This window comes from Lutra lutra, chromosome 11, assembly GCF_902655055.1.
Source record: "Lutra lutra chromosome 11, mLutLut1.2, whole genome shotgun sequence".
In the NCBI taxonomy this organism is placed as follows: Eukaryota; Metazoa; Chordata; class Mammalia; order Carnivora; family Mustelidae; genus Lutra; species Lutra lutra.
The window spans coordinates 83,233,728-84,387,160 of NC_062288.1; the positions used below are offsets into that span (position 1 = coordinate 83,233,728).

General features: G+C 38.3%; 2 protein-coding genes, 1 long non-coding RNA gene and 3 pseudogenes across 12 annotated transcripts; 3 read left to right on the forward strand and 3 right to left on the reverse strand.

Annotated features, from left to right (window-relative positions):
• Positions 1–105,819: 105,819 nt before the first annotated feature.
• On the forward strand, positions 105,820–106,048 carry LOC125081575 (uncharacterized; annotated as a pseudogene).
• A 78,721-nt stretch (positions 106,049–184,769) lies between these two features.
• LOC125081286 (uncharacterized) lies at positions 184,770–207,930 on the forward strand. The gene is made up of 4 exons (XR_007121631.1): positions 184,770–184,788; positions 203,380–203,451; positions 205,617–205,711; positions 207,802–207,930. It is a non-coding gene; the product is annotated as an uncharacterized LOC125081286 (long non-coding RNA).
• Positions 205,855–974,371, reverse strand: GRM8 (glutamate metabotropic receptor 8). Of its 5 annotated transcripts, none has more exons than XM_047695832.1 (11): positions 973,991–974,371; positions 961,914–962,738; positions 805,810–806,026; positions 606,479–606,614; positions 605,847–606,001; positions 604,432–604,569; positions 482,947–483,147; positions 349,446–349,582; positions 291,507–292,442; positions 213,157–213,403; positions 205,855–206,713 (listed from the first exon to the last, which is right to left on the reverse strand). In XM_047695832.1, exons 2-11 carry the CDS (start codon positions 962,421–962,423, stop codon positions 206,664–206,666), a joined length of 2,727 nt encoding a protein of 908 aa, XP_047551788.1. In that variant the 5' UTR covers positions 962,424–962,738; positions 973,991–974,371; the 3' UTR covers positions 205,855–206,663. The 5 variants fall into 5 exon arrangements, with proteins under 5 accessions (XP_047551788.1, XP_047551786.1, XP_047551787.1 ...); XM_047695830.1 differs by lacking the exon at positions 973,991–974,371 and adding an exon at positions 973,121–973,552; XM_047695831.1 differs by lacking the exon at positions 973,991–974,371 and adding an exon at positions 973,121–973,552 and having other exon boundaries at positions 213,102–213,403.
• LOC125081269 (ATP synthase subunit 9, mitochondrial-like) lies at positions 226,435–237,992 on the forward strand (annotated as a pseudogene).
• On the reverse strand, positions 437,696–437,807 carry LOC125081475 (uncharacterized; annotated as a pseudogene).
• Positions 974,372–1,030,077: 55,706 nt separating the features above from the next.
• On the reverse strand, positions 1,030,078–1,079,449 carry ZNF800 (zinc finger protein 800). Of its 6 annotated transcripts, none has more exons than XM_047694167.1 (6): positions 1,078,813–1,079,449; positions 1,078,218–1,078,337; positions 1,072,762–1,072,857; positions 1,062,824–1,062,967; positions 1,058,990–1,060,682; positions 1,030,078–1,033,567 (listed from the first exon to the last, which is right to left on the reverse strand). In XM_047694167.1, exons 2-6 carry the CDS (start codon positions 1,078,276–1,078,278, stop codon positions 1,033,381–1,033,383), a joined length of 2,181 nt encoding a protein of 726 aa, XP_047550123.1. In that variant the 5' UTR covers positions 1,078,279–1,078,337; positions 1,078,813–1,079,449; the 3' UTR covers positions 1,030,078–1,033,380. The 6 variants fall into 6 exon arrangements, with proteins under 6 accessions (XP_047550123.1, XP_047550124.1, XP_047550125.1 ...); XM_047694168.1 differs by having other exon boundaries at positions 1,079,309–1,079,442; XM_047694169.1 differs by lacking the exon at positions 1,078,813–1,079,449 and adding an exon at positions 1,078,455–1,078,521.
• Between the last annotated feature and the right edge of the window lie 73,984 nt (positions 1,079,450–1,153,433).

Consider the following 1,153,433-nt stretch of genomic DNA (forward strand, 5'->3'; position numbering starts at 1 on the left):
ACCAATAATAACCATAAATAACCATAAACTATACAGATTTGCTTTTTCTTTATATAGGCAGTATGAGAGTTAAGCATATGTATTATGACTCCAAAATAAATGTGCATCATCATGTGATGAGAAAAGTTTGTTGGAAAGAGAACAGTAACAGGAGGAATACCAAAGAAAGTAAATCTAGCTTAATTTGCCAAGTCTATAGCAAATGACCAGTGGTAAGTAAACACATGCAGGAGAGAGTAGAGAAGAAAACTGTCACAAGAATATTGCTCAACTTGCATTCTGAAAAGTGAAACATGATCATATTCTTTCTAATTTTTAGTAACTTCACTCAAAACACATGATAAACTTCACACATTTGGGGCAGTGTATATGTGGTTGGGTTTTTTTCTCCTAAGCATCTTATATAGTTGATATTTTAAAAATATTTTTGAAATAAAATTTATTATAAAATACTACCAATTCCATGATAACATCTTCTGCTCATTTTGTCAAGAAATATACGCCTACCAAACAAAAGCAGAGACACAGAGAATTATTATGAGGTTAAATTACTCAGCTTAAAAATCATCCCTTTGGAGGCTCATGGGTGGCTCTGACAGTTGAGTGCGGACTCTTGATTTCGGTTTAGGTCATGATCTCAGGGTTGTGAGATCCAGCCCCATGTCAGGCTCCCTTGCTGGATATGGAACCTACATAAGATTCTCTCTCTCTCTGCCTCTCCCACCGCCCCTCCTCTAAAAAAGAAGGAAGGAAGGGGGAGAAGAAGGAGGGGAGGAGAGAAGGGGAGGTAGAGAAAGAAAATACGATATAATTACAATGAATTACCAGAGAGAAGATAATCTAAAGATTATCTAGAGGGTTATCTAGAATTATCTAGAGGTAATTCTTGGCTCTGGAATTTTAAGTGTGTTATTTCAAATAAATCCCCAGCTGAGTTGATCATTAAAATTAAAAATATATCCTAGATTTAATCTCTTATATTACATGTGATCTTATTTCTTCGCTAGAGTAATAGCAGAAAGAAAAATGTATTTTCTATTTTTTATTCAATGCAAGTACCAACTCTCTTAGAACACATATTGTCATCCTATCTTAAATAATTCTGAATGTCAAAATCTAAAAACATGTAGCTATTTTTTCCCTGCCTAAGAAATTTATAAATCACTGCTTAATCCCAGGTGACAGAAAAATTGCTAGATTTATTTAATCTAATAAATTTGTAAATACTGTATTTTAGGTAGATCAGTTTTCCATTTTAAATCCATTTATATAAAGAATTCAGAAAACTAAGTGGGTATTTTAATTATGTGGGAAAATCCTTGTGGCTTGTCTCTGTTGCAATTAAGAGAGGATTATTAAAACATTAAATAAATCATCATGCTCAGAATTCTTTTGTATAAGTTGAAAGGAGAGGAAACTGGTTCTTTTATTTATAATTTTTTAATTTTTTTATAAACATACATTTATAGACATATAAACATATATTTATTTTATAAACATATATTTTTATAGATATATATATGTGTGTGTGTATATATATATATATGCGCATATATATATATATATATATATATATATATATATATATATATGTATTTTTAGCCCCAGGGGTACAGGTCTGTGAATCACCAGGTTTACACATTTCACAGCACTCACCATAGCACATACCCTCCCCAATGTCCATAACCCCACCACCCTCTCCCTTCCCCCCTCCCCCCAACAACCCTCAGTTTGTTTTGTGAGATTAAGAGTCACTTATGGTTTGTCTTCCTCCTGGTCCCATCTTGTTTCATTTATTCTTTTCCTACCCCCCAAACCCCCCATGTTGCATCTCTACTTCCTCATATCAGGGAGATCATATGATAGTTGTCTTTCTCCGATTGACTTATTTTGCTAAGCATAATACCCTCTAGTTCCAGCCACGTCATCGCAAATGGAAAGATTTCATTTCTTTTGATGGCTGCATAGTATCCCATTGTATATATATACCACATCTTCTTTATCCATTCGTCTGTAGATGGACATCTAGGTTATTTCGATAGTTTGGCTATTGTAGACATTGCTGCTATAAACATTCAGGTGCACGTGCCCCTTCACATCACTATATTTGTATCTTTAGGGTAAATACCAAGTAGTGCAATTGCTGGGTCATAGGGTAGTTCTATTTTCAACATTTTGAGGAACCTCCATGCTGTTTTCCAGAGTGGTTGCACCAGCTTGCATTCCCACCAACAGTGTAGGAGGGTTCCCCTTTCTCCGCAGAGGAAACTGGTTCTTATTCTTCTGTATTGTGTATGTTCTGTATTCTTCTGTATCTTACTCTTCTGTATTCTTCTGTATCAGTACTTTTAATTCAAAAAATATATCACATTAACTGTTAAATCTGCTATATGCCAAGTTAAAAAATTTGTGTGTGTATACATTTATTCCGTTTTATATAAATTCAAACATAATTGAATTATAAAATACATATGTCAAGAGGTTTATCTACCAGCAATCTAAGTTATCTTGTTTACTTGGTAATGCATACATGTACATATACATCTACATGGGTATAAAATTCAGAATATCTTTCTGATTCCAGAATGTTAGAACTTTAAAGATGAATTTATAAATTATTGTAATATATAAGAGTGTATAAGAGAAAAATATTTCCAAATGTGTGACATTCTAAATCCGTGATGATTGAAAAAACTCAGGGATATATTTACCATAATTATTACAGAATAGAACAATAGAAATTAAAATGGATAAACTCATACACAAAATAATGATAGTGAAATTATCTCAGACATAATATCGAACTTTGGAGATAGTAATGTTGTTGTAGTTCAGTCTGTGCATAGTAATGAGAGAGAAGATGAGCCTTTAACATTTGGAAGCTGATGTGGCCCTCACAGACAGACCTTGATGGTCTTCTGATAAACATAGACAACGTTACAAAACATCAACATCAAACAAGGTACTCCATGAGCATGGTGGATTAAAACAAAAACAAGACCCCTCAGAAATCACATGTAAGCAGAGAAAAAATTAAAAAAAAAAAAAAACATGAGCAGAGATACCACATAAAAGAACACATATTCTGTCTTGGCAAATATGGGTGCCAGCTGGTTCTTGAGCAATACAGCTTTCACCTTGCTCTCTTCATTTCTCCTTCTAGAAAAGATTTATGAAGATAATCAGTCATAGAATAATTCCTGCTTCCTGACATCATCCAATTCAGAACACAGCCCCACTTCTTTAACCCCTCCCCTAAATCACTAACACAGGCTCAATCTTATAGTATTCCCTTCTTAACACTATCTTTACTAAAACCTTTAATAATTTCCCTTGAAATGTGTTCTCTATCAATGCAGCAATTAGTAAGCACTACTTATTCAACAGGTAATTTTGGCTACAGGGTATTGATAGAGGAAAATCAACAAATAGACATTTGCATTTATCAATGATTATATCTGATATTAAGTTTATTATTTGTTAATGCTTTTTCTATTTATCTTTCATACTAAATTTAAGGATGCTAAAAATATCCATAATACAACCTACTGTTTTGGGTTGAGAAGGAGTTGCATCATACTTATTCATATAGATTTTTTGAGCTGGATGCAAACAGGTTTAGGGTGTAAATATATAAAACCATACACTATAACTGGAGTTAGAAAAAACTAAATGGCTATTGCATATATATGGCACATCAACCCAAATAATTAGCATTATGAACAAATGTTTGGTAACTTAGAAACTTCAGTAGAATCTCTGGAATCTATTAGAATTAATGAGATCATTCAAAATAATAGAGAAAGAGCAAACATTTTTAAAAAATCAACTTTCTTACATGTATCCAAGATATTAGATAATAGAACAATATTTCCATATATAACAACAACAAATAAGTAGAAATAAGCTCAATCAGAAATATCTGGAACATATTTGATGGAAATTTAAAAATTTTACACCCACCTATTTATAAAGGTTGAATGAAGATATGTGTGTGGAAGTATTGTTAGTTCCTCTTGGATGATAGAAGCTACACAATTCTAAAGACTATTTTCTGAACTTAATTAGTTCTAAAACGTTTTCTACAGTAAATACCAAGAACATTTTTAAAGACAAGTTATGGAGAAACACTAAGGACTACCTGAGATCAAAGTATAATATTAATCAACAAAATTCAGCATGATATTATAGCAAGAGGAGACATAACAGACCAGCAGAATAGAATGAAAACCTCAGTGATAGATCACAGTAAGCAAAAAAAGTTAACAGAGTGTAGTAGACAGAAGAGTGTCCCCATTCCCCATTCCCAAAGATGTCTATGATGTCTGTGATAAACCTGTTACCTTAAATTGCAAAAAGAATTTGCAGATGTGATTGGAATTATGGAATTTGAGAGGGAGAGATTATTCTGAATTATCCAAGAGGACTCAATCTAATTGCATGAGTTTTAGAAGCAAAGAACCTTTCCTGGCTGTGGAGATAGAGAATCAAAGATAAAAGGATCAGATCAAAGAGACATGAGAAGGTCTTGACTCACAGTTGTTGGCTTTGAAGATGGAGGAAAGAGGCCAGGAAACAAGAAATGTGGGAACCCTCTAGAAGTGGAAAAGGCAAGGAAACAAATTATTCCCTGGAGAATCCAGAAATGAGTGCAGCCTTGCAGATGCCTTGATGTTAGCCTGGTGAAACCTATGTTGGACTTGTGATTTACAGAATTGTAAGATACTGTGTGTTAATTTAACCCACTAAATTTGTGGTAAATTCTTTTAGCAGCTTTATAAATCTGTATAGCAAAAGAGCTATCCAATAATTGGCTCTAAGCCAATGGGCTAAATTATTTTAAAAGAAGCAAAATTATAGATTTTCATCTCACACCTTACAATGATGAAGTCCATATCAATAATGTAATGGAACAAAAAGAGAAACCACACTAATGAGAGGTTAATGCAAGAGCCCATTCATTTCTTCGTAGGATAGACAGGTTCTTTTAAAGCACAACAGAATTTGAAAAAGTGATAAAAGAATAAAATTGTAGTCCACGAAAGGCAGAATGACTCAACATGAAGAAACACTCTGAGGGATACTAAAAGGCAAAGAAAACACTAGGGGAAAATCACTTTTAAATAAATATAACAAAGGGTTAGCTTCCTTAATAGGCAAAGAGCTTATTAAGTGAATAACGTCAATATTCTCAATGTAACATGCTTAGAGCCATAAATAATGAATTTGAAAAAGAAGAAAAATATTATGAAAACAGTTAACCTTTATTGCTTGCCAATTCTGTTATTGTGAATTCATCTATTTGCTAAAATTTATAACCCTAAAATTGATTATTTGTGGCCCTTTCAAAGTTATTCATGGACACATGCAGAGCAGCGAAGATTTTAGTCACTGGATGCACACTTTCCCAGCTAAGGTTAAACAAGATAATATTCTGCCTTCTTATTGCAGCTATCATACTATAAATGGGTTTCCTTTTTGTGGTCTATTCAGTGCCACAATTTTTTATATTTTTGTGCTTTTTGTTGGCGACTTTGCTATTTAAAATGCCCCCCAAACATAAAATGACCCCAAGTACTGAAACCTGTCTAGTGTATCAAATGCAAGAAGACTTTATATGCCTTACACAGAAAAAATACCTGTGTTGGGGCATCTGGGTGGCTCAGTTGTTAAGCGTCTGCCTTCGGCTCAGGGCATGATCCCAGGTTCCTGGGATCAAGCCCCACGTTGGGCTCCCTGCTAGGCGGGAAGCCTGTTTTCCCTCTTCCACTCCCCCTGCTTGTATTCCCTCTCTAGCTGTGTCTCTCTCTGTCAAATAAATAAATAAAATCTTTTAAAAAAATAAGAAAAAAAATACGTGTGTTAAATAAGCTTCACTCAGGCATGAATTGTAGTTCTATTGGCCATTTTCAGTTCAGTGTTTTTTTTTTTTTAAGATTTTATTTATTTATTTGACAGAGAGAAATCACAAGTAAGCAGAGAGGCAGGCAGAGAGAGAGGAGGAAGCAGGCTCCCAGCTGAGCAGAAAGCCCGATGCGGGGCTCAAACCCAGGACCTGGGATCATGACCTGAGCCGAAGGCAGCGGCTTAACCCACTGAGCCACCCAGGCGCCCCTTCAGTTCAGTGTTAATGAATCAAATATATATATATATATATATATATATATAGATAGATAGATAGATATATAGATATATAGATAGATAGATATTTAAAATGCCTTTAAACAGAAACATGCATTAAAAAGATTATGCCATGGTTTGTTGATGAAAATATGTTGACTATAGGCTGTCAGGAACCTAATTCTGTATTTTCCTTGGGAGCAATGGTTCAGTGTCCACTATTCAGTGTTCACAACAACTTTACACAATTAACTATCATGAATAATGAGAATCAGTTCTAACACTATAGAAAATATTCCAGATTTTCCTTGGAAAATTTCCTTGCTAGAGGAAGGAAGGGAAAAAATGCAAGGAAAAAATGCAACTAATACAAGTAAAATATATTTTTAAATGTCAAAATGATGAGCTTATTTTTTCTTAAAACTCAATATTAGTGAAAAAAGGTGGATAAGATGTGCAAACATATACTGTGTAGGACAGTGGAAATGGTAAAATCATTCCATTTTAAAAAATGCCCTTAAAATCCTATGCACCTTGATATACAAATCCTACTTCTAATAATTAATTCTAAGGATGCAATCAAAGATGCAGATTTATATAGGCTTCTCTTTATTCCAACAATATTTATGAAAGTAAAGTATTACAACTTAAAACACATTTCACAATAAGGCAGTATGGTACATCTTTATGTTATGAATTTTAGAGATTAATGGGAAATGTCTATCATATTAGAAAAGCAAAATATAAGACTGTATATTTAACATCTACTTTTTTAACATCCAATTTTTTAAGAAACATGCATATGATGTATATATGTTACATATGTATGTTATATGAGTTTTATATATAACCTAAAAAAGGAAAATATTACAAATAATAATACTCTAAACATTAATAGTACTTATCCCTACTTGAAGTGTCTATTCAAGGATTCTGTTTTCTTCTTTCTAAATGTCTTTATATTCTAAATTTTCTTCATATGCATGTATTTTGGAGCACATTCTGTAAGACCTATCTAGTCCTTAACAAGCTGAAGAATCAGCTATCCTAACATCAATCTGGAGATTTATTAAACTCCTGTGACAGTTGCTGGGTGCACCACCACTCTGAATCTGTCACATTTTTTGTTTTTCCCTGAAGCTGAAACATTGTAAATGATGGTATCTATGCTATTCTTCCCATTTAAATATGTTGGGTTAAATTCTAAATCTTAGACTATCTTTGTTATTTTAGTTGTTGGTTTTTGCCCATCTCTCTATTTTTAGTCTTTAGGAATCACTTTGATTTAGGTGTATATGCTGCCTAGAATTGCTTTTGCTTTATAATCAACCTTGAAATTTGTTTTCCTTTTAATAGGCAAGTTTAATACATACATTTATTACTGTTACTGGCAATGTTCTCATCACTGATGTTATTTGATGTTGTGTTTTCTGTTTAAGTTTTTGTTTTGCATAAATCTTCCTACAGACTGGAAATTTTATATTTTGGCTTTAGTTTTTGCTTTATTGTAATATTTGAGTCCTTTCCTTTTAGACATATATATGTCTTGCCAGTCACATTGTTATAGATTTAACCTGTCCTTTACCTCTTTCCCCTCCTTCATATCCAGTTTAATCAATGGTATTATTTTTCTTCATGTTTATCTTTGTCCTGTTAATGTGCCTATATTTCTACAACTAGATTTGTGAGCTGTCACATGGGAGGCAATCAGTGAGATTATTTTCCTGACCACCTTCTTGCCCCAACTCCATCCCCAAATCCCGCCGATATTATTTATACTATTTCTATACTTGCCGGATATATACCATCTACATTATATCCATTTGCTCTTATGTGCACCTTTATTTTGTCTTAGCTTTGCTGTAAAACATACTTGAGCCTTTTGCTGAGGTTTCCCTCAGTGACTTCTTATTTGAAGTTTATCATCTATTTGTTTCCTAAAAGAGCTCATGCTAGGTACTGGCACAAAAATAGACACATAGATCAATGGAACAGAATAGAGAGCCCAGAAATAGACCCTCAACTCTATGGTCAACTCATCTTCAACAAAGCAGGAAAGAATGTCCAATGGAAAAAAGACAGCCTCTTCAATAAATGGTGTTGGGAAAATTGGACAGCCACATGCAGAAAAATGAAATTGGATCATTTCCTTACACCACACATGAAAATAGACTCAAAATGGATGGAGGATCTCAATGTGAGAAAGGAATCCATCAAAATCCTTGAGGAGAACACAGGCAGCAACCTCTTTGACCTCAGCCGCAGCAACTTCTTCCTAGGAACATCGCCAAAGGCAAGGGAAGCAAGGGCAAAAATGAACTATTGGGATTTCATCAAGATCAAAAGCTTTTGCACAGAAAAGGAAACAGTTAACAAAACCAAAAGACAACTGACAGAGTGGGAGAAGATATTTGCAAATGACATATCAGATAAAGGGCTAGTGTCCAAAATCTATAAAGAACTTAGCAAACTCAACACCCAAAGAACAAATAATCTAATCAAGAAATGGGCAGAAGACCTGAACAGACATTTCTGCAAAGAAGACATCCAGATGGCCAACAGGCATGAAAAAGTGCTTCATATCACTCAGCATCAGGGAAATACAAATCAAAACCACAATGAGATATCACCTCACACCAGTCAGAATGGCTAAAATTAACAAGTCAGGAAATGAGAGATGCTGGCGAGGATGCGGAGAAAGGGGAACCCTCCTACACTATTGGTGGGAATGCAAGCTGGTGCAACCACTCTGGAAAACAGCATGGAGGTTCCGCAAAATGTTGAAAATAGAACTACCCTATGACCCAGCAATTGCACTGCTGGATATTTACCCTAAAGATACAAACATAGTGATCCGAAGGGGCACGTGCACCCGAATGTTTATAGCAGCAATGTCTACAATAGCCAAACTATGGAAAGAACCTAGATGTCCATCAACAGATGAATGGATAAAGAAGAAGTGGTATATATACACAATGGAATACTATGCAGCCATCAAAAGAAATGAAATCTTGCCATTTGTGACGACGTGGATGGAACTAGAGGGTATCATGCTTAGCAAAATAAGTCAATCGGAGAAAGACAACTATCATATGATCTCCCTGATATGAGGGAGAGGATGCAACATGGGAGTTAAGGGGGTAGGAGAAGAATAAATGAAACAAGATGGGATTGGGAGGGAGACAAACTATAAGTGACTCTTAATCTCACAAAACAAACTGAGGGTTGATGGGGGGAGGGGGGTTAGGAAAGGCGGGGTGGGGTTGTGGACATTGGGGAGGGTATGTGCTATGGTGAGTGCTGTGAAGTGTGTAAACCTGGCAATTCACAGACCTGTATCCCTGGGGATAAAAATATATGTTTATAAAAAATAAAATTAAAAAAAAAGCTCATGCTAACAATAACCCATGAGGTCTTACATGTTCAAAACTCTTTGGTTGTATCTTTCATGTTGTAAGGACTACTTGACTTGATATTAAATGCTTGGCTTGCACATGCTTTCCTTGAATATAACCTAAGTGTTCTTGTCTGTTTTGATTGTTTGTTGTTAAGTATACAGAGAGATTCTGATCTATGTTGCCTACAGCTGTTATCACAGGCTGTGTATAGAAGATTTTAATTTAATAAATTTTATCGTCAAAATAAAGAACTATCTCTGATAGGAGGAAAGTCAGAAAGAAAAACTATGCCTCTGATAAAAAAAAAGTGCCCTAAAGCATATTCTTCTCTGAGGAATACCTCCATACCAAGCTAACAAAAAACCATGCAATAGATGTATTCACAGGATGTTCACTAAAATCATGTTTGGTTCTTCTATATTTAGGTACTTAGCATGAAAAAGCTTTATCAAAGAATCTCAGTTGAAAATTTGGCCATAAAGTATAAATTCTGGCTGATAGTATCATCATGTGAAATAGGTCTTTAAATACAATACACCAGCAACAAATATTTCCTCTATAGCTGACAAGTTGTTGAATTATTTTTGTGGCAGCATACATTCCTATAAAAAACATTAAAGGTTTCCATTAGGAACATCTGTTTATGTAGATAAATTGACAGGCCAGTTGACATCTACCCAAGAATTTTGAAAGAACTCAAGGGTAAAATTAGGAAACTACTGGCCAAAATGCACAAACTATAATTATAAACAACTACATTATTGGGGAGATAGAGAATTTTTTAATCAGATTTTTCATACAAGCAAGGATGCAAAAACTACCTTAGAGGATGACAGTAACTCCTTACTAATATCCCTTCTTCTAGATGGCATTCCTGTAATTGAGCCCAGACACACCACGCTGGGTTCTAATCCTCAAATATCATTTTGTATATCAATCCCTGGCTCAAAAAGCCACTTACTAAATAAAAGTCAGATTCCTTAGTATTTAACTCCCTGTTCAGTATGATACCAATCTATTCCTCCAGTTAAATCCCTCATCATTTTTCTCTTAGATTAGACCTCTTGGGAACGTCTAATCATTGCCCATGGAGCATATAAAACGCAGTTCTGTCTCTGTTTATATCCTTTCCTATTTCCTATCCCTAAATTACCCTTTTGGATTTCATGCTATCTCCTCCCCTCTCTCTGTGAATATCCATCATTTCATTGAACGGTCAATACAAATCTTAGGGCTTCTGTGAAACTGTGCCCAAGTTTTGCCACTCTTCCTTGAAATTCTTTAAGTCCTGTTGCAGTGGAGACAAGCAGATGCTAGATTTGGAAAAGAATTATTAAAAGTAGGGGATACTTAATAGGAGTAAGTTTACAGTTTGTTCTTTTATTATTTAATCATTATTTAACTTTTAGTACAATCTCAGTACTTACTGTGCACTAGGGAAAAAAATATTTACTGAGGCAAGAAATCCCAGTGCTTAAGGTTCACTCACCTGAGATACACCTGAGTTCCTACTGCCTAATATCTTTGAAATGTGATCAAATATTTTATTTCATTTCACTTGCCAGACCAGGGGAAGTGCCTTTCCCTAGCTCCCACCTCTCACACAACCAGTCTTTGCCACATGTTTACAGAACCTGTAAATCCTCTTTTAGGGATTTGGCTTTTACAAACATTTGACACACGTGAGTTTCACATGTGCAAAATTATCGAGACAAGTCATTATAAAGGAGCTTACCTACTGAAAGCGGGGTTACAGAAAAATATGTGAATGAACTGTTTTGAAGCTATCAACCAGAATTTGAGCAATTCAGTCATTTGAATTTTCTAGTCTCCACTTTTTTAGTCTCCGCTTTCATTATGAGGTTTGTGAACTCTGTAATAATCCACTTTAGCAATTTTGCATGATTCTACCATTCTGAGTAGCTTAAGACCTTATACATACAGTTCATTCCATTTATTCATATGTTAAATAAATGACTAAAAGGCAGCTAAAAATACTCATAATTTATAGACCCGACCGTAATTTACATGAAATCTTTCTAGTGTCCATGTAATTTTGAGCAAGTTGCTTAGGCATACTGATGCTTAATTTTGTATATGTAAGTTGGGAAAATATACCTCTGCCAAAGAAGTAGTAATTTAGAAGATTAAATATATAAGATTCCTGCTGCAGTATTTGTGAACTAAACGAATGATAACCTCCTCCTCCTGTTCATCACCATAGTTATCATTACCCTCATCATAATCATAAACATTACTCTCTATTTATATAATCAACGTACATTTATCTTTTTTCTTTTTTTTAAGATTTACTTATTTATCTGAGAGAGAGAGTGCATGTGAGTGGGGGGAGGAACAGAGAGAGAGAATCTTTGGGCAGACTCCTGGCTGAGATAGAAGCCCTGCACTGGGTTCAGTTCCATGACCCGTGAGATCATGACCTAAGCCAAAACCAAGAGTGAGACAGTCAATGGACTGAGCCACCCAGGAACCCCACATTTTTTTTTCTTACACATATCAAGAATGGCACTGGGTTAATAATGATATTAGTGGTTAAGATATGAATGAAATTATGCCCAAAAGTCAAATCCACAATCACAAGCCAAAATATTGTTCTACTTAGGAAAGATAAACTATATTTTGGAATGCCTGATCGACACACTAAGACTAAGATTAATTACTTCAAGAATTCACTCTCGGGCTCTAACTTTTCTTTGAAGATAAGGCCAAGAGTCTGGATCACCATTTTCCAAACTGTGTTTGAAGGGACTATAGTCACAAAGGATGTATCTAGGGAAAACAGCAGAATTCCATGAGAAAATAAATTGGGAAATACTACATTATATTTCCTTTGGGAAATCATAATACACAGTAGCAAATTAACATCTCTGAAAATTTTTCAGGAAAAAGTGGTTTAACCTTATTTATTCCCACAACATTAATAGAAGATTTTGACATCCTTTGGAGCCAGTGTTATGTAAAGGTACCTAATTGTTACCCAATAAATGATAAGTTAAATAAATTAGACAAATCTATATAAGAACTATATAAATTTTAAGACCTTAGGTCACTAAAGAAGTTTTATAAATGTAAGTCATCATATCAGTGGGCGTGTGTGTATGTGTATGTATATACGTACATTAAACTTGTAAATCAGTTTTTTTTTTTTTGAAAAGTGGGATGACTGGTGATTTTATTTTTAAGACTTTTTTAAAGAAGTAAAATAAAATGCTTTTTTCAGCAATTATAATTTTCTGCAATGAATAAACTTTTCTTAAATAATCAGGAAAATCAACAAATATGCTATGAACTTATTCTAATTTATCTTATTGTCTGTTAAAATCTAGTCTTAGTAATTATTATACAAATGCCAGTATGAGAGTTGTTAGATAACACAATATGAGTTTTATGAATGAGTAACAATTGTATAAATATTTAGTTTTTACATGATTAAAAATCGATGACTTTCATTGTCTATTATCAGTGATTTTTTAAGGAAGCTCCACATTCTAGACACTATACAGTCTAAAGCCAACTTAAAGTATTAATCCATGCGTCTCAGGTAGTTACTAATTAACTATAGCACTGGCTTAATAACATAGAATAAATTTGCCAACTTAAATATGACACAACCATGAGGTATCCATATGATGATAAAACATACTGACTATACGATTACTGAAATTTAAGCACATTTGAGTTTCTTGTGTGCCAGAAAAAACAAACAAGAAATCATTCATGTTTATATTAACTAAGATTTAACTCATTAAAAATCCATTTGATTCAATTTTATTTTCATTAGCCTTGTGGTATTATTTATCTTTAGTAGAGATTAAATAGAGCTGGTTATTTTTCCCTGGAAAAGAAAATTTACATCAACTTTGTGGTGCTTCAACATAAAAATAACAAAACATTAACTGTAATAAAAAAGATTTAAATGTAATCTATCTTTTTATATAGCTCAGTAAATCAAATGAGATGGACTGTGTTGTCAGCAATTGATAGAAATTCACTCTCTATTCATAATCAACAATATTTATGGAGTGCCCAGAATTTTGCATTTCCCAGAAGTGTATAGGACAATAGCAATGTTTATATTTATTTTCCTGTAATTCTTTCACATCTTCTTTCTTTAAGGCATGTAATCATCCTAGGAAGGATATGAGATTTTTCACAGCTGTTCAGTTCAGCACTCACACACACAATACCTAGGAGCAAAATTCAATTTTTTTTTTCAAAATTCAGTTCTGTAACACGGGCATAAAAGTATGTCTTACGTATTTTAGATAATAAAGAATTTCGCACTGATATTCTCAGTCAGTGGGTGCTTCTTACCTCAGCAGCCTGTTAGCTCTTTTCATCACTGCCTCAAAACTGAAGGAAAATCAAAAGAAAAAATAACACTCTGCTCCTCTGATAATACTTAGAATTGTCATTCATAGGGAAGGATATGTGAGAAAGTTGCCTTCTATTACTCTTCTTTTCTCCAGTCCTTAAGATTAAGTGAGTCTGAGTGTGTGTGTATGTGTGTGTGTGCATGTGCACACGTGTGTTTCACCACCAGGGAAAGAAATCAGGAGGCACCATTCCTACAACACAAGAATCAGAATCAATCTTCTTTGTGAAGGACTTGAACTTTGGACTAAAGTGTAAATCAACATTGAACAAAAATAATAGAAATCCAAGAAGTGAAGTAATTTTGCAAGACCACTTCCCTGCTCTAAATAATTTTAAGTCCCACTGCCAAGAGAAATTTACTCCAGAGCATTTGTAGTACTATACAAATGAAGAGATGTCAGTTACTTTCCAGAAACCACAAAATTTCAGAAGAATAGAGCCAGAGAAAATTTTTAATTTATGGGAAGAATAAAAAGAGGGGTTCTGAAAAGAAACAAGCCAGTGAGATTGGCTGCTAGTTTTAGATAAGATATTATTTGTTTTTTCACTGTGGTAAGAACACTTAACATGAATTTACCATCTTAACAAATTTCTTTTCTTTAAACAAATTTTTTTTAAAGATTTTATGTATTTATTTGTTAGAGAGAGAGGAAGAGAGAGCAAGCACAGGCAGACAGAATGGCAGGCAGAGGCAGAGGGAGAAGCAGGCTCCCTGATGAGCAAGGAGCCCGATGTGGGACTCGATCCCAGGACGCTGGGATCATGACCTGAGCCGAAGGCAGCTGCTTAACCAACTGAGCCACCCAGACATCCCTCTTTAAACAAATTTTTAAGTGCACAATACAGTATTGTTAAATATATACACAGTGTTGTACCACCAATCTTTAGAATGTATTCATCTTGTATAACTGAAACTAGGATTTTATTTTATTTTATTTTGTTTTATTTTACCTTATTTAGATTTAGATTGATTGATTGATTTGAGGGGGGAGAGGCACAGAGAGAGAGGGAGAGATAATCTCAAGCAGACTTCCCACTGAGTGCCCAATCCCACGATCCTGAGATCATGACCTGACCTGAAATCAACTGTCAGAACCTTAACCGACTGAACCACCCAGATGCTCCTGAAACTAAGATTTTAAATGAATTAGTAAAATAATAAATTGTGAGCACTTTGAAAGCAGTAAAATTCATGAGGACCAAAGAGCATATTCACTAGGAGTAAGTAACTTCAAAAAGCCTTGTTACCTCTTTTTGCCAAGGTTCCTAGATTAATACATCAAAGAACTCTGGTGAAAACATCTTAATTTCAGCAAAAGATTTATATGACTTTTTACATAAGGGAGAAGATTTGGTGAATAAACTTTTTCATAGAGGTAGATTAGCAGACCCTTCCGTCTTTAAGGGTTCAATTGCATATCTTATTTTTATTTATCAAGCAGATATTTGTCATATGACTGCCGTATTCCAATCCATACCCTAAACACCTAGAAAAAAAAAGCTTTTAGCATCAAATGTGGGAGACTTGGCCATAATCAGGAAATTACAGTGTCGGGGTTCTACAGATGAAAGTGGAGGGGATTCAAAGAAAGATCTAAGAAAATCAGCTTCTGAATTGAATTGTTGACTAAAAGCAAAGTTAAGATTACTTGGAAACTAAGAAGAGTGCTATGGGGAGGGCAATTAGGAAGTGCAAAGGAAATAGGGCAAGATGCTTTATGGTTCACTCAGAAAATTACAAGAAAGACATAAAGGGGAATGTGGAAAAGATATGAGCCTTGTGTTATAATAAGGATTCAGAAGAAAAAGTGAAATGTAAGCCTTGCTGAGAAGTTTACACTTCCGTCTTAAAAGCTATAAGAAAATATTTAAAGATGATAAAGATGGTTATTTATCAACTTGAAAGATTACTCTAATTGTATGGAAAGGACATGAAGACGGGAAGTAGGAAAATAGTAAAGAATGTATTGCAGTCAGGCATTCAGAGAGGAGTTAAAGTCAAGGCATTGAGAATGAAGGGAAGGAGACATCTTTAAAAAAATGGAGTAGTTGATGATTCATCCAATAACTATTGAGCATTTACCATATTTACTTGATTAGGCACTAGGGCTTCAGTGTATCATTGAGTGTCAGTGAGTGTCACTGATTCAGTTTTTGCCAGGTGATGAGTGCTTGTCAGGTACCACGCACTGTGCTGAGGGCACATTCTTGAGGGCACATGTTATCTAATTCTATTTTAGTTCTCATGCCAACCTGTGAAGCCCATACTATAATCCCCAGACACAGAGATGAGGGAAAAGAGGCTCAGAGTTGTAAGGGATTTGTCAAAGATCACCAGTGATACAGAGATGAGGCAAATCTGGCCCCGAAGACTCCATCTATTTTTTTTTCTTTTTAATCACTGAGGAAAGTTTGAGAGATGCTAACACAAAGATTTTATCAATCAGGTTTTCAGTCAGTGAAAGGGAAGCCAGATATTCCATTTAGTTTAAGTAGACAGATAACAGATTGGTTTAAAAGGTGACTGAGGAGCATAGAGGACAGAAAATAAATGGGAGGCAATCCAGAAATTAGCCAGAATTACAAGAAACTATCACCACTCCTAGAACTGGAGGTCCTATAAAGAGATGAGGGATCTTTAGCCACAGCTGAGGAGTCGGGACTATCCCACCAGAAGCTGGAACTGCAAAGCAGTAGTAGCCATGTTTAACGACAAAGGAGGAGGTATTTCTCCCCTGGTTTCTCCCAGTCTTCCAAATGTCCTCCAGTCCTTGTCTCACCAATGTCTTCCAGTGACTGAAACAGGCCAGAGCAGAAGCAAGCCAAGAGAAACACAGGAAAGGAGAATACAGCATTGCCCCTCCACCCACTCAAGATAGACACTTGTGTGCTGCTTCATGGTATTTGCCCTTATCCATAGGTATTTGAGAATGTATTCATTATCCTAAAATAGTGAAAAGTAGGTTATGATTTGTGTTTTAGATAAATCACATCCCAGTTGTAGCATGGGTAAAGGAATTGGAGAAAGCAAGACTGAAACCAGAGAAGCTAGCTAGAAGACATTTGCATTAGTTCAGAAAAGACAGAGAACTCTCATGCTATGGGACATCATTAACCCAGAAAGGGGACAGTGGAGCAGGAGCAGATAAGGCTGAGGAGAGCAGATCATTGATTTGGAAAACACTGAATTTAAAGTGTTCCAAAGGAGGACTGCAAGAGTAGGGAGTCTGTGGCTTGAGCTGTCAGGGGGAACATTTGTCTTTGAAAGCCATTGCTTAATATCGCTAGTAGTTGAAGCCATGGGTGTGGTTGAGACAATTCAGAGGGAAAAGAGAAATATATCATGTCAAGATGCCCCCAGAACTATATCATCAATTCTAACTAGTGTGAGGAAAATCAAGTAATAAACCTCTCTGTAACATTTTGTAAAAATACAGCTTATATGGATCAATGGGCATAGAGCAATGGAGGTGAGCTAAGTGGCCTGTGAAGGGTTCTCTTTTGCCCATTTAGTGCCACTAATGTGCAGCGAGCCAAGTAAAAGCAGAAGCCCAAAGAAACTGGATAAATCTCAACCTTTTAAAACAGATAACAGGATAGCTATCAAATGGGAAGAGTGCATGAAATATCTATTCTAAAAAATAAAGTCCCCTCTGAAATTTCAGATTTTACTATTATTCAACAGATTTTTATTTCTTTATATAAACTAACACCTATACCTTGTCCTTTAGATAATGAACACTTCTATAGAGATGTTTTAATTCATATCTTGATAGAATCAGTTAACACAAATCAAGAATTTGTCTATCAAAGAGATTATATATCTGTAAACGTGTTAATATATGTGCATCTGAGTATACACCATTAAAGAAATTTGCCTAGAACAATAATAGGTACTGATTTGAAATGCCTCACAATAATTGGAAGCAGATATGTGATATATGTAGGAAGTTATAAAGGAAACATTTCTCAGTTCAAAACACTTTAAATATCTCATACCAGTAACACCTGAAAATTACTGAAAAAAATGTAGAAAGCTATGTAACTGTAATCACAATAGTAAAAACCAGAAATTTATCTGATTACCTGATGAATCACAGAACATTTTAAAAATAACTGAGAAATCATCGGCCAGAGAAAACACCCTTCTCCATCAGAACAATTTTAAAATACGCTAATATGCAAGTTATTTATACACACTCACCCATACATATATTTTAAGAACTACTCAATATCTTAAAAGCAATCACAAAATCAGTCCTTAGCTTAATCCTCATCTGCATTTTAATGATTTCAAAATATAGCCGCATTATCGGGCTTGAGGTTGCATATTGCTGCATTACTAGTTTCATAGCATTGTGGCTTTCCATCTTGGTAGCAATAAATTCTAGTAAACAGAGCCATCAACAGCATTTTTATAGGGTCAAATGGAGCTGTGGCACTAGAAGTGTGGTGCTAAGTAAAATCTGAAAGCTACTATGTTATACTTAACTATAAAGGCATTAAAACCAGGTCTTCTCAGGGATATTTGAATGTTCTTCATGATTTTTTTTCTCCCCTTGACATTTCTAGCTTTTATGTGACAATTTGGGGGGGAGAAAATTACCTAAGATTTCACAAAGTTTGCAGATCTCATTAAAATATGAGCTTTATAAAAGAATACGGCACTCTAAAAGTAATAAAACTAGGTGATGAGTAAAACTGCTTGTGATCATATTTAGAAGTATCTGTGTTATGTTAATAATTTGAATAAAGGTAGTAAAGATTTTGAATTCTGTCATAATATATGGAGCATCTTTGATCAATACAATTCGACAAAACTGAAATTCCCTAGTTCTCCAAGAATGTGTTAAAGATAAGTTTTGTCTTAAAAAAATGAAATACCAATATAATATTACACCATAAAACCATCCTTTAGTTTAGAAAATTGTTCTTCACTCACCTACGTGTCTTTTTAGGTTGCAAAAAAACATAACAAGTTTCATTATACATGTATCATTTTATATGAGCATAAAAAAATGAAAAAGTCTATGTAAATTTAAATTTTCTATTTTGACTTTCACTTTAAGTGCATAAAAATAACATTCCTTGAAATAATAGATTACATAATTATATCCTGAATATCTAACAATATCAATTAGGTTTTAACATAATTTGGAAAGACACTAGTGTTGAAAACAAATCTGGTTCTGTATCACTAGTGATATGGAAGATTATTTTAGTTGTTTGTAGGCAAACATGTTTTATGTAAGGAAAATGTGTTTATTTTAATGAAAATTAGAAGAGTCAAGTGCTTGCTTTAGCAGCATATATACTAAAAAATTGGAATAATGCAGAGGAGATCGTGCATGAGGATGACCTGCGAATTCATGAAGCATATTTTATATAGATGTTATATTTTTAAATATATAGATGTTATATAGATATAAATATATATAAATAAAATATATAATATATTACATAAATATATGTTAAATATTTTATTTATATATATTTATATATAAATATATATAGATGTTATATTTTTAAAAAAGAAAGAAGAGTCAAATTTTATACACATGACGTCATAGCTGCTGTTATTTGGGTTAGAATACAAGTTTTGGAAACTAAGTTGACTTAATACTAAATAGTAGCAAAAATGGCACATAGGTTAAAAACCTTGCAAGTGCTACGTGAGTAACAGATATTGGAGAAGCGCCGATATAGTCCGTTCCCTCTGCAATATTATGAAAGAAACCAAGGGCCAGAGGGATTAGATGATTCACACAATCTGACGAAACTCTGAAGTACAAGAGCAAGTCAGAATACCTGCCTCCTAGTACCAGTACCTCCTGCTACACTAGGATAAACCACCTCCCTGCGACTCCCTCCGTGATAATTGCATTAATTGGGATAGAATTAAGTGTATAAATTATGAGTGTAGTCGTAAAACTAACTCTTTTAAGAAAATTTTAGACAACCCTTTAAGCCATCAACTCCAAACAAAACTGCCCATCGGTACAGGTATAGGTACATGCCCTAGCACTCTCTAAAAACAAAAGGAATGATACATTGGCTTAAATCACCTGGGTAGTTTTTTGTTATGAGAGTGTTCATTTTTCACTCAATTTTGACAAAATCATTCTTGTATTAATTTTCTTACTAAATTAAAGTTTTAAATAAACATTTATTTAAAGTATAACTTCCCATCTTTTTACCTCTTTTGTTCTGGTACCTTTGTAAGCCATTCCATACATAAATATTTCAAATAATGGTCAACTTGAATATAATTTACACACATTTATTCTTCAAAGGAGTTACTTAAGCATAGTGATTTTGGTTGGGCTTACATTATTGATAGGTATTCTCTCTAAAATGAATGCAAGACTAAAAATTCAATTGGTGGCTGATAGTATTTGTCCTGCATTTTCTATAAAAATTTTCCCCATGGATCTCAGAGAAATTCTTTATAAGATAACTTAAAAGTATTTTGCTCATTGTATTCTCTTCTGGAGGATTTACAATGATCTATGCTTTCATTAAGATTCTCTCAGTTCGGGGCGCCTGGGTGGCTCAGTGGGTTAAGCCGCTGCCTTCGGCTCAGGTCATGTTCTCAGGGTCCTGGGATCGAGCCCCGCGTCGGGCTCTCTGCTCAGCGGGGAGCCTGCTTCCTCCTCTCTCTCTGCCTGCCTCTCTGCCTACTTGTGATTTCTCTCTGTCAGATAAATAAATGAAATCTTTAAAAAAAAAAAAAAAAAAAAAGATTCTCTCAGTTCGTACAAGTCTTTTACATAACCATAAGTTTTGATAATTCATTCTCATATGTAGAAATTAATGTATTTCAATGTAAATAAAATGTTCTCCTTTTTCAAGTCCATGAAACTAGAAACATTTTATGGGTGTTCTTTTATGTGTCTGTCTATGAAGTCTTTTCTAAGATCTGTTCCTTATTGTCAGGGAAAAAATATTCTTATTTGGGTAACTTATATTTATATAAAAAAAATCTACAACCTATTTGACAATTTACTGAATACTCAAAATCCAACTGTGAAAGCCCTACTATTCCCCTCCACCCAGTATTATAATCATTTTGCTTATGGCCCACACATAGCAGTGGGAAAAAAGGAGAGATGGGTTATAAAATTATTTGATTACTGATTAACATAGCATTTAACTAAACCTTTCAAGATGAAAATTAAGGATTTCAATGTAAGATTTTCATATATGGGATAGTCCATATCCCCTCTTCCAGGAGACCAATTAGAATTTTATTATAACAAACAAAAACCATGAGATACCACCATATACTGTTCAAAATGGCTTTAAAAGTAAAGTGACCATACTTAGTGCTGGCAAAGGTGTGGAATACCTAGAACTCACATACATCACTGATGGAAGATATTATCTAGGAAAAAGTTACTATGGCCAGTGTCAAAAAGGGTACTTCCTATGTTCTCCTCTAAGGATTTTTTAATCATTTCCTCTCTCACATTAGGTCTTTAATCCATTTCAAATTGGTATAAAAAGTGGTCCAGTTTCATTCCTCTGCATATTGCTGTCCAGTTTTCCCAACACCACTTGTTGAAGAAACTGTCTTTTTTCCATTGGATATTCTTTCCTGCTTTGTGGAAGATTAATTGACCATAGAGTTGCAAAATCATACCTGGGTTTTCTATTCTGTTCCATTGATCTGTGTGTCTGTTTTTGTGCCAGTACCATGCTGTCTTGATCACTACAGCTTTGTAATATAAACTGGAGTCCAGAATTATGATGCCTCCAGCTCTTTCTTTTTCAAGATGGCTTTGGCTAATCAGGGTCTTTTGTGGTTCCATACAAATTTTAGAATTGTTTGTTCTAGCTCTGTGAAAAATGTTGTTGGTATTTTGGCAGGAATTACATTAAATGTGCAGATTGCTTTGGGCAATATAGACATTTTAACAATATTTGTTCTTTCAATCAATGCGCATGGAATGTTTTTGCATTTTTTTAACATTATCTTCAATTTCTTTCATCAGTGTTTTATAGTTTTCAGAGTATAGATCTTTTGGTAGGCTTATTTCTCAGTAACGTTATTCCTTTTAATGTTTTTTGGCGCAGTCATAAATGGGATTGATTCCTTGATTTCTCTTTCTGCTGTTTCATTAATTGATGGGAATACAAAGTGAATCCAAAGTTTGAAAAACAGTTTTCTAGGGTGTTGTGAAGTTAAACATATATTTAAAGATGACCCAGAAATTTCATTTGTAGGTGTTTACTGAAATGAAAAGAAAAATTTCTTCACACAAACACAAAAAGTGTTTAGTACAAAAAGGATAGTACTTCAGCTTAGGAATGGATAAACACCCAGTGATGGGAGTAGAACCCAGCAATAACAAGTGATGAACTAATGTTATACCAACAACCTGGTTGAATTTCAAATGCACCATGTTAAGTGAAAGAAGCCAGCCTCAGAAACTGGGTTTTAATAATGTTAATAATTTTAACACATAGGTTTATCATGAGGATGAAAATGACATCACAGATGTGAAAGTGCCTAAAGTGAAGCAGGTACTCAGTGGAATTCCCAAAGTAATATTAGGATAATGAAGCTCTCCCATTGTCTGGATCCAGTTCCATTAAATACAAAGAACTCCAATGTTTCAACAAAAATGATACTCTCATATTAAATGGCAACCCATAATTAGTGCTTTGGTGGAATCACCTACAGTTTATTCAGTAGTACCAACTATGTGAACTCTATGTAGAACTAGCAAAGGAAATGAGGAGTGGCAGTATATTTTAGGCTTAGACTAAAACTAACTTAAAAGGATTTGATTTTTTTTATTGCAGAAAAATCTTGCTTTGTGTTCCCTCAAAATCTGGCATATAATGTTTTAGAATATTTTCCATCCTATTTAGAAAGAAATGTCTTATATTCTTATTTGCTACTTGGAAATTTGCACCATTTACTAAGTTATTTGCATTAAATAAATGAATTGGACATTAATTTAAATTTTTACCTGAACTGTATGGTGGCCTTTAAATCTTGATATTTACATTAATGTCTGCATTTGTGCAGCCATTGATACCACCTTGCCCTGCGTAAAGAGAAACTTAAATTGGCCTTTGAGTCTATTATTCTGAGCTCTGCTACAAGAAAACATTTTTGTTACTATCCTGAAGCAGGAGCATGCACTTCACAGCACACCATGAGGTCTTCCACTGAGCTAACTAACTTGTGATGTCTTGCACTGAGTTTAATGCAGAGCAAGTAAAATGTACTACAGCTGAAATATCAAGTGAGATTATGTAGCCAAGGTAACATCTAGATTTCTCCAGATATTTTAAAGTCGGTCTAAATTTCATAGTGATATAGTTTTTTAACTCTAAGGTTTTTCATTATTATTCTAAACCAAAAATATTCCATATATCTAAAAATGTATTTAGCAGTTTCATAGGATACAGGTTCAATGTGTAAAATCTATTGTATTTCTATATTCTAGCAACAATTTAGAGCTTGATCTTTTCTAAAAAACAGTACCATATAAATAACATTAAGATGGAAAACTTTTAAAGGAATTACTAAAGGAATTTGTGCCAGACTTGTTCAATAAAATATACAAAATATTTCTGAGAGAAATGTTAAAGGTAAAATTAGTGAGGTTATACAAAAAATATCAAAGACTCAGTATTGTTAAGGTGTTAGTTCTTCCCAAAGTTAACTATAGATTCATCAAATCCCAATTAAAATCACTTTTTTTTTGTAGACATTCACAAGCTAAGATTTTATATATAAATACAACAGATCTAAAATGAACCAAATAATTGTGGAAAACAAAGAAGTTGGAAAATTTACATTATACGATTTTAAGACTTACTATAAAACTATAGTAATCAAGACAATGTGTTTGATGTAAAGAAAACATTTAGATCAATGGAATGGAAGAAAGAATCCATGTCACACACACACACACACACACACACACACACACACACACACACATTGATTTTCAACAAAGATGCTAAGGCAATTGAATAGGGAAAAAATTATCTTTGAGAGAAACAGTGGTGAAGTAACTGGATATCCATATGCAAAAATATAAATACTAACCCATATCACATGGTGTTCAAAATGTAACCCCAAATAGATTGAAGACCACATAGGAGCAAGAAAAACAACACAACTTCTTGAAGAGAACATTGGAACAAATTTAAGTGGCTTTGGGTGAGCAAATATTTCTTAAGTAGGACACAAAAAAATAAATTAGACTTCATCAAAATTTAAAATTGGTGTCCTTCAAAGACATCTTAGGAAAAAGAAACAGCAAATCATACATGGGGAAAAAAGAAACAGCAGATCATAGATGGAAAAAATCTTAGTTTACATTTGCAAACTATGTATCCAGTGAAGGACTTACATCCAAAATATATAAAAAACCCTTAGGACTCAGTAAGAATTCAAGGAGTCAAATAAAAAATGTTGCTTTAAAGAGATACTTTACCAGAGAATATATAGAAATGGGAAATAAACACATGAAAAGTTACTCAAAGTCCTTAATTATCAGGGAAACACAAATTTCAAATATATACACTAGAAAGGCTAAAATTTAAAAAAGACTAAGAAAATCAAGTGCTGGAAAAGGATATGGTGCAATCAAAGCTCTCAAACATTGCTAGTTAGAATACAAAAAGTACAGTCACTTTGGAAAAGATTTTTGGAATTTCTTGTAATATTAAACCATATGTTACCATATGTTCCAGAAGTTCCACTGTTAAATTTTTAACCCAGAGGGAAAATATATTTTCACATAAAGATGGGTGCATGGATGTTTGTGTAAACCTTGATCTTAACAATGAAAATCTAGGAAGAACTCAACTACCCATCATCTGAAATATGTGTAATCAAATTATGATATATCTAAACCATAGAACATTATTCACCAATAATTTAAAAAACCTACTGATAGATGCAACAACATGGATGAATTTCAAAAACATTCTAAGTGAAAGAGGCCAGATGCAAAGACTGCAAACTCTACGACTCCATTTATATGTACTTCTAAAAATGGGCAAAACTATAGGATAGAGTGTGAATTAGGGTTTGCTAAAGTGGATGGCTGGAGGAGGCATTATTGCCAAATGATGAGGGAATTTCTGGGGGGTGATGGAAATGTTCTGCGTAGTGATTGTGGTATTGATTATACAGCAATACACATTTGGCAAAATTATGTGGCTAAAATTGATAAATTTTAGTTTTATAAATTATGTTTCAAAAAAACAGAAAGGAAAATCAAAAATGATCAAAGACTCAAAATTGCTTTTGTTTCGTGGTTTATATTTACTGATATTTAGTGTATTATAAATTAATACTGTAACAACTTTAAAATGTATATTAACTTATTTTTTTAAATTTCTGTAAACATAAAAATAGTCTATAAGTTAAAAATATGATGGGGCACCTGGGTGGCTCATTCAGTTAAGTGTCCAATTCTTGACTTTGGCTCAGGTTATGATCTCAGGGTTGTGAGATCAAGCCCCGCATTGATGGTACTTCACACTCAGCCCAGAGTTTTTCCTCTCCCTCTGCCCTCCTCCCCTCCCCCTGCAGCCCTGCTTATGAGCCTGCTCTCTCCCTAAATAAATAAATAAATAAATAAATATTATATACAGTTTTTATGAAAATAGATTTTAAAATATTTTACTATCTTTCAAAAAGTAAATCCATTACATATTTTGTGACAAAAACTTTGTTTTCAAAACAAAATTAACTCCCTGAGAAGAATATCATTATGTTGTATTTTTACAAATCTTTTGAATGTCTGGCTTAATAAGACACAGTGGATTCTCATATCCACTTCTGTATTTAATTTGTCATGATATATATTTTTTTAAGATTTTTAAAAATATTTATTTATTTAATTGAGAGAGGGGAAGCACGGGTGAGAGGGGCAGAAGGAGAGGGGGAAAGAATCTCAAGGAGACTCCACACTGACCTCAGAGCCTGACTCATGGTTCAGTCTCAGGACCCTGAAATTATCACCTGAGCTGAAAACAAGGTTTGGCTGCTCAACTGAATGCACCACCCAGGTAGTTCCTGTTGTGACATATTTATTAAGAAAATCTAGGGGCGCCTGGGTGACTCAGTGGGTTAAAGCCTCTGCCTTCAGCTCAGGTCATGATCCCAGGGACCTGGGATCCAGCCCCACATTGGGCTCTCTGCTCAGCAGGAAGCCTGCTTCCTCCTCTCTCTCTGCCTGCCTCTCTGCCTACTTGTGATCTCTGTAAAATACATAAATAAATAAAATATTTTAAAAAAAAAGAAAAGAAAAGAAAATCTAGTTTTAGGGCGCCTGGGTGGCTCAGTGGGCTAAGCCTCTGCCTTCAGCTAAGGTCATGATCTCAGGGTCCTGGGATCGAGCCCCGCATCGGACTCTCTGCTCAGCGGGGAGCCTGCTTGCCCCCTCTCTCTCTGCCTGCCTCTCTGCCTGCTTGTGATCTCTGTCAAATAAATAAATAAAATCTTAATAAAAAAAAGAAAATCTAGTTTCACACACATATATATTTTAAATAAGGAGGAATATTTCATAGCGTTTTCAAGTGGTAGTTTCTTAAAAAAGAGTTGCAGATTGGAATATGGAACCCTATAAGTCCTTTTTCTACTGTTACATTGCATCTTAAATGGATCTATAACTCATGCATGCAATATCAAATATTGGCTAAGATAGGAAGCAATAAGATCTAGTAAGCATTGCTGGTGGGAGAAAAAAAGTGATACACACACAGTGGAAACAATTTGACATTATCTTTTAAAGCTGAACAGGTATAGATTTTTTTTTTAAGATTTTATTTATTTATTTGACACACAGCGAGAGCACAAACAGGGGAAGCATCTGGCAGAGGGAGAGGGAGAGGGAGAAGTAGGTTCCCGACTGACCAAGGAGCCCAATGTGGGACTCCATCCCTGGACCTGAGTGGAAGGCAGATGCTTAACCAACTGAGCCACCCAGGCATCCCAAGGTCTAGATCTTTTAAAAATGTCCACATCTATGCCCAAAGAGACAGGTATGAAAATATTCACAGCGGTACTGTTTATAATACCAAGATATTGGAAACCTTCCAAATGCTCATCAGAGAATAATGTACAAATAAATTATAATATAATCACACAATAGAATATAATTATACAGCACTGCCAAAGACTAAACAAAAGCTACATTCAACACCATATAGGGTGCCTGGGTGTCTCGGTTGGTTGGGCGTCTGCCTTTGGCTCAGGTCATGATCCCAGGGTCCTGGAGTTGATCCCGATTTGGGCTTCCTGCTTGGCAGGGAGCCTGCTTCCCCCTCTCCCTCTGCTGCTCCCCTTGCTTGTGCTCTCTCTCTCTCTCTCTCGCTGTGTGTCAAATAAAAAATAAATAAATAAAATCTTTAAAAAATATATGAAATTTAGAAAAGTACTGTTGACTGAACAAAAACTGCTTAAGAAAGTACATGATATAAACGAGGCCTAAAAACAGGGAAAACTGGATAAAATATTGCTTAGGGATCTATACATATGTGACAGCTGATAATTACAGCAAGTAAATGGTGGGGAAAAATTAAAAAGCATGAATACTTCTGAGGGGAAGGCACGAAGAGGGAATTGGAGAAGAGAACATAGTATCTTCAACAAAAGTAATGTTTTATTTCTAAAATTTGTATGTTTTATTATTAATTATTATTATGATGATCCATAGCATATACAACCTGCATGTGTGTTATGCACATTATCTTTTATATTTGTTATAGGATTTTTTTAATAGGATTTCCAAAGATTTTTGAATAGAAGACTTTCCTTCTTCTTCATCGTCTACTGAGGTTTCATACAGTCACACTTGTTTAAATATACCGTTTTTAAAATATTTTAAAATATTTAAAAATACCGTTTAATATAAAACGGTATCATATAAAATTTTCCAGATGGCATCATCAGAGAAGAATCCATATTTGACCCATGTAATTTCTTTCAAAAATCAACATAATATGCACAAATGTAAATATACACTACACATTTATGACTCTTAACGTAGTTGAAACTGAATCATTGAACCCGACAGTTTTTCTTTCCATTCTTCCATTAATTTCTATTCTAAGCAAACACAAGAAGAGCCTTACATGAAATATGCCCAGAAATTGCACCACAAACATCCATTCTTGTGAAACAAATGAAAATCAGAAACAAACCAAATAAAATTTCTCATTCTACTCATGTTTCTCTCATTTTGGCTTCTGAGTGGTTCTTTTTAGACCCACACAGATTCATTTAAGCACTGCTGATGCAATACAACATTTATTTTCATGACTTTCCTATCAAATTTAACAATCAGGCAGTAACAAGAGACTATATATTTTCATGGCATTCTTTCAGGAAATTGAAATATAATAACTGAATTCTGACCTTATTTTCAAGGTCAGATATACAGTTCATGAAAACAGTGTATTTATGATTCTGTAATAGAATATTTGACGTTATGCAGGAAAAAATTTTCCATAGGATTTTATAAGGAACTGTCACTGACATATTTATTTAATGACATCCATTGTTGGATATGGAAAGATGTCAAAAAGACTAATATTTGATACACAGCCTCAGTGGAATGGTCACGATTACTAGATGAGCAACATTAATGATGTTCTTTTCTTTCTTTTTCTTATTATCTAGGCTTTAATTTAAGTTTTTATTGGCTTTGATGTCTTTCAGGCTAAAGACAGCTTTGTAAAAGAACTAATGCACTCTATCCTCATTATAAAGGTGCTTTTAGGAGTCATACATTTTTATTGTAATAAGTAGGCTGTGTTATGTTAAGGGTAATTATCATTGACAAATTAACACGTTTAGAAGCCAATAAAGAACCAATGGTTTTATAGAATTACAAATGCTCTAAAAGGAAAAGAATATGTGATTTTTAACTGATAGTAAACTTTTATTTCTGGAGTCTGAATAATAAAATAAAACAAATAGAAGTATGTATGATAATGTATTGGAATTTTAAAAGACTTTCTTTTTTAAATATGCCATCAAGGGTCACCTGGGTGACTCAGTTGGTTAAAGTCTCGGTCTTCAGCTCAGGTCATGATCTCAGGGTCCTGGGATCGAGCCCTGCATCGGACTCTCTGCTCAGCGGGGAGCCGGCTTCCTCCTTTCTCTCTGCCTGCCTCTCTGCCTACTTGTGATCTCTGTCTGTCGAATAAATAAATAAAATCTAAAAAAATTTATGCCATCAATAGAATAAACCTATATTCATAATAAATCTGTTATTACTTTTGATGTTTTTTTAATTATTGAAACAAAGAAGATATATGTAAAATGTCAATTTCATACCAAAACACCATAATTGAAACAATTCATCAAGAAGAATAATATTTTTTCAAGTACAATTAACACATACTGTTATATTACTTTCAAATGTACAATATAATGATTCAACAATTCTATACATTTCTCAGTGTTCATCAAGATAAGAGTACTTTTAATCCCCTTTTTATCTATTTTGCCTACCTCCCTACCTCCCCCTGGCAACCACCAACTTCTTCTCTGTATTTAAGAATCTTTTGCAGGGGGGCGCCTGGGTGGCTCAGTGGGTTAAGCCACTGCCTTCGGCTCAGGTCATGATCCCAGGGTCCTGGGATCGAGTCCCGCATCGGGCTCTCTGCTTGGCAGGGAGCCTGCTTCCCTCTCTCTCTCTCTGCCTGCCTGCCTCTCTGTCTACTTGTGATCTCTCTCTGTCAAATAAATAAATCTTTAAAAAAAAAAAAAGAATCTTTTGCAGGGGCGGGGGTCCCTGTTTTTCTTTGTTTGCTCATTTGTTTCTCAAATTCCACATATGAGTGAAATCATATAGTATTTGTCTTCGGGTGACTGACTTATTTCATTTAGCTTCATACTCTCTGGGTCCATCCATGTTGTTGCAAATGACAAGATTTCATCCTTTTTATATCTGAGTAATATTCCTCTGATATATTTTATATATATATATGTTATATGTTATCCTTCTTTATCCATTCACTTATCAATGGACACTTGGGTTACTTCCATATCTTGGTTATTATAAACAATGCTGCAGTAAACATAGAGATGCATGTATCTTTTCAAATTAGTGTTTTCATATTCTTTGGGTAAATATCCAGTAGTAAAATTACTGGATCATGTGGTAAAGAAGAATACTGTTCCTAATTATAAGATATTCACATTTTTATTTAATCTTCATGTATATAGATATTAATAACAAATGATGAATTACCTTTATGTTCTCCATACTCAGAAGTCATCCAAATATATAAAATGTCTCTAATACTAATACTAATGCAAGTTGGGGAGGTAGAGGGAGAGAGAGAGAATCTTAAGCAGGCTCCATGCCCAGTGTGGAGCCTGACATGGGGTTCGATCTCAGGATCAGCTCTGAAATCATGACCTGAGCTGAAATCAAGAGTTGGACATTTAAAGCAACTGAGCCACATGGGTGCCCCGTAATACTAATTTTTAAGAGTTATTAAATTTGTGGCCCCTTTGGACTTAATACTCATAGGCCATAACCTAGAAAACAAGAGAGTCTCTCTCTCTCTCTCTTTTTTAAGATTTTATTTATTTATTTGAGAGAGAGAGAGTGAGAGCATGAGAAGGGGGAGGGTCAGAGGGAGAAGCAGACTCCCTGCTGAGCAGGGAGCCCCATGCGGGACTCAATCCCGGAACTCCAGGATCATGACCTGAGCCAAAAGCAGTTGTTTAACCAACTGAGCGACCCAGGTGCCCCACTAGAGAGTCTCTTAAAATCAGGGATGCCCAACTATATAATTCTGGTTCAAAGAGAATAGTTATTATAAAAATAACCTATCCACATGTATTACAGTTACCTCAATTAAGGAAAGCTCAAAAACATAACCACACTTAAATGCTAAAAACCCTAAAATGGTAGAGAATGATGAATTTTCTTTTTTTTTTAATTTTTTTTTCAGTATTCCAAAATTCATTGTTTATGTACCTCACCCAGTGCTCCATACAATACATGCCCTCCTTAGTGCCCACCACCAGGTTCACCCAACCCCCCATGCCCCTCCACTCTAAACCCTCAGTTTGTTTCTCAAGAGTCCATAGTCTCTCATGGTTCATCTCCCCCTCCAATTTCCACCAACTCACTTCTTCTCCCTAGCTCCCAATGTCCTCTGTGTTATTCCTTATGCTGCACAAGCAAGTGAAACCACATGATAATTGACTCTCTCTGCTTGGCTTATTTCACTCAGCATAATGTTTTCCAGTCCCATCCATGTGGATACAAAAGTTGGGTATTCATCCTTTCTGATGGAGACATAATATTCCACAGTATATAGGGATCATATCTTCTTTATCCATTCACCTGTTGAAGGGAATCTTGGTTCTTTCCACAGTTTGGTGACTGTGGCCATTGCTGCTATGAACATTGGGGTACAGATGGCCCTTCTTTTCACTACATCTGTATCTCTGGGATAAATATCCATTAGTGTAATTGCAGGGTCACACGGTAGCTCTACTTTTAATTTCTTAAGGAATCTCCACACTGTTTTCCAAAGTAACTGCACCAACTTGCATTCCCATCAACAGTGTAAGAGGTTTCCCCTTTTTCCACATCCTCTCCAAACACTTGTTCTTTATTGTCTTGTTGATTTTGGCCATTCTAACTGTAATAATTCTAACTGGTGTAAGGTGGTATCTCAATGCGGTTTTGATTTAAATCTCCCTGGAACATTTTTTCATGTGTCTGTTAGCCATTTGTATGTCTTCTTTGGCGAAGTGTCTGTTCATGTGTTCTGCCCATTTTTTGACATGATTATCTGTTTTGCGTGTGTTGAGTTTGAGGAGTTCTTTACAGATCTTGGATATCAGTCCTTTGTGTGTAGTGTCATTTGCGAATATCTTCTTCCATTCTGTGGGTCGCCTCTTTGTTTTGTTGACTGTTTCCTTTGCTGTGCAGAAGCTTTTGATCTTGATGAAGTTCCAAAAGTTCATTTTTGCTTTTGTTTCCTTTGCCTTTGGGGACACGTCTTGAAAGAAGTTGCTGCATGGCATAGGGAGGGAAAAAAAATATCTAGTTCCTCTCTAACTTTTTTTTAGTTTTTAAGTTTGACTCGAAAAAAGAAATCAGAATTTTAAATAATGTCAAAAAAGTACTTGTTTTGTTAGAAATTTCCTGAATTTGAGAACTTGTATGATGCTATTCCATCTACCCATTTTTGTGAAACTTCTAAAACAGTGTAGACTCAGAAGAGCCAAGTGCATCTCATGAAAAAGTAAAAAAGTACATTCCAATTTTATAGTATATAATTATGAATGAAAATAAAATTACAGGACAAATAACCAAGATCTAAAAGCCTTGTAAGAAAAGTCATGACAATTATTAAAAATTTTTTAAAAAGAAAAAAACAAACCTGGATCTGCTTGTCTTTTACATACTAACTAATCAAATTCATCTGATAATTTACCACACCACAGTAAGTTTTTCGGAGTATATATAAAATTTGTCAAAAAAAATTCTTTATTCTAAGACACACCAAAAATAAAGTATAATACATCAGTAGAACACATTTTCCATTGTACTGACTATATTTCCCTTAAGATAATGAACATTTCTATAGCTTAAATCCAAAGGCTGGGCTGAGGTCCAGGGTGGGAGGATATAGAAAAGCAAGATGTAGGACAAATGTCTTTGTAGGTTAATATCATGCCAAAATCCTACAGACCTGTCTCATGGGTTTTTAGTGCATCAGAGCCAGTTCTCCTGAAGCTGACAGAAATCTCTATATCTAATTGTTGTATAATTGTAGAGGAATAATACCACCCTGCTTTGATTTAGCAAATGGAATTTTTTCCAGCAAACTCTATATCAAGGTTCAGTTGAAACAGCTGTGCAGCTCTTGCATGAACCAAACAAAGGCAGACCTTTAAAGGATAGACAAAATTCCATGCTTTTCTAAGCTGCTTTGAAACAGAAGAGAAGTACTTTTTTTCCAATATGAATAATGTGGTGTCCTCACAAGGTCATTTTCAGTAGAACCAAAAATCAAGTTACTGAGGGGTTTTTCCACTCTTTTTTTTTATGATCACCAGAAGCTGTGACCAAAACTGAGCAGAAAACAATGCATCTCCAGTGTTGAAACCACATTCCCTCTGCCCACAGTTCCCCTTGTATTCCCCATCTATAAAGCCATTGGGTATGCAACACAGACCCTGCAGAGAGGAGCCCTTAGTAAACACGTGTTGAATTATTCCTGGACTACTTCTTTTTTCCTTGAACACATTTCCTGAACTGATCTTTAGCATAAGTAAGAATTACTTTTTAACTACATTTTAAAAATTTAAATGGTGTCGAATGACTCCTGATATGAACAATGGAAAAAAATTAGCACTTATATTCTCTACCTAACATCTCCAAACTTCTTGATTATTAATTATATTTTTCATATTAAGATTATGTCTTAAGTAAGAACTCAAACAAGTTGCACACTTCTCAGGCTTACAAAAATGAATCTGATGGAGCCCTTAATCTCAAAAAGTCTCGTTAGGAAAAAACGAAAAGATACAGCATAAGATGGCAAGGATTAGATGAGATAGTATAGGGCTGGTCAGCTTGGAAACTAGGTAAGACTTTCCACCAAGAGACATAAAATGCTGTTCTGTAATATAATCCTAAGTGTTGATATGAAATGAGAGTATGTCAATATTAACCTATACTCTTTTTGAGGACTTACCTCCCAACCTTGGAATTTCCATCCTTTCTACAAATCTTCTTAAGAAAAATTTATAGGGGCGCCTGGGTGGCTCAGTCGGTCCAACTCTTGATTTTGGCTCAGGTCATTATTTGAGGTTTGTGAGATTGAGCCCCATGTCGGGCTCTGTGCTGGGCAGAAGATCCTGCTTGGGATTCTCTTTCCCTCTCCATTTCTCCCTTCCCCACCTCTCCCGTTCTAAAGTAGAAGGAGAAGAAACAGAGGAAGAGAGACAGAGAGAGAAAGAGAGAGAGAGAGAGAGGGAAGGGGGGAGGAGGGAGGAAGGAAGGAACATTTATAAAGAATTTGGAGACTGATAGGCCAGGGTTCAACTGAGGACTGTATTTTGAGTCAGTCGTGTCTCCAGATGTAGAATTTATCTCTATGCTTGTCTACTTGCATGGGATTTTTGGCCAGAAGAACACCTGTAGGAAGGAAGTTCTCTATGTAGTTGGGAGACAGGGAATTAAAACATACGACATGGTGGATGGTGGATGATTTTTCTACTTCTGTATGGAACAGAGAAAACCCTCTAGAATTCAGTGTGTCAGTGAAAGCATCAGAAGCACAGAAGCTGTGAGCCTGGGGAGAAGGAATGCCCACTGAAAGGTTGCAGTGCTCTTCCTTTTAACATCAGTAGTTTCTATTAAAAGTGACCTCATGCAGAAGAATGTGTGAGAGTACTCAGACATGGGAAAATTCTTCTAGTGGCCAACTCCTAGAGTTGAGCTGGTTAGGAGGATGAACTAAGAAGAAAATAGTCTAAAGTTAAATGTAACCTCATTTGTAACCACAGCCTAGTGATAGCTGGAGAAATTCAAGTTACTTTAGAGAGATTCAGGTAAAACTTTATTTCTTTCATCAATTTACCCAGGGACTTAATTACGTGACTAAAAAATGCAGTTCCCTAAAACAGTATTTGAATAGCAAAGGGAGTACAAGTGGTCTCACTTCACTAACTCCAGGGAGCTGCCAAGAGAATGCTTTCCAGAAATAAATATGTATGGAAGTATCAGCCAAAGAATCGATAAAGTACCTTGAAAATTAATTTTTACTGTTTTTATAATAGGGTGTATAATAAATAACCTTCATAATTCCTTCACTTGGTGGGTCTAGATTTTGCAGTTAAAAGAATTTTTGTCTCATCTCTCTTCAAATTCAGTCTTTAGTTACAATAGGTATCATGTTTTCATAGTACAGCCTTCTTTTGGTATTTTCTTAAGACAGAATTCAGAGCTATAAAAAAAATTTACAAATTGGGACAATCTGAAAGATGTTTATTTTACTGAAAAGATATGTTTTTCTGAGTAATAAGAAAGTTAATATACTTAGGGAATTCAAATTATCACTTATATATAGAGGGGGGAATTAAGACAATTATGATGCAGTATATTCTTCATCAAAAATACAAAACCGAGGTGCCCGGATGGCTCAGTCAGTAAGGCATGTGACTCTTGATCTCAGGGTTATGAGTTCAAGCCCCACATTGGGTGTACAGATTACTCAAAAAAAAAATAAAAAAAAAAAATAGGGCACAGTAGGTTAAGAGTCTACCTTCAGGGACGCCTGGGTGGCTCAGTTGGCTGAGCAGCTGCCTTCGGCTCAGGTCATGATCCTAGCGTCCTGGGATCGAGTCCCACATCGGGCTCCTTGCTCGGCGGGGAGCCTGCTTCTCCCTCTGCCTGCCTTTCTGTCTGCCTGTGCTCGCTCTCTCTCCCTCTCTCTCTGACAAATAAATAAAATCCTTAAAAAAAAAAAAAAAAGAGTCTACCTTCAGCTTAGGTCATGATCTTGGGGTCCTGGGATTGAGTTGCGCATCAGGCTGCCTACTCTGGGGGAGTCTGCTTCTCCTTCTCCCTCTGCCCCCTCATGCTCAATCTCTCTTTTTCTCAAATAAATAAAATGTTTAAAAATAAATAAAAAATAAAATAAAATAAAATCTTTTTAAAAAAATACAGCATCCAGTTGTTATCCACAAAACTGGAGGCACACCCAGAGTGGTATCAACCAGTTTTGTCCTTCACACTGAGAAATAGGCACAGAATTATTTGCAAGGAATCCAAGGCCACATCTCAGAGCATCCTGACATTTGAACATCTCTTTGATAGCTTGATTGTGAGAGCAGATCTTTAAAACAGCTCAGGTAGTACTATCAGCTCAAATATACTCTCCTCTACATTTTCACCACCTACAACACAAAACTTCCTTTTACCGTCTCCTCCCACATGCTGCAGGGACTACAGAAGAGAGCTTGCAGCCAGAAGAAACCATTCACAGGAGAATTATTCAGCTCTGGTAGCTACAAGGTATTGACTTTACAGGTATACCCAAAGGGTGTTGCTTGAGGAAAAGTATGAGAACATACAAGATATATGTCATTTTTACTCATTCTCTTATAGTCAGGGGAAGGGTGTACTAGGAAATAAATGGAATCTATGGAAGCTTAAAAAGAGAGGAAGAAAGATATATAAACATTTCTTGCAAAGGGGAAAAAACTCCTTTGTTCTAAAAAAGTGGTCAACTTGTTAGACACATTGTGTGATGCAAGATAGAAGAGGCACAACAAAAAAGCTTCCACACCTCTGGTGTGGAAGATTCATTAATATACCCTCTTCTCTTGTCTGTTTTTTTTTTGATTTTTTTTTTTTTTTGTCATGAAAGGAACTTCAAATGTATTTTCCTTATCGAGATGGCTATCTCAAAACACCTTCCAAGAATCAAAAGAAATTTTTTAAAAATACAAAAAATAAAAATCACTGGCCAATTATTGTGTTGTTTTGTTACACCTGACAAAATATTGTAATGCTTTCAAGTGGCAAAGTTGTAAAGACAAAACGGTCTTGTGAAGTAAAAAGCCAATGAAGATCAATAGAATTTGTCTTTAGGAAAAATAAACCACATGTAAAACCTCCCTTTTCCTACTGCCTTGAGGATTATTTTTATAAGAGCATTTCATTGAATTTAAATAAGAAGATTTGTGCATCTAGGTGATGACATTGTTTAACAACTGTCTGTACACTCATGGAAGAACAATTCACAGTTTTTAAAATAACTGTTTTTGAAAGATTTATTTATTTGAGAGAGAGCGAGTGAGTGGGGGAAGGTGCAGAGGGAGTGAGAAAATCCTGAAGCAGATGCCCTGCTGAGCATGGAACCTGATGCAGGACTCCATGCCAGGACCCTAAGATCATGACCTGAGCCGAAATCAAGAGTCAGCAGCTTAACTGTCTGAGTCACCCAGGCGTCCCTTGAAATAACTTTAATAGTGTGGAGGGAATTAAGAAAGAACTTACATTGCTTGCATAATAAAGAATTGGGAGAAGTTTTGAAGGGACAGCCTTTTTTAACCAATGGATGAATATGGCCTAGTAACATAATCACAGCTATTAAATATGCATTGCTACTGAAAACATGTGGTCAGTGAGATCCTGGATGAGAATTTGTGGGGGAGAGATAAAATATATTTAAAAGAAACTGAGCACTGGGTGGAGATGGCATTCTATCATACAAGGAGATAATTATTCACTGGTTTCAGTTCATCTGTCAAAATGTTCCTACAAATGAGGTCATAATCAGAGGTGTACCTCTTTCCAGATACAGAAATATCACATGCTATGCAATAGAGACCATTATTATCGTCACTGACTTCTTCATCCTCCTCCTCCTCATCGTAATAGCTACCATTTATTAATTTTAAAATGGGCTAGCACCATATTAAAGAGCTATCATATATCGGTTCAGTTCACCTTCACAACATTAGGACAATACCACCATCTTCAAAATTCCTTTTCCTTCATTTCCTCCAAAGATAATGGTATTAGTCATTGAGACAACATGGCAAAATTATGGACTGACTTACAAAGGCAGAATTATGGACTGAAAATGATAGATGGGCATCCTGAGTCTCAAAACCAGGTAAAACCTGACTAAACACTGGCAGTTCAATATATTTCAAGTTAGCCAAACAAGACATGGCCCCAAGATTTATATTTAGAGTTTTTATATAGTTAGGTAATATTCCCAAGACCAGAATTCCTGGTATATGTTGATGATTTCCATTGCTTTAGCTTGAAAACATTATTTATATTTTCAGATTTAAAATATATTGTTTACACAGTGAATAGGGAAATCAAAAACTGTCCCCAGTTCTGTAGGCAGAATCTATATGACTAGAAATGTACTGTGTTCCCTTGATGTAGTACTTTCACATGACTACTGAGCTATTGAAATGAGGCCAGCCTAAACTGAGATGCCCAGCAAGTGTACAATGCACCCCAGATTTTGAAAATGTATTATAAAAATAAAGTAAAATATCTCATTAATAATTTTATATTGAAGGGCGCCTGGGTGGCTCAGTGGGTTAAAGCCTCGGCCTTCGGCTCAGGTCATGATCCCAGGGTCCTGGGCTCTCTGCTCAGCGGGGAACCAGCTTCCTTCTCTCTCTCTGCCTGCTTCTCTGTGATCTCCGTCTGTCAAATAAAAAATAAAATCTTTAAAAAATAATAATTTTATATTGATTATGTATTGAATGATAATACTTGGGTATATATGTTTAAATAAAATATATTAAAATTCATCTTATCTGTTCCTGTTTGCTTTTCAATGCAGCTAATGGAATATTTAAAGTTACATCATTCACAGTTGTGGCTTGCATTCAATTTCTCTTGGACAGAGCTGTATAAACAGAGATTTAGGTTTCTGGAGCAAAAAGGATGCCAGTGAACTGGGACTAATGATATATCCTGGCGGTCCTGGGGACTATGTTAGGATGAGACTGCCTGATTCTGATGATAATATGAAACACAGCATACAAAGGCAGAAGTACTAAGTCTTATTTAGGAACATATAAATTTTTAGGTGGTACACCAGCAGTGGTTACCTCTGGTCTTCATTCATGGTTCCTTGCACATCACAGACTATCCCCAAACCAGGCCCTTCACACACACGTCCTTGCCTTGATCAGGAAAGAGTGCCAAAGTGAAAAACTACAGATACAAAATAGCATATAGACATATATCTATATATGTGTCTATATACACATATAATTTGTTAAATATGCATTTATTGTTTATTAAATATATAATGCAAATGTAAAATATATAAATGTTTTTTGTTTTAATATTTATTTATCTATTTTTTTAAGGCTGGCCCTGGTAATAAGAAATTTGTGTACCTTATGAAAGAGCTTAAATTTTATCATGTCCACAAGAAAGAGAGCATTGAAGGACTTAAAATACAGCAGTGGCATGATCAGATTTCTATTTTGTAAGGATCACCATTGCAGAATACTGTCTTCTAGGTTTATGGTTCCTTGTGAAGACAGTATTTTGCAGTGGGGATCTTAAGCAGATAAAAACTAGATCAGAAGAGAAACGTGTTCCTTACTCATACTTGGGTAGGTTTTCTCCAGTTTCTAATGTGAAATCGGGACTGTAAAATGTGGAATCAACCAATACTCTTTGTATTCACACGGTGTGACTCATGCAGTCTGACAGAATGGCCCTTGGGGTTCTTCAGGGTTCCTGTTTCAGTTAAGGTGAACTCTCCATCTCTCCAATGTTCTCTTCTCTCATACTCCCAAGCACAGAGTAGACATCAGCTCTCTACTCTGCTCCCATTTGTTCTTGCACAGAAGTCTTCAGTTTTTCTATATGCCTATAATTGCTGGCTACAAAGTAGAGGTCAAAGCTCAAGTGCAGAGGTAGCTAATGTGGATTTTAAGATTCACCTTAACCTGTGTGGGTTTTTAGAAGTTAGTAATCTCTCTGTAGCTGAGTTTCTAACATCTGAAAAATGAGGTTAAAAAGAATACCAGGAAATGCAAATCAAAATCACAGTGAGATATCACCTCACACCAATGGATGTAGGATGTAGTAGTAGTAGTAGTAGGATGGCTACTATTAAAAAATAAGTAAATGAAAAGTGTTGACGAGTGGGCGCCTGGGTGGCTCAGTGGGTTAAGCCTCTGCCTTCAGCTCGGGTTGTGATCTCAGGGTCCTGGGATCGAGGCCCACGTCAGGCTCTCTGCTCAGTGGGGAGCCTGCTTCCCCCTCTCTCTCTGCCTGCCTCTCTGCCTACTTGTGACCTCTCTCTCTCTGTCAAATAAATAAATAAAATATAAAAAAAAAAGTGTTGAGGATGTGGTGAAATTGGAACCTTGTGCACTGTTGGTGGGAATGTAAAACGGTACAGCCACAATGGAAAATAGTATGACGGTTCCTTAAAAAAACCTAAAAATTGAATTACCATATGATCCAACAAGTCACTCCTGGGTATATATCCAAAGGAATTAAAAGCAGGATTTTGAAGAGATATTTGTTCACCCATTTCTTACAGCACTATTCACAGTAGCCTAGAGGTGGAAGCAACCAGAGTGTTTATCAACTGATAAATGAATAAAAAAATGTGGCATATATATGCCATGGAATATTATTCAGCCTTTAATTCAGAAACATGGTACAACATGAATGAATCTTGAGGACATTATGATAAGTGAGATAAGCCAGCCACAAAAAGACATATAGACAAATACTGTATGATTCCACCTGTATGAGGTATCTAGAGAAACCAAATTCATAGAAACAGAAAGTAGAATGGTGTTTTCCTGGGCCTGAGGGAAGGAAAAAGTGAGGAGTTATTGTTAACACGTATAGAATTTCAGTTTGGCAAGTTGAGGAAGTTTTAGAGATTGGTTGCACAATAGTATGAATATAATTAACACAACTAAATGGCTAGATGGTAAATATTATGTTACATGGTTTTTACCACAATGAAAAAATAATTTTAAGAAATAGTATCCAGGGGCACCTAGGTGATGCAGTCGGTTAAGCATCCGACTCTCGGTTTCAGCTCTGGTCCTGATCTCAGGATGGTGAGACGGACCCTTGTGTGGGGCTCAGGGTTAGGAGTGGAATCTGCTCGAGATTCTCTCTCCTGCCCCTCCGACTTGTGCTCTCTATCTCTCTATCTAAAAGAAATAAATAAATCTTCCAAAAAAAAATATAGTATCCAGCTCATGAGGCTAATGTGAACATTAAATATACATGTAAAATGCTATGTGAAAGAACCATGCCTCAAACATTACAAGTATTTAATAATTGTCAACTATTATTACTACTTTAGAACTGAATTTCTCCTTTGTTAGTGCTGTGGCTGGCTGATCACTGTCGAGGCAATGGATGAATTTTTATATAAATTTGCTTTTATAACTGAAGAGTGCTTCCAGGCTTACTCTCTACCACGAAGAACACCCATAGTAAACATAACTCGTGACTTAATTCCACTACTAGGAACTTCTTCTGGCTCTTGCATACTTGTATTTTTGCTGTAGAACCATTTCATTTCTTTTATATATAGGCTATAGAAACCCATCTAAACTAAATAGAAATAGAACTTATAATATGTATTTACTGTGGGTTATTTTTCAAAATCAACTGTTCAGAATAGATCACTTCCATAAAATTATCTGAATATTGTTATTTCTGCCAGTATGTGGACAAGGGTTGTTTTCTTTTATTTTAATCTCCACTGGGACATTTTATTCTTGTCCACCTTGTTTCTTCACTTACAATTTCTTTTTTTTTAATGGATAAAATCAAGGTTAAGGTGTTTTTCATGTTTATCTAGATTTAAGAAAAAATTGTAGCCATCAAACATAGCTATGATTTCTATCATGATCTGCTATTTTTATACATAATTGCAGGATTTGTAGTTTTGTCTTGTTTGCAAGCTTACTAAGATTGCTTTTTGCATATGATTGAGAATTGCTTTATAATCCATTCCTGTGTTACTGTTTCTAGAAAAGTATGTACTAGCCTGCTGTCACTCTCCAGCCCGTTGCCACAAAATATATATATTGCTCTAAGACATGAATCTCCATCTTCAATGGTATAATGGGATATAGATGAGTAATCTAAATTTTTAAGATGAAAAAGTGAGTAAAAACCTATTCCACAAAATGTCACAACATGCTATATACCTGAAAAAGAACTCTTATGGAACCCCCTTCATCATTGTAGCAGCTGTGATTGTAATCACTTTTAAATGATGTGTTCCACTGAAAGGAGTTGATCACATACGTTATGCAAAATTAGAGTACCCAGATATATCTCCTTGTCTTGTTTTGTCATCAGATGAATGAAAGTTTATCTGCTGCTCTTTATAAAATCTAAAAAAAATCCTATACTATACCTCATCAATGTAAAACAGTTTCTACCCTTGAAGCCTAGCCCTGAATTACTCAGCTGCCATCCATCTGTTTCATGTGTTCCTTCAGAATAACAGACTCAGGCGCCTGGGTGGCTCAGTCGGTTAAGCCTCAGACTCTTGATTTCGGCTCAGGTCATGATCCTGGAGGCCTGAGATGGAGCCAAGCCACGAGGCTCCGAGCTCCGCGCTCTCTACTTGTCCCTCTCCCACTGCCCCTTCCACTGCTCGCGCTCTCTTTCTTAAAGAGTAACAAACTAAAATACATATAAATGACATACATATAGTTTTTAAATATATATAGTAATTCCAAAAATTCCTCACTAGTTATGGCAGTATTCTATTGTTAATAAATGTGAATCAATGTGAGAATGTGTTTTTTTCCTCTACAAATAGTTCTGGAAAACTACTAAATTTTCTCTCTTTATCCATAAATTGGAATGAATTAAATTATTTCTGTTGGGTTGAGGACACTACTGTTCTGTCATTTTGAAAAATATAATGGGGCAAGAAAAGTGGCATGTCTATTACACAGCTAGTCTACAGACTAGAGTGTATAATTTTAACAGAGTGTGTTCCTGATACATACATAGAATCATAAATGTCTACTAAAAGTGTTCACAAACTTAACCGTGAATACAGGATCCACCCTAATAAAAATGGTCCACACCTCAGCCGTAGATAAACGTAAGTTTATCTACTCCTAGTTTTCACACTTCTTATACTCAACCTTCTTTTGGTCCCAACCACCTAGTTATCATGTGTCTATCTTTAACCACATTTCCCAGGACATGTAATCCTCCTAGAAATACCAAATATACCTCCCTCAAGTACCTATAGCTTTCCTTTGTGTTATCCACCATAGCGTCTTTAGATGGAATCCAGAATAGTCACCAATGTCTGTTATCTTCCATCTCTGTGATTTGGATTCTGATTTAAATTTGCTTTCTATTCATTTCTAACCTCTGACTCTCCATTGGTAGATACTGGTGGGAAAATCCATGTAAGACATTTATCAGTCACAGAACTCTCAATGTTCAACAGTCACCCAGATTGCCCACTAAACCCTGCTTAACTGCTTGGCGTATCACAGGTCTGTGTGTACTCAACTGCCTGGCTCTGCTCTTCCTTTACTGTGCTTAGAAAACTGGATCAGTTTTTACAGATCTGTCCCTAGAGGCAGGTTTCCAGCCCAGTTTCTGATCATCCCTTCTCCCTCATACAGTTGTGTTGATATGAGTTCCCTCCGTACTTCAGGCTTATACCTGACTGGTGGCATGGGCCATTGAGTAAGACTTTGGGACTGGGCTCTAAATTAATGGTTTTAACATGTTTCATGCACACAGACATCGGGATTTTGCTATAAGCATTAACCACAGGTATCTATCATATTATGCTTCATTATTTTTAAAAGAATTGTTGCAAAAGTCATGTTAATAAACCAATGAGTAGCAAAATTCCCAATAACATGGCTACTTACTGTTTTTGCTTATATAACTACGTAATAAAATTATCTTAGATATTCTTATTATAAATGAAGTCTTTAAATCCTTTATACAGTAAGTTTGAGATTTCAGCAAGGCTTCCATCTAAATAGCCTAATTTATATACGAATTCCATTTTGTCCTCTTCAAAATTATCTGCTTTCTGTCACTCCTAACTTCTCCGAATATATTTCATTGTTTTCTTGTTATGTTAATTTGTCTATTTTTAGAATAATAAAATAGCTATCATTTATTAAATATAAACTTACTATGATCTTACTTCATTTCATACCTTTAGGAGATAAGTATTTTAAATGTTATTATATAACATGAAGAAGAGATAAAATTAAAGAAATTTTTTTGTCCTAAATTGCCAGGTCAGACTGCAAAGACCATACTCTTTCATCTTTCCTGTCTCCTTTTTTAATAAAGCTGGGCACTTTATCATCTTTTATCCTGTTCTACATCTATCACATTTATTCATGGAGTGACAGTTGCTTCAAATCTATTTAAGAGCTTATCTAGTTATTTACATATGAGAGAGCATGCGGTTGGGATTACTACAAGAGCCAGGCAACACAAACAGAAAGGCTTCATCTTGTGCTTCCCGAAATAGCACCTCTACTGTTGGAACCCCTTTCAATCATCATCAGGTTTCTGAACCTTCAATTGTGCCAATCCCTCCAATATTTATAGAAGGAGGAAATACATAGCTAAAATCAAGAATGTATTCCCTTCTACCTTTTCATGTTTTTATTGTATTAATCTGACTAGGACATACACACTCTGAAAGTTTGTATATACTAATAAATTAATTATGTACATTATAAACACTATAATTATATACACTAAAATGTATATCACAAATACACTCTAATTTACACATTATATACATGTGAATGCATATAGCAAATTATATATAATTAGTAGATATAAGTATATATTAACATAGATGTATACATTAAAATGCTTTTTAAAATTCCATTGCCGGGTTGCCTAGGTGGCGAAGTTGATTTAACATCTGCCTTCGGCTCAGGTCATGATCCCAGAGTCCTGGGATCAAGCCCCACATTGGGCGGGACTCCTTGCTCAGCAGGGAGCCTGCTTCTCCCTGCCTCTGCTCCTCTGCCTACTTCTGGTCCCTCTCTCTCTCTCTCTCCCCCTCTGTCAAATGAATAAATAAAAAAAAAAAATCTTAAAATTCCATTGCCAATATTTTTTTTAAAGATTTTATTTATTTATTTATTTGAGAAAGAGAGAGAGAGAAAGAGAGCAGAGCAGAAGAGAGGGACAGAGAAGAAAGCAGGCTCCCTGCTGAGCAGGCAGCCAGACACAGGGCTCCATCCCAGGACCCTGGGATCATGACCTGAGCGGAAGGCAGACGCTTAACCTACGGAGCCACCTGGACACCCCTCCATTGCCAGTACTGAATTTGCATGACTTAAGATAGTATTGTCTTTTCCTTTCTCGCACAAACCCATGCTGTGTGTGTGTGTGTGTGTGTGTGTGTGTGCACTTGCACACACACACACACACACACACACACACACAAAGCAAGAGCAAGCCAAAATATGTTTTCTCTAAGGATCGACACTTGGTTAATCTGTAGGTGTATTTTCTTTAATGATCCACATGTTTCTTTCTACTAGCATCCACATTATTAATGCACATTTGTATATATTAAATACATCACATCAGCTAGAACCTATCAGCTCTAAATAAAGAAAACTCCTTTACAAATGGTTTAAAGAAATATTAAACTTATTGTCTCAAAAGCAGTAGGACACTATTCAGAGAATCTAGAATCTCTACAATTTAGCATCAAAAAATAAGAGACAGAATCTACATCATCTTCATTTAGGACTTGCTATTTAAAAGTTAGACTAGCATCATTTTCACCTGTGAAGGACTAAATACTTTCTATCTAAGATTAGGAACAAGGCAACAATATCTGTTCTACTTATTCTATTTAACATCACAGCCAGTGCAACACAGTCATGCTAGGGATTAGGAACAAGATATGAATCTTGGGAGGATAAGGTTTTAGTCTGTAAGGGCTGACTTAGCCAGAGGGAGCCATTTTGTTGTTTATGCAGTAAACTTAGATTGACCCTACTCCCCCTCCCCCCGTAGAGGAATTTACTTAGAAACAAGTCTGGGAAACCAGTAAAATATGGCTGACCAGCCCCTGACAACAGAGCCCATATACCAGGATATGTCAGGTCAGGGGGAGGTAACAGAGCCCAGAATGCAAGGATGAGTCAAGCCAGGTGGAGACATCCAATCAGGAAAGCACCTCCCTAACCTTTTGATGTGGACCTTGCCTTTTGGGCGCCTTTTGGGTGCCAATTCTGACCAGAGTGATAGGCTAGTCCAAATAGCTACACTACACTACACTACACTAAAACTACAGGGTGAATTGTAATTCAATTGGCCACTGGTGTGTGGCCAGGCTCAACCACATGGTCTTTGCTCTATAAAAGTTAGTCTGTGAGGCTGGGAGGGGTCACCTCTTTGCAAGAGATGTCTCTTTGCAAGAGATGGTTTGATTCTCCATGCTTGGCGCAAAATAAAGCTTTGGTTGACCTTCACTTTGTATCAGTCTCATTCGTTTGACCATGGACCCAACATAGTCCATAGCAGATGTGCCAAAGGTTATTTTCCCCCCGCCATTGTCTTCTACCATAATTTTTTTCAGATTTTCTACCATAATTTTTTCCATCTTTTTTTTAATTGTATATATGGTGAAATGCAAACATTTTAAATATTAGTTCAAAAAGTTTTTAAAAGATTGTATGCCAGTATCCAACACAGAGTATAGAATATTTTTATCATTCTAGAGATTACATTCCTGCCCCTTTCTGGGAAATTTAACCTCCTCTAGAGGCAATCACTTTGAGACTTCACTTAACATAATGTTTTTGAGGCACAGATGTGTTAGTGTGTTTGTATACATATTCTGTTTTTTTTTATTCAATATAATGACTGAAATTCATGCATGTTGCTATGTGCATCTAATGCATTCCTCTTCATTCCTCAGTATCATTTCATTGTATGAATAGAACACAATTTGTTATTTTCTGATTGATGCATATTTGTGTTGTTTCATTTCTGGCTACTATAAATTAGACTAGTGCAATCATTCTTATATGAAACTTTGAAAGTATGTTATTCTTTCTCTTGGGTAAATGCATAGAAGTGGTTGTGCAATTGTATTATAAAAATGTTTTTCATTTGCAAGAAATTTCCAGTTTTCAAAAATGTTGTCCCCATTTTATGCTCCTTCTAGCTGGGTATAAAGTTCTAGCTACTCCATTTTTTGTCATCATTTGCTATTGACAACCTTTGATTTTAGCCACTTTTGTGTATTTTAATTTGTGTCTCCTAATTAATAATTATTAACACCTTTTTTTTTCATGTGCCTTTTGGTATATCCTCTTTTTAAAAACATCTACATAAATCTAAAAAGAAAAAAAAAGACACACACACAGACAAAGAAAACATCTATACAACCCCCTTTTTTTTTCATCTACACAATTCTAATGCCTTTTAAGAGAGGGTAGTTTTCCATTTTAATGCTGAGCCGTAAGAGTCCACTATAAAGAGATAAATGTGGCCGGTGAATCTTTTCCAGTCTGTGCTTTGTCTGTTTTCTTAATGGTGTACTTTAATTAAATTGCTTGCTTTACCTCTGAAAGCTTGGTTTATATTTTTCCAATGGAGTGAAACACAGTGCCAAGATCTTGACAGTTTTCTCAGAAACAAGAAGGGCAGGTGAGGGTGGCTTGTGCATGGATTCCCTCCTGATTGATCCTGGAGCTGTAGAATCACTTCCATCCAAGCTGCCATGGTCTTGAAATAAGTTCTGACCCCCTAGAACTGCCCAAGACCCTCAGCATGACCAAGATTTCACTTTTCCTACCTTTTTTCACTGTTGAATTACTAAAGCGTACTAGTTTCAAAGCACAATTTATGAAATGGCAATATTTAGCATTAATTGCTTGTTATAACCACACATCATATATTATCAAAATAAAATAAAAGTTTGATTTTCAGTAAGCTTATTCCTTTCTTAGAAATAACCAAAAAGAATAAAGGAATGTTAGATGTGTACGAATAAGTCATTGGGTTTTTGTGAGATTAGCTTTAGCCATAGGAGTGATTTTTTTTTTCTTAAATCACTAAACTTTTTTTATATGTAGTCCTGGCCACAGCTAAATTTACCCTTTGTGTCCTCCAAGCTGGACTACTGTGAGGAATTCTAATCAAGGGTTTCTTGAAGAGCTTCTCATAAGTTTCCTGAGTTGCAACCTGGGGAGAACACAGCGTAGAGCTTGTTAACGGCCTCTGATTGCTAACAATGTGTGCCCTGAGGGAACAGTGAGGCGCTCTGCCTCTGAATAATGCCTCCAGTTATGTATACCTCCCGAGGTACTTCATTTGATATTAATAGCTGAATCAAACTCTTATTTACTGGAAATCCTCTTTCAGTCACTTAAAGGTGGAGAACTTAAAAACGTTTTTGAAAAGCCCCTACCATATCTAGGTCTTTTCCATTTTCCATTTTTATCCATTTCATGTGTAAGTCAGGGTCAGGTCAGCCTGAAAAGAAAATGTTAGCCAACATGTCGCTGTCGCTGTCTCGCTCTCTAAATCACAGTGACTGTTAAGTATTTATGTTACTCTTAAGACAAAACAAACATATGCTTTTAGAACAATTAACCTTAAATACCCATCTCTTTGAAGTATATGTATATGACACATATACATACTTATGCTTATGTACAATAAATAAATACATGCTATCTTATGTACATATAAATAGCTAAGATTTAACAGTCAAAATCATAGTCCCAACTGGCAGAAATTAATGATGTTTGTTATAATACATTTTGGCATAGCTATCCCACTGAAGCCATTTGATGTCATAGTACACAAACTATAAAGTTAAATATTTATAACCTCTGCCTTTCTTAGCCCTTCCTTGCATGAGGAAAGGATAATTGCAAAAGTAAAGCCGCTCCCCAACAAATATTTTACAGGGTTACTAACAAGGAGTCACATACAGAATGGAGTTTCATCTTAGCTCACATCTCTCCCTCATACTCACAGTCTGATGATAATGAGAACTGCAGTGGCCAAAGGTCCAGTGGCAAGAGCCAGTTGAATATAGCACTAAGGTCCAAGATGATGGAAGAATTTGAATAACTGGTTCCTGACCTCTGAAATTGTTGCTTTAAATTGTTGTATGAGCCATGTTCTGTCTACAGCAAAGAATGTAGCTCAAGTTAACAAGGCAGTTTATTAATCCATATTCCCAAGGTTATTAATCTTGTTTTGCTTTTGTAGCAAACAAAACATCCCAGCCTACTGAGAGAGCACTAACTAAATAGTACATCTCTGATACTTTATATCTGTAAAACACATCTACATACAGAACGTTATTTAATGTTTTGCAATATTTTTTTTCTTTTATAATTGAAGAAACTGAGACTTAGGAAAGTTCCATAGTCTAAACTTTACAAAGCTAGTAAGTATCAGGTAATTGATTCTAACCTGCTTTTTAATCTGTAATTATACTAACTCTATTTAATATAAATGAATTCTATTTATACTACCAATTTAATGATAGTGGTAAAACGTGGGTCTTTAATAGTTAAGGTATTGGCAGAGGGAAAATAACAGTGGGTTGGGGGTTAAAAGAACTGTCTGTACATCATGCTGGAAAAGCATGACAAAAGGACATAAGTTCCTGGATCCGTTCTGGCAGTTAGAGCCTGTGACTGGAATTTCTAAGTGTGCATTTTTGAAGTATAGTGGATAGCAGCATCATGGCAAGACTCGACTCTTCAGAGCAAAGTGTGAAGTGGGAAAGATTCATCAGATGTGTGAGGGCTTAGGCTAGGTTGCAGCCAAAATTGTTATTGAAAAAAAAAAAAAAAAAACAGTAGCCAGTTTGTATAGAAGCTGACAGTGGACAGTTAAGAAAAGGTAATCTACATGCTTAGGTCCAAATAGTTGGGAAATGAGAGAGGATAGAATTTTAGATATACTGATGTGGTAGAGACACATAACATAGATATTTGGTTCTCAATTGTTGACTCTTCAGAAAGGCCAGAAAACGTGTTGATCAAAATTAAGTTTATTAGATTTACCACAATGAGGGAGAACACAATCTTGATAGAGTCTTAATAGCCTCAAAATGAGAAATTAAGGCAAAATGTTTGTAGAGTTTTAGAGGACTAAACTGGATGGTTTTAAGGGGATCTTTCTCAACTAGAAATTAGTTAGAATTTGGTAGCATTTAAGACATCATAACTTTCAGTGGGTATGTAGAAGCAAGGGTCTTAAAGCAAGTCTTGATCAGAAAGCAGTTAGCCTTGTTAAGTAATCCGTTTAGTTGGTTCATACTCTTATCTTCTAGAAACAGGTATTTCCTGGAGCAAGCAACTGAATTAATTTACTTGGTTCCAGCATAGTTTACTACAAGGACAGGGAATTATCTTGGGTTCAGTTCTATAGCCTAGAAGAACTGAATTCCAGTGGCACTGTGTGTGACAGTGTGTGTTTGTGAGAGAGACAGAGATTGAGAGAGAGAGAGAGAGGTCTCCAAACCTTGGGGATAAGCTCAAAGAGAGAAAAAACTATAATTTAATGAACGTGGATATTTACTATCCTCCTAATTGTTCCTGAGAGTCACTGAGATGGAAAACATAATTCTGATATTCCTTTAGTTTTCTCAGTCCTATATGCTGAGACTATGATTCATATATCTAAAGCATTTTTTCAGGGGCCCCTGGGTGGCTCAGTCCATTAAGCATCTGCCTTTGACTCAGATCATGATCCCAGAGTCCTGGGATCAAAGCCCTGCATCGGGCTCCCTGCTCAGCAGGGAGTCTGCTTCTCCCTCTCCCTCTGCCCTTCCCCCCAACTCATGCTCTCTGTTATGCTCTCTCTCTCTCTAATAAATAAAATCTTAAAAAAATTAAAGTATTTTTTCATAAATTATGACTTAACAAACATAAGTAAATTAATGCATCTAGTGCTCAAATGAAGAAATGGAAATACCCTTCAAACCTGGAAGATTTAGGGAATTTTCAAATATAGTTTCCTATTAGTGACTTTCACCTTACAGGTTGACCAGAGAACCTCATTCAGCATTAGTTATCATTCATTCTTCCAAAGTATATGGCTTTGGGTTTTAGTGTGCTGCTTCCTCCTGTAGTGAAAGGAAGCCCAGGAAGGAGCAGGCATGAGTTTGACGGTATCTGGCCTTAGGAACTCCAGCTAATTAGAGATGAAAGGGCAGCTGACACCTTAATATTTATAGGCATTACTAAGTCTTTGCAAGAAGGGAGAAGAGGTAAGGAGAAGGATGCTTTATAGATAGGCGAATTTAACTGCATTTAAAATAGGGCTTCCAGGCACATTATAACAACAACATATTTTGATAACCTTGCCCATTTATCTAGATGCCTTTTCTTTTTGCCTAAAATATAAAAATAAGGAAATTTATTGGAAAGTATAAGAAACACCAGCAAAGTACTTACTGATGACTGTAATACTGATACTGATACTGATACTGATACTGATTCAGTATCTCTATTAAATATTCTGACATTTCTGTGCTAATTGTCGGTTTCATATGTTTATACAAAGCCCAAGAAAAAAAGAATTAATGAAATATCTAAAGAATTATAAAAATCTGTATCCACAGTTTCTTCACGTACCCCTAAAATGCACGTCATCGTTATTATCTAACAAAAATAAGCTTTACATACACTCCCAAATTAAGAAAGCTAGTAAATGGTAATATATTAATTTTATTCTGAAAATAGAAGCCTGGATTGCTTTATTTTTTTATAACTTGCCATGGAATAGTCAATCTAGAAGGGTCTATTTCAGAAACATTTGTGTTATAAAAATAAATATTGAAGTTTTTTTCTAAATTAGAACTGTACAAAGATAGACTATAACTGCTTTGTGAGATAATAACTTTGTCAGTAGAGCTGATAAAGAATTTTGTGAATGGCTGACTCAGATTCAGCCAAGAAGGAATTTCTGCATTGGGAGAATGAGTGAATTAGATGACATTTAAAATTCTTAGACTTTTCTAAAGAGGATTAATATAAAAACTAGCTCAAAACCTTGTTAGATAACTTTGGATGACATCACACTTCAATATACTACAGTGTCATACCAGCCAAGGTGATCTTAAGTTTTCCCTCAGCTTCACCAAACTTTACAGAGGTCTTTTTCCTGTTTCTAGGTCCCTGACCTCCGTTTCCTTAGAGCATTTATGTCAGAAAACTAGTACTTGTCACATCTGCCCCTTTGAGGTATAAATTCTTTAAAAGCTCCTGTAAGTTTTACAATCCAGGACTGACTGTCTCAAGGACCTAGGAACTATCCCTTTGAAATACTGTCATCAAGGAAAATAGTGCCCTGTCTCTGTGGGAGGATAGGAGCCTCATTTCAGTAGTAGACTAGCTATAGGAGGCACCTTGGTCCAAGCTATAAAACTACTTGCTATCATGAAGATAAGATTTACTTTTCCTTTGGATAGGGCTAACTTGCAAGTACAGATGGCTTAAGATTTCCTCCATCCCAGTTCTTAACAACTCTCCAGACCTTTGTTTCTTTTTCTCAGAAGGAAAAAAAAATTAAAAACACAAAGTTGTCTTTTATTTTTTTTCACTAATTCGCTGATGTATTCTTTCAACAAATATTTACTTAGAGGTTCTTTGAGGCACTAAAAGGATACAGGATGAGTATAAGTGTTTTCTGAAAGAGATCACAGTTAATCAAGAGATAAGAATATATAAACAAGAATAATACCAGAACAAAAATTTTAAAGATAGAAACAAAGTACTCTGAAATATTTAAAGAAGTGAAATGATTTGTAACTCGTTGGTAAAGGAGATGGACTATTCACAGGAGGATTCATGGAGGAACAAGGGTTCAAGCTGGGCCTCTAACAATGGCGAGAAATAGTGGGCTTTGGCTCCACAGAGAAGAATACTTTGAGGAGGAGGCTTTCAAAGCAAAGGCAAGAGGACAGACAGAGCTGTAAGCCTCCCCTGAGACTTACAAGTGGTGCAGTGTAATAAACACAAGGTTTCTTTAGGGGGAACAAAACCAGAAGATTAGGTTGAACCTAGATCTTGAAAGATCTTGAGAACCAAGCCAAGGATTCGGGATTTTATCCTATGAATAATGAAAAATGATCAGAGTATTTTAAAATAGAGAGAAAAGTGACCAAATCCTCATGCTAAGAAGTGCAATGAGGCAGTAGTTGTCATTTTTGCTCCCACCTTACTTCAAAATATTTTGAAAGAAAAACATAGCAACTCATTAGAAAGATGTTTTCCCCAAACCAACACTTTGAATTGGTGTCTTGTGAAGAAAACATGGGAAAGAAGAACCAGCCTGACACCTCGATTACAGGAGCATTCTTGGGCAGGTCAGTTTCAGGACAAAACATACATGGAAATGAAGGATGTGGAACATGATTCCCTAAGGTTATCTGGTCCCATGTATTTCCTGGTAAACCTTTCTCACTCCTATAGACATGCATATGGATACAACATTCTGAAGACTGCTGAAGGACAATGCAATGGAGAATATGAAGACTGGAGACAGAGTTAACAATAGAATATTTTTATTTTAGTCCATGCACAAGTTGCTTAGTGCACAAAATAGGGCAGCAGAAGTGGGTTTTAGGTGCTGCTGCTTAACAAGTTACTCCATGCTTATTTTCTTCAAATAACAGCCATTTGTAGTTGCCTGTGAATCCGGTAAAGTGAACCGTATCACCTGACTGTGGGTTGCCTTGCTCAGGCAACTGTGATTTGCCAGCACATAGGCTGGGGTCTCCCTAGTCTAGGATGGCCTCACTCATATATATCCGGCACCTGTCGATTGGGGAGATGAGGGCAATGTGTCTACTTATCCCTCAGGTTCATTGAGGTGTGATAATATGGAGGTGGCAGAGTTCCAAGAGAAACAACCAAGACATTTGGGAGCCTAAATTTGAAACTGGCACCTTATTCCTATGTCACAAGACCAGCACAGAATCAAGGGGTCAAGATGTAGACTCTAACCTCTCTCTGAGAATTGTTGCAAAGTCATATTTCAAGAAACATGAACACAGAGAAAGGAAGAATTGTGGTCACTTTTGCAATTAGCCACAATGGTGGTATGGAAGGCCTCTGAGATTTTAGAATGGGACTGCTTTAAAAAGAATAATCTTGCAGGAGCAGGCAAGTCATACCAATGGAAAGGCAGTCTAGAGTGTGGATGTTAATGAAATAGTGGAAGTTTACTTGATACAATGTGGTAAAATAGATGTAGTCAAGAGACAGTAGAGGTGAAAGAAGGAAGAACGACCGAGATTGGGTGAATTATTAGTTATAGGAAGAATAAAGTTCTTACTGAAATTAATGGTAGTTGAGTTGTACTTAAATATGGAGTTAATTAAATTCATCTTAATTGGGTCAATTAATCTATATGTAAATTTGGCCAACTTCATCATGGATGCAGAGAAACATTGAATATTAGTTTTGATTGACAAAGCCTTCAAAATCCATCTAATCCAATCCCCTCTTTAACACATGAGAAAATAGAATGTATCATTCAATAATACATAGAAATTATGTTATTTAACCCATAAATAAAGAGCACTTGTCATAACACACCTGAGTCCAGAACTAGTGATAACAGAGACCAAGTAACTCAGTTATGTGTTCTGAGAAGTATTCTCAGGGTACAAGTAAAAGAAATCCCAGGTAATGTAAAATTCAATTTTCATCAGCAACCCTCAACCACTTTCCAAATCTTTAATAACTGATCTTCGTGTTGTCCTAAATCATCATATTTGAGAATAAAGAAACCTTGGAGAAAACCTAATCCGGTTGTTATAAAGACAACTATCATATGATCTCCCTGATATGAGGGAGAGGAGATGCAACATGGGGGGTCGAGGGGGTAGGAGAAGAGTAAATGAAACAAGATGGGATTGGGAGGGAGACAAACCATAAGTGACTCTTAATCTCACAAAACAAACTGAGGGTTGATGGGGGGAGGGGGTTGGGAGAGGGGGTGGGGTTATGGATATCGGGGAGGGTATGTGCTATGGTGAGTGTTGTGAAGTGTGTAAACCTGGCGATTCGCAGACCTGTACCCCTGGGGATAAAAATATATGTTTATAAAGCTGTAAAAAAAAAAAAAAACAATATTTTAAAGCACATGGTGGTCTAGTTCAACACACTTACATAAGAGGATATTGAACAAAAGTGTAAGTCAAGTCGCATGCTGGAGGCACTAGAGTGAGTTGTTGGCAAAGCTGGCTCAAGGACCTATTTTCTCAGACTCCCCAGCTCTCTGCCGCCCTACCTCTACTTGAGGCAGGCAGAGGAGCAGGAGCAGTGAAAGGACAATAATGAATGGTATTCAGAGGCAGAATGTGAATCCCAGAGGATGGCCTGAGAAATATGGAACTGATTGCAGCTAAAACGAATGTACGTTTGCTGTGTAAATAGAGTGATAGACGCAGTCATAAACATAGGCACGTGTGTATGCGAAGGTCACTGACCACTGAGCGCTCTCACTCATGAGAAGATACAGATCTTCGGACCCACAGATACGTGAAAAGAATCCATCTGTTCACTCTTTTATCTTACCCATTTGTGCCTCATTTTCTTCCACAGATAGAATCAGAGGGTGGCTAATCAGTGCTCTGTTTAATCAGGTATTCTGATTAATGGTAGCTATACATATTTTGCAGGTAATTAAATTCCCAAACATTAGGATTCGAGTAAATATCTTTGACATTAAGTCTATACCAAGCAAAATATAATTTTTCTTTGTTGAATCAACAACGCTAATAGTTCAGGGTTATTATGATGAGTTTCATTATCCTCTTATTGCTGAATTGCAAAAGGGCCTTTCCATGGCGCTCCCTGAGCTCCAGAATACCACAGAACGGGCAGATTGTGCATCGCAGAAAAAGAGAAAGAAATCCCCCCATTCTGCACGTCCCGCACAGAGCTTCCCGTTTCTGTTTATAAATTTTACACATTTACAAACGTTCATTTTGGATTGTAAATAAAGTCTGAGGAAGAAGCAACCCATGGCATCTTGGTAGTTACGACAGATGGTGTTAGCCATGTGGGAATGCTTATAATACAGAAAAATAAATTGTTATATAGTGAGGGCTCTGTCTTACACAAATGTTGGGTATAATGCTAACCAATTAATTCCCGTAGTATTTTAAAACAATATCTAGTGAAAACTTTTCGTTACTAAGAATTAGAGAATAGTGTAACAAAATTAAGTAATAAGCAAGTAAAATTAAGTATTCATTCCAGATGTAAACAAAATAATAGAGTTTACTAATCCTCAGTGTTTAAATATCTTTTCAAGCTGAATTTGTAAAGGCAATGTGATCTCCAAAGCAGACCAGTTTTATTAAAACAATAATTTTATTCAAAGAAGCCAAATTTCCCTATCATTAGAATATAAGCTGCTAGGAAATTCTCAAGGCAAAAATATTTTCCAGAACCAGTACCTACCACGCTTACTGCCCCACACACCAGAAGCTACATAACTCACTCTGCAAGCTCCAACACCTTTGGCCTTCCTGGGAAACCCCACACTGCACCCACCCAGACCAGGCTACCTGGCCCGTAGCACCTGCAATCATGATAAAAAGAAATGATCATTTCCTGATGCAGGGGCTTGGGTGAAGGGACGAGCTCCCTCACACAGGTTAAAGAAAGAGTTGCAATTACAGAATTTCTTTAGTACTGTGAATAATGTGTCCCATGGCCCCTCTCCACCACAGAGAATTGACACCCACGATCAGACATTTTAAAATACACATGTAAGTCTTCTCTTACTGGTCAGAAATTTTACATCATTTCTTTTGCTTCTTTAACTCATATTTCCATTCCACTTCATTCACAGACTTAATGTAATATTAATGCAGTACATTTTTATTCTTAGATATTTTTGTTGATCACCCTATCAGGTCATTGTACTGCCTAACCCCAGTGGGCATTGTTCATATAATACATATTATTTCTTAATTCCTTGAAAATTAAGTATGTTAATTTAAATTTATTTTCTTTACATTTCCCAATTTCCCATAACCATAAGATCCTAAGACTTTAAAAAAATTTCTTTGGAGGTCGAGTTATAATTACAGCAATGATGAGTACACAGTAAAAATAATTCTATTACCTATTATGATAATTGTAAAATAAAAACAATAAAATGATACTGAAAATTAATTTTAAGATAATCGACCCTTCTTTTTAATTAATTAATGTGCCATCAATTAGTAGCACTTATTGCTAGAATATGAAAGAGTTCAGTAGCTACTCTCTCTCTCCCCAATTCTCACCTTCAAATGTGAGCTCTGAAAAATCTTTTTTTGCATAAAAAAGTGGATGGATCTGGAAAGAGTTTTGTAGCTAAATTCTCTGAACTACAGAGTTTTATGGCAATATCACCTAAATATCTTTCATCAAATTTTATTTATGTTCTGTTAGTAGATAGTTTGATTAGTTCCCCTTTTAGTTTTGTAGGAAAGAATGAAGTAAAAATACCTGATTTGGAACATGATTGTTACCCATCATTAGATTCATTCACTTTTTCAAAACCAACACTTACTTTAATGCCTCCAACATTCTTTTTTTAATTCCTTGAGAGATACCCCTTTATTTTGCACAGTATGAGATGAATATCCCAGTTTAAAGACCAGTCTACTAGGCTATCCGACTGTTCTGTTCCCTATTTCCTGTGGAAAGGCTGAGAATATATTGCTGTACGGACTCCATTAACTTCATCCCTTCTGTTACGTGCAAAGATGGTGAGGCTCTGAGTGACAACAGGAGACATGCAAGTGTTTTCAGACAGCGAGGAATGTTACATGAGATAAACAGGACAAAACACTCCATAATAGGAACCATCATGAAAGGCAAAGTACAAATCTTTCAAGAAATGACTGTGCCTCATTTATTTTTTTAAGATTTTATTTATCCTGAAAGAGAGAGAGAGGGAGAGAGAGAGAGGTGACGAGCAGGGGGAAGGGTAGTAGCAGACTCCCCACTGAGCAGGGATCCCAATACGGGACTCCATCCCAGGACCCTGGAATCATGACCTGAGCCAAAGGCAGATGCTTAACCGACTGAGCAACCCCGGTGCCTGACTGTGCCTCATTTAAAAATAACCAGGGACACATCTGCCTTTGGTTCAAGTCATGGGGATCGAACCATGCATTGGGCTCCCTGCTCAGCCAGGAGCCTGCTTCTCTCTCTGTCCCATCCTGCTGCTCATGCTCTCTCTTTCTCTATCTAAAATGAATGAATAAAATCTTTAAAAAAAAAAAAAAAGGAAAAATAACCAGGAAAAAATATTTAAGTTCTTCTTTAGTAATTTAGAGCTTGTCAATAATCTTTCAGAACTTAAACTACTATGAAGTGGAAAAGTTTTTGTATTCCCATAAAGGTAATAGGAAACAGGAACTGTTCATTAGTAGACAGTACCTACTATTTCGGTTATGAGAGTGTGGAGAAAGCTCTGAAGTCACCATATTCATCTATGGCAACATTTAATATGGAGTAATCCTGCCAACACGAAGTTGATCTAATAAGTGTTCTGAAAATGACAAAATCAGCTGAGTATTTCATCCTATCAAGTAGGATTGAGAAGGTGTAAGGAGAATCACCACTCATAATTCAAAATGGTAGATTGATATAAGTGCACATAATGACCAACTTCATCCATTCCAGGCATTAAATATGGCTGCCTACCATGGTAACCAATAATCAAATGTGGCTATTTAAATTAATTAAAAGTAGGGATGCCTGAGTGACTCAGTCCGTTAGGTGTCTGCCTTCAGCTCGGATCATGATCCCAGGCTCTTGGGATCGAGTCCTGCTTCGGGCTCCCTGCTCAGGGGAGAGCCTGCTTCTCCCTCTCCTGCTCTGCCTGCTCTGCCTGCTGCTCCCCCTGCTTGTGCTGACAAATGAATAAATAAAATCTTTTTTAAAAGAAAAAAAATTAATTAATTAAAGTAAATAAAACTAAATTTTCAGTTCTTGACTCATACTAACCTCATTGCAGGAGCTTTATAGCTGTGTGTGCCCAGTAGCTATGCATTGAACAGTGAGGATACAGAACATGTCCATTCTTGGCAGAATTTGCATTAGGTATATCAAACCACTGGAAAGCCAATTTTAAATTTTTATTTAACAGACACGTGTAATATAAGTACTGTATGATTAACATAAGAATTATATGACTTATCCCAAATAGAAAGAAATAAACAATTTATTTTAATGGCTGTTTTAATGGATGTTAGCATCTGTAAAATCATATGAATATCGTTTGATATATGGAAAGATGAGATTTTGTAACTCTACTCTGGTGGCCTACAGGTTAATAAGCTTCCAAAATTGAGCAATTTACACTGTTACAAATAAGAAAAGGTCAGGTCTCTAGTGTTTCAACCAACTCATTATGGAAAGATAATTTATGTCAAGCCACTCATCTAATATTGAGAAATAGGCAATTAAAATAGATTGTTCTATAAATAGTAATTTTAAAATTGACTTTAAGGTTTTAAAACAGATATATTGTGCTTATTATATTGCGATATAGATGTACATATATATGTGTGTTCATGTGTATAGTGCTTTTTAATTTTTTTTATTAACATACAATGTATTATTTGCCCCAGGGGTACAGATCTGTGAATCGTCAGATTTACACACTTCACAACACACACCATAGCACATACCCTCCCCAATGTCCATAACCCAACCACCCTCTACCTACCTCCCTCCCCCCGGCAACCCTCAGTTTATTTTCTGAGATTAAGAGTCTCTTATGGTTTGTCTCCCTCCCGATCCCATCTTGTTTCATTTTTTCCTTCCCTACCCTCCAAGCACCCCATTTTGCCTCTCAAATTCCTCATATCACAATGATCATATGATAATTGTCTTTCTCTGATAGACTTATTTCGCTCACCATAATACCCTCTAGTTCCATTCACATCGTTGCAAATGGCAAGATCTCATTTCTTTTGATAGCTGCATAGTACTGTATTGTATATATATACCACTTCTTTATCTGTTCATCTGTTGATGGACATCTAGGTTCTTTCCATAGTTTGGCTATTGTAGACATTACTGCTATAAACATTCGGGTGCACGTGCCCCTTCGGATCACTATGTTTGTATCTTTAGGGTAAATACCCAGTAGTGCAATTGCTGGGTCATAGGGTAGCTCTATTTTCAACTTTTTGAGGGACTTCCATACTGTTTTCCAGAGTGGCTGCTCCAGCTTGCTTTCCCACCAACAGTGTAGGAGGGTTCCCCTTTCTCTGCATCCTCACCAGCATCTGTCATTTCCTGATACATTAATTTTAGCCATTCTGACTGGTGTGAGGTGGTATCTTATTGAGGTTTTGATTTGTATTTCCTTGATGCCAAGTGATGTGGAGCACTTTTTCATGTGTCTGTTGGCCATCTGGATGTCTTCTTTGCAGAAATGTCTGTTCATGTCCTCTGCCCATTTCTTGATTAGATTATTTGTTCTTTGGGTGTTGAGTTTGTAAGTTCTTTATAGATTTTGGATACTAGCTCTTTATCTGATATGTCGTTTGCAAATATCTTCTCCTATTCTGTCAGTTGTCTCTTGATTTTGTTGACATTTCCTTTGCTGTGCAAAAGCTTTTGATCTTGATGAAACCCCAACAGTTCATTTTTGCCCTTGCTTCCCTTGCCTTTGGTGATGTTTCTAGGAAGAAGTTGCTGCAACTGAGGTCAAAGAGGTTGCTGCCTGTGTTCTCCTCAAGGATTTTGATGGATTCCTTTCTCACATTGAGGTCTTTCATCCGTTTTGAGTCTATTTTTGTGTGTGGTGTAAGGAAATGGTCCAGTTTCATTTTTCTGCATGTTGTTATCCAATTTTCCCAACACCATTTATTGAAGAGACTTTTTTCCATTGGACATTCTTTCCTGCTTAGTCGAAGATTAATTGACCATAGAGTTGAGGGTCTGTTTCTGGGCTCTCTATTCGTTCCATTGGTCTGTATGTCTGCTTTTGTGCCAGTACCATACTGTCTTGATGATGACAGCTTTGTAATAGAGCTTGAAGTCTAGAATTGTGCGCCTCCTGGATTTTGATGCTTGTTCCCTTTACCATTTTAGGGAAATTTTCTATTATAATTTGCTCCAATATACCTCTGCCCCCTCTCTCTTTCTTCTTCTGGAATCCCAATTATTCTAATATTGTTTCATCCTATGGTATTACTTATCTCTCAAATTTTCCCCTCATGGTCCAGTAGTTGTTTGTCTCTCTTTTGCTCAGCTTCTTTTTTCTCTGTCATTTGGTCTTCTATATCATTAATTCTATCTTCTTCCTCATTTATCCTAGCAGTAAGAGCCTCCATTTTTTTTATTGCACCTCATTAATAGCTTTCTGATATCAGCTTGGTTAGAGTTTAGTTCTTTTATTTCTCCAGAAGGGGCTTTTATTTCTCCAGACAAGTTTCTCTAATATATTTCATGCCTTTTTCAAGCCCAGCTAGCACCTTGAGAATCATCATTCTGAACTCTAGATCTGACATACTACCAATGTCCATATTGATTAGGTTCCTAGCCTTTGATACTGCCTCTTGTTCTTTTTTTTTGTGGTGAGTTTTTCCGCCTTGTTATTTTATCCAGATAAGAATATATGAACGAGAGAATAAAATGCTAAAAGGATGGCAATACCCCAGAAAAATGTACGCTTACCAAAATAGAAGAGACCCCAAGTCAGGGGGAGAGCAAAGGGAGTAAAAATAAATTTTTAAAAATATTTTATATATATATGTATATATATATATATATACATATATATATGTGTGTGTGTGTGTGTGTGTGTGTATCTCATTCTATTCACCAGTGTATAGAACAGAGCCACCCACTTGATTTTGGGTGTATTTTGGTCTCTTAAAAGAAACTACCTCCCAAAATTTTAAAGAAAGAAAAACTTATACATATACAAAAATAAGAGTAAACACAGTGAAGGAATGGAATATGACTGTTTTGATGATCCAAAAAATCTAAAAAAGGAATTGATAAGATAAATTGGTTGGGAAAAGAAAGAAAAAGAAATTGGAGAGAATTTGTTTAGGCTGGAGACTAGAACAAAGCCCTGTGCTAGATTTAGGGTATATTTTGATCTATTAGAAGAAATCCCATCCCAAAATTTTTTAGAAGAGAAAACACTATATGTATACAGAAAATAAAGTTACATATAATGAAGGATAAAATATGACTATAATTATGAAGGTTTAAAATGATTTTTTTAAGAAAGGTATTGTTAAAGTAAACTGGTTAAAAAACATTGAAAGAGAAAAAAGGAAAAGTTAAAAAATTAGAGTAAGAAAAAAATAAAATTAAAAAATTTAATTAATTTTGCAAAACTAAAGAATCATGGTGAGAAAGCCATGAATTCCATGCTTTGCTTTCTCTTCCTCTGGAATTCCACTGTTCTCCTTGATCAGTAAGGTTAGTCTTGGCTGTATGTTCTTGCTGATCTTCTGGGGGAGGGGCCTGTTGTAGTGATTCTCAAATGTCTTTGCCCAGAGTTGGAAGTGCGCTGCCCAGGGGCTGGGCTAAGTAATCTGCTCAGGTTTGCTCTTGGGAGCTTTTGCTCCCTGAACACTTTCCATAGAGCTTTGGAGGATGAAAATGAAAATGGCGGCCTCCCAATCTCCAGCCCAGAGGTGCTAAGAGCTCGGGGCCCTACTCCTCAGTGCACCCTCAGAGATAATTCCTCCCGTCTTCCTGGTCTCAGGCCACGCTCCGAGCTCACCCGGCCTGTGACTGAGTTTCTGTCTCTGGCACATGGCCCCATTTGGGATCTCCAAACCCAGCAGATTCCTACTGTGCTGCTCTTCCCAGAGCAGGAAGGTGAGTCTCCCTGGATCTGCCACTTGTGGGGTCCCTGTTCAAAGAGCAATGACCTGGCTGTGCTGCAGATCGCAGTTTAAGGTAACCCCAAGCTGAGAGCTCACTCCTAGGTTCTCTCTCTGTAGTCAGCTTCCCCGCTCTGATACCTACGAGCTCCACCACCCTCATACACCCCTGGTCCTTCTGTGACCCCACAGGACCCAAAACCACACCGTCCCTGTGAGGGTTCCACCCCCACTCCACCTCTGGAGCGATGTCCCTCAGCGGAACAGACCTCCAAAAGTTTGGATTTTGAGCTTCGTTGCTCCAGCACCTGCCAGGAGCTGGCCCCTCCCCCCCACAGTCTAGCCTCCCATCACTTCAGATTCACTTCTCCGCATGTCCTACCTTCTGGAAAGTGGCCAATTTTCTCTTTCTAGAATTGCTGCTCTTCTCCTGGATCTGCCATTGGGCCCATAGGTGTTCGGAATGGTTTGACAACCATCCAGCTCAACTCCTGCGACCCGATGTCATCTTAGTCTGCCACTTCTCCACCATCCTGACTCCCCACTGTAGTGTTGTCGGTTTTTTTAATCAAACTTTATGCTTTACATACTCATCCATTTTAGGTGCACTGACTGATGAATTTTGGCAAATAATGTGGTTATATAGCCATACCATAGTCAGGTTATTAACGACTTCCATCATCCCAAAAGTTTTAGTGAGTCCCTTTGCGGTCATTCCCTACTCCAGCACCAGCACTCAGAGACTACTGATCTATTTTTGCATCATCACCATAGATTAAATATGTCTTTTCTGAAACTTCATGTAAATGGAATTATACAGTATGTATCTTTTGTGTCTGGTTTCTTTCATTAGCATAATGTTTTTAAAGAATACTTCATGTTGTTCTGTGTATTAATAAATAGTGCCATTGATATTTTATGTTACTGCATTGTACACCATTATATACCTTAATTTGTTTAATTATTAGATGACTGACAAAAAGTTGTTTCCACTTTTGGGCTCTTATGAATAAAGCTGTTAGGAACATTTGCACACAAGTTCTTATGTGGACAGATGTTTTCATAACTTGGGTGAATAATTGAGAATAGGATATCAGGATTATGTGATGAATTTGATTTTAGATTATTCCAAACTATTTTTAAAATCACTTGTATCATTTTCATTTTCAATAGCAATATGTGAGACTTCTTTGCCATGGTATTCCTTCTAGTTTTAACTCTCATTTCTTTAATTACAATAGAAGCATACTTTCAAGTGCTTATTGGTTATTTGTATCCTTTATGTGAAGAATGTGTTGAAATTTTTTATTAGGCTGTTTGTCTTATTATTTAGTCATAAAGTTTACTTATATATTCTTTATATATTCTGTATACAAATAAGTTATATTCATTGTGTAAATGTGTCTGGGGTCTGTTTTTTTCATTTGCTGAAAAATGTCTTTAAAGAGCAGATCTGCAGACTGAATAATCAGCCTGGCACCACCTTGCTCCTTATTGATGCTGGGTGGGTGTGGATACTCGGCTTCCCGTTGGAACCCACTAACATCATCCTGGGGAGATATTGGAATAGTGCCTGCTTCTGCCAGGAGGTGAATGGAAGATCCGCTCCTTGTTTAGCCTTGGAGATACCACCCCATGGGGGAATCTGTGAGTATGCTACCTTCTTCCCTAGAGACAAGGAGGGAATGGAGTGGAGCACCAACTTTAGACCCAAGTTGGGTAAGAGGTAGGGGTACAAATATTTTGTAAGTGCTTGGCTGTAGGGGGATGGATATTGCCAAAAAAGGTTTTGTTAGGCCACACTCTTTTCCATCCTTTGGCTGAAGGAAACAAACTCTTCTTGGAGATTTATCTGTTCCTGTCGACAGTTCTGTATTAGAAGCTCTGGAAAGTACTATTAGAGATGGATGGGAAAACCAAGGAGCTCACTGCCTTGCATTTCAGAAGCCCCAAGGTCCCTAGGAAACACACTTTCCTTTAAGAGACTTGCTACACCTATCAGTTGTGTTTCAAGGGGTTTTTAATTGTAAAGGGGAGCTAATATTTCTATTTGCCAGGAAAATATGTATAATTTTTAAGTCTCATTAGCAATAGAATGAAAAAATCAAATACCTAAGAACTATTTAATCTAATGACTAACTTTCATAGAATACAAGGTAAGACTTTATTTTAAAGTCCACAAACTTTAAGACAAATTAAAGACATAAATAGAAAAAAATACCTTGTTCATGGATTTTAAAAGTCAATATTGGAAAATACCATTTTTTTCTAAAATGGACTTATAAATTAAATGCAATCTAATCAAATCCCTAAATGTATTTTCTGGACAATGAACTGGTGTGATCAACTAGCCCACTCAGTCTTCTATTTCTTGGGACATATTTGGCATAATCAGAAAATCAGTTCGTGAGAGCAAACAGAATATATATTTAATTTCTTTAACATTAACCAGGAATTAGGACAAATATATGAAGGTCATTGCCCTCTCTAATAATTACTGGAATCAATTGTGAATAAATTATATCTTAGACTACATAAATGTTCTCGATATCTAGTAAGAAGGAATTGTAACAAATGTTTGATTAATTCTGTCTAAAACAAAATAGTACATAAATATTATTTCCCTTCTAGTTTCCTGAATTTTTGTACTTAAGTAGAAGTTCCTATATACTTATAAACCACTACGTCTTCATAATTGGGTCAGTTTCATAGCTCTTTGTTACAGGAGAATTATGAGTGACTTATATTCCTAAATTCACCATTAGGGACATTATACATTATGATGGCTCTGAAAACTATTGGATTTTCAGTAAGATCCAGGATGCACTAGATCTTAAACATCCTTTAATGCGCATGATACTAAAGCACAATAACAGCTTACAGAATGACATAGTTGTTCTTAGACTTATTAAAATTCAAGTCTCACGACAATTTCTTGTAAATATTTGCAGAGAATCAGTTCATAAGGATGGGCATACTCTACAACTGTTCAACTTCATTAAGAAGATATAAAGGTCTCTTTTATAGAAGTAATTAAATTCAGTTCTTACTTGCATACATTTCTTTTGCAAGATTGATTAAGATTTGATAACAGAAATGCTTTTTGGATAGGCTTAATCAACTCTAAATGGTCACCAAGGGACAAGGCCCTGAGCACACATGAGCAAAATCAACAGCTTCCCATCTTATGTGGTTTGAAATGCTCAGAGAAATCAGCACATACAAACCTCTCCCCCGCTGACTACCAGCAGCTTAGCAATCCAGATACTATTCACATTTTCAGTTTAAGTGGAAGCTCTTTGTGTAAGATATACATGCTGCTTGAGAGGGTATCATTTTAAGTCAGTTTTCAACCATTGAGTTATTATTACATTTATTAAATAAACTCTTGGCAAAAAACTCAGAGACTTGGCCTTAAGCGTAGTAAATTTCAGTAGGTGTAGAAGAGGTCCAGAGTATATAGTATAACAAACTTCTTGGTATTGCAGCCCTGAAGGCTGAGCTTTCGTTGGTAACTGCAGAAGGACATATCTGGCAGAAAAAGTAGAGAGCAGAAAATAGGACATGAAGGATGGAAATAGGGACTTAAAAGTAAATTCCACATACTTCAGTGCTGGAACATATTTTGCCATTGCACAGATGTTGCAGAATCTTTTTGGAGATGTTTATGGGTTCATTTCTTCAGGCTATATTTATGCAGGTCAATAGTTGAACAGTTTGATGTCGCACATGCCTGCTTACACCATATTTGATGTAGCCTTTATCCCACATTTAAATCTATGAAATTGCCAGATCACAGGAGAGATCCAGTTTGCTAATTGTACAATGGGCTGGCTCCCCAAACTCTGCTATATAGAAGAGCCTTTTGATTCCTCTGTCTGTATTACACAGGTATTCCTACATGATGGATAACAGACATACAAGACTGTATGGAACTTACCCTCTATGGTGACAGGCATATATCACTATCTGGATGAAGAAGAATGAAACAAATGAGTCCCCGAGTTTGTTTTTAGTAGCATTTATTTTTTTTCCAGCCAAATAATTTTTCCTCTCCGTGCTCTACAGAAAGTTAGAAATGTGGCCTTTGGGGCAAAGGAGAGGCAAGGAAATGCTGCCATGTCTGTCTCATCTACATTCTCACAGTGTGACTAAGAAAAGACTCAAGCCATATTGACTGCTGCCAGGACTGCCTGGGGCAAAATAATTTCATTAACAACATTAACATGCATAAGCTGACTGCTCAACACTCATTGCTGGCCACGTCCATTCTATGCATGGTAAAAATCAAAGCAATTAAAGTCACTATGTCACATTCAAAGTACGGTTGTATTGAGGTGAAGAGCAGTGTATCTTCTCCCGGCATCGTAGGAAATCCATAAAGCCATGAATTTTGGGGTGGAAGGAGGGAGTAGTACTTGGTATGATTCAGTGATGTTGATCATTCTTATAATTTCATATAAATTATGAAGCTATTTACTCCTTGAATTGCATCACATGGTCAGAGTGTAAAAGAAGAATGGTTTCCACCTTCTGTTCCTGAAGGCAGACTCTTATCTGCAAAGTCTAGTGGAAACCAGGATGCTCTAAATAATTGGAAGAGATGTGGATAACTGAAGGAAATTCCTTAATCTGTAGACGCCTTCTAAGATACCCATGCAAGCTCCTGTTGTTTACAAACTTAAAACAAAAAGCCGAAAATGTACTCTGCTCAGCCTGGGTATGTGGCTCTTTCAAAGGCTGGGAGTTTTCTTTCGAGACGGGGCCCTAAATCAACAAAGCAAATGTTATTCATAGAACAACAGAGACAACAAAAAAAGCTGTCAGCCAGCCATACAAGCAAAACTTCATGCCAATAAAGCTGCCAGGCTCTCTGCCAGTGAATATTTATTTAGGAAATACCCTCTGGGAACCCTTATTGAGTGTTGTAACTCTCAAGATGCTGTAGCCTTCATAGACACTGCCATTTGTACTCAAAACCTGAGACCCGCAGACTCTGTTACTCCATCTTGATGTGAAGTTATCAGTCCCATTGCGAGAGTCCACCCATAGATAAATGTCTCTTGTCTGCTTATCTGCTTATGGTTCTTCCTTTCTATGGTACTCTTCTGTCTGCTTAATGGAGGTGTGCCAGATTCTATTGTTAAAATTTTTATTTTGTATTTACCATGTAATGTTTTGCCCTAAAGAGTTTACATTTATTACTAGATTGACTGTCAGAATAATCTTATTTGATAAAATATGGTTGTTAAGCTCACCTTATTGGGAGGCAGATGAACACTGAGTGAATAACTAATATCCTCAAAGCCACACAATTTATAAGCACGAATCTAGGCATAGAACCAAGGATTATTTATCTAAACTACCATGCTTTGCTGCTTCTTTGGTACCAGCCCATGACGGATCAAAGATGAGTGAAAAGTTGAAATATTAGTATAGTGCATTCTAAGATTCTTACTGAATATGACTGTTACTTGTTTATTTGATAATATACTCAAAAATGTGTCTAACAGAGACTCTGTCTGAGAAGGAATAAATATTGTGTTACTTAGGGATAAAAACATTGCAACTTGTTTTTCCAGTAAGGACCCAAATAGAATAGATTCTCAAAACATTAGTTTGAATGAAAAAAAAAAAAAAGAAAGAAAGAATGAAAAATTTCCATTCCAGCACATAAGAACCTTGAATGTCACCACTCCATCCTAACAGCAAGTAAAAAGCTGAGCAAACTAAAAAATCAACATTTCTTTTCGAGGTGTAAGAAGTGGAATCACAGGACAAACAGTTGCTCCCCAAACTGGAGAAACCCAGAGGCAAATACAAGAAATCAAAACTTACCAGGGCAGAATCCTATGATCAGGAACCAGTGCCAGGACAGAGAAACCTGAACTATATCGCCGAATACAGTTGGATGTGAATATGAATATGAAACTAAATATGAATTGCTGGAGGCTCATTGTGGACATCTCTGAGACTTAAAAACTCCAGAGGCAGTCATAGGATGCCCCCACACTTTTGTTAGCTTTATCTCCAAGATCTCCCCTAGGTCTTTACGGGGAATAGAGGAGAACAATCCCCTTGTACTTCTGCTAGAAGAAGAGGAAAATGAGCATCTTTAAATATGCCAGAACATTCTATTCTTTTTAACAAGGTCTACCCTCAGGAGAAACTATTTAATCAGAGTCTAACTAACATGGAAGAAGGTAAACACTCAAATCCAGCCAGATCTAGCCTTCCTGTTCCACCTAAGGGGCAGAGGAACTGCTAAGCACCTCTGAGGTTCTGGGACCAGAAGCACAGGTGCTAGAAGACAAGAGAACTACTCATAGGACTAGGGAATAATCCACTCCCCACACCACCACCCCCGCTGCCGAGACCTTACTGAAGCCAGTTTATAGCAGTTCCTTTTACCTTGTACATCATACCCAGCTATCAAGAAAAAGGGACAAGACATACTTAGAGGCAAAAAACAAGTTTGAAGAGAAAGAAAACATCAGAACTGGATTCAGATAGGGCAAGAATGTTGGCATTATTGGACCAGGAATTAAAACAACTATGAAGACTCTAGGGATAAAAAGTGGACAGCATGTAAGAACAGATGTGAGATATAAGCACAGAGATGGAAATTCTGAGGAAAAAAAGAAAGAAAGAAATGCTAGAGACCAAAACTGCTATAAAAGAAATGAGCTGACTTTAAATGGGCCTATTAGACTGGGAATGGCTGAGGACAGAATGTGAGAATATTTCAGTACATACCTCCAAAACTGAAAGCAAAACAACCACCGTAACAAAAACAGAACAGAATATCTAAGAACTGTGGGATAGCTGAAAAATGTGAAACATGCATGTAGTAAGAGGACCAGATAGAGAAGAAAGAAAGGAACAGAAGAAATATTTGAAAAAATAATGACCAAGTAGTTCCCCAAATTAATGTCAAACACCCAGTCACAGGTCTGGTATGCCCAGAAAAAAAAAAAAAAATCAATCAAGATGAATACCAAAAACAGATAAACAAAACAAAAACCAAAAAAACCCACTAAATGTAGGTATATCATTTTTAAACTACAGAAAATCAAAGGTAAAGAGAAAAATCCTGAAAGAAACCAGAGAGGGAAAAACACCTCACCAATAGAGGAGCAAAGAAAATAAGAATTACATCCAACTTAAAAAAAAAAATTACATCCAACTTCTTGGAAACCATGCAGACAAGAGAGTAGAGTGAAATATTTAAGTGTTGAGAGAAAAAACATCAGCCTGGAATCCTCTACCCTGTGAAATTACCTTACAAAAGTGAAGACTTTCCAGACAAGCAAGAATTTAGGTTATTTGTTGCCAGTAGACCTATTTTGCAAGAAATGTTAAGAGATTTAGAGACAAGAAAAATAATATTGGTCAGAAAATCACTCTCTTTAAGGGAAGAAGATGAAGAAGGAATAAGTTAAAGAAAAAGACAAAATTAAAACTTTGATTTTTCTTATGTTTGATTGAGCTAACTGATAACAGTTAAGGCATGGAGCACAAGTTTCAGAGAAAATTAAATTGAAAATGAAAGGGAAAAGAACACAGAGGTTAAAAAGATTAGGTTGATAATAATAGAGACAGAGACAGATGACAGATAGCCAACTTAGACATAGCAGGTGTCTCTATAAAAGAAGAGTAAACAAATGGAAGAAAAAATATTCAAAGGCACAATTAGATAAAATTTATCAGATGCAAAATATTGAAAGTATACAACACGTCAAAAAAAAATACACAGTCAGATCAAACCAAGGTATAAATTAATTTTAAAAAATTGTTGGACATCTAGACAAAAAAATATTAAATCACCTAAGGGGAAAATAATCAGATTTTTGTAAGGAAAAGGGTACATTAATTATTTCAAAGTCGTCAAAGAAAGAGAATATGAACCCTTTAGAATTTTATATCTATATAGTAAAGAAAAGGGGAACAGACAATATCTTTACTCATTTATGATGCCATGAATCCTCCTTGAAATGACCCAGCCAAGTAAGAGATGAATAAGAAAGCTATTCCAAAGGACTTGAAGTAAGCTTTGAGTTTTTTAAAATATAGAATTAAAGCTAAATATCAGTGGGGATTTTTCTTATTAGAAAGGTCATTTGCAAATGTCTTCTCCCATTCTGAAGATTGCCTTTTAGTTCTGTGGAATGTTTCCTACTGTGCAGAAGCTTTTTATGTTAATGAAATCATAATAGTTTATTTTTGCTTTTGTTTCCCTTGTTTCAGGAGGCATATCTAGTAAGTAGTTGCTGTGGCCAGTGTCAAAGAGGTTACTGCTTGTGTTCTCTATGATTTTTTTTAAAATTTTTTTTACTTTTTTATAAACATATATTTTTATCCCCAGGGGTACAGGTCTGTGAATTGCCAGGTTTACACACTTCACAGCACTCACCACAGCACATACCCTCCCCAATGTCCATAACCCCACCCCCCTTTTCCCAACCCCCCTCCTCCCAGCAACCCTGTTTTCTGTGAGATTAAGAGTCACTTATGGTTTGTCTCCCTCCCAATCCCATCTTGTTTCATTTATCCTTCTCCTACCCCCTTAACCCCCCATGTTGCATCTCCACTTCCTCATTTCAGGGAGATCATATGATAGTTGTCTTTCTCCAATTGACTTATTTCACTAAGCATGATACCCTCTAGTTCCATCCACGTCATCGCAAATGGCAAGATTTCATTTCTTTTGATGGCTACATAGTATTCCATTGTGTATATATACCACATCTTTATCCATTCATCTGTTGATGGACATCTAGGTTCTTTCCATAGTTTGGCTATTGTAGACATTGCTGCTATAAACATTCGGGTGCACGTGCCCCTTCGGATCACTACGTTTGTATCTTTAGGGTAAATACCAAGTAGTGCAATTGCTGGGTCATAGGGTAGTTCTATTTTCAACATTTTGAGGAACCTCCATGCTGTTTTCCAGAGTGGTTGCACCTGTTCTCTACGATTTTGATGGCTTCCTGTCTCACATTTAGGTCTTTCATCCATTTTGAATTTATTTTGTGTGTGATGTAAAAGAATGGTCCAGTGTCATTCTTCTGCCGGTTGCTGTCCATTTTTCCCATGTGGAATTTAAGAAACAAAACAGATGAACATGGGGGAAGAGAGAGAGAGAGAGAGAGAGGCAAACCAGAAAACGAACTCTTAACTATAAAGACCAAAGTGAGGATTGCTGGATGGGAAATTTGGGCGGGGGGTGGGGGTTGTGGATGGATTAAATGGGTAATGGGCATTAAGGAGGACACTTTTTGTGATGAGCACAAGGTGTTGTTTGTAAGTGTTGAATCACTGAATTCTTCTGAAAATAATATTACACTGTATGCTAAGTAACTGAAATTTAAAAAAAAAAAACCTTGAAAAACACCTAGAATTTAGTAATTGCTCTGTAAGTGCTGGTTTTTCTTATGTGTTGATGATGATATTGATGATTATCACTATGAGAGAGTTGATAGTCTCATAAATTTTGGATAAGCAGCTATTTTTGCAATTTTTCATCACTGCTAGAGATCAGAAAAACATTGACAATTTTTCCAGAATCTCAAGTATACCCAGGAACAGAGTCCAACCCAGAGTTGATCAACAGCGTTTGGGCTAAAACAAAGTAATCAGCAGTAAATTAAATTTTCCTCTTTCATTGTCTTCTCTTACCTAATCAAAATGTGTTTCAGTCATGCATGCATATATTTTAGGTATGAGTTTGTGCATTAAATGAGCTCCATGAAAGCAAAGATAGTTTATTTTTAATCTTTTCATCTCCAGAAGCTAGTCCAGCATCCAGTTGGTAGGAAAGAAATGTTGTATGTACAATAAAGAATGGTATGTACAATAAAATAACAAATTTTAGTAACCAGAATAACTCAGCTTGAGAAAATCGTTTGCTGTCCATAAAGAAAATACTGACTTATGTTTGTTCCATTGGTTTAGACTCTGCAAGAAAATCCCACGTGGGGAAAAGTGTGGCAGTAATCACCACAGGAATAGTCCAGGCTCCTGGCTGTCAGGCAGCACCATGGGGTATGTGGTGAGCCAGGAAGATCCAGAAGGCCAGGATGGTGCACCTAGTATGGTGCAAAGGAACCTAACAAGAGCTAGGCAAAGATTAATATAAACAAATAAAAAAGGGAATAAATCCTGATATTGATGCATGCATTCCAAATCTGAGGTCTCAAAATGGGTTGTGTGTCATTGACTCCTTTACATAAAAGGCTAACTCTCTAATTAACCCAGGTTTGGAAACATAATAGAGTGAAATTTTACGTTAAACCTATAAATAAGATAATTTTTTTCAATCTCCCTTTATATACTATGAAACCAGCTTGTTTGGTTGAGTTATCACCCTAGTGCCTTTACCCCTTGTCTTGGCCCCAAAGTTCATCCTGTAATGGGCCTCTGCTCACCTCTCTGGCTTCTGTCCATTTCCCAAGCTCACATTCAGCCCTTGAAACTGGTGATCTCTCTGGCTGGAATTAAAACAAGTATTTGTTGAGTGAGTGAATGAATGAATTGGCCACTAAGAGTTCAGTTCTCTGTTTAAACAATAGAATTGGTTGTTTTTTGGATTTTTTAAAATGCCTGTCTTTTGAATTCTGCTTTCATCATCCATGAACTCTTTTATCATCCATGAACCAACTTAGAATTTCTTTTCTTTTAAGGTTAACATTGCAAACCCTAGCTCTAGTCCATGATAGCACAGTGCAATTACCTTTCTTCTTCACAGCCTTACACCATAAGTGAGTGGTATTTCAATGCAATTATCAGGAAATGTGAGAGAAAGATATCTGCCTGATTGGGCAGCAGTGTGGAATGGAAGAGGTCTCTTGGGATTATGACTGTGACCATCCTTCTGCGGGATGCTGCTTTTCTCACATTGCAAAAGACTTAATCATGCCACCTTCTCCCATATTTTTAGAACAGAAATATGTGAATAATTAGGACACCAACATACTGAAACAGAAACATTTTTTACTTAAACCTCTCACTTAGGAGCAGAAATGTGTTAATTTTGCAAAACAACCGAATGCATTTTTTGACATTTATTGAGATAAACACCCTTAATTAAAGCTTGAAAGATAGAATACCCTCTTAAGTGTCATAAATTAAAGCAAGTTGTCTGCATTTTTATTGTGATAAAATACTCAGCAAGTGCCAATCTTGGAAAGTGACCTCGGATTGTAATACAATGAGTTTACTTTTGCCTGTGTCATTTTAATTGCTATTCTAATCGTGAGAAAGAAATGTAGTGTATATGGGTGATGCCAAAGTACACTTAGTTCATGGTTAGGTTATAGAGCCAAAAGCATATGCCACTATATAATTAAGCACTAGGATAAGATATAAGTGTATTTTCTATATATAATTATTCAAACTTGTTCAGAACAAGATACTTAATAACTATCCAAACAGCAAAATCTCACATATACTGATTTTATCAAAGTATAAATCTAATTCTACCTCAGATTCCATTTACTCATGTACTGGTAAAACTAACAGGCTATGTGAGCTGAGAATAATCAAAGCTATTTTTTTCCTGGTTAAAGTAAACAGGTCAGCAAGTTTAGATGATAATGTAGCATTAGTAACAACAGTACCAGTTAATTTTTATTGAGCACTTACCTGTTGCCACTTTCCTAAGAATTCTACACATACCAATTTATTTCTTCTGTTATATTATTATCACAACAAACCCTTGAAGTATGAATTTTTACCCTTCTTTTCCAGGTGAAGAAACTGTCTCCGAATTTGCCCAAGGTCATAGAGCTATTAAAGAGGCATGCTACAGGGGCACCTGGGTGGCTCAGTGGGTTAAATCCTCTGCCTTAGGCTCAGGTCATGATCCCAGAGTCCTGGGATCGAGCCCCGCATCGGGCTCTCTGCTCAGCGGGGAGCCTGCTTCCCTCTCTCTCTCTGCCTGCCTCTCTGCCTGCTTGTGATCTCTGTCTGTCAAATAAATAAATAAAACCTTAAAAAAAAAAAAAAGAGGCATGCTACGAATGCAGAGTTAGACTCAGGAGACAGCCTTCTTAACCACTACCCTCTACTTAATTGTATCGGCATATGCACATTTGAAACGGCCACGAGAAGCTGACTTCTTATAGGCAAACTCTTAAAGGACTGACTTATTATCCAGGTGCTAATTCATTATTTGATAACTTGCCAGCAAACGGATAATTTCATCTAAACATGGCTCCCAAATTATGTTGGATCCTAATTTTTTTGGTGAATATAAAATCAGAATGAGAGGCTAAATATCATTAAAGGATATTTCTATCAAGTTTCCATAACAGCATGAATATGTCATTCAGCCTTAGAGTATCTTTAAAAGAAAAGTGCTACTAACCTCTGATTATTTCTGGAACATGCTCTTTTTCTAGACAGCATCATATTTTCTCCCTAGACAGTGCAGTGATGTGTTTGTCACTTAATTTTTTTTTTAATTTTAAGATTTTCTTTTCTTTTGTCATTTAAAAATTTACACTCCTATTAGCAGAATACAAATTCATTTTTATTAATATTTTTAAGGTCAATATCTTGATTCTATTTTTTATTGTACAAAAAACTCAAGTTATGCTTCTTCATACCTTAGAAAGTCAGTGCAATTGTATAGATTGTGGATGAAATTCAGAAAATATTGAACCTGGAGACTAGAATGAAAATTTTCTTGAAATACCAAACTAAACATCAATTAATGACTCAGAGTCTCCAAACTTATTTCAAAAGCTAATAACAAAAATTATGGAAATGGGAAATTATTAAAAGAATCAGAAATGTAGACAATTCTATTTAGTAGAGTAAATCAAATGATGTAAAGAGCTTATTACAGTTTAAAATCCCATACCAAATTCTGTATCACTTATGACACAGAGAGCATGTGGTTTTGTAAAAGGAATAGGAAAAACAACAAGAGAAGGGAAAAGTTAAGTAGTATCTGTGAGATTATCATCAAATTTTTTCTCTTCCAAATTTAGATACACTTTTCAGAAGCCGGTGGGCTTCCAGGAACATCTGTGAATAATTTTATCTATTCTCTACAACAGTCCTCTCATGGCTTCTAGTCATTAATTTTAACATATTTTATTATCATTGTCAAGATGGCACTTTCTATTTGAATCAACATTTTTTCATGTTATAGAAAACAACATGTATCCACTATCTAAAATGAGATATTTTGGAAAATTTAAAGCACTGATATTTCTTTAACCACAATATAAAACAAACTCAGTTTTGATATATTTATTCTCTTTTATATTAAGTTAATGCTTGGTTTATACTTCATGTATTATTTTATACTTTGATATTTTTCATTTTAAGATACTTTCTGAATAATTTTCTACACAACAGATCTACACAATCTATATCATAGAAGCATAGGGTGCTCCTTGAATAGAAAGATCATCTTTGAGTGTTTTCTTATTGTTGGATATTTTCGGTTGCGTACAATTTTTGTATATTTAACTAATAATACGGTGATTGCTTTTTACATCTGTCATTGCACATATCTCAGACTATTATTTTAGAATAGGTTCTTAGAGATATAACTATTGGGATAAAGTATATGCACCTCCTGGTTTTTATTATTATATGCGAACTATTTTATTTTACCCTTTCTGTGGTATATGAAAGTGCCCAATTCATTACATTGAATATCTATCTATACCTATAGATATATAAAGACAGAGACAGAGAGAAAGGGAATGAGAGAGAAATTTATTGTAAGGACTTGGTTTATGTGATTATGGGGGCTGAGAAGTTCCAGGATCTGCCATTTGCAAGTTAGAGACCCAGGAAAGCCAGTGCTATATTTCTACACCAAGTCTGAAAGCTGTTGGTGAAAGACCCAGTCTCACTCTGAGGGTGAGAAAATACCAGTGTTCTAGCTTAGTCAGGCAGAGAGACAGAGAGAGAGAGAATTCTCTCTTCCTCTGTCATTTTGTTATATTTAGGCCCTCAACAGATTGGATGATACCCATCCACATTAGAGAGGACCATTTGCTTTATTCCATCTATCGATTAAAATGCTAGCGTCATCTGAGAACACCCTCACAGACATGCCCAGAAAGAATTACCCCATGATCCAGTCAACTTGATACATAAAATTAACCATCATAGAATTATTGTTTTTATTTTTCTCTTTTCTGACTTCATAGGTGAAAACTGGTTTTCCATTGTTTTTTAGTAAATTTCCTCTTATTATTTATATTTTAGATGTTTATTAGTAATTTGTTCCTCATGTTATTTCAGCCTGGAATTTTTTTTCTTTTGAAGTGTTAGTGTTCTGCTTATTTTTATTAATTCTTTATATTCTGAAAGTAACATACATGTATATGCATTTATTTTTTTTAAGATTTTTTTTTTAATTCATCTGAAAGAGAAAAAGAGCATGAGCAAGGGGATGGGAAGAGTCAAAGGGAGAGGGAGAAGCAGACTCCCTTCTGAACAGAGAACTTGACAACATGGGGCTCTATCCCAGGACCCCGAGATCATGACTTGGGCTGAAGGCAGCTGCTTAATTAACTGAGCCACCTAGGTGCCCCTATTTAATGTGTGTTTAAATATCACTTTTAGTTTGTTTAACATTTCTAATGATTTTTCTATGTAACTTTACTTGATTATACTTTAAGCATGGCTGCCCCCAAGGAAGAAGGTCATCTCCATTTCATCTGAATATTATAGAGTGAGTAAGGTCTATAACTTGTGAGAGTGGTTAACTCTTCGTAGAGCATGGATCTGTGTAACTTTCAATCATCATTACATTTACTTCATTCAGCTCTTCTATATTTTTAGACCCCTATCTCTGTTCTATAGAATCCATGTCACACAAGCTACTCTCACGGTAGACATAGTCAATAAAAGCAAAGAAAATATTCTCAAACAGAAGTGTGTAGAATGAAAAAGTTGCTCGTGGTGGATGTGGACTGATGAAACTTGACAATGGACTAGCTAAACTGAGAGCAGTTCAACTTTCTTCTGGGAAATGAGACTCAGACTGCTAAGTTACACTCTACCGCCATTATCCTGCCTTCCCTACAGGCAATTCTTCTACTCAAGGAACAGTCAGAAGTTATCTCAAAATAACATGTGTCTTTATCTCAATGCAAAGAATTTACATCTAAAAAGCCCATAATAATATATATTTTATTGAAGAAAATTAAAGCTTGGGCCTGAGAGAACAAGTGAAATACTGTTATGATACCCAAAGAAATAAAATACAGATCTTACTCTTCCACCTAATTATGGGCTCTAAATTTCTCTACATGTAAATATGTTTGTGGCTTTCTATTCTTCCCACTTGTGTTTGGTTGTCTGTCCACAAAGGTGTAATTTGTTGTTCTTGTAGCAAAATTCCTGGCATGGATCGGCAGACTGTGTTTACTTAGCTCAAATGTGCAGTGGGTGAGACATCACTGGGATTGTTATAAAAATGGTCAGTGCTCCTCAGTATTTATCCTATTCATTTTCCACAGCTTGCGCTGAACTTGGTGGAGTCACTGGAAAGGGGACATTTTTCACAGCAGGGAAGGATGGTTCTCTGCCCAGGCAACCAACGATACCTAATCTTGGGGGACCTGTAAATTTACGTGACAGATACCTGCAGCATTTCATCTTAGAGGAAGGAAAGAAAAATGTCTTGTGAATGAGTGTTAATTTTTCCCTTTTTTTTAAACATTTGAATTTTCTTAAATCAGTTTCTAATGCTCTTTAACAATGCACAGAGACATACTCCTTCCCATAATATTTCTGAAAGCAATACACAAGAAACCTTTTTATTTAGTAGATATTCCAAGAAAAATTTAGTTTACATTGATGTTTAAAATGATAAATACAGTTGCCAAACTGTCAGGCTTTAATGTTTATATGTGGAGATAGATGTAGCTGTAGAAAACCAGTGTTTCAGATACGAGATTATTTACGTGTTATGAACTGATGTTATCAGAAAATGATCTCGCAGAAATGCTTCCCCCAATTTACTAATGCCTGACATTTCACTATTAGACCTCTGTGGGTTTTTTGTTTTAGCTTTCTTTTTGTTTGTTTGCTTAGGTTTAGATGAAAAAGCTTTCTTCTGCTTTCAAATAAAGTTGAAAGCCTTGCTTTGGCATATGATGTATCCATAATACAGTCCCTGCCCATCTCTTTAACCTCATCGTCCATCTCTCTCACATTTTTTTCTATGTTCATAATCATAAAATATGACATCCAAACCCAGATATTTGGGACCACAAGTTAGTGTTCTTATTAATTATATCAGGATTATAGGTGCGAATTAGGATGATCCCAGAAGATTCAGAATATGCTGTACTCCTCTATCACCTGCTCCAGACTTCATGCACGTCTTATGATCTTCCAAATGCATCATGATGTCCTCCCCTCATCACTGATCACACTACTCCCTGTGATTAAATCTCAGCCTCCCCCTGCAGCTCAGTGCACCCATGTGATAAATTTGCTTCAAATCTTAGTTCAAGTGAAGCCACTTCTGTGCACCACTGTGCCCAGCATGTGACCATTCAATGCACACGTGGTGTGGGGTTTGTACAGAGATGACCAATAAATAAATGAATGGAAATACACTCCATGCATTTAGAATTGTGAGTCATCTACCTCAAAATATTAAATTTATCTGGTCTTTGTGAGAGAATATTTTAATGAAGAGAAAGAGAAGAAATGTGGGTACTGGGTGCTTGAAGAAAAGGGGAAAAAGAACATCACTTTAACATGGAAAAGCATTCAGTAAAATATTAAGAGTAATGAAAGAACTCCCTTCTTCACACTCTCACAAAGGTCCAGCCCCATCTGACTCTAATTGTTAGGTTCCAGGAATTGGTTTATTCTTAGAATTGAAGTATTTTGTTTTAATTAAATGGGCCTACTACTCATTTTGCATTTAGAATAGATTTCTAAATTAATTTTTTCACTCCTTGTCATCTGAAAGCATCTAAGGTAACACAATTTCCAACAATTTAAAAACAAATGGCTTCAATTCAACTGGCCTATATTTTATGCCTTTTAAAAAATTAACTGTTATCACAGCTCAATGTGCCAAGTGTCAACCTTATCAAATTTCTCAGTGCCCAAGAAAATGAATGTAATTGCTTCCTCTCTATGATATATTGTACATAATTGGCTTCCTATCACAAAACAGCTGGAAAATATTCACCAATTCTGAAAGAAGTCTGCATGTGCATGCAGATCATAGGCTCAAATGTGTATTTTCACTTTAATATAAGCTGTGACAAAAGCAAAAATAAAGTTTTGTTGCTATAAGGAAACTAACAAAAACAAATAGAAAAACCCATCAATATTTTTGAAGAGTTTTAAAAATATATGTACATAAATACAACTATTGAGGTCAACTCTGTAATGTCTCTGATTTTTTATATAATTGCAATTGCCTGTCACTTCAAATATTTTAACATAAATAGGAGTGTAAGTATTGGGATTTAGATATTTTCTGTGCCACTTAAGAAACCCATATGGAACAAAGATGCCAATAGTGACATTTATTCAACTCTAATTTATGAGGCACTTGTAATTTGTCAGGTCTGCTCAGTGAGAGCTCATATCTCTTATTTGCTAGACTGTACCCCCATCATGTTGACAACTAGCATGCTTGGGGTACCTAAGGGAGTGATGCAGGGGAACCAGGTGAACTTACCTGTGTGAGACGTACCACTTCGCTGCTATTGGGAGCACAGTTGACCAACAGACCTGACCTGGCTACTGTCCTCTGGATCCATCACTCTATTGGATCCAAAGGCATACTTGCCATTGACTGCTTCCAGTCAATACAAAAACATAGCAGGGATACCAAAGAGGTCCATCATTGCCTGATCTGGAACTTTTCTTGTGGAGGATTTTGGTTCATGGATTTTCAGTCGCTGCATTTTCTTAGAACTCTGCTGTAGTCTGACACTCTGAGTACACAATCCTTCATCCTACCCCTTCCTTCACAGGCGTCAGACCTCATCACTGCCTGTCAGTTCTTTCCACGTTCTCTACCTCTCTCTCTTTCTTCTTTTACTGGCACTTCTCTTAAGAAATGTATTAGATCTGGGGCGCCTGGGTGGCTCAGTGGGTTAAGCTGCTGCCTTCGGCTCAGGTCATGATCTCAGGGTCCTGGGATCGAGTCCCGCATCGGGCTCTCTGCTCAGCAGGGAGCCTGCTTCCCTTCCTCTCTCTCTGCCTGCCTCTCTGCCTACTTGTGATCTCTGTCTGTCAAAGAAATAAATAAAATCTTTAAAAAAAAAAAAAAAAGAAATGTATTAGATCTATAATTCTACCTTGGCATCTGTTTTCTAGAGCCTTGAAGACACATTACCGACTCCTACCTTGAGATTTTATATCCTGAATGCTCTCTGTTCTCTGGCCCTATCGAGTGGAACAAAACCAGGTACAAACTTTGATAACCATACGCATCCCTTTCCTAGATCCCTATCGTGTTTGAGCAAATAGAAGCCATATATTTCTGCCTCTGGGCCCCACACTGCCACCACTTACCTCCCAGTTCAACAGTCCCATCAACTGTTTTGGGGTTAATGGTCTCTTTAAGAAGCTGATGAAATATATAGGCTCTTTACCAGAGAAAAGAATACATGCACACAAATACAAAATACAGTGTACCTTGTCAGAGGTTTTATGTATTATTAAGAACCATAATTAAATGTAAATCCTCTAAGGAAAGAAATGGCAGTCATAAGTATACTTTGTGAAGTGACAGAATATTATTGAGATAATTGGTAAAATCCACACAAGTATATAGACTGTACACTGCAGTTTTCTGAAACATCAGTTTGTAGGAAGACATAGAAGTATTTAAGGGTTAGGGGACATCATGTCTGCAACTGACTTTCAAATCGTTCAGAAAAAAATTAATATACATAATAGACAATAAGAGAAAGAGAAAGCAAGAGATAGATGGATACTGTAAAAACTGCAAAATATTAACATTTGGGAAATCCGAACATCCATGGAAATTCTTAGTAATCTCACAACTTTCTATAGGTCTAATATCTCAAAATAAAAAGTTTGGGAAACAATGCCAAATGAATGCCAAAAACATTTTCTTATTATTTTATTGGAGGCGTGGGGCTCAATCACTTTCATTTATTACCTTAGCCAAAAACACACATTATAACATTGTTACTGTTGTATTCTAGACCTTAATAAATGAGTTAATAAGTAATAACTACAGATAAATAAATATTAACTAAAAATGATAAACTCTAAAAATAGTAATTATAAATTAAAAATTTTAAATAAGTAAATCCACAAATAAAAAGCTGCTATTGGTAATTATATTCAGATATATCAAGATTCTAACCAAGAACTAATCTTTGATTGACAAGCATATATGGATGTGTGTGATTGTGTGTGTGTGTGTGTGTGTGTGTGTGTGTGTGTGTTTTGCATAGAATAGGAGAGACTTTGTGACTAAACTAGCTTTTGTCTCTGTCTTCTCTTTATATATAAGGTTTTGTTCTTTGAGCTTTCAATAATATCTCAGCATCGGGAGATATCATTGGAATCTTTTCCCACTTCTGGCATCCACAAGAGATGACTATCAAAATTTAACGTATATAAATTAAAGTGAAAGTAGAAAAAGAGAGAAGCCTAAATTGTGTAAGAAAAAAAAATCACAAATTTTGATCAACACATTATTTATTTGCTAAATAACATGACCTAATATAGAAGGACATAGAAGAAATGCAAACAAAAGAAAATCTGGCTCCAGATTTCTGCCTGTTAAGTGGGGATGACAAAAGACCCTTTCAATTCTGACTGAATCCAGTCTCAAGCAGCCAAAACATGTCTATCTATTCCATAGAAAAAACTGTGTGACAGACAAACTGCTCCATGCCCCAAGTATACCATCAGTTCTCAGTTCATTTGCTTCTACCAATGTGAGTCTTCTCTCAAGATATGCATGGATTCATGGGATGACTGAAATAGGGTAAAAATTTTTTGGTTGTCTTCAATGTGAAGAATATATGGCAGTATATGAAAATAATGCATAGTTTGTGATATGGGTTTACAAAGAGGCGAGTCTCTATAGAAGTATTAATCCACATGAGAGAGGTTGATTTTAAATGCCCCACAAAAACAGTATGGACCAGATGTACTAGTAGATGCTGTGTACTGCCACCCAGAACTTCCTTCAAGATTGAAAGACTTCTCTCCCAGGTGTTGGATAATAGATCTCAGCTCTCTGTCCTCTCAGCTAATTGCCTTCTGCTGAGGGAAGTCACTTTCCCCAAAGAAACACACTCTTCCTGGGGCCATGACTGGTTGATGTGGGAGTATAAAGGTCTAGCCTCCTTGCTCTGTCATGAGACAACCCTAAGGACCCAGTACAACTTTAAGTTTCCCCATGGGTCAGCTGAGGCCTTGAAGTGATTGTACTGCGGGCCAATTTCTACTCCGTCCATTTCTACTCTCTTTTGTTTCTATACAGGTCATTTTCAAGAGCACTCATCAGTTAACTTCTTGTGTGCTAATGTGTGACTTGGTGTCTGTTTTCCTGGAAACCCAATTGCTGCGGTTGGTACTAAAAGTGCTTAAGGAAAGCAGAATCTAAGATAAAATTTTGGAGCTAGATCACACAGCACCTGTCTAGCAATGAGGACCCTATCCCCGGAGGTAGATGGAATATCAATATACTTTGGAACAAGAGAGTGGTGTAATTCTTAAAATTACACTTGGATGGTATTCTGATGAAAGGATCTGCACTGGTCAGTAAAATGTATCAGGTGGTTGAAAAGCAATATGAGATGGTCAGAGACAAGCCAAATCTGCCAAGGGAGGAATGGACAAGAATCATAAGAGTATGTATAGGATTGGAGTCTGAAGGGTCTGGAGCAAGAGGCTCAGGAAGAAAGTAAAGTTAGATAGGGAGAGTTTATCAAGAAGTAGCCAGTCCGGCAAGATCTGGAATAGATCTGACATAGACCCTGGAAGATATTGCAAACATGCTGTGAGAATGGCCCCCAGAAGCTCAAAGAGAGTGATGGCCACCCCAAGGGAAGGATAGATGCCAGACTGCCGTAGCAAATGATGGAAAAACCCAGCCAGTCTCTGCCTTTTCTTCTTTTGGTTGCTCAAGTACACAAAGATACCATGAATCCTGGAAAGACATTCAGAGATAATTTAGTCCAACCCCCTCTCAAATGAAGGTATTGTATCTACATCACAAACAATTGTTACTGAGAATCTACAGGACAATAAAACTAAAAAGTACTATTTATCCTGAAATACATGTGTTATAGTAAAACTAAACTAATCTCTGTCTCAAAAATAATATTTGTATGTCATTAGTATATATTTATTAGGAATCCTTTGGTAAATCAGATAATTAACCAGCACCGATCTTCTATTTAAATCAAGATTTACCGCACACACACACACACACGCACACACACACACACACAACAGGGGTGCTTCTCAAGAGGTTAAATCAGTTATTCTTTTGGAGAAAAATTATATAGTGTTCCTGTGGCAAATTGCCCTTTTCTTGTAGTTTGCCAGCCAGAATGTAATATATGTCACTCTCTTCTAACTGGCAAGATTAAGGTGAGCACAAATAGAACTGAAGGTTCTCCATTTCCTCCACACATTCATACATCTTTTCTTCATGACATTTTGGAACCCTTCAGTAAGAAGGGTTTGAATGTGAATGCAGAGGTGATGATTGAAGGGCCAAAATGCCAGACATAAAGGAAAGCCTCAGAGTGTAAGATGATATTCTAAAGGGATTCAGAGAGAGTCCTATTCCACACCTCCAGCAGCTTACTGGACAGAAATACAGTCATCCATCAGAACTGTCAGAAATTTGTTCAAGCCAATAGCTGTAGAAGTTTTGTGAGAATCACCAGATCTGACTTGGCCTTCACAACCCATGCACTTAACCTCCAACAATCATCCATGTACACATGCATGCAAGCACGCACATAGCACGTGGTCCAACTGTAGGAAGTAGGTTACTACTCAGAGTAAATAATTATCTATCTTCCATTGCCAGAGACCTGATGTATCAGCATCAGCTTCATCTTCTTGGGTTTTCTTTATTATACCTAAATTTCTTATTTTGAGAAGTGTGACCTTCCACCTAAAAGAAGATATAATTATGTTTAAGTCTTCATGAAATAGATACGTGCATAGCATCTTCCTAAATAAAAATCTTTTGCTATTTATATCAAATACTTTGGAAATATTGAGATTAATTTCAATAATTAAGCATTTCCAACCCAGAGATGCAGGGAATTAGAAAAGAATAAATCATGAGTAAGGAGTTTAGTGACATTTGGTAAGCTCAGTTTTAGTGTTGCCATCCGAACTTGGGATTTTTCATATATCACTTGAATTAACCTTTGCCTTAACCCATCAAGAATAATTCATTTAAACAATGTACAGGATAAGAATATTTCAATGAAATGCCTTACTATTTGATGGAAATCTTTCCCTCAAATTTCATATAACACTGATTTGAAAGTCAGGTTTGCATATGATGATTTAGTTAAGAGATCTGTAGTCTAGTGGGTGAGAACATGGATGAGATGGCACAGTCAGACTCCAGTTGTCTGCTTTTTCAACTTCAGGTACATTACTGCCACTCTACAGGCCTCTTTCTCCTTGACTATAAAAAAAAGATAATAATAGTTCCTAATTTATAAAGTTATTATAAGAATTAAATGGATTAATGTAATGTAATTAATAAAATTAATGGATAATGAAAGCACTTAACCCAGTGCCTAAAACATAGTAAGTTTCAATAAATGCTATTATCTTTCATTCCTCAGTTTAAAGATGTGAAAATTAAAGATCAGGTTCATATCTGTTAATAGGAAGAAATAAATAATCACTGAAAAGTCATTCTGTACTTAAACTCCATCCCTCTCTCTTCTATATTCAAGATTCGTTAGTTCCTTAACACAGATAAAGAAACTAATAACTACAGATGCTCAGAAATCTGCCAGAGTATCACAGAGAGGAGATAGAACAGTGGGGATTTAAACCCAGGTCTTTCATACTGCAGAAGTCCTACCTTTTCACCATCTCCCACTGTGTTCTAAATTATGTTTAAAAGATGATGACTTTTAAATTATCTATGGAAATGAAAATTACCATAGACAGAATATTTAAGTGTCATATTTTCTTGGATAGGAATTTTAAGGTCATAAATATGGTTCTTTATGTCCATTCCATGGCAGAGGGTTTTTACCCCGAGGGTCAGTTAAAATAGAACAGAGATCCAAAGTAGAAGTTTTGTGGCTTTTTTTAATGAGTCATTATTATTTCTTCCCCTACTTCCCCTTTTTTTGCCTCAGAAAAAAAAAAAAAACATTAAGGGCAGAAATGTGGAGCGGGAAGAGATAGGATAAAGAATCTGCTGCTCACTGTCTGCTGGTGTTGGGGAAAGACAGCCTTCACTAGGGGTGGCTGGACACAGGATGAGGCCAGACTGGTGGGAAGAGGGTTGAATGCTGGAATCCTCCTTAGGGAACTTCATAATGAAAATAGTTTATAAAACTGCTCCCTCCTGTGGAAGCTTGGTAAAGCATTAGCGTCAACTGGCTTTTGTCCTCTGCTTAGTAAAGATCCTCTGTTTATCTGATCCACCATGTCCTTGGGAACTTCCTGACCATCTTCTCTGTAATCTGGATTCCTGCATGGACAGATGGTTCTTGCTGTCCTCATATCCATCTGCCAGGACTGAACACTCCATACAGATTAGTTGAAAAAATAAATAATGAGTGAAATAACTGATGTATTTTGTGAATGGGCACACACACATAGACCTTCACTGGGAACATAAAATAAGGCTTATGTGTATGTGTGTATTTGTAAAGATTATATCAGTATGTCATTTGGAATTCTTTTTCTAAATATTACAAACTGGAATGGTATTCTGAAACATTTTTTGTACTTTTTTTGGGTGTCAGGTATAATGAAATATATCCCAAATGTGAAAACAAAACTAAAAATTAAATGTCTGTTTTTCCCCCCCAGTGGTTGAATCAACTTGAAACATCAAGATGGATAATTCCCAAATTTACATGACATGTTTCTAGAATAGGACGTGTAGGGTGCTCAGGATTCTATTTCACGTTATTGTAGTGGACACCTCAGAGAAATAAGAGGTAAGGCATACTCCTAAATACAGACAACAAAAAACTGGTGGTTGTCAGGGGAGGAGGGTGAGAGCATGGAAAAAATGGATGAAGGGGAGTATGAGGTACAGGCTTTCAGTTAGAGAATGAATAAGCCATGAGGATGAAAGGTACAGTGTAGGGAATATAGTCGATGGTATTGTAATAGCGCTGTATGGTGACAGATGGTAGCTACACTTGGCTACAGTGAGCACAGTATAACATATAGAGTTGTTGAAACACTATGTTGTACACCTGAAATTAACACTGTACAGTAACACTATGTGTCAACGGTATTAAAAAAAATAAAAGAAGAAAAATTTGACCTAGAGTTACATCCATATAAATCATGACATCATGAACAGAAAACTAATAGTGGTTTTAACTACAAACTCCAAATTGGAAGACTTGATGGCTGATCCTCTAAATTTGGTTAGGTGATTTGTAATTGAGCTGCTTCCCACAAGGACAGTTCTACATATTGTGCTCCAAAGGTTAGGGCAACAGAGACTTATATAATGATGGTTATATCATTTCATGACTCTCAAGAAAAACCAGGAATTCCAGGTAACTGGATAATAAAATTAAATTTTAAATAAAGTAGATTTAAATTTTTAGATAAAATATCCATATAAGGTACCATTTTTATCTGACAATTTTCTTAAGTCACTAGCTCCCTTCTCCTTTCTCTTAGGATTGATTGATGTCTGGTTTGCCCATTTCTTTGAGGATACTATTGGGAAAATACTGGTCAAGAAGGAGAGAGGAAAGCTCTGAATACAGGTATAGTTTGTGATTCTGTGAATATAAACAAAATAAGGCAATATCCAACTCTCTTCCCAGCCCAGGACTTTACAGTATTGTGTTAGTGAAACAAGACTTATTGAGAGTTATTGACTCCTCCAGAATTCTAGAGCATTTGTAAAGAATAATGCATTTTTTAAATTTAATTTCTTTTCAGTGTAGCAGAATTCATTGTTCTTGCACCACACCCAGTGCTCCATGCAATACGTGCCCTCCTTAATACCCACCACCAGGCTCTGCCAACCTCCCACCCCCCTGCCCCTTCAAAACCCTCAGATTGTTTTTCAGAGCCCATAGTCTCTCATGGTTCATCTCCCCCTCCAATTTCCCTCAACTCCCTTCTCCTCTCCATCTCCCCATGTCCTCCGTGTTATTTCTTATGCTCCACAAATAAGTGAAACCATATGATAACTGACTCTCTCTGCTTGACTTATTTCACTCAGCATAATCTCTTCCAGACCCATCCATGTTGATACAAAAGTTGGGTATTCATCCTTTCTGATGGAGGCATAATACTCTGTAGTGTATATGGACCACATCTTCCTTATCCATTCGTCCGTTGAAGGGCATCTTGGTTCTTTCCACAGTTTGGCGACTGTGGCCATTGCTGCTATGAACATTGGGGTACAGATGGCCCTTCTTTTCACTACATCTGTATCTCTGGGGTAAATACTCAGTAGTGCAATTGCAGGGTCTTAGGGAAGCTCTATTTTTAATTTCTTAAGGAATCTCCACACTGTTCTCCAAATTGGCTGCACCAACTTGCATTCCCACCAACAGTGTAAGAGGCTTCCCCTTTCTCCACATCCTCTCCAGCACACGTTGTTTCCTGTCTTGATAATTTTGGCCATTCTAACTGGTGTAAGGTGGTATCTCAATGTAGTTTTAACTTGAATCTCCCTGATAGCTAGTGATGATGAACATTTTTTCATGTGTCTGATAGCCAATAATGCATATTTTTAATGTAGATTTTCTCAAAGTGGCAGCATGTGCTTGACAAAAAACCTGAAAATTCCTGCTTAAATAGCTCTCCAACGGGGAGGATTCAAGATGGCGGAGAAATAGCAGGCTGAGACTACTTCACATAGCGGGAGATCAGCTAGATAGCTTATCTAAAGATTACAAACACCTACAAATCCAACGGGAGATCGAAGAGAAGAAGAACAGCAACTCTAGAAACAGAAAATCAACCACCTTTTGCAAGGTAGGACTGGCGGAGAAGTGAATCCAAAGTGATGGGAAGATAGACCGCAGGGGGAGGGGCCGGCTCCCGGCGAGCGGCGGAGCAATGGAGCACAAAATCGGGACTTTTAAAAGTCTGTTCCGCTGAGGGACATCGCTCCAGAGGCTTAACCGGGGTGAAGCCCACGTGGGGTCAGCGTGGCCTCAGGTCCCGCAGGGTCACAGAAAGATCGGGGGTGTCTGAGTGTCGCAGAGCTCACAGGTATTAGAACGGGGAAGCCGGCTACAGAGACAGAGCCGAGGAGTGACTCTCAGCTCGGGGTTACCTTGAACCGGTCGCAGGCTTGGTCAACTCGGAGCGCGGCCGGAGGCCAGGGTGGCGGGAGTCATTGGGCGCTGTTCTCTGGGGGCGCGCTGAGGAGTGGGGCCCCGGGCTCTCGGCTCCTCCTGGCCAGAGACCGGGAGGCCGCCATCTTCATTCCCGTCCTCTGGAACTCTACGGAAGTGCTAAGGGAACAAAAGCTCCTGAAAGCAAACCTGAGCGGATTACACAGCCTGGCCCCGGGTAAGGGCAGTGCAACTCCGCCTGGGGCAAAGACACTTGAGAATCACTACAACAGGCCCCTCTGCCAGAAGAGCAACAAGAAACCCAGCCAGGACCAAGTTCACCTACCAAGGAGTGCAGTTTCAATACCAAGGAGAGCAGCGGAATTCCAGAGGAGGAGAAAGCAAAGCACAGAACTCATGGCTTTCTCCACATGCTTCTTTAGCCTTGCAGTTAAATTCATTTTTTTTTCTTTTCTTTTTCAATTTTTTTTTCTTCTTCTGCTAAATTTTTTTAACTTTTACCCTTTTCTTTTTTAACATTTTTAACTAGTTTATCTAATATATATATTTTTTTACTTTTTATACTTTTTCTTTATTGGTTTTCTTTTTTTAATTTTTTTTCTTTCTTTCTGAACCTCTTTTTATCCCCTTTCTCCCCCCCCCCCCCACGATTTGGGATCTCTTCTGATTTGGCTAAAGCATATTTTCCTGTAAAATACCCTTTTAGTATTTTACTTGCTCCTTCATATACTCTTATCTGGACAAAATGACAAGGCGGAAAAATTCACCACAAAAAAAAGAACAAGAGGCAGTACCAAAGGCCAGGGACCTAATCAATACAGACATTGGTAATATGTCAGATCCAGAGTTCAGAATGACGATTCTCAAGGTTCTAGCCGGGCTCGAAAAAGGCATGGAAGATATTAGAGAAACCCTCTCGGGGGACATAAAAGCCCTTTCTGGAGAAATAAAAGAACTAAAATCTAACCAAGTTGAAATCAAAAAAGCTATTAATGAGGTGCAAACAAAAATGGAGGCTCTGATGGCTAGGATAAATGAGGCAGAAAAAAGAATTAGCGATATAGAGGACCAAATGACAGAGAATAAAGAAGCTGAGCAAAAGAGGGACAAACAGCTACTGGATCACGAGGGGAGAATTCGAGAGATAAGTGACACCATAAGACGAAACAACATTAGAATAATTGGGATTCCAGAAGAAGAGGAAACAGAGAGGGGAGCAAAAGGTATATTGGAGAGAATTATTGGAGAGAATTTCCCCAATATGGCAAAGGGAACAAGCATCAAAATCCAGGAGGTTCAGAGAACCCCCCTCAACATCAATAAGAATAGGTCCACACCCCGTCACCTAATAGTAAAATTGACAAGTCTTAGTGACAAAGAGAAGATCCTGAAAGCAGCCAGGGAAAAGAAGTCTGTAACGTACAATGGTAAAAATTTTAGATTGGCGGCAGACTTATCCACAGAGACCTGGCAGGCCAGAAAGAGCTGGCATGATATATTCAGAGTACTAAACGAGAAAAACATGCAGCCAAGAATACTATATCCAGCTAGGCTATCATTGAAAATAGAAGGAGAGATTAAAAGCTTCCAGGACAAACAAAAACTGAAAGAATTTGCAAATACCAAACCAGCTCTACAGGAAATATTGAAAGGGGTCCCCTAAGCAAAGAGAGACCCTAAAAGAAGTAGATCAGAAAGAAACAGAGACAATATACAATAACAGTCACCTTACAGGCAATACAATGGCACTAAATTCATATCTCTCAATACTTACCCTGAATGTTAATGGGCTAAATGCCCCAATCAAAAGACACAGGGTAACAGAATGGATCAAAAAACAAAACCCATCTATATGTTGCCTACAAGAAACTCATCTTAAACCCGAAGACACCTCCAGATTTAAAGTGAGGGGGTGGAAAAGAATTTACCATGCTAATGGACATCAGAAGAAAGCAGGAGTGGCAATCCTTAAATCATTTCAATTAGTTTTTAAGCCAAAGACTACAATAAGAGATGAGGAAGGACACTATATCATACTCAAAGGAACTATCCAATAAGAGGATGTAACAATTTTAAATATCTATGCCCCTAATGTGGGAGCAGCCAACTATATAAACCAATTAATAACAAAATCAAAGAAACATATCGACAATAATACAATAATAGTAGGGGACTTTAACACTCCCCTCACTGAAATGGACAGATCATCCAAGCAAAAGATCAACAAGAAAATCAAGGCCTTAAATGACACACTGGACCAGATGGACATCACAGATATATTCAGAACTTTTCACCCCAAAGCAACAGAATACACATTCTTCTCTAGTGCACATGGAACATTCTCCAGAATAGATCACATTCTTGGTCCTAAATCAGGTCTCAACCGTTATCAAAAGATTGGAATCATTCCCTGCATATTTTCAGACCACAATGCTCTGAAGCTAGAACTCAATCACAAGAGGAAATTTGGAAAGAACCCAAATACATGGAGACTAAACAGCATCCTTCTAAAGAATGAATGGGTCAACCAGGAAATTAAAGAAGAATTGAAAAAATTCATGGAAACAAATGATAATGAAAATACAACGGTTCAAAATCTGTGGGACACAACAAAGGCAGTCCTGAGAGGAAAATATATAGCGGTACAAGCCTTTCTCAAGAAACAAGAAAGGTCTCAGGTACACAACCTAACCCTACACCTAAAGGAGCTGGAGAAAGAACAAGAAAGAAACCCTAAACCCAGCAGGAGAAGAGAAATCATAAAGATCAGAGCAGAAATCAATGAAATAGAAACCAAAAAAACAATAGAACAAATCAACAAAACTAGGAGCTGGTTCTTTGAAAGAATTAATAAGATTGATAAACCGCTGGCCAGACTTATCAAAAAGAAAAGAGAGAGGACCCAAATAAATAAAATCATGAATGAAAGAGGAGAGATCACAACGAACACCAAAGAAATACAGACAATTATAAGAACATACTATGAGCAACTCTACACCAACAAATTTGACAATCTGGAAGAAATGGATGCATTTCTAGAGACATATAAACTACCACAACTGAACCAGGAAGAAAGAGAAAGCCTGACAGACCCATAACCAGTAAGGAGATTGAAACAGTCATCAAAAATCTCCAAACAAACAAAAGCCCAGGGCCAGATGGCTTCCCGGGGGAATTCTACCAAACATTTAAAGAAGAACTAATTCCTATTCTCCTGAAACTGTTCCAAAAAATAGAAATGGAAGGAAAACTTCCAAACTCATTTTATGAGGCCAGCATCACCTTGATCCCAAAACCAGACAAGGATCCCATCAAAAAGGAGAACTACAGACCAATATCCTTGATGAACACAGATGCAAAAATTCTCACCAAAATACTAGCCAATAGGATTCAACAGTACATTAAATGGATTATTCACCACGACCAAGTGGGATTTATTCCAAGGCTGCAAGGCTGGTTTAACATCCGCAAATCAATCAATGTGATACAACACATTAATAAAAGAAAGAACAAGAACCATATGATACTCTCCATAGATGCTGAAAAAGCATTTGACAAAGTACAGCATCCCTTCCTGATCAAAACTCTTCAAAATGTAAGGATAGAGGGCACATACCTCAATATTATCAAAGCCATCTATGAAAAACCCACCGCAAATATCATTCTCAATGGAGAAAAACTAAAAGCTTTTCCGCTAAGGTGAGGAACACGGCAGGGATGTCCGTTATCACCACTGCTATTCAACATAGTACTAGAAGTCCTAGCCTCAGCAATCAGACAACAAAAGGAAATTAAAGGCATCCAAATCGGCAAAGAAGAAGTCAAACTATCACTCTTCGCAGATGATATGATACTATATGTGGAAAACCCAAAAGACTCCACTCCAAAACTGCTAGAACTTGTACAGGAATTCAGTAAAGTGTCAGGATATAAAATCGATGCACAGAAATCAGTTGCATTTCTCTACACCAACAGCAAGACTTAAGAAAGAGAAATTAAGGAGTCCATCCCATTTACAATTGCACCCAAAACTATAAGATACCTAAGAATAAACCTAACCAAAGAGACTAAGAATCTATACTCAGAAAACTATAAAGTACTCATGAAAGAAATTAAGGAAGACACAAAGAAATGGAAAAATGTTCCATGCTCCTGGATTGGAAGAATAAATATTGTGAAAATGTCTATGCTACCTAAAGCAATCTACACATTTAATGCAATTCCTATCAAAGTACCATCCATTTTTTTCAAAGAAATGGAACAAATAATCCTAAAATTATTATGGAACCAGAAAAGACCTCGAATAGCCAAAGGAATATTGAAAAAGAAAGCCAAAGTTGGTGGCATCACAATTCCGGACCTCAAGCTCTATTACAAAGCTGTCATCATCAAGACAGCATGGTACTGGCACAAAAACAGACACATAGATCAATGGAACAGAATAGAGAGCCCAGAAATAGGCCCTCAACTCTATGGTCAACTCATCTTCGACAAAGCAGGAAAGAATGTCCAATGGAAAAAAGACAGCCTCTTCAACAAATGGTGTTGGGAAAATTGGACAGCCACATGCAGAAAAATGAAATTGGACCATTTCCTTACACCACTCATGAAAATAGACTCAAAATGGATGAAGGACCTCAATGTGAGAAAGGAATCCATCAAAATCCTTGAGGAGAACACAGGCAGCAACCTCTTTGATCTCAGCCGCAGCAACATCTTCCTAGGAACATCGCCAAAGGCAAGGGAAGCAAGGGCAAAAATGAACTATTGGGATTTCATCAAGATCAAAAGCTTTTGCACAGCAAAGGAAACAATTAACAAAACCAAAAGACAACTGACAGAATGGGAGAAGATATTTGCAAACGACATATCAGATAAAGGGCTAGTGTCCAAAATCTATAAAGAACTTAGCAAACTCAACACCCAAAGAACAAATAATCCAATCAAGAAATGGGCAGAAGACATGAACAGACATTTCTGCAAAGAAGACATCCAGATGGCCAACAGACACATGAAAAAGTGCTCCACATCACTCAGCATCAGGGAAATACAAATCAAAACCGCAATGAGATATCACCTCACACCAGTCAGAATGGCTAAAATGAACAAGTCAGGAAATGACAGATGCTGGCGAGGATGCAGAGAAAGGGGAACCCTCCCACACTGTTGGTGGGAATGCAAGCTGGTGCAACCACTCTGGAAAACAGCATGGAGGTTCCTCAAAATGTTGAAAATAGAACTACCCTATGACCCAGCAATTGCACTGCTGGGTATTTACCCTAAAGATACAAACGTAGTGATCCGAAGGGGCACGTGCACCCGAATGTTTATAGCAGCAATGTCTACAATAGCCAAACTATGGAAAGAACCTAGATGTCCATCAACAGACGAATGGATAAAGAAGAAGTGGTATATATACACAATGGAATACTATGCAGCCATCAAAAGAAATGAAATCTTGCCATTTGCGACGACGTGGATGGAACTAGAGGGTATCATGCTTAGCGAAATAAGTCAATCAGAGAAAGACAACTATCATATGATCTCCCTGATATGAGGGAGAGGAGATGCAACATGGGGGGTTAAGGGGGTAGGAGAAGAGTAAATGAAACAAGATGGAATTGGGAGGGAGGCAAACCATAAGTGACTCTTAATCTCACAAAACAAACTGAGGGTTGATGGGGGGAGGGTGGTTAGGAGAGGGGTGGGATTATGGACATTGGGGAGGGTATGTGCTATGGTGAGTGCTGTGAAGTGTGTAAACCTGGCGATTCACAGACCTGTACCCCTGGGGATAAAAATATACGTTTATACAAAATAAAATTAATAAAAAATATATATATCTCTCCACCAAGAAGCTTCCTGCTAATTGTACCTGCTTGAAAGTACTAATGACATCTCCCTTCTTTCAGCTCTGCTGTCTCAGATACAGACTCTTCTGATGTGCTCCCCCTCTACACCCTCAGTAATCACACAGTCCTTATGCTTAGCTCCTTGGGAAGACTCGTCTTCTCTCAGGATAATCGGGGAGAAATGTTCATCTCATTATGATCAAACCTCTTCAAATCCCCTGTCCCAGCTCCCCTGTCTTGGAGACTCTACTTTCAGAACCCTAGACATGTTTCCTTTGACACCTCTTGAGCTGGGTTATGAAGAAAAAGCCCTTGGAATACATAGCTAGCCTCTTCCTTTCTTTCTTTCTTTCTTTCTTTCTTTCTTTCTTTCTTTCTTTCTTTCTTTCTTTCTTCTTTTCTATCTTTTTCTTTCTTCTTAAGAGTATAGGGACACCATATATTTTTGTGCATCATTCATTACATTTATTTACTCAACAAATATTTATTAAGTGTCAAATATGCACCTGGCATGGCTTAAGGCTTTGGAAATACATGAGTGAAAAATAACAAAATCTCTACCTCTGTGAAGCTTCTATTCTATTGGGGAAAATGAGGAGAAAGACTGGTAATAAAATAAAAGGGAAATTTACAGTATGTAATAGGTGATAGGTGCTTTGGAGCGGGAAATGTAAAGTAGAATTAGTCAAGGATGGAAATTTTCCATTTTAATTAGGGTAGTTAGGGCAGGCTTTACTGAGAAAGTGTCATTTTAACAACCATTTGAAGGTGATGAGGTAGATACCTGGGGGAATTGTATTATAGATAGAAGTGACAAAGAGGTGTGAAGTCCTAAGGCAGGACCACATTCCAGAGACAACAAGGAGGCTAATGTGACTGGTGCAGAGCAGCAAGGAGCGGAGGGTATGGAATGTGATCAGAAAAGAAACATGGCAGTGGTGAGGTCTACGGTGGGGAATGCACATTATTTCAGGCCTTGTAGTTCCTTAGACAGACTTTGGCTTTTCCTCTGAGTGAACTGGAAAGCCACTGGTTCTTAGGAAGACTCAAAGGATCTGATTTATGTTTCAACTCTGTCCCTCTGGGTGCTGATTTGAAAAGAGACTCTGGAAGCAAGTAGCAAGAGGGCAAATTGGGAGCCCAGTTGATTCTCTTGCAATAATTAATGTAAGAGATGGATATGATGGTGATAGGATCAGGGTGATAGCAGTAGAGGAAATGAAGAGAGTTCTAATTCTGCATGCATTTTGCGGGTAGAGCCAACAGGGATTGCTAACCTGTTGGATTTGAGATCTGAAGAGACTAGAGGTCAAGGATGGCTCCACGGCTCTGAATCTAAGCAGCAGGGAAGGATGCAGTTGCCATGACCTAAGATGGGAATCACTGCTGGTAGAGCCAATTTTCAGGAAAAGCTCAGGAACTTAGTATTGGAACTGTTATATATACAGTCTTCTCTTCATGTGGTAATGTGGGACCGTAAACTGATCATGTAAGCTGAAAGTGGGCAAAACAATTTTAAAAAACCAATGGGAAAATTGCAGTTGTGCCATTACCTTTAAAAGCTTTTATCAAAATATTTAAAAACTCTCATACTCTTATAAAGAGTACTCATATAGGGAAATGAAAAAGTACAAAAGTAATGTTCAGTACACTAAAATTTAAAACGTTAGAAACACTGAAAATTAAAGTGTTTATTTTCTACAAGAAAGAGGCTTATTAAAATAAGTTGAAGAGTGCTTACTTTCTTAGCATATAGCTTACAATATGGAGCAAGCATCTTATCCAAGACTTGACAAATTGTCATATTCCTTTTCAAGTTAGGATCCTTTGAGCTTCCAATGTTGTGAAATTTCTGGAACCCTTTAAAATATGAATTTCCTCACTGGCATCATTTCCTCTGGGACATCTTCATCTCTTCCATTATAACCACTTTCTCCATTTATATCAGTATGTTTGCCTTCACTAAGCTTCTCTGGCTGCATATCTAGAGTGTCTCAAAGGCAGATAATGTTTATATTCACAGAAGCAGCTCTTTTTTCTGTAACTTCATGTTTGTTCTACTCTAATTTCACTTCTAATGTTATCAGCCATCACTTTTTGTTTCCTTTTTTGAAAATATTTATTTATTTGAGAGAGAGAGTGTGTGTGTATGCACAGAAGCAAGCATGCAGGGGTGAAGGGCAGATAGAGATAGAGAGAATCTCAAGCAGATTCCCTGCTGAGCACACAGCCTGATGCAGGGCTTGATCTCATAACCCTGGGATCATGACCTGAACTGATATCAAGAGTCTGAGGCTTAACAAACTGAGCCACCCAGGTGCCCCTCACTTTTTGTTTGTGTGCTGCACTTTCTTCTTTGTTAGCCAATATCCTCTGTCATTTATCCCTTTTTGTAAACTAAACGTGGGTTTATTATTGGGAGACAAGGAGGTAACCCAACCACATGCTTTGCTGTCTGTGCAAATACACTGAATGGACTGAAGAGCAAATACACAGCACCCGGTCACCAATAAACTTTGAAAGAAGGGCTGTGATTGGTCATTGACCATAAAATGTATCTGTTGTTTATGTAGCAATTTGCAGACTAAAGAGTAGCAATAAAGGCTATATTCTATGCAATTACTTGGAGTTAATATGCTGTGGTAACTAGAATTTGAACTATATTTTTGGGAGACTGATGTACTTTAAACTGTGAGAACTCAAACTTGTGGATACTGAGATCATATAAAGCAAATTCTGCTTTATTTAAGATGTCTTTTAGACAGTCTAATGTAGATGTTGAGATAAACAAATCTGAAATTCAGGGAAACAGTCTTGGAAGGGAACCAAAATTTGGAGTCATTGAAAGCAGGAAGTAAACAAAAGTTCTGGAGCAACCTTATAATTTTCTGTCATGTTTAGAGTCCTTTCCAAATGCATAAACTTGATTTTTTTTTCCCCAACATTAGATGCCAGGGGGTCTTCATGTAACTTGAAAACTATCACTTCCCAGTTTACATATTCTAGAGAGCACTTAATGATTTCCAACTAAGCTGTTAATGTTGAACCTGGATTTGTGCTCTCTAAATTGATTTGACCATGGAACACTCTATGGTTGCTTAAGGTGATACAGATATAAAATAAGCATTACCTTGTATTGGGTCACTTTATTCTTTGTTATAACACTTTATTTGAAGAAATTCCATTTAGTTTATTTATGCAGTTAAGAGAAGTTAAAGAACTTACTGAAATACTCTAAATTTTGTCCAAATATGTCACAGAGAATAAAACCTTCAAATCTCCAGAGCATATTAGTTCCAGGAACCATGAACCTAAAACTGAGCCTGAGCTATGTGGGTTTGTGTAATAGTTTTCATAAGAACAATTTAATATAAGATTTGGGAAAACTAAACCAAATAAAACACACCACTTGGCCTTAATGTCTGGTGGGCCTGACTACTTAAAACTTTCCATTTATATTCTCTGATTCAAAAATTGGAAGTAAATCTCCTTTAGGTATGTTGATACTAAACTCTGATGGTTTCTTTATGAAATAAGCATTGAAATGTAGCCTTATTCTTACACTAAGAAATTTGCTTTGTTTTTATCTTAATAATTTGATATTAAGAATCAGAATATATCTAAAACATGCTCTGTAAGATTTTGAAATAGAATAAAAAATATTATGGGCTTTTAGACAATGAACTTTGTTATTCTATTTACTCACCCACTTATAGGGCACCATTATCAAACACACTATCCTCAGCATCCTCCTGCTTCCAATTTTACCATCTCTCTTTCCTCATCATGGTGCTTCTTTCCCCTGGATTCCCAAGACCTGTGTAGGCTGCCTCCATCTGACAGTCCTTCCTGTGAAGCTACTTCTGATCTTTGTCTCCCCCATCAGATTTGCCATATTCTAGACCTTCCCTCCTCCATTTGATTACTTCAGAATATACCTGGTTTGTCCCTTGAAAATTGATGTAATAAATTGTGAATCGCTAACAATAGATTAATACCTCTATGGAGATTTACATTTTAATCAGAAACCACTATACATGCAATCCCATTAAAAGGATTTTTGCTCTAATGGTGGTATTTTTGCCACCATGGCTAACTACTTGGGAAGATGTTACTGATTAATAACCTGAAACACTATGCAGCTGGTTTCCTTAGCAACCACTGCAGTAAGTTCTTCCTTGAACATTTTTCCCTCCAGTCAACTCTGATAGGGATCTTGAGCAAAATGTGCTTTCATAAGAACATTAGTAGGATTTTCCCCTGAATTGGAAATCATAAATCTCAGAGCTTTCAGGCAATTTCAAGGTCACCTAGCCCAACACTTTAATCTTACAGTTATAGAATTCAAGACCCAGAGAGGTTATATGACTTAGGGAGACCCCCAAAACTTCCTGACAGAATTGCTTCTTAAACTCTTAGTCTCTCTACCATGCCTTGTGAAATGTACAAAGGATGTAAAACACATGGTTTAAGTAACAGAGCTTTAAGCAATGCTTACATAAATGCCAAAGGAGCATTTGGCTGTAATCCCTCAGTTAGTGGTTGCTGAGTGGTTACCTGTGGACCACAACTTCAGCGGGGGCTTGGGTTGTATCGTCATTGCAGTGGAGAGCTGCCATCACTCAGCATTGCTTTAGGCTACACAGTGAGGAAGACATTTCAATCAGAGTTTGAATTTTTGACAGTGAATAGCCTGAAATTTCTCTGTAACCAACAAGTATAGTAAATAAGTAAACCAAGGCTAAGTTCCCAAAAAGTGTGGAAGACACTGAAGGCAGGTTTGGTATTTAGACCAATAGCCTATGACTTCTCTCCACACAAAGAATGGCAGTAAGTACCTTCCTGGGCATAACAGTGAGCCATGGGAGACCAGGACTATTTATTTTTCCTCCTGTGTAAAGATACTCGGGGTATTTGTAGTATGTGAATACAATTATGAATTGTTTAGGCTGTAACTTGTTAACTCAGAGGAGACCATGCAGCTAATGAAGCCAAAGTCACATATTCCTTTGAGGACAAGTTTAATTTCATTCTGTTCATGCCCTCTGACTGCAACCTGCTATGGCTCTTAGGAAGCTAGAGGACCTCTCTTGTACTGGAAAGAGAACTCGAGACTGTGTTCCTCCATCAGAAAAAAAACACAAGGTTATTTACATATTGGCATCAGGTTTGTTCTTTTCCTGAATAATTCACTTAATTTGTACTCAGACTTATATGAATGGGATGGTTTAGTTTCACTTCATTTTAAATGATGAATCTGGTTGTATAATATAAACTGCGTGCAATAATTACAGGAAAACTCACATTTTAGTTTTGGGGTTTTTTTCAAAGATTTTATTTATTTGAGAGAGAGAGCTCATGAGTGGGGGTAGAGGCAGAGAGGGAAGGAGAGGGAGTGGGTGGAAGAATCTTGAGCAGAATGCATGCTGACCCTGAGATCATGACCTGAGCTGAAACCAAGAGTCAGACACTTAACTGACTGAGCCACCCAGGTGCCCTAAAAGCAACATAGTTTTTTCCTTTTTAAAAAGATTTTATTTATTTATTTATTTATTTATTTATTTATTTATTTATTTGAGAGAGAGAAAGAGAGAGTATGTGTGTGTGAGCACAAGGAGGGGCAGAGGGAGAGGGAGAGGGACAAACAGACTCTGTCCTGGGCACAGAGCCCGACACGGGGCTCACAATCCCAGCACCCCGAGATCATGACCTGAGCCAAGATCAAAAGTCCAGTGCTCAACCAACTGAACCACTCGTGCCCCCAAATTTTACTTTTTAAGAGTAAACAAATTTGCAGGCATTTATAAATATAATGCTTTCACAACTAACTCCAGGATCACCATAACACATGCATTTGACTCACTGAAAATGCAGTCAAAATTGATATTGCAGATAGGTTTAGAAAGTGTTTTAGTTCTCTTTTTAAATCAGTTGCTGAAGGAGGAGGAAAGAGGCAGAGGATTCAAATCACAATGAAAAGGGGGTAAAAGTAGAAAGAAGAGGTGAAAGTCCCACATAAGCTCTTTTACATTTTCTTCTGTTAACATCATAGCTTTACCTTAAGTGTACCTACAGTTCATCTTAAAGTGTATTAATCTAGTGTCTACTTGTGTTAGTGTTAGGTGGGAAGCCAGGAAGATTTCATGAATCAGTTCCCCTTCAACATCTAGTAAATGTTCCTGCTCGATTTTTAGGTAGCTGTTCATGTACCTTTATTCTTCCATGTATATTTTATTATAAGTTTATCAAATTTCACAAAACAATCTCAGTAAAAATTTACAAATTAATTTTATGAAAATAGACATCTTTATAAAATCAAATTATACCATCCAAGAGCATAACGTGTCTCTGCATTTATTCAGACCATCTCCTATGTCCTTCATTATAATTTTAAAAGTTTTCTTCATTCTCTGTTAAGGTAATTCCTGTGGTTTGCTTTATACCAATATTTAGGCTTTAATATTTTAATATGAAAATACATTTTCTGTCACTCTCAAATTGCTTTCCAAACTCCTGCACACTGTTGGTATAATTATTAAGCCAAATAAACTTGGAACATTCTTTGAATAATTATTTCAGGCCTTACTATATAGATGGAGCCCAAAAGTAGAGTACAACCCCTGAGACATAAATTCAGTACAAAATCTGAAGCCTTTACTGAGAGGGCCAATTTGCTTCGGCCAATTTGCATCTCATTAAGAGTTGCAACAAATCCCTGGTTTGGGTGGACACATTATTGCCAAATGAAGAGCAAATATAGTCCTTGATAAAATTAGCATAATGGAAGCCTGCATGATCTGTGTGACTGATGTGAAGATGGCTAATTAGAGGTTTAGATTGAGGAAAACATATCCATCTAAATATATTAGAAAACATACAAATAGAGATAAAGTGTAAATTCAGAGGATTGAAAAGCAGGTGTTTGACGTAAGATCTATATTGATACTCTTTTAGAAGTAAGCTGACAGAAAAAAAATTGCCTGTTAATTGTAGTTGGGATCAAAAAATAAGGATACTTAAAAAAAAAGAAAGAACAGGGCACCTGGGTGACTCATTTGGTTAAGCAACTACCTTCGGCTCAAGTCATGATCCTGGAGTCCTGGGATCAAGTCCCACATCAGTCTGCCTGCTCAGGAGGGAGTCTGCTTCTCTTGCTGACCTCTCCTCTCTCATTCTCTCTCTCTCTTTCTCTCTCTCTCTCTCTCTCTCAAATAAATAAATAAATCTTAAAAAAAAAAAAGAACAGTGCTACTAAATCTCTGAGACAATAAATCTTAGGTCAAAGGCCATGTATTTCAATGTCTTATAAAGTGGTATCATAAGGTAAACAAAATAAGTGATTATTGAATTTCTTGAAATAAAGTAAAACAATAAATTAAAAACCTTTAAGATATGTTTAAAGCAAATCAAGTAATTATGGAGATATTAACCTTGAAATCTCCAAACTTCTAAGATGCTTTCTCTTTACCTACAATTTTCATTTTGCCCCCCGTTCTCCTCTATTAGGTTTGCTAATTAACTCCCATTCCTTTATCAGATCAGATTTAACTCCAACTTTGTATCCTTATTAAAAACTATTGCTTGATGGTCAAGCTTCAGTATTTGCTGAATGAACGAATGAATGAATGAGTAAATAAATGAATGCCAAGAAGGGGAAAACCCAGGAAGAGACTCATTTCTTTCTTTCCCTTACTTTCCTTCTACATCTCTCTTATCAATCCTCAAATCAAATTAGCTGATACTATAATTGATCTCATCCAGCTTATGTCAAGACTATTTTATAAAATAATTGACTACATTAACACCATTTGTAAACCCCATTGTGAAGCCTGGAAAAATTATGGAGGTAATATACCATTCATGTTCTAAAGGTATGTCAGAGCTCAGAAGGAAGTAATATATCAAGATAAATGGGGGAAAAAATGAATAAGAAGCAGGGAGTAAGCATGGTAAATTGGGAATGATATTTCAGTAAATCTTAGTAAAAAGGAGCTTTGGTTTTAGCATGAATTAAGAAATAGGAGACAGGTTTGGGGCTAATTCAAGTTGGGAAGGGAGATGAGTTGCACACGTAAAGCCTAGATTCTCAAATGGTAACAATCTCAATAAAAGCATAAACTAGAAATAAACCGTTTTTAAAAATCTATTTGTGAGAATGGAAGGAATGAGGGGGTGTCGGTCAAAGGGGATAAAGTTTCAGTTGTGCAGGATAAGTAAGTTCTAGAGGTCTAATGTACAGCCTGGGGACTGTAGCTAATAATATAATATTGTATAGTTGATATTTTTTAAGAGAGTAGATCTCAAGTGTTCTCACCACACAAACACAAATGGTAACTCTGTGAGGTGATGGATATGTTAATTATCTTGACTGTTGTAGTAATCATTTCACATGTATATGTATCACACTGTATATTGGGGCACCTGGGTGCCTCAGTCGGTTAAGTATCTGACTCTTGATTTCAGCTCAGGTCATTATCTCAGAGTCCTGGAATTGAGCCCAGCATTGGGTTCCACTCTCAGTGAAGAGACTGCTCGAGATTCTCTCTCTCCTTCTTCCTCTGCCCCTCCCCACCACTGGTATTTAATATATCTCTCTCTGCCTTTCAAATAAATAAATAAACCTTTTAAAAATATATCACAGTGTATACCTTAAATATATACAATTTTTATTTGTCTATTACACATCAATAAAGCTAGGAAAAAGGATAGAAAAAAAATAGAAACAATGAGGCTTCTAGAATGAAAAGTTTTCCTTTCATCTGTAAGTTTCTAGGCTTCTGTGATTTCTTAGCAAGGTGTGAATGTACAGTAGTACAGTTTTATCCTTAAGTGGAATTATGAGTACAGGTTTCATTATTTTTTCTCAATTTTATTTGGTTTGATTGAAACATTTATGCCAAAATAGCAAAATGAAACATACAGTAGACTTAGCCTTTAAAAAAAAAAAAAAGTTGATGGGAGGTAGTTTGTGTAGTGTAGTGAAGAATTCCCATATGTTTGGAATCAGTATTTCTGACATACTATGGAAGTTTATCCTACCTTTTCCTTCATCTCATTTTTCTTTTTCTCTCATCTAGTCCCTTCACTTCCCTCCCCACACCATCTCTTAGACTCAAGAAAGCCCAGAGTAAACATTGTTCACATTTTGAGGCAGCATGTTCTTTCCACAGCTCCTTGTCCGGAATATGTGGCTTAACTACTAAATTGAAATCCACACAATTTCAAAAAATGAAAACCCATTACAAGGTAGATGGTGGGTGATACTAATGATGATGATGATGATGATGATGATGATGATGATGATGATTTAAAACAGTACCCAACTAAAAGAAATTATAAATGATTAAATTTTTAGCGTAGCTCAGGGAAACCTTGAGAGGAGATATTAGGCCTCTTCCTGAATAACATTACATAACTGTTTCCCTTATCATGGGTAGAAAAATAACCAGTTTAAAAGTGTTTCAAGAAATAACAAAGGCAGAGAAAGTTTGTTAATAATACAACTGCATTTCAGGAGATGAATATATTTAAAAACCAAACGAGATTTTAAGACATGAAACATTCCCTTACTCTGTGGAATACAGCTGAAGCAATGTTAATTACTTGCTTTCTACTCAGAATACTTCAATTTATTTTTATAGTATTACATTATTGTGGTATCTGAACTGAATAAATAATAGAATATTAGTTCCCTGTAGTAAATTAAGAAAGAGATCAGTATAATAATAACCCTCTTCAAGGAGAAGAGATAAGAGCAGTTATACAATCCATTCATGAATCATATTTATTAGCTTCTCAGCAGGGACTTCTGTTTAAAAATCAATACTTTCTTCCCAATATGCACGATTACCTAGAAAATAGGTATATTGTGCATGGAAGAATTTGTCATAGGAAGTTTTGCCATAATGTAGTAGTTAAGGACATAACTTTGGGATCTGATTAACCTGTGTTCTAATCCTATCACTTGCTATAAAATCTTAGGCAATTATCTTTTTATATTCACATAAGGAAGACAATATTTCATTCAGGTGTCTTAGGAATTAAATAGGTGACGGAAGTGCTTATCATAGAAGCTTCCACACTGGCACATAGTAAATGTTAAATAAATGACATTAGCATCATCATCACCACCATCATCCCTACCATCACTGTCATCACCACCATCATCATCATCTCTGACTTTGTGACTTAGTTGTTATTATCACTAGTTTACATGCAAGGAAACTGAGGCTCTGAGAAATTAATTAACTGGTCAAATTTCATACAGATGTTAGGAGAAAACACTAGAATTGTCAAAATCTTCTACATCTTTGTTAGAGCCAGATTATTAGTTTGTAATTTGAAGATGCATCTAAAACTGTCAGTGTAACTTTTTTTTTATAAATTTTGAGTAAGATGTGCAAATTCAAATACATGCAAGTGAGTGCAATAAGTACTGTTTTCTGAGAAAAAAAATATGGCCATATCATCCCAAACCTTGATTGGAAATCTTATAATTTTTATTTACCTATCTAAATCAAGGTTGAAATATTAAATCTCAACTTCCTTAAGTCTTAGTGTTCAGCTTCCTTGCTTATAAATAACTGGGTACCAGAGAGAAAAGAGAATACCTTTAATCTAGTGATGGATGTCTACCTCAAATTAAACCTTAGACAAGTGCTTGAATGAACCAGTGCACCTTTTGTTGTGTGTGTCACGGTTCATTTATTTTTCTCCCCATTCACTAAACATATATTAGATATCTGTTAAGAGTACAGACATGTATAAAGCCGTGGGCATCCAAAGACTCTATCTCTACCTTGGTGGGCGGACTCACTCTCCAATGTGGAAGGGTAGTATTGAACCAAAAATCATGGACGAATTTGAACAAAAAGAATATTGTGCATGAAGATAAAGAGATGAGAAACAAAATTGTGTTTTCAGAGAAGGGAAAAGAGTCAAACAATTGAGGGTAAGCTAGACACCGCTTTGTGAAGGAATGGTGGAAGCTGGCATAGAAGATGTTCTTAAATTCCACATCAGGTAGGCTTCATATTTAAGGCCAAGGAGTAAAAAAACAAAATCAAAGATAAGAAAGGCATGTTTAGATTTACATTTTGAAAAATTATTATGCCTACAGGATGTAAGCTGAATACATCTTTCCAGTGATGCATCGCTTCTCGGCCTTTTGGCTAAGATCAAGTGTAGCATCTTTCCAGTGATGCATGCAACCCTTCATTCATTCATTCGCTGTTCATTCGTTCATTCATTCATTCATACGCTTATTATTCAAACATGTTTTGCTGACTTACTGCATGTTGAACAATGTCGAGCATGATGGGAGTTCGGTGAAGAACAAAACAAGCATTCATTCTCTTCCCCTCCCTGTGGTGTCCCCCTTTCCCTCTCTCTCAAAAGCTTATTGAGAAGTGTCAAAGACTGATGGTAACCAAAGATAAAATAATCCAGTAGATGAATATTGTAAATCATGTAAAAAATGATGAGGGTTTGAAAGAAATCTCTAGTGGGAGAATCCTAAAAGCACAAATAGATAGGAGAAATATTTAGAAAGTAGAATTTACGGGACATGAAGACAGATTGAAAGTAAGAAGCGGAAGAGAAAAAGGTTTAAAAGAACTGTAAGGGATCAGTTCTGACATTTTGATGAAACAAAGCCAGGGGCCTACTGTATTCCTTTACTGGATAGGCTAAGTCAGTGGTTTGGTACAACTTAAGACATCCATTTGGAGTTTCAGGTATTTATTTACAGGTCGTTTTTCACTCATTTTGCAGGATTAGAATAATTAGCTTATGCTCTCTACCAATGCTCACACAGGTACACGTAGAGAGGAAATGGATGTGTTTGAATTTCTTGTACCAAGTCTCACTGGCTCACAGTCACCTAAGATACAATGGACCCAGCGCACAGCATGCAAGTCTGAGACCACTGCCAACCCTTGCCCAAGGTGAAATAACCAGACTATTGTGTCAAGATCCAACCTGTTGGTGGGGGGGAGGGGTGGTGGGGGGGTGAGTAGGAATTCCAGAACATTTAAACATCAGGTAGTGAAGAAAGGGAATAAACTTAGTGGAAGAGCCATGCTTACAGGAGTGGGTTTATATGGAAGAGATTTCTTTTTCAATGGACACATCCTGGAAGCCAGGAATCTTCAGAACATCCCCCATGCTAGTAAATATTTAAGATACTAGAGGCAAACTCTTAAATGTGGTGCCTTTGTGCAATGTACACACCATTCTTAACTCATAGCCCTAGAACTAGGCACACCTGACTTTCTAATTCCCTTTATAACTTGGATTGTAAATTTTTTTCTTAAGAAAATCTCCCTTACTCAGCCAAAACCAAAATCTTTAACAAATTCAAATTTTGGACAAATCCTCTATCCTTTTAATAACTCTCTGGTGTTCAAATAAGCCACTTTCTCCAAGGCAAAAAAAAAAAAAAAAAAAAAATCAGAGGTACACTATTTTCTCTTTCTCTTTCTATTCACTTCTCTTCCCTCTCTCTTTCTATTCACTTCTCTCCTCTCCCCCACACTACCTTAGGTGAAGTTCACCCAGTTCACCATTCTCATATCTGTTTAGAGACAGAAGAGAGAGAGGAGGAGTGAAAGGTATTTGAGTTCTGTTTACAGTTATTAATTCCAATTTGAATGGTATACACTGCTCTAGAATCTGTTGTCTATCTATTATAGTTTTCTCCTCTTACTTTACTTCCCCTGTTTTCCTTCATCCACTTCTGTCTTCCCCAAAGCCTATGTAAGACTACCATTAGGGAGGCCAGAGGGAATCCCACAACATTGGTACCCCTCAAATTGTAGAATTCGTCTGGTTAACCTTCCTCTCTGAGGAAAATCAGATAGCCATCTGCCTCTCAGTTCTTTGTCATGTTGAAATTTGGGGTTACAGGTTACCCTGACAATATCAGGATCGCATGTTCAAAGTTGGCCACCATTTCTGAGTGGTTTGGAAAGTCCCTTTTAAAAAAATGACAGATGTGGTCTATATATATAATGGAACACTATGCGGCCATCAAAAAACCGAAATCTTGCCATTTACAATGATGCCGATGGAACTAGAGGGTATTATGCTAAGTGAAGTAAGTCAGAGAAAGACAATTATCATATGATCTCTCTGATATGAGGAATTTGAGAGGCAGGGTGGGGGGGGTCATGGCGAGTAGGGAGGAGGAAACAAGATGGGATTGGGAGGGAGACAAATCATAAGAGACCCTTAATCTCACGAAACAAACTGAGGGTTGCTGGGGGGTGTGGGGGAAGAATAGGGTGGCTGGGTTATGGACACTGGGGAGGGTATATGCTATGGTGAGTGCTGTGAAATGTGTAAACCTGATGATTCACAGACCTGTACCCCTGGGAGAAGTAATACATTACATGTTAATTTTTTAAAAATGACAGAAATGCCTAAGAACAAGATAAGACAGCAGACAGTTTTTGAACTTGAGAAATAGAAGAATCTTTCTGGAGAAATGAATTGACTTTATAGCCTAGATGAGAAATAGCTAGACACAGAGATCATATATGCAAGTGTAAATAGGAAATGTAACTTTTATAGATTCATTCTAGCCCTGATAATTATTACCCGCAAGGTAAGTTGAATATGGGAACTAATTTCCTAAACAGAATTTTAGAAGTACCTGATCTACACTTGCCATAAAAATGCTTTCTTTATTCAAGGTCAGTGGATCACTTTTATACTTTTATAATCTGTTTAATATATGGTCATAGGTAGCCAAACTCCATAAAGCAAGGTGACCAAATATTAATAAAGTAAGAACACCAGACAGAGTCTACAGGAGGTATAATTTCCATCAGGCAGCCCCTGCTCTATTCCAGACCTGACTAACATTTCAGGCAAGTCAGGGTTGCTTGAGTCACAGTAATTAAGTTAATTAACAAAAGCTAATGCAGCCTTTCAAATATATGAAAAGAATATATCAACTCATAGAACATTTTTCTTCACTCTAGAAACAGAAAGAGAACACAAAAATAAAACAATTATTGCAGAGCTGGTGGGCAAATGCCTCTTTGCTGATTTATCATCTACTTACTACCACTCTTTTAAAGTGAACCTAACTCCAAATAAGGCTTGCATTTTTCTGATTTTCTTCAAAGCGAATGTAAGAATAATTGTTTAAAAAAATTCCTGAAACACTTTAGTTCTATTAGGAGCTTCTGTAATTCTACATGGGTATCTGTTCATTTAACACTCATATGGATGGACTGTATTTTATTTAAAAGCATGTGGACTCTGAGAAACAAATAGAGGGTTTGCAGCGGGGGATGGTTGAGCTCAGTGATGGGTATTAAGGAGGCATGGATTTTATGGAACACTGGGTGTTATATGCAAATAGTGAATCGTGGAACACTACATCAAAAACTAATGATGCACTGTATAGTGACTAACATAACACAATAAAAAAATAAATAATTTTGATATTTCATCACAAAAAAGCACAATGCATTAAGGTTATATAAAGGAGTATACATGTTTAGATTCATTCAGCAACCATTTCTTTTACATGTATTAATAAATGTCTTCCACCACCAACAAGCATGTGAACTAAAGGAAAGTTGGTCACTTATACAAGTTAATAATATAAAATAAAATTTAAGAAATATAATAAGGCATTTGTTTAAATGGTAATATAAGAAATAAATTCAGAGGAAACATTGAAGCAGAAGAGGACAATCAAGAAACCTTAAATCAATGAATATATACTGAATTTGAACCACACTGAGTGTAAGGGATTATGCCAGATAACATTGATCAAAGAAAATATACCAGTAGCTCAATTTTGTAGAGGATATGATCAAAGCCAATGAATAAAAATGCAATCAATGTGTGATAAATGCCCAACAAGTACAAGGGAAACAATTACTACAAACATTTAGAAGGAGCAAATCACCTGTTATAATGATGGAAGTTTTTATGTAGGAGGTAAGGTTTACACCAAGCTTTTAATAATCGTTATGATTTGATAGAAATCGAACATTTTAATTAAAAAAACTATTTTCAGCAGAAGTCTGTTTTATTTGAATGAAACATTTCTAAAGTTAGCATTTGCCTTGGAGAAGATACTGGAGCCTAGAGCCTAGGATTGGTTCCACATGCTTGGAAATTTGATTTTGTCAGTGTTCCAAGAGTAGGTCAATTGCTAAGGATGAGACTCCCATTAACCAAGCTCACAGAGCCTGAAGTATAAATTTGTAAATTTATTAATTTACAACACAAGCAGAAGTAGTTGGGAAGCCAACTTATAATAAGTTTGCCTAGTGAACAAGGAGCCAGAGCAAGAGTGTAAAAGGATTATTTGGTAAATATTCAGTACTGGGTTATGTTAATCACTTACTGCCGTCTCCAAAAAATTTCCTGACAAAATTAACTCAGTCCTTGAACCTGCAGGTCAATCATATGGCAGGGGGCAGGGGGAAGGGGATGAGGGGTGCTTGTGCAATCATATGGATGGATGATTGGGCCATATTAATATTTGTCTTACTAATATTTGTCCTGTTTCTCTATGCCTCCGCAATGCATCTGCTTAGCTGTCTACTGAAACATATTCTTTACTGGGGAGGAAATGGTCTAATTTTATTCTCAATTTGATATTGCCAGTAAATCCAGGTAGAACTGTAGAATACTGCAACATTTAATTCACCACTAGGTAGTCTTTATTTAAAAGTAATATAAAGTTATTCTAGAGCATTTCAGAAAATATTGAAGTATTCAAAACAAAAAATGAAAAATCTCCTTCCTCTTCTTATTGCTGCCTTAGTTCCTTTCCTCAGCTGTACTATTGTTAGTGGTTTGGAGTGTATTTTTCCAGCACATATTTGCATGCATATGCAAATAAGAAAGCCTGTGCATATGCTATTTTTAATGTAATCAAATGATAAATACTGATCTCTAACTTGCTTCTTTCAGTTAAAAATATAATTATGCATAATCTTCCTATAGCAAAACTCATAGCTGTAACTCACTTTTCATCAATAGCTCCATAACATTGCTCTGTAAGTATGGAATCCACTTACACACCCAATTCAATATCCTTTCTATTGCAGTGTACATTTAAGGAGCTTGTTCAAGTGAATCTTATCACAGACTAAGTTCCGAATGACATATATATTTTATACTTTGAAAATTTGCAGTTTCCCTAAAAAAATTGGTATGAAGCATCAGGAAACTTCTGGCAAAGGGTGATGATAGTACACATTTCCCCATGCTTTCAGTAATATGGAGTTTCATAAATGTTTACAATATTTGCTAGTCTAGCTGGAGAAAAACAGCTAAATTTTGTTTTAATTGGTATATTTTAATTAAGCGAGGGGAGCTTTTATGTATATTATTAGTCATTTATATGAAATGTGCATGTGTGAGACAGAGAGAGAGAGAACTGGCTGTTCAGATCTTTTGCGCATTTCATGCAGTTACTCATTTGTTTTAAATAACCATGACTATATATTTATAGATGAAGGAAATTATGCCACACGTAATACAAACACCTTTAAGAATTTATTGTTTGGTTTTGGGGCGCCTGGGTGGCTCAGTGGGTTAAAGCCTCTGCTTTCAGCTCAGGTCATGATCCCTGGGATCGAGCCCTGCATCGGGCTCTCTGCTCAGAGGGGAGCCTGCTTCCTCCTCTCTCTCTGCCTGCCTCTCTGCCTACTTGTAATCTCTATCTGTCAAATAAATAAATAAAATCTTTAAAAAAAAAAGAATTTATTGTTTGGTTTTTAAATTTTGTTGCCAGTGAATCATTTGGAATTTATTTTGTTAAGAAAGGTAAGAGTCTGGCTCTTCTTCCTCAAAACATATCTCGTTATCCTAATCCAGCTTATTGAGTAATGTGTTTTCCCATCACTGAGTTTAAAAACCTCTATTTATCATGTACTAAATATCCCATATAGATGGTTCTATTTTTGTCCTCTTTTCTGTTCCATTGATGTGTCAACCCCTAAGCCATTATGGCATGGTTTAATTAGTAGAGCTTAGTATATACTTAACATAGTAGTTCTCTACCATTAACAAATCTTTGACTTTTTCTTCTTATTCTTACACATTTATTTATACACATAAATTTTAGCAAGTTTTTTCTTTAAGATTGAAATCAAGAAGTAGAATGGGAGGGGAAGAGATGAGAATTGTAATAGTAATTGATGTAGACATATTTAGTTTATATTTGCATTCCCAATGCATTGATGTCACTATTTTTATGCAAGCATAAGGAGTCACTGGTATTTCGAGTTTTCTCTCGTGTCTTAATAAAAATTTAAATTGTGTTTACATATATCTGAAAACTTTCTTGTTAGGTTTCTTCCTAGGTGTTTTGTGCTTGATTGTTCTTTGAAAAGGCATCGTTTTTATTATAGGAAAGCTGCTTTTACATTAATTTTTAACTTGACCTGGTCACAGCACTGACTGTTTTTAGCTAATGGTCATCACTACCTTCACTCTTTTCCCCTATCAGTCAGTTCTCTCATTAATGTCTCCTCAATCCCAGTACCATTCAAATCTATTCTGTCTTCTCTGTTGCTTTAAATCATGCCCAACTTCAAACTTGTTATCGTGAATGCCCTGGACTACGACATGCTCGATCTCATCCTTTAACTAAATATGAATCTATATATTTCACCTCCATATTTAAAACTCTTCAGTGGTTTCCTATAATATACATAAAAGAGGGGGAAAAAAATCTAAGTTTCTTAAACTTGCACGAGTGACTCTCAGTCCTCATCCCTGCCTCTCTCTAATTCACATTTCATAGCCCATAAACACCCTAACAGGCTCCCTAAGTCTTCTGCCTGTGTACTTTGGACTTCCTAGAATACACCCTCAATCACCTCTCCCTTCGCCTGAATAGCTCCGACCACCCCCCTCTGGAGTAAGCAGCACGTCTTGCTCAGCATTGCTCTAGCCACACACTGACTTGAATACATTTCCTCAGTGCCCCCATACATCACTGTGGATATCCCCATTTCATATTACACTTTTCATTGTAATTGTTTAAACAGTTGCCAGCCATATATATGAAATCTCTGTTTAAACAGTTGCCAGCCATATATATGAAATCTTTAAAAATGGATTGTTTCTGCTGAGTGAAATAAGTCAAGCAGAGAGAGTCAATTATCATATGGTTTCACTTATTTGTGGAGCATAACAAATAGCATGGAGGACAAGGGGAGATGGAGAGGAGAAGGGAGTTGAGGGAAATTGGAAGGGGAGGTGAACCATGAGAGACTATGGACTCTGAAAAACGATCTGAGAATTTTGAAGGGGTGGCGGGTGGGAGGTTGGGGGCACCAGGTGGTGGGTATTGTAGAGGGCACGGATTGCATGGAGCACTGGGTGTGGTGCAAAAATAATGAATACTGTTATGCTGAAAAAATAAAAAAAAAAAAAACTAAAAAAAAAAAAAAGGATTGTTTCTTAGTTGCCTTAGAATTCTGTACATAGGAATTTGTTTAGGCAAACAGATGAATGAATATAAAGATTAAGTATCATTAAAGGCCTATTTTGTGTCACTGAATTTTAGATGCTAAATATACAACAGTGAACAAAACACAAAAATACTTGCCTTCATTGGCGTCACACTCTAGGGGAGAAAGAGAGTCAGTCAAAAAATAATGAAATAAATATGTAGTATATCGGGACTTTGTAAAACTGAAGTAAATGGAGAATATAGCATGTCACAGACAGTTTCAATTTTATGATAGAATTATCTCAAAGCTGGTAATAGCTTCATTTCAAGTTTAGCAAGTCAGTTTTATTTGCAGAATTGAGAAGTTGATTCTCTGTATTTCATAATAAAAATAAAATTTAATGAAAATTTCAAAAGTGATAGAATTAATGGGTTGCAGATGTCATTAGATTTTTGTAAAGGTAGGAGAGGGAGTGAGTGACCTAGAAAAGTACATAAGACATAAATTCAGTTTTTTATTATTATTAGATTTAGTGACTATGAAAAACAAACCTATCAGTTTGCTAAAAAAACATGTAGATGGCTACTCTCAGATTCTGTTCTTACCTAATTGTGGATGAGCTAAATGTGGCTTTGAGGTAGGATAATCAACTCGTCCTGGTTTGCATGGATTTCCTGGTACTTGGAGAATGGCATCATTAGAGAAATTGGTAATGACAAATTTTAGAATATGTCCATAGACCTGGAAAAGTCAAGAACAAGTCCAGGTTACTGGGAGAATCACCACATGAACATTAAAAATCACCAAGAATCATTGACAGAAGCAATTATGGAGAAAAAAATAGCAAACCAGGATAGAAGCAAAGAGGACATCTCTCCCACCTCCACAGCTTACTGGGGCCTATTGTGAAGAAAGCGGAGTCACCCCTTTCCAACCTCCTAATGGCAGTATGGAGGCCAGTGGTATAGATGGTCTTACCTGGAGAACCAGGAGTTGTGTTGACTCTCATTTTAATCCCAGAGCACAAGGATTCCTTATTGCACCGTAGAAACAGTATGAGAAATGGCTTCCCCTACAACATCTGGAGCACCCAGCTCCCTCCCCGTTGTTGCCAAGGGCAGGCTGACAGCAGAGGAAGCACAGCTTTACCTGGAGCATGCATGGCATATTTTCCCTTCTAAGGATGGCACAGATCAAGTACAGTAGTTAGCGGTTCAGTTCTATACAATTACTGGCCAAAAAATAGTTGAGTTAGTTAAACAATTAATGTGATTTTTTTAGGTAAGCCCTTTTATAATGTTGAACTTGATCACAGCTACTCCTCATTCAAGGTCTAGTGTCTTCCTTTAGCAATTCCCAAATCTTTAGTGTGAAAGAGAGTAACACCACCCAAATTTTCCCTAAGAGATTTGCAGCAGAAAGCCATTTCAATAATTTGTTACAAGGACTGGATTTACGTACCATCTGGTAAATGCATCTTACCAGTTGGGAACTGACCTGAGAAGATTAATTAAAATAAGGGGCGCCTGGGTGGCTCAGTGGTTAAAGCCTCTGCCTTCAGCTCAGGTCATGATCTCAGGGTCCTGGGATCGAGTCCCCCATCGGGGTCTCTGCTCAGTGGGGAGCCTGCCTCCTCCTCTTCTCTCTCTCTGCCTGCCTCTCTGCCTACTCATGATCTGTCTGTAAAATAAATAAAAAAAAAAATCTTTAAAAAATAAAATAAAATAAGAAAAATTTGCTTGATGAATTTGGGATCAGAACACAGGTAGTAAAGTGGCCTTAAGCAGCCATTCATCAAGCCCTAGAGATTTGGTAAGGCATTATTTGTTCTAAATAGACAGAGCTGTCCAATGGAGGGGATATTTCTGGTGACTGGTGATGACGTCTTCTCCTCTGGATGATGCTAAAGGAACAATGACGGGTTCTTACTAACTTTCACTTTCCTAGTCTCCATGGGGACTGTCAACTTTCAGTCTGCATTTGTTACAATAGCATTATCTATTCCGCATTTCCACCTACAATTTCCAAGTAGGTAGATGGGTTTTCATGGATTACATTTTAGGATGCTGCTCCGTGATGACATACAGAGGTGCCTCCTCATCTTACCTCTAACTTGTCTTAAGACAGCACCACGGTATCAGCTGCCTCACAGAAGATTTTCAGGAGACGGAATTGGACCTCAGGGAATGGCAGCTAATTCCATACCCGCAGGACACAAGCAGTCTTCTAAATTCCTGTCATAGAGAGTAGCACAGTCTGCCGTGTCCCTTATTTGAATGTCCTATCTTAATACTAATGTAATTACCTTTCTATAAATAATAATTCCCCCTATATGCAATTCCTACCCCTCCCAGTTCCTCTTGTTAAATTGAAAGTAAAGCTGTAGCATTCTAGCTCAGGCGGCACCCTACAGTCCTTATGGGTGATATGTTGGCAGTGCTTCTCAAACTTTAATTTGTATATGAATTACCTAGAGATCTTATGCAGATTCATAAGGTCTGTTATAATGCAGATTCAGCAGGATGGGGCTGAGCCCTAAGATTATAAATGCTTGCATTTATAACAAGCATTAGTGTTGCTAGTCTAGAGACCACACTTTGAGTAGCAAATGTTTAGGGGCGTTGGATCTAGCATCGCCTCCCAGTGATGCTTTGGCAGGTTTTATAGTAGCAATTGCTGCCATCGGGGAATTTTTACTATTGATGGTTCTGGCTTAGTCTCTCCTCAGCAGACCGTACTATGGGATTTCAGTCAGGTTCTTGATGTCTCTTGCCCCTTTGCAAAGTCCCCTTGAGCAGATGGATGGCTCAGGGCAGCTTAGTCCTTGACAGCCTGGGCACTGCCATTTAAATGCAAAGTGGCTTTAGGCAATTTTCTTAATTTGTATAAACTCTCCGTATCCTCAGTTGTAAAGTAGATGAAATAATAATGGTGATAATAATAGTTGTGATACCATATAATTCCTAAGAATGTTATCAGGATCAATGAGATAATGCATATAAAGTTCTAAATATGTAGCCCTTGAGATATATACATTTTATTGTTGTTATTTTTATTGATATCATTATTACCGTCCGATTTCATATTATCGCATGGAATCAATATCCTATCTGCCTCTTGATACTGTTTTGCATTCTGAGGCCCCTTCACCTTAACTTAGCTGAAGGTGAGGTTTCATTCCCTCATCAGGCTGCCCAAATGGCTTGTACACCAGTGTCTGCCAGTACCTCTTCACAATATCTGCATTCAGACCTCAATGAAACTTAGAACAAGTTCCAGAATCATCTTGACATTCTCATTCCATTCATCCATACACGGAATTTGAGAAATCCTTTATTTTTTTTTTAAAGTATAGCTAACCTATTAGGAGTTACTTCAGGAAAACACAGTTCTTTACTGAGAGCAGAATCTGTTATTCAAAGTACACGTTTGCCAGCTGCTAGGTGGTAGCTGGATGTCAAGTGAGGGAGGTGAGTTAGCATGAGACAATTCTGTTTCTCAGAGTGTTTGTCTATGATTAAGTTGATTCCCCACCCCACCCCCCTACTTAGCAACTAAAGAAGGTTGGGAATGGCTTAATTAATCTTTGAATCATGTCAATTTTACTCTCTGCTAGATAGGCACTAAGAATTTGTATTTAAGAAGATCCCTCTTCTCTTGTATCACCTGCTGATTTCTGCAGGAGACCCACCTAGCCCAGTAATTTGTATTCCTATTTTTAAATTATGTATAACCAACATCTAGGTGACTTCTATTAATAGATGTCTCCAGGTGCAGGAACAAAGAGTGGTCTTTCTGTGAAGTGACAATGCATATTTTTGCTCTCACCAGAAGCAATCTGCGGTTCACTGATTTGCTTATCTGTGTGCTTCCCTTTATCCTAGGAGAGCACTATCCTTTAGAATCCACGGCATTTTAGATAGCATAGTATTTTGTTTTCTAAAGAATTCCATCACTTGTGGTCATAGCAGTTCCTGGTAAGTAGTTATTTTCCTAAATAAGCAGTAAATTATCAGAAACTCTCAGATACCCTGCATCATCTAACTTAATGACCTACATCATAGTTCTTCACTTTCTAAGACAAACGGAAGAAGAGAATGCTATTAAATAAGAATCTTTAGAACTTAGAAAGGAGAGGTAAGATTGGCTTGGTGTGTAGAGTAATTAAGGCAGTCCTAAAGCAGATGGCTCGACTGTCGCAAGTTCTCCCTCAGACTTTGTGGGCAAGTGATGGACCGCAGAAGGCTGTCAACTCAATCACAGGCCAGCAGTCCAACATGTGAGGTAAAGTGCCCTTTATCTGGCCTCACTTCCCAGCCAGATTTACACTGGAATTAGCGCAGCAAATGAACCTAGGGAGAGGAATTTCACAGAAGTGATCTTGTGTCCTCATCCTCAAGAGGAAAGGCCTCCCTACTCCTAATATGCAAACGTGAGCCTGTGTTTGGATCTTACCAAGAGTCCAGCATCCCAACTTCTGTCAGTAGCTGGGAAGATTAGGGGCTAATGCTGGGCCCAAACTACCATCACTGTGTTTTCTCAATTTTGTTCCTGTAAGCTCTAGCCAGCAGACCTCCCCATTGCCACTTAGAATACTTTAATCATTAAGAAAATTTTGGGATCATTTTAGAACAACACGAAATAACAAATACCACATTTATCACTATTAGTCAAGGTGTAAAAGTGGATGGTTTTTGAAACAAAATGATCTTAACTGAAATAGCTATGCATTGTAGATCTTATAATAATTTAACTGTACATTTTTTCATAGAAATATTACTGAATTTTAGAAAGTTTTGGCCAATACTTCTTTTTAAGTCTACTATAAATACCAGTATTCTGTCCCCGAAAGATATGATCTTAGCATCACTGAAAAAGTGTCAGTCATGCCTGTGATTGTATAGGTACATACACGACTAGTTGACTTTTTTGGACAGATTTGTCTACTGTAAGGATTCAGAATGATCCAGCTGGTGCAATTGTCAACATGGCCTATGTATCAAATGTTGTCAGGCTCCGTTGAAAATGAGCGTACTTTCATAGCATCACTAACAGCTATCTTAATAAAGCTGCCAACATTACCAAATGTAGTTTGCTGATGTCTGAAAGTTGATGTCATGTAAGAACTTACATTACACATCTAGAAGCAACTAGAGAAACACAACATGGTATATGAGTTGGATTTGCTATTTTCTCTCTTTTTTTTTAAGATTTATTTATTTATTGGAGAGACTGTGTGCACACAAGTGTGGGGAGAGGCAGAGGGAAAGAATCTCGAGCAGATTCCCTGCTGAGCATTGAGCCTAACTCTGGACTCAGTCTCACAACCCATGAGGTCATGACCTGAGCCGAAATCACTAGTTGTACGCTTAACTGACTGAGCCATCCAGGCACTCCAGATTTGCTATTTTCTTATTTGATGTTTCTTATTTGAGTTGATGCTTGATAAATAAGTTGTAAGGATCTTCAGTGCTTGCTCTACCTTTAATAACCAAAATTATGAGAAAGAAGTCTGTGATATCCTTGTAAGGGGTGAATGTGAGTATGTATGCGTGTGTGTATGTGTGTTTGTGTGTGTGTGTTCAGTCCTTTGGAATTAAAGTTGTGCTTTCCTGAATTCTTTCTATGTAAACTGTATGATTCACATGTTTTTTTTTTTCCAAAGTAGACACACACACACAAACACACAAACATTTGCCAAAGGTAAGAATATTTTGTTTGATAAAGCAGTTTCTCCCCAGTCTAAGAACACATTGTTTAGTGCTTATTATGCAGATTTTATCATTTCAACTTGTAGTTGTTCATATATTGTCTTTTATGTTTTCTCTAGTTATTTCAAATATCTGTTTTTCTTATTAACAATGAGATTAAAAGTCAATGGTAATGACAGTCTTCCACATTCTTTTTGTCTTTCCAAAGCATTGAAAAATGTTTTGAGCATAGAGGAATTTTGAATTCAACAAGTAATATATAAACACAAATATATTTATTAAATATTCCTACGTGACATGTATGGACGTATGTCTCATCAAAAAGACTACTTTTAATGGTTTCCAACAGATGCTTTCAGAACACACACACACACGCATGCATACATACATAACACACAAACATTCCTGGAAAAAATTGTCTAAAAACACCACAAACCAGTTATGTTTATTGATTTAAATAAATATATCATCTTCCATGTCACTTACATACATAGCAATTTCATTTTATTTAATGGCTGCATAGTATTACTGTACCAATGTACTATAACTAATTTAAGCAGTTTCTGGTCAGTGGTCATTATTTTCCAGTATTTTTGCTATAAGGAACAAAACTATAATGAAGATCCTTGAACATACATCATGGCATAATTTTGCAAGTGTATCTAGAGAGATAATTCCTAACCAAAGAATTGTTGGCTCAAAGACTACCGTTTTTCAATTTGATGAATATTGACCATTTGTCCTCCCCAATATTTATACTAATTTAAGTGTTCATGGTGCATCTATATTCCTCACAAAGCTCATACTGTTATTAACTGTAGCCCAACTGATAAAATTGTTAGGGAATTTCCTTCAGGATATTTCTGGATAGTTCAAATCAGGATTTAAAAGAGAAACCCACAACATAAGGTTTTGTAACTCTGGGTCCAGGAGCCCTGGAAACTGTGTGTTTATTTGGTCACCTTCATTTTTTCCTAGAGAAAAATCCATAGTTTTTAATAATATTTTCAAAGGAGTTTGTGACTCCCACCTACACTCAAAAATCTACCTATTTCCGGGGCACCTGGGTGGCTCAGTGGGTTAAGCCTCTGTCTTTGACTCAGGTCATAATCTCAGGGTCCTGGGATCTAGGCCCACATCGGGCTCTCTGCTCAGCAGAGAGCCTGCTTCCCCCCCCTCTCTCTCTGCCTACTTGTGATCTCTGTCAAGTAAATAAATAAAATCTTAAAAAAAAAAATCTACCTATTTCCAGAAAAAAAGTTTAAGAAATGCAATTTTTTGTTTCATTTCTTTTTACTAACATAATCCAATAATGAAAGTAAGATTTCTTTTTTCTAAATTCTCGATTGCTTTTAGTCTTATTGATAGGAAAAAAAAAAAAAAAGCACATCCCAAATAAAAGAATGTGACATCACTTTGATCATTACTTAGGTTTCTTTACATTTTGAGAAATGTGTTACTGATCCCAAACATGCCTGAATCAGGATTGAATAGTCAACATTCTTCTCTCTGTTTCCTCGTTCTCCGTCCCTGTGACAGCCTCTTTTCACAACCTCCTATTTCATCCCTCCACCTTTTGTATGCTACTTGTGCTGTTTGCACCTACTCACTTGTTTTCATCAAAGTAAGCATACCTGTACAAAGTGGACCACCATCTCTTTGGTATTAACTTTAGGGTGATCCTTTATTAGTCAGGATAGATGTCTTTATGCTGCAGTAACAATAACCCTAAAGTCTCAGTTATTAGAAAACACAACGTTCATTCAGGCTGCTTGAGTTCCAAGGTTCTTGCATCTTAACCTGTGCCTTGTGGTCTCCGTAGCAGGACAACAGAGAGTTTGGAGAATCCACTGCTGGCTCTCTCGTTATAGTCTGTTGCTTAGAATTCATAATATGTCCCTGCCTAACTGTAAAAGTAGTGGGAAATTTAAGGAGCAGATGCAATATTTGAGAATAACTACTGTCTTTGCCACAAATATCCATCCCAGAATTTTTTAGTGATGATTACCTAACAGGATTCACAGCTGTCAGATACTATTCTGAGAGACTTGCCTGTATTATCTCATTTAATCCTCATGGAAATCTCATAAATTCAGAGACTGAGTCACAGAGAGGTTACATAACTTGCTCAGTATCAGAGAGTAAGCAGAAAATGGAATCAAAGCTCGCCAGTGTGCCTCCAGAGCTCCTGATTTTACCACTATCCACACTGCCTTTTTCAACTTTCCAGGTATTCTACAAATCCTTACCATGGAACTTGTAGTGAACGTGAGACTGCCATGTGTGCTAATGAGGTACCTGATCCAGGGGCTTGTAGCCTTAGGAGGGACACAGGTCAGTGGGGCAGGGGGTGAATTCAAGATTAGGAGGCTGGTATATACAAAGATGAAGAGATGTGAGAGTGTGTGATGGCTTAGGAGAGCCTGGGGTATAGGCTATGAGCAAGCAGTGACAAGACATTTGATGGGAAAGATAGCAGGGACCAGAACTGTAAGAGCTGCTGGTACCTGAATACAGATAATGAGATGGGAAACTTTGGTCTCTTTTTGTACTGCTAAGTGAAAGTCAAGTTCCCCCAGAGAAGGAACTTCTCCTCTTCTCCCCTCTTCTGGGAAGATCATGTTGACTGCTTCCTCTATGGTGGGTCGCCCTCCCATGGTGGTATCCACACACCTGGCTAGGGAAACCCCTTCCCAGTGCTTCTCCATGATTTTTGGAAACTCCTTGAGCTCTGTCACTAGATTGTCATGATTGAAGGATGCATATGGTTGTGTTCAAGTTTGGATCCCTAGCAGGAAGGTCCAAGGGCCATAAAAGCGTTCAGCATTTTATTTTACTCTCTGTTCTCTTGAATAACAGGATATTTCCCAAAGTGTTGGTTGCCTTGGTCCAATCATAGAATACTAAATTTACCAGAAAAAAATATCTCTTTCTTTCTTGTTGTTGTTAAAATTTGGTTTTGCAGAGAGCATTCATGAGTAAAAATATGCTATGTATGAAAGGAAAGAATAAATAAAGGTCAAGGAAATGCACACTGCCTAAAATACCTATCTCTCTGAATTATTTCATATTATTTCTTACTCTTCACATATAAAGGAAAGCTCTTGTCAAGTTACAAATCAAGTAAGTATTTTGTAAGAAAATTGAGCTGGTAGGTTATTTTCTAAAAGATCATCTCCTGGTACATCGTTAACCTGCTTTCTCTTTTACTATTCATCAATTCCTAAACTGAATACCTTATTCCAAATAATTGGGATAAGGAGAAAGAAATTCTTCCCCAAGATACCAGCATCTGTTATGTTGGAAAATATCAGTAGGATCTTGGATAAATTCAAAGTTGCGGTTTAAGTTTACCACCTTTTCTGTTGGCTAGAATGAGTGATAACATCTCGGGTACCATGAACAAATACAATGTTATATAGTCTTTTTTTTTTTTTTTTTTTTTGCCTTTCAGGTTTAACTTAATTTACTTCTCCAGTGTATTTACTAAACCACTAAAGATATGCTAGAAATAATTCTAGTGCATTGTCTTCTATTTCCCTAACACTTATTAAAAACATACTGGGTAATTTGAACTTTCTGTTTTCCTGATGTTCTCCTCTATGGCCTTTGATGATCATGTCACAAAGATGAGTCTTGAATCATTTGTAGTCTGTGCCTGTCTGAACTGAACTTCCAGGCTCAGACATCTCTGTGGAATGGAAACCTGAATTGTGTTTAGCCTGTTACCTCCAGCTGAGTTTTGTGTTGACTTGACATATCCTGCCTTTTATACTGTGTTATTTTCCCTGTCTCTATTGAACTATTTAAGAGGGAAATCTGGCTCTCCTGGCACTTCTTTTCTCCTGTTTTCAGAAGCATAAACATAACCACAGTGTTGGCACCTTGTCTCTCCGAGTCCCACTTCAGTTCATCTGACCCGTGTATATGTGCCCGACATTTACCATTTCTCATTTGTATTCTTCTACCTTTACAATACCCAGTAAAGATATTCCAGTCTATGTAACTTACCCACTAAGGGCTTGCCAAGAAGGGTCATAAGTGATAAAATGCTACAAACTTGAGTATGACTTGTTTTACTGATGTATTTCTTTAGCTTTAAGAAGATATCTAGAAATATCAGCACTGGAAAAGGCTAGCAAACATGTGGAAACAGCGACCACGTTTTACAGAGAGCTGAACAATGGCCTGGAGGGTATGGATGATTCATACAAAGTCACACAGTGATTCAGGTAAAGCTATAAACAAGAGTCTGCAGAACCAGAGTCATTTCTCTCTTCACACCATATGAGTTCTCTCTTTTGCAACTGCTTCTAGTGAGTACTTGACTTTCAGGATGACCAGGATCCATAATGATGTGTGTGTAAATCTAAAGAAAGATAAGAGCAGAGCCACTGCTCCATTTGGAAGTGGGAAAAATTTAGCTATTCCTTTCCCCCTCGGGTCCTATGTGACCTGAGCATGACCAGTCAAATGACCCTGTGTGATTCCTGAGGGACTGAAGCAAAACGAAGGGACAGGGAAGGATTTTTTCTTTCGCCCCTGAATAGAGTTCAGAGCCCAATGGTGTGGTGGCAGGATCTCAGAGTACTGCAGTCCAGCAACAAAAGGATAACCGAAGGTGACATTCATTGCAGAAGTGTCAACTGATGGCCATTGGTGATGTCTGGGTTGTCTCGGCTCTGTCGTGCTTGGCCCTTGCCATAACCTGTATCTGGCCTTCTAGTAGGTTTTGTGGGAATTGTGCAATTTTGAGAATTGTTCAATTCCAACACACTCATTTTCTATTTAAATCAACCAGAGGCCATTTTGTTTATTTGTGACTGATAGAGTAGCTATAATAAACCCATTAGGGATGCTGCTGCTAATTTCCTTGGCACAAAGGCAATTTCTCTTGCCTCTTGTCTATTGTCAGATCTTGCTTTTTTGTTCTATTCAAATTAAATCTCCTATCTATTTCACAGCACCTGGCACTATAGAAGTACTAAAACAGCGACTGTGGAAGGAGGAATGAAAGAAAGAAAAAGGGAGGAAGGAAAGAAAGGTTAAGAGAGGGAAATGGAAGGAAGGAAGTAGGAAAGATGACAGGATCTTCAGCATTTTCTCTTTTCTGAGGTTAATCCTTCAATAAAAACCAGCAGCTCTGATCTAGTAGTTCCTGATTATTTAGGATCGTGTCTCATCCTTTATCCTTTTATCTTTAATGTCTTGCTTCATTGGTCCCTTCCCTATAAACTTCACATGCATTCAGGGCTTTTTCCCCATTCTTAATAACTAACAAAGCTTTCCTTAGCTTGTCTCTTTCTTAAATTTCCACTTTATTATTATTTTTCTCCATTTCAAGTAGAAAGGCTTGAAACATTAATATTTCAAAAATTTCTGACATAATCATTAATCCTATACAAATTGCCTTTTATTTCTACTATTCATCCATTCTTTCATTTACTGGACATATATTTATTGGGTATTTACTGTGCTTCAGACATCGTTTTAGACACTGGGGACACAACGTCACAGCTTTTTTATAGGTTACCCTGGATGGAGAGAATAAATACACAAAAGAAAAAATATCAGTAATAACCAAGAAAATGCAGTGGCTACACAGAGAAATAAAACTGTGTGACCCCTCTTGTCTGAATGGTCAGAAAAGGTCAATGTGATGTGAGGATCCATAAGCTGTGGGTGTGTAGGGAGGGGGGAGTGCCTAGTGGAGGTTTGGGGAAACTGTCAAAATATGTATAAGGCAGTGGAAGCCATCTATGCAAATATTGTAGGTTTTTTGCACAAGGAGGATAATACTTGGGATGGCAAATAGTAAAGGAATTTAGGGTATATTTCATATATAAAAGCCTCGGGACTTAATTTGAGATCCATTGGATGGCATAAAACAGGAAAGAATCAATCAGAATTACTCCTGGACTTGGCTTGAGGAACTGAGTGGCCGTTGGCTGGATGTTAACTAAGGCAGGAAAGACTCAGGGAGAAAAAAAATTGTGAGTGGCACACAGAGTACAAACAGATCAAAACTCTGTTTTGGATGTGCTCCATTTGAGATGCCCATTAGCCATCCAGCTGGCTCTATCAAGTTAGTAATTCGGTGAACATCATAGATACAGTTTAGAATCATCAGCACATAAATGGCACCGCAAGCCCAAGCGACTAGACAATATGATCTAAGGATAAAGAGTAAAATATAAATGGCAAAGTAGGTGAGATCAAATCCTGGGTACATTCCTAAATTCATACTTCAAGGAGAGGAAGGAGGTCCCATAAAGAAGACTGAGAAAGGGCAGGCAGGGAGCTAGAAGTAAGAAGAGTGTGGATCACCAAAGCTAAGAGAAGAAAGAAGTAGTCCTCTGTGTTGAAGGCCAGTTTAAGTTGAAATAAGGGAGGATGGCAAAGTAACCATTGGATTTGGTAATACCCGTGAGATCAATGATCTTTGTTAGCATGTGTATTAACGGCCTTTATTAGTCACCCTCAGTGGAGTGGTGCAAAGAAAAGTCTGATCAGAGTGGGTTGAAGAGAGATTACTAGATAAATAAGTAGGAGTAGCAACTACAGGCAACTCTTTCAAGATGTGTTTGTGAAGAGAAAATAGAGTAGAGGGGTAACCAGAAGAAGTTGTGTGGTTGTTAATATAACCCCCCTTACGGTGAGTTCTTTGTGGTCCCTCTAACCTCATCTGTGCATTCTCTCATCACTCTCATCACCGTCAGCACAACCCAATATTTATTTGCAGAGTCTTAATGAATAGTGCGGCTCATTTTGATTGCTTTGATTGTTAGGGCCGATTTAATGTTAAGACCTGTTTAACTATTAGGGCCTGCTTAGCCAGAGCGACTCCATATTGCCTAGGTAGCCATATTGTTGTTTACATCCACGGACTTCATTCCGGGAATAAACGCCCCAGTAGTTCCTGGTATCGGTTCCGGGTATGGATTCCGGGAGTAAACGCCTTAACAATAGAAGCCACCTACCTTGGATCTGCGGTTATGCCCTATAAAACCAGCCTGTGAGATCAGGACGGGGCCGCCCTCTTCGGAGGCAGCCCTGAACGATCAGTCTGGTTTCTGATGCCTGGCATAAAAATAAAGTTTTGCCTTACTTTCAATTTGTATCAGTCTCGCTCTTTTGATAACGGACCCCAACATTGATGAATTCATATACTTAATTCACACATTCTTTCATCGAAACACAGAAGTCCCACAAGCCCCTCAAATGGAACAGTCTGTCTCAAGGCAGCCTCACACTGGCTCTCTCTTTTGTGCCCACAGGAAACCCACAAACCCTTTGCTCAGACAATTTCTCCTTTGTCCTGTTGTTTACAGTCAACTACTTTCTCTCTCATCTCTGCATAGAATGGAAATACGAAAACAGACTATCAGTGTTCTACCTCTCCCTTCGATAGGTGCCTATCAAACTCACTGTTTGCCTGGTAAAGTACCTCTTAACAGTCTTGAGGTGAGGAGCTGGAACTCTCCACACACAGCATACTTCCTCCTTTGTTGGTGGTGATGGGGGTTAGTGATGGGGGCTCCAACACATTTCAAAAATCATTCTTAGAAGTGTTCTTTCACAACAATCTCTGGAGCTTCTAACCTAAGGTGTGGGAAACATATTCAAAAGCCATGTAATTTTTTTTTTTTTTTTTTTTTTTAGCTGAAACATTAGAAAATGTGTGACTCTGGCACCTTTTTTGCATGCTTCTCTCTCTTGTATCCAGGACCCTGGGATCATGACCTGAGCCGAAGGCGGAGGCTTTAACCCATTGAGCCTCCCAGGCACCCCTGATTGCTCATTTCTTTGGATTCCTGACCATAAAATCATACCACATTGGAAAAGAGCAGAGACATGCAAATTCACGATTTTTTCTTATTATGAGCAGATCCTGCCCCCAGACCAGAAGAGACAGAATAGAATTACCGCCGGTAGTAGTTGACCCTGATTTCAATGAGGAGGTAGACTTGCTGCTGTATAATGAAGGCTGTGTGGAGAATAGAACTCAGGGATTGATTCCCTCAGAGGCTCTGGGTGCTTCTATAACTGGTGATAACCATGACTGGCCAACTGCAGCAACAACTCATCAAGAAAGTGCTAATCAAAGCCTCAGACTCCTCCGGGATAAAGATGTGAGGACTGGTGGGCAATGGTGATTAGTAGAGAAGGAAGACCATAAACATCAGTTTCTCAGGAGAAGCTGCAGCTGCAGGTATATCTTGTCCAGCTACAGCTCCCTTTGTAAGTCTTTTCTTTTTCTTCCTCTTTTTTTCTTTTTTTTTTTTTTTTTCTTTCAGAAATCATGAGTGACCGTCAATTGAAAGCATCACTGACAGGACAGACTGAATTTAACATGGGTCAGAATTGGCTCTGAAGGGGTGCAAGGGGTTAATCTTCTCTGCCATGTGTGCTTCGGCTGTCACCACAGTCCCAGGGCTGTGAGAGTCTCATCAGTGACATCTGATCTCACATAACGTTGCCTTGGATTAATGAACCCACTTCATGTTAGAGGCCGGGTACAACAGTGGGCACATGACCAGAGAATCCACTGATTCTACCCTACGTCCCAGAAGCTACCAGCTGCTGGAATGCTGGAATAGGCCCTTCAAAGTGCAGTCGAGGGGCGACCTTTGGGGTTGGATGTGATCAGTCAAGATGCAGCATATGTTCTGTGAATCAGCTGTGATTAGGAGGTGCTATGTTCCTTAACCCAGAAGACATGGGTTTGAAAACAAAGGGTAGGCATGGGAGGAGATCTCATTATTCCTCCTACTGATCCCTTTGGGGAAATTTGTGCTTTCTTTTCCCACAACTTTAATTTTTACCAGACTAGTGTTCTGGAGATGGAAATGCTTCTGCCAGGGGACATAAAATGTTCCTTGGTATTTAAACATGAAACTGCAGCCTTTTCCCAACCACACACATCCAATGTTCTCATCCCAGGTATCAGTGGATATAGGTAGGTCCGATGCTACTAGAATCAAGGCCTGGAAATTTTGAAGTTTTCAAGACATTTGCTTTTTATCGCTTAGCTCCCCTCCCAACAATCTCATGACTTTCAGGAACTCTTTGTTTCAAATGCTGGTAGAGCTATTGGAATTTTCCTGATGCCTCCGCCAACTTAACTGCTCCGTGCCTTTGTACACACATGTATTAGAATGTCCTCCTCTGATACCTGGACAACTATTCATCATTCCAGAAAGTTTAGATTTCCCTTTTCTCAAAAGCATTATCTGTTTCCCTGGTGACCTCTGTTAATAAGTCACTCCTGCCTTCCTACTTTAGTGGGACTTTTAGCTTCTATTATGGTTCTCATCATTGTAACCCGGTATGTATTTTCAGCTATGCAGGAGGTTTTTTTATGGCCTAACTCATCATAGCTTAGCCTAATGTCTGGTACATACTAGACAGTTATACTGTGAATTAAAGAGATTGAAGAAATCCATTAACCTTAAGAAGCATTTTCTCCTGTGGTTTAGGTATCCTAATGAAAAGATGAGAAGATAGATATGATCCAGAAGCAAGCAAAAGTTAATTTCATTAAAAGCCAGCGACTGAGTCATCATCATATATTACAGACAGTTTTTTTTTAAATGGTATAGCAAATCAAATGACAACACAATACACAGAATTGGTTTATTAAGAGGGAAATCTGAAAGCAAACTGAGCTCAAGACCAAGTATACTTGTAGCTTGATCTTTTAAATAAAGATGTAATTAAATTAGTGGATAGTACCTGTTACTATATTCTCCTCTCCTCCCTAAAGCCCTCATCTTCCTCTTTCATTTTATTTTTCCCATAAATCTTGTAACTACAGCATCTGAGCCCCAACTAGAATATAGGCTTCATCACAATAGGGTTTTTTTTTTTTTATGGTTTGGTTTGTTTATTGAATTTCTCAGTGCCTAGAAAAATTGCTGATTCACAGTAGGAACTCAAATAATTATTAAAAGACCAAATAAATGTAACATTTTAAGCAATACATAAGTGATGTATTACTTTGATTTTTTTAAAAGAGAAACAAAAATTAAAAGGTTAAAAATGGTACTGTTGAAGATAACATAGAAACAAACATTTGTGTGTTTAAGGTAACAATTTGAGTTATTTTTAAATTAAAATATATATTAATGCAATTTTTTAAATACCAGCTAATACTCGAGGAAGTTATTTTGGGGTGAAACTTTTTAAAGCAACAAGAAAATTAAATTGGAATAGCTATATAATGGATTGTGATAAAATTACTATATACCAAATACCCCAAATAAAATTAGAACTATCATAGCATATGTTGAATTTCTCACTATTACAGAGTTATTAAAATCTTAAAGCAAGAGTGACTCAGGGAAATGTATATCCTCATTATTTTTCTCTCTCAACAGTGCACTATACTGTTATATACACCATGTAATCTATAACAAGGTGACCACATTGGTTAGAACTTTCTATTTATTCATAGAAGTATCAGCTCAAAGAGCATATTTAAATTATATCTACCATTGCTCAAAGAGCATATTTAAATTATAATCGTCACCAGCTGTATATTTGATACTGTTTCTCATTTATTACCAATTAATTGATGTAGTCCTACACTTGTTTTTTAAAGTCATGATTCTTCACAAAGAAAACAAAGATGTGGTGTAGCATCTGTTAAAGGAAGAAGGATCTTTCTTCCCAAGCTGCAGCTCTGGTGTGGGAACGCCATTCCTGACCAACTTGCGGCTCTGAGTTGCAGCATTGAGATGGAGAAGGTAGGCTTCCTGGGCTTATGACATTAAGATTTCTAAGCCTGAATCCCCCTGAAGTTCTTGCGCCTATAATGCTTCCTCTATCACAGTGTGAGTTGCAGCCCTCCGTGTTGGAGTCCAAGATTTTCCAATTAATCACCAAGTACGGATTCCATAATGGCTGCTTTATCACTTAGAAAATTGTGAGGCAGGCTTTTCTTCCAGCCTTATACCCCTTTTATGAATGAAGGGGCTTGGGTCTACTGCTTAGAAACATCATGGGTTTCGAAGTAAATTCTCTGACCTGAAGCTAGAAGGGAAGGAAATCTGGGAGAGGCTTCTGAATTCATCTTTTAGAAAGACGGGAACTATTAGACTCTGGAGAAAATAAATAGCAGCTACAGAAGGTATGGAAGACTCCAGGTTGGATTAGAGATGTCAGAAATAACGAAGGTGTTCATTTAAGGGCAACTAAAGGAAAATAAGAGGATTTGAGGTGTTTGTCTTCGCTGAAAGCTCTTTAAGTGGAGAAAGGCAACTTCAGCACTTATTTATAAGCTTAGGTAAAGAATTAAATTGAATTTCATTGGGTTCTGTGATAGCTCTTTCCATGGACTTAGCCTCTATTTTATTGAATTTCATTCTAAGACCATCTTTTGACCAAATGAGGTTTTCCAGAATAAAATATTTTCAAAGTAGCGTCAGATCTACCTTTCTCTAAAAGGTGTTTATTCCAGTTCACTACCATAACGAATAGATGCATTTTTCATCTTCCCCCGGGGAAAAGAGTCACATTACTTAGTTGCATAATAATGGTATTTTTATTTATTGAATTCCCATGTACTATGCACTGTCGATGCATTCTATCACTTAATCTTTGGGAAAGGGTCAGTATTTTCTCTGGCTTATTAATGAGGGTCATAATGGTTAAGGAACTTGTCTGTGGATAGAAAACTTGGTGGCAAAGCTAACCCTTGAAGTCAACTTTTAATCTGTGGTGAACAGCACTCAAGAATAAGACTTCACCAAGCCTCAGAATCGTATGAGAGGCTTTTCAAAATGCATAGTTCAGACGCCAGCCAGAGTCAGCACCAGGCCTTTGAACAAGCTGCCTGGGCAGCAAAAATCCTCCACTCTAGGGAAAGAATCCAAGTCTCATCCCTCCAGTGTCCCTGTTCACAAAAAAATGCTGAAGACTGTACTCCGGGCCATGCACATATATGTAGGAAATGTGACAAGACCTCTGGCTAGAGTTCTACTTATCACTGTTCTGTGCCTAATGGCTGTAAATTCAGGAACTATTACCTCTACCACTGAGGAGTGGACAGCGTGAGGAGTGGACAGGACCAAAGGATTGGGACCAGGTTTAAGAGATTAGAAAAGTCATTTTCTCGAATGAAGTTTTCATAAAATGCCAAGCTCATGTTTCTTCTTGCATTCATGGCTTCTAATTAAAGTAGCCCAGGATGGCTTGGACAGCATGGTCCAGGATGGTCACTCATGCCCTGAGCAGTGGTGGGAGGACAAAACATAAAGAAGGCAATGAATCATCAGCCATCAATGGGGAGAGCCATGGAGCTGAGATCTCCCAGGGATACAGCTAATAGCAAAGGTATGAAAAATAACTTAAGCAAAAAGCAGTGAGTCATCTCTGCTAGCTTCTCCCAGAGGAAACAGTTCCAATTAGGGGCTGTTCATTCATTTATTAAACAAACATTTACTAAGTATCTTTTCTGTACTTGTCCTAGGTCTCTAGGATGCAAAGTTGATAAACTGGCCTAGTTTTCAGGGGAAAAAGAAAAAATCCTTCAACAAATGCATGTGATCAGATTTCGAATTGCTGATAATTCATCTCCTATTCTATTTTTTATCACTTTAGAAAGAAGCTATTCTGCCCTTTCCTGGATGTGAGAAATGTATCAGAAAGTAATACAATAATACCTACTCCCATCCAGGATAGGAGGAAACTCTTTCTACCTCTTAAAACTGGATGATTAAGGTTTTGTACTCTAAGAGCTAAAGTATCCTTATGATGGTTTATCAAGGGTTTTTTGGATGAATCATCAAGTCCGATTAAGGAAAGGGAAGGGAAGGAACAGAATTATGGGAGAAAATTGCTCCCTCCTCCCTCCTTGTTCTACTAATATACAGGAAAAGAGTGATAGGGAAAAGAAACTTGGGTCCTGGAGTTTATATACATGGCTCTCACCACTGTGATAGCTCAGACCATCTGGGAATGAGCTCGGGCATAGCTTACCAAGATGATGAATTACTTCCAATGACTAAGCCAAGATTAGTTATATTTTCAACTCTGTGTCTAGAGTGATAAAATATCATGGTTGTCAGTACAATCAGACCAGGACTAGAACAGGGATAATAGGAATCGTTTCCCAAAGAAAGATCTGTAAGACAGTTATGGGCCCTGGGTAAACTGCTGTGAGCTAAACAGTCAAGCCACTTGGGGTCTACTGTATCTCTTAACAAGACATGTTAAATTATCTATACATTCATAAAAATACAGAAAATATGTTACTCCTTTATAAGAGTTTAATAAGTATTAATGCAAGTAATATAAATTGAAGCTAAAATCTTTTAGGTGTAGGCAATAGGTCAATTTTTTAACCTGAAAACTTTGATTGAAAAGAAATCATTTTTTAAGAAGCATATTAAAAGCAGATGTGTGGCATTCAATAAATGGTGTTGGAACAACTAGGTAGCCTTCTGGAAGAGAGTAAAAGCTAAGTTTTTTCACAATTTTCAGCATAAGAAAATAGATCAATGATACCAACTTTGAATTTATAAAAATACTAAATAATCCATGGAAGTATAAAAAATTATATTGGTGAAGATTCTTTTTTTTAAGATTTTATTTATTTATTTGACAGAGAAAGATTACAAGTAGGCAGAGAAGCAGGCAGAGAGAGAGAGGAGGAAACAGACTCCCTGCTGAGAAGAGAGCCTGATGCGGGGCTCAATCCCAGGACCCCGGGATCATGACTTGAGCTGAAGGCAGAGGCTTTAACCCGCTGAGCCACCCAGGCACCCCTGTTGGTGAAGATTCTTTATAAATATGAAATAAAACTCCAAATCCCCCAAAAATAACATTAATAAATTTAATGAGATACATTAAAAAAAAAAAGCATTTGCATTGATCAACCTTCCAAAAGCAAAGCCAAAAGAAAAAGAATTTCTTTCTTTAGGAGATATAAAGCATTGGTATGTCAATAAGGAAATGTCCATCAACCCAGTAGGAAAAAACAAAGGTAAAAAGGAAGAAGGTTCACAGAATGGGAAATACAAAGAACTTGTAAACATACAAAAAGATTCTCAACTTACTCTAAGAGACATGTGAATTTTTTAAAGATTTATATGTTTATTTGAGAAAGAGAGAGATCATGCAAGTGCACCCAAGTGGGACAAGGGGCAGAGGGAGAAAGAAAGAGAATTCCAAGCAGACTCCCCACGGAGTGTGGAGCTCCATCTCACCACCCTGAGATCATGACCTGAGCTAAAAAGAAAAGTCACTCAACCAACTAAGCCACCCAGCTGCGCTGAGATATGTGAATTTAAACTACATTTCTAGGGGCGCCTGGGTGGCTCAGTGGGTTAAGCCGCTGCCTTCGGCTCAGGTCATGATCTCAGGGTCCTGGGATCGAGCCCCGCGTCGGGCTCTCTGCTCAGCAGGGAGCCTGCTTCCTCCTCTCTCTCTGCCTGCCTCTCTTCCTACTTGTGATTTCTCTCTGTCAGATAAATAAATAAAATCTTAAAAAAAAAATAAACTACATTTCTACTTACCTGCTATCAAGTGGATCAAGATAAATATTCAACAACATACTGAATTAGCAAAGGTATGTAGGTATGTAGAAACAGGACTTTCAGATACTGAATATAAATTGAAACACCTTGGGCACCTGGGTGACTCAGTCAGTTGGGCATCTGCCTTCAGCTAAGGTCATGATCCCAGGGTCCTGGGATTAAGCCCCCAGCCAGGTTCCCTGCAGAGAGGGGAGGCTGCCCATTCCTCTACCCTCCCCCCACCATACACGTGTACTCTCTGTCTCTCAAATAAATAAGTAAAATCTTTAAATCTTTAAATAAATAAATAAATAAATTGAAACAACCTCTAGGGAATCTAATTTGGAAATTATAATCAAAGTGGAAAATGTGCATTACCATTGGTTAATTCCATTTCTCAAGATTTGGTCTCTATATTAACTGGTATATGTAAGAACAGGCACTTATACAAGGATATGCCACTACACTCCTATTTAGAATAGCAGGATTAAAAGACTTCACTAGCTTTCAATTCATGTGATGATGGGATATTATGCAGCTGTGAAAAAAAATTAAAGCTGGGGCGCCTGGGTGGCTCAGTGGGTTAAGCCGCTGCCTTCGGCTCAGGTCATGATCCCAGGTCCTGGGTTCGAGCCCCGCATCGGGCTTTCTGCTCAGCAGGGAGCCTGCTTCCTCCTCTCTCTCTGCCTGCCTCTCTGCCTGCTTGTGATTTCTCTGTGTCAAATAAATAAATAAAATCTTTAAAAAAAAAAATTAAAGCTGAGTAAGCTCTTTATGTACTGATATGGAATGACTTTAGTTTTTAAAAGGTTAATGTGTTATGGTAGCTTTCTATTGCTGCCACTGTAACAAATGAATACAAACCTAGAGGCTTAAAACAAGACAAATTTATTATCTTACAGTTTTGTAGGTCAGACGGTGGGCATGGGTCTTGCCTGGGTAACTCGGGGTATTGTCAGGGCTGTAAAGGAGAGGGTTGGCGTCTCCTTCCTGGAGGCCCAAGAGAGAATTTGTTTCCTTGCTTTTGCCGACTTCTATAGGTCCCCTACATCCCTTGGCTCATGGGTCCCTTCCTTCATCTTGAAAAAGCAGCAACATCACACCACTCCGAACCTTCCTCTGTGGGAACTCTTCTCTCAGATCACAACTGGAAAGGTTCTCTGCTTTTAAGTGTTCAGGTGATCAGACTGGACCCATATGGATAATCCAAACAATCTCCCCATTTCAAGGTACAGACCTGTAATCTCACCTGTAACATCCCTTTTTCCATGTAAATTCACCAAGGCACAGGTTCCAAGGATTAGGGATGGACATCTTTGCGGGTCATTATCCTGCCTACCACAATACATATCCATATGACTCTAATGTTAATATCTCTTTAAAAATGAAAAGATTATATATATGGCCCCAAAATAAAAACATTGCTAGGATTACATGTAAAATCATGAATATTGGTTGCCTGAAGAAGAGGGATGACATGGAAGTGAGAGGGAGAATTTTTCTTGTGCTCTCTTTTGTACCTTTTGAATTTTGAATCATGTAAATTATTATAATTACAAAACCTACATGTTTTTTAAAGGATAAAATCAAACCTCTCTGCAAAATGTAAAGGAAAGATACATGTAGATTGATTTCATTCTAGTCAGGGACTGTGAACCCTAGTATTTGATGAATAATAAATGTGGCTTAGAAACACTCCAGGGCCCTTGTGGAAGAGAAGCCAGTGGAGAATACGCTAAGGGCACAGCATTAGACTGTGACCACCGATACAAGGCAGGGAGAGTGTGGGTTGCCTCATTGACTTGATCCTGCTGCTAGGGCCTCCCTGTATTTTTTATGTCAGCAATTCCACAGTGCCTGAAGGGAAACCTGCATTATAACCAGCCATGGGGGAGAAATATAAAGTGGGGAGGGAGGTTCCCCTAATTTTATGAGCATTATTCCTTCCAGACACTGAGCTAATGGATGCTCTGATTATGAAGGACAAGGGACAGAAGCAAAATTACAGAAGTTGGTCCCTCACTCATGTTTCAAATACATGAATGGGGTGCTGTTCATACATTGCTTTCACAAAAGAAAAATAGGCTGTGTGTTAGCCTATGCATAAGAGTCTTTAAAATATTGTCAAACATTTAAAGCCATCCTAAGTAAAAAAGGAATTGTTGGTTCTTTCATTAGTAACATTTGTGTTCTACTCTTCATTGGTACTAGTAACCTTGTTTCAAAAAAATAGTTTCATATATCATACTAATCTCTCTATTTATGAAAGGCAGGTTCATGTTTGATGAGCTATAGTAGTGTCTGTGTGTGAACACAGGAGAAATTAAAAGAGTAGTCTCAGTGCTGTTATCTATCACTTCAGGAGTGACTGGAGTCAGCATGTTTTCTGAAATCTTTGAGTACTGAAACTCTGGAGTTTATCAAAGTTATGGTGCCAAATTTTCTTTTGTGTCTTTTACTTGTATTGTAAAATAAAATTTTTTTCTTTTCTTGGTAAATAAGTTTTTCACTAATATATGAAAAACATTTTAAGCTTTTCAAAAGAAAAAAAAACTTTTTCAAAAGAAAAAAAAAACTGTCTTGGAGACACAGATTTTTATGTAGGAGGCTAAATACCACTGATAGAGTAGCAAAAATTCTTCTTGAGGAAAGTTAATGAGTTAAAATTGGTTGATATTTTGATATTTGATATTGATATTTTTAAAGTAAAGAATCTAGTCTCCTCCCAAGATATCAATCATTAAGACAATGACAAATAATTGAATAGAAAGTTAGACAAAGAAGCCAACAGGAAATTAAAAAATGTGAAAACCTAAATGATTTAGCTAAAAAACACATGAAACATTTAGCAGCTATGTTAGTGAAAATTAAATGCAAATCAAAGTAAAAAAATATTATCTCACATTAATAGATTTACAATTTTTACATCTTGACAGTGCTAAGTGTTGACATAAGTATGAAGAACTTTTACCTTCGTAGTACATTTTGGCAAAAACCTAGTAGAGTTGAACACACACATATACTACAATTGTAGAAATTCCACCAAATATGCACTCATGAAATTGTCTTTTGTTCACAAAAAGATGCACAAGATTGTTCAAAACAGCATTGAACTTTATATGAAAATAACAGAAACTAGGTAAGTGACCATCAAAGAGAAAATAGATAAATGAATTATAATATAGTTTCTAATGGAGTATTTTATCAGAGAGAAAAATGAATGAAAAAGAGTAGAGAATATCATCATGGGTTAATCTCTCAGACAAGCAATCTTTCCAGCAGTTTGCAGAAAAGTACAGTCTGATGCCTGTCTCAGTCTGCTAGGGCTGTCATGACAAAACACCACAGACTGAGTGGCTTAAGCAACAGTTATTTCATACAATTCTGGAGGCTGCCCCTCCCCACCCCCCAAGATGGAGATGCTGCAGATTTTGTTCTTGGTGAGAACCCTCTTACTGATTTGCAGACTGTCTTCTCACTTTGTCCTCACATAGTGGAGAAAGAAAGAGCAGAAGTGAGCTCTCTTGGATCTCTTTTTATAAAGGCACTAATCCCATGGTAAGGGCCCCACCCTCTTGAATTTACTATCTGAGCTTACTTACCTCCTAAATGCCCCACTTCTAAATACCATCACATTGGGGATTAGAGTTTCAACATATGAATTGGGAGTGTGGGGGACAAGGGGGACACAATTCAGACTAAAGTAGGGCCCTATATAGTAAATTTCAGAATCTTAAAAAAGATATTTTCAACCTTTGTAGTAAAAGTATGAATACTGTAAGTCAGAATAGTTATTCCCTTGGAAGTTGGGAGAGAAGAAAGAGATCGGTAAGAGGCAGAGACCTCCTGAGTCTCACATTCCCCTTCATGAATTGTAAAGATGGAACATTTTGGGTAAATGTGTCCAAATGAAAGTTCATAAATACAGTAAAATGTGCTCATTAAGGACAAATTCAAATTCTGAGAAATAAAGACCCAAGGTACTTAGGCAACTTGTCTTTTTTTTTTTTCCTGGAATAATTTTATTTGATTTCAGTTTCTTACTTTAAAGTCCAACTACTCTTTTTTTTTTTTTAAGATTTTATTTATTTAAGAGAGAGAGCAGGCATGAGAGGGAGAGAGAATCTGAAGCACACTCTACACTGAACAGAGAGCTCAATGTGGGGCTCAATCCCAGGACCACGAGATCACAGCCTGAGCCAAAACCAAGTGTCGGACGCTTAACCGACTGAGCCATCCAGGCACCACTCAGCTACTCCTTTTTGAAAAGAAATACATTGTGGTGCCTGGGTGGCTCAGTCCGTTAAGTGTCTGACTCTTGATTTCGGCTCAGGTAATGATTCCAGAGTCCTGGGATCAAGCCCTGTGTCATTCTCCCTCTTCCTCTACCTGCTGCTCCTGCTTGTGCGCGCTCTCTCTCTCTCTCTCTCTCTCTGTCAATTAATTAATTAATTATTAATAAGTAATTACTTATCATATAAACCACTTTGTTCTTAATGTAGGTGATTCTTTTATGCTATAAATCCAAGAAAGGCTCAAGGGTAAATATCAGACTTGCCCTTATCATATATCACTTTGAGTCCATATCAGAGGATGTTTTTTGTTCTCAATCTAACTCTCCTTAAATGCGAACAGCTCAGTCATTATTTTGCTGGGAACTTTACATCTCTCCTTCCACTTCCTTCCTCCAAACACCATCAGTTCTTTAAGAGATCTCAGTTTGTTAGACATATAAAGTTTTAGCAGTTTGATATGGAAAATTAACCTCAAATTTTTAAAAAATCGATATGAATTAATTAAGAATAACATGTCATTCAAATAAATAATGAACACCAACACAACCTGGGGCTGGATTGCTATGATTCTAAGCTCTGACCCTCACTTCACAGTTAACTTATCTTCTCTCAACCTCAGTGGCCTTATTTGCAATTGGGAATCATGTTAATACTTACCTCATAGAGTTTTGTAAGTCTCAAATGAGAAAAAGCAGGTGAAGAACTACTCATAGTCATTGCATTTTTGAGAGCTTACTTCCTACTAGGCACTGATGAAATAGGTCATTCATTCTGTCCTTCCAACAATCCTTTTAAGTAGTTATTGCTTCTATAACCCCCAGTTTACACATGAAGAACAAGAAGCACAAGGGGTTACACAATGTGTATACAGTCAAATAGTAAGGTTAAGACGTGGCAGCCTTAGGGGAACATTACTCTATTTGCCACATGTATCCATGATACATGCCAGGACGTGGTGAGTGATTGCGTGAGAAAGAAGGAAGCAAATCAATGTCAAATATTCCTAGGAAGAAGTGGAGATGGAGGCAGAGGATTCATAGGATCATAGCTGGTGGAAACAGATAAGAAGGTTGTGACAAGTGTCTAAAATGTACACAGAGCTATGAGCAAAGGGCAATGATATCTCAAAGTAAGAAGCTTAACTCCTGTGAAAATTGGACAAAGTTTCCCAGAAAAAAAAAAATGGAAATTGCCCTGGGTCTTGAAGGGTTACTATAGTAGAAGCTTAGCAGGCAGAGAAGTGTGGGAAGGACACATTAGAAACCATCTGGGCAATGCCAAGAAATGTAATGCAAGGTACCAATCCCTATGCAATTTTCATTCTCTGTTTAATCTAGTTATTGGTGAGCTATGTTAAAATGGAATTTAGCTGGATCTTGAATTCAAACCTGTAGCAAATATTGAGCTTCCAGGGACACCAAGACCAACATTACACATTCCATATGCTCCATTTCACTACAAATGAGCGGCTTTACGATCTGACTCCCTTGAGAGTCTTCAAATAAAGATTTAATTAGAAAGCATTAGAGAAACTCATCCTGAAATAACAAAGGCAGTGGTAGCCATAGGAAGACATTACCCTAGTGAGAACTTGGTGCACTCACTGCAGATTCTATTAAGAAAATGGGCAAATGAGAAGATTATCTCCTAGGACAGAAATAATACAATATCATAAAAGATATTGATATACATACACTTATCTTAGGATGACAAATATTTTTTTAAATGTGTTTCGTTCATTAAAACTAGTTTATTGGGGTGCCTGAGTGGCTCAGTCAGTTAAGCATCTGCCTTCAGCTCAGGTCATAATCCCACATGGGGTTCTCTGTTCAGCAGGGAGCCCGCTTCTCCTTCGCCCTCTGCCTGTCACTACCCCCTGCTTATGCTCCCTCTCTTTCTCTGTCAAATAAATAAAATCTTAAAAAATAATAAAAATTTAAAAAAATAAAACTATTAATTTCTGCATTATCCATGGAAACACATCAGAAAGAGGACTGTAGAAGATAGAGTAAAACAGAAAACAGCTCTTGGAAAATGACAATAGCTCTTTTGTAATTATGACTTTATTATAATTAAATATTTGATTATATTAAATTACAAGTGTTTATACTAAATATTTATAAATATCTAAGTTTTTTGATTGACAAATGACTGATAGAGCTATTGATGATTTGATCCTTTTTTTAATACTGTTGATATAATTTTCTAAGTTTGTATGATCTCTTGAGAGCCCAGTATTCATTATGCAAACAGTGCTAAAATACATATATGCATGAGGTTGTAATTACTATCTATTCCAGAATCATAGATAAGCTCTATTTTGGGAATAACTGATTTGTGTCTAACAGAAGAAATGAGGGATAATTAATTGTCTTGAATCACATATCCTCATTTATATGATGGAACTTACCTGTGGGCCATCCTGTTTTGTAATCCTTGTTCCGAACAACTCTTGCCAAGAGCTTTTACTTCCTAATCATGTTTATGTGAATGTCTGAGGCTGACTTAACCAGCACTTGAGGTGAAAGTATTTCTCACCCACGGACCTATCAATAAAACTTAAGGTTTTGTAGGAGAGCTAATAGGGTACATGGTAAGAGATATAGTAGGGGAAAGGGCTTCTTAAGATGGATGATCATAATGAAAACTAAAGGAAAAAGAAAAGGAAGAGAGGGAGAAAAAAGTAGCAGTAGTAGTAGCCACGTGTCTGCGCCTGCGCACTCATGCTCACGCCCACGCAGAGAGCCCTGTGCGCAAGACCCGTTGTTAGGACTTGTTTGAACATCTGCTGTGTGCCAGGCACTGAGGATGCAGTGAGGATGTGCCCTGCACTTGTGGTCCTAATATTGCACTGTGGGTTTTAGACCGGCAATAACCAGAGGAAATTAGTATTAGGAGAAAAATCACCCGATAAGGATCATAGAGAAATGAAAAGGGAGTAGCGATGGTCATGGAAGCTCCCACTGGTAAGGGGATGTATCAGCAAAGATGTCAAGTAAGTAACAGCAACACGTTAGGATATTTGAGGAGAGAGCATTTTAGCATAAAGAATAGCTAGTAGGAAGGTCCTGAGATGCCTGCTGTGTTCCATAAAGATTGGGAAAGCTGAAGGGTAAGAACAGTCCACACGATGTCACGGGATTTATGGGAGGCTGGACCATGTGGGGTCCCGGCAATCTTGCTAAGGACCTTAGGCCTGTACCGTAGAGCACTATAGTTGATGACTGTCGCTGAAATGTGGCTAGTGTAACTGCATTTTTTTTAAAGATTTTATTTATTTATTTGACAGAGAGAAATCACAAGTAGGCAGAGAGGCAAGCAGAGAGAGAGGAGGAAGCAGGCTCCCCGCCGAGCAGAGAGCCCGATATGGGGCTCGATCCCAGGACCCTGGGATCATGACCTGAGCCGAAGGCAGAGGCTTTAACCCACTGAGCCACCCAGGTGCCCCGTGTAACTACATTTTAATTTGATTTCATTTAAATTAAAAATTTTAAATTGATTCTCAATTCAGTTATTGGGAAACTTCTCAATATGTTTCGAACAACTTTGGTATGTGAATATATTTTATTTTTTTTTTTTCATTTTTTAATTTTTTTTTATTTTTTTTTCAGCATAACAGTATTCATTATTTTTCCACCACACCCAGTGCTCCATGCAATCCGTGCCCTCTACAATACCCACCACCTGGTGCCCCCAACCTCCCACCCCCCACCCCTTCAGAATTCTCAGATCGTTTTTCAGAGTCCATAGTCTTTCATGGTTCACCTCCCCTTCCAATTGCCCTCAACTCCCTTCTCCACTACATCTCCCCTTGTCCTCCATGCTATTTGTTATGCTCCACAAATAAGTGAAACCATATGATAATTGACTCTCTCTGCTTGACTTATTTCACTCAGCATAATCTCTTCCAGTCCCGTCCATGTTGCTACAAAACTTGGGGATTCATCCTTTCTTTCTTTTTTTTTTTTTTTTTTTTTTTTTTACAGCTTTATAAACATATATTTTTATCCCCAGGGGTACAGGTCTGCAAATCGCCAGGTTTACACACTTCACAACACTCACCATAGCACATACCCTCCCCGATATCCATAACCCCACCCCCCTCTCCCAACCCCCTCCCCCCATCAACACTCAGTTTGTTTTGTGAGATTAAGAGTCACTTATGGTTTGTCTCCCTCCCAATCCCATCTTGTTTCATTTACTCTTCTCCTACCCCCTCGACCCCCCATGTTGCATCTCCTCTCCCTCATATCAGGGAGATCATATGATAGTTGTCTTTATCCGATTGACTTATTTCGCTAAGCATGATACCCTCTAGTTCCATCCACGTTGTCGCAAATGGCAAGATTTCATTTCTTTTGATGGCTGCATAGTATTCCATTGTGTATATATACCACATCTTCTTTATCCATTCGTCTGTTGATGGACATCTAGGTTCTTTCCATAGTTTGGCTATTGTAGACATTGCTGCTATAAACATTCGGGTGCATGTGCCCCTTCGGATCACTATGTTTGTATCTTTAGGGTAAATACCCAGCAGTGCAATTGCAGGGTCATAGGGTAGTTCTATTTTCAAAACTTTGAGGAACCTCCATGCTGTTTTCCAGAGTGGTTGCACCAGCTTGCATTCCCACCAACAGTGTAGGAGGGTTCCCCTTTCTCCGCATCCTCGCCAGCATCTGTCATTTCCTGACTTGTTAATTTTAGCCATTCTGACTGGTGTGAGGTGATATCTCATGGTGGTTTTGATTTGTATTTCCCTGATGCCGAGTGATATGGAGCACTTTTTCATGTGTCTGTTGGCCATCTGGATGTCTTCTTTGCAGAAATGTCTGTTCATGTCCTCTGCCCATTTCTTGATTGGATTATTTGTTCTTTGGGTGTTGAGTTTGCTAAGTTCTTTATAGATTTTGGACACTAGCCCTTTATCTGATATGTCATTTGCAAATATCTTCTCCCATTCTGTCAGTTGTCTTTTGGTTTTGTTAACTGTTTCCTTTTCTGTGCAAAAGCTTTTGATCTTGATAAAATCCCAAAAGTTCATTTTTGCCCTTGCTTCCCTTGCCTTTGGTGATGTTCCTAGGAAGATGTTGCTGCGGCTGACGTCGAAGAGGTTGCTGCCTGTGTTCTCCTCGAGGATTTTGATGGATTCCTTTCTCACATTGAGGTCCTTCATCCATTTTGAGTCTATTTTCGTGTGTGGTGTAAGGAAATGATCCAATTTCATTTTTCTGCATGTGGCTGTCCAATTTTCCCAACACCATTTATTGAAGAGGCTGTCATTGTTCCATTGGACATTCTTTCCTGCTTTGTCGAAGATGAGTTGACCATAGAGTTGAGGGTCTATTTCTGGGCTCTCTATTCTGTTCCATTGATCTATGTGTCTGTTTTTGTGCCAGTACCATGCTGTCTTGATGATGACAGCTTTGTAATAGAGCTTGAAGTCCGGAATTGTGATGCCACCAACTTTGGCTTTCTTTTTCAATATTCCTTTGGCTATTCGAGGTCTTTTCTGGTTCCATATAAATTTTAGGATTATTTGTTCCATTTCTTTGAAAAAAATGGATGGTACTTTGATAGGAATTGCATTAAATGTGTAGATTGCTTTAGGTAACATAGACATTTTCACAATATTTATTCTTCCAATCCAGGAGCATGGAACATTTTTCCATTTCTTTGTGTCTTCCTCAATTTCTTTCATGAGTACTTTATAGTTTTCTGTGTATAGATTCTTAGTCTCTTTGGTTAGGTTTATTCCTAGGTATCTTATAGTTTTGGGTGCAATTGTAAATGGGATGGACTCCTTAATTTCTCTTTCTTCTGTCTTGTTGTTGGTGTAGAGAAATGCAACTGATTTCTGTGCATTGATTTTATATCCCGACACTTGACTGAATTCCTGTACAAGTTCTAGCAGTTTTGGAGTGGAGTCTTTTGGGTTTTCCACATAGAGTATCATATCATCTGCGAAGAGTGATAGTTTGACTTCTTCTTTGCCGATTTGGATGCCTTTAATTTCCTTTTGTTGTCTGATTGCTGAGGCTAGGACTTCTAGTACTATGTTGAATAGCAGTGGTGATAACGGACCTCCCTGCCATGTTCCTGACCTTAGTGGAAAAGCTTTCAGTTTTTCTCCATTGAGAATGATATTTGCGGTGGGTTTTTCATAGATGGCTTTGATAATATTGAGGTATGTGCCGTCTATCCCTACACTTTGAAGAGTTTTGATCAGGAAGGGATGCTGTACTTTGTCAAATGCTTTTTCAGCATCTATGGAGAGTATCATATGGTTCTTGTTCTTTCTTTTATTAATGTGTTGTATCACATTGATTGATTTGCGGATGTTGAACCAGCCTTGCAGCCCTGGAATAAATCCCACTTGGTCGTGGTGAATAATCCATTTAACGTACTGTTGAATCCTATTGGCTAGTATTTTGGCGAGAATTTTTGCATCTGTGTTCATCAAGGATATTGGTCTGTAGTTCTCTTTTTTGTTGGGATCCTTGTCTGGTTTTGGGATCAAGGTGATGCTGGCCTCATAAAATGAGTTTGGAAGTTTTCCTTCTATTGCTATTTTTTGGAACAGTTTCAGGAGAATAGGAATTAGTTCTTCTTTAAATGTTTGGTAGAATTCCCCCGGGAAGCCGTCTGGCCCTGGGCTTTTGTTTGTTTGGAGATTTTTGATGACTGTTTCAATCTCCTTACTGGTTATGGGTCTGTTCAGGCTTTCTATTTCTTCCTGGTTCAGTTGTGGTAGTTTATATGTCTCTAGGAATGCATCCATTTCTTCCAGATTGTCCAATTTGTTGGCGTAGAGTTGCTCATAGTATGTTCTTATAATTGTCTGTATTTCTTTGGTGTTCGTTGTGATCTCTCCTCTTTCATTCATGATTTTATTTATTTGGGTCCTCTCTCTTTTCTTTTTGATAAGTCTGGCCAGGGGTTTATCAATCTTATTAATTCTTTCAAAGAACCAGCTCCTAGTTTCGTTGATTTGTTCTATTGTTTTTTTGGTTTCTATTTCATTGATTTCTGCTCTGATCTTTATGATTTCTCTTCTCCTGCTGGGTTTAGGGTTTCTTTCTTGTTCTTTCTCCAGTTCCTTTAGGTGTAGGGTTAGGTTGTGTACCTGAGACCTTTCCTGTTTCTTGAGAAAGGCTTGTACCGCTATATATTTTCCTCTCAGGACTGCCTTTGTTGTGTCCCACAGATTCTGAACTGTTGTGTTTTCATTATCATTTGTTTCCATAAATTTTTTCAATTCTTCTTTGATTTCCTGGTTGACCCATTCATTCTTTAGAAGGATGCTGTTTAGTCTCCATGTATTTGGGTTCTTTCCAAATTTCCTCTTGTTATTGAGTTCTAGCTTTAGAGCATTGTGGTCTGAAAATATGCAGGGAATGATCCCAATCTTTTGATACCGGTTGAGACTTGATTTAGGACCAAGAATGTGATCTATTCTGGAGAACGTTCCATGTGCACTAGAGAAGAATGTGTATTCTGTTGCTTTGGGGTGAAATGTTCTGAATATATCTGTGATGTCCATCTGGTCCAGTGTGTCATTTAAGGCCTTGATTTCCTTGTTGATCTTTTGCTTGGATGATCTGTCCATTTCAGTGAGGGGAGTGTTAAAATCCCCTACTATTATTGTATTCTTGTCGATGTGTTTCTTTGATTTTGTTATTAATTGGTTTATATAGTTGGCTGCTCCCACGTTAGGGGCATAGATATTTAAAATTGTTAGATCTTCTTGTTGGACAGTTCCTTTGAGTATGATATAGTGTCCTTCCTCATCTCTTATTATAATCTTTGGCTTAAAATCTAATTGATCTGATATAAGGATTGCCACTCCTGCTTTCTTCTGATGTCCATTAGCATGGTAAATTCTTTTCCACCCCCTCACTTTAAACCTGGAGGTGTCTTCGGGTGTAAGATGAGTTTCTTGTAGGCAACATATAGATGGGTTTTGTTTTTTTATCCATTCTGATACCCTGTGTCTTTTGATTGGGGCATTTAGCCCATTAACATTCAGGGTAAGTATTGAGAGATATGAATTTAGTGCCATTGTATTGCCTGTAAGGTGACTGTTATTGTATATTTTCTCTGTTTCTTTCTGATCTACTACTTTGAGGGTCTCTCTTTGCTTAGAGGACCCCTTTCAATATTTCCTGTAGAGCTGGTTTGGTATTTGCAAATTCTTTCAGTTTTTGTTTGTCCTGGAAGCTTTTAATCTCTCCGTCTATTTTCAATGATAGCCTAGCTGGATATAGTATTCTTGGCTGCATGTTTTTCTCATTTAGTACTCTGAATATATCATGCCAGCTCTTTCTGGCCTGCCAGGTCTCTGTGGATAAGTCTGCTGCCAATCTAATATTTTTACCATTGTACGTTACAGACTTCTTTTCCCGGGCTGCTTTCAGGATCTTTTCTTTGTCACTAAGACTTGTCAATTTTACTATTAGGTGACGGGGTGTGGACCTATTCTTATTGATGTTGAGGGGGGTTCTCTGAACCTCCTGGATTTTGATGCTTGTTCCCTTTGCCATATTGGGGAAATTCTCTCCAATAATTCTCTCCAATATACCTTCTGCTCCCCTCTCTGTTTCCTCTTCTTCTGGAATCCCAATTATTCTAATGTTGTTTCGTCTTATGGTGTCACTTATCTCTCGAATTCTCCCCTCGTGGTCCAGTAGCTGTTTGTCCCTCTTTTGCTCAGCTTCTTTATTCTCTGTCATTTGGTCTTCTATATCACTAATTCTTTCTTCTGCCTCATTTATCCTAGCAGTGAGAGCCTCCATTTTTGATTGCACCTCATTAATAGCTTTTTTGATTTCAACTTGGTTAGATTTTAGTTCTTTTATTTCTCCAGAAAGGGCTTTTATATCTGCCGACAGGGTTGCTTTAATATCTTCCATGCCTTTTTCAAGCCCGGCTAGAACCTTGAGAATCATCATTCTGAACTCTATATCTGACATATTACCAATGTCTGTATTGATTAGGTCCCTAGCCTTTGGTATTGCCTCTTGTTCTTTTTTTTGTTGTGAATTTTTCCGCCTTGTCATTTTGTCCAGATAAGAGTTTATGAAGGAGCAAGTAAAATACTAAAAGGGTGGCAACAACCCCAGGAAAATATTCTTTAGCCAAATCAGAAGGGATCCTTGTAGAAAGTGGTTGATTTTCTGTTTCTAGAGTTGCTGTTCTTTTTCTCTTCAATCTCCCGTTGGATTTGTAGGTGTTTGCAATCTTTAGATAAGCTATTTAGCTGATCTCCCGCTACCCGAAGTAGTCTCAGCCTGCTACTTCTCCGCCATCTTGACTCCTCCCCTGTGAATATATTTTAATTGTAAATTTAATTGAATCTAAACATGATTAAAATTCAATGCTTGAATTGAGATGTGGTAGATGTATGAAATACACACTGACTCGAAGATTGAGTACTGGAAAGGACTTTAAAATATCTCAGTTTTTGTGTCAATTATATGATGCAATGATAATATACATAATCTGATCATAAACCATCTTAATAGGCAGAGGAGTATTAATGTGTGAGAAATGAATGCTGATAAACTTCTAATGGGAGTGTATATTACAGTCTTTTCTGGGAAATATTTTTGAGAAAATATAACCAAAAGCTAAAACATAAACTTATTTATCAAGCAACTCCACATGTAGAAATATATCATACAGAAATAAGTATCACAAGAATAAAGCTATAAACATGCCCCTTGCAACTTATTTAAAATAGAACCAAACTTAATAGGCCCAAATGGGGGATACATTAAATTAATTGTGATATAGTTATACAGTGAAATATTAGGAAGTCATTTAAATTATAAATGTATGTGTATCATTATGTGAGGGCAGTCATCAATTATTAAGTTGGAAAAACAGTCTGTACATATTGATATCATATTATAAAACTTCATAAAATATAAAGGATTCCATTGAAACACATATTTAACTTAATTTCTGTCTATTTTTCTGAGAGGTACACAGCACAATTTTAACAATTTTTTCTTATGTGCTTTAATAATAGAGGTGATTTTTATTTTCTGTGGTTTCTTAGACTTTTAAATTGCATACATCTTTTTTTTAAAGATTTTATTTATTTATTTGACAGAGATACAAGTAGGCAGAGGCAGGTAGGGGACGGGGGAAGCAGGCTCCCTGCTGAGCAGAGAGCACCATGCGGGGCTCCATCCCAGAATCCTGGGATCATGACCTGAGCTGAAGGCAAAGGCTTTAACACACTAAGCCACCCAGGCGCGCCCTAAAATTGCATACATCTTATAATATAAAGATGTTAAGGCTGCAATGATAATAATAATGTGAAAAACTAAGTGTCGCTCTTGTTTTCTTTGCTGAGGGACTTTAAGAGTACAGTTTGAAAAAAAAATGCAGGTATGTTTCAAAATCGTAGATCATTGTGGAAGTTTAATGATCTTTCGGTCATATGAAATTCTAATAGATACTATCACTGGTAATGATGCCATTTTTTATAGTTGAATAAGTTTTAAAACACATTTTGTTAAATAACCTTTGCATATATGTCAATGAAGTACTAAGGAAATATTTCTAACACAATAATGTAGGTTATATTTTTTTTAAATCAAAATAACAGAAAAAAAAAAAAAAAAACAGTTTTTGGTTCAGAAGAATTCCATGGTGTCATGAGCTCAACCTTAAATGAATGTAAGTTCTGCCAGGACTCTGCTTTATTTATGGCCCATTTTGTTAGTTTTACTGGCTGTGCTAACTCCAATTTTTAGGTGAGTAAAATATCATTATGACTTCTTTAGTGGAACAGAAAAGGGAAAATTCATTCAAGGCATGGAGGATATTATTAAAGATTATAGAGGCAGAAATGAGCAGAGCACCAGGTAATGACATTAACGGGGCTTGCCTGACAGTCTAGAGAGAGAGAGAAAGTGTGTGCAGCTAACAAGTGGCAACAGTTACTGGAGATCCTTGAGGACCAGCACTGAAGAACCCGAATGTGATGAGTCTGACAAGACCATTCTAAAAACCTGTGAAGGCCCCAGATCAGGGGAAGAGTACTGCCCGTCTCTTTGATAGTCTTCAAACATTGAAGCTACCACTCCTACCTAGGGTCATTGAAATTAATAATACCTAAGAGCCATTTTTATACCTTGGAGTCTACATTTTGATGTATCAACATCTGGGGACCTGCTCATGCTCTACCCAACCCCACCCACCCAACAGTTTCACAACTGATAAGCCAGGGGTTAAACAAAATGCTATTTTTTAAAAAAATTTACAGAAAATCCTTTCTCTTGTGCTGATGACCTAGGTCAAGGATCATAAACGTGATTTGGCCTTGCATAAAAGAAATACAGATTTTTGTATACACGAAGCTTATGCAGTCGACCTTCAGCTTCACCCAAACAGCAGGACAGTGAAACAGCTTATATTTATTGGGATGTGTCTTTCTGATTTCCCTTAGGTAAACTCTAATGTCCACCTTCTAAAGAAAATCCTTTAAGATTTTACTTAAGCTTTCTTGAGCTCCTTTACCTGAGGGATCTTTTAAGAAAAATCACTCTTTGAACCACTCCCAGGGAGTCATATAAACCACATTTACAATGTGGGAGCAGATACAGAATGTGTAGATGACACGAAGAAAACATCTTAATCTCTCAGTTTACTCAATTATTTTGAAGATTAGTAGCATAGGTTCCAGTCAAACCAGGAAGAATGTTTAATCAAAAGGAGCACATATTTTAAGCTTCAGTCTTGTTCCATGAAATATTTCTCCATTTCCTATGAGGCAGAAGAGAGAGAAGAAAGAAAAAGACAGAATTGGGCTTTTCAGTCTCAAATATGTTTACATCATTTGCATGTAAAATGCAGAATAAATTTGGGGTTTAAAAAGTAAAAAAAAAAAAAAAAAGTATTTGCCGTAGGTTTTGTTATGACATGATGAGGCATCAAAATAAATGACTTGGTTCAAAGGCTGAATGAGCCACAACACGAGCTTCACAAAAGAAAACAAGGTAAATGACTCAAACAGTCAAAAGACTCAAGCAGCAGAGATCACTGGAAGAAAAGTCAGAGTCTTCAGGAAGGCCAAGGAAATGCTTCTGTTTAAAGTCTCTGATGTTAAAAATGTTCTCTATCTTTCCAAGTTCCAAGAAGGTGTGGATCCTGTTCTACTGCAGAATAACCTTGTTAGCCACTTAAGAAAGGTCAGAATTCTCACCCAGTCCACCATTACCTTTTGTCGCCACCGTCACAACTTAGTGCTGGTTAAAAGGGCTCAAAAGGCCTGTTAACGGAAATTAAGGTAATGAGGTTTTTATTTTCCATGTCGAAATAGTGCCTAATCCATTCTCTCAGCTGTGACCACTCAATCATAATATAGTTTAAAATAGATTGGCTGTCTCACTCAGCAGCAAATGGGGTTCAAATGAACTCTATTCCTGTTTGGACCATTAATAACAATAAATCCACTGCAACATGAGGGACTTTCTATAGATCCTTCTAGTGCATTTCATATTCACTGAAAAACATATCAGCAAAGTTTTCTCAGAAGTACCCAGGAGGCCAATATCATCAATGTTGCATTGCTCAACATAATTATTTCATTTATATCTATATCTATATCTATCTGTATCTATATCTATTTATTATTATTTAATATTATTAATATTATTAATAATTAATTATTTTAATTATATGGTATATAATTAATTATTAATTATTAATATATTGTTTATTTATTATCATTTATATATCTATTTATATATCTATATATCAAAATATATATTAAATATACATTTTATATATCTAAATATATATTTTTTATATTTTATATAATTAATTATAATTAATTATTAATTATTAATATATATCATGTATTATTTATTTATTATTTATTATATTTATATATCTATTTATATCTATTACTTATCTCATTCTTCTATTACTCATCCCATTTAGTGCCTGAATTTCTGAGCTTGTCAGATATATTCCCCATATCAACTTTACTCAGCTTCTTCTGACACGAAATTTTATTCAATATTATTTATCGATGCACATAGATTCTTTTATTCCTTTTCCTCCCGCACTGAGAAGTTCTGATATAGTCTATTAGAGGTCTATGCCTTCTAGATAAGAATCAATTATATGTGGAATCTAAAAAAGCCAAGGTTATGGAAAGAGAGTAGGAAGGTGACTACCAGGAGTTGGGGGACAAGGGAGAATCAGGGAGATGTTAGTAAAAGGGTACAAACTTCTGGTAAGAAGGTAAGTACCTTTTAGGGATCCGGTGCCCAGCATTAGATCACAGTTCACAGTACTGTATTGCATACTTGAAAATTGCTGAGAATAGATCTCAAGTGTTCTCTTCCCCCCACCCCACAAAAGAAATGATAATTATGTGATAGAGATAATTGTATCAAATTGTATCAAAGTAATGCTACAGTGGTAATTATATTGCAGTATATGTGTTTCAATCAATATGTTGCACATCTTACCCTTATACACTGTTGTATCTTATGTCAGTTATATCTCCATAAGGTTGAGAGAGAAAAACATCACAGTTCTGTGCCTACTGTCTCCGGTTTTTCCCTCCAACCCAAGTGCTCTCAGTCTGCCAAAATCACCAATGATCTCTTTAAACTGCATTCTTCACTCTCGTCTCCAACTTTCCATGCTTAGATTCCTTCCCACGAGAATTACTAGGGTCCCTCAACTGACTTCATAAACGTCTAACTCAGCATAGCTCTTACCCTGCACTCATCCCCCCGCCCCCCGTGCATTCTATGCTGCCTTTGCTCCCCTTTGCCTCCCCCGCTACTGAGAGCTGAGTGCCCTCCACAGTCCTCTTGTGGCTGGACCAGCACACAAACCCATTTAGAATATTCCATGGATTCTTGGTTATTTTAGCAGTTTTACACTTGAAGTCTTCTGACTTTCAGTCGGGCAGTCATTTCTCTGGACAGTCTTAAGTACAGATTCCCCAGGAATAATAATTAAAAACATCCAAACTGCTCCACTGGTTTGCAGATAATTGACCATGTAATAGAACCTCTGAATTTCAGGGAAAGTATGTGCTCATTTTGAATCTCAACTTACGAATACTGTCATCTATCTTTATTTCTAAATAGGATTCTATAAATGTATCCATAAATATAAAATCCCTTTTATGGTTATTTATTCTTAGATATATGCTGGGACTGGATAGGACAAAAGATGTCAAATATATTTAAAGGCAGGTAGTCTGCTAAAGCAACAATATTATAGTCAAGGCAGATCATATGTTTGCTTGTTTCAAAATACACTAGTTTAAAAATACAGCAGCTCTTGGGGCGCCTGGGTGGCTCAGAGGGTTAAGCCTCAGCCTTCAGCTCAGGTCATGATCTCAGGGTCCTGGGATCGAGCCCCGCAGTGGACTCCCTACTCGGCAGAAAGCCTGCTTCTCCCTCTCCCTCTGCCTGCTGCTCTGCCTACGAGTGCTCTCTCTCTCTGTCTCTCTGTAAAATAAATAAATGAGTAAACTTTAAAAATAAATAAAAAAAGAAAACCATCATAGTCCCCCTTTATCCATGGTTTCCATTACCCGAGTTCAGCTGTGGTCCAGAAGCAGATGATCCTTCTTCTCACATATTCTAAGCAGCAGCCCAATGCTACGTTCCAGTGTCTGTGTCCTTCACCTCCCTCCTCTCACCACACAAGCATGTTATCATCTCCCATCACCATTCGGAGGATGGTGAGTACAGTACAATAAGATATTCAGATATTTAGAGAGAGACCACATTCACACAAATTTTATTATAGCATATTGTAATTGTTCTATTTTATTGTCAGTTATTGTTAATCTCTTACTGTACCTAATTTATAAATCATACTTTTCCATACATATGTATAGGAAAAAACAGTATATATAAGGTTCGTTTCTGTCTGCAGTTTCAGGCATCCAGTGGGGGTCTCCCTGCAGATAAACAGGGGAACTACTGTACTTTAATACAACATCACATCCATGTATTTGAATAAATATGATCAATTATTCCAGCATCCCTCTAACTGCCTAAGCATATTTTCCAGTGTCCTCTGGTATTCTCACCCATTTCCTAATTTCCAAGTACATGCAAATTACTGAGTCTAAACTTATAGAAACAATGTTGGAAGGATATGTGTTAAGAAAGCAGAGGAAAGTCCAGGAAATATGGATTTTTTTTCTGATGGAAAAGAATAGAAACTATAAAACTCATTTTTGTTTTGCTTATTACATAGTTTTGAGAGTCATATTACACTGTTTGGCTAGTGAATGGAATTGAACTAGAGTTGGTATCTTTATGTGATACTTGGGGATGTGTATCAGCTCAGGACAGACCCACTTACTGTTAGAGTTTAGCCTTCTATTAGAGTTTTTAGAAGAACAGAAGTTTGTTTGTAGCATTACCATTCCTCACAATCTGTGGGATTTTTTCCTTCATGGTGACCGACCATTATCTGCTCCTTCTCTTATTCCTTCTCCCACCAATACTCTATCCATTCAGGATCTTTGGATTTATGCATATTTATTTATGCAGAAACTAAAATTTAGTAAGTTTAACTTACTGATAACAGTCACTATGTTACCTTCTACTGTAGATCACGGACTTTAACACATGAACAGACTTCAACTAAAATAATGTAGCTCTAAGAGAGAAATCTCAGGTTTTAGTGAAAGGATTTGGAGATGGGTAGGAGACTAAGGAATTTCCCTACATCCTGGGAATAAGGAATTCTACTATGTATGTGCCTAAAGCCAGTATCAGTCCTACAACCTGGGGCATAGAAGACTGTTTTGTGATAATACAGTAAGGAAATTATTTTACTCCAAGCATATTTGTTATATCTTATGAAAAGATAGCAATCATTAAACCATATCAATGATTTTAAGTCTCTCCACTTCTCACTATATCATTTTTTTTTCTTTTTTAAGAATTTATTTGGCAGAGAGAGAGAGAGAGGGAGGGAGAGCACAAGCAGGGGGAGCAGCAGACAGAGGGAGAAGCAGATTCCCTGCTGAGCAGGGAGCCTGATGCAGGACTCAATCCCAGAACCCTGGGATCATGAGCTGAGCTGAGTGGAAGGCAGCCGCTTAACTGACTGAGCCACCCAGGGGCCCCGTATCAATTTTTTCATTCATGAAGTGAGGGTAAACCTACAGACATAAAGTATAATAAGGGCCTATGACTTTAAAGTGCCATGTTGCACGAATGGCAACAAGGCCTTATTCACCTGTGTTCAGCATCCTATTAGCCTAATGTTTGTCTGCTTAAGTAAGAAAGCATTTGACTTTTCAAAAGTTTTCTTTTTTTTACTCTTTTCCTTATTATCAGCATAATGCCATAACACAGAAGCATGTTCTTGGTACAGTGAAAGAGAGTTCCTATGATAGAAAATGGGATACAATTTATAAAAAGGTAACAATGATTTTATTATTCTTTACTGATAAAACACATTATATCTTACATGTGTCTGGGCAAATCCTGTTGATTCATCTCAGAGTGCTTTCATGAATGCAGAGGCAAAGTGCACGTGCCTCTCCCAGCTTCTGGTGGCTCTCAGCATTCCTTGGCTTATGCCCACATCTCTGCCTCAGTTGTCCCAAGGCCTTCTTCGCTTCTGTGTGTGTGTGTGTGTGTTCTCCCTCTGCATCACTCTTAGGAATATTTAGGACTTAGGGCATTTAGCCCACCTGAATAACACAATACCATATCCCCATCTTGACATTCTGAACTTAATCATATCTACTGAGGTCTTTTCTTTTTTGACAAATCTGTGTCAGAGGATTAGGATGTGGATATCTTTGGGAAGTGCTGGTTCAATTTTCAGCTCACCACAGAGATCTATATTGCTTAGAGCATTCCTCCAATTCCATGTGGAACCATAAGCTCTGTTTCTATAATTGAATCTTAATTATTTCTTTCTCCAACATTCCCTGTCTCCTCACAACAGCCATTTTGACATTCTCTAGTAGGAAGAGGGAAGGGATAAACTTATCACCTCAGTCTTCTTCTTTAAGTAGGAGAAAATAAGTGTGATAGATAGAGTCGCCTACCTAATACACGCCCCCACCTCTTTGGTAAAAGAAACTCAGTTTGATTCTGAAGATGATGCACTTGGTCCCAGACAGAGGTTCAGGATATGTTGAAGCCAGGCATAGGGCTGCTGTCTCCCACCCTTCCCCAGACTTCATGCAGCCACATCTGGCCAGTGATGTAAAGGAAGTCTGGGACAGTCTCTCCCAGAAAGGACTGTGCTTTTCTAATAACATCAAGATCAAAATGTACATGTCAGGGGAGACAAGAGGCACCAAAGAGAGAAGGATCTGAAGGCAAACCATTTTGACCCACATTGCTGCTTTTCACGGGTTAACACTTTTGAAGGGTATGGTGTAGGGGTGTATGATCATGTTACTGCCAATTAATTTCTTCTGCTTGTGTTTCTAATTGATGTTAGTTTTATTAGATGTTTGAATTAGAGATTTTATGATCTTTGCTTTACTCCTCCACATTTAGCTAGAATATTCTGCTATGGTTCTTCAATGAATGTGCTTGCTACTGCTTATATTAAAGGCAAAAAATATATAGATATATACGTATAGATATATAGGAAGCCTATATATCTATATCTATGTGGTTTTGTACCTAGACCAGCATTGAAATTATGCTAAATGAACACTATTACTGTGATCTATAATAAAGGACATAAAGCAAGATGACTTTGATGCTCAGAGGGTTTTTAAAATATGAACTTTTTCAATTTAAGTTCAATTAGCCAACATATAGTACATCATTAGCTTCAGATATAGTGTTCAGTAATTTATCAGTTGCATGTAATACCCAGTGCTCATCACATCACTGAAATGTCTTCTGAATTGTCATAAAAGCAAACAATAGTAAGCTAAAAGCTAACATAAAATTAAATGCTATAGTGGATCAGTATGCAGATAACCTAAAAGGTGTGCATACATAGACTCTTCCTGTGTTGTTCTCCCAAAATTGGATCACAATTTAGGTCAAAAAATAATTGGATCAAAAAAATCCAATTATTTTGTATTGTCCGTCCCCAGATAGGGAAGCCTTATTAGTGATCTGGAATAGTGCTGTTGAAATTGAAGGGCCCTAGTTGTGTAACACTGAAGAACCATGTCTAATTGAACATGCCTGTTTTAGTTTCTATTTCCTTTAAAACAATAAACATCACTGAGAGCTGTCCCTAACGGGGAAAAAAAAAAAAATCAAATGATGCTGATAAGGCAAAACTGAAATGACTGGGAAAGTCCAGAAATTGCAAGTAAAATTCAAAAGGATTTGCATTTGCTGTGTAAGTTGGCTGATGTGGCAAATCATGTTTAATGCTGACAACTGTTAAAAATAATGATAAATGGAGACCAAAAATAAGCAGATAAATGAAGCAAGCAAACCAGAGCCGCTGAGTTCCTAGTAAACGACAAAAAGCTCTGACATGGGTTGAAATCCTTTGAATGGTAGGAAATGCAGAGGATGGAGGAAACTGATTTACAAATCTCAGGAGTTTGAATCCCAAGTGTGTATATTGTCTCCACATTAATATTTTATCCATCTAGTCAGCTTCAAGTTGCAGCTGAAGTGGTTTTAAAATAGGGATCACATGCTTCTTTAGGTTAAGACATGTTCAGATTTGGGCACCTGGGTGGCTCAGCCATTAAGCAGCTGCCTTTGGCTCAGGTCATGATCCCAGGGTTCTGGGATTGAGGCCCACATCCGGCTCCCTGCTCTGCTGGAAGCCTGCTTCTCCCTCTCCTACTCCCCCTGCTTGTGTTCCCTCTCTGTGTGTCTCTCTCTGTCAAATAAATAAAATCTTAAAAAAAAAAAAAAAGACATTTTCAGATTTATAAACTCATAGACAAAAACTAGTTTGAAAGGGAAATTGTTCAGTCCTATTTTAAAAAAACGAGTTTCATTGCAAAGGTTCCAAAACTATTGGCAAACCTTAATGTTATCCAGTTTATCTGAAACTGCCTAATGTTGACAAATACTGAAGTTAGAACTCTTATAGGTCTTGAGATTAAAGAGCATCCCAAGCTGGATTCGTATAGAGAGGACTCCTGCACCTTGTCCAAGCATTGTCTTTCCTATATATGGCAAAAATAAAGATTCCTATATATGGCAAAAAATTTTTTAAAAAAAGCGAATAATGGTTTTGAGTGAATTAGGCATTACAATAGAAATTAACTACAGGTTTCTTCAATCAGTTCTAAGTCAGCTGTGTTGCAAGGAGTGTGTATCAGATGGCAGTTATATATATGTGCAGACCTGCATGAGCAGATCTATTAAACAACTACTTCATTGGAAATGACTGCACATTTCTACCGGCTCAATAAAACATCTATTAAATGCCTATGAAAGCACTCTGTATGCTTTAAGTGGGTTTATCAGTATGAAAAAGCACATACTGCCAATGATTCTGGGCTGTTTCCCTTGTATCTGGAATAGCCTCGTACATTTATCCTAGTTTGCTAAACAAGCTTTATTATTTCTATATATGCCATGATGTCAGAATTGGGGAGACAATAGATAATCCAAGATAGCATTGCAGAATGGATAGGCTTCCTCAACAGAATACTAAGTAACAAGGCCAGGGTTTGGCTGAGAGTGCAGGGCTGGTCATTGCTGCGAATAGGTATCAATATAATTAATTCTTGTATTTTGATTTTCTATCTAACCACCTTGTCAAACTTGTTAATCCTAATAATGTTCTGTAACTGACATGTTGTTCCTATGAAAGGGTTTTATCATATGTGGCAATGGACAGTTTTGACAGTCTCGTTTTCTTTCTTGACTGCCCATATAGCTCTTTTTGTTTGTTTAACTTACTTGCTACCTTTGTTGATGTGTCCAGTAAAATATGAAGTAGATGCACTGAGAGTTGGTATCTTTGCTTGTCCCTGATTGAATGATAAAACTTTCAGTAGTAAGCATATTTTTACTGTACAATATTGGTAAATAATTTAATAGGTGAAAGGGTTTTCTTTTCTTCCTAAATCAGTAAATTTTTTTTTTATCAAGAATGGGTATCGAAATATATCAAATATTTTTTCTATACCTTTTGAGGTAACAGATTATTTTCCTTTTGTCTGTTACTATGATGGGTGTCATTTATAGTATCTTTTAATAACCACCTTTGTAGTCCTGTAACATACCTGACTCCGTGATGATACTTGATTTTGTTTTCTGTAAGTTCCTAAATTTGTTGTTTTCATATTTTGATAAAGAGGTTAGAAATAAGTTAAGGTGTATACTGCTTACCTTTCATAAATCATCCTTGCCTGGTTTTAGGGTTTTAGGTTAAGCCAGCTCCTAACTGAGTAATGTTTTCTCTATTTTCAGTCCTCGGTAAGAGTCTATTCGACACTAATCTCTGGCATTTCTTGAGGCTTGCTTTATAGCCAAGGGCGTGCTCAGTTTTTATGTGTGTTTCTTGCACACTGAAGAAGAATATGGGTTCTCTAATTCCTCCATGCAGGCCTCCATGTAGGTCCATTAAATTAAGCTTACTGATTGTTCTATTCAAACTTAATTTCTTTGCTAACGTGTATGTTTCCAAGGTGATTCTTGGCATGATCATGATAATGAGTTTGGCAACTTCTTTCTTGCAGGTTCATCAATATTAGCTTTACATATTTTGGTTTTATAAGATTTATTCAAATTTAGAATTTTTATATCATTCTGATAAGCTGAAAGGTTTAACATTATACAGTTTATCTCTTACTCATACAAAGTCCATTGCAGATTAAACCACCTGCTTGAGCGCAGGGTGATTTGGAGAGAGAGATCACACAATATGGTAGCAACAACTTCTTCATATATGGCTTCGTTGTCATTTCTTGAAGAAGGAGTAGAGAGGAAATGAGGAGGCTCACTGAGGAGGTCTCAGCCTAGAAGGGATGTGCCATTTCTGTTTATATTTCATTGGCCAGAATGAGTCACGTGGCCATTAATGATCAATAAGGAAGCTCTGTGCCATGCCATTCTTTCTGGACTAGGCAGAGGGAAAGCTCCATCTCCGAGCTTCTTTAATGGTAAAGGCATAAAAAGGGAAGAGGGAAAATTATAGATTGACTTCTAAAGTTTTCACCCGGAAATAACACACATTATTTCTGCTCACATTTTACTGGCCAAAGAAAGTCACATGCCTAACTTCAAACAGGGTGGGAAATACATCCTTGACATGCCCTGGGAACCAGACAGTTCAAAATACTTAGCAGACATTATTAATTATCATATGAGTTAAGAAATGATGATTATATGAACTGAGGAAGTGGCAGAGATGGACATAAATAAATTCATTTTCCTATATTTGCATACACAAGCAACACAATTTGCTTAGTGATTAGGTAATAAGTGACTCTTCTAGCATCCCACCAGGGTAGGTAACAGCATCAGGGTTATGTGGAAGAAGGGTGAGAAACAGGTTTTGTTCTCATCGAGGCAGGGGAGAAAACCAACTTTATTTTTAATTAAAGAAAGTAAAGTTAAAATAATGTGGTATATAACCTTGTATCTATTTTTTTTATTCTTTATTCTAATTGAGGCAAGAGGAGGAATTAGGTTCATCTTTAATTATAGAAAGTAAAGCCGGAATAATGGGTTATATAACTCCATACATGTTTTTAGTTCATTGCCTCTGCTTTTAGAGTTTGGATACCCAAAGCTCTCTAAGAAGCTATAAATAAGAGGGGAAAAAAAGAAAGGAAGAAAACCTAGTTCCTTAAGTAGACATATGAGAAAGACAATGTTTAAAAAAGCAAAATTTCCCCCATTGGGCCCAAGGCCACACCAGTGTCTATTGGTTGCACGCCTAGTTCAAAGTCCACTTTTTCTATGACTCTTTTAAGAGGCTCTTGTCAGTTTAAATTTCTTGGCTGTCAGGTACAGTGGTGATGTGTTTCATCTGGCTCTGTCAAGTAATCACTTTATTCCTGCTCACAATGAAAAGATTTCAACTGGAAAGCCATGCTTTGGGGGAGATTTCAAACCAACTAAAAACCAAACTTACCTTTTAAAAAGACTCAAAATAAGTTTGACATGAAATATGGCATCCTGGACCATTCAGGATGCAATTAACTTTGACAGTGTTCAATTGATTACACATTTCATTGTGGGTATACAGAGACTACATTGCATATTAAAACTTTTAGGATGTTAGGTATCCAAAATTTAGATCCCCTTTATCTCTAACAGCAGAAGTATATAATCTGACATTTGTCATTAAAAAGAAATTGTTCCTCACACAAAAAAAATTATAAGTATCTCCGTAATACTTAGAAGAAAATTTTAGTAGATTTTCAAGATTATTTATTTTTTTAAGCTAAAACCTTACCTTTTAGACTTGTTTTCTCCCAAACCACCACACAGGCAGACACATACCCACATACAAACCTTCTGAATTTCGATATAACTAGGCTTAAAAAAACAAATATGTTCAGGGCTCCAGTTCTATTTCTCTATTATCCTTTTAGCAACTCCTTCCTCCAGGGCACTCTAATCAAGCTATCCTTACTCATGGTAGCATGAGTAAGCTACCAGCATACTATCCAGAACAGAAATATCTCTTCCAGTAACACCTGTAGATTCTGGGTTCTGGGTTCTGGGTTTGAGCCCCACATCAGGCTGTCTGCTCAGCAGGGAGCCTGCTTCCTCCTCTCTCTTTGCCTGCCTCTCTGCCTACTTGTGATCTCTCTCTGTCAAATAGATAAATAAAATCTTAAAAAAAAAAAAAAAGAAGAAAGATATAAAGCTCATATAAGTCAGTTACCCAGAAAACATCTTTAGTCTATTTTATCCAAACTGGGTAGTTTATATATGAGCCATTCTCTGTGATTGGAGCCTGAGGGTTTGGCTTTATCCAATTTAAGTCACTGTCGAGAGTAGAGAGTAAGGATAATTGAGGTCAATCTGTATTAAATATTAATAAAAAGAAAAGGGTAGAAGTATTTGAAGGAATTATGGTCAAAGCTTCCCAAAGTTAATGAAAAACATTAACATACACATCTAAGAAGTTCAACAAATTCTAAGTAAAATAAACTCAGAGAGACCCACATGCATCATAATCAAATTTATATAAGCCAGTGACAAAGAAGAAAGTCTTAAAAGAACAAGAGAAAAGGATCTCATCAAATATAGGAATCCTCATTAAGATTAACAGCTGATTTCTTATTTTAGATTATGGTGGCCTAAAAGTAGTTGTTTTAGTCAGTTAAGGCTGCTGTAACAGAATACCATAGCCTGGTTGGCATTCTCACAGTTCTGAAGGTTGGAAAGTCCCAGATCAAGGTGATGACAGTTTTGGTATCTGGTGAGAGCCTGCTTCCTGGTTCATAGATTGCCATCTTCTGGCTATGTCCTCATGTGGTAGAAAGAGGTATAGGGTTCTCTGAGATATTGTTTATAAGGGCAACTAACCTCATTCATGACAGCTTTACCTTCATGGCCTAATTGATTTTGGACAATTTAGATTTCTAAATTTTCTAATTTAGAAGATTTAGACAAATTTTTCCTATATAATTGGAAAACAAGTTTTTAAACAAATGGTACTGAGACAATTAGATATCATACTTGAAATGATGAATCTGTACCCTTCCTTCATATCAGATGCAAAAATGAACTCAAATGAATCAAAGATTAAATATAAGAGCTAAAATTATAAAACTCTTAGGAGGAAGCAAAAGCATAGGTTTTTGTGACTTTGGATTAGGCAATTGCATCTTAAACATGATACCAAACCACAAGAATATTAAAAGACAACCCATTAGTGGGAGAAGATATTTTCAAATCATATCTGAGAAGGGCCAAGTATCCCAACTATATAGAGAACTCATATCTGATTTAAAAGCAGAAAAAATGTTTGAATAGATATTTCTCCAAAAAAGATATATAATGGCTAATAAGCATAGGAATTGATATCATGAAAAAAAAAAAAAAGCCTAGAAAATAACAAGTTTTGGTGGTGTTGGTGAGTATGTGGAGAAGGTAAAATTCTCATGCAAAATAGGCAGCAATGTGGAAAACAACTTGGGAATGCCTCAATAAGTTAAACACAGAATTGTCACATGGCCTAGCACTATTACTCTTAGATATACACAAAAGAAAATTGAAAACATATGCCACACAGAAACTTTTACATAATGTTAATAGCAGCATTATTCATACTAGGCCCAAAGTGAAAACAATATAAATGTCCATCAGCTAAAGAATCTTCACAGAATGTAGGCGGCCCCTGGGTTGCTCAGTCAGTTAAGCATCCAACTCTTGATTTTTGACTCAGGTCATGACGTTGTGATCTCAAAGTCATAACTTCGAGCCCCATGTTGGTCTCTGCACTCAGCATGGAGTCTGCTTGATATTCCCTCTCTTTCTCTTCCTTCTATTCCTCCCCCAACATGTGCACACTCTAAATAAATAAATAAATAAACAGATAAATACATACATTTTTTAAAATGATCTTTTTTTTAATGTGATACATCCGTACCATGAAAAAGCACATAAAAAGGAATGAAGAAAGTACTCATACTGATACCACAGCGTGGGTGAGCCTTGAGAATGATGCTAAATGAAAGAAGCCAGACACAAAGAACGTCACATTGCATGGTTCCATTTATATGAAATATCCAAAATAGACAAATCCGTACACACAGAAAGTAGATTAGTAATTGCCAGGGAATGCAGTAAAGGGTGGATTGGGAGGTGTAGTGTTTCTTCTCAGGTTGTTGGATAGTGTCTGAAATTAGATAGTGGTGGTGGCTTAACAACCTTGTGTATTTACTTCAAATCATTGGATTGGATACTTTAAAATGGCGGACAAACAGCCTCATCTCATAATCACCATCCTACATCTGCTGCGATGCATGTTCACAGTCACAGCTTGGGAAGGTCTCCCTGTCCAGAAGGATCTTGTTGCCATGAGAGATGCCCCCACGTATGCTGGCCCATCAGGTCCCAGCTTTGCAAAGATCATTCATCAGCTGCCCAGAGAAAAGCAGCTGTAGGGCAGCAGCTGTGAGGTTGGAGGGATGACAGTGCGGGTGGCTCCTGGACACACACTCAGTTCCCCTGTGCACATGGAAAACATCACGTAAATGCAGGAACGCAGGCCAAGTCAGAGTGTCCCCAAAAGAAGGCTATTTTGTAGAAGCAGCATTCTGAAGGCACCTTGAAATTTATGGGAAATGTAATTAGGAAGTAAGGAAAGAAGGACATTACAAGTGGAGGCAGCAGCATGAACAAATACAGGGAAAATGGTGAGATTGAGGACAGGACCCAAAGACCATGTGGTGTCGGAAGTTGAAGCAAGGTAGGTGTGGCTTCACAGAAGAGACTAGCAATTTGTGGGAACAAAACAAACCGAACCCGTAAATTCAGATTAAGTTCCTTCTTACTCTTGTTGTTGTTATTTTAGGTAAAGAATGCAAAATGCTTTTACAGTGGTTTCATTTCCCTTTAGCACGCCACCCTTGTCTCTGGGGTGCAGTAGGGGATGACAGCTGCCAATGACTCTATGAGAAAACTAGGAATTTGTTAGATCTGAGAATCTTAAATTTTTGCTGTATCCCAGTACATTTATAATTTGGATTCTCATCAGTTTTCAGGAAAAATGTATTCAATCATTTTATGCTTTCAATAGAAAAAATTACAGACAGCTGGGCTTTCTTACCCTATGCTCTACTTAACATTGACAAGATCATATTCTATTTTAGGGAAAAAGCAATTTCAATGCCTGGCATCCCTTGTTTCCTTTCTCCACTCCCCAGCTGTCCAAACTTCCAGAAAATTATTTACCTTCAAAATCAGGATGAGGCCAAATAACTGAATACCTTGACACTTATCCTAAAAAGTTGAATTTCTCACACAATGATATTCAAAAAGATTGAAGAGGAAAGGAAAGACATGATTCTACATGATTCTACCGACTTTTAAAACAGCTTTATCAAATGCATGTGTTAGGTGGGGTCCAAAACCAGATGATATTATAAACTTGGCCTTGGTTTTGCTCCTTATAATAAAATCCTTGTGATTAAGTACTTCTTTGGGTCTTTGATTCTCAGTACTGCCAGCTGCTTGGATGCAGGGACCCTGGAAAGGTAGGTATAGCTAAAGCAAATTGGTCAGCTGAAAGACACTTTAAGTCTTTTCCAAGACAAAAATATTACTGCACTATTTTTGTGTCTGCTCATCAAAAAAAATCAAATTTTGTTAGATCAGGTATTTCAGATTACATTATTAGAAGATCATGTTATAGCACAAACTGGTCATTTTGGGATGGAGGAAGCAAATTACATTGTAATTCAATGCAGGCTGACAGGTTTTAGATCAAAGAGTGGTTCCTGGCAATTTTTGTAATTAAGAAAATATCTATAAACATGAGGCTTGCAATACTTCATTTGAATTCAGCATGGACCACTTTCTCCTGATGCATATAGAAATGTGTCGTTTACTTTTAAATGAATAAACATGACTTTAGGAACTTAGTTCTTGCATTAAAGATAACATGCTGATAATTCTTTTAAAAATTACTTGTATTTCAGTAAGTTCTCTTGCTTAGAGCATGGTGTCCATGAGAGTCAGGGCCAGTTAGTCTCCCTTTGGGCCATGGTTTCAGACAACATGCCTAAGCTTGGCTTGTTTTTACAAATAATTATGACCGATCCCAAGGGGGAATAGTCTAAAACTTTATATCCTTTAGCGCAAACCCAACCCTTTGAAAAAGAAAAAAGAGCAAAGTTTATTATGGAAAACCAATTTGTGTCCTTAACCCAGATAAAGTTCTCCTATTGCCCTATTATGTTTTACATGTTTGGTCTTCATGCTGAATTAGAATGGGAATTAAACCAAGAGAACATTGTGAAATGTGCTCTGGGAAAGGAAGTTTTTTTTCTTCCCTTATGTGTTCTTTAATCAGAACAAATACTTTGGAGCTAGGTTAGAGAAAGTCATGCCCCAATTCTTCTTTTGTCCATCTGGGAAATATAGTATCAGCAATTTTCTGAGATGCTGGTATCCAGACCAATTTTTATCCTCTTTTATAACACTCCCAAATGCCAAAGGGACATGCACAGTGTCAATAATCATCTAAAGTCATTCTTATTGGGCACCTAGTAGTGCTTTAGGCTAGTGAGAAGAAAGCATCTCTAAGTAATATATTTGTAATCAATACATTCCTGTTTTTTGTTTTGTTTTGTTTTGTTTTGTTTTGTTTAGAAGTCAAGACAATAGACTATGACCTCAGAAGGACAGTTTGTGATACTGGGTGAAGGATTAATTTGCAAGGGGCAGAATGGCAGTGTGGGATGACTTTGGTCCTAGTGTAGAGGTGAGAGTGCAGGAGTTGGGAAAACACAAAGCTGAAGGAGGTGAGGAATCTGTGAAGAGCAAGACAGCCGTGCCATGTAGCGTGTGAATCGCCCTGAAACTCTTTATAAAAGCAGAGTAACCAATGAGCAAAATCCCTGTATCAAGGCGCAACATTTACAGTTAACTATGCCACCCAGTATCCTGCATGATTTCGAAGACCAGGGGAAGGGAAAACATCACCACAGACTCAAGATGGGCATTGTGTCAGCATCCTCGTGGGAAGAAGCTGGGGTAGGTGAGCGATCTCGGAACAGGACTCACAGCCAACATGTCTGCACTGGAAAACAAATCAGGCAGGTTCCTGAGGGGAAGTGTAGATAAGTCCGGTATTCTTATTGTGATACATGGGAAACAAAAGGAAAGAATAAAATACTTAATACTGAGCCTGGCTGGCTCAGTTGAAAGAGTGCATGACTCGATCTCAGAGTCGTGAGTTTGAGCCCCATGTTAGGTGTAGAGATTATTTAAATAAATTAATTTTTAAAAATAAAACATGTATCCTGCCTTGCCAATATTATTGGATCCCAAAATAATAGTTGAGGGAGAGCCTGATTGTACAGAATTATTTCAGTCAATAAGTGAAAAATAAATGATAGCAATGGAATATGACTGTCTTACAACTCCCATCAAATTAATGGATCTAGGTCATGGCATTCACAGCTGCTAATATTAAAAAAAAAAGAAGAAGAGCAACCAAACTACATGTGCCTCCTAATAAAAGAACATAATACAACTTGTAGTGTTGCCAAAGGGACTGAGCCTAAGTCTGATCAGACCCCTACATTAGCAGCCAAGTTGTAGGTAATACAGAGGACAGAGAAATATTCAAAACTCTAGGCCAAATGGACATAGTTCTTCAAAAAATAAATTGTAATGAAAAGTAAGGGATGGAGGGAAAAGCTGTGAAGGCATAGTGAATTAAGAGACACATTCACAAATCACTAAAAAAAAGAAAAAACCTGAAAAATATGAAAATAGATGAGATTAAATAGTTTTTAGGGATGCACACTTAAGAATGCACCATCAGTGACTTAACTTGCTTAGGAACTTCCTGAATTTGTGCAACTTGCAAGGCTCTGTTCTAGTCCCTTGAATATTTAGATGATAAAACTGTAAAGAAATGCAAAAATGTAATTATTATAGAAGTAAAGGAAGTGGCTACTTTTGTGGGGAGCGAAGTGACAGTGACAGATGGAGCATATGTAGGGCCTCTGTGGTTCTGGGTATAGTTTTGTTTCTCAACATGAGCAGTAGAACTAGGGTGTTGGTTTTATGATAATTCATTAAACTGTACATTTATATATGTTTCTGTAGCTGTTTCTGTATTTATATATGTTTCTGTACCTTCCTGTACCTTATTTACATTTTAGGAGTTAAAAAAAAAAAAACAGGGAAAGTAAATCTATACAGTCGGATCTGGAAATAAAACAGTGAATTGTCATTCTTATTTCCTTGACCTTTTCAGTCCCAGGTGACCTGGCCCCTAGGCATGTGCCAAAAAACTGAGCTCTCATTTCCAGATTGATTACCTGCTTTAGTTTCCTGCTGTATCTCTAAAGATCTAAACAGAGACTAGCACACAGTAGGTGCTCAATATATATTTGTTGAATATTATCAACTAGGTTCCAAGTTTTTAACACTGCATAAAATTTTTAAACCTAAAAAAGGATGCTCTTTTAATGCCAGCCGAGGAAAAACTATTCTTTGCAAGATTTAGGAGAAGCTGGCCTTCATCATAATAAGAGAGCCATAAGATGTTTTCATGAATGTACGGGTGAAAAAAGGCTAAGTCATTGCTTTTGTAAAAGTTAGGTACACCAAATGAATCATGGTATAGTATGTCCCTGATTCAAAGCTAAACAAATTACAGCTGCAATCCTGGCAAATAGACACATCATAGAGTCAGAAAACAACATTAAGCTAACGATCAATGGTATATAATTATTTAATTTAAAAATTTTAAAATGTCTTATTTATTTTTGATTTTATGATGGGAAAAATTCACTGTCAAGTCATTATTTTTCGTTAACAATTTCCAATATCATTTCATATGTAAACCTTATATACAGAATGAGTTTTCTAATTCAGGTGGCGTTAGCATTATAGCCACAATTCCCAAGCTGGTAAAAGTAAATTTTTTTTAAAAAGGCAATATGCGTTAGCAAAGATTAACTTTTCCCTTTATATTCCCAGATACTCAGCTGTGTCTCAAATCTATTAGAATCCCAGTTTTTCTGATGTCTCTTAGACACAGCAGCTGCGTAAGCTGTGTTCAGATGTGCCCTCCATGACGATGCTGTACCTTCTGATTGAAGGGGTTTAGAGATGCTGCTTGGTTTTTGTCACAATTTAGTAACTACAAGCAATATTGCCTTAGGTATAGACCTCTCCTTAGTGATTCCTTCCTGGATTATGTGTTTCCTTACAAAATAAACATTATCAGAATTCTATTTTGAAAATCATTAATGTGTGTTCTTTACTGCATTCCTCTTTGAGCTTAACTTAAGGCATCTATCTTTCTGGGGGTTTCACTAGGTTTTTCTAGGAATACCTAGAGTAAGAAAGGAAATAATATTTCACTTCTGGCATTCAAAATAGGATTTTCTAGTGCGATAATGGCCCTGCAAACAAAGCCATTTTCTTGAGAGAAGAGTTTCCAGTTTCTTCTATTATATTCAATACAGTAAGAGTTAAATTTGGAGGACTCGGTTCACAGAGTCGCCCAGTAATGAAGTGGTGGGCTGGGAGTGTGAGGTCACCAGGCCTGCTGCTCAAAGGGAAGAGGGGGGCTGAGGCAGAGGTGAAAAGAGAAGAAAAAAACAAAATAGACTATTTGTCCCTGGCCCTAAGGCACAGTATAGAGAGAAGTTGAAGAGGCAGGTGTGAGGTATGGGCTTAGCACACACACACTTGGCTTTGGTTTGGTCAGGGAGAAGTAACAAGTACGCAACCGGGGAAAGCAGGAGTCTTGACCCCACCCATCTTTTGGAATTTTGAGAGGAGTCTGTCCTCATCAACCAAAGGTTCAAGTTGGAAGTTTAATATGCAGTAAATTCTTTGTCTTTCCAAACACTGTTGACAGCTAAGCCTCAGGTCAGGCACATACCCTAACACCTGATTGTACTCTGATCCAACAGCTTGAGGCAAGTATTTTAAAATCTCCAGCTTTTAAATTTAAAAATCTAGAAGCTTTAGCTTCTAGATTGGTAAAATAAAGAGACTGGGCAAAATCCTTTTTAATATCTCCTGCAGATTTAAAATCTGATGACACTTTACTTAAAAAAAAAAAATTCTGTGGCCATAGTTTGCTATTTGAAAATAGCAAATATTTCTGCTTAGCTGACATATTTTCTTTTTCTTTTGTATCCCCCTATTGTACTTACTGTTAACAAACAGCAGGAGTTAGCAGGATATATTGAACTGTAGTTTCATTTTGTAAGAAAGAAAAGATTTATGAAAGTTATAGAATCACAATTTATAGTAATAAAGCAAACAACATTTCTTCAGGAATCTTCTGAAGTACAAAAGTAGAGATGGGTCAACAAATCACACAGATTGCAGAGAAAATAAAAGAAGATCTGAGCAAAAATTATATAGATGAACAAAAGTTATAAATGTGAATGTCTAAAGATATCTATGAATTACCATTCCTCTATAAACTACTACATAATCTATCCATTTTGGGGGAAATTTCTCTTACAGAAACTTTATGACCATAGTAAGGAGAAGTTGGGTTCCTACCGTTCCTTAATATAGCTCTCTCCATTTTCATGCAAACAACAGAAATAGGAAAATTGAATACTGTAAAATGTTAGGTTACTTCTTCCCAGTCTAATACGTTATCTTAGCCAAAGAAGCAATTCTCTTTTTTTCTTAAATTTCTGCATGATTGGATTGTCAAAAGTCTACCTCATAATCTACTCAAAATAAGTGATATATTTCACCAAAACCTAAAGGGTTCCTACATAAATATCTCACTTTCACTTAACGTTATTTAAACACTTGACTTATCTTATTATCATCACAGCCACAAATGACTTTCCTGATGGCCACTCAAACGAATTTGAAGAAAATTCTGACCTTGCCTCTACTATGAAGGTATAACTCTCATTCTAATTACTTCGTTTGTCCTTCTCTTGGTCCTTGGGCTGTCAAGGAGGAAAAAAAAAAGATGTAACATTCCTGGGGCTACATTATCTGACTCATACTTACTTAAAATAGCACTGTTATCCACCACTTGTCCTGGTCACAGCAAACATTGATAGAGATATACCTAATGGAAGGAATTGAAGGCTAATTAAGATAAATATGTAGACCAAGTAAATAAAAATTTTATGGAGAAGATAAAGGAGATTTAAGAAAAGAAAATCAAGGTCACCATCTATGGTTGGTTATCATCAAACTTATTTATACTAATAAGATAAAGGGGGGACATCAGATAATTGAAATGATACATATTTTATGGGGAAAATCACCTCACAAGAACAATTTTTGGATGACCCACAAAGACAGGACATATGGTAGGAAACTTTCAGAAATTAGAAACTCAAAGAGAAAGAAGTTAAGTCAAGAAAAGCCATTCATACAAGCAGAGTAAAATAGCTAATTCAATTATTTGAATGATTAAGAACAATTACAGACAAAAATACTTGCTGTTGAGAAAAAGAAAAAGATTTTCCCCATATTATCCAGGTTGACTGGTTGCATTAATCTAATTCATTGGATTGATTAATCACTTAGCTTTGTTCTTATTGGCACAGCCTTGGTGTCCTAAAGCCCTAAGCCCATGGGGTATATTTAGTCTCATTCTCTTCAAACTGAATCTTTGAATAGATTAATCACAGAATGCTTACTTATTATGCTTCATGTAGTTGTGTCTTAAAAATAATATCATTTATATTTCAAATGTATTTTTCACATAAAGCAGTATACCAAAGCTCAAAAAGATTATTTTTCCAAAAAGTGTAGCTCAAATAATAACATCTATTAAATGTCAATGAACTATATACGAGCTCTTTATTAACTGAAGTAATGACCTTTTTAATCAGATATTCCTGCATAACCTTCATCTTCTGCAGCCTTTCAAGATCATCTTTCTTTGATACCCATATTGCCTCTATCATATTTGGTCAGGGGAAGCCAAGTCTTTGCCTCTTCCTGTTTTTGAGAAATTCCAATAAATGCATTTGTGTTTTATGCAGCCTTATTCCCTCCCTGCTTTCATAATCCTCTCCTCTGCTATCAAGCCAACTTTAGATACTACCCCCCCATTACTGTATCATCCTAAAGGACAACATAAACCTTCTCTAAGTTCTCCAAAGAAATTATAACACCTACCTATCACTTTTAGCAAAATCTCACCAAAACCTTAGAGATAACGGAAAGATAAAGAAATGCAAAAGTAGAGTAAGGGGGGGGGAAATGGATGTTCCTAGTCATGTACCTCTACAGGTTCTTTTCCTGGATGGATGTGGTTCTCAACCCTCAGCCTACTGTAATTTCAAGAAGCCAGTTCTCCAACCACAGAGGAGTGACCCCTTTTCTAAGGCCATCCTGCCTGATGTCTAGACCCTCACTCTCCTGAAATTCTTGATGAAGAAACAAGAGCTTTCTTCCATTGTTTTATGATTTTTTCATTCAATTTCCCTGAATGTAAATCATTGCAAAGCTGCAAGTTATTCTAAAAGAAAACAAACTTTTGATTATTATGCATACTTTCGTTAATACTTGGCTTTTCCTTACCTCCAAATATTCCCTTCCAGACTGTAATATTGACTTTTACATTACAAAGTTTAAGGACCTACAAAAGCTATTCCCTTCTCCCTTAAAGTTACGATGCAGTCTGCTCTGAAAATTGAATCCAAAACGCATGTCAAATTCTAAAGAATATGGGGGAGGGGGAAATTGACTGCCTGAAGCTGCTGTTTTTCCAACTAACCATTTAGGCTTCAAAAAATACTTGGATCCCGCCCCAGGCAGAGTATTCTTGCTACGGTGGAAATTATTTACCAGCTAGTTAGTGTCCAGTTATTCCTAAAATGAATGGTTTGTGAATGAAATCAGTAGAAAGTTTCTAAACCAATTTGCATATGGAGTTTAGTAATGTGTCTGAGTTTATGGATAAGTTGACAATATCCTTTCTTAGCCCCTTATGTGGGAAACTTAAAAAACACCGAAGGCATAAACTGACTTTGGTTGAATATGGCTGATATGGAGCTATTAGTCAGCTTATTTATTATCTAACTGGATTTCACCTTTAAAGCACCATGCAGGAATTGTTCAGAGCACCTTAAATCTCTTAAAGAGTAGAAAAAAGCTCTAAACACTTAAGACATTGTTCATTTAATCTCCTTTCCCCCCCCCAAAGAGGAAAAGAAATCATCCACAAGTTTCCATGTAAGAGAAGTGTAATTCTTTAAAAACCTTAGATACTTTTGAAAAAGAGCCAAATATGTTGTCTCGTTCCCTAGAAATAGCACCCATCCCACCTGTATTAAATATTCTAACTTACTTGAAACAAAGTATGGATTATTCAGTGGGAAAAAGGCAGAATCTAATTGGGTTCTAATGCAAAATTTGGAAATAAGTTCCGGTTGGAAATTCTTCTATAATTAGCATAGAATACGATGGCCAAGCCATCAATATTGAAGAAAAGATCCATGGCTCATGAAAGCCCTGAATAGATCAGGTGCAAAGCTAGTAAGACAGTATTTACAGAGCACTTGCTTTCTGTAATGTGACCATTAGAAATTCATTAAGAGTCAAACTGGGAAAATGAAGAGACCAAAGATATTGATAACAAAAAGGAAAATTTATTTTAACTATGAAGAGTTAAAAATGTTTATTTACTAAATACACATAGATACCTCCCAAATAAACATTTATTTGTTTTAATCGATTTTGTCGAATTAGTTTATGTTCACACAGAGCTCTGCTCAAGCTTTTCTTCTCCAGCAATCTGTTGTAGATTCATGATGGATTTATCATTTTTCTCTCCAAAGCTAGTCCTTTCATCAACTCAGACCCAAATTTCCCTAGAAAATAATTCTCCAACCTTGCCCAAACCTCATACATCTTTAATAGTTTGTTATTCTATATAAGACGTGCTGAGATGAAAGCTAGCCTGGTGACAGTGGGCAAGCTTTTGCCACCAACACTTATTTTCCTCATGCATACATTTATTTATTCACTCAACAAAAGTTTAATGAATGAGAATGATGTACCATTGTATTTATTTTCTGAGTGCAGAAAATAAAAGAACATGAAAAGAACAAGACCATATTTACTTGAGGCATGTCATCATTTACCAAGGGATTCTTCCTGGTCTAAATATTGAAATTTTTATGTGTTAATTGTACAGAAAATATTGGCATTCTATTATTTTTTAAAAGATTTTAATTTATTTTTGGCATTCCATTATTAAAGATGCTAATAATATAACTAGTTAATGGGACACATTAAATAATTTCTCTTTGTTTTTTTCTAGAAATTATCATGATTCTCTGATATTTTATCATAACCAAAATGGATTAAAACAGGTAGGCAGACATGACTACTGGGTAGCTCTATTCTGTTATGGCAGATGAAGACCTCAGGACTTAGCTGGAATAATCAAACTGTCCTATGTGTGAAAACATTGTATTAACCTATTAATTGGAAGGTTTACATCCTCTGTGATTTTTAAGTTTTCTAATGAAAATTTCTACTGGATCAAAAATACACAGAATTAAGCTGTATATAGGGATGAAATGCTACATCCTGTGTTTTGGACTATGTGACATACACTTAAGACATATTTCAGATAATAATATAAAAACCTTAATTTGGGAGTCATACCTAATTCCAGTTAAAAGGATGAAATGTAAAATAGATTAAAGGATGAAATCTGCTCAGTACAAAATGGTCAGTCACAAACTCTCATCACCCACTGAGATCAGCCACTTGTACTGACAGGCGGACCACAAGGATTTGACCGGAAATACCACCATTTTGATAGGATAGTCTTTTGAATGAACTCAGTTATTTAAACTGCACTCCAGTAAAGAAAAAAGGAATGGGGTACTAATTATAAGGTGATAAAACAGTAAGTGTGTAAGGCTACATGTATGAAACAGGTTGCTCTGGGATCTGGTTGGGTTATCGAATATAAGTCACTGAGCTATCAAGAACACTGTGTTAGTCCAGGGCCTGGGGGGCTCATCAGCTAAGCATCTGACTCTTGATTTCAGCTCAGCTTATGATCTCAGGGTCCTGGGATCAAGCCCCACATCAGGCTGAGTGCAAAGCCTAAAGTCTGCTTGTCCTTCTTCCTCTCCTCTTCCCCCGCTCTCTGTCTTTGTCTCTGTCTCTCTCTCATAAACAAACAAATAAATAAATAAAATCTTAAAAAAACAAACAAACAAAAAAACACTGTGTTAGCCCAGAGTCAGCTAGTTACTCAGTCTCAGGGGGAGTTGGGTTGCTTAGCATGGCTGAGAATCTATGAGCTCTTGAAATTCAGTCTTCTCATCCCACATTGCACTCTCATGTTAAAGGAGAAAAAACACAGTATATGTGTTAGTAGAACAAATATGTGTGTGATTGTGGAATTTAATTGTGTATTTAATTTTTTATGATTTGTTTCAGTAACTCCATGGCCGAGATGTTTTATTTAAACTTTTTAAATGTTGAAATAATTATAGACTCAGACCCCCAAGAAGATGCAAAAATAGCGCAGAGAGGTCTTGTGTATCCATCAGCCCCCTCCTCCAACAGTGACACCTTACATAACAGGTGTATGTTATTACATGTTATTACATGTATGTTATTATATACACCTGTTATGTAAGGACATTATCAACTCCTGGAAATTAATTAGAAAAATATAATTAACTAGATATGGACCTCAGGTTTCACCATTTTTTGTACTCACTTTTTTTTTTTTTTAAGATTTTATTTGTTTGTTTGACAGGTAGAGATCACAAGTAGGCAGAGAGGCAGGCAGGGAGAGAGAGAGGAAGAAGCAGGCTCCATGCTGAGCAGAGAGCCTGATGTGGGGCTCAATCCCAGGACCCTGGGATCATGACCTGAGCTGAAATCAAGAGTCAACCCACTGAGCCACCCAGACGCCCCTGTACTCACTTTTTGTATGTCTTTATGATTCATTCTCTGTCAATTTATAACATGTATAGATTCGAATAACCTGCATCTTATAATGATGTACGGAACTGTTCCAGCACTAGACAGTGCTTCCTTGAACTGTCCCTACCTCCTCTTCCCTAACCCTGGCAGCACTGATCTGTCTTCCATCTCTTTATTTTGCCATTTCAAGAACACTGTATAAATGGAATCATACTGTATGTTTAATTTTGACGGTGACTTTTTCTGGCAGCATAATGCCCTTAAGATTGGACCAGTTTGTCTCATGCACCAATATAGTTCATCTCTTTTTATGTCCAAATAGTATTATGCCATTATCTGGATACACACAATTGGTTTAATCATTGACAGCAAAGGACGTTTGGGTCATGTCCAGTTTTTGGCTATTTTAAATAAAGCTGTTATGAATATTCATACAAAGATTTTTGTATGAACATAAGTTTTCATTTTCTAGGATAGATGTTCAGAAGTGCAAGTGCTGGGTTATATGGCAAATATATGTTTAACTCTGAAGAAATCACCAGACAAATTTTCTGAGTGGCTGTGTCATTTACATTTCCATCAACAATGTATGAGAGATCTAGTTTTCTCACAACCTCACCAGCATTTGATATTATCACTATGGGTTTTCTTTTATTTTAGTCATTTTAATAGATATGTAATAGTGTCTTAGGGTAGTTTTAATTTGCATTTCCTAATTACTAATGTTGTTGGACATATTTTCCTATATTTATTTGCCATGTGTATATACTCTCTGATGACATGTCTGTTGAAATCTTTTGCTTGTTTTCTAATTGGATTGTTTGGTTTCTTACTCTTGAGTTTAGAGAATTCTTTATATGAATCATATGTCTATATGTGATTTGCAAATGTTTTCTCTAAATCAGTGGCTCATCTTTTCATTTTCTTAACATGATTTTCCACAAAGCAAAACTATTTAATTTGGAAGGAGTCCAATAATCGAGTTTTTCTTTTATGGATCATGCCGTTGGTGTCATGTCTAAGAATTTGTCGCCTAACCTTAGGTCATGAAGATTTTTCTCTCATATTCTTTTTTTTTTAATTTTATAGTTTTATATTTTACATTTATTATGTATGATACATTTTGAATGAAATTTTTGTGTAAAGTGTGGGTTTTAGGTCAAGGTTCATATCTTTTGAAATTGATGCCTGTTGTTAAGAAGGCTCCTTTCTTTCATTGAATTGGTTTTTTCTCCTTTGTCAGAAATCAGCTGGGCATATATATTTTTTTTATCTCTGTTTTTTTAACAGTGGAAAAATGAAAGAGAGAAGAGAAGGCTCATATCAGGCTCATATCAGCTACATGGAGATGGGAAATAGGGTCTTTATTTCAGGTGGGTGTGTGTCCAGCTGAAAACTGGAGGGTCTGTTACTATAGAAGAAGAGGATAATGCGTAGTCAGGGACATTTAGAAGTCCACCAGACCAGTAATCTTTTAAAAACAAAAACGAAACATGATTCAGGTGTTTGGCAGGTTTTCCTTCCCATCAGGGTCTGGCAGAGAAGCCACATGGCTGACGTCTTTGGGTCTGAAAGTCCACAGATGCTTACTGCCTGCCTCCCTAAGAAAGCGTTAGTATTTCACCCCAGTCCTTTGCCTTCCTTTCTTCTTAATTATACACTGGCTACAGTATTCAAGACTCGAGCCTGGCAAACCACTCTTGATTTCTTTTCAGTGACTCTTTTATTTGTGGTTCATGATCTTTCGGTTTCTGACTCAATTCTGGTCAACTTCAGATGGCTCATGACTTGTCCCCAAAGTTTGGTGTTTTTGGATTTTGAGAATTTCTGATTGAGATAGAAGAGGACAGAAGAGCCACAGTTCCTGTCTCTGAACGCAGGAAGTTACAAGAGAGAAACGAATGACACAGCTGCCAAGAGCAGGCGTATTTCATCTCAGGGCAAGTGTACCTTTATACCATGAGACGTCAGGCCTGAGCTGTGGAGGCTGAGAGAGCAGGGACATTCCCTTTCTCGTCTTCACTGGTAGCACTTGTGTACTTGATGTTCAAAGTGGTGCCCAAGTGAGCCCTGATGTTTTTCACTCAGGTAAGGAACAACTAAACATTATTAAAAAATCCGCCCTGTTTAATCATATGCTAAGTCCTTTTTGGTTCCAAGAGAGGACTAGGCTAGTCAGCATCAGTAGATTTGGACCAAAGGTGCAGCTGGAGTGGGAGCTTGGCTAGAATGAGGAATGAACGTTGTCAGTGATGAACCTGATTGCCTGGGACCCACCGTGTGAAAAATTGACATTCCTGTCGCTTTATTATGTTTTTTTTTATCCTTTGAAAGGTGTTAAATTTTGTAAACGTGAACTAGGCTTTCACATGAGTGATAAGCAGGTAGATCGATAACTTAACATTCTCAAAGGTGCCCTGGAAAGATGATGGTAGTTCTTTTTTTAGTATTGCAAATATGAATATTTATGGCCCCAAGTCCTTTTTAAATTGCAGAAAACAGAAGTGAGATCAACCAATAATAACTCTATCAGTTTTAATGCTGGTTTATATGAGTATGTCAAAAAAAATTCACATAACTACCAGCATCAGGTGTTAAAGCGTATCATTAATGGCAGATGTATTCAACACATTGATCATGGAGCTTTGACATATATCCAGAGAATGTGTTTAACAATCAACTTTCACTTACACTGCGCTGTACTGGAAAGACGAGTATTAGGTAAAGGGAAGTGACATAAGCACTACACTTGTGGGTGCAAAGTGGTTAAGAGTGAGTGCTCTGAAGTCAGACATCTTGGCACCACCTTTTACATGGTGGCAACCTTAAGAGAATTATTTAATCATCTGTGCCTCATTTTTTTCATAAGTAAATGAGAGTGATATTACTAAATACTAAATAACACTAGTTATAGTAAAGGAAATAATCCATGCCAATTGTTGGAACAATCATAAAATATTTTATTCTTAACATAAACTTCAATATTTCATAAGTACTTATTCATTTATTTACTCATTCAACAAATACTGAAGTACCTAATATAAGTACCTGCCATTTACATACTGTTCTAGTTTAGAATTTATTAGTGAACAAAGCAGAAGAAAATCTCTGCCCTTGGGAAGCTTTCTCCCCCCTCCCTCACTTCTTTTTTTAATGTTTGGAATTATACCGAGTCTCCAAAATTTTGTTTCATTGATTTCATTGATTTTTTTTTTTTAAGATTTTATTTATTTATTTGACAGAGAGAAATCACAAGTAAGCAGAGAGGCAGGCAGAGAGAGAGGAGGAAGCAGGCTCCCCGCTGAGCAGAAAGCCCGATGTGGGGCTCGAACCCAGGACCTGGGATCATGACCTGAGCCGAAGGACATTGATTTATTTTAACGTGGCTCATTTTTACTACACCTGAAACTTTCGAACTTCAACGCACACATCATCTTTAGTTCTGATCATGGTGTTGTCTCTTCAGAGATTATCCAGAGAGGTTCATTTCCATTCCAGTACTGACTTGATTTAATAGAATACCCCAGTTATGAAAGATGGCCCATGGAAGGGTGCTTATCTATGGACAGACACAGATGGTAACACCAACTTTTCTTCCTTAGGCTGTGGCTCTGCAGTGTCTGTTTTCTCCATTCAGCATGTTTTTAAAGAGAAGGAGACAACGTCTCATGGGCCACATTTTGTACTGTCCCTTACCTCATGCTGGGTGAGAGTAAATAAACCTGCAACTTTTCTTAAAGAATATAAGAACAAAAGTTATTCAAGGAAGACTAAGGTTAAAAGCCCTCAAATGTATAATGCTAACTACATAGAACAGTTTTTCTTCGAGACCTATTTTTTTAAGGAGCCATGTTTTATTTTTGGTAGAGACAAATCTTTTCTAGAGCTGTTTAATTGTACTGGCAAAAGCTGGCAGCTCTAGGACTTTGATTTCTATAGTACCATCTTAGTTTCCTTTTTAACATGAATATATATATACATATATATGTACATATACATATATATATATCCACTTGTTTTATAAAAAATAAAAAATTTACTTTATCACCATAGTTTTAAGATTCAGCACACCTTTAATCATAGTTCTTTCCATGAAGATTTTCTTTTTTTTTTTAAGGTTTTTTTTTGTTGTTGTAGTTTTTTGTTTTTTTTTTTTTAGTTTATTTGACACAGAGATAGAGATCACAAGTAGGCAGAGAGGCAGGCAGAGAGAGAGGATGAAGCAGGCTTCCCACTGAGCAGGAAGCCCAAAGCGGGGCTCCATCTCAGGACTCTGGGATCATGACCTGAGCCAAAGGCAGCCGCTTAACCGACTGAGCCACCCAGATGCCCCTCCATGAAGATTTTCAATGACCCATTAACAGGGTCATAATCATTGCCAGGAAATTCCTCTCTCTCTCTCTTGTTCTTGAATTGCACACATATTTGGAAATGGGGTGAAAATATAGAAATCATTCCTAAGGTCTTATTATAATGTCTCAATTTCTCAAGCTAGAATAAAATCATTCAAAGATGCTGCTCACTTCTGCTCTTCTCTTGCCACATCTATTCTCACTACCTTTTCCCTTCTTTCTTTTTTCCTTGCCTCCCCAAATACAGTAGGAAATGAAGAGCCAGCCATCACACTTAATTTAGTAAGGACAGTAATCAGAAGAGAAAACTTTGTTTTCCTTGTATCTCAGGCCCAGAAAACAGACATATATGTGGTCATCAATCAATTTTAAAATTGCTTTCTAAACTACTCAACTATTTAGTTTTTTAAAAATTTTTTTAATTTATTATTTTTTTTTTATAAACATATAATGTATTTTTATCCCAGTGGTACAGGTCTGTGAATCGCCAGATTTACACACTTCACAACACTCACCATAGCACATACCCTCCCCAATGTCCATAACCCCACCAACCTCTCCCGACCCCCTCCCCCCAGCAACCCTCAGTTTGCTTTGTGAGATTAAGAGTCACTTATGGTTTGTCTCCCTCCCAATTCCATCTTGTTTCATTTACTCTTCTCCTACCCCCCAACCCCCCCCCCCATGTTGCATCTCCACTTCCTCATATCAGGGAGATCATGTGATAGTTGTTTTTCTCCAATTGACTTATTTCACTAAGCATGATACCCTCTAGTTCCATTCACATCATCGCAAATGGCAAGATTTCATTTCTTTTGATGGCTGCATAGTATTCCATTGTGTATATATACCACTTCTTCTTTATCCATTCATCTGTTGATGGACATCTAGGTTCTCTCCATAGTTTGGCTATTGTAGACATTGCTGTTATAAACATTCAGGTGCATGTGCCCCTTGGGATCACTACGTTTGTATCTTCAGGGTAAATACCCAATAGTGCAATTGCTGGGTCATAGGGTAGTTCTATTTTCAACTTTTTGAGGAACCTCCATGCTGTTTTCCAGAGTGGTTGCACCAGCTTGCATTCCCACCAACAGTGTAGGAGGGTTCCCCTTTCTCCGCATCCTCGCCAGCATCTGTCATTTCCTGACTTGTTAATTTTAGCCATTCTGACTGGTGTGAGGTGGTATCTCACTGTGGTTTTGATTTGTGTTTCCCTGATGCCGAGTGATGTGGAGCACTTTTTCATGTGTACGTTGGCCATCTGGATGTCTTCTTTGCAGAAATGTCTGTTCATGTCTTCTGCCTATTTCCTGATTGGATTATTTGTTCTTTGGGTGTTGAGTTTGCTAAGTTCTTTATAGATTTTGGACACTAGCCCTTTATCTGATATGTCGTTTGCAAATATCTTCTCCCATTCTGTCAGTTGTCTTTTGGTTTTGTTAACCGTTTCCTTTGCTGTGCAAAAGCTTTTGATCTTGATGAAATCCCAATAGTTCATTTTTGTCCTTGCTTCCCTTGCCTTTGGCGATGTTCCTAGGAAGATGTTGCTGTGGCTGAGATCAAAGAGGTTGCTGCCTGTGTTCTCCTCAAGGATTTTGATGGATTCCTTTCTCACATTGAGGTCCTTCATCCATTTTGAGTCTATTTTCATGAGTGGTGTAAGGAAATGGTCCAATTTCATTTTTCTGCATGTGGCTGTCCAATTTTCCCAACACCATTTGTTGAAGAGACTGTCTTTTTTCCATTGGACATTCTTTCCTGCTTTGTCGAAGATTAGTTGACCACAGAGTTGAGGGTCTATTTCTGGGCTCTCTATTCTGTTCCATTGATCTATGTGTCTGTTTTTGAGCCAGTACCATGCTGTCTTGATGATGACAGCTTTGTAATAGAGCTTGAGGTCCGGAATTGTGATGCCACCAACTTTGGCATTCTTTTTCAATATTCCTTTGCCTATTTGAGGTCTTTTCTGGTTCCATATAAATTTTAGGATTATTTGTTCCATTTCTTTGAAAAAAATGGATGGTACTTTGATAGGAATTGCATTAAATGTGTAGATTGCTTTAGGTAGCATAGACATTTTCACAATATTTATTCTTCCAATCCAGGAACATGGAACATTTTTCCATTTCTTTGTGTCTTCCTCAATTTCTTTCATGAGTACTTTATAGTTTTCTGAGTATAGATTCTTAATCTCTTTGGTTAGGTTTATTCCTCGGTATCTTATAGTTTTGGGTGCAATTGTAAATGGGATGGACTCCTTAATTTCTCTTTCTTCTGTCTTGTTGTTGGTGTAGAGAAATGCAACTGATTTCTGTGCATTGATTTTATATCCTGACACTTTACTGAATTCCTGTACAAGTTCTAGCAGTTTTGGAGTGGAGTCTTTTGGGTTTTCCACATATAGTATCATATCATCTGCGAAGAGTGATAGTTTGACTTCTTCTTTGCCGATTTGGATGCCTTTAATTTCCTTTTGTTGTCTGATTGCTGAGGCTAGGACTTCTAGTACTATGTTGAATAGCAGTGGTGATAACGGACATCCCTGCCGTGTTCCTGACCTTAGCAGAAAAGCTTTCAGTTTTTCTCCATTGAGAATGATATTTGCGGTGGGTTTTTCATAGATGGCTTTGATAATATTGAGGTATGTGCCCTCTATCCTTACATTTTGAAGAGTTTTGATCAGGAAGGGATGCTGTACTTTGTCAAATGCTTTTTCAGCATCTATGGAGAGTATCATATGGTTCTTGTTCTTTCTTTTATTAATGTGTTGTATCACATTGATTGATTTGCGGATGTTGAACCAGCCTTGCAGCCCTGGAATAAATCCCACTTGGTCGTGGTGAATAATCCATTTAATGTACTGTTGAATCCTATTGGCTAGTATTTTGGCGAGAATTTTTGCATCTGTGTTCATCAAGGATATTGGTCTGTAGTTCTCTTTTTTGATGGGATCCTTGTCTGGTTTTGGGATCAAGGTGATGCTGGCCTCATAAAATGAGTTTGAAAGTTTTCCTTCCATTTCTATTTTTTGGAACAGTTTCAGGAGAATAGGAATTAGTTCTTCTTTAAATGTTTGGTAGAATTCCCCCGGGAAGCCATCTGGCCCTGGGCTTTTGTTTGTTTGGAGATTTTTGATGACTGTTTCAATCTCCTTACTGCTTATGGGTCTGTTGAGGCTTTCTATTTCTTCCTGGTTCAGTTGTGGTAGTTTATATGTCTCTAGGAATGCATCCATTTCTTCCAGATTGTCAAATTTGTTGGCGTAGAGTTGCTCATAGTATGTTCTTTTTTTTTTTTTTTTTTTTTTTTTTTGGATATTCATAGTATGTTCTTATAATTGTTTGTGTTTCTTTGGTGTTCGTTGTGATCTCTCCTCTTTCATTCATGATTTTATTTATTTGGGTCCTTTCTCTCTCTCTTTTTTTTTTTTTTTTTTTTTGATAAGTCTGGCCAGGGGCTTATCAATCTTATTAATTCTTTCAAAGAACCAGCTCCTAGTTTCCTTGATTTGTTCTATTGTTTTTTTGGTTTCTATTTCATTGATTTCTGCACTGATCGTTATGATTTCTCTTCCCCTGCTGGGTTTAGGCTTTCTTTCTTGTTCTTTCTCCAGCTCCTTTAGGTGTAGGGTTAGGTTGTGTACCTGAGACCTTTCTTGTTTCTTGAAAAAGGCTTGTACCACTATATATTTTCCTCTCAGGACTGCCTTTGTTGTGTCCCACAGATTTTCAACCATTGTGTTTTCATTATCATTTGTTTCCATGAATTTTTTCAATTCTTCTTTAATTTCCTGGTTGACCCATTCATTCTTTAGAAGGATGCTGTTTAGTCTCCGTGTATTTGTGTTCTTTCCAAATTTCCTCTTGTGATTGAGTTCTAGCTTCAGATCATTGTGTTCTAAAAATGTGCAGGAAATGATCCCAGTCTTTTGATACTGTTTGAGACCTGATTTAGGACACAGGATGTGATCTATTCTGGAGAATGTTCCATGTGCACTAGAGAAGAATGTGTATTCTGTTGCTTCGGGATGAAATGTTCTGAATATATCTATGATGTCCATCTGTTCCAGTGTGTCATTTAAGGCCTTTATTTCCTTGTTGATCTTTTGCTTGGATGATCTGTCCATTTCAGTGAGGGGAGTGTTAAAGTCCCCTACTGTTATTGTATTCTTGTTGATGTGTTTCTTTGATTTTGTTATTAATTGCTTTATATAGTTGGCTGCTCCCATGTTAGGGGCCTAGATATTTAAAATTGTTAGATCTTCTTGTTGGACAGTTCCTTTGAGTATGATATAGTGTCCTTCCTCATCTCTTATTATAGTCTTTGGCTTAAAATCTAATTGATCTGATATAAGAATTACCACCCCAGCTTTATTCTGATATCCATTAGCATGGTAAATTGTTTTCCACCCCCTCACTTTAAATCTGGAGGTCTAAAATGAGTTTCTTGTAGGCAACATATTGATGGGTTTTGTTTCTTTGTCCATTCTGATACCCTGTGTCTTTTGATTGGGGCATTTAGCCCATGAACATTCAGGGTAACTATTGAGAGATATGAATTTAGTGCCATTGTATTGCCTGTAAGGTGACTGTTACTGTATATTGTCTCTGTTCCTTTCTGATCTACTACTTTTAGGGTCTCTCTTTGCTTAGAGGACCCCTTTCAATATTTCCTGTAGAGCTGGTTTGGTGTTTGCAAATTCTTTCACTTTTTGTTTGTCCTAGAAGCTTTTTATCCCTCCTTCTATTTTCAATGATAGCCTAGCTGGATATAGAATTCTTGGCTGCATATTTTTCTCATTTAGAGCTCTGAATATATCATGCCAGCTCTTTCTGGCCTGCCAGGTCTCTGTGGATAAGTCTGCTGCTAATCTAATATTTTTACCATTGTATGTTACAGACTTCTTTTCCCGGGCTGCTTTCAGGATCTTCTCTTTGCCACTAAGACTTGTAAATTTTACTATTAGGTGACGGGGTGTGGACCTATGTTTGTTGATTTTGAGGGGGGTTCTCTGAACCTCCTGGATTTTGATCCTTGTTCCCTTTGCCATATTAGGGAAATTCTCTCCAATAATTCTCTTCAATATACCTTCTGCTCTCCTCTCTCTTTCTTCTTCTTCTGGAATCCCAATTATTCTAATGTTATTTCATCTTATGGTGTCACTTATCTCTCGAATCTCCCCTTGTGGTCCAGTAGCTGTTTGTCCCTCTTTTGCTCAGCTTCTTTATTCTCTGTCATTTGGTCTTCTATATCACTAATTCTTTCTTCTGCCTCATTTACCCTAGCAGTGAGAGCCTCCATTTTTGATTGCACCTCATTAATAGCTTTTTTTATTTCAACTTGGTTAGATTTTAGTTCTTTTATTTCTCCAGAAAGGGCTTTTATCTCTCCAGAGAGGGTTTCTCTAATATCTTCTAAGCCTTTTTTGAGCCCGGCTAGAACCTTGAGAATCATCATTCTGAACTCTAGATCTGACATATTATCAATGTCTGTATTGACTAGGTCCCTAGCCTTCGGTACTGCCTCTTGTTCTTTATTTTGTGGTGAGTTTTTCCGTCTTGTCATTTTGTCCAGATAAGAGTATGTGAAGGAGTAAATAAAATACTAAAAGGGTGGCAAAGACCCCAGGAAAATGCGCTTTAACCAAATCAGAAGAGACCCCAAATCATGGGGGGGAGAAAGGGGATAAAAAGAAGTTTAGAAAAAAGAAAACAAATAAAGAAAAAATATAAAAAAGAGAAAAATATATATATTAGATAAAATAGTTAAAAAACATTAAAAAAGAAAGGGTGAAAGTTAAAAAAATTAGCAGAAGAAAAGAAAAAAAATTAAATAAAAAAATTAAATTAACCGCAAGACTAAAGAATCATGGGGAGAAAGCCATGAGTTCCGTGCTTTACTTTCTCCTCCACTGGAATTCTGCTGCTCTCCTTGGTAGGTGAACTTGGTCTTGGCTGGATTTCTTGTTGATCTTCTGGAGGAGGGGCCTGTTGTAGTGATTCTCAAGTGTCTTTGCCCCAGGCGGAATTGCACCGCCCTTACCAGGGACTGGGCTAAGTAATCCACTTGGGTTCGCTTTCGGGGGCTTTTGTCTCCTGAACACTTTCTGTAGAGTTCCGGAGGATGGGAATGAAAATGGCGGCCTCCCAATCTCCAGCCCAGAGGAGCCAAGAGCTGGGGGCCCCACTCCTCAGTGAGCCATCAGAGAAAAGAGCCCAATCACTCCTGTCTCCCTGGCCTCTGGCCGCGCTCTGAGCTGACCGAGCCTGTGACCAGTTCAAGGTAACCCCGAGCTTAGAGCTCACTCCTTGGCTCTTTCTCTGCAGCCGGCTTCCCCGTTCTAATACCTGAGAGCTCTGCGACACTCAGACACCCCCTGATCCTTCTGTGACCCTGCGGGACCTAGGGCCACGCTGGCGCTGCGTGGGCTTCACCCTGGTTTAGCCTCTGGAGCGATGTCCCTCAGCGGAACAGACTTTTAAAGTCCTGATTTTGTGCTCCGTTGTTCCGCCGCTTGCCGGGAGCCGGCCCCTCCCCCCGCTGTCTATCTTCCTGTCGCTTTGGTTTCACTTCTCTGCTGGTCCTACCTTTCAGAAAGTGGTCGATTTTCTGTTTCTAGAATTGCTGTTCTTCTTGTCTTCAATCTCTCATTGGATTTGTAGGTGTTTGCAATCTTTAGATAAGCTATCTAGCTGATCTCCCGCTACCTGAAGTAGTCTCAGCCTGCTACTTCTCCGCCATCTTTACTCCTCCTTCCTATTTAGCTTTTTTGATCTTAGTGATATGCCAGCCAACACATAAACTACCTCCTAATCATTCATTCATAGTTTTTACAGCCATTTCTCCACTAATAGCTCAAAGAATCCTATTACTATTCCCAAAAGCAATAGAATGTTTTGCCTTTCACTACCTAAGGGAAACAGAATCTGTTGAATCCACAATAATCCAATTCATGAATTCAGGTACTTTTGATCCAAGAATTTTTTTTTTATGCCTACCCCATCTAGATTGCCTGCATCCACAGCTCAGAGATGGCTAGGAAATTGGACAGCCCTCTGTTTTGACACAGTCAATATTGACAGTGTTGGCATCACTAGTGGTTCCAAGATGTTTTATTTTGGCAGGGAGCAGAAAGTTGGGACATCAGTGGAGTCTGTGATTTAAGGCTCATTCAGATTGCCAAAATATTTTCACTGAAAGCAGATAATGTAGTCTTAAAACAATCACACCAATCTCCCTACATATTTTCCTGTTGTAGATCAACAGGAAATAAGTTGATACCTGTGGTTAACATCATTAGGTCAGATTTTATAAGTTATAGAGACAGAGACATCTTCAACATTTTAGCTGCTTCTTTAATTTAGAAACCCACTTACAAGGAAAAAGGTCAGGTAACCCACTGCTCCATTTAAACATTAAGATGATTTTGCATGGCAATATTCTCTTTTAGGTTTGCAAATATTGTTATTGTTCTGATTTAAGTGATGGCCAAAGAGAAATTTTAACCAAAATACTTGAGTCATTTTGATCATCTTTGGCCTGGTCTCCTGCTGCCTTTGCTCAGTTCAACCCAAACCCAAAGAACAGGTGTCTTGCTCAGTGAGTTCATCATTTCTGAGTAGCTGAACCTCAAATTTTTTTAGTGTCTGTTGTACAGTTCTTCATGATCTGTAACTACTCTGTGTTATAATGGGCCTTCTGTTACAACAGACCTCATGATATTTTAAATTTATCAACTTTAGGCAATTATGTTTGAATTTGTGTCATTTGAGAAGTAAAACAAAAATAGGCTTTGACAATTCTCTTTCCCTTTTAGAAAACAAAGGTGCATCCCTTTGACAAGTACTGTTGTTAAGTGCTACTAATGTGAAGAGAAATATATAGTCCATTTTCCTTGAATTTATTTTCATCTTGCTATTTTGTGCAGTGTTTTTGTGTTTGTTTGTTTCCTTTTTTGGTCATTTGCCATTTTCAAGAAACAGTTCATTTTCTTAAATGAAGAAAGAGATTCTGAAAAGCAGTCATTCCACAATCTCCAGAACACAATTTCAAGCTACTGGTCCCAAGTATTTGGCACTTTAGGCATTAATTTATAATCCTCCATTAGACCCTGCCATTTGAAATAATCACAGTTTTGTTATTTTATCTTGAGAATTGTGTTCTCTGGGGCTGCCATTCAAAGAAAAATATACCAAAAGGTAGATAAAAACCAATCATTCTGTCATTCCCTGTTCTGCATTTTAGTGAAGATGATGGTGACAGATGAAAATTCTTTGAAAGAAGGATTGCCTCTGTGTATCAACTCAAACGTAACTTGTTTTGCATTGTCAGATAACAATGCTGACTGGAGCAATGGAAAAATAAACATGGATGGGACGTCAGTGGAAAAGTCCATCACTCAATTTCTACCAATAATAAATAAATGGAGAAAAAATATATATTCATTACATGGTTGAAAGACCCGAAGCCCATAACATTTAGAAATGCAATTTCCAAACATCCTGTGAGCATTTTCAGAAGCTGTAGCTGAATATCAATAGGGTATTTGTTCATCCCCAAAGTCATGTTGCTGTTCCTTTTTTTTTCTTCCCCATGTTTCAGTCTGGCCTACTTCCTTTAGTGAGGCAGATGAACATAAACCTTGACCAAGTGTGGGTCAGAGCTGCTACAAAGTTGACAAGCACACTGGAGAAGAGAAACTAGTAAAACAAAGTAACTACCAGGAAGAGACCAGGCATATTGAAGTTAAAGCTTCTTGGAACCTTCTGAATTAAAACGTTGTACTGTTGGTCACCTGACATTGTTTTTAAGTGAGGGTTCCAAAATTTTGCGGCCATGTAAACAAGACACACTGACGCATCCTGAATTGATGAATGCCAGATAAAATGCCATAATATCATGAGAAATACTGCCCTGCATTTTGAGCATTGTTTTCTGACTCTAAATACATGTACACTAACTGCATTTTTTTGACTGATGACTGAAGATAACTAGTTTATCTTCAGACCAGCAGTTGAAATAGAGGAGACAGCCCCTTTGTGGATTGGATCCAGTCTTCTCCAAAATCTGGCAACTGAGTGACACATGAAAACAGAATGCTTACTAGACAGTGGGTATGCTTTCCATTGTTGTCTAAAATGAATTTATTTTCTCTTCTTTTTCCTCAAAATGAAAATGGTCACCTGGTCACTTCCAGGATATCCACTGAGTATATATCTTTACCAATCTTAATGTTTACAGCATCATTTCTACTCCCTTCCCTGTTTTATTACATGGAACAAGAGAAAATAATAATAAGGTCTGTAAGCTCCAGGGAAGTCAGTTGAATCTAGAAATTAGTCTAGATGCTGCTTTTCTCCTTTCTGGCGTTTGATACAAGTACTCCCATGATACTGGGCAACATAAGAACTCCACCTCCCACTAACATTGGAGGAACTTAACATTATACAAGTATGACAGGTTCCATCAGATCACCCGTCATTCAGATTTTTGCAGGAAAGGCATACATACGAGCATTCCCTTTCACCAACGTGCCTGCCGAATGGTCTTTGGCTTCCTATCTTGTTCTTGCCACAAAATACCTCAGCATGTCAATAGCAGGGCAATTGGAATTGAGAATATTACAGAATTTTTGAGTGTTGTTTTCCTGAGGTGTGTAATTAAAAGATTTCAGGTTAGGTATAAAAGTCCTCATTACCAGGGACGCCTGAATGGCTCAGTTGGTTAGTCATCTAACTCTTGACTTCAGCTTAGGTCATGAGCTCAGGGTTGTGGGGTCAAGCCCTGCATCCGGCTCCTCCCTGGGCCTGGAGCCTGCCTGAGATTCTCTCTCTCCTTCTCCTTCTGCCTCCTTCTCACCCCCCACCCCCACTGCCAGCTCATGCTCTCCTCTCCCTCTCTCTCACTCAAAAAAAAAAAAAAAAAAAAAAAAAAAAAAATTACCAGAAAAATTTTCAGTCACTTCAGTGATAGAAAGCAAAACAAAGAATTTTGGTGTCTCTTAGGTTTGAAGAAATAACAATTCAATTCAGTAAGAAATGGACTGTAATCCCTACATTCCTTTGGATTAATGTCACCTGTGCACAGATCGCAAGGAAACTGCACCTGTGCATGTAGCAACAGAGGTTGGGGAAGGAAAGACCCTCAGAGAAGAGAGGTTTGCAGCTCCTCACTCGAGGTGAAAGAGGTTGTAAAACAGTCCCTCAAGGCAGAGCCGGGTCTCAATCGCAATCGCGCCTTCTCTCTCAAGCATGCACCCTGGAGACATCGGCAGAGCAGAATGGAATTCATTCAGATTCCACGAATGTGAAATGTTATGATCTGACCTGGTCTTTGTGTATCTCTATATTTGCTCTCTTTCAAAAAGCAAAACTTAAAGGACATTATAGAAAATACGGCTAACCTGTTTGGAAAAACAATATTTAACTGCTTTATCACATGAATTCATTTTTTTTTAAAGATTTTATTTATTTATTTGACAGAGAGAGATCACAAGCAGGCAGAGAGGCAGGCAGAGAGAGAGAGGAGGAAGCAGGCTCCCTGCTGAGCAGAGGGGCTCAATCCCAGGACCCTGAGATCATAACCTGAGCCGAAGGCAGCGACCTAACCCACTGAGCCACCCAGGCGCCCCACATGAATTCATTTTATATAAACACTGCTACATGCAGACCCTGGAATCATAGGTCGGGATCTGGAAAGATCCTGAATGGTCAGCTGGGTTAGCCCTCTGCCTCCTAGCTCATCAAACACTCCTCTACTCATTCTGAAGTAAAATCTGCGAAGGGAACGAGGCCAGCCAGGACCCAGAACTCTCTTGTGAGTCATTAGTTTTATTGTCCTCCTTCTTACTATTTCTCTGAGTGTAACAAGATTGCATTCTCAAAGTATCCTATAATTCTGATTTTCTCCCAGATTTGATTACCTTGTCTCCCAATTAGTTCAATTTGAGGGAGACTTACTGTGTTTGTGCCTGCCTTTACTCAAGGTTTATGGACAAAATTAGACCCATTGTATCTAAAAACTGTAGCCAATTACTGTTACGTAAATGATCAAAACATTTTAATTTTTTTCTGACATATTCCTGTAAAGTTATATTGTACTCTGTATGAATGGAGAGGAACATAAATCTGACATGGTGAATATGTGTGGATTTACGAAATGTAGCTCAAAGTTAATGAGATTGATTGGATGTGTGAGTTGGGAATTCAGTTTTATAATTTTATAGCCACTCCTTATACGGTTATAGATTCATTTTTTCCCCAAAACAGTTAATATTTACAGGGAATGCTGCTCTTCAATCTTCTCAGCAACAAAGCTGCTGATAAATAAATTCAGAAATACAGGCCTGCATAATGCTCTGCAATCATCTTATTTCAGGAGTAGATCACTTAAATTGGACTGGACGGCAGAGCTCATAAAGGCCTTCAAGCCAGACAAGCAAAGCGGGGGAGAGGGGAGGCTACTGCGGAAGCCGCTGGTATTTGTTAAACAATTTTCACTTACTATTCTACTTATAAAATGAACTCCCTTACTTGGTCTACTGCCCTGCCCCGTGCTCATCCGAGGGAAGGGCTGGACAGAAACGTGGACGATCCGCTGACCTTCCCTTCCTGTGGGACAAACGGCTCCTGCTTTTTCCAAAGTGAATCCATACAATGGGCAGGAGAACACAGAAGTATAACAAGTACAGTAAGCTCGAGGCAGATAGGAATCGGAGGCTGTGATGACCCACTTGTGTTCACTCCAGTTTGCCTGTGAGCAGGGTCTCCGAGTGCAAGGTGAAGAGGGCTAGGAAGCGTCCGGTAGGAAGTGGGGTGGATGGGGAAGGGTCGGAGGCTCTGCGGCACATGAGGAGGCGGAACCGCGCAGCGCTGAGAGACAGTTCAGCAGGAGCCTTAACTGATCGTATGGCCAAAGGCCAAACACCTTTGGCCCAGGATGCAGGATACCTATACCCTCTAATGGACCTTCAAGCCAGGAGCCTTCGTTCTGTGCCCGAATACAGTAGCTGGCATCTGTGCGTTGCCCAGTCGCTTGCCTGCCGTGGGGCTTACCGCGGCCCGCATTAGCCCACCGCCGCACCCCGCCGCAGACCCTCCCGCGGCAGGATGCGGTTCCAGCCGCGCGATGCGGTGCCGCGCCCGCCGGCTGCACGTGGCTCCTGAGCCCTTGCAAGGTGGCCACTACAACTGAGGAACTGAGTTTTTTATTTTAATTCATTTAAAAGTGAATAGCCACCCGCCTCTATGGCTCGGAAGTAACGTTGGCCTGGCAATGTCACAAATTATATTACTTGGAGCAATTCACGAGGGCGCGTTGGACTTTGCTTTCGTCTCCAGGGCAGGGCTGGTGAGAAGGGCTTGCAGACTGCGAAAATTGCCGTTCTGAGGACGTAAGAGGTGCCCACCTCTAGGGGGAGCCCGAGACCTTCTCTGAATACCGCTCCCTCCCGCAGCAGGAGAAACCCGTTCCGGGTCTGACCCTGCCCACCCAGTGAAATGGAGTGTTACTCTGGGCTGAGAGTACAGATTAAAGCACTGGCCAGTGAATGTGGAGCGCAAGGATAGTGGTTGTGAATATCCGCAGAACTTGAATGGTAAGGAGGCAAGAGATGCCTGATGCCCGAAAGGGAGAGCACCTGCTGGCGAGACCTCACAATCCCCTGAGGGCAGTCTCTCTCCTTTCCTCCTTCTCACCTCTATTCTAGGACAAGAGGGAGATATTTAGAAGTCCCACACTCTTAAAGATTGTGGTGTTTCACTCATGTTTTGTTATAAGTGCGAACAACATTAGACAGTAAAATAAATGTAAAGAGAATTTCAAAAAGGCCATTGCACTAAGAGCGATGGTGAATCTGCCTTTTAGGTTATCAGGGACTTCTTTGTCTCCATCCCGAGCACTTTTTTTGTCAATCCAACGGCTATCGCCCCGGGGTTTTGGACAGTCTGCAAGGTCTTTGGGCAAGTATCCCAAACCAATAGCCCTCTGAGGCCAGCGAATGCTTTCTTTTACTCTCCTATTCCTGATCTTCTAACGTTGGATCTGCTTCTTCCTCCATTCGGAATGAAAAACCAAAGACGTGGGATAGACTGTGGAGAAAGCAGGGAGGGAAGACCCAGTGGCCATTAGTTTTTGTATTCCTTTAAGTCAGTGGTTGTTAAACTTGAACAGCACAGCAGAATCACCCGGAGGGCTTGTTAAACTACAGAAGGTATGGCCCCCATTCCAGCTTCTGGAACTCTGTAGGTTTGGGTGGGGTCTGAGAATTTGCATTTCTAGTAGGTTTCCTGATGATTCTTACTATGTTAGCCTGAGGACCCTACTTTGAAAACAATTGCTTTAGATGTTGCTTTGGGATTTAGGGTCCAAAGACCAGCAGATAAAGACAAGTTGTCTCAGCTCCTTTGCCAGCTCTGGGGTGTGTGTGTGTGTGTGTGTGTGTTCCCAGGGAACTCTTAGAAGAGCAGTTGTGGCTGAGGGCAACAGCCAGCATTTCTGAGTCTCCTAACCAAATGTAGCCTTAAACACAATCTTTGAGTAACCTTTAAAATAATCCAAAACCCCAAGAACAGGACCAAATATTGCTTCTATTTTTTATTCTCTTCTTTCTATGTTGCCATTTTTTATAAACTCTACTCTCCCCTGGTGAGCCTATAACTTTTCATTTCCTGAGCTATATTTTAGACTCGGGAGTATTGGCTAAGACAGAAGCAAGTCAACCACACCTGTGTCACTGTGCCCAGAGGAGATGGGAAAACAGAACTGTCCTCATGACATCGCCATTTTTTCCACACCTCAGGGAGAGGTAGAGCTGTAAATGGTGGTTGCTGGGCCAGTGGTAGGCCTACACAAAGCAAACTTGCTTCCATGGTGTGGAGGAGTTGATGAGGTTGAATTGGAGGTCTTAAGAGGTTGTGGAGAACGATATAAGGTTGCCTAAGATGGTTTTCTAAACAAAGAATTAACTTTGAGAGCTTGGTAGTCACCTACTCCGGTAGAGCTCCTTTGAAAATGGGCTGCTCATCAGTCCCCTGGGAGGCTTTCTTAAAACACAGCAACCTGTGCCGTGCTTCTAGATGGTCTGATTTAGTAGGTCTCATTCCATATATGAGGGACTGAGATTTATTTAATATCACACATACTGGCATAGTTGAGTTTGCAATGCAGTTGCCTGACACAACCTGTTTTGTTTCTACATCGGCTGCTTCTATTTAAACAAGGTGATATTCATGATACCCCCCCCCCCCCCCCCAAGAGAAAATTCTAGGTTCATCCTCTCACTTCATAGTGACAGCATTGCTGGTGGTTGATGCTGCAAGGGAAAAAGAATGTTAGCTTTCTGACCCTACCACACATTCAAAAGCTTTAGGGACAGGAAGAGTGTATTATGCTCCCCTTTTCTGTGAGAGCACTTTTGTAAATAGTCCACATCTCTCAGGGCTCCAAACACACACTTTTATAAAAGTCCAGCTGTTCACAGACACTCTGTGATCAACTTTAACCTTGGATAATTGCACTCTTCCTCTCCAAGGGCACTTTCAACAGGATGTGATATATTTTGGTTTGGGCTGCCATAGTGCCAAGAGCTCAAAGAATGCTGTTATAATAACCCCCTTTATCCCAGCTAGTGGCTGATCTCCAAGGAGCTCAAAACGTTTTATTAGTTTATTAGTTATCAAAATTGAGGTCTTCTGAAGGAAATGGAAAGTCTTATTACTTCCATTTTACAGATGAAGCAGTCAAGGCCTAAAGGCTAAATGATTGTTTTGTGGTCTCACAGAATCCGGAGGCTTTGTGTATCTGGGGTCAGGGATCTAAGATCTAGAAATAAAACAAACACAAAATTCTGCTATATGAAATGGATGTCTCGTCATCTCCCATCCTAAAAGAGAATGGAACTTTCTTTCTGGCAAATTCATCATAACTTATACTTGACTCGTAGAATAGCAAAACATTTTTCATTCTCCCTCATTTTATGATTTTTTTTCAAAGTAAATGTAGGCATGACATATTAAATATCAACTTATAAGAAGTTTAACTTATATTTTTCTTTTTTTATAAATAATCAGTTATATTCAGAAAGCTCTTCCCAGATTTGGAGCTTTGTAAAGGCATTGATGGTACTTAAAAATTCTGATATGCTGTGCATTTCATCTTTATGCTGTACTATCTTTATGACAGGTATGGCTGTATGCAAATACTAATAGTCTATAGGAGGAAGAAGAAACTGTAGGTTAGGTACCTCCTATTTGTATCCAGAGTTCCTCATGCTCACTTTTAACATAATGCCCATCCCAGCACTCTGGAGTTAACTGCTCCCTTGTCTGAGTTGCTGAAGGCAGAAATAGTTCCCTTTATCATTGTACCCCAAATACACAGAAGAGAGCCTTGTACTTACTGAGCATGTGTGCCTGATTTATTCCATTTGCCTCTGTAGAAATCTGTATACACTCTGTTCTGTGGCTTGTAGACTAACCCACATGGAAACTATCGAGAAGCTCCTTTGGGTTCCTCCTACGGCATCCACAGGAGATTTAGGGCAGGAGAATGGGACTAGGGTAGAGCTTCCTTTAGCTTTCTGTTTCCTGGGTCACCATGGATTAGTGGTATCTATCTACTGAAAGTCACATGACATGTTCAAAACCATTTCATGATGCTTTGTTCAGAAATGGCAGATGGACTTACAAAAATGAAAATCAAAGAAAAAAACAAAAATAGCTAGTCATTTGAAGGTGACCTTTTCCAGAAACCTGAAACTTACACTAGGCTGATTGTCAGAAAACTATTTAAGGTAATTTATATGGTTTGCTGTTAAAACACAAACCAATGAGAACTTCTGATAATTCTAATGTGCTCCTATTTGAATTTTTACAATGTCTATTTTTATTTATTGGTGAATGATACACATATATACCTGAAGACGACCCCCTTCAGGCTGATATAGGATTAGCTGTTTAATTGTTCTTCAGAAACACCTTCCAATCTTCCATACTCAACATGCTGATCACTTTGGTCAGAATCACTTGTTAGAAAAGAGGGGACTTTTCTGATGTCTCAGATGATTTGGTTCCAGATTAGTTAGAGTTGACAAATTTTAATCCTTGTTTTATCTTACTTAATGTCATATCGATAACTGCTTGATGAATCTCAAAAGAGACACCCAAATCAGAGATTCTTAGAGTTGAAATATTTCTCCTCTAACACCCATCACCATTGAGAACACAGATGTCTTTCTTCCTCTGTGCTCTTTGTAGCTTTTGGCAGGGTGATTGGCACCTTATAGATAGTTTTTGTAATTGCTAAAATAATCTAAGGGGTCATCTAGTCATAATTTATGATATAAAGCAAGAAAATTCTTGCATATTTTCTTAGGGATGGTCAATAGCTTCCATCCAAAATTTTGTTACATGCAGCAAGGAACTTTAAATCTCTCTTGGTAACTTAACCAGATTCACTCCTTTTTCTAAGGCCAGTCTGTGTATCTGAGGTCAGTCTTCTTGCCTTTTACTTACAGGTATACTCTTCTAACTTAACACACTTGGTTATTTCTTTCCCCCAAATTCCTTACAGTATAATGATTTCAATTCATGTTCATCTGATTATACTTGTGAGTCACTCTCTATATGGCCCCAAATATAAACCTATAGATTTGTGTATTTGTATGCATTTGAAACTCTTCCTCTCATGTTCTGAACATCATGCTTATTTTAATGCTGAGTGAGATTCCACCGTCTCCAAAGAGTGAGTTATGCATTATAATCACCCAAATGAAAAAGTAACTCTTGGTGTTTTTGAGAAAAGAAAGACAGTGGTATGCTGAAACACACACAATTACCTAACTTGTTCAAATGAGGTTGAACTGAGATACTGAGGTCTGAATTCTCAATAGAGAGGGTTTCTGTTGTCTAAATAACTTTTATCCTGTGTCACAGGGAGGCAAAGTGGTGGAAAAAACACAGCATGAGTACACACGGCTTTTTTTTTATTTGTGCAAAAATGCATTCCATATACCATTGAAAAAAGTTTAGTAGCATGAGGCAATAATGTGGACAAAGAAGAGAGAGGATATATTAAACCTAGATTTGCACACAGGTCAACATTTTTAGAATTTTAAAGAATAATTTGTAATTTCCATAAAGTGGACTCACTGTATATCACTGTTATAGCCAATAGTTAGAATTGAACAGATTTGGCATGCCATATTTACTCCCTAGGAACACAAACCATGATAAACAATATTTAATTTTTGCTCATTGTTTGGGATACAAGATCAAACTATTGATGGGAGGATGACCCCTATTATTCATGTGAGTGTTTCAATGTGATTCTACTGATTGGGAGTGGGAGGGGGTATACAGTAAGGTTAGCCGGAAGTCTTCTCTAACTTGCCAGACTGAGAAGCTGTTCCTAGAATTTATTAAATAGAGAAAAGTAAATCACTACTATATGGCAAGGACTTTTCATTTAGATCAAGGAAAAAGCCAAGATAGAGTCCTCATGTCATATAGGAACCATAAATGGTCATGGCCATTAAAAAAGTCTACTATAATTTCAGTCAGTTAAAACTTTTGTACACTTTTAAGTGATCATAGTGTAGTACAAAGAACTTATAGAAGTTGGGCTAAAAAAATAATAAAATTTGACACTTATGAAAGCATTGTGTACCATGGGCCATTTATGGGATAGAGTTCCTCCAACTCATCCAGTCCAGTGGTTCTCAAACTTACTGAGCACAGGACACTCAGAGGTACGCATTAAAAACACAGATTCTCAAACCCCATACCCTGAAATTCACAATCTACATTTTAAACCACCTCCCTGTTGACCCTGGTGCAGTGGTGTTCTGCCCACTCTTGAAGAAACATCCAATCAAAGCCATCCATAAAATGTTGTCATTTAATTGGGTTTCTGAAATATCGGTGCCCCGCTTTCCCCTCAAAGGAAACTTCTGGAGCTAGTGGGTACTAAACAAAGAAGAGAGGTGAGGCAGATTTATGGATTTTTAAAAACTTTTATTTTGAGCTAATTTTAGACTTAGAGATTCATTATTTTAAAAAGGCTTAGTTCTGAAATGGTCCTTTGATGGTGCTCAGCATGGTGAAATTATAAGGTATGTATGTGGTAGAAATATGAGAACGGAGCTCCTTGCTGTTTCTTGCCTAGGCTGTTAAATGACACAACCACAAATAATTATATGGGCTTTATATATTTTCATTTAGAAAATCCTCACCATTTACTGATACACGGTGTACACTCTTCTTTGACTCGTATTTTTATGCTTCAGTATATGATGCCAGCCAGCTTTGTCTGTCGAGGAACCATACCTTATTCCAACTATCCCATACTTAAATTCAGCCTTAAACATCATACAATTTTAGAACATATACTCTGCATATTTACTGCTAAATTTTTCATTAAAAAGAAGTATATGTAGTCTCTCCAATAATAAATGGGTTTTATCCATCCATTAAAAGCTAAAAAAAATTTTTTTTCAGCATATAGGAATGCTAGTGACATGTGCACAACCTCTAAACAAAATACCTCCACTAAATATTTCAGTTCCACGCTATGGGTGAATTTTGTCATCCTTGCGTGTTCCGAGTGATTTTAAATATTTATTTAGCTTAATTCAGCATGAGTCATTTCCTCCTGGATTTTAATGTTAACCTCAGAACATATAATGATTGAAAGGCATCATTATTATGTATTAATGGTTAAAATTAAGTTAAAATATATTGTAACACACTTGTGAATTTCTAAAGCTGACAGCAATAAGGAATATACTAAGAAGACATTTTCTCTTTATTATTCATATTAAATATGCCACTATTATATTCTGTAGGCAGAATGAGACCCATAAATATGGTAATTATATTTGAATACTGTGCAGTCAATATACTTAGAAATTAAATGTTGAAGCAAACAAATTCTTAAATGTTGAAGCAGCCAAATTATTTTCTTATTGGTTACTAGTTAAAAAAAAAAAGAAAGAAAAAACCCTCCTCAAAGCAGGACAGCTGTTGCTGTTAGTTAAAAATCCCTACTGTGTAAATAGGTATTTAGGTACACTCTGAAAAGTGAGGTTTTTGCAACAATAGGCTATTATAGCTTCTTCATAACGGTTAAGGCTTGTCACATAAACCCTTCTGTGTTCTGGTTCACTGACCTACACCATAGAGCCACTATGGGCTATTGTACCCATCCAGCAGCCCCACGGATCCAGGAAAGATCTATTTCACATCTCAGATCCCTGCTGATAGAAGACACATGTTCTCAAAACCCAGCTACAATGCATAAATAGGTATAATGATTTTCAAATTTGAAACTTCCATTTTACATAACTCAAACCAGGTCTAGTTTTTGCTTCTGAAAAATCCTCACACATGTTGAAGTGAGAGAAAGTCATGCGAGGGGATAGGTGGGGGAGGACTGGATGGACTCATACTGTTACAACCTGAGAACACCTAAAAAACCTTTTCCCCAAACTGATGACTGAATCCAGTACAGCACTGGCACAGGTAATTGCCAGCTGAGAATGCAAACCCCTTCCCTCTTCCTTCTGACCTGGAAGATCTGGACCAGCCAGAAGGAAGCAGCCAGATCTTTGTCTTTTTGTTTTGTCATAAGTTTCCACTCAAATAGACTTCAAGAATCTAGACACCTTCTGCTAATAATACTAAGGTTGTGGGTCCAGGACACAGCTATGAGCTAACAATGGTGTTGAAGACCAATGATGAGAGCTGGCTGGGTGTGGTCTAAGAGAGGTGGTATTAAATCCCATTGTGGATCGTAAGGTTCTATCCTTGGCTCACTTACTGGTGGATGATTTGACACTGAGCTTTAACAATCGTCAGCCCTGATCTTTCTAGCTGGAAGACATTATGATAATGTCCGTATCCTAGGAAGGAGTTCACACAGCAGTTACCTAAGAAACTACGTCTGCGTGAAAGAAACAATCACGGCTTGCCGTCCTGAGGGTATAATAAGAACACATTTGCAAATGATTTGAATGAACTCCTGAATAAGATTACTTTATATATAGCAAACTGTAAAACTAGGTTGATATCTGAACTTAGCCCTAAGTCGTAAATAAGTCCCTCAAGTAGTCTTGTCATTTCTTTTTTCTGATTTCTTATATAGTGTTTGAAATTTTTAAATGAGATCAATCACGAACCATGAAGAAAGAGCCCGACATTGCATAGCTGGTTTTGTGAGGTGCATGGGTAACTTTAGAAACTGCACATTAGAAGCAACTTGATGAAAATGAGAAGTCATAATTAAATTTTTAAAATGTTGGCATTAACTTGAATTTATCCAAAGACTATCCCTCCCTCTAAATATATTTCCCAGAGCTAAGAAGGTTGAGTAGCTCTCCTGGAACAGGTGGTCATGCACAGCACATTGATATCAGAAATCAAATCAGAGGGTTCCAGGAACTTCTTTCACAGACTTGGGCCTGATTTTCTCAGCTGACCTCCACAACGTTTTGTCTTAACTCTCAGCCAACACATTCTGATACCTCAGCCCTGTGCAAAGCTCCACACCTCTGTGCTCTTTGATCTCCAGAAAGTGAGCTAATCAACCTTTGTCTCCATTCTGTCATTTTTAAAACAGGGGTAATAATAATGGCCATGCCACAAGGCTGTTGCAGGATTTACTCCGGTGTAGCACTTAGCAAGCTGTAGGACATAAAATGGGAACCTCATAATCTTACCTATTATAATAACAATTATTATAATTATTGTAATTCTCATTATGAGGTAATTATCGTCCCTCCTAGCTAGTAAGGTTTTGTATCTCTACCCATGAATTTTGACTTTGCACATTGTTCTTATTGGAAGGAAGGAAGGAAGGAAGGAAAAGAAAGAAACAATGAATGAAAATAGAAGGCAAGCCCTTGAGAGAGAGGAAGCTTGTATACTATAAGATAACATGACTAAAGTAGTCTACTCCTGCAGTCCTTCCTGTTTATGATTTCAGCCACTCTCCCCTGATTTCCTTCCTCTATGCTCCAGACAGGTAATTATGCTTCTCGAGAAGGTGGTAGACCTTCCCAGACAATGAAAGAGTCTTGATTGGGATAAAAGATTGGGTGTAAAGGATAATTTTCCTGTGGTGGATTCTGAGGAGCACCATTCACTTTTAAATACCCAGAAGCCAAGAAAAGAGAAAGTTAGAGGTTTCGAAGCTGACCCAAAGGCTTACAGTCCATTCCTTGGAGAAAGCAACACAATGTGAAAGCCAGCTACAACACTAATCAAACACATTTGAAAATTACCACAAAAAACCTGGGATATAAAAGTGCTATAGAGAGAAGCTAGGAAGAAGAAAAAACTCGGCTCCAGATTTAGCCTGGGAAGGCGAGTTGAGAGAAGAGAGTTTGGTGACATCAGGAGAAGATCAGAGACCCTGCTGAAAATATCTCAGCAGGAACAAATGCTCATTCTCGTAGTAGTTCTTGTCTTCAAATTTATCCCAGGATTTCTAGAGTTGTTCTAATGAATGACCCATGTATATTTAAAAAGGCAAATTGAGGAGTCTGAGTGGGAAGAGCTATCAGACTTTCATACTTTATATGAACGATATTTCCCTCAACTCATTCTTCTCGGTCTCCCCTGTCTAGTATATAACAGCACCACCCTTCCAGTGACTCCGGTCAGAAGCCCTGGAATGATCTTTCTCTCTTGATGCACATCGAATCCATCAGGAAATTCACAAGCTCTCTGTCAAAATCTACATAGAGTTTAAGCACTGTTCACCACCTCTACAACTCTGCTCCATCCAATTCACGAGCATCTCTACCCTAGATCATCCAAAAGTCTTATAGCTGGTGTCTGTGCTTCTGCCATTGACTGGATTAAAATTAGGACCCATTATGTCACTCCTTCACTCAAAACTCCGTGATGCTCTCCTTTCACTCAGTATAAAGTTAACAGTTTTTTGAGTGACCTGCAAGGCTCCATGAGATCTTGCCCTGTATCCCACCCTACATCCTTCACCTTGCCCTGGTCTAGACATGCTTTTGCCTTAGGATCTCCTCCTTGTTCCCTCTGCCCAGAATTTTCTTCCTGAGGACACTGCTTATATCCATCTCTCCCTTTCTTCAGGCCTTTCATCCATGTCACTGTCCGTAGCCACTTGCCCTAAATTTCAACTCTGCACTCTACAAAAGCTACTTGCTAACCTATTTCCCATCCACCTTCTTGGATTTCATTGGTTTTTCAACATTTATTACTACCTAAGTCATCCTATATGTATATATTTAACCTTATATTTATATTGTTTACTACTTATCTCTCCCACAGAAATATAAATGCCATAAGCATCAGAGTTGGGTTGCAGTTTTTATTGTTCTTTGGGGTTTAGGTTTTGTTGTGTTTGGTTTGGTTCAGTTCACTGTTCTGTTCTCAGACCCTACAACATCTACTACATAGCAGATCCTCCACAAATAGTTTCTAAATAAAATAAATGACTAAATGATCTTAATTATATGGTTATTCCTTAAAATCCAGCTGCAGTAGCTTCCCTAGGGGCCATCAGTATGCCCCTTTGATATCTGTGTGTTTAGGGGGTAGAAAAACATTGATGTAGAAAAGTAATTTGGGATTGAGGCCTTGGAGCACAGGAAAATATTAGTGAGTCCAAAAATGTAAAGTGAGAAAAGTGAATCTCTGAGTACCTAGAATGTGTATGAGGATATTATTCAGCTGGGTGACATTTTCAAGAGGTATAAAGAAGTTCAAGAACATTATGAGGAAAAAACCCTGAAAAACAGAAAAATCCATAAACCACATTTCATCTATTTTATAATTTTGCCTCCTACAGCCTGCCTCTTCTTCCTTTTTCTAGGAAATGAGTAATGATCCATAACAGGGACCACTAAGATCTGATGCTTTTAGTACTACCTTCAGAAAATGGGTTCCATATGGAGAGAGTCCTATGACCTTACACCCACCATTAATGCCCTCTGCAGAACCTAGAGTGCCAGACAGAGGTGAGCTGTAGATTGGGGCTCTTAAATTCTAGGCTATTTGTGGAAAAGCAGAACTCTGTTAATCACATCTGCCCCCTCTGCTCTCTCACTCTTTGATGGAGAAGACTTCAGTCTTGCTTCTCCTGCCTGGGAGATGCCCATGGATCCTCAAAGAGGCTTTGTTGGGGGATAAGGCCAGGTTTATTAGCTAGTAACAGTTAGGAGGTAGGCATGGAGATATGGTCAATTATCCTTGATTTGTCATCTTCAGAAGTACTCTTGCAAAGCACATTTCGTCTTTTAGGGTAATATACTACAGAAAGGGAGAAAAAATACAGGCTAGAGATGACAGTGCCTACGGGGCAAAAGGAAGAAGTCACAGTCACAAATTATTTGTGGAACCATCAGATAGGGAACTGTTAGCTGAAGGCACCACACAATTATTCACCTTTATCCTCCATATCCCTTTATTCAGTCTAGCCTCTGAATTACTGTGTCTCCAGAGTTAAGAGTAATGATAGGAAAGAATAATTAAAACACAGCCTCATTCTAGAGCCCTTTCATTACTATTAATTTGTATTATCTTAATACGATTTTAGGTATGTGTGTGTGATCTTTATAATTCAAATACTGGTAATGTAATGTTTGGAACTAGGGGAAGTAAAAAGTGAAATATCACTCATCAGAGAAATAATCTTAAAACTTAGAAATGGGCAAAGGATGCTAATACTTTCAGTACGGCACTGAATTTCTCTCAGTGTGCTTACTTCATAGCTCTGAGGTGCAGGTGTCCATTTGTTGATTTTTATTGTGTAGATTCAAATAGCATCTATCCAGTGAAACAGAAAACCTAAATGTTTATTGTACTATAAGACACTAAACTGGTTTTATATCTAGCCTTCTAACTTATCTGTGTGTGTGTGTGTGTGTGTGTGTGTGTATAACTGACTTCTCAAATGCTCTTTGGACTAATTTTAACATCTTATTGGTTACCTCATTAACTAATGAGTCAAATAAATCCTTTTTTGTTCTACCTCTGTATGACAGTTATATTTTTAACTTTTGAAATTATACTTTAATACTCCAAGAATTCATTAGCTCTCAAACACCAATCTGTGTTGTAGTGAACTTACCTAACGGGACCTAAGTTATTGGTAAGTAATTTTACGCTTACTTCAAAAACTGAAATATTACATCTATCATTTGTCTTCCCTGTTGTGTTTTTATAACCACATCACCTTGTCTCCCATCCACGTCATAACATAGTCAAATCCTGTTTTTTTTTAGGTCCCAGTCCATACTTGGCCATGATAACTCTGTAACAAGTTATTTTTCAAAGTTAGCTCTAAGTTACTTAAACAGTAGGCAAGTAGAAAAAATATTCTATAGATCAGTTTTTTTCTCTGTCCTTATCACTCTGGAAGCAGATGTGTAAATCAAAATCTGATACAAGACTTTATACTAACTTCAAAAGAGAGAAAAATATTCTGAATGTCCTATTGGAGCATTAAATTAAATGAGAAATAATGGCAACAAAAGGTAACGCCATCATTAAAGGTTATGCTGCAAAAAGTTTTAAAGAGGAAAAAACTTAAATAGAATAGTCACAGAAATTACATTTTTAAAACAATTATTGCTCTGCATTTGCTACTGTGTCTTTAATGTGACACTTCCCAACAATGACAGCCAGTTTCTGAGCATTCGCAGACACAATTTCTTCTTAAGGAAATTTTTTCTTCTAGTTATGGTCAAGTTTTTCTTCATTATTCACATCTTCATTAAGGGAAACCATCATAAAAACAAAAGAAACATTTGTAAAGATGATTATATGTGATTAGCATATTCTACAATTTGGTGTTATTTCTTGCTATCCTTTCATGCGACTTTATTGTTGTTTTTAGCAATTTTATTCCAGAAGGTGGATGAAAATACTGACATTAAAGGAAATTAAATAAGTGAAATAAGAAAAATTGGTAAGTCTGCATGATAGAGTTTGAGAATGCTGTTTCTCCCACTTGCTGATGAAATAAATATCAGTGTTGGTTAATATAATTTTGAAAACTGCTGGTATTCTTTTTCCATTGTCATCAGTAAATAATAGAGAATCTAGAGTCAAAAAGGGAAGAAAATATAAATGATACAAACTTCTCTTCCCAGTGAGATTTCCTATAATATGGTGTTTAATTTAAATCAAGAAAGTAAAACCCTGTTCATGTGAAAAGCCAATTATTTTTGGTAAAAAATTTCTTTAAAACTCCAAAAATTAAGTTAGCCATTTAGTTCCAGTTCATGTTCATAATGGTCTCCTTCAGGTTTAAATTTATGAGTAGTTGTTCTGATGAAGAAAATTAGTTTGTGACAGATCAGCCATCATTGATTTAGATACTTTTAAATATTAACTAGTATAAGCTAATTTTTTTTTAAATTGAGGTCAGATTTGGCCCAAGGTCACACTAATATATTGTTCACTGTCTACTAGTGACATTTGCTAAATATTACCTTGGGCTACATTTTTAGCATTCCTTCTGGCATGGTGAGATTAGATGTGATGTTTCTTGGCCAGAATAAAACACAAGGTCGATTCTAAAGAATAGAATACTATATTTTTTTTTCCCATGCAACTTTGCATTTGCTTATCTATAGTACACAGGCAGTTGATTTTAAAGCATAGGACTTGTGAACCACTACTAGCACATGGTAAATCCTTCTCCTTACTGGATGCCTCCCTACATTGTCCCAGCCTCTATGACTACCTCCTGAGCCCTCAGCAAAATCCCTGAGGAAAAAAAAGCACAGCGGAGGTCAGAATTCCCCAGCTCCAACTGTAATAGGTTGTGGGAATTAATCTTCCCACTGTCTGGGGCAGGTGATCATTTTCATCAAGAAGAAAGACCCCCCCCCCCCCCTGCATACTCCCACCCCAGAGAGCGTTAGAAAGGGAGATTGGGATATGCAAATCTACAAGAACTATTATTCAGTCTATTATGAGTTATGTAAGATGTTGTAGAACACCAAACAAGTATCAATTATTTATAAAAAGTACTTAGAAAAAAAATAACCCATTGGTAAGTTTGTAATAGGAAGAACAATTTTGAAATGTCATGAGTTATGTTTAATTTATTTTTCTTCCTAAAGCCTTTAAAAAAGAATAAAAACCCACCTTGGCCTAAGAGTAGGCTCTGCTATCATAATCACCCTGTTGCATCCACTTACCCTGATCAGAGTCAATTAGTAAGTGAAAACATACTTGAATTTTGCTCTTCAAATGAAACCCAGGCTGTTTAAAATTCAAGCATTTTTCTCAACCAAACATACGGATACTTACTAATTAAAATTAAATTAAAAATATGTAAAGGCCATTAATAATCTCCAATACAAAGAAAACTGTCAACTTAAAAATTAGTAATATACAATTATAATTACTTTTCTTGGTATGGCTATCAATTCTCAGATACATGGCACAATAAAATATACTAAATGTGCAGCTATGAGTTTATTTTAAGCTATGTTTTATCTAGAAAGGCACACCTAGAAGTGGGTTGAGAATCCTGATTACAGGATTGTATTTATCAGTAACACAGATTATTTGAAATTTTGAAAATAATGCCCTCACTCCTTGATTTAAATAACATCCAGTACTAATAGGAGAAACTCCAGAGAAGACCAGTAAGTACACATTTCCTTCTGTATGCAGCTTTCTGTCTCTGGAAGTATCTAGGAAATGTTACTCCACGGTGCAGGAGCCTGGGCTGTGCTCCTTCAACTCTCTATTAAATAAGGTGACTGTCAATATCTGGGTTGAAGTTACGGAGCATGGATAGTTCTTTATATCTATAAGGAGTGCAATGAGCCATCCAAGCTCACTCAGCAGAGAGAACATTTACTAACAAAATGATTGTAGAGACCCATTGACTTGATGGATGTCTGGGATTGTGTAGCATTGAGGAGCCCCTGACAAAAATGGTAACAGATTTGGAAGCCTTTAACAGGCTCCTTTATCCATCCTAGCATGGTTTATTAGCATGACATAGGCTTCCTGTTTTTCTCTCTTTAATGATACTGTGCTATGAACCAACTGAATGTTTTCATTTGGAAAATAAGAAAGCATTGACATGTATCTGAACTGTGGTTTCTTTAGAGATGCCAAGGGAATAGATATGCTAATTCTGTGCTTTGAGGAATGTACTGGGTAAGGCCCATTACTTCACTGATTTCAATGGATACCAGGCCCAGGTAAGCAAAGGTTAATAGCACATACCTTGAAATATTTCACTGTGTGAAAGTTTTGACTTAGAACATGGAGAATTTCAGTGACCCTTCCATATACTTTTGACGGTGATTTTCATATTACATTCTCCATAGTAACGTTTAACTCATCATTTGTTAATTAGAATACTTGAAGCAATTTACCTCAAGCTCTTGCTTGATTCTTCATTAAAAAAGCAATTACTATGAAAAGTTACCACATAAATTTTGAAATACTCACAGAATCTTACACAAATAATGCTTTATCATAGAGGAATAAAAGACAGTCTTCTTCATACACACATGAATGTACAAAGACACAATCCTTAGGGAAATCATCAGGAGTTTACAGCAAAAGTGCCAACTGGAATGAGTATTCCTTGGCTTTAAAACTGGAACGAAACAACTCTCAACATTTGCAAAACATTCCTTTATTATTAGAAATAAATTATTTGTATAAAAAATTGCATGCGTCAACCATTGCATTTATTTTTAGCACAACCCAGGGCTTCAGTCCGGTCAGCCATTACAAGAAACAGATTCATTGTCTTATACAAGTTGAACAAGGTGGGACAGGAATGGGAGTTCTCACAATCACAGAAAAATACTTACAAGAATAACATCAGACATGGTTTATTTCAACAGCATTTTTTTTTCACAAGCTAACATTAGTTTTCCTTTTGTGATTTTTTTTTTTAACTGCTTATGAGTAAGCAATACTTTAGCTGGACACTCATTGGTTGTACTGTATAAAATGGTTTTTCTTTTCACTCTGTCATTGATACTTTTGGCTCATGGCTACTTTGTGTTCCTTACAAGATTGACTATTGATTTGATTGATTGTAGTCTACAGAGATCTCCAGGAGTGAGTTTTGGCGGTGTCATGTTTATTGTTTAAGATCACATACCAGATTTCTTCATATTGTACCATTTCCCTGTTTCAGATTGAATGATTGCTGTAGCTGATATATGTTGTCTTAGTAGAGGAAGCTGTTAAGACAAATTAAGACAAATTAATAGTATATCAAAATAAATCATTTTGCTAAAATGATTTTAAAAATTAAATCCTATAATCAGTATTTTTATGATATTCCATTTTTACAATGTTACGTATTTTTTAAACCATGTAGTAGGAATTCAGTGATCACAGGAATAATAATGCAGCAGCAGTTTTAATCCATAAAACCACTAGTCTTATAGTATTTAGCAGAAAACCAAAAATGGAAAAATTCTAATAATAACTTCAGGTGGAATTCAACTTAAATGTGTGTTTCGACTAACAAAGATACACAGTATGAAAAATGAAAGAACACATAAATTATCTATCCCGCAAAAGACAAAAAAATATTTTTTTACAACCTTAAAGACCTCAATTCTTTGGGTCTGATTTGATAAGCAAAACCAGGCAAATAATTGTAACTAGTTGTGCTTTGAAAATGAATATTTTCCACTTAAAAACAAATAATAGTTTTAATTTTCTAGTATTTATTTAGAGATGGGGAGAGGAAGAGAGAGAGGAGCAGAGAGAAAGAATCTCAAGCAGACTCCACACCAGGTGCAGAGCATGATGTGGGGCTCGATCTCAAGATCCTGCGATCATGACCTGCGCTGAAATTGAGAGTCGGACCCCTAACTGACTGAGACACCCGTGTGCCCCTTTAAAACAAATAATACTTTTAGACTCTAGAAGCGAACATAGTAAAATATGAGGAACATAGAATATTTGTAAATATGTGTATTGCTAATACATATTTATGCTCTGACTTCAACCAAAGGGTACAAATGAAGATGTTTAAAAACTCAAAGACTTTAAAACTTTAAAACTTTAAAAACTTTAAAAGACTCAAAGAAGGAAATATACATTTAATTGTTCTGGTACCAACTCACTATAAAGTAAAACTTACTACTGTAAGATTATTAGAAAGATATGAATAACAAAATATTCTAAGTCAAATTCATACTCATACTTTCATTTTCTGAGAATGTAAACTTAAATCCAAGTTTGGGTTTTTTTTTGGAAAGATGTGATAGAATAAATCTCTGTTCTAAAATTCAAATGTGATGTCCTATTTTTTCAGGGGAATTCTGGAGTGCATAACCATAAGAAGAAAAATATGAAAAAATGCTAAACATGTATGTATTTCACCACATAAATCCAATTCAGAATGAAACAGATTTTTAGGTAATTATTTAGATTTTGAATGTTAAATAAGCAAATTATAAAGCTCTTCCTCAGGAGGAATAGGACTGGCAATCAGACTCATTCCATTTTAGTTCACGTCAACATCATAATTGATGGAACAAGTTCTTACCTGAGGCTGAGATCACATAAAGTTCACAATCACAAAAATAAATGCAGCGAGGCTAAGGAAGTGCTAATCAAGCATGTTTTCACTATTTTTGATTTCATTGAATATTATGAGCCTCATGCCAAAAATAGCTGACATATCTGCTTCTCTTATCTCCATTGTTCACACTTCTAGAAGGGTTATTACTGTGGCACACGGAAAGGAAGTAGGTTTTAGACCTGGTTTTGAACTACATTCTTTTCCCTACAAAATGAGTTTAAAAAAAGATCTGTGAACCAAGTCACTGGGCCTCAGTTTCATCGCTGGTCCCAAATCCACAACATTGGGGTTTTGTGAGAATGGAGGTGGCGTAGGTCTGTGGGGGAGCAGCTGTGTCTGGCATAACAAATATGGAATCCTATTTTCCTATTCACCCCTTCCTTAAAGCTAAACATCTGTGATGTTCAGTTTGGTGTGAAGTGAAACACAATGATTTTTACGCTTGTATACTTTTTTAAAAAGTTTTAAACAATTTCTAAACATATAATGCTCTCGTATACTTCTAAATTCCCTGTAAGAAAACAAACTCTGTACTTCAACTAATTTTTCGAAGGACTTTCATAGAGTCTTTAAAGAAAGATGAAGAAAAATGGTCCTAAGAGTTAGAAGAACGACCCTTAAAATGATGGTTCACTGTCCTGCTCTATTCAGTATCTTCAATAGTGGCTCAACATGTAGGAAATATTTATCAAGTTTGTAGATAGCTTGAAAGAAAAATTATGGTACAAATAGAGGAACTAGAGCCAAAAAGACCTTGAAGAAGATGATATTCAGAAGACGTTAATTTAACAGAAGGTGATTTGGATCAGACCATTCAAGGATCGTTCCAACTTTAAGACTCTATAGCCAATTAAAGATTCATACTTCATTTTTTGAACTCCTCAAAGTTATCCCCAGGGAAAAAGATGGTAGAATTCTACTGGGAACTCTGACTATAATTTACAAAAGGAAAGTCATCTTAATTTTTCTAATGGTTAGAAAAAGGGATGCAAGGCTATGGACAGAGATGATTTAGTCAACGGAAAACGGGGATGAGGGACAAACTGTGAAAGGCAGAAGTCTTGTGAGAATCTTTATCCTGGACGTTATTACAGAGCGAAATAGATCAGAAATGTACGTGTGAGCTACTAGGGAGTTTTTATAGCGGCGATGAATATACTTAGGTGACAATCTGTTTTGGAATACAGCAATAGTGAATTGCCTTGTGGACACCACACTGTGTTCATAAGCGAGAGAAAGCATTTCCACCCCCAGCAGCAGCTGTTTTCATGAATGATTCATGAACACTGCTTAAGGAATACCATGTTACAGCATTTGTTAATTGGGTACAGTTGATAAATTCATGCACATCAACTTTGTTTCTAACTCCCTTTCCACACACTTTTATGAAACAACACTTGACCTTTTTTTATGTGAAATGTAGTACTCTGCAAATTCAGTAATTAACATGGACTCACTGGTCTCCCTCCCAGCTTCATGTTACCTGTATTTATTCTGCGGAGATTTTGAAGCTTTAAAACCTTAAATATGTGGCCAGAATTTCTGGCATTAGCAAGTAATCTTTAAGATGAAAGTTTCTAAGTGAAATGGACCTAGAGAGCTCCATGGCCAAGAAGGAAAAGCATCACATGTACATCAAAAACACATGGCTAATTGGTCAAAAAAAAAAAAAAAAAAAAAAATCCCAGCAATGGAGTAGCAGCTGTAATTACTCAAATCCTTCACATATTAAAAAAGAAGAAGAAAGAGGAATGCTAAAACAGTTTTTGAATTTTAAGTCTTTTCTATTAATAATAGAGCAATCTACATTTTCAAGGCAGCAATGACACTTCTACCTTATTTATATGGTGACTTGTAGTTTACAAAACACTTTCACCCGTGTCACTATAATGGTGACTTGTCACAAGTCTCACAGCAGGAGGTATGAGAATGCAGCAACATGGACACTGTTCCAGTGGGCTAACCAGCCCTCGATTTACTGAGAACAGACTCTATGCATGCCCACAGCAGGCTTTTTTTTTTTTTTTTTTAAGATTTTATTTACTTATTTGACAGAGAGAGACACCGCAAGAGAGGGAACACAAGCAGGGGGAGTGGGTGAGGGAGAAGCAGGCTTCCCGCTGAGCAGGGATCCTGACGCAGGGCTCAATCCCAGGACCCTGGGATCATGACCTGAGCTGAAGGCAGAGCTTAACAACTGAGCCACCAAGGAGCCTCACCGAGGAGGCATTTTAAATCTGAAGAGGCATGGGGTGCCTGGGTGGCTCACTCTGTTGAGCAGTAGTCTCCTGATTTATGCTGGGGTCATGATCTTGGGGTCCTGGGATTGAGCCCCACATCATGCTCAGCACAGAGTCTGCTTGAGGATTCTCTCTCCCTCTCCCTCTGCCTCTACCCTTGCTTGTGGAAAAAAATCTGAGGAGGCACAGTTCTAGGTACAGCTGGAGGAAAAGTCTTTCCCAATATTCAGATCTACTTCTGAAGACATAAGACACACTTTTAGAAGAAAAAGACTGCATTTCAGTTATTAGGGTTATTGACACTTGTAGGGAGTGTGATTTTAGAAGACTCTTGCCTCAAAACCACTGTTATGTGTCATTGAGGTAACAGGGACACATGTAGGCCATGACAGCTGGTGATAGAAGGGAACAAAGATCAACAGTGGTTCCCACAGTGGGATTGTGGGAGGATGTGTGAAGATTCCATGCGCTGTCTCTCCTGAATGTGTCACTTCATCTGGACCCAATTTATTAAAATCAAACTACGTAAAAGATGAATATACCAAAGTTGCCAAAGTACAATTTAACCATCTTTCAGGTAGTAACTGACTTTATCTTGATTCACCTTTTGAACTTTCTTTTACCTTCCAGAAAAAGCACCTGACTCCTACAGCATATTACAGGCTAACCTTCTACACAGGCCCCACATTTATGCTCTCTCATTCTTATTTCAGAGAAGATAGGGAAATGCATGCTTGCTATATAATTTCCACTTCAGTGTCAACAGAAAATAACAGAAGGAAAACGAAACACAAGAGACTTACTTCTGTTAAATATGGGATTAGTCTTTATCAGTGCCGGGAATATTCCTCTTCAGGGAACCTATGTATTTTTTAAAAGGGTGGGAAAAGGGGCATCTGGGTGGCTCAGTGGGTTAAAGCCTCTGCCTTCAGCTCAGGTCATGGTCTCGGGGTCCTGAGATTGAACCCTGCATCGGGCTCTCTGCTCGGAAGGGAGCCTGCTTCCTCCCTCTCTCTCTGCCTGCCTCGCTGCCTACTTGTGATCTCTGTCTGTCAAATAAATAAATAAAATCTTTAAAAAAAATAAAATAAAAATAAAAGGATGGGAAAATTTATTAATTTTTCCCCCCACCACTTGCCAGAAGTGAGTCTGGGGTGACTGGTATTTATTTCAATGTCTGTTTGGTTGTTCCTATTTGCAACCATATTACCTGAAGGTTTTTAGATGGTTGCTAAAAACCAAGTCCAGCTATAGGCTCTGGTGATTCGTAGCAAGAAATGCCGACAGCTGGCCAACAGCAATTTCCCGGCATCCTAGGACAGGTTTTAACTGTGGGCACTGATGTTTTCAAGGTAGGAAAACACAGATAAAATTCTGCCTTCACATCACACGCATTGAACTCTGACACCTTTGATAGTAGTTATAGTGCATCTTTTACAAAAAGACCAAATAGGCCCATTGTTACTAAATTGCTTACCTATAATCAGAGATGATTATAATGATTTGTTATCAAAACCTGTCTATATCATGACTTCTCTTGCAGTTTTTCAAGGTTTCATGTTTGCAGAAAGGTGAATACGTGGGGAGTGTTTTTGGAATTCTTAAAAGGCTTCTTTATGTACAAATGACTAAATTTGGTTATTAGTGAGCTGAAGGCCATCTTGCTAGAAAAATCTGACCAATAATTCCAAGAAGTCTGATAGTAATTGTAGCCAATAAACTTAACTGATCAATACTTATCTTCTAAGCCATTTCTGCATATGGGGCATTAGAATAGACAATGTTCATCTGGAAATCTTGATGTAAGGAAAGGCTTATGTTATAATAATTATATTAGATAAAATCTATACTTAATCTTCCCTGTATTTCATGTCAGAAGTACAGAGAATAGGGAACACAGCCCGTTGGAAGAATCTGAGAGGAAGAGTGTATTTTTGCATACAGTTTTATCCTTAATTATTAAATAGGTATGTTATATTTCCAAAAAACAGGAAGCCTGAGGTCTAATGCAGGAATCTTAGCTTTCATATCTTTTTGATCCATATATGGAAACTACTAATGTAAAAATTGTAGTGTTTTGTTTTTACCGTACTCAGCTACCTGGTATTTTACAATAAAAATCTTCAGCCTATTTGCTACTCTTCCATAGATACCAAAATGGACCAGTTAAATTCTACTGGATTAGTTTGGTGCTGGTGTGTTGTTATCATGTGTTCCTTCAGGGGTGACTACAGAGAAGAAGAAGGAAGGTCAGGAGGGGACAAGTGGAGTGGTGGCTGACAGGAAGGACCCTATTTTCAGGGTCATGAGGCTTTCAGAGAAGAGCTCTATTTTAATATATCCAAAAGGGTCCACTCGGGGGAAATAAATATTAACTATGATTTAACCCAACATGTTGGCTCATTCGTTTTCTCATTTCCCTAAATACCATATTATTTATTTGTGTAAGGTCTTTGAGCAACCAATAAACCAATAAAGAACCACCAATATTGAACTAACAAAGATCGGAGAGTAGTTCCTAAGTGCTAAAAGAAAAAATACATAGAAGATAGTTAAAAGCATCAGATGCTTGGTAATGCCTCAAAGGGGAGCCACAAGAGTCATATTTGTAAAAGAGATTTTGTGTGCATGGTCACACTCTGGATAAGAGCCACTCGCCTTGAAATCATTTGGTTCTAACCAAATGGTTCTAGGTGCCGTGACAGTCTCATGATGTGTGAGTAAGTAGCACCATGCCCCTGGAACCATGCAGCAGAGTCCCCGAGACTAGAAGAAGAACGTTCAACGTACATCTATTAGGAAGTGCTCCCGCTCTTGGCCATCGGAAAGTCTACAGATGACTTACTGTTGGTTTCAAGACTCTCACAGAGTTCGCTTTTCACCTCTCCATTTGGTCTGTCATTTCCTTTTTGGATCAGTTTGCTTTGCATGGTGGCAGCTGTCACCACGGCCTTGAAGCTCCTCTTGCGTTTTTGGACATTCTGCTCTGGATGAAAAATTATAATATAAACCTTGGGCATGTACAGCATGCCCAGAGACACCGAAGCACTTAAACTCATGGAGACAGTAAGTGTCGTTGTCTGGATGTACATCTGAGGGGAGGAAAAAAGAAAGAATCAATGTTGGTGAGCCTGATCTAACATCAAACAGCACAATCTTTGTCTATAATGATTGCAGCTTCTCTGCTCAGGGTACATGAGAAGGGACGTTGAGAAATTGCCCTTAATAATAGTCAAGCAATTCTTTATCCCTACCAGCAAATATGGGTAAAGTTGTCTTGTTTATGGACCCTAATTCCTTAAAACAAACACAAACAATTAAGCTGATGAAGTTTTGTTTCCTTTTTAGATTATAATTAAACATATATAAGAAAGGGAACAAAGCCATTCTGGCCAAAGGCTAACATTTTATGACCTACATTCCTTCTTCAGAGAGGTGTTATTGTTTTTAACAATAAACTTAACCTAGGAGGTTATAGTGGAAACTGAGTAGGAGTGAAATATTCCAGAATATCACTATTGCCCAGCATTGCTTGACTAATGCTAGCATTTGCATCTTCACATCATGACTTAATTTCCGCTATCAAACCTGATAAACCTCACAAGCATGCCATACGGGCTTGATATTTTTTTTATGGTTTTTTTTTTTTGAAGATTCTATTTGTTTATTTGACAGAGACAGAAAGCGAGAGAGGGAACAGAAGCAGAGGGAGTGGGAGAGGGAGAAGCAGGCTTCCCGCTGAGCAGGGAACCCTATGCAGGGCTCGATCCCAGGACCTCCGGGATCATGACCTGAGCTAGCCAAAGGCAGATGCTTAATGACTGAGCCACCCAGGCACCCCCAGTCTTGATTTTTTAATACAGCCCACCCCAAGGACAATTCCAGAGGGTTTCTCAATGGTGGCATCATATCAAAGTAAACATGGGTGCTTTAACAAAATACATGACTCTCCTCCAAAATTTGAATATGCCCTCTGGGCATCATGTTCTGGCATCTGCATTTTTAAAACTCTCCTCCTATGCTGGTTCCTTACACTTACTGCACTGAAATTGGCTGCTCTGGTACTTACAAAGAACAGTCTCTCTGCAAGATTCTTCTTCCTAGAATCTAGAGGTCAGCAAGCTGAAAAAACCAAACCTAAAATCACTTTGGCTTTTTCATTATGGTATGAAAATAGACATGATAGCATTTTAATCCTTTTTTAAAAAAATTCTCACTGTTACTTATTTATAACTGAAACAGAAATTGTGCATTTAGGGTGTGCAACTTGATGTTTTGATAAACAAATATACTGTGAAATGATCTTTGCTCTCAAGTTATTAACATATCATCACGTCGCCTAGTTACCACTTTCTTTCATTGTTTCTTTTTGATGTTTTTGTGCTGAGAATGCCTAAGATCAACCCTCTTAGTGAATTCCCAGTCCATAGCACAGTATTGTAAACTTAGTTGCTATGATGCATATTAGATTCCCACAACTTACCCAAGCATAACTGAAACTGAATGTGTTTTGACCAACATCTCTCCATTTCCTCCTTTCCCTCCAACTGGCAAAACACTGTTCTACCCTCTGCTTTGATGAATCTGTTTAAGATTCTACATATAAATGAATTGTGCAGTATTTATATTTCTGTGTCTGGCTAATTTCACTTGGCATCATGTCCTCCAGTTTCATCCATGTGGATGCAAAAGGCGGGATTTCCTTCTTTTTAAAGAATGAATAATATTCCATTGTAGGTATATATCATATCTTTAAAAATAAAAACCTTTGACCTACTTCCAGTTTTCATGTCCTACGCTCAAAATATAGTGTCCTCCAAATAACTTGGAATACTGAGGCCACAAAGAAGTTCTTAGAGGTCCCCTTCCTCCTATCTTGGATCCTTGTTAATATCTCTTCGCTCTAACCATGTCTCTGAAAATGTAAAGTTGTCACATTGTATCAGGCAATCCCCAGAACCCAAACTAATTGTATCTTTTTAAATAAAGGATCAAAAACCACCCACCTTCAAAAATAAGTACTTGAATCAGTGCTTCTCTTAACAGAGGGCAAGGCTGTGAGGTAAAGAACTGTCCAAACAATAAGAACTTTAGTTACTTGTACTGAGAGACTATCCTTGTCATGAAATCACACCTGAGGGTGACTGAGTTTACTGTTCATCTACCACTAAGGCTGTCCTTTGCATAAGACCTCATTGTGAGTATGGGAATACCTTCCAATAAGGTGATATAGATGGGTTTGTTTCAAAGTTCACTTCCTCCAGGAAGTCCTCCATGATAAACCTTAACTTAATGATAATGTTGTAATGGTGTCTTATTTTACTTCTAAGCACTGATGCATTGAAAAATCCATAAAGTGGATCATTTACCAATGCATAATTACATAATTATAACTGTGATTTATATGTAGTTATAACTGTAATTTATATGAACTTTTTAGTAACTCATGAAATGCCCAACTAGAGTATAAACTTCCTTAGAGCCTATAATCTACATTCTTCTACTTATAAACTTCTAAGAAACTATACAAGATTCTACACACGAAAACTACTGGAAAACTGCTCAGTATTCTTAGGTATATAAAGGTCTTCACGAAGATTAGATTTCCACAAGATCTGATTTACACAAATCATACAGAGTATGCCTTCCAAATTTTTCCACTCTGTCAAATTGACATCAGCTATGCCTATAACACAGGGTGGAAGACATTTTAAGTAAGAAACACAAAGTGATGAGGTATGAATCCAGATTCTGGGTTCAGCTCATACATATTAGCTACAATAGAGACGTGATTCAAATACATTCCTCAACAAAGTGATAAATTACTACACATCATGACCTCTCCTGCCAATAAGTGAAATTCTGTGTTCAATTTGAGAGAACCAAGGATCTACTACAATTAAGAAAGTCCTGATAAAATATGGATATGTGCCTTCAAATCCCCCAAAGCTTTGCCATCTACTTTTAAGCAACTTATTATTATGAATACTTATAAACTTCAAAGTGTTAGTTAATCCTCTCTAAATTTCTACTTACTCTCCGGTTAGCATTTCTTCAGGAAGCCTATGCAGAAAATAGGCTCTAAAGAAAGGACATTAAAGTAGGGAAATGATGTCCCCAAATGCAAACTACAGACATAAATATCCCAAAGCCACTCAAATAGGCAACCATCAGTTTTGTCCCACTCAGCCCCTGCCAACTCAATTTAGCTTAAAAAACCAACCAACCAACCAAAAAAACCTCTAGAGGTCAAACAGACATAAAATGATGGGAACACCCACACTGATTAACTGGATTCTTTTCATAAATCTTAATCTGTTGGTCCTGCTAAAATGTATACTACTAGTCCAAATAATATGTAATTACCTTTCTATTTTGAAAACCTTGCAATTTTTCTCTGCTACCACGAATATAAATGGTAATTTTTTTCCCTGATTCAGAATCATTTCTGTAATATATAATAATTTAATCTTGCTAAATATTAGGCATGAAGAAGATTCTGGACTGCTAGTTTCCATATTAAATAAATTACTGCAGTCTATCCTTTAGGCAAACCAACTCAATGGAAGGTATAATAAACAAAGACATGAGGATTAGACAGTACTATATTTAGTGTCCAGGCTTTCCTTCAGATACTATGCTTTCAAAGTACACCAAAGGCCAGTTTTACTTATGTAAAGTTAAAACAGCATTTGAAAATTTTTCATGTGAAGTTAATACAGAAAAAGCATATATACAGAACTGTACCCTAAAATCCCAAACCTTAGAGTGGCCCAGCATTTGTTACAAGGCATTGTGCTGTGAGTAAACTAAGTTTTTGAGCTTCAGCTCTGAATATTTAATGAAATGAAAAAGTCATATATACATAACCCCAGTGAAAACAACAGCAAAACACACAAAGAAATAAAAATGCCACCTGTTCTCACTCTAGAGACACTAAATCTTCAGCATCATGCATTCCAAACATCTCCCATATTTAAAAATAAATGTAGAAATTATATCAGAAGATTGAAAATGAGCATCCGATTCCAAAAAACTCATGGATTTTGTATAGCTATAGAAAATTCTAATTATCTGAGCCATGTAAGAAAGGAACACCACTGCTTATAGTTTTTTTTGTTGTTTTTAAGATAAAGAAGTTTATAGAAAATTCTGGAGTTGCCTTGTGGGTGGTAAAAGCCTCAAGTCAACCCACCAGGTGACACTCTAAATTCTAATAAAACTTCCCTGGCAATTGGACAGCTGTGTGATCTTATTTTCCTCTCTGACCTTTAATTTCTTACCTATGAAGTTCGGGGAAAATAATACTTTTCTCATAGAAGGGTTACAGGGTGGAATGACATAATCTTTATAAAACACCTCAAAGGTACTAAACAGCAGTAGCTCAACAAAGATCATTTACCCTATGGCTTTGAATCTAAAAGGACATTAACAAAGCATCCTTCCAGGTACCCAGGATAAAGAGAGGGGGCTTGCGAGTCAGTTACCCAAAGCAGTATTGTTTAGTGACTACCTGACTGCTATGCTCTAACTCTACAATGTCAAGGAAAAGGCTTTTATAATCTTCAAAGTAGGCAGAATAAAATTTTGCCCAAAAGTCAACGCTATTTGCCGATGTCAAGGCTATATTCACTGTCTGTGCTACAATTCTAGAATAACACACTGGCTCTCTGCATCAAAGTTCCAGTGAGTTACAAAGTTCCAGTGAGTTACAGCTCGCCGGAAAGCAGAAGAGAACAATGTTAACTCCCTAGAAGCAACATAAATCCATTGAGAGAGGCTGACAATAGTACTGGATCTGCTAATGTAACCTTCTTTTTTCCAACTTTTTTTTTTATGCCCCACCTTCTGCCCCCTGTCCCTCTAAAATATTAATAACTAGAGGAAGGGGCGTATCTTTTCTGTTATTACCCACTGGTAGCCTCTCACTTCCTGTACCTCCACACCCCCGGGATATTTTGAACCCGAAAGAGTCAGGTGCATTGACAGATTTAAATGATCCCTGGAGAAGCCAAGAAGGGCTGGCACAGTGGGGCACAGTACCACAACACCTGTTCTGGGACCTACTCTAGTAAGTTTTCTTTCTCTGCAGCGGTCATTTGTGCACACCCAGGGTCTCCTGGTCATGGCCTGGAATCATTAACAACTCTGGGAAGAACTGAGGAGGGAGGAGATTGTATTACTTCAGGGAAAAGCTCAGTCTTCTACCTGCACAGAGAACTCCAGAGACTCTGATATCCAACCTGGTAACTTTTCAACCCCTTAGTAACAAAGTGACCTATTATGAGACCTAAAACCCAAGGCAGGTTTGTGCCATCTGAAAAGAAACAAATTCATTATTTACTCCTGAATATTTCTGCCTTGTCTTGGATGGTTGAAATTCACTTTTTGCTACAGTCTGCCAGATTCTGTTTGGCTGCTTTGCATGTAGTCTGACCCGTGAGAAAGCTATGTTAACACTGACGGCCTGCCTTTCTCTGCTTCTATTACCTATCCCCTCATCTGTGTGTCCCTCGAAGTGGCACCTGAATCCAGAAATAGATTTTCTTTTCCTTTTCAGCTGGGCTTCAGTCAATGGACCTCAAAATCTCATTACTAGATGTCATTAAAAAATTTTTTTTTTCTGTGCACAAAAATGATTTTATTTTATTTTATTTTTAAATTTTATTTTTTATGAACATATAATATATTTTTATCCCCAGGGGTACAGGTCTGTGAATCGCCAGGTTTACACACTTCACAGCACTCACCATAGCACATACATTCCCCAAAGTCCATAATCCCACCCCCCCCCCTCCCAAACCCCCTCCCCCCATCAACCCTCAGTTTGTTTTGTGAGATTAAGAGTCACTTATGGTTTGCCTCCCTCCCAATCCCATCTTGTTTCATTTACTCTTCTCCTACCCCCTTAACCCCCCATGTTGCATCTCCTCTCCCTCATATCAGGGAGATCATATGATAGTTGTCTTTCTCCGATTGACTTATTTCGCTAAGCATGATACCCTTCAGTTCCATCCACGTCGTTGCAAATGGCAAGATTTCATTTCTTTTGATGGCTGCATAGTATTCCATTGTGTATATATACCACATCTTCTTTATCCATTCGTCTGTTGATAGACATCTAGGTACTTTCCATAGTTTGGCTATTGTAGACATTGCTGCTATAAACATTCGGGTGAACGTGCCCCTTGGGATTACTATGTTTGTATCTTCAGGGTAAATACCCAGCAGTGCAATTGCTGGGTCATAGGGTAGTTCTATTTTCAACATTTTGAGGAACCTCCATGCTGTTTTCAAGAGTGGTTGCACCAGCTTGCATTCCCACCAACAGTGTAGGAGGGTTCCCCTTTCTCCGCATCCTCGCCAGCATCTGTCATTTCCTGACTTGTTCATTTTAGCCATTCTGACTGGTGTAAGGTGATATCTCATTGTGGTTTTGATTTGTATTTCCCTGATGCCGAGTGATGTGGAGCACTTTTTCATGTGTCTGTTGGCCATCTGGATGTCTTCTTTGCAGAAATGTCTGTTCATGTCCTCTGCCCATTTCTTGATTGGATTATTTGTTCTTTGTGTGTTGAGTTTGCTAAATTCTTTATAGATTTTGTACACTAGCCCTTTATCTGATATGTCGTTTGCAAATATCTTCTCCCATTCTGTCAGTTGTCTTTTGGTTTTGTTAACTGTTTCCTTTGCTGTGCAAAAGCTTTTGATCTTGATGAAATCCCAATAGTTCATTTTTGTCCTTGCTTCCCTTGCCTTTGGCGATGTTCCTAGGAAGATGTTGCTGCGGCTGAGGTTGAAGAGGTTGCTGCCTGTGTTCTCCTCAAGGATTTTGATGGATTCCTTTCTCACATTGAGGTCCTTCATCCATTATGAGTCTATTTTCATGAGTGGTGTAAGGAAATGATCCAATTTCATTTTTCTGCATGTGGCTGTCCAATTGTCCCAACACCATTTATTGAAGAGGCTGTCTTTTTTCCATTGGACATTCTTTCCTGCTTTGTCGAAGATGAGTTGACCATAGAGTTGAGGGTCCATTTCTGGGCTCTCTATTCTGTTCCACTGATCTATGTGTCTGTTTTTGTGCCAGTACCATGCTGTCTTGATGATGACAGCTTTGTAATAGAGCTTGAAGTCCGGAATTGTGATGCCACCAACTTTGGCTTTATTTTTCAATATTCCTTTGGCTATTCGAGGTCTTTTCTGGTTCCATATAAATTTTAGGATTATTTGTTCCATTTCTTTGGAAAAAATGGATGGTACTTTGATAGGAATTGCATTATATGTGTAGATTGCTTTAGGTAGCACAGACATTTTCACAATATTTATTCTTCCAATCCAGGAACATGGAACATTTTTCCATTTCTTTGTGTCTTCCTCAATTTCTTTCATGAGTACTTTATAGTTTTCTGAGTATAGATTCTTAGTCTCTTTGGTTAGGTTTATTCCTCGGTATCTTATAGTTTTGGGTGCAATTGTAAATGGGATGGACTCCTTAATTTCTCTTTCTTAAGTCTTGTTGTTGGTGTAGAGAAATGCAACTGATTTCTGTGCATTGATTTTATATCCTGACACTTTACTGAATTCCTGTACAAGTTCTAGCAGTTTTGGAGTGGAGTCTTTTGGGTTTTCCACATATAGTATCATATCATCTGCGAAGAGTGATAGTTTGACTTCTTCTTTGCCGATTTGGATGCCTTTAATTTCCTTTTGTTGTCTGATTGCTGAGGCTAGGACTTCTAGTACTATGTTGAATAGCAGTGGTGATAACGGACATCCCTGCCGTGTTCCTGACCTTAGCGGAAAAGCTTTCAGTTTTTCTCCATTGAGAATGATATTTGCGGTGGGTTTTTCATAGATGGCTTTGAAAATATTGAGGTATGTGCCGTATATCCGTACACTTTGAAGAGTTTTGATCAGGAAGGGATGCTGTACTTTGTCAAATGCTTTTTCAGCATCTATGGAGAGTATCATATGCTTCTTGCTCTTTCTTTTATTAATGTGTTGTATCACACTGATTGATTTGCGGATGTTGAACCAGCCTTGCAGCCCTGGAATAAATCCCACTTGGTCGTGGTGAATAATCCTTTTAATGTACTGTTGAATCCTATTGGCTAGTATTTTGGCGAGAATTTTTGCATCTGTGTTCATCAAGGATATTGGTCTGTAGTTCTCTTTTTTGATGGGATCCTTGTCTGGTTTTGGGATCAAGGTGATGCTGGCCTCATAAAATGAGTTTGGAAGTTTTCCTTCCATTTCTATTTTTTGGAACAGTTTCAGGAGAATAGGAATTAGTTCTTCTTTAAATGTTTGGTAGAATTCCCCCGGGAAGCCATCTGGCCCTGGGCTTTTGTTTGTTTGGAGACTTTTGATGACTGTTTCAATCTCCTTACTGCTTATGGGTCTGTTGAGGCTTTCTATTTCTTCTGGTTCAGTTGTGGTAGTTTATATATCTCTAGGAATGCATCCATTTCTTCCAGATTGTCAAATTTGTTGGCGTAGAGTTGCTCATAGTATGTTCTTATAATTGTCTGTATTTCTTTGGTGTTCGTTGTGATCTCTCCTCTTTCATTCATGATTTTATTTATTTGGGTCCTTTCTCTTTTCTTTTTGATAAGTCTGGCCAGGGGTTTATCGGTCTTATTAATTCTTTCAAAGAACCAGCTTCTAGTTTCCTTGATTTGTTCTATTGTTTTTTTGGCTTCTATTTCATTGATTTCTGCACTGATCATTATGATTTCTCTTCCCCTGCTGGGTTTAGGCTTTCTTTCTTGTTCTTTCTCTAGCTCCTTTAGGTGTAGGGTTAGGTTGTGTACCTGAGACCTTTCTTGTTTCTTGAAAAAGGCTTGTACCACTATATATTTTCCTCTCAGGACTGCCTTTGTTGTGTCCCACAGATATTGAACCGTTGTGTTTTCATTATCATTTGTTTCCATGAATTTTTTCAATTCTTCTTTAATTTTCTGGTTCACCCATTCATTCTTCAGAAGGATGCTTTTTAGTCTCCATGTATTGGGGTTCTTTCCAAATTTCCTCTTGTGATTGAGTTCTAGCTTCATCACATTGTGGTCTGAAAATATGCAGGGAATGATTCCAATCTTTTGATAACGGTTGAGACCTGATTTAGGACCAAGAATGTGATCTATTCTGGAGAATGTTCCATGTGCACTAGAGAAGAATGTGTATTCTGTTGCTTCGGGATGAAATGTTCTGAATATATCTGTGATGTCCATCTGGTCCAGTGTGTCATTTAAGGCCTTTATTTCCTTGTTGATCTTTTGCTTGGATGATCTGTCCATTTCAGTGAGGGGAATGTTAAAGTCCCCCACTATTATTGTATTATTGTTGATGTGTTTCTTTGATTTTGTTATTAATTGGTTTATATAGTTGGCTGCTCCCACGTTCGGGGCATAGATATTTAAAATTGTTAGATCTTCTTGTTGGACAGTTCCTTTGAGTATGATATAGTGTCTTTCCTTATCTCTTATTGTAGTCTTTAGCTTAAAACTAATTGATCTGATTTAAGGATTGCCACTCCTGCTTTCTTCTGATGTCCATTAGCATGGTAAATTCTTTTCCACCCCCTCACTTTAAATCTGGAGGTGTCTTCGGGTTTAAGATGAGTTTCTTGTAGGCAACATATAGATGGGTTTTGTTTTTTATCCATTCTGATACCCTGTGTCTTTTGATTGGGGCATTTAGCCGATTAACATTTAGGGTAAGTATTGAGAGATATGAATTTAGTGCCATTGTATTGCCTGTAAGGTGTCTGTTATTGTATATTGTCTCTGTTTCTTTCTGATCTACTTCTTTTAGGGTCTCTCTTTGCTTAGAGGACCCCTTTCAATATTTCCTGTAGAGCTGGTTTGGTATTTGCAAATTCTTTCAGTTTTTGTTTGTCCTGGAACCTTTTAATCTCTCCTTCTATTTTCAATGATAGCCTAGCTGGATATAGTATTCTTGGCTGCATGTTTTTCTCGTTTAGTACTCTGAATATATCATGCCAGCTCTTTCTGGCCTGCCAGGTCTCTGTGGATAAGTCTGCTGCCAATCTAACATTTTTACCATTGTACGTTACAGACTTCTTTTCCCAGGCTGCTTTCAGGATCTTCCCTTTGTCACTAAGACTTGTAAATTTTACTATTAGGTGACAGGGTATGGACCTATTCTTATTGATCTTGAGGGGGGTTCTCTGAACCTCCTGGATTTTGATGCTTGTTCCCTTTGCCATATTGGGGAAATTCTCTCCAATAATTCTCTCCAATATACCTTCTGCTCCCCTTTCTGTTTCCTCTTCTTCTGGAATCCCAATTATTCTAATGTTGTTTCGTCTTATGGTGTCACTTATCTCTTGAATTCTCCCCTCGTGGTCCAGTAGCTATTTGTCCCTCTTTTGCTCAGCTTCTTTATTCTCTGTCATTTGGTCTTCTATATTGCTAATTCTTCCTTCTGCCTCATTTATCCTAGCAGTGAGAGCCTCCAGTTTTGATTGCACCTCATTAATAGCTTTTTTGATTTCAACTTGGTTCGATTTTATTTCTTTTATTTCTCCAGAAAGGGCTTTTATATCTCCCGAGAGGGTTTCTCTAATATCTTCCATGCCTTTTCCGAGCCCAGCTAGAACCTTGAGAATCATCATTCTGAACTCTAGATCTGACATATTACCAATGTCTGTATTGATTAGGTCCCTAGCCTTTGGTACTGCCTCTTTTTCTTTTTTTTTGTGGTGAATTTTTCCGCCTTGTCATTTTGTCCAGATAAGAGTATATGAAGGAGCAAGTAAAATACTAAAAGGTTGGCAACAACCCCAGGAAAATATGCTTTAGCCAAATCAGAAGAGATCCCAAATCGTGAGGGGGGAGAAAGGGGATAAAAAGAGGTTCAGAAAGAAAAAAGAAAAAAAAAAAAAGAAACAATTAAAAAAAGAAAACCAATAAAGAAAAAATATACAAAGGAAAAAAATATATATATATTAGATAAACTAGTTAGAAAACGTTAAAAAAGAAAAGGGTAAAAGTTAAAAAAAATTAGCAGAAGAAGAAAAAAAATTGAAAAAGAAAAAAAATTAAATTAACTGCAAGGCTAAAGAATCATGGGGAGAAAGCCATGAGTTCTGTGCTTTGCTTTCTCCTCCTCTGGAATTCCGCTGCTCCCCTTGGTATTGAAACTGCACTCCTTGGTAGGTGAACTTGGTCCTGGCTGGGTTTCTTGCTTATCTTCTGGGGGAGGGGCCTGTTGTAGTGATTCTCAAGTGTCTTTGCCCCAGGTGGAATTGCACCGCCCTTACCCGGGGCCGGGCTGAGTAATCCGATAGGGTTTGCTTTCGGGAGCTTTTGTTCCCTGAGCGCTTTCCGTAGAGTTCCTGAGGGCGGGAATGAAGATGGCGGCCTCCTGGTCTCTGGCCCTGAGGAGCCAAGAGCCCGGGGCCCCACTCCTCAGCGCACCCCCAGAGAACAGCGCCCAATGACTCCCGCCACCCTGGCCTCCGGCCGCGCTCTGAGCTGACCGAGCCTGCGACCGGTTCAAGGTAACCCCGAGCTGAGAGCTCACTCCTCGGCTCTGTCTCTGTAGCCGGCTTCCCCATTCTAATACCTGTAAGCTCTGTGACACTCAGACACCCCCGATCCTTCTGTGACCCTGCGGGACCTGAGGCCATGCTGACCCCGTGTGGGCTTCACCCTGGTTAAGCCTCTGGAGCGATGTCCCTCAGCGGAACAGACTTTTAAAAGTCCTGATTTTGTGCTCCGTCGCTCCGCCACTTGCCGGGAGCTGGTCCCTCCCCCCACGGTCTATCTTCCCGTCGCTTTGGATTCACTTCTCCGCCAGTCCTACCTTTCAGAAAGTGGTTGGTTTTCTGTTTCTAGAGTTGCTGTTCTTCTTCTCTTAGATCTCCCATTGGATTTGTTGGTGTTTGCAATCTTTAGATAAGCTATCTAGCTGATCTCCCGCTACGTGAAGTAGTCTCAGCCTGCTACTTCTCCGCCATCTTGACCAAAAAAAAATTTTTTTTTAAACAGACAAGTTTATAAAGCTATTGTGCAGTTTCCTTGTGGTGGTAAAATCCTCAAATCAACCAATCATGCAACATCCAAACTCCACTAAAACTCCCATGGCAACTGGGTACAACAAACATCAAGACAACAATCCAACTCTTCTGGCTGAGCCTAGATACCAGTGAGCTATCACCAAGTCTCTACCAAACATTTTACCATTGTTTCTCTTTTGTTTATTTCAACTTGTTGGTTTCTTCTACTTAGCCAATTCTGAGGGATCTTCCTCATATCTGTATCATTTTTATATTGACATACCCCAGACCTCAGTCCTTAAGTATTTATCTATTTATCTGTCCATCCATCCATCCATCCATCCATCCATCCATCCATCCATCCATCTATCGCTCTGTCCTCATTGCTCTCTTGACAATCACACTTGGCATTATAGCCTTAAACCAGGACGGGGTCCCTGAGGGTGCTACCTGAATACACAAGTTCTTTTACTCAGAAGTCCCTTCACACTTGATTTAATGCTCTGCTGTCACTGTTCTGAAATTCTTAATAATTTTTGAATAAGTAGACTTGCATTTTCATTTCACTGGGCCCTCCAGATAATATAGGTAGCTCTGCCTTGGAAAACTATTTACATGCTGACTAATTCCAGACTTCCTGAGGAAATCTAATCACTTTCTGGGTATTCCCCTTGGATGTCTGATTTGTAAAACTAACAAGCATATGACACCATCTTCATTCCTAAACTTACTCTTCTAGTCATCTTCTTTATCTGAATTCCATCATTAATCTTCCAAGGGACAAAGGCTTTGAAATTGTCCTTGACTCCTCTCTTACACTCTTTATCTTTGAAGAATCCTATTGATTCTACCTTCAACTTTTGTCCAGATGGATCATTTTCTACTACCTCTGCTGGAACTACATTGGTCTTAGCCAATATCATCTCTCATTTGGGTTATCATGAAAGCTCTCCTCTTGACTTCTCTTTTCCCCATGCTCCTTTTGTCTGCTCATTGGATTGATCTTAACACAGCAGACAGAATAATCCCATTATTCATAAGTCAGGTCATCCTTACTCTCCAAACATTACAATGACTTCCCATTGATGGTGTGCGGACATGGCCCACAAGGTCCTCTGAACTGACAGGGCTTTCCTTTTTCCCTCATGCATTCTCTTCCTGCCATACTGGCCTCCTGGGTGATCCTGTAGCATACCAACCATGATTGTGATTTGAGGCTTTTATATTTGAAAACTCGCTCCTTCATTTCCTTTAGATTTTTTCCTGACCCGTTCTTTCCAGAAAAATCTCTCCTAAACACTTTCAAATACTATAATTCCCATCCTCCACCAGCAATCTTTGGTTTTATTTTAATCCTCAGCATCTAACATTTTCTAGCATAAAAGTCTATATACTTTACTAATTTGTGTATTGTTTATTTCCCTTAATTAGAATAAAAATTCCATTACTCCATGAGTACAGGGATTTTTACCTGTTTTGTTTGCTGCTACAAACTCAACCTAGGAACGTTGCCTGGATGTTGGCATACATTTGCTACACTCTTTGGGATGGTATAGGACCTTACTCTTGAATTTGCCATTTAAACGAAATGACTCATGCAGTTTCAAGAGGGAAACAATAAATCAGAATCTAAAGCTGGAAAATAGAACATGTCTCAAATTAACATCTAGGCTGAGACAGAAACTCTTGGATGGATAAACATGATGCTCTTTTAAACTGTAAATATGGCAATATTGTTTGCAGCTTAGCAACAAACAATATAAATTAAAAGTCAACGGTCTCCACTTGGGAATCTGAGAGCTCTGGCTCAGCTCTGGATCCCTTCCCGACATAAGAACTTTATAACCAAGGATAATCCACTCACAGTATTTATGAGCTTCCACAGACATAATTCAAAGGACTTTAGAAGACAATCAGTGTAAAATATTGGCACAGCACCTGGCGTATAGTAATCAGTAAGCAATATTTACTATTGTCCTAACAACCTTGACCCTATCTTCTATTCATTGCTCTTTATTCCTCACACAGTAAGATTTAACAGGACTGCTCTCTCAAAATCAGCCTCAAGATTTTTAGCCTTTTATTTTTTTTAAAAAAGGTTATTTATTTATTTGAGGGAGCGAGAGTGGGAGAGAGAGAGAGAGTAAGCAAGCATGAGTAGGGGAGGGGCAGAGGGAGAGGGAGAAGCAGACTCCCTGCTGAGAGAGGAGCCTGACTCCATGGGGTTCCATCCTAGGACCCTGGGATTATGAACTGAGCTGAAGGCAAACGCTTAACTGGCTGTGCCAACCTGGTGCCCTGATTTTCAGCCTTTTAAATAAAGAACACACAAATGTACACACACAAGAGACAGGCACAAAATATCTATTTAAATGGAAATATGCCTTATGCTAGGGTCAGCACATTCAAAGACTCATTGTCTAGTTTCATTCTGGGAAAAAGCACCATTCTGAGGGTTGTGCTTCTCCTGTCAGATAGAAATCAGTGTTGCAGACCCACCCACAGGTCAGAGACATTACACCGTTGTTTTCATTATAAGAAATGGAGCTGCTTTGCTCTGACCCATTTGCAGACTCCCATCACATCCCCTTTTGTTCAGGACTCATGTTAAAATTGAAGAGTCAAATCAAAGGACAAAACCTATGGTTGCAGAACTGGGCTGGTTCACACGGGAGGTCTAAATCCTTAACCTTGGGCTTATTGGGAATGGTGGGAACCAGATGCACAGAATAATAAAGCATCAACCAACATGTAGAATATCAGCTCTGCCAAGGATAGAAAAGGACAAGTGGAAGCCAAGTCATGATCTTCTAAAGAGGAATAACAGATAAAGGATTTAAAATGAGTGTTTATAATTAAATATACATGATATTTAATATTGGGTAGTAAATAGAGCAATTTGTTTTTTATTAAAGTCTAATAGACATTTTGTAAGGTGGATGTTTTAAGGTAGAGCGTGATTAAATAATATGTCATTAATTTTCAATTATTCTACATAAGTATTATTTACAGAAACATAACAAAAATAATTTCTCAAACAATGGTGTCACATTTTCCACTGTGACATGCAAATGAATGTGAGGCATCTACTTGCTGGGTGTTTATTGGCTTCTCTTTTATAGGTATTTTTCTCCACATATCCCTCCATGGATGGACTCCTGCTTCCATGCTGCCTTTTAATGCTTTCTCACTTTGCAACAGCATGATCAGAACTAAGGATAACAGTAGTGGAGACACCTTTAATTATAATGATTTTAACAGTATCTATTTGAACAGATACAAAATATAATAAACATAATATTAACCAATAAGTTCAAAGAAAGAAGCAAGGGAGGGGAAACAATTACTATGAGAATGAAATTTATCAATGAGCTATATAATCATAGATATTTTTTTCTTGGCAGTCAGGGATAACGAAAATATTTTGAATCCTATAGTTATTATTGTTTGGAGACAGAAGTTCTGTTGGAATTTAAATTAGAGGAGAAATTTATTATTGAGGCTGCATTACTGAAGGAAATTTAGTAACATTACAGAAATGGGTTCAACAGTAATTTTGTAAAAGGTAACAAATCTTTGCTTATTTAGATACTTCTCAGATAAACCTTTCTAATGCCAAAAAAATTACATCAGTACCTTAGTGCAGGAACTTTTGTGAAGGCATAAGATGTTATAGAATTATTTTTTTTCCTGGTGGTATTACATTATATAGTAAGTAAGAACCAAGAGGGATGGTGTTATGGCCGAAATGCATCCTTCACAAAATTCACATGTCAAATTCCTAATCCTAAGTGACAATATTTGGAGATAGAGTTTTTAAAGAGGTAATTAAATGAAAATTAGGTCTTTAGGGTGTTCCTTGATCTAATCTGATGGGTGTCCTTATAAGAGGACATGAGGACCAATTCAGGGATGTGTATGTGTGCAGAGGGAAGACCTGCCAAGGATACAGAAAGAAGGCAGCCTTCAGAAAGTCAGTGGGAGAGGCATCAGAAGAAACCAATACTGTCCACACTGTGATCTGTGACTTCTAGTCTCCAGAACCATGAGAAAATAAACTTATATTAAGCCATCCTATCTATGGTACTTTGTTATGGCAGCCCTAGCACATTAAACGCACATGGAGAACTAGTACAACTAAGATTTCTAAAATTTCTGTCACTCTACATTGTTTGCTCTTGAACAGTATCTCACATTTCTGATTTGATTGAAGAGGTGAGTTTAGGATCTACACAATAATTACAACCAAAATATCTGTTAGTGATTGACAGTAAGGTATCAGCATTATGCCAAATTTTTTATGCACATTAACCCCTCAATCATTTTTTTTCTTAAATTCAGGAGTGGGAGTGGGTCTATTTTGGAGAATTTAAATACTGTTTTCAAAGTTCCACAACTCATGAAGATAAAGCCGAGGCTTAAACTGAGGTCTGCCTTACTGGAAAGCCCATCTCCTGATACACACAATGGCTCTAGTAGATCCCCAGTGATGTGAAAGAGAAAGATTAATATGGTTTGAATCTTCACCAATTTGGAAAATCATCCCTCTTCTTACAGAATTGGGCCACACTTCTTAAAAATTAAGAAATTCCGTTAAAGCCCCTGAATTAATACTTAACTGAGATTCAGAGGATTTTGTATTTTGTTTTGTTTTTAAAGACTGCTATTATTGGTCAGCTACTTTCCTCATAAATTTCACCATCGAGCCTAGAGACGCTCCTTCCTAGGATTATATCTTGTTGAACTTAACAGAATCATCAAGCTGGAAATATGGACCTAAAGAGCTGGATAAATGAATCTTTCTAAAGAAGGATATTTAGCATTTGCACTGGCCAGAGCACAGAAGTACCTGATGGGATCACTGGCCACCAGAGGGGACAAACTGCCAGTACACTGTTCCCACATGGACACCACTCCATTTCTCAGCCACCAGACACAGGTTCTGGACAACACAGTAGGCAGAATACTGGGAATCACAAATACAGATAAACAGACAACCAAGAATTAGCAAATACTTATGGAGAACCCATACTATGAAAGAGAAGCATCAAACTCCTCAAAGAGAATAATAAAAACCCAAGGAAAAAGATCCAATAGAGTTAATGCAAGAAGACTTTAGAGGTAAAATTAATTATCTTTGAAAAGTTTTGAAAGAATAATGTGTCCGGAAAAAGTATCAAATCAATATCATAGAAGTTAACATTTTAACATTTTTATCATTAAAATGAAAACCTCAAAAGATGAAGGACTTCTGATTCTGGCTATGAAGGAACAGCTATAATCAAACCAAGCCACCCACTGAGAATAACTATTAAAGAATCATAAAGTTAAAAAAGAAAGAAAGAATGTTTGGAGGCATCAGAGAAGAACCAAGGCAGCCAGGACCCAAGAGACCAAGATCCTAGGAAGGCAAAAAACAAAACACAAACCTTGCTATGAGCCAGGTGTTCTCCATTGCTTTTATCCATAAGGAATGTGTTGATTCCATGTATGAGTGTTAGAGGGCAGAAATCTTTAGAAAGACTTTTCAGCAGTCTCATGGGGTTGGGGAGACAAAAACTGGAATTCAGGGTTACCAATGTAGCCAGGATTGAGCACCCAAGATTTCAGGGTACTACAGAGAAGTGAACCTGATTTTTTAACGTCAGTTTTTTTTTCTTGAGACTTCGCTGAATCCTAAGTGTGAGGAGTAACAGGCAAAAAAAAAAAAAAAAAAAAAAAATCAACCATAAGTCAGATTCAGAGGCTAAAAAGCTATATGTATGCAACTGTATCATGATGCCAGAGAAAAAAGTTGGAATCCCCCGGGAAAAAAAGAAATATCAAAAATAGACAAACCCACAGAAAGCCCGAAACCTAGCTTCAAATGATCCCAATCCCAGATTATATCAAATTGAAATGCCTCTACTTAAATTGCTGACTAGTAGAAATTTGAAGCTTCTTGGGAGAAAAATGAAATATCTATAACATCTACATTTTATTTTTAAGTGTACAGTGTTGGGGATTCACTGAAAGATTACTGGCCAGGCAGGCCAGGACACAGGAACAAATGACCAAAGCCAAGGAGGAAAAAGCAGAAGGTGGAAAGGATACCAAAAGTGATGTAGATACCGGGCTTCTCAGGCAGAAGTTCCAAAAACTTGAACAGAAATATATTGAAGAAAATAGATAACTGGAATATGTATATTTTAGGACTGGAATATATATATTTTAAAAGTAAAAAAGTTATAGGACTGAAAAATGTCATAATTGAATTCAATAGATGAGTTTAACAATGGATTAGGTACAGTTCAAGAAAGACATGACTAGTGAACTGAAAGATAGCTCAGTGGCAAATGTCCATATTGAAGCATGGAGATTATAACTAAGAATTTAAAAATACAGAAAACGTGATTAGAGATGTATCAAACATCATACAAAATTTGAATGTACATGAATTTGGAGTCCCAGAAAAAGAAGAGAGATATAACTGGTAAAAAGAAAAACACTTGAAGAGATACCGGCCAAGAATTTTCAAAACCTAACAGAAGATCGTCTGTTAAATTGCACAGAGAAGATTTACCAGCAGGACCACATTTCCGGTAGTCTTCACAAATTTCAAAGGATCGAGATATGGAGAATGTTATCTGACTAATGTGGAATTAGCATGCAAGATAGAATTAGGCTGGGGACAAATAACAAAAAACGTAGAAAAGCTCCAAATTATTGAAAATCAAAAACACATTTCAAAATCACTTGTAAATCAAAGAAGAACCAACAGTGAAAATTAGAAAATATTTTGAACCGAATAATAAGATATAACATATCAAAAGTTGTGAGATAGAGCTAAAGCAGATAATACATATTAGAAAAGACCCTGCTGGTTCAGAGGCACAGACCCTTTTAAAATTTTTTCTAGGTCACCCTTAAATTTTAAACATACTTTTTTTTTTTTTTTTTTTTTTTGCTAACAACACCTAATACTAGTTAAGTGGTATATTTTGTTGAGTTTATACTATGTTTTGCTCCTTTTTCTCCTGTAACCTTGTGAGCAGTTTGTTACCATTATAGTCTTTTCACATAATTTTCGACTTTGTTGATTGTTCTCTGTTTTGCATTTATTTCCTATTGCATTGATTTTTATCTTTCATCTTTATACTTTCTTCCTTGTATCGTCATTGGGTTTAATGTCTCTCTCCAGTTGCGTGAGGTAGACACAGCATGATTGAAACACCCAGCAATCACAGCCTAAAGAAGTTGTAGGTATCCAATGACAATCAGCGAAAGGTGGCGAATGTCTTTAATGGGCTTACGCTTTTTGGTCACCACTAAAAGTTCCTCTTCCTACAGATCATTCCATAAACTCTGTGGTGGGAAAAAGAGCTTGAGAGTTCTACAATCCCACCTAAAAACTGAGAAACCTTGTGTAGCTGTAACAGAGGCCTGTACTCTGAATGAAGCTTCTGGAAACTAACTCAAGGTCCTTACCCCAGGAGTGGTACCCAGACACCAGGACTATTTCTTGACATTCATCTTCTCCTCTTGGTAGTGCTGCAAATGATGTAAGTTAGAGCAAAAGGCTTGTGCAGTACGAGCTGGAACCAAGAATCTCATAGAGCATATTCCAGGGCTGACAATCACTCAGAAATCCCAAACATCTAAATCTCCTGGATGGCGAACCCAGAAGGTAACCCAGGTTTCTCCCCCTTCGAAAAGCATAGTACCGACATTGGCTTCATTGATATGCTGGAGGCGGCTGATTCATTTTGCCTGCACTCAGATCAGCTGCTTGGGTTCTGAATGGCCTGACTCACCTGCCTCTGAGTCTCCTCCTTCTGGAGCCCTACGTTGTTCTGTCAGACTAACACCACCGGACTACCCTTGTCACCATCGATCAGCTTTCAAAAGAATGCCCCTCTGATATTAAACATTCGAGTGATCCATCAAGCAGATGACTGGAATTTTCTTGAAACTCACCCAGCTTTTCGCTCCCCTCACCTATAAACCAACCGTAGAGTGCTCTGTAATGTGTTCTGCCACAATCTCCTGGATAGCCCCAGCTCTCCTCCCTGCCTCCACGCTGTGGCCTTAACTGAAACTCCTCTCTTCCTAAGAAGATTGTTTTCCCTCCAGTGTCTCATGTGATGGCTGTTTTTATTCCCTTTATCCATATTCCTTAGGAAGACAATAAGGTTAGGGCAGTTCTTCCTCCCCGTTGCTGCTTCTGGATCATTACGGATTTATCCTTCTCCTCAGATATCATTCATCTCTATATCCTCTCCCATCTCATTCCTACACTGGCCATCATCTATCTTTTCACTGGAGGGTCTAGCTGTGGCTCACAGCCTTGCTCTCTGGGTCGGGCAGTGTGGTTATTTTGCGTAAACTTTACACCCATGTACATGATTGTTCCATCCCCCGATCTATAGTCCAGATTATTTTCCTTATCCTCCTCATTTCTCATGATGTTTTCCATTACTGCATCCATCTCAGCCCCTCACACTAACGATCACAGCCCGGATCTTTAGATAGTCTTTTTAGTTTCTTGTCATAAAAGCTGTAAAATACTTTTGGTTTAATATATGGGTTTTGGTAAGAGATTATTCACATTATCTTATATTTTTTCTTTAAGTCATTCCATTTTTCACTTAGAATAAGTACAGAGTTATGTTCACAGGCTTCAGGGATGTGAGCACTGTTGGCCAGGTGTGACAAGTAGCTAATATCCAGGAGGGATGGGCATTTCTCATTTCTCATAATGCATGTTTCTGCAAGGAAATGGCTTGCCAGACAGCCTATTAAGGTACCAGAATTAATGCAAATGTGTACAGGGATCTTTCATAATAAAACTGGTTATGACTTGTTCCAAGTGTTCTAAAATTGGGCTGTTAGCTTGATTATACTTCACTGCGATAGAAGGTGGACTTTTCCAAGTGTGAAAATACTCCTATTTTCCTAAATAAGAAAGTACTACAACTTGTATTTTCCTAAATAACAAAAAAGTAAACCCAGCTATTATCAAATAAAGTATGTGCAGTTATAATAGCTGTTTTATACATTATAGTGTCAACATTTTAAATATTTTATATTCAGAAAATAACTTTACATGTGTAGGTTTTTGTGTTAATTATGAACATCACAACAATACTTACTACAGTTTTCATTGCAAAAGTCCTATTAGATGATGTATTAAATAAACTTTTATGGATGGCATAAAGACAATCGCCATATGTACTACTGTATGTATACATATCAATTATAAACAGGATTTTGGAACATAAACTATTTTTAAGTTGGAGGACCATCTGGATGCTATTATTAAAACTGTGCTCCTAAGAGTAGGAGTAGAGAATTATGAGAACAAATTATCCCATTGGTAAATCTGATAGACTGAGTTCCAAATATGTTCAAACTATTGATGCTTCAGACTCCAGAATAACTGTACCCAAGTGAAACCTTATTGTCATGGAGGAAACAGCACTCAGTACTCTTTTAATGTTATGGAAAAAAATATACCTGTATTCTTTTTTCTTTTATTACTTTTACCAAACAACTTTAGGTACAAAGTTATAAAATATAGTAGCTTACCAAGGAAAACATTTTGAGAAAAAAAAAAAAAAAGACATTTTTAATCAGGACAATGGGTGTGGCAGAGGTATCAAAATGAGTGCTCCTTCTTCCTTTATTTGAAATTGTTTCTGGGAAGTTCCTGATCAGTCAGGGACACCTGACTAGGAATAGTGCGGCCTTGTAACTAGTTTTCAACCAACATCATGTGAAAGTAAAGGGAAAATTCATAAAAGGGTTTTACAGAATTTATTATAAGAAAATAAGAAGCGTGTGTACTCTCTCCATAGCTCTTTCCCTTTTTGCTGACTGGGTGTTTAAGCTAATGAGACACTAGAGGGTAGTCACACTACAGGATGGGATAAACAGGGGTCCCTGAATCACCACATGGAGGAGAGCAGTCAGTCAACGAGAAACAGCCTCAGACTGTTATTGGGAAAGAAAGTTGTATACTCAAAGCATTCGTTTTCAGTTCTATTTCTACAGGTGATAGATTTGAACTGACCAAGTAGTTAGTCAGTCCCTCTGGCAAATGTGTGATGGCTGAGCAGGGTGAAGGATAATGTCTATGGCTATGTCAGAGAAACAAATTTACAGTATCCTCAGATGGATTGTAATGATCGACCTTGAGAACATCATTACCATGTTCTAACAAAGTGTCTAGTCTATCAAATAAAATCCCAAGCCATTAAATTTATTCCTAGGTTCAGTGACCTCGGTCTTTGGTTAGGAAAAGAAAGAACCAAGCTAGGTTTTCTATTAAATTTTCAAGGAAGAATCATTTCATGCACTTTATATAGGTTTCAGGACCTGAGGGAGTTTATAGGAAAGTAAGCCTATATAACTCAGCACTTCTAAAAGGAAGTTGGACTGTCAAATTAATAGTCTAAAATTCCAAAGTCAGCAACCTCACATCTGTGCTTGATGTACAGCTTTCTCTTTTGACCTCTTTCCTTCAGCTAGTCTACATCTAACACTGCCTCTAACCAACTTCCTTGTCTCTGGAAACACCTATTGCCAATCTCTGAATACCTAAAAAATAAATAAATAAGCTACACAATTATGATTGAGAACTCTTCTCTTGCACAGTAAACTTTTTCCAAGTTCTAGAACTTCTTATTTTTTTAAATATTTATACTTTGTTTTGATTGCAAAGACTTCCCTCGGTGTCCTTCTCAACTCATGAATTCCTGTTATATACTGTTGCCCTTAATTATTTACTCCACTCTTCCTTATACTATGATTACACATCTTACTCCTGGGGGAAGGACTTTCTTCTCCATTTCATCCTTATCAAGGTTCATCACTGATACATTTTAAACAATGAGTTGTGAACAGATACGATGTATCTGTATCTGTATGCTTGAGCAGAAGAAGCTTCAAGCATCATTGAGTGGTCAGTTCTTGCTCTTCTCTCTGCCAAGAGAATGGTATATTCTAGACAGAGGCCATCCTTTAGCAGTGCAACTGTAAAACCTTGATAAACAATACAGGTGAGAAATAAACCACTGTTGTTTTTTGCAAGGCATTGATTTTTGAGTTGTTTATTACAGCAGCATGCACTACCAAAGCCTAACTAATATAACCTGGAAACTCAGCTGGGTGCAATTGAAAGGCCATTCTATTGAGAGTCAGAAAATCAAAGTTAAATGCTTGACTTTGCCACCCCTGGATAGGATAAATCCAAGCCAATAAATTAACTTCTGAATCTCTTTTTCTTATATGTAAAACAAGAAAAATTACTCTGGACCTGATAGGCTAATGGGCTTGATGATGAATATTGTATAAAAAAGAGTTCTGTAAGTACTGACACAACAGACAATGGTTGGGTGTTACTATTATCCGGTGCTGATACATTCCCTCAAGCATTTCTGCCTGCAGCTTTTCAGTCAAGTATAAGGGATTTAGGAACATGTGGCTTTCACAGAGGGTTGATCAGGGCTAGTAAGACTGAAAACTATACAACCAAGCCAAAGAGGTAATTAGAGGTAAAGATCAGGTGACCCAGCCAAAACCATGATCCAGCTGGGCACTCAGCAAACCCTAAGCAAGCCTTACAAACTGGAGCAAAACCAAAGAGAATACTAGAAGGGAGAGTCCCCCCAAACCCGCAATAATAATCCAGTATATTTACAATAGTGTTTATTATGAGCCAGGCTCTTGAAGAGGACTTCTCAAGCACTCACACTTTGTATTTATTCACACAGCTCTTTGAAGGAGGTACAATGTTTATCTGCACTTTGCAGATGAAGAAGTGAAGTTGTAGAAGTGTTAGGCCCCTTGCCCAAGGTCACAGAGCTAGAGAATGCCACAGCTGGGATCCTTTAACCAGGTCAGTGATTGTATGTCTCTAAAAAGGAAAGGGAGGAAAGTTTCATAAACTCTGAACAAACACTGGATTCAAGGGAAAAACATAAAAGAAAATTAATAATCAATTAAGGTAAACCTATCCATTCCTTGCTAAGAAATCTCACTACCATCAATACTAAGAATATCAGGAAAAAATGAAAAATGTTAACCTTATTACTTATTGTTTTCAAGCCAGTAATTTCCCATCAGTAATATGTTCTATTTATAATAAACAAAATCACCTTCACTTTTCCTGCCCCTCCTTTACCCCCACCTCTCTCTGTCTTTCTGCACTGGGAACAGCTCTCTTGCCATAGACCCTCATAACCTGAAAGTGTACACTTGTGCAAAGTTTGTCTTCACCACATCTTGCTCAGGAACACCTCCCAGCTGCACCTCTCAGCTGCTGAACCCATCACTGCCTGCAGAGGTGGTAAAACCACCTGAGACACTGACAGATCAGAGCCTCGGCAGCTGGGCAGCCCCATGCCCCCTGACCTCACTTATGCTAGCTATAGCTTCTGAACCATTTCAAGGGACACTGACAGAGCAGCCAAGTTCATTGGGGTTGGGGCTGTCACAGTGGGGGTGGCTGGCTCTGGGGCTGGAATTGGGACTGTGTCTGGGAGCCTCATCACTGGTGATGCCAGCAGCCCCTCTCAGAAGCAACAGCTTTTCTCCTAATTCTGGGCTTTGCCCTCCCAAAGGCCATGGGGCTCTTTTGCCTGATGGTGGCTTTTCTCATCCTCTTCATCATGTGACAGAGCCCTCTCCACCTCCCACAGGTCTTTCTTCCCTGTATGTTCCTTTTCCCATACCTCCCCAGGCAGCTTGGGGAAAGTGGTTGGCTCAGGGTTTGACAGAGGGAAGACAAATAAATACTGTATTAGTAAGAAAAAAAAAAAAAAAAAAAAAAACAAAATCAGATATGTGAGCAAAGATTTATTTACAAAGAAGTTGATTAGTAATTATTATTTTAAAAATTAAAGTAGTGTAACCCAGTGACCAAAAATAGAATGAATATATAAACAGTGGCACAGCTGTGGGAAACTATGAAGGAAATATATGTCGAGACAGAACTGCATCTAGCTACTATCCCAAGATATTTTTCTCTAAGACCAAAGTTAGAAAGAAAGAAACCAAAGCATTAACCTTGACTTTTCATGAGTGGTAGGATCATGGGTAATGTTGATCTCTTTCTGTTTTTTTTTTTTTTTTTTTTTTTTTTTTTGGTGTAAAATTTTAAATTCAAAAAGTACTTTTACAAACTAAACTAAGGAGAAACTAAACAAAGGATCTATGCCCTTCATTTTGCAGATGGATGAATGTATATGTGTGTGGTTTATTACAAACAACAAAGAGAACAACTAATGAAAGGATACAAATGAGATCACCTGTTAGTAGCTCCCTCTTGCCACTGAGAAAGTGGGATGAAGTGAACTAAGCGTATTCATTCAATATCCCTCATTAACCAAATTTATAGAATTATGATTGTATTGGGGTTTGCATGACTTCGAACATGACAGTGAGTAAAGCTAATTGCCCTCATAGAGAATCACTCCTGTCTTTGAAGTAGACGTGATCTTAATGAATCATAAAATTTTAAAACTGATAGTTTTTTTTAAATTTAGGAATATAATAGTTGAACGACTGTGCATATATTTGCTTATGGATATTTATTTACTGCTGATTTTGGAATCCTTTTGAACACGAGTTTGCATTATCTGTGTATTTCCACAAGGTCAATAAGAAATTCTTTATCAACTTCATCTTATTTCAAAAGAGCTATACATTATATGCATTCAGTCCATTGATAACTCAGAGTTCTACAATGCCCGCTTGTGGTGAACTTTGGTATGCCAAAACACATACAATATGTTACCATATATTTTCTTTTTATTTTAGGAAATTATAATTTTTCCATGAGACGAATTTCCATTTCAGAAGTTAAGTCATTTTTAGCAAAAACTTGCAGTCATTACACTTTATAAGACAAATTATGTTTTTATATTATATATATATTTTTTAAAGATTTTATTTATTTATTTGATAGACAGAGATCACAAGCAGGCAGAGAGAGGCAAGCAGAGAGAGAAGGGGGATAAGCCGGTTCCCTGCTGAGCAGAGAGCCCGATGCGGGGCTCGATCCCAGGACCCTGAGATCATGACCGGAGCCAAAGGCACCCCTTTATATTATATTTAAATGAACATACATTTTACATAATTACAATACTATGAAGATGAAGTATTTGGCCATAGACATTCAAAAGCACTTCTTAGATGATTTCCACATTTATAATCCAATTTTAGTAGCTGTATAATCTCACTCCTATTGACAACAAGTTAAATTAATATCCTGATGTTATATATTTAGATTTTTGTTTCTAATTTGGGACCATATTATCTAAAATCATACTCTTCATCACTCCTTAGTCTTATTTCAAAGCCTGAACTTTTAGACCATCATTATGTCCTGCTTACTACATACTTTCTACTTTCTCCACATCTTTATGGCTCTCTTGTTCTTAGGTATTTTTACTTCAAATATAACATTTCTTTAGAATTACTACTAGACAGTGATTTATTTAAAGAAAAATATTTATAGATTGCATCAGTCAAGATTCAACCAGAGAAGCAGAACCAACTTCTAAGATAGATGATAGATAGATGATGGATACATAGGTAAAAGGACAGATAATGATGACAGATAATCAGACATGATAAATAGCTTGACTATCCTTTGTCCTTTACAGTTACGTATCAGTTTTCATAAACACACACACACACACCTATTGGACTTTTTTTTTTTTTGAAGGGTGCCTGGGTGGCTCAGTTACTTAAGTGTCTGCCTTCGGCTCGGGTCATGATCCTTGGTCCTGGGACTGAGTCCCACATTGGGCTCCCTGCGCGGCAAGGAGTCTGCTTCTCCCTCTGCCTCTTTGTCTCTTTCTCACTCTCTCTCTCTCTCTCTCATGCATAAATAAATAAATAAAGTCTTCAAAGAAAATTTTATTTTTTTGGAAAGAGAAACAAAGGGCATGAGCAAGGGGAGGGACAGAGGCAGTAGGAGAGACCGAATCCCAAGCAGACTCCACATGGAGTGTGGAAACCTACATGGGGCTCGATCTCACAACTGAGATTGTGACCTGAGCTGAACTCAAGAGTCATTGGCCTAACGAACTGAGCCATCCAGGCACCCTCAAAACTACTGAAATTTCGATTGGGATTGATTTAATATAGAGATCAATTTGCAGATTTGTTATCTTTGCAAAATGGAGTCTTCCCATCTAGGAATGTTTTACATATTTCTGTTCATTTAGGTCCTCTTATTAATATATTTCCATATTATTTAGTAGTTTCAGTACAGAGAGCATGTGCTTATTTTGTCAGATTTATTTCTAGGCATTTGATACTTATTAAAAGTGATTTCTTTACAAGATTTCATTTTTTATGTATTCACTATTTTTACATAGAAATACAGTTAATTACACACACACACACCCATATATATATATATACTAATAAGTAAATTTAACAAGATCACTGATTAGTTCGAACAGCTTAGCTGTAGCTTTTGGAATACCTATATTCACAATTCATGTCTTCTGTAAACAATGAGAGTTTCTTCTTTTTAAATTTTGTGTCTCTTTTTGTCTTTCTGGTCATCTTGCATACTTGATTCAAATCTTGTTTTCAGTCTTTCAATGGAATCCTGCAATTTTCTTAAATAGGTATTATATTTTCTTGTTAGAATTATTCTTCGGACTTAATGATTCCATTATAAATAGGGTATTTTTTTAGCCATCATGTTTTCTTTCTTTTCTTTTTTTTAACAAAGATTTTATATATTTATCTGACAGAGAAAGGACAAGCAGGGGGAGGAGCAAAGAGAGAGGAAGACACAGGCTTTCTGCAGAGCAAGGAGCCTGATGTGGTTCTCTGTCCCAGGACCCTGGGATCATGATCTGAGCCCAAGGTGGACGTTTAAAAGACTGAGCCGCCCTGGTGCCCTGCCATTACATTTTCTAACTAGTTACTGGTAGGATATAAGAAAGACGTTAATTTCTTTTTCCTCTTCTTCTTCTTCTTCTTTTTTTTCCCCGTGTATAATGTGTCCAGTCACGTATTGTGACCTAAAATTTCTTATTAATATAAGAAGCATTTATTTGATGTCTTTTGTTATTTGAGGGATATGATAGTTGGGGGGGGAGATGCTTTTCCCTCTTCCTTGTCAAGAAGTAGAATTCTTAATTCTGTTTAATGTCTAATTGCATTGGCCTAAATTTCTGGACAAATTCTAGATAAAATTGAACAAATAAACATCCTTATTTTGTTGGTGATTTAGTAAAGAATCTTTATAGAGGGGAGCCTGGGTGGCTCAGTGGGTTAAAGCCTCTGCCTTTGACTCAGGTCATGGTCCCAGAGTCCTGGGATCAAGCCCCATATTGGGCTCTCTGCTCCGTGGGGAGCCTGCTCCCCTCCCACCCCCGCCTGCCTCTCTGCCTACTTGTGATCTCTGTCTGCCAAATAAATAAATAAAATCTTAAAAAAAAAAAAAGAATCTTTATAGAATCTCATCATTATGAATCATGCCAATTCTTTAAGATATATACACTTTATTATAAAATGGGATCATCTATTATTTTTCTCACAGATTTTTTTTCTTTTAAAAAAGAACAGATATTGAAAATTTCATGGGTTTCTTCATAATCCACTGGGAAGTTCTTAAGGCTTATGATTTGACCAGTTAATTAGATACCCTGCTATATTTATTATCTTCTCATTTTGAAAGTGTTTTATTGTCCTGCTGGATTATTGCTCCCAGTATTTTACTTACTTTCATATCTATATGCATAAGAACACTTAGTCTAGCACATTTTAAGTAACATGTACATTCTTTTTTTTTTTAATGACTCATTTATTTTAGAGAGAGAGCACAAGCAGGAAGGGCAGAGGGAGAGGGAGAGAGAATCTGAAGCAGATTCTGCACTGAGCCTGATGCAAGTTTCAATCTCAAGAGCCTGAGATCATGACCTGAGCCTAAACTGAGTCTGATGCTTAACTGACTACCACCCAGGGGCCCCAACATCTGTGTTCTTAATAACATATTGCCTTATAATAACCAGGGCATTATAAGAATACTATAATTTCTTAAAAAATAAAAACAGTGTTCAAGGACAAGACAGAAAAAAAAAATGAAACTCTATTTTATCACCAAACTAAAAAATGTTTCAGAATTTAAAAATAATACATCTTCTTATCATAAATTCCCATTGCATAAAAATGTTCATGCAAAGGCAAGGCTTTTATAAAAACATCAAAGGAGGAGATAAATATATTTGGGTTTGAGACTTAATACATTTCTTCCATTTAACATGCACAAAACATATACGTGTAGAATATGTTCCCATGGAAAATCTGTCATTTCCCAGCCATACCAACTTTGGCAAATGATTTAATATCATCAAACTTCAATTTCGTCAACTATAAAACAGTTAGAACAATGCCATCTCTAATTGCCTCACTAGATAACTATGAAAATAAAATGAGATAATGCATATGAAATTGTCTCATAAACCATAAAGACCACAAAGTGCTGTAGGACATGGTGGGTCTGAGTTATTGACCATAAAATTTCAGTATCTGCCCATGTCACATGCCTAAAATCAGGGAGAGAAACTGTTGCAAATAGAATGAAAGGCTGAGTAGTGAGAAAAAGGACAAAGTACATTTACGTAATATTAAAGATTCATCAGACTAATTATTTCTCTCTCTCCCAATATTGGGGATATCAGTACCTAAACCTACATTGATCCTGTTCCATGGCCTCTCGGGTTCTTGCATTCCTTACTTGCAATAATCATATACTTCATCTCATTTATCTTAATAATAACTTCACATTTGCCTTTGCCGAAGTCTCACCTTTAAGCGTCGTAAGCTCTGACCACCATCCTACTATTTCAAGCCTCTTCCTTCTGTACCAATGCCAGTAACTCTTCAACCTGGTGCTTTCCTCCACTATACCAATATTCAAGCCACTCATATTCCTCTATTCCTTCCTTATGTCTTAGATTTCATTGCCTGCCACTAAAAACATTGCTTTGCAAATACCCTCCACTCCCTTACTCCTCTCTCCTGTCATTGCTTGCTCCAGAAAACTGAATTCCAAGTCTGTTTAAATTTAACTCACTGCTGCTTTTATGCCTGCACCCACTGGAAAACTAAAAGTGAGCTTGTTGTAAATTAGCCTTATTTTAAATTGTTGGTGATAAGCCTCAACTGGGCCTCCTTCAGTTCTTTTGGCTTGTCCTCAATTCACTATCCCAACTCTTCAAGAATGCAACTAATTTGCATCCCCTTCTCAAAACTGTAATATCTACTCTTCTTCTCACATTTATCTGATAACTAGTTCTTATTCCACTGAGGGAAAAAAAAAAAAGACATTTATCTGATAACTAGTTCTTATTCCACTGAGGGAAAAAAAAAAAAAAGACAGAACTTGCACATACTTCTAAACCACATCAGTAACCTACTGGCTAGTGTAATTATTTGGGTCTTTTCTCTTGTTACCATCTAAGGCCAAGTCACCATTTGGATTCAAGATTCCATCTCTTTGACGTGCTAAAGGACAGCATATCTGATGATTTCCCCCCTTTAATTCCCAACCATTAAAAATATTCATTTTCGACATTTTACGGTAAAATTCAGTGAAAATGTTATCTCTCTTTGCTGATTCCACTTGTCTTTCTCCCAGTCTCTTCTGAACCCACTCAATGGTTCAGGCTCTATGAAAACCGCCCTTTGCCTTCACCTCCAGGTTGCCAAATACTAATGACTATTTCTCAGTCCTCTCTCAGCAAAACTGGACACATTTAATCAGCCAGTCAGTTTCAGGGGCTGTCCTAAAACAATCTGGAATATTCTGTATAAGTACCGTGCGCTAACCGATTGCGCCACTGGAGCTCCAACAATCTGGAATATTCTATTCTCCACATTCCAAAGTAAAATGTACTCCTACAACTAAACAGCATTTTCAAAAGAAGCAGTCAAAATTGTATATATTTTCAAAAGATTTTATTTATGAGAAAGAAAGAAAGAGAGAGAGAGAGAGATGGGAGAGGAGGAGGAGGAACAAAGGGAGAGGGACAAGCAGATTCTGCCCTACACAGGGCTCATATCATGACCCCAAGATCATGACCTGGGCTGAAACCAAGAGTTGGATGCTTAACTGACTGAGCCACCCAGGTGCCCCCAAAATTGAATTTGTTTTTAATCCTCAGCTGACCATCCATCTTCATCCTCAACAGGGGATTTTATGATCCACTGCAGGGATTACGACCACCTCGACTGTGACCCTATCTAAAATCTGAAAAACAAAATTTGATCCACAGTGTAGATGACCTCCACTTATTATGTTTATCAAATTTTCATTTTTCCAGAACCTTTTTATTCAGACTTGAGCATCAGTTACCAAAGTTTTTAATCTCAGGTACTTTCGAGTACTGCTCTGCCTCAACGATAATTACCCTGTCTGAAGGCCTCAATTTATAAAGTGTTTGCTTGCTTAGTGCTTATGACGTACATGTCACAGTTCAAGTACTTGACGGAGAAAAATATTAAATGAAGTGCACTTGTTTTGAAGATAATTTCATTTAACATCTCCAAAGCAGGGTATAATTAAGTTACTCTGTCATACAAAATGATGGAGGCTTTAAATAAGTAACATCTGGTTATCCCAGCAATGGAGCAAAAGCAGGGCAGCCCTTGGCAAGAAAGGTCTGCAAACTCAGTCCACACGGTATGATAACAGCCTGCAGGATGATGATGGTAAGAGCTGAGCCAGGAAGACACCTGGAAGATGGATCAAACAAGTCCTCATAGCTCCTAGCATGCGTTTCAATGACATTAATGTATAGAAATTAATGATAAGCACTTATCTATCGGTCTCATAATCAAATTGCTTTTCTATGTCCAGATAATTTAAAGTTGGTCATGGTAGGTCAATGAGCACATTTCTCAGCAAGTGCTCATTTAAAAATGTAACTACTGTTTAAAGACCACATTTAATTCAAATAAGAGATTAAGTTTAGCCTATTCATTCATTTAATAGTACCACAGTGATTTAAAAAAAGTCAGGGTCCCTATAACAAATCACTATGATTGTTATTTCCTTAAAAACTCTTGCACAGATTTTAATGAAATCAAATTTGCAGCAATGACCTTAAAATGTCAGAGTTGGCCTTTGTAAAATAAATGTGCTATTAAAAATATTAAATAATTGCCTCCCTTTTTGGAAAGCTGAGTCAAGTTGTGTTTGCATGAATCTCTTGTTGGAGTTTTTGTTTGTTTTGTTTTGTTTTTTTACAAAACGTACTGTTGCTTGATCTACATGTCAACAAGGAAAAAAAGAAAATTTGATGTATGTACTTTTTTGTGCATTTATCAGAATTGTTCTTAAGTCATATTGTTGATCTTCTTGACTTAAAATCATTTTGAGGGCTGTTATCAGATTAACTCACCTAATTAGTATTTTATGAGCATTTTTACTTTTAAATTTTTTTAAATTTTTACTTTTTAAAGATTTTATTTATTTATTTGACAGAGAGAAGAGATCACAAGTAGGCAAAGAGGCAGCCAAAGGGGGAGGGGAGAGCAGGCTCCTTGCTGAGCAGAGAGCCCAATGAAGGGCTGGATTCTAGGACCCTGAGATCATGACCTGAGCTGAAGGCAGAGGCTTAACCCACTGAACCACCCAGGTGGTTAGGGGTGAACCACCCCTATTACAAAATGTTTAAAGCAGGAATTTATTATCATTTATTAAGCATTATTAAACAAGCAAATTTAAATCAAGCAAGCATTTGTTAATGACAACTATGGATTAGGCACAAGGTCTATTTCCTTAAGAGAAAACAGATACAGAAGTAAAAATGTCAAATAATATGCTAAAAGCTGAAATTGAGAGACAGAAGCATGATGAAGTAGTATATAACCCTGACTGGGTGTTCAGTTATAGTTTCCTCAAGCAGATGTGCCCAAAATAGATCTTGATCAACACATTCAATATAGGAAGGGGATGAAAATGAACAGTTTTCTGGGCAGGGGGAACAGCAGGAACAAAAGCACGAGGGTGTGAATAAATAGGAGGGTCTGCCCTTGGTCTCCATAAATAATTGTAATCCATGAAATGGTTAGTGATGTGTGGGGAAGGAAGCTAATGGATTTTCATAGAAGCTTTTATATGATACATTGAATGTTAAGGAGCTTGGTTTTTAAGGAGATTTAAAAAGGAATTAGAACCACAGCTACTGTAGTATATAAAGTCTGGGTGTAAGTGAGACAAAACAGAAGACTCAAAAATCTTTCATGGTTACCTTTCTCCTGTAGTAGCAATTCTCAGCCTTTTTGGTCTCAAGACTTCAAAATCTTACAAATTATTGAGGACACCTAAGTGCTTTTGGTTATGTGGGCTCTGTCCGTCAATATTTACAGTATGTGAAATTAAAACAGAAATTTAAAAATTATCTATGAAGTTTTTAAAAAATAATAATGTTTAGCCCATTATATAACAAGTAAACACATTTTTTGAAAAGTATTTTTTCAAAATATAATAAATAAATATATAAACAAGTATACTTGTGGCTTTTCGTTCTGTTATGTTTTGCATTTTTGCAAATAGCTTTAATTCCTGGCTTAATAGAAGTCAAAGGGACCCTACGTTCTTCTATAATGCCATCTCTGGTTATATGTCGTTTTGGTTAAAGTATATAAAGAAAACTCAGTCTCACACAGATAATGTATTTGGAAAATGGGGGAGTGTTTTAATAACCTTTACAGATAATTATAGATATTCTTCTTTGATATTACCCTATTACTCAACTATAGTAGTTTCTTAAAGGTTGGTTGTAATGTGGAATCCAAAACAATGTCAATATACCATTACATTAAAATCCACTGGTCTATTTCACAGTTTGAATGGATCTTTCATCCCTGCACGATTTTGTAACATCATGTATTTATTACTGGATAAATATTTGGTCACCAAGGTATACTAGTCTCTCATGTTGACCCATTTCATTACACATTATCAAAAAACTGCATTTGTTAATATCACCATTGAGCTCATCAAAAAATTCTTTAGGAATTGAAAAGCGACCAAGCTCACGGTGACAGTATGTTTTCCAAAATTCCACTTTTTACTTGAAAGCTCAAATTTTATCAATGGCAACAAATACTGCCAGTTGTTTTCCTTTAAGTGACCAACTCACTCCATTTTCAAGGAAATATCTGTCATATACCCAAGTTTGAATAACCACAATTTATCTGTCAGTCATTTCCTCAAGCAAAGACAGCATTCCATGAAAAAAGCAGCTAGTTCAGCTTGCAACTCAATCTCATAAGAGTCTTTCCATGACACACCCACCCTACTTTGGAAGTTTAGAAGCACTTCTTTTTTCATCATGTAGAAACCCAGTAAGTCAAGATTTAATGAAATTAGTAATTCTGTTTCATTAATAGCACTCAACTGAAATTGATTTTTTCCCCTAAATTTAAGTGCATGGTGGTGAAGAATATGGTGACTAATAGCACAATTTTTGTGTCAGTGTCTTGATTCATGTTAAGGCACCACCAGCACTTATCTGCAAATCCTCTTGCATCAATAACGCAAATGTCAAGCCAGTGAAGAAGACAAGTGATATCTTAGTATTGTTATGAAAATAATCTTTACTTCACAGATACCTAAAATATTTTGGGGACCTCCAATGTCCTCCGGCCACACCTGGGGAAAAGGCCATGCCAAAGCCTCAAGCATACATCCCTATGCCTGACATCCAAAAATCATCTGGTTCCACTGCACTCAGGTTTATACCACTGGCGCCCCCCTCTGGTGCTTTGGACCAGAATTGAATTACACGACTGACCTTCCTGGTTCTCCAGCTTGTAGATGGCCTATCAGGGGACTAGGCCTCCTTAATCAGGTTAGCCAATTCCAATAACAAATCCCTTCATATATCCATATGTCTAGATCTAGATCTAGATATCTTACTGGTTCTGTTTCTCTGGATAATCCTGACTAATACACAAATATTTGTGATTTTTCTTTGGGATTTAGAACTATCTCCTAAACTAAACTGTACAATCTCCAGAGGGGAGGACTGTCTTATAGTTCTTCCTGCTTTACTATGTATAGTACTCAGCCCAGAGTTGAACATATAATAAATAATGATATTCATAATATTTTGAATTTTATAAGTCAATATTTTTTAAAGTAGTTCACAGATATGCATGTGCCTCTATGTATGTCAATATCCTTATATGAGGTATTTTAATATAAATTATTTTTAAAATATCTTTTGCGGTAACTAATAAATATCAAAAGATATACTTAGCTAATATAGACTATCAGTTTATAAAGCAACATACAAATACGATGATAATGTAGCTACATATAGTGGAAAGGAAACTGGACTGGGAGATAGAAAATCCACATTTAAGTATACACACAGAATAGACCTAGAAAACCTTATGGATATAGAGTAGCCACAAAACTTGGGTCCCAGAGCCTTTAACAGCAAAATGTTCCCCTTTACAAACATGATATGTAAATGAGAAATTTCACGAGAATTTTTCATATAAGCAGAGTAGTATTCAAATGCAATCTTTTGATGTTCACTGTTACCTTGAGACTTGCAGAGTAATTGCAAATTAGCATCAGGCATAAGATGACCAGATGGAGTCATGCACAGCATGCCAATTAGGAGGACTGGACACGTCAATGAGGTATCTTTGAGTTCTGTTATACATCTAAAAAGTTCAATCCACAATACAATCCAAAAATAGCTGAGATACACCATACTCCATTCAGAGGACGACTTGAATACTGATTAAGAACTATGTGCGTACACATCTCACAGGGCACCTATGCGAGGCGGCAAGCCTTCACAGTCCAGTGTTAGCAGCCTCACTCTGAAAGCCTTCAGGAATGACAAGGCTCTAAAGAGGTGACACAGATTTATACACAGCACCACAGAAAGATTTCATAAAAACCATTGGGTCTCTCTTTTCTCCTTTAAAGTTTTACCCCCATCCTTTGCAACCCTTGCCTCTCTCTTTAAAAGCATGCCTTGTCCTAGTCAATTCCTTCTGTCCTACTCAAGTTCTCACTTCACCCTGCCCCTGCTAAGAGCTCTTTCCCCCATTCTGATTGCTGTCCTCTTGATGATGATAGCAGTAATCTGTTGCGTCAAGTCTTCCATCTTATACATAAAATCCTGGAGACGAAACAGTGGAAAGTGAAGCCTTAGAGAGTTTTTGCAGTCACAGCCGCACATCTGGACCCAAGTATAAGCCTGTGACATTTCTTAAAATTAAGATGGGGAAAAAAAGAGCCTCACAGAATATGAACTATGCCAGTGGGCAAATGCTCTGGGCTTCCTTTTGTGTAACTGGATAAGTAGGGGAGAGAGCTGGCGTTTTCAGAGGTCTTCGTAGGAATGGGTCCTCATGGATGCTACACATCTTACCTCTGCTTCCTCACCTGGCTCAGACACCGTGTTCCCTCACCCCTACACTCCCTGGTATTTCTTCTCAAATAAACTGTCTACACTCAAGTCTTTGTCTCCTTTTCTGCTTTCAGGGAAACCCACACTCAGATAATCACCATCTTCTATGAAACATGCACTATATTCTAGGATCTGTACGTAGATGACATCCAATGCTGGAAAAATGCTGGTAGAATCCCCATTTTAAAGATAAGGAAATGGTGATTTAGAAAGATTCATATGCTCAGAGCCACATAGCTAATGTATAACAGAGCCAGGGTGTAAGTACCTTTGGACCAAACAACTCCAAAGTTATATAATGTGCACTGTATACTATATACTATGCTATACCAATTTTGTCAAGAGTCACAAATATGAATAACTTCTCTATGCAGTGCCCTTGGGAGGAACAGTTCAAGTGATTAGGAAAGTTTGTTTAATCTGTTTACTCTATCCACTGTGAAGTTTGGGGTTGAGAGTTTCTAACCAGATTAGTTTATCTTGAGAGTTCAAAAGTAAGCATTGCTCTATAAGTACTGGTACCATTTTATGGATTTCATAAAACTATATACTATTTCACAGAAACATAATTTCCTTTTCCATAGATAGTTTTCTCAATGTAGCCCATCTTCTTGTTTTATTTTACCAAAACTTAATTCTGCACTATTATAAATGTTCCCAAAAAAAGACTAAGTCTTAAAAGAGCATGTTTCTATTATCTTCATTTTACAGGCAAGTACAATGGAATGAATATTGTTGTTTGTCATTTTAATTTTCATAAATACTTGATGTGCTTCTTTCAAGAAGCTTCAGTTTAGGAAAGGGATTACTCACAAATTAAGAGCTTGCATTTTATAAGTATGTAAATGTAAATGTACAGAACTTAACAACTTTTACAAAATTTCATACTGTTAGAAGTAATGGGGCATCATACAAATGACAACTGGAAAAGAAGAGCATGTGAATTCCTCTTATTATTCCTTTCCTACAGAGTCCATGAGCATTTGGTCAATTTATTTTTTTTTTTCTTAGCCACAAGTGTCTTATTTGTAAAATGAGGTTAATAATCAGAAGGACCATTGAAAGAATAAAATAATGGTTGGAAATAACTTCAGAAATAGAAGATAATAAATCAGTGGATGTGAAAATATTCTCTTTCCAGTCTAGCCTTCAATGAATTTCAGAATATTTTAGTCATGTGTACAGATTATATAAGTTTCCAAAAGGCCCACTTCCTTGTTTGTTTGTCTTTTTGAATTGATGTCTAAATATTAGGGAAGTTGACTTCAGAGAGGAATGATAAAACTATCCTTCCTTTCATTGTATCGTATTAATTATGCCAGATCTCCATAAGCCTTAAAAATACAATAATTGGGTGGCATCTGGGTGGCGCAGTCTGTTAAGTAACCAGCTCTGAGTTTCCACTGAGGTCATAATATCAGGGTCATGAAATCAAGCCCTGCATCAGGCTCTGTGCTGAGCACGGAGTCTGCCTGGGATTCTCTCTCCTTTTCCCTCTCCCTCTGCACAAACCCCCGCCCCCCACTCTCTCTCTCTTTCCCTCTAATAAACTAATCTTTTAAAAAAATACAATAATATCAAATTAGCTTTTATAAAGTTCTTTTTATGTGTCAGGAACTGTGCTAAGAACTTTATATCCATTATCTTCCTTTAGTTTAATCCTAATACAACCCACAAGTCAGATCTTATTCACATTTTATAGGTGGTGAAATCTGAGCTACAAAGGGGATAACTGACGCATAATGCCGGTGTCATGCAGCGACTCTCACAGCCCACTTCCATCCTTGGTTTCTCTCTCCTGAAGCTTTGCTTTTGCTCCATCATCTCATGACGGTTCTTCGTTAATATTGTTGAGTCTTAGCAACTATACGGCAATATTACTGAACAAAATCATTTTCATAAAGATTAGATTGAACTAATATTGAACTTAGGTAGTTTTACTATAGGGCAATCACTGGTTTTATAGATTAAGATGTAGGCAGACCCATAGATAGGTATTTCTTATACATAAATCTCCAAATTGAGTAATTCTGTCAGGAGGACCTCTTTTCCTAGGCAAAGCTGACATACAAACGAGAATTCCAAAGCTCAGTTAGTCAAAATAGTGACAAACAGGGCGCCTGGGTGGCTCAGTGGGTTAAGCCGCTGCCTTCGGCTCAGGTCATGATCTCAGGGTCCTGGGATCGAGTCCCACATCGGGTTCTCTGCTCAGCGGAGATCCTGCTTCCCTCTCTCTCTCTCTCTGCCTGCCTCTCCATATACTTGTGATCTCTCTCTGTCAAATAAATAAATAAAATCTTTAAAAAAAATAGTGACAAACAGAAATCACAGATGATTGATTTTAATGATAAACCCATTTGAATACTGCCTGAAATGCTTCTTAAAGTCCATAAAGATACTTTTGCTAGGATAAATATAACGTGTGCCTGAAAAGGCACCTGTCTGTAGGAGAAGGAAGTATTGGGAAGTACTGCTCATTTACTGATTTTGCTGGAGAAAGTTATTCAGGGTTTTTTGTTTGTTTTCTTTTTAATAGAAAGTGGATATAATTTTTTCATCTAATAAAATTGTTTCATGATGAAATTCCCTCTCCTCCCCCAAAAAAGGGGAACAAAAAGCATGTGACTTTAAGAAACCGGGGGCTCTGTTACAATATGTAATGGTAGGACTAACAGCAGGAGAGACGGGGCCAAGTTCCAGGTACAGAACACAGAACGTCTGCCACACGGAGTGGGGAGAGGACAGAGCTGCAGGGGAGGGGCAGAGCGGAGCACAGTGATCACAGGACCAAGGAGACACTGGCTCAGAGACATTGAGTGAAGTTTCTCCCAGACAGGGAAAAGAAGAGCATGTACCGACAAGATTAACAGGGATGTGAGGAGAGTAATGATCATCCTTCCCTGAAGAACGGATTTTAGCGGAAGGAGGGGCTGAGCTGTAGAAAAAACTCCTATGGCGGGCGCCATGTGAGAAGAAAATGAACAGATGCATGCATTAGCACAGGTTTATAGCTGTGCTGCTTTTTAAATTTTAATTTGTTTTGTTTTTCATTAGTTTTCTTTTGTAATTAAAATATAATCAACATACGGTGTTATATTAGTTTCAGGTATACAATATGATTTCACAATTCTATACTCCGTGCTCATCAATGTAAGTGTACTCTTGATTCCCTTTATCTGTTTCACCTTCCCCCCACACACCTCCCATCTGCCAACCACATTTGTTCTCTGTATTTAAGTGAAGTGGGTTTTTTTTCCATCTCTTTCTTCTTTGTTTGTTTCTTAAATTCCACATATGAGTGAAATCATACGGTATTGGTCTTTGTTTGACTTATTTGTCTGACTTAGCATTATACCCTCTAGGTCAGGGGCAAATGGCAAGAGCACATTCTTTTTGATGGCTGAGTAATATTCCAGTACACAACACATGTGTTGTGTGTGCACACACACACACACCCCACATCTCTGTCCCTTCATCTATCAATAGGCATTTGGGTTATGCATATCTTGGCTACTGTAAATAATGCTGAATAAGCATGTGGTACATACATCTTTTCAAATTAGTATTTTCATTTTCTTTGCATAAGTACCTAGTAGTGAAATTACTGGGTCATATGGTAATTCTAGTCTTATTTTTTTGAGGAACCTCCACACTGTTTTCCACAGTGCCTGTGTCACTTTCCATTTCTACCAACAGCACATGAGGGTTCCTTTTTCTCCACACCACCACTTGTTACTTCTTGTCTTTTTGATACTAGCCCTTCTGACAGGTAGAAGAGGATATCTCATTGTGGTTCTAATTTGCATTTCCCTGACAATGAGTGGTGTTGATGGGCTGCTTCTGACTGAGGCAGCTTTACTGAGTAGAACATCTGAAGTTTTGCTCTATCTGTGACTTTGATCACATCTCCAACCTCTATCAGGCTGCTTTTGCATTTTCTAAGTTAGACCAATAGAGGACATCTCAGAGTTTTTAACGGCCAACTCTACATGGAGATCTCCCTAATCTATCTCTAATCTGGACACCTCCCTGTGTTTCCCCTGAGAATATGGAGTAATTTATCTGATCTATAAGGTTAGGCAAAGGCACTAAGAATGCACAACTCAGCTACTTCCAGCCTCTCTTTCTGGAATCGGTTGGCTGTGGGAGGCACATTCTCTCTATGACTGCTGTCATGAGGAATGACCTCCCACAGCATGACTGGCAGGGGAAATCTCAGTTCTGCAGACCTGCTCTCTCTCTTACACAGTCTCAAGAACCAGACGTGGCCAGTGGGAGAGGGAAGAGTGTTAGGAAGCCAGCACTCAGCTCTCAGATCCAAGCCATATTCTGTAATACATATATACTGTAATGAAGATGATCATTTTCTTATTTATTTATAAGTCTGTATTAATCAAGCAATTAGTTTGGTATCTATAGGAAGAGAGGAGCCTATTTGTGATTCTCATATAATAACAAGTCTTTTGATATAAATTATTATAAGTTGTCATCATTTTTAAAAGAAGCAATCGAGCCACCAGCTCAGATAGACAGGCACAGTACTTAATACTTAGTATTATGTAAACTAAATATCATTTCAAACACTCTTCGAGAATGTCTGCTAATTAGTCACATGTGAATTATCAATGTCATAGACTTGATTCTAGTGATTTTTAGAGTACCTTTAAGAGCCAAATCCATCCACCACATCATAAATATTACACTCTGTTCATAATTTATACTTGTATCTCTTTAAAAAAAACAAAATCAGCAAAATATAAACCAATAGTACAGTAGAACAGTAATTGTTTGCAAGCACGTAGATTAGACCTCCTTAAGAAAATTCTTGGGGAAGACAGGGAAATACATACTACACATGGTTTTCCTTTACTTTCAAAGAACCTGTAGTACATTTCTTAATGGATCACCCACTAAATAAATAAAGAAAGAAAGAAAGCAGAAAGAAAAAAAGAAAGGACTAAAATCTTCAAAAATAGAACTGTCATACATTTGAATACCACTGCCACTGATTAAAAGTATAGAATTTCAAACCGCACTTCTCTTGAAAACATGTTGCTACTTTGTTGGCCTAAGTTATTAAAATCACAAAATGAAATGTTTAAGAATATACAAAATCCAGTTCCCTCAAAGCAAATTGAACACTGGAAAATACTATATATGCTTGGTGAAAACGGATGACTGTTGAATTAAGTCCATGATGCTCAATTAAATTCACAGCATAAATAATTTCTGGTGAGCATTGACAATGGACCTTTTCGAATAACAAAAACACGAAGTTAAAAATCAATTAAACAAATAGAAAAATGCAACCTTTACATATAGCTATTTATTCTTTTAAGTGGCTACGGCCCATTAATAATAAAAACATTTGCAAATTGTGCTACAGCACTGAGGCAGAGACTGTGGCTCTCGCCAAAAGGTCAGGAAAGAAGTAAGAATATGATAGTCGCGCAGCAGGACTCACAGAGCTATCTAAAAACACGCAGCCTCCAAAGCAGAGGTCAGTCAGTGGAAGGCTTTAGAACAGAGAGCTGGGCGAGAGCCAGCTTAGCCAGCCAAAGTCTGCTCATGACTAAACGGCAAAATCAGAGAGTGGAACTATAACAAAAGGAACGAAGAAGATCCAAATATTTTAGAACTAAGTAAAGTGGGTAGATTAAAATCTATTAATCAGAAGATGCCATTTAAAGTGCAGTGATGACAGTACAGCAATCACAACAGATTTGACACATCGAAAAGGATCACAGGTCTTGATACTTTTTCATTCTAAGTTTGATAATTGGCTGTATTTGGAGTAGGAACCAGATATCCAGGACCTTAAAAGTAGAATAATAACTGGGATCCCCAAGTAGAAGAAGGGCGTGTATGAATAGACAGGGCTTGCTGAGTAATAAGAATTTTAAATCATTTCATCACTCAGTCTTTGTGATTAGGGGTTCTTAAAATATCAGAAGTTGTGTTAGCAGAGAGAACACCCATCAGCTAAATCATGATACTGAGAACTAATGTGTGAAGATTAGTCCAGCCTCTTCATGTGATGATTATCCACAAATATCCTGGTAATGAATATCAGCAAATGCACTTACATCTTTCTGCTCCATTGAGAATGCATGAAATAGGATAATATTAAATACCAGGTATGTAGAAGGAATTTAATAAGTAAAGGGAATAGTGATTATGGCCAATTTCAGCATAAGGAAGGAATGAAGAGCGGCATGATGTCAATATTTCCCCCAAATTTAAAAAAAAAAAAAAAAGGAGCAGCATGTGGAAAGAAGAGGCACAAGTGGGAAAGGAAATGTTCCTGATTATACAGCTGAGTACTAGGCTATCGGTGTTTTGATTTTCTCATTTGGTATCTCTTTGTTTTCATAAGAATCTTATAAAACTGTTTAAAGATAAGGAAACTTGCATGCAGCAAGTTTAAATGAGCTTCTTAAGTTAAAATAGTGGATAGAGGGACCATCCTTCAAACCTGGGTATGTCTGTCTCCCAAATCCAAGTCCCTCTTTTTTCTTTTTAAATATTTATTTATTTATTAGATAGAGAGTGGAGGGTAGAGGAGCAGAGGGAGAGGGGGAGAGAGAGAGAGAGTCTCAAGCAGACTCCCCACTGGCTGATGCAGTGTTTGATCAAAGGACCCTGAGGTCACGACCTGAGCTGAAACCAAGAGTCAGACGCTTAACCGACTGGCCACCCAGGCGCCCCAAATCCAGGTCCTTTTCATCAGCACGTTGCTACCTAACTTGGCATTTTCAAGCTACATCTGCCTGAACTTACTCATTTGTAAAGAGGGATTAAGCAGCTCCTGTCATCAGATAGACCCAGCTGGAACTGCCTCATCTGGACAGTCCCCTTGGCTTTGATGCCCTTGTCCCATTTCAACCTTTGTAACAACTCAGAAATTGATTTGACATCTTAACATTCTGGGTGGAATATTTTCTGTCCCTTCTGAAGAAATCACAATACCTCTGTAATTGGTATATGTGAAACTTGAGAGTTTCTACCAGAATATGGGGTTGAAGCTATATGTACTGAAGTAGAAATAAGAGTCTTAAATGATAACCTTTGTAACCTTCAATGCTGAGAGTGAGTGCCTGTCAAAAAGGGAGGGTGGTCCTGCAGTGAGATTAGCCATGAGACAGAAGCACCCAGGGGTCAATGGCCAGTGGGGTTTAGGTAGGGACCTCATGTTTGTTGAGTGGAACACACAGTTCAAGGGAATGATTGGAACGCAAAGCAATAAATTTCTAGTTGAGGAACAGGAAATCAAGGCTAAGACAAAGAAATCCCTTGAACTTGAATTGTGTCCTAGAGAAGACAAGAGACACATTCTGGAAATTGAAAGAAGTTAGGCACAGAGCCCTCAGGGTTAGAGGATTTCATAATAAGAGGTGGGCTCTGAGGCCAACAACATTCTCAGGCTTTACCACAGGACACCAGAGAGCTGAGTATAGGGAGGGACAGCTTTGCGTACTAAAAGCTACTTTAAGAAACTCCATATTTTTCTAATGCTATATTCTTGCCCAGGATATTTTCTCTTATAAGAAAACAAAATAAAGCCTTGACTGTGCATGCATGCTGAACTGTGTTGGATAAAACAAAAGGAAGATGGAATCCTGGGCCAAAGAGAAGCCTGATCTTGGGGTCAAGACACAGTCATTAGCATCTTGACCTCTGAGCATTAGTTGGGGCCTCGAGAGATCAGCTTCCAGTAGGAGCGCCTGGTTTCCATGGCCCCATTGAATTAGACCTCATCTTGAGACACCCCTTTTTGGCACCACAGAATGGATCTTCAGAAAACACTCATCCACATAGGAGACCCAGTGTCTCCAGAAAAGGGGGCGGGAAATGGAACTGCTGGCTGATTCTATTGTTTTTGTCTGACTAATCAGTTGGTGATTAATATTAAATAATTTATAGCATAATTTACTTCATTTTTTCCACCTTCTGCCCTATTTTATACTAATACATACACACTTCACTTTGGCAGTACCTATGAAAGATGAGCTCTAATGGACATAATGTAGCTATGGTGTCAAATTAGGCCTTTTATTACAAGAAATTTGATTATGGGTCATAAATTATGTATTTATCTTGCATTAAGTGATGAAAGTAACTCGCTAATTAGAAGAAATCAAAGTTATTGACCTATAGTGAAATCTCTTCTACATTTACCGTTGGCATAAAATAGGATATCATGACGTGAATAGAGATGCATAATTTTCTTACAAGACAAGCTTTTTTTTTTTTTTTTTTAAAGATTTTATTTATTTACCTGACAGACAGAGACCACAAGTAGGCAGAGAGGCAGGCAGAGAGAGAGAGGAGGAAGCAGGCTCCCTGCGGAGCAGAGAGCCCGATGTGGGGCTCGATCCCAGGATCCTGAGATCATGACCTGAGCCGAAGGCAGAGGCTTTAACCCACTGAGCCACCCAGGTGCCCCAAGACAAGCTTTTTTTTTTAAAAGTTTATGGGAAAACAAATGTAGACCTCTCCTCTTTGGGAGAATTTATGGAAGATTTATTCACAATTCAGACTTACCATCTTTCAGGTTATGAAGTTACGTTGCCTCCCAGCTACCAACCCACTCTTCTATATATGCTAATGGTCTATGATGTTGGGGCATCTTTGTAAACAACATTTCTTCTTGCTAGCTGGATTTCTGATTTGTTGTGCCAAGAGCAGGAGGGAGACTAGAAGACCAGTTGAAAAAAGAGGGGATTTCCTCCTTCCTAAGAGTGCCCAGCAATGACCTCTACCAACAACAACATTTGGCTTGGACTCTATTTCTTGTTTCACTTCTAGAGTAGCCTCATGTACTTTCGATAAGAATTAGCCAGCTGGGCAGCACTCTTCCTCAGAGGAATGAGTTCTAGGTCCAGGACACTCTTCTCTAAGCTCCTGAGGTACCAGCAGCAGCTGGGCAGGGCTCCCTTCTCAGAGGTCTGAGTTCCAATTCTGAAGGACCAATCTCCTATGAGACCTGAGGTGCCAGCTTCACCACACAGCAGACCCTTCCTTGCACCCCCACACTCAAAGTGTGACGCATAAATCCATAGGGCCCCTCCCCCAGCTTCTAGGTTCTGATAACCCTATTCTTCCCCTTTAGTTCTCCAGCTCTAGGGAGTAGTAGCTGCTTCTTGAATGTACTACTGTATTACTTCAGTGCTTCCTCTCACTTTTTATTGCCCCAAACCTTTATAACCAACTCTCTTTCTCTGTCTCTTTTTTTAAAAGTTTTATTTTATTTATTTATGAGAGAGAGAGAGAGAGGAAGCACGTAGGTTGGCAGGGGTGGGTGCGGGGGATGAGTGGTTCCACACCCTGCGCTGAGCCCCACCCAGGTCTCCATCTCACAAACCTGAAGTCATGACCTGAGCCGGAACCAAGACTGGGCTGCTCACTGACTGAGCCACCCAGGTGCCCCTAACCAACTGTCTTTTAAATGTTTTCTCTGCTGTAATATCTAGAATCGTTTCTGTTTTCTTTCTGTGGACCCTGACTGAGCATAGTATGGGTATATCAAAAAGTTCCCTCTAACATAATTAGATTAAAAATGTCCCAAATTAACAGCTTTGATCTATCTAATATTTAACAGCTTTGCTGTTCATGTTTTTATTGTTAGTTTAAGTGGAACAGAGCACAGAACTAGGGCTGCCATCTTTGATAATTGGCTTGTTTACAACTGGGAACTCATTTGGATCTTTAACTTCATTTTTATTATTTTTGTATTGACACATAAGGCAGATATATATGAAATATGCATAGAAAACATTAATCTTAGATTTATAGCTGGATTAATTATATCTATAAATCTCTCTATATATAATCTCCAGATCTTGATGTAGCTCATTTCTAGCACCAGAGCCTTCAATCTCATAAGAACTCTCAATAGCAGATCGTTCTTTGTAAGGCAAGAACAAAGAAGAACACACTCATGTTAAGGCTCAAGATAGAGCATACAATATTTACTGGTATTAATTCAAGGCTAGCAGTTTAACCATTTTATCCCCCCACTGAGCCACCCAGGCCCCCCCTTTTTTTAGATTTTATTTATTTATTTGACAAACAGAGATCACAAGTAGGCAGAGAAGCAGGCAGAGAGAGAGGGGGAAGCAGGCTCCCTGCTGAGCAGAGACCGACCCCCCCCAATGTGGGGCTCCATCCAGGACCCTGGGATCATGACCTGAGTTGAAGGCAGGGGCTTAACCCACTGAGCCACCCAGGCACCCCAGTTTAACCATTTTAAATAAACATTATAACAGATGGGGCACCTGGGTGGTTTAGTCGGTTAAGCGTCTGCCTTTGGCTTAGGTCATGATCTCTGGGTCCTGGGACCCAGGGCCTGTGTCGGGCTCCCTGCTCAGCAGGGAGTCTGCTTCTCCCTTTCCTCCTCCCCACCACTCTTGCTCTCTTGTTTTTTCTCTCTCTCTCAAATAAATAATACAAAAAATTATTACTGATATGATTGCTCTTCCCTCCCCCACTATAAGTTGAACAACTTTGTTGATATCTTACGGCCATAGAGTTTAGGTACACTATATTGTGTTATCAATGGAAATCATGAAATATCATCCATTCTTTTACTCAGAAAAAAAACTTAAAACATCTCCTTTGTGCCAAGCATCTGGTTAAATATTAAGGTTATCCAGATGAATCCAACCTAGTTTTTTATGTGAGTATACTTCAGTCAAGTGGTGAACATATTCACCTAAAGACAGGTACAGATTAAATTTGACAGGAATAAGAAGAAGGAAAGAAAGAAGGATGCTATGGGGCCATAAGTTTGGTGCTTTCCTGGCAAGAAGAATACGCAATGTGTCTTTTAGAAAAAGCATGTTCAACAGTAGTAAAAAATTTAGAATGGCTAGTGCATCAGGAGGGATGTAGGCTTAGAAGAGAGAGCACTAGGAGGTTTGGACCTCAGGAAATCCAAGAAGATTTTTAACCCAGAAGGCTTTCTTTTTTTTTCCCTTCCTTATTTTATTTTTTAGGATGGTAATAGTAGATGCAGAGTGGATGACAGACTTCAGCGGGCAAAAGACTTAGCAGTTAGAAGATTGATAAATTTTTGTTAGTTTAGGTGAGAGATAAGCCTTAAACCTACTGGGAGTAGCAATAGTGAAGAAATAAGGCCAGATTTAAGAGGTTTCTGGAGAATTTTGGAACTCAGAGATTTTGGTCATAGAATCAAGGAAACAGAGGAGTTAAGTGTCCCTGGGGAGGGCTAATAGCAGAGATTAGAAATTGAAGGAAGGCAATGATTCCTATTTTTTATTTGTTCTCTCTGAAATACCTTCTAAACACACTAGTTGATATGCTCAGTGGCAACTGGACGTGCAGTTCTGGTGCTTAGATGGAAGGTCAGAGATCAAAATAATATGTTTAGGAAACAGCATCAGGTAGGAGGATGAAGGAGTCCTTCCTTTATCTTCCCAAGAGAAGAACACTGAGTCAGAAACGTAGAGAACTAGGAGGAAGAACACCATAATTTAAGACTAAGGAAAAGAGATGAGAACCAATAAAAGTCACAGAGGAGGAATATTCATTGAGCTTAGAGAAGAACCATTAAAGTTTTGTGTTAATACTGAGACAGTCTGGCTGGATGATTCAAAGTGTGGATCCCGAAGACAAACAACTTGAGTTTCACTCCATTTGTTGCCGCCTAACCTTGTGCGACCCTGGACGGGTTGTACTCAGATTCCTTAGTATAAAATGGTATAATGCTAACTATTTCCTAGGGGAATGGGACTACTTTCTGAGGATGCAATACATTAATACATGAAAAACACTCAGAACAGTGTTTGGCACATATTAACAAGTGCGAATAAGCATTAGCAATTGTTACATAGCAGAAGCTCAGTTTTTGCTATTCATCTCAGAAGGTCTTCCTTCTATAGCTTTTCATGCATTGTAATATAAATTATGAGATACTATATCAACCCAAAGGGGATTAGACTTAATTTAATTGCATTATATCAAAGTACCACTGTGTGAATGTTTGCTTATTTTGTAGACCATTAAGTTATTTGTCATCTGTTATGACTCCTTAGTTTTTGTTTATCAAACCATATTGAATTTTTTTAACCTTTAAAAAATAAATCATTTTTAGTGCTGTATCTTATTCTTATAATTCCTTTCTGGATGACTTCTATTCTGTTTACATCCAACTGGTAATAATATACTAATCTGAATAATGGTAAGGGTTTGTACTCACATCACATCCTTTATGAAAGTATTTCCAAAACTTCTCCATGAATTATTTATTTTAACTGCAGGATAGTTAAGAAAGCAAATGCTTAGTATTTCCATTTTACAGATTTTTTTAAAAACGAGTACAGAGCTGGAAAACGATGCTTAAAAACTCATAGAACAGTCGAGGGTTTCACTATATGGATGGGCACTGAAAAGTTGGCTATCCAGAAATCAACCTTCCAGAGCCATAGAATTTTCAAAGAAATAGTTTTTAAGGGAAATGAAAGTATTCATCACATAGCAGACTACCCATATGATTACAGCTGTGACAGTCAATGGGAAAAACCAACAAGCAAAAGGGAAAGAGCCAATAAAAGGAAGACAGGAAGGCTGATAGGTCAGCAGCAGAGAAAGAGAGAGTTTCTGTTAGAAAACAGTGAGTAAAAGGCAGGTTAAATTAAAAAGCAAGCACTTGTTATCTTGGGGTCTTGATGACTCTGGACCAGATTAGATCAGGTTGGAAAAGTTCTAGAGACTCAGTAAACTCATCAGGAGATCCAAATACCAAGCGAGAAAGCAGGTAAGGCAGGCTGGGAGTGGGTATCAGAGTGTGACCATCAATGAAGAAGGGAGCGTGCAACGTCAGTGCGGTCCAGGAAGGGCTGAGCATCTGTCGGGGGAATAACCATCAGCAGTCTGGACTTGGATCAGCCAGGAGGACCTGGGTGCAGTGGCAGGGTGTCTGGGACAGGACCGATCAAATTGGGGATGATAATAGTGGCTCCTATAGGGTTTTCAGGATTTGATGCCTAGAGTTGGTTTACTCCTGAGAGCAAGTCTAGTAGCAAGGCTGGATTGACTATTACCATACCACCTGCTGGGATGAGTAATAAACTCTTTGTTCTTAATGGCAAAGAATCTGGCATTCTAAGAGTAAGTGATCTTGTCTTTCAGTATTTGGGGCTGGGGATGTTCATGCCAAGAATGAAAGAGGGGCAAAAACCAGATTTATGGGCGCCTGGGTGGCTCAGTTGGTTAAGCTGTAGCCTTCGGCTCAGGTCATGATCTCAGGGTCCTGGGATCGAGTCCCGCATCGGGCTCTCTGCTCAGCAGGGAGCCTGCTTCCCTCTCTCTCTCTCTCTCTCTCTCTCTGCCTGCCTCTCTGTCTACTTGTGATCTCTCTCTATCAAATAAATAAATTTAGGGAAAAAAAAACAGATTTATAATTTGGTGAGCAGTGGGGAATGGAAGAAAAATGGGACAGAGCTAACTGCCCTTTGATGCTAGAGTGCTGAAGGCCCCATCTCTCTCTGTGGTGACAAGCTAAGTGACAACACAGTACGGAAGCCTGTTTGTCAGGTATGCAAGGACTGGGCCGTCACAGGGAAGCCTTCCTGCAGGAGAGGGGAGAAAGAAGTTTCCAAAATTATCCACTGAGAGTGTCAGAGATAGAACCCATTATAGATATTCTCATCCTAATACACAAAACTACTATAGCCTACACAAGAAAACTCTAATTTTAAAGGGGAAAAAATGAGTATTAGTCCTTGATTTTAAGAAAGAAATGTTGACAGAAGAAGAAAACATTGGTTCATGTACTGAGACCATTTTAGTAAAACCCTTTGCAGATTCTTAGTATTTTATGATTATATATATATATATATATATATATATATATATATGAGAGACATAAGTATAATTATAATACATATACAGGTATGTAATAGTCCAAATTCCAAATTAGAGCTCTGGGTTTTTATTCCTTATGAGTTATTCTTCGTAAATAATTTGAGAATGCTCTTACCTCCAATTTAATGCTTATTTAATATGTTTTCAAAATTAAAGACATAAAAATGCTATTGATTGTATACTTTATAACAGGTCATTTGGAGTGTCTAATATAAATGCAGAGTTAGAAGAATAGATGTAATTATGAAACATGATGCAGAAGACATAGATTGAAGAATCCTATCTGTTTCTCTGGGAACAGTTCCCTCATCCACATTCCAGGTGGTTCCAGTAGCATAACAAGCAAAGGCCCTTCTGGGCCATCCACCCCAGGGATAACCATGGGTTCCAAATCTTTCATTGGGACTGCATTCATATGGCAAGTGAGACTGGTTAAAAGTTAGGGAATGAGACTCCAGCAGGACCAATCAGGGTGATTTCCGGGAACTGGTATACCTTTGTCGGAGAAAGAATTTCTCTTTCTGCAGGGGTGGCTAAGCTGAGAAGATGTGATCTGGGATTATTGGCCTTTGTTTTCTCCTTCATAAAGAGAAAGCATATTTGCAGCTGACAGAATGAAGCTCACATGAAAAAGAAAGCAAGAAAACAGCAAAGAGAGGGACAAGATGGAGGAGGGGCCAGGGCACAGGAATGTAAGCTGGACATGAGCGTGGCTCTGACCCACTGCCTGGAAATGAGGCTGTTCATATAACTAACATGCCTAAGGTTTCTTAATAAAAGTCTGAGAAAGCAAAAGATGTTGACCAAATTACTTATGTTTTAGGAAAATCAAATACTGATACAGGCATAGTATTAGAAAGCCAGGAATATCCGGCAAAAAAAATAGTGACCAAATCATGATTTTTATTACCACAGAAGACTTATTTTTAGCAACCAAATATGGTGGTACTTTATTAGTAAGTGTTTCAAGTGTGGCATATTTACAAACTAGAGTTTAAAATCTTTTAGCTGTATATGTACTTCTGATAGGAACTATATATTAAGGTAAAAAACAAACAAATACTATACATTAAGGAATTGTAAAATTAACCACCATGGAAGACCGTTATTACTCACCAGATAGCATTGTGGTCTCTCGCCCTCCCCAGGCTCCCTTCAGAGAGGGGACAGTATGAGAAGGTCAGACCGCTGATGGGAGCTTACGTGGCATGGATCACTCCTGGGCTGAAGCCTTTGAGAACTAGTGATTGAGGGGCACCTGAGTGGCTCAGTGGGTTAAAGCCTCTGCCTTCGGCTCAGGTCATGATCCCAGGGTCCTGGGATCGAGCCCCACATCGGGCTCTTTGCTTAGCGGGGAGCCTGCTTCCTCCTCTCTCTCTCTCTCTGCCTGCTTCTCTGCCTACTTATGAGCTCAGTCTGTCAAATAAATAAATAGAATCTTAAAAAAAAAAAAAAAAGTACTGATGCTTGGGTACTAATCCTGGAGATTCTATTTAAAAAAAAAAAAAAAAAAAAGAGAACTAGTGATTGACCCTCCCTCTACTTCTGCCACACTGACTGCGGAGCTTACCCACTAAAACAGGGGACCCACCCGGTGGAGACATTTTTCATTGCTGAGTGACCACGAGGAGGAGAGTGGCTCTCAAAGGTCCCAGAAGCCTTGGTATGATTGAGAAATAAATCCCAGCTCTGATAAGCCCCTACAGTCTGGAAGGTGTTCTGTTACTACGATGATATCATGTAGTCTTTCCTCACGAAAATTTCCCTTTTTATTTCCCATTTCATTTTGCTCATGGAGTTTCGCTCGACAATATCTGAGGAAGGCATTTCCAAAAAGAAAAGGTCCAAAGGCCCAAAGACTTTTTACAGAAGGGCCATTCTGGAAATACAGATGTGATTTATGAAAATTCCATTTTTGAGGAATCACATATATGCTTTAAGTTATCAAAAGTTTCATAATTAATTACTGATCAATCTCTGCATATTATATTTTATTTTTAAAAATATTTTATTTATTTACTTGACAGAGAGAGAGAGAGAGAGATCACAAGTAGGCAGAGAGGCAGGCAGAGAGAGAGGGGGAAGCAGGCTCCCTGCTGAGCAGAGAGCCCGATGCGGGGCTTGATTCCAGGACCCTGAGATCATGACCTGAGCCAAAGGCAGAAGCTTAACCCACTGAGCCACGCAGGCACCCCATGCATATTATATTTTAACAAGAAACATCTTATTAAAAGTAAATGAAACATTTTTAATATTCACTGTAAGTTACCTGTTTTCATCTTAACCCAGCTTTTCTTTTGGTAGTATAAGTCAAAGTTCTTCCTTCCTTGGAAACATGAACTTTTTTCCTACTGATTTCTTTTTTTTCCTATTTTCTACATTTATAATGATGATATGTGTGTACAACAGCATCAGTGTACTGATGATTTGCAGCTAATAACTTTCAATTTTTTTTTCAGTAGACACATAAAGCATTATGTTTCTCATCAATCACTTTATCAGTTATTTTCCAATTATTCTGCTAAAATTATATATGTATGTAATAAAAATAAATTAACTGTGGCATCAATTGATTATTCCTGCCTAATTTTCCCAATAAAATATTTACCAGTGTTTACAAAGGAGATATGAATTTGTGCCTGAAATTTTACAAAGGTGTGCTGGAAAGAGCTTCTTGCTCACCAGTATCCAAAACTAAGGTTTTGTTACTAACTATAGTACAAAAATATCGGATTCACAAGCTGGCAAGTAATAACTGGTAGTAAAGCCAAATTAGGGAGGTCTTCATGTGAGGAAGGGAAAAATAAAGGTCTTCAACTGTGTAGCTGGGGTAATTTTTCAGTTTCAAGTTTCCAAAGTGGAATAATGAATTGGAGAAGCAACCCTCGTCCTAGTTAGGTTTTCAGATTGATAGATGTAAGCAAACCCTTCCTAGGAGGAAATGGATTTGTTGTATGACCAGACTCACAGACATATAAAAAACAACCATTCTGCTTTCCTTCCCTCACCACCTAAATTTATTCTAGTGTCTTGTGTAGGCTTACTAGTTAACCTAACTGCTTATTAACATAAACATTGACTAGAGTGGCCCCAACTCAGCACCTTCAGTATCTTCTTGAGTAGACTTTCAGACTGCAGATCCTCCCATGCAACTCTCTATAGAATGTGTATGTTGACAGGTTTTTTCCACATACCCCCAATCTAAAGCTGGTTCCTATTCAGTAAGAGCAGTCCAGTATAGTAATGGCCTGGGAACCCTTCCGAGCCTTGGACAAGACCAGTGTTCCCCAAAATAAATGGGGCAAATAAGGGGCACTTTCTCAAGCTCTGCAAATTATATTGATCTGTAGTTGAAGGTAAGTAGAGTCAAACCAGGAAAAATTAAGGACACAGAGCTTCAGTCTCAGTCTGTTTTTTCTGTGCCCCACTTCAGACGTGTGCCTTACAAAACCCTTGCCATGGCAATGCGGATTTTAGATCTTCTGCCTATTCTGACTGGAAGCTGTCAGAAGGGATGCTTCTTTCCCAAGAAGCCCTTTTCCACCTCTGAAAATCACACGCCTCTTTTAAAGCCTCACTAATTTATTTATTGGAAGAACCAGCTCTCCCAAATGTCTTTCTGTATGGCCTCTGCTAATAGGATGAATAAATGAAAGGCGATTCCTCTCTTCAAGGAAATAACAATCGACTGGTGAAGACTGATACAAACCAATATGTGAGATATAATACGGGATACTCCAAGGGCAGGACATACAAAAGATATCACAGAAGCGCAAGAAGAGGGAGCTAATCCAACCTGAAGAGGTTCTCAATGAAGTCTTCCAAATCACTTACCATCAAATAAGTGCTTCTCCCTCCTCTACTTTCCCTACATAATTTTCCTTGTGGCAGCATGCCTTGTGATTAAGAAGCTGACTCTGAAGCCAGCCACCATGGCTTCAGACCCCAGCTCTGCCAATTACCTAGCTTTGTAATTTCAGGCAAGTCCCCCCTACCTCTCTACGTGTCAATGTTTCCACCCATCTCATCTATAAAATGGAATAATAACAGCACGTATCTTACAGCAGCAGTGTAAGAATGCATTGGGTTAATACATTTACAACCTTTTGTTAGATCATTGACTGGAATTCAGTAAATAATAAATATTGGCTATAAATATATCATGTTTTCCTCTGCAATTAGAGATTGTTGTTAGTGTAACTATAATCTTTAATAAATTATTATTTCCTTTGGGGAACCTCTCTGTATTGTCGAAATGCAAAGGGCAGGGAGTCAATAGCCACTTCTTGATCGAGACTTTCTCTGCCTACACTAATAGATTCTTCTCTTTTGTGAAATCTCCTTTATTTGTATTTTCCCTCCATTCCTAGCAGTATTAAAGTACCAACTTTCCTTTGACCAGGTTCCGAATGGTGGCCAGGGCCTGAAGGAAGCATCTGCTCCTGTCAACAGTTCCTCCCGTGGCACCATGTCCCATCTTTGCAACAAACATGACCACACGTAACCTCCCACTCCCTTTGCTTTGACTCTGCTTTCCTGTGACCCACCCCCAGGCTCTCCAAGTTTACAATTTGTTCCACAATAACCCTAGTTCTATCAGTCCAGACATCTCTTCTGGGCTCTGGGTTCTCCCTTTCCCCCTCCTCACCCTCAGTAGGAAATTTTGCTCATTTCTACTGTTTTACTCTTTGTTGGAAAGTGTCTGTACTCGCAGTATAGGTATAGGATGGCAACATGTAAGCATGGTTAGCAAACCATTATTTCAGAGCAGTTATTAGTTAAGATTGAAGAAGTAAACCTTTCTAACGTCAGCTCTTGGCCTGAATGTCATGTTTCATTCTATCTTTGTATATTATACATCTTTTGGAGATTATAAATGAATGAGATTTGTTTTGTTGCCATCAACTAAGAATTGTGAAATTAAGTTGGTTAAAGCAAATGGTTGCTTCTCAAATAAACGATCTAGCACATGTTTGGAAGAATGGATGACATATATAAGGGAAAATTTAAAGAAATCATGTGACCCTAAAATGACATGGACTGTATGGAATTCTGTTTCCTTGGATAAATGAGGACCAGTAGTAAATAAATATCAGATGATAATTGTGTTTGCAAGCAGTGACATCATAGGAATGAAGGACACCAATGGAAGTGGCTCTGCGTAGACCTGACCAAGGTGCTCTCGATATGGTTGTCTCTCCATAACATAAACCTACAAGTGGGGACTTAACAAATTAATGAATTGCTACTGACTCCTAATAACCCTGGGGAGGGTGAGATGGGAAGACAAATGATGATTTGAGAATAAATTTGGGAAGCATATTGGAATTCTGAAAACAGGGGCAGGAAAGTAAATATTTGAGAACAGAAGTTATTTTTAATGGTCTTTCTTACAATTTATGGTTAAAATATTGGAAAATATACGTGACTGGTTAGAGAAAGGTTAGCTGCATAGGTAATATGATATGATAGGATTTTGATTTCTGGGATGTTACATAAGCCAGAAAGACAGACCCTTGAGGAGACAGAGTGTATCATTTTTCTGAGATTCAAAAACTGTGTGTTTGTCCAGAGAATGCCTGATGTGATCATAAATAATTTAAACTGAACATGGAGGGAGGAGATGACTAAAATCCCACATTATGTTGTGAAATCAATTACACATTGAGCACATTATGAAGTTAAATGCAGTGTAGAAACCACAATATAACCAAGTAATAATAAAAGTAAGTATTATTACCATTCATTGAGTGCTTAATATTTCCCAGGCACTTGAAAAATATCTAATTCAATGTTCCAATGTCCCTTTGAGATAGGTAATTACTGCCTCCAACACACAAGTTGTTTCAAATGATGCTTAATTGATTTATGTTGCTTACTAAAAGTCTCATTGCTAGTAAATGGTGGAGATAGAATTTGTTTTGAGCTGGGGAAAATCTTGTTCAGAATGAATTGGTGCAGTCCACATCCTGAAACTTTGGGTCATTTTCTACATGAGAAACCCTGGCACCAGTCTGTGTAGGTGGTAGAAACAAGAAACACTGCATGGGTGTTTCACGAAAGACCAGTGAAACTCAGAATACCCAAACTCAAAACTTTAACTTCCCATCACTGGCTCTACCTGATTCATTTCAGTTTTAGTATTTCTTGAACCAGGACTTGTTCAGGACATTCAGTGAGGGCACCAACAGAATGGAACCATGCAGCTAAGAACAGCGGACTCCCAGGACCCCTTTCCAGTCTGCACCAAAGCGGTCAGCATAATGTTCACTTCAGGTTCCTCTAGCGATACTCTCACGTCACAGCCTGTATTCTCCTTCATCAGCAGCTCTCTTCCCCTCCCCTTACCTTGACCCTTAGACAAATGGATCTGAACTCAGGCGAAACCTATTTTTCAGGTGATAAAATAAAGCACAGAAACACTGAGAAAGCGGGTAGTGAGAAGAAGGAGGCTTAGAGACTTGTTAGTCTACAATTAATTCTCAATCAACCTAAATAGACTAAATACTTATCCCAAATCCATCAGTCAGAAGTGTGGATTATGAAATGTACAACTCTCTTCATAAATGAAAAGTGCCCACATATAGCTTTTTTCCACATTCTCCTTGGGGGTTTCAAAAACACAATTGCCGTGTCAGGTTCTAAAAAGAAACAATGTGGAAAGGATAGAGTTGGCCTTGTTTGTGCACTCGTGCACTGGTTCACTCTGTCCACAAAATTACCTGCATACCTACTATATGTCAAACACAGTGCTGGGTACAGAAAACACAGAGATGAAGAGAAGAGGATCTTAGCCCTCAAGGAGCTCAGTATCTAGTAATTTCAACAGCCAGTGCTGCAGATGCTGGAGTTGTTGTCCCTCTGATTTTGTTTCTCTCGTTGACTTACAGTTAGAATACCAACAAGCAATAATATTTCACTCCACGTAGGGTAAGGTATGCTTCAGTTTCTTTGTGGTTTTATAGGAGCCCGGTTCAATAAAGGTGTAGAGAATGCTCAAAATGAGAGTACAGTATAGTTTAAACAATTCAGACTTTGGAAACTTTAAGTTTCAAAACCAGATCTGGATTCCCAGAGTGAGTTCTATGTAGACAAAGGCTTATAAGAATGTACAAAAATCTGGAACATTATTTAGTGTTGATGCCAATTTGAATTAGTATCACTAATTTAGAAATCAGCTTGAGAGGGGCGCCTGGGTGGCTCAGTGGGTTAAGCCGCTGCCTTCGGCTCAGGTCATGATCTCAGGGTCCTGGGATCGAGCCCCGCATCGGGCTCTCTGCTCAGCAGGGAGCCTGCTTCCTCCTCTCTCTCTGCCTGCTTGTGATCTCTCTGTCAAATAAATAAATAAAAATCTTTAAAAAAAAAAAAAAAGAAATCAGCTTGAGAAAAAGAAATCAGCTTGAGAAAAAATATTATGATCCATAAAAATGTCCTATTTTGATTCTATAATGATTTAAGGAACTTATCCTGAAGTAACAATGAAAACTGTGGAAAATCGTATTTGGATAGGAATTTATTTCAAATGTATTTATAGTAGCATGAAGAATTTATAATTCCAAGGAAGTAATGTCTACTATCAGGAATATTTTTAAACAAACCCAGTATATCACTGGCATCCATAGATGATATACAATCTTTTTCCAAAAGTGGCTAAAACCCACTTTTGGGAGAAAACATTTTCCCAAACAATAGCAATTGCTTATATGGGTAAGATTGTAAGTGCCTTTGTTGTCCTTTTTTTTGTTTTCCAGTTTACTATAAGATGGGTGTTTTATATTTATAATTAAAATATATACTTTGTTTTTAAAAAGTGAGATTATCACACTAATGAACTTAGAAAATACGGAAGGCAATTCATATTTCATTGCATTTTCTTTTTATTGTTATATAAATTTGTTGAGTAAACGCATTTTTTAATTTAGTATTTCTTTACTACTCAAGAAAGTGTGCCAGTAAAGAATATAAGCTAATTTTGTATGTATTCCATAATAAAATATTTAAATATGAAAAAGACAGAAAGAATGCAAAGATGAAGCAGCTTCATTCATATGCACATGTGATTAAATGTAAATTAAAATGTTTAATGAATCGCCTATCAGCTTAATATACTATGTTTCAAAGTGTGCATTCCTACACTTTAAAAATATTTTAATATTAAACATATTTATATAATCATTATCATATTATATATTAATATAATTTAAAATATATTTTATTAATATATTATATTATCATTATTATTATAAGAAAACTGATCTTAAGGAATGGTATACCATGTCTGAAAATAGCAGAAATCACCCAAAGAGTCACGTAATGTACATAATATTTACCTACTGTATTAGTGTCTTATTGCTGTTGTGACAAATGATCACAAACCCAGTAGTTTAGAACAACATAAATTTTATCTTGCAGTTCTGGCAGTCAAAAGATAGAAAGGGGTCTCACGAACTAAAATCAAGATGTCAGTAGGACTGCTGTCTTTCTGGAGGCCTTTTTATACCTTTTCCAGCTTCTAGAGGTTGCCTGCATTCCTTGGTTCAGGGATCCCTTCCATCTTGAAAGCCAGCAATAGCCAAATTTTTGTCCCATCACGTTACTCATGTTACTCTGTCTCGCTCCCCCACATTTGAGGCCCTTTATGGTTACTTGGACCACTTAGAAAATCTAGAATAATCTACGTATTTTAAAGTCAGTTGACTAGCAAACTTAATTCCATTTGCTACCCTAATTCCCCTTTGCCATGTAACATAACACACTCACAGGTTCCAGTGACTTAGAAAGTTCGTGGGAGGCTTTTGCTCTACTCACCATAACTATGAATCATGAAACTTAATGTCATCTATCCAGTTAAGAGTGCCTAAGTTTAAATACACATTGGTTTATTTTGATATGCCTTTTCTTGTAATTTAAACTTATATTTACACTGTTAATGTTTTTGTGTCCTAAATATATACATAAAACTTTACTAAATTCTTACAGCAAATAATCTGAAGATTTTCACTTTATGTTTATTTACATTTGTTTCATAAATCTAGTCTCAACAACCTAGTAAAGAGTTGTCTGACAAATTATAGGACAGCTAACTGAATTTTTTTTTTTAAAGATTTTATTTATTTATTTGAGAGAGAGACAGTGAGAGAGAGCATGAGCGAGGAGAAGGTCAGAGAGAGAAGCAGACTCCCCGCGGAGCCAGGAGCCCGATGCGGGACTCGATTCCGGGACTCCAGGATCATGACCCGAGCCGAAGGCAGTCGTCCAACCAACTGAGCCAACCAGGCGTCCCAGCTAACTGAATTTTAATTTTAGATAAACAACAACTATTTTGGGCTGTCACAAATATTGTATAGGACATATTTATACAAGATAATTATTCACTGTTTATCTGAAATTAAATTTAACTGAATATCTGAATTTTTATTTAATGAATCTGGTAAACTTAACGTAATATTTTTTTTTTTTAATTTGACAGAGAGATCACAAGCAGGCAGAGAGGCAGGCAGAGAGAGAGAGAGGAGGAAGCAGGCTCCCTGCGGAGCAGAGAGCATGATGTGGGGCTTGATCCCAGGACCCTGGGATCATGACCTGAGCCAAAGGCAGAGGCTTTAACCCACTGAGCCACCCAGGCGCCCCAACGTAATATTTTTAAAGTAAGTTTAGGGGTGCCTGGGTGGCTCAGTCAGTTGAGCATCTGACTCTTGATTTTGGCTCAGTCATGACCTGGGATCTAGCCTTGCCTAGTCTCCATGCTCAGCAGGGAGTCCGCTTAAATATTCTGTCTCTCCCTCTGCCCCTCCTCCCAACCTTGTAGACTCCCTCTCTCTCAAATAAGTCTTAAATAAATAAATAAATAAAAAAGTAAGTTTAGGAAATGATGACTTAATATATACTGAGTTGAGATATAAAATGGAATAGATTTTTTTTTTGCTTATCAGCACTCCATACAGAAACAGAATATTTTAATATTATAAATATTTATATTAATTTTCCTTCTATACATAAAAACGATTCCATGTTTGCTTTACTATTTGAGGGCACTGAGATTTCAGGATGATAAAATTATATTTTAAAATATAGTTATATAGCTCTTATTTTGATGTTATTATATGTGCAAGTTCATTTCAATAATGGGAGAGATGACTTGAAATGGACCAACTATCCCAAAATAAGGGTAAAGTACTGAAATTGTGGAATAAATATGAAAAGGGGTATTTAAGCTATTGAGAAAAATGTGCAGGAGAGTCCCTTTGTAAGCTACTGTTCACCAAAAAGAGCACTAAGAAAAGAAACTCTGGACATTGTTCCTCTGAAGAATGGAAAGAGAATTTGTGGAATCATCTGGTAAGACCTCTTATGGGAAACTAACACCCAAATATGAATGTAACTGACAATATTGGAATGGCTTCAAATAGAAGCTGGAATTTGCTCAAATTTTAAATGACTGAAAATAAATATTTGGTTAACAGGAATCTGAAGGAAGCACGCTGCTCTGCTGTTCCATGGGACTATGCTGCAGTCCTAGTCCGTGGGACTAAACATAACCAGCCTCGATGACTTCTCAACACAGTAGGAAGCTAGTAGTGAAGTGGCAAGGAAAAGGACCCTTTGGTGTAATATCCTATCATATAGAACAGCCTTAAATTATTGTAATATTCTGAAAGAGAGAACGTGAAGCAATTGAAGATGAGTCATGCTTTAGGAATTTAAAGGGCTTTAAATTGAAGAGCAGTATGACTTATATACCTTTACTTTATCTAAGATATGTTCCAGGAATTATATCAAAGTGAGTTTTCACTACATAGAAGTGTATTTTCCCATTGATTGACATTAAATTGAGGCTGTTTTCCTCCAGAAAATATATTATTCATGTTTTTTAAATCATGTACTATAAATTTATATATTTTTAAAATTACACAGTTAAAGATTACTTCCTGATAGAATATATTATTAAAGAATGAGGAATAGGAACCCCCCCCAAAAAAACCTTATAAACAAACTTACAACATCTTCTCTACGCTTCAGTCATGTTGCAGTCATAAAATATTCATAAAAATAATTTTAAACACAAAATCATGTAATAATTTATATTAAATAATTAGGTTCTATTCTATTAAGCCAGATGAAAGTCTGAAATATTTCTCTGCTTGGGGCTAGGTCTACACTAAAAGGATAAGGTGCTATAGTTCAGGAAGATTTACATAACAAGAATATAAATTTAAATGTCTCAAGCACCCAAATACATCAGCATTTGGAAAAAGGTAGAGATGGATGAAGATGGAGAATGTCAAAGCAAGACTAGTATGTAATCACTACACCATGTTCTCTCCATGCAACTAGACTGAATGCAATTTAATTCTTCAATTGAATTCTTAATATTTAAATTAGTGTACAGTTTATAATTATTATACATTATAGTCAGTTGGAATTGACCCTAAAATATTTTCTGTGTTAGAAATATGTCCTTTATGTTTCAAAATATATGTAATTTTTTCTGTTGGTCTTACAAGGTTCTCCACCACCAGGAAGAAAACTCTTGTCACCTACATGGCTTCCATACTCGAATTAAGTCTAAAATATCATGAATACTTTTTAAGACAATAATAGCTTTTCTTTTTTTCAGTTACCAAAGCACTTGAAAGCATCAGTACTCTCCCACTGTCCACAGGATGAGTGAAATTAGGGGGAAAAAAATCAAATGGGAGAAAAATTCACAGGTATACAAGGAAACTTAACTGGTTCTTGCTACCAACGCTATAATTTGTCACAAGAGGACTGCTTAGGAGACATTATCTCCTTCTCTCTTCCTAAGGCACTGTGGCAGAGAGATTTATGATACCGCATTGACTAGAAGTACAAGGAAAATGCAGTAGAAGGGGATAAGGAACTCGCTAATGCGAGGTGAAATCAAAATCAATCTCTAACAAGAGATTACTTTACACATTAACTTCTCTGGGGTCACATCAAAGTCTTCCAGCCAGTGGTTCCTGTGCTTCCAGCAGGGGAAATGATCTCAATGATAAACAAGGAGTAATGATGAGTAGAAAGTGCCAAAGAAGAGCTTAGGTCTATGCTAAATGAGCAAAATCCGATGAACTAGACGATGTCTACTGTCAGTTATACCTGAGAGCTCACCCTTCGTGTTTGTTTTTCCAACTAGAGAGCAAAGAAATTTACAAATTAATGTGGAGTATTGAGTACTGAGTCGCCTTTTTTTGTTTTCCTGCTTCAGATACCTCTGTAAAACCGAAACATATGGTGTGATTACATGCCCCATAGGGCTTTTTGGAAAAGTAATTCAGATTCTGGATCATACGTTTGTATCATGCTATGTTGATGTGAGGGCACTTGATTACGGTTTGTGAGACGGATGGCTGCCCCGAGCACATTTGTCTTCTGAAATGCTTCATGCATTAATCTGCATCCTTCACATATGTGCATAAAAATCCTCATGCTCATTTGCTTAAACATTAAGTCACTCTTCAGATGGTTGGCCATTTCTTACAGAACTGGCAATTTTCTTTTACAATAAGAGCATCTTAGAATTAGGGCCTTAGAGAAGTGTGAGGAAATCCTGGGCCAGTTATTCCCCAGGTTTGAATAGCCCAGGTGAGACTGGAAGAGAGGTCACTTTCTCAAGCCCTTATTTTATAGGTGAGGACACTGAGTTTCAGGGAAGATAACTCGTTTGTTTCATCAAGGGATGTGAAGGAGACAAGAGCCATTCCGCCCAAACACTTTCCCACTTTTGTCTAATGCACTTTCTGGTACATATTGACTCAGAATTGGCTGGAAAAGGCTTACTACTTTCTTGTTCATCTCATTCCACAACAACATTTTAGTTGATGACTATTTGCCACATACTTTGACAGCCACTGGGGGACTAGCAAGAAGTCAGAGCCAGGAAGAACACTAAAGAACCATGATTATTGTCTCCACCTAAAGGGTTCGTGGATGGGGATGCAACCATAGATAAACCATAGATGCATAAGTGCCCCCTCCAAACCAACAAACACAACCTTGGAAATGTAAAATAATGGATGCCCAGAGAGAGTCCATATATCCCCAGAATCTGCAGTGTTTTCTAAATTAAAGATTTCATGGGTTGGTTGATTTGATAAGAACACTGGTTTCATTGAAGCAAAAGACTGTAGTAGAAAGACAAGATTTGAAAAGTTCAGGTTTGAGCTAATGGTCAACAGGAAATAATTTTAATTTAAGCATGCTTCATCGTATCTTCAGTAACAACTATAACAATTTCCATTAAGTAACTATTCTATAATTGTCAGCTTAAAGCCAGGCTCCCAACTAGAATTCGAGATGTAAGAAGGCAGGCCACATCTAGATCCATTGATACTGTTAGTATAAGCAAAATGAAGGGTTTTGTAAAATTGGTGGATTGAGTAAATATTTCTTTTTCAAAGGGACAAAACAGAAGATGCCTATGGATTAACTTCACATGGCAGAAATCTGGAAGTCACTCTCAAGGTGCAAAGTCCTCGAGGTCAGTTTATATCACCAAAGATGCCCAGATTTAGACGAAGGATTTGACCTTGGAAGTAGAAAGGAAAGAATGGATCTAGGAGCAGTTTCAAATGAGTAATAAAATTTGTTGACAGAGTACAAACGGGGGCGGGGGGAAGGGAAGAGGAAGTCTTGTGTTAACTCTCAAGTTGGGCTCTGAAAAAACAGATAATGTTGACAGAGAAGTGGTATTAACCTGAAGATTAAACATAATGGAGAGATATAAGCTGTAGCTAAAATCACGAGACCTGTAGTCAAACAGAGCAGGTTCAGCCCCAGGCACACCTCATGGGAGCAGTGTGAATGCAAAAATTCCTAATTTCTCTGCATCTGTAAGAGATGATAGGAGATTATTTATACATAAAGCACTTAGTCGGGTTTTGGCACATAGGAGGTATTCAACAAAGAGTGACTATGTAAAATGTGACAAATTTTGGTTTTAGATATCTTAATTTCACAATTTGGGTTTTGGTGTGCTTTTGTTGGGTCCCCCAAAATTGGGTGCCCCAATAATGGGTCCGTGATTAAAGGAGTGAGACTGATACAAAGCGAAGGTCAAGTAAAGCTTTATTTTGCGCCAAGCATCAGGAATCAGACCGACCATCAAACAGACCGGTCGGGGGCACCCGTTATAGAGAGGACGACCCCTCCCTGCTTTCCAGACTAACTTTTATAGAGTAAAGGCCATGTGGTTGGGCCTGGCCACACACAGGTGGCCAATGAGATTGTAACACACATAGGAAACTCCACAGTGATGCTAGGCGACCGACTGAATTACAATTTACCCTAGTAGACATTTGAACCAGCCTATCACCTAGTTCAGAATTGGCGCCCAAGAGATGCCCAAAGGATGGGGCCCATAAGGGCCCATACTCCTCAGTAGCTAGGAGACAGTATGCGCCCCCACTGATTGAATACCTCCGCCTGGCCTGACCCACCCTTGTAATTGGACTTTGTTACGTGGGACTGGTTTCCTGGACTTGCTTTTAAATAAGTTCCCCAGGGCGGAGGGGGGGGGGGGGGGGGTGGGAGGTGGGGGTGTCAATTTAAGTTTAACAACAAAATGGCAGTTCAACCGGGGTGGGGCTGCTCTGGCTGAATAGGCCCTTACACTTTCAGATTCTGGTTCTGGATTGTTTACATTTTTGTTCATGTGGAAGGGCAGGCACAAAGAAAGCAATTCAAAAATAAAAGTGTGTCTTTTATAGCAGAAGCCTCGTGAATGATGAGTGCTCCAAGGGGATGGTGCCTGGAAGAAAGGCCAAAATCAGGGGCAACACTGAGCAGAAGGAAGATGAGATGAAGGAGACAAAGAAACAAAAAGAGATTGAAAACGTTGTGGTTTCCCATAGTGTCGGGAGGGAAAAAATTCTAAGGTGGGGGGTATCATCAGCGACACAAATGTATGCATCTTCTCTATGTCAGTTATACTAGAGAGTTTTAAGTGAGGTAGAAATAATTTGAGGGCTTTCTTTGGAGACAGGTTCCTTATAATCCTACGGTATGGACTGTCTCTACTCATGCTGCTTTTCTTACCACCTTCTACACATATTTTTCTTTTTCATTCCAAGTGTGACTCTTCGTTTCATGCTTGTTATTGTCAGTTCTTAATAATAAGTAAGCGCTATAACCAAATGTTCAATAAATGGCCGTTTGATTGGACATTTTAGCATGGAGAAAGTGTTTTGCTGAAGAAAGGACAGTGCTCCAGCAATAAGCTGCCTGCTGACATAAACAGTTTATGGTTTTATGACAGGTTCACAATCTACCAATACTATTTTCAATTCAATTTGTGTGGATGAGGATTTTAGAGAAAACAGCTGGCAGGAGAAACATATGACATTTAATTTTGCCTGAGAACATGAAATCTACAAAGCTCTGTGTCTATGTGTATGTGAAATGTGTGGGTTTGTATACACTCACAAAGTTTATATTGGGAGTCGTAGTCTACTGGGTTTGGGGCAACAGACAGCAGAAAACATTACATCCCTTGGTAATTTTCTAGAGATACACTTGACTTAACAAATAACTCAGCGCGTCTAAAATTCTGATGAAAACATTCGACTGATTGCAATTTTTGAACTAAAAAGGTTTTTTTCAAAAGGAGAATGACCTCAAATCGTCCTTAACAAACAAACAAACTTACAATCAGTGGTGTAGATTTTGATTGGTTCAAAAATCACTCCCTGTGAAAAAGATTGAGAACATTGCCAAAAATGTGGAACCTTGCAGATTACTGCATGGATACACTACACGACGTTTAAGAAATGATTTTAAAGAGAAACCGCAATAAAATTGAAATCTGTCTTGAATTATTCAGATGTTATATGCAAAGTGCCCAAAGTTACACAAAAAAGGAGATATATAGTAAAGAAAAACTATTGCATGAATTTAGTCACAACCATGACAAGCAGAAAAAAAAAAAATTAGCCTAAAATTTGCCCAGGATTACTAGAATATAAAATCCATTTAACACCCAAATTTACGTCATGACAAAGGTGATTATATATTTAAATTGACTCATAATCATTCAAAATGACTTGACTTTTATTTCTAAAATATTTGCCTTTTTATTTCAACGTCAAAATTCATTTGAACAGTACAGCACATTTGTTTACTGAAAATCATAGACCACCAGAGATTCTTTTCCTCGTTTCCTTACCTTTGCTTTTATCTACACAAACTGATTTTTACCCAAGGTCACTACTTGGGACCCAAATATCCTTCTGCATACTTAGTTAGATGCAGTCATCAGCAATTGAAAAGAATTGCTTTCTCGCCTTTAGCCCAGACCAGAGGGAAAACAACAGACTCTCACTTAAAGTTGTCCCTGTGGCCAGCGCCACCTCTCTCACTCCTCTGTCCTCCATTCCCAATTGGAAATTAGTCTCTTCTTTGCACTCTCCATTGCCACAAGTCAAGTCCCCAATATTCCTTGCCTAGATATCTTCAATAATCTTGCTGTTGTCTTTTCTCTCATTCCCTGCACACTACAATTCATCTGACTCACCGCTTGCAGACAAATCCCACAAAAAGGAATTGTACTGGGAACACACCGTGCTCAGGTAGAGTCAAATGTCCTCAAGTCCCCAGCAAATGCAGTACAAACTTGGCGTTATGTCCCACGGCTATCTGACTAGCCGAATTTTGTGCGTAACCCTATGACGCATTGCCCAAAATACATTTTCAGAGTAAAAGGAGCGGTATTCACAACAGGGCACATGGGGGTCTATAGGTGAGCCACCTCTCTTTGTGACGATGCTAAACTCAGAACACGTTTTACACACAAATACCCTGACTTGTTCTTCTCTGAAAGTTTAACCCCCCTTCTTTTATTGCCGAGAAGGTGCTTCCATCTATTTCTCTCCTGTCTTCACGAAATGTTTAATTCCTACCTCCTTCAAGCAGACTTTCTTGATCCTTCGACAGGACAGGCTACTTTCCTCCTTTCTCTGTCAACAGGTCTGACCTCAGAGTAGGCACTTAGTCTCCATTTATTTTTCTCTGCCTCCTACCAGTCATCCGGTCATCCGCAGGCTTGGTTTGGCTCCCTACTTGACCCCAAACAACTGGAGAGCAAACTTCTTACTCATCTTTGCATTTTCCTAAACACCCAGCAAAGGTCCCTTTATAGAGCAAATATTGCACAAATATTTCTCATAAATGCCATCACTGGCTGTAAACCGATACTTAAATTGTAGCCCCTAAAAAAAGATTTATTTAGTAAGGGCATTAGCCCTAAATAAGAGGAAACTCACAAACTGTGACAATCAAAGAGTCTGGGCTCATTTTACAAATTCAAAATAATTCACCTATTTCTACAACTAAAAGATTGTCACAAAATACATATTATGCACCAAAGCCTCCATAAAAGAATGTATGTGCATGTTGTCTTAGAAAAGTTTTTCCCGAGACTTTCACTTAAACCCTTCTATATGCAGTCATTTCTATTTTTATAATATGAATTTACTTATTCATTAAGTGAAATAAAATCTAAGTATTTGTGAAATAAAAACCCTCCACCACCCATCTTCCCATATCCTGATGCCAATCTAGAGAATTAACACACGTTTGAAGAGTTTTCATTTTGTTTTGATTTGGTTGTTGTTATGTAGCTAACGCACTTATCTGGGGTTATCAACTTTGGATCGTGGGTGTCACCGGGAATGGTGAGTGACTTAACATGCTCGCTGGATTCCTCTCTCTAATGCTGCTCCTAAGTCACCGCCCAAGTTTTTTAAAATTATGTTGCTATTTTTAAATGAACAGGTTTTACAATATTTATATTCACTTCCGTAGACAAATTGACATTTCTGTTTTGTTTCTAGATTCCTTCTAACAACGTAAGACTGATACAAAAAGTGATTTTTGCATACGGCTACTGAGTATTATTCCCTTCAGATTCATCCCAAGTAGCATGACTGGGCTTGCAGAGAAAGAATAACCATAAGTATTAAAACCCTACCTGTAAGAGATAATTAGACAAGTAGGGTCTAATAGGTCCTTTAGTAATTTCCTTTTAAATTTCTTCATTTCTTCTAGGTTATAGGTAAGTGCCGCTGTTATTTGTCTCATATCAGATGTGCTTTTTTTATTTTGTTGGATTACATCTAGAATAATTCATATGTGAGATATGCAGGCATTCTCTGAGTCCCATACATTTTTAGTCTCACATTGATTGCTTGGCTGGCTATACAGTCGTAAGTTTAAAATACTCTACCTCAGAAAGTCTTTGGTCCTTGATGTCTAAAAGCCAGGGAGGCGTATGAGGTCTCATTTTCATATGTTATGTGTATCTTTTCTCCCTTCAAAAGTTCTTAGAATTTTCTCTCAATAAGTGCAATTTTACTGAGATGTATGGGCTTTTCAATTTCAGAAATTGTCTTTCTTCAAATTGTGAAACTTCTTTTCTTTTCTTTTACTTTTTGGCCCCCTTTTCCCCTTCTTTATTTCTTCTCAGTGTTTATTAGATATATTTTAGGATGCTGTATCCATGTTCAAAGTATTTTAACTTTCCTCAGATTTCCTTTTCTCATTTTTCTCCTTTTCTTCTTGGTTCTTCCTCTGCTGCACATCATCCCTCCAGTGTCAGCCCCAGTCATCCCATATTTATGTTCCTCTGTTCAGCTTTTTATTTTCACATTTGTATTTTAATTTCCAGGATAATTTTCTTTTCTGATTGATCTTTTCCACAACAACCTATGCATGTGTGTCTATTTGATATTTTCTTGATTTTCTCTTGGAATGTTCATTAAAATTCTGTTTTTAAAAAATTCTCTTGGGGCACCTGAGTGGCTCAGTTAGTTAAGCATCTGCCTTTGCCTTAGGTCATGATCCCAGGGTCCTGGGATCTAGTCTGGCACTGGCCTCTGTGCTCAGTGGGGAGCCTGCTTCTCCCTCTCCCTTTTTCCTTCCCCCTGTTCATGCTCTCTCTCTCTCTCTCTGTCAAATAAATAAATAAAATCTTTAAAATAATTCTCTTATATTTTCTGAACTACCTCCGGTTTTGTTTTGTGTATGTGTGTGTGTGTGTGTGTGTTTAAATCGTGATATTGGTTCTTCAGTTATCATGACATCCTTGGTTGTTGTAGGATTATGACGTAGGGCCAGGGTGGTGGATAAGGATTACTAGTGGAGTCCACTTTCCTTGAATGGGAGGGCAGACTACAGACCTGTGTAGGTTACTTACTGTTTAACCTGACTGGCTTCTCTCAAAGACGCAAGGATACAAGCACACAGATTGGGGACCCACCACAGGAGAAACCTTTTCTAAGAGTTGAGAAATTTGTTATGTCTCTATCTTGTGTAGAAGATGTAGTTCATACTTTTCACCTGTCCAATGTCTGTCTGAAATAAAGTTACTTCCAATTCTGCTTGGTTTCTCTCACAGTGCCTTCTACCTACACAAGAAACATAAGATAGTTCTACCCTCAGACAATTCCCTTTTTTTTTTAAGATTTTATTTCTTTATTTGACAGATTACAAGTAGGCAGAAAGGCAGACAGAGAGATGGGGAGGCAGGCTCCCTGCTGAGCAGTGAGACCGATTCGGGGCTCGATCCCAGGACCCTGAGATCTTGACCCGAGCCAAAGGCAGAGGCTTTAACCCACTGAGCCACCCAGGTGCCCCCCCATTTTTTTTAGAGTAGAATTCTCTAACACCTGTACTCAATCCTTTTTAAGTTAGAACAAAAATGAAAAGTGAGGGGTCCACCTGGCCCAGCTATTTTGAAATGCAGCTGCTTACGTAATTTTCCTGATGGTCACTCCCACGCTTATATCAGGTCTTTATACTGACCTGAGGTTTAGAAATTATTTGAAACTACCATGGTAAGAATCACTTCTGTTGCTTGGGCTGTGCTTTCCTTCTTTTAATTTCTCTATAAATCATACCCATTTGACTTTTATTTTTCTGGAGTTTCTCAAATTGTTCTACCTTATGTTGGCTCTAAAAATATAATGGCCTCATCATATTTTCTCTCCCCTGTCCTCCTTTTCTTCCTTTTTTTTTTCTTTTCTTTCCTTTCCTTTTTTTCTTTCTTATATTTTTAAATTTCATTATTGCCTTAGAGGAAAGGTATATATATGTTTGTGGCACCCATTTCCTGAACTAGAAGCCAGACTAAATTTCTTTTTTTTTTTTTTAAGATTTTATTTATTTATTTGACAGAGAGAAATCACAAGTAAGTAGAGAGGCAGGCAGAGAGAAAGAGGAGGAAGCAGGCTCCCTGCTGAGCAGAAAGCCCGATGTGGCGCTCGAACCCAGGACCTGGGATCATGACCTGAGCCGAAGGCAGTGGCTTAACCCACTGAGCCACCCAGGCGCCCCTTCTTTTTTTTTTTTTTAATGTTTCTTTTAATGATGTCAGTAAGTCAGCTTTGCATTTATTTTCAATAACCTGGAATTTATACTAATATTTGGTTAAATATTTTTCTACACTTTGGGGTGGGTGGTACTAACCCATATGATCCAGCATTTAGAGATTTAAAAAATTTTTTGGAACATAAAAATGTGATATGGTTACAGCCAAAAGGAACTATTTGCTTACAATCTGCTCTTCCTGGCACCCTGTGTGCTCCATAAGATATAAGTGTCTACTGAATCATGGAAAATGCAATTTGAAGTTACACAAGTAAATTAGTCACTGCATTCTGTACTATCAACAGTCTGGGGTGTCATTAAAGTTCTGTCTATATAGAAGAAAAAGTAAGTCTATTTGTTTAGGCATTCCCCTGAACATTTTTGAAATAAGGTCATGGTCAGTATGATTGAAAAAAGTCACATTTTAGTCTTAATCAACTCCAGTAGTCTAGCATTTTAAACATATTAAGAAAGCTAAACCATTTTAATGAGATGAGTGAGAGGAGGACTTAGCTCCCAGGTTGACTAATTGTATACTTGATTAAATTATTATAATTTGGGCATAGAAAATTCAAACCCTTTGTAAATTCAATTTCAATTAAAAAAAAAAGATGAATGAGTAAATAGCACAATCTCACTAATAGCCAAATGTTTAAATTAAACAGCTATAGGCCTCACAGCTTTCTTAGAGACCCCCCCAAAAAAAAGGAGGATCATGGAATCTAAGCAAGGTTCATTGGGCAAATATTTCTTTATGCTGTCAAATAAAATAGGCATCCCCAAAAGAATTGCGCTAAATGTGTAAGTTGGCAATTTTCTGCGGCGGTAATATGGAGCACAACCAGGAAAAAAAAAAAGTAATAAGCCTGGCTAGGGCAGCATTCCCTAGGAGGGCCACTTAACAAGCTGGCCCCTGCTGTGCCCTAGAATCTCCTGATTTCGTGGACTCCTTCTGCATCTTCCCAAGCAGATCATTTTAACTGAGTGCACAAATGAGATTACATAAATGCTTTCTTTTCGGGTTGCTTTTCCTTTTTCCTTTTCTATTTGGCTTGCCCTTTCTAGAGTTTACACAGCTTTGGTACAATTGTATTGCCCAGATACCTGAAATAGGTGTACCCATAGACGCCACCACTGCCGGGGACACCACGAGGTCTTCAAAGGGATCTGCTTCAAATGACAGCAGGTTGACAGGGAAAGAAAACACTCTCCTGTTTTCCACTTCCCTCCTGTCTAAGGACATGAAGGACTGTCGGAGAGACAGGTGTGGCTCTGGGCTGGTCTATTCTGAAAATCACGTTCACTGTTGTCTAGAGTGTACTGACAGGTTGCTCGGGCTGTCCTTTTCCCACCTCGACTATTCCTTAAAGCAGGAATTTTCTCATTCTCTTCAGAACTACCTCTCATAACTCTGGTTAGAGTTATGCACTTTTCAAATTTTAACATATTTCAGCAGTTGCTTTCCGATGACACCTCACTTTCTTACAGTATTTTCCACTCAGCGTGTGAAGGCAGCGACATGTTGCCTCAGGAACAATTCTCTCTTCTATTTTTCCGAGTCCTACAGATGCTGGTTGCCCTCTTTCAGGTACTTAATCTGCATGATGGACACCCTGGGTAAGTTTCTATGTTCAAGAAAACACGTCCAGTTGGGATGCTGCATGGACATGGTCTCAAGGGCCGGAGACATTAAGACAATTATCTGGGTAAATAAGAATGTATTCAGTCATTAAACACTTTTTTTTTCCTTCTATTTTTTTTTGGAGACTCTGTGCTGGCCCAGGCCTCTACTCAGTGCTGAGGATATGACAGTGAGCAAAACCTAGTAAGCCCCTGCCCTCATAGATTACAGCAAAATAGTAATAATGGCCAACATTTTAATGATCACTTAGTACATGCTAAACACCTGTCATGACTTATTCATGAAATTCTCAGCAAAACTACCATGAGGGATCTATTAGTACAAGAAAACACACCATAGTGAGACAACAGAAGTATCTGGAGTTTGTTTTTTTTGTTGTTGTTTTTTTTTTAAGTCACCCATCTTCCTGCCTTTTCCTAGAGGATATGAACTCAAGTCTGTTCTAGTTTGAGAACACGGCTGGGCACAGATGGCAAGTGACTGCTTTATGTTGCTTTGTGTGAATTTGCATTCTCTGGGAGAATGTATTATTAGCTTCAGATGTGTCGCCCTTGCCTACATTTCCCCAGCCAGTTTAGCAGAGTCAGGATTGGAACCCAAATCTGCCTTCTCCAGAGCCTATGCTCTTCCTTACCCCCTTATCCATCTCTGCAGTCCCACACTCTTCTGCCCTGTGACAGGCAGATACAGTAAAAGAACAAGGGCAGGATGACGAGGCAGAACTATCTGATTAATTCCATCAATTTTCCTTTGTTCTGTGCATGCTAGACAGAACTAAGACAATAATCATAATTCCTTTTTGACTTTCTTTCTACATATTTAGCACCCCATTTCGGAAGAATTGATAATGACAATTTTTTTTTTTTTATAAAGAAATACATATGGCCCATCACTGAAATGAGAAAACTTATTTTTCAGGGAAAAAACCAAAAAGCTCTTATCATGGGGATCACAATAAGATGAAAATTAAGATTCTCATGACATCACAATCTAACTTAAATCATAAAGAAGGATTTTTTAAAAAAAAATATTATTTATTTATTTAACAAGGATCACAAGTAGGCAGAGAGGCAGGCAGAGAGAGAGGAAGGGAAGCGGGCTCCCCGTCCGATGCAGGGGTCAATCCCAGGACCTTGGGATCATGACCTGAGCCAAAGGCAGAGGCTTTAACCCACTGACCCACTCAGGCACCCCATAAAGAAGGATTATGATATTATATTAGATCATTCTCGTGCAAGGCAGTCCATTCCCACCTTGGGTTGGCATTCAGTGAGAAGGTCCATGAAAGGCTCTGTGTTAAGAGACGTAGTCACTCAGATATACCTCTAATGGCTCCTGCTTCCCCTCCAGGAATGTTTCAAGGCTGACATTTGCAGGTGAAAAGAAGAAGGGAAGAGGTGAGAGTGTGAGAAGGAGCAGTCTAGGACAAGGCCCCTGGTTTCTGACTTGAGCTCCTGGATGATGTCCTACTGAAGGAAGAATGGCTGCTTTGGGACATAGGGGGATTTGACATTTTTGAGTTTTGGTTATTTTTTGTCTTGGGGTTTTTTATTTTCCCTTGCTCTGAGGGTGTTTTGTTTTGTTTCCACCCGATGCACTGGTTAAAGCACTGTGCTCCTTGGAGCTTGGCAATGTCATAACCCTTGTCTGATTATCTCAGCTTTATGAGTGCAATTAGAGGTGGTAAAATATGTATTCAGGAGATTTCTGCCATCCTAACAGCCCCTCACCATCCCTGAGGATTCTTTCCCTGACAGTTACATTAATTATATTTTAAGTTTTTTAAGTCTTTTCAGAACCATTAGGAGAGTTTGTGTGAGTCCCTGTCCACACCTCAGTGTGTCCACCCTTCCTTCAGACCACTTTTCTATAAGAAAAGGAAAAGTGTTGGGGTGCCTGGGTGGCTCAGCGGGTTAAAGCCTCTGCCTTCGGCTCAGGTCATGATCCCAGGGTCCTGGGATCGAGCCCCACATCGGGCTCTCTGCTCACCAGGAAGCCTGCTTCCTCCTCTCTCTCTCTGCCTGCCTCTCTGCCTACTTGTGATCTCTGTCTGTCAAATAAATAAATAAAATCCTTAAAAAAAAAAAAGAAAGAAAAGAAAAGGAAAAGTGCATTTATACGATGAGTTAGTAGAATGCAGCCGGCACAAAGCTAATAAATGATGTCATTAAAATCTATTGGAAAACCATGATTCAACTTGATTTCCAAAATCTGCAAAAAATGGGAAATTAAATGGTATTTTATCATTGAATGAAGACTTACTTTACAGAGCTGTCTGTCTTCATGAGTGCTAAAATGTAACTTTATCATTTGATTTTACCCAAGGGTTTTCCAAAACATCTGTCCAAATTATTCAACTGATTTTACCTTTTATTCCTACTCCTGTTATAATTTCAGAGAAACCTGGATGGTTAGATGACTTCTCTTTTGTAGAGTACTCTAAGAAGCATAATTAAATACATAGTGAAAGGGGCGCCTGGGTGGCTCAGTGGGTTAAGCCGCTGCCTTCGGCTCAGGTCATGATCTCAGGGTTCTGGGATCGAGTCCCGCATCAGGCTCTCTGCTCAGCGAGAAGCCTGCTTCCCTCTCTCTCTCTCTGCCTTCCTCTCCGTCTACTTGTGATCTCTCTTTGTCAAATAAATAAATAAAATCTTTAAAAAAAAAATTTTTTTTTTAAATAAAAATAAATAAATAAATAAATACATAGTGAAAGAAATTTTGTTGTTCTGCTGTCTTGTGTGTTATAAATTCTATGTCACTGATGTATAGTTACAGGAGGCATAGCTGTTTTGCTTTCTCATCTCAGATCTGACTCCTCACCATCTTCCCCTGACCTTGAGCCTGATCTGCTCCTGCCTTTGAGCCTGGCACCTCGCTGGTTCTGGCAGGCGTCAGGCAGGCATCGGCCGGGAGCCAGACTGAGCCTTACAAGGAAGCCTCGGGGAAGCAGACTGACATGGGCTCAATAATTAGCACCATACAGGACACAATGCTCAATAAGGACCTTCTGAATTAATGGATTTGTGTACCGCTTAAATGCAATAAACACTTCAAGCTGATAACATAGGCTAATTGGCTGAGCATTATAAATGAGAATGGAAGACTGACCAGCTCTTTGGTCCTCCAAAGTCAATAAAACTTATGTAAAGCCTTTCTTTAGAGATACAGAGTTTTATTCACCTGTGTCAACAATTTTAGCAATGTGAAGAAAAATATTCTCATGTGTTTTGTGTATTGTTTTGAATAATAAAGATACCTTGACAGAGAATAACAGGTCACAAATTTTATGGGAAGCCTTAGGATGACACGTAATTGTATTATATAAAGTATTCCAGTAGCCAAATCTCAGCTCCTTAGAATAACTCTCGAAGGAGAGCTGGTCCAGATTCAGCAACTCCAAGACTAACTAAATAATTTGAGGGCTTTACGATGTTCTGAAAATTCCTACAATTAGCATTTCTCCCTGATTTCTTCAGCTTTTCCACATTCAATTATATCATAAAAACAAAATAAATCCAATCAACGTATTTTGTAATCTGTCTTACAACATGTTTCTTTGATTTCCTTTGATTCCACAAAGAGAGAAAAAAATTTGTCTAGCATTCAGGCATATCTCTATAGGCGTGGATATATCTATACCCAAAAATATATACATATATACCTAAACTCCAGGTTTCAGAGGATACACGGCAGTGCCCATGGGCTCAGTGGCATCTCACCAAGCCGCATCTCCCCCGCCCCAGCATATTCACCTGTCCATTTTATCCCGAAACTCTTCCTCTCTCCATCACCACTGCAAGGGGACAGCTGCAACTTAGCAGGGTTTCAGTTCTGAGAGACTCTGGCCATCTTTTTCGACTATGTTTAAAAAGCTCATTAGTGTGATGCATGTTTAAACTGCTATGATAATACTATCCAACAGCTAAATGTCATATCGTGATTCCACTCATGCTAAAAATCAAGGCACCGAAAGATTTATCTAGATAGAAATAACATCTCATTTATATTTGCCCTCCCCCACTGCCTTTGAAAGTCACAGTATGAGAAGTAAGAATAGAAAGTACTTTATAAAATGCAAAGCAAGAGAAAGAAAAAAGAAAGGGAAGTTTGATGTTAGAACTCAGGAGCTTTTGTCTGGGTAAATATTTGTTGCCCACAAGAAAACAAAATAAATTACTGATGGCCCTTTTCAGATAAAATGGTATATCAAAAAAGGCAGTCTTTAGTTCAAATACAATGCAAGTGTCACTTAATGTTATTAAAAATTCACATAATGCAGACATTTCCAGAATCTGAAGAACATTGTTTTGCCCTGACTAGTTCAACTAACCATATCAAAACAGACCCAACAGACTGTGAGAGACTTATTTTCCAGCTCATGCATTCTCTCCTAAGTCATATTTACAAGCTTGATCCCCATAAATTCCTATCTACGTATGTCAAAAATATAATGTTTATTAGGCTTAGAGCATCAGACTGCCTTACTTTGCTTTCCTGTCTTGTGCTTGGTCCCACATAAAATATTCATGGACTTCTATCAGGCCATCTAAGTCATGAAAGGTCACAGATCTGGAACCCATGGTAAGTTTTTTCTATTCAGCAGCAAGTTTGCTGAAGTATATTTTTTTGTGTCCAAACATGGTTGAAAGCCACATTGATCAAGTAAGGAATGAATCCTCATACTAATGAGCTCTCTGTACCCTTGTTGAGTACTTTTTCCTCTGAATTAGTTGGGATTTTAAGAGTCATGCATGACCTCGCTTGGAATGTTAGAGACTAGGGAATGTAATTGTCCCCAGGACGCTTGATTTCCTTACAACTTCTGATTATGGACGGTGGAGTAATCTTTAAACCCTCACTCTGAGAGAAAAGCTTTCTCATAGGCGCTGAAAGGCTGAAGGACTATTCATTCAGAACGATAGCATTTGCCTTTGTTTTACAAGCCGGCTTGTCTCCATTAACCTACCCAAACCCGGAATTCATGGAAATATTAGTTTTCTGCTTTTCTGGACAGAAAACTACATGTATCCCATTCAGCATATGCTCCCTTTCTCATATCGATGTCCTTTACTTGCAGTGATTTATGTGGAAAAGGTTAACTGGAAATTAGTGACAAAAGGAAATTATTTTAAGAGATTTAATTGATTTTCACCTTCTGAAAAGTTATAAACTGCTTTATATAACTGCCTGTGGCTGTCTTCTTTAATCCCTCAACATCACCTTGCTCACATGGAAAAGCGGTAACAGTGAGGGCTGAAGAGAAATAGTAAGATGGTTCAGATCGGACTAAGCCATTTCAGTTTTTTTGTTATTGTAGCTATACGATAAACCCTGCTTCCATGACTAAAGCCATCATAATTGTAAAGGAAGTTTTTTCCCAGAGTCACATTAGAACCAGGAAAGGAGGCATTTGCCATGCAAGGGGATATCTCTGGGATCAATCATCCCTATGATTCACGTCTGTCTTTTCTCCCACCCTCTTTCAATTAACATTAGGAAAAGAACAGCTTTCTTCACCGATAACAGACCTGGGAAGAGAGACCCAGAAAGTAATGTGAGATCTGTCAATTTTCAACCTTGCTAAAGAAAACACCTTGAAACACTCTTCATGGACAATAAACCTTAGTCAACACATATTCAAAGTTAAGTGACCTTGAGGGATTCTATATATCTATTTCCAAATAAGAATAATACAGACTGAATCAATTTGAGAGACCATAAGTGAACCGAAAAGAAAGGTGGGGAAGCCTCTTAAAGCAAGAAGTTAAATCCAGGGAAGGGCTGGCGAATGCATTTCTTCCACTTACCTTTTCTGCTGACTGCGCTGTACCAAAAAAGATGGGAATGAAAGCTAACCAAATGATGCAGGTGGTGTACATGGTAAATCCAATAGGTTTGGCTTCGTTGAAAGTCTCTGGGACACCTCTCGTTTTAATGGCATAAACAGTACAAGTGACCATCAAGAGGATACTATACCCCAGCGAACAAATGAGCGAGAGATCAGAAATGTCACACTTGAGCACTCCCCTGGCGTTCTCTGGGTCTAGAGTCCGCTGCTCTCCATAGTCAATGATGATGTGGGGGGGGTCCACAACAAACCAGACACACACTCCCAGGAGCTGGACGGAGATGAGGCTGAAAGTGATCACCAGCTGGGATGCTGGACTAATAAACTTGGGTGCTGTGACCGATTTCTTCCCCTGCTCAAATATTCGGTGGATTCTGTTTGTTTTGGTAAGAAGGGCCGCATAGCTGAAACACATGCCAAGTCCTAGAAAGATTCGGCGGAAGGAACATATGATTGTGTCTGGCGCGGCAATCATTAAAAAGGTGATTGAGTAGCAGAGGAAAATCCCTGTGAGGAGCACGTAACTAAGTTCTCGTCCCGAAGCCCTTACAATAGGTGTGTCATTATAGCGGACAAAGGTCACGATCACGAAGGTGGTGGCGATGATTCCCAATATTGCAATGAACACAGGCACCACAGCCCAGGGCGAATGCCACTCTAGTTTGATTATGGGGATGAGCTGGCAACCTGTGCGGTTCATATCTGGTCTCTGATCCAGAGGGCAAAGTTCGCAGGAGAGCTCATCTACTTGGTAGTTGTAACCCTCACAACGCTCGCAGTGCCAGCAGCAAGGGACTCCTTTCACCGTTTTCTTCCTCTCCCCGGGCTTACAGGGCAGGCTGCAGACAGACGCCGGGTGAGTGTGTTCTCGATTAGCCCACTGCATGTCATCCACCTGTGGGGATAAAGAATTAATGAGCCTTCCATTTCCCCCCCATTTATAATATCCTAATCCTAGCCACAGGTTTGTAATAAATCACTGAATGCTGACGGAGCAAGTACAGTTTACCATAATAAGAGCCCAGTTTTCTTTCCCCAGTATTGACTTCTTGATGAAAGTGTTAAATGATCTGGTCCAATAAATCATTCATATCATCAGCTGGATGAGTGTCATTGGTTTCCATTTACCTCCTCAATGTTGACCAATCTGTCATTTGTGGAAAGATTTATTGGCCCAAACAGTTTTGAAACTCAAAAAAAAAAAAAAAAAACAAAAAACACCAAAAACAAAAAACAAAAAACAAAACACACACAGAAATAGGCTTAGAGTTAATCATAGATATAAATGTCAGAATCCCTGAAACACTGGCTTAGGATATAAACATATACATAAAACAGTGATGCAAAGCTCTTCACCATATTTGGGGAAATTCAAATCACACTGTGTCAGTTTTCGAAGGAAATGGCAAACCTACTTTAATTGCTGATAGTCATCGTGTTCCCGAAGTGATAACTGTATTAATGTTTTTGCCTCTCTTTAAGCATCATGGATATAATCCCCCCCCCATTCTTGCATATCCACACTGTGCAAAAGACCATGTGAAATGAGATAGCTTGGTGGTAATGTTCTCCATTGAACAAAAGGAGTCTTACAAGTGGCTTACAGCAGCGAAATTGGTACAAATGAGAGAGCCCCCCCCCCCAACATGCTAAGTATCTACTTCAGAGCCTTAAAGTTCCACCTAAATCAGAGTACCTCTACTAAAATAAAAATATTATTTTAAGGAGATTCTGCCAATCACTTACCTCTTACCTTAATTGTTTACCAAAGGTTCTGGACCCAGTTCCAACATATATGAGGAAGAGAAGAGGTTTTCCGTAACACCAAGCAATCTCAGACAGCAGCCAGTTGTCCTGTTAAGTTACCTCAATTCTGCCACTATCTACCTGGAAATAGCACCAGCTCCCAGGAGTTAAAGCTCAGGTTGCAAGACTGTCCCCTCCCACCTCCGATGTCAATTGCAAGTCCATGCCTCACATGTGCTTCTGACCCACCTGTAGATTGAAGGTTCCAAGAACACTTGCCTTGGGTTCCACTAGTTTGCTAGAGCAGCTCACAGAGCTCAGAGAAACACTTACTTACTAGATTACCAGTTTATGATAAAAAGGAAAAGATGTATGCGACAAGGTAGTGGGAAGGGCACAGTGCTTCCATGCAGAGTTCCGATTATGTGGCTCCCTCCAAATCTCCACCTGTTCACCAGCTCTTAAGCTCTCTGAACTCCCATCTCTTGGGATTTTATGGAGGCTTCATCACATAGGCATGATTAATTAAATCAGTGGCCACTGGCATTAATTGAACCTTTAGCCCCTCTCCCTTCCCAGAAGTCTGGGGTGGGACTAAAAGTTCCAATCCTCCAATCACCTGGTTGGCACCTTGGGGAACCAGCCCCCACACTTAGGTTTCCAAAAGTAACCTATTAACATAATAAAAGTCACCTTTTTTTGTTCTTATCACAGAAAATTCCAGAGGTTTTAGGAGCTTTGTGCCAAGAATAAGGTCAAAGACCATATATTTTTCATTATGAATCACAATATTGCATTTGCCTTATTAGAAACACATTAATTTTAGCAGAATGCTAACAGGACAAACTGGAAATTACAGATCAAAAGACACAACTTATTATGAAAAGCAGCTACTATAAAAGAGTGTGATTTTGGGATGCCTGGGTGGCTCAGTCAGTTAAGTGTCTGCCTTTGACTCAGGTCATGATTCCAGGGTCCTGGGATGGTGCCCCACATCATCATGCTCCCTGCTCAGTGGGGAGCCTGTTTCCCCGTTTCCCCACTCCCCCTCTTTGCTCCTACTCTCTATCTCTCTCTCAAGTAAATAAATAAAATCTTTTAAAAAAGAGAAAGAGAATGATTTTGTTTGCTGATGTGTACAGTGATTGACACACAATTTGCCCTCAAATCTTTGCTGAATTTGTAAGAAAGGAAGGACAGTGTTAAAAGGAAAACCAAAGGTCCAAAATGGCATCACTTAGGTTCTCGCCCCAGCCTCCTTTTTATAAAAACCTTCCATTTTGCACAACTTGTTGGAGTACACTTCTACTTGCTAGATGAGATGCTACCCAATTCATGAATCATGTAATAAAGCTAATTAGATCTTCAAATTTGCTCATCTGAATTTTTTTTTAAAAGATTTTATTTATTTATTTGACAGACAGAAATCACAAGTAGGCAGAGAGGCAGGCAGAGAGAGACGAATTTTTTTTTTTTAAAGATTTTATTTATTTATTTGTCAGAGAGAGCGAGGGAGAGAGAGCGAGCACAGGCAGACAGAATGGCAGGCAGAGGCAGAGGGAGAAGCAGGTTCCCTGACGAGCAAGGAGCCCGATGCGGGACTAGATCCCAGGACGCTGGGATCATGACCTGAGCCGAAGGCAGCCGCTTAACCAACTGAGCCACCCAGGCGTCCCCGAATTTTGTTTTTTAACAACGGGAAGGGTACCATGCAGAGCACTGAGAAAGAAGGGATCAACTTGAAAGTACTAGGAACTGGTAATAGAAGGTTGCTCAAAGAAACACAGAAATGGGAGCCCAAAGAATTTGGTTAGAAAACAGAACAAAACAATACACAACATATTTTCCTGAAGACCAGTTCCATTAACAACCCAAATGAAGAATTACCATATTCTATGGTAGTCTGGCTCCAAAATGGCTCCCAATAATCTTACCTTCCAGAATTTGTGAATCCATGTATTCCTCTCCAACTGTGAATATGGTTGATTATGTAAACAATAGTATATACTAGAAATGATTACATGTGATTTCTGAGACTAGGTCATATAAAATATTTTGGCTTCTGCCTTGCTCTCTCTTGGATCAGCCACTCCAGAAGAACGAGAGTTTCATGAGAATGCTCAAGTAGCCCAATGGAAAGGAACCCAGGCCACCTGCCAACAACCAGCACCAACTTGTCATACATGTGAGTGAACCCCTTAAACAGTGAATTGTCTGGCCTCATTCCAATCTTCAGGTGACTGCAGCCCCCAGTGACACACTAACAACAACATCATGAGACATCCTAAGCCAGAGCCCCCCAGCTAATAAGCCACTTCTGAATTTCCAATCTACAGAAACTGTGTGAGATGATAAATGTTCTCTTGTTTTAGGCTGTTCAATGTTGCACTTATTTGTTACCTAGCAATACGAAACTCTAATACAACTCGAAATAAGTTTCTCCACCCATTCTGTGACCACCACCAATGTAGTAGTCTACCGAGAATCTACTCAGAAGGCAGTGACAGCTGTCATTTACCAAAAACTTGCCCCATCATGGCTCCTGTAGGCAATATGCTTTCATAACCTGAAGGTTGTCTTCCTTTGGGGAAATATGCATTGACACTGTTCTCACGACTAGATCTATTTCTTAAGGGTGTTTTCCTTTCTTGAGTGTGGGCTGAATGATTGAGGATAGAGAAATAGAGTCCCCAGGCTCAACACTTGCAGTGGGCTACCAAATCTCCCCAAGGTAGAGTAGAAAATTCGTTCCTGTTTAATTTTAAATATCCTCCCTTGAGAAAATAGGTGATATTTCATGTGTCATAAGGCTCTCAAAACTATTAGTTCTTACCCTGTTTTTTCACCACAAAGGTACAGAAATCTATCATAACCCTGCTAATCTCCTATTAGGTTTTAATGATTTAGGAAAGTTATTTTATGTATGTATAGAATTCCATTAGGAAAGAAAAAAGTTAGATTGGAAGCATATAGTGGCTTCTTTTGAAAATATTGAGAAAAATGAAATGCTCTACTGAGCTGCTAAAGTATTGATTTTATACCCTAATGGACTCTTCAAAGATAATAAAATACTTTTGTGAAGGTTATGTTTCAAAGCTAATTAATGTAAAACCAAAATTGCATTTTGTTTGGGGTTTCTATAGATTTATGATGTTACTGTTAAAAAAAAAAAAAAGAAAGAAAGAAAGAAAAAAAGAAAGAAAGAAAGAAAGAAAGAAAGAAAGAAAGAAAGAAAGGAAGAAAGAAAGAAAAGGCAGCCAAATATCTCAGAAACATTGGTAGAGGCTTTAAAGGTCAGCTTTCTAACCACATGTGTAATTCTTTAATTCTCAATACATTTCATTTTCCAGAAGGAAATAAGACTTGTTAACAAAGAAATATACCTATACCAGATAAGCCTCATTACACAGGATAAATATTTATCATTATAAGTTGAATATTAAATTTTCCTTGGTCAGTTTTCTATGTACTGAAATTATGGAAAAATATTCTCCATAAATAAAAAATGAAGTTACACAATGAAGGGAAATATCATAATACTTTAAATAGTCAGGTATTTTCTTTAAGAAAAAAATGAAATAGTCAAGCCATACTTGTGACTTTTTTTAATATAATGGAGAAAACATTAAGTATATTTTTGTAAATATGATAAATACATATGACTCCATTTTCATCAAGGAACCTATTTATATATAACTGGATGGTGTTTTGATGCCATAGTTGAAGTCTGGGAACCAACTAGTATCTATCTCAGGGAAGAACAAATAGCAAATACCTAAACGAGGATGTCGTAAATACATTAATATTTGAGTCAAATAATGTATTTTGCATATGTTGTTAAATAGTGATTAAAAGCAATACTACTTGAGAGTAAATTAAATGACCTAATTTTCACCACTGCGCTATAAGTTCATAAACAAGACTCATTCAGCCCTTTTGCACAACTATATTAACCAATCAAACCATCTTTCATATGAGTATCCATGCATTTTTAAAACTTATCTTCCTTGTCTTTCACATTATTCTGATATTAGGATTTCTTTCTAAAATACATAGTCTAACAAATGGATGATAGTTATATAGTCAGACCTTCCAGAGACAAAACCATAGCCTATTCCTGTCTTGATAATGTTCACCAACAGTGATTCATTCTGTAGGCTCCGATCCAGTAGATCTCATAGAATGTGAACCATCAACTAGTTTCTGCTGTCAAATCCCATTATTACTGCAGACAAATAACCTACAACCACAAAACCAAAAGTTTCTGTGTGAGTGTGCTTCTCTTTTTTAATCTTTAATCTTTCCAGACCAATCAACCTAGAGTAATTCTTCATAAATTCTTTAAGTAGACATTATTTTTATAGAACAATTTTATTCTGTATAGTTTTAGTACCTCTAGAAGAAAAGACTACAAGAATATTTCCCAATTCAAGGCCCCATTAGAATTAATCATTTTCAGTTCATTAAAAAATTCTTACTCAATGTAATACCTCGATTACAATATTTTCCCCACATATTAAGTGATATCTTCACTGATGAGATTATCCTACATGTGGAAACATTTTAAATACCAACAGATAACTGATAGCTAATCATAATGACCTCTTTTCATTTTGCTCTATAAATCACAGCATTGATAATCATTTTGGTGACTAGTTTGCCACCCCAGTATTTAAAAACCCAATCCTTCATCTGACTTATATAATGGCATATTGTATACGCAAACATTTCCAGTGAAATTGGGTATTTTAAAAAGCCTTACCCATTAATGTTGACATGATCAACAGATTTAACAAGTGCACTAATTGGCATTAAGTATTTAAAATATCAAAATTTGGGGGTGCCTGGGTGGCTTAGTCAGCTAAGTATCCAACTTTCGATCTCAGCTCAGGTCTGGATCTCAGGGTCGTGAGTTCGACCCCCATGTTGGGCTCCACACTGGGTAGGGAGCCTAGTTAAAAAAAAAAAAATACATAAAATGTTAAAATTTGGTATATTTTGTTACTCATGATTCACATACAAGTGAATACATATAGCACAGTTAATTTGATAATGCAGCTCAAAATAGTTCCTCAGTATATTAGTATATATATTCATATACGAGTAAATATTGTTTCCTTAATATTCACACTTTCCTTTGGGTCATACACAGCTTTCTACTCCTATTCAAAGTACTTCTAGTGTTTTTGAAAGTCTAATATATGTGTGTGAGATGATCCTCATATTGATGCCCTGACTTGATCTAATATTACATATCTACATAACTTTAAAAATGCAGACTTCTCCTATTTAGAAGGACAGTTTAAAATAAAGTTAAGAAAATTTTAGCATCAAAAAAATAAAATACTTAGGGATAAACAAGTGGAAGTGCAATATTTTCTTTCACTAAAATCTACAAAATACCATTTTAAAACAATGAAAGATCTAAGTAAGTGAAAAGAAACCCCATATTCATGGATAAGAAGATGTGTATTGCTAAGATGGAAACACTCCCTAAATTAATTGACAGATTCAACATAATCCTTATCAAAATCCCACCTGGCTTCTTTGCAGAAATCAACAAGCTGATCCTAAAATCCAGATGGAAATGTCAGGGACCCAGAATAGATAAAACAACCTTGAGAGTGAAAAGTGAAGTTGGAGAATTCACACTTCTGGTTTTATTTTTTATTCTTTTTGTTGTTGTTTATATTCTTTTTAAAAATTTAATTAACTTTTGGTATATTATTAGTTTCAGAGTAGAGGTTAGTGATTCATCAGTCTTATATGATACGCAGCGCTCATTACATCACATGTCTTCTTTAATGTCCATCACACAATTACCCCATCCCATCACCCCCTGCCTCAGTTTGTTTCCTATGATTAAGAGTCTCTTATGGTTTGTCTCCCTCTCTGATTTTGTCTTGCTTTCTTTTTCTCCACTTCTGATTTTAAGACTTACTACAAAACTTTAGTGGTCAAGACAGCATGATACTGGCATAAAGATAGACAAATCAATGAAATAAAATTAAGAGCCCAGAAATAACCTCTTACATGTTAAGAGGTTACATGTTACATGTTACAACCTCTTACATTGATTTTTGACAAGGATTCCAAGCAAACTCAAAGAAGAAAAAATAATCTTTTCAACAAGTGGTGCTGGGACAAGACATGACACCAAAAACATAAGAAACAAAATAAAAATAGATGAATTGGACTTCATTAATATTAAGTCCTTTTGTGTTTCAACAGTTGGCATTAGGAGAGTGAAAAGACAACCCACAGAGTGGGAAAAATTATTTCCACATAATGTATCTGATAAGAAATTTGTATCCAGAATAAATAAGTATATGTGTGTGTGTGTGTGTGCATAATATACATATAACATACATAAAATATACATATATATTAGAGATGAGGTGACATTTAAATTTTTAATTTTTTGAAGGCATTTGAGTATTTTTTGAATATTTTGTTTTTTTTTCAAGTTTTTATTTAAATTTTATTTAAATTCTAGTTAGTTAGCGTAAGTGTAATATTGGTGGAGTAGGATTTAGTGATTCATTACTTACATATAACACCCAGTGCTTATCACAACATCCTTAGTACCCTAACCCATATATTTTTATAAACTATATATATATATTTTTAAAAACTCTTAGAACTAAACAGTTAAAAGGCAAATAATCCAAATAAAAATGAGTTAAAGAATTGAAGAGACATTTGTCCAAAGATGTATGAATGGCCAATATGAAAAGTGCCCAACATCATTAGTTATCAGGGAAATGCAAATAAAAACACAGTATCCACTAGGATGGTTATAATAAAAAATATAGACAATATCAAGTGTTATTAAAGATGTGAAAAAATTAAACTTTTTACATTGCTGGTGGGAATATAAAATGGTACAGTTATTTTGGAAAATACTTTGGCAGTTCCTCAAAAAGTTAAACATAGAGTTGCCATATGACCTAGCAGTTTCTACTTCTAAATAATTCCAATCCAAGAAAACCGAAGACATATGTTCACACAAAAATCTTTATATCAATGTTCACAGTAGGATTATTCATAATAGCCAAAAAGCAGAAAGAACCCAAATGTCCATTTACTGACGAATGGGTAAAGAGAACGTGCTATATCTATTCAACCAATTAAAAATAAATAAAAAGGACTAAAGTATTAAAAATAAATAAAAAAGAATTAAGTACTAGTATATGCTCTAAAATGGACAAAACTTAAAAATATGCAAAGTAAGAAAAGTTAGTCCCAAAGACCACGTATTGTGAGATTTTATTTTATATGAAATGTCCAAAACATTTTATAAAATATTATTTTATATGAAATGTCCAGAACCCATAAACAGACAATAGATTGGTGACTGCAGGGCCTATGGGGAGAAGGGAACATAGTGAATGCTCAAGGGAACAGGATTTCTTAGGCAATGGCTTAAAATTAGATGGTGGAGATGGATACACAACTCTGTGAATATACTGAAAAATACTGAATTACCCCTTTAAAAGGGCGAATTTTATGGGCAAATGTGAATTATCTCAATAAAGCTGCCCTTTTTAAAATATGCAAATGATTTAACTTGATACATTCAAGAAGTATTAACACTCAGTATTATTTGGCATATAAAAAGCATGTTGCATACTCACTCTATTCAAGACAAGGTTCAATGTGGGGATTCACCAGTAACCAAGACGTGGTTCTTGACCCCCAGAGACAGTGGAGGTGGGGACAGAGATATGCAAAGAGCCTGTCACAGCTCAGTATGAGATTCTCTACAAAAGAATAAGGAAATGGTGCTGCTAGAGGAACATCTCGCAGGGCCTTCCAGCCCGGGCTTCACGGATATGTGGACAGCAGCCTGATGGATGTGGGAGATAACCCAGGAGAGAGGATTGCAAGAGGGCACCAGGTGAAGAAGGAAAGAAGGAAAAAAGGAAGGAAGGAAGGGGTGGGGGGAGTGAGGAAGTGGGGAGGGGACCTTAAGACCAAGGGGCAAGAAGCCATGATAAACTGGAGAAACTAAAAGTATAAAGAATACCAGGAATGTAGATTAAAGCATGGGATGGAGTAGCAAGAGATAAAGAGGTAAGGGCTATGGAATAGATGATATATGAGATCATGAAGGACATTATGAGCCACTGAGAGGAGTTTGGATGCTATCTTACAGGTGGCCAAGGAGATCCTCTAAAGGATTACGACAAGGACAGGGGTGATGAGTTTCATTATTTAGAAGAATCCATGTGCTGCAGAATAGAGAGAAGACTGACATAGCTCAGGACTCCAGACAGGCCAGTCACACTGACGCTGCTGGAGAATTCCAGATGAAAGGTGAGGGCAATGGAAATCTGAGCATGTAGTGGCCAGGAAGGACTCTGTAAACAGCACCAGGTTTTCAGACTTTACTCTCCAGGCCATAGATACATAGATAGATAAATAGATAGATAGATATTTTATATATATATATATATATACACACACATATATATACACACACACATACATTTATTCTATATAGCTATATATCTATATATTCTATTATAAAATTTATAAATTTTATAATATTATATATGTGTGTGTATGTATGTATATATTGATTTATTTAGAAGACCATTGTGGGGACAGATGAGGGAAGAGGGTGATATAGAAGCAAGGATAAGAGTTAGGGAGAAAATGTTGCAGATCCAGGCAAGACAAGAGCCTGTGAATTCTGTTAGGAGCAGCGATGATGAAGAAGATGGGATAGATTTGAGATATATATTAAAGAAAATAGAAAGAGAGGAACCAAAGAATGACGTCCAGACTTCTGACTTGAGAGCCATTCTCAGCATTCACGGACTTCCACTGCTCACATCTAACTGATCACCAGCTACATGGCCATGCCCTTGCATTCTCTGACTCCCAGGGAATGGCTGACCATTGAGTATCAACCCTCCCCAGGCCCCTATTCGACAATCACACAGCACCTTGTAGCCTCCTTCAGTGGTGTTTTATAGTACATAATTATGTATTCATTTGTTTGTTTTTCTTTTTTTTTAATAAGTGGTTTTATAAAGTTTAGGTAATGTTCCTCAGAAGTACTTCAGGGGTTTACTTAAAATATAGATCCCTGGAACTCAGTTCTTTTTTTACTTTTTTTCTTTTTTAAAAATTTTTATTTATTTATTTGGCAGACAGAGATCACAAGTAGATCACAAGAGAGAGAGAGGGAGAAGCAGGCTTCCCGCTGAGCAGAGAGCCCGATGTGGGGCTCGATCCCAGGATCCTGGGATTATGACCTGAGTTGAAGGCAAAGGTTTTAATTCACTGAGCTACCCAGGTGCCCCATGGAACCCAGTTCTTAAAGATTATAATTCAATAAGTCTCGGAAGTAACCTCAGGTTGAGATTTTTAAAAGCGCTTCTTCCTGTGATTCTGATAGATGTAATTAGTAAACCATACTTTGCTAGGCAACAATTTAAAATTTATTTCCCTCGTAAGAGTAGGAGCCAGGTCTGTTTTTCTACTGTTTTATCCCAGAGCCAACTGTGGTGACTAACCCCCAGTAGGTATTAATAAATATTTGTTGAATGAAGGAAGAAGGAACAAAAGAACACGTGAACAGGTGATAGTGTCTTTCATTGAATAGAGGCACCCAAGGGAATGACTGGGTTTAAAAGGTGAATGATGACTTTGTTGTCTATGAGCTCAAAGTCCCAGTGAGGCTTCCAAGCCAAGAATCTCACAACCCTGGTGAACACTTGAGCTGTATTCATGATTCAGGTTTGCAGGAAGTGAAGATTTCAAAAGCACAGTCATATTCAAGGCGGGTGAGACCATGAATATTTATTAGCAAATTCTCATCCACAGAAACAGGGATAGTGTGAAGGAAAGATGGCACAAATGAGGCCCTAGAAAGAGCAAATTTTAAGGAGCAGATTCAGCAAGATCAGTAAAGGAGGATGAAAAAACATGGCCAGGTGGAGAGTAGGGAATACAGTCCCTGAAACCAAATAGATAATTTAAGGAATGAGGAAATGGTCAGTGATGTCCAAAGATATAAATTTTATGACGATAGGATTTGAAAAGTGAGGGTCCCTGGTTACTCTCATGAGAGAAAATTCAGCTTTTCTGTGAAGTCTCCTCTGATCTACCCTATGCCAGGCAGGTAGGTATGTTTCTCCCCTGTATTTCATTGTATTTCATTATGTATTTTATCATAACTCTTTGGCATTATATTGTGATTACCTATTCATGTGTCCATTTCCCAAGTAGACTGAGGGCACAGTAATCTCAGGGACATATTATTTTTTTTACCTCCCATTACCTGTTTTAAGACCTAGGATTCAGAAAAAGTCAATGTTGGATAAATATATAAACTGATTAATAAACGAATGTGTGATGAACACATCTATGATTATCCTTACTCACTCTTTAGTGTTTTGAGTAGTCATGGCTTTAGGCAGTGGGCAGATGTGAGTAGTAAACTTATTCTTTCCTCAGTCTGTGTGGTGTCTACATTCTTTCATCTATACCCCTAGAGAAGCTAATTTGTGGGAATTATGTGCTCTGACACCATACCTCACAGGGATATTGGAAAGATCTAACAAGTTAATATCTGTGAAAGCGTTTCGTGAACAGAAAATGTAAAAGATAAGTGGAAACTCCACATACAATTTGATTTAGGACTGAGGCAGCACTGGGTGAAGGTCCCCACTCTCTACTTATAATTAAATACTTATAATTAAATATAGCTGCTGTCCAAAAATTATGTCAGAAGCAACAAGCAAAAAGCCACCATCTCTGGATTTCACCCAGATCTGTTACTTCTTGCTTTTATTTTCACACAACCTCAGTTCTTCATGTCAGCTCCTGGTAACTGCCATATGAGATGATCATTTTTCACCTGCTCTATGCAGAGAAAACCATCCAGGAAAGTGCCTTCTGCCCTTGGCTCTAAGCTTGAGATGGGAGCATCTTTAAGAGTGCATGATGCTGTGTGTGTTGGGGGATGGGTGGTTTCAGGGAAGAGAATAGGAAGTCAGACCCACAAACCTTTGGATGAACACTAACACTGTGATAGAGTTTCACCCCAACACAGTGTATATGTATGGTATTACTGGCAACAGTGTTGAACAATTTTTTTCTTAATTTTGAATTTGTGATAAAAGTTTTAATAGGAATTCTATGAAGAGTGCTTATTTTAAATTATAAACCATTGAGCTACAAGTGTGTAACTAAATGTATTATATTCCAGATAACCAAAATTAGTTTCAAGTAATTTCCTTAGGTTTCTTCTCATGTAGGGTTAATTCATTTGAATGTTTACTATAAATGACTATTTTAACTGCTCAAGATGATTTGGTATGTTAGCTCTTTTCTGAATATTATTTAAAAGCATTCATAATGTTAATTTAGAAGTTAGCAAAATCTTAAAATATGAATTACATGTCATATGTAAATAGCTACATTAAATACATTATGCCAGTACTTTATGATGACTAAATTCAATTAAGCAGATCTTTCATTGCTAATAATAAGTAGAAGTAAATAATATGAAAGTTGGCTCAGGACTAAAACTCTCTACAGGCAATTTTGTAAACTTGTAGAAATTCTTTTTAATTATTTACATTTCTTCTTTTTCCTACACTAGGCTGATTATTAATGCATGCAGAAACTAAGATAATTCATTATAAATCATTTTGTGATATTTTGAACAACATAATAGATATTCAGTGCAAAACACTTCTCCATTTCAATCCTGGCCCATATCAGTCAGTCATTTAACTCCATCCATGGAAAGTTAGGAAGGAAATGCCTAAGTATGTGAAAAGATAGACAAAAGGGTGTGTGTGAAATGAATATTTTCAGTGGTGAGCCACTTTATATTATTCAGCAAATGAAACATAAAAGTGAGGCTGATGGCAGGGCGCCTGGGTGGCTCAGTTGGTTAAGCGTCTGATTCTTGATTTTGACTCAGGTCATGATCTCAGGGTCATGGGATTGAGTCCTCCACTGGGCTCCTCACCAGGCATGGAGCCTGCTTAAGATTCTCTCTCTTCCTCTCCCTCTGCTCCTCGGGCTCATGCTCACTCTTTCTAAAATGACTAAACCTTTAAAAATAAAAAGTATGATGATGATAATGATAGTGACAATGATAGTTAACATTTATTGAAGGCACATTATAGGTCAGAACCATCCTAAGCAATTAACATTAAATGTTTAAATGATGCTGAGTTAGGCATCCCAGTTTGTTTAAGGAGTCATGGAGTGATAGGTAACTGACCCCATGTTACAGTATTAAATGATGGAGGCCTGAAGCCTCACACAATCACAGTATTTTATTACCTCCACAATTTTACCTTCCAGGGCACTGCACAACTCATGACAGACAGTTGAAAAAAAAACAACAAAAACATAAATGGAATGAACATCAAGAATAGGAAGCAGAGGATATAGGAGACTGGGTGTAGGCATAGGGCATTTGAAGTAAAAGTCTGGGTAGAAGGACCATGGCCCCTAGACAGGAGAGGACCTAGACAAGAACAGGAGATAAGTGAAGGAGACCAGGGTAGTCCATCTACTGGAAATGGAAAAGAAAAGGTGAGTCTAAACCAGATTGAGAAAGAGGAGTCAAAATAATTTGGTGATAATTTAAAGGATTTGTTCACACCAAGACCAAGGCAAAGACCTTGGGATAAGATAAACATTTGTTTCCTGGTTCGGCTATCTGCTTCATCCTACTGATTCCTGTCCCCTCAGAATCATTCCAGGAAAGTGTCATCTTCAGCTAAGATTCTTCTAGCTACTATATTCCAAACAAGAGCATCAAAAAGTTTATTTTATCAGTTTAGCATACTTCATTCAAATTACCAAGAAGGTAATCTTCCTGCTTGCAAGGTGTATATAACATAATCCCAAATGAATATATGCAAAATACAAGACTGCATTTGAATGAAAAACAGAAGACACCAGTTCAGGAAACAAAAAAAAAAATCCCAATTCCATATTGAATTCATAGGGATTGCATGACTCTTTCTATAGTCTACCCTCCCAGAGATAGACGTGAAACTGCTAAACACCAACAAAAAAGGCTCCTGCAGCGGGAGAGAAATAGAGCTATCACAACCAAGACACACTATAAAAATAAATGATTTCTGAAAAATGGAGAGAACCCGATGTTGCCGTTCAGCCCGAAACCTAGAGGTGAAAGGCTTTTTCCACAGAGTGCAGTACAGAACAGGAAGACTGAGAGAGATTAAGACAGAGCTCATTTGGACTCAGAATGAGCAAAGTGACCAAGCAGAAAAGAACAGAAACAAAAAAGAAATTGAATGGTAGAATAAGAGACTATAGATGGCATTTGGGGCGGCTATGACTCACAAAGACACACTTTAATGTTTTCCAGAATTGTTTGTATCTGCGCTGCAGTAACTCAGGCCAGTGAGATACAATGTAAAGACTTGTTGAAGAATGTGAACTCTAAGCAACAGCGGACATAAAAACTGAATTGTCTGAAACTTGCAGGAATAGCCTATAGGATATAAAGATATGCTTATTCTGATATAGAAGTGACAAACAATATATCTGAATTAAGGCAACAATATAAGAAAAGGAGCTCAATGACATCAGAAAAGAAACATTTCAAACCGGCCATATCTAGCTAAGAGTTTCCTCAATTTATAAAGTAATCATTTATTTATTTATTCAAAAATATGAGCTGCAGTAACAGTATAGTCAACAGGGTGGTGATAGGAATATAAAAATGAATGAAGCAACATTTATGCACACAAAGAGCTGATTTAGAAGGGATTAGAATTCAATACTAAAATCATATGATCAAATATTTGATGTTTCTGAGTCTGGGCTACTTTCTTTCCCCCAACCTGGTAGTAGACTAGAGATTTGCTCGCTGGAGAAGGTGAAACATAATCTCTTAAATGCAAGACACCTGGCACAGTGGATCGGGTACCACATTAAAAGTACTCATGGCAAGTCAAAGCAGGAACATTGAATTGTGAGTTCTCCAGTCCTCTTCCCCTACCTGGCTCACAGAGTGCTACAAGCCTAGCTTACATCCACCAAACAAAGGATTAAAAGATTCATCTTTGGGAGACTTTTAGATCGATCAGCCTAAAAGAAAAGATCTAAACATTCTGACCCTAGGTGATTTCCCTAATGATGTCCACCATCAACAAACACATCCACATTCAGAAAGTTTTCTATCAGCTTTCTGATGTTCCCTTAATGATGAGTGGAATCCAAGGATAACTGGGTATGAAAATTTTTCTACCATGCAAAATAGACATTAAATCAAAGAAATGGGAAAAAAAACCCAATTTGAATAAATATAGGCGATGCCTGAAAAGAAAGCCATTGAAAAATGAATAGCTTTGGCAATTTTTTTAAATGCATGCCTTAAACAAGAAGTTGTTTCTGTAGATAAAGGAATATTCAGAGAGCACAAAAGAACTCTTATACATTAATTATAGTAATTATCATAAAAATATATTAATCACAATTGATAATTTTTATTAATAAATAAATTATTTATTTATAATATTTATTTATTAATAATAATTATCAATTATAAATGAATTATAAATCACTATAAATAAAAATCATTTATTATTAATAAAATAATAAATAATAAGTATTTATAAATAAATACAATTAGGGATAATAGAATTAATTATAATTCTGAGTTATGATTTCAGAAATGGAAGCCAATAGAAGAATTAGAAGGTTGACATAATCTCTAAGAAAGTGATCAAAAAGACATAGAGAAAGAAATCCAGAGAGAATTAAAGGATCAGTCCAGGAGGCCCAAGATCTAAATAAGAATTCCAGGAAGAGAAAATGGGGAGTTGGGATTATCAAACAAAACATTTTCCCAGAAGGAAATGATATGAAATCCTAGATTAAAAGGTTCTACTGAGTTCCCAGCACAATAAATAAAACATACACATATTAGGGTATATTCTTGTTGAGTTCCAGAATGAAGAGGACAAATAGGAAATCTCAAAAGATTCTAGAGTCAGGAAAATAAATAAATAAATGAATAAATAAATAAATAGGAAAAGGAAAAAGTTACAAAGCATCAAGGGATTGGAATGGCCTGAGAGCCAAGGAAAAGTGAGGTAGCGCCTTCAAATTCTAAAGTAAAATGATTTCCAACCTAGATTTTGGCAACATGTTTAGGCATAATGTCAAAATGAAGATATTTTTATATATACAAATTCTCTAAAATATATAACTTCATTTTCAGCCTTAAGAAGCTATGGGTTGGGGATGCCTGGGTGGCTCAGTGGATTGAGTGTCTGCTTTTGACTCAGGTCATGATCTCAGGGTCCTGGGACAGAGCCCATGCCTGGCTCCCTGCTCAGTGGGGTATCTGCTTCTCCTCTTCTGTCTCTTTCTGCCCCTCCCCTTGCTTGTGCATGTGCTCTCTCTCGCCCTCTCTATCTCAAAGAAATATATAAAATCTTAAAAAAAAAAAAAAAAAAAAAAGAAGCTATAGGTTGATGTGCTATCCCCAAACAAGATAATAAATGATGGAGGGACAGTTGGGTTACAGAAAACAGGAGATGTAACACAAAAGAGATGTGAAGAAAAAGCCCAGAATTATGGTAAAGGTATATTCTAGGATGCAAGCTATGCTGTACACTTAGATGCCAATCTAAATTACAGAAGCTGGAGGGATGTCTCTAACAACTCAAATATAGCTAATCAGATGTCCTCTGGGAAAAGTTTGGGAGTGAATTTGTCTTTTTGTCTTTAGTATATAAAAAGCAACACACACCAAAAAACAAAACAAAACAAACAAAAAAACCCAAACCAAACCAAAACAAAAAAAGCCCAAAACACTAAGCAACCAAGCAATTTTAAAATGATTATTAGCTACAATGAGAACAAAAAATTTTTCCAGGAAAGCAAGATGACTCAAGGCTTATGGATAGCACATAACTCACTTATATGTTACGGTGCATCTATATTGGACAGATGGTAGGACAGGGAGTGTAAATGGCAGAAGACAAGTATGAAGGAGATAATTTCTCACATCCCATAGCAGGAAGTCAATAAACTGACATAACAGAAAAATTGGAAGTAGAAGTTAAATGTAAGCAAGTTATTTAGAAATACAAAGCAAAACATATCAAGGAACAGTGAAATCATTGAATGTAGTCACCTTTGATCATCTGAAAATGGGGTGATCTATTGGGGGGATGTTGTTTTCCAAATAACCTTGTAGGACCATTGGACTTTTAAAGATCCTGAGTACCAAGAAAGAAAAAAAAAAAAAAAAGTGGATAGGAAACAGAGAAATAGAGAGCTAAGAATGAAACACCAACTGAAACTCCATATAGGAAACACTGAAGTAAAGGGGACAGTTTGCACAAAATCAAATTATTAACATAGAGACCAACTTGTAAAATTTCTCAAACCATCAAGGAAAAAAAAAATACAAAGAGGAAAACTATGCTAGAAAATGTAGAAGACAATAGAAGGCAAAGAGTATCAGAAAAATTATAGATAACTAACATATCTACAGGAGAAACCAAAAAATTGTTATGCTAAAATACAATCAAAGGAATGAGGAAGGAAAACATTTCTCTGCTCAAGAGATTGAATGTAGAGACTGGAAGGGAAATTAATGCAAGGGATGTTGATAAAACATAAAATCTTTTGGGAAGGAGGTACAGGATGAAAGAAAAGCCCCATTTACAAATCAAACAAGACTGAAAAAAAAGCTTATCCAGTAAAAAATAAAAATGAGAATGGTCTCAAACATTTCCACCACAACACAAATACAGAATAAAGGGAAGTATATTTTTTAGGAGAAACTTATGATCACATAATTAAAAACCTGCAAAATTTTCTTTCACATTTGAGGACTAGAGGAAAATTTTGTTAGATATATCATCACTGAGGAAACATAGCATTTTAAAATATACTTTATTGGAAAACTTTTTTTGAATATGTAATCCAGTCTGCTGAAAATTAAAGCAAACTTGGGAAGTTCAAAGAGGGAAACATAAAGGATGTTGCCCTATTGAAGCATCTGAGAAATCTACAAAAATGTGAGTATATCAGGTTATAACACTGGATACGACTATTAAGCTTAAAAGGACATGCAGTGTAAGCCAAAAAAATACAATTATAATAATCTAGATCCCAAGCCCCCATGTTTCAATGAAAACATAACTTGCTCGTGTTATTATAGGCAAAAAAGCAAGCAATGACAAGAAAAAGACATGTTAGAAAAATGATAAATTGATAAATTCTAGAACTCAGAGAACATGTATTTAGAAATGAATCATCAATTGTTCTCTATAGTGAAGAGTCTCTTTCTTGGTTTGTCTCCCTTCTTTTCCATGTGTTCCCTTGTTTTATTTATTGCTTTGTCTCCTAAATTCCACATATGAGGGAAATCATATGGTATGTGTCTTTCTCTGACTGACTTACTTCACTTAACATAATATTCTCTAGCTCCATCAATGTTGTTGCAAATGGCCAAATTTCATTCTTTTTGATGGCTGAGTAATATTCCATTTTGTATATTTACCACATCTTCTTTGGGCATTCATCTATTCATCTTTGGGCTCCTTCCATACAAACGGATGGTTACCATGGGGTGGTGGGCAGGGGGATGGGTGAAATAGATGATGGGGATTAAGGAGTGTACTTGTGATGAGCACCAAGTGTTGTAAGGAAGTGCTGAAGTACTATATTACACACCTGAAACTAATATGTTAACTAGAATTTAAATAAAAACTTTAAAAAAGGGAATCATAAATAAGTTCCTCATAGATTACGATAAAACAAGATGACCTTGTTTAGATCACATTTTTGATGACAGTTTCTAGTGTAACTAGAAATAAAGTCATAACCATAAAGGCAACTACTTAGACATTAAACAATAACTTTCTTCAAAAAGTCAAGTCAAAACTGCAATTAGGGCCATTTAGAAATAAAAGATAATGAGAATGTTGCATACAGTGTTTGGTATTTAAAACAAAAATTTGTATTGTTTAATGTTTTCATTATAAAATAAAAAATAATAAAATTAAACAAACTCAGTATTCAACTCTAAAAGCTAGGCAAAAATAATAACATCAAACTAAGAAAAGTCGAGGGGAAATTAATAACAATTAAAGTACACAATAAAGACCTAAAAGACAGAATAATGGTGAATTAATTAAAACCAACATCCAAAAACAGTTTTTTTTATGGAATAGTCAATAAAATTTACAGATAGTTGGCAAGCCTAAATTGTGGGGGAAAACAAAAGGAAAAAAACCTCAAATACACAGCTTTTCTGATATTACAGAGGTCAGCATAGATACCAAAAGAGGGGGGGGATAAGAAAATACTAAATTTAATATATAATATAATGGAATGTAGTATAATACTATATTGCTTTATAAACATACCCTGATCTCCCAGACCTTGAAAATAGTCTGTGACATAGGTGGATTCTTTAGCTGCTGTGGCCCTTTTCTCCTTTCTTTCTTGACAAATCTTGCACAAACATTATTTTATTCCCTCTGGACCATCATCCCCATGCAAACCAGCCTTCACAATGTACTCATCTTAAACACTGTGTGAGAGAACACCAGCATTCAACTCCAACGACCTCTCCTCAGGCCATCTCTTTTTTGAAACCCTCTTTTCTTGACATCTTCAACACAATAACCATTGCTTCTCTTACTGGCATAAATGTTGGTTCTCTTTCTTTGTTGCTTCCCTTTACTCTGTTCTATCTTTCATGTCTCCTGATTTCATGCTCTCTGTTAGATGCACTCCTCCCAACCAATCCTTCCCTTGGCTTCAAACATCTCCTTGCTCTACCTCAATCCTGAATTTGTTCCTTGCCAACTAGTGCATTTCCAATGGTCTGCTGACCAAGTGCTGTGAGACAGAGACAAAGCATGGGAAATAAAGCATACCATGTCTAAAATTGTATTCCTTATCTGGCTTAAGGAATTGTCTTCTTGATTTCCTTAATTTTGTCCAATTTTGAATTTCATACACAATATCAGCCACTGTGTAATTTTTTCATTTATTCATCCATTATCTTATCTAGACCTACACAGTCATTAATCATCATGCCATTTCCTGACCACCATAAAAAGCTTGCAACTAGCCATCCTTTCTCTTCTGATGAATCTTCCACATACATCAGGGCCAAATAAAAATATCCTACACATCCTCTTTTACTTGTTTCCTTCCTTGATGGAAACTTACAATGACTTCTCAGTGACACAAGACAAAAACAAAAGTTGGTAACCTAACTTTAAGCCCTCAAACCCTCTCCAGCCTTTTGAGTGTTACATAAAAAGTCCATTCAGGAATTGTATATCTCATTTAATTTTTGTATTCATTTTTCTTGAATATATATTTTGGCTTTCTTTCTCTATTTACTCCTGTTTTGTCTCTGCCTAGAATACCATCTTTCCATTTTTGGTTGTCAAAATACTACTCTTCAGTTCTACATATAAGGAGCTTGGAAGTCACTACTCCATCCTGACAACATGTGAAAAACTGAGCAGACTGAGAAATCAAAAATGCTTCTAAGACAGATGAGGACACAGAGGGTATCCCTGTTCCTAAGACTAGAGCAACAAAAAAGGCAAAGAGAGAAAATTACAGCTTACAGGACCAGAGACTGCTTCACAGAAACCAACTTGGGAAGCAGTGTTGGGGTAGGGAACTCTGATATGTATAGGCTTAGGGTAGACAACTCTTGAGTTCAATCTCAGTGACTCCCAGTCTTAGGGAACCTCACAATTTTGTGAGATTTATTTCCAGGAGCTCAAAATAGGTTCTCACAGTAAATACCAGAGAAAAATCTCATGCTTCTCACACCAGAGTACTCATGTTTTTTTTTTTTTTTTCTTTTGGTTTGTTTTGTTTTTAAGTAGGCTTCATGCCCAGCATGGAGCCCAATGTGGGACCTAAACTTACCACCCTGAGATCAAGACCTGAGCTGAGATAAAGAATCAGATACTTCCCTAACTGAGCCACCCAGACTAAACTAGTTACCTAACTAGTCTAACCTGCTGTGGTATTAGCAGAGCCCAACCGACCTCAAGGAAGGGGAATACCCACTGGCCCACTCTGCCATTTTGTCACCCTGAAGGGGTGAAGGTCACAGTCCAGAGGCACAGGCTCATTAGAAGACCGAGTACTAACCCTGAAACCATACATCGCTTCCCCTCCCCACACCTTACCACCACATTGTTAAAGCCTATTTACAGCAGCAACTTTTACCCAACACACCTTGTCTAGCTATCAAGAAAATATTATCAGGCATACTAAAAGGCACCAAAACTTGAAGAGACAGAATGAGTACAAGAACCAGACTTGGCAGAGATGCTGAAATGATCAGATTGAATATCAGGATTTGGAATCAGATCAGGATTTAAATCTCTGTTTTAGGGGCGCCTGGGTGGCTCAGTGGGTTAAGCCGCTGCCTTTGGCTCAGGTCATGATCCCAGGTCCTGGGTTCGAGCCCCACATTGGGCTTTCTGCTCAGCAGGGAGCCTGCTTCCTCCTCTCTCTCTCTGCCTGCTTCTCTGCCTACTTGTGATTTCTCTCTGTCAAATAAATAAATAAAATCTTTAAAAAAAATAAATCTCTGTTTTATAATTTACTAAACATATTTCTCTGAGCCTCAGTTTCCCCAATTGTGAAAATAGGTCAGTAATACCTGACTTCAGCTGACCTTATCAGCTGACCTCATCAACACCACCTCCCAGTTTGGCCATGGCTGATTCCAGACTGCGGAGGAGAGGAAAGCATTCGTGGGTCCACTTAAGAAAGACTGAATTGCAAAGGAAGAAGGTGCTTAATGTCAGGACCAGACTGTGCGGTTGGTCGGATATCAATAAAAATTATTTTGTGGTGGAAAAAAATAACAATAATACTTTCCTTCAAGTGTTTTTTTTTTCTTCTTCTTCTTCTTTTTTAAGGACTTAATGAATGAATACACACTGAAGTCCTAGAATAGGGTAAGTCTCCTAGGGGGAGTGAACATCATCTCCAACCATCATCATCAATCCCTCTCTCCACTTTCTATGTGCTCAGCCTGTCCCTGTGGCTGCTGCTAGTCCTCCTCCCAAAATATATCTGACATCTCCCCTACTTCCTGCTTGAATGAGGTGTTCTAGTTTATATTTTTTACTCTGAAATAATGATAATAAACAACAGATCAATTATTGGGGAAAAACCTCAAATGTTCCATTCTCTGCATAAAATATTTTCCCCAAAAGTGTATAGTTCTGGTATATCATTGCTATAGTCTCCTTACTGTGTGACTGACATATCTTATGGGCTGTTTTCTTCGTGGTGATATTAGTTAAATAAGCACAACAATACTGCTTAATGTCAAATAGCTTCTGTTATCCAGAGAGCTCTGAACACTTGTTATGCTGATGATGGAACTCTAAAAATATATCTTTTTGCCATTTCAAAAATGGATATAGAATATAAAATGTCAGCTTTGTTACTTTGTGTTCCCTGAAACAATATTTGGTTTGATCAAAAGCAACCCTGAAAGGTGAATTTATCATATAAACCAATGAATCTCAACGTTGATGCAATACTTTGCTTTCTGTCAATTAGACTGTGTGTCTGTCTCCCAGAACATGACATGAACTTTCTGATACATCTGGACCAGCTTAGCAATCTCAACTCAGACTCCCGTATTAAGCTCATGGAGCTTAACCCAACTGTATTGATTACAATATGAAATATGACTCCATTGCATTCCAACACACAAGCTTGTTTCACTATCTCCAGAGGTTTGTTAGGTGATAATGTTCCTGAAAATTGCACACATGTAAGTAGGGCTCTAGCTGGAAAGCAAACCAATGACAGCTTATCAATAAAAATATAAGAATACACATAAACTCAAGATAGAGGCTGAATGTATTCTGGATTGCCAATGGCAGGGCAGTCAGTTTCATCACTCACCAGACCACAGATGATATGAATAAGGCATTTCTTCCCTGCTCCCAGATCTCATGGTACTCTTTGGTTGTTGGTTTGTTTTCGTTTTTGTTTTTGTTTTCAATTTCAAAGCTTATCTTGGGCATATATATATTTATATAAGCATGCATATATCTTTTCTCAAATAAGATTTAAAATGAATTAAATTAAATAGAGCTTTCTAAAAAATGTTTAACATAATCGGTAATGTATGTGTGCAGATGTTAAGAGTATTAAAAAAAACTATAGATGAAAATCACATGTAAAATGAAGTTTTGGAGAAATGATTGAAGAATAAATCAAAATAGTGACATAGGAGAAAATAAGAACAACAAAAAGACAAAGCACATTTGTAAAACAAAAACCTAGAAATAGTTCCCCGCTTTTAAGAGGAAATCAGAATAGAAAGTAGAGTTAATTAAAATTATTTTCATAAGTCTTCAGAAGTAGTTTTTCACTCGTTTCTTTTCTGATTTTTTTCAGCTTCCCTCTTTATCATTATATGTGTTATTTTTCAAGGCACTGAATTATATGATTTTGTTTAGAAAACTATAAGAGCATCCCATGGTTAATATTTGACTTTCTTAAACAATTCTCTATTTCTGGTTTTGAGAATAATAGAATAAATACAAGATGAAAAGATTAAATTGGAATTTGAGATTCCAATTTGTTGACATAGACCACTCTTATTTTTAGAGGAGTATCAGGGAAACGAAGAATATGTGGCCTATAACTCAAAATGAAGGGGTAAGAGCAGTTAGAATAAATTATGATCTCAAAGTTCAAGGAAACACCTAAAGCCCAAACAACTACAACAAACATAAATAAAATTATTTAGAAGAGAAACACCAATAGAACAAAACAGATGCAATTTATCTTCTTGATAGATTCACAGGAAGCTTAATCTGGTTCATGTGAATAAAGCAGAGTGAGGTGAAATTTATAGCCTAATCCGACAACACTGAGCCAAGTGGCAAATAGGGTATCCATAGTTAAATGTGAAGAAACCAAGTATGCAAATAATGAAGGGAGCTTCAGATGAATAGTTCAGGCCAAGAGATGTTCTTCATAACCTGGGTTAAGAGCTAGGCTGAATCCAACAGGGGCTGGCTAGACTTACCTTACTTCGCTACCATTAGCTTATATAATGCTGGGAACACCTACAGACCAGAATCCCTGCCTTGTCATACATAAACCACTGTGTAGAACTAAGGCCATTATTAGAAATGAATAATTATCACAAACACCAGCATTTACTGTACTTGCTATGTTCCATGTTCTTGTCAGTTGTTCAAATTATCAATTCATTGTTTATAATTTTTCTAATTATAATTGATTATTACATTAACTTGAAGGCAAATAATTTATTCTGAGGGTTCTGGTATTTGATACTTCAGATCATTAAATGACTCCCTACCAGCAATTTGCTACCATTGTTCAGCTTCTGTAGTTTGCTTTGTTTTTATGTTGGGAGTTTGTTTACTTATTTGTATAGTTGTAAATGCCCGATACTTTAGTCCTCTTTGAGTAAAATAAGGTTGGAATACAAATGCGCTCAAGAAATGTGTTCCACTCTGAATTCTACATTTGAATCCTCTCTGCTTAAAATTTGGTAATGCCCATGAAAAGCAATTTGATTTGCTGTAAAAGGACATGTCAAGGAAAAGTCATATCTCAGAATACTAAAATAAAATACAATGGCTCTGTCTATAAGGAACCAAACACATCTACTTGAAAAGTGAACATAGTCTCATCTTGGAAATGCCAAAAAAACAGGTGGAGTGCTTTCTTATCCTTCCTTCTCCAAGTAATAAATTACTTTTGAGTTGGATACATAGAGCTGGAGAAATAATCCCCTTTGTCTAAAGTCACTTGAATGAGAAATAAAACACTTTGTATCCATGAAACAAAATTATTCATGAGAGCAGATGCATGTTTGAATAATTTCAGTTCTCAAAGCGAGACAAGCAGTTAAAAACAAAGTTATTGTTTTGTGGTATTCAGATTGGCACCTGGATTGTAAAGCTTCAGAACAGGTCGCAGGGAGAACAGTACAGCTAGAGTTACAGTAGAGAAGCAGTCTTCTTAAAAAAGAAAATGTGTATATGCTTTTATAAATTTTAGCTAGAAACTTTTCCTCATTTCCAGTCCTGCAAACATCTATCATGCTTGAGACTATTAAAGAAGAAGAAGAAGAAGAAGAGGAGGAGGAGGAGGAGGAGATGGGGAGGGTGGAGGAGGGGAAGGAGGAGTGGGGAGGGGAAGGGGGGAGAAGAAGAAGAAAAGAAAGATACAAACACTCTAAATGTAACATGTTTTTTGTTGCAAAAAAATACTTTGCCTCTGAAGAGAGCTTCAGTCCCCTTGCATTGCCCTTGGTTTCTTTCTCTAATTTGGTATAAATGCCAAGGTTTCTTCATTAGGGTCTTTAGTTTTATTTAGAATCCATAAAAAATACATGACCAAAAAATGGGTATAATAATAGGATTTGTTTCGAAGAGAGGGGTTAGGGGACAGCATGAAGAAGAAATACCAAGAGAAAAATAAAATAGAGCCCTGTTTTTGCCCTGATGGATGAGCTGCCTGCAGGGAAGCTCCTACCTGAAGAAGGAATCACAGATCTTTTCCCGTGACATTCACTATCTCTAGACAGACTGGCAAGTGTGACAGACTAGACAGCAATGCCTCACTGGTGATTTCCTTGTGAGGATGTTTGGAAGATGAAAACTTTGAAATCTTAAGGCAGAGCCAAGGCAGCTGTATCAGGGTGAGACTGGGTAATGGTCAGGGTCAAGTGCCCAAGGACAGCAAATATTAAAAAATCTAACACATGTGACAAAGCCAGGCTCAGTTGCCCTGTTGCCACCTTAGTAAAGAGGGATCGGTACTGATGCAAGGCAGTTACTATGCATTTTGCCAGAGCATATCATTTTGTATAAATAGTGGAATGAGTAATGTGCCCAGGGAATGGGCTGCAGATAGTTAGAAAGGCAAAATAAGTCTAGCACTGATCTTGAAGCAAGTGTCAGCTACTAGTTATTTCAACACCGGTTGAAGAGTTTCAACTTCAATGAGACTCAACCCCCACCTCAATTACTGACATGCTGGACAATTCTTGAATGGATCAAACTGTCTGGTTGGGCCTTGGTTCCTTCTAAAATGGCATTAAATGGCTTAACAACCTATAACGAGACAAGAGTCGGGGGGAAATGTGTTGAGAATCAGAACTAAAAAATGCTCACTGCTCTGTGAATACTCCCCATTGTACAGGAATATTTGAGGATATGTTTCAGGGCTCCACGTGGTTATGAGTATAAACCATGATTCTATACGCGAACTGAAAATTCCAGTCTCACTTTTCCTGTTGCATAGCCTCAGTGTAAGAGTAACAAGCCGAACGCCTCTGAAAGTCACACGTGCCTCCAGTTTGCAATTGGATACACTGTTTTTTTTCTTTGAAATTCCGCATAGTCTTGAATAGCAACATCTGTAATCACGTCAACAGACATGATCATTTTATGATCCAAGAAAGCTAGAGCAACAAATGTATTGCCGCTTGAAATCTAACCCAAAGATAGAAAGCAGCATTGTTGGAGGGAAAGCCTAATCTGCACGTAAGTATCAGCAGTAGCACTTGCATCTGCTCTGCCTTTGTTTCTTTCTTTTTTTTTTTTTTTAAAGGCATGACTGAACTTCTATTTCAGACGAAAGAACATAAAAATGTTGGGCAGTGAAGTTTTCAAACCCATATAATTTTCAGTCTATATTACTGATTATGTAAGTAATTGATTTTTAACTAGGAGTCAAGTTAGTAGCAAAGATTCTAATTATAATGAATTGCTAATATTCCATCTGGTTTAAAAGCCCCAAAATAACATTGGTCTATTTAATGGAAAGGTAGAAAGTAATAGAGAAAAAAAATTATATGAAACTATTACATTCTTGATTCATAAATTTTAGAAAGATGTTTGCTTATATCTCAAGATCTCAAATAACAGGAGCAGTACGTACAGTCAGCTTCTATTGTTACTTATAAATGAGTCAATAAATAAATGGAAATCTCTGCATAGAGATGAAATGAACCAGCAAGATACCAAGAGTACAATGTAAAAAAAAAAAAAAAAAACAAAAACCAAATACCACAGACAAGATTTATTGGACCAAATATGTCCTTTTTGGATAAAAACACAGCATGGTGAGTAGTTAGGTCTTATATAGGGAATAGATTACTGTCTCACAGGTTTCTTCAGGAAAATCAAAAGCACTATAAATAAGCACTGAAATAATTCTCTAAGTACCATTCTGAAGTATGAACATTCCAGCTTTGAAGATAATACTAAACAATTCTGAGATTGGTGGTATTTAGGAATAGGGTGAAGATAGTGTGATATTCAATGAGGATAGATAAAATGTCTATCTACCAAATTTGTTAAATAAAAATCTTAACAAAATACATAAATAAATGACAATCCTGTGTTTAATTTAATTATTATGGTGGCCCATGAAGTTATGAGAGCTTCCCCAACTTCTTCCCTCCCTCCCCTTTTTTAAGGTTTTAATTTATTTATTTGTCAGAGAGAGAGAGAGCACAAGCTGGGGGAGCGGCAGACAGAGGGAGAAGTAGGCTCCCCGCTGAGCAAGGAGCCTTATGTGGGACTTGATCCCAGGACCCTGGGATCATGACCTGAGCTGAAGGCAGATGCTTAATCGACTGAGCCATCCAGGCACCCCTCAACTCCTCTCCTTATTGTGAGTTTCAATACCAGAGATCAGCTCCATCTAAATCTTTATTAGTCAACATCCCTCCCTCTGACAGATTCATTACACCATCTACTGATCCACCAAGTGTCCACACTGGACTATATATTCTGTTATTTCACCTGGTCCACCATAATTACTATGATTGGCATCTTCCATCTTGTACCTCCTTAAGAAAACAAACAAACAAACAAACAAACAATAAAAGTAGTAAAATAAAATCCAACTCAGGACGTTATGCCATATTACTAGCAAAATGATAATATAAATACTCTGGTCTATAGCAACAGTTGATAAATTCTCAAACATTCATGGATTTTCTCTCATTGTTCTTTAAAATGGGTGTATGATGTATAAGACATTTTCTTTTACACTTTCAAATAATATAGCAAATTGATTTAGATTTACAAAAATATTTCCCAAAGCCCTGAAACTTGGCAATATGATCCAAAAGGTGCATATAAAAGAGTTAGGGATAAGAAAATCATGAAATGCCAAGCTGGATGGGCCATTAAAAGAACTAAACCAAGGTTAAGAGATAAAGAGTCTTGCTGTCCAAAGCTTTATAAAGAAGTGTTTGGAGTGAAATTCTTTTTTTTTTTTTTAAAGATTTTATTTATTTATTTGACAGACAGAGATTACAAGTAAACAGAGAGGCAGGCAGAGAGAGAGAGAGGAGGAAGCAGGCTCCCCGCTGAGCAGAGAGCCCGATGCGGGGCTCGATCCCAGGACCCTGAGATCATGACCTGAGCCAAAGGCAGAGGCTTTAACCCACTGAGCCACCCAGGTGCCCCTGGAGTGAAATTCTTTATAAAGAGTAATGAGAAAAGATTCTATTTGTGTCAAAGGCATCACTAAGACTTTGTCATTTTCTTGTGATAAAAGAAATGTGTTCACTTCCAATTCATCCCAAACTACTTACCATGGGTTGCTGGTAATGGCTGGTTAGCTTTCTAATCAATATTTTAGTCTTAATGGACCAGAGAGTCCTGGATGAGGGATGTTGACTGCATTGAATTTCATTCAAAGTAATGCAATACTAGTGTTTATTGTTGAAGAAACGCTCAAAGTAAACTGAATAAGAAGTTTCAGTGTGGCATAAAATTTAAGAATCTAAATTAGGAAATAAAGTTTATGTATAACTATTTTAAGAAGAAGGAAAGGCTTTAACTAAATGAGCTTTAAATGTCAAAAAGATGACTAAAGCAAAGAATTAACTAAAGAAATGGATGGTTAGGTAAGCAGCTAGCAATATTCAAAATGTTGCAGCACTTCCCAGGGTATAATAGGTGGGCAGGGTGTTTTTAGGCTTAAAGCCCTTTATAATGAATGTGGCAATCCTACAGCCCTTTGGGTACTTATATATACTTTTCCTGGTATAATGCAGTTAATAAGGCATTTGGCTCTGTAGAGTACATAGGCATTGCCCTCTACCCTCAGTTAATGATGACATCAATGGTATTTTTAAATTCTTGATATTTTGAACTATTCTCTTAAGTCCCCCATTTATAATATCAGAATTTCTGCTTTCCCTATTTAGCCCAGCAACATTCATTGCCTCTCATGCCACCAGTGAAAACCTAAGAAGTCACAGCATAACAGAATGTTGGATGGGATTTTTCTTTACCCCAGAAATCTAAGTAAGACCCAAAGCTCAAACATCCAAAAAGAGTTGCCCCCAAGTTGCCTTGGATTTACATTCAGAAAAGTCAGTGAAGGCCAACCAAGATGCTCCAGAAACACCCCACTTTTTTTAATGGATGTCTTTACCTCACCCTAACCATAACTTCTCATCTACATAGGGAACAAACTGGTAGGGAGGCCATCCATCTGAGACTCACCAGCCTCCAGAGAAAAGCAATATTCACGGTAGAGGCTACTGGCTCCCCTCTTCAGAATGAAGGTTTGCCAACCAAACCACCTGTAGAGACTGCTGGTGTACTGGGTGGAGGTTGGCTGAGCAACATATCCTGCAGGTACACCTGGGGCTACCACTTGACAGACGGGTGGTGAGATAGTGTTTTAGAATCTCTTGATCTATGTCCCAGCATGTGTGAGGTATATGTCAATTGAGAGAGTGCTTATTGTTAGAGATCTCTAAGGGCTGGAGGCTTGCTGGAGGAGCCTGAACAAATGGGATAAAAATGATAATAACAGAGTATCTCACCCAGTTCAGAGTAAAAAGTTAGGGTGATGATTATGGTTATGATTAAGACTAGTGGGTGGTTTCTAGGACCTTGGAGATGGGGGAAAAGACTTAGTAGTTCAAATGGCTTCACTTTTATGTGAAAAAAATATATATATATATAGAAGTTAGATAATAGGTCAGAACCATAGGCTTTTCCAGCAGCCTCTGAGTCACAAAATGAGTCCAAGTCACATTTCTCCTGGTCAAAGAGTTTTGATTGGACATTTTGATCAATAGCAAGGAAGGAGGGATCTCATGGCTGCTGTTTTCTAAAGGGTTCCCATCAAAGAAGATATGAGGTTGAAGCTGAACTCAAGAAAATCACACATACTACTGATTTGGAAACTCCCTGTCAGCCAAGATCACTAGCAGATGGAATCAGACTGAATCAGAGTGAGAAAAAAGGTATTTCCCCACACCACTGACAAGCCTCCAGTTAGATAACATGAACTTAGTCTCCCCTATTGCTCCTCCCTGCCCCCACTCAGCTGTAGAGAGAAGGAAGTAAGATGTCTAAAGAGAGAACACCAACCCTGGACACACACACTGCTGCTCCAATCCCTGCCCACAAGCTGTCACTCACACTTCAGTTGGCCAAAATAACAGCGCTATTCTACACTGGAAAAGTGAGGGGTAGAGCTTTGAGTAGGATATGAGATTGCATTCCAAATGATGCTGGGTTTGTTTTGGTAGCCAAAAATGATCAAAAAGCTATGAAATTGGTACTCAACTTTTCTAAAGGGTAGGAAAAAAATAAATAAACAAGGTTTTATTTGTACCACTATAAATCAAAATTATTTAGTAAGCCATTTTTAATAACAAGAAAGGAAGACATTTGGCTACTGTTTTATATCAGTGTGAAGATCTCAAAGTTAGAATGAAGAACAGAATAGAGATGGCTGAGAAAGCAAAAAAGGAGGGGAACTTCCAAACACTATTACCTCCTTTGGACTCAGACATTTCCAACATGAATTTACTACTCAGTTTAAGATTTTATGAATTTTCACGACATCAAACACATTATTCACACTTACACTGATATAACGATGACAAATAAGATACATTCCAAGAAATAAAATATTTCTAAATGATTTCATTTTTTAAGTAAAAAAAATTTTGTTAACATAGGTGATTCAGTGCTGATGTCAGTTTTTAAAACTAAACCGTTTAGGGTTATCTGATCAGCATACAGAACATACAGTTCTCTGCTTTACATTTCTCCATGAAAACTGCATGGCTTTTCTCTCTCTTCCCTCTGTGGATTGCTATTTTAACTTCATATAATTACAAATTATTGAAGATTTTCTTTTTTTTAAAGTTTCACTTATTTATTTGAGAGAGAGAGGGAGAGAGTGGGGCAGGAGGGGCAGAGGGAGAGGGAAAGGGAAACTCAGGCAGACTCTTTATTGAGTGCAGAGCCCAATGCAGGGCTCTATCCCATGACCCTGATATCACGACTTGAGCCAAAACCAAGAGTCAGTCACTCAGTTGACTACAACACCCAGGCACCCCAAATTTTTGAAGATTTTTTTAAAAGTTTGACTTTGGCTAAATAATTACTCCCCTAAATTCATATGCAGATCATTAATCTGTTGCCTACAAAAATATTATAAAAGGGTATAAAGCTTTCCCTCATTTCAGTTAAAAATGTCTACCTTGAAGTCAAAAGTGATGATCAGTTTAAAAACTAAATAGAACGATTCCAAAATTAAAATTTTTTAAAAAGGTGATACTAGAGCCTACCTTGTGGCTTCAGTATCATGAATATTGTTTGTAGCTCTTTCATCAGTGGGAAATCATGAAAGGGATTTGGATGGAGCTCGGGTGAAACATGCTAAGTAAATGTAAAATCTCTGTCAAGGTTGACGGGATTCAAAGGGAAATCAGGGAGAAGAGCAACTTAAGACATGTAATCCCTGAAAATAAACCAAAGAATAATGCTTTTGCAAATTGTAAACAGCAATGATTCAGCCCCGCCCTCATGATTCCACAACACACCACTCTATGATACTTCTCAAAATTCTTTTTTTTTTTTTAATTTATGCCTCAAATGTTAGCAGCTCCAAATGAACACACAAAAGCTTCACAAGTACCTAATAAGGAAAATGTTGTTTCCTCTCTCAAAACAGTGGGCCATCTAAAGCCTGAGTAGTTTCTTAATCTAGTTTTATTTTTTGTTTTACATAATGTAGCTACAAGCCAATATTTCCCTAATTTGCTCCTTACAATGAAGCTGGCAAAAATACTAAGTAACTATTGTTTGCAAAGAGGTGCTCTCCAATTGAAGTATTTAACAATCCTGACAGGCTCCCTATAATGAAACATTTGTTCTCCCAAGATACGCTGAAGTTGTTCAAAAAGAAACAAAAATGCTGAAACTGAATTTTATTTTTAATTTTATTCTATTGCCAAGAAGAAAGGGATACTTCATACTCAGCTCAGAGCTGCCAGTCAAATATGGACAGAATAGTACTTCCTAGGTAGTGTTAACATGCTGTCAACAAAACGGGTATGAAATGAGGTGGAGAACTTTCAGGGAGGAAGTTTCCTTAAGCTGGGGTCAGTCTGTTCTGCTGTGATGATGGTAGAGGCCAAGTGGTTTCTCCCACTAACATGTGGTAATAAAGCATGTCTTCTTCTACACTCCTCTGACAACCTAAGTTAGCCCACAATACAACCTATCCATTTAGAAAGGAATGTTTAGGGTGCCTAGATGGCTCAGTTGGTTGGGCGACTGCTTTTGGCTCAGGTCATGATCCCAGAGTCCCGGAATCGAGTCCCGCATTGCGGGCTCCCAGCTCTATAGGGAGTCTGCTTCTCTCTCTGACCTTCTCCCCTTTCATGCTCTCTCTCACTCTCTATGTCTCAAATAAATAAATAAATAACTAAACTTTAAAAGAAGAAGAAGAAGAAGAAGAAGAAGAAGAAGAAGAAGAAGAAGAAGAAGAAGAAGAAGGAGAAAGGAATATCTATTATTGGCTATGAAGTGTTAGGACTATCAGCTGAATACAGAAAGGCAAATTATAGATACACAAGGCAGTCCCAGGTCTGCCAAGTTTTCAGATCTAAACAACATCAACCCCAGAAATTATCCTTTTCTTCTTCTTCTTTTTCTTTTTTTAAGTTCCAGACCTTAAAAATGCTCAAGAGTTTTGAATCAGGGCCCCAGGAACAACTTACCCCACATGATAAAATGTTCTCTCTCTAGTTACCTGAAATGTGAGTTTATTGCTTATTCCCTAGGATTTCAAGACCAGAACATTCTGATTCTCTTTTTAACACTTCTCTGACTCTAGATTGCATCATCCTTCTCCAATCTCCTTGATTCCTGAAGTTAACTTGATATTTTCTTTTGGTTCCTATCGGCTACCCACTCACCTGCACCCCCATCCCCCACCCCCCACTGCTTCTTTCCCATCTCATTTCTTTTCAATCAGCACTTCGCCGCATGCCTACTCTCTCCATCACATATTCATATTTTCTGGCCTTTAGACATTTTATATTTGATTTCAGTTCACCTGCACTCCCCCAGGGGGAGACAGTATAGAATAATGTTGGAAGAAAAATCCTTGCATCAGTGAGCATGGAGTGGGATATGGATCCTAAACATCTGTCAGGTAGGATATTTCTTGAATTAGAACTTTGGGGCTCAAAGCATTAAGCCACTCCAGCTGCAATAGCCAACTTCATTGTATGAATATAAAATAAACCAGAAATTAGAAATTCAAAATATCTTCTATACTCCAGGAAGGAACTTGCCCAATGACAAGTCCTAGAAGTCTCTAAACAAGTTTCTTTAAGTGGTGATGAATAATTTAGTTTGGAACTACTCCTATTACTCATTTATTAGAAGTCTGAAGAGTCCTTGAAAAACACCTTCTTTTCCCTGAATGCCACTGTTGCCAAATTATAAAGCTATTTAAAAAGTTCAGGAGCATTCTTTGATATTCACCCCAATACCTCCAACCCATAAATTACCACTTCTTCTGGCTACCCCATCCTTGGAAAACCAGGCAAGTGGAAGAGCAAAAACAGATTCCAGAACTCCTTCTGGAAAGTGGGCATCCAGTTAATTCATACTTTCATTCCCGAGTATCCCAACAAAATCTTGCCTTAAGAACATATATTTAGAATGTTGGCAGCTGAAGTTATGACCAGCTTTAAATATCACTCCTATGATGTCTGTCATTTCTTTTCCAAATCTAATAGCTATACAACTAATAGACAATTACCCTCTTCCTAAGTAAGACAACATTTCATGAGGTTACTTTCAAAACCACATTGACACTGCTGGACTAGGATAAGAGGACGGCTTCTAAATTTGTTGTCTGTCATGCCAGGACCCCTCTGCAGTAAAATCCTAGATATGCAAGAAAGAGTAAAGTTGTTAGAGACTATGTAATCCCACAAAATGTAAAGGGAGTGGTCACGGACAGAGGACATTATTTATTTACTTCTTTCTTTATTCTTGTTTTCTAAACTGGGAGGGGGCATCTCTCTCTAGCAGAGGGCTCTCCTTAAAGAAACTGAACACATAAATGAGAATACTAAGACCTCCAGGGTGTAGGTATGCTAGCCCTCCTCAGGAGAAAAAACCCTCTTCACCTGCTAATAGATATGCCCCACCCTCCTCTCACCTGCACAGAATTCCTGGCTTGACTTCTTCAGATCAGAGATTTGAGAGGGGAAAAGTCAATCATTTTTCACAGCAGCACAGGAAACCCATTCCAATTATCCAGGAATTTCTTAAACCAACTATCACCAAACAGCAGGAAGGGAAAAAGAGAACAGAACATAAACAAACTGAAAAGTCTCTGATCTTGGAGGAAATGGAGGTATTCCACAGAATGAAAAAGAATTGTAGGGGTGCCTGGGTGGCCAGTTTTCTAAGCATTGGACTCTTGGTTTTGACTCAGGTGGTAATGTCCAAGTTGTGAGACTGAGTCCCGCCTTGGGTTCCATGTTCAGCCCCGAGTCTGCATGTCCCTCTCCCTTGCTCCTTTCCCCTCTAATGCACTCTCTCTCTCTCTCTAAAATAAATAGAATCTTTAAAAAAAAGAAAGAACTCTAAAAACCTGTAAATAATAATTTATAGATATTCAAATACAAAATAAGATGCCATTAAAAGAGAACACAAGGGTTCAAAACTGCTACTATTAAAGATAATAGCATGGGACCCCTGGGTGGCTCAGTTGGTTGAGCATCTGCCTTCAGCACAGGTCATGATATCAGGGTTCTGGGATTGAGTCCTGCATCGAGCTTCTTGCTCAGAAGGGAGCCTGGTTCTCCCTCTGCCTGCCACTCCCCTTGCTTGTGCTTTCTCTCTCTCTGAAAAATAAATTAATAAAATCTTAAAAATAAAGATAATAGTATAATTGTTGAAATTAAAATTTGGAAAGAGGGGATGATAAAATTGAGAACATGTAGAGCATATAATGCAAAAAAGACAAATATGAGATAAAAATGTAAGAGAGATAAAGGATCATCCCACAGGGTATGAAGTTTGGTTAATAGAATTCCAAAAAGAAAAATCAGAGAAGATAGAGGAGTGCTATAATATCTAATAAATAATACAAAGAAATGTTCCAGTGCTGAGGACATGAGTCTTCACACTGAAAACCCCCCCACCAAGTCTCCTGTACAAGGAGTAACAGAAGATACCAAATCACCTCCAGTTTCATACAAAGATATTTCTTATTAGCAATATTGGATATTAGAAACAACCAAGTAATTCCTTCAAAATTCTATTGGAAGATAATTTTCTCTCAATGCTTCCAGATCCAACCAAACCATCAACTAAGTATAAGCCAGAATAAAGCTCTTCTTTGGACATTTACTGAGCTAGTTTTCTTCTCTTGTAGCGTGGCATAGGAATTTATTTGAAGATGTATCCCAAAAATGTAGGAAGTAAACTATGAAAGAGGAAAACATGAAACTCATGAGATGATATTCCATCCCAGAAGGTTAATTCAGGGGAGGGCAGTTATACAGCACACTTAGAAATTGTTCCTACCAGTAAAGCTGGGAACAGAGAGACAGAGAGGTCCACAAAGGAAATTTGCAAGGTGATTGAAGGAAGACCCATGAGGATAATGGAGAAAGAGGGAAAAAAGGAGGGAAGGAGAGAGAGAGAGAGAGAGAGAGAGAGAGAACAATGATAAATGTGCAAGAGAAAAAAAGGAGAATGGTGGTTGGAAAATCAGGACAAATATTTTTTATGTCTAAATATCAAGCCAAGAAAAATGTCAAATAAGAAAACACTGAGTATAAGAAAAGAAGACCCATCTCACCTTGATGCCAGTGACATTCTGCTTTGGGTGGCCCAAGTTTATGGCATCAGATGTTTTGGAGGAGGAAATGGAGTCTTAGCCTAGACCTTAAATAATGTTTACACAGTCATAATAATGTAAACGTTTATTCATTTTCTACTTTTGTAGTCAATCTAGGGACAAAGAAAGAGAAGCGCAGGATGGAATGTCAATGTTAACAACTTAATGATGTCAAAGTGACAGTCTGGCTCCAAAAACAATGGGATGTATGCATGAGAAGAAAGAACAGAACAAAGTGTATGTTTTAATATATTTTTCCTATGAAGCAGAAAGTTGAGATTTATGTCGTAAGATATATGTCTAAAGGTAGAGTCAGAAATAGAGGCTTAAGTATAGCTTTCCATGGCCACAAAATTTACCAGAAGAAGAACCAGAATCTCAACAGGATACCATAAAAACAAACACAGGGAGAAGAGGAGAGAGTGAAGGGTAGCAAAAGTGAATCAAGTCATCACCTTTTTTTATCATAATGTGTAAATAACTTGATAAGTGAAGGAGTTCAGATATAAAAATAATATTTGGCATTGTCACCAGAAAAACAAGAACAAAAACAAAGGACTGAAAAGAGATGTCCTCTCGACACTGGGCCCAAGGCCTGGAGAGATAACATCAGGTAATTTTACATTCCATTTCAAGCAGTTTCCTAAAATGAACACTTCAGAATAAATTTAAAAGTCAAACTAAAAACGCCATTTTAAATGGCTCCACTATCATCGCCAAGCAACCTGGGAACTAAATTCAAAATTTTGGGTTCAGTCAGTGATGCTGTTCAGTGCACTAACACCAAAAAGTAACTATTGGTTTAAAAATGAACCATGACATCATAAATACTACTAGAGTTTCTGGCAGAATATTAAACTTGTCATCATTGCTGGACATAATTAGCATATTCATTGATGATAGCTGCATTAGAGAACTCTGTAACTCATAGCCATGGGGTTTATCGTGATTAAGTGAGGCTTTGCAAGTAGTCAAGGGAGTGCAAGCACAGACAGAGGGGTTGTAAGAAAAGGAAGTGATGAATTCAGAAAGCCACATACTCATCATGAATACATTCTGATGTCAGAGGTGAATGTGCCTTTTCTCAGGTACTAAGGATTTTCCCACCTCTCACATGGTCAGTGATGAAGCTATACCGTCAGGACCGGCTTTTGTTTGAAAGCTTAACCACCTGAATCTTCAGATGTGTTTTCCAACTCTGTTGTCACCTTTCTTTTCTACAAAGTAAGTCTATAAGCGTGTCATGACCCGAAATCCCTCAGGATGACTAGAACTCCATTTTTTTTTTCATTCTCTTTCTTCCTTTTCTTCTTTCCTTTTTTTTTTTTTTAAATTAGATACTCACAAAATGCAGTGCATTATTATTATTATTATTTTTTAACAGACTCCTTCTTGTGAACTGTTTTGCTGGCTGGTCCAGAGACTACATCTATTGTCTGATGCTATTGATTGTCCTGGTTGTTAAGGTGTAGAATTGATACTTCCCATGCAGAGGTTCCCTGATGAATTCTGACTTGATTAGGCCAGGATAGCATAACATGACTCACTGTATTCTGTCAGTCCTATTGAATTCCAAGCTGTCTCAGAACCAGCTTACTTGCTATCCTCTTAAATTCTCCTGGGATTCTTTTCCCCCTAGTTGGCTTTGAGTCACCATGGACTGCGAGGGTAGACAACCTTTAGAGAGTGAAACCAAATCGCCTACTTAACCCATGGGTCTTGTTTTCAAAGCTGAGGAAAGAAAAAAAAAAATATTAACCACACCACTATAATTGTATAACCAAATATCAACGTGGGACTCCAGAACATTACATTTGTTTAAATACACACCAGAAATTTTCTTTTTTACTGATACTCTTATATTTTTTTACTATAATACTCTACATTTATGAGGCACCAACCCCTTCAAAGACCATTCTATGTCCTAAGGCATTAATGTGAATTTTACTTTCTTTTCTTGTATTTGTGTCTCTCTTATCCTGGCACTTTAATTTCCGAGTGGAATTTTAGGTCTTGTACCAAATATATTTCTCTCATCACCCAACCATTAGTTCTCCATCTCCAGGCCTCCACCCACCCTTTACCTAGAGTGGTTAGTAACAAGAAACAGGATGGAGGCCAACAGAGGTAGCCATTATACAGTAGAAGCAGCTGGAGTCTTTCTTGGTCAAATGCTTTTGGTGAAGACTCATGAATAAGCCATTTCACTTTCCTGAGCCTTGGTTTCCTTGGTTGTAAATATCAACACTTGCAAAGCCGATGCATCCTGTGAATTGGGTCCAGTATTAGGTAATATTTAAAAACCAAATTCATACCAAAATAATGAAAACTGACTCCAACATGTATTGATGTCACCACAAGTACTAAAAGAGGACAGAATTCAAAATATAGAGCATAATCTATGAGGTCATCTTTCCCTAGTTTTCCCAACTGTCTCTAAGTCTCTTCCTTCTTTTGAAACTTGATAGAAATTCCTCAAAAATCAGCTCACACTATTTTTTTTGTGCCTCTTTTTCTCTCCTCCCACCTTTTTTGATATATTTTTAAATTTTTTATTCCTTAAAAACTCAGTGAAGATTCTGACGGCACAGGCCTGGGGCATAAATTCCCTCCAGTCTGAATTCATAGTAGACACTTCTTGCCTTATATCAAAGCCTAATTATAAGCTAAATTTACACCCTCAGTCCCCAGTGACTCTGTGGTTCCCTTTCTAGGTCAGTGAGGCAGTCTTCTTTAGAAGCGTAGGTTTTATGGTCTTTCAATCCAGGAAACTATATTAGAGCCAATTCCTGAAGTTGCTGACTCTATGGCCTCCATGGCTTACCAGAGCCATCCTATTTCAGTAGGAACCCCTCTCCACAACTCAGAGCCCTATTTTTCTGTCCTTGGCCATCAATTATTTACATTCCTAGTATCACTGTTGGTATCCAAGTCTAATCCCTCAGAGTAGAGCCTCAGTTAGTGGCACAGGACTTAGGCCATAAACCAATCCACACTTGTGTGCCACACCTCCTATGTCCATTCTGAATAGTCTCTCATTTCTTAAGATATTTAATATCTTTTTTTTTAAGATTTTATTTATTTGACAGAGAGAGAGATCACAAGTAGAGAGAGAGAGAGAGAAGGAGGCAGGCTCCCTGCCCAGCAGAGAGCCTGATGTGGGACTTGATCCCAGAACCCTGAGATCAGGACTAGAGCTGAAGGCAGAGGCTTAACCCACTGAGCCACCCAGGCAGCCTCAAGATATTTAATATCTTAAGAAGTAAGGTTGGGGCGCCTGGGTGGCTCAGTGGGTTAAGCCGCTGCCTTCGGCTCAGGTCATGATCTCGGAGTCCTGGGATCGAGCCCCGCATCGGGCTCTCTGCTCTCTCGGGGAGCCTGCTTCCTCCTCTCTCTCTGCCTGCCTCTCTGCCTGCTTGTGATCTCTCTGTCAAATTAAAAAAAAAAAAAAAATCTTAAAAAAAAAAAAAAAGAAGTAAGGTTAAAAGGCTAATTTCCAATCTGGAATTACATAAAGGAACTTCTTAGGCTGTCTTAGTTTAGTGACTTTACTTAATATTGAGTCAAAAAACAAAACAAAACAAAACAAAAAACAAAAAACCCAAAACAAAAACAAGTAATCCATACAGTAATCCAAAGCCAAAGAGTATATTATCATCCCAAACCATTATTCTAATATCAGAGAATGGGGGCGCCTGGGTGGCTCAGTGGGTTAAGCCTCTGCCTTCGGCTCAGGTCATGATCCCGGGGTCCTGAGATGGAGCCTGGCATCAGGCTCTCTGCTCAGTGGGGAGCCTGCTTCCTCCTCTCCCTCTCTCTGCCTGCCTCTCTGCCTCCTTGTGATCTGTCTGTCAAATAAAAAATTAAAAAAAAAAAAAAAACTCTAATATCAGAGAATGAGCTAAAGATTCCCGCCACCTCTGGTATAGTATTCCAGAGACAACCACAGATGACATTGAATCATTTAAAAATTTCTGTGAAATTTCCAAGCTGTAAAACACTGAAATTCCATTCCAGTCTACATTCTAGGTGATGATTTACCCCAAAAAACACCAGGCAAGACACTTTACCTTCAAATGCTGTCCCCACAGAAAACTCCATTGCCTCATAATGTAGTGACTAAATAACAAAGCAATAATTTGGAAGCAAGTTAAATATTTATTAAAGTTTCTCAGCAATTCCAAAAGATGAATCTCTATGTAACTCATCTAACCAAGCACAATTTCTTAAAATCCTTTTGTACCCCCTTTGAGCATGCTTTCTTCTACAGAAGTTTTCTTGATCTCAAGCATTCATCCCTCTCTCTCTCTCTCTCTTCTTCCCTCCCTTCTCTATCTCTCTGTATGTGTACCTTTCCACTTAGTGGCTACTTGAAAAACTCTTCTTTTTTAAGTTTTAAATCTCCCACCAAACCAACCCATGTTCTTTTCTTTATTCCTCTACCTCTCATCTGCTTGATATATTCATTTCTTTCTCTGATCTTCTTGATATAAATCAAACAAGCATATTTCAGTGATTCCTGATACTCCCCTCATACGCAGACTTGATTATGGACAGCAAAAGTGATTTTCCTTAAAGAGATTAGATTCTACATTCCTACATTCCTACATTCATATTGTTCCTCTTACATATAAACAGTGATATCATCATAAAGGATCGATTTGAAGCCAAATAAAATGATGTATTTACATATGTCTGACCTGGGAGGAATTTTTGGTTAAGGAAATAAAAGCAGCAAGATGGAGAGCAGAATATGGTTTGGCTAGAATCCCATACCCTCTGGGTACAGTCTCTCAGTCTCCTGACCACATTCCCATTTAGCGTCCTGAAGAAGGAATGGGAATAATAAAGAGGAGATGGCCCAAGATATAGATGTAGTGAAAAGAAGGGGTATGTGCACCCCAATGTTCATAGCAGCAATGTCCACAATAGCCAAACTGTGGAAGGAGACAAGATGTCTTTCAACAGATGAATGGATACAATATACAATGGAATATTACTCAGCCATCAGAAATGATGAATACCCACCATTTGCATCAACATGGATGGAACTGGAGGGGATTACGTTAAGTGAAGTAAGTCAAGCAGAGAAAGACAATTATCATATGGTTTCACGCATATGTGGAACATAAGCAGTAGCACGGGGGGGCTATAGGGGAAGGGAGGGAAATCCAAAGGGGAAGAAATCAAAGAGGGAGATGAACCATGAGAGACTATGGACCCCCAGAAACAATCTGGGGGTTTTAGAGGGGAGGAAGTGGGGGGAGGGGGTAACAGGGTGATGGTATTGAGGAGGCACATGCTGTGATAAGCACTGGGTGTTAAACTTAACTAATGAATTGTTGAACATTACACCAAAAACTAATGTACTATACAGTGGCTAACGGAACATAGTAAAAAAAAAAAATCATCACATTATATAACTTAAATTACACAATGTTACATGTCAATTTGTCTCAATAAAGCTGAGGGGAAATTTGAGAGACTTGCAGTTTGTGTGAGGAATGAGCAACTAGATGGTGTGGAGAGGACTACAGCTTGCCTTGGTGAGTCTCCTGCTTCATGAGTTGTGCTGAGTATTTGCTAGGTGATGAGGAGGGCAGAGGCAGCCACAGAGCTCCAGAACAGCTGCTCCTTTCTCTTCTTCCACTCAACATTTAGACTATCTGGGCAGTTTGGGGGCAGCCACTAGGGAGCAGCAGCAGATGGCTGCCAACCTCCAGAGGCATTCTCCTGAATGGTGAGTGCTCCTGTTATGAAAAGCAGCTATCTTTTTTATGCCAATAAATATGATCTCCTGAAAGGCTGCAAAAGGGCACATGCATGAAACATTTCCATTTTTTTCATTTTGGTCTTTAGTTCTCTAATTTTACAAGTACTTTATTTTCTATATAAGCTAAAGAATGATCAGTAAATGAAAAGGAAAAGAAAATTAAAAGAAAGAAACAAACAAACAGATTTTCTCTTCCCAGCTGGACTTCCCCATATGAACTAAGGGAGAAAAGGTCAAGTGACAAACCTACAATGAAATTTTTCAGATTCAACCCACATTTACTGAGAACCTATTCCGTGTGTCAGTTACAGTACCAGAAATTTCCATGGACATTATCTTATATGAAGTATGGATGAAAAGTTCTTTTTCTAAGTAGGGGTAAAAGACGGAACTTCACACACACACACCCCACACTAAGAAAGGACACAAAAATGGAAAGAAACTAAATATTAGAAGTTCAGTTTTGTTGGAATATATGCAAACCCAATTCTTACTAAATTTATGCGTACCTCAACATATGTCAAAAATCCTCCCATAGGAGGAAATGAAAAGTTGATTTTTTTTTTAAATGTAACTTTGTGTGACTATTATCCTCTATACAAAATGACTATGGCCTTCACAAGTAAGAAGCAACAATTCTACAGAATTTTGAGGTTTACAGAGTATTTTCACAAAAGAAACCTTTTTGACCTTTAAAGAGATTCAATCAAAGAGGAACTAGTTGGTGTATAATAGGAACCTCCACTTCCTAGGAAAGAGGAAAGATGTCAGAGCCCTAGTGTGGTGACCAGGTCGGGCTCTATTCTGGAGCAGGGACCGTTCAATAAGCTTATGGTGGGCAGTGCACATCCCAACAAGGCTTTGCTCTTATGCTGATAGAATTTATCATCATCGGCCAACCAGTTTTCTGGAGATTTTATGGAAAAGTCGAAAGCAGTTGGTATTCTAGCAAAAGAAGTTTTACTTTGGTCTGTCTTCTGGGGTACACCAAGAGGGTCTATAATTTGTCAGCGGAACTAAAAACTCCACTGCAATGTTCAATGTTTCTTGAATTTGTTCACTCAATTGTTCACTTACATATCAAAAATCAGGGGGAATTAATAAAAATGAATTTAAACCGCAAGGCCTCTGCTTAGTACCCTGTTACTAACCAATATTATAGAAATAATTGTTAAATAAATTTTGAATTGTTCTCCCTACCTTAAAATTCCTTAAATTCCTTAAAATGAGATCAAGTCGATACAAAGTTCAAGAAAATACTAGAGAAGAGAACTGAGGTGTTTTGTAAAAAGAGAACCTGCTTATTCCCCTTGAAAAACTAAGAAAAAAAGTTTGCAGTTAGAATAAAGGATAATTTTCTTTTTGTAGCAAATAAACCCTAAGTCAAAAGCAGACCTATTTTCTAATAATGTAAATGGTCAGGTGGCACTGTTAAATTTTAGCTGTCTCTATAAGCCACCTTTTTGTAGGCGGATGGCATTTACTCCTCCTAACGCCCAGTGGTAATCCCATCATTTCTTTACAATGACTGATGCCAGTTACAGGGTGATATCCACACGCAAAGCTGAGATCCAAATTGAAAATTCACTTTTTAAATAGATCTTTGTGACTCCCCTTCCTATTCCCTCTGGTCTTCATGAAAATTCCTAGTCTGCCCCCCTCTGCTCCAGTGCAGTCTGCTCCCAACTAGCCTTGGCAGGCCTTCCCCTCATGTCCCTTGTCCAAAACACTCAAGCTCCCTCTAGCTTCAGTATGACTTCCTCCTTAGAGCTCTGTCCTATGGCATCCTTTTCCCTGAAATCTTTCTCCTGCATTATCATCCACCTCAGGGTCATCACAAGCTCCTCCTTTTCCTGTTTCCTGTATCTGATCATTTTACCACTTCTTCCTGATTCTGCTTCAGAACGCCTAGAAGCCTGAACACTGAAGTGGGTCATGTGCGCCTGTGCATTTCACTTATGTTTCCTCTAGCTGAGTGATTTGAATAAAGCAACTTATTGTTAACCTCACTTTCCTCGTCTAATAAGGGTCATTCTACCAGTATCTAAGTCACAGGGTTATGATAAAGATTAAATGAGTTAATAAATGTAAAATTCAGCTTAGGTGGAAAATTCATCCTAAGTCAACATTTCTCAAAATGAGCTTCAAGGAATATTAGTTCCACAAAACGTTCTTCAAATAAAAAAGGGATTCATGGTCAAATCAATTTCTTAAACAGGACATCTGATGTCTACTTCTCAGTCAGTCATGATGTGCATTAGCATGTTAAAGGCTTCACAAGTATTGCAGGAAAACAAAACAAAACAAAAACAGTTGTCCTGACTCCCCCTAAACTTACTTGAGCTGGGAGCCTTTGTGTGCCCAAACTGCAGTTATTTAAAATCCTGCAGACCCAGTGTTCTGAGGAAGGCATTGGAGAAAATGCTGACTTGGACAAGACCCACAGTTATCATTCTGGAAGGTGCTTCAGTTTTAGAAACATATATATTTTTTTCTTTTTCTTTTTTGGTAAGAGAGGAAATCTCCTAATTTTCAGAGTCACCACAAACTCTGGGGAAAAAAAAAAGAGCCAGTTGCCCTGTGGGAGGCTGTGTCATATGGATAGTAGAATGGTATTAACTTTCTCAGGCCAATTATTTCTTTAGACTCTCTTAAAGGATATGAAAAAATTCTGTTTGTCATGCAATGCCCAGTAATTGCTTATCCGGCTCGTAACAGATGCGAAACTTCATCTCAGGAGAGAAGTTTAACCCACAAATATGTGAAAAGCTGAGAAAGAGTGGGAAGAACTCTGGAGAGATTCAGGAACCAGATAAGTGGGCAGGAAGGCAGAATCAAGACGTAACCGCTGTGCCTGAGTCCCCACTCATCTACCTCTAAACGTAAAGCTGCTTACTGTGAAGGAGGTAAAAGGGCAAAAATAAATGCTTGTGCACTGATAGTCTCAATGTCACAAGCTGAATGCAAGCAAATCTGAGATGGCACAGTGGGAATTCTGAAATCATTTTATTTTTCCTTTTTTATGGGAGCAAAAATAAGCCTAGCTCCCATTTATTGCTCAGATGTGGGCTGTTCTTCTCCACCGTGACATACCCTAATTCTTCACATGGAACTTAGCTCTCTTTTATCTTTTCTGCAAAAGTGCTTTCCAAATAAACTAGCATTTCTCAAATCACATTAGTTATTTCTACTTAGCCCTGCTTGATTTCAGTCCATCTAACAGAAAAAACTGAGCTTCCCTATAGCATAGTCCTATTTTTAAAGCAGATTATAAAAATGCCTGTCTGCAAAATCAAAAGAGAACTAATAGCATAGCCATTGTTAATAATTTACACATCCTTATTAAAACAAAAGTGGGGCGCCTGGGTGGCTTAGTGGGTTAGAGCCTCTGCCTCCGGCTCAGGTCATGATCCCAGGGTCCTGGGATCAAGCCCTGCATTGGGCTCTCTGCTCAGCAGGGAGCCTGCTTCCCTTCCTCTCTCTCTGCCTCTTTCTCTGCCTACTTGTGATCGCTCTCTCTGTCAAATAAATAAATAAAATCTTTAAAAAAAATAAATAAAATAAAATAAAAGTAACTTCTCTAATTTTCTGTTTTAATTTTCATTGGCTGTACGCAGCCATGCTCCTTTAAATAAATACCCTGAATTGAAAATAATCACATAAGACCTCTGACCAGTGAGTTTTACACTGGAGCATTACTTCTATATAGATGACTGAATGAGGTCTTACACTTTTTAGGGTACATTTTTCAGCTAAAAAACAGCACGTAAATAAATAAGAAAATACTCATTACATTACTCTGCTATCTAAGTATCAAATTAGAAAATAATAGATCTGGAAGAAATTTTAGTGAAAAGCTATCTTTGGTTCCTAATTTTATAAACATGGAAACTGAGGCCCCACATATTTAGTTGTAAAGCACAGCTCTATCTCAAGATTCGTGAAAGCTCAGGCAGAGAGCCCGTCTCCTGACTTCCAGCAATGTGCTCCGCATCATCACAGAGCTTCCTAGGGTCTGTCCTTTAAGTCCATTTGTGCCTTGAACGACATGAAATCACGTCTCTATCACACATTTTATGGATATCATGTATAAAAATCGACTGGTTCTTGGATAAGCTAGCTTTAGGGATAGAGTTATGAATTGTACAAGTCTAAAAAATTTAATTCACAGATCCCAAGTTCAAAGTATGTTCTTACTAGGAGAGTTCCATGGTCATCTGCCCCTTTGGGTTCCCTTTAAACACTTCTACAAAGAATTTCAATCAGTAGTCTCAAAGATCATATAGCGGCTTAATCTAAAAATCATGTCTGATTTTTGGAATCTAAAATCATGGCCTGAATGCAGAAAAAAAAAATGCATGTACCAATGGATCTAACAGCTACAAAGTAGTCAAACGAGAACAAATACAGCAAAGCCTACCAGTGTGTTAGAAAAAGTTAAGAAACACAGAGGAGGGGCAACTTTGAGGAAGCCTTGGAAACTCAGTCACAGTTTCTTTTTGGTGCCACAGACAGCAATTTCAGTGCAGTATTGATAGAAGGGATGGAAAGGGGAAGCACAAGCAAGAATGCAAGTCTGTTTTCATAGACTATGATGTTCAAAGGAGCTAGACCTAGGTGGTGTTACTTTTAAATGAGAACATTTTCTCCTTAGGTACATTTGCTGCAATTGTAGTAGGTGCCATTCAAGGTGTGGTTATGCCAGCTATAAGTCTAGGGTACCTGCTCCAGCAATAATATTCCCTTTCTTATTTTCTAAAGACATTCCATATTAAAGTGTTAACTATAACTCTAACACTGTCATATAAAAATGAATTAGTCAGTTCTGAGATAAGACATCAGTCTTCCCAGTTTCTCTCTACATGAAACTCAACAAATATTTATAGCAAGTTTATTCATAATTATTTTGCTGGTGTCCTTCAAAGGGTGAATGGTTAAACAAACTTGATACATCCATACCATGGAATAATACTGAGCAAATAAAAGGGACACACTACTTCGATAAATTTTGAGAGAATTACATTGAGTGAAAAAAGCTAAACTCAAAGGATTATATACAGTATAGCTCCACTTACACAGCTCTTGAAATGACATATTTGTAGAAATACAGAACATATCAGCTATTGCCAGGTACTGGGGGAGGCCAATGGGAAGGACGTGGATCTGGCAATAAAAGGGGAACACAGGGATTCTTTTGGTGATGAAAATGTTCTGTATTCTGACTAGAATGCTTCTGGTAGAAGAATGGACCAATGCAGGTAATAAAATTGCACAGAACTAACCCCCCCCCAACACACACACACACACACACACACACACACACACACACACACACACTAGTATAAGTAAAACTGGGGAGATTTAACCAAAATTGGTGAATGGTGTAAATGTTAACTTCCTGGTTGTGATATCATACTATAGTTTTCTTTTCTTTCTTTTTTTTTTTTAAAGATTATATTTATTTATTTGACAGAGATCACAAGTAGGCAGAGAGGCAGGCAGAAAGAGAGGAGGAAGCAGGCTCCCTGCTGAGCAGAGAGCCCGATGCAGGGCTTGATCCCAGGACCTAGGACCATGACCTGAGCCAAAGGCAGAGGCTTTAACCCACTGAGCAACCCAGGTGCCCCCATACTATAGTTTTCAAGATAACGGGCAAACAGAACATGAGATCTTTATTATTTGTTACAACTGCATGTGAATCTGTAATTATCTCAAAGTAAGTTTAATTAAAAATGACTTCAGAACAAAAAAAGCAAATAAGCAATAATAAAATTTAGTACTTTTATGTGTCCTTGTTATATCCCTCTATGAATTTGTGGATTTATGTCTCAATCACCCCCAAGATATACACAACTGCAGATTTCTAGAACTTCATTTGGAGATAAGGATCCATAACCTCAGTAAAATGGCATAGGGGCTTGGGGGAGGATCGAGCTTCTGGCTCTATTTTCTTTCCTTAAATAGTGGAATTTTGAGGAGAGATGTCATGTTAAACTTTTGATTCAGTCAATAGACACGGTAACTTTTTTTTTTTTTTTTAGTTCATGCCCTTACCAGCAACTGACCTCTATCTATAGCTGGGGGTGATATATTTTATTCATATATAATACTTTGCAGTTCTTACTTGTAATTCTCTTGTATGTTGTAGATTTTAAATAACATTGATGTGTCCATTGAGCTTTTTAAAAGTACCCTGGCATACAGGGTTCACATAAATTTTAGTAAATCTACCATAAGAAAATTACTTTTTTTTTTACCAGTTATTCCTCTATTCTACATTATCATTTTATGTTTATAACCTTATTTTAACCTTTCCTATTCTACTCATCACATTAAAATTGTTCTTACTTTACTTCTCCCAAGGTTAGAATAAGGATTAAAATACCACATATAGTAATTTTTATTACTTTATTATTCCCATAAAAGTCTAGAATCACCATCTTCCTTTGCCCTTCTTTGGTGTTGGTATAAAGAGGCACTTTGTATTTTATGCTACGTCCTTCTTTGAGCTGCAATATATTCTTTGATTTGCTTTTCCTAATTTGACCTCTAGGGTTGCCCTGGTGGCTCAGTTGGTTGAGCAAATGCCTTCAGCTCAGGGCATGATCCTGGAGTGCTGGGACTGAGTCCCGAATCAGGCTCCCTGCTCAGCAAGGGGGGTCTGCTTCTTCCTCTGTCCTTTCCCCTCTCATGCTCTCTCACTCTCTATTAAAAAAAAAAAAAAAATCTAATTTGATCTCTAACATATTTTCAGCTTTCATTTCCCTTTCTTTGTCACTGTCACAATTACTTATTAAAATAACTAATTAAGCACCTGTGTCTTCACCTATTTTTCAGCAATAATAATAGACTTTTTAATGCTCTACTTACATTTTCCCTGACTAGCTACTAGATTCCCTGGATACTATTAGATTGCTCTAGGAATCTGCCTTCAACGAGATGGAGGTAACCAAATCCAGCATCTCAATTCTTAATCATATTAAACCATACTTTCTGTGGCATGAATTTATATTTCTTAAAATATCACAGCAATAGCACACTGGAGGCACTTTATTCTGGAAGCAATATTTTTATATGGCATGATTTTGTATGTTCTTAAAATATCAGCATGATTCTTACTCAACTGAACAGCCTAGACGAATCTGTCGGTTGTAATTGCTGATGAAGAAACCAAACTTGACTACTAACTAAAATTTATTAACTCTCTCTATTCTGTCTTTCTAATTCACTGGTTTGCTTGTTTATCCTGCTATGATAAATGGATCTTATTAAATCCTTTTAAATGTCTTAGGGAACAAGGCTCAAACCAAGTAGATGGACAGACAAGGCAGAGAGAATCTATCAGACAGGCAACAATGAATATTGCTCCTTCGAGGTTTGCATCAAAAGCCACTAAACAACTCTGAGGTCCCACAGGGTCTAGAAGCTCTGCAAATCTCATGACAGGAATAAAAGCCAGTGGTAATAGTAACAGTTAAGTCCTGAAGAGTCTTATGTGGATCCCCTACACGTACTCTCCTGTATGTGACTTTGGATTTTCCCTTGGCTTTTATAGGGCTTGAAAGATGGATCCTAAACTAGATTCTCTATTCTGGCTTTTATATCTGAGTTCATCCTTGATTACTTTTATGACTCGGATCTCTGCCCTTACCCCATATGCTCCTAGGTTATACTTTATCTCCAGATTAGTATTTTAGGGTCAGCTCACCTTTATGGCCTTGTGAAAATAACATTACTTTCATTTTTTAGCTCATTAATTTATTCAACGAATATTTAGTGAGACCCACATTATGCTGTTAAAGATTTAAAGACAAGTAGAATAGGTTCTTTGCCCCAAATTATCAGTGCTGAGAACAAATGATAGGGGTCTTCTAGATGTTAGGGCTCTCCTATCAGGCCATCCAATATTAGAGTCTTCCCAACTTATTTCCATGGGGATATCACAAACTAGTTGCATCAAAACAGTTCCCAATTTTGTCTGCAGACCAAGACAGAATATGCTTCTTTGTGAACACTAGTCCTACTTTGCTAATAAGAATGTGTGTTAAAAGAGACAAGAATAAAGGAAAATGGATGGATACACTGTGAACTCATGAAAGAGACACATCCTTGGATTCTGCTACTGCTTAGTGTTACTAGTTTGGGTGTGACGCTAGGGACTGAATCTGAAATACTTCTATATCATTACAGCACCCAACACGGCAGTGGCACATTGGAGGCACTTTATTCTGGCATGGATGGATGGGTGGATGCTTTTTCCATAGCCTGTATACTCTTGCAAACATTTCTGGCCACCAAAGTAACTGAAGAGTAAATCTGAATCTCATTAATCAAGAAACTTTATCCAGTCCCCCTAGCTGGAAGTAATCATTACACCTTCTGAATTCATAGTCTGTTCTTTAATCTGTACCTAATTATGCTTTTACTATAGTTATTCAAGTATATAGTTGCCTTTAATGAATTGCAAATCTTTTTTTAAAGATTTTATTTATTTATTTGAGAGAGAGAGAGAGCAAACAATGGAGGGGAGCTGAGCAGGGAGCAGGATAGGGGGCTTGATCCCAGGACCCCAGGATCATGATCTGTCTGAACCAAAGGTAGATGCTTAACCCACTGAGCCACCCAGACGCCCCAAATTGCAAATCTTTCGGTATTTGGAAGTTTATCTTATTCAACCTTGTACTCTCCAACAGCTTAGCATTCTGCTTGGCAGTGAGAGGTCACTGAATAAATAACCTGTGCACAAGTCCACTTCCTAATCAATAACCTCGGATCAGATCATTGTTCTACATTTAATTAATATTTAGAAAATATCAGCATATTATTCATGACATTCAACAAATACTTACTGAGTACCTACTCTGGGCTAGCAAGAACATAGTTGAAATTTAATCACCTTGATATTTGCTCAACATGTCAAAAACATGAATTTACCAAATGCTTATTTTCTCATAAACAGAGATACAACTACTGACCCAAAAATGGCTTTTTAAAAAGGAATAAATTTACACCTAATAACCCAAAATATAGTTCTGACAATTAGGCATCTTGTTATAAGAAAAGGAAGCAGAATAGTCTTTTCAGAATGGTGTAGAAGGGCAGGAACTACAGTGACAATAAAGTTCTGTCAGACTGTGAAAGTTTTCAGAGAACCGACTTCACATTCATGGTTAGTGGGAAAAGGGAGAGCTTATATATGCTGGCCTCACAGGGTGAACTATCTTTCATAAGAAATGATCATGATATGAAAGAGTGTTTCCAAACGCAGGCAATTTCACAAATGAGGAAATCCAGGCAGAGGGAAAAGGTCAAGGCTCCTCACAAACACTGTTCCAACTCCATTCATCCATCCTTACTTCAAGACTATTTCAATATACTTCATTATGGAAACGCTGCTACATGTAGAAAGAACAGCAAACCCACAAGATAAATGAGGGCACTGAGGAATTCTCCCTTTCTGTATTCCAAGCAAGCTGAGGAACCCCTAGTACAGCATATACCTGGCTGACCATCTACAGTTAAATACACATAATTTTTTAATATTAAATTATACATTAAATATTAAATTATATATACATAAAATTTACATATATATTTAATTAAAATATCATATCATAAGTACTATACCACATGGACATAGGAAAGACATTCAACTAAAAAAATTTTTGCTCAAATTTCTGGTGCTCCCCAAAGCCTGTAGCCCTTTTTAAATATCAAAATAAACATTTTGGGTGTATTGCATAGGTACAGATAAATTATTATGGCACATGCACCTCTTTTTAAGGTAAATTCCTACCCAAAATATCAAATACTTTGCATATATGGAATTTACATTGAAATTATAGGTCCTCGGTAATAGGTTGGTTACAGAGGCAGAATAAAATGAAACAAATTATTATTATCATATCCATTTAACCCTGCATATGTGGCAAGCAATGTTCTAGGATCTTTGTGTATGTGATTTCCTTTAATTATCTCATGAATTCTGTGAAGTAGTCTTAACTGTTTCCAGGCAGATGAAGGATCTGAGACTAAAAGAGGTAAAATGGCATGCCCATGGCCATAAGACTCACAAATGGAAGGATAGAATTTAAACATCTTTCTTTCTGATTTTGAGGTCATATTTTTTTTTAAAGATTTTATTTATTTATTTTGACAGAGAGAGAGAGAGCACAAGTAGGCAGAGCAGCTGGCAGTGGGAAAGGGAGAAGGGAGAATCATGCTCTCTGCTGAGCTGGGAGCCCAACATGGGGCTCAATCCCAGGACCCTTGGATCATGACCTGAGCAGAAGGCAGCTGCTTAACCGACTGAGCCACCCAGGTGCCCCAAGGCCATATATTTTTTAAAGATTTTATTTATTTATTTGAGAGAGAGAACACAGAGAGAGAGTAAGAGAGAGAAGCAGACTCCCCACTGAGCAGGGAGCCTGACATGGGATTCTATCCCAGGACACTGGAATCATGAACTGAGCCAAAGGAAGGCAGCCACCCAACCAACTAAGCCACCCAGGCACCTCTGAGGTCTCATGCTTGACCACTATATCCTAGTGTGTTCAGTCTTCATAGTAAGCCTATTTATTATCCCCACTTAACAGATGAGAAAACGGAGACTCTGGATTTAGTACCTGGTCAAGAGTGACTCTCTTTTATGGACTAACCCACACAAAATTACATCAGGGTCAGTGAAGCCCTTTGGCTTCAAATCACCCTTCCCAACTGATACTGTGACTCGAATAACTATGGTTGAGACACTCTAATGAAACCATGGTCCTTTACTACACTTATTTTTCTCCAAATTATTAACTTGAATAAAAAGAGAAGAAAACAAGACAATAAGACAAGCAAAAACATATGTCTCATTCCCACCATAAAACAAAACAAAACAAAACAACAACAACCACCCATGTAGCTCTGGTTGGAAGTGTAAAATAGTGAACCCTACATTATTTTAGGCACATCCAGTAATCTCCATATACCTTCTCCCTGTGGACTTTGAGCAGCATATGGCTCTTCTTCTCACAATTCAGGCTCGGCTGTTTATTCTGAACCTCTAGGTTACAAAATGTTTCATAATCACTAATCAGGACCACCTGCCTCTTGAGAGACTCAGCCGAACAAAATGGAGAGACCTAATTGTTCAAACTCACTCTCAGGTAGATAACATGCCCTTCATGCATGGACTGAGATGACTGAATAGAAAACCTAAATCAAACTAAACAATTACACTAACAGGTTCTAATTGCTGAATTAAGAACATATGTTAGTCTCATAATAAAAAGAAACAATATTTGAAAGAATAAAGACAATGCTTTCGAGGAAATAAAACACCTCATAATTTTCCAGGAAAAAAAGAAAAAAAAACCTACTCGTTTTAAAAATTCTTTCACTATACTAAAGGTACATTCAGGGCAAATTCACCACACTCATATACGCTTAACTGTACACTCTGTGTACAGAATTGTCCTAAGGTTGAGTTCAGCCAGAAAAACTGGCTTTTTTGAAAGTACACAGAATTCAGTCCGATGACTGGCTGTTAAATGCTTACCCCTGAGAGTGTAAAATCTATTGAAAAACTGGTTTAATAGATCAAGGAGAGATGGAGCACATGGGGAAGGTTATCATCCCATGTCTGTCAACACTGCTCTCCTCAGCAGTCAGGCCAGGTTAGGAACCTCTCTCTGGGCTGATGCTGCGAAACCGCGCACGCCCCATGCTCCGTGCACCTGCCTCACTGCACTAGCGTTGGTGGTCTGAGTGCCGTTCTATCCTTCCAGTCTGTGAGCGCCCTGAGAACCAGTGACTCAGCCTTGTCTCAAACCTTAGCACCGAGTACATGCACAGAATGAATTTATCCAATCCATTCAAAAAATAGCTGCCTTGCTGATAATACCTCGCCATACACTACCATACAAAAAGAAAGTTTGTATTTGTCTTACAGAAAGGTTACTTTTTAAGCATAGATAGATTTTCTAGAGTATTAAAGCCAATATTAAAGATAGGCAGAAAGAGTGTCGATGGAGACAAATGGTCCGCATTTTAATGAAAAGATACTCTTAGAACTTTCTAAAGCAAATCCAAGTGCCTCCCTAATAAGCAGTGCTCTGCTCACCACATTGATTATGGGCTCTCCCACTGGCCATATAGAATCACGAGATTCTAATTCTAATTAATTCTGGATTAATAATAGGTAATATCGGGCGCCTGGGTGGCTCAGTTGGTTAAAGCCTCTGCCTTCGGCTCAGGTCATGATCCCAGGGTCCTGGGATCGAGCCCCACATCAGGCTCTCTGCTGGGCAGGGAACCTGCTTCCCCCTCTCTCTCTGCCTGCCTCTCTGCCTACTTGTGATCTCTGTCAAATAAATAAATAAAATCTTAAAAAAAAATAGGTAATATCTATGCATTTCATGTGTGCCAAGTCCTGGACTAAATGCTTTATTGTATTGTTTCATTTCATTCATATTACAACCACATAAGATAAGTGTTACTAATATAAGTATTAGTAACACCTAATATAAGATAGGTGTTACTAATGTTTCCATTGTTTACAGAACAAAAGCAAAGCATTTGTTCCATGCCTTGACTACTATCTAAGCAGAACTTTAATAAATTGGTCACGTTCCAAACACCCTGTACGCCTTCAAACAGGTGACCTTCAAACAGGTCACTGATCCAAGGAGAAACAATTTGTCCAGCTGGGCTCCAGAAGTCAACTCTTGAGGTATAATCTCTCTGCCCAGTCTAATTCACTTACTTTTCTCCTGAGAGATACATTCTCTCTGTTTCGGTAAAAACAGAACTGTTATCTAGTTATAAATGATCATAATCATGCATGAGAAATAATTCTTACAAACTGTTTGGATATATTTGATGAACAATAACACAAGAATAAACATAAAACTTTCATGCACCGTTAAATGTACATAAAAGAGAAGCTTGAGATTCAATACGAAGTTTTATAATAAATATGTCATACACATAGAGAGATGTGTCTGTGTATACGTACTTGTACGTATAAATATTTTAGGTATCTTAGAGTTATATACTAGTGCTCATGTTTTTCAACCATTGAACTTTGTTATGTACATGTTAATGTACATGTTAATCACAAGAATATAATAGGCAGTTTGGCATTAATAAACATCAGATAAAAAGTAGCTTCCCTATTTTAACCCTTACAAATTATCTTTGTCATGTGTAATTATTTTATTCCACATAAGTCCACTTTCAAAAGGGCTTTTGCCACAAAGCTATTGATTTTCAGATTGGCATTAATAACCTATAGAGTTATCAAAACAATGCTTCGATAAATGTCAGTTTGGGTTGCAGAAGAATAGATAAGATTTCCTCAGGTTGCTACATTTAGTAAACTGTAGATTTGTGGTCTTACAAAGCACAACAGTAGTTGGAAATATCAGCTGTCTTTGTGCCTTATTGAAGGCAGAAGTGTGATAGTTATCAGGAAGTCATTTCAAAGACAGTAGATCATAAATATCCCAGTTTCATTATTTTTCATCATCTGCTTCCTTGTTGAAACCTTTGGTGGTTGATGCTACATAAGCATACCACTATATTTGGAGACACAGAAAGTAGGTAAAAATACCAAACTGATATCTTTTGAGTGGGTTCAAACACAAGAAAGCACATGTACAAGTGTTACACACACACAGACAAGAATGATCTCCACCCTCCTGTATGCCGTAAGCCTTTACCTTCTAGCTAGGATAAGGCACGGCTAGGAAATGAAGTTAATTATTCATTTAGGAAGTAAACTCAATCCTCACAGCATTGTGATGGCTTTGAGAATCAAGAAGAGGAGATGCTTTCATTATAGGAAAGAACGAGATGCATATTAGAACCATAGACAGTAGACCGATATGTTTCTAGTTTCTTTGAAGCATTTAAAAGCACCTTTCTGCCTACAGAGGAAACACGCTGTTGCAACGAGAATTCCTCAGCCCCTCAGTTTATTTTAGCCCCTCAGTCATTTTATAACTGTCAAAGATGTGTGCCACGAAAGAACTCCAATCCTTAGCTGAGACTATAGGGCACACTCCTTATTTCTCTATACTGGAAGAAGCCAGTGTGCGCTGATGCCACACTATGGGCTGTTGAAAGGTGAAATCATTCCTTATCTAGTGATAAGCAGATGCTGCTTCAAGCACCCCCATACCCTCCCAAATAGCCACTGACAGTCCTGGTCCCTTTCTGGGCATCCCTTGTCCCTCAGGTTCAGGATCAGCTTCCTGCTCCAGAGCCCCTTCTAACTGGTGGGTGCCAGTACCACATAGCTCTCTCCAATGTCCCCACAGACCCCTAGGGGATCCCCCCTGGAGGGCTGCCACCAGCCAGGCACATTTGATGAGGTTCCTCTACCCCACACCTATGCTGCATGTTTCCCCACTGGGGCCCCAGCAGGCCCAGTAGGAGGACACAGAGCCCTCTGTGTCCTTGGTGACACCAAGGCAGGAAATGCCCAGCTACCTTTGGCACCACCCGCAGGCCCTAGGACCCGACTTAGGCTAGGCTTTCCAAGTTTTCCTCACATGGCCACTTATTTCTAGAAACTGCAAGATCTGTGGGTCTTGGGCCTTGATGACACCCCAGGTAGACAGGGACAGCATTCAGCCCTAAAGGCTGTCAAATGATCTAAACATCACTTTTGGGTACACTAACTTTCTCTAATGTCACAATTCAAAGAGGTAATGTAAATACAGATCATGATTCACTTCCATCAATCAGATGTACGCATAGGTCTCAATTTATGAGATGGCAAAGGTGAAATACACGCACACTGTCATTCCTCCCACACAACACACAACACACACACACACACACACCCCACGTATACAGTATACCAACACTTAAACAAGCGAGTCTTTCAGAAAAGGGCAAAATTTCCTTAAATACAATGAAATCACTTAAAAGGAAATGAGGTCTTTCATTAAATCCCTCCAGACACCAGATTTCTCTATAGACATTTGAGATTTTCTGTAACATTTTAAAGCTGAAGAAAGGATAAAAACATACATTTTTTAAAAACATAATTACAAGACAATTCTAACAAAACTTGTATTATGAACTTAAAAATGAAGCATTTCTCCTCGAGAACTGCATACACTAATGTAAATCTATATTGATACTTACTTTTAGGTGAAGCTGGTTGGTCCAGTGCCCAATGATTTTGTATTCTGCGCTTTTGTTGGTTATTTGATACTGAAAGATATCATAACGTCCAGGGGCATCTCCGTTTTCATTAAAAGTGACAGGTGTCCCAGCACTACCTATAAATGTTTAGAAAACAATGTTAATAAAGTTTTAGTGAGATAGCCTACTGAGCTTATTTTTCCCTACAAAAGAATGGTAGATAAAAATATATTGTGTGTAGTAAGAGATATGAAGATAGCAATCCTTACAAGGTCATTCTTGATAGCATAATATCTTCTACACGAAAAGAAGCCCAGACATACATATAGGAAGAAGACATGCTTTATTATGCACATTAGAAAGTAAATGGTGAGTATCCAAGTTAGGCAATGTACATAACAGTTAAATAAATAGAAGTTGATAGGCTGAATATTCCATCCTGGCTACCCAGAGTGACAGTCAATAGAGACGAGAGTAAATGTCTTGAAGCACAACACCTCCTGCAGAATGTGAACTACAAACAGCAACTCAAAACCTGGCAGGAGAACATCTGAGCTACATTCTCTCAGGTTTGACTTTATTCAGACTTGAACTCCACTCGAAAGCAGTTCCCTATTCAATTTCTCTTCTCAGCCCCTGCTTCTGTTACCTCTGCCCATGAGTATATCAATGTGGGCCACTGCTGGGAACCTCCCAATGGGCAAGACAGCGATCACTGGGAAGTCCTGACTCCGCTCAGATCATAAAGGTTCCCCCGGTTCATCAGGGCACAGCAGCAAGATGCATGAAATTGCAAGCAATGCAATATTTTCTAAACTCCCATTTCTCTAAGAAGCTTTCAGCTTTTCTTCTTTCTCTTCATAGCTTCTGCTCATTTTACTTGCCCTCTTATTAACTGTTCCAGAATCACAGGATTTTTTTTGGTTGTTTTTTTTTTTTAGAATTTATTTATTTGACAGAGAGAGATCACAAGTAGGCAGAGAGCGAGAGAGAGGGAAGCAGGCTCCCTGCTGAACAGAGAGCCCGATGCGGGGCTCGATCACAGGACCTGAGATCATGACCTGAGCTGAAGGCAGAGGCTTAACCCACTGAGCCACCCAGGCGCCCCCAGAATCACAGGTTTTAAGAGTAGAAAGGGATTGCTACCCCCATGTTTCTTCGCTGCATGTAGCCTCACTATCTGAAGAGACCTTCCCGTTCTCCACCAGCCCTTAGCTTCTCCCTCCCCCCTACTTCCTCTTGTTGGATGAATCTGCTATCTTGACAAATTCACCTGACATCAATCCCTTTTCTTTGTATCTATCTTCTCTCTGCAGGCCCTCTCCCCTGAATTTCTTGTCGCAGCATATTGGATTTAATTTCCATACCGTGCTAGAAAGTGTCTCCTCCTTGCTATTTCTTTTCCTATTGTATTCTCCCAAAATATATACTACAGACAGTTGTATATGTCCATTTTATAATTTTACTTTATAATGAGTTCTTTATTCTACTTGCAGAGTTTTTAACTAATACCAATAATCACAAAATTCTAAAGCCTTTAAGTTTATCAAACAAAATGGATGAATTAAGACAATAACTTGCAAGTAAATATGATCACAATCACACAGTAGCAATAAGGGTGCTTTCCAAGTATTTAATGCAGAGATGTCTGATTTCCTCTGTTCTCTGGAATCTTTTTAAAAATTTGGACACAGTGTGAAGTCTCTGATGAGACCATAGATCCTTGGCATCTGCAAAGACTCCTAAAGCCATAAGAGACTGCACAGCCTAAAGGAAAGAGCACTGGTCTGAGAGTCAAGACCCACATGACCATGCTAACTCCACTTCCCATTTATTTCCACGACTTGTGTGTGTCTCTTTTTATTCACCTGTCATGTAGGGACTTAACGATGAATATGAACATGTTTTGAAGTCCTAGAAGAGTCATATGCATTTAAATCATTATTATTAAGCCATTTGGGAAGTGACTTTATACATAAATCAAGAAAGAAATGAGGAATTAGGGAATAAAATAAGAGGACTCTAATCAACTGGTACTATGTTAGCTACTCCACAGACACTCAAGTGGAAACCCATTTGCCATAGCTGACCAAAAACTAACTCCTAATGACCTTGAGCAGCTTAACCTTTAAATGCTAGTTTCCTCATCTGAAAAATGGAGATAATAATGACACTTTTCTCATAGGGTTGTTATAAGAATTAAATGAACAAATAGCAATCTAGCGCACCGAACAATGCATGGGATAATTAGATATTATTGTGATGATTATTATTTACTCCATATGTATTTCCAGTACACACCAATGCAGAGTAATAGAGAGGATGCTGGAAATTCTTTAAGTGATATCTAGACAAGGGGTTATGGAAATTCAAATGGGGACGATTCCTGGATAGAAAAAAAAATACCTATCTATTACGAATCTCATACTAACATCCTCAACAATTCCCCGACATTTATGTACCACTTGAAAACTTATGATGTCATCTTCTTCATGAATAAAGGAATATTTAATTTCTCTAACTAAAATCCCCAATGTTACATCACTTACTGAATGACCTCTTATCTCCTCTAACAGCAGTCTCAATCTTTTTTAACACGATCATACCCAAGACGGAAGAACGCCACTCACGTAACACATTCTCATGAATGTGCTCTGAGTTACATAGAATTCCTACTGTGCCAGGTATTTCTACATATCTTTTCTCCAGCTTGAGAAAGTCGGCTGGAAAGCAAGGTCAGGAGATCTGTATTATCACAAAAATAATAATTCTTTAGTTGGACTACTTTAAAGATCATTATTGACAGCAATTTACGCTAAACTTGACATTGCATTAAGAGGCAGTATACCCCAGTGGGTTAGGAGCGTGGGTTCTGGAGCCAGATCTCTGAGTTCAATGCCCCACACTGTCACTTATTAGATGTATGATCTTGGGTCAGTTACTTAACTTCCCTATATTTCCCGTGTCTCATTTTTAAAATGGCAGTTCTCACCTACGATGGATATGGGAAGATTAAGTGAATTAAAATACGTAAAATATTTCATACATAGTAAGCATTATGTAAGTATTAATTATTATTTCCTTTATTGTTTTATGGCAATGCTGTGTTTGAAATCCAGTGTCTGTATGAAAATAGAACTTCTCTGTGAGCATCTATGGCTTTCCTCAAGTTACCCTTACTGATCTTCCTTCTCCTATTTCAACACAATGTCACCTATACCTAAAATCCAGTTCCCTAAATTTGTCATGCTCTTTCTTACCACCCTGTCTTTGTACCTGTTATTATCCATAAATTCCCTTCTGCCTTCCTCCTAGCCCTTCTTCTCTATGTAATTCCTTTTCAGATGTGACTCAAAGGTCACACCTAAAGGAGCTTGATCTTCTAAACCTGGAGCAGGAGGCCAAGCACCTCTTTGCATCCTACCCTCCTCTATCACAGCACTCGCTACACTCCACACACTTTTACTCTTCATCCCCATATCTGGTCAAAACATTGATTCAACAGATATTTACTGAGAGCCTACTATGTGCTCACCACTGTGTAGACACTTTGCCTTCCTCACAAAGGAGGTCTCCTCAGTAAAGGCAGAGTGTATCTCTAATCTTTGTAGGCACTGAACCAAAGACAGTGTTCCACACTGAGGGAATAAACTGCAGTAAAGCATAAATCAGGCACTCACTAATGATCTCAAGTAAATCCATACTCACTCTCTTCATAACATTATGAACTGCATTTATGTCACCTCTCATCTTTTTTATTCACAAATGAAGGGACCTTCAGACTCCCTTTCATGTTGTTATCAGTATGATGTTAGAAAACACTCCTGCAACTTACTTTATTAATCTGATTTCTGCACTTGGGCTAGGTTTGCAGTTGAATTACTTTAACCCTTTCACAGGGAGAACTGACTCCATTACATACTGGCTCATCTCAAATGATTGCCCTGGTTCTGTGGTCTATGTAACTAAGAACAGCCTTGAATGGCCAGGAGAGGCCATGCTTACTAATGTTTACTAATTTCTACAAGTAAGAAATTTAAATTTAAAATATCCTTTGTATGAATCTGGCCACCCCTGAAAAATGTAATTAAGTGGCATTTTGTCCAGAAAAAAATTTTAAATGACAAATGTCTCAGTGTGTCCATCACCTTATTATGATTCACTCACAACACAGGTAAGAAATAAATATACATAGCGATAAATAGATATAGATTTAGATATCTCCTAGACATTATCTCCTGGACTTAGTTATTTCAGAAATTTTGAAGCACATTAATTTCTTATTTTATTATTTATTTATTTGACAGACAGAATCACAAGTAGGCAGAGAGGCAGGCAGAGAGAGAGAGAAGAGGAAGCAGGCTCTCACAGAGCAGAGAGCCCAATGTGGGGCTCGATACCAGGACCCTGGGATCATGACCTGAGCCGAAGGCAGAGGCTTTATCCCACTGAGCCACCCAGGCGTCCTGTCTTCCTGAATATTTTCTGTTCAATGAGAAATCCATTGGGAAAACTATATTTTTATTCCTAAGCATATCAAGGACTTGAACACGTTTTTGTAGGAAAAAATGATTCAGCCCATGAAGATTTTATTCACAAATGTTTGGCTCTGTTGAACGTTGTTCTGGGGAAGAGTATGGGCTTGGGATTCCAGGACTGAGTTTGATTTCTGGCACCAATTATCTGTGTAATCTAAGCAAGTCACCCTCACTAAATCTATTTTCTCAGCTGTCAGGTGTGCATAAGAACCACAACTTCCCTGGGCTATTCCAAGGGTCACATGAAATGATGTATGTAAAGCACTTAATGCATGGCTGGCACACGATAGGGGTGCAATAAAAGGAAAGCCATCATCATCATTATCCATTCCTTTGACTACACTTAATGCTCCGGTGATCTACATTACCTTATTTCCACAATGCAAAAAGCAATGCAAGAATAATTCATTTGCTTTTATGAGCAAATATTATAAATATATTTATAAGTGTAAGCCACTCAGTTTATCGTCATGTTTATTACTTTCCTTCTTTCCTCTTGATACAAAACTTTATCCATTTTCTTTCTCATAATGACCTGCACTACTGGGTAAGTAGGAAAAAAATGAGAAAGCTAAAAATGAAATCAGTTGGTATAGGAATCTCTGGCACCCTTAAAAGAATGACTATATCGGACTTCAGTCATTGGCCAAAATGCCACCGGAAATATCAATTTTCAACAGAATCTCAATTATTCATGCTCATCTTTTCCTTATCCAATTTATTTTATCAAGTATTTATTATAATCAATAAACAGAACTATATCTTTGAATTAGAATTGTATTATAGTTTATTTAGGAATCAGTCGGATGACTCTTACACATATCTGTCAGCATTTGTTCATGGAAGACTTGAGCATCTGACTCTGTATTCTTCTTCCTCCCCATTCCTCTATATTCTTCTCCATCCTTATGTTTGGCAGCTTCTTCATCCAACTGGATGATCCAACATCCTGGCCTCTACATTGGCTGACCTCCTCACTTCCCATTATCATCCCTCTCATGCAATTCACCACTCACTACCATGAACACACTCGAAAAGCAGTCCTTTCCAGGAACTATATTATCTTTCAAATTTTACACCACCTTCTACTTCCACTGCAAAAGTTCTATGATCATCTAAATTTATTGATTCACTTGTCACCCCCAATTGGTCATTATACTTCACCCCCATGATAGTTTCTCTTCCTTCCTGTTCTTGCTTGGGTTCTGCGATCTCCCTCCAACCAATTTTATTCCTCTGCCAAAACATAATCATGATGAACTCAATTGTATACCTTCATGACCTCAGATATCAAGTGTGTGGTCAACATTGCTCTGGAATCCTTCCATACTTTCCCAGTGGGTCCACCTCCCACTCGGGATGACTGACTGTGTCAAGCCTCACATACCCAATACCTTCCTCCCCCAACACTTCAGCTTATCTCATTGTATCTCACTGAGAAAAAGCAGCAGGCAGACAAAAACTCCCTCATCATTCCACCACAAGCCCTACAAACTCCCTGCATGTACATATTAATCTCCTCCCTCCTGCAGAAACACACATGCACAGATTCCATGTCACAGGCATACTCCTCTGCTGGTTCATGGACCCCACGGACTCACTCACTCTCCATGCACCTTCAGGTTCACAGTTCTCTTTTCCTCCTTGGACATCAACAAAGTTAGACTGTCCATATTATTCCCTTCGGTTGACAAAATAATTCTAATCTTATCTTAAAAAAATCTCATCTTAAAAAAAAAAAAGACAAGCAAACAAATCCCATTACTGACCCTTCCTTAAGAGTAAAACAGAGCTTTTTAAGTGAGCTGTCTGTCCTCTCTCTCTTGTCTTATTTCCTGCTACCTCTTCATACCATTTTAATTTAAAATTTAACCTCATATCTCCACTGATGAGTCTCAAATTTTTACATCTAGCCCTGAGTGCAGATTTGTCCAACTACTTATATCTCCATTTGGTTGTTTGATAATCATCCTAAACTTGATGCATCTAGACACTACATTTGAGACTTCTTCATTTCCAATTATGTTCCTCGAAGTCTTTCCCCTCTTAGTAGTCAGCTATCAACTGTCCATTCAATCAAGTCAAAACTCAGTTAAAACACCATATCTAACTGTAAAATGTAAAGAATGAATGTTAGCTACAGACTCAAATAACAATGTATCACTATTAGTTTATTAATTATAATAAATGTACTAAACTAATACAAAATGTTAATAATTGGAGAAACTGTGTATTTGAGGTGGGGGGGGGAAATAATATGAGAACAATCTGGACTATCTGCCCTGTTCCTGTTTCTGAAACTCTAAAGCTGTTCTTTAAAGTTTAAATATTTATTTATTTATTTATTTGAGAGAGAGAGAACACAAGTAGGGGACAGGCAGAGGGAGAGGGAGAGAGAACCTCAAGCTGAGCATGGAGCCCAGTGCCAGGCTTGATCTCACAACCTGGAGATCAGAACCTGAGCCAAAACCAAGAATCAGATGCTTAACTGACTACACCGCTGAGGTGCCCCTAAAGCTCTTCTTTAAAGAAGTTTTTAAAAAGTCAAAGAAAAATGATGAAATTACTTTTAGCAATACATTTTGTGTAACCCAATATATGCAAAACAGTATGACATCAAAATGTAACCAATATAAATAATATTAATGAGGTACTTTACATTTTTTTGCATTCCAGATCATCAAAACTCTGTTTATGCCTTATACCTACAAATCATTTCAATGCAGACTAGTATTTCAAGTGCTCAATGTGATCTATATAAAACAGCACAGTCTAAAAGACAAATCATTTCAGCAGTCATTGCTCTAACCCTTCATGCATTGAAGAAGTCCACTGCTGAATCTTTCTGATCTCCATTTCAATTCCAGCTGGACTGAACTCTCCTAGCCTCCACTTCAACTAAACTGAAACCCTTTCACTAGTTTCTCCCCTAAAAAGGTGTGGATCCACCAAAGTCAGACTGTTGACAGATCATCCAAATCCATTCTCTCTTTTTCTTGGGCAGATAGCTTGGCTACCTTTCCAGTCTTACCTAGAGTTAGAGGTGGCCACATGATTAGTGCCAATCAATGGAAGATGAACACAAGTAATACTTCTGGCCACTCATTAAAAGCCTCTTGATTCACTGTCCATGATCATTTTGCTCTGTGACTGGCTAGAATGGAAATACCATGCTGGGGAACCAGAGGAGCTACGTGTTAAAGATGGGGGAGCTTGCATCAGCCTGTTCCTGTGTGGGTGTTTGGAGAAGGTCTGTGCTAGTAACTAGTTCATCCATCCATTCATATGGTACTATTACCTGAGTGAAAAACAAATGTCTATCCTTTTTGAGTCATCATAGCTTGTGAGTCTACTTTTTATAGCAGACAATCATAATAACACCATTTCTAGAAAAGTGGGTTATCAGTCGTTGTTAAATGAATAACTAAAATTATATTAAATGTGGAAAGAAATGCTTCATTTCCTATCACTGTATAAAGCTTTAAGGATAATACAGAGTTTTAATACTGAGTATCAAAGCTATTGGCATGGATCAGTAACTGCTTTCAGATTCTCCTTTAGCATTTATATTGATTTTTGCAATCCACATGTGTACTATAAAGGTGGAATCTGGAATGTGTTACCATACTCCAGAATTTCACTGTAACCATACTCCAGAATTTCACTGTAACCATACTCCAGAATTTCACTGTAACCATACTCCAGAATTTCACTGTAACCATACTCCAGAATTTCACTGTAACCATACTCCAGACTTTCACTCATTTACCTTGACTAAAGTACTCACTCAATTGGATGTTTTCATAAAAACTAAATGTAACAGTATTAAAAATATGTGCCCACTTTCACATTTTTTGTGTTGAAAATGGTCTTCTTTAGCTCATTGTTTTGGTGTATGAAATAAATAGCACAAGAAATGTGGTTGAATGGCATTTCGAATTCTCTCAGCCAAACCCACCTTCTTGATTTTTCCATTAAGAGATTAAACTGACAATAGTACTTTCTATTGTAGAAATGTCTTTATGATCCTTGCATTAAAGATGCTTTAAGAATGCAAAGTGTAATTATCATTAATGAACACTATTTCAGAAATAGAAATACTACCTATAATTGCTTTGATAGTATTTAAATAAGCTGATTGAAATTTCAAAATAAGAAAAGATCTATTATTTAGTGATACTCATCTCAGGGAAGCAGATGAATTAGGAAGTTTAAACAAAATCTCTTATATGAAAAGTGATCAGAGAAACTACTAAAATATGAAATGCTTGATTAAAGAAAAAAAAAGGAAAAGATCATGTAATAATTATGCAAAATTAATATATCTTAAGACGAATTTGGGAACAAACCAAAGTATGTTCCAATACTCTGAATTCACTGCATTTTCATTCCCTAGAAGAAAACCTCTTTATCATGAGCAACTTAAGCCTTTTACTTTTTCTTTTGTGGAGTATTTAATCAATATTATATATATATATATATATATATATATATATAACTTCCATTATGTTATTAATTAATCATTATATCTCTAACAGTGATGAATATATTTGTGAAAGATAAGTATGTGAGTACATATATCCTTACTTTTTCAAATTTGCTATGCTAAAAGGAGGTCTCTGACTCTTTAGTCCAATGTCTTGCTGGAAAAGAAAGATACTTTTGCCATCTGGACTTAAAACTGCCAAATTTATCATTTTTTATAAGAATGCTTGCTAAGAGGGGGCCTGGGTGGCTCAATCAGTTAAGTGTCTGACTCTTGATTTTGGCTCAGATCACGACCTCAGGGTCCTGAGACCGAGCCCCGTGTTGGGCTCGATGCTGGGTATGGAGCCTATTTAAGAGTCACTCTGTCCCCCTCCCTCTGTCCCTCCTTCAGTTCACATGCTTGTTTTCTCTTTCTCTCAAAAAAAAAAAAAAGCTTACTATTTAAAAATTTCGTTTTTGTCATTTGCATTTTTAAAAGATTTATTTGTTTGAGAGCAAGAGGGGAAAGATGTGGGGGAAAGGGCAGAAGGAGAGGGAGAGAAGATCTTCAAGCTGACTCCCTGATGAATGTGGAGCCTGCTGCTCAGCTCTACCTCACAACCTTGAGGTCATGACCTGAGTCAAAACCAGGAGTCATACACTTAAACAACCGAGCCACCAGGTGCCCCCTAAAGTTTCATAATAAGACTGATACTGGTATGGCAAGTCTGCACTCCCTATTCTTACCTCTCAGAAGGTCTCTGACTTCTCTTTTCTGTATACAATTCAGAACCATCTTAAGTTCCACAAACAATCCTGTTTAGATTATTGGAAAATATATGGAATCTAGAAATCAATGGGGAAGATTTAACACCTTTATAATATCTTCCTATCTGTGAGCATGAGTTGTGCCTCGGTCACTTAGGTCTTCCTCTGTAAGTTTTAATACAGTCTTAGAATTTCCTTTTCATAGCACTTAACCAATTTTTGTAGGCTTACACCTGGGTAATTAATATTCTCTGATATTAATAATAATATATAATATATATTATTACTACTGTAATATATTTATAAAAAATAAAAATTATAATATATATAATATATATTATGTTTATATATAAATATTTATAAATATAAATATATATTTTATATATATTTATAAAATATATTTTTAAAGTATATAATAAAATATTATATAATAATATAATATATAATAATATAATATATAATATAATTAATAATAAAGGTAATTAATATTCTCTGATACTAGTGTCTTAAATTATATTATCTACAACTTTGCTGCCAGTATATAGAATGCAGTTGATTTTTTTCTGTATTAGTCTCATATCTTCCCCAGGGGTAATTGTGTCTCCCAGGGGATATTCGGGAATGTCTGGAGACAATTTTGTTTGTTGCAGTTGGAGGAGAGGCTGCACTGGTGGTGGGTGGAAGAAGTCAGAGGTGCTACTAAGTATCCTTCAATGCACAGGACAGCCACCTATGATCAAGAATCATCCAGTTCCAAATGTTCAAAATAGTTTTAAGGTTGAAAAACCTCTTGAAAAACTCTGTTTTGATACCTAAGGATTTATATATAAAATTTTTAAAAATTTCTATGTAAAGAATCATGTCATCTGCAAATATTTATCATTTCTTCCCTGAATGTTTTGAAGAACTCACCTGGAATCATGCCAGACACCCTTCAGAGAGTGAATGAATTGTGGTTTAATCGAATCTTCCGACAGTGGAGTATTATACTGCAGCCAAATGAATGAACTACAGAGACAGTCATAAATATGGATGGATTTTAGCAAAATAATATTAAGTGTAGAAAGTAAGTACCAAAAATATATTTTACTAAGGTATAAATGATGAAGCTTTTAAAAATTTTGTGGTTTTGGGGACTACATATGCAAGGCAAATCTGTTTTAAAATGTAGAAATATTGGTTGTTCAGAAAGGGCAGGGTGATAGTTTGGTGAAGGGAATATATGCCTGAGTATAGCTTTTGCCAAAGTCCCAGCTTTTGGGAGAAGGGGATTATTTTCATTTTTATAATGTAATGTTTATTACATTCTTTGAAATAACCAAATAACTAATGGACTAAATAAATGAAAGTGGACCTTGCATAGATCAATAATGAGCCCATATCATGAATTAAGGAGCCAAGAGGAAGAAATGGAGAGAGACAAAGAAAGAAGGGAGAGAGGGAGGAAGACAGGAGGTAAGGGAGCAGAAGGAAGGACAGGTGGAAATAATGAAAAAAAGAATGAAAGAAGAAAAAAGGGAAAGATCCACATCCAAAAATATCTTTACGGAAGGGTATACAGAAAGACAGTGCTCTAACTGTTCTGTGATTCTGTGAATTAGCTGACTGCTATACTTAGACTTGTTTTTATGCCCTTGGAGAATATGAATCCTCCCTGTAGGTTTATGCACCCAAACAAAATGGGTCATATACAGAATTGCCTCCACCCAATTCTCTAAAGCAGCTTTTCTGTATATTTTTAGATTTTATATTAGTGAAACTTCTGTCAGAATTCTCAGTTTATAAGACATAACTGTCTGGGATTAGAATCACATATTTTTAAGCCAAAAAGCTTAATTCACTTTTTCATTGTGAAGATTTTTCCAGAGAATAAAATAAGGCTAAAATTCACCTCTTACCAGTTGAGTCATAACTTCATTTCTTGCTGAATGTCAAATTGTTCTCTTATCTCAGGTTTTAGTTTGAAATATCATTAATGGACAGTCTATGTATTTCATGATTAATACTTTGTTCATATGTGAATAATTATGATCGAATCAAGTACAGATAACTATAGGAACAGATGCCTAAGTGTTTAAAAAATGGATAAAATATCAAATTAGGAGAGGTCTACTCATTTTTGCAATAATTTGTATATTGAATTAAAAAAAGTATACCACATCATTTATTTATAATGGGCCTGATTTTCCCTAATTACACAAACTGTCAATGTATATTAGGCCACTGTGATAGATGTGAATTGTCTATGTTACCATGGTGATTTGAGGTGTTTCCATTTGATGCTGCCTGCATAACAATTTGGAGCATAATTAAAAGAAACAGTAAAACATATAAGTAAAAAAACTCCTAAATTTAAAAAGTATGGTCTGGCTTTTGCATATCCCTTTCTGAAGCTGACCTATCAAACAGATAAAAATAGATAACTATTGAATAAGATACTGTATTTTCAAATATATGTGAAACATTTACAAAAAAATATTATTTTCTGCCCCAAATGAAGTATGGATAATTATTTTAAATCTGAAGTCATATTCTCTAACCACTAGTCAATAAAACTTGAAACCCTGAACAACAGCTTTAAAAAGATTAAAAAGTTAAAATAGCACCAAGAAAGCAAAAAATTTTTAAAAACTCCTAGAAAGACATATCTTGAAAGAAGTTGCTGTGGCCGATGTCGAAGAGGTCACTGTCTATGTTCTCCTCTAGGATTTTGATAGACTCCTGCCTCACATTGAGGTCTTTTATCCATTTCAAGTCTATCTTTGTGTATGGTGTAAGAAAATGGCCGAGTTTCATTCTTCTATACATAGCTGTAATATGTCTCCAAAGGCAAAGGAAACAAAAGCAAAAATGAACTTTTGGGACTTCATCAAGATCAAAAGCTTCTGCACAGCAAAGGAAACAGTCAACAAAACAAAGAGACAACTCACAGAATGGGAGAAGATATTTGCAAATGACAATACAGACAAAGGGCTGATATCCAAGATATATAAAGAACTCCTCAACCTCAGCACACACAAAACAGATAATCCCATCAAAAAATGGGAGGAAGACATGAACAGACACTTCTCCAAAGAAGAAATACAAATGGCTAAGAGACACATGAAAAAATGTTCCTCATCATTAGCCATCAGGGAGATTCAAATCAAAACCACATTGAAATACAACCTTACACCAGTTAGAATGGCCAAAATCAACAAGACAGGAAACAAGGTGTGTTGGAGAGGATGTGGAGAAAGGGGAACCCTCTTACACTGTTGGTGAGAATGCAAGTTGGTGCAGCCACTTTGGAAAACAGTGTGGAGACTCCTTAAGAAATTAAAAATAGAGCTTCCTTATGACCCTGCAATTGCACTACTGGTTATTTACCCCAAAGATACAGATGTAGTGAAAAGAAGGGCCATCTGTACCCCAATGTTCATAGCAGCAATGGCCACAATTGCCAAACTGAGGAAAGAACCAAGATGCCCTTCAACAGATGAATGGATAAAGAAGATATGGTCCATATATACAATGGAGTATTATGCCTCCATCAGAAAGGATGAACACCCAACTTTTGTATCAACATGGACAGAACTGGAAGAGATTATGCTGAGTGAAATAAGTCAAGCAGAGAGAGTCAAGTATCATGTGGTTTCACTTACTTGTGGAGCATAAGGAATAACACGGAGGACATTGGGAGATGTAGAGAAGTGAGTTGGGGGAAATTGGAGGGAGAGACAAATCATGAGAGACTATGGACTCTGAGAAACAAACTGAGGGTTTTGGACAGGAGGGGTATGGGGGGCTGGGTGAGCCTGATGGTGAGTATTATGGAGGGCACGTGTTGCATGGAGCACTGGGTATGGTGCATAAACAATGAATTTTGGAACGTTGAAAAAAAATTAAATTAAATTAAAAAAAAAAACCTCCTAGAGATTTAGAAAAAACAATTACGTACTCATGCTAACTCTTGAGTTAAAGAGAAAACTACAACTAAAATTATAGAGTACTACTTAACAGATAGTAACATATTTCAAATCCTGAAGGATGGATATAGCCAAAGCTGTCCTCAGAGGAAAATTCAGAGAATTAAAAGCTTTTATTGTTACTCAAGTTTTAGATGTATTTATATACAAAATTTATAATCTTGAAATGATAAATGGGTTTTAAGCATGACATCAACTTAAAAATATTAAGAAATGATTGATAATTTTAATAACAAAAATGAAAAATTTCTGTATTTCAGACAATTTTCAAAAGAATCAACATATAGAAGCATAACAAGGGATTCTTACTCTTACTATGCAGGGAGCTCTTGCATATAATAAGAAAAATTTAGCACTGTAGTACAACTGGCAAAAAATTAACAGAAAATTCTGAAAATAAAATAGAAACAATTACAGTAAGAATATATTCAATGTTCCATCTAACTGGAAACAAAAGACATTAATGTGATAAAGATGTTCCCATTTAGTCCAAGAACACATATTATAGATAAAGGCAGGGTGAAATTGACACTTTCATGTTCTGCTGATAATATTTTTCTGATTAAAATTTAAATTGATACAACCATGCTGGAGATAAATTTTCAAGATTTAAAGCACACTCATTCTTTGATCTAATAATAGAAATTTATGCTATGAAAATGGATAGGTGACTATACAAAGACATATGTATAAACATGTTAACTGTACTATTGTTTCTGTAGTCAGATAATGGAAAGAAATTGACAATCTAAATGGACACAGACTTATGAATCTTTAGTCCAGTGTTCTCTATCATAGGGAAAATGGAAACAGTATAAACTTACTTCAATCAAAATGTTTTTTTTTAAACATAGGAAAGACAGAAGACCTAGAGAAAAAAAATAAAGGTGTCTTTTAGTAAATCCTACACTTCATATCAATGGCTAATATACACAGATATTAGCAGAAGGAAGAAGTAGTACTCAGAAACTGCTGACAGCAATGTTCTCCCCTACAGAGTTCAAAAGAAATAATGGAAAGTCTAGTTCATTTACCCTCGTTCTGTAAGAAAAAAAAAATAATAATAATAAAAACTAAAAAAAATAAAAGAGCAATTCACCATCAGGTCATTCAGATAGCTTCTCTGAGAAGACTCCTAATATTTTTCCCTTATTTTTGTCTAAAAGATGTTAGCACCTAGGGAAAAAATAAAGAGACTTATGTTCAATAATTACTGATAATTAGCACTGATGTTCCTTAGGATCTTGATATTATATGGTCTGAGTCTGGGTCTGCAAATATTGAACACTTGAATCAAAATCTTTTTGGTTAATATGAAAACATCTTTTATACTAATAACTAATGGTAGATACAAGGTAGGTATCTATATTAATCAGGGATTTGTGTCTCCATTTTATTAATAGTTCAGTTTAGCTTTTATGTCAATGACAAAAGAACAATAAATTTTACATATTTTCTAGTATGTTTATTATGAGTACAGGAAGGGGTAACTCTTTTACCTTAAAACAGAAATGTGGAATTTAAAATCTATGTTTATAGAGGTTTTTTTTTTTTCCTGCCAGCATATTATTTATTATAGTTTTACACTGGAATGCTATTAAAAATTATTTTTTAAGTAGGAATAAAATTCCCTGGTTGTATTAAAAAAGAGAAGAGGGTTTATTATTCATGACCATTAGAGAAACAACCTGTTTCCATTTTATTTTATGGAAAGACATAGGATTAAAAAACTAATTAAGGGATTAAGAGCAAGTAAAGTATTTAAAGTGGTATTAAATACGTCTGTGAAAATAAAGTCAGTTCTGTGCCCAGGACATCATCACCTGTCTCTTTTCAACAGCACCTAGCATTTCTGTATCCAAGTTCACAGTACCACAAAAAATTACTCATGAGGGGTATCTGACCCCACCTTGGGAATTTCTCTAGGCTTTGTCTATTTTCTCTTTCTCATTCGTCAACTTGAATGGGTTTCCTATTCCTACAGACTCTGAATCTTGGAATCTCATTTTCCTTGTTCTCTTTGTATCTCAAAACTCAGCTCCAGACTATTAACCTTCATGTTGACTTAAAACCCTATAGAGATCTGCCTCTCATATTTGCTACTGTGAACAAGCTCAAAATTAGTATAGGGCAGTGCTTTGTAACCTAGCCTGGTCCTCCTAGACACCTTGAACTGGGCCCCTGTCAACCTTCTCCCCTTGGCCTACCTGCCCTTCCTTCCAGGGGGATTGTACATTATTACCATCAGCCCCACTGACATCATGATTAATGGTCAGACATTGTGGTTAGGCACAAACGAAAGGCTATCCTTTACTTAAGATGATCCCTGAGATGTTAGTGATTTTATCTTTTTTTTTTAAAGAGTTTGTTTATTTATTTATTTGACAGAGATCATAAGTAGGCAGAGAGGCAGGCAGACAGTGAGAAGGAAGCAGGCTCCCCACTGAGCAGAGAGCCTGATGTGGGGCTCGATCCCAGACCCCGAGATCATGACCTGAGCGGAAGGCAGAGGCTTTAACCCACTGAGCCACCCAGGTGCCCCTAGTGATTTTATCTTTAAAGCAGTGATGTTAATGTTGACTTTTCATGATAGCATGTTAAATGATGACTATGACAGTCATTATCAAACAGCCATCCCAAGGGAGAAGGGTAGAGTGGTAGAAAGCACAAAGGCTTTGGAATGAAACCTGCCATAGGTATGAGATCTCTGAGAAACTATCACTGTGCATTTTCCCTCTTCTGAATGAGGTATCACTTACATCATAAGGTAGCAGGAAGATTAGAAAATATAACATTTGAAAAACATACTATGTTGTCAATAATCATTATAGTTTTCATCCTTCAGTGCCATGTCTATGAATGTAGAACAGATCAATAATGTTGTTCAGCCAAATTATTAATTAACTAAAAAAATTATCTTTGTCCCCCATTGATTTAATCAAGGGTATAAAAAATTTAACCATGTTGACATTTCATTTTCTTTAATATCAATTCCCATATGAAAAGAGCTAATGACTTATAGCTATTTATGTTCATATTGTCAATTAACATCAAATTTCTGCATTTCCCTCTATATTTAACTAATTGAGGAGCCGATCTGTTGAATCCCACCAAATTTCAGAAAATGTAATAATCAAAAGCATTAAATCCACCCGTCACTTTACTTTGGGGTTTATTGTCTTCTGTTGAGGCACAAGTTTTTTCCTATGAATAAAACTAAAAGGTTAGTATATTACAGAATATATTCCTTTAAAAACAGAAGAAAAATTTATATCAGATAAACTCTGAGGAATCTGTTTTTTAAAAAATATTTCCTGTTATGATTCTCACATCTAAAAAAATCCCTCTACCTAAGAAGTCTGGCATATTACCAAAATTAACAGGATAGGTAAAGTAGCATTTGTAAATGTTTAATGCCTGTGATGTACATGCTCATCCCTTCACATAGAGGGAGGAAACCTGATCCCTTGCGCTGGGCTGGCTGACACTGGCTGACACTGGGATGGGGGGCACACCTACTAGGGCACCAGACTAATGTCATTCAGCATAACCATGAGTTGTTCACTCACTGTAATAATAAGATGAAGAAATAATCAATGTCCTGTTTTATTGAAATAGCATTGGATTTCCTAAACACATACAAGCATTTACTTATTATAAACTCAGAAAACCAGAGAGTTGAATAGTGGTTTTTAGGGACTGGAGGAAGGGAGAAATGGGGAGGTATTAACCAAATGGTACAAAGTTTCAGTTACATTAGATAAATAGGTTCTAGAGATCTATTGTACAACATATGGCCTAAAGTAACAATATTGCATCATAGACTTAAAAATCTGCTAAGAGGGTAGCTCTTATAATTCCTTACCATAAAAGAAAAAAAAAGTAGTAAAAAAAAAAAAAGAAAGAAAGAATGAAAGCAGCAGGATGGATCTTTCAGAGGTGATGGATAAGTTTATGACCTTGATTGTGATGGTTTAACTAGTGTATACTTATCTGCAAACTCATCAAGTTGTATAAGTTGAACATGCACGGCTTTTCATATGTTAATCATACCTATAAAGTGGTTTTAAAAAATTCACTACCTAAACAATAAGCATTTCCTCTTTGAGAAAGCTGATATCCCAGGCTAATGGTGATGGCACTTCCTTTTTTTTTTTTTTTTAATTCATAAGGAAAAGTTCTTTATGTTCCAAAACAAACATCTGAAAAGAATAATAACAAAAATAGTCTTTGGGAATTTTATGATACTCTGTTTTCTTTCCCTTGAAATTGCTAAGTGCTTTATGCTTTCTGATTTAAATGTCTTCTGAAATTGAGCTCTGGGAAGTTGATAGAAGCACTTAACTTTATGACTAAAAAACCCTCAGAAACTTAGATATATACAATATATATTTTGCATTTTTAAATCCTGAGAATAGCTTAGGAGGATAGTGTGTATAATATAGACTAGACAGTAAGATCCTGCAAGTCCCTTTTATCTAAAGAAAAAATCAGAAGGCATGCTTCTCTTTTTATTCTATCATCTGAAAGCTTGTGGAAATTCTATCTGTATCTGTTGGCTACCTCATAATTAATTAATTTGTTCTTATGCCCTAATTAAATTCAAATACAAAATGGGAGATTAAAAAACACAAAAGCCCAACAACTGAAAGTAGCTTTTAAAAATTGGGTGCCTTGGGACTTTTTTATCTTTCAACAATATGTAACCAAATTTCTTTGCATTCATTTTCCATTCCATTTTACTGCTGTCATACTAGTTTCTAAAGTTCCTCACGATCTCAGCGGTAATGACATGACTGAAACGGTTATACCAAACCTAAAGGATCAGTTGCAGTGCAACCTTGCAACAACCATTAATCAGATTCTCTTCAGGAATGGGGAAAAAAATTAATGCTTATATTTTCTTGGTCCATAGTCCATTCTGTTGTGTATCAACACAAGGAAACTATGTCCAAGGACCAATATCCAATAAGATTTGCTCCACCTATTTACTGCCCTTTATTTTTAAAAATACTTTATTTATTTGTGCAAAGAGAGAGAGCAAACCAGCACAAGCACGGGGAGTGGCAGGCAGAGTGAGAAACAGGCTCCCCGCTGTTCCTGCTGAGGAAGGAGCCCCATGTGGGACTTGATCCCAGGACCCCAGGATCATAACCTAAGCCAAAGGCAGACGCCCAACTGACTGAGCCTCCCAGGTGTCTCTGTTTATTACACTTTAAAAACCAAACTTACAAACTGTCCATCTTTGTCATCAAAACTAGGAGGAAGCAACATATCATCAAATAGCAGATGAAAAGAGAAACAATGCTGTTTTTACTTTTTAACTTAAAATATTCATTACAGAGATATTCATAACTACTGTAAAGAAATTTTGTAAGTAGGGATAAACAAAAGAAAGACAAAGAGGAGAATAAAAAAGAAAATATTTGTCCATTTAGTGACCTATCACTATATAGTGACAACCATGGTTATTGTTTGATCTCTATTCTTTCTCATTGTATCTACAGTTATTTAAAAAACAATGAGGTCATACTAGCTATGCAGTTTTAAATATTTCCTTTCTTCAATAATTACTGAAGAATATATATGATATATTATATCAATATATTAAATAATTATATTAATATATTATATCAATATATTAAATAAGTACTTTCTTTATAAATACATATCAATAATATATCATATAAGAACATGAATATGGAAAATTCTATATGTCAGTACATAAAGACCACTAATACAACTTTTTTGGTTATACATTTATTGTGTTTATATATGGACCAATTTACTTACTAATCCCATACTGATAGATACACATGGCATTGCCAATTACCTGGTCCTATAACAATACTGCCCAAAATTCTCATGCTTATTTCTTTGTGTAATAGTCTGTTTTAAAATTTTCCTCATCTGGATTTGCTGTGTCAAAGGGTACACATCTCTCAAATTTTGATGGAAATAACTTCTTTTTAGGATTTTTACATTTATCATAAGCAGTGTGTATGAACAACCACTAATATTTATATAAGATGAAAAAGCCTCAAGACTTATTGTACAATCCTAACACACACACACACACGCACGCACGCGTGCACACACACTCTTTGTTCTCTGGCCTAGGTATGCAGTGTTCAATGTGCACACAAGTGACCTGGGATATTTTTATTTTTATTTTTTTAAGATTTTATTTATTTATTTGACAGATCACAAGTAGGCAGAGAGTCAGGCAGAGAGAGAGGGAGAAGCAGGCTCCCTGCTGAGCAGAGAGCCCAATGTGGGGCTCGATCCCAGGACCCTGGGATCATGACCTGAGCCAAAGGCAGAGGCTTTAACCCACTGAGCCACCCAGGTGCCCCGAACTGGGATATTTTTAAAAGGCAGATTCTAACTCTGTGGTTCTGGAGTGTAGTCTAAGTGTCTGTGGTTCTAACAAGCTTCCAGCTGATGACAATTTTGCTGATCTGCAGACCATGCTTTGCATAGCATGAGCCTACAGGTCTAACAATCCGTTGTTAAAAAGCATCAAGGAAAGTTTTCACTTCACATCTGCACATTACTGATACTTACCTTAATCCCATAGCTTCTTGAGGGGGTCTATAAATGAGCTTTACAGAATTTTCACATCACCTTTAATGGTTAGTAAACAGAATGCATGTGAAAATGCATTATTCTGGAGGAAATAAGTACTTTATTTCAAAACTCATAGGAGTCATGACACTCGTTGATGGAATTTTATTGTGCTTTACGGAATGAACAGACAGACTGATCATGTTGTGTTCTGTGTTCCCACTGCATGCTAGATCCTTCCTCCAAAGTCTTTCCCAAAGAGTCAGCAGGGGAGTTGATTCCCTGCCCTAGTCCACATTCACTGCAACTTTCTCTCTCAGTGCACTGATATGGCACAAAGCAAATTATCTAACGATATGCATTTAGTGGCTGGAGAAATAAATTAATTTTGAAAAACATTTGGAAGAATTAAAATTGCTTCTTCAAGTAGCCTCTTCTGAAGCTGCTGGGAAGCATAAGGCTGTCAACCCAATACCACTGAACAGGAACCGCCAGAATTATCACTGGCTCATCATGAAGGCATTAGCAACTCAGTCTTAAAGAAGCCACACACTCCTGTGTTTTTCAAATCGGGGTGTCAGTTCTGTTGAGAATAGTGGGATGTATGATTTATGTTTCTCTCAGGAAGATGTGTCTCCTGAGAGAAACACATTCTGAATTGAAAACCTATTTTTGAAAGAGTCACAAAATCTAGGGTGGGGAAAAGGTGGTGATAACCAACAAAAAAGAAAGAAAAAAGAAAAAAAAAGAAAACCACAGTTCCTTAAGCATACATTAGCACATAAACATAAACGACTACGGAACCAAAGAAAGGACTCTTTTTTTGGCAATGGATGGTGGTAATGTTCGCACAACTATGCAAATGTACTTACTGTCACTGTTCACTTAGAAATGATGAAAATGGTACATTTTGTAATGTATATTTTATCACAGTTTTAAACAGAAAAAAATTAAACAAACATATAAATAAACCAGGAGGGCGCCTGGGTGGCTCAGAGGGTTAAGCCGCTGCCTTCAGCTCAGGTCATGATCTCAGGGTCCTGGGATCGAGTCCCACGTCGGGCTCTCTGCTCAGCAGGGAGCCTGCTTCCCTCTCTCTCTCTCTCTCTGCCTGCCTCTCTGTCTACTTGTGATCTCTCTCTGTCAAATAAATAAATAAAATCTTTAAAAATAAATAAATAAATAAATAAATAAACCAGGACTTTGGACATTTTCCAGATACCAAACAACCAAAAAGCAAATACAACAATGGCTTCGATATTGTTGCTTTGCTCAAAAATGCCTGTTTTTCCTTGTATAGAAAAAAATGACATAGAACGTTAATGTCTCCCTGAAGTGTGTGGCTAGAAAGAAAGCATTAGCCTGTCGTTTAGGCCAAGTTTAATTTGGGTGATTATGTTCTCACTGCCTCAAATTCCCCTAAAGTCTCTCAATCCATGTCACTTCTCTGCTTAATCTGTTTACAGTAGTCTACGCTCTTTCTAGTGGCCATTACCATCTGCCCCTGAGGTGGCTGCATTTTAGCAGGAGGGGACATGACTCCCCTATTACAAAAGTTCCCAACAAGAACAATTATTCCCCTGAAGTAGGAGGATGCAAATTTACCTGGAAGCACCTGTGAAAGAAATGGACAATCTTCAGATAGGTCATTGTTAGCAGTTCCAACGTCAGCTCCCTCTTCCTTGTATCTCCTCAAGTTTGGTTTAATCAACACTTTTGCAGGATGGAAGTACACTTTCAAAAAAGCCAAGCATTTTCTATCACACTTTTTTCTGTAATATGAGTACTTTTAAAGACATGATACATTTATCATATTGAAAATAAATGTTTATCGGGTGCTAAAATATATTTTTTGTTTTGTAATCCTGGATTGCCTAAATATCATTGTTTGATTTCAATACTTTGCTTTCCCTTAGTGATGTCTCTTTAAAGAGCACACTCCATTCATAAGCAAAAGAGACACACCCTACATGGATCAGACTCTTCCAGATATCTCCCTACTGCTCCAGCACAAGGCAGAAAATTTCCACTATTAGCAGAATTATTTGGATTAAGCAGAAGGTTCTGTGTAAAATGCACTAGAGTTCCTCTGAGATGCTATCACACTAATTTCTCCATATACCCGCGCAGGTAATTTTACTCTTAATCAGCTCAGGGCAGGATTCTGGGGGTATGATGTGTAGGAACAGTAAGTTTCTTTAGAAAGATGGTTCAGGGTATTCAAAGGACAGCCTAGATGGGCTAGTACCGACAGACAGCAAGAAGGCATCACAAAATGACACGGCAAACCATAAATAGCGCCAGCAGGACCAAACTCTTAATCCCCTTTCAAGTTCTTGTCCAAATGCCATGTTAGCACTTGGTTCGCTTCTCTATTGCATGTACCTTATTTTGCATGGAAGTACATCTACTGACCACATCGTACATCCACCGTATCACATGCTATGAGCTGTAGGAGGTAAAGATATATTCCTCTCATCCCACAGCATAGTGCCCTACACAGAGCAGATGGGTAACAGCCATTTATTCAATTTATTTTTAGCACCGGTCGGCCCAAAGACCCAGAGAAGAGTAATCTGAAAGGAGTAAAGGGGGCAATAGAAGGGACTTAGAGACAATTCCACAGGCTTATCTCTTGGCTTTAGCCTACCTCCCACAATAGTTTTCTGAATAGCCTCATTACCTCAGTAGGGGGTCCATAAACCTTCTGCAAGTCATTGTCCAGAAAGACTAGCTCATTTTGGAGTTATAGCCAAGCAAGAGGAGGCACCGGCAGGGGGGCACTATACCACCCCCACCCCCGCCAAGCCTAGCGAGGATGGTGTTCCAAAAGCGAAAGGTAAAACCGGGTTAAACTAGAGTAGCAAGAGAAGGGCACAAATAGGAGACAACAATATTAACACCAATCATGGTAAAATTAATAATGTAGCAATACCTAGATTTTCATTAGTCTCCAGCAATAACTTTGCATTGAACGGGCTCAGAAGCTGTGATGTGAGCGCGACCTTCCGCCAGGAACCCAGAGCTCTCTGGTTGGATGATGCAAAGGATCATTAACCACATCTTGCTGAAGAACATTATAGGTTATAAAAATGTCATCTAGACCGTGCCGACAAGCCCATCTTTATTTAAGGCTGAATCCCTTTGAGATAAAAGCGCTCCATGTGGCTCAAATGGGGCTGTGATTTCAGATGTCAGAAAACTATTAACACATAACCAGAGCACACAGCCTGTAACAGAGCAGTTGAAGGAATGTGGGATATGAAATCTTTCCAATTGCCTCACTTAGAACCTAAGTACTCATCAGGAAAGTACACCTTAGACATAAAAAACAATTTTTAAAGAATTTCACAACATATCAATAAAATTGATCAGAGCCTAAGATAGTCTTTTGTGCAATTAATGGCTGAGATTCTATTGTGCAGGACAGCGAGGAGGAGAGGTCAAGATACTTAGTGTTGGAATTGGATTCCATCTGCCATGGGGGAAAAAGCATTTTGTGAGAATTTTGTGAGAGCAAGGATAGCTAAGGAGAAAATATTATTTCAAACTGAGATTAAACCAAGTTAGTCTATTTTCTAGAATCACAGCAATGGAGTGAACTGATATCTGAGAAGAAATGAACTATTTTAATATCTATGCATATTAAGTATAAAGTATACTTATAATAGGTATTTGTTTCTTTGTGTCTTTTCTCGCAGTGTGGGCACATAAGAATAGTTACTGAGACAAGCACACATGTATTTTCTGTCATTTTTGAGCTTAAAGGAAATCAGAAGTAAATCTCTCTGAATTGAATTCTCTCCAATGCGCCTACTCCCCTCTTTTCACTCTCCTTACCATCCCTGTCATCTTTTGAAACTAGGGAGCTATTCTGGAACAACCTTCCTACATACCCTCCCTCCTTCCTTTTCTGTCCTTCCCCTCTCCTGCTCCCAGCATCCTGATTTCAGGTATATCCAGGTGGGGAAAGCCCATGAGGAAAAGACAGGCCCGAGTTAGAGTTCAGTTCCCTCCTTCTCATGCCAACTTCATAATAACCAGAATATACTGCTGGTGAATGTGTCATCATGAAGTTTAATTACTTCTAACCAAGAGGGTTTTTCATTCTCAACTGTGGATCAGTATATGGTATTATTATTATTAGCAATCCTAAAAGATTGTTGTAAATGCACCGTAAAATGTCATATCCACTGCTTTATTCTTTATTATTTTTGTCACTGCAAAAAGACTGTAGTCAACATCGATTTATAGTTAATTTTGAGTCATACTTTTATAGTACTCTGTTAGCAATGGAAATACTTTATCAAGAGTTTCTCTTGCCTAGATCTGTTTACTTGCTCTTTGTCCCCACAGAGCAATGATCTGTGACTATTCAATAAAACCTTTTAAACTGACCATCTACTATTCTGAACCCCAAAGAAACAAATGAAAATAGGTTTGTAAAACTGTGAAATAAATTCAGTTTTGTTTATGCACTCCCTTTTGCGTGCTCTCTCTCTTTATATATATATAAACCTATTTTCTCTCTACATGTATACATGTTGTCACTATTATTTTGAACAAACTTTGTCACTTACATCAATTAAAATAAGAAAAATGAAAGTTATTTTTTCACTTTCTCATTATCTTCAGTGCTCTTCCATTACGTAGATCGAGTTTCTGACCTGCATTATGTTTCTTCTCTCTGAAGAACTGCTTTTAACATTTCTTACAAGACTGGTCTACTGACAACACAGTCCCTCAGTTTTTGTCGGAGAAAGCTTTTATTTCTCCTTCACCTTTGAAGGGTCATTTCTCAGAGTACAGAATTCTAGACTGGTGGTTTGCTTTTTTTCCTCCCTTAATACTTTAAGTATATCACCCCCCCCCCTCCCTTGCATTATTTCTTGGAAGTTGGATGTAATTCTTAACTTTGTTGTTCTATAGGTAAGATTTTTTTTCTTTTGACCTCTTTCAGGATTTTTCATTTAATTTTCTGCAGCTTGAAAGTAATATGCTTAGGATTAGTTTTTGTTTTGTTTTGTTTTGTTTTGGCATTTTTCCTGCTCAGTATTCTCTGAGCTTCCTTGATCTGTGGTTTGGAGTCTGACATTAATTTGAGGGAAATTCTCTATCACTGTTTCAAATATTTCTTCTGTCCCTTTCGCTCTTTCCTCTCCCTCTTTGCCTCCCATTACATATATGTGATACTTTTTGTAGTTGTCCCACAGTCCTTGGATATTCTGATCTATTTTTGTCAGTGTTTGTTACCTTTGCTTTTCAGTTTGGGATGCTTCTACTGATACACTTCCATATATTTTTAAAAGATTTTATTTATTTATTTGAGAAAGAGAGTTTGTGAGGGAGAGCACAAGAGGGGGGAATGTCAGAGAGAGAGGTAGACTCCCCACTGAGTAGGGAGCCTCACCTGGGGCTCAATTCCAGGACTCCAGGATCATGACCTGAGCTGGAGGCAGATGCTTAACCGACTAAGCCACCCAGGTGGCCCTCTATTGACATATTTCTGTTCAAAGATTCTTTCCTTCACTGTCTCCAGTCTAATGAGCCCATCAAAGGCATTATTTATTTCTGTTACTGTGGGGTTTTTTTCCCTCATATTTCTTTTTGGTTATTTCTTAGGATTGCCATCTCTCCCACACATTTCCCATCTGTTCTTTCATGCTGTTTACTTTATCCATTAGAACTCTTAGCAAATTAATCAAAGTTGTTTAAAATTCCCTACCAACATCCCTACCATATCTAACATTTGTTCTGTCTCTTCAAATTACGTTTTTGCCTTTGGTATGTCTTGTAATTTTCTTTCTTTCTTTTTTTTTTTTAAGATTTTATTTATTTATTTGACACAGAGAGAGAGAGATCACAAGTAGGCAGAGAGGCAGGCAGAGAGTGGGGGTAGGGGGTGGGAAGCAGGCTCCCCGCTGAGCAGAGAGCCTGACATGGGGCTCGATCCCAGGACCCCGAGATTACGACCTGAGCCGAAGGCAGCGGCTCAACCCACTGAGCCACCCAGGTGCCCCTGTAATTTTTTCTTGATAGCTAGACACAATACATGGAGTAAAAGGAACTACTATAAAAAATGTTTGGTAATGAAGTGTGAAGGTCAGGAAAGCATTTTATTTATTTATTTTTTTATTTTTTAAGATTTGTCACCTATTAGAGAGGAGAGGGACAGAGGCGGAGGGAGGGAGGGAGGGAGGGAGAGAGAGAGAGAGAGAGAGAGAAAACGAGTGGGGGAGGGGCAGAGGGATAAGCAGTCTCCCTGCTTAGCAGGGAGCCAGACTAGAGCTCTATCCCAGGACCCCAAGATCACAACCTGAGCAGAAAGCAGACACTTAACCAACCAAGCCACCCAGGTGCCCCAGGAAAGCATTTTGTAGTCCTATGATTAGGTCTCAGTTTTCTTATCCTCCTGGATTGTGAACTTCATAAGTATTTTTCAGTTTTTTCTTCCTCTCTTAGGTGGGACAGGATGGCTTGAGCGTGCTGGGATTTGGTATTTCCCATCCCCAGGTCAGTCAGGCTTTGAAAATACCCCAGCAGGTTAGGCTCTGGGTAACTAGTTTTGCTGCAGGGCAGGCCTTGTTTAGAATAGGGGGTTCTGATTTATTTCAGATTGGTTTCTTTTCTCCTCCCTGAGCCAAAACCACAAAGGGACTTTTCTCTGATTATTTACTATGGAGTCTGGTTGAGCTTCTGGAGCTACATCTCACAGAACTGGGGGGCCTCCTGTCTGTCTGGCTCCTCCTGGAACTTTTAACTCTCAGAGTTTTCCACACCGAGTTTCCAGCCACCCATTAATTACAGTTCAGGTGCTCCTGCCTGGAGACTGGTTTGTGAAGTGGTGCCCATCCCTGCGTCTCTGCTCCTGTAAGCCGCATCTCCCCGTATTTGCCTTCCTGTCTCTCCAATCTTGGGGGCCCCAGTTTGCCCAATGCCCCCTTCTCTTATGGATTATAGAAACACTGTTGGTTTCTCTGTCCAATTTTTTACTCTCATGAAGGCAGAGTTTTCAACTTCCAGTCTCCTTATATGTGGAACTGGAAAGCAGAAGCCTCACAACATATATTCTTAGTCCAATAAAAACACGAATACTATGAGTGAGGGCCTGTGCCTTCAAGAAGCATCCTTCATTTGGCAAAGAAAACACAAATACCCTTAATCAAAATAAAGAAAAAAAAATAGTAAGAGGCAAGGAATAAGCATGGTACAGAGGAGTCCTCAAGGGAGAAAGAGCAAGATGACCTCTGCCGAGTACACGGGAAAGCTTCTGGGAGAAGCTGCTGTCTCGTGCCAGGTTCCAGACGAGGTGGTTTTCCTACTTTATTCCATTTAATCCTCACATCCCTGACAAATAAGTTGTTTTAATTTCTGTTTTGCTGGTGAGGAAAAAAATGAGGCTTAGCAAGATTAATTGATTTGGGAAAACACCCCTGGGCATTGGTTCACCAGGCCACTTTCCACTAGCCCCTGAGATTCAGCAGCTGAGGCTGGATGGTAGGTGAGATTTGAGAAGGTGAGATAAACCATCTACAGTCTGATCGGAGGCACAAAAGGAAGAGAATCCAAGATGTGTTCTAGGACCTGGAATACATGTCTATTGTGGCCAAACTGTTTCTCTTTATATGGAGAAAAAAAATCTTCCCTTGACCTTAACCTCCTGACTCCCAGCTGTACCTCACTGGCCAGAACTGTCCATGACTGGCTCTGCCTGGAGGCTGGGTGAGCACACTGTCACCTCTAAGGTAAACTGGATTCTGTTAAAATGGCCAAGATGAGTGGATCCTGGGTAGGCACTAGTATTATCTGCCATGCATAGAAAGCACTGCATATTTGGTAGCTCTTCGTTATCATTAATGTGTTTCATTGCATTGAAGGCATACATTTCCCACATGTTAACATTTCTTAAATCAGTATATGTTCTGCAGTTGGTGTTAACTTGACTTCGTGTTAAAGGTATCTGATGCTCACCCGAGTGTCCCCATGGTGAAGTTGCCTTCTTTGGTGGCACCACACATGATTGAACTTCAATTTACATTTTAATTTCTAATTGTGATTTAAAATGTCAACAAGAAGATGACGTCATGATAGCCATTCGAGCAAAAGACTGTGACACCAAACAAGTTAGAGAGAGAGTTGAAGGAAGTACATTTTCTTTAAGGGGCAGTATTGCTAGTGGTCGAGAATATAGGCGCTGGATTCAGAAGGTTGTCCTGGTTGACCACGGAGGAGCTGTGCGACCTTGGGGAACTTATTTTCTCTCTTGTGGCTTTTCTGTAAAGTGGGGATGGTGGGCACCTGGGTGGCTCAGTGGGTTAAGCCTCTGCCTTCGGCTCAGGTCATGATCTCAGGGTCCTGGGATCGAGTTCCGCATGGGGCTCTCTGTTCAGCGGGGAGCCTGCTTCCCCCGCCCCTCTCTCTGCCTGCCTCTCTGCCTGCTTGTGATCTCTTTCTGTCAAATAAATAAATAAATAAAATCTTTAAAAAAATTATTAAAGTGGGGGTGATGATAAGGTCTGTGTGAGGATTAAGTGAGTTAATGTTAACAGAGTATTAAGATATGCAGCACTAACAAGAGCTCAGTAAATGTGAGCTGCCGTTATTATTAACATTGTTTGAAGCAATGAATCACTGTAGGGGAGGAAATGTACCCTGACATTATCTTTTAAGACCAAAATCAAGTGCTTCGTAATTTCTAACAAAAAAGGATATACACATGTAAATAAAACCATGTACATAGGTATATGTACAGTGATTCCAGGAAAAAAAATCACTTAATACACACACGGGAGAATAATTAAAGACAACAGAAATCATCAAATATCTTGGAATATACCATAAGACCTAAAAGACTAACGAAAGTTCTAGATACCCATAGAATTTCATTAGAGACTAAAATTCAGTAACTGCTAAAAACTTTGGGCATATATTAAAAAAAAAACTGCTCAATATCCAGGAATACATACTTCTATTACAGGAAAATCAAAACTGTGTATTCAATTAAATAGGAGATGCAAACAAAATCTGGTGTTTTGAAGATATGCTTTAAAATTATTGTCAGTCCTGGGGCGCCTGGGTGGCTCAGTGGGTTAAGCCACTGCCTTCGGCTCAGGTCATGATCTCAGGGTCCTGGGATCGAGTCCCGCATCGGGCTCTCTGCTCAGCGGGGAGCCTGCTTCCCTCTCTCTCTCTCTGCCTGCCTCTCTGTCTGCTTGTGATCTCTGTCTGTCGAATAGATAAATAAAATCTTTAAAAAAAAAAAATTATTGTCAGTCCTGGGCGCCTGGGTGGCTCAGTGGGTTAAGCCGCTGCCTTCGGCTCAGGTCATGATCTCAGAGTCCTGGGATCGAGTCCCTCATCGGGCTCTCTGCTCAGCAGGGAGCCTGCTTCCCTCTCTCTGCCTGCTTCTCTGTCTACTTGTGATCTCTCTCTGTCAAATAAATAAATAAAATCTTTAAAAAAAAAATTATTGTCAGTCCTAAGGCAAGTAAAGAGGTCATGATCATAAGCATGGGTTTTGGAAAGGAGGTCATCACCATGATGCTCAAGGTCAAAGGTCATGCAGATTATGTAGACTGTGAATAAGATGAAGGTTTAGACTCAAATATTAATTGTGTTACAAAAGAATCAAATCAAATAAAATCATGTGCACACATGTACAGAAAGGCGAGATTAGTTAAAAAAAAACATAATATATACATTTTGTAGTGTTTCTTCTTTCCCAGGAATATGATTATTAAGTCAACTGTGAATCTTCCATTAGGTAGTATCTTGGATCAATGTTACAATTCCAAAATTTGTCCTTAAGGGCTTACTGTGAAAAACTGAAAACATATTTATGTTGTGAATTCAACATTTTTGATCACTAATCACTCTGATTACTATATATCAATAGCGGCCTCATTCTTCACTAATTGGTGTTCTTCTTCTTCTTTTTTTTAATCATAATCTGGTAGAGTTTTTGAAAGAAATGTAGACAAAGTGTGAGAATTCACATCATTGGCTTTTCTACTGTAAGATCTAATTTTCAAACATTAAAACTGTCTGATGCCATGGCCATATGGCAGTGTTTCCCATGGACAGAAATGATATATCCCCAAGCACCTCAGCCATGCTGCAAAAGAGGCTGATTTTTCTCCTTTGGAAAATTAGTCTATTCACTCAAAATCTCATGGAAACAATTATTGGTTTTCCCTGTAGAGCTCACTTTAGTTGACTGCTGCCTAAATCTTCCTTATTCTGCAACACTGTATGTACAAGAATTATATGTTACAGCCAATATCCAAATGCCTTCTATCTCCTATAGTTGTGAGAGACAAATTGGTAACACAGTGAATTATTTCAGTTTAACCTTCTGTTCTTAAGACAGACTGCTGGTTGTTAAAGTCAAGCATTATGCACTGATGATGATTCTTCATAAACGAAAGTGTGAACAGATTTCACAAAAATTTCCAGGTTCACACGTATTTTATAGGTATTTTTTCCTGATGCTAAACACCTAAAGCAAAATGTCTTGTTTAATTATACTTGGGAAAGGAAAAATAACACAATGGAAATGTTTGCTTATTTTTCTGATTCCTTCTCCACTAAGGATATTTGCTGACACCATTTATGTAACCAAATGTTGACATTCCAGTGAATACTAAGTACTTAATGTACCTTTAAAATATACCTCTACACATTCCAAGTAAATGAATTCTTCGAAATGATGAATGATCCTGGATGATTGGCTAATGGGTTTATGTCAGTAGATGGATGATGAATAAAGGAGGGAAGAACTTCAGAAAGAAAACTCACCAAGCTGTCTCTAGGGAGATACATTTCATTTACTGCACTACAATTACCTATGTTTCCTGTTTCTGCCATTTTTTTTTAAAGATTTTATTTATTCATTTGACAGAGAGAGATCACAAGTAGATGGAGAGGCAGGCAGAGAGAGAGAGAGAGAGGGAAGCAGGCTCCCTGCTGAGCAGAGAGCCCGACGCGGGACTCGATCCCAGGACCCTGAGATCATGACCTGAGCCGAAGGCAGCGGCTTAACCCACTGAGCCACCCGGGCGCCCCTGTTTCTGCCATTTAACAGAGAGCATCTATCTCACCATTTGAACCATGTGTTCTGTACAACGACAGCCATGACCCGGGTCCATTGGATCATGCCCAGACAATGTCATACTGAAGAACCATTTTCCCAAAGGGCAGAGTTGCTCTCTTTGAGGACGGTGATGTCTCTCTGCTCTGAGTCGTACTCAGTCCCCGGTCCATTCACCACACTCCAACCAGAATTATAGTTTTTTAAGGTCTTTCTGGGGGCAGGAGGGATAGAATAACTTTTCTGATTAGTATCACTTCAATTTCATGATCAAAACATTCAAAAGACTTCAACGCTGCCCGGAAATCTCCCTACATTTCTCTGTCAGCTGGCTCTCTCTCCTTGTGCTTAACAAATGTTGCCTGTGTTGTCCCCTCAACTAATTCTCCAACTATCTAACTATCTCCCTCTTCCTCTGGCCTCTGCTGATGATCTTACCCTATACTTTACCGGAAACAACAACAAAAACAAAACCCATAAAACATAGGCCCCACTTTCATTCCACAACTAAATGGTCAAGGTCTTTACCCAGCCCCTTTCCTCTCTGCCTCTCTAGCTAAAATAGATCAAGTGTTTGTTCCATTAAAGACCAACTCTACTCTACACACTCTGGTCGTTACCTCCTCCATACACTCAGGAGCCTACCTTCATAGGTCATCATCACATCTCTTACTGCCTCCTTAACCTCTTCTTCATTACTGAGGCTTACCTATCAGCATTCAAATGCACATTAGTTCATTTTATGATTGGAGGAAGGAAGACATAGAGAGGGAGGGAAGAGGAAGGAAGGAGAGTCTTCTTTTTATATCCTCATCCTTCTCCAGCTACAACCTTATCTTTCCAACTTCTCTTCCCAGCCAGTGTTCTTGAAAGTTACCTACAAAGGCTCTCAACCATTCACTACCCTATCTTCCTTTACTCTTCGGCCCTCCGTGGCCAGTTCTGTCCTTCCGTACTGAAGCTTCCCTTTTAACGGTCACCAATTGCATCCATGCTGTCTAACCAGGAGATCCTTACCAGTTCTTACTTTCCATGGCCTCTCAGCTGTATGATAACGCTCATCATGCCTGAGAAAATGAGTTCTGAGTCTTATGTAAGTCTGGAATCATAGTTCTATGACATACAGAATGTGTGAGCCTTTTAAACTTCCTCATCTATAAATGGGGATAGTTATTATTTCCCTCTATGTTTTGTGTGTGTGTGTGTGTGATGATTACATGATATAATCTATGTGAAGTGCTTGACCTTATACCTGGCACATAGCAAAAGGTTGCTAGTTTTTATCATTGGTAATATTACTGGTGTTCATTCTTCCTCATTCTCTTACCTTGCACTCCATGAAACAACACTCACCAGAGGAAGTGAGACAGTTGCTCAGTCCCCTGAACGGCAGTCTATAGGGTTGGTGCTAACTGTGTCACAAGCCCTCATGGCTTTGCCCATGAGTGGAAGTGTTGCTGTCTTTCCTAAACAACTTTTATAGGGTGATCTGGGGCCTGTTCCCAAAGGGTACTCCTAGAAAGTCTGTGAAATTCTCCATGTTCTTTAATGAATCTCTTTTTGAGGGAATTAGCCTAGCTATATTTGGCTTTCATTGCCGCAACTAAAAATCCTGATAAAACAGTCAAATTTCTAACTCATCTTATCCTTCTCTCCAAATTTCAGATTCATATATTCAACTGTGCCCTTGTCATTCCCACTCAGATATTTCAGAGCCATCTCAAATTTAACATGTGCAGAACTGAACTATTGATCTCCCTCTCTCCCATCCCAAACGGCTTGCTTCTTAGCATATGGTAACACATCAAGAGCCTGGAAACTATAACTGAATATTCTCTTTGTTATCCTCCACATTTTCTAAGTGGCCATTTTTGCCTACAAAATACATCTTGAATTGGTCCAATCATTTCTACCTCTATTTGGTACTACCTTAAATCAATCACTACTATCTCACAAATGAACCAAAACGCCTGATTTTAAAATTTTTCACCCATGGGATGCCTGGGTGGCTCAGTCAGTTAAGGGTCTGCCTTTGGCGCCGGTCATAATCCCAGTGTTCTGATCAAGTCCTGCATTGGGCTCCTTGCTCAGCAGGGAGCCTGCTTCTCCCTCTGCCTGTAGCTCCCCCTACTTGTGTTCTCTCTCTCTCTCTGACAAATACATAAATAAAATCTTAAAAAAAAAATAAGTAGGAGAAGAGTAAATGAAACAAGATGGGATTGGGAGGGAGACAAACCATAAGTGACTCTTAATCTCACAAAACAAACTGAGGGTTGATGGGGGGAGGGGGGTTGGGAGAGGGGGGGTGGGGTTATGGACATTGGGGAGGGTATGTGCTATGGTGAGTGCTGTGAAGTGTGTAAACCTGGCGATTCACAGACCTGTACCCCTGGGGATAAAAATATATTATATGTTTATAAAAAATAAAATAAAAAAAAATATAAAATAAAATCTCTCACCCTTTCCTAATTTGCTTTCTTCTAGTGCATTCTCCTCATAACAAAGTAAATTTCTCAAAACAGAAGTAATGTTATTCCCTTACTGAAAATGTCTTAATGGTGTCTCATTGCTTGCATGTGGGGAAAGAAAAAATTCATAAGACTTACAATCATTTCCAAAGCCCTGAACAATTTGGCTTCTGGTTCCCCCTTTCACTGAATCCTATACCAACCCTGCCATTTATTCCACCAGGACCTGTACTTCCTGACCTCCTTTCACCTCTTTAAAGCAGATGGACTTTTCTGTTTTAGGACATTTACACATGCTGTTTCCTCTGCGAGGAATGCTCTGCTCCCCAGCATGACCTCACACCAAACTTTAGAGAGACCTTATTATGCCGATGTTAGTGAAATGTTCTTACTACGCTCTTTTGAGTCATGCTTTACTTTTCCTTCATAGCTGTTATCATACTTGGAAGTTACCCATTTTTTTAAAAAAGATTTTATTTATTGGAGAGAGAGAGAAAGAGAACATGAGCAGGAGAGGGGCAGAGGAGAAGCTGACTCCCCACTGAGCAGGGAGCCTGACACAGGGCTCCATCTTAGGACCCTGAGATCATGACCTGAGCTGAAGGCAGCTGCCTTCAGCCCCCCAGGCACCCGATGGTGATCTATTAAAGCACAGGGACAGGACCCGTGGGCAGAAAGAGCTGCTGCCAAAATTATCCATTTCTTGATGTGATTACTATTTATCTTCCCTGTTTGTCTGATTTTTATGGAGATAATAACGAGTCTGTTTTGTTTATCTCTAACATTTCAAGCTTTGTGTAGTGCCTGACACACAGAGTTGTTTGCTATTCAAAAATAACCGTCCAATGTTTAAATTAGCTATTTCTGTTGGTAACATCCCTAATTGCCCTACAGTCTGGGATGCTTCCTTTGAATGGCTCTGGGTGCAGTCTGAAATAGAAAGGTAGGAACGATGGGACTGTGTGACAAGACAGATTCAACAGCCAAACTTGTAAATCTGAAAGTCCAGTCTGGCTATTTTCTCAGATGACTAGATGCAATTATGCTTCCGGATCAGGGATGAATTTATTTGGTAGATACCAACTAGTTTGGCATTTCAAAACTCTATGATCTGAAACATACAAATAATGTCTCAGAAAAGAATTACTGTGACTTAAACAACACTTTTATATTAACAGAAGTTGAACAATCACTGGGATGTTCAAAAACTGATTATTAGGATGATGTAATTCTTAGAAGGGAAACACAGGGAAACTCTGTATTCCCACCCTACTCACTAGAGTATTTTATTCCTATGTCGTACGTACAGTGACAATACAAATCTGGGACTTCATCTGCAAATTACTTACAAAATGTTTTGTGGGAAGACAGCCTCGGGGTAATAGACTCAGGCTTTTCGAAGCCATGTTAACTTATGTAATTTCTTATGTTAATTTACAAAAGGTGCCTTTCTTACATGAGTAAAACATAACTATCTTCATCTATGTATAAAAATGTGGATCCTAAGTGTGAGTATGTAGATGCAATGACAGCGACAAAGGGGGAGCATTACTTAAGAGCGCTTACATTTGGGGCACTGGGTACCTCAGTCGGTTCAATGCATCTGACTCTTGGTTTTGGCTCAGGTCATGACTTCAGCGTCCCGAGATAAAGCTCTGTGCTCAGCAGGGAGTCTGCTTGAGATTCTCTCTCTCCTTCTCCCACCATCCCTGCCCCCTATACCCCCATACACATGTTTTCTCTTCCAAATAAATCAATCTTTTATTATTATAATTTTTAGTGCTTACATTCTTACTTTACAGGTTTAAGGTTTAAAGTCTTATATAACTCCCTCTTCCCAGTGTCAGGACTCACTTCAGCTTTGAAGAACAGTTTTCCTCACTGACCCATGCGTCTCTCTCAGGGATCAGCATGAAATCTTACCATAGAATGCACTTACTCATATCAAAGCGGTTCATTTTTCAGCTGTCTCTTTGGCTCACAATAAAAAATGGTGCATGTGATACATAGAAACCTCAAAAACCACAAAGCTAAATAAAAATAATAGTTCTGGGCACATAATCTGTGGCAAGGATAACTATGAATACTCTTGGTATTTATTTTAATATAGTTCAATAGGGTTGTTTGCTTTCGAATCAAAGAGCAATCTGTATTTCCATTTATCTTCCTCAGAAGTAGTAACAGAGCCTATCTTGGTAACATCTATCATGGGTAAGAAGGGGAAATAATTGGACCCAGGGCTCTCTCAGATGACGCAAAACATGTCCTTTGATGATTCTCAGTAAATCTTATAACACAGACTATAAACAACCGCTAGATTTAAAAGTCCCAAGGGCATAGTCCTAGAGTTCATGTAGCAGGATTGTAAGAAGGTTACAACTTCCCCTGGAATCAAGAGAAAATGCCATTGTTAGACTCCAAGTGAACTCTCTTCATAACCATTTCTAGAAATAACCAGAGCTCTATGCAGGCGCACATGCATCCTGATGTTTCCTCTATGTCTGGATGTGAGTTGATGTGAGGTGACAAGGGTAATTTTCAGACCAATTGGCATGACTACATGGTTTATGGTTATAGTGAGCATCCCTAGTGACCACTGTGCAAACAGACCCCACAACAGCCAAATGCCTGGGTTCTGATCTGGCTCGGCTATTACCCAGTTCTGCAAATTCTAACCTCTTTTGGCTTCAGTTTCTATAAATTGAAGAAAAATGGAATACTTTATCCTTAAGATCAACCCCCACTTCCAAATTCTTAATCAGAAAAACTATGGCAGGTGTAAGAAAATAATTAATGGTCTACAGAATTAAAATCAGAGACTTGCTGAGGTAAGCAACAAAATTTGCAAAGGACAATGTAAGGTTCATTTCCTTCTAGACTAGGTAAACTTGTACCCAGTATTTATGTGGACTTGAAAATTATAAGTGTTTTAAATAAATTAATTCTAAAATGAAGGCATTTAAAATTATTAGCTGCTTATCAGCATGAAACACAAAGAACACTGAAGTGTGAGATTTTTCCAGCAAAACTCATCATTAAACTTTCACTAACAATGCCATAATTTCCTTTCCCCTCTGTGATCACACCATCTCCCAGGTACAATTTTAGGTTTAACAGTCTTAAAACTAGCCAAGACTAGGAAAGCTGAGCAGACAAATCAAATGATTAAGTTTTTAAAAGTTTTACAGGTATTTAAGCCTTGGGAAAGCTTAATTAAAGTTAATGAAGAATTTAAAATGGGAGTGAAAATTAAAGCAGTAGGAAATGGTAGAGAAAAAAATTACTATTCAGTTGAAAAAAATCCAGGAAGAGCCACAGGGAACTGATGCTAATCATCCTCGATTGGAGGAACTAGCGCTGGCAAATGCAGGAAGTGACCCAAAGAAACCAAACTGTGGAAATGTGGGAAGGAAAGCAAAAGTAGGGGAGGCGTGAAGAATGGAGAATGCAACAGAGATCTTATTTTTCAAGCAGAATATTGATTCTGCTTAACCATACTTTTCCTAACTTTCATATTATCCTAAAGACAATCAGAATATCCCCAGCTCTTTGGGCAGCCTGAGTGGTTCAGTTGGTTAAGCAACTGACTCTTATTTCAACTCAGGTCATGATCTCAGGGTTGTGGGATCGAGCCCCTGGCATTGGGCTCTGCGCTGGGCATGGAGCTTCTTTGGGACTCTCTTTCCCTCTGCCCCCAAAGCCTTAAAAAGATAATATCTTCAGCTCTTCAAATTCACTCACTCACCCATTCATACAACATTATATTTGGATCTCAGACTATCGGAACATCTGGTGAGTTCTGTACCACTGAGTTCACTACCCACTCATCCTATGAGAATAGATGGCAATTGCATTTCCTAATCATATGAAATAAAATGTAAAATTAAAAACCTCATCCTATGTGGTTACTGGTTACCAGTTACTGGTTCCTCATCTTGAACCAAGCTTATCCCTGACTGATACTATCAATAAGCGAATACATATTAGAACATTTTCGGGACTAATTTACTGCAGATATATATTAGGCATTTGAATCAATAGTGTTTAAATTTATCAAATAATATTTGAAATGTACAGAGACTAGAACACCAAGTAGATGGTTCAAACCTAAAGAAGCTCCTTTCTTTTGCTCAATCACAATAAGAAAGATCACATCAAGAATTATCACTGTAGGGGTACCTGGGTGGCTCAGTAGGTTTAGCATTTGCCTTTGGCTCAGGTCATAATCCCAAGGTCCTGGGATTTAACCCCAGGTGGGGCTCCCTGCTCAGGGGAGTCTGCTTCTCCCTCTGCCTCTGCTGCTCCCTTTCCCTTCACTGCTCCCTCTGCTTGTGTTCTCTCTCTGGCTCTCACCTTCTCAAATAAATAAAATATTTAAAAAAAAGAATTATCACCTTAAAAATTACTACATGTGATTTACCTGAATCCCAAATAGATATATTTCTAAAGCACAGCACCTGGGAGAAATATAGCATTAAAATCAGCTCACAGAGTAACTGTATTTACAGTAATGCACAGAAAATGGGCTAACCTAGGCACTCTCTGATTACAGGGCATAAATATTGTGTTCAGCCATTTCTTCATAGTTGGCACTATAACATGAATAATAAAAACTATCTCAAATAGTCTATCAGTTGTTAAAATCAGGGAACTGCCCACTAAACTTCTAGTATTCTCTTCTTTTTTAGGAGGGAGATGGGGGTTCCAAATTCATACTAGAAGTAATAAACACAAAATAATATCATGGGTACTAAATGCCCACATTTGGAGGATTTGGAGAGTAATATAAGGCTAATGACAACCATGAAAGTCAGAGTGGGTTGCTGAGGGACTGTGCTCCCGAATACCTTAATCTCTTCTGGCTGTCAAAACATCAAAGAATGTGCAAGAGGGACATACATAGTCAAAGACCAGTCTTAATTTCCTGGGGGCATCGACTGGCATGCCAATTAATGAGAGAGTAAGAACTGTGATCCCCTCCTCATGTCACCGTCTTGGAAGCAAGACCCACCAGGCAGAATCGCAGCCATGAGAAGGGGCTGACCATTAACAGCTGGAACTGAGGAGGGACATCTTTGGTTGTTGGAGGTGCTCTGCTTTCATAGACAAGCTGTGTTGACTATTAAAAAAATTAAAATGTGCTATTTTTCATCAGTAAGCATTGCCTTTGAAGCCTATGTGTAGTTAAGGAAGCAAATTTATCCACATCTGACATCGGTCGCAGGGTCTAACCTTTGGCAACAGATTAATGCGTTAGCCAGGAACCCAAATGAAAAATGCTGAGGCACATAATACAGTGGCTCTGATTTAGTGGTGTTCACACAGCAATTCATATTTACTGAGCGCTACAATGGTTTCTGTTACTTTTTCTTTAGGTCAGATCTCTCAGGTTTTATCTCCATTGTTTTTTGTTTTGTTTTGTTTTGTTTTTTAAGGTGAGGAAGATAAGGCATTGAGTAGTTACTATGAAATCATAGAGATTTAGTCAAGCTATGTATGCACACACAAAAACAACCTTTTGGAAAATAAAAATAAGTCTAAAATGCTTGCTTGACAGTAAACAGACCAGCGACACTGAAATATTTTCCTAGTAGTAAATTTTTTACTAGTAGTAAAATTTAACCCTCCCCAATAACGTTACAAATCCAATTTATAATCCAGATAACAACTATATTATTTTTGTAAAAATTTTAAGTATAGATTTCCAGCATTTATTCATTATTAGGGCAAATAATGTTTTTATGAATATAAAATTTAAAATCAGAGGGCATGAACAATAGTTTCAGGCTTCTATCACCATCAGCAGCTGTGAATTTCAGAACTCCTGAACTCCACAGGACCACTGGGTATTGGGGGGAAATGTTTGCTTAACCTAGCATGGAAAATTATAACATATATATATATATATATATATATATATATATATATATCTTATATAAATTCAATAAAACTGTTAAAATCATGTAAACACACCACAGTGTGTAAGGTGGGAATGTGTCAGAACCCTTCAATTCAGTCACTTAGTCAACTATCCAGTCTGGCTGGGGTCGGGGGGCAGTTGGGGGGTGAAATGGGGAGAACAATCAGCAGAGGCAGCCACACAGGGTGATTGAAAAGGGGCAGGAAAGAAGGTTGTGGCTCATGGAAAGTCTCCTTCCTCATCCGGGTTACAGATCTGTCCTCTCTCCAGCAGCAAACAACCAACTAAAATTAATAAGGAGATGTTAATGGTTATATTAATTTTTTTAAGAAGAAGAAATAGCCTGAAGCTGATGATCTAGAGGCTAGAGCTGTCTCAGTCTGCTGAGAAAGAACTTAATGGAACTACAGAACAAAGGAAGGAAAAATGAAGAAAAGTAGGCAGAAAGACCAGGTGAGATTCAGCCCATTGGAGTTGATGGTATAATGTGTGCTGAGACCACACAATTTCTGAGGGCAATTCAAGAGCCAGAGCCTGAGTTATGGTTCACGGACTCACAGAAGCACTTCTCAACAGAAGCTAAATGGGGTGAATCCAGACTCCAGAAAAGATAAGGCCATGCCTTTCCAGGGCCAACGGGAATCTGAAGAGAATGGCCTGGCCTTGGACATGAGGGCAGAGGAGGGAAAGTAAATTACAAAGAAGGACAGGAACTAGTGTGTGGAACCAATGAGCAAGACTGGATGATGGGAGAACAGGATCCCACACTTGAAAGACCTGGAAGGGACCTGAGAGCATCCTCTAATCCGAGAAGTTTGGGGAGGACATGATTGAGGCACACCCGTTGCCTATTGGCTCTGTCCACAGTCTCTTCAATGCCTCAGACCTGGGCCCAAGTGAATAGCGAGGCACTGAGTTACCAAGCTGCTCTGTGTGAAGGTGGCTTTCTAGATCAAGTGTAGTGAAATCCTTTGGTGCTTTACAAAGGGAAGCTGTGGAGGACATGTGCTAATGAATTGGAAGGGAGGAATACATTTTGAATAAAGGAGACCAGAAACTCCAATAATGGATTCTTTGAAAAAGAATCCTTATTCCCCAAATCTGTGGAATAGAAAATTAAGCTTTTACACACAAGCGGCAGTGGGAAATGACTTGGGGTAGCATTTCTTTTAGAACAGAAAAATTATGTGATTGAACTTTGTAAAGTAGAAAGAACTAAGAAAGGGAAGTGATACTGAGGTGGCCCTGGATTTGAGTCCTTATTTCACAAAATGTGTGTGTGTGTGCGTGTGCGTGTGTGTGTATTATTTCCCTGAATTTAAAAGTGGCAGATGACCATTATTGAGAACTTAGAAAATAGACGGAAAAATAAAAAGAGAAGAGAACTATTCAATCTTAAACCTTCCACTTAGACATGACTACTGTTAATAGTTTGGCACATTACATACCAAGCTTTATCAATACGTACATCTGTACCTTGTTTATAAATAAAATAGGGATCCTAATGCTTTCTTTCTTTACTTGTCAGTACACTGTGTACTTATCATCTTAAAACATTATTTTGCAGGCTATGTGAAATTCTATCACTCTTACTAGATTCCCAAAAGTTAAAAAGTTAAGTCTTCAAATTACCACTATTTCAAATAAAGTTTTGGATCAACGTCCTTGGTTTTACTTGCATTTACTTGGTTACTGGAAAGATTCATTATTTTCATGTCTTGGGCTGTTTGCATTTCTTTTGTATATTGCCTTCAAGTCTCCTGTCCATTTTTCTCCCGTGATCGTAAGCTTTTTTAAACAGCTCTCTGTATATTAAGTATATTAATCCACCCTCTGCCATAGCTATTTAAAATATCATTGATTTGTCTTATTTCATTTATGGTATTTTCTTGCATATGGGAGGCTTTACATTTTTGTGGAGTTCAGTGTTTTCCCTCATGGTTTTTGGTTTGGGTGTCAAGTTTTGAAAGCTCTCCTCTGTGCTACAGCCACACATACACACTCACGAGTAGTTTCGTCTAGTTCTTCCAAGGTGTAATGAGATTGGGGCTTACAGGTTGGAAGACATTCCTAATCCTCATGTTAATGCTGCACTGTATTCTGCCGCCACTGATCTGAGGGTTAATCTGATCTGTGTTTTAATTTCATCATAAAATATGATTAATATTAGTATCTACCTCATAGAACAGCTAAAAATAATAAAGGGGATAATCCGTGTAAAGTATATGCCATAGTGCCTGGCATATAATAAATACTAAATAAAACCTAGAGATTATATAACATTTGTAGTAGGGATACTACAAATGAACATGTTTTATTGCAGAATACAATAAAACAAACTTTAATTTTTCCAAATTTGCTCCAACACTGTATTTTGAATAATACATAATACATACATTTGAAATGCATATAATACATACATACATAATACAAACATTAATGATACATACATTTGAAATGCATATAATAAATACTAAATAATAATAAGAATAATATATAATAAATAAATGCTGCCTCTCTACCTGAAATAACTCCAGGTGTTTGGATACATTTCTAGACTTTTTATTGATGTTCATTGATCTGTCTGGCTGGTAATGCAATATTGCTACCATATTACAATCGGTATGGCTGAATGATGTTTTAATTACTTTCATTGCAACTATCCCACCATAATTATTCTTTTTTTCAGAAAACGCCCTTGACTAAACAGGTTGCCAAAACTCCTGGTTAAAGTTCCAAGAGGGAATTAAACAAAAGTATATGAAAATGTCATTCTTCTAAAGAGCACTCCAAATGGCTCCTCTAAATATTTGTACAGAAAGTTCAAGGTGAGCTTTTTTGTCTAAATCCAACCTTAACCCCAATCACTGTCTAGGTTCTCTCCGGTAGAGTATGAGTGTACAAAGGTTAGCAAAGAAAGAAAGAAAGGGGGAAAGAAAGAAAGAAAGAAAGAAAGAAAGAAAGAAAGAAAGAAAGAAAGAAAGAAAGAAAGAAAGAAAGAAAGGGGGAAAGAAAGAAAGAAAGAAAGAAAGAAAGAAAGAAAGAAAGAAGGGGAGGGAAGGAAGAAAGGAAGGAAGGAAGAAAGGAAGAAAGGAAGGAAGGAAGAAAGAAAGAAGAAAATCAGAATTTTTTTTTAAAGATTTTATTTATTTATTTGACAGAGAGAGAGAGCTCGCAAGCAAGGCGAGTGTGAGAAGGAGAAGCAGGCTCCCCGCTGAGCAGGGAACCCAATGCAAGACTCAATCTCAGGACACTGGGATCATAACCTGAGTGGAAGGCAGACACTTAACTGAGTGAGCCACCCAGGCACCCCAGAAAATCAGTTTTTTAAGCCTTCTTTGAGAAGAACAAATTAATGAATACATTAGCCTCCTCAAATCATTCCATAAACCTAGAGACCTTGATTCATTACAGGATAGCGGTCAGCCAACCCAAGCAGACCTTGCTTCATCCATTAATTACCATGAGGAGGAAGAGACCAAACCCCTACAGAGACTGAGAATGGCAGTCAAGTGCCAACCACTCTCCCTCCCAGGCCCTCTGCCCTGCTGGGAATGGCTTGGTGCCCAAGGGGTTCTTACCTGTTTCCCTCCCTCCCTCACTAGGTCGTCAGTCCTGTTGAGTAGGAAGCTAAGCAAGTGGCAAGACAGAGATGCTGGAAGTGCTACTCTTTCCAAGAGAGTAGATTTAAAATCCCCTCATAGAAATAGTAGGAAAAAAAGGAGCCCTTTAACAACTTGTTTCAAATCAATAGATGTTGTCTTCACAGTGGCTGATTTCTGTCTCATCTCCTATGTAATGATTCTGGGGTCCTGTGTGCAAAGATGTGTTTTGATAGATCACTGGAAAGGCCAAGTCATTAACTACTAAAGCACCATGTTCACGTTCTGACTCTACTGGGTTTTTATTTCATAATAAATACCTTAAGGCTTTCCAAATTACTCTCAATTTATATTTTATAAGAGGTTCTTTGGGTTCTTTAACCTTCTCCAGGGACTGGGAGGCTTAAAGGAAGATAAAACAGAAAAGGGATCTCTTAATACAACTGTGTAAATTATGCTGAAGATAGAATAAGCAATGAGGAAAACTGCTATTTTTCAAATTAATTCTGGCCATCAGGTAGATTGAGAGTGTGAGTGTGACAAAAACGATAGGCAAACGTGTCTGTGATGTCTTAAATCTCAGGAGAGCTAGCAAGAGGAATGGTACATCTAATCACTTGTATAGAAGTCAGGAGGGGAGCCTTCAAAAAGTCCTGATAAAGGGAAGGATGAAATTACAGCTGAGAATCTGAAAGGGAGGAAAGCTCAAGGGGTTCATTAGACTATTCAGAAAGAAATTTCAGTTTTTCTTCTGCAAAGAATTCAGAAAACAAAGAGGCAGGAAGAAGACATATTTAAAGAGATCAACGGGAATCTGCAATGACCTCAAATTTCATGAGAATTGGCACACACAGTAGAAGGGCAAACAATAAAAAGGAGAACATTTGTAAAATACAGAGTCAGGAAAGCAAACGCACGTAGTAAGCTAAGGCTTGGAAAAAAATACATATGGTAGGAAATTCTCTTTCCCTTCTATCTCCCCTTCCTCCTCCACCTTCCTCTTTCTCTTAAAGTGCCATCGAGTTCCAGAAGGGCCAGAAAAGCAAATGTCTTTTGTTTCTCATAGAGGGGATGATTAATGACTGTTTGCAGGTGGAGTACAGTTCTACCTCCCATTCTCTGCTGTAGTGGAGGGCAACTGTCAATTAAAGATGGCTAAGACCAGTGTTGGCATGAACCTTACTGGCGGAAGAGATTGCAAAAGGCACTTTCTAATTCTGAATGCACCAAAGGTTGTCAGCCATGTTCACTTACGAGTGACCATACGTCCCAGTTTGCCCGATACAGTCCCATTTGTGGCTGCCTTTCTGGCATACTCATTAATAGACCTCCTTTCTCTTTTAAAAATATCTTTATTGGGATGGTAAGTTATATGGTCATCTCACACCTATATCAGAATGCCAAGGGTATTTCACATTTAATTGTTTTCAGTAACCTTTGAGGATCTACGGAGAACAGAAGTGGTGCTGTGAAGTTGAGATGAACAGATGTTCTCATTTTCAAAAAAGAGAAGAAGGAGGTGTTATTATATCTGGACTAAAGAATGCAGACTTGGTAATCTGTGGGACAGATCATTGTACAGATTTTTGTGATGACTTTGAGAGAAAGAAAGCAGCCACCAAGAGGGAACATGGATTGACACAGACTAAATTAGATGAGCTCCATCTTAATTCCTTCTTTATTCAGGCGACCGTAGTGCATGTCATGGGATTTCTATAGAGAGATCTAATTGGATTTTAACAAGACCTCAGACAAAGTTCTTCTTCATATTCTTATAGACGAAGATAGAAATATGAATTGTCATACAGTTTGTTGAATTTTAATTGGTTGGATGACTATTCCAAATAGTGTTGACTAGTGTTCACTAATGAGCAACATTAGCGCTGCCCTTGGCACTGTCCTTTTCAATATTTTTCTCACCAAATTGGATTAAGACATGCTGATCAAAGTTACATGTGATGCATGGCAATAGCAGATACTGAGATGACAGAGTCAGAATCCAAAATTATCTCATCAGACTGGGAAAATGAGCCAAGACTTAATATTAAATTTCATGGGGAGAAACAATTTCACAGGGAGAAATCTATTTTCCAAAAACAAGTTGCACAAAAAGAAGAGAGGGTATGGGATTATGTCAGAGCACATATGAAAAAGAAATAAGGGTGTTTTTTTTTGTTTTGTTTTACTAAAAGCCATATTGTGGTGAGTTGGCCACAAAAGCATTAACGTCAAAATCAAGAGGGTGATATATCCATTGTACTTTGAGCCCAGGGTATCACACCCTAAGTAACATGTTTCACTCTGGGAACCTCAAGCTTAAGCAACATAGTGACAAACTGGGAACCATGCAGAGAATAATCAGGATAGTAAGTGGTAACAGTCATTGTTTAAAAAGAATAATAAATTTAATTGCAATAACAACACAGATTTGTAATCCTTGGTCTACCTTCTGAAATTCAAAAAGTGTGAAAACCAAAAAATGTTTAATCAATTGTTGCCAAATCCTGACTTGAAATGAGGAGAGAAGGTTACATATAGTTTTTATCTATTCCAACTCGGCATGCATACTTATGTTTATTTGCAGAAATATTAACGTACTTGATTATGGTATTCTGCCCTATGTCCCACTGGGAATATTACTTTCTCTCTCCATGTATCTCCATATTGCTTTTTAAATAAAATTCCAATAATAAAAATTTAAAAATTTAACTGGTTTCAAAGGCTTGGGTTAAAGGACTGAGAACTAATAACAGTTATTATATCAATACAATATATAACAGTATGTATTACAGAACATAATAGCATTAACATAATAACAATAGCATCATCAGTAAAAATAGCTTATGTGGGAATAGCACTCTGTGCCGTGATGGTGTGGCAGTATCCAGACCAGCAGAGGCATCACTGGGGCAGAGGTTAGGACCCAAGAGCGATCCATGACCATGAGAAGCAACAAGAGTAGACTGTCAGACTTTTGCCTCCCTCTTCACCTGTCATCTATACAGTGGGTGCACCCCCAACATCCTCCAATTTAGGGAGAAGACCTTGAATGGGAGATAATGGACTTAGAGGACCTACAGGGGTGTTTTGCAAGGTGGATCCCTTTGTTAGGCTTTACTGGGGAAAGGAAAACTTAAAAAGAAAGGATCAGAAGGGGTCATGGGGCACCCATCCTCCTATTGTCTTAATAGAAACTGTGGGGCTTAAGGGAGCTGCTAGATATGGTGTGGGTGGGTGGCTTTTCTTTTCCTTTCAAAGGGCAAGCTTATGCTGGTCAAATTTGTCATGGTAGATGCTGAGTCCTAATAACTGCTAACTTATTAGTTATTATTTTGAGTGCTTTGATCCCTCCAAATGTGCTATTCTGAATTCTGACATTCAAAGTATGTCTGGAACATAAAAGTTTAAAGAGACATTAGTGGAGAAGGTAGACTATATGACCTCTAAGTTACTTTCCAACTCAGAGTGTCTTTGGTTTTACTAGCAGCTCTGGAGAAGCATTCCATATTATTAATATTTCCTCTAATCTTGGTTGGCATTCTATTAGCGTTCTTCACTGATACTGCACAGAGAGTAGAGAACTTAAATGTATCAATATAGACCTTTGTCCTCAATTCTATTCACTGATTCAGTGCAATATAAACTGCACTCAGGTTGAACATCATTTCTACCTAACTCAAATGCTATAATTCAATCTCTTCTGATTCTTATTCCATCTTTCAACCCGACAGCCTCTTCCCATTTATTTCCTTCCCCTTCTCAGGCTTCAGACTCAACAAAATCCATATTCTAGCTCTGCTGTTCTGCTTAGCAGAGATTTGATAATCCCCAAATAGCAACTAGGTAGATTTATAGTTGACTGTGTCATAACAGCTGGGGGATATAAAAGGCAGTGTGTTTTTCCCTAGTCATAATCCTTAAATGCAGGTGATAACATCTTCTGTGATCTATTTGGGATTCTTCCTCCCTTACATAAGAGAGCACATTGTCTTCCTGCAGTGGGTGCTCCTACCCGCAAAACTGTATGGACAGAAATGCATCGAAACATATCAATGTTGCCAAACATCACCTTAGCTATGTTCAGTCAGACTATGGAGTGGGTCAGATTTAGATTTCTAGGAAACCTACCAGGTGCTATGCTCTGTGTTAGACTCTGGGAAAATAATTATAGTTCCTGGGCCCCAAGAACTCCCAATGTAAAATAAAAAAATAACTTTAATTCAATGTAATAAGTGTAATAAAGGAGAGAGGTACAACTGGCCAGCCTCAGAGGGTCATGTGATTCCCGGACAGGAGGAAACATCATTTGTTCTAAGAAAGTTCCCATGGCAGCAAAGACGCCAGCTGACCATTTAGCCAAATTACATTGGTGAAAGTCATCTAGCCATTGCTATTAGGTCTGTATATACCTGGGCACAAAACCTGGGTCAGGAAAATAATTGAAAAATAAAAACCTAAATGATCAGAGTTCTGGTCACATTTCCAGGCAGAGATCGAAAGTACACTGATATGCCCTAAATGCAAAGATTAATGTGGGTCAAGCCCTCCATCTTCAGGGTTAGGTATGAGGACAGGAAAGGAACTCCCAGGCCAATCACTTTAGGCTCAGTCAGGCTCTTTTTTTCTTTCTTTTCCCTTTCCTTTTCCTTTTCCCTTTCCCTTTTCCTTTCCCCTTTCCTTTAAAACCCCAGTGAGCCATTTAAATGTCATCATTTTCTATGTGTGCCATGACAGAAATGTGGGAAGTGGGAAGCACTGGAAGGATATACCACAGACATTTAGACTAAAATTGAACTGATTAACTGATTCACAGATTTATTCTTTCCTTGATAAAGATATTAGGGGATGTCATCGTTTTCAAGCAGCAACATTGACAAAACACAAGCAGCATGAAGATCAGGTACTTAAATTTGTGATTTACTCACTTCTTTCTGAAAATTGTTTCTGTGGATAGGATTTCTATAGATCTTTTAAAAAAGATATGGAAAAAATTGAATTCTACTCTATTTTTTTATATTCAAGATATATCTGTTATATGTAAATAGTTGATAAGTAGATATAGATTAGTGTCCTGAATTCAAGGAAAAGAATCCAATAATACCATGGAGAAATCTGATTTTGAAGTCTCTTTGCCACTGTTGAGCAACTCAAGCTTTTCATCCATAAGGAGCCACCGAGTGTTACATTTGCGTGAAGTTGGGAATCTTCGGAAAGATTCTCCCGGCAAGGCAAAGAAAAATAAAAATGTAGCAAAAGGGAAATCTCTTTATCTGAGCTGCTTAAAATGCTTTTAAAGCAGTAGTTCCCCTCTTTCCAATTAACTAAGCCAACTCCTTAGAAGCAGTCCTATAAACAAAAAACAAAGACAAAACTCGAAACCGAACAACTTCTATTTTGTAAACAATCTTCCACTGAGAAGTAAGTACTCCTCTACCTGGAAAATATTATATGAGCCTTCCATGTGCTTGCTGCTGCCTTCTTCTTCTTCTTCTTCTTTTTTTTTTTTTAAGATTTATTTATTCATTTGACAGACAGAAATCACAAGGAGGCAGAGAAGGAGGCAGAGAGGCAAGCAGAGAGAGAGGAGGAAGCAGGCTCCACACTGAGCAGAGAGCCCAATGCGGGGCTCGATCCCAGGACCCTGGGATCATGACCTGAGCTGAAGGCAGAGGCTTTAACCCACTGAGCCACCCAGGCACCCCTGCTGCCTTCTTTTTGACAGACGCCCCAGATCATGGCTCTGGATGCTCAGTGTCTCAATTTCAGGAGAAGAGGGCATTCTTCTAAATTGACTCCTCGTGAGGGCAGAGAGTCCTCCAACCAAACCATAGGTTTCCTCCACCGTTTTAAATTTAGATGATAAAAACATGATTTTTAACTAACAATTTGAAAGCTGTTTTTAAATTCACAGATGTCTTTGAAACTCTGTAACTCATTCTTTTTTTTTTTTTTAAGATTTTATTTATTTGAGAGAGATCACAAGTAGGCAGAGAGGCAGGCAGAGACAGAGAGAGGAGGAAGCAGGCTCCCCGCCAAGCAGAGAGCCTGATGCGGGGTCTTGATCCCAGGACCCCGGGATCATGACCTGAGCCAGAGGCAGAGGCTTTAACCCATTGAGCCACCCAAGCGCCCCTCTGTAAATCATTCTTATTAAAGCTTCCCACTTGAGCACCTTTCTCAAATCCTTTCTTTCAAATTCCTGAGGTTTTTGTTTATAAAACTCTCCATTACATTGTTTCTTCCTATTTTCCTACCATTTTATTCATTCAGCCTTCCTATTAATTCAATAAAAATTGTGTGCCAGGGTCTACACTAGGAATTAGAATTAAAAAGATGGGTAAAGTGCGGCCCCTTCCCTCAAGGGGCTTGTAGTCCAATGGAGAACTCTACCAGTCCCTTTTTAAAATTAGTTCAATACTTAATTTTTATACCTCTAGAAGTATCATTTAAAAATGTGTATACTACAGAAAATCTTTCCCAAACTGATATTCTACCTACTATTATTCTTGGATGCATGGACAGACAATTTATAATTTTTTTTTAAAGATTTTATTTATTTATTTGACAGAGAGAGATCACAAGCAGGCAGAGAGGCAGGCAGAGAGAGAGGAGGAAGCAGGCTCCCCGCTGAGCAGAGAGCCCGATGCGGGGCTCGATCCCAGGACCCTGAGATCATGACCTGAGCCGAAGGCAGCGGCTTAACCCACTGAGCCACCCAGGCATCCCGACAATTTATAATTTAAGCCTAGAATTTCCTGTGGTACAAAATTTTTAGTGAGGATACATTAAAATAAAGTTAATCAGAGAATTTTAGGGCAGGAAGGGGTCTGTAGAGATCTTTTCGTGTAATGTTCTCATCTTCCTGACAAAACACCAGTGCCTGGAGAGTGAAATAATTTTATTTACTCAATAAATATAATTGGAGCATCAACCATATGCCAGGCACTGAGGTAGAGGCTGGAAATACAGTAATGAATGAGATCCACACTACTTGACTGTGTCGTTAATAAGTAATTACACACATAACTTAATTATAACTTAATTGCTATAAAGGAGAAGTAGGAGATGATGAAAAAGTGCAAAATGGGGTGATGAAACCCAATCTGTACATTCAGGGGCTGCTTCTCTCCGAAGGTCTCATTAAAGATGGGACTTAACGAGCAGGAGGCTCACTCAGGTTGCAGAGCTAGTGAGATGCACAACTGGAACTGGAAGAGGGCCTGAGTAGCATATCCTCTGCTGTAAATTGGCATGTTTCTTACTAGTCGATATCTATCCTGCACAGGTGATGAAATTGTCTGTAGAAGATCGTCTTTTGTTTATAAGCTGATCCCCCTTCTGCCTGATTGTCTGCTCATCTTTCAACAACAATGTCGCCAACATACATAAACCCCATTTCTTTGATCAAGAAGCACTTACTGCCACGTGTTGAATTTTCCCAAGAAGCAGAACTTATTTTCTAGTTTTTTTTTTAATCTTGAATGCCTTTTATGTCCAGAAAAATGATTATTAAATCACAAACTTTTTTTTTTTTGTAGGAAATGATCATAGAATTGAGGAAGGGCACTATATAACATATATTAAATATCTGGATGTGTATTTTTCCAATAATTTCTTTCTGATGGTGAGGTCTTGCCCCTCTGTGCCATGCAATACAATCTCTTTAACAATGCAAAGTGAGGAAGGAGTATTTTAGATTTATAACTCCTGTAAATAACCCATTTATCACTAATATATCCATTTTATTATTGTCTACGTGCCCTGACATACTGCTGACTAATACTATTAGTAGTGTGCTTTGCTTAGGGGGATAAAAAGATAATTAACCTTGTGCCATTCACCCAGAAATATTTGTTACCTCCAACTTTTTGGTGAAATTCAGGTACCATCTGTGGTAATGAACAATGGCCTCAGTGCTTGTCAAAGAAGGCCCGTCATCTGACACTTGGAATGTTTATTCTTCCTTCTATTATCAACTCACTTGTATTGATTCCTACGAACACACACACACACACACACACACACACACGTGCATGTGTCTGATTACACGACCATCTTTTCCCTCTTTTCTGTGTATGGTTGCTTAAGATAAGAAAAAAGAAAAACATGCATTTTTAGAATCGAATAAATGATTCTAGAACTTATGAATAAATACCTTGGAAATATTTGAGAAAACAATGAGCAGGTAGAGAAAATAAATGGCTAGCCAGCCAATTCCTTGACCCCTTAGTGCCTATATTTTGGATGCTTCACCTGTATCAAATTCTTCTGCAGAACAGCCAGCCCCTATCATGTTCCCTCCCCCTATTATTTTAGGATTCCCCAACGTATCTCATTATTTAGCAAAAGTTGCTCTCTCTCTGTGGCAGCAACTTTGTCACCTTCACCAGCTCTGGCCCCCTTCAGAGAGTAGTCTGTCCTCTGTGTCCACAGCCCCCTGAGAGCGGCTCATCACTTCCACTCATCCTGCCCACTGTGAGAACGGAATCTACTCCCACCATCCCAAAGCTACAGGCGCTACTCCCTGACCATGACACGTTAGCATTAGATTACAAAGTAGCCAGAAAGTACCGCACATACATCTTATCCCAACACCGATTCCTTATCAAGGAAAAGAAAAACTAGGCTGAAATTCCAAGATTTGGAGATCCTCCAAACTGAACCAACCAATCACCTAGGATAGACCAGGGACCTTGTCTCATTCCCAAGTATATAGACTTCTGGGTAACATGCCAACTTATATTTTCTTTTAATTGCTAGATACATACATTTAGAGGCACACAGAGGAAGGCCCCTCTCAAATGGTAAGTTAACATGAATGATCACCCCTTCCCCAAATCCCTATTTCTTTTTTTTAAAAGATTTTATTTATTTATCTGACACAGAGAGATAGATCACAAGTACGCAGAGAGGTGGGGGAGGGGGGTGGGGGGGCAGGGAAGCAGGCTCCCTGCTGAGCAGAGAGCCTGATGATGCGGGGCTCCATCCTGGGACTCTGGGATCATGACCTGAGCCAAAGGCAGAGGCTTAACCCACTGAACCACCGAGGCACCCCCCAAATCCCTATTTCTAATCATAAATGATTATGTACCCAGGCAAGTAGGCCACAAAGACACAATTATTATTTTCTTTTTTACTATGGAGATTGTTTTTTCCTTTTTCCATTATTCACTGTATTCATTATTTTTAGTCAGTTCTCATGGATAATCCTCTCGCCTCTTTATGAATGTGTTTTACTTTGATTTTATGAGCTATCCCAAACCCAATACCTAGAAATAAATTAGCAGCAGCTCTAAGTTTAAAGAGCATCATTCAAAGCCAGGAACCTTCAAGACTGAACTGGATATATGCTTACTAATTCCTCAAGCACTTTTGAATTATGCCATCTTCCTCAGCACTGATCTTCTTATCCCATAAATACCTGTGCTTATGTGCATTTCCCTTTCTCTACTATGTGATTCCTAGATCAGGGATAAATATTACCTTTTGTTGTATCCCACTTGGACCACATGCCTGACTTTAACAGGCACTTATGAAATGCCTGGGGAAGGACTCACTGAATGACTGACTTATCGAAGACATAATACCATTCAGGCACCATGTTAGACAATTTTTATAAATGATCTAATTCTCATAATACTGGAAATCAGACATTATTGTCCCCAATTTGCAGATGAGAAAACTGCCACTTAGAAAGGGTCAACAACTTGACAAAGGTTACAAATCTCATAAAGGAGAGCTCTCATTTGAACTCAAGGCTGTCTATCTTAAAGTGTGTCCTCTTATTCACCAGGACGGGCTCAGCCCTGTGTGGTCTCGACTCCTCTGCCTGCCGTGTTTACCACATGACATTCTGTTGTCATACAACCTCAGCCTTTCCTTTATGTTTTGTCCCTGGCTGCATTGTGCAAAGGTTGAGTGGTTGCAGTGGAAATCCTCTAGCCTGGAAGGCTAAGTGGTTTGTTATCTGGCCCTTTACAGCTGAGATGTGTGCTCTCAGCCCTCAGATATACTGAAGGCTCAGACCCCAGGGGCCAGAGGGATGGGGTGGGGGAGAGGTGGTAAGCAGAGAATCTTGCCCCAGTGAGAGAAGTGGTTTCTATATTTGCTGAATCCACAATTTTCTCCCACTCTTCACTCTAACACAGCTGGGTTATTATGGGATTGTACAACTCCCCCACAAGACCCTAATTTAAATTCAAACTGCCTTAGGTTAGTTAACGGTGGTCTTGTCCTATTGCTGCCGCAGCCTTATCTCCTATCCATCCCTGCTTGGTGTGATGGTTCCCTCATTCCCAAAGCAGCCTCTGATATTTCAAGATGAGAACTATAGAGAGCTGAAACTCTTGTTAAACAATTAATTAGACTTTCAAAGGGCAGAGATAAGGTAATCACATTCTTGAGCTCTCAATGTAAAGTGTGAAGACATTTCAGAACTTAGTAAGCCTTTCTCTGCTCTTGGGTGTCTCTTTCTCCCCTACATCTTGTCTTCCTCCCCCCATCCCTCCACTTAACTCCTCATATACGCATCTTATTGAATGTCAAGTATTTGTTACGTTAATTAAATAAAAGTCAATGCTCCTTTCTTAACATTAAACCAGGCATTTAAATATGTTAACATCTGACATAAGTTACACAGAGGTATTTTTGCTCAGGCAAGGGCCTAGAGATTAGCTGCTTTTGTTGGAAAGACTCAGGGTCTTTGGAAGACGGGCAGGTCCTTCTCTCCCACTGCTCTTTTTATGAATGATGAGTTAGGAGTAGAATAAATATTCCCTGGGAGAAAATAAATTTGGGCTGCATTCTCTTTTCTGTAAGATCATTATTAAAACATTTCTGAGATTTTTAGATAACCCCAAATAAGGTCAAAAGGCAGTAAATTATGACCTCCATGAAATAAGGAAGGTGTTAAATTTGTTCATTACCGTATTCTACATTACCTAGTGCAGTGCCTGGTATGTAAATATTTGTGGATGTGGGGAAGGTAAGCAGGTAGGAGGAAATGACGCATTTTGTATATTATCACACTTGGTTTCCAGTAACGTTTGCTATGATATGTTTCTGATATGACTCTAGGAAAGAGAATACCCTATTTCACATCTTGATAGATGAAGTTTGAAGGAGCATGGCAGAACTCCGCATAGGGCAGAGGTGTCCTCAAGCAACACACTGAAGATATCAAAAGATGGCTTGGATGTCCTCCATATCTGCAGGGCTGTGAGACTAACTGTACTGGGACATACCAGGAGAAGCGAAAACCAGCAAAGGGCCTCTCCAGCAGCAATCCCTGAAGAGTCTGGCCTGGAGAGGTTTTGCTGCTTTCCAGTGCATGAAAGCAGCTCTGTGATAAGAGGGACAGATTCATGGTAACATGTATTCAGTGCTGCAGATTCTCAGGATTATCTGGGCAGGGAAAGTCTGGGAGAAGCCTGGATGTTCTACCAGTTGAGAATAGGGAGCCCACGCACCTTATGTTCTGTGTGTATCGTGTGAGGCTGACTGTGTTAGTCACAGGTTGTTGAAGCCCAGAAGCTTGGAACGTCCATGTCACCCTCTATTGCCGTTCTACACTGTGATCTCAGTGGAAAACAATGTGCCAACATCTCAACGAATCTGTTACCAATTCCTTCTGCCCCAAGGTTATGTGACAGACTAGCCAGAAATCATTGGCCTGGCTTGTCCCTATCAGGGTGCCTAAACACCTACAATTCTAGCAGCTCACCTCCATCTGTTTTTATCTATCTATATTCATATACATATATTTTTTTTTACTATGAAATATACTATACATACAGAAAATGGAACAAAACCTAATCAGACAACCCAATGAATTATTACAAAAGAGACCCCTGTGTTATCACCACATGGGTCAGGAGATAGAGTGCAGTTGGCATTTTCAGATGACCGCTCTGCACCCTCATGGACCCTCCCGTACTTTTCCGAGTCACAAATCTCTCCTCTCATCAAAGGAGAAGCCCTCTTACTTTTAAGACAACATGTCCTTGATTTCTGTTCTATCGTTTCAACCTAAATGTGCATCTTGGGTATCCTTAAGCCTTTTAATTAAGGCCTTTAATTAAGCCTTAAGCTTAATTTTCCCTGTTTTTTAAATTTTGCATAAGTAAAATCAAACTTTTTCTTGTCCTATTTGAAGTTCATCTAATGGAATACGTTGATCTGTTCAGCTACTTTTGATTTTGCTTGTGAGAATCACCTTCACTGTTATGGTTGTATGTGGTTCATTTCTTTTCATTGCCGAAATAGTGCTCCATTACACAGACATGCTATAATTTGTGTATCTATTCTAGCATCGATGAACCTATGGTTTATTTCTAGTTTGGCTTTATACACATCACTGTTATAAATATTATTCTTTTAAATATGTCCTGATGCAAAGAGATGTGTATTCCAATAAGCATGTAACTAAGAATGGAATTGGTAGATCAGTTGGTATGCCTGTCTTCCAATGTAATAGGTAGTGCCCATCTGGTTTGCATGGTTGAGCCAAGTACTCTCTTACCAGTACTATATGAGAATCTTTAAAGCTTCAGATCCTTGTAAATATGTGATATTCTCAGTATTATTTATAGATAGATATAGATAGATTTTTATAGATAGATATTGCTATCTCACTGGGGTTTTAAGTTGCATTTCCTAGATTATTCATGGGATTTAAAATCATTTTAACTTTGTTTGTGAGGTATATATTCAAATGATATGATTTTTCATTTTTTGTTTTTTGTTTTTTTTCTGTTGGGTTGTCTGCCTTTCTCTCAATCATCTGTCTTATTCTTTCCTTAACAGGTATTCTAGAATATATATAAGCACTCCACTGATTACATATATTGCAAATAGCCTGTCCCATACTCTGGCTTGCCTTTTCACTCTCCCTAAATCCAATAGGAGAAGACTTATGTTAGGAATTGTCAATTAAACATAGGAGAAGTGGGAACTCAGAAAAAGTCATTTAAAGGTAAATCTTGAATATACATTCATTCCCCCCCCCCCAGGAAATTAAGGAGGCTTCCAATGAATAGAACAAAATAACAAAACTAAAGAGAATACAACAAAAACTTGACAGATCATACTTTGAGAGTAAGAGAGATTGTGAAGGAAGAATGGGTAATAGAAAAGCAAAGGCTCAAACTTTGATAGCCATATTTAGAGGAGCTGTCAAAAAAAAAAAAAAAAAAAAAAAGAACAGTGAGATAAGAAAGTTGAAGGTTGGTCCCCCAAGCAGGAAAAAATTCAGGTCAAGAGAGTATCATTAATGATCTCAATGGCAGAACTTAACAGGCGTGATGTTTAATCTCATGTGTCAACTTGGCTAAGCCCACAGGGTCCAGTTGTTTTGTCAAACCCTGGTCTAAATGTTGCTGTGAGGTATTTTTTCATTGTGATTAACATTTAAAAGAGTAGACATTGAATAAAGATTATGCTTCATGAGGAAAGTAGGTCTCATCCAAACTGTTGAAGGCTTTAAAGGAAACACTGAGATCCCAGAGAATAAAGGAATTTTGTCTCCAGACCTGCTTGGGATGCCAGAACACAGTATCAGCGATTTCCAGCCTCCCAGGTTTGTTGTTCACTGGCTAATCCTGCAGATTTTGGACTCACCAGCCCCTACAACTGTATGAGCCAATTCCTTAAGATAAATCTCTCTCTACAGATTTACACATTACCCACTTTGTTTCTCTGAAGAACACTGACCAATGCACCAGATGACCCAAGGTTCCAAACATAGCCGGGCAGCATATGAACAGAGATGGAAGCAAAGTTTATTGGAATTAAGAAAATTGAGTCAATATGATGCTTGGATTAATTTCAGAACCATTGAGGATAATGAGAGAAATCATGTGTTTATCACTGAAGTTATTGAGAAAAATAAGTATTCTAAATGGGAATAAATGATGCCAACAAGAACTGGAGAGAAAAGGGGCCCCTGGGTGGCTTGGTGGGTTAAAGCCTCTGCCTTCAGCTCAGGTCATGATCCCAGGGTCCTGGGATGGACTCTCGCATCAGGCTTTCCTCAGCAGGGAACCTTCTTCTTCCTCTCTCTCTTTCTCTGCCTGCCTCTCTGCCTACTTGTGATCTCTCTCTGTCAAATAAATAAATAAAATCTTAAAAAAAAAAAAAAAGAACTGGGGAAAACAGTATATAAGGACAGCACGGACCTTCAAAGAAGAGTGATTGTTGAGGAGTGAGTATTGATGGCAGAACAGGGTCTCAATGGAAACCAACACAGACTCCTCCTTCTTGTCTCACTAATACAACTGAGAGAGCAGTATTCTTGACCAAAGAAAGTTTTCAAGAAAGGTCTGTTCATCACCTATTGAGTGATCAGTAGAATCCTGGGTATAATTAAGGAAAGGTAAAATGAGTCTTCTAAGACTTAGAAGTATATTTTCACTGGTTTAAGAAGAAGTTTAAGAACAGAAATGCTGTTGTGCAGTGGGAGTAGAGCTGAGCTGGGTATCAATAAAAGTGAGTTTGGGAAGTTGTGGACAGAAAGGAAGAAAGTAGAAGATTGACAGGTACTCTAGGCTATCTATCAGCTTCTGAGTTTACATTCTGCACTCCTACTCCCATCCCCCACAACACACCCACACTTACAGCTCTGTGGTGTGAAGCAGAGTTTTCCAAAAATGAGCCTAAATACTCTTGCAATCATCTGAACAATAAATAGATCAATGTTTCCCAAGGGATAGGGTTACAGTGTTCTCCTCACACCAGAAGAAGGACAGCACTTGTCCCCAGATTCTCAGCAGCTGGCTTTCTCACATAACTACAGTAAATAGTTGACAACTAAACGCAGAATGCCTGTCATCCAAAAAAAAAATCTATTGGCACTGTCTTGACAGGTTGCTCATTCCCTGGCCCCATAAAAAGAGAGAGAAATTAGGGGCAATGTTCCTCCACTGGAATAAAAAACCGCTGTGTATCTAGCAGGAGTCTGCCTTTATCTACCTCTCAGGTGAGAGGTTGAAGTTCTCTGGGAATGTGTTCCTCTCTTACTGAGGTTAACTTGTAAGATAACCCAGTAAACCCTAGACCTTGCGCATGTGATTCTATAGATCCTTCTTGAGCTCTGTTGTACAACAGTGACCTGAGACAGGTAACAACCATCTTTAGCTTTGAAACCTTAATCTGTAAAACAGAAATTATGCCAACTACGATAATGAATTATTGTGAAGACTAAGCAAGATAATGCATTTAAGATGCTTAGCACAAGGCCTATTTTATATAGCTAATAGAAGAAAATGTAGTTATGGCTAAAATAATTAAAACCAAGTAGACTCAATTTCCCAATTAAAGGATAATGCCGTGGTTCTGGCCTCAACAAAAATCACTCTTTATATAACTGAATAGAAAGTGTCCATTAGAGTTGGGGTTAGGAGTAGGGTGGCTAGAAAGGACATTAGTAAAAAGGGAGGACCTGGCCAAAAGTAGACCCACCTCTGCAAATTTATCCCACTAATAATTGTACATTGCATTTCTACTTGTAAGAATGACCCAATAGCTACTTTCTGTGTGTGTGTGTGTGTGTGTGTGTGTGTGTGTGTGTGTGTAATTCATGAATATACCAAATATATAAGTAGATGTTTCTGAATGATCATAGGCAAATCTTTTACTATATGTCTGAACTCTGACAAAATGTATCTGTGTGTAACAGTTGCTAGATTGATTAAATATTTAGGGGGAAGGTGAGGATTTGTCTTCTGTTTAAGGTGACATGGACAGAGAACTGTGAGCTGGGAAAGTCTCTGGTTATTATAAGGAAGGTGTCCAGAGGAAAATACAAAAGATAAGCTCTAATTGTAGAGTCAAAACAAAGGCCAATTCTTGTGTTGGATCTGCTTCTGAATTTATTGCTACTGCTGCTAGGGCTGTCCCAAAGGAACAAAAACTTCAGTCATGGGTAAGCAACATTAGAGGAATGACACAGCACATGGGCCCACTGAGGTGCTGTCTGTGTCTCTGTAGGGATGAGACCCGGACCCAGCAAGGAAGAAAGTGAGCATGTGAGCGGGAGAGTGAGTGGAACCCATCAGCTTCTTCATCATGCTGCCCTTGTTCAAGAACAGAACTAGCAGGGGAGGAGGAAGAGAAGACCAGCCCTCACAGTGCTCCCTACAGACAACTCAAGAAATGCCATTCAATAAGAAGTTAATCCCTTACACTACTCAAATCTTTGGGGCTTTTTAAAGTGCAAATTCAACTAGAAAAATCAAAATCTTATAAATCAGTAGATACTTAGCTTCAAATGTAAAGGAGTGGACAAAGCTTTTTCTCAATGGCAGTTGTAGGGTGGGGTAGGGAGAAGAACAGAGCTCTGGAATTCGAGGGAGTGAGAACAGACTAGGAGGAAAGGGAGCCTGAAGTGAAGGCAGAAGTGGAGGACAATGTTGCCTACTCACAACGTGAGGTAAGGCTTTTCTGATGAGGAAGACCTTGACGTAGGAGTGGGAGGGCTAACACTCTGTGAACAGTAGTCAGCCCTACTGTATATCACTAAAGTCAGAACAACATTTGGAGTATCAGAATTTAATTTTCACTCCTCGTCTTTGAAGTTGTTATAATTGGGTCAAACACTGGAATAATGGCAAATATACAGACTGGCTGTAGAATGAGACATAGAAACAACAGTGAGGAAACGTCTCCTTGTTGAGTCCCAAAGGCCTCTAGATGTTACCCTCCAAGGAGAGTGATTGCAAAGGCCACTCTCTATGGCCTTGCTGTCAACACAAGGTGACATGTGTCAAAGGTGTTGAGGAGGGAAGTGCCTGTCTTCAGGACAAAGTATTACTTTTCCACTTGGAAGGTGTGTTCAATATGCCATCTTGGGAAGATTGAACTCTTCTAGCAGTACATAATGGAAACATACTATGGCACTGAGCAATAAACTGAGAATATTTCAGAATCCCAAAGACTACACTCGATATTGCTTCTCTTAAAAGCAGAATATAGAATTTCACACTGCTCTAACTGGAAACAAAACAAAACTGCAATTTTTCTCTATCCCCTACCACTGTAGAGTTCCTAACTAAATTTGAATTTAGTTAAGATTACTTTAACTGAGTTATTCCTTCAGGAGTTGATTCCTACCAAATGTCAAATCCTGAAAAACTGAAATAATCACCTTCCAAATATCAATCTTGTAAAACAGATGCAAGATCAGAAAATTAGTATAGGTCACACTTTTATGGGCAAATTCTTTTCACAGCCTAATGCTTTGTGTATTTAACTATTCTCATTAATTTATTTTAGCACAGAGAATGGTGTTCCCCTCCCCCTGCTTTGGCGTCCAAACCCTCAACAGGGAAGAGCTGGAAGGAAAAGTAAATAACTTAATAATCACCTCAAACTTCATTAACATTAATTAGACATGCCACCTCCCTTAAAGAACACAACAGTCATTCTACTGGAATAACAAATGACAAAACAAAAATAAATGGTCAACACAGGTACAAAAAACCTGCTAATTTATTGGAGGTTGGTGGATAATAGGAAGTGTTATATTAACATTATTCCTTTGTGATCCATTTTTAGCCATATCTTTTCATTGGCAATGCTTCTTTTCCTAATTTTAAAAGTAATAAACATCCTTTTTTTTTGAAAAACCAAGGAGATAGAGAAAGAAACAAGAAAACAAGGAGAATTAAAAATAAAGCTGCCAACCATACATTGTCATTGGAATATGGCAACATTCTTTTCTCAGTGTTTTGGCATATGTAAGTACTACATGCTACCCCTGTATATGCCTTGCATTTTATACTTACAAGGATGCTCTCTGTTCATTAAATTATTGTAACCTAAATGCCTTAGTACATTCCATTTTATTGCCACTGGTGTGTCGTTTTCCCCTAACATAAAAAGGTTTAATAAAAATCTTTATGCACAAATACTTTTTAATTTCAGATTACTTGTTAGAGTAAAATTCCTTGAAGCAGTACTTCTGAACCAAAAAGTAAAAAGGGAATAGCTGACAAATTATTTTCCAAAAACTTTTCTTTACTTTAGAACCTATTTCATCTTTTACCTGCCATCTAAAAGAGGACTCTCATCTCTGTGCCTGCTCATCAACCCAAAAATATTTCTTCTGGATATACTTTCTAAGTCTATAGGTGAAAAACAGTGTCTCAAGTTAAAATACGTTTAATTGATTGTTTCTAAAGCTTAAAATTTTTCACAAATAGTCAAGTGTAGTTTCTTTCATGAATTCTTTGAATATGTTTTTTGCTGATTGATATTTGGGAATTCTGAAAGAGGTTGCTAAAAATCTGCATGGCTATTGTAAAAATTCAATATATTAATTTTTTCTCATATTTGAAGCAAATACTTCTCTCAGCTATTTTTAAACTTGTTTATAGTGTTTAAGCTTCTTATCTAGTTAAAACTGTACTTTTTTTTCTCAGTTCCTCTAAGTTTATAACATTTCCTTCCCTTCTACAGATTAGCTATGCACTACCTGTATTTTTTTTTTAAATAACTGATTAGTGGTTTGTTATTGCACATAAGATCATGATCGGATCCCACTGGAATTATATTGTTTTATGGCTTGAGGTGAGAGTGAAGTTTGAGCCTTTATCAAATAGGAAAATACATTATTTTCCCTACTACTTTGTGACCCTACTTTTTTTCAGAAATTCAATTCTAGTATATCCCAGAATCTACTCCTGTATAAGCCAATCTAATTTTACTCTTAATGTTGTCCACAGATTTAAAAAAAATACTTGCTTTTTAATTGTTATTGTTAAAATTAAATGAAACTGAAACTTGTTAATGAAATTAGCTAACAAAATTTTCCACTGCTGACCAGATATTATTAAAAAAAAAAAAAAAGAAACACATTGAACCTATCATGTTTAATGGTGCATAGATTTTCCCAAGCTGGATAACTGTGAAATAGAGTGTAACCAATGATTTGAGTGCAACTGTGATTAAACTTTCCAATGTTGGAAGACACTTTTAATGGGAGCTATTATCTATATTTATAGCAGTTTCATTTTTTACTTCAGCTGTTTCTTACTCAGTTTTTTCCTCCTTTTTTTGCAGTTGATTTGCAAAGTATTCCATTAATGGTCTCATAACTGTCATATCTATGGAAAATTCTTAGCATGCCTTAGAGTGATCAAGAAAACTCTTGAGTGTTGAAATGTACTAAGTCTTATTTTAGATCTCTGTTTCTCATCCAGGTTCTGCTTAGGCAAACCTAGTTAGATTTAATGAGGCTATCATGCATTCACTAGCAAATTATATTAGTCTGGGTCAGTCAGACCCTTGAGATATGTCTGTCCCTCTAAGTTCCTTGCCTGAACTAGATGTCCATGCAATTCCTGTTTAGCTCCAAAGTCCAGCCAGAGGCATTTAAACTGGCCAACAATGGTCTTTTGCCTTGACAGTGTCATGGATCTAGAGGCCTAAGCTAAAAATTGAGACAGAATCTCTGTGGCTCTATCTAATGCTGACCCCCAGCATTTGTTTGCTTTCCTGGACTTGCCTCATGGATCTCCTACGAAAAAGTCATGATTTTCAAGGATCTCTTCATGTTTCTACTAGGATTGCCTGGATGGGGTAACTCTTCCGGAGCAGGTAGGGTGGGGTAGGGAAGAGAGGGATTAAGATGACTATATTCAAGAATAACAGTTCTAGGAAGAGACACACATCATGATGCATTGCAATAAATACTGTTAGTAATACATGAAAATAGTGCTATGTTATTTAAGATATATTATCATTTAAATGAAATAAGAAAACAAAAATACCCAGAATAATATCCTCTATAATTTGGGAAACACCTACTCCCCCCCTTTATTTATTTATTATCATGTTATGTTAGTCATCATAAAACACGTCATTAATTTTTGATGCAGTGTTCCAAGCAACACCCAGTGCTCCATGCAATATGTGCCCTCTTTAATACTCACCACCAGGCTTACCCATCCCCTCCCCCCAAAACCCTCTGTTTATTTCTCGAAGTCCACAGTCTCTCATGGTTCATCTCCCCCTCCAATTTCCTTCCCTTCACTTTTCTGTTCCTTCCCCTAATGTCCACCATTTTTTCCTTATGTCCCACAAGTAAGTGAAACCATATGATAACTGACGGTAAACACCTCCTTTGTGCCAAGAACTATATTATGTACTAGAGACACAAGATGAAAGGATATAGTCTCTGTTCCCAAGAAGCTCATAGCATGGCAAGCAGACTGACTAGGAAGTAGTTTAAAAGCTGTGAGAGGGAAGCAGGGAAGGATAGGGAGCAGATGGGATGGATGCCTAGCTCAGACTTTAAACATCTGGAAGGCTTCCTGGAGATTGTGAGCTATGAACTGGATATTAAAAGAAGAGAATTTCAAACAGATGAAATAGCACATTAGAAGGCTCAAAGCTGTGAGAAAATAGCCTATTAAGGGCTCTGCGAATATTCTAGGGAAGGTCTTAATGGTCAGTGGCAAGAGACGAAAATGAAGGGTTTAACAGGGTCAAATGATTAAGGTTCTTATATGTCTTGCTAAGGATTTTGGATTCTATTCTAGGCCAATAGGAGGTATTGAGGAATTTAAGTAGTCAGGGGGTGTGCTATGATTTGCATTTTGGAAAGATTTCTCTGGCTGTAACCATGTCATTGAGGAAGGATGGGAGACACACTGGCATAAAGAAAATGAAGGACTATTATAGCAACTCAGAAATTCTCTGACTGTGAAGAAAGACACTGAAGAATAAAAGGAGGCAAAATATGATTGTGGATTATATGGTTAAGGAGACAGAGATAAGGAAAAGCGTGAAGGCATGTCTAGGATTTCCCAGATTTCCAGCTTTGGCAGCCAGGTAAAATGGGATGGCATTCACAGTGTGAGGGAGATTTGATTGAAGATGGATAGAATTAGAATTAGCTCAAATGACCTGCCAAATATTCCAGTGGACGTGCAGGGCTGGGATGAGGATGAGGAGGATGAGAATAGTAAAGAGGGGGAAAAAAAATCAATGACCAGAATAAATACTACCCTAATCAACATGTTTTAAAAATAAAAATTAAAGCAAAAATCCATGAACAAAATATCAAAATCTTAAATAAAGGCAAGATTAGTAATAGTATCATACCACCATGAGAAACAAGAGGAAAACCAGGGACCTGGATTCCAGCACCAGGGGGCAGTGGTGACAGCTGAGAGCAACGGGGAGCCCCCACTCCTTGAAGGAAGCGACTGGGAAAGATCAGATAGTGCCCAGGTAGGCAGAAAGCTTAGAGAAGGTGGATTTTTGGTGGGCTTCTTTTTTGTTGGTTGGTTGGTCTGTTGTATCATTGAGAAATAAATGTGAGATATTTAAGTATACATCGTATACATTGTGAAAGAATCCTTCTCATCTAGTGATTTAATCCAAGGGAGGTATTTTTATTTATTTATTTTCCTTTTCCTTTATGGGAGAAGGAACTTGAACATGTTTATTTTCTGAGGTTAGAAAAAGCTGGTGATGGGGGAAGGGCACAGAGAGCAAGAAGTCATAGTAGCATCCAGGCTGAAGGAGGCATGGCAGAGGGAGGGAGCTGAGGATGGGGAGGGACTAATTGTGGACAATTTAAGAGGAAAGGGCCGCAGAACAAAGGGGGTTTCCTAATTTAAGAACTGAAAGTGAAGAAAAGTGCTTTTACCCTCTGAGTAACTCATCAGCACATTTCCCCTCTGTAGGCCATTCGCTTTTTCTTCTGAAATGTTTATAACATTTACACACACCTTTCTGCATTTCTCCCCATTCCCCAATTTAGAGGAATTAGTATGCAATACTTATCCGCCTGTAATCTCCGTCTTTTTTGAGTATCAATCAGTAGTTACTAATGTGAATATTCAACAAAGGAAGAACAAAGAAGCATGACAAACACTGTTTGAGGAAAATGCTAGAAATGGTGCTTAAGGGCGGCTCACATCACTTCTAGAGTGCTCTTGCCCAACCTTCAGACAGGAATTACACTCCTGGCTACAATGGCTGCATCCCTGAGTTCCCCACAGTCTGCACCTTAGAGCAGTTTTTCCATAAAACATTTATTTTAGTAATAAAATACCTACTAAAAAGGTGAAAAACAATGCAGGAAAATGCAGTAAATATTTGTTATTCAGGGAAGGAAGTTATTCCTTCGTGCACTGCTATTGTTTTAGCTAAATTCCAGAGGTTTTTCCTAATGGAGCAGAATGCAGAACTATCCCCCACCCTCCCCCCCAGAACTGCTTCCCCAACATGCTGAGGATCCAGGCTGTCAAATTAAAGGAGTCTCCGAGGCTGGTGCTTTTCTGGTCATTTTTAATTAGGCAATACTCTGGTGAAATTCTCACAATTAATCTAAAGAGTTGTTTTTCTCCTACAGTAAACGGAAAGGGAATTTTTCAAGTATATGCAGTGTCTTGGTCTTTGTTACAGTGTTATTTAGAAGAGTATGCTAGAGTGATAGAAATATGACAAAATTGTTCCAGAAAAAGTTTTAAAAAGCTAAACAAGCATAAGAAAAACTAAACAAGTGAACAAAAATTTGTAGGAAAATTAACAAAGGACTGCTTATCTTTTATAATATAGTGTTTTATCAATATTTAACTTATATTACAATTATTTTCCAGTTGCATTTGTGTCACAAAACACCCCAGGCATATCTGTGGATATACTAATAACTAAACATATACTAAGCCTTTCTACCTGTGAGATTTATTTGGGAGAGAATCATATTTTTTCTTCTACCTGAATGACACAGACTTGTCTGCTTACTAACACAGACTTGTCTCTTCTGCTGATGCTACTACATTAAACCTTTCCAGAAACATGGAAACCTTTCCAGAACAGAAACACTAAATCTTTCCAGACCAAGCTATGTTTTTCATTAATTTAACAGTTACTGACTACCATAAATCAGTGACTGAAACAATGAAGCAATGAATTAATCAGTAACTGTAGACAGATTCTATGAGCTACATATCTTCGTAACCCCAACAGAGCCTACTGTGGTGCCTGGAACATTAGCAGGTCAACTAAATACTGAATTATTAAATATACGTGTATTGCACAAGTTGAAATACATTTATATTTACTTCAAGAAGTTCTCCCTAAATTATAATTTCAGCTTCTGAGGAGAAAAACACATATTTTTAGCAACCTGGTCTTTAAAACCTTCATAGACATCTTTTTTTTTTTTTCTTTCTGGTGGAGGTAATAAGATTTCTTTTGAAGTGGTGGAAGAAACTAGTAGATGATTTCTGAATGTCTGGTTTTATAATAAGGCGGGTCACTGTCCTCAGGGTTTAGCAATCACTAGAACCTGAGGGACTTTTATCTAATCTTAACCCTGCACCTGACTGCCAAGCAGAGCTAATCACTTAACTTCCAGTGAATTAATGGGTTCATCTGTAAAACATGATTGCCATCAAAGGACTTGAGAGGGAAAGACTAATGATGGAATGACCGGAATGACAGGAGATTTAAAGATTCAGCAATGCTCTCAAAATTCATGATGAAGCCATTTTCCATACCTTCCCTCAATTGTAACCGTACTGCTTTTATGACGATTGAATGCAATAAAAATAAGCTTATAAGAGCTCTGTAGTGCTGTTTTGTATCTGCTGGGTTGATGCCAAATGTAATCCCCTTCCTTTCAAAAATGTAAAATGTGAAGCACTTGGAAAATTCATGATGATTTCATTAGATGCCCAAGGAATCTGGATCCTGATAGACAACCTCCACCCCCAACCCCGCACCCATTATTTTGAAAAGGGCTGAAAAATAAGAGCGATTCCTATATTTTTATTAACTTCTTTCTCATCTATTTCCTCTTTCATTTTTCTATTATATTTTGAATTTCACTTTTACGTTTCTGCATCTTTGTGACTTCCTATCCCTAAAGCAATTGAAGGTTTGTGCAGGCTCCTGGGTGCCATTTTCAGTGTCCAATGAGGTTCTCCCTTCGGTGTATGTCAAACAATCATTTGCAGGCTCCAGATAAAGAGCCAGAGTTCCCCAGAAATGCTGTAAGCCCTCTGGGGGCTTGCCAGCCTGAGCTAGCTGCATCCTTCTAACTGCAATGCATATTTTTCAGGGCAATGATAAATATTGGCTCAAAGGAGAGCGATGGAAAGTATATCTAAAAGACCTAAGATCAAGATGTATTGAAAAACGGATTTTTTTTTTTTCCCCAGGCACTATAACTAATCTGTTCAAGGTTAGAAAGCATCACTTACAAGCAGATGGAAGATGTTAGCTGAACTGATGTTGGGTCCACATCAGTGAGACAGTGAGACAGAAGAACATCAGAACCAAGACACGCATTGTTACGATAGTAGGGTGATATTAATCATCCACTTAACTTCACACAATGATTATAATATGTGGGAAGTTGGTGTAGAGAAGTCAGAACAAATAGAAATTCACAATTTCTAGACCACTAATACATAAAAAGCTATTTCATGGATATCAGTATCTGATATAAACCATGTTGGGTATAAAAGAAATCAAGAATTCAATTAATGGAAATAAGGCTGAAGACTGTAAAATGGAATATAGCATGGCTCTACATTTTAGCAATCAACAATGGTAGTTTTAAGAAAGCTTCTTTCTACAAGAGCTAAGTAATCATTTTTATATATCACTTTGAAATATTTCTTAGCACTTTCTCATTCATTAGCTCACTTGAATCTCTAAACAACCTTATAATAAAAAGTTACTATAACCTGTATTTTAGAGTTTAAACAGTTGAGAGAAAGAAATTACTAATGTGATGAGTGTGGGAAAGTGGCCTCAAGAACCCCAGTTCTGATTTAGTTCACCTGGCCCAAGGCCATTCTCACATCAAGCTCTAACAATATCTGATAAAATAAAAATGTCTATTACATTTATTTTTAAGCCATGTACAGTCAAAAAAAGAAACTACCTAAGCTCTCAGATGCCTGAAAACCAGTCCCATAAAATTTAAATTTTTTGGCCAGTCATAAAACAATGGAGAACATAATATCATCTTTATCCTCAGAGACTTTAAGTATTTATGTTCCTAAGGAAAAGCTGCATCCTAACCTAAGAATAGTACATTTTGTTCCTATGCTACATTTCCCACATTATTTCATTACTGAATTTTTCCTTTCTTTCCTTCCTTCCTTCCTTCTTTCCCTCCTCCCTCCCCTTCTCCTTCCTTTCCTTCCCTTTTTTTAGTAAACATGTATGTGTAACTAGTAATTAGCAAGCACTTACAAGGCACTGGGCAGTGTGCTAGGCTCTCTGTTGTAAACATTTTAAACTATAGTAAGAGAAACAGGAAGCAATGAAATGAGTCAGCTATTCTGGGGATCCGTTTAGTCACAGCTGATGCAGCTGCAGGCCTGGAGCATTGGGCTGGGCCGCCTTGTTTTCCAACCACACGCAGTGCAGATAGAGAAGAGCACAGTGGCTGGTCAGTTCCCACTGTCGGCCCCTTTATCGGTTTTACCTTAGTTAATGACAGTGAATATATATGTAAAGGGTACGTATTAACCTTTGTACCAAATATGGAAGAGAGCTCAGAGATTTCTAGTCTCACGGTTCTTAAATCCAACCAGGCACCACAGGCATGGGTAGTTCTAATAATGGATGGACTCTTGAGCTCTACCAAGGAAATGACTATGTACAGGGAAAAAGTTTAAAAAAAAAAAAATCTGTTCTTTTGATAAAGTCTTTCAGTGATTGCTAAGTAACCTGTTTAAAATGACATTGGAAATCTTTAGACCATAATCCACTTTGATTTTTATTATTTCAAGATCTAAAATCAAGTCCCAATAGCCAGGTTTTTTCTTTTTTTAAAGATTTTATTTATTTATTTGACAGAGATCATAAGTAGGCAGAGAGGCAGGCAGAGAAAGAGAGAGGAGGAAGCAGGCTCCCTGTGGAGGATAGAATCCGATGTGGGATTTGATCCCAGGACCCTGGGATCATGACCTGAGCCGAAGGCAAGGCCTTAACCCACTGAGCCACCCAGGCACCCCCCAAAAGCCAGGTTTTATGATCAAGTATTTAGTCATACAAATACCGCTCGAAGTAGAGAATTGCTATCCTCGTCCCCCTAGCCAAACCCCCTGCCCAGGAGACTGGAAGATGACAGAAGTAAACAGAGTATGCCAGGGTAGAGATATCTGGACCCCTCTGAGGTAAGCTGAGAAGATGAAACATGGACATTCTCATCCTCATCCCCTGCTAATGGTATGGTGATGTAATCCTGAAGCCACCAGTTGGGCCAGTGGCTTCCTGATCTCCCAGCTCCCTAATGATACAGATCTGGTCGGCCAGTTCTGGGATGGTGCTCTTGGAGTCACTTCTGAAGGCCCAACCTGGAGCTTCCCTTCTCAAGCTCCTCCAAAAAAAACTATAACCACCAATTTATCATGTTAGATTCCCTTCTGCTAAAAATAGAGTGTTTTCTGTCATCTGTCAAAAAGTGTTGAGTGATGAAGACCTGAAGAATGAAAAGGAGCCATCTGACAAATCTGGAAAAGAGAATTCTAGGCAGAAAAACCAGGAGGTGCAGAGGGTAGTGAGGCTAGGAAAGGACTCGGTGTGTTCAAGGAACAAAAGAGTCACTGAGTCACCGTTGGGGGGACAGAGTGAACAGGTGGGAATGGGAAGGATGACATAGAGCTGGAGAGAGATCAGGACCCTAACAGTGAGATCAAGTTCAGATTTTTTTCATAGAAAGCCAGCGAAGAGTTTCAATCAGACATGACTGAATACTAAGTGTTACTCTGAATGCCTTGTAGAAAAAGAAAGCAAGGTGACTACTTTTAGAGCTCTTGGAGGAGGAAGTGGGGGAGAAGGAGGAGTCAAGAGAAGGAGAAGTTAAAGGTGAGTGCTCAGCTTTTAGCTGAATCAAAGGATAGGTATTGTACAATTCACCGAAATGGGGATTCCTGGGATAGAATAAGCTTGTGTTCAAGGCATCAATTTTTTTGCTTGTTTTTTTTTTTTTTTTGTTTGTTTTGTTTTGCACATGTTGAATTTGAAATGCTAACTGGACATCCAAGAGGCTATGTCAAGGAAAAGTTATAAATAAGAGTCTATAAATGAACAGTTTTCCATCTAAAGACCCTCATCTAAACCAGGTCAAATTGTTTTAGCACAAGAGTCGGCGGCGGGGTGGGGGGGGGACCCTCTGAGCACAGTACATCCAAGCACTTATTTCTTATGTTGGCTATTATCAAAGACCATCGGCAGTTCTAGTCTATTAACCCCACAACTGCAGCCCCTGTGCTTTCCCTAGAATTCACGAACACTTCCCTCTGACCCAGTAAGGTCTGGACCTCTCCTGCCTACCTATCACTAACAAATAATGAAATCGGACTGTCCCGGTCATCTAAAAACCTCCTGCTCTGTTTACTTCATACTCGCAATCCAGAGTAGTAACCCTGAGACCATAAGCTCATTGTCCTAACTACCTAGAGAAGTCAGCTTGGCACTTCGTTCATTTAAACACATTTACAACCTCACTAGACACCATGTCCCACGACGCCAACCTCCTTACTGGTGTAGAAATCTGCCTAGCCCATCCCATTTGCGAGTTTTGTCACTATAACCATTAACATTGTTGTGGTAGTGCTTGTTTTTATGAGTGCTATACGTTGAAAACTGGCTATATCAGTCACTCTTTGAACATATACTTTATCTCCACCTAAATATATTTGTGTGTCTGAAATCATTAGACTGGTGATCTAGGTGATATTGTCACACCTATCTCTATATTTATATGTGCATATACAGATATTTGCACACATGCCTAAAAATACATATATACATACATACACATATATATGTTATAGTAACATTTTGTCGTGAATGTATTATTTGAATTCATAGCCACTGAAACATGTGAAACTGTTAAGATTTCACTAACTGAAAATATTGGAGAGCCTCAAAATATTTAAACATTCAAACTTAAGATGAAATCATTTATTTTAAAAAAGAAAAAGAAATAAATATCTTGGCATATTTATTCAAGAACGGCAGCAACTGAAGAACTATTTCCTTTAGGAATTTTCACTATATCGACTTCAAACTATTTATTATTGTATAGGTTGTCTGGTTTGTTAAAATCTAATGCAAATAAAGAAGACCCAAGTAATCATTAAATATATCACTAGGAAATGAATTTAGATAAAAGTTCCATTAAGATAGGAGAAAACAAATGGTTGCAAGAGTTGATATTAATTTTAATGTTGCTAATGTTTAGGACAAAGAAGATGTATGCAAGTAACATCTGGGTGGTTTTTCTTTTTGTTTCAAAAAGATTCATGTGAATCTGACAGAAATCGCCTATTGCATTAGGAAAATTTATAAAGTCAGTGTATAAGGTTTCTCCATAGAAATAGAACCATTAGGGTGTGTGTGTGTGTGTGTGTGTGTGTGTGTGTGTGTGTATGCACATACATGTGTTTCAATACACATATTTAAATGGATTTATTATAAGGAATTGGCTCATGCAGTTATAGAGGCTGACAAGTCCCAAGAGCTGTAAGGTGGGTCAGCAAAGCTGGAAACCCAGGAAAGCTAATGGATAGTTCCAGTCCAAGTCTGAATGCCAGAGAAGCAAAAGTGATGGTATAGTTTCACTTCAAAGGCTGGCATGTTCAAAATATAGGAAGCCAATATTTCAGTTCAAGTCTGAAAGCAGGAAAAAGCCAATGTCTCAGTCTGAAGGTAGTTAGGCAGGAGAAATCCTTTCTTACTCAGGGGAAGATTAGCCTTTCTGTTCAATTCAGGTTTCAACTGATTGGACGAGGCCCACCCACGTTAGTGGGAGGAATCTGCTTTACTCGGTCTATGGATTTAAATGTTCATCTCATCCAAAAACCCCCCACAGCAACACACAGAATAATGTTTGACCAAATATCTGAGCACCTCATGGCCCAGTTAACACAAAAAACTGACCATCACGGTAGGCCAACGGTCTCTTAGAACCTTTTGTTTTTGTTCAACCTCCATGCTAAAGAAAAAAGTAATGAATAATAACTACCATAGAGAGTATAAACTACTCCAAGTTTGTTTCTAAGAACCAATCTGTGCATTCTCCTCATATCTTTACTTCCAATGCTCCTGTTATTCATTATGCTCAATCCATTCCCACTATCTTCTGTGTCTACTACAAAAATAAATAAAACACTCATGAAGAACTTGGTCCTTGTTACCTCATGCCTACCTGTCAGCCCTACTGCCAATCTCTTTGTAACAATCCATTACTAGATAAATCTTCACAAACATGTCACCATAGCCCTCCCCAGCCAGGAACCTATGATGACAATGGACAGCTCACCAGAGCAGCAAAGGCAAATGAACTTTCACCTCTACTAAGAGACTACAGCTATTATGATACATTAGGCATTTTTTTAGTATGAGTTAAGTCCCTCTACTCAGTATCAGAATTTCAAAGAGGAGTCAGAATTATAAGCAAACTGGAAGCAGTAGGAGTTACTTAAATGGTACACTGGGTGTGCATTCAAAGCCCCAAGGGTAGTTTGACAATGGTGGCATCCGCTTAGAGAGCTGATTCCGTGCCAGACGTTGTGCCCAGCTGTTTACATACATCAAGTCATCTAATTTTCAAAGTAGCCTTATCAGGGAGGCTCCCTCATGATCTCCATATTATACATTTTTTAAAAAATACAAAACAAAACAAAACAAACAAACAAAAAAACTAAGGGACAGAAACATTGAAAAATTTCCTCGAAGTCACTCATTAAATGGTATAACCAGGCTTTGAACCCAAGTGCTCTGGCCCCAGAGCTATTGCTTTTTACTGTGAAGTTCTGCTGTAAAATGTACTAAAGAAAGGTTTGGGAGCCTGAATAAAGAGTGTTCCAGAAAGTGACTTGGAGGATAAGAGAACTCTCTTTTTTAAGTATTTGTTTGTTTCCATTCTTATTTCCCCAACACCAATACTCTAAACTTGAGGACAGGTTCTTATCCATTTCCCACAGCTGAAAGCTGGATCTCCCAGGCCCACATGCACCAGCTCCTCGCTTTTCTTGTACTCTTCCTAGCCCACCATTGGCTCTTCTTTTCCATTTCCCTTATGGATAATTGCAGCCAACACTGATTTTCTCTCTTCTGACCACCCTGTCAGGTTATTAACTGAGCATATATTTTCACAGTTGGTCATACTTCAACTCTATTCTCTAATATTTTCACTTGCCTAAACCCTATCACCTGAAACAGATTTTATATCACTTTGTTATTATATTTGTATTCTCTAAATAGCCAACACATAGTAGCTGTTTAAAGATAATCTGTTTGACACCCCTGAATTGGATTAGGAAACATTTACATTTAGACACACGAATTTAATAAGCACATTGGTTCTTCCTTTCTAAAAGGCCAGCCTGATTTCTTTTACAAAACGGTTTTTTCCCCTCTTTTCTTATACATAGTCAGTCTTAGACTCCTGACTTTTCAGTCTAATTGGCCTAATTTAAAAATCAAGTTGGCAGCAATATTTTCCGTAACTACCTGGAGTTACGAAGCGGTTAGCCAGAGAAATGTATTTGACAGCTAAGTTATTTCTCTACAGAAATGCACTGAAATTTAGAAAGAGATCAGTTAGGCTTGTAATATCTGCTATTTTTCTATAATACCTTTTGCTCCCCTGTGGCATCAACTCATGTTATTCTCCCAGCGCTCCAAACGTGTGTGCTGCTAGAAAGTACGACTTCATGATGCCTCGTGCCCAACATTCCAGTAATCCTTTCCTAGGTACCCCTGGGGGAGGCTGGTTCTCACCTCTACCCTCTGTCACACACTTGGTTGTCCAAAACTTCAATTACACCTTCTATTCCATTTGTGCCTTTCCCCAGAAACGTTAAGAGATGAGAAACTTCATTTTCCCTGAGGGTGTTTTTAAGGATTTTATTCTCATGCATAGACAGGGTATTTGAGAATACTTACAGGCAGAGGATAAAGTGTCAGTGAAGACGGAGAGAACAAAGAGATGGGAGCAATTGAGGGAGGAAAGCAAGGGAGAGAAGAGGCAGGGTCATAAACATGAGTGGAGGGGTTATTCGGCAAGGCAAGCATGGCAGGCAAGCTCCTCCTTCATTGATGAAGAAGAGAGATAAACATCTCGAGGGGAGCAGGAAGAGGATAAGACTTTAATTTTTTTTTAAGGTGGAGAAAAGTAACGGCAGGAAAGATGACATTAGAGAGGCTAAACATTTTCCTTAGAGAAGTAGGGAGTAAGTTCATTTGCTTGTGAAGTGCAAGAGGTTATGAAAAAGGCTTAAGGCTACCTCCATAGGAAACGTCTTTGGGCATCGATAGAAACTTAATAACTGTGGTGAGAGCCTGAGTGACAGTGGATGATGGCACAAATACATAATGGCGTAGTCACTGGAATCAAGTAGCTGTCAGGTAATTCTGGGCGCGGAACAGGTAGAAAATATGGACAATGGAGCTGATCGCAGAGGCAAATGATCCTAGAAACTGGATGTGGAAAGCATTGATGTGATTAACTGAGAGAGGTCTAGGGATGGTGGGATGGAGGGAGAAACAAGGGACTGCTGGGCCTACGCCTAATTGCAAGTGAGCCATCCAGGACATCAGTGGTAGAAGTAACAGAGCTCAGCAGACACCGCCACCCCTTGCCCTCCTTTATGCTGTGAACAAGTTTGCTCAAAAAGAGACAATTAGGAAAAATCAAGTAGGTCAATAGCCATGCTTTCCTACATACAATTTTGAGGAGTTATAGTTTTCAATGCAGCCTTTATCTCCACTTCAAACAACTGTGTCATCTAATATTTGAAAAATACACATTACCTTACATGACCTATTACCAATTTATATTTATAAAAATTTACAAAGCAATTATTTCATCAAAATAATAATAGACCTTAAGTTACCGGTTCTTTTGGTTAATATCTGGATAATTTTATGGAAATGTTTATTTATTTGGAAACTACACTAAGAATATACATTTCAGATACCTAAACTACTTTCTCATTTCTAGAAGTAACTCTTTCATAAGAACACAATTGACTGGATCCCTTAATTCGAATAGTGATGCCTTTCAAAATTTCAGTGGGTTATTTCTATTTTCTCATTTTTCTGTAAGGAAGGCTAAGCTTGCTTCCTCTGGGGAAGTGTGAAAAACAAAAAACAAAAAAACCAAACAACCAAAATGCATTCTTCAGACACCAGGTGTGTTTATCCTTGAATATTTTAGGCTCAGTTTCTGAAACAAGGGGGAAAGACATGAGTTTTTTGGGTTAAGTTTTTATTTAAATTCCAGTTAGTTAACATGCAGCGTACCATTCATTTCAGGTGTACAATATAGTGAACTAAATACATCCACACAGCACCCAGTGTTCATCAGGACAAGTGCACTCCATAATCCCACAGCTATTACACCCCCTCTCCTCTGGTAACCATCTGTTTGTTCTCAGAGGCAAGAGTGTTTTTTGGCTTGCCTCTCTCTCCCATTTATTTTCCCTTTGCTCATTTTGTTTTGTTTCTTAAATTCCACATATGACTGAAATCATATGGTATTTGTCTTTCTCTGACTGACTTGTTTTGCTTAGCATCATACTCCCTAACTCCTTCCACATCATTGCAAATGGCAAGATTTCATTCTTTGTTATGGCTGAATAATATTCCTCTGTGTGTGTGTGTGTACACACATACCACATCTTTTTTATCTCTCCATCTGCTGACGGACACTTGGGCTGTTTCCATAATTTGACTACCGTAGATAATGCTGCTACAAGCATTGGGGTGCATGTATCCCTTTGGATTAGTATTTTTGTATGCTTTGGTAAATACCTAGTAGTGCAATGTCTGGATTGTATGGTGGTTCTATTTTTAACTTTTTGAGGAAACTCCACACTGTTTTCCACAGTGGCACAGTGGCTATACCAGTTTGCATTCTCACCAACAGGGCAAGAGTGTTCGCCATTCTCACCAACACCTGTTGTTTCCTGTGTTGTTAATTTTAACTTGTTCTGACTGGTATGATGTGATATCTCATTGTAGTTTGATTTGTATTTCCCTGATGATAAGTGATGGTAAGCATCTCTTCATGTGTCTGTTGGCCATCTGTATGTCTTCTTTGGCAAAATGTCTATTCATGTCCTCTGCCCATCTTTAACTGGATTTTTCATGTTTTGGGTTTTGAGTTTTATAAGTTCTTGATACATTTTGGATACTAACTCTTTATCAGATATGTCATTTGAAAATATCTTATCCCATTCAGTAGTTGCCTTTTAGCTTTGTTGATTGTTTCCTTGGCTGTGCAGAAGCTTATTATGTTGATGAAGTCCTAATTATTTTTGCTTTTGTCTCCCTTGCCTCAGGAGACGTAGCGAAAAAGAAGTTGCTACAGCTGATGTCAAAGAGGTTACTGCTTGTGTTCTCCTCTAGGATTTTGATGGTGTCATGTCTCACACTTAGGTCGTTCATCCATTTTGAATTTGTTTTTGTGTATGGTGTCAGAAAGGGGTTCTCTTTCATTCTTTTGCATGTTATTGTCCAGTTTTCCCAATACCACTGGTTGAAGAGACTATCTTTTTCCCATTGGATGTTCTTTCCTGCTTTGTCAAAGATTAATTGACCACATAATTGTGAATTCATTTCTGGGTTTTCTATTCTGTTCTATTGATCTATATGTCTGTTTTCATGCCAGTGCCAAACTGTTTTGATCACTACAGCTTTGTAATATAACTTAAAGTCCAGGATTGTGATGCCTCCAGCTTTGCTTTTCTTTTTCAGAGTTGCTTTGTCTATTTGGGTCTTTCATGGTTCCATACAAATTTTAGGATCGTTTGTTCTAGCTCTGTGAAAAACGCTGGTGTTATTTTGATAGGGATTGCATTAAACGTGTAGATTGCCTTGGGTAGTATAGACATTTTGACAGTATTTGTACTTCTAACCCAAGAGCATGGACTGTCTTTCCATTTCTTTGTGTCATTTTCAATTTCTTTCATCAGTGCAGTTTCAATTTCTTTCATCAGTTTTCAGAGTGCAGGTTTTTCACCTCTTTGGTTAGGTTTATTCCTAGGTATCTTGTTATTGTTGGTGCAATTGTAAATGGGATTGATTTCTTAGTTTCTCTTTCTGCTGCTTCATTATTGGTGTATAGAAATGCAAGAAATTTCTGTACATCGATTTTGTATCCTGCAACTTTACTAAATTCATGTGTCAGTTCTAGCAATTTTTTGGTGTAATAAATTTTGGGTTTTCTATATAAAGTATCATCTCATCTACAAATAGTGAAAGTTTTATTTCTTCCCTGCCCATTGGGATGCCTTTTATTTCTTTTTGTTGTCTGACTTCTATGGTTCAGACTTCCTGTACTATGTTAAATAACAGTGGTGTGAGTGGACACCAACGGGGGAAAGATTTGATTCACAGAGTTTTTGACTTTTAATTTAGAAATATCACAGCCTGGGATGAATCAGGTATAAGAACTTGCAGAATGAGATCTGTCTCTCTGCTGGCGAGTTCCTTTGCTGGTTTGAGGATGGAGGCCAGGACTTGTCTGGGTAGTGTCTCCTCTGGCTCCTTTGCAAGAGCATCATAGCCAAGTGAGAGTCAGAGGTAGATGTAACCAGATGCCAACATTAGGCCTTCCATTTGCTTTACATGTCCATTCTCTAGAATCATCTTCCTCTGGGATCAGCTCCATTGTCTATGCCTTCTACCTGTTCCCTGTCCAGAATTACCTGACAGCTCCAGTGTTTCCAGTGACTACACCATTATACATTTGTGCCATCATCCACTGCCATTCAGGCCCTCACCACAGCTAAGTTTCTATCAATGAAATGCCTAAAGACATTTCTCATGCAGGTGGCCTTAAGCCTCTTTCATAACCTGATGCAGTTCCCAAGCAAATGATCTTAACTCCCTACTTCTCCAAGGAAAATGTTTAGCCTCTAGTACAATCTTTCCTGCAGTTACCCCATCTCAAAAGAAAATTAATATATAATACATATTATACATTGTGAGAATATGGAAATACCTGGCCTTTGGTGTCAAACAGACATGAGTTCAATTCCTAGATTAGCCACTTACGTCGTAGAAGGTTTTAGGAAAGTTATTTAACCTCTGTGAAACTCAGAATTTTTACCCATAAAGTGGGCAATATGTACATTACAAAGTTATTGTAAAGAATAAATCAATTAATAATATATTTAAGCATTTTGCATAATTCTTGGCACACAGTCCATAAATTTTCACAGTATGCATTACTCCCTTTTAACTTACTGAGTCCTTGCAATATAGAGGCATATTTTAAAAGTAATTCTTTTTGTAAAGTAAACATAGATTTCAGTTTCTAAACTTTATGAAGTGCTCAAAGTTGAAATGTGTACTTGATAAAGTATTCATCAGTGTGAATAGTCTTAAACCTGTAGGAATTCTGCAGCAATGAAATGCCAGTAACCCGGGAGGCATGGTTCACGTATTGTTCTAAAAGGAGTCATGAAGTAGGTTGCAAATGATTTCATTAAGCCTTCAGTGCATTCCCACGAAAGTACACTATTGTCATCTGTGACAGTCAACATGTATGAAAGATGACAAGACAGGGCCCTGGAACCACTGAGCTACCTTACAGAGGCTACCTCATTGGAAAGCCTTGCGATAGCTTAAGTTTACCCAGGCTGCGATCCACTAGAGTTCTTAGCTGGGCAATCTTTCTCTAGAAAAAATGCCACACAATTCACCAGGCCTCCAGGGAGCTGGGAAATTACAAATAGACAGAGACTCGAGGAGTGGGTGGATTTTTTTTTTTTCCTTCAAAGCAGCAGCTGTTAGGATAAAAGGCAATCTTGAATCTTTTAAAAAGAAATCAAGAAATACAAGGTGTTTACTGATTTCTATAGCAATTTCTATTTTTTTCCTCTTCCTTTACTTCTTCTCTCTAAATTCCAATGTTATATTTTTTAAAGCAACATTCATAATTTGTATTCTTCCTAATTTATAATGCCCCTAAAAGAGGAGCACCTTTGTTTATAATTATGAATACACCCTTTCTTACTGTCCTCCTTTCCTCTTTCTGTCTCCCTCCCTGCTTTCCTTCTTTCTTTCTCCTTCCTTCCTTCCTTCCTTCCTTTTGACCTTCCTACCTTCCTTTCTCGTTTAACTCATCTGATCCTCAAATGTTACCTCTAAAATAAGCAAGTGGATATTTGAGTAGTCATTATTCTCATGACAGATTCTTTCCCTGACAGGGGTGCTATATATGAATATAAAGAAAGCAAAGTTTGAGTTTTAGTCAAAAACTGTTGCTGTGTGATTATTTAAGAGTTGACTTGGGGGCGCCTGGGTGGCTCAGTGGGTTAAGCCGCTGCCTTCGGCTCAGGTCATGATCTCGGAGTCCTGGGATCGAGTCCCGCATCGGGCTCTCTGCTCAGCGGGGAGCCTGCTTCCTCCTGTCTCTCTGCCTGCCTCTCTGCCTGCTTGTGATCTCTCTCTGTCAAATAAATAAATAAAATCTTAAAAAAAAAAAAAAGAGTTGACTTGGACAGAATAATTAAATGGCTTCTAAGATCCCCCACCATCTACAAAACTCCAAGATTTCATTATTCCAATCATAAGGAATAGACCGATAAAATATAAAACCTTCAGTGGTAGTAACACAAATTAGAAAAAAACATATTATGAACATCTTCTAAAAAACTGAATTTAACATAATAGAGTAATACCACCCCACCCAAAGATACTTCTTTATAATTTTTGCCTCCTTTTTACAAATGAGGGGAAAGAACATTTTCACAGGAAGGGGATGGACTTTTTTTTTTTTTTAAGGATTTTGCATTTGGTATTTTTAAATTTATTTTTATTTTTTATTAACATACAATGCATTATTTGTTTCAGGGGTACAGGTCTGGATGGACTTCTCATTGGCATCTCTAAGAAGAGTCTGAGGAGACCCAAAGCTTACATACGGATGGCTTTTTGGTAAACTGCTTTGTGTCTGTTTTACAGCCTTCTTTCACTTTCCCCTCTAGCAAACATAGGGATTAAAGATCAGTGTGTTGGTCATTCTACTGTCATCAAAACATAAAATATTTTCTGCTCTCTTGAGCTGCCATCTCATCAGCACTAACAGCCTGACCTTGCACCCCCATGGTATATAGGATACACCTGCCTTTAAAACGTGTGAACCGAATTTTATCTGCAGTGATTTTTCTTTTTATCCTTTGATCTGTCACTATTTCTTCACCATGTCAAATGCCTCAGCACTTGGTTTGAATGGTGATCAAACTCAAAGGCACACAGTTTTGGGTCTGATCCTGAATCTACACAATCAAAAATCTTTTCAATTCGGACTTAAACCCTGCACTTTGCCTCACAATAGAGAAGTGGGGCCGTCACTAAAGCTCTGCTTTGTCCTTTAAGCTTTTAAAAAATGGACATAATGAGGCTAAAGAAATGAAACAGATTTCTTGTACCAAGCGTACCAGAAATACATGCATTTAATGAAACGTGTCCCTTTTGTGACCCCTTGGGAGTTTAAACACTTTCGTGGCGCTGTTGTCATCACCCGGAACACTGTTTTGGAATTCCTCCTTGGCAGAGATTTCAAACATTGTTTCTTGGCTCTGTCAGAAAATCAACATCACCAATTTATTTTTCACAGGACATGCAACTGGCCTAATGTATTTTCTTCCTCTCATTCCCTTTTTCTGTCTCTCTACTTAGACTTGTCCTCTTGTGCACTCCTCTGCCTGTTGATTCACTTTCATTTAATGAACATTCATTTAAAGATAAGATCTGTGAGCAGGGCTTTCCTACACCTGTGTTAAATTGCACTGTCAAGTGTTTTGCTTTCTACCTCTCAACCCATTGTCCAATTTCTAGAAGGAAAATACTGGCAGTGGAGCCTCTTTTACCTTTCTAGGTCAATCCTCACCTCATTTTGTGTATTTTACTGTTGTTTTGATTTTTTTTTTTTTCTTTTCCTATTTGCTTCTCCAAGAAATGGGCTAGGCCCAAATCTCTCTAATCCTGGATTTGGGGACCTGAGTGTACCAATGGACAGCTGAGGAGAAGTGTGTTAGGAGATGGCTGACTGATACACGCGCATCTGATTATATCACGCCCCTGACTGGGAATCATGAATCACCAGAATGCACTGGATCATCAAATCTGGATTCCAACTATATTTCTTGAACTCTGCTCCTGAGTGCCCCATCTATTTATTTTATTTCCAAGTGGACCTCTCCCCAAAAGGCCCATGGGGAATTCAATTCAACATACCTTAAACAAAACAGACTTTATGTCTATAGTGCTGTTGTTCCTCCTATATTGATTTTAATTTTAACACTTCGTTATTTAAAAGAAAAAGAAAACAGGTTATTCTAGACACCGTTTTGTTTCTCCTTCATCTAACCAACCCTTACCAACTGCCAGAGAATCTGTCTCCTACCTCTTCTTGAACATGCCCAGGCTCTGTCTCCAGGGACATTCTCCTTATCACTCACTAGATGTTTGTCATAGCATTTTAGATCTCCCTACTCCCAATCTCATCTCTCTCCAGTCAACCCTCCATGGGGCTAGAAGGATGATCTTTCTAAAAAACAAACTATTCATGTCATTCTATAGTCTAAAAGTCTTTACTTTTCATGGCTTTCAAGATAATTTTCACATTCTTGCCACTGCTTATATCTGGCTTATCCAACGTTTTTCTCACTCAATCAACTAAGCTCAACCAAGAATGAATCCATGAAAATATTTTCTCTCTTCTTGTCCTTAGTCTGTTTTCAATGGTCTTCACTGTATTACAATAAACTGTGATTTCATGTCTATCACAGTATTATTATTCCATAAATTGTTCTCTTGGGGAGACTTTATAATCTTTAAGGACTGGGCTATCATTCAAGTGATGCATAGCACTGTGGTAGGCTGAATAATGGTCCCCTCTCAAAAATGTCCACGTCTCAATTCCCAGAAACTATGAATAGGTTTTATCACCTGTCAAAGAGCAAATAAAGTAGCAAATGGAATTAAGGCTACTAATCATCTGACCTTAAAATAGAGAGATTATCTTGGATTAGCCAGGTGGGCCCAGTGTAATCACAGTGTACTTAAAATATGAAGGGGGGGGGGTGCAGAAGTGGAGGTCAGAGTGATCCCATGTGAAAGGGACTCCATCATTGTTGGCTTTGAAGATGGAGGAAGAGGGTCTTGAGCCAAGGAATATGAGTGGCCTCCAAGAGCCATGAGACAAGATAACAGAATTTTTCTTAGAGCCTCCAGAAAGTACTGTGGCTCTATCAAAACCTTGATTTTAGCCCAGTAAGACCTTCAGACTGAGACTTCAGACCTCAGGAACTGTAAGATAATAAATTTTTGTTGTTTTAATCCTAAATTTATGGTAATTTGTTAGAGCATCCATAAATAACATATATATTACTTATCCAACTACCCCACTGGTTCAGAAAATACTATATATTCTAATACTAACTCCTAGTGAATAAATAATAATATACTCTAAAAGTATATGCCACTACTACACATTCTTATATAAATAGCATTGCCTTCACTTATGTTTGTTCATTTCATAAACTTGAGGTTCCCATAAGGCTTAAGACATCCGAGATAAGATATAGAGATATAAGATTCAAAAGCAGCAATGCTTAAAATACATTTCTCAATGATTTTTTTTTAAAGTTTTAAGTGGTTAGCCATACTGTATGGATAAGAAATAAAGAAGACAGAGAAACACAAAGAGAGAATAAATGGTGGCATGAAAATGGATCACAAGTTCTATGAGCACTTCATCATTTCAATTCCTAAGAAGTAAATCCATTACAGACTGAAAGCCTACCCAAGACCAGACTGAACCAAAATTACCTCTGCTGGTTAGTTCTAGAAGAAACAGTAACAGTTAGTCTAGGCTATTTCCTGATACCAAAATCATCTTACGAAGCCCAATCCAATCCCTCTGAATTAATTAATATAGGCTAGACTGAAGAAAAAAATTAACCTCAAAATTTTTTTGTCTTAAAGAACAATGATTTTTCCTCATGTAATAGTTTAGGGCCAGTGTTTAGGGCAATGGGGCAGCTTTCACAGTCTTCCAGGGATCCAGAATGAAGATTCTTCGCCTTCTTCTATAAGAGGCTCCAAGGCCATCCTGGTGCTCAGTAGATGAATGAGCCATAAAGAGAAAAAGCGTGAAGTGTATGGGAAGTTTGTATGCTGGGCTTCAAGTGGCATGTACCTACTCCCACTAAAGGGAACGTGGAGGAGCATGGACACACTTACATACAAGAGAGGCTGGGAAATAGTCTGGCCTGTGCCCATGAAGAAGGAAGAAAAAGTTAGTGGACATCTAGCAGCCCCTGACACAACTTTATTGCACAAAGAACAGATTAAGGACTAGGACTGGTGGGGGAGATGAGGGTCTAAAGAAATTGAAATGTGAGGAATTTCTGAAAGTAGTTCCAGAAAGAGTGAGGTGTGACTAACCATCTGGGGCATCTCTCTGAAGATCCCCTGAGGATTTAGGGGCTAGACTTCCTCCCGTTTCCAGCAAAGGGCTCTAATAATCCACATATGTGAAGAGTCAGGCTCCTTTTCACAAGAATACTTCCCCTGGTTGTAGTAGCTGAAACTGGGATGATGATATATGGATAAGAAACATTGGGTCAGACTACCCATCTTAAGGGACCTTTTTAATAAGAGTACTTGCCCTCCTATTAAAAGGAAAACCTGACTCCCTTGTTTCCTCTGAAAGAGGTGGAACCAGAAAAACTGTAAGAGCTCTCCTTCCTCTGCTCCTGTTTCTGAGGCTGCAGATGTGTTCTGTGGAAATAGATCTAACATAACCCTGTTGGTGGCAGTTGGGAGTATGGTGCGAAGAGGTAGCAGAATTGTCTTCTCCACAATGATGCCCCCTTCATGAAGCCCCCACATTTCTCCATTTCACTTATTCTTCAAATTCCATCAACTGGCAGTTCTCTTGGGCTGGGACCTGTTGGCTTCAATTGAAAAGTTACTCTAGATCTGGCTAGAGGCCAGCAGCATAGGCTAGGGGTGGGAAATAGGAGTCCCCCAAATTTATCTGGATTAAAGAATGAGTAAGGCAAGCATCAAAGAGCCCCACGCATACTAGAAATCAGAATGCCGCAGAATCAGAACACAGGCCCAGGAGTTTATAGTTCTTAATGCTCAGAGGAAACTGAAAGAGCTTCACTTTAGACAAGTGGTTAGTGACGGATCAAGGGAATCAGCGTCCATATCAATAGGCACCTGGTGGGCAGCCTTGGGTTTACAGGGGTGAGCAAGTAAAAGTGCCTGTTATCCTGAAAACTGTGACCTGCAGAGTCACAGCAGACACTGAAACATGTCTAAAGGAGGAATGAGAACACGAATGTCATCAGGCTTTTACATGGGGGAGTTGAAGAGAATTTTACAATGAGCTGTATCTTGGTGCAGATCATCTCATCAAATTGCTTTTCTCCTAGCATCGACCTAAGTTCAGCCACCTTGGGCCGTAGGAAAAGGGCAAGAACACTGAAGAAATCAGAGTCATGATAAAAAAACACAAGTGCTCAGAAATGGTGATGAGAAGGAAAAAAGACAAGAACTCCTTGATTTTACTAAAAGAAGGACCCATGGGTAAGATGCTACCCCTGGCCTCCAGGGATTCACATTTTTTAAAGGGTTATTTATTTATTTATTTATTTGAGAGAGGGAGAATGTGTACACAGAAGGGGGCAGGCAGAGGGAGAGGGAGAAGCAGTCTCTCCACTGAGCAGGGAGACCGATGTGGGGCTCGATTCCAGGATCCTGGGATCATAACCTGAGCCGAAGGCAGATGCTAAACTGACTGAGCCACCCAGGTGCCCCCAGGAATTCACATTTACATGAAGGGAATACATGCTTAAACAGATGTCTATTTGAGGTGATTTAGTAAATATATTCTGTATCCTTCATTCGTTAGAGACCTACTCTCAGGGGTTAGAGAATGGGAACCAACTCAGCCAGCAGAATGAGTTCTCATTCAGAAGACTTATCAGACTAGCTGATTATTCACCAGACTGTATCTCTCTTCCTTGGTAGCCACATTGCCCAGCACCCCTCCTAGCTATGCACGACCATCACTGAGTTCTGGTCAATAAAATACGAGCACAAGTACTGCATGACCCTTCCAGGCCCACCTCTGAAAGGCATCCTGCTGGCTCTCCCATGTGTTCTCTCTTCCCTTACTGACCAGCCAAGTGCAAAGATCCAGCAGAACACAGTGAGGCTCTAGGGCATGGCAAAGTCACTGTGTGAAAGTCATCTGAGTCCCAGAATGGCTGACTCCATGGAGCAAAGGGCCCTGCTTTAAACTCACTAACCTGCAGAAAACTGAGATATTCATGAAGAAATCAACCTTTGTCATGTTAATCCACTGAACTGCTCTGGAGACGCCTATTACAACAATTGTCTATCCTGACAAATACGGGTATATTAGTGATGCCTCATGATGATCCGTTTATGTTGCCTCCTTTATGGGTGTGAATGTGTCTAACTTAAAGACATACTTGCTCAAAGCGCGTCTGAAAATATGTGCCTGAAAAGGAGAAGCTGGAAATACCCATAAATGCATAATAAGCTTCTATTTTAGGGAAAAAAAATGATTTGGGATTCTGATTGTTTTAATACAAGTCTCCTGTAGTAGTCTTCAAAACTGGTTTTAGGCAGCACTTTAAAAAGAAATGAAAAATCATTGGCAGCTTATAATGGGACTTGGGGAAGAGGAGGAAATGAAATAAAAAGATATCCAAAGTTACTTAAATTGATGTACATTCTTTTTTTTTTAAAGATTTTATTTATTTATTTGACAGAGAGAGATCACAAGTAGACGGAGAGGCAGGCAGAGAGAGAGAGAGGGAAGCAGACTCCCTGCTGAGCAGAGAGCCCGATGCGGGGCTTGATCCCAGGACCCTGAGATCATGACCTGAGCCGAAGGCAGCGGCTTAACCCACTGAGCCACCCAGGCGCCCCTTGATGTACATTCTTACATGTAGCTAGAAATGGATAGAACCTCAAGTCAGTCTTTATAGTCTGTGGGTTCTCTCAGATGAGGTAACATGCTGTGAGAAAGAATTGCAAAGGAAATGACAAGAGCAGATGTTTGCTCAAGACAACTGGAGATTTTCTGAAAGCATCAAAGCACACAGACTACAAGTTATCACCAGCCAGGCGGATTGTAGCTAGTCACAAGCCTCTAGATTTGCATCTTGAACAAAGTTGGTCTCTTCAAGAGTAATCTCATTATACTCAATAATGAAAGAAAGTTAGCTGCTCTCTGTGCCACCTTTAACTTAGGTCATAAATTTTCATGGGCGTAAAGATGCATGGTACATGCATATTTCAATTTGGGCAACTCCCTTTACAAAGCACACACAACAGTCTGGACCCTGATTGTAATGCTCAGGACCTCAAAAGAGCAGCAGGAGGCCCTGTCACTCCCTTCTAAGGTTTCCCCACCCCTGGTCAAGGTCCACCATCCCTGTGTTGCTTAGGAGTAGGGAGAATACGGAAAAATTCAGTGTGGTTCAGTATGGTTCAGTCCTAGTTTAATGCACTGGCTGCCACAGGAATTCCACAGGCTTCTGAATAGAGACAGGGGATGACCCAGGAGTCCAGAGTATGAAGTGAGGAGGCAGACTCATCCAATACCATGCTGGACATTTAAATGTGACTCTCTGTGCCTCAATTAGAAATGCTTTCTCATAGTGCGTTTAAGAGAAGTAATATAATCGATGCGTATTAAGCACTTTTGAAAGACCATCTGACACAAAGGAAACTCTGTGCCACCTGCTGTCATCACCATCATCATCGTCGTCGTCGTCGTCGTCGTCGTCATCATCATCATTGGTAGATCAAGTCACGAAAGAAAAAAAAAAGTAGGAGATAAGCCAGTCCCTGATTTTAGTGGCAAATATAGATACCTTGCTCTGTGGTTCTTTGAGAGTAGGTGGACTCTCCCTTCAGTGGCACACCTGCTGGACAGGATGCTCGGAGTCAACAGATCTTTGATACCCCACAGCCTTTCACAGCCATGTGGATCCAGATTCCCAAGGGCGTGCTGTATTTCTTTGCCTATGTACCCCAGCACTTCCCTCCTCTGCCAATACTCCCAGCTGTAGGGATTTCCCCAGGCAGAGTGACCCCTGCACCAGCTCTTAACCTCACTTACTCCCCCTTCTGGCCCAGAACTGGGCTCTGTCCTATTGTTCCATTGCTATAACCTTCCTGGGACTTCCTTTCAGGAATTCCCTGCCCTTCCCTGCCTCTGGGCCTGTGTCCATTCTATTTCAGAATACATTGGAGAAGTTGGAAAGTATCTGCTCCTACTTCCCAGAAAAAAATCCTCAGGTTTTAGGGCGACTGGGTGGCTCAGTCAGTTAAGAGTCTGTCTTTGGCTTCGGTCATGATCCCAGGGTCCAGGGATCGAGATCCATGTCGGGCTCCCAGGTCTGCAGGGAGTTTGCTTCTCCCTCTGCCCCTCTTCCCACCCTGTTCTCCCAATCTCTCTCTCTCTCTTTCTCTCTCAAATAGATAAATAAAGTCTTTAAAAAAAATCTTCAGGCTTTTATGAAAATTGGTATATCTCACAGAAGAGCGATACAAAAATAAAGTAAGTTTAAAACAACACAAAACCATAAGTATAAGCCAGGCCAGAATTTTCTTAAAGAAAATTCTGATGAAATCAAGACTGGCCACCCAAGATTTGCTCCAAAAGGGTTAGAAATATTTGTTTTTGTTGTTTGCATGAATAACGGATCATCACTCATAAAAAATATTGTTAAGCATTTAAAAATATATATATTCTCTATGTATCATTTTCCTCTTTAACAAAATAAGATTTCCTCAAAGTATATCACAGTATTTAATTAGCTATGTTCCAATTATTGGGTAATATAATATCTTTAAAACATTATTAGCAATAATCGTGCCTCGGATAAACCTCATTGGCTACGATACTGCCACTGCGCAAAGCTTATCTTTAAAACATTATTAAATACATATACTATTAGTAAACATACATACATATTTTAATATATTTAATATTTTATTTAATAATATACCTATACAAGTACATACATATTTATACATAATTATTGAATCACAAAAGTCAAATAATTTTAGCTAGTACCTAAATATATTCAAGTAAAATATTTTAATATTAAGTATTTTGTAATACATATGCATATTTACATATTAATGAATATCAATATGTAAGTTCAATAAGACAGTCTTTAAAATATTCTATAAACTGTGGGTTTCAATATGAGGTACATGATTACATTGAGAACACACTTTAAAAAAATCTTGGGGCGGGGAGCCTGGGTGGCTCAGTGGGTTGGACCGCTGCCTTCGGCTCAGGTCATGATCCCAGGTCCTGGGTTCAAGCCCCACATCGGGCTTTCTGCTCAGCGGGGAGCCTGCTTCCTCCTCTCTCTCTGCCTGCCTCTCTGCCTACTTGTGATTTCTCTCTGTCAAATAAATAAATAAAATCTTAAAAAAAAAAAAAAAATCTTGGGGCACCTGGCTGGCTCAGTAGAGTATACAACTCCTAATCTCAGGGTCATGAGTTCAAACCCCACACTGGGCATGGAGCCTACTTAAAAAACAAAACAACTCTAGCCATTGATATTCATAATTAATATATGTGAGCTATTAAAATACAGAAACAGTAACTGACTCAGAATTGTAATGCCTGAGAATAATAGAGGTTTTTAAGTACAGTTTTTGAATCTAAAGCAATTTAAATGAAAAATCTACCTTCATTGAACTGTTACAGTGAGTTAAAAAAAACTCAATGAGATAAGCCGCCATCCAGGTAGATGTTTCTGATGAAGGCTTTTCTAATCTTCCACTAAAATAACAATGGACACCAAATAAAGAGAAAAAAAAATAAGAAAAACAAATAATATCAGCTAAAGAAAGTACTAACAGTAATCTCTAGGATCTGGAGAGAATTTTTAAATGGCTTATGGTGGATTTAAAACTATACCTCATGGAGTTCCCACAAAAACAAAACAAAACAACAAAAAAAACCAAAACCAAAGCCAAAACAAAACAAAAAACAATCAAAAACATCCCAAACCTGCTACTCACTGCCACCTGCCACCCACTACCTTGAAGACAGGACAGATCTTTGACAACCTAAAAACGGAGTAGCTAGGCACTAAGGTCAGCTGTGACATGTGCAGCAAGCCTTGTTTTGCTCATACTCTTTCATGTAATCTTGATGTATAATTGCATCTAAGATGACATTAGTGCTTGCATTCTGAAGCGATTTACGAATTCAGCAGGAAAGGGGTAGAGTTACCTCTAGTACATTAGGAAACTTACAACCCCCCACAGACACAGGGAAGTGGGTGGTGCACATGAACGTCATTTCATTTTAAGAAATGCCAGGAAGAAAAAAATTGTTGAGAAGGTGTCTACTACACAGTGCTGCCTTCTGAGGCAGCAAGAATCATCTCTGTGGGCAACTACTACCTTGCACACCCCGGGAGCCCCTCTTCAAAAATCCAGGGCCCTGCCACCCAACTCCTGTCCGCACCCTTGCCGGCAGCACAGCCTGGAATGCCGTGTCTACATGGCCACTGAATCCCCTTTACTTCCTGAAGAACTATGGACCCCAGCTGGCTGGCTCATGGTGGGAGCAGAAGAAAAGACCCCGTTGCAGCACAGTGATGTTGTGGAAAAGCAGAGCCTTCTAGACGGGAGGAATGGGGCTCCAAGCTCTGTCTGCTCAGTCATGAAAGACCAAACATAGGAGTGGAGAGAAAAATCACAGAGAAGGAACACACCCACACTGGAGAGGTTGTCCCTGCTACACAAATGCCCAGACAAGAAAATAAAAACACACAGTGCCTCTGGAAAATGCTCCAAAACAAGGAAAAAGACCTTGATGCTGAAAAGTCAGAGGAAGAGAAGACCTTTGAAAGCATTTCAGCTGCAGCCCTGGATGAACATCTCAGAAGACAAGACAAGAAAGAACACCATTAACAATGTGAGAGCCTAAAACACAGGAAGTCATACACAGCCTTCTGGCCCTGTAGGATAAGGCTCCTGGCTACCTTTCACTCTCCCCCTTCACCCTCCCCCACCCCTCCCCCATCAACTCACCCTCCCCAGCCACCCAGTCTCCTTGCTACATTTTAACCATGCAAACTGAAAGGTTCTTCTCTGAGCTGGTCCTGAGGTTCATCTCATGACCTGCTTCACTCATGACTCTGTACACAGGTGCCCTCTTCAGGAAGGTTCTTCCTGTTCAACAGCTGCTTCCCTCACTCTTTAGTGCCCCCCCCCCCCCCCCCCCCCCCCCGCCATTGCTTTGAAGTAGGCAGATTCCTAGGCAGTGCTTTTGTACAAGGGCAGACTCCCCTACTGATTAAAGGGCTGCATTCCAACCCTGATCACCACTTCCTGGCTGTGTGAGCTTAAGCAAGTTACTTACCCTCTCTTTGCTTTATTTTTCTCATTTATTACTGAGTGTAGCTGCCCTTATTTGCAACTGGACTGAGCCCCAGTGGTCCATAGCCTCCACACCCTATAATGGCTTCCTTTTCTTCTTTTCCTTCCCCATCTCAGTTCTCCACTCCTTTGCCAGTGCTCCGTGAGATCCCTTCCCACTTAAGCTTTCTGCATGCAAATGCTACCCTTAGGGTTTGTCTCTGATGACCTTTAGAGCTATATTATAGGGTAATCCAGTAGATTCAATGAGTTGATATAAACAAGTACTTAAAACAGTACCTGGAACAGATCAAGCATTCAGCAAGTATTAATTTTATTAATTCATTGTTATATTTCAGTGCCTAGAACAATGCCTGGTAAAAGGTACCTGCTTAACGAACACTTTGTGGAATGAATAAAAAGAGGATAAAAGGACAATAGTACGAGGGAAGGAGGAAATGAGAGAAATAAAGAACTGTAAGGAAAAAAAAATAGGTGTCAGCTCTATTATCATTCATATTGAAGGGTAGTGAGGGCACAAAATAGCGCAAGGAAAAACCATGTTAAGAATACAGAAGCATGGGGCGCCTGGGTGGCTCAGTGGGTTAAGCCGCTGCCTTCTGCCTTCGGCTCAGGTCATGATCTCAGGGTCCTGGGATCGAGTCCCGCATCGGGCTCTCTGCTCAGCAGGGAGCCTGCTTCCCTCTCTCTCTCTCTCTGCCTGCCTCTCCGTCTACTTGTGATCTCTCTCTGTCAAATAAATAAATAAAATCTTAAAAAAAAAAAAGAGAATACAGAAGCAGAATTAGAGGCTATTCCTGAATAGAAAGAAGAGAGACAACGAGGTGAAAGTGACCAAAATGAATATGATGAATGGGGAGGGCAAAGAACAAAAATCAAAGCTAAGAATTTCAGGAGAATTCTCAATGGGAGAATAAGCTTAATATTTTTCTAAAAAATGGGAAGGGGGATGGGGCCCTAAGTACGCAAAGAGTCTTTTCTAATTTCCTCATCCACTTCAGAGCTCTCCACAGAAAAGTAAGCACTCACATGTTTCGAGGGAGCCCAGGATGTTCTTTGGCCCATTTTACTAATGGAAAAAGGGGGTTGTTTCCTGCTCTTTAAAAGTGAGGAAGCTTACCCAAATGCTCATTTCCCACTTCCACATAGACCGAGCCTGCTGGAGCAGAAAAACTTTTTTAAAGATTGTATTTATTTATATGAGAGAGAAAGAGAAAGCACAAGGGAGGGGCAGGAGCAGAGAGAGAAGCAGACTCCCTACTGAGCTGGGAGCCTGACCCCAGGACTCAGGGGTCATGACCTAACACAAAGGCAGACATTTCACTGACTGAGCCACCCAGATATCCCAAAGGATTCTTTTTAGAATACATTTATCTGCTTAAGGGAACCTCAAAGAAGGGAGGTGTTCGATTATGTTTTCATATTAAACAAAATTTGGTAACTGCAAAGACACTTGTAAAAGTAAAAATGATTTTTATCATTCTTTAGCCATATGCTCTCCTAACATTCTTCTGGTAAGGCTTAATACTGATTAACTTCATTGAGATCACATTTGATTAGGTCTGACACCTTAGCCATTATCAATAGGATATGAAAACAACAATGGACATCCTCAGAAATTATTGTAGAACTAAGTTAAGTGTAAACCCAAATTTACCTAAATATTTACCCTTGGGCTTGAATCGTCTCAGAAATTTGAAGAATCACTTTATGGGCTTACTGGTTTCTATTTCCACCTGCTAACTTACAATTTTTCTTTAATTCCTAATTTCTAAATTTTAATTAGAACAAATTAAAGGAATATTGCCTGGATATCCCAATTGTAGTAGACACAGGAGAAATAAATTCTATTCCAGAAATTTCTCATTTGAATTTAGGCATTTTCTGACATTTTATTATCAATATGGACTATTTCTAGGTATCCCAATCTTCTACTTAAGATTTCTTTATTTAATACACAGTATTCTCATATTCTACAATCTCACTCATACCAGTAATAAGACATTAGAAGCACTCAGATTTAGCTTAGTTTATTTCACTAAGTATATACACAATCATTATATAATCATGGATTATGATAAATGCATATATATTCATATAAATTCTGAATACAAATATTTTCCCAGACACAATGAGAATACTTTTTTCTCATTCTATCCAATAAATGTTTGCAAATAGAAAATAATTCTAAGTAATCAATTAGGTATATCATTTGTATTATTAAAGAGTGTTTTTTTAATTTTATTTTATTATTTTTTAAAGATTTTATTTATTTATTTGACAGACAGAGATCACAAGTAGGCAGAGAGGCAGGCAGAGAGAGAGAGGGGGAAGCAGGCTCCCCGCTGAGCAGAGAGCCCAATGTGGGGCTCGATCCCAGGACCCTGGGACCATGACCTGAGCTGAAGGCAGAGGCTTTAACCCACTAAGCCACCCAGGTACCCCGAGTGTTTTCTTTTTAAATGAGGTTTTCTTAGTGCAATACTGTAAAAGCTTCCTCTACATAAGAGGTAATACACATTTCCTATTTGGGACCTAATTTCATTTGACATTAGACAAACTGCCATAACGTATAAAGTCTAGGAAGTACCACCAAAAGCCTAATTAATTAAATGTGTCAGAAGTTATTCCTTTTATATGGTCATTAACCAAACTTAGTAGGTAGCCAGAACATGTGCCATCATGTTTTTTCACTATATTATGTATTTAATATAATTTGAAATAAACTAATTTAAAGTATTTAATTTAAGTTAAACTGAAAAACTGTAGATAGGTTATTAAGGATGATAAAAGATCAATTGTATGAAAAATTATTGTACAAATTAAGAGCCCCATTAAGAAATCTAAGAAATTATGTAATTAAGTCTTCCATGTCTATTTAGAAGCAAAAGCAACTATCTCTAAATTATCTAAGAAAAATTTGAAGCCTCTTATGAACAAATTATTTTTAGTCTCTTGAATATTACATCTAGTATGAGTTTCATTTCGAGACTTAGTAGTAAAATCTCTCCATATTCTAATTTAAAGGAAGATATATTAATGAAGTCTTTCACTCCTGCTAACTACAATGACCTAAATCATGAAGGAAAAAATACATTTTTCTTTTGTTTCATCAAAAATATTAATATAGCATGTAGAGAGCTTTATAAAATTCAATTTTAAAATTTACCTATCCTATATTGTGCATTTCATTTGAGTTACTATTTCTGCTTAGTTGTGAGCCTGATCAAATGTGTTTTGGGAATAAATTACTTTAATAAATTCATTAGCAAATTAAATTAAAAATAGTTTTTTAGCACAGTCAACAGTAACTATAAGAGATCAACAATTAACTTTATATCTTTAATGTTAGGGTCAAAAAAAGATGCCGGGCGCCTGGGTGGCTCAATTGGTTAAGCGACTGCCTTCAGCTCAGGTCATGATCCTGGAGTCCCGGGATCGAGTCCCGCATTAGGCTCCCAGCTCCACGGGGAGTCTGCTTCTCTCTCTGACCTTCTCCTCGCTCATGCTCTCTCTCACTGTCTCTCTCTTCTCTCAAATAAATAAATAAAATGTTTAAAAAAAAAAACAAAGATGCCCAGTATTATAATCAGTGTTGCATGTCATTCTGGATGTCCTAACCAATGTAATAAGACAACTAAAAAAAATAAGGTAAATATAGAGAAGGAAGATACAAAATTATGCTAATTTTCTAACATGAATGTGTACTTGAAAAAAATAACTGAATCATCTGAAATTCCACTAGAAGTAATTAGGTAGTAAATTAAAGTGCCACTTACAAAATCCTTACGTTAAAAAAAATCTTAATAACTTTCTAATATACCTTCAATAATCACCTTAAAATACTATGGGGGAGAGATCCCTTTAATAATAGCATCAGCAAAATAATAATAATAATAATAACAACATCAGCAAATACAAAATGCTCATAAATAAATTTAGAATTTTCCAGAACTGTATTAAAAGCTGGTAATATATTACTGAGAGCCACACATAAGTTAGATAAAAATTTTGCATTACTACCTAGTATAGATATGGTATTCTCTCTAAGCTGATTTGTAAATTTACCCCATTTCTAAAGGAAATCTCAATTTAGTTTTTTGAAAGAACGTTATGCAATGTACTTACCGATAGAAGAATAAAGCCAATTTTGAAACCCATACTAATGGCAACTTATTCTACCAGATAGTAACATATATTAATTCAACTATAATATTTAACACAGAAGTTTTACTAGCACACAAAAAAGTGAGATCAGTGGAATAGAAATTTATAAACAAAACCAGAAAATGTAATAGTATAGCAGATGATTAAAATGGCCATTTCAATCGTTGAAAAAATTGTTGGCTTTTTCTATAAATACTGTTGGTTGCTGGCTATCCATAAGTTAAAAAGTTAGATGTCTACCTCATGTCTTACAATATAAAATGAAGGTGAAATCAATACTTCATTATAAAGGAATGAATCATGAAAGAGCTACAAGAAAAAATATTTTTTTAATAATTCTGAAAACATAGTGTATCTGTTTTTGTGTAGTTTAAAACTAATTTCCTAGTTGAAACACTTGATGTGAACAAGACATCTTGGAGAATATCAACCCCGCAGATGTGAGTAAAACAAGAAGGCTTACTGAGATCTGCATCCCTAGAGGCAGTGGTGAGAAAGAGTCTCCAGCAACTGCAAAGAGAAAGGCATTTGGTAGTCAGTCTGCTACATACCAGCTGGAGGACGTAGGAAAAAAAGGAATGGTATGGAAGTAGGCACCACAAGGCAGTTGTACGTCTAGGAGAAAGGCCGGTTTATCTCACTAGACCAGATGAGAAATAGCATCCCATAATGGTAATGGCAGAGATCAGAATATGTGCATGTGTGCATGCATGCTTCTGTTTGTCCCAGAGAGAAGAGCAGAAGGCTATTTCCCTGCCTCCTGGAACTAACTCAGAGTAGTCATGCCTCCTACAAGTGATCAAACATTCACAGGTTGGCCCCTACCTATACAAGTGACACACGATCCTTTGAAATGGCTTCACTAAAATCTAATTACATTTGTGTAATTCAAATATAACATTGACCTTAATTCAAACTATTGTACTATAAGAAATTTGCATTATTTGACTTACAGCTTGAAGCACTCAGATTCCAAATAATTTAGTTGAGAGTCTGGAGCACAAAAAGAAAAACCTCCTGGAACGGTAATATTTTTGGATAACCCAGTCCTCTCCCAGGATTTTTCCATAGGACTATTAACACACATTTCTAGGCATGACATCAAGACAGAAGGTAGAGAGAAAAATCTTGATAGATGCTACTTTACAATCTGTTTAAATTGCTGTCGCACAAGTAACACCGTACATGAAAGAATGAACTACAAAAATAAATTTGTAAAATAGTTGTCAGATCAAGGGTTAATATACTTAATCTAAAAGAGGTTCTTCTGAATCAATAGGAAACAGGGGAACACCTGAAACAGGCAAAGTAACAAACAAGCAATTTTCAAAATAATAAATATAATTGGCTAATTAGTATATAAAAACTTTTAAGCTCATTAGGAATAAAAGATATGCAAACTAAAATAATAAGTTTTACCTCTAGTATTGATAAAGATGAAAATAATAATAATACCCAGTTTTTATAATGTACAAAAAGATAGGTCAACTTACCCACTACTACTGTGTGTGTGTAACAACATAGGGCAATTTGATAGGATCTACCAAGAATCTTAAAGGCAGTGGTAACATGTTTGGGAATTTTTCCTAAGTAAATAAGTGAACAAGTAAACAGACTGTTGTCATCTTCTTTATCTACAAATGACACCATGTTATTATCAAGATTCCAATGAATTATTTCTTTTTCAAAATGAAACCTGTTCAGTATTGTAAAGCCCTGTCCCCACAGCATACTCAAATCAAGAAAAGGCAAAGATTCTTTTTAGATGGCACCCACAATTCAAGAGCTCTAATCACAAGAACAAAGAAAGGCACAGACAAAAAGACACAGATGGAGACAATGTGAGTCCCGTTTGTGTACCTGCGGGGAAATGGGTTCTCTGGAACACTAGAAAGCTGGAGGCAGAAACAGGGACACCTGGGCACTAACTGTCTTTCTTTCCCTAGATGGGAATGAAGCCTTCCTAGTGCTAAATTTGATTCAAGAACCAGAAGAGCCCAATATTTGTGCATAGTACTTTAAATGGAAGTGCACACAGATTGTTAATGTTAAGTTCTTCCAGAAGGTTGATGTCAGCTCTGGGTACAAAAGACTTGTGGCTCAGCACAAACTGAAAATTTTGCTTAGTATGGGCAATACCAACAGCAATTCTGGGATCTATTTGGGAACCAGAGGCCAGGAAGGCCTCCGCCAAAATGCGCTGTGGTAAATCAGAAAAAAACCTAATGTACAACATGTGTGCATGTATGGGCTCTTCTCATTAATTGGAAATGTGCAACACCTTTACAACTCTGCACCTATGGGAATTCTAGCTCATCTTCAACTGCTTAAATTATGTGTAAACAGAACCCCCAGAACAGGATACAAAACTGTCCTAGACTTTATAAACATAACTCAGTGAACCAAGCAAAAGCATTTCCATTTGCCATGTTTGATATATTCAGTCCATCCTGTAATTCGGAAAAGGTCATTCATTAATTATGTGTGTCAAAGTTATGAGTCTATAATTGCAATCTGGATATTTTTATGTCCCTCCCATTATATTTAGGGGATAAAGCATCCTAAATATTTCTAACCTTTGCTACTCTTTATCCTCTGAGGCTACATGATGTCAAAATATCTTAATAGAAATGAAAAAGTGCAGTCCATAATTACTTTAAATAGCTTTTCTATAGGAAACCAAATATGCTCATAGTTCTAAATATCCAAAGATCTGTCTGACTGGGAAATGTCGTTATAGCAAATCTGCCAAGTTTCTTAGAGATTCAGCATTACATCCCAGCTTAATACCATTTCAATAAAACCTAGTCTTTCTCGTTTTCCCTCTAAAGATAACTGCTCACATGATATTAAGTTTAACACTAGCATGTCATTTTTCTAGTCTCTTCTTGACCAATGGCCATACTTACAAAATAGCCATTTCCAATGCTCATTAATTTTTTTCATTCATTTAGCAATTATTTGTTGAACAGTACTTAGCTGAGCACTAAACCAAGCCATGAGAAAATCAAGCCAAATAAGTCATGACTTCTACCCTCAAGAAAACTGTAGTCTAGGTAGAGGCAGACAAGTATATGAGCAATTTACCTGCAGCACAGTGAGTGTTACTTACTAAGGGACATGGAGGAGGAACATTGAAATCAGACTAATGTAAATGATGATGGGCTCAAGTCTAGAAAGTTTTTCTAGAGGTGGCCCTTGAGCTGAGTTTGGAAATGAAGAGGAAAAGAGGACCTGTCAAAGACACAAGTGAGAATTCTCTTAAAAGAAGGTTGGGGGGGGGGGGGTGCGCCTGGGTGGCTCAGTGGGTTAAAGCCTCTGCCTTCCGCTCAGGTCATGATCCCAGGGTCCTGGGATCGAGCCCTGCATCGAGCTCTCTGCTCAGCAGGGAGCCTGCTTCCTCCTCTCTCTCTCTGCCTGCCTCTCTGCCTGCTTGTGATCTCTGTCAAATAAAATAAATAAAATCTTTAAAAAAAAAAAAAAAAGATGGGTCGGGGACAACATGAGTGATCACAAAGCTGTGACAGAGCATGATTAATTTACAGAATCACAGCCCAGCATAGTGCCAGTGAAGGGGACTACTTGTGGAAAAAAAGAAAAAAAAAAAGAAAAAAAAAAAAGAACCTTTACAGGGAAGATGCAATGTGCTAAGCCAAGGATTTCGGTTAGGATGCTAAAAACTGCTGGGAGCCATTTAGTAACTTTAAGCAAGAGAAAAATGTGATGAGATAAATGTTTTGAAAACAAGCCCTCTGGCTGCTCTGTGGAGGATACACTGAAAAGAGAGCCAAGTTGAAAGAGGGAAATGGGATGCTATTGCAATAATCCAGGCAAGATATATTGTAAGGGCTTCAATTAAGATAGGAGAGATCTAGGGGAGAGAACAGATTTAGAATAGATTTCAGTACTGGTGAAACACTAGACAGGGAAAGGAGTCTCAATGGATTCTAGGTTTCCTGATTTGAGGGACTAGGTGGACTGCGTTTCACTCACTGAGATGAGAAATTCAAGCAAAGGAATAGGTTAGAGTGAGAAATGATGAAGTTAATTTTGACCTTGATGAGTTCAAGATCCAAGTGCATTGGTGCAGAATACAGCTGGATAAATGAAAGGTCTAGGTCAGAGCTATGGTACATAATGATTAGAAGAGGTCACTGAAGCCACAGGAGTGGTCAAGGGTATAGTGTTGGGGTGGCAGGAGATGTTATGCAGAAAATACAGAGGTACCAGTATAGAACCTTGTAAAACCCTAAACTGAGAGGAGAGAAGTAGGCAGACCACAAATAATTACTAGAGAAGTAGATGAGGAAAAGGAGGAAGACGAGGAGAGGAGGAAATCCAAAGAGGCTGATGAAGAAAAATTCCAAAGAAAGTAAGTGTTTCAAATACTTCAGACAGGTCATGTAGGATGGATAAGACAATTGTTCAGAGCCATTAGCAATGTGGAAATCCAATCTGAAAGAAACAGTGGTAGGATGTGAAAGGAAAGACATAACCAGATTCCAGAAGCTAAGGAGGGAAACGGGCAACAAGGACACAATGTATATCAGTTTTCCAGGTAGTTGTCGAAGGAAGGAGAGAAGGAATAAGACAGGTTCCATACTGACCACTAATGTTAAAATATTTTCATAACTAATTTTTTCACAATGTGTAATTTTGGCAAGATCCTTTTCCAATAGAAATGAAGTCTTTTGGAAACAGTTTTATGGGAACAGAAGATAAACTCCTCCCACTTTCTATTCTGATGTCAATGTTGTAATGAAATAGCAGCAACAGGAGCCACGATTGGGAGTTGGAGTGAATCCTCTTGAAGCTCCCCGCCAAGGTTACTTGAAATCGTGCTGCACACATACCAGCCGTTCGTGCAAATCACGAGCAATCCTACTAGAGCGTAAATGTGTATTCACTTCGCTGTATCTCACTTTCTTTAAAGATCATGGTGTCTTGCTTAGTCACCTAATATCTAACACTGATGTTTTAGCGTAATTCTTCCCAAGAGATTTAAACCTTTGATCTGCATGTTCCTGGTGAAGTCTCCTCAAAACCCTTCCCTTTGCAGACTGTTAATTCTCCCACAACCGCTTTATATAATTACTAATAGTTTCTACTGGTGTTTGCTTCTAACTCTAGTTTAATACAAGCTATAAATGTTTTAATAATTATGCTGACTTACATTTCTACAGCGTTGTTCATCCCGAGAGATCCCAAAGCACCCTTCCAAAACCATAAACGGCAGGCAACATTAAGGATGATGAAAACAACCAGTCACACAATTACCCTGCTGTTTACCTAGCTCCTGAACAATAAAGATGCTTCACAAGACCCGAACTGATTATCAATCATAGGAGATGCTCCACTGAACACCAAGCCACAGGCTGATACCATCTCTATTAACATGGGCCATTTTTTATTTGCTAGGATATAACCCCTAACAAGTCCAGTTGAATTAGTTTTGCCAAAAAGATCAATGGCTGTTTAAAAATATTTGAATAAAATGCAGGTATCTTATGCATAGTTTAAAAAAATGTCTTAAACTAAGATTTACTGCTAAACCGGGAACTCCATGCTAATAGCGAACACGAAAAGGGGCTCCCAGGTCACAAATCCAGACTCAAATAGGCACTACTTCCATGACCCTGAATAAATTATGTGGACCGCCTAGCTGAGTTCCATAGGCTTGCAAGGAAAATTCTATTACCTCTGACTCCAACTCAGCAATTCTGGATTTGAAAGATCAGGAAAGTATGTTCAAAGAGTCCTCTAGCCACAGATGATTTCTGCAGGCCGGTTTTATCCTAATGCCTCACATTCTTTCAGGCAGGTATACAAACCAGTCATAATACTTGGTAACTTAAATTTTCAAGCAGGGTTACCGTTATAGTGAAACTATCGAACTTTCCACTTGGCCACCAATAAAGCATCAGTTAAATAAAATTAAAAATTTTTTTTCAAGACAATGCTAAGGAAAACACTAAGGCAAGGCTAAACATTTACCACTCTGATTAACATCTTCCTACATTAAAGGTCATAAGATTTTAACTTTTACTATGAAAATGAGAAGCTGAAAGTGGTGGAAGTTAGGAGTTAGTGATAAAAAACACCAAGAAGGGCAACTGATTACTCCTTTATGTAGAAAATGATAGCAAGTATAAAATTTGTATTTGCCTATATGGTAAAACTTTATTTATATAGATTAAATAGAGAAGAAACGCTTATTATTGAGGACAAAGGATATACTAGACAATGTGCTAAATATATAATATGTTTTATCCCAGGGTCCTCATAATTACTTTATTAAGTAGTTGTAATAGAGTTATATTTGTAAGCAAGATATCCCAATACTTTCCAAAATTGCTAAATTTTCAAATATGGAAATTTGTATGCAGGCTTCTGGTTTTTAAAACCACATTCATGTTTAATTCAATTGTTTCCGGTGCATATCTTTATATCCTGCATTTCAATTTGCCCTCAAGTTTGATTTTCTTTGAGTTGTTTTGCAAAGATTACAGCATTTACTAAAACAGTTTCAGGAATCACTTTCTCTAGTTTCTGCAGATGGAACTTATGGCAGAATCAGTCATACCTTGGATCTGAACCAGTATAGAATTTGACATTCTACTCTTAAATACATGCTAACCTTCTCTATCTGCTAAGAAACATGACTTTAATAGATATCCTCTCATTTCTTTTTTTCCATCATCATCACCAGCAGTTGACTTTCTTTTCAAGCTTATTTTTATATAAAGAAATAGGGATTTCTAAAGAAATAGAGATTTCTATAGCTTCAAGAGAAAATCAGCAGATTTGATTATGCTCAGTCATTAACTAAGGAATTCACTTCTCTGAAGCATGTGGTTTGCTTCATACCATAGTTCTTGGAAGTTGCTCTCAAATATAGAGACATGGGAGTGCTGGACCTGTGAATAACAGGGGTGAATTTTATTATAACCTACATTTACAGAGGAGAAAGCTGAAGCTCTCTAAAGCTAAGTTACTACCCTGCCACACATCTAGTTAATGAGAGAGCCTTTCCACCAAGGTCTGAAAATGTCCAAGCCTGTTTTCTTTCTTCTACAACACAGCATCTCCCAGCCAGTCTGACGTACTGAATGGTCTGAGTTGTTGGAACTATTTTAATAAAAAACTAATTTTATTACAATCGTGATTAGAACAAAAAATTTAAAGTCTGACTCCTGGCTCGATTTGGCAACTAACCAGATGTCAGATTTTATAGAGTCATCCTAACCTTTCTGGTATTCAATTTCTTCGCTATAGAAATGAACAACTTATCAGGTTTTAATGAGCTCCAAGGTCCTATAGTCTATAAAAGCATTGCTAAATAGATTCGCTACCAGGAAAAGCTGCGTGTGTAATTGTGTACAACTATATGCTGCAATGTAATTAAGAATTGTTGTTGTGTTGTTTTTTCATTTAATTTGGTTGAATGCCCCTCATGCAGTTGGACTGCAATATTAATGTGCTTACTAAGCACTTGTGTTGTAAACATCTTGAGAATGAACTTCAGTTTATTCTACACCTACATCATCCTGATTTTAATTTGATAGGTCTATACTTAAGCTGTTACACTGTCATATTTGAACAATGCATCCTGAATATAAGTGGGCTCCACAGCAGAACTGGATATATCCCATTATCGTTCTCTTTCTCTTCACATAGCTAGGGAATGGGGCTTCAGATTCATGCAATTTCCTTACCCATCTCTTGATATCCATCTAAATTATCGTATCTTCTGGACCAATGTTTTTCAACCCAGGCTGCACGTAATAACCACGATAAATAGGGAACTGAAATACAGAGGATGTATTAACGTAGAGAGGCTACCTAACTTGCCAAAGTTATAGAGCTGAGAATAAAGCATTTGAGATCTGGCTCTGAGATCAGCTCTTTACCACTGCACTCTCCTGTCTCAACCGAGAAGCTTTTAGAAAACAGATTACTGGGCACCACCTGGGTACGTACCGAATCACAATTCCAGGAACATGTCTGTGTGTGTTTGCATGTGTGTTCAATGTTCCCAAGTTGCTTTAATGGGGCTGTTTTCATGCGTGGAAATCACTAACCTAGACTACCCACAAAAGAGAAAAAAAAAAAAAAAAACTCCATTTGCAAATGGAAGAAATTAGTGTCTGAGCATTTGGTCTGATGAGAGCGGCCCGTCACGCAATAGCTTTGCTTAACTCAGAGGTGCACTTCATATGGCTGCAAGGGCCCATAATTGTGTAAGCATCATTTGCTTTCCTTTCTGTTTACCCTAAGAAAAAGCCAGGATTTTTTTCTTGTGACTCTAATTCCAAATGTGGGAAAACTGAAATGTCCTCAGGAAGTAAGACTAGTCCAACAGGAGCTGACAGCATAATGCCATGAAAAGAACTGAGGCTTTGCAGGCACAGCCAACAGACGCTAAAATCTTAGCTTTGCCATTTTTGAAAGCATATGAATACAGGCGAATTATTTCAATCTCCCTGTACCTTAGCTTGCTTATTTATAAATAGAGAGTACAAGTATTGGAGCCACGTCCCTTCCACAAGACTGTAGGAGGCAGGATGGTATAAGAGTGAAGAGTGGATTTAAATTTCAACTCTGCCACCTACTTCTCTGAGACGAAGCTCTTCACCTGTGAAATGCGGGTTCCAAGACTGTCAACCATAGAGCCGTGAAGAGTAAATGAGATAATGCGTGTATTATTACCATAATATTGGGATTGCTGCAATGATTAAATCAAATCTTCGTAATAAAACTAATCCAGTAAAGGATTTTTAAATATTACTTTCTCATTTTCAAATTTCACCTCTAGGTAGAACATCAGGAGAAAGCATCTACCCTGGATATGTCAGAAACCCATGTGCCATCAGAGATTAAAAAAGCAAGAAAGAAGAGTGGTTTGAAGGCATGTTTCAGAACTGTAAAATGGTCCTAAAAATAGTGTCTAATTTCCCTTGATTTGGTATTTTTAAAATGCCTAGGTGGAAAACATTGTGAGGTTTTTTTAAAAAATTAAAAATAAAATGATTATGTGATCCAGCAATTTCATTTCTGGGTATATATCTGAAGGATATGAAATCATTATCTTGGAGAGATACTTATGCCCTCATTTCATTGCAGGAGTATTTATATTAGCCAAGACATGGAAGCAACCTAAGCGTCCATTGATGGATAAATACATAGAGAAAAGGTGGTGAATGTGTCATATATAATGGAATACTATTCAACCTTTAGAAAGAAGGGGATCCTGCTATTTAACAACAACATGGATGAAACCTGATATTAAGTGAAATAAGTCACAGAAAGAAAGACAAATACTGTATGATCTTGTTTGTATATGGCATTTGGAAAAAAAACGATACTCATAGAATCAGAGTGGATTGTTGGTTGCTAGAGGCAGAGGAAGGAACGGGTGGAGGTCCAAGGTACAACACCCAGTTATGAGTAAGTTCTGAGGATGAAATGTACGGAAAGGTGACTAAGTTAACAATATTGTATAATATTTGAAAGTTGCTAAGGGACCAGATCTTAAAAGTTCTCAACACGCACTGTTGGGGCTAACGTAGAGCATGAAATCATCCATAATACCTGGTTTGCTAACACAGAGGCCGCTGGGGGCAATGGAAGGTTTCAGAGAAGGGCAGAGACCTTTGGAATTCGAGGCCTTTGTGACCACTCTGCCGCAGGAATGCCGTGGGGAGTTGCCTTCCCCGAAGCTTTCTTAGCCCAAACAGCTGCCCTGTGATCTAAGATATATGTACGCATTGTCCCCTAGGCTATGTTTAGCAGAACTCATAGAACACACAGATCAGCATATCCTATCCTACAGAACTCATAGAACACACAGATCAGCATATCCTATCTTTCCTGTAAACAGATCCTCCTAGTTCCATTAAGACCCCTTATCACACATCAGTGCTTGAGAAACAGAGTGATAAAGATTTATGATTATCCTGAAGCAAAAATAAGGTGAGAGCGAAAAGCGAAGGGTCTTTGCCTCTGAGCATTGACCCCCTCGCCTTCTCCTCTCTTTCACAGCAAAGTTTGGAGTAATCTTTCAACCGTTGGTACAAGGATTGCTGGCCATTCCAGGCAACAAACACAAAAAACTATATGAGCGATGTGTTACCTAATCTTACTGTGGTCATCACTTTGAAATATATACATATATCAAATCTTCATGTTGTACACCTTACACTTACACAATTACATCACAATAAATGTAGAGAAACAAAAAAGATTCAAGATGAGCATTTCAAGGATTAACCTCTGCTCACTATCATAGCCCCTACCAGAACCACACATGCCACTACTTAAAAGATCACCCTCCTAACTACCTCCCACTGTGTCCCACTGCCAACTTGTCATTATCAAACACGCCAAACATATTTCGATCCTCAGTTTCTACACTCTTCTTAATCTTTCTTCTGCCTAGAACATAACCCACAAACCACATCTTCACCCAGCATAATCCACCTTACTCCTACAAGACTTGACCAAAAGCTATTTGTTCTCTCCCCAAGTTTCCCAGTTAGAATGCATCATTCCCTCCACTGGGCTCCTTTAAAACAATTATCTGCATATACTTCCATTACTAATCCTAGTCACAAACTTATTCTAATAGATCTTGATAATTGGCAATTTATAGTAGTTGGCTTTCCACTAGATTTCAAGTTTCCTGTTGGAGGGGAATTTATCTTATACACCTTCATTTTTTCCCACAGAGGCTGAACTGTTCTCTTGCATACAATTGATATTCAGCACAAAATTTTGAAATAACACACGTGTCACTGAAGACTCCCATGATCATGGGTAGAGCCCCAAACAAAACCCATCTCAGTCAAGTGGTACCTGCCATGATGTCCTTAACTCGGGGTTTGGCAGACACTAACTGAAAATATGCTCTGAAAAATAAAGCATAAAGTCTTTAATATCTGAAAAATAGACTAGTACAAAACAGAGTCTAGGTCATGTGTATTAAAATTTCAGTGAACGGATGCAATTAATTAGCAGTTTAAAAAGTCATTCTCCCGGGGCGCCTGGGTGGCTCAGTGGGTTAAGCCTCTGCCTTCAGCTCAGGTCATGGTCCTAGGATCCTGGGATCGAGCCTACCATCAGGCTCTCTGCTCAGCAGGGAGCCTGCTTCCTCCTCTCTCTCTGCCTGCCTCTCTGCCTACTTGTGATCTCTGTCTGTCAAATACATAAACAAAATCTTAAAAAAAAAGTCATTTTCCCACATAAAGATTTTATAATTTAATATATTATAATGCAGCTCCAATAACATGTCTACCATTCTTATTTTTAAAGATTTGAAGACGTGGAGGGTAGTGTCCCAGGAACACAGACTGATTTTCAGTGCATGTGCTATGAAAATTATCCACTTTTCATGTTATACCTTACACTGACCCTTCTGACATGTTTTTAAAACTATACCAACTTATATTTCAATCATAATCTTATAGAAGAAGGAAGGGGAGGGGAGGGAAGGGACCTGGAATGAAAATGAAGAGGAAATCCAACCACGGCTAAACATAACATTTTCTCTATCTTCGTGTTCCTTAAAGAAATTATACCAACAAGACATACTGAAATTTTTTAATGAAATAATGTTTGAGTTGCTCACATCTTACCATGAAGAAGGAAGTATAGCTAGGTTATACTAGGTTATACTAGCTGTCAGTATAGTACTCACTGCTACATACTTGCAGTAAAAAATAAATAAATTAATATAATATATATATAAAATATATGTGATATATCACATAATATATGTGATATAAAATATAATATATAGGATACATGATGTTGAATGTGATACGTCTCATATATAAATATATGTAAAGTTATATATGTAACTTTTTATGTAAACATATAGATATAGATATAACTTGTTTCACTGAAAGAATAACCTTGATGAAGCAGTAAAAGTTATTGATTTTTAAAATCTTGACTGGAGTAAAAAATCTTCGTAGTATCCTGTGTAATGAAATGTAAAGTACACACGAAGCACTTACATTACAGACTGAAGGATGATGTTTGACTCAGGGAGAGATGAGGGGGGTGTATGTATGGGGGCAGGTATGCAATCCTTTCTCTTGTGAGCTGAACTAGCCACCTTTTAAATCATACATAATTTTTTACTTGGAAAAACTGACAGATAAACCACAGGTAGGGGACTTGGATATCTGGAAGTTTCTTCTCAAAAATGAACAAAGTAAACCTGTTAGCTCAAGAAAAATGGGTGGAAATTTTAACAGATGATAAATCTTCAGCTTTCAAGTAAAAATTAGCACTTTGGAAAAACCTGCATCCTCCACAAATCTAATCGTTTTTTTCTGATCAGACTTTCCTGATTATATTGGTGGTGATATTAATAAATATAACGTTTTATTATTATATAATAAAATGTTCTAACATTTAAAAGATATATGACTCAATGAACCAATGTGATCCAAAAATTTCAAAAATCTTCCATAGTTAAAATATTCATTGAAAGCACAAAATAGACCAACTAGATTTTAAGTTTACTGATACAACCTCGGATTCTAGATTGGAATCAACCTTTATGAAACACAAATCAAGTTGTGATGGAGTATCAATGATAATTGAAAAAGATATTAACATACTCTTCCCTTTCACTACATAACTATGTGAGACCAGATTTTTTTCCCAATATTCTTCACTTAGAACTTCAAATTGTAACAGATTGAAAGCAATAGAAATAAGAAGGCAAGCTATGTTCTATTAATCCACACATGAAAGAGATTTGTAAAAGTGTCAACAATACTACTCTTCTCATAAATTTTTTTCTTCTGTTAAAATAATTATTTTCATTAAAATGTTATCTATATTAAGATGTAATTGGTTTATTACCTATGTCAAGATGTAATTGGCTTATTATTGTTACTTTTCAGTGAACTAATACATAAATATATTAAATATATTAAATTTTATCACTTTAATTTCTAATGTGGATAATCAACACATATAAGACAAACAAAAGCTTTTTTGGAGTACTTAATAATTTTAAGTGTAAATGGTTCTGGGACCAAAATGTTTGAAAACATCTGATTTAGAAAATACATGTTAGGAATCTACATAATTTGATAGAAAGAAGACAAACTCTCTAGTGATGTTTTTTATTCATTTGAGTTTGGAGTCTTGTTCTACAGATTCAAAGATCTATATGTCATCTATTCAATAACTATTTCTCAGTTCCTGCTATGGGCCAGGTGCAAAAGGAAAAACCAAAAACGTAAGACAAGGATCTTGTCATCAGAACACTCAGTTTCCATTGCTATCACTTACATCTTCTGAAAATTCTCGTAGTGATTTGTACACACTCATTATCCTAAAGAAAGCTAAGAGAGCACTGCTTCTTAAAATGGCAAAGAGGCCCTTATCATAAAATGCTACAATCAGAGTTTTAATGTGGTTATTTAAAATACATGAGGTGCATATTTTTTTTTTAACTCACCATGGAAAAACCTCAAAGGAAAATCTAGAAGAATTGAGTCATGTTTTTAAAATATCACACTTCCTGTGAATCAAAAAAAATAAAAACTAACCTTCAAGGTATGACCATACCCACAGAAATAGTTCCATGTTTTAACACAGCATTCCTATTACAAAAATTATATTAATAAATCATAAGAGCTATTAAATGTTACCTAAGATCATAAATTTTTCAGAATGGAAGGCTATAGATTTATTAAAAGCAAGGAAATTTGCTCAGTGTTGCATGGAATAGAGAATGAAATTTTCCGATTTAGATATTATTACTGCTTTACTGGGACATCGTAACTACCGCCCTAAAAGTTAAAAATTTTATAATTAGTAATAGAAAGATAAATTAACATTTTTGGCATCTAAAATTACTCAATAAAACATGAAATATAGTGATAAGCAGTTATCTTTCACATAAGGTAGAGGTAATCTAAATTATGTTTCTATTTTTCAGTTTTACACTTCTTTACACTTTGTAATGACAGAATAGAAAAGAAATATAGAACAGATATTTATTCACACTATTTTGTTTTTCTTGTTAAGTTTTAACACCCATATTTTATCTCCTAAATGAAATATAAGTTTTTATGGGGCACTATGTTAGTCAAATTGTATCTTTGGCGCCCCTAACATCTTATTTACTGTTCTTCACACAGTATACATTCAGCATGATAACATGTCAAATCACACTTCAATTTACCTTAAAATGCTTAGTTACAAAGGGATAGGCATATGTATTGATTTACTTTTTCCAAGACAGATGACTTGTCTATAACATGCTGTTATTGTTTTCACTCTTTATAACTCCATCTGCAGGAATATTTTATTGGGCAAACAAAACATTTACATTTGAATTTTAAAGTGTTGAAAGGCATACATTCCTAGCTACTAGCCCCATCTTCTTCCGTGGTCTTATCTCCCTCTAGTTTTATATATTTATATCACCTGTATGGCTCATACCCTCTAAAAAGATCAAATCCTGGGGCGCCTGGGTGGCTGTGGGTTGGGCCAGTGCCTTCGGCTCAGGTCATGATCTCAGAGTCCTGGGATTGAGCCCCGCATCAGGCTCTCTGCTCAGCAGGGAGCCTGCTTCCTCCTCTCTCTCTGCCTGCCTCTCTGCCTGCTTGTGACCTCTCTGTCAAATAAATAAATAAAATCTTTAAAAAAAAAAAAAAGATCAAATCCTTTGGCTTGTACAAAGATTTTATAATTAAGACCAAATAATCCATTTGATGATAAATTACTAGAATTATAACCTAATAACACAGCAATAAACTACAATGGGTCTCTTTTGTCTACAATAGCAGGTCTAAATTGCCCTACCTGATTTTCACTAATATCCATATTCTCAACCAGCATATTAGTAAATCTTATTTCTCATTACTTACCAACAAAAATATTTACAGTATTATGTCCAGTTTTTATGCTTATATTTCTTATGATGCTAATTAAAGACTTACAAAGTTTTTCCTATTTTCTCCAATTGCGGAAATACTACTTGTTCTTTCTCTGTCCTTAAGTTTTGTTTCAAGTAAAAAAGAGAAAGAAAGAAAGAAAAAGAAAAGAAAAAAGAAATACAAATACAACTGAAGAATTGTGAACTTTTTCTAATTTCTCTCCCTCTCCTCCTTGTTTCCCAGAGATAACTGCTATCCTAGGTACTTATCATTTCTATGTATGTTTTTTATTATATATATATACATATATATATATCCTATGCATTAATATTTATATAATATTATTATAGCTTATATATTTTATTGTAATATGTTACACTATACAGCAGCTATTTATAAACTGAAATTTTCTAGATGTATTCAGGTAAGTATTTCATACTAAATGGTAAAAGATGGAATTCTTTCAAACTAAGATAAATAAAAAACAAGGATGCTTGCTTTTGCTACCTTTATTCAACATCGTACTGGAGGTCCTAGCCAGTATTAAAAAGCAGAAGGAAAAATTGAACAGCATATATATACACACAAAGTCAAGAAGTAATACTATCTTTATTTGTAGACAATATGATTTTTTATGTAGAAAAACCTAAGAAACCTACAAAAAATAGCTAAAATATGAGTTAATAATGGTTGCTTCATAGAAAATTTACTACCTGATTTCAAAACCTAATATAAAGCTATAATAATCAAGACACTGTGATATTAGCATAAACATAAACATAGGAATCTACAGAACAAGATAGCAAGTCTAAAAATAGACTTATACATATGTGTTCAAATGATTTTCACTAAAAGAATATTCAATGGGAAATGGGTAGTCTGTTAAAAAAATGATGGAGAAACAATAGGATGAACATATTTTTAAAAATGAGCCCCAAACTTTACTTTATACCATATTCAAAATGACCTTCCTATTGACCATAGACTTAAATGAAAGAGGTAAAACTCTACAACCTCCAGGAGAAAACTCTGGTAATCTTGAGTTAGACATAAATTTCTTAGCTAGGACCAAAAATAGTAAGATTTATAAAATAAAAAGTTGATAAGTTGGCCTTCACTAAAGCTAAAAATGTCAAAAGACACTATAAAACTGAAAAGAGAAAATATTTATATTATTATATATATAATATATAAAAATGTAAGACTTTTTTCTAGAATAATGAACTTTTACAACTCAGTAATAAGAAATCAACTCAGTTTTTAAAATGAGTAAACGATTTGAAGAAACAATCAAAGAAGAAACAGAAATGGTAAATCAGCATGCAGAAAAATACACAAGATGATTAAGTAATTAGAGGAACGCAGACATGCAGAGTAGATTCACAATGAGAAATCATTATACACCCACTAGTAGGGCTAAAATTAAAATGACGGACAATGTCAAGTATTGGAGAGGAGTGAAGCAACTGCAACTGCCATATATGGCTGTTAGAAATACTATACACTCTATATGTACTATATATATTACATATATATACTATATAAAATACTATAAATACTGCTGTTAGGAATACAGAATGGTGCACTCACTTTAGAATAGTTTGACAGTTATGAAGTCAAACATATTCTTCCCATACAGTCCAGATATTCCACTCCCAAGTATGTGCCCAGGAGAATCAAAAACATATGTTCTCACAAAGAATTGTAGTTGCATGTTTGTAGAAGCTTTATTCATGATGGAAAAAAGCTGAAAATAATCCAAATTCTGAAAATAATCCAAATTCCATCAACTGATAAATGGAAAAACAAATTGTAGTATATTCATGGGGAAAAAAAAAGGCAATGAACTACAGGCACAACAACATGGAAAAATTCCAAAGCTTTATTCTAAGTAGAAGAAGCCAGATACAAAACTTGCAAAATGTATAATACCCTTCCTATTAATTTTTGAGAAAGCAAAAATATACCAACAGAAAGCAGATAGGGAAAGGGATTGTGGGGAAGGGACTGACTGAAGGAGGCGGGAAGGAACATTTGGAGTAATGAAAATGTTCTATACCATGATTGTGGGGGTGGTTATCAACTGTATATATTTGTAAAAGAAACACATCAAATTATACACTTAAAACTAATTGACTTCATTGTATGTGTATTTTACTTCAATGAAGCTTACTAGGTAAAAATTACTGGGCTAGAAGGAACCTTAATGCCCATTTCTCAACCTCAAGGAAGTCATGGATATTAATATCCAAGACTCATATATGATTATAATGAGTTTTTAAAAGATTTTCCTTGACTTCATATTTATTTTATTCATTAGCTTCCAACTCTTGGAAACAATTTTTTTTAACTCTATTTTTTCACTTTTTTAATTAATGTCTACCCCCAGAGGGCTTGAACTCACATCCCTAAGATCAAGAGTCACATGCTCTACCGAATGAGCTAAACCAGATGCTCCAGAAGCAACCTTTTTTGGTTTTCATTTTATCTCACATCACCTGCCTAACCACAGAAAACTAATCTGACTCCATGATTCCCAGTGTTCCAATGAAGTTATAAAGGTTCTTTGTTTCCTCTGTTAAACACATGTTTTTGTTTTTTTTTTCAGTAACCAGTTTTGCTCTGCTTGTACAACGGCAGTTCTCACTAGAGGCGGTTACCATAGTAATTACTGTAATCACCAGTGGAGTCATTAGGGCTGCACCTCCAGGCTAAGCTTCCAGGACTTGAGTCCTGGCCCCACCACTTCACTAGGTAAAGTGAATCTGTGCTTCAGTTTCCTCATCTGCAGAAACAGGGGTAAAAATTGTTCCCATTTCATCGGGTTATTCTGAGAATTAAATGAGATAGTACACAAACGGTACTTAGAAATATACCTGGCACACCATAAGGACTCAAGAAATGTTAACATTTCTATTAGCCTCCCATTTTTCCATTGGAAATTCCGGAATTAATAATAACAATGCTATGCAATAAAGTACCAAATTCAGATTTTAAATCCAGGAATTATACCCAACTATAACTTCAAAAGTTAACTGAAAAGTCATCCTCTACTTCTCAGTGTTTTAGAGCTTATGTTTTGCTGTTATTATTGTATTCTTAATTTCCTGGTTCATGTTACAATGGAAAGAAATGAATTAAACATTATGTTAACAGGATATTTCTTATGTCTATTACATATAAGTATGTTTGCATTATGCATGTGTGTATGTACTTTATCTTAACCTAATTTTTAATTTGGTACTCTTTAAAGGACTGGCATTGGAGAAATTATTTGAATAGGAAAACTAGGAATACACAAGGCCTGCCTTGACTTAACCTATCCTCCTACTATAAAGGCCTCCAAGGAAACAAATGTATACAGTGTAAAAAAGTGTAAAGTAAGCAAAGGAAGTCCCTTAAAGTGTAAAAAGTGTAAAGTAAGCAAAGGAAGTCCCTTATTATTATTAGATTGAGTTGGGTTAGATTAGATTGCACGATTAGCTGTGATGTTGGTTCAAGATCCATGGTAGAACTCTACAAACTAGGGGAGACAATATTATATGGAGGGATCCTTGTCCCTATGTTAGCTAAGAAAATGAGCCAGTTACACAAACAAGGCCCAGTTTTGCCTTGAAGTAGGCCAACCTGCCCCAATCCTTCTCAGACCAGAATAGTGATCTTTTGTCAATAGCCCCATGTAAGAAAGCACATCTACAGATTGAAAGCTAATGGCCCTAGCCTGTTAGCGAGGTCATCCCAGCCCATCATTATTACTGCTCCTTCAGGGAATCCTTCACCAAGAGTCTTGTTCACTTGCTTTTAGCCAAAGGGTGACTCCACCTAGGAACCCAGCAGTCAAAGCTCAAATCTGATCCGTCCAAACCAACTTCTTTCTCCTTTGGTTGTGTGTGTGGCGGGGGGGAGACTCAGTGATTATAGAAAGTGCTGAGAGGTTACTTTCCATATAAGTTCACACCAGTTATTAAAATTGCTGTGAGAATTGAACTGTGACTAGTTATAATCTGATATAGTTTGCTATAGTATCCTTGCCAATACTGATACTATAATCTGGGAAATATTTACCAGACAAAATATTTCTTCAGTGTTTAATAGTATCATTGATCACAACGTGAACTTCGAAGAAAACACTTTTAAAATCAGTACTTCGAATGACAGTGGAATGGCATACAAGCTCATGTGGAAGGCAGGCATAAACCCTAGAAGAAGGTTTGGGTTTGGTGGTTTGGCTTCTGGTGGTTTCTACAAAGTGCTTACACTACATAATGTGGCATTTTGAGAATTTGGGGGAAATAACACACTTTTTAGTAAAAAGGATCTGATTTCAGTGATAGAAGAGAAGAATTCAGCATAGTAGTGACAAAGTATCTCTTCCCTTAAGACTTTTCTATCAGTCTTTTCCTAGAGTCTTAGCTTTCTCATAATTCGGGTTTCAGTTTAAGTATCACTTTAATGATGATGTCACCAACTTCTCTATCTAATCAGTCCCACCCTCCTTCCAAGATATCTCTGGTTCAGCTTTGTAATACTTCACATTTTGTACTAGTTTATAAATGACTGCTTGCCCCCCAGACCTGCAACCTCCTGAGAGCTGGGACTATTCTTTGCTCACCATGGCTGGAGATAATCCTAATAAGAATCAGTACAGAAAAGGCATTTATTAGTAACCTGTTGAACAAATAGCTTGATGAATGAATGAAGATTGAGCAATTTTAATAGGCTACCTTCAGAACAAGGACCTATTTTGGTTCTTTTGATACAGGATTAAACATAGAATTGAAAATTCTGGGTCTAGTCCCAATTCCTTGACTTACTTTCTGTGAGTTTTGAATATTTAACTTTTATACATCTCTGTTATCAAATGGCTTAACAACACTCACTTACTTTCCCTCCCACGTAAGACTGTTAGGGCTAATGAGAGGCTATATATATATGAAAGTACTTTAAAATGAAAAGTATTAAGATACCTGGGAATATGATTGTAATATACTGCAATTCAAGGTAATTAGCACTAAAAAGACTCAATATGGATAAATTTAAAATTTACCATCAAAAGAAATCTTTCACTGAGACACAAAATAAAAAACCTGAGAAATTATTGTTAGGGGCTTATTACATATACACATTGTTTGAATATAAATCTCAAATGACAAAATTATTTTTCACCTCAAATACTAGTAGAATTTTGGCGATTTCAAGTCTGTGATGAGGACAGAAAACAATACACAAGGTTTTAAGCAATTAAATGGCTTTTCCCAACCAGTATGTGGCTCATTTTATTTAAGCCCTCCTACTCCGCATTTCAAGTGACCTGAACCTATGCTAGAATTAATCAATTTTATGTCTTTGTGACATTATTGTCTTTGCCAGGAAACTACAAAAATTCTTTCTAACTACAGTGATTAAGAAATCATATTCCTTGGGGCGCCTGGGTGGCTCAGTGGGTTAAAGCCTCTGCCTTCAGCTCAGGTCATGATCCTAGGGTTCTGGGATCGAGCCCCATATGGGGCTCTCTGCTCCACGGGGAGCCTGCTTCCTCCTCTCTCTCTGCCTGCCTCTCTCCTACTTGTGATTTCTATCTGTCAAATAAATAAATAAAATCTTTAAAGAAAAATCATATTCCTTGATTCACAAAGGGAAGTATTTGAAATCTTAGAGAACTATTACTGGATAACACCATGGCATTCGACATCCTATTCCTAATTCAAACCAAATAACAGAGATGGAAGAGCTAATCAGGTATTATGATTTCAAAGAACTCTTGAATCCACAGGGTTAATTTTTTATGTTAGGTTGAATTTCTAAGTATAGTGCCTTGTGCTATCAAATGAGACCACAGACCACCTAAGCTCAACATATGGGCCATTCAGAATGAAGTATCTAAAACCTGTAGTAAATCGCTAAAATTTTAAAATAGTGTATTACACTCATCTGCGAATACATCATGCCTGTCATGACACCCTAAAAATGTAGTAAAGAAGATGAATGTTGATCACAATACTCTGAACATTTCTGATTCTTAGGGCTGTCAATTCTTACGTTAAAAAAATCATAAAATAGGTAGTAAGGTGGTTCTGGAAACATTTTCTGTTAAATGCCAGCCAAAGTTAACACAAGCTCAAATGTCATTTGGTTTATCCAAGTCTCTGTTCAAAGATATGAAGCAATTCAAAAATTCCACTCTTACCTAATCTCTATGAAGTTAGAAAGCTTATTTTGACAATGCCAAGGATTTTGTATTTATCCTTTCTTTCCAGCATGTCATTTTATCATTTTTGTTTCCTTCCTCTTTCTATATAAAGAGGAGTGTGTGTGTGTGTCTGTGTGTGTGTATAACTGTGTCTATGTATGTTGCTGTGTATGTGTGCCTACGCTCCACAGTAAACTTAAGAACTCTTGGCATTGGAAATTTACTTTCTAGTTAGCTCTGTTGAAGAACGTAAAGCTACTCAGCCAAAACTGTCCTTGAGTTTTCTAACAGTGTTACTTAATTTTCATAAACATTTTGTGCATGGAGGTTACTAGAAAATGTATGGACAGGTTATTTAATGCTTCAATACCAGTGAAGCATGTTGCCATCATGCTCAAAAGCCAAAAGATCACTTCAAATAATGCAAAAAAAAAAAAAAAGTCCAACATGAAATGGTATTTGTTTATTCATACATTAGCATATAATTGTCCAAAGTAGCATCATTTAAATTCTACATTTGCAGCTCACTTTAAAGGCTCACATGGTTCAAACTGATGAAACACACAACATGTAAAGGTATAAAAAGCAAATATTATGCAAACATTGCAATAAAAATCTCATTTTTTTTTAAAGATTTTATTTATTTATTTGACAGAGAGAGATCACAAGTAGACGGAGAGGCAGGCAGAGAGAGAGAGAGAGGGAAGCAGGCTTCTTGCTGAGCAGAGAGCCCGATGCGGGACTCGATCCCAGGACCCTGAGATCATGACCTGAGCCGAAGGCAGCAGCTTAACCCACTGAGCCACCGAGGCGCCCCAAAAATCTCATTTTTTAAACAATATCTGATAGTTTGTGCCTATGTAGAGCATGTTTTAAAAAAAAAAAAAGGGAACATTTTTCTCATCCAAATCTGGTTAATTACAGGCTTTAATAGTAGGAAAATGCCATTCTTCTGCCTCACCCCAACTACTTTCTGTGTATAGAAAGTTCTCTTTTTGGTTTTGGTTGAAATATTTGGAGCAGGATAAAAAAGATATGCCTAACTAATTCTTATTTAAATACTACCTGGAAACAAACGTCCTGAACTGCAGTCTGAAGCTTTTTTCAGAGGGCCAGTATCATTTCAAAAGATAAACATGGGGGTAGAACGATCAGAGAACACTTACTTCTGGAAAAATATACAAGGTGCAGCAAAACACTGCACGTTTTTTTAAATGCCTCTTAGCATTCTAGAACCTATTGAGTCTAGAATTTGTGACAATTCAGAGATGTTTTTATTTTTTATTTTTTTACTATGTTATGTTAGTCACCATACAATACATCATTATTTTCTGATGTAGCACTCCATGATTCATTGTTTGCACAAAACACCCAGTGCTCTATGCAGTATGTGTCTTCCTTAATACCCATCACCAGACTAAGATTTTTTTTTAACAGCTAAATCAGGAAAAGCAAATGTGTTTTCTTCCCTAGTAAAATAAAAGCATTAAATACTAAAAAAAAAAAAAAGAAAGAAAGAAAAGAAAAGAAAGAAAGAAAAAAAAAAGCTAAGCCCCATACTAATGTTCTAGGTATTTTGGAATTACGGCTAGAGTACTGGCTGCAAGAGGATGATTGTCTTCTCTTCACTTCCCAGGACAGAGACTAATGGAATTACACAATTAAGGAGTATTTTTTCATGATACTGATTAAAATTTAAACAGTCATGAGATTAAAATTTAAACAGTCATGAGAATGCTGTTTCCTGGAAGGTGAAGTACACTTCAGGAGTCATATTTACTCTCCATATGAATTAATTAAGAGCCCAGCATCTGAACAGTATAGAAGTTTATGTATCAATATTTCCACTGGGTAGTTTCTCAATTCAACCTTATTAATTTTATTTATTTCAACATTTTTCAAATACTACATGTACGCCCCTTCAAACCCAACAATCACAAAAACAACCACAACAATGATAACACAATTATATCCGGGTTACAAAGAATGTTTGACTTTATTTCTAATGATACTTAAATAATTGAGTCTGATCAAAAGACCTTAAGAAGTTACCTGAAACTGTTTTCTATAATCATTTTCCAAGATTCATTAAAAAAATAGTATTTTAGAACCTCGATTTTGGTTGATGCCAATACAGAGATAAGATCTCTAACAACAACAAAAAAAGGTAAATTCAACAATCAGTACTGAAACAACTAGACATCCGCATGCAAAATAATGAATCTAGACACAGACCTTATACCCATCAGAAAAATGAACTCAAAATGGGTCATAGACCCAAATGTAAAATGCAAAACTAAACAATTCCTAAAAGATAACACAGAATAAACCCCAGATGACCTTGTATATGATAATGACTTTTTAGATACAACACCAAAGACACAATCCATGAAAGAAATAATTGATAAGCTGGACTTTGTTAAAATTAAAACTTCTGGTCTGACATTGTCTCTTGACAATGTCAAGAGAATGAGATGACAAGTCACAGACTGGGCGAAAATATTTACAAAAGACACACGTGATAAAGGACTATTATCCAAAACACACAAAGAATTCTTAAAACTAAACAATACGAAAATGAACAACAGAGTTAAAACATACACAAAAGATCTGAACAGACACCTCAACAAGATATATCGATGGAAAATAATCATAAAAATATGTTCAGCATTATATGCCATTACAAATTAACACCACTGCATAACTATTAGAATAGCTAGAATCCAGAACACTGACAACAGCGGACACCAGAAAGAATGTGAAGCAGTTGGAGCTCCCATTCATTGCTGGTAACAATCAAAGTTAGTACAACCACTTTGGAAGACAGTTGCACAGTTTCTTACAAAACCAAATATATTCTTACTTTATGATCTAGAAATCATTTTCTTTGGTATCCACCCATATAATTTAAATAAACCTATGTCCACACAAAAACCTGCACAGGGATGTTTTTACCAGATTTGATCATAATTGCCAAAACTTAGGAGCAACCAAGATGTCCTTTAATAGATGAATAGATAAATAAATATACTGCAGATAAACATACTGCAGTATATCCAGACAATGGAATCTTACTCAGTGCTAAAAAGAAAAGAGCAATCAAATGAGGAATTAAAAAAAGAGAGAGAGAGAGAGAGAAGTAAGCTTGAATGCACAGTACTAAGTGAAAGAAGCCAATCTGAGAAGGCTACATACTGTAGAATTTCAACTATATGACATTCTGGAAAAGCTAAAACTATGGAGACAGTAAAAAGATCAGTGGTTGCCATGGTAGGGGGTAGAAAAGAATGAATAGGCAAAGCACAGAAGATTTTTAGGGCAGTGAGACCATTCTATATGACATTATATTGGTGGATACACGTTATGATACATTTATCAAAACCCATACAATGCACAGCAAGAATGAACTCTACAGAATTCAGTTGATAATAATGATGGGTCAATGTAAGTTGATTGTAACAAATATCCTACTTTTTTCTGGATATTGATAGTGGGGGAGGCTGTGTATGGGTGAGGGCAAAAGGTAAATGGGAAATCTCTGTACTTTCTACTCTGTCTTACTGTGAACCTAAAACTTCTGTAAGTCTACTTTTTAAAAAAATTATGAGGACATGACAAACGTGAGAAGATTCTTGAAGGTAATATATTCTTTACCACTTTCTAAGAGATTATAGGTATTGTATAAAAATTTAATTTTTCATATATTTTAAACCTCATTAGTAGATATTAAATGTTATTATTTTATAAAATAATTCATTGTGTTTTAAAAATTAAATACTGGATATCTTACAAAGTAAATTTAAATAATTGAATCTAATGTTAAGAGAGAGAGATAATGGTGGGAATGTGCTTTACTGCCTCTTTCTCAAAAAATGCAGTGAAATGAAGCCAAACATAAAAGAGTACAGATTACCTAATTTCATTTATATGAGTACAAAAGCAGGCCATCTTAGTGTGTGCTGTTACAAGTCAGGAAAGTAACAGAGAGGGAGCACAAGAGGCTTTTGAGGGGTCAACTGAGGATTCTGGGGTTTGGTTGAGTGTTTTGGGTATTGGTTTGGGTCTTCTCAGTTTATGAAAATTCATGGAGCTATAGAACTTCTGCTATGCTTTTTTTTAAAGTAAAAAAGAAAAAAGGCAGTAAACATGGTTCCTAAAATTTTGATTGAAGCAAAGAGGGACAGAAATAAGGGTATATACATTTTTACATAAGTCTGCAGTTAATATAAGGATAGAAAACAAAAAGGAAGTTAAGAGAGCTTCAAGGACCTGAGAGGAATGGCCTTTTGGATATGTCACTCAATAGGCTGGAATTTCTTAGTGTTACTCATGAGCTAGTATAAATCCTAGGGACACCTGTTTAAAGCTATAGCCAGCAAAGAAAAATGTAAGATCTGGGGAAAGTTAGAGCTATCCTAAGCAGAATTAAAAGGGAGGTAGCGGGGCGCCTGGGTGGCTCAGTCGGTTAAAGCCTCGCCTTCGGCTCGGGTCATGATTCCAGGGTCCTGGGATAGAGCCCCGCATCGGGGTCTCTGCTCGGCAGGGAGCCTGCTTCTTCCTCTCTCTCTCTCTCTCTCTCTCTGCCTGCCTCTCTGCCTACTTGTGATCTCTGTCAAATTAATAAAATCTTAAAAAAAAAAAAAAGAGGGAGGTAGCAATTAGTAAATATCTTTCTGGGAGACTTTAACGACAGCCCTTTACCTGCCAAAATGTGTATTTTCATTTCTGTTTGAATTACTTTTTAAAAATGGATACGGCTTTGGGTTATGGACATTGGGGAGGGTATGTGCTATGGTGAGTGCTGTGAAGTGTGTAAACCTGGCGATTCGCAGACCTGTACCCCTGGGGCTAATAATACATTATATGTTAATAAAAATTAAAAATTAAAAAAAATGGGTAGGGCTTATGAGCTGAACTAATTCTATCATGTAAAGGCTATTCTACTCTGTTCTGTGGGCATGGACAACTGTATGGTTTTTACACTGTACAATTGCTCTCTCTAATTGAGTTGCGTGTAACAAATGACCTACACCTAAATCCTTTGCATAGGTCATAGGTGTCTCCTCCACATCCTATGTCAAATTGAGTTTCTGAATAGTTTCTTAAGATAGGAGATATGCTTTATTCTAGAACACATTCCCTGAACACTATTTCAAGAAACAACTTCCACCCCTTTATCTCTCATGTCATCTTACTCTGGACGAAATGGACTAGTATGGGCTTTATACCCTCTTATTCCAATACCTCACTCTATGGTGCTAATAAATGATGGGTTCAGAAGATGACTACAAAAGAAGAGTGAAGAGTGAACTAAAATACTAAATAATCCTTAAAAATAGATTAATTACGCCTTGAAGAAATAAGAAATTCATTACATACAACACAGTATCACTGATTATAGGAGATTTAGCAGATGCTTTGAAATCTAAGATTTGTAAGGGAATATGTATGAGTGGGTGTGGTTTGGGGGTAAATTCAGGAAACATATACAGATGGCAGGTGGCAGAATGAAAAAAAATATGTTACCATTTGTTGATTATTCAATGTGCCAGGCAATCGTGCAAAGCCCTTTAGGGTGAATTATCCCAGTAAATGCTCACAAAAAGACGCCAAGGTAGGCAAGATTGTTATTCCCATTCAAAGATGAGAAAATCGAAGTTTATAAAATGTAAGTGACTTATCCAAGGACTTCCCACCTAAGTAGGAGAACTGGAATTTTAGTTCATCTCTGTAGCAACTCAAAAGCTCATGCTCTTAGCCGTTGGTCACCATCTTGATCAGTGAATGATCACGAGGGCAAATAGAAAATTATTGGGAAGGAAAGAGGGTAAGAGGAATGGAAAAGAAGTGGGAGGCACAAAGGAAAATAAAGAAAGGAAAAGAAGTAAAAAACAGAAGAGGGACAAAATACAAATAGCACAGTGTCAATATATAAAAGTTAATAAATGTTTGCTAAATGAATGTGCATGGCATTTGTAAGTAAATATCATAAATAGACACTCCATAAATATTTTTTTAAATTAAAATTTGGTCAGTGTTCCCTTAGCTACAGACAAAAGTGTGTATATGGTTCAAAAGAAAAGTTATTTTATAGTCGTGGTTTTCAAATGTATGTAAGAAACCGAGAAAACCCAAATCCCCAAAGTGTAACAATTCGGCACCTGAATTAAAAAGAATTTTCTCATTCATATCCCTCACTTTCAAACTAACTTCTTGATTAAACTTTAATGTAATTATAAGAGTTAATAACCTTAAAGAGAAAAATAATCAAGTCTCCATTATAATTTGCGGGTAGATTCTTTCCGAAGCAAAGTATCACTTGAAAATAATTACCCTTAATAACATGGGAGCTATTCCATTAAATTCTTTTCCTTCATTAAAAAAAAGTACATAATTTTGAAGGAAACAGAAAAAATAATGAGAAAACAAACCCCATTTGATCTACTCTACACTCATCAGATGCCCATATCAGCAGTAATGCACTTTCCCATCCACTTTTGAGAACATTGTAAAAACAATCATATTTCTGTTCCTATATCAAGAAGCTGATGCTGCTGGGGAAACCTCGTTGATTGCATGGCAGAAGCATCGTTTCTGACATCTGCCTTGCTCATTCCTATTAGTGATCCTTGTATGTAGTGCTTTTTAATTCTGTGTTTTTCTGAAGAGTCCCAAGTTCTCAGTCCATCATCTTCATAAGATGATCCAAGTACTAGTCACTACTGATAAGATATCCTCCATATTTAATACAGTCTATCTCTCTTTATTAAGCACTTTCTATGTATTTCACCTTACGTTTAGATTTCACAAGAACCCTAGAAAATATTATCATCCCCGTTTTGTAGATGAGGACACAATGATTTAAAGAGATTTTGTGACTTGACCAAGATCACCAAGTGGTGAGCAGTTAACTGCATTCAAACTGAGGAGAAAGCCTGGGCTTCTGATCACTATGTAAAATACCAAGTGTCCAGTGTAAACTCCAGAAACTTCCCACTGCCCCAAATTCTCACTGCTCCCTCATCCTTCATTCAAGACTTAATGCTGTATCCCAGTATGGACCCGAGGCCAGACCTTAACCCTCAATTACTAAGCCCACAGCACCTCATCTGTTCCTGGGATTTAAATACTTACTTGTAATTTTTTAGCACATGATGAAGTTCAGGAATTACAAGAATAAAGAATGAGTAAAAGCAGCCCAATGAGGTGGAAGAAACGGAGTAGGACCATACGAAGAACTAAGGCAATGCCGTTGATTTGCCTCAAGCTTTTATTCGATGTTGGCTCCATCTTGGCCCACATTTAAGTGTTTATGTATTAAGGGAAGAAATGAGAGATTAATAAACTTTGTCATTTATGACTATAAAAGAAATTAGACTTAAAAAAAAACATCATTTATCACCTTATTCAGTTAAGAAACAGAGGCAAGTACATTTACACGGCTAAATTTCATAATGACTTAACTTGTAAGATTAATATTTTATAACCAGCATGAAGTTTCCTTAATCAGAAACTGAAAATTTACCTAATTTCAAATCAGCCTGTTTATCTTTATATATTTGATATTACTACATATATCATTCATTTTTTTTAAAAAATATACAGTATTTCCAGGAATACTTTACTACCTACAAATCTTCAGCTTCAAAAATAAATTATATAATGTACTTCCAAATTATTAATAATTATTTTCTCAGTTTTATTTCAAATGAGGTAATTGTCAAAAAGGATACTGATATTTAAGATTAACACACTTGACTTTCATCATGTTTGACTTCACTTTCTCTATTTACTAAATAGGTAATATTTAATCACAAGGAGGTTGTGCAGCATAACTTGTAGAAATGACATTTTTGTCAGTTTTTCCAGATATTGACATTTTATATCTCATTTTCCACTTATAGAAGTAAATAAAAAGTAGTGCAAAGCCAGTAACTTCCATAACATACATACTAAAATACTGAATTAGCTCCAGTAAAGGAATTGTTACAGTTACAAAAAGAGATCATTTGGAGAAGATATCTGTTAAAACCATTTGGTTTTTAGTCAAAGCCCAGTGTCTAGAACAGAGCCAGCCTCCCAATAATTCTATGTTCCCTTGCTCCCTCCTCCCCTTCTTCCCATTTCACTTGTGTTTTTATTTTCCCTTTTGAAGTACTTTTGAAGTTCTCTCAGAGGGACTGCTGGACCTGTCTCCTAACCTTACCACCCCCGTCTTCAATCTCACTTCCTCCAGTCTGCAAAATACTGCTGTGATTATTTTTTTAAAACACAAACCGCAGCACTTCACCGTCCTGTTCAAAAAGCTTCAGTTCCCTGTTGTCTACTGTGTCACCTTCAAACACCAAAATTTGACAGATTTCTGACCCAGCCCAAGCTCATCCGGCCAGTCTCATTTCCAGACTGCTCTCATGCTATGCTCTTGAATTCTTGCAATGTAGATGCTTGGCTTTTTTAGAATGCATGTTCTTCCCTATCTTCTAGCTATTATTACACTGTTTTAGCTGTTTCATTTCTTAAATTCCACATATGAGTGAAATTGTATGGTATTTTTCTTTCTCTGACTGACCTTTTTCACTTAGCATAATACACTCTAGCTCTGTCTGCATTGTTGCAAATGGCAAGATTTTATTCTTTTTTATGGCTAATACTCCATTGTATATATACACATCTTCTTTATCTGTTCATCAGTCATTGGACTGCCATTAATGCCTTTTCCCCATCTTGTCCACCTAAGAAATGTCACTTTCCATTTGTAATTTAAATCGGATGTGTTGTATTCTTTGAGGCCCTCCTTATGTATTTTCCAATCTCGGCTTTATATTGTATTCTTATAATACTCATGATGCCATCATATCACTTGTTAAATACAATTCTTGTTGGTTACATGTTTATGTCCCTCCTCTGTTACAGTATGACATCTGAGAACATATAGAACCATGTTTCATCAGTCTTTTTATTCCTGATGCCTAACAGAGAACCCTATTATATACCTTTATAAGATTATCAATAAAATGTATGCGGGATAAATAAATGATTCATGAAAGATGAAATGGATATAAACAATAACAACACAAGACAACAATAAGAATATTTACAGGCATCTGTATTTTAAAAATATACCTTTACCTTTACTTGAGTATGTAGAGAATTTGGAGCTGGAAGAGCATTCAGAGATTAGAATATTTTAGTATAATCCATCTATTTAAAAGGTGAAGGCAAGAGGTCAAGATGGGCTCACAACACAGAGGGAAAGTAGTGGGCGAGTTCAGATAAAAGCCTGGGATTCCAAGACACAGTCAAGGTGCTAAGCACTATATGACATATTGTTGGTGGATTTAATTAGAAACAACAAAATTGTAATTTTGCTTTTCTGTTTTTTCAATACATTTTTGTAAATCAAATTATTTCAAATATTTTCCTTAAAATATATTTCTAGAAATAACAATATGGGCTGAGCAAATACTCTTCTGGAAAAATTACACTAATATCCACTCTCACCAAACATATTTAGAAGAACCAATATAATTACCTTTTGATAATTACTATTATAATTTTCAAGTCTTTGTAAATTTGACAGGTGGAAAACAATCTTTTATCACCGATTAAATGATCTTTATTGGGGCACCTGGGTGGTTCAGTCAGTTAAGCATCTGCCTTCAGCTCAGGTTGTGATCTCAGGGTCCTGGGATGGAGCCCCTACCTGGCTCCCTGCTTAACAGGGAGCCTGCTTCTCCCTCGCCCCCTACTTGCTGCTCCCCCTGTTTGTGCATGTATGTGTGCACGCTCACTCTCACGTTCTCTCTCAAATAAATAAAATCTTTAAAAATAAGTAGATGATCTTTAATTGCTAGTGAAGGTTAATATTTTTTTCAAATGTTTAACATTTACAAGTTTTGCCAACTGATTTCTTCAAGATGTCATCATTGATATCAATTACGGTGGATCTTTTTATATTTGTGCTATTATCCTTTGACACACAGCCCAAATATACCTCCTACTTTATATTCTGTTTTAAAACTCTGTTTATGATAATTTTTAATATCTGACAGTGTTAAAATTTTACTAAATCAAACATGTCTATTTTCCTGTTATAATTTCCCTCATTATCCTATTCAAAAACTTCCCCATTCAAATTCTAATGAATTGAATTTTTTTCTCTTGTTTCTTTTTCACTTAACTCTAAAATAAATTTCAAGTGGATAAGACTCTCATATGGAGGAATCATCTCATTACATATCTTACTGTAAACTGATAATTAATAGAGTGTCCTTTCCTACCAAGTTCGAAGTCCACCATTATCACATCATAAATTCATATGGAAGTATGTACATGTACATGTACAAACTGATTTGTTTATTACCATTATATCTATTTATTATCATTATATATTTCTATCTGGTTCCATCTACCTATTCAGTACTAGTTCCATATTGGGTTGATTATTATAGCTTATCATTAGGTTTGAATATTAAATGTTTGGTAAAGATTAATTTTTCCTCAAAATCATTCAGTTTTTATTCTTTTATTCTCACAAATAAAATTTAAATATTATTTCAAATTCCAGAAAATACTCCTTTGTCATTTTGGCTGGAATTATACTAAGCCTGACTACAGATTTACTCAGAAGAGATTAACATTTTTTCTTCTAATTAGTTTTTTTGTTTACAAACAAGTTATGTCTCTCAATAAAGTTATCTTCATATAGGCCTTTCATATTTCCTGGTTTAATTTATTCCAAGATATTTTAAATATTTTTTGCAAAAGACATAGAGTTTAATTTCCAACATATTAGTCAGTTTCTTATGTTCTTCGTGTTTTAATATTAATTTTATATTTGATCATCTTCCTAAAGTAAGTCATTCTAACATTTTTTTTTTTTAAAGATTTTATTTATTTATTTGACAGAGAGATCACAAGTAGGCAGAGAGGCAGGCAGAGAGAGAGGAGGAAGCAGGCTCCCTGCCGAGCAGAGAGCCCGATGCGGGGCTCGATCCCAGGACTCTGAGATCATGACCTGAGCCGAAGGCAGCGGCTTAACCCACTGAGCCACCCAGGCGCCCCATTCTAACATATTTTTCAATTTATTGCCTTCAGATGAAATAATTTGAAAATACTCATACTACTACTTTTTCATTTTTAGTAGTAATCTCTGTTATTTTTGTTTCATGTTTCACCACATTGGTTAAAATTTATAGAATATTAATAATAGTGGTAATAGGACTAATCCATCTCTTTAATAGGAACAACAACTATAAATATATAATTGGTTATAGGCTGAGAGAGATGTACTTTATCATGTTAAACATCTATTCCATTTCTAGTTTATGCTTTTGTACTTATAACAGAAATGAGGGATATATTTTAATCAAATGGCTTTATAGAATCTTATATTTATCACTGTCTTATTTGACCTATTATGTTTATAGTACATTTCCTAATATTAAGTCATACCTATTTCTTTTAGCTAGCTTAAAGTTATTTCATTCAAATAAATTTGCTTTAAAATCAGACTATAGTGTTCAGAGACACTCAAAATTGTGTATTTGGAAATAGCATTAAGTACCTGAAATCAATAAGGTTTCTTTTTTTTTTTAAGATTTTATTTATTTATTTGACAGAGAGAGATCACAAGTAAGCAGAGAGGCAGGCAGAGAGAAAGGGGGAAGAAGGTTCCCTGCTGAGGAGACAGCCTGATGCGGGGCTCGATCCCGGATTGCTGAGATCACAACCTGAGCCGAAGGCAGAGGCTTTAACCCACGGAGCCACCCAAGCACCCCAATCAATAAGGTTTCTAAAGAAAATAAGGTGCTCATAAATTCTATCTCTATACCAGCCTCTGTACAGATCAGACAAGTGTTCCCATAGTTTCCTCAGAATATTGAGCACTGAGATGGTGAGACACCGTCTCACTGGGGAGTTCAGGGAAGCTGCTCATTCCTCTTCATGTCAGGAAATTCAACCACAAAATGAAGACTAGCATTAAAAAATTCCAAAAGTTGATTCCTCTCTCAGGTTCTCACATATTCTATGTGATTTTTAACTGTGTCCCCTCTGGCCTAATGAAAACTCACCCATTTAAGGAAGCAGTGAAATTCTGACCTCACAGGGGCATCACACCCTCTCAGGTTTTTATCTCTCTGCTCACTTTGCTCAAATTTTCCCCATAAGTCACTTAGAGAAACTTCCCAAATGTCCCTTTCAACCACAGCGAGTGACCCCCAGGACAGCCAAGTTGGTACTACTTGCCCTTTGCCACTGATAATTTGGAACAGATATGACATTCAACTGAATTTTGGCTAATGAGATTCAAGTTTCCAAAACGTTAGAATTGAGACTTAGAAATACATACATGTTAATTTTAGTAGGTATCCTGAAGAAATAGCTAATTTCTAGAAATGTAGATGGCCTTCTCCTATCTATCCTATGGACCTAGAATTAGGGAAAACCAATATAAACAGAACCGAACAGAGCATACAGAGAGATGTTGGGGTTTCTGAACAGTTTTTTGTTCTTATAACTGGTCTTTTTCTTAGATCCTGTTGTATTCTGCCATGGGGTTTCTTGACATACCCTCATAAATTCTTCCCTTTAGCTTAAGCAAGCTGAAGGTGGTTTCTGTTACCTATAATCGAACACTCCTGATTAGTAAGCCACTGTGTTTGCCCTGTCCCTGATGTGAGCTCAAGTACTAAAAAAAGGAGTGAGGAGATGGCACTGGAATTCTATCCAACACTTTCTCTTTATGATAAATAAGGTTCTCGTGGCAACCGAAAAATCTCTGATTCTATACAAGATGTATTAATATTTTATTGCCTATAGGCCAGAACGAAGGAATTGACATTGTTGCTTAAGTTCCTGAAAAATCTGAACTCCTCTGCTTTATTTTATGTTTTTCTTTTGATAAATCTTTAGATTTAAAAAATTTATAGAAACAGTGTTTTGTTCAAATGGTAGCAATGAAAGTAATCCAAAAGTCAGGCCTTTGTTTCCCTCTGGCTCCCCAAGTACAGAGAAAAGGTTGAGAAAAGTTGTAAGGAACACATGAGTAATTCCACATATGCTATGAGTCGAGAGAGTGCTTAAAATACACACGTAGAATATGGCTCAGGTAAATTCTTCCGTTGATGAGAAAATATCAGCTTGAGTGATTAAAGGCAATCAAACCACCATTGTTGCTTAAGTCTTTAACAGAAATACCACTTTGTAGTTTAGTAGTTTGACTAAGGGTTTCACCTTTAACTAGTTGTTGTGTTATGGAATAATCCTGGCCTGAAATACTAATCATTTATCATTTGAAATTCTAAGATGATTGTTATGTTCTCAGTTAAACAAGAGACTGGAAGAAGCATGAGCCTTTAAACCAAGTATCTTTAAACCATTGTCTAATTAGGCATACTGCACACAAGGTTACAATCTCAGCAAGACCAAGTTTTAAACAGTTATTTTAATTTTATACCAATGGTCTGTGCAGCACCCAGCTGTCAGGGCCCCTTTACCTCCTGCTGTTACAAACTGGAAGAGTCTCCCTTCTTACCAATGACAAGGTTTTATTTACCATCTCAAATTAAAAGGGATCATGAAAAGCAATCTGCCTTGATATCTCATTAATGTCAGGAAGAACCAGTTAAACAACAGTTTTTTCGACGCCTAAATTACAATTTAGAGCAGACATTGTCCAATATTTAAATGGACATTACTAGGTAATTCCATCCAATTGGTCAATTTTTTTTAGTTACTTAAGATTACCTTTTGTAGCTCAGTGATCCTGACAGAAAATCTGGAAGGCTACACTATACAAAATGGACAGTTGCCTTACAAAGCTCATTCTTCAACAACTGGTAACAGCTATGCTAAGAAAACACTAAGTATACAATAATTTTTTGTTGTCACGTACAGTAAGCAGCTCTGGGTCTAGTCAGGTACATTCTCAGCACTTCAGGATATAACAAACTGATCTCAAGGAAACTGGGTTTGGTCAATGGTTCTCTCACACTTCCAGGCCTTGGGAAGTGAGGTGGCCATCTCACTAGGTGAGAACACTGACCATCACCAACACAACCCACTCAATTGACACGAAATTAACAACATGTAATAGCTGTTAGCTAGGTTCCTAGCACATATTCTAGATGTCTACCTCCAGTTCCTATGAAAGCCCTGTGAAGGGCAAGGATATTTAAGTCGGGAGATTTGATGTGTGCTCCATGTAGCTATTAGGACATTTCAAGGTTCTTCTAGGACCAGCAAGTAGCACTAGGAGAAGTGGAGTGTCCAAGAGTATGGCCACCCCTTCAACCCAGTAACTGACTGAAACATTAAATTTCTGAGTAGCATTCTTTTTTTTTTTTAATTTTTTTAAATTTAATTTTATTTATTTCTTTGACAGAGACAGATCACAAATAGGCAAAGAGGCAGGCAGAGAGAGGAGGAAGCAGGCTCCCTGCTGAGCAGAGAGCCAGATTCGGGACTGGATCGCAGGACCTTGAGATCATGACCTGAGCCCAAGGCAGAGGCTTTAACCCACTGAGCCACCCAGGCGCCCCTGAGTAGCATTCTTTTGAAGATCAAGTCTGAAAAGCAGAGTATAAGGGAAATGTTCTTCATTTATTCTTAACAGGATATGGTAATCCCCATATCATCAGAGTTTGAGAAAGTTGTAAACCTAGATAAAGAAGATTATCTCCCTCCTGAAAACTCTTAATAAAATACCCTTCAGTGTTACAAGCATTACATTCTTGGCTTTGATTGTGGGTACAGGTGCAAAACAGCCAAAGAGAAAGCTGTTTCTTTTATATAAAATTTTGTTATATAACTTTGCTCATATTATTAGGTTGTCAAAGTCCCATATGATACAGTTCTTGTAGATAGAGTTTCCCAGAAAATTAGTCCTCTCTTAAAAAATAGGTAGGCTTGCTTCCATCACAATGAAAGTTATATATCCCACTCGATGTCCCTTTACATTACGGCTGCTCTGGAAGGTTAGAACTTGATGTAGTCCCATATCCTAGTTACCATATTGTTTCTTCCTCTTGAAATGATTTTGATAATATACTTCTATTTGAACTGCCCTATATATCTTTTTATCATAGGCATATATCATAGGCAAGGCACTAATAATTAATGAACACTAATAAGCTAACAATGAAATTTAACAATTTATGAACTTCCTGAAAATTACTAAAAATCAGGAGGAGTATATAATCCATGACAATTGGCTTATGTATAGGTCTCTTACCTTGTAGCATCAGCTGTTGGAATACAGACAAGTCTCAAGCCATTAGCAAAACAGCTCTCCAGGGAGCTCAAAGAGATTCTTTAAGTGTATATACTAAAATTCATGTATTTTATATGACCCTCATACCAAGACTATACTTACTCATATCAGACACAGTTCTATTACGCCTTAATGGGTTCCTGTTGCTTTCAAGGTAAACAAATCTTAAGGATGGCCTGTTAGCCCTCTTGTATTCTATCTTATCCTTATCTCTGACACCCATTTCCTTCAGAGTCACACCTGTCACTAACTCCCTAGAGCAGGGATGTTTCCCTCTTAGAAACTCTCAGTCTGGCACACCTCTACTCTCAGCGCTCATTACAGCCTATATTATTACACCTTTGTGTGCTTTTTTGATTAATATTTAATTCCCCAAGAAAATCTAAATCTCCTGTTTTGACTGTTTTTATCAGTAGTGTATCTCCAGCACCTATCACAATGTTTAACATGTTCTATGTGCTCAATAAATATATCTTGACTAAATGAATGAAATCTCATATGTGCTTCTCTGTCCATAGTGGGTTGAAAGAAGGAAATTATGGAAGAGATCAGTCCTTAAAAAAAAAAGGCACAAAAACAGCAGCCTGATAAGGTGGTAGAGGAAAAAAGACTATAAAAAGTAGACAATAGAACTCAGGAATCATTGGAGCCTAGAGGCAAACTGTCTTAATAATCATTAGGCATTAAGATGTTTTTAATAGTCGTTAATAGCATCATTATATCACAGTATGGTATAATAATGGAAGTCATCAAGGAAGGGGTTGGCTTTTATCTATGATTAAGATAAGGGAGAAACTGGTCATTCACCTTTAAAATACTTTAATCTCGTGTTTCTTTAAAGATTTTCCCATCTTCTGGAGGTGAGCTTCAGTTATTGAGAAAATATAATCATTTGCATTCCTCTTCACAGCTCCTAACTACTTGGATAAGTGGAGTGTTCCCCAACCTCACGTTAGGATAAATAACCTTGCCTTGTAATATTCTTCTTTTGCTCAATTTTTATAATTGCAAGAAAATTATTTTTAAACTCCTCTTAATATTTATATTCATAACAAAAGGATTGTTACGTAATGCCTCACAAAAAATTCTGCTGAAAATAAGGATACCCTGTGTTGAATGTAAACCAAATCTTGCCTTGTGTTGCCTGCACAAAGCAAAAGAAGAAGTTTCCACTTGAATTCTAAATTGAAGATGACCTTGTGCTTTTTTGAGAAAGGCTGGCAGCTGAGGTCACTGGAGTGTATTATGATGGACAGTGCAGTGCTGTGCGTGACTCGGAGGCATGTCCATTGTGTGGATTACAGCCAAACAGAAAGAATTAGACAGCTCAGAGCATTCTATCATTTCATTTGAAAATAACGGTCAAAATCATGAGCAGCAACCATTACAGCTTTCATGAAAGAGCAGCAGCATTCAGTAACTCCTTCACTTCGGACAGGCAGTTGGCTATTCTCAGCGGAATGCTGTGGGTCCATCATATTTTGTATCAGTTTCTGTGACACTCACAGAGAGCAGAAGTTCTGCTTCTGCAGGAAGTAAATCCCATCTCCAAGGCATCCCGTGCAGTTCTAGCTTATAGGATGCAGCCCATTGCTTTACAGCAACCAGATCATTGAAAGTGATACAAGGAAAGAGAAGATACAGAAACTTAACCCAGCGCTCAGAAGGTAAATAGGTAGCAAATCCAGATCATCTACCTTCCTCTAGTCAACTTACTGTTCAAGAAGCTGAAGATCAGTTTTAAAACAAAATCTCTACACGTCCTTCTCTAACAATGGCACGAAAACAAAACATTTTCAAAGAAATCTAATCTGTTGTGATTGTGAGCGGTTCCAAATGAGCCTCCTAAGTTATTTCTGAAATAGGGATATTTAAGTAGAGTATTTTGATTGATTGAGGTTTATTTTTAACTTCTGCTTCTTTCAGGAGCACCAAAAAAAATATGTTTGAGATTTAAAAGCAGGTGGAAAAACTCACACTTCTGATTAAAAGAGGGACTGCTTCTAATCCTGGGCTTTCCACTCTGTTTGAATGTCTTCTGTGTATGGGGTGGGGAGGAACAAACACTGTCACTTCTAAAGTAGTTAATGACCAAAAAAACCCTTGTGACTTACCATTAAAATTTACAGCCCGAATATAACCAAGTAGCTCTTTCCCATCAACAGCACTCATTCGTGGGCAGAGGCCGATGTATCCAGGGCACAGATCTTTGTGCATATTGTGCAGGGCATAAGCCATGGAATACACAGCATCAATTACAAATTGCACCTTTCCTTCCTGTTCATAAGATGAATCCCTGGCAATTCTCTCCAGCCCTGTAAAATAAAAAAGTAAACCATCAACTGGTGTTAGATTTTACTCAAAGATGGCATTAGGGCTAAGATTTCCACATTTGGGGTACACTTTTGATTTTTTTAAGATTTTATTTATTTATTTGACAGAGAGAGACACAGCGAGAGAGAGAACACAAGCGGAGGGGGGGGAGTGGGAGAGGGGGATGGGGGCTTCCCACGATGCAGGGAACCTGATGTGGGACTCGATCCCAGAATTCTGGGATCATGACCTGAGCTGAAGACAGAGGCTTAGTGACTGAGCCACCGAGGTGCCCTCTGAGGCACACTTAATGAGACAAAACTATTTACTTTTACTCCCAATTATTTTATTCCTATACATACTGAGTCAGGCTTTTAAACTAGGTATTGAATTTTTTATTTGGAAAGAACAGAAACTATTCTATTAGCAACAAAAAGATATAAACTAAACAAAAACATATAATTCCATTATCTTTATTTCTACCTTACTGAGTCCGATTACGTTTTACATTCTAGTAATTACATAACATTTTGGTAGTGACTTGATCTTATAAGCAAAATGCGTAGGTTTCTTCTTTTCATCTACTTCAGTTCCAGGAGTATCATTTAATTAGTGTCTCAAAGTAAGGTCTTTCCTCCCCCCGCCCCACCATATCTATTCTCATTTTGAACGTATTTTACTTGGGAGTCCTTTTTGTAAATATTAAGAGACAGTTTTTCCTTAAGCAAACCAGCTATCTTCAGAAGAATCATTCAACTTATTTTCTTCTTGAACTCAATTTTCTTTTTCTTTTTTTTAATGATCTTATTTATTGATTTATTTGAGAGAGAGAGCAGGAGGAGGAACAGAGGGAAACAAGCTGACTCTGCATTGAGCTTGGAGACTGAGGTGAGGCTCTACCTCAGGACCCTGAGATCATGACCTGAGCCGAAATCAAGAGTTGGACGCTCAACCAACTGAACCACCCAGATGCCCCTTGAACTCAATTTTCTATTTTATTTTATTTTTAAATCTTTCTACGGAGATAAAATTGGCATATCACATGGTTTAAGTTTAGGGTATACTACATGATGATTTTATATATGTATATATTATGAAATGATAATAAAGGTTAGTTAACACATTCATTACCTTCCAGAGTAAGCTTTTTTATTTTTCTTGTGGTGGTAACATTTAAGATTTACCCCTAGCAACTTTCAAGTATACAATACAGTATTATCAACCATAGTCACCATGTTGTGCTTAGATACTCAACAATTTTCTATTTCTGTATTAATCAATTTATTTATTAAATCTAGCAGTCTGATAAGTTAGTTTTCTTGGACTTTCCTGTCACCTAACTGCCAGCCCACCTTTCCAATTGCCTATCATATTCCTACATAGTATGCTTCCATGTCAAGCTCAATAGTGCTAAAACCAGGCTATTATTATAGAGAATTACATCATTTCCCTAAAACCTCAATCAGAATCGAAGGTCTTACAGGTTTGACAGCAGAGAGGGGAGATCTGTTCTTCAAGATGACAAAAGACATACCGATCCCTTCAACTGCATTAACTGTATGATCTAAGCTAACATCCATGCAGATCCAGGAGCACTGTCTTCTCCCTATCTTCATTGGCACTTTGTCTCCTTGGGGTCTTAGAATGGCTTTGCTATGTCCAGAATGTCATCACAGCAACTAAAAAGATGAGTTGTTTCTTTAAAGATCTTATCTGGTGACCAACCACTCTGGTTAATCCAGGATCGAGGGATTTCTCAGAATACAGGACCAAAACCCGGATAGTCCTGAGCCAACCAGCATGGTTGCTTAAGAAAACAAGAGGCAAATGACAAGTAAACTTGATACAAGACTGAAATAACTACTTTGAGGGTAGGCCCGTAGGTCCATAAGAAGATTCCCAGTTTCATTCATTTTGTATCACTAAATTTGATAACTGGAAATGAATCGTATAAATCCTCGAGCAGTTGTTCCATTCCTGATTATCTTCTTAAGTCCAGACTCCTGAGGGCCACCCCAGATTTACTGAATCAGCATCTTCCAATTTGGGGACATGACAAATCTGTAATTTCCAAACACAGATACCTCACTGTCTTAGTCTGAGCTGCTATAACAAAATACCAAAGACTGGGCGGCTTGTAAACAACAGAATTTGCTTCTCATTGCTCTTGAGGCTACAAGTCCAGACTAAGGGTAACAGCATGGTTGGGTCCTGGTGAAGGATATCTTCTGGGTTGCAGGCAGCTGTTTTCTTATTATATCATTACATGGAAGAGAGCAGACTTTGGGTGACTTCTTTTAAGGACACTAATCCCATTCGTGAGGGATAGTGCTCTAGCTTCAAAACTTTATCTAACCTAATTACCTCCTAAAGGCCCCACATCCTCATACCTTTATATCAGGGGGTAGAGTTTTAACACATTTCAAATTTATGAAAGGGACACAAACATTGTCTGTAACACTACATTCCAAGTTTACAGTTTGTATTGCTGCGGCTCTGTAAATCCCTCGGCTACACACACACACACACACACACACACACCTGTGAACATTATCACTTGTTCCTCTGACTTTGCTTCTCTTGTGTACTTTATTTGTGTGCGTGTGTGGGTCTTCTCTAATAATCAAGAGGATGCACAATTTTTAAAAGATTTATTTATTTGTTTAAGAGAGAGAAGGGGGAGGGGCATAGGGAGAGAGAAAATCTCAGATTCCTCACTGAGTGCGGAGCCTGAAGCAGAGCTTAATTTCACCACCCTGAAATCATGACCTGAGCTAAAAACAAGAGTTAATTACTTAAAAGACTGAGCCACCCAGGCACCCCTCTTTTTAAAGAGAGAATTTATTTTTCTCCATTGCCACTGGGTGGAGTGTGAACAGCAGGCACAGAAATGGCAGAAAATGCCCAAGCCCAAGTACAAAGAAAATAATGACCACAAGAACATAAATAAATTTGGAAATTTTTCAGTCCATGGAATGTAGGTAAGAGCTAGATATGTGTGAATGTTTTATATTTTTAAATTTACTCCATCCTAAAATGTTTTTATTTTAATATGATTAAAATAAAAATATGATTTTATTTTAATGCCACAGTTTATTCAATGCAACCTTACTCCATCTATAAAGATATTTCTCAACATTCAATAATTGGGATAAATTATACACAATAGTTTCCTGATAAATTTTAATGGAGATGTCCTAATTGAATAGACATTCTTTTTTTTTTTTTAAGATTTATTTATTTATTTGAGGGGGTAGGGGCAAAGGGAGAGGGAGAGAGAAAATCTCAAGCAGACTCTGTGCAAAGGATGAGTTCAAGGTACGTCTTGATCTCATGACCCTGAGATTATGATCTGAGCCAAAATCAAGACCTGGTTGCTTAACTGACTGAGCCACCCAGGTGCCCTTAGTAGACCTATTCTTTCTTGATTTTTCCTAAAGCAATTTTAACTTTATACATAATAGATTTATAATTAACTCTCAAATACCATACCTATTATTAAAGGGACATATTTAAATTTGCACTTGTTAAACTATTTATTTCCTTAACTAGTTGTAAACTCCTAGTAGTATGAGCAGAGATTAAATATATCCAACTTTGCGCTCTTTTTTAAGTAAAACTTCAGAAGGCTGCTTAGTGACGACTGTCACACAAGTCAGTGGACTCACTATGACTCTTTCCATGAAGTGATGGAAGCACACGGTGACACACTAAAAGACTGAACATTATTATCATTTCTAAGTTTAACAAAAAGTCATTTTATTTCTTTCCAGGCTGTTTAGACACCATATTTTTCTATTCCCTAACATTTCAACTTCATGAAGACACTTAAGATTTTACAAGAGCTAGGGTTTGCTCCTCAATTCCTGTAGTTGCTTGTCTTATTCATCTAAAAAGGAATTTAAGAAGCTAACAGTGACTCATCAACTTAATTGGCTGTAAAATTTCATTATGCTATAGTTTCTAAAGTTAGCGTTAATGTATTGCTATAAAGGGCTAAATATTGTCAAAGGCTATATGTCAGTCATCCATTTAAAATAGTGACTGTAAAGTTGTGATGTGCTTTAGTGTATAGCTTAAAATTAACAGCAAATAGCAAAGTGTTTACAGGGGGGGAGTTGAAGTCAGCCTCATAAATTTTATAGCAAGATTATGTTACATTTTCATTAATGAAATGTAAAACTTTTGACTGTATCTCATGTTCCTGGACAACAGAATAAATTCTTACTGGTCCAAGCAATACCTCATGTGCCTCAGTTAAGGTCTTTCGAGCATCATGGTGTATCCTCTTGTTCTTCAAAAGGCAAATCTGCTCAAGTTTGCAGAGTGCCATATACATTACAGCGCGAGTTCCTAAGATATGCCTGACATGAATTTTAAATTCTTTGACAGATAGTCGTTGAGCTTTGCTTTCCAAGAATTTCTGATTTCTCAGGGTGTAGTTTAGTTTTATAGATTGAGATTTGAGTTTATTTTCCTTTTCTTGAAAGTATGTTAATATAATGATGATCCAATAAACTAATCAGTTCAGTGAAGAAGAAGAAAAAGAAGCAGAGAAAGAGGAGGAGGAGGAGATGGAAGTCCTACCAGTCATTTTATTCCCAAGAAACCAAATAGCCAGTCAGTTTGATTTTTTTTTTACTATAATCCTAGCACGCAGTAGAAAAAAATCCCACATTCTAAATTTATAGGTTAAAAAGTATTTATTTAGTTTCTCTCTGACTTTTCCTTACGAATGCAGCAACTATTTTAAATGATTAAACTGTTTTCTTGCAGTTAGTGTGAGAGGATGGTAGGAGGAAAGAGAATCCATGACCTGCTAGGGACACATTTAGGCCCATAGGACCAGAATGAAGGGTCATTCTGAATTCCACGACAACTCTGTATCTCGCTACTCAATGCACCAGAGAAAAGACTGTCATATCCTACAAGCTGCTCTCCCAGTGCCCTACATATATGCACTAACTGCACAGTGGGTGACTGAAATCAGTGAACCACGTACGCCAGTAACAATCCATGAGAACCAGAAAGAATCACACTGCACATGCAAAAGGAATCGCTATCAACTCAGCCAACCTAAGTCACCTTCTACTGAATTTAAACTGATTTGGCTTCAAGGATACAATAGAGGAAAGAAACAGAAGCATATTCAATTATACAAGAATTTCTCCTAAGCACCGGGATAGGCAAATGAAGCGCGAGCAGCTCCCATGCAAACTGCAGGGAGATGAGAACAAGGGCCCTATGGTAAGGCAGAAAGACAGACTGACTGAGGGAGGCAGTGGCTACAGGAGAAAGAGTATGGGCCAGTGGGGCAGACCTAGATCCGGGTCCCAACTAACACAACCCAAGGCAAGTGGACTTGGGCACATTCCTGGGCTTTAGACTGGGACAACTGCCCCCAGGGACCTCCGCGATGTGCTATCCCATCTCTCCAGCCTCATCTGCTGGTACCACCCCGCCTCTTGCTGCTCCACTTGTAGGTCCTTGAATATAACCCGAGATCTCCCACCACAAGGCTTCACGCGGATGGATATCCACTCTGTAACTCTTCACGCCTTCCTGGATACCTCCTGCTCAGCCTCCAAGCTTCAGGTAAGATGTCAAATCAAGATAGGCGGGAGAACTGATATTTAATTTTTTAATATAGCAGCCCAGAACAGATTATAGAGTATCTTAAATGCTACATTGAATATTGAATATTGTTCAGTTGGAAACACAGAACCATGACCAATATTTAAAATATTTCTGGGAATATGGGTAAAGTAAATTGAAGCAAATGTAGTTTGAAGGTAGAGATACAAGCTGGGAGGCAGGGCAGATATAGGTTGAAAAAGCAGGAAAAAAAGAATGAGGGAAAATATGTTTCAGATGTCAAACTGACAGTATTTGGCGCCCTGATTAAATATGGGAGTAAGGTTTGAAGGCAATCAACAACTCAGGTGTTTTGAGGCAAGGTAGCAGAACCCTGACAACATTAACAGAATTTGGAAAATCAGGTTAACAAGAAGGTTTTGTTTTTGACAGCTCTGGCTCTCCAACTGCATCAAGAAAGACCTCAGTTAAAAGAACTGATTTTTAATATTCTCTAGTATTTAATATATCCTCTAACAAAGTATGCAGATTTTATATAAATTTGTTGAATTGTTTGAAGAACAAAAGGCCCAAATGTTTAGAGTAATCACATAATAGTAATACCACTGATCATTTATTTATAGCATTGCAATAATTTAAGCTTTACTTAGGAGTAAAGTACCATTGTAGTACTGTTGTAAGACCAATGGCCTGAGGGGCTCCTGGGTGGCTCAGTTGATTAATCATCTGCTTTTGGCTCAAATCATGATCTCAGGGTCCTGGGATCAAGCCCTCCATTGGATTCCCTGCTCAGTGGGGAGTCTGCTTCTCCCCCTCCCTCTACCTCTCCCCCTGCTTATGCTCTCTCTAATAAATAAATAAAATCTTAAAAGAAAAAAAAATAAGAAAAAAGACCAATGGCCTGAGAAGTCGAAGACTCACATTCTAGTTCTAACAGAGTGGCCAAATGACTTTGTGTCCTTGGTCAAGTCATGAGCTTTCTAGGATTTGTTTACTTCTCAGTAGAAATTAGACAATTGAATAACATGATCAGTCAGGGTCCCTACAGTTCTAAATTTCTAGATGCTAGGGCATATTCTCTTCTGTTTCCTCCTTACACTTGCTAAGATTGCTGGAAGATTGTATAAGGGTATGAGTGAACAAATACCACTAAAAATTCTCCAAAATAGTTTGGAATAACCAGTAACTGGACTACCATCGAGACCTGGAAATTCTACAGTAACAAAAAATACCAACTGTCAGCCTGGATTTTTCTTCCTGTATTATTAGTCTGGTTAACTGAGTTACTGCATTTTCACAACTCTTAGACTTTAACTACTTCAAATCTAGTACCTTTTGAAGGAGAAAAGTTTCATGTCTCTTTTTATTTTGATCTGATGGTTAAAGGAATCAATTATGGAAAATAAGATCAGAGAAGTAAAAGGACACAAATAATTAAGATGGGCAGGACCCTTCATAAGAAGCATCTCTTTAGTCCTAAATTACTATTAATTTTTTAATAGATAAAGGAACTAAGACTCAACATTTGAAAAACTACCCAAGATCACACAGTTATGGCAGTAAATGGTAGTCAAGTCTGACTCAAAACCTTGGCCATTAATTATCACACTGCCTCCTTCTCTGTGAAATTGTTTTTGTTTTTTTTGTTTTGTTTTGTTTTTCCAAATCAGGCTTACCTTCCACTTCTCTGAACTCCTCTAACTTTTAGTCATTAGACCCACAACTGACTTGTCTTATATGGTAAGTAGTAGGTAGAGATTGTGTGTGTGTGTGTGAACCTTTAAAGAACAGTGAGCAGGAACTAAAGAATAATATAAAATAATATATACTTTTACAGAAATACTAATAAATATTAACAAATGACAACATATTAAAATATACAAAAAGGGGGAAATACACTCCTGTAACATTGTAAGCATTTTTCTGACATATTAAAACACTCATCTTGGGGCGCCTGGGTGGCTCAGTGGGTTAAGCCTCTGCCTTCAGCCTAGGTCATGATCTCAGGATCCTGGGATCGAGCCCCATGTTGGGCTCTCTGCTCCGCAGGGGGCCTGCTTCTCCCCCAACCTCCGCCTGCCTCTCTGCCTACTTGTGATCATTCTCTCTCTGTCCAAAAATAAATAAAATCATTAAAAAAAAAAAACTAATCTTGCTTGTGAATTTCAGTAATGCACCTGAGATAAAGTTGGCATAATGTGGCTGAAATTCATAAGAAAGATGATTAGATATTTGTGGCAAAAGCCAAAGCTAATAAAACTTATAAATTAATATTTATAAAAATCAATAGAGTATTTTAGCTCTGGAAGGTAAGAGCGTAAATGTCTGTAAGATTTCTCTAAGAAAGTAACATCAAGCTCAAAAGAGAATTCCACACCTAAGGTTCTGCTTTGTCAATTCTGTACTAGACTTTGTCAAGGACCTGAATAAACAGATGTATTGGACTAATGAACTAATTTGAGCCTCTGCCTTATCTATTTACAAAGGGCAGAGAAAATGAGAAGATAAGGGTCCTCTGCTGAAAATCACCTGCTCTCTATTTCTTCTGTAATTTAAATGTAGTCCCAAGAACTGAAGGCTCTTAGCTGCCTGAGGACACATCAGGAGATGCTTGTAAATCAACCCCTGAAGAGTGCTACATCAGCCCACAATGACTTCTCTCCTTTGTGTGCCTGGCAGGAAATGGAAAGTGCTTCAGGCAGGTGCCAGGTGTCCCCTTCAGGTGTTAAATTTTCCATGCAATGCCCTAGGGTTTTTAAAACACTAAAAAACCTAAGGTAAGAGGCAAGTAAGATTAAGAGTGTATCTTCAGGCAAAACAACCAGTTTAAAAAAAAAAAAAAAAGATGCTCAGAAGAGGCAATTATTTCATAGATATATCCCTAAGTCTCCAAACAAAGAAAAGGCATTTGATTAAATTCAGACAGTTGCATTTCTTTACATAATTATTTTGATCATGTACATCAGAGTTCAACAGTGAATAGTAGAGTTTTTTCTCTTTAGCTACTCCATAGAAGAATCCAGTTTCCCCCCGCCAAACTCCCTCTAGCAGATAGGACTTCTAATGCATCCTCCCACCCGAAGATATGTTAGTAGTCATTGCAGACCATATAATGTGGCTTCAAATGTGCCTTTAAAAATATTTTTTTTTCTAATCACAAAAGCTAATCAGTATTAGTAGAAATGTGAGAAAAAAGTATAATGAAGAAAAGAAAGAATATCTATTAGCCTATCACATTAACCACCATTTATATATTGACCTATTGCCTTACAGGATTTCTCTATTTTCCCCTAAATTAAGAAGATACTGTGTATATATTTTTTTAATCTGCTATATTCACTTCACCTAGTGAGGATTTCCCTATATTGTAGGAAAGCATAGTTTTTATACTTGCAGTGTAGTTCATTCAGTGGATTCAGGTTTTTGCATTTAACTGCTTCCCAATACTCAACATGATATTTGATGCAAGGTAGAGATCTAACCTTGTTTTTCAAATTATGAGCCAGTTCTTCCACACTATCTCTTGAATGTTCTTTTCCCCATTGATTTATATAAAGTCACTTTTAACACACATCAAACTCTATATGTTCTTGGATATACAGCTGGAGTTTATCCTCTAGGCCACTTGTCTCCCAATATGCCAATACTACCTGTTGGACAATTATTGTAATTTTATGATAAGTTCTACCATCTGTTCATGCAAGTTCTATCAATACTCTTGTTTTTTAAAATTCTTGATAGTTCTCACAAATAAACTTTAGAACTATTTAAGCTAGTTCTAAAAATTACAGCTTTTATTCGAATTGTATTGATTTTTAAAATTAGTTGCAGGAGACTTGAAATAGCTGCGATATTAAGTGTCCCATTTGGAAACAGAGCCTCTCCATTTATTCGAATCTTCTTCTGGAATCCTCAGCAAAGATATGTCACTCACGTATTCCTTTTTATGTAATGCCCTGATATTTCGTTTTCTAGCTTTATGAAACAGAATTTTTTCATTGTATTTTTAGGTGGTTGATCATGGTACAATTAATAAATTCTCAACTCATTCTTTTTTTTAAAAAGATTTTTAATTATTTGAGAGAGAGAGAGAGACCATGTGTGTGTGCGTGCATGTAACCGGGGGTGGGTGGGTGGGATCCCAAACCTGTGTGCTCCAGAAGCCTGAGCCCAAAGTAGGGCTGGATCTCCCCATCCTGAGATCATGACATGAGCAGAAACCAAGAGTTAGACACTTAACTGACTGAGCCACCCAGGTGCCCCTCAATTCATTCTTAATGCTTAAATTTTCTTCTCCCCTTATTTAAACTGTATGCAACATAGAAGGCCTGGGTTAAGTTCCATCTCTTGTTAAAAACAAACAAACAAACAAACAAAAACCCCAGAAAAATGCAAAAAAATGGGTTCTGACATCAGACAGATCAAGACTTGAGATCGTTCCTGAGTCTCTTATTCTGTACTCATAAAATGGGAATTTATACCTATGTTGCATGGCTGTTGTGAGAATTGAGATAATGCAGGGCATCCAGCACATTACACAGTGAATAAATGGACACCATTATTTGTTATATGGGGCTATAAAATATTTAAGCTTCTACAATGTGCAACACTTTTCTGATTACACGAACAAAAGAAATCCCAATATAAACCCAGGATATATATTCATATATTCATCTAATGAACATGAAAGAGGTAATTTAGTTCAAAGATTAGGAACCTGGAAGTCACTCCTGGCAACACCCTTTGCTTCAGTTCCAGCCAAATCCTGTTAATTATGTCTTCTAATGTCTCAAATGCATTTACATTTCTCTGTCTTCATCGTCATGAAGCTAATCTGCTGGGGTTTAAATTCACACCACCATATACTAGTTGCGGGACTTTAAATCCCTTAATCTCTTATGCCTCAGTTTCCTTATCTGAAAAGTGGGAATAAAAAGTAACTCTCCAACAGAATTGTTGTCATAATTGAGGTAATGTGTTTAAGGCAGTCTGGAGAGTGTGTTGGAAACAGTAAGTAGTACTATACAGGGATGTTTTATTATCACCTTTATCATCACCGTTCAGTCAGCCTGGGTGATACCTTAAGCACTGAGCTGGATACAACCGTAAACTAAAACTCAGGGAGTGATGGGCTCATATCGAAAGGATAAACAGGAGTGAATGAGAGGAGAAAGGGAAGTAGGGGGAACACAAGAGGCTGAGTGACAGTGACACTTCTACTGATCGAAGGGGCGGAGAAGTATGAGGGCCTGAAATCCTACACAGGACGCTGGAGCTGGGGAGGAGTGTGGCAGAGATGAGGCCTGAGAGGCGGGGAGGGCAGATTTAGGGATTTTGCAGGTTACCTAGAGTCAATTTGTCTTCTTCCTATGTGCAGTAGGAGGCCTTTGAAAGGTGATATAATTGGGTTTCCGGTTCAAAAAGAGCACTGGGTCAGAAGAATAGACAAGAAGGAGGAAAGAGCGATGGGGCGGGAGAGAGACCTCCCACTGCTTGGGAGGTTATCAGGGCATTACATAAAAAGAATAACTGCTTGGGAGGTTCTTTCATAATATGAACAAGGACAAAGTGTGGCATGGGCTAAGGTGACGATGAAGACAGAGAAATGTAAATGCATTTGAGACATTAGAAGACATAATTAACAGGATTTGGCTGGAACTGAAGCAAAGGGTGTTGCCAGGAGTGACTTCCAGGTTCCTGGCTTCTGTATCCGGGTAGACCCTGCTGCTCAATGAGACCAGTAGACCAATGGATGCTGTCTAGGCCAGAAATATATTGTCCCACCAGATGGCCACACGTTTGCCCAATGGGCAATGAACATGGTATATTTGTTCCTGTTAGGACAGGCCAGGGGAACCCCAGTAGCCTGCACCTAAAAATTCTGTCTGCTCCCTTGGTATTACAGGAATGTACCCTGTCTGATTTGTGGCTTTTCTAAGTCCAGGTTAGGGCTCCACCCCTGGAGTTCATTTTTTTTTTTTTTTTTTTTTTTTTTTTTATTACAAACTCCCCAGGAACTGGGGAACGAGATGGCACAGAATTGTTTCCAAGACTATGTTACTACTCAGCAACTAACTTCAGTCTTTCTTCTTGCAAGTCATCAATCGTGTTGTCTCAGATATTCTCTTTGGAACAAAAAATTGAACAGTAAATAAGAGAGTCGGCATTAAACACACACACAGGAAAACAAAACTTTCCCCACTTCTACTCTCTCTAGTCCCACCATCCTTCTTCCCTACTTTCTCATTCTTCTTAAGATTTTGTCAACAATGAAATGATGTCACTACAAGAGCCCATATAATGAGACCCTAAAACTTGCAACTAATAAAATAGGAACGCTCATACTGAAACAACCTTAACAATGATCGTATCTGCTTTTATAAGCCTTATGACACGTCCTATTAGTGTTTTAAAAATCACTGTAAAAATGATTTTAAATCATTTAAATCATTAAAAACTGCATTTTTCAAAAATAAAATGGAATTCAGTGTATTGCACATAGTAACGGGAAGTACTATTTCTTGAACCTTCGCATGGAGGCATGAGAGCACTGGGTTGCCATAAACAAGAAATGACTAATCTGGAGTACAATCAAGAAGAGTCTGAAACTCACTGACCTCATCCAATCTTCTTATTTTACAAATAGCCAGACTGAGGTCAAGGAACACTGAGGGATTTCTCCGGGTCCAATATAGCAGGTAGAGGCAGAGCTGGGAACAGGCTCCTACTACCTCGCTCCGTGATTCCTCTCTTTCTGTCATGTCGCCTTTCTCCAGCTATACCTTCTTTCCCTGTGTAATTAAGTTCCTCTGAGGATGAGTAAAACTTGAGGGGATCCCTAAGTAGGTTTGCCCATGAGGAATTAAAAGCCTTGAAAGGAGTTAATGAAATCAACTCTGAGGAAAAGTGAATAGCAAGAAGTTGCGCATAGTGGTAAGGTTCCCTCATGCCGACATGAAAGGAGTATCCCTAGAAACCATCGCCATTCAAAGAACCATGGTTTTTGGTTGAAACGGTCAAAACTAGGGCTTTACAACTTAAGTGTAACTTATAAAAGGAATTTAAAACAGAAAATGAGATGTACCAGACATATAAGATGCATATTCTTTAAATGAACATTTGAGGGGATCTGTGTGTGATTCTGGAGCACCCAGATGAAAGAGGAAAACAATCATTGCCTTTGTGCAGTGTGGTCTATCCGCTGGGTGACTGACTGGGTCTTTCACTTTTCTTCCCAATTTTAAGGGTCACCGCACAGGCGTGGGTATAATGCCAGTGGCTGATTAAAGCAGGTCACAATCTGTCTGGGAGAGTTTCTGTGCCATCCTTCATAGGGACAGGGACCAGACAAGATGACCTCTCTTGTTGCCTTCCAATTAATTCAATCAGCCTCTGCTGCTGTCAGACAACGTCACGGATGCAGACCATCCACTCTTTCCAAGTCCTCACCAGGAATCAGTAAACACAGAGGCTGTGGACGGCGTTTAATGAATCAGCACGATTCGTCTTCCAGTCATCATTTTTTTTTTTAAAGATTTTATTTTATTTTATTTTTTTTTAAAGCCAGTCATCATTTTTTGACTTACAACTTCTTTCTCCATATTATTTTCTCTCTCGATAATCTGAAACTTCATGAAGGACGGGGGTTTAGATCTTCTTCCTCTGAGGACCCACAGGGCCTACATGGTGCCCAAGTCTGTCTTAGGTTAATAGCAATATTTGTTAAACCAACCTGAACAGAGTTTCATTCCAAAGACGCACACATCAATAAGACAGTTCCAATTAGCTGTGCATAAAGCCACCATCCCTTTTCTTTAATATTTTATGAAGGGCCACTCCAGGAAACTATATGGGATATAATGAAGTACTTTTGGGGAAACTTTTTTTCAAATAAACCAAAGCTATACCTTCTATTTTTATGTTCAAATAAATGTACATAAAAGGTAGGGTCGGCAAGGGTGTTTTGCTTCTTGCTTCTCTCCACATGGGCTGGTAGGATAATTTCCATAATAGAGGAAACAGACCATCTGAGACTAACCGTATTAGACAGTGTTAAAACAACAGATCCAAGATGAGGTAAGTGCTCATTTTAAACCCCTCATAAATCAGGAACCTGTGGCTGTATTTCATCACTCCTGAAACAATAGAACATCAGTATTCATTACGCAGAACTCCTACACACTGTTGCCTCAGATCAAAAATTGCAGCTTTTGACTAGGAACTTACCTTACTGTGGAAAAAGAGTAGATCTGTTTGACAAGTCTTTTTATTTTTTTTAATCTTACTAATATAAACTGTGATGTCCTTCAACATTACATATAAACTAAATTATAACTCATGGTTTAGTGTGAGACCTCTCTAGACCTAGAAAACTTTCCAGGACAGAAGTGGAATTCTGGCCCTGTGAGGAGCAAATTAACCACCACAGGTCTCTCTGGCAACAAGCCCTAATTTCACCTTGAGAGATGGAGCATGACCTATTGGGAGCTCTCATTATTACCCCTGTGTGCCAATGCCAAAAAAAAAAATTTTTTTTTGAAAATATTTTCATCTTTAAACTTTCAGCACATGCAAATGCAAAAAAGAAATTGAAAATATTTTCATCTTTAAACTTTTCTCGCATACTCTGAATATCAAAACACATTTTGTGAGAAAAATTATAAATAGAAATTTGATATATTTAGAACCAAAGTGAAAATCATAGCCTGAGATGCACTTTAAATTTAGTTCTAACAAATCTGCTTTTTGGATTCTGTTCTCAGTGGTTTATTTTTACTCCCCAAATTATGTTACTACCATCAAGGACTTGGATAGAAACAGGGAGCTATGATAAAGGAAACATTTAGACATAATGGCTCAAGTGTACAAATGTTCACAAACAGCCTTCTTTTTAGAAGCTGAGAGGAAGAGACCTAACATTTATCAGATCTATTATGAGCCAACCACCATGCTAGACAAGCTGGATATGTTTTTACCTAGTTCTTACAATCACTCTATGAGGCAAGTTATATTATTCCCATTATTTTTATTTATTTATTTATTTTTACATAAGAAAACTGAGTCTGGTTAAATAGCCTGACCATTGTCACAAACACAGTAAGCTGTGAGGCCAAGCCTCCGCACTGTGTCTTGCTTCCTAGTCTTATTCAAACTGTCTTGCTTTTTCCATTATAAGTCAAGTCTAAACAATAAAGAAGGTGCCCAGATACAACAAAACGAATTTAGATTAAGATATAAACCTGCTGCTATATCCTTGGATAGAGCTGTCTCATTTAAAAAAAATTTTATGTATTTATTTGAGAGAGAGAGAATGAGAGGGAGAGCATGAGAAGGGGGAGGGTCAGAGGGAGAAGCAGACTCCCCGCTGAGCAGGGAGCCTGATGTGGGATTTGATCCAAGGACTCCAGGATCAGGACCTGAGTTGAAGGCAGTCACTTAACCAACTGAGCCACCCAGGTGCCCTAGACCTGTCTCATTTAACAGGACTGCTCTAAGCACCTGGTAACCATCTGGCCTTTGACTTTCTGTGACAGTCCTGTGTGTTCATCTTCTGTATGAAGTGGCAGCTTTTAATATGTGAGTTTTCTGATCATCTTTCAATCAAATGCATTTTGGAATGAGACGGAGTCGGGTATGGGAGTCATTTGATAAAGCACCCTCCCTTTTAGAGCCAACTTTCTTGGAAGAGCACTCATGTTTCCACACTCTCTTTGCCATTTACATCTTGACTTCTATCTGTCTTCAAGCCCAACCATTCATCGAGGCTCTCTGGGCAGAGACCGTTGGTGGTACCTCAGTATTAATTCACCAGCTTTTCTGGGGTATTAGAACTCTTGATTTTTAGCAGACACGTGACTGACCAGAACAGACCTCATTTCCCAACCTCCTTTGTATCTAAATATAGCCACCAATAGGATTGTAAAAAAACAGGAAGGTGGCAACTTGCAGGAGCCTTTCTTAAAGGACATGGACCTGTGCGCTTCATCTCTATTGTTTACATCCTTTCTTCCATCCTGACACTTAAAAGGCAAAGAGGGTAACTGGAGTTCTGCCTTTCTTCTGGAACCCGGAGGAATTAGAGCCACACCGTCCAGACAGCTGAGCAGTATGAGAAGCCACACAGCACTATTCCTGGAGGCCTCCTCTGAATTTTACCAGACAGAAAAATAAAGTCACGTCTTGTTGAAACAAGTGTTATTTTTCCCTCCCTGTTACTTATAGCTGGGCATAATCCTAAATGATACACAACCATGATCTCATTGTGTCTAACCTCAAGGACAGCAACCTCCTTACCACACGTTGAATTTTTATTGTACCAGTCTTTATGAGGTAGCATGAAATAGTAGGAAAAATATGAAATTTATGATACAAATCCCCTATTTACTAGCTCTGTTATCTATGGCAAATGAGTTAACCTCTCTTAGTATCCCCATCTTTACCAGTGTATAAGGGGAAAATGACCTCCTACCTTGAGTGTTGTTATAAGCAGTCAGTCAAAGGAAAACTATAATTTGTGTCCCTTGGTACAGACAAAAGTAGTTTAAGATTACATTTTACAACTATGGCTTTAAAATACCTTTCAACCCAAGTACCCCTTTTCTAGTTTCACCTACTCACTGAATTAATGAATATTCTTTCTTCAAATAAATCAGTGGTTGTTTGTAGACAATAAGGAGGGCATGTGATGTGATGAGCACTGCGTGTTATATGCAACTAATGAATCATTGGACATTGTATCAAAAACTAATGAGGTACAATATGTTGGCTAGTTGAATTTAAATTTAAAAAAAAGAAAATCTATAAGGAAAACAACCCTTGAAGGCCTTCTCCTCTTTGTGGTTTTTAAAATCATCTCTGTATCCTATCTGATTTTAAAACATTGTCATTAATGGTTCACAAGAGCAGGGACCATATTCATTTTCGTTTGTCATTTTATTTCTACGAACATGGTAACATCTCAGTAAATGTTAGTGTCCCCTATCCCATCCTTCTATGACAGTCATTCCTGTAGCAAAGGGTCTTTTCCTTGGCCTTGGAAATTTATGAATAGCTTTAGGCCCTACCTCTATAGATCACTTCTTCTGGCAACCTCTTGTCCTTTACCCTCTAAGTATAAACCTCTAGCCAATTATGTCCCTTGATAAAAACTAATTATCCCATTCCACACTCTTATAGCCTCATAATAAGTAGTATAATAAATACACAGACTCAAAAGCTCTCTAAAGTTACTATAATTAACATGTATAGACTTTTTGTCAATCAGCTGGATGTGTCAGTCTAATGAATCTGACAAAGTGTTTTTGATCTGCATGTCTGCTTTTCATTCTTCTTCTCAGTTAAGTTCAAAGACTGAGTGATCTTCAGGGCTCTATCCCTTTCATTTTGCAAATGCTATTTTTCTCACAATGTCGGCTTTTTCGGCTCTCATAGTAAGGACTATGTCTAACCAAATTAAGAGGGACATTAAGTTAGTATCCAGTGCCTCATGCCTCTGCAGTTCTAGATCATTTTTCCCCTTTAAATAGCCATCCTTTTGGGGTTACCTGGGTCCCACAGTCAATTAAGCTTCCAACTTTTGGTTTTGGCCCAGATCAGATCTCAGGGTCCTGAGATCAAGCACCCCGTTTGGCTCCATGCTCAGTGCAGAGTCTCCTTAAGACTCTCCCTCTGCAACTCCCCGCCCCACCAGTTGCGTGCTCTCTCTCTTAAAATAAATAAATAAATGCATAGCCATCCTTTCTTCTAATCTCTGTCCAACAAGTGCCCAATTATCAATGAGATAAGCTGTTTTACAAAGAGATATTAAATGGTTGATAATATTCAGGTTGTGAACATGCTTTCTTTAATGTTAATCACTGACAGGTTGTAGGTGGGAAACAATCACCTAATTTAGATGGCCATTTATTTCAAGTATCTCAGTGACGATCCTCTTCTCAAGAGTTCTAGGCAGTAAAAAAAGAATGGAGGGAGCAATAATAACTCTAGTCAAATTCTACAGTACTTCTTTTCTATTTGATACTAGCCATTTGAAATGAAATGTGTAAGCACATTTAATTAAAAAAAATCCCCTACATATTGTTGCTTTTGTAAAAATTCTACCTTTCTTCAAAAATAAAGATTCACTACTAAAAAATAAGCACAGTAGGGGTACTTGGGTGGCTCAGTTGTTTAAGCATCTGACTTTGACTCAGGTCATGATCTCAGGGTTCAAGACCCAGCGGCTTCAGGCTCTGTGCTCAGTGGGGAGTCTGCTTCTTCCTCTCCCTCTGCCTTTACCCCCACTTATGCATGTGCTCTCTTGCTCTCAAATAAATAATCATTTTTTAAAAGTATAGAAAAAAATATCATCAAGTCAATTAACTGTCTTTTCCTTCTAACTAATTGAAAGAAATGCCTTTCAAGATATTTTATTCCTTCAAAGAAGACATACAGATGGCTAACAGATACATAAAAAATGCTCAATGTCACACATCATCAGAAAAATACAAATCAAAACCATGATGAGATACCACCTCACACCTGTCAGAATGGCTAAAATTAACATGGGAAACAACAGACAGTAGGATGCTGAGAGAGGGTAACCCTTTTATGCTGTTGGTGGGAATGCAAACTGATGCAGCTACTCTGGAGAACAGTATGGGGGTCCCTCAAAAGGGTAAAAATAGAACTTTACCCAGTGACTCAGCAACTGAACTACTAGGTATTTACCCAAAGGATAAAAAAAATACAGATTCAAAGGGATACATGCACCCTGATATTTATTGTAGCATTATCAACAATAGCCAAACTATGGAAAGACCCCAAATGTCCATCAACTAATAAATGGATAAAGGAGACATCAGCCATCAAAAAGAATGAAATCTTGCCATTTGGCTGGCACATGGATAAAGCCAGGGAGTATTACTGAAAGCAAAAGAAGTCAGAGAAAGACAAATATATGATTTCATTCATATATGGAATTTGAGAAACAAAACATATGAACATATGGAAAGGGGAAAAAGAGGGAAATAAACTAAGAGAATCTTAATGACAGAGAGTAAACTGAGGGTTACTGAAGGCCAAGTGGGTGGTGGTTGGGTTAAATGGGTGATGAGCACTAAGGAGGGCACTTGTTCATGATGAACATTGGATGTCCCGTGTAAGTGATGAATCACTAAATTCTACTCCTGAAACTAATATTACACTATATGTTAACTAACTAGAATTAAAATAAAAATTTGAAAGGAAAAAAGGATCTTTTATTTCTGTTATATTTACAAAATGATAAAGAGAATTTTCTATTCTCTTTTGTCAATTTTCCAAGTGGTATCTCATCTTCTTTACTAATTAATTTGCTGTTTATTGTTTTTGCTTTTTTTACTTCTTCATAATCATCCCTGACTTCTTTTTGCTGTGCCAAATACTTGCATGCCTTAATAATTTGGTAGATCTTTTAGTTCTATTTTTGGATATTTGGTCTCCTTTACTTATTTGTAGATCATCATATCCCAATTATGCACTTCCTCAATTAAGGTAAATCCTACTGAAATATAATTTTTAGTAGCTTCACAAATTTTCAGAGAAATTTCTAAAGCTTCTATTTTGTGATCAATCTCATTGTCTTAGACAAGAGATGTCAGCTGAAAACCAAATGTAAGTGACAAAGGATGAGGGAGAAATCTCAAATTAATTCTATTTTAAACTGTCAGATTAGAAAATGCACTTGCAGGGCACTTGGGTGGCTCGTGGGTTAAAGCCTCTGCCTTACGCTCAGGTCATGATCTCAGGGTCCTGGGATTGAGACCCACATCCGGCTCTCTGCTCAGGGGACAGCCTGCTTCCCCCATTCACTCTGTCTGCCTCTCTCCCGACTTGTGATTTCTCTCTCTGTCAAATAAATAAATAAAATCTTTAAAAAAAATGCACTTGCTCTATTTACTTTCTTCAGTGAAACATTGGTCAAATCTATCAAAAACAGCAAAGTCATCTGAAAAGTGTATGCTTATTCTATCATTCGAAAAACTCTTTTAGACACCCTTTACACATATTTCATCCATTGTTCCCAAACTGTAAGTGCTTTTTAACATTTTCTAATACACTAAGACTGCCTCTTCCTGCATATTCTTCGTATTTCAGAGACCTTCAAATATTTTCAATGCCCCGGAATGGGGAAAAATTCTTATCCCCATCTATTGCAATGATAAAATAAGATACAATTACATTAAAGGACATGAAGAATGAATTCTATTCTACCCTTCAAATGGACTTTATCATAACTTAACAGTTAAACATACAATTAGTCGCAAACCAGGAAAGCATTTAGACTAATTAGGCCTAGAGTCTAGGAGATGAGTTCACAGATTATGTCTGTGAGATAGCAATCAGGTCGATTCGGTCAATTTAAAACAAAACAAAACAAAACAAAAAATAAATAAATCAACTCAGACTCAGAGACAGAAAAAAAAAAAAAAACTGCCAATAGTTTTCCTTTTCAGCTAATGTAAATGCAGCCTTCGAGAAAAGCTGTTCTTCACATAGAAACAGAATTCACATTGTCCAGATTATACTTGAAATCTAACATATGGCATTCTAACTTTGAAACAGCCTTTTCTGAACTAGCTATACGATCAAGGAAGAGGGAGAAGTAGGAGAGCATCAAACGTGGTTCAAATGACTACAGACAGGAAAACAAAATGTCTTGTTTCTAGTATATATTTAGTTTTTCTACGATACGATTTAGAGCATACAATAAGATAATCACTATAAACATCTTACATACATTGCACTTGGTTGGCATTTCCTTCTTTCCAGAGGACATACTGAAATCCAAGATAGTCTAATAATGTTCAAAAGACTAGCAACAATAAAAAATGGCAATGAACACAATAACAGTCTAATTACCATTCAGCGGGGAGAACAATGGAAGCATTTTTTTTTGCTAGCTGTAATCAGTTTATAATTGTGGCCCTGCAAACATGTCAACACATAAAGAAACAGCAAGAAACTCCCAGTCAGCTTCCACGCTAGAAGTGGAAAGGATCTGCAAGCTTTTCATCTGCACTGCCCTGACAGACCAGGGGGACCTCCCAGGTCTTAGGTGGCGGCTCCCTTAATCAGCGCCCGCTTCTGGACCAGGTGTATAGGCAAATGTTCCACAGAAGCAAATTTCTTTTTTTTTTTAATGTTAAAATCCCACAGAGCATGATACATAACACGGGCTTAAAATATAAACAACTTAAGCTAAGCATCAGGAGAAAGAAGCTTCTTCTTTATAATGAATAAGAAGCCTAAAGAAATATAAGCATGTGAAAAATGCTCTAAACCATGTGGATATTTTCTCATATCACATCTTGTTAAAGTGATTTCATTTAGTGGAATAGGAAGTATGAGTCGCTTTTTGCTACTCTAGCCATTTACACTTTCTATATAACTTTCTGGAGAAGATCTGGTATATAGATTATGTCACTCAGACTCAAGAGATCAATTTATCGGGAAAAGGAGAAAGATGAAGACTCCCTTTTAATTTATTCAAGGAGTTGAATAACCTATTTTCTAACTTATAGCTTGGAGTATGGAATTCACTATGCTTAAGAGCACATCCTTAAAGACATTGTTAATGAGGGGCGCCTGGGTGGCTCCGTGGGTTAAGCCGCTGCCTTCAGCTCAGGTCATGATCTCAGGGTCCTGGGATCGAGTCCCACATCAGGCTCTCTGCTCAGCGGGGAGACTGCTTCCCTTCCTCTCTCTCTGTCTGCCTCTCTCCCTACTTGTGATCTCTCTCTGTCAAAAAATAAATAAAATCTTTAAAAAAAAAAAAAAGACATTGTTAATGATGTTCTACCTTTAAAAAAAAAAAGTAGATCACTGGCAAAATCAAAGTATATACTGAAATTTATTTTTACTTAATAAATATGGAAACACTGTCCTTCCTAAAGAGAAATCTAGCTTTATGTGGTTTCATCAGGATGCAGTACATAATACATTCAGTCACACCAGCATTTTAAATTAAATGGTGGGTATTTGGCTTTGCATTTGTATTTATTCATATGGTTGTACTGGTCATTGTATTAAACCACTGCATCAGCATTTTATTTAAGATTTTTTTTCATTAAAAATTCTGACTATAAGTTCTAGAAGTGAATCAGCTCTATGTTCAGATGGTTGTGCCAAGGCAATCAGAGGGTGAAGAGAAATTTGCCAAGTCAGAGACCACCTCCGGAGCCACGGCTGCACTAATGGTGGCAGGAACATATGGTAAGAACGGCCCAGAGTCCAAGCAGGTGAAGGTGGATGGGGAGAAGCAGCAGGGATGCCCCACATGTGTAGAGGCAGACGGGAAGGCAGGAATGACTGGTGACTCGGTAGGTGACGATCTGGGGCTCTGAGGGAATGTCAGGGGCACCAAGTGCTTTGCTAGGCTGCAAAATGTGAGTCAGATGCCTTTCCCGTGGAGAAGTAAGTATGAAATTTCAGATTCTCTTTAACTCTTTGAGATCACTAGGGTGCCATTTGATAAATGACAGTGCTGGTGTTCTAACAGGAACTCAAGCATCTGTTGGAATAAATGTGCATCCTCAAATGCCCAGCTTTTTTTTTTTTTTTTTTTTTTTTAATTTGACAGACGGAGATCACAAGTAGGCAGAGAAGCAGGCAGAGAGGAGGAAGCAGGCTCCCTGCTGAGTAGAGAGCCCGATGCAGGGCTCAATCCCAAGACCCCGGATCATGACCTGAGCCGAAGGCAGAGGCTTTAACCCACTGAGCCACCCAGGTGCCCCAAATGCCCGGCTTTTTAATGCCGAGTGTTACCCCTACCTGAAGTATGCATCTGAGTAACGATGACACCTTTATCTCACACAGGCAGTTATTACATTAAAGAGAGAAAGCAGAGAGAGAGAGAGAGAGATCTATTCAGGCACAGCAAACAGTTTTTAAGAAAACTATATCACTACATTCTTTTTAAAAAAAAATACTTAATTTGAGATGTCACTTTTAGATAATTGAATATCTTTACTTGCTACCACCTTTGTCTTCATTTTCTTTGACTTGCATTCACAACAGAGACCTTCTTCTTTAGAGTTATTATTATCTTTCTACCCTCTATTTTTAATGCAAAGTATTAACTGTATTGCTTCATGAGAGGCAGCTTTCCCAGACCAGTCTCTTTTTAAGTACTGCTGTAACGAGGTCGGCTGCCAACTCAGGGTGGAAACTCAAAGTTGAGTTCTGCATACATTCACATCAAGCATGGACTCGAGGAAAAGGTATTCTCTCTTCTTCTTGCTGAGGAGCTCTCAGAGAGAAACCAATTTGTAATGTCTACTGTCGGTTCACAACATTGCATTTAAAAGCATAGAATGAAATGATCTTTCAAACTGTTTTGCTCATAATTATCATTTGTTGCCATCAGATGAAAAAGAGCCCCTTGAGTACAGCTCATGGGTAAAAGAATCATGACGGTGGTGAACTGAATTCCATGAAGAAAAAAAAGAAACAAGACTTTAAGATACATAAACATCAATTTTAATCAGGCTATTAATCACTATGCTAAAATTGAACAGGTAACTGCAGGGAAACAGCTTCTTTGGAAAGACAGAGAGATGGAGACCAAGACAATGGATGGACACACCTGAGGACTCTGTTTCTTTCTCAGTGTGGGTACAGGCTTGATGCTGGGTTTACTTCAGAAATCAGGGGTGCCTCACTTGTAAATATCCTTTCAAAGGAAGCTTATAGATTATAAGTGAAACATTTCCAGAGTGGTGGTTTAAACGACCTATGTGGAAAATTCTATTTTTCCCAGTATCTGGCAGGATGGTGCTCTGGAGGGCCAGGTTGATGGCCCATAGTGTGCTTCTCTGTGGCAAGGAACTGGGAAGGCCAGAATGGGGATCTCAGGCTCTTCCAGTCCCAGAGGCCTCTCCACATCAGCATCTGTTTTCTTGATGGAAATTTAAGAAAACTTCACAGTGAGTAGTTGTGTTCCCTTTTAACCAATATCCACTGCCCCTGGAAGCCCCAAGTAATCAAAGCAAATGCTTAAACCACGGGTTTATAATGTATGGTCCTTGGACCACAGAAGCAGCGTACCTTGTCACGAAAGATAATAGAAAAGTAAATTCTCCGGTTTCAGCCCAGTTATACAGAACCAGAAACTCCGGGCTCTGCCCAGCAATGTGTTTTAGCAAAGTTGATTCTGATTCACTGAAATGTCAGAGCCACTGGTTTAAACTCGAAGCATTTAAATGCAATTATTCTACGTTACTCTCTGCTTTGATCATTAATCTGAACCTGATTGTCACCCACAACCCTCACATTTCAAGCAATTTCAACCTGAAACAATCCACAGTTCTAGGAAATAAAACCATTTTCTGATCTCTCTCTCATTTTTTAAGCTCTGCATGTAAGTTATCAGGTGATGTTTCCATTCTGGCCACAAACAGTATATTCATTCTGTCTAAGGCATTTCAGTGACTGATGGAAACGGAACAATATCCAGCAACTGTCAGCATGTTGTCCAGTCACAGCCTGGGCCACTTCTTCTCTGGCTCTATCTGCACTGCGTCTTGGCCACAGAAGGTGCAAGTTCTTTTCCTGTTGCTCATTCTCCCATCTTCTTCCCTGGGGAGGTCCACTCCATAGAATTTACACCATGTTCTTTCCTGCAATATCACGGGAAACTACAGACCACTGTCTCACGTCCCTGTTCATCTGCCTGTCCCTTTTTTGCCTCCCAGAAACACAAGGAAGCTGGAAAGAGTGTGCGGTACATGACCGTGTTATGTGGAGCTTTGTTCCTGCAGTTTTCCTATCAGCCAGCTTGTAAACCTCTACTTGATCATTTGTTTCCTCTTTCTACTTGTGATAAGAAGTGTCCTCTTTTTCTACTTCTTTTCTGATCAATACTTTAAAAATTAAAATAACAGTTTCCTTGGTAACAGCTACCCACTGCCCTTTTATATTCTTTTGCCTCATTTGGTCTGTCCTAATAAGCTGATAGAGTGGAAAGGTCACTGCAGGTGAGAAGGACTGCATTCAAGGGACAATTCTAGCACTTAGACTTATCAGGACTTGCCACTTAAAACTCTGAGCCGTAGTCTGATCTGGAAAAGAGGATTAATAATGACCTCTGTCCTGTATACTCCAGACAACTCTTGAGGAGACCAAATTAAAAAAGAAATGCATGTAAAGTCATTGTAAACGTTATGAAGAGCTGTTACTAGCATCAGTGAGAGAACTTATCAGACTCCAAGCAAAAGCCAACAAGACTAGAACCTAAAAGCTATCCCAAGTCCCGTTGGAATAACAATGGCCTTAAAAAAAAAAAAAATATATATATATATATATATATATATATATAATTTATTTATTTGAGAGAGAGAGAGAACGAGAGGGAGCACTAGCAGGTAGAAGAGCAGAGGGAGAGGGAGAAACAGGCTTCCCGCTGAGCAGGGAACCCGATGTGGGACTCGATCCCAGGACCCTGGGATCATGACCTGAGCTGAAGGCAGATGCTTAACCGACTGAGCCACCCAGGTGCCCCAACAATGGCCTTTTAATCTCTAGAGTCAGAATGCCACAATTTAGACAGATTGAACCAACTGACTAGCTGGTAAATGTTTGTAATAAAAAGCAATTAGTAACTTTTCAGTTTGCTGAAATTGTTCAAAATAGAGAAACTTGCAAGATAAAACCCAAGATATTTCCATATTTGGAGGAACGCCAAAACAAAAGGAGTCAACCTGTTAAAAGCACACTACCTAAGAGAACCACGCAAAGGGATGCAGGGGTCTATCCTACATGAAAATGTTTACTAATATAAAATAGGTTTTGAGGTTAATCGATAGTGCATTAATAGATCATGGGGGAGAAATCATTCCCATAAGGAACTATTTTGGATCATTAACAGCAGTACAGATATTAATCAATTTAAACACCCCTTGAAAACAGAGCAAAATATGTTCTGCCCTGGGTTTTCTGTAAGTCTTAGGAAAAAATATCAACTTGGCGCTCAGAAATCACCAAAACAAAGAACCTGAAACAAGACAGAATGTCTTTGCTCTTTTCTTACTGAAACTACCTAAGGGGGGTTAAAATAGCCCTTGACACTAGCAGTGTAATCATCTACATTATTTTTCCTTGTATATAATCTTGAAAATATCAGCCTATTAACCTTGTAGAATGCATTTTCATAGACATTTTGCTCAGTATGAGCTTACAACCAATCCCAAATTGTTCGTGTCAATTCCTTAGGTTCAGTGTCTCCCAAGGTCATTTTTTTTCAGTTACCCAAGAATAGAGTCCTTTAGCAAAGCACAGTCCTTAAGGTTAATGTATTGTCCTCACAAAGACCTATTTGTTCTCCAGTTCAGAAGATAAATGTTTTTTATTAGTTTCATAAGAAATGATAGCAAACAGCAGAAGACAATTCACATTGATTTTTATTTTTCTTCTGAGAAACATCTTTCTAATCTGTATCACTTATTCTAATATATAAGGAGAGTTCATTTGTAACCAGTGTACTATGCTGCACCCTGAAACTGTTATTCTGAGATTTTTCTAAAAATTAAAAAAAAATAACATTATGCTCTTATATTAAGAAAAAGAATGCTAATATGTTCTTAAACAGTACTTCTCAATGTATGGCCCAGAAGTCACCTGTAACAGAACTAGCTAGGATCTTGTTAAAGTACCTCAACTTCATTCTCGTGAACCAGACTGGAGGGGAATTGAGAAGATGCATTTTCACAAGTACTGCTGTTGACTCCTAGTCATGCCACAGTCTACAAAACGCTATTTATCTCAGCCAATAGTTCCCAGGTCTACTGCACATTATGCTGACCTGGAGAATGTATAAAAACACCAATGGCCAGACTTCACCCCAGATCCATTAACTCAGCATGGACGGACTTCCAGTAAGGTTTCCAGATGAAATAAAGGACATGCTTATTTAACAAAGTTATACTAAAGAACTATTTGTTGTTTATCTAAAATTTAAATTTAACTGGGTATCTTGTATTTTTCGTTTATTAAATCTGGAAGCCCAAGTAATGGGACCCAGGCACAAGAATTTTTAAAATTTTCCCTCTGAGTCAACTGAGAAGCTGAGGTTGAAAACAACTGATTCCAAACCAACGCTCTAAAGATTTTGTAATATAGAACCACAGAAACCGATAACAGAGATAATCTACCTCAAAAGCAGGCAAACTAAGGTTGGATCTGTCCTACCCTGACTTTCCCTCATTTTCCCAAACACTTCACAGGAATTGACTAATTTAAATTAGGCATGTAATAAATGAAAGGCATCAACATAAGACTTAGGTCTTATATATGAAACAATCTATCTTTTTAAAATGAAATATCCTCTGAGAAAACACTTAGAAAATGTTAAATAAAATGAGGGCCCCTAAAAACTGGTTTCCATGGTCAGCTTCAACTCTTTCATAATTCGTAAATTGGCTTCTGCAGTCACAAACTCCTCTCTGGATCCCCAGATTCCCGGCAGGAAGGAAGTCATAAATAACAGCCACGCTCTCTGTGATACCACTCTTCGCCTTGGAACATTTATAAAGCAGCAGAAAATTAATGCCATTTGCTCCTCAAAAAAAAGCTGGGAGCCTTTAGACATTGCTCAGTTGTCCAAACCAATGGGGATACAGATGGAATAAACAAAGATACAAAATCATCCACGGTTTACTCAGTGAGGAAGAAGATGAAGGTGAATAGAGAAATTGGAACAATAAAGGCTGATAAATAACAACCCCCAAATCTCTGAAAAGGCAGAATTCCTTCATTCACAGTCACTAAATTTAAAATGCCAACATAGTCTACAAATAACAATTCAAAATAAAATAAAATGATGAATACACCATTGTTAACCTGATAACATTATCTTAAAAAGTATTTCAATTTGCAAGTTTTCTCAACACAAATGAGTTACGATTTTAAACATGGAAATTTACACAAAGTTGAGTTCTAATCGAATAACTGCTTTCAGCGGCTAAGTAAATTTTAGCGGACTACATCTTTGTAAATGAAGGAAGAAAAGCCAAATGGATTAGTGAAAAGGCATATGATCATTTTAAGATTTTTTTTCTTATAAGACTTTGTCCCACATATCAAATATCATGGACATGTTCTAAAAAAGTTAGGTCCAGCAAATACTTATCAGCAATCATCTTACTTCCTACAACAAAAACAGAATTTTAAGGCTCTCTTGATAACTTTAGCACAGCTCCAGATTTGGTAATAATTTATCCATGTCTTCCAAGTGTGGTGTTTACCAAAGGAGGAAACATAAATGACCAGCATATGATTGAAATGCTCATCACTGAGTTGGGGCTGTGACAGTAACAATATACTGGACAAGCCAGTCATTCCACTGACCTACATGTCTCCCAGGATTTGATGGTATTTAAAATGGTGGTATTTAAGATGATCACATATCAAAGCTCCTGGTAAACTATGTCCCACTAATAATTATAACACAGTGGCTAATAGAAACTTGCTGACTTAGTTTATACATCAAACAACAGAGTTTAAAAAAAAAAGATTATATATAAGATACCAGCTCTTTGAGGTTCACAGTGTGTCTATGTATCCATTTTGGGTCTAGGACAGCATTAACATGTTGATCACTATGAATGCATGGCATAAAATCAGTTGGCTAAGATACTCCTTTTAAAGTGCTCTTCAAAAATAGTAGCCCTCCTGGGGCGCCTGGGTGGCTCAGTGGGTTAAGCCGCTGCCTTCGGCTCAGGTCATGATCCCAGAGTCCTGGGATCGAGTCCCGCATCGGGCTCGCTGCTCAGCAGGAAGCCTGCTTCCCTTCCTCTCTCTCTGCCTACTTGTGATATCTCTCTGTCAAATAAATAAATAAAATCTTTAAAAAAAAAAATAGTAGCCCTCCTATTGTATTCATTGACAACAAATAAACATTCAATTCACATTCCAAAAAACATTTTTGGAAGATCATTTGGGGTATGGATCTTTTCTACCCTCAGTCCTGCCCTGAGCTCACGCTCGTGCTGCTCTTCAAGACATACCTTCATGAAAGGAAGTGCTCTCTTCTCTCCTCTTAGTGGGAGAGATGAATCGGACATTTTAAAATCACAATTGTCTGCCAAGAAGAAAAGTTCAAATGGAACTGTAGACTACAGAAAGAGTCATTAAATCTGAAGGTTTCCTACCCCCATCCTGTTAGTTATTATCGGAATTGCAGTTCATTAATTCTTATAATATTCATGGTTCATAATTCTCCTAACTTTTCTATCAATGTAAAGGTTAGAATTTAATCAGAGTTACCATGCTAAACCTCTTAGTTTTTATAAATACTTCATCTGTTTTGTGATTAGCATTAGTAAAATAGGCTTAAACTGAATGGCCTAAGAACATCATTTGTGATTGTCATTTATTTATTTACATTTTTCACATTTAATCTGGAGTTAAAAGTACAATGGCACATATTCTTAATTTTCAATTATTTATTTTAAATACTCAACCATAAATAACATTCCCAACTCAATTTAATTTAAAAAAAAATCACATTTTGGATTCTTCTAAATACCAAGCCATGCTCCATTGTCCATGAATATATTCATGAGGTCTGCAGCCAGTGGTGTGCAAATTTATCAATAACTTGCAAGTAACAGAACTGAAAGACTGCTCCAATTTGAAGTCTACTGACAACTCTCTGAAGCTAAAACCTTTCAGTCTATCGAGCATGGATTTATTCATAATTTTTGACCTTAAGAGATTCAGGGGAAAGTGCTGAAAAATTGAAGGTCTAATCATTGGATAAAAACTACTCTTAGAACATGAAATATTACTCCAAAATCCATAGCTAGCACTAAGATAGTGTAAAACAACAAAGAAACTCAAAATTTATTGCCCCTTCTCTTCTCCCTTAACACTGACATGAACTTTTGTCTGCCTAAGCCAGATATGACCTCAAGATACATTTTTATGTCCACATTAAAAATAGGGATAGGGAGATAACAAGTATTGGACAAGTCTATTTAATACATAAAAGTATATCTAAACATTAATAGCATTTGAAAGAGATTTAGGATTGCCTTCCTTAGGGATAAATTTACCTCTCCAAAAAAAGTCTAAGAAGGAAATGCCTTTATGAGAACAAATGACATCACGATACTCTAATTTCTGCATTAAAGAATGTCTCAGAATTTTTTCCAGATTTACACAGTACCAAGTCCACTGTCTAACTTGTTATGCATTATATTGAGAGTAACATTTTAGAGCATTTTCTCCCATTGTGTAGTGTTCATCACCTTCATAGATGCAAGGGAATGGCCAAGGGCAAATTCAAAGTAGCTAGGGATTAAGGGAAAGGGCTTTGGTGTTTGCATCTTACCAAGATAGAACAAAGACATCAAGGAAAATTCTGATGGAGAAAATACAGAACCAGTTACGTCAGTCTAGAAATATAAGACAAAGGAAAACTGGGTAGAAATATGAACATTTTCCTCTACTTTGGGAAGAGGGGCAGATATAGTTACTTCTACCTCATAGAGATAGGTCAGTCCCGTATGTCCCCCATGCCCACGCCTAGGAGTAATTTGAACAAGTTCAAGTTAGAGGTAACTACAGAGATGAGCATCCTGTGTATTAGCAGGAATGATAAAGAGAGCTTTGGCTTTTTAACTATGGTTGTGCTGGTTCCATGTCCACTCTTAGCTCCTGCCTCGTAGCACAACTGGGTGGAGAACAAGGGAAAATAAGCAGTTCGCTTCAACAGGACCGTAGTTTTACCTAACCGAATTCCTCATATATCCACGTGTGAAGTTGCAGGGTTTGTTGGCCCTGATGCAGAACCAAGGGCAGACAGCTAGCATTCACAGAGAAGGCCAGGGAACTTCAGGAGCCTGGGGCTATTAAAAAGGACCTTCCCCCTAACGTGAGACTGGGAAGGTCCTCCAAGAAGGATCTGTTTTTGACAGATGGAGATGAGAAAGAACAGCAATGATGGTAACTTGGAGGAAAAAGTTCATTCTGTGTTGTCCTACTGGAGAACATTTAAGAGACTGGTTTGACTGCCTCAGGGAGTTAGAAGAAGTCATCTGGAGAGTTGAAAGGGGTCAACTATACAGAAGGACTAAAATGCCAGAATAACTAGTTTAGACAACCTAGCCTTTGCTATCTCCCCGAAGTGTGATCAGTCTACCAGAAGGAAGCAACACCATATGAGAGCTCACAAAAATGCAGCTTCCAGACCCCTTCGGACCTCTGGAGTCAGAATCTGCATTCTGATAAGCTCTGTCTACGATTCTTGTATGATTGATGTTGGAGAAGTACTGCTCTAGGGTTTAATTGAATCAACCTGGGGGATGCTAAAACTGAAGATGAGCACAGGAATCCCCATTTTCAACCAACATCCTAGGTGAAACAATAAGAGGACGGCAAAAACCAAAGCAGTAGGAAAATTCATCTGATGAAGATGAGTAGGATGGATATAAGGGTTAAGGACCAAGCAGCAGCAGCAATAACAGTAATGTAGACGTGATTATACCTATGCAGAAGGGTCAAACAAAATTAAAACTACCTCTTTGATTCCTGGTTTGGCACATAAGAACAGAGGATGGATAAAGTATCAAGGACCTCTCCTTGTACTTCAGAAATTTATTCCAAATGTAGCACCTCCATCCCTTCTTCCTCCTTCCTGGACTGCAGGAGGCATATTCCCCAGGTAGGAGTAACCTTACTCCTGTGCATCAGCAGGGCTATTACTGGTAAACTTATAGTTACCAGTAGCTAAGTTACAGGGGACATTATCATTTGGTAGGCATTCCATCACTGTGGTTATTGTTGTTATAATACAAATAATTATTACTGATACCTTAGTCCCACCTCCTCACCTATCCCACCTGATCCCTGTAGGCTGGGTTTCCTTAGCTCAGTGAGACTGAAGAATCTGAGTGAGATACACCTGAATTTGAGGCAAACTGGCCCAAAGCTGCAGAAGCCAGTCATCTCCTTCCCAACCCAAGGAAATAAAAGCCAAGGTAAGGAACAGATGGAGCCCTGATGTCTCTTCTAAAGACACACCCAGAACTGGAAGAATCATCACATACAGTACAAAATCAGAAAATGAAGACATATTCCTTTTTCAAGTTCAGTGACATGGTCATCCTCAAATACAAGCTCTCACTTTCAAATTGTTTCCAATATATATATATATTTTTTTTTCCAATATATTCCAATATATATATATTTTTTTTTGTGGATGAGGGCAATGACGATAATGATGACTAATGCTGCTGAAAATATTCTACCTTACCAAATTACTTTGTGGTACCTTAAAAACCATAAGCTCTACAAATCTCGTCATATCCTGATGCATTGCTTTGTACAGACCCAGGAAGGAGACCAGCCTCCATCATTCATCAAAGTGTCCATCCCTAATGCGCTCGAGATTCCCCTTAGAAGTCCCTCATCTGTTCACCAGGCAGGCTTTTTCTCACTTCTCTGCTATGAAATCACTGTCTTTGGTAGATTTTCCCCGTTTTTCTTATTTAAATATTTATAAATGTAATGTAGCTATGCTCCAGTTCATCAATAGTAACTCTTCTCATATTTAAAGACAGAGAAATGTAGAACATTACTGAGTTAATGTTTCTGTCTCTCTCTCTCCATGCCCATTTGTTTCTTTAACTGGCCTCGGAGCTTGCTGTTTATTTATATCATTCCAAATCGGCCACCAGAGTATAGTTTATACTTGGAGTGGATGGCACTTTACAGAATATCCAGCTTTGTGGAATCACTTAAGTGGTGTTCAAGCCAACGATTTGGGGAGAAAAAGTGTTAAATCCTTCTCTCAAATGAACACCAAAATAAATTCTGGATGAATTAATGATTTTAATGTAAAAAATAAATTTAAGGAAAACATCGTCCTATTATAACCTTGATTTGAGGGAGAACTTCTTAAAGCATTATACCAAAGTCAGCAACCTTAAAAGGAGTGATTACCTGAATACAAAACTTGTGAAATGTGAAAAAGCTGTATTTTAAAGGCAGCATTAAAAGGCAAATAAATATCTGGGGTAAATATCTGTGACATAAGATGAATAAAAGATATAATATCACATATGGAAAAGCTGAAATAAAGGGAAAAATTAGAACGGTCTGAAGTAAATTTTTAGAAATTTAATGGTAAAGGTTATAACAAGGATAGTCAAAAGGAAATATATTCAGCTAATATGCATACAAAATGTGTTCAACCTCACATGTGTCAAACACAATTCAAAGCCACACTTAAAACTATATTATTCACCTATTAATATCTCATTCAATGCTAATGGTGGCATTTATACTTCACCTAGCTATGCCACCTGTAAAAATTTATCTTAATCAGATATAAAGTTGTTTCTTAGTAAAGCAACCAACAATAGGGGATATAAGTATAATGGAACACTTTGTGGCCATGAAAATGTATGAGCTAAATCTGTAATTATTCACTTAAAGGTAGTGCATGATATATTGCCATATGAGGAAAAAAACCAGGTTAATGCATAGTATTTTTTCTCATAATTTGTTCTTTATAACATGAAAATAACAATATGAATATGTTTGCATAGGACACTAAAATATTCAACATTATATCTGGATCATATTTAATGGGCTATTAATTAAATTTTTCTTGTCTGTAGTATATAATTTTATATAATACACATGAATGTGTTAGTTATAAATACATGTTAATCAAATTTTTAAATAAAAAAATATTTACACTGGGTGGGAGGGATGGGAGCCAGCATACAAAATATTCAGAAAAGGCTCCCTTTTTTTGGTGAGGTAGACAGGGCCCATGCCAAAGAGGGAAGAAAGACAGTGGTAGGATCTCCTTTGTTCTGACTCTGATTCCATGGCTTGGTCCACTTTCTCAACTATTCAAGGAAATATAGACAACTAAATGTCAACATGGGTTGTAACTGACTTCTAGCAACTAAGAGTTTCTTAATGGTTTATCTAGCTAACCTAAGCAATATGTGTCAATATACTATTTATGTAAGATTTCCAAGATCTGTGATATCTCTGAGTTTCCTTTGTTATGTTAGAAGAACTTTTGGGTGAGCCTCACCCCTGTGATTTCTCTGGTTAACCCCTTCACTTGGCTGGCCAGAGCACCTCTTCAGAACTCCTACCTTAACCCCTTCAAAGACAGCATCCCCTAAACATAGCTGTTTTCCTCCAAAGCTGAAGCAGAAATGACAGTAGCACTTGGAGGTACGCTGCAAACCAGGAGAGAATCGTAAAATTAAAATTTTAAATTAGAAAAGAAAAACCTTTGTCATTTGAAATCACAAAGGTCGAAATGTGCAGAGAATATAATGGTGACAGTAATTACTCCCTTCAAGGAAGAATGGTATTCATTCACATAATTGAAGCACTGTGTGAATCAAACTCATACACTGTGGACCATGAACTTGGTGAACATGAATAAATTTTCAGGTAGTTCTTGGCAGAATTAACTGACCTTGCACAGGAGATCGAGACAAATATTTATAGAGGCAGGTCAAAGAGACAGGTCTCCAAATGGCCAACTCCCTGCTACTAAATGAAAATCTTCTTTGAATAAGTTGGTGGTTTTCTTGGTGCCCATGAGGCCCAAAATTATTTGGGCTTTTCATTGTGAATTTTTGGGGGTGTGATGATTTGTTTCCCTTTGAGATGCCATCCTTGGGACACCCACTAATTAGCAAGGACCCTGGAACCTTGTGTCTGCAGTTCAGGGAAGTTACCAGCAGATGGCAACATGGGTTTAGTGAGTAATATAGCAGGTACCTCTTTAGGCAGACCATAGTATCCCCATAGTCTCCCTAAGACATCAAGTTTAATTCCTTCTAAACACAAAACTATCCATGAAGATTCCAGCACCTAGAGGAAAGAAGGGACCTCTAACAATAAAAGTGTATAAGTACCATGGGAAGTTCATTAGAAGTAAGGTTCCAACTGGTAGTTGTCAGAGAGAAGGGGGTGGGAAGGATGGGCAAAATAGGGGAAGGGGAGTGGGAAATGCAGTCTTCCAGTTATGGAATTTATGGAATGAATAAGTCATGGAGATAAAAGGTACAGCCTAGGGAATACAGTCAATGGTGTTGTAAGAAAACTGTGCGGTGACAGATGGCAGGTACACTTTTGAGAAAGCATAACATAAAGACTTGTCGAATCACTACGTTGTACACCTGAAACTCACATAACATCGTGTGTCAACTATTCTTCAGTAAGAAAAAAAAGTGAGGTTGCATTTTTGAACACAAATAAAAGTTGAAAAAAAATCCATAGGTATTGAAAATCACCCAATTACCTGATATCTTATTATCAATGAATATTTTTGTAAATTCCATATTTATATTCTTCTATATCCTAAAACGCAGCCTTCTATAGCTGCCTTCCTTCCATCGTGATATGTTCTAGTTATTGATATTTAAGCATCATTCTATGACCGCCACAACCATGTAAACTGATGTCCTTAATGATCCCTAAGTGAAGATGCTCACCACTATGGTCAAGAGCAATGGCCTTGGAGTTGAAAAGCCTTAGGTTTAAATTGTTCACCATTTCCTTGGGCAGATTATTTAATATTCTTAAACTGCAGTGTCTCCATCTGTAAAATGGTGTTAACCATATACCTGACTCATAGGATTCAATGAGAGAATATGTGTTTAAAGTGCTAAATTTAAAGCACTGTGCTTGGCATATAGTAAGCCCTCATTAATGCTATCTACTGTCATTACTCATAGTAAGTTCTTGGTTGGGCACCTTTTCCTCTGTTTGAACATACAGATGGAAAAATGGCAGCAGCAGACCCGCCTTAGCTTCCTACCCTAATCACAGAGGATACAGGACAAGGTTATCCCATTACCAGGGCTCCCTCTCTCTTTTATAACTGATTTTCATCTCCTCTCTGTCCTCTCCGTCGGCCCTCATTGCCATTATAACTCTTATCAATGCCGGTTCCCATTGCCCTGGCTTTCCAGCCCCATGGCTTTTCCTGCAGCTGCCTGAAGGTTAGTATTCCGCCCCCCACCCCCCCACCCCGTTCCACTTCTAATACTTTAAGGGAATTCTTACTTAACAAGGTCACCTTTTCTTTTGGTTATCTTTCGAAACATGACCAAAACATACCGAAGTGACTGTACACATGCCTTTTATTTTCTCCAAATCCCCTCCAGCTCTATTCCGTTTCACTGTCTCCTTCCTCAGCTGTTGTCCTACCTCAGTTAGCCAGGTTCATTAGCCAGTTGATATAAAAGTTATGTCATTAACCTACTGATCTCAGAACCTTACTGCCTCTTTACCTAACGGTCCCAGCAGAAAGGAAATTTAGCTGTAATTCCACTTCACAAGCCATTCAATAAAAACGCTGGCCTCCTATCTTCATTGTGAATGTGCTGTTCTTAGAAGCCAACAGCATCGCAGCCTGAACCAGAAGCAGTGATCCTCTCTCCCTAGGGTTGCATTATAGCAACTTGGCTGTGGTAGATGAATTGGGTCCCTGCATTTACAAGGGAGAGAAGAGGGAATTGGCTGAATCAAGTTTCCATCAAGATCTACTCTACCTATTCTAAAGGTCTATTACCAGTTTGTAGGTCTTTTAGAATTTTAACCAGCTCCATCCTCCTCAGCTAGAAATTATTCTACAAGGACCCACCTCCAAACAGATAGAGTGAGCTGGGGGAGAGAGAGAAGGAATTCTTTGCCCAGACTGTGGTCTCATTATTTTATTCTACAGTAAACCTATTCTGAGACTCTCCTTCCATCTGAGAGCCTGAGTACACAGACAGACAATGGCCAGACCGTAAATGACAACAGAACCCTGACCCTCAAGCCCTATGGTAATCAGTCTGGGAAGCCAAACCACACCTTATGCAGGAATTGGTCCAAAAAGGTCAGAACTTGACCAAGTCAATGACTTCCAATTTCCTGTTTTTCGTTCTTTTTTTTTTTTCTTTTTGGTCCCTGCTTGGCTTCCAACTCAGTACCAATCAGTGAAAGCCAAATAATCACATAAACCAATGAAATACGAAGCTTTGCCTCTCCTTAGCCTATCTTCAGCTTCTCCACCGCTAATAATGTCCAACCAGAACATACCTGGGATCATCTTTTTTTTTTAGTTCAAAGCTTTCTCATTCCCCTCCCTATTTCTGAGTCTCTGACAAACACAAGTGATGATGGTTCACTCCCTGGCTGGGGACCTCTTTGAATAAATACTTCTGTTTTCCTCATTTGGGTAATCCCGGTCATTTCCACAGATTCCCTGGAGGTTCCACTGAGATATACAGTGTGGCTCGTTGCTGCTGACCCTAGGTTTGCACCAGGCATGGTACCCAGGGATGTGCCTTACGCCTCACTGCTTGTGGTTGATTGAGTACATGTGGACGTGGTAAGTCAGCACAAACTCTCAGCTCGGTCTCTTTGCATTGAGCTCCTCAGCTACTGGCTGTGTTTGGTCCCCAAGTTTGATACAGGTTCCCACTTGCGTGACATCTTTGGCCGGCCGTTCCTTTCTACTTCCTTCTGTGCATCTGTGTGTGCTGTGCTGTCTTAAAATGTTGTTTGTCTCAAAGTGTTGTGTATCATAAACACTTCACAACATTACAACCCTGTGAAGGAGAATCACAGGGTAGAACACAAGCATAGGCCTTAATAGTCTATTGTTTGAGCAGGCATCACAGGCCAGAAAGTTTTAGGTTTTCATTAGACCGTCTTCCATCTGGACAAACTTTGCTGCGGGTCACAGAAAAAACTGGATGAGGTCTTGCTTCCATTTCCTTTTTTTTTTTTTTTTTTTTTTTGGTCCTGAGAGCTTAGCTTTCATCCTCAGAGAGTGTTTTCTCTGCTTTTCTGACTGCCAGGGGGCAAAGACAGTCAGGTCTGCTTTTAAAGGCAGCCAACAGGTCGGGGGCCTGCGACATGAGGTTCATAAGCCTGGTTTTTGAACAAGTCTAAATCCTCTCCTCTAAGAAAAACTGCTGCTTCTTCTCTGTACTCCCTTAATGATCCTAATTCTTGGACCTATCTTTCTAAATGGCATAACTTCACCAAGGATTATTTTGGCTTTCAGAAGCCACACTAGGGAACATTTGAGTTGAACAGAATTGCTAATTTGAGAAGTGACTTAGGGAAAAAGGAATACGATTTTTCAGGCAGGATTTCTTGGATGGTGTGCAGAGGCCTCCAGATAAAATTCTGATTCAAAAACTGCTTCTTTAAATGATTCTTTGGGTGCCTGGGTGGCTCAGTTGGTTAAGCATCTGACTCTTGATTTCAGCTCAGATCATGATCTCAGGGTCATGAGATCTAGCCTGCTGTCAAGCTCCATGCTCAGAGCAGAGCCTCCTTGAGATTCTCTCCCTCACCCTCTGCCCTGCTCGCGAGTGTTCTCTTTCTCAAATAAAGGGAGGTAGGTGAAGCAGACTTAACACTGAGCAGGGAGCCTGACGCAGCCTGATGCCTGACCTCCATCCCAGGGTCCCTGGATCATGACCTGAGCCCAAGGCAGACCATTAAATGACTAAGTCACCCAGGCAATTCATAAATAAATAAATTTTTGAAAAATAAAATCTTTAAAAAATAAAATAAAATAAAAATAAAGAGAAAAGATTCTTTGGCCCAGATGAATAAGTAATTTGACAGACTTAAGCAACAAGCTAGACTAATTTCCCTGGTAAGCCCATCCCTTCCCTGTCCTTCAATGACTCCCTATATCCAGGTTTTCATCTTCCTCCTTATTCTTTTCTCTCCTTCCATTGTCTGTCCTCTCTCCCTCCTTTTCCCCAAGTCCAGATCCTCTACATTTTTCCAGTGCTTCTCCTAAGATCTTAAAGTGCCAGTGGCTTCTAAAGATCTATCCCTGGCAGAGCCAGATATGCAGGCAACTCCAGAACTTGCATATCAGATAGGAACTGAATTAAAGGCAATTTAATTAAGGAATTAAGACCAGGAATTCATGGAAGAATTTAGAATTCTTTGAGTATATATGACCCATAGATACTTGAGCTATATCATTTTTAAAATATGTTGATCATAACCTCACATGTTAAATCCTAAGTTGCAAAAGTGATCCAAAAAGGAACCAGTGGGATCTCCCTTTTCACAAGAAACCTAAAAGTCAAGGAAGATGAAAAAGCAGGGCAAAGTCTCATAAAAGTCATACCTGAACATTTTGGATAAGAAATGATGTACCATAGTTTAATCATGCGAACAGAGAAAAGATGAAACTTAGGATATTTTCAGGATAAACTAGAAAACATTTCTGGCAACATTAGAGAGTTTTAAAAAAGGTGCAGATATAACATATATAATTTTGTCAATGAAGTTACACCTGAAATTGGAGACCCAGTTTATAAGGGAGAAATACCCCTCTACATGAATTACAATAACCTACAGAACATTTTTGAAAGGGTTTAGAGCAAAGACAAGACAGGGTCCAAATAAACTTATGGTCCAATAGATAAAAGAGCTAAGTAGCCCACTTTCTGATAGATCACCCACTGACAGGGACACTGGGAAAAAGATTGTCCCATCTTACAAAAGAAACACCAAGTCAAAGAAAAAAATCCCCTGATTCAGAAAAAAAGAGGATGCTCTGAGGAAGGAAAAAGTAGCCAACATCCTACCCTACCCTTTAAATACTCAAGATGAGGAGTGCCTGGGTGGCTCAGGCGGTCCAGCGTCTGCCTTCCACTCAGGCCATGATCTCAGGGTCCTGGGATCAAGCCCCGCCCCATGCCCTGCAGCGGGGAGTCTGCTTCTCCCTCTCTCTTTTTCTCTGACCCTCTCCCTCCCGCTGCTGGTGCGCTTGCTCTTGTGCGCACACTCTCTCTCTCTTTCAAATAAATAAATAAAATCTTAAAAAACAAATAAACACTCAAGGTGAATTAACTGTAAATATGGTTGGTCAACCTCCCAGCAGGTACAAGAGCTACTCTTTACTAACACCCCCTTAATCTTTGCTGAACCTCTTCCTCACAGTAAATGCACCAACTCATGCACAGGCTTTCCTTATCTTTCAGTCTTTAGCAATAAGCTTTGGATACTTGAAAGACATTTCTTCCTGCTCTGCAATACCGCTCCTCCAAATTTAAAAGAAGAGACTTACTTTGAAAATGAAATTGTAGTATCAAATTGAAGCCAGAGTGACTACTTCATGAGGTTCCAGAGGACTCCTCTGTTTATAACCAAGTCCTGTCTGCTCTAGATATATCTTTGCTTCCTCCATTTTATTTGATGCGTACCCCAGATAAAGGTCTTGACACATGCATTATTTCAATTTCCAATTGCTGCTGTAACATATTACCACAAATTTAGTGGATTAAAACAACATACGTTTATTATTTTACAGTTCTGTCCCCCCCCCCCCCAAGAATGGGTGTTCCTGCGCTGAAATCAAAGGGCTGGTAAAGGGGCATTCTCTTTGGAGGTTCTAGGGGAGAATCCACTGCCTTGTATTTCCCAGAATTTAGAGGTCACCTGAATTTCTCGGCTCATGACCAGTTCCTCCATCTTTAAAATGAGCAACAGGGAGTCTTCAAATCTCTAACTCTTTCTTCTTCAATTCATAAGGATTTTGGTGATTACATTGGTATTACCTGAATAATCTTGGCTAACCTCCCCATCTCCAGAGTAGGTAGTTCACAACCTTAATTCCACCTGCAAACTTAATTCACCACTGCCATATAGCCCAACATATTCACAGGTGCCAGAGATTAGGATGTGGCCACCTATAGGAACCTATTATTCTACCTACCACAATCTGCTGCCTGACACTCTATGGGCTAAAATTTCCACTGGACACAGGAAAAATTATTGGAGGAGAGCCTACTGAAGTTCAGAGAGATCAACCACACAGTTATCCAAATTTCCCCCAATATCCCTTGGAATCAGAAGCAAAGAAAGGCCTCAAGTCTATAGATAAAAGTTTTATATACAAAGGCCTTCTCACATCCTGTGCTAGCTTTTGTAACACTTGTCCTGCAAGTAAAGAAACCAAACAAGACATGATATTGATCTGTTCAAGACCTCAGGGCCATCAACAAAATTATTATCCCTTGATTTCCATTAGTACATACTCCAAATACCACCCTATCATCAATTCCAAAAGAAAACACTTGCTACACTATGGTGGCTCTGTTCCACATTTTCCAATGTGCCTCTAGACCAATAAAGTTAATACCTTTATGCCTTCACCTGGGGAGGACAACAAAATATCTTGACAATTATTCACCAAATTCCCTCCCATTTTTTCAGATTCTCAAATAAGATTAAAAGATCTAAATTTTTCTTGTAGTTCGTTTCTGACACAGTATGTAGATGATCTCTTACTTTTCCCAGAGGACAGTAAAGCCTATTAAAAAAAAAAAAAAAAGGATACCTTTTACTTGCTCTCAGCCTTAGGAGAAAAGGACCTAACATTTCAAAAGTTAAATTACAGTTTGACCAAAACAGAGTCCATTACTTAGGGTATAGGTTACCTGTGAAGAGAAAAACTCTCCCGATGAACTAAAGACTATGCACACTTACTTTAGTCCCCACACAAAATGACAATTTAGAGGATTCTAGGTTTAACTGATGTTGCAGATAATAATTTTCAAATTTTTCTGGGATTGGAACACCTCTCTATGAATCGATTAAGCCTCTCAAAGAGGTACAAAGAACGCTCTTTATACTTCTCCTTCAGGCATTCCTTACTACAAAAAGCCCCTTTATCTATTTGTTCGTGAGAGATCTGGACAAGGTGAGACTTTAACTCAACTTCATGAGAACCATCAATTTCTATTGCTTTCTATATCCTTACCCTTGACCTGGTTGCAAAGGCTTAACCACCTTGTTTCAGAACATAAACTGCCACGGTGAAACTTGCCAATGCTTTGCTGAATTAGTTCTAGGCTTCCAGCCTGACCTCGTGGTTCCTCACACAGCACAGACTTTACTACTGACTCAGAGCAAACCCCATATTTTTGGCAGTCAGTTAATTTCTGATGACATTGTTACTCTTTCTCACATTACTATTCACCACAGCAATATCCTAATCCTGCCACTTACTTGACCCCTCCCAGAAGACGGAAAACTCTATGATGATCTTATCCAAAGCAAGGAACTCTCTATACCTCACTCAAATTTAGTAGAGACTCCCATTGAGAACACTGGCCTATTATTATTTGTTGATGATAAGATTATATCTCGAATGAAAACTGGAGGTTATCAAGTAGGGTATGTTGCCACTAATTTAAATTCTCCTTTAGAATGTAGTCTGCTAACTGACATAAACTAAGCTGTGGTGGCAGAACTCATTATGCTTACTGGAGCTTGCCATCCAGTCCAAGAGAGAATAAACACATATACAGAAAACAGGTATGCTTTTGGAATAATACACAACTTTTTTAATGCTTTGGAACCAAAGGGATTTCTCAGTTCTGCCGGAACTTCATCAAAAATGGACAAGTTAAGGAACTTTTAGATGCTTCCTAGAAAGCCAGCTATTATAAAGTTAAGGATGATGCAAAAAGAGATAATATGGAAGCTAAAAGGAACACTATAATAGATCATTTTACCAAAAAGGCAGCCTTCACTAAGGTTCTGATCCTAATTAAACCCTCAAAAGATAAATAAATCCCTTGAGGGATTCAAGAAGGCCACTGTCAAATATCAATGTTAAGTTCTTGAAAAGGAAGAAAGGAAAAAAATTTGGTTGTACCTTTCACTCAGATCATCTCTGGCACTCCTCATAAAGATGCTGGGAGACATGAGATAATTTCAAATGGATGTTTGCTAAATTTAGGAACCAACTGGTTCCTGTCTTACATCAATAATATTGGAGAAGATTTGTAAAGACCGTTGAGGCTATTTTCAGGTCATATGTCACCTATAAACAACACAATCCTGGAAAAACTGTAAAGGCTTGACATAACTAGGAATCAAAGCCTCAAGGACATTTTAAACACCTCCATGTGGGTTGTAAGCAGCATCCATCCCCCATGGGATTTGAATGTATTTTAGTTAATGTGTGTCTATTTTTAGCAAGGGTTGAAACACGTCCTTGCTAAAAAGCTATAATCTTTACACTCACTGAAAATTTCCTTGATTATGTGTTTCTAACCTGGGGCATACCAACTTTTACATAAGTGACCAAAGCACATGATTCATGGGAGCCATTAGAAATATGTAACACATTACCCCCTTACTAAAAAATTACATTGCCCTTAACATCGCAATCTTCTGGAAAGGTTGAAAAAGACCAATGGCATCTTTCAATTAACATTAACAAAATTTACAGAAACCCGTGAGCCTCCTTTGGGAGGCCAAAGTCACTTCCACTAGCATTTATGGCTATATGGTCTACCCGCTCAGGTACATACCACTTTTCCACCTGTGAACTGGCAACTTAAAGACCCATTCACCCAGAGACCCGTGATATTATACTCGGACCTGTTGCAAAAAGTTTTGATAAATTATTGTAAAGGACTCATGAAACAAATCCAGCATTACCACCAAGTTAAATCTGCCTTCCTACTACTTTTTCCTAAATAGCCTCTTCATGATTTTCCACCACGAGATAATGACTGCTGGAATAGACATCAGAAGAAAATGCTCTTGATGCTCATTAGAAGAAATCTTTTCAGATATTCTTGACAAAAAATATACTGGGGAAATTCTAGGCAGTCAATCCTTGGGTTCACGTTTTATAACCAAGCAATTCTTAGTGCTTCTAAGCAACACAGTTGGAAGGCTACTCCAATAGGGGATCTGAAACCGAAGATTCCCAGGGACTTTATGGAAGCAGCCAGTCTTTAGATGTAGACAGCTGACCTAAAACATTCAGAAAAAAGGACATGACCTCAGATAGTAGACAGCTTCTGCCTAAGACATCAGACCAAGAACCCTAATTCCTGTTTGTTTTGTTTTACCTTCTTGCCTATAACCATTTTTCTTCTTATTTTCTTTAGACCCCTGTTTGTCAACCACTCATAATGGCTCCCATCTCTTTTTTCTCTCCTTACTAAAATTGTTATGATTATAATGAAATTTGTTCCATCAAACCTACTCATTCTAATGACATTCTTAGATTCTTCCAAACAGTAGCCACTGCCCTAAATCTTACAGACTAGCGGATGAGTCATCTAATACAGGATCCCCTGATAAAAATCCCTAAGCAATTTTGGTCTTATCAGATAAGACTATAAGGAATTGTAGCCAATAGCATTTGCCTTTGTACCTACATGGACAAATGACTTTAAACAAATCAACCTATGGCTTTGCTACTGTCCTTCCAAACAGAAGAGTCAGTTATTATCATCAACAGATCAGACCATAGATAACTCTAAATTTGAATTCTGTAATCTTCACTGGATGATGAGCCAATTACTTGCCACCTGGGGAGAGTAATAGGGATTCAAATCTGTAACCCAGCTAATGTAAGGCCTTAGCTCCATACTCATGTGATGAAAAATTCTTTTCTTCACGGTTCTTCATATGCCCCTACCATTACTACTTCATCTGTGACCAGGATGCCTGGTTCTGTTTGCCTCAGACCAATACCTCATATACTTCAAGAATAATATGCTAAAGTCTTCTCTGCGCATGGAGACCCTAATTCTAAAAACCACCAAAGCTTAAAATTTCAACTCAAACACTAGTTCCAAAATGAGGCCACCTTTGATTCTTCAGGCACTCTACCTAGGAGAATCACTAAGTATTTATTTATTTATTTATTTATTTATTTATTTTATTATTTATTTATTTGACAGAGAGAGATCACAAGCAGGCAGAGAGGCAGGCAGAGAGAGAGGAGGAAGCAGGCTCCCTGCTGAGCAGAGAGCCCGATGCGTGGCTCGATCCCAGGACCCTGAGATCATGACCCCAGCCGAAGGCAGCGGCTTAACCCACTGAGCCACCCAGGCGCCCCTCACTAAGTATTTATATGAACAATCAGGACATTGCTCCCCACAGTAGGAATTCTGTAAATAGAAAAGACTGTAAGAAACTTAACATTAACTCTAGAAGAAGTTCTTAATAATATCACTTTTGCCCTGGATAGAATACACATCAGTCTCAAACTCACTGGAAAAGATAGTAAGTTGAAATTTCATTGCTTTAGATTTCTTGTTGCTACTCACGGTGGTCTCTATGCCACTGCTCATACTTCTTGCTGCACATAGATCACTGAAGCAGGCAAGGTAGAACGGCCTATACTTTGCCTTAGGAAAATATACCTGGATCTGTAATGTGATCCCAATGCCATACAGAATCTGTTCTCGTGGCCTGACTTGGGCAATCAAGGTTCCCAGTTCCAAAACGTCTTACAGGAACTATTAATTGTTCTTGTTTTTGTGAATGATCATGATCATTAGTTTGCTGCAATCTATCTAGGGTCTTAAGTGTTTCTCTGCAGCCAATCATTGAAATGATAGCTATGATAGTACAAAAACAAGAAGTTAAAGATTTGGGGATATGATGACTATGGAGACGGTCAAACAATCCCCAAATGATGAAGATCTGGACCTCTAGCTTTCCAGGAGCTGGTCAAGCTGTTGCACGGGGACTGGAAGCCTGAATATACAAATGGACAATGATCAGACCATACATAACAGAACCATGACCCACAGTCTCTGCAGCAAGTGTCAGGCAGCTTCCCTATTTTTGTTCTCACTTCCAACTCAGGACCAACCAGAAAGAGCCAAATCTGTTCCTGAAACCAATCACATAAGACACCCCACTTTTAGTTATCTTGGCCCCAGTTTCTCCATGCCAAGAATGTCCACTCAGAAAATGTCTAGACCCTTCACTTTTCCTTTTTTTTTTTTTTAGTATCAAGTTTAACTGCTTCCTGGCTTTCCTGAATCTCTGACAAATGCCAGTGGTGGTAGCTGGAGCACTAACAGTCTCTGACCAAATAGCCTGTTTGTCCTCCTTTGGGTGGTCTTCATTTATTTTCACACATCCATACCCTGTCCAGAGGCCCTGGCCCACCAAATGTTAGCAAGTGTACTTGTAGTGTAGAAAATGCAGTATAGCTTGGGAACTATTTGTTCTGCCCTTTAGGATATGTGTATTCTTGGAAAAGTCAAACATCTCTAAGCCTCAGTTTTCTCATCTGGAAAATGAGCATAACACTACTGGCTAAGTAGATGTAGTATAATGGTTAAATCTGATAAAACAGAACATGTTTATCCTATTGTCTGGCACGTGAGTGTCCCATGAGCACCGATATGATGATGATGAAGATGATGGTTCTCATACCTGCTGTGCTCTGCAGTCTGGATTGTCATCATCATCTTGCTCTTTGCTATCTCACACTGAGGCGCATATATATATATATATATATATATATATATATATATTTGTTCCTGAATATATATACACTTATGTATATATATTCACACAACAAAATATATATACACACACATGTTCCACTGCAGATGCAGCTTCTTTTTTTTTTTTTTTTTAAAGATTTTATTTCTTTATTTGACAGAGAGAGATCACAAGCAGGCAGAGAGAGAGGAGGAAGCAGGCTCCCTGCTGAGCAGAGAGCCCGATGCGGGGCTCGATCCTAGGACCCTGAGATCATGACCCGAGCCGAAGGCAGAGGCTTAACCCACTGAGCCACCCAGGCGCCCCCAGATGCAGCTTCTTAACATTAGCGTGTACACACACATACACACACATACACACACACAATTTCAAGCATATGCAGAAGTATACAGAATATGATGAGCCTCCATGCATTTGTCACCAAGTTTCACCAATTATCAACTCATGCCCATCTTTTTCATCCATCGTCCCCCAATTCTCCCTCACATATTATTTTACTTGAAGCAAATCCCAAGCATCTATCATTTCATTTTTAATATTCCATTATACATCATTAAAGAATAAAGACTCTTTGATAAAATAGAACCATAATATCATTATCACCACGAAAAATTCCTTAATATTATATAATAGCAGTTGCTTGTACTTTCAATCTAATATGGTGAGAAGTTTAACATTGATTTATAGACACTTTAATTATATCCACACATTTATGGCCCCTCTTTTCATTTTTACTTTTGTTTAAAATGGTGTTCATAAAAATGAATGGTCAGTAATTGGATTCTACATTTTTGTCAAGAGGCAGGATTTGAAGTAGGACTGAATTTTGTCTCCATTGATACCAATCTTCACTATCTTAGGAAAGTTTTCTCTATAATTCTTTAGTATTTTAATATCCAAGCAACCCAGAGTAGGCTGTATAATATTTACTATTTAGTTCATTTTCATACAGTAAAAAGAATTATAGCAAAATGATACCACAGGGAATATGTATGAGGGTTCACTTAATCAGTGCCATAAATATACGTTTAAATATTTTCAAAATATTTACCAGTTCTCTCAGAAATAATTTACCTGAGGGATGATGAATTTTTGCTTGTCTGGTTCATTTGTAAGGTTCAGTTTATTTACTGAAGATTATTGATGTACAGTTACCCGTAAATTGAGAAAATATCCTGTAGGTTGCATATTTACGAAAAGTCCTTCCCTATCATTTATCATCCCCTAAACACATCCTGACCACTTTTGCCATCATCAGTTTTGAGCAATTGATTTTCAGAAGCAAACATTTGAGGGGAGTGGATGAAGGGAGGTCGTTTAAGCTTTCCTGTTTTTATAAGTCAATAACTCACCTCAATGAAAAAGATTTAATTTTACCAAGGTAAGTAAAGTGTCCTTTTAAAAGGATAAAGAGAAAATATCTTAGATTCATTCTATATACTTATTTCTTTAGTTGTTCCTTTTCTTTCTGTTCCTCTTGGCACACTTTTTTTTTTCTCCCAAGCTATAGTAAATACCACAGCATCTCAAAACCTTCACAAGCTTTATGGGAAAAAAAAACACTTAGAATTGGAGGTAATTCAACAAGTGAATCACAGCTTTTAAATCTGTCTGGGAAATAGCAACAATGATGAAACGAAACAAAAAATCCCGAAGAAAAATTTTTTTATTTTTATATTCCAATCTGAAAAAAAAAAAAAAAATGGCAGAAAGAGAAGAATGTTCTAAGAAAACTGCAACTTTTCTAAGTTTTTATTTTAGTTCCATCACCCAGGGTTCATCAAGACAACCCTCCCTAATCCCGATCACCTCTTTCACCCTTCCCCAAAATCCCTCCCCTCTGGTAATCATCAGTTCTCCAAAACTCTGACATTTTAAATTTCTTGACAGCAAATACATTAGTCAAATGTCAAATGTAGTTATTAACAGAAATGTCTTATGCTCAGCTGAAAAACAATAAAATTGGCTTCCAGCTATTTTCCTTTCACAAATCTTAGGAGACTTAACTTAGGACCCTTACTGTAAGCATGTCCTAAAACTAGTTAAATCTAAATTAAAATTTCTGTGTTGCTGACTTGGGGTTTGGTTATCTCTTTAAGTGAATAACATCAACTGTTCTGTTAAATATTTTCCAGGAAGCAAAACCAGAAGATATAATTGAAGGCTGAAAAGATAATCTTTTCTTGTTTATTGTCATTAAACTAACTTTTAGGCCCTTAGTGACAATGGAAAATATCAAATGTCAGATCTTTCAACTATAACAATTCGATTCCTCTCAGTTTATTCAGTCTGCCTCAAATAAATTCTGTGAAAGTTTCTTTCATTCAAAATTTTAAAAGTTGTTAATTTTCATAACTCCTACCCGAATTAATTTTGGCACTACAATAAGCCAAAAAGTAAGTAAATTTTTCTCCAGCATTAAGATACTCTTATAAGCTAAACTCCAATTATATTCAAATTGGAGGAAATCATATCCAGTTATTGAGAAGTCTGACAAGGAAATGACAGTAGTAAGGTGAATGGCATATTGCCTACTACTCAGCTTTGTCATGTCAGGAAACTGGTTCATTTTTGGCAGAACCTGAGGCATGCTTTACTCTAGTCTCCAGGTATATCTTGGAATACTGCTCAATCACTGATTCCCTCCACGTCCAGTTATGACCAGCTCCTGTCACCTCAACCTTCTAAAATCTCTCTAATCTGCCCCATTGCTAATGCCTTAGTTCAGGCCCTCCCCAGCTCTCAGTGGAATTTTAACTAGGGCAGCTGTGTGAGGGAGCTCCCTGGCTTCTATGGCCACCCGCCCAATAACTGATCCTTAACTGAACAACCAGGAGACCTATCCTCCTAGAGAACAAAGTTTAGGATGGCTACCAAGCTAGTGTCACACACAAAATACTTCACAATTTAGTTTCCCCAAACTTCACCGCCTTCTCTCCCCCTGCTTCTTTTCCTCTCTCCCATCCTCTTCCTTCCTACTCACGCACACATCACATCACACCATATTCACCCTAATCTCCTCCTATCTTCCCCAACACGTAGCCCTACTTTAACAGCCTTTGAAACTATACTGGGTTTTCTTTCCTATTCCTATGAATAAACTCGCATAGTGTTATAAATATTTATTCTGTTGACAAACTCCCGGTTAAACTATGAATCATGTTTTTGTCTTAATCATATTAATCTCCTTGATAAATATTCACTGATATGAAATTGATTCTGACAGACAAATCAATGTAATGTAAGAGAGATCCAATAAATAAACTATAAATATTTAAGTATTCATTCAATGATAAAGATGTCATTTCAACTTCATTTAACTTTATTGGGATTTATAGTCAAAAATTTGAGGAAAATATGGGTTAGACCATACAATACAATAATATGTATTCCAGATACGTGAACAATGTGAATTTTTTAACTATAGAAATACTAGACAAAAATAAAAATCAACATTTATATTACATTGGAAGGTAGAAAAGGTTTTTCCAAGTATGACTCTAAAGGCAGACATCAATCAGGAAAGCAGTGATGGCTTTTTTCCAATTAAAAAAATCTATAGCAGTTCTTTCCAATATAACTTTCAGGATTGATGGAATGTTCCATGGTTACACTGTCCAATACAGTAGCCACACATATTTGCAGGACACAAAAAGTTTAACTAGTGAGACTGCAGGACTGAATTATTTTATTTTAATTAATTTAAATTCAAGTTCCATTTAATTTAATAGCCACTTGTAGTTAATGGCTGCTATTTTGGGTAGCATGGATCTACAGGTTCAAAAAAGATCCTATAGAAAGAAAATAAAAATATGAGCCACAAAACTTAAACACATTCGTTGGGTGAGTAACTGCATTACAATCTTAAAACATAAGTTGTTCTTACATAATAGTAAAAACAAAAGTCCTATTGGAAAAAAGTAGAGTTACAGACAATATGCAAAAAAAAAAATAAAAATAAAAATAACCAAAAAATATATGAAAGCCATTCACCACCGACTAGTTATCAGAAAAATGCAAACTGAAACAATATACTGACAGCTCAGCCCTCTCCCGTCTTCACCTCATTCCCATTAGTCAGATTTGAGCCTATTCTATTCTACTCTTTCTTAACATCTTTCTCTTCCTTGATCACTCAGTTATTTTTGTGACACCACCTGGCAAAGACTCGCAGGGGGGGTGGGATTATGGACATTGGGGAGGGTATGTGCTATGGTGAGTGCTGTGAAGTGTGTAAACCTGGCGATTCACAGACCTGTACCCCTGGGGATAAAAATATATGTTTATAAAAAATAAAAATAAAAAAAAAAAACTCAGTCTTGGATAAATGCAATAACCCACAGCATGGACTACAGAACATGCCATACAAAGTCAGATCTCTCTGCAGTGGAGGTGGACCCCTGGATGTGAGGTCTCACAGGTTCATTCTCAGCATACCCTGGCCAGCAGTCTCCCCTTTTCTCTCACTGGCTCTTTTATAAGATTTCCACTATTTCCAATTTCCAACCCCGCCATCTCTGACCTGGCTATTGGCTGCTAGTCTCAGCTCCTACTATATCAAGAAATTAAAGACCATCCAACAACAACATTCTCAATCTCCAGCCAGTATAACCTACACATTTACTCCCTCTCTAATTATTCTTTATGCTTCCTCTATTATTACCACGGACTCCTCAAAGTCCAAGTCTATATTCCACCCACATTCTGGATTTCAGTCTCTATTTTATATTTCTTCTTTTTCTTGCCTTTTCTATTTTTCCTCATCTAACAGCATCTGTCCTGATGCATTCAAACACTCCTAATTCACTCTGATTTTGTAGAGAATATATAATGCAAAGGCTTACGAAATCAGCTCCCAATCCCAGCTCTGCCACTTGCTGCTGTATTATCATATTCAACCTCATTCATGTTTCTTTCTCCTTATCTGTAAAAGCTATCCGTAGTAAGAGCTATCTGTAGTATAGTCATGAACCCTGAATGAAGATTTTCCACAAAGCACTTAGCACTGTGCTCAGAGTATGGCAAGCTCTTAGAAAATATCAATCATTTTCACTACTACTGCTAATTTTTAATTCTCCTTGGCCTCAGAGTCTTTCCCCATCTCTTTTCTCCTGTTCAGAGCAAAACTTTTAAAACTTTTTTTCTGAACTTATTTTAGATTTACAGAAAAGTTGCAGGAAGAGTACAGAGTCCCACGTATTCACCACCTAGTCTCCCCTAATGTTAACTACATTGCATAACCATGGCCCAGTGATCACAACCAGGAAATTATTATTAGTGCAACACTATTAAACTACAGACTTGATACAAGTTTCACCAATTTTTCCACTAATGGTATTTTTCAGTTCTAGGATACAATCTGGGACCCGACCGCACAACTAATTTTTATATTTCCTTACTCTTCTATGACCTTAACACTTTTGAAGAGAATTAATAAGTTATTTTGTAGGATGTCCTTTGGTTTGGGTTTGTCTAATATTTTCTCATGTTACAATTTGAAAAAGTCTTGCATTTTTAGCAAAATTCCACATAAATGATATTGTGTCCTTCTGAGGACGTATAAGGAGATTCATGATATCAGTACGTCAGAGGAAAGCTTTTCATAAGAATTATCTCCTCTTGCTGATCCCACTTCATCTCTTCCCTCCTGCTTCTTAATCCACTGGTGGCTGACCTCAGTCCCCATCAATCTGTTGAAACTGCTCTTATCAAGGACACCAAGAACTCTCTAGCTGTTTGATTTAAAAAAAAAAAAACAGCAACCACCCATACAACTTCTTGGTCCTCCACTCTTGGGCCACACAGTAGCCTCAAGATTGCAGTGTTCTCACTCAACACATGCACTCAGCTGCACCAATGCAACACTTGCCTGATTTATCACTGAACTTTCTGAATGCTTTTCTCAGTCCCCTTTCCTGGCTCCTCTTCTATCACCCTTCTTCTCAATGTCAGAGCAATTATCTATAACTAGGCACTCACCCTGGAAGACGGTGTCTACATCTCTGGTGGTACTTGCCATCCATGTATAGGTGATTCCCACATCTATCTATACCTTCAGCACATTTCTCCCTCCTAATTTTCATACCCATATATACAAGCATATTCTTAAGATATCCATAGAATATCCTATAGGAATCATAAACTGAACATATCCCCCAATCAATCCTCAAGTTTAGTCTGTGATATATGATTTATTTTACATTTCAGAAACCCTCCCCCAAACCTATTAAACCACTATAGATATAAACTCAACAAAGTAGAGAGTAGGTCGAGAATGCTATCTGTCCTTTGAAATAAATTTTTATTAATGCAGTCGAAGGTTGCATTAGATTTTGTGGCAGCCACACCGCATAATTGACACATATTGCGCTGACTACCAAAGAAAAACCTCTGTGTTTTTTTTTTTTAATAAATATATTGCTAGAGCTATCTTCCCACTTCTGTACTTGTACAGATAAAATTTAGGACACACTATGTCACTCTGTTGAATCTGGCCCATCACTCAAGTCTGATATATTCTGGGATCCAAACACAGTAATTCAATTATTTGTTAAATCAAGATACACTGAGCAAACATTAAATGCTCAACATTTTGTGAGACACTAGAAGCACAGCAGTGAGACAGACTTTTAGTTGTAACCTCAATCCATTCTTCTCCTCTTCCATGGTATTACAGTTTAATCTGGGCTCCTGGCCATCAGCTAGATACAACACTGCCCAACAGAAATACAATGAGGACCATATATGTGATTTAGATTTTTAGCAGCCACATTAAGTGAAGTAAAAGGAGGTGAAATTCATTTTTATGGTGTATTTTATGTAGCCTAATATATCTAAAGTATTATTTTAACATGCAATTGATATAAAAAGTGTTAATGAGATTTCAGGCAGCCTTTTTTCGTTCTAGGTTCTTGAAGTCCATGCGTATATTACTCCCAGAACACACCTCCATTCAGACCAGCCACATTTCATTTCAAGAATTCACTAGCCTCATATGGCCCTGCTACCATACTGGATAGTTTAGAGGTAGAGCGGTGTAACCATGTTCTTATAAATGGAGTGTGACCACAAGCTACACTTGCAATTTACTCTTCATTTGCTGAAAATAAAACTACCTGTATTTCAGATTACAGCAGCCTGAAACTGAACCTAAAAAATATGAGATTTAAACAAACAACCACATCGTGGTCCTGAGTTTGTCATTTCCCCTCAAGTGAAAATTCAGTGAAAATGTCTTCTTTTATTTTGTTTTTTTAGTTTTTATTTATTTATTTAGGAGAGAGAGAGAGAGAGAGCATGAGTGGAGAAAGGTCAGTGGGAGAAGCAGACTTCCAGCCGAGCAGGGAGCCCCATACGGGACCGATCCTGGAACCCCAGGATCATGACCTGAGCTGAAGGCAGTCGCTCAACCAACTGAGCCACCCAGGTGCCCCGAAAATGCCTTCTTAATCTTCATCTAAGACAAGGGATGCAAATACAATGAAAAAATAGGAAGAAACAGGACAGAGCTCAGATACACACATCTAGAAATTTACATGTATGGACTATAAAGATCCATTAGCCAGTAGCCCTCCAGTACAGCCATTCAACTAATGACTCATCTTAATTGTCTTTGCATCCACCCTACAGTTCAGTGTGTCCCATCATAATGACTGAGGAATTAGGAGACATTTCTTTGGCCCCCACAGCCAGAACAAGATGTCTTATTATTCTCCTTATTTTCTTGGTTAGTGACCAAAGAATATTTTGAAATACTTCAGCCTTCATCAACTCTTAGCAGTCCCATTATATTAGATCCCTCCTCCCTAAATCCCATGTAGCTAAATTAAAGAAAACAGCAAAGTCAGCTGAATATGCATTAGGAATAAAGATTAATAGAAACTTCTCTACTACAGAACCCTCTCCAAGAATCCCTTCTTCCTTGGGACAGTGGTTTAAAGATGGCATAATTTAGGATGACCATGTGTCTGCTGCTGCATCAGAGTTTACAAAGTGATTGCCCAAACATGACCTTCTGTAAAATGTATGATAGTTCAATGTATTTTCTTTATTACTATTATTATGCCTGACTAAGAAATAGGAAACCTAAGGTTTAGAGACATTAAACAAGGTGTTCAGAGTCAACCAGCTAATAAATAAGTGCAGGTTACCAGATTTCTCAATTCAGATCCAGAGTTCTTGACGTAAAAGACCTCAGGAGATTGCAAAAAGGCTATGCTCTTAGAAGCGTACTTAAATACACAGGACCTGGTAAGATAAGAGAATGATGCCAAAAACAAACTATGAATTTGTAACTTTAAACGGCAGCATATAAATGCTGATTTAAAAATTCAAAACTCCGACACTGTTACCCTCAAATGGGATGTTCCTAGATAAAATAACCCCTTGAATACTATATATTGGGATGATTGAACTTATTTTCTATTTCATTTTGAGAGTCTACATTTCTGGAAGTTTAGTAGAATAGATGTTCTCTTTTCCTTTGCAGATGAGAAAACCATCTCGGTAAGTGCAGATTTGCATAACTGCACAAATTTTTGTTCAAGCATTTGTTGCATACCTCCTGTGTGCCAAAAGCCTAGTGAACCTGAATTTTGGGATACAGTCATGACTAGAACCCAGATCATTGCCTCATTTCTCCAGAAGCTGGTATACATACCATGCTGTCTTCCCAAAAATTACCATAGTGAGTGGATCAGATCCCTGGTCCACTCAGACCTGTGTTCTGTGATGAAGATGGTACATATAGGAAGAGAGCCTATCAACCTCATAACACTAGGAAGAGGCATCCAAACATTTTCCACTTATCTTAATAATTTGTAATGAATGCATTTTTCTTGGATTTCTTTAGGTCATTCTTAAACCTGTTTGTATATTCAGTATCTAAACTCAATCTCTATTCAGTTAAAGCAAAAAAAAAAAAAACCACAAAAAACAAAAACTGTATAAACAGCTAAACATTATAAATCTCAGTTGAAATAGCTATTTTTTTCTTTACTCACATGTAAATAAGTTTTGCCTACATTTTTAAATTTTTAACCTAGATTTACATGTTATGTAATTAGATATAACCATAATATTAACTAACAAGTTATTGAATAGGAAACCTTTTTATAAGAAGAGATGTGAAAGCGGCTATAGACTTTGAATTTTTGAAACCACACAACTATCCTTCCCAAAATACTTGGGAAAAAACATGCATTTTTGGTACTTTCAATTTATAGAAAAAACTTCTTCTCTCAATTCCTATTCTCAAGCATTTTGTAGCAATTCCCAGGCTAATGGTAATAACTAAAAATTAAAAGTTACAACATATGTTGAATGGCTGTATCACCTCATAAATCATATTTACTGCCATTTGTTAACATGCTGCCTTAATTTTAGAAAATTCAATGACAGTTCATGAATTTTGCAGGATCTCAAAAAACACATGCCATGATTTTATGCTGAAGATGAAAGGAATGTTGTTAATTTTAATGTATACTGGGAAGTCACATGATATCCTCAAATTTAATGGTAAAGTAAATTCAGTTAACTCTGCAGAAACTTAAGGAGTCTTACACGATCTGTCTCTTGGCTGGCCAAAGGCAGATTAGGAATCAGGAAACATTTAGGAACTTAAATCCAATACCTGAGATGTGCTTTGAAAATGCCTCTACACCAAGTGCAGCTGGTAAAAGGAACAGTCTGAGAGGTAATGAAGGAGGAATATGAAGACATCTGATAACAGATAGCAGCTACCACAGTAGAAAAATGGAGACAACTACTATATGCAAAAAGTCATCTCTGAGCAATTATTCTTTGTACTCCAAATCTTTATTCTCATCCTAAAGGATAAAGCTACCTCTATACCCAGACGTAGGGAATTTCCTCTAGGACAATGGTTGTCTTAGTTTGCTTGGGCTGCTATTACAAAATACCATAGACTGGATGGCTTAAACATTAGAAATTTTTCACAGTTCTGGAGACAGGGAAGCTAGAGACAGGGTGCCAGCAGAGTCTTGTTCTGCTGAGGACCCTCTTCCTGGCTTGCAGACGGCTATCTCTTTGTTGAATCCTCAATGACAGTGAGAGGAAGCTCTGGTGTCCAGGCATCTTGCAAGGGTACTGATCCTGTTATGGGGACTCTACCCTCAAGAACTCATTTAAACTAATTACCTTCCAAATAACCTCACCTCTACACCATCACACTGGGGTTTATGCCTACAATATAAGAACTTGGGTGTGACATAAATATTCAGTCCATAATACTAGTCATCAAATCTTGGTGTGCCTAAGAACCACTCTGGGATATATAGGAAAAATCCAGATCACGTGTCCTACAACACTTGGGATTCTGATTCATTCCATCTGGGAGGTGGCCAGGGAATTCTGATGCAAGGGTTCATTGGTCACATTGTGAGACATCTTGCCTTTGGTTACCTATAGGCAGAAGGGACTACTGACAAGTCCCTGTGTTGTGCCTGAAGGAATGAGAGGAAATGTTCTGAGATCAGACTGTCTTATGGATGGCAAGAGCCAGAACCAGAAATTGCCAACATAGGCACATCTACATAAATGTTAATAAAATGGTGCTTGATTTGAGTGATGTGTATATACTCATTGTCTAATTCCCACCCCCACCTATATCTCCATGACCTAGGAAAACATTTTTTTTTTTAAAGATTTTATTTGTTCATTAGAAAGAGAGAGAGCATGACTGGAGTGAGGGGAGTGTAGGGGCGGAGGGAGAGGGAGAAGCAGACTCCCCGCTGAGAAGGGCACCTGATGCAAAGCTTGATCCCAGGACCTGGAGATGGTGACTTGAGCCAAAGACAGGCACTCAACCATCAGAGCCACCCAGGTGCCCCCTCGAAAACTATTTTTGAGCAAAGGGAAATAAAAAAGAATAAACTTAAATCATATCCTCATGTCTAATCTAAATATGAGTTTTTAAGATGGATTTCAAGAGGAGCAGTAGATGGGAACTGACTGTCAATTGGGTAAATATAGCTGTGTGTGGGCTCATGGGATCAGTCTAGTCAAAGCGAGCTCACCCTGAGCAAGAAAGCATCTCCCTTACAATGTGATGCCGAGAAAAATTCTCCTGAAAGAGAAACAAGAATGGTGAAGATTATATTTAAGTACTCATGATATTTTTTATTTACTGGTTTGTCTTCTCTGTTAAACATGAAGGGAAATCTATGGTCATAAGTGGTTCAAACAAATAAACAAAAGATGATATTCAGAAAAAAGTCACAAGGAGAATTGCTCATTCAACAAAGATAATGTAGTATCAGATAAAAACCCTGAATGGACAACGCTTTAACAGAATTAATTGCTGCAGTTTAATTTTTAAAACATTGAAATCATAACCTTAACAGCCTCAAAGTATTTTGCAACACACATATGATGATGATTTTTAAAATGATTATTGCTCACAAGAAAGAAGCACCAAAAGAAACAGAATTAAAATATTGAGAAAATTAAAATTACTTTTAGTTTGTTTCATATTTCCCTAAAAACTTTTAAGTTGTCCTTCAAATATATGAAACTATTGGTGTTTCATGTAAAAGGAAAATGAATGCCTCCATAGTGCTGCTTATTGCTAAATTATTATATATTAGATCTATTCAAGGTATGTCTAGTAAAAGAACAAGCCAGTAAAAAAAAAATGAAGTATAATTCCTACAGACCACTTCTCTTTAGAAGTAAAGACCACCTTTTAACATTCATTTGTGAAAAAAACTCCAAACAAATTAGGCATAGAAGAAACATAGCTCATCATAATACAAGCGATTATTGACAAGTCCATAAGTAACATTATACCTAATTGTGAGGGATTAAAAACTTTCCTCTAAGATCAGGAAAAAGATGAAGGTACCCATTCTTACCACTTCTATTTAGTATAGTACTGAAAGTCCTAGCTAAAGCAATCAGGCAAGAGAAAAAGAAAGTAAGAATCAGAAAGGATGAAGTAAAGTTGTACTTATTTTAGATACGTAATTTTATATGTAGAAAATCCTATGGACTGAACCAAAAAACTGTTAGATCTAATCAATGAATTCAGCAAAGTTGCAAGATACAAAATTAACATACAAAATTCAGTAGCACTTGTATAAACAACAAAATCTCTGGAAAAAAAAAATCAATCCCATTTACAAGGGAATCAAAAATAATAAAATATATAGAAATACACACAAATAGGGGTGCCTGGGTGGCTCAGTTGTTTAGGCAACTGCCTTCGGCTCAGTTGGAGTCCCAGGAATGAGTCCTGCATTGGACTCCCTGCTCAGCAGGGAGTCTGCTTCTCCTGCTGACTTCTCTCCTCTCATGCTCTCTCTCATGCTCTCTCTCTCTCTCAAATAAATAAATGAAATCTTTAAATTTAAAAAAATTTTTAAAAAAGAAATACACAGAAATAAGTTTAATAGGGGAGGTGAAAGATATCTATACTAAAAACTACACTAAATTAATGAAAGAAATTGAAGAAGACATACAAGTAGAAAGGTATCTCATGTTTATGGACTAGAAGAATTAATATTGTTTAAATGTTAATACTACCAAAAGCCAAATATAAGTTCAGTGCATTCCCTATCAAGATTCCAATGGCACTTTTTATAAAAGTAGGAAAAACACTTGTAAAATTATATGGAACCACAAAAGATCCTGAGAAAAAAGAACAAAGCAGGAGGCATCACATTTCCTGATTTCAAGAGATGCTCTTTTGATGGTATAGTTATCAAAACAGTATGATATGGGCATAAAACAGACAAACAGACCAATGGAACAGAATCAGGAGCCCAGAAATAAATCCATCTATATGCTGCCAACTAATATGTCACAAGTGAGCCAAGAATAATCAATGGAGAAAAGACAGTCTCTTCAATAAATGGTGTTGGGGTAATTGGATATTCACAAGTTAAAGAACAAAAATTGGACCCATATCTTATACAACTCACAAAAATTCAATCAAAATTGAGTCTTACAGTTGAAGACTTAAATATAAGAAGCTGAAATGATAAAACTCCTAGAAGAAAACACAGGGATAAAGCTCCTTGTCCTGAGTATTTGTAATGATTTTTTAGATACAATGCCTAAACCTAAAGCAATAAAATCAAAAATAAACAGGTGGGACTACATCAAACTAAAAAGCTTCTGCATAGCAAAAGAAACCAACAAAAAAGTGAAAAGACAACCTATGGAATGAAAACAAATATTTGTAAACCATATATCTGGTAGGGCGTTAATACCCAAAATATACAAAAAACTCATATAATTCAATACCAAAAAACCAAATAACCCAACTTTAAAAAGAGGCAAAGAACACAGTTAGACATTTCTCTAAAAAAGATATATAAAAGGCCAACAGGTACATGAAAAGATGCTCAACATCACTAACCAATAGGGAAATACAAATTAAAACCACAATGACATATCACTTCATACCTATTACAATGGTACTCATCAAAAAGACAAGAGATAACAAATGCTGATATAGATGTGGAGAAAAGGGGACCCTTGTGCTCTTTTGGTTAAGATTATAAATTGGTACAGCCACCATGGAAAATACAGTATCCAGGATCCTCAAAAAATTAAAAATAGAACCACCATAAAATCCAGCAATTCCACTCATGGTAAGATATCCAAAGGAAACAAAAACACTAATTTGAATAGCTATCTGCACCCCATGTTCACAGAAACATTACTTACAAGAGCTAAAACATGGAAACAACGTAAGTGTCCATCAATGGATGAATGGATAATGAAGTTGTGGTATATAAATACAATGGAACATTACTCAGCCATTAAAAAAAAGTAGGGAAATCCTACCATTTTCAGAAACATGGATAGACCTTGAAGGAATCACACTAAGTAAAATAAGTCAGACAGAGAAAGACGAATACTGTATGATCTAATTTCATGTATACGTGGAATTATGAAAAAAAAAAAATCAAACTCATGAAAAAAGAGATCAGACTTGTGGTTACCAGAGCAAAGGGTGGGGATAAGAGGAAACAGAGGAAGGTTATCAAAAGATACAAACTTCCGGTTTGAGGATAAATAAGGTATGTAATATGCAACGTGATAACTGTAGCTAACAGTGCTATACTATACACATACAGGAAAGTTAAGAGAGTAAATCCTATGTGTCCTCATCACAAGAAGCTATTTTGTTTTCCTTTTTTCTTCTTCTTTTTTTTTTTAACTGTATCTATATGAGAAGACAGATGTTAGCTGAACCCCTTGTGGTTGTCATTTCATAGTAGATGTATATCAAGCCATTATGCTGTATGCTTTAAACTTACACAGTGATATATGTCCATGATTTTTCAATAACACTGGAAAAAATAAGACCTCCCAGATATCTATTTAAACTGCTCCTCTTGCTGATTTTGGTGATATATTCCAGGATAAAGGTAAGACTCAGATAATATAACAAAAATTTATTAGCCAAGTTCTACGTGCCTAGGAATGTGTTATCACTGATACATGGGGGAGCAGTTTCATAAACATTAAAAAAAAGTTTGTAACAATAAATTATTGTTGAAATTAAACTGATATTTATATCTAAAAAAATCCATATAATTTCTTTGAAAACATGAAGTTTTCCAAACATTTAAATTTATTATGGATTTTGGTCCCAGGTTATTTGTAAGTACTGGTCTCAAAATGCCATTCTCCCAGAAACAGATTCTCTCAGGAAAAACAAAAATGAGGTGGATGATCCCAGCCCTGTATCCTAAATGCCTTTCAAAAACTTTAGGAAATTAATTCAAAGGGCAGAAATTTGATTGCCTTAAAGCAAACAACTTCAAAGTGAACACAATGCATTTCTCTGCTTTAAAACACACACATAAACTCATTTCTAAAAGGATTGGGCCGTGTTCAAGGCAGGAATACTTGTTCAACATCTAGACACAGGCTACTAAGGCTCACATGAGACTGGAGGCAAAAGGAAAAGCTGACAGCCGCTCAAGGGCATCATCCCAGAACTTTCAAAATACTCCTCCTTTGGTCAGCTTATTCCATTTGGAGCCAAAGCCCTGCACAAAGACTTGTTTAATATAACGAAGAAATTAAATCAAAATCTCAGCTGAATTCTACATTAGTGAAGCTCAAAGAGAATGAAACATAGTCTTCCTAGAACCACGTATTAATTTCTTTGCCAGAATTATATCCCTGCAAAAGTTTTTTAAAAAATACAGGAGAAACCAGTTATGACAACCAAAAGATTAAACTCCTATATATTGATTGTATATGAGAAAAATAGTGTAAGCAATAGGCAAATAAACGAAGACAAGAAAACAAGAATTCCAAGGAGGCACCACCGAAAGAGAGATGTTGTACGGTGTAAAAAACCATTTAACTTTGAAGCAGAACACCTGATTCAAGTTTGATCGTGGCATTCCCCTACGTACTGTGTAACTTACAGTGAAATTAAAAGTCCATGACTTGGGGGCACCTGGGTGGCTCAGTGGTTAAGCCTCTGCCTTCAGCTCGGGTCATGATCTCAGGGTCCTGGGATCGAGTCCCACGTTGGGCTCTCTGCTCTGCAGGGAGCCTGCTTCCTCCTCTCTCTCTCTCTCTCTGCTTGCCTGTCTGCCCACTTGTGATCTCTCTCTGTCAGATAAATAAAATCTTTAAAAAAAAAAAAAAAAGTCCATGACTTGGCCCACATATCATGCTGCCTGTTGCTGCCTGCTGCCTTCTTCTCCAATCTCAAATTGGGGCCAGCCCCCTCCCCAGACTAGGGACCATTGCCTCCTCCTCAATCACAGGACACAGCCCACACACATGTCTCTCCTTAAAGTTGGTCTTCCCTCAGTCCCAGAATTGGGCACCCATTTTCTTTCAAAGCATGCTTTACTTTTCCTTTGAAACATTTATCAGCATGTGTGACTCTACATTTGTGTAATTATTTTTCTCTTCCTGAGGGCTTGTGTACAGTGAGTAATATAAACACTCAATAAATGATGTTAAATTAATGACATCCCAGGTCTGACACTTACTAATGTCATGTTATTTCAGACAAGTCAGCTAACTTCTCTGAGCTTCAGTTTTCTTATCTACAAATTAAGGTAATGACACCATAACCTTCCCATATTTTATCTGGGTTATATTTACAAAAACATTTTGCAAAATTGGAAAGTGCCAATCAAATTTAAGGCATTATTACTGTTAGGACATTAAGGTTATAACTCAAAGAATTGCTTAATGACCATTATAATCTTCATTTAGTTGCTATAACACTGTATAGACATATCCAGAAAGGCCTCATACTTGGTACTAATAAGCTTGGTATTTAAGGAATATTATAGACTATGAAAAACAATGATTCTTTTTCATTTATACCTAAGGCTGATATCCCATGAGGTATCTCAAAACCTTGATTAATGTTTTTTCCTTTAATACAGTTTATGCAAAGATGTTACAATAAAAAGAAATCAACAGGTATTACTTAATTGTTCTATTGATGTGGATTATTTCCCCAGCTTAGAAAACAATATAGGGGGGCGCCTGGGTGGCTCAGTGGGTTAAGCCGCTGCCTTCGGCTCAGGTCATGATCTCAGGGTCCTGGGATCGAGCCCCGCATCGGGCTCTCTGCTCAGCAGGGAGCCTGCTTCCTCCTCTCTCTCTACCTGCCTCTCTGCCTGCTTGTGATCTCTCTCTGTCAAATAAATAAATAAAATCTTTAAAAAAAAAAAAAAAGAAAAAAGAAAACAATATAGGGTGCATGCCACTTTATAATTCAAACACACCTTGACATGAACAACTATGTAAATGAACATGAAAACTAGACATACTCTTTATATACCAAAATGATATGACCGGCCAATCATAAGTAGACTTCGTGTCTGAGCTAGTCTTCTAAGAGTGGAGATTCATCGACGCTGATCTATGCACAACTCTCACCTCTCCCCCTCTTCAGACGGCAAGGTGAGAGGATCTATGGTCCTTGGGCACTTCTGTCAGAGGGAAGGGAGCCAACAAGTGCCAGATGGAACACGACCATGGTCTCCTCTTTTCTATACCTTAACCCATTGGCCTAATAGCCCCAGACAGCAAAAGATTTGTGATGCTAAAAGAATTTACTCCTGTCTGGGTATTTTGGGGATTTGACTCCTGTCAGGTATTGCAACAAAGTCAAGTGATTTCAATTTACCAAGCAAGGACAAGAAATGGTTTCAGGAAAAACCAAGGTGATGAACTACTGAGCATTCAGTTCATTAGCTGTCATCCGTCTTGACATCTTCATCTTTCAAGCAGTACTGCAGAAAATCAAAGACTTGTAGCGCTTCCTTAAAAAAAAAAAATCCAAGAAGGCAACCATATCCTCTTAAAGTTAAAGGGACCGTGAAGGCTATTTCAAATGGATTATGAAAGATAACCATTGCTGCAGAAGGGAAAACTTTGATAGATGCCCAACCATAAATACTACCTGTGCCCTTAAACAGACAATCTTAAAAATAATATCATTAAAAATATGTACTGAGTGAACTGCGGGAGTAATTTTTAGCTTATTTTAATTTGATGCATTCTGCATCTTAATATGCAGTAGTAGTGATATGCCAAATTACTGACCTTTTAGAAATAACATCTTGAAAAAAAGAAAAGGCCCAAGAGGAGAAAAAAAAAAGTTTTCCTGAAAAATCAGCCAATAAAATGTGGGCAGTAAGACTCCAGTGACACAGCCAAATATTGGTAATATCACCTCTCTTCTTTTGTTTCTCTCCTCTGCTTATTCAGCACTGAGGTACTGAAACTCCAGTTTTTCTGCACTTATAAGATTTTCCTGGAGTTACAGAGTAATGGAAGCAACCAAAGACATTAAAGAAGTAGTTTGTAACCTTCCCCAGCCACTATCACTTACCAAGGGGAAAGAAACAGCTCCATTTCAAGTTCTTAGAGATCCCTAGAGATAAAGGTGAGATGAGCACTGTGCTGTATTTCTGCTTCCCACATACAATTTTATTAATGCCGAGAGGTGTTGTAACATTGCACTTACATCTCTCTTTCCTTAGATATTCAAAGAAGAGTCCTCCCGACCTGTAGATACTAACAAACCAAATAAAACAAAAACCCTCTTCCATGTCTCCCCCTTTCTGAAATCTCTACTCAAAACATCTAAGTCGGGCCGTGAGAGAAAATATTAATTCAGCTAGTATTTTGTATTGACTGAACCACAGAGCCTAAGACATGGACTCTCAGAGGACTCTGTGGTCTTGAGTTATTGGAGTACTGAGGGGCTACCCAGATGTTGCTCTGTCCCTTAGGGAAAGCCCTGGGTGCAGGTGGTTTGGCGAGCTGCCTCCAAAGATTTGTTCAGTATCCAAGTAAGTATCTACATCTGAAAATTATTTCCAAGGCTTTCAGCCTGAAATTCTCCAATATATTATTAAAACTCTTATTATCATCACAGTACTACCATCACTCCTGCCACCGCGGTATGCTACGTGATTCTTGGTCAGGGAACTGTATCAGGCACCTTGCATAAAGGAACTCTTATAACACCTGCAATCACTGTATGAGGTTGGCATTATTCTCAATTGATAGGTGAGGAAACAGGCAGGTAACACCTTCCAGGTTTTTGCTACTTAAACCAGGGTCCATGGAATAGCAGGTAGAACACGGCCCATGAACTTGTTGGAAAAGCAGAATCTCAGACCCAACCCCAGAGGACTGAATGAGAAACAGTATTGTAATAAAATTTCCAGGTAATCTATATGCATAGGAATATTGAGAAGAACTGCTCAAGGCAAATGGAATCACTGAGATTTAAAGTCTGACTCAAAAATCCAGATATTAAAATAGTCTCCTCTTCTTGCTGGTGCAAATACAACTAATGGGTGAAAAGCATTGAGTACATTTACACTTAATGCATGATTTTTTCATTCGCTGACAAAACTTGATACTGAGAATTATAAATTCTGGAGGAGAAAAGGGTAACCTGGAAATCATAGGACAGTAGATACTCTTGGTAGGGGAGTACAAGAGAGCCACTGGGAATGCTAATAGGGCTAAAATCACACTTTTCCCATTTCACAGTTTGGCTAAGGACTAAGGGTAAAGCTGTTCCAGTTTCCCTAAAGTGCTCTCTGACATCAAATAATCCTAACAAGAAGCTGAAACAGTCTTAATTGAATTATGCACAGGATCATTTTCTCATGGGCCAAGGCATTCCATAGCCTATGCGTAAGAATCCAGAGACAGATATTCCTTTGCTTAATGTACATATTTGCTGTTCAGATTGTACGTCAGACAATCAGCCCAACATTGAGCTTTCTAGAGATACCAACTACTTCAAGAAGTCTGATCGATGGAAATATCTTTTCTTTTAAATGTAGTTTAGGGGCACCTGGGGGGCTCAGTTGGTTGAGCGTCTGACTCCTAATTTTGGCTTGGGTCATGATGTCAGAGATTGTGAGATCGAGCTCTGGGTAGGGCTCCATGCTTAGCACAGAGTCTGCTTATACCTCTCCCTCCCCTTCTTATACTCATGCTCTCTCTCTCAAATACAAGTTTTAAAAAATCTTTAAAATGCAATTTTAGTTTTTCCACTATGTATAATAAATCAAACTACATTAACCAATCAAGCATCCACCTGGGATCTGCTGTGATGAAATTCAAGCCTAAGAAGTAATCAAAATTTGTTATTTTTATGTGAATTAGCATCTGCTCTTAAAAAATTTCCCTTAACCTTAAGTTGGTTACACATTTCTGCTATACTCTTATTCATACTATCAAATTTTCTAAGAAAATCTTTTTATTTCCCAGAATAGAAAGGTAAACTGCAGGCATCCACAATTCAAGTTATCATAATTAGATTATTTCTATGGCCTTTGCATTAAAAACTAACTGGACCCTATTAATTTTCCTTCCTCTTGAACTAGAGTATTTTAGTAAGTGACTTTCATAGTACCTAATTTCTTTAACTCCTTAATTAGACAATATTTTCATTTTTCCTGGAAGAGAATTTGGTACTATTTTTAAGTGTATTTTTCTTGTTCATTATTGTGTTATTATAATCATGTGTCTCAAAGAGACACTTGTGTTGTATTAGTATCTAAGACTTTGAGCTTCTTTATTTAACAATGAAATTTTGGCCACAGAGGTTTTCACTAGGAAATTTTCCCAAATACCACGTATCTTAAAATGACCTGTTAATGAATATATTTCCAGAGGAAAAAAAGAGTTTTCTGTGTATTTTTATTATAAATGAGAGGGAATATAGGGCAACTCATTTTTGAAAGGAAGATTATAATTTTTCACCAAAACTTTCATTCTCATAGAGGAAAGTATACACTAATTTAATGTCACAGATGAGATAAGAGCAGATGAGATTAGAGCTTCTGTTTTATAATCAATATTTGTTAGATTACTCCAGCCCCTATCAGGAAGATCTGAAAATTTAATAAAGAAGATATATTTCATTTTGGATAAGTAGCTGTGTATGTGAAGATTAAAGGCATTGGCAGTGCCTGCAAAGGAAGTCCTTTATCTTCTGTAATAGAACAATGCAGCATTGGTATTGTGACTGCTGTAAAGTCTCATAGAATGAGTCTTAATGTGTACTACATGGTTCATTTCCAGACCTAGAAAGCTACTGGGTACCATTCTGGTCATTTCTTGTGACATAACAAACTACCCCCAAAATTTCATGGCTTACCACAATCATTTATATCCATTATACTTTTATGGGTTGAGAGTGCAGGAAGGGCCTGTCCAAGAAATTCTTCTGTGCCATGAGACATAGACAGAAGTCACTGTATGGTATTCAGCTGCTGGCTGGGCTGCTCCAGACAGGCCAAGCCAGCTTCATTTACATTTCTGGAATCTTGGTGGTAATGATCAGATGAGTGGGCAGAGCTGGACAGTTGGCTGAAGCATCCACATGTGGCTCTCCAATGTGGTGGCAGTCTCAGAATAGTCAGTCATCTTACTTAGCAGACTAAGGTTCTCCATGAAGAAATGTCCCCGAGCCCTGGACAGAAAGTATAAAGCTTCTTCTGACTTAGCCTTAGGGTTCCCAGAAGGTTACTTCCATTAGATTTATTGGTTAAACAGGTCACTAAAGCCACACCAGATTCCAGTGGAATGAATTTAAACTCCACTTCTCAATAACACAAGTGGCAAAACTATATGAAGACATATTTAATCTACCACAGACAGGTAACCACTTAGATCCTTATGTCATTCTTTGCCCAACCTAATAAGTGACTGAAGGTACTATATATATATATGTGTATACATATATATATAGAGAGAGAGAGAGAGAGACACATGTATAACAAAGTAAATCTCCAAATCAGTATGATTTAAAGTACCACGCACTTTCCCAAACATAACTCCCTCATTGAGTCCAGGCCTGGAAAATAAGTTGAATTAAATAATAAAATATAGAAAACTTGATTATCCCCAAACTAACCATCTGTGTTAAAAGCACATACATCATCACCACCACCGCCGTCCATTTTTTTTTTTTTAATTTTCTCTTCTTTTGGCCTTCTATAGTTGCTTAGCACATCTGTTAGATGCTGCTAAGGAAGACAATGAGGAGATGCTACAACCAATTTATTAGAATGGCTAAAATCCAAGAAAACTTACAATATCAATTGCTGGCAAGAATATGAAGCAACAGAAACTCTCATTCATTAGTGGTGGAAATGTAAAATAGGAAAATCACTTTAGAAGACAGTTTGGTGCATTATTATAATGCTAAAATTAATCTAACCATATGCTTTGTCAATTGCTGGAATTAGCATGATGATCTGAAAATGATGTGTGTAAAAAAATATATATGAATGTATGTTTATAGCTGTTCTATTTGTAATCACCAAAAACTGGAAGCACCCAAGATGTCTATATCTTTCAAAAGGTAATGGATAAACAAATGGTAGTGCATCCACACAATGAAATACTCTTCAGAGATTAAAAAAAAAAAAATGAATTATTAGTCCACACAACAAATGGATGGATCTTAAATGCACATTGCTAAATGAAAAAAACTAGTCTGAAAAGTCTACATACTATAATGACTCAATTTACATGACACTTGGAAAAGAAAATCTGTGGTTGCCAATGGTTTGGAGAATGGAAAGGGTTGAATAAACAAAACACAGGAGATATTTTTGGTGCTGTGAAACTATTGTGTATATAATATTGAGGTGATAAACATAATGTACTATTCATTTCACAAAACCCACAGAACTTTATAGCACAAAGAGTAAACCTTAATGTATGAATTAAAAAAAAAAAATTAGGAGGTCGGGGATCCCAGTATGGAATACAGATCATGACAAGGGAATCTAATTGTGTTACAAATATATAACCTGAATTCAGGGGGTGGGGTTGAATGGTGGCAATCAAAGTAACTTTGGAAATTACCAAAGAAAAAAAGAATAGTACCTAAGCACTGTATTCTAGTTGATAAAGTTGTTTTTCATGGGGTACAGGTTAACAATTCTGAAATTGTTATACATGGATAAGAGATGGTGGGAGCTCACTGTGGAAGTAGAAAGTTATAGATAAGCAAGGAGGCTAGAATGATCCATGCGGAGATAAAGAGAGTCTGAGCCATCAATATGAACTTGTGTTTAGTTTAATATAGATGCAGATGGATACAGAAATAATTATAGATACATATGTGTACAGAGGTGAGCATCTATCCATGTATTTCCAAGCTCTGTCCACTGGCTGAAAAGGTGAGAACACCACCCTGGTAGCAATGGGTACCCCCTAATACCCAGAATGTGGCTACAAATTTCATTCTACAATGAAAAGAACCAGAGCCCTTCAGAAAAATGACTGATTCTAGTGATGATGGGAATGGCACTTAACCTCCATGGTCTCACTGTCAAAAACCCATAATCCCAGCCTAATCATAAGGAAACATCAGGCAAACCCAAATTGAAGGATGCTCTCCAAAATGGCTTACCAGTATTCATCAAATCATCAAGGTCATCAAACATAAGTGAAGTCTGAGAAACTGTTACCTTCTAGAGAAGGACATAATTAACTAAATTTAATGTAGAGCCCAGGACAGAAAATGGATACCATGTAAAACCAAAGAAAAATGAATGAAGTGTGGCCTTTAGTTTAAAAAGAAATGTTGCTGGAGGAAATAAAGAAGACAATTACTCTATAAAGGAAGTTCACACAGCTACATTGACAGAAAAATTTAGGTTGGCCAGCAAATTGTTTAACCATTAAACATTTTTGTAACTTATTGCTAAAATGAAAGAACACGATAATTTGAAGGAAAAATGTCTAAATATAGTTTTATCTGCCTGTATTGAAATGAAATAGAGAAAAGAACATTCTCTGAAGAGGACAAAGGGTTCTAAAAGGCAAGGGGAGGACACAAAGGCACAGAGGCAGACTCAGGGAGAAAACCAGGACAGCCTCATGCAGAAGGATACCAGAAGGAGAAATGAAGATGAGAGTCAACAAAAAGATGTTGAAGAGGTTATAGGTTACTCAAAACCAGGGTGGGCCTTAAAATTACCTGTCTCTCTGACCCCGGAAGCAGATGATGTCTAAGTCACAAAGGGCTGAAAAGAGGCACGCCCACCCAAAACAATACAATACAAGGAAAGAGACAGTAAATAACACTTAACCTCTGAAAGCAAAGAGAGAGAGAGATTGAGGCCGAAAGTAAAATACATATTGTGGTAAGAATAATGGCCCCCCCAAAGATGTCCATGCCCCCACTCCCCAGAACCTGTGAATATGTTACAACATGGGAAAATTAGGTCATAGATGGAAATAAAATTGCTAGTCATCTGAATTTTAAACAGGACATTACTCTGGATTATCTGGATTGACTCATATAATCACAAGGGTCCTTAAGTGGGGAAGCGGGAGGCAGAAGAACCCGAACAAGAGAGATGGTAAATTAGTCTACGCAGGCTACCATAAGAGAATACCATGATCTGGGTGGCTTAAATAACAGTTCTGGAGGCCAAAGTTCAAGATCAAGATGCCAGCAGGACTGGTGTCTGGTGAGAACTCTCTCTCTGAGCTGCAGATAGCTGGCTTCTTGCTGTGTACTCACATGGCCTTTCTCCTTGCATGTGAGTAGAGAGAGGCTGAGAGAGAAAGAGGAAGCAAGCTTTGTGATTTTTTTCTTTTTTGGGGGGGGTGTGGAGTGTGTACACTAATCCTACCAGATCAAGGACCTACCATCACAACCTCATTTAAACTTAATTACTTCCTTAGAGGCTCTATCCCTAAATACAGCCACATTGGAGGCTAGGTCTTCAACATATGAATTTGGGGTGACATAAACATTCATCCATAACAGATGGGACCATGGGAAAGACTTGATTGGTCTTACTAGCTTTGAAGATGCAAGGGGGCCATGAATGCAGGAATGCAAGCAGCCTATAAAAAGTAGGAAAAGGCAAAAGAAAAAAGAAAAAAACTAGATTCTCCCTTGAAGCCTCCAAAAAGAAAGGCAGCCCTGCTGACTCCTCAGTTTCAGCCCAGTGAGACTGATTTCAGACTTCTGACCTCCAGAACTGTAAGACAATGCTTTTGTGTTGTGTTAAGGCACTAAGTGATGGTTATTTGTTATAGCAGCAATAGGAAACTAATACAATTATGAAAAATGGAAGGGAGTCTTGAAAGAGAAAAATAAATGCATTTAATTTGCAAACAGTTGTTCAAGGATGACAAAACCAATACTGAGACTTACAGATGTGTTATAAAAGCAGCTAACTGTCCATAACACATAATGCTTGATAACCCTTTCAAGTTCATAACAAACATGCTCCATGTATTGTTCAGAATATCAGCCCTCCTCCTGTTTTGTTACTGTTGATTTGGGCAGATGTGGACTTCAGTAACTAGCACAGCGCCTGATACAGAGTAGAAGCTCAAGAAAGAATACAGCCATTATATAAACTAAAGGGGACTAGAAAATAACAAAGCTCACTATCACATATGGCTTGTGAGATTGGGCACATTAGTAAAGGAAGGAAGAGAGAAGGGAGCTAAAATTAATTGGAGTAAAAATAGAAGTCAAATTGAAATCCAAGTGAAATGCTAATGCATTCCTAGTGGGACATTTTTAACCATTGACAAAGCTTCTAAGTTTCAGTTGGGTCTTCACAACATCTTGCAAAAATGCATGGCAAAGAGACAACTGAACACCCACCAGCGAAAGCAGGGCTATGATTGTTCTGGCAAACACATAACCCAGAGTAAATATTGTCTTGCATGAAGATGTGAGGAGGTGGATTAGGCATTGTAATTACCACTTGCTGGGTATTCTTTTTAAAGATTTAATCATTTAGATGAGACTCAACATCACTAAAAGAGAAGTCAATATTTCTGTGAGCCAGGGAGTGAACCGTACTGATGTTTTTCTTCCGTTCAGCTGTTACATGTACCTGCCAAAAGTCAACTTCACCTGCTAGTTATTTATTCAAGACAGTACAGATAACGAATCATGAGCAGTAACTTCTTTTAGTTCATTTTCTTGAACACACTGTGTCCTCATATATTATTGATCAAACAAGTAATATTTAAACAGGGTTGCAATTTGTAAAATTACAGAGTAATCTTGCTATATTATCTTAATTAATTTTATAACTAGCACTCAACCACTGTCCTTTGTGGTATATCGGAAATATTCACGTGCAGAGACATAATAGCAGACTCTGAGAGCAGCTCTCAGAGAATGACTTCTGTTCATCTTCTCCTTGTCACCTGGCATCTACTGACATCAATTCTTTTAATCTGAGTTCCTGACATTGAGCATTTGTAGAACAACACCCTGAGACATTGATTAACATATCCTGTCTTTGGGGTAGTACCCCTAAAGTTCAGCATACAGAAGATCACCTGGAACTCTGTATGCCTGGGCCCCAGCAGAAAGATTCTAATTATTTAAGTCTAGTGTGGGGTCCAGGAACCTATATTTTTAACACGCATTATGGGAGACTCTGATCCACAGGATAGGCTCTGTGGAACCAGATCCATTTTGCAATCATAGAAAAGTCTGTACAATGATTTGTGTACTTTAAAATTAATTTATATTTAAATTTTATAATTTACAGTATTATTGCTCAAATTCCTTTCTTCTTTTCTTTAAATTTCCAAACCCTTATGTAGTTATCTCTTTTAGTCCTCACAACAATCTTGTGATTTAGGTATGATTATTATCCCCACTCTGACAAAGAGGCAAATGGTTAAGTCACTTGCTATATTAGTCTATTTGGACTGCCATATCAAAATACCATAAACTGGGTGGCTTAAACAACAGAAATTTATTTTCTCAGAGTTTTGGAGGCTAGAAGCCTGTGATCAGGGTGCCAATGTGGTCAGGATCTGGAGAGAGCTCTCTTCCTGACTTGCTTTCTTACTATTACTATGTGCTCCTTCCCTATGGCCTTCTCTCAAGTGGGTTCAGAAAGAGAGAAAGATCCCTTTCTCCCTCTTCTAATAAGGTCACCCATCTTATCAGATGAGGACCCCGTCCTTATAATCTCATTTAACCTTAATTATCTCCTAAAAGTCCTATCCCCAAATAAGTCATATAGGGCTTCAACATATGAATTTTCAAATTTTGGGGTGGGAAGGTGAGAAAGATTTTAGTCCACAGCACTTGCCTATTACAACTAGTAAGAAGGATCCAGAGTTTTCATGCAAATTGGCCTGATTTTAGAGCCCACACCATTTCTCCCTTATCTTGCCACTCTTCCCCTCCATTCTGGGCCACTGGTAAGAAATCATGACTGACCTCTCAGTGATGGGGCATCGGGGCTGACTAGGATGAACAGTCAGACCTCAATTACCCGAGAGTTGACTTTCATATATATTATTTCATGAAGCTTTGAAGACTACGTTGTGTCTGTTGGTTATGACTGCTTTATTCCTGCTAATTTATCCCTAGTGAAGTATGTGTTCTGTGGAGACCATTTAGACTTCAAAATGTCATGAAAGGGTAGGCATGCATTGGAGAGAGGTTTATGCTGAGAGTTGAGGCCCATATAGGAAGGGAGATGAGAAGAAAAAGTGCTGAGGGATACAGGGGAAGGAGATTATTATCACTGACTCTACTATTCCTCCTATGGAAAATAAAATAAAATAATAATTATTAATTTTATCTCCTAATATATGGCCAGCACTCTATAATATTTATTTATTTATTCATTCATTCATTCATTTAAGAGAGAGAGAAATAGCATGGGCAGTGAGATGGAGCAGACACCCCACTGAGCAGAGAGCCAGGCACAGGGTTCAATCTCAGGACCCAGGTATCATGACCTGAGCAGAAACCAAAAGTCAAACTTCTGACTCAAATTCAACTCAAACAACTGAGCCACCCATGTGTTTTTTGTGTGTGTGTGTGTGTGTGTGTGGGTGGGTGCATGTGTGTACATATGAATGATGTCCTTCAAAAACATCTTGAATATTGTATAGATAATTAGGGCTCAGGAAGATCAGTTAAATTGTCCAAGTCATAAGATATTAAATGTGGTACCAGGAATTACAGCAAACTATATAGAAGTAAGGCATGATATTTCACATTTAGGAATTTATCAAGGAAATTTTGGAAATTTAAAACTCAAACTTCACATGGAGTTCCTTCACTCAAAAACTATGTAAGAGGTAACTCAGAGGCAAGGCATTTACCAATAAATCAAATGCAGAAAAGGTATTCTCCTTATATTTCACTGAAAATTCTTTGAGTGACAAAAATCATTTCCTCCCCAAAATAATCACATAGTATGAATTTAAGTATGACACCTTATCCTCTAAAAAGTATGTCTAAGCAACATTACAGAAGGAAAATTTTGGTTACTGAAATATATAGTCTAATGGGAGAAAATTATTTTCTTCAAAGAAAATGATAAAAATTTTCTATAATAAATTTTCTGATAAGCATAGACCTTTATAGTCCTGAGGTTGAATAGTCTCATTTTTACATATCTGACATTCATAAATTCAATAAGAGCTCATACTTTCTCAACATCAACACCACGACATTTGACTTCCCAATTATTTATTAATTAGAAATATCAAAAGCGTAACTGTGCTATTCAGAGAAAGAAAGAGGGGAGAGGGGGCAAAAAAAAGAAAGGAGGAAGGAAAAATAAAAAAGAGTAGAATAAGAAAAGGGCCATAGTAGTTTAGTTTGTAAAGGGAGGCAGAGCTGTATATATTGCTGAGTCCATTCTCTCAAGGGCCCAGCGTGGCCATAAAGCCAGGACCAGACACACATCGAAAACGAAATTCCTATTCTGGTGTTTTTTTTTTTTTCCCAGTGCACCACAGATTAAAATGCAAGAAACCATATCCTCAATTTATTAAATATAAACATAAGAAACAAATGCATGGCTTGTATCTACTCCCAAAATGATCTTTATATAATTAGCATTCATTTTAAAAAATGATTTTATTTAGGATAGAAGGTTGGTTAAAGTCAATAATAAAACTGATAGTATCTTTCACACTTGGCATTCACAGGAGAATCTTGCCTGATTTTCTTGCTCTGTGTAATACATCCCAACCCTCATTTTCTCTTTTTTTTTAAAGATTTTATTTATTTATCTGACAGAGAGAGAACACAAGTAGGCAGAGAGGCAGGCAGAGAGAGAGAGAGAGAGAGAGAGGGGGAAGCAGGCTCCCTGCCGAGCAGAGAGCCCCATTCGGGACCCCGAGATCATGACCTGAGCTGAAGGCATCGGCTTAACCCACTGAGCCACCCAGGCACCCCCCAACCCTCATTTTCTATGCAACATAAATAAGGGACTAGAATGGCGTGACAGACAACTGTTAAGGAAGGTTTGGTAATACAGAAAGGTTGAAAGTGAGAAGTGACAGAAGTGTTCCAGATATCTAATTCCAAACTTAGTAGTTAAAAGCCAACAGCAAAATTTATTCTGCTTGAGTCTGCAATTGTGCAGAACTTGAAGGGGACAGCTCACCCCCACTTCACTTGGCACCAGCTAGGACACTATTAGGTGCAGGGGCTGGGGTTATCTGAAGCCTCAAACAGGAAGGACTAGAACAGTTGGAATCCTTGGGCATCTCTACTCTGTGTAGTTTCTCCCCATGATCTCTCCTGGATTGTTGCTTCAGCATAGCTAGACTTCTTAAATGTTGGTACAGCACTCTCAAGGCATGTGTCCCAGAGAGCAAGCAGATGGAAGCCATATCCCTTTTTATTACTTAGTAGGTCACATCGATGCTCTGCTTCTGTTGTGTTTATAAGCCTTCCCAGTTTCAAGGGAGAGACTATGGACCTCACCTCTATATGGAGAGGTATCGAATTGACATTGTAGGAAGAACATGTGGGCTAGGTGTATCAGTGGCCCCATCTTTGGAAACTATAACCTGCACATATAACCTTTCAGCAACTCTTAGGAAACTAGGACAAAGGCACCATGAGAGGTTGTCAAACCGGGGAACTGCTCATTTCCTGCTCACAAAAAGGAATTAAAGCAGACATAATGCTTCACAGTTCCTTTCTTGAGAAGCATCCACACCCCTTTCTCCAATTCTCTCACCAGTGTCCACTGCTCTGTCAGCTCCCTCTTGACAGCTCTGAGCCCCTGACAGCGCCATTTGTGGGCCCAATTAAGCCACAGCCCCAGATAATGGTCGAGCATGGGTACCTGCTCAGTCAGAGCCAGTAAAAATCCACTCCTTCATTCTACAATGTGGAAAAGCATTTCATAACTGGGAGAAAGCAAAGAAGAGGAAGGCAAGGAGGAAAGGCCCCTGACAGAGGAGCAAAGGCAAATAAGAGAGAGCAGATGAAGAGAAGGGAGTGAGAGGGCACACTGCCTCTGGTTCTTGCCCACTCCTGAGCCCCAGGCCCTCCTGAAGCTCAGTATACCACCACCGTATTCTTACACTAAATTTTCTTTTTTGTTTAAGCTACTAGACACTTGGCAAGACACAGCGATGTCAATTTAAATATATACAATCTTGTGTCAAAGATTAGTTGGGTAGATGGATCATGCCTGAAAGGGGCTGGTCACCTTCTAAGTTTCTCTGGATCCAGAAGGAGGTCTGATTTATACACAGATCAAGTCAGTAATAGGCTTTCTTTCTTTAGAATGCAGGACTCCCTCCACAAACCTGGCCCATCAGAGGCTCACATTTTCTTCCTGTGCCCTGGGGCCTCTTAAAGGACAAACTGGACAGGTAAACACTGACCACAGAAAGTGAAGGGGTCAGAGTTTTTAAGAAATCCATCTGTTATTACATATCACAGATCAAACAAGGTACTGATAACTGTTGACGAAGAGGAAAGCTGGTGCCACGCTGGTGTTCACACTGTCTACAGTGATCGGATTCTTTCATCCTCTGAGACCAGTCCAGAAATATCACTGTTCACCTAAAGAAGCTGAAGGAAGCCGAGGTGAAAGGTAGCACTGGTATTATGCCAGGAGATTCATCCTTTACAAAAACCTCGACTGGAGGCCTGTATTTATAAAACGTTCCATCTATTGGAATTGTTTTCTTGTGATATTTTGACTTGGGGGAAAAAAATGCAGATGCTCGCAAAGTCAATCTGGTTACTTCTAAGCTGTTCAGAGGAACCTTTGGGCATTTGAACTAAATTTAAAATGTTGATCCATCATTATCGGGGTCAATCCAAAACTTAAAAATACTCAACAAGGTAGAATTTTAACTAAATTTTGTAAATGTAAATGTTTAAATATACAAATTCATAAATATAAACATATAAAATAAATCTAGAGATACATGGAAGTATAATCATATAACACACATATAGCCTGATTCCCAGATTAGTTAAGCAAGTTGGACTGTGTGAGGGAAAAATCACATGGCCCTAGATTTTGCAAACAAGACAACTGAACATTCTTTCACAGAAAATACACTCAGTACATTTTCAGATCTCTAAAAAGGCTTATTAGATGTCACAATCTTATATGAAAGCAAGGCCTCATCTTTCTAGTTTGATCTTTCCATCTATTTACTTAAAGCTCTTCCCATTTGTTTTTCCTTTTGTTAATGAGAAACTAGGATAATTTATGTGGGGAATAATAAATAATGTGGGGAAAAAGAGATCAGTGGTGCTTACTCACCACTGTCCTGCCCCTGTGGCCCTTTAAGCTACTGACAGAGGAATTACTACCCTCTTAGATGCACCCCACACCAACCATAATCCGCCATTTACAGAGCTAAACTTCTGTCTGATGATATCTGGAAAGGAAAAACAAAATGCCAAGTTGCTGATGTCCAGCTCAAAGAAAAACAGTGTGGGTGACGCAAAGTCATGCTGCCTAAGGGTCTGTGATGGTCGCAAACAAGCACATAGAATGGCCAGAGCAGGGCACTCTCTGGGGCAGGGAGGGGTGACTCAGAAGGATAAGGCTCCCTTCGCCTGAGCATACAAGAGAGGTAGGCAACTCTATCCATAAACAAGGACGAAACAGCCACAGCATCACACCTGAGTGTTTAACATCAATACCTCCAGCCCATGGAGGGGTGGCTCAGCCTAATCTTCCAGTGTGCCATCCCCCTCTGATTCCCAGTTAACTCCCAGTACTCCCAGTGCCCATGTCCCTGGCACATCAATACAGAAGTTATGCAACAAATGTTGAACATTCCCTATACAGTAGCAATCAAAACAAAAAAAAAACAAAACAAAAAATGCTGCCCCTAGGGAAGTTATACACCAGTAAGGAAAGAAACGATAAAAGCAGGTACTAGGAAAGTCAGAACAAGCCATACTGCATTGTGGTCAGGGCATACGTTAACCTCCAAGGGGCCTGGGACAGATAACCCCCATGGAGGCCATTGTGCAGACAGCAAATAAGATGGAGGGTCAAAGATGGAGTCTCTATTGTCAGCACTCCTACCCTTTATCTTTCCCACTTCCCACTATTGTCACTTGAGTAGTTTGATCCAATGGTTCTCAATTTTAGCACGCACCAGAATCATCTGAAAGACTTATTAAAACAGAGATCACTGGAACCACTCCCAGAATTTCTAATTTAGGAGGTCTAGGGTACAGCCCAAAATTTACATGGATAACAAATCCCCAGGTGCTGCTGAGGCTGCTGGTCCTGGGCTCACACTTGGGAGAATCACTAGTTTAATCTCTCAAGAATGTTCCGCTACTCATTCATTTATACTGATGCAAATGCCACAGTTCATTCTTTATTTTTTTTTAAAGCTTTTATTTATTTATTTATTTGTCAGAGAGAGAGAGAGAGAGAGAGAACACAAGCAGGCTGAGTGGCAGGCAGAGGCTGAGAGAGAAGCAGGCTCCCTGCCCAGCAAGGAGCAAGACTCTGGGATTATGACTGGAGCCGAAGGCAGCGGCTTAACTGACTGAGCCACCCAGGCGTTCTGCCACACTTCATTAAGTGCTGTGTCTTTCATGAAGTCTTCCCTTAAGCCAAAACTAATTTCTCTCTCCTCTGGACTTCTGTAACTAGCCAGAGTTCTCTGAGACCATCACCTCCTTTTGCATTAGAGCTAATCTGTAAATGAATATTCCTTAAGAGTAATGATAGTGAGTCACTTATGTTTGCATCTCCCATAGTGCATGTCAAAGATATTTAGTAAATATCTTAATTGAATTAAAGATGCAGACCATGACCTCAAGAAATTTAAAATATTTCAGAACAAGAGAATGGAGAATCTTCCTTCAAATGAGAAAAATGGTCTGAATGATTAAGAAACATGGACTTTCTCCAATAGTTTTTTTTCATTTGCTCCCAAATATTGCTAAAATCCACTTTATTCCAAAAGTAAATTCCCTCTCAGTTTTTTGTTTTTTTTTCCTGAACTCAAATAATTAATGAGAAATCAGGCTAATATACAGAATGTAACAGCTATGGGCCTTACTGGTTTGAGTAATTACTTCAAGAAATATCATATCTTAAAATATTTCCAGCCAGTGCATCCTTTTTATTAGCACTCTATAAATTTGCTGTCACTGTGATATCTTCAGGGAATGCCTGTAAATTAAAAAATCAAATAACGAAAATAACATTGCCACAATTTTTTTTTCCAGCAATCTGTTCTGAAGGATCTGAGTAGATGCAGTTGAAATATGGACATGGAGCACAAGTGACTGGAACTTGGAGAGAAAACACTGTTATTTCTACTTGTTTTCTTTTGCATTTATTTATTATTCTCCTAATCTTGTCTGAGGTAACTTCAGAGATGAGTTCTGTTACGTGGTGAGATCTTCCTTTATACAACAAAGTTTAGAAGTTAATGAGACCAGTAAATAAACAAGTAAGTAATAAATAACAAGTAAGTAAATAAATGCCTAGCCCCGTGATGTAGATGAACCAAGAAACGTTTTAGCTACCTCATTTGGGGGTGATTTCTTTATGTGAAAATTCAGAAATGGGAGCAAATATAAACACTCACCACCAAAACTAGACAATGATGCAATTTTAAAGCCCTCAGATTGGGGCACCTGGGTGGCTCAGTGGGTTAAGCCTCTGCCTTTGACTTGGGTCATGATCTCAGGGTCCTGGGATCCAGACCCGCATCAGGGTCTCTGCTGAGCAGGGAGCCTGCTTCCTCCCCAACCCCCTCCCCCACCACAGCTCTCTCTCTCTGCCTGCCTCTCTGCCTACTTGTGTTCTCTGTCAAATAAATAAATTTTAATAAAAATCTAAAAACAACAACAACATAAAAATAAAGTGTAAAGCCCTCAGATCAGGGAGAAGTTGTAAAGTTCCACACTGCTGTGTAATTCTTGTTATGGGGAACACCCATTGACCACGACATATTATCTACCATAAGATTCTTGCATTCTTTTATCCCATCCTATAGGAGGTAGTCTTCTTGGTTGGGTCAGTTAGCTCTTGTCTTATGGTGTTTGGGGAATAAGCATGCTTTTCTTCCTTTCCTTTGGGAAAGTCCTCTCTGACTACATTCCTGATGCACAGTCCTTTGTAATTGCATGGCCCATATACTCTGCGGTGGAAGCAAAGTAAACTTTCTTTCTTGAACAGGGAGATCTTTACTCAAAAGACCTGGATTTTTTTACCTAACCATTTATCAAAGAGAAATAATGTCTTTTCTAGAAGAAGACATGAGGGAGAAGTACAAATAATAGGAAAAATTCTGTGCACTACCACAACCAGTTCCAGGGATGCTATCTGCTTCTATGGGTGCCTAGAGAAGTCTTCAAGATTTTAGAAAGCCTCTGAACTGAATGGTGCTATTGCCTATGATTCTACAGGAAGAGGTGCCAGCTGCATTTATAAGCAACCATTTCTACTTTGTTACCCAGGTAAAGAGAGTCCAGATGTTGAGTTTATAAAATACTCAATAGGGGGAAAAAAAAAGGTGCAATGTGGGACCCACTGATAAAGGAAATGCCTCAATTCTGACAAGAGCAGTGAGCCATCTTCCCTTAGCACCATTATTTACTCCTGAAAAACTCGTCGTTTTCTTCCTCATACAAAATGTTCTAATACTGTATTAGAAGTTTAAAAAACAAACAAAAAAAAAAAAATCCAGGCTTGACCCTACAGCTACTTCTACCCACACCATTTCTATTCTTTCCTTCAGATTAAAACTCATCAGGTGAGTGGTACTACCTAGGTCCTCTTTGTTTTTCTGCCTTATTTGTCCCAGGTCTTAAATAAAATTGTGTATTACTGAATCTCAGTTTTCATCTCCAGGCCACACATTTCCTCTGCACCTTACTTCCCCATAGGCAACATTATCACTACCTGAATGCTGGGTAGGTATCTACAACTTAACTTGCTCAAAATAGAATTTCCCACCCTGTGTACACTTAAGTCTGAGTTTCCTAGTCTTTTCCACTAAAGAAAATAGTACTCCCAATCTCCCACTTCTTAAAGTCAAGCACTTGGTAATTAACCCATTCCTCAGCCCTCACTGCCAAAGAAGAAGCTGGATCTTTCTCATATTTGGCAGTGACAGAACTTGCATGGTATCTTGGTGGTTTGGATATGGGGGTCTGCCTGAATCTACAACTCGACTACAGTTTATTTCCTACAGAGCATAAGACATCATAGTTTCAACACTTAAATCAGGCCACTCCTCTATTCAGAATTCTTAAAAAAAAAATTTTTTTTAAAGATTTATTTATTGGGACGCCTGGGTGGCTCAGTGGGTTAAGCCGCTGCCTTCGGCTCAGGTCATGATCCCAGCGTCCTGGGATCGAGTCCCACATCAGGCTCCTTGTTCTGTAGGGAGCCTGCTTCTCCCTCTGCCTCTGCCTGCCACTCTGTCTGCCTGTGCTCTCTCTCTCTCTCTCTCTGACAAATAAATAAATAAAATCTTAAAAAAAAAAAAAATTTTTATTTATTTATTTATTTGACAGACAAAGATCACAAGTAGGCAGAGAGGCAGGCAGAGAGAAGAAGGGAAGCAGGCTCCCTGCTCAGCAGAAAGCCAGATGCAAGGCTCGATCCAATCCGAGGACCCTGGGATCATGACCTGAGCTGAAGGCAGAGGTTTTAACCCACTGAGCCACCCAGGCACCCCTCAGAATTCTTTATTCATTCCTATTAGTCTTACAGCAAAACCCAAATTCCTAATCACGGCCTACAAGTATTTACATGCTCTGACTCTCGCTTGCCTCTCAGACTTACCTCTTACCTGTCTCCCTCTTACTCAGGATGCTTAAGACACACTGGCTCCTTTCTGTTCTTTGAACGCACGTGCCATACACTTTCTCCTTAGTGAAGGCCTCTGTCATGTCCTCCGCCTTGGGTGCCCTTCCCTGTTCTTCACATGGCAGACGGTCTACTGTCCCGCTCTCTCTGATACCACATCATAAATGGCCTCTTCTACAGCAGCTCAGCTGGTTTTCATCAGGGCACACACACCTCTCTCAATGCTGTTCCATCTCCCACAACCACCCACACCTATGATTTAAAATCTTTGCGCATCTTCTCATTGCTTTGTTGGCTTACTTCTCTCTCTGGTACACAGCAGCTCCAGTGCCCAGTACAGGTTCTGGTATATAGTGGGACTTTAATTAAAATTTACTACAAAAATGAATAAAAGCTGGGCTTGTCCTGACCAAATATGAAAAAATGAAGCCAGCTCCACCTCATAAGCCCTGCATTAGGCTACCACACATTCCCAGTGAATTAACTCATTTTTAAGACTAATTGACCAACATAAGTCATTCTTGCACTTTAATGGTGGGGAAGGACAGGGAAGATTTTTTTATGTATGTGCAATTAACATTTTGGAGTTGGAAACTTAGTTTATCCTGATGTGAAAGGTATTACAGATGATCCCCAAGAGCACATTTTTTTTTTTTTTGGTTTTTTAAAGGATATGCCACTCATGTTTAAGAGTCAGTGCATATTAATATTTTAGGAGATCATGGGTTCTTTGACAGTCTGAAGCAAGTTTGGATGGAAACATCTGGAAAAAATTCATATACAGAAAATATTTACACAGTTCGAGTGAAATCTATCCATTATGCACCCTGAAGACTCTGGGTCCTAAATAAGTAAATCTTCTATTTACTACATGAAAAACAAAATTCCATTGTCTCCCATGTAAATCTTGAATCATTGTTGGTTTTGTTTATAATTCCTCCTTAAGCAATCTAAACTTCCCCATTGCCTTACAAACTGAGGAGAAAGAATTAGTAAATTGGGAGGAGTGAAAGGAAGTAATACATTTACTGGACACTAATGTGTGTCCAGCTGTGGTGTAAAGCCCTGACAGATGGGTTTTCTGTCTTTTTTGTAATGGAAGTACCTGACTTAGGCTTCAATTGCCAGGCGTCCACTTCAAAAACAGTTCCCTCTCAAATAAACACATTGCCAGCCACACAGCAGAGAAAGAACCAGGCACACCATTCCCCTCCTTCCCAGGCTCCTTTGTTTTAGTGATCTTGGTTGGTTTCAATAACTGACCTGTTTGGGCCTTGGGGTATTTCTTTTTTCCTCTTCTGGAGCATTAAATTCCCACTCTCATATTGTAAATTCACCAATAAGAAGTGAGCACAACAAACCCTAGACCCCACCTTTGACCACAAGGAAAGCACAGACTCAGGCCCCTCCCTCTCTGACCTCTCACCACACTGTGTGGCCCCAGATGTGTATTTCCACGGCTTGTAAGTAATAAACCTTTTGTTTTTTCCAAGTTTCCTGATGGTGATTACTAAAAGGCATCTTAGATTCATAATAAGAACCACAAGGGCTGGTCCAGCCACAACACTGGGTATGGACAGGTACCTAGCACCAGCACTCTGAAATATATTTTCCATGGATTACTGCCTTTAATTCTCAAAACAACCTGTAAGGTCAATGAGTCCCATTTCTGCAGTCTGGAAACTGAGGAAAAATGAGGGTAAGTTACTTCCATGTAAGAAGTCCATGATGGAGCCTAAGATTCATATCCAAATTATAAACTGCAGTCTCTATCATGCCATGTATTCTAATTTTTTTAAATGGCTCATTCATTATTTCATTTAACTAATGATCTGCACACTTCCCCTTAACTCTCTGTCTTCATCTTCTGTTACTCTTACCTGTGCTCACTTCTTGCAAGGCTCATGAGCTTTCCTGCTACTCTTTAAACTGACTTCCTTAAACAAAAACCAGCTATGAAAGCAATTAATAGACGTGGTAGTACTACTGTGAAATATAATTTATATGTATAATAGGGAATCTAGGGCTTCTTAAGAAATGTATTTTGGTTAAAGTTTTATTTAGGTGATGATGACCTCAACTAAGATACTTGGCAATACAGTTATATTTGTGAAATTCAAGTATATTATCAATTATGGAGAAATAAATACAAATTAAAATGACTATAGAACAAATAGTGTTACAATAGAAGCATAAATATAACCTCATTAAAAATGTGCTAATATTTTTCCAGTTTGTAGATATTAATTCCAATTCTTTCAAACTGTAAAAGATTTATTTGTGGAAATAGCAAGTCTGTGGAGTACAAACATTCTATTCCACTCTACATGACACCCTTACCTGCCGAAACATGTATGTCAAATTGGGAATACTAGAGAAATGCTGCACTTTTTAAAATATATTTGTGCCCTTTTGCTTTTTCAAGTGTATTTTTTATATATTGAGATCCTTTTGCTTTTTTGAAAACAAAATCACTTTTAGACTTCATGACCTGTGAATATTAGTACATACCTGAAAAGACTTATAAATAATGAAGAATGATATGGTAGACATGTTAAGATTGCTCTATGGCTTGTGACTGCGGCAATTATTATAAATCTTTTATTGGTGAATTTTCGTCTATGGCCTTCAGCCATGCTCAGACATGTCTTTCTCATTCTATACCAGCCAGTTCTTTTCCTGCTGTTTGATCTTAGCAGCTCAGAACGACACCATGCTGACTGGGACTTTGTTAATGTGAAATATTTTTAACATGCAAAAATACACAGAGAAGGTTATATGAAAAATCACATACCGACCACCAAGCACTTATAATCCCCATCTCTCCTCCCCAGAGATAACCACAATATTGAAGTTGCTGAATATCTTTCCCCATCTGTATTTGTATTATCCCTCATATGTATCTATTCATAAAGAATACAAATATCATACATTTACTTTTTCTATCACCAAATGCTTTCAGGATTTGGCTAATGTTGATATATTAAGATCTACTTCATTTATTGAAGTCTTATGTAATATACCACAAATTATTTACCCTTTCCCCTATAAGTTGTCATTTATGTTGTTTCTAATTTTTCACTATTAAAATCAATGCAGCAATGAAAACCCATGGGCCCTTATATGAGAATTTCCCTATAGTGTATGCCTAGAAGAATTACTGGCACTAGTGTAGAATGCAAATTTTCAACATTACTGGGTATTGTTAAACTGCCTTCTAATGTGGTTTTACCAATGTATTCTCCCACGAATAGTGTGTGGAGTTTCAAATTTCCTACAACCTCTCCTGTATTTGGTACCACCAATATTAAAAACAACAACAACAACAAAAACCTTATTTGATGGGTATAGAAGTAGATGTCCTTGATTTTTTTAAAAAATCTGTTATCTTCATTACTGGTGAGCTTAAGAACTTTCATGTTTATTGGCCACTTACTCATCCTCACTAATTACCTGCTTGTTCCTGTTCTTGTTTTTTTTTGTTGTTTTTTGTTTTGTTTTTTGTTTTGTTTTTTATTCAGTGAGTTGCTTTTCATTTCTCACTGATTTCTGGAGTTATTTATATAGACAGGAACCTAATCTTTTTTTTTTTGTCTTGTTGTACTTTATTGTATAAAAAGACATAAAATGCAACTATCATTTCTTGGTGTATAGCTGACCTTTTAACTGTTAAGTAGTTTTGGTGTTGTCAAATTGATCAGTTTCTCCCTTTTGGTTTGTGTCTTTTTTTGGTGGGTGTGGGGAGTTCAAATAAATTTATTAAATAAAATTTTTTAAAAGATTTTATTTATTTGACAAACAGAGATCACAAGTAGGCAGAGAGAGAGAGGGGGAAGCAGGCTCCCCATCAAGCAGAGAGCCTGATGCAGGGCTCAATCCCAGGACCCTGGGATCATGACCCAAGCTGAAGGCAGAGGCTTTAACCCACTGAGCCACCCAGGCTCCCCTAAATACATTTTTTAAAAAAGGGTTCAAATAAATCACTTGCTACTCCAAGGCAGAAATGTATATATAAAATGTTTCCTAAAAAATTTAAGTGTTGTTTCCAAATGTATGTTTAAATCTGTCTGGATTTTATTTTGCTTTAAAATGTGAGATATGGGGGCACCTGGGTGGCTCAGTGGGTTAAAGCCTCTGCCTTCAGCTCAGGTCATGATCTCAGGGTCCTGGGATGAGCCCCGCATTGTCTCTCTGCTCAGCAGGGAGCCTGCTTCCTCCTCTCTCTCTTCCTGCTTCTCTGCCTACTTGTGATCTCCCTCTGTCAAAAAAACAAAACAAAACAAAAAAAACCTTAAAATGTGAGGTATGAACCTAATTAATTTTATTTGTCCATTTATATAGCAAATTACTTTAAAATAATCTATTTTCTCCTCACTGATTTTTAATACCATTCCGTTCATTTGATCTCCCATATGACCTGTTCATGAGAGCTCTCTTCTGTTTTGCAATAAAGGTAAAAAATAAGTTAATAATTAGGTATCTTATAGGTATCTCGTAGCTATTATTGCCATTTTGAATTTTTTAGTGTAATGGCATTTGTTTCTGTAGTATGAAAAAGTTCTTAAATAATTCTTATATCCAACAAAATTACTAATTCTAAAATCTGTCAGTAAATGCTCTTGGATAGTCTTACACATACACTTATATTCTGCAAACAATAACCTTATTATTTTCTAATCCTTATATGATTTTTTTTATTCTAATCTCTATATGCTCCTCTTGTCTTACTGTATAGGCTAGGACGCAGCTAATAAATAACTGATGGCATGTACATTTAAAGAAGAGGGAAGCATATTTACTGTCAATGTTTTAAACTGTTATGAGTATATTCAGATTTTCTCTTTCCTCCTCTGTTGATATTGGGAATTTACATTGTCTTAGAAAAGCATTCAGTTAATCTAAGATAGCACGCTGTTTATCTGGCATAACATGTTCAGAATATCTTGTCTCAAGATTTAAAAATCTTCACTAGATCAGTAATTAGATCATTTTTATTGCTCATTGCACTGTATGTGTTTATGTGTCCCCTTTTTTATTGATAAATTTTGCCACGGGCTCACCTATTTTTTTTAACCTTTTTTTTTCAAAAAACCATCCTTCGTGTTCCGTTAGTAATTTCTGTGCTGTTTTTGTTTGCTATTTTATTACTTGGTGCTCCTTTTCATATGATTTCCCTCTTCCCATTTCTTTGTGGCTTTTCTGCTGTTCCTTTTCTAACTGCTTATGTTAAATCCTCATTTGTTTATTTCCAAGTAACTTATTTTCTAATATATACATCTATAACTAGAAACCTTCCTTTAAGAGATTACCACATCCGATGAGTTATTATACATTCTATGTTTACTGTCACTCAATTATAAATATTGTATGATATCTACTTTACCTTCTTCATTAGGTCTTGAATTATTCAGAAGTCTATTTTTCAGTTTCCAGCTAGATGAGAGAGTTTGAGCTATTTTTTTTATAGTTCATGCCTAATTTTGTTGAATTTATTTCATGGAATTTAGCGCTAACATTTTTTGGGGACCCGCGTAATGATAATACCAACACACACAAGTCAAATATTGACCATGTGTTAGACACTATTCTAAATAGTTCACCATGTTTTAACTTGTTAAAATTCACAAAAGTCCCAGGTATTATTATTACCTATAATTTGTCAGTGAGGAATCTGAGCCATAGCAAGGCAGAGCAAGACTTAACCACCTTGCACACCTAGCATACTGTGGTGCCAAGACTCAGACTTGGTCAAATTCCAGAGTCTGCGCTTATACCCTCCGAAACAGACTGGCTCTTGTAGCATGCTCAAAGAGAACAGATGTTCACATTTCCTGAATGCACAACTGGATATACATCTATGAGATCTGTCTTGCTAATTGAGTTATTCAAATCTAAGTCCTTGATCATTTTGATTACTTTTTCAAATGATATAAGCACAGTAGTATTTTCTTTTTTTTTTATGATTTTATTTATTTATTTGACAGTGATCACAAGTAGGCAGAGAGGCAGGCAGAGAGAGAGGGGGAAGCTGGCTCCCTGCTGAGCAGAGAGCCCACACAGGACTCGATCCCAGGACCCTGGGATCATGACCCGTGCTGAAGGCAAAGGCTTTAACCCACTGAGCCACCCAGGTGCCCACACAGCAGTATTTTCTTAAGGTGCTACCACCTAGAAAGTTCTTCTCTAATCATTAATGATCTGACCAAAAAAAAAAAAAAAAAAAAAGACAGATTTGGGATTATTACACATAATTGTTATCATAGCAATACTAGATGGTTTTATTAGATATTAGGTGTTATTAGAAATTTTGATCTCTCTAAAAAACATGGAATTATAAAATCTTAGTACAGAGATAGTGATTTTTTACAAATTTCAGGGTATGTATGTTTCTCTACGGTCCACAGAACTAAAAGAGCCATCATTACTCCAATTTTGATAAAAGAGGGAGTACTGAAGCACCAGGATCTACAAAGTTCAGTGAACTTTAACCAACGTGAATCACTAGTAGAATGGGTTCTAAGGAAATAAAAAACTCATTTACATAGGCTGATTTCTTACATTGTCCTGATACAGCCTTGTTCCAAACTCTCACTGCTATGATTTATAAGAAATGAAGGAAAGTAATAAATTGGACATTTTCTTACCAAAACCACTGGAGGTTTATTTTGAAATTTAGATGTATTGACTGGAGACTTTTATGAATTTCTGGAAATTGATGTCAATATTTTCAAGTAATGAATCACCAGCAAAGGAGAAAGAATAGGAATTCTTTATAATATGGTAAAGCCTAGTAAGTAATTCTTCTCTGCATTTCTCTCTATATTACAGTACCAGGGGAAAAAAGAGAGAGAGAGATGTAAAGGGTGAGAAAAAATATCCTATCTAAAGCTTTGGTCAGTGGGAGAAAAACAAAACAAAACACAACAAACAAAAAACTAGTAAGAATGTTCCCAGAGAAATGAGAGGAGCAAAAGGTAGAGCAGAAAGCCAGAGAAGAACAGAGACAGGAGAACACGGAAACTAAGGTGAAAGGAGAAGCAAAGACAAGAAACGGGGAGGAGGGGAACCCCACGTGACAAAAACTATTACTATCCACCTGTATTTAAAAAGGATGCAGTCTGAGAATCAGGGACAAGATCCTAAATGGAATTCAAGAAAAGTAATCAATCAGCAATACATCTGGAAGTATTTATAAAATGACTCAATCTTACTAACAGTGTGCAGCACAAAATCATATGATAAGGATTTAAGGTATTTATCCATTTGGAAATGTTCATTAGAAAATAATGAAATACAGGAATAAAGGTGTTCTACCGGAGTGTGGCAATTAGTGGGATGCAACTGGAGGGCAGGCCCAATTCCTGAGGCAGCAGCACCCCGCCCACCCCCTGGGAAATGCCTGTGACCTCCTCACCCTTTCACCCTTATGAGTCTGAGGCCACCTTAGGCGCCCAAGGCCCCACCTGGCTGAGAGGAATATATATATATATATATATATATATATATATATATGACATATATATATAAATAACATGTCGTGTATAACTGAAAGTTGCTAAGAGATTAGAACTTAAGCATACCCACCCATAAGTATGTGTATGTATATGTGCATGTGTGTATAGTGACGGATGCATTAACTCAATGGGGGGAGCCCTTTCACAATGTACAGATACACCAGATCATCATTATGTACACTTTAAATATCTTACAATTTTGTCAATTATACCTCTACAAAGCTGGATTTCTTTCTTTCTTTCTTTCTTTCTTTCTTTCTTTCTTTCTTTCTTTCTTTCTTTTTTATAGATCCTTATTTTGCTACACCTGGGCCTTTAGGTGTAAAGAAGGTCTGATGTATGGTAGATCCCACATCTTGAAAATGGCCTTTTGAAAGAATAAGGAAGAAAAAAATCATAGACAAGAAATGTCTTCTGAAAGTGACTTTGGGAAATGGAACTTTTAGACCACCTCTAGAAGAGATACCAGGAGCCACACAGGTCCACATTTGCTTAGGATGTTAGAGATGCTGAAGCCAAAGACAATGAAGAGGAACAAGACGGTTCCCTGGGCTCTACGTGCCATATTAGGAGACATTTTCATGCTTTTCCCATCATACTGTGTGCCTCTAATTCCTCACAACTCTATAGTTAACAACACTAAGTACTTTTTTGAAATAGCTAACCTCTCTAGATGTTCTGAAGTACCTGATTTATGTTTAAAGTAGAGATAGTAAAATAACACATTTTATAAATATCCTTTTGTTAAAATTCATATGAAATTTGTCTTTTGGAAATGGAATGACTAAACCACCTCTTTGAGCAGTATGATTGCTTGTGTACACTGACTCAGGGGACAGGGAGAGGGAGTTGAAAAGAGCTCCAGGCCAATGATCTTATAGTAAGACAAGATTAACCATTGCTCTGTATGTCCTGTCCATTTTGTTTTACTTTGCTGCGCATACAATGAACAAACAAGGCCCAATATTGCAATATCTAGTCTTTTTAGAGTTACACATGTTGCCAGTGTATGGTAAAAGAAGAGTTACTAAATTATTTTGCGCAGGGCTCCTGGGTGGCTCAATTGGTTAAGTGTCTGCCTTCTGCTCAGGTCATGATCTCTGGATCCTGGGGTTTGACTCCAGCTGCTCAGAGGGGAATCTGCTTCTCCCTCTGCCCCTCTGCCCTGCTTATACTCTCTCCCTCTCTCTCCCTCCCTTTCTCTCTCTCTCAAAAATAAATAAATGAAATCTTTTAAATTATTAAATTATTTTGCACATTTTGTGTTACAATTTACAGAAATATGGCTCTAAAAACGACTTGTAAAATTCATTTCTTAATATTATACTTATATTTGTCCATGAAGTGAACATTAGAAGTGTTAAATAAAAGGGTAAGTGTTAAATAGAAGAGACAATTTTGCAGTTGATCTTGATAAACTAAAATACTCATACATATGCTTCATAAGATATGTTCGTGGATCCAAATCATCCTTTATGCTTTATTCTTTGCATGAAGCATTTACCAACATTCTCAGCTCACACCAAAGAATACTCAGAGTAAATTTGCATATGTCTTAAATGAGCTGGGTGCTTGGTCTGTGACTTGCCATGAAAACCTGCTTCCGCTCATAGTCTTTGTGTTTGCATAGGATGGAGGGAAGAAAAGCGGCTCTGCTGTTTGGGGAAATTGCAACTCTCTGTCCTTAGGCTTAAAGATGAGCAAACTCTTCTCAGAGTTGTCCTGCTCTATTTTTCTACTTTTCTTTTTTTCCCCTTTCTTCCTCTCCATTCTGAAATGCCAAAGAGGTTGGGGAAGGAAGATATCACATGGTTAGGATACCAAAGGACACAATCCCTCCCATTCCGTTGCATCTTTAGCCTAGACCTACCTTACCTTCCAAGAAGGCCATTTCCCAGCACCAAAGGAAATATTAGGAGCCTAAACTCTTTTCACTGCTCAGATTCTGTTTAGGTCACCCTAACCAACAGTACTCTAATGGCCCCTCTGTTTTGAAATCAAGGTGATAGTAGTATTTTAACCTGTTCCATATAGTGTTATTAAAGTTGTATGGTAAGAAAAATAAAGACCTTCACCTTCTTTTGGGACTGTGTTAACATTTTTGAAATTGTGCATTATTCTTCTCAGTGGATAAAACACTTAAGGTCAGAACTACACTAGAATATCCAGATTCCCTGCAGTTGGTTTTCTGCCACTGAAACCTCAAAACTAGATATTCTCAGCAGTGTCCTCCTGCATATATTACACAGGTGCATCAAACATTTATAACTCCTCTTGGTCCACCTCCAGGGAGCATTTCATCATCGAAGAAAATAACTAAACTCATTCGAGCCCTTCTTTAATTTTTAAAATGAAAATCTATATCCATCGGGCATATGTCAGAGTTTTCAGAGAGAAAAAAGTGAGATAACTTCTGCAAATTTCCTTTTTTAACAAATTACAAAGTACTCAGATTATTAAAAAAAAAAAAAAACCTTTTACATTAATAGAAAGAATCTACCAAGTAATTACCAAGTCCCTACTATTATGCTCTATATTTAGACTCTCTACTACAGTTTAAAACATACACAGGAGCATGCCTGCACACTCACACATACACACAGTTTTAGGGATTATTTTTCCTCTTCTGACATTTTTGCTGTTGTTTCACCTTTGATCAGTTTCACTGAGGAGCATTTCTCCCCCTCACAGTGTACTCAGTTTGGCTTTTCAATGAAAATGACAAGTCAAAAACAACCCCATTTACTGTACTTTTTATCCCATACACGAGCAAATCGACTGAGCATATTAGTTTCCTTTAAGACAGAGAAATTTCTTTTAAATTTTAGCTTAATTAGAGCAGGACCTACTAAAATAAGCGAGGGGGAAACCCAGCTGATGCTTATAAACTGGTTTTTAGATATTAGCCAAAGTGTTTTGTATGTATTGTTTACACCTCAAAACCCTTAGAAAGTAGTACTGTTATTACCTCCATTTCCCATGTGGGAAACATTCAAACTTTCAAAGAGGGAAATAATGCTTTCAAAGTTACAGAGCTAAGATCTGAATGTAGGAAGTCTAGAGCCAGAGTCGAAAGCCCAACCACTGTAATGTACACTCCAGCCACTAAGACACACACACAGGAGTATAAGCAGAGAACTATCATTAATTCACACTAACTGGTTGTAACTAAGGGTGAATAAGTCAAATATGTGAATATGTCATTTCCTGACCTCACCTTTCCCAGAGCTTTGCTTTATCTTAAGCAGTTGTCCATATATCCAGGCTCTCAACAGAGCCACTTCTTTGACTGAGACGTAAAAATTTCTTCCATGCTCTCAAAAAATAATTGGTTTCACCTATTCCAAATATGTCAAACATCTGCTAACTATTGTGACAAATATGTGGAAATTCAAATAGTTTTCAAGACTATAGATTTTCTCTAAGTCAGTATTTTGGGGAAAAAAATCGCAATTAATAAACAGCCCTACTTGAGCATTGATTATTAAATGGGTTATCCCTTTTAGGATCATTAGAAAATAAATAAATAAATAAACAGAAATTTGCCTGCAAACTTTGTCTGTTGATTGGTTTCTAAGGAGGCATTAATCACTTTTGTTCCTTGAGTATCATTTGCGTTGTTAAATTCTCATGTTTTTTAAGCTCTGACCTCTTCTCTGAGTTTCATCCCTGATTGCCACATGGAATTCTTCATCTGGAGACCTAGCAGGCTTTGCAAATCAACAGGTCACCATTCTTGAAGCTTCTAAATCTGTTTAGATTAAATATATTGCACTGCTCATATAGGAGTGCATGACTCGGGATAAAATAAAACTTTCTGAGTGATACATTTTCTGACAAAAATTCAGATGTCACTCTATTATAGCCATCAAATCCTAACCCCAGTCATTAAATTTAGAAATCACCCAATCCACCTGCATCATTTTACAGTTGAGGAGGCTCAGACCCTGAGAGAAAATGTGACTTGTCCAAGATCATCCTGAGCTGTAGCTGAAGCTACAACTAGAATCTTGAATCCTGATTTTTTTGTGTAATTGCTGTTATTTTTATACTGAGCATACTGTAAGCTAGCCACCAAAGGGACTGTTTTACTTGTATTATCTCATTTAATCCTCAAAACAATCATATAAGGGAAGCATTATCCTGCAAATGAGGCAAGTGAAGCCCAGGGTGCAAAAACCATTCATCTAGCTTTATGGACTGACAGCATCAGAATCCCGAGATATGCCTTTTTTGCTCCGAATTCCCTAGTTTTAATCAGTTTCTCTAGACCAGTGCTCCTTCTGTGTCACTCACTTTCCTCTGATGAATGCAAATTGTATAAACATAGAGATACATTTGACCATTTAACCATTAACGCTTCATGCTATAGTGTTTTTCACAATAGAATTAACGTATTAAAATGTGTTAACAACCCACATATTTTGCATAAATGCTTTGAATCCTTAATTCCAACTTGTAGGATATGACTACAAGTCATATCCTACGTATTTTATTATGCCTTGTATTCTATTAGTCAGCAATTGGATGCCATGTGTTTGGATTCTATTAAACTGTGTATCAAGAAGTCTAGCGCCCCTTTTCCTGAGTCACCACAGATATTATCACTCTAAATCAGCACCTTTCAAATTTTGTTTCAATGATAACTCAAGATACATTAAAATATTTTAGTGGGTGTCAAAAAAATCTCAAAAATATTTCATTGATTTCACTTATATTTTGGAAATCTACATGTTCTATTATATTAATTTAAATTCAGAATGGGTTAAAAAGAGTTCTAAAGTAAGTTTTAAAATGGAATAATATTGAGGCACCTTGGTGGCTCAGTTAGTTAAATGTCTGCCTTCAGCTCAGGTCATGATCCCAGCATCCTGGGATCAAGCCCCATGTCTAGCTCTCTGCTCAGCATGGAGCATGCCTCTCCCTCTGCCTTCCACTCCCCCTGCTTATGTTCTCTCTCTCTGTCAAATAAATAAATAATCTTAAAAAAAAAATAAAATGGAACAGTATTTTAACTATAAGTAGCCACAGAGGGAAAAACAAACAGGAGAAAGTAGTAAAGAGTAAGAATGCTAGGAAGAATTTAAATAAGTAGTAAGCAATATGAGCTTCTTCAACTACATAAAGTCAAAGAATTTGAGATATCCACAGAGGCAGCTGTGTAAACCTCTATAACTCCTCTAGATTGGTATGGTTCCAATACTGGAAACCTTGCCCAAGAACCATCCAATTTGGGACGCCTGGGTGGCTCAGTTGGTTAAGCAGCTGCCTTCGGCTCAGGTCATGATCCCAGCGTCCTGGGATCGAGTCCCACATCAGGCTCCTTGCTCATCAGGGAGCCTGCTTCTCCCTCTGCCTCTGCCTGCCATTCTGTCTGCCTGTGCTTGCTCTCTCTCCCTCTCTCTCTCTGACAAATAAATAAATAAAATCTTTAAAATAAATAAAAAAAAAAAAAAAAAAAAAAAAAGAACCATCCAATTTAAACAATGACTGTAACTATGAACAAGCACTTACTTACATGTTCCTCATCTGGCCAAAATGCATCATGTGTACAATCAATTGTTCACCAATTCACCTCGTCTCAAGAAGACATTAATAAAGAATTAGGTAAACTAATATCTGGTTATATCTGCATAATAAATCACCGACTAGTTCTCAAAATTGTCCTCTCCATTCTTTCTCTGTGGATACTGACCTAGGTCAGACAATGTCACCTCTCACCTCGATTATTGCCTTAAGCGTTTAATGGATCTCCCTATCTCCAATCTCATCAATCCCACGCTACACTTTAATGACTTTTCATCACCTGAAAAGAACTAGATACTCCTTTTTGTGCTTGGCCATTGCCTTCATCTCCAGCCACAATCAGTCACTCTCTCATGGGAAGCCTGTTTTCCAGCCATGTGACTTGAGTGCTATTCCTAGACCCAATAGACTCCCTCTCTTCCCTCTTCATATGACATGTCCCCTGAACAGAATTTTTCTCTTTCCTTCTACATTTGAATGACTTCTCCTTTTATACCCTACTCATTCTTTATCTCCCCCAAGTTAAGCTTTCCATGACCTTCCCCAGGCTGGGCTGATTTTCTTCTGTGCCCCCTTCACATCATCCATCAAACTACTTCATCTTCAGCACCATTTACTATCTCCACAACAGGACAATTTCTTGAGGGCAGAAACTGTCTTACTCATCTTTATGCCCCAGTATCTAGCTGAAGGCCTGGCACATGGAAAACACTTAATGGATATTTGTTGAAATGGTAAATAAATGAAATAGATAAGTATCTCCCCATGGTGCCTGATTTTAAGAATCACTTTGGTCCTAATTAAAAATGCACTTCCCAGGGTGCCTGGGTGGCTCAGTGGGTTAAAGCCTCTGCCTTTGGGTCAGGTCATGATCCCAAGGTCCTGGGATTGAGTCCCACATCAGGCTCTCTGCTCAGTGGGGAGCCTGCTTCCTCCTCCCTCTCTCTCTCTACCTGCCCCTCTGCCTACTTGCAATCTCTGTCTGTTGAATAAATAAATAAAATCTTTTTTTTAAAAAATGCACTTCCCCAAACTAATCCCTTAGAGATTCATATTGACCAATGTGGAATGGGGCAAAAGATTTTGAATGTTTATCAAGTATTCTAAGTGATTTTCAGGAAGATGAAGAAAGAAATGGGAGAATCATTACAGTCGTTTAATCATAAGAATTAAGAACATCTGTGTCTTTCACAAAATAGCTCTGTCCTTGGGTTGCATCTCTTTTGAAATATCCATGCGGACATGCTTCCTCATTTACCTGGTACCTAACTATGTTGTAAAAATTTTAAAAAAAAAAGTTTTCATCAGGCAAAAATAAAGGCATGAGAATAATCTATCCTTAGTTCAGAATATAAACTCAGCAAGGGGCTTGGTTATGATTTCAACATTGTTTGTATTCTTTCAGCCAGTGTTTTGGATGTGGCCTAAAAATGTCATGACTCAGAGTAGTTATTTGTAGAATTGCTTTAAAATTTTATCTAAACCACTGTAATTTTACACCTGGCATTGAAGCTACCTAGTTTGCCTGCATGAATTCCACTTACTTGGTGATGACACAGTACTTGTGAAACTACCTTAGTATAGATTGTTTTATTCTTTAACTCACAAACTTGTTCAAAGAGAAGACTTTGGTCCATATTGCCACCTACTCAATATACCTCATTCCTTAATCCTGGCAATAATCTTTTCACCTCCACCACTCAATGGAAACTTTTTCTTTTAAAGATCTCTAACAGGGTGCCTGGGTGGCTCAGTGGGTTAAGCCTCTGCCTTCGGCTCAGGTCATGATCTCAGGGTTCTGGCATCGAGTCCCTAATCGGGCCTCTCTGCTCAGCAGGGAGCCTGCTTCCTCTCTCTCTCTGCCTGTCTCTCTGCCTACTTGTGATCTCTCTCTCTCTGTCAAATAAATAAATAAAATCTTTAAAAATAAATAAATAAATAAATAAATGAAGATCTCTAACAATCTCTAAGTTGTCAAATGTAACAAAATTTAGCAGCACCGGTGGGCTTCTGGACTAACAGTACAAGGCAAGCCTTTCTTCAATCCTCATTCCATACTGGCTTCCTGGGTTTTTCCCACTCTGCTACTTTTGGGTCTCCTTTGCTAAATTTTTTTTTCTTCTCTTGCTTCTAGATATGTTTGATTCCATTTTGGAATCTAAACTTGTTCATCTGGTAATTCTTCCAAATTTGGCAAGTTGTTTGGTTGTTACCACACAACACTTCTCTCCACGTATCCTATGGTCTAGGCCAGCAACAGTCATATGTGGCTTTTAAGTTAATAAAAATTTAAAGAAATTAAAAATTCAGTTCCTTTGTCACATGATACACATGTCAAGTGCCCAATAGCCACATGTAGCTAGTGGCTACCAGAGTGCACAGCACATTTTTAGAACATTTCCATCATAACAAAAAGTTTTGTTGGGCAGTACTAATGTAGATGGCTAGACTACTGGTCTATCTCCTCTCTAAGTTTTAGCCCAGGCCTCTCCCTTTTTGAGGAATGCTGTCCACCAACCATATCTCTTCCTATGAAATGACCCCCTTCTTTAAGATTCACCCTAAATATTTAGCTGCCTCCAAAATCTTTACCAATCACTCCAGCTAAAAGTGTTTACAGTTCTACTGTGAAGACCCAAAGTTCTTTGTGCTACCCTTTCCTATGTTCCTTTGCTCTATCATTATTGGTGTGAAGATCTGCTCTCCCTGATTATGATGAAAACCTCTGAAGAGTTGATATTTGCCAGTTGTCACAGAGTACTTTCCATGTGCTAAGCTAAATGCTTAATATTTCTCAGATCCTTACAACTCCCCTATGAAATATATGGTGTTTTACTATCTTAATGTTAAGGAAATGGTTGTAAGATGATGAAGTAATGGGCCAAATGAAAGTATGAGATGGGAGGTGATTGTCCAGGGTCACAGAGTGGTGAGCCCTGAATTACTCTAACTTCAGTCTAACTTCAAAGTCCATACCCTCTAATCATGGGGACGCACTGCTTCCTCTATCTCATTTACCTTCTCAGTGCCCGCTCCATATGCCTAATACTATGCACAGCTCCACTGGCAAATGAGTGAATAAATGAATAAATGCCTCAAATATATAAGGTAATTTACAGCTCATAAAACTTGTTGACAGCTATATTTCATTTCCACATGATTTCCCCCAATAACTCTGAGGCTGCTGTGCAGGAAACATTATTCCCATTTCAAAGAAGTTGAGAGAGTTCAGAAGAGTTCAGAGTTCACATCACTATTTAGTGACAGGGATAGGACTTCAGCCCAGGTCTTCTGCCTCTAAGTTCTATCAGTCTTTCTTTCAAATACCCTGAGGGTTCAAAACTCATCAATACACCAAAGACTTAAAGTGACATATCTCATTATACTCTGTTCTATTTGCCCTTCCTTATTCTTTAAAAAACATGATAATGAAGCTTAATTGTTTATGTCTACGGGAGGGAGAGAGGCAGTGTAGTCAAGTTTTCAGTGTTGGTTAAATAGCCACATATTTAGATCTTTTTCATTTTGCTTTTACCCTAACCCCATTAAAATAACTTGCTTGTATTAAGCAAAAATTCTGGGAGTGTTAATTAAAAATTTAGCTATGAATATGCATGATTATTTTTAAGTCTTCTAATAATATGCATGGGTCTTATCTGTAATTATATCTGCAAATTCTTTTTTTTTCCCCCCCACTCTCTCTCCTTCAGGAAAGCCATTTAAAACACATTTGGGAAATGTTTGAAAAAATTAATTCTATTACTCTTATTTTCCAGAATTTTCTTAAATGTTTTATGGCTATAATTATTTTTTCCTTCTCAAGGCAAAGCAGTATATCACAACATAATCATATTTGTTGACAAAATACAAGATTCAAGAAATCAATTTTATACCAGTTAAATAACAGAAGAAAAAGTTATACTGTATTATCTTCTTTATTATATTAATTTTCTCATATACTTAAACAGTTTTGTATTTTGTCTTATATCTACAGTTACACTTAAGAGTGGATATCACTCCATTTATTTATTAACTTCCATTTTTTTTTATTAACTTATCCATCTTGGAGCCTTCTGTATTTATGTATATATATAAAGTTAGTTAAGAATATAAAGTTAGAAGGATTAAACTCCTATTTTGAGTGCCTTTCCATGTCATGATGCAGATTCTTTACAAAAATTATCTTACACAGCCCAAAAAGGAGTTTAAAAAATGATTTGCCCAGACAGCCCTGCCAGAAATTGCAAAGGTCAGTTTGAACCCAACCCTGCCTAATTCCAAAATCTATAAACTTTTCAGTATAAGTGACCAATGATTGAATGGATGAATATTAAGTTAAAGGCCACTGGGGTAAAACATAAATATGCCTGATACCTATTTACTAAAATCTTTATTAGATGAATGAATGAATGAATGAACAAACAAATAAATAAGTGGTTAAAGCTCACTAACCTCCCTACCAAAAGAGAACATTTTCAAATAAACACTCAGAAGGAATACAGAATTAGGAAAACCTTTCAGCAATGATGGGGCTTTTATAGGATTACTCTTCCTAGGTTCAATAGTCTTAATGCATAAGCAATTTCCTTGAAGCCTATAATGCCATTGGATTTCAAGTTGAGGAGCCTGATCATCTGGAAACAGAAAATTAAGTTATCTAAAATATTGTTAAATAAATAGATTGAACTGAAATTAGCCTCTTAGGACTTTAAGTGCTTCCACATAAAGTCCAAGAGCTAGAAAGGGGAATGATGTTCACTATAACCAAATACTGCCTAATTCCAAATTTAACTTCTGCAATTTGATCTAATGTTACATCAAGGCATATGGGCTCTCCACATGTGAAGAGCTTACACCAACCTAAAGCAAATGCATCACATGGGCAAGAATGCAAACTCAAGTAGTAGTGACATATATACATTTTTTGCTATATTTCATTCTTTATTTCCCATACCTGTAAGCCACAGTCCAAACCCATCTCCAGTCACTTTACCACTGGCTTATTTTAAAAGCTTTGTAGCTCTTCTCCCTGCCATCAACTTTTCTTCCCACTTCCACTCTTCCTGCAAATGGCTGCTAGAAAAATCTTCCCCAAAGACAGCTTTTATCACAAGTTCAAAGCCTATCACAATTCTCTAGTGCTTGCATATAACAGTCTCTTAAAGTCCTTCCCCTCTCAGCGTCTTAGTCTCTTATGTCTCCTTGAGGCAGATTCTACATTAGTTAAAAAAAAAAAAAAATCAACTTTCTTATCTGTGCCTTTTGGCATGCTGGCAATCCTAATATAGAGCTTCTAAACCTGCTCTGCAAATTATCTTTGACATATTTTCATCTGGGTATACTATTAGTCTCTATATTAATCAGGTCCCAGAAGGAAACCGAACTCATCCCAGATGGTTCAAATGAAGAGATTCTAATGAAGGAGTCATTTACCAAATTGTAGACAGAGTTAAGGAACAAACAAGATGGTGAACCATCCAGAGACTAGCAACAGTGAGAAGACAATACTACTGATAGGGATGAGAAGCAAAGAAAAGCAGCATTTCCCCAGGACCCCAGTTAAAGCAGGAGGCATGGAAGAGGGCAGCCTAGAGGGAATGACAGCCTAAAACGACACCACCACAGTCAGGGCACAGGGTCAAAGCAGGACGTAGAGAGGAAACATGCCGCCTCTATCTCCTCTCACCATCCGATATCCTTCTAGTGCCTTCCATTGGCCAAGCCCAAGATGAAGATAAAGACTAGTTGTGCAGTCTTCAAAGGTGAGCGTTCCAGGACTCAGGGAAGATACAGAAAGGTGGAAGATGGGTGGGAGCCTGGCAAGTGGAGAACCTGCATGGTCCCCAGTTAAGCTGTAGCCTTCCAGAGGGTAGTAATTTCAGAGTGAGAGAACAGCTACAAACCTCACTGAAATTGCAGCTGTGTTGCTTTGAGAAACTTCATTTACTTAGAGGCTAAGCTTCCTTATCTTTAATATAGGAATAATGCTCCATTTATAGAATAATTCTGAATATTAAAATAAAAATGTATATAAAATATCTGGCACAATAAGCAATAAATAAATGGTTACTACTTACTGACTAAACGAAAATTACTCGGTATAATACAACTGACTCATAAAACCTCTTATCATAAAAGAATGGGCCATCAAAGATAAGAATCAACGCATCTTAGTGGTCACCTTTGTAGCTCACCTCCCCCCACATCCCCTTGCCTTAAAAAATATGGCAGAACATCTTTAGAACTTGGCAGGCAGACTATTTTATTTTACACTAGTGACTTGGATGCCATTTCTCTTCCTCCACTCAGTAACAGACGGTGCCCTGGACAGCAGTGACATCTGCAGCCCCAAGGGAGAAGGGTCAGCACAAATTTTAATTTTGCTTTGGGTTTGGGGCTTGAAGTACACAAACAGAATTTTTTTCTTCCCTGTCAGTTTGCATTTAGGTTTGTGTCTGACATTTTTAATGCTTTATGTATTTGGATTAACCCAGAAATTTATAGCTCCAAGTGTTCGCTTGTTTTGCTTTATGTCTCTAAATTAAACCTCCTTGATTTAAAAAAAAGGCAAAGGAAAATGTGAAAAAGTATTCTGGCTGTCATTTCTGTATTGTTAAACATGTTAGAAGGGGGCATTCTGCTTTTTGAGCTTCTTCTCATTACAAATTCTTAACATTTGAATATCTTAAATAATAAGAAATAAGAATACTAGGGAGAGCCTATCAAAATCTGTGGTCAATTTGACTCCACTAGTAAAAGGAACTTAAAAGCTGAGAGGAGAACATTTATAAAGATTATATGTCATGTTCACTGGAAAGGGATGAGATTCTTACTGATTTCTGTTATGAGAGGGGTATAAATAAAAAAAATAAATATGTAGAGAACTAAAGAAAGAGGGGGGAGAGAGGAAGGAAGGAAAGAAGGAAGGGAGGGAGAGAAAGAGAGAGAGAAAGGAGGAAGGAAGGAGGGAAGGAAAGGAAGAAAAAAAGAGTCTTTCTTCTTTTTTTTTTTTTAATTTTATTTATTTATTTGACAGAGATCACAAGTAGGTAGAGGGGTGGGGGGTGGTAGGGGAGAGGGAGGAAGCAGGCTCCCTGCCTAGCAGAGGCTGGAGCCCAGGACCCTGAGATCATGACCCAGATCATAACCATAGCTGAAGGCAGAGGCTTGATGCACTGAGCCACCCAGGTGCCCCAAGGTCAAGTGTCTGTACTGGGAACAGTTTGATCCTCCTGAGTGCAATTTTCAGGAGAATTTCTGTAATAGGAGACTTTTCTGATGTTTGAATGTTGTGGGTACATTTGGGACCATAAAAATTTCCTACTCTGGCATCCCACCGAGAAAAAGCATCTATCCCCAAGAATGCAAAATATAATCCTCGTGACTGCAACACTATTCAACCTCAATGGCATCTGTAGCTTCCCTGTGCCCTGGGGAGTCTTCAAAAGTCAAGGAGAACACAAAAGCCATGTCCGTAGGATAATTAGATCAAAAGAGACCTGAAGGCTGGCCTCAGGTAGCTATGTCTAATGGGAAATCAGTCACAGGACAGAAAAACTACAGTTAATGTCCAAATGTTCTCCTTGGTCAAGTAGGAACTGACTAGATAGAATCAGGACTCAAGGGTCACTCCTGATTGGCCTGAATCCAGAGCACCACAACAAAACTCAAGAGGCTTCACAGACAAATAATTACACAGCTAATTTAGGTGTTTGGATTAGATAGATGATTCAGAGTCCCCTTCATATTCTTAGACTTGATTATTCTAAGCTAGATCAACATTCTGAACTCACAATAGAATACTGAGCCTCACTTCAACGTGCAATGGGTAGAAGAAAATAAAACTAACTGGGCCTCCTTTTATTTTGATGCCAGAAAGACAAATAGACTAGTGTGCCTAAGTCATTCAAACTAGTAGATCGCATTAGCAGCAATTCACTGTAAGATAAGGAGATAAGTGGGATTTCTGGTCCTGAGTCCCTTCTCTGAGACAAATTACTTATTTCCATTGATTCCAGTTTCCTAATCTGTAAAAAAAAAAAAAAAAAGAGGATACCAGATAAATAATCTCTACTATTTCTTCCATCTCTACAAAAACAGTTGTTGCTTTCCTACCGAGAAGGATAATTGCAGACCTGTATTCTGATGAGGTTGCATTTCAGGTGGATTTGCAGTAGCCAAATGAGTACAAAAAAACTCTAACACCATTGGAAGGGGAGGTGAACCATGAGAGACTATGGACTCTGAAAAACGATCTGAGAATTTTGAAGGGGTGGGGGGTGGGAGGTTGGGGGCACCAGGTGGTGGGTATTGTAGAGGGCACGGATTGCATGGAGCACTGGGTGTGGTGCAAAAATAATGAATACTGTTATGCTGAAAAAAAAAAAAAAAAAAAAAAAAAAAAAAAAAAAAAAAACTCTAACACCAGCTAGAAGGAGGACTCAGCCAGAATCATACCAAGTTGAAGAAGCCAAGTCACAGAGACAAAAGAAATCCTTTAACCAAAAATAGCTCATGTCTGAAATTATGTTGATGTACTCCACACCTATTTGTTGGATATAGATCCAAAAACTTGGTTTAGAGATAGAAAGATAGATCTATAGAGAGATAATCAATAGAGAGATAGAAAGAGAAGACATTTTCCAACCATATTTTCTAAAAAAGACCCCAGTAGTACAAATATATATATATATACATATATATAAAATTATTTATATACACAATACATATATTGTGTGTGTATATTTAAGATTATATATTTATATATACATGTATTATATATAATATTAATTTATATATATAAATATGATGAAAACAGAAAATCAGATTAGAGACAATACAGATAGTTTAGTAAGAAAGAATCAAGGGTGAAAAAGAGTACTCAAATATATCTGCCATAAGATCCTACACAACAAGAAAGTAAGTTGTGATTTTTACTTTTAGCTCCCTAGAATTTAGTTAAAAATCATCATCTTCATGAGCACTAGTTACCAATATGATAGAAATCATTTACATATTAAGAACAAAACAAACAATACAAGATTGTGTTCAAACTAACTGAGTGGGGACATCTGGGTGGCTCAGTGGGTTAAACAACTGCCTTTAGGTCAGGTCATGATTCCAGGGTCCTGGGATTGAGCCCCAAATCAGGCTCCCTCCTCAGTGGGGAGCCTAGTTCTCCCTCTCCCTCTGCCCCTACCCACCCTCCCACCCCCACTCATGTTCATTTATTCCAAAGAAATAAAATCTTAAAAAAAATTGAGTCATTTGGTAACATTTCCTTAAAAGAGGGAGACATGGGGTCACTGTGCACAACCAAACACTGAATGCCACTCACCAGAGAGATTAAACGAGTGGATTAAATAAAGAAAATCAAAGAAAAAAAATGAACAGCCAGATTAACTGCATCAACTTTGGTCAAAGATAGAAATATTTACATAAGAATTTCACAGGTAAATAAAATGTAAGCAACCTAAATACTTTCCCAACCAAGAACTGGATATCAGTAGCTAAATAAACCTTTCACTTTTTTCTTTGCTTTCTTCATCCTTATTCTCTCACTTTGAAGGAAAACGAGCATGTTATTTGTTGAAGAGTTTATGCACATATTGAGTCATAGTCTAATCTTGTAACTTTTAGAGTCCATGTAGCAACTAGAAATGACTTAGGAGATCATGTTCCACTGGAGAGAACTGTCTTTCACTGTAGGGTAAACTTAATAAAGTTTACCTACTTTATTGCATTACCTACTATGGAAGTATTTTTAGGCTGTTATTCATTCAACAAATATTTATCCAGTGTCTTCTCAGTGGCAGACAGAGTAGACATGAAGGTAAGCAACAAAGACATGCTCCTTATCCTCATGGAGCTTACAGCTTAACAGGGAATGAATCAAACAAATAATCCATAAATAAAGAATAATTAAGTAATTATGTAAAAGTGAGTACCGTTCTCTATCAGCATCTAGCAAGGAGTTCTGACCTAATCAGACAGGTAAGACAAGTTGGGGGTCTTTGTGTCCTGATCCTGGAGTCTCACTCATCAGCAAACAGGTGAGAAAAGTATTTCCAAGAACAGAATGTCTTTCTGAATACCCAAAGTCCTGTACTATGGACAGCTACTGACTATATACCTCTGTATCCAAAGCTGACTCTTGCTTTTCAACTGCCCTTCCTGAGAGTGAGCTCAAGATGTCATAAGCGATGAACCAACACCTCTGCACAAACCCCACATTATCCAACTCCTCCTTCAAATACAGCATCCCAGTTTGGGTCCTTATCTATTAGTGATGATTACTGCAGCACAATTGGCTTTGCAGGGACCCCAGTGGGATTCATCACTCCTCCCTAGCATCTTCCTACAGTGACATGCTAGGTAGTTTAAAAGCCTAGTGAAGAACTGGATAAACTCAGAATTTCCTAAAATTGAGATGTACACACAACATCCAACCACAAACTCAGTCCTAACTTCTAAAAATAGACGTTCCTCAAGAAGCAACCATCAACATGGAAAGGAGTACAAAATCAATCCAAGATTAGCCCCCAATCCCACCCTGCTCCTTCCTGTTCTCTGTACCCTTAGAAAGGCCAGAGGAATAGCCTAGCCGTAACTATCTTACTCAGCACCTAAATGTCTTTGATAGACCTAGGAGATAGGGAGTAGAAAGAAAAGCCCAGGGGAATCTTGTTGTTTTCTGTAGCGAAGATCATAGGACATTTAAGCATAGGAAACAGAGAATGAACTTAGCTTTAATAGAGAAATTCAGTCGAGATCACTTCATAAACTCATCTGATTTAATTTTTGATTTTTTGAATACATTCACTAATTCAAGAATGGTTTTAAACCCTCAGGAAGCAGGAGTGACATGGGGATGTTTGGGCATTTCTAGCCCAACCATCTCTACCTTCAAATAAAACTTTTCTGAAATAAAACGAGGAAGCCCAATTTGTGTAATAACAAAGGCTCTTATCTGAATGTGAAGGCAGGTTTGGTTTTTTTCCTTGGAAATATAAGCTTCTAAAGGGCAGGGGACTGCATTTTCTTATCTTTTGTGGCACTTGGCACAATATCATTTCTTTCAAGGTGCCTTATAAATAGGGTGGGGTGATGATAATGGTACAATTTTCATCCTACCCTTTATAACCACAATTAACCCAGGTAACCCTGTGCAGGTACAATGGTGTTCTGCTTTAGTTAAGCTGACTAATTCCAAAACAAGGTCTCTATCATGAAGGCACAGTAGGTGTTGTAACACAGAGACATTGATGATAGGGTCATTCTGCTTATTCATATAAACTGAAAAGTTAAATCTGAGCTTTTGCACATTATTGACAAGAATTACATATACCCTTGTCATACCCATTGACCCATCTTGAGATCAACCAGTTAAGTGCTTAAACCAGCAAATGAAGAAAACAGGGAAGCAAAATTCCAGATAATTTTAGACCCCTTCTACCATTTTATACCTCTTTTTATACTACCTCTATAGTATAAACAGATTTCATTAATTTCTGAGCAGGCCACATGAATCCATTAATGCCTACAGAGTAAAAGCACAGTAACATAAATGAAAAGTCACTGAATACATACTTTTTAAAAAAATCTTCATATTTAATTTATCTTATAGAGTCAACATTTTGTTGTCCAAAAAATATATGTATGGAGATTTCTTGAATAATACCCCCATCCTTAAGTTACTATAGTCCCTATGTAGCCAGCTTTCCAGGTAATAAAATATATAAAACACGAAGTTAAACGTGGATGTTTTCCTCGTGTTTATTCTGAGTGGCAACGAATGAGTGTCCTAGAGCAGCAGAGAAAAGGGCCAAAAGAAGGGTAGCTATATTTTGAAAGGATAGGGAAGCATCATTCTAGAAATGTGTCTCATCAAGGTGGACTCACTCAAGAGATGTGGTGCTAAGAACCTGATGGATTAAGATGTGGTCCATCTGGGTCTCTTGAAAAGGAAGCTTTCAATCCAGACCCCAAAAGGAGGATGGGGTGTAACTGAAAATCAAACCAAGAAAGGCTGCTTTCTCAAGGAAAAAAAGTCAAAAGATAGATACCTAAGACTTAAGAAGTAAAACCTGTAGCCAATTTATAACATTTCATAAGGACAGACTGAATAATGAGATTATGTGTAGTTTCCAAATGCACACAGTGTTTGCCTAGAGATTTCCTTGATGTAAACCTAGTCTTGAATTATACTTGCCATGTAAAATATAGTACTAAACTGCCCAGAGAATCAACAGGCAGAGTTGCCTGAGTGAAGGGTTGTGGTCCTTGAGGAACACTGGAGCTCCTGTGTCGTAAGAAAGTCAACAGTGACAGAACACACCATGTGTGTCTGTCTTTGAGAGGGAGAGGTGGGGCTGGTCATGGGGAACTGTGTTGAATTTTTCCCCTCTTTTCACAAGTTGTAGTCACTGGTTATTTATAGTAAGGGATTATCATCCTCAAAATCCTCACCTCTAATGATATCTGGGTCTTCCCAACTCTGTCTATACTTACCCCAAACACACACCAAAGTTATTAAGAGCCGGAAGAACAAATTGTTTGCCCATGCCCATAATCATCTGTCCTAAAAGGTCAGTTAAACATTTAATCAAACCCAAGGCCCTTTGGGGAAGAATGTGAGTCATACAGCCAGCACAGCGGTCTGTAGTCCATTTTGTGTCTGTCTTTGGGAGGATGTAGATGGATCCCGCAAAAAAATCAGTAGCAGGGACATTTTCTGCCAGTAGGCAGGGGAGAAAAAGCAAAACAGTTTTCTGGAATATACCGAATTAAACCTTCATACCAATTAATAAAAATCCTTTGGGAAGCATCCAGCCAGAATTCCCAGAATGTTGGCCATGTACTGACATGTAAACTAATGCTCCTGAAAAAGAGGGCATAGGTGGTCATCCTAAACTAATATGAATTATTTGTTTTTCTGCTACTGTGAATCAGCTACACCACTGCTCCCTTTCATTAGGTACAAATCCACAAAGGAGGGCTTTTGTTTCACAAAAGTAGCTCAGACAAATGACCCTCCTCAGGGTGCTGAACCCAAAGCTGGTGACCAGCCCATTCTCTGCACTCCAGTCCGCTGGTACCTTTCACTTTCACAGCTATCAGCCTGCTTCAGACCTACACCCTCGCTCTGACTAGGGACAAAGAGAAGATCACGATGGAAATCCTTCTATGTGCTGCTAATAAGCCTATTTAGAGTCAATGAGAAAGCCTCATTTTGCACCAATAAAAGCCTTCACAAGTTCTACTGAATCAGTAAAACTGAAGTGTTTCTGTGCACTCCCTGTCCTCATTTTACATCAGTCAGAGAGGTGAAGCTCAGCAAAACATTGGACACAATGACCTCTAAGTTTCCTTCCTTCTCTAATGTCCCCTGATTCTCTGTTGGCCAGTGGGATTTGAATTTTATTTAAAATTAACATGTATTCCGATGGATTGCCAAGCCCTTCTTCAGTTTTAGATAATCTCAGTGTGGTCTGCTGAGTTGGCGTATTTGGAATCCTGGATCTCTCTTGGCAAAGAACTGAATATTGCTCCCATCTAACTGCTTAGCTAACATTGCCTATATTCTTTCTGAAAAAGATCTGGGTAGGAGACAGATGTAGAGCATATTCTCATCTCCCATCACAAGGCTAGGAAAAGCTTTGGCGTTTCATGAGCCTGAACAAAAGGGAAATTCAAACCAGCATTTTAATGTCCTTAGTGACAGATATTAATCATTTTCCCCAATGAAAATCTACAGTTCTAACCATTGATCACAGTGATGTAAGCAAATGAACCTACGGCTAAAAGGTTCTGCACGGGTCAATCGTTTAATGGAAAGTAACACAGGGGTGAAATGATATCACTGTTGGTTAGAATACTATCTCCCTTCCCAGCAAATAGTCAACTATTTGGGACAAACATTGGGACAGTGGAAAGATGCAAAAAGACAAGAGTTTTCTAAAAACAGTACCAGTTACACATGTAAGCTCAATGTTTTTGCGACAGAGCATTTTGGTAACATAAAGAACTAGAGCGATAGGAATGGCCTTCGTAAAAGGCAGGTCCACTGATAACAGCCACCACTAGAGACAGGAATAGTCCTACCTAGAGACAAGAAAAATTCCTATCTAGAGATAGGAAAAATTACCATTAGCAATAATTTGAAGAGGTTAAATTACTTGTCCAAGATCACATAGCTAAGATATAGTATTTGAGTGTCTACCAGTGAAGCTGAGAATTCTACTAGACACAGACAATGTAACAAACATCTACTTCCTCTTAGGTCTTATGATTTGGTTGATAAACTTGCAAGCACTTTGAACAGGTTTTCACTTACACTGCAAAGAAAAATGCTTAGCTAAATTACTCTCTGTCTGGGTGGTAAGCAGCACCCCACCACCATCTGTAAAATAATATTTTTGTAGACAAGATGGCATGTTGCTTAAAGGAACTCAGAGGTGAATTATTTTGATAAATTAAGGAGCATTCTCACAGAAATATATTAGTGAAATTGGGCTGAAAAGCTGTATATCATTTTAATTTTAATAAATCAAATCATATTTTATAGTCACTGACTGGGAAGTCAGTATTTAAGAAACCTGTGGTGAATCCATTTAAGATAAACAATTTGTCTGTATTACAAATATTAACCTCCTGATTTTAGAATTTTAATTTTTTTCATATCTTCTTAAAATGAGGCATGTTCATGTCATGTTAAATAAATCATTTTCACTTATTGATAATACATTATATTTGTTAGGATGCTTTCAGCTGCAAATAATAGAAAATGCAATACAAAACAGCTTTAAAATTGAGAGGATTTATTATTGTCTCATATCACAAGAGTGGAAGGGCATTCCAGGGCTGGTTAATTTAGAAGTTCACAGATGTTAGCAGTGACTGAGTTTCTTTCTATTTTTCTATCTTGCTATCATCAACATGATTTTCCTGCTGCAGGCCCAGGCACCAATTGTAGATATAACAATAACCAGAACAAAAAGACTTCCCTCCCTACACTTCCTTAAAGGTCCTGGAAGACTTTCCCTGCTATCTCTTTGATCAGAACTGTATTACAAGTTACCCTTTCAACCAAACACTGACAAGCAGGATAGGATCACCATAACAGGACCAGACCAATCAAACTTAACTGGGCTACATGGAGTATATGTTAAAACAAAATTGTTGCTCTATAGGTCTGTCAGCCTAGACCTCTACTCTCTGATGTTATAGAGACTAGCTACAGGAGCTATTTACATTTAAATGTAAACCAAATAAAATTAAATAAAATGTAAAATTCAGTTTTTTAGTTGCATGAGCCACATTTCAAGTGACCAGTAGCCACATGTGGCTAGTAGTTGTCCCACTAGACAACACAGATAGAGAAAACTGTTCCCATCACAGAAAGATCTACTGGATAGAGCTGGCCTACAAGAAAGGGAAAGTGCTCTTCTATAAGCAAGCAACAGTACCTGCTGTACTCCCTATGCAGCAGGCAATGAAATTTATGCATACTATCTCCTCTCATCTTCCCCAGTATTATTATCAGATGCTGGTCTGCATGCTGGGCTGCTAGCTAAGGATGGAGAAACTTACTTAATTAGAAGCACCTTGAACTCACTCACACACCTGCAGGAAGAGCACGGGTAAAGTCTGGATCACAGAACTCTTCCATTTGTCATCTCTGTTCTGTCTGCATGTCAATATCAGAACAACACCAACTCCTCAGGGGGAAAAACTTGACCATCTCCCCAGCTTCACATCTCACAGCCCTGCCTCCTCTCACCCCCAAGAGGGACTGATCTTCCTCCTTCAGTTCCAGCTTTATATAACCACTGGAAGGTCTCTGATGGTCCAGCTTAGTCAAACACCAGACTTTAACCAATCAATTGTAGCTCCAGAGACACTGGGGAAAGAATTAGGGTTGTAGATCAGAGGTAGTTCCTTAGGGGGTCCACCCATAGAGACAGAGGACAATTCCCAGAAAAACTGGAATTTCAGGGTCATCTCTTTTAACATTCCCTAAAAGCCACGTCCGTTGACCTCTGTCTTGGGCTTCTCCAATTTGCTTTCCATTTACTTTCTGGGTCTATTCCACCCAGTTTTATTTATAGGCTACTGAGTCCCAACTGTCTCACTATAGCAAAGTCTCTTTTCTCAGCTTTGGACTCACATAATCAACTATTTCAATATCTTTTATGTTGTCTACTTCTCCCTATCCCCAGTGCAGTGTGGCCATCATAACCTGGGCCATTCTCATTTCTGGAGGAATTACTGTAATATCTAACTGGTCTCCCTTCCTCAGTCTTATGCCACACCAGCATTATGCTATAACAAGAATAATATTTCTGAAATGGAAATCCGATTATGTCACTGATCTGCTTAAAACCTTTTAGTGGCTGTTCACTGCCTTTCAAAACAAACTTCAACTCCCTCATGAACCATATAAAATCTTGCTTGATCAGTCCCTTGCCTATCCTTCTCTCTTACAGTTTTCTCACTCTACATTCTACCACAGCCATATTGAACTTAGTTCCTCAAGCCACCATGCTTTCTTTTGTCTGCTGGCCTTTGTGCTTCCCTATGTTTGAAATAACCTTCCTATTGATCACCTCCTCATCTTGTCTAAATTCCACTCATGTTCTAATCTCAACTTAAATGACATTACTCTTCTCCTCTACCCTACATTAGGTCTCCCTGATAGACACTCCCATTCACGAACCACAACACGGGTCATTGCAGAGTCATGACTCAATTATTTCTCTTCTCAATTAAACTATAAGCCCCATGAGGGCAAAGACCATTTCTGTTGTTCACTAACATACCCCTGACATCTAATAGACAGTGCCTGACAAAAAGAAGATAATAAATAAGCTAAACTGAATTCATTCTTCATTCCACAAATACCTCAAGGATGCCCTATTTGTGCCAGACGCCATCCTCTGCACCGGGATGCAACAGAGAAAAAAAAAAGTCCTTGCCTTCATGGAGCCTGTGTTCTTGTGGGGAAAGAAAACCAACAATATACTAACAAACTAATAAGCATGATTAAATTGAATAAATGAAGATATTCTCAACTGATATTTTCCATCATGTTTTCCAAGTTATCTTTTCATTATTTTTTTACCTTATTGGTAGTAATATGGATTTACAATACTTCCCCACACCCAGATAATATAAATGTAGTTTTTGTAAATACACTATAGAGTTATGGCATTTATAATCAGAAAACCAAATACTCTAATTAGAATCTGAATGATGGATACAAGCCTATATGTGTTTCTAGAACCCTATTCTCATCTCTCTATTAGCAGTATAGTCTGGAATTTAAAGAGAGATACCTACCAGAAGAGTTAATTTTATTCTTATATTACGGTAAAGACTGTTTTTTAATATAGCCATTTGTGTTGAGCTTTTTGTTTCATCAAAAATACATAAAAATTAATTCTAACAATTAAAATATTTGTCAGCTAACTGTGTGCCAAACTAAGGCCCCAAGCATCATGTCTGAATGATCAGAATGGAGAGCAAGACCATCACTTTTGACAAATTAACTAATTTAACAAATGTTTGATGCTAAGCATATTCTAAGTTCTGAGGATACAGGCCCTGCGTACTAAAGAGTCACAAACTAATCACTTAATGTTTGTATTGTCTTTTTTACAACATATAAGCTCCTTGAGGAGAAGGAGGGAGAAGTTTGGCATGATACAGTTTTAACAAATGACACAAGTAACCAAAAATAAGACTCTCCAGGAAGTTTTCTCAATGAGCCTTAGTAAACTCTGATCACACCTCATTTTATGCCTCTTTTGTCTTAATATATCCAATTCATTTTCAACTACATAGTTCTTGTTTGGATATGTTCTTAAGAGTTTATGGTAAATCTCTTTTTTCAACAAGTCATAGTAGCCACAAGATTCCCTCAAATCCCATGGGTTTAAAGGAATCCCAAGATAAAGCTTTTTTTTTTCTTAAGATTTTATTTATTTATTTGACAGAGAGAGAGAGACAGTAAGAGAGGGAACAGAAGCAGAGGGAGTGGGAGAGAGAGTAGTAGGCTTCCTGCCCTAACCCAGGACCCTGGGATCATGAACTGAGCCTAAGGCAGATGCTTAACTACTGAGCACCCAGGCGCTCTCCCAAGATAAAGCTTCTTAGAAAATATTCCTTTTGTAATACAAATAATCAGTCCCTTGTATGCCTTGTATGTAACTGTTTTGTACTCTTTTTTGGGAGTAGGGAGAGAGATACCAAATTCTCCTGATGTTGAGCCATTTGTATATTCTTTCTTTCTTTTTTTGTTTTGATGAATTGGTTCCTTCAATTGAGGTTAATAATCATTGAGAGAAAGACAGCTTCTTCTAATATTTTCTGAGCTTTTTCTCCCCCTCACCATCTTCACTGACCCAAGTCTTACTGTAACGTTTCAAATCATGGGTTCTCGAAAGTACTTAACTGTCACTCGAATGTCTATATTTCCTTTTCTATTTCTTAGCCCTTCAGTGTAATATTCCAGAGACCGTGTTCACCCAGATTTGTGTGACTCCCAAACAATCAAGCTAATGTCAGAGTCCACTGTATGCTTTGCAGAAAAGGTTTCCTAGACTTCTAAATTCATTTTGTCTCTGTAGCATAGGTGTTTCTCTGTTTTAAGTTATTCCCTGAAAAATGGAGAATTTATGGATCCTTGAAGTTCATTCTAATCAGAGGGTATTTCTTCTGCTTCTACAGTTGTAGCAGTATTAGTGCTTCCCAGACCACAAGCATCCATCTGACCTCCTTAGTAGTCAAGGAGGGTCAGAAAGAGGGGATACTTAAACTTCAGTGGCCACTGGGGAAACATTTAGGATACTATACCAGGAAAATATAGTAGGATGGATCTGTACAGATCCTTGCTGGCAAAGGCCTTCTGAGCAGGAAAGGATCGAGGAAAGGACCAAGTATCAAATGATTTCAGTCCCACCATCACCTTCAGTTGGCTATAAGTCTTTGAAAAACACACTTAAACCACTTAAACCACCTCAATTTCCTTTTCTGTAAAATGAAAGGACAAAGCCAAATGATCTCTAGGAACCTTTCCAACTCCTTTACTCTATGTACACTTATGACTGATGGTATAATTTCTAAGTTTTCAGAGTACTCTTGGTTACTGACATGGCAAACTTTGTAATCTATTTTGCAGATTTTGAAGATACAGGTGCATCTGTGTACATTTCTTTAAATTTAGCAATTAAGCTTTCCACTTTCAAATTTCCTAATGAGGACACACAGACACACACACACACCCACACACCTGTAACTTTATACTTTATACTGATCTAAATACTTATTGAAGATTGTATATACAACATAGACTTTTGATTATAGATTTTTACGCTTGACAATTTAAAGCTTTATTTCAATGATCATTTGTAGAATACCTTGGATTTATCAGTAATCTTCAGCATATTTGAGTATTTATTCTGCTAACTGAACATCAGGTGCTTTCGCTACCTCTATAAACTAAATGTAATATCACCTGTTACTCAAAGTGTGGCCCAGAGCCCACTGGCATCCACATCACCTGAGACTTGTTAGAAATGCAGAATGCCTCACCCCAGACCTATGAATTTTAACCAGATGCTCAGGTAATTCATCTGCACACAAAAGTTCTAGAAGTGCTATTATACATTATAGTGCTTCTTGAATGGATTTAAAATAAGTGAGTTTTTTTCTATAAGGGAATGAATAAATGAGAAAATTAATTTAGCAAAGTGAATTGCTATAACTCAGTATGCTACTGGACTTAGAGTTATTAAAACTTACAGTTGATAAGCTCTCCTATTTTTTAAAAATACAGTTTTAGGTCTACTTTTATAAAGGGCAGGAGGGTAGGAAATGGATAAAAAGTATATTCTAAGACCCACCCACAAATACTACATGTATAGTTGAAAACCAATATGAAGAATATTAAAATGCCATTTTCTATAGGATTAGGTAACAACCCAATATGTTACTTCTGTTTCATTTCATAGCTGATTTTAAAATTCCATAATGCTTCGCTCTTATATGGTAAGTATTATGAAGAGAAAAAAGTATTTTCCAACTATGTGGTAACACTCTGAAATAAGTAAATAATAAAATAAAATGAGGATATAAAAGTCAAGGATAAATTTAAATAAAACAGACCAAGATCCTAGTTGCTGTTCTGAGACTATGTGAATTTTCAACAATTCACTTAATCTTCCTGGGTTCCTGTTTCTTCATCTAGAAAATGAGAGAATAATCTTGATATTACATCCAAGCTCTGAAATTCTGAAATCTAGTATGTCTGAAATCAATGCCTGTTTTGCCATCTATTGAAATTCAATATGGAATCTCAGAAGTGGCATAAATAAGTCATTCTGGGGTTGCTGCTATTTTACTCACTAAGAACAGCAGCATATGGGCTAACAATGACCCCACGGTGCTCTTGTAAGGACACCATCCCCCAGAGTTTTACTCTAGGCAAGGGGCAAGGAGCATTTAAGAATGGCAGAACATATTTTAGCACAGGGAAAGTTATCTTAGTTTCCCTTCATCCTGAGTCACCAAATCAAATTGTCTAAATCTATCCCTATTGCTAACTACCCAACTCACTCACATGGTCTCCATGAGTCCTTGGTGAATGGGTGAAAGCTTCCACCTTCCACAGCCTCCCAAACCAAGAGAGGACTGTAGAGAGGTAGTTATACCTGAAAAGTCACCTAGTTAGTTATTCTGGCCCTAGATAATAAATTGGCAGGCCTTTCAGGGAGCTAATTATTGAGCCTGCTATTTGGTTCACTGACAAAATTGCTTGTTTGTGGGAAGAAACATATCTGTGCATTGCTTTTTCCATTACCACTATTTCTATCATCATAAATAAGAATCAATAGGCCATTTCAAGTAGCATATGCTCACCACCATTTAGCATCGGAGTGTCAGCCATATGCAGGCTAAGCAGCAGTGTTCTAACCTCCTGGCTAAGGATTAAAACCCAATAGACAAGGAAAGCACTTCAAATGCTGTAGGTAAAACAGTGCACATGCATGTGAGCAAAGGGCAAGGGTGGTCAGTTCTTTGTATCTGTAGCACAGTGTTTGGCATAAGAGAGGTCATCCAAAATGAATAAACAAGTAAATCATGATGAATGCATGAATGACTGAGGCAAGGGGAGGTTTTAAGATGCTCTGTGGGGCCGACTGAATATATTGGGTTGGTCAGGGATGTTGTTTTGATAAGGGCACAGAGAGCTCTTCACAATTCACAATGAAGAAATGAAGTCCAGGACACAGCATGAGCCGAGAGGGGGTCTGCCTCTGGGGAGCATAGACCTAGGATGACTTCCCACATACTCCAGGCCTGTAATAATTCACTATCAGGTTTCACCACGGAAGGCGAGAAATCAGAATGACAGCCATAAAAAAGTCAAGCAAGACCTCAAAAGAAAAACTCTCCACCACCGATGATATTCTTGCTGGACAAAACAATGGCAGATTAGGGACTGATGGGAGAAAGTATAGGAAAAAGACACAACAAGGCGGTGAAGGGGAACAGTGGGAGAGGAGCTCAGGCAGAAGCCCGAGTGGGGAAAGGGGTCTGTGAAAAACGTGCAAGGACAGGGAGAGATGATAAAAATCCACCATTCTCGGGGGAGGGGGTGCTGTGGGTGTCTGGGTTGTGAGGAGTGGAGAGGCATGAAGACTGGGAATGGAACAAGGGAGGGAGGGTGAAAAGAGAGAGAGGTCAGATAAATGTCTAAAAAATAACACCCATCACCACTGATAACAAGCACAAAAGAATCCTTTTTTCTTCTCGAGAGAGACAAAGGGAATTTTAAGCAGGATTAAGTAGTAGTAGCTTTCAGAACTCAGCAGCTCTCAGAAGCAATAATAACTACATAAATAGCTAAGTGGATGGTAGGAATTGTTTCACTTTGGAATTTGGCCAGCATATCAAAGTTAACAGTAATATCACATCTTTTTGAAAGCTTTCCTGAGATTCTAGGGGGGAAAATCATCTCAGAAAACTGTTAGCACCAAGTTAATTTTAGGAAGAGGGTGCTCCTCACTGCTTGAAGACATTCTACCTCAGGAAAATGGGTAAGACAGAAGCCCTCCCCTGCTGGGAAACACTCTCTTATCCATGTAAATACATTGCCAGTATTGCTCCTAATGGAAGCAAACAATTACGTTCACAGATTATCATTGCCCAGTGTAAAATTTTACTCAGAACATAACCCACAAATGATACCCTAAACGCAGCAAAAAGGCCCCTGTCAATATCCTTTCTCACACAGTTCCCTAACTTTTTAACTCACTGTGGATGGTTAAACATGAACTCTGTAAGGGCCCAATTTTGAAACATGCACATCTGTATTCATTCATTTCTGCATTGGATGGAATTAGACATATTGGAAATATAAATAATTTTCAGGGGCACCTGGGTGGTTCAGTGGGTTGAGCCTCTGCCTTCGGCTCAGGTCATGATCTCAGGGTCCTGGGATAGAGTCCCGCATCGGGCTCTCTGCTCAGCGGGGAGCCTGCTTCCCCCTCTCTCTCTCTGCCTGCTTGTGATATCTCTCTCTCTCTGTCAAATAAATAAATAAAATCTTTAAAAAAAATAATTTTCAAACCCTGGACACCCCTACTCATGAATATCCATAGGTTTTCCTTCTTAAGTACATTTGACCACTCATGTGCTAGATCACGTTTCCTCCCCAAAAACAGAGATGAAGACTGAGTGTTGATGGTAATGTGGGGCACACACATCTTTTCTCAACATCTGGAAATATTCACGTGTTACTGTTGAAAAAAAATGATTTGGGGGTGCCCGGGTGGCTCAGTCAGTTGAATGTCCGACTCTTGATTTTGGCTCAGGTCATGATCTCAGGGTTGTGAGATGGAGCCCCCAAAGCAGGCTCTGCACTCATTGGGGAATCTGCTTCTTTCTCCTTTTCCCTCCTCCCTCTACTCCTCCCCCTGCTTGCATGCACGCTCCCTCCCTCTCTCTTTCTCAAAGAAATAAATATATCTAAAAACAAATTAAGCTAGAACATCGCCTCATTTATTTCTTTTCCACCCAGAAACAAGTTATTTCAGTATCACTCACGATGGAATCTGCCTGAAAATCTGTTTACTAATCCCATTCCCTAAGGGTGCACTTGCCCTAGCACTTAGAGTAAACACCATTTTCATCGCACTAGAAATAGTTCTAACTGGAGAGACTTTTCCAGTTGCTAGCAACACCCAAATCAATTGAAGGACTCTGCAGCAGATATGCCACCAACTCTGGACTGTACCATAACCCAGGTCAGAACTACGCTCGAGATAAGTATCAGCATACACCATCCACAGACACTGAAAGGACATCCACGTATATCAACTTTTTTTTTTTTTGAAAATAGGAGTTTAGAAAAAATAAGAGTTTAGATTCCGAAAACAGTCTATTAAAAATTATGATTATGTAATAACTAATTTCCTACCAACTTTGTATATACCTAGAGAGAGAGAATGGTAGACTCTCATTCTTATGGTCTAAACAAGAGTGGGCTGTGAACATGAGTATACAATCAAATAGCAACACTCAGAAGTCAGAACTAAGCCCAATATAAAATATATCTGAGTGAAAGCATAGAAGTTACTCCATAAACTCCCCTTTCACATCCTTCTATAAGCCAGACCCTCTTTATTTCCCATTATTCCTTAACATGCACCCTCTTTCCAATATGCTCACCCCTTCCCTGTGCTTCCCATGTCTCCATGCCATGTCCTATTCTGTGCCTTTGCCCTGCTGGCCCACCTTTTCCCTCATCTTGGATGCTCTTTCTCAAATCTTTCTTATCAAACACTTACCTCTTCCATGAAGTTTTGAATTTCATAACTTGAACTTACAGTTATATATTTCTGAAGAAATATCTATGTCCAAATCTAGCTTTTAATTATAGGATTTCCCCCCTCTACTTCTGTACAGTTCTGTGTGCATCTTTTTTCCCCAACTGAATCACATTATTTCAAGGTAACACCTCCCTTTTAATGCCTCTCCCTAAAGTATCTGTCAAGATCCTAACCCACAGCTAATTTCTCTTTCTCTATCTACTCCTTCTGCATATTATATTTCTCTGAAAACATGCTCAAGTTTGCCCTATTCTGAAGAAAATTTCTGTAACGCTGCTTCTTTCTCAAGTTTTTCACCAGACCTACTTTTTTTTTTCTTTGCCAGACTTTTTAAAAAGCATTCTTTCCCCCATTTCCTCTCTTCTGGCTCTGTCTCAGCCCCTCACAATCTGAGTGTATCACACTTCTCATCCGTCAGCCAGGCCTCTCAGCAGCACTGACATGCATGCCATCTTTTCTTCGGCTCACTGAGATGGCACCCCTCACCATGCTCACTGGCTTTTCCTGGCTCCTCCCCTAGAATCTTCCCTCAGCTCTGCTCCAACTCCTTTGGCAATTGCATCTCTGCCCTGGTCCTTAACTTCCAGGACTCCATCTGACAAGCAAGAGCTTGTATTTTTAGTGCCGGATTCTCTGGGGGGTCCCAGACCTTATGCTGCCACCTGCTGGGCAATTTCATGGGGCCACCTCAAAACCAAATTCAAGTCTCTCCCTTCCTTATCTACCATTCATTCTGTCTTCTCTGCTAACTAATGACATCACCCTTTTCCTAGGCCTAGCTGGTAGAGAGTTCACGTTCAGAGCCTCCATCTCTTAACCCCACACCAGTATTCGCCACCACGTACTATCAATGTGACTTCCCAGGACTTCTTTCCTCTGTGTTCTGTCCAGATCTTCGCATCCTTCTTCAGGCTGTGACTGTGCATTGCCAGGACTAGCAGAAGGGCCCCGACTGACCTTTCTCCTTTTTCTCTCCTGATCTCCAGCCCTCCTCACACCTCTGCCAGAGGAATCTGCTTGAAAACAGGTACCTGAGCAATGCCCTAGATCCAAAGCCTTGAGTAATCCTATCCTACAGGTAGAATAAAGCCTAAACCCCAGCCCCGCCCCAGCACTCGAGTTTCTAGAAATAACTTGAAGACCTTGCATGATGTGACCCCTACCCCTACCCCTTTAGCCTCACTGGCCGTCACTCTCCCTCTCACTTACTACCCTCCCTCCCTCACTCCAGCCACCTTGTTCCTCCCCACCCCCCATCACCAGTGGCTTCAACAAGGGAGACTTGCCCTAGATCCTGGCATAGTTTGCCATCATATCTTCATGTGGCTGACAACATCTTACCATTCAGGTTTCATGTCAAACGTCACCTGCTTGGAGAAGCATTCTGTGACTGCACAGCCTACTGGTCACCCTCCTGGCCAATACCACCTGCTCAGCTTTTCACATTCATTCCCTTGTATTTCCTGGAAGCACACTTTAGCATCTGGAAGTCTCTGTTAATGTATCTACTTCCTTATTTAGTGTCTGTCTCCTCACACTGGAGTGTAAGGCCCGTGAGCACAGACTTCATCTCTGTTCCAGTTCCTGGAAGGGTGTCTGGCACACAGGAAGCCTGAAGTCAGACCCCTCCACAGCATGTTACTCATTTTTCACACCCCCTCCTTACTCTGTGTATACGTCTGCTCTAGCATTGATCATATTATACCTTTTTTTTTTTAAAGATTATTTATTTATTTGACAGACAGAAATCACAAGTAGGCAGAGAGGCAGACAGAGAGAGAGGAGGAAGCAAGCTCCCTGCCAAGCAGAGAGCCGGATGCAGGACTTGATTCCAGGACCCTGGGATCATGACCTGAGCCAAAGGCAGAGGCTCAACCCCCTGAGCCACCCAGGCGCCCCCATATTATACCTTCTATTGAGCAGCTATTTCCAAAGGAAGTAATTAGAGGGATTACAGGGAAAGGAGAATCTATCAAAATATGGGTCTGAGGGGTAGACGAGAGAGGGGTATATGGTTATAAAAGGCTCATTCAAGTTTTGTAGTATTCAGTGTAGAAGATTTATGCATCTTTGTTAAAATTATCCTTCATGTTTTATGTTTGTTGATCTTGCTATTAACAGGATTCTTTAAATTTCATTTTCCACATGTTAGTTTCTATAAAAGAAACCATACAGATAGAGATACATAGAGATATATATAGTTAAAAATGTTTTTTATATTGACCTTGTGTCTATGGTTTTGTTAAATTGAGTACTTAACTCTAATTTTTAAAATTCCATACATGGTTCTATGTACATCATCATGTTATCTTAAAATAAAAAATGTTTCATTCTTATATTCAAAATACATACATTTAATATCACTATTATTTTTAAGCACACAATATAGAAGATAAAGCATCAAAAAACTGTAGCTTCAAGAGCCATGCAGGACATGGGGGACAATTGTACTATAGGGGACATGGGTTGAAATAGTGAAAAAAAGGGACTCTCACATATCACGTATTATGATCATCAACCTCACTACATGTTAAGTACCTGGAGACCAGTATCATTTCTTGCTGGTTTGTCTATATGTCTCCAACCTATTAAGGTGTTCTATACATAGTAGAAACTCAAAAAATGTTTTTTAAATAGAATTCAAATACCCCAGTGTTGGGCACATTGCATGGGGTCAAGAAATACATGTCAACTCTAAGAACCAATGAGTACACACAGGATTGCTGAATGATCAGCATATGTTCCACCCTGATGAGAAACTATAGTAAGAGAGGTGAAGAAATAGATCATCATCCATACCGAAAAACTTCATTTCTCAGGTAATCATAAAACAAATGCACCAAGAAAAACATTTCAGTGGTTACCTGTGCATTTCTTTATATGACTGTTCCTCTTTCCATGTGATCCTAACTTGCATCCAAAATTCTCCTCCCAAAATTCTGCAAACCACACATTTCTTCGATTATTGGCAAGAGTTCGGCTTCTAAAATAGCGATCAAACCCTATTTTAGAGAAGAAAGTTATGATTTTAATATTCTTTCAAAAGTAAAACCAAATACTGTCAAAGCTTTTGAATGGAAATTAAGTTATGTTGTGATCATTGCATGAGGGGAAAAAAAATAAAAGTATTAACAAATGGGAGGAACCAGTAGCCCAGAAATCAGTCTTCCCATATGGTAAATGCCAAGGGTAATCAGTGGACAATATTATCACCCCTGCTTTTCACCATTTAGGCAACTGGCTCAACAGATAAACGGAAGAGGAGAGCCTGTTGTTGGTGTCATCCTAGCAACCTCCCCGCTCCGCTATATCACAGCCGCCAGCAACCTTCTGCTATATATTCAGAACCAACTCACACTTTTCTCATTCTTTTTTTTTTTAAAGATTTTATTTATTGGTTGATTGATTTGACAGACAGAGATCACAAGTAGGCAGAGAGGCAGGCAGAGAGAAAGGAGGAAGCAGGCTCCCTGCCAAGTGAGCAGAGAGTCCGATGCGGGGCTCGATCCCAGGATCCTGGGATCATGACCTGAGCCAAAGGCAGAGGCTTTAACCCACTGAGCCATCCAGGCGCCCCCACTTTTCTCATTCTTCTCTCTGTCTCCTAGCGGAATCAATTCTCCAGGTTTCTATGCTTCTACTTCACTCAAAATGTATCTGTCCTATATGTTCCACTTTCAGCTAATCCAATAAACTAATCAGTACTAATATAATATTATGGGGTCAGGGGTAATGGGCCGAAGTGTCAGCCTGCTCAGGGGACCACCTCATTGAAGGGAGACCAGCTGGAACTAATGCCTTCTCCAGAAGATAATGGGGAAGGTAGGCATTTCAGTCACTGCTAAGACTGTTGGAAAGGCTATCTGTGAGACAGTCTTCCTTTCAGGGAGGCTCCGTATCTTTGCTGTTGCGTTCATGTACCCATAAGATCAGCCCAGCAGGTCTCCATTTTTTATAAAGCAGCCCTCGCCCCATGACGGTGCTGTACCCATCATCTGTGCCATAGAAATATGCAAGGTTAGGAGGCAACATCGTGGAAATAGCTAAAAACAATGCTAACTCCCTTTTTTAAAGAAAAAAATTCTAATGGGTACTCTTTTCTAATGAAAAGTATAAGCTGGGTTAAAGAGTTACTGTCTTGGTAATTCTACCATCAGAATTAAAAATTCTATCCAGAGTCATCAACAATGGGTGCATTTCATCCTATGGTGATACACTGGTTTTGCCTTTGAGCTTTGATTCAATTGGAATGAAACAAAGTTTCTTGGTTTGTCCTTACCATCAATTGATGCTCTTTTGGGCAAAATCGTCACAGCCCCTTCTGCAATGTCCTCTTGTTGATAAACAGGTGCTATTTTGGATCCCCAACTATCTGAGCCAATCCAGAGAAAATGACCACTTTGGTTTAATTTCTTTGCTGCTTCCAATATCCTCCTATGGGAATAAAAAGAAATAAACCATACCATATTTATCAAGAAACACTACACTTAGGAATGGTAGAAGACCAGTTATATCAAATTATATGCACTCAGTAAGTCACTGTTAAACTAACTAGTCAATCACTAACTGCTTGAATTTTATCATTTCTAAAGGAAACATACTGGAGACTTTAACTCCAGCACCTGTTAATCAGCCTCATCCTTAACCTCATTCACATCATTCTGGCTATCATCCTTACTTGTCTCATTTCTTTCAGTCCTCAGGTTTTACTCTATAGCCATTTCAGACTTAGAAACTAGAAGGCTGTTGTGTCTCTGCAGCAGAAGGAAGGTAGTCTGCAATTGCATGAGAATGTTGCAGTTCCTGTGAAATTTCATAAGATTGTACATTGAATATGAAATATGTTAAAAAAAAAAAAAAAGATGTGTGTTGCAAATGTGACCCTACACCAGAAAGAAAATTAATCAGCACCTGATGTCATCTTCATTGGCAAACATAATCACTGCCCGAGCATTAGGTGTTTCTAGCAGGCGTTTGATAATTTTTTCAAATTCTCCAGGTCTTGGTTCACGTGGGATTTTCTGTGATTGAGCAATGCAAACACCACCTATTTAAAAAAAAAAAAGAAAGAGAGAGAGAATGACTGAGAAAAGGCACTTATTTAATTAACCAACTTAATGAGGTTAACTGCTTTATAAAAACATATGATTCAAAGTACATTGAATTTCAAAACATGTGTCATTCTCATCTATTGAAAGTAATCATGTTCACATTACAATATACGTCAAATAAATGACATCAATCATTTAATCATACATCAGGGTTGTTGTTTTATTTTCCAAGTTTCAACACTAGTTTTGTGGATAACTATAATAAAAACCAAAGAATACAAAATGTGTAATGAGAGTCAAGGAGCACAAAAAAGAATGGCAATTTTGATGTACATGGAAAAACAAGTGCGTGGATTAATAAAATGAGTATGTCTTATAGGTGAGACCACTTATTAAGTAAAAAGACCCTTTTATTAGTAGACCTTCTTTAAAGTTAATTTCATTTGATAGCTCATAGTATTTATTACAGAAAAATTTTTATGTATCAGCAAAATGGTGTGTTATGAGACAAGTGGTATTTGAGACTGAGACATAGGCAAGTCCCAAAGATTTGAACCCTCAGCTGAATTTATGTCTCCATTGAGAAAATCAAAATGGCAGAAATCCCATCCCATTATCATACCAAAAAAAAAAGAAAGAAAGAAAGAAAGAAAGAAAGAGAAAAGAAAGGGAGAGAAAAAGAAGGAACGAAGGAAGGAAGGAAGGAAGGAAGGAAGGAAGGAAGGAAGGAAAGAAGTAAGGAAGAGATAGAAAGAAACGAACTCTTTCTTTGGCTTCTCCTTCTAAGGCAATGAGAAACCAAAGAGAAAGTTTAGAAAAGATCTCTGCCACCTATCAAGGTTCCTCAATCTCAGTGGAATAGAAAGAGAACATATTCTAATATTAGAAGAAAAAGGAATATGAGCAATATGTTTCAGTTCCATTATGACTTAAATAGGGTTGTTGTTTTTTTTTTGAGTCAGATGAAAATTACATCACCATTTATAACATTGCTTCAGTGAGCAAAGGCATTTTCCTTCCAAACAATTGCCAAATACATTCAGTCACCCAAATATTACTAGGATTCATTATATGTTATATATTGGGCTGGACACTGGGAATACATAATCTAATCCAGCAGTTACCATCTAGTCTGGGAGACAGGCATCCCAATAAATTATCATAGAATATGTGGTAAATTTTAGAATAAAGAGGATATACCTGCACAATGGGAACACAAAGGAAGGAGTAACTCAGGTGCTTAAGAGAGCTGGATTTTAAAGAGCAAATATGCATCCATCTAGGGACAAAAGTGGGACATTTCTGGTAGAGGCCAAGGTATGAATCATGTTTGATTATGGCCTATGGTCAAGACCAGTTGGGGGCTGAAGTTGAAAAGAATGGCCAGGCCCAGCTTGAGAAGGACTTTGTTAGACATGCCAAACAATTTGTACCTTATCTTGAAAACAATGGGAATACATTAAAAGTTCATATGTAGGAGAATTACATGATGAGTTTTATGCCTTGGGAAGAAACCTCAGGTAGCCAAATAAAGAAGAAATGTCTGGTAGCCAAACAATGGGTATCCAGTGTGTTGTGATCAGACTTGCCATGTGTGGCAATAATGTACAATAACAGTGTTAGAGTACTGAAGGTTATATCTTTCATAAGTTAGAGCATGGTCAAAGTTATTCCTACAATAAGCAATATTTTTACTAACCATTTTAAGGGGTGGGAATTGCCCAGAATCCACAGACAGATCCTGTAGATAGCTAGCCTACAGATATGCCACTAGTAGTTGTGATGATTGATTCATTCTTTCATTAAATATTTACTGCATGCTCACTATCTTCCAGTTATGGCACAGGGGCTGTAGATGCAATGGTGAATAAAACAGACACCGTCTCCACCTTCAGAGTTCAGAAACGTTGTAGGTGAAATAGGCTTAACATAGAACAAAATGACAAAAATAAGTATATAATTATAAATTATGGCAAGTCCCATGAGGAAGAGCAAGGGCATTCAATTTACATTGAGGAGTGTTCAGGAAAAGTCTCCCTAAAGTGATGTTGGGGTCAGAAAGAAGAGAGAATGGGTGAAGGCAGCATGAGAAAGGTCAGGAAAGAGCAGGGCAGAACAAGTCAGCAGAGCTAATGAGTGAGAGGGAGAGAAGTGTAAGACAAAGATGAGAGGTAGATGGGGGCCAGATCAAGCATGGCTTGTGCAGGTCCTGTGGAAGATTATGAATAATTAAAGTGCTTAACTGTCTCACTCAATGTTTCTATCTCCTCACTCTTTTAAGTAGCCCACAGAAAGATGTTCCATCTGTGAACACTGCATTTCACAGAAGAAAAATGGAGGCGGGTGCCTGTTGCACAGGACAACCTGGAGTGGAAAGGACGGAAGGCACTGAGGTCCATGAGGAGGTTATTGGAAGAGGCACTGGAAAATGATGCCTGAGACAATGTGACTAGGGCTGGTTCCAGTGACGGAACCACTAGAGCTGTTAGAATTTGAGTTAGAATCAGAGAAGCTTCATACTATTTTCTTCTGGCTTTATTGAGGTAGGAGTTACAAATAAAAATTCTATATATTTAGGCTGCACTGATTTCACCCAAGTAGTGAGGTAATGGGAAACCACTAAGCATGACACTAAGGTTTTGGCCTTTGTGACCAGGTTGTGTGATGTCACCGTTACACAAGTAAGCACCACAGGCGGGTGCACAGGCACGTAGAGGAGAAAAGAAGGATTTTTGACTCAGGACAAGTTGTTCTTGAAGAACCCATGCAACATCAAACTGAAGAAGCTGATCTGGAGCTAAAGAAAGAGACAGAAAATGTAATAACAGTTCTGTCAGGTGCTGATATAGTCAGTAGTTGAAGGGTTGGTAGTGAACAGATCACTCAGAGGGAAAATCATACACACACACACACACACACACACATATATAAATATAAAATTAAATTAACATATAATTAAATATACATATATTTAAAATTTATTTTTTTGCGAGAGGAGAGGGAGAAGCAGACTCTCCACTGAGCAGAGAGCCCAACATGGGGCTCAGTCCCAGGACCCTGGAATCATGACGTAAGCTGAAGGCAGATGCTTAACTGACTGAGCCACCCAGGTGCCTCCACCAAAGAGAGGAAAAGGTGAATGACGAAGCTCTGTAAAACTACAAGCTTTGGAGAGGGGGCTAGCAAATGTGAACAGAAAGAAACAACACATATTTTGAAGAGAAAACTTTTGAGACAAAGACTAGTGGTAAGTTGAGAACTACATAATGTTTTTAAAAATCAAAACCAAACAAAAAACTGATGAGTAGAAGCATTAGATAACTGTAGAAATGTGAGAACAAAACTGTAACACTCTGTGGAACAATAGCTGTTTTAAAATATGACTGCCCTTTTAATTAAATTGCTGTGATTACTTAAGCATCCCATTAAAGACATGTCTTAGGATAAGTATTCTGAGATTACTACTGACTCCATAGCTGGAAGAAATGAAGGCTGAAAAAATTTTATTATGATTATTTCAGATGAGACAAACAGGCAATCCAGACATAGTGTAGTCTGAATTCACTGATTTATTCATTCACTACAGATCTATCAAACTTTTTTGTTTGTAAAAAGCTGAGTTAGTTAGGTTGGATTTTTACATGCTCTAAATCCATTTCATATCTTCTATGCCTATGTCTCATACTTGTCAGCCTGGTCAATTTGTGTTTTCCTGGAAAAGGGGACTACACAATTAATTTATTTCAGCTGAACAAATATGGAGATCCTGTTCCTTATGGCATCTTGCTGTTTGATGCCTTATGGATAGTTTGTTAAACTGTGGACTGTTATTACTTCTCAAATGATTAGAACTAGAAGATTTAGCCCTGAAATTCATTCACACTTTGTATCTTCACATCCGTCAAAAAGTTCAACAGTTAATCCATTCCGAAGCACTCATGGTCTACTATGTTTCAGGAGCTACAGACATTCAAAGATTACCTATCTTCGGCATCTTGTAATATAATTGAATGCCAAGATGTACACATAAGAATAGCCAGATGATAATGCAAAATAATCTAATGATGAAAGATGATTGCATAGGAAATATCAAAAAGCAATAATAAATGTCATCACCCCACCTCCGAAATGGTTCTATGATTTCAAAAGAAGTCATTATATACTGTTAGGGTTTGGTAAAAACATCAGTGAAATTTAGTCAAACATTCATTTTTCATCAAAGATGTTTTCCTCCAATACTTATACCTACAATGCCTATACTACCTTTCCTACATTATCTAATGTTTTCCTTTTTAAATATCTCTGACTTGCTTTAGACTCCTGGGATGAGCAGGAGGAAGAGGAGTTGCCCTCCATCACAGAATATGTCTATTGCATCTATTTTCCACATCTCAACCTGAGTGTTGACTGTATGCAATTCAAGGGACACCAACTTTCCTGTTCTGTCGGCTTCCCAGTTCTGTAAGAAATAATTTCTAAAGCTTAGCACTTTCCTAAAGTGTAGGAAAAGAATGTTGCATGGAGGAATTTATAACTGGCTGTTTTCTGGAATTTGCTGTCTGATCTTGCTTGTGTAAATTTTTTTCTTTTGATCATTTAATAATAATTGGAAGATCATTCACAGAACCGAACACTTTATGTACATTCCACAACACAGAAGACCATTCATTCTCAGTCTCATTCACTGATACCTCACTGGTCCTAATGATAGCAATCTAAGACTGGTATTATCACATATATCTGATGAGGACACTGAGAAACAGGGGTATCACAGCTAGCAAGAGTCTGGAGCCCAGGTTCAGAGCCATGTCTGTCTGACTCCAAGTCTAAACTTTTTCTATCATCTTGCTTATCCACAATCGACCATACCTGTTGCTTAATGGTTAAGTAGGTACAAATGATTGAGGAATAAAATAAAGCAAATTTACAGATTCATTAAAAGCAAAACCCAGCAGGTTTCCCCTTATAAATCAATTGACGGCTGTAAAAATACAATACTAGATACTTTGAATCTCTGCAGATTTCTTAGAACTGACTTAAACTTCTTCAGTTTAAACTTTAAGGTCCACCCTTAAAACGTTCCCATTATCCCTGCAAAGGCATGTCTTCAGACTTTCCTCAAGTCCTTGATATTCCAGGTCTCCTTGGCATTAGAGAAACCACGATACTTATATTCTTTTATTTTTTTTTTCTCACCTTAGACTATAGACTGTTTGACTACTGGAACCTTGTCTTTCACATTTACAGCCATACCCCATATCACATATCACTGTGTTTGGCACAAAAAGACTTCAACAAACCTTTGCTGGGTGAAAAGATGGAAGACTTATTTTAAGGCACTGCTGGCACAGAGAAATAGATATGAGACAGTTCCACCTTCAAACACCTCTCAGTCGAGTAGAGAAACAAAAGGATGCATGTAATTACATGTTAAAAAATAAGTGATGTAAAAGAAATAAACAAATGTGGACCTGATATTTCGGGAAGTTGTCACTGAAATGGGTCTGCCTCCCAAAACAGTTTTTATCAGGTGCCACGACTTAGAATATCACCTTAGCCTTAGTTCTTCCATCTGTAGGGTGACACAATAATTTGCTCTCCTTGATTCAAGAGCAAATTTTATAAATAATCCCATTTCACAAGGTTTATCTATTTCATGGGTGAGTAGCCTGATGTCTCAGGTCTGAGACGTGAAAGGTATGTTCACACGTTTTGATTTGCCAGTGCAAAACGATATTGGAGTGAAGAAGAAAACAGACCTGACATCATCAGAAGACCTGAGAGTCGATTCTGTGTGACCTGAGACAAATCTCTCACCTCTCAGTTTCCTCATTTCTGTAACAAGATCCATAATAACCATCTCCCAGCGATGTCAAGAGAATCAAATTTAAAAGGGTATTATGATAAAAGTATATACAAATGTGCTACATTATTATTGTTGTTAATCATCATCATCACCACCATGACCAGATAAGCACTATCGCTAAACCTGACAGGGGAGATAGTTGCATTCAGACTTAAAACATGGGATTGTCAACCGATCATATTCTTGAATCCTTCACCACTCTTTGTATAATATTACCAAATATCCAAAGTTCTGAGAAGTGATACTTGTCCATTTGTCTACGCCATAAATAAGATGACTAGATTTCACTTTAAACCTATCATTGGTTAACACAATCTGATTAGGACAACTTCAATGCAAGAAAATGGGAAAAGTTACTTACTTTCTTTTCTTTAACCCCCAATTCCTACCCTAAAGATCCAAGTCTCTTTTCAAGGGGAGTCCATAAATATTTTGAAGATCTGGCTTGAAAATTAGAATTTAACCCCTTAAAAGAATAACACAATAGTAAAAACTATGAAACTATTAATGGTGCCATCTATTAAGAAGCAATAGTTGCTGTGAAAACAACCATACATTCTGTTTCACTTAACATTTGCCTATAGATCAATAAGAAGCTGAAGTCTTAAGTGTCCGAGACAAGGTTATCACGGGTTGGGCTCCCCAGGGAGCGGACCCTTAGGAGGAGTTTGAAACACTATTTTTCCTTGGCCTCCGTCTTCTGGAGGGTCAAGAAAGGAAGCAGTTCTGAGCAGAGAAGTCCAGCTGGTTGTGGCCCAATGACAAGCTCCCAACACCACAGGGAGCACTGAGACTAGAAGGGCTCCCAGAGTTGTTTTGAACTAGATCATTATAGATTCCCCATCAATTGAATGTGGGCCCCATCCTGAAGTAGGAAGGAAGGGGTGGGGTTAAAGACTGGGCATGGCAGCTCTCTGCAGCCAAACAATCCTTAAAGGGCCAGTAGAGCAGCCCTAACAGCCAAGCCAATGGGTCCTTCGCTGAATGGGGATCTGAAGGGGCACTTACCATTTATACAAATTAAAACTCATAGAGAAATGAAGATATTGTATCTCTAAAAAGACAGAATACATCAAATAATTAGTGAAATTTTATTGCTTAATTTCAAAACTCCTCTTCAGAGAGAACTTATTGCACAAAGAAAGGCAACCTCTATAAACAGCACAAAACTGGAATCAGGCCAGCTCAGACAACAGAACTAGGATTATAAAACTCCCCAGTATTTCAAAAGATAAGTTTTGTTAAAGCAATCTGAAAGGATAAAGTATCACATTTTTAGTTGTTGCTTATTTTTAAGAACAAAATCTCTATTAATAATGTGGAAGAAGGAAAATAAAACAAGAAACAATGTCACAGCGCTAAGTTCCAACTGTGCTGAAAATCGAGGAGGATTAAATTATTAGGAATGAAATTACTTACAAAGCTGTGTATAGGATATTAAATACGATTTTTTAAGCAACATGATTATTACCAGTGTTGGTTGGTTCACAATTCTGTCAAGTTAAGTTCTAAGTAAATCAGGTCAAGTCTCTGGTCGTATAACCTGTATAACCTGTTAGATCTACATGACAAGCTTCAGTTTGGTGCATAAACAAATCAACAAAATTATCATTTATCAATTGTCAGAGAGAATGACTAGACTACTGGTAAAAACTGGTCACAATTTTTGATTGACCACAAAAAATTGCCTATAATTAACCACTTTTGGCCAAATAAAGATGAGACTTAATCAACCATTATTCATTTCTTATGAATGTGGCTTCAGAAAATAGCAATGAACAAAAACCAAACAGCCAGTTTTTGTTTTTTTCTTAATGACAGTAAAAACACATAAACACTCCAAAGTGTCCAGATCCCAGTTCTGGAGGGGAGGAGTTTCTCCACCACCACTAACCCATTCTCCTGACACCAACTAGATATCCTACAATTCAATTCAATTCTGACACTATCTGCCCATAAATGGCATCAGGTCCCAGAGGTTTGGGGTTCGGTCCTACAAGACTGCCCCACCACCCTACTTAGGCATGAGTCACAATCCAGATTTTAACTCTACTTCAGACCAACTGCCTACAAATCAGTGGTCCCAAGTCCCTCCTTGGGTTCAATTAATTGGCTTGAGCAACTCACAGAACTCAGAGAAACATTTCACTTACTAGATCACCAGTTCATTATAAGACTATATAACTCAGGAATAGCAAGATGGAAGAGATGCAGAGGGCAAGATGTAGAAAAAGAGCACGGAGCTTCCATGCCCTCTTTGAGTGCTCCACTCTCCCCCAATCTCCAGGTGTCCACCAGTCCAGAAGCTCTCCTAATCCTGACCCTTTGGGGTTTTATGGAGGGTTCATTACATAGGCTTGGTGGATTAAATCATCAGCCGTTGGTGATTGAACTCAATCTCCAGCCCCTCGCCCTTCCTAGAGGTTGGGGGGTCGGGGGACTGGAAGCTCCAACTGTATAACCAATCCCAGTGTTGGTTCTCCCAGCAACCAGCCCTAATCCTCAGGATACATAACGGCTTCCCCAGTCACCTTATTAATATAGCAAAAGATACCTTCATTATTTCCATCACTTAGAAGATTCCAACAATTTTTAGGAGTTCTGTCCCCAAAAGAGGAGAAAAGCCAAATACATATTTATTATAAATCACAACATCACAAGTCTCCACCCTAAATATCCCTGACATCATTTCTTTCTACCTTTCTGGAGATAGAAGCAAAACAGCAACTTGGTCCAATGTAATTGGTCCTTTAGTGATAGTTAAATAAAATTTGTTCTAAGGTTCAAATAAGTGTAATCACGCCTTTTGTAACAATATTTTCATCTCCATATGTGGTGTACAACTGGGACTTAGCAGAAAAGTGCACAACATGATCAAAGTGTGTACGTTTGTCAGCTTGAAGTGCACTTTGCGAAAGAGAAGATTTATCTCGCGCATCACAGTGAAGAAAAGTGTTATCTTTAACAACATGGATTAAAACAGCAAAATTGCACTTAAATCTGTGCTCATTCTCTCTCTCTTTTTCTCTCTCTGTAAAGCATTTTATCCTTTTTCCTATATCAAATGCCATGCAGACTTTTAAAGGGACTCTGAAAAGCAAATAAAGGGATGATACTCTTGGTACAGAAAAGACATGAGCCAAATCCTACTCCTTTATGTGTCCCGTGAAGAGCAACAATGGGGACAAGCCACTATGAAAAGGACTGGCACAGAGAGTCATCTCCTGCCCCCCTCCTGCAAGTCTCCGGGATCTCAGAGAGATGCTTATGCTCTAGAGGAAGAGTGGGTTGGAAGAGTCTCACAGGGTCAGTGTCCATAGCATAGGAAGCTTTCTAATTCGGCATGACTTATCACAGTTCTAAACATTTGCTCAGAGGAACAGCGGGCTATGGTGGTTATGAATCTCTTCTCTGGGGCTCAACTTCCTGGCTCTAAATCCTGGCCCTTCTCCTACTGACTAGTGATGCTGGGTAAGTTATGTGACTTTTCTGTGCCTCTTGTCCTCATCTGAACACCAAGGGGATGCTACTATCTTCCAAATGCATTACTATGAATAAATAAGGGATTAAATAAGCACTTAACAGATTAATTTTTGTCACAGAAAATATATTAGTTGTACATTTTTAAAAATCAAAATTGACAAACCCCAAATAGAAATGGCAATTCATTTTCATCAAGCAATATTCACTTATAACACTATTTCAAAACACCTCAAACTTCATTCTCCAAAGATACACAAAATAATAACTCTTAATAGAGATTCCAGTCAATGGGGCATTAACCATAGAAAGTCCTACAATCAGAAGGGAAACTCATGCCCACCACAAGCTAGACCAAAATTTATGATGTGTTGCCTCTTCCCACTTCTGAAAATTGTAAATATCTAAGGAAATATGGGTAGGTACACTATGTGGGAAAGATCAGGTAAAGAAAGAAAGAGAAGGAAAAAAAGAGGAAACCAAGAAAGCAGTGAGAAGGAAAATGACATGGGGGGAGGTGATGGGAAGGGAAGAAAGAGCGGGAGTAGAACTCAGGGAGCCCAGACAGCATACCATCTGAATAAGGACTATTTGGAGCTGGGCAAAAAAAAAAGATTCTCTGTAGGGTCAGAACAGCAAATGCAGGGTTAGGAGAAGAAGAAGGACTTGACCAGTTTTAAATAAGTTTTACTAATGTGCTGTACGCATTTATATTTCTTTGGATTATTTTCCAAGTACCATTTTTGGAGTGTTTGGCGGTTTTTATTTTGCTTCATCTGTTTGTTTGTTTTTGCCTTTTAAAGTAGGTTACCAGATACTGGAGCCAACAATACGACAAGAAGGTTTTAGAAGATAAAACTAACTCCCTGTAAATGCTCAAAGGCCCAATATGAACAGACTCACTGAGAGAAGAGAATTTCATATTTTCCAGCCCATTGCCCAGAAAAACATTTATGCCAAAACTATTGGAATCAAAGTGAGCACTGATTAAATTTCTTACCCATTCTGGACTAAGGGAAAAAAAAAATTAGTATTAGGCTGTGAATTAAGCCCATCCCAGTTAGATTAGAAACTCGTCATTCAGTTACAGATTAGGAATTCATTACAGAATTATAGCCATTAAGTTTAATTACCAAGATGGAGGGAGGATATCCAGGGGATCCACTGTTCTTCGATTACTCAACGAGTATTGATTGAACACTTGTTACTTGTCATATGCTTTTTAGACACAGAGTATACAGCAGTGAACAAGATAGAGAAAGCCCCTGACTTCATAGAGCTTACTTTTCAGGAGGTCTCTAGGGTCTGATAAAGCCTGCTACTGGTGGGCATTCACTGGATGTGCAGTGAATAAGTGAGTGAACAAGGAGCTCCTATTTCACGATATAGTAGAATGATCTAATAAAGAGACAATAAGCATGGCTACATATTGAAAATGCCATCATTCAGAAAAAGGCAAAGCACTTCTGGATCTATGTTATATGCGTATATAACATAAAATCATTTCCAAAGAGCTTCTGCCAACAGTACACTCTCAGCAGGCTCCCAACAGCAGCTTTCACAGCTGACAAACCAGGAGCATTCTTCTCTTAAGCACCCAAGAAATATCCTATTCTACTTGTCAGCATAACTTGAATTCCATTATGTATTGGCTTTCAATCAGTGGCCTTGACTCAAAGCAGCATTTTCAACAAATATTCAAAGGGGATGACATTTTCTCTACTTAAGGAAGAAGGAACCAATAGCTAAAATGTCATTTTTATTTTAGCTAAATAACTCCTTAGAGCAAGAGTTTCCCTACAATCAATGTACAGTAGTGACTAAAGTAAGAAACGGACTTCTGAGAATAAACATAAGCAGCAAATGCTTTTAAAAACTCCCTCTTTAAGGAAATGCAAAAACTTGTGTTTCTCTGGTAATGCAAGATCATTTTCCACAGCAGGATTTGATCTATGTGTTTGAGAGATTAAAAGGTTAAAAATGTAGCTATATACTTAACTTCCTGGATTCAGATAGGACTAAAAAGAGAGGAAACTGAATACACATTTTTGATAGCAAGCTGTTTTACATTTTAATTATTTAAAGAACTCTTTCTTTTAAAAAAAAAAAGTTTAACAGCATCATTGAAGTGTAGCTGAGATACAAAGGTACTGTATATGTTGCATGTACACAATTTAAAGAGTCTGGACATAGGCATGTAACTATGATGCTATCAACAAAATCAGGGAAATAAACTTACCCATCATCTCCAAAAGTTTCCTTGTGTCCCTGCCACCGCCTTTTTTTTTTTTTAAATAGTATGAACACTTAACATGAGATCTACCCTCTCAACAAGTTTTTAAGTGCATAATACCATACTATTAACTACAAGCCCTGTATGGTACAGGAGATCTCTAGAATGTATTTATCTTTTATGAGACTGAAACTTTATACCCATTGAACAACTCCCTATTTCTCCTTCCTCCCAGCCCCTGGTAATCACCATTCTGTAAGTCTGACACCTCTTTTAAGCAAAATCATCAGGATTTGCCCTTCTAAGACTGACTTATTTCACTTAAAAGGATGTTCTCCTTTTAAGTGACTAATTTAACAATTAGTCACACATAGTAGGATTTCCTTCTTTGTTATGATTGCATAATATTCCATTGTATGTATATTCCACACATAATCTGTCCATAGATATTTGGGTTGTTTCCATAGCTTGATTATTGTGAATAATACCGCAAATGAACATGGGAGTATGGATATCTCTCCAAGATCTTAATTTCAACTTTTTTGGATTGCTTATGTGGTAGTTCTAGCTTTAATTTTTTTTAGAGAAATTACACACTGTTTACAATAACAGCTGTACCACTTCACATTCCCACTAATAATATACAAGGGTCCCAATTTCTCTACATTCTCTCCAGCACTTACTATGATTTGATGTTTGATTGTTTTGTTTTGTGATAATTGCCATACTAACAGGTATGATGTGTTATTTCACTGTAGTTGTGATTTGCATTTTTCTGATGATCAGTGACGTTGAGCATCTTTTAATATACATGGTAGCCATTTGTATGTTTTCTTGGGAGGAATACCTATTCAAGTTCTTTGACTTTTTAAATTGGGTGATTTGCTTTTTTCCCTATTGCATTGTAAAAGTTTAAAGGACTCCGGTTATAATAAGTTTTGGACTAGATTTTACTAAAATAGAGGGCCATTAATAACTTGAGATGCAAGACTCCCCCATACAGAAATGGAATCAATTATTACCTTTTCCTTAATGAAAAATCTATTTTAGAATAGAAAATAATAATAATGATTCAAAAAACACTAGTTCACCATGTTTTAATATCTCATTTCACCCTCATAATATCCCAGTGCCATTGAATAAGGTAAACATTATAAAATTATTTTTATATTGAAGAAACTGTCTCCAAGATCACAGAGCTAGTAAGCAGTCAAGTGACAGCCTCATGAACCTTATCCTAATAGCTAAGTATACTACTGTACTTTGCTTTACTGTCTCTCAATAATTATCTTCTTCATTATTAAATCTCAATATATGTAATTAAACATAGCACCAACAGGCAAGGTCAGATAATTAAAATAAAAACTCTAAAGTTTTATACTAACAGGAATGAATTATTTGGAAAAATGCTTTTTAGTCTGGTTTAGGTTAGGCAGAAATTTCATTCATTAACATCCTCTCAAAAAAAGTGTCCTTCAGGCATCTATCCCCACAAGCCCACCCATGCCTGCCATCACTCACAGAGCATTAACTGAGCCCTTACTACATGCTGGATGCTCTGTTGGAATCTATAGTTACAAAAATGAGGAAGACATGGTCCCTGATCTTAACATACTTATACACACAATATATAAATAAATATTACAATTTGATGTGAGAAATGTTATATAATTCAGGGTAGCCTAGGGACACAGAGCCAAGAGAATGGAATCAGGAACTGTGAATAAGATTCACTGCCTCCTGCCAATGACCATGGGAATATGCGCTCAGAGAAGCATAAAAAAGAGCTCTATAGTACATCGATATGCACCAGGATCAACAAATCCAAAAGCATTTCAGAAGTGAACTTAGGATTTATTTTTAGCTAACCAGAAAACAATAAAATCTACTTTAATGGATACTACAAACCAGCAGAGAAGTTTGGTATTTCCCATGAAAATGTAATTGTCATTAATAATTTAGATATGATGTAATAAACACCGCCCTTATGTACAAAAAGGGATTTAATTTCACCTTTTCACAATAACAAACAGACAACCCACCTTTGGGTGGAAGGAACACAGAGAAAAAAAAAAAAAAAACAATTGAAAGGGCCACTTGAGGGGGAGAATAGCAAAGCATCAATCCTAAGAACAAAGGATTTCAGTTGGATTCAATAAATTTTAATCATAACTAATCAAACAGCTATATGCATGATATTACTTATTTCAATGTTAAAACATGTCAGAACTTGTGAGAATAATTTTCTAAACATTTTATTCCTATTATTGCAAACTGAAAATGTGCAAGCCAGGACAAAATTACATCCCTAAGGGATTCACCATCAAATACTCTTTCATCGAAACTAAGAAACTTCTACATCCTCAGTGTTACAGAAAATTTGCCAGGTGTGTTGTAACATTTTGTATTAAATTATATCATTTATTTAAGGGGGTTCTTAGAAAAGAACATTAAGCTTTCAATAGTCCCAACATCATCCAAGCACAAAAATGAAAACCGATCAGAACTACAAATGACAAAAGGATAACAATTTGTTACCTCATAAATTTCTGTGATACAATTCCTACAATTTCCGTTCATGCAGGGACTCCCAGCTAGAACTCATGCTCTCTACAAATGCATTCTACCTCAGCCATATATAGCAAGTAAAGATCTATAAAATAAAAAGCAGTTTGGCTTCTGAAAAAAATCCTGAAATATGAATAGTATGGCAGAAGCCATGGTTCTATCATTAGAACAACAAGTTCACTCATGACATGACATAATTTTCTCATCCCTACATTTCATCATGTCCACATTCCCTCTCTATGAACCTGGGCAGACACTCAGCCCCTCTGGCTATCAGTTTCCTCATTTGTAAAAAGAAAGGTGCTTGACAGGAGGATCTCAAGATTCCTGTGGAATGTTGACATTTCATATTTCTATAAATATACCACATACACCGACTCCCCTGAGTACTGTGAATTATGTAAGTTCTAATATGGGAATAGAACATCATGTAAAAGACAATAAATCACTTTTTTTAAAAAGCCTATAAGAGAAAGACTAGAGGATACACAAGAAAACTTATCCAGACAAAAATTATGAAGCCTAGCTTCATGAGTGAGGGCATGACTGGGTAACATAAAAACTGATTTTCACAAGAGAAGTAGAGCTTCAGTCAGGTGCTTGGGGTCTAGCGACCATTCATTGAAGCACTATAATTCCTTGTCCAGGCAATAAAAATGAAATGAGAGTGGGAGATAGGCATAGTTGTAAAGAAGATGGAGACATCTTTGTGCCAATTTGTCCATCAATAGCTTTCATTTGTCTGTTCCATAACAGCCCCCTTCTCACCCATCTTTCAATGCCCCCTCACATATGTCTTTATTATACTCCGTCTTCCTTTTTCCCATCCCCTTTTTCTTCTCTTACTCTCCCCTCTCCCCTTTCAAACACCAGAAAATGGTGCCAGATCACTTGATACATGTCCTTGCAATGACTTCTTTCTTGTCACTAACATGGACTCCCTAACAGGGCAGCCGCAGCAACACAGAACTGTTGCGTGGCCCAGAGTCTGGTTAAGCATGAAAACAGAGCATGTCCATTGGAGCTCCACTTCTCCCAAGTACCTAACGAAGTCACAGAGTATAAAATGAGGATAATAGGAAAGAAATGTCATCACTGTTATGAAAGCTAAAAAGCAGAGATGACCAAGACATAATTGACTCACCAAAGCAGAAGAAAATACCGAAACAAAAGCCCACAAGATGTGGGGATGGGGTTGATGACAACAGAAACAAAGCCGTCACTCCACCCAATTCCAGAAAGACCCTGGAAATGGAGGCTCCAAAGAGTCCAGAAGGTGGAGTTGAAAACTGAGTTAGGTGATATATTTGCAAGACCCTTTCGTGAACTCCCATTCCTCTGCACAGGTCAGAGCGTCGTTTTCTATAGAGGATGAAGCCAGGAACACAGCTGAGGACTGAGCAAGTTTCTATAAGGTGAAAGCCTGCATGCTGAATGGGGAGACCCTGGTCGCCTTCCCTGCTGGCCACTCAGACTTCAGCAGCCTAACATTCAACTCCCAGGCTGGAAATTAGAGGAATCTTCTCTGGAGAAACTGTCCAAAGGGTAACAACACACTGATATCATATGGATGTCTGCTCACCAAATAACCATGTCTACCAGCTCACTTTAGAGTAAAGCCACCAGTCAGTGAACTCTGCCACACTTCCTAAGCTTCCAAACAGCATAGCTGCACCACATTCTTTTATTTTTAAAAGATTTTATTTATTTATTTATTTATTTATTTGAGAGAGAGAAAGAGAGAGACAGAGGAGCACACAAGCAGGGGGAAGGGGTAGAGGAAGAGGAAGAAAAAGACTCCCTGCTGAGCAAGAAGCTCAACCAGGAGATCCCAGGACCCTGAGATCATGACCTGAGCCAAAAGCAGAAGCTTGACTAACTGAGCCCTCCACACGTCCCAGCACCACTTTCTTTTCTTTTCTTTTTTTTAAGATTTTATTTATTCATTTGACAGAGAGTGAGTGATCACAAGTAGGCAGAGAAGCAGGCAGAGAGAGAAAGGGAGAGATGCAGTATCCCTGCTGAGCAGAGAGCCCGATGCGGGGCTCGATCCCAGGACCCTGAGATCATGACCCGAGCCAAAGGCAGAGGCTTAACCCACTGAGTCACCCAGGCGCCCCCCAGCACCACTTTCTTAATGTCTCAGCAAACGAAAGAGAAGAACTCAGAGGACACAGCAATAAGACACAAGTAGAAGATAACTTCAAGAATATTAATGTGCTCAGAACGAGCTCCTAGGTGTGCCTGGGTGGCTCCGTGGGTTAAGCCTCTGCCTTTGTCTCAGATCATGATCTCAGGGTCATGGGATCAAGCCCTGCATTGGGCTCTCTGCTCAGCAGGGAGTCTGCTTCCTCCCTTCTCTCTGCCTGTCTCTCTGCCTACTTGTGATCTCTGTCTGTCAAATAAATAAATAAAATCTTTAAAAATAAAAAAAAAGAAAGAGCTCCTAGCAATTCAAAAGGATAAGTGAGATAGAAATATCTCAATAAATATGTTCTAAAAGAAAGTTGAGGAAGTATTTAGAAAGTTAAAAAAAAAAGAAAAGAAAAAGAAAAAAAAAACATCATGACATAGAGGATTCATTCAGGAAGTTCAACATTCAAATTTTGAAGTCTCAGAAAAAGGAAAGCCATTACCAAAGAAATAAAAGAGTATTTCTGAGAACTAAAGAACATGAGTTTTTGAGTTGAACAGAGTAGGACCCAGCCAAAAGAAAAAAAGAAGGAAGAGAAATGGAGAAGACCTGCATGAAGGAATATTAGCATGAATTTTAAAATATGTGAGAGTAAAAACAGATTGCAGAAAAAGGATTAGGGCTCAGAATGGCTTCAGGATTCCCAGTGGCAGCACCACTCACCAGAAGAAAAGAGCAATCCCTTCAAAATGCTGAGGAAACTTGAGTTTTATTCTAAACAAACATAAAACCACCTAATCAAGTGTGTGGGTAAAACAGTCTATTTTGGACATACAGAAATCTCAAAACAAAACAAAACAAAACCTTATTTCCCATGTACCCTTCCTAGGAAGCTTCTGGAAGATATACCCTAAACAAGGGCGAAACAAGAAAGAGGAGGATTCTGAGTCCAGATAACAGGTACTCTAACACAAGAAAGGTGGAGGAATATCTCCAAGTTTTGATGAAGAAGGGTCAGAGTTAATAGCCATACAACTAGTCTATAGATCATCCAGTCCAGATTAGAGCAGAAAGATGGAAGGCTCCAGAAGCATCTCCGAGAAAAAAGAAACAGAACTGATCTGTTTGGGTGTACAGAAAGAATATGTACAGTTCTGCTAGAGTTTGTGGATGAATTCATAATAGATATATAGAAAACCAAGCATATGACAAAGCAAAGAATTACGAATTCCAGGAAAAACAATATGTGTGTAAATAGAGACCATGTTACTTTAGTACCCTATCTAGATCAATTGTGACATCATGTGCACAGTCATTATGACATAAACACTGAATATTAATTGGACCAAAATTATGACACAATCCTACCGGAAGAATTAGAGAAGTGTATGTGTTTCTACATGCACACACATGTGCAATTTGTGTATTGGGGGTGGTGAGACATTAAGTCAGCAGTTTCCATACCAGACGGACAATCAAAATGAACACTAAAAAAATCAGGATAGCAGCATAAACATGTTCTATGGAGGGGTACCTGAGTGGCCTAATCAGTTAAGCATCCAGCTCTTGATTTCAGCTCAAATCATGATTGCAGGGTTCTGGGATCAATCCCCACGTCAGACCCCATGCTCAGCGGGGAGTCTGTTTGAGGATCCTCTCTCTCTGTCTCTTTCCACCCCTCTACCAGTTCTCTCTCTAAAATAAATAAATTTAAAACATGTTCTTTTTTACTTTTTTAATATTTTATTTATTTATTTATTTGACAGACAGAGATCACAAGCAGGCAGAGAGGCAGGCAGAGAGAGAGGAGGAAGCAGTTGCCCTGCTGAGCAGAGAGCCTGACGCGGGGCTCGATCCCAGGACTCTGGGATCATGACCTGAGCTGAAGGCAAAGGCTTTAACCCACTGAGCCACCCGGGCACCCCAAAAACATGTTCTATGGAAATATAGAGATGAATATAAGAAAAACTACAAAAGGAGTTGAAAACAAATCTTGAAGATCAAGATTCAAAAGTGGGAGGGGTGGGGTTGCACTACCCATGATATCACTTACATAGAAGACATGCTTAGGGCTCTGTTTTTTAAGGTCATAAAGTTGGAAGAACAAAGTTTGAAGACAGAAAGAGGATTGTAATCCTACCTGTTCAGGGAAGCATTTTCTATAACCAGGTTTCTCTTAGAAACATTTCTGCATCTTTATACCTATGTCTGTATCATCTTACTTACTTGGGTTTTTCTTTATCCTTTTGTTGGTTTTTGGTGACATAACAGATGCTTGTTTCAGTTTCTTAGGACCCAAACCCAGCCAATAATGTACATTGACAAAAATAATCACTAATGAGAACAACATGACAAGCCACGTGTCAGGGTTTAAAACACCAGCTTCCACCTCAGTCAGAGCTAACCTGTCCCTCTGTTGTTTCATACTCAAATTCCAGAAATTCTTAGAAGATACAGCAGCTACTGTTTCCAATGACATAAAGGACCTATCATTTAAACAAAACCACAAATAACACTTTATCTGGGTACTATTTGCAATTTATGTTTGTTGTTATGATAAAGAAAATGAGTTCTCTCACATAAGGACATAATTATCACCCTGGTAATCTTATTTAACTATTTCGAGGACCACAGAAGAATGAAACTCTATGGCCAAAGTGGCCAGAGTGTAGAGAGGGGAACAGAGAAGACCCAGAGGTGGCTCTTTGCAGCTACGGGCATTGGTGGAGGTTACACTAGTGTCCCAGCTATCATATCAGCTACAAGAGTTTACAATAATGTTGGTATGTGTTCAATAGTATTTTGTAAGAGAAAGGGGTAGGAATGAAAATTATGCCAGTGGTTATCCTCCAAACCCCCCTTGACAGGGTTTGAAGCCCTGGATGCTTTCAGAAAGGCATGAGAAAGTATAAAGGATGGGGGCCTGGGTGGATCAGTTGGTTAAGCGTTCAACTCTTGATATTCACTCAGGTCTTAATCTCAGGGTCATGAGTTCAAGTTCAAGCCCCTCATTGGGCTCCTCACTAGTAGTAGTAGAAACTACTACTAAAAAAAAAAAAAAAAAAAGAAAAGAAAAGAAAGAAAAGAAAGGCTCCTGGGTGTCTCAGTTGATAAAGCATCTGCTCTAGTCATGATCTCAGGGGCCAGGGATCAAGCCCTGTACCCTGTGTCCAGCTCCCTGCTCAGTGCGGAGTCTGCTTCTCCCCCTGCTTATGCTCTTACTCTCTCTCTCTCAAATAAATAAATAAAAATCTTTTTAAAAAGAAAGGAAAAGAGAAAGAAAGAAGGACAGTACAAAGGAGCTTCCTGGCAAAATTTTAGCCAAGGTATCTAGAATTGAAACTTGATAAATGTTATGTGGGAGATAAATGACAGAGTTCAATAATCCGTGGCTCAAATACACATACATGTGTTTTTAAAATATATGCTATACACTGAAGTACTGGGAAATTAATTTGCACTTCACAGTTCTTCAGAAAAGATTTGCAGTGATTTCTTTTCCAAAGACAATGGGCTACCTACCTTCAGACTACCCGGGGAATGAGGAGGCCCTTCGCCCTAGCACTCCCACAGGATAAAGGCAGAGCAAAAATCAGCAATGGGGAGAAATGTCTGAAGTGAAGACTGCACCAGGCATGGGGCATGAGAAACCAGACTTCAATTTTCAGAGAGTTAAAGGTCTAAGGAGTTAAATAAGTAAAAAGTATGGATTTATAAGTCATTCCTTCATTTTAATATCAAATAATAAATATTCATTTTATGTTTAAAAACATATTATTTATTTATTTGACAGTGAGGGAGAGAGAGAGAGAGAGAACAAGAAGGTGAGTGGCAGACAGAGGGAGAGGGAGAAGTGGGCTCCCCGCCAAGCAGGGAGCCCAATGTGGGACTCAATCCCAGGACTCTAGGATCACTACCCGAGCTAAAGGTAGAAGCTCAATCAACTGAGCCACCCAGGCACCCCTACATATTCATTTTAAATCTCATGGGTTGGGGCGCCTGGGTGGCTCAGTGGGTTAGGGCCTCTGCCTTCAGCTCAGGTCATGATCCCAGGGTCCTGGAATCGAGCCCCGCATCGGGCTCTCTGCTCAGCAGGGAGCCTGCTTCCTCCTCTCTCACTGCCTGCTTCTCTGCCTGCCTGTGATCTCTGTCTGTCAAATAAATGAATAAAATCTTTAAAAAATAAATAAACAAAAATAAAAATAAAAATAAATAAATAAATCTCATGGTTTTTGTACCAACACGACTTGGGCATAAAATCAGGAACAATCATGTAATTCAAAAATGTAACCCAAAAGTGTTAAATTCTTTCCCTGTATTCAGTCACTGCACAACAGGGATTATACTGTGTAATCCTTCGGGGTCTCTTGGGTGTCCCAGATACAGTGATTTACTGATATCAGGTTGTTACACTATTTTCTAGTAACAGGCTTTTCTCACTCTCTACCATCCAATAGCCACAATCCTTCCTCCCTCCCTCCCTTCCTTTCTCCCTTCCTTCCTTCCTTCCTTCCTCCTGTTGAATTGACATCTGTATATCTTCTTTTTTTTTTTTTAAGAAAAAAAAAGTCACTAATCTTCTTAGACATTGATGGTGTCAGTGTGAAAACCAAGTTCTTATCAGGCTCTAATTGGACACAGCATTGTGCAAAGGAAATTAATGAACATGGGAGCCTCTCAGAGTTTACAATTTATGTGGAAGTTTATTGAGGAAAAAGAGGTCAATGCCTTTCATAAGAATCAAATCCATACAAATAAATACTACTTCGCAGGGTTCTGAAAGTAAGTGTCCAGCAAATGTCTGTGGACTCAGATTGGCAAGATCACAACTTATGGAAGAAAAAAAAAGTGAGCAAAGAGGAGAGAAAGAAAGAAAAGAGGCATTGAAGCATCTGAATGAAAAGGAGACAGTTTTTAATAACTTCAGGTGGTATGTGACATAGGAGAACAGCAAGATCTCAAATAGAGGTCTTTCCGTTGGTCTTCCTGTTTCACATTTATTATTATCAAGCATGAAAAATATCCAAAAATAACACTTGGTTTGTCATTTTTAGAGCTCATCGCATACATTTTGTCTATTTTTCTGCAGAATGGTTAGCATTCCATTTATTTTTGCATGGGTGCTGGTACACAACATGGGCATAAAACTGTGAAAAATCAAATAGCTCAAAAAGTGTAGGTGGGCTTCTGTGAAATTTGTGCTGAATGAATTTTTAGAAAGCAGAGTGCGGTACTAGAATTGCTGCACATGTGTTCTATTATTAAATATCTAACTCTTCTAAATTGGGAAGGATAATAACAAGCAATCTTGTGGAAGAGCTGAAGACCTAAACAGTATAATTCTAAAACCAAAATAAAACTGTTTTGTTATTTTTTCAAACTTTTATAATATCATTGTGCCATCACAGAATGAAAACAGAGCAACATTTACAGGAGAGAAAAACGGAGAACACCACCCATCACCTTACCATACTTGCATTATAAAACTGATGATTTATTTCAGTCTTTATCTACATAAATCCATAATTATTAGTCTTTATAAGTGTGCATATAATTCTTGTGTGTGGTTTTCCATGGAGTATTGTGCTGTTAGTATTCCTCTGAGCTATTTCAAGAGAAGGAGCAGAAAGAACACTAATTTTTGAGCAAGAAAATATGGTTTCAGTATTAGCACACATTACTTCCCTGGACAGCCAGGACAGTCATCATTTTCTTAGCTACCCATTTCCCCAGGGACTTGACATAATCAATTCTACTTACTCTTCCTGTTCTAGGACATTCATCTCACCAATGTTTTGTAGGTCTAAACACCACTGTAATACACACTTTCTCGATACAGCTCTTTTCATCTTTTGAAGAGTATTGTTGATAAAACTTCATGGCAAGGTGAACATATTTACATATGCTTTTTATACCTTTTGGTCCTTATGACCAAATTGTTTTCCAAAAGATTCATACCAACATAACTGTTTCTAGCAATATATGATTGCACAGTAGCCTTACCAATATTGGATAGTATATTTAAGGTTTCGCTAGTAACGTATCTGAAAAAGAATCTCCCACCATACTGCTGATGTTGTATCATGTTTATTATATTTTATGATAATTAGAAGTTGTCAGGAGTCTAGAAAGTTAAAAAATCTTTAAATTATGACCCATTGTCGACAGGACGATACATATAATTTCACCTAGTCTTTAACCCATAGAGAAGTTTTTGATAATTAAATCACTGATTATCCTTGACTCCTCAGTGTGCTTAATTGCCCTCATTCAGTGCACTGCCATGTCCTGCTTTTTCAAGACCTGAATCCTTCTTAAGTCTGCCCACTTGTCTCTCTTTCCCCTATATGGCCTTAGTTCAAGCCCTTCTTAGCCCTCGCATGGATTACAATAACCTCTTTTCCATTATCTCTGTCTCCAGCTCAACTGTTGGCATTGTGTACAGTCTAAAATACCAATCCGATGTTAGGTGTTACTCCTCTGCATACAGACGCCAATAACATGCTTTTTTTTTTTTTTTTTAAGACAAAATCTGAACTTTGTGACAAAGCACATAAGGCTCTTCACAGCCTAGCTCAGTCTTTAGTCTTCTGTTTCACCATTAACTCCACACCCACTGAACACCCAAACGCTATGCAGTTATAGGCTTTTACCTAGACCACTACCATCTTGCAAGACTCATCTCAGGGGTCCACTCCTCTAGAAGACTTCTCTAATCCACATCCTGACAGTATTGACTGGTCATTCATAATTTCATCAACAGATTGGAAACCTCTCATCGAAGCATGTATTCTTCTGTATTCTGGTTGCCTATTTAGCTGCTGATTTTTCCAACTAGGCTATTGAATCCTTAAGGTTAAGATGTACTTTAAGTGAAACCTCAGTGCCCTGAAGAAAGTGAACACATGTCTGGTGGATGAATAAATAAAGGAATGAATGGTCCAAGCTCTGTTCAATGTCTTCCAGTGACAGTACCTACTGAACAGTCCACAGCCCACTATGTTGGTTGTGACCTCTAAAAACTGGAGAGCTACTATTAAATTTATGCTGCATATGGCTGGGCAAATGGTCTATTAAGTGTACAAGATGCTGCTAAAGTATTTGGTGGCCTGAAACGTACATGAAATTCATTATTTTGAGTGATTTACTAAATAGAATACTGGATATTACCTTTGTCATGTGCATTAAATGTGAGGTCCACCCTAATAATAGACAAATACATAGTAGAGAAAAACAGAAAGAAAGAAAGAAAGAAAGAAAGAAAGAAAGAAAGAAAGAAAAAAGAAAAAGAATAAAAAAGAAGGAAGGATGAAAGAGAGAGGAAGAAAGAAAGAAAGAATAAAGTGTGAATGTCTTCAAGGAAAAATTGAATTTACAGAAGATGGCAGAGCCTCAGGTGCAATCTGACTATCTCAGAGGGTCCACCTGCAGATCAGGAAAGGCTGTCTGAAGAAAGCAAGTCTGGAAGGAGGCTGCCCAGAGGCAAAGGTGTTGACATACTTAATGGGCTCTGGCAGTTGTTTTCACACATATTCACAATGGAAGAAAAGGTTGAAGCAAGAGAAACAGAAAAAGAAGAACATGACCAAGTATATAAGGAGGAAGTAAATAAGAGGAGTGAAGAGATACCATATCCTGTTTATTCTATAAGCATGATGGCAACTAAAAAGTTAGGCAATTAAAAAAATAAGATGGGGGGCGCCTGGGTGGCTCAGTGGGTTAAGCCGCTGCCTTCGGCTCAGGTCATGATCCCAGGTCCTGGGTTCGAGCCCCACATCGGGCTTACTGCTCAACGGGGAGCCTGCTTCCTCCTCTCTCTCTGCCTGCCTCTCTGCTTACTTGTGATTTCTCTCTATCAAATAAATAAAAATCTTAAAAAAAAAAAGATGGTCCAATATTAAGGAGATGTAATTAACTATGTTGCCTAACTAGCAAGGAAATACTACCTTTTACAATCTGTCTAAAGCTGCCCAATAGAACTTTCTGCACTGATGGGCATGCTGCACTGCCTGGTACAGGAGCCACTAGCAACATGTGGTAGCTGAGCTCCTGAAATGTGGCTAGTGTGACTGAGAAACCCCATTTTTCATTGTACATGATTTTAATTTAAATTAAATAGCCACACATGGCTAGTACCCTTTTGGGCTGAACAGATTCTAGACCCCCACAGCTTGAAAAAATAAGAAATTTTTTTAAAAGATTTTATTTATTCATTTATTTGAGAAAGAGAGAGAGCAGGGAGAGGAGTAGAGGGAGAGGGACAAGTAGATTCTGCACTGGGTGCAGAGCCTGATGGGGGGCTCGAACCCACAACCCCAAGATCATGAAGATCATGACATGAGCTGAAACCAAAAGTCAGACACTCAACCGACTGGGCCATCCAGGTAACCCCCCCCATCAAAATAAGAAATCTTTTAAATTTAAGGAAGAAGTGGACCTAAGGGGCAAGTTAATTTGTTTGGGAGATAATTAAGTAATTCTTTCATTGGTCTTCACAATTTGTAATGCACGTTCATATATTTTGTTAAACAAGAGTATAGAAGATGATGATCCATGTGGACTCTCAACAGAAGCACTGAGAAAGGAATTAGAGCCCTGTGTCCTCACCTACTTAGACTGTGGCTCCTGTGAAGCAAAGACCCTCCTTAAGCCATGAGGACAGGCAGGAGACAACAGTGATTAGAAATACAGACTCTGCAGCCAGACTGCCCATGCTCAAAACCCAGTTCTGTTTTATTGGCTGGATGACTTTAGTGAAATTACTTAACTTTTCTGTGCCTACTTTTCCTCCCCTACTTAATGGGAACCCTAGTAGTATTGACCTCCTAGGACTGATACAAATTAACAAATGCAAAACATTTAGAACAGTGCCTGGCATACATAGTAAATAAATTGCTCATAATGGATTAACAATTCACCCAGGGATCGCAGTCCCCCAAGGGCATGGAGAAACCTCTTTTGGAAGGATGCACTGCTCTGGTCTTGACATGTCCTTCTTATCACTTTGTCTCATGAGTATCAGATGAGGTCTCAGACAAGGGAAGGCATAGTATTAACCAAAGGATAATAGATGGTCTTCAACCAAGTCTTCCCTCCTCCTGATAACCCAGTTCCATCACCCTGTTAGCCTAATTCTTTTTCTATCTAGTTTGCATGGCCACTTTTCCTTCCAAATTCTAAGAGGTTACAAACTATAGTTAAAATTATGCGCTGAGGGGCTCCTAGGTGGCTCAGTCAGTTAAGCGGCTGCCTTCAGCTCAGGTCATGATCCCAGGATCATGGGGTCGAATCCCACATCGGGCTCCCTGCTCAGCTGAGAGCCTGCTTCTCCCTCACCCTCTGCCTGCCACTCTGCCTGCTTGTGCTCTCTATCTCTCTGTCAAATAAATAAATGAAATCTTTTTAAAAAATTATGCGCTGATCATTTCTGTCAGTAGTTAAATGTTTTCATGTGAATAGAGCATTGTAAATGACATTCATAGTCAGAATTCTTAAAGGACCCCTACTTTTCAACTTGCAACTAGGATGTGCCTTGTACTCCTAATCTTGCTCTTGGTTACACCCTAGCCTGTTCCTGAACTTTCTCTACTTTTCCAAGCCTCCGCTGTCCCTTCTATCTGTCAGTCATATTCCCTACACCTCTCCTTCCTCCTCTCTCCAGCCAGCTCATTGCTTGGTGCGGGTGGTTAGAAGCTTTAAAGTTCTCTGGAAAGCTCTCCAGAGGAGTGGAATAATGTATCTGTAAGTAGAGCTGATGTTGTTGAACACATCAGAATGGAGGTGAAATTTAGAATACCTAAGAAAGAAAAGCATTAAACTGGAGAATAATAGAAATGAATAAATAAATAAATAAATAAACAATTTTCAGGAGTGATTTGAAATAAATTAAAGATTTTTCAAGGTATTACAAAGCCAACAAGCCACAGCATATGACAAGGGTTCCTGTATAATTGCTAGGAAGGAAAATGCAAGAATATTTTTCTAGTCTCCTCCAAATAACAAATTCAATGATGTGCTTTGAATTAGCAGAAGAAACCACTCAGGTTGTGAAGATGCTATGAAAAGTGGTCATCTCCGGGGGCTTTATGAATTAATCCTTACCTGAGGCATGCTTTTGCATGCTCAGTGTGAATTATTCTTTGTAAAATTATACTGAGTAGAATAGAAAATGCAGCTTGTAACTAGCTTAACAAACAATAGATTAATAGCATTTCATGTCAGCCATAGATAACTGAAAAGTCAAAAGCCCAAATATATATTTATCAAGAATTCATAAAATATTTGTTTTAAATAGAAGGACCTACGTTCTACCCTTCCCTTTTTGCACTTGGAAAACACTGGTGATTATCCCAATAATTTCAGAGGGCAAAAGTCTCTCCAGAACACTAGAATAAAATGTCTTTACAATTCTTCATTTTCCAGTTTGGAATCGAAGAACTCATAAGAAAAGAAAACACAGTCTCCTACAACAATCTGAGTTACTAATGAGTCCATTGCTTTTCAGACAATCTTGCACAATATGTAGACAAAGGCTTCAGCCAGCGCTGCTTAGTGACATCAGCTCACACTACATTATTCCCTGATGTGTGTAATAAATTACAGATACTTAATAATTTATCATGGTTGCCTTGAAAGCATCACACAGCACTTAGCATCTAACTCAACAGAAAATAACTATTGACCTACTCACAACAAATTCCAAAGATCTCATTTCTATAATCACTTGGCTAACATTCCTTTTAACTCTCTTCTTTAATTTCTCCTCTAAATTTTAAAATAGCGATCGCAGTTGGAAAGAACCTGCAAGGTTATCTAGGGTCAATCCTCCCAATATAGGGATCTCTCTGGCATCTCCAAGAGATCGCTATGAACAATTTTTCTAATTTCCTCAGTATCTCTGAAGCACTATTCTGTTTGTCCATCGGTAGGTCAGCTACTTCGTCTGGTTTGGCTTTACTGTGACCCTTTCCTTAAGAATCTGTTATGTTCACTGCAGCATTTGGACTTCCAAAAGCAGTGGAAATCCAAAGTATGTAAAGGTTAACACTCCTCAGTGCTAACACCACAGACTGGAAGGTAAGAATGTCAATCAATGAACAGGCTGTTTATCCTTAATCAATACCAAATCCAGGGTCCACTTTTAGCTGACAAGCTAAAGTCAAGGTTGGCCTCACACAGAGCAAATCACAGACACCTAATAAAGAATTAATATAGTATCTGTTATTAGGAAATCCTTTTCAGTATTCACAGTTGGTTAACCTACTGGAAGAATTAGAAAGAAAAGGCATAGCTCTGACCCTTGAAGAGTACATGATCTAGCTGGGGAACATAACAGGCATGTATATAAAGGTGGATTATTAAGTTCAAAGTATATTATGTAAATAGCATACAAGAGTGCCGAGAGACTTATAATGAAGTTTAATGAATTGAGTTAATCAAAGAAGCTTTTCTTGAAGAGGTATAGGTCTTAAAAATTATAACATATTTTTAAGAAGAATGAGCATGGCCTGTGTCCAGAAAAGAATTTATATTATCAGGCCACATAATCAAAAATTCAAAAGGACTATTGAAAATGAATCTGTACAATTCAGGTTAGGAAGGCAAGAAGGAGAGGGAGAGATGAATCTTGCAAATGTTTGACTGAAACTAGACTGGACTAGTGAGTCCAGGTTCCGGAGTCATATAATATCAAAAAACAATAAATGAAGAGGTCTGTCATAATTCTAGGAATCCTTTTTACTATCCAGAAAAGGGGTAGAGCTAGGATGAGAATAATTCTGATCATGAAAAGCCCAAGATTCTTTCCCTAAGGAACCAGGTCCTGTGATCTCAGAGAAATACCCATTCTCTCATGGTTGCAAGAATGAGGCCCTCAGAATCATACCTAGACACCAAGTTGGACACCAACTATAGCTACAGCACGGATTAGCTCCCAGCATGATGCAATCAATGGAAACATACTTCTCTACCTTTTCTCAAGAAAACACTGTAAAAGGGACAGACTTCAAAGGCTTTTAAATGAAAGAAAGTAGAGGGTTCAGTTAAGTTGTATACAATCACAATTGCTAAGGGCAATGCAGGAAAATATAGATCCCCCTCACTTACAATGCAGTTACATCTCAATAAACACATCATATATTGAAAATATCCTTAGTCAAAAATGCAGTTAATAGACATAACCTACTGAACAACATAGCTTAACCTAGCCTACCTTAAATCAGCTGAGAACAATTAACATTAGTCTACGGTTGGGCAAAATCACCTAACACAAAGCCTGTTTTATAATAAAGTGTTGAATATCTCATGTAATTTATTGAATACTGTACTGGAAATGAAAAACAGAACAGTATGGGTTCAGAATGGTTGTAAGTGTACTGGCTGTTTATCCTTGCAACCGCATGGCTGACTGGGAGCTGTAGCCCACTGCTGCTGCCCAGCATCACGAGAGAGTAGAGTATGGCATATCACTAGACCAGGAAAATCTCAAAATTCAAGATTCAAAGCATGGTTACTACTGAATGTATATTGTTTTTGCACCATTGTAAAGTCAAAAATCATAAGTCAAGGACGGTCTGTAGTGCATCCTGAAATATAGGTAAGAGCATAGCGCATATAGATTAATAATTGGATTGAGGTGATTTGAAAATCACTCCAGTAGTAAAATCACAGTTAAACACACCAAGGTACTTCACCTGGACAGTTTCTCTTTTGCTCACACCTAAGCGGTAACTTTTAACCGTTCTTGTTTTCTTCTCTAAATCCACATCCCTTACTACTCCCAATTAGCATTCTGTACTCTTCTTTCTCAACACTTATCATGGGCTACAGGTTGATAAACCTGTACATGCAGGCTTATTATGTAAGAGGAGAGTGTGGAAGCCAAGACACTGTTCCATGGACATAGTTGCTATGGTTCAAACTTTGGTTCCAACACTTGGTAGCTGTAAATAAATATATTCCATTCCTCATAATGGTTATTGTAAAGATTAGGAGCTAGTATATGTGAAGGTGGCAGAGCAATGTCTGGCATGTATTAACTCTTTGATAAAAATGGAGTCACCCCCACTGGATTCATGAGAGCAGGAACCTTGTCTGTTTTACCCACTACTACCTCTCTGGGAATCTGCATAGCATTTGGGATGTAGGAGCTGCTTACTGAATATATGTGGAATAAATGAATTAAAAAGTCATTCTAGGGGCACCTGGGTGGCTCAGTGGGTGAAGACACTGCCTTCAGCTCGGGTCATGATCTCAGGGTCCTGGGATCAAGCCCCACATCGGGCTCTCTGCTCAGTGGGGAGCCTGCTTCCCCCTCTCTCTCTGCCTGCCTCTCTGCCTACTTGTGATCTCTGTCTGTCAAATAAATAATTAAAAAAAAAAGTCATTCTAGCCTTTGTTACTCATTAAGTCACTGATATCAGTACATGTTCATTTTGGCCCCTTGTTCTCAAGTGCTAGGGGAAACACATTATTCCCTTTGTGTGAGGATCATACTTACACTTAACCAAGCACTTTCCCAATACTTGAGAAGCCAACTTTAGGGAAATGTGGGTGGAGGCAAAATCCCCCAGAGTTCTCAACTATGCTATCAAGATGCTTTTACATTATTAATGTATTAAAAAATTAATAACTCTAGTATATGTTTAAGAAAGGCAAAGAAATGTTCAATCCCTGTAACTAATAAACTGAGGGTCTTTGGGCCACAAAATGTAATTATTTAGCCCTGCTCTAAATCATTCATAAAAAATGTTTAGTGATGGATCTCCACAGCATGCTTGTGACTTTTAAAATTGATTTTGAGGGCGCCTGGGTGGCTCAGTGGGTTAAGCCACTGCCTTCGGCTCAGGTCATGATCTCAGGGTCCTGGGATCGAGTCCCGCATCGGGCTATCTGCTCAGCAGGGAGCCTGCTTCCCTTCCCCTCTCTCTGCCTGCCTCTCTGTCTACTTGTGATCTCTCTCTCTCTGTCAAATAAATAAATAAAATCTTTAAAAAAAATTTTAAATAAAAAATAAAATTGATTTTGATAATGGTATACACAGAGGTTAAACCACTGAGTGAAAAATGAACATGTCAGTAATTTCTAGGCCAGAGAAAGTAGCAATACCAAAAAATTTGAAAGGTAAATAAATAAAATATATCCTTAATTGACTGGAAATATTAAACTCAACAGACCACTAAATAATATGAGGTTATTCTTACGGGTCAGATATAGAAATCTCAGGTCCCTTGTGTATAGTTAGAGTCAGGAAGGAGGCAACTACACTTACATTGGTCAAACAAAACATGGGAAGAGACAAGAACTTGTTGGACTGGGTCTATGAGTCAACTTCTCTGTATGATTCGTAGGCTTCTTAGAGAGCCTTGGCCTTCACGATAGCTAAGATATGGAAGCAATCTAAATATCCATCAGTGGATGAATATAGACACACACACACACACACACACAGGAATATTATTCAACCTTATAAAATATACTTAAACTTTGCAAGGAGGGTGGACCACACGTGTTCCCATTACAGAAGCAACAGAAGCAGAAGAAGCAGAATCAGAATAAGAATAAGAAGAAGAAGAACAACAACAACAACAAAAAGAAAAGAAAATGATAACTATGTGAGGTGATATATACGTTAATTAGCTTAATTGTGGTAACTATTTCACAATGTATATGTTTGTATATTGAAACATCAAGTTGTATGCCTTAAATATATAGCTTTCATTTTTTAATTCAACACATAATTTTTATTTGTCAATTATACTACATTAAGCTGAAAAAATAAAAAAATAAAATAAGGTATAATGAAAAAATATATCCCTCAACTCAAATCCCACAATTAGAGCTCAATTTCTCTGATGAAGAAATTCTGTGTTCTTTAAACTGGAATACATTTTTACTCCTTGAAGGTTTGGAGCCATGTACCAAAAGACTGTGCAAAGCCATGGGATAAAAATGGCTTATCTACTTGCAAATTAAGTTTTCCTTGAAGATTTGAGGCAGAGGGAGACAAATGTTTTAACTGGTAGTAATTCAGATTATTTGTTTATTTAAACAAATGGATAAATTGTGCTGTAGAATGCAAGATTTGCACACCTGTTAAAAACAAAACATGAAACCACAAAGAAGCATTAAGCTTGTGGCGGATCATCATAAGCTACACAGGAGTTTGTGCTGAAGAGGGACACTTCACTGGGAAAGATAGAGAAAGAAGAGGGAAAAGAAGAGAGGTCTTAAAGGCAGAGTTCACTACCTAGCAGAGACCCAGCCCCGCTCAGGAGCAAGGGAATCTGGGAAACCCAGACACACTGGAAATAGGAATACTCATTACCCAAGCAAGAAGGCAGCAACTAAAACTGACAAGACACTGGCAACGGATATCATCAGAGCCAAGAAGATGTGTGGGAATGGAGAAGAAAACAATGCAAGGTTTAGATGGGGCAGGGTCAGACCATCAGAACTACAGCCACTTGTTGACTCAGTGACCGGAGGGCAAAGCCAAGGTACACACATGCACACTCATACAGATTCAGAAATGAATTTTGACAATTGTGTTGTAGGGAAGGAAAACAGAATTCAATTAGGATAAAGAGGAATTGCTTATAGTTATCCAGATGGACTTACCATATTAGCAAACAACATATGTGTGTCACTTCCAAACTATGTCTTCCAATGTACCTGCTTCTTCTCCACATCTTTCCAATGTACATGACTCTTCTGTGTTCTCTTTTTCCTCTCAGCTGAAATAAATCTTGTTGCCCAATATAAACATAGAAAGCAGTTTTGTCTACAAGTTCAGTGTTTTCAGGGGCAACAGAGATTCAGACTGAGTAAGCTGACCACCTTATTTTTACATCGTCATGCAACAGAATATAAGCATGGTTGCTTTAGAGCTTATATGACTACTACCAAGTCTGAATTACTCTTGCAACAAAGTCAGCATTAAGATGAAAAATCAAGGCACCTGGGTGGCTCAGTCAGTTCAACATCCAACTTTGGCTCAGGTCATGGTCTCAGGGTCCTGGGAACAAGCCACACATCACGCCCCATGTCTGCTCCGGTTATGACCACACCTTTCCAGACACATGAATAAGCTTCAGTAATGGAATTACAATGTGGTTGGCTGAAAGGAACTCAACAAATGATGGATATCTGAACTTAAATGATCACTTAATGAGCACTAGGAGTTATATGAAACTGATGAATCACTAAACTCTGTCCTGAAATGCATAATACATGAAATGCTAACTATCTTAAATTTAAGTTTAAAAAAAAAAAAAGTTGGAGGAGTCCAGATGGCGGAGAAGTAGCAGGCTGAGACTACTTCAGGTAGCGGGAGAACAGCTAGATAGCTTATCTAAAGATTGCAAACACCTACAAATCCAAAGGGAGATCGAAGAGAAGAAGAACAGCAATTCTAGAAACAGAAAATCAACCACTTCCTGAAAGGTAGGACTGGCGGAGAAGTGAATCCAAAGCAACAGGAAGATAGACCGCGCGGGGGAAGGGGCCGGCTCCCGGCAAGCGGCGGAGCAACGGAGCACAAAATCGGGACATTTAAAAGTCAGTTCCGCTGAGGGACATCGCTCCAGAGGCTTAACCGGGTGAAACCCACGCGGGGTCAGCGTGGCCTCAGGTCCCGCAGGGTCACAAAAGGATCGGGGGTGTCTGAGTGTCACAGAGCTTACAGGTATTAGAACGGGGAAGCCGGCTACAGAGACAGAGCCGAGGAGTAAGCTCTAAGCTCGGGGTTACCTTGAACCGGTCGCAGGCTTGGTCAGCTCGGAGCGCGGCCGGAGGCCAGGGTGACGGGAGTCATTGGGCGCTGTTCTCTGAGGGCGCACTGAGGAGTGGGGCCCCGGGCTCTCGGCTCCTCCGGACCGGATACCGGGAGGCTGCCATCTTCATTCCCGTCCTCCGGAACTCTACCGAAAGCGCTCAGGGAACAAAAGCTCCCGAAAGCAAACCCGATCCGATTACACAGACCGGCCCCAGGTAAGGGCGGTGCAACTCCGCCTGGGGCAAAGACACTTGCGAATCACTACAACAGGCCCCTCCCCCAGAAGATCAACAAGAAACCCAACCAGGACCAAGTTCACCTACCAAGGAGTGCAGTTTCAATACCAAGGAGAGCATCGGAATTCCAGAGGAGGAGAAAGCAAAGCACGGAACTCATGGCTTTCTCCCCATGATTTTTTACCCTTGCAGTTAATTTAATTTTTTTTCTTTTTCAATTTTTTTTTCTTCTTCTGCTAAATTTTTTTAACTTTTACCCTTTTCTTTTTTAACGTTTTCTAACTAGTTTATCTAATATATATATTTTTTTCCTTTGTATATTTTTTCTTTATTGGTTTTCTTTTTTTAATTGTTTCTTTTTTTTTTTTCTTTTTTCTTTCTGAACCTCTTTTTATCCCCTTTCTCCCCCCTCACGATTTGGGATCTCTTCTGATTTGGCTAAAGCATATTTTCCTGGTGTTGTTGCCAACCTTTTAGTATTTTACTTGCTCCTTCATATACTCTTATCTGGACAAAATGACAAGGCAGAAAAATTCACCACAAAAAAAAGAACAAGAGGCAGTACCAAAGGCTAGGGACCTAATCAATACAGACATTGGTAATATGTCAGATCTAGAGTTCAGAATGACGATGCTCAAGGTTCTAGCCGGGCTAGAAAAAAGCATGGAAGATATTAGAGAAACCCTCTTGGGAGATATAAAAGCCCTTTCTGGAGAAATAAAAGAACTAAAATCTAAACAAGTTGAAATCAAAAAAGCTATTAATGAGGTAAAATCAAAAATGGAGGCTCTCACTGCTAGGATAAATGAGGCAGAAGAAAGAATTAGCGATATAGAAGACCAAATGACAGAGAATAAAGAAGCTGAGCAAAAGAGGGACAAACAGCTACTGGACCACGAGGGGAGAATTCGAGAGATAAGTGACACCATAAGACGAAACAACATTAGAATAATTGGGATTCCAGAAGAAGAGGAAACAGAAAGGGGAGCAGAAGGTATATTGGAGAGAATTATTGGAGAGAATTTCCCCAATATGGCAAAGGGAACAAGCATCAAAATCCAGGAGGTTCAGAGAACCCCCCTCAAGATCAATAAGAATAGGTCCACACCCCGTCACCTAATAGCAAAATTGACAAGTCTTAGTGACAAAGAGAAGATCCTGAAAGCAGCCCGGGAAAAGAAGTCTGTAACGTACAATGGTAAAAATATTAGATTGGCAGCAGACTTATCCACAGAGACCTGGCAGGCCAGAAAGAGCTGGCATGATATATTCAGAGTACTAAATGAGAAAAACATGCAGCCAAGAATACTATATCCAGCTAGGCTATCATGAAAATAGAAGGAGAGATTAAAAGCTTCCAGGACAAACAAAAACTGAAAGAATTTGCAAACCCCAAACCAGCTCTACAGGAAATATTGAAAGGGGTCCTCTAAGCAAAGAGAGACCCTAAAAGAAGTAGATCAGAAAGAAACAGAGACAATATACAATAACAGACACCTTACAGGCAATACAATGGCACTAAATTCATATCTCTCAATACTTACCCTGAATGTTCATGGGCTAAATGCCCCAATCAAAAGACACAGGGTATCAGAATGGATAAAAAAACAAAACCCATCTATATGTTGCCTACAAGAAACTCATCTTAAACCTGAAGACACCTCCAGATTTAAAGTGAGGGGTTGGAAAAGAATTTACCATGCTAATGGACATCAGAAGAAAGCAGGAGTGGCAATCCTTATATCAGATCAATTAGATTTTAAGCCAAAGACTATAATAAGAGATGAGGAAGGACACTATATCATACTCAAAGGAACTGTCCAACAAGAAGATCTAAAAATTTTAAATATCTATGCCCCTAACGTGGGAGCAGCCAACTATATGAACCAATTAATAACAAAATCAAAGAAACATATCGACAATAATACAATAATAGTAAGGACTTTAACACTCCCCTCACTGATATGGACAGATCATCCAAGCAAAAGATCAACAAGGAAATAAAGGCCTTAAATGACACACTGGACCAGATGGACATCACAGATATATTCAGAACTTTTCATCCCAAAGCAACAGAATACACATTCTTCTCTAGTGCACATGGAACATTCTCTAGAATAGATCACATTCTTGGTCCTAAATCAGGTCTCAACCGTTACCAAAAGATTGGAATCATTCCCTGCATATTTTCAGACCACAATGCTATGAAGCTAGAACTCAATCACAAGAGGAAATTTGGAAAGAACCCAAATACATGGAGACTAAACAGCATCCTTCTAAAGAATGAATGGGTCAACCAGGATTTAAAGAAGAATTGAAAAAATTCATGGAAACAAATGATAATGAAAACACAACGGTTAAAAATCTGTGGGACACAACAAAGGTAGTCCTGAGAGGAAAATATATAGCGGTACAAGCCTTTCTCAAGAAACAAGAAAGGTCTCAGGTACACAACCTAACCCTACACCTAAAGGAGCTGGAGAAAGAACAAGAAAGAAAGCCTAAACTCAGCAGGAGAAGAGAAATCGTAAAGATCAGAGCAGAAATCAATGAAACAGAAACCAAAAAAACAATAGAACAAATCAACGAAACTAGGTGCTGGTTCTTTGAAAGAATTAATAAGATTGATAAACCCCTGGCCAGACTTATCAAAAAGAAAAGAGAGAGGACCCAAATAAATAAAATCATGAATGAAAGAGGAGAGATCACGACGAACACCAAAGAAATACAGACAATTATAAGAACATACTATGAGCAACTCTACGCCAACAAATTTGACAATCTGGAAGAAATGGATGCATTTCTAGAGACATATAAACTACCACAACTGAACCAGGAAGAAATAGAAAGCCTGAACAGACCCATAAGCAGTAAGGAGATTGAAACAGTAATCAAAAGTCTCCAAACAAACAAAAGCCCAGGGCCAGACGGCTTCCCGGGGGAATTCTACCAAACATTTAAAGAAGAACTAATTCCTATTCTCCTGAAACTGTTCCAAAAAATAGAAATGGAAGGAAAACTTCCAAACTCATTTTATGAGGCCAGCATCACCTTGATCCCAAAACCAGACAAGGATCCCATCACAAAAGAGAACTACAGACCAATATCCTTGATGAACACAGATGCAAAAATTCTCGCCAAAATACTAGCCAATAGGATTCAACAGTACATTAAAAGGATTATTCACCACGACCAAGTGGGATTTATTCCAGGGCTGCAAGGCTGGTTCAACATCCGCAAATCAATCAATGTGATACAACACATTAATAAAAGAAAGAACAAGAACCATATGATACTCTCCATAGATGCTGAAAAAGCATTTGACAAAGTACAGCATCCCTTCCTGATCAAAACTCTTCAAAGTGTAGGGGTAGAGGGCACATACCTCAATATTATCAAATCCATCTATGAAAAACCCACCGCAAATATCATTCTCAATGAGAAAAACTGAAAGCTTTTCTGCTAAGGTTAGGAACACGGCAGGGATGTCCGTTATCACCACTGCTCTTCAACATAGTACTAGAAGTCCTAGCCTCAGCAATCAGACAACAAAAGGAAATTAAAGGCATCCAAATCGGCAAAGAAGAAGTCAAACTATCACTCTTTGCAGATGATATGATACTATATGTGGAAAACGCAAAAACCTTCACTCCAAAACTGCTTGAACTTGTATAGGAATTCAGTAAAGTGTCAGGATATAAAATCAATGCACAGAAATCAGTTGCATTTCTCTACACCAACAACAAGACAGAAGAAAGAGAAATTAAGGAGTCCATCCCATTTACAATTGCACCCAAAACTATAAGATACCTAGGAATAAACCTAACCAAAGAGACTAAGAATCTATACACAGAAAACTATAAAGTACTCATGAAAGAAATTGAGGAAGACACAAAGAAATGGAAAAATATTCCATGCTCCTGGATTGGAAGAATAAATATTGTAAAAATGTCTATGTTACCTAAAGCAATCTACACATATAATGCAATTCCTATCAAAGTACCATCCATTTTTTTCAAAGAAATGGAACAAATAATTCTAAAATTTATATGGAACCAGAAAAGACCTCGAATAGGCAAAGGAATATTGAAAAAGAAAGCCAAAGTTGGTCGCATCACAATTCTGGACTTCAAGCTCTATTACAAAGCTGTCATCATCAAGACAGCATGGTACTGGCACAAAAACAGACACATAGATCAATGGAACAGAATAGAGAGCCCAGAAATAGACCCTCAACTCTATGGTCAACTAATCTTTGATAAAGCAGGAAAGAATGTCCAATGGAAAAAAGACAGCCTCTTCAATAAATGGTGCTGGGAAAATTGGACAGCCACATGCAGAAAAATGAAATTGAATCATTTCCTTATACCACACATGAAAATAGACTCAAAATGGATGAAGGACCTCAATGTGAGAAAGGAATCCATCAAAATCCTTGAGGAGAACACAGGCAGCAACCTCTTCGACCTCAGCCGCAGCAACATCTTCCTAGGAACATCGCCAAAGGCAAGGGAAGCAAGGGCAAAAATGAACTATTGGGATTTTATCAAGATCAAAAGCTTTTGCACAGCAAAGGAAACAGTGAACAAAACCAAAAGACAACTGACAGAATGGGAGAAGATATTTGCAAATGACATATCTATCAGATAAAGGGCTAGTGTCCAAAATCCATAAAGAACTTAGGAAACTCAACACCCAAAGAACAAATAATCCAATCAAGAAATGGGCAGAGGATATGAACAGACATTTCTGCAAAGAAGACATCCAGATGGCCAACAGACACATGAAAAAGTGCTCCATATCACTCGGCATCAGGGAAATACAAATCAAAACCACCATGAGATATCACCTCACACCAGTCAGAATGGCTAAAATTAACAAGTCAGGAAATGACAGATGCTGGCGAGGATGCGGAGAAAGGGGAACCCTCCTACACTGTTGGTGGGAATGCAAGCTGGTGCAACCACTCTGGAAAACAGCATGGAGGTTCCTCAAAATGTTGAAAATAGAACTACCCTATGACCCAGCAATTGCACTGCTGGGTATTTACCCTAAAGATACAAACGTAGTGATCTGAAGGGGCACGTGCACCCGAATGTTTATAGCAGCAATGTCTACAATAACCAAACTATGGAAAGAACCTAGATGTCCATCAACAGACAAATGGATAAAGAAGAAGTGGTATATATACACAATGGAATACTATGCAGCCATCAAAAGAAATGAAATCTTGCCATTTGCGACGACGTGGATGGAACTAGAGGGTATCATGCTTAGCGAAATAAGTCAATCGGAGAAAGACAACTATCATATGATCTCCCTGATATGAGGGAGAGGAGATGCAACATGGGGGGTTAAGGGGGTAGGAGAAGAGTAAATGAAACAAGATGGGATTTGGAGGGAGACAAACTATAAGTGACTCTTAATCTCACAAAACAAACTGAGGGTTGATGGGGGGAGGGGTGTTGGGGGGGTGGGATTATGGACATTGGGGAGGGTACTGTGAAGTGTGTAAACCTGGCGATTCACAGACCTGTACCCCTGGGGATAAAAATATATTATATGTTTATAAAAAATAAAATTTAAAAATAAAATTTAAAAAAAAGTTGATCACTTGTCCTATGGCTTTTTTCTTAACGCTCAGTTTACATTATATTTGTAAAAACTCAGAGAGAAAGCTGAATGAGTAATAAGACTAGGAGGACATTAATCTTTCCCATCATTTTTCATGATGGATAAGTTCCTCATGAAGGAGAAAGTATCTAGGAGCATGCAAAGCTGGCCACATTTTAATCTCATTTCATAATTATTCAGCAGGATTTTGGTAGAAACTCTCTGACTCTCCAAGATCCACTCTTTCCTTGTCCTGCTCATTGTAGAATCCCCTGAATTTTATTTAGGGAAATCTTGTTCCTATCCTCCTTAGCCCCAGGTTTCCAAATTCTCTCCTATTTTTATGTATCCTGGAGGCAGGCATTTAAAACATAAAGGAAATCTCAATTCATCTCATATTTTAAAGAAGGAGAATTTTAATTCTGGCCAGCGGCACCAAAACGGAGTCTTAAAGTGTATTCCATTTTATACAGTTGATAACACTGCACTGTATAATTGAAATTTGTTAGGAGAGTAGAACTTAAATGCTCTCACTGAAAAATTTTCAAAAAGATAAACATGAGAGGTGATGGATATACTAATTAACCAGATGGGAGGAATCCATTTATGTGTGTGTGATATTATATATATATATATATATATATATATATATATATATACACACATACATACATATATATAAAATTACCACGATGTATACTTTAAATACCTTATAATTTTATATGGTGACTATACCTCAACAAAGTTGAAAAAAAATTAAAGATTTTATTTATTTACTTTATTTTGAGAGAGAGAGAGCAGGGGAGGGACAGAGGGAGAATTAGAGAATCTCAAGCAAACTCCAAGCATGGAGCTGGACTTGGAGCTCAATTCTCATGACCCTGAGACCATGACCTCAGCTGAAACCAAGAGTCAGACGCTTTACCAACTGAGCCCCCCAGGCATCGCTAAAGTCAAAAATTTTTAAAAGTACATTTTGTTTTATACATATTACATACTTGTATTCAAAAAGCAGAATCCTTTTTTAAAATTCAGGAAAAAAATAGCGGCTGCCCTGTTAGAAACTATCACCGAATCCTTCCCGCCTCCAGCCTCCTTCGCATCTACGTGTGGCTGTAGGACTAAGTTTTGGGCCAGTGAGGTACAACCAGGAAGGATCCTGTAACTCCTGTTCATGTTTCCATAAGACATGGTTTACCTCCACTTTGTGTCCAGCTCTCCCACCTCTTGCAGTCGGGAATATGGACTAATGGTGTATACTGGCTTCAGTGATATAGCTGAAGGCAACCCCTTAGGACTGGGCAGAGTAACAAATAGAACTACCCAGGTCTCTAATGGATATTGTAGAGCAGTTGTGCTGACCAATCCTGGACTACCTGCCTACTTTGAGACCGTTAAGTAAAAACAAAATAAATTCCTATCTTGTCTATATTTGAGGTTTCTTTGTTGTAGTGGTTCAGCCTACATCGTAACATGAAGTTGCTATCTAGACATGGAGTATCACCAAAACAAAACTGAAAATATCTGGCAGTGGTTTAGTGACCAAGGAGGGGGTGATAAGGACACAGATACTGCAGGCTGCAAAGCTGGTGACTGCTGGCAGTATAAGCCAAGGACTTCTCTTCTCTAGTAGAAGTTAGACTGTCACTCAAAGTCTACTTCAAGAAACTCCTATGGAACATTCTCCCAGGCCACACAACGGGAGCCAGCCCAGCCACAAAGACTCAGATGGTGTAGGTACAGCCTTCCCCTTCAAGCCCATTGCTTCAGATGACCTCACGGTAGAAATCCTTAAACTGGGGTGGGGAGAGTTAAAAAGTTAAAATTGCCCTGAAGCCAATAAATAAAAGAGGTAGAATCTGCAAGCTTCAGATTTATAGCCAAAGGTTGCTCTCATACAGAACAGACTGGAAGCAAAGGACTGGAATTTTTTAGGATATTGCATTGCCAAAGAAAACAAAAGCCTACCTGACAAAGCCAGTCGTTTTTCACTATACTAAATCTCAGGTCCCCATATGTGCACCCACGGAAAGCAGGCTGTAAAAGGAGAACAGCTCCCAACAAGGAGACACTCTCAGATACACACCACAGATGTGGCCACAAAAGATGGGGGCCACCAAGAACAAAGGACAGAGGAGTTGCTCCCAAAGAACAAGGTAGGGTGGCCATGAAGGCCTAACAGGGACTGTCAAGCAGTTCCTGCCCAGCAAAATGTGATGGCTGTGACTCATTAGATTCAGCTAGTGCTTCCTATTCTGCCCTTTCCAACTGAGGACTGTGTAGTGTGTAACTCCTCTTCTAGTGGAGGCGTCACCAGATCCACATCTGAGCTGACAGAGAGTCTGAACCTCGCCTAGGCTTCTCAGCTGGGTACAGTAATTGGATGAACTTTGTCTCCTTTGGGAAGGAAGTTAAAAGTGTCCTCCAATGGGATGAAGAGTGAGAAGGAACACTTGGATGCTAGAGGGGCAAACTATGGCAGAGTCCTTACCTCCAGTGTCCCTTCTCCTTTTGTTCTTTGAGGTTGGGAACCCCCGGGGGCGGTGAATTCCCTCAGCCTGAGCCTATACTGCCCAGCCTTTCTTGTAGCTGACTAGGCAGGGCCATGTGACTAGATTTTGGCTAATGGGACATGAATTTTGATGACTGAAGTACATGTTTATCAAAGGAATTGCTTGTCCCCAACTTCCTCTCTCTCTCTCTTTCCCTTTCCCATGAGCTAGAATGCAGATGGAATGGGATGTGCCACTGCGGAGCACAGAGATGGGAACAGGGCCCTGGATGTGCAGACTAACAAGATAGAAAGAATCTGGGTTTCTGGGTGACTTTCTGGAGCCAAGCCTCCCACTCTTTCTGAACCACCTTCCTAAACAATGTCTATATTGTGGAGGCACTATTAAAATAATAGTCTTCTTTTTATAGCAGCGAAGCCTGTCTCCTAATTAACCTAGGGGAATATTGGGACTCAGTGATTTGCGTACAAAGTATAGACTCTGCATCCATATGCATGAGCTTAAAGTGAAGAAATAGAGACTGTCATTTTAAAAAGAAGAGGAGGTCATAAGATGAAGTAGGGAGTGTACTGAAATCCAGTAGCCTTCAACAGAGCACAACTAACAAAATCCATGTGAGTAAGTGAAACTGTATTCAGTTTGACAATACGCTCCCTACAGAAATAAAAGGAATTATTTTATTATAAATATAAATTATATATAAATATAAAATATTATTTTATTCATATATATAAATTAAGTCAGTCACCTTTTATTTCAATGGGTTAGAGGTAATAATAGAAAGCCACTTGATCTATTCAGGAAGAAATCCTATTAAAAAAAAAGGTTAATTTATATGAAAAGCAAATGGCCACATGCCCCAATATTTGGCACCAAGTAACAGAAAGGAAAATCACATAGTAAAAAGGCAGTAAACCTTTGTGGCTGAGAGGTCTGCTCCTGAAGTCAGACCTTCAGGTTATACATCCTAACTCCCCAGTTGCCAGCTCTCTGACCTTGAACTCTAACCTAGCCTCAGCTGCCTGTGTCTCAGTTTCCTGTGGATTAAATGAAACAATGCACAAAGCACTTGTGGCATTGCCCCATTCATTGTAAGATTGCAATAAATATTGTCTACATTAATTACCACCAGATTGTGAAAAGGTCACAATTAGAAGCCAGAAAAAGACTGACTTCTTTTTAAGCTGGCAAGCCACAAAATGTTTAATGCTTTAGGCTTTTCTGATTTTTCAATCAGAAAATGGATTTAAAATAAATATACAGATAAAAAGTCAGTTTTCTTAAACACAGCTTCTAGGTTTGAGGAGCAAACTCTCATTTCTCCACGCTGGCACCCACCTAAAGAAGGAACATCAGGTCTTTGGACACTTGCTTCCTATTTGTGTGATATTGGGCAAATGCTCAGATATCTTTGAGACTAGGTTTCTTCACCTGTAACATGGAGACAATAAAGCCTCATGGATTACTATGAGTATTAAATGAGATAATACACATAAGATGTTCACTACAATGCCTAGTGCATAGGAAGCCTTCAGATAATGGACAAAGCAAACTTCATTTTTGATATACTTATTGTTACACAAAAATAGTAAAATACTTTCCATATGGTAAAATAATGACACTCTCGCATGAGTTTGAGACCCACTGATTATAGGGCACATACTTTGTGCTATTCTCATGTTAATGGGTCAACTGACCACCCAAGCATGTTCTCCCCCAATCTCCGTCAATGCCAAAATATTATTCTTATAAGCCTCTTGTGCTTGATGGGATGTATTTGTGAAACACAGAGTCTCCCCTCCACAAAACTAAATGCCTTACATGAAATTGTATCCGCGTTGTTATTTTTTATTAGTGCCATAGTCTATCCAACTAAGATGACCACTCCAAGTTTGGCTAAGTAATAATTACAGCAAGTATGTGTCACCCAGCATCCTCCAAGACACAATGATTCCACAAAACTAAAATTAAGTTTGCAAAGAAAATGCACTCTTAGCTTTTAGAGTGCTAACAGGGACAATTAGTGTCATGGGCTAACCCAGCATCCAGGGTGGAGTGGGGCCCCTTCTCCTTCATCCATTCATGGCAATGAACCTGAAATTAAAAAACATGTTTGAAGAGAAAATGAGACTTTTCTTTTCTGGATTAAAATAGAACCTTTCCTCACCCACCTATAATTCCAATTCCTCATCCCATTCCCATCAGAATAGAAGATATTTGGCATTGCTTCTTTTCATCCATTGTTTCATCTTTATTTTTAAAACAATCAATCTTGCCTAGGGAACATGTTTATAGTGTTTCCTCTTGCAGGTTTCTGATTATAGTCACCACCCAGCCTGACCCAATTTTCTAAACTGATTTTTCTCAGCTGTGGAGCTGCTTGCTGAGTGGTTTCACAGTTCATCTGCTTCAATTCTCTATCGCCATAGTCCCTAAACCATCTTGGCCACATATGGCAGGCACTTCATGAAATGGTCCACACTGTTGCCCTTCTTCACTCAGGCCCCAGGGCATATGTGGACCCAGGTGACACCACTTAGTGTGGAAGAACTAAAACCAGAATCCATCATCTTTGTTATCACCATGCAGACAAGAGCCCTTGATCCTCTGGAAATCAGAAGAGAAATTAAAGAACTTCAGTTAAGGTGTTCTACTGGATGACCTCGTGTAGGCACAGTCTTACTCTAGGACTTCTGGCTATGCTGTAATATCCCCTTATTAAGTCTTGGCTGTCTTCTGGGATTGTCATTTGGGGTCTTCGTCATCATCGTCGTCATCGTCTTCTTCTTCTTCCTCTTCCTCTTTTTCCCCTCCTCCTCTCTCTTCCTTTGAGGATGTTTTCGACTCTGTCCAGTTGGACTGCTTGTCCTTGGCTGGTTGTCCCAGCTAAGAGCCCAAGCTAGAGCCAGTGCCCACTATGTAATCACTGCAGATTATGTGATTGAAAGGGGGCTTTGTATATCATTATTTGCTTGCCTGGGCAGTTTTCAGGCTATTTGTTTGCATCTACCTTGAAACAAAGGCAATTATAATAAGGCATAGAGTGTTACACATTTTAGTTCACCATCTCCACAGCAGGTCTTAGTATAGGAATGTGACCCATGTTCAAATTCTACCTAATCATCCAAACCAAGTCCACTTGTCCCTACTCCACTGAGCCTTCCCTCACTCCCTCATTCCTGTTTCCTTCTCTGAAAAGCCACAGCACCTTCCTTTATATCTCTCATGACTGTTATTTCCACCCATGTGCTAAAATGGTTCACATCATGTTTTGTCTCCCCCTACTCACTGAAAGCCCTTTGAGAACAGTCTCCTTGCTGGATTCACCCAGGAGCCTTCCCAGGGACCTGCACTGTCTTCACCACGTGCTTAGGAAACACTGGACACAATAGAGATCCGTGGGTCTCTTCAACCTGAGCAGGAGCAATTCTAATTCTTCAGTTTCTGAAACAGTCTTGCTATAACTAAAACAAGCAAATTAGAGCCCTTCCTAGAAAGGGCCTTAATTTATGTTTATTTGAATCTGTACTATTTGCAGAGTAAGTTCACATACCTTTTTAAATAGTTAATTTTCACTTCCAGAAAAGTATAGCAAACAAGGTCACATTCAAATGTGACTGTGGTGATAGAAGTCATAAACTCCAAAGTTGGCTGGAGTTATAAATAATCAATATTTAAAATGAAAATTATCTACCTAGAAACATTTCTTTAAAAAAAATCTGTTAAGTCCATCCCTGCTTAAGAAAAACCTTCCCTTTCTTTAAAAACTGAAATTTGATTTACAGTTATAATATACTTTGTCATATCTTTCTGCAATACTTTTCCTCATCTGGGTTGGAGCAGAACTTTGAGAGAATTAATAAAGCCTGTTAACCTCATGAATTGTTTTCTAGGTAATGAAATTGAGAGGGTTAGAATTTTAAATTTAAATTTAAAATTTTTCATTTAGAAAACTACTTTCTGGATGATTTGATTGCATGAGCAAACAAATCTCCAAACACCCACTAAAGACAATGCTAAAGACAATAGCATGGAGGTCCATCACTACTATTTTGAGAATGTGCCTATTTTTTAAAGTCCAAAATTTCTTGATAATGAAGTAGTTACCAGGTGGTCAAGATAACCATCCAGACCTATATGTTTTTATTTATTTATTTTTCATTCTGCATGTCTTTTGTCCTTCCTTCCTTATATCATTTTCCCAATTCAGACTGTAAAAGTCGCTCGAGGGCTGAAACCATATTGCCAATAGTTCACTTTAATTGGAAGCAGTAGGTGCATAAGCACTCATTATCTGACGAGGAAGATTGCAATAACAAGCTTAGTTTGTAGGTCAGTGCTAATAAGGTCAAGGTCCTGGACCTGACACAGGTGGACGTTTGCTCTGCTCCATGACAATAAGCCAAATGCTTTGGTTTGTGCTGTTGCTCACCCATTGTGGTGGGAGGAAGGGTGGTGTGGCCCATGAGGAGTATGTGAATATTCTAGTTCAAGTTCCTATTACAATCAGGGTTGAAGAGGTACAATGAAACATTGTTAAACTCAGAAGAATCAGGTTATGGTGAAGGTCAAAAGCACGCTCAGTGAAGATAAGACTCACTAGTTCTCAATTCTGTTTTCTCTAACACACCCAAGTAGGAGCCATGCTTTCATCCAGAACACAGACTCATGAGCACTGATCATCAAACAGAGAATATGCTCAATGGGCAAGTGAAGGGGGCTATCCCCATACATATTTTTGGGGAAAAAAAGGGATCCTTGTAGATAATGATAACCTAGTACTGAACTGAAATTCAATCAACTGAAACGATGTATATGACACATTTTTGATCTCATTAAAATACAGTTTATGATTCAGTAGGTCTGGGGAGGGACCTGAGATTCTGCAGTGGTAGTAAACTCACAAGTGATTTCAGGGCTGCTGGGTCCTTAGATCTCACTTTAAGTAACAGGATTTGAGAGACCTCAGAGTGGCGGGTGCATAGGAATCCTAGAGCTCAAGCATCTAAATGGTCAGAAAACTTTTGAAGAAACTGACAAATACTAGTGGTCAAGGTCATCAAGTTCTCAGGATCCAGAGAACAGATGACTCACAATCACTCAGAAAGAATGGTCAAAAGTAAGTTGTAACAAGTGCTGAGTCAGGTCCTCCTCTGTCTCTGCTTCTAGAGCAGACAGCCAGGGGCTATGGGACACAGGGCAGGGGCCTGGTCTTGTGGGCACTGGCACAAAGAAGTCACTGCAGCTGATCTTAAACAGACAGGTGTGGTGGTGCTGATGGGAGGCAAGGAAGTAAAAGGTACTAAAACCTTAGATCCGGGGCGCCTGGGTGGCTCAGTGGGTTAAGCCGCTGCCTTCGGCTCGGGTCATGATCTCAGGGTCCTGGGATCGAGCCCCGCATCGGGCTCTCTGCTCAGCAGGGAGCCTGCTTCCTCCTCTCTCTCTACCTGCCTCTCTGCCTGCTTGTGATCTCTGTCAAATAAATAAATAAAATCTTTAAAAAATAAAAAATAAAAAAAAATAAAACCTTAGATCCCTGCTGTAAGGCTAAGATCAGAATTATACAGCTATTGGTCAAAGTCTGGCACAAGTTTTACAGATCATTTTACCCAAAAGTTGCTGGATGTTTGGGGCTTTGCAGTCTTCCCCATTTCAAATACATTAAATCATTGCCTCAGGCTCCACTTGACTTTAACAGGGTGGAATAGCTCTTGGGGTAACACAAGGTGAAGTCTTACTCACTTTTCCCCTTTCTGGTTGAGGTCTCTATATAGCAGGTGGTGGGGCAGCTGAAACAAGGCTTACAGAGTCATGTTCGCAAAAGAGCTACAAGTGAGGGTGAGTCAGCTACAAACTCAATATAGAGTAAATAGATCGACAAATTTACATCCATATATGGATTGATTTAGACATTTGTCAAATATTTGCCAAAAGAGATTTCCCTTGTCTAAGGAAGACACTTTTCTCTCTAAGGGACTCATTTCACTGGTGAGTGTGACTTAAGTTTAAATATTTAAGGTGTAAGCTGAAAAGGTACATTACTGCTTTCTGTAACTTTCCATATAGCTCTGCTTCCTCAACCTTCCTGGGCTAAATACTAGTAGCATGCAAATAAAACTGAAGTCCTTAAGTTAGTATTGTATGCACGAGACACTGATAATCCCCATCAGAATCATGAAGCCTTTCCAGAGAACGCCCAGCGACATGATAGAGTTAGCTGACATGGGCCTTCCTCTGATGACAAACACATGGAGAGTTGTATCAAACATAACCAAAATAAATATGATAGCATCATCTGAACTCGAAGGAAAGAGAGAAGATTCTCAGGCGTCATAAACAAATAGGGAAGACAAAGTCAGCTAGAGCTGAAGCTGGGACATCCAAAGGTATATTATTTGTCTATATGGGTACTAAAGGTCAGGCATGGAGTCCTGGCCTTAGACATTGACCCAGTGGGGACCTGGCCCACCAGGTCTTCCCAAGCTTTGAGGAAAAGACAGGAAAAATTCCACCTCTGCCCAGGGATGCTGAAGTAAAGTTTAATTTCTACTCTAAATAGATATAAATTATTAAAAGTGTTAAAATAATAGAAAAGTGTGATTCAGAACTGAATCAGAATTCAGAAGTGAATTCAGAAATTCAGAAGTGATCGTTGTCATTACCACCTTAAGTTCAAATTGTCCCAATAAATAGAAAAAAAAAAATTAGCCAAGCTTTTTATGACCTTGATACCCAAAGGATAACACAAACAAAAAAAGACAAACCACAGACTGAAAGAGGATAAGTGTATGTACATAAAATATAGAGAGTATCAAGAATATATAAAGGACTTAAAAAATCAATAAGAAAGAGCCAAAAAATCCTATGGAAAAATTAATAAGAGATACATGCTGGTATTTCACCAAAATAAGACCCCAAATTCTATAAGTATTTTGGAATTGGCTTAACTTCAATAATAATAAAAAAGGTAAAATAAGTAATAAAATGATACTTCACATCTATCATGATGACAAATATTAAAAAGCCTTATGCCAATTGTGGGTTAAGACAGGGGAAAATTTTAATAACCCTGCTGGTGGGAAAGGAGTTTGGCACCAACCCTTCAGGGAACAAACTGACAATATCTAGTACAATATCTAGTGCATCTCCCTTCCTTACAGAGGAAGATCACATGCCTGGAAAACCAGCAAGTACACACCCAGCTCTTCACCCTAAAGAGACTCTGATATATGTACAGGGAGATGTGACTAGGAGGCTCCCTGTAGAAATGTTTGCAAGAGTAAAAAAATAGAAAACCAAAAGGAGAAATCAATAAGTAAATGTTGATATATTCTATTTGTAGTATTTTTTTTCTTTCCCTTTATGAGAAAAGATCTGATGCAATTATCCTGCAAACATTTATACTGCTCAGTCAGGGAGATGGGCTTATAGGTTTTTCTTTTTCTCTTTCTGTGTTTTCTGTAGTTTTTAAGTATCTTACACTTAACTTTTTTTTTTTTTAAGATTTTATTTATTTATCTGACAGAGAGAGATCATAAGCAGGCAAAGAGGCAGGCAGAGAGAGGAGGAAGCAGGCTCCCTGCTGAGCAGAGCGCCCGATGCGGGGCTCGATCCAGGATCCTGAGATCATGACCTGAGCTGAAGGCAGCAGCTTAACCCACTGAGCCACCCAGGCGCCCCTACACTTAACTTTTAAATTAAAATGTATTATAAAGTCTATTCAGAGCTATACACATTGTTAAGGGAGGATATATATCCCTAAAACATAATCAAGCTTATGACAAATAAATTACATTAAAAATGTTTATACTATTAATTATTTTGTATATGATATATATGTATATATATATGAACTATGTGTTTATATGCATATGTGCATACTATATACATATAAGCCTAGAAGAATAAAAAGAACTTTTAATAGTGTTAACCCTGGGAAGAAAGAAGAATGGAAAAAGAGGGTCAGGAGGGAATTTTTCCATTTTACTTCACTTGATTTTGTGCTGTTCACATAAGTATGAACATGTATTCACATGTTCTGTTCTATTGATTGCATTGACGTCCCAATTAATGACATTTCCCCATCCATAGCCTTTTTCCTATAACTTTGAGGTCTCCACTTGATTCTGACTGGCCATGTAACTCACTTTGGCCAACAGAATGCAAAGGAAATGATGATGTGCCAAGGTGGAGAGTCTAGTTATCCCAGCTGAAACTATTCTACACCTGCCAGGAAACAGTTAATCCCCAAACATGTAAGAGCATCAAGTCAAAATCAGAAATCTGCCCACCAGGTTCACAGTGACTACAGAAGCCTGGGACCAGACAAATAGCTAGCTGACCATGAACTCATGAACAATAATAAAAGTTTATTTTTTTAAGCCACTGAGTTTTGGAGTGATTTTGACATGCCTTAATAGCTAATACATACATTCACCATATCTGAGATTTTTAAGAATGGAAAAAAGGTCCATCCATTCTAGTAAAAGTGACCTGCTGATTCATACCTAGACACAACATGCAACAACTCCAAGCCTCCATTATTAATGTCATCATTTGAGTCTGACATCAGAACTTGTTCTATTTTCTCCACAAATTATCCAATTTCTTATTTAGAAGACATCTGCTTCATCTTCCATGAAGCTGGAGCCCCACCAACCTAGTCCCAAGTGGAATCTTGTAGCATATCATCCAGCATGGTGTGTCATGTGCCTTCATTTACCCTTCATCAAGTTTCTCTAACCAGTGCTGAAGAAAAGACACAAAACAACAGATTGCTCATAAACGTGTGCTGCATTTGGTGGTAGAGTCTAGCCAAAATGAATATAAAGAGAAGTCATGTCATTAAGTCTGCTCCAAACTGAGTCAGCTGCAAAACAGAGCACATCTTAGCAGAAAATATTATTCTGCAACTTGATTTAGTTACATAGATCAACAGACTGGTGTGGCAGAAAGGTATAAACCTGAGAATTTGGAGTATACATTCTGCTACCAACACTTGCTATGACTTGGGGCAAGTTTTTTGAATTCTAGGTTTACTTTCCCTTCCTTTTCCTTTCCCTATCCCTTCCCCTTCCCTTTTCCCTTTCCTTTTTTTCTTTCTCTTCCCCTCTTTTCTTTCTCTTTTCTCTTCTCTTCTTTTCTTTCTTTTAGCATAAGGAGGCTGGATGACTTGTCTCCTAGGTTTCTCCCAATTTGAATATTCCATGATCCTATGACCGTGAAGCAAGCCCTGAGGCCTTCTGATCATAAGAGTAATGTTTTCATTCCACTTTAGTCTCTAGAGATTTTGGTGTCCTTTCTCTCAGTTCATATCACTCACTTTAAAAACCTGGACTGAGATAAAGATTTTAGCTAAAAGTAGGCTGAAAAGTAGTTGTTATCAGAAGCTCCTTTATTCTTCATTGTTAAATTGGCTACATTGCAAATGTTCTCCAAGGAAGAGATGTTGGTAATTATGGGCAGCATCTTCACCTCATAGATAAGGAAACTAAGACCCTGAAAGGTCTTAATAATTTACCAAGTGCCATACAAAATCTTTGCAGGCAGTATGAGCTCTAATTTCATGTTTTCTAATTCCTGGTCCATCCATTAATCCATTCAAAGAAGACATGTTGAACACTTGTTAGATGCTATGCTAGCCGCTAGGGACCTGAGGAGTCCTAAGACAAACTCATCGCCTTCATGGGGTTCACAGTCTGGTGCAAATGAGGATGCAGGAATCAGTCACACAACGTAAGGCAAAGGTGTTTGTGGGAGGCTTTGAGAACCCAGAGGGAAGTATATCTCACTCTGTTTGAAGAGACATGTAAAGCCTCATGGAAAAGGAGACAACTGAGCTGCATTTTGAAAAATAAGGAGTTTAGTCATACAGAGCAGAGGAGGATAGAACAGAGAAAATGGCATATGCACAGGCATTTAGAACATACACACATACACACATGCGCGCACGCACACACACACACGTTTGGGAACTGTAAGCAGCTAATAACCTTGAACCTAGGATGAAGTTTGGGAATGTCAGGAAACATGAAAGAAGAAATAGGCAAGAATAGATAATGCCAAGGAAAGAAGCTAATTCTTGCTTAGGGAGGTGAGGAATGAGCCAATAAAAGACCAAAACAGGTAAAGGACATAGTTATCCTTGCTTTTAACAAAGAGCAGGCTCCTAACAAAGAGGAGACAAAAAGACCCAGCTAATGACTTAGAGGAACAATTGATTTGGAAAGGAATAAGAGCAGTGGGAGGTTAACACGTGTCTACTGCTTTTCCCACTTATCTCTGCTGGGTTTCAGTCCCTCCAGCCCCAAGGTGCCACTCACCATCCAAAACCTGACCCAATGGGGAAGGCATTGGATATGCTCAGGGTTCTCCGCAGAGCCCACTGCTGCTCACAGCTGGACCAGTGAGTGAAGGCTGTGCTGATCCTAAGAGAAGCAAGGTCTAGGGAATCAGAGACCCACAAGATTCCATCAGATTTAGCACTAAAGTAGCAAAGAGTCCAACAAACCCGGGTGAAATCTTAGCAAGTGGTATACTAACTTAATAGCCATGTGACTTTGACAAGGTTATTTCACTTCTCTAAGATCCAGGTCCTCATCTATAAAATGGAGATGCATTAACACCTGCCTCCTGTCATGGATACGTAGTAAAAGAAATGGTACCTGTGAGGCACTCGGCACAGATCTGGCACACGGAAAGCACTTAGTAATCCACAATTACACTTATTATCATTTAGTGTCATGCAGTCGAGCACCCTGCCTATTCAAGTCTGGAACGTGACAGATGGTCTTAGAAGCATTCTTCTTGATATCTTACCCCCTTTCTTCCTCTTTAGAGACAAAATATTACATTAAATGGGCCTCTCCTCTGCTCCATTGCAACATTTCTTTTTTTTTTTCATTGCAGCATTTCTTACATTCTTATGAAGCAGATTCAGTCTAAGCCCAATAAAGTGTTAGATTTACTATTGGAGTAGCTAATAAAATTTTCTTTAATTATTTTCTTCCTTGTACCACTGAGTAGACCCTCTTTTAAAATGTGCAAAGAGTACCAGAATAAAAATACATATTACAGGCTTATATTCAATATGGAAAAAAAAAAAAAAAGTATACCTGTCACCATTCCTCCTACTTCATGGTGGTTTTGAGAACTAAGAGTTGGGGTTAAGAATATCCCTTTAGATGGGAACTTGGCTGAATTTTTATCCACTTATTTCTTTCCTTCATGGAAAAAAAAATGAAAGTAAAGCTAAATCTTGTACATCGCTGGAAATTTTCATGTCTTAGCACCATCTACAATGTTGGAAACATTAAGAGACAAGCAATATTTCTTGTATAATGGAGACAAAAGAATGAGGATGGGTGGAAAGGAGGAACAGAGCAGAGGAGACTTTGGGGCAGGGTGGGGGATTTTTACCTCAATAATTCTTCCTCAAAACTCTGAAACTTTACTTACAACTTTTAAAAACTATAGTCATGATGGAAGTGGTTCTTTCAGACCTACAGCCTTGTTGGAAGCTTCAAGGTTCTTGTCAAACATTTTAGATCAAAGACAGGGTAATGGGTATTAAGGAGGGCATGTGTTGTGATGTGCACTGGGTGTTATATGTAACTAATGAATCACTGAACACTACATCAAAAACTAATGATGTACTATACAGTGGCTAACTGAACATAATAAAAAATTTAAAAAAGAAAAAGAAGATACGGGCTTGAAGTTGAAGTTAATTTTACTTTGTAATGCCACTAAAATGAACATCATAAACAAAAGTTTTAAAAGCAAGGGATTGATTCCTTGAATTCAAACATGACTTTTATAGGTAAGTATTTTGCAAAGTCACATTTACCAAAAAATATATATATATTCTTGGTTGAATTGAGGATCCAGGGAATCAGACATCCAAATTTACTGAGGTTTTTTCAGTTAGTTTGTCCCTCTGCTAATTCAATTTTGTTTCATATTTGATGGATCAGGCCGTAGACTAAAATGACCAAATTATCTGGTTAAACCTTCTGGGAGGAAGAATAATACTGCAGAAAAATATTCGCAATAAAATTTTAAATGATGAACAATGCATGTGTATGGAATAGGATACAGTTTGGTTGAAATATATATACTTTTTTCAAAAGAGACTGTGTGCATAAGCATAGAAAATTATCTGGAGACATTTATACTAAGATAATAACAGTGATTTTCTCTGGTAGTAGCATTAGGGATAATTTCATTTTTTTATGTATTTCCTCTCTCTCTTTCCCTCTCTCCCACCCCACTCCTTCTTGCTCTCCCTTGCCATAAAAACAGCTATTAATTACTAAAAAATACTAAATTACTAAAATTACTAAATTACTAAAAAGTTTTTTCAGTTGTGTATATAAGCCAAAACATCAAAAACTTCTGCTTGGAGTATAAATCAGTATAACATATAAAAGCTCTTAGCAACACAGTAATGATTATCATTCTCAGTTTTTGGCTTACCATGTTCTATACAATATACTCTTTCCCATGGTTTAAATTTAACTCTGGGAGGTGGTTGTCTTTAAGAGAAACTGAGGCATAAGGATATTAAATAACTTGCCCAAATTCACACCACTAGTAAATTATGAACAAAAAGTCACAGACATCTGCAAAGTCAACTCTAGTAATCTTAAGCTAGTGAATTATTATTACCTCTGCTTTGTTCCACTTGGACTAGTACAAATACAGTAGCTACATCTACCAACTTTGCCCAGTCCACTCCATTTTGAAGTATTTTTTTAAGCTTTCCCCTCTCACATCTTGTTGTTAATATTAAACTTCCTTAGCCTGTTAACTGGCATGCCTTTCTCCTACAGAAAGTAGAGCAGGAAGAGGATATTGTCATATAGCTATACAATAGACTACAAAACAGCTGTTAAAAATATTAAGGAAGATCTCTATGAATTGATATGGAACGATTTCTAGGATACACTCTTTTTTTTTTTAAGATTTTATTTATTTATTTGACAGAGAGATCACAAGTAGGCAGAGAGGCAGGCAGAGAGAGGAGGAAGCAAGCTCCCTGCTGAGCAGAGAGCCCGATGCAGGACTCGATCCCTGGACCCTGAGATCATGACCTGAGCTGAAGGCAGAGGCCCAACCCACTGAGCCACCCAGGCGCCCCTCTAGGATACACTCTTAAGTGAAAAAAATCAAAGTGCAGAAGAGTATCTCTAGTACGGTACCATTTATAAAAGAAAGAAGTGATTACAGAAAAGTATATGTGTAACTGCCCATTTGTACAAAGGAAATACGAAGAGGATTAACCTGAAAGTACAGAGATTGGTTATACATAGAGGGCTGGAAAGAGGGGAGAATGGTTGTGGGGTGGCAGGGACAAGGATACATCACTTTGTAAATCTCTGGCTCTTAGAATCACAGTTATGGTTCATACTTCCCCCATCTCCCCAAGCAATAAACAATTAAAGCTTGGACAAGGAACAAAATGCAATGCAAAAATGCAATACAAAATTAAAAATGAACCTAACTCCATTACAAATGAATCACAAAACCACAGTAAAGGGGTGGGGAATAATAAAACTACCCTAAATAACTGGAAAATAGTATCCTGACTGAATGCTGTAAGGCTGAAGACAAAAATAACTACATAAATTATATAATTTTGTCATTAAGTGTGTTTCTTACATGGGTAGAGTTTAATAATTTTGAAACAAACTTTATGTATGTACTAGAATTAAGTAAGTAATTGCATTGTAGAAAACAGGAACCAGATTTTTCACTATTGGAGAGAGAAGTTACAAATAAAGAGGGAAGACAAAAGTGAAGCCTGATTTAACAGTATAAATGCATGCTAATATTGAATTATGACCCATAGAATCAAATAAATATCCATGAGTCCATACTCATGGATATAAATAATCAATTATCTAGATAGCTGACTTACTATAGAATTTCAATAAATAAATGTTGAAGGGAAGAGAGGAACAGAAAATCACCATGAAGCAAATAGCATAGTAACTATTGCTACAGAATTAAGATCCACCAATGCATGCTAAAATCATGGGTGAAAATTTGAAGAGAAACAGGATTTCCCTCGTCTCAAAGCAAGGGCCCCAAGGTATTTGTTAACAACAAGGGAAAAGGTCGTAACTGTCAAGGGAAGAAACCCAGCAGAAATAATTTTAACCAAGGAATCAGCATCAAGACTACCAGTAATAAGACATATGGCCATCACAAACCCCATGATATAATGCACAGGACATCTTCTCTGGTGTTCTTGCCAAAAATACATACCCTCAATCCAATCTTGGGAAAACAGCAGACAAACCCAAATCAAGAAACCTTTGGCAAAATAACTGATCTGTACTCATCATAAAGATTAAGGAAAGGTGAAGTACTATTCAGCTACAGGAGACCATGGAGAAAGAAAGCAACAAAATGCAATGTGGGATACTGAATGGAATCCCAGAAAAATAACCACAACAAGACATTAGTGAAAAGACTGGTATAATTTGAATAAGGTCTTTATTTTAGTTATTGGTGTTATGCCAGTCTTAATTTCTTGATTCTGACAACTGCACTATGGTTAAGTAAGATTTCAACCTTGCGGCTTTCACTTATCCCAACCTAGGGCAGGTATATACAGAAACTCTGCACTAGTTTTGCAGCTTTTCTATAAGTTTAAAGACAGTTCAATATCAAAAGGTAAAAGAAAAGATACTGTCTTTACTATGACAGAATTGAAAATACTTTTGAAGAAGTAAATCTGTTTTTGAGGAGAAAGACCAAATTTGGGAGGAAAATACTCTAATGTGAAAAGGATAGCAAGAAAACTACGTTTGGTCCAAAATTCCTATTATTTGGCCATGATAACTTAAGAATCTGCATCAACAATTCTGCCCTTTGTATTCAACACCCTTAAGAGCTTTTATTCCTCAACTATAATCAATCAATATTCCAGTTTCAGCAGAGGCATCTTTCCCCTCCCCGAAGATGGGGCCTTAAGAAGCTCTTTGTCATCTCTTAGCTGTTTACAATTTCAGCTGTGAAAAACCTCCAAGACATTTGATTTGGGGCCCAAAGGAACCCTATGGCTGATATGGACAACTCAGGCAGTTTGTTTCACTTTCATCTGCTGAAATGTTGCATTTATTTGATGGCTAACATTATGAAAAAGCCAGGTTGGGTTTTTTGGTTGTTGTTTTTTTTTTTTTTTTCTTTTTCCCTACTCCTCTATCCCATTCTCTCCCCCATTTAACAGCGTCTGTCAGAAGAAGAGCTATCGGGGCACCTGGGTGGCTCAGTGGGTTAAGCCACTGCCTTCGGCTCAGGTCATGATCTCAGGGTCCTGGGATCGAGCCCCGCATCGGGCTCTCTGCTCAGCGGGGAGCCTGCTTCCTCCTCTCTCTCTGCCTGCCTCTCTGCCTACTTGTGATCTCTCTCTCTGTCAAATAAGTAAATAAATCTTTAAAAAAAAAAAAAAAAGAAGAAGAGCTATCAAGAGGCGGCTATGCAAGTTAATCAGTCAGGGCCTGAGCGCCCAGGAACTGTTTGTTACAACAGCAAAGGGAATGAAGCATATATAATGAAGCCTCCAAGCAACAGACTAATTAATACCTCTCTCTTCTTTGAAGAAAATGACCCAGTATTGAACTCCAGTGGATTATACAACATTTTAATTTACTATCTGCTAAAAGGAAGACCACTTTATAAAATGCATTCTTATTTATTCATTCTTTTATAATACTAGTAGTCATTCAAATTGGACCCCCTGGCCAAGGTCTTAAAAGAAACTTGACTAGGACAAGTAGATATTTAATATATGCCAGTATACTCATGCCTCTTGTTTCTACCAAAGCAGATGCCATATGGAAAGAATCTTGTGTGTTGCTGGCACACAGGGGCACCAGTAACTCCTACTTATTCCTTCCACCTTCCCTCCCTCCACTTTTGCTCATGTAATTATTGGTAAAGTGCTTACAGAGATTTGTCTTCCAGAAAACAATTCAGAATAAAAGGCAGGAGATAAACACTCCTAGAAAGAACAAAGGAAATCTCCTAGTCAAAAGAAAAACTGCTTTATGAGGAATGAAGAGAGGCAGCATGGCAAAGTCCTAAACCTCTCTTTGTTGCTGGGCACGGGAACATGAACATCTTACGACTCCTGGAGCCTTTCCTCACCTGTGACTAAGACACTGGAGCTAGATGGCCTTGAATGAACTTCCCAGGTCAAAAATGATCCTGCAGTCCAATGTTCCTCGTGTTGCCAGATCTAGCAGATGAAAATACAAATGTCCATGTTCCGTGCAATATTTGGGATATAACTTAACCCTAAAAATTACTCATTGCTTATCCAGAATTCAAATTTAACTGAGTGTCCTATATTTTATTTTATTTTAAAGATTTTTATTTATTTATTTGACAGAGAGAGAACACAAGTAGGCAGAGAGGCAGGCAGAGAGAGGGGAAGGGAAGCAGGCTCCCTGCTGAGCAGAGAGCCCAACGCGGGGCTCGATCCCAGGATCCCGGGATCGAGCCCGACGCGGGGCTCGATCCCAGGATCCCGGGATCATGACCTGAGCCGAAGCAGAGGCCCTAACCCACTGAGCCACCCAGGCGCCCCAAGTGTCCTATATTTTAATCTGCCAACTCCCCTTCCCCTTTCTGAGAAATCAGTAAGTAATGCTATGACTTAACTTCCAGGCCTGGATTCTTCTATAAATCCACCACTTCCTCACTGAGGTACTCAAGCCATTTATTTAATTATTCTAATTCTGTTTCCTCATCTATAAAATGGGATAATAATTATTGTAACTTGCTCATAGGATTGTTGTGGGAAGAAATCAGTCTATATGGTGCTTAGCAGAATATCATGCATCCAATAAATGCTTGCTCTTATTATTGGAATAACTTTATTATTATGTTTGCTCTGAATAAAGCATTTGTTAAAAGAGCAAACAAGTCAATAAGCAAGGTTTGGTTTTATCAGAAAGACAGAAAATGTCTTTGCTGAACAAGGTAGAGGGAGAAGAAGAGTCTGAATAAATTGAGACTCCCTAAATTGCACTGTAAGATTTTCCTGTAATCCCTTTATAATAATTACTGTCAGGCTTCAGAATGAGGAATGCTTACAGAATTTTTATTCCAATGTTTTATACATTTCATTTTTCATTTCAATTCAGAATAAAAGGCAAAAGAATTGGAGTGAAACAAGTGAGATAAGCCTACACAAAAATGAGGAAAAGGAATATATGTAAATTAAGAACACACTTATCACTGGCCCTTTAAAAAAAAGAAATTGACAGGGACCTCTAGTGAAATATTTCTGTCTAGAGGCTAGTTTACAATCCCTTCCAGGATTACCTATGCCTGGATAGCAGCCAATATTTGAGCTCTTCTCTTCGAAGTGTCCTATCTGCCCCTTCCACCTTCATGTTCTCAAGAAGTCTCCTAAGAACCCATCAACACCAATACAAAGGCTGTAAAATAACATTTTCCTCTTGGCTGGATGGAAAAACCAGAGTAGCAGAAAGCTTCTCAATGAAAATTGTTTAAATCGCTATCAACTCATTCTTTCTGCTGACTAGATGGGTAAAATATTGATAAATAAAGGGGTTTTAAGTCTCCAGTTGCACCAGCAGTTTCCAAAGACCATTCCTTTTTTCCCTGGAGCCAGGATCAACATAAATGATTCACTGTCTTTATAGCTAGTGTTCATAGGTATTTGAGGGTACCCCATGGACTCAAATGAGTTATTTTTCTTTATCTGGTCTCAAGAGATTAATTACTTCTGTCAATGCAAGTCTTCTTGTGAACGAATCCCAGTGGGTCCTTTTCCCTAGTCTATCAGGTAAATTCCAGATTCCAACATTTTAAGGTAATTTTTTTCCTACATTACATTGTTGCTCAATTGTGCTGTCTCTAAAGAATATGTGACTTTCTATGAGGTCTTCAACCCCCCCACTTCCTTAATAAGAGATCAGCCTGACTACTTCATCAATTTCACAAGTATACATTGATGTTTGCAGTGATTATAGGAACTCTGTTCTTATAAATCACATTCCCATTTTAATAGTAATCTTTAAAAGGAACCTCGGGCAGTCAAGTTCAGAATGGAGTAGATTAAATGGCAGCCTTTGCACATGTATGTGTGACCTGCTCAGCAGAGAGAAGCAAATTCAGAAAACTTTATTATGTTACCAACTATCTCAGAATAAAAGCCACTTTAAAGCTATAGGAACGAAAACGTGCATGTGAACATACTTTATAGAATTTAAGCTTATCACTATAAAATCAGGGTATTATTGTTTTATTTAGAGAAGGAAGGGGAGATAGATGCATAGAGAGCCACCTTTGAAAGTCTCCAATGAAGAAATATGATGAGAGAAAAGACAATGTATTGTGGACTCCACTCTGTTTCTATTATTTTCTCTCTCTGAGCCTCAGTTTCATTTATAAAAGGCAAATGACAATGCCTCCCTCAGAGTTTCTTATTTGATTAAACATAATAGTATACATAACATCACCAAAAATAGGGTCTGACAGTAGAAGTTCAATGAAGGCTAATTTCCATTGTGACCCTCTTCTTCAGCATTCCTTTTTCAAATGCAAATATAACTGAAGAGGCCACAACTTGATTCCTTTATTACTTCTGAACATTTTCTTTATTAACCCTGCAGGAACAGGAACAGGGAAAACAACAAGCATATGGTAGGAAGGGATCAATACTGATGAGGAGAGATGAATCATGTCAGAATTCTCCATAGAATACAGTAGGAGCAAAGGTTATTCTTAGGCTTAATTAAACTTGCAAAGTTTATCTTTCCCTCTCTCATTGCAGAATTCTTCACCCAAGGTAGAGCTTACTATTAGTGTGAAAATGAATCATGAAGATAAATCTGGAGAAAGAAAAATAATCTGTGCAATGGAAGACCTTCCAATGAAGACATGCATCTTTCTCAACCTGAGTAACCAATCCCAGAAGCAGAGGCACAGGGGAGGGAATATTGTGTTGTAACTTTTTAAAGGTTCCACAGATGATGCTGGTGCCTGGCAAAGATGAGGCCACTGCACTGATGTAGAACAGAACTTGTGCCTAGAAGGTAACAAAGCTCAAAATCAGGGAGCTGAACAAAATTAGTAAGCACTGAAACATATTAGCTAGGGGAAAAAAAAAGGCAGAAAACCTGTAATATAAGAGTTCCCTCTACATCCCTCATGGGAAGTGGGCTCTCTTCCCTTAAACAAGAATCTACATGAGAAAGAGCCATTGTCTACTGTATTAAAGGGTTTCTCTACCAGCCCCCAATCTTAACCTTATGAGCTGAAATACCAATCATGACCCAAAGTATTTCACAAAGTGCATTCAGTAAACTTGTCCAATGTCATCAAAACTGTTAAGGAGCGACCTGCATGGAGAATACACTTAAACTCAAAATTTCTTTTACTGATTTCTCAACAAGCATCCAAAGCACAGTGAAATCTGGGCAGATGGAAGGAGAAAACTGGAAGACAAAAGAGACGGGAGGATAGTATCTTATAGGAGTAACCCTAGGAAAGAGAAGAAGAGTGGAGGCTGTGAATCCATTGAGCTGTAAAGACTGGCTTGGTGGGATATTTAGTTGAGAGCAAAATGCCACAATGATAAGAAGTAGTAAGGACAGAGAGTGGTGCCAGCTGCTGGAAGGAAAACTACAATTGATCAGACCGAAGATGGAAAGTCCCCAAGCTAAAGCTATGTCAGAGGCCTGGAAGAGAAGGACAGATGGAGTGTTCACAGGCAAAATTTAACAAAAGTGAAGTTGGGGAACAAAGTCATTTAAAGACTGTTTTTGATTCTTTATTTGAAAGATGACAACATTATCCTGAACTTGGGAGAAACTCATAGAAATTTTACTTTCATTATACTCCATTTGAACTAAAGGGCATGGAACCCAAATTTTGGAGAGAAAAGGCTGAAAGATCCAGAGATTACTGGCAAAAGGAAAAACCCTAAAGTTTGCCTGTAAAACCTGCTTACAATTATTATTTGTGTATATGTCTTTTTATTCTAAGGTACTCTAAATCTATGATCTTTGCATTCTTTATGGTGCCTAGGAAAATACCTGACTCAAATATCTTGAGCTTAATTTGATCATAAATCATAATTTGATCAGAAGCCATCTGGTCTGAGTTCTAAAGTCAGATAAACCTAGGCTGAAATCAGCTCCATCGTGCATTAGCTGTGAGACTTTGAATAAAATAATTATTCTTTCTAAACTCAGCTTCCTCATCTATAAGATGGAATTTTTGAGAAGACTAGAAGAGAGGATGTATGTAAAGTATTTGCCATAGTGCCTAGAAAATTGCCAGCATTTAATAAAGTGTACCTCTTATCATTTTTATTATTGAGCTCTTTATTTTTTCTTCTCACACACTTAATCCATGGCATCTGATGCTACACATACATCAGTCAGCCAGAAACCCAAGTAAATCAATGAATAAGAAAAAAGACACCAATCAATCTTCCAATTTTTCTACCCTGACAAGATCCGGGCAACTGGTAGTGAGTAAAAACAAAAATGTGCTGCAGAAATGCATCATCTTTGTTATCAGAACAGAGTGAGATGATGTCACAGTTAGCAGGGGTCTTTACAAATGAAGACAATTCTACTAATACAGTGCTATTTCATCCAGCCTTCTTCAAAGACTTAAGCAAAAAATAAATAAATGAAATACCCTTCCTAAAAAAAAAAAAAAAATTGAGATGCCTTAGCTTTTGAATAAATGCATAAACTGAACACATAGCTTTAGTTTTCAAAAAAGTAGACAATACTTTATAAAAACAGGAATGAAAAAATTAATAAACTAATAAAAATATTCCCATCCAAAGACAACACTGTTCTTAGAATGCTGGTTCAGAATTTAAAAATGAAATTATTTTATAGTGTATAAAGTTACATTTTCTGAGAAGATATCTGTCAGGACAGAACTAAAGGCAATCATCTTAATATATTCTGGACAGACCCGAGGAAATATTAATGCTTTAAACTGGGACTTCAGGGCACTTGGGTGGCTCAGTCACTTAAGCATCCTACTCTTGATTTCAGCTCAGGTCATGATCTCAGGGTCATCGGACTGAGTCCCACATTAGGCTCCCCACAGAGTGGAAAGTCTGCTTGAGATTTTTTTCCTCTCCCTCTGCCCTTTCCCCCTTCTAAAATGAATAAATAAATCTTAGGAAAAAAAATAAAAATAAACTGGGATCTAAATTTGGCTTTGTTCTAGATCCAGAAAAATTATTTGGGTATGCTGTTTCCCAGATACATATTTTTTAAAAAACTGAATTGAAATATATTAATGGAATTGGACGATGTCACTTCTAAGCAGATAAATTTTAAAATCCAAACTATTTATTTTGAAAACAGTGCATTTAACTTTGTTCTTTTCTTGCCACTACTCCCACTTCTTCTATGAATTGAGTACTACTGTAAATCCCCCTCCTAAATGGTTTAGCAATACTTAAAATTCAGCAAAGAACATTCCCACCTCCGGGAGACACCTCTCCTTCGTTATTATGGATGACTGACACATAAACAGATGTGATGCCTAGAACCGGAGCCAGTTCTTCTCTTGTAAATATTCACACATCAAACAATCTTTCCTCATTTTCATAAAGACAGTTCTGACCATATTATCATAGCTAAAGGACAAAGCATATAGCTCTCAAAACTCAATTGATCTTAGTTATCTAAGCCTTACTTTAAATGAAGATAACAGAAATCCTTTCTCTATGCAGAAAGGTTAAGCTCGGGGGAAAAAATAAAAAGGGAAAGATTTTCTGGTTCATCCTAAATAGGCTTTGGAGAAAGCATTGCTAAGTGTGAAACTCCTCACCTACTGAATTTCATTGATCAAAGCATTTGTAAAACAAGCAAATGCAGAATTTTGAGAGGCATTTAAGGGCTTGTCTTTTGGAAGTTAATACCCTCTGCTTAATTTATCATTGATTTCCATTCTCCTTTCCTCTTATACTATCACCATATGTAAGGGAATATAACAAGATTCTCATTTGTCTAGAATTTAGCTTGAATTGTTCAAGTTCCCAATACTCATGAGGGCTGTAAAGTATAGGATGTGTGTATTTCTTTTGGGTCCTAGCAACACTTATGGCATCCCTACTGTGTGCCAGGCTCTGGGAAAGCAGGCTGGTGTTGGCTTTACCCCTGCCTCTGAACTCCACAAAGCAGGTCATTGCTCACAGGGAGCACATTAATAGAATCCCAGGAACCTGAAGAAAAGCACTTGTCCCAGGCTGGCAGGAAGAGAAGGAGAAGTGCTTCCCTCCACAAGCCTTTTTTGCTTGGACACCTGTTAGTCAAGCACCGCTGGGCTCTGCCACCCCATCAGAGGGGGATCACCCAACTCTGTTCTACCTCTTCACTCAACTGTTCTGGTCTTGAATATCCCTCTGTATCCACTGCAGAGGGGATTAAATTCAACTCCCAGCTCAAAGTATAAATAGGGAAGCTTTCTTGCTGATGCCAGGTGCCCCCTTTCTCCCTTCCCAACCCTTCTCTATATAGCCCCACCTCTCCTCCTTCCAAACTCGGGGGACTACAAGTACAAATAATGTTGTTCACATATAAAATACTAATTTTATTTAAAAAAACTAATTTTAATTATAACTTTTGATTACACAAAAATCATCCTGCTCAGAATGCTTTCCAACCTTGTAATAACAACAACAACAACAACAATGGTATTTATAAAGAGTTACCATGTGCTAGGCAATGCATTTTACATTTCCTCCCCTCAATGGCCCTGCAAAGTAGGTCTTAGGGCCAAGGAAATTAAGGGTGGGTAGGTCAATCCTTGACTTGACCAAGGTCAAACAGAGAGTGATAGAGACAAAATTCAAACCAGGTCCGTTCAGATGCCAAAGGCCAGTTTTTCAAAATGCCCCGCTCTGCTTCATAAGGTCAGGATGTGAGAAGCAAAGCAAAAATAAGATTATAGCCCTAGGAATTTGCTGAATACGAATTTGTTACCCTTCAAAAGCTCCTCAAAAACCAAGCCCAAAGAAGTATTTAATTTCTTTCAACAGAAGACAAACACTGTAGAGTAAGTTCAAGTAACCTAAACTTTTGCTTTGTACTACTGTGAGTAGAACATACAGCAGTTTGTGTTGAAATGAATGCTGGCCATGGAATAGAATATAATGCACCATAATTGATTTATGGATACTGTGTCTCTTAATAACTCACAGTTAGCATTTCCAATTTTAACCAATCCCCTTCGATAAGAACCCGCTCAAAACACTTAACATCGTTTACTTTGAATACCTGGGGCTACAGCAAATGTTGCCCACCATGATAACCCGATCAGCTAAGCCTGCTGTAAATGTATTACTCCTACCACCCACATGTTTGCTCTGTCCAGTGGTTTGCCCTATAGATCAAGTAATTCGTGTGTACTCTCCCCTAAAACTGAGTTTCAGTTTCCTGCTCAGTATTCAAGATGGTTATGTTGCCTAGGGTCTCAATTCTACAGCCATCTTTCTATAGCCATCTCTCCATTCGTGAAAACCGTGGACACCTTTGATCCTTACTTCTCTTTCTGTATCACTTTCCCACCTTTGTAAACATATGTAAATGTTTACATATGTTTATGTAAACAATTTATTCATCTCTTTTGTACGTAAACCAAATAACTCACTCAGGGTTTTGGTGATGGTGGTGTTGTTTTAAATACCAGATAAGACTCTAGTTTAGGAAAAATGGTTTTACTTTCCCTGTAACACAGGTGTAATAACAAAATAGCACTCTATATTCTCAATTTCCCTTATTTTGGTCAGTTTCAAATGACTCTCTCATTTTCACACAGTGATACCATAGAGTCCCTGTTTTATTTCTATTTCAATCACAAGCATTCTTCTTCTTCTCAGCACAACAATTTCTACAACTCATGTAATCAATAGTATTAATTGACTGAATTATTTTAAATATATATAGCTAGACAATGGATGTTTTTGGACCAAATACTATACACACCATAAACAAAATCAATTAACTTTCTAGAAAGCAGTTATTAAGCATGTATTTCGTTCAACAACTCTGTTCCTTCCACTTAGAAACTTATCACCCAGTTCAGTGCTGTTCAATAGAAATATGATACAAGTCACAAGCAAAGAGAAACAGGTAAGATTAAATTAGTGTTGTCATTATTATTAATTAAAGTGTTAATATAAATTAAATTTTACTTAATACAACATATCTGAAATATTATCAATTATCAATTCCAATATGTCATCATACAAAAATTACTGAGATGCTATATACTTTTTTGTATTAAATCTTCAAAATTTCATATATGTATTTACACTCAATTCAGATGAGCCACATTTGTTTCAATGTCACCTATGGCTGGCTGCTACCATATTGGGAAGCATAGGTCTAGATCCATGGTTCTCAACCTCACTGCACACTGGAGTCACCTGGTAGCTTTTAAAAGTCTGAGTGCTCAGGCCACCCTCAGACCCATGACTAAGAATCTCGGGGAATAAGACCCAAACATCAGCATTTTTTAAAGCTCCCAGGTGATCTCAATGCCCAGCCAAAGTTGACAACCACTTATCAAAAACAGAATGGAGAATGTTAATAAGCACAGGAATGTCACCGTTTGTTTATTTAAATGTCAGGGAAGGCAACAATGGATAACATCACAGAGTTCATAACTTGTATGAGAGCAAGAGAGACATTACAACAAGCATTCAGAATGCTGTGATAACTGCTCAAATAAAAATACTCAAACAGGGCACCTGGGTGGCTCAGTGGGTTAAGCCTCTGCCTTCAGCTCAGGTCATGATCTGAGAGTACTGGGATCAAGTCCCACATTGGGCTCTCTGCTCAGCAGGGAGCCTGCTTCTCCCTCATATCTCTGCCTGCCTCTCTGCCTCCTTGTGATCTCTCTCTGTCAAATAAATAAATAAAATCTTAAATAATAAAAAAAAATACTCAAACAAAATACAACACATAACAGAGAGGGAAAGAACACCAATCAGTAGCCCAATAAAGGGCTAGTGTTCATGTGCCGGCTGGTAGAGATTGTTAAATGTCGTCAGACCAGGACTGGAGAGTATTTTTTGAATGGAGGCAATTAAATGTCTTTCAGTGGCCTGAGCAAAATGCATTTTAGTCACTACCATAAAACCTCACTAATCAGAACCAAATTCAGACTTTATAATTTCTGATCGATGTTGAGCCACAATTTGCTTTTGCCCTACATATATATATATTGGGGGAGGCTCTACTAAAGCAAAGAAGATTTAACAAAAAATTTAAAATTCTTAATACATAATCTAAATAAACAAAATTAAGTGATGTATCCATAAGTGAGGCTCTTAATCTGTTAGCTTAATGCACTGTATATATTAAAATGCTATTGGAGTTATTCAATTATATTTGTAGAGAAAGCATAGTAATTCAGACTTTTAAAGTTTACGAGTCATTTTGTGATACAGCACAAATGCTCTTGAATCTGGTTTTCTACCCTCAAATATGCATTTTTAGTATGATAAGTTTTCGAGGAAGTTTTCTCCCATTTATCTACTATAGTTGTAAAATAAGAAGGTGCCTCCTACACCCTCCCTATCTGAAGTCCTTTTTCTAACTAAAACTGTTGTTCTGTTATTTACTCAAAATGAGCTCAGAATGTTCCTCCTTCATGAAGTCCTCCCTGACTATCCCCCATAGCCCCTGTCTGTGTCACCTAGTACATGGTGGACAAGATTCTTGTTACACTTACTCTTATAGACAATTAACCACAAAACTGTTATCTTTTTCTTGCAATACTATGAGCTACTGATAGGCTGCTTAATGTCTTTTTTGGTTTCCTAACTCCAGCCCCAGCACAATGAGTGGCACACAGTAAGTACTCCAAAATATTCTTCACGTTAAATTGAAACAGGAAATGGCACTTCATAGAAACAAACTAAGAGCCAAAATATATTTTCACAAGAATAAAAGAAAATATTTACACACTAGAAAAAAAGAAAGAAAAAAGAAAAGATTTATGCATTAAGCAAGGGTGCACAGAGATTTCTTAAAACTGAGTATTTCACCTTAAAAGAAAAGGGAGACAGCAAATATCTGCTTATATACTGGAAAATTTCCTACAAAGTAATATTATGATTTCTTCCCCTTGAAAGAGAGAAACATGTATATTATGATTTCTACACTGAGTATTTAGGGAGTGAGTGTGGTTTGTTCAAATAGCAAAATAATTGCAGGTACTAATATACTGGTCAGCATGACCAGGCCAGGAAACCTGATTTGCTAAACTTATCTTCCTAAGGAAAACAAAACCAACTGCACCAATAGAAATGATAATGTGCTGCCCAAGGCTCTCCTTAGATCTTCCAAGAAAATAAGTTGATAGAAATAGAATCGCCTTTGAAAAAAAGTACCAGTCTGGCTCTGGCCTGCTCTGAGGGACAAGAGGGATGGAGCAGGGGCAAGGGTTGGGAGAAGGGGTGATGGACTCATTGTTCTCAGACTGGGGCTACTAGGTGTCTGTTGTAGGGTTTCAATGTCACTCATAGGGCCATCCCAATCTCCCCAAGGACATAAAAAAATAGAGGCTTACAGAGTGGAGCCATGTTCCATGAGACTCCTTCATACTACATCTGCTGTGGGACTCATTCATCCTGAAACAGAATTCTTGGACCATAAGCATACCCTACATGAGGTCCATAGGTGAGGTGGATATTTGGTAGTTCTTGGCATTGCGTCATGTATTTTCACAATGCTCAGGATATGTGAGACTTTACACACACACACAGAGCATACATATATATAACCCAGATAATTCTACAATTTCAACAAATAACAGTAATGTATGCCATATTAACTCTACAAGCTAAGGTTATCTGCAAACCTCTTAAATATATCCTCCTTGGGAAAAAATAATAATACAACAATCTCAGATACATTACATGGGCCTTGCTTCTTAATTTTCTCTTTACTTAGAAACTCGTCTCTTCCTGTTGCTTCCAAATACAATTCAACACTAAAAATGCCTGAAAGCATCTTAACATGTTTAATCACAAAACAGAAATCAGCCTTTATGTTCAGAAACTTAGAGTACTTCACATACTATTTCTTTAATCCAATTCAGAGTCTTAAATAGGTCCAAATTCATATATAGTCCTAATAAGCATTGATATAATAGTCCTCTCTTCAAAGAGAACAGTACTGTTAATATATAACTGGTTAAGGTTAAACTAATAAATCATAATGAAGCAAAAGTAGGTCTTGAAGAAACTGCCTTAAGCCTCCATGCCTTTACAATTCCATCTTCAGCACTCATAATAAATCCCAATTCATGTGTGTGAATATATAAATATTCATGCATTGTTAAATATGCACCTATACATGCACAGGATACATATGCAGCTGTAAATGTGTTTTATGACTTCATCTTATGAAAATGTCTCATAGACATATATTGGTCTTGGAGAAACTACCACTTTGATATCCATTAAATGTAATATATGAGTTTACCATTATGTCATCATCATGGTATAATGCCATTGTCTAAGATTTATCTATTAGATAACTCAGAGGTATGTAAATGCTCTAGAAATAAAAAGAAAATTGAGAAGCCATTAAATCATGGTCAATAAAACATTTCTGTATCCATCATAATCTAACCCTCCAACTCCATCAAGCTTTAGCTGCAATGACTTCCAAACCCATTTACCACTTTTGGGTCTTCCTCTGCATCCTTGTTATAAGGATGACAAATTGTATAGATTGGCTGATGACTATTGCAAGATGAAGCCAAAGCCGGGCTTTGAAAACCCAAACCAATGATGAAATCAATACAGTTGCCCAAATTAAGAAACAGGCAAGGCTCCACTTTAAATGGTTAATCTTTAGTACTCCCTGAGTTCTACTATTTACTCAACCCAGGAAGCCGGAACAATGAAATTAAACATTTGGACTGTGTTGTAGTTCCTCTCACATTATTTCTCAAAGAATTTTAGGAGAAAAAAAATCCTAAAATCATTTTCATCTTGCACAGATTGAGGAAATCGTTTGATTCAATGGCTCAATGCTGATAAGCCTTAGTTGATAACATAAACTTTTCTAAATAAATTATTTGATCCATGCTAAATTTGTGTTGACCTATCAATGGCAGGTTGTGGACGGTTGTGGGATGTGATCAACAGGATAGAGATCATGGCCAGCGACCAGTTTATACGGACAGAGACTGGGTGGTAAACAATGCTAAAAACAACAAAGGAGGGACGCCTGGGTGGCTCAGTTGGTTAAGCAGCTGCCTTTGGCTCAGGTCATGATCCCAGCGTCCTGGGATCGAGTCCCACATCGGGCTCCTTGCTCATCAGGGAGCCTGCTTCTCCCTCTGCCTCTGCCTGCCATTCTGTCTGCCTGTGCTTGCTCTCTCTCCCTCCCTCTCTCTGACAAATAAATAAATAAAATCTTTAATCTTTAAAAAAAAAAAAGGAATAGGGAAAAAAGCCATAATAAAAGTGAGAAATATATGTTGGACACTTAATCTATGTGTTAAACTTTGCTAAGTATATTAAACATATTATTCTATTTTATTTTCATCTACATTTCATTCATTCACTCAAGTGCATTCACAGGTATACATATATATGAATATATACCTACACATACATACACATACCATTGGATATGAAGTAGATGAGGAAACTGAGGTCCAGAGTGGAGTTAGTTACTCCAGATTTCACAATTAGTGAATTGCCAATAGGGGCCTCAATTACAGACCAGCCTTAGAAGATGCACTTAACCATTGCACTACAATGCTCCCTCTCTCCCCTAAGTCTCTGAAGAGGGCTAATTCTCAAGAGACTGGTCAAAGTGGAGCTTGTAGGCAAAGTCCAATGCTGGACAGGGGATCTGGGCTTCCAGTGCTGAGATCCAAGCCAGGCAGGGACCCAGGCAGCCACAGAATCAGCATACGGAGCAGGAGTCTAGAGATTCATTTAAAGCAGAAAGACATAGGAGGAAACAGTTCTGAGGTATACATCAGGGCCCATGTTAAGATTCAAGTTGAACACCAGAGCAAAGTTAGAAACATACCAAAAAGAGAGCATTTCAGAATTTGGTAAAAAGTCCCTGGACCCTTTGGCTTGATTTATAAGGTACCAATCTATGCTAATTATGTGTGTATAAGTCCACGGAGGCAGGGGTGCAGTCTGCAGGTCACTGCAGCCAGACACCAGGTCTTCTAGGCTGAGGATCACTCATGCTTCTATAAAATCTCCACTGAGTTCCAAATGTGGTGCTTTCCTTTTTTCCAGTTATCACTGTCCTCATCCTCATATTAGACACAGTAACAATAAGACATCTACTTAGTTTAATCATCTAGGAGATGCCATGGAAAATACAGTACTATGGGTCAAATAATGCATTCAAGAACCAGTCAATTCAGTGGAAAAAGGGAAATCAAATTGCTTATTTTGCATCATGCAGATCAGAAAAAAAAAATACTATTTGAACGTTGTGCTTTTCAATGTTGTACTGATGTTGGGTAGAAATATTCACTATGCATCTCCACACTTTGTCACTTCAGTATATTATTTTTTGAAACTGCCTTTTCTTCTTGAATCAAAAGTAACCTCTGGGATGTTTAATTCCTTAATGTCTATCTTTTTTTTTCCCACTAAGCAAGCAAGTTCTTTGTTTTTTTCAACTAAATTCTTTAATCAGCTTTTGTTCAGAAATTATTTATTTCTATCTGCATTACAAATGCTAGATTTAACCAATCTATCAACCCAAGATAATACAAGAAGGAACCCTGTAAGCTCGCCCTTTCCTCTCAGGAACAAGATCCTATATTCTGTACTTTTGAAGAAAAGAAATAATAGAATTAGACTAAGACTGAGGTAAGAGGATGTCAGGCCAAAAAAAGGCATGTGGTCCTTCTAGAGTCTTCCTATCTTATATGGGGAATTGTAATCCATTTGTGCTAAATGCTTTGAATATTCTCATTATGCAAAAAAAAAAAAAAACAGTAGAACCTAGTATATTTTGTTACCATAGTTCTGCCTACTGGGAACTATAATTAAAGCACATTTGAGCAAATGCAATTTTGTTATTAAGCACTAAAAGCTTAGTCAACCTTGCAAATATGGCATTATCTTGGGATTAAAATATGAGCCAGCCAGCTATCCAGTAAACTTTATTAGGTCCTATCTTTATTAGCAATGCCTCCTATTCCTTTTGTAGGAGACTTCTATACTATATTAGAGTAGTTCTCAAACATTAGGATACATCAGAAGGCTTGTTAAAACAGTACTGAGCCAAGCTCCCAGAGTTTTTCATTCCTTAAATTTGGGATAGGGCTCTAAAATCTGCATTTCTAATTATGTCCCTAGGGTATGCTGATGATGCAGGTCTGCAGACCACACTTTAAGAACCACCGCTATACAACCCAGTGGTTAGAGCTTTGGAGTCAAACCAACCTGGGTTCATGTCCTAGCTCTTCTAACATTCATACGTCCTAGGGCAACCTACTTCATCTCTCTAAACCTCAGTTTCTTAATCCACTTAGTGGACATAATAATACCTATCCAATAGGCTTACTATGAGAATTAAATGAGATAAAGATACAGAAAGTGCTTAGCCCAGTGCCTGGGAGGGAGAAAAAGCAATGCAAGGAAGTGATCAGTTTATTAGTGTTATTCTTAATTAAATAAATATATCAATAGCTAATTCAATGTATTCATAGCCAGCAGAGTGTATCAGACTCACCTGATACACAGGTAAAATTTTTATAAAATTCATACAATGAGCTACCCTCCCCCTCAGAGATTTTGATTTGATGCCACTGATTATAAGATGGACCATTATTTTATGTATTGTTAAGAAAGAAATTTTGCAATTATACCAGGATTAAACTAATAGAAAGTACATCCATATTTCAGAAATGAGAAAATGTGAAAACATGTACATCCTGGAATTAATAAAATACAGTAGGTATAGATGTAAATTTGGGCTTGCTTCCCAGACTACTATGATGTGCAATTCTGGTTTAAATCTAGTTAAAAAAACACAGACCTAGTCAATGTGATAGCTGCAGAGGGAACTCAAAGTTCAGATGCCTCAAAGCTAAGAGAGCACATAGGTTGGAAGACCTGAAACTATAACATAGGCCAATCTCATGATCCATCATATAAATCCCATTGGCTATTAATGAAACAAAAATATTTCCACTTGGTTTGATAGCATCTTCACTACAAACTTGGAAGAGACCTTCTCCCACTGAATAACAGTTACTCACATGATGAGAACAAATCAATCCATTGGTAGGGCCAATCAGATCAGAGGTGAATGTAGTACAGTCTGCAGGAAGGTGTCAGGCCAAGACAGACTTTTCTTCATAAACATGAATTACAGTTCTGAGATTTGAGGAGATTTGCGGGGAGATTTTTAAGGAAGACAATACACGATTTCCATTCGGGAGAGAAGGGAACATGGTCAAGGTCCCACACGTTACTAAGACTTGCTGGAGTAAGTTTTTATCTTCCATCTTGATTTTTAAATTGTACTTTGTGAAGTGTTGGGGAAAAGAAGCTGATTTTGTATACTCTGTTTTATCAAATTTATGGTAGTTGTAATTTCCCTTCAATCTAAAAACATTGGATGAAGACATTAGTAGCATATGACCTCCTTCAACTTTATACTAATGCTTTCACCCATAGGAAATGTATTCATTCTGCACATAACATAGAACTGGGCAATATCTTCTGACATTTTTTATTTAGAAGCTTACAATTTCTAATAAATTCAGTAAATGGTCTCTGGTAGTCTCCATGCACAAGTGAATTATAACAAGAGAATAAAACAATATTAATTTTAGCTCCTGAAAATTCTAGAATGTAAATCACTAATGAAATGTTGAAATAAAACCATAGCTGTATTTGTAGACTTCCAACTATGAAAATTTCACTTTAACCTTTGCCTATCTTGTGACTACCCATCCCCTCCTTAAATGAATGGGATCACTAATAACTATGAGTTTGCTAATGAGGACTCAATCTAGATAGACAAACAAACATAAGATGTGTAAGTCAGGGAGTACAAAGGACATTTGTTAAAGGTCCAAACAGTGACAAACTATAGCAGTCATAATTACAATTGAAAAATACATGAGTTTGGATGATTTTCCAGTTTTTTTTCACTGTATTGGAACCACACACACACAATCAATGAAATCTATATTTCCAAAAATATTTTTCTGTACCTTGGAAACCTCTGTTGGTACTGGCTCATATTAAATTTCTTTCTATAGTTATATATTAAAGATTTAGCACAAGAATGTTTTTAAAACTGTGCTGTTCTTAAAGTTTCATGTTTCTAGTTATAGAGTAGAAAATACAAGATATCATGAAACAACAAAAATGTCTACATAATTTATATGATTGTACATGTAAGATATAATATAATATGAAACTCAGTCACCTGAGTAATGACATACTAGACACAAGTCACACTGGTCATTGAGAATATCTGTCAACTTAAAAGAGGAGGAAGCAGCAATATCTTTATAGGAAATTAGTTTCTGTTTTACTATAAATATAGAAGATGGTATTTTTTAACTGATCTCTTTTAAAGGTTTAGTTATGCAATAAATGTAACCCCTATTTTCCACATCAGGAAACAAAGACTGAGCTCATAATTCTTCAATTCCATCCACCAACTGTAATATCCAACTGACTCATGTGACCTTTCCACAAGGATTTATCATTATTAAGGGAATCTTTGTACACCTTATCTATTTTTCCCAAAACATGAATAAACTTCCTGAAGTTCCATGTCATCCATCTATTTGGTGATTTTTAAGTATTTTCAGGTCCTTGGAAGATGTAAGAAAAACTTTAAAAATAAGCATTAGCAATGGCTTGGAGATTCTGATTTGTTTTAGCAAAAACAGCAATTATTTCAAATTCTCTGCTGATCAGAAAGTAGTGGATCTCACTTGATATGTCAAAGCATTTTGAAATTATGTTTTGTACTCCCAAAAAATGCCATTACCATCTCTAATAATTATCTGAATGATCAACTTCTCCCAATATCCTTTTCTTAGTCTAATATGTCTGTTAAGTTATTGCTTGCCTAAGAAAAATATGCTACAAAGAGGCCAACACAATATTTCAGGAGGAAAGAATAACAGCCAAATGTCCTTTCCTTCTTTAGTATAATTTCTAGGATTCCAGAAAATGTAGACACTCAGCCCATATGACCTTCAGAGAGACTTTGGGAAGATCTTTCAACTTATCCTTGAGGACAGAATGGAGTAAGTAGATTGAGTGCATGAATAGTAAGTTTCAACTTACTATTCAGAATAGTCAGTTTCAACAGCTATACCCAGAGGGTGTTAATTAATAGAACATCATCAATCTGGTGCCAGGTTTGGAGCATCATGGGATTCTTTCCTTGGTTCCACATGTTTCAACATCTTACTCAATGTCCTGGGTAAGAATATAGAGGGGACACCATAAAATTTGTAGAAGGGAAAGTGATCATATTAGATGACTCAGTTAGGATTGAAAAAGAAGCTGACAGGTTAGACACAAGGGCTAAATATAATAAAATGGAAAGTAACTGAAATAAATTTTAAATGAGGTGATCAAGTCCAAAAGGACAATTGTTTTGTATAGAATGAACAAGAGCAATGGTTTAGTAACAATCCATGTTTACAGATTGTAGTCTACAGAAAGGTTAATATGAATTAACAGTAGACAGAATGTTTATTGAATGAATGAATAAAATAGGGTAGAATCAGTGGGGGAGGAGAAGAAAGTAGGGAAGGGCAAGGGAGGGAAAAAGAAAAGTAGGGAGAAGAGGGAGTGGAGAGGAGAAAAGAGGGAGGAGTAGGGAAAGGGGAGAGAAGAATCTATATGAAAAGGAGCAAAATCTCCATTTGTTTCTGTGCAGCCCAGACCAGCCCTGAAGTCCTCCAGTATGAGAATGGACAAACCCACATTCAGGGGAAACCTGAGATGTACAGTCAAATCAACAAATCAACAACATCCAAGATGTCTTGAAGACATCAGGCACATTTAGCCTTGGAGATCTGATAATCATGTTCAAATATCCTAAGAAGTTTAATGGGAAAACATTAGAAGGTAAATAGGCTGAATGCATGAATAAGAAAGCCGATTAGTTATAGTTTCAACAGCTATACCCAGAGGGTACTAATCCATGGAACCATAGCAATCTGGTCCTAGGTGTCGAGCATCATAGAAGGATTCTGTCCTAGATTCCATTGGTTTTAACACTTCACTCAATGTCCTGGGTGAGAATATAGAGAGGTCATCATAAAATGTGTTACAGGTAGGACAAATGAATGGAAGGCTCAGAGCTGCAGAATTGGATTCTGTAAAAGTAATTCAGTATCAAAGTTCTCCAAAGATGGAATGCTCAGTTCTCAAAAGGATGGAGCTACTAACCACTTTCTCCAGGAGATGTTAAAGCCCTGACCAGAAGATCCTTGGCACAGCTTTTGCTGCATTAATTCAAGCATAAGATAGGTGAGGACAAGATAATCTTTGAAAGTCCCTCCCAACCTCAAGATTCCAATATTCAAACATTTTTCTGTGATGCAAAGTAGGTTCTTGCAAAAGATTTTCTTATAAAAACAATGAAAACAAATGGTTAGCCTTGGGGAGGTGATCCAAGTTTTCAGGAAACCCTAAGAGAATCTTCTCTTTTGTTGTGTGTTTGCTCTTTAGAGAACTAATCTCCTTCTCCTGGAATGTATTAATATCTGTGTGTCCTCTGCCATACTGGCTGACTTTGGGAGTTTGCACAGAGCACACTTTATCTTGCTAAATATAATAGCCTGCCCAGCATTCTTCCTTTATGAGAAATCCCTATTCACTTTCATAAATTATGTGAATGGATCCGAAATGTACTTTCCTTTTTTCAAAAGAAACTATTCCCAAAAGTAGTCTGAAAACATGCCAAACATCTGTTCCTACACACAGTTCAATACATGATATTGATATGTATTATTATTGGGTGGGGTCTGAATACAAGGCAAATTTAACACACTCCTGAACAAATTCCTTCTCTTCCCACGGCCCAGTCACAGGAAGCTCAAGGAAATCAGTATAATTCTAATATTTGTTTATACAAGCTATACCTAACCAGGTAAGTCTGATAAAACCACAGTAATAAAACAAAAACCATAGTAGAACATTCCAAAACCTAATATAAATTACATAAATGTAATAAGTACGATAAATATTTCTCTAATTTAACGAATACTTTAAAATATATAAGTATTCTTTTTCTTTTACAATCTGTTGTACTTTCATATTCAAAAATGTTGCTTTTCCACCCTGTAAGTTTTTGGGTGCCTGAGTGTTTGATTCTATTATATACACCTACCCCATCTTCTAATAATCGAATGCAATCAATGTTTATCATGGCACAAAGAAATGTAACCTAAATCCCTAAATCTTAAGTTCTTTCTAATCATCTGCAGAGGCCTCTCCCATGCACAGTAAGTTCCCTAACAGATATGCTCATGAAGACTTTCAGAGTAAACAAAATCTTATTATTAACTAGGTAGGGCTTTGGCCTCAAATACCCTCTGGTCTCCTTCCCTGGTGAACTGGCCTGGATCTCATATGAGCTTGGCAGACTCCTCTTGTCCCTTGGGCTAAAGATTAATAAAAACAGCCCCAACAGCTAATCCTTGATCCCTTTCCCAAGTCTCAGTCTGATTCTAGCCCCTGCAAAGCCTCTGTTTTGAAACAGATTACAGCTACCCAGAGGAGGCAGGTTTTCCTAACTGGTAAAGTCTTTCTATATACCTGTGCTGTCCAAAACAATAGTCACTGTTCACAACACATTAAATTAATTAAAATTAAATGAAGTTTAAAATTCAGTTCCTTAGTTGTACTAGTTAAGTTTCAAGTACTAAACAGTCACATGGGACCAGTGGCTAATCTATGGAGCATTTTATCACACTCTATTGGACAGTGCTGCTCTAGGATCCCATTTTGTTCTTGGCTTGGGAAAACCATGGTTTGGTAGTTAGGCAGACCTTATCTTCCACTAAAGATCTGAGTGTGCAACTCAGTTTACTCATTTGTTCATTCAACAAATATTTATCAGTTCTTTTCCTAGCCGCTGGATATATAACCATGAAAAAACTGACATGGTATCTGCTTTCATGGAGGTTATGTTCTAGTGGAAGACTAACAATAAACAAGGGAACAGCTAATACAAAAGATTATTTATTATGAATTTCAATGCTAGTATATCTCCCTTTTAACCTCAAAGTAACAAGGTGTTTTTGTTTCATTCAAGTGAGCCCATCCCTACAGTGGTCAGCCTTTCTCTTGACTTTCTTCAGATGGCAAATACTGATGGCTTTAGGATTTACTTGAGTCTAGTGTGTTTTTCAGTCTTTTTTTTTCTTTGGAATTTCTGCCCACAGCTTAATTCTTGTCTGTGTTCTTGATTCCCTCACAAAGCGTTCTCCAGGCTTTATAGTTTTAATTATCACATTTTTAGGTGTGACTACTCTTAATTACTTACATTCCCAAATAGTACAACAAACTACTAGACATCCCCTCTTGGAAGGTGCCACCCCAGTCTCTTAAACCTTATCATAGATCTTCAGAATGCCTCTTGAACTCATACCTCTCTTCTATTCACAGTGGGCCATACAATCTAAACTGTCATTACTCAACACCTGAATTACTAAAATGTATGCCCACACTACATTTGTCTCCATCCCCTCCCTGGTTAGGATCACCTGCCAGCAGCTGTGAGACTACCCCTCTCAGAAGTGGTGCTGAGAAGACCAACACTGACAGATGAGTGCCTCAGTAGCCTGGCAGCCCAACCTCACTTATTGCCAGTAGCAGCTTCCAAAATGGCACCATTTCCTGGGAAACTGACCCAGCAGCCAGGTTCATTGGGGTTGGGGCTGTCATGGTCAGAGTGGCTGGCTCTGGGGTTAGGATTGGAACTAAGTTTGAGAACTTCATCATTGGTTACACCCAGAACCCTCCTCTGAAGCAACAGTTTATCTCCTATGACATTTTGGAGGCCATGGGAGTCTTTTGTCTGATGGCAGTCTTTCTCATGCTCTTTGCCATGTGAAAGAGCCATCTCCACCTCCCATATTTCTTTCTTCCACATCTCTCATGTCATGTACGTTCCTTTCGCTATACCTCCCCAGGAAGTCTGGGAAAAGTGGTTGGTTCAGGATTCATAGAAGAAAAGGTAAATAAATACTGTATGAATAACAAAATAAATGACCTATTATTACCCTAGCCAAAAATCTACCCTGGCTCCCTATTAACTATAGAATTGAGTTTCTTTGTAATGAACTTACTGCTTTGAAAAGATAAGGCTAAAACTGAACAATTCTGTTATTAAAATGAACATTTTATTTAGGAGTAGGAATTATAACCTGTTTAATCTCTAGAAATAATTTTAGATTTTTCAAGCTGGTATACCACTCAGCTCCCATGACATATTATGTCCTTGCCTATGTGTCCTCCTTTTATCTAGTTAAAACTTCCCTAATCATCTTCCTCCCACAGGTTCCACAAACTCTTCTGCAATATCAACACACACACACACACACGAAGGGAAGAAAGCTTTTAAAGATAATTTACTGAGTTTACTGATATAAATGGAAGTTTTAAGAAGCACAAGCAAACTATTTAAACATTATTTAAATTATTAAATTAATTATTAAATTATTAAATTAAATTATTAAACAAAATTTAAACTATTTAAACAACTTTATATACCTTTCCCATTTTCTTGCTACCCACATGCAGTCTATACTGTCTTTTACCACAGGGTCCCAAGCTCAATAGATTGAGCAAGTCACTACATGGTTTCCTGCAGGCAAATTTTAGATCAATATCCACAAAATAAAATAATCTCAGCCTTTAACCTAAGAACCTACTGGTGATTAATAATTTTACCACTGGCCAGGATGATAAAAAATTAAAAAATCAAACTCTTTAAAAAAACAGATACAATTGACATTTAGCATTGTATTAGTTTTAGGTGTACAAAATAATGATTTGATATTTGTGTACACTGGGAAATGATTACCACAATAAGTCTAGTTACCATCTATCACCACACAGAGTTACAAAAAATTTTTTCTTGGAATAAGAACTTTCAGGGTTTATTCTTTTTTTTAAAAAGATTTTATTTATTTATTTGACAGACAGAGATCACAATTAGGCAGAGAGACAGGCAGAGAGAGAGGAGGAAGCAGGCTCCCTGCGGAGCAGAGAGCCTGATGAGGGGCTTGATCCCAGGACCCTAGGATCATGACCCAAGCCAAAGGCAGAGGCTTTAACCCACTGAGCCACCCAGGCGCCCCCAGGGTTTATTCTTTTGGCAACTTTCAAATATGCATTACAATATTATTGACTATAGTCACTAGTTGAATATTATACTCCCACAACGTGCTTATTTTATAATTTGAAGTTTGTACCTACAGTCTGCCTTCACCCATTTAGACCATTCTGCAACCTCATTTCTCTCTAGCAACCGCTGTTCTGTTCTATCTGTGAGTTTAGTTCTGTTTTGTTTGTCCACTTGTGTTCTTTTTTAGATATCACATGTAAGTGAAATCATATAGTATTTGTCTTACTGATTTATTTCACTTAGCATAATTCCCACAAGGTCCATCCATGTTATTGCAACCAGCAAGATTTCCTTCTTATTATGGCTGAGTAGTATTCCACAGTATAAAAGTATGACATCTTCTTTATCTATTCATCTATCAATGGACACAGGTTATTTCCATATCTTGACTATTGTAAACAATGCTACAATGAACATAGGGGTTCATATATCTTTTCAAATTAGTGTTTTCATCTTCTTCAGTTAAGTACCTAGTAGTAGAATTACAGGATCATATGGTAGCTCCTTTTTTTTTTTTTTTAAAGAAACTTCCATACTGTTTTCCATAGTAGTTGCCCCAATTTACATTTCTACCTGTAGTGCAGGAGAATCACCTTGTCATCACATCCTTGCCAACACCTGTTATATCTTGTCTTTTTGGTAATAGACAAGCATGAGGTGGTATCTCATTGTAATTTTGATTTATATTTCCCTGATGATTATGATTTTGTACATCTTTTCATGTGCCTGTTGGACATCTGTATGTCTACTTTGGAAAAAGGTCTCTTCAGGTCCTTTGCCATTTTTTAATTGGATTGTTTGCTTTTTTGTTATAGAGTTGTAAGAGTTCTTTATATATCTTGGAATGTTAACCCTTTATCAGATATTTGATTTGCAAATATTTTCTCCAATTCAATAGGTTAACTTTTCATTTTGTTGATGATTCTCTTTGCTGTGCAGAGGTTTCTTAGTTTCATGTAGTCCCATTTGTTTATTGCTCCTTTTGCTTTTGGAGTTAGATCCAAAAAAATCACTGCCAAGACCAATATCAAGGAGTTTATCACCTATGTTTCCTTCCAAGAGTTTTATGGTTTCAGATTTTACATTCAAGACTTTAATTCACTACTTTATTGTGATCTCAAACTAAATATTTATACCCTACATATTTTACATGTCTAAAGAGCAAAACTGTGATTTGAGTTTATTAGTAATTAAAAGTACTCAAAGACTCTTTCTTAGAATGTTCTAGTTACCTTCTAAAAATATCTATTTCCTTTTTGTGAGGATTAAATGTACAAAAGTCAAATCTCACCTATTATGATCATCACCTGCTCTAGCAATCAAAGAAAAAGAAGTTTTTCTTATCTTTCTGTCATATATTATTGCAGTTGTATTAATTCTTGTAGTTATAGTATGTCCTTAAAACAATTACACAAGTTAACCGATATTTAAAGTTACTAAAACCCATTTTTTACTTTTTTCTGTATAATAATTACTGTTTCTGCTGTCATAAATGGACTAGACTCTGAGAAGCTATGTAGACTTTTATATGTATTAATCAGATCCCTTGAAAAATGTTAAAATTATTAATATACATACATGTGTACACAATATAATATAAATTATTATACATAAACAATTTCCCTGAACAAGACTAGATCATAGCAAATATTTAACCCATTTCCCAATACCATTTTACAGGAGCTACAGGTCACTAGAGTTAATTGCGCTGACTTGGAAGAACACAGAAGATATGTTATATCACTGGTCACAGGCAAATCCTTAATTGTGCTTAAATGCTTCCGTATCTCTATGACAGTATATATTTAACAAACACATACAACACTTGCTATGCCAGGCACTCTTCTAAGACCTTTATAAATGCCAAATAACAATTTAACATGGTAAGTTAGTTAGTATCTTTATCCCTATTTTACAAATGGGGAAACTGCAGCGTAAGAAAAGTAAGTGTCTTGCTCAAGTCCCTAGAGCTAGTAAATGGCAAAGTAAGAATTTAAGCCTAGAAATTAGGCTCCAGAGTCTGAGCTCTGAAGGGCTCTGCCCTTCAGTATTCCAAATTATTTCTACATTTGAAATCTAGTTTCAGTAGAAGGGTGTTATAGCTTTTAATTATGTGGGGGAAGAAGCTTTCCCTTTGATATATGAAATCATTTGGTAGCTGCTTCCAAGCAGACACTAAAGGTCTCCTTGATCCCCACCCCCTGACTTGGGTGTTTTCCTGCTATGTACCCACCCAGCTCTATGCCTTGTCCTATGGCAGCACCTACCACAATTTCTGCATATTAAATATTAGGTTCTTTAAGGGCTAAGGGGTAGGTCTTGTTCACAGTTGCAGCTCCAATGTGTACTTTGAGCTGAGAAAGCATTGTTATAAATCATCCAGCAGCCAAAGAGTTAAATTGATTTCTTATCAAGTTATGACACCTACAATAAATAAATTTCTTCTCTTTACCCATGGGAGTAGACACACATTCCAATTTTAAAATTACCAAGTGTGTGGAATAGGCTTGTGATTTAAAGGAAATGATACTGTAGAAAAATAAGTTCATCAATGGTTCACACCTGTCTTGTCACAGAGGTTTCAAAATTTGGGGTGTTTCAAACTTATAGACACTAAAGTCCCTCATTTGAAGAACTGAGCCTTTTCAGCTAAAAGTCAAAGAATATATACCTAGCTACTACAACAGAACACTTCCATCAAAACCTTGCAGCAAGGAAACAATTGCCAACTAGCACATTGCTCTCCACAAGAAATGACGTTGTCATTTTGTGCAAAGGATATCAAAACAACTTGTCAGTTTAACAGAGGATTTCGATACACCACAAGAAGCCTTTCAAGTACCACTTCAAGCGTTTCCAGGAAAACTGCTACAGAAGCTCTTAAGGCACAATAATTTGAACCTAACTAGATTTATTAACCAACCCAAACTGTAACTTTTCTAAAATGGCTATAAGGGGATGAATTTGTAAGCAAAGTCCTATTAATTTTTGGAAAATACAATTCTGCAGAAAAACGATGATACATTTGCTTTCATTCAGCAACATTCACTCAATGAATTGTTAATTATGTACCAATTATATGCTAGGTAATCTATGCTATTGGGTATACTTAGAGGAGCCCTTCTTCTGACAATAAGACTGTATTTTTTAATTGAGTTAGTAATATCCAGATTTTTGGTCCAGTTTAATAGCATTAGGCAGCTAGTTCTTAGTATACATGGGAAGAACAGAATCATAGTTGACATAAATAATTCTATATTTTATCTTGGATGGCAGGAACATATAGTCATATGTCAGTTTAAACATGCAGTTTGAGTGTTCTGATTAACTGCTCATTTTGCATTTTTGCCTAATTTGAGAAGGCTATTCATTGAAATGTTCAAATTGATTTGGCATAGGGCTGGCCATAGGTTGATAAAATGAGGGAGCTGAAATGGGCATTGGAAGACCAACTTCCTCCTAAATCACAAAGTGCTGAAGAAAAGAATGAGTTCTGTAGCTCTGGGGCTGGAAATCTTCCCTAGCACTAACAGTACATCAGTATATGATTGTTAGAATGAATGACTGATCCCATGTAACCTCTCTGTAACATACAAAACTATATCCCATTTATAAAAATTTCCAGAGGTACTAGATATGAAGATGGGCATTTGGCCACTACCCTAATAATATTAACCCTTCCTAAATGAAGAGATCATATTAAGGCTCTTAAGGCAAAATAATTCGAAGCTAACTAGATTAATTAACCAAGACAGACTATAACTTTACTAACAGCTACTAATTTCAGTGAGATTTCCTTAGCTGTCTTAACCTTTCCTCACTGATTTTTTTTTATAATTTTTTTTATTTATTAAAATTTTTATTTTAATCCCAGTATAGTTAACATACAGTGTTATATTCGTTTCAGGTGCACAAGATAGTGATTCAACAATTTCGTACATCAGTAAGTGCTCATCATACCAAGTACACTCCCTAATCCCCATCACCTGTTTCACCCATCCCTGCCTGCCCACCTCCCCTCTGGTAACCATTAATTTGTTCTCTATAGTTAAGAGTCTGATACTTGGTCTCTCTCTCTCTTCCTTTGCTCATTGGTTCTGTTTCTTAAAATTCCACATCTGAATGAAATCATATGGTATTTGTCTTCCCTGGTTCTGTTTTGTTTTGGTATATACTTTTTTTGTTCTCTTTTAGGCTCTTCTGATTATTAAGATAGAGATTAACAAAATGATAAATTATAACTCTGCTTCTTTGTTACCATCTTAAATTCTATTAACAATGCATACCTTTCCAAGCTTACCCCCCTTTAATGCCTTTGATAATATAATATAAAATCAGCACCTCCAATCATGTTGTACAGTACACTTTGTACTATAATACAAGTTGCCTTACCTCCCCACTAAATTGTAAACCAGTATTACAGACCTAAATGTGAGACCTGAAACCATAAAAATCCCAGAAGACCGCACAGGCAGTAATTTCCTGACATCAGCTATAGCAACTTTTTTCTAGAGATGTCTCCTGAGGCAAGGGAAACAAAAGCAAAAATAAAGTATTGGGACTACAACAAAATAAAAAGATTCTGCACAGCAAAGGAAACAATCAACAAAATAAAAAGGCAAGCTACAGGATGGGAGAAAATATTTACAAATAACATATCTGATAAGGGGTTAGTATCCAAAATATATAAAGAACTGATACAACTCAATACCCAAAAAGCAAATAATTCAATTTAAAAATCGGCAGAAGACATGAACAGACATTTCTCCAAAGAGGACATACAGATGTTCAACAAACACATGAAAAGATGCTCATCATCTCTTATCATCAGGAAGACACAAATCAAAATTACAATGCAGTATCACCTCACACATATCGAACTGCTAAACAAAAACACAAGAAACAAAAGGTGTTGGCAAGGATGTGGAAAGAAAGGAACCCTCTTGCACTATTGGTGGGAATGCAAACTGTTGCTGCCACTGAGCCTCAAAATACGAAACAGGACCTATCAATCACACTAGTGGGGATTTACTCAAAGAATACAAAAACACTAATTCAAAGGGATGCATACCCCTATGTTTATAGCAGCATTATTTACAATAGCCAAGGTATGGAAGCAGCCCAAGTGTCCACTCACTGATAAATGGACAAAGATATATATCACATCTATCTCATGACCATGACCTTTGGCAATTTACTAAACATCTCTAAGCTGTTTCTCATCTATAAAATGGGCATAAGTGCAATTGCTCCCACAGAATTGCTATGAATTATGGTAAGAAATATGAAACAATGTATGTAAAGTAAATGGATTGACCCTGGCACATTTAATTTCTCTCAAACATTAAAGGCATACTTTAATGCTAAAATACACACACTTAGGAATGTTTTTAATGTGAAAGCTACTTCTTTTCTCCCAAATAATTACATATTAAAAATTAAGCATTTAGGGATAGCAGAGAGTTCAATTTTTCATAAAATAATTCCCACTCTATATATCTATTAGGTCAAGACATCTACAATTAGATTAAAATGCACAAATATACTCATGTATGATTAAAGTAGGTGGTACAAATATCAATAATTGCTATAATTTAAATTTTTATATTATTCTAATTATTGTCACAGAAAAGTAAAGTATTTTCTTCAGCACAAAGATAGACTGCAGATCCCCCACAACTCTCTCTCATCACATCACCCAGAAATCTGAGACATTATGAATATTTAGTGTTTCATTATTTGGTTATTTTCAGGACATTGAACCATGCCTCTTGAATCACTGAAGAAAACAGCAGGTCTCTGGTTTTTGCTTTGTTTTGTTTTAGTCATAACCATTTTAGCTTCACTTCCATGATCATCATTCCAACTGTTTCTTTGGAAGCTTATGTTACAAAGCTAATAAAAGACTGTGTTCCCAAGCCTGGAGACTTTCCATTTATAGCTTTCCATTAAGCCTCTTACAGGTAGGTATTTATTCCAATTAAATATTTAAAAGGTAGTTCCTTTTATGAAATGGTTTTTTGTTAATTCAAAAAGGGGTAATTATTTATACTTTGAAATCCTTTCTAATAGGACTTGAGTTGACCTACAACAAAAGATACAAATAGATCAAGATTGTTAAAATAAATCAAAACATTATCAAAGCACTGGAAAAGATTATGCAAATATAAAAATCATTTGATTATACACAAAATTTAGCTCTGAGCTTCCATGAGACTAAGGCAAAAATGAAAACACAATTGATTAAGCAATTCTCATTACTTTATAAAGCAGATCTATAATACATTTATATACTAATTCTAAGTGTGGTATTGGTACTAAATTCCAGCATGAATTTATCTTTTGGGACTTTCTTCAAGGAAAATTGAGTTTCATAATACAAGGTATTTTCATCAATGAGGTTCAGTGGCTGCTTTGAACTTCAATAAAAGTCAATAGCATGACATTATGCCAGTAATTTTTAAATTATTTTTAGCCATGGAACCTAGGAAATAAAATATTATACAGCAGCTCAATATATAAAATACATAAATAAGAACTTCTCTAATTGAAACAGAGTTAAGGGGCCTGAAGCTACCATAATCACCGATTACAGAATCCAGGTAAGGAAAAGGCTTATGAGCCAATAAGCTGATCATATTAGCTACAAATATAAAAATGCAAATCAAATGTCCTACAGCTAATATCGCACTTAAGAGTATAAGATTGCATGCTTTTTCCATTTGACTGGAGCCAAGGCAAGGATATCTACTCACATCGGTTCTACTGAACATCATACAACGAGGTCTTGGCCAGTGCAAAAGAGCACAGGGGGAAAAGGAAAATAAGGCAAACAGGAAAGTTGGAAGCAAAGCTATCCTTATTCACAAACAATCTCATTTGGTATATAGAATATCTTAAGAATCTTAAAAAAAAAATCCACTAGAACAAATAAGTTAATTGAGTATGGTTCTAGGATACAAGATCAATAGACAAAAATCATTTGTATTTTTATATACAAGCAACAAACATTTGAAAATGAAACAAAAAATACATTTATAATAACACCAAAATCCATGACATACTAAGGAATAAATTTTAAATGTGTGCATAGGTCGTACACTTAAAACTAAAAAATATTACTGAGAAAAATTAAACAAGATTTAGATGTGGAGATTGCTAAGCACAGAACTGTATCCCAGTAAAATTCATATGCTGATGCCCTAATTCCGAGTGTGATAGTATTTGAAGATAGGACCTTAGGAAGGCAATTAGGTTAGATAAAATCATGAGTGTAGGACCCTCATGATGAAATTAGTGCCCTAAAAGAGGGGACATAAGAGAACTCATTTCTCTCTCTCCATACACAAAGAAGAGGTCATGTGAGCACACAGCAAGATAATAGCTGACTCCAAGTCAAGACAGAAGCAGCCTCACCATGAAATCTCTCTGCTTGCACCTTGACCTTGAACTTCCCAGTCTCCAGAATTGTAAGAAAATTAAATTCTTTTTCAAAGACATGTAGTCTAAGATATTATGTAATGACAGTGCAAGCTAAGACAGAGATATACCATGTTCCTGGATCAGAAGTCTTAATGTTGTTAAGATTAAGACATCAATGCACTCCAAATTATTCTACAAATTTAGCATAATCTCTATTAAAATCCCAGCAGGCCCATATGGCCCAGAAATTCCACTCCTAGATATATACTTAAAATAATTGAAAACAGAGACTCAGACAGATACATGTATACCAATGTTTACTGTAGCATTATTAACAATAGCCAAAAGGTAGGAGCAACTCAAGTGTCCCTCAACAGATGAATGGATCAACAAAATATGCTGTATACATACAATGGAATATTATGCAGCCATAAAAAGGAATGACATTCTGACACATGCTACAATAGGAATGAATCTTGAAAACGTTACTTCTACATGAAATAAGCCAGACACAGAAGGACAAATATGGTATGATTACATTTATATGAAATATTTAGACTAGGCAAATTCATAGAGATAGAAAGTAGGGAAGAGATAACCAGGGGCTGGGGAGTATTGGTATTACTGCTTAATGGGTACAGGGTTTTTGTTTGGGGTGATGAAAATCTTTGGAAATATTGGTGATGGCTGAACAACAGTGTAAATGTAATTAATGCCACTGAACTGTATACTTAAAAATGGAAAAATGGCAAAATTTGTTATACGTATTTTACTACAATAAAGAAAACTACTTCCAAAAAAAAAAAGGAAGCTTTTCCATAGAAATCTATAAGTTGATTGTAAAATATACATACAAATGTAAAAAACCTAGAATAACTAGAACTAATTTGAAAAGAAGAACTAAGTTGGAGAACTTACATGACCTGACCTGAAGACTCACTATAATGCTCCAATAATTAATAATTACGTGTAGTATTACTATAAGGGTGGTAATATACGAGCACTGAAAGAGAACAAAATGTCCAGAAATAGAGTCATATTTGATCCATTAATTTTCAACAAAGTGCCAAGGTAACTCAACAAGGAGAGAAATGTTTTCAGTGAATGGTGTAGAACATCTAGATAGGTACTTGAATAAATGAACTTTGATCTCTCTTCATATCATACACAAAATTAACTCAAAATGGATCATAGACCTAAATGTAAAAGCTAAAACTATAAGTCTCCTAAACAGAACAATTTGAAAACTCCAAAATTGATTAGTTGAACTACACTAAAATTAAATCTGATCTTCACAGTGTCCCTCAAGAAAATGAAAAAATAAGCCACAAACCAGGAAGAACTGGGATGAAACATTATATATATCTATAATTTATTTATATTTCTATATTTATTTATATTTAAATTTTTATTTTTATTTTATTATATCATTTATATACATAAATATGCATTTGCACACATATATAGTGGGAGTGGAACCTGTATCCAAAATTTAATAACCTATAACTTAACAAGACAAAAACTCATTTTAAAAACTGTCAAGTGATTTGAACATATTTTGTAAAATAAGATGCACAAATGGCCACCGAAGAATGTACAACTATACTAGTCAACAGGAAAATGCAAATTTAAACTACAGTAAGGTAGCATTACAAACCCACTAGAATGACTAAAAACAAAAATACTAGAGCAAGTGGAAATCTCACACCATACTGGTGTCAAAGCAAAATGGTGCAATGACTTTGTAAAGCAGTTTGGCAGAATCTTATAAGTTAAATGTACATCTGTCATATGACCGACAATCCCAAGATTAAATCCTACCCTACAAAAATACCTACAGTCGATTTAGTCATAATAGCCAAAACCCTGGAAAACAACCTAACTACTCATTAATAAAGGAACAGCTAACCAAATTGTGATATATCCATTCAATGGACTACTACTTATCAATAAAAAGAAATAGGCCAAAAAAAAAAAAAAGAAAGATAGAGACTATTTTATTATTGATACATGCAATGACATGGATAAATTTCCAAAAACATTTTACTGAGAAACAGAAGATATGCATATTGTATCATTCCATTTATATGGAATTCTAAAACAAGCAAAACAAATCTATAATGACAGAAAACTGATCAGTGGTTGCCCAGGGCTGTGGCTGGTAGGAGAGAGAGCTGACTGCAAAGTGGCATGAGGGACCTTTTTTGGGTGACAGAAATACTCTGTCTTGATTGCAGTGGCAGTTATACAAATGTATTCATTTGTCAAAACTCATCCAGTTCTATACTTAGAATGGCTGCATTTTATCAATTGTAAATCACACCTTAATAAAAGTCTGAAAAGTAGAAATAAATACCTACAACCATTACTAAATCCATATCATGTACTTGCCAAGGCTGTGACAAAATGGATTGTCAAAGCAACATAGCCAAGTACACCCACAGGTAAGCTGAAGTGTGGGTGTAAATTCAGCTTGAGGATAAACAGAGCTCTGAGTCACTGGCAATCTCTCCCTCATGCCCAGCTGAGAAATGTCCACATTTTGTTTTCCACCATCAGTCTACTTAACCCAGGTAAACAACTCAAGAGCCAGGAGAATGTCTATGTAGTTATCTTCTTCCTGAAAGAAGACAGCTATTCTTGGCAGTGGATACTTGAGACAGGGCTCAGGAAACCTCTACCATGGACAGCTCTCCAGAAGCCATATCCTTTAGTGAACTATTTGATCTGTAGGTGATATTAAGATGTTTGTGTGTTTTGTCACTTCCATTGTTTCCCTATACTGGACAGCCCACTAAAAAAAATCTCAATTCCCACTCCAAGATAGTCCCTTAGGAATTTGTTCAAAAACCTTGGGTTTCAGGTCCCTGGGTAGCTCAGTCGGTTAAGCATCTGCCTTTGGCTCAGGTCATGATTCCAGGGTCCTCTGGATTGAGTCCAACATCAGGCTCTCTGCTTGTCAGGGAGTCTACTTCTCCCTCTCCCATTGTCTGCTGCTCTGCCTACTTGTGCTCTCTAACTCTCTGTCAAATAAATAAAATCTTTAAAAAAACAAAACAGAAACAAAAACGAAAAACCTTGAGTTTTAACCAAAAGTGATTTTAAAATACTGAAAGCATAACTAAAGTGGTGGTTTCATGCATTGTTCTTTCTGCATATAAAAATTTATCTGGAAGTTTTTCTAAATTTCTTAATAAAGTCCATTTTCTCTGATGATTTCATATATAATTTCTAATGCTTTTAATACTCATACTATGGCTCTCAAACACTTCATGATCTTAACCCAAATCCTCAGAGGTCTATGAGAGGTATGGAATTAGGGTCCAAGGATAGGCCTTCTAACACCTCCCTGGTAATTCTAACACAGATAATCTTCAAACATGGTTTGAGAAATACTGTTCTAATGGATTCACTGTTTCATTGCTCTGCCAGGGACACTTAACTTTTTAGTCCTCTAGTTGCTTGGAGTGAGTTGACAGGCTAGGTAATAATCAAATACATAATCTAATTCAATTTACTCACTATATACTTTCTTCAAACTGTCCCTCATGAGTATGGGGCAATTTATAACTGACTGTTGTTGACCTTGCTTCTGTTAAGCAAATTTTAAATCCAAGTGGCATAGATTCTATAAACAGTAACATCCTAGGAAAAGAACCCATTAAAGAATCTTTACACTTAACTCCCAGAGAAGGGAGATTTGAATTGCTTAAAAGAACATGAAATAGGGGGGCCTGGGTGGTTCAGTGGGTTAAGCGCCTGCCTTTGGCTCAGGTCATGGTCCTGGGATCAAGCCCCACATCAGGCTCTCTGCTCAGCAGGGAGCCTGCTCCCCCCTCTCTCCCTGCCTGCCTCTCTGCCTACTTGTGATCTCTCTCTCTCACTCTCTCTGTGTTAAATAAATAAATAAAATATTTTTTAAAAAATGACAAGAAATAGCTTGCTGTTATAGATTAAATTTCTTCTGAGAAAAGGTGTAAGCTCTTACAGGTGGCACCCAGATGGAAAATTAGTCCCTTCCCAACCACGCAAAGAAAGTTTTTAAACCTCTTCCACAGCAGTAAAGAAAGACATTTTGTGACAAGAAATCTTGCAACCTGTACACTGGAAGAGTACTGCAACTCTTGGGAGCAATCCCTATTATGTGGAACTGTATCGTGTCAAATAGAATGGATAACTGAACTATAGAAATTGAGTTGATGGAGAAGTAATATATCAAAGTCTGAACTTTAAACACTGGTAGACAGACAGACATTTTTTCAAAATTATATCTGGTTTTGGTCTTGAAAGTAACCAATCTAACATAAGCTTGTATAGATTAACATGGGACATGGAGAGGATCAGTCAATGCAAGGGTACTGGGAGGATAACAGAAGAGGATCGACTACAACCAGCCAAAAATAACCTCTTTACCTCCCTTGGTTAAGGGTTCCACCAATGCTTTAATGAGTGAAACTGACAGTTAATCCCAAAACACCATGTAGTTATATCTGTATGACATTTATTTATAGATTTTTCTCTAAAAAAGCCTAAGTTAATTAAATATTTAGTTCATTTTAAACTATTTGTTTTGAAGATAGTGCCCCCTATTCTCAGTAAATAATCCTCTTAAGGAATAAAAAGTACTCAAACTAGGTGAATCCAATCAACAATTACAATTATAATAAGAGCACCTCTTTTTATTAGTTGTTCTTAATTTTTAAGAAAGAGTTTTAAGAAAATTCACTAAGTATACTATAAGTTATTTTGATATGAATTCAATTAAACAAGCTCAAGGACCATATGATGAAACAACAAAATGAAACAAAAAGAAAGATTGCAGAAGTAAGGAAACAAAGTGAGGGTCAAAAAAACACTTAATAAAATAACAAATTATTAAGATCAAAGAGCTGAATAAACAAAGTTGCAAACTGAGTTATTCACTAGAGGAAACATTTGAGAAAATCACAGTGAATGCAAAGAAAAAATACAGACAGTAAACCAATGATAAGAAAAGTAATATGTATAGGAGGCAGAAAATGTAGAGAACACAGCAAATACAACAGAACAGTATTTACAGATATAGCACAAACTTTTCTTGTATTAAGAAAATAATAAACCTGTATATTGAAAGGGCACATGAAATAAAAAAAAACATAAACACATTTTATCACATTTTACTTTTATAAAAGCAATACCATCATCATTAATATAAAGAAAAAAAGAAAGGGAAGGAGGAAGGGACTATGGATTTGCTAAGTTACTTAATCATTACAAAAGAAGAAAGAAGAGGAGGAGAGAGAAAAATCATCATTCATTTGCACTGATCACAAATCAGATACATGAATTCTTGAGAATATCTGCTTATACCTGATATATGAGAATTTTACTGTCAGTGATTTTGCCTGATACTTGTCTCCAATTTGAAGTATTTGAAAGAGAACTCCATATTTACAGAGGCCCAACTGTGCTACTGATTAAAAGAGGCCTGTATTCCATAAATATTTACATCCTGCTCCACAAGAGCAGAGAAACAACTTAGTGTGCCTGTTGCTTTCCCACTCAAACATATCTACTTAACAGAACAATTGTGAATCATTTTCTACATATAATTATCTCTTCTGCCAGATCACTGTTAGCAGAATGTCAATTCCCCAAAGACATAGGCTGAGCTTTCTCTTTGTTCCAGATAATATGTGGCTTTGCACTGTGGAAGTACTAAAAATAAAATTATCAGCTCATTTATGGTTATAATGATATTGTTTTAAACACCCTAAGGTCAGGCTATGAACTCTCTTGACCAGACATAATTTCCACTAAGTTGCAGATCTAAGTGACTTTGCCAAGTACAACTGTATTTGCAATGAGTCTCTTAAAATTATCTATTCTCTTCTCAATCACTCCCTTGCATTTCATTTAGGGTTTTAACAACTGACTCACTCTAAAGCCCTCAACCACTACTCTTGACACTATTTTTAGTAACTCAAATATTCATCATTCTCTTTTTCTCCACTGTGTTCACCTAGCACAACCCAAAATCTGTTTAAAACCCAACTTTATATCTACTTCACACTTGACCCTGACAGCTGAAAATGATGGGAAAAGAACATTAACTTGAGCTACTTAATCTCATATAAACTTCTTAAGAAAGAATTTTAAGAAAATTCTTCATTTTCTTAAAATATATTTATGACCACAAATCTCAAGAAAGACCTCATTATCACTCAGCATTCTTCTGTGTTTCCACAATAAATTGTTTTTCCCATTCTGCCAAAAATTTGCTTTACATATTTTCCTCTCACCTCAAACCTTCAAAACTGCCTTCTTCCTCTCCTTCTCATTCTTGACTGATGACCTTGACTTCTGTTTCACTAAAAAGTCAAAGCAATCTGAAAAAAGTCCTCATTTTCCCATCACTGAATCTTCTAACCTACTTGCATCTGACCCATCCATTCTGTCTTTACCCCAGATACCATAGCTGACTCTCCTTGGTCCATTTTAACCCACCCTCCACTGTGTTCCAGATTCCATCCGTTCTTAACCTTCTCAGCATTTTGCTACTGGTATTCTTCCCCTCCTTTTCCACACCCTCCTCAGTTTTACCCTCTCAAATGTATCGTTTCCATTAGCATGGAAACACAGTATTAAAAAAAAAAGTCTCTCAATTCGAAAAAGCAAACAAATAAAACAAACTTCCTTGATCCTATTTGCCCCTCCAGCTTCTGCTCACTTCTCTGCTTCTCTATAGGATAAAAACTGTCTCTATTCATTCCTGTTCATTAACTCCTATCAGCCTCTGTGTCCACCAATCCCTTGGAACTGCTCAAGTCAAGGTCATCAACAACCTCTATGTTGCCCATCTGTCTCCAAATTAACTCAACTTCTCAGAAGTGTTAGCCTAATGGGTAATAGCCTTGTTCTTGAAATACTTCACTTTTAAGTATTCACTTTACTTCACTTCAGACTGAAGAGCACTTTCCTGGTTTTCCTCTTAATTCTTTGGCATTTTTTCTGTTTCCATTGCTGACTCCTCCTGCTCTTGGTGTTAGCCCTCCCTAGAGTTCAGTCCTTGGCTGCCATCTCTTCTTTATACCTATTTCTTCCTAGATAACCTTATCTACTTCCATGGTATTATGTAATTACCAGTATGCTGATTATTCCCAAACCATATAGATCTTTATGTCCATATTCTAGTCTTTGTATTCCATTTCCAGGCTCTCCCCTGTGCCCTAAGCTACAACTCTTGATATCCTACTACTGCCTATTTAACATTTCCAGTAGTTTGTCTAATAGACCTCTTAAACTAATGGCCAAAGAACAACTCTTTATTTCTATCTTTAGTGAATTTGAACCTCTCCCAATCACCCTCATCTCAGTTACCAATACAACCATTTACTGTTTTTCAAGGCAAAAATCTAAGTGTAATGTTTGATTATTCATCATTTTGATTATCAAATAGTTTTAATTACCCTTCTCCTCAACCCTGATCCAAATTATTAGCAAATCCTGTGGGTTTTACCTTCAAAATATTGCAAATCCAACATTTATCATCACTTCCGATGCAATCACCTTAGTCCAAACTACATCATCTCTCACCCAGACAAACACAATGGCCGAATAATTAGACTCCCTGCTTCCATTCTTGTTCCCTGTAATCTATTCTCCATTAAAGAATCAAATTGAACTCTCAAAAATGTAGATTAGATTGTATCATTCCTCTGCTGAAAACTATAATAGGAATCCATTGATTCATAAAAGATTTTAACTGCTTACATGGCCCATAGGGTCCACATGATCTGGCCTTTGCCTACGACTTTGACTTCATTTCCTGCTCACTCCATTCCAGCCATATCCACCTTCTCGCCTCCACAAACACACAGAATTTCCATTTCTCCCAGGTCACTTACACATGCTGTTCCCTGGAATTCTCTTCCCTAATACCTTCACATAAATGGATCCCTTACATCATCCAAATACCTTCTCCAACATCACTGTTTCAAAGATGCCTTGTCTGTCTGGCCTAGGTAAAAATGTCGCCCACCCCATCTTCTTATCACACTGTTTATTGACTCATCTTTCTTTTCTTTACAATATACGTAGTTATTCTTCTCTTTATCTGTCAGTTGGCAGTCTTCTCCACTAAAATGTAACCCCTTGATGTAGCAACTCTGCTATATTTACTGCTAGAGCCCCATGTCTGCTGAAACTAATACTGGCCCCATAGGAAGTGCTCAAGAGATTTCCTGAATAAATGAAAGAATGTTCTTTGTCTGCTGAAACAACATGGCTGGTTCAGCTCACCGTCAGCCTGGGGAGTGCAAGTTTCTGAAGGGGTTAAATGACAACTACTCTGTCTTCTATGTGAGGACAGTATAAATTGAGTGAAATTTTAATGTAGGCAATGTCCAACCTTGTCATTTTTTTAGCCACTTTCCCATTTTCTACTGTCCCTTCTTTCTCATCTACTATCATTTAGCATATTCATGCCAGCCTGTAGCTGTCTACATGCATACATGACCCTCCCTGGGTACTCTGTCACCTCTAAAGCACCTCTTCAAAAGAACAAGCATATTGCAATCACATGATAACATGATGCAGCGGTACCCAAAATGTAGCTGTTTCTATCAATTCAGTCTTCCCAACCCCTCCTCACTTTTCCCCTTAAAGAGAAAGTTCCAGCAACTTATAGGGGTTAAAAATCTTCGACATGGCTTTAAATAAATATTAAAGCATAATTATGATGGTTAAATGTACATGTCAACTTGACTGCATCACAGGGTGTCTAGAGACCTAAACACTATTCTGGGTATGACTCTGAAGGTATTTCTGAATGAAACTGATATGTGAATTGATAGACTGAGTAAAGCAGATTGCCCTTTCCAATGGAGTTAAGTCTCATCTAATGCACTGAAAGTCTGAAAACATCAAAAGGCTGAGCAAGAGAGAATCTGCTCTCTCTGCCTGACAGTGTAGAGCTGGAACTCACCCATGAGATTCTCACACTTCTCAGATTGCAACTATCCTCATGCAGGTCTTTAGACTGTGAATCTTGGGACTTCTCAGCTTCCATAATCATTTTGTTAGCCAATCCCTTATTATCTATCTATCTATCTATCTATCTATCTATCTATCTATCTATCTATCTATTGTTTCATTGTATTTGGCCAGCTTAAGTCAAGTAGATTAGGGTAGACACTGGCATATTTGGCAGCAGGTAGATCCCTAAGAGTCTATCTCAGAGAGAAAAAATTCCAACTCCTCTTTCTAGCAAAGATGGAGAGCTATAAATTATTTAGCCTCTTTTTTTTCCCTCCATCTTCTTTTAAGGACCATCACTTTCCCCAGATTATTTCAGAACTATTTGTATTTGAAAATAATACAAATTATGGGTTTGTATGGTAGATACAGCAGTTGTTTTCACTTAACAGAATGGATTGTCATTTTTGTTTAAAAATCACTCGAACCTTTTAAAAAACACAGAATGCAGTGATCACTAATGACCAAAGAGAGATTTTTATCTCAATATGGGTGGTAAAAGTATAAAGGTTTCTAGTGCCATTTGATCCTTTATTTCTTAAAAAGTGTTAATCCTCCCACCAGAAAACATTTTATCCCATAGGGAAGAATCAAGGATTCTTTTCTCTGCTTTACTTTATATTAATAACTTTTTTCATTAATTTTACTATTAACTTTTGACTTCTAGCAATGTTTTATCACTAGTGAATTCTCTCAGACAACCACAGGGTAATAGGGTGAGGATTAACATCTTAATAAAGGAGAAAAACTTTTTTTGATTCTTAGAATGTTCCAGGCCAAGATAATTTTCTTATAATCATAGTTACGGAAAGCTTTTCATGGCTTTTATAAAGATGCCAAATGAAACTGTATCTTAGAATATGTTATCAAGTATCTCCCTAACAGAAATCCATACACATAGCTATTGCTCAAGCAACTCCAATAAGATTACAGGACTCAAGTCAAAGATGCCCCAATATAGAATTCATTATAACAGAGCTATTGTTAAAGTCTCTAACTTTCAATAACTCCTGCAGATTTAACAATGAATTTTTAGAACACTGCCAGGCTTCTACATTGCCATAAGACATCTTTTTATACCTAAAGGAGCCACCGCACCAAATCCTTTTAAATTTGGAGTAGGCACCCAATTTTTGAAGATCACCCACACTGCTTGCCCAAGTTAATTGTTTCTTTGGATTTGATATGAAATATAAAGAAAATGAAGCAGAGAGAGACAAGTAAGAAAAGAAAGCCAACTAAGAGGTATAGAACCTACCAGTGTTATTCATTTTAATCTTTCAGGCAGAGGCTTCAAAGATGCATTTGATTTTATGGTACAAAGAGTAAATGGCTTCTTTCCGGAACTACTCATATGGGTCCAAATATCTAGCTAGGGTTAAACATAACATTTTAACGTTAAGTTGATAGATAAGAAGAATTTTAACTATAACCCTCATCTTTCTCCACTTTACATCTGAGTGATTCAAATAATAAGCTTCCTTCTAGAAAATCTTAGAAACACTGGACATGAGGATATGAAGGAAGAAGGTAAACAGGCCAAAATTTCAACCATCCACACATTAAAACAAATTCATGTTAATAACTACAGCACTATTAAAATTCTCCTTCATGCCTCAGGACCTGGGTACTAAATTGTCTCTGATGTATTTGCAAAACTATGTGCTGTTCTGATTTAAAACTATTTTTGTTTTTATGTTGAAATTTAATCTCTTAGTGTTTGTTCAGATTAACTATTAAAAGACTTACCTAACCCTTGTTTTTGTCTTGTAATAGTATTTATGCTTGATTTGAGTTAAATTTGTTAGTTTTAAATCAATTAGTAGAACAAAATAATATTTAAAAATTCTAAGATCACTTTAGAAATAGCTTCTGTTGGGACGCCTGGGTGGCTCAGTTGGTTGGACGACTGCCTTCGGCTCAGGTCATGATCCCGGAGTCCCGGGATCGAGTCCCACATCAGGCTCTCAGCTCCATGGGGAGTCTGCTTCTCCCTCTGACCTTCTCCTCACTCACGCTCTCTCTCACTGTCTCTCTCTCAAATAAATAAATAAAATCTTTAAAAAAAATAGCTTCTGTTCTCAATTACTATAAAATCATTAGTCATGAGAGCATTTTCCATATATTTGTAGGTTGTCTTCCATGTAGCATAGGTAGAGTATTTTGTTGTTCATCCAAAAAAGCAATTGAAAAGTCAACTGCTTTGACTTTTTCAGAATTTCAAATATATTTCTATATGCATCAGTGAGATAAATCATTTATAAAACTCTCATTTGAAAGCATTATTAAACGCATGTCACCACCATCTCAGACTTCTAAATATCTTTCACTTGCCTTCTTCCTTATTTAAATTTTCTAGGCTGAGTTTTGAGCCACATAGCTTTTCCTGAAGTAACAGAGGAGATCAATGATGCAGAACTTACAAGTTTTCTTTTCCATCTCTGCACAAAATCATTTTGACTTTGATTAAAGTGACTGACCACCAGGGGGTTGATAGAATTGATAGACTACTACTTTACCTGTCAAGAAATCAAGTCATTCAATCAAGACGACAATCTGATTGTATTTCAGATATGACCTAAAATGATCTTTATCAATGTTGAGAAAACCTGTCCAAAGCAATCACTAAAAAATTAAGTATTTCAAAACTTATATACTAATACTCATTATCCATGACTACATCAAATTGGAATTTTGATCATTTAGAACTATTCTCTGCTGGGTAAGTTCCATATGACACTAAAGTATTCATAATATTTTACTCTCCTAAATGTCATAGTTTCATGGACACTACCTATAGTGACATTGCCTATAAAGCATTAATGATACAGAAAGCATAAACCTAACTCCCAGCACATAGTACCTTCATAGTAATCCTAAATGTGACTTATATGAACCATTGGGCAGGAAAAAAAAAAAATCATGGAAGGAAAATGGAAGTTTCACTATAAAGTTACATTCCTTTTTTTTTTTTTTTTTAAGATTTACTTATTTTAGGGCGCCTGGGTGGCTCAGTGGGTTAAGCCACTGCCTTCGGCTCAGGTCATGATCTCAGGGTCCTGGGATAGAGTCCCGCATCGGGCTCTCTGCTCAGCGGGGAGCCTGCTTCCCTCTCTCTCTCTCTCACTCTGCCTGCCTCTCCATCTACTTGTGATCTCTCTGTCAAATAAATAAATAAAATCTTTAAAAAAAAAAAAGAAATTATTAAAAAGATTTACTTATTTTAGATAGAGCATGGAAGCACATCAAGGTGGGTGGCAAAGGGAGACTCCCAAGCAGATTCCCTGCTGAACTGAGTGCAGAGCCCAAAGCAGGGTTCAATCTCATGACCCTGAAATCATGACCTGAGCCAAATTCTAGACTCAGACATGGAACCGAATGAGCCATGGAGTTGCTCCTAAAATTATATTTTTAATTTTGTTTGTGTTAATTCAAATGTTTTAAATGAAATTTAAAAAGAAGAGAATGTTTTACTTTATCACAGAAATTACACAGTACTAAAATTTCACAAATTAAGCCCCACTAATTTGGAATTGTGAAAAATTTGACTTTTTCTGCCTTTTTTTTTATAATTTTTTTTATTTTTTATAAACATATATTTTTATCCCCAGGGGTACGGGTCTGCGAATCGCCAGGTTTACACACTTCACAGCACTCACCATAGCACATACCCTCCCCAATATCCATAACACCACCCCCCTCTCCCAACCCCCTCCCCCCATCAACCCTCAGTTTGTTTTGTGAGATTAAGAGTCACTTATGGTTTGTCTCCCTCCCAATCCCATCTTGTTTCATTTACTCTTCTCCTACCCCCTCAACCCCCCATGTTGCATCTCCTCTCCCTCATATCAGGGAGATCATATGATAGTTGTCTTTCTCCGATTAACTTATTTCGCTAAGCATGATACCCTCTAGTTCTATCCACGTCATCGCAAATGGCAAGATTTCATTTCTTTTGATGGCTGCATAGTATTCCATTGTGTATATATACCACTTCTTCTTTATCCATTCGACTGTAGATGGACATCTAGGTTCTTTCCATAGTTTGGCTATTGTAGACATTGCTGCTATAAACATTCAGGTGCACGTGCCCCTTGGGATTACTATGTTTGTATCTTTAGGGTAAATACCCAGCACTGCAATTGCAGGGTCATAAGGTAGTTCTATTTTCAACATTTTGAGGAACCTCCATGCTGTTTTCCAGAGTGGTTGCACCAGCTTGCATTCCCACCAACAGTGTAGGAGGGTTCCCCTTTCTCCGCATCCTCGCCAGCATCTGTCATTTCCTGACTTGTTAATTTTAGACATTCTGACTGGTGTGAGGTGATATCTCATGGTGGTTTTGATTTGTATTTCCCTGATGCCGAATGATGTGGAGCACTTTTTCATGTGTCTGTTGGCCATCTGGATGTCTTCTTTGCAGAAATGTCTGTTCATGTCTTCTGCCCATTTCTTGATTGGATTATTTGTTCTTTGGGTGTTGAGTTTGCTAAGTTCTTTATAGATTTTGGACACTAGCCCTTTATCTGATATGTCATTTGCAAATATCTTCTCCCATTCTGTCAGTTGTCTTTTGGTTTTGTTCACTGTTTCCTTTGCTGTGCAAATGCTTTTGATCTTGATAAAATCCCAAAAGTTCATTTTTGCCCTTGCTTCCCTTGCCTTTGGCGAAGTTCCTAGGAAGATGCTGCTGCAGCTGAGGTCGAAGAGGTTGCTGCCTGTGTTCTCCTCAAGGATTTTGATGGATTCCTTTCTCACATTGAGATCCTTCATCCATTTTGAGTCTATTTTCGTGTGTGGTGTAAGGAAATGATCCAATTTCATTTTTCTGCATGTGGCTGTCCAATTTTCCCAACACCATTTATTGAAGAGGCTGTCTTTTTTCCATTGGACATTCTTTCCTGCTTTGTCGAAGATGAGTTGACCATAGAGTTGAGGGTCTATTTCTGGGCTCTCTATTCTGTCCCATTGATGTATGTGTCTGTTTTTGTGCCAGTACCATGCAGTCTTGATGATGACAGCTTTGTAATAGAAGTCCGGAATTGTGATGCCACCAACTTTGGCTTTCTTTTTCAATATTCCTTTGCCTATTCGAGGTCTTTTCTGGTTCCATATGAATTTTAGGATTATTTGTTCCATTTCTTTGAAAAAAATGGATGGTACTTTGACAGGAATTGCATTAAATGTGTAGATTGCTTTAGGTAGCATAGACATTTTCACAATATTTATTCTTCCAATCCAGGAGCATGGAACATTTTTCCATTTCTTTGTGTCTTCCTCAATTTCTTTCATGAGTACTTTATAGTTTTCTGAGTATAGATTCTTAGTCTCTTTGGTTAGGTTTATTCCTAGGTATCTTATAGTTTTGGGTGCAATTGTAAATGGGATGGACTCCTTAATTTCTCTTTCTTCTGTCTTGTTGTTGGTGTAGAGAAATGCAACTGATTTCTGTGCATTGATTTTATATCCTGACACTTTACTGAATTCCTGTACAAGTTCTAGCAGTTTTGGAGTGGAGGCTTTTGGGTTTTCCACATATAGTATCATATCATCTGCGAAGAGTGATAGTTTGACTTCTTCTTTGCCGATTTGGATGCCTTCAATTTCCTTTTGTCGTCTGATTGCTGAGGCTAGGACTTCTAGTACTATGTTGAATAGCAGTGGTGATAACGAACATCCCTGCCGTGTTCCTGACCTTAGCGGAAAAGCTTTCAGTTTTTCTCCATTGAGAATGATATTTGCGGTGGGTTTTTCATAGATGGCTTTGATAATATTGAGGTATGTGCCCTCTATCCCTACACTTTGAAGAGTTTTGATCAGGAAGGGATGCTGTACTTTGTCAAATGCTTTTTCAGCATCTATGGAGAGTATCATATGGTTCTTGTTCTTTCTTTTATTAATGTGTTGTATCACATTGATTGATTTGCGGATGTTGAACCAACCTTGCAGCCCTGGAATAAATCCCACTTGGTCGTGGTGAATAATCCTTTTTATGTACTGTTGAATCCTATTGGCTAGTATTTTGGCGAGAATTTTTGCATCTGTGTTCATCAAGGATATTGGTCTGTAGTTCTCTTTTGTGATGGGATCCTTGTCTGGTTTTGGGATCAAGGTGATGCTGGCCTCATAAAATGAGTTTGGAAGTTTTCCTTCCATTTCTATTTTTTGGAACAGTTTCAGTAGAATAGGAATTAGTTCTTCTTTAAATGTTTGGTAGAATTCCCCCGGGAAGCCGTCTGGCCCTGGGCTTTTGTTTGTTTGGAGATTTTTGATGACTGTTTCAATCTCCTTACTGGTTATGGGTCTGTTCAGGCTTTCTATTTCTTCCTGGTTCAGTTGTGGTAGTTTATATGTCTCTAGGAATGCATCCATTTCTTCCAGATTGTCAAATTTGTTGGCGTAGAGTTGCTCATAGTATGTTCTTATAATTGTCTGTATTTCTTTGGTGTTCGTCGTGATCTCTCCTCTTTCATTCATGATTTTATTTATTTGGGTCCTTTCTCTTTTCTTTTTGATAAGTCTGGCCAGGGGTTTATCAATCTTATTAATTCTTTCAAAGAACCAGCTCCTAGTTTCGTTGATTTGTTCTATTGTTTTTTTGGTTTCTGTTTCATTGATTTCTGCTCTGATCTTTACGATTTCTCTTCTCCTGCTGGGTTTAGGCTTTCTTTCTTGTTCTTTCTCCAGCTCCTTTAGGTGTAGGGTTAGGTTGTGTACCTGAGACCTTTCTTGTTTCTTGAGAAAGGCTTGTACCGCTATATATTTTCCTCTCAGGACTGCCTTTGTTGTGTCCCACAGATTCTGAACCATTGTGTTTTCATTATCATTTGATTCCATAAATTTTTTCAATTCTTCTTTAATTTCCTGGTTGACCCATTCATTCTTTAGAAGGATGCTGTTTAGTCTCCATGTATTTGGGTTCTTTCCAAATTTCCTCTTGTGATTGAGTTCTAGCTTTAGAACATTCTGGTCTGAAAATATGCAGGGAATGATCCCAATCTTTTGATACCAGTTGAGTCTTGATTTAGGACCAAGAATGTGATCTATTCTGGAGAATGTTCCATGTGCACTAGAGAAGAATGTGTATTCTGTTGCTTTGGGATGAAATGTTCTGAATATAGCTGTGATGTCCATTTGGTCCAGTGTGTCATTTAAGGCCTTTATTTCCTTGTTGATCTTTTGCTTGGATGATCTGTCCATTTCAGTGAGGGGAGTGTTAAAATCCCCTACTATTATTGTATTATTGTCGATGTGTTTCTTTGATTTTGTTATTAATTGGTTTATATAGTTGGCTGCTCCCACGTTAGGGGCATAGATATTTAAAATTGTTAGATCTTCTTGTTGGACAGTTCCTTTGAGTATGATATAGTGTCCTTCCTCATCTCTTATTATAGTCTTTGGCTTAAAATCTAATTGATCTGATATAAGGATTGCCACTCCTGCTTTCTTCTGATGTCCATTAGCATGGTAAATTCTTTTCCACCCCTTCACTTTAAACCTGGAGGTGTCTTCAGGTTTAAGATGAGTTTCTTGTAGGCAACATATAGATGGGTTTTGTTTTTTTATCCATTCTGATACCCTGTGTCTTTTGATTGGGGCATTTAGCCCATGAACATTCAGGGTAAGTATTGAGAGATATGAATTTAGTGCCATTGTATTGCCTGTAAGGTGTCTGTTATTGTATATTGTCTCTGTTTCTTTCTGATCTACTTCTTTTAGGGTCTCTCTTTGCTTAGAGGACCCCTTTCAATATTTCCTGTAGAGCTGGTTTGGGGTTTGCAAATTCTTTCAGTTTTTCTTTGTCCTGGAAGCTTTTAATCTCTCCTTCTATTTTCATGAGAGCCTAGCTGGATATAGTATTCTTGGCTGCATGTTTTTCTCATTTAGTACTCTGAATATATCATGCCAGCTCTTTCTGGCCTGCCAGGTCTCTGTGGATAAGTCTGCTGCCAATCTAATATTTTTACCATTGTACGTTACAGACTTCTTTTCCCTGGCTGCTTTCAGGATCTTCTCTTTGTCACTAAGACTTGTAAATTTTACTATTAGGTGACGGGGTGTGGACCTATTCTTATTGATTTTGAGGGGGGTTCTCTGAACCTCCTGAATTTTGATGCTTGTTCCCTTTTCCATATTGGGGAAATTCTCTCCAATAATTCTCTCCAATATACCTTCTGCTCCCCTTTCTGTTTCCTCTTCTTCTGGAATCCCAATTATTCTAATGTTGTTTCATCTTATGGTGTCACTTATCTCTCAAATTTTCCCCTCGTGGTCCAGTAGCTGTTTGTCCCTCTTTTGCTCAGCTTCTTTAATCTCTGTCATTTGGTCTTCTATATCGCTAATTCTTTCTTCTGCCTCATTTATCCTAGCAGTGAGAGCCTCCATTTTTGATTGCACCTCATTAATAGCTTTTTTTATTTCAACTTGGTTAGATTTTAGTTCTTTTATTTCTCCAGAAGGGGCTCTTATATCTCCCGAGAGGGTTGCTTTAATATCTTCCATGCCTTTTTCAAGCCCAGCTAGAACCTTGAGAATCGTCATTCTGAACTCTATATCTTACATATTACCAATGTCTGTATTGATTAGGTCCCTAGCCTTTGGTACTGCCTCTTGTTCTTTTTTTTGTTGTTGTGAATTTTTCCGCCTTGTCATTTTGTCCAGATAAGAGTTTATGAAGGAGCAAGTAAAATACTAAAAGGGTGGCAACAACCCCAGGAAAATATGCTTTAGCCAAATCAGAAGAGATCCCAAATTGTGAGGGGGGAGAAAGGGGATAAAAAAGGGGTTCAGAAAGAAAAAAAAAAAAGAAACTATTAAAAAAAGAAAGCCGATAAAGAAAAAATATAAAAAGAGGAAAAAATATATATATATATTAAACTACTTAAAAAACGTTAAAAAAAAACGGTAAAAGTTAAAAAAAATTAGCAGAAGAAGAGAAAAAGAAAAAGAATTTGAAAAAAAAATTAAATTAACTGCAAGGCTAAAAAATCATGGGGAGAAAGCCATGAGTTCTGTGCTTTGCTTTCTTCTCCTCTGGAATTCCGCTGCTCTCCTTGGTATTGAAACTGTACTCCTTGGTAGGTGAACTTGGTCCTGGCTGGGTTTCCCGTGGATCTTCTGGGGGAGGGGCCTGTTGTAGAGATTCTCAAGCATCTTTGCCCCAGGCGGAGTTGCACCGCCCTTACCCGGGGCCGGGCTGAGTAATCCGCTCGGGTTTCCTGGGTTTGCTTTCGGGAGCTTTTGTTCCCTGAGCGCTTTCCGTAGGGTTCCGGAGGGCGGGAATGAAGATGGCGGCCTCCCGGTCTCCGGCCCGGAGGAGCCGAGAGCCCGGGGCCCCACTTCTCAGTGCGCCCTCAGAGAACAGCGCCCAATGACTCCCGTCACCCTGGCCTCCGGCTGTGCTCCGAGCTGACCGAGCCTGCGACCGGTTCAAGGCAACCCCGAGCTGAGAGTCACTCCTCGGCTCTGTCTCTGTAGCTGGCTTCCCCGTTCTAATACCGGTAAGCTCTGGGACACTCAGACACCCCCGATCCTTCTGTGACCCTGTGGGACCTGAGGCCGCGCTGACCCCGCCTGGGCTTCACCCCAGTTAAGCCTCTGGAGCGATGTCCCTCAGCGGAACAGACTTTTAAAAGTCCTGATTTTGTGCTCTGTTGCTCCGCCGCTGGCCGGGAGCCGGCCCCTCCCCCCCGCGATCTATCTTCCCGTCGCTTTGGATTCACTTCTCCGCCAGTCCTACCTTTCAGATAGTGGTTGATTTTCTGTTTCTAGAATTGCTGTTCTTCTTCTCTTCAATCTCCCGTTGGATTTGTAGGTGTTTGCAATCTTTAGATAAGCTATTTAGCTGATCTCCCGCTACCCGAAGTAGTCTCAGCCTGCTACTTCTCCGCCATCTTGACTCCCCCTTTTTCCCCCTTTTTTGAAGCTTATATTTGACCCAATGTAAAGAAAAGTTATTCTTCTTTGGATGATTTTTCAATCCTTATAAAAAACATGGCACAGACAAAGGACTCAGTTAAGTGCCTATAAGTCTCTAACACTTCTCCAACAGTTGCCAACTCTCTCTTTAAGAAAATTTATCCCAAGCTCAGTCTTTCTCCAGGCAACAGAAGCTGACCATAAATTTAATTATTTCATTTTCATCACATTATATTTATTTTTATAGTTGCCTTCTGTTTTCAACAGAGAATACTGGTTTTCTATTCATAGTACTAATATAAAGTTTTCTCTTAAAATAAATTTAGAATACAAAGTGAATCAATTTAAAGAAAATATTGAGTAATAACTGTACAGGTGGTAAGCAAGTATATCTAAAAGTCATGACAGTGGTAAAAATGGCTAGATGTTGGGAAGTAAATATATATAAAATCCATACATAAAAAATTATGTATAAAACAGTAAGAGGAAAATCATTTACTTGGGTGAACAAATTAATTTCGATCCCTTTCCTAGTATTTATTTGCATACCATTGTATTAATTCTAAATGACTCTTCTTTTTTACTCAGGTGATCCCATCAAAACCCTTACTCAACAATATTTTGATAGCTTCTCGTTCAGTAGAGTACAAGCCTCAGAGTTATAAGACTGAACCTGCTGGGGGAGGGGGGAAGGTGTTTAATTCAAAAACTTCATTCACCAAATGCTTACCAATCACTCAGCACATCTGACCAGGGTGAGCCCCATTTGGGGAAGGATAAGAAGATCTATGTGTCCACTCATTATTCAAAAGCTATTTTTGAGTGGTTATAATATGCAAATCCACTGCTGTATAGGATTTAATTAAAGGAAAAGAAGGGGGAAAAGGAAGATGTTTAGGAGGAGGAGAAAGATGGAGAGGGAAATAATTATTAAACAAGGATTCTGAACTCAAAGAGATTACCATCTAGTTATTATTACTTATTATTGTCCTTGAGTTTTACTTATAGTCCAAGATACTATTTCATGTTCTCATATATTGCCTTTTTTTAAAAAGGCAATGTATTATTCAGTAAGAGGTAATATTTAAGAGACATTTCCTTTGAGTGTCAGAGTCTATGAAACTCAATAACAAATTCATGGAATACAAGACAGCACAACCTTAAACCCGTAGCAATGTTTATAAAATTCTGCAGAGTTGGCCTTTCACATTTTCCTTGTGAAAGAGGTGATGCCTCCCCAGAAAGGAAAGAATTCAAAATCTGCAAAATAAAGTCACAGTATTAACGCACTACTAACTTGAACATATGCATTTAATATAAAAGCCCGCAAAGCATAACTTGAAGTTTAATTATATAAATTAAATTTGTTGGAAGGAAGCCACTATCCTTCACAAAGATGGTGCCTTCAATCTTTACTGTATGTGTATATCTCACTTAGGATGAGTGGAATTGTGAAACTATAATAGAGTTATTAAATTACTTGCATTTATATTCTTCTTTTCTTTCTCTTTACTCTGAGACTGAAGTCTATAAGGACTTCTACAAAAAAAGATGAAATCTATTGTGTTCTAAGAAAGGATGGTAGTTTTTGATATGAAAATGAATTTTGATGTTTAACATTCAAAGGACATTTTCATTTCTGATGTACTGAAGACAGATTTCCAAAAAAAAAAAAAAATTGTATCATATGTACTCACACATAGAATATCATTTTGTTAAAAAAAACAGAAATCTTCCAGAAAGATTACAAGACTTTCTTCGTATCCTAGATCCTGTGTGGTGCTATTTTCTGTACCACCTTGGGATGGAAGGCCTTCCCAATGTATCTGAAGCTGATGGTACAGCTGGCATAAACACTATGGCAGCCCTCTCACCAAGCCTTCTATTTGTATGGACTGCCCTCTCTTCTCAAAAGGATTATGAAACAGCCAGTCAAACCAATACATACAAATATTAGCCACCTGGAAATAACTTCAGTTGTTTCACTGCTTCATTTCAACCAGTAACATGGGAGGAGAAGTAATATTTGTTGCCCAAGACATTAAGCCAAAAAGCTGACCCCACAAAGGAAAGTGGGAATAATGATCCATCCCTGACGTCCTCTGGCCTTCATGGTTCTTTCACCACATTCTGGGGCCAATTCTGCTCCTCCTGCAGCAAATGAGACAAATTTGGGTCTGAACACTTGCTACCCCCCAACTCCATCCAAGCCTATTTATCTCAGTTCTGATAACCAGGGCCTGGGCTCCTTCCACTAATGCCAATTCCCACCTAGTGCCATAGTTACTATCTACATCCTTCCCTGACTTTTCTTCTCAGTCAACACTCAAACATTATGTCAGGTACCGTGCTAGCAATGGGAAATCAGGAAGAACAAATCCCTTACGACAAGGGTGCTCACTAATTCCTACCATTATAGATATCCTGTCTCATATGGCAGCTTCATCTAATTTTGCTTGCCATAAAAGTAAAAATATTTTTTAATGTGAAAAAACTTGCAACATTACATAACTGCGGCCATTTGAGTCTTTAATTCCACTTAAATAACATTTTAGTGCCTTGAAACTTATAATGAAAACTTTTTCTTCTTCTTGCAGTGTATTTCTTTGAGTTTTTACTATAGCTTCTATGATGGTCTTGGGTTGCTGGCTTCCTTAATTAACTTCTCATCACAAAGAATCACTAGAGTTTCTTACTAACTGGAAATGAATACCTTAAAATTATGTTTACCATTAAGCTATCTTTAATATTCCGTGAGAATATTACTTCAGGAAATTAGAAAAAAGGGGGGCTATCTTGCACAAATCCAGGATATTTCTGAAGGTTTATGTGGTGAATTAGTTTCCCATTCTTTGGATCTATCAAAACCTCCTTGCAGGCAGAAGGGAAAACATTACTCACATACTGAGGGTATGAGAAAAATAAAACAGGATCACTGAAGCCATTGATAAATAATAAAGATCCATGTGGTTTAGACAACTTTTTTTTGGGGGGGGGGGACAGAGAGAGAGAGATCACAAGTAGGCAGAGAGGCAGGCAGAAAGAGAGAGAGGGGGAGAGAAGCAGGCTCCCCACTGAGCAGGGAGCCTGATGTGGGGCTCGATCCCAGGACCCTGAGATCATGACCTGAGCCAAAGGCAGAAGCTTAACCCACTGAGGCACCCAGACACGCACCCCTTAGACAACTTTTTTTTTAATTTAATTTATTTATTTGACAGAGAGAGATCACAAGTAGGCAGAGAGGCAGGCAGAGAGAGAGGAGGAAGCAGGTTTCTCACTGAGCAGAGAGCCCGATGTGGGGCTCGATCCCAGGACCCTGGGACCACGACCCGAGCCAAAGGCAGAGGCTTTAACCCACTGAGCCATCCAGGCGCCCCCCCTTAGACAACTTTTAATCAGGAATTCTTTTACCTGCAACACAAAGTATTCTGTCACAGTCTCTGAGACCCCTGTTAGTACAGCTAGATCAGCTTGCTGATTTAATCAAAGATGAATGGAGAGGAGAGTCACAGGCTGGAGTAGGGAAGGAGGCAGCTCTCCAGTGATGCCTATTCTGGCTTCCTGACCAAGTTTCCTCTGACAGTTTTCTGTAGTTTGGTTTTGCTCAGTCTCAGGACAGTAAAGACTTGGAGACTGATCTCCACATGATTTCAACTCCACTTCCCCCCACCCTGGGGCCATGACCATTAGCTAATCCACAAAGAAGAAATCAGGACATTTGCCTATAGACCAAAGGAAAGGTTTTAGACAGAAGTCACAAGATAAATTAGCTCTCCTGCAGGTGGAAGTGGATGGAGGAAAACCCTGATAAGCAAGGTTTGCCAATTTTCATGGTATAAATAATCTTACCATGTATTTCAAGCTATCAACAATTTAAAAACAGGCTAACAAAATTCCTGAATATTTAACAGTCAACTCTGGAAAGCCAGTGCCAGTTCCACATCGCTAAAAGTAACTATATGTTTCATTGTTTCATATATTAATTTACTAAAGTTATTTTTTTTTCCTGAGAAATCACTGTGTACCAACAGGAGGCATTGTTATAGGAAAGTCAAACACATAAAATTCGTAATCAGCTCTTCTCTTGATGAAGCTTGTAGTCCAGTGGTAAGTTCAGCAACCTTTGCAAGATAGAACCAAAAATCACTCCTAAGGCACCACACTTACAAGTGCAAGTTAACTTCAAGTAAATTGACATCTAAGTACCTAAATCATAAGGAAAATGAGTACGATAGCCCATTTCACAGGGTGGTTGAAAGGCCTAAATGAGATCACAGAAGAGAAGACTTTTGGTGACTTATAGGCCTCTACAGAAATGTAGAGGATCTTTCCTCATAGAGCAGAGTGAGGCTAATCAGACAAGGCAACATCTGGGTTTCCAGAACATGGTAATTGATGATGACAAGGTCAAAGATGGAAAGGCAGGATGCCTAGGGATACCGGGAAGGCAGAGCAGCGAACAGAACTCACTGACCTCAAAGACAGTGGGGTGAATTGTGTTCACACAGCCAAATTATATCCCAACCATACCACCATGCCTTTTTCATCCCATTTATTATACAAGTATTACCAAAACTTTTAATTCCTCTAATATCTCAAAATCTGCATCTGCAAAACTGTCCTCTAAGGGCTGTTTTAGGATATTCAGGATAAAGACCTAAACGATCATGAGAATAGGTTTCCCCAAAGTTAAGGTCTGAGTATGGCTTAGTAAGTTAAAAGCCTGGTCTTGGGGATTGAATTCTAACTCTGCCACCTGCTGGCTCAATGCCTCATACAGGCAATTTAAACTCTCTCATGCCTCAGTTTTCTCATCTACAAATATTTAACTTATAATATGGTTTTTCACTTTAAATGAGCCAAAACATATAAATTATTTAGTACAATGCCTGGCACATAGTTATAGCTCAATAGCCAACAGCTATTATCATTGATTTGAAAAGTATTCCATTCATAATTTGGATTAAAAGTCTTCTGAAACATATAATAAAGAAATTACAGGCAATTAAATAGTTTTACCACTTGTTTTTAAATGAGATGATCTTTAAATCAGCCAGGATGCTTTTTTTTTTTTTTTTGACCACTTAAGTGTCAACTTTGTCTTACAACTAACACTCTTATGATTGAAAATCCATTGACTAGTTTAAGAAAGATGTTTAATACCTCATATACATCCGACATGGAAGGGAGGGGTGGAGAGAGGGAGAGAGAGACACCAGAGGAAGAGTCTATCTGATCCTCCAACATATGTCTCCTATCAAGTCACATGAACATCCTCAGACCAATTCCTGTGGCAAGAGGGTTAGGATATGCTGATTGGATGGAGCTGGGATGGTTAGGGAATTAGTGGTCTGGGTGGGAAGAGAGGGGGTGGCTATTAGGTGGGTAAATGGACCCTATACTTTCAAGACCATTTCTTCTACTCATCTACTGACTTCAAACTATAAGAAACAGGCTTTTTAGCAACAGACATGATTTAAATTTTGACTGCCTAGAATTCTGCTAAGTCCCACAATACATTAAAAAGAAGATGTTGGCTGCTATTTACTCTTGCCCTTGGATTTTCCACCTCCATAAAAATGGTTGAGAAATATTCTTATAAATAGAATATCCTACTAGCTCCAGTATCAGTGGCTACTGTATTTTTTGATAGAGCCAATTTTCTTATTTCACTACAGTGACATATACTAAGGTACAGAAGGTTAGTTGTGTATATTAAAAAAAGAAAGAAAGAAAGAAAAAGCCCAACAAGCTAAAAAGAGAACATACTCAAACAGTTTTATTGCTGAATAATGACAACCAATTTGCATGACTTTAGTTGAACTGACTGACTGAATTATAACTACTTGTTTTGAGACATTCATGAAGACGAGATCCAAGAAAAAGATTAGGTACCTCTTGCATGGCTTTTATTCACTGTTCTTGTCATACAAACAAGCTTAGATTTTTTACTTAAAACTGCCCCAGTTCTCAAACCGCAAGCTTTTCCTTATGACAGTAGCTTTCTATTATTATGATGGATGAAACCCCAAGTAATATTTACTCTATCCTATTGAAAAAAAAAAATGAATATGTCCAGAGGAGAAAAATTTCTAAAAGTAATAAATGAAATACATCCACCAATAAAGGGGAATAGAATCTTGGTCCCTGGTCTCCTTTTCAAGTATTACTCCTCTGATGGGATTATAAGACTATGCCAGAAATCTAAACATGGCTTTAATTCCTACATTCCAATGCTAGATACTTTAAAAGGACCAGAATTAGCTGAACTAAGCTTTAAAGGAAAGTAAATGCTTTCTGGATCCCATTGCTCTACATGAAATTCCTGTAATCCATCAAATGGATCCTTAAATGGCAAAGCAAGGGAAAAAGCATAAAATCAGGGAAATTAAGAGTGATGTGATCCTGTTCTTGATACCAGCTGTGTTTCTTTGCCTCCATGCCTTATATATCTAAACCTCTATCTATCAAAAGAACATATCCTAAAGAACAACACAGTGACAGAGATGAATTTCAATCTGACAATGCAGTGAACTAAAAAATGAACTATATCATAAACCATTGCTCTTTCTCAATCCAAACAGAAAAAAAAATCCTAAAGAAACTTACATTTTCCAGGAAATAACCAGGGTAATGTGGAGGGTATTCATCTAATCTCTGAAATACTGTGTGAGTAATCAATCAATCTAAAGCCATGCAGAAATTATCCTTTAGTAAAATGTTTCCCCACATTTCATGTTAAACTGTGGCTTTGTTTGCTCATAGTTTTCTTTTTTTTTTTCCAAAATACTACTTTTGTCCCCCAACAACAGTTTTAGACTGCAGAAGCTAACTAAAAAGTTAGCCGAAATTTTTCCATTTGAACCAATAATTTTGGCATCATAGAAATACTGCCATCTTCATTTACTCATCCAATCTATCCAAATGATTCACTACTTTTCTGTAAAAGAAAAATGCACATCTTGATTAATGAGATAATCTGTGAAGCAATTGTGCTAACTTTTCTAAATTTCATACCTATTAATTTCAATAAATTCCCACTAATTTCTGCATTATGAAATTGATTGAGTGGGAACATCTAATCTGTCTTTACAAAATCCTTTATTACTGCGACTATACTTCTGTAGCTTTTTAATACCATTTTGTGATCTTTTCATCAATACCATCCATACTTACCACCCTAAAATGTACCACCTATTTTAAGTAGCTAAATCCACTCAAATTTAATTCAGAGTAATCTCAGGTTATCAAATTGATTGTTCCATGAGCACTAGAACATCACGTTTAAATGCATATATATGCTGTGGTGTGAACAGGCAAAAATCTCCTCTGCCATATGCTTGATGGGGAGCATTTGGTCATTGGACTCCTGTCACCTTGATCCTGCTCTCCCACAGGTACCAGCACCTACAAACCCACACAGTGTATACTGGGGCAGCAGCGAGAATAGAGAACAGCTAGAGCTATTTGCCAAGGTTAAGAAAATAACAACTTAATGATACAAATAAATGATGCCACAAGTGACGCCAAGATTCCAAGCTTTAGTAACTAGATGAACGGGTCATCACTCTCAGAGACTAGGAAATTGAGATGGGAGGGAGGGTGGCCTGGTGAGAATCATCTGGAACTCATTGAGTGTGGGGTGATGGAGAGGCATTCCAGTTAAAAAATAGTAGGCAATTGGGGCACCTGGGTGGCTCAGTGGGTTGAGCCGCTGCCTTCGGCTCAGGTCATGGGATCAAGTCCCGCATCGGGCTCTCTGCTCAGTGGGAAGCCTGCTTCCCTCTCTCTCTCTGCCTGCCTCTCTACTTGTGATCTCTCTCTCTGTCAAATAAATAAATAAATAATCTTTAAAAAAAAATAGTACGCAATTGGACATGGGATACTGAAACCTGAGTTAAAGGACTAGGCGCACATGCAGAGTTGTGAGTAAAAAGAGAACATCCCCATGAGAGAGAGGAAGAAGAATCCAGAGCAGAGCAGGGACAAAGAAGAAGAAGTATCAATGAATGGGTAAATATGAATAAGAGTATTTAAAGAATGTTTGAAATTATAACTAGTGGATGAGGACAAAACAAAATGCATTAAAAAAAAAAAAAAAAGGAAGGGGGTGCCTGGGTGGCTGTTTGTTAAGTGTCCTACTCTTGATTTGGGCTCAGGTCATGATCTCAGTATTGTGAGATTGACCCTTGCATCTGGCTCTGCACTGGCATGGAGCCTGCTTAAGATTCTCTCTCTCTCTCTTTGCCCCTCCCAACCTCCTGCTCACTGGAGCTTTCTTGCTCTCTCCCCCTTCCTCTCTCAAAAATAAAAAAATAAAAATAAAAAAAGGAAGAACAGGTGAGAGAAGGGCCTTAAAATCTATTAATTTATTATTAACTTATTTAATAAATATTTATTGAGCATCCACTCTGATACTAGCCATTGAGGTAGGGGAGGAGGGTATCCAGGTACAAAATAAATTCAGCCTGTGTCCTCTTGGAGTTTACAGTCTAGCAGAGAAGAGAGCAAGACATTGGACAGATAGTATGACCCCTTCCTTTCCTCCCCACCTTCCACAAGTACAAATAATTGTGATAAAGCTTCAAAAAGAAGAAAAAAAACAAGGTCCAGGTGCGGGAACATATAAAAAAGGGAGCTGCCTAATCTTGTCTGAAGTGTTAGTGAAGGTTACCGTAAGAAAATGACATTACCTGGCAAATGAGTAATAAAAAAGGAAAGAAAAAAAAAAAATGATCACCTAAGTCAGTGGCTTCTCTAATCCCAAAGCCAAGTATAAGGAGGCAGTTCAGGGAGGAGTTGGGTTGGAGTGGACTTTGCTAATAATTTACCCAATATCTATTCACCAGTTCTGCCTTACTAAACAAAACCCTACATTTTTTAGCATAGCAATGGGCCCAGCTAAAGTATTAACTTTGCCAGCCTGCTTTGCAGGTAGGGGTAACTGAGAACAATTCTGACATGTAAGACATAAGCAGAATGCTGCTGGGGATTTCAGAAAAGTTCTGCTTTCCCATTTAGCAGCACAGATCCTTCCTGTGAGCAGCCTGGTTTTCTTTTTCCTATCTTGATTGACACAGTGAGGCCTGAAGTGAAGCATTCAAGCCATCTTGTAAGGTAAGGCAAACAATAGAATGAAAGCCACAGGGATGCCTGTGTGGCCCCGGTCATGATCTCAGGGTCCTGGGATGGAGCCCTGCATTGGGAGCCCCGCTCAGCAACCTGTTGTCCCTCTGTGTCTCCTCCCACCCCCACCCCTGTTTGTTCACACGCATGCTCGCTCTCTCTCTCTCTCTCTAGCGAATGAATTTTTTTTAAATCTTAAAAAAAAAAAAAAAAAAAAAAAAGAATGAAAGCCACATACTAAGAATGACAGAACTGAAAGCTGAGGGAGCCTGGAACCTTATTGGCTCCTTGGACCGCTGTAACAGTTCCAGACCCTCTACCTATGGGCTTCATGTTAAGAGAGAAAGCTACTTCCCATTTGCTCAAGCCAGTGTAGACCAGTTTCTGGGACTTGTGGTCAAATGTAATCCCTAATTGGTACAGGGGTGTAGTGAGGGTAAGGGGAGAAATCATTGTCAAGGACAACTGAGGCAGAGATGGCATAGACAGAAATAGGGATATAAAACAATTTTTAGTCCCTTTTGACGACATGGACACTGTTATTGCCACAAATACGCAGGATAATCAGGCTGTACAAACACATAAGTGCTGTATCATTTAGGATAATGCTTTGGAACTATAAAAAGTATCCCCTGGAAGTTGTTTAGCTTTAAACCACAGAAAACTGGTATATTTAAAGACATCCAGTTGTCACATCAGAACATTTTCTTAAAAAAAAATTTTTTTTTTCTCCATCACTGTACTTCAATCAAGACCATCTGAGGAAGTAATGGAAGTGTTGTTCTGAGAACACAGCCATGTGCTGTAGCAGGTGGTGGACATTTAAATGGCATTATTTATCATAAGTAGCATATAAAGGAGTATCTTAGAGTCTCTGATTCCAAAAATGTATGTCAATTTGGCAGAAGACCAGTGCTTTTTTAGTTATTAAAGCATAAATGGGTTTTCAACATTTTCCTTTTCCTAATTATACACATTGATTTGTCATGACACCCCCACTTGAAGCATATGTAGAGTCCGCTCTGGCCATCTTGACCAAGAATCGTTACGCTGGCACATTCTGCAATGTTGTCCACTACGGCACAGATGTCATTGGAAAGTGTGTCCAGTCTAGGATGTGACTCCTGTTCTAGCACATGCTCATAGTATTACCTGACGCAAGTTACCCAATCTGAGCTTCGGTTTCCTGAATACCTACACTGTAGGAGTATTAAATGAGATCCTTTCTAAACAAACAGAGTGTACACAAAGGCCTTCACTGCTGTAAGCTCTCTGCAAACATTATCTCCTTTCTCTTTTGCCCATTTCCTATAGTGAACTGCGTTTGAGGAATTGTCATTAAAGGAAACAGAAGCAAAAGCTAGTAAAATCTTGGTGAATCACAGACCTGTAACTCTGGGTCTAATAATACATTCTATGTTAATAAAAAAAAAAAAAAATCCAAAAAAAAATTTTTAAATAAATAAATAAATAAAAAAGAGAGGGGGGAAAAAAAAGAGCTAGTAAAATCTGTTCCTTCAGAACAGATCCCAACCTAATTAAGTGCAACGTGAAGAGAGGGTTTCTACTTTAATTCTGAAGCAAGGATGATAAACAGACAGAGAACGGTAAAAATCAACTACAGCCATTATTGGAACATCATGCAGACCACCCGAAGAATGTGTTAAGGACTGTCTCCATGTTCAAAAGGCTAAGTTAGTATTATGTAATCACAAAGCATAAAGTACAGTTCACAGAAAAGAACTTGGAGGACTCACTTTCTTGGTCCTAGAGACACAGGGTAGGGGATATTTCTGGGCACAGCACTGAGCACAGAGTGTTAAGGGGATGCTTCCTGATGAATCCCCCTGCTCCCATCTTCCTGTGACCCTTACGTTCACGGCTGTCTGCCCCTCAGCTGTCTGTCTCCCTCTGCTTGAACCAACACCGCAAATATCTCCCCGGGAGAGCAGAGGGGAGTCCCTTACCAAGCATCACCTCCCTGATGAGTCTGATGACTTGTCTCTCTGATTATTTCATTCCTCTCAGGGCGGTCTGGCAGGCAAGGGACAGTGAGAGTAAAATGATTCTAAGTAGGACCGTAGTGCTGAAACAGTAGTACTATTTATGGCTACTGAGATTTTTTTTTTTTTTCTTGAAATAACTGTGAATGGTAGCATTTCCTGGGCCAGCCTCGAAAATGTCAGTCTATTTGTTTGTTAATACAGACGTGCTGCTGCTTCCTCGGTTCTCTCCTAGGAAGGGGGGGCGGGGGTGGCGGGAGAGGGAGAGGGGAACCAGCATTATTGCCTTGTAATTATTCAGAGGATGTTTCGTTTTATTTTATGTTAGAGTGGCCAAATTTGTATTATTCCTCTGTTGCCCTAATCATCATCATAAATCAGGAAACAAGAATCTCAATGTCCAATTACCATTCCGAGTAGATACAGGAAGGAAATTAAAGCTCCCTTTCTAAGTGGAAGAAAGGGCAACTCCACTGAGCTTCCTAAGGGAATGTGTGCTGTGCTGAACAGCACATTATTGAAAAAGAGATAAGCAATTGTGTGATGTACAATTACCAACACTTTCTAGTCTTTCAACTTCAGTTCTAAATGCTTACGAGGAATAATATCTTCACATTTTTCAAAAGACTGCTATAGGAGAAAGCCACTTATGCTCACTTACATTCCCAAGTATTGCAAATACAGCAATTATTATTTAAAGAAGAGAATCAGAGTCAGAGCCAAAGCCAGAGACCAGGGGAAGCAGAGAGACTGAGGTCTTGGCTTCCACAGTGCAGAGGGCCAAGACCAGGAATGTTTTCCAACAAAACCCTGCCCTCACCACCAGGCTCAGAAGCCCCACACCTCACCAACTACTTCCTTTAAGGATCTGAAACCAGGGAGCTACTGCAAGCAGAGATTTTTTTTTTTTTTTTAAACTTCTAAGAAACATAATAAGCTCAAACCTTAACTATTAAACTATTTTCTCTCTTTGGTGATTTTTCTAATAATAAAGGTAGAAACTAAGTGAGACGAACTTCCAGCAAGTCAACTAAATACAACTGGTCAGTTTAGTCACTACAGCTAGACTGTGGTAGTATAAGAGAAAAAAGTGAACCAATCCAGTTGTTATCAATCCAGTTCAGTCCACAAGTCCAAGTGGTTGACCTTCTAACTCTGTGAAATTATAGCTAAATTAAAGATCCCTAAGTAGACTTTACTTAGAAAAAGGCAATATCCATAACATCACTAGAAAACCTACTGTTTTTCATGGTGTTTTAATAGAGGGATCTCCTGTCATGCAATGTCATGCAAAAACATTTTTAGAAAATTGATGAGTTTAAGGGTGCCTGAGTGGCTTAGTTGGTGAAGTGTCTGCCTTCAACCTAGGTCATGATCTCATGGTCCTGGGATGGAGCCTGAGCCTGCGTTGGGCCCTCTACTCAGCAGGAAATCAGCTTCTCCCTCTACATTTGCTCCTGCGTCCTGCTCGTGTGCACTCTTCCTCTCTCAAGTAAATAAACCCTTTTTATTTTTTAATTTATTTGACGAACAGAGATCACAAGTAGGCAGAGAGGCAGGCAGAGAGAGAGAGAGAGACAGAGGAAGAAGCAGGCTCCCTGCTGAGCAGAGAGCTCAAGGTAGGGCTTGATCCTAGAACCCTGAAATCATGACATGAGCCAAAGGCAGAAGCTTTAACGCACTGAGCCACCCAGATGCCCCTCAAGTAAATAAAATCTAAAAAGAAAAAAGAAAATTGATGAATTTAGCCACACTGTTAATAATTCCTAGTTATTAAGTTTAACCAAATTCAACAAACTTTTAAGGTGGTAAATACAAGATCAGATTCAGATTAAAAAGAACACTACAAGATACAATGAAAAAAATAGGAGTAATTTTTGTCTCTCTGGCTTTTAGAGTATTTTTTAACTTTTGTTTCCTTCTACACCAGCTTTATAATTGAGTTGAATTCTGATAAAACAATATGTCATCCAAACCTAAATCCTATGCCTTAGGCATTTAATAACTGGCAACAATATTAAAATTGCACTTATCAGTTCTAACATGTTTTTTTTTTTGTCTAGGAACTAGCTGGCTCACAGCCCAAACATGATAGTAATTCATAGTTAAAACTATGTTTGGATCTTCTTAGAATACTATTACTTATCTTTCTTTGTATTACACGGAAGTGTTATTGTGGTTATATAGATGACTGCACAGTAAATTTCGAAATTCTAAGTCACCTTTCAGGTAGTAGTTCTTCAAGTACAGTTCCACTATAGCCTACAACAATCATCTAGATGTTTGGAAGACTAGATCAAACTTTAACTCATTAAAAAATGAAGAAATATTCAGGTATATAATAAGTTTCTACTGCAAATGTCAATTTCTAATATAAAATACAAAACATTTTTAAATGCTAATGTTCATAATGACTATCCAACCCACAGCTCCACAGAGTGCTCCCTTCACCCACCCTTGGCAGGGGAAGAAAGATGAAGAGGGCTTTGGGGGTTGGGGGTGGTGAAGGGAGAGCAAAGGATTTATTTAATCACTGGCAAAAAGGCAACTAAGAGTAGATCAAGTTCGGTTTTCAAGATCATTTGTTCTGGGAGGAAGCATGCAAACCAGGAAAGAAGATATCAGTGACTAAGAATTTTTTTACTAATCTTTTTACAAATAAAATCTCCTTGATTTTAATGGCAAAACATTATAACTTTCATTTTATTTCACCAACCACCTAAATTGTATGGCTTTTTATAACACCTAAAAAGGAGTGTAGTATGGTGACCTGAGTTCAAAACCTAAGTCTTCCACTTAAAGTCTCATTTATAAACTGGGAATAATAGTATCTATATTTTGATAACGTAGTTTTCAGTGCCTTGGGAAGTGCCTGCCACAAGGTAGACACTCGATTTATGGTAAAAACACATATATGAGATGCGGAACTACTAAATGGCTTTCTAGAAACCCATCTGTGTCCCTTGCTCTAGTATGTGCCACCATTTGTACGCCACTGTGCACCTCACCTCAAGGGCACTTTTTCTCTCTAAGACTCAGAAGGAATACTTCTTCCTTTATGTTTTCCATAGGGCTTTGTCTTTCGAAGGCATGTCCCTTCATAACAGGCTCTCTCTGCTTTTATCATGGATGTTTTCTCTTTATCAAGGATGAAATTAAAATGTGTATGGATTTTGTTTATTCATCCATTATTTATAGTTTCTAATTACAGCTAGATATATATATTTTTAAGTCTTCCTTACCAGTTAGTGATGCCAACCACCCCCCACTGTCAGCTGAACCACACAGATCTACGCAGAAGGAACAAACACTGAGAATACTTTCACCTGTATGGAAAAGACCTTAATTTCTAAACCAGGAAACTTGTTTTTAAGGAGGAATTTCTCTTCCCAAATATTCACAACTGGTTATGTTCTGAAACCTAAAACCACGGTTTTTTCCTCCTTTAAGTTTTAAACTATTAATTTTACATTTCAAAGGGATGTTAGCTCAGAAGCAAAAGGCTTTGATCATTTCTTCAAGTAAAAACTGTAAAATTGAATTCATGGAGACAGATCAAAAAAAAAAAATCTTGTCTGACAAAAATTTCCAATTTTAAATCCACAGCCATCCTTCATTCAGTGTTTGCACAGCTCCACGGGATCTTGTTTGCTCATTAAAGTGAGGCCCTCCGTAAATAGTGGGTTTCAATGTGGGTTTTCTATAGACCATAACATTTCAGAATATTAAAGAACCATAACATCTGAAGGGCATTTTAGAAAATGATTTGGTAATTTTCCTGAGATGTATTCCAGACAATGCCTGCAACTTCAAAATATCTCTGCATCTAGAGAAGAATATTTCAAGGGTTCCTTTTGATATGAAAGTCTTTTCTCCAAGGCTAAGCCTGTAAATAAAGTCATTTTTAGAAAAGATGGAATTTAGTCAAATATGGAATTGGTTTCAAATCACTGCATGGCTAATCATTTGCTTGACTAAATTGATAGCTTGTCAAGTCTTATATTTGATTATTAACAGCTGCCACCTCTTCTCCAGCATTTCGGTTACCTGTTCTTGGGAGGATTAAATAAGGTAAGATGAATGAACATGCCTCACCCAAGGCACGGCACACAATAAGCACTCAGTGTGTGGCACCTGATAATATTTACTAGCGATTATTTTACAGTTCAACAGAGGGAGAGAGGAAATGATCTGTCCAGCATTGGCCACCAGGAGTTTCCACTGTTTTCTGGGGCTTTTCTCTATTCATCATTCATGATGACACTAACAATTGAGTTTTAATACTTTTTTCTCTATTTTAATTGAAAAAACAGAGCTAGTTGCTGTTGAATGAGCCTCTCTGCTCACTCTTGCCCTCATTCTCTCCACTCTCCACACAGCCCTCAAATCACCTACCACGTACATCAGACCATGTCCCTCTCTTGAGGGGACTCTCCAAAGACGTAACTTCACACTGAAACTGAAGTCCAACTTAGTCCTGTGCCCTTTGAGGCCTCCCAGGAACCAATCTCTCACACCATTCTATGGCATGTCTTCCCTCCTCCTAGTCACACTGGTCTTGTTTATGTTCCTTGCCCTTGGCCAAGCCTGCTCCCACCTCAGGGCCTTAGCACCTGCTGTTGTCTTTGCCTATAGAGCTCCCTATTTGTGTCTTCACATGGCTGGGTCCTTCTTTCCACAAAGCAGCCACAGAGACTACTTCCTCAGGGCAATCCCTCCCATACCCTTCCCTAGAAATCCCTCCATCCCATTGTTCCCCCCCTTCATATTCTATCACCCATTCTACTTCATTTCCTTCACTTCTCCCCATGACTTTATTTTTATGTAACCAATTGGTGGAGAAATCTCCACTTCTTGGCTTATAAACTTGAAACATTGCCCCTAACAGTACCATGTCAACCTCCGCTTCTTGAAAGGAAACAGGTCCCTTATGGCATCTTAGCCAAACTCCATAGCTTTTCAGCTACTTGTGACTGAGAACAGTCTCCTTTTATGTCTCATTTTGTTTAAGACTTGGACCTCTTCATTTCAAAAATATCCATCACAGAGTTAATTCAAAGCTACTCTCTTCCCCTTCCCCATCAGAGGGCCGACCATAGTATCTTCCAGTGGACAACAGAGTGAAATCCACTCTTTTCACACATTTCTCCTTTTCTTTCTCTCTTTCAACTTCTCCCCACCTTCTCCCCTCAGACAACCAGACTGTCAGGGAACCTCAGTCTCACCTTCCATATCCAGAAAAAGAGCTGCACAAATGAAGAGACTGACTCTCTCTCTCTCTTTTTTTCTATTCTTGTTGACTATTGAAACTATTCATATTGCCCCCCACCACCACCAAGGGTGGTGTTTTAATTCCATTGTGAGCTGGTTTAGGGATCAAGAGCTGTCTCTTTTAGTTCACTAATTCATTTGCACATTCATTCACATGAGCAGTAATGCATTAGGTATTCTGTACGTGCCAGGCACTGTAGAGGCACATGTGCAAACATTTCTTGGAGTCCCTTATATCTTCAACATTTACTTCTTTTCTCTTGCAAGTCATGTACAACTCACCAGCAGTCAATATCCTGTTCAAAGACAGTCCACAAGATAGTTGGCCAGAAGCAAACTCCATTATCTCTGTTTAGCTAAATCTTTATAATTCTGAAAAATAGAGGAGCTAGCCTTGCTCTCAGTAGAAACAGCTAGAGCTGCTTTAGTTTAACAATTAAAATCATATCAATTCTAGGCAACTCTGAAAGGGAGCCTCCTTGTTAGATAAACTATCATTTTTTTAATAGACTTGATTTCTTAGAGCAGTTTTAGGTTCACAGCAAAATCAAGCAGAGAGAACAGAGAGTTCCCACATGTCCCTGCCCCCAACACATGCACAACCTTCCCCCATTGTTGCAGAGAATTTTTTATGTGCATGGACACACATTAGTGGTAAAAGGTTTTCTGTGTCTTTTTCTGATTCAAGATGAATCTAACTATGAACATACTGAGAAGGGGAGTGATGTTTTTTGAGGGGAAGTACCCTCTCCTTAACCTTTCCAAGAGTGCAGCCCTGACACCTTTGCCTTTCCCCAAGTTAAGAGCCCCAAGACATGGTCCAGCTCCTGCATTTTGCTATTCCCCAAATGACTGCAAGTAGAGCTACCCTAACAACTTAAGTCCTCTTGCACACACACCACCACCACCTGCTGTCAGGAACCAGAATGCTGTAAACCCTGCCCCCATCTTTCCAGGCACCACTCTCTCCTATCCTGAGTTCTGCCAGTGGAAGTCTATCTTTAGACATACCTCTGCTAATCTTCAGAAGTACATATCAAACACCCACTTTTCTCTTTAGAGAGGGATCAGGGATGGAAAAGAACAGCAAGCCTGGGCTTGCTAGGCTCTAAGAATGTTCTTCCAAAACTCTTTTCCTCTCCCACTCGACTCCAATGGTAATAAAAAAGGCTTACAGATTCTGCCAGGGAATGAGATGCTAGTCCACAATTCTGGCAATAGCCCCAACATTGGTTCATTCAAAGTTCTACTCACTTGGCTCCAAGCAATGGCAAAGGACCTTTCTTCTCTCATGAAGGAAGGGAAAGCAGGCTCTGAATATGAACTCTCCAAAATGCAGACTCCCACACCATCAGTCATCTTCTTCTATTGACTGGGTTTAGTGGCCAATCTCATTCTTACTTCTTACTTCTTACTTACTTACCTCTCAGTACTTACTGCAGAAGGGCTATTGCTGTGGTCCTCAGCACCTTGAACTTGGAGGACTTAGTTCCTCAAGTCCTCAGCTTTGAGCTGAAGCCCCAATTCTAAGACTAAGGGAGAAAACAACATTGCCATGTATTCATTTACTCTCTGTCAAGATCAACTCATTCCTTTCTTAATTTCCACCATCTCAGACTACCCTCACCACCTAGAAAAGTGTTTGACACATAATAGATACGCATTAAAGATTTGTTAAAATGGAGGTGCCTGGGTGGCTCAGTCAGTTAAGTAACTGCTTTCGGCTCAGGTCATGGTCCCAGGACCCTGGGATCAAGCCCCACATCCAGCCTCGCCTCAAGCTTCACATCAAGCCCCGCATTGGGCTCCCTGATCTATGGGCAGGCTGCTTCTCCCTCTCCACCACCTGTGCTCTCTGGCATACTCTCTCTCTTTCCCTCTCTCTCTCTCAAATAAATAAAATCTCTTAAAAAAAAAAAAACTAAAACAAAAACAACAAAAAAAAAAGATTTGTTAAATGAATCCTGTTTTGAAACTGCTAAAATGAGAATTTAACTATATCATAATGAAGCCCATAATGGTTGAACAGCCTTAATGGTTCAAAATCAAAAGAATCTCATTTTAATTTAGTTAAAATGTATATCCATTTTACTGTATGACTGCTCAAAATAACAGAAAACTACTTTTTTCCTACATAGCATTGCTTTTAAATGTTTCCAGATAGGGATGATGATCCTGAATGCATTTCTTCTACAAGCTTCTCATGACACATGGGTTTACAGACTCCCTAACCATCTTGGCTGCCCTTCTTCAAAGCATTGATGTTACTTTTAGGTTGTGGTCTACCAGTGACAAGCAGTTGGACTATCATTTTCTGAGAGCTAAATACTCCTTTTCTGTTAAAGGAGCTTACATGTGCATCAAGATTTGGGTATTTGTTGTATGAGGTTAATTTTTTCAGTGAAGGAACCACATAGCTGGCTCACATTAAAAGCTCGGTCTACAAACCTCAGATTTTCTTTGTATGGACTATTGTCAAGTCAGACCTTCACCTCCTACACTAAGTTAAGTGACTTTTCCAAACATAAATGTTCAATCTTATATTTAGCTCTATTACACTTCTTTCTTTTCTTTTTGAAGATTTTATTTATTTATTTGACAGGCAGAGATCACAAGTAGGCAGAAAGGCAAGCAGAGAGAGGGGGAGAAGCAGGCTCCCCGCTGAGCAGAGAGCCTGATGTGGGGCTTGATTCCAGGGCCCTGGGATCATGACCTGAGCTGAAGGCAGAGGCTTTAACCCACTGAGCCCCTCTTTCTTTTGTTTTTGTCTGTTCTAATTTCTAGAAGTTTTTAAAAACCTTATTAGCATATTAAGATATTCAACTTGTCATTATTTGCAAATTTGACAAACACATTTTCTATTTTCACTTAAGACACATTTTCCCCCCAAAGATCTGCAGAGAATAGACCAAGTCAGAGAGCCCTGGGGCGTTCTTCCCTTTCTGAACTGGCTCTTTTTTAATATGGCTGCTCATCCAACTGCAAATCTACCTAAATCTGCCTAATGTTACCCTCATGCAGCCTGCATTCTAATTCTCTCTGTTGTTACAAAACTGGAGCTTTTAAGAAATGCTCTAGAGAAATTTAAAAATGATACAACAGTTCCATGATTAATAAATAAGATCATCTTCTCCTCAAAGTAATAAATAAGATCATTACTGTGGAAAGAACCAAGATGCCCTTCAACAGATGAATGGATAAAGAAGATATGGTCCATATATACAATGGAGTATTATGCCTATATCAGAAAGGATGAATACCCAACTTTTGTATAAACATGGATGGGACTGGAAGAGATTATGCTGAGTGAAATAAGTCAAGCAGAGAGAGTCAATTATCATATGGTTGCACTTACTTGTAGAGCATAAGGAATAACATGGAGGACACTGGGAGATGGAGAGGAAAAGTGAGTTGGGAGAAACTGGAGGGGGAGACAAATCATGAGAAAGTGTGGACTCTGAGAAACAAACTGAGGGTTCTCGAGGGGAGGGGTGTAGGGGGTTGGGTAAGTCTGGTGGTGGGTATTATGGAGGGCATGTATTGCATGGAGCACTATGTGTGATGCATAAACAATGAATGCTGGAACACTGAAAAGAAATAAATTAAATTAAAAAAGGTATATTTGGGGTGCCTGGGTGGCTCAGTGGGTTAAGCCTCTGCCTTCGGCTCAGGTAATGATCCCAGGGTGCTGGGATTGAGCCCCACATCGGGCTCTCTGCTCCGCAGGGAGCCGGCTTCCTCCTCTCTCTCTGCCTGCCTCTCTGCCTACCTGTGATTTCTGTCTGTCAAATAAATAAATAAATTAAAAAAAAAAGGTACATTTAAGTTAATATGATATATGCATAGTTATCTTTCTTCCTCATTTAAAAAAAAAACATTTAATTACTTTCTAAATTCTCATAACCTATCCTGATTAATACCAATATTGTTGTTCTGATCTTCCAAAAGTCTTTGTACTTTTTTTGAAAATCTGGATACAAGTCCATCTTCAGATTCTTCATATACTCCATAAATGCCCACAGAACCCCACCATTTCCAGAGCCATATCATCCCACTCCCTCGTATTTAGGAAGTTCTAAGTCTGAGCACTGATAGTGGCCAGACCTCCTTCTATTATCTCCTTTGGAATTATATTTGTCATCTTGGGCTACCATGAGAAAATACCACAGATCGGGTTGCTTAACCAACAGAAATGCATTTTCTCACCGTTCTGGAGCCTGGCAGTCTCAGATCAGGATGCCAGCATGGTTGGGTTTTGGTGAGCACAGCTTCTTCACTTGCAGATGACCACCTTCTCACCGTGTCCCCACATAGCAGAGAGGATAAAACTTGATTGAGCAAACTCTCTGGTGTCACTTCGGGAGGGCACCCTCACGAATGAGGGCTTCCACCTCATGACTTCAGCTAAAATCAATGATCCCCCAAAGGCCCCATCTCTAAAAATTATCACCTAGAGTTAGGGTTTCAACTATGAATCTTGGAGGGACACAATTTAGTCCACTGTGGGAATTAATTAGTCATTCATATTATTTGTTTGGCTTGCCCTACAGAGCATTATTTGCTCTGCTGGAAGGGATGAAATAGGAGAAAATGAAGATTTGAGTTTTCTATCTTTTCTCCATAATCTATTCTATTATAGCATCATCTCCAAGTAGAGAACCTATTCTGTCATTTTTTTCTTATTCCAAATTTAAATCCTTAAAAAGATTTTTATGAGACAGCATTTTTCGGAGCTACCATCTCTTCTCCAACAGGTCTCACACTTCCTGCTTTGGCATTTCTCTTAATCACGCATCACATTTCCCTCAGGATTTCTGCCCTGCAACCCTGTCACATTCAACTCATTTTCATTGATGGTTGACCAGCTGCTAGCAGCTCTTCAGAAAGGGCAATGCTTGACCTCTGCCTGTCACCCATCCACTGTAAACTCTCTGGGACACCTGAGTTCTGCAGCCTGCCACCAAAGAAGACCATCCCTACCATGTTTCTAGCAATGCTCCTTAAAGAAAATTGAAGCCCTGTACTTTGTAAAGGTTCATCTACTGCCTCAATTTGGGGTACTTAAAAAAATCAATAGCAATCTTAATTCCCACAGCAGATAAATAGTCCAAATCTTTAACTATGCATGAACATAGGAAATTTAAGAAAATATAAAAAGACTGTTTAGACTTCAAATCATCTGTTCCCTTCTTAGAACTCCACTTTTCCCAATCTGGATGGCATCCAGATTTGGGGATGAGAGGGAATGAGAGAAAGAGCTTGTAGTTTTTTTCTATAAGATAAGGAGGATAAGAGTTTTCTATTTTTAAATTTTAATTTTTCTTTTTTGTCGTTGTTTTATTTCTACTGAAGACTGAATTGGGAAAGATCTTTTGCTGTACAATCTGGAGAGCTTTTATTCAGAACTTCTCTCAAAGGCCATTCTGAATATTCTTAATCAGTGGATTTCTAGAAATCACCTTAAGGCCTTCCTCTTCTTAATTTTTGACAGTATGGTATCTTGCTGTAATTATAGTTTTTTGACCATAAGGAAGTTAAACATTTTTTCACATGTGAATTGTCTCAGTATGTTTTTGCGCTTTTATCAACTGAATATTGTTTTTTAATTGAATGTAAAAATAGTTTATTTACATATAGTAATCCCCTGTTTGGTATATGTGTCATGCTTTTTGTCTCCTAGACTATTGCTTGTCTTTTGACTTTTTTAATGATGTCTTCCCTACCCAAAATTATAAAGATATTCTTTTCTGTCACTGTCTAATTCTTTTAACCTATAAAGTGCCATATGCATTGATCAACTGAAAAGCAATATTCTCTTTCTCCACACTTATCTTCTCTGATCTAAAAATCTTAAACCTTTTTACCTTTTTTCCCCCAGTTTTTCCCAAGGTTCTATATTTTGACCTTATATATCCTTGAGACTTACTCCAGATCATCTCCATGACCTATTGTCAATTTTCAACAACTATCTTGCTGATATTAATTATAATAGCAATATCTAAACATTTATTGAACACTTATAATGGACCATGGAATGATCTAGTTATTTATCTGAACCATCTCATTCAAGACTTACAAAAACACCATTTTATAGATAAGGAAATTTAAGATTAAGGTGGTCAAGTAGTTTGCTCAAGGTTTTACAAATCAGAAATGCCAGAGGCAGAATTCAAGGTTGGGAAGTTAGGTTTTCAGCTGCAAAACCCATATGCATAATCGTGGCATTTTATTGACTATAAAAAAATTACACACATTTCTCCCACAGATCTCTAGCTAGAAGGGACTTCCTAAACATTAAATCACAACCTCTATGTTTAAAAAAGTATAGTACTGATGACCCACAAAACAATCCTCTCTAATATAAATTCTGGACACATACATTAAAAAGAATAGACTCATTAATAATGAAAACTAAAATCACATGTGTAAACACATTGCTTTTAATCTATTCAATTATTTCCCCATAAGCACTAACTGTGCATCACAAATTATGCTGTCTAGAAGACATACAACAAAACTTACAGCTTGGAAGATTCATTGCCATGGTCTAATGGAATAGTTTTCTGAGAGAATGAAAATTCTGAATCTCCAAGATGGAATATCCCTATCCACTGTTTCCTCATTTCGTTAATCAAATTGAAGATGGACAAAGAACGCAAACTACACAGGAACACCGCTGCATAATTAATTTGCACATCTCTTCATCAGTTACAGATAAAGATATTTTCTTCTCATGCACTTTAATTCAGGAATTGCAAACTGGAAGGCTCAGCGGCCAAAACCAGCCTGCAGAAAGTCTTAATTGTTCCACACAAATGAATATATGTTCTCCAGTTTGCCACAGGCAATGCTAGTCCCTGTCGTATCACACCTGGCCCCATGTGATACATTTATGTAAGCTGGCCCCACCTCTACAGTCATTTAAGTTTATGGTCCCTTAATGGATCTAGTGTGATCATGAAGACAGTGAAACAGAAGTCCATATTAGAGCCCCTATAATCTGAGCTTGCTACACATTACCCCCCAAATAAACCTGAGATAAAGCCACTATCCCACTGTACAATCAACTAACAGTAACAGTCACTCTGCTATCCTAACCGTTATTCTCCTTGTTCCCTCTTTCCCTTCCCATACCGAGCCCTAAATGATAAGCTTTCTAGTTATGCTTGTTCACTCAGGAGTGACTAGGAGGCTGCACAGTCAGATCACAAAATTGGTTACACCACCCACGTCACAGAGGTGCATTTGTGACCTTCCACAAACCTAGTGTTTTCACCGTGTGGTGTATGATACAAGCTCCAAGGGATAAAAGCAAAATAGTACTCACTCCAACCCTTGACTAGCCTTGAACCCTGCTGTAGAGTGGATCATGGAGATGAAATTGGTTTTTTGGTAAAGAACTGAATACCCTGCTTTCCATCCTAAAAATAGCAATACTGTAGAAAAGCCCATAAAACTCTAAGATTTCACTCAAGTCATTTTAAAAGTCCTTGGTTAGGGTGGACATGGGGAAAAAAATATCTGCAGAGCTTTAAAAGCAGAACCTAGGAAGGTGGATATGGTCATAAACTAAAGAAGCTCGGTTTTGATCAGTTCTCAGGTGAACAGCTAGGCAAAGAATTTTTGCCTTCAAAAAAAAAAAAAAAAAGATTTCAACTATATCTTTTTAAATCATAGAAATAATGTCAATGTTATGTTGGAAATATTTGCAGAGCTGCATTTTAGACAGTGAATGATATTCCATAAAAAAATAATTCTCTCTCAAAAGAATAAATGAAAGAAGATGGGATCGGGAGGGAGACAAACCATAAGAGACTCTTAACCTCACAAAACAAACTGAGGGTTGCTGGGGGGAGGGGGGACGGGAGAGAGTGGTGGGGTTATGGACATTGGGGAGGGTATGTGCTATGGTGAGTGCTGTGAAATGTGTAAACCTGGCGATTCACAGACCTGTACCCCTGGGGATAAAAATACATTATATGTTTATAAAAAAATTAAAAAATTATTAAAAAATAATAATTCTCTCTCACCACAGGGAAGAAAGTCAAAACAGGGCCAGACAACACTTAGAAGACCAGATTCTTTGGAAAGTCCAATCAACTCATTTCAAAGGCAAGGGATTATAATATTTGCATTGTTAAGGTTGTGTCTATATGATGCCAGCAAACACTTAATTAAACATTTACTCAAGCCTATGTTGTTTGCCTACATTAACCAAGTGATTGGCTGACCTGTTTGATTGACCGACCACTGTTGGACACTGTCTGCTCTCCCACTTCTTCTTAGGCCACTTGGAACAGTCACCCACAGCACTCACTTCCTATTTCTATGCTCTGAGGGGTAATTACCTATTTACAAGTCAATCTTCCTCACTAAACACCCAGCTCCTCAAAACGCAGGGGCAGCTTTCCATCCATCTCTACCTTGTCCAGTGTCAGGGAGTGTATAGTGTGGGCAATCAGTCAATGGCATGGCTCTTGGCAAGTTGCTTTATGGTGTGATGGGAATCTGTCACATTTCTTAGTCTCTAAATGTTATTTGTTTCATCCATCTAGCCCTATAAAAAAGGTTAGTTAAGTGCCTCCCCCAAAGGGGCCACACAATTTCCACATCTACAATGCTTTGCCTGCCTACCTATCAGGTGGCTTCTCCACTCTGCTCTCTACATTCGAGCCTTTCCCTCTTCCAATTCATATGCCACACCTTCTATGAAGCATTCCCTGACAACTTGACAGTGATTCCCCTTCTGACTTCCTCTACTGTATGTCGGATATTTGAGCATTTAATCACAAACTACTGGCTTGCTCTGTGTTCATTAGTATATATTTGATACCACCTGCTGCAAAGACTACAAAGCTCTTTGAGATTTGGTCCAATATATCTGTTAAGCTGTATCCAGCTATCTTTATATTTTTGTGATCGATTAAATAATAAATGATATCTAACAGTTGTCCCGTGTTCTATGCTTTATTTCACTTGGTGTAAGGGGAGTTCTAACACCTACATCTAACATACTAGAAACCTTGGGCCCAGAGAAGCTCAGGAACTTGCTTATGATGATATAAGTTAAGGAACTTGCTTAATAGTCTCTCTTGGATCCCTCTTAGTGGAAGTAGGATATCTTTCTGTTTAAGCACATATCTATCAAAGCCTCCTCAGTTTTCCTAAGAAATGTTCACCTTTTCCCCAGCATTATTATTAAGACATTTGAGTCTTAACATAAAATCTACAATCTTTTTTTTTTAAGATTTTTTTTATTTATTTGTCAGAGAGAGAGAGGGAGAGAGAGCGAGCACAGGCAGAGAGAGTGGCAGGCAGAGGCAGAGGGAGAAGCAGGCTCCCTGCTGAGCAAGGAGCCCGATGTGGGACTTGATCCCAGGACGCTCGGATCATGACCTGAGCCGAAGGCAGCTGCTTAACCAACTGAGCCACCCAGGCGTCCCTAAAATCTACAATCTTAATGCAAACTTATAACTACCCAATATGTCTCATCAACCAGGTGGAAGGAATCCTTTATCTAAACAAGACTGCTTAATGCACATATACTCTCTATATGCTAGAAAACCCACTACCCATTGTATAAGCAAGAGCAGCAGAGAACTGGACCCCCACAGCACTGCCTCATTCTAGAGCCACGGAGTTGGCTCTTTTATTGATCAAGCCAAATGGCAACCTGCAAGTAGCCAACTCTGTGGGATTCAACTATGGGTCCACAGTTAAAAGGACATGAAGACACTGTTACATTGCAGAGTCCCCTTCATTGAAGATTCTTGGGGGGAGAGTCCTGTCTGGTCTTAGTACCAAGGATAGAACTTTTCCAAAGCAATTGCTCTATCTTTGCTTATGGACCCTACAGCATTTTTAACTAACCAGATTTCCTCTTAAAGGTGAATTTGTGATCTATCCCAAGTAAGCGAACAGGTTTTATAGTCATCTTTGTCTTGTTCCAAATCCTACTTAATGCCCCACAGTTACTTTTCCTATTATTTTCCTCCTGCTTTGAATTTAAAATAGATAAATCAAAGAAAATACTGCTTATCCCTCTCCTCCTCTCAACCTCCCAGTCCCAACTATTCGTACTTTCGTGTCTTTCCGCACCTCTCCCCAGCATCATCTGCTCAAAAATGGATTCTAAAAAATCATTTTACATGACGTTGAAATGATGGTTTTTAACTATTTCTTGAGTCATAGACCCCCCTTTGTTAAATGCACAGATAGGTTTTCTCTCTAGAAAAAATATCTACCCTCATCCAAAATGTTTGAGCATATATCCCATTAGCTCTTGAATATCTGAAGGTGGACCATGGTCCATGGATTGCACTGAAGAAACCCTTGCTTGAGTAAATCCACAAGGCCCCTAGAGTTGCCTTCCAGGACTTGCTGCAGGCTCAGCAGAATGGAAGGTCACTGAGTTTTCCAAGCCCCTACCACCAAGGCAGAGGCCCAGGCCTCCTACCCATCTGAGTCCCCCTATCCACACCCCCACTTCTTCCCTCTCTGCCCAAAGACTGTGAAATGATGGTCCTTTCAGTCCCTCTTGCTATGTCTGTGCCCCACTTCATGCCACAACCTTAACTGGCTAACAAACCCCCCACTCCCACCCCCACCTCCTTTCTCTCAAAGTGTGACTTTCTGCTGTGTCCACCAGCCCAAGTCTCAGCTTCAAAATTTTATACCTCACAACTTCAATGGTAAGCAGATGTGAACAAGGAGCAGGGGCTCTCAGGACCTTGTAAATGAGAGAATAGAAAGGCAGCCTGAGGAGATTCCAGAAGCAGGGTCTGAAACAGTAGTACCCCATCCCTGCAGAGCACAAAATCCCAAGGAACCATGGATAGACAGACGCTGAATTTCAAGTGTGTGTGTGTGTCCGTGCATGCACACGCACACATGTGTGTATGTCTGTGTGTATATCTAAAATTACACTATATATAATATCAGCAAAAAACTGCCAACTCTGAAGCTTTTAATATAGACTTGAGGATTAATGAAGAGAAGGAAAACTGAAAACATGGTTTGACTGTGTAAAAGAAATGGCAATTACAGTTATATACAAAATATATTTATCATTTATGACTAATTACCAGATGCAAAATAACTAGCATGGCAGTATACATATATATTACTAATTTTACTATAAACTGAATTTGATTTGCTCACTAAGAATTGCTTTATGTCAGCTGGGCCTCAAGATTTGCTGTTCACAATTTCCAAAATTAAGGGACACATTGACAGGAACCATATCTTATACTCCTTTTGTTTTTTCCTTACCATCTAAATAACACAGCAAGAAATGTCTGGAAATTGATCATTTCACTGAGGAGACCAGAATGTGCACACATATCTGAAGCCACTGGAGAAAAATCTAAGACAATATGTAAGGAGATTAAAGTACACATGATTTATATAGAAAAATGAGAGGATTTGCCAAAATAAGAAGGCTACATGGGCCAAAATAAGAAGGCTACATGAAGAAAGTGTGTTTTGAACTTAGCCTTAAAGAAAATCTAGGATATAAATTTGGTTGAAGGACATTCCAGTCCAGGCAGAAAAAATTGTTTTCTGTGATATAGAAGATATTCAAGTTTTTAAAGAACTCTTTATTTCATATTAATATACCCATTACATTATAATGAAATAAGACGAGTTTTGAATGAACTCTTATAAAGAAGAACTTTAAAACATTATTTATTTAACTATAGAAATATATGTTCATATCTTGACTGTTTTTAAGAAAGCAAATGAAAAATTCAGAAGCCATAAAGCTGCCTATAAAGCTTAAATAATAAAAATAATTTATTGTAAAAATAGAATTATGAAATCACCAACAGTGGATGATACAACCAAATTTTATATTCCTCACTCAATAGAGTAGTTAAATTAAGGAGAGGTATTTCTTCACCTTCTTGGTGTGAGCCTACCAAAATAATGACTATCCTTGATCAGAAGACAACTAAAATAATGACAGTTATTAATAAATACATATAATCACAATAACAATTGCAAAATTCGTCATATTGTATATGGTGAAAGCACGTGAAGTGTTTGAAAGTCTGAGTTAAAGCCAAAGACTTTAGGAACTCACCAAAATAGCTAGTGAGCAAGGAGAGTTCCCACTCTACTGCTTCAGTGCCCCTTAAGATTAGCAAACTTGCCACACTGCATTCTGAACTCCATGAGACCTAGTAGGGATATATTGGCCCCTGTCTCCAAATAGCAAGATAGTATTAAACATGAAATATATTTATTAGGAGTTACAGGCTGAATTGTATGCCCTCCCTACCCACCCACCCCCCACCAATTTCATCTATTAAAGTCTTAACCCCCAGTGCCTCACAATGTGACTGCATATGGAGATAGGGTTTTTAAAGGTATGAAAAAGTTTTAAAGAGGTTGGGACGCCTGGGTGGCTCAGTTGGTTGAGCAGCTGCCTTTGGCTTAGGTCATGAACCCAGCGTCCTCAAATCGAATCCCACACTGGGCTCCTTACTCAGCGGGGAGCCTGCTTCTCCCTCTGCCTGCCTGTCCCCCTGCTTGTTCTCACTCTCTCTGAAAAATAAAATCTTAAAAAAAAAAAAAAATAGGGCATCAGGGTGGACCCTAATCCCATATGAATGATATCCTCATAAAAAAAGAGGAAACCACAACACAGACACGGATTTAAGACCATATGAAGACCCAGGGAGAAGATGGCCATCTCCCAGCCAAGGAGAGAGGCCTCAAGAGAGAGGCCCAACCCTTCCTAGACCTTGGTCTCAGACTGCCAGCCACCAAAACTGTGAGAAAATAAATTGCTGTTGTTTAAGTCACTCAGTCTGTAGTGGTTTTGGCAGCCTTAGCAAACTCATACGTTATAGGAAGCTCCTGAGAGGAAATGACGAGGGAGCTGGGAGAAACAAGACCCCACAAAGCTGGTCTGACTCTGAGTGAAGGAGAAAGAGAGGGAGGAAGGGAAAGAGGGGATGGACCAAAGAGAGGGAGGGAGGGAGGGAGGGAAGGAAGGAAGCAGGGAGGAAGGGAGGGAGGGAGGTTGGAAAGTCTGAGATAGCAGTGCAGGTTTAAGGCAAGTTTGGCAAGACCATAGAAGAGTAGCATAGCTCCCCAAAATGGATGCCGCAGGACCCCTGCCATCCTCAGTCACTGCGAGAACTGCTCATGAGCAGCGTCAGTGATGGATTTCACCGCACAGCAGTTGGATTTGTCAATTTATTACACCCCTTTCCTCCAGAAATCTGAGAAGTGCCTTTCATGGCTGTTCACACTGGAAGACCTCCACAGCTCCGGACAATCCAGGAAGGACTTTACACCCAGACAACGCAAATGCCTGCAGAAATTTCCACTGAATGAACAAGCTTTTCAGTTTGGTTCCTATGTGAAGTGACAGCATATTCTCATTCCCCCTCAAATATTGCTCCACGGTCTGGGCAGTAAAAATCAATTAAGTCAGGCCACACTGACCGAAGAATTCTCATCACAGGGAAGATAACTCTCCTGCAAATTACCTCTGAAGTTTTTGTGAAAAGACATGCTAGCTACCCCAACTGAAAACATAAATAAAGATTGTGATGATCCTGCTGAGGCGCTTCCAGAGCAAGGAGCTACAGGTGGTAACACCTAGTTTGGCTGACCCTGGAGTGGAAAGATAAAAGGTGGTGTTTGGGGTTTGGACCCAACGTCACCCAGCCCACACCTTTTAAGCCTGCCTGCCTTCCTCTCCATGGAGAATAAAAATGCTTGTTTGTTTGTTTGTTTGTTTAAAACTATAAGCTGTCTAACATGCTCATGTTCTGTGAGGAACAGAACATAAAAAAAAAAGTGTCCATGAATAGAGAACTTACTGTTTTCAAATCAAAACCAAAATGCAACAAAATCAATCTGCCGTACAAATTCAACTCTTGCATCTTCAATACCAAGCATAGTGATTGGGAGAAGATGTTCAATTCATGTTAGAGGAATAAATAATTGCACACGTATTGAATTATAGAGTTTCATGTTGCTTAATAATAAATGGAAATAGTTCCTGTAAATGACTGTAATTAGCATGTCTGTGGCCAGGTAAGGAGGGGGTAAATTACCCAGAAGAGAAAGCCACAATGAGGCTCTTCTGAAGTCCTCAGAATCCAGAGTCAACCTCAAAAGCAGAGGGAAATACGGGTACAGACAGAAGGCTGGGATTGGCGGGTTTTAGGGCAAGATTGCATCTGTGGGAAGGAGGAGGCTGAAGCATTTCATTTCCCTTTATAATGCCAGTGCAGTGTGGTATTTATGGAGAGAGGGCTGAAATATATGGCATTCGGTCTCCCCCAAACCAGCATCATCTCAGTTCAGAATTTATCAATGTCTTTCTGATACTGATAAAATGGATGTTTCTATTCTCCTCTTCATTCATTCATTCATTCATTCATTCTTTCAGTGTTCATAATCAGACACTATGCCATCTGCTGGGGAACACAAATTCATAAAATGTTTTCTCTACTACTGAAGAGGAAGTTAAATGGATCAACAGGCAATTACAGCACAATATATGAGATGTGGCAATAGAGGTTATGTATAAAGAGGTTCCAGAACAGAGACAGAATAAGTGGCTGCAGGGTAAGTAATGGGATCACTACAGGTTGACATTTGGGCCTCACCAAGTGGAGGACCAGAAAGCAAGAAAACATATCCTATCCAGAGAGAAGAGCAAAGAAATCGCAGGTGCAAAGACACAGAGGGGCAACAGTTTTGATCGAGATAAAGTGGAAGGGTCCAAGGGCCAATAAGGTTGTGGAAAGGAAAGAAAAAAATAATTTTAAAGATAAAATCTATTACAAATAGGTGTCTCTGGAGTCAGCTGAAGGAGACTCCGGGTAACATGGGGCACAATGAGGTACTGGGATTCCAGAAGAACAGCGGCAAGAGAAGGGGCACAGGGCCTGCAAGGAGAGTTGGAGGGATACCAAAGACAAACTTGATTTCTCTTCCTTATCATTTTCATATGTCATGTTAAATTTATTTTTTTTTTAAACTCCTCTTAGGACTTAACTTTCTCATGCTATGCCCAACCCCTTGCTCGGGAGTGGAGAGGTAATCAGTGGCGCTGTGAAGATGCAAAGGCACTGTGGGGAGAGGAAATTCAGAACTCACCAACAGCGCCCGCACGGGATGCCATTTGTGCTCAGAGTCATTGACGGGCCCTCTGAAATTACCTCCCGGAGTGTCATGCCCCCCCCATACCCACACACATGCACAGGCACACACACAAAGATAACAGACACACACAGGCACACACACAAAGATAGAGACATGCACACATCCCTCTCTGAAGCAGAAGCAAGCTCAAGAGCTGAAGATTTCCCATTCCCCGGTGTCCAGAAGGCAGCCTACACTCTTTTCAACTCCATCTGCCCACAGGAGACCAACCTGGATGGTTGGACACGCCTTGCCTTGCAGTAAGAAAGCTTGAAAGACATACATACCTCCCAAGCAGGATTTCAAATGGAGTCCACTTCGAAGTCCCACTACAACTTATATGTTAAAAGTAATTAAAACAAATTCTTGACTAGGAATTTACCTAAATTATGCATAAGGTGTCTCTCCATAGATACTCTTTAGAACTAGAGTATAGCTGAAAATAAAGCAATTGTCATGGAATTTAAGTAACAAAGTTTGGCTCCAAACTCCAAATCCCTCAGTGTCAGGTAGGGCAGCAGGAAAGCTGGCGTAAGAATGGAGTCAGGCAGGCTGAAGGTTACTTAAGGCTGCAGCAGGCCCACAAGTAAACAGGACACTACAGCGATGACAGCCCCAGTGTCTACAATTCTACCGACAGCTTTTGTGGATTTTCTTAATCATTCGGTTTTTGTGGATTTTCTTACTCAATCATTTCTTTTAATGTATGAAAAAGTACAAAGGAAAATATATAACACCGATGTAGCCACCATCCAAAGTTAACAAATGACATTTTGTCATACTTGCTTGGGATTTTTTTTTTTATTTTAAAAAAGTTACAGATGAAGTAATTTGTATTTCCTAAATCCCATTTCCTCCTCTGTCTCCTCAGAGTCAGCCTCTATGCCATGAATCTCATGCATATTCAGTAACATTTTTATATTTTGCTTCATTTATATGTACCTGTAAATATTACAGAATATGGCTTTAGGTTTGTATTTTATTTCCTAAAATCTTCTCTTATCAACTCAAATATGTGGCTTCAAAATCTATTAATGTTGATTAGTCTGTTCCACTGTGCTTATCAACTTTGCACATGCCATTAAATTTACTCATTTGCTTTGTTTATAATATGGCGCTTTCTCACCATTAGACTATGAAAGAAACAGAGGGATTTTTCTGTTTTATTCAATAATGTATCCTGAGCACGTAAACAGTGCCAGCCATGTAGTTGATGCCTAACAAATATTTGTTGAATGAGAAATAGAATTCAGTTAATTTATTTAATTTCTAGAATATTCTTTTTCATGAAATAGAAATTTCATGCAATATTCTTTTTCTGTTCAATAGATAAATGCCTCGGAATTTATCTATTTCTTTACTAAGATTTATTTGAATTATTCCTAATTTTTTGATATTGTAAACAATATTGCATACATGCAGAAGTCCCTCTCTGGCATTTACCTAGCGTAGAATTTCTAGGTCTTAGGATATATGTGCTTTACACTTCACTAGATGTTATCAAATTACTCTCCAAAGAGGTTTCCCACTTTTCACTCTCACTACTCTCCTACTTGCTCATTAACACTTGGCATGATCAGATTTTTTTTTCTTTTTCCAATCAGATAAAAGTAAAATGGCATCTCAGTTTTGTATTAATTTACATTGTCCTGATTACCCACCCACTAGTGTGACTGAGTGTCATGTATAAAGACATGAGTGTGTATGAAGACATGAGTGTGATATATGAAGATCATATATATGTGTGCTATATAAAGATCACACTCATGTCTTCATACATGATCTGGCTCTCTGGATTTCCTCTTCTGCATGGAAGCTATTCCTATTCATTACCCATTTTTCTATTTGACTTATTACTTGCCTTTAAAAAAATAACTTTAGGCTGACATATATGCCAGTTTGTTCTACCAGGATGTGGTCAAGCTTTTCCTTTGTTTTTCTGTCTTAGTCATTCAGAAGATTTCTAATTTCATATAGTCCAATCCAATCAGAGTAAGTTTTTCCTGACTCTGATGTCATAAAGGTATCTTCCCATATCTCTATCATCTGTCATAAAGATATCTTCCTATATCTATTTATCTTTGTATCTTATAATTGTATTTCATACATAGTTATAAAGTTTTCCTTCTCACATTTGGCCTCTAATCCATCTTAAGTTTATCTTTATAAGTGGTATAAGGTAGTGACCTAATTTCATTTTCTTAACCAAAAAAAATTCAGTGAAGAGTCCTGTCTGTACGGATGTCAATCCCACCTCCATCATATACCAAGGTCCCATATGTATGTGAGCACCTTGCCAAGCTACCTATTCTATTCTATCTGATCTATTTGTCTATCCCTGTGCTAATTCCAAATTCTAAATTGTGCTATGTACAGAAAATTTTTATAAATCAATATATGGGCAAACCTCGTTTTTGGCTTTTCTTATTTGTTTATTTCAAAATTGGCTGTTCTTACAGTGCTACACTTGCATATGTGAGAATCTGCTATCACACACACACACACACACTCACACACATACACACACACACTCACACACCCCATAACACGACTTCACAATACTGAAATATCCATATATGAATTTAAATCAACAGGATTATCTCCCTAATTATTCTGCTTCTCTGTCTCTCAATAATATTTGTATTTCTCCAAAATGGTTGTACAGATTTTTCTTACATTTATTCCTAAGGAAAATGTAGCTTTAGTTGACAGCATGCAGAGTATTTTTTCTATTACATTTTTAATGGGCCATTTCTGGTGTGTAAGAGGAAGAAAAGCCATACCACCAAATCTGAAGCCAGTTCACCCCAATCTCATCACATACTGTGAGCACGGGTGAATTCTTTCATTTCTCTGTGACTGAGTTTTCTCAAATTTCAAATGGGAATAATATCAATGCTACCTAATAAGGTGGTTGTGAGAGGTAAATAACTTAACCATACGCAAAGTGCCTGGCACATAGTAACCAAATGTAAATGGTAGTTTTCATTATTATAAGAATATCATCAATTTGTGTAAATTGATTTTATGTCTAGCGGCCTTGCAAACTCTCTTGTTAGTTCAAATAGTTTGTAGATCATTTTAGATTTTCTTCTTTTTTTTTTTTAAAGATTTTATTTATTTATTTGATAGACAGAGATCACAAGTAGGCAGAGAGGCAGGCAGAGAGAGAGGAAGGGAAGCAGACTCCCTGCTGAGTAGAGAGCAATGTGGAACTCCATCACAGGACCCTGGGATCATGACCTGAGCAGAAGGCAGAGGCTTTAACCCACTGAGCCATCCAGGCACCCCTAGAGTTTCTTCTTAATAATGATATAATCTACAAGTAGGAACAAACTTAGTTTCTTCCTTTTAATCCCTTATACCTATAAACATTTCTCTTCCTTGTCTTACTACATTATCCAAGACTTACAGTATCATCATGAGTGGAGCAGGAAATAAGAAAATTCTTGTCTAACTCCCTTTAAAAGATATATGCTAAAGTTTCACCTTTAAGATTTATGTTGTCATAATTTTTTATTAGATACTCTTTATAAGATTAAGGAAGGCCCACAGCATTCCTAGTTTGATAGGCATTTTTATCATAAATGGGTCTTGATGTAGGTATTTCGATCTTCCTAAATTTAATCTCTACATTGTAGTTTATACCAAACATTTAGCAACAATACACTTCAGGCCAAGAATCAATGAACTACAGCCTACACAACCTGTTTTGTAAAAAAAAAAAAAAAAAAGAAAGGAAGAAAGAAAGAAAGAAAGAAAGAAAGAAAGAAAGAAAAAAAAATTTAAATACAATGTTTAAAGAGCATATTGGAACACACCCACACCTGTTTATTTACATATTATCCACAATTGCTTTCAAACAACAAAGACAGGGATGATAGCGGACAGAGACCAGATAGCCCACAAAGCCTGAAATATTTGCCATCTGGCCCTTTAGAGAAAAAGTCTGCCCACCCTGATATACACCATATTAAATTCCTCGTCTTACAATTTACACTCTATATTGGAGGACTGAGGAAAAGCCAGGCGGAGGGACAGAGAGGTTTTTTGAAGAAATTGTCTTTTCCAGCCCCCTAGTCTCTGTTCCACCTCTTCTCTTTTCTCTCTCCTTCCCCCCTTTCCTTTTTCCTCTTTTCCTTCTCTTACTCTTTTTTCCCATTACTCTTTTTTTTTTAATATTTTATTTATTTATTTGACAGTCAGAGATCACAAGTAGGCAGAGGCAGGCAGAGAGAGAGGAGGAAGCAGGCTCCCTGCTGAGCAGAGAGCCTGATGCAGGGCTCGATCCCAGGATCCTGGGATCATGACCTGAGCTGAAGGCAGAGGCTTTAGCCCACTGAGCCACCCAGGCGCCCCAACTCTTCTATATTTTTAAAAAAGCAATACAAAATCTCTTCCTCTGACTAAATAAAAAAGAAAACAGACTAACATTTCTTTACTGTCTAGAATGAAATTACTTCATTCAAAATTCATTCACTCAAAAATATATACCAAACGTTACATGCCAGGTACTATTCTAGGGGCTTCACATATAATAGTGAACCAAAGATTCCTCCTGTCATGAAGCTTACAATTTAATGGAGGGAAACAAACAGTTAAAGATAAGCAAATGATATGTGATGGAGAAAGAGCAGATTGAGGAGGTGTAAGAAAGGGGTTTAGGGTTGGGGACAAGAGCACAATGTGGGATATGGCAGTCAGCAGGTCTCATTGACAAGGTGACACGTGAGAAAAGACTTGACGCAGGTGAGGGAGGGAATGCAAAAGGCCCATGGCAGGAGTCCCTGGTGTGTTCACGCGAGGAAGCCAGTGTGGCTGGGACAGATGAACCACAGAGCATAGGAGAAGAGATCAGAGAAACTATAAGGCCTGGATCACAGAGAAGGTCCTTGTAGGCTTTATTCTGATGGAAATGAGGTGCCAATGAAGGGTTTTAAACAGAGGAGTTAAGTGATCAGGCCGATTTTTAAAAGGATCATTCTGGCTATGGTGGTGAGGACCAGTTATAGAAGCTACAAGGCCCATGGGGGACCCTGCAAGACTGAGGGAGAGGTCATATCACTTAATCCCTCAACATCTGGATGAGATGGATGTGATCTTACTATGTCCTTCTTGTGCATGAGGAAACTCAGGCTGATGACAGATAACATGCCAGGACACACAGCTACTGTAAAGCAGAGCTGGTTCAAACCCAGAGTCTGCCAACGTCCAAGGGTGGTATCTGGAACCAGACTTTTAGCTAGGCTGCAAGGGGAAGTTACTCAAATAAGAGGGCTGAATGCTATCAGCAGAAAGGAGAGGGGCAAGAGACAAAATCGGGGAAAGAATGTGTTTTGCTTTGCAGAACCAAGTGTTCCAGCCAAGGAGATGCCCAACTATGTGTTTCACCTTGCTAGCTGTGCCTCGCTGGACCGCCCCTTAGTGAGCCAGTCTGAGCAGGACTAGAGCTGTGGACCTGTGCAGAAGCTCCTCTGAGTTGTCCTGAAGTTGCCTTTAGCTCATTATAATACTAAAATCTCCTACGGGTAGAGAGTCCCACCACCTTTTGGAACACACAGTGTCACTAGCATGTTGACAGTTGGGCATGCACCATTGAAAGAACTGGCTATGTGAGTTCCCTGCCCCCGCGCCTTAATGCACTGAATAAAACCTTCATGTACTAACCCCACAGAAGACAGTGCTTTGAGGGCTCTCTGTCTCCTTACTTGTGACAATAAAAAGTCCTTCACTTTCAACATTTCCTTGGGTTGTGTACAATTTAAAGCACCCTGAGCTGCAAACCCCTTGAGTCTGGTTACAAGATGGACGTGAGCTTCCCTACGTGCATGTGCTTCATAAATAATCATTATTTAATGTATGAAATTACAATTATTTCAAGTTTCATGACTTTAACTTTTTTAAAAGATTTTATTTATTTATTTGACAGACAGAGATCACAAGTAGGCAGAGAAACAGACAGAGAGAAGGGGAAGCAGGCTCCCTGCCGAGCAAAGAGCCTGATGCGGGGCTCCATCCCAGGATCCCAAGATCATGACCTGAGCTGAATGCACCTGAGCCGAAGACAGAGGCTTAGCCCACTGAGCCACCCAGGAGCCCCAAGAGTTTCATGACTTTTAATTAATCATATATGAGGTATTAAATGTGATGTCTCTCCTGATTGAACGTCAGTCCCCCAAATGTGGGGTGATGATCTGATGATGGAGCTGACCAGGGGTCCTGACATAGGCAGTGAAAGGATTCACCTACTGCAGAACAAGGGGAGTGAAGTTTATTGAGAACAGGGCAGGGGAGGGGAGGGTCTGTGGTCTGCTCCAGGAAGCAGGTGTTTTTAAGGGGGGAAGAGGAGGAGGGAGGGCGAGATACGGAATTTTCCCTTTTTTGGTAACTGTGCCTCCCTGTAAGTAGCCCATTGTTTAGTTAGGGCCCCTGGATATTCTGAGGTGGGTCTCCGGATGGGCCTGTCTGTATTTATCCAGCCGGTCAGGATCACTTTGGGCCCTTCTGCCTTGATCAAGTTTCCATTGCTCAAGCCTATTGTCTAAAAGTGGCCTCTACAATGTATTATTAAAATTTCATATATTTTTAGATAAATCGTATTTCTTTGTAACAGAATCTACTTGGATGCTATATATCCAGACTCCTGGATTTTGTTTTTGAATTACTTATTAAAAAACAACAACAACAGGGGCACCTGGGTGGCTCAGTGGGTTAAGCCTCTGCCTTCGGCTCAGGTCATGGTCCCAGGGTCCTAGGATCGAGCCCCACATCAGGCTCTCTGCTCAGCAGAGAGCCTGCTTCCCTTCCTCTCTTTCTCTCTGCCTGCCTCTCTGCCTACTTGTGATCTCTGTCTGTCAAATAACTAAATAAAATCTTTAAGAAAAAAAAGAAAAATGGTGAAGATAACATTTGGTTACCTATGCAAGAACCAGTATTAAAAAAACAAAAACAAAAACAAAAAACAACAACAAATTTAAACTTAGGGGCACCTGGGTGGCTCATTCAGTTAAGCATCAGACTCTTGATTTCAGCTCAGGTTATGATCTCAGGGATTGACCCCAGCCTCAACTCAGATGGTCTGTATGACTGGGAGTCTACTTCTCCTTCTCCCTCAGCCCTTATGCCTCCCCCGACCCTCTCTAATAAATAAATTTTAAAAAAAATTAAACCTAGATTTTCAAATATTAGTTTTGCTTCAAATAAACCTAAGTATCTGGAGATTTATTTACTTTAGCCTTAGAAGTAAGGAGTCAACATTATGTTCCCACTCTCCTATAGAGTCTCAGATTGTACTCTCTAAAGTCACTTCACGACCTGAGTGTTTTCTTTTTTTTTTTTAAGATTTTATTTATTTATTTGACAGACAGAGATCACAAGTAGGCAGAGAGGCAGGCAGAGAGAGGGGGGAAGAAGGCTCCCTGCTGAGCAGAGAGACCGATGTGGGGCTGGATCCCAGGACCCTGAGATCATGACCTGAGCTAAAGGAAGACACTTAATGACTGAGCCACCCAGGTGCCCCCTGAGTGTTTTCTTTTTAAAAATCTCTTGACTAATAGGTACATTGCCAAGCTCCAATCCCATCTTGCACACTGTAATGCTATCTTCCGTAATATCACTAGTAAGAGAAGGACTTGCCAGGACTAACTTTTCCGTCACAAATTGAGCAGCTCCAGCTACTCAACATAAAACATAAACAACAGGGGCGCCTGGGTGGCTCAGTGGGTTAAGCCTCTGCCTTCGGCTCAGGTCATGATCTCAGGGTCCTGGGATCAAGTCCCGCATTGGGCTCTCTGCTCAGCAGGGAGCCTGCTTCCTCCTCTCTCTCTGCCTGCCTCTCTGCCTACCTGTGATCTCTCTCTGCCAAATAAATAAATAAAATTTAAAAAAATATAAACAACAAAAAAATAGGTTATACAAATTTGATTTCTAATCTATGGACGCTAAGTTGTTAAGCCAGCCATTCTGACCCAGGTTTATGGTAAGTGATTGAGAAATTTAAATATATATGTGTGTTTATTGTTAAAAAGAAAACCATAGGCTCAAAATGATGCCTTAGACCAAGTCATGAAACCAGGACTTAATACCCAACATAACTACAGTTTCAACCTCCCCCAGAAATATAAGTCTTACTCATTGGCCAGTGGGCACTTTTCTGATAAGTATCAATGCACTACTCTGTCACATGGGTCCTCTCCATTGCCCAAAAGAGGATGAGGGGATCTGCATGATAAGATCCACTGCTCTTCCCCCACCCCACCCCTCAAGGAAAAATGACCTTGCCTGGAACAATCCTTTCTCTTCTTTTGCTAGTGACTTCCTTGCCCTACCATACTTCCTATAAAGTCTTCCATTTTGCACAACTCCTTGGAGCTACCTTCTACCTGCTAGATAGGATGCTACCCGATTTATGAATCACTTAATAAAGTCAATTAGATCTTCAAATTTACTCAGTTGAATTTTTTTCTCTTTAACAGTGTGTAATCAATATATGAAAATATAGTCAAGAATTTAAATCAATCAGCCACAGACACTTACTGAATTTATTGAGTGGCCCTTAGGCATTACCTTGGGCCCTGGGGAATCAGTGCTGAGAATAAAAAGGTGATTGCCTTCATTAACCTCATAGCCTAGTAGAAAAACCAGATAATAAATACATAATTAGAAGTGTGGGGGAAGCCATGAAGAAGGAGGGAAGGTGGAGGACTGCTCCTAACAAGGACTGAACCCAGTCCAGTGTGGGAGGGAGAGGATAGTCAGAGAAACCTGCCCTACAGAAGTGATGATTCAGCTTGACCTGAAGGACATAGACAAGTTAGTTAAGCAAAAAGAGCAAACAGTTGGAGAATGAAAGATCATTTCAAGAGAAGAAACTGCAAAGGGTTTGATAGGAGTGAATCCAATGCTTTGGGGAAAAGGAAAAGTCCAGTGTGCCTGATGGAAAACAGGACAAAGTGGGTACTTTGTGAGCTGAAGCTGGAGACAGGCAGGGGCTGGGTCAGGTCTGGCTAGAAGTTTGCATTTAACTCTAAGAGCAAAGAGAAACCACTAGGGGGGATTTTTAGTAGCGGAGTGACATCTAGTTTTCACTCTATAAAGGTCAGTGAGATGCTATGTGAAGACTGGATCAGAAGGGAACAAGAATGAAGCACACTTAGGAGGCCATTGATCATGCAGAGGACAGGGACAGGGGTGGAGGCAGAGGTACAGGAGGAGGGACAAAGGTGAGCAGATTGAAGTCAATAGGGACAGTGTGGGGGATGAGTGAGGAGCACAAGCCGACGAGGAACCCTCATTTTCTGACTGGCTAGATAGAAGGGTCATTCACTAAGATGGAGAACATGGAAACATACTACTTCACACTAGGTGTGACTCTATTCCAAGTATGTTTTAGGGTTGGAGACAGGGGCGGAGGTCCCTTCCACACCACTTCTGCCTATCAACCTAAATTATTGGTTGCAAAAAAAAAGTTATTTCCTTGGACTCTTTTTACTGAAGGTTTAAGTAGAGTGTCATCCTTACAGAAGGAGAGAAGCAGGTGTCTTTTAGGAAAGGCAGAGGGAAGAGGGAGCTGACTTAAAGCAGCTTTCCAGAGAAGCCTGAGCACTGGGATGAGGTACAATGGGGGGAACAGTGTGATATGGCAATTTTATTTATGAAATACATATTTGCTCTTCATCCCCATTCCTGCCTCAGAGGTCCTAAAACCTTGGAATTGCCTAAGGAGTGAGAGCTTTAAGTGTCCTTTGTTATGTTAATGAGACGCCTTATGCAAAGTGCTTACAAATGGGGGCTGGTTTGCCAGGACCTTCAACCCTGTCAGTGGAGGGCTGAAACTTCCAAAGAAGTTGGAGAAGTTCCAAAGAGTTCCAAAGAGGGGCTGGAGACTGAGTTCAATCACCAGTGGCTAACGATTTCTTCAACCTCGCTTATGTAATGAAACCTCCATAAAAACCCAAAAAGGGGGGCGCCTGGGTGGCTCAGTGGGTTAAGCCTCTGCCTTCGGCTCAGGTCATGATCCCAGGGTCCTGGGATGGAGCCCCATGTCGGGCTCTCTGCTCAGCGGGGAGCCTGCCTCCACCTCTCTCTCTGCCTGCCCCTCTGCCTACTTGTGATCTCAGTCTGTCAAATAAATAAATAAAATCTTAAAAAAAAAAAAAAAAAAGGATGGGATTCAGAGAGCTTCTGAATTGGGGAATACTCGGAGATTTGGAAAGAGTGGTGCTCTTGGAAAAGGCGTGGGAGCTCTGTTCCCTTCCCCCATACCCTGCCCTTTCATGTCTTCCATCTGGCTGTTCTTGATTCCTATCATTTTATAAGAAACCAGTGATTCAGTGAGTAAACAAATTTCCTGAGTTTTGTGAGCTGCTTTAGCAAATTAATCAAACCTAAAGAGGGGGTCATGAGACCTTTAATCTATAATAAACTGGGTTTGCCACTGGTGCATGAAGCAGAGTTGGGGAAGCGGTCTTAAAGGACTGGCTATCTCAGTGTAGAGTCTGAAGTGAGCCAAATTGAAGGACAGCCAACTGGTGTCCCTAGAATTGCTTGGTGCTGTGTGGGAAACCACCCTCCCCCAACCCTCACACTGAAACTGGGTGTTCAGAACACCAAGACACAGGAATTGGAGTGGACCTCCAGGGAGACAGGATTGACCCAAAGGAGGTAACACATCAAAGAACATTGTGATTACTTTGTAACTCTGCTGAGGGCTGACAACATTCTAATCATTTAAACATTTCCCTTTCCTTCCTTGGTGAATGATGATGTTCCTATTGATTACACCATAAAGAGAACAGGGGAAGGAAAGGAAAACTGCTTTTTTCATTCTATTGTCGTTGTAGAGCCTTCTTCCTGGTTCTAAACACTCAAAAGGGAAATGCCGAATTTACAGTGATGGGGAAAGTTGCTTCTGAGCATGATTTAGCGTTTTTTATCTCTCTTTTACACAAAAGCTTGCAAATACCAAGCTATTCGATTACAGAATCATATCCTTTCTATTTTTAAATTATATTCTAGATCGCATTATATGCTAATTATGATAAAATATTTTGCAATAATGCAATGGCATTTGAATAATCAATCCGCACTTCCTATTCAACTCCTAAATATATACCCTAGTGGGTCTCAAATGCAGGGTCTCATATTCAGAGCATTAACATCACTTGGGATTTGTTAGAATGCAAATGCATGGGCCCCACTGTAGACCTACTGAATCAGAAATTCTGGATGTGGAGCCCAGCAATTTTCTTAACAAGCCTTCCAGGTGATTCTGATGCATGCTAATGTTTGAGAACTACTATCTAAGAACAGTTCTTCCAACCTTTTCACATGTAAAGGTGATGGTATTTGTACAATGGCCCATATTAAGAGGAAAAGCTGCTAGGGGCTCAAAGCCAGCAGCCCAGGGCTCCCGGCTGCCCTAGGGCCAATGGTATTAGCCTAAGCCCCTACTATAACCCTTTCATAGCTTACCAGAAGAAAACTGGCCTGGAGCTACACCAGTGCAAAATGTTCACTGTGGTTTTGTCTGTAATAATGAAAAATCAGGACTCACCTGAATACCCATCAGCAGAGAAGAATGGATAAATTGTAGTATGTTGGCACATTAGAATACCATTCACAGTTAAAATGAATTCACTGGAGCGACATGTTTCAACACAAAGAAATCTCAAAAACATTATGTTGAGCAAAAAAAGCAGGCTGTAGAGAATACATACAGTTTAATGTTTATTTAATGTTTATAACATGCTGTACAATGTGTTGTTTGTAGCATGTCTGCTGGCAGTGAAATCATAATAACATGATAAAAGATACGATAAGCAGTCTATTTGGGGCAGTGGTTAGCTGTGGAGCAGTGGGGCAAGAGGAAAGGACATCAGAGACATGTACTAGCAGGGCTTCACCAATGTTATTTCTTAAACCAACTAAAGAAAATACAGCAATAAGTCAAGATCGGAAATGAGGAGAGATGAGTGCACAGGCATTTCTTAATTTTTATATTCTTCTGTATACATGAAATATTTCATTAAAATTTTTGATTAAAGGGGCCCTGGGGTGGCTCAGTTGGTTAAGCGTCGGACTCTTGATTTCAGCTCAGGTATTGATCTCAGGGTTGTGAGATGGAGCCCCCCCTTCTAGCTCGCACTGGGCATGGAACCCGCTTAAGATTCTCCCCTTCCCTCTCCCTTTACCCCTCCCCTATGCGTGCCTGTGCTCTCTCTCAAAAAATAAAAAGAGTTCTTGATTAAAAACATCAGTTGGGGGCGCCTGGGTGGCTCAGTTGGTTAAGCAACTGCCTTCGGCTCAGGTCATGATCCTGGAGTCCCAGGATCGAGTTCCACATCGGGCTCCTTGCTCAGCGGGGAGTCTGCTTCTCCTGCTGACCTCTCTACTCTCATGCTCTCTCTCTCTCTCTCAAATAAATAAATAAAATCTTAAAAAACAAAAATCAGTTGGAATTTGCTATTAAACTTCCTGAGTTTTAAGACCAACTATGACAATAGATCTTTGGTAACAGGCAGATTATTTTCTCTTTCAGGTCCTCAGGTTCCTCATTTGCAAGATAGAGGAAGCTCAATTCAGTGACCTCTGAAATCCATCTGCCTCTTTCACCCTCTCTGATCTATTTTGGTGTTCAGATAGAAAAAGCTCAAGCCCCTTGCCTTTTTCCTCTCCACATATAGGCTTCTCAGCCCTTGTTCCTTGTCCAGCTGTCCCCACTAATAGCCCCCTCATTTACAATGGCCTCAGCAACTGGGACAGGGACTAATAACATATCACAAAGCAGGAGTCATGAAACCTGTGTTCTAAGATATATTTTAAGGCAAAAAGGATAAAAATAAAACCAGAAAAGTTTGGCACACAGACAAGTTGTGTGGGATTTAGAAAATGACCTTGAATTTGTAAGCAACCTTTCCTTGAAGGAGAATCTTCCCTAAGATTCCCTGAGCAGTGGATTTCACCAAGTGGAGGAGAATTTTGAATCGACATTATAGCAATGTACACTACTCCCTGTTCTTTGGGCATCTCCTCCACTTCTTTCCCTACCTCAACCTCAGATACAATTCAAAACAACTGATTAGCTGACTTTTTCCATGAAGGAAAAAGTTATGCCTTACAAAGGCAATTACCTTTCCAAATAGGTTTTTTTGTTGATCCTTGGGATGTGATCAATCATTCCAATAACATCAACATCATAATATTGATGAATTATGCCTACAAAGAGTGGCCAATTTTGACTAACTTATTATTTACTACAAAATATTTCAAATACACAATTATACCCACTACCAAGATGTCTTTTTTTTTTTTACAGTTTTGCTAATTTACATATTCAAATCAGCAGATCACATAAGGATGGCATTTTCTGCTTTGTGGTTTGTGACATCATATCACAAGTGTGACTCCAGGTCTCTTTTGAAGCATTTGATCAGTGCAATATGTTAGGAAACATATCTAATATCGACTGATAAGTAATACAAGTCAAAAACAAGCCAATCTGGTTTCAGCTCTACTGTGTACAAAGCAATCTAAAGAAACCATCTCTTAGCCTTGCTTTCCTAATCGTATAACTTGGACTTTGTTAATAAGGTCCCTCCAATCTCTGAAATCCTTTGGTCCCTTGGAATGGCCAAATAAACCAGTTGTTCTAGCCTTATATATGTAGTCTCAGTCTAAGTTTTCAACTTTTTTGGTTGAAAAATGAAAAATTCATTAACGAATCATGTAGACTCCAGCTAGATTCAATGTAATGTGTGTGCACATACTTACTTATTTATATATAAGATACATATTTTAACAGAAAGAAAAATAAACACTGCACATTTATCCTACAAAAAATAAATGTCCAGCATTCTATTAGTATACATAATAGCATACAGTTCATGCTTGCTGAATTAATTAACAGGCTTAATTATTAAGGTCATACTGTCTCAGAGACTATGCTAGGTATTTATAACAATTTCTTGTTTAATTCTTACAGCAACTCTGAGAGGTGGGTACTTTCTACCTGGTATGAATCAGAGCACTATAAATACTATCAAGATTCTAAGTCTGGCTTGGTGCACCTCAGTGACATTATTAATACCCAAAAGATAGAAACATGCTTTATAAATGAACTTTTTAAGAGCTTCACTCTTCTGTATCACTGGAACAACTTCTGGCTTTTGTTTAACATTTACCTTCAACTTTATAGTTCTTACTTCCCGAGACATTTTCTACTATTCATTGTTTTGATGTGTCTCTCGTGATTAAAAACAAAGCTAAAATAATGGGCCCTGAAATGACAGTTCGTCAGTGGGAACTATCCAGATCTTATTCTCACTCAGATTAACATAGTTGAATTTTACCACATTGTGGTACCTAGAATTACCTATGGTACCTATTTTATCTTCAACAGACTTAAGAAGTTTGTTATATGTATTCAGTTATGCATATCAATTCCATAATTTTCTTTGAGGGTTTATAAAACTTGTCAGAAAACTGCCATCAATAATGTGCATTGCGTTACAGCACAACATTTGAAACGGCCTTTCACATTCAAATGGAAGAGATAGAGAAATATAGAGTGGATGGTAGGACAATTAGTAACTAATGGAACAGCTATACTCAAAAGGCTAGTGATGAAGAAAAGATTTTCAACCTAGACAAAGAATCGTGCCACAGGGTTGCCCCCTTGACCTTCTTCTGTTCCCAAATATTACCAATTACTTAAATGGACAGAAAGGTTCTAAATGTGAGGATGGTAACAAATTGGGTGGGATAATGATGGATTATATTAATCAAAATAAACTTGATGGAGTAAAGAGATGAGTCAAGTTAAACAAATTGAAATTTAACAGAGGTAAGTTTGAGATCCAAAAAGAAACTTCCTAAGTACAGAATGTTTTAGGGAAAAAAAAAATGGTTTACACCTACCTTAAAAGAGACATAGGGACTTCAGCTGACAGTAATTCAATATGAATCAACGATACAGTATGATTACCTGAAAGCTGGTGCCAACTTTAGTGATATTAGAAATAAGAAATTTCTGCAATAACAGAAATAAAGTATTTTTTAAAAGTGAGGCCATTGGCCTGCTCTTCCTGACACGGGTAATTTATTTCCATATCGTATATAGTTTTTGGTGTTGAACCTTAAAGATACAGACAAAGTGGCATTGAACCTTAAAGATGTAAACAAAGGACATTCGGTTTCTCACACAAGAAGGGTCCCATGTCAGACTTTTTAAATATCAAATAATTTTTTTTAGAAAAAGGTATTAATCTGGAGGAAAGAAGACTAAAGAAGGACATGACAGCTATTTTAAAAATATTTTTAAAGCGGTATGAATGAAAATAGTCTTACTCTGAAATACCCCAAGAGGTCAAATGAGAGGCAATAGGTTCAAAAAAGACAGACTGCAACATGGTGTAACAAGGATTTATAGGATAGGATTATAAGATTGTGAGTTTCCCCCACCTTAGATAAAGGGTTAACAGACTGAACCATCTATTGGTGGAACACTCATAGGGGATTAACACAGCAGTGGAAGTTTCATCTTGATGAATTTTGAGGTCCCTTGTAAAGCTGAAGGAAAATAAGTTCACAATCTACAAGTTGCCTAAAAAGAGGGTGAGTGTTAAAGACTTACTCATGTTACCAATGATCCCAGCAAGAGATGGTTTGAAGTTAAATATACTTTTCACCCACTCCTCAAATATGTGTACATATATAAAAAACAAACATGATTCTTTTCAAAGAGGAATAAATACCAAGTCTCATTAGTTCAGGTTTTACTCCCTGAAATTTGTAGTAACTCAGAGGGGAATAAGATCAGTATGCCATCTGCAAGGAAAAAAAAGTTTGTGAAGTAGGTTATTAATATAAAAATATTCTGGGGGGAAAAGCTTGTCCTTATATCTAAAGTCAAAAAAACATTATTAAAAATAATTATCTTGGAATTTCTGTACAAATAAATCTTTCTAATTTCTGAATGACCCCTTCTTTATCTCAAGTCAGGTCAGATTGAACAGTTATAAGTACTTGTGAGCAGCATTTATTCTGAACAAGTCGATCCTTGAACAACATGGATTTGAACTGCACAGGTCCACTTATATACAGATTTTTTTTTAATAAATAGAGTTCAGTAATGTAAATTTTCTTTTCCTTATGATTTTCTTAATAATACTTTCTTTTCTCTAGCTTACTTTATTATAAGAATACAGTATATAATACATATAATATACAAAAATATATATTGATTGATTATGCTATTGGTAAGGCTTCCAATCAATAGTAGGCTATTAGTAATTAAGTTTGGGCGGAGTCAAAAGGATATTTGACTGTGCAGGGCATTGGCACCCTTAGCCTCTGCATTGTTCAATGCTTAGCTATATTGTACAAACTACTGAAAATAATAGTTTTTTGGTTTTTGGTTTTTTTTTTAATGTTAAGAAATCCAGCTTTCATGTGACCTGGGCATTTCCCAAGTTTAAATTAGGCTCCACTAATTCAAGTTATTAAGGAACTTCTTTGGTGCTATGTTGCTTTGAATTCTTGATCACAGGTAAGCAAGAAATTATAATAGAGCTTTACTAACCAAAACAAAATAATTACAAACTAGAGAGAAATAAATGTATTATGAATAGTCTAAAAGTTATCTTGAAAAAATCCAGCCAAAGCTAGAGAATCACACAAACTGGCCATGAATTCTAGAAACTGGTTCAGCCCATAGAACCCAATGTTGTCAAAGGCATGACTGGCAGGACCACACAGGCATGTGACCTGTGCAGTTCCCTCAGGGCCCTGAAGCCAAACTGGGTGCACACTGGGTTTAATGTTCTACTGCTCCTGTCTTAAGAGCTGATAAGTTTTGAACACTGGTCTCTACAGATTACATAGGTAGTCCTGGAGATGGGTACAAAAGGGTGACTGAGATACAAAAGGCAAGCAAAGGAAACGCATACACACTGGCAAAATCTAAATATAGTTCCATTTATTAACGAGCAACAATATCCCGTAATCAAGGCACAGCCTATTGGTTAAAGTTATAAAGAATTACTTGGCTTGTTTAATGTGTAAACTAAAGCTAATTCACAAATTTGCTAATTGTTTTCCTCTGCTGCAGATGTGAGCTGCTAACCAGTGGGTCTTGAGTATTCAAAAGTAATCAGCCACTGCTTCAAACTCCATCAAAAAGTCATGTATCATTTTCAGAAGGCATGAAATTTTGGTACATTTTTACTGGAGGTACAGAAGGAGTGATGAAGCCAGTGTGAATTTAAAGACAACAAACAATTTCTTCACTTTACTGTGTAAAATGAAAAGTAGCCAAGAACCACTGTAGTCCCTTCTGCTTTTTCAGTATTGTCTGCATTGTGAACTGCCAAAGCTACACGTGAATGAGAGAATTGTGAACCTTTGCTCAAATTCATCCTCCCTATTGTGCGACGTTAAAGTTCCTTTCACCAGTGACACACAGACACCTTTAAATCCACAGGTCCCTGACAGAAAGAGTGGTCCAAAACTTTAGATATCACAAATAAATTTTTTAATTGATATTTATTTTAAATATCATCTCTACTTCAGAATTTAATTCATTTCTAAACACATAAATCTAGAAACGAAACAATCAGGGAAAAATCAAGATGAAGTATCAAATATAAAACTCATCTTACTTTTAACTTAACAAGTGTTTCCCCCATTTAATTTCAAGTTCCTAAGTAGAGTCTGTGTAGCTCTAGAGAGGTATCTAACAACACCCTATATTTGTATAACATTTGTTCCAAAGAGCACAAAGAACATTCACATACTGCATATGATTTGTCTGTACGAAAACCCTATAAAAACCTGGAAAAAATGAATGATCCTCATTTTTAAAATGGTAGAACTGAGGCATAAAATAGGTAAAAGCTTGCCCAAGATGTCACACATACATAGGTGAATGCACACACACACACACACACACACAAAGTAAACCATATTTTGCAAATTATTTCTCCTTTTTAATATTTTCATATGATTAGAATCCTAGTGAAAGATTATTATGAAATGTATGCCTACAAAAGATATTAGTTACAATGCATTTTTAATTATAAATCTTTTACCTGGAGCTCTAAAAATTTTTAACAAATATGCAAATTAAGAGATTTTATTTTTTAATACAGTTCTGAAATTATATTTAAATTTACCACCAGCTCATATTCTACAGACAAAAGAAAACTAATATAGGGACAGCCTATGATAGAAGCAGTCTATTAAACGAAATTATATTTTGATTTCTGAAACTGCCTTGCAAGAACAGAGGTTATAATTTCTGGAAGGAGCCATATACAAAAAAAAAAAAAAAAGGGTGGGGGAAGCCATGGTTCATGCAAAGAAATATTTCCTAGTCTGTAATTTGCAGCTCAGCTTCCTCAGTACCTTAAACTACCTCAAGCCCTTAGTCAAATAGTTGTAGATTTGTTGCTCAATTTAAAAACCCTCCAGGAGTCACGTCTTTAATTGGCGTTGTGATGTCTTACGTCATGATGTTGCGTCACCACGTGATGACGCTGTGCCATCACACACATCATCGCATATTGACACAATGTCATGGCATAATATCATCAAATTAAATTCAACAGCACTCCCTGAGCCTGGCCCAAGGAAGGGCAAGAGAGATTAAAAGATTTTCTTTGCTCTTGTCCACACTCTTGGTCTGTAGGAGAGAACAGCGGACTTCAAAAATCGTTTCCCGGTCTCCTGAAACTACTGGTTCCCACAGTAAAGACATTAGAAAGTTAAAAGGGAGAGTTTGGGGGTTTTCATAGGTTGTCTCTTGTTTTGCCCCATAACTAGTAACCTTTGAATCCCATTTTAGAGATAAATATTTGTGTATGTTAGTCTCCTCTCCCCCACCCCCCGCCCCAGGTCATAAGATAGAATAGTATATGATCTGATGAAAAAAGAAAACTAATTCTTTGGCTCCTCATTTCTTGCCCTCCTCATCCACCTTCTAACAATTTTCTTTCCTCCTTCCCCACATTCTTCTCTAACATTCTGAAACAGCAAGTACTGGGAGGGCAGGAGGCAAATGTAGCCAGTAGTTTTGATGAGGGGCATCTACGTAAGGTTGGAAGGAGTGTTGAAAGCTGTGATAGGGAACCTTTTGCCAACACAGTCTGATGACAATCACTGTCTCCATGTTAGCATCCATTATAAACATGGGGTAGTTGAAGGAGACATATCCAAATGTGATCCAAACTATATCCAGACATTATCTGAATTTACTTATGAACTCTTTCAAAAAGACATAGTTACCAGTTCATTAAATGTTACCATGCAGTTTGTGTGCATGCATGACCTCTCTTCCATTAACTCAGTCCTTAAGGGCCAGATGCTGTTTTAGGTACAAGAGCTCAGGTCAAGCAGAATAAACAGTGTGACCTGAAGAGCCCACAGAGCAATATGGAAGACAGGTAAGCAACAGATTTCAAGACAATCCGCTAAGGGCTCTAATGATGAAACAGAGTGTTCTGGAGATTCAGAAAGGGAATGGAATATCGAGTTGCCAAAAGGATTCTACAAGGAGGTAACATTTTTAAATCTTGAAAAATGAGTAGGAAGCAGAGAGAAAAGTTCCAGATTCAGATGCAAAAAACTGGGCATATAAGAGACCCTAAAGTATTAGGCTGATTCATCCTTTTGTAGATATTTTCTCAAAATGATCCATTCATATAAACGATATTTTGAGGGATACTGACTCACACACTAACATTACCATAATCCTTCATCATAATTACAAACAGCTTCTAGATGTCTGTTAAACATACTACATCAATGCAGTAGAGTTATCTTTTAGGAGAGTTTTCTATCCATGAGGCTAAATATGTAATTCTCTTTTCATAACCAAATAAAAATTGGAAATCAAAGTCACTTGTGTTTTCTTGAAAGCATTTGACTAGCCACAAAGATCTTGGTAACTTCTTTTCTGGTATGTACATAAAGATGGATTGGAAAAATCCCTGCTGATGATTCACCTTTTTAAAATAAACACAGAAGAATATTTGTTTTTTACTACGGAAGAAACACCTCAGACCACTCAATAGTAAGTGGTTATATATTCTGACATTTGGTCCCACATGAAAGCCACTGGTAGGTATTTTCTGCTGCTACCACAATCCTCAAAAGGTTTTTAAAAACTAGACATGCCAAGAGAATAAAAACTCTAGGGGATTTCAGCCCCCAAAGATTTGTCTTTATCTTTCTGGAAACTACATGATTTTGAGAGGCAAGTTATCGAACAAGTTTCTAAAATGCCATTTCTAAGCTAGATATACACATATCTTTTTGGAAATTAGCAATTATTTAATTAAAATTTGATAAAAGCTTTAATATACAGTTTTTAAACCATGTCAAATATACATATATAACATATTCATTAACATATCTTTTATAAAATGATAAAAAGCAGAGAATTAGCACCTACACTCCCAAGGACATGCAATAAGGAATAAGTGGTGAGAAAGAAGAAACTTTCCAAATACCAATTCTTCTCATGTATAGAACATACAAAATTTTATCATAATAGGATAGTAAAGAAACAAGATTTAATGAGACATTCACTTAGATAAATGATACAGTTTAGAATATAAAATATAATAAATATGGGGGACAAGATCTGCAGAAGATGAGAACCCAATGGTACTCAACAGTAGGCTACAGAGTTAACAAACGTAAGACTTATTTCTTTAAGAATATTAAGTATGTCTTTTCAAAAATTCCAAATCCAGAAGAAAAAATAAGAACAGCAACAACAGCAACATCAAAGATACCCCTGTTTTTTGCAGAATTATTCCGATGGATATTGATGCACTTTTTATCCAGATAAAATTCATTTTATGGAACAAACACATGTGGCAAAGACTTTACACTCAGTTTATCTCTTTCAGAGCAAAGAATCTTTTATAATGTGCAGTCATCCATAACTGGTCTGTTTTACACGTTCAGAGTTTCACATACTGGGGCTCATTTTTGCAAATATGTTTCAGTTATATAGCAATGAAGTGAGCCTGGGAGTGGGGACTGGAAGTGTTCACAGTAGAGCCTGCCTACCTCCATATTTTATACCTACATGAAGTTATATATTTTGCAACTATACCTGAGACAGATAAAACATAGCTATAGTTAAACTATACGTGAGACAGTTAAAACAGACTCATTCTTTCTGCTTCTATGTTTTCTATCCTCCTATATCTTCCTACCTATACCTTTTCTTCTACTTAATGAGTCTACTTTTCAGATGACCATGAATTGAAACAAAACAGTCCACAGGGAGACTTTTTAAATCTTAATTACCTATGTGAATAATTTTCTTTAAGTTATTAAATTTCAGAGAGAGGGAAGGGTAAGAGCACTTTCATTTATTACGGACCTGCTAGCTACTAGAAAAGCTAGCTGCTTTACATATGTTATTCAATTCAGTCACATCTTGAATGATCTTGAAGGGGAACATGATTGCTAAACAATACAAATCACAAAATTCAGCTGTTTGAATTAAGCCAGTAATGCATCATTTTTAAACAATAGAAGTATTAACAATTTTAAGTGTCTCTGTGAGCTGGACACTGTTCTTTTAAAATTAACCCAACTTACTCTCAATTTGCTGCAGTTTCTAGGTAGATGGGCACAGATTAAGTTACCAACCTCATTGATAATCTCTGGTTTTGGCACCCCTCTAGTGGAATACTCAGCCCCAAATCTATCTTCCCTTCCAAACACCCTCCTTCCTTATGCTAATGCTTGTGGACAAATTCTGCTGTGGCCCCCAGACTCTACTCTACCATCTGAGGTTTTCACTGCCAGTTCTCTGCTACCCTTACTGACGGACAACATGGACTTGATCAGTGCTCTCCTGGTTCCCACCTGGGCTGCACAGATCCAGAACTGCAGATGCCACTGCTAGAGAGAATGCTTTCATCACCAGAATGGAAATGGTCTACTGCACTTCCATACACAATGTACTTGCTTTTTCACAGTAGGGAGGAAGGGCCCCAGACTGTGACAAACTGAAGAAAGAACCACAAATTGAAGTTGGGGGCAAAGAAAGCTACCCCAAGAGGGGAGCTGAGCTCAAACTGGTCCATAATAGAGGGCCATAGCTATTTATATAAAAAGTAATGGTGTGATGAAAGAGATGTTATGGAAAGATTCAGGAGGAATTGGAGGAAGCCAATCACTGCAGTCCAAGCTGTCTTGACGCTGTAAGCATGAAAGCTGGAGTTAGGCTGGTAGCAAGGGATGTGGGGAGAGAGAGGGTCCCACTAGAAATATTTTCAGCAGGATAAAAGTCAGGACTTGGGAACAGAGTAGAAGGTATTGTAAGACCAAGAGAACTCCAAAGAATTTTTGCATGACATATGGGAAGAATGTCAGGCTATTGACAGAAAAGGTCACGTCAGGTGGTTGTGCTGATGGGGACAGTGGAGGAGAAAATTACTTTCATTTTAGATGTGAGCAGTTTGAGATGACAGTAGGGTACGCATGTGGGATTGTCATGTTGGTTATCACCTTCCTGGTTTTGGAGTCCACAGGAGCCTTTTCAACAACTATTTAAATTCCTAGCCAAAATGAGCCAAACCCATTCATTCATTCATTTAGCAACAACAAAATTAGCATGTCTTTCCTTATGAAAAAGGAATGGGTTTTCTCTTTCTCACTCAAAACCTAATCTTCAGAAAATGGTTGAAATCATTCACCACTCTTGAAACTTTTGCTGAAAAGATGTGATTTGTTGAAAAAGAAAAAAAAAAAAAAGACTTCAAAAAAGGATAATTCCTTTAACATTCCAGACTGTAACTTGATATTTTTTTCACAGATTCCACTAATTGGTTTTTCTTAATGTTTAATAGAAGCAAAGTCATCACAATGAAGAAACCTTATGTCATTTATCAGCTTTCTCTCCAGAGCCCTGAGAACACCTGACGATTATTTCAATCAAACTGATCATTCACTGAACACATAATCATGAATAATTTAGTGGAGCAATAGATCTATTACTTAATATAGTGCTAACCTTTTATAATGCTTCTACCCAGGGAGAAGACTAATACCTGTGTCACAGAATAACTTATACGAGGCCTTAGCTTTTGGAGGTAACATTGTGGCTCATAGAATATCTAAACACATGCAATTATAAACCACATTATGGGAAAATAGTTAACCTTTGTGTAGCATTTAAGAGTTTACAAAGTACTTTCACAGACATTATCTCATCTGATGCTCCAAACAACCCCACCTATTTGATAGGTGAAGACAACAAGGCACAAAGAGGGGAAGTGATTTGCCCAAAGCTACCTAGCTATTAAATGGAGCTGAGACTCTCCCCCCAAAAATCTGTGGTCTCCCACACCCACAATTCTCTTGTGGCATCATAAATACTGAAACCAACTTGGGCTTTTTCAAGCAGGGTCTCTCCTTTGCACATAGCTCCAACATGCTATCGCTCTGCTTCCCTCTCCCATTTTTCTTGGCCACCCCCCCACCAGTGGCCAAGGCTTCCCACATGAGCTCTTGCTAGAGGAGGATCATAAGCTACCATTTCTAGAGCAAAAATGCTTATTTACTTATGTACCAAATCACAGGCAAGCATTTCTGCAATGTATACCCATCATCACTGTAGCCAAGGAAGCCACACATCTGGTAGTAACAGGTGCTGTACTTATTCTGTTTAAAATGATTCTTGCCATGTGACAGTTCATGTAAACAGCAAACAGAATTCTACCCAATCAAGAATTGCTCTTTATTTCAAATTCTTAAAAGAGACTTGTCACACTGTAAGCTAATTTTGTGAGAGTTCGTTTTGCCCACTCAGTATTTAGCTTGATTTGAGAAACTATCTGGAATATTCTTTATTAGGTTCCTCTCTCTCTCTCTCTCTTTTTCTTTCCTTCTCTTCCCCCCCATCTTCCCTCCCTCCTCTAACCAAGACAGCCTATGATGGATAAAAGCAATGCTTGAGTTCCATAAACTGCTTTTCAGAATTCTTCATTATGCTTAAATGTTTCTCCTTGTTTTAAAGGACATTATCCAGCATTAGATGCAAGCAATTAAAAGTATCATTAGATAAAACTGACATTTCTTTTAGAGCAAAAGCAAATTCCACTCAATTTAGAATGTATGTCAGGTTCCTTCTTTACTAGTTACATAATAAATTATCTCATTACAATAATCTTTATTTTCATCTCAGTCGTTATTATTATTTTTTTTGGCTTACAAATAACAACACTCCAAGGACCACATAAAACATGCTCTTAGACAAAGCTCCAACAAAAGCGGCTTGTGATTTAGGGAGAATAAGAGGAGATATGATTCATAATTGTATATATTTAGATAACTGTACATTCATTATCCTTTAGGTCAGGGAAAGCAAACAGAGCAGAATGCTTTCCCAATAAACAAAACATGTGCCCTCATATGGTCAAACTTGAGTTTTCCACACCCCAACCACCCCCTCATATTAGTCAAGGACAACTTCCCCAAATACCTGGTATTAATAGTACTCTTTTATAAACTGAAATTTTAATCATTTAGAATTCATGTTCAAAAGACATGGGTGGTTTGCTATTCAAAATCACATTCTTTACAGCAACTTGCAGCCAGAATCCCAAATTCAATTTATTAATGTACTCACAATAACTAAAGAGCATTTTAGCAATTTAGTCTGAGGTTTCAAACTTAACAAGAAACAGTAAGAGTGGCACGTCTAGTGCCAAGAGGATTCTAGGCCCATTGTCCCGATGGGATCTTGCAAGGTGACTGACCGTTTAGATACCTGGAACTGAGAGATTTCCCAGAACATGGGACTTCCAGTGCTAAAACCAGGACAGTCCTGGACAAACCAAGTTGGTTTCTCTAGATTCAGGTTGAGGGGAAACCTCCCACTGGAACTGGGGCACATATGGAGCAGGCCTTGCTCCCAGGAACAGGGCAAAAGCAGTGCTGGAACCAGAACACAAGGTCGAAGCCTGCCAAGAGGCTGTGATGTACAATCCAGGGGTACTCAATTAAAGCTTTTGCTGACCCCCTACTGAGGACAAGATTGGCCTCTGAGCAAGAGATAGGCTGAGTCTGCAGTTGGGGCACAGATGGGCACAAAACAGAGCCACAAAATGGACCAGTATGGAAAGAAGACACCCAGAAGGCCGTTCCTCCTCACCTGTCTTCTCTTTGTGCTCTTCTGCTAGCCTGATTGATCAGCTGTTCCCTAGCTCTCAGTTAGGCTGGAATGCACTGCTTTATACTTGAATGTGTGCGGGTACAGTTGAGCTCCCACGGCAACCCTGGCATAAGGAGATAAAGATCACACCAGAGTTCTAGGGTTTCTTAGCTTTTGAGAGGGAAAAGTCTCCATACGTTATTAAAAACATACAAACTTAGTACTCAGTTTGAGTTTGTGTTATACTGAAGCACTCTTCATCGGAAGGCAACACAAGTTCTTTCCTCTCTCTCCACAGGCAGCCAATGCACACAGCTACATCTAGTGGGATCAATATTAAGAAGAATCCCCCTTGTGCTTAGGAAATCTTTTTGCTCTGTGAGGACAGGAACCCTGAGAGTATGCTCTGCCCAGGTAGTGCTTGTACAGTCGGGGTAAGCAGGTGAGAAGACCTCAGGGAAAAGTAGAACTGTCAGTATTCACCTCTTTCCACCAGAAGGTTCTTCTTCTTCTCTCAGCATTAAACATTAGCAGTACTCAAAACCCTGATTTATGTCACCAAAGGAGATGATATTCCTTCACAAATGAGCATCAGTATGATATCATGATTAGAAGCACCCATTTATTCCCCTTGTTAAATAGAGGATCTTGGACTTGTTTGGCAGCCTTTCTGAGACAGACTTTCCTCACCTCAAAAATGGGCAGCACAGCTCAGAATTTGTAGGGCTTTTCTAATGATTACATAAGATAACAAATGTAGAGTGCTATGTTTGATACTAGTAGATGTTCAACAAATGTTAGTTATTTCCCTTTCTTTTTTTTCCCTGCCAGTATCCTGTCTGCAAATGAAGAACTAGGTCACTCAAATTTGGAAAAAAAAAATGTTCATTATCACCATTGATTACTAAGTCTTAGTAGCAGCATCATGGGAACAAATTCTGTTTATTTTCTTTGTCTTTTACATTTTTCTTAGCCTTCAATATCTAAATTTTTTAAACGCCATTTATCAGAGTAAGTGGATAGCTGGTACAGACAACCTGATAATCTGTACATGAAAATTTGATTGGACAATCAATTGCTCTATTCACTTATGTGTGTGTCTATCTACATGTAAGCTTGTTTCTACACAAGAATCATAGACAACAAGCTGATTCTGAGCACTTCACTGGATTTGACTGTCCTCTAAATAAAATCATGATTTGTCAGTAGAAGGGTGAATATTACTCTTAAAAACCTCTGAAGTTGATTTTTACTTATATCACCAACACAAGCATCAAGTAGAAGGTGACAGAGTTCACCACCATTTTTGAACAATAAAAATGACTCCCTCCACCCGCCAAAAAAAAAAAAAAAAAAGAAATCAGGAATTCTTTCTGTAATAATATATCAAAGTCAATACAGTCAATATTTCTTCCCATATCTTGATTATGTAACAACTTTCCAAGTCACTGTAAACCAGGATGCATCATAGGAACTTGCTGAAAAAAAGGCAGCTAGCAGAAGAATTATTTTTCTTAATTTTGATGTTTATTATACTGAAAATTAAGAGCTATTACTGTATGCCAGGGACACAAGCATTGTATATATGTATTATATAATATGTATTAGATAAATTGGGTCAGCATTCACAATAATTCTGCGCTTATAGGGACTGTGATTATCCCCATGTTACAGAAGAAGAAACTAAGATTTGGAAAATAGCCCAGGATCCCAGAGCTGGTAAGAGCAGAGATAAGACTTAAACCTGTGTCTACCGGACTTCAAATCTCACACTCTTTAGCCATTAGACTATATAAGAGAAGAAAAGGGAATTTTTCTCCTTTTCAGTAATAGTACAATTCCAACCAAGACATATACTGAACCAGTTCATCTTAAGGCTCTAAAAGCATTAAATGATGTATCATAATAAGTACTTTGGTTTTACCCTCCAAACTGTTCATATACCAAGATCTGTGAACTGTTTCCTACGAGTTTCAGGCTCTGGATCACAGTTACTTTCCTACAGAAAATAACACTGCAAAAGAAGTTCTTTCTCCCAACTAACTTCTTAGATTTGATGTAAGTAGTTGAAGCAAATGTCCTTTAATGTTCTCTTCATCATGACTAGGGGAAAAAACTAAAAAGCTCTGAGTTTTATTCACTTCAAAAACTGAATCTCAAAAGATTTGGGGAAAAAAATGTTCTCATTTTCAACTCAACTTTCAAAGGTTTTTAATGGTTAATTTGATATCCAACAGTATTCAGCAGTATCCCTTAATGAGCTTAAAACTGAACTTTTTTCTTACTGACTTGGTTTTCAGATAATGATTGAAGACCACCTCACCCTGCCTTCTTTATGCATTGATGTCATTAGGCTTAGTCAAAGTCAAGCATGAAGGTGAACAGATATTAATTTAAGACCATTTAGAGCTACATTCTCTGCATCCCCCACAATAAGCCTCCTTTATTAGCCCCTGACAGGGCCCTCATTAGTTGGAACAGATCAAAAGTTAGGTGGAAATAACCCTGCCTGGAACCCCGACGTCTTTCCTATTCCTCTTCTTATTTGTGGAGGTCGGTTCAGAGACAATGGCAAACATCGTAGCTCAAAAGACAATGTTGTCTCTGAATGTAAATCAAATTAATAGATTGAAAATATGGTGACACAGCTGAGATTCATGGTTGACTTTTTCTGTACTTTTTTTCTTTTGGCAGAAATAAATCACATCAGCCCCCTCTCTGTTAAAAATATATCAAATTGAATACCAGACCCCAATTGAAACTATGTACAGTAAACATAGAAATACTTGTCTTTTCATTCAGGATTTCCCCTCTGTTTCCACATGCCCAGCTTTGCCTTGAGTGGGAGGTCCTTGATACTACTGATAAATATCTCCTGAATTCATCAGTTTCTGTCCATTCCCTTTGATCACCCAGTTCTTACTCAAGCTGCCAGTCTGCCCAATGAGACATATTGTGCTCTGTTTCCAAGGCTTTCACCTAGTTTCCCCCATTTTGTCTAATGTATGCATGTCTTGTGCTCATGCTCACCTGTTTAATACCTGGTTCATTCAAACATCACCCCATACAAACTGTCTACCCGATCAACTCTCTAATCTTAGCAAACATTTTCCCTTCCTTCATTTTCATCACCCTTGTACTTGAGCATCTCAAAAGCCTCTCCTGGTCCAGATGGGCTCTTCATTTCTTCATTCACATTTTACTGAGCCACTTCCTTCTTAGCCACAGAGTTCTTTCATGCTCATCTCTCCCAACAATATGCTTTGAGAGTGCTAACATCTTTCCAAAAAGTATCCCATTATTTATAGAACAAAGTGCAATCCCCTGAGCCTGACTTTGAAGGTTTTCCATGGTCTCAAGGTGTTGGTGGACATTTTTTTTTGCTCTAATCAATCCAGATTATATTGATCTCCTCTTTTCTGAAACTTTTTGGCATTTATATCTAAATCATTTGTCCTTGAGCTGAATTCTATGCTTCCCTGTACTATTTCAAAAGGGGTCTGTGTGTGTTTCTGCCCTGTCCTAGCAGCAACTAAATGCTGAAACTTCATATTTCTTTGTAGCACCTCACTTACCACCACACATATCATAGGCACCCAGGAGATGATTATTAATTCAGCAAGACTGAATGAATGAATGAATGAATGGAAGGAAGAATAAAAATATAGTGCTCTCTCAACACACACACACACACACACATACACACACACACACACACACACACACACACACACAGAATGTTCATAGAGAACTAAAATGCATAGTTTAGGGTAGAAAGCCCTAGGAGTTTTCCCAGGCCACATGATAAATCTTAAACATTACTTTTAACCAGTTCTTAAAGATGGGTGGGATAAGGTTAGATACTATTCTAGTTCCCTTCTTTTATTTTGGCAGGGGATTCAAGGGAGGTTGAAGTTAGCCCACCAACTGCTTGCAGATAAGCCATCTCCTTTCTTTTCTCTCAAAAAGTAGTCTGTAGAGACAACTTGTCGAAGAGAGAAGGCAAGGTGAATGAGGAATAAGAAGGAGAGACCAGTCAGCCATTCATCACTGCCACAGCTGGAGGAAGGCAGCCTTCCTCTGCCCAGAAGGCAGGAACAAATATCACTCATTCCAGGCCACTGAGCAAATCTTTGCAGGGAATAAAACTTCTAGAGACTGGAGAACCAACGAGGAGAGAGATCACTTAACAGCTGATGAGGGTCAGTCACACAAAAGGTTTTCAAGGTAGAAACCCAAATGCCTCTGGGTCAGTCTGACTACCTGAACAGGAAGAATGGAGAAATGGACCATCACTCTAAAGGGGAGAGATGAATAAGTACAGAAAAAAGATAGTCTTCATTCCATCAGTAAAACCCCAAAGATGGCTGTTCAAGATACCCAAGATGGATATGGACTTTGAGAAGATGAACATTTTCAAAGGGATTCGGAGGTTGCTGTTAGCTTAAAAGTTTCTACTTACTCTTTCAGAAGAGGTGGAATTATGGGCCACAGAATCTTACTTTGTCTGATTCTGTAGGCTGGATGGCTTGGTTTCTCCAAAGTCTATGAAACTAAAGCCAAGCCAGCAAAAATTGGTTTTAGTAGAAACAGCAGGAGAGCATTCTGAGTTCAAATTTTATGAGCCACGTAGGCTCTCAGTAGTTACAGGGAGGAGGAAACCCACCAGATCAGGGACCAGAGGAAAGACCAGCCGATTCTTGAGCACAAAGTCTTCTCTCACACATTTTTTTTAAAGATTTTATTTTTATTTATTTGACAGACAGAGATCACAAGTAGGCAGAGATGCAGGCGGGGAAGAGGGGCAGGGAGAGCAGGCTCACCACCAAGCAGAGAGCCCGATGCGGGGCTTGATCCCAGGACCCTGAGATCATGCATGACCTGAGCCAAAGACAGAGGCTTTAACCCACTGAGCCACCCAGGCGCCCCTCTCTCACACATTTTTAATGCATGTGGTAAGACTGTGCTCCTCTAAGAAGGTAGAAAATCCTGCTGAGTAGGAGTCACTAGCTCTTAAATAATTTGAGGTTTTTGTAACAATTTTTTGTCCTTGAAAAGAAAAGTCTTCTGCAGATAGACCTGTAACTTTAATAAAACCTTAGGTAGCCAAAGGAGTATGCTTTGATTTAACTTGCATTTTCAGTATTATGAAGGCTTTAGTAATGCTGGAATGTTTCACATACAAATTGCTGTAATGCATTTGGTTTAATAATACTTGGAAATTTAAGTAGTTGCTACTGATAAGCCCAGATGGCAATACAATGGTATGCTGAATTAATCTGATATTCTAAACAATATTGGACTTTTAAAATAATAGATGTAGCAAGAAAATAGTATTCTGATTAATTATAATCCAGAGTATAGGCATCATTGGTGGGCTAGGAGGGAGGTTTTGGGGACTTCAATGTAAAACTCAGTCTTTTTGCCATTTATGAAAATTTAATTCCATGTAGTCCTTTTTTTTTTAATATTTCCAATTTTCACCCATGCATCACATCTGAGCATGAAATTGTACAATATAGGCAAAGGACAAGGACAGCAGAGGGTCACAGATGTGTGTATTGGAAGGAAATGAGTCAGGGTGCTACTCCTCCTCTGGGGACAACACTTCTGTGATGTCCCCACTTGCCCTTCTCTGGAGGATGATCCTCAGCTTTGTACATCCAACAACTTTGTTAGACACCTGGGGAGTGGTTCACAATAACAAATACACATTTCACTATCATTTGAAATTAGATGATATTGAGACATGGCTCTTGCTGTAAATAAAGCATCTGTCCTCATGATACCAGCTGCCTTGTTCACGGGGCCATAAGATTCCATCCAGTCAATCGGTCCTCTCCTAACAATGCTGGATATACACTACTCCCTTCCACATGCTCTCCTCCCTCCTTTTAAATATTACACTAATTCTATATTCTGTAAGCACCTTCTTCTCTTGGATGTTACCATCTTCAACCCTCCCACAGTTCTGAATCCACTGATAAGAGTTAAGCTCTGTCTAAAGCTACTCCTTGACCTCTTGATTGGAAACTCTGAAGTTTTGGATACTCTTCAAGTCCTTATCAGTATCCATGTACAAACACTCTCCTGGGTAGGGTGTTTTAATAGAAACTCAAACTTGCCCTTTGTGTATTCTTAAAATTCATTTCACTCTCAGCATTATGGGTATATTTCCTACCCCCAGATAGCCACCGCCTAATGTAGGGGCCCCTGCCCATTTTGTATGAACGCTTACTTTATTTTCCCAAAGATTTCTAGGGTAGGAAATGTTGCCCACAGTCAAGGTCCTAGTAAAGCCCTAAGTGGTAGAGGTGAGAAAGGAATGGTGACAGCCAGCATATTACAGGTGAGGCTATAACTTCAATCAATAGTTTGCAAGATCCCTAATATGATAAATCATGGGCAATAAGTATTTTTTTCCATAATAAAATGTAGCATTACTTCAAGTTAAGTCTTAAGTCCATTAGAATTAGCTATTCCCCTCAGGTATGTAGCCAATGGCTCACACTGAAGAAAATGTAGTTGTATCAGTAGTTTAGTAAAATGAAATTAGTTATTTAAAATAAAATTGGTAGAAATACAGTAATACAGTTTCTTATTGAATACATTAGTGTGTTGTTTTAGTTGGAAAGCAATGTAGGGAGTAGATATGATAACAACAAAGAAATTAGAAACAAATGAGGTTGACTGCCTCATCATCCATGAGGTAAATCGCCCTCTTGATTTCTGGGATGGATGAGCCAAAGAGGGTAGCAGTGACCTACAGAGCCTTTCAAGAATTGCTGAATCTACTGAATGAATATAGTCCTTTCCCGTTTTTGAGACAGTAGCCAAGGGGATTCCTCCCATTATTCACAGAGGGAACAGGGGAACCAGGACATTTGAACAGCCAGCACTGACTAACTGGCTGGGCAGTGCTCACTGTGATCCTGAAAGGAGAGCAAAAGGACTCACTCACCCATTCCTACCTCCCAATCCTACTGGAAAGCAAATTAAAAAGGGCAACCCAGCACCTTATTCATCTTTGTATACAACCCAAGAGCAACCAGCAGAAGGCCTCGTGTAGAGGAAGTGCTAAGACATTTATTGAATTGAAATATATGGTGGCAAATACCATGCTTTAAAAGTGTTAAAAGACTGTTTGATATGCTTAGTCTAGTCAAAAACATTGTGTTTAAGAGACAGAAGCTTGGAAAAGGTGGTTGGTAGAAAGCCAGTTTGGCTAACAGATAGTCTGAGCGTCTGACAGCTGCATTAAAAGCAGAAATTGGTAAACAACTTTCTATAGTATGGTAAAAAGCTTCATTACGGCAGCTCTGAGTCCCAAAGCGGAATGGAAAAACTGAGAAAAAACAAAAGAGGAGGCAAATAAATTTTTTGTTTAGAGCCGCTTTAGGCTCACAACAAAATTGAGCAAAGAGTACAGAGATGCGCCATATATCCCCTGCCCATGCCCCACAATATCAACACCGCCCACCAGTACACTTGTTACACTCGATGCACCTACACTGACACGACCTTATCACACAAAGTCCATAGCTTACCTTAGGGTTCACTCTAGGTGCTGTACATTCGGTGGGTTTGGACAAATTTATAACGACATGTATCCACCACTAAAATATCATACAGAATAGTTTCCCTGCCTTAAAAATACTTTGTGCTCTGAGCATGGACTCTTAATGCATTAATAGGCAACAGGAACAGAGACCCTCTACCTCTGTTCCACATTCAGACCCATCTTGAAAGCAGAGTGAACAGTCAGGGAATCATGAGGAGAAGACTTTTTGAGTCATCATTCTCATCAATGATTAAATACTGAAAGGAGTGAGAAATCAAGCCCAGGAAAACAGAAAGGAGAGAGTACACAAGGTTGAGAGGAGGCAGGAACAGCTTTAAGAAGCTTCTAGGACACTCAGCTGGGCCAGTTTAGTGCCTGCTGTCCAAGCAGCTTCTATTCTTCTCTTCTGTTTCTCCCACTTCCTCCCAGGACAACACCCAGATTTTAATGCCCTTTCAAGAGTCCCTGAGGAGCAATATGACTGGGATCTTCCAGGTATCTGTTGGCTGACTGAACCCTCAGGACTCTTACTCCAGGCTTGGCCATTGTGTCCATCCCCAACCTGGGTTTGTCAGTAACTGGTCTGGCTCAGGCACAACCATCCTGCCCAAGTGAAAAACAGGAGTCACATCAGTTATGCTTAAGGTTTCTCATGGGTTCATAGGATGTTAAAGCAGGAAAGATCTAGGATTAGTTAATGTAATCCAACTAAGGTCTTTAAAAAGGAAGAAACTAAAGTGCAGAGAGGTGACATGATTCCTAAGGTCATACAGGGATTTAGAGAGTGAACCAGGACAGAAATCATCTCCTGACTCCCTGCCAGGTTCTCTAACCACTACCCACACATCATATGGATGTGCTATTCTCCCTTTACATAGCCTTTGTTATTCTGAATTGATCTCTGTCCACACTATTTTTCCCAAGCCAAACCTTTAATGGAGTCTTTGTGCCTGTGTCTGCGTGCCTTTGTGCTCAGCAGACACCTGTGCTGGAAGAGCAGCATACAGAGGTCTGGGGAGTGTCTGTGTGCTCACTCTGGCCCTCTGGTGTTCTGCCAGGCAAATGCCAGCATTTTTCATAAGTAATATTCCTCTAACTGGTGTGTTTTCCCATATAACCAAGACCTCAAACAAAAGTGCTCCTCCCCTCCTTGATACCTAAACTGTTTTAGCCCAAACTTTCATTTGATTCTCTGTCTACATTCATGGGCTTCCCTCAGACTGCTGTGATTTTTAGGACAGGTTCCAGCCCTGAGGTTACCTACTTTTCTAGCTTCTTTTCTAGCAAATAGTTCCAGTTACGGACTAGCTACTGGGGGGAATGTGATATTCCCTGTTTTACGTTCTATGTTTCCATATGTGGGAATCAAATCCCTTCTGAATATTCCCACCAAAAACAAAACCACCCACCCAAAACTGCCTTGGGTTTGAGAAGTTTTCACTAAGGCTATTTACATCAAAATGATGCAAACCACTTCAAGCTGGCCAGTAGACATACCTGGTTGGTTGTTTTGTTTTGTTTTGTTTTTTTAAGTTTCCTCCCCTAGGAATTTTTTACTGGGCAGGTGACCCTCCTTGGCAATGTAGCTCTTCACCATTCCCCTGGTGGCTCTTTTACTCTTCTTTTCTGTTCTCTTGCTCTCCCTGCCTCCTCCTTCTAGGATTGCTTGGGATTCTGTATTCTTCTCATTCTGCTATCTAAAACAATGATTCTCAACTGGGGGATGGGGTGATTTTGACCCCCAAGGGACATTTGAAAATGACTAGAGTCATTCTTGGTTGTCCCAGTGAGGGCACCGTACTAGAAACCAGCGATGCTGCTAAACATCTCACAGTGCACGGAACAGGTTCCCACAGCAGTGAGTTATCCAGTCCCAAATGTCATGGGATTGAGAATCCTGGGGCTGAGAAATTCTTAACTAGAGAACTTGGCTGTAGCCAGTTCTATTCACAAACGCAGTTCTATGCTTATCCAAATTTCATCCTACCTCCTTAGAAAGTGGCTATAGTTTAAAATAGCATGTCTTTATTTCAGTTTTCCTAACAAGACTCAGATTCAATATCACTTCCTCTTGCAGCTTTCCTGGATCCCTCTTTCCACTCCTCCATCTGTGCTTTCATGGCACTTCTGCACACCACCATTCTAGTCACCCATTTTGTCATACCACAGCAGCATTGGTGTCTCCCTATTAGTCCCCCTAACGCAGACCCTGGCATAGAATAGACACTTAATAATGTTTATGGAATTGAGTTCAATGTTCATAGAGCAGCTCCCCCAATCTCAGTACCAAGACTGACAGAATGGTGGAGACCGCATTGGCAGCAGAGGGCAATCATATCATAATTCCTATTAGACAGAGAAGGCACACATGCCGTGGGAATGACTATATGGCAATGCAATATACAGCCTTAGTTAAAAGACCACTCATTGATGATCCTCTTAGTAAAGAGATCCAAAGATGACTAAGCACAGCTATCAGAGGTACCCATTGTCAACAGAGGATATCAACCAGATGAGACTGTTGCCTTTCCATTTTCAGTGACGGTATCACAGCTTGCAATTTGCATTGCAATCAGGACTATTTTAAAGAAAGAGGTGTAACAGCCCATCTAAGTATTGCTAAAGCATACATAAATGCCCATTTTTCTTGACTGAGTAATGATAAGTGGTACAATTATTTTAGAATTAGCAGTAATTTTCCAAAGCTTTGTGAGCATTCATGAAGTAATGGAATTTCAAATGGTAACTTCTAGATAAACAATCAGTTAGTGAAATAGGGAAAAAAAAAAAAAAGGTGCCCATATAGAGGAAAGAGCATTTCTTTTTAAAAAAAAAAATTTACTATAACATTTCTAATCAGCCATTTTGATCTCATCTTCCAAATATTGTTACATCAAGCCATCCAACCATGACATATATAAGCACAATGGAAGTATTGTGCAATATCGTTTTTATATCTTTTAAAAAAGTCAGTGACAATCAAACTTCAATGCTTTCTAAGGATAGATACTTCATCATTTTGCTTATTTAAAAATAAAAATAAGTCAAAAATAGTGGAGAGAAAGAACAAACAATGGCAGAAACCATCTAGATTTTGCATGATTGCATCCCTGCCAAAGTTAATGGCTTTCTGCCTATTACCCCATCACTGGTTACTCTTTCTCTTGCCTCAGCTTTAGATCGCACCCCTGAAGCAGATCCTGCTTACTTGTAGACCCAACAGCCACTTCCCCTCCCTCCTCGCTGACAGATTGTTCAGGTAGTCCTGGCTGTTTGCCTCAGAGCTGTTTCCCTCCTGAGCCTTGCTGGGGAATCTTAGTTTAGTACAACTTAATATCTCTCATCCTTTTTTCTCTCATTGCCCACCTAGAGAGTCTTATTGCAGACTTTTTTTCCCCCTCAAGTACTCTCCAACTCCCTCCTCATGAAATTTTAATACCACAGGTCTACGGTATATCTGTTTAGGTACTATGGCCTTTGGAGGAAAACAAATCATTGTAACATCTAAGATTTTTTTTGTCCCTGTGGTAAGCAGAATAATGGTCCCCCAAATATTTCCACACCCTAATCTCTGGGACCTGTAGATAAGTTAGGTTATATGGCAAAGGGGAATTAAGGTCGCAGATAGAATTGAGATTACTGTTCTGCTGAATTTTAGATGGAGACACTATCTTGGATTATCCTGGTAGGTCCAGTGTAATCACAGAGTCCTTAAATGGGAAAAAGGAAGGCAGAAGATCATTAAGAAGAAAGAGGGGATCATGAAAAAGACTCAGCTGATCATTGCTGGCTTTGAAGATGAAAGAAGTGAGCCATAAACCAAGGAATGCAGGTAGCCTCTAGAAGGAGGAAAAGCCAAGGAAATCAATTATCTCCTGGAACCTCCAGAAGGAACACAGCCCTGCCTGTACCTTAATTATAGCTCAGTAAGATACATTAAGCTTCTGACCTGCAGCACTATAAAATAGTCTGTGTAGTTTCTAAGCCACTAAATTTTTGGTGATTTGTAATAGTAGCATAGAAAACTAAACCCCTCCATAACCCAAACCAATTTTTGTCCCTACGATGGCAATTCTGCCACCTCTGAGAATGCATGATCTAATTCCAGCATTGTATTTCTATTCCCTACTTAAGTACTGAATTAGAAAGAGGCATGTGAAAGAATTCTGGCCAAGAAGACACAACAGGAAGTCTTCTGGAGTTTTCTAAGAAAGGATTTTTTTCTTTTGCTTTTGGGGGAAAAAAAAATATGGAGATATCCATAAAGAGAAATTTCTCTTTGTTTCTCTATAGATGTTGCCATTTACATGAAATACTTAGACCTGTTACAATGAGACAACCAGGGCATGAGGAGGAAGAGGAAGCCCACATACTAAAGAAAGCAGAGCAGAAAAATGGAAAGAAGCTAAATCCTTGCTGCTTTCATTGGGCATTGACATAACCAACCCAGGAACTGACACACCTCCTGCTTCCTTGTTAGGTAGGAAGATAAATGCACTTATTCTCTAAGCCAGCTTTGAATTGGGTCCAAGGTTTAATATCAAAGGCAGCCTTTCTTCCCTTTACCAGAAATGCACTCAGTCTGTAAACAAAACACCCACCGCAAGGTATCTCCTCATTAGCTGAAAATTAATATGGTTAACAGAAATATTTGAAAGTAAAAGATCACTTCAGTCTGAGAGAGTATAAGAATGAAATGCTAATTAGAGATGTTGGGAGACAGTTAAAAATCCCTTGAACAGCACAGAAGGTCCTCTTTGAGCTGGCCTTTGCCCATATTCCCAGCCTATTCTCTCTCATTTACCCATCTCCCCAGTCCCCATTCTGAACGCCCATAGCCCAGTCACGCTGAACAACTTGCCATTGCAAATACATGCCTCTCAATCCCTGTGCAACTGAACGATCTCTAGACCCCTTTTTACCTGGCCAATACCTTCTCATTCTTCACAGTTCAATTCCTACTGGCTTCATGAAACCAACCCCATCATTACCCGTGCCCTGAGAATTAATCTTTCAAGATCTTACTTTACCTATGTTCCCACAGAATCTTAGGCACAACTTCCTCTGCACTTTTCAAATTGTTAGAACCGCTATGATTGCATGAACCAACAACATCTGACTCCCCTCTCACTAACCTGAGCTCTGAAGCTAAAACCTGTGGGCTTAATATGTAACTCCTGCTCCTAGTACTGCACCCAGCCCAGAATGGGAGGGGAGAGGGAAAAGGAAGGAGGGAGGGAAGATAAGTATGAATGAGAGAGTGTGAGTCTACAGCTTGGATGAGACATCAGAAGTGAAAATACCATTTGGGGAGTCATCAGCACACAGATGATAGTTGAAAGTGAAAGCTTGGATGAGATTGCCAAGAAAAGTTCGTTTAGAAACATTTACCACTGGGGTGGGAGAAGGTGAAGGTGTCGAGAGGGAGCTCTGCCTCCTCTTACAGGAGGCAGCCTTCAGAAGAAGGGATAGGCCGTGGTAGATGATATAGAGGGGTCAAGAACGAAGGAAGCTGAGTAAAGGCCCTGGACTTGGTCTCTGAGAGATAATCTCCAACAAAGTAATTTCACTAGAATGAACAGGGAAGAGGACAGATGGCAGGGAGTTAAAGTGAGAGTAAACACTGAGTTGGCGTGCCCATGGTGAGCACACACCGTGTGTGCAAGTGTTTGACCAGAAAAGGAAGGAAAAAATAATATATGACTCTTTGTCTTCTTTTGTTCCATACTCATAGAGGCTGATAATCCTGAAAACATTTTTATTTACCTAAAAAAAAACATTAATGACTTTATACATTTTGGTCCATTCAGGAATAAGCCCTGTAAGGATTTTACCAAATAAGTCATCAGGTGCCTATCCTGCACAAAGGGGAGTATAAATTATACTCCTCTCTAAATTGGACTGGTTGGGTCTGGTTTCTGGTTTCAGGGGTAGGCCCCTGTTCCAGGAGAAAAGGCATGAGATAGGAGCTGGGACACCTGAGTCCCAACACCAAATTTTCCACGAACTCACTCTATGGCTCTTACTAAATAATTAATCTCTCTGGACCATGGTTTCTCCCTTTTGAATCTGCTGTGGTTCTCAATCCTACTCATTGATACTGGGAAACAATTCTACCATTCAATGAATATTTGCCTATTAGTTCAATGTGCAAAGCATTAAGCTAAGAGGCTAATTCTTCTAATGGAAAACTCTGATCCCTATTATCACATAAATCCCTCCTGGGAAAGGTAACAATCTGAGCTGTTATTATCATTAACACTAATGTGGAAATGTCTCCTTGGTTATAATAACAATGGCAAACATTTCTCAGGAGCTTGCCGCATGCTAGACCTTAAGTTTAAAACTGTATATGGATTTTCCTTTTTAAGCATCACAAAAACCATAGCGGTGAAGACCACTGTTATCCTCAGTTTCCAGATGAGGAAAGTAAGTCTTAGAGAAGTCACCTACCTAATGTCATCATATAGTGGTACCACTGGGCGATTGTCAGACCAAAGGCCTCAAAGCCTGTTGTATTAGTCGGGGTTCTCCAGAAAAGCCGAATCAATAGGATATGTAGATAGACACGGAGAGAGGGGAGAGGTAGACAGATAGATGGGGATTTCTTTTAAGGAATTGGCTTATGCAGTTAGGGAAACTGGCAAGTCCAAATTGTGCAGGGCAGGCCCGCAGTCGGGAAACCCAAAGAAAAGCGGCCAGTGGTGCAGTGCAAGTCTGAAGACTGCTGCAGAGCTCCCAATCTTGGGGGAAGCCAATCTTCTGCTCCATTCAGGCCTTCACCTGATTGCATGAGGCCGACCCACATTAGGGAAAGCAATCTGCTTTACTCAAAATCCACGGGTGCAAACGTTAATCTCATCCAAAAACATCACTGTAGGTTAATAACAATCATCCACATAATTGTCATAAGCTTGAGAGTTAATCTGACTCTTCTCTCTCACTCTGCACATCTAATTGCTTGCAAAAACCTACAGATTCTACTTCCTAACAGTTCTCCTATTTGTCACCTCACTTCCATGCCTGCTACCACAGCTTTATTTAAGGCCTTGTCACCTGTTGCCTGGACTATTGCAATAACCTACTAACTCATCTTGCTGCCTACAGATGGATTCGGTCTCTCTGTCCATCTCTCAACCTGCTGTCAGAGGGGCCGCCCTAAAACACAAATCTGGCCATGTTGCTGCCCTGTTTTAAATCCTTCAATAGGTCTATCTTCCTGGTTTGGTAAACAGGTCCCTTACAAGCCTGTTCTCATTTATCTTCCAGTCTCATCCCCTGTCATCCACCCATAAGACCCCAGACTCCTTGCACCCTGCCTTGCAAAAACATTTACACTCCCTTAAAATTGCCATACTCTCTTGGTTCTACACTTTTGCAAATACTGTCCCCATCTGCTTCAAATGCCAGCCGCCTTAATCCCCAAATCAGTTCACACATCATTTCATGAGAGTGTTTCCTGAGATCTCTGGGCAAAACAAAGTACTTTCATACATGTCCTTCCAGAGCCTCAATATACAATTTGCCAACCAACTCCTGGTTTAGAATGTAAATCCCTAGAGGATAGTGTTGTGTTCTGTTCATGTTGGTAACCTCAACACCTAACAACATAGTACCTGGATATATGAGTTCAGGTACTTTATAAAAGTATTAGGAGACCTCAGCAGAAATATGACCTTCTACAGATCACATCTGTGATCCCCTCACCCCTTAGAGGAAAAAAAAAAAAAAAGTGCCTGTAATCTCATACCCAGAGCGTAAAAATCGCTGAAGGTATCCAGATGCAACGAGCAGCTCCATTTTTCCTTGGAAAGGATTATAAGACATTTTTTGTTTTTCAAGGGTTAAAAAAAAATGTTTCCCAACCTCCAAGGATAGTTGGTATCCAAGAAGAATGATTGCCAGAACAATGAAAATGTGCAGAGCTAGACCGGGCTATACTTGCAAACACAAAGATATTCAGATACAAAACAGGTTAGGGGGTAGATTCTTCTGAAGAGATAGGCTGAACTATAGTCTTCTTGCTGTCTCCAACAGCTATGCCCTTGAGTAACTGAACTGTCAGAGTAGACTGGGGAACGTTAGGTGTACTCTAGACCATGTTAGTTATGGTAAACAACAACGTAAGACCTCAAGCCACCTTCATTATAGAGGAGATAGCTTTATCATTCTCTACAAACACAAAACCATCGATAATATGAAGACATGAAGTTGTAATGACTTAGATTTTCTAAGTCATTAAAATAAAGCAATGACATAGTTGTGCCACATCTACAGAAAGGACGAGAAGGGAAATTATTGAGGGAGACAGTGATTGCCCGCCCTAATCGCCATGGCCCATTCTGAGGCTATTGAGAAGTGTTTTTGTCCCATCATTAACACCTTCCTATTTGGGTCCCCATTTAGAAATCGCTGCTGTTGAAGGCTAGAGAAGGAAACACCACAGTTTCAATAACAATGACATTCAGACTATTGACTGTTTTCAAAGAACAGAATAGCAAGTCTTTATTACCATCAACATGGAAAAGGTATGAGATAAAATGATGCATACCAAGAATATTGGGAATTCAAAAACATAAATCCCATTGATGGGCCAGGTCCTTCTTGATCATAAAATTGAAGTGAGGAAAATACAAAAGCATGTATGCCAGAGGAAGCAAATTAAACTTTATTTTTATAATTGAGAATTCCGATGCAATCTTGTATATTTATCAATGGAAATCTTGAACTCGACAGAGCACATATTGCTTGAAATGCTAATGTCTGCCCCCTGGTCTCCGTCTACATACATGCCCTTTTCCTTCATTACACACCCAATGCCTCCCCTCCAGAAAGCCCTTCCATAACATTCCTGACTGGAACCAATCACCTCATCTTCTGCACTTACACAGCTTGTGACCTGTACCTCCCTCCAGAAATCATTTTTTTCTCATCTTCTAAGTTCTTGAAATCTTACCTCATATCACATCCATCTCTGTGTCCCTCCTTGGTGCCTGTCACAGTGCCTTGCCCATAACCAGTGTGCAGTACATCTCATCCAATGTGACCAGGGGACATCTCCTGTTGTAGCATACATAAAAGAAACCAGACTTTCCTGCTCCACCTTCATTAATCAAGTCCTACCTCCAGCTTTTTGTTTACAAGCAAGGGAGAGAAAAGCTGAACTCACAAGTTCATGCTGCTGAGATCAAGACCCAAAGCATATGGCGATCCACATGGAGGGCCCCATACCAACACCAGGGAGAAAACCAAGGTTTCTCCAAGGAAAAATTAAATGGGGAAAAGAGGAGAAAACACAATCAATTAAGGACAGGTACTATAGCCATCCCAAGCCAGGAATACCTCTGGTTGTGCTTCATTAACCACTCCAGGATGTTAAAGTAGGACTAGGAAGTTGGGGCACAGGGAGAAAAGGCATAGAAGGGCAACAGAGAAGAAGCCAACCATAGCTCAATCCCCTTCTCCACTGCAGGGTTCTAGCCTAAAGCAGCCCAAGCTGTGGGAGGGGAGAAATTTTCAGTTTGCTGAATTTCAAAGTTGTATACCATTGGACTGGACATTTTAATAATTGAAATGAGACTTTTCATATCTTTAGAAGTAACTAGAGAATTAAGAGTATGAGGCCAAGGTACTCTCCAGAGGAGAGTGCTAAGGGAAGTAGACCATCACTTCTAAAGAATTAGTAGGAAGAAGAAAAATAAAGCTGCTTAAAAAATAAAGTTAATTAAAATAAAGCAGTTGCAATTTTAAAATAAAGAAGTGACACAACAGATTATATTCAATATGCCAGATATATTTACACATTCTAAGTCAGATCTCAATAATAGGGCTTTCCCAGAGTACTTTTCTCTTCTCACGACTCACAGATCACAAAAGGCTTCCTTACTTCTTGACAGTCCCACAGAAAATTCCATTATTTTTTAAAAATTCCATTTTTTAATGAAGAAACTAAAAAGTCATTGATTTAGAAGCCATAGAAAGAACTAAAATATTTTCTTTGAAAACAGAGGTTTGAGCCATGTTTATAACAGCCAAATAAAATGTTCTAGTTCTTTCTTTCTGACCTGAGCTCCTCTGATTTCTATCCAATTAGTTAGTGTTCAGAATTGGCCCATAACTGAGAGGCCCAGCAATCTGGCTGCTGTATGCAGTGTGCTATTTTCACAGACTGGACTCAATTAGTGTTGGTGGTAAGCAGTCCATGTCTTGCCACAGACAACTGCTGAGTAGGTAGATATGACTTCCATTAGTGAGCATGAAGCCCCTGGGTTAATCCTTTGGTTCCCAATATACTAGGGCCAAGAAAGGCAGAACAAAATGCAGATCCTTTTCAAAGTAGAGGAGAACACCTCAACAGAAGCCTTTTCTTGTCCTTGAAACTATTTTATTTGTTCTTATTTAGATGGCGGCCAAACCTATTTTTGACAAATATTATGATTCATGGTTACATTTACGTCCTATTTTTCAGGAAAATTTTAGTTACTTTAACTTAATTTAACATACGTTGATAGAGTTCTATCATGCCCCAGGCACTGATGAATAAGACTAGGTTGCCAATTCCCCTGAGAAGGTCACAGTCTAGGTGGGAGGCAGAGATGTCAACAGACTGGCACCGTACAGTGTGTTCAGTGAACATCTGTGTGATTCACTTGCCCGGCAGCCTTTTCTCCTTGCTCTAGGAGAGCACCTCAATTTAGCTTTGAGGAATGACCCTTCCCTCTGGCTTTGACCTTGTATTTCAAGTAGGGCTTACCCCACCTACCTCTCCCCAGCTCCAGATGGGCATGCGATTCATGTGAAATCCAAGGTGAATAGAGCCTTCCCTAGCCCACAGTGGTTGTTTGAGTAATGGACTATAGCCCAACATAGTAGGGCCAAGCCTGGACCTCTGCTGGAACTAATGGGAGGGAAGTACACACTTTCTACTAACATTGCTAGGGTGGGTTGAATGGTATCCTCCCAGAAGACATGTCCATCTGGAACTCAGGATGTGGTCTTATTTGGAATAAAGATCCTTGCATAATTAAGGGATGAAACTCAAGATGAGATTATTCTGGATTAAAATGAGTCCTATATCCAACATTGAGTGTTGTTATAAGAAACAGAAAGAAAAATACACAAACAAAGAGAGAAAGGTGATGTGACAATGGAGAAAGAGATAACTTATGCAGCCGCAAGCCACGGAATGCCAAGAACTGCTGGCAGCCACCAGAAGCTTGGAGAGAGGCATGGAATGGATTATCCCTCAGAGCCTCCAGAAGGAGCCAACTCTGCCAACACCTTGATTTCCAACTTCTGGCTCCACAATTGTGGGAGAATAAATTCCTGTTGTTTTAAGCCATACAGTGTGTGGCAATTTGTTAAGGCAGTTCTAGGAAACTAATACAGTTGCTAAGCTGGCAGTATAGAAGCCCACGGCTGCTGGTGGCCATATTCCCACCACTTGGAAGAAACCTGAGAATCAAGCCAATGCAAGAAAGCAGAGCTCAGAGCTGGAACTCCTTTCTGTTGGTTTCCTTTTAAAGTGCAGAGCTGATGTCAGATTTACTCCTAGACTTTCTAAGTTTCTGAACCCCAAAATCTCTCATTGGTTTGAGCACAGATGAAGACAGTAAAATAAATGCTCTCTTTACTAAAGGTGTGTATAAAGGGTTGCGATCTCAACTGACACTACTTAACAGAATCCAGGAAGGCTTCACTAAGTATCATTAATGCTGGGTCTTAAAGAACAAAAATATCACTAGGCAGACACCGAGGAAGCAGCATTTCCAGAAAAATGGAAGAAGATCCACACAGGCACATTTGAAAACGTTCAGGTCAGAAGGTGTGGCACGGAACACAGTGAGTGAGGGGAGAGGGAAGGAAAGGTAAGCAATTAGGCTGTTTGAAGAACATTGTCTCTTTATTCTCCCTGCAGCTTGGCAAGGCAAAGATGAGAAACATGACTGCAGAAAACAAAGTCTGAGACCTCAAAAAAGAAACAGTAAGTGGTAGTAGAAAGAACATGATTTTCGCTTGGTTTCCAATGAGTTATCTAAGGAGAGTCTTGGATCTGGGAAAATAAGACAGGGTAGGGGTGCTGAGGAAGAGCATGTTGAAACTTTATTGAGACTTTGATAAGCAAATATTCACATTTAATAGATACAATGCATGCTGGGATTTGCAAATCAAACGTCATCAGGTCAAATCATAATTTGGCATACTTTAAATGAAAGATGCACTAAACCCAATTTTTAGAGACCAAAATGTCAAATCATCCATTTCTAGGACCTTTGACTATGTGGACCCAGGGGTGTGTCTGGAATCACCACTGTTTCACAAGAGCACAAAAATGTTCAGAAAACTACATAATGATTAATGAGTCTTAAAATGAATCAGTAATATGAGTAAAAGGGCAACAAGAAGTATGAGTTAAGAGGAGAATGTTTGAGACTATCAAGAAGAACACTCTAAACTTCAGGTCCTCTTAGCACTCAGGAAAAACAGCAATAAAGACCTCTAAATGGATTTTTGTTTAAAAAAAAAAAAAGATTATAGCAACCTGGGGGACATTTACCTTTTTGTTCTTTTTCACTTAAGTATTACTTGAAGTGAAATTTTGCCAGGAAATAATTCACTTGGCCTTCCACCCCAGAAATATCCTTTTAGGGCAGCGACATAGTCGTTTGGGACACACCCATCCCAATCAAAGTGCTCCCGGACACACCCTGTTGCCGGCCAACATGTCTTAAAGGACTTCTGGTTCAGTGGCCTAGATCCCCATAGCAGCAAGTCACCTCATTCCGCCAGGCCAGGAACTTCAATTCTACTTGTGCCTAAGCCAAACCACACATCTCCCCTGACTTTACCCCCACTCTAGTCCAAGCCCACCTCATGCCTGGCCTGCAATGAATTTCTAACTCATCTTCAGCTTGCATCTTTGCCTGCAATCCAGTTTCTACGCATGATCCCCTTAAAATCTCGATCATACCATGCCACCCTCCAAATCAAATGCCTTCAAAGTCTTCCCATTGCTTGAAAATAAAATCCACACATTCTGCCACAGTCTATAAAACCTGTCTATCACGTCTTTGACGGATGTTTGTCTCATGAGCTGCTACCCTTTCCTTGGTCGGTTCTAGCCACACCATCTTCCCAGATATCTCACAAATTAAACTGTAAACACGGATTTGTTTCTTTCTTAATAAGACACGATTTACAATTATTAACTTGAATTTATAATTATTAGTTTGTTTTAAAATCATTCTCCTCACTAGAATCTAAGCCCCTTGAGGCCAGAGACCACTTATGTGAATTCTCAGCACCTACCACAATCCTTGGAACCTCATATTGGCTCCAATCATTTGAACCAATGAATCATGAATAAACAAGCTCCCCAAGGCCCAAAGTCATGCCTCTAAATAACAGAAGCCATATGCCATCAAGACATCTTACAGTCATGAATCATACCACGTATTTATATACCTGGAATAGTCAAAGGCACCTGTTTTCTGCTGTTGCATCCACTATTTTTCAGACCTCACAGATCTCTAAACCGTAACTCAACTTTGCCCAGCCAGAACTATAGGTCCAGTATCTCAGAATCAAGTTTACCAATCTGGGTGTCAAACTTGCTGTCATCTACTTAAAGCTACTGCTTCTGCTTCTCAACTTAAAAACCTGGCCACAAACTCTGGTTTCCTAGTTCTCCTTCTTTCCCATGAATGAAACTTTCTGTTGTAGATCCATCTAGCCACCCATACCCCAAGTCTCCCAAATGCCAGCAGGTAGGATGTGATGCTGAATCCTGCTAGCCTGTCCATCTACCTACATCCTCCAAACTACCTCCTTCTTAATATCCTGTCACCAGGATGCACTCACCTGCTCTGTGCTCATTTATCTACTCATTCAACAAGCATTTTAAAACCTCTTCTAGACCCTGCAGTCACAGTACTATATAAGGATAAATAAGGTATACTCTTTACCTCTGAAGGAAGACAAAGAAGTAATTAAGATACGAAGTGGCAAGATATCTATTTGTAAGGTACCTAGAAACTGACTAAGTGTTCATAGTGGCCTCTTCCACTTTGTCTTGACAAAACTTGGGTCAGGTTTCTCTCCTTCCTACATGCCTCTGAACTCTCTCTGCCCCCCAAATCTGAGCAAGCACTGAAAAATGGAACATGTCCCCTTATTAGCTTCCCTTGGGAATCGGCTGACCAGAGGACACTTTCCTTTCAGACCTCATTGGTCGTTTCCCTTTTGCTTGTCCAAAGTTCCCTTTAAAAATCTCCATTAAGGGGCGCCTGGGTGGCTAAGTGGGTTAAGCCACTGCCTTCGGCTCAGGTCATGATCTCAGAGTCCTGGGATCGAGCCCCGCATCGGGCTCTCTGCTCAGTGGGGAGCCTGCTTCCTCCTCTCTCTCTGCCTGCCTCTCTGCCTGCTTGTGATCTCTGTCAAATAAATAAATAAAATCTTTAAAAAAAAAAAAAATCTCCATTAAGCTTTTGCTTATTCCTCTCTACCCCGTAAAAGAAAGGACTTTTTCCCCTTTGATTTTTTTCATACTTGCAGATTTCTAAGACAGATTTCTAAGATTCTCTATTACAATAGTCTTTCTTCTGAATAAAGTCTCACCTTATCCATGTCTGGATTTGTTTTTATTCGACAGCATACAGAGAAGAGAACCCTAACTTAGATGGGAGGAAGAGAAGGAGACCAGAGAAGACTTCTGGGGAAAAAAATCTGAGAACAGAAGAATAAGAAAACATTAACCAGATCAAGATAGGAGAAGGCAGGAATTCCAGGCATGTCACATGGCAGGAAGTTTACCTTACTCATCTGGAATCATAATTTCTTTTTTTTTTTAAAGATTTTATTTATTTATTGGACAGAGAGAGAGCACAGGTAGGCAGAGTGGCAGGCAGAGGGAGAGGGAGAAGCAGGCTCTTTGCTGAGCAGGGAGCCCAATGCATGACTTGATCCCAGGACCCTGGGATCATGACCTGAGCCAAAGGCAGCCGTTAAACAACTGAGCCACCCAGGTGCCCCATGGAAATAGAATTTCTTGACATATGCTCTGTATGCCTGAATGGCACTCATCCCACGTGCATGTGTGTTGGCCCTGAAACACCTGTCCCTGGGGAGCGGGCCTGTCTCCTTCCTGGTCCAAGTTTATCCCTCTGTGTACCCACACAAACACACACATGTGTACTTTCCCTCCACACATATGTCCCTTCCAAGCCAGCATGTCATGGAAGCCTCCAGAACCCTAAAGGGATCTAGTTACTGATGTGACAGATCCAGGCCCCCTCTCTGCATTTTCATGGACTCTCAACCCCAGGCATCTCACACCATTTTTGGCTTGGGCTGAGTCCCCATAGCCTAGAGACAGCAGATCAAAAAGACATGAGAAATATAAAGACAGAAGCTTAACTAGAGATCCCATAAGGGCAGGAACCAGGTCTGACTGGTCCAACACCATATCCCCAACTTCCTAGGAACAGGACCCACACACATAGTAGGTGCTCAAGTATTTGTTGAATAAATTGTCACATTGTCCGCTCACATGAACACTTCCATCTAATGCAGGATTCCTTCTGGCAATAGCATCGTGCATCTATTTGAAGGGGAACATACTGGTTGCCCTTCACAATATCAAACACAAAAGGCTGGCAATGTACTCTGTGCGTCCCTTTCCCTTAGTAGTCCATTCTGTGCATGCCAGCCATGATACACGATGCAAATGTGGCCCCAGAGTCACATGGCCTTGAGTACCACAGCCTTGGAAGTGTATCTCAGCTGCTACAAGAGGCTTTTTTTTTCCCCTCTCTCTTACATTGGTACAATGCCAAAAGATTTGTTTAAATCATTACATAAAATACCTTTCCCAACCAAATCTCTTCCCAAAGCTGTTAACAAGAAACAAAGTGTGCTGACTTGAGTTTCACTTTCTCTCCTTTCCCCTGCCTTCCCCCTGTGGGGCCCCCAGCGAGTCACGGAACAGCTCTGGTCAGGTAACACTGAAAGAAGCCAAGAAAGGAGCCCAGTATCTGTCAAACATGCAGATGTTAGAGAACAAAGACTGTGTGGCATGGTTTTGCCAAGGGACACGACCCTGGAAATAATTGGCACCTATTTCAACAAACTATTCATTTCATAGCCTTCTGGTTGTACTCTTCTTGAGCCATTTATTTTTCAAGGAAACCGTAATTAGTGCTTAGTTGATTAGTAATAGAGTAAACTGAGAAAACACACTCCTGATTCTCAGGCCAACTCTTCTAGGCCTGCAAAAATGATGCAAATGGATTCTGATGTGTCTTCATTTCAGCAGGAGGGTGTTTTTATATTATGTTCTCTTATTGACACAGTGAGGTACAAATCACACCTTAAAGCTCCCATCTAGTGCTATAGTTTCCCAACAGAATAGCTTTAATGAGGAAATTACTTTGGAAAAGGAAATAAAAGAATGTAACTTCTTTGGGGATAGGCAAAGGAGGAGAAGCACACTCTTGTCATGACGTGGGCATTCAGTTTTGAGGCATGCAGAGACCAGCTGGCAAGGACAAGGGGAAACAAGGTTGGCTAAGCTGGTTACAGAAGCTGATGGTTCAGGAGGAACTTAGCCTAATGCCCAGAATCCACCCAAAGAACCAGGATGAATGTGGGTTTAATTCAGAAAGAACTCCATAAATCTTGTATCCATTGTTGGTGTTATGGACTGAACTATATCCCCAGAAGAAGTCATATGAGTCCTCCTAGTATTTCAGAATATTTATTTTCATTGCAGATATAATTAATTAAGGATTGTTACAAATGTGATTAGATGAAATCATACTCATATGAGGTCATCCAATATGAAGTCATATTAGATTAGGGTGGGTCCTTAATCCTGTATGACTGGTATCCTTATTTAAAGGGGAAATTTGGATACACACACACACACACACACACACACACACACAGAGTGAATACCATGTGAAGATGAAGACAAAGATCAGAATGATAAGTCTCCATGCCAAGGAACACCAAAGATTGCTAGCAAATCACCAGAAGCCCGGGGAGAGGGATGGAACAAATATTCCTTTACAATGCTCAAAAGGAACCAATCCGGCAGATCACCTTGATCTAAGACCTGAGCCCAGACTGATGCTGTTTAAGCCACCCAGTTTGTTGTACTTTTTTATGCTAGCTCTAGAAAAGTAATATATTGGTGATGAGAGTTAGGTAGCAGGAAAAAATAACTCAAAACAGGGACTGCACCATTGATATGACAGATCTGGGCCCTTCCCAAGAATTTGCCTGGGAATCTCTGAAAAAGAACTTCACCCTACCATCTTGGGCTAAGCTCTCTTATTCTAGGGATAGGACACTAATAGGATGTGGGAAATGTAAAGACAATAAGCCAGAGAAGGTCAGGATCCCAGTACATATCGGGGACACAGGCAGGGCTCTGCTCATGACTTTATGCAGAGTCAGATCACAGCGTTGTGCAAGAATACAGGCAGGACTGGACACCCCACCCAACCAGGTGAAAGACTTGTCACAGCCCAAACCTCAGAGTCCAGAGTCAAGGGCAGATCCCCAATCCCAGAGATCCAGAGTGTGAGTCAAGGATGGGATAACATGGTAAGTCTGCAGCAACCTAGAGAGGGGATCAGGGCTTACCTTGGGACCACCAGGCACAGGGTCCATCACGGTCAAAACATTTCAAACCCTGTAAATGTGTGGGCTGAATCTGAGGATGAACTGTTGGCCCTGGCTCTGACACAGGAACTAAACAAAAATGAAAACACTGCCAAAGGCATAGGTGATACTGGGTAGGAGCAATCAGGGAGAAGAGCTAATGTGAGAGGGCAAGTCATACAGTTGTCTCTCAGTGGATACACCTGAGTAATCATCAGTAGATCAAGAAATAAAAATGGCCAAAAGTTATATACATTTTATAGCTATTAAACATTTCACAAATATGCACAACATTCATTACAAAGTTGGTACCATATTCTATATTCAATTCTTAGTGCTGCCTCTTTCTCGGGAAACTATGTTTCTGTTGAAGTTATCTAAATTTCACTTCCCATCACAGGGTGTACTGTCTTTGAGCTTACGGTTCACAGACTGCCACTCTCCACTGTATTATGCCAGGTTTTTTTGTTACATGAACTGCAGGATGTCCTCGTCGGGGCAATGTATTCTTGGGCAATGCCTGTAAATGATGTCTCCATTAAGGCAATGATCACACCCATTTGTAATGGTTTGCTTGCATCTCTGAGTCCTCTGACACAGAGTGCCTAGCTAGGAAGCAGAAGCCATAATTCATTTCTGTATCCTGAAAGCCTACCCCAAGTGTGTCCTGTGCTAATGTGTGCACAATGAATGTTAGCTATAGATTAATATTTAGGTTGAAAAAAGAAGAGAAAGAAGAACAAGTAGTGTTCCAATGTTGACTGATATTTAATTAACTCATGCATTCAACTATGTGCCAACACTGTTCTAGGTAACATATCAGCCAGGCTAAAAAATAGTAATCATAATAGGATTGGTCACTGCTGGAAGGTACAAAACAAGATTCAGGAATAAGGAGCACTGGCTGCCTTTAATTGAGCATTTATTTGGACCTCATCCTCCCTTCTCATTTGCTCCTTGAGCAAACCAGATACAGGCTCAGAGCAATAAGACCCCCTCCTAAGTCACCCACTGGTGAGAATAAACTCCTAACACAATACAAGCTAATAATTATTGAGCTTTTACCATGTGCCACACATTGTTATACATGACTTCATTCACATCTTGCACAGTTGTTAAACCCACTACACAGATGAAGAAATTGGGGCACAACAAGATTAAGTTACCCAAGGTCTCACAGCTAGGATATAAAAATTCTGGAACTCAAACCCTGCTCAAGAGAAGCATTTAATTACTCCCTAGCCCTGTCTGACTGGAGAGCTTAGAGGTGGTCTCCATCTACAAATTATAGGCTTTGGTATCTGCCAATAAGAAAAAATTGAATTCTAAGCAACTCAACAGTATGGAAGCCCCTGAAGTTTCCTATATAGATTTCACATTAGCAATAAAATGTATTAACCATTGTTGGAATCATCTCTGCCTTTCAGTTCCCAGAGCCTGTCTAGGCTCACAATACCAACACAACCACGAGTCTGGTGATAGTGTCTGCTTAACAGAAATTCATAAAGCATCTGATATGTGTCAGACACTCTGCTAGATATTGGCATGGGGGGGGTACGTGATGGAGGGCGTCCATCCCCTGAGAAAAACATAATCTGGGAGAAGACGGATACAGAGAGGTCAGGATTACAGTCAGAGTGCTGACTGGTACCACAGGGATCTGCAGGAGCACATCTCTGAAGACAAGCAAGATATTCCAGACTTGTCCTGATATCTCAACTCTTCCAAATGGCAACTAAACAACCAGACCCAAGCAAAGGCAAGAATAAGATTTAGGGTAGAAGATTCACCATAGCAGTTATGGAGACTAGTAAGGAGAATAGAGAGGGGAAGGTGTCAGGAGCTTCACAAAATCCTTCTATCTGATCTCCATGGTCTCTCAGGAAGAATATAAATAAGTTTGAAGGTAATTAACAAATCAAGTCAAGCCCTCTCTGGCTATTTATCCTACACACCAGGCAGGACCTCTACCACTCTCATAATATGTAGCTCTGCCACACACTGGGGGAAAAAAATCCAGCTTATCCCCCATTCCTTTTGCTAGTAATACCTGATATCAAATAGCATGTTAGAATTTATGAATAACATTCATCAGTGTTATATCATTTAATGACCACTGAGAAGAGGGCTCCCATTTTTCAGGCAAGAATATTAATCCTCAAAATCTCATAATTGAAGAAGAGGACTTAAACAATTTTTTAATTTTATTTTTAGTGTTCTAAGATTTATTGTTTATGCACCACACCCAGTGCTACATGCAATAGGAGCTTTCCATAATACCCACCACCAGGCTCACCCATCCTCCCATCCCTCTCCCCTCCAAAATGCTCAGTTTGTTTCTTTTTTTTTAAGGTTTTTTTTTTCTTTTTCTTAATTTATTTGACACAGAGATAAAGAGTACAAGTAGGGAGAGCAGCAGTCAGAGGGAGAGGGAGAAGCAGGCTCTCCACCGAGAAGGGAGCCCATTGCGCGGCTGGATCCCAGGACCCTGGGATCATGACCTGAGCCAAAGGCACCAGCTTAACTGACTGAGCCACCCAGGCGTCCCCTCAGTTTGTTTCTCAGAGTCCACAGTCTTTCACAGTTTGTCTCCCCCTCCGATTTCTCCCAGGTCACTTTTCCTTTCCTTCTCCTAATGTCCTCCATGTTATTCCTTATGCTCCCCCAAGTAAGTGAAACCATACAATAATTGACTTTCTCTGCTTGACTTATTTCACTCAGCATAATCTCCTCCCATTCCATCCATGTTACTACAAAAGTTGGGTATTCACCATTTCTGACGGAGGTATAATACTCCATTGTATATATGGACCATATCTTCTTCATCCATTCATCTGTTGAAGGGCATCTTGGTTCTTTCCACGGTTTGGCGATTGTGGCCATTGCTGCTATGAACACTGGGGTACAGATGGCCCTTCTTTTCACTACATCTGTATCTTTGGGGTAAATACCCAGTAGTGCAATGGCAGGGTCATAGGGTAGCTCTATTTTTAATTTCTTAAGGAATCTCCATACTGTTTTCCAAAGTGGCTGCACCAACTTGCATTCCCACCAACAGTGTAAGAGGGTTCCCCTTTCTCCATATCCTCTCCAACACTTGCTGTTTCCTGTCTTGCTAATTTTGGCCATTCTAACTGGTGTAAGGTGGTATCTCAACTTGAGGCAGGAATCTATCAAAATCCTAGAGGAAGCATAGGCAGTAAACTCTTCAACATCAGCCGCAGCAACTTCTTTAAGCAAGTTCCTGATTCCAACGTGGGTTCCACTGCATCAAACTGCCATTGTTTAAGAAACACTTAACTACAGCATTAAGAATTAGGTCTGAAAGCGCTTATTGAATGCTGTTGCTATTTCACATTAACATAACATTAACAGCAGCTGCTGCTACTTAGCAGTTCCTAAGCCCTAAATATTAAGAAAGGCCAAGGTGAAGAACAGCTTTGAAATGATGTTCTATTTGATCAGGTTCTGCAGTCATTGTTAAAATCATATACACTTTCTTTGGATCCCTATAAAGCTTCTGCAGGATCACGGCACCTGCAGTTCCAATTTGCAATGTCCTCAGCCCTCCTTTGAAGTTATTCTTGCCAATTACCTGGTGTTAATATTAATTAAATATGATTTGCAGCTTGAAATGTGGTTTATCAATGGAACTCAGCTGTAGGAATATAAAGTAAAATTTTCAATTGAATTTAAATGTTTCCTTTCATTCATAGTATTTTACAACATTAATACTTTTGTCAAATTGATTTTTGCCTGCTGGAAGTCATTTTTCCAAGCAATGAACATCTGAGGGTAAAAGCTGCTCTTTATGTATTCCTTTCTTTCTGTCATTGAAAATACTTTGTTTTAATCTTGAAGTGAATCCATTTCAGCTAATAGAAACTTGATTCTTGTTTATAATCTAAGAGAAAAAAACCATTTTCTTCTAAAATGGTACTGACATAGTTTAGAAATATGATCAGTGGGCACTTTTCAATTATATACTAGGAATGAAATCTCCCTGACTTTATTGCTTGACCCCCGCCAAAAAATAAATCACTATTGGCAAGTGTCAGTCATTTTATACACAAAAAAAAGAATTAATTAAATTGGTTTATTGCATTAACATTTCAAACAGATTGTGCCAGTCCAATGACCTCTGCAATCCCTTCCAATTCTGAGATTTTAAGATTCCAAACACATGTCAGACAATAGTTGGAAGCTTCCAGCCCTTGCAAATTAGAAAAAAAAATTAGAAAAAAAAATAGTCACGTATGCTAGAAGATTTGACAGAATCAGGTCTATTCTGCCCCTGTAATGTGTGCGATGATGACTTGCAGGCCTGTCATCTTCAATAAGCCATTCATAAACATGATGACTGATTAAAGGAGGTGTGTTGCCATACTGTACAAATCCACAGTGAAAAGATATAATGCTTTCACAAATTCCTTTTATCTTTAAAGATAAAGCTTTAGCTTTCTTGCCCCTTATAATGATAGTGGTAGCATTAACATTTATTATCCTGTCTTCTTTTTAAAAATAATATAATAAGGGAAGACAAGTGAAAGCCTGTCTAAAGACTCAAGGAAGTCATTTTTTTGAGTCAGAACCTGCAAGCCCCAGAGCTTATGATGGAAAAATGTAGGCACATACTATGAACCTCTTTATTACAGTATCAGTGAAAACATCATATCAAATAATTAAAACAAGACAGAAATAGAGGACTCTCATCCTAACAACTGAGGGTGTGCAACATGGATAAATCTTAACAACCAGCAGCAACTGAGCTATTCCCTTCCCTCAGGCCAAGAGAGCCCAAAAGGGAAAATAAAAATAAACTGGGCTCCATAAGACTCTTCAGATGTCCATAATTTTCCAAGGTGTCATTGAAAAGAGCAGCACCTTGGAACAAAAAGCAGGGGGGTTGAACAGCCTGTTCTCCACTAAACAGGGAGTGCCCACTATGATCCTACTAGGAAGCTCTTAACTACCTAGAAGTTTAGGAAAGCCAGACTCAGATACCACCACCTACCCTAGTATGGAACACTGAATCATCCATTAGGTTACTCCATCTACTCAAGTAGTCAGGATAGGGAGGGTAAAATCCTGTAACATTCAAAAAGAAACTTCTGATCTGGTTTTGTTATAGGCTTCTCCATTAACCAAATTCTGTCTACTTACTGCCTCTCTCATCTTTATTTCTACTCTATTGTCCTCCTGGTCTACCTCCCATTCCTGTCACTGCAAGTCAGCTCCCTAAGTACATCCATCTTCACTACTATTCCCTGCTATGGGTATTAAATTGTGTCTCCCAACAAGATATGTTGAAATCCTAAAACCCAGTACCTCAGAATGTGCCCTTATACGGAAATAGGGTGATCACAAATGCAATTACGATGAGGTCATCCTGGAGTTGGGTGGGCCTTTAACACAATATGATGGGCATCCTTATAAGAAGAGAAGACATAGAGACAGACACAAGAAAGGAGAAGACTGTGATTTGATAACAGAAGCAGAGATTAGAGTGAAGCCTCTACAAGCCGATGAACACCAAGGATGACTAGCACAAACCAGAAGTTATAAAAGGAAAAGGAAGGATTTCCCCCTGCAGTCTTCAAAAGGAGCATGGCCCTGCTAACATTCTGATTTCAGATTTCTGGTCTCTAGAACTGTGAGATAATATGTTCCTATCGTTTTAAGCCATCTAGTACATGGCATTTGTTATGGCAGCTCTAGGGAACTAATGCACCCCCTCAAGGGCACTCCTTGACTCCTACCATTGTACCACACATGTTCAGCTATGCTTTCTGGCAAAAGTTCCTATTTGCCTATGAAAATCAGCTCAATGCCCTTAAATTTTTCCTCAAGAACTCCTACCATCTCCCATCATGGAAATCTTCTTCAAAGGAGACTGAGAGTCCTCTCATCACCACAAACCTATCAAGAGAAGGTGACACTCTTCCATACTTACTCTTAGCTTTTCTAAGCCTAGACCATTACTCCCACACTTTTTTTCCCATTTATATCAATTTTCCTCAGCTTTATATAGATATAATATAGAGATAAATGAAAATGCTATGTATTTAAGGTGTACAACATGATGTTTTGAAGTATGTATATACTATGAAATGATTACCACAATCAAGCTAATTAACATATATATCCATCACTTCACATAGTTACTATTTGTGTGTGTGTGTGGTGAGAATACTTAAGATCAACTCTCCTAGCAAATTTCAAGTATACAATACAGTATTTTAAGTATAGTTACCATTCTATACATTCATCTTATATTCATCTTATTCAGCTGGCATAACTGAAAGCTTGCACTCTTTGGCCAACATTTATGCATTTCTCCTACTCCCCAACTCCTGGCAACAACAATTCCACCCTCTGCTTTTATGAGTTCAACTGTTTTGGGCACTTTGCCTTTTTTTTTTTTTCCTTTTTTGAAAGATCTTATTTATTCATTTGACAGAGAGAGATCACAAGTAGGCAGAGAGGCAGGCAGAGAGAGAGGGAAGCAGGCTCCCCACTGAGCAGAGAGCTGGATGCGGGACTCGATCCCAGGACCCCCAAAACCATGACCCAAGCTGAAGGCAGAGGCTTAACCCACTGAGCCACCCAGGCGCCCCACTTTGTCTTTTGGTGTCTGGTTTATTTCACTTAGCATAACGTCCTCTAGGTTCATCTATATTGTCACGAATGGCAGGAATTTTTTCTTCTTTTTTTTTTTTTTTTTTTAAGATTTTATTTATTTATTTGACAGAGAGAAATCACAAGTAGGCAGAGAGGCAGGCAGAGAGAGAGGAGGAAGCAGGCTCCCTGCTGAGCAGAAAGCCTGATGTGGGGCTTGAACCCAGGACCTGGGATCATGACCTGAGCCGAAGGCAGCGGCTTAACCCACTGAGCCACCCAGGCGCCCCGGAATTTTTTCTTCTTAAGGCCAAATAATATTCCACTCATATATATTATATATATTTTCTTCAACCATTCATCCAGCAATGGACACTTAGGTTGTTTGCATAACTTGGCTATTATGGACTATTATGTGCTACAATGAGTATGAGAGTACAGATATCTCTTCAAGATACTGATTTCATTTTTTTTCCAGACATATACTCAGAAGTAGGGTTGCTGGATCATAGAATAGTTCTATATTTAATTTTTTAGTACCTCCATATCATTTTCCATAATGACTGCACTAATCTACACTCCTACCAACAGTGTACTAGTGTTCCCTTTTCTATGCATCCTTACCAAGTCTTGTTATCACACACCTCTATATAAAACTTCTCCCCAAAAGTCTACCCTCAGCCCCATTCAATCTTCACTCTATATCTTCTACCTCAGCAATTACCTTTCCCACCTCAATTATCAATTTTGTGAGAATAAGCTTCAGGTCTATATCCCAGTTCCCTTCTCAGCTCTAGACGAACATTCTTTGCTGTTTTTCTCCAAAAACATATGTATTGGTACCTACAATATATAGTATTTTTAACCAAACCACACTTCCAATCCAATCCCAAACCAACCTCTCCATTTAATTGACTCTTTTCTATTTGTGGCACTTGCAGTCTCCTAATCGCACAGGTTAAGAATTTCAAGTTCAAAATAAATAAATAAATAAATAAATAAAAATTTTTTAAAAAGAACTTCAACTTCAACTTTAATTTTTTTCTTATCTTCAAGCTCTACTTCCAATCAATTGCTAAGCTCCATGGACCCCACCTCATAATTGTCTCCTAAGTCTGTTCCCTCTTCCATTTCTATTGTCACTGTCCTATAACAAGCTAGGATTACTACTGCAAAGGCCTCTCAAATGGTCTCCCCATCTTCCACTTCTCATTAATATAATCTTAAATATGTTCTGATAGATCCCTCTCTCCTCAACAGTTTCCTTCATTGTCTAGAAGATGAATAAAATCACCTCTCCAGGAGGTGAAATATTCAACTTTGTGACCATGTCAAGTCTTCCATTTTTGTCTCCTATACTTCACGACACAAACTATGCTCTGATCAAATTGTGCTATTTGCTGATCTCAAATATATTTTTGCCTTTTCAAAAAAAAAATCCTACAGTCAAGAATGCCTTGGGCTGATACTATAATAGCTAAGATATCAAGGGACTATTTCTCTTTATTTTATTGAGTTACTCCTGTCCTGCTCTCCCTAGAATAATCTTGGTTAGGTAAGAGCCATCACAGACATCTGTCTGTGTCCGTGACCATCATTCACTCATTTTCTTCATTCTCTAAGATTCACAGACACTTCCCCAAGTCTCAGATTTGTTAAAATAAAAAATGTTCTAATCAAACCATACAAGCAATTTATCACTAAACAGATTTTCACTTCCTTATCATTCCATTATGATCTGTCTGAATTAATCAGAAAGAAAACATTAGAAGCCTCAATTTACACTGAAATTTCTTAGCAATTAATGTTTCTAAAGAGAGAAATTCAGAATAGAGTATGACAAAATTTATAAGAGTTGGGAAAATATATAATTTTTTTAATAGGCAGACATTCCACAAAATGAATTTATACATTGTCTTCTCAGTCAACATACTAAGATTTTTAAAAACACACTACTAACATGGTGACAGAAATGTCATCGATGTTGTAGTAAGAGAAGCGAATGTTAAAGAACTAATGAATTTTCATCAGTCATCAGATCATTTCAGAATGGGTTAAGTTGCTACCATTTGCTATTCCCATTAATATCATTGTCATGTAAAAGGTTTAATTTTCAGCTATTTTTGTTCTAGATAAAAATCTTTGTCATTAAAATGAGGGATGATTTTGATATTTAATATATTCCATGGCATACTCTAGTGTGGTACCAATTTGGCCTTTTCAGTATTCTGCATATTAATTGACAATCCAGCCCTTCTCCATTCCCCAGATAAGTGAGAGCTGAAATAGAATGGACAGCCAATCAAGTCACAGAATACTGAAAGGATCAACACTGAAGAAACGTGTTGCCCTAATCAGGCACATACACAAGGCACTAAAATTATTTTCTCCCATACGAATGACTAACATAGAAACAGGAATAATGAACGGAACCATCTGAATCCTTTTATGTGACAGTATTACCAGAGTATAGCAATGCTCCTCAAAAGTGAAAACTAAGTATTTCTTTTTTTAGTCAAATGAATAAAACTGCGATCTCACTTAACTTTTAGAACAATGCATTTTATCAGATTCTGCAACAACTGGCAAATTATGTCCTGTATTGAATTTTTCATAGCAATCGGTTTCAGGCACACAATGTGACCTGTAGTTGAAGAATGTACACGATCACTGCAAAAAAACATATCATCTCAATACATACTCTATCAGTTTCCTTCTCTTGTTGAATTATCACTCTGGTGAGAACCGACATCAGCTGTTTAAATAATGCATTAGCTCTGCTTCCAGAAGCTTTTGTTTTCATTTGAGTGGGCATTTCCTCTAAGATAAACTTTGGATTCTTACCAAAAAAGATAATATAATTCGTCATCATTTAAAGCACAATTGAATGTCTGAATCATTTTTATAGCAATAATGATGGAATTTAAAATTTCAAAGAGCAAAGAGTATGGTACCATGGACACTAACACAGGTGTGGACAGTTCTCCGATTAAATCAATTAACCCAATCCATCCAACAACACCAGGCCTTCTCTACATTTTCTGCAATAGCACAGCACTGGAACAAATGTTAAATATACTATCACGTATAATAATTTTTCATGTCCTAGCATATGCAGAGGAACAGATCCCAAGTATCTTCAAGTCTTTCAAGAGAAACCTTACTCCAATAATATAACTTTAGACTCCATCCTTGCTAATTCTAGACAAGCCTAAGTCACTCCCATTGTCTTTTTTTTTTTAAAGATTTTATTTATTTATTTGACAGAGAGAGATCACAAGTAGATGGAGAGGCAGGCAGAGAGAGAGAGGGAAGCAGGCTCCCTGCTGAGCAGAGAGCCCGACGCAGGACTCGATCCCAGGACCCTGAGATCATGACCTGAGCCGAAGGCAGCGGCTTAACCCACTGAGCCACCCAGGCGCCCCAACTCCCATTGTCTTTTTGAGCTGAACCCTCCAAGAAAGACAACAAATTATCAAAATAATTTTTTCCTTCAAGTTCAAAATTACTCAAAAATAGCCAAGGGGCACTTTAATTTTTCCACAAAATATTATTATTACTCTTAAAGAAAAAATATGTATATTTTATTCAGTAATTCTTAATAAGAAAAATAGTATTTGTTAAGTAACAATATGCCTCCTTTCACCCACCAAATTATGTGATTAACCAATCAGCAATAAGATTTGTACTTTAAGTTGTTTTTTGTTTTATTCTGTTTTTTTCACACATGGAATGGATTTACAAATTCAAGGCTAAATATACATGTGGAAAAATGCCTACAGAGATTTGGATAAGCACCTTGGAAAAAGCCCAGCAGAGCTCATCAGCACCTTGCTCTAACCCAAATTTTACATACTGCCCTTCATTCCACTGTAAGCCATAGAGCATAAGGTAAGAATAAAAATGCAAAAAGTCAAATATGACAATAAGAATATGGCTGAAAGTATAGCCTTGGGGGCTACTTCAGTATTATTTTAAGATGATTACAAGTCTTAATCCCTCTAGTGTTGGATGTTAAATTCCACTGCCTTTTTTTTTTTAATTTAATGACTTGCTAATGTAAACTTCCATCCAGAACAATCAAATAGTATGTCATTTATTCAAATTTACAGTGGCTTTAATGTGCCAGCAAACTCCCTCGTCAAAACAGACAACTTTAAAAAATGTTCACCTGAGTCAGGAGCTCTATTTCCTAAATTAGCACCAAAGTGTCACCTTGATAGACCATGAACAACAACATCATTTATAATAAAACCAACTTCCCCCTAGAGTGGACAGCCTGGGTCATGCATCTGTAGGAGCTCTAATTATTCCACATAGATCAGAGAGCATTTGGAGATGCTCAGACTTCCACAACCTGTCGCCTCCAAAAGCAATCATCTGATAAATATATGCTTACCAATCTCCCTCGAGATCTGAGTGAAGGCCTCCACACCACTCTCTCCATAGTTGCCCTCGGAAGCCAGTGTTGACACATAATTCCACCCCAGTGCCGTGACAATGTCCACCATGGCTTGAGCTTGGTAGGAGTCAGGTGGGACTACCCGAGAGAAGAAGTCATACCTGGTGTTATCACTTAGTTCTGGGGCTGTGGATGCATAGCTGATTTGAGGTATCTGCAAAACAAATGACAGATCATTTCAACCCAGGAGGAATCTGTCGAATGGAGAATTGTCATGCAAGAGACTAAGTAGCCAAAGCCATACCAGTAACTCAGACATATCAGCCTGAAGCCAAAATATGGTTTTGTGACTGCCAATTTTATTTTATTTTTATTTAGCATTTTATAAAAGTCTGTAGGCTCACTTTCTTTCAAAACACATTTCTAAACAGCAAGAAAGAACTTAGTGTTACTTCAGGTTCTGAAGCCAAAGCAAAACATTTGTGCCTTTTGTTGCTCTTTTTTTATACCATAAAGTTCTGGCACAAAAATGAAGCCAAAATGAAAGCATAGTACATACGCACATCAGAAAAGGCCACCTCTGAAACTGTATTTGCCTTTAGGACATAAAGACTACATGATCACAAACAGAGAATTTAATATGAGATTTTTTTACAATTGATACAATTTCAGTCCTAAGATCACACTTTTGGTAAATTAGTTTAAATATACAGTTTTGTGAGTCTATTGACTGTTTATTGATATGATCGTTCAGTACCATAAAATGATATGGGAACAGTCAACTATGTATCTTCTAATGAAAAGATGGTTCCAGGTGCCCACCTCAAAATACTAAAAAATGGGAATCTATACCATCATTTCTTTAGGAAAAGAGACAATTTTCTGACATACTAGGGTGAATTACCAGACTTTGAAAATTAGGAATCCTATATCATTTATCCAAATAAATTCGAAGTAACAAATTAACTACATGCCACAAATCTCCCCCTAAAAATCTTTTAAAATGTAACATTTACTCATATATCCAAATGAGGACTTTTACTCTACCAGTGAAAAGTGCTAGGATAGAAGAACACATGATGCTAAAGAAGTAGAGTGGAAGGACATTCAGCAGAGATGGGGGCACAGACAATGCAAGAAATCGGCAAACAAGGTGAGGAAGGACATTTCAGTCACAAAGAACTGCATATCCAAAGGCATACAGTCAAGAAAGGGCATGGTAGATTCCAGGATTTGTAGCATTTCACACAGAGGGAAGGGGAGATAGCAAGGGAGGAACATCAGGAAATAAAACTGCAAAGCTGGGCAGATAAAGGGCTAGTCGGGTATGACAAAAAGTGTGGATTTTATCACAAAGGCTTGGGGAAGCACAGAATGACTGTAACTAAGATAGTGGCATAATCAGATTTTTGTTTCAGAAAAATCATATTGGCAGCTGTGGAGAAAGTTGCAGCCCTCAAATTTCAATGTACACCTAGCTAGCCCCATTCCTGAAAATTCTGACTTGGTATGTCTGGAGCCTTAGAAATCTGCATTTCAATATGTTCTCCAGAAGAATCTAATGCAGGGGGGCCCATCCTATCCTTAGAGATAAATTAAAGCTATGTTAGATGCAGGACAATGAGTTAGAAAATTATTATAGAAATCTAAGTAAGAAAGTATGAAAACTGGGGGTGTCTGGGTGGCTCAGTCTTTTTTTTTTTTTAATATTTTATTCATTTATTTGACAGAGAGAGAGAGATCACAAGGAGGCAAAGAGGCAGGCAGAGAAAGAAGGGGAAGCAGGCTCCCCGCTGAGCAGAGAGCCAGATGTGGGGCTCGATCCCAGGACCTTGAGATCATAACCTGAGTTGAAGGCAGAGGCTTAACCCACAGAGCCACCCAGGTGCCCCAAGGGGTGGCTCAGTCTTTAAGTGTCTGCCTTCAGCTCGGTTATGATCCCACGGTCCTGAGGTCGAGCTCCTTCCTGCTCCGCGGGAATCCTGCTTCTCCCTCTCTCACTCCCTCTGCTTGTGTTCCCTCTTTTACTGTGTCTCTCTGTGTCAAATAAGTAAGTAAGTAAATAAATAAATAGAAAGTATGAAAACTCAATTAAGGCAATGATGGGGAAGGATGGGGTTAGGGAAGGGCGTGGACTCTGTAAGTATCTAAAAACCAAGGTAAGGTGAAGGTAATGAGGCTAAATGTGGACTGACTCTTAGTTCTATGGCTGTAGTAACTGGGTGGATGATGTTTGCTATTTGCCAAGATACATAGAGAAAGAGGAGATTTAGAAGACAAAAATTATGAGTTTAATTTTTTTTGGCTTCTTTTGAGCTTACATGAAGTGAATGAAAGCAACTAAAAAGTAGGTAATAATATTGGGGATGTGGAGTTTAAGAGTCTCTGGGACTGGAGATAAAGAATGGTGGGGGCATAATGAAGAAGACAGTCAAAGCCAAGGAAAGTATGAAGAGTGAAAGAGGGCAACTTGGGAGCATGAGCTATGCAACAGTGCATCTCGCCACTCCTCTGCTGCCCTGCCACAGTGTGCAAGTTCAGAGGTCATAATGAATCCAAGATGCCCCAATTCAGGTCGCTTGGTTAAAGATGCAGGTCTGACTGGTACATAAAACAATTAACTTTGTTCTGCAGGTAATGTCAGTGCTAAAATGTCCAAAAGGCTGCACTTCCATCTTCCCACATACAGCTGACTGCATAGTCTGCAATCCATTCCCTACCACACTCTGGCCAGGTAATTTCCAGTCCACATGGAGTGGACTCTCCCCTTGACATCCTTGAAAAGCCCTCAACATCTGAATAACCTTTCATGGGTCTAGAGAGTCCTACTCCATATCTATAGCCAATAAAGTGAAACTAAACTTCCCAAGGTACAAAAGTCTTAGTTACCCAGGCAGCATCTAGAACAACGTGCTTGGAGCTCTCCGTGGTGCTGCAGGATCTGTTCAGCTTCTGTATAACCTGTATCTCTATATATTGCCTATAACAATGATTTTATCCTATCTAACCCCCAATTCTTCCTGGTCCTATTCTCCTAGTGGGACCATGTTAACTTGCTTGTTAACATTGTAGGACCATAAAAACCAGTCCGCCCTGCCTCCTTCCTGCCCCTTTGCTTTCTTTGCTAGATAAGATTGTTCCCTTGAATAGACTTTGTGCTTATGACTCCTCAGCAAGGACACCTCTTCAAATCTCAAACCACATACCAAATCTGGGCCTCTTTCACCTTCTATTGCTTGCTTCTAAATAACCTCAGAAAGAGACAATGAATGACTCAGTGAGATCTACCTTTTACTAAATAAAACTCCCAAAGACCAAGAGCATGTACATTCCTACATTCTAATGAAAAAGATTCAATAGCCTGACTTTCACTTTGGAAGGAATTCTGTGCATGTGTGAATGGTGTGTGTGTGTGTGTGTGTGTGTGTGCACGTGCACATGCATATGTGTGTGTGTGTGTGTGTGTGTATGTGTGTGTGCAGGTAGGAAGAGATAGGGGAGCATTCTATGGCTAATTCTATAGTACTATACCATTTCCTTGTCCTATTTGGATATATGATAACCCTCTCACTTCCTCAGCTACTCAGAGTCCAGCAGTAAAATGCTTTACACAACTCCCACCCTGCCTATAATAATGAGCCACCCCTTTCTAAAAATGAGCACAAAGTGTGAAAATTGAGTGTTTGAAACCAAAACTAATTATTTCAAATTACTACCTTCAGTCAGTCACTTTCAGGGCTGTTTAATTAGCAGTCAGCTTCATGTTTGGGATTAATTAAACAGGTGTAAAGGGTATATAAAATAAAAGTGCAGATAGAAAATGGTTGTTTGAATAATTAGGTAAAGAACTTACTCCCCAAAGTCTTAAGGAGTTTCTCTTTGCAGATCAACATGTGGAAAAGTGAGAGTACATGTTTGTGTTTTCATTTGCTCAATTTTTGCTATGTTGCAGTCTACAATAATAGACATCAGAGTATACTGATCATATTTTAAGACAACTTTTCAAGTCATTATGAAGTTGCATCTCATTTTAATTTTATTGTGGTTGACCACTAAGCATTGGCTCATTAAGCATTTTAATTTCTGTGCCAGCATCCCCAATAATTCCACTATCCTCAAATTAACCCCCTACTGGCAAATGCAGTGGGTTTTGTTTTGGTTTTGGGTTTTTTTTGTTTTTTGTTTTTTTGTTTTTTTCTTAAAATCTGGAATGTTTCTTTTTCTTTTCTCTCCACTAAATCCATCCTAATCCCTCTTCATTTACTAGAGTTTCATTTACTAGAAACAACAAGAATAAAAAAAGAAAAATGAAAAAGAAATGGTAAGTGAGGGACAAAAGTAGAGAGGGAAATGAAAAAGGAAAGGAGAATGTACCAAGAAAAGAGGGTGTTAGGGAAAGCATTCTGCATCAGCTCATTCCTTGTAATAATGTAACATCCGCCACAAGCCTCTATTAACTCTCACTTGCCCATTCAAAAGATATCCTGACTCTAAAGTCTGGGTCACCAAACCCTGAAGTCAGACTCCATCCCATCCTCCTACCTAACCTACTGTCTTCCCTGTCATGCCCTGGTGGAGTCTGCACTCCTGCACATGCTATTCCCTATGTAGCCCATTCTGTCCACCTGGCAATCTTCTGCCCAAATTCAATATCCAACTCAAAAGTCACCTCCTCCCTAGGAAGCTTCTGCTAACTCTTTCAGGCAGAGCAGTTTTTTCTGCTCCTTGCTCCCACAACCTCCATCATCTGACACGAGAACTATGACTGAGTGCTGGCTTATGAGCCTCCCACTGAAAAACTCTCTATTGATTTATTTGGTATCCCTAGAATCTGACAGAACAAATGCTCAAAAATTTTTGGAGACAATTAATTAATTAAACTGTGGCAGGAATTTTGATGCAGACTCTTCCCCACAGCCTTCCACCCCGCATTCCACCAAAATATTGGACAAACTATTCTCCATTTGCCCTTTTTACTCCTTCTCCTTCCTGCTCTATGTCCTAGGAGGCTGCTCTCTGACTATCTACTTGATAGTCACCTCAGGCTTCCATCTGAGTTTGGCCATTGGGAGACACCAAGAGAGAGGAAAGGGCAGGAGATAGAAGTGAGGATTGATGCTCCCAATTTCTTCCACCAACTTGGTATTCCTCTGCCTAAGCCCTCATCCATAGCTAGAGTTCTTTTTTTTTTTTTTTAAGATTTTATTTATTTATTTATTTATTTATTTATTTATTTATTTATTTGACAGAGAGAGATCACAAGTAGACGGAGAGGCAGGCAAAGAGAGAGAGAGAGAGGGAAGCAGGCTTCTTGCTGAGCAGAGAGCCTGATGCGGGACTCGATCCCAGGACCCTGAAATCATGACCTGAACCGAAGGCAGCAGCTTAACCCACTGAGCCACCCAGGCGCCCTCCCATAGCTAGAGTTCTTACAAGGTTCTAGTGACTATTCTCTACACTTACCCCTTCAGATCTTAGTGTTGCCGATTCCTGAGTACTTCCTATCCAGTGATGGGTCCTTTATCTTATAATAGTACTTATAAGTTGTACTTTTATCTTATAAATAGTACTTCTAAATAGTACACCTTATAAATAGTACTTTTGTTAACCTCTCTCCCATCACCCTGTGAGTGTGCCAGAAGCCCTAATAAACCCACTCTTCCAGATCTCTGTAGAAGAGACATACATTGCCAAGCTTCCCATTCTCAGCCCTGCCCTAACCTCTTAGCCCTCCTCCACCCATTTTTCCTTCCAGCCTTCTCTACCACATTCCTTACATGACTGTTTCTTTTCTCTTTCAGTGCCTTATAACATCAAATTACATCACTTAAAAACACCTGTCATTTTGCTTTTTTATCACTTATTTTCCTTGTGCTGAGTTTCCATAAGAATATGATGTGTACTTAAATTAAGGTCATATTTCCATTACCCAAATAAAGTATATCTGAGGCAATTAATTGCCCAACTCAAGAGAGTCAACATCATACTCTCTTTAAAAATTGCTTTCGCTTCCACTTTTCTGATAATTGGCTTGGTTAAGGAAAAAACTCTTCTTCTTCCATTACATTTTCATTTGAGTCCACATAAGATATTCTTACCCCTAAACTTAGCTCTTTGTGGCAGCTGTATAACATGTATTTTCTACCTAGATCTCTACCTTTTACCTTACTCTCTCGGGATGGGGAGGGGGTTACAGAATGAGAGGTCAGATTCTATGTTTATGGAGCAAGAGTCACTAACAGGCTCTGCCTTCATTGTCTGACCTGCCCACACACATACCAGGCTTCTTTTCTCTGTATGGCTAGAAGACGAGGCTAGGCCTCTCTTCTTAGAGAAGAAGCCCATCCTTCCTTTCCATATTCCACTGACAAGCATGTGTTGGAGGGTGGTCTGAAACCCATGTCACTGGTTAAACAAGCTGATTTCAAGTCTTCTATACAGTCCTAATGTTGAGATGTGTGGCATGGGAGTAGGAGGCACCATTTTGGCTTCAAGTCTACACTAAATGCTTTCCAATCCAGTTTATCTTAACAGACGGCTGCATGTCTGAGGAAGTTATTTGTTTGCCCAGCTGTTAATAAAACTAATTACTTGATCCACATTTAGCTAGTCATTCTGTGAATCTTGGACTTACAAACTCTAAGAGAGGCCAAAGTCTGACTTAGAACTCAGGGAAGCAAAAGCTCTATTTTAGAAAAAAGAAATTCAGTTATAACCTTTTGGATATTTTAGTAAAAATAAACAAGTATATACCATAAGAATATATTTTAAGTAAGAGTCAGGAGAGGTTATTGTCCTCTCATGACTGTTCTCTACTTCTTCTAGACAGAACCCCAGATTTTTTACCTAGGACTTGGCCAATCCGAAGAAGACTACATTTTCCCAGCCTTCTTTGTTATGATTATTAGCAGCGGTGAGGGTAACTTTTGAAAAATGGTCTTAAAAGAAAAGAGCATGTATATCTCATGTACCTCCCTCTTTCCTGTTGGCCAGAATTTGGACATGACGTCTTAAGTTCAATTAGCCAGTTCAGGTCATGCCCCAGTGATGGCAGAGCAAAAAAAAGTCGCATCCTAGTCCAAGCCATTGCATCATCTGGATTCCTAAAACCACTTGACAGTTCTTCCTGCTTCCGTTCTTGTTTCTCTCAAATCTATTTTACACCAGTAACCAAACAGATCTTTCTTAAAAAAATGAGATAAGATAAAAATCTTGCCCAAAGCCCTTCAATTTTTTCCCATTGCTCCTATAATAAAGCCCAAACTTCTTGAGGCAGGATCCTTGTGATTTGCCATCTGACATCTCCCTTCACTCACCTGACCCAGCCAAGCCCTTTTTATCCTCCAGGCTTCATGCCTCTCACTCCATTATGGTTTGCCCAAGGTTTTTCTCATGCTTCAGCCTTAATTTAAATGTCTCCTCCTCAAGTAGACCTTCCTTGATTTCCTTCATACAGTGGTCTCCCCAGCTTCATTAGTACCTCATCACCCTATTTATTTCCTTCATTACACTTCATCACAGCCTGTGTTAATTTGTGTATACCATCTCCCCTACTAAAATGTAGATTCTATAGGTTCTTCTTTGTGCTGTTTACAACTGGAACACTACATCAAAAATTAATGATGGGCTGTATGGTGACTAACATAACATAATAAAAATTAAAAATTAAAAAAAATAAAAGAAAAAACAACTATAACATGAGCTTCTAACATCTAGTAGAGGCTCAAGAAATACTCATTGAAAGAAAAATTAATACATCTACCAATCAGTCAAGGATCCCTTTTATTATTTTTCTCCATGCATTGTGATTTTGAAAGATTTTTCTATAAAACTATTTAAGTAAAAATTTACCCATTCCCCCTTTTCTTTATTACTCAAAGATCCATTCATTTGCTAAAGATTCTGATCAGCATGAGATAATCTGTTGTTACCAAGCTGAGATGATAAAATTCCAGTTCAAATTAACTAAGGGCCATTTCAGCTGTAGCTGTGCAGGCATATTGTAGGGAAGCCTACAACTGTCACTAACCTTTCTGAAATGCTGAAAATAGCCATGAAAGTTTCATAACTATCTTGGCAAACACTTTAGTCTATTGTTAAAGAAGAATAAAAATTACATTTCTAATCAAGGACCAAAGTCAGAGATTTTAGAATTATTTCCCCTTCTTGCTTATCTTCATCTGTAAAATGGATATTCTAGACAGGGCTAAGAGTGCTTCTATCTCCCTTAAATGGCCTGTGTTTCTTCCTGCTGCCATCATGGAGTCTGACTGCACATGACTGAGAGGGTAAAATGGGGTATTACTGAGATGCAAAGGGGTCTGAGGGACTTTCAGACACAATAAATACTCATTCATGGTCTAAGAAGCTTATAATTTCACACTGGCTGCGTTTGGGGGGGGCTTCCCACTGTTTATATATCAAAATATTGTGGAGTAGCATAAAACTTGCCTTGCCTACTCAAAACACCATGAATCCTGCATCCATTTCTTTCTGGTTTGACAAAGTTTCTGGTTTGACACACATCCCTAAGGAGCCAAGACACCCCCAACAAGACTAGCAATGAGCGACCTGAACACAGCTCAGAGGAAGCCCCTCAGAATCCTGGTAAATTTAAGTCTTCCTGTAAGACACTCATACCTCCGAGGACAGGTTTGCAGACAGAGCAGAGCAGGTTTGTGGACATGAGTCACATACATCTTCACCATCAATTCCTGACAAAAAGGTTTTTGTTCTTGTTTACCTCTACAAACAACCTTGTCCATTGATTGTCGAACTTAGTAGTGGAGGAGGTTAGTGGGGTGGGTTCCTCATGTTGTTCAAAAGCATCATTGGTTTTCTCCAGTTAAGGATCAGCTTGAAGCTATGTTCTTTCCTCAGAGGGTAGTGTTTGCCTGTGAACTTCCTCAGTAATACCAGCCTTAGCAACAGCAGCCACCACTATGATAACTTCCTGCCACTTGGTCTTGGGATGGATTTATTGTTGTTACAGAAGCTGGTCCAGGAAACCAGAACGATTACAGCCATTTAACTTTGTCATTTCAGATGTGACTACTTTTCTGGTATTAAAACCGCTTGCTGCTCTTGGCAAGATGTGAGTATATAATCAGAAATTCAATAAAAAATAAGGAGATTTGGAGCTAGAAGTCAATCTCCAGCATTGACCCTCCCCTCCTCACACTGTCCTGAGCTGTCATGCCCCCCTCAGGTTCATAGGAAAAAGGAAAAGTAGAGCCAAAGAGTGGAGTAATAATGGAGAGTAATGACTATCCTCAGTTTGCTTCCAAAAGCATGGTGGAAGTCCTATTCTTCTCCCAAACCAAGACCTACTCAAAGCAATCCTGCCTGCAATGAACAGATAGTAATATTCCTATTTGTATAAGTTAGTGCCAACTGTGAAATTCAGTTCCTGGCTTTCTTCTCAGTTCCATTCCCACAGTCGATTCGAAGGGACACAAACTTTTGTGTGTTGCTACACCGTGGAGCTTAGCAAAAGAAAAGGAGAGGAAGGTTGAAACAAGAAATTGTGGAGGCCAGGAAGAGAGAGAAAGAAAGAGACAAGGAGAGAGATTTCAGTGTACTCTATTTTTATTCTTCTCCCCAACATCAGCTCATTCAGAATAAGCGAACTCTATCTACACACCCACACCGAAAGGGCCTGTGGTTAATTAACATAGCTGATTGTAGCATGACGTTGGTACTTTTAAGGTCATAAGTTTAATTTCATTATGGGCCAGGATGCAGACTACCCCCCACCAGAACCTTCCTCCTCACAAATGCACAGCACAGATAACAAAGCCAACTGGAGAGAGGAGAGACAAGGTCAATTCATTCTCACTCCTAGATAAATAATTCAAAGATGGCTGGCTACTGATGTGAATCTGAAATTTCAGAGGCATATATGAAGATCTAGTCAAAGAGTACATTTTTGTACATATAGATACCTGAAAATATAAATATATATTACACTTACAAAGTCATTTCTTGGTTTCAGGTAATCCATTTGGATATTCTCCTGAATTGTAATAGGGTACATTTTCTCGCCACTTTTGCAAAGGTAACATACTGAGTCAGGGAAGCAGCACACTCAAATGAGGGTAACTACAGGAAGGTTCATAAAGGGACTATTTTCAAGGCAGGGGCAGTATTTAGGCAATGGTAATGTAAAGCCAAAATCCAGTAACAGTCAGAAGGGGGCAGCTGCCACCTCTGGGCACTAAGGGCTAGAGAAGGGAGCAGTTACAGAAAGCAAAAGAAAGCCATCTTGAGAGAAGCAATGGCTTCCCTGGGGAGATACAGCCAGTCCCTGGTCACTCCACAAAAAGGGATTCAAAAGAATTATACCGTGACCTCCTGCTGGCTCTCTCCTTGACCAAACTCACTGAAAACCAAGGGGTAAGAGAAACTGTTGCTGTTTGGGGGACAGAGTCATCTCCCAACACAGTGAAGAGAAGGCAAGAGAGAGAGAGAAGGTGGATATGAGGGGCAAACAGTCGGTCTCAGGCATCATTCATCACTGATCATTAGACACTTTAAATAAATTTATGTATGACTGTGCAGATTTCCACTTTCCTATGTTATATTATTTTTTCATAACTTGATTTCAAGTACTTTGGGCAGAACATCTACACTAAGACATTTTGGTTTGGCTATTAGAAACTCCAACCCTAAAACCAACCATCAGTTAAAATTTCTTTTGAAAAATAAGTAACGTCCTGTTTGAAAAAGAACAGTAATGATGTTCATCAAATTGGTAATGACATTCTAACCTGGTTATTTAAAATGAAAGACAAGCAATCTATGAACATGAAAAAATTTACATCTAAACAACCATAATTATAACCTATAAGATTAATACACTTTTTTTTTTATGGCTGCTAATTACATTTTACCATGAGAAAGCACAGTAGCTCCTAAAGGAAAGAGTTGTTATAATCTATCAAGTCACTAGTAGTGTGTGAATTCTTAAGCCTAACCACACTGCATATATTCAACCAAAAGTTCTAATAGCAAGTTGGATTTAAAACCTTCACTTTTTTATTCCAACTAGTTCTATAGTTCTTCTAATTTGTGGCTTCTCCTGACCTTCAATTTTTCCTTATTCAAAAAATAAGTGAACACTATTTTTTTTCTAATTTCCACACATTTCAGTAGAATGTAATTTCTAGAAAATGATAACCAGCATATATGCAAAATCGCAAACTAAAAAGGTTAATTCAATACACACACTTTTTCTGATTAGTGGTTAAATTAAATATAATGTCTTTTTTTTAAATTTTATTTTTTATAAACATATATTTTTATCCCCAGGGGTACAGGTCTGTGAATCGCCAGGTTTACACACTTCACAGCACTCACCATAGCACATACCCTCCCCAATATCCATAACCCCACCCCCCCTCTCCCAAACCCCCTCCCCCCATCAACCCTCAGTTTGTTTTGTGAGATTAAGAGTCACTTATGGTTTGTCTCCCTCCCAATCCCATCTTGTTACATTTATTCTTCTCCTACCCCCTTAACCCCACATGTTGCATCTCCTCTCCCTCATATCAGGGAGATCATATGATAGTTGTCTTTCTCCGATAGACTTATTTCGCTAAGCATGATACCTTCTAGTTCCATCCACGTCATCGCAAATGGCAAGATTTCTTTTGATGGCTGCATAGTATTCCATTGTGTATATATACCACTTCTTCTTTATCCATTCGTCTGTTGATGGACATCTAGGTTCTTTCCATAGTTTGGCTATTGTAGACATTGCTGCTATAAACATTCGGGTGCACGTGCCCCTTCGGATCACTACGTTTGTATCTTTAGGGTAAATACCCAGCAGTGCAATTGCTGGGTCATAGGGTAGTTCTATTTTCAACATTTTGAGGAACCTCCATGCTGTTTTCCAGAGTGGTTGCACCAGCTTGTATTCCCACCAACAGTGTAGGAGGGTTCCCCTTTCTCCGCATCCTCGCCAGCATCTGTCATTTCCTGACTTGTTAATTTTAGCCATTCTGACTGGTGTGAGGTGATATCTCATGGTGGTTTTGATTTGTATTTCCCTAATGCCGAGTGATATGGAGCACTTTTTCATGTGTCTGTTGGCCATCTGGATGTCTTCTTTGCAGAAATGTCTATTCATGTCCTCTGCCCATTTCTTGATTGGATTATTTGTTCTTTGGGTGTTGAGTTTGCTAAGTTCTTTATAGATTTTGGACACTAGCCCTTTATATGATATGTCATTTGCAAATATGGAATAAACCTAACCAAAGAGACTAAGAATCTATACACAGAAAACTATAAAGTACTCATGAAAGAAATTGAGGAAGACACAAAGAAATGGAAAAATGTTCCATGCTCCTGGATTGGAAGAATAAATATTGTGAAAATGTCTATGCTACCTAAAGCAATCTACACATTTAATGCAATTCCTATCAAAGTACCATCCATTTTTTTCAAAGAAATGGAACAAATAATCCTAAAATTCATATGGAACCAGAAAAGACCTCGAATAGCCAAAGGAATATTGAAAAAGAAAGCCAAAGTTGGTGGCATCACAATTCCGGACTTCAAGCTCTATTACAAAGCTGTCATCATCAAGACAGCATGGTACTGGCACAAAAACAGACACATAGATCAATGGAACAGAATAGAGAGCCCAGAAATAGACCCTCAACTCTATGGTCAACTCATCTTCGACAATGCAGGAAAGAATGTCCAATGGAAAAAAGACAGCCTCTTCAATAAATGGTGTTGGGACAATTGGACAGCCACATGCAGAAAAATGAAATTGGATCATTTCCTTACACCACACACGAAAATAGACTCAAAATGGATGAAGGATCTCAATGTGAGAAAGGAATCCATCAAAATCCTTGAGGAGAACACAGGTAGCAACCTCTTCGACCTCAGCCGCAGCAACATCTTCCTAGGAACATCACCAAAGGCAAGGGAAGCAAGGGCAAAATGAACTATTGGGATTTTATCAAGATCAAAAGCTTTTGCACAGCAAAGGAAACAGTGAACAAAACCAAAAGACAACTGACAGAATGGGAGAAAATATAATGTCTTTTTAATGGTTACTTTTTGATTAGACCATTCAACAGATTAGCTCCCACTATATTCCAGATACCATGACGGGCTCTGGATATAGGGCAGCAAACAACACATGGTCCTTCCACCCCGACGAAGCATATGGTGAGATGAAAAAGACAGGCATTAAGGAAACAATCACCCAAATAGACATTTAACAGCAACTGTAATAAGCACTGACAAAGAGAAGTACAGGCTGCAAAAAGTCACAAAGTAACTCGTCTGCTCTGGGGAGGACTGGGAAGGCTTCCCTGAAGAAATGACATTAAGCTGACACACGAAAAGTGAGGGGGAAAAGGAAAGGAACACCCAACAGCAGCCACAGGTTGTCTCTCACTTCAGCCTTCCTTCAGATGTGTAAATGACCGAATTTGTACAAGGGAGGAGGAGGGGCAGTCGACTGACAGGGACTTAATTTTAGAAACTTGTCACAGGTCGCATAATATTATAACAAAGGCCACCACTCCCCATGGTTTTCACACATACTATTTTCAACTAGTATATGCATAATTTGGGTTCTCATATCAGAACTATTTAAGAAAACAGCTATCAGCAAGAAATTTAATTTCTTGAAATTTAATTATCAGCAAGAAAGTGCATTATGTTCTCATAGATCCTGAGGTATATAAGGGTCAGGAATGAATGAACAAATGAACGGATAGATGGGAAATGAAAGAATGAATAAATCCAGCAAAAACTAAACTCATAGGGAAAAAAAACAACCTTAAGGCAAGGGCACAGGGACGGGGGGGAGCATACTTTATATTACTTATAAACTCTGATATTTGTTTCTTCTAGGAAAGTAAAAAAGTGATCGAAAAGTAAAAGAAACACTTCACTTTGACTGAAGCAGTGAAGGCTTTGGGATAGGATTTCAAAAGACATGAGAAATAGGTTAGAAATAACCTAGGAGGAGAATAATTGGGGCTTTTTCCTCCTTACAAGATAATATACATTTTCAGCACCTCTCAGGAGGAGGAATGAGAAATAAATGAATCTGTCCACCTATGAAAACTCTGCTCAGTGACCCAGCATCCTGGAGAGACAGGAGAATGTCATTCCCTGATTTCATTACTTCTAACTACTACTACCATGATTCCACTGTATTCCAGAATAAAAGATATCTTCTTGAAAAAAGTTTTCATGCAGTTTGGGATTTTGAAATGAAATCTATCTCTAAGTATTCTTTTAAACAAAAGGTGGGGAAAACCTCTCAATGAGTTCCCTAGGACAGTCAAAATTTTCTGTAAAGAGGTTTTTTTACATGAGTACCAAAAAATTGATCAATTATGATTTGTTACATTAGAAAAACCAAAATGATGTTGTGGCATGTTCTTAGCATCATTTGCTAAATCACTTAAAAATCTAACTTTCCCACCCACTCATCCCCATCACTGCTGACTTAAAACTATCACCTAGCATTTAATTTTCCTCTTCTGCTGATTTTCTTGCTGTAGCAATCACCACTGCAGTTCAATTTTTCCCCCAAGCATGTCAGCAATAAACCATTAAAAAAATAAAAAGTTAGTAATAATAACCAATGAATTGAAGTCAATAAACCTTAAGCTGGCAAACAGTCCATTTAGATTGGCATTTTATCACTCAATAATATATTATTTGAATCTTGAAAATAAGGTAGAATATTGATAAGGACATTTGTCTTTGTAAATAGTTTCCCACTCGACAATTTCTTGGATTTTCAGTGATTACCCACATTCACTGATACCCTGGTTTTCAACTGATTATTTATCCCCCAGCTGGCATTCAAGTACTGATTCTGAACATCAAATACCAAATACCACTGGAAATTTTCATTTCCTTTATGTTATCTAAGCTAGTGAATTCAGTATGTTAGAAGAGGGTGCATATGAGGTTAAAGGTCTTAACTACAGCTCCATTTACATAGGGACAAAACTCACCACATTCCAAAGACCAAATAGTTGATTTCATAAATGGCCATCATTGGATAATAGCAAAAGTAGATGAAAGAAGGCAAATGAGTCATATTCTATTATTCCACTATATATTGAAGAATGTGCCAAGCACATGTTCCTCTGCCAAGCAACATCATTATCATCTTAGTATCCAAAGGGCAGCACATTAAGTTTCTCCAAAGTGTACTAATTAGCCCTTTTATTACCATCTCTGCTGCATCCATAGGGGAGAGCTAGCTTACTGCTCTTAATAAACCTTCTTTACGTGTCATATTCCATCTGCACACCTAAATAATGAAACTATGTGTGCATGTGTAGGTTATGTGTGTATACCTATATATATATACGCATGTGTGTTTGGTAGGTTTTGCCAACATTCATTTAGCAGGTTGTATTGGCCAAGAACTTGCTAAGTGCTCCCTCCCAATTTTATGGGTGAGAAAACTGAGACCTGGAAAAACTTAAATAACTTGCCTGAGGCTGAATAATTTGTAAATGGTAGAATGGGATTCAAACACAGCCAGTGTGGATCTTGACTCATCTCTTAAACACCTCTGCCCTCTACTACCTCAGGTCTATTTTAAAATGTTTGTTCTTCAGTAGCTTTGCCTCCCATGAGTGCCCACATTCCTAAAAATGCAACCACAGTTTCCTGTTCTCACCTTTTCGAATCACGTACACCACCCTCTCAGGGTCTCAGGCCATGATTCAGGTAGAGCTCAGACACTACCATCACCACGTAGGTCATCACAGTGAAAAGGAAAAATGAACAATTCCTATAAGTAAATATAATCTCCTTCCTCTGGTTTCTACCAATTGCTATAGTCCCTTATGTGGAGGAAGGCTTCCTAGCCCAGCTGGGTACCAGCAAATTGGTCAAAGACAGTGTGGGCATAGGTAGAGTTTGAGTAGTTTTGGCAGCAAACACCCAGGTACACAAGGGCAGTCAGGAGCTGAGGCCCAAAGACAAGAAAAAGCATGTGCAAAAACAACAGGTGATTAGCAGAGGCGGAAATCAGGAAAGGTAGAAGGAGACTGAAGGGTATTCCAAGCACAGGGGACAATACTTGATAGAAACCAACATATAAAAGAATATGCTTAGGAAAATCAAACAATTCAGTGGTCTTTGTACAAAGTATTCATGAGCCTAGTTCAGTCTGGTTTTGTTTGTTTGGTTTTGGTTTTCATTTCAATAAGCATTTGTTAATCACTTACTATATGCCAATAATCTTACCTGACTTCTATGAAAAATCACTCTCCCAATTTTCCTCATAAATCTCTATATCCTTTGTTGGCTATTATTCTTGTATTTCTTCCTTTAACTATTAGTCTTCTTTAAGATACGATCTACACTGCCTTTTCTTTTCACTTGACAACCACTCCAGATCTATCCATCCAGTATAAATCTCTTTTCTGAGCTCCACACCCATGTCCCTGAAATATCCAGTGTGTCCAACTTGTATGTCAGAGCAAGTCCCAAACTTATTACATCTTTACCAGCATAAACTAGAAGCTAACTGGTATACCAAAATGCTCAAACCACATCAAGCTATTCAGCCTGATTCCAAATCTATATAAGAGTTGCATACTTTATTGTTTGTAACGATTTCAAACTACAAGGTACTGAGTGTTTTCCTCCTACAGCATACAATGCAGGACTTTGGTCTACCTTGTCTGGCCCTCATCTTTCCTATGTCTTTCAGTGGTCAGATTAGCCACCATAAATAAAGGTGTTTTAAAAAATAAATTTAGGTCCTAATTTCCTTGAGAGGAAAGAAATATGCTTTGGTATGTCCTTGGCATGAAAGATATATTTACATTCCTAAAGACTGATTCACCAGCATTGACTACAAAATCTCTAGTCCATGAAGTTTTTTTTATAATGTTGCTTCTCAGTGTTGTCAGCAAACCCACAACACAGCATCACCTGGAAGCTGCTTAGCAATGTAGAACCTTAGGCTCCACCCCAGACCTACTGAATGAGAATCTATATTTTAACAAGATCTCCAGGTGGTTCCTATGCACAATAAAGTTGAGAAGCAATGCTCTAATCTAAAACATTGAATGTGTACTCAGGAGCCCCGTATTTTCTTTTGAAAATTTTCCATATTATACTCAAAGGGATTTAAATGCATTCATTGCAAGGATTATTTTGGTAGATCTTGATGTTATCATCAGGAGGAGATAGAAAAGTTCCCTCTAAGCTCACTTTATTAAGACATTGGTGCCTTGAACATGATGTTCACTTCCCCTAAGGTGAAAAACATCTCCTAAAAATCCAGATATTTATTTTAAAAAATATCCCACTATTCACAAATTGTAATCATATTTTAAGAGTATTTTGTTTCCAGGAGTCAAGATGGCGGAGAAGTAGCAGGCTGAGACTACTTCAGGTGGCAGGAGATCAGCTAGACACCTTATCTAAAGATTGCAAACACCTACAAATCCAACGGGAGATCGAAGAGAAGAAGAACAGCAACTCTAGAAACAGAAAATCAACCACTTTCTGAAAGGTAGGACGGGCGGAGAAGTAAATCCAAAGCGACGGGAAGATAGACCGCGGGGGGAAGGACCGGCTCCCGGCAAGCGGCGGAGCAACAGAGCACAAAATCGGGGCTTTTAAAAGTCTGTTCCGCTGAGGTACATCGCTCCAGAGGCTTAACCGGGGTGAAGCCCGTCCGGGGTCAGCGTGGCCTCAGGTCCCGCAAGGTCACAGAAGGATCGGGGTGTCTGAGTGTCGCAGAGCTCACAGGTATTAGAACGGGGAAGCCGGCTACAGAGACAGAGCCGAGGAGTGACTCTCAGCTCGGGATTACCTTGAACCTGTCGCAGGCTTGGTCAGCTCGGAGCGCAGCCGGAGGCCAGGGTGGCGGGAGTCATTGGGCGCTGTTCTCTGGGGGCACACTGAGGAGTGGGGCCCCGGGCTCTCAGCTCCTCCGGGCTGGACACCGGGAGGCCGCCATCTTCATTCCTGCCCCGGAACTCTACGGAAAGCGCTCAGGGAACAAAAGCTCCCAAAAGCAAACCCGAGCGGATTACTCAGCCCGGCCCGGGTAAGGGCGGTGCAACTCCGCCTGGGGCAAAGACACTTGAGAATCACTACAACAGGCCCCTCCCCCAGAAGATCAGCAAGAAACCCAGCCAGGACCAAGTTCTCCTACCAAGGAGTGTAGTTTCAATACCAAGGAGAGCAACGGAATTCCAGAGGAGGAGAAAGCAAAGCACAGAACTCAGGGCTTTCTCCCCATGATTCTTTAGCCTTGCAGTTAATTTAATTTTTTTTCTTCTTTTTCAATTTTTTTTCTTCTGCTGCTAAATTTTTTTAACTTTTACCCTTTTCTTTTTTAACATTTTTTAACTAGTTTATCTAATATATATATTTTTTTCCTTTTAATACTTTTTCTTTATTGGTTTTCTTTTTTTAATTTTTTTTTCTTTCTTTCTGAACCTCTTTTTATCCCCTTTCTCCCCCCCTCACAATTTGGGATCTCTTCTGATTTGGCTAAAGCATATTTTCCTGGGGTTGTTGCCACCCTTTTAGTATTTTACTTGCTCCTTCATATACTCTTATCTGGACAAAATGACAAGGCGGAAAAATTCACTACAAAAAAAAAGAACAAGAGGCAGTACCAAAGGCTAGGGACCTAATCAATACAGACATTGGTAATATGTCAGATCTAGAGTTCAGAATGACGATGCTCAAGGTTCTAGCCAGGCTCGAAAAAGGCATGGAAGATATTAGAGAAACCCTCTCGGGAGATATAAAAGCCCTTTCTGGAGAAATAAAAGAACTAAAATCTAAACAAGTTGAAATCAAAAAAGCTATTAATGAGGTAAAATCAAAAATGGAGGCTCTCACTGCTAGGATAAATGAGGCAGAAGGAAGAATTAGCGATATAGAAGACCAAATGACAGAGAAGGAAGAAGCTGAGCAAAAGAGGGACAAACAGCTACTGGACCACGAGGGGGAGAATTTGAGAGATAAGTGACACCATAAGACGAAACAACATAGAATAATTGGGATTCCAGAAGAAGAGGAAACAGAGAGGGGAGCAGAAGGTATATTGGAGAGAATTATTGGAGAGAATTTCCCCAATATGGCAAAGGGAACAAGCATCAAAATTCAGGAGGTTCAGAGAACCCCCCCTCAAGATCAATAAGAATAGGTCCACACCCCGTCACCTAATAGTAAAACTGACAAGTCTTAGTGACAAAGAGAAGATCCTGAAAGCAGCCCGGGAAAAGAAGTCTGTAACGTACAATGGTAAAAATATTAGATTGGCAGCAGACTTATCCACAGAGACCTGGCAGGCCAGAAAGAGCTGGCATGATATATTCAGAGTACGAAACGAGAAAAACATGCAGCCAAGAATACTATATCCAGCTAGGCTCTCATGAAAATAGAAGGAGAGATTAAAAGCTTCCAGGACAAACAAAAACTGAAAGAATTTGCAAACCCCAAACCAGCTCTACAGGAAATATTGAAAGGGGTCCTCTAAGCAAAGAGAGACCCTAAAAGAAGTAGATCAGAAAGAAACAGAGACAATATACAATAACAGACACCTTACAGGCAATACAATGGCACTAAATTCATATCTCTCAATACTTACCCTGAATGTTCATGGGCTAAATGCCCCAATCAAAAGACACAGGGTATCAGAATGGATAAAAAAACAAAACCCATCTATATGTTGCCTACAAGAAACTCATCTTAAACCTGAAGACACCTCCAGATTTAAAGTGAGGGGTTGGAAAAGAATTTACCATGCTAATGGACATCAGAAGAAAGCAGGAGTGGCAATCCTTATATCAGATCAATTAGATTTTAAGCCAAAGACTATAATAAGAGATGAGGAAGGACACTATATCATACTCAAAGGAACTGTCCAACAGGAAGATCTAACAATTTTAAATATCTATGCCCCTAACGTGGGAGCAGCCAACTATATAAACCAATTAATAACAAAATCAAAGAAACATATCGACAATAATACAATAATAGTAAGGGACTTTAACACTCCCCTCACTGATATGGACAGATCATCCAAGCAAAAGATCAACAAGGAAATAAAGGCCTTAAATGACACACTGGAACAGATGGACATCACAGATATATTCAGAACTTTTCATCCCAAAGCAACAGAATACACATTCTTCTCTAGTGCACATGGAACATTCTCTAGAATAGATCACATTCTTGGTCCTAAATCAGGTCTCAACCATTACCAAAAGATTGGAATCATTCCCTGCATATTTTCAGACCACAATGCTCTGAAGCTAGAACTCAATCACAAGAGGAAATTTGGAAAGAACCCAAATACATGGAGACTAAACAGCATCCTTCTAAAGAATGAATGGGTCAACCAGGAAATTAAAGAAGAATTAAAAATATTCATGGAAACAAATGATAATGAAAACACAAAGGTTCAAAATCTGTGGGACACAACAAAGGCAGTCCTGAGAGGAAAATATATAGCGGTACAAGCCTTTCTCAAGAAACAAGAAAGGTCTCAGGTACACAACCTAACCCTACACCTAAAGGAGCTGGAGAAAGAACAAGAAAGAAAGCCTAAACCCAGCAGGAGAAGAGAAATCATAAAGATCAGAGCAGAAATCAATGAAACAGAAACCAAAAAAACAATAGAACAAATCAACGAAACTAGGAGCTGGTTCTTTGAAAGAATTAATAAGATTGATAAACCCCTGGCCAGACTTATCAAAAAGAAAAGAGAGAGGACCCAAATAAATAAAATCATGAATGAAAGAGGAGAGATCACAACGAACACCAAAGAAATACAGACAATTCTAAGAACATACTATGAGCAACTCTACGCCAACAAATTTGACAATCTGGAAGAAATGGATGCATTCGTAGAGACATATAAACTACCACAACTGAACCAGGAAGAAATAGAAAGCCTGAACAGACCCATAACCAGTAAGGAGATTGAAACAGTCATCAAAAATCTCCAAACACACAAAAGCCCAGGGCCAGACGGCTTCCCGGGGGAATTCTACCAAACATTTAAAGAAGAACTAATTCCTATTCTCCTGAAACTGTTCCAAAAAATAGAAATGGAAGGAAAATTTCCAAACTCATTTTATGAGGCCAGCATCACCTTGATCCCAAAACCAGACAAGGATCCCATCACAAAAGAGAACTACAGACCAATATCCTTGATGAACACAGATGCAAAAATTCTCGCCAAAATACTAGCCAATAGGATTCAACAGTACATTAAAAGGATTATTCACCACGACCAAGTGGGATTTATTCCAGGGCTGCAAGGTTGGTTCAACATCCGCAAATCAATCAATGTGATACAACACATTAATAAAAGAAAGAACAAGAACCATATGATACTCTCCATAGATGCTGAAAAAGCATTTGACAAAGTACAGCATCCCTTCCTGATCAAAACTCTTCAAAGTGTAGGGATAGAGGGCACATACCTCAATATTATCAAAGCCGTCTATGAAAAACCCACCGCAAATATCATTCTCAATGGAGAAAAACTGAAAGCTTTTCCGCTAAGGTCAGGAACACGGCAGGGATGTCCGTTATCACCACTGCTATTCAACATAGTACTAGAAGTCCTAGCCTCAGCAATCAGACAACAAAAGGAAATTAAAGGCATCCAAATCGACAAAGAAGAAGTCAACCTATCACTCTTCGCAGATGATATGATACTATATGTGGAAAACCCAAAAGACTCCACTCCAAAACTGCTAGAACTTGTACAGGAATTCAGTAAAGTGTCAGGATATAAAATCAATGCACAGAAATCAGTTGCATTTCTCTACACCAACAACAAGACAGAAGAAAGAGAAATTAAGGAGTCCATCCCATTTACAATTGCACCCAAAACTATAAGATACCTAGGAATAAACCTAACCAAAGAGACTAAGAATCTATACTCAGAAAACTATAAAGTACTCATGAAAGAAATTGAGGAAGACACAAAGAAATGGAAAAATGTTCCATGCTCCTGGATTGGAAGAATAAATATTGTGAAAATGTCTATGCTACCTAAAGCAATCTACACATTTAATGCAATTCCTATCAAAGTACCATCCATTTTTTTCAAAGAAATGGAACAAATAATCCTAAAATTCATATGGAACCAGAAAAGACCTCGAATAGCCAAAGGAATATTGAAAAAGAAAGCCAAAGTTGGTGGCATCACAATTCCGGACTTCAAGCTCTATTACAAAGCTGTCATCATCAAGACAGCATGGTACTGGCACAAAAACAGACACATAGATCAATGGAACAGAATAGAGAGTCCAGAAATAGACCCTCAACTCTATGGTCAACTCATCTTCGACAAAGCAGGAAAGAATGTCCAATGGAAAAAAGACAGCCTCTTCAATAAATGGTGTTGGGACAATTGGACAGCCACATGCAGAAAAATGAAATTGGATCATTTCCTTACACCACACACGAAAATAGACTCAAAATGGATGAAGGATCTCAATGTGAGAAAGGAATCCATCAAAATCCTTGAGGAGAACACAGGCAGCAACCTCTTCGACGTCAGCTGCAGCAACATCTTCTTAGGAACATCGTGAAAGGCAAGGGAAGCAAGGGCAAAAATGAACTATTGGGATTTTATCAAGATCAAAAGCTTTTGCACAGCAAAGGAAACAGTTAACAAAACCAAAAGACAACTGACAGAATGGGAGAAGATATTTGCAAATGACATATCAGATAAAGGGCTAATGTCCAAAATCTATAAAGAACTTAGCAAACTCAACACCCAAAGAACAAATAATCCAATCAAGAAATGGGCAGAGGACATGAACAGACATTTCTGCAAAGAAGACATCCAGATGGCCAACAGACACATGAAAAAGTGCTCCATATCACTCGGCATCAGGGAAATACAAATCAAAACCACCATGAGATATCACCTCACACCAGTCAGAATGGCTAAAATTAACAAGTCAGGAAATGACAGATGCTGGCGAGGATGCGGAGAAAGGGGAACCCTCCTACACTGTTGGTGGGAATGCAAGCTGGTGCAACCACTCTGGAAAACAGCATGGAGGTTCCTCAAAATGTTGAAAATAGAACTACCCTATGACCCAGCAATTGCACTGCTGGGTATTTACCCTAAAGATACAAACGTAGTGATCCGAAAGGGCATGTGCACCCGAATGTTTATAGCAGCAATATCTACAATAGCCAAACTATGGAAAGAACCTAGATGTCTATCAACAGACGAATGGATAAAGAAGAAGTGGTATATATACACAATGGAATACTATGCAGCCATCAAAAGAAATGAAATCTTGCCATTTGCGACGACGTGGATGGAACTAGAGGGTATCATGCTTAGCGAAATAAGTCTATCGGAGAAAGACAACTATCATATGATCTCCCTGATATGAGGGAGAGGAGATGCAACATGTGGGGTTAAGGGGGTAGGAGAAGAATAAATGTAACAAGATGGGATTGGGAGGGAGACAAACCATAAGTGACTCTTTATCTCACAAAACAAACTGAGTGTTGATGGGGGGAGGGTGGTTTGGAGGGGGTGGGATTATGGACACTGGGGAGGGTATGTGCTATGGTGAGTGCTGTGAAGTGTGTAAACCTGGTGATTCACAGACCTGTACCCCTGGGGATAAAAATATATTATATGTTTATAAAAAATAAAATTTAAAAAAAAAGAGTATTTTGTTTCAATTCTTGCATCAAATGTTGGCATTAAGTTTATTTTCAGTGTCATGGTTAATCTATAGACCAGGGAATAATACATCATGTGAAGTGTTGAGTGTCAGTAAGAGGTTTTTAAGACATATTGCTCAATTATTTGAAAATAACATGAGTTTTTGAAAAACAAAAGTTTGACAAATGCTGCATGATTGAAAGTGAAATTTAAGTTGCAATGTACCTTGCCATCAATAAACTTCCCAAAGCATTCATATGCAGCAGGATAATTTAGTGACATACTAATTTTTATCTGATTATTATTGCTCTAGGAGAATCATGAAAGATATTTTTTTCCTTTTTTTCCTCCTTTTGTGTCTGCCACAAGAGCAGTCAATCCTGTATTCCCTAGAGAATAAACAGGCTTTGTTTTCAGAAGCCTTAGCTTACAGAAGCTGTATATCTAAATTCTCTAGAGAAGGAGGATCACCCAAGGTTTGAAGAGGAAGAACTGGAAATGGGAGAGAGTAGTGTCGTGCTTCATCAGGGACTGATGAAGATCTTCATTTTGCTCCATTCTAACGTCTGAGAACCCAGGAACCTCATCAAAGTGCCCTTTACCTGTGTTTGCCATGGAAGGAAAGGGTCAGTGCCTTTTAACAGCCCGGGGGGGCTACAGTGAGCATCTCCATAGCAAACGTCTCTGTAGCAACTGAAACTGAAGTATAGGCCCCAAATATGACAATGATTGAATTTCTTGACATGCTAGTTAATGTGGCTCATTGCCAGAGCTACTTGATATAGAAGAAAAAAGTTGCTTGCACTTGAGGTTTTTTTCTTTTTTTTAAGATTTTATTTATTTATTTGACAGAGAGAGAGATCACAAGTAGGCAGAGAGGCAGGCAGGGAGAAGGGGTGAAGCAGGCTCCCTGCTAAGCAGAGAGCCCAATGTGGGGCTCTATCCCAGGACCCTGAGATCATGACCTGAGCCGAAGGCAGAGGCTTAAACCCGCTGAGCCACCCAGGTGCCCCTGCACTTGAGTTTTAAAGAATAAATATATTCCTTACAACTACTACCCTATTACAGGGTAGGCTTGTGAGCTAAGACCCTGGAATACACTAGCTCTTTAGCAGATTCTAGGAAAGCACGCTGTACACAGTAGATGGTCCATATATGTTATTGATTAACTATCTAGTAGTGACTGTAAAACAACTTGGGAATCCTGACTTTTAATATCTACAATCTACCTGGTAACACTGCTTCTCAAAAGCTTTTCACATTTTTGGTGCTTAAATGCAAATATACTTTTTTTTTTAATGAAGAGCTGACTCCTTTTTCATAGACCATAACTTAGATATATGAAGACATTTATTGTCTTTCCAATTCTCTCTAATTTTCTAAATAATCTAAATATGTAAATGTTTTCATGATGGTTTGCCAGAGACTGTATGTAAATATCATTGGACTCTTAGAAGCAGAAAAGGAAAGAAAATAAAACCTTTCAGACACTTCCGTTTTGAAAAATACTACTACTTCAACCTCGAATTTGATGAGACTTATATATTAGATGTCCTTTATTTTTTTTGTCCTTTATTTTTTAATTTTAAGGAATAAAATTTGAGAAAGTTTAACTTAAACAGTTTCTAATGTCATTTAAGAATATAATCTACCTTAGGATGCCTGGGTGGCTCAGTCAGTTAAGCCTCTACCTTCAGCTCAGGTCATGAACTCAGGATCCTGGGGTCCAGCCCCATAACGGGCTTCCTGCTCAGCAAGGAGCCTGCTTCTCCCTCTGCCTCTGCTGTTCTCCCTCCTTGCATTCTCTCTCTCACTCACTCTTTTGTTCTCTCTCAAATAAATAATTAAAACCTTTAAAAAAAAAGAAAAATATAATCTACCTTAAATTAGGACTGGGGATAATGAAACTGTAGACTTTTTTTTCCTTCTTAAATAGAGTGGGACAAGTCAGATTCACACAAAGGGAGAGGAAGAATTAGAAAGATCCAAAGATGGGGGAAAAGATTTTTCAATTAGTAATGAAGAGACTATTTTCAGGAGAGGGGTCAAGAAGAGTGAGAAGGTTAAATACTAGGATACCTGGGTGGCTCATTTGGTTGAACATTAGACCCCTAGTTTTGGCTCAGGTCATGATCTCAGGGTCCTGGGATCAAGCCCTACATCAGGCTCTCGGCTCTCTGCTCAGTCTGCTTCTCCCTCTCCCTCTGACCCTCCTCTCTGTTTGTGCTTTCTCTGTCTCAAATAAATAAAATCTTCAAGAAAAAAAGAAAATCTTGAAAGAAAGAAAATTAGTTAAATACTGGATGAGAAATCATAATTAAAGTAATAAGGCTAGAGTTTGAGAAGAAGATGATTAGTGGAGATAGCAGTAAGGCTTGAGGACTGAACATCAGAAACAGGGAAAGAAACCTGAGAAGAGGAAAGAGAGAAGTGGGAGCCTTTAGCAAGGTAAGGAATAGGCAAAGAAGCCACTGTTTTCTCTCCAAACTTCCATCCTTGCTAAGAGGCTACCATTGACTTAATCATCTGTTTGTCCTCTTTCTGGACTAGTGTAGACTTAGTTCAGGGTAGTCTCATGCTATCTAACCATTCTCCTGGGTTAGTGAGTCCTATCATGTCTAACCATCAGGCAGATATTATAATCAACACATCTGGACTTACACAAACTTAACTGCATTATTCTGCCCACAGTTTCTGATTAAACATTACCAAATGTTCTTCAAAAGTTCCTCTGTTCTATATCAATATGGGTCAAGCATTCCACAAAATTTTTTTTAAATGCATATTTTTCTTTCTCATAAGAAATACAAGCCATCAGTGAAAGGTAAGTTGTCAATTTCCCACTACCAAACTGTCAAACCTGACTTCCTGGGCACCCATTCCCTCTCCCTTCCTTCTGTTACAAGATTAATATATACCACTTTTCCTATCTAATATCAAGCTTCAACTCGTGCTCTGAATTGCACATGCAACAAGCTCTCTGCTCTTAACATGATAGAATATCCCCTCTCTCTAATCATTAACTTCATACTCTTAACCAGGTTCTTCCCACCTACATTCATATTTACTCAAGACCTTCCTATTTAAAAAACAAAAAACAAAAAAAAAAAACAAAAAACCATTTTTTTAAAGAAAAAAAAAGCAACTATTTCTGAAACTCTAACCCAGCTGTAGTTCTCAAGCTAACTTTGTCTCCCTCTGCAAGTAAACTTTTAAAAATTATCTAAACTTACCCTCTTCATTGTCCTACCTCCCACTCTCTTCTCAGTCTTAAATCTGGTTTCTATCCCAGTGCTCTACTGAAATTGCTATGGATAAGATCACTAAAACTTTTTGTGTCACAAAATTCAATGGCCAATTTTCAGTCCTCATTTCACTAAAACCAGCATCATTTTTTTTGAAGATTTTATTTATTTATTTATTTGGAGAGAAAGAGTGAAAGAGAGCATAGGAGGGGAGGAAGTCAGAGGGAGAAGTAGACTCCCCATGGAGCTGGGAGCCCGATGTGGGACTTGATCCCGGGACTCCGGAATCATGACCTAAGCCGAAGGCTCAACCAACTGAGCCACCCAGGTGTCCCTGAACCAGCATCATTAAAATTTTGACAGTACCCTCCCTGGCTTCTGCACATGCTCCCCCAGTTTTCTCCTACCCCTCTAGATGGTCTTTCTTTGTTTCCTCCTCTGATTTAACTTTCTCTGCCTGGAATTTAAGTGAAGTTCCTTGAATCCTGACCCAAAACCCAATTTTCTTCACATACTTGCATTCTTACAAAGTGATAACATCCAATCACGCTAATGACTTTGATTACCATCCATATTATTACAATTCCCATTATTTCATCAGCCCAGATTTCTTTTCTAAAATGCAAATCTAACACCAACTGGATAATGGACCTCCACTTAGAAACTTTAAACTTACCTTAAACTCAATACAATCGAAACTAAATGTGCAGACTCATGTGTCTGGCCATGAGGGAATAACTGGGACCAGTTGTACCCACCACCACTATAAACAACTAGAAAACTGGACAAACTATATGAAATAACTACTTTAAGACAAGCGGCAATTCAAGACTCTACTCTGAGACAGAGACACAAATGAGTTGAGCCCTATGATAGTCCCGGCTTTCTGTCAGGAGTCACCTTTTGGACTATGGAGTACGAAGGGACATGTCAGGCAGGATAAGGTAACCCCATTGAATTGAGAAAACAGAGTTGAAAGAAGGTAAAGTGACAGAAATTTGTAGGTCAAAGAACCAGAGAAGTGGAAGCCAGGCAGACAAAGAGCCCCAGACATCTGCAAATGCTTCCTCTTGACTCTTTTGCTAAGTACAAGTACACTGTACACTTTGAATACATTACAACTTTTTTTGTCAATGATACTTCAATAAAGCTGGAGAAAAAAAAACCAGAAACTCACTTTAATACATAAACACAGAGAGGTTAAAGGCTAAAAAAAAAAATTAAAAATATATACTATTGAAACACTAATCATAAGAAAGCTAAAATGGCAATAATTAGACAAAGAAGACCAGAACAAGGAATACTTTCTGATAAAGAAGGACATTTCATATGATAGAAACATAATAAAAAAAAATAACAATCCTCCATTTATATGAAATTAAGTTTAGATTATAAAATGTATGAGGTCTGACAGACCTCAAAGGAGAAGCATATAAATCTAAAATTATAATTGGAGATTTTATCACTCCCCTTTCAGGAACTGATAGAACAAGAAGACAGAAAATCAGTTAGAATACAGAAGATTTGCATAATATGATCAACCAAGCTGCCATAATACACATTTATAAAACACTCTGCCCAACAAACAGCACAATACATATTCTTTTGGAGTGTGCCTGAAGTACTAAGATAGACCATATGCTGGGCCACAAAACATGTTTCAAAATTTTTTAAAAGGTTGAAATTATATCAGATCTGTTGTGTGACCATGATGATATTAAATTAGAAATCAATAATGAGCAGACACCTGGTAAATCTCTCAAATAATTAGATACTCAAGCATATACTTATAAAGAACTCATAGGTCAAAGGAGAAATCTAAACAAAAATTTGAAAACATTTTCAATTGAATATAAATAATAACACAACAGATCATAATTTGGGGGGAGCACAGATATAGCAGTCCTTAAAGAAAGGTATAGTTTTAAATGACTTAAAAATTAGAAAAAATAAAAGTACTAAATCAATTAACTGAGTTCTGGCCTTAAGTTGCCATAGAAAAGAAAATTAAAACCAAAGTAAGAAGGAAAGAAATAACAAAGATATAAACATAAATCATATCTTTGGGTATAAAAATAGAAAGCAAATAAAGATAATCAATAAAATCAAAACCTATTTCTTTTTAAATCTCCCCCAAATTGGGGCGCCTGGGTGGCTCAGTGGGTTAAAGCCTCTACCTTTGTCTCAGGTCATGTCCCAGGGTCCTGGGATGGAGCCCCACATTAGGCTCTCTGCTCAGCAGGGAGACTGCTTCCCTTCCCCTCTCTCTGCCTGCCTCTCAGCCTACTTGTGATCTCTGTCTGTCAAATAAATAAATAAAATCTTTTTTAAAAAATCTCCTCCAAATTCTAGCTATACTAATTAAGAAAAAACTCACCAATTACCAGTATCAGGAATAACTAAGAGAACATCATTACAGATTCTATAGACATGGTAAGGATAATAAGGAAATACTATGAACAACCTTGTACAAATAAATTCAACAATTTATTTTTTTTTTAAGATTTTATTTATTTGAGAGAGAGAGAGAATGAACAGTGGGGTATGCTGAGGGAGAGAGAGCGAGAGCAAGAGAAAGAGAGAGAGAAGCAGATACCAGGCTAAACAGGAAGGCTGCTGCAAGGCTCCATCCCAGGACCCTGAGATCATAATCTGAGCCAAAGGTAGATGCTTAACTGACTGAGTCACCCAGGCACCCTTAAATTCAACAATTTAAATGAAATGCAAATTCATAAATTGAGGACACAAATTATTTTTTAAATTTTAATAGAAAACTTGAATAGCACCATATATATTAGAGAAATCGGATGTGTAATTAAAAGCTTTGCCATAAAGAAAACTTGAGACCCAGATGGCTTCAACAGTAAATTCTTCTAAACATTTAAGTAAGAAATAAAACAATTATACACAAACTCTTTCAAAGAATGGAGAGAGATGGCACTGATTTAATGAGGACAGCATTATCTTGATACCAAAACAAAAGACTTCAAGAAAACTACAATTGTCTAATATTCTTTATAAATATTTTTGTTGTTATTGAATTGAAATTCATATACAGTGAAATGCATAGATTTTATGTGCAAAATTAATACGTCTGATTTACCTCTCATACAATATGCAAATGTATACCTCTGGTTAACAAATACTGCAATCAAAATAATATACATTTCCATCACCCAGAAACTTTCCTCAGCCTCCTTCCTGATAATCCCCATTACCCACAGGTAACCACTGTTCTAATTCAAATCACTGGATTAGTTTTACCTGTCTTTGAGTTTCACATAAAAGAATCACACAGTATTTATTAGTTTTTTTTTGTCTGAATGGATATATGACAATTTGTTTCTCTAATTTTCTCTTAGAACTGGTTTCAATTTGATGCAAATTTCCTTAACAAAATATTAACAAATCAAATCCAGGAATATATAAAAATAATAATAAACAATGACCAAGAAGGTTTATCCCAGGAATACAATCAATTTACAATATTAACAGGATAAACAGAAAACCATAAATCTAAACCATACAATCATTTCAACTGATATAGAAAAAACATTTTTAAAAATTCAACACCTATTCAGGATATAAAGAAAAATAAATATGTGATTAAATAAATATATAATAAACTCTCAGAAAATTATGACTAGACAGAAACCTTCTCAACATAATAAGGGATGTCTATTCGAAAAATATATCTAACATTATACCTGGCACTGAGAGCTCAATGCTTTTCCCCTAAGAGTGTGTACAAAGCAAAAATGTCTATTTCGCTATTTCTATTCCACATTATATTAAAGCCTAACCAATATAATAGAATAAGCAAAGGATAGATAGACAGATAGATACACAGATTGGAAAGGAAGAAGTACACATGTGTTTACTTGCAGACAACATAATCATCTACACAGAAATCCTAAAGAATCTACAACAAAGCTAATAAAATCAATAGGTAAATTGAGCAATATCACAGGATATAGTCATTATAGAAAAATAAGTTGCATTTCTTTATAACAACAACAAACTGAAAAATAAATTTTTAAAAAAATATCAATTACAGGGGTGCCTGGGTGGTTCAATGGGTTAAAGCCTCTGCCTTTGGCTCAGGTCATGATTCCAGGGTCCTGGGATGGAGCCCCGCATCACATCGGGCTCTCTGCTCAGCAGGGAGCCTGCTTCCTTCCATCTCTCTCTCTCTCAGCCTGCCTCTCTGCCTACTGTGATCTCTATCTGTCAAATAAATAAAATCTTTAAAAAATATATATATCAATTATGATGGCACTGAAAAACAAATACTTAGGGATAAATTTAACGAAATATACACAAAAAATGAACACTGAAAACTATAAACATTGCTGAAGAAACTTAAAGAAGGTATAAGTAAATGAAGGAACATGATGTGTTGATTGACCAGAAAACTCAATATTGTTGTGATATCAATTAACCCTAAATTGATGTAGAGATTCAATGCAATCTTGGGAGGCTTTTTTACCGAAGTTGACAAGCTGATTCTAAAATTTATATGGAAATGAAAAGAATCTACAATAGTTGGGGCGCCTGGGTGGCTCAGTGGGTTAAGCTGCTGCCTTCGGCTCAGGTCATAATCTCAAGGTCCTGGGATCGAGTCCCGCATCCAGCTCTCTGCTCAGCAGGGAGCCTGCTTCCCTCTCTCTCTCTCTCTCTCTCTGCCTGCCTCTCTGTCTACTTGTGATCTCTCTCTGTCAAATAAATAAATAAAATCTTAAAAAAAAAAAAGAATCTACAATAGTTAAAATAATCTTGTAAAGTAAGAACATACTTGGAGAATTTCAAGATTTACTCTAAAACAGCAATGATCAACAAAGTAAAATACTGGCATAATGATAAATATTGAGAGGAAGGAATAAAATACAGAATCCAGAAATAGTAGGTTGAGTTTCTTAAAAGGGGCCAGGACCAAAAGGAGAAAGGATAATCTTCTCAATAAATGGTGATAGAACTGAATATCCCTACAGGAAAAAAGTAAACCTCAGTCTTACACCATCCATAAAAATTAACTCAAAGTTGTTAATACACTTAACATAAGTGATAAAAGTATAAAACCACTGGAATAAAACAACAGAAAATCTTCACAGAATTAGGTTAAGCAAACTTAGATAAAAAGACAAAAAGCACAGTCCATTTAAAAAATTATGTTAGACTTTATTATGGTCTGAACATTTGTATCCTCCCAAATTTCATATGTTGAAATCTCAATCCCAACGGGACAGTATTTAGGAAATGGGGCAACTGGGAGGTTATTTGGTCATAGGGCAGAGCCCTCATAACTGGGATTATAAGACTGCAGAGAGCTACCTCATCCTTTTATTAGGAGATATTACTATCCAGGAAGCAGTCCTCACCAAGTAATGAATCTGCTAGCAGAATGACCTTGGACTTCCCACCCTTCATAACTCTATGAAATAAATGTTTGTTGTTTATAAACTCAGTTCATGGTATTTTTTATAGCAGTTCAAATGCACTAAAACAGACTTCATCAAAATTCAAAATTTCCACTCTTCACAAGGTATCATTAATAAAATTAAAAGACAAGTCATAGATTGGGGAAAAATATTTGCAATGGATATCTGACAAAAAAACTTTCACTCAGAAATTTTAAAAGCTCTTAAATGAATAAGAACACAAACACCCTAATTTTGAAATGAGAAAGAGTTGAAGAGAAATTCAGAAAAGAAGATATTCAAATGGAAACTCTTTAGGGAGATAAAAATAGAAATTATAACCACTGAGATATCATCACTTAAGCCACTAGAATGGCTAAAGCTAGAAATTGACAATACCAAGTGTAAACAATGATGTGGGACAATTAGAATTCCCGTATGTTGCAAATCGGAGTGCAAAATGATAGAAGCATTCTTGACAATAATTTGGCAGTTTCTTTAATACATAGACTATATATGTACATGTGTACATATTTGTATATGTATTATATTTATATAATACATATTTATAAAAATTAAATACATGCACATACCATACTACTCAGCAATTCTGCTACAAAGTATATTTATTCAATAGATATAGAAGTATATGTTCATTATGGAAGCAACCCAAGTGTCCATTAATGGATGAATGGACAAAGAAGGTATGATGATATACACACAAACAGTCCACAGACAAACACAATGAAATATTACTCAGCCATAAAAAAGAATGAAAACTTGCCATTTGCAACAACATGGAGAGATTTAGAGAGTATAATGCTAAGTGCAGTAAGTCAGTCAGAGAAAGACAAATACCATATAATTTCACTCATATGTAGAATTTAAGAAACCAAACAAAGAAAAAAGAGACAAATGAGAAGAAAAGACTCTTAACTATAGAGAACAAATTGATGGTTACTAGAAGGGAAGTAGGGGTAAGGGGAAGGGAATGGGTGAAACATGTGAAGGGAATTAAGAGCACATTTATCTTGATGAGCACTGAGTAATGTATAGAATTGTTGAATCACTATATTGTATACTGAAACTAATGTAACACTGTATTTAATTATAGTAGAATCAAAAATATAAATAAACAAAAAACATACATTCACACAAAGGCTTGGACACAAAGGTTCATTGTAGCTTTATTCATAATAGCCAAAAATTTAAAAAAACCTAAATGCCCATCAATAGATGAATGGATGAACAAATGGTGGTACAGCAATAGAATGGAATACAAGTCAGTGATACAAAGAAACAAACTACTTATACACATAATAACACAGATGAATCTCAAAACCCTTATATGGAACAAATGAAGCCAGACCCAAAAGACTACATATACTATGGTTCCTATTTTTTGAAATTTTAGAAAGACATATCTAATCTCTAGTAAGAAAGCAGATCAGTGATTGGCTGGGACCTAGGCAGAGTATGACTACTGTGAAGGGCAGAAGAAAGTTTTTAGATGATGGAAAGTTCTCAGTCGTGGGATGCCTGGGTGGCTCAGTCGTTAAGCGTCTGCCTTTAGCTCAGGGTCATGATCCCTGGGTCCTGGGATGGAGTCCCCCGCATTGAGCTCCCTGTTTGGTGGGAAGCCTGCTTCTCCCTCTCCCATTCACCTGCTTGTGTTCCCTCTCTCACTGTGTCTCTCTGTCCAATAAATAAATAAAATCTTTAAAAAAAAAAATTCTCTATCTTGACCTGATGATTAAACAGGTATATACATTTGTGTCAAAACCCACTTAATTAGCCATGTAAATAGGTTCATGTTATTTTACGTAAAAATCACTTAAAATAAGTGCATATTATTATATGCAAATTATTATTTAATAAAGATGGTTTTTAAAAAAATCTATGCACAGCTTTTCCCTCCACGCTAGCCCATACCCTTCAAAACCAAGTCCTTTCTAAGTTGTTTAAAACCTTGGTATCATGCTATCCCACTTCCATCTCCCTATAATCATCATGTTATCTTTGCTTTCAAAATATCTCGGAGTCTTAATATATCTTATCTCCACTGGTGCTTCTACTTTACTACATTAACTCTCACCGAGATCTATAAGTCATCTCAGCAGTCACTCCTGTGTCCTTCTAGTGTATTTCCAATGCTCTAGTCAATACAGATCTGATGATGACAGCTCTTTAAAAAATTGTGCAGTCCTTACCTGATCTAAAAGGCCCTGTGCAGCCTAGTCCCTGCATATCTCTCCAATATTTCAGTCATCCTATAGGTCTCCACACTCTAGCCACAGTGACTTTCCCTTCAGTCCTCAAAGGGACTGTTTCTTCCCTTTTTAAGGCCTTCTCCCGTGTTCTATGCTCATATACCCCCATCACCTAAATCCTCCCTCATCCTTCAGATCTCTGTTCAACATCACTGCCTCAAGAAACCTTTCAATGGTCCCTCATAACACTCAACAGTTTTTCCTCCATAGTACCTACTTCTATTGGAATTATATTATTTGTATAACTTACTATTTAATTTCTATATCCACTGTAGAATTTAAAGTTCGCAAGAACAGTGGCCCTGTTATCGTACTTACCACCATATCTCCAGTACCTAGTAATAATAAGTTCAACAAACACAAATAAATTAATGAATGTAGCCTACAATTAAAAACAAAATAAGACTAAGTTGGCCCACAGTAATGATAAAATAAAGTGTCAATGATGACCTTCTCTGAGAGTAAGTAGCTTCTTTAATCACTGACATTTTGTTTCTAAAATGATTGCTGACATTTTGTCTCTTAAATGAGTCCAGAGGGACCCAGAAATCAGAGTAGAATAAACAAACCTATAAAAGGTGAATGTCATTTTATCTTTAAGGACTTATCATTGTAGTCTCTGTTTTAAAATCTAAAAGAGATAGACTCATTACCTGGGATGTGACAGTGTACATCAAGAACAATAATAATTAAATGAATGTAAATATATAAAATAAATGGTATATAATATATGTAATGATGCATGTATTCATAATAATACTCAAAAATTCATTGGTCACCATTGGAAGTTGCGTGGGTACCAAATTATTACATTAAAATTGATAATAAATGGGGAGAAAATCAAATACTTAACTTGCCTTTTCAGTAGTTCATAGTAATTATGTAGTGAATGAGGGAAAGTTCTTTATAGAAGAATTCCAACTAGGAGTGCCTGGGTGGCTCAGTCAGGTAAACTTCTGTCTTTGGCTCAGGTCATGATCTCGGGGTCCTAGGATCGAGTTTTGTGTCAGGCTCCCTGCTCTGTGGGAAGTGGCCTCTCCCTCTGCCTCTGCCTCTGCCCCTGCTTATCCTCTCTCTCTCTCTCTCTGACAAATAAATAAATAAAATTTAAAAAAAAAAAAAGAATTCCATCTAATAAATGCAGAAAGAATTATTTCTATTATGATGACTCCCAAATTTATTTACTACCTTTAAGTCTACTTTGACTTGGTCTCTCCCTAAGACATTTCAAACAGCCCATCCTGTATGGCAAAATCAGGGATTTCTTTCTTACTTCCAAGGACCTTCTAGACCAATGGATCAGTAAGCTGATACATGGTTTGTATGAAGATGATGATACACATGATGAAAGACTCAACATAAAAATTTTGGAATATTCTGTGGGGAATGTTGAAGGCCAGCACAAAGACTTTGTGCTTAATTTGGTAGGTGATGGGGAACCACAAGAGATTTTCTTTCTTAGTAATAGCATGACATTATTAGATCTGTGCTTCATAAAAATAAATCTGGCAGCATATTTTAAAATAGACTGGAGAAAAGAGGGACTAAAGGTGGGGAGAGAGTTAGAAGTTACTGCAAAATTTAAGAAGGCTGTCATAATGGCCTGAAGTGGGGTAATAGCAGTGGGAATGGCAGATTCAGGAGCCAGAGGGGAAGTATAATTAGACAAAGTCTAACAGTTGTGATTAAAAAGGAAAATCATAAGTGTATAAAATGATACTCATAGTGTTATGATTAATGAATGACTTGTGATAATAATAATAATAATGACTGTCAGGATTTGGTTTGCAAGCTCCAAGCAGTCAAAAATTCACAGTTGGTAACACAGGGTTGGTAAAATGCTAAAAAATTTAGCATCGGAGCCTAACCAAGTACTAGAACCCACTTGAGTATTTAGAACAGAAAAAAAGGAAGGAAATTCATTACATAGGTGACAAGGAGAGGAAAAAACCCAGAGAACAGTGAGACTGCTTCGCTGGTCACTACCATGCCTAAGCCAGACTGAGAGGGAGAAAGTAGAATGACTAGAGCCAGAGGCTGGGGTCAACCAATAAAAGCTGAACCCTTGGCAAGCCGGAGACTTCCTAGGAGACAATATCAACATTAACCATATGACTTCAAGGCAGAGATAAAAGAGGAGAAATAATTAGAAATCATTTTCCTTTCTATCTGCCAATTTCCTACCAGTGCCCTGCATTAACAAAGATCAACTGGAAGCTTGGTGATAGGGGAACCACAGAAATACAAACTACAGGGATCAACCTCTTATAATATAGGGCAAACGAGACAGCGGGTGAAGCACGGATATAAAAGCAGATAGACCGAAAGCCCTCACAAGTATATAATTTAGGGTGAAAGCCTTCAAATTATCAGCCTAAGAACAGACATACAAGTATAAAATCAAACAAATTAAATATTCTATAATCTTAAATTTGAATTGGAAATGCCAGTCTACACTGATGATTCCTTTTATTTTTTAAAAAAGCATTTCCTAATTTTGTCTACTGAAAATGCTAAATGCAATGACCGTGCAATAGCAATGAACTCTCCTGGCACTCAGATTGTGGTCTCTAACTACCATTCCTCACGGAAGTGAAGAAGGGTCCTTCTAGGAATCACTGATTCTAGGTATACAGCAAGATGAACCTGCAACAAGTATTGTGCCACAAAGCAAGGATATTATCAAGAATTTATAGGGTTGTATGAAAGGACACTGGAGTCAATATGAAGGAGTTCCTACTGACCTAAAGTGGGATAATTTTCATAAAAAAGAATAATAACTGCAATAAATTAGAACACATTAAAAATATAATAATCCAAAAATAAATTGAACTTAAATCTAATCAAGCCTCTATATCTATCACACTACCAGTTTATATTAAATATGAAGACAGAACAAAAGTTCCACATTTTGGAACATATGAGAAAGAATCAGAAATCCAATAAGTAGAACATTATATAGTGTTCTATGGTGACACAGGTTCTCGAAAAAATCAATGATATTAAAAAAGAAGAGGGGCTCCTGGGTGACTCAGTCAGTTAAACATCCAACTCTCAGTCTTGGCTCAGGTCTGGATCTCAGGGTTGTGATTTCAAGCCCCATACTGGGTTCCACACTGGGCATGGAGCCTACTTAAAAATAAAAAATTAAAACTAAAAAAGAAGAAAGACTTAAGGGACACATCAACCAAATGCAATATGTGGATCTTTTTGGATATTGATCCAAATAACCCAACTGTAAAAGACATTTTTAAGACAATTAAGGTAATTTGAGTATGAACTGGGCTTTAGATGATATTAAGGAATTACATTAATTTTATACAGAATGGAAAAAAATAGTTAAGAAAAGAAAAGATAAGGGGTTCCTGGGTGGCTCAGTGGGTTAAATGTCCAACTCTTGATCTCAGCTCAGGTCTTGATCTGAAGGTTGTGAGTTCAACTCCTGCATTGAGCTCCATGCTAGGTGTGGAGCCTACTTAAAAAAAATTTTTTTAAAGATTAAAAATCTTAGGAATAACTTTTAGCTTCTCACCCAATGATGGCCAAAGTTGGTCTGGAAAAGCTGGGTCTGAATCTTAAGACATGGAAAGCTTTCTGATTATCAGAATCACCTAGGCAACTTTTAAACATTCAAAATTCCTGTTCAGGGATGACACTAAACAGTTCCTCCAACTAAACTAAAAACCATCCAGGTTTAACTACCATATTACAAGGCATATCCTACATAAAGACCTTCAAGCTGAGTCATTTTTTTTAATAGCACTGTTTCTATATAGCCTAGAAACCTGCAGCAAGCACACTCTTAACAAAGCAAGCTGTCTTTATCTGAAACCTCCTTTCAGTGTAGTAGAGTAACAGTAATAATTTTTGCTACTTGTTACATGTATTCTAGGCACTATGTATATTATATCTCTTGCAACAATCCTGTTGCAGTCCTGTTCCAACAATCTAATGATGAAGGGCTAATGTTTGAGCTAGAATCTGTTGGATTCCAAAGACTACATTCTTTCCATTATACTATATACCTTCCTTAGTAACAGGCAGGAAAAAATATTTCCTACCATATGTATTGCATCCTTTATATCTACATCCAGAATTTGTTCTCCCCCAATAAATCTCCCCTTGTAAATGGCAGCTGCCATAGCAGAAGACCCAGCGAAGACCTGAACAATAATTAAAATCTGAGTCAAGGAAAAAAAAAAAACTGGCAAAAAGAAAAACCCACATGAATTAAGGTCCTGTAATAACTATATTATCAACATTAATCATATGACTTCAAAATGACTCCTTCACCAAATCCAACCTGATAAATTGGAATTATTTCTTCCTAGAAAGAAAGGATGTGTATAAATGTCCTAAGTATGTCATAATTTCATGCATGGTGTATTTCATATCAGGAACATAGACGAAATCAACATTTTCAAGTCCTGACATCTTTACTAAATCTATAGAATCACAGGTACAAATAGAAAAAAATATTCTTTCAGTTGAAGCATAAACAATACTTAACACTGGTATTTACCATCCCCTACTATAGCTATTAGCTAATAGCCTTACTTTATGAAAAAAGATACTCATTTTCTTTGAACTGCTTTCAGTTAAGAAAGTAAATTACTGGGCATAAAATCAAACTCCCTGTTCCTTAGAATAATTTTAACCACTAACTTATACACTAAAAAATATATACACCTATTGTTGGTTCACAACCCTGGGAGTTCCCTGGTGAAATCTGAAACTGGCTCCAGTACATGGAGGTTAAGAAGAGACCAAAGAAAGAAGTTATCCATTCCAGATTGGCAGGTTAAATAACCAAGGGAACTTACATAGGAGGCCTTGTCTTTGGCAGCCATACAATCAGTAGATCTCCACACCTGTCGCCAAAATCTTAGAAGTTGATACAGAAGCCTTAAGGGGGTTCAGTCACATATTCAGTCAAGATGGTCTCAATAACACACTGCTCTCTCAAGACTATGTCCTTGAAACACCTCCCAGTGTGGGAATGGTGGGCAGAATGTACATTTCAAGGACAGGGGAAAAGGTGAGAAGCTCCAGTCCAGCTTCTAGATCAACTAGCCATCATGACCTCTCAATGACCTCCTACAACACTCAAGCAAATTAAATATTCAAGCTAACCAAAAATCAAACTCCCAAACACACTTGTGCTAAATGGCTAAAGATTTCATTTCTCACCCTTATATCCAGACACACCAAGGAACAGTTTGCTGAGAGACTAACCTTAATAAGTGAAAATTGCACATAGTGGGGGAATTAATTCCCAAGCCACAAGAAGCAAAACCAATGAGAGACTCAATCTGAAGACTAGTCTTGGCAACCAGGGATGTAGTCATTTTCCTCTGTGCCAGAATCTTGGTAGAGAGATTTTTCTCTTCCTAAGCAACACTGTGGACATCCGCTAGGGTGATAGAGAGCCCATGTTCCTCCCACAGAGCTGCTCAGTTTGGCATGGAACCTAAACATTGTTTTGGAATTCATACACTTAGCACAAATCTTATTTGTGAATCTTATTACTTATTTGAGAATCTTATTACTTTTGTCATATTATTATTATCTCACAAGTACAGTCTGAGACAAGGACTTGGATACAGGTGGTTTTTCCAAAAGGTAAGCCCAGAAAGCAAGAATAAATGAGTTTGGAAGATGAGATGGAGAAGTTAGAAGATATATCATTACCTGGTTAGAACAGTGGGAATCTGGGACTCAACTCTGCAAGGGACCCACAGGAACTATATAAAACGTGCATCAGAATTGTCCTTTTAAATAATATAAGTCTAGGACATTTATTTGCCAACTCCCTACCCCATCAGTTGAAAGTTCCTGGCAAGGTCCTGACTGTCCCACACTCCAGATTTTATACTAGACCACTTTCCCATGGCTTTGTGAAAAGTGCTAAGAGTTTATTTTTTCAACAAGTTGCTATGTATCCTGGGACCAGACTTAGAGAAGTCCCCCGAGAAATATCTCATATATACTCACAAATCAGTCTGTCTTGGAAATAGTCCAAGGCAACTGCACTGTGCTGGCTCCCACCTATAAACATCCTTTACCACCCATGAAGCATTGTAAGGTGGTTCACCATACATGCCTCTGTAGTGGGTGCCCACCTTGAGAAAACCAATGTTTCTCTTCTCCCAGCACCACCAAATCACTGTCTCCAGTTTCCAGGACCAAGACAAGGTCCCCCTGTGTTAGCTGAGGTCCCAAGAAGATATTCTGGTGTTTTTGTGGCAAGCACTGGGTAGGTCTATTACTTTAATTGTGATGCCATCATTGGTGGTTGCATATGTCCAAATTCATCAAATTGCATACATTAAATATATGTAGTTCTTTGTATATCAATTACAGCTCAAAAATGCTAATTTTTTTTCAAAAATCCTTCTTTGTAACATATAATAGCACAGAAATATTGACCCCTTTTCTCTAAACTCTGAGAAATTTCTGCCGTGGCCTCTAGCATGATCATGGTATCAGTTATCCATTGCTATATAACAAATCGCCTCAAAGCTCAGTGGCTTACAACAATAAGCATTCATTTTAGTCACGAATTGTTACATTAGCAGTTAACTGTACTTAACTCCTTTCAAATTGATTTTGAGTTCCATAGACACAGCCTTTATGCAATTAAAAAATAAAAAAGCACAGTGTATTATTATGAGTTGAAATGTGTACTCCCAAAGAAGCTATACTGGAGGCCTAACTCCCAGGTTGTACCCCCCAGTTCCTCAAAATGGGACCATATTTGGTGATAGGGTCTTTATAGAGGTGCCCAAGTTAAAATGAGGTCTTTAGGGGGAGTCCTAATCCAATATGACTAATGTCCTTATAAAAAGGGGAAATTTGGACACAGAGACAGACACCCATAGAAGGAAGACAATATAGAGAGACATACACACAGGGTTAAGATGACCATCTACAAGCCAAGGAGAGAAGCACAAACCAATCATCCCTCACAGCCCTCAGAAGGAACCAACAACTCTTGCCAAGACCTTGATTTTAGACTTCTAGCCTCCAGAACTGTAAGACAACACATTTCTGTTATTTAAGCAACCCAAGTACATGGTAATGGCAGTCCCAGCAGAATAATACATGGCTCAAACAATTTTCTGAATTTGAAAAGCTCTGGTTTCCAATCAGGATAATTTTGAAGATCCCTGGTCTCCAAGTCACTTCTTAATAACAAGATTTGGTGGCAGGACAGGAGGTTTGGGTTTAGGAGAAGAATTACAAGAGTTCTTAATTGACTGAGCATGTGTTATCCAAGTCCCCACCATAATGGTGGTGCATGGAGAAGCAAGGTTGTCCTAACATGAAAATATTCATTAATCCATTGGCCTTTGACCTTCAGGACAGTTGTACCACGTGCAGAAAACCACAGACAATATCTAGGTTTCAGAGGAAATTAGTTTCATAATTTTTGTTTTTATATTTAAGATAAAGCCCCAATCCACTTTTTTCTACCTTGAAAAGATGGCTCCCATTTTAAGTAGATCCACATGTAAGGGCCAGGCACCTCCAGTTAATGGGGCTTCCTACTTTATGTTACTTTCTCAGTTCTTACCAGCCTATGAGGATTCTAGTTTAACATATCTCACCACCTCAAATTCCTAGATTTATTCTTACACTATTTTTTTAAAGATTTTATTTATTTATTTGACAGAGAGAGATCACAAGTAGACAGAGAGGCAGGCAGAGAGACGGAGGGAAGCAGGCTCCCTGCTGAGCAGAGAGCCCGATGTGGGACTCGATCCCAGGACCCTGAGATCATGACCTGAGCCGAAGGCAGCGGCTTAAACCACTGAGCCACCCAGGCGCCCCAGTTCTTACACTATTTTCTTAAAATAATAACATGACTTATGTGTTTTTAGCCAATTTACCATAATTCTTTTTTTAATTTTATTATTTGTGTGTTTTCCAAAGTTCATTGTTTATGCACCTCACCCAGCGCTCCATGCAATACATGCCCTCCTTAATACCCACCACCAGGCTTACCCAAACTGCCCCCCCAAAACTCTCAGTTTGTTTCTCAGAGTCCACATTCTCTCATGATTTGTCCCCCCACCCTCGATTTCCCCCAACTCACTTCTCCCTCTCCATCTCCCAATGTCCTCCGTGTTATTCCTTATGCTCTACAAGTAAGTGAAACCATATAACTGACTCTCTCTGCTCAAATTATTTTACTCAGCATAATCTCCTCCAGTCCTGTCCATGTTGATACATAATTTGAGTATTCATCCTTCCTGATGGAGGCATAACACTCTATTGTATATATGGACCATATCTTCTTTAACCATCATCTATGAAGGGCATCTTGGTTCTTTCCAAAGTTTGGCAACTGTGGCCATTGCTGCTATGAACATTGGGGTACAGATGGCCCATCTTTTCACTACATCTGTATCTTTGGGGTAAATACCCAGTAGTGCAATTAAAGGGTCATAAGGAAGCTCTATTTTTAATTTCTTGAGGAATTTCCACACTGTTTTCCAAAGTGGTTACACCAACTTGCACTCCCACCAACAGTGTAAGAGGGTTCCCCTTTCTCCACATCCTCTCCAACACTTGTTGTTTATGTCTTGTTGATTCTGGCCATTCTAACTGGTGTAAGGTGGTATCTCAATGTGCATTTGATTTGAATCTCCCTGATGGCTAATAATGAGGAACATTTTTTCATGTCTCTGTTAGCCATTTATATGTCTTCTTTGGAGAAGTGTCTGTTCATGTCTTCTATTTTTTGATGTGATTATATTTTTGTGTGTGTTGAGTTTGAGGAGTTCTTTATCGATCTTGGGTATCAGCCCTTTGTTGGTAGTGTCATTTGCAAATATCTTCTCCCATTCCGTGGGTTTCCTCTTTATTTTGTCGATTGTTTCCTTTGCTATGCAGAAACTTTTGATCTTGATGAGGTTCCAAAAGTTCATTTTTGCTTTTGTTTCCTTTGCCTTTATTCTTATTTCTGTGTATTTTCAATCCAGAATTTAAAGATGGAATGGATTGGTCCCTTCCACTGTGACTTCATGTTAAAAGGAGACGTGTTGCCTATTTCTTGCCAGGTAACTGTCATAATTTAACACTTCCTCCTTTTATCCTTTGTTTCCTGGTACCTGTTACTTATGTTTAATTATGTTTTCCTCCCTAAACCTATGCAACTCTGAACTCTCAAATGCAAAAGAGTGAACAATGTGAATTCAATTTTTAACTGTAATAATGACATTTTTCAAAATGAAGAATGGCACTTTAAATCATGTCATTTATTTTGAATCTGCAGTTGTGGAAAAAAAAATAGGGGCAAACTAGAAACTACTGTGCACTGCAGACTACTGTGCACTTCATTATCTATGGCAAGATACAAACAGCCTTCTCTGGGATACAGCAAATTTGAAGCCTGGAATTTGGAACAGTGTCTTGCCTTGTTAAAGAAAGTGACCAGGGACACAGTTATTTCTCAGAGAATGAAGTTGTAATGCCTTGTTTGGTTTCAAAGGGGAAAGGCAAGTCTGCCCTTCCCATGCTAAGGAAAAAAGGCTCCCACCCATCCCACCTTTTGGTGCTTTCCACTCTGCTCACTCTATAAATTAAAAAGCTACTTTCACTGCATTTTTGTTCCTTTTAACTATTTCTTTTTCTTCTCAAAGCTCTATTCATTTGTTCTTTCCTTCACTCATTCATCCCTCAGATATTTACTGAGTACCTATTACATTCCATTCTGCTCAATGCTAGAGACACGATGATAAGACAGACATAGTTCAAGAAGCTTAGACTCCAATGGGCAATATACAGACAACAAACTGGCAACAGCTGAAGAAAGAATAACACACGAAATAAAGAGAATGCGGGATAGGTAACTGAAGAATCACACTTTAGTTGAGGGTCAGAAAGGGACTTCCTGAGGGGGATGGCATTTAAGCCAAGATTTCAAGGACAAGAAAAAGCCTGGCATTGCAAGTACCAGTGGAAAAGGTTTCTAAGTGCAGGAAAGAGCCAGTATAGAGGCCCTAAGGAGGGAAGGATAGTGTGGATCCTCTGGGAAACTCATCTGGGACTGCAGTAAATGGATTGACAAGATGAGTCCTAAATGTTTATTGAAGAAAGCAAGACACACAGCATGACTTGTCCCCAGACCCACATCCCCTCAGGAAGAATCTTGTTATGAGTAACACTGGCATATTTAAAAAATAAAATTAACTCCGTAAATCTCTGCAAAGTTAACAAAATCAAATAAAGTGACACTTTGCTTTTATTCTTTTTGTTTTATTGTCTTTGATGTGCATGCAAGTGAATAACACTCAAAAGTAATCATTACCTTCTAATGCTGCAAAGAAGTGAAGCCATCTTGCAGTCTATTCTGAAATCATTTTGCAGAGATTTATTAGGACATAGGACTCCTTAAAAGTTCCAGCTAAAAGGAAGGATTTCCAGGGAAAATAGTTTTATTGAGATAGATATGATCAGGACTTTGGCATCAGGCAAATTCTGGGTTTGTATCCTACTTCCACCTTGTATTATCTATGTGACTTGGATATTATCTCCATTCATCTTCACAGGATTAACCCTTAGTCTCCCCATCCAAAAAACAGGTTTAACTATGAAGAGTAAATGAAATAATATACATGAAGTATTTAACACAGAGCCAGTTACATAAAAATATTGATTAGGGGGGGGCACCTGGGTGGCTCAGTGGGTTATAGCCTCTGCCTTCGGCTGAGGTCATGATCCCAGGGTCCTGGGATCGAGTCCCGCATTGGTCTCTCTGCTCGGCTAGTAGCCTGCTTCTTCTCTCTCTGCCTGCCTCTCTGCCTACTTGTGATCTCTGTCTGTCAAATAAATAAATAAAATCTTTTAAAAAATACTGATTGGGCATTAGCTGCTATTATAATTACATTTTATTAATGATTTCATTCATAAGTAAATCAAGTACTCATTGCTAAGTACATTTGTACTCAGAAAGTTTCATTCCTTAAGAAAAAAATGACAGCACTGAGGAAAAAAAGGATGAAAAAATATCTACAATGTTGCAATAAAGTTATTCAACACTTGAAGATCAATTTAAAACATAGTCATACCTGACTATGAATCTCACCTCCATGAAATACTACCTCAACATAAACTCCAATGAACGTGATTTAGACATTAAGCCTGATGTGATTCAATGAAGGAGGCGTGAGAATCAAGCATATTTCAAGAATGAACTAAAACATTTTGCTTCAAAAGCAAATGCAGCCAAAATAGAATCCAAATTAAAGAAAGCCAAAACAATTTTAAAGAGAAAAGAAATTAAACAAATATTATTCACTTGCTACCATAACATTTCAAAACATTATAACTATCAAAGAAATGCTCATGACATTTCCTGGACTGTTAACTGATAAAGCATTTTCCTACATATGGAAAAAATGTAAAGCTCTTAACTATAAAATGTAGGAAAAACATATATCTTCTAAGAGCATAAAATGTTCAGCTAAGTAAAGAGTCTATCCAAATTTCAGCTAGCTTTCCTCTGGGTCCATTAAACGTGGGTCTGAACTTTCACAAAGATATTGCAACAGGCTAATATTTCTGCAAACTTCAGAAATAATTTTTTAAAAAACATTAAATGGATGACCAACAGAGAAAGTTAGCATGATGAAAATTTAATAGGCAAAGGGGTTTTTATATTTAACTTACCAATGGTACTACATTATATTAAAGAAAATCACTGAATCAGATAAGAGATGTTGGTTTGGTTGAGTTGGGGTTACGCTTTCATGACCTATTTCTAAAATAGGTGAAGGGAAGTTTACTCAGTAAATTAATACGATGGAAACATTTTTAGAAAATAGCATTTAACCCATTCCAAAAAAGAAAAATTATTTTGAGGAATCTAATATGTCCATTTTCATACAAATAAATGTAAACACTAAGCTAATAATTTTTTTTTTTTTTTGCTATTCATGAAAGCAGATCCATAGAAATCTCCAACTGAAAATACTCCAAGCAATTCTTTTTAGGTATTGTTTAAGCTATCACATATGTTTGAAAATAACAAGACTAAATTTTGAACTATTCATAATAAAAACTTTTCTACTAATTTCAACAAAGTTTTCCCCTAGCCTTCCCTCTAGAAGCAATTGTGTTCCACAGTTAAGGATAGGACTGGTTCAGGAAAATAGATAAGAAGATTTCACCTCGAGAGTCAAGAGTTAAGAAATAAAAAATTTAATAGGTAATTTATTTTTTAAAACAAGAAGCAGGGACAAGACTGTTAGAAGTAGTTGGGCACAGAGAACTCTTTTCATCTAGGACTGTGTTTCTTACTCCCAAGGAGAATTTAAATATGACAAAATTTAAACATGTGACAAGTGACACATGTTTTGACATGTAACAAGCTTAGAAACTGAGGTTTATTTCTTTTTCCTCTTCAAACTAACTATTCCATGCACATTGCTATGCACACCATAGGAATCCCTCAAAAGTTCAGTGAATTCCACTGAAAAACAAATTATTCACTAATCATAGATTCTTCAATGTCACAGCATAAAGACAGAACCAGACAAGAGTACTGAATTCTGAACTAATTCAGTAAGAGTCATAAATTATGAAGTGTTTCCACCAATACATGGTTGAGCACGGGTACATAATTTTAAAATGACTTAGTTATTAAAGGACAAAAATAACACAAATGTCACAGAATTTTCAAAGGAGCTTTATAATTTGTGTAACTTGCTAGAATTGGGGTTATCAAATTTAATATGAACAGCTTTCATCAAATTTGGATTTAATGAATGCAGTTGTGAAATGGGAAAATCCAATATACTGCAAACAGCTCAACTCTTAATTCATTCCACAGATATGATTTACCCCTAGTAGCCAGAAGCATCACTTCTAATAGCTCATGTTATGGCAGAATGGATTATGTTGTATTCATTCTACCTCCAGGAAGGAAGCTAGCATCCATAATAGTAGCATTCAACTATGTGTTATAAAGTACAGCCCAGCAGAACCTTTAGAACATAAAACGTGAAGATATTTAAAACATAAATTTAGTAGGTTGTGGCAGATCAGAGACTTCTCTCTTTCCACTAAAGGGATATATTTTTTATTCAAATCCTTCAAATCCTAGTACCTGAGGTCAGCTACAAAACTTACCCAGGACTCTGGAAAAATATGTCAACCTCTGCTGTGTACTTCTGATTCTCTAAACTCAGTATTTCTATAAACATGCACGTGCACAGGCAAAGAATGTTTCTAAAAGAGCAAATTTATCGTTCATTTAACATGGAGGATGTGTGCATTTGAGAATATAATAGATGTTCCCATCTCCTCTCCTAGACTAATGTGCACTATGCAGCAAAGTTCAAGTTGAAAACGCTATGTGTTCTACCTCTCCTTTTTAATATTTCACTCCCAAGAAAATCCCCATCACATGTAAGCAATTTCTAAAATATTTGTAATCTAAGGAGGTTTCCAGATCTACTTGGAAAAATGAACAATTGCATATTAGTTTGATAGAAGGTATATAGAATTAGATCAGAGAGTAAAAATCACATCATTACAGTGCAAAAAGGTTTCATGGTCATTGTGAACTCCAAGTTCCAATCTCAGTTCTGATGAGACTAACTGTTTTTGGACAACTTAATCTATCTCAGCCTTGATTCCCTCGTGTGTAAAATGGGGATAAAGTAAGACCTTTGGGGGAAGTGGAGTTTACACACACACATACACACCATACGTACATACCATATATATCATCCTCAGCACAATCTTGAAACCCTAACGTATAGGGTTAATGAAGTTGAAACTACAGGAAATTTAATTTTTTTTGAAGATTTTATTTATTTTTTTGAGAGCGTTAAGACAGCATGGGCCGGGGGAGGGGCAGAGGCGGAAGCAGGCTCCCCGCTGAGCAGGGTGCCCAATACAGGGCTCCATCCCAGTACCCTGGGATCACGATCTGAGTCAAAGGCAGCTGCTTAACCAACTGAGCCACCCAGGTGCCCCAAAACTACAGGAAATTTAAAGCTTGTTTTTCAGAGACCTATTTTTCCCTAATCAGCTATTGTTTACTTTCAGACCCCACCAACAAATCCCACTAGTTGTCTCCGCAGAAACCTGGACTGAAGGTCACTGACATGATTTCAGTCTACAAACAAGCAAGGCCCTGCATTCCGTATCAGAGATAATGAGCGCAAGACCCCATCCAGCTCATACCAGCTCTTGGAGCATATGCATAGCCCCTCTCCTTGTCCTCAGATGACCTCCTGACTAATGTCAGGAGCCAGATTTTGCCTCATTTTAATGTTAAGCCTCCACCCGAAAGTAAACATGGGACATATGTTATATATGTTTGCTCAAGGCACACACTCTTTCTTCATGAATAGTCATAATTTGCCCACCATTTTCACCAATATGTAGATAATCCCAACCTCTATGATTATTAAAAACTTGTCATCCCCCCGCCCTCCTTTGGGAAGCTAGATTTAAGGCTTTCCTTCTCATCTCCTCATGTGGCTGCTTCTCATGTTTGCACATTTCCCTTGTCTCCATGACTGGCTTTGCTATACACCAGGCAGAAGAGCTTGGGTTCTATTACAATCCACAGATCAGGCACTCTCTGAATTACAGCTATACATGCATAATAACGTGTGGACATCTCTACAGCCCCATTCCCACATTATATAAGCATTATCTATTCATGTTCTCTCCTCCTTACATTACAGGCCATTAGAGGCAGAGGCTGTGTCATATTCAATTCTATAACCTCAAAATCCAACACATACTTGGCATCTAGTAGAACCCAACCAACTGCTACTTATACTTAGTGATAGCAGCTGGCTTCTCCTAGATGTTAACATATTTTATTAAGTAGGTCAAGCAAAATGAAGAGTGTTCGTTCTTAACCTATTAAATTTTCTCCCTCTGTTTTTGTTGAACTCATATATAGGTGGAAACTTTCATACCTGTGACGATGTTATTATTTTTCTACTTAAAATTTGAAATTTAAAAGTCCCCCATTGTTTTATCATCTTGGGTCATCTGGGTACCTTTCTAAAAAATTAATAATCTTTGCTATTAAAAAAATTAATAGTAACAGAATTGTGGGTTCTGAATACCAGGTGAGCTTATTTTTTGACTCAAAATGCAATAAATTTTCTGAGTAAAAATTTAAATAACTGATTTCTGCCTAGGGGAAAGATTCCCCATTTGTAATTCTTTAATTATTAAAGAGTAAAGAAATGAAAATATTTTTGACAGATTGTAAACCCATAGGAAAGTTATAGATTAGAGTTTGTACTAATTGTTCAAATCCATTCCCTTTTTAAAAATTAGGTCCTAATTTATAAATACTTGCCAAGATTACAGCAGCCTATTTGGCACAAATCAGAGTATCTCTGTATCTCTTCCTTCCTGCTCTCTTCCATCTCCAAACTAGTGGCACAATCCCAATCGGAAGTATAAGCAGCACCTCCAGTCTCCTCTCCACAATGTATGCCCAAAACAGGTAGTACAGCCAAGGTTTCACACCCTTAATTTGAACCTCTATGATACCTTCAATGCCAAGCTACAAAGTCCTTCACCAATTAGTCTTTTCCAAACAAGTGAGGCCTGCAACCTAATCCTCACCCCAACTCCCACCCATTCTCCTTCTGAAATATTTTTCTCTTTTATATACATATAGAGGACCCTACACTCAGAGGCTTGAATATTTCCTGCTCAGAGCACCTGTTAGAGTCCTATCTGTTAGCACCCTCCAGAACCTTTATATTCCTGGCAGGGGGCCCAGAAACCTGAGTTTTCACAAACCTTCCCGGAGTTGAGAACCTCCACCCCAGCTCTATGCTGTGGAGCCCATACAGACACATTTTCTTCATGGCTTTTCACTTTTATAAATATGCTTTAGATTCCCAATCATCTGCGGACTGCCCCCCACCCTGCCCCGAGCCAGTATTTGAATGACTTCATGTTTCAGCACAACTGTGAATGGAGTCACAACACTTCTATTTCATGATAATTAATATTTAGGTCAACAAATCAATTATCTCTTGGAATCTGAACTACATCTGAATGAATCTGAATCTGAATCTGAATCATGAATCTGAACTACCATACATTTTAAAATTTTATTTGTATCACACACATGCACACACGCCAAGGTGATGTGAAGGGAAATCCCAAAGGAAAAAGGAAAAACATCTTTAGTGGGGAAAGCACAGAAGACTATCAGCCCCACCTACCTGAAATGCAAATCAGCTCACACTGTGTTTAACAATAAGAAAATCAGAATGGGGGGCTCAATACAATTAATAGTAACAGTGAGGGTGACAAAAACAATTACCATTTATTTAGTCCTTACTGACAATGGGTACTGTGTCAAATAGCCACATATATTATTTAATCTTCACAACAACCCCCCCATTTCACAGATAAGAAAACTGAGGCCCAGAGATATTAAGCACATGCCCAAGCATCTTACAGATCGTTAATGGCAAAGCTGAGACTCCATGTTAGATGTGTCTGACCCTAAGACCAGAAACTCAAAGTACTTTGCCATGCTGATTTCCAGCCCATCAGCCACGAGTTGGTAGACAGTGAGACAGTAATGTGTTCTCATAATTTCTTGATTGTGAGTTATCCAGAAACATTTCCCATGAAACAGGACACTACAGTTTGAATACTAAGTTTGTCAGTACCCTGAATGTCTCACAAACCTATTAAGAGTCTCATTTTTTCTTCCACAGGAGAAAAATTACAAATGTAATGTGAAGACATCAGGGCATAAGGCAATCTTTACCGGTCACTGTAAATTACTAGTCACATCAATGCGGTACCATCTAAAACAATGAAGCCACGAGAGCAGCAGTATCAGCAAGGCACTAGTAGTGAGCAAATTGCCTAAAAGTCAAATCTAAATAGACTTATTGGTGGAGAAATCCTCCTGGCATACATTCTTCAAGAAACAGTCACTCCAGACAATGAATATAAGTTTCAGCTTTGGAATCAGTTGCTTGTCTCAAACTTACCATCCTGGAGATAACTATCAACCCCTCGTCGGCAACATCCACTAGGATTTTCCCTTGTCTGCAGCTCATGGAAAGCCCATTGCAGAGTAGATGAAGATTGGGGTACTGGGCAAAGATTTGCGGGAAAAAAGGGAGGCACAAGTCCTTCACTTCAGTCAAAAGTTACAAAGAGGGCAAAAGTCAAAGTGGGTGGAAAGGTCGAGTAACCGTAAAGACTACACAAAATCCTGTAGACACCAGACCACAACTGGAGACAGCTCACCACTCACACCAGAAGCACAGGTTCCATCACAGATCCATTGGTAAATGTTCAAATGCTAGGCTAGTCCCTCTCCGCTTGCAGCTCGGGTGGCTCTGCACCTCAAGGCTCCTAATCCGACTTATTCTCTGGTAGTAAAGCCATGGTTGGCCAACATCCAAGTTAGAACCAATTTATGTGCGCCCATAAACGTACTGGTCATAAAGATTCAGTTTTCAACTAAGACTCCATAGTAGTAATCTTACTCTATTTCAGGCTTTCTCTGTCTCAGCACTACTGACGTTCTGGACGGGGTAATTCTTTATTGTGAAGGGCTGTCCTGTGCATTGTGAGATGGTTAGCAGCATCACTAGATGCCAACAGCAAATTCCTTCCCCAAGTTGTGACAATCAAAAAAATCTCCATACACTGCCTAATGTCCCTGGTGATGAAATCACCTTAGTGGAGAGTCACTGCTCTATTTGCTCCATTTGTCCCACATCAAGGGTCTTTAAAAGGCAAATGTAATACTTCTGTACTACAATGCAATGATTTAAATGATATTTCATATTCCATGTTACTATAAGTCTCATGTTTCTGATTTATCCAGACATCCAGTGCCCCTTATTCTGGTGATGCTATATTAAGTGTCCTTGAATGAAATGTCAGGCCTTGCCTGGTTTCCATCTTTCCATCTTCCTTTCATGAACATCTAGGACCAGACCCTTGAACTCTACCCAGTTTTAGACTCACCTCCAATCTCCTCTCTCAAAGACTGATCTTGGTTTGGCAAGGAGAGACACTAACCTACTGTTCTCAAAGTCAGTGTCTTGTCACTCCTGCTATTTATTATTAAACAACATCCTTGTGAAAACCAGGCATGTGCCTTGAATTGGGCAGAAAAATGTTCCCACTCTCCACTCCGTGTTGATAATTTAAATTCTGCCTTATTCCTATACTTTTATAATTTGTCTCAGAAACCATGATCTTCTATGATCAGAGTCCTGAATTATTCTTACGAATTCTGACATAAAATCTGTGACTGCCTGCATGCTGATGGAATTGTTAGTCCAATACTATTCTGTCTATTCCTTGGAATTACAAATATCAACTACTTTGGGGTTGGCTATCACTGAGCTTCCATGACCAGTCAACAATGCTCATTAGACCTTGTTATACCTATAAGATGCTAATGACTGTAACAAGCTGTTACCATCTGTGATTTCACCAACCCCTCTAAATGCCATCCTCAGCCAGTCAGTCTCATTCTGCAACTCTGCCCCTTCCCCAGTTATCCATGCAACTGGGGGATTTCCAGATCCAGGTTATTGCTTAGAAGATTGTAGTTACCTTAGGTAGGCTATGGCACTCGAACCTAGAGAAGACACTAGAATTAATATCCAATTAGCTCTTCTAGATCATTCATTCACATTTTACTTAAACCTTAAGCCAGAATATTGCTTGTTTAGTTAATCTAGCTACATTGCTTTTCTAGGGGTGAAGAAAACCAGCAGAACTAAGATCTCCAGTGCCCCTTCACAATGAATATAATATTTGAATACAGTATCTTTTTTACTCCCACATATTTTCTCAGGAAATGAAAGATTTTTGCAAGTTACAGTCACTTAATTGAATCAATTTTTCTACTTCATCTCTTTCCTTCTTCATAACTACAGTGAGGATAAATTTTAAGTACAGATAACTCAGAAATCAGAAACAAAAATAAAGACTTTAAAAGTCTCGGGGCGCCTGGGAGGCTCAGTGGGTTAGGGCCTCTGCCTTTGGCTCAGGTCATGGTCTCAGGGTCCTGGGATCGAGCACCGCATAGGGCTCTCTGCTCAGCGGGGAGCCTGCTTCCTCCTCTCAGTCTGCCTGCCTCTCTGCCTACTTGTGATCTCTATCAAATAAATAAATAAAATCTTTAAAAAAAAAAAGGTCTCAAACTCCTCCCAACAATTAACTTTAATTTCAGCAACTGCATGGACTAAAAGTATGCTCACTGTGGAGAGAATCTTAATAGGTCACTCTTTCCAATCCTCTGCTTTTATGGCCAAACCATTCTAGTCAGTCATTGGCCCTGGCTAGGCTACCGCACTTACCCAACAATTAATAATTACATGGGGACTCACAAAAATAAACCCATTAGAGTAAAGCAAATATTTTCAGAATCTCCCAGAAGTTGGGCAAAAACCCTCAATACTACTTGACTTATTCTACCATCCTGCATCATGAGTAAAGTGAGTATCCACACTAGTGCGTGGACAGGTAAAATACCCAAGCTAAATGAAGCACTGTGATCCCAAGAAAGTTAAGTCTCAATGACACAAGTCAATTTACACACAAAACTAATTGCTCCCAGGGATGCAGAGAGCTTTTCCAATCACAGATCATAACCCAGAGAACTGGGAAGAATGACATCTTAAGGTTCTCTCCCCAGTGAATGTACTGAAATTAATTTAGTAGGTCTTGACTGCATTTTTTTCTTCTTATGAAATAGAATAGAAAATTTCAGAATATGTTACAAGCAAACAGGAAACATAAGAATGTTCCATAAAACGTTTTTTTTCCTGGGTAGATAATGAATAGATGAATGATAATATTGAACCACTATTCATTGAACACCTACCATGCACCAAGTACTTTTCTAGACACTTACACATATTACTGACTACAAAGGATAAAGATCTCCTGCACTTGTGGTGCTTACATACTAGTAGACTAGATAGAAAGGTAAAATGTGTTGCTTTGCACATCACAGATTTTTTTTTTTTAAGTTTGAAAGCCACCGTTTAAGGTACAGCAATGCTTAAGCATTCCCTATACCACTCCCCAAGGTCAGATCACCCAGTAATCACCCTGCCACACTGGGAAGCCCTGGACAGGGTGAAGTGGAAAAAAGAGTCCAAATCATCCCCCCTCTCCCCTTGCCTTCGAAGTCAAGCGTGGCTTCTTGAAGCCATCCTCTCTTTGCTCCATTTTGTATCTCCCACTTTAACTGTGTTCCTTCCCACAATTCTAATAGTTGAAGTGGTTGCAAGGGAAAGAAAAACAGCAAAACGAACCAGCTCTTCAGGGATATTCCCTAAACAGATGGAAAAGTTTCATTTTAGTTTTTAATAAATATTCACTGCTTGTAACAGGCAAACCACTGAAATTGTGATAGCCTATTCTCTTAGGCCCATTAAACAGTGTATCTACCTATATTCTTCCTAAATCTCTTCAGAGCTATCCTAATAGGTACTAAGTAATGTCCAATTTGATACTTCTCAACATAATGACTTGCTTATTTAATTTATAACAGCTCTAGCTCACCTTTAGTGAGTCTCTATGAGCCCAACCTGTGCTGTGAGCCTTGTCTTTAATTTTCACAATGACCTGTGAGGAGGGACTTAGTATCTGCATTTTGCAAAAGAAGATATTAAAACTTACAGAGGTTAAATCATTTGTCCATCATCATTTGCCCAGTCAGTGGCAGAGGTGAAATTTTAGCAAATGCCAGGTAGCTCCACAAAATTATTGATTGTTCCCTCACTCACAGCAGAAAGTTCATTGTCTATGAAAAATGATGAACTCTTCGAAAACTTACTTTTCAAGCCTATGCTTCTCCTTGTGTGCTCTTAATCATACTTTAATGTTTTAATGATCATTGACAAAGACTATAAAACCATTGAGTTTAGAACTGAAGTGATAACACAAGTACTTTCTCCTACTTTTGCTGCAATAAGTTTAAATATCAGACTGCTCAAAACATTTTGATTATTTCTTGCACTAAACCCTTTTAATATCCATAAGGATATTGGGAAAATAAGAGAACAGACTCTGGGTCCAGAATGTCTGGTCTCAACTCCTAACCCCAACTGCTTATTAGTTGTATAGCCTTGGGAAAGCTGAGCATCAGGTTATGCATATAAAATGGGAATAATGATAGTACTTACAAAGAGGATTGTTTTGAAGATTAAATGAGATATTATAAGTAATGTATTTAGAAACGCAGGTAATAATCACTATGTATTTTTCATTTTTATGGTTATTACTTCCTTAAAAGTATTAGCTCGTCTCATTAAAGGCATTAGAGCCTTAGAATTTATCAAGAAAAAAAAACAGTAAGTTTTTGGGGGGTGGGGAGCCAGAAGGAAGAGATCCTTAAGCTCAAAGCTCTATAAGGACAGAGAATTAGGTCTATTCCATCATCTGTTTCTTTATTCCCCAATTGCTTGGGTTGCTGATAGGTGCACAGTGGATGTTATTGCCTAACTGATGCTGTTTTTGGAAAGCATTACACTTCATAAATTATTTGAAAAGGAACCATTTTGTTTTTATGCTGATATGCAAGAAACCTTTGCTTTGCAAAACACAAAGCATGTTTATTTACTGAACAGAGGTCAGTACCACAGGTTTGCATAGGAAAGAGATATCATAACCATTGTTAAAAGGAAATTCAAACTAATTTTGCAGCATAAGTCTATACGTTGTTTAAACAAATATTTCAAATGTTGTCAAATGAAAAGGTCAAGTGTACATCAATATGAAAGAATATAAAGGTCCTTATCATCCTTTTGCTTTTTCTGTTAGTGAGGCAAGAATGTTTTTTAAATGCATCTCCTCATAATCAATTTCTTTACTTAAAAATGTCATTCTGGATAGACATTTTATGGCTGATTAATTTTTTGTCCCTTTTCTCATATGCAAATAAAAGACCAAAAATGCATACTTCTGGTAGACTTCCTTTCTGGTGATTGAAGTGCTGATTTCCTACAGATCTACTATCTACAGCTCTAGCAGAAAAATGACCTTTCAATCTATGCTGCTCTCTTGCTTAAATATATTTGCCTTTTTTTTTTTTTCAAAATACTTGTTAAGTGAATGATTAAACATTTGAATGTAGAAGGTAGAAAACATTGTCATTGGCTTTGTCAAAAAGTCAACACATTAAATATGTTGCACATACAAATGTACTCAATTAACATTTTAATTAAGGGTAACAAATAATAATTAAGCAGATGACATTTTATTTAATTTTCTCAACTGTATGTAAATAGCTTGATGGGAATTATTGTTAAATCTGATGTAATTATTTCTCCTTGAAAAAACAGTGACCTCAAACTACCCATAATCAGAAATATTTCCCTTTTGTGTACTTAGTCATGTCATATTCTAAATAAGCTTCCAAGTAAGGTTTCTCATGTTATGACCCACAGTCTCTTCATGTGGTATGCAAGCAACAGTGTAGTCATGTCACAATTACATGGTAAAGACACTAGTTTATATCTTGTGCAAAAACATAATATAAAGGAATTGAAGGCTGAATTCAACAGTTAAAGACTTATGCTTGGTTCTTAGATCCAGACAAGCCATTTTTCTAAGTCTTGCAACCCAGTTCTGTGATATCCAGTGTTCATGTTGCCATAGGTCAATGACACCTGTCCTGGTTTTGCAACACAGTAGGAGTAGCTAATTGTGTCGAGTGGCATTATTAATTTCTCAAAGCAAAATTAGACTTTATTTTATTTTTGAAAGTAAATATGAGCCATTCAACACTTTGAAGCAGTGTAGAGTAATTATTTAGAAAATGATATGGGGGCGCTTGGGTGGCTCAGTTGGTTAAGCATCTGCTCTCAGCTCAGGTCATGATCCCGGAGTCCTGGGATCAAGCCCTGCATTGGGCTCCATGCTCAACTGGGAGTCTGCTTTTCCCTTTCCCTCTGCTCCTCCCCTACTTACACTTCTTCTCTCTATCTCTCTCTCTTTCACTCTCTCAAATAAATAAAATCTTTAAAAAAAAAAAAAAGAAGAAAAGAAAAGAAAATGATACATAAAATATCAACAGACATTGACTTGTCAAGAAAACAGAATAAGCTCTGCTCTCAGTTTTGCCACATTTAGCATAACTAAATAGATAAATAATTTTTGGCTTTTGTCTCATATTGCATGCAACATACCTAGACCAAAATATTATTCATTATTTACCTGAAATTCAAATTTAACAGGGTATCCTGTATTTTATCTGGCAACTTTGCTTTTAAAAGAGGAGTATCTATTTTCCAGAGTGGCTGCACCAGCTTGTTCCCACCAACAGTGTAAGAGGGTTTCCCCTTTCTCCGCATCCTCACCAATGCTTGTTGTTTCCTATATTTTTCATTTTAGCTACTCTGACAGGTGTGAGGTAATATCTCATCGTAGCTTTGATTTGCATTTCCCTGATGATGAGTGATGTTGAGCATCTCTTCATGTGTCAGCCAACTACATGTCTTCTTTGGGAAAATGTCTACTCATGCCTTCTGCCCATTATTTACCGGATTATTTGGTTTTGGGGTATTGGGTTTGATAACTTCCTTAGAGATTTTGGATACTAAACATTTTTTAAACAAGATTTTATTTATTTATTTATTTATTTGACAGAGAGTGAGAGAATACAAACAGGGGGAGCAACAGAAGGAGAGGGGAAGCAGGCTCCCTACTGACCAGGGAGCTGGATACAGGGCTTAATCCCAGAACCCTGGGATTATGACCTGAGTTGAAGGCAGATGCTCAATCAACTAAGCCACCCACGTGCCCCTGGATACTAGCTTTTTATCAGGGATGTCACTTGCAAATATCTTTTCCCATTGTAAAGGTTGTGTCACTCGTATGTGGAATTGAAGAAATGAAACCAATGAACATGGAGGGAGAAAAGGAAGAGAAAGGCAAACCATAAAACAGACTCCTAACTCTAGAGAACAAACTGAGGGTTGCTGGAGGAGAGGGGGGCAGGGAGATGGGTTAAATAGGTGATGGGGATTAAGGAGGACACTTGTGAGGAGCACTAGGTATTGTATATAAATGATGAATTGTTGAATTCTACTATTAAAACTAATATTACACTACATGTTAACCAACTGGAATTTAAATAAAAACTTTAAAAAATAAAAGTAGAGTATCTCAAAGATAAATTCTTCTTGAGAAACAATTTCATGCTCTCTGATACAGGGTGAGCTACAGAAAAAAAAGAGGAGAAATCCGATAGTAAACAGTGCCTTGGGCCCCTCCAGGGTCTGGGGAGGGTCCTGGAAAAGGCCCTTAGCCAGCATCAAGGGAGCATGTCCAGGAGACAAACACTGTTTATTTAGTAAGTCACATCTGGAGTTTAAAATCATTGATCTATTGTTTAATCTACTGTGCTTTTATTGTTTTTTTAATTGTGAATAATAAATAGGTCTCCGAGGACAGTAAGCAGCACAAGGGTGTCTGTCGCTCAAGAGAATGCCAGAGACATTGGAGCACTCTACAGTTTCTCGTGGGGAAATCCCTGGAAGACAATGTAGTTCCCAGAGATTTGGCTTGGCAAAACGCACAGCTGCTTTCCAGTGCAAAAGTGAGCATAAGATTAAAGCGGGGGGTGGGGGGGTGGTTAGTGTGTGTCTCAAGGCTCAGGGAGACAGAACAAGGAAACAGATATCCACAGACTGAGAGACCCAGAGGGGGAAAGGAAGGAGAATAAGTTCTGGAAATGCTAGTGTTTTTTCTAGCTGAGAATTCAGGAGGGATATGATGGTTTCCTTGAAATCCCTATCTTTTAATTGGCAAGATTAGAACTGAATTCAATCATCCAGATATTTCACCAAAGACAAGTTCCAGGAGAACATAGCTAGAGCTACTAATCTCTTCCTTTCAAAAACATCCCTCTGTTCACCTCCAATTACTCAAAAATCCCATGATCATTTGAGGGTTACTCGTTGTATAGTAATTTTCTACCCCACCCCATCTCTGCAGTCCCACAATCTCCTGGAAGAATCTTCCATGACTGAAAAGAAGGCTCATGGCTGCTCTTCAGCTCAAAGAGTCTCCAGATTAGAAGGGAGTTTGCTTGGGAAAAATAAAAGGGGAACAGAAACTAATCACCTAACATGAGGGTCTACCTACAATGAATGAAGGTCTTCAACAGGCAAGGGGAAAGCATCTATCTCTAGATTAGATGCCATCTTGTTGTTGTCGTTGTTGTTTTTGGTGCTATTTAATTGCAAACATGTAATCAGCACACCCTTAGTATGAAGTTCAAATATAGACACACAATGGGGCGCCTGGGTGGCTCAGTGGGTTAAAGCCTCTGCCTTCGGCTCAGGTCATGATCTCAGGGTCCTGGGATTGAGCCCCACATCGGGCTCTCTGCTCAGCGGGGACCCTGCTTCCTCCTCTCTCTCTGCCTGCCTCTCTGCCTACTTGTGATCTCTGTCTGTCAAATAAATAAATAAAATCTTAAAAAAAAAAATATAGACACACAATTCAACAATGTTAAATGTACAAATGAATGGACCAATTAGTTAAAGTTGGGCAGGCCAAGGAAGTCCTCAGAAAGAGCTAATCAATGCTTCCCCAAAGCCTGAAGATCTAGCTCCCCTACAAGAAAAAACTAAAAGGTGAGGTATCCTGGCAGAAGTGCAGGGAGTAAGGATGCTTCTTTCCTACTGTTGTGGATGAGGGTCATCTGATATGCCCCACTAACAGAGGGGAGAGAGGTTAGATTTACTTGAAAGAGACTTTGTTTCTTAATGCATATGGTTCAACTCTCTCATAATGCTCTGTGCAAACTTGGTGGGCTACTTCTGTCTGAAGAACAAATGCACTGCAGTTCTCTCTTAGTCTCTGCTTTGGATAAGTCCCGTCCAGCCCACCCTCAGTCCCCAGGGATTAAACCCACACTCTGCCCCTTACAAGAGCACTGACTTAGCATATTTCCAATATCATCCAATCCGCATTTGCTGCATCTTTCAAGCTGGGCTCAAAACACCTATTTTTAAACACCCTTCTGAACCAATTCATACATTCAATTTTACCGTTTTTTTTTAATCTGTATTGCTGAACCACTACAAAATTATTTGTCAAGACTTTAGCATATATTTTATGTTTTCTACTCAGAGAAAAATGTCAGAACTTTGCATATTATTGATGTCCCAAACACAGCTTTTAAAAAGTGGCTAAGTAAATGAAAATTAGTATAGAGGAGCACAGAAAATTCAGTTGTTCTAAGACATAATGTGTCTACACTTAACCATCTTGGAACTCAATTGTTCAATACATTAAGGTCCCCAACCACTTGCTATTCAAAGTATGGTCTCTGAACCAGCAGCACCTGGAAGGAAACCTGTTGAAGATGCAGAGTCTTGGGCTTCACCCATACCCACTGAACCAGAATCTGCATTTTAACAATAATCCCCAGATGATTACTACACACAGTAAAGTTTGAGAAGCACTGACTCTCCCCATACCAGGCACGAAGCAATCTACAAGGAATATCTCCTGAATGGCTGTACCAGGCAAGTCAATTCAGGTATCTCTATTTCTACCCAATCAGACCTACCAATTAGAAAGCAAACCTTCAATCAAAGGAGTTTAAAATCCACTTCTCATTGCCTCAGTGAAAAGAAGAAAGACATAGAACAAAGGGCTCAGATGAGAAAGAACAAATCACCTCCTGGAAAACAACTGATAAAGAAGTGGTATTTAACCTTGGAGGCATTGCAATAATGTAGGCAGGTCTCTGAAACCAAGACGTATTCTCAGACGGTGGAACAGGAGCTCGTGGGTATACAGCAGTGCCCAGCAGAGGCTGGGAGTGATCAGAGCCATAGCAGAGAAGAAGACAAAGGTGCAGAGTATCCCAGGTTTTAATAGGAAAGAATTGGAAATTTAAATCACAGCCCCATTGGCTCTTCTTGCCTAGCACTGATGTGCCAGAAGCCAAACTAAGGACTCCACCCATTTACATCATTTGACCACAACTGTAATAGACAGTAAGTGTTATCATCCCATTTCACAGACGGGGTAAATGAAAAACCAGAAAGACTGTGTAACTCATCTAACACACACCACTGAAAGTGACAACGTGGGATTCTAAACCATTCTGGCTCCCCAGCTTGTCCTGCAACTACTTGTGCTCTGCTGCCTCCTTCTATTGAAGGTGAGTAAAGTAGATATGGTTTTTATTACATAGTGCGGACTCAGTCACTCCCAATTAACACCTCAATTGGCTTCATAAAGTCCAGAATTGAAGAAGCCCTCCAGATATTACTACACATTCATGTCCAAAATGTGTAAACCCTACCTTAAAAACAAGATTGCCTTCACAGTGAGCCTAAGGAGTCTGGCATTATGAAATGCTTTCTTAACAAGGTGTTGTTGTTTTTTCTTTCCCAGTTGGTATGTGCTATACATTACAATGAACATCAGATTTTAGCAAAAATGAAGCACTTTTCCTTCCTTGGGGAATAACATATGCTAGCCTGACTAAGCATGTGGCCACCTGGTCCCTTGGTGCTGAAGGACTTTGTGGGAGGTCAGGTCTCATTAGGGCAGCACTGCAAACTCTACATTCCGAACATCTCTCAGCCTGACCTGTGGGATCTATTTTAGTCCTTAGAGTCTGTGCTATCCCAGACCTTTCCCCAGCCATAGCCTGTCTAGAGAAAATTGTATCCTATCCACTTTTATAATAAACGCATTTACTCCAGGGTTCTGGTTATCCCTGAGCATATAGACCAAATGCCTCTAGAAATTCCACACAAGCAACACCCTGGTCAGAAGTAAGTTATCCCTTCCAAGGATCCGCACATATCATAAAAGAAAAAATATCTAAAACCCAACTACGGGTGATTATGAAAAAGCACATGAACTAGGTGGTCATCAACATTTTCTATAGTAAACACATCAAGTGAGTTTCTCAAAGGTGTTCAGTCTCATTGCAACTTCCACTCTTCATCATCATCGTCATCCCAAGTTCCTTGAGTCTCTGGGTTTACAGCTCTCTATTGGGCTTTTAAGAAATATAAATTGGAGGAGGCGCCTGGGTGGCTCAGTGGGTTAAGCCGCTGCCTTCGGCTCAGGTCATGATCTCAGGGTCCTGGGATCGAGCCCCGCATCGGGCTCTCTGCTCAGCAGGGAGCCTGCTTCCTCCTCTCTCTCTCTACCTGCCTCTCGGCCTGCTTGTGATCTCTCTCTGTCAAATAAATAAATAAAATCTTTAAAAAAAAAAAAAAGAAAGAAATATAAATTGGAGATGTATCAAAAGTTGAGCTTGTGTATTTATAGAAAATCTTCAAAGAAAAGACTCTTCAGTGTGGTAAGAAACCCAGAAGCACATAAGGGAGAAAGCTGCTTCCACTTAGTTTACAGATGACAAACCTGAAGAAGGGGTAGTGTGCACCTTGGGGGACATTTTAAAAATTTACATGTCACCCTTTTCTTCTGTTGGCAGTATTAAATGTAAATGGTATTTTATATTCTGAAGGTTTATCATTTCTCATTTGTGTTCCAAAGCAGATTAAAAAAAAGTTTTAATATCATATGTTCTTAGGCCATTTTTAAATTACTCTTACTACTTCTCACTTGCTAATTGTTGAATTTTCACTTTTATTTTTAATCTTAAAAATAAGGAAACTGCTATCTCTTCTCTACTTCCCATTACCTTAGGGAAAAAAGTAAACACATAGTGTACAAACTACAGGAACAGGAAAGACTGGTGGGACCCATGGAAGAAACAAATGGGAAATAAAGTAGGTAAGTTCCTTCGGGCCCAGGTTTCCATACAGGTTTTAGCCATTACCAAGTAACTTGAACAAGTGCATCAACCTCTATGAACCTCACTTTCTTCACCTGTTAAATAAGCACAATGCTCATCTGCAGGGCTAGTCTAAAGGTAAGAAACAGGGACGCCTGGGTGGCTCAGTTGGTTAAGCAGCTGCCTTCGGCTCAGGTCATGATCCCGGCATCCTGGGATCGAGTCCCACATCGGGCTCCGTGCTTGGCAGGGAGCCTGCTTCTCCCTCTGCCTCTGCCTGCCACTCTGTCTGCCTGTGCTCACTCTCGCTTCTCTATGACAAATAAATAAAATCTTTAAAGGTAAGAAACAATGGAGGAAATGCACTCTGAGAAGAGTGCAGAAATTCAAACTATGACAAAAGTGATGATGTTCGTGGTGAAAGTGATGGTGATGATGGTGGTGTTTTGGTGTGGTGGGAGTGGTGATGATGATGGCATTGGTGGTGGTGGTGACGATAATGGGCAAAAGTGGTAAGACAAGACAGAGAGGGTGAAGGTAGCAAAGTGAGAAAAGAACACTGGATACAATTTACCCTAAAATCAAGAAATGGTCATGATTGAGTACCTACAACAAAGGAAATATTCTACCAACCTGATCAACAGCAACTTCATTCTGTTTTGAAAGATGCTTGAGCTAGACTGAAAATTCCATTGAGACCCACATACAATCTAATCTGACTTTAGTTTATCTCCACATCCAGATTCCATAGTTGATCCCAGGGGAAGGTTGGCCTAACATGTTTTTAGGTGGCCTTTTTCTCTGCAAGATACTTTTGAGTTCTTTTTATAAGTGAGTGTATTATGAGGCAGAAATTATTTCTTTAAATTGGAAGCACAGATGATGACACTTGGAGGAAACAATTAAAAGATCCCGGAGAAATTTTTCAAAGAGGAAAACCAAGAATAAAATAATTTTTCAGCCAAGCTTTATACAAAACTAGAGTTCACATGCTGTATGATACTTATGTTCTTAACAGTTTGGAACCATTTGTCAATCAAATTTAAATTATAGGCATGCCATTTGTAGAATAACAAATTAGTCAATCTTATTAGCATGAATCACAAAAATCTCCTTAAAGCTCTTGGGTTTCTTAAAGAGTTTAACACCTTCCGTTTTCTCAATGTGAACATCAATTCGCATTAATCACAAGACCATAACCCACTTACTTAAAGGGTATATTACATAAAAGGTCGCACAACCTGCTGTGAAATACTGTATCTTTAGCATTTGGCTCACTTGGGACACTGAAAAGGAAGAATTCATTAATGAAGTGTGAGGCTCATTTTATTTATAGTCCATGGGAAAGGCATATTTCACAGTCATCAGAAGCACTTCTATCGCCAAGAAGTCACAGTTAACCCAAGTGCCGTGCAAAGCTCATGTAAGTCCAATCCTGGTGTCCCTGGCAGTCAGAAACATAGTAAAGGAGAGAGAAATCCATTTTTAAAAAATTATAGCAGAGGGGCGCCTGGGTGGCTCAGTAGGTTAAAGCCTCTGCCTTCAGCTCAGGTCATGATCCCAGGGTCCTTGGATGGAGCCCCGCATCAAGCTCTCTGCTCAGTGGGGAGCCTGCTTCCTCCACTTTCTCTGCCTGCCTCTCTGCTTACTTGTGATCTCTGTCAAATAAATTTTAAAAATCTTTAAAAAAATGTGGAATGTGGGAGAAGGTCAGATCCTGACAATAACTGGAACTTTCCTAGGAGGAACACCTTTACCACCATGACTGGAGAAAAAGGTAGGTTTCAGTGTAGGTAGATTAAAAGGTTTGGTAGACGCTGAGATGGTTCCGGGAAGATATATTCTATTTTCTCTGTGAGGTAATAGAAGTCATTTGTTAAATGATGGGAAGTGGAGAGAGTGATAACTGAAATACTCACTGTGGATGTTGTCGAGCAAATTAACAAGGACACAGAGGACTCTCAGAAAATCTGAAATTGGTGAACAAAGAGGAATCTCAAACTTCTCAATCTACTTTCGCCCATTTCTCTACTCAATGGGACTCCCGATGGCCTTAACTGATTTTGTGTCACCAGCACCTAGCACAGCCCCTGGGCACAAAGTTATTTATAAATGTTATTTGAATTCAACTAGATATGACAAATATCTGGATTATCTGAGCATAAACAAACTTTAAATACTGTCACTTTTTTAAAGTTTGCAAAATACAATTGATTTGTTAGTGAAGTTCAATATACTTGAAGGAAAATGCAAGACCTGGCTTTGCATTCAAGGTGAGTCAGTGATAGAGGGGAGGTCAGGTGAGGAGATCTCCACATGCAGGGGACCTGGGGAGCTTGGGTGTGAAGATTAGATGGCTTCCCAGTCAACCTCTGCTGAATGCCACCTTGGGAGCAGCAGGGTTCCAAAAAGAGGATCAAGGGAATCAACAGAGCCGCAACATGGCCCTGATTCTGTAGGAAAATTATGCTTTGCCGGCTGGAATTTAGAGAAAAGCTTTGCAGGAAACCAATCACTCAGCTAGTCCAGATGTCTAGTTTTGCAAAGAGTACTCTTCCCTGTAACTCAAAAGTACTACTGCATGCCTCACTTTCCCAGGATCCATTTCCTGCCCCTACCTCCAGCCCGTCCAGCTTCTTCTTGCTGTTCCCATCCTGGTCCATCATGTTCCAGCTACTCTACATTATTTCCTGGTCTGAAACACCACGTTTTATATTCCCAGCTTTGTATGGGCTGTCCCCGCTCACTGGAAGGCCTGAAAGAAACCATGTTTGATGTAACCTTTGTTCCCAGTGACTTGAAAAGTGACTGGCACATAGTAAAATGCTCTGTGTGTGTTTGTTGAACTGAACGTACCATTCACCTTGCAGACAAATGGCTATTTCTTAGGTATCAATTCATTGTGACTATTTCTGTTTTCCAACCCAAACTAAATCTTTTTTTCTTTTAAAGTAATTTCAGGACCTCACTCTATATATATTCTCTATTTGGGTTTTGAATAAAACTTCCAAAAGACAGAAACATTTTAAATGAATACCGATTTCTTTACTTTGTTCTATCACCTTTTTAAAAATCAAACAGTCTAGTAAATGATGGTTGATATTGACTTAAAAATGCCTAAAATATTACCAGAAACATGAAGATTTAAAGACATAGGTATTTAAACATTTAAAGACATAGGCATTTAAAGATACAAAAGGATTTGTAAGGATTACAAAAGAAGTAAGACTCTGATCATTCTCCAAATTCAGAAATATTAGAATTAGAGGCACCCCTTGAAGACTGAAGAAAGTGGCTTTCGAATAAATAAAAAAGAGTACCACTTTTCACAGCAGGTGGCAAACATGAAAGTTTATTGTGAGAATTGGTACAGACTTGAAAGTGTAAGTAGGTTCCAAGAAGGACTTAGCTATAATCTAGGATGATGGTTCCAAAATGTCATTGAGTAGAAATTAGAGCTACTTACCTTGTCAGCAAGATGCACCCACCCCTCACTTACCCACAAAGAGCCACTTGCATCCTTGTCATAGGTGCAACACTGAACAGGTTACATCCGGTTTGGTCTGATCTAACCCAGGATGGCATTTCTGGTGTTTTTATACTTTAAAATCATAGCTCTGTTGTTTGGGAAAATATGCTTTCTTGAAATAGGATATGGTTCTTTCTTTGATTCATCCTACAGAAATCAACTATCATGAATCATTTAAAATAAAATATCTACCAAAATAGTTAACTCATTGAACAAATACAGGCAGGATATTAAAGAAGAGCATACCCCAGCCATGAGCTGAATGTCTTTCTAAACCAACTATTCTTGAGGAGGGTAATGCTGATTTACTAAGGGCACTAAAGTAAATATTTGGTACCCTGAGCCATATTGGCCCAAGAAGGAAGTAAAAGGAAAAAGCAGAAAGCAGTTATCTGGAATCCCATTCAAATGGCAAGTTTAGTTTATAGAAGTTTTATTCACAAATTCTGTCATGTAGAGTCCTCCAAATTCCACTCAATAAATATGAAGTTTATAAAACATGCAGGTATCATATGTCAGGAAGTAGAGAAAGACAATGAAATTAGGCCTGCCTTTTTTTTTTTTAAGATTTTATTTATTTGAGAGGGAAAAAAAAGAGAGAGAGTACAAGCAAACATGAGAGAGGGGAAGCAGCAGAGGGAGAAGGAGATGCAGACTCCCAGCTGAGCAGGGAGCCCTACATGGGGCTTGATCCCAGCACGCTGAGATCATGACCTGAGCCAAAGGCAGACGCTTAACGAACCAAGCCACCCAGACACCCCAGTCCTGTCCTTCTTACGCTCACTTTAATTTGATGTGGGATCTGGGCAACTGGAAGAAAATCAAGGGATCTCTCAGCTTGATAACATGGGGAACAACAGAAGGAGGCACTTAATGCTCAGCACAGGAGAGGAGAGTGGTAGAAAACTGGGGGCTGTGTCACTCTTGACCACTGACTACTGTTTAATAACTACCAGCGCCCATTGTTAATGCCATGCAGCTAATTCTAGCAGGGGTTACTTATGTTTATGGGGTTGCCATGTTATAAGAGGAATTTCTCAAAAAAAGTAATCATTGTTAAGATCTTTCACCTCTCATTGACAAAATCATATATTTGCACACACATTCAGGAATCCCATGAAATAACTATTCCTACATTATGACTACTATGTGTAAACATTGAAGGTTTTTCTTCCAACATGTAAGAGCTATTAAATTCCTCCCCTAGGGCAACCCTAGAAAAGCCACACACACACACACACAAAGTATATGAATCTGCAAACCTAACATAAAAACTACGAAGAAACTCTGGGAAGAAAAAGATTAGTAGTAACCATAGTGTGAAAGAAAAATGGCAGCCGGTATGCAGGAAGGTGGGGCAAGTGTATGAAGAGATAGACTGGCACTGTGCATATACATTGTGTTCTTTTTACTCTATAGAACTTTACTTGTCCCTTCCTGCTGGGGCAGATGAATAGCAGCACCATCCCACCCTGCAGCAGTCATGGGTTAACTTCAGGGCAGAACCAGAATGTGACTGATTAGCCTGCCCCAGTGGTCCCTCTACCTGCCTGTCCCCTCCACAGCCCAAGCTTGGGACTAGACAGCGAAAATAGAAAAGATCTAGGAAGAGAGAAGGCTCAGAGCAGAAGCATAGGCAGATTCATTCAGGGGCAGTTTCAGTGAAAGAGAGCAAATATGAAACTCAAGTCTAGGCTGTGTTGCTATGAACCCTCTATCCTGGGGCACAGGCATGACACAGGGTAGGATTTGGCTTTGGCCATGTAGCGTGAATGAGAAAATCTGTGTTTTGCTGACACTGAAATTTAGGAGACTAGTCGTAACTGCAGCCTAACCAAACATCCATGATGTACACAGCTACATGGATAGAGATGAGTGACAGAAGAAGAAAACAGAGTATGATATATAGTACAATACCAGTGATGAAAATTAAAAACACATTCCCATGCATAATAACAAGGCAGACTGAACAAGGGTACACACAGAGTTAAGACACTATATATTTAAGATATACATTAAGGACACTAGAGTGAATGCTGAGAGAGAGAAAGGAATTGGAACAGTGATCAGGAAAGATGAAAGAGAGTGAAAATAAGACAAGAAGTAGGCTCTGTACCAATAAATGATGACAATATGTTATGAAGTAAGGAGAATGATTAACTTAACTCTCTGTACCTGAGATCTAATTAAAACAAACAAAAACCACCATTCTAGGATTGGAAGCCGAAAGTAAAAAGTAACTGGCATTTAAAGAATAGGGGAAAAAATGTAAGAGAGCAGTTGAAGAGTTTGTACAAATAAACACTTTGTGAGGTCTAGTAGCCCTAAAATTGCTGTTTTCAGAGAGACCCTTACCTCATTTCAAGATGTCATTGAAGCCACGTATGGGCTAAGAGGCTGCCAGACTAGAGAGGACATAGGACAGTCTCCAGAACCAGCCTCTGAAAGACTGGTCTCAGGCATCCTTTCCAGCTCAGAGATACAGCACCCCACCGTCCACTCTCTTGTCAGTGGGATCCAGGGCAGACTCAGGAAGCCAATGACTGTCCAGACATTTGGGTGGAGACCTGACATCCTATCCATTCTCAAGGATGGCTGAATGCACTGTTCCAGTCTTTTTGCCACCCCCTAGCTCTGGTGGCAGGAGTAACAGCTTGTTGGCACTCTCCCTTCTGTCTCTTTGTTATCTTTGTGGCAACCTTCCTGAAGGGTCCTAACAAAAACTAGAGTGACAGCATACCAAACTCTGCCAGCAAGTCCTCTTCAGTCCCCAAACATGCCATTACGCATAAGTGACAAGAGAAAGGTCATATGGCAATGCTGCTGACATGCGCCTCCTTAGACTTGGGTTTGGTAAGAAGAGACCACAGACTGTGAGCACAGAGCTGCTTCACTGGAGCAGGCTATGGAGAAGGAAAGCGAAGCCTTTGCTTCTGGCTTTCCTGGCTGTTCTTCTCTTCATTTTTTGTGAACTAATAATAACAGATCCAGTCTACATATAGGTTCTCTTGTCTAAAATTACTTATCTAAGTGAAGTCATTTAGTCACTGTTTGATAATAAGATGCAAGATAAAGTACTTGTGAACACAGAAAATTAATGGAAAGGAAACACTGTCTGAGTGTATGCTGAGTTTAGCCACCAGTATCTATTTTTAAAGATGAGCTAATTAACTGTTACATAGAATATAGGGAAAAAAGAGACATAGGCAAAGCTTTAACACAAACTCACCACCAACTTCAAATGTATGACACTGTTAGAATAGTCCTACAAATGCTTATGGCATGATTTTAATACAGTTGTCAAACATGCCAGGATGAAACCATGAGGATAGAAAACCATCTGAGTCTCTAGACCGGGGTGGGGGGAAGGGATGGGATTGAAACTGACATTAAAATTTTTTTAGTAATTATTCATCTATGTGTATCTCCTTAACAAACTCCACATTTAGCAAATCAGATTGTAATCATTTTGCCACATGCTTTTTTCCCCTTGACTGTACCTGAGTATCTAGAGCCATTGATCTTCACACTGGTTTGTTGTTTTTTTGGTTTTTTTTTGTTTTTTTTTTCATGAGAGTTAATGTTATTTAAATGGCAAACAGATCAAAGATGAAGAAGACTGGCCTTTTTATTAAATTAGAGCATTCTAAAATTTTAACAAAACAATCCAAATGCTAGATCCTACCCGGAAGGACTGATATTACACTGACATCGTACTATGCTTGAAAGGCTGGAGCATACTAATTTGTTATTTTTGCAAATAAAAGATGATTCTGAAAATTGACTTTACTTCCACAGTTGGAAAGCAAAGCTAAAGAACAAATACTCTAATGGAATGTAAAAAAACGTATTTATTAGAGAGATTTTATAAAAGCATTGGTTAAGCATGAGAAAACTAGAAAATGGCATTTTAAAGAAAATATTAATCTAATACTTATAGCAAAGGGGAAGTAGCATATATACACTTCCTGCTTAGACAAAACCCCAGCTAATATAATATTCTCCAAGCTCATCCTTACAGAAGGGTGGTTAGTGAGCTTTCCAAACTCACACTAAACTGGGCATGGAAACCTGCCTCTAGAACTTCCAGGTCTGGACAACAGAATAAACTTGCTCATGTTATTTCCCTCTACTCAAATTTAATGAACAAAAACTAGCCAAAAGGGGGTGGGAGAATAGAAAAATTGGCCAGAACATGGCAAACAAAGAAAAGTTTACAACCAAAAGGCCATGATCTCAGAAAATAGTTTGTAAGGAAAGAAAGAAGATTCTGGAGTGGAGCAGAGTGACACCATGTAAGAAGGTTCAGGCCCCTCCCTCCAACACACACACACACACACACACACACACACTCACAGACAACCATACACACTCCCACGCAGCCCTCACACATCACACTGAGGAGCTGCGATATTCTGAGCCCTAACATCAATAACAGATCTGGAGACAGGAAAGCTTCGTGGGCTAGCCTTTGTTTCCCCTCCTTTGGGGAGCTATGGAAACGCTGCTAAGAGAGAAATTAGTGGTTCTCTGGCAAAAGGAAACCTGTGGCTACAGGATGAATTAAGGGAGTATCTGAGGCATGTGGGGACTCCCTCATGGGCAAGGAGGTCACTTCCGAATCAGGTAGACATGAGGGAAGAGTAAGGTCCAGATAACTTTCAACTACACCCACCTTGGCTGAGCCTAACTGTCCTGCACCATATTCTCAGGAACCCCTCAAATAGACCTAATCCACCCCCTGCCCCCCCCCCGAAAAAAAATGCAAAGCCAGATCTGTGTTTTCTTAGTAGAAACAAGCAGATCTCAGACTTGGAGGAAAGACAATCAAGTATGGTGGTTCTCTCTGGATAATAGGATTAAGATCATTGTTTTCACATTCTTCTGTATTCTCTTCTGATTTCCTTAGTTTTTACAATGAGCTTGAGCTTTTTGTATGAAAATAATGAGGGGCGCCTGGGTGGCTCAGTGGGTTAAGCCGCTGCCTTCGGCTCAGGTCATGATCTCAGGGTCCTGGGATCAAGTCCCGCATCAGGCTCTCTGCTCGGCAGGGAGTCTGCTTCCCTCTCTCTCTCTCTCTCTCTCTCTCTGCCTGCCTCTCTGTCTACTTGTGATCTCTCTCTGTCAAATAAATAAATAAAATCTTAAAAAAAAAGAAAAGAAAAGAAAAGAAAAGAATGATACTAAGAAATACGACTGTGGCACTTAACTCACCACACAGAATTTTAAGAACCACGAACCTGAGGTAGGGGCATAACAAACCATACAATATTCCCATCTCCATCAAATAAACACAACCCATTTGGTACTTTGACCTTTGAGAGCAGAAGAAAAAAGAAAGAAAAGATCAAGACTTAGAAAAAATAAGAAGAGCACAGGAGGAAACTGATCCGTGAAACATGGAGAGCCAGGCTAATCCTAGAGCCATTGCGAGAGATGGTCCTAGTCTTTCCCTCCAACGCACACTCCTCTAAGTTGACCCTTCCATCACCCTAAGCATCCCCAACCCCTGACACCCAGTTTCAATCACCTACAGTCAGGGCAGCACTTGAATGGGGCTGAAGGCAGAATTAGGTTCCTGTGAAATGAATGTACACATTGTGTATGTGTTGTGTTGTTTTGAATGTTGTAGCTCCCCAGCAGTAGCGCTGCTGAAGCAGAACAGACTTATTCTAAAGAGAAACAGCTGATATCTGAAAGAAAACATAGTCTTTACTTGAATGTATTTTCTCTACCAATAAAAAAATCTGTTAATTTAAATAACTGATCTCTGTAAGACATGAATAAACAAGACGATCGTAACAATGAGCAAGATTTAAGGGGAGTGCAGGAGAACACTGCACTCTTCTGTCACTATTTACCATATTTCCATGCATCTAGGATATCCCTGAGCAAACAATGCACCATTATTTTACATGCCATTATGAAAGGGAAAAATGTATCAAGCAAACTATAACTCAGTTCCTTCTTATCACATCAACTACAGGATAGCTCTAGTCATGGGAACATTCAAATGTGTATCTTAGAATCAATGAAATGCAACACCTCTCATCCCTCACACACCATCATTAACTGTGGTTCTTGAAGGATCCCTTAAGCCTCCTGGTCTATTTCTTCAACTGAAAAAAAAAAAGTGTTGGACTTTTATAGCTTATATCATTTGTAAGACTCCTCTATGGTGTAAAAGTTCCATGGTTCCAGATCTCTGGTTTTTTTCCCAGAACTAAACTATTTGGTGGCCCTGAGACCTTCTAAGCTGTGAAGGGCAGGAGCTTTCAGGGGGTTTTGCTGCTTGGAAAGCCTCAAGGATCTCTGAACCTTTCTGGCATCCCACATCACCTCTAACAATGAGGGAGCAGGGAAAAGGCAGCCATCTTCCCTCAGCCATTGCCCCTCCTTCACCAACACCTCCATCCGGGGTGGTCCCCACTTGCTCTGTCCTATATTCTATTCCCTGCTCCCTCTTTCCCAGGCCAGAAGAGAAAGACTCAGAAAGGACGACCTGAGGTCTCCTTCTTCCATCCAACCAAGACTCTGGATGGCTTTCTGCCAGTCAGGGAATGGTTGCCTAGGTAACCAAATATTAACTGGAAGTAATTCCTATGCTCTCCTTTTGCTAGACTAACCATTCTTTTGGTTCCTCCCTCTTGTCTTACTAGGGAGTTAATAGTAAAAGGATTTATTTAACTAGACTCTGCATTTTATAACCCCTGCCGGCTTCCAACAGCAAACTCCAAACTGCTTCTTACTAGAGGCTTCTCTTAAATGAAGCAGAACTACTGTTTCTCATCTAAATATTTTAAACCTTGGAACATGGCAAAGAAAAGCAAGTTCAAAAGACAGAGAAGCTAGCTCCCTTATGCCTTATCAATGGCTAAGGGTGGTATATTGAAATTGAGCTCACGTTTCATGGCATCAAGATCAGCTGAAAATAGGAATGCTTTTGAAATGGGGAGGGAAAGGACTTTCTTTACCAAAATATATAACCCTGCTAGCTTGCCCATATTGACAGAGTAGATTATTTTCTTTAGTTACGTGGGTGGAGGGTAGGACCCAAAGTGATAGATTCTGGGTCTCTTGTACAGTGTGACAAAGGCAAGCCTCAAAAGGCATCCTTAGAAAAAGGTGTACAGCAGAGAAGGAGATGGGTGATGCTAGGTGGGAATGAACTCCAGTCCAGGTCCATTCCCTATCCGATTCCAATCTGCTATGTGCTATGTGCTTGGGAGGCTGACTTCTATGAATTGTACCAGCCTGCCCTCTGGCTTCCTATTGTATTTAGTCAATAGAAAGCACATGCCAGGAAAGAGAAGGGAGACAAAGTAAAATTGAGACATGCATAGTCCCCATCTGTCCCTGCCGGGTTGGCAGAGGCCGAAGGCCACAGCTCCTGACAGACCTCTCCCACAGCTACAGGTCTCCATGGATTTCAGTAATCTCTCCAAGCCTACAGAGCCATCTCAGCAGCTCCCCACTGCTAACCCTAGGGTGCTTCACCATCCCTTGTTGAATTCCCTCAACCCCTAACCCTTTTTTAATAGGCCCTGTAGTCACAAGCCCCTGCAGAATTACTCATTTCTTTGGGTATGATAATAATATTGTGACTGTTTTTTAAAGTGGTCTTTGTTGTTTTAGCAATACTTCCTGAAATATTTAGGGATAAAAATGATATTGAAATGAAGCAATGTTTGGCCATGAGTTGATAATGGGTAAATGGATCTCCTTTATAATTTTCTCTCAACTGTGCTTGTTTAAGTTTTTCCATTGTAAAAAGAATTTTTAAAATGACTTTTTATTTTTATTTTAAGATTTTATTTATTTATTTGTGAAAGAGAGAGCACAAGCAGGAGGAGCAATAGGCAGAGGGAGAAGCAGACTCCCTGCTGAGCAGGACCCTCAGATCATGACCTGAGCCGAAGTTTAACGCTTAACCAACTGAGCCACCCAGATGTTCCTTTCATAAAAAGATTTTTAATGGGGAAAAAAACCTCTTTCTAATCACCCCTTCTGGGTATGCTATCTGCTTCCCATCGCTACCTGGTTTGAGACAAGAGTAGAGGAGGAGTAGAGAACATCAATCAACAAGATGAGCATCTCCCATTACATAATTTTGCCTGGAACTATCTCTAAAAAACAAAGGTTTCAAATAACCCTTGTTTGTGGTCTTTTTTGAACTGGGAATAGACAGTAAAACCTCCCTAGTTCACCTTCATTAACTAGGAAAACAATTCAATCTCACTCAGAAAAGATCTATGTAATAAATGAACTTTTAATTTTTTTAAAAAATTGAACCATTTAATTTCAACCTCAGACTGGCCTCATGTACTCTCCCATCTTCTCTCACAAGGTACGTTTTTGCAAATCTTTATGGAAAACTTCTTTTACAGCTGTCTTAGACATGCTTTTCCTCATACTAACAGAATTCCTGGCCCTCTCCACTTCACTCCAAAACTCAGCCACTTCAAAACTCAGCATTAACGTCTGTCTTGACCATACTAACCCAAAATGAACTCTCCTTCTCAGAGATTACTATCTCTGCTTCACCAGTTACTGGGTAACTTTGGGCAAGTACTTAACTTCTCAGTGCCTTCGCATAGGTAAAGGCGGTTAACAGCAGTAAACATTAAGTGAGATTGTTTGGGATTGGCTAATACTAAGCATTCAATCATGTTCAATACCATTATTATTTATTCAGAAAATACGTACTGACCTACCACTATGGCTTTTTCTGAGTGTTGAGGATACAACAGTAAACAAAATTAAGCTCTTGCCCTCAAGAAACTTCTTTTTAGCAGGAGAGACAGATAATAAACACATAAACAGATAAATATTAGGGTTTCAAATAGTGCTAAGGGCTTGAGGAAAGTAAAACATGTAAAAATAAGAAAGGTATTGTTTTTAGATAAGGTGGTCTGGACTGGCCCAAGAACCTGACATTTTGATGAAAAGGCACATATTGAAATTAGTCTTTAAACCAGTTTCACTGCCTAAGAAAAACTCTTAAATACCAAAACACTGCAAATAGTTGGGAACTACATGTTTTCCAACTAGTAATGATAATCCAGAATCCCAAGCTGGATTCTCAGCTGGTCAATAGACAAATTTGCTTTATAAACCAAAGTATCCATTCCAAAGCTGTATTTCATGACCATTTCAAATGTTCTCATCCTCCCTGATTGTCTTTTTCATACTGACCTAATTTATCAAACACAGCGCTTTGTCATCACAGCCTCCTGCTGTTGACAGATTCTTCTCTTGGTGCTATTTCACAGACTTGGTCTTTTAATTTCTTCACCTTTAATTGTTTCCTAAGAAATTGCCTTCGGTCTGAATCACACCTTTAAAATGCTTTCATGCTACTGTTTCCCTGCTTGCCTTGTATATCAGTCATTGACACTGAATTCTTCCAACTTCTTCCACTTTTGCTTTTTTTCTTCTCTCTTCTCTCCCCTAGATAGCCAAGAGGAGAGGAGATTCCAAAAGAACCTGCTAACCTGGGAGAAGGTATATGCCAGGAAGGAGGCAGGTGACTTCACTGGAGGGAGTGTAGGACTCAGAGAAAGAAGACGTGGGTGAGAAGTAACAAGACCCCTACCATCATTCTCCTGATAATTGCAGAACCTAAGAATTAATAAAATAAGGATTTGTGTCAGAAAATGTCAGAAGATTCAGGAAGATACATGCAATGCTTATTTCCACCAAGGGGGAAAAGAAAATCCCTGGTGATGAAAACTGTCACCTTATGAGTTCTTTGTAAGTCAGTTAATGGAATGAATTTAATATATATATATATATTTCTAGCTATATAAAATAACAGTGGACAGTTTAACTCTGAGTCCCTGGGCTTTTCCCCTCGTGAAGCAATAAACAGAGGCAAATACCTTGGCTATCCGAACATTCCTCTTTACCTACTGTTCCTTTGCTATGATTTTTTTCCCTTCTTCTTCGTCATACACAGGGTCCAAAGTCACTCAAGATTAGAAAACATGAAAAGCTTAGAAATTAAATTCTTAAGATGAATTTCTAAGGAATTCACATAAGACCAGATAAATTTAGAGCCTTTCTTCACCAGAAACTCAGCAACTCAGGTGAATGTTACTGCTTTCCGAAGTTGTGATAAATGAGGACCACACAAAATCGGCCTGTTTTTCATCTGGTTGCATGTTTCACGTGAGCTCTGGAACTGAGCTGCCATCCAAAGTCTGGTTCGTGCCCAGAACATTCCCAGGTGCCAGGGTAGGAGGCAACATAACTGTCTGTCCCAGTGGTACTCTAGCATATGCAGCACTGAATCTTCTAAATATGAAAAAAAAAGCAACATGAGAGAATATACTGGGTTTTTTTTTTCAGTAATGATAAAAAATATATAGTTTTGCTATCTCACAAGTTAGAACATTATAGAGAAGAAAAGATACCTGAGAGTTCCAGCCTTTGTCTCTTTCACATCCTCATACACAGATTTCCCTCATAAAAATATCCTGTGTTGTCCTAGTTTAAGTTCTTTTTATAAAAGGGACCTTTATAGTTCTTCTAAAATGACATGTTAAAATTAATATTGGTTCACCTTCAAGTGGCCTCTGGTGTGACACATTTCAATCTTCCAGACAATACCCTGATCAAATTTTTTTTCTCCTTTTGTGTTTAGATTAAAAATTATGATCTGCAGGTGTGAATTCAACAAAATTGAAAGTTTACTAAAAGAAGGAAATCACTGATTAAATATCTTTTTTTAAATGTGTGGATGTTTAAAAAACATGTTTAAAAAATGTTTTTAAAAAAGAATGTTTTAAGAAAGGATCTGGTGTTTCCAGTGGCATGACAAAGATGGAAAAAAGGGAGCAATCTGGGATAAAGGCAAAAATGGGTGTGAACATTTAAAAACATTAAAACCCACCAAATGCCGGTCTGCTTTTTTATTATCACCCTCTGCCAGCAATTCTAAATAATGTAAGTGATAAAATACTCTTCTCAAAAAAATTGTTGACTATGTTCTAACATGTGTTATGGCTGGGTTTTAATCATATGTATGCAAACTAATTAACATTATTACTCATCTTTCAATATACATTATAATCTACAAGCAAGATAATTCAGTTAATTCCCAGTTATACAGCTGACTCCAGACACATGCAGTCCAGATAGACATATTCATTCCATAAGTAAATTCATGAAGATTCAGGAAGCATTCTGGAACACTTTGGGCAGTTTGTGTCTCCGACCTTCCAATTCTTAAATACTTCATATTCTTGTATTTAAACAGTAGACTAGACATAAACAATGATAGGATACACATTGTAAACACACACACACACACACACACACACGTCTTCATTAATTCATCACTCCCGAGGGATCACTGGAGTTTTAATTTTTGTTTAAAACAAACAGGGGTGCCTGGGTGGCTCAGTGGATTAAGCCGCTGCCTTCAGCTCAGGTCATGATCTCAGGGTCCTGAGATCGAGCCCCACATCGGGTTCTCTGCTCAGCAGGGAGCCTGCTTCCTCCTCTCTCTCTGCCTCCCTGCCTCCCTGCCTCTCTGCCTACTTGTGATCGTTTTTCTCTGTCAAATAAATAAATAAAATCTTTAAAAATAAATAAATAAATAAAACATAAACAGAGGAAACAGAACGTAAAATACGAGATGAAGTATTTTTGTTTGGTAAGAGCAAATTTTAGTTCATATACAAATATTTTACTGAATTTCAATAATCACATTTTAAATTAAAATTCTCTGGGTGGAATTTCCTGAGCCTGAGTAGCTCAGTCATTAAGCATCTGCCTTCAGCTGAGGTCATGATCCCAGGGTCCTGCTTGACAGGAAGCCTGCTTATCCCTCTCCCACTCTCCCTGCTTATGTTCCTCTCTTGCTCTCTCTCTCTCTCTCTGTGTCAAATAAATAAATAAAGCTTAAAAAAAATTTCTTTTTTACTAATCTTATTTGTCACCAAATTGATATTCAATTCTAATATTATTCATATTGTCATAGACCAGTGAATAAGTAATTTCCCTTCTTTCAAAAATTTATATTAATGTAATTAAAGTCCATTACTTTTTTCCTTTTTGTACATAACCTTTATTTTTTTTTAAGATTTTATTTATTTTTTTTTAAGATTTTTTTATTTATTTATTTGACAGAGAGAGATCACAAGTAGACGGAGAGGCAGGCAGAGAGAGAGAGAGAGGGAAGCAGGCTTCTTGCTGAGCAGAGAGCCCGATGTGGGACTCGATCCCAGGACCCTGAGATCATGACCTGAGCCGAAGGCAGCGGCTTAACCCACTGAGCCACCCAGGCGCCCTAAGATTTATTTATTTGACAGAGAGAGATCACAAGTAGGCAGAGAGGCAAGCAGAGAGAGAGAGAGGAGGAAGCAGGCTCCCTGCAGAGCAGAGAGCCTGATGTGGGACTCAATCCCAGGACCCTAAGATCATGACACCTGAGCTGAAGGCAGAGGCTTAACCCACTGAGCCACCCAGGTGCCCCCATAACCCTTATTTTATGTTTTATTTTTTACTTTTTATTGGCATGATTATATATATATTAAGTCCAATAAAAATATATCCATCATCTATATATCTTCTCTGTATGTCATTATTATCATGCATTATCATGCATTTCATTTCCTATGAAATAATTTTGAATATAATGTTGTCACATAGAGGAGGAAGGGTTAAAAATGATGTGTTCTGAGTGCAAACATGTTGTGTACACCACAGGCTTTCTGGAGGTTTTTCTTTTTTACATTCTTTCTGACTTTCTAAACTTTTGTCTGAGTCCCAGTTGTAACGCAATTTACAACAAAATTGTGAGCTGGCCTAGGGTGGTAGATTCTAAGGCAGCCAGAAGAAAATAATCCCTAGGAGGGTATAGAAAAGAGGGAAAATAACAACCAAGATACTCATTCATTCATTCAGCAAAAACATTCAACAAGTGGCTAATAAGCATCCAGAATTACACCAAGCACTGGTCTAGGTACTAGGAATACAGCTGGGATAAGCTTCATGTCCCCTGGTAGCTTACACTGTAATGGGAAAACACAGAAAATAAATAAAAAATATAATGAACAAGTAAATTATGTCATCTGTTAGAAGGTGATTAAGTGTTAATAGAGAAAATAATAAATGCCACATGGTATGAGAACCAGGAGCTTGCAGTTTAAATAGGGTGGGTTGGTTACTTGTCATTGGGAAGATGACATGATGGACGTGAGAATTAGCCTTGTGGACATCTAGGAAAAGGACCTGGGCAAAGGCCAGCTAGTGCAAAACAGCTAGCAAAAACAGCTAGTGCAAAGGCCATGGGAAAGGAATATGCCTGGTTTGCTTCAGGAAGAGTAAGGAGGCTAGATGTGGCTGAAGCAGAGTGAGAGGGAAGGGAGCCGGAGATGACCAAACAAGAAGGAGGGTCAGACTGTAGAGAGCTGTGTAAGCCTTTAAAAGGACTTTGTCTTTGGGGAGCCTGGGTGGCTCAGTGGGTTAAAGCTTCTGCCTTCGGCTCAGGTCATGATCCCAGGGTCCTGGGATGGAGCCCCGAATAGGGCTCTCTGCTCAGCGGGGAGCCTGCTTCCTCCTCTCTCTCTGCCTGCCTCTCTGCCTCCTTGTGATTTCTGTCTGTCAAATAAATAAATAAATCTTTTTAAAAAAGGACTTTGTCTTTTACTCTGGGTAAAACAGGGAATTTCAGGGTTTTAAGCAGAGGAATGACATGATCCAACTTATGATCTTTAAAAGAATAGCCTTAAAATAGGGGAAAAAACCACCTCCAGGCAGGCTGGAGGGACGTGGGGGTGATCCAGCTAAGACATCTATCCCATATTCACCTCCAAGATAGATCCACCTGATTGAACTGACTAGGAATCCCTTTCTTCCCTCACTTCCTGCCTTGCAGCCCTCTTGAAGGTGAACACCTCCTCAAGTTTCCTGGATTCAGAAAGGGCATTCTTCAGGTAAGGGTCTAGAGATGCTGCCCTGATGCTGAGATTTTACCATTTGAGATTAATTATTTTGTACTGAGTATCTTCAGGAGCCTTCTCTAAAACTATGAATTGCTCTTAGATGTTTAACCTATGAAAATTAACTTTTTGAAGTAAATCAATTTATCCCTTGTTATCTGACAATTAACCAGCGGACAGTTAGGCAGGAATGAATGTCAGAAACATGCTCAGCAACACTCATAAACACACACACACACCCCTCAATTCTTATATATTCATCATAAATTCACATTCTATCCACAACTGACTACAATGCTAATAGGTCCTGAATGTATGCCTGAAGGTGTATAGAATGTCCTGCTATGATATCTTTTCTATTCACTTCCCTTATTTCGGTACAGTAGCACAGAATAAGGATGATACAAGGGGACAGAGAGAGGAAAGGGAATCCCAAAAGATGTGCATGGCAGCAAAGCTATGAAGTAGGAAATGCAGAGGCAAGAAGACTCCTGCAGAAAGATCTGTCTGCCTAAAATTTAAGCCAGAGCCATCTCCTACTTCAAGCCAACCCACTCTCTGAGCATAATGGAAACACCTTGCCCCAAGGCCCTGCCCTTACCCATAATCCTCAGTTTCAGGAGAGATGACTAAATGATGTCTCTTTGTAGCCTAATTGGTCCTCTTGGTCCCTGACTCCATTTTTTTTTTTAAGACTATTATGACTTTCATTCCACTTAAATCTTTTGTCAATAAAATTTCTTAACATTTCTTTGTCAAAATGGAAGGCTCTTAACTTCTCAATTGTTTTTTAAGGTGGCCTCCAAAAATGACACTGTCAGAAACAAGATGAAAAACCTCAGGTGGGCCACCAATTTTTACCCATATTTGCCACCAAAAGTTGAATTTGAGGCTAGGATTGAGCAAATACAAGAAATGGTATTTCTTGGAGTATCTGGGTGGCTCAGTCAGTTAAGTGTCTGCCTTCAGCTCAGGTCATGATCCCCAGGACTCTGGGACTGAGCCCCGCATTTAGCTCCCTGCACAGCAGGAAGCCTGCTTTTCCCTCTCCCACTCCCCCTGCTTGTGCTCCCTCTCCCCCCACCCCCACCCCGCCTCTCTCCATTAAATAAAAAATAAAATCTTAAAAACCAAACCAAAACAAAACAAACAAACAAACAAACAGATTTGTGAGAGCAGAGTAGAAAGAGTCCAGGAAATGAAGATTCTGAAAGGGAATAAGAACTTTGTCAAGTAAGATCACAGCCCCTGATAGCCCAAGACCCACTAGGAAAAGTAAAATGGAGAGAACCTTCCCGAGGATATCTCCTAATGGCGCCCCTGTCAGCACAATGAGCACTTAAACACTAGAATACTTTCCATCTCTTCCTCATTCCTATTCAAAACTTTCCAAAGGATGGGGTATTCCTATGATGTTAACTATATTGCAAATTTCTAAATATTACTAAAGAGAAAAAAAATCTAACTTTCATAATTTCTACTTAAAAAATCAGAAATGTAACTGATAGCAAAAAAAAATTAAGAGGTTAAAAAAAATTCACTGAGAAAGAAGATAAGGCAATGGTCATCTTGTACATATTAACCTTCAGTACAATAGTAGTATCAGACTTGGTGGGCAATGGAGTCCCCTCTAGTTTTCCTTGCTGACACTGGGATGTGTTCTGACATTAGCCCAAACCCAAGCCCTTTCAACCACCCAAGTTTAACCTTCCTAGTAATTTTTCAAGGAGGGAACGGTACAGCATAGAGATTCCTCAGCTTGTGTTTCAAGATCCTTTATCAATCGAGCCCTCAGTCTGCTTTGACTAGCCATAACTCCCCCTATAATCCTACTCCGCCCGCTACTCCTACTACTCCCCTACCGAGCCAAACAGGAACATCTGGGGGTATTCAAATCTCTCCCTTTCTTAATTCTTGACCTTTGTTTTAATACTTTAATCCGGACTATCTAACCCTAACTCCACATACCAAAATCCTATTCCAGCTTCAAAACCACTCCAATGTTTCCTAATGCCTTTCATGATCCATCTGTCTGGATGGAATTTTCCTTCCTTTATATATCTAGCACCAATGTCTACAGAAAACATTAAAAATAGCCCAATTCCTAGCTAGATTGACATAAAACCTCACACTAAAAGCCTATTTACCTCAGTTCTTATTGCCCGATATATCATGTCTGGCTTGCAACAAAAAATTGCAAGGCATCCTAAGAGGCAAGAAAAAAAACAGTCTGAAGACATAAAACAAGCGTCAGAATCAGACTCAGATATGGCACAGATTTTGGAATTACCACACAGGGAATCTAAAATAATTATGATTAATATATTAGGGGTTATAATGAAAAAATTAGACGACAAGAACAGGTGGGTAATGTAAGCAAAGCTATGGAAACTCTGAGAAAGAATCAAAAAGGAATGCCAGAAATCAAAAACTCCATAACAGATATAAAGAATGCCTCTGATGGGGGCGCCTGGGTGGCTCAGTGGGTTAAGCTGCTGCCTTCAGCTCAGGTCATGATCCCAGGTCCTGGGTTCGAGCCCCACATCGGGCTTTCTGCTTGGCAGGGAGCCTGCTTCCTCCTCTCTCTCTGCCTGCCTCTCTGCTTACTTGTGATTTCTCTCTGTCAAATAAATAAATAAAATCTTAAAAAAAAAAAAGAATGCCTCTGATGGTTTCACCAGTAGATGGGACATGACCAAGTATCAGTAAGCTTGAATATATGTAAATAAAAACTTCCCAAACTGATATGCAAACAGAAAAAAGATATGAAATAAGACAACTACACACTGTTGCCAGCCAGACATCCGAGGCATTTCCCCATCCCGTTCCATTAGCCAAAGAGCCATCCATGCATTGGGCTGAGGCAAGTTCATCAGCTCAGTTACTGAAATCATTCAAGAGACTTTGCCATAATGGAAGGACCCAGAATGAGAGTAACCAGGATCTCCAGCAATGTAGTCTCTAAGCAATAGGTGACCTCAACAAGAATCTATGTATACAATGTGGTGTGGGTGTTTTAATCTCTCATGCCTGAACACATGAAAATTACTACCTATTTAATCATCTTAATAAAATTTCTGTCTCTTGTCATCTTTCTTATTATGTATGCATTACTATCCATCTCACTGGGGCATTTTGAGGCTTAATTAATAATGTGCACTGATTTGAGCCTCGGGGGGGAAGCTAAAGACAATGCCTTATGTATGTATTTGTACCATGGAGAGTATAGTATCATGATAAATATGCTGTAACATCAAAAAAATGAAAAGAACTCTGGGCCAGATAAGTGAAGGGAATGATATGAGGAAGAGAGACATGGAAACTTGTATAAACCATAGCTAAAGAGATAACCAGGACAGATACCTTAGAAAGAAAAACTAATTAATAAGTTATAAATCAGAAACATCATATTATTATTGTCTTGGGGGAGAATGACCCTATTGCCACATGTGAAGGTTCAAGCCAAGAAACATACCAGGTACTGTGCTAGATATTCCCCATTGCCTCTCCAGATACACTGTCCACCTTCTCCACTCTGCCCCAGGGGTCTGACCGTTACAGTCTACATTAAAGGATGCCTCCACTGTGGCTTCCTGTGAAAGCCAAGTCACAGGAAGTCAGAAGGCCGGAGGAGAGTGAAACTAGAGTATTTATTTTCTTAGCACTCTACTATGCTGTGGGCAGACAATGGCCATATGCCTCTACCAAAGACCATAATTCCTGACAGGCAGCCATTTCCTACAGTCCCTCCCCAGACACCTTTAGTAATAGGAGGTGTATCAGTTTATACTTTCACAGCATTCCTTGTTGGCTTCCCTTAAGAAAGTCTGCCTACATCCTTGAAAGAGTCCCTTTATTCCTCCCCATCTGTTCCCTGCCTTGATCCTTATTGATATCGGTATAAAATATGTACACATGAGACTATGCAATATATACATATATAAACATGTATTTGCCAACAAAGACTTTTTCATTTTAACAAAGTATACCTTACACAAAAGAAATGTAAGTAGGATTTATCTCCTCTGTGAAGTTATCAACCCCAAGAGTTGGTTATGCCTTCCTCTCTGTTCTCCCTACTCTTTATGTACAGCATGTAATTATCATGAGATTGTGGTGGGCACAAAAGTAGCTTACACAAGAGGGTTTCATTTGAGGAGAGTTTCATGAAGTGAGGGAATCTGAGAATTACAAAAATTCCAAGAGGTCTGACCCTTGGAGTTATGTCAACTCAAGCCCCTGCAGTTGGCTTCCACACCTGTGTACAACCAAGAAATGCCAGATGTTGCACAATTCAGTGAGGCCTCTCTTTGCAGTCAGAGAGTGAGATCAACAGCAGAGTTTTTCATGGTGTTTTTAGTCCCGGTTCTAGCCCATTGCTTAATAAACATTTGTTGATCTCCTACTCTCATTGAGAACAAACAATAAGGACACAATCAGTGTTTATTAATGAACTCAGAACTAACTTCCAACTTGAATTTCCTGACAAAGACAAGTATAAACTATTTAAAGGAACATCATTTAGTGGGTTAAAGCCTCTGCCTTTGGCTCAGGTTATGATCCCAGGGTCATGGGATCAAGCCCCGAATCAGGATCTCTGCTCAGCAGGGAGCCTGCTTCCTCCTCTCACTCTCTGCCTACTTCTCCACCTACTTGTGATCTCTATCAAATAAATAAATAAAAATATTTAAAAAAATAAAAAGAACATCACTTAATAGCAAAGCATCTGGGTTATAATAACCCCAACAGCATGTACCTTGAGATGTTAAACATTTCAGTTTGGGGTTTTTTTTTCCATTTTTGAGACCCAACTACTTTGAGAGAGGATCTATTTTTTAAAGAAGAATGCTCTTGTCAAAGTAAGCAGGAGTAATTCTTTCCATCTGATTTCAAAGAGGAACTGCTCATCTATCTGTAAAATCAAAGTGTGTCTCCAGGCCCTAAAGACATAATATTAAATGTAGGGTTCTCCATACAAACAGCAAACAGCAGGGCACCCGGATGACCTCCAAAGCCATCAGCCTATGGACCATAACTAGCACCAACTCCCAACTCCCTTGACATAAATCCACAGTTGATGTTCTTATCTCTTCTCCTCTGCATCATGAACTCCTGGACCCATCCTCTGTGTTCTTGGATGTCCCTCCTTCATAGCCCCTTCTGTATCAGGTCTCCCTGCCACAAGCCTTGGAGCCCATAGCTTCTTCTCTCACTACCTGGACTCCTTTCATTTTTATACTCAAGCCCAATTTTTCTCCACTGCAATTGCTTCAGATCATTCTCCCTTCTGCAATATCCAAAAGGCTCAGATTAACATAAATATACTCAGACCTGTGGCTCATCTGTAAAAATGATCATAAGAGGGCGACTGGGTGGCTCAGGTGTCAGTTAGGTGTCTGACTCTTGGTTTTGGCTCAGGTCATGATCTCAGGGTCCTGAGATGGAGCCCCATGTTGGGCTCCACATTTAGTGGGGAGTCTGCTTATCCCTCTCTGTGTGTTACTCCCCTCTCTCTCAAATAAATAAACAAACAAATAAATAATAATCTTTAAAAAAAAAAGATGATAGGATGGGGCTAAGCAATATCATCGGGCTCCTTGAGCTCTGATTTTATCATTCTTCCACTGAACTCACCTGAGCTCATGTAATAATGCTCTGTCACTTGGCATCTAGGCATTGGCCCTTCTCATATCCAGCACTTACTGAGTGCCTGAAATAGGAAGAACACTATGCTGAGTTCTAGGAATACAAAAACTGTCCCTGCCCTTGACATATAATAGCAGTTACCATTTTCTGAGCCCTTTTACATATGGTATTTAAACAGGGCTCATTACGTCCTCACAACAACCCTACGAGAGGCACAACTGATAACCCCATTGTATAGATGAAAAAACTGAGATCCATTGGTTATCATGGCCCAAGTGACACAACTAGTAAATGGCAGAACCAAGACTGAAACCTAGATAGTCGGATCCTCTATGATACTGCCTCTTAAATAATAATAGTGAAACGTGTGTATTTAAACGTATGAATAAAATGCTGAATAAAATGATATCTTAGTTCTGCTAAGATTTCCAGCATGAGGGGTTACATGAGCTCCAAGATGCTTCCCACCCGTCCACTTGTGCCAATGTCATGGTCCCCTCTGGAGCCTATACCACATACTCTCAGCTGACTGATCTCCATTTTCAGCCAGCATGGTGCGAAGGCCCAACATTTCACCTCCTAAGAGCCATCAGAGTCATTGAATTGACTCCTATTTGTGCTTTATTATTTTGTACATAAGGAGATTGTTAGTTTGTACATATACTATATCTGACATCATTTTTTTCTAACTTGTTCTCATTGCCATGTTTAATCTCCCCAACCAATCTATCAAGGGCACCTCCAGCCAAGCCTGGTATGGTGCTTATCAAATAGCAAGCAAAGTTTGTTAATAAATCAAACAACTCACTTCATCCAGGGAGTCAAATAGAAACCATGGCAGATCAGTCTGAGGACGCTCACTCACCTTGACCGGCCAGAGCCTCCCCCATCAATCCACCAGGGCTAAATTGACAACAAGGCTCCAGTCAACACTCCACATTTCTATCCCCTTGACTTGTATCTTGTCTTAAATGATAATATAAACACTGAACCTCCAAAGTAGTGAAAGAAACTTATTTTCTCAAGGTTCCACTGCCCAGGATTTTATATGATATTGTAAATCCAAAACTGCCAATAAAGTTAGAAGCTTCAAAGTGCTTTTATAGGAATCTGGATTGTGGTCAAACATTTACCTTCAGTGTTCTCTTACTACTGGTGGAATTCCCTCCCCAACTACCTAACCCAGTACATTGGCTGAGCTGGGAAGACCTGCAGACCTAAGCAGATCTGAGCTATTTTCCATCACTCATCATTGTAAATGTGTTTATGTTTTAACTGTGGGGTATTCGTAAGCCTTTCTGCTGGTGATGCTTTCAGTAAACAACAGTAATTCTCAAGGGCCTTATCATGAATGCAGTGATTCATCTCCAGCACAGAGAAGTGGCTTTATTTAGAACTGGCCAGAGGGGGAGGGGCATCAGTATACTCCATTTGCTATAGGATCTGCAGAATTCTATCTCATTTGCCCTGTGTAACAGGTATAGTTTTCTCCTTTTCCTTTATCCTTCTACAAGAATCACATCCCCAAATAGTAAGCAAATATCCCCCCATGGATGCTTTACCCAAATAATTTCTTCTTAATTGGTTCAAACAAAGTGCACTTTGCACACCCTCCCCTCAGTCTAGTTTGTGAGGCTGCACAAGGGCTGCCTGACACACAGAAGACATTTAAAAAATGTTTAATTAATATCCACAGAGCAATAAAGGCAAAGAAAAAAAAATAGAAGCAAGAAAGGGAGGGAGGTGAAGTCGGTAATTGTAGGTGAAAAGAAGACAAGGTCACAGACTACATCTCTCTCGTTCATGAGGAACTGAGCCCGACAGGGTAGAAGACCTTTTTGCGACCTCAAGGGCTAAACAGCCTCCTCCTGAATCTTACTACTAGGAGGACATTTAGAAAAAGAGTAACCAGTTTAAAGCAACTCATCCCCACTGCTGGAAAAATACAAGTCAACACATTTTGACTTCTAAAGGTAGATAGATCAGCATAAGTAATATACCAGCTATCTACTGTCATAATAGTACTACATAACAAACAGCCACAAAAACCTCAACAGCATTCAGCCATAAGTATTTATTGTTTTTGCCCCAGTCAGCTGGTATTAGCCAAATGGCTCTGCTAGTCTTAGCCAGGTTTGCTCATATGTCTATAACATCTATAGTCACTGGCTCTTGGCTATTATTAGCTGGCCTTGGCTAGGAAAACTGAGACTACTCAGTTCTGTTCCACATGTCTGCTATCCTCTAGTGGCTATCCCAGTCATGCGCTGATGGCAGTGGTGGAGGAGCTTGCCACCAGAAATACACAAGGACTCTTGAGGCCTAAGCTCAAAGCTTAGTCCTCACCTCTACCTCATTCTACTGGCCAAGGCTAGCCATATGGCTGAAACCTGGGGCAGGGAATTAGGTTGTGTCTTCACTGGAAATAAGGGACATAGCAAAGGGAGTAATACAGGGAGAGATGGGGAAGTAGCCCGTGATACAGTCTGCTACAAGTATATTTGTATAAAAATTAAAACTACAGCATTTTTAACTACAAAGATGGAACTCAGGCATATTTGTAAGTATTAAATTAAGAAAGCCACTTGAAAGAAGGTCCTTATTTTTTCTAATAAATATCTTGTTCAATCATTATTTTTTAACTCCAATCTTGTTATTACAATTAGTTAAATATTCACTTGAGGTAAGTAACATTTATGCTAAAAATGAATTAATTTCTTTCCTCTCTGGATATTCTTTACTCAACTGACCTGGTAAAAGATTTTTATGAGCTAATAGAAAACTCTAAACATTTTCGTAAGTCTATGGCAATAGTCCTTTTTTTTTTAATTTTTGAAGAAAAGGAGAAATGAAATAACCTGACATAACAAAGATTATGAATAAATTAAAATTTTATTTCAGTATTTTAAATTTAATACTTTCATTTCACAGTTTTGACAAAACAAAGGCACATCTGATTCCTAGATTTGTATTCCTCATCTGATTCAATTATATAAGTTTATATTTTGGAAATACCAACTCCACTCACATCAGGACCCAGACTAAATCACTCTGCAATATCAGAAGCTTCAGACTGAAAGAAGCTTAAAATGAAATTACATTTCTGCAAAAATCAGAATCTATTTCTGGGTTCAGTGCACTTGACAGTTTAACTACCTACATTGTTTTTATCATATGAAAAAGGAGACTACTTTAATTTTACATCCTTTAACCTTCTAGCAATAAAATAGTTCTAGAGAATATAATGAATATAAAAGGGGTCAGTGTTCAAATTACATTCGTTTATAGTTAATTGGAAAGTTTCTTTTGTTGTTGATGACCAGAGCCTTTTTGCCTGTCCATCCGCTAGTGGTTATCACTCTGATGCCTTAATCTTCAAGTGGACATTCCCTTGATTCAATACAATTATGGTATCCCATAAGTTAATACAGTCCCATAAGAGAGATGCCATCATTACCCAGATTTATGGGCAGAACCACATCCATAAAATTTAGATAATTGCTTGTGTACTGCCAGCCTATTTTGCCTGTTAATATAAATAATATTCTCAACATTAGCTACCAAGAGGACAAATTTCTCATACCTGACTCTGTACTTAATTCTGTCAGATAATCTCCTCTGCAATTTGATGAAGAATACACTGTGAACAATTTCTGACAACCTTCGTTTTTCTAGTGTGTTTTGCTGAAGAAGCCCAATCTGTTGTTTGTTTGGGGTTGTTACCACATTAAATCGATTTAAGGACATCATTTTCCATTCTTCTGTCTTCCATGCTCTGTTAACTTATGTCACATTTATTAAAACTCATGGTTTTGCATGTATGTTTCAATTTGTGGTAGCAAACTGATGCAATGCATTCCTCTCCTTTTCTGTAAAATAGTGTTGAACAACTGCTGCGATCATTGACGTATTGCCACATCATAGGTCAACTCGACATGAAAAGACCTGCGCAATATTCTGATTAGAAAATGCTACCAGGGGCACAGAATAGATGTGAAGTACCTTTTCAAATAAAAACTTAGAGGAAGTAAATAGAACAAATGCATAAAAGAGGAACATATGTTTTATGCTACCAAATTATGCATCATTATTTTGAATAGCTAACCAAAGCGTGTTATAGGTAATAAAGCTTCATTTCAATTTTAGTCCATTTGCAGTTTTTTCAAATTCCCAAGGTGGGTGGGGTGGAGTGGAATGACTTCTCGAGGGAGCTGAACTCTAAAATGTGTTTCTGCAAACTGTGGTCTCAGATTCCAGACTGTTCCAAACAAAGCTCTCTGAGCTCCTGTACACTAATTTATGACATATCTGCTTTCACCCGCTAGGTTTGTGCTTTATCAGTCTCTGGGAGCCCATCAGGACTTACAATGAAAGGAAGTCTGAGAGACATAAAAAATACTGACACCAAGCCAGGGAGCATTTTATATTATTTACAGCATAGAAAGAACCCCTGAAAGTGCTGAAAATGAAGGTCATGGTCTGAACAAGTATGGGGACTGGGTTGCCATCCTCACATTCTTCATGTTATTAAAACAAAATGTCTATTCACACTTGAAGTTTCCCAAAGCCCTGTGTTGGAGAAGAGGTATGAGACAAGCATAGGTGGAACACACCTCTCACTTTCACTCCTACCTCCCCAAAGAACACTTAACACTGACCCTGCTCTGGCCAGACAGGCCTTACATATTCCCTCAGTGTATCCTGTGCCTCCCACCTTCAAACCTCTCACACCTAAATTTTAGCCATATTTTAAGGTCCACCTCATTTCCTACCTCCTAAACTTTCCTGAGTACTCCAAACCAAAGTGAATGCTCTCTCTTTAGAAAAATCACAGATTTTAATTTTCCCCACCATCCACATTGCTACATAATGAGTTATGTAAATATTCAGTTTCCTTAATAGGTTATACATTTTTTAAGGAGAAAAAACCTTGTCAGAATTTTCAGTTATGCCCCTAAATGGGTAACACTGAGCCTTCCCCAAAGGAATGCATAACACAAATTTGCCTTTTGTGTTTTTCATATATTTTTACATTTTAATTGTTATATTTTCTTCTTATAAAAATAATACAATCATCATATTTATAACCTCCAAATGTAAATGAGAATGTAAAAGCCATAACCCTCATTGATGTCCATTCAAAAGTGTGAATTGATGGAAAAGGAAGAGTTTGCATCATTGACTCAGGCAGGTGTTTCAAACTATAGTGAAGCTTGAAATTTTCAAGTCATTTTCTGGAAGACCCAATTCAGTGAAAACCTACTTTCCCTTTATAGTGCTGGATCCCTGAGTGGGTTAACTCCACAGACTCCAGAGTATGAGATGGAGTACTATATGTCCCCATGTCAACTCTCCGTTGAAGCGATATTCCCAGGACATTTCAAAAAGCTCCAAGTTTTACAGAGGCTTAAAGAGTGAGGTTATAGCTTTTCCTGAGCAATGGTTAATACTTAGGGTCAAGAACAGTGGGTTATGGAATATATCCTCATAATCACCTTCTCAAATATTACAGTCTTACAACTTGCAGATAAGACAGGAGAAAAAAAAAATACTACCAGTTTAGGCAGCTGTCTCTATAAACTTCTGCATCTCTAAAAGTTAGAGCCCAGCTCATTCAAAAAGCTCTTTTTCAATATCTGTTTTCAGGAAACATTTTAATCATGAATCCAAGCATAAGAAAACAAAAACAGAGAAATAATACAACTTAATTAAAATCCCAAGAGCATTAACATCCTATCTCTGTCATAATATGAATTACACTTGAAGCATGATCAAGTCACGTGAGCCCCCATCTCACAGATGAGCAGCCCCCACTGGTGTAAGAGAGTACCCAGGGAGAGGCAAGACGAGCTTTTACCACTGGCCAATCCACAGACTCAGTTCCTCCAACAACTCAGTCCGAAGGCGTAGCTTCTACCACAGCTCTGCAAGCAGCTATTCCTATACTTTTGCTAATGGAATTAGCTTTTTCTGCCTCAATTTCCTCAGTGTATGAAGTAGCAATAGGAAGATAACCATGAAGAATGTTGGCTTCGGAGTAGTGGTTCAACAAACTTAGCTTCAAACATCATCTCTGACATTGCTTTGCTGTATGACCTTGACTTTGTAATCAATCTCTCTGAGCTTTGGTTTCTTCATCTATACATTGAGAGTAATGTTCTCATAATGAGATTATGGTGAAAATCAGGTAAACTAATCTATGGATGACAGTAAACTTTGGCTGTTACCAGCATCATTATCAGCACTGTTATTATAAGGGAGTTAGATTACATTATGTTCCACTCCTAACAGTTTATTAAATAACAGAAGACTCCAAAGAAAGCCTCCATTCAGCCTCTAACCTTCATCACAGTTAAGATTAATTTGCTCCTTAATGCTCCTTTACACCATAATGAAAAGTTAAGGCACCTCAACTGTGGGGAATCCCAGCTTCTGTATCAGATACATTTTACTATTTTTTTTTAAAGATTTTATTTATTTGACACAGAGAGAGAGAGAGATCACAAGGAGGCAGAGAGGCAGGCAGAGAGAGGGGGAAGCAGGCTCACCGCCAAGCAGAGAGCCCGATGCGGGGCTCGATCCCAAGACCCCGAGATCATGACCTGAGCTGAAGGCAGAGGCCTAACCCACCGAGCCACCCAGGCGCCCCCAGATACATTTTACTTTTAAAATTAAGAACAGGGATGCCTGGGTGGCTCAGTCGGTTAAGGCGCTGCCTTCGGTTCAGGTCACAATCGGGCTCCTTGCTCCTCAGGGAGCCTGCTTCTCTCTCTGCCTCTGCCTGCCACTCTGCCTGCTTGTGTACTCTCTCTCTCTCTCTCTCTGACAAATAAATAAATAAATAAAATCTTTAAAAAAAAATAAAAAATAAATAAAATTAAGAACATAAGTAACACTTGGAAAATAGTCCCATTTCAACAAAGTCATTGACGGTTAATCTATAAGAAATAGTCTTGACTTCCTCATCTAACTAGCTTTCCTGATAGACTGATTATAGGATATAGAAAATGTGAATACCAAGCAATGAGACTGATTTTAGCAGATGTCCAGGGAAATAAGCATAAATTACTCCTTGTCACAAAAAGGAAAATCATTTTTAGAGACTTCATATCAAAAGGATTAATAAACACAAGTCAAGCCATGTTCTCCAGGGAGTTCCAGGTAACAGGGTGATTTATACACAGGGTGTCTAAATCTCCTTCCCTCCCAGACCCCAACTGAAATGATAAATAGAATATAAAAATGTTGATGTAAAGCTTCACTTTTGACTTCCTTAATCTCATTAGGCATTCTAGTTATTGGGATCAAATAGTGATCTCCTTGTATCTAGGTTTCCAACTTTGTCTTTGGTGCATAACCCCCACATTGACCTTGGTCCTCCTTGCCTTCATGTCTTTGCTGTCCTTCTCACAATATGTGCTTTTCTGATCCATTCATTTGTGTTTATCACTTCCTTTTTTTTCCATTTTATTGAGGTATACTTAATATACAAAAAGTTTCAAATATTTAATGTACACATTTTGAGGAGTTTAGGCTCATATGCATGTATCTGTGATATTATCACTACAAACAAGGTAATAAATACATCCACCATCTCCAAAAAATTTCTTGTGTCCCTCTGCTTGTGTGTGTGTGTGTGTGTGTGTGCACGCGCGCATGTGTTAAGAACACTTAGCATGAAATCTACCCACTTGTCAAGTTTTTAAGAGGCAACACCATGCTGTTAATCATAGGTACCATGTCGTACATTTCTTTATCTTATTCACCTTGTGTAACTATAATTTTATACTGATTGAACAACTCCTATTTCACTCTCCCCTCATACCCTGGCATCAACCACCTGCTCTTTGCTTCTAGGAGTCCGACTAATTTAGATAGCTTATATAAGTGGAATCATGTGGTATTTGCCCTTTTGTAGCTGACTTATTTTACCTAGTACAACATTTTCTGGGACTATCCATGTTGTCACAAATGGCACGATTTCCTTCTTTTTTAAGCTGAGTAATATTCCATCATATGTGTGTACCCCATATTCTTTATCTACTTGTCTGTTGATAAACATTTGAGTTGTTTCTAAATCTTGGCTATTGTGACTAAAGCTGCAATAAACATGGAAGTGCAGATACTCTTCCAGATCCTGATTTCAATTCTTAGGATATATACCCAGAAGTTGGACAGCTGGATCATATGGTAGTTCTATTTTTAATTTTTTAAGAAACTCCACACAGTTTTTCAAGTGGCAGTACCATTTTACATTCCCATCAGCAAGGTACAAGGGTTATTCTCCATATCCTTGCAGCACTTGTTATATTTTGTTATTTTAATAATAGCCATCCTAAATGGTGTGAGGTGATATCTCATTGTGGTTTTGATTTCAATTTCTCTGATAATTAATGATGTTGAGCACCTTTTCATATACATGTAGGCCATTCAAAAGTCTTCTTTGGAGAAATGTCTATTCATTTTTTTAAACTGAGGTAGTTAGGGGGGTTTGGAGGCCTTTTTTTGGTTTTGGTTTTGGGGTTTTGCTATTGCGTTGTAGGAGTTCCTTATATATTTTGGAGATTAGCCTCTTATTAGCTCTATGGTTTACAAATATTTCTCCCCATCTGTAGGTTATGCCTTTTCATTCTGTTGATTGTTTCCCTGGCTGTGAAGAAGGCTTTTAGTTTGATATAAACCCACTTGTCTATTTTTTTCCTTTGTTGTTTTGTTGCTTGTCTTAGGTGTCATATCCATGAAATGATTGCCAAGACCAGTGTAATGAAGGTTTTCCCTTATACTTTCTTCCAGGATTTTTAGTTTCAGGTCTTCAAGTCTTTAATCCATTTTAAGTTGATTTTCATGTGTGGTATAAGATAAAGGTCCAATTTCATCCTTTTGTACATGGATATCCAATTTTCCCAACACTCTCTGCTGAAGAGATTATCTTTTCCCCATTGTGTATCCTTGGCATCCTTGTTGAAATTCAGTTGCTCGTGCATCCATGGGTTTATTTCTGGGCTTTATATTTTGTTTCATTTGTCTTTATGCCAGTTCCATATTGTTTTAATTACTGTAGCTTTGTAATATGTTTTGAAATCAAAAAATGTAAGGCACTCTTGGTTTCATAATACCTCACTTTCTTTAAGACCTAATTCAAGTCTTTTGCCTATAAAAAGTCTTTTATTTTTTTTATTACATTCAGTTAGCCAGCATATAGTACATCATTAGTTTCTGATGAAGTGTTCAACGATCCATTAGTTGCGTATAACACCCCGTGCTCATCACAACACATAAAAGCTTTTTTTTGCTAATTCTGCTCACCTAGCCTTATTGTTCTACAACACTGTCCCTGGTATTCTAATTTCACAACAGAGAAATTTCCTATCAGTGATTTTGTTCATATGTGATTTCATTTATATTCTATTTCAATGTGATTTTCTCCCTCATCAGAAATATACCTTCACAGGATGAAAACTGTTTGCTGCTTCTTTGAAACCACCACAATGCTTTCAATGTTCCTTTGAGTTCTTCATGAATAAAGCAATTAATTAATTAATCAAAGAATAGATGAGAGGCTACATTTTTCTTCTCAATAATGGCCAATTATTATGATGATGATAATGACAAAACTTTCCCCAAAGAGATTTATTTTGTAGTTCATGTTATGTTAATTTTGCATGTCAAACCCCAAAAACACCATTATTCTCAGCGTATTGTAGTGTCAAAAATCAAAAATTCTGAAATAATTAAGACAGGCTTCAGGCAAAATAATGGTCTCTGGAAAAGAAAAATCAACAAACAGCTTTTATGATGCTAACACTGGGATTCAGAATTAACACCTGCCTTGTAGCAGAACCATGTTAAACTGCAATCGTACCATGTATGGTTATTTTTTGAGGGAAAATACATTCTGAGCTGTAAAAGATCTGACTCTGTATAATAATGAATAGTACTAGAAGTGAGGTCAGCACTATGGTTGTTAACTCTACCACATACCACATCCCAATGCCTGCATTAATCTTGTCTGCCCAGAGGCCAAAACCATTAGAGGGGGAATCTGTGGCTCTGGCGTGTGGTGTACCCTAAAATCATCACTAAAGACCATGTGGAATCCAAGGATCCAGCCAAGAAAAGATATGTGCCTTTAGACGTAGATGTTTTTAAGTTTATGGCAAACCACCCCAAAAATTGAAATGATCAATGCATTGAGATAAATACAGGAGAGAAACAGTTTTCTTTTTTTTTTTTTTTTGAGAAACAGTTTTCTAAGCTAACAAAACCTCTTAAAGAGAAAAAGATAAATTAACCAAATTTTAAAGAGAAAAATGGCTTGTTTAGATTTGCAAATGGATAAAAGTAAAAGCAAACTATTGCTTAAAATTATATTTCATCTCATCCAAATTGATAGTGTATAATTTCTCTATTAATCTTGAAGACATTACGCTAAATGAAATATGTCAGAGAAACAGTCAATGCATTATCTCTCTTATATATGGAATCTCAAAACAACAACAACAACAAAGCAAGCTCGTATGGAAAACAGACTGGTAGTTGCCAGAAGTGGATGGAAGTGCAAGAAAAGGGTGAAAGTTGTCAAAAGGTAAAACTTCTTTAAACTGGGAAATAGTGATACTGAGAAATAATCCTTTGATAATGTACTGTTTAGAATTTGTTTTTACAGATGATTTAAGAGACAAATGGCCAATATCCCTGATGAACACAGATTTTAAAACTCTCAGCAAAGTATTAGCAAATCAAATTCAACAATACATTAAAAGCATAAATCACCATGATCAAGTGGGATTTATCCCAGGGTTACAAGGTTGATTCAATATTCACAAATCAATCAAAATACAACATCACATTAACAAATGGAAGTATAAAAGGTATATGATTAGATACAGTTAAAAGCACTTGACAAAATACAATATCCATTCATAATAAAAATTCTCAACAAAGTGGGTTTAGAGGAAACATACCTCAAAATAATAAAGGCCATATATAAAGAATTCAGAGCTAACAATATACTCAATGGTGAAAAACCAAAAGCATTTCCTCTAAGATGAGAAACAAAAGTAGGATGCCCACTCTCATCACTTTTATTGAACATAGTGCCAGATGTTCTAGCTATAGCAATCAGACAAGAAAAAGAAATGAAAAGCGACCAAATTGGCAAGAAAAAGGGGTACCTGCATGGCTCAGTTGATATGTCTGCCTTCACCTCAGGTCATGATCTCAGGGTCCCGAGATTAAGCCGCACATCAGGCTTCCTGCTTAGCTAGGAGTCTGCTTCTCCCCCTCCCTCTGCCTGGGAATAAATTTAGCCAAGGAGATGAAATATATATACTTTGAAAATTATGAGATATTGATGAAAGAAACTGAAGATGACCCAAACAAATGGAAAGATACACCATGCTCATGGATTGGAAGAACAAATATTGTTAAAATGTCCATACTGCCAAAAGAAATTTACAAATTCAGTGAAATCCCCATCAAACAACTAATAGCATTTTTCACAGAATTAGGACAAATAATCCTAAAATTTGTATGAAACCACAAAAGACATCAAATAACCAAACCAATCTTGAGGAAGAGAAACAAAGCTGGAGGTATCACAAGCTCAAATTTTAAGCTACAAAACTATAGTAATCAAAACAGTATGGTACTGGCACAAAAACTGACACATAGATTAATAGAACAGGATAAAGAGCCCAGAAATAAACTCATGCTTATACAATCAATTAATCTATGAAAAAGGAGGAAAGAATATACAATGAGGGAAAGACAGTCTTTTCAATAAATGGTGTTAGGAACACTTGACAGCTGCAAGCAAAAGAATGAGACTGGAACATTTTCTTCTATCATACCAAATAAACAAACAAATGAACAAAACCCTCAAAATGGATTAAGCACCTAAATGAGACCTGAAACCATAAAACTCATAGAAGAAAACACAGTAATCTCTTAGACACTGGCCTCATCAATATATTCAGGAACATGTCTTCTCAAGCAAGGGAAACAAAAGCAAAAATAAACTATTGGTACTATGCCAAAATAAAAAGCTTTTATACTGAAAAAAAAAAAAAAAAACCCAAAAAGGCAACCTAGTGAATGGGAGAAGATATTTTTAAAGGATATATCCAATAGAGATTAATATCTAAAATAAATAAGGAACTTATACAACTCAACACCAACAAGAACAACAACAACAACAACAACAACAAAAAATCCGATTTAAAAATAGGCAGAACTGAATAGACATTTTTCCAAAGAAGACAGATGACCAACAGACACATAAAAAAATTCTCAATATCACTAAGAATCAGGGAAATGTAAATCAAAACCAGAATGAGATACCACCTTATAGCAGTCAGAATGGCTAGCATGGAAAAGACAAGAAATAACAAGTGCTGGTGGGGTGTAGAGAAAAGGGAACGCTTCCACACTGTTGGTGGGAACTTAAATTTGTACAACCGCTATAGAAAACAGTATAGAGGCTCCCAGAAAAATTAAAAATAAAAATATCATATGATCTAGTAATTCCAATACTGGCTATTTACCCAAAGAAAACAAAAACACTAAATGAAGAGATATATTCAGTTCTATCTTTATGGCAGCATTATTTGCAATAGCCAAGTTATGGAAGCAACCCAAGTGTCCATTAATAGATGAATGAAGAAAGAAGATGGGGTACACACAGACACACACAGTGGGACACTACTAGACCAGTTAAAATATAAAATCTCAGCAATTGTGACAATATGGTTAAACCTAGAAGGTATCATGTTAAGCGAAATAAGTCAGACAAAGACACATAACATAAAATTTCACTTATATGTGCAATCTAAAAAAACAAATGAAGAAGAAAAAAAAAAAAAAACCAGACTCTTAAATGTAGAGAACAAACTGGTGTTTGCCACAGGAGAGGTGAGGGTGGGCAAAATAAATGAAGGGGGCTAAGAGGTACAAATCTCCAAGTTATAATAAATAAATCATGTAGATGAAAAGTACAGCAATAGGGAATATAGTCAATAATATTATAATAATAATGTTTGGTGACAGACAGTAACTACATTTATCATGGTGAGCACTGAGTAATGTATGGATTGTTGAATCACTGTTGTACACCTGAAACTAAAATATAATTGTATTATAATTATACTTCCATAATAAAAAAATATATCAATGCTTTTAAGAAGTGGTAACTTATAAATTAATTTTTTAATTTATAACTATATATCATAAATTAAATTAACATATAAGGCACTAGAGGAGGAGATTGCTTCACTGATGAAGTTAATTATAAATGATGTAATCTGATGTACTATAGGTAATCAATGGAGTATTTCTCTTGAGAAGACAGGATTCTAAAAATATCTCTATGATATTATTCTTTTTCAATATATGTATTAGTTTTCTATGTTGCTGTAAGAGATTACCACTAATTTAGTCACTTAAAAAACACAAATTTAGGGGCGCCTGGGTGGCTCAGTGGGTTAAGCCGCTGCCTTCGGCTCAGGTCATGATCCCAGGTCCTGGGTTCGAGCCCCGCATCGGGCTTTCTGCTCAGCGGGGAGCCTGCTTCCTCCTCTCTCTCTCTGCCTGCCTCTCTGCCTACTTGTGATTTCTCTCTGTCAAATAAAAAAAAAAAAAAACACACAAATTTACTACCTTACAGTTCTGGACCAGAAGTCCAAAATGGATCTCACTAGGATTAAATCACAGTGTTAGCAAGGCTGTCATTCCTCAGGGGAGAGAATATATTTCCTTGCCTTTTTCAGCTTCCAGAAGCCCGCATTTCTTGGCTCATTCCCCCACTACATCCATCCTCAAAGCTAGCATCATTGCATCTCTTATTCCATCAATCTCTCTCTGACTACAGCCAAGAAAAGTTCTCTGCTTTTAAAACCCTACATGACTACATTGGGCCTACCAGATTATCTCCCCATCTCAAAAACTTTAATCTTAATTACATCTGCAAAGCCCTCTTTGGCGTGAAAAGTAACATATTCACAATCTCTGAGGAATACGGGATGGACATCTTTGGGAGGTCACTGTTCTGCCTAACATGGTATGTTCAGCAGAACTCATTAACAGTCCCATTTAATATTGTTAATGAATCCAAAATAAACTTCAAAGATGTTATTTTATATGTAGCCTTCTATATGGAGCATTATATCAGTGATGCGAAACAAATATTTTCATCTTCAGAAATTCTAGAGTCTAGCTATGGACTGGAGAGAATCTTAACGAATTATTAGTCAAGATTCCCATGCTCAGATTGGACAAAATTAGTTAACTTTAAAATTCTGTAAGGTTACAGAATTCTGCCCTGTGGAGACAAACCATTTTGGATTCAACAATCCTCATTATTCACTTTGCACTTACTGAATTACTCAAATAGTACTCAGTGTAGTGAGTTCTCTCTCCCTTGGACATTTGCACTTTCACCTTCCTCTCTTGCCTACTCAGAATGCCCTTCCCCGCCATCTTTCTGTGACTACTTCCTGCTCTACTCCATCCAGACTTAACTCAAGCTGTCTCCTCTGGGATCCCTTCTATAATCCCAACCAAAAAAGGTAAAGAACACTTCCCTAGGCTCCAGCCAAACTCTGAACTTCCCTTTTCTTTTTTTTTTTTTAAGATTTTATTTATTTATTTGACAAGAGAGAGATCACAAGTAGGCAGAGAGGCAGGCAGAGAGAGAAGGGGAAACAGGCTCCCTGCTGAGCAGAGAGGCCGAGGAGGGGCTTGATCCCAGGACCATGAGATCATGACCTGAGCCAAAGGCAGAGGCTTAACCCACTGAGCCACCCAGGCTCCCCTGAACTTCCCTCTTCCCAATATTCATGCTACTCTTTTGAGGTCATTCGTGTAGTTGCCTGTCCACTCCTCCCTCCAAAAAATGACTGCTTTTTTCATTGAAAGCCGATATTTGTGGGTTTTTTATATACCTTTGGCTTCCCTAGCACCTAAATAGGATCTCGTACAAAAAACCCAACATTCAATAAATGTTGAATAAATGAGTGGATGGCAAATGAACAAAAATAAAAACCCTTAAAAGAGATGCTCATTTGCTGAATCTCTATCTACATTGTCATAAATTCTTACTTCATGGGGCACATATGCAATGACATCATCTACAGTATATGTAGCAAAACAAATACAAATATGAATAGTTAGCACTTTAATATAATTTACTCATTTATGAAGAAATATGACCCTAATTTCAGGGGCAATTCTCATCTCCTACAACCACCACTTTATTACTGCATAATATTTTTCAACCCCTGTCCATATAAGTCTCAGATACCAAAAGCATATGTATGTAGGTAACAGCCAATTATCCATTAACTATTAACATAGTATTTTGTATATGGTCCACATTATTATGCTTTATTGGTAATTATCATCTTTAGTGTACAAACAACCTTTGTATTCATTTATCATAATTTGAAGGCAATAAAGTAAGTGCTTCACAGCACAGCCTTGAGCAAGACTGCCTGGGTTTGAATCCTCTCATTTGCAACTGTTTGACATTGGACAAGTCATTTAACTTCTCTGTGCTTCAGCTTCCTCATCCACGACAGAGGAATGGTAATAGTAGTGCTCATTTTATGAGGTTTTTGTGAAGGCTAAATGAGTTAATATAAAGTGATTAGAAGAATGCTTGATACATAACAAGCACTCTAGGGTATTTGCTTTATTATAATAATAAATATTTAATAGTATATGATAATTATTATTATATTTGTAATCACGAGTTCATGTCAATCATTTAGGTTGTTCCTAGATAGCTTATCTATATGGATTTGAGGATGGTTCTTTGGTTAGTTAGTTAATTAGTTGGTTGGTTTTGCCTCAGTAGGCTTACTTCCTTAGAACAAATTCCCAGGATTTCCAGCCCATTTCCAAAAGGGCTTTTAATTCAATTTTTAAATGCTCAAGTGCAAAATTCCTTAATTTTATGTTTACTTGTAAGCTACTTTTTTTAAAAAAATTATTTTTCTTAATTAATTAATTATCTTTTTAAGATAATTTCACAAAACTTCAACAACCTGTGCAGGTAGACAACCGTCAAAGAAATTGGAAGAGCCCCAAACTCTGGGTTTTATTTTAAGCTTTGCATCTCAGAAAAGTTGTTAATTAACCATCTCTGTGCACATCCTAGTGAGGGAGAAGGTGTGACCAAAGAAACAATAATTTTTTCCTAACATGCTTCACAACTCAAAATTCATGGACTTATGTATTTTGTTTTGTCTTGGTAAGTTTTTCTTTTTTTGCAGTCACTAAACAAAACGGTTTATCCCCCACAATCAGAAAGGAAACATGTCTGTCAGAAAAAGAAAAGGGGGAAAATAGGAAAAAGAATACATCTCTCAGGGTGCCTGGTGGCTCAGTCATTAAGTGGCTGCCTTGGGCTCAAGTCATGATCCCAGGGTCCTGGGATCGAGCCCAGTTTCGGGCTCCCTGTTCTGCAGGAAACCTGCTTCTCCTTCTCCTACTCCCTCTGCTTATGTTCCTTCTCTCGCTGTGTCTCTCTCTGTCAAATAAATAAAATCTTAAAAAAAAATCTCTCAGAAAAACGAGCAAACAATAGGAAGGAAAACAATAAAATATGCCAGGAACTTCTTTGATATTGTCCATTTATTTGTGGGAATGAAATGTGTTGGACACTTAGGGAGAACAGAATAGAAACTTGGCATAATTAAAGGAGACAACATTACTCGTTGTTGCACCTAATATTAAAAGATTTGGGGCACAGAAAGTGGGCAAAGAAAACATTTATAAATTCACTTCCTCTGGGCACTAATACTCATAGTTTCAGTACGATTTCTTTAGCAGAAAGCATTTGAAATCTGAAGTCCTTTTTTTTTTTTTAAGATTTTATTTATTTGACAGAGAGAAATCACAAGTTGAAATCTGAACTCTTAATTATATGGATACTATATACCTCTTTTGCTTTCTAGTTGTGGAATCATTAAAAGGGCTATTTTTGTTTCTCTGGACCTTATGAGGTTTTCCTTGATTCATGACTAAAAAAAAGTTTATTTGTTTAACTAATATTTATGTAATTTCAGGCACAGGTCACAACATGATTCATGAAAACTGGACAAAATTCAATCAATCTTTGTGTCAGAATGAACACAACTATGTGTAGTCAGTGCTGAATTTGAAAACTGTCTGCTCTATGGCCTTAATCAAGTTCTGACCCAATCTGAATATCAGCTTCCTAGAAAATAAAAATGAAAGCAAGGACATACACAAAATTGTATGTCCTTATACATAAGTTTCTGGGAAGCCTCACTGAGCTGATTTATGTAAAGAACCCAGGGATGAGGTGCAGAGAATGCCTTTAATAAATGCTAGCTATTGTTATTGTTTTTTCTCATTCAGATACTATATGAAGTTTTTTGATTTGGAATTGTTTTTTGGGTATGGGGTTTGGGAGGACCTTAGGGAGGATTGGTTTGTTGGGGTTTGTTTTGTTTTGTTGGTTTTGGCCCATTATCCTATTCTAGGTTTCGAGATACGGCTTTTATTGCCCAGTGCTAAAGAGGCATTCTACTTTTCATTTCATGTTCTCTTAAGGTATCCAAGAAGTAAAACTTTCACTACGTGTAGATGACATGACACTATATATAGAAAACCCTAAAGACTCCATCAAAAAGCTGCTAGAACTAATAAACGAATTCAGTCAAGCTGCAGGATACAAAATCAATGTACAGAATCTGTCGCATTTCTATACACCAATAATGAAGCTGCAGAAAGAGAAACTGAGAAAACAATCCCATTTACAACTTCACCAAAAATAATAAGATACCGAGGAATAAACCTAACCAAAGACGTCAAAGGCTTATACTCTGAAAACTATAAAATACTAATGCAAGAATTGAAGATGACACAAAGAAATGGAAAGACATTCTCATGTACTGGAAGAAAAAATATTGTTAAAACGTCTATATTACCCAAGGCAATCTACAGATTTAATGCAATCCATACCAAATAGAGCATTTTTCACAGAACTAGAACAAACAGTCCCAAAAACTATATGGAACCAAAAAGACCCTGCTTAGCCAAAGCAATTTTGAAAAAAGAAATGCAGACCTGGAGGCAACATAATTCCAGACTTCAAGCTATGTTACAAAGCTGTAGTAAACAAAACAGTACGGTACTGACACAAAAAACAGATACACAGATCAAAGGAACATAATAGAAAATCCAGAAATAATCCCACAATTTCATAGCCAATTAATCTTTGACAAAGCAGAAAAGAATAGTCAATGGAGAAAAAAAGAGAGTCTCTTCAAAAAATGGTATTGGGGAAACCTGAACAGCAACATGCAAAACAATGAAACTAGACCACTTTCTTACACCACACACACACACAAATTCAAAATGGTTGGAAGACCTAAATGTGAAACCTGAAACCTTAAAAGTCTTAGAAGAGAGCAAAGGCAGTAACTTCTCTGACATTGGCCATAGACACTTTCTTCTAAATAGGTACCCTGAGACAGGGGTAACAAAAGAAAAAATAAACTACTGGGACTACATCAAAATAGAAAGGTTCTGCACAGTAAAGGAAACAATCAACAAAACTAAAAGACAACCTATTTAATGGGAAGAAATATTTGCAATGATATATCCAATAAACGGTTAGTATCCAAAATATATAAAGAACTTATAAAACTCAACACACAAAAAATAAATAAAATAATCCAATTTAAAAATGTACAAAAGACAGGAACAGACATTTCTCCAAAGAAGACATACAAATGGCCAACAAACACATGAAAAGAAGCTCATCATCACTTATCATCAGGAAAATGCAAATCAAAACTGCAAAGAGATATCTCCTCACACCTGTCAGAATGGCGACAATCAAAAACACAAGAAACAGGAGGTGTTGTTGAGGATGTGGAAAAAAAGGAACCTTTGAACACTATTAGTAAGAATGCAAACTGGTGCAGTTACTGTGTAAAACTGTATGGAGTTCCCTCAAAAAGTTAAAAATAGAAAAATAGAACTACCCTACAATCTAACAATTGCCCTACTGGGTATTTACCCAAAATATACAGAACACTAATTCAAAAGGATACATGCATCCCTATGTTTATAGCACCATTCTTTATAATGGCCAAGATACATAAGCAGTCCAAGTGTCCATACTGATGAACAAATAAGACATGGTATATATGCAATGGAATATTACTCAGCCATCAAAAAAGTGAAATCTTGATACTTACAAGAAGATGGACAGAGCTAAATTTTAAGCAAATATATATAATGCTAATAATGCTTATAATGCTAAGCTTATAATGCTAAGCAAAATAAGTCAGTCAGAGAAAGATAAATATCATATGATTTCACTCATATGTCAATTTAAGAAACAAAACAAATGAGCAAAGGGAATAAAGAGAGAGAAAGGCAAACCAAGAAAGAGACTCTTAACTATAGAGAACAAACTGTTGGTTACAGAGGGAAGGTGAATGACAGTATGGGTGAAATAGGTGATGGGGATTAAAAAGTGCACTTGTGATGAGCACTGGGTGTTATATGAATTACTGAACCACTATATGGTACACCTGAAACTAATATAAAAGTGTAAATTAACTAACCGGAATTAAAATATAAACTTTTAAAAAAAGATAACAGCTAATGGACAACCAGTTCAATGCTTATTAAGTAGAAATTGAAATTGCTTTCAAAAAACATGAGAACATACGCCATCAATGAAGAAGTTGGGTCTACTGCAAGTTTACAAAAGTGACAAAGTACCTTGAAATCACTCCTAACAGTCCCCCTCGTTTTTTTTTAATAGATGTGAAATTCTATGTAACATGAGAAACAAGACCTCTTCATAAAGTCTCTGCAGAGATTGCACATGGTAAAGTCAGGCTCTGTTGCTTCAGATGCTGATCTCCCCTTCAGGATCACAACTAGAGGCAGTTCCAGGCCTTGGTTTCCAAAATAGTGTGCCACGTTATGAGAGAACAGAGACACATGAGGATAGGATTTCTCTCTACTCCATCCTGAAGCCATCCCTCCACCTTGTAGCAACCTTGTCTGAAACCACACTACCTACTGTTTAAAGATGTAAATTGTACCTCCACTTAGAAAAATGCAAACCACTCCCCTGTTTTCCCAGAGACCAAGCTCAGCATGAGACCTTAATGAGCCAGAGAAACGTGACGACGGTGGCAGTGCCCACTTTTAAGTGGCAGAAAGATCCTCTAAACAGAAAAACAACCAAAAAAAAAAAAAAAAAAAAGGCTTCAGACAAAATATTATTCAGTTCATTATACTACTGATTTTTTTTACAATATTTAACTTCAGCTTTGCTTTTTTTGTAGATGCAGGTCAAATAACCAGGAATGCTTTCAGTTACATGTAGAGGTTCTATCACGAGGACATTTTTCCTAAAGAAGAGAAAGAAACAGCTTTGGTACTAACTAATTGCAGGTGCTATGAGCTTGAGGAAGCATGGAAAGACTACATAAATGTAAACCTCACCAAAATCTATGCCTTTATCTGATCTTGCATAGCACTTTAAAATTGAGCAGTGATTGAGATGTTCTGGATGCATGATTCAATTCCCAAAGGAAGTATCAACACAATTCCATTGCCATTCTCTATATCCAACCACACTGACTCGACAAATGATTACCAGAAGCCCAGGGGAGTCCCTGCACTTGGTTTGGGGGTGGGGGGGGGTAATATCAAGAAGAAAACAGAATCCCTCCCTGGAAGCACCAGCACAGTCATAGATTAAACTTGCCTGATTTCCCTATCTTCTGCAACCCACATGGCCCAAAATAGTTTGGGATGTAATATAGAACTTTCGGATCAGTTATGTGGCCATAGTCAAAACACTGAATATAATTTTAATTTTAAAAAGGAGAATCCCATTATGAAAATCTGCCTAACAGCAGATTAGACTCCCCACCCCACCACCACCATTTCTGGTCTATGTTAAGTTTACCTGTTTAGCAAATGGATAGGACTGACCAACTGGAAGTTCACGGATTTGCCCCAACTCAGAGTTTATCCCCCAAATAATCAATACTTTGGGCGCTCAAACATGTAGATAATGTCAGATTTAATCTCCACGGCAGCAGAATTTCAGTAAAGTTCTAAGACCTCTTACCAATCTTTATGTTCAAGTTAAAGCAACAATCCATACATCATTTTTAAATTATGCAAAATTCTAACCAATGAAAAGAGAGGAGGCATAATGTATTCGTTTTCTAGGGGGGATGCAACAAAGTACCATAAACTGCATAGTTTGAAACAACAGAAATTGATTCTCTCACAGTTCTGGAGGCTGCCAGTCCAAAATTAAGGTGTCAACAGGACTACACTTCCTCTGAAGGCTCTGGGAAAGGATTCTTCCTTGCTTCTTCCAGCCTCTGTTGGTGGCTGGCAATTCTTGGCACTCCTTGGCTCTCAGATGGATTACTCCAATCTCTGTTTCCATATTTGCACAGCCTTCTCCTGGGTGTCTGTCTGTGTCTCTGTTTTGTCTTCTCATAAGGATAGAAGTCACTGGATTAGAGCCCATCCTAACCCAGTAGGGCTTCACCTTACCTTAACCAATTATATCTATAAAGACCCTATTTCCAAATAAAGTCACATTGTGAGATTCCATTGTGAGACCTTAATTTGGAGGCACACTATTTGACCCAGTATATATAGGATGCAAAAAACTACTCAACTCTCCATCACTAATGAATTTCAGAGGAAGTCAAAGTTAATATGAAATCTTCATCAGGTTCTCAACAGATGCACAGCTTTGTCTTATCTGAGATCATAAAATCTGTCATCTCTATTGATTATGCTGATACTGTGTTCTATAATTATAAATTGCTTTCATACTGTCTCATTTGACAGTCACGAATACAAATATTCACTCTGAAACACTCTCTTTTTACAGATACAATGAGGGAGAGCTAAAGGAAGTTAACCTTTTTTTTTTTTTAAGATTTTATTTATTTGTCAGTGAGAGAGAGCACAGCAGGGGGAGCAGCAGGCAGAGGGAGAAGCAGGGAGCCTGATGTGGGACTAGATCCCAGGACCCTGGGAACATGACCTGAGGCAAAGGCAGATGCTTAACCGACTGAGGCACCCAGGCATCCTGGAAGTTAACCTTTTATCAACAACTACCAAATATGAGTCACTGTCAACATGAGTACAGTTCCAATTGATTATGGAGTTCATTAATTAATTTATATTTTCACAGCATAAAAAAATGTAGTAGCCAAGCTATGCAGAGAATGTGCATAACATTCACTGAATTGAAGACAGAGCAAACACGGGAAAGCAGCTTTTCCTATTCTGTAATATTCTATATCAAGCTGTTTGTGCAAGACTTTGTGAAACACAGGACATGGCCCAACCATCTCCAATGCATTATTACCCATATCTGACTCTCACTGTTGCCTTCAGACAGTCCCAGCAAAGCACAGTCTTCGCAGCTGTGTGGTCAGGAAAGTAGCTTCCTCATTCTGCAGCAAGACAGTAGAAGAGCTTAATATCAGAGAGCCAAGGGTTCCACTGAGGTTTCTAAAAGTGCAGCAGTTGCCATTAGAAACTTCCTAGCCCTCGGATGTGCATTTTACGGAGTGCTCAGAGGGTGATAAACAGATCTTTTACTTGATTTGCCATCTGTGAATTTTAAAGCTGTTAAGGCACTTTTCAGTCTTTATTTCCATGATGCTCCTGATCACATTTGCTAGTTAGATGCGCTCACCATTATTCAGTTCTATTGAGAAAACTGTACTGATGCATCTCTAATTTGGCATTAGCACGGGGTTGCTCTCTCATTTTTTATAACGTATCAGGTAAAATAAATCATCTTGAAACTTTGACCTATTGTGAGTGCTTCAAATAATTCTTTTCATTTCTTCATGAGCAATAGCTTACATTAGAAGGCTGTTAATATATCTGAGTAGAATTTGTGTTCTCAAGTCAAACCAGACTAGGAATGAAAAGGCATGGAGAAGAAACATGGCCTTCCTGGACAGCCTGAATCAATAAGTTGTTACTCCTTGCCCAATGTAGCTTATGTACGAATGGCTTCATTTCCATTCCCTTTGCAGTCTAAGCCTAGATAACCACTACTGCAGGAGCCACAGGATTATACCGACAGCTGTCACCCAGGCGCACCCACGTGTTTTCAATAACCTTCACCTTTTTTCATTTGTTGGTTTTCTGAAAGACAAAATTGTGCTGATCCTGATTGTATGAAACCAAAAAGAAAAAAGCCCTTCCATTTTACCTGGTGCTTTTGCCTCAGTGTCTTTCATCCATGTGAATTCTGCACCCCTAGTCCAAATGGCCTTGTGCGTTATCTTTCCAACAGTAGCAATAAGGTCATTCATTGGATCAATTTAACTCCTGCTTATGAAGCACCTACTATGTGCACGGTACTGTCCTGGAAGCATTTATAGCAGTGGATGAAACCCAGTTCCTGGACTTGTAGAGCTTTCATTCAAGGGGGGGTGGGATTGGAGGAGACAGGAAAGCATGTAAACAAAGATTAGCATACAACCTTGGAAAAAACAGAGCTAAAGGAATGGGTTGGAGCAACCTTGGCACTGGTTTCTCAACCTTGGCACTAGTGACATTTTTGACCAGATAATTCTTTGTTGTGTGGAGCTATCTTGTTAGCATTACAGAATATTCAGCATCATCAGTGGCCTCCACCCACTAGCATCCCACGTTGCAGTCCTGGCAGTCAAAAATGTCTCCAGACATTGGTAAATGTTTCTTGGGGGACAAAAATCACCACCAGTTGAGAGCCACTGAAGACTGATATGACCAGCCTGGGGAGGGGAGGGGGATAAGAAGAGGTGACTCTTGAGCTGACCATAAAAGATGAGAAAGAGACAGTTTTAGGATGATTTGGAGGAAGATATTTGAGGTAGAGGAAATAACCACAGCAAGGCTCTAGATGGGAGCAAGCTGGCCTGTTTGAGGCCTATGTCCCCTTCTGGGGTGACACCACCACCAAATTTCTCTCATAACAAAACCTACCAGGAAGGAGATGCCAAAGATAAAGTGACCAAAAAACACAATTTACATTGATACCTAATCACAGAACTGAAATTTCAGAGACTTTTTTTCTTAAATATATACTACTATTCAGAGAATGACTAATGCATTTGGTATAAAACTATAGTTGAAATACAATTTTTTTGGCTTTTTTTTAAGATTTTATTTATTTATTTGACAGATAGAGATCACAAGTTGGCAGAAAGGCAGGCAGAGAGTGAGAGAGGAGGAAGCAGGCTCCCTGCTGAGCAGAGAGCCCAACGTGGGGCTCGATCCCAGGATGCTGGGATCATGACCTGAGCCAAAGGTAGAGGCTTTAAGACACTGAGCCACCCAGGCGCCCCTTTCTTGGAATTCTAACTTGATGTGTAACTGAGTAGTACTTGGTATTCCTTACTGATTTTTTTTTTAATTCTACTTCTCTTCCTTTTTATTCTAAAATGGTTAGGTCTAGGACCCAGGAACCCTCGAAATGTACTTTCTGTCACTCACATGCCCAACATCACAGAGCTCATTCACTTCCCATCCTTTGTTCTTTGACTCTAATGTGTACAACGTGGAAGCTGAAGTAGATGATTCCTAAAGTTTTATCCAGAAGGATCTGGATAAAAATTCTGTGATTCATTTGCAAATTAGTGTTAAGTAATTTTTTATCTCATATGTTTGAATGTTATTAAATAGCATAATTGTAGCATTTTAGCATTAATGCATTGTATGTATTCCAAATATTGCAAGTTTCACCAGCCCATGAACACAAATGAAGACGCATTTCCATTAACGCCTGAATTATAAGGGCTCAGGCTTCCTTCGAAGTCTCCCTCAGTTATTTTGGGGGTCACATCACATTCAATAAGCATAAAACCAACCACTATATTTTCTACTCTGACCCTTCTGCTAGTCCTCTCTTCATAAGGAGGTAAGAGAGCTGGTACACTGTCATGTCTCCAGGGCCACCAAGACATGACTGACTTATTGGAGCTATCCTCTCTACTGTGGCTTTGCAGCAACCCAGTGTGCTCTACTGGGGGTACAAGGAGCATCCAGGGTATCAAATCTTCCTTGGGGTCTACAGCAGGTGAGGAGAAAATGATGGAGCTTTACCCACCTGCTGATGTTATGACTGGTCCACTGGGCCCAACAGTGCTTTCCTGCTCACTTTCACGTGGTCTTTCACAAACACTACTCCTTCCCCTTCTGACCTTTACCCATCTCTAGCTATACTCCATATAGCCCTCTTTATTCTCATCTCTTTCCCCACCTCTCTCCAGGCACTTTTGCATAAAACTGGTCCCTCTTTTCCCTTCAGGAACAGAAGCTTTTATGACCATTTTAGGCAACTATATCCCCACAGAAGTGACAAACTTGATGTTCCAAAAGCCATAACCCATGACAGACTCTGTTGGGAAGTTCTGCCAGCTATGGATACATGAGAAAACCGAGAGCCATCGGCATCAAGGACACTAGCCCCAGAACTAGTCCTTAAACCACTCAATTTTATTTCCTGATAAATTTATTTCTCCATCCAAGTGCTGGATCCTAGCATCTTCCTACCTCCACCCACAGAGTTAGAGTACTTGGATATCATGAATGAGGTATAGTCATGCCAGTCCACCAAGGTGCTTTATGATTCCTGAAAAGCTGGATTCCCTAACCATTCTGGTAAGGTTGTCAATAATCTTCCTCACAGGTGGTGAAGTCATCTCCTAAACAACTGACTTGAGATTATTAATCCATTTAACATGGGTTTTCCTAATCAATACAGAAACTTTGAGCCTCTAAATTCTAAAAGATGAATTCTATAGTCCTATATGACTTTTCCTGGCTATCAACTGCCCTAAGTAGGGCAGCCTGAAGATAAATATAGACTTTACTAAATAAATTTGGATTAAGTAATTTGTGTTTTTCTAATACACATAAAAATTATTTCCCTATCTTTGTGAATTCTTTCACAGCTAGATCTTCTGTAATCCTGAGAAGCTATATTTCCTTGGAATTAATATGGCACCATAACAGCAAACTTCAGAAAAATTTCCAGGCTTGTGCACCGCAAACGCATGTCCAACTAGCTTCAGCAGCAGTTGTCTTGTACATAATTCAATCGGAGAGAAAGCAAGCACCTCCAACATTCTGCAAACCCACAGAAATCCAAGCTGCTTAAGTCTCATGAATCCTATGTGCATGAACACTGGAGAGCTCGCCAGCTGGAAGTTCAAACACTGGTTGCCTGAGACATTCCTAGAAGACTTTTCCTTAATTATCCATCAGGGTGCTATGATATTAATTTAGACAAGAGATGACAATAGCTAGGCTAATAATAGCAACAACAGCAGAGATAAACACAAAGGACAAATTCAGAAGCTAACTAGGAGATGAAATGGCTTACGTGCCCACAAGCATGCATGGGAATGGGCAATGAGGGAAGGAGAGGAGGCAGTGATGACTCCCAGATTTCTGGCTTACATGCTGGAGAGAAAGCTGACATTTTTTATTCATCAATAGGAAGAGAAGCAGAGCTGGAGAGAAATATGGTTAACTGCATACTAATTTATATTTGCAAAATGATGAAGCACATGGAAGAGCATTCATTTTTGATTTATAAAATGCTTATATTCTTATTTAAGAGAAAATATTGATATTTGCTATCTATGCATTTGGCCCTCTATTATTTTCAGAATCTTCATTCTAGAGTTTTCTATATGTCTTAATAGGACACCAAATAATATTAAACAGCAGAAAAGGGAAGTAATTAAATGAAGCAATTAAATTAGATCAAACTTTTATTAAAACACTAATCAGAAATGCTCACTCATTTATTCAACAAACATTTATTAAATGCCAGCTATGAGCCAAATATCATTCTGAGCTATAGAAATACAGATACTAATAATGCCTGACATGTAAGAAGCACCAGCCACCATGCTACTGCTTGACCTGCCATTACAATCTCCACCATGACCCTGCAAAGACGATGCTTTGGAATAGCTGTACTTATAAATGGATGATGAAACTGAAAGACGTGTATAGGAACCTGGGTAACGAGTAGGGAGCCAGGATTTGTACCCAACACTGAGACTGCTATACCACAACGTCCTCAAAGAGCCCAAGATCCCCTCAGGAGGCAGACCCACAAGCAAATGATTATAAAGCTTTTGTAATGCTCACCTTATTTGTTCACCTCAAATCTCACATATCTGCCATTTTCCAGGCCTCTAACCACTGGAGTCAATACACCTTATATGATCTATCACCAGCTTCTTCCTAATCCCACTTTGCCTATAATTGTCTCACTCCCTGGTTTTCAGTCATTTCCTTGAGTTTTCCAGCATGTAAGCTGCCTGAATTTCTTTTCTTTTTCCTGTTATTTGAGTTTTTGCCCTAAATGCCAAACTTCTCCTTGGGGATACATCCCAATTCTATTTTCCACGGCAGTTTTAATCTTGGAATGTCTAATAGAGTATGTTTCTTTCAACATCAGGGATATAAATACTTAAAATGGATGTTTGGCTTGGTGCTACAAGAAACCAAGGGCAGGCAACCATGAGCCAAGGGACCTACCATGTTTATTTAAATATAGTTTAGTTTTCTCCCCTCTCTCTACTCCAATAAGACTTAGCACCTAGAACAAAACACTGTGTCTTCAGTTTGCACTCTGAGACTTCTGTAGAAGTAAATCCCCCTGGAACTTCATTTAAGAAGGAGCCCCTGCATAATAGCTTTTAGGAAGGAATTACCCTAGAACCAGCACTAAGTGCCAAATCAAAAAGGAAGCTTATTAAAACCCCACCACCTTTTCCAAAGTCAAGAATATGCTGTCCAGTATGAAGCCCAGCCAAGATGTCTGCTGTTGAGTTTTCAGTGAAAGAGAACACTGAGGAGACAGAAGGTTACCCCCTCCAGAAACCCTGAGAATTCAGTATCCTGTCTGGTACTGCTGCTCTATTATTCGCCACATCCCATCCTGCCCAAGTCTAAATTCCAAACCTTTAGAGCTGGATTCAGAGTTTCCAGAGTGGAAAGTGTAGAATGAACCAAAGAAATCCTACACATGTAATTCACACACTATGTCCACTCTTGAAAAACCACAAGGTTCTGGAGTCCCGGCAAGCAATAGAAGTGAGAGAATTCCTAACCCTGCTAAGAGTTTAGACATTAGACCCTGAGGATAAGCATGAAATCAGCTTTTAAAAAATGTGAGGGTCCCTGGTCAACCTTAGAGAGGCAGAATTCTTTTCCCTACTTCCAAGAGACACCCACGGTAGCTCAATGACTAAATTACAAAGTCACACCACAAAGATGTTGATTCTTTTAGTTTGGGGAGTTGCTGAAAGAACAGCAAGGATCTAGGCACTATGAATAAGATTAGCTCCATTCATGTAGGCTCAACTCTGTAAACAGTGACATATAGCTGCTGACTTATATACTGTCTTTTAATTTTGTTTAAAAAAAAAAAAAGAACTTTCAATATTTATGATGCTTTACCTCCCAAGCATCCTATGAGGTGGGCATTGGCTAAAAAGGTTTTATCTCTCAATACAAAGGAGAATGTTCTAACCCTGTGAAATACCAAGTGATAGAGCAAACAATGTCATAAGGGAATAAATTCCAGTCCAGCATTCAAGGCAAAGCTGGATGGTCATTCGTCACAGTTGCTTTAGAGAGTTCTAGTAATTTGGATGAGAGGTAAGAATAAATGAGTCCTAAGATTTCTTCCAATCCTACTGTATATGAGGAATCTGTTTTTAATTGCAAAAGCATCCAAAAGTAAAGTGATCAGTGACTTTCCTCCAGTCACACAATCAAAAACTCTTAACTCCTAGTACACTTTCCACTAGATCTTCAGCATCACCAGTAAACTCAATCTCATAGCCCAGGAGGACACTGGCTATGAAAAGTTCCCTTTGGTTTCACAAATAATAGGCACAAATAAAAGGTTCAACCTCTGATGGACAGGACTTCACATATTTCGTAAGATGGTCAACTTAGTATAGGTTCTACATTATTCGACTGAGACTGTTACATAAACTTCTGAAACCGATGCCAAGAGTATCTCAAAGTTACTATAGAACATTCTAGATAATTGGGTTAAACTAATAATTTTACTGCTAGTCTCATAAACATATGGCAGTACTTAATTTGGCTGAGTCGGTCTCTTACTTAGACTATGGGAAAAAGAGGACTTTTTCCCATCATAAAGATCACAACCATATATAATGGCACCCCTTGCATAACAGTCACACCCCTATTTTTGGACTGGCAGAGCCAGCATAAAAAGTGTTGTCGTTACACAAATAAATACAGCACTTTAGAGGTGTTTTTAAAGACAAAACTGCATTTTCAATCTTATTACTACTTTTCAAACGGCAGAGGCTAGACAGAGGTTCCAGGCATCTCGCTTCACTGCTTTTGAAGCTGTTGCAAGAGTGACCGAACTGACTAGAGCCACATATCTTCCCAAACAGAATTTCCCAGGAAGTCTGAGGTTATTTGGGTCAAGTTCATGGGTATTTGATTCAGAGCCTGATCATATAGCTTTTGTGTTGTATGAGCACACTAGGACATGGAGTTATCTTTTAACTGAGACATAAAAACCATGGTAACAACCTACTTGTATTCATTGTCAAGTTTTCATATCATTATAGCCAAAGAAATGAAAGCCACATCCAACCTGTCTGCTTCTATTAATACACACAGTGAACTTTGATGTAAATGTCAGACATGCTCACTTTAGGCTTCTAGTCAAATCTGCATGAAGATAATTAAATTCCAAATTTCTAAATCCCCCCTGTAAATTCAACAGATACGATAGATTTCTCTTCTTGTACTAAGCTATTGTTTACTATTGCTCTGAACTACTCAACAGCTGTAATTTTGCAGCTCACTGGATGTTGAAGGGTGTGGTAAGTGTACAGAGGGCTATGAGTGTGTGTAAACTCAAAGCCCAATGCCAGTTGTGATGTTACACTAACCCACATTCCCCCACCTCCACAAAACATCACTCTGCTTCATCTGGCTCATTCCTTCAGACACCCGGTAAACTGTGGTCAATTTCTCCTCCCTATATACTTTCATTGGTTCCACCTGCTTTGTCTAATCAGGTAGTCACTAGCCACATGTGGATACGGCGCACCTGAAATGTGGCCAAACTGAGATTTTCTGTAAGTAAATGGTCACATAACAGATTTTGAAGACTTTATATGAAAAAAGAATGTAAAAGTTCTCAATAATTTTAATATTGATTACCTGTTGAAATAAGAATATTTTGTATATATTGGGTTAAATAAAGCACATATACTAGAATTATAAAAAATTTCTACATGTGTGGTGCCTATTACTTTTCTGTTTGATAATGGTGAGTTAGATATTTTTAGGTTCTCTTTCTCTGACTCAGTTCCACTGAGCCTTCTTCAATCAGACATAAGTCTTCTATCTTTTATGTCTCTTAATCTCTTTTTTTATCCTTTCGTCTTTCTGAGCTGCATACTGGGTATTTCTCATATTTATCTTCCAAGTCACTGATTCTTCATTGGGTTTAATCTGTTGTTAATCCATTATTCCATTAGGTTTTGTATGTTTGTTTGTTTGTTTAAAGATTTTATTTATTTATTTCAGAGAGAGAGAGAGAGAGCATGGTGGAGGGTGACAGAGGGAGAAGCAGACTCCCCACTAAGCAGGGAGCCTCAATGCAGGGCTCAATCCCAGGACCCTGAAATCATGACTGAGCCAAAGGCAGATGTTCAACCAACTGAGCCATCCAGGTGCCCCTGTATATCTATTTTGACATTTTGAATATGGTTTTGTTGAATTGCCACACAAGATTTCACCAGGGTTAGAAAAAGGTTGAAAACTGTTAGGCAATTTCTACTAATGCTGAATGTATGCATACTCTGTGACCTGACAATTCCCTTCCTAGGTATAAACCAAGAGAAATGGATAAATAATAACTGGAAATTACCCAAATTCCAAGCAGTAGAATGAGTAAATAAATTGTGATATACTTACACAATGGAACACTATATTAAATAAGTAACAAACTACAACTATATAGAAAAATATGAATTTCATATTTTTATCATTTTCATATGCTGAGAGATGAAGGTCATATCCAAAAAAGTATGTCCTATATAAATTTATAAAATGCTTTAAAAAAAAAAAAACAGGCAAACTGACTATGGTATTAGCATTCAGGTTAGTTTTGCCCTTGGAGTAGGGAGATTATCTGGAAAAGTACATGAAGCGAGCTTCTGAGATGCTGATAAGGTTCTGTTTCTTAAGCTGAATACTAGTTCCATGATGCATATAATTTGTGAAAATTCATCAGGTTATATAATTATGGTGTTTACATTTTTCTACGTGTAAGACTTTTTAAAAATATTATAAATCCAAACTCCTTATCAGTCAGATTTTCAAAAAACTTGGTAGTTAAAACTCTTTGCCCCTCTCAGTTTTCAATTTAAAATATAATAGTCCTTGAAATCTTGCCCTTTGCAATGATGTGGATGGAGCTACAGTGTATTATGCTCTACAAAATAAGTCATAGAAAAACAAACATCCTATGATTTCACTCATATGGAATTTAACAAATGAAACAGATGAACATGGGGAAGGGGAGAGAGAAAGAGAGAGAGAGAAAGAGAGAGGAAAATCATAAGAGTCTTAACCAAAGAGAACAATCAAAGGGTTGCTGGAGAGGAGGTGGGCAAGGATGGGCTAAATGGGTGATGGGGATTAAGGAGGGCACTTGTGATAAGCACTGGGTGTTATATGTAAGTAATGAATCACTAAATTATACTCCTGAAACTATATGCTAAGTAGAATTTAAATAAAAACTTAAAAATTATATATAGATATATAGTTATATATATAATTTCTTTATTTCCAAAGTTTCATTTTGGTTCTTTTTCAAATTCTAATAATTTTTTAAAAGATTTTATTTATTTATTTGACAGAGACACAGTGACAGAAGGAACACAATCAGGGGTAGTGGGAGAGGGAGAAGCAGGCTTTCCACTGAGTGGGGAGCCTGATGTGGGGCTCAATCCCAGGACCCTGGGATCATGACCTGAGCCAAAGGCATCTGCTTAACGACTGAGCCACCCAGGCACCCCATGACTAAACAGCCTCTTCTTCCTTGCTCATCTTTTAAATACTGTCTTTTATTTCTATAAATATTTTCAGGATACTTAGTTTATATTCTGACTCTGAGAATCCTTATATTGAAGTCCTTGGGAAGTCTAATTCTATTGTTTTTGTTTCTGCTTGTAACTTGTACACTCTGTAATTAGTAACATTTTATTATGAACTCATACACGGCTGATCTCAGTCTTGTGGGGTTCCTAAAGAGCCTCAGTTGTGGGTGCGTTCCTCCAAAGGGGATCCTTGTCTGATTTTACAGGCATTCTGAGTCTCGCACTAGAATCTACTTAACCCAATTCTTTAACTTGAGGTTTCCTGGACAGCATATGTGGATAACGTAAATTTAAACCCAAAATCCTCATGAGGTCAGAATTCTCAGGACTCTTTTTATTACCCCGTTTCCAGCCAAGGCTGGAACAAGCAACTTATCACAGCAACTTTCTTTGCCAATCCATCTTTTCACAGAGCATACAGATCTTCAAGCCTTCTGGTTTTGCAAGCTCTTAATCAGGCCTGAGTCACTACCTCATAGCATCCAAGACCTTGTCTCCTATTCTACCACACCGCCCCCCAGCAACAGCTTCTTTTGTGTGACAGAAATTGAGGCTCCAGATTTCCGTTATCTTCACACAGCCCCAAGGCAGGCCATAGTTAAGGTGTTCGCTCACCACCCTTATGTCAGCTCTCCCTATTTAGCCCAATTTACACTGAATTTGTATAAGTTTGGCTACACTTTTGTATGATATCCAGCATTTCTCGGTGTGCGTAATTAGGAATTTCTCAAAACATTCAGTCTGCCATAATACCGGAGACAGACGTACGCCAGGCCTTCTCCACCTGATGCTTAAAAGCGAGTGAAACAATATAGCTGGAACTTCCAGGGCTTTGAAGAGGCTCCTCTCTGTCACCTCCCGGCTTAACTATACCTGAATTTTATAGAACTGGAAAATGTTTGAAGTGAATTGAGATAAGTTGGGATGTCAATTAATTTTCACAATATGCTACCACCTACCACTTAGTAGACATACTTTAAAAAAAAATTACCCAACAGAAAGATCCTTACTACTTCTTTATTCCAAAGAATAAAATAATTCAGAAACCATTCATTCAAACAACAAATATTCACTAAGAATCTACTCTTTGCCAGGCACAGTACAAAGTGCTCAGCACACAGAAGTAATTAGAACATGAAGGTGGCCCTCAAGGAGTTTAGTAACAATTCCTTAAAGGGCTTCCCCCCTCCCTTAAATGCAAACTGATCAAAAAGTAGAGACTGCTCAGTATATAGCGTTAAGAGTCTGAGGACAAGTCAAAGTTCAGTAGATAAAAGTGACTTGTTAAAAATATGAATTATAGGGGCGCCTGGTTGGCTCAGTGGGTTAAGCCGCTGCCTTCGGCTCGGGTCATGGTCTCAGGGTCCTGGAATCGAGCCCCACGTCGGGCTCTCTGCTCAGCGGGGAGCCTGCTTCCTCCTCTCTCTCTGCCTGCCTCTCTGCCTGCTTGTGATCTCTCTCTGTCAAATGAATAAATGAAAATCTTAAAAATATATATATATATGAATTATACCTCTAACAGCTTCTATTAGAGCTCTTATACCTCTAACAGCTTCTCATTGCTTCTAGACTATAAACCAAACTACACCATGGCCTACAAGACCCTCTGGGATGTGCCCCTGCTTATCTCTCACTCTTCATCTTTTACTATTCTTCTTGTTCATTCCATTCTCTCTACACTGGCTTCCTTCTGTTCTTCAAAGATGCCTGGGTTGTTCTCAATTTAACTCATTTTCATGGATTCTTCCTTTCCCCTAGAATATTCACTCTTCGCTCAGATCTTTATATGGTCCCAAGTTCCATCATCTGGGTCTCAATTCAACTGAGAGACCCTTAGAGAAGGTCCTTCCTTGACCACCCAGTATCATTTACCTATTACATTGTTCTTTTTCCTACTTTCTTCATAGTACATATTGGTGTTTTACAATATCTAATTTTTTACGTATCTTCTCACTTATGAAGTCCATTCCTTGCTTTTCTCTGTGTTCTCTAAATGAAGTTGGTATACACAATGAGGGCTCCCTTCATATAAGAGAATGAGAAGAATAAATAATCAATGATGCCTGCAAGTGTGAAAAATAGAATTGTTTCCACTTGTGCCACCTAATTGCATTCCAGGAAATAAGACAAGCAACAGAAACTTCCAGTTGGTGCAATAGTTGCTATAAGGTTCAGTAGTAGCTAAAGGAACAGCAACGAACTCTGTTGGGAGCAAGTGTGGGAAACATCAGAGAAACTGTCCCAGAAAAGACAGCCAACAAAAGACCCTAAAGAATGAGTGGGCAGATGCTGCCTCAACATGGTGGGAAAGAGTAACCAGACAGGAAAAGACCACGTGCAGTGGCAAACAGATGAGAGATCCTCTTTCCTTTATGCAGTCACCCTAAGTTGAGAGACTGTAGAACTTCCCAAAGAGTTCAGGTGTGGCCCTCATCAAGAGGTGGCCAGAGTGTCCTCCTGTGGACTTTGCTGCCAAGAAACTGTGCAATTTATAAGCAAACTGTTTCTCCCTCCGTCCTTGGTGTCAGCATCTGGGTGATCAGGGTGTGACTCGAAAGTCTCCAAGAGCCCCCCGCCCCCGCTACACTCAGCTCTCAAAACCCATCAGCGACTCCTATGCTTCCTCCAGAACATGTTATAAAGTTGCCAATACCGATACTGTGAAACACAAAGTCCTTTTAATGGTTAAATTTTGTGTGTGGCTTATATTTGGTTATTAATGATTAAGAGAGACTCCACAGAATATCTGTGTTCCAGTCCATTGCTTGATTACGGCTCAATGCATAAATCAATTATGAAATGCAGCTCTGGATTTTGGTCAATTCTTTTTTTTTTTTTTATAAACATATATTTTTATCCCCAGGGGTACAGGTCTGTAAATAGCCAGGTTTACACACTTCAGAGCACTCACCAAGCACATACCCTCCCCAATGTCCATAACTGCACCCCCCCAACACCCCTCCCCACATCAATCCTGTTTGTTTTGTGAGATTAAGAGTCACTTATGGTTTGTCTCCCTCCCAATTCCATCTTGTTTCATTTACTCTTCTCCTACCCCCTTAACCCCACATGTTGCATCTCCTCTCCCTCATATCAGGGAGATCATATGATAGTTGTCTTTCTCTGATTGACTTATTTCGCTAAGCATGATACCCTCTAGTTCTATCCACATCGTCGCAAATGGCAAGATTTCATTTCTTTTGATGGCTGCATAGTATTCCATTGTGTATATATACCACTTCTTCTTTATCCATTCGTCTGCTGATGGACATCTAGGTTCTTTCCATAGTTTGGCTATTGCAGTCATTGCTGCTATAAACATTCGGGTGCACGTGCCCCTTCGGATCACTACATTTGTATCTTTAGGGTAAATACCCAGTAGTGCAATTGCAGGATCATAGGGTAGTTCTATTTTCAACATTTTAAGGAACCTCCATGCTGTTTTCCAGAGTGGTTGCACCAGCTTGCATTCCCAAAAACAGTGTAGGAGGGTTCCCCTTTCTCCGCATCCTCGCCAGCATCTGTCATTTCCTGACTTGTTAATTTTAGCCATTTTGACTGGTGTAAGGTGATATCTCATTGTGGTTTTGATTTGTGTTTCCCTGATGCCGAGTGATATGGAGCACTTTTTCATGTTGGCCATCTGGATGTCTTCTTTGCAGAAATGTCTGTTCATGTCTTCTGCACATTTCTTGATTGGATTATTTGTTCTTTGGGTGTTGAGTTTGCTAAGTTCTTTATAGATTTTGGACATTAGCCCTTTATCTGATATGTCATTTGCAAATATCTTCTCCCATTCTGTCAGTTGTCTTTTGGTTTTGTTAACTGTTTCCTTGGCTGTGCAAAAGCTTTTGATCTTGATAAAATCCCAAAAGTTCATTTTTGCCCTTGCTTCCCTTGCCTTTCACGATGTTCCTAGGAAGATGTTGCTGCAGCTGAGGTCGAAGAGGTTGCTGCCTGTGTTCTCCTCAGGGATTTTGATGGATTCCTTTCTCACATTGAGGTCCTTCATCCATTTTGAGTCTATTTTCGTGTGTGGTGTAAGGAAATGATCCAATTTCATTTTTCTGCATGTGGCTGTCCAATTTTCCCAACACCATTTATTGAAGAGGCTGTCTTTTTTCCATTGGGCATTCTTTCCTGCTTTGTCGAAGATGAGTTGACCATAGAGTTGAGGGTCTATTTCTGGGCTCTCTATTCTGTTCCATTGATCTATGTGTCTGTTTTTGTGCCAGTACCATGCTGTCTTGATGATGACAGCTTTGTAATAGAGCTTGAAGTCCGGAATTGTGATGCCACCAACTTTGGCTTTCTTTTTCAATATTCCTTTGGTTATTCAAGGTCTTTTCTGGTTCCATATAAATTTTAGGATTATTTGTTCCATTTCTTTGAAAAAAATGGATGGTACTTTAATAGGAATTGCATTAAGTGTGTACATTGCTTTAGGTAGCATAGACATTTTCACAATATTTATTCTTCCAATCCAGGAGCATGGAACATTTTTCCATTTCTTTGTGTCTTCCTCAATTTTTTTCATAAGTACTTTATAGTTTTCTGTGTATAGATTCTTAGCCTCTTTGGTTAGGTTTATTCCTAGGTATCTAATAGTTTTGGGTGCAATTGTAAATGGGATTGACTCCTTAATTTCTCTTTCTTCTGTCTTGTTGTTGGTGTAGAGAAATGCAACTGATTTCTGTGCATTGATTTTATATCCTGACACTTTACTGAATTCCTGTACAAGTTCTAGCAGTTTTGGAGTGGAGTCCTTTGGGTTTTCCACATATAGTATCATATCATCTGCGAAGAGTGATAGTTTGACTTCTTCTTTGCCGATTTGGATGCCTTTAATTTCCTTTTGTTATCTGATTGCTGAGGCTAGGACTTCTAGTACTATGTTGAATAGCAGTGGTGATAATGGACATCCCTGCCATGTTCCTGACCTTAGCGGAAAAGCTTTCAGTTTTTCTCCATTGAGAATGATATTTGCGATGAGTTTTTCATAGACGGCTTTGATAATATTGAGGTATGTGCCCTCTATCCCTACACTTTGAAGAGTTTTGATCAGGAAGGGATGCTGTACTTTGTCAAATGCTTTTTCAGCATCTATGGAGAGTATCATATGGTTCTTGTTCTTTCTTTTATTAATGTGTTGTATCACATTGATTGATTTGCGGATGTTGAACCAACCTTGCAGCCCTGGAATAAATCCCACTTGGTCGTGGTGAATAATCCTTTTAATGTGCTGTTGAATCCTATTGGCTAGTATTTTGGTGAGAATTTTTGCATCTGTGTTCATCAAGGATATTGGTCTGTAGTTCTCTTTTGTGATGGGATCCTTGTCTGGTTTTGGGATCAAGGTGATGCTGGCCTCATAAAATGAGTTTGGAAGTTTTCCTTCCATTTCTATTTTTTGGAGCAGTTTCAGGAGAATAGGAATTAGTTCTTCTTTAAATGTTTGGTAGAATTCCCCCGGGAAGCCGTCTGGCCCTGGGCTTTTGTGTGTTTGGAGATTTTTGATGACTGTTTCAATCTCCTTACTGGTTAGGGTCTGTTGAGGCTTTCTATTTCTTCCTGGTTCAGTTGTGGTAGTTTATATGTCTCTAGAAATGCATCCATTTCTTCCAGATTGTCAAATTTGTTGGCGTAGAGTTGCTCATAGTATGTTCTTATAATTGTCTGTATTTCTTTGGTGTTCGTTGTGATCTCTCCTCTTTCATTCATGATTTTATTGATTTGGGTCCTCTCTCTTTTCTTTTTGATAAGTCTGGCCAGGGGTTTATCAATCTTATTAATTCTTTCAAAGAACCAGCTCCTAGTTTCGTTGATTTGTTCTATTGTTTTTTTGGTTTCTGTTTCATTGATTTCTGCTCTGATCTTTATGATTTCTCTTCTCCTGCTGGGTTTAGGCTTTCTTTCTTGTTCTTTCTCCAGCTCCTTTAGGTGTAGGGTTAGGTTGTGTACCTGAGACCTTTCTTGTTTCTTGAGAAAGGCTTGTACCGCTATATATTTTCCTCTCAGGACTGCCTTTGTTGTGTCCCACAGATTTTGAACCTTTGTGTTTTCATTATCATTTGTTTCCATGAATTTTTTCAATTCTTCTTTAATTTCCTGGTTGACCCATTCATTCTTTAGAAGGATGCTGTTTAGTCTCCATGTATTTGGGTTCTTTCCAAATTTCCTCTTGTGATTGAGTTCTAGCTTCAGAGCATTATGGTCTGAAAATATGCAGGGAATGATTCCAATCTTTTGATAACGGTTGAGACCTGATTTAGGACCCAGGATGTGATCTATTCTGGAGAATGTTCCATGTGCACTAGAGAAGAATGTGTATTCTGTTGCTTTGGGATGAAATGTTCTGAATATATCTGTGATGTCCATCTGGTCCAGTGTGTCATTTAAGGCCTTTATTTCCTTGTTGATCTTTTGCTTGGATGATCTGTCCATTTCGGTGAGGGGAGTGTTAAAGTCCCCTACTATTATTGTATTATTGTTGATGTGTTTCTTTGATTTTGTTATTAATTGCTTTATATAGTTGGCTGCTCCCAAGTTAGGGGCATAGATATTTAAAATTGTTAGATCTTCTTGTTGGACAGATCCTTTGAGTATGATATAGTGTCCTTCCTCATCTCTTATTATAGTCTTTGGCTTAAAATCTAATTGATCTGATATAAGGATTGCCACTCCTGCTTTCTTCTGATGTCCATTAGCATGGTAAATTCTTTTCCAACCCCTCACTTTAAATCTGGAGGTGTCTTCAGGTTTAAGATGAGTTTCTTGTAGGCAACATATAGATGGGTTTTGTTTTTTTATCCATTCTGATACCCTGTGTCTTTTGATTGGGGCATTTAGCCCATGAACATTCAGGGTAAGTATTGAGAGATATGAATTTAGTGCCATTGTATTGCCTGTAAGGTGTCTGTTATTGTATATTGTCTCTGTTTCTTTCTGATCTACTTCTTTTAGGGTCTCTCTTTGCTTAGAGGACCCCTTTCAATATTTCCTGTAGAGCTGGTTTGGGGTTTGCAAATTCTTTCAGTTTTTCTTTGTCCTGGAAGCTTTTAATCTCTCCTTCTATTTTCATGAGAGCCTAGCTGGATATAGTATTCTTGGCTGCATGTTTTTCTCGTTTCGTACTCTGAATATATCATGCCAGCTCTTTCTGGCCTGCCAGGTCTCTGTGGATAAGTCTGCTGCCAATCTAATATTTTTACCATTGTACGTTACAGACTTCTTTTCCCGGGCTGCTTTCAGGATCTTCTCTTTGTCACTAAGACTTGTCAGTTTTACTATTAGGTGACGGGGTGTGGACCTATTCTTATTGATCTTGAGGGGGGGTTCTCTGAACCTCCTGAATTTTGATGCTTGTTCCCTTTGCCATATTGGGGAAATTCTCTCCAATAATTCTCTCCAATATACCTTCTGCTCCCCTCTCTGTTTCCTCTTCTTCTGGAATCCCAATTATTCTATGTTGTTTCGTCTTATGGTGTCACTTATCTCTCAAATTCTCCCCCTCGTGGTCCAGTAGCTGTTTGTCCCTCTTTTGCTCAGCTTCTTCCTTCTCTGTCATTTGGTCTTCTATATCGCTAATTCTTCCTTCTGCCTCATTTATCCTAGCAGTGAGAGCCTCCATTTTTGATTTTACCTCATTAATAGCTTTTTTGATTTCAACTTGTTTAGATTTTAGTTCTTTTATTTCTCCAGAAAGGGCTTTTATATCTCCCGAGAGGGTTTCTCTAATATCTTCCATGCCTTTTTCAAGCCCGGCTAGAACCTTGAGAATCGTCATTCTGAATTCTAGATCTGACATATTACCAATGTCTGTATTGATTAGGTCCCTAGCCTTTGGTACTGCCTCTTGTTCTTTTTTTTGTGGTGAATTTTTCCGCCTTGTCATTTTGTCCCAATAAGAGTATATGAAGGAGCAAGTAAAATACTAAAAGGGTGGCAACAACCCCAGGAAAATATGCTCTAACCAAATCAGAAGAGATCCCAAATCATGAGAGGGGAAAAAGGGGATAAAAAGAGGTTCAGAAAGAGGAAAAAAAATTTAAAAAAGGAAATGAATAAAGAAAAAATATAAAAAAGAAAAAAATATATATATATTAGATAAACTAGTTAAAAAAGAAAAGGGTAAAAGTTAAAAACAATTTAGCAGAAGAGAAAAAAAAATTGAAAAAGAAAAAAAAATTAAATTAACTGCAAAGCTAAAAAATCATGGGGAGAAAGCCATTAGTTCAATGCTTTGCTTTCTCCTCCTCTGGAATTCCGCTGCTCTCCTTGGTATTGAAACTGCACTCCTTGGTAGGTGAACTTGGTCCTGGCTGGATTTCTTGGTGATCTTCTGGGGGAGGGGCCTGTTGTAGTGATTCTCAAGTGTCTTTGCCCCAGGCGGAGTTGCACTGCCCTTACCAGGGGCCGGGCTGAGTAATCAGCTCGGGTTTGCTTTCGGGAGCTTTTGTTCCCTGAGCGCTTTCCATAGAGTTCCGGAACACGGGAATGAAGATGGCGGCCTCCCAGTGTCCAGCCTGGAGGAGCCAAGAGCCCGGGGCCCCACTCCTCAGTGCGCCCTCAGAAAACAGCCCCCAATTACTCCCGTCTCCCCGACCTCCGGCTGCGCTCCGAGCTGACCGAGCCTGCGACCGGTTCAAGGTAACCCCGAGCTGAAAGTTCACTCCTTGGCTCTGTCTCTGTAGCCGGCTTCCTCGTTCTAATACCTGTAAGCTCTGTGACACTCAGACACCCCCGATCCTTCTGTGACCCTGCGGGACCTGAGGCCACGCTGACCCCACGTGGGCTTCACCTCAGTTAAGCCTCTGGAGCGATGTCCCTCAGCGGAACAGACTTTTAAAAGTCCCGATTTTGTGCTCCATTGCTCTGCCGCTTGCTGGGAGCCGGCCCCTCCCCCCGCGGTCTATCTTCCCGTCGCTTTGGATTCATTTCTCCGCCAGTCCTACCTTTCAGAAAGTGGTTGATTTTCTGTTTCTAGAATTGCTGTTCTTCTTCTTTTCGATCTCCTGTTGGATTTGTAGGTGTTTGCAATCTTTAGATAAGCTATCTAGCTGATCTCCTGCTACCTGAAGTAGTCTCAGCCTGCTACTTCTCCACCATCTTGACTCCGGATGATTTTGGTCAATTCTAAAGCCTTGTGCAAACTGCTTGTGGCTGGGCAGCCTCGCCAGGATGGGCACAGAGCAGAAGGCAGACCCAGGTCTGTGATTCCTATACCACAGAGCTTCACAACATGACACCTGCAGACTACTCATTCCATATCACCTAAACTTCTTTTTAAACACGCAGGTTCCAGAGAGGGAGACAAACCATAAGAGACTCTTAATTATAGGAAAAAATTGAGGGCTGCTGGAGGGGAGGAGGAGGGGAGGGATGGGATAAATGGGTGATGGACATGGGGAGGGTATGTGTTGTAAGGAGCACTGGGTGTTATACAAGACTGATGAATCACAGACCTACACCCCTGAAACAAATAATACACTACATGTTAATAAAAATAAATAAATAAAAGCAACTCAGGTTCCTGAATGCAAATCAAAACCACAATGAGATATCCTCCTCACACCTGTCAGAATGGCTAAAATCAAAAACACAAGAAACAAGTGTTGGTGAGGCTGAAGAGAAAAAGGAACCCTCACGTACTGTTGGTGGGAGTACAAACTGGTTCACCCACTGTGGAAAACAGTGGAGTCTCCTCTGGAGTTTCCTCAGGAAGTTAAAAAATAGAATTACCCAGGTGCCTGGGTGGCTCAGTGGGTTAAAGCCTCTGTCTTCAGCTCAGGTCATGATCTCAGGGTCCTGGGATTGAGTCCCGCATTGGGCTCTCTGCTCAGCAGGGAGCCTGCTCCCCCCCACCACTGCCTCTCTACCTACTTGTGATCTCTGTCTGTAAAATAAATAAATAAAATCTTTAAAAAAAAATAGAACTACCTACAATACAGTAATCACAATACTGGATATTTACCCAAAAGACACAAAAACAATAATTCAAGCATTATTGAAGCATTATTTACAATAGCCAAATTGAGGAAACCACCCAAGTATCCATCCATCGATAAATAGATAAAGAAGATGTGGTATATATACATACAATGGAATACTACTCACCATAAAAAAGAATGGAATCTTGCCATTTGCAACAACATTGATGGAGCTAGAAAGTTTAAGGTTAAGCAAAATAAGTCAGTCAGAGAAAGACAAATGCCGTATGATTTCACTCATATGCAGAATTTAAGAAACAAATCAAATGAGTGAAGGGAAAAAAGAGAAAGATAAATCAAGAAACAGACTCTTAACTATAGAGAAAAAACTGATGTTTACCAAAAAGGAGGTAGGCAGGGAGATGGGTGACAAAGGTGATGGGGATTAAAAAGTACACTTATCATGAGCACTCAGTAATTATAGAATTGTTGAATCACTACATTGTACACCCGAAGCTAATAAAACACTATGTTAACAATAATGGAATTAAAATTAAAAATTTAAAGAAAGAAAAGAGAAACAAATTCAGGTTCGTGGGTCCTGACGGACCCCTCCCCACCTGAGAGGGTCCACTCCTCCAGACTCAACTGAATTAGAATCTGTCATGAGTGGAGCCCAGAAATCTATTAATAAGAATAATAATTCTCATTATAGGTATACTCTTGTACCTATTCTTAAATATAACATAGGTCATTCTTTCTTAGGCACTCTCAAGTACAGAACAACTACCTCTTTTTTTAATTATGTTCAGTTAGCCAACATATATTATATCATTAGTGTTCGATGTAGTGTTCAATGATTCACTAATTACATATAACATCCAGTGCTCATTATCACATGTGCCCTCCTTAATACCCATCACCCACTTACCCCATTCCCCACCCCTTCGGTAACCCTCAGTTTGTTTCCTGGAGTCCAGAGTCTCTCGTGTTTTGTCTCCCTCTCTGATTTCTTCCCATTTCATTTTCCCTCCCTTCCCCATGGTCATCTGTGCTATTCCTTAAATACCACATGAGTGAAACCATATGATAATTGTCTTTCTCTGTTTGACTTATTTCACGCCACATAATCCCCTCCAGTTCCATCCATGTTGAGGCCAATGCAGAACCATCACCTCTTAGCTTCATTCTGTCCTGTGGCAAAAACGAAATGTTAACAATAATAGTGGCTAGCATCTACTGAGTGCTTCTTCCATGCCACGATCTGTAGCAGGCTTCTCTGACTGACTGCCTTTCTTGCCCCAACTGTGTTACATAACCTCCCCCAGCTCAAGGAGCAACCAGGGGAGGGAGTCAGGATTTGAGCCCGTGTTTCTCTGACTCCAGAATCCACGTTCTCAGGTGCTAACTAGACAACAGCAGGTTACAGTGCTTAAGAACTGCTGTCCTGGCATGATCCATGATGAGTTCATGGGATGCCTGGTTGGCTCAGTTGGTTAGGCCACTGCCTTCTGCTCAGGCCATGATCCCAGGGTCCTGGGATCGAGTCCCACATCGGGCTTCTTGTCTTGTCCAGCAGGGAGCCTGCTTCTCTCTCTGCCTCTGCCTGCCACTCTGCCTGCTTGTGCTCTCTCTGACAAATAAATAAATAAAATCTTAAAAAAAAAAAAAAAAAAGAGCTGCTGTCCTGGCATGATCCATGATGAGTTCAATTTCTAGCTGTGTGCCCTTGGACAAGTTCTTTAGCCTCAACCTCCCCCTTTGTAAGGTGAGACTATGAAGCATCCTACTCCATAAGACAGTTGCTTGTGAAAAATAATTGAGGGGACTCATGTCAACTGTTTAGAAGGAAGGCTGACACATTGTCCACACTCAATACGTATTCACCATTACTATCCAGCCTCCCCTTTCTCCAGCTTTCGGGCTCCTCAATGCCTGTCACTAGTCCCAGAGGAGATCTCTGACCAGTATAAGAAGACAGATCTGAAGAAAATCTATCTCCTCTGCTGGAAAACAACGCACAGCACACACTCCACCAACAGTGGGTCAGTAGTGTGCTCTCTGGAGATAAAGGGACAGCATATTATTTGAACTTAAATGTTCAAAGGGCGTCAACTCCTTTCTAGCACAGAACACTTTCAGCCTGGCTGCTTCTTTTTCTTTCATGCCTCCTAATGATTCTGTCCATCATTATAAACCTTTCAGTTCTGCTTCAACAAAGCACAAAGGAATTCCATCCTTTAATCCTCAAAATAGTTTGTCTTTATAGTTTGGCAGGTAAGAGTTGGTTGCAGCAGTAACTCCTGGAACCTGGCTCTCATTATGCCAAGAACTGCAATGTGTTGCTGCATCAAAGCATGAGTGATAACAAATGCTTTTAGATGGTGAGAACTGCTCTTTATAACCTGCCTTCCAAGTGCCCTCTTGACATAGAAGAATTTTTTTGACTACCATCAATCATCATTAGTAGCGAATGGTGATATCTGTCCAGGTGACATCTCAGCCACAGAAGTTTCATCCTTAAAATGTCAACGACCGCAAGACTGAAATACAGAAATACAGTAAAGACTTATTTTTTTCCATGGCAAAAATTATTTCGTAAGTCATATTTTTACTAAATCTCCTAAGGAGGTACTTAAAATTATTAATTTTTCTTTCTAAATGAAACTATTTTTACAGTTTTGAGTTGAATTTTAAATAAGCCACTATTTATGAACACAGATATTTCAAGAGCCCAGAGAAAGGAGAGTCAGCAGAAAAAGCAGCACTGCCACACTATCCTCATGCAAATCCAATAATATGCCTAGGAGCTTCCATGTCCATCTCAAAACCTACACCCAGAGGAGATGAGACATCTGAGGTGTACAAGCCCCCGCAGACCACAGACAGATCTGCTGACCAGGCTGTAAACCGAGTTCTCCTTTAGAAAAGCCAATCTACCAAGCAACTCCCTAATGTAGCAAGACCCACGCAAATAGGCAGCTCACTCCTCAGCAGAATTTCCTTTTGCTGCACCAGGCTGAGACCTTCCTCCCTCTGAAAGGGACTGAAGCTTTCTCAGCTGCCGAACCCTTTGAAAAAATGGGGAAAAGATACCGGTCCATAAGAATGCAGTATTTTTATTAATAAATTAGCCAAACTTAAAAACTTCTTAGAAACATCCAACTCCAGACAATAAATGTTTGGGTGAATATGCCTCAAAACAATACCCAATGAAGGTTTCCTCCTAACCTACAATGAAGCCAATCAATTCAGTTTGAGATTCAACTCCACAGTGAAGGCATTCCAGCCTGGATGGTATCCAGGATGAGCTAAAGTTCAGAGAGTGACAAAAACTTTGTAATTCAAAGACCTGTAAGAGAAAAGGAGCCTCCCCAAAGTTTATTTTGTTGGATGTTGACATATAATTTCCTGATACCACCAAGAAGTTTCAGAGACCAACGCAGAATCTATGCTGTATTTCAACAAGGGTAACAGCAAAGTATCAACTGCTTGTGTCATGTTATAATAAAATATCCTCATTAGAAACCTCTGTCCTACAGAAGGAAACTGTCTGCATTACAGGGAGGAGCTCCACTATCCTGAGAGAGCCCTAGGCCTGACATTACTGACGGTTCACTCAACCCCAACCCCAGCTTCCCCTGCTCCTACTACTCCCTAGAGGGGGACAGTTTCTGCCTATGGGCACATACAAAAATACAGAAACAACAGCCTCTTCCCCTGACCAGCATACAAACTGCAATAATAAGTCAAAGACTTATTGCAAAATGTTACTAATAATGTAATCAAATTATGAAAAGGGCTCTTATTAGAGGGATGGAAAAAAAAGTTTATAAAATATAAGAAACTGAAGTCTAGATACTAAATACATTTATTTAAATTTAGTTATTTATTTATTTATTTTAATTTTTTTCTATAATTTCTTTTTTTAAACATCTTAACTTCATTTTTTTTTTCATGTTCCAAGATTCATTGTTTATGCACTTCTAACTAGAGTAGATTCCTACTGCAAAAACTTAGACAAGAAGCAAGGAGCCTTTGTTCTACCTAGAATCCACTTTCCAGATTAAGTCTCTAATGTGGACTTCCTTGCTATCCCCTTGGTCACCAAACCATACAGCTCTTCCTCCCCTGACCTGAGGCCTGTGTAGGTCTTAGTCCCCAGGGTAAGGAATCTTGTCCCTTCCAGGCCCCCAAAGATGCTTCCCTGGGTTTCAGGCTATGTGACAATAACCTCAAAGTTGCCTCCTTTGTCTTCTTGAAGGTTTTGTTTCCATGGCCACTGGCCAGCATTTCTAATGAAATCCAATGTTCTCAATCAACTCATCTGAATCAACAAGGCCTTAAGAGTTCACCTTTGCCAGTCCTTTTTCACAAGTAAAGCAGAGAGACTGAATGACTTGCTCAAAGTCATACAGCAAATTAGGACTTAGGACCCAGGCCTTCTGTAATCCAAACCAACAGTTTTTACTTGGTGCCATTATGAGCCCTGTGAAGCCATGCCCATGTTTCCAGAGATCCCTCTTCCAGCAGCTACTAATGCTACTGTTCCCTCATATTGTAAATTTTCCCCAACAACTAGCCTTGGGTGATAGAGCCACCTTGCCCAAAGGTGCCTGAGAATTACCCTAACTCAGGGCTAGGTTGTCCCTAGTTAAGAACTGATTGGTGCAAAGATATCAAGTCCCCACTTCTATACTTCAAGACAGAATAGATTCTGATGTGACTGATGTTATAGAGCATCTCATAGGACCCTAAGCTTCCCCTGAAAGCACATTCTTTCTCCTAAGAATGCTCCTTAATAAATCACTTGTATAAGAATCCCCTGTCTGGGGACACTGACCAGATGCTGCACTTCCCCATGAGTGTTCCAAGCTCAGTCTCCACAATGGTCAAAAAGTCTCTATAGACCATCTCTATCTAGAGCCCAACAACAGTAAGTCCAGTGACTCAGAAAGCCAGGAATAGCCCCATTGTCCTTTCTCACTTAGAAATCTACTCCTTCTGGGCACCTGGGTGGCTCCATCTGTTAAGCATCTGCCTTAGGCTCAGGTCATGATCTCTGGGTTCTCCTTCTGCCTCCGCCTGTCTCTCATGAATAAATAAATAAAATCTTAAAAAAAAATCTACTCTTCCCCTGGGAAAAGCCTCCTTCTTGCCCTCTCAGATAGCTGACTTATAGCTGACCCCCTGACTTATAGCTAGGAGGTAAAACACATATTCTGAAGTCAGTAAACAATCAAGCTGAGGTTATCAGCAACTGAACGTTGCCTAAAAATACTACCAATGACTCATTCTTCCATTTCTGATCCTTAGGGAGCAGAGAAACCTTCCCTAAGACCCCTTAATTTGCTTCTTGCTTTGTAAAATCTTTTAAATGGAGAATGGGGATCTCATCACAGCATAAACTTTAACAATAAGCCACCCATTGCTTTTGGAATGATTCTACTCCACTTTCTTAGAGAAATCACTGCATTTGCTCCATGTTCTAACTGATGTTCTTACTAGATGCAGTATTTGGGACAGGAAGACATCATTTCTGGAGATCATTTAACTATGACTTGTTTACATTAAACAGCTTCCTGAGTTTGGACTTGTTTCTCTCCTAGAAGAGGTCAGATTATTGACAAAATATCCAGAGAATGTATGATGGGCTTTGTAGCAATAATAGCATTTCTTTTATAGCACCTAGTATGTACTAGGCACCAGAAATAAGCCACTTCTACTCACAATAGGTAGACACAATGAGGCTGGAGGAGAGTAAAAAATTTATCAATGTTATGTAACAATTACTTGGTAGAAACAGGATTTGAACCCAGGCTCATCTAACCACAAAACATGTGACTGGGCCTATTCCCCAAAATGTCCCTTGCCATTGCTGAAGTGCCTGAGGCTGGTTCTATCCTGCAGAGATTCCTATTCCAAGCCACATTTCCTACAGAATTACTGGATGTTCTCAAAACTATACTACATTCTCTGACCTTGAGAGAGTGAAACAATACAAAAGGTGTCTGGAATGGATAAAGATAAGGATCAAAAGGAATTTTGACAGGAAGAAGTTGCAGACATACTGTTCCCTATTCCTCCCTTAGCTCTTGCTAAAAACCATGGACATTACATCTAGAACAAACATAAGAAGACTCTGAAAGATAAAGAGAAGTCAAGAATGTTAAGGACTTGAAGACCCAAGGAATAACAAGGTGGTGAGTTCCCAGATTTTCTTTTTTCCTCATATATTTTAGACTAGATACTAGAGAACCCAGAAACCTGGAAATTATAATAGGCATAGGAGGAAAAAAAAAAAAAAAAAACCTCTCCAAAGAACCAGGAAAGGAGTTAGCCTAGCCCCTTTAGATAGAAAACTTTTAGATAACAATCCCTCTACTCCAGCCAAACACTGCAGAAAAAAACTGTAGTCCCACCCCTGCCACATCAGTAAAGTCCTAGGTAATAACAAGGTATCCTAACCCTCTGACCATGATGATTTTAGAGAAACTTGAATGGGGAGACTGGACTTACATATCTGCAATCCTTCTCTGAGGTGGTATCAGAGGAGCCCAGGGAGACTCAGGACTTTACCACTCAGCAGTGCCAAGCCCCAGCAGTGTCAATGGAGGTCACGTGGAGCAGTGCCAAGCCACCCCCCACCCCTGACAGCCAGAGTGGTGTCAGCATCGATAAGCAATTACAAATATCCTTGGAACAAATGAAAAACTGAAAAGATTTGAAAAAGAATTAAGGATTCTCAGTGAAGAAAGGATACAAAGAAGAACCAAGTGGATATTCTGGCACTAAAATATACCATAACTGAAATTTAAAAAAACAAGCAAACAAACAAACCTCAATGGATAGGCTTAACAGCAAATGGAGAAGATAGAAGAAAGAACTGGTGAAGTAAGGATAGAAATTAACCAATCAAAAACATAAGGAGAAAGTACACTGATAAAAACAAACAAACAAACCAAACAGAGTCTCAGAGACCTGTGGGATTATAAGAAAAGATCTAAAATTTAGATCATCTGACTCCCAGAAGAAAAGGGAAAAGATGGGGGAAGCTGAAAAAGTATTTAAAGAAGTAATGTCTGAAAACTTCACCAACTTAGCAAAAGACAGACCCAAGAATCTCAGTGAACACCAAACAGGATAAACCCAGAAATCCACACCAAGACCCATCATAATCACACTTCTAAAAACTAAAGACAGAGATAAAAATCTTAAAAGTAACCAGTGAGAAATGATACATTAACTACAAGGGGGAAACAAATGGAATGACAGAGAATTTCTCATAAGAAATCAAGGAGGCCTGAAGGAAGTGGTGCAATAGCTTTCAAGTATTGTAAGAAAAGAACAATCAACCCAGGATTCTGTCTAGAGAAAATATTCTTCAGGAATGATATTCTCAGATGAAGGAAAACTAACACACATACCCTAAAAGAATCGCGAAGGACAGGTCTCTAAACAGAAAGGAGAAGATTTAAAAAAAAAAAAAAAGGAATCTTGGAACATCAGGAAAGAAAGAACAGCAGAGCAAAAACATGGGTAATACAACAGACTTCACTTCTGTTTAGTTTTTTAAATATGGTTTATAATTAAAGCAAAAACTCATAACACTGTCTATTATGGTTCTCAAGGTACGCAGGGGACCTATTTAAAACAATCATAAAAGGGGGAGGGTAAAGGGATGTAAGTTCCTATACTTCAACAGAACTGGTAAAATGTCAACACCAGTAGACGATGATAAATTATGTATATAAAATGTTATATGTAGAACCACAAAAAAAGGTTTTTAAAGAGACATACTCTAAAATACAAATCAAATCAAAATAATACCACTCTAAATTAAAATGAAATTCTATAAAATGTTCAAGTAACTCACAAGAAAACAGGAAAAGGGCAAAGGAGAGACTGAAGAGAAGAAAGTGGGAGCCAGTGGAGGCACCTCCATCTCTTACACCAGGAACATGCTGGAGCTAACTAGACCTTTTCCACAGGGGAATAGTCTGTCTGCTATTTGGGTACACATCTGGGGTGGAGACAAAGAAAGGAACCATCCAGGAAATTCCACAGAGCTTTTCCTCAGGAATTACAGTGGGTTGGTGAATGCTTATACTGGTAATCGTGGAAGGCTCTTTTCAAAGCCAACAGGCTGACCTGCCTTCACACCAGAGGGGGCTCCTTGCTAAGCTGTGGGTCTCAGCTAACCTTCAGCACAGTAGGGCCTCACTCCTTAGAGAAGCTGATACATTTACATTCCGATTACAAAGGCAAAAGCCCCACTTTGTGTGCAATCCATGCTGCTGGGGACAAAAAAAAAAAAAAAAAAAAGGAACTAAGGTGGCTTTGATGAAGGTCTGATGAAGATCTAGACAAGGGGAAGAAACAAGAAGATCGTTTGAATCCCTGCTCCAATGCTTAAAGAAATGAGCTAGATTCAAAATCAGTCAGACTTGGTAAATGCTCCCTACCAGATATATATAAAAGACCTATATTAAGAGGCACCTTCAATCCTGGAATATTAAAAAGAAAACGAATACTGGGTTCTAGACTCATTCAACCTCTTTTAATTTCATTAGAAGCAGTTGTCCTGAATCCTTCCAGGCAGGTGAGGAGCCCCCAATCTTATTAGTAAACCATTTCATAGGATCTGCTGGCCCTGTGCTCCTGGTTCCCCAACACTCTGTTTTCTAGAAGACTGCTTCTGAAAATGTTTATTATGGTTGTTTGTAACTTTTATCCTAAAAAAAAAAAAATTTTTAAGGTGTTTGGGAGGGTATTTGTACATTACATAACATTCGTTATTCCAAATGTAATTTTAATCCATTCAACATAAAAGTATCTTAATATCCTCAATAATGGCAAGTGTAATTTTAAATATTAAAATCCACATTAGGAAAGAAGGGGCTTTTTTTCATTCTCTCCTTCCAATAGATATGATCAACTTCGCACACACCTATGATCTTCTTTTCTACCCTTCCTTCCTCTTTTCTTCCCTCTGCCTTTTTTCTTCCTTTTCATTCTTCCCCCTTATAATAAAAAGCAAGGTTGACCTAAAAAATCTGACTATTCCTTCTCCTTCCACATACTCAGAAAACTAAGACTGTTCATAATAGTAGTTCTATTTTTCCCAGAAAAATACCTGTTTTTTATGTTTGCCCTGTCTTTGGCCAACTCTAACATATTTTTCTATTGGGTTCTAGTCTGGACCCCAGATTATTAGAGGGTATGTTTGCTGACAACACCAAGTAGACTCCCTTAAGGTTTAAGAAACAATCTTCCTTTCACCAAAAAGCAAGCAGCACAAGGAAGGCTCTCCTCTGCCTATATCCTCCTCCAACTTCTCAAGAGCAGAATTGGCCCTTGCAAAATATTCAAAGGTTTCTGAAAATTCAGAAATGAGGTTCTATGGCTTCTTACATACTGTTAAGTTTGAAATTAATGCCTAAAGTTAGTTTAGTTCTTTCTGCCTTCAGCTGATCAGTGAACTCTAAATTTCATGCTAATGCTCCCAAACCACTTGCCTACAATAGAGGACTCACTTTTTATTTCATTTTAAATATGTTCACATCATCTCATGACCATGGTTCCAAGTGTCTTTCAAGCTTGCTCTCCTCTTATAGGAGGGCTGGTTTTTATTGTGTTAGTCCACAATGCTCCAACTTTCCAGTGGCACACACTGGCACATGGAGCTAGTAGTTTTCTCAAGTAGTTCTTGGAATCCATTACCATGGAAACAAAAGATATTAAAAGCTGTTTTTATCTAATAGGAAAATCAAGAGGAACTCTAAAAACATCAGAAGTGTTTTCAAAGTAAAGGTATAACCAAATACATCTTAGCTGGGTTAAGGAAGTCTGGGGATGGAATAATGAGGAGGAAAAAAGAGGCAGGTGGGTAGAGTGACAGGGAATGCACAGAGCACTGGAAGGCTCTGGAGCTGGTTAACTGATGGACAAGTGGGGTTGCTGCCCAGGTCTGTCCCCAAAGGTGACTATAAGAACCCAGTTCTCTTCCTCTCCCAAGGAACAGGGAATACAGTTAGAACTCTGTTCTCTCCCCACATATATGAAAATGTGTTGTCTGTTTTTCTGATGTTGATAATATCAAGCAGCGGTCCCAATTTCCCTACCCGACCACTCTAAACTGGAAATGAGGATTAAATGAAAGAACCTTAATACAAATACGCTCATTTTATCACCTCTGTATTTGATCTAGAACTTGATCTCATGTGTTGAGGAAATGCTATCATGGGTCATATTTTAGTCTGGGAAAGGAGTAGGCGCAAACCACATGTATTTATTTTTATGTTCTCATTGTTTTTCTGAAGTCCAAGTAGTTTTACCACATCCTGCCATTAACTTCAAAGAATAATTTTGGATACATTAGTCCTTCCATGGAAAACTTCCTGATACATAAAGTGCTCTGGCCATCTGTAATAATATAAATTCTTCCCATTCAGTACACTCCTTGGAAAATATCTGTAACAAAAGAGAGCTCCCATCAACACTGCTAAAGGAGTACATGTTTCCCAACACTACCTTGAGGACTGTGTGGCCACTCCAGGAGCAGAGAGGCCATATGGGTTCATGGGCAGTCACACTCAATCCTTGCACTGAGGCCACTCTCCACTGAAGATGTTCCAGCCCTCCCATCTGCCATTGCAGCCATTCCACACAAGGCTTACAGTGTAAGTCCTATAGAGCTGAAGTCCTGTGTGTTAAGTCTTCTGCTCAAAGGCAATCTTTTAGAATAGAAAGGAAAAAATGGAACTTAACTTAGAACAGGGTTGAACAGTAGGATTGTGTTCAGGGGAAGGAAAGCGTAACAGAAAGGATTTAAAATCGTACTGTACGAAAGGTTATACAAACCAGTAGCCCAAAGCATGAACTTTTGCATCTGTCAGACCAAGGTTTGAGTATGGCTTGGCCACTTACTTTTTTTTTCTTTTCAAATTCTTATTTAAATTCTAGTTAACATATAGTGTAATATTGGTTTCAGGAATAGAATTTAGTGATTCATCACTTACATATAACACCCACTGGCCACTTACTTTCAATGTTACATAAGCCTCATTTCCTCATCTTGAAAATCATTATCTATCTGATGGAGTTGTGATCACATAAGATCAGGCATGTAAGTGTTTAGCACAGGTCCCAGTCTATAAGAAGCTTTCAAACATTAGCTCTTGTGCTGTTACTATTAGGAACAGGTAAAGCAATAGGAACTTTCAGCCTAAAGAACTCAAGACACGGGAATGTCTGTCTCATGAAAAAAAAAAAAAAAAAATGCATCAGAAGACAGGAGCAGGGCCCATGGGGAGAAGTGATTGACCATAACATGTGCTCCCCTCTTAAGCACCCCTCCTAAGCACCAGGATTCCAACTGCCTAGATGGGTTTCCCCATCCTTTCTGGAATTAAAACCATTCTTAAAACTCTTCAAGGGGGAGAAAAATTTCAATTCAGAATAAAGAAAAAAACTGATGCCATTACAAAATGGAGTGGGCCAATTTGTGAGATTATTAGAATCTCATCATTGACAGTGTTAAATCTTAATAGATTAGAGTCTGCTTTGGATGAAAAGCTATAATGGAAGATCTCAGAAATTCCTTCCATCTCTAAGGTTCCATAATGGCAAGTATTAGGAGAACTAAGAAAAACAACTTTAGAAAAAAATAAACTAGTTTGTGCCAAACCTCCTAAAATATTTTTTTAAATGTTTATTAGTGAGTATGATAGTTGGAAATGGTGGAACTCCACTAAGGAATTTAACTGAATTACCTAAAACAAAGTACAATGCAAAACTATATACTTTTTCCTTCACAAGAACCACTTTCTAACAGGGCATAGATTCTTTAAGGCTAATTCTCATCATGTAGATGTGATCACCATATTTATAGATTTTATATTTATTTTTATTTCAAATCCTAAACTTGTACCACTTTACTAGAATGAAATATTAATACTATTAGTTTAAACATCATGAAACTTTAAAAATAAGGTGCTAAAATAATATTTATTCATCAACCTTGGACCACTACAGTATTTTAGATCACTGATTTAACATCTATTTTTTTTTCATGTCTCTGCCTAATACTGAATAGTACAGGCTAAAATTTAACTGTAATTATAGTCTAAAAATACAGATTTTCATTTTAGTTCCTCATAATTCAAAAAATACATAAAAGTAAATATAAGTCTGAAGCTTCCAATCCCAATTCTCCTGGTATGTGTTTAAACCCATCCAGCTTCGCACAGAGACCCTTGGCCCCATACTCCTCCTAGGACAGTATTGGCTGAGAGCAGCATGGAGGTGACAGATGGGGCATTCAGTTAAGGAGTGGTGCTGGGTTATTTTATTTTCGTTAGAGAAGGAAGCTGTGGGAAAAATATTCTCCACTTAATCTATTTTATTTTCAGCAAGGTGTTACCTGTAAATACTAATTTATACACATGCAAAACTTCACTAGGTACTTTAGTTGCATGAATATAAACGAAATAAAGTAATCCAAACCAAAAAATGGAATTTCCAGCATCTTCTTTTCCTCAGGCAGGGAGTGGGGCTGGGGAGGGATACAAGGCTTTAAAATTCCATCCCAGTGGTTTCAAAGACAACAGAGCATCTTATAACTAGCTCCCATTTAAATCAGTGAGGTTATAAGAGTAGAAATTACAAGTTAAGGTACTGCAGCATTAAGAAGAAAAATAATCATTTATGCCATTTTCAGTACAGAACCAATTTCCAAATCATTCAAAATACAACACCGAGAATCCTGTAAATTCTCCAAATTTTTACATTGTCTAGATCTATGACCACTTTGTGAAACAGAGAAAGTACAGATATGATTACTTCCAGTTTAGTCAGGGGTCAATAAGATAGAAATAAGAAACTATGGGCCTCTCAAGGACAGTGGTTTTGCCTATTGGAATAAGGCAAATAAAATCAATTCACTGATAATGTATTTCATTTCTCTCTCAAAAATTAATTATATACCTCTGCTTAATGAGAATAACATAAACCGTCAAGATATGCATGTGACAAATGAAAAAAAAAATTTGGATCTTAAGTTTTGTGGATTTCCAAAGTGCAAAGAATTGGGAGGGTAGGGGTAAGGATTTTCCTTAGTCCACTAGCTCTGTGCTTGAATCCCACAGCAATTCACCTCCTTTACCTATGCCTACCCTGACTGAGGGCTTAGCATTCTGCCCTCTCCATGCTCTATACACACCTGGCTCGGATTTTAGCAAAGGTCCCAAGTTTTTATTTAATGGGAGCAGGGAAATAGCTCTCCAATCTTCCTCATTTTAAATCCTCCTAGAAGATGCTTAAAGTTGGGGCGCCTGGGTGGCTCAGCGGGTTAAGCCGCTGCCTTCGGCTCAGGTCATGATCTCAGGGTCCTGGGATCGAGCCCCGCATCGGGCTCTCTGCTCAGAAGCCTGCTTCTTCCTCCTCTCTGCCTGCCTCTCTGCCTACTTGTGATCTCTCTCTGTCAAATGAATAAATAAAATCTTAAAAAAAAAAAAAAAGAAGATGCTTAAAGTGATCCTTTGAGGTTTTATCATAGGAAAGAGAGGTTATGAAGAACAAAAAAGGTTTTCACTTACTTCCATCTTCACAAAGTTGAACAGGACCAGATACCAGGTCAAAGGTTCATGGGATTCCCTATGTCTGGAAGAACCCTCCTCCTCTCCTGGCTTCTGGGTTGAGGTTCTCCTACTCAACCCTCTGGGTCCTGCCCAACCTCCCCATTACCATACAAAGACCCTGACTGATAATTGCAACTCCCTCAGGTGAGGCTGGCCTTTCTTCAAAACCTGGCACCACACTATAGCCCTAATTATATTGCTTTATGATGTTTGGGTTATTTTACATATTTCTCCCCAATTGGATCTAAGTAATATGAAGGCTTAGCATCTACTTTCATAGCTGTTCCCTAGAGTGTCAAACATGATGCATATACTTATGAGACACTGAATAAATCCCTGCTGGGGGACTGATTTATTACTACCTGTTACACCTATTAAAGAAGGAGAATAAGTGAATAATATTTTATTCCTGAGCCACAGTCTCCTCATTTATAAAATTAAGAAAATACATCCTGGCATTTCTTCATCTTATTCTGCTTCTCTTGGTGGGGAAAAAAAAAAGAAGATTTAGCGCTGAGTTTAAAGGAAAAGTGAATTGGGTGAAATTGGAGGGGGAGACAAATAGAGACTGTGGACCCTGAGAAACAAACTGAGGGTTTTGGAGGGGTGGGGAGTTGAGGGATGGGTGAGCCTAGTGGTGGGTATTAAGGAAGACACATATTGCATGGAGCACTGGGTGTGGTGCATAAAAAATGAATCTTGGAACACTGAAAAAATTAAATTAAATTAAAAACTATACCAATTACTATTTGGCACCTCTGATAGGATTCAGTCCTTCCTAAATAGACCTCATTAAGAATTCTGCATTATGAAAATATCATTTCTTTTTCCCTTTTACCTGTGAGTAAATTATCCATGTTTGATAAGAAAGAAAATTTACCAGGGTATAACTGATATGTGTTTGACTAAATTAGTCACATGTTAAATAGGTAGAGAAAGATAAGTCATAGTGTGAGTCAAAATTTAATATATTTAGGTCCAATAGTTTTCCGATTGTCCAAAAATAAATGTGACTTCTAAGGAAAGTACCTCTGAGTTCTTTCAGTGCTTACATGTCTAACATTTGTATCAGAAAGTGATAGGTATAAATGTTACACAGTTCACCCCTGGAAGAAAGAAACATTATTTCCCTCAATAAAAAGATAGCATTCTTTGTTCAAAGTGGGCCTGTGTTTCTACGATGGAACACTATCGAACATGGAAAAGAAAGGGAATTCCAACCCAAAAGACAGATTTAAGAGCTGCCATCCGGCTTTGGGGTTAGTTGGCTACTTCCCCTCAACCACAACTCTACCTCCTATACCATCAAACTGGGGTTACTGGGAAGGAATCCAAAGGAGCAAAAATTCATTATATCTTTTTTCAAAAGTAGTTCTTTTGTTTGGTTCTTGGATCAACATCAAGATTTAGCTCTGCTTATCTCTGGGTCATCCAATCCTCCCCCTTGGTCTTATTTATTTAAAAAATGGACTCTTACCACCAAACACGTATTTGCAAAGAATAAAACTATCACTACTTTTTTAGTTCAGTTGGCTAGAGCATGGGATTGGTGAGGTCCCTATCTCATGTCCAGTCTTCAGAAAATCTAGACATTCTACTCAAAATCTAGACATCCTACTCAACCTACTCATCCTACTCATTCTACTCAAAATCTAGACATCCTACTCAACCCCCAGAGGGTTGAGTAGGAGCACATTTCTCCATGCCAGAGCCTATTTGGACCTATTAATTGTGTTGTTTCTTGGGCAATGACTACACATCTAATACTAACCTGCCATTGTTCATAAAATAAGAATGAACAACTGAGAAATTGGAAAAAAGGTATAACTCAAAATGAATATCTTACTAATGGTGGATATCAGTGTCCTCCTCCTCATTATCATTACAGCAAACATTTATGGTGCTATTAGCCAAGGATCTTGCTTAGGACTCCATGCAATTTATCTTATTTATCTTCATTTAAAACCTTATGAAGGAAATACTATTATTACATAGTCTTTATAGATTTAAAAAAAAAAAAAAGCTAAGACTTAGATTAACCAACTTCCTAAGGTAATATAGCTAATAATCATTACATCAGAATTTGAACCCAGGCAGACTGATTTCAAAGCTTGACTGACTTCATATAATTTGTATTAATCTGTTTTACTCAAACATTATTAGCACCACTAGATAAGTATATTACAATAATCTATAATTTGAACAGACAGCTCCTGATGATAAATATCTATATGCCACAAATACGTGTACAACAAATCCTCCTGAGTATGAAATGCCATTTGTTTTATAAACAAATTCAAACATTCTCAGAGCTAACATGATAAACCACTTTGAGAACTCTTATAAAATTGCCACAATGTAAATACTTAGATTTAAAGTGGGAGAAATAGTACAAGCACTCATGAAAGCAGTTTAATCTCAATCTATGTGAAAGGAAGCAAAGGTGAGAACCTGGAACAAGAATACATCACCATTCTCGGGACGCCTGGGTGGCTCAGTCGGTTAAGCCGTTGCCCTCGGCTCAGGTCATGATCCCAGAGTCCTGGAGTCAAGTCCCGCACCAGGCTCCTCGCTCGGCAAGGAGCCTGCTTCTCTCTCCTCCTCTGCCTGCCACTCTGCCTGCTTGTGCATGCGCTTTCTCTCTCTCTCTCTGACAAATAAATAAATAAAATCTTAAAAAAAAAATACATCACCATTCTCACATCCCCAGGGAACCCTAGCATGGCTGTGTGGGGGACACAGAGACATACCCATGACCTCTTGGGAGCTGGTCCTAACCGAGAGATCTGGGGCTATGTTATACCAAGGAACTCAGTGTCCCAAGCACAGGGGGAAGCCTAGGAGAGTCTTGGAAGAAAACTAGTGACCAATATTGAAAACACATGCCCATTAATTTGCTGAGCCTAATGGAGAAAAGCAGGAAAGAGTGGCCTCATTCTGGAAACAGATAAAGGAGGCTTTGGATGATGCTTTACCTGGACTCCTTTCCACCCCATCAGCCTGGTGCTCATTATGTACTTAAAATGCATAAAGATTACATGTATATTTCTATGTTAAGAATGCTTAGAGATAAGGAAAATCCCTAATTACAGGTAAGAGAGATGTCTCTGTCACTTGCCAGAGAGTGTGTTCTATCACTTAAATTGGTAAATAGGCCCTTTTTCCCCCACTATGGGGAAAGAAGCGCCTCTGGTGACCCTCTATTGATTAAGACTGCTGTGGAATGTTATTTGCAATCTCATTGCATAATGGGAATCAGGAGGTAGCTGTCATGGTTTCTGAAGACAAATTGCTGGTAGCTGAGACAAATCATAGCCTCTTTCATCTTTTACTATTCTCAATTCCCAGTTAATGTGTATCTTACAGTCTAAGTTTCTTAAATCAGTCTTTTCCACTGTCACAGGTAGTAAAAATGAGTAAAAGTGGTAATCTGAGTGACCCTGCTTTAAGAATCATGTTCAAGTGACCATTATGCTGATCATTACTCCTGAGCTATGCATTATTTAATAAGGAACACAACTTCCAAAAGGGCACACAATTAAAAATAGATCCATACAGCAGCTGCTGTGATTATGACCAATACGAACAGAAATCCAACCAGGCATGAGTCAAAAGAAAAAAGTCTGCTACCAGACAGAACATTGTTCAATCTCATTTTTGTTTTGTGTACTTTGACTTGCTAAGTCAGCCAGCAAGTGATTTATATGGAGCAGTGGTTCTCAAAGTGTGGTCTGTGAAACAGCAGCATCAGCATCACCTGGGAACTGTTAGAAATGCAAAATCTTAGACCCCAACCCAGACCTACTGACTCAGAAATTCTGAAGGTGGGCTCAGCAATCTGTTTTAACAAGTCCTCTGGGTAATTCTGATGCATGCTCAAGTTTGAGAACTACTGGGCAGGAGCCAGGGGACACCCTTTGGATTCTGTCTTCCTAGAAAAGTACACCTTTTGTTGCAAAAAGTTATCTTCAGAAGAGTCTGGGAAGAAACCTGTCCTGAAACCAAATAAAACCATTGCGATCTTCCATTTTGTTTCAAACCTAAAACTTCCTTTAAAAAAAAAAAAAAACTTATAAAATTTTTTTAAAACCAACCACCGCAATTTTTAGGGTGAATGAGTAGAAAGAGCACAGAACTTTCCTTATGCACATATGTGTGTATTCACATGTATATATGTATGCATATATGTATTGTGCATGTGCATATATGTTATGTATATGTATGTGTATATGAATATTTGCATGTGTGTATATACATCTGTGTACATATATGTACATGTGTATGTATATGGATACACATATATACACAACACACACACACACACACACATATATCCTGACTTGCTCTACAAAGTTTTCAGACAAGTTCTTAATAAACTGCATCCAGGGGCATCTGGTGGCTAAGTCCTCTAAGCATCTGCCTTCACCTCAGGTCATGATCTCAGGGTCCTGGGATTGAGCCCCACTCTCTGCTCAGTGGGAATCCGCTTCTCCCTCTCCCTCTGCTTCTCTCTCTCTCTCTGTCAAAAAAATAAAATCTCAAAATATATATATATATATATATATACATATACATATAAATCACATCCAGTGCAGGGGGCAGCAGAGGCCTGCACGCTGTTGGCAAAGCCTGATGGACCGGGATGAAGGGTGAGGCCTTGTGGCAGGGCTCGGACTCATGCCACCTTCGGCCAGTGGCGGGGGGGGGGGGGGGGGGGGGGGGGTTGTACAGAGGGTGCAAGGGGGCTGCCCCAATGCTGAGTGAAAACATCTTCCTGTTTGTGCCTAACCCCATTGTGAGTGCGCTGCTCTCTTGGGCAGGCTCTCTGATCCCACCTTGACTGTCCTGTCCATCCCAGGTTATGCCCGGATTGCCTTTGCCATGGTTTCTTTCTCCTTCATGCCCTGCTGCCCCCTCAGGGCCTCCTCTTACTTGCTCAGCAGACTTCTGGACGCTTTCCACGGACACGCTGCTCGAGCCCTTAATCAAGCCTGCTCTGTTTATCTCTTGTGCTGGAAATGAGTTCTTCTACTGCTTTCTCCACCTGTTCAATGTCTCTGAGGGACCTTTAGTTGGCTCTGTGGGTTTTCTGAGTGGGCCTCTGAATCACTGCCCTTATCACGGTGCTTGAGTCTCTCATTAGTGTCATCCACCTGTCACAGCCACCCGGAACATGGCTGGCTGGGACATGGTGAACCATGCCAGAAGCCTCCAGCCCCTGACTGCCCACCTGCCCTAGGAGTCTCACTGTGCTATGCGGCTTTCCTCTGCCCTCCTGCAATGTCCCAGGCTCACATCTTCCTAATGTGTGGTCTGGCCTGCTGGCTGGGGGTGGGGGGAGGTGTCCGCCTCTTTGGTGAAGTCATGTTCTTGGAAATCCTGAGGGCCAGTCCCACCCCTGGGTTTCCCAAGAACCTGGACTTCCAAGTCAGAAAGGATCCTCAGGAGGCCCCACCCATACAGGCAGGGCTCCTGGGGCACCAAGAGGCCTGTATGAGCACAGGACATTGTTGCGCCTGCTTGCTCAACCCTCAGGTCTGTCTTGGCATGAGACTTGAAGGACACCTGAGTGAGGGAGACAGGCCGGGTTTCTCAAAAGGTAGGGAGTCAGAACTGTGCCCCTGGCCAGAGAAAGCCTCCAGCACCACATCCGGGAGGGAGAGAAGGGGGCATGCAGATCCTTTCCCATCCCAGTCTCCTGTATCAGGTCTATCCTGGCTCTGAAAACCTCAATAACAAATGGGGGGTGGGGAGTTACTCTCCAGGACTTGGTTTCCTTTGAGATACTCTTGAACCAGGGCATGGATTGAGGGGAGCTTGTGGGAAAAGGAAAATCTACCTGGATGCTTTTTTCTAGTAGTTTACTGACTGGCTTTGTCCTATCATTCCACCATGACCTCAAAGAGAGGCCTTCCCTGCCACCCGAGCTCAAGCTCATGCCTTGTCGTTGCCCACCTGCTTTATTTTCTTTATGACATTGTCACTGGCTGTCTTCATTTGTTTGTATACCTCATATTTTCTACCCCCCAACCAGAATGTAAACTCCCTGAGGACACAGACTTTTCCTGTTCCTTCTCCAATCCCACAGTGAGGATGAAACTTAACCGGGTGTATCGGAGCTTAATGAATATTCTCAGACAGGAAAAAAGTAACAAATAGCATCCATTCACAAGCCATTCTTGTGGAAAGAGTCCTCACTATTTTCAAAACAATCTCATTACTTAAAACACTCCAAAGATAGGCATTAATCACTAAATAAGTTCTTCATATACCTTCAGTATTCACGGTAGGATTTCAGACTGTTCACAGCTAAGGAAAAGAAAAGCAAGGTTAATTTAAGTTCACGAAGTTTAAAATATGCTTCACCCGACAAGAGTCACGATGCTCCTTAAGTGTTTTGAGCGCATGACCCCTACACTGACTCCAAGTTACTTCGTGTCATGAAAAGCCACAATCTTTTTCATGACATGTGTGAGTCTGCATTACAGCAAGGCGTTCTGGTAATTCATACCCTTCGCTGCTCCGTAAAGGGGCCCTGTCATACCAAAATTCCCTTTGGGGATGATGTGTTTACATGAGCCTCTAGTATTGCTTAAACTTTTTCCCAAATGATAAATGATCTTAAGAAATCCAAGTGAAGTAACCTATCACTAAGCGATTTATGAGATAAACAGTCTGTTCATATAATCAAAAGCCAAACAGCTGCTTAAAACGCTTCTTCGTTCTCAATCCTATACAAATATCAGAATCACCTAGTAATTATGTAAAATATACCAATACCAGGGCTCCAGCCAAACTTGGAGAGTTTGAGCATATCCACATCCACTTTTTTAAAAGCTATCCAGGTAATGCTAAGGTGCAGTCAGGGTTGAAAATTACTGAGATAGAACTATATTAACCAACAAGGAAATGTCTCCCAGATGTATCATTACATGCAAAAAGTCACAAGACATAGATCTTTTAATAAAATTATGTGTATAATTTAATTAAAATGAATTTAGATATGGTCTCTTTCCATTTTACACTATTTACTTATTCATTTCTTAAACTTTCCAAAATGAGAATGTGCTCATGTCTTTTATTTTTTTAATTTTAAAAATCTGTTTAGAGAAAATGTGAATTTGTAGGAAAATGAGGAAGCACATGAAAATAGTAACTCCCAAAATATACTATGTCTCCTTCTTTCCCCCCTTCTTCCTCCTTCTGTTCCTTTTTCTCAAAGAGTATAAAAGTAAAATAAATACAATTCCATTTCTGTCCTATCGACCCAACACAGACTATTTCCAACGTTTGGGATTGGGGTGAGGGAGAGAGTAGAGATGAAGGAGATAGAGAGATACAGTTCATTCATTCATTCATTCGTTCATTCGTTGGGCAAACATTTATTGGATTCTTAGGTCCATGCCAGGTGCTGGAAATACAGCAACAAGCAAGAGATACATGCCCTCATATATATCAAGATATCATCCTGCCCTAGGAAACTCTGTACATGTAACAAAGAAACTTAATCTCATCAAGGGAAGTGAGAAAAGACTTCCCAAAGTAGAGGTAGACTTCATCCTGGGCTTAATGGTAGCCATTAAAGAATGTTAAGAAAGGAAGTGACATTACCAAGTCCACATTTTATTTATTTATTTATATAAATTTTATATATTTTTTATAAATATTTATATCTTACTACAAGTCCAGCGACCATGGACAATGGTCACTTCCCCAGGACTCTCACTTAGAACCACTATCAGAGAGAACACCCCTCATCTTGCATCTGAGGTGAGTGGGCTCTTCACAAAGTTAAATTAGAGCTTGCTACCATGGCAAAGGATTGATTTAAGGAGTTTATCTTTCAGTTTGCCGTTATCTATTTACCATCAAGTAATATTTAACACGAAATGTTACCTCCTCCTGAGTTTATTGATTGGGCTCACAGATCTGTCCATCTAACCAAGATGAGCCTGACTATGGCAGATTTACTTCATCTGAGTTTACAGTTAATAAAGCCCACTGTATGCGATAAATGACTCACAGAAATGCTTGGCTTTATGGAAGCAGATGCTACAATTAGTAGAGTCTCTTGAAAGAAACCTGTCTCTGTAAACATAGCAATGTCGGTGAAGACTTCCAGGGTAATGGAATGTTTCACTGTACTTCAGCAACTTCACATTAAAGTCAATTTTAGTCATTTATAACTGGACCACTTGCACACGTAAAAAAGTTATCCAACCCAAAAATGGATTTCTATTTAAGTCTCATTTGATTGCTCTGGAAGTGTACACTAAAAACTTCCTAACCCCTATCCTTCGAGAATAGAAAGCTCATTCTCTAGGTAATGTTAACTAGAAAAAGAAGAGAGAGAGAAATTATATCTGACACTGCCCTCTTATGACCCAGATGCATCTATGTGGACATTAATGTGAGTGGTTACCTCCAAGTATTGATGTGCTATTTTTAACGGAGAACATTCAATCCTTGCTCAAAGTAAGTATATGATTAGTGTTCTGAGGAATAGAATTGCTCTAATTTAAAGGAGAGGGTAGAAAATATTCTAGAAAGGGGAAAAAATCTGAGCTCTTTATAAAACATATGCAAATTCCTCAAACTTGCTTTTAAAAAAAAAATTGAATTATGGGCTTCCCAGTCAACATTTCCAAAAGCCGCTTCATTCTTTTTTAGTTATTTCTAAACCACACAATCTCTGAGAGCTCAGCCCCTCTTTTCATTGGTCTCTCTGCAATACAAGAGCCACCAGGGTGGCATTTTCACCTCTGGATACGTAGGGTGAAGCGGTTCTGGGTTTGCTATTCTGCAGTTACATGTCACATTATCCTAACAGATACCACTATTATCTAAAACCATTAACTTGCTGTAAAGATTAAACAGTCCACCTAAGTGAACACTCTGCCCTCATAGTAACCCATTTATGACACGTGTGTGTTTTAAGGCACAGCAGTGCTTCTAAAAAGTTCAGATCCTTAAAGTCCTCATCTGTGGCTCTCCAAATTGTTTTCACTCCCAACACACCTCAGAAATTCGAAACACTTCGGGGCGCCTGGGTGGCTCAGTGGGTTAGGCCACTGCCTTCGGCTCGGGTCGTGATCTCAGGGTCCTGGGATCGAGCCCCACATTGGGCTCTCTGCTCAGCCGGGAGCCTGCTTTCCCCTCTCTCTCTGCCTGCCTCTCTGCCTACTTGTGATCTCTCTCTCTGTCACATAAAAAAAATTAAATTAAATTAACGGGGCGCCTGGGTGGCTCAGTGGGTTAAGCCGCTGCCTTCGGCTCAGGTCATGATCTCGGAGTCCTGGGATCAAGCCCCGCATGGGGCTCTCTGCTCAGCAGGGAGCCTGCTTCCTCCTCTCTCTCTGCCTGCCTCTCTGCCTGCTTGTGATCTCTCTGTCAAATAAATAAATAAAAAATCTTTAAAAAAAATTAAATTTAATTTAAAAAAAAAAAGAAATTCAAAACACTTCAGTCCATCAACATGATTCCCAGGGGGCTGGGGGAGGCATATACTCACACATTAGGTCCTAACATTTGAAAAGTCTCTGAGGTCATTTTGATAAGCCAACACACCCCACTGGGGGAATGAGGACAGAGAAGGGTATGAACCCCACCTCATGGGGCTGAAGATCACTGGTTTAGTAGAGCATTCATTGTCTTACGGGCAGAGACCACAGGACAGCTTCTAGCTCTAGCCCCCTGTCCAACTCTCCTCTGAAATTAGAAGCTGGCTTTTTTTTTTTTTTTTTCATTTGTCTCCGGGTTTTGATAGGAAGAAAAGCAAAAATAGAACAACATCTCTTCCCACTAGAGAGGAGAAGAGCCAGCTGTACTCCTGGGCAAAGGAGGTGGCCACCCACAAGGTGTAGTCTCTGCTGGGGGAGCTGAATGAAACTCTTCAACCGATGCTTGACTCCCCTTCATAAAGACAAATTATTCCATCCCACTATTAGTGATCCTGCAGAAAATAGAATCTTCCTGACTTACACATAGACATACTATATGCAGATGACTGATAATACAGAGCTCTTTTCCTGAAACCAGGCTTCGATTAGAACATAGAAGGAGACAGGGGACAGGAGTAGCTGCCACAGGAAGAACAAGGCTGAAAAAAGAGAGAGATGCCTGGAGGCCTTTGTCTCCCACACAGCTTCGCCCAGGCAGATATAGCAGGTAAAGACAAGGCTATTCCAGGGTTGTCCAAAAAAAGAGAACTAAGACATCTGGATATTACTTCCAATTTTAGCACAAGTATTTTCTATAGAATTTTAAAACAGGTGCCAGCTACACTCTCAGGACCTCAACTAATGTTTATTGTTGGGCAGGAAAGTGAGTAAATTCATTAATTAGGACCTTGTTTATCCTTTATCATCACATTTCATTGTGTATTTTTTTTTAATTTTTATTTTTTTAATTTCTTTTCAGTGTTCCAGCATTCATTGTTTATGCACCACACCCAGTGCTCCATGCAATACGTGCCTTCCATGATAACCACCACCAGGCTCACCCAACCTCCCACACCCATCCCCTCTAAAACCCTCAGTTTCTCAGAGTCCACTTCAAACCAAGAGAAACTACCTTCTTTTAACTCCATTAATTTAGGAATAAGTGGCAATATATTGATATCTGTGCATCTTTTTGGATTCTATGGGTTATGTCACCCTGAAGGGGTCCAAACTCCAAAAAAACTGTTCTAAATATTCACCTTTATTTAAATCATAGCATTTGGCTTTTTCACACTATTACTTTTCAAAAAGAAATTGTAAGCCAATCTCCAATGCACTAATTTGCTAAACATTCTTTTGCTAACTATACTAATATTTCATGGCAATCCTAGGATACATGTTTAAACGGAATACATTCACACATAAAGTGAAACATTTTCTATTCCAAGAATGATTATCATCATTTCATGCTTAATATCAGTGTAGAGTGCTAGCTAGAGTCTCAAGTAAATCATCAAAGTGAATTAAAGTAGCAAAACAATAAAAATCATCATTAAATTCACATGCCTGTGGCTCTAGGTTCAGCTGGAAGAAAAGATAGGCTAAGTACCTCTAGTCTCTCACTTACTTTTGAAACACACACATTTTTCAAGCCCCAGTAATTTGGTTAATAAATACATTTGCTTCCACATAATAAATGCTCAGTCTGTGCCAGTGTACTGATTTTAGTTATGATATTCACCGTAACCAACACCCCTCCTGACTAAAAGTCACACACTCTCTGTGATTTGGTCAAGGGTGGAAAGAGCAGCCCTCTTATGTGCTGACCACTGTCTTAAGTGTTGACCTGCAACAATGGGCTCTGCCCAAAGAGTCAATGGTAATTCCCCCACCTGGGCAAATAAGGTCCCTCCAGAACTACCCAAGGCAGTGAAAAGAGAATTGGCCAGTCGATGACAGAACAGAACAAAGGGAAGAGAGATCCAGCCTACATAAAAAACAAACCCACCCTTCAGGTGGCCTGAAGGTCCCTTTGGCAGCTCAAGGAGGTGAAGGGCATGGGCAGGTACCGGTGGAACCCTTCACCTGCATTTTCTCATTAAATCCATCCAAAAACCTAACATAACATTATTATCCCCATTTTACAGATAAGCTGATCCTATTAGTGTAAAATTAATGTCAACATGCTTTTAAAAGCTCAGAGAAGCAATTATCACCAATACTCCACTCCTCAAATCCTTGTCTATATTTGGCTGGCCACCAGACTATATAGGAAGGAGATGGGATTCATAGGAATTATGACAGGACTAAAGGGAACAAGAATTAGTGTATAAAGGAAGGGTAACAAAAGGAAGGGAGAGGATTCTAATGAAGGTTTCTCTCTTCTTATGTTGTAAAGGAAACAGAGAGAGACAACCTCAAAAATGGAGAGAGAGACAAACCAAGAAATAGACTCATAACTATAGAGAACAAACTAATGGTTACCAAAGGGGAGGTAGGGGGAAGGGGATAGGTGAAATAGGTAATGGGGATTAGAGTACATGTATCATCATGAGCACTGAGTAATGTACAGAATTGTTGAATCGCTATATTGTACCCCTGAAACTAACAGAACACTGTATGCCAACAGAATGAAAATTAAAAGCTTTAAAAAAATAAAATAAAATAAAATAAAAGTGGGTGTTGTTAAGCAACAGAGTTAAAAACAGGAAAGAGATGCTTTGGAGCAAGTGGGAAAAGAAATCAAGTCAGAGAGCAAAAAGATGGTGGGAAAGTGGCTAAATCTAGACACCATCACAGAGCACAAAACGGCATGCAGCTCAGAATTGAGACTTGTGAGAGAAATTCTAGATCCCAGGATGTGGGGAGAGACATCTGGAAAATCCTGGTCTTCGTCTTGTCTCCAAGCAAGGGGTCAGCTAGCCCAAGGGAAATTATTCTAGAAATGACAAATTAGAGCACCGTTGGCTGCCTATTTTAATCTCGTGTCCTTCTCATTGCCAAGAGGCTCTTCCTAACGTCCTTCCAAATGTCTCCAGCACTCTATGCCTCTTCAATACCCCTTAGACACAGAGAGCTTCTGCTCAGCAGCATCCTCATTTCAGAAAATTTCATCAATCTGAAAACAGTCATTAAGCTGCCTCTTAGCATTCTGTCCTCTAAACTAAAGGGATTCATCCAGAACCTGGACAGCTACCTAGGGAGAGGTTACAAAGAAGATTCCAGCATACAAAGTGAGCCAGACTCCATGGTGCCCCAAGATATCTTCCAATCCAAGAGTCCTTGATTCAATCCCTTTCATCTTTTTTTGTGTGAACTTTTCCATCAATTTGTTCAGTTTTGTTGCCATAGCTGTCACCTTTCCAACTTCTCCATATTCCTTTAATGTTTTTAAATCTAATATGCAGAGGAACAGTTTTTCACAATATAAAAACAAAGCCTCATTAATTCCGATTAAGTTGGAAAAGTCAAGTCCTACTAAGAAACCAGTGAAAAGTATTTTCAATTTAAAAAAATTATTATAGAACACTTCATAATAGATATTAACAAGCAAAATGAGAAAGTTAATAAAAATGGTGATTCACAACAGCTTTATTTTTATGGCACCTCATACTTTTCAAAGTATTATTCCATACATTATTTTGTCAATTTTATTCAACATGCAAATGCAATTTATAGGTAGTAGATCATCAAACCTGTATCAGAAAGGCTTGAATTATCCTGCTAAACTTGAACTTTTAACTCAATAAGAATTAAATATAATTATTCCAAGTGTGCATTAGAGCAGTCTGAATTAATGAGGTTCTGCTCTACTGAAGTTATTTAAACCTGACAATTTTATGGCCATATTATATCCCAGGGTGTCACTCCCATCTACATGTTAGTAATAAATACTGTTTCTTCACATAGAAACTTTTGTCATAACAGAGCATCCCACTCTAAAGAAGCTTCACCAAGTAAATTATCTTATATCTCAAACACCATAGAAATGCTTCATATGAAAAATATGCTAAGATTTCATTATACTCTCTAAAAACACTTGCTTTGACTTATAATGAGCATCAATAAGGAAGATATCGAAAGAGGTGAAGGACTCAATAGAAATTATCACCTGTTTGTTCAGGGTGGTGGTTGGGGGGAAGTCACAATTAATCCTAACTAACTAACTAAATCAACACATGTATAAACCCAGTCACAGAATCATCTATTTGAGGAACCTGGGTGACCTTGAGAAGGTCTGTGAACATCTTCACCATGTTCACTTTCTTCTTAAACCTGTGGTTGGAGTCAGAACAATTTATTGTCTTTTCACAATGGTCAGAAAGACAATGCCTTTACCTACCTTAAAAAGTCTTAAAATGTTAGCAACCATGATGGACACGGAGCTTGCTGCAGCACCTATGACACCAGAAATCTTGTCAGGCTTGGTGAAAATGGGTGGATCTCCATTAGCACACTTCACGTCGGAAGCGTCTTTCTCTATCAATGCCTGCACGAACGTTAATGACTGCTCCAAAGCATACGTGTCCCTGGAGCATGTGTCAAGGATCCGGACACCCAGAGTGATATTGGAGAGGAGGTCAGGGTCCTTATTAATCTGGTCGATTGCATAAAGCATGGCCTCCAGTCTGTGGATCCCCTTTTCCTTCTTCAGCTCCCCACAAGGTACCCCTCTCTCTCCCTTTGCATGGACAGGGAAGAGACCCCCCAAAATGATGTCCCCATCCACTCGTATGGAATGGGCATACTCCTGGCTGTGAGTTCTTTGCATCATTGTGAGGATCCAGTAGAACTTGGCAGTCAGGAGGAAGAAACAAGGGCAAGAGGCTGATCGTTTTCCCTCGCATACCATTTTCTCCACAGGTGGTGTTGCAACCCAAGACCCAAAGTTTATTCTTGCCACAGAAGAAGGGGGACCACCAGAGGTTGCACCTTCTGGAGGCTACCATCAGGGCCCATGGGGGAAAAGGCTCTGTGGGTTTCAGCAAGTTTTCTTGATTTGAATGTCACAGTGAATTTCCATCAGACCCCTAAGGTTCAATTTTATTTCCATACAAAGTCAACTTGCCTGGAATGGCGCAAAAATTAGAATAACAGCTGAGGTTCTGAAGGTGGGATGAGGTCAACAATTCACGTCCTTGAAGTCAGCCCTGTAGCAGAATTATTCCTGGGGGGGCAGGGGAAGGAAAAAAAGGGTTCAGTTCAACGGGTCTACATTTTTCATATTTTTAAGCCCTGTTTACCAACCTCTTTTTTTTGTTTGTTTGTTTCATTTCCCCTATTCAGTAAGAAACTAATTTTTTTTGTCCCCCTATGATTCTGAACACCTGGCTGCACTGCATCCAAACAGAGAGATTGATGACACTTTTGGAGCAAGGCAAACAGAAAAGTATCAGAAACTAGGTTGATTCTCCCAAGCCATAAAGTATTTTTATTTACCATTTTATTTCAATAAATCCAATTTCCATGCAGGTAAAAATCCTGTGATTGATGGCATTATTTCTTTTCAAATCTGTTTTTACTTTTTACGGTTGTCTGAATTTAGCATTTAAATGGTGTCCAAAAAATCATAATGTAAGTTTATTTTCTGTGATGTATTCAACAAGCCAGTCATCTGTTAATGACATTTTTTGGTGCCTCAGATTTCCCAGTGGGGAAAAAAGTGATTATTCAATCACAGAAAGAAAGAAGGAAAGAAAGAAAGAAATCAAAAGAACCAAAATGTATACATCTTATAGATTGTGAAAAGATTTAACATAAAATGTCAGCTATTTTGTATAAATTATCTTCTTGTTCTCTGGTAACAAAACAAAGACTTGAAAAGAGACACATGAGGAGGGTTATACGTCTATGAAGATATGCCTATGAATTTGTTGGGGTGGAAGCAATGGGTATTCTCACGGTGCTGAAAGTAAACATTCTTTGATCCCTGAATCACAAGGAGCAAATCAGAGCTGGAGATCAATTGAAGAGCTTCTTAATTTTGTCTGACTCAGGGGGGAAACCAGTTATCTCATCAAGGCTAGAAATAACCTAAAATGAAAACGGCTAACCAGCAAATCTAGAGAAAAAGTTTAGGACCTTCGATCTTAAAGAATTCCATTAGATTCTTTCAAAGGACCTTTGAGGAGGTTTAACTGAAACCAAGCACTGACTTAACATAAGAAAATCTGATCTTTGAAACACACTTATAATTAAGCGAATAAACAGCACCAACTTGTTTTGGTAGGATGGTTCATCTAAGGCTCATTTCTAACATACATATATATATGTTAAAACCTGAAATTTGGACAATTCTCCTCGAACCTAGCCAGCCAATATCTGGTTGTATTTTGCATTCACTTGTTTAATTTCCAGTTCATAAAATTTTCCTTCTATCCTCCCTGTCCCGAAGGAAGGATACTGCCTCCCTAGAGGATAACTGAACATGTGTCCAAAAGCCTTCAGAGAAAGCCACACTTTTTTGACTTTTGGGTTAGGAAAGAGGGCTGGCTCATCATAGCCCACTGCCCTGGATTTCTGTGCATACACCTGGAGTATACTCAGAAATACAGTCAGTGGCCCACTCTGCTGAGATGGTTCTATTCTGCCTGTGACAAGCATTCCTGGCCTCCTGACAGGCTAAACCCTAGATGCCCTCTATTCTATCCCCCAAATCATCCTTTTCTGATTTTTCTCACCACTTGACTGATATTCCCTCATGTTCAATTCTCCTAGCAGCTGCTTCTCCCTCAGAAAATCTGTGATTTGACAATAGCCTGACCTCGGGCATTCCACAAAAGGAAACACTCAGAAAGTCAACTTGACTTTCTGGATTAAAACCATTTAAGTGATGGACCATATATTACATCAACCACCCATTAAGAGATGTAGGATTATGTTTTACAGTTTTACAAGGAAGACCAGTTATAAGACAGTAAAACCTCATTAATTCTGACCACTAATTTAGAGCTTGAGACCAAGACCACATGGCTAGGCTGACCCTTAGCATATCCTTTCTGACAGAGCACAGAATAAATGGGATTTGTGAAGGAGAAACGTTTAGGGGGAAGGGGAAGGACACCTGTTGTTCTCCAAAGACCAGCCTTTCTTCATTACACCAAGCCACTCCTACGTACTTAAAAGAGTAAATGGTTTTCAATTATACAAACATAAAAACAGTCCATCTGTTAATTACAAATCATCCTGGGGCACCTGGGTGGCTCAGTGGGTTAAAGCCTCTGCCTTCAGCTCAGGTCATGATCCTAGGGTCCTGGGATCGAGCCCCACATCGGGCTCTCTGCTCCACAGGGAGCCTGCTTCCTCCTCTCTCTTTCTCTGCCTGCCTCTCTGCCTACTTGTGATCTCTATCTGTCAAATAAATAAATAAAATCTTTAAAAAAAAAAACCTTTAATTACAAATCATCCTTCCCTGCTTATGTGGCATCAACCTAGTTCCACTCGCTGTATAGTCCTGGAATAAAATTGAGTTTCTTACAAAAGTATTTGTGTTTGAAATAATGTTTTAGTTTCCTTAGCATCTCATAAGTCTGTTTAGAGCTTTAAGTTAAGGAAAGGTTGGGGATGAGCAACAGCGAGGCAGGAATCATTTTCTTCGGTGGGTGAATGCACTTAAATGGAAAATGAGGTGTTCCATTTTGGTTATTATTGATTGGACGGCTCACTTGAATTTTTGCTTAAGTTCCCTCCCCTGCAACATAGAATTAATGGTGCATAACCTCTCGAATGCCTGGGTTTCTTTTTGGTGAAGGGACGACAGAACCCAGAACCTGCCATGCAGCACACACGGAAACACAGCACCTGGTCCAGGCTACGTACTCAGTAAACAAGAGCTGTCATTGCTAATCTAGTCTGTAACTCATTTTCCACCAAGACAGAATATCTTTTTCTATATTTGCCCAGTTGGTGAGGTTTTTACTGAATTTTGTCACTTTAAAATTGAAATCAGGGGACGCATTAGTGTCTCAGTTGATTAAGCATCTGCCTTTGGCTCAAGTCATGATCCCCGGATCCTGGGATCAAGTCCCACATGGGACTCCTTGCTTGGTAGGGAACCTGCTTCTCCCTCTGCCTGCCCCCCTCTTGTGCACTCACTCACACTCTCTCTCTCTCTGACAAATAAATAAAATCTTTTCAAAAATTAAATTAAAATCAGAACCATTTATAAAATACTGAAATACTGCAGTTATTTCAAAATTTGATATGATGTCATAAAAATCAGACTCTCGACAACTGAAAGGTTTAGTTTTCCTTTTAAATCTTAAGGACAAGGGGCGCCTGGGTGGCTCAGTGGGTTAAAGCCTCTGCCTTCGGCTCAGGTCATGATCCCAGCGTCCTGAGATCGAGCCCCACATTGGGCTCTCCGCTCAGCAGGGAGCCTTCTGCCTCTCTCTCTGACTGTCTCTCTGCCTACTTGTGATCTCTGTATATCAAATAAATAAAATCTTTAAAAAAATAAAATAAATCTTAAGGACAAATAAATTTCAAAGTTTGTAGAAAACCACATAAATTCAGTTTCATTGTATAATCTTACATTGCCTAATCTTACTCTTATGCAATTCTTATAAACTTTAATCTAAACTCATCCTTCTTAGAGTCAATGAGTTTTAAAGAAATAATGACCTTTTCATACAACTGAACTAAATAGCTCTCCTTCGTGTCCTGTGCTTGGCTTAGAATAAAACAGTCTTTCTCTCAAATGGACCCTTCTCTGGGAATGGGTGCAAACCTCACCCTGCTAATGGACTTCTTCAAGGAGGTGTGATGTCTGCAATCTTGAAATCAGCCTCCAAGGAGAGCAGACGCCTTACACTATTTCTCAGTCCACAGCAAGGGCTTCACGACCTGTGAGGAGGCCTAACCATTAACCCTAGAAGCCCTACAGGTTCTCTCCCTCCTGGCCAGGGTTAGGTACAAGTAACATCATACATCATTAGCCACTTCACCAAATGTCCCTGCTGGCCCAGGGAGGAGGCCTCTGGCTGGAACTTGAGTCTGGGACCTCCTAAGAGGGCTCTTGTTTCCTGAAAGGCCAGTAGTAAGGACAGCTCCTCAAGGGCCAGGGCCCGGAATTCTGTTTCTCTTTGTTTTCTACATACTTTCTCTGTACCAAAGACCCAAGTACGTAACACAGTAGCTCATGAATTTTCATACACCCATCATTAGCTCTTACAGAAATGAGAGAAGAAGGCCCAGAAAGATTGAGTATGGCCCAAAGCCCTGAGCTAGTAAATGGCACCGCTGTCAAAATCCCCAGGCCCCCAAGGTGGGTCCTGTCCTTCAGAAAGCCCTCAGTGCTGAGACTTGCTGAGACTGGCTGACACGTGAGTACGAAGGCCCTTCCCCTCCACTGAAATCTTTCAGAAATAAGTAGATCTTCAATGGTTAGCTCTTGAAGAAAAATAATGGAGAAGTTAGGAGAAGACAATCTGGGGGCATTTTCTAGAGCAGGGTAATTTCCAAATCCCTCGAAGGGCTGAGGATACCAGATACAGTTTGTCCAAACTCCTGCTACAAACCAGGTTTCCCGGCCAGCCTGATGTCAATGAGAACAAACCCGGCATCCCACATAGGGCCCTTCAGGTTTGTTAGCAGGTCTTCCTCCAACACTTGGCAAGTGCTTTTAAGACATGATATGGTAAAATCCTCACTGAGGAATCTAATTAGCCAAGAACTGTGATTTTTTTTTTCCTTCATAAAAAGGCCAAACAGCATCCCTAGGCTGGCTTCCATTCAGCTCTTTAACAAAAAGGTTAAGCTGAATATTGTCATCAACTCAGAATTGCAAATCTAGCAGTTTCACCTGCAACTGCCCATATTTGCAGCTCTTTTCGGTTGTTTTGGGAAACGGATCACATTTGTCTATGATCTCCTATGCTATAACATGTGTGCATGGCCCTGAAACCTCGGGGAAGGGTGTGTCCCAGAGTGAGGATGGGCTCCAGACAGAGCCCTCCCCTGACAACACTGAAATTGGATCTTTGCTTGACAGTCACTGGCTGGTGACCTAAACATGCCACTTCACCTCTGTGTGCTTCCATTTCCTCATCTGTGAAATGAGGGAGATGGACCATATGATCTCTAAGGTATCTTCCAGCTTCCCATTCTGAGATTCTATTATTTAATAATAAGGGAATCAGATTATGCTCAAACACCAGAGCAAGACTTTGCCAGCTCAACACAATAACTGACTCTGTTTGCAAGCTGAGTGACTTTTTCCCATCAGTAAGAGGGTTGTGAAAACTCTTCTGTACAAGCAAACCCCATATTAAGAAAATCTGATACATGAGAAGCTCAACTTACTAAACAGATAAATTAGACAGTGATTATTTGCATTACAAAAGAATTCACCACAGGTTTCCTTTAAATAGCTAAATCCCCCATGCATTTAAAATGCAATCTGATTTAGTAGAATTCAATTTGTGCAGCTTTTTTCCCAATAACGTAGCTATTGCAGGGGCGCCTGGGTGGCTCAGTGGGTTAAAGCCTCTGCCTTCGGCTCGGGTCATGATCTCAGGGTCCTGGGATCGAGCCCCACATCGGGGTCTCTGCTCAGCGGGGAGCCTGCTTCCTCCTCTCTCTCTCCTGCCTCTCTGCCTACTTGTGATCTGTCTGTCAAATAAATAAATAAAATCTTTTAAAAAAACATAGCTATTGCATAAAAAGACCACAGTTAAAGTAATGAGAAGCCACTCTTACAGTCTGTATGTATCATATAAGAAGATGGAAAGGGAGTGAAACCAACATTTACTGAATGCCCGCAGTGTACCTGGAGCCTCACACACATGATCTCATTTCCTCCACAAAACACACCTGTAAAATAGGTATCACGGTCCCCATTTGTGAGATGAGGAAACTAAAAACAGAAAGATCATATGAATGTGTCCAAAATCTTGGGCCAGAACTCAAATGCAGGACTACTGCTATGTTCTTTCCCTCACTCCACGCCCCTTAGGTTCAGGAGACCGTGACAGACAATGTGCACATGAGTGTGGTACGCTGGGGCTCAAGAAGTCCCTGATTCTAATCTCACTCCTCCCCCCACCACCCAGTATTTGCTATGTGGCATTGGGAAGTCACTTCACCTGGAACTAGTTTCTCTGTTTCTAAACTGAGGAATGGTTTCTGTCACCTCCCAAGACTGTGAAGTCAAATGATATAATAATGTATGTAAAAGTATTCTATAAATTGCCAAGTGCTTAAGAATGTACAGGGATACATTAGTTTAACAATTATCCCTTAGTTTAACAATTAGTCCTGGAATTCAAAGATTTTACTAGTGTTTTGTGCTTAGAAGACTTGAAAAAAACACTTTACCATCACACTCCAAGCCGGCCAGACCCTAACAAGTCATGTGTCTAAGGAATCAAAGGCGACTGGAGGAAAATGGGAAAGAAGGACTCCAGAGGAAGTCAGCGCAAGTGCAGCATCTGACCTGGACACTTGGAGCATCCAAACGGCTATTCTGAAGGAAGAGGTGACAAGATATTCTTCTGCAATGAAAAGAGGACAGTAGGAAACTTTCCTAAGTTGTATACAATATATAACACAGAGCTTCTACCACAAAGGGTTATTATCATTGGAAAAGTCAGCCAACAAATAGCCAATAGATTTCTATCTTTAGACATAATCTTGCCTGGAAAAGTATAAAATTGGCAACACACAAGCTCAATAATCTCCCCATGTTCTTCTTGGGCTCTCCTGTATCTTCCCACTTGTGCTCACCAGCACCTTCCTCCCCCAGACCTGTATCTCTTCCCTCCCTCAGTGCTGATGTGTCCTATAAGTCACACTCTTAAGACCTGATTCTCCCATTATCTTGGCCCTCCCTAGGGACTGAGGTAATTCATTAACAAGTACCAAAACTTAAAGATGCATTAGCATCATCCCCCACCTGGAACATCTGCATTTATAAGACAATTTCCAAGAGATCCATAATTTCTTTACCAAAGAAATGTCTCTAATAGTGGTTAAAACTAGTAATGTAACAAGTCAAAGCCAGGAGTTATCATGAATCAGTAGCCTCTCAGCAGTGTCCTTCTAATCACTCCAACAGCAATGCCTACCACTCAGAAGGCAGGTCCTAGTATAATACATCATGCTCAAAGTCCTTAGTCAGTGAATGAGTTCATCACAACTTGTCAAAGCACCAAGTAGAAATGAAAAGCAAAGCAAAGAAAACATCTTTCTGAGCCAAGAAAGGAATGAGGGAGGGAGGGGGGAGGGAGGAGGGAGGGAAAGAGATAGAAGGAAGATAGAAAGAGAGAGAGGTAGGAAGGAGGACAGAAGGGAGGGAGGGAGGGAGAGTGGGAGGGACTGAGAGACAGATGAAAGGAAAGAAAATGGAAATCAAATCTAAATTCCTAGCATACAGAAAACCCATTCTTGTGATAAAAACAATGTGATTCAGCTGACTGAGCCTGTTCACATCCTCTCCTGGAACAACATGGAATAACTGTCCTTTGCAAGAAAACCACATGTGTGAGTCTGGTGATGTCCAATCAGGTTCTACCAAGAGAACAGCAATAGTTTCCTGAACCTTCAAAAGCCAGCCTATTCTACAGGCATGGAGATGTGGCCAGGTCTTTGCTATGGATCCAATTAAAACATAAAACCGTGCAGCATCTTCCTTCTAAGACACTGAAACAGAACAACTCCACTCTCCCAAGTAAAGGCAAGGTCCTCTTTGTGTGGGGCATTCTAACCATAGGAAGAAGACAGTAGGAAAGAGACTTAGAATGAAAAACATCATTGCTACCATGAGCTGGCATCTGTGTGTGCAGTGTACTGTGCCTCATGCCTAAAGACAATGGAACACTCTTACACAAAGATTGGCACACAATGTTGCTGTCGTGAATGTCAGCCTATTGTCTGCTGCATAAACACCAATTAAACCAGCCCCTTAGCAGCTCCAACCTCCTCAGCTAAGTTTGAAAAGAGCACATCTCTCCAGACTTCTAACTTTGTCACACTTACAGAAACTCAACTCTTCCTTTTATCTATTCCTTTTGTGTTTAGATGTTTTTTAGAATTATCCAAATATTCATAACTTGCAAAGAGAGCAAATTAGGTAGGACAGAACTAGCCAGCACAAACCAAATAGAACAAACTGAACCTAAATAACCATATAGAGCTGTGTTCTCAGCATCTTTTTCTTTATTCTGGGTAAATCCTCTCCTGGAGAGCCTCTCCTGAGCTATTGCTCTCCATATCCAGGATTTAAAAGCAAGAAGGCTGTCTTTATCTCAGGTATGATGCAACCTAGAGTTGACTCCAAAATGGGAAAATTGCATTTAAAAACCTTACTCATTTTCCCCAATGGATAAGGCTTTTCTCTTCCAAATTATCAAGCCACATATTTTCAAGAACTGGGCAATGAATTTCACACAGCTGATTCTGTCTCCTACAGAGATTTTTCAAGACATTATTCATAAGCAAGTGACCAAGGTAAACTAAAGTGGTTTCTGTAGCCATTTGCAATTATTGACAAACAATTTCATAACGGAAAATGGAAATTACAGTCAAGTACAATAAGCTGTTTATCCAAGATCTACCTGCTGGTGGCTCTTTCCCTCCTTGTTTTTTTCTTTCAAGCAAAATATAAGCTATTACCAGAATGCATTTCTACTCTTCATATTTCTTGTCAATATCTCCACCACCAGCCCTGTTTTCCAGTTCTGTCAGTTGGCAGGATTTGTACTCAATCGCGGTAGTAGCCGAGATGGTAGCCTATCCCTGGGTGTTTGAGAGACTCCCATGTCATCAGGTCTGTAGGAAAGGATCACCCTCAAATGGCAAATAGGGCATTCCCTTCCCCAGCAGGACTAGCTTCGGGGACTGAGGGGCTTGGGTGACTGCGGCTGGCGGGTGGGTCTATTTTCACCCCCACCATCCTGGAAGCACAGACCCTCTCTGGCCCCAGGCCCTGCAATTTGGACCACGAGGGAAACAATTCTTCAGGGAAGCGTGGGGGTGCCGTCTTGAGCCGTTGGGCGACTTGCACACCCCTCTGCATTTCATTTGCACCAAGGGAGGATGTCAGACAGACGGGTTTTTTGTTTGCTTTGGGTTTTGTTTTTGGGTTTTCGGTGATTCGGTTATATTTTCACCAACTGTATGAAACCTCAAGGGATCTCCGAGCTGCTTGGCAGAGCAGATGGGCTCGCTATCCGCGTGGCTCACACACAGGGTTCTCTACCTCTGTCTCTATCTCTACCTCTATCTCAGCCAGCAGCCGCTCACCCCGCCCCCGCTCCCCTCTTCCCCGCTGCATCTTCCTTTTCCTTCACGGTTCCTTTGGCTGTTGAACCCGGGCTCTGGATAGAGCCCAGGGCCTTAGAAGTACCTGGTTTCTCTTGCCTTTCCCGCGCCGCTGGGGTATTCCAGCGCCGCCCCAGTCCCCCCGCACGCCCCGGGATCCAGCCTCTGAGCGCGGCGGGACCCCGCGCGCCCACGCCCGCGCCTGTCGGCCTGAAACTGGGGCCACTCTGGCCTCAGGTGCTTCCGAGGAGCTGTTGGGCGCATCAGCCTTTGCTCTTTAAACTCAAAATCCCTGAGACCATTCCTCCTCTCCCCTACCCCCAACAGGACAGGAACTCCAGTGTTTTCCCAAAAGCCACAAAGGTGGGGGGGGGGGGGGCTGGAATCCCAACCCCGCCTGGCTAACTCGTAAAATACCAAACTCAGGGCAGAGGTGCAGGGATGGAGGGGTTCTCGAGAACCCCCAAATCAGCAGGCTTCTCCCGCGACTCCGGTCTTCCCTGGATTCTGGTTAGATATTCATCCAGCCCTGCTCTGAAGAAGGCGGGGGTTACCCCAACTCCTCCCGGAAGCCTCTAACTTCGGAAATCCCTCCCGTTAGATTTGCAGAACGGAGGTACCTCGTCATCTCGGCGGGGCAAGTCCAGATTCCGCGAGGGCAGGTCCAGGAGGTCACCCAGGGCAGGCAATCCAAGGGAGAGCGCTTTAAAATCCTGCCGCCGCACGCCCCATCAGAGCACCCTAGGCGCTCCTGCCCCCTTCCCGACACCCTTCAGTCTCTCATTCGCCGACTAAACTTTTGGGGGATCACATCTCCAAGCCTTGGGAGTTCCAAGCTAAGCCTTCCTCTTTTCTGAACCTCTTCACTGGAATGTAATCATGGGAAGACAAGAGGGGTGGCTGCCTTGTTCTTTGCAACGTAAAATCAACAGATACCCAATCAAGCTCCAATGCCCGGCCAGCCCCTCGCCCCCTGGTGCCCACTCTCCCTCGCCCCCCGTTCCCGTCACCTCCGCCCGCCAGTTCTCTCCCAAACTCTGGTGTGCAAGGCCATTTACTTGTGCCCAGGAAAAACAAATCACAAAAGTGATCGGAGAAGAAACGGTGCACCTGGCTGTCCTGAACGGTTTTAAAGAAGAAAACGGAAAGGAAAATAAAATAGGGGGAATTCTCCTTTTTCCGCAAGCACAACCTTTGGGGGAAATTCGGGGGCGGGGGGGGGGGGGCGTTTTTCCCCGTGGTTCGGCACTTGCTCCTCTTTTCCTCTTTCGGCTGCTCGGCGCGTCTTACCCTGCTCCCCGCAGAGGGCGCGGTGTGGAAGCCCGCGGGGGGCCCGCAGCTCCATGTCAGCGGCGCCGCCGCCGCCGCGCGAGGCACGCACCGCGGCCGCACTTGTGGCTGGTCTCTGGGCTGAGGGGGCTGAGCTGGCCCGGCCGGCGCCAAGAGTCTTCCATGTGAATAACAAATACTCCCACCGGCGGCGGCGATTGGTCTGCGCCCGGCGCCTCCCGATCCTCCGCCCGCGGCCATTCACCCGGCGCGGCGCGGGGAGCCAAGGCCGGGATCGCGTCCGGGATCGCCAATCGCTTCGCGCCAACCAGTCTCCTCGGGAAGCAGGAGGAGGAACCCCGAGGGGCGGGAGCCCCTGGATTTCGGTGCCACTGAGCCAACCTGGCGCGGGCAGAGAGAGGGACGCTCGGCTGACGGATTCCCCTCCGCGCTACATCACTTGAGCCCGCAGCGACGCCGGGACCAGAAATGCCAATAGTTCTGATTTAAAAAAAAAAAAAAAAAAAGGCACCCTCCCCGCACCCGCCCCGCCCCCAACAGAAAAGGGAGGACCCAAAGACTCGGTGCGGGGTGGGGAGTGGCGGGGAGGTAGGGAGAAGTGCGAGCGGAGGGAAGGAAGAATATGGCTGTGAGGGAGCTGAGCAGCTCCGACTCCGCCGCGAGCCCGAACCCGCGCGGGAAGGCGCCGCACGACGGCCACGCGGAGCCGGCAGTCGGGACCGTGAGCCTGGGCTCCTCCTTCAGGAGCACAGCTCCGGAGAGGGTCACCGTGAAGAATACATGGTCGAGGGCAAGTGTCGCCACACGCTTTCTCTTCGGGGGTGCGCAAAGTAAAGCCCGCCAGCCGCGCGGTTCCCCTGCAAAGTTTACCTCACGCGGCGCAGCTGTTCGGCCATTTGTCCTGCTCGCGGCTCCGGCGATTGTCTCCCCCACCCTCGCTCCCGAGGGTCTCGGGGGGCGCCTTCTACCGAGCCCCCGGAGCTCGAGCATGGACATAGGACAGTCCCGCTACGGGCACTGCGCAGGAGGGGGCGCGGGCGGTCACGGGGACCGTCGTGGTATGGAGCCGATTCTAGCAGCGGCCGATGCGGGGCGGGAAACTCCTGAGGACCCGCGCCGCGCGGCTCCTCGGCGTCTGAGGGGGAACCTCGGGATTCCCTTCGCCTCCAGCCGTAGGAAACCCGCGGGCTCTGCGTGCGCAGTCCAGCGGCCCTCCCCGCACTTATCGCCGGGGCACCGCGCACCTGCCGGCGCGCGCGCGCGAGGGAGCCCCGGGCCGCCCCGCGCTGGGGGAGCGGCGGCCGGCGCCGCCTTGTGTTGGTGAGAAAGTTCCATCTAGAGGCGGCCGCGCGCCACTGCAGCCCACACCCCAGGCCGCCGGGGGAGCCGGGGAGCCGGAGAGCCGGCGGCCGCCACTCCCCGCCGCCCAGCGGGCGGCGTGGGAACGCCGCGGGACAGGGCGACGGGCGGTGGGAGATAGCGGGGACGGAGACTGGGAGGACAGACCCCCGCGCGAGGCAGCTCCTCCTCCTCCATTCGGCATCTCCGCAAGGAATTTCAACTTCCTACGCTGACAGGTCTCTTGCATGATCCTGTGTTACTTATCCTGTTCAGGCTTCTTTAATTCTCACACCAGCTCTGCGAGGGGATGGAAGTAATAAATTAAGAGGGATGAAGAAGGGAGCCGAGGCTTAGAGACACAGCTGCAAAGTGCTAGAGCCAGAAAGCAGAGCTGCCTGGCTTCCAAACCCTGCACACACTTCTCCAGGGGGTTGTTGCTTTTCCCAAAACTGGCATCGGTGTGTGACGTTTCCACGGAGGAGACAGCTGTTTCGTAAAACCACCCTCTTTGTCCCTTAGAAGAATCTACAGGTTTCCAGCTCGGGAGACCTCTTCCCCTTTCACTCCCTTCTCTTCCCATTCCTTTTCGCTCTCCCATCTTCACATGAGGGGGCTTGATTGTGGGATCATTTTGTGATCGCAGCCACCTGGAGGGAAGAAGGAGGCTTTGGAGAAATAAAATAGGCTGCGTTCCTTGTCCTCGGGTTCCTCTGCAGGGAGCCTCAATCCACTATGAATGTATAGCACAGCCTTGAAGGCAATGACCAGCAGGCAGCCCAGCCTGGAGCAGAGAAGGTGCTAGAAGAACTCCTGATACAGAGATTAGATTAGGGGTTGGGTGGACTCATCAGTGACGTGTCTGCAGGAAGTTTGGGAGACTTTCTTACCAACTGGCAGGACTCCCTTCTTCTCTCTCAGAAGGGTGATTTCTCACTCAGCAGCCTGATTTCTGTAGTAGACAGCCCACCACCCACCCCAAACTGCAGACCAGTGATGTAGGTCTTAGCAGTTATCACAGGTCACAGGGCTGAGTCTCTTACTAAACCCTTTACTATGTATGCATTAATACATTTGGAGAGTGGAGACGTGAAGGAGGGGGCAGGCACAGGAAGTCTGAAAATATTCTGAACCCCCCCGGGGGTTGCTGACCATACAATGGTCTCCAGGGTCTGCTAGAGGCAAGCGGTGGGCCCAGTAAGTAGATGGTTGCTCCAGGACAAGCAGGGAGGGCAGCACCCTGGCATTCTGGTGGGCCCATTTCAGAAATGAGGACAGCATAGCTGGTGGTGGCCTTTGGAGGCCTGACAAGGCTAAGTGAGCTGCTCAGGGGAGAAGTGCCTAATGAGCCTGCTTTTCTCCTTTCCCTATTGATTGTCACCTGCAGAGAACTGGTGTCCTGCAGGCACATTGCTGCCTCTTTTGGTGCAGCCCTCTGAGAGATGAGCAGAACTGATCTTCCCCTGGGGAAAGTTTAATTCTCCTGTGTGGTTTTGCATCACCTTTAATTGTTGAAACTCAGAATGGGACCATCATCCCAGTCCTACATGGAATCCAGTCTATAGGGAATAGATCCATTATATGTATTCTGGAGTGTTTTCAGTGAGTTTATCTGGAGCCCCAGAGCAAGTGACATAAACTCATACACAGGTTATAATCCACCCAGACGGATGGCAACATCAGGGCACAGGAAGAGAGACCATCTCCACGAGTCATCGGTCCCTGTCAGTTATACTCACATAAAAGAGGCATTAGACTGTCCAACCCCTATTCATCAAGCTGAAACCCCATGCCTCTGCTTGCCCTCTGCCACAGCCTGTGTCGGAGGAGAATGTCTAAAGCCCAGGCAGTCCAGACAGCAGGTAATTCCAGAGTCATCCACCTGGTCTCTCCTTGGGCTATCACACTGCCATATGAAATGTATCTTCAGAAGGTGTCAAACCCCATCAGCTATCCCACCCCAAATATTTATGCAAACCAAATATATTTCCTGGTTGTTAATCCTCCAGGAAGATTTGCCTATAATCTTCTCATTTTCAGTTGATTTAAAATGTGAGAAACTGCCCATGTGTTAGAAAATGCAAAAAACAATGCCATATGTTTGGGGTCCATTTAACTCAAGCTGTGATATGTATTCCACACATGGAGATTTATGCCACAATTCCTGCTTTGGGGTAATCGTTAAGACTCGGAACCTTTGCAGGCTACTCACCCAGGAGGAATATTGACAGCGTGAAACTCCCACATGGAGCAAAACTGACAGGGAAAAGTGGGAATGGGATTTGTTTCTTTTGGAAACTAAGACAATATTTTTCTTGCTAAACCATCTGCAAGTGGTGTGTATGCTGTTGGTTTTGCTCAGTTTATTAAAACACTGGCTCCTGGAAGCAAGATCAGACACGTGGGACTGACTGGGCCAATGAGGTTCGTGACAGTGATGCGCCCCTCAGCCTCACAGCTCACACCTGTGTGTAGAAGTCATGGGAGGGATTTCCTGAAAGGATAAGAATGGCACAGTGCATATGAATCCCTAACTGGCTTCACTGGGGTTCCCCCAGGAGCACAAGCTGAGACAAGGATCCAGGGGCAAGTAGTTTATCAAAAGGTTGAGGGAAGTCCCAGTAGTCAGGTGGGGAAGTGAGCCAGTAAAGGGTACATTAATTATCAAGCCACTTGCCACTGTGGGCCCATGGAGCTTAATACCAGTGGAGAACCCTGGAAGCCAGGGTAGATCACAAACCAGAGTTGCCCCAACCCAGGGGTGAGGGAGACATATACCCACTCCTATCAGTTGTTAGTAAGAACTGCTCACAGATGGTGTGAATTTCAGGCAATTTCAGCCAACTACCTGGGTGGCAGCCCGCCTCCAGAGGCCAGGTAAAGCCCTCTGGCAAAGAAATGCAGGTGCTGGCAGTTAGTAGGCAGGCAGGGTGTAATCGAGAAGTCTGAGAAAAGATAGCCGGTGACAACATCTGCAACAGCTGCTTTTAGGAAAACTGCACGGCACTTACATGGATCAAGGCAATGTCTCTCCACATGTGGTCCTGAGGCCACCTGCCTCAGACTCACCAGGGAGCCAGACAGAAGCACAGATTCCTGGGCCGGATCCAGAGCTGTTTGAATCAGACTCACTGAGATAAGGCCTGGGGTCCTGTATGTTTTGCAAACATTCCAGGTGATTCTGATGATGTTCACTAAAATTTTGAAATCCACTGCTTTCAGGAAATCACTCTTCCTCATAGGCAACCAGCAGGCAGCATGTTTAAATACATAAAAAGTTACTTGCAAAGCCTAAGGAGACAAACCTTAGAAATTAGGAGCCTGGGGAGGGGATGCCCAAGCTGTCTAGATCCCTGTTCTCTCTTTTACAACGTTTTTTAAACTGAGGAGGTTCCATCCAGTGTTTTCTAAGAAAAGAGGCTGAGTTTCATTCCTAACTCTGCCATTGATAGATAAATCATATTCTTTTGCTCTTTTAACATTTCTGCACCTCAATTTTTTACCTGTATGTGGGTATGGAAAAGACAGCCATCTGTTCCACTCCCCTATCAATAATGTAGAGTTGTCACTGGAAAGGGGCTGCTAACACACACACAACGTGTACACACACACACACACACACACACACACACACACACTGCATTTCCCCAACCTCTTCTGCCTCTAGCTGGGGTCAATTATCTAGTTGCTGTAGAATGAACAGAAGCAACGTGTGCCACTTCTAGGCTGAGGAAATCGAGAAGCTGATGCTTCCACCCTCCTCTCTTTCCCCTTCTTCCAGGTGGAGATAGAGACTTTCAGGGTCCTAGGAATGGCAGTTCAAGGTGGAAGGGCACCTGGGTCCTCAAATTGCCAAGTTGAGGAATGCTGCCTGACGACCAGAAACAACCATGCAGAATTGTTAGGTGAGTGAGAAACTTTTACCATATTGAGTCACTGAATTTTAAGGATTCATTTGTTATAGAACTTCGCCGTTTTTCCAGTAAAGTGGCATTGGAGGAGGTTATAGAGAGGACCCAACTGCTGTTGACCTGTGAGCTAGACCCAGGCAATCAGCAGCTCCCTACCCTTTCTCCTGTCCTTGGAATGCGCATTTTGCCTACTGTTCCCATGCTAGCAGCTGTTGCAAGGACGTAGCCTTGAGAGAGTAATGTGTTGTTGAGACCATCTGGACTGGATACCTGACTGAACCCCATTAAAGCTGCTATACAAACTGTTAAGATTCTGGTGGGCGGGCACAGAGATCTACTTACCTTATAGTCACCCAAGACAATCTTCATAAGTCCCCTTGCTTGTTATACCTGCCACCTACCAATCTGGGGCGGTCTGCCTCTTTCTTAGGTCTCCTTGCCCTCTGCATTCAGCGACTGGTTTCAGATTTTACCCAGGGAACTGCCAAGATTGCGAGCCAACAAGTGGACATGGTAGTGGGTCCTCACTAATCTAGGAGACACAAGAGAGAAATATCCCTGTTTCTCTAAGAACTACTTCAGTGCAGCTACTTGCCCTTTCTCAGCAACGCTTGTGCGCTCAGAGACATAGGGCCACGTATGTCTCCCAAGCCCCATCCTCCCTACCTCTGGCATAGCCTGGCCTGAGAGAAGGAAAAGATAGCAGCATTGCAGTGTCTGCCTCCTCCCTCTCTCTTACCAGACACATTGTCAAGCTGAGCGGACTGCTACTCAAGAGAGAATTGCATCTCACTTCCTCTTAAAGGACCTCCTTCAAGTATCAAAAAAATATTCTTTTGAACTAGCTGGGGAAAGGTATCTGTATTTCCCAGCACTGAAACACCTTCATTATTTCTTCTCCACCCACCCTTCTCAGACCAGATCAGTCCTATTTTTCCTCAAAAACTTTCCCAGACTTCTAGAACATCCTAACAAGACCCGCACAATTTAGCTGTTGGTGGTTTATATTAATGCATTTTTTTTCTCTTATTACACCTCTATCAAGCGGGACTGTTTTCTCATATGGTATAGTAGTGACTTCACTTGGGTCCTAGCACAGATAGTAAAAAATCATGAGTTCCTGGACTATTAACCTTGGAAAGAATTAAGAGAAATACCACCACCACCACTGTGGCTGCCACCAGCCCCAGCAACACCCCACTTCCTCTTTCTCCTCCATCTCACCACCTGCGCCACCTCTACCTCCCAGTCCTCGACCACCATCCATCAGGCACCCACCTTAGCTCCCTCCAAGGCTAAAAGATGACACTAGAGAAAGCTTAATGGATATCATATTTTTAAATCACTTTGTAAAAATTGCTAGATGTAACTCAATCCCTAATGTGACTTTGAGTCTTACATTTCAGTTTGGTAGGTTTAAAAACTATCTAAACCTTACTCTAATTATTCATGAAATTTTTAATCTGACTCTCAGAAACCTGTGTTCTTATAAGAACAACACTTAAAACAATGTGTGGCAAACAGAACATAAATACTAGCTACTAATTGCTATTGTCCAAGAAACAGCTTATATTACATTTCATATGCTTTAAATTTGTAAGAGACTTCTTGTGATAAGTTGAGGTCGGAAATGAGCATTAGTTTCATGAGAATTCCAGGGATAGGATAGTTTGGCTTGTTTTGCTACTTATCATCAACTGACTAGGAAGTAATAACCAGACAAAAGTATGCAGATGAGCATGAACTCAATAATGAGTCCAGATATACCATTTGATTCTTTCCAAGGCTAATAATCAAGTAACACATGATTACCCACTTGCCCAGGGAACTAAATGAAGTCATAGCCACTACATCATAAAATAACAGATATGCCTAACAGATAACTAATAATACAGAGAAAATGTACAACATTCAACAGCTAAATGATATAGGTCAGATTAGGGTGTTCTGTGAGTTTGAGAAAGTTTTGAGAAGAGAGGACCAACCTAGTCTAGGAAGGAAGGGTAGAGAACAAAAGAGTATGTTCCAGAGCTTACGTAAAACACAGCTTTTTCTTTCCCATAGTCCAAAAGAATCTTACTAAAATATTATTTTCTAGGTACAACAATATGGCTTATGGTAAGCAAATCATGAAACTCACCCAGATATACCGAGATACCAAAGGAACCCAGCTTAAAAAAAAGTTAACTTACAAGACAGCATAGTAGGTATCTACAATCGTATAACAAATTACCCCAAAACTTAGCAACTTTAAACAGCACACATTTATTATCTCACAGTTTCTATTGGTCAACAATCCAAGCCTGGCTTACACAGGTCTCCAGCTCGGGCTCCCTCCCAAGACCACAATCAAAGTGTTGGCTGAGACATTAGCCATCTCAAGACTTGACTGGGACAGGATCTGCTTCCAAGCTTACTCAATGGTTGTTGGCAGGCTTTAGTTCCTTGTGAGATGTTGGACTGAGAGCTTCAGTTCCTTGCTGGCTATTGGCCAGAGTCTGCCCCTAATTCCTTGCCACATGAACTTCTCAATCAAGCCGCTGACAACGTGGCAACTAGTTCATCAGAGTATGCAAGTGAGAAAGAAATCAGGAGCGTGCTAGCGAGATGGAAGTCACAGTCTTCTGTAACCTAATCTTGGGAGGTGACATCCCCTCACATTTGCCATTATTCTTCTATTCACTAGAAATGAATCAGCAGGTGACTCAACCCCCACTCAAAGGAAAGGGGGTGATTACACAAAGGCACAAACTCTAGGAAGCAGGAATCTTCAGGAGCCGTCTTAGAAGTCTGCCTACTACAGGAATTGCTGCTTTGAACATCTCATCACAGTGAATCTTGTGGAGCCCTGAATGTGCCTGCCTGTGGCTCCATCAAGCACTCAGAGCCATTGTTAAGCAAGGAACAGCATCTACCATTTATAAATTCTTAAACTTTGCAACTGACAGCGTTACTATATTGTTGCATTTAATGGGGAAAAAATAAGTTTGTGAGGTAGAGAAAAAACAGTTGGCTGGGATTCCATTGCCTTTTAACTGTTTTAATTTTATTGTTTTATTTCTGGATGGTCACTGGGCATCTAATACAGGTCCTGCCTGTACTGAAGCAAAATTATTTCCTTTTTTTCCCTTTTCTTCCTTCCTTCACATTTCTTCCATTTTTGGATACTTAGTGGTAACTTCATTGGAGGGAAGAAGAGTGAAAAACATGATCATCTTCTAGCAAAATTATTGCACTTCTTAATCCTTTTTTCCCCCCCATTGCAAGTTGAGAAGAGGGAGGCAGGAAAGCAAGCAGAAAAGGAACCAAAGAAGAAGGAGAGAGGGGAGGGAAAAGGAGGCTCTGGGAAAGACTCTAGCCATCTGGGGTTTTATTGCCTTAAATTAGAAATGAGGGAGGAATTCCCAGTTCACTCTTCTGAGAGAGAAAAGCAGAATCCAGGAGCATTTCCAGGGGCAAGTTCTGGATGCAGTTGTTTGAGTGGGAAAGCGAGTGGTAGCAAAGGTAGGAATGCAGGCTGGTGGGAACACTAGGGGCTATAGACCAGGAGGGCTGCCCAACAGCAAAGGGGAACAGTGAGACCAGTGGAGTGGGGTTGGGAAGAGCAAGAGAGGGAACTATGCCCAGAATAATAGCTGGTGAGCAGGGACCAGTCCCCTTAAGGGGATACGAAAAATGAGAACTTAAACAGGAGATGGGGAAAGGGTAATCTTTTCCCAAGGACATGTTAAGGGCTGTTGAGAGCAGGGAGGGGTATTCAGATGGGCCCATGGAAAATCTTCATCCCTGGAGGGCCTCTCATTTTTCTCTCCTTTCCTTCTCCAGCCTTCCCTACCTTCACCTCCTAATTCTACCCTTTCTCTCTTCACATTTCTTTCTTCCCATCTTTCTTTTTCTCTCTCTTTCAGTCCTTTATGTGACCTAATTACAAAACAAAAGGATATCTATTATATATTATTACTTCCTGAATAGAATTTCCTCTTCCCTGCTCTAAGTTAAAAACCTTAAGAGATGGTTATTTGTTTAAAATCCCTGTTTTGGGGCGCCTGGGTGGCTCAGTGGGTTGGGCCGCTGCCTTCGGCTCAGGTCATGATCTCAGGGTCCTGGGATCTCAGGGTCCTGGTCCTGGGTCCAGGTCCCGCATCAAGCTCTCTGCTCGGCGAGACTGCTTCCTCCTCTCTCCCTCTCTACCTGCCTCTCTGCCCACTTTTGATCTCTGTCTGTCAAATAAATAAATAAAATCTTTTTTTTTTAAAGATTTTATTTATTTATTTGACAGAGAGAAATCACAAGTAAGCAGAGAGGCAGGCAGAGAGAGAGGAGGAAGCAGGCTCCCCGCTGAGCAGAAAGCCCGATGTGGGGCTCGAACCCAGGACCTGGGATCATGACCTGAGCCGAAGGCAGCGGCTTAACCCACTGAGCCACCCAGGCGCCCCTAAATAAAATCTTTAAAAAAATAAAATAAAGTAAAATAAAATCCCTGTTTTAATTTAACTATTTTTAATTTACGCAACCTTCAATAGGCTTTTTTCCCCTTTTCTGACCCTTGATAGGAAAAAAATGTTCATGTCCCTATGTCAAACCTTTATAGTTGGGTTGAATCTCTATATGTTGTGCTTGGCTATGATATAACACACTTGTTAGTAAATTCTTCCCTGATGAAAGGGTCATTTTGTTTAAGTCTAAGGTTCCCAATTGGACATTGGCATGACCATCAAATCTGAACTAAATTTAAAATCTTTGCATGTAACCTATGGATTGAAAATATCTTACAATACAAAATCAGTACAAAGAGAGACTTATATTAAACTGGTTTCAGTAATCTATATTGCAAATATATTGTTACATCCTAATAATTGACAGTAAAGAGTTTTATTGGCAACAATTAAAAAAAAGATAATGAGAAACAATTTGATCTCAGACTTTGAAGAAAAAAGAAAGCCAGGCTCTCAAAAGCCTGAAATTAAGCTTTTCACCTCAATTCTGATACTGTTTTAGCAGCATGTGTAGGGCTCCAGCAGCTAAACTCTGAAGTGCGATCCTGTCCCTGTCACAGCTTAAGAAGCACTATGTCACAGCAGTGCCTTGACTAGGAAAACTCCTAGAGATACCTGAATGTCACTAATGGTGCTCCAGCCACCACAAGTGAAGAAGGACTTCACCCTTCCCCAGACCACGCGAAGCCAAAACATCCCCTCTAGTCAGGAAACGTTTCAGGCACCTTCAGTGTCCCACCATAAAGACATTTAGACAATTCACTGTGCTCATGTCCAAATTAATCAGGTGAGGATTTTTGTAAACTCCCCAGGAAACAGACTAGTATGTCTTGAGGCTGGTGCTGTGTGCAACCAGCAGTATATATAGGCGGCCATCTTACCATCTGACAAGACCAGCCATTTTGCCACTGTTGCTCCTTCTGAGGAACTGTTTTCAAGAAAATACACTCTCACACATTCACTTCTGAAGCTAAAATTATGCATATAAGGTCTAAGATTTTCTTTTTTAAAAGTACATAAGAGTCGGGGGAAGAAATCTGAGTCTCTCCAAATTTGAGTCTCTCCCAAATTTGAGTCTCCTTGAGACAACCACTCTCACCTGCACTCTGAGAAGAAACAAAGGGGTTAGAAAATAAAAAGAGGAGAGAAAATGGGAAATAAGACCAGAAGGGAATCCAGAAGAATGCTTCAGTATGAAGGGATAGTATTAAAGTCACCCAAAACACAGGAGCATTGTTTCTAAAGTACTCAAATTTCAGCCAAACCTAGAATCACCAAGATAGAAAAAGCTGCTGAGGTTATCTTGTCCAAGCCGTTCTAACCACAGTGAGGAAACTGTTGCCCAGGGCAGGGCAAGGACTTGCCCAAAGTCAGCTGGTGAGTTAGAGGAAGAGACAGGAGTAGAAGACTGGCCTGCTGACCCTGGCCCAGTCCTTTGCTCATCACCCCAGAACTCGTACAAGGAATGTTTAAGTTTACATTTTTAGATATATATATTTGGGGTGTATATATACACATATATACATATACGTGTATATGTATATACATATACATATATGTGTATATATATGATTTCTTTCTCTGCATTCATAAATTAGTCCATGCAATGTTCTTTTCAAATTAAGGTAATAGGTTTTCTACTAAATGACACTCTGTTGTTTACTGGATATTTAAATTTACCAGACCCAAAGTCTTAATCACAAATATATTCAAATGAAGAAGACACATAAAGTGAATATTGCAGGTTATTTGCATTTCCCAAAAGCATTTACTAAGTATTACTCTTGAGCACAGCATTATCTTAGCCACAGCTTCCTATAGTCAATCTTATTTTCAAGATACATGAATAAAAAGCATGGAGCCTATAACAAACCACACTCCTCCCTGAGAATAGGATTAATTCTTGGCAATGCCAACAAACTGGCAAAGATTGCCAAAGCTCATCTTCCTAAGCTAACCTCACTTTAGTTCCCAGCCTTCCTCCTCCCAGTCCCCGACATACTCTCCCCCAGGAGCAAAATTAGGAACATTTTAACAGAAGGACAATAATGGAAACTCTAAATGCTTAATACATGCAGTCTACTTCTTCATTAATGAGAACAATTCAAATCACTAAGCTACATCAAACCAAATAAGCCGAGGCTGAAAGCAGCCATATGTTAATTAGCTAGACAAGAAAATATGATTTCCTAGATTTTGTCCTTAACTACAATTAAGCTACCTAGCTTCTCAATGATGTCTCCTAAGTGATTTTTTTGCAACCTCTTTGACATGTTTGGGTTAGTGCCAATTTATATTAAGACGATGAGACCCTCTGCATTTCTAGAACTTGTTTCCTCTATCTGCTGTACTCCCTTTCCCAACCAGGACCCAGAGAGCTATGGCAAGTTATGGTGGAATTTCTGCAATGTCCTTCTCTCACTTCTATTCTTTTCTCTCTCTCCTCAACCAACCAACCAACCAACCAACCAACCTATAACTAACCAATCCTTTTCTCTCCACACTTATTCCATCAACCCTCCCACACATTCCTAAGAAGGACTGAAATTTCTCAACAAAATATTAGCAAACCAAATCCAACAATACATTTTTTAAATTTTTTTAAGATTTTATTTATTTATTTGACAGAGGGAGATCACAAGCAGGCAGAGAAGCAGGCAGAGAGAGGAGGAAGCAGGCAGAGAAAGGAGGAAGCAGGCTCCTTGCTGAGCAGAGAGCCTGATGCGATGCAGGGCTCGATCTCAGGACCCTGGGATCATGACCCCAGCCGAAGGCAGAGGCTTTAACCCACTGAGCTACCCAGGCACACCCCAACAATACATTTAAAAAATCATTCACCACAATCAAGTGGGAGAGCCACAGCAATCAGATAACATAAAGAAATAAAAGACATCCAAAGTAAAACTCACTATTTGCAGATAGCAAAATGCAACATACAGGAAACCCTACGGGCTCCTGGGTGGCTCAGGTTGACAGAACATTTGAGTAGCTGGGCATTTGTAGGCAAAACTAAGATAAGATTAAGGGGTTATATACAGAAGTGGTTCATATCCAACAGAGCCATAAACCATAACCTGTCTGGTTACCTATTCTACCAAACAACATCTACAAGTTAACCTGTTTCTCTGTGGAGTCGTAAACTGGCCTAGACAATAAAAAGCCAAGCCCAGACCTTTACTGAAAGGGTTCCCGGTAATCTCTTTTTGCCTCTTGCCAAGTTTCAGGTAATTTTCTGACACCCGGGTGTACCAGGGTTTCTTGCCATCACCACTGTCTTACTGCCCATGCTGCTTCTTGCATTTTAGCAGAGTTCTGCGAAGATATATGCCCAATGCCCATCCAGTTTCCAGGACATAAGAAGCTCTCTTTTTCCTGAATTTAATTGATATATAGTTCAGTGGACAAAATTTAATACTTTCAAATCAAACTCTGTCTTCATTAGAGCACTGCTTTCAGAGTGATAATTTTCTATTGATGAAAGTTCCTACAGGAGAGTGCTAGAGTCGTGGATGACCAGGTAGCCATTTGAAAAAACGTTTGATTAAAATGTTGTTTTAGTCTTGCAAACAAAATAACTCTTGTGAAATAATTTTAATGGATGGCTTGTCTCACCAACTAGTTTATGAACCTGAATTCAGAAAAGACATAGATATGCTATCTGAAGGACTTATACTTAGCTCTTGATGCATGCCTTATCTATTGCCGGAGTTCAACAGATGCTTGCTGAATACATGTGAGGAGAATTGATTAATAAAAATAAAATGAATAGGAGGATGAGTGAATGGATAGTTGGAGGGATGAAAGAAAGAAAAAAGAAGAGTATCAATGGACGAGAAGGGGAGTCACAGATAAATGCCACAATTTACTTTCACCCAAGAGAAAACTTAAACAAAGGATCAATTACAAAGAAATATACATATTGGATACAGAAAAGGGAGAAGAAAAAGAAGAAGAAAGTATCAGTGCAAGAAGCAGCATGGGCAGTAAGACAGTACCAAGAAACCCTTGGTACACCCGGGTGTCAGAAAATTACCTGAAACTTGGCAAGAGGCAAAAAGAGATTACCGGGAACCCTTTCAGTAAAGGTCTGGGCTTGGCTTTTTATTGTCTAGGCCAGTTTACGACTCCACAGAGAAACAGGTTAACGTGTAGATGTTTGTTTGGTAGAATAGGTAACCAGACAAGTTATGGTTTATGGATCTGTTGGATATGAAGTACTTCTATATATAACCCCTTAATCTTATCTTAGTTTTGCCTACAAATGCCTAGCTACTCAAATGTTCTTTCAACCAATTTTAACATCTTACTGGTTCCCTCATTAATGAGTTAAATAAAATCTTTGGTAAATGTTCATTTTATATTTGCATGAGAGTCATGATTTTCTCTTTACCAAAAGTATCAAAGATCTTCATGACACATCATTAGGGAAACATTAGTGATTTAGGAACTAGAACACCTAGGGTTCTGCCTGGTTCTCAGGTTCTACAATACAATCAGCCACTTTGATGTCTGGCTTCTCATCTGTGAGAGTCATTATTTTCATCCAGTGCTACCAAAGGAGTGAGAAGTAATATAATTCATATACTCCTTTTTCAGTGGCCAAAATAAGTATTTGATCACTCATTCAATAATACTTATTAACTACCTATATTATATGTTCTCTGTACCAGGAAATATGAGGAAATATACTGTTTTGAAAAATTCAGTTGTTTTCAAGTTATAGGGATATGAAAAGCCATTGTACAGTTTTCTTCCAATTTAAAAAAAAAGAGAAATGCAATGGTTCTTTTTCTGTTTGAAGGAGACTACACTTGGATATCCTATACCAATACTAAAAATATGCCTTCAAAATGGTCAATACTTTTCTAAAACGGAAGAGAGAAAAATTCCAAGCTCAAGCCAATTACTAATATTTGAAAATTCCAGGGTGCCTGGGTGGCTCAGTGGTTAAGCCTCTGCCTTCAGCTCAGGTCATGATCTCAGTGTCCTGGGATGGAGCCCCACATGGGGCTCTCTGCTCAGCAGGGAGCCTGCTTCCCCCTCCTCCTCTGCCTGCCTCTCTGACTACTTGTGACCTCTCTCTCTCTGTCAATAAATAAATAAAATCTTAAAAAAATAAAATAAAATTCCAAGAAAATGACGACAAAAACTTTTGACAATTCTTAGACAAATTTCTGTATCTGTACAGAAAGCTAACATAGCAATAAATATTAAGCTAAGTGAAATGTCATTTTAGCAGCACCCTATTTCCTCCCTCTAACTCTATGCTCACCAAGATAACCAAGTCCATCCATGAATGGACTACTCATTCAACCAGCTAGGGTCGATGGCACTTCCACTGCAATTTGGTAAACTGGGATTTCTATTTGTTAATAAAACATCGTAAGAATCGGGTTTGATTTAATCAACCCCAAGACCACTTAAACTTCATGAAGTGACAAATTCAATTTCATGACTTTACAGTGAAGATCTCACTCTGGGCTAGAGTAATACAATTCCAAAACTGAAAACCTGAGACAGGCAGCCAGCCATACTCTTGTCTGCAATGAGATTGCATGTGTGGAGCTTTGACCAGAATTTAACTGTAACTAGGAGAACACCATTAACAAACTCATTGATTAGGCTCAGTTTTAATCATGTCTTCATTGAAGAAATTCTCCCAACTACATGGTGACAACAAAGAGATTTCAAGAAAAAGGAAAAATGTTCTATATAGTAAAAAACACTGATTCAATACCCTACAGCTCTAGGGTATTTAAAAGTTGTAGAACTTGGAGAGCAGCCTAGAGATACAGATGCTTAAGACACTAATATTTCAGGCCACTTGGGTGGCTCAATCAGGTAAGCTGCTGCCTTCAGCTCAGGTCCTGATCATAGGTCCTGGGATCAAGCCCTACTTCAGGCTCCTTGCTCAGCAGGGAGCCTGCTTCTCCCCTGCCAGCTGCCCCCCCTGTTTGTGTTTGCTCTCTCCCTCTGTGTGTATGTGTGTGTCAAATAAATTTTTAAAAAAATCTTAAAGACATTAACATTTCAACTTAACTATAGTAGTGAGAATTAATTGTTATATTTTATTTCTAAAGAGCTCTTCAACAGAGATTACAGAGCACTTGCATTTCAAGTCAACAAATATTTTCAGAAGGCATGTTGCACCCCAGAACAATGCATTTCAATCACCACCCCTGTCAGTAGGTTCCAATCACTAACCAGCCAAATGGCAAAAGATCCTTAAGGGAGCAGTTAAGCCAGTTTGAATGTCTTAATATGACAGACTCCTCCATTTTTTAAAAGAAAGATTAAAATTGAAAAACTGAATATTTTAGGGACTCAATAAGTGTCTCAAGTTAACTTTTTTGTTTTTCTGCTTATAAGCCTTAGGGACAAATTTCTGGCTGTGATCTCTGGGTCACCTGCTTCAAAACCACAGAAAACGAGAGTTATGAGAATGCAAATTTCTGGGTCTAGAGATCTTCTAAACCAGTGCTTTAGGAGTGGAGCCTAGGAATCTGTATTTTTCATATACACCCCACAAAATTTCTAACACATGTTGGGTGAACAGGACCCTAAAAATAAAAACTAACCTGATCACTATATTGCTAGCTTCAGATCCTTTTTCGACTATATCTACTTAACCTGTCTCCCTTCTTCTCTAAATTGGTTTATTTCATATGCAAACTCAAGAATGTTATAATGCAGCTTTCTGGAATCATCCCCTCTCTCTGACCCTCAATCACAGCCCCTCAAGACCTCAAAACTGCATCAAAGGTCGCATTCCAACCTAGAATCACAAAACCCACTAATTTCTCTCAGTCTGTGTGGAATCGCCTCTGTCCTGTCATGACAAACCATAAGTCTGTTTTGATCAACTATAATTCTGTTACAAAGGCTGTGATGCTGGTGTTGAAGAAAGCACACTGGCTTTGGTGGTTTCGGCAGACCCTCATGATCCCATCACCGGCTCTTTGGTAACTCTTTTTATTTCGGATGAGTCACTTAATCACTTTGAGCTCTCGTCTTCCTGTCTAGAAAATGGGAATCGTAGCACTTGGGATTGTTTCTGTGATATAGATGTTCAGTTAATTCAATCACGCACTCAACAATATTTACTCAACAACAGCGGGGCACCTGGCACTCCAGGCCCATGAGATTCATCAATGGAAAAAAAAAAATCCCTGTCCTCAACGAGTTTGCAATTTTAGAAAAAGGAACTAAACGGTAAACTAAATGAAACAAATAAATGAATTATAGCATAAACGTGTCAAATAGAACAGAAAAAAGGCAGGGTACATGGGATCAGGACAGCAGGGGTGGGGAAGTGGTTCGAAGTAGGCTTCTTTGAGAAAAAAGGATTTGAACTGATTGGGTGGAAGCCAGGGAGTAATCCAGGAGAACCTTCCAGGCAGGCAACGAGTGGACCAAAGACTATAAGATGGTGAATCTTATAAGAGGGGATCCCTTGTCAGCCACCTCAAGGACTTGGCTTCTATTCTGGGTGAAATGGAGAACAGTCGTAAGATTTTGAACAGAGGAGTGATATGAGCATCATGATTCCTTATCTAGCAGTAGAAACAATGTGCTTCAACTAGACAGTCTAAGATACGGTCTTAGGTCCAAAAAAATTGTTCATAGATGAATCCTTTTCAGCAGGAGATTCTGCTTGGGTTTACAGTGATTATTCTTTATGACAGAGCTTTAAGACAGGACGAAATTTGCCAAAAGGCTCCATTACATTTGCGTAACCATCTCCAGATATGATCTCTGGAGATCAGTGTGTGTGTTTGTGTGTGTGTGTGTATGTGTGTGTGAACGAGTGTGTGCACACACACGCTCAAACTCATACCCGAATGCTACCACCAGCCCTGCTGACATTTTAGGTACAAAAACTGTGTTCCTGGATGTGGAGCAGGGTCTGAAGAAAAAGTAGTAGCCCTAGACCTCTAGTCATAGGACATTATACTGATGCAAGAAATGAAAATTCAGCTCTAGAAACACACAGCTCAGACCACTTGACATTCTAGTGAAAGATTTTATAAATTATGCATTTTCTCAATTCTGCATAGTTAAATGAGAAATGATATGATGTTAGATCTGTGCATGAGGAAATGGGAAAGCATTTAAGAGGAACCACATAATAAGTCTCATGGCGAGCAAGGGCAAAAGGGTATCCTTTCCATCTTATTTTTCCACAAAACCCTGCTCATGGAACACGACCTACTTCAAAGAAATTGTACTACTAGAACTTTGTGGTACATTTTAGGGATCCTAGCAGCAAGGATATTAATTTCCCATATTTCACTTCATTCCTGATATTTTTTATTGAAAGTTAATTTTTCTTAACAGGCCACTGGGCTTGCTAATATTGCCTGAATAAAATGTAATGGTGCAATAAGGTAAAAATTGTCCCATGGAATAGACAAATGCCAGGCCATTGAATGGGGACCCTTTGTTTGCTGTTCTATCACACTTGTATGATGAACTTCATGGGTCCTTTAACTATTAAACCTTCTTAACCAAACTGTACTATGTTAACGTGTTTCCCTAATAAGAGATGAGTGCAATAAAATGTGTTAATTTCCCTTTTTTTGATTCATCTGGAAAATTGAACTAAGCCGAGTCAAATCTTCTGATTGAACATACAAGCTAATAAACTTCCTTCTTCATCTCCCTTCTAATTATTATATAATCTCAGTGCCAGTACTCTCTATTATTAAATTATTTTTCTAACAGTGTTTATATCACGATTCAAATTGAATGGAAATCAGTTGAGGTGGAAAATATAGAAGTTTAAATGTATTCCTTTGCCAATATTGTCAATAAGACCATGGACTCTGGAGCCAGCCAGCCTGGGTTTGAAACCCAAATCTGTGCTCTGTGCACCGCCCCACCCTCCAGCTGTATGATCAAGAGCAAGTTGCTTAGGGCGCCTGGGTGGCTCAGTGGGTTGGGCCGCTGCCTTCGGCTCAGGTCATGATCTCAGGGTCTTGGGATTGAGTCCCACATCGGGCTCTCTGCTCAGCAGGGAGCCTGCTTCCCTCTCTCTCTCTGCCTGCCTCTCTGTCTACCTGTGATCTCTGTCTGTCAAATAAATAAATAAAATCTTTAAAAAAAAATAAAAAATAAATAAAATAAAAAAAAGAGCAAGTTGCTTAAGCTCTCTATGACTCAATTTCATTGTCAGTGAAATGGGACTAGCAATAAGAATGTTAAGAGGATAAAATGAATTAACATATGAAGCACTTAGAGCAGTGCCTAACCTGTGATAAGTTGCTAAATAAACAAGAAAAAGGGGCTGCCTGAGTGGCTCAGTGGGTTAAGCCTCTGCCTTCAGCTCAGGTCATGAACCCAGGGTCCTGAGACCCAACTCAGGCTCCTTGTTCAGGGGGTAGTCTGCTACCCCTCTCCCTTTGCCCCATGCCCTGCCCTGCTCATGTTCTCTCTCACATACTCTCTCAAATAAATAAGATCTTTTTAAAAATTGTAATAAAATAAAAGGATTTACAATGAAAAAATCTTCTTTATCCTGAATTCCTCACCCATCCTGTTCTCCCAAAAGTAACTTATGTTTCCAGTTTCCTGTGAATCCTTTAGAGCTATTGGGCATTTGCCAACCAATTAGTCTGCCCTTGCCTTCCTTGCCCATTTATGACCATTTTAGATGACCTCTGTTCTAACCCTCTCTCCCCAGAGCTCTTGTAACTTTGCTTTGTGTTTTGCCTATTTTTAAAACGTAGTGTAGGTGAACTTATAGAGTTACCAAATCAAAGAATAATAATTTGACTTCTTTTAAATTGAGAGTGCCTCTAGTATTAAAAAATAAATTTTGTTTATAAAAATGTATTTTGCAACTCATTTTTCAGGAAACTATTTGTTGCCAAAGCCAATAAATGTAAAATCTGTAGATGAGTTCATGAGCAGATAATCTTTCTATGGTCTAAGATATATTAAAAAGAGTTTCAGAAACATATCTATGTAGAGCTGTGGGGTATTTTTATATTTAACATCAGTGCAAAAATGCCTTTTAAGCAGAGAGGGCTTCTTGAAACCAATTAGCCTCTTTTAACTTTTGACTGATTATTTTCCGGAATTACTGACATGGGTTAAAAATCTCCATGTCTATGTTTTTGAGATCTAATTATGCTTTTTGAGCCTCTAATACCAACATTCCTGTATTTCCACCCTCGCAACTGCATGAAGCCATGACTTACCCTTTCCTCCTTTCCAGAGCACTTTTACTTGTCCTGTCCTTCTCCTGGGTGTGGTAGACCAACTTCTACCCAGTACAGCTCTCTCTACCTGTTTCTTTTATCCCCATTTTCAGATTTTCAGTTCTTACAAAAGTTTCTAAATCAACTGACTTAAAGTCAATACTTTTCCACCATGAAACCTATTATGGAAATGAATAAAACTGAAGAGTAATGAATTAAAGATAATTTTGCTTTTTATATCATTTGCCATATTTGACTCACAAATTTCACATTTAAACAAAAGAAGTTAAGGCTGAAGTAGAAAACTATTACATGATGAAAGAGGAAATATACTTAATAGAAATTAAATTAATTATGAAGGGCAGGTATATTTCTCTTAAAAGGAAAATAGATAACTTTTGACAAAAGTGTTCACACAAGAGATTTATGACACTATTAGTTATGCATTAAAATATGATTTTTTTTCATAGACAACTCGTAAATTGCCTTGGAGAACTTGGGCTTTTTCCCAACCTGTGGAAAACTGAATTAAACACTAAAAAGTATTCTAGGACCCCATTTAAATGTAGAAAAGGGAGTTTTCTACACACACATATCAAACACTAGTAGGCTGTCCTACAGTTTAACTCATCTCTGACACTATCAACTCAGAGACAGCATCAGATTGCATAAGTTAAGGGCTTAGTCCTACAAGACTGCCCACCTCCCATCCCGTTCAGAAGCCAGCTGGAAATCTAGGTAGTTACCTGTGTTTGTGACTGACTGGCTATGAATCAGAGGTACCCACAACTCCTTCCCTGGGTTCAACCCCTTCCCTCACAAAACTCAGAGAAACATTTTTACTTAATAGATCAGTGGTTTATTATAAAAGGATGTAATTCAGGAACAGCCAGATGGAAGAAGGTATGGGGCACGGTGTGTGGCAAGAGCACAAAACTTCCATGTTCTCTCCAAGAGTGCCACTCTCCCCTATTTTCCATGTTTTTACCAGCCAGGAAATCTTCACACCCCAGCCTGTTGGAGTTTATGGAGGTTTCATTACATAGACACGAGTGATTAAATCATTCACCATTGGCAATGGAACTAAATCTCCAGCCCTTCTCCCCCACCCAGGGGGTCCAGGGATGGGACTAAAAGTTCCAATCCTCTAATAATAATATTGGTTCCACAGGCTACCAGCCCTCATCCTTAGGTGAGGGTCCCAAAGTCACCTTATTAACATAACAAAATACACCTTTATGGCTATCATTTTGCTTAGAAAATTCCAAGCCTTTTAGAAGCTCTGTGCTAGAATGGGAATGAAGGACAAATATATATTTCTTACTATCTATCACAATATCACAAACTAAATTTGTCCTTTGTCTTCTAGTGCAGATAGACTATGTTTCAAGGTGGTTAGAGAAGTCAGAGAATGTGACTCAAGGATTTTTATAATTTATTCAATATTATATATATATATATTTTTTAAAGATTTTATTTATTTATTTGACAGACAGAGATCACAAGTAGGCAGAGAGGCAGGCAGAGAGAGAGGAAGGGAAGCAGGCTCCCTGCCGAGCAGAGAGCCCGATGCGGGACTCGATCCCAGGACCCTGAGATCATGACCTGAGCCGAAGGCAGCGGCTTAACCCACTGAGCCACCCAGGCGCCCATCAATATTATATTTTTATAGTGCAGAAACTGCCTATATGTATTTCATATATATAAATATATGTGTGTCTATACATTTTTTTTTCCATAATAGAAACTGTAGAAAGCAAACCAACACTTGACAACATTTCCTTGGCTGGAAAAAATATGCAGAATATACACTGATTCTCAATGGAGGTTCACCTGAGATGGGTATTAGAATCTCAAAAAAGGGTGTCTGGGTGGCTCAGTGGGTTAAGTCTCTGCCTTCAGCTCAGGTCATGATCTCAGGGTTCTGGGATGGAGTCCCGCTGCATAGGGTTCTCTGCTCAGCAGGGAGCCTGCTTCCCCACTCTCTGCCTGCCTCTCTGCCTCCTTGTGATCTCTCTCTCTGTGTGTGTCAAATAAATAAATAAAATCTTTAAAAAATAAAAATAAAAAAAAATTTTTAAAAGAATCTCAAAAGGAGGGGCGCCTGGGTGGCTCAGTGGGTTAAGCCGCTGCCTTCGGCTCAGGTCATGATCCCAGGGTCCTGGGATCGAGCCCCGCATCGGGCTCTCTGCACAGCGGGGAGCCTGCTTCCCTTCCTCTCTCTCTGCCTGCCTCTCTGCCTACTTGTGATCTCTGTCAAATAAATAAATAAAATCTTTAAAAAAAAAAAAGAATCTCAAAAGGAAGACAAAGAATGTAAATTTTTTTTTAATCAAACATGGGCAAGGATTTTAAGGGTTGCAAAACACTGGCATATGAAAGGTATAAAGACAATAAGTGAATATCGTTGCTGTTTGGGCTCCTGCTCTGAGCTCACAATCATAATTCTAACAGCCAACATTTTGACCATTACTCTGTGCCAAACACTGGGCTAAGCATTATGATACCATCTCATTTCTCCCTGACCCTCAATGTACACACTTCATTTTGTGGGTGAAAGCAGTGGGTGCTTCCGGGGCTCAAATAACTTACTCAAGATCACAGAAAGAGTGAACTCAAAGCCAATTTTTGAAACAGGACATCCCTGCTCATAATCATCTTATTCAACTGCAAGGAACGGATTTTTGCCTCTCATTAAAATATTCCCATTAATAGCCTTTCTGTATTTGACTGTAACTACCTTATACAGTCTCTTCTCTTAAGCCGTATCATGTTAAGAGCTATGTTCCAAAATTATTTAGATATTCAGCATAAACTACTAGTCATGATTATACAAGGATTCAAATTGTTGAATTAATGGCTCCCTATGAATATGTTCTAGGATGAGGTATGTAATGAAAGCTCTTTTGTCTACTAGGAATAATAATAATAATAATCACTAATCATTATTATCATGTGTTAGGTAGTATTCTGAGAGCTTTAAGCTTATTAACTGAAATTGATTTAATCTTCATCACAACTCTATAAGTAAGATGCTATTATTATATCCAATTTAAAGAGGAGAAAACTAAAAATGTATTTCTTGAAGACCTATGAAAATATGTCATCCCCACAAAGATGTGGAAGGAAACTGCAAAATAAAAGCTTAACGTTGCTATATAAATATAAGCAAACATATACATGCTACCATACATAGCATACATAGGCTCTGTTAATGATTGAATCCAGTGGACTTCAAATCTTTTATTACATCCAAAAACAACTTGTAGGATAGATTTTTCTCACTTACAGGGATTCCTGAGTATGTTCACTACGCTTGCTAAGACATCACAGCCAACCTTTAAACAAGCTCTTCACTGCCAGATAACTCAAAAACAAAACTATAAAAATCTCTCAAAAGTCTTACAAAAAGAGAGAGAGGAGGAGAGAGAACGAGAGAGAAAAATGTTTGGGAGCTTCCCAAAGAAATGAACGGAGCTCAAACTGCTATAATTTGTGCACGTAGCAGCTTAAGAAGCCTAGGAAGAGCGGAGGACTTGACATTCACCTTGATCAAGTTCATTCCAAGTTTAAGATGCTCCAAAGAACCACAAAATAAGATCTGAAAGCTGATGATCCTGCTCTGCTCCCTGCTGGCTGCATGATCCTGGACAAAGGCCCCAGCAACCCTGTTCCCTACCATCAAGCAGGGCCATTGTAAAGACCAAACAAGATGGTATATTGGAAAATGTTTTGCCAACTATAAATTTCTACAGAAGATGTGGCTGTTAATCTTAGCCATACAGTTTTTCTCTTTTTCAGGGAAAGACCATGAAAAGGGTAAGGTATTTTTAAAAGAAACGTTGTTTTCTTACCATTAAATGCAGTAACTGACAAAATGTTTTCAAGTACATATCTGCCCTTTCTATAAATGGCTAAGAATAATTAGCCTATTGACTTCCTGGTAATGAGCATTTCTTTGATGCTGGAAAAGTTTATTAAAGTAGTTCCAGCGTACTCTCTGAAACATTCACTGGGCCTATCAGATCTCACCAAGGGATCTTGGACACAGTGGCGGCCACCAGCCTCTGGGTAAGGTGCTGCCAAAAACACAGAGGCTGAATATCCACTCTATTGTCTCGAGAGCCCAAATTCAGGAGCTGCCTGTTGGGCTGCCCTGGACGGTGTGAGAATCTCAGAGATTCTCCCTGTCACTCAAGGCCTGGGCCTGCAAAGAAGAAACACAGAACTTCTGTTCTTGTGTCTGAGGAGGCGATAACTCAATCTACCAGCATGGTTTCCCTCAGCCTCAAAATTTTAAGGGGACCAAAGTGAGGGGCACAGGCAGGCCCATCTTCACACAGAAGGTCACAAGATTCATGAGAGAAGCATGGTGGAATCCAGCAACTGTCCATCTATGTGCCAATTAATTTCAGTAATATTCCTATCTAGTGGAGCCTCCAATATTGAGTACAGTCAAATCTGCCTTCGTACCCCCAATGCCTGCTTTCATGCACTCACATGCATTATGCATAGAATTTCTGTTTTCTCCTTGGGAGAGACAGTGGCAGGGGTAGTTGGAGGGGAGAAAGATTAAAAAGAGGAAGGAGCAAAGGGTGAGGAATCTATTCTCCCTCTGTCTCTCACTCCTCCCCTCCATGCTTTGAGGGGAAAAGGCCAGATAATGGTGGAAGAGTTCCAGAGAGATCTGGTGCAGCAGAATCCGGAAGTCAAATCCCCATTCATGGGGAATAATGCATATACAAGGAATCCAAGGGCCAGAATCCCACCTTCTCAAGGATCTTTTGTCTGTCCTTGTTCAACTACAGAGGCCAAGGATTGAATTAGTTGTACTCCACAGTTCACGATACATCATTTTCCTTGGCTCCAAGAAAGGTCTCACTTTTATTTTCCTTTGGAATTTTGTCCCTATGCCCTATTCCTCTTTCCATCTCCCTCTCCCACCACTGACCATGTTTCTAATGTGTTCGATATCTATTCCTTTCACTGAACCAATCCTACCCTGTACCCGCACCTCTTCCCAATGTCAGCACCGAATCTCCAGGGTCTTCTCCCATCCTCACATTCGATCACACTTTGATGTCCGCTTTGGCACCCCCGTTTACCTGCCCCTCTGCCTCCTCACTCACTATTTCATTCCCTTCATTCCCTGCTGACTTCATATTACTGTGACTGACCGGTGAGTACCTCCTCTCTAGGTTCGGGGATGTGGCCCTCCAACCCTGGCAGGAATGGTCTGGAACCTCCAGGGAGGACTTTGGCTCCCCAGAGTCTGCTGTCAGGAAACCTCCATCTATATGTAACCCAAAAAATTCCTCATCTGGAGCTCCGATGATATGTCAGCCATATTCCTAATTCAGACTTAGGGAATAAAAAAAATTCTGGTCACCCACTAGACACACTGTTCTTCTGGCAGGATTTTCCACAGCAGGCACATCATAGAGATGGCTTGGCAAAATAGACTATTAATAAATATGTCCTTTAAAAAAAAGTGTGTAGCTCTGTGTAGTGACAGATGGTAACTAGACTTATTGTGGTGATCATTCCACAATGTATATAAATGTCAAATCATCACATTGTACACCTAAAACTAATATAATGTTGTCTGTCAATTATAATTCCCAAAAGAGTATATACTAATGAAAAAGGCTTCAAAATATGTAATACCTTGGAAATTCTTTGAAACGGATTTTAAATCTTCAATCTGGTGGTGTCAAGCAGACACAATGTGAAGCAGCATATGTTTGTAAGTAGCTCACAGCTGTCGTCTCAAAAGCTGTGCCGGCTTTAGTTCAACCAACAAACTCATTTCCTGCAAATAAAGGGTGGAACAGACAAATACTCATATCTCTGCATTGAAAATGCATGTGCTTGAGTATTATTTTTCACTCACACAGAGTACTTTTCATTTGCAAAAGGCTTTGCAGGCGTCCTGGTTGCTTACTCCATATGGCAATCCTGTGAATTACATTTTCTAAGCTGACAGACATGAGAACTGAAACAGATCATGTCACAGGTGGAATGGCCGGCACTCCTGGGTCCTGCAGCTCCATGGAGTAGGGTGAGATGGGGAGAAATGCAGGGTGTGTCCAGAGACCTGAGAAGCATGACTTCCTGTCCCGTTCCTGGGGAGACCTGAGAGTTGGTAAAATCTCTCCTAGTCGGCAAGGTGCACGTAATGCTGGTCTACGTTTTATGATTCTTTTCTCCTCAGATACTTAAAGTACTTTTCAGGTAATGGCTCACAAATTACTTGAACATCTTTGCGATACATGTCTGTGGCAGATATTATCTCCATCTTAGCAACGAGGAGAAAATTGAAGCACAGCATCTTTAACAACTCAGAGCCTCTCCTGGCTTCTGGGCAACAGGCTGATTTCACGAAGGACCACGCGTGTAAGTTCAAAGAGGGGCTTGTCGGCAGAAAGGACTTCAAATGCAATTATCTACTAGGAACAAAACCAAGACATAAGTATCTGTTAAATCCAGAACAGAGTTCTTTGCATTGCTGATTCTCACTAAATATTAATTGACTGCAGTAACAGTAAGAATCTGCTTGTTCTTTGCCTCGGATCCCAGCCCAGCCCCACTTTGGTCATTTAAACTTCTTTCCAAGGACAATAAATTCTTACTGAAGTATTTTTGTTCACCTCTATTTAGAAAATAGAACCCGTTTTGTTTCTCTGACAAAAATTCGACCAAAAAAAAAAAAAAACCCACTTTATAAAAGAAACAGGAAAAAGAAATGGAGCATGTCTAGTTCCTGTGATGCGTAATTAACCAGGTACCTCTTTGCATGTGTGTGTGCTTATTCATTTGATTTTCCAGCTCTCCCAGGAATCCAAATGTAAAATAGAGCACTTGGGAACAACTCACAGATTTACAAGGCACTCCAGGGACTACAAGGTCTATAAACTGACACATTAGCCTCATCCGTAGCCGGGTGCGAAGTACTTTTACTGCCACAATATGGACCACAGTGTTCCTAATACAGAAATAATTTGGTATCAGTAACCAATATAACATTGGCATTGAGATGTCCTTCATTTCCCTTAACTGCTTCCGGCCCGTAGAAAAGCAAATGCAATTGAGTGGAAATTGCTTTTCAAGGAGTTGTGTCTGCACAAGAAATGTGAAGCTAGGGACCGAGAGTCCATCTCATCAAACCAGGCCCAACGCTGAGCACTTTCTATTTGAAAACGTGACAGAAAGTTCATACGGTGCCTTCTTGTGCTGAATTTATATGATTTCAGTAGAATTGTACTGAATACAGTTTCTACCAGCCAATAATCAGGGGTGTGAAAATATAGACTTTACTTTTCCTATAACTGAACTGAGCTTCTATCTCAAGCTCCCAGTCTTCTCTGTGGCAGGAAAGTTAATCTTCCTAATTTAATTCAAATTATTAATTCTTCAGTCATTTCATGGATAAAATCAGACAGATTCAGGGCTTCACCGCTTCCCTTTCATTCTCTTGAAATAGAAGTGTAGTTCTGTGGGTCTGTGTGTGGCAGAGGTTGGGGAGGGAGAACCCTCCCCGTCCCCCCTTCACCCCACCTGCCCCACGGCATCCGCTGAGGACACTGCCACCTGCTGGTCTCTGGTGATTGGCCTCTATTTCCACAGCATACCCTTCCCTTGTGCCAGCGTGCATTATAGCCCCCAGTTTTCCCAAGCTGCTTCGGCTTACACTGAACCCTCATCACCAACCTCTCTCACCCATGTCCATAACCTTCTCAGGGACACTGAAAGTGATTGTGGGCTCTTCTCTGGGCTTTGGAGACTCCAAACTATCGGAACCTTTCTCACCTTGCCTGGCCCAGCTGCTGTCTGGGCTTTGCTGCTGCTTCAGTGTGTTTGTGTGAGGTCTGCTGCATATGCAGGCTTCACCCAGGAAGTGAGGCACAGGTCTTCCCTTCACTGGCAACCCTCCAAACCAAACTGAGCTGTCCAATATCTTCACCCAGGGATTGGTCACTGCTAAACAAGAACCCCAGAGCCAGACTACTGCATACAAACACTGGTTCTGACACTGTCGCTTTGGGTCTATCAGTTGACCACTCTATGCCTCAGTTTTTTCATCTGAAAAATGGTATCTATCTCATACAGTTGATGAGAAGAGTAAACGAATTTAAAAGAAATGCACATAGAATTATGCTTGGCACATAGTAAGTCCTCGATGTGTTGGGTACTGTTATTGCTGTTAGTCCATGATAGAAGCTGGCATAGGGCATCCCTGCTCCTAGAAACATATCAGCACCCCCCACCCAGCCTTTTAGGAGGAGAACTAGCTGCTACCCTCATGCTACCTTTCCAAATCTGTTGTCTCTTTTATGAGCTTTGTGCTCTGAATCCTTCAGTCTCTTAGCCTTCTGGTTCTCAAAATACCTTTTCTCTTTCAAAAACCTGGACTTCTGCAATTTAAATCCTTCACTCTGCTGTAGATATCAAAAACGTATGGCACTACTGGAAATTCAAAGCCAAGAATTTGTCTTCTGCACTTTTCTCTCCTCTAAGATAATAACCCTGCACCCCGTGATCAAGTATACACGATGGAAAAATGGCAAGCTAAAGAGTTAGCATTTCTCTTCCCTGTTCTGCTAGTCTGATCATTTCATGGGGAGAAGAATAACAAGGAGGCTAGACTGGCCATGCTTATTCCATGCTTCAAATATTCCTGAGACTCCAGAGAGCAGTTAAACTAGCCAAGGCAGTATCCCACCAAACTAACTACTAGAGACAATTCATGAAAAAGTGAAAAAACACACCAAAACAGGTGCTCTGTAGCCATATGCAACAACATGAAAACAACCCACACCACCAAGACTCTGCTGGTGTCAATCATGACTGTTAGAACAAAGATGCTAATGGATTTACTGAAAGATTAAAACTAGTAATAATTCTGGGGCACCTGGGTGGCTCAGTGGGTTAGGGCCTCTGCCTTTGGCTCAGATCATGGTCTCAGGGTCCTAGGATCAAGCCCTGCATCGGGCTTTCTGCTCAGCAGGGAGCGTGCTTCCTCCTCTCTTTCTCCCTGACTCTCTGCCTACTTGTGATCTCTGTCTGTCAAATAAATGAATAAAATCTTAAAAAAAAAACTATTAATAATTCTGTTCCCACAAGAGCTTTGTCCTGAGCATGAATGGCATCAACACCTTGAGAACGAATGGTTAGCCGATTTAAGGAGGATCCCCTAGAAATGTATTCAAAGCATGGATTTCCCACTGGGATTTTCATTTTAAGCTCTTAATATGTTTTTGGTTACTGAACCAGATCTTCTGGCATTAAAGTACATCCCCAGGGCATACTCAGAGATCTATGGTCCCTTCCAGGCCTCTAGAGCAGTGTTTGGTGAGTTATGACCCACGCTACATGAGGACATTACTCACCCTGAGTCCTCGAAAACATCTGTTTGGCTCCACAGGCTCTAAAGTTACAGATTAAAGTCAAATCTTCAAAAGCCTTTTTAAGAAACACCCAAATGACACCATGAGGCATTTTAAATCAACCCACATACATTTGAACTTCAAGTGGTCAAACTTTGGGTGAGAGAAGAGAACACCTTTTTCTCAACAGTTTTACTCTAGCTCAGTACAATGTTCTTCCCATAACGTGCTTCAATATCAGCTTTTCAGACACTAATGAATCCACAGCCTCAGCTCAGTGGTTACAGCTGAGTTAATTATGATAGATGAGAGGCAGGATCCTTGAGAATGCCCTAGGCAGGGAGCTTTTAAAATTGCAGATTCATTTATGTATGGAAATGGAGCCTGTCCCATGTTTCTGTAAAACCGCTAAACTATTGATCATTTTCATTGGCATCACTTTCATTCCAACAGTCTCAGGCTGATATTAAATGTATAATTAAATGACTGCCCAATTGTTTGGCTTCAGATAATGGTAATAGCTCACACTTACAGAGGGTTCATTATGGTCTACTTACTGAACGAAGCTATTTGTGAATATTACCCAATTTGGTCCTACAAACATTGCCATTTTCCATAAGCCTCATGAAAGTTTGGCAACTTGTCTAAGGTCACCCAGCTCATCACTGTGTAAAAACTTAAAGCAAGTCCTTACAAAATATGAGTATCCTTATAAGACTATAAGAATATCGTAAGTAATCTTTACTTCTCAATTCTTAAAAAATTCTTTTTTAAAAAAGTGAAGTCCCATTATATAAACAGTGAAAAATTAAAAACCATTAAATTGAATAAAACAATTTGTCATAAAAACAGTTAATCTTATACTGATATCTGTTTCTTAATAGCCCATGCTTAAAATAACCTAAGTTTTAGAGTTACCCAAAACTTGTTTTGGACAGGGTAATTTTTTATTGTATATTGTGCTTGGATTAAGTGTTGGCTTACTGTCACTTTCATCTATTTTTCACTCTTTGATAATATTATGTTTGAGCAGTAGTTCATTTTTATGCCATTAAAATGTAGAAACACTGTAAATCCATATAAAATGTCACATGTAATGTTGTAAAAACTTCCACAGCTTATGTCTAGTAAGGTATTTATAATAATTAATTTCATCATGGGGCAACTTTTATTACATGAATAGATCTAAATGATAGGGTTGCTTTAGGGGATCAGTTGACATGGAGAGGGCATGGACACTATATGAAGTAAGCACAAAATAAGGTTTTTAGGAAAAACTTGTAGGCAAGTAGCAGAAGCTATAAGCTTCATTCTCTTGTTATCACCCAAAGAAGCTATGTTGGGTCACACACAGCCAGGCCGGCCATGGAAAGTGCACCAAAGGAAGGACCCTGTGCCTGTGCCACTTTGCACCATTACAGAGGCACTGAAAGGGGCCAAGAAAGATCTATATACTTATGAAATGATGAGAACTCTATGGTAGATGACATGACTGGTTAGGAAGAGGAACTCACCTGGGGCACCTGGGTGGCTCAGTCTATTAAGGGACTGACTCCTGATTTCGACTCAGGTCAGGATCTCAGGATTGTGAGATTGAGCTGACACCAAGACCCTCGAGGAGCCCCAGGTGGGGGTCCACGTTTGGCTCTACCCCAGGTTCCAAACTGGGCTCCACGCCCAGCAGAGAATCTGCTTGAGGAGATTCTCTCTCTCCTTCTCCCAACTGCCCCTCCCCCTGCTCACACTCCATAAATAAATAAATAAATAAATAAAAATCTTTTTTTAAGGAAGAAAGAGGGACTCACCTGAGTTTCACATCTGGCATAGCCTACTCTTCCAAGAAGTTGTCTTAGACCCAGAACCAATGTCCAAAGGGGCAGGAATGAGCCCCCAGAAGTCTCTGGAATTGTAGATTTTCAGGACTCAAGTGAATATTTTTAGGATTTCAGTCTCAAATAGGAACAACTTCAAATATGTTAAAAGGACACAGTAGCCAACTCGAAGGGGCTCCTATTAGATCTGAGATAATCTGAGAAACAATGACAAAAAAGGAGAGTATTGGGTTATAATCCATGGACTGAATAAAAGTCCAGAGTTCAAAGTGACATAAATTAAATGAGGAGAAATTTCTTCCATACAATAGATTTTCAACTAACAAATATTGGGTGAAGGAATCATGAAAATAGAAAATCTAGTTGGCAAACACCACAGTAATAATTGTCTCCGACAAGAATCATTGACAAGTGCTAAAATTTGTAGGTGAAATTTTATAAGAGATAGGATAATTACAGTCTTAAAATATCTACCCTTCCATATGATTTGTATCACTTACAATGGGAATAAGAGTAACTTTTTGGTGAAACATGCCAGACCTCCTTCAATAAGTGATTAAAAGTAACATCACTAGTAATGGGACAAATTAATACTCTGTGCCTCTGAATATGATGCATTGAAAAGGATACAAAATCATGTATCCATGTGGTATTCTTGGCAAAAATGCATAATCTCAATTTAATCACAAGGAAAAATCAGAAAAATGCCATTTGAGTTACAGTCTACAAAATAACAAGTCAATACTCTTCAAAAGTGTTCAAGTCAATGAAAGGCAAAAAGCAAAAGACCAAAGAACTACAGGAAGCACCATCAGAGCAACGCTATCAGCCCTTCTCAGTTCCTCTGCTGTTCCAAGATGTGGGCAGGCCCCCTTGGGGGGGGTGGGAGGGAAGAACAGTGGCAGCAAGCTTGCTCTGGTTGCCTGTGGCTAGGTGGTAAACCTGCCTAATCCTAAACAGAGACATTAGCAAGACCTAGAGCTATATTCTCCAACAGCTTTACCAGTTATGAAGCTGACATTTTGCTTTCTATCAGTCTGATTCCTGGACTATTCTCAGTAGTCTGAACCCAGACAGAAAAGAGATAGTGTTATTTATCAGTAGGGCGACCATATACTTTACTGTCCAAACAGACACTTCTGAGAAAGAAAAGCAACACTATTAATAATTACTCCAGACTACGGACAAATGCAGGACTTGTCCCTGGCAAACTGGGTGCATGATCACCCTATTTATTAGCTTCGCTTATATGTGAGCTGAGATGTTGAGGATTAGACAAAATGAAATTTAGGGAGAAAAGTAACACTCTGAGATTGATGGGCTGGCTTAATCTTTAGGCTTTTTAGACTTTAACATTTTTACTGTAAAAAAAAAACAGATACTGAAAACCACACATAAATGCATTGCTTAATGAATATTATAAACACTCTTGTAACTACCTATATCAAGAAATCACCCTTTACCAACCACTCCATTAGCTCATCCACATGCCCAACCCCAACACAGCCACCTCCTTCCCTCCAAAAGGAACTATATCTTCCCTTAGTTATCACTACCTTATATTTCTCTTTGGGTTTTTATGACTCAATAATAATTTAGTCTTGCCCAGGTTCAAAATTTTAAAATGTCATTTACATCTCTTTTAACCTACAGATTTTTCCCCTCTGATTTTTTTCCCCCTCACATTTTATCCGATGGAAGATTCATACCATTTGGCCTGATTTCCCACAATCTGAGTGTTGCTGGCTGCACATTCGTGGTGCAGTTCAACATGTGCTTCTGTCCTCTATGTGTCCTGCATATGGCAGCTGGATCCAAATACTTGATTCGACTCAGGCTCAGTCACTTTGGTAAGTCTGTATTTGGTCATGTCATCTCACCTTTTGTGATGTTAATGGGCCACTGACACTCCTTGTCAAATCCATTCATTCATTTGGAGTAGTCAAATGATGATATTCCACTTCTATATTTTATCTTCATTTGTTAGCTAGGATATTTTTATAAACAGATGCTTAAGTCATCTACTATTTAGTTACCCAGTGTAACCACTGATACAGTTTATGTAAGAAATGGGTCTTTCCCTTTAAAAAAAGTTCTAAGATAATTAGTTCCCCCATCATCTTCTGAATATTATCAATAATGTTATATCACTGTGAACTCATTAATTTAAACATATTATCTGAGTTTCAATTCACTGAGTTTCTTATCCTTAAGAAGCCTCAAATTGTCCCATCTTTGGTCAATGGAGTCTTCTTGAAGTCATGACTCCTGAGTCCTTTTGACATTACCAGAGTAGTCTTTAAGAGCCATCTTACTGTTTGGTATGACAAGATATTCTAGACTCACCATGTACAAGAGGGATTTAAACTAAACGATTTCTAAACATCCTTCTAGCTTTACAATTTTGAGACTATAAAATCTTAAATTAATTTGGTACATTTGTTTTTACTATGTATCATAGTAAATCATTTTTCCATTATAATTTTTTGCCCCTATTATGGCACTTATCAAAACTTTCCACGTATCAGAATTATTTTAGGAGTTTCACATTTCTCTTGCCTACCACACTATGAATGTCTGGAAGGCAAGGATACACCCTGTTCTCTTATCCCCCACCCCATAACATCTTATAGATAATGGATAAATGCTTTCTAGATTGAACTGAACCATAAGACTTATCTAGTTAACAATCTTAGAAGACTATACTATTGGATGAACTCTATTATAGAGATACAATTTGAGGTATGATCACTGATAAACCAAGATAGCAAATAATTTACTTGCTAATATGGAAGAAAGAACAGGAGATCCATCAATACCACATTTCAAATTTAACAGTACAAAAAAAAAGTTTAGCACATCCCTACAGTTATCAGCTCTATCCTCTATTCTGAGAGGCTTTCAGAAAAATTTCACAGCATCCCCTTTTATTTTTGTAAGGAATGGAGAGTGGTGAGGTTTCTATCCAGAACACTACAAATTTAGGACCTATCAATGTAGAACCACTGCCATGCATATGGACAGGAAGACCAAGAACCATGAGTTTGCAGGTTTTTTTAAAGATTTTTATTTATTTCTTTGAGAGAGGGAGAGAGAGAGCACAAATGGGGGAAAGAGAGGGGGAAGCAGACTCCCCACTGAGCAGGGAGAGCAATGCAAGACTCAATCCCAGGACCCAGGGATCATAACCTAAGCAGAAGGCATAGGCTTAACTGACTGAACCACCCAGAAACCCTTTTTTTAAAAAAAAAAATTCTTGCTCTTTATTAGTAGGCAGCTGAAGAGGGAACCCTTCACGTTCTGGGGTTTTGCTATTCAAGACAGAGTATGAGTGTGGGAGACGCCAAGAAGCCTTTCTGGGGACTCTGACCTGCTCCAGGTCTTCATATTTACGAAACCTAAAGAGAAACATTTCCTTCTGTTACAAGAAAAAAAAAAAGACATGAATAATAATGTTAAAATTAGTTACTAGCAGTATGTTCAAGATGGACTATAGCCATATGTTCTTATTTAAACTAAGCAACAGGCAATGTAAGTATTTAGCATTTTTTAATGAAATGGTTATTGTGGGTATCCTACTGCTCTGTGGAAAGCTGTGTCACTGTTGCCCTTCTTGTCAGAAAATGGGACTTTTCCCTCCCCAGCATGTGCCTTAAGAAGCATGTTGGTCACTCAGTACCTTCAACATACAATAATTTCCTTTGTTAAAAATCATTTTTGGGGCACCTGGGTGGCTCAGTGGGTTAAGCCTCTGCCTTCGGCTCAGGTCATGATCTCAGTGTCCTGGGATCGGGCTCTCTGCTTAGCAGGGAGCCTGCTTCCCCCTCTCTCTCTCCCTGCCTCTCTGCCTACTTGTGATCTCTCTCTCTCTCTCTCTCTCTCTCTGTTAAATAAATAAAATCTTTTTAAAAAAATCATTTTTAGAAGATTTCTGCTTCTGGGAATATGGAGCACACGCTTTTCTCCAGTTCTCCAATGAGTGCTTGAGAAACCTAGACATTATATACAAAATCAACTCAAAAAGACACTAAAAGGTGAGGAGAATGTTAACCTGACACTTTGTTTTAAGAGTCACCTGGCAGCACCCTGCTCTGTCCATAGTCAACACTGTTTCACTTTGTCTAAATAATGCATTTGATAAGAGTCTCATCATCAAAGAGCCCAGGGGTCGGTGTTTCTCCATGGACCACTTGTTGCCCCTCTCCCTGATAATTGAGCTAAGGAAAACCACACTCCCAAAGCACCCAAGTGGTGGTCCAATAACAGTAGCTATGAGTATCACCATGTGACCCGATCTCTGGTCTATTCTAGGCTGAGAATATAAGTTCGGACTGTAAGTTCAAAGAAGTTTCAAAAAAGTCCCAGAACGATGAATTCTTCCTCCAGTTCTTAACAACAGCTAACACTTACCGAGCACCAGCTAGGCACCAGCATTCTTCTCCAGGCTTTAACTAGATTAACACGGTTAATTTACACACCATGAATTGAAGTCACCCTTTTTATTTGGGAAACTGAGGCGAAGAATGGTTGCATAACTCACTCAAAGTCATAGAGGAAGTGGAAGAACCAGGATCTAGATCTCAGTAATCCAACCTCTAGACGTCTCTGGCTTTAGAGACAAAAGTGCTTAAAGCGGTGATAGTAGCCACTTGATAAGAAAAGCTCTAATATTTTGCTTGCTTATTTAACTGAAAATTATGCTATACTCCCGGCCCATACTCCAGACCACGATTGCCTTTGAAAATAAAATAACTAACTGGATGAATGGAAGAATGAATGAACAAATAAATAAAATTTATAGGTCATGCACAAAAATAACTTAAAATTCTCCATTTGCCTTAACAAATCTCTCTGAAGGCACAGCCACTTATAAGTGACATTATTCACGTTACAGTAAAAGATACTATGAAAGTTCATTTACATGGATGACACATAAATGCTATCGAAGTTATTATCAAAATTCATTTGTTTTGTGATAATTTTTTACCAAACAATAAATCACTATTAATCTGTGTAAAAAGATATTATCAAAGTTCATTTAAGTGGATAGCATTTGTTTCCTGAGCAAATAAGTATGTGTGTCCTTTAAGATGTAATGTTTCAAAGCTGACCATTTGCTGGTGATACAAATTGACAGGACTGAGAGGTGAATTGTGGGAGAATCATTTCAAATGTTGTACAAAAGAAACAAAATATATTTCTACCATGTAAGAAATATTAGTGAAGGGACTCCTGGGTGGCTCAGTCAGTTAAGCTTCTGCCTTTATCTCAGGTCATGATCTCAGGGTCCTGGGGAGTGGGGTATGGGAAGGAATATGCTTCTCCCTCTGCCCCTCCCCCTCCTCCGGCTTGAGCTCTTTCTCATTCTCTCTCAACTAAAGAAAAATAAAATATTTTAAAAAAATGAATAAATAAAATTGTGATAAAACATCACTACATACTAGAATCTGGAATAAGGTTGGCCCCTTTGAACCACCCAGGGCCATGCACTTGACAAATGATCCCAGACTTTGGAGTCAGACAGTCCTGGATTCAAATCCTGCTTACTAGCCATATGACCTTGATCTAGTCGTGTAAGTTTCCAGAGCATCCTTTTCCTCACCTGTCACATGGGCACAGTTACACACACTTTACGATACTATTAGGGATAATATATGCAATAACAAATGTTAAGCACCTAGCACAGCATCTCACGCATGTTAGGCACTACATACACAGTCCTCCTCCCTTCTCTCCTCCCCATGCAAGCAAGCCAACACATTTACCAGGATAATAAACATCAAGTCCACAAGAGGACATCACCAACAAGGGACTCGGCTGACATGACCTCAGATGACAACAATATATGAAAGTTGAACTTGCAATGATTCATTATACACTGGGCATTCCTAAATAGGGTAGGAGGAAGGTTAACCTTGATCTTCTAGCTACTCTTTAAAAAAACATACTAACAGCTTGTTCCCATAAATTATAGAATAAAAATTGCAGAAACAATAGTTAAAGTATTATAGGTTGTCTTCTGTTTCACACCTTTCTTTTTTTTAAATCTTACATTCTTAAAAAGACTGGTATAACCATACAGCCGACCTAGTGGCAGCACAGCAGGGTTTTGCAGTTCTCTGGAATTACAGGTAATAATGAGGCTCGCAAACTTCACTCCCCTCCCAGGCTGGTGTGTGAGGGCAGGAATGCAGCTCAGCTGTGCAGCTGGTGGTTGCTCAGGTAGGAACAAAGCAGGGCAAACAGAAATCTAGAAGCAGGATCACACTTTTCACAAACCAAGGCGGCAAGCTGAGCAGTGCTCAAGCTGGGCACGTGTGCAGAGGTCCCATAGGGAGGTGATTTTCCCACACCATGCTCACCTCGAGAAAGACATGCCTGGCAATGTGGTTTCTGAGAGGCAAGAAGGAATCGTGGGTCACGAGTAGCCTGCTGCCTGTTCTACCCTGTGTGCACATCTGACGTGCCCCTTAGTGAGACTCAGAAGCTCTCACAACCTCCATCTGTTTCTGTTTGTGGCTCTTCCCCACGTCTCACACTGCTCACACCTGTGCTCTGAAAGAGTTCCACTCCTTAGGGCCATGTCTCTCATACAGAAGCCAGGGATCATGTCTTAAGCCTGACGGGTGGAAACGGGACTTGAACCAAGATGGGATCACTGTGGTGGCTCTCCATCCTTGGTCCAAATCTATCCCGTTCTGAATGAACTCTTGTGAGACACAGCACAGAGGACCCCCCTCCTGCCATCCCAACCAGCCACTGGCACCTTGTCATTATCCATTATCATGGGACAAGGTCTCTCTCAGTCCTTCTCTCCTGTCTCTGTTAGCTCAGCAAATGCTAAGAACCATGGTTTCCTTTTCTCCCCTCAACCCACTGGTCCTCCAGCTTTCATCACCAAGAAATGTTTCTCCTTTATCCATCATGAGATTCAGCATGAACATATTCAAATCTCCAGCTTTGAATTCCAAATTAGAGCTTTGAAAGCTCTGACTTTTCGTTTTAAAAGCCAGGCATTTGTGAGAAAGAATGTTAGGAGGGAAGGGGTTGGTGGGGGTGGATTTCAAGCTTGAATACCAAGAGCAAGGCTGAAAGACTCAAGGTGTAACATTAAGCAAAAGAATGGGAAAGGGTGTGCACTGATTTAAGAGCCAATTTGCTACCACACAAAGCGGAGATTATGGGCTGGGAAAAGGAACTTGGAAAGAGGAGGAGGGTTTCCATATTGGCCTGGGCACTTGGACCACCATTTTGTTCCAGGTGGTGTCTTTGTGTGAGTTAGAAAAAAGTGCTTGTCCCTTAGGACATAGGACTTTTAATTTCCAGAAAGCTGTCATAATCCACATACAAATCAATGTTGTCTCTGATGTGAAAAGGGCTCCCTTAGATGTTGTGCAGTGAGTAACCATTTCACAAAGGCCAGGGGGCACACACCGTCCCTGCCTGCTTCCTTGGTAAACACCATGGGGACGAATAGTAGAAATTCATCAGGAGCTTGGGAAACTGAGACCGGAGTCAGAGCTGTGCCCTGCTTGCCACCATCTTTGGAAAGAGGCAGGCTCCACATACCCTTGGAAGGGTAGCCACCCCCTGAACCCCGGCTAGTTCTGAGATACACACCACTCCCCCCACCTCAATTCCTGGGGCTGCCAAGAAGCCCCAAGAGGCACTAAAGGCAGCTGAGGACTGAAAGTCAGCAAAGCTCCGAAGGGGAAACTGTGTTCCAGGCAAACGGACCCCGAGCTGAGGCTGCAGATTAACCAGTCGGGACCTGGAGGAGGTTGCCGACTCAGAATAGCAAGTCCCAAAAAGAGCCCCATGGTTGGGACTAGATCCCGAGGGGGAGAGACTGAATTTCTGGGGAACTTGCCATGTATGGCTTGTGCCTAAGAGAACAGATGATAAGCCACAAAAGTGTAGATGCCCACAGGGAAACAAGACGGCCCAGAAGACTTCCCCAGATGCCAGGAAGGTGGATAAGCCCCTTGAGGAAAACAGGGAGAAGGGGAGGAGCGGAGGAAGGAGACTCGGAAAGTGACTGAGTTACCTCAAATTGCGAAGATTACCTCTCCCCTATTCATTTTCTTCTCAAGACTGCTGTCTATATTTTCTTGACCTCTTGAATTTTCTAACTATATGAATGCCGTGACTGCCAGAAACAAAACACTCATTATGCATTTCTCAGGTATCTCCTTCTCATTTTTCACCCCTCAGTCAGCTGCAAGCTGGGAAGTCAAATTTCATAGCAACCAGAGGAATATTTAACCTTGGAAATCTTCAGCCTTTTGCTTTTTACCTGAGGACTTTCCCCCATTTCTTTTATCCTGTCTGTTCTTGTAGAGTAACGAGCAGTACAGGTTTTAGAAAAACTTAACCACACATCGTTGTTGAGAAAATTGGAATAAAAGGATTAGTAACCAAGCTGTGTTCCCAATCTCCTGTAGACACAAAGAGGACGTGCTCCCAGGCGCGGGTGTCCAAGGTGAGAGCGAGGGAGCAGCAGGTGTGCTGGGAAGAGCTCCTTCAACACCATCACTGTGATCTCGGAAGCTTCCCCCTGAAATGCTCCTGCTGGAAGGACCAAGTGCTTCCTCCTTGAATGTCCCCTCCAGCAGTGACGGTGGTTGGGTGAAGCACACAGTCTCTGGTGTATACTCTTTAACTTGAGAAATAAAATAGGAAATGCTTCCTTTTACAGTCTTATATTTAATCTTAACAACTGCAAGAATGTAGATCCTTTCTGAAAATGAGTAGTTTAACTCCCTGCTCTACCCAGGCTGTTGTTTTAACACAACCCAGAACCTCTCATATCACCTTTCTTCCTTCCTGATCCAGCACTGGCATTATAATACTCCGTGTAATTGTTTCACGAGGCTAACTGCTAACATTTATCGAGCATTTACTTACGTCGGGAACTAGTCTAATGGTTCTACATAAATTAGCACATTTAACTCTTGCAACCATGGGAGTTAATCACCATTATTGGTCTCATTTTATAGATGGGACGACTGAGGCATAGGCAAGTTAAATAAGATCACATAGCTAGTTAGTGAGTTTAGAGCCCATCTCTAAAACATACTATTTTCATATTTCAGCTTGGTCTTTAATAAGCCTTAAAACTCTTTTAAACGAGGGATTGTCTTCTATCCTTACCACCTAGCATTATGAGCCGAGGATAGGCAACAAATAAGATCGATCGACTCAGCTTTCACAAATACTACGGGAATTCCTCTGTCACCTCTCTTCTTTGCAGATTGAACACAAACCCCCTCATTTTGTGACAGGTTTGACAGAAGAGTCTCACTATGGATCTCCTGGTTAGGATTCCTGCTGGACTAAGTCTCCAGGAAAACTGGTCTAGATATTATACCTGTGGTTTGAACCAAAGCTTTGATTTGACCTCTCTGAAACATATTCACACTACATTTTGATTTATTGGTTGCTGTTTTGTTTTTTTTTAATAAGACTTAAAGTCTGCTTTTAAACATGTACTCATAGGAATGACTCCTGCCATATGTGACATACATTCATTCCTAAAAAGCTGTACGATAAACAGACTCAAATTTCAACTGCACTTGGGAAGTTTGTTTCTAACAGGTATTCTATATTTAAATCTTTTTTTTTTTTTTTAAGATTTTATTTATTTGACGGGGTGGGGATGAAACACAAATAGGGGCAGAGGCGGGGTGGGGGGGGAAGCAGGCTCCCCGCTGAGCAGGGAGCCCGATGCGGGGCTCAGTCCCAGGACCCTGAGATCATGACCTGAGCTAAAGGCAGACGCTAACTGACTGAGCCACCCAGGCACCCATAAATCTCTTATAAAAGAAAAAAAATGTCACATCGGTTACTTTTGTAAATCCGTATGTTATGCCTGTGTCAGCTCCTCGGAAAGGATGCTGATGTTCCCTGTCTGTCACCCTAGCGATAGTGGTAATGTAACTAGGGGCCTTTTTTAGCCTTTTAAATCATAGTAAGATCTTTGGCTGAGAGAACGCCTCCTCAGACTGATGATGTCAGAGAAGACCTGCGGTTTCTTCCGTGAGGCTCTTCCTGGGTCCCTTTCGGAATACAGGCATCATCACTCTCAAGTTCCTGGGGGAGTCATGAAAATGAAGAGACAGATTGACCCCTGGAATAGAGTCACCCCTGCTTCAATTCCTCTGCTCCCCTTCCCACAGCGGACTCACCGGGAGCCTTCCCGTGGAAGCTCTGGAAGTGTCCAGAGCCGTGTTAATAATAACCTTAGCTGCAACACCTCCTCCTCGCCGGAGCGTGGGCTTAAGTCTCATTCGAGATCCAGAATGCTGGCCACAGCTGCAGGGCTCCTGGGGACCATCTTTATTCCCACCCACACCCCAGGCTTGCTTTACTCCCAAGTGGATCTAGTGTGCTAAGGGAACTTGGGGTCTGGGTACCTCCCGAGTTGAAACACAGCCTACCTCCTAGCCAGAGAACTTCTCTGCCTCCCTGACAGGCCTAACGGGGGGGCCCAGTGGCTCCCTTGCCCTAAATAGGCCTTTCCTCGCCATGGGTGGTGAGGCTGACTAGGAAATGAGCTAAAAATAAAGAGTGCTAGATACACAGCTGCCTCTGGTGGCGGCCAAGGGGATCTTGCTCTCGAAGGTTCTACATGAGGGTTTGCAACAAAACTTAGGTGTGGACATCTGCAGTCTTCTGTCCTTGGTGCCCGGATTTCCCACAAGCTCCTTGAAGAGATGGCAGATTGCCTCAGACAAGGTTTATCTGTATCAGGGGCTTCTGATCAAATACTGCTACCTGATTTTCACTCATGATTCTACATTGCCACCATTCTGGAAAATTTATTATTTATATTTATTATGTTATCAGTATAATTCATCTTTTGGGTTGAAAGTTGTACCCCCTAGCTTCTAAAAGTTCTAGTTAAATGCTTCTAAATAGCATAGAATACTGGATAGCTCAAAGTCGCTCATGTCTTATACTGGAATTATTTTTTTAATTGCATTCCTCTAACTGGATTGATAGTCTCAGTGCTGTTGCAGCTGTTCTAAGAGTGGAAACTGAAAGGCAGAGATCCCGAGAGCTGAGGCTGATGGGTACTTGCCTGCGTTTTCTGCCGACCTATTCCAATGGGGATAGACATTTCTCAGCAGCAGCCGGAGGTGATGGTTTGTTTTTAGTTAGAGACTAAGAATATCTCTGATGGTTCCATTGATCTCTCGCCATCCTCAGACCATTCTCTACTTCTTAGTAACACTTCTTTTTGTCCGTTCTTAGGAAGAATTGATTTTTTTTTTCAGTTTAGTCCCTATGAATCGCAGAGGAAGAATATGAAGATTTTTGCCTTTAGAAGATGAAAGATTATGAAGAGAGCTTGGAATTAAAACAGATACTTACTTTTAATATGATATCCTTTCTGAAAAATCAATACGGCCGAACAATAAAAGAGCACGCCCCCTAAAGTTTTTGCAGATATGCATCTACCATAAATCAGAGAGAACATATTTAAGCTAACTTTATTCAAACTGAAAACAACAACAACAACAACAACAACAGTGAAGTTATCTCTGAGAGAAGAAGAAACGTGAAGCCTTTGGAAGACTTTTGCAGCTGTTTTGGTGGTAGCTTTCCAGTCCTCCTGAGGGGGAGGAGGAAGAGGAGCAGGAGGAGGAAGAAGAAGAGGAGTGGGGGGAGGAGGAGGAGGGGCCAGAGGGGGAGCAGTGACAGCAGTAGCCCCTGGCACCGGAGTACTTACTGTGTGCCTGGACCTGAGCAAGATCCTTCCATGCTTTATTTAATTCAATCCTTAGGGAAATTTCTTAGAGATAATTATTATTATTATTCCTACTTTGCAGATAAGAAAACTAAGACTTCACCAAACAGAAGCAACTTGCCTAAGGTCACATAATTAAGAGGCAGTAGGGCAAGCTTTGACTCTAGGCATTGATCTAACCACCTGGACTCAGAATTTTCATGTTGAAGCAGTCTCCGCATGGTCTCCAATCCAATCCCTCATCTTACAGATTTAGGGGCTGAGGCCGAGAATGTAAATGATCCAGGGTTGCATGATGAGTTAGGGGAAGAAAGAGCCCAGAGGAAGTCAGATGTTCCCCACTCCAGATGGGTATCCCTCGGACAACACAGCACCAATATAACAGCCCCTTCCTTGGGGGGCTCCAACTCCTAGAGTAGCAGAAACGATGCCGTGTGTATAACACTGTCGAGCACACATTACACACATTCATTAAGATGCACACACACATCTAACCCAAACCCCTAGCAGGGTCTAGAACACAATCATCCTCCCAAGACTGCCCTTAGGCTTCCCGCCAGTCAATATGCAACCCCCACAGGTGAGGCTTTTTTCACCATAGATCAGTTTTGCCTATTCTAAAACTTTTTCAAAAGGGAATCGTGGGCGCCTGGGTGGCTCAGTGGGTTAAGCCGCTGCCTTCGGCTCAGGTCATGATCTCAGGGTCCTGGGATCGAGCCCCGCGTCGGGCTCTCTGCTCAGCAGGGAGCCTGCTTCCTCCTCTCTCTCTGCCTGCTTGTGATCTCTGTCAGTCAAATAAATAAATAAAATCTTAAAAAAAAAAAAAAAGGGGAATCGTATTTGACGCGTTCTTTCATGCGAAGCTTCTCTTTCTCAGTATAGTGTTTCTGAGGTTCACGGGTGTCCATGAGTACTCAAAGTCCAGTCCTTTTTACCGCTAAGTAGTGTTCCTTTGTGTGTTACATGTTAGATACCACGGTTTGTCCATTCTCCTCTTGAGAACATCTCAAATATTTCTAACACTCAGCTAATATGAATAAAGCTTATATGAAGATACTTGTACAAGTCTTTGGGTAGACATATTCATTCATTTCCCTTAGATAAAGACCTAGCAGGAAACGTTCTGGGTCATTGGGTAGATGCAATGTTTAGATTTGTTTGTTTGTTTGTTTTAAAGATTTTATTTATTTATTTGACAGAGAGAGATTACAAGTAGGCAGAGGCAGGCAGAGAGAGGGAGAAGCAGGCTTCCCACTGAGCAGAGAGCCCGATGTGGGGCTCGATCCCAGGATCCTAAGACCATGACCTGAGCTGAAGGCAGCGGCTTAACCCACTGAGCCACCCAGGGGCCCTGTTTGTTTGTTTGTTTGTTTGTTTAAAGGTTTCATTTATTTATTTGACACTCAGAGATCACAAGTAGGCAGAGAGGCAGGTAGAGAGAGAGGAGGAAGCAGGCTCCCCACCGAGCAGAAAGCGAGACACTAGGCTCGATCCCAGGACCCTGGGATCATGACCTGAGCCGAAGGCAGAGGCTTAACCCACTGAGCCACCCAGGTGCCCAGCAATGTTTAGTTTTATGAGAAACTGCCAGACTTTTTCCCAAAGTCATTCTCCCACTTTGTACCCCCAGCAACGGTGAACATGAGAGAGTTCAGGTTGGTGCATATGCTCACCAACCTTTGGTATTGCCAGTTTTTATAGTTTTAGCTGTTCTTGTGGCCAAAATGTATTCACATAATTTTGTTTGTTTATTTATTAGGGTTTTTTAAGTTTTTATTCAAATTCCAGTTAGTTAACATCCTCTGTATAGGAGCTCCAGGTGGACAATTTAGTGGTTCAGTACTTTCATACAATACCCGGTGCTCATCACAGCAAGTATTTGCACAATTTCCCATCCATTTTCCTCTCCCAATCCTTTAGAGAAGGGAAGTGGATGCTGGGCTAAGCACACAACCCCGCTGCATAGGACTTCCTTTATTATTATCATTTCCTTCATGAAAACACTGAGACTTAGTAACTCCGTCAAGGCCACACATCTAGTCAGTAGTAGTTGATGTCCAGGCCTCTGAATCCAAAGTCCAAGGTTTTAACATGCTCTGCTATGCTGCACCCTGAGGCTAGGGTTAGAACAGAAAAAGGTTTCACCTTGGGAGCGACTGTCTTTCCTTTCTTCTGCATAACCAAGTCCCCTCCCATGAAGCCCGTGATCCCTCTTTGGTTAGTATGTGGAAGAACTGGGGCAAATTCTAAACTTAATGGGAGTGTGCAGAGCCACGGCTAACCCATCTGAGCACCCGTGAGAAATGTGACCGGTTCCGGGGCCCACTGCCATTCACCCTTCCAGTCAGAGAGGTACCACCTACTGGGCACTCCCAGGGTCCCTGGGGCTGTGCTAGTCTTGGGATTCCAGAAGAACCAACATGTTTCCTGAAACCTAAAAGGCCACTCTTTTATGTATTCCTAAAAAACAAATAACACTGCTCTCTTACCATTTGGAATTTGTATTTTACCCTTATTGAAAGAATTATTTTTATCCTTAGGGACAGGTGTCCAGAAACCTGTGCTCACCTGATCTTGATTTTTTTCTAGCAACTTTGCAGTAACAGAATAATTTTGAGACCGGTCAAGAAACACCTGGGTTGTACTAGCATTTACTAACCACTTTGACTTAACTTGTAATTTAATTTTCTCCCTCAACAAAATCACAAGTTGCTGGAACTTAAGGAATTTCTACTCAAAGGCAGCAGAAAGTTTCTGATAAATTCATGTTTGATGCCTTAACAATAGATAGGCACCAGGCCTGCCTGACCCCAACAGCTTCTCCCATCGCCTTATAATTCCGTCACCTAGTCCAGGGGTGACAAATTCTTCTGCATTCAGGGGTTTTGTTTAGCTTACAATAGGTAGTCCTCTTGCACATATCAAAAGAAGAAACATACCATAGCTTCGTCTGCTGGCTTTCTTAAGTATCTTTCTTAGTTACCTGAGGGCATTTGGTTTTACTTTGTATGAAAGTATAAAATTGCAATTATCCCTCTAACCATAAACACCTGATTTCCTGATATCAAATGTATGTGCAATTACTCTGGTCCTCTGCCTTTCTTTGTATGTACCTTTTCAACGCTGAATCCTGAAGTAATGTTTTTGAAGAATTTTTTTTTTTCTGGACCAGTAAATTTATTGTCTTAACCAAAAAAATCTCATGAAGAATTGAGATTGTTCTGGTCAGTTTTAGGCCTGTTTCTGATCCCTGAGAAAGCTGGCCACCTTCTGAGCAATCTGGTCTTTCTTCCAGACAAGGCCTATTTTAAGACAATTCTATCTTTTCTTTTAAACCCTTCTCAGTTTCTTATTATAGACTGGATTCTCTCATGTAACAGCATGAGCTTTCTCATACAGCTCTTCCAGCGAGCCCGGGCTTAACATTTTTCTCTAAGTGTTGACATAATTACTTCTTATAGGCATCCAAGCCGTAACACATTGGCCATGTACTTCGGCATGGGATTGGTTGCCTTCTGAATTGTAAACCAGGGAACTTTGGGTGCCTGGGAGGGATAGAAAGATCCCTGCGTCCTCAGCCTCCTCAGAGTTCTGAAAAGGGTCCTGGGATAGAGCCCTGGTTCAGCTCCCTGCTCAGCGGGGTGTCTGCTTCTCCCTCTGCCTCTGCTGCTCCCTGTGCTCGTTTTCTCTCTCTCTCTCTCTCTCTCAAATGAATAAATGAAATCTTTTTTTAAAAGTGGGCCTTAATTAGAGTTATGTTTATTCATCTAATAAGAGAATTTTTTTTTTAACTTAAGAGATGACTTGGAATGTGGTTTCTGGTCTCAGCCTAGAGAAGTACTGAAGACTTGCATTTCCGCAATAAAAGGATGCGAGGTTCTAATCTATAAGTAGATATTTAAATGCATTATCAGTTACTCCAAGTTTCTAATAATTAAAGGAAAAACTCTTACCTAGGACAAGTAAAAGTTTCATCTTGAAAATAGAAGTACACACAGTACCCTAACTGATGAATTCAAGGGTTCAGTTTTTTCCCAACAGTCACCAGTAGCCTTCTCTCTGTCTTTAAACATACTATGTAATATAGCCAGACTTCCAATGCCCAATTATATCATAAGCATTTTGCCTTTATTAATTTTGTTTTCCAAGAACACGAAGAGAGTCCCATGGATTCCGTTTTATTCATAATCAAAAAATCAGCATCAAAAGATAAAATGAGTGTCTGTGGCCAAAACTATTAGATGTCAGACCCATGTACCCGTCTTTTGCTTATCCTAACTACACTCTCTTTCCATTTCCAATTCAACTCTCTTCATTCATTTCTATTAACTTGTTCAATCAAAAAGAGCTGAGTTTCTTTGATGGGGGCCCCAGAACACTGACAGCTCAAAAGTAAACCATTTCCCTTCATTTAGTTCCTTTATCACCTTTTCAACTTATACAAGAACCCAGAGCACTAAAAGAAAAAATTTTAAAGTAAGCATGACATTTTTGAACAGTTTGATTATTCCAAAGCATTTGCCTTAGCTGGATGTTCAGTTCTTTCATAATGGATTTTCTCAAGTTACTTATCTACTTCTTCCTTTGGTGTCTTGATTTTACATCTATGATACAGGGCTGATGTGGGCAGCTCCTGGAAGTAGTGATATTCAAGACGATAATCACCCAATCGCAAGAGAGATTTCCTGGACAATTAATCAAGAGAAATAATTTCTGACGTTCTATTGAATTTAATGGACTGTCTTACATTCTAAATAGTCAGCAAATATCTAAATTATGAAGTATGAACAGGAACTTTTCTGAGGGCTGTGAACTTGAAGTCTTAGCCTCACTCTTCTTTCTGAAACTCAGTCCACCTTTATTAAACACAAAACTTCTACTGACTTAAAAAATGGAACCACGTAAATAAATAGCCAAAGGGCTTTCAGAAGATCAGCATTAGGCCTTTGTGTTTGATTTATTCTGCACCATGATAAATAATCATATATCATCGCATAGTGAAGAGTTGAGTGACTAAAACAACAGAGAGAGCTTTTAAGTGTTGTTTTATCCTAAGAAACTTGAGTTTGCATATATCATTTTCAGGTTTCTGCTAAGACTACAAGCAAAAGCCTACAAAGGAGAATTAATTCTATTATTTGCATGAAATCTGATTTCTGCAAAGCACTTGACAGTATTTGAATGGAAGAAATGTATAAGAAAAAATCATCAAAGCGATCAGATAAATTAAATTGCTAATTTCGTATCCCTTTTAGAAACAATTACTGCTGTTAAGGAGTGGAATAGAAGTAAAATTGCAAATTTAAGGTTTATGATATGGGGAATATTTTTCATTCAGCTCGAAAGGGATAAGCAGGTCATTAAGTCCTGCCATCAAAGTTGAGACTTCAATTTTTTTGTTGTTGTTGTTTCTTTCACAAACAAGCAATGAAACTGCTTAAAGAGCAGTTCCACCAAGCAGCCAAGCACTGTGCTGTTTAAAAATGAAACTGAAATCTGACTTAAGGTGAGTCAAAGGGGAGGTACTCTGAACAGACCATCCAAGTTTGGGGCTACAGTGAGCCGGGGTTTCATTCTTGCTTGTATTAATTTCCACTGCCACTGTAACAAATTATCACAAATTTCGTGGATCAAATTGACACGAGTTTATCATCTTACCTTTCTGAAGGTAAGAAGTCTCAGGAGGCTCAAATCAAGGTGTTGGTGGGGCTGTATTCCTTCTGAAGTCTCTAGAGGAGAATCCATTTCCTTCTTTTTCCACCTGCCGGAGGCTGCCCACACATGTGGGTGCATCACTCCAACCTCGGCTTCTGCCATCACGTCTTGCTTTCCTGCCTCCTCTTTCACTTATAAGGATCCCTATGATGACACTGGGCCCACCTGGAGAACCCAAGATAATCTCTCCATTTCAAAACCCTTAACTTAGGCACACCTGGGTAGCACAGTCAGTGAGACATCAGACTCTTGGTTTCAGCTCAGGTAGGGATCTCAGGGTCCTGAGATCTTGCCCCACGTCAGGCTCTGTGCTGAGCACCGAGTCTGCTTAAGATTCTTTCCCTCTCCCTCTACCTCTCCCAGACCCCAACACTTGTGCACATGCTCGCTCGCTCTCTCTCAAATAAATAAATCTTTTTTTTTTTTAAAGATTTTATTTATTTCTTTGACAGACAGAGATCACAAGTAGGCAGAGAGGCAGGCAGAGAGAGAGAGAGGGAAGCAGGCTCCCTGCTGAGCAGAGAGCCCGATGCGGGACTCGATCCCAGGACCCTGAGATCATGACCTGAGCCGAAGGCAGCGGCTTAACCCACTGAGCCACCCAGGCGCCCTAAATAAATCTTTTTTAAGAATAAAATAAAATCCTTAACTTAATCACAACCCTTCGCTCAACCCTTTTTGCCATGTAAAGTCACATTCATGAGTTCTGGGGATCAGGCATGGATGTCTTGCCCTGGGGAGAGGGGTGTCCTTATTCTGCTGACCACACCCCAAGAGTGCCTGCTGGCTAGCAGCTGGGAGGGGGACCCAGAAGAGGCAGCCCCATTGGATAACCTGTGCCCCGGGACCAGGTCGGAGCAAGGGATGCCTTACTCTTTTCCACTGACCAAATGATAGGGGAAATGTGAGTGAGAGAAAGGATCAGAAGGATTCAGGCAGTATCAGGAGCAGCCATGCCTCAGAGGAGAGAAGCCAAATGAAGCCGTCTCTCAGGCAACTAGGGAAAAAAGCAAGCGACGAACTAAATCAGTGTTCCACAGTCTGAGGACTGGTGCTGGTCCACAGACTGCTCGTCACTGGCCTACACTGTTGTAAAAGTACAGAAATCCAAAGTAAGCTTTTAGGAGATCGTATGGCAGTTTGACAGAGTAACTTAATGTCTGTTGAATGTGGTCATTTAAAATGTGCATTTATATATTCTGTATCTTTCTTTCATTTTCTATGTCTTTTATTCTTTCATTTTATTTTACTAGCAATTCGTTTTTATTGTATATTTTCAAAACCGTCTGTCCTCAGCAGATTGGAAGTAATTGGAAACTAATGTTCCCTTTCCCTTTCTTTCACACACTCAGAAATTCTGGTTCTTCACCATGGATGGCTTTTCAAGAAGTCTTGTGTGAGGGGAGAGTACATGACTCTAGGTGAGAGCCCCTTAGCAATATCCAAGGAGCTAGAATTAGCTGTAAACACCTGGCAGGCCCAGAAAATTCCATACCAACTCACAACACTCTCAACTCATTACAAACTTTCCTGGTCCCCTTTCTCTCCTCACTCCCCATGTTCCAACCCCAGAGGCTGGGGTAGCTAGGAGAGAGGCAGGAGAACTACAGTGAACAGAAAATTCATGATGACTGCCCAAGTTCTTATCCAAGGCCAGAACAAGAACAAGCCCCCACAGAACCATTGTAAAGGGAGAGCTGACAATAAGAGAATTCACTTTGTGGTTTTGTCCCTTAAGTCATAATTGTTCAACCTAATAATTATGTAATTCTTAGAGATAGGATAAGTCTTAATACAGAGCCACTACTGTAATGATTTAGGTGGGGTTTCTCAGCCTCGGCAATATTGCCTGTTGGCTGGATAGATTTCCTGTTGGGAGGTGGGAGGGATGTCCTGTGCATTATGGGCTGTTTAGCGGCCTTTCACCTTTAACCCCCAGCACTCCCACCCCAAGTTGTGACAACCAAAAATGTCTCCAGATACTGCCAAACATCTGCTGTGGGGGCAAAACTGTCCCAGTTGAGAGCCACTGATATAAGGCAGGAAGTAAGATTTATTCCTTCCCCTATCCAGTAATTATCTTTCTACCAAGATCCAAAGCCTCTGAAATTCCATCCTTTGACACACTTATTCGACACATTCCAGGCATATTCTTTTAAACCCGAAGTCCTCTGAGGAAGGACATCTAACTGTAATCGGTCATTGACACATGATTGTGAATGGAGTCATCAGATTTTGCTCTTTCACAGAAAGGCCTATTTTTAATGTTCTGGTTGTCCAAAATCAAGATGAGATGAGAAAGGCACAAAGGTCTAGGGAAACCTGTTGGTTCCTCCCATTCCCAAATCATCCCCTCCCATCTTCTCCCCACACCTATTATCAACTTTCTCCTTCAGGAGCTTCACCTCTCACCTGTATTTGGGCATAAATTTTTACTATGTCCTCCAGCACCAGTTACATGTCCCTCAAACTTATCCTTCACATTGTCCTTGGAATGATCTTTCTAAGCATGCCTTGTCCGTACTGGTAAGTCTTTATATATCTGCCATCACTCAGAGGAAACATCCAAGCAATGTAACAGGCACACACTCTAATTCCATCCAGAGTGCATAATTTCCGTCCCCCAAGTCTTTGTGCCCTTGCTGTTCATCTACCCGAGGCTCACTAGGAAACTCCCATTCAACTCTTCTGGTTCAATTCAAGTAATTACGTCCTTGAAAACAAACTCTTCTCTGATTTCCTCAGCAATATTTAAGTGCTCCTTTTCCATGCTCCCAGATAATAGTAAATCTTGTTGTGTTTAATAATTTTCTTACTGGATTTTTTTTTTCTGTGCTAGACCATGAGTTTATTGAAGGTAAAACAGTGGTCTGGTTGTTTTCCTGAAGAAGCTCATGGTTTACAGGCCCCCATGTGATCAGGACTCAGCATTCCTCCCCAGTCTTATCTGAGTACACTATCCATCTTGCTTCACAAGGGACAACTCCCAACTCCCACACCACACAGACCTCCATTCACCTCCAATCCACCATGTTCTCTCCCACGTCCAACCTCCCCAGATGGCCTTCTTTCCTGTTTGCAATGTCCTTGCTGTCCTGAAAATTCTGCTCACTGTCCAATTCTTAGCTAAATGTAACTTCTTCCAAGAACTTAACCTTAACTTACAGACCAAGAGAGGTTTCATTCTTCCAAGACATCCTGTGCTTCTTTTTGCACCATTTTTCACTTATTACAATTTCATTAGTGGGATTCTCGTACACCACACTCAGGTATAAAAGAGGTGCTATTACTTTAATTTCTAAGTAAAATTTAATCTGATTCTGAACTTCCCACTCATTGGAAAGGGGGAATTATGTTTTGGCAAGGCTGTTGGAGGCATCTGGAATGCTTAAGACTTGGAGTGAGGACATCTAGACCCTAACCCATTGCAGCCTATGCTCATTACTGAGATTCTCACAGTCCCAGCTGGTGGTTCATTCAAAGACAGAGGCTTCAGTGCTTCATCCCAAGCTTTAGGGCTGCATCAGGCTGAATGTCATGAAGCTCAGGGTTCTGTCTCCCTAGTGGCACTCTTTGGCCACTTTCCTCTGAGGTCCCAAGACTTCCCCAATGTGCCACTGTCCCCAGGGCTGCAACTTTTGCTTCTAGACCTCCCAGTTCCAATATGACCCCTAATATCTGCAGGGGCCAGGCAGGAGTAGAATGGAGACTTACGTCTCAGACATCCAAATATTTTCAAAGTTACTAAAGAAGCCAACAAGCTATTAAATGAGTTCTATTGTTCTATGCTAACACATACATCTTCGTTATTTCCTAGAAGGCCACATTTAAGTTAAGAATTCTTGGATTCCTCAGAGTCTCATGCTGGAGCATGGTAGCCTAGTCATAACTTGTCCCTATCTCACACCCCCAGGTGCATCCCACACTGTGAGGGGCCTCACATGCACTTGTGTGGACTCTCCATCCTACAAAACCAAGCTGCGTCCACACCCTTGCAAATGCTATCCTTCGGTTGCTTTTTGGACCTATAGGTGTTCAACTGATGGCACAAAAGGATGGGCCTGAAGAGGTTCCAGAAGGTAAGACTGTGTGGATTGGGACTTTTGGGTTATAGGCACCCAAAATGTAGTCTACAGAAGAGAGCTCAGGGTCCAGGCAGGCATACACCCTTGCCTCCCTAGACTCTTTGTCCTGACAAAGTTAAGAGTAACTGAGTGGAGGCCAGAGAAGGGCCCAGCTCTCCTATCTGGATCTGACAGCAATCTTAAGATCAGATCCTCAGGCCCAGCTAGGACTACCTCCTTGGTACACAATAATAAAGTAAACTTGTTCTGTATGCTAATTCAATTGAAAGTTATACGATACATACTAATTAAATTATTACTGCTGTGTGGAAGCCAAGAGAAAAGGCCATCAATATATTGCTAAGCTAATAAATAAAATCAGTATTCCTGAGGTTTTATAAAAAATATTAACAGTTGTATGAAAAAAAAATGTATTCCAATAATGAAGTGTTTGAAATATTTTTTTAAGATTATTTATTTATTTATTTATTTGAGGGAGAATGAATGAGAGAGAGCATGAGAAAGGAGAAGCTCTGGGGCGCCTGGGTGGCTCAGTGGGTTAAGCCGCTGCCTTCGGCTCAGGTCATGATCCCAGGTCCTGGGTTCGAGCCCCGCATCGGGCTTTCTGCTCAGCAGGGAGCCTGCTTCCTCCTCTCTCTCTGCCTGCCTCTCTGCCTACTTGTGATTTCTCTCTGTCAAATAAATAAATAAAAATCTTTAAAAAAAAAATAAAGTGGCTAAGCATGGGGCTTAGATACTTATTTAAAAAAAAAAAAAAAAAAGAAAGGAGAAGCTCAGAGGGAGAAGCAGACTCCCCAAGGAGCTGGGAGCCCGATGCGGGACTCAATCCTGGAAGTCCGGGATCATCACCTGAGCTGAAGGCAGTCGCCCAACTAACTGAGCCACCCAGGCGCCCAGTGTTTGAAATATTTTTAGAGCAAGCCTTTTTCTTTAATGTAAAACTTATCAGAACCTTCAGTATAAGAATTTGGTCTGTGAACCTCCAGATAGACCAATAATGTAGACAATATTCCCCAAATGTGTATGGGTGTGAGGGTGTTTATGTGCATGTGCCATGCCTCCACACACATGCATATTTCTTTTAACACACGAATTCTGAAAATGCTCTCAACCAAATAAAACAAGACCCTGTATCAGTCAGAGTACAAGTGATAGAAACTACTTATTCTATTTAAGAAACAAAGAAATTACATGGACGATTACCAGGAGAGTCTTCACGGACAAGGCTGGAGAAGCAAGCAGTCTGAGCCGTAGAAACCACAGCAGGAAGACCCCAATCCTTACACTGCTAACAGTGAAATAAATTAATTCCCAATCATCTCCACTTCCTATTTCATAGGGGAACTCTCACAAATAATAAGTGATGCATAAAACCAAGATAAAAAAATATGATCCTAATTCTATCAAAAAGAAAGAAAGAGCAATGTATAGAAATAGTCCTAGAAGAACATATAACAAAATGTTAACCGTGTTTTTTCTGAGTTACAGATCATTTTTATTTTATTTATGTACATAAATCACATAGATAATTATAAAAATGTTTTTAAAATTACTTTCTCCAAGTCTAAAGAAAACTTGTTCTTAATGCCAAAATTTTATGACAAAGTCCATGTTCACAGTTCTCAAATCCTTCCTAAGTTCATAAACATTGATAATGAGTTTTTCTAATTATTAGATGATCATTTAAGTTCCATATTATCTGAGTATTTTGGATTCAATAAACATTTTAAAGCTCTTTCTTGCCTTTTTTATGAGCAACTAGAACATTACATAGAAATCGCAATTTCAGTAAATTATTGGTATTAGTATGTGAAATCCCTATTGTCAGTAATTAGTATAGACACCACTGGTTGATGTTTTTGGGAGGATCTTATAAAAGAAACTCTAGGTAATGCTTGCATATAACTTCAGATAAGACCACTTCACAGATACCTTCACTGTTACCAAACAAAGGTAGCTCTTTATTAAAATAGCAACATAAATATTAATAAAATTTATTCTTTATTAAAAGGAAGTCAGCATTCACAAAAACAAACCTCACAACACTATCCTAAATAACACCAGTCAAAAATAAAATAAAAACAGCAATTATAATCCATTCTTTTAAAATAGCAACAATTAAGGGACTACATACCAAAACTTTTGAGATGCAGTCAAAGCTGTTCTCACAGGTAAATTTATAGCCTTATGTGTCCTATTATTAAATAAGAAAGAAATAAAAATAAATGAACTAAGTCATCAATTGCAAAGAAACATTCAGAAAACAAACTTAAGAAAAGAGCAAGGAAGGAATAAAGAGTAAAACTTACATTTGTGACATAAAAAATAGACAAAATAGAATTTATGAAATAGCTAGGTGTTGTTCTTTTAAAAGACTGGCAAGTCTAATAAAAGAAAGAAAAAAATGCAACCAAAAAATTAGAAATGAGAAAGGAGCTATAACTATAAATATAGAGAAAAATATTCTTAATTATAAGATAATTATATGTAAACGTTTGCTAATACATTTTTAAGTTCTATGAAAATGCATGATATTCTTTTAAAATATTATCTTTAAAATTGATATCCACAAATAGTAGTTAACCTTCTAGGCCAAAGTCATGGAAGAAAACTTTAATGTTTCCTGAAATTAATCCCCCATTCACCTACCCTGAAAAAAAAACTTGGAACCTAAACAATTAGTTCTTCCAAATCCTCAACGATTAAGCTATTCCTATACTCTATACTAATATAGCGTGTAGACATGATTTTTTGATGCTGATAAAAATAGACTTAAAAAATGTAAAACTACCATCCAATCTTATTCACAAATATAAATGCAATTATCCTACATAAAATGTAAGAAGCTGAATTCAACATTATATTATGGGCTCACCATAACAAAATAGAATGTCTTATGCAGAAATAATCCAACATTGAGAAATCTGTTAATATGATTTATTACAATAATAGGTCAAGGAAGTAAAACCATATAATCATATCTAGTTTCCCAGATATGTTTAATATAATCAACAACTTCCAATAAAATGCTTAGTATATGCGAACCAGGAAACTACTTCCTTAACCAGACGGAGACCTCTATTTTGGTCCAACAGCTAACATTAAAAGCTGGTGAAATATTAATGACATTCCTCAAAAGTCAGGAATAAGAGCAAAATTAATACCATCACTTATTTAATATATGAGGTATAAATATTGTAAAGGAAGAGAGAAAACTACCATTATTTATACTTCAAATGATTGCCTACTTAGAAGAGAATCAACTAGAAGGATTAATGGAGGAGTTCAGAAAAGTTACCAAAAATCAATAGCTTGAGCCTATGAGGAGCAACCAGTTATAAAACATCATGAGAAAATGATCCCAACAAAGATACGTCAATATCTAATAATATAATTAACAAGAAATATGCAGGACCCACAAAATTACTGAGGAATATACAGGAAGCCTTCAACAACCTTGACATGTGACAAGTTCCTGAATGGGAAAATTAGTATTACAAAGATGGCAACTCTCTTCCAATTAACTTATAATATTGAAGCAATTCTAAACAAAATGCCAATAGAATTTCTTTTGGAATTTGACTGAAATATAACTAAAGTTTATCTGAAAGAATAAATGCACAAATATAGCTGAAAATATTTTGAAAAAGAAGAATAACATTTGCCCCAGAGTAACGTTTGACCCATTAAAAAGTTAACCACATAATAAGGCAAATTATAAAACAACAGTAATGGTTCAACATGGTTCAGGAATAGAGAAGGATGCCAACCAATCAAAAAATAATAAATCCAGAAAGCACTCCAAGTATATGTAAAAATTTAATATTTGGTAAAAGTGGTTTAAAACAGTGGAAGAGGGAGTTTTCAATAAATGATGATGCAACAACTAAATAAATATTTAGAGCCTTAATCACATCTATATCAAAAATAAATTCCATTTGGAGTAAAGATTTAAATCTTAAAAAAGTCAAAAGAAAAGAAAACACAAATATTTATGTAATATTGAGATGGAGAAGACTTTTTCAAAACATATCACCAAAAGCAGAAATTACCAACGAGATTTATCTAAATGGAAAATGTAGTATTTCTACCTATCAAATACATCATGAATTAAATTTGTACGTATGACAAGGGGCAAAATGTCTGCAGCATACAGAACAAATGGCTGATGGTTTTAATATATAAAGAGCTCTTATAAATCAATAAAAAGTGAACTCCCAACAGAAAATTAGCAAATGTGTTTATTCATTCCTTCAACAGGTATTTATTGTGCATCTAATATGTGCCAAATATTGTGCTAGGGGCTAGAAATACAATGTTAAAGAATCTAGACATCCAGACACAGTCTCTTCCCTCATTCATTCCAGTATGAGAAACAGACACACACATGAAAAGTAAATAAACAAATAAATAAAGTTACAAATTGAGATAAAGGATTGAGTAATGAGGAAAACAAAGAACTGAGATAGCAAATGGGAGAAGAGTGGTGAGGACTACTTTCAGTCAATGCTCTGGGCAGGCCTTTCTCAAGATCTATTGAAGCATTATAGAAAGGATAGCCAAGAAGAGCAGTTTAAGCAGAAATAACATTTACTAAGCCCCTGAGGTACAGAAAAGATCTCGGCATGTTAGAGGAACCAGTGTGGCTGCATCATAGTGAGCAATAAAGAGGTGAGCCTGAATGGGGATGGAGAGAGCATACAGGACTGTGTAAGCCATGTAGGGGAGTTAGATGTTTATCTTACGAGCAACAATTTATCCAATTCCATTTGTAGTCATTGTTGCCACTGTATCAAGAATGTACTGAAGTGGGTCATGGGGTCAAGAGTAGAAGCAGAGAGAGTAGGTAGGACTGGCTGTCACAGTAATCAAGTGAGAAAAAGCATTCATCAGGATTAAGTGATAGCATTCACAATGGAATGAAGCAGATTAAAGGTATATTTTGGAGATAAAACTAATAGATTATGCTGGTCTATTTGATGTAAAAAAGGAGGTCATCAAAAGAATCAAGAATGACTCTTAGGTTTCTAGCTTGAACAAGTGGTAGGATAGGGTGCTATTTACTCTAATAGAGAAGGGGGAAACAGGTATTGGATAAGAATGAGAAATTAGATTTGGGACATGTTAAGTTTGAAAGATCCAACTCCTCCTAATGAAGATATTAAGCAAACAATTAGATATGTGAGTCTAGAACTTAAAGGTAAAGGTAGGGGGGAAAAAATGAAGCCCTGTAGCATACAGATGGTACTTAAATCCATGGAAATTGATAAGACTGTTCTGGGGAAGAACACAGAAAAAAGGTGGGGGGGGGGACCTGAGTGGATGTGAGAAACCTCAACTTCTCAAAAGTAGGCAGAAGGAGTGTAACACTGATCAGTGAAGGAGGAGAAAGACCAGGAGAGAACAGTGTCTTGGATAGGAGAGAACATTTAAAGAAGCAGACAGTGGTCAAGGTGAAGACAGAAAAGTGTCCTCTTGGACAGGGTAATATGAAAGTGACTGGTGACCTTAACAAGGACACTTTCTGTGCTGGTGGTGGTCACATTATGGACTAAAAAGTAATTGGAAAATTAGAAAATAAAGACAATATATAACTCCCTAGAGAAGTTTAGTTAGTTACAAAGGAGAGCTGAGAAATGGCTAACAGATGGGAAAGATGTGGTTTAGATGCGGGGGTGGGGGGCACTGGAACATGTCTGCAGGCTGATGAGAATGGTCCATTCAAGACAGAGCTTGATGGTGCAGAAGAGAGAAAAAGGGAAATCTAAGGAGAAATGTCCTCAGGAAGGCGACAGGAGACAGTGTTCAGAGCACAAAAGGAGGAGCTAGCCTTCGAAACTTCCTCCTAGTCACCCAAAGGAAGGAGATGCTTACCAAGGTAGCTGGGTTGGGGGTGAGGCACGGGGCTTTGACAGTGGGAAGTTGAAGGAGTTTTTATGTAATATATTCTATTTTCCAAGGGAAATTTAAAGTAAACAGCCAGGAAGGGATGGGGAGATATGAGGAGAGATGAAATATGAGGAGAGATGAAAGGATTTATCAGTTTTTAGTGGGAAACTGAGACTCCCTAGGAACAATAGCACCAATTTGAGGTTGGAAATAATAAGTTGGAAGTGAAACTAATTGACTGTACTGTGTGATTTTCTTGAGCAAAATGTTCAGTTGTCCCAATCAAGCCCATGGAAGGCAAATGCTAAAGTTGATCCAGAGTTGGGATTTTACCAGACAAGTGGAAGAAACTGACGTTCAAGACTGCTGAGAGCACTGTTTCACGGAGGATGATTAGAATGATGGACTGTGGCATCTAGGCTAGACAAGGAAGGAAGTGAATCTAAAACAGGGGTTGATAGTGGGGAAAACGAGGTTAATGAACTAGAAGTCAGTAAACAAGGGATCCAGAAGGATAGGAAGACGGTGACTGGAGTGGAATGTCTGCTAAGGTGTTAGCTCGGGTCCATCTAGAAGCAGACACCAAGGCAGGGTTCGACTTGCAAGTTTTACTGGAAGGAACATCCGTGAAGGAAAAAGGTAAGAAAACAGGGGCAAGGAGGGGAGGTCTTCACACCACAATGCAGTGTGACACTATGAAAGGACAGGGCGCTTGAGCGAGAAGAGCCTTAGACTGCAGGCAGCACAGTTCGAAAAGAATCTCAGCCAGGCTGCGGAGGAGTCCCCAGGACAGTTGCTTATTAGAGGAGCCCGCATGTCACGTGAACAGGCCATCACTAACACCCACACTGTCCTCAGTTAGGGGCTGGGAGCACCCCAGGAGAAGCATGGCATCAGTGCAAAACTGAGCGGATCCCCTGGGGCTGCGGTCTAGAACTATGAGGGCAAGGACTGATCCGAAGGAAAGAAAATGGTCATTGGAGATGAAGTTACAAGGAGGAGACTGGATGTTGGAGCTCAAGTTCAACCACAGTTATGCATTACACACTTCAGATTGTGTTGATGACCCCGTAGTCACTAGGTGATTTGTACACTAATTAAAACAATCTTCTGGCAGACGGGGAGGGGGGTGGTTGGGGAGGTAACCAGCTTGCTGAGGAGGATTTGAGGTGAAGAAGACTAAGGCGGTAGCTAGTGTCTGGAGAACTTGGGAAAGAAACTGCCTAGGAAGTTGATAAATTACACGGAGGGAAAGAGGATGCTACCGCCCAGTGGTAAGATTCTCAAAAAGCCGGGGTTTTGGCAGGCAGGATGAGGAAGTAATGCTCCGAGAGCAGCATCGACTAGGAAGGAGGCCATCCTCCCGACCCGCCGGCCCTAAGGCACGCGGTCCTCCCGAGGGGCTGCGCGGGCAAGAGTCCTGCGGTGAACGAGGCTCGATGACAGCGCGGGCCGGGGGCGGGGGGGGGGGGGCGGGTAGGAAGGTGTGCGGACAGCTGAGCCCCCGGGGAGTTCGCGGCTGTCGGAGGGGACTTCCCGGACCCGGAGGCGCTGGAGGGCGGGCGGGGAGGAAGGCGGGCCACGGCGGGGCGCCTGAGGTACTCGGGCTGTGCGCAGCGCTGGCGTAGTCCCGCCGGTGGCCGGGCGGCGGCGCTCAGGGCGGCGCGGGCTTCCCGAGGCCGCGGGCGGCGTGCTGGCGCTCCCGGGCGGCGCCGCCGCGGAGCTTGGCGCGGCAGCTGGCGGCGGCCTGGCGCGTGGTGACGGCGCCCGCCGGCGGGCAGCGGCTCCCCGGGGCGGCCGGGCGCAGGGCGGCGGCGCTGCGGGGCGACGGCTTCCCGAGGCTTCGGCCCGCACGGGCGGCAGCGGTCCCCATGGAGAAAGACAAAGACACGCCGGTTAGAAACGGGACTCACGCGCCGGCTCCTCCCAGCTAATCCGGGAGCCGCGAACCCAAACTCCGCGCGATGCCGCTTCCGCCCAACAGGTTGTCCCACCGTCACAGGTTTCTCTCCTGTGTTGATCAGGGGAGGCCAGCACCCAGCTGAAGTCTCATCCAGGTTTTAGCAATGTAAGGAAATGTATCAGAACCCTTCTTTTTTTTATACTTTGACCCGCAATTCTAGTTTTAGAATTTTCCCGTAAGGAATAATTATGAATACATACAAAATTTCCATACAGGGTATTCAGTGCAGTATCTATAACCGAAGAAAACAGCAAAAACAAAAAGCAACGAAAATTTTAAAAATTCAAGAAAAACTGGAAATATCCTATACCCAACAGTAAGATGTCGGTTTGATTACGGTCTTTTCTTATAGTGGATATTAGCTTATTAAAATAATGCTGGGAAATAATACCTAATCATATGGGAAAGTATGTATACTACATGGAATGAAAAAAAATCCGTTTTCATCCCCATTTGTACTGTGTGTGTAGAGGTGTATACGTATGTGTGTACGTACACACACACCACACCACAGATGTGTAAAACACTCCAAAACGTGACATGGTCATCTCCAGGTGATGAGGCCTCAGGTAATCTTGAGATATTTCCCAAATTGTATACAAGAAGCACTTTTTATTTTTATAACAAAAAAAAAACAAGTTAATTCAATAAAATTTTACTCCATTCTTATGTACCCATTCTAACTTTCTCTCAATTCAAATTTATGAAAATAATCATCTTATTTAGCAAACTGGTGGGCATCAGACCTTATTTTACTCTAGTAATCATTTCTGCTTCAGACAAAAGTTGGGGGGGAGGATTTCTGGGCTTTTAACAAAACTAATTTGATTTATAATTGCCACAGAAAAAAACAACTATATTTTTGGAACAAATGTTTTTTTATAATACCAGTGTTTTAACAATGTATTCAATAATTTTCTCTTTAACTTAAAAGAACTTAGGGGGAGCAAAACTAAAATGTTACAATGAACTGGAATCTAAACATCTTTGTCTTCCAAGAGAACACATTTAAATTTTTAGCAGTTATTAATACTTAAGAAGTCTGTTTTGCCAAACCTTGTCCCAGGAAAATGCTTAAAGATCACAGAAAATTATACTGATATAATGTAGGGGTGGGATTCCAGGGCATTGTTGTTAAATTGATAGAAAATACATTATAAGTTCCAAAGATATTTTAAACCAAAATGACCTCAGAGTTGTCAGGTTGATTTTACTTAATGATGAACAAATCCAAATTTAGATGTTCATTAGAATATTGCTTAAATATATGATGACCTACTCATCCACACTATCCTACAAGTTTCCTTCTTTCTGAAGGGACTGGACAAAATTATCATGTCTAGAGGCACACCTCTAGTAAATGTTTATCAGAAATAAAACTTACACAGAACAAATCCAAAGAGGCCAAATGTTTGCATTAACTAACCACTCCTGAACAAAAAGGTTGTTTGAGCTATATAATATAAAGCACTCTCTCTTCAAAAACCTTATTTTCCACCAAGTGAGTTATAAACAGGATTAAATACAGATAAAACAGAAGAACATTTATTTTGGGTGTTGTAGTCCAACTTTCATTAACTGTAGAGTGATTCAATTTGACATTTTTGAGTACCTATTTTCTCAGGCACTGTGCTTACACACTAAAACCGAAGAAGGTAACAGGGGGTTCCTACCTTTGAGAAGCTCTATCTAGGAAATTACCTTCAGATTATTAGGATAACTCAGAGCCTGGAGCTAATCTGAATTCCTAAGTCACCCCTCAGTCCTGCTGAAGCTTTCTTTCTCACATTCTTCACATGAGCTTTCTAATTTCCTGTCATTCCTTTGCTCATCCATAGCATCCTATTGACTCCACACTAGCTAAATTATTAGTTCCTAACCTTTCAGGGGAGTCAAAGACCAGTCTGAGATTCCGATTAAAGATACAGACTTCTTTTCCAGAAACATGCACCCAAATGCATACACCCTATACTTTATTTCATTGCACTGGAAACTGATTTCCTGAACATAAGCAATATATAAAAACCAATATTTATAAATGACTATGCCTCCCTCACATTGTTACTTTTCATAAAAGAAAAATGGTGGCTTCCTGAAGAAAATTACTTTAAAAAATTCTAACTGCCCAGTAGTAAATCTGAGTGAGTTTTGGCTTGTTGAGATGAAATTACAATACGGTCTTTGACATAGCAACACATATATCTTCTTCAATGATCAGCTGCAACTTTTTCTCCATGATAACAAGTAATGAAATCTTTGACTCACAAAGGTATGCAGAACCAAAGCAGAATTCCACAGAATGTTTTGTCAGATTGAGGTAGCCTCTGTACTGGGACACTAAATTCCTCCAAGACTTTCAAGCTAGAGTCAAGTGACACTATTTCCTCTGCTTTCACATTCAATTAAGGCCTCTTGAAAGGCAGCAGACTTCTGTCTAGTAGAGAAGAACAACATATTCTGTTCCTCTTTCTTAGTAATATCTCTTGGAAAGGTGGTGGTGACAGCAGCTGATATGGAGAATAACAAGACACAGTAAAGTGTGGCTATCCTTCCCTCATCAAAGCAGGAAAGCCATGAAGTGTACCTGACATGACAGGCGCACATCCGCCCTCAGAGTGATATCACTTTTTTTTTTCTTCCACTTGAATATTAGAGAGATACAGAGAGAATTATTTTGAAAATGTTGACAGCCTTTCCAATTTCCAAAAAGTGTTTTAATATGGAATTCTTTGAGGACATCAGGGAGCACATGAAAACAGGAAGCTTGATGCACTGAGAGGCATCAATAGTTCCGTCCAGTTCCATGCTAAACGACCACGTTTTTCTAATCCTGAAGTAAGTGGTATTTGACAGGAAGCACTGCCTCGATTCTCTCTCATGGACCATATTTTAAGAAATTTTGTACCAAACTACTTGGCTCTCCACTCCCCTAACATACACTACTATTTCTCACCTCTATGCTTTTATTCTTGGTATTTCACCCATCAAAAAATGTTTTCTCCCTCCTTTCATCTATTCAAGCACTGCCCATCCCTCAAGACCCAGACCAAAGCCACTCCTGACAAGCTTTCCCTGAATATCTGTCTGAAATGATCTCTCCATTTTCTGAACTCCCACAACAGTGGTTCCGAGACCACCAGCTTCAAAAATTCACCATAATCTGTATTTTTACAAATACGAGAAAGAGCTGTGGCAATGTCCCCACTGTTTTCCTAAATCTATTTTGCCACTCTTAAGAGAATAACTGATCCCTGGATGGATGAAGAGCAGAAGGCTGACAGTGCTCATTGTTGCTGGAGTAATCAACTGTTTTTCCTTTCTATACTCCTTTACATTCAAAAAGTTCTGCCAACTGTGTACTTGTCATACTTGCAATTTCATTGTTGACTGGTGGTAATCATTCACCATCATCACACCTCTGCCTCTGGGGTTTTCAATTATTGCCTCCCTGTAATTCTAACAATCCTGATGCTGCTACTATTTTCAAAATAACTTTACATGCTATGAGAAAGACTCAGGCAGAGCTTGAAATGAAAGTAAGCGTGATTAGATGGCAAGGGCTATACCTGACATGATCTGTTCAAAAAAGATCTAAAATTCTATCTATTCTAGAGCTGAGCAGTAACTTGAAGATGATCTCTTTCAACAGATTCACACTGCAGATGGGAAACTGTAGGGAATGAGGTATTTTGGAGCAAAAAACTGAAATTTGAAAAGAATCAAAGTCTCAAAAACAAAATGGTAACAAAATCATTCGGAGCCAAAAATGATTGTCCTTAATTAGCTCATGGATTCAATATTAAGGATAAATGAAATTAAGGAGTTAAAAGAATTAGAGAATAAAGAATGAAAATAACTCAAAATGTAAAAGATGAAATAGATCGCTTATCTAAAGAAATGGCCCAAAAGACTGTCTTTGACGATACAAGTATCAAGGTGACCTGAACGCAACACTATTTATACTTATCAATATTAGTTATCATTTAATTACTGTATGCCAGGCACCGAGCTATTTTACAGATATGAATGCCATTTTATTAAACTCTAATGGGAAAAAATGTGCTAAAGGAGATCATCTATAGTAACTATGTAAGAAAAAAATCAAGAAATCAAAAGCTGGCCATCTGTCTGCAGCCTGGTCTAGTAAAAAGGATGCTCTGAGAATTGAAGAACATCTGGTCTGGGTGGCAAATATATTCCTTGGGAAAGATGAATGCATTATACTACCAGAACTTGCTGATTTTGGTCACTGAGAGCTGATTCAATGCTCATCAAGCAATCTTCTGATTATAATTTAGTAGACTGTAGATTTGCCTATTTGGAGAACATACACTGAGCCCTAAAAATGAGAAGCCAGTATGCCTGATAGCCCTCATTGAAAATTTTAAAACTAGCATTGTGGAATTTGCACACCATATCTAGGAGGTTGGTTAGAGCGACCCAGTTCTCTAGCACCCAGTCACCTTGCTAGATCAACCCGTAATTAAGGCCAGCCTTAGAAAGTAATGGCCACGTCGAAGTTCCCTGTGAGGCCTGGTAGGGAGGCTAGCCTGCCCTCCTTGTCTTGTTCCCCATTTGCAAACTACAATGCCATGTGCCATGTGATTTCAAACACACATATACACATCCAAATGCAATCAACACACACACACACACACACGCACGCACACCAGAACCAATTAGGAATGAACATTATGGAAAAAGGAAGAAGAAAATAGTGTTTCTCCAGGCTCCAGGGCACCACCTTGTGAATTTACAGCTTAGTTTTTACAGCAGAGAAGGCTCAAGATTGTTTTTTTTTTTTAATGGCAGCAACAAGTGTTTGTTTCACTTGTTAAATTAGTCATTTATGCAAAAACAAAAAGAAATTCAAGTAGAGGTAGAATTGGAACATATAAACTTACACCATAGAATAAATATCAAAATATTTTCTGTGTCTCACGTAATACATGGTTACATGAGTTTGTTTTCGTTTGGGGTGCTGTTTGTCAGCTTTTGTTTTCTGAAAACATCTCCATAGGAGAGAGACCTATAAATACAGGTTCTAACCTGACTTATCACAGTTTTTGACAAGACTAGTTCTCTTACATCAAGAATTCCGAGTTCAGAATGCAGTAAGAACCAGGAGTACCCTGTATTCAGGGTTGAGGACAACACACGTAAAAGCAGCACTAATGCTATAAGCCTCAAAGATATGATCTTATTTGTTCTACTACTGAATTTTAACTATTGTGAAAGTATTATAAAAATATACTTTTAGTATGATTAACTTTTTTCCGACCAGTAATGGACTTATAATTAATACTATTTTCAAACAGAATTACTCAGTAAATAGTGCATTGAGAAGTACTGCCGTCTTAGGGAGAATGCAGGATTACTGTCCATCTAAAGTAAAATTCAAATATAAATACTTAGCCTCCATAAATCCTATCATGGACATTTGGCATGGGACATATTTTTTTAATGGATTTGCCTTTTGTGATATAGTTTGGTCCAAAAGATCTAAAACTGTGTTCTTTAGGCCCCATTAATGTCTGAAAAATAAAGCCATAATTGCATTGATATATATATATATATATATGCCAAAATAAAATGACCAAAATTAAGGATACATTTTTATGCAGATGATCATGAGGCATATTAAGAAGATTAAAACACATAGTTACAATCTGCTTTGAGAAACAAATGAAAAATTGTGTCTGTTATTTGCATATGAGGTTGGAGATGAAAAATTTAGAAAATAGGGGAGCCTGGCTGTATCAGTCAGTAGAGTGTGTGACTCTTGATCTCAGGGTTGTGAGTTCAAGCCCCATGTTGGGCATACAGATGACTTAAAAATAAAAATCTTAAAAAAATAGGTATTAAAAATTTAGAAAATAAAGATTTGTGATTTGATATTTATAAATCATTGCTTTTCACTGGCACTGAGAAATTAAACATTTTTGTACATACCAAACAGATTTTACACAAGTCTAAAGGTAAATCATTTTCCTGAAAACTCTGCCTGTCATTTCTTTCTCAAATGGGAAAGTAAATATCCTAATCAGATATTTTAGGTTACTAGCAATAACTATTATATATATTTCACTTACTTTTTTTACCTTCAACTTTATTATAAAATAAACCAATGACCATGATCTCTTTCTGAAAGCAGTGTGACATAGTACATTATGGTCACATGAGGAATGCAATATATACTAGAGACAACGAATAATTTAACACTTTGTCCATTCACATGAACAAAAAACTGGTTGTTTAAATGACAGACAATGTAGTAAAATGGAAGTTCATGGACCAAAGAATAAGTATATCTGGGTTCCATAAAATTCAGACATATGCCATGTGGAAAAAAAAAAGTGGAAAAAAAAAAAGGTACAGAAGAGTGTATACAAACATGCTACCATTTGCATCAAGGGGAATGTATATATTTCTATGTTTATCTACACATAGAACAGCTCTTGAAAACCCAAGAAACTAGTAATTTGACTCTGGGGTAGAAAATGAGGGAAGAGAAAGATGGGATAGGAAGAAAACTTACCTTTCACAGAACACCTCATTGTATTATTTTTTTACATGTATGTGTTATTACCTAACTAAAATAATCTTTAAGAGATAGCTGGCCTCCATTCCTGACTTCTTCATTTACTAGATGTGTGACCTGGTGCAATCACTTACCTCAACTTTCTCCAGTTTAAAATGAGGTTCTACTAAATCTCTAGAATCCCCATCTGTAATTCAATAAAATTATGGCTCAAAAGATGGTATATACAAAATGCCAGGTGGCTAAAAAAAAAAAAATAGTTTAAGACCTTACTTTGCAGTTACTTATATAATGCAATATTATAATTATTTACACTTCTGTGTGTTCTGTTCCCATTAGGCTATAAGGGGGCGGGGGGGAAGAAGTACCACAGCAAGCAAATGAGTCTGGAAATAAAATTCGTGTTTGGCAATTCAACAGTATTTCTCTTCTTTGTTTCCGGTTAGTCCTCCTTTTTTATATATCTAAACTATTGCTTCCAAGATACAGAATTCCAGAATATATTTTGATAAATGAATACCTATTAAAAATAACTGTAAAAAAGTATAGTTTTTGTGGCAGTTTTAAAAATGGATCCTGAGATAGGAAAAAAGGTGGAAAAATCACCCCCTAGTCCCATAAAATTAGCCCCAGGATCTCCTAAAATCATTCATAATTTCCACTAACACAAGATACTAACAGAACCAGAGTAGCCAAGTCAAGAGCAATAGGTGGTTTAGGCCAAAGGAAGACACGAAGAGGACCCTGAAAAGAAAGAAACCCAAACTGACATCTAGAGAACAGAGAATAGGAATATGCCTGACGATTCATTTATTCATGATGCTGTGGAGAAAGACTGTCAGGCCTCAAAGTGTTGAGTCTAATCACCAGGACACTCTAGTTAAATAATAATGCAATAACAACACAAAGGATGAGTGTGAAAAATTAGTGGTAAGGTAAATATTGTGAGTTCATCCAAGGAAGAGGTCACCATGGGTTGAAGCTATCAAGAACACAGTCATAAAAGGACTAGAATTTTGAAATCTGCAAGATAAGCAAAATGATGGTGGTAGCATGGACAAAACAGTCAGCAAGGGAAGTCAGTGTTGGTAGAATGATGCATTTAGTTTTAGTCATAGTTTGATTTTAAATAGCAACTTTGCAAAACCTGTTAGAAATTAATTTCAAATACTGGGTTGCCAAATTTCCTTCACAGACTACTACACGGGAGAGATGCCATGCTAGTATTACACCAAAAGTGACTGAACAGGTTCCAGTACAAGAACAACATGCATCTAGATGTAACTTTAAATAGGGTAGGGCTCTGAGGTATGAGAAAATCATACTTATACAGGATGTTTGGCAAACATCTTCCAGTATTTTCTTGCAAGTACCTAGCATCATTTCCCATCACAACCTTCACACCCAGGAGTCAGCTCCACCCAAGATACACAAAACCAGGAAATCAAGAGGTGCCAGTTTTACTTTTCCATTGATTAAGTCTGTAAACTTGGTCTAGTCGATGTAATAGAGTGCTGTGGATTTTACTACATGAAAAAGAATGTCAAAACAAAACAAAAACCACCCTCTATTGCTCAGTGATCTAGTAAAGCTAAAAGAACATCTAATTACTTATTAAATTTTGGCATACTATAAATTCAAGGTATTCATTATCTTTTGGATAAAAAAAATCTGTGTGTGTTATTGAAATATGATAAATCTTGTAAGAAATTTCTAAGAAAATTTCTAAAACGTTGGCACAGGGCATTAAAGAATATCAACAAATATAAAGAAGGTTATTAAATGAAGTCCTCAATGCAGAAAATATATATTCTAAAATTCTGTTCAACTCTTCATTTTTGTTACAATCCTACACATGCCTAAATACACAAATTACCTTTATTCAATAATCACTTAGTGATTTACTGAGGTGAGAATGGGTATATAGAAGCTTGCCAGGAAAAAAAAAATCAATGTTTAAAAACAAATTTATTTAGAAGAGAAGATCTGAAATACGTATTAGTTAAAAGTTTATGATTTAAAATAATTCTATGCTACAGCAATGTGCCTTGTCTTATTTTGACATGGATATTAGGTTTATGCTAATGTCTATTATTAAAGTTCAAATAACAAGAAAAAGAAATTGTTTTCAAAGCATTAGAACAGAAAACTTTAAAGGTTTCTTTTCTCATTTAACTACAGATTATAAGACTATAATATAGCTGTCCTCTTCTAGTTCAAGTCTGTCAGCATTTCTGTTACTGACTTCAGTTTTTAAGGGTCATAACTCATCCATAAAATTCATTCTATTAAAACTTGACAAGGATAGTCTCCCAGGAATTCTTCCCTTTAAAGGCAGATTTTATAAGTTAATCAAAAGCTGGATAGCTCAAATGGTATACAGACCTATGCTTTCAGTATTAAGTCACTGATTTCAATCCCAAGCAGGGCTGACTTCTCAAAACTCATTTGGCATACCGTACTCCTCAGTATCCATTGTCCTGGGCAGGGTAAACAGGCTGCTTCATGTCAGTTCTGAGGGCACAAAAACCTCCACCTGTGGAGAGCTCTAGTGGCAATCTAAATGGCAAGGTCTAAAGTTTCATCGTTAGGTTCTCCCTTCAGAAAGAAAATGAAAAGAAATTGGGAGAAACCAGTGAGGGCCATAGGAACATATATAATAATGCAGGACCTAGTTCTTAATTGTTATCTTAAATATTCACCCATGCAGAAAATGCAGCTTAGTAAAGTAAAATTAATATACTTCAATCATCTGGTCAGTGTTTAATAGCACATTTTCCCCCTTAGAATCTGGCTATGGATACTAAATTAAGCCTATCCTAAGGATTATGTCAGACTCTATTGGTTTGGTGAGATGGCTTCCTCCTAGTTTTCAGAAATAGTTTCTGCCTTGATCAGAAGCACAGGAACTAGGGACACCTGGGTGGCAGTCAGTTAAGCGACTGACTCTTGATTTTGGCTTAGATTATATCAGGGTTGTAAGACTGAGCCCCACATTAGGTTGTGCTGGGCATAGACCCTGCTTAAGATTCTCTCTCTCCTTCTGCCCCTCCCTGTGACCCTTTTCTCTCTCCCCATCTATTTAAAAAAAAAAGGCAGGCAGGCGGGCGGGCTAAATCACAAACAAATCCTGGACATGTCCAAGGTATAGGACTCAACAAACAGATCTTATTCTGTCTAAGAAAACTAATGGTTTTATTTTTTAAAATAAGGTATTTCCTTTCTAAAGTTAATCTTTTAAAATAGGTCTTACAAATTTTTGTAAAGCCTTCTAAATAAAACACAGGTTAGTTCACATTACCTAACAGTATTAGAATTTAATTATCCAGCACTTCTTAGGGTAGTATGAAATATATGTTACATTACAGACTGTACACATGGCAGCAGTAAGTAGTACTGGGTGGGGCAGATTGAGAATCAGTGCTAGCCAAACATCATTTCCCAAAAGCAAAACTGAAATAGAAAGGCATCGGCCCAAATTACACAATAAACCAGAAGAATGTGAGTAGTATGACATGCTGACTCTATTTATTCTTCTTCGTAACCTCTTCAAAACCTAAGGCTGAAAATACACACACACTAATGACTCATAAATCTCAAGTCCCTGGATAAGCTCTCTTGACCTCTAGTCTGTATCTCCCGGTCCTACTAAGCATCTCCAATGAGATGTTCCAACAGCACCTCAACCTCAACACATCTAAACTTTAATTCAACATTTCCCCCCAGAAAAGTATTCCTCCTCTTGCGTTCCCTACCTTGAGGAATGATCTAACCCACCTGCTCAACCAAAATTCCCAAACCTGGCAATTGTATTCAATTCCTTATCATCTCCACAGGCTGGAAAATTCCACTTTCGAAATAATTAGAGTTAGTATCCATATCTGTCTCCAGTTTCATTGCCTTACCTAAATGTAGGCCCTTATCACTTCCTACTTAGATTTCTGAAACTGGCTTTTATTTGGTTTCCCCACCACAAATCTTACTCTCCACCCCAATTCAATCTCCTCAATGCTATCATACACCCCTGCTTCAAATTCTTCAACAGCTACCCCTAATCATCAAAATATGATTCAAACTACTTAGTTGGTACATAAGATCTCTCTTGATTTGGCCATCACTTTATCTCACATTCCTTCCCTCGATCTACATGTGGTCTTGTGTTTCTGTACTCACCTGGAAGTTTTTTCTACCTAATTCTTTCAAAACTCAATTCAAGAATGAATTTAGGAATTATGAAAAGCTTTCCCCTACCCTTCAGTGTGCTTTGATATTCCATTTGTGTGTATCCTTGTAATACATTCTTCTTCTATGATACGTGAGAGAAGAACTGTCTCTTATCTCTGTAACCGTAGCACCTAACTCAGTATCTCACACAGGCAGGAGCTCGATATGCCTACTGAATAGATGAAGCTAGTCACCTAAAAACAGTGAAATCTGAAGAATATGCATCAAATACCTGAGCAAGTTTCACTGAGGCAAAAAACTTTAATTTTCTTATTATTACTGATCTATCCCTAGATATTTTTTAAAGGATTTTATTTATTTATTTGGCAGAGAAAGAGAGATCACAAGTAGGCAGAGAGATAGGCAGAGAAAACGGAAGGGAAACAGACTCCCTGTCTAGCAGAGAGCCCAATGCGGGGCTTGATCCTAAGACCCTGGGATCATGACCTGAGCCGGAGGCAGAGGCTTTAACCCACTGAGCCACCCAGGGGCCCCATCCACAGATATTTTTAAACTATTTATTTTAGCTTCTATTCAACAAAAGTTTGTTAAATTGAAATCTTCAATCTTTAAAAGGCAAATAAATACCTCATTTCAAATACAACTAGTCCTATAAGTAATAAACACTTTAATTAATATGTGGTGTTAAGGCTTGCATCACTCAAGAAGCTAAAAAGGAATCTGGGTTAACTTGACCTAGCAAATAACCAGTTTGCTTGCATGTCTGGGGCACCACCTATCATCAATAATAGGTAAAAAAAAATCTAGCTGCCACCACCCAGTAGCCCCCAAACCAACAACAGTCACATCAGCATTAGGTGAGTATGGGGTAATGTAATTGTTGACTCCCATCCTCATGGAAATAAATGCAAAAGACAGAAGGGAGAAGCCCATTACTATTACAGAAAAGCCAGAACTACAGACCAAGGTCTGTGTGAATGTACAAAGAGTCTAGGACCTGTAACTTTTCTGCTTTTGCTACCTCCTATTTGCCTATACTGATAAGCTACCATCCACCCACTCATTCAACAAATATTTTCAAAGCATTATGTCCCAAGCACTGTGGTAGGCACAGGGTCTACAAAACTCTCTTGTCTCTTACATAAATCTCTCCAGCAGGAAAACAGACATTAAACAAATCAATGCACAAACATAAACATAATTACAAACTGTATTAGATGACAAGAAGGAAAGGAATATGAAAGAGAACTACAAGGAAGACATACTTTAGGTTGTCTTTATTCAGAAGTGACAATTAAGCCAAGACCTGAGAACAAGTCAGTCAAGTGACAGTAACAGCAGATCTGTGTTTTAGGAAGATAGTTCTGACAGCAGCATGGAAGACAGATTAGAGAGGAGGTCAGTTACAAGACTAATGCAATAGTGTGGGTACAAGATAAGAGTCCAAATTAAACTACTAAATATGGAGATGGCAAGGAATAGCCAAATGTAAAAAAACATCCAAAGGCAGGATGGACAGGCACTGATCACTGAGTAGGTGAAGAATATAAGAGAAGGAAAAAAAAAAAAGTCAAGGCATTTCCTAGGATTCTAATTAGTCTAGGCAACTGGGTGGGTACGAGTATAAATAAGGGAGACAGGGAACACATAAAGAAGGTACAAGTTTAAAGTGAAGATAGTAAGTTTAGTTTACTGAGTTTTTGTTGCCTTTAAGGTACTGGAGAAACAGCCATAGAGAGATGTCTGACTTACGACTTTGAAAACAAATGGGATTGTAATCAGAATAGCCAGGCTAGAAAACAGGTCTGGGGTCATCTTCACGGGAGTGATAACTGATGCACTGGAAGTGAAGGAATCACTGAGGCAGTGTAAAAAAAAGAAAAAAAGACTAAGGAAACTTCGATTCATATTTAAAGGCCTAGTAGCAAAGGCCAGTGGCAAGAGAAAAAGGATGAGAGTTCATAGGAGGATCAGTTCAATAAATATTTATCAACATCTACCATGTTCTAGGTCCTATGACGGATGCCAGGGTCATAAAGAAAAGATAGAAGCCCTACCCTTAAGATGCTTATAGCCTAAGGAAAACCTCAAATAGATCATTTCAATTAGTTATTCATGGGGCACTATAGAAACATACAAGGGGGAAACCTAGCCAAACCGAGAAGTCAGGAAATACCCACTAAAGGAAATAGTGTCTGATCTAAAGCTTCAAGATTAAGTAAAAACATGCAAAGAAAGTTGGTAAGGGCAAACCAGATGGTATCAAGAGAACATTCTAAACTTTTGGAATGCTAAGCAGGATAATGGATATAGAAAAGAACTGGAAGAAGCTGAGAGGCTAAGGTGATTTAAACCGGAAAAAAAGTTATTCTTGGAAGAAAATAAGATGGGAAAAGTGGAAAAGGGTTTTTTTGGTAGAAACTTCATGGAAGGTTTTGGGGGAAATGTTACAGAAGACACTGGAGGAAGCTGCCAGGTTGTACGAGGATTTGGGAAGAGAGATGGGTAAAATAACTTGTATGAAGTTCACTAGGCTTTATGTAATTGTACCTTTTTATCTCCTTAGAAAATTTCTATAAAATAGTAAACAGATTCATTATTTTCCAAAGAATCTTGGGCCTGTCTGGTTTTTTTGGATGCAATACCATGCTGAGATTAGCCCAAGGTAACCCAGTTACAAGTCACCAAAAAATCTGGGAAAAGTAAATTTGTAAGCATTATTGGCCATGAAGGGGTCAAGCATGATGAAAAGCAAGAAGTCATTAGACAGCATTTATGTTGCCATTGATGTCCTTCAAGTAAACTTTTTTTTTTAAGATTTTATTTATTTATTTGACAGAGAGAGATCACAAGTAGGCAGAGAGGCAGACAGAGAGAGAGGAGGAAGCAGGCTTCCCGCCGAGCAGAGAGCCCGATGCGGGCTCCATCCCAGGACCCTGAGATCACAACCTGAGCCAAAGGCAGAGGCTTTAACCCACTGAGTCACCCAGGCACCCACCTTCAAGTAAACTTTTAACAGAAATGTAGGGGTGGAAAAAAATTGCCAATGGTTCATAAATGAATTGTTCGTTCATTCAACAAGTATTTACTGAATGCCTACTATGTAGCAGGAAACATCCTAGGCCCTGAGGAAATCAGTGGTGATCAAGACACAGATCTAAGAGTTTTACAGTCTAAAGGAAAAGGAAGACAAGGAACTGAACAGTTACAGTGAAATTAGTGTTAACACAGAGCAGTAAGAAAGCACATGGAAGCTTGACAGTGAAAAGGAGGAGGAACAGATGGCAGTAACTCGACTGAAAAGTATGGAGGCAAACTTTACTTTCTGGATGAAGGGAATTTGAGCATGTTTGTGAGTTGAAGGGAAGAAGCTTGTGGAAAGGAAGAATATGGGGAGGGGGAAAGAGAGGAGGGTCTTGGGAAAAAAGATTGGTGAGGGTGTAAGTGTTAGGTGTGGAAAAGAAGAACACTTCTTTCTGCAAAGAACCAAAGCAGGAAGAGAAGACAAAAAATAATTGTGATGCTGAAGGGGAACATAAAGAAATGTCCTCTATCTTTTGCCATGATACAGGCTAAGGTACTTACTAAGGAAGCAAAAACACACTTGGGGCTTTAAGGATGGTGCAAAAGTTTTAAAGGAGGCAATGTGAGAAACAGATAAGTGAAATAACTGATCAATTCCAATTCCGAAGATTACACACAGGACAGAAGGAGCAATCAAAAATTAGTTGCCTGCTTTTTGTTTGGATCGGGGAGTAGGACAGAAGGGAAATGTGAGCTGCACTTCAAAGAATTCAATAGGCATGAATTAAACAAAAGTGAACCTTTAAAGGAATTATCTAAAAAAATCACTAAATGTACACCCATACGGTGTGCAATTGATTATGGATTACTTACAGTGTATACAGTCAATACAGCACTCTCATGAGTTTTCATCTGTCACCATTACTGAGCAGCAATGGCAGAAGCTAAGAGGCTCACACAAAGGAGGAAAACAGAAGCCATCAGTAACAGAAACAAAGAGGAACTCACAGGTAGAGAAACTATATAGATCAGAAGATGAGGTAAAGGTAAGAAGAGTTTAAAATGAAAGCTATATTGTGGACTAATGATAAACCAGAAGATAACTGATGTCATGTTCCTGCCTCCCCCCTTTCCTTCCTTCAGCGTTCTCTTAGCACCTGCTTTATGCCAGGTACACTGTGAGGCACTGGTGATACAGAGAGAAGACATAATTCTTGCTTAGAAACTCAGAGTATATTCATGTACTCACAGCGAATGCTTACAACAAAAGAATAAAACCGAAAGCTGCTTTGAGTTTTGCTACTGAAACTATACATGCTTCTGTAAGACATTAACCACAAAGCAAAATTATATGAAAAGTTCAACAAATTCTTCAACAATCAGCAAAAGGTGCTATCAGAAATGGCAGCAGATTAAAGACCCATAAAATAATACGTTCTAACTTAATAAACTGCTGTGTATCTTGGCTTTATCACAGATGTTACATCTGACTTTTCATTAAACGGTTGGATTAATGCCAACAAAAAGGCAACGAACTGCAAACGGCAAAGCAAGATAACCAGAAACTAAGTGTGAGAAAGTATTTCAGCAGCAAATTGATAACAATTTTAGTGATTACTATAACAGTAATAATGCACATTTACTGAGCTCTTACTTGAGCCAGGCATATATCACTAAATTTGTATAAAATCCCACAAAAAAACCTACCTATAAGGTAGCCTCTAATAAATCATTTTACATACCAGAAAACTAAAGCTTAGAAAGAGTAAATAACTAGTAAGTTAAGGAGCCAGACTTGAACTCAGGTTTGCATGTTTCTTAAAAATCCATGCTTTAATCACTGTATGATTCCATTTCCCCCAAAAGAATGGAATAGTGTCAGGCACATGATGGACACTCAACAGTATGTGTCACTGAAGGAATGAATGAAAGGATATAAAGCGGCTATTGCAAAGTAAACCCAAATATGGAAAATACAAGTAGAAAAGCAGAAGCAATGCATTAAAGATTCACTCAATCACCAGCTCAAACTCTACAGCGTAATTGGAGGTGTCTGGTAAGCAGCCGCAATTGACAGAATGGCCTAATATGCTGTTACAGGAGATGTAATGGTTCTTTTTGGGTGAAAACTTCAGGCTATGAATCTGCAAAGCCAAAGATGGAAACACCACGAATCAGTTCAGAAAATCAACTGCAGATGCTGACCAGAAAACTTTCCCACATTTTCCCAGTATGGAAAAGGACTGGTGCTGTAAGACAGAAGAGTAAACCCCCAGGCTACCTTTAATTTTATCATCTCTCTGGGTTTGGGGTGGGTATTTTTTTCCCCCCAGAGCAAAACAGATTCACACCATCTGGTACCTATAAACTCCGACTTTTTTCCTTACTTGTAGTAAAATTAACATACAGTGTTCTATTAGTTTCAGGTGTATAATAGATTCAATTCTATATATTATGCAGGACTCTTCATGGTAAGTGCACTAACCCTTTATCCTAATTATATCACCATTAAAATAGAAGAAAATCATGTGTACTGGAAAGATGATTACCATTCTAGGACTATCCAGATGCTTTCTCTAAAAGATTCCTACCCAGATGCCTTTTACTGAGTCCAGGGACATGTTTTATGTCACTGACATGCCACCAAGATCACCAATGACAGGAGCCACAGAGAGCGCATATCCCAAGAGCACCCAATCTGTGAAGAGCCACTTACAGCCAGCAACCTATAGAGGCCTGGCATCAAACATTTGCCCAACAAGAAATGTACCTAACACAACCAATTGGATCTTCTCTTACAGGAGTCTGAACACAAGCTATACAGAGGGAAAGCTAGCTGAAAGACAGAAAATGCAGGCAGCAGAAGTAATGAGGGAGTTACAACCACACTGACAAGATACAGAATGAGGTAATTAGTTTAAAAATAAAAAGTAAAAGCAGAATCTTGCAAAGGACTAATAGCAGCAGAGAAGTAATACTTCTGCTCCTAAGAGGACCACACCCAGTCACTAGAGTTGCACTGATTTTTTTTTTTTTCCCAGTTTCTATTAAGACCTAGTTGAAAGCTATACGGTGAACCCAATTTGTATATAATGTCTGGCCACTACAATCTCCCTTATTTCCCACATAAAGCTATCTATAAACTTCTCATCACTAGCTACAGACCAAGTAAAACTCTGTCTTGCTTGCAACCAAAAAAAAAAAAAATGTGGTACAATATTTTTATATATGAGTGCATATGCACTCACACACCTGCAGTTAGATGACAAGGCAAACTGGGTGGTGGGTAGTTATACAAGCATTATGGGTCTTATTTCCATCTTATAGCATCTGGGATTTGAAGACACTGTTACTTAGCTCTAGTTAGCTGTTTTAGGAAAAAAAGGGGGGGAACCTCAAAGAAGCATCTTCAACCCTAAAATTTTACAATTCCTAACATTATAACTGTGCACTTAGAGATTAAGAAGAGATTCAGAGAAGTTACAGGAAACAAAACCATCTCTTCCTCTTGTGCAGCCAATAATCTGTTTGTGTCTGAATTTTATGGCAAAGAAGTGATTTTGTTCTCTTGGATTACAAGAAAACAATACCTGACTACTCAAGATGGCCAAGCAAAGAAAGGACAAATTGGAAAACCAAGAAAATGTTTTGAAAAAAGTTTAACTTGAGGACATACTGAAAATTACTCATAAACTGTGTTCTTGCCTATCTTTATGATAGTCCCATTAGCCTATCTTAACACCTCGAAACCTGTCCATTCAAACAGAGGAGAATGAAGCTCAGAAAAGTCTCAACCATCTATAAATGCCCAACACATTGAATTCCAAGGAATTCCAAAAATATCTAATGATCAAAGGCTTGAAAATGACAAAGCCACTCTCCTAGAGAAGCTTGTACAAAACACCCCTAACAACTTATATGTCAAAAATTCAAGAAAACTACATAAAAATCCTTTCCCTAAAAGTATAATTTTTTTCATATAATTCAATCACATTTACGCACACAGTATTTTCCAAGTCTTCACTATTTTTTTTCTTAGAAAAGTATTCCTTGCTTTTCCTTTCTCTCCAAAATAAAAGCTACCAGTCACAATTAACAGATATTTTAGGGTTCAGATCTACCAAAGCACCAATCTATGCAAGAATCTCAGCTTCTTTAAAAAATACTTTTGCACAGCTTAGAAAGAAAAGCTCACTAAAAGCCACAGTTCCATTTCTCAGAGCTAATCCCACAGACAGAAGAGATTAAAAACCAATATTCAAAACCTGAGTTGTAATAACAGTTTCATGCACTTGGGGTTCATTTTGGTGTAATAACTTTTCCTCTCGATATAACATCATTACACACTCTCCTATTGAAAGTGTTATGAGATTATATAAAGCAGGGACACCTAGATAGATTATATTAAGCAGGACACACAGATAGGGTGCAAGTTATTATTGCTCAAGCATTCAGGGTGAGAGTTTTTTTATTTTTTTAATTTTGGTTTGGCTATTTTTTCAAGCATATCATTCTATTCCTTAAACATTATAGTGTCTGTGTGACAGGAATATGCTCCCGGCACCTGACACAAGTATTTGAGCATCAAAATCACTACAAAGCCACACAACACAGGTGATGGAACCCCAGCACTTGATCTGAAGTTCAGAGTATGAAGGTTCATCCAAACTTATGGACAAAGGTTCTCTGATGTTGCTAATTATACATGTCCCTAAATACTAAAATTTTTATTATCTTATTGTTAAAAAAACAAAATCGAGAACAGGCAGGTGTGTGGGTAAACCCTCTCAGCAGATAATCTAACAGTACTTGGGCCTTAGTTGAAATTTTAAGTATTGCCTCTAATGACTACCAGTGGCAAGACTCTTGAAAACGTACCATTTCTTCTTAGCTCTTCATGACCCATTTACCAACAAAATTCCTGACCTGGACCAAATCGTGCTTTCCTGAAGAATCCACTAGCTCCATAATTGAAGCTTTCTTTCAAATAGTACTGCACATATATCTTTGTTTTCTAGAAACATTTCAGCTGTGTCACTCAGTTAAAATTTGTTCCATGTCAATATTCTGCACACGACCAAAAATAAAATATTTGTGATAGGGCAGATACTAATGAGAATTTTAAGACAGAGGGGTTATTCTGGGGAGTAACATAAAAATAAAGCCTAACTTAAAATGAATGTGCTTACAACCACCTGCTATCTTTTTCAAGACAAATGAAAAATCTGAGTAAGAATGGTAAACTAGTAATATCTGATCAGAAAATCGACAGCAAATAGTAATACGGTTACGTGTCTTCATTGTCCCAATTAAATACAAAGCAGCAATTAAAATCTGACATGCAGCAATAAAGTTCTCTCTTCTAAAGCACCCTTTTGATCTAAACTTAGAGTGGTAATAAAAAAATTACACACTTTAAAATGCCATGAAAATCACTTACAGTAACCATATCTAACATTTATTGTAACATGCCAAACACTATTCTAAATATTTTACATATACTTTTTATTTTATCCTCAGAACTATTATCCCCATTTCATTGGTGAGATAACTAGGGCAGAGAATGTTTTAAGTAACTTGTACAAAGTCACACACGAAATAACGTGTGGATCCATAAATTTCACCAACTAATCTAGCTCCAGATCATTATACTAAACTGCCCATAAGGTAATGTAGCAAACTTGCTTTGCAAATGGTATAATGTGCAAATAAATGTGACATGCACAGATTAAGAGCACATGCTTTGTACTCAGATCTAGTGTCAAGTCTCAATTCTGTAATTTACTAGCTATGTGAACCTAAGTAAATCACTGAACTCTAAGCTTCAACTTCCTATTCTATAAAATGGAAATAATGAAGTAACAGTTCTTACTGGTGGATTTTACTGGTGGATCTTCTTGGTAGATGAGGGGCATTTTGGATGGAAAGGATTGGTAGAGTGCTTGGCATGCAGTAAGCACTCCCATGAATGTTCATTATCACTATCTACTACTAACAGTTCTGTTTATTATTACAAATACTCATTTTAGTACTGGTAGCATTTTCTAAAATAAGTAAAGTCAACATGGAGGTAATGAAAGTTTATGAAATGAAGACCCAAAGTCTCACAGTAAATGTCAGCACAATTTTAAGATGGAAAAGACTATCACTTACTTTAATACCATTATCAAGTTTTTATTTAAAGTGCCTGGGTATACATGAAATGTGCTAGGCACTAAACAAAATTACCAAGACACAGTCCCTGACTTCAAAAACATACAATCAAGCAAATTAACTCTGCTGAATGGACACAAACAGCAAAACCTCCAACTGTGGGCATTTTCCCAACCAGACACAACTATGGTCATCATCAAGTTCCCCTCTGTCTGTGGTGTGGTGGTAGAGAATACATGCAGAAGCAGCAATTCAAAAAGAAATAATAAACCCAACCAGCAGAATTTAGAATGATGAAGATTCAGGAAGAAATAAGCTGACTTTCTACCCTCTTACCTTCTTAAAAAACATTTTGGCTATCTTGGTACTAAGGATCTCTGTTAATCAACCAGAAGAGAAAAAAGGAAAGAGCCAGAAATTCAAGAGAACTCAGAGTAAAATGGTACAGAAACAAATTCTAAGAGAGAGAAGGAATGAGTTTCAAAGTTAGAAAAGCCAAAATAACTGCAGGTGAGTTTAAGTGAAACATGTTTTATTCAGGATTCTATCATGTGTCTAATGCCTTAGAAACCAAACAAGTAATAGCCATTCTTAAGATTGCTGATCCTTACTCCTTTCCAATCCTGAGGTTTCTGTTAGCTTTTAAAGTCAGAAAAGAAAGAAAAAATAGCACAGGGTACAGAGGGATTTTGTCTAACAGAACAGCCAACATCATACTGCACATCTTAGAGCTCGGCTTCTGATCAACTAAGAGATCCACAGCTAAATCATAATCCTGGTAACCTGATTCCATCAAAAATGTAGCTTCTAAAACTCCTAAGTAAGGATCTAGGGTATTTCCAGGAAATATTTTCTGGAAATCTAAAGTTTAATAAACATTTTTATCCAGTGGTCATGCTATTTGAAAAGATCTTTTGCAACTTCACAACAGGAAATGATGCACACTCATGCCTATCTCCATATCTTCTTGCCAAAACACCTACTGAGAAACCTCCATTCATACCCACAGTCTAAAACAATAGCAAAACCACATAATTCTCTGCTACTGAATCTATAGGCTCTTTAAAGCAAACTAAGTATAGATCATAAAGCAATATTCCTTATTCCGAAAAAAAAGGTACTTTTCAATAATACAAGCAATCTGTCAACCAAAAACTTAGCTCATATCTACATAAGTAAGCCAAAAATTAAGGATGTGTAACATATATATTCTGCAAAAATACATGAATTCTTCAAGAAGAAGGTTTTCTTCCTGAAGTAGGGAAGGAGGAGGGGGGGGGAGAGAGACATGAGCAAAACAACAACAAAAAGCAATTATTATGCATTCAAGGTCTATCTGTATGTTCTAATGAACACCTGCCACGTGTCAGCCATACCTCCTCCAGCTCTCACTTGCACTATCCAAAATTAGGAAGTTGAAAGGCAAGCCATACTTTTTATTGTTTCTTCTCTTCCACTGCAGTTAGATGTGGAAGGTATCTCAGGAAACAGGAGGGGTTGAATTCTGTAGGAAAACTCTTAACTGACCAAAGAACAGCAAAAGTAGATATAATTTGTAGCCAGAAGGTTTTAATATAAAATAAGCAGGTTTTGATGGCTCTTTACCTCCTTAACTACTTGTCCCCACAACAAAAAGTGCTATAAATATTTGCTCATATAGCCTGTATGCAGAAAAGCTTCTGGCACAAATTTCTTAAGACTGTTCTCCTTAAGAGCCTCAGGCCAGAGCCCTCTGAGAAGACAGAGCTCACAAGTCAAAATAAAACCAAAAAGTAAGGATGAAGACCAGAAAGAAATAGGAAGAACAAAGAATTTCTAATAACTTCTTACCTGTTCATTCTACCTTTTTAAACTTGTCCTGATTTAGCCTCTAATGCCTATCTGCCATAAGCCACTGATTTGTCTACTGTAATAAAATATTCCTACTCTCTCTAGGCAATTCTAATTTAGATAGACACCTCCTGACATAGTGCTATTTTTTCTTCTATGACCCAGATGAAACCTTTTGACAGTCCTTGGAATCCTCAATTCCTCCTTCTAAATTCCTACTCTGTGGCCCTAGAGTTATGACAGAGGAGACAAAATGTGAATGGTATTATGAAAATAGGTGAGCTGCAGTAAGGAATTCCAGCAATTGGGCTCCCCTCCACCCACATCAAGCTATTTTTCTTTCTTCCCTACAGTATTTAAAAAGTAAAATAGAGAGCAAGAGGCTGATATGCAGATGAGAGGCTACAGCAAAGAGCCACTCCAGCTTTTTAGGAATACTCGTATCTTTTCACTGGTTGTAGGTACTTAAGTCTGGAAAATATCTTTGGAATATGTCGTGTGTAAGAATGCATAAAAGATAACACCTTGCAAAAGTCAAACATACAGATTTAATAATGTGCAACTAATGAAGATGGTTTATAAATGAAAAACCACCTACACATTTAGTTCCCTAAATATATTATGCTATTAATCATTAAAGTTAGATCTATAAGTACAAGTTTTCTATACGTGGAAAAGTCAATCTGTTTTTAAATTAAAGAGAAATTATCAATCTAATTCTTAAAAATAAAACTATCAGGGTATAATTCAAGTGTAGCTGCTCATAGTAACTGAATAAACTTAAATTTGATAAAACATTTAAGGTTCAACCAATGCACCTTTGTTGAAGCACATTTAGCTGAAATAACTTTGAGTCTGGTTTATTTCCATCACATATAGTACATTTTTCCAACAAGAGCATGTACATTCAATATAGAACATTTCCAGCAACAGTTACAGTCTTTCTAGTTTCCTTTCACAGTATATTTTAGTGCAAAGCACTGGGAAGGGTAAATGTTTTTCTAGCTATAGAAGCATTTTATTATGACCTTGTGGATCTTCAACATTTTAAAATTTTATACAAAAAGTATATAGATGGACAGGGTCCCTCCTAAGTACAGGTGTGAACCTATATAAAAACATGGTATATTCTCTGCTGTACCTTTTAAAATTATAATCTGACAAAAATTACTAAAAAATAAAATATTTCCTAAAAATTACAAAATATTGATACACAAAAACCTGCCCAATATTTCATAAAGATAGATGTACTTGTTTTTCCTAAAATCTTGATTACAAAAATGGACAAGAATTCATTATTTTCCAAATTTTACAGTAAGAATCAAATATCATCTAAAGTAGTCATTTAAGATTTTACTTGGGAGAAAATTCAGGGTTTATACTCCCATCATCCTTTTTTAGCAATATTTAAAGAAATAAACTAATATCATAAGAAGTGGTTGTGCATGGATTGTCTGCATCCATAAAATATCAGTAAGCTATTTACTACCTTCATATTAACATTAGTAAATGTGTGGTCTTTAAAAAAAAAAAAGAAGAAACTGAAAAATTAAGTTGCATCTATTATTAAAGTGCTTTGTATAAAATGTAAAGAAAAGGGGGGAATGTTTAATTTTCATAAAAACCTCAGATGTTTACAAATAAAAAATGTATGATCCATGGATGAAAATGAACTGGAACTTTCCTGTATTATATATTTTAGAATGAAACGTTCAAACATTTAAGTGCTAGAGAACAAGTTAGAAATAAATGAACGTAGAATTATTACAAATATTTAGTAGACTAAATATTTATAATTTGTTGATACTAATTTCTCTTTTGGTCCTAACATATACTCACTAGGAAATATATCTGTACAATCCAGATAAAATTTTGCCACATAAAGTGAAACAAAACTAAAATCACTAAGATATAGTCCTTTGTCAATTAAAAATCACCAGTGGTGATATATATTCTTCAAGTTGTTGATCACTTTAATCAACAAATTGTTTGGAAAACAAACTTTGAAATGTTTTTGTAGAAACTGTAGACCAAATTCACAAGGTCAAGGGTGGTTAGCTGATGGACTGTGATGACAATATGTAACGTCACAGCTACTTGGAAGTGCTGGGAGAGGCAGTGCCTTAGAAACGAGTGGTTAGATGGTTATTATTTTAGTCAGAAAACAGCAGTTACAGTTGAATATTTATGAATTTGTTTTTCCTTTTTTTCTCATAGTACCATTTGAAGACGTTTAGTGGTTCTAACACCAATTTAAAGTCTTTCCACAAAAATGAACTCCAAACCTTTTCGTACATCACTTGAAGTTATCTGAGGAGAAATGGGAATAAATGAACACTTTTGAGTTTACCAATAAAACCTTGTTTTTAAAATTATACAATAGTAAATGACTTCTAAATGGTGGTTTCATCTCAAGTTTCCACACAAATAAAAAAAATGTGTGATACTCAAACCACAACATTTAACCTACTCAGCACTCAAACTAAGTATACTGCTTTAAAACCTGAATCCAAAACTAACTTAGTACTAATTAAATATATTAAATGCCTTAATACAGGGAACAGGTACTGAAGGTAAACTTTTAAAAATATAGAGAGACTTGCAAAAACAAGTATAGGGAGTCTACTCCTTATTTTATATTGCATTTTAAAAATCTACATTTATTTCAAAACCTTCTAAAAAATTAAAATTTTTTTCTTTCTTCCCAATAGGGATTCTCCTTTTCTTACAACGCACAACCACAAAAAACCAAACCAAACCAAACCAAACCAAAACAAAACAAAAAAACCTCTGTTTAATAATATTAACTATGTTGAAATGATCACAAAAAGTCTATTTAAAACAAAAAGGGAAAAGTTAAGATTTGGAACCTATATAATCACTTTTTCCACAGATCAAAACTAAAAACAGTAACTAACGCATACTTCCAAAGAGAAGGAAAAAAAAAAATCCAAACTTTTGTCTATCAAGTTTCCCCCGTTGACTGGAAGCACTAGGTTAAATGTAAATAATAAATGCTAATTGTTCTAAATCCAATTTGGGGATTTTTTTTTTCTGAGTGCAGCACTTTATTTAGCCATCACAGATTAATTTTTACAATAATTACAGTGCCTCAAAAGACTTTTTTCCTATAATTATCGCCTTCACAAATTCATTTTAATATATTTAACTTTTCCTACAATGTATTAATTAGTAGACTAGGTCACTAAATCAAATTAAACCTGTGCAAAGTTAGTTAAACAGAAGAGTTCTATTGTAAACATAAGCCAATATAAATGTATATATTTTACAACATTGAGAGGAAAGCACTGACCCTGTGCCATCTACCTACCACTATATTGCATTGTCCTGTGGAAGATAAGTTCTGAAGTTAACTTTTGTTCCCAAGCCACTGGAATAAAGGTCACTGAAGAGGTAAATGCAATACGCACATTACTCTTGCAGTTCCCATTGCCATAAGATATATGGAAGCAAACGTGTTAAAATGGAACCAGCTATAAATTATGGTCAAATGATTTTTTTTAGTTCGATGGGGGAAAAAAGCAAAACTCTGTAACAGTTCCTCACCAGACAAGAGCCTTAGATCTTGTACTTCGGCCTTTGGTTTTGTTTCCTTCAGGTGAATTGGAAGCATTTGCCTTATGAGTTTTCTTATGATGTTCAAGATAAGTCTTTTTGGCAAATGCCTTTCCACATTTATTGCATCTGTGAAGAGAAAAGTTTTTTGTGACTTTTACTTCAATACCAACGTCAGCTACTTCATACTTTTTACTAGGAGAGTTAGAAGTGCCATCAGGTTTTGAATCACTATGTTTTGCCTCATCCCTCGAAGGGCCTCTTTTTGCCACTTTATTTAGAACAAAATCAATGGGCTTCTTTATAGCTCTGATCTCTAAACTGGCGGTTATTTTCCCAAGGTAGCGGGATGACTTTTTATGAACCACAGTTATATGTCGTATCACATCACGCTTCCGACGAGTTTCATAAGTGCAAAGAGGACACTTGTAGAATTTAACATAAATGTTATTCCCATCTGTGTGCAACTCAATGTGTTTAGTCAAGTTCTGTTTGGAAGTAAACTGACGTTTACAAAGTTTACAGTAAAGCTGCTTGAAGTCAAAGCCAGCTGAGAGTTTCGGTTTCCTGGTTTTTTGCTGGCCGCCTGCAGCAGACGGACTGGTTGATTTAGGGCTTTCAGAGTCTTGTTTAACTTTATTTTTCTGTGCTGCCGGTGTGCTCTTTTTTTCATTTGAATGATTTGTTCCCTTTAATTCATTCTGTGGAGAATGGGTGATGGAAGGGGGTGAAGGTTCTACAGAATCTGCTGGTTCAACTTTAACTTTTATTTCTGAACTGCTGGCAGTATTATTAGGGCCTTTCTCTCTTTTAGAGTTTGTTCCAGAAAGAGTTATCTTGTGGACAATTTGCATATGTCTTTTAAGCATTATTTGTGAACTATATTTCCTCTTGCAAAGGAGGCATTTGCATGCAGTTAAATTGTATTCAGCCTTTGAAGACGACTTTTGTTTTCGAGTCTTAAAAGATTTTTTAGGAGAAACAGAATCCAGGAACAAAGGTTGCCCAGGCTTTGTTGCTATATCAGGAGTAATTGAATCCCTCCTTAGTCCTCTATGAACTTCATCAAAATGCCTCCTTACATTCGCTTTTGTAGCAAATGATTTACAACATACTGGACAACTCCTACTTATTGGAACTAGAACATTCTTACTGCGTCCTTTAGAGGACTGATTTGGATTCTTTCGTGTTTCAATGTACTTTTTTAGTTCTTCCATCTTTTTCTTGTGTACTTTTCGAATGTGACGACGAACACCTCGTCTGGAATTGAATTCTTTTCTACAAAGACAGCATATCAACTGGTGACCAAAATCAGAATTGTCAGAAGTTTCCAAGTCAGCCTGTGATTCCTGAGGTTGCTCATCAGATGTAGGTGCAACTTCATCTGCAACAATCTCAACAGGTGGGGGCTCTACAGCTTCCACCTCTGCATCTGCAACTGGTACTGTTTTAGACTGTTCAGTGCTGGTTTCCTGTACTTGAACTTCAGTTTGTTCAGGAGTACTGCTTGACTCTGTGACTTCAGTAGGATTATCAGTCCTTGAAATATACTGAAACACTGCATTTTGATTAGTTTCTATGGGTTCTAGCTTAATAATATATTCTCGCTTGTCCACACTTGGATATATGGCTTCTAGGAGATCATTTATGGCTTGGCTTTGTTTATCATTTACATCAGGAAGGTCTGTTAAGGAAAAAACAACATTTTAATCTGAAATCATCTGCATGCTCTAGCTATCTAATATTTAAAAATGTATTATGAATCTCTATCTTAAAATTTATTACTAGCTTATTTTTAGAAGAGCATTATCTACTTTTACATATTTTAAAACTAGAATTAAACTAAAATTAATTTAAAATCTCATCAACGTACACAAATGTTAAGGAATAAATGCAATCTGAAGAGCTACTTCCGCTCCTAAGTGCCCTTAACACCAACTACATAAGCACATGAATGTCCTAAACAATTAAAAGAGTATTTCAAATTTTCAGTCTAAAATTTTCAGGCCAGCAAAGGCAAATCAAAGTTCTCATAACCCAAGATGGATAACACATCATGAAGAATGTACTATTATATAAAAAAATGATTCTTTTTTTGGAAAACATAACAGCATTCCTATTAACTTAATCCGTAATAATCTAGTCTACTTGTAGAGAGGCACCCTTAAAGATCTTATGGAAATGAAAAAGAAAGATTTGTAGGATATAAAAATGAATGACACGTACAAAAGTCTTTGCTATTACAGGGCTTAACAGGATACCACCCCATTCAAACAAGTGATTAAAAACTACAGATTTATTCCAAAAACAGAGCTAGTTTTATTTACTTGCACAATAATTATGTCCCCTATAGAAAATCAAATATTCCTCCTATAATAGATTTATCTAACACTGGTTATGTTTCCATACAACTCTAAAATCTAGCTACAAATATAGCATCAAATCTGATATTTAAAAACAAGAAATAATTCATTATTGCTCTTTTAGAAATCTTCCCATTTAAAACGGATAGTGTCTAAAAGGATAACACTTTCACCGAAGTACTTCTAGAATGAGTATTGCCAAGGAAAGTGCACAATAATCCAACAAATCCATTTATTTATATTTCTAAAAGTCAGCTCTACACTAAAACAAAGAAAACTATCACAAATATCACTAATTTTCTACTAGCACTTTATTTATTAAAATATCAGATTTGAAACTAATCCCTACAGACTGCCTTTTCGTTTATATCTCAATGATAAAAACAAGTATAATAAGATATAGGACTATAACAAGATCTAGTACTAGGAAAAATTTCCAAAGATGAAATTCTTATTTCAACTATGTCCTATAATATACTTTAAATCAATTATGTCCTATAATATACTTTAAATCAGTTTCATGCTAGTAATTCCGTGGTACTTCTGATATTTGGAATTTTCATTTCATTCCCATTCCAAGAAAGTTAAGTTGAAAAGTGCACCAACTCCACAATTCAACTGTAGTATCAAATGGACCAAATAAGTTCTATAATTTGTAAGACCACAAAGAGTTAAACCCCTGAACAAGAAATAATGAAAGTAACCTATTACTTATTAAAATATTTTAAGGAATTTATATCAGTTCTTTAAAGCAAGAAAATAATACCGTTACATATACTGCTAACTTAATCATACATGGGCAATACACTTAATCCAACAAACATTCAGTTTCACAAAGACTTTATTAGCCTACGACCTGCCTTCATCACATAAAGCTACTTCAGATCTCAAGTTGGCCTATAACACAATCTCATTTCTGATAAAATAACTGATTTATAAATAAATTTCACTGAGAACAAAACTGATCTTCAAATCAAGACCCAGAAAAAAATAGAAAGGTTATTATTTTTTAATGTTCTTCTTACCATCCCCAAGAAATCAATGCATTTACTCATTCTTTGCTCTATTTCTAACCTTCTTATTTACTTAAGAATAATCTTAGTAAATTATCAGTCATATGTAACAAGTTGTTGAAGAAACAGAAATGAAAAATACCAATACTCCCTTCAAGCACTCACATTTTAACTTAGAAATATCCTGAATATAAACTATATGGTCCATATAAACATTCAAAAACAATATCCAATATCTTGATATAAATAAGTATACTCATAAAACTAACCTCTTTAAGAAAAACACAAAAACACTCATATTAAAGTACTAGTCTAAGAAAATGAACGTTAAGTATTTAATTTTATTCCCCATCATTAAATTATTGATACCATTTTAACACAAATGTATAGCTACAGTATAAGAACACTTAGCTGTAAAATGCATAACTGGATATATGAATAATACTTACTGTCATCCATCTGGAGACTTGGTGGGCAGTAGAATTTTTTATGGGTAATTAAATTTGGTAATCCTCTGAAGAGACTGCGGCATAATTTACATTCAAAAATGGTGTCCACATCTTTTAATAAAATGTGCTTAAGTTGTTTAGTTCCTGAAGGAAAAAGAAAATAAAACTTAACACAAAAGGTAAATTTAATGTGCATTTTTAAACTGGGCAACCACTGTTGACAATCCAAAGTGCAATTACTCTTTGCAAACAAAATACAGGCAATTGCCAATTTCCACCATTTGTATTCAGAACTAACTTATAAACTAAATTCTAAGTAAAATTCTAACATCACCTGGATATTGTGACAGCTAAAACTGATATTTTTTTTCTAATTCAGCAGCCAATCAATTCTTAGGATATCCCAACAGTGGTTTCAACATCTGGCTGATCATCAAAATAACCTGGGAATAATGATGTACATGAACCCCCTCTAGAGATTCTGATTCAATAGATATGGAAGGGAAAAGAATTAAACATACCCCTCCTCCACCAACCCCCTACTCCTTGCCAAAGTTTCTCGCTGCTCCCTTCTGCATTAAGACGTGAACATGGAGTTCTGTAATACGTTTTCCTGATTCCTTAAAGAAAGTCGAAACTGTCACAAGACTGCATGTGACTTTTCTTTTTAAACTCAGCTCAAATTACTTCAGGTTCTGGGCCAACATGGGATTATGGTCATTGAGTGTCAGAATATAGAATCCTTATCCATAATTTTAACTTTGCTTAGGCCTCCTGATACCACTATAAATTTATTCAAAGCCTTTCTCCCTCAAAAACTCACTCCAAGTGCAACTAATTAAATACTGATAGTTTACAGTTTAAACTAATTTAAAGCCTGTCTTCTCCACTAGATTATAAACTCCAAAGCAGCCAAGACCAAACCTGTCTTATTTATAACTACAAAGTATTCAGCTCTGGCAATGCTCAATATTAAAATTAGTTGAAGAAATGCCATTGATACAGGGAATCTAAGCATTATGACACAAGACCAAAAGGCAGGGGGAAAAAAATGGCAATGAGCATCCAATCTTTAAAGTAAGAACATCCACCAGGAATAAAACACAAATGGAATTTGTGTTTTAAATTTAAATTTAAATTTGCCATTATTTCCTACAGGTTTTTGCCACAAGTAAATTGACAAAATTGATCTGCCATGCTTTACTAATTAATTAGCTTTTAATTGCCTCAAATAAAAAAGATGCTAATAATATTGACTTCAATATTAAACATGTCCTGAAAAAAACCTTTAAAACTATCTAGGTGCAAAGTGTCCTTCTATCATTCCACAAGTACTTGACACTCTGTTAAGCTCTGGGACTACTAAAGAGTAAACACACTATACTATCCATCTTCTAAAATGAACACACCAAACCAAACCTATCTTAGACAATCATGAAAGAAAATATGAACCTAAATCCCAGAAAAATTAAATTACACATCTGGGTTTCTACTGGGAAAAAATAAATATAATGAAATCATTTCCACCATCATTTCTCAAATCAGAATCAATGGTTTACTGCACTAAACCATATTACCACGAAATCAGAAAATATAAATTTAAAAAGATTCAGAGGACAGCCCGAGTATTATTCTTAATATAAAGGTAAAATCAGGGTATCCGGGTGGCACAGTGGGTTAAGCCTCTGCCTTCAGCTCAGGTCATGATCTCAGGGTCTGGGATCGAGCCCTGCATCGGGCTCTCTGCTCAGCAGGGAGCCTGCTTCCCCCCTCTCTCTCTGCCTGTCTCTCTGCCTACTTGTGATCTCTCTCTCTCTCTCTCTGTCAAATAAATAAATAAAATCTTAAAAAAAAAGGTAAAAATCATACATACATACACATACACACAAACATACACACGCACGCACTTTCTTAGTCCACTTCGCATTACAAAATATACTTACAAAAGACTGCTTTTGTTTAGTTCATAGTTAATCTCCTAAGTGACTGACAAACTATGAGAGGTAGACTGATGATAAAAATATTTTAGGTAAGCCTAACCTATCTACAGAAGTATAGTTAAGTGTAGCACCAGTAAGAGGAAAACAGAAAATTTTGTGCACTTTAATTCCAAATTGAAATACCCGCTAGACCCATACTAAAGATTCAATTCTGCCTTTAAAAACAGTCAAAAAAAAGATTGAAGAGGAATGCAAAAACAAGCTGAACTAGGTTTAAGAACCCAATTGAAGATTTAAATAGGAAGTATGAGGTTATACACAAAAAACAGTTACTGCTAAAAATACAAGACTGCATCCCTAAATCAGAGATCTCACTTTGTCCATCAGGTCTGCTCAACTATAAAAAGTAATTAATTAAAAATTAAAGAGGGGGCACCTGGGTGGCTCAGTGGGTTAAGCCTCTGCCTTCGGCTCGGGTCATAATCTCAGGGTCCTGAGATCAAGCCGCACATTGGGCTCTCTGCTCAGCGGGAAGCTTGCTTCCCCTCTCGCTCTCTGCCTACCTGTGATCTCTCTCTCTGTGTCAAATAAATAAATAAAATCCTTTTTAAAAATTTAAAGAGAAACAGATAGGTATTCTTGTTTAGTCCTGGTTATAGAACTAGTTATATTCAGCAGAGTATATATTTGTTTCCAATAGCATCCCCCCCCCCAAAATCTCTGGCCCTATCCTTAACTCATCAATCTTAATTATCATTCACAAATCCTTCCCCCACCCCCATCCCACCTACACACACACACACACACACACACACACACACACACAAGCACAGTTGTGTTGACACAGGTACATCAAATTTCTTTCAGAGCCATGGGTTCACCAAATTGTTTCTCTCTCTTCTCAGGACTTCACCTATGTTTTTTTTCCTCCCACTGCCCCGGTCTGGCTCACTTCTAGTAATCCTTCAAACTCTGGGGAGCCTGGGTGGCTCAGTTGGTTAAGTGACTGCCTTCCGCTCAGGTCATGGACCCTGGAGTCCCAGGATCTAGCCCCAGGATCAAGCCCCAGAATCGAGCCCCAGGTTCAAGTCCCAGAATTGAGACCCAGGTTCGAGACCCAGGATCTAGCCCCAGAATCAAGCCTCAGAATCAAACCCCAGGTTTAAGCCCCAGGATCGAGTCATGCATCCTACCCTCCCCACTCTCATGCTCACTCTCTCTCTCTCTCTCTAATAAATAAAATCTTAAAACAAACAAAATTCCAGGTTAGAAGTCACTTCCCCCGGGAAGCCTTCTGATTCCTGGTTTTTGTTATGAATTCTTCACCCCTATTCCTACAGCACCCTATACATCTGTACTGTATTATCCCAGTATCTTTTAATTATTTTTCTGTAGTCCCATTAAGCTGGAGGCTCTAAAAGGATGGAGAAGATACCTTCAATGCTCATCGACTATATCCCCACCTCTCAGGACTATGCCTGACTGAGGTTTGTTAAATAACATATTAGAAGCTTTATGTTTAAGGAAACCTTCTCTATAGGTTTTTTTTTAGGGTATAATAAAGTTGCCTGGGAAGCCAAAAAAAGACCTCAAAGATTTTTCTAATTCAACTTACACACTTTACAAATAAGAAAAATAAGACGTTGCCCATTCCGTAAATACAGACAATAGAAGTTTTTCCCTAAGCTAGTTTTAGCTGTCATTTAAGGTTTTGATGTTTTTCCCATGTGGTCATAATGGCTTTGGACATAATGGTCTCATTAGCTACCATTTTTGACTGCTCTGCTCATTAACAATTAGACACAGCCAATCATCTGTGCCTCTGTTAACAGCTAAAACTTTCTGTCACCTGAGACAACAGACATGGTCATCTGGACAGCAACATAAAGTTCTTCCACTGCCCTTGATCCTGAAAGAGACCCATGCATAATCTTACTCCTAATTATTCCTTTTCCTGTATGAGTAACGTTTTCTTGCCCTATATCTTAGAACTATCTTAGAAGTCACTGTTTACTGATTAATCAGTATCTTTCAAAAAAAAAAAAAAAAAAAAACAGCCCTCCAAAGAGTAAGGCTTTTGATGATTAGAAATTAACTAATTAGTGAATATTTCAGATTCTCATAATAGATTCTCAGTAAAAATTACTCAAACCCCAACAAGGGTTTCGTCATATGCTATTCCTTAACATCAAATACATTGTATGTACTGAGAAAAATATTTACAAGATTTTTTTTCAAAAGGAATCAGTATTCAGTTTTACATTAGGGTGGAGGGGCAGTCACTTTACATGATGAGATATTAATTCTAACTCTTCTGTGCCAAAGATAAGCTTTCATTTTTTTCCTTAATATATGGATATGTTGGTCAATGACCATTTTAAGTTGTAGCAGTAATGATTTTTAAATGGTATACTGCTTGCTTTATGATTCACACATGAGCTTAATCATTTTTAACATGACTGTTTAAACGCACTGCAAGCAAAGCTGTAATTCCTGTCAAAACTGATTTCCAAGGCCAGTTTATGAAGGAAATTTCTAACTGATCATCCCTTAACAAAAGTTCTTAAAGGGGGGGGTAATTTAAGAAAATTTTTTTTCTTTTTTTTTTTTTTAAGATTTTATTCATTTTTTATTTATTTGGCAGACAGAGATCATAAGTAGGCAGAGAGGCAGGCAGAGAGGCAGGCAGAGAGAGAGAGAGGAGGAAGCAGGCTCCCCGCTAAGCAGAGAGCCCGATGCGGAGCTCAATCCCAAGACCCTGAGATCATGACCCGAGCCGATTGCAGAGGCCTTAACCCACTGAGCCACCCAGGCGCCCCTAATTTAAGAAAATTTAAATTGATTTCTTAAAACTACCACCTGCAAGAGTTGGTTAAAAAAAATTACTAGGTTAGGGGCACCTCGGTGGCTTAGATGGTTAAGAGTCTGCCTTCAGCTCAGGTCATGATCTCAGGGTCCTAGGATCAAGCCCCACATCAGGCTCCTTGCTCAGCAGAGAGTCTACTTCTCCCTTTCCCTCTGCCTCTCCCCCTGCTTGTGCGTGCTCTCTCTCTCTCAAATGGATAAATAAAATCTTTCTTAAAAAATTACTAGGTTGGGCTGCCTGGGTGGCTTGGTGGGTTAAGCCTCTGCCTTCAGCTCAGGTCCTGATCTCAGGGTTCTGGGATCGAGTCCCATATCAAGGCTCTCTGCTAGGCAAGGAGCCTGCTGCTTCCTCCTCTCTCTCTCTCTCTCTACTTGTGATCTCTCTCTGTGTCAAATAAATTAAAAAAAAAAAATCTTTAAAAAAAATTACTAGGTTAATTATGGAACAGTGCTACATACTACAATAAATGTATAAGCAGAACAAAATGATTCTAGTGCCACTTGGTTAATATTTTCATCTTACAAACATTTTTTGGACACCTACTAAATATGAGTTTACAATGTTATTACTGGAAACATGAAAGTGAAGGATCTGATTTGTGCCCTTAAGAAATTCCCAGACTAATATAAATGTCTGCTCCTCTAAGAACATAGCCTCAGATAACATTCTTTGAAGAATATAAGAACAAATCAAACAAATAAATCTACATCTGTCTTATTCATGCAAAAAATATCTAGTCTGATTTTAAATTTCCTAAAATTGTTATGTAACAACAAAAAACAAAACCTATATGATAATGATGCTCTCTTATCTTATATATCTCCGAAAAATCACACTTCCATCCTCAGTTTTTGTTTGTAGTCAGGACTAAGGCATCACCATCCAGAAACAGCTTACACTAAATGCAGGTAATGTTTTAAACAGTACAAAACCAAAACAAAACAAAAAACTCTTCTAAGAAGTTAAATGACCAAACCTAAGATGATAATGACAATAGCAAATACCATACAAAGCTAATTCTCATTTTTCATTACAATTCACTCCTCCCTAAGAGTCAGAAAAGATGCTCTTCCTTGCACATAGTAGTAGTGTATTTTATAGAATCTTTTTTCTATGATATTATATATATTTTTATAACCTTATATATTTCAAGGATTCAAAAAAACAATATCGACTTCATAAGAAAGACCATTTTTGAATATCAGACTAAATAATTATCCTTCTCTTTTCTCTCCATGAATATTAGACTAAATAATTATCCTTCTCTTTTCTCCCCATTTTTCTGTTTCTAATCTTAGGGCATTCAATAGCTCCTTTGCCTCTACCAGAAGACTGAGAGACTAAGAAAGAATATTAAGCTCAATTAAATCGATGTTAATAAATGTCTCATCGAAGTACACCTTTTTTGTTGTTGTTGTTACTTAAAATTCTGTTCCAGTTTGGGGAGAGAGGTCAGGAAGAAAGGAAGCTAAAATTAAAGTGTCAATAAAAAGAAGATAAATTTGAAGACATCGAGTCACAGATGTGATCCTAGAAGGACTAACAGAGCTAAGGCAGCACTCTAGCAAAAGGCAGGACCCAGTCAAGATAGTACAGAAGCCAGGGATACAGAGCAAACAGCATGTCTCAAAGTCATTAAACCATCAGGGATTTCAGAGTAGAATCTGTAGGTTGGAGCAAAATAGGCAACCTTCTAAAAAATGAGGTATCTATCTATGGACAAATGTCAAACAACAGCAAAATGTACTGTTAATAAAGCAAAAATACATAACAGTGTGCAGAATCAGCTACCATTAGTACTGGGGGGAAAAGTGAGGGATTTATGCTTGTACATGTATACAGGGTCTCTAGAAGAAGACACATAAATCATGTAGCAGTGGCTGCCTGAGCAGAGACTTATTTTTGTATTTCTTTTTTTCCCCAAAGGGTATTTTATTTTTTTATTTTTTTTTAAAGATTTTTATTTTTATTTATTTGACAGAGAGATCACAAGTAGGCAGAGAGGCAGGCAGAGAGAGAGGAGGAAGCAGGCTCCCTGCCGAGCAGAGAGCCCGATGCGGGGCTCGATCCCAGGACCCTGAGATCATGACCTGAGCCGAAGGCAGCGGCTTAACCCACTGAGCCACCCAGGCGCCCCTATTTTTGTATTTCTATACATCCTTTTATACTTCCTTATTATTTTTAAACCACGGGCACTTATGACTTAATCCAACAATATTACTTATTCCAATATAGGAATATTAATTAATTCCAGAAAGAAAAATCTATTCAAATTAATTTACAAGTGAAGTGGCCAGAAATAAAAAGATACCAGAGGTCAAGAAAGATTTATCATTTAAAACCAGAAAAACAGTCCAAAGTAAAGACTAAAGTGTGAGGCAAAGAAAACAAGTCAAAACTGATCATGCAGTCAGTACAGCACATGTGGGGCTGGCAGACCAAAAAAATGAGTTAACTCATTCCTCAGCCTTTTATGAACTTCCATCTTGGGTAGGAATTAATACCAGGTCACAGACAGCCAAGTGTGGACAGAAGGTGAGTAACTTAGAAATGGTATAATAGCTGAAGACAACTATCTGAGCTTAAAGATTAAGCTAGATATCCTAACACATTACTAATGCCCCACCTGATTTAGCCTCCATACGTTAGTGAAAGCAAAAGCACAGACTTTGGATAGTTCTTTTAAATGCAGTGTCTGTAACCCAGCTGCAATGGAAAGTCTAGAAAGAAATGAGTCACTGAAGGTGTGACTGAGAGTAGAATAGGACCAGGAAGAACTTAGAGGGTAAGAATGGATCTTCGTCCCTAAGTCATGTGGCCCAAACTTCCGTTCTATCCTCCCAAAGTTTCAGTTAGCCAGGGCTTGGATACTTCAGTGCCAAAGAGCTACCTTAGCAAACTTTAGATTATACTGATGAAGAGATTACAATCTTGAGGAAATTAAAATTGCTTAGTTCTGAGTCACATTAACAAAGTAAAAGAATTCCTTTCTTTAAATCCAAAATTAGTTCTTTGTATTGCTAAGCATATTTCTAAATCACTTCTAATTTAAATCACTGGGTACTCAGAATTAAATTTATAGTATTTTCAGAATTTTCCTAAATAAAACATAACTCAGAAGGCAAATGTGAATTTAAAAGGTCAGAAGGGGACATTTAAAAAAGAACATTTTACCCATTTCACAGACACTTCTGCTAAAGAAATAGCAAATACAGGAAACAGACATGAGCACAATGCAAAAAGAAAACAATTTCATTTCTAAATATTCATCTTCCAAAGTTAAACATAGATTTTGAGAACAGGATCTTCTTGAAAAGGTGTATTTTATAAGACAAAGCATTTATGAATGAACAAATTCTAACTTCTTAATCAAATAACACTATAATAAACTGAAGTATAAAATAATCTTATTCATTTCAAATTTTGGATTTTAAAAAAGAAACCTATGGGGTAGCTGGTTGGTTCAGTCAGTTAAGCATTGACTCCTCTTGATTTCAGCTGAGGCCATGATCTCAGGGTTGTGAGATCCAGCCCTGCATCCGCCTCCACACTGGGTGTAGAGCATGCTTAAGATTCTCTCCTCCACCCCCCTCCTACCACCCCCCCAACCCCTCTCTCACCTCTCTTAAAAAAAAAAAAAAGAAAAGAAAAAAAACCTATAGCAAAGAATATAAAAAATGTGAAAAGCTATAACCTTCATTTCCTTGAGAAAGAACAAAAAGAATTACCTACCAAAAGTAGCTAAAAGAAACTCTTACTATGACCAGAAACTAACCATTCTTCTGTTATACCAGAAATATATTATAAATACCACCCCTAGTAAGTAACATTTTAATTGTATTTATCATAGGAAAATCTGACCTATCAGTTACTTCTGTTAATGAATGACAACTATCAAAAATAAAAACAACAAAAGACACCCAAAATAGACTGTGCTACCATTCAACATGAGCAAGGCATGGATACACACTCAATAATTAACTGATTTAAATATACATAAAAGCAAAGCCATGAGGACTATAGATTAAAAATTGATTAAAATTAATAGATTAAAAATGGATTAAAAATCTATTTAAAATTAGATTAAAAATCCAAGAAACAGATCTCGGGAACTCAGAAATAAAAATAATTTTTATTTTAGATTAAGTAGCAATCTATTTCTTAGATCCTAAAATATGGCAAATACGTTATTTCTCTTTACAATGACTTAAAAATAAGCACCTCACAGCATTTATCAATACAATTGGTTACATACAAATTATCTTTTCCTTTTAATCTCAGAAATTTTTCATTAGAATAGTAAACTTTAGAATAATAACAAAAGGTATTCTAACCCTTAAGTTTCCATCAGTTAAGTGTCCCATCAATCACGTGTGTTTGCTGACTCAACAGTCTGCGATGTCAGAGAAGCTAAATCTACAAAAGGTGGATAAGTGGATCATAAGAACCACAACCTATGATCTCACTGAGAAAGGAGTTCTAACAGTTCTCAGCCATGGATATGTAGTAAGCAACGCGTATTTTAAAGCACTGGACTCCACAACTGTACAAATATACTTCTTATACATCCAATTATTATAATGATCTAATAGAAAGTGAAGCTAAACAAATGTATCCAAAGAGACCAGGGACTGGGATAAGTATTTTTCCTGTCTTGTGCTCTATCAAAGATGTTGAAACTACAGGGTGAGGTGAGTCACATAAACAGAGATGATAAAGTAATTAATCTTGAACAACTGACATCTCAGATATTCTGAATAAATAATCTACTCTGCCAATGCTTATAAAGACCCAGTATAATTTACTAGTGTCCATTGAGGGTTTACAAAGATATGCCAAAAAATTTAACAATAAATTGTTGAGAAGAGGCATGTTACCAATAAAGATACCACATATATTTCTTTAAACCACACTAAGTTTATTTCTATATTAGTATATAATATATAGTACTGAAAAAGAATCTAAAGCAAGTCAATATTTATTCATCCACTTTTTAAAAATTTGACAATTAAAAATATTCTATAAAACCAATGTACACAATTTAATATTTTTTAAAAATTAATTCTAAGGATTTCTAGGTAGTTTTTAACTATTATGTGAAGATTGAAAAATACATCCTAAAACATTCATACCTGATCGAAAGCACTCAATTATTTGTTGAATACCAGATTTGGATGTCTGTAGTGGTTGCTGTAACAAAGGAGCATCTCCAGGTTCCAGGATATAAACTACATGGAAGACAAACACCCACCCCAATCCCCACAAAAAAAGGGTTATTTAAATCATTTACTATTGAAGAAAAACAATGGTTTGCTACAATCATGTTAATGATAATCACACTTGTTCGTATATACTTCACCATCATCTTTGTAAGGCACAATGAAATAATGGGAAAAAAATAAGATTATTCTCAATTCAAGGCTAAATTAAAGCTACTTAAGGCTTCAAATGCAAAGATTTACTATTTTGGTATTTACTACATATTCGTCATGTTTGCCTTTTTATTCCCCTTGAAGAGGAACCTCTGTAATTAATCAAAATTCTAGGGCAACGATGTCCTAGCCACATCTCATAAACCATTCCAGAACCCTCTGGACAATCTACTACAGCTCTCTGGGCAATTATGAGAGCAAAACTCAAAAACCACTGCCTAAGGAAAGGACTAGTGAAGTGCACAATGACAGATGTTTAAGAATGTTCACTGCAGCCTCTAAATAATAGAGAAAAAATTTCAAACAAATTAAAAATCTCTCAATAGGAACCAGACTAAATAAACTATGAAACAACCCTACAACAGAGTCCTTCACGGCTCTTAGAAAGCATGAGCTAAATCTACATATACCAACAACAAAAGTTGTCAAAAATAGGTTGTTGAGCAACAAAAACAGGTTAGAGAATATGATCTCACTTATATTAATATATATTTCAATAGATACAGAAAGAAATTTAATGTATATGTGTGTTTATGTATAGCCACTAATACAAACATAAAAAGTCTAGCAAGATACCAACAAAACAAGGGTTCTGTCAGGGTGGACTTTACAGGGGTGATTTTCATTTTCGGCCTCACACTTTGCTAGTGTTTCAGAGCCTGGGCTTTTAGAAGTATGCAGGTTAAAACACACACACACACACACACACACACACACACTTTTATAATAAGTAAAAATACTATTTCCACTCTTAAAATAAAAATTTTCATTTTCATATACAGATGTCTGCTTTCCAAAGTTCTCAGATTCACAGTATAATTATATAATAAATCAGATTATGATAATATGAAAAAAGGTAACTGAAAAGGAAAAAAGTTTTCCATCAGATACTAAAGATATGGTTTTGGTAGAGAAAAACAAGCCATTTTAGTTAACTTTTTTCAATATGTTATAATGTTCTACTCAACTATTACCTTCTTAACCCAGGATCATCCACTCTGTGGGAAAATAAGGATTACTGCAATAATGTGTGCTGCTACTGCTTCAGGGCCTGGTCTTGGGCAGCATTTGGCTTTCTGATAAGGGCTAAAGCCTACTGTGCCATGTATTTAGACACAGCCTTAGATTCTACGTTAAGGCTTCAAATCTTGTCCTCAGTGTATACAGGTTGGACGAAACTATCTCAGGACCAAGTCATTTTATTAAGTACAACTTTCCCAATTTTAAGAGATATGTAAGGAGTATTTTAAATGAATTAAGAACATGCACACACCCACAACTCATTTTGAGAACATCTGACATTGGCATTACCTGCAGCAATTAAAAATACAAAGACTACAGACCTGGACTTACTACACTGAAATATTTTTCTAACATTTATTAGATACAACTAAAGCAAATTAAACTCTCTGATCTCTTTCCCATCTCTAAAATGGGGTTAATAAAAGTACCTAAATTATAGAGTTCTACGAGGATTAAATGAGCTAATGTAGGTTAACTAGTTAAAACAGAGCCTGGGATATAGTAAGTGTTCAATAAATGTTCTATCACCACCACCACCACCGCCATCATCATGTATGAAATCAATTGCTTTCTGACATCAAAAACTGAAAAACTGTTTCCAAAATCTAAAGAGTAGAATTCAACCCTTCAAAGATGCAATAACAGAAGTTTATAAATAGACTGATGATACCATTATTTGGATTAGATGGATCTCTTTTCATGATTTGTACAAAACAACTGACTAATAAAAATAATAACTACAAAAGAGAGGGTAGAAACTATACAGTTATAAAGAACTAAAAGTATCAAGGGTTGGCTCTATAAGTAGCAAGAATTTTAGAAAGGGAAAATTTTTTAAAAAACAGTAATGAGTAAGGGAGGGATATGGAGAAAAAAATAGAAATTTGTCCTCAGAGTCCCCTTTCCTCATTTAAAAATGCTCCATGAAATAAGTCAATCAGAGAAAGACAATTATCATATGATCTCCCTGACATGAGGAATCTGAGAAGCAAAGTGGGGGGTTTGGGGAGTAGGGAAGGAAAAAAATGAAACAAGATGGGATAGGGAGGGAGACAAACCATAAGAGACTCAATCTCACAAAACAAACTGAGGGTTGCGGGGGGTGGTTGGGTTATGGACACTGGGGAGGGTATGTGCTATGGTGAGTGCTGTGAAGTGTGTAAGCCTGACAATTCACAGACCTGTACCCCTGGAGCTAATAATACATTATATGTTAATAAAATTAAATAAGTTAATAAATAAAATAAAAATGCTCCAGAAAACTTTAATACACCAGCTTTCATTTCCACAAAAGAACATCTGATTTCAAAACTACAGCAAAATTTGTTACCTAATCACCTTCAGAACACTACTACCACTACACACATCAACATCCTGAACCACCATTCAAAATAACCCCCGAGTTAGCTTAGTTATCCATGGAAACATCCACTTAGCATACAGATCTGTGTCGTTAACGTTGTAAAACAAACAAACAAAAACCTAAAAACCTTTATTTATTAGTATCTTATAAAAGTTTCCTCTCCTATATCCTATCATCCCTCCCAAGATCAGTTTACACAACCATTAGGAAAAAAGCCATCATCTCCCTCTAATCAAAACACCCAAACCCTCAGAAGTTAACATATGTCTTTATATCCTTCCAAGAACACACTTCCCAGAATCAAATACCTACTTTTGTAACAGTCTCTCCTACCTTAAAAAAGAGCCCCTTAAAATAACTTTCTGCTTATGATGTCTGGGATTTACTTACAAATAATAGAGGGCAGGGAAGCAGTGGGAGGGTGGAAAACGGAACTGTGAAGAAGCGAGAATAGAGGAAAAAAAAAGAGATTGTCCATGTATCGGTATGTTGTACGACGCTTACAACAGGTTCCTTACACCATTCTCTCTACCTTTGAATTCTGAAAAGTTCTGTAAGAAACATTCTTAAGACATAAATAAGAAAGTACTTTACATATACTGACAGGCTTATATCACCACCCTTCACTACACATTGACCCATCCTATTAAGGCCTCCTCAGGAACACACTGCTCAGGGATCAGCCCCTCTATTCATAATTCAAAAGAGGCTAGATCCCTGATGATTGCCCATTAAAATAACTTCTCAAACACCATGTCATCTTCTTCCCTCCATCTGAAGGCATCCTCTTTTTAAAACTATTAAAACTATCGTAACATATTCCTTTCAGTACTGGAAAAACCTTCCACACAGCACTTACCTTCCTCTGAAATAATGACTATTAACTACTCTGTAAGTTAACAAACTTCTAGCTTTCCACCAAACTACTCTTCAGAAAGTGTTTAATCTAGCTAAGAAAGCAAAGAATCACAACTACTTATGACCTGGTAGTCTGAAAAATAAACTGCATTCAAAAAGTTTCTGGCAAAGAAATTTAATTTTTTAAAATTCATGCAACTTAGAAGATTTCTTGTTAATGAGGGAGGGAAAAAAAACAAAGAAATTCCAATACATATTAAAAATTCAACTCTGAAAATCATCCTGAAAAAGACATTAAAGGCTCTAGAAAACTTTATCAGAATACACCAAATAAGGTATGGTCACAAATTATTCAATTACTTGTCTGTATCTACTTCTTCCCACTCAAAAGTTCTATGAGGAAATGACCTTATCTCTTTTGTTCACCACTTACATGCACATCGCCTTGGACAGTGCCTAGCACCTAACAGGTGCTCAATAATAATTTGTCAATGAAATAAAGAAATAAATGAACACAAACTTCTTCCTAAGTAAAAGGTTTTATTTAAATGTTTTGTTAACCAATTCAACTTAAATGACTTGAAATGTTCTCAAAAAAAAAAAAACAAACAAACTCGAATAAAAGATCAGTGAACTACAAGTATAAAAAGCATTCACAGCCTTCTACTTCAAAACTAACAAATTCCATTCAATATTTGATAAAATATAAATGACACATAAAATACACAAAATGTGCAGTATGAAGGGGTGCTGAGATAGGTCAGGGGCAGTTGAACACAAACTGGATCCCATCCTGGGACTATATTATTAGCAGAGGTAAGTTATTACTCATTTCCAATAAGCCAGGCCAGGAGGGGTGGGGGTGGGGGGGACAGGGCCATAGTACATGTGTACCAAAGTTTTCTGAAAATGGAGGTCTTCCTCTTTACCACTGCCATTTTTTCCCATTAGTCAAAAAAGTCCTCTACCTGAACTCCACTGTGAGAACCAAGTACACTAGAGCAGTTAAAATACTCCAACAAAAAAACAAGCAAAAGCATAAAAAGTCCTAATAACTTTTAGGTCAAAAATAATGATAAACACCTGCTTTTAAACTAGAATAGCCTTTGTTTGGTTTAGTGACATATGTACTCAATGATTCCCTTTTAACTTGTACCTCTAAGAGGACAAAACATATCAAACTTCTAGTAACTAGAAAACTCAAGCTTACATACCACATTTATCAAATTAGTCTTCTAATATTCTTCAAGAGACTCGAAAAAGGAACTTTTTCATTCCATAAATCCAACTAAAAACAGTTCTACTGAATAAACTACCCTAAAAATACTTATGTACTCTACCTAAATAACCAGATTTTTTATTTTGCATTACAGTATATTCTGAGCAAGAAAATTTTTTAAAGGTTGCAGTCAGCAAAACCTGCTTCTTCCAACAAGCTGAGTATAACAAACTTTTTTAGCCCAACCACACTCACTTTTAGGCTTCAACCGCTAAACCCTGGTGATATGCGTAAGAAACTTAATTTTTAAAAGTTTAAATGAATCCCCTTTCACAAAGACATGCTACTATTCTGCTACCTATTTTCTCCTCTGTCTTCAGTTTTAAACATTCAAAGGACACGGGGCAAATACTACTAACTGCAGCCTGCCTCAAAAGAAGGAAAAGGAACTGAGTGATCTTGTAGAAAAGATTTAAGGTGACACTTGCAGTACTTTTTTTAAAGGATCAGGCAGAAGAGACCTCTTGTTCATACAAGCTTTAAGCTTCATAACTAGTTTTATACTGGGGAAAATTACAGCCTGCTTTCTTAGACATGACTTCTTGGGCAGGAGGAAAAGAAAACTGGAAGGAAACACAAGGCAGAGTAGCTGTGACGGAGGGCAAAGTAACTGGAGGGGAAAGGAATATATACCTGGTTCACAGCATCCGTGATGATGGTGGTCAGTCTGACAGTATTTGTCCCTTAAAGGCATTTTCAGTGGGCGAGACCTACTTTTCCTTTCACTGTAAGAAGCTCTTCATTGCGGCTTGGCTGTTGAAAGAAGCACAAACCCGTCACTCACCCTGAACTTCCTGGGGGGGCTCTGGCTCTATTTTCCACATACGTTCCCTCCACCCGCCCTCCGTTCTCCCTCCACGGTACCCGTACCTTCTTCTAGAACCTAGAAGAGAAAAACGCACGAAGGCTTCTCCAGCCCCAACTCCCGCACAGGTTCAGCACCCTACCCGGAAACGCAGCCGGGCGCGCAGCGCAAGGCGAGGGCCTGGCCGGCAGCGCGGGCGGCAGCGGCCTCGCCGGCCCGGGCGGGCGCGCGCGGAGACAGAGGCGCGGAGCGCGGCGGGCACGGCCGGCGCCGGGGCCCAAGGAGGCGCGGGCGCGGCGACAGGACCGGTCGAGGTGCGGCTCCCGCCGGCGGCCGGCCCACGCCGCACCCTCCCGCCACGCACGTGCGTTGGGGTCTCCGCGGTGGAGCCCCCGTCCCCGTAACCAAGTGCGCCCAACTTACTTAACTCCTAGGGCGGGCCGGCGGGCAGGCGGAAGGAAGGAAGGCAGGCCGGGCAGCCTCGGGGACAGCCTGGCGTGGGAGGCGGCTTCGGGCCCCACCTGGCGCAGCCTCGGCGGACCACGCGAAGGGAACAGGGGTTCGGGCCCGACGCGCTCCCAAAGAGTCCCCGCCGGCGCTGACGCGGAAGCGCCACAGCTCACCACGTCCCTCCGCGGCCCGAGGCGACGGCGACGGCGGCTCACGGCGTCCCTCCGCGCTGTGGCGCTGGGCGGGCGGGCGGCGCGCGGGCGCAGGCAGTTGACAGGAGGAACCGCCCCGCAGAAGCCGCCGTCGCCACCGAAAGAGCCGGAACCGGAGCGGGCAGGACCTGGGAGCCCCTCGCCGGGGCAACGGCTGCCGCCGGAGCCCGGCTCCCCCCCCTCCCAGCACCGCTCCACCTGCAACGGTCCCTCAGGCTTTTGGAGAGGGGCGGGGAAGAATGGGGGTTTCCCCCCACCTTGGGCCTCTTTTGCTAGTAGTTGTTGTTTCAGGAAACTTTATTAAGTCCGTCTCTTTCTTTCTCTGTCTCCCCCTCCCCGAAGAGCCTGAGCTACCGCCGCGGAGCGGGTAGGAAGGGGGAAGCAGAGACTCTCCCACAGCGACAGGGAGCGACTGACTGACCCCGGACGGAGATGGGGCGAGGGCAGGAAGTGACAAGCTCTCGGAGTGGGTGGGGGGAGTGTGGCCGGCACGCCCGGGAGCGTCGCGCGCATGCGCCCCGCCGGGCGCCCGGGCCTGTGGGGAGGCGACGCTCCACGGCCCGGCGAGGGGCGGGAACCTTGGCCGGTGGCGCTGGAGCCGCGACCCGGGGGTCTCGGGCCGGCCACTCGTCCGCGCGTCCTCCCGCGGGCCGACGGAGAGCCGAAGCCCCGGGCTGTTGGTACCTGGGAGACGGGCTGACGGGCAAGCAAACTGTTGCTTTTCTCCTTCCGTTGGAACCGAAACAAGGAGGGTTGGAAAAGCACGGGAATGAGCTGTAGGAAGAGGCTCGACAAATGGGTGAGCCGTAGGTAGTGGTGATTCCGAAAAGGTTGTCAGCACGCTTACGGTAAAGGTCGATTTTTTGTTGTTTTTTTTTTCACCCGAGAATTTTCGAAGTGTGCCTCTCAGCACTTTGGGGTTTTCATCAGGTCTTTGGGAAGAAGGTGGTGGAGGATCGGAATTGATTGCCGCGACCCCCGCTTCTGAACCTGAAGGCGAAGAAGGTGGGTCACGTGGGCAGAACGCACTTTCCCTCCAGTTCAGTGCCCGCGTCCTGCTTGGAAAATCCCCGAAGATCGCGGTCGTCTGTCAAATTCCGCAAACCCATGCGGTCGCCCCTTGGAGCAGGAGAGCCGCCGCCTCAACTCCCAGTACGGAGTTTTTGTTCTACAAGCAAATACGTGTCCACTGTCGGTCGGGAAATGTTAAGGGAGAAAAAAAATGTTAAGGGAAAAAAAAAAAAAAAAAGTTAAGGGAGTTTTATCTTCTCCCGCCGAAAGATGCACTGAAAAATCTCCGCAGTTGTGTAGCTTGAATTATCCGTTTTCGGGGTCCTGAAAGAGCAGTTCAGTGGTAGGTAGATTCTGTGTGCATTTTGGAAGAGCAAACGAGGGACTGAAATCTGTTTACAAAATTCATAGGAAAGTTTGTGGTAGGTACAGTAATTAATTGATAAACTCGTTATTGTAAAAATACTGAACGGAACATTTACATAGGTCTTGGGGGCTTGTCGCAGCTTGGTTATAGGGGTGACAGGAAAAGGAAGAGTGGTCCAGGTAATCCATTTTTTTAAGGGAATTACAGGTACTGTGCATTCTACACAGCAGTCACATACGTGGTATGGTTGATCATTTTTTTCTGTCCCATTGTCAAGAGGAGTCAAACTAAAATGTAATGCCACAACCTGCATGTAAGGTAAAAAATTATATGTCCACGTGATGGTATTTGTTATGCAGACAAGAAAAATTGTTTTGTGTAATATTTAATTGTATGCAGTATGGTTAAGTGTATGGAAAAAAATTTAATGTGACACCTTAACAGTGGAGTTACAGGTAATTTTTATTTAACATTGGAGATCTTTGGTAAAATTTGAGTGAAATATTCATTTCCAGAGGATCTTTTCCTTCTTTTATAAGCACATTTATTTAAGGCAGGTTAAAAAATGAATATACAAATGTAAGTTTCCATAAATGTGAAAAGGCACTGCTTCAGATATGTGAATTATGTTTGCTGGCCACATATGAATAAAAAATGGTTAGCTTCCTGAGTAAATGCAAGAGTCTTTATACTAGAGTGGTTGGTACTAGACGGTCCCCAAAATTGCTTGCCAATAGAATGAATTTTAAACAGTTTTTGAGAAATTAGAAGTATAGACAAGACTGAACATCTGTGTGTGTAAAACAGATATTGAATACTGAACCAGATTTTTAAAGATGAAACCATGGAAATTATCGAGTAAACCTTACTTTATAAATGAGAAAACTGAAATCCAGAGAGGTTAGCTGATATGCTAAGGTCACAAAGTAACAGAACTAGGACTAATACCTAGATCAGTCCCTTCTATAACAATACTAGTATCTGACATGTATTGAGTAATACGTTTTAAGCTCAAGAATAACTCATTTAATCCTATTAACAATTCAATCCATTCTGCAGGGAATGGGAAACTGAGGCAGAAATAGGTTAGATAACTCCCCAAGGTTACCTGAAACATACAGCTAATAGGCAACTAAGCCAGCTTTTGAACCCAAGCAGAATGGCTCTGAGACTCATGACTTTAGCCATTACCCTGTATTGCCTATACTATGTCACCTACTTTATACCATAACCGTTTTTGGATCACACTATATGTGAAAGATGAGCCAGTAGATCCTGTCATTTGTGAAAGGTATTAAAATGCTATGTCAAAGTTTATGGAGTTGTTAAATCACAAGAATTTAATTGAAATTTCATAGGGTTCTAGAGCTTAGACTTTGGGCATCATCTAGAATTATCATCCTACCTCTAAAAACACTGCACAAATCATCCCAGAAAAATTACATCTTCCCTTCATTGTACACTGCAGCAACCTAGGTGACACGTTATTACAGCTTTAGGAAACCTTTTGATCCTTAAAGTTCGGAAGTACATCCTAATGATTAACCTAAGATCATTTTATGGTTTAAAATTATTGTCATCTTCAAGACAGGAAAATTCTACCATAAATATACACACACATACACATATACATTTATTATTGCTGCATAAGAAACCACTAGAAATAGTGCTTTAAAACCATTTTATATACTCTCAAATTCTATAAATCAGTGATTAAGACTCGCCTTGTCTGGGATCAAATATTAAACTGTCGATCTGTTATCAACTATATAGAATTTAACACTTAAGTATCATACAAGCAACATAATATGAAAAAAGGTAATGCATTCCCTAAGGTGTTTATTTTAAGGAGAGTAAGGAGTAGGTTGTACTTGGGTGCTGCCCTGGAGATAAGTTGCCTACCAGGAAACCCCTGAAGTGAACTTGTATCTTTCATTCCAAGTGTTAAGGCACACTTAGGTCTTGCCAGGTGACACAATGCATGCACCACACTGCCATATGGGCACCAAAACATCCTTGACAAGTCTTCCACTCAAATGCATTTCAGATAACATGAATTTCATTTTTTTTAATGTTCTTGTTATAAGGGAGTTTGTTCATAAGTCTGTATTAATTAGTGTCTGAGCCAAGATTTAAATACAGGTCTGAGTCCAGGTCCTGTGCCTCAAGTTACATATATTCTAATTATTACTAAAATAGTATGTCCAGGTCAGACCTGTCTCTGGAGCCTCTAAACTCTTAACTACCCATAAGACAGACCATCTGACTTTCTCCAGGCATCTCAAAATCAGCAGGACCAAAACTGAACTTCTTACCAAACTGTTCTTTCTTTTTCAAATTTTAACCTAAGGTGTTCCTATCCATTTAGTCCTTCAAGACAGAAGTCTTAGAGCCAAAGACAATAGCATTGGCACAGATGCAAAGTAATGGAAGTTATCTGTATACAGGTTTCTCATCTCACTTATCCCCAACATCTAACCTACCACCATAAACAATTGGCTATACCTCAAAAAGTTCGAGAAAATAATTTCCTCTCTCCGTATGCACCATCAAATTTTTAGTCTAAAACCTCATCTCTGAACCATTGCCATAATCACTTTTATGCCATAATCACTTCCGTGGTCTCCCTACTACCCTTCTTTCCCTCCCTCAATTATTCCACACTATCAATAGAATTATGTTCAAAGAAATCTCTGAAAATCTCTCTTGACTCCCAATTTTTTACATGAAGAAATCAAATCTTAACAAAAAGCATAAAACCAAAGTACATTTTGGGGTCAGAAAAATCTAGATGTTAGTCCTATCTCCCATCAATCATGGGTTTTGGGTCTCTAGGTAAGTAAGAACCTCTTCTGAGCCTCAGTTTTCTCAGCTGTAAGCTATTTTCAGCATGGTGAGAAATTGGTTAATAAAGCATCCAGCAGGATCTGGAACACAGTACAGGTATATAATAAATACTCATTACACCTGGCCCTCCCACAACTTCACAACTTTATTCTCTAAGGATTTCTCGCCCTTTTCAAAAACAAAGCAAAAAGTAGTTAAACTGGGTGGGGAAGGAGTGTGGGACACAAGGGAATTTTAGAGATGATAAGAGGTGTGGGTTTACAAGGGTGTATCCATTTGTTAAAGCAACTATTAAAATAGAAAAGTGGTTACCTTTCCAGGAAGGAGTAAGTTGGCATGTGGAACTGAATGAAACAGTAACAATTTGGGAATAACTGGCCATTTTATAGATTTTGAGCTCAGTGATCCTTATATGTATATTTGCTTTATAATAATTCAGTAAGCTGATATGTTTTATTCACTTTTATGAATGTGTATAACATTTCACAATAAAAATATCTTTTAAAGTAGCTGACCTACATTTTCATGTCTCTGAACTACATCTTAGAAGTTAAAAATGATTATTGAGCTTTTCAAGGTTTTATGCCTTTGCACATGCTACTCCTCATGCCGGAAATACCTTTCCCCTTCATCTAGAAAACTCATATTCATCCTTCAAGATCCACTTCAGACATCACTTCTTCTATGAAATCAGCTCCTATGACAAATACTCTCTCCAACTTCCTTCTCCCGTAGTACACCATTCTAATCAAATGTCTGACTCTCCCATCAACCAGAATTCATCAAGAACACAGACCATAACTTACTCCTCTTTGTTTTGCTATCATCTAGCACACTACTGTCACATAATAGGCAACCATTAAAAGTTACTGGATGGGGGCACCTGGGTGGCTCAGTGGGTTAAAGCCTCTGCCTTCGGCTCAGGTCATGGTCCCAGTGTCCTGGGATCGAGCCCCACATCGGGCTCTGTGCTCTGCAGGGAGCCTGCTTCCCCCTCTCTATCTGTCTGCCTCTCTGCCTACTTGTGATCTCTGTCAAATAAATAAGTAAAATCTTTAAAAAAAAAAAAAAGTTACTGGATGGGCCCGAGTGATTGAATTAGCAGTAAATACATTGAGAAAAATTTAGTGGGGAAAATCATTTTTAGGCGTTTAGTTTACTTAGGCTCCTGGCCTAATGGGACGCTCATTTCCAATGTAGAGAACAATCATACATACAAAGACAAAGGAACCATTAGCGTATAGAGTCGGCAATGCTGTAGAATATATAACCACTAACCATCCATCGTGTAAAACCATGCATGACTTTGTTTTTTTGAGGGGTGGTATTTTTTTTTTTTTTTTTTTTTTTTTTTTTTTTAAATTTTTTTATTTTGTTCAGCATAACAGTATTCATTATTTTTGCACCACACCCAGTGCTCCATGCAAATCGTGCCCTCTACAATACCCACCACCTGGTGCCCCCAACCTCCCACCCCCCACCCCCTCAAAATTCTCAGATCGTTTTTCAGAGTCCATAGTCTCTCATGGTTCACCTCCCCTTCCAATTTCCCTCAACTCCCTTCTCCTCTCCATCTCCCCTTGTCCTCCATGCTATTTGTTATGCTCCACAAATAAGTGAAACCATATGATAATTGACTCTCTCTGCTTGACTTATTTCACTCAGCATAATCTCTTCCAGTGAGGGGTGGTATTTTTTTGCTTGGATTTTTTTTTTTACTTTTAATTTTGAAATAACCCCAAATTTAATTTTTAATTTTTTGTCCTATTTTCTCTCTCCACATGCACATTTGATTTTTGAACCATTTTAGAGTAGGTTAGTGTCCCTTCTTCCCTTATTCAGTGTGTATTTTCTAGAAGCAAGGATATTATCCTACATAACCACAGTACAGTTATCAAATTCAGGAAATTTGATATAAATTTGATTTAATTTGATTTGATTAAACATGATTTTGGGCACCTGGCTGGCCCAGTAGGTGGAGCATGTGGACTCTCTATCTTGGAGCCCGGAGTTAGAGCTCTACTTTGGGCATAGAGCCTACTTAAAAAACAAAACAAGCAAACAAACAAAAAAAAGTGATTTGATACAATACAGTTGACCCTCAAAACCACACAGGTTTAAACTACACAGGTCCACTTACACATGAATTTTTTCAATAAATAGAATACAGTACTGTGAATATATTTTCCGTTATGATTTTAACATTTTTTTCTTTAGCTTACTTTATTATAAAAAGACAGTATATGATACATATGATACACAAAATATGTGTTAATTGACAGTTTATGTTATTGGCAAGGCTTCTGGTCAACTATTAGTAAAGTTTTGGGGGAGTTAAAAGTTGTATGTGGATTTTTAACTGTGGGCTGGAGGGAGCATCAGCACCCCTAAATCTTGCATTGCTCAAGGGCCCGCTGTACTTTTATTTCATCTACAATTTATTATTGTTACTATATATAATATATATTATAACTGTGTCAGTTATTCTGATAATGCCTCGTATGGACAGTTTTTATTTGCTCCAATATAAAGCCCAATCCAGAACCACAAATTGCATTAGTTTTAACACTCTACTTTCCTTCAACTTGGAACAGTTCTTCAGTCTTTGTCTTTCATGACAATGACGTTTTGACAAATACAGGCCCGTTGTTTTAGAGAAAGAGTCTACTGGGGTTTGTCTAATGTTTCTTCATGATTAGATGGAGGTCTTACATTTTTTTTGAATAGAATACAGCATAAGGAATGTGGTGTCTTTCTCCGAGTATCAAACCAGAGGCATGTAATGCCTGTTTGTTATCCATCTTCATCACTGGCTTAAGTGGCTATTCAGTTTCTCTACTGTGTAGTTCTGCTTTTGCTCTGAATAAGTAATCTTGAGGAGATAATGATTTTATTATAAAGACTCCTTTTAACTAGTGATCTTGATAATTCTGTTTAGGTTCTCCTTCTAACTAGTGATCTTGATAATTCTGTTTGGGTTCTGGAAATTATCAAAAGTAAAAGAATAAAAGTTAATTGAATTGCATCTTTATTTCTAATCTGATAATTAGAAACTAATGATCAGTTCCATAACTGGAAACTGTTTTCTGGTTTAGTAATACATTTTATGAAGTTGAAAAGTTTATTATTGGAAAATCTATGCAACATTTGAGTACCTATTATATTCCAAACATCCTGCCAAACGGAGAACATACAGTAAGACAAGCTTTCTTTCCTTTAGCCAACAAAAATTTATTTAGTGCCTTATACACCAGGTCCTAGGAAGATATCCATGAATAATTTAGGAAGTTCTTATCCTCTTGGGTTTTTTTTTTTCCTCTTGGAGTTTCTAGTCTAATAAGATGTTCCCAATCTAATAATGATGACATGTAAAAAAAAAAAAAAGTATATTATTTGATAATAGTCACATAAGACAGGCCCAGTAGAGGTGAATTGAAACCATGGAATCATAAGGTCCCATACACAACAGCAGCAGGGCGACAGGGAAAGGGAGCATTTTCGGCAAAACGTTTTTCAACTCACTTGAATTAGAGAAGAGAAGATTATAGAGGATGAATAATAATGTGTTGGTCTTTTTCCAAGTCAATATTATGTTTTCAAGACCTATTCCTTTAAGGATATCTGACTAATTATCTATTGTTATGTATTAACAGGGTAACACATTCTAAATTCTAAATTGTAAATGTTTTGTGATTCTATTTAGACAGGTAGTTATTGAAGGGTTCTGTATTTGGTTTTATATCATTAAAAAGGCATTCTAGGGGTGCCTACATGGCTCGGTCAGTTAAGCTCCAACTTTTGATTTCGACTCAGGTCATGATCTCAGGGTGTGAGATTGAGCCCAGCATTGAGCTCAGTGCTGAGAGTGGAGCCTGCTTAAGATTCTCTCTCTCCTTCTCCCTCTACCCCACCTTGCTCTCTCTTTCTCTTCCTTTCTCTAAAAAAAATTTTACAATGCATTGAGTTTCTCATTCTTTCTCTCAACTGCTCCTCCTTATGGCCAAAGGGGTTTGTTTGCAAGACTGACTCAATAACACTGCAGTTCAAGACTGTGGAACACAATAAAGTCAACTCAACTTATGTAACTCTAACTTCCTTAGCGTATTGATCTGAACTACCAAATCCAAAATCTTCTCTAATGACAAAGTATCAGAAAAAAACGTACACTTTTCGGTTTATGGAAACTGAGTCAAAAGTTAAAAATCCATACATATGCCCAGGTCTTAATTCCAACCAAACACAAAGACTGCTATGTATCAAACCATCACCTACAACAAAGTGCTATTTTAATGACACATTTTAAGCAAGTGACTGGTTTCTGAACTTGTATTTGTCCAAGATTTTAAATAATTTCTAAAACAATTTCTACAGAATGATCACTTTTTATCTTAAATCCACATTTATTTTCCCGTTCAAACTTCCTAATGTTTTTGCATGAGAGTTGTCTATCTTGAATGTAAGAGACCTCTAAAATTACAGCATATGGAAGTAAATGGTCAGGAAACTTGCTGGGTGTTTCTTCTACTTTCAAGTCATCAGATAGTGACAGCAGACTGTTTATAAAGCAATTTCGGTATTGTAACTGTCATATATGGAATAAGAAAGTTCGATTGGTAAGAATTTTGAAAAGGAGTATCAGAAATTACTCCCTCCACTCAGGCAGAGTAGCTTTTATTTAGAAGAAACACTGCAGGATCCAGGGTGTCAAGATTCTCGGTAAGACCCGTGTTGCTAGGCAGTCCTAAATCACCCAGTGACACCTACATGCTGGAGTTAATATCACTGTTTTCAATGCCATAGAATGACACTTTCTTCTTGGTACTTGTGGAGGAATATCTAAGTCTGTCACTCTCCTTTCTCAAATAAATACCTTTGAAAAAAAGCTCAGTGTCTTTCTAAACATGTTATTGCTAGAAGAGACAGTGTGCCAGCACAGGAACAGCAGTTTCATTTATGGAAATAAACTTGCTTTGCATATCTCAGAAATTTTATTTTAAAAAGGAACAATTGCTTTGCAATATTCAAAAACTCCCCCATTAATATTAGTTCTTTCTTCTTAATCACTTGTGAAACTGAGATAGTCATACAGTAAGGTGAGCGAAGATCTCATTGAAATCCCTCCTTTTCTAAATTGTGGTCTTTCTGGTCATAGGAAGGTCATCCTTTTTGTTTGTTTGTTTGTTTTTTGTTTTGTTTTGGTTTAGGTTTTTTTGCTTTTTGTTTTTGTTTTGATCTTTAATTTTTTATTTTTTATAAACATGTATTTTTATCCCCAGGGGTACAGGTCTGTGAATCGCCAGGTTTTATACACTTCACAGCACTCACCATAGTACATACCCTCCCCAATGTCCATAACCCTACCCCCCCCAACCCCTCTTCCCCAGCAACCCTCAGTTTGTTTTGTGTGATTAAGAGTCACTTATGGTTTGTCTCCCTCCCAATCCCATCTTGTTTCATTTATTCTTCTCCTACCCGCTTAACACCCGATGTTGCATCTCCACTTCCTCATATCAGGGAGATCATATGATAGTTGTCTTTCTCGGATTGACTTATTTCGCTAAGCTTGATACCCTCTAGTTCCATCCACGTCATCGCAAATGGCAAGATGTCATTCCTTTTGATGGCTGCATAGTATTCCATTGTGTATATATACCACATCTTCTTTATAGGAAGGTCATTCTAAACATGGAATCCGGACAGATGAATGAAGAGGCAAAATAATGGACAGGTCAACTAAGATTAATAAAATAAATGTCCAAAGACTGTTCAACTTAAGTGCTGTATTTTATTGGAAAACATTTGAGACATTTGTATCTCACCTAACTGTCCCTTAGAATTTCACTTAAAGAAAACAAAGACCTCATGTCTTCTGGGAGTTAAGAAGAGTCTACAGAAGACATTTTGTAGTCTATTTGTTCATCCTTACACCATCCTTGTATTAAAAAGGGGGAAAATTCCAAGAAAAAATACAAAGAGGTGGTGGGGAGAAAGGAAAGGGTAATTGGTATTCATAGGTCAAGTGTTGGTTTGTGTCTCGGTTTATAAAAGAAACCAGTGAGTAAAATACATATTCTAACTTTGAATTAGGAGGGGCAAGAGAATATAAGTCTGATTTTTTATTGCATGATTCACATGAGAAAAGTCTGTTCAAATTTACCATTTTTGAACTATGTGAGTTTAAAGGCATGAAGATTTGGCTCAATCACCATTTTTTGCACTATGTCAGGGTTGGAAAAAATCTCCAAAGTCATCTTTTAAACTCCAACTTTCCATGTAAAGCTTGCATCTCAAGAGCTGAGTTCAAGTTTGAACATTTCCAAATAATAGGGAATTTACCATCTCCTAAGACAAACCATACCACTGTATTCTATTGCATTGAAACTGGCCTTCCTGAGCTTTTCATACCCAGCAAGTATGAGTATATAGAACATATATAATTCCTCTTCCACCCAACACATCCATATGTACTTTAAGTCTTTGCTGACTAGGCGAAATTTCATTAGTTTATCCTGTAAGAATATCAGTCATCGAATTAGAGTATTTTGATTCATTCATGTAACAGGTATTTAGTGAACACCTGCATTATTCCCATAACAGTACCAGGGATTGGGAGATGTAATGATGAGCAAAAACAAAAACATAGGGGCGCCTGGGTGGCTCAGCGGGTTAAGCCGCTGCCTTCGGCTCAGGTCATGATCTCAGGGTCCTGGGATCGAGCCCCGCATCGGGCTCTCTGCTCAGCAGAGAACCTGCTTCCTCCTCTCTCTCTGCCTGCCTCTCTGCCTGCTTGTGATCTCTCTCTGTCAAATAAATAAATAAAAACTTAAAAGAAAAAAACATAAACGAAAACCATGATCTGCACCTTCATAGAATTTACAGCTGTACGATGGCTGTCTACGCACAGGTTATATGAAATATATTGTTTTTGTGCATATGCTTTCATTCATTATGACAAAAGAACTTTAAAAAGAAAAAGCTTACTGTCTATTGAACACTCAAAAGAAAAATCATGATTATCAACAGAAATACTCAATCGACATAATTTGAGAAACCATACCTCTACCAAAAATACACTACTGCTTATACTTATGGAGTTAGTACAAATATACATAATATATAAGAAAGTCTTTTGCTATGATTGATTTATATAGACAAATTAATTTGTATAAGATATGATTCCTTAAGAGAATTCAATTGCTTGAATAATCAAAAGTCATTAATGAAAATTAGTTAGCTGACTTTTTGTAGTTTGAAATTTGCAGATGAGCTGGATGTTGGTAGTAAGATTAGGTTAGGAGCAAGAAAAAAACATTCAAGCCTCTGCCTTTGGGTCAGGTCTGGTTCTGGGGTCCTGGGGTCCTGGCATTGGCCCATGGGCCTCCTTTTCCCACTTCTCCTCCCCTTGTTCATGCTTACTCTTTCTCTCTCAAATAAAATCTTTAAGGAACAAAAAAAGGAAAAAGAAAAAACATTTAAGACAAAGTTGTGTAGGGGCGCCTGGGTGGCTCAGTGGGTTAAGCCGCTGCCTTCGGCTCAGGTCATAATCTCAGAGTCCTGGGATCGAGCCCCGCATCGGGCTCTCTGCTCAGCAGGGAGCCTGCTTCCTCCTCTCTCTCTGCCTGCCTCTCTGCCTGCTTGTGATCTCTCTCTGTCAAATAAATAAATAAAATCTTTAAAAAAAAAAAAAAAGACAAAGTTGTGTGATTTAGGTGACTGACATTACCAAGAATAATATATTGAGAACTCTGAAAGAAAAGTCCAGGAAGACTTCCATTGGTACCATATACATAGCCACGTTATGAGAAGATGAATTCCTGTATCTTTGAAGCTGATTCAGAATCTTTTGTAGGTAAATGGACTCCTACCTTTATAATTGTAGTTGATTAAGCTTGCCATTATTTCATTAGTTATAGGCAACCATGTACAGTCTGAAACATAGTAGGCACTCAATGGGCATTTTTGACTAAGTGAACACATGAGCTGAAGTGAAAGTAAACTCAGAAGTGGAATAAAAGGGACTAGAGAGAAAGGGAGTTGTTAACTCATTCAATAAATATTTATCGATCTCTATAAATATATCAGGCACTGTGTGTCCAATATTTTTCCAGGGTATATGGGGGGGGTGTAAACCAGACGTGATTTACTAGACCTCAAGGAGTTTACAGTCTAATTGAAAAGAGAGCTATTAACCCGAAAAGCACTCATTATGATGTAAATATAATGTACACAGTACAAGCGGTATAATAAGACATATGGTGCCATGAGAGAGATAATAGTGAGATTTGACCTTGTCAGGGAGGTCAGGGAAGGCTTGCAAAAGGAACTGACAAGGAATTATCCAGATGAAGTAAGGAGAAAGACAGTCTGGCAAGTGCAAATTTCTTACAGAAAAATGACGGCTAGTGGGATGTGGTATGAGATGAGGTTGGAAAGATCTTCACAGGCCATGCATAGAGGTCCTTATCTTAAAAGCAAAGCAAAAGCATCAGCATGTGTAGCAAGGTTAGAGATCTAATCATTACACTCAAAACATACACCCAAAATGTGGTGTCATTATGTTGCATTGTATGTACATGTCCACATACACATATGTTTTGAAATTGAGATATCACTGACATTATATAATTGATATGATAAAACTCACCCTTTTAAAATTAACAAGTCTGTGGCCTTCAGTATACTTGTAGAGAGGTGCAAGGATCACCACTAATTTCAGAACATTTCACTGCCCAAAAAGAAATCCTGTGCCCATTAGTAACTCTCTAATTACCTCTCCCCACCATCTAGGGCAACCACTAATCTACTTTCAGTCTCTATGGCTGTGCCTATTCTGGGCATTCATGTAAAGGGAATCATAGACTATGTGGCCTTTTATGCCTGGCTTCTTCCACCTGCCATTATGTTTTCAAGTTCTAGTCATGTAGTACGTATCAGTTCTTCACTTCTTTTGGTTGCTATATAATATTCCATTGTATGGATATACTACATTTTATTTATTCATCAGCTGATGGACGTTTGGGTTATTTCCATTTTTGGCTATCATGATTAATGTTGCCATGAACATTTGCGTGCAAGTTGTGGGCCTATTATTTGCATATCTCTTGGGTATGTACCATGAAGTGGGATTGCCGAGTCATATGGACATTCTGTGAGTGTTTACTATTAACATCCATGGCAGATGAACGTCCCGTGTTCTTCCCTCTCCATCGTCTTTGGAGTGTAGGAGTGCCCTTCGGTCCCTGCCCTCCTCTCCTGGAATCAGGCAGTATGTTTGCCACATGTGTCATTCAGCTCCTGGCAGACTGTCCATAACAGGCCGGCCGGCTCTAAACTCGGCATCCAGGCCACAGGGGAACTGAGGGAGAATCAGGAATGCAGACAGAACCCCTCTGACTGAACACACTGCAGCACCGTTTTACCTATGGTGGGCATTCCCCCAAGTGGGTGCAGGACTGCCCTGTGCTGGTTTCCTCCTAGGATCCCCAACCATGAGTGGAGGGATCAACTATCCACTCCTGTTGTTCCTCCCAGCTAGCATACTTGTCCCCAATGAGTGAGGCCAGGGGACACCCAGCCTGTCTCATCTCCACTTCAGAGTTTCAGGAACTTGGAATAAAGAGATAAGAATTCATCCAAGCATCTTCACACCCTCATTTCTGCTTCACCCCTTCTAGTCCACCAATCTGGGTAGACTTTATTTTTACGTCTGCCACAGTTCAGTGATTCTCTCTAGGGGATGTTTGGAACTCTGTGGAGGTATTAATGGTTGTTGCAATGATTGGCAGCTGTGACTAGTGTTTAGTTGGACAGAAGACACAGATGTCTCACAGTGCTTAGGACTACCCTGTGCAACATTTTGCCGGACATTTTTTTTCATAACAGCTTGAGATAAAACTCACATACTATGAAATTCACCTAATTAAAGTATTACTCATTTTTCAGTATATTTACAGAGTTGTGCAACTCTCCACAATCAATCTTAGAACAGTTCATGACCTCCCCCCCCCAGAAATTGTGTACACATTAGCAATGATTCCCCATTTCACCACAACTTCTTATTCCAAGGCAACCATAAATCTACTTTCTGTCTGTATGGATTTGCCTATTCTGAGTATTTTGTATAACTGGTTGTATATAATATTTGCTCCTTTGCGTTTGACTTCTTTTACTTAGTGAATGGTTTTATGGTTCATCCACATATCAGTACTTCAATATTTTGATTGCCAAATATATTCCTTGTATGAATATACTACATTTTATTTATCCATTCATCATTTGGTGAACACTTAGGTTGTTTCCACTTTGGACTATTATAAATAGTGCTGCTGGAACATTCTTGTACAAGCTTTTGTGTAGACATGTTTTCCATTTCTCTTGGGTACACGCCTATGAGTGTAGTTGCTGGGTCATGCAGTAACTCTATGTTTAACTTTTTGCAGAAATGCAGACTATCCGTCACGGTAACTGCACTCTTTCACATTCTTGCCAGCGGTGGATGAAGGTTCCAGTTTCTCTGTATCCTTGCTAATCCTTGCTATTGTCTGTCTTTTTTTACTATAATGATTCTAGTTAGAATGAAGTGCTGTCTCATGGTGGTTTCATCTGCATTTCCTGAACAACTAATGATGTTGAACATCTTTTCATGTGTTTATTGGCTCTTTGTATACCTTCTCTGGAGAACTATGCCTGATGATTTAATATCCCACTCGGCTTTCATAAAGGTGAAAAAAATGCTTATAATTATCTGAGCCTAGAATCTAATTCTAGTTCACATATACAGTTGACCCTTGAACTACATAAGGCTGGGCAGTGACATTCAGCGCAGTTGAAAATCCACATATAAAACAATCCATTAACACGTATCTTGTGTGTTCTGTGTATTCTATACTGTATTTTTACAATAAAGTAAGCTCGAGAACAAAAAATATTATTGAGAAAATACATTGACAGTACTGTACTATATTTATAAAAAAGAGTCTGCATATAAGTGGACCTTCACACTTCAAACCCACGAAGTACTTTTGCATGATTCTTAATAGACCATGAATTCAAGAAATGCACGTACCATGTAAATTGAGTGTGGCTTATACCTTGTTTTGTTTGGAAGTTTAGCAAGATTTGCCCATGGCTTCGGAATGCATCACCAGTGGCTGTGCCCTCATGGTGTACGAATTGTGGGTACAACCTGCTTTTCTTTTCTTTTTTTTTTTTTTAAAGATTTTATTTATTTATTTGACAGAGAGAAATCACAAGTAGGCAGAGAGGCAGGCAGAGAGAGAGGAGGAAGCAGGCTCCCTGCTGAGCAGAAAGCCCGATGTGGGGCTTGAACCCAGGACCTGGGATCATGACTTGAGCCGAAGGCAGCGGCTTAACCCGCTGAGCCACCCAGGCGCCCCCAACCTGCTTTTCAAGATCAGTCCTCTGTTTGTTGCTGCAACCTGCAAATATGTATCCAAGGGAGTTTGAGACTCCTTTTAACAGATTTAGAAATACAGGGATCTCACTGAATGTTAATGATAAGGATTTAAAAATATATATATTTTGCATCATTTCTAACGTTTTTAATGTTGTAGAACACACTGTGATCTATGCTATGAAAGTTACATATTAAAATTACGTAATTTGTAACAGTCTATTGTTTTTTAATCTTACTTTGATTCTGTTCCCAGAAGCCTGTCAAACCACCCTCGTTTGATATGGTATTGTTTTCCAATCTGCCTTCTTCCTCTGCCTAAGAATACAGTATCCAAGGTCTTATTATACCAAAGATCGGATGCAGTGGGATTTTTTAGACAGGAGACCTGTGTTGCGTGCATGTGTGATACTTCATCACTGCCTATCCGTTATCACAATAAAGGGAATTATTTTATATTGTATAACAAATAAAACCAAACTCATTTGTACAAATATCGTATTTCCTCATTTTCTCCATTTCAACTATCTGTAATTCGTCTTGGCTGTTATCCACAGTTCAATTATGGTTATTTCCCTCTTTCTCTTATCATATACAAGTAAGTCTCATCTGATATTACATATCCTAATTCTAGTTTTTATTTCCATTTCCACTTGTACTTCTGCCCTTTCATTTCCTTGTATTTATTAGACAGAAGAATTTTTTTTTACTTCTCTTAAATGCAAACTTTCTCATTATAACAAGACTCAAGCATCTGACCCCTTCATTATGTCTTCTAGTCTAGACATGTCTAGGCTAGAAAGACTTATTATTTTGTAATAAATTACTTTCTTTCTCCTTTATATTAGGCTTAGGTTATTATATTGATTTTTTTTGGAATTCTATGTGGAGATAATTTATATTATCTATGACTTTCATTTCAGAGTAATAAAGAAAGCATTATAAAACACTGGTTATGGAAAGGGGACATTGGATCTGAGAGGGTTGAGAACCACTGCTCCCTCATCCACCATGGGACGACAGCAAACTTCATGGCCTGGCTATCATATCACAGAAGGATGGAGTATCTTCTCTATACTATGGCAGGCTCTGTGATCTCAAATTACTAGGCTTAGTTCTTTACAGGCTACAGAAATTCTTTGTCTAATTTTTAATTTTTTTTAAAAGATTTCATTTACTTATTTGACAGAGAGAGAGATCACAAGTAGGCAGAGAGGCAGGCAGAGAGAGGGGGAAGCAGGCTCCTTGCTGAGCAGAGAGCCTGATGGGGGGCTTGATCCCAGGACCATGGGATCATGACCTGAGCTGAAGGCAGAGGCTTAATCTACTGAGCCACCCAGGTGCCCCTAGCCTACAGAAATTTAGATAATCATCCCTAGCCCAAGCCTGGTTTCGATTAAAGAAGTCAGGTAACTTCCTCCTCATGCCCAGGGCAGTAAGCCTCAAAGCTCAGCTTCGAATGTGGAAGATGATGAACTCATGATTTAAAGGCCAAATTAGAACGTGGTATTTTAATGACTGCTAACTATAAATGTTTTAATCAGGGCAGAAGGTAACATAATCATGTTTGGGTTCTATAAATTCCAGCTGCTATCACAGATAATGGACAGTGAGAGGCTCATGTATTGACTGAAGAAAAACGTAACAGACTTTCTGGTTTTCTCTGAAATAGAGTGAAGACATGGCCGGTATTCCCGGTATGAGGTACCATTATATTCACCCTTTGTTCACTAGAAGTCATCTGGGACCTTAAGGGATTAACAGTCTAATAGTATAATTTACAAAGACAAGAGACACACAATTGGGCAGTGGCTCAATGACCTTAAGAATCTAGTTCCTTGGGCGCCTGGGTGGCTCAGTGGGTTAAAGCCTCTGCCTTCGGCTCAGGTCATGATCTCAGGGTCCTGGGATCGAGTCCCACATCAGGTCCTCTGCTCAGCAGGGAGCCTGCTTCCTTCTCTCTCTGCCTGCCTCTCTGCCTACTTGTGATCTCTCTCTCTGTCAAATAAATAAAGAAAATCTTTAAAAAAAAAAAAAAGAATCTAGTTCCTTTATATTCTAATTGTTTGTATTGATCACCTCTAAGCAGCATGGTTTCTCAGCCATGGACTGGATCTCTACAGTTTCTAGCTAATAAAGAGAGACAGATCTTAGAAGGGGAGCCCAGTTGCTGCTTCGTGAGCTGGAAAATATGGAGACTTTATGCATTCTTGCTTTTTCAATCTGGATCATCCCATTTTATTTTAGTTTTCATCTATGATTTAATGAGGTTGAATTAGATCCAATATCATGACATTGCTTATAGTTATCACAGGATGTTACAGCAACAGGACTCGCATTGTCCACGCCAATTGTTTAATGAACATTGTACTGTTGACCCAGCCACCAATATGTTATGTTATGACTTTCCAGATCAGAGAGGAGGAAAGAAATCACCAACCACCTCACACTATTTTGGGGAGGAGGTAGGTATAAACTGCTTGGGATGGAATACCTAACTCAAGATGGCCAAGAAAGGAATTCCTGAGAGGGATCATAGAATCTTTTCATGGAAAATATTCAATAAGAAAAATACATCTATTCATATTGGTAATAAGCAAAGAGAAGAGCTGACGATGGATTTCTTTGTCCCTTTCAGACAAAGGATTCTGTTATTCCTTAAGGATGATAACTAAGATTAAAATAAAAATGTAAGGTTTTTCAAGTCATTTGCTGGCAGACAACTTGATTGAAATTGCTAGTTGACTCTGTATACCTTAGTAATACATGCTTTCTGTTGCTTTTTCCCTGTTTCGCCAGTAATTACGTAATAAAATGGAGAATCTTTATGAAAGAAGACTTCTTACCGAACAGATTCAGCAAGCCCTTTCCTTACCATATTGGTTTTCTAAGGCTGCCATACAAATGACCACTAGCAGTGCATCTTAAACAACAGAGATTTATTGTCTCGTTGTTCTGGAGGCTACAAGTACAAGATCAAGGTGCAGGCAGGACCTCGCTCCCTCTGAAGGCGTGAGGAAAGGACCTGTTCCAGGCCTCGTTCCTAATGTCTGGTACTTCTTTGCCTTGTGAAGCCTCACAACCTTCACATGATGCTCTCCCCGTGTGCGTGTCTCTGTCTCTGTGTCCAAATATCCCCCTTTTTCTAAGGATACCAGTTATACTAGAGTAGGATCTCCCCTCCTCCAATATGACTTCATCTTAACCAATCAACTCTGCAACAACCCTATTTCCACATAAGGCCACATTCTGAAGTACTAGGGGTTAAGACCATAACATATACATTTGGAGGTGGAGGAGACACAATTCAACCCATAAGTTTACCCGTTTTCTTAAAGTAATAATGCTTTGACTATGAAATTATGGTTGTGAGAAAGGAAGTAAAATCGTGGTTTTGAAGAGTGGTATGACTACCACGACTTCTAGTTTCAATTTCTAGTACTCCTGCTTTTTTTTCTTCTTGTATTGAAGAAGAAAAATAAGAGAAGTCTCAGACACTGGTAAGTGTCCATAGTCATCCTGAGTGTTTTGTGCAACAGATAATATAATAGCAATAGAGATACAACTACTCATCTTAGAAGAATGTGCAAAATTACCAGCCAAACTTCAAAGTGTCAAGAAATTGCTACTTTTAGATTTGAGCATATAAACACTGCTGACATACACCTCAGCTTCCTGCTGCCCTTTTCCTCAAGATTAAGAGTCGTTAAAGCCAACCCCAGACCAAGCAAAACTGTGAAGTAAAGGAGAATTGCCTTTTGCCTCTTCCCTTCTCTTCCTTCCCTCGCTTCCTTGCACACTTGCCAGTATCTTGTCTGCCTTTCCTGGCCCGCATCCTCTGGGATCCTGTAGACATTCTGCCCAAGCCTGCCAACCTTGCTGCTTGGCCCATCCTGCCACTACCTCTCCAGGTTTATTATTATGGAATCCAGCTGCAGAAATCTGCCAGTTCTGGATTTCTTCAGGAAAGATGAGATCTTTGATCATAATTTGCAAAACTAATGAGTTTGATCCACGATAATGTGGTTGTGGGAGACTGATAAAGGATCCTTCCATCCCTTCCAGGTAAACCTGTGTTGAAAAAACTAAACTTCTGAAACAATAATGACTCTGGTGTATAATTCAGCATGGTGGCTTTCACTGGGATCCTCACACAGGGATAGCTACATAATTTGCAGGGTCCAGTGCAAAATGAAAATGAAAACTGGCCTGGAACCAGTGCCCCAAATCAAAGAAGACAGACAACCCCCAAAGTGTTGTAACTTCCACGCCAGTACACACTCAGTACCTGGATTGAGAATGTTCCAGAGGCTCCCTCTGAGTCACCTGCCAAGGGTGCTGGGGTGCTGCCACTTGAGATACCATAGGCCATGTACCTGACTCTGCCCCACGTGCACTGGCACCAAGGACACTGCCAGGGACAGGATGGGACAAGAGAATGCAGACTGCCCCCTCTGCTAAGACGACCTTGTTGCTGGGCCAGAGAGAGGGTAACAGTAGTCTTGGGGTAAGAGTGGGGAGGAGAAGGCAAGGTGGGCCCAGGACCAGGGAAGCAGAGAGCAGGAAGCCAAGGACCTAGGGGAGAGGGTGACAGGGGGCACTGCATGTCAGCCAAGGCTCCAAGTCCCCAGTGAATGCTCCATTGTCCCATCAGACTTCACTTACAAAACACAAATTCAAAGATAAAATTCTTGAGCTTCAAGACACTAGCCACAGAGCATTAAGCCCCAAGCATGAAGGCATCCCAGAAAAGGGGGCAATATTTTCATGCACATAGATCTTTGGAGTGGTCCTTCAATCCCATGACATCATAAGCCCACCAAGACATAGTACAAACAGTTTAGGATTTGGAACAAGAAGACCCAGATTTGTGTCCTGAGTTTCAAACTTACTAACTAGATAATGTTGTCATTAAACTTTATAAAACCACGCTTTGTCATTTGTGATGTGATCATGTAAGCTGGTATCCTATAAGGGTTAAATGAAATAAGGTTAGCAAGACAGAGACTACAAGCTAGCTATTTGCTTCGTCTCTGGGTACACACCTGACTATGTTCCCTTGTCCTTCTTACAGATAGGTGGAGCCATATGACTAAGTTCTCTACAGCAAAAGGTGAGCAGCCATGACATATGCCACTGCCAGGCCAGGCCCAGAAACATCTCCCACAACACTCTTCTATACCTTTCCTATTCCGCAGGCTGGTGAGAAGCGCTGATGAGGCCCCAGAAACAGGAAGTCTTAACCTGGGGTACATGGGAGTCCCAAAAGATCTATGGATAGACTTCAAAGAATCTGCGATATGAATGAGAAAAACCTTTAAATCTTTATTTTCACTAACCTCTACTTAAAGTGTAGCATTTCCTTTCATTATTAATGTAGGAAACAAAGTACAGCACTGGGAGCATCTTCTGACTCTTTCACGAATAAAAACCACCAACATTGTCATATTTCATTACAATCATTGCAGACATCTCAAAATACAATGTATGCTCATCACTGCTCTGATGTTATAGTAGTTACTAGACCCATGGCTAGACCTTATTATTTAATGCATTAATAAAAAGAACATGTAATACTATGTCACAAACTAGCTCCTTTAAAACTTTAATGACTACATTTCAACATAATTTTCATTATGTAATCATAGATACTTTATTTTATGCATCTGTAAACATTATTCCAAAAAAAGGAAGTTTAGAGTCTCAACCAGAATGCTGAAGTGGCTCATGACACAAAAAGGTTAAGATCCCTGGTAGGATTATGCCAAGGAGGAAAAAAATCTAAACACAAAAGTTTATTTCCTATGGGATTCCATCTACATGTCTTTCTGGAAAAGGGAAATTTATAGGGACAGAGATCAGTGAGGGAGGAATGGAGTCTGACTACAAAGAGACACATGGGTAGTTTTTGGAGGGATGGCAATGTTCCAAGTCTCAGATGCGATGATGGCTACACAACCCTATATGTTTGCCAAAACTATCTGAGCCATGCACCTGAGAAGGGAGAATTTCACTATACATTAAATTAGACCTAAATAGAGGTGCCTGGGTGGCTCAGTTGGTTAAGCATCTGACTTCAGCTCAGGTCATGATCCCAGAGTCCCAGGACTGAGCCCCACAACAAAAGCAGAACACTCCTAACTCTTCATCAGACTCAGTAAAAACACAACAAAACAATAAAACAAAGACCTACATTGCATGCTTAGTCATTGTTATGCACTGAATTGTGTCCCCTTAAAATACATATGCTCAAGCCCTCACCCCCATAACTCAGAGTGTGAGTGTTTTTGGACACAGGGTCTTCAAAGAGGTAATTAAGTTAAACTAAGTAATAAGGGTGGCCCCTATTTCAACATGACTGGTTTCCATATAAGAAGAGGAAATCTGGACACAAATACACAGAGAGGAGAAAAAAAAACAAACGCATAATGACCTTCTCAGGAAGAAGGTAGCCCTCTACGCGCCAAAGAGAGAGACCTCAGAAGAAGCCAACCCTGAGAGAGGTCTCAGAAGAAGCCAACACCTTGATCTTGAACTTGCAGCTTCCACAGCTGTAAGAAAATAAATCACTGGCATTGAAGGCACCCGGTCTGCTACTTCATTATGGCAGCCGCAACAAGACAAACACAGCTGTCATTATTCTTCTTCTACGTATTTCATTTAAAGTCATGGCATTGTAGAGCTGAAACGTGCCCCAGCATCCATTATCCAATCCAAGCCTGTCATTCCATGTACAGCAATAATAACTAGCAGTCTTGAGTGCCTACTGGGTGGCAGGCACTGTGAGGGGTGGGCTGGAGCTCACTTCATCCCCCAACCCAGTGTCCTGCCTCAATGACTATAAATACATCTTGAAATGCAAAGTTGTAGAGAGCTTGGTTGTCTGGAAAAGTCTGAGACCTGCTGGAACTCACTCCTCTTGGCCTCTGCAGGTATTTTATAAAGGATCTGAGCCCTTTAGGAAAATGATGAGTCTTCTGGACCAGAAGCATCTGTGAGAATGGCTAGATACTAATGCCAGAGAAGGGAAGGGAAAGAGCTCACGGTGATGAGGTTCAGATTTGAAGAGGAAAACCTAAAGAGCATGGCTTTAGAACATGAGAAACAGGAGTGTTCACTCTACAGACAGATTTATAAGCTGGCACACACTCTACCTGCTTTTATAGACAATCTACACAGAGGTAGGAAATTCTGGGATTTGGGATTTGGGAGGTTTTTCTTTCTTTCTTTCTTTCTTTTTTTGAATAATTTATTTATTTATTTGACAGGCAGATCACAAGTAGGCAAAGAGGCAGGCAGAGAGCGAGAGGGGGAGGCAGGCTCCCTGCTGAGCAGAGAGCCCCATGCGGGGCTCGATCCCAGGACCCTGGGATCATGACCTGAGCCAAAGGCAGAGGCTTAACACACTGAGCCACCCAGGCCCCCTGGGAGGTTTTTCTTTTGAAGGAACTGCTTTTTTCTCTCATACCTATACAGCCTTAAGTTGAACTCTTTCACTTTATACTTGAATGCGTTCCTGACATCCTCATTAAAACCAGACTAAAATTTTCTTTTTAAAACTCCTAAATAAAACCTACAGCTCATCTCTACGGTGTGAAATGGAAGATGTTAATTGTAAGCCTGAAACTATTTTTTGCAGTGTTAAGGGAAGTTGCCTCTTCTATGCTGCATTTATGTAAGTATGTCCTAAATCAGTGGTTCTCAAACTGTGGTCCCCAGGCCAACAGAACTAGCATCCCCTGGACTGGGGACTTGCTAGAAGTCCCGACCCAGACATGCTGAATAAGAAATTCTGTAATCTGTGTTTTAGTAAACCCTCTTGCTGATTCTGATACATGCCTGTGTTTTAGCACCTCTGCTCTGTAACAAATATTTTTAAAATTTTGTAAGTCTTTAAATCCAGAATCCAAAATCTTTAATAAGTAAAATGATTTAAAGAGGAAAGTGGTCAGAATCACCCAAGACAATTACTGAATAATCTTCTGTCAAAGATTCAACACCACCTATCAAAGTGATTCCTGTGTTTTGGTCTTTTGGGTACCTTTCAATAACAAGAGTCTGTGAGCCTTGAGAGAATCCAAGGAGCCTAATTAAACAATTGGGTAATTCCAAATAATTGGCACTTTCATTTTTTTTAAAGTTTCAATTTTCTATGCTGTTACCAAAAAACTGCCATTTCTGGGAAAATGTTATTTTGAAGCATAACTTATTCCACTTAGTATTTTGAAATCAATATACGGCATATGCCAAAATGTTAACAAGAGTTAGTTCTGGGCAGAAGAATTATAGATGTATTTTATTCATGTCTTTGTATTAATATTTTTCTTTAAAATATTAAGATAAAATTAGGTAAACATATGAGGTTCCATTAAACTATGTGAAACTCATCATTCATAATGACTATAGCCAGATCCACATTCATAAGTAAAGTTTCTTTTTAATATTTTATTTATTTATTTGAGAGAGAGAGAGAGAGAGCATGAGCACACAGGTTGGGGCTAGGGGCAGAGAGAGAGGGAAGGAGACAAGCAGACTCCCTGCTCAGTGGGGAGGCCAACATGCAGCTCAATCCCAGGACCTTGAGATCATGACCCAAGCAGAAGTCAGACAGTTAGCCAACTAAGCCACACAGGGACACTGAAAGATTTTTTTTGAGGTTGGGGGTGCAGGGGGACAGCAGGAGAGACTCTCAAGCAGGATCCACACCCAGCGCATGAGCCCAAGGTGGGGTCCATCTCTCAACCCACTGAGATGAACCTGAGCTGAAATCAAGAGTCAGATGCTCAAAAGACTGAGCCACCCAGGAGCCCCAAGAAAGATTATATATTTATAAACTGACATAGAAAGCATTTTCAATGAACAAGACTGAACAGAGACCTTTTTTCCCCATTGTTTTTCTTCTTTTCCTTCTAACATGTCACAGGTGGACTGACTATACTACATAAGAATTAGGCAGGAAATATTCTAGGGAAGAAGTCCAAATAGAGTTATTTTAATTGTAACAGAGGGGTTTTTTGTTTTTGTTTTTGTTTTTTTAATGGCAAAATATTTTCTACACTAAATAAAGAATTTGCTTTGGAATTTATAGAGAAAATCTTTCTATAATACATAGAGTCATTGTATGTAACCCTTTGTCACGCTTAATGGTCTTCAGTTCCATGGGCTGTTGATGGCAGTTTGGTTGATTGGCAGTTACATTGTATTGACAAGGGATTCATATTTTAACTACTCACTCTTTATTGCAGTAACTGAGATTGAAGTTTTTTTATTTTCTTCACTTTGATTCTTCAAGAAGTGTTTTCCTTGACATAGACCTATTGTTTCCATTTTTAAATGTTTTTCATTTAGATTTCCTTTAGGTGCTTCCTGTGAATTTTATGGGCCTCCATTTGTATTATTGCCGTAGTTGTCATTTCTGAAATCAATGAAGTACAGTCTTCCACAGGGCTGACTTGTATTAATCCAGTGAGCTAGAAGAAGGTTTGGCATTTTATTTCTTTACAGTTTCCTACCCAAATAATGACTCTGTAATGTTGTTACACTGACTTTTTGAAATCTTAAACCTGGCCTCTTTTATGTTCATTTTTGTCATTTCCCATATACTGTGCTATTTATTGTCTTTGCACTGTGGTTTAGTTAGCGTCAAAAGCCCTGGATTCAAGCCAGTTTCCGCCATTTACTGATTCTATGAATCACTTACCTTCTTTGAACTCCACTTTTTTCAGCTGTAAAATGGAAGTAATATTAACTACATCACAGTGGTTATAAAAAAGAAATAATATTATATGAAAAGAAATAATATCATAGTGAGACCATAAAATTTTAGAGTAATTACTTTTATTGCTTTCTCTCCTGATACAAGTGCCCCAGGTAGCATGAAGCAACTAAAGAAGGGAATGGAAAAAGTGCAATTCAAAAGAATTAAAGTTTGTCTTCAGAACTGAGCCTAGAACTTGTCCTTGTCACATTCACTCTGCCACGTACACACCCTTCCCCTGAACTCTCCTGTCTTTTTTCAGCTATCTTTTCCAGATGGTTTGGTTGTGGAAGTTTTTAACTAAGCCTAGGAGGCATTTCTATACTGAAAGAGTTTCTAGGGTGAGGTTGGAGGCTGGTAGTTAAAAAAAAAAAAAAAAAAAAAAAAAAGTCCTAGAAGGAAACAAAATCTAATCTAGCCCTTCAGCCATCTGTTCAACCTATATAGTTTCCCTCCAGAAATCACTGGTACATTCTTCCCTCAGCCAGTTTGGGGATAGACAGAGACATGAAAGAGGGATAAAAACAGCTGGATGGCATGCAGGTGTGCATTTCAGTATGCACAGGGCCACTTAGTTTCACGCAGATAAACAAAGTACTGGAAGGGAAGGGAAGGGAAGGGAAAGGAAGGGAAGGGAAGGAAGATGGGCTTTGTGAATGGATGAAAGGCACAGTTCCAGAGCCACCTCTAGGAGTCCAACAAGTCAGACAGGAACACGTGTATAGGGAGAGCTAAGTCTCAGAGTAACTGGGGAAGGGGAGCAGAAGTCGTAGTTCTAGGTCCCGAAGATTTGACAGGTGACACCAAGATGGTTGGCAGTTAATAAAAACACACTGGGGACTACGGGTTAGTGGTTAATCTCTCTTACTTCATTGCATTGTTCGCTCTGCTCATGATCCTCTCTGTCCAGTGGAGCATCCCTCATCTACCTTCTATTCTCTTCTTTAAAAATGCCTGATGGTTCCCAGAATTAAAAAATTGTTTGTACTAAGTAAAATTAATAATAATGGAAAATAGCATCTCTTCAAAACTATGGGTGGATTCCGTATACCTAATATAAGAACAAGAAAACCCTTATGACACTAAATGACTCAACATATTCACTACAGACACAGTCCTTCGATTAACCCACCTATTTGCAAAAGATAATAATATTTTATTTTACAAGGATATTATGATACTGAATGGGACAAATGTCTACAAAGCATTGAAAATACTGCAGTTTAATTTTTATGTATTTTTCCATGATGTGTGTATGTACTATGAAAAAAACACCTTAAAAAGAAAGATGGCAATATCTACTTTGTTGGCCCAAAAGATAGAGATTAAAGTACTTCTTCATTTTAAGTTAAAAGAAAGCATTACTGCCATCTATTCTATTTTTATGCTTTTACTTATAACTGTTTTTTTAGTTTTTATTTAATTCTAGTTAGTTAACCTATGGTACAAATATTAGTTTCAGATGTACAATTCAATGCCACAACACCTATCATAACAAGTGCACTCCTCAATCCCCTTCACCCATCATCTATTCTAAGAACCACAAAGAATTTTAGGTTGTTAGAGACTACAGGAGTTACTTTATTCTTTGATTATGCCCTACTTACAGCAGCAGAGACAAATTCATTATTTGACTAAAAAAAATTATTGAGCATCTACTATGCATTACTTTGGGTTCCGGAGATTTGATTTTATTAATAAGACATGATTCCTGTCCTTATTATAGATATAGTCTATTTAAGAAATTCTGTCTCATTTCATAACAGTGAAAAAGGAAAATGCAATCATGCCTTTCAAACCTTTGTGGTCTATGCCACAGAGAGATAGTTTGCTCATAGGGAAGAATAATTCTGTCCATCTGCCAATGTTACTTTAAAAAACATGTCATACTTCCAGGTCTAAACATTCCTAGATAGAAAATGTTTCAAACTAAAAAAAAAAATTTAACTGTGAATTTTTAAGTAAGAGAATATACGTGAAGTGCAACAAAGGCTCTTTATTGGGTTACAAGGAATAATGGTGAACTAAATATCAACTTCAATTGAACTAAAACCAAAGAATCCAAAAAGAGCAAGTTTTGCCACAGATAAGCTGTCATTTCATATAAATCAGTCATTAAATAGTAGGTGTTTGGGGGCATCGTTGGTGTCCAACACCAAATAAATAATAATGAGGTACAGGGGCGCCTGGGTGGCTCAGTGGGTTAAGCCTCTGCCTTCGGCTCAGGTCATGATCTCAGGGTCCTGGGATCAAGCCCTGCATAGGGCTCTCTGATCAAGCCCTGCATCGGGCTCTCTGCTCAGCAGGGAGCCTGCTCCCCGCCCCTCTGCCTGCCTCTCTGCCTACTTGCAATCTCTGTCAAATAAATAAATTTTTAAAAAATCTTAAAAATAATAATAATGAGGTAGGTAATAAAGGTTTGAACTCCTTCAACGTGGCTGTCCAAAGATAACTGCTCACCCCTTTCACGCAGACTCAGCTGTCAATGTGATCTTCCCAGGAGAAGACACTGTCACAGAGAGGGACATCCAGCCACATTACTCACTAATGTCTCCACACCTATGACCTCTCAGCAGCATACCACAGAAGATGCTGTGTTAAGATCAACAGTCCTCAGCACCAAGGTTACAATATATTATCCAGGACCCAGGAGTAATTTACGAAACCCAGTAGCATCACCTTGGCCCATCTTCTACTCCATACACAAAACCATGGAGCTTTTCAATAGGAGGAACAGACCCAAGTGAGCCTTCCATTAGACAGAAGCCTCCAAAGTCACAGACAACTCTAGCCACTTTAAGGCTACAAATTTGCCATGATACAGCAAAAAAAAAAAAAAAAAAAAAAGATCACCATCATGGCGAATCACAGACCTGTACCCATGGAGCTAATAATACATTATATATTTATAAAATTTTTTAAAAATTTAAAAATAAATAACATGAACACAAAAAAAAAGAAAGAAAAAAATCACCATCATTTATGAACATTTTTTCGGAGTCTATGGTGAGTAAATCATTATGCATGATACTAGGGATAAACAAAGAAATAAAACACAATACCTGACCTCAGAGGGTGTACAAATCATTGAGAAAGGGAACATAAACATTACAAGTGAAGCAAAATACAAGGCAGCATGAGGGAAAGGACAGCACTAGATGAGCGTTAGATCTGAAAAGGGAGGGTCAGCATTTAACTAAGATTCGTTGTACATCTGAGAGCCAGTCACTGACCAACATGCTCTTCATAGTTACATGTTTAATTTGGGTTTTATGAAAACAGACTCTATCCTAAAGAAATAATCCAAAATTTAAGCAAATATCTAGGCACAAAATGTTCTAAAACATTATTGGCAACCATGAATTACTGGAAACAATCTAAACATTTAATAGGAAAGATCTTGGATACAACTATGGGGAAAAATTATATGTAGCCATTAAAGGAGATATTGACAAATCATGGTAAGTATGGGAAAATGCTAACTGCAATAAAACTAGCATAGTACCCAAAAAGAAGGATAGAAACCATCGATGCATTAGGAGCTCAAATCTGCATCTTTTAAAAAACTATGAAATATTAATTTTTTACTCTGAAAATTAGTAAATAAAGGGGAATTACTAAGCATTTGCCCTGCCTTTTTAGGAGAAAGCAAAGTTTGTAAAGAAAAGCTCTTCTTTACAAAATAATTCCAGCTAATGAATGCAGAAAAAGCAGAATTAGAAAATCACCATTTTGCAATCCCCAACAAGATAATTTATTCAGGCAAGAATCTCAGCGGATGCCCAAACCATTAGATGAAAAGATGAGACTCAAAAGAGCCAAAATTTCATGCCATAATTACCTGTCAATCACACAGGGGGGAAAAATGGAGGGATGTGAATCATTTATTACAAAATCCTAAGAACTGTCAAATCTAGGTAGTAGGTTTATGTGTGTCTATGTGTCTGTGTGTGTGTGTCTGTGTGTTCCTTGTGCTGATTTTTCCACTTTTTTATTTTAAATTTTTTAAATTATTTACTTAAATTATTTATATAAATTTTTTAAATTATTTATTTTAAATTTTCTACTATATAAATTTGAAAAATATATATAGGAAAAACAATAAGAAGGAATATACCAAAATATTAGCAGTAATTATGTCAGTATAACAATAGGCAATTTCCAGGGCACCTGGGTGGCTCAGTCAGTTAAGCACCTGCCTTCAGCTCAGGTCATGAAGTCTCAGGATTGAGCCCTGGGTCTGGCTCCCTGCTCAGTGGGAAGTCTGCTTCTCCCTCAGCCCCTTCCCCTTCTTGTGCTCTCTCTCTCTCTCTCTAATAAATAAATAAATAAATAAATAAATAAATCTTAAAAAAAAAACTATAGACAATTTCCCTCTCACTTTATAAATATTATTTTGTAATTTCAAATTTTTTCTTAATGATTACATATTATTTTTATCATCAGAAAAAGTAAGTAAAAGAAATACAGACATCGGGGAGAAATCTGTGTGAAAAAACAAAAAGCCTTAAGCCTCTCCATTTAAGGCAACAGCGGTCTTGGGCTATTGTTGCTTTGGTTCTGATGTCATTTAATATATTAATAGTTTCCAAAAGGAAGTTTAAAGCATATTAAGTCATATTTCAAATAGTATCTTGGCAAAGCAAGAGGGAGGACTGCAAAATCAGGCCAACCCAGATACACACTGCCCGCACAGTTCATTAATAAACAGGACATTCTTTTTTCATCCTGCGAAAAAATGCAATCTAATACCTCCGGGGAAGTTCTTTTCTATTCAGTAACAGAGAAGACCGGAAAGCGACAAAGCAAGGAGGAACAGCAGTGGAGAAATGGGGAGAGCTCTTGGAATGATAAGGGGAAACAAATCAGAGTTTTAGTTTCCAATGACGTAAGTGAAAACCGCGACCATGCGGGTTGGGACTGGGTACCAGAGGGAGAAGACAGGCTCTCTGCACTGCTCGCTGAGACTGGCTAGTCCCACGTCACGTTCAAGTTGGGCACACGAGAAACCTGTGAACAGCAGGGCTAGCAAAGCACACAAATAGGAGCCTTCAGGCATCCATTCATTAAAAAGACCAAGACACGGAGCACCTGGGTGGCTCAGTGGGTTAAATCCTCCGCCTTTGGCTCGGGTCATGATCTCAGAGTCCTGGGATCGAGCCCCACACGGGCTCTCTGCTCAGCAGGGAGCCTGCTTCCTCCCCTCTCTCTCTGCCTGTCTCTCTGCCTACTTGTGATCTCTGTGTCAAATAAATAAATAAAAATCTTAAAAAAAAAAAAAAAGACCAAGACACTAAATATGCAGAACCTGCCACAAGATGAGGCAAAGAGATAAGGTTACAGAAAAATATGTAGAATATATCAGTGCCAAGAAGCAAGAGAAAGCATTTAGCCTGGAACTAAGAATAATGGCATTAAATAAAATTAAGGGTGAAAAAAGTGTAGTTAGAAGGATTTAAACAATGTCATTGGAACATCTCTTACTACTTGCCTTTACATGCTGCTGCATAATTTAATAGTCTGCTTTCCATGCATGTGACTTGCCGGGGTTAATGCTCTTCCCTTTCAGACCAGTAGAGGCTGACACTGAGTCTTCACATAGTAGGACAGCACAGTGGTGCCCAGATTTTGTGACTCATGAGGACCACCTGGGGAACTGTTGAAATCCCAATGGTCAGGTGGTACCCCATACCTATTAAGCCAAAATACCCAGGAGTGGGAGCCACGCATCAGCGTACTCAGAGATTGCCAAGAGAATTCAGTGTGCCGCAAAGTCTGGGCACTACTGGCCTGGTAGGCGAAGGCAAATGCAGGGAGCTTGATCAATGACAGAATTCATGGCGATTGAACTATTTTAAGAACGCCCCACACACACACACGAGTGCTAGCTGCCCAGTAGAATCATGTAAGTCCTACACAGGAAGAGGCAAAAACGACTATGGGCCAAAAAGGGCAGCGCCCAGCAAGTCGCGACCACAGAGGGAAGCTGGTGAATTGTACCATGGAGGGGCAGCTTGATGAGGAACCTTGGTTGGAGTGGTGTAAGGATCGACTCAGTACTCACCGAAAAGGAATACTCAGTTCCTTTTTTTCATCCCTTTTATGGGTAACACTTGAAAGTCCACATACTCTATTACCATTCGAAGCCAAATGCATTAACATTTCTCATCCCTAACCGATGTTGGCTTTATATCAGAATATCATACCATTTTGAATTGTTTCCATGACTGTTTTTGTCTTCTCATAGGGTTTATTAATATTCCCCACATAATATAATCTGGAGAGTCTCTTGAATCGGGGCAATTTTCACACAAGATATAAAGTGATTTATGTATATGAATTTAGAAGTGACTGGAAAAGCAAGATCAAGTTTATTTCACTTGAAAAGCATATACTATATTGAGTTTGGCTTTTGAAAACAGACTCTTAATTTTTGCTTATATACTCTGTACAAGAGGCCCAAGATTCTCTCCTCTCTCTCAAATAGTGTCCTCCATCAGAAGAAAACCAGATGCACTCTTCCCTGTTCTCCTCCATAGCCCACCAGCCTGTCCCTAACCCTTCCTTCCCCTGGCCCTCTCATGGCCCCTGGCCCTCAATGAGAAGGATTTTACCAGGCCACAGGGGGAACTTCACCACCTAATTTGAGGTAGAAGTAAGATCAGTGTTTCCCACAAACGGCCACGTCGACACTACCAAGCCTGAGCGACCTTAGGGAAGTGGAGGACAGACCTCAAGTCTTCGGGCTGCCGTGAAGCCCAGCAGGTCGATCATGGAACTGCCATGTTCACTAATCAAACAGGTTGGGAACTTTCTTTCCAGAGCTGTCTCAGTTTTGTTGCTGCCAGTAACCCCGGGCTGAGACCAACACATTCACCCCCTACCCTTCCTAAGCCTCCTCTTTATTGACATATAATCTACATACTGTAGAGGCCGAGAAAAATTAAGGCCATCCCACCTCAGGTTTAATCTTAGCATAAGTACAGCCATCTCAGACCCCTGTGCCCAAGGGCTGAACTTTCCCCTACTTTACTTTAGTTCCAGAAGCCCCATCCTGCTTTGGTTCCAGAGACCCCCACCCTGCTTTAGTAACAGGAACCCATAAATACCCCTGCCTTAACTAAGCTCGGGGTCCAAGTCCCTACTCCGCTGTGTCGGGTATACTTGGGCCCAAGCTTAAGCTTGTCGAATAAACCCTCGTGTGATTACATCGGTGTTGGCTCCTTGGTGATCTCTCAGACACAAAAACTTGGGCATAACACATACAACACAATGTAGCCATGTAAGTTGTACAGTTCAATAGTTTTTAGTATATTCATGGGGGTTGTGGAACCATCACAATTTTCAGACATTTACATTACCCCAGAGAGAACTCCTGCACCCATTAGCAGTCATTTCCCATTTCTCCCCAATGGCAGGCCCCAACCCCCAGCCCCAGGCAACCACTAATATACTTTTTGTCTTTAAGATTTGCCTATTCTAGAAATTTCACATAAATATAATCGTACAATATATGGCCTTTTGTGTCGACTTCTTTCACTTAGCATAACAGTTTCAAAGTTCATCTCTGTATCAGTGCTTTGCTCCTTTTTAGGCCAAAAAATTCCATTATATGGATTTATTACATTTCATTCATCCATTCAGCAGTTGATAGGCATTTGGTTATTTCTACTTGTGGATATTGGGAATAATGCTGCTATAAACATTTGTGTACAAGTTTCTGTATGGACATATATTTTCATTTCTCTTGGGGATATACATAGGAGTGGAACCACTGGGTCATATGTAACTCTTTGTTTAACCTGTTGAGAAACCGCCAGACTCTTTCCCATAGCAGCCTCACCATTTTTACATTCCTACTGGTTTCTCTACATCCTCATCAATACCTGTTACCTCTCTTTGATTGTAGTCATCCTAATGGGTATAAAGTAGTTATCTACTTTTGATTTGCATTTCCCCATTGGCTAGTGACACTGAGCCTCTTTAAAAAAAAAAAGAGAGATTATATTTATTTACTTGTCAGAGAGAGAAAGAGAGGAGAGAGCACAGCCAAGGGAGAAGCAGGCAGAGGGAGAAGCAGGCTCCCTGAGGAGCAAGGATCCCCATGCAGCACTCAATCCTAGGACCCTGGGATCATGACCTGAGCCGAAGGCAGAGGCTTTAACCCACTGAGCCACCCAGGTGCCCCTAGACAAAGGATCTTTTATATTATTTTCATTTTGTCACTTTTCTAAACTTGTATCCTTTATTGCTCCCACTTATCCACAGAAAGAATTTCAAACTCCTTGGCATGGAATCTAAAGTTCCTAGTGTCTGGTCCCACCTTGTCCCCCAGGTTTTCCCCACCTTTCTTCCATACCTGTGAGCCACCACTCCTGTCTTGCAAAAGTGTCATACTGACTCCACACTTACGTTTTCCACGTGCTTGAACACAACGATTTCATATGTTTCTACATCTTGCCATTATATTTTAGAAAAACAATCTAGTGACAGATGGTGAAGACTTTCCATTTCTTAGCTGTAAATTTAACAATTTTCTCTTGGCCCTAGCTTATTAGTTGTATTTCTATTTCTCAAATCAAAATGTTAATATCAAAAGTTATAGAAGCAAATGCTTCCAGACACAGGAAGAGCAGAGCAGTTACATATGCAAAAAAAAACCATATTTTAAAATATCAAAATTAATAATCTAACAAGGTATGCCTACCTAATAAGATTTTTATTTTTTATTTTTTAAAGATTTTATCCATTTATTTTTGAGGGAAAGAGAGAGCACACATGCATATGCACGAGCACGAGCAGAAGGGAAGGGCAGAGGGAGAGGGAGAAGCAGACTCCCAGCTGAGCAGGGAGCCCGATGCGGGGCTAGATCCTGGAATCCTGGGATCATGACTTGAGCCAAAGGCAGATGCCCAACTGACTGAGTGACCCGGTGCCCCGATAATAAGCTTTCTTAATAGCAAAGAAATAGGAGAAAAGAATGATGAATACTTACTGTTCAAGTGAGTTTGGTGTGAGCTTTTTTTCCCCCATAAACCTAAAGAATACATTTTTTTAAAAGATTTTATTTATTTATTTGACAGAGACCACAAACAGGCAGAGAAGCAGGCAGAGAGAGAGGAGGAAGCAGGATCCCCGGTAAGCAGAGAGCCAGACTCAGGGCTCAATCCCAGGACCCTGGGATCATGACCTGAGCTGAAGGCAGAGGCTTCAACCCATTGAGCCAACCAGGCGCCCAAGAATACTTTACATTTTTAAAGTATCCTTCATAAATCATACTGCAGCACAATAAATAGCTCTCTTAATAAAAGAATATAAACCTCACTAACCAGGTGACTTCTCAACAAATCGAATTGATAGAATTTACCCCAAATTCCCTTCAAAGAGAAAAACAGTTCACAAAAGGCATACACAAATAGCCTAAACCGATGAACAAATGTTCGGGTCACTAGGAATCCAAGAATTGTAAATTAAAATGAGATGCCACTTTTGCCACCCAAACTGGCTTTATTGTGTAATTACGTATCACACGCACATGTATTTAGGATTATACCACATTCTGTTTTCTCAAAGCACTCGCTGCAGCAAGGATAAAGTTAAATGGATACTCTCATACAAGGCTGGTAGATGTACTCAGTTCAATCTTATTAGGAAGTGATTTGGCATTTTTAAATCATCTATCCTAGGGTCTTATAGACTCTCAAATTTATGTTTTTAATGACTATCCAATATTTCATCAAATGTATAGGGGCACCTGGGTGGCTCAGTGGGTTAAGCCCCTGCCTTCAGCTCAGGTCATGATCCCAGGGTCCTGGGATCGAGCTCCACATCAGCTTCTCTGCTCAGCAGGGAGCCTGCTTCCCCCTCTCTCTCTGCCTGCCTCTCTGCCTATTTGTGATTTCTCTATGAAATAAATAATTTTTTTTAAAGTGAATGACATCATATTAAAAAAATGTATATATCACCAGTTATTGAATCATTCCCTATCACTAAATATGTAGGATTTTTTTCCCAGTTTGCTACCATAAATGCTGTAATAAACATTTTTATATCACAGTTGATGTCTCTAATTACTTTTTTTGTTAAATTCTTGAAAGAACTAGTATTAGTTCATTAGATCAAGAGGCAGAATAATTTTTAAAGTTCTACTTTTAATCAATCCTATATACCGGTGGTTGTTCACAAGGCTAGATCATAGGCTCTTGTAGGGCCATGATATTTGCTTTGTTAAATGCTATAATCCCCGTCCCTAGAATAATACCTGGGATACCACAGGCCCTTAATAAATATTTATAGAATGAATGATTGAATAGTTTTTGCATACATCCAAATTTTGGCACTTGTCCTTATAAACCTCTAAGAAGACATCCTGCCCTGTCTTATTAAGGAAGCCTGGAAGGGGGGGTGCCTGTGTGGCTCTGTCAGTTAAGTGTCTGCCTTCTGCTCAGGTCATGATCCAGGGATCCTGGGATCAGGCCATCTTGGGGCTCCCAGCGTCTGCTTGTCCCTTTCCCTCTCTCTCCCCCCGTTCATGCTCTCTCTCTCAAATAAATGATCTTAAGAAAAGAAAGGAAGAAAGGAAGAAGAAAAAGAAAAAGAAAAGCAAGGCTGGAGCTTCATCAGCACTTGGTCAAGACATACCAATTACAAATATGAAATTTGGACAGACTTACTTAGTAATTCTTTCTGTGTTTTAAAAGAGATATTAGAATTGCACCAGCAAGTTGGCAATGACAGCCCTCACTATGGTTGCTCCAATCCGGCCTTATTGCTCTCAATGATTAACAGATTCAATTCAATTCCAATAAAAATCCCAGCAAGACTTTTTGTAGATATTCACACATTTTACTGTAAAGCTATAGTAAACATGATAGTGTTTAAAGGTATAAAGAAAGACATATAGAATGGCAATAGGGACAATACAGATAAACATAATGATTGACAATGAAACAGAAAAGTCCAGAAATAGATGCTCACATATATGGTGAATCAGTTTTCACCAAGACAATTAAATAAGGAAATGATAACCTTTTCAAAAAGAGTGTTGTAAAAATTGGATATCCATATGCAAAATAAAAATGAACCTTAATCTTTACCTCACACCATACATAAAAATTAACTCACAGTGGGTAAGGGACCTACCCATAAAAGCTAAAACTATTAAGACTTCTAGAAGAAAACATAAAGAAAGTCTTCATGGGGCGCCTGGGTGGCTCAGTGGGTTAAGCCGCTGCCTTCAGCTCAGGTCATGATCTCAGAGTCCTGGGATCGAGCCCTGCATCGGGCTCTCTGCTCAGCAGGGAGCCTGCTTCCTCCTCTCTCTCTGCTTGCCTCTCTGCCTGCTTGTGATCTCTCTGTCAAATAAATAAATAAAATCTTTAAAAAAAAAAAAAAAGGAAGTCTTCATGACCTTGGGTTGGGCAAATAATTTTTTATAGGATATAAAATCATGAATTCTAAAAGAAAAAAAATGACAAATTAGACTTCATCAAAATCTAAAATTTTTACACTTCAGAAATCAGTGTTAGGAAAATAAAAAGGTAAGCCACAGACCTGGAAAAAAATATTAACACTTATACCTGACAATAGACTTGCGTGTAGGATATAACAAACTCTTGTAATCAACAAGATGAATAACCAATTTTGACAATGAGCAAAAGAAGCAAACAGAAAGTCCATAAAAGAAGATACGTAAATAACAAATAGGTACATAGAAAGATGTTCAATGTCATTAGTCATCAGGGAAATCATGAGATACTATTGCACAATTCCTATGATGGCTACAGCTAAATAATGATCATTATAGAGGAGTTAGAGAAACTGAAATTTTCATACTTTTCTGGTAGAAAAGCAAATTGGCTCAGCCACTATGGAAAAGAGTTTGGTAGTTTTTTATAAAGTTCAAATGCACTTACCACATGCCCCAGCACTTCCACTCTTCAGTATTTACCAAAGGGAAATGAAAACACGGATCTTCACAGACAGCTACAGCTGAAAACCATCCAAATATCCACCAAATAGGGAATGGAAAAACACATTCGGACATTTTGTGTGATGGAATAATGTACCATAACAACAAAAACAAATTACCAATAAAGGCAATGACTTGCCAAAGCATTATTCTCAGTGAAAGAAGCCAGATACAAAAGATTCCATTTATAGGAATTCTAAAAAAGAGAAAACTACAGTGATAGAAATTAGGTTGGTCATTGTCATGGGCCAAATGATAGAGTATTGGTAGAGACATACAGGAACTTTGGGGATGATGTAATTGTTCTATGTCTTGATGATTCAGTCAGTTATAGGACTGCATACATTTTTCAAAACTCACTGAATTATTCACTTAAAATAAGTGGGTTTTATTATATATGAGTTATATTTCAATAAAATTGATTCAAAGCCCTTTTAATAAAATACTATTTAATAATAGTTTCCTTTCATTTTTAGAAGTTGGGGTGTAAGAAATATTTTGATGTGGAAGGGATACTTGTCTCATAAAGAAGGTAGACAAAGGGGTAAATATTGAATACACCTTTCCCTGGGTGGAGATTTATCAAAAAACAAGGCTTCTTCTCCCAGAGATTAGTACTGAATATGATCTTATTCAATGTTAATATAAAGAAGGTGATTGCATAGGAAGCAAAGTTTACAGATGACCCTTAAATTTCTTTCATTACTGCATGCTAAGTGAATGAAAATGAATTGCTGGATGATTTCATCCTGTGTAAAAAGGACAGATAGTGCACTTTAAGAAAAGCAATTCAAACCTACATTAATAATATTATACAGGCTCGAGTTATTTTGCTGGGATACTTTGTTTCTTGAAATCTTGATATCTATTGAAGACATGATAATGGTACTATGGCTTAAAAAAAAGAATTCTTTATCTTTTAGAAGTAAATATGAAAGTACTTACAATGAAGTGATGTGGTATCTGGGATTTGCTTTAAAATAATCCAGTAGGGTGGGGAAAAGTTCAGAGGTGAGAGTGGTTAAGAATATAGTAGGAACAAGATTGGACATGTATTGATAACTGTTGAAGCTGAGTCATGACTACAGGGAACTTTTTTACTAGTCTCTTTATTTTGTGTATATTTGAACATTTCCATAATAAAAAGGTGGGGGTTTATGTAGGTTTTAGTTTCCTACATAAAAAAATCTATCTTAACATAGATGAACTCAGTCTGGATTCATCCTGTCCTGGACTATGCCTCATGATCCACAAGGGCATCCATCAGAAGCTGAAAATACATTCTTAATAAAGTATTATTTTCAAGTCAAAGCAAGGACATGTGGCAGAATCATCAAGGGTGTTCATCCAGGGGCGCCTGGGTGGTTCAGTGGGTTAAAAGGGTGTTCATCCATCCTATGCTGAGTGCCTCGCTAGAAGAATTGATCTGATGAGGTAGTGTATCTAGGAACTGAGGGTTTAAGACACAGTGTTCAATCCCCTAGGAAGAGGAAAGGGAAAAGGCTGGGTGAACTTCCAGGATTTCTACCAATAAGAAATCATTTGGGGGATATCTATAATCAGTAGGAAGCCAGAGCTTCACCACATCATCCAAAAAACCAGTTGAATTACAAAGCCAACAGAACGCTAGGATCAAACAGAGAACAGAAGACAAAATTAATCCATCCTATATATTAACTGCCCCAAAAATACTATTGGAATTTTTTTAAACGGAGAAGGGTAATTAATTGCTTTATTAGAAACGCAAAGAAAATCTATGAAAACCAGAGACCAAAAGATAATCCTGGAGACTTGAAGGTTGTAAATTCACAGAGGTAGAACGAGTATAATCGGACCTTTCACCCAATCCTAGCACACTAGAACCAGAGGATGCCACTTAAAGCTTAAAAGATGTAGATTAAGTTTAAATAAAAGGAAATGTATTCTTTATAAGAATGCTTCAGCCAAGAACTCAAAGGTGCTCATGCAGGGTTTAACTAGCAAATAACAAAATACAATTAAAGTCTAATATCGGAGAGACAAATCCTAAACATTCTGAGACTAACCACCTGAGGCACCATGAAAGTCATCTAAGCTTTTCCTATTTATCCAGCAGGTTACTTCACAGACAGAGTTGGCCAGATTATTCATGCTGCCTAAGCTGCAGTTTTTCATTTTTTAAGATTTTATTAAAATTCACTAGCCACTGTCACAATGCCTCTTTGTCCTTGACAAATAGAAGGACTGTCCATTTCTACAGTCAGACATATGAAAACACTTCAGCTGAAGGAGAATGGTGCAGCATTCCACCACCCCATCCTTAAAAACCTTTATCTTCCAGTCATTTACTGTTATGCACAAACTCCCTCAAAACTCAGGAGCTTAAAGCATCCATTTTCTTATATTTTGTGATTTGGAGGGTTAGAAATTTGGGAGGAACTAGACCAGATGAGTCTTCTGCTCCATGTGGCATCTCTGGGGTTACTTGTGCTCTCCAGCTGCCGGCTGGGCTAGTCTGGAGGGTCCCAATGGCTTCTCTCACAAGTCCCATGTCTTGGCAGAGCTGCTGATGATAAGGTTCAGTTGAGTTCTTCTCCCTCACTATATCAACTCAGCGCTTTTCCACATGTTTTCTCTAACAGGGTAGCTAAACTTCTTATCTGTTGGCTGATTTATGACCAGGGTTCCAAGAGACAAAGGAGGAAGCTGTCAAACCCCTTAAAATCTAGGCCCACTACTGGCATTGTGGCCCTTCTGTTGTGCTCTACTGATCCAGGCAATCCAGACCAGCCTTGATTCAAGTGGAGAGAAATGGATTTCTCAATGGAAGGAATCAAAGAATTTGAGACAATTTTTAATCTATCACAAATATCCTCAGAAAACCATCAGGAATGGGGTGCCTGGGTGGCTCAGCCTGTTAAGTGTCTGCCTTCAGCTCAGGTCATGATCCTGGGGTACTGGGATCAAGCCCCGCATCAAGCTCCCCACTTAGCAAGGAGCCTGCTTCTCCCTCTCCCTCTGCCCTTCTTTCCCCCTGCTCCAGCACTCACTCCCTCTCTCTCAGTCTGTCCCCCGCTCTCAAATAAATAAATAAAATCTTAAAAAGAGAGAGAGAGAGAAAAGAAAACAATCAGGAGCAAACAAATATCCCTGTCTGCCTTTAAGGAAGGCCAGAAAGAAATTTTTCCTGGAGTAAATGTTAATTCAATAAGAAAATTAATAGTTCTACATATCTCAGTGTTCCTGTTCTTAGCCAGACTGACAGAATAGTCTCAGTCACACATGGAAATGTTTTTTTCTCAGTGATATAAAATATGTATGCATTATACTGTATATGCATTCATCAAGTGACTTTATTAAAAAGAAATTTGGGATTGTTCTAAATAACGTACAATAGAGAATGAGTCTTTTCAATTTAATTTTCTTAGGGAGTCTTAAAGCTTATCACAAGGAATATACAATATTAGCAACAGTAATGTTTGTCAGTATAAAGATGCATAGGCATCTTGTCATACATTTGCATCATTTAATCATTACAGGAATTCTGCAAGCCAATACTGTTAGCCCCAGGTCACATGCTAAAATCTCGATTTGAACCCAGGTTCACTCTAGCTCTAAGGCCTGCAGTCACATTACAAATGTGGCAGAAAAATAACAAGTGTTGACAAAGAGGTGAAGCAACATAAAGTCACAGCTGGTGGGATTGTTCATTGTTACTTTTCGTTGTTACAATCTGGGAAATATTTATTTGAACATGTACACTGTGTGACCTAATATTCCTACTACTAGTTAAATTCCCTAGAGAAACTCATGCACATGTATAAGGAGACACATACACGCGTATTTATACCCTTTGTTCGTCAAAACACAGCAACAAGAAACAACACAAACGTCGATCAACAGTATGATGTGGTGGTGTGCTCGTTTATTGAAGTGACATTCCCTAGTGAAAAATGAATGACCTGGAATAACATGTATCAACAAGGATAAATCTCAAAAATCCAAAACTGAGGCCAAGGAGCAAGTTATAAATGAATACCTCAGTATGACTGCATTTCGAGAAAGCAGAACAAAGTGCTCATTAAAATGCATATGTGGGGTAAAACTGTAATGAAACAAGACAGTATTGTACAAAAATTGAGCCAGGAGGAAGAGGAGTATGATCCGGCGGGAACAGAGAGGGGGCATTTGGAATATGGCAAGGCTCTACCTCTTGACCTGGATGAGCGTTCATTTTGGTCTTTTTCTTTTTCTTTTCTTTCTTTTTTTTTTTTTTAAAGATTTTATTTATGTATTTGATAGAGAGAGATCACAAGTAGGTAGAGAGGCAGGCAGAGAGAAAGGGGAGGAAGCAGGCTCCCTGCCGAGCAGAGAGCCTGATGTGGGGCTCCATCCCAGGACCCTGGAATCATGACCTGAGCCGAAGGCAGAGGCTTTAACCCACTGAGCCACCCAGGCACCCCTGGTCTTTTTCTTTTAACTAAAAATTCTTCTTTTACATAGCCAACCATACCCGTTGTCCTCCCTAGCACGTTTCAACACAGGCAGCTGGTTTGCCACATTGCAGGTCTCCGCCCATTGCTCACCTATGGTCCACCCCAGCATGACCGGGCAGGGGGAACCGAGCTGACTGAGGTCCCTGCCCCCACACTGACCACATAATTCTGAAGTCCATTGTTCACCTGGGCAACTGGCTCTAATAAGTGTTTGAAAATCTGTTATATCAATAGATAGGTCATTGCTTTGCTAAGGAATCTCTGTGAAATGACATTATTACTTCGAACTTACTAAGGTGAAGATACATGATTGTCCACTTTTCCTTTGCATCACATGTAATCACCACCACAGATCAAGGATACACCACAGTTTGCTAAACGAGTAGGCCTATGTTCAGCGTTCTTACAACAACAAATAATAACAATAAAGGAAGAGGGTCGGAGGAAACTTTTGGAGGTGATAAATATGTTTATGACATAGGGGCGCCTGGGTGGCTCAGTGGGTTGAGCCGCTGCCTTCGGCTCAGGTCATGATCCCAGGTCCTGGGTTCGGGCCCCACATCGGGCTTTCTGCTCAGCAGGGAGCCTGCTTCCTCCTCTCTCTCTGCCTGCCTCTCTGCTTACTTGTGATTTCTCTCTGTCAAATAAATAAATAAAATCTTTTAAAAAAAAATTAAAAAAAAATATGTTTATGACATAGAGTCTGGTAATGGCTGCATAAGCGTATACATATCTCCAGACTCATCAAGTTAGTACATTTTACATGTACAGCTTTTTCCATGTCAATCATCTCAATGAAGTAGTTTTTAGGAAATCACTACCACATGCCACTATGAAATATTTCCTTAGAAACAAAAGACTCATCACACGGGTGTAAAGATGGTAACCACAGTCTCTATTATGAACAAATTTAGCTAAATTTGTCATGCACAAAGGACAGTAAAATTGTGTTTGTAGCTTGATACTGAAGATAGATGTAATGAAAGAAAATTTTTACTGCTTGAGCATGGAAAGGTGACATCATTAAGGAAGAAAACAGTGCTTTTAAATAACACATTCTATTTTGCAATACAGCTATGCTAGGGCAAGAGAGAGTAAAAATGTCTTAAATTATCAAATTTTTCCACTTTCACAAAGGAAATAAATATAATAATTAGAAAAATCCAAGTGAAATATATTTTATTTCTACTCAGCATAAATGTAGAGCAGAAAGACTTCTTAGGGTTTTTTCTTTCCTTTAACAGTATGTTAATGTCCAAATAACTAAAGAAAAAGAAAGGCAAATTATAATCTTTTTTCCTCTCATGTCTAAGCCAAGGTTTACTACTATTTTAACAGGTAATATATTAAGTCAAAAAAAAATAAATTAAATTTCATTCTTAGGAGGGCACATTTTTTACCAGATTAAAATGAAACAGGAGGAGCACCTGGGTGGCTCAGTGGGTTAAGCCTCTGCCTTTGGCTCAGGTCATGATCTCAGGGTCCTAGGATTGAGCCCCGCTTCGGGCTCTCTGCTCAGAAGGGAGCCTGCTTCCCCCTCTCTCTCTGCATGCCTCTCTGCCTACTTGTGATTTCTGTCAAATGATAAATAAATAAAATCTTTAAAAAATAAATAAAATAAAATGAAAACAGAAACTTACTCATCCAGTAGGAAAAAACACACTTTCAGGGCAATTTAAGAGGGAAGTCTTTTTTTCCAGTTTTGAAACTTCATAACAATATATTTTTTAAAATTATTAGTTTGACATATTCCATTTCTTCTTAATTTTATGAGTAATGCATTCCAGAATCAGTTGATCTTCTATTACATGTGCTTAAAATAACTATCTTCAAAGCAAAGAATAAAATCAACATTATATAATGAGGGTTCAGGTTTGCTTTTAGTAATATGAATAGGATTCCCTAGTAACACTCACGATCATTATTAATATAATACTACATTCCCTAAATCTTTCCTGGACAAGAGTAAATATAAGTAAAATATAGTATAAAATCAACTTCACCATGTTTGTTCTGAGTATTGTATTATCCTAATCCTTACAACATCCCTGCAGGTCATTATAAGCTCCATTTCAAACAGAAGGACAGTGAGGCTTGGAGAAGACAAGCAAATTTTTGAGCACTACATTGCTGGTAAATGGCCAGATGGGGATTGGAATCTAGCTGTCTCACTGTTTCCATGTTATTATGCATATTTATACTCATGTCAGTCAAAATATGGCCTTTGGAGTACAATAACTTTAACACAGCAATGCCTGCTATGGAATGCACAATTTGTCATGTCCCCAAAACACCATCATTTTAAAAAACATTCTACTCTAGGGGCACCTGGGTGGCTCAGTCGGTTAAGCATTTGCCAACCGTTCAGGTCATGATCCCAGGGTCCTGGGATGGAGCCCCATGTGGGAATCCCTGCTCAGCGGGGAATCTGCTTCTCCCTCTCCCTCTACCCCTTTCCCTTGCTGGTGCTTTCTCTAATAAATAAATAAAATCTTCTAAAAAAAATATTAAAAAAAAAATAAAATTAACAAGTTCTATTCTAAAGGTGTTTTTCTGTTATTTAAAACTGAACTAGAACATAGATTTATTCTAATATTAAACCTTTGCATTATCCAAAGGTTAATGAAGACACATGTCCTGGACTAGCAGGCACTTCTAGATATTATTTTATACAATTAACTGGAAGAGAAATATCCAATAAAGATATTATTATATTCACTAGGAATCAAAGCATGATTTCAAGATAAAGCAATCTTGATAAAGAAGAACAAAACCGGAAACAGTAAACTTCCTGATTTCAAGCTATATCTCAAAGCTAGAGTCATCAAAACCTATGACATTGGCATTAAAAACAGACATGAAGATCAATGGAACAGAATATAGAGCACAGAAATAAACCCATGCATATATGGTCAATTAATTTATGACAAAGGAGCCAAAAATACACAAGGGGGAAGGATAATCTCTTTAATAAATGGTGTGGGAAAAAGTGGATAGCCACATGCAAATGAATAAAATCAGACCTCTATCTTATGCCAAATGCAAAAATAGAAGTCAAAATTGATTAAAGACTTAAACATAAGATCTGAAACTGTAAAACTCCTAGAAGGAAACACAGAGAGTGTGCTCCTTGACATTGGTCTTAGCAATTATTTTTTTGGACTTCACACTAAAAGCAAAAACAAACATGTGGGAGTATATTAAACTCAAAAGTTCTGTTCAACAAAGGAAACCAACGACAAAATGAAAAAGCAACCTACGAAATGGGAGAAAACATTTGCAAACTACATATTCAATGAGGTTAACATCCAAAATATAAAAGGAACTCATACAGCTCAACAGCAAAAGAGAAAGCAAAACAGGTCATCTAAATTAAAAACGGACAAACTCAACAGTTATTTTTCCAAAGAAGATGCAAATGACCAACTGAAAAAGGTGCTCAACATCACTCATCATCAGGGAAATGCAAATCAAGACCACAATGAGATATCACCTCACATTTGTAAGGACGGCTCTTACCAAAAAAAGAGATAGCAAATGCTGGAGGGAGTGAGGAGAAGAGGGAACCCTCGTGCACTGTTGGAAGGAATGCAAACTAGTACAGCCACTGTGGAAAACAGCAAGGAGATTCTTCAAGAAATTAAAAATAGAACTGCCTTATGATCCAGCAATCTCAACTCTGGGTAATTTCCAAATGAAATGAGATCATTATCTCAAAGAGATATCTGTACTCTCGAATTTACTGCAACATTATTCACAATAGCTAAGGTTTTGAAACAAACTAAGTTTCCATCAATGGATGAATGGATGGAGAAAACCTAGTATACACCCCCCACAAACACACATACACTAGAATATTATTCAGCCTCAAAAAAGTAGGATATCTTGTCATTTGTGACAATATGGATGAACCTGGAGGGTATTATCCTGATGAAATAAATCAAACAGAAAGACAAATCTTGTGTTCATCACTTATATGTGAAATCTAAAGAGAAAAAAGGAAGTTGAACTCATAGAAATGAGAAGTAGAAAAGTGGTTGCCAGGGGTTGGGGGGGGGGGAAATAGGGAGAAGTTGGTAAAAGGATACAAATGTTCAGCTCCAAGATAAGTAAGATCCGTAAGAGGATCTAATGTATAACATGGTGCTATAGTTGATAGCACTGTACTGTAAAACAGATATTTGCTAAGAGAGAACTTAATGTTCTCACCCAAAAGGGGAGGGTGTGTAAATATGTGAGGCAATGGATGTGTTAATTAACTAGGTGGATGTATTAACTAACTAGTGTTAATTAACTAGAGATATAAGAAATTATCACATTGTACACTCTAAATATCTCAAAATTGTGTCAATTATACCTCAATAAATCTCAAAACAAAGATCCAAAGTATAATTTCAAACTGATCTCTACCTGATGAGTTTAAATCACCAGATCCTTACGTAAGGGAGATATCTTTGGAAAACGACACAATCATTCATGTTCTCAAATAGATGAGCACCCTACAGTTTGACATTTTTAAAAATACTGCATTAATAAAAGACACTAGCTCCAATAAATAACAAGATTGTGATTTTTGTCCATACTGAATTCTCATAGCAGCAGAAGAAAGAAAAGAAGGAAGAAGGAGGAAGTGGACGAAGAGAAAAAGAAGGAAGAAAAAGGAGGGAGAAGAGAAAAAAGAGGAAGGGGAAGAAAAACAAAGACAAGGAAGAGATGAAAAAAAGGAAAAGGAGTGGTGAGGAGGAGGAGAAGCTGCTATGATATTCTAACTCCAGATTGTTACTTGAAATTCTGTTCGCAAGTATTTGCAACCCTCTGAGCTCTCCTGGGTACTTGAATTATGTAGATCCTACTTGGGGGCAGATTTTAAAAAGATTGCCTAACAAATCATCTCTGTCCCTCAATTTTGACAACACTACTAGAGAGTAGAGGCTCTGTACTATAAGTTGGAACTTGCCACATTAGGAAGTATAAAGTTCAATTTACCAAGAGGGGAAATAGAACTAATATTTACTGAATGCCTACTATGTAACTAGGACTTAACAATAGGTACCTTAAATATATTTTATCACTTAATAACATTGATATTATTATAGCCATTTTACAAACTGGAAAACTGAGGCTTGGAGGGGTTAAATTACATTCCCATGGTTGCACCACAATTTGGCAACCCAAAATTTAATCCTGTTTGAATCTTCTATGCTCATCTCTTACTTCACTGCCCTATATCAATATGTATGGTGCTTGTTAATGATTCATTCTAAATAGCAATTCAAGGCTCCTTTCTCTTATTTCTCCTTGAGAAAAGCTGATGTGGCCAGAAGTCAAAATTACTACCAGTGATTTATGGGATTATGGACTCAAGTTTTCAGTATGAGTTAGTCTCTTGTGCCTTGGATTCCTTATTTTAGCCTCCCATTCTTAGCTTCTCACCTGTTTAGACTGACATACAGAGTGACAAAAACCTAGCTGAGGGGAGGGATGGACACCGTGTGCCGTTGTCCGTGGTCCTGAACCAAAGGTTCTTCCGCTGGGAAGAGGAGATGTGGCACAAGGCACAAATACAGGAAAGTCTGGCAGAACTAGATATGGTACAAAGGAAAGGATGCATGGCATAGATGCCTTAACCAGAACAATCCAATAGAATTTTCTGTAATGGTGATAATGTTCTAATTCTGCATTTTTCAAGGTAGTAGTCATTAACTACATGTGGCCATTAGGCACTTGAAACGTGGCTAGTAGATGAGTAATCACATTTTTCTTTCATTTAATTTTAACTAATTTAAATTTAAATAGACGCATGTGTACCATATTGAACAGCACAGAACAGGCCATCAGCACTAAGCTGTTTCCTGAAAATGTAAATTCTTGGGCACCACACCAGATGTACTGGGTCACAATCTCTGGGATGAGTCCAGAGATGTACACTTTTAACCAGGAAATTCCTGTGCTCACTGACATTCAAGACCCACTGTCTTATCGGGTCAGTCTTCTGAAACTTCTCCCCTGAGCCCACTATTGCCTGCCACTTTCACTTCAGTTCCTAAGCTTGTCCTGACTTAGAAAATTCAAGAGCCTCAACTCCACTCTCAGCCCTGCCTTTATACCTGGGACCCAGTCGCTCAGGATGGTTGTTGAGTTTCCACATCCTCCCTCTTCATCTCAATATTAATTAATTAAGGGCCAACATTAAGGGCACTCGTGACATGGAAACTCTAAGCTCCTGTCTGACCCTGCCCTAAGTCACAGTACTTCCAAATTCATATGCAATTTCCCTCCCTACCCATGTATTTTTGTCTAGCCCAGAGAAACAAGCTTTTGACTTGGTTTCTGCCTCCTTAAATCCCCTGTCCTTTCCCTAATTCCCTCTACTTGTAGGGATGGTTCCTTCCTAGTTCCCACCAGTCTGTCTCAGATGAATACTCATCTCCACAGTCTCAAACCTACAGTAAGGATGTGTGGAGAGCTCTGGTGACACTGACCACTACTCTTCTGACTTTCAAGTTAAACTCATTTAGAATGGACCTCAAGGTTCTGATGAATGACCAATTCATAAATGTGATATATTTTTGAAGCACTGAGACTTGGACTACTAATTCTCTGTAACGAAATCCATTTCTTCAAGCCTCACATATTGATCACATTACCCAGATTCCAGCATGCTACACTTCTGAACCCACCTGGATAGAATATTTTTAATATAATAATGGAAGTCAGAGATAAAACTAAATATTTTCAGGGCCACAATTCAATACACACTAAAGTTTTCATATCTCCTCTCCACCATAACCACCACTTGTATACACATACACACCACAGAGAATGTACACTGATATAACACTTTAAAAAATCGTCTGCTGGGGGGCCTCGGTGGCTCAGTGGGTTAAAGCCTCTGCCTTCAGCTCAGGTCATGATCCCAGGGTCCTGGGATCGAGCCCCACAGTGGGCTCTCTGATCAGCAGGGAGCCTGCTTCTCCCTCTCTCTCCGCCTGCCTCTCTGCCTACTTGTAATCTGTGTCTGTCAAATAAATAAATAAAATCTTTTTAAAAAAATAAATAAATAATAAAAAATTGTCTGCTATGGTTTGCCACATTTGACTGACAGATTGTGTGGACTGTTAGAGAAATCATCCCACAAAGAGCCTCCATACTGTGGCATAGGTTCCTCTCTCATGGACCCTGGGCTTGGTCTCATGACTTGTTTTGACAAGAAAGGCATTTAGCAAATATAACAGGAACAGAGACTGGGCAAGCACTTGCACCCAGAGACCTGCTTTCTTGGAATTAATACCATCGGCACATAGGAGGCACACCCCTGCTGCTGAGGCAGCCAGACAGAGAACTGAGGCACTCTGCTGATGGTCCCTGCTGACTTCCAGGTGAGGGTGTGGCTATGTTGGCTTATCTGGCTTCACTCAAACCCCCAAATCACTGTAGATGCATGAGTGACCCCAGAAACCCAGGCAGAAGAACTGCCCAGCTGAACCCAGACCAAACCGTGAGCAAATAAATGATCATGTTTGAAGCCATCAAGTTTTGAGCTAGTTTTTTACATAACAACAGATAATGGATAAACAGAAAGACCCTAAGAGATACTACCATTATTCCTATCTTATAAGTCAGGAACGTGAAGTTCAGAGAAATGAATTTATCCAAGATCTTAGAGCTAGAAAACAGAAGAGGATCTAGAATGTTAGCCTGTCCCCAAGTTCAGTACCTCTCCACAACACTAGGCTGCATCTATACAATCACCATTCAACTAGTAAAGGGTCCCTCAACAACCCCAGTCCTCCCAGACCCCATTTGCTGACCTAGTCACCAACCTCCTGCTTCCCTTTATTGAGGATAAGAGTCCTTTGACTCCCTCTTGGCCTGCTGGTGACCTCCCCTTGTTACTTTCATTCTGCAAAAACTAAGGCCAGGAATTATTTTAAAGGAACCACTTGAATACAGCTAGTAGAAGCATTAAAATGTGAGATCTACCTTATATGCAAAATAAATATTCTGGTCTACAGTGCTGATATATGTCATCATAACAGAGAAAAAGAGAAACAAATGTATCTGGTGTGGAGGAAAGCCATAAGAATTATTTAAGGATTAGAAGAAATTCATTAGTGGAAAACAGATTTTGGAATCAAAGTTCTTATTCATATGGAACACTGAGTTACATTAATTCTTTAATACAAAACTGAAAAATGAAATGGATTTAAATGTCAAAATCATGAAAATGTGACACAAAACTGAATAAAAATTTTAAATGGAAATCTTGGAGTAAATAAGGCCATGACAAATGTATTTTTTTTGAGATTTTATTTATTTAAGAGAGAGAATCAGAGATGAAGAGTTAGAAAATGAGTGGGGGGAGGGGCAGAAGGCAGAGGGAGAAACAGGCTCCCTGGAGGGAGCCTGATGCGGAGTTTGATCCCAGGATCCTGGGATCATGACTTGAGTCAAAGGAAGACGCTTAACAGACTGAGCTACCCAGGCACCCTGGGACAAACATATTATGAAAAAAAAAAAAAAAAAAAAAAGCCTCAACAGGTTTTGTACAGGAATTTGTACAGGAATTACCAAAAGAATAAGGAGATGTAATAGGTTTATTTATTTCTTCTGCCAATTCTTAAATAACTTCTTCATGTCCATTAGGATAACTGTTGAGGCAAATGATTTTAACGAAATCCCTGCTTCTTGGCTAGAGGTGTGCTTACTTTGCTATCATCAATAGACAAATGAATCAGTCTTCTGAGATTTTGGCTTGGGATCCCAAGACTTAATTTTAAAATGAAAATTTTCAGATCTGAATGCTATTTTGTCCATAGTGATAAAACAGTAAGAAAGCATCTAGCATAAATTAACTGAACCAATTTCCAAATCATCTGAAGAATAACTCTTATTGTGAGGATGTGAGGTCATTATGAAAACTGGCTTACCCACAAGGTTCAAAAGACAGTATGGACAAAACATGTGAGCTCATAAACTAGCTTTCTGAGGACGCATTTATTTTCCTGCAACCCTCTGTCCACACAACAGAGCAAGCAACCGCACAGGTATGTTAAGTAGCCTATACAACCCGGCTTGTGTTTGCTCCAGAGGAGCTCGTGTGCCCACATCATTTCACTCAAGGAAGGAAAGCAGAGTGGGCGAGGTAGAAGCACCACTGCCTTTAACCCATCATTTAACCTCTCTGTGGCTCATAGTTCTGTAAAAGGTGGGTAGTAAAAACACATGCTTCCTACTTCACAGAGCTGCAAGCATGAAAAGTGTAAACACGCTTTGAAAAAAGTTCAAAGTGCCGTGTGGATACAAAGGGCTTTATATCTGGTGAAGAATATAAAAAGGCAGCAGTCCCACCAGCCAGCCGCTGGTGATGCCTCACATGAAAGCAGAGGCATCCGAAAACACAAAAGACCTAACAGAGAGCAGAAATAAAGATATGCTGCTCACAAAAGAAGGATCGTGCTTATTCTGGGATCCTCACATAAGAAAATAATATTTTGAAAAACTGTCATGTTAAATTTAAGCTACTTTTGGGTGACTCCAAGCTATGCAATTTGCATTTAGCACAGGCTTAATTGTATCCTAGAAGAATTCCTCTAATTCTCATTCATGACAATAACCCCACAAAATTTAACTTGGATCCACTTACAAAGACTTATGCACAAGGTCAATGATAATAAATCAATCATTTCTTTCTTTCCACCTACTTTCTGAATAATGATTCCCTTTCTTCCACGTGGTACAAGTGTTCCAAATCCCGTATGCATACAAGCCACACATTTTTCCTGTACCATCGTATCTCCATTCATAATTTCACATGCACTAACACTGAAAAAAGAGTGCTCTCTGTTCAAGCCAGTCTATCTCATTCCATGAAATAGACTTTTTTAAAGATTATATTATTCTGGTGCTTTTCTTGTATCTACACCACATGTATTTGACACTGTATTTGGCATTTAGAGGGGAACACAGTTAGGAAAAAGTCTCTGCATCCAAGAACAGTAACTCTAAGAGAGAGGGTAAGAAAAAATCAAAACACTAATACGATCCAAAATAGAAGAGTTTTAGAGAGGTTTAAAAGGCTCTCAGTGGTAAAGAAAGAGATCACATCTTGTCTTGTCAGGATGAGGTTTCAGAAGGATGCTTTCTAAATAACCCTCAAAGCAGAAATAGAAATAGAAAAGAAATGATGTGTTATTTGCCAAAAACCATGTTATTTGCAAAAAATAATCAAAGCATAGGTGGGAAGAGGAGGAAGGACAAATGCAAAGGTTTCGTGATACCAAAACAAAGAGCACAGTCAGGGTCTACTGGTGGTGAGATCTGGGTGTCGAGGACACCAATCTCTACAAAGGGAAGAGTGGAGAGATGAAGCAAATGAGCTCTTCTTATTCTGAAGAGCCTTAATTGCCAGGTCAACATTCAGGATGTGAGAGGGTCTTTGAAGAGAGGAAGGCAGGAACCATAAAACCATATCTCTTTCTGTTACATAATCATTAACACAAATCATGGATAAAATTATAAAATCAAATGTACACGTTTGCATTAAAATCCTCATCAAATACTGCTTTACTATTTTATGTATGTATTTATAATATTATTGTTGGCCCTACCTGTAATTAACTTTCTATTTTTAAAATAAGCATTGTCATGTTTCATTTTGTGGTCATCAAATGCTATCCAGTTATTCAGTATTAGGAAAATTTCCCCCAATATAATATCAAATTGATATCTGGGCTTTATTTCCTTTCAGCGGTATGGTTAACAAAGTACCCTTCTTGATCTTCCTGCAGAAATCAAAATACAAGTTAAAATACAATAAAAATATTTTTAATACATCAATTCTCTGGATATTGAGTAAAGGGAACTCAGTGAGACTAGAAACCTGGAGAGGTAATCAGAGAAAATGAGAAGCCACTTTTGGCTTGGAGGGCATTTGCCAAACTGAATGAACACACTCCTCATTTTTTCCAAGCCCATAAAGCCACAGAATAAAAGCCACAAAGCCCAGGATTCACCCAACGTGAGGGGTTTAATAGGAGATCTCCTTTCATAAAGCTTTCCTCTAGTGTAAGAGTGAACAGGAAAATAATTCTGGCACTTATAGAACTGAAAACAAAATTACCTATCCAGAAATGTGGTCTCAGAGAGGGTGGGACTCTTCCCTAAAATTTCCTAACCACGGTCAGTCTTCATATAGTTTTAAAGGCCAAATTCACACTATCTGGCATGTCCAATAAACCACAACCTTAAAAAAGCCAGTTTAGACTTTGTCCTAGGCTGTTAACTCCCCCAGGTTCCTGGCAGAAATAAATTCAGATCCTTTTTGGAAAATTAGATTTATCACAGTGTCAAAGAATTCATGCAAATAAGTTCCCAGAAACATGTGGTCACAATGTAAACCCCCACCCAAATACACAAAACACATAAGAAAAAAGAGTACCACGAGCAAAAGCCAACATAACAGACTGAAGAAAAGTCTAAAAGGCTTTATATCTAAATAAATGTAAGAATGACTTAGAATAGGAAGGAAAAGACACCATAGAAAGGATGAAGAAGACATTTAAATTAAAAAATATATGCAGTGCTTATTTTGGCAGCATGTATACTAAAATACAACTTTTAGAACTAAAAAAAATTTTGTTTAACTTAATAGACTAACAAAGATGAAGTGTGAAATGGGAAGATAGAAACAATCATCCAGAAGGCAACATAGAGAGATTGTGACAGAAATTACAAAAGAGATCAAAAGATAGATCAAACCAGAACTCTAAAGGGAAAAGAGAAAAAAAGAATAGGAAAAGAGAATATTTGGATTGATGAATAAGAATTTTTCACCAACAGTAGAGTATCTCTTCCCAAGCTGAAGAAGCCTAATGAATCCCAAGCTTGATCATTTAAAAAAAAAAAAAATCCATACTTAGAGATTTGTCTGAATCTCTGCACTCCCAAAATTGAGTCAGTTTTGAGCTTTATGAATGATCTCACCCATTAAAATAAAACAAAACAAAACAAAAAAACAGAGAGTAGCCTTGAAAATTCTCTGATCAGACAAACCAGTTTTAGTCATACAAAATTTAGTTTAGCGTATTTTGCAAGACTAATTTGACCTGGGTCATTTCTTGCTTATGCCTCTGAAAATCATAAGCAAGACTTAAATTGTTTCCCAAGGTTGATATTGGGTCATCATTGACTAGTTCCCTATCATTTAAGAGAATTCTTATATTCTGTGAAGAATAAAGTAACTGTTTTCTCACTACATAAGCTACTTTATAATAATATAATCCTAAGCCTTGTTCCATGTTTTCATTTGGGTGTTCTCAGTTTGCAAATTGTCTTATTGGTGTGTGCACAATAAACTTCTACTAATCACTACTTTGGTGATCCATTAGTTTTACCTTGGCTATTTCTGGACATTGTTTTTTGTTTCTTTGTTTTGTTTTTAAATATTTTATTTATTTATTTGACAGACAGAGATCACAAGTTGGCAGAGAGGCAGGCAGAGAGACAGGAGGGGAAGCAAGCTCCCTGCTGAGCAGAGAGCCCAATGTGGGGCTCGATCCCAGGACCCTGGAATCATGACCTGAGCCAAAGGCAGAGGCTTTAACCCACTGAGCCACCCAGGTGTCCCTGGACATTTTTGGTTTTTTAAGATTTTATTCTTTTAAGTAATCTCTACACCCAACATGCGGTTTGAACTTCCAACCCCGAGATCAAGAGTCACATGCCCTACCTACTGAGCCAGTCAGGAGTCCCTGAACTTTTGACACCCCTCTGGCCGTTCTTTTTCCCAACCAAAAAAATCTTTACTTCAAGAAGAGGTGAGCAGGCTCAGTGGCCAGAAAGTCCATTTCATAGCAACAGCTACTTAGTATATTCTAAAATACCTTGTCACATAAACCCAAAGAAATACCCACCAAATTCCCGTCACTGAGGGTTGTCCCAAATGCTCTTTAGATTCTCCAAAAGAAGCTTGTTTTGTGTCACATTATTTTTCTCCCTATTTGTGGGCCAGATTCAATTTGTCACTACTTGGGTATTGAACACTTTTTGCAAATTAAAGAGAAAGTCACCTTAGGCAACTCTCAAATCCAGGCTTATTGGAAACTTGATGATACTGTAAATCATTACAGAGCTTAGGTTCTGTACCACTGCCCTCACTGATCAAATAGAGGGCACTGCTTTGAAGCCAGCAAGGACCCCTGGGACTGGCCTAATGCTTTTTGCCTTCAGCTTCTAAAGTTTATCACATTACTAATGTTTGAGTTTCTGGATTCTGCTGGCTAGTTTAATCATCTTGAGGTACAATAATACCATTAACAGTGTTAGAAATGATTTATCCTTCTTTGTCCTATTTCCTTCTGCTTGATTCATTCATTTTATTTATAATTTTGCAACTATAAGTTTTCTTCCCATAATCCTTTTCTTTCTTCCTGGTCAAAGTAAAGAGCAAACTATCCCATCCCTTTTATGACCATCTGTTGCTATGGAAATAGAGTTTTCAAACAGAGATTGAATGATCCAAGAGTAATAAAGAAAAAAAAGTAGTTTCTAGAAGAAAAATGTGTTTTCAAATACAATGCGTTTAAACTAAGCTGTTACATAAACATCATGCAATTATTAATTGAGTCCTATATACCTAGCAAGGTGCTAAGTCCTAAGCAATTCAGAGAAACATTAAGTCCATAAAATTGTGTCTGGTCAAGGAAATAAGACATGTAACACAATATGGTACTGTATATAATTCAGATGTTAAAAAAATGTTTGGGGGGCACCTGGGTGGCTCATGGGTTAAAGCCTCTGCCTTCGGCTCAGGTCATGGTCCCAGTGTCCTGGGATCGAGCCCCACTTCGGGCTCTGTGCTCTGCAGGGAGCCTGCTTCCCCCCCTCTCTCTATCTGTCTGCCTCTCTGCCTACTTGTGATCTCTGTCAAATAAATAAATAAAATCTTTAAAAAAAAATGTTTGGGATCAAAAAATCAGAGAAGACTAATAAATAAAGGCAGATGGGCTTGATATGGATACACCATTGGAATAAAGCCTTTAAAGTCAAAATCGGGAATTTTAATTTCATGATTAGAAGTTATGCTTAGCCCCTGGGGATAAAAATGTATTATATGTTTATAAAAAATAAATTAAAAAAAAAAAAGATCTATCTGGGACCTTCGTAAAAAAAAAAAAAAAAAAGAAGTTATGCTTAGAAAGAAAGTGTAATGTGATCAACATGCTGCCCAAGGAAGATGATTTCATTTATTCATTCAGTGAACATTTTCTGAAGGTCTAATGACCTTGGGTCCTGGACTAAGCATGAGGGCAGGGGAAAACAGAAAATATTGAGACAATATATCTTGGATCAGTTTTTTTGAGAAGCAGAACCTGAAACAGGGGTTTGGGTGCACAGGATGTATAAAGGGGGTGCTCCAAGGAACGAGAAAATAAGAGAAAGAGAATAGGGCTGGGGAAGGAACTAATCTAAGATGCGTCAGCATGAGTCTAGCTTCAGCTAGATCCCTCGCAAAGCCTCCAGAATTGTTCCACCTTGAGGCAATGGTAAAAGCCTTTATTCCCCTATCAGGCAGGAATTGCCTGAGGCTCCCCAAGGGGTAGTGGTGAGTAATTTACCAAAGGAGTTAGGAGTCACAGAGTAAAGTGGGCAGGAGTGAAATGTTCATAGCCAATGCTCACACCAGTTGATGGATGGGGGTCGTAGCCTGCTAAAGGGGGTCTGAGTGGGACAGCAGCAATGCAAACAATGTCTTCAAATTAAGAGAAATTAATTTTGAATTTAGAATCCTATACCTGGCCATCGAAGTACTCCGAAAGAATTACTTGAGAGCAATATTGTAGCAATAAGATAAATGAGCTCAAGAAAGAAAAATGTATGGTATACAAGAAAAAGTGATAGATAAGCAAAATTTCTAGTTAATTCTAGTATTTGCTAATGCAGAAAGCAAGGAAAAACTGGAAGTAGAATTCCAGATGATTACCATATGGCAGATGCTGGTATAGGACGTATAGGATGCGGAGGAGAAAAATGAAAGTATCCTAAGGTGAGTAGCTGTGTAGAGGAAAAAATAAATACAGATTAACTCTGGGCCTGCACCCTCTAATATGGTTGTTAGGGGCTGAACTGTGTCCCTGCAAAATTCGTATGTTGAAGCCCTAATACTCAGTATTTCAGAATGTGATTATATTTGGAGATCGGGCCTTTAAGGAGGTGATCAAGTTAAAATGAGACTGGTAGGGTGGGACCTGATCCAGTCTGATGGTATCTTGCTAAGAAGAGGACTTGTGGATATGCACAAAGAGTCACCAGGGATGTATGTACACAGAGAGGAAAGGTCACCTGAGGTCCCAGCAAGAAGACAGACATCCAGAACCCCAGGGGTGGGGTGGGGGGGGCGCGAGCCTCAGGGGAAACCAAGCCTGCCAACACCTTGATCTTGGATTTCCAGCCTCCAGAACTAGTAGAAATAAGTTTCTGTTGTTTAAGACACCCAGTCTGTGGTATTTTGTTATGGCAGCTGTAGCAGACTAATGCAATGGTACTCACTGGCTACACATGGTTATTGAAATGTGCATGAATTTGCATTAATTAAAAATAATTAAAATTAATATTAAAACTTCAGTTCCTCAGTTACACAAGCCACATTTCAAGTACTCAACAGCCACATGCAGCTAACAGTTACTCTGCAGTAATACAAGAAGCAATCTTATCTGTAGAATATAGGGCATTTCCATCACCACATTATTTTCTACTAGATAGTGCTGCTCTAAAATTTGAGGGCAAATTTTAAACTTAAATATATGGGATAGGGTGCCTGGGTGGCTCAGTCATTAAGCATCTGCCTTCAGCTCAGGTCATGATCCCAGGGTCCCTGGATCGAGCCCCTCATCAGGCTCCCTGCTCGGTGGGAAGCCTGCTTCTCCCTCTTCCACTCACCCTGCTTGTGTTCCTGCTCTTGCTGTGTCTCCTCCTGTCAAATAAATAAATAAAAATCTTTTAAATAAATAAATAAATGGGATAAAAACTGAAAGGAAAATGACTAGGAAAAGAGAAACAAAAATTAAATGAAGAAAGGTTATAAACACAGCAAAAACCTAAAAGGAAAAAAAATCAAGAAATAATGATAAATATAAGATAAACTAGTAGGACTATAATTAACCATAACTATAATCATAATAAACACAAATATGTTAAGTTTCCCCCTTTGAAAGAGATTTACACATTGGGTGGGAAGGAGGAAGAAAGGAAGAGAAGGAAGGAAAGGAAGGGAGGGAAAGAGAGGGGAAGGAGGGAGGAAAGGAAAGGAGGAAAAGAATTATGAAGAAAATTTTAAAATAGAAGTATGGAAAATACACAATTGGTAACAAAAATAGCAAATTTAGCAAATTAATACTAAACAAAATGAGACTCAAGATTAAAAAATAAAAATAGTAAATAAAACAAAAAGGGATATTTTATACTAAAAAAGATATAACCAGTTATGAAGACTAAATCTTGCAAATAAAAGGTAAAATTGACAAATTCTCAAATGGCTACATTCAGAAAGGAAACTTTCTCCTCACAAATGGAAAATACACTGTTGGATGGTAAGGAAATGTGACATATATCAGATCACAGGTAAAATTTCAATAAATTTCAAAAACAAAAAACATATAAGCCACATTAACTGACCCTATCACAACAAAAAGAGAACTTAACCACACACACCAAAAAAGTATTTATCAACGGGGAAATATTTTAAACATCCTTCTAAATAATTCCTGTGATAAAGAGGAAGTCAAAATGTTTTTTAGAAAATGTTTTTTAGAAACACCTTATTATTTAGAAACACTATTTTTTTAAAGATTTTATTTATTTGACAGAGAGAGACACAGCAAGAGAGGGAACACAAGCAGGGAGAGTGGGAGAGGGAGAAGCAGGCTCTCCTCAGAGCAGGGAGCCCAATGCAGGGCTTGATCCCAACACCCTGGGATCATGACCTGAGCCAAAGGCAGACACTTAATGACTGAGCCACCCAGGCGCCCCTAGAAACACTATTTAAAAAGTAGTAACAATGAAAGCATGTATCCAGTCAAGATTCTTTTTTCCCTTATAAGGTGTTACTTATTCATTTGTCAGAGCGAGAGAGCATAAGCAGGGGGAGCAACAGAGGGAGAGGGCGAAGCAGGCTCCATATGGGGCTCGATCCCAAGACCCTGGAATCATGACCTGAGCTGAAGGTAGATGCTTAACCATCTGAGCCACCCAGGTGTTCCACCAGTCAAGATTCTTATTGGGAAGCAATAGAAACCAATGCTGCTGACTTAGGCAGAAAATGACTTTAGTAAAGGATGATAGTTAGCTCACAGAAGCAACAGCTTAGCAGGAGGACAAAGCTGAGAGCTGCACAGTGGAGACAATGCCCAGGAGCGTGCCACCAAACTAGTCTGGCCAGGGAGATGCCCCTGCCACCACCAGGGGCCAGCAGCTGCATCCAGCACCACTGCCCCTGACAGCTCTGGACGCTGAGACTGCCCCTGGCAGTCCTGTCACTGCTGTCCCAAGAACCTGCTCTTGCTCCAAGATGTCACCTGAAGTCACTTCTGTGCATCGCTGTCAGTTGAGACACCAGGGTAGCATCCCTATATTTGGAACCCAGATTGTGTGCCCAAGACTGACACTTTCAGCTTTTATTAGAGAAGGGGGGCTTTGTCCCCCATAAAATTTATCAACTCAAGAGCAAAATAAGCCCAAAGAATGTAGAAAAAAAGCAACTAAGGAAAACAAATACAAATATTAACAAAATGGAAAAGAAAGATAAGATAGACTTAATTTTTGAAAAGACCATTAAGGGAAGAGAGACACACATTTTAGGGTTAAAAAAAAGGAACATAACTATAGAAAGTTCTTATTTTAAAAATAATATTACATATAGGTTATTATCAACAAATTTGAAAACCTAGAGTAAGTGGATTTTTTTAAATATATAAAATAATTGAGTCAAGGGAAGGTAGAAAACACAAGGAGACCAACAACCAGAGAAAACAGAGATGTGATTCTAAAAATCTATCCCTGAGAAGGCATCAAGAAGATCTGGATGGTTTTACAAGTGAGTTCTAGAAAAAGTTAAGGAAAAAAATTATTTCTATTTTATATTTTTAAAAGATTTTATTTATTAATTTGACAGAGTTCACAAGTACACAGAGAGGCAGGCAGAGAGAGAGAGAGAGAGAGAGAGAGGAGGAGGAAGCAGGCTCCCTGCTGAGAAGAGAGCCCGATGCAGGGCCCAATCCCAGGACCCTGAGATCATGACCTGAGCTGAAGGCAGAGGCTTAACCCACTGAGCCACTCAGGCGTCCCTATCATAGGAAAGGTAGAAAGTCTTCCCACTTCATTTTTCAACTGAAATATAACTTTGCAAACTAAATTGTACACTAAATAAGACAGTTATTGACAATATTATTTAAAATATAGGTGTAAAAATCCTAAACCAAATATTAGTAAATCAAATACAGCAGTATATTAATATTATTAATTATATATGTATATATACATATATATATAAATTGACTAAATAAGGTTTGTTGTAGGAATGCAAGGATGAGTCAATGTTAGGAAATCTCACTGACAAAGGAGAAAATGTCAGGATTTTCTCCGTTTTGACAGACATAAAAAGTGCATTTGAGAAAAGACAGCAGTTTTTGAAGTAAAAATCCCATTTTAGATTTCAGAAAACCTTTAAGAGGTAGGAATAGAAAGAAACTTCCTTTCTCTAGACAGAAGTTAACCATCAGAAACATGCAAATTATTTTTGATGGTGAATTATTAAAGGCATTTTAATCAAAGACAAGACCAAGAAAATGTATCAGGTAAAAGTGTCTGGGTTGCAAGCAACAGAAATCGGTTCTGATTAAGTTAATCCAAAGGGAGCAAGGATTTATTGGAAAGCTTGTAGAAAGTTCATAGCACCAACCAGAACGCTGGAGAACCTAGCTCAGAAACAGACAGGAATTCTTTGATCTCTGGAGTCAATGAATTGCAGTTTTTCTTGCTCACTTAGATATGCTTCATTTTCTTCAAGAACCAAAATCTAGGATGGTAAGTTTAATTGGCTAAGCTTGGGTCCTAGACTTGCCCATTGACAATGCAGGAGCACTGATGGGAAAGACCCAATGAAAAAAAATATCCAAGGGCCCCTTCTACTTCCATAATGGGAAAGCAGGGTCCCAGGATTTACCATTCTTCCATGACTGCCCACAATTCCACAAAAACAAATAATTCATCAGTCAATCAAGATGTAATTGGGAGAAAGGGATGCTGGAAAACAAACAAAAATGCTACCATAGGGATACCTAGGCAGCTCAGTCGGTTAAGCATCTGCCTTCCGCTCAGGTCATGATTCCAGGGTCCTGGGATTAAGCCCCACATCAGTCTTCCTGCTCAGCGGGGAGCCTGCTTCTCTCTGCCTGCCACTCCCCCAGCTTGTGCTCTCTCTCTCTCTCTCTCTGACAAATAAATAAATAAAGTCTTTTTTTAAAAATGCTACCACAACATCCTAGCCCATGTAATAAAGACAAAAAAATTTTTAAGAAAACGGAAATAAGTGGGGAGGACCTGAGGAAGAAATTAACACTTATTATTTGGAGATGAAGTCACTGTCAAGCTAGAAATTCCATTAGAGGGGTGCCTGGGTGGGTCAGTGGGTTAAAGCCTCTGCCTTCAGCTCAGGTCATGATCCCAGGGTCCTGGGATAGAGCCCCACATCAGGCTCTCTGCTCGGCAGGGAGCCTGCTTCCCCCCCCGCCCCATCCCATCTCTTCCTGCCACTCTGCCTACTTGTGATATCTGTCTGTGAAATAAATAAATAAAATCTTTAAAAAGAAAAAAAAAGTTCATTAGAATTTGCTGAAAAAATATCAATATATTATATAAATAATAGATGTCTGGGGGATCTGGGTGGCTCAGTCAGTTAAATGTCTGACTCCTGATTTTGGCTCAGGTCATGATCTCAGGGTCATGAGATCCAGCCCCGCATGGGGCTCCGTGATCAGTGGCGAGTCCATTTGAGATTCTCTCTCTCCTTCTCCCTCTGATTCTGTCCCCACTAAAATAAATAAATTAAATCTTTAAAAGAAAAAACAGAAGTTCACTAAGGTGGCTAAGCACAAATCAACGCACACACACACACACACAAATCAGTAAATTGCTTGCATTCCAACAATAACCAGTTAGAAAATGCAATGAAAAAAATATCCATTCACCAAAAAAAAAACCAAAAAATAAATAGCAAGTCAAAAAATTAAAATATACATTCACAGAAATAACAAGAGCTGAAATATCCAGAAACATCCCTAATGAGAAACGCATAAAACTCAGGTAAATAAAATACACAATTTTTCTGAAAGATAGCCTAAAGAAGACCTGAGTAAGTGAAATATACCATATTTCAGAATGAAAAAATTTTAAATTATAAAACTACCTAACTAATCCAAAAATTCAATATAATCTCAATCATGATCTAAGCATGGGAAGGGGAAAAAAAAAGATCCAAGTATGGTTCTTTATGGGATTTACAAGCTTGTTATAAAGTTCACCTGGAAGAGAAAAACATGAATATATTTGAAAAAGAACAAGGGAGCATTTACCATACCTGGCTTCAAAACATAATGCTTTAATGATTAAAACATTATTAAAACATGTGGTATAGTCAACAGAGGATATGAGGGAATCTAGAAGCAGCCACTTTCTGTTATCATAAAGGCAGCATTTTACATCAAATGGCATTGGCACAAATAGCTAACCATTTGGAAACAAAATTAGATCCCTACTTCCTGTGTTGCACAAAAATAAATTCAACATGGATTAAAGAGCTAAGTGTAAAAACAAAACTATAGAAGCGTCCTAAGAAAGTACAAGATCTTTTTAATATAATCTTGGAGTAAAAAGTTTTTACAAGACCCAGGGGTCATATAATGGCCATTTCATTATGTAAAAAAATTGTAAACTTTTAAAAAATACAAAGTACTTTCAAAAAAAAAAAATAAGAAAAAGCAATAGAGCAGGAGAAAGTACTTATAAGAGTTCCTACCGATCAGTTAGAAAAAGACAATACAATTTAAAAACAGGCAAACATATCACAACGTTTCACACTCGGGGCACCTGGGTGGCTCAGTTGGTTGGGCAACTGCCTTCAGCTCGGGTCAAGATTCTGGAGTCCCGGGATTGAGTTCCACATTGGGCTCCCAGCTCCACGGGGAGTCTGCTTCTCCCTCTGACCTTCTCCTCACTCATGCTCTCTCTCACTGTCTCTCTCTCTCAAATAAATAAATAAAATATTTTTAAAAAACAAAACCAAAAATGTTTCACACTGAACTTATGAAAAAATTATTAGGATTACTTTTGATCCAAAGAATGCAAATAAAAGCAACAATTGGATACTTTTTACAATCAGATTTGCAAACGTTAAATATTCAGTGTTTGTGCAAGAGTGTTAGGAAATGGCCTTTATGAAAGTATAAATTGGCCACAGCTGTTTGGGAGACAATTTGGCAGTATCTGTTGAAATTTTAGATGCTCTTTGACCAGGAATTCCACATTTAAGTATCTGTCCAACATAAATATGCTCTCAATTATGGCACAATGTATGTAAAAGCTTTTTTTTTTTTTAGATTTTATGTATTTATTTATCAGAGAGAGGGAGAGCACAAGCAGGGGGAGCAACAGGCAGAGGGAAGCAGGCTCCCCACTGAGCAAGGACACCCCCCCCCCCCACCATTGCAGGACTAGATCCTAGGACCCTGGGATCATGACCTAAGGCGAAAGCAGCCGCTTAACCCTTAACCCACTGAGCCACCCAGGCACCCCTGCAGAAAGCCTTTTATAGCAGTATCGTCTGTAATGGCCAAACTTTGAAAACAATCTAAATGCCCGTTAGCAAAAAAAAGGGAAATTAAGCTCTTCTATGTAAAATAATGGAGCAAGTTAAAGAATTATGTAGATGTGTATATACTGAGATACAAAGAATGCCAAGACATTAAGAAAAAAATTCAACTTGAATGAACAGTATGATCCCATTGTTGTAAAAATCAAATCCCACAGTTTATGAACCTACATGTATACATAAATGCATAGGCCAAGGGCCAGAAAGACTCACAGCACATTGTTCATGGTGATTATCTCTGGGGAAGAGAGTGGGAGTGGGGAAATGAGACTCATTTCTTACTCAACTTTCTGCTAAAATATTTATAACAAACGGGCGCCTGGATGGCTCAGTCATTTAAGCACCCGACTTGGTTTTGGCTCAGGTCCTGATCTCATGGGTCATGAGATCAAGCCCTGCCAAGTGGGGCTCCCCACTCAGGAGAAGTCTACCTAGACATTCTTCTCTTCCTCTGTCCCTTTACCCACTCACGTGCATGCTCTCTCTCTCAAATAAATAAATAAAATCTTTTTTTAAAAAGATGTTCATAACAAAAATTGTACGAGTGCCTATTTGTACAATCTTATTAAAATTTCCCAAAAACTGAGGGGTGCCTGGATGGCTCAGTGGGTTAAAGCCTCTGCCTTCAGCTCAGGTCATGATCCCAGGGTCCTGGGATTGAGCCCCACTTCGGGCTCTCTGCTCATCGGGGAACCTGCTTCCTCCTCTCTCTCTGCCTGCCTCTCTGTCTACTTGTGATCTCTATCTGTCAAATAAATAAATAAAATCTTTAAAATAAAATTTTTCAAAAACTGAAAAATCATAGTGGTGGCAGAGTGGAGAAAAGATTGTAAGCGCCTATTCAGCCAGAGCAGCCCCAACCCAGTTGAACAGCCATTTTGTTGTTTATGTAGTAAAACTTAAATTGACCCTGCCCCCCCAGGGGAACTTACTTAAAAGCAAGTCTGGGAAACCAGTCCCAGGTAACAAAGCCCAAATACAAGGGTGGGTCATGTCAGGTGGAGATAACAGCCCAAATGCAGAGATGAGTCAGGTCAGGTGGAGACATCCAATCAGTAGAGCGTGCATACTGTCTCCCTAGCTACCAAGGAGTGTGGGCCCCGCCTTTTGGGTGCCAATTCTGACCAAGGTGATAGGCTAGTTCAAATAGCTACTATGGGGTGAATTATAGTTCAATTGGCCACCTGTGTGGGACCTAGCAGGACTGTGCAGCTTTCTCCGTGTTACAATCTCATTGGTCACCTGTGCATGGCCAGGCCCAACCACATAGCCTTTGCCCTTAAAAGCTAGTCTGTGAAGCAGAGAGAGGTGGTCCTCTCTGTAAGGGGCAACCCTGATCGGTCTGTTTGACGGTCGGTTTGATTCTTGATGCTTGGCACGAAATAAAGCTTTGCTTGACCTTCATTCCTTTGACCATGGACCCATTATTGGGGGACCCAACAAGATCACTGAGGAGCAAGATGAGAGAACGCCAGACCAGTGAGGAGGACACCATCGCCAAGCGAGCAAGAAGGGACTGGCCCAGGGTGGGCTGCTGTCCCCGGGATAAGGAGGACATAGATTCAAGAGAGAGTGCACAGGTATGGACAGGAACGGGGAGGAATATTAAAAGGTATCCAAGTTTGGGGGCAACTTAGTAGAGGGAGAGTGTCATTTCCTGAGGTGGAGGAACCTGGGAAGAGGAGCAGGTTGGGAGAAACTCTAATGAGTGCAGTTTAGGCATATTTGGGGGTGCTCTGGACCACTCAAGTGGAGAAGCCCTGGACACGAGCCTGGAGGTACAGACCGAGTGACCGGTGCACACGTGGTGTCTGGAGCTGCAGGTTAGAGGAGACCTGCCTATGCCGCGGCACACAGCTGGGGAAAGCAGCAACCCAAGCAGAGAGCCCGAGAGAACACTGACCCTGAAGGGATGACCAGAGCAAGAGGGAACCAGGAAGAAGACTGAGAAGGAATGACCACAGAGTGGGGAGGTAAGCCAAGGAAAGGGGGTGACATAGAAGTGAGGACAGAATTCGGAGATGGGAGAAGTGATCAGCAGGGCTTTCTACCACCAGGAGGAAAAGCAAGAGCCAGAACATGTAGAGGTCACTGGTGAGGAACAAGTTCAGCTTCACTGAAGGGCAAAAACGGATGCCAGGACACAGGGGCTTCTGAGGGCCGTGGGCTATGAAGAAAGGCAGTAGCAGATGGAAACCTCTTTTACAAGAAGCAAGGCAACTCCTCACTCCCCAATGTTCTACAGAGAACAAGTATTACCATCATAATAAGCAAAGGAAGCAAAGATAATATTTTAAAGGATAATGTGATTTAAAATAAAAACTTTAAATGATTATGACAAAAAGGAGATGTAGGATGCATACAGAAGGGGACTCGTGATCCAGGATGGGGGAAGATGTTTCTTAAAAGGTAGGAAACTGAACATTAACACAGACTGTGGAAGAGAAAGAGGGAAGACCCAAGAGAGTGAAAGGAGACAGTGACGCAAGACCACCAAGGACAGAAAAGGCTGAGTTCCCAATCCACAACAGGGCACCATCTCTCCTATTAGGACAGAAGAGCAAGAGAAAGAACAGGGGCAGATGGTTGTGTCTTTCTTGGTAGAGGAAGATGTTCAAGGGGTTTGGCCTGACGGCCTCTCTGGAAAGTGAGGTGAGGACAGCCCCCAGAGATTCCTGAGGAAGAGGACAGAGAACAGTGCCAAGGACGGAAGGGAAATTTTATTTATTTTTTTATTTTTTAAAGTTTTATTTGTTTATTTTAAAGAGAGAGTGTAAACCAGAGGCAGTGCTCTGGATAATGATGAGGCCCTGGTGTGACCCTCAGATTCAGGATGATTCTAGAAGTGCATTGTAAGGATTGAGAAACTGAAGAGAAAAGACTGTAAAGTTTTGGTCATTGAAGTCTAGGCATACTGGGGGTGTCGCCTAGGTTAGCTGGTGGACAACATCAAAAACTCAACGCAAATATAAGAAAGGTCTTGGGTCAGCATTGTCCAAAGAATTTTGTCCAGTGCCAGAAATGTTTTGTATCTGCCCTATCCAGTTCAGTAGGCACTAGCTCCATGTGAGTCCTAAACACTTGAAATGTGGCTAGTGTGAGTGCCAAACTGAATTTTTAATTCTATTCACTTTAATTCATACAAATTTCAATAGCCACACATAGCTAGGGGCTACGGTGGTAGGCAGTACGGTTCTAGATGAAGAACTATTCAAAGACACAGCCAGTTACAAGTACCACAATGGGATGATTCTAAAGCACGGAGAATCTGTTGATACCAGCTACTTTGATGAAAAAAAAGCAATGTAATCTGTTTATTTTACTTAACAGAATGTTACACACACAGAAATGTACTTTAGAGATTCAGAATTCTTGGTTGGCAGAGAAATAAGGTATTAGGGCAAGAGGTGTAGAAATACAACTTATCCATATAAGCTGGTACATAAATCGATGAGCAGAAGAGTTTCTCAAGACAGCAAAGGTGGTGGCAAACCAACAGGGCTTCATCTGACCACTGTCATGTACTTGGGGGAGCTTATAAATTAGTGATGTGGGAAAGAGGTTGAGGGTTGATGGGTTGATGTGGGAAATATTGTAGGACTGCAAAAGAAATATAAAATTATAAATTATAAAGTATTTTAATGACTCAAAATATTTATTTGAATGTTTACAGCTCTTCCTGTTACATTTTTCCACTTATTTCCATATGGTTTGTGTTTCTCCCTTTAACTCTTAAGAAATTCAATTATCATTAAAAGCTATCCCAGGTTTTGAGTCAAACATTATCTCAGCCTGAACTCAGCCATAGCTCACCAGGCAACCACTTCCTAAGTGCAGGAATCTCAAATACAATGAAGCATCATACCCATTGGGTTCTGGATTGTGGCTATTTTTGGCTTATGACTCTTCCGTATAAAATTTACAATCCGTTTTTCCAAGTCCCACCAAAAAAGAAAAAATCCCTATTGAGATTTTGATGGGCAATTGCATTGAATTTATAAATTAATTTGGAAAGAATCAATGGTCCAGGATATTGAATCTTCTACTGTATCAACATAGGCTATCTCTCCGTTTATTTAAATCTTCTTTAATATCTTTCTATAAAGTTTTATAATTTATTTCATAAATTTTATGTACATCTCTTGGGAGATTTATTCATATGTCCCATTTTTTTTGTTGCTGTTATAAAGGGGATATTCTTTCTCTTGTTACATTTTCTATTTGTTGATGGCAAATAGTTTATATAATAACATTATAACCAACCACCTTCTTAATTCTATAATAAGCCTATAGATACTTTTAACTTTCTGGGTAGAGAATCAAACAATATGCAAATAATGAACTATTTGCTTCTTAATTATTTCTTGCCTTGCTATAAATACAATAAAATGTTAATGAAAACTAACAATAGTGGATGCCCTTGTCTTTTCTGGATCTTAAAAAGAATGCTTCCAAGATTTCATCGTTAAGAATAATGTTCACTGCAGGGTACTGTCTGCTTAATCACCTTTATCTGGTTAAGGGAATATCCTCCAATATTTGGCTTCATGAGATTTTTAAAAAATCATATATAGATCTTGAATTTGTCAAAATAATTTCTGCATCTACTGGATTATTTTTTTCTCATTTAATCTCTCATTATAATGAATGACATTTATAAATATCTGAATGTTAATCTATTTTTGTATTCCTAGAGGAAGCCCAATATAATCACAGTGCATTATCTTTTTTATCTATTGCTGGATTTTGGCTTGTTAATATTTAGTCTAGAATTTTTGCACCAATGTTCAGGAATGAGACAGGCCAGAAATTTGCCCTTTTGTAATGTTCTTGCCAAATTTGGGTGTTAGGTTTATACAAGGTTCACAGAATGAGTAAGGAAGTATTGTCTCTTTTGCTATATTCTAGAAGCATTAGACTGAAATAATTTATTCATTAAAGTTTGGTAAAAATATCTGGACCTGATATATTTTGTGGGAAGATTTTAGCTACTTATTTAGATTACTTTTTCTTCCCCCCCCCCCCGATGAGTTTGAAATTATGGAATCTATTTCTATTCTTTTAGTAGTTACCTTTATAATTTTAAAATTTCATTATTATTTTAATCAGATACATGTGGACATAGCTTAGAGTCGAATAGGGTTTTGATTTTGTTTTTAAGATCTTATCCATTTATTTGAGAAGAGAGAGAGCACATGTGTACGCCTGCACATGAGCAGGGAGAGGCAGAGTGAGAGGGAGAAGCTGACTCCACGCTGAGCAGGGAGCCCAGTGCAGGGCTCCATCCCAGGACCCCAAGATCACGACCTGACCTGAAAGCAGACCCTTAACCAAATGAGCCTCCCAGATGCCCCAGTCAAATAGTTCTTGAGTCAAATGCAGCCTCATATCCTGACCCCCCAGAAGTAAGTACTTTCAATTTTTAACCAATTCTTGGGTTATTTGTGCCCATATCTCTCCACAATATGCTTATATTATCACTTCTTGATTTTTCTGTTTCAGGCATTACCTATTGCCTTCCCACTCGGGAAAATAAAGACTTAACATACTTTTGCATATCCTCCATCCTCTTATAACTTGCCACCTACACACAAACATGGTCCCTCAATCCGTACAACATGGTTATTTGAATTTTAGATAGAGGCTGCTGCTTTGCACACACATTCAGTACCTATGCTTCAGTGTTTGAAGTGTAACTCTACTGCACCCCCAACTGTGCCTGCCCCCCCTCCACCACCAGCTCAGAAGTCATGAATCATCTTACCCATAGGAGATCTTCAGGGAGCTGGGGGACTAGCCACTTCACAGAAAACTTTTCAACCACTCCTCCTTCTGTGCCCTCACCTTCCCGCCACTGCCAGGAGATGCCTAACGACCCCAGGACCATCAGAGGATTCCTCAACCAGTTGCTCCTCAGGTTTCTTCAACCAGACCCACACAATGCCATTTATTTCTTCTGGGTACACATGGCATTTCCGAGACGGTCTTGCTTTCCTTTTTATGCGAGGACATATGTTATTTCTTTAAGCAATTTTGTACCTAATTAATTTATATTCTGCATCTGGCGATTCCAAATCTGAAGTTCTCAGGGATCTAAATCATTTTTCATTGTTTCTGCTGACTCCTCGGGCAGCTCGGGAGTCAGCTTTCCCAGGCCCTCCGAGACAATGATCACCCGCTTTCCTAAATAAGCTTCCTAGATTTGGGTGCTATTGTTTCCTCACTTGCTCCTATAGGATTCTGTCTTTTGGTGGGGGCGGGGGGGGGTGTTGTGCAGAGGGAGAGGGAGAGACAGACTCTTAGGTGGGCTCCACAAACCTGAGATCATGACCTGAGCGGAAATCAAAAGTCAGACCCTCAACCTGACAGCCATCCAGGTGCCGCTAAATGGATATTTTGAAAAGACAGAAGCCTAGATCAGCAGGGAGTGTATGTTTCCCCTTCTGTCCCTCTGCCTGATCATGCAATGTGCACACTCTCTCAAATAAAATGTTAAAAAAAATTTAATAAAAATATCCATTTATGGGAGTGAAAATAAATGCAAGCATTCAGTTGATAATGTTTAATTGGACATCTTCCATTCTTAAAACATCTCCTTCATATTTAAGTTAAATTCTAAAGTTATTCAATCCCATAGCCTTCGCTCCTGGACACCCTTCCCAATTTACAAGCCACTGTCCTGTATAATTTAACTCCACACATAAGATGTTATTATTTTATACACATAAGATTCATTAGATTACCAATTTCTTTGTTCACTAGATCTTCTTCCATTTCAGACCTTACTTCTGGAGACATTCTTCTCATTCCCTTAGAATAGCAGTCTTAAAGTGTGCTTTATGGACTTATAAGGGTTCCAGGACCCTCTTAGGAGGAGTCTAGAAGATCAAACTACTTTTATAATATTACTAAGGTATTATTTGTCCTCTTCACTGCACTGACACACACCTTATCGGTACAGATGCTATGGAGGGTAAACGTGCTGGTAAGGAAAAAATGAAACAAGTTGGATTGGGAGGGAGGCAAACCATAAGAGACTCTTAATCTCACAAAACAAACTGAGGGTTGCTGGGTGGGAGGTGGAGGGATAGGGTGGCTGGGTTATGGATATTGGGGAAGGTATGTGCTGTGGTGAGTGCTGTGAAATGTGTAAATATGATGAGTCAGATCTGTACCCCTGGGGCAGATAATACATTATGTGTTAATAAAATACTTAATTAATTTTTTTAAAAGTGCTGGTACCTGAGCACAAATCAAGACAGTGGACCAAACTATGCTAGGAATCGATGTGGCATTCTCTGCAACCCACTCTTAGCAAATTTTCTGAAATGCTAGTTCACTTAACAGTATGCTTGGTGAAGCAGAAAAGAACATACATATTTTATTAAATCTTGGCCCTTACACAATGTCTTTTTAATATTCTCTGTAACCAAAAGGGAGGTAAAAAAACACTTCTGAATACTGAAGTATGATGGTTGTCTCAAGGAAAACACTTGTGTGACTGGGTTGCAAGCTGACGTAACCAGTTTTTTCATGGAACACCATCTTTACTTAAAAGAATGACTGACAGATGAACTATGGCTATTCAGACTTGGATAATTGGCAGACATTTTCTTAAAATTGAATGAAGTGAGCCTGTTATTTCAAGGAATACAACTGACAGAATTTGTTGCCAAAGACAAAATTCAAGTTTTCAAGGAAAATTCACACCATATACTTGACAGCTTTTCAGTATATGGATTTTTCTAACAAGATCAAAGATGATGTTAACGAGTCTGACTTTTGTATCAATGTTAAGAAGACCTACATTACCAGTGTTTTCCACATTGCCAGTCCATGATGTTACAAAATCATACACAGGTAAAAGATCCATCTAAAGTTTAAGATAGACAAATAAACTTTAATGTAATAAAATGCAAAAAAGCTTACTGATATTGCCTTCAAATTCCACATTGCAACTAACCATTAGGAAACTACCATTTGTTAAGTTTTGCTCCAGTAGCAAGAATAATATCCACCATTATCTGAAAAGGCAATTAAAATACTTCTCCCTTTTCCAGCTACATCTGTGGGAGGACAAATTTTCTTCATACATTTTAACCAAAACAACATACAGCAACAGAATGAATATAGAAGCAAGTATGAGGATATAGCTGTCTCCTATTTACTCAGACAATAAAGAGATTGTCAGAAATACAAACCAATTTCTCACTAATGTTTTTGTGTATGAAAATAAGTTGTTTTTTGTTAAAATACATCATTTATGCTAATATCAAATGTTTATTGTTGCTTTTTTATTTTTATTTTTTTTGAGGGAGTGGGAAGGAGCAGAGGGAGAGAGAAAGAGAGAGAATCTTAAGCAGGCTCCATGTCCAGCAGGGAGCCCAACATGGGGCTCCATCTCATGACCCTGAGAACACGATCTGAGCCAAAATCAAGAGTCAGATCTTCAGGCACATGTTGTCATGAGCACTGGGTGTTACATGCAAACAATGAATCATGGAACACTGCATCAAAAACTAATGATGTCCTGTGTGGTGACTAACATAATAAAAAATAAATAAGTTGGTCAGAGAAAGAAACACAATATGATGTCATTCCTATGTGGAATTTAAGAAACAAAACAAATAAACAAAGGGGGGGAGTGAGAGAGAGACAAACCAAGAAACAGACTCTTAACTATAAAGATTTTATTTATTTATTTGACAGAGCGAGATCACAAGTAGGCAGAGAGGCAGGCAGAGAGAGGGGGAAAGCAGGCTCCCTGCTGAGCAGAGAGCCCAATGCAGGGCTCGATCCCAGGATCCTGGGATCATGACCTGAGCCAAAGGCAGAGGCTTAACCCACTGAGCCACCCAGGCACCCCCAGACTCTTAACTATAGAGAACTGATGGTTTCAGAGGGGAGGTGGATAAGGGGTTAGCAGGGGTGAAACAGGTGAAGGGGGTTAAGAGTACAATTATCTTGCTGAGCACGGAGTAATGCATGGAACTGTCAAATCACTATATTGTACACCTGAAACCAATATAATACTGTATGTTAACTATACTGAAATTAAAATTAAAAACTTGAATATTAAAAAAAATGAGTCAGATCTTTAACCAAGAGAGCCACCCAGGTACCCCATATGGGTTTTTTAAATAAATTAATAAATTTTTTTAAAACTGTAGGTTTAACTTCTAATAGGGAAAATACTAATAGATATAACCCACATATACAGAAGCTCTTTGGGGTCCTCAATAATTTTTAAGAATGCAAAGGAATTTTGAGGCCAAAATGTTTGCTTTAGGAGTTCATTTCCTGAGGGCCTGTTGGTGATAAACTCTCATATTTTCCATCTCTTTGTCTTTCTATGCTGCATTCTGGGTAATTTCTTTCAATCCATCTATCAATGATTCTCACTTCAATTGTTTAATTTGCTGTTTAACCAACTCACCAATTTTTCAAAACTTAACAATTATATTTTCTCATTTTGAAATTTGTATTGGTTTCTTTTCAAATCTTCCTGCTTAGTTGGGATAGTTCCTGACTGCTTTCTCATTTCTATGAGTTACCAGGTTATTTCTTTAAACATTTCATACATGGTCATTTGATGTTTTACATCTGATAATTCTGAAACCCGAATTTATTAAGGCTCTAAATCCTTTGTTTATTGTTTCTGCTGACTCTTCTCGTGGTGAGACAGAGGCTTTTTCTTCTGTCATTGTGTTGATCTTTGAGTGCGAGTTTATATTTGGTGGATATTAATCTCTAGAAATCTTGAGGGCCAATGGAGGTTGCCTTTCTACAGAGCAGGTTCCCCCTTGCTTCTGCTGGGGGCCAGGGAGCTCTAGTCCTGGAGCCTCCTTATCTCCTTTCCAGGGTTTGAACCTAGAATAGAAGTCTCATGTTCCATTCACTCACCTTCCATTGGGCACAAAGCTTAGTCTCCTGATTGCATTTGCTTACTGCTCACTGTATCTGCTAGTCAAATTTCAACAAACTATTCTTTTTTACACTGTTAGATATTTCCCTCATTTCCTACAAACAGCACTGCATTTGAAATCACGATGTTACTCAAGCACATGTGTATCATAATGTAATCAAAACACAACTTTATTTTTGCCTCCTGCTGTTCCATTAGGCTTTATTTAGCAGGGGTAATGTTTCGTTGTGCTTGAAAGAAAAACAGTGTTGATTCAGAAACTAGGATGTCCAATTCTGTATAATAATTATAACTCTGGGCTTGATTTAGCAGTAAATCTCCTCCTTTCCCAGCTCGCTTCTGCTCCAAGCTGAAAGCCTACAATGAGACAGGCTGATTGGTTTCTTCCCTAATTCACTGCCTTGTGCTTCTCTTCTCTTTCTTCCTCTTCCTTCTCCCAAGCTGATGTTTTGAAGTCATCAGGGTCAAAGTAGGAGGATGACAAAAAGACATGAAACAAACGTCCATACATGAACTGATGTCCTCACGTGCTGAGGGTTAATGAGCTCTGTAGTGCTTTCTAGCAGTGGATATCTTTCTCTTGTAATATCTAGCCCCAAATGGGTGCCTTTATAACCTGAGTCCTCCTTAGTCTTTGCACACCAGTGGTATATAACCAGCCTCTATCTTCTAATATCTTCTCGCCCATTGCAGA

What these genes read in the sequence shown, in the direction of transcription:
- GRM8 (XM_047695832.1), bottom strand. Translation starts at nt 962,423, where the DNA reads ATGGTATGCGAGGGAAAACGATCAGCCTCTTGCCCTTGTTTCTTCCTC. An exon ending in ACATTTTAAGACTTTTTAAG is followed by an intron (nt 806,027 to 961,913) that starts GTAGGTAAAGGC and finishes TTTGTTTTGCAG; the next exon opens with ATACCTCAAATCAGCTATGC. An exon ending in GCCAATGAAGATGACATCAG is followed by an intron (nt 606,002 to 606,478) that starts GTGCTGATTAAT and finishes TTATTCCCATAG; the next exon opens with GAGGATATTGGAAGCAGCAA.
- ZNF800 (XM_047694167.1), bottom strand. Translation starts at nt 1,078,278, where the DNA reads ATGCCTTTAAGGGACAAATACTGTCAGACTGACCACCATCATCACGGA. An exon ending in TCACGGATGCTGTGAACCAG is followed by an intron (nt 1,072,858 to 1,078,217) that starts GTATATATTCCT and finishes TCTTCCATGTAG; the next exon opens with TTTATATCCTGGAACCTGGA. An exon ending in AATTGAGTGCTTTCGATCAG is followed by an intron (nt 1,062,968 to 1,072,761) that starts GTATGAATGTTT and finishes TTTTTCCTTCAG; the next exon opens with GAACTAAACAACTTAAGCAC.